Source organism: Osmia lignaria, chromosome 1 (genome assembly GCF_051020975.1).
Source record: "Osmia lignaria lignaria isolate PbOS001 chromosome 1, iyOsmLign1, whole genome shotgun sequence".
NCBI lineage: Eukaryota > Metazoa > Arthropoda > Insecta > Hymenoptera > Megachilidae > Osmia > Osmia lignaria.
Window position 1 is genome coordinate 10,000,001 of NC_135032.1, and position 1,022,034 is coordinate 11,022,034.

Sequence of the window (1,022,034 nt, forward strand, 5' to 3'; positions counted from 1 at the left end):
AAAAAAGAAGTGGTAATAAAAGACGAGGGCAAACATAATCGTACGTGTTTAATGAACATTGAGGAATATATCAAGTGTTAATTTATGCGAATCCTTGCATTAAAAAACCATCGTTATGCTAATTGAACAGCACAATTATTAAATGAGAAAATGCTACCCCCCCAGTTGACACGAATTCCAATTTAAAAAGAAAAAAACGGAACAATTACTTTTTGCCGCGAGAAACCTTTTAAATCGCCATAATAATTTCATTTCCATACTTTTAACATATCGTTAAACGTTCGCAGATATTTCATATTTGGCCTTGTGCTGTCACGATACCGGTGGAAATTGTGTTCAAAAACCTTCGTTAACAAACGTGTGCAAGTACTGCAATTCTTAATTTTATAATGTTTTATTTGTGCTTTGAGGACTGAATTTTAATTTGATAGATGGAAACTTGAAAATTGGGGAAATTAGAAGCTAGGAAATTTGGGAAATTGGAACTTGGGAATATAGAAATTGAAAACTTGGGACTTGGGAAATCAGGGAAATTCGAAACTTGGGGCAATTATGAAACCAGGGAAATAGGAACTTAGAAAAATTGAAAAATTTTAAATTTCGAAATTTGGAAACTTAGATGCTTGGAAACCTAATTGAAAAAAGAAATTTAACAAGATAAACTGATCCCACTTGAAATCGTAACTGTTGTTCGCGCGCAAATTCATCCTATCACCATTTCTCTACGATGCAGATTAGCATTTTAAATTCAATCGGTACATTGACGCCCTTGAACAATAATGGCCTCCCCCACCATTTCTTTTTTCCCGTCCGCCTCTCACTCTTTCACCGTGACAACTTGCAAATCCAGTTATATCATCTCTCGACTTTGTAATCAGCTGTGAGCAAGAAGGTGCTCTCCTCTTTCCCTATCCATAAGTACATAAACTACTCCTTTCGAGTTTCAGCTCACCGATAAATCAATCGAAAGCGAGCTTTTATCCGCGCCACTATTTTCCCTCGATCGCGGTAAATTCAATTAACACGTTGACTGACACGGAGCTCATTACTGATTGATATCATAAGAAGTTCTATATAATTAAAACGAGGTGTAAAAATGAAATCTATGAATAGTAATGCCATTGTACCCATAACGTGGAATAGAAAACTGAATAATTAAATGATCGTATCTTTAATAAGTGCGTTGACTATCAAAGGGGTAAGCAGTGATTGGTATCAAAAGAAATTTATGGAATAATTAAAATTTCAAGTTTTAAGCTTTGAATATTTGATACTTGGAATTTGGAATTTAGAATGTTTCAAATTTCAGACTTGCAGTTGCGAATATTTGAAACTTAGAATTTGCAATTTAGAACTTAAAATTCCAAATATTTGCAATATGAAATATACATAACTTAGCATCTGAAATTTCGAAATACGCATTTGTAAAACTCTTCGTAAATTCTACCAAGGAAGGTGGAAATGAAAGAAGAAAGATTCGATGAAAGCGAGATAAAGCAGCAAAAGTATTCATTCGACTAGTTGCAATATTTGACGGCCTTCGGTATTATGGAAATGCGCACGCTATCTGACACGCGTGCAGATCCTGTATGGGCGAGTTTCGAAGCCGTAGACGATCTAAGAAATTAAATGTCAGTAAGGTCACGGTCGCGAAGGAGCGAGGAATCTTTGCCGACCTATCGGAGATAATTACTGGAAACTGTCGCGATAATGCGTTCGAATCTCTAAAGATTTCTTCCTTTTGCTAATTCCTTGTTCACCATGGAATTGGATTTTCTCGGCGAACACTTAATCCCATCAATTTCGAAGCGGGAGATTTTGAAAGTAGCGTGGGTGGATAATCCCGAAAGTGATTAAATTAAATTACGTTCGTTGTGAATATCTTGAAAGGCAACGATAGAAATCTAAATCCCAAAGAAAAAATGTTAACGATAAGAAACTATTGAAAATAGAAACAAAAAAAAAAGAAAAGATAGCAATGTACGAAAAGGTATGCCGATGTTACGTTGTCCAACCTTGCAACTAATTATCACACCCAGCGGGACTGCACCTTGAGAAGATTGGCACGTTTGCATAGCGAATGCAAAGATAAGATTATTATTGTATAATGGTTATCAGCCGCGGAGGAAGTTTACAAATGAAAGTAAACATTTAAGCTTCATGATCTCGCGAATCTCTTTTTCTCTCACTCTGTATATTCAATTTTCGACGATGAAATTTGTTTCGAAAATTATTTGCATAATTCTCCTTCGCTTCTTATTCAATTACTTTCGAACTAAAGTACAGTGGCGAATGATAAAGAATTTTAAATAAGCACTTATGCCTGATGCACTCTTGCAATTGTTTTTTTAATAATAATAAATATGAGGCGTTTGAAAATCGAATAAAATAAAATTCCAATAATTTAATTAGAAAATCATATTTCAGTTGAACAAAATTTTAATTAAACGCCAAATGTTTGTGCAGCGTTTATTTTTAACCAATTATGTATATTGATTATTGCATCCCAACGCAAACATATAATTGTTGTCGCAACGATAACGTAGCTACATAGGTAACAAGGAATCGTTGGTAACTATTTATCGACATACGAATCGGGAATTGACAAGGAAGACATGTTTTCAAAATCAATTCATATTCATATTCAGCCGCGAACTATAGAATCGATAGATCGTATCGTAAACCCTGGGACCAATGTTCACTTCGAGATTTACCATCGTCGATAAACAACGTCGGTAATATTTTTTTTATCATTACGAGGAAGGAAATGAATTTCCAAAAAAGTTCAATCGAATACTATTACGTTCCCACGCGAATAGTTTATTTTTCCACCGCATTTCTAGTAAACATTAAGTCGTTCATAATAAACATACTCCACGTTTAAACCACCGTAATATGAGGTTTTATGATTACGGTTATTTGTGATCCTACTTAACTCCACTTTACATGCCAATATAAACATTATACTTTCGTTCGTATACACATACGCAGAATTAACCTTACACGTTGCATTGTACTCGAAAGTTTACAAGGATAAAATGCATGTAAAGAACACGAGTGTTTAGTTTTAAATGTTCAGCATTGTGCAATCAACAACATTGGTACCGTGTGAGGATGCTATATAGTCTTTTACTAGATCCGTGACAATGTTGCCAATGTTCTGTTTCGCTATATTTAAGGTTCCCCACTTGCAACCGAATGTTCTTTGTGACATCCTCAGGTGTCATGAACCATTCGAGGAGCAATTACTATTTTACATAGCAGCAAATTGGTAAAAAGGGAAAAGATTTTTCGTGAATTTTTATTTCGACAACTTTGCTGCACCTCTTATCGCGTGAACGCGGTAACCGATGCTCGATCCTATGGCTAACTTCATATTTAAGAAAACACATTCGATACACGAACGATAGCGGGATTTTTCACGCTACGTTAAATCGAATGCGAGATAAATAGAAAAAATAAAATATAACTGTTTTGTCGATGGAGAAGAAAAAATGATAAAAATGTAACAAAAATCGAGAGACAAGTGTCGTTTTATCGGACAATGTACACATTTAGTGAAGTAACGGCGCATTTAACATATTCTTCTCTCGATTCTTGCCGTAATAATGCAACATATTCGTAATAAAGCTCCACTCGGTTGGTCGCATGACCTTGAATAACCGCGAACTCGATTTTCGAGATATTCGATTGTACAAACTATTATCGATACTTTTGACATCTGTATTAATCGATAATCTATCAAAAGTAGTTGTATTCGTGAAAGTAATTAATATAAAAATGATACAAACGACCGTATTACCAAAAATCAATAAAGAAGTGTCACAAAGTTCGTAATCTAAACTAGTATTTGTCTGAAGGTACTTGACAAGTTAATCTACGAAAGGGTTCTAATGAAATTCCTGTTATAACCTCGATACCCTTTAATACACCCTCGAACTATATTACAAGAATAGCGACTCGACCTACAAAGAGCTTTATCACGTGCAGAGAAGACGGTTGTTTTAGGTGCGTGTACGGGGGTCCTACCTTTTTAGTTGCGAACAACAACACAGCGTCCCGATACGCCCTACACCGTCCACCTCCGTCGGCTGCCGGCGCACGACTGTGGATAATTCGCGGTTGCGACCGGCCTAGATATATACGGGCTATTTTTAGCAACTGTCGTCACTGGGAACGGATGCGATTGGCTGACAGTGGCGTGGCAGTGATCCATGATTGGTCTATCTCGCGAATACGCCGCGAGTACTGGTGCAGGCCTGGCTTACGACTGGGCGCGACTCGCGGGCACGACATTTGTTGACATGAAACTGTCAGAGAATACGCGCTCCCTTAATGTGCCGGCATTTGAGTAGTGTTAGAGTACCTATGTCCATACTTTCCATCCCTTTCCCTCGTTTTCGGTATTGCTCACATGTAAAAGATACTGCCATATTGACTATTCCCTTCCGCGTTAATTTTCACCCTATTTTCAATTAAAAAATGATTTTATTTTTTACTTATAAAAGAAACAGGCAATTGAAGAATATAAATTAAGATTTCAACTTACTAATTGGAGCAAGGTTCGTTCTTATGGACACAAACGAACAATCGTTCGCGACCAGGGTGGGTGGGTGGAATTTATGGAGAATAGAAGCGATGGTAATGAACGATTATTAACGCGGTGCGCGCTATTAATTTGCTCGAAGCTTTCGAAAAACCTTGAAGGCGGGTGGCGTGCCTCTCTTCGGCTCTATGAAATCATAGATTTCCCGGCAATGTTATTATGCGAAAATTACGCTCTAAAATTAGTCACAGTCCATTACCGTGTGCGTACGGTACCGGTACAAAGAGAGAGAAAAAAACGTTTCGAACTGTGACTTTTTCGATACGTATCTAGCTATTAGCGTTTGCGATGATGATATTATGCAAATTGTAAGTGAATTGAATAATCGTAATGCACAATGCGCTGTTTACGTGTCCACTCATCGATTGCTTTTACGGCGTAAAATCGTAGATTGTACACTCTTAGTCACATGTCACATCATAGATTCATCTCTGATCAATTTACCTTTGTGTTAGTTAAGATGCGTCGTAGAAACATTTTTTTATGAAAAATTCAGGAAAAGTTCGAGGCCGACAATTAACGACGATACCGTCTATACTTTCGATTGTCATACACGGTGAACCGGGTCAAAATGACATTCTTATTCAAACATGTGAAGCATTTAATCGTATCTTGCATAGAAATCTGCGTTAAAATCTACTTTCAAATTGCATGGATTCAACCAACGGGTATAGTAGCGACGTCTATTGATTTGCGCGCGCATTATTATCAATAATGGCGTCGTCCATGATTCGAAAATGATGTTCAGAAATAGTTTTAAATATTACAAAAGTCGAAAGCCATTTCCCGACTTGAAAGATGTAATCGATTTAAACAATCCAAAATGTAGCAGAGTATGTAATCAATTGCAGAATTTATACGTATTTCATAAATGAAACGTTTCGATGCTTTTCAGGTTATCGGTTTTAGAGGAAAATTGTTGAACACAGAATCTGAACATGAAGTAGGATTAAAACCAGTTAGAGATTGGAAAGTTTTTGAATTTGTAGATATTCCGGGACTTATCATTATAAAAAATCCATTTAACAATAGCGCACAACGGTATTGGATTATTCAGGCTTTAAAATATTACTCAAGAAAACCATCCAAATTAAATTTGGATGCGCATGATCTTTTAAAAGAGGATGAACTTTGGTGGGATGTATGTTTTGGGTAAGATATGGATGTATCCATATAAATCATAGTATTGGTGATCTATAAATTTATCATATTATTGCAGACAATCTAAAAGAGCTAAACAATTAATACCAAAATTAAGATGGGCAACATTGGGATATCATCACAATTGGGAAACAAAATTATATTCTGAAACAAATAAAACAGAAATGCCTGCTGATTTGTCATTATTGGCTTCAGTTTTGGCACAAAGTTTAGGATATATGAATTTTAAAGCTGAAGCAGCAATAGTTAATTATTATAGAATGAACTCTACCTTAGGTGGTCATGTTGATCAGTCTGAAATTGATACTGATGCACCTTTGATCTCTATAAGTTTTGGTCAGACTGCAGTATTTTTAATTGGGGGACTTACACAAGATGAAGAAGCTGATGCTATGTATTTGCAAAGTGGAGATGTACTAATAATGTCTGGAAGCTCGCGTTTAAGGTACCATGGAGTGCCAAAAATTTTACCAGTTAACAATGCACCATGGGATGATGAAGAAGCAAATGATAATAATCAATATTGTAAATGGGATCAAGAGGACTGGAACAAAGCAAAAACTTATATTTCAGAAGCTAGAGTGAATATGACTGTGAGACAAGTATTAAAACCTGGACAGTTAACTGTATCATAAAATATTGTACAAAGTTTCCTTGTATAGTTTTATTAAAAATACTTATATCAATTACATTGGTATAATATACTCGTATTTTTCTTAAATTAGCTGTCAATTCACATTGGCCATAGAAGCTGCAGTATAAGATATATAAAATATTTTTATCTTATTGAATGGTTTCTGTTTAATACCAAGTAACCCATTCACTAATACTAGTTAATAAGAAACTTAAATTTCATTATCCAGCATGTCTTCTTCTATAATTTGGCTTGCAAGATTATTTTGAAACACGGTTAAAATATTTAAAAAGTCCCATGCAATTGCTGCCATTTTTAGTATGAAATCTTGTGATTGTGACATGTATTTTTCTTTAATTTGATTGATTACTTCACATTTATTGTCATAGCTATTTGGAGTTGTACAAGATTCTGGTACTATTAGGGGTTTGTATGGTCTAAGTAGAATATTTGTGGCATCATGAATTGCCTTATTTAAAATAAAATTTTTGGAGATGTCTGTTGTGTTAATCATGTTTTTAATAAATTAATGGCAACGTATTAAAAGAGAAAGATATGAATCTGTAACAATTTTTATTTATTTAGTATTAATATTATATATAATTTAAATATACACAAACCTATTTTTAAAAACAGCTAATATTCATTCTCTTCACGACGTCTTCATAAGCTTTTCTTATTATTCCAGGCTGCCAGCAACTTCCACAAGGACTATGCGGATTGACAGCGGACACTTCTATTCTGAACGTGTTCTTTGACTCGTTATCAGTAATGCAAAAACAACGGCCTTCTTTTATTAATCGTTGTGTAAAACAAGTTTTCATTTCTTCAAAGGAGGAGGATGCTTTATTCTTTTCTGCCATGGAGTATTACTAAAATTTTATGTTTAATTTCTGTTACTTCATTTTACTAGTGTGTTGAATTTATAATCATAATTTTTTGAATTTAATAATCGGGTGTTGCGTATGGAATAAGTAGTGTTAATATTGGTACATTTGGTTCAATTGTTCTATATACCTGGCGTATTTTTAAAATCCCGCGCTCTGTTACGTACTGCGCCAGTTATCTTAAAACTTCCGGTCCCGCAAGTCAGCTGATCAATCTCATTCCTGTCTGCTTGATAGATCATAGCTATGTCTGGGAAGGATAAACTTGCAATTTTCCCCTCTCGGGGGTGAGTATTTCATCTATAAATTGTTCAGACCCGTTTCACTTGTTATTAGACTTTGTTCTTCATTTATTTTATAAAAATTATAAGTTTCACCAGGTTATTCGGAGTTTTCATCAAATGGGTGTAACCCCTTAATTTGTTTTTCACCATTTAAACTATGATACTCTTTATCCGTTTTATTAAATTAATTCTTTGTGATAATCGTGTACAATTAAGTACTTAAGTGGTTTCAAAATAATGTGAAATTCTAACATATATATATCTTTTTCCAGAGCACAAATGTTAATGAAGTCTCGTTTACAAGGAGCACAAAAAGGTCATGGTTTGTTGAAAAAGAAAGCAGATGCATTGCAAATGCGGTTTAGGATGATTTTGGGTAAAATCATTGAGGTATAAATATTGATTGTATATTTATAAACCGTATACCTTGTTATATACCTTGCTGCTATAATGTTTCTATATATTTCCTTCATGATTAGACGAAAACCTTGATGGGAGAAGTAATGAAAGAGGCAGCATTTTCATTAGCCGAAGCAAAATTTGCAACTGGAGACTTTAATCAAGTAGTTCTGCAGGATGTGACAAAGGCACAGATTAAAATTCGTTCCAAGAAAGATAATGTAGCTGGTGTTAATCTTCCAGTATTCGAATCATATCAGGATGGCACAGATACTTATGAATTAGCAGGTTTGGCAAGAGGTGGTCAACAATTGTCAAAATTGAAGAAGAATTATCAGAAAGCAGTCAAGCTTTTAGTAGAATTAGCATCTCTACAGACAAGTTTTGTAACTTTGGATGAAGTTATTAAAATCACGAATCGTCGTGTGAATGCTATTGAACATGTTATCATTCCAAGAATTGAAAGAACTCTTGCTTATATAATATCAGAACTGGATGAATTGGAAAGAGAAGAATTCTATCGGTTAAAGAAGATTCAAGATAAAAAGAAAATAGCTAAAGCTAAGGTAGAATTTGAAATTTAACAGGTGGTATATTTATTGTATAATCCAAATTTTTAACAATGTTTTACTTACTTTTCAGCTTGAGGTAATTAGAGCTGAAATGAAAGCTGCAGACCGTGAGTCGGATTATGCCAATATGCTTGACGAAGGTGACGATGACCTTTTATTCTAAACACTGTAAATAATTTGTTTCCACACTCTGAAGTATTAAAAAAGTATGTTTTGATTCTGAACGAATGTGTAAAGCGCGAATCTAATGAAGTATGATAAAACCGTTCAATCCTTTCATGAAATTCGTCAGACAATATATATTATGTTACCAACACATGGTTGTTATGACGTTGCTAATATTTTTTAATTATATTACTTATGCAACACGTCATATAAAAATTAGTGCTATATAGTGATCGAAAGATGTTAATAATACATTCTGTTAGACACACATCAGTGCAGTGATTTGAAATTTGCTGAAACTGTATTGTGTATAAATGCACTCAAAAGTACTTGTATTATTACTCTGTGAATAAGGGTACCCTTCAACGCGAATAATTTGCGGTAAATGTAACGTCGTGGGAGATTATAGAATCAAATATTTAGCAAAAATTTACGAATAATAAACATGTACATACATATATTTAATCTAATGCTTATATTCTTCTGGAACCAACAACATTACATTCCTTTATTTTCATTATAAAACATCTATTTATTACATGATGTTCATACATCATTACTCTCCATCAAAGCATAAATTTATGCTCATTTTTTACCGATGCATTTCATCTTCGATACACCCACACGTTCATGAGTTTTCATGTCTCTGGTGATAGCTACAGATACCATTAGGGCATGTATCGCGTATCCTGCGATGGGAATAATTAAGAAGAACACATAATTGTAGCTAGTAAATTTCTTGAACTGGGTCAATCAATATGTGGAACTTTTCCCATATGAGCCAACTCACCCTACTAAGGGTGGTGCGCGCGTGGAAAATCCTTTCAGTGCGCGGAAAATTCGTGCCGTGACCATCCCAAAGATGTCGTCTGATCATTTAACAGTTGTGAAAGTTCCAGAAAATCGCTTCGAGGATGCGATACATCATTTGAAATGGAATTTCTTTTCTGATGAACCATTGAATCACGCGGTAGGACTATGTGAGAAAGGGGAGAGCCAGTTCGAGCTGGAAAGACACTGCCAGCTGACTTTGAAACAGGGATACTCGAGGATGCTGGTGGATCAAAATGGGACGGTAGGTTGAATCGAAGAAAATCAAAATTATTTTATTTTTTCTCTTCAAGAAATTTATCTTGTATACTGTTAACTCTTTATCGACGAGCGAATATTTTTTTATGATTTATGGACCTTGAAGATTAAGTTCATTGTCGATCATAAGAACTGTCCCACCAGATAGCTGGTATGGCTTTGAATGGTATCCTGAAGAAAGGAGAACGGGAAGAGGCTGAACGTCGACTCGCCGAATTGAACGACGAAAAATTCAAAACAATTTTCGGTCTTCTTTACAAAGTTAACGAGAAAATTAATCTCTTTTCCAAATACAATGTCGAAGAGCTGTTCGAGTGTCGAATCCTCAGCGTGGACGAGAACTTCCGTGGGAGGGGTTTGGCGAACGTTCTAATGGCAGATAGTATAGAAATAGCAAGAAATGCCGGCTTTAAGGTAATCTGATCGTAATCATGAAATTTTAAAAAAATATTTAACGATTCATTCTATATTATAAATGTTGAAGCATGCATAAGATATTTCTATCGTTTATCATCTCCTAGCTACGCCCTAGGGCGTACATGGAAGCTTCTTTTAATTGTGCAGCACATTTTGAAATTTCAATTATAATTTGCAAACATATATGTGTATTCAAAATAATATTTTACATATAAGATTACAAAATAAATTATTTCTTTGACAGCATACGATTCTATGTGTAGCACGATATGTTGGAATAAATGTGACCACTCGAAGTTCACATTTTGTTTTTGTTTCAGCATGTTCTTCGATTAATATGCATGGGATGATTTTCGTTTATCAAGATGTAATTTCAATGCACTCGTTACTTTCTCGAGAGGTATTTTTGCACGCAGTGTACTTCGTACGAATTGTATGTAAACGTTTGAGTGTAAAACCAATTATCCTTAAACGATTTATTTAAATGATTAATGTATTTACAGGTGTTCAAGGCCGACGCAACGGGAATGTATTCGCAGAAAGTTTGCTTGAAACATGGTTTTCAGGTGGAGGCTGAAATTTTGTACTCAGATCTTGATGAATCGATCAGACCGGCTCCACCCCATCAAGCTCTAAAGCTGATGGTAAAAATATTAAATTAAATTACAGAACAAAACGAAATTTAATGTTATAAATCTTCGGTAAACAAAAGAATTTTACGAATGAAGAGTAGTGTATACTATGTGTATCGTTGTGTGACAATAACAGGTCTCTAATGTGTATGTTTCTCTTAAAGATGCATTTACAAAGTACTTGTATCTATAGAGGGTGGGCCGCGTGTTTCTCTTAAAAAGTATTACAAATTCGAAACATCGGTCACCGCCCATTATCTGTGTTCCAAATAACGTATCTTTATTAAAACATTCGAGTCGACAAATGCAAGAACGAAGATCTATTTAACGTTTCGTTCATTGGACATTTGTTCTGCAATTTGTTGATTCAAAATGAATTATCGAAGTCAGTTGCTCTGGTTAACGTGATAAAAAAAAAAAAAAATTATGTCTTCGTGTATGTCATAAGGGAATAACAGCGTATATCGTTCGACAATAGAAATGTGATGGAAAATAAAAATCATGTGTCAAATGTTGTACATTGACATTTGTTAATTCTTATATAGATTCTACAGTTTGCTGGTGGTAAATTGAAAGTATATCGTATACACGCATGGTACACAATTTTTTACGTTTTCGATTGTGTACAATGTTTTTTTATAGCCGTCAGAAAAGCGCAGAAACACGGATCGTTTCTTACCCCGTGTATAACGATTTATCGAAAACGATGAATTAGCTTATGGCTACAGGAATTACTCGGTGATGGGTCCATATGAGTATAACGTAAAAGTTACAAGAAATATTATTTTTGTTGGTGTCACATATTATGAAAATATATTACAACTTATTTTGTAAAACTATCCATCAAATAAATATTACAATTTATAATGACTAAAGCCTCATAACATATGTCCTTCTAACAGATTTCATATTTAAATCATATTAAACGTGGATTCTTAAATAAGTACAATTTTATTTGAACAATAAATGTATAAATATGCGATACAATAAGCATATCTAACAATTAATTTCTCATAAAGATTTAAGAAGGAATGCAGTCTTGCAACAATATTAATACACATAATAATATCTAGAAATTAACTTGAGGTCTAAAGTGTTTCTGTAATTTATTTGCCTTGAACTGCAATTGCGTAGAGTACTTGGCCTGTATCCTTTGCATATATCTGATATCTCTGACTTTCTTTATAACAACTTCTCTCTGTGTTTCTGTCCATCCAAGGGCTTTATATTGTGATAATACTTTGTGTAATTTTTTACTCTTTGAGATTGCAAGTGCTCTGTTTGGATTCAAGTTCTGCTTATAATATCTTAGCAAAGATCTATGACCAATAACATTTCCTGATGGTAACACAAGTTGGAAATCATTATCATCTAATTCTGGTATTTCAACTTCTGCATTTGGATCAGCAGTTTCTGCATCAGGATAGCTTGAAGAATAATCATAAAATTCTGCATATTCTAAGAGTGCATCTCCTTCATGTAACATCTTACAATGACCTTTGTCAATCATGTGTGCTCTAGCAGCTACAGCACTTTGAAAGTTTCTTCCTGTTAATTCATGAAATACATGTGATTTATTTGCTAATTGTCATATAAGCATAAAATAATAAATGTGCTTACCTGTATCATTACACCAAATGCACATGTATCCTGCAAAAATCTTTTCTCCAAGATATATAAGTAATCCTTTAATATTAGTGCAATACTCAGGATCTGGCACAAAAAATGAATGTGCAATGGTCATATGTCTCAGATTCCGGATCAAAGATCTACTATGATGATTGCAAAACAAGCAATTATTATTTGTTACTGGATTCTCAGTGTCTTCAACCCATTCATCAGAATCTACAGACTCAATATCAGAATCTACTTCCATATCTTTAATTGATTGTTTACTGGTGCTGCTAGAACTTTCTTCATTTGTATCTTTGTTAATCACAGAATTAGGTGGAAGACTAGCATCAGCATCTGTATCTACTATTTCATTCGCATTTTCAGAAGACATATTCTGCTTTGCATATTTTTCCTTGTGCTTCTTTGAGAGTAAATGATTTTCATATTGGTTTTTTGTATTGAACATTTTTTTTCTGCATATCTTACAGCTTGTTGTTCCTTCTTCTTTTTGTTGATCATCTTTAGCCCTCTGTGCGATCACTCTTTTTTGAAATTCTTCTACAGTAACAGGAGGTATGTCAGCTACTTTTCTTTTCAGATTATATCTGTGCCAGTCTGATTTATAATGCTGCCTTTGTATTTCTAAATCTTTAAACGCGACACGGCATGTGATACAAGTGAATGGAGAAGTCATTTTTAAATTATACTTCTATCATGAATATTGCTATTTATATTTAATATAAGAAATATATACATATGACGGGAACTGTAGCACGACCTCACGTGTGGAACAGTGTGGAACTACTTTTGAACACTAAGGTTATGTTCGGATCATTGCATTGCACTGACTGGAAGGTTAGGTTACCAGTTACACAATTGTCGCAATACTAGTGTTAATCATTACTGTTAATATTGCGCCAGAATGTGTAAAAGGAAAAATGTATATATATCTTCGAGTTAATTCATTTTTATGTTGCACAGTATTTTACCTTGGCAACGTTTTATTTAATCATAAACTATAAATCTATGATTAGATAAGACAACTATGCTACGTTTTTTTTTTAGACAAACTGAAAGTAACGAACACAAATTTTTCTCAATTGCCTTTTTATTCTGTATAAATTTGTACACGTTTACAGTTGTAAGATAATATTTCAGTGATAAGTATTAATAAAATTCTTATCGTTGTAACGAATCGCAAAAATTACATTGCATCATCGTCAGTGATATCGTTGAGTCACGTGACGATTTAGCAAAAAAAGACCACTCTAAAAAGTTAGGGGCGTCGCTATCATCGCAGGGAGTCGCAAGTCATGTTTACGACCCTGGTTTCTTCGAGCATATGCAGTTGTATTCAGGCAGTAGCCGTCTCAGAAGCCGGAACGTTTCGTGTGCACGTCGCAAGCTGAAAACGTTACGTACAGCACGTAAAGCGAGAGAATTTGGAAGAAAATAGTAATTCGACGACAGGGATACTTGTCATCGAGCTGAAGAATCAGCAAGGAAGCTGAAGCATCGGCACGGTGTCACGTCGACGCGATCAACCGATTTCTCGACCGACGTTTGTAGGACGACATCGTAGAAAGACGTAAAACGAGACACTGGGGTGCACCCGACAGGGCGATCCATCTGTCTCGATACACCCACGAACACCCGTTCAATTTTCACGCTAGAAGGCGGCCGTCCAGCAGGGCGATACCATTTTATATGACTTTTCTTCGACGCCAAGGTGAGTGGAACCAGGGCATGGTAGCGACGGCGACGTCCTATCTGGTATCATTTGGTTGCTTCCGACGCTAATTTTAGCGACCAGCCATTTTGGACACGAGAACATACACGATCCACGAGCGGCTCATTTCTATGGAAATGAACATTTTCTTCATCTTTTCACGCATTTACGTTCCTTCATTGGTATGTTACGTTTCCCTTTCTCTTTTCCATGTTACTTCGTTCGTTGCTTCTATTTCCGCTACGTAACGATGGATCGATATTGCTTTTCGAATTATTGAACGAATCGAGAACGGCTGCTTTGTCGGCCGAGTGAACCGCGAGATTGCGATAACGTTCATGTAATGTGATGTTTCGATGAATCATGCTTTTTTTCCCGGCGATTATGGAAAATAAGTGAAATGAAGCCACATATAATGTAGAAACGATCGAATCGAGGTAACGATATTAACATTTTATTCAATGGTAGTGAGAGTTTATTAAAATGTTTCATAAGTAGGAATTAAAAAAATCGGGTTTGACGGTAATTTCCGAATTTCGTGTAAAATGCAACGTCATTTATCGATTAGTAATTACAATAAATCGATTGTTTCGTCGAGAAAAAGTCGTTTCTTTAAATTGATCGACTGGCATCCATTTAAATTATCGATAAAATGAATAGATCCACATCCGTCGACTATCGAATTTCGATTATACGCAATATTGTTATTATATCGACTTGCCTGGTGATGTGTTATTTGTATGCGAATCATCAGCTTTGTACATTTATCTTATTTTTCAAAAGGAAGTTGTTACATCAAATGCTTACGGACCGAATCAATTGGAGCGTGGATTGAGTGTTTCTTAAAATAGAATAGAAATGTAAATTGTTTTGTTGAATTAGCATATTTGTGTCAGCAGAATTGAATGATGAAAATTTTTTTCGTTTTTAAATGTGTTTCACAGATTGCGTTAAATATTGATTAATTAAACATTTATGTTATCTTATTTCGAAATTACATTCCACCCATCTTTTTTTATTTATATTATTTATTCCTGTCATTTAATGCTTCAATAATTAATAACAACCTTGAATAGTTATATATGTTAAGCAGATCGCACCTGCTCGTGTTATCTAGCAAACTTAACCTGTAATCGAACTAGTAGCCATGATCAACGAAACTTTCTATTTTCATTTTTCCCGGGTAACCGGAAGTGGTACTTACGCTCACGGAAAACAAAAACTATTTAAGAAAACAATTTATTCATAATGATTTTTAATGTATATATAATTTGTTGTTAAGAAAATTTTAAAAACAAAATAATTTAAAATTCAAATAATTAATTCTTAGATAACCAATTTGCGTCGTTTCTCTCGATTATCGAATTAGTTACAACGATTCAATTTATTCATTTATTTACGTTGTTACAAACAATCGTTATCGCGACTTGTTTCGAAATCGAATTGAAACGCAACGAAATTGATTTGGCGTAAGACGCAAAAGGTTAACTCGTAATTCGAATCGTGTAGCTTTCTCGCAGTGCATACGACATATTTACGTTTCGATCCATTGACCCGGCTCCAGTAGGAACTAGTATTTAATTAGCGATTCAACCTTACTTTCTCGCAAATATTTTACCATTCGAAAGTACATCAATCCTCGAATTCAAAATAAAAATTTTCTCTCTATAAGCTTTTAACAAAACTTGTAAATTAAAATCTCTGCGCCGGAACACGTGTTCTATCTTGTTAGAATCTTCCATCATCGTGAAGATGAAACTGTTCGATTTCGAAACAGAGATTCTTCGAAGAGTCTCGTGTAATCCGACCTTTCGCTCCCTTCGCGTACTCTCTTATTTTTTCCATTTATCGTGTGGCTTAAGATGGCCCGCTCTCTGACCCTTAAGCATGCATAGCAGCAGCTCGATAGCGATGCAAAATAATACATCTTAATCGTCTGCTTATACTCGCCGTTTCACAAACGGTCCGCGATTAGATGATCAATTTTAGGTTACGTCTTTTATTAAATCAGAGATTTAATCACTCTCTTCTTTGGTTTTATTAATAATTTAATTGAGAAGTTCCTAGTTCCAGAAAAGGAAACAGAAAGTGTAACCTTGCAATCAGATTGTAGTAAACGGTGCAAAAATAGTTCACATATAAGTACCGCGCACCGGAAGTTCCGTGTGAACGGTGAAGTTAGCCTAGAGTTGCGATTCATTGCGTCATTTTCGGGGATACTCGAAATTGTTGAGTCGCATGGATCGATTAATACGCATTTATTTTATTTTAGATATTTTTCTTTTAAAAAAACAAAAGGAAAGAATTACTGATCAATGTTTATATAAAGTTGGGTATAAAAGAAGTAGAAATTTTTCCCTTCTATATTTTCTATGATATCAAGAATATTTTTTCGATACTGTTAAATATTGTATCATCAATGCGTAACACGTGTAACGTTTCGGGTAACGTATCACACTTGAGCACGAAAGGAGTGCAGCAGCATTTGCATAAACAGTCGCATGCAGTGTTATCGGGTTAAATCTGTCTCACTCGCAATATGTCTTTTTCACGATGCATCGCGTACGATCTAGCCTTGCCCGAAAGGTATCAGCACGCCATAAAAGATCGATCCTGGCTAGAGAATGCATAATGCATACGATTCGTGCCTGGCTCTCCAGATAATAACCCCCCTAAAATGCATAAACGTGATCTGTTGCGCGCGAACCGACGATATTTTCATCGTGCCACTGACATTAAACTTGACTCGGTAATAACAATGCTTCTTTAAAGATAACGCGAACCCCGTTTACCCTGTGAGATAACGCGAACTGCCCCCCTTTTTCGGGGGCACCGAAATGGTTTACTTGGAAAATTGAAAAATTGGTATCTGGGAAAATTGGCATTTGAGAAATGGGGAAATTGGAATATTTGAAATTGGCATTTGGGAGATTAAAAAATTGAAAGCTTAAATATTGCCACCTGAAAAATTGGCAAATAGGAAATTGAAAATCAGAAAAATTCCTTTAGTAATTAACACATTCACCACCACTTCATTTATTTGATGTTACGTTCTTTAAGCAGAGGGTGTTGAATTAAATAACTTTCTATGAAAAGTGTATACATTTTTCCATGATAAATGCGATTCAAATCGCAACAAAGAGCAAGAATAAACGGGCTGTTTATTCAACAGAGTACAATGCATTTCCGTATTGCGAATGTTGACAAGGACGCGATCGGTCGGTTGACAGAGCACATTAGTCCTGATCAGACTGTTCCTTCGATCAATACGAGGAACAACTATTATTTCGTTCTACGCAAGAGGGTGTTTCTATCGCTAGGATCACTGAAATACAATCCTCCATACATTCTCATAATGAAATCTTAATAGCTACTTAACGAGTTCATTCTGTGATCAAGACAGTGTGGAAATTTTTTATTCTATAAATTTATTTAATCTGACTCACTTGATCAAATATCCAGATTATTGTTCCAGTTTGTGAAACACTCGTAACATATATTTTTCTACAAAACCTGACACGTTTTCGCACAAAATTTCACCTGACCAACGTTATTTTTCATTTTAACAAAAATATACAATTATCATCTTTCATGATCTACCCACTCGAGATTGCAATCAGTAGATTGCAGATAATTAAGAAATCCTGAGCTGCATGGAATAAATCAGTATAGCACAGAAAATCTGAGAAACGTGGCGAATAAAACGAGCAAGTTTGCATAAACTTCCGCATACAATGTGTCAGGCAATTTTGTGTCTAACAACATGTCGGTAATTAACATTTCCTTCTACGAGGAAGAAGATCCATCGTGTACGCGGTAATTAGGCTTACCTAGAGAATCGTTGCTGCACACCAGCACAATACAAATTCCACGTGTAGTAGTACATTATACTCGAATCAAGTCGTTCCATTTATCATTCCACTTTACTCGAGAACAAGATCGCACTATACAGCTGTCCTTGTGGCAGAATCTAATCTAACATCTCATCCATTAGAAAAAACGTGGTATCGTTCGAACGATCTAATCGATTCTTTCTTAATGAAATGCTGAAACCTCCGTGCATCGTTTAAAAATCACTTCGTAGTGCTGTTTTCCTCAAGTACGATACAGAAAGGAACATAGTCTCTAAACGTGTTATCGATCATCGAGAGTTTCAAAGGAAACGACGGGTGAATTGATCCTCAGAACTCGGACCCTCGGAAGACTGCTGCAACCTGATCTAAATCTCGGTCCACCGTTCTGATAAAATGATTCTATCATCGTTCGTTCCGGCCTACTCAATCTTCTGCTTAATGAGAGGAGCATACCGACGCATAAGACGGTTCCAGTTAGTTCTACGAAATTAAAGCGGTACACACAGGTCCTCGAAACGAAAGATTATCAAAATCAGACTTCACTCGATCAATTTTCATTTGATACTCCAGTTAGTTCTAAAGAAGAGAAGACTATCACCACCCTCTATCTAAGTTCTCCAGAATGAAAAATTACAAAACCTCTACACCCACGGAATCCCACGACCTGGGCAATCTTCATCACCTAGAGACACCCTCCAGGAGCACACGGGCACCCATAATGGTTTCTATATACTAATCACTAGTAACCTCTGCAATGATTTCCAGGATACTTCAACGAAACTTGGATCTACCTTAATCCCGACCTAACCCACACCTGGTGCACCTTTCGGTGGACGTGCGAGCGGATAGTAGGATCCTGGCGCAGCGTGCGCCAGTGCTCGTGCCGCGAGACCGGTCAAGTCTGACCTTGCCCGAAGTCCGTGCGCTAACCGTAACCAGAAATTCCACGTCGACGTTCTTTACGTCCGGATCGGGCCAAGTGCCGATCAATATACGGCGTATCCTCGCGCTGAGGACGCTTGCGCGAGCGGCGAGCCGCGGGGTAGGCTGATCCGGGACCCGAGGGCCACGCACGACCAAGAGGAGACCTCCAGTTACGGCAGCCGGCAGAGAGTCGCTCGTCCACAGCCGTACCGTACGCAATCCGTCGTGTCCGTAACGTGCCGAGTTTTAAAAAGTCCGTAGGCCGCGATCAGCGACTCGTTCGAATAATAATAATTTGAAAATATAAATAAAGACCCAGAGGAACCGGCCGGATTCTCTTCCTCGATCCAAACTCTGCCGGCCTAGGCGTGAGTCTCGAGGAAGACGTGTAGGGACACAAAGAGCATCAGCAGCTGCAGCCACGGTCGCAAATCACGACTTATGCGTCTGTACCGAGCAGGTAAAGATCCGACTAGCGTGCTACGCCTCTGCATCGCTCGATAAGGACACTCCTGGGGTATACGTTCCTCTGGAAGAATCTCTGGAGACCTAGTTCGTTCCGAGACTCGGTGGTCAAAGTGATCGAGAGATTCTTCGAGGTGTCCTATGATGGTCACCGCAAGGTGCAGTTGTGCCGGATTCTTCCTGGTCGATGATGGTATCCGTGATAATTAGCTATCGCTACTGGTAGCCACTGGTGCGATGGGATTTTTCTTCCGATCTTTGCTCTTCTTTTATTCGTAAATTGACTTCGTTGCACATCATTTCTTTCGTCATTTTTATTTGATTTTCCTCAGGGTGGATTTCGTTCGGTACCCGCTTTCTTCTACCTCGCTGTCTCTTCCTCTTGAGAGCGTAACGATCATTGACGTGGCCTCTTTGCGCATCGTGACACAGTGCAGTGTGACCGTGTGCACCGGCACCCTGGTTCTTCAATCGAACCACGCTGTCACAGTTAGCCAAGGGTGGGCGATGAGTGACCGGTCGTCGGTAATCTCTTATCGTATCTTCAACTTTATCTGGGAGTGGTTTCGCTGTGGAACTTTTGATAAGGCGATACAAATCGCTTGAAATTCTTTCGCTTTTGCGAGAAAATCGAATCCCTAGTTCTAGAACTATTCCACGCGTCTGGAAAGTTCCATGGGTTATGGGGTTACAGGTAGCCCAGAAATCGAAGGATCGATTTCTAAGTCGCGGAACGAGAACGAGTGAATATTTTTATCAACCTCTTTCGATATCGAATGATCTTCGTTCAACTGATAAGCCTGGGGATAAATAATCGCCATCGGGAAGGGTGCCGATCGAAGAAACTGGGTGAACTCCCTTAAACCGTTTCTCGTGACGTATTGAAATATTTTCCCTTCTCTTTGATTCCACGAAGTTTCACATAGTTGCATAGATCGTTTAACACCGATAAACGCTTATTGTTGCACCGTTCTGATCGATCCCTCCTCGAATAAATAACAATTTCACGGTACGTAGCCTCCGTTGCTTTACTCTGCATTGTTTCGCGTTGCGTGTACCATCCATGACCCACGCTTGCTAATTAGAGTATACGATTTTAAAGCAGCATTTCTATGCTTCGGTAGGTGTTTCATATTTTCAAGTGGAACGTTTTAAAATAGTCCGCCGATGTGTGACAAAGTTTCGGCTTTAAAATAACTCTGGGTCAACGTCGATCCGCTAGAAAATTCCTGCTTTACTATCATCGAATATTTTATTCGTTGGTTCATAAGTTCCTCCGTGGGTCACTCAGGTGACCCACGCTCCTTCAAAATACATATCCCTTAAAAATCCTTCTTTCCAATTTTAATAAAATTAATTTTCTCCAAAGAAAAAGCTCGATGGCGAATTGGAGAAAAAATTCAATTACGTCGTGGCGTTCGAGAACACCTTGTTAATTACACTTTATTCTAAGTCCCTGTTAGCATATCGACGAAGGCACGCTATCACGGAACGTCGTACGGAATTCCAGCGATTTAGATTCACCGTGTACACGTGAAAGTTCTCTTTCCAACGGGAATGGATCGGATCGATGCACCGCTCTAGCGCTCGAACTTCTGCTGCATTGATAAACCATTAATCGTTACGGAATATCGGGGCTAGAATTCTATGCCGTCATTTTACACCGCGTGCCAGACGTTGGAACGGTTTCGTGCACGTGAGAACGCGAACACCTTGATACTTTAGATAGGTGCTGCATCGAACGTTAATTAGCATCGGGTGACGCAGATTTTTCTTCAGATTATCAAAATAAATATTTAATAAATTCGCACAAAGTTTCCAACTTTCTCCTCGATGACCAGTAACTTTCATTGTAAATAAATTATACAAACACTTTGACCTTTGTATAAATTCTAACGTACTTCTTTGTTAGTAAAGTTTCTTTTAAAAAATTCAAATCCACTGTTTTCCAGCCCCCTTTCAACCGAGTTCATCGACCAGATCAATTCTTTTTCTCTCTTAGCGTATACAGCGGTACGATAGACGATCTAGAAATAAACTCGTGCCTACTTTTGTTGTTAATCGTGTACGGTGTTTAATCAGAACAATTTACGCGATTCGGTTACGTTTACCGATCGCAGCACGAAACGGCATTGCGCGAGCGTATTACACCGGAAGCGGATTATGCTGTGTTTTTACATAATAGGATTTCGTCGTCCTATCGGGACCGATGCAACCCCGCCCAGGTCGATAAAATCCTAGAAAAATATGCTTCGATATTTCATTCCTCGCCGACGTTATCTAGAAAGGATAACGATGAAACTATGATAGATGCTTTTTTCCTTTTTATTTAAAAAATAAAGCGATCTCTTTTCACGGTGTCTTTTTTCAATTCTATAAAACGTTCGAGGTATCAATTCGCGGTAGCGCGGATATCGCCTCTGTCTGCTTGCATTCGATATATACGCCGACCGGAAGTGTGCGTTCATAGCATAGCGAACCCTGTCTGGCTTCGCGTTGGGAATTAACGTGATGATATTACGGCTAATACACGGTATCAATTGTTGACGCATCAGTTTCTTGTTTTCCGATCAATGGGTACCCGTGTCAACACGGATTCGAGGGATCCGCGAGAGGAGGAAATTAATTCCATTTAACACCGCTATTCTGTTAGATTATTTAAAAATAAAAAAATTAATTAAAATTCATGGATGATCCGATCGACTTCCTCTCTATCTCTCATCATTTGTCTCTGGGGTTCGTTTGTTTTATTCCCGTGGCTCGGTAAATGAATTCGCGTCGCATCGTTTCCGGTAGTGATACCCAGTTTTCCCCGGCAGCCAAGTCCTCGTGTGACTTTCGCTATCATGATTTTCGAATGGTCAGTCTCCTCCAAACACCGGCTGGATGATCGTTAGTAATCGAGATAAATGAAACCGCGCATCAGGCTAAATTTTCATGAACACGAGAACAGACAATCCACAGCCGACAACGAACCTAGAAATAAAATGAGCCAGCTGCATGATCGAGCAGGAGAACCCTGAACAAACTTATCATTCCCTGATGGTCCCAGTCTGCGAACGTTTTTAGCAGGTCCTCCTTAAAGAAAGCTCTTAGAATCATCCAGCTGTGAATGGACACAACAGGCAGTTACAAAAGAAAATCATTAGATCTCAAGACTAGTATGTCTGGGTTCCTCTGTTTGAGATGATTTCGCTGGTTGAATATAGGTTTGTGGAGTTCAACTTTAAATGAACTTGATTCAATTTTTTGGCTATCAGTGAACAGTGGGATTTTATAACAATTAAATTTTGTTAGGATTCAGGTTTTTCTGCCAAGTATGACTTCATTTGGTAAGGAAGAAATGTATTAGAATGTGATTAACGGTTGTTTGTCTGATTCCAGGAACATCCAGGATATCATCCAGAGGGAAAGGATCGGTGTACAGCAAAGGCGGCGGTAGTAGGACACTGTCCAAGCGACATTTAAACGGCAACATCATCTCCTTAGGTCGGAGTAACCGTTCGTTACGAGCAACCTGTGAGTTAACCACACCAACCTGGTACCCAGGCTTTCTTAGTGGCACAAGCAACGGACAGGCAGCGTGTATGATCATTGAAGACTATCCCCCTCTGCCCACCAAACCGAGGCAATATTTGCATCAAGATACCACCCAACGATTTCTAAATCATCTGGTCCTGCCTAAACACAGGACCTCAAAATTTTCCAGGTTTGCATCATCCCGATTCATCGCGAACGACAGTATTCCATTTAACCTTGTATCGCTTGATAACAGATACACGGGCTAATCAGAATATTTTCTGATTGTTTTAGTAATAGGCATCGGAAGCTACAGCCGTTCAGAGAAACGTGACTGGCGTCAGTGGATAGTGCGGCACACCTTACCGCAGACAACGAAAATCACCCTGACTCGACACGTAACGAGCTACCATCGGGTAGCCATTGCCTGGCAACGTCGCTGCACAGCAATCAAACTGCCGCTGGGAAACGTGAAAATTAGATCGAGAAGAACGAGGACGAAGACGTTACCTACTTGAACCATCAGGATAACAGTAGCGGCTGAGAAGAATCTAAGAGCAACCACGAGCAAACCAAGAAGAAGCTTCGAACAAATTCCACCCACGATTTTCTGTAACGCGTTCACAACGTCTCGTCATAAGTTGTTGTCGCTTGGAACGAGCCTTAAGTTATCTAGAAGCAAGAGACGGAAACATCAGTCACCATGGCTAGCGTCAACGTTAACCGTAACGTCAGCGATGCGTTTTATCGTTACAAGATGCCGCGTATCCAAGCCAAAGTCGAGGGCAAGGGTAACGGCATCAAGACCGTAATCGTGAACATGGTCGACGTAGCTAAAGCGATCGGAAGACCCGCCACATATCCGACCAAGTATTTTGGCTGCGAGCTCGGTGCTCAAACCCAGTTCGATTTCAAAAACGAAAGATTCATCGTGAACGGTTCCCACGACGCTACAAAATTACAAGATCTCCTCGATGGATTCATTCGAAAATACGTTCTATGCCCGGCATGCGATAATCCGGAAACAGAGCTGATGGTAAGCGCTAAGAAAGGGACCATCTCGCAGGGATGTAAAGCTTGCGGTTACCACGGGCTACTCGAAAGTAATCATAAATTGAATACCTACATCCTGAAGAATCCACCGAGCCTGAATCCCGCCGTTCAAGGCAGCTCGTTGACCGAAGGTAAACGCGGTAAACGTTCGAAACGCGCTAACGGTGACACGACAACCACCACTACCACCGCAACTGCGAACGGTGATCGATCTGGTTCACCTGAGAACGATACAAGCACCACTGACATCGTGGTCGAGGCTCCTGAGAAGATGGCTTCAGAGGACTGTGACGACGACAATTGGGCGGTCGACGTGTCAGAAGAAGCGGTTAGAGCTCGTCTGCAAGACTTGACGGACGGGGCTAAGGGGATGACCATCAGCGACGATCTCGATAAGACTGAAAAGGAGAGGATGGACATGTTTTATAAATTAGTTAAATGTCGTCGCGACGCTGGGCAACTGGACAACCATAAAGAGCTGATAACGGAGGCTGAACGCCTGGAGATCAAGACGAAGGCTCCATTGATATTGGCTGAATTACTTTTCGATCAAAACATTGCTGCTCAAGCGAAGAAATATCGGGTACTTCTGCTACGTTTCACCCACGATGACATCAGGGCACAGAAGTATTTAATCAGAGGAATCGAACAAGTGATAGCCCTCCATAAAGATGCTTTGATGCCAAAAGTACCCGGCATTTTAAAGGTAAAATTAATCATCTTCGTAATGATTTATGTACTATCGTGGTATATATTTATATCGGTAAATTGTTTTAATTGCAGCTCTTCTATGATGTTGATATTTTGGAAGAAAAAGCTTTGTTCGAATGGTCGAATAAAGTGACCAAAAAATATGTATCAAAAGATTTATCTCAAGAAATTCACGATAAAGCTGCACCGTTCCTAACTTGGCTTAAAGAAGCAGAGGAAGAAGATTCTGAATCAGAAGAAGAAGACGATGATCTGGAGGTAAATCTCAACTCTGAACGTTTTCAGTAGTTAATCTGATATATAATGTTTAAATTTAACTAATTTATTAATTTTCTTTTGCAGATTGAATATGATGACAGAGCCAAACAATCACTAAAACCACAACAGCCACCGCCTGTGCAGAAGAAGCCTGCTGTAGTTAATGAAGACTCGGATGATGAGGATGATTTTGATATCGATGCCATTTAAAAAAGATCAAAGATGCTCAGTAGTCGGACCTTAAAAGAAATATGTGTCCGATAAACGATGATTAACGATCATTTTTCACAGGATACAAAGAGTCGCAATGCAATCTCTTATTATATATTATATAGCATTTTCTTATTTTAGGCCAAGAGGTTAATTAATAATGCCATTACATGTATGAGAAATTTTAACTGTTTCCGAGTTAGCAATATTTATCTGTACGGTAATATTTTAATTGTTTTTAATAAGGCGATTATGAATTACCTATATCATTATTCCTAATTATTATTGAGATTTTTAAAACGATCGAAGCTTCTATATTTCGATACCCTATCTCTTTTTAGAAAAAAAAAAGAAATATATTGATAGTTCTCTAATGTTATCGAGAAGTTGGCCTGCTAAAAGCGTTCTCTATTGTATCTATTTACTATTCAAATAATAATTATTCAAATAAATATGGTTTATCGCAAGATGCAGTATTTTTATTTAGTGACCACAGATACGTAAATTCCCAGAGCATTCCCTTCATTCCTGCATTCTTTACATTTCTGCACCACTTACATCTCCACATCCCTTATATCCCTGAAATCTTCATATCTCTGCATCCCTTACATCCGTGAAATCTTTATATCTCTGTATCCCTTACATCTCTGCATCTCTCACATCTCTGGATCTCTTACATCCTTGAATTCTTTGTACCCCTGCATGCTTTACATCTCTACAACCCTTACATCCCTGCATCTCTTACATCCCCGTATCTCTTATATTCTTGCATACTTTACATCTCTGCATCCGTTTCACCCCTACATCTCTTACATCCATGTATTCCCTATATCTCCACAACCAAAATATCCCTGCATTCCCCTCCTCGGAGGCAATTTTTGCGAAAATTTTGGCCCTCTGGCGGCACAAATGCGAACTAAATTCTCGATGTTTGATCAGCGCCCCCTGGTGTCAGAAAAAGGAACTAAAGCATGCTGAAATTTTGGCCCTCTGGCGGCAAAAATGCAAACTAAATTATCGATGTTTGATCAGCGCCATCTGGTGGCAGAAAAAGGAACTAAATCATGCTAAAATTTTGGCCCTCTGGTGGCAAAAATGCGAACTAAATTTTCGACCTCGGATCAGCGCCATCTGGTGTCAAAAAAGGAACTAAAGCATGCTGAAATTTTGGCCCTCTGGCGGCAAAAATGCGAACTAGATTCTCGAGGTTTGATCAGCGCCCCCTGGTGTCAGAAAAAGGAACTAAAGCGTGCTGAAATTTTGGCCCTCTGGCGGCAAAAATGCAAACTAAATTATCGATGTTTGATCAGCGCCATCTGGTGGCAGAAAAAGGAACTAAATCATGCTAAAATTTTGGCCCTCTGGTGGCAAAAATGCGAACTAAATTTTCGACCTCGGATCAGCGCCATCTGGTGTCAAAAAAGGAACTAAATCATGCTAAAATTTTGGCCCTCTAGCGGCAAAAATGTGAACTAAATTTTCGACGTTGAAGCAGCGCCCTTTGGCGGCAAAAATAGGAACTAAATTTGTACAAAATTGCTGGGACAATTACTTACCTTTACTTACCTTTACTTACCTTTATTTATCTTTACTCGAACCAGTTATATTTATTATAAGGGTTGCAATGATATGAAGGATGCAGGGATATAAGGGTTGTAGGGATATAAGGGTTGCAGGGATGAAGGCGATGCAGTGATGTAAGGAATGCTGGGATGTAAAGGGTGCAGAGATGTAAATGAATCAGGGATGTAAAGGAGTAATAAAATCAACACGTTCTTCCTGCTAATGAGTTTATTCAATAAGTTAAGAAGATAAATACAACAAATTAAACGAACGCAGAAAACAAAATAAGGGTACATACATGTATGTTTAGCAGGTAGATCTGCATACCTCGACGGTCGCTATAAGACTGGATGGTGTTTCGCTCTCGGTCGAACGTTAATAATACAACTCAAACTTACATTCAGATTAATGTTTTTAATGTTAAGCTTAGAATATCTTAAAGGGAATGAATAATCTTAAATCTAATTGACTAAGACTAAAGGATAAAAATCGTTTCATAAAAACGTGCCTTATAGAAAATTCCGGTGACTGGCGCTGCAATCGGGATAGAGTCGCTACAGTCGCGTTTTTACGATCGGCTGACGGTCGTTTTAACATTCTGAAGACTTTGTTACCATTTACTCGTCCCGAGTAACACATTTTTAATCTTTACTCGATTTAACGAAAGTCTACGGTACCGTGATAGTGAGAACTACGCTTAGTGTTCACTTGCTCGATGTTGAAATCGTGAAATATGTGGTTATTGCACTTTTATTAATTTTCACGGTTATCGCCATCTTAGTCTGTCATCGAACCTTTCGACTAAAGTTTAGTGTTTCTTACCTAAAATTCATCTGTGCTATTTGATACAATTTCTCCACCAAAAAATTACAAGTTTTCCCTCTTATCGTGAAGATTATTCCACAGTGAATTCACAACCGTGATCGGTGAGTGAAATTCACTTTTTTCAATGTTATCGCTACCGATACTACTGTACGAACATTGTTGCCGAATGGTTTATGAAATATTCTGTAACCAAAACTCGTAAAATATACTTGTCTATTATAAAAAAGATTCTCTTAAAGGTTCGTCTTCGACGTGTGTATCGAAGCATCCTTCGCTTCTTTAAGGAAGTGGGATGGTACACTGAAGAGTGGAAGATTCCTGCATGGACCGTTCTCAAGAGTAAGTTAAATCGCTATACATATATTTCCAAATGATACTTTTCGTTTTGACGCCTACAAACTTCAGAAGCATTTGTTCGAGTTCGAATTGCCACGCCTTTGGCAAGTACTTATTAGCCGGAAGCAAATTATCTTAATTCGTTTCCATAAGATTCTGCGGAACCATGACAGAAAACCAGTGACCATGACGATGATTGTGATGATAATTATCCTTATTCTAGCGCATTTAGAAAGGAACGCGTTTCATCGAATTTTCACTAATTTAACAGTGGAATAGTTTCGCAAACATAAAAAAAAGGAATGATTTCACTGTGTCACTGGTATTATGTATTTTATACGTATCGTTACATAAATGTACACAGATAAGCGAAGGTTAACCACAAATTGTCAGATAAGCGAACCACAGTTCATTCAAAGCCAACATATTGGTTTAAAAAAAAATTAATTTTCCTGACTACACCTATTAATATCTATAGGTATTAGTTTCAATTTCTCATTTACTCTATGCATGTTTATTTAAGGAAAAAATAAGAGCGTAAATAACTGTTTAATATATCGTTTTATTGCGAACTTAAAATTCCTAACCTCAATCGGAACATACAGTCACAAAAGAGCGATAACAAAGTGCAGTTGTTTATTAAGTTATTTAAAGAACCTGCACAATAAAGTACCTAACCAAGCAGCGGGACAGTGATCTATAAACTGTTACCACAATTTACTATATATAATTGAAACATGAAACGAATATGCGATTGTTATATGATATGAATCTTAATCAGCGTATCAGCGTGCAAGCACAAATATGGATCTTCAATTGTTTCACATCGCTATGCCATTTGTGACAAAAAGATATCATTGCACTTGCACGCGCTGTTACCGACCCCATTCTGCATCTGAAAATTAAATTCTAAAGCGGCTACTTACGTTCTAAGTAGAAAATATTAAATAAATTAGCAGCGATCTTTTTTCAGTATTTCTAAAAAGAGAAATGCATCATGATGGTCGTATTAAACCTGTAACGTATGTTTTACTGTTCTTTTGGAATTCTATTTTATTTTACATTAGACGGGCATGTATTAGATTTGAGAAAGCAATTTTTGTGCCGTCTTGCACACGCAGCTGTACATACATGTATAGTACACCTCTCTACGAATGAGCGCACATGGTACAGCACTTCCAATGTTCTGTCGTCATGCCGTGAGTCATCGGCTACCAGTCTCTATTCCCCCTTAAAAGATTGCGAAAACGGTCTATGCACGCTTTTCGCCGCGCAGAGATTCCTAAAACGTTCCACAAAGTCTCGAGATCCGGTCGAATTAATTAGTTCGAAACTAATTATCTAACCTCGCAACAATGATTATATTCCCTTGTCAGGTTTTGAAGAGAGCAATTATAAAAGCGGATACGAACGTTGATAAGCTATCAATATCTTGTGTTTCAAACTTAACGTAACCTAACCTACCCTGTAATAAAATGATAAGTTAGGTTAAGATTGAAGTTCAAAGAAGAATAGATAAATTTGAACTAACACCTTTAATAAAGTCCCTCGGCCATGAAGTGTCATGCACGCGTCACCCTTTTCTTAAGAGCTTCATTCATCGCACCCTTACGCACCCTCTGGTTAATTCCCACTGACCGACTGACGCTTATTTGCGTATGCGGCCGGAGTAACGCGTAGCACGAAAGTTTCTTATGCAGAAACGCATCATTCATTCCGTTGTACCTGCTATGGACTACCGGTATCCGCACACGTATTTTGTGCAGTATGGGGAACCCCAAATAAAATCGTTAGCGCATGCGCAATCCTTTGCTCCCTACCAACCCTCTACCGTGTCGGTCTTTCGTGGATAGGGTGCGAAGCCAAACGTTAGTCTTCAGTAAAGAATTAAACGTGATCCCGCGAGGTGCCTCTCTTTGTTAATCACATTGCGGGGACACATTGTAGTGTACATATGTATAGATTCTATTTTTCTACCATCTAAACTGGATAAATGTCTTTTTTACGAAAGATTCGATCGACTGAAAGTGACAATACGACTGTCCGCGAAGAAACGATAACCAGATCGATATAGTAGAGAGTTCAATTTTTTTTGTAAGGATTAGGTAGGTCCAACAGAGTCCAACATTACCGATGGGTAGAACAGATATGTCAAAAACGCTGAACGCTTATAGAATGTGAGTAGCTTCCCCTACTTACGAGTCCTCATATAATTAATTTTGATCGTTATCTCATTTTTTTTTTCCTTTTAATATGAACCGAGTCCGACCGAACATTCCTCCATTGCTGTTTTTACGTAAACATACCAAGCTCTAATTGCCGTGCACTTTCATTAGAAACTTCACCCACAGTTCCTTTTTCTATATTCTTTTACAGCGAAACGATTGAATACGTGCAGTCGCACTAACCGCATGCTCAAATGGAAATCTTTTGTTAGGGATATGTACCTTGAACTCAGGTACCGCAATGCGTGGGTGCGAAAAAAGAACAACAGCATGAAAAATATTTCGTGTGTCTATCAGCTGTGAAACACTTTCACTGCTGATATTCTATAATGCAGGTTCTATGTGAAATCGATGCGTTGGTTCCAGACTAGTACTTTTCTCGCCACGCTCCTTCGTTACTTACGTATGCCGGGAAGTCGTTTCGCAGGCGCTATTGTGCCCACGATTTTCCATGGGGCTTTGCTTTGCCCTCTATATAAAAATTCCCTAAGATCAACTCTCAATGTTGAAAGCATAAAATACTCCATTTGTCAAACGACGGAGGTCAAGGCTCCTTCCGAAGGACGATTGCACGAGGTCAAGGTTTACAGGTGCAGAACCCTGAAATCCTGACCTCGCCCGAGAACGTCACTAGCTTCTCCGTATGCTGCATGGACGCGTATTTCCCGTCGTGCTTTATCGATTACATGCAGCGTCGCATATTTTCTTTTTTTTTTTCTATTCTAGAAATTTCACCATCTTCTGTATACCTATATATACATTCTGTCACATAAAAGAGCACGCCATGGTGCTTACGCTTGCGCGGAACTATCGAGCCATTGATTTCGCTGTGTCCAGCGGCGGTTCTGACATGGGGTGAATTTCTCGTCGGAACGAATTCGTTTGAGACTGATTTCTCAACTTCTTTCTACCATCAATCGACCTACCGTCGTGCGTGAATGTTTCTCTAATTAAATTTAATCACTGACCAGTTGGATTATAACCCTGTTTCTCTTTGTGAAAATTCACCTAAACTCTGTCGCATCAGAGAAGTAACTCGGCAGTTGCGCCTGCGCGTATATGTTGAACCATTGATTTCTGAGGATTTAACGCGGCCCTGACATGGGGTAAGTTTCTATTCGAATTAATTTCACGATAATTTATTTTAATCGTTGTGAAAATATCGTCTGGTCGAACTCGAATGATTAAATCAAAGGAAATCGTATGTTTATGTAAAAACAGAATTATCCACGTCGGTTTATACCTGAAAATGTTCTCTCTACGTACCAATGCCGGATACGTTCTGCTTGCCCCGACTGAAATACTTCGCGATGTCTATTTTTGATTGCGGTTAATTATTGGCGCGTAAAGCAAGTCGCTCCAAATACCGCTTACCTCTGTTTTTCCTTTTTTTTCTATACTTTCTGCCTTGGTTGCGATCGTAGTTGGCTATGTTATACGCGTAGCCATCGTTGGGTATCATAGTGATTTATAAAAATAAATGAAAGATGGATGATTACGTTTAAATTGAATATTATACTTTAGCTTTTCTATTTGCAGCAAGAAAATAGAAACCATTGGTAGAATGACGGCCATGACACAGGAAGAAATTGTGGCTGGTGCCAGGACTGTTGCCCAGGGACTGGAGGCCCTTCGTGTAGAACATGGAGGGCTTTTGCAGGGGCTCCAGTCACAAGATGCACCAGCTGCAAGGGACAAAGCTAGTTTGCTATCAAAGAACATTGAGATGATTGAACTGGGCCTTGGCGAGGCTCATGTTATGATGGCTCTTGCTAGCCATTTGCAAATGGTAGAGGCTGAGAAACAAAAGCTTAGAACGCAAGTCAGAAGGCTATGTCAAGAGAACGCCTGGCTGAGGGATGAGCTAGCTGGAACGCAGCAAAAGTTACAAGCTAGCGAGCAAGCAGTATGTAACTGAATTTTATGTAAAATTATATTAAGTAAGAGAAGTGGATAGGAAACTAAAATATTGATTAATTCTTCAGGTAGTTCAATTAGAAGAAGATAAGAAACATTTGGAATTTATGGCTAGCATGAGGCAATACGATCCAGATCCATCAGCTGATGATGAGAATGCTAAAGACAGACCAAAAGATGATCCTGTAGTTGATTTGTTCCCCGACGACGACGCTGACGACCGAAACAGTAAGTGTATGTTCAATTTTCCTTTCTACCACCGAGCATTTCTCTTAGGTGCTTGAATTTCCCTTAAGTCTGTGTGAATAATCGATAGAAATTTTACTGATATCATTGTTAAATAGCCTTAGCGGAGATGTAGAATTTACCATAACTCAGCTGGAAATTGATGATGCTAAAGAATTGCGGTAGTAAGATTTCTTATTCGCACAGGCCTAAGCTAATCGATAAGAGCCGCTGTTTTCAATGTTAATCATACTCGTTGCAGCGATATCGCCGACACCACCGTCGCAATTTGCGCAACAGGTAAACGCCGGGTACGAAATACCTGCGCGTTTGCGTACGTTGCACAATTTGGTTATACAATACGCGAGTCAAGGTCGTTACGAAGTAGCCGTACCTCTTTGCAAGCAAGCGTTAGAGGATCTGGAGAAGACATCCGGTCACGATCATCCGGACGTTGCAACTATGTTGAACATTCTCGCTTTAGTATACAGAGATCAAAATAAATACAAAGAGGCGGCAAATCTATTGAACGATGCGTTGACTATCCGTGAAAAGACCCTCGGCGAGAATCATCCTGCAGTCGCAGCTACGCTGAACAATCTAGCTGTTTTATATGGAAAGCGGGGCAAGTACAAAGAAGCCGAGCCATTGTGTAAACGTGCTCTGGATATCAGAGAGAAGGTACTCGGACGTGATCATCCAGACGTAGCAAAGCAGCTGAACAATCTCGCGTTACTCTGTCAAAATCAGGGTAAATACGAGGAGGTAGAGCGTTATTATCAGAGAGCGCTTGAGATTTACGAGGCAAAACTTGGCCCCGACGATCCTAACGTTGCGAAAACAAAGAACAATCTAGCGTCTTGTTATTTGAAACAAGGAAAATATAAGGACGCCGAGGTTTTGTACAAACAAGTACTAACAAGAGCGCACGAGAAAGAGTTTGGTGCTATTTGTAGCGATAACAAACCAATCTGGCAGGTGAAGATTAGCTTTTGTTTCTGAGAAAAACCCTGCGATTATGATCGATTTCAGAGTTAGTTGTATATGTTGGGAAATTCTGGATTTCAGGTTGCGGAAGAAAGGGAAGAGAATAAGCATAGAAATAAAGAGAATACTCCTTATGGAGAGTATGGAGGTTGGCATAAAGCCGCTAAGGTGGATTCACCTACAGTTACGACAACGTTAAAAAATCTTGGTGCGTTATACCGAAGGCAAGGGAAGTATGAGGCTGCAGAAACCTTGGAGGATTGTGCTCTGAGATCACGAAGAGAGGTAAGTTCAACTATCTCAAATTCTTCGGTACCTATATCGTTCGTCTACCTCTGCTTTTACTGTAGAAATAACCGGGTTTACAAATTAATTAAAAACAAATTAAATTAGTCGAATATTTTGTCCTTAATAAAATCTTAAAATCTATTACAACTTGATCGAAAAGGCTATAAGCATTTGTTACTTAAGTTGTTTCGTTTCTTTTGAAGCAGACATTGGAGTTCGTGAAGCAGGGAAAGGTCGCGCAGATTTTAGGGGATGAAAAGGGATCGACGCGACGCGGTTCGCGATCTAGTTTAGCAAACAGCGAACACGAGCAACACGACGAGGTAAGTTGTGTCGAGAAATAAAAAGAAAGATATTAGTCGCACTGCATGCTGTAGCACACGATTAGTCGTCTACTATCCTTTTCTTCTTTCTTTTTGTTCTTTTTTCGTTATCCGGCCCGTTCTGATGAATATTGGCGATACAACACACAATCACAGGGCTCGCTGCCGCTGGTACAAAGGGCGCTACACGAAGGACAGTCTGGCCACCACGACGCTAGTCCTAACAAACCCGGTTTTAAAAACAAGATCTTTCAAGCTTTCGGGATTCACCCTTCCACGTAGGATATTCGTCTGTAGCGTTACCTGTCGTTCAATTATGCCTTGATCACACAAATGATCAACGACTTTCGGTGGGTCGCTGAAAGTTTTTTTCTAACGTTAGGACGAGAGAGAGAATATATTTAAAAAAGAATTACGCATGTCTGAGAGAACATTACGTTTTAGGTGTTTGTTTGAAATTTTCATAATGGAGTAACCCAAACGCTGAGGAACACGTTAAAATCGTGCGAAACATGTCCTTAATGATTCCTCTTAAGCATTTATACATAATAGGGACGTGTAGTTGGATTGTAGGAGAGATGGGGCCTTTGGCAATACTTTTGGGCATTTGATAGTTTCCCAGCAGCCGGTGTTTCCGACGATACGACGAAAGCACATAACTGCACATTCTTTTATTACATTTACAAGTATTTCGATAAACCGTTTGTTGCTACTTCCAATTAGCCTTTTGTACAAGTATTGCGTAGAAAAAAGTACAGCCTTTTACGAATCACTTCCACTTGTAAGCTGTGATAATAACGCTCCTTTAATTAATATTTCGTTTTCTTTTTCCGCTACCTTCTTTATTTTAACGACCGAGGATGATTTTTTTGTATTTCGTAATTTTTTAAAACGTTTATCCGAATTCGATGGAGGTGCTTTATACGAAGCATTTTGTTTTATTTATCACTTTGCATTATTTATCTTGTAATTACTATTTAAACTATTGAAACTTTTTACGCTTGTATCATACACGATCATATTAAAAAAGCAGTTAGAATAAAGAATGCTTCCAGAGATAGTTATTTTCTTAATGAAACTATATAGTTAACTCGTTTCACGTGTTATTATTGGCTGAATGAAAGATACCCGCGATGGGGATTAATTAATTGAACGGACAGTAACCAATTGTTCGAGTAAAAAGCGTCGTTTTAATGCTTTAAGATATTTTTCGTAAGCCAAAATACGGTGAAACAACGCACACGAAATTTATAAGTAGTCAATTTCTAGCAACAGCTTTGCTTAACTATATAGTTCAGTATAGATTTGCAAAGATGACGGATTTTCAAGATAATTTCATGTGCAGAGAAAATTAATAACGCTCTAAATAACATGTGACGAAAATTACATTAATGTTCTCTGTGTAAGAGGTTGTTTTTTTATCATATAACATCCTTGTATAGTCTGTTCTGATTTTTAACAAATGTGCAGTCTTCTTTCTAGCTTCAGATGACAAATTTGTCGTCGGATTTACATTCGTTATCTCGTCGATGTAAAACAATGTGTTTAATTTACATTATTTTTCAAACGAGAGCTTTTCTCACTTAGGGTTACACTGATTGTGTCCTAATTTTTAATTACGCTCTGAGGTGTCTCGAAGCTCATGTTATATTCAAATTGTCCCCTTCAAAGTATTATGTATTTTATAAGAAATGGATGCAACTCGTGCAATTCACTATGTTATATATTTATATATTTAGATTCTTAAACGGTTCTCATTTGTTCTACAAATGAATGAAAAGCTGTGTTGCGGATCTATTTTAACAGATCTCAAGAGTGTAAAGAAGGGTAATTGTCTTATCGTTCGGGGCACCTTGTATCCCTTTCTTCTTTTCTAATCTTTTATACATTATAAAATAATAACGATTCAAGATCCTATTTAGATAAATTTATAAAATTGTTATGCTACATTTAATTGTACGTTATAATGTTTGAAAATTGCAATCGGTAACTGTGAACTGGATTATTTAATAATAAGTAGTGCCTTGAGACTTTAACAAGCGAACAAATAAATTATTTTCTAACTGTATAAGAATCTACTTGTTATTCGACCGATGCTCAGTGATGTGTGCAGGACCCTTACATTCTGGAATTTATATTTATTGTCTGTCTGTTCTGTTTCTTTTGTTATCATCGATCAGGGGCAGGTTTCTAACACGCGTCATTTCTCATTTTATACGAAACAAAGAATGTGTGTAACACAGGTTTTGCATCATTAATTTTCCTCGCACGCATTTGTGTTCTTTAACCACTATTGTTACCAGTCGTTTTTTTTTTTCGATATCTGCGTTGTCGTTTTGTTTCGCTTTGATTTGAGTACTCTGCGGGCCGGGACTTAGAATAAAGGATGTCACCGGAGTACGATCTCGTCTGGACAACAAACGGGACAGAAATGACCGATTTCTGGAACAGGTGCGTATTCGTAGATTTGTAGAATAATTTACCTTTTTATTTTTCAATGTTTTATGTTAATGCACAGAGGAATCTGTTTTTTTTTTTTTTGTTCCTATCATTAATCATCCATTACCCATTATCTTTTTGTTTTTAGATATTGTAAGAGCGCAGACCTTTTTTTGTAGTATAACAAGTATCAATATGATTATCATTCCAATTAATTACTGCTCTCTTGTACCTAACATGTCTAACGTGTACCAATTTGTACATATACTTGGAATGAACCCTTGCGAGCAGTAATTATTCTCACTAAATGTTGCATTGATATTCAGTTAAGTTTTTGCCTGGCACGATAAGAAGAAAATTAACATCCCATCTTTTTTTTTCAGCTTTTGTAACATTTATCAGAAGTTTGCACTGATCTTGTGTCTTTAATTAACATTGAATCTCTACTTTTCTGTTGATTAATCAAAGAAGAGAAAATTACATTGAAGACGCAAGATGATTTAGCCTTTGCCACCAGTTTTGGAAAGATCTCTCTAGAAAGTATTTTCCTTTTGTTTCAGGACAGGAAGTATTTCGTTCGTTCGCAATAAAGGATACTATGTAAGAGATATTATACGCGGAAAACGATATGTTGGGATGATTAAGGGCTCTGCATTGTTTAATTAAAACATTGTCTGACGTCCATTCTGTTTGGATCGTTTAACCGTGTACAGCACATTCCAGCTGCTTTTTCTTCTCAATCAGACGTACCGTTAACGAAGTGGTCACGTTGCTCGTTACAACGCGGGACCCACCCTGATCACAACTTCGTGCTAGCGACTGAGAATTTGGAACAGGAAAGAAGGTTGCAAGGGAAATTGCTCTACCGCCTTTGGGAACCGTGTGCGTAAACGAATCAAAATCCAACCGAGTCCATTGTGTTTCAAACGACAGAAGAGAGAATATATATCATGCTGCAAGTTATATTGACCTAAAGAAATCAGGATGTATTCAATCACCGTTCTCCGTATCGTACAGAGAGCAATGAACAAACAAAAGTTTCTTCGTACAGGCGTCCATTTTACATACACGCATACATATCTTGTTTTTTTCTTTTTTTTTCTTCTTTTTTTCGTTGAGCATACCACAGTTCAAACGATGCGACTACGTGTAATCATTCCATGAGCTCTAGCAGCTTTCTCGATTCAGAATTAATGAAAATGATTTACATATAACATAGGGAATGTTTGTATGTCGCTTAGCATTAAATGTACTCTTACACACCATGCATGTTAGGATTATGCGAAATTATCATCGTCATACCACTCCCCCAAGATTAATCACAAATTGTAACTCGTTAGGAACGAACCGCGTTTTCCCTTTTTTATTTTTGTCCCATCTGGAATTCGGAATGTAGCGAAAAGAGCCAATCTGCCGGAGACATTGATTTCTTTGTCCTATTTATAATCGTACATTTAAAAAAATACTTATGGTATACTTATGTATTCGCAATATTTAATTTATTCCCTGCGTTCGCTGTTAAGATATTAGCGCGAGCACGACGGATACTTGTATTATAGTTATCGCGATATTTAAATTATTATTTCGTCTCTGAATTTTATTCTATTCATTTTTTTTCCTTTTTGTTATCCTTGTTGTGTTCAATCTCGTCGGGACGCGAAACAAGGATTCCTTTTACATCCATGTTTTATGTACACTTAAAACGTATGCTTTAAAGCCAAGGGTCATTGTAACTGGCTGTGAATGCGAACTATTTAAACCAGTCAGAAAATTGTTTTTGATTTTTGAGAGTAGCTACGACGATATATAATGATGATCGTTTGAATTAGTCGAGTCCTGGTTGCATAGATCCGAGCTCTGTCATTTTCAAGGAACAACGAGTTGAACTTTTTCATTGTAAAATTGTGTCATTGTAATGATTCATCATGAATGAGTGTTTCTATAAGGAATCATTATAGTGGGAACATAGTTTGTTACATAATTAATGAATAGAATTTTACGAACAAGGAAATTATTAATGTAATTCGCTAGAAGTTTCAAATGATAATTACTCCTATTGTACAGGATGTATGTTGCTTCCATGATACATGTATTGTTAATGAAAAGCAACTATAACTGTACTTAGAAAGTAGCAAAGAAACTCGATATTTTACATCAATATTTAACTAACAAGGAAAATGAAAATTAAATAGTCTAATAATTACTCTATTATCGTTAACTGCTACAAAATAATTATTCGCTTCTCAAATGAATAAATGAAGAAAGAGTTAAAAATCAGAGAGACTTGTGAAAGAAATTACATTGGACTGGCCTAGTTCAAAAGATTTCAGATATTACATTCGGCTCGCCGGTGTATAATTATCATTTTATAGTCGTAGCCGCGATACGCTAGTTCGTTTTCATTTTCTCATGTAATTATTTAAGCAATTTCATTTCTCATCGACGCTTCATCTTTTGCTCCTGCGTTCATTAATTTAGGAATCATCTCTTCATCTTTTTTTTTTAAGCTATCATTTCTTTTCTCACGTGTGCTCTCATTACCTTGGAAAAGTGAAACATGCATTTATTGATAAATACGCATATTCTGCGCCTGAGAGCTTAAAGGCCTAGAGAATACCAGCTTTTCTTTCGCTTTTATGTAATATTATAGTTTGTTAACAGTTTGCTATATTTTAAGATCACTTGTATTAAGTGGAATCGTTGCAAAGGAATTTTATTTTTAACATAAAAATCGCACCACACGTTCACTTTTATCTTATTTTATGTTTCTTCTATTAGATAAACTAGATAAGAATATTTATTGAGAGGTATACGATGAGTATATGTATTTTAATAATTGTCTTTTAACTTACACTTCGAGAATCTCTCTATCGCTGGTTAAGCTGCGACAAAAGACCTGTGTAATTTTTAATATTTTTATTCTAATTGTTTTTTCTTTAATATTTATATTAGATGTTTTTATTAGCTTGTTTTCTTAGCAGGGATAGTGTAGCTTCTTTTCTTTGTTCCTTAAGAAGTTTTTCTTTTTTTTATTATTGCGTTGAAAGGAGGTTTTAATAAATGATCGTCGATGATCTACTAATTTTATACTTGATAAATAGATGTGATACAGTATTAGGATAAGGTTTTTAGTGTCCGTTCACCGTCGAAAGTAGTTGTTGCTTTATTCAATGGAACAACAAAACTTTTGAGGTATTGCAGCTCTCAGGTGCAAGTACTGTTATTTAAATAATATGTAAGTTTTGATTTATAATAAATATTTCCACTTGGTAAGACTTGTTCGTCTGCTCCTTCGCGTATTAAGGTTTCCAAACGACAAATTGTACTTAGGTTTTCGAATTTTAATTAAAACATTGTTGCTGAAATACCTCCATTGAATATCCTTAGCTATTTTTTTTTTATATTTATGTAAGTATGTCATAGAATTCCAATTTCTTTTTCTTTGCTGTACTGCTTTATAATTTTTCAATTTAGACAAATTTAAAGAAAAAAAATCAAAAGTATATCACTTTATCAGTATCTATCAGAGTTCATCTACCTTAGATTGTGACAACACCATAAGCTGATAAGATTGGCCCCGTTGTACACATTATTAGAAAAAAAAAGCGTCGCTATAATTATCAGCAGTCTGTGTACCAATGACGTATCGTGACTGCCAGACGGCACAAATGCGCGCTTTTATAACATTTAAAAAAAAAGAAGAAAAATTCAAATACAGGGTGTTTGACAATAGGTGGGCAAAATTTTATGGGGTGATTCTAGGGATCAAAATAAGACGAAAATCAAGAATAACAAAATAGCGTTTGCTGCTTTGTTTTCCAGTAATTAACGTTTAAAAATTCGAGTAAAAAGCGCCTGAAAGCTGCAACCCGCCCAGCACCGATGGCTGTACCTTCCCCTGCTGACCTGACGATCAGTCGTCGGTGCTGGGCGGGTTGCAGGTTTCAGGCGCTTTTTACTCGAATTTTTAAACGTTAATTACTGGAAAACAAAGCAGCAAACGCTATTTTGTTATTCTTGATTTTCGTCTTATTTTGATCCCTAGAATCACCCCTTAAAATTTTGCCCACCTGTTATCGAACACCTTGTATAACACTGCATTATTAAACATATATTTCTCTGATAGAAATCTGTATCGTATTATAATCTAACCATAAAGACGACGAAGAAAAGAAAATTGCAGTGTATGAAATTTTTTTTTTTATTCCAATATAATTAATATTGTTTATTGTATCATAATACTATTAGCATTGTGTTATTGTTCCATTCACTTCGAATCATAGAAAAGTTTTTATTGAGCATAGTGTTACACGTTACAATAGTAATAATAATAATTAATAAAGGTGAGAGATTAATGATAATCAATGATATTTACCTTTCTTCTTTAACAAATAAAAACTATCACGAAGTTACGCTTACGAAGAGAGATTGAAAAAACAAGAAATGAACGTCTCTTTAACAAACTCCTCTCGAGGCTTTGACTAGCATAATTAGAAGCATATTAACGTGTTCACGATTAATTGTAATCAATGAAGGTAGGGAGGGTTCGAAAGCACGTTTAAATGCGACAAAGGGGTTGTAATTACAGTTATTAAAATAAAAAAAAAAGAAAGAAGAAGATAAAATGCTTCGTAAAATAAATTAGGTACGATATCAAGGAGAAATGTACATTTATAAATCGCTATAATAATAATATTATTATTATTGTTACACGTATTCGAAGGGGCTACACACGCGTCGTGTTTTCATACCAATATATATATATATAAAACGATGCAAGGCTGATTTGTACGAGTTTCTTTTTTTTAATCAGTAATAAAATATTCGCTCCACGTCTCCACGACATTTTTCTCCGCGTCTGCTTTCAGAAACGAGAAATGAAAAAATATAAAAGAAAAGAAATGAAAGAGAGAATCGATAGTTAAAATTCGTTTCTGAGAGACAGTTCCACAGCCTTCGTAAATCGGTGAGCAAATCAGCCTGGCAGATTTTCTTGGGGGGAAGAAATTAAAAGAAATAAAATAAAAAGAAATTAAGGGAAGAAGCGACACGCGTCTAAAAGGAATCCGGATGAAATTCGACAGATAGTAAAATATTGTGTACAACTTCCCAATAAATATGCGACGTTCGTCTAAAAGTACAGAAGATTGCTTATCCATTAATCCGCCAACGCGACTCGTTGAGAAAGTACTTAAAATAGAGTCTAAACTAGCCTTTCGTGCTCCTAAGTCTAACTTTTATTTGTATCAAGGAGTCCCCTACGGTTTTTCTGTTTTTTGCTTTTTTTATTTTAATTGGTTACACAATTTAGGCTTGAGCTACCTGCACAGCAAGCGTTTCAATGTCTCTGTTCTCTTTTTGGGGATGAACATTCATTTCTGAATGAAATTAGTTTGAAGAAAAAGAAAGATAGTATCTTCTTTTCTAAAGGACTGTAAAGCAGGATAATTTTTATGAAATTTGTAAGATTCAGGCAATTGAGAAATGGGAATTAATAAAGTTTAATAATAGAAATATTAATTAATGTTATTTGACAATACTTTCTCATTTGAAACTTGAATTTCATTCATAACAAGAATGTTCGTCACAGAGACACTTAAACTCCTCCTTATAGGGGCTTCATCCCGTAAAAAACGTACAATGATCTCTCGTAATTTAGGATTCGAGCTCAAAGAAGGTCTACGATCCTTTCTAATGAAATTTGGAAAGACTTCTTGTAAAACGAAATACCACCATTCGCAGAGAGACTTCGATTCGAACTCTAACGCTCCTTCAAGAAAACTTAATTAGTAGCTTCGTTTGTTACACAGAGCTTTACGAAATATCGAATACTGAGTAATACATGATCCGTTCTTTTCCTTTACAACATCGATCACGAAATACAAGCGGTCGTTCAACGCTGAAAAATCGAGCTCTATTTTTAAAATTCGAATAGAACGAGCTGTATCTAGCACCTGCTCGCGAGAGCAAATTAAACCTGATTAAATGTTAATTGCCTGATTGTATACCGCTGTTTCTTAGCTCGACCATCTTTAGCTGCGTTTAAAAATAAACGATTTAGAGAACGCTTCCTATTCTTCATCATCATTGCACTGTCGCATTGCACTATATAATATTGTTCTCAAGCAAATACGCTTTCGCGCTTTTAAGAATTTCTTAGAACGAAATTAATAAGATCTATCCGGATAGATCGCAGCTAGAGAAGTCGTTTTACCTTTTCCGACTGCCACGAATTTTTATATTCGTTGATTAATTATTAAATGATTTTGTCAAATACTAATACCATAAAATTATCTGATCAGACTTATTAAAAATAAAATTATTTCCTGGTGGGATATTCATTCCAATTGAACATGACAGTCAATATTAATCCTTTCATTTAAAAAGGGTTAATTGATTAAAAGAACGGGCAAGAATTCACTTAGAAGAGCGACCAAAATAAAAAGACGATGATCGACGATGATCTTAGATGCCAGATATGTGATGATGCTTCGTTTCGAATGAAAAAATGAACCCATAATGCTTAGATTAAGCTTTGGTCGCTTTTAAATGCTCGGACTCTTTCTTCTTCTTCTTTCTCAATACGTTCAGAAGAGCTGTCCCATCCAGCTGGCAGTGTTTCTACGAGCTAATTGTCGAAAATTTGTGCTCGAGATTGGTAATTTGAATTTCATTTCGATAGCTATGGGTGAAGGTGAAAAGAAACCAGGGTATAGGAACGAGACTAACTATCAGAATGAGATTAGAGACGAGGTTTCGTGATCGTTAGTATCGTTACTTCTAGAGGATAATTCATTATCCTAACTGGTCCTCCATATTAGACCTACTTTTAAGAACTGGTTTTCGGCCAGGCTATCTTCGCGTCGATTCGCTTGTAAGCGAAAAGGCAGTGAGAGAGCTCTTGCGGACACTCGTGGTCGCCCAGTAAGGTTTCTGAAACAAGAAAAAATCCAATTTCTACAGTACAGTGTTTTTAAGTCACCGATCTTCTGCTTCTTCAATCAATGTTCTATAATTTGATGAATTATTTACCTTCTCCTTGGACTAACTTGAACAAACCATAGTCCTGAGGATTGGTACACCTTATCTTATGCGCGAGAATGCGACATATCTCTCTGGTGTTCATATTCGGTCGCACAGGCAGCGTTCTGGTGTTCAGGGATCCATGAAGTTCATCTGGTACTAAAATCCGTAGTACGGACGAACAGTCTGGTGTTCCACAACCCTGAAACAAAAGCAAACTCATGGTGGTTAGTCTAACGATGTCCCTTAATATATTCTATCAACCTATTAGCAATCAATAGCCAAAGCAATTACACAAAATATTAAAAATTCTTAGGGTACTTTAATAAAATTGAAAGCAACAAGTTTTGGGCACCTTCGATGGAATAGCAAGGTACTGTAATATGAATTAAATTAATTTTGTAAAATATCCTCAGCCATAGTAACCCTGTTGCAAAACACAATTAAGAAAAGGTAAATTAATTTTATAGATTTTATGATTATAAAGGGATAAAGGATTAATACAATGTCTTTATGATGCTTCAGGTCTCAAAATCATCAAAAGCTCTTACGTTTAACGTGGACATCGTTCCCTGGCTGGACTTGAACGTCTTCAAAACATGAACAGCGCTGGACAACGTTGTCAAATAGTATCCCCCTTCGCCTGTGAGAAGAGAGGGATGAAGCAACCCCCACATATACTCGGCCTCCACTTCAGCGTCCACCACCTTTCCACGAACTAACACCCAAACTAGAAGAGGTAGAAGGTCATCCGCACCCAGGGTCACGTGTCGACCGGAATTCGCATGCTTTACCTGAAGAAAGAATTAAAATTATTTATTTTCTGAACGAAGAAAAGATTGTGCCTGATGTCGTCGATGGAACATACAGAATTGAAGATCGCTGAAATGGCTGCCAGAAGGTTTTCTAACTTGTCCAGAGGGGAATCAGCTTTCTGAAGTCGGTCAATGTACTTCAGGATCCTCTCTAAACTCGGCTCTGACGGTGGGATGATCTTTGGCTGCAAACAGTACTCCTGATATATTAGCTTTTGAGTATTCTTATCTGTGATTTGATTAGAAAAGCTAGGCTTAGCGATTTCAATAAACTTGATGTAATCAATTATTATTAGTTTCTTGAAAATTAAGACAAGTTTTAGGCATTTCCATAGCTTTTAAGCATTTACACGAAGACTAGCTTTGTAAAGATAGCTTATTTTTGAATAAATCAAGTTATTACATATCTTCAATCTCTACAATGTTACTTGAAATAATTACTAACTCTAACACCAAGATCCTGAACGTGTTTCCCCTGGGCATGTTGTATGCTCTCCGCAAGGGTCTGCAGTGACCCAGTTGTGGCATAATGTTCCACGAACAGTCTGTAAACGTGTTCCCTGAGTGGCCTGACAACCAGACCCATCATAACACCCTCCAGGATGGCATCCAAATTTAGAAACTCGTTTGGTTTCAGTTTCAGTCTCTCCTTCTCCACTTCCTTTTCAAATTCCCTTTCACCATGCTTTACCAGGTAATTCTTCATCCCTGACATGAACTGACGCATGTTCCTCATGACTACATGAGGGCTTGCCTCTTTGCCCTCTTTTGTGCACTGGATGAAATTATCAATGTTCTGGGAGAAGGTGGTTGTCTTGTCTGCTGCTAATTGCAGGGCATACGACCTGATCGTCGCCCCTGTGCCACAGGTGTCTCGGTTCCTCAGTGCTTGCAGCCTTGGAGGAGCTGAAACAGAAGAAAATAATAAATTAGAATGATTTATCTCCAAATCTGAAGGGAGAGTCACTCGCTATATGCCTGATGGAACATCTTGGCCTACGTTGAAAGTTTTTAGAATCATAATTAAAATAGTAATAAGTTTTAAATTAATGGGCAAGGTAAAGATTGAAGATTATAGATTGGTAGTTAAGAAATTTAATTTATTTGTATTATCTCTATAAACAGCTATTCTATCATCCTATTATCTTATCAATAGTGAACTATACTGATTGTCTAAAATAAGAAGCGCGTGTTATAAACAATTGCAAATAGAAATTATCTGTACACGTGCTTGAGAAGAGTACTTGATCCTGTTTCGTTATCAAAAAAAACACATTCGTTCGATAACTTCTTCCGTGGAAACCGATTTTTCACTTAGCAAATAGAAAAACATTTCTTTCGAGCCTTCAATGAAGTATCCTCTGTTATCAACGATCAACGAGATTAAACGAAGGACAATCGTGGCTACTGAGATTTCATAATTTCTCAATGACAATTATAGTTTTATCGATTAAGGAAACAATTGCTTACTCTTCAAGATTTCAATACTGTTTTGTAGCTTCCTGCAAAAGCACCGGAACCACCTTCCTATCTTCCGGAAGATCCCTCTGGTTTTCAACGAGAAACTTTGCTTCTCGACGGGGCTTTCCATCGAACAATTAATCATTTTGCTCGAAATTTTACAACTTTCCATTAATAATACTGTTTAAAACTCTAAAATTCCCGGTTAATTTACCCCGAAATTTATTTCTTCTCCTATTAAAAAATTATCAACGGCGATCTTCTTTTAATATTTAAATTTCGGTAACTTTTTATCCTTGAATTTTCCTCGAAGCATCTTACGATTACCAAGAAAATATTCAAATCCTCCAACTTCGGTAATACTTTTTCAAACAAGTACCGTTCGTTGACTTCTCTACGATCGCATCCACCGGAAGCATGGGTCCCCGCGTGTTTTCCTTCCAACAAATCCAGAGCATTCTTTAATCGAGGCTAAAGATCGTTCATTCTTATCTGAGCGACCGTTCAGGAATCCTTATCGTCCGACAGAATTCCGCATACAATTTATCGGCGATGCTGACCCACGAGAGAATCTCAGACTTCTTCAAGATTCGTCAGTTATCTCGACGACCGTGGAATGTTACCGATATACATACCCTTCTCGAAAGAAAAGCTTCTTTTCCACGGGAGGAAAATCTTTTGCGTTTCAATGCGACAGAAAGCCTCGATCCTCTGTTGATCTATTATTAGAATTAAACCGTGAATCATTGAGATTGTTTAATCGCAGTTTGTTGCAAGTTACTTTATCGATTTGATAAAGTGTACGATTAAAGTTCTTTCAGAGTTGCACTCGCGGTTATTCGAGGACGAAGTTGGATAAATGAGATTCAACTAGAACTTCTATATCTAATTAACTAACGCTTTCCTTCTGTCATTTTCACGTTCGTTTAATTTTGTAACAGAACCGTGCGAGAGATTATCGTCTGTCAAACGGAGAGAGTTTCTTCGCATGATTTCATGAATAATTTATGAAAACGTCTGTCCGAGTTTTTTGAAGAGGAAAATTTTGTAGAATATTTGAATACTCGAATTTGAAAATCTTCGAGAAATTGGAAATCAATAATCCATCTTTAGAGATCTTTTTAATAATCTAGCTAAATAATTCACTGCTCCGCTCGATTAATTAAAATGATTAATTATGCGAAAGTGTCGATTGTCACAGCAGAGATGTTCGTATTTTCACTGACAGAACGTCGCATTTTCGAAACGAGCAAGACACTCGCGCGATTCATCGGTAGAAGAAAACTGAACACGAGGCTTCGCCGACGACCGATTGTCTGACACTAAACAATCGGACAACGCGTTATCGTGAAAGGTAGAGCTATCGTCCATGCACTTCGTAGAGGGGCGAATGTCCGCGATTCTCAGCCATTCTGCAATTGGTGGTAGAAGCTCGGGGGTATTTCTTAGCCCCCTCCCTTCTTAAGGGGTCGAAGCACCCTTCCAAGAAGATTAAGGAACTTATGGCTACCGCAGGGAAAATATGCAGGGTTCTTATGGATCATTTTTTAATATTTTCAATCGCAATACCAGATTAATATTATAAACAAATATACGAAATTTTATTTTTATGTACTTTGTTATACATCATTGGAAGCGTATTTTTATTCTCTACAAAAAAGTATTATGGTACTTGTAAGAAAAATTCATCGGTTCGAAAGATATCTTAGGGAGAGACCGGGAGAGACCAGCGGTCTCTCCCTGGGATATCTTTTGAACTAATTAATTTTCAACCTAAGTACCCTAGTAATTTTTCATAGAGAATTAAAATACGCAGCAAATGGCGCCAAGGGAGGTGAAAAATTCGAAAAAAAAATTTTCAAATTCGAAGAACTCGAGTCTCTCCCCAAGATATCTTCTGATCAAATCGATTTTCGATCCAGGTACCTTAAGAATTTTTTGTAAAGAATAATAATACGCAGCAAATAACATCAAGGGATATACAAAATTTTCAAGTTCAATGAGCCTGTCCTTCCTTTCGAAATAATCAATTTTAGATTGAAGTACCTTAACTATTTTTAAAACGATACAATATCCAAGCGTTCATTTTATTTTCTTGTCAGTTCATTTGCGCTTCTGTTTTCAGTCTCTCACCGTGATCTCATCGGAATGAAAACTCGACGATAGGAACAAAGGAATTGTGTATCGGTTCGATGTCGTTGTGGCTGCAGACCTTGCAAACTTCGCAGACGGTCCAGATGGTATTACGTATTCGCGAGAGCATTCCGGAAGAGGGAGGAAGTTCCTTCAACTTGTTTGCGACTTGTATTAAGTTAAGTGCTCCTTGTTCCCTTAGATAGCTAGTTGCAACGAACGTTTCCACGTTATTAAAAAGAGCAATTTTTATTTCACTTCGAAGGGGAAATTTTTTTAGCAGGATTTTCCTTTCGAGGATATTGTTCTTTCAAAGAGAATACACCGCTTCTTAGAAATGTATCCTGGCACCTTTCCCGAGAAATTCTTGAAGTTGGAATCCTCTTTGTGGATAGGGTAGAAATTTAATAATAAAAAGTCTGTGCGAAAACGTTAGAGGAAATTGGGAAAATCAGATCAAGAATTCTTTATTATTATTTTTCTACAAGTTCCTCCATTTAATTTGCAAATTTATGCTATTAAAAATGAATTATTTTTCAGATTCCAAGACAAGAGATGAAATAAATATAAATAAAAAGAAAGCGAGTTTCATTTGTGCACCGTGAAAAATTTTAAGAGGTGCAAGGTTTGGAAATTTTCCAGTAGACAGCCGAAGCTAACGGCGCGAAGAATTCTCGCTAATTTTCCACCCTTTTTCTATTATTTAACGTAGTTGCCTTTTTCCACTGTCGCCAGTCGGCCAGCGACACAATAAGAAAGGCAACCCTCGAGAACAATTAACGGGAAAGCCCAAGCGTGGCGCGAAAAGCTACCTGGGACATAAATTTCCCGGAAAGGTATCATAGGACGGGTCAAAATTTTACCTAATGTTCTTCAAATTTATTGCACGCCCATTAAATCCAATAGAAAATTTTACCCAACCGAGACATCGATTCAGGGATCTCGGGAATTAAGTGCCATTGGAAAATTTTTAGAAATTCACTATTACCTTTCACCAGAAGAAAGAAGATAGAAATAGGAACCCTGGAACGGAGTACAGAAAAAGAAATAGACAAATTTTGTTAATAAAATTAAAAGTGACACCCTGTATAAGAATTAATTAGTATTAATATATACATACCTCTTATGTCTTTAATATAATTAAAAACAACAAGTGTAAACATTGCAGATCTTACAACACCTGTTTAAAACAATGGGAATATTGAATAAAATAAAAACATGAGAACGTTGGTAAGAAGACTGTGTAATAGAAAATTAAGCCTCTTTAATCCCTGTGTGGATAATCAGGTATTGGGTATCTATTGAAGATTTAATATTTAAAATTCTTATTTTATGTACAAGGTCTAAGAAATGGGATGACTTTTAAATATTTTTACATAAATATATAAGTAGATACACTGGTGCTGAGATATCCTATCAAAGTTCAATTTAATTAATTTTATATAAAATTGTGAAAAAGAAAATAAAATACCATCATAATCATTTTCTACAATCGTTAGTTAATTAAAGCGATAAATCAGCTGGAAACTCGGGATGATACGAAACTTCATCCTCTTATCAGTTGATGCAGACGAGAAACGAGAGTAACAATTAGCATAATGCCAAACAGATGATGGCGAGCGAGAGAATCGGTGGAAATCGGAGCACGGAAACCGTGACCGTGTTTGTTCGAACGACTCTGGTTCATTCTCTCTAACGAGGTCGTGTCGCGTCACGATAATCTACATAATTTTTTTCTCTAATCTAGTCTTTTTCTCTGCGATAGTTCGATGGATTTTGTTTAGCTATCCTCGATGATTCTCGATCGTATTTCAACGCAATTCGATCGGCCACACGTGTGACCTTCTTAATACATTTCCACTTTGTTTAAATTTCAAGTTCATCCTCAATTTTTTAAAATAAAACTGAGGCGTATATGATATGCTACTTAAAATAATAATAAAAATGATAAATATTATGCCGGAGATCAAAGAACTCGGAAACAAAAGAAACAAAGAGAAACTGATAATAGAAAAATAATGTTTACTCTTTACATGGTCATTGATAATATTCATTCCAGAGGATAAGTTAAATGTTACTCACATTTGCGAATAGAAAATTTAATTATTTAACAATAGGAATCTTTGAAGTTAAAAAGAAAAGCCTATGAAATACCTTCAATCCTAATTCTTCACCCTATGCAAGGTGTTCCACCACAATTTTCAATTTTCTTTTAAAATGAATTTCACCTCAACAAAGAACCATCCATCCGAGACTTAAGAAGGTCCTCAGGTAAGAAACTTCTAAGTAATAAAAAGAGGCAGGAAATGGTGCAACTTACAAAGAAGGGGATCAAGGCGCTCCTTGAAGCTCTTGTTCCTCTTTATCTTCTCCACGTCGCTTTCATCAGTCTCCAAGGGCGTCTCCCATTCGGAAGAATCGTAAGTTTGGTCCTTTCTGGTGTCTCCTGTGTCTTCCCTCTCGTTCCTCTTCTCCACGTTGTCGTACGAGGAGTTCCTGTCGCTGTAAAGCGACTCCGACGTGTCCGGTGGTTTCAACAGCTCTGGGTACCTATTCAATAACAAACAAAATAAAAACAAATCTTTCAAATAATTACCAACACCAATTTCTTGACAAATAATTTATCTGCAATATTCTGTGCAAGTTCTTCATTAATTTAAATTTTAAATTATCACGCGCCTTGAAGAGCAGTAGTGTTGCCATCTACTAACAAACTGCTGAACTATGATGGCATTTTTTATCGACATAGTTCGCTATTTTTTAATACAGTTCAGCACTTTCTTACTAGATGGCGGTGGCGGTAAATTTCTAAGATAATATGGAGTATGGAGGATCAAGCTGGAAATTTACCGTTGGCGGATGATACTCTGAACGGTCAAAGTGTTCCCAACAACGTCCCTGTCACACTCCTCGTCCGGAAACTTTCTAGCCACGTTATCACCCTCGTAATCCGCATCACAGTCGTAATCCGGCTCGCAGTCGTCTGCTTCGTTGCCTGAATAAACAAAGAGAATCCTCTAAATAAGAGAAGAAATAAATTTCAAAGAGCCTCTTCATCGAAGAACAATACTGGAACATTTCCAAATCTCTCTGAAGCTGAAATTACAGAAAGATAAACATACCAATGAACTCCCAGCTTGAGTCCACAGCCCATGAGGTATCATTGAACACCTTCGTCCTGATCTTTGGTGGTTGCACCGGTTTGGCGCGTGGGATTTTCTTCACCTCTTTGGTGCTGAGTCTTTTGGCCAGGTTGTCAACAGAGGAGGAGATCAGAGGGGTCTTATCCTCTGTCTCCTCCGTCTCCTCCCAGTCGATGGGATGAAGTTGATTAGGATTACCGGTAATCGGTGTCTGCAGCCAACCTGGCTCGCTATGTCGATATTTATTCGTTGCTGGGTTGTTCCTGGGTCGTCTTCTGGGTATAATTGCCGCACTCTGAGCGATCGCGTCCGCTGGTTCCGCGTAGAAAGGGCTACCCTGCTTGGACTCCGGTGTCAATGGGCTATTGCTCTCTGATTTCGCCAGCATCAGGCCTAGTTTGTTCCTGGGAGGTGTCACTGTGCTTGGACTGTTCAAGGAATTCGCACTGCCTGCTTGGATGGGATACGATTCAATTTAGAACAGGATCAGGGATAAATGAAATATTCTAGCATCCAATACTCACAAACTCGTGACAATAAATCAGGTCTCCTTCCCATTCCCGTCTCTTCCGGCGAACCGTTGCTCTGTTCAGTGGGCTTCGTCTCCTGGACAGGCTTGAAGCTACTGAACTCAGGGCTGGTTATCTCTTTGTAACTTAACTTCTCGTTGCCGATCGACTTGTCGTTCCTCACGATCATCCTGTCGTTTCTAACGATCAGCTGCTCGTTCGTAGGTAATCGCTCGTTGAAGTTCCTTTCGGCCGGATTTGCAATTCTCTCCTGAACCATTAGTCGGTCGTTCGAGTTCCTCAGTCTATCATGAGGATTCGCCGAGACGTCGTTCCTCGCCAGTTTGTCGTTCGGCGACCAGGTCGACTGGTTCGATTGGTCAGTCGTGTTCCATATGTCCTCGTAGTCGGAAATCTTGTCGCCGGGGGAACTTCGGTAGTAGGATTCAAGGATGTCCGATTCCTGATAATGCTGAGAGTTCTTCCGAGCTTCCCGATCGCGTCTTCGCTTCGATTTACTCGTACTCGATGGCGTGGTCGGGGAAAGGACGTTGGGGGTTTTCGATCCGGGGTTTGGGACTAGCTTCGACATCGGGGAGAGAACTGGGGTCGTTGGAGACAGGGGAGACTTCATGGAGAAATTGGAGGTAAGGGATTTGTTCGAGGTAGCGCTTTGGGGACTCAGCAGAGACGTGTTTGGATCTGATGGGGTATTCTGCTGGGAAAAATTAAATCAACACGTTACTTACTGCCCACAAATAGAATCACTGTCATCCTAAAATTTTAACAGCAACTGAAGACTGAAAGGGGTAACTTTTACTTTCGTTTTCTTTTTCTTATCAATCAGTACAATTGAAATTTAGACCCAATTCAAAGGAATTCAAATAGAAATCCATATATCTTGCTAGTAATCAAATATATCTAAAGGTATAAGGTCATCTTAAAAAGGGTTAAGACTTATTTTCAACAATCTAACAGCATACAAATTCCTAGCAACAATGTCTGCAATGTCCCTCCAATCTCCAATCACCATCAGGACACCTGTCCAAGCAACCTTCTATCGCCCACTCTCACCTGCGAGCTGCTGACGTCAGTCGTCTGATTCACATTGAACGTCACCGTGGTGGTCACCATGAAATTATTCTGACTCTGACCAAATCCCGGCTTGGCCCACCTAGGAGGCGGGGGCGGTGGAGTTTTAACAATCTGTCCAACCGAATGGTTCTCAGCTATGATGTTCCTGATCTCCGGCAACACAGGCGACGTGGTGCATGGCAGATTATTAAAAGTCGACACGTTCTGATGGAATCTGCTCCTGGACGATTCGATGATCGTTGACTTGGAAGTCTCGGCTGAATTCTTCGCATCGAAACTGATAATCCTTGTGTCCTGGACTGGGCTCAACACGTTGCTCTCCACGTTATGAACCACCGGCGATGGGCAACGAACGCTTTGCACCAGATTCGGGGAAATCAATTTCTGAGAGAGCTTGTCACCGGGCGAGATCTTCTCTTTCTTCACGTCCAATGGCTCGTTGAACGTCGTCAGGTTCAGAGTGTTGGGGGGCGTCGGTCGCGGCTGACGGGGCAGCGACGACGCGAACGTCGTGACGACGGTTGTCGGCGACGAGCTTCCTGCGAACGAAAATATGAACGGCTGCTGATGAATTATTTTCGGACTCTGGGAGTCGGAAAGAAATTCTGGCTACCGATGAGTGCTCGTTTTATTTTGAAGATGACGGATGGGGCTATTAAAAAAAACATTCAGATCTGGAGTTTCTTTGGTACTTGGTACGATTTTAACCCTTTGAGGAGGAACATTTTATTTTACAATCATTTAACAAGACTTACGTGTGTCGTGCGACGAGATCGGCGCAAGATTCAGTACGATGCTCTCCGTCGTTGGTGTATGAACATTGTTATTATTATTGTTCAGATTATTATTACCTATAACAAATAAAAAAATTCCGATTTCATCGAATCCTTAAACAAGAAATTAAATAAAATTCAGATTTTAATACGTTTCATTTGAAAAATTGAAAATTTCTTTTGGTATCTCTTGGAAATCTTTGAATTAACGAGGTGTTAATGACTCGTCATAGTTTCCTCAACTTACCACCGCGAAAACTGCTCAAGCTGGAGGTGTTGCTGCTGCTGCTCTCCGGCGGTTTCGGGTTCGCCATCGGGTATCTCCAGAATTCCTGACCCAGAAGAGCCAGGGAGGAGAGTTGCTGCCTATTCTTGGCATCGCGCATCGCCCTTGGCAGTGTCAATTGAACTGGCAATTCGTCGCTGTTCGTTCAAGAAAAACAAACGAAACGATGAAAAAAAGAAATGTAAATGATATATGTTTGACGATGCGCCTTTCGTTAAACGTTCATTAATCGAGTTCATGAAACAACATCGGCTGGATTATCGCGAAAAGAGGGTTTAATAGCGTATTCGCGCTTTCCAGCGTCGCCTAAATTATCTCCCGCCAGGATACGCTCGACTTTCACCTCGCTCAGCTCGGCTTTATATCGTACACGTCACTTCCGTGACGGCGAAGTTTGATAAATTAAGCTGCACCGGTACCGTTCAGCTTCATCTTCGTGACACTTGCTCTGCAGCACAGTAGCCGTCTGCTTAATTATCACCGCATCATTCTTAATAATTCTTCAAATAACGTTATCTATCATTCGCGAGTCGAGATGCTTAAATTAAAAAAAAGGAAAAGCAAAATTTAATGTTTTGTGATTTTCTAATAGGAGAAATATTAAATCCAGTAATTAGATCTGATTATCAGTAATAATTAGTGTCATTATTATTAATTGGTAAATGAATCAAAACTAATAGAAGTAAATTTCGAAGTTAATAAAATTCTTTAAATATATTTTTTGTAAATTCTAAGGAAATTAACGATACCGTATTTTCCAGTTGCAATGAAATAAAACGAAAGAATGTACAACTTCCTTCGGAGCGCATGAATGTTCAATTTCCTATGCACAGATTTGAATAATGATTTATGATTCTTGTATCATTAAACCAATAAAATCTAATTACGTTACGCATATGTGTGAGTTAATAGAAAACCACTTACCAGCACTGAGAATAGTGGGCGATTAACGAGGGGATGTTGTCGAACCTGTTCTCGCTAGTTTCCAAGCTCAACTTCCCCTTGTTGGCTTGGATCAGGTAGTGTTCGATGTACGGCCCTTTTCCTGCTGGCAGTCTTACAGACAGGGCCATCGTGTCGCTCTGACTCGATTGTCGAACCACGAAATTCTATAAAACATTATCGAATAATCTTAGAAAAAATTAAAAGATTAAAATACCAGAATTAAACACCGGGAATATAAAATATTTGAAATTTGAAATTGCAAATTTTATACAAATTTTCATTATTTCAACACCGATTGAATTTCAAAGCGTTCTCGATTTTTGATTTCGTTGAGAAAGCAACTCTCTAAAATGAAAACCATATTTTTCGTGAAACGTACAGAAGAAAAATCGTTCGAATTACTCGAGGAGCGTGTCAAGTCGGAATGAAGACAGCTCGAAAACGAGATCGATAGTGTAAGAGAGTCTCGTGCCGAGTAACCGGCAAGAAACAGGGTCAAGATCCTCTTAGAATTGTATCAAGATGGAATCAGGTCTTCCTTCAAAGGAGATAAACCCGGTACACGGTAGCAGGGTCAAGAATCCTCGAGGCTTTATCGAAATCGAACGAGGAACTCTTGAAAACGAGATCAAGATCGTGATAAAGGCTTATGAAAAATTAAAGACCGATCTCGAGATGAAGTAACGACGACGGCTGAAGATCAAAATCGCGACCAGGAAAAGAGTGAATCGAGATCGGGTCAAGTACCTCTCTTAACGAGGGACAGATTGATCAAGATCCACTTGAGCAGGCTCTGAATTTAATCGATGTAAAAAATAATCACTCTAAACATCCATCAGGTCAGATTAAAAGAAAAAAAAAAATACAGAATTAACTTCTTATCCCTGCAACGATTACCGCGAAAAATGCAAAGCAGTCTAAAGACACTCTCGAGTTTTTGTTCCAGGACAGTGCATTTTTCCCAGACGAGGATAGCAGGGGGTTGAAAGGGGGTTGCAAGGCGCGGAGCAGTGTAATCAGTAGGAGAACGGCTGCGAACGAGCCGTCCCATTGTGGTGGCATTGTTTTCCCGCCGCTTCATTGTTTTCCAGCTTTGTTAATCGTCCCGCACTACCCCCTTCAACCCTCCCGGCAAATTGCACCGGCCGAAAAACAATGTCGCTCGCAATTACTTCTCCATAGACGAGACACCCATCCCCTCGCCTGAAACGTGGCTGGTGATTGCACGAAACTGTGTGCTCTGTTCGTTTGAAGAGGGGGTGGTATCGGAAAACAGTCCATATATGAGGCGCGAGGGGGGATGGAATTCTATCGATTGGGTGAATATTTTAAATCAGTGATTTTCTTTCGGAATAGAAGTCGATATAAATAAATCAAAGATTTACCATTTATAGTCAACCTGATATTTTATGTTTGTTTCTTGATTTGTAGCATTTTTATTTATAAGGGGCTATATTAAAATGAAATGGATTGACAGAACGAACTCTTTTCTGCAACCCTTCTGTTTTCTCGTTGAAAGGGCAATTTCCCAGCGTCTTTCGAAACTGCGGGACATTTAAGGCACATAGGGACAATTAACCATCGAGTTGCGCCATCACGACGACGCTATCGTTCGCGGATGGTCGCCAGATCGAGCGTGGCCAAGGTATCTGCGAACTCATCGACCATTTGGCAAGCAGCTAGACCGGCTTAATATGCGGTAAATGCAAACGGCCGACGGTGTCCCGACGAAATACGACTGTCTAAGCTTCTGGCGGCATTCCAAACCGCGATCTAGTTGGAAATACGCATAACAAGTGGCATTGTTAGCGTGGCTTGGCGGGGTAAAAAGGCCGCCTCCCTAAGTCGCTTACAGGCATTTACTTCGTTGCAAATGTTTCGTCGTACGTGGGACGTGCGTTTCTCGCGTGAATTACAACTAAGCGGTTAATATATCCCTTTTAATCTTTTTTATAAAGGAACAGCTGTGAATAATTAGGATTTTGTTAATTTAACCCAATGTTAATTTTCAAGGAAATAAGTGTGGACAATTTTTCATTCCTTTTCAATCTTATAAAACGCGACTAAGGGTGTTAATCTAAAGTTAAATATATAATTTTTAAATAAAAGGATTTATTGGAAAAATAAAGGAGCCGTGTAAAATTATAATATATTAAAATTGAGGCTCTCTCTATGGTTAAATAATTAGAGTATTTAGAAACAGATCAAGAGCCTAAAAATGTCCAAATTACCTATTTATTATTGATTGTTTTATTGTACGCAAAGAAGTGCAATGACCCGATGATGAATCTGACACGGTTTAAAGTAAACTTGCCGTGGCAATCGATCAGTAAAATTCTTTCGCATCAGAAAGTGCAAAGCGGAAAGTACTCGAGAATTTTCCAGGAGAATACGCTTCGAAACCTGCCGTGTTACCAGGAAGAAAACTTACTGGTCGCCGGTTAGAGAGAGCCGGCTTTACTCATGCTCGCAATTTTCTTACGCCTAATCGATTCGTTCGAGTGCACTCACCCCTTCCTCTTTGCCTTGCAACAAGTGGAAAGCACCGGCTCTTTGGATGCCAGGAAGGAACCAGATCGGATGAGAGCGTATTAGCCTCTCGATCAGAGTAATGTCACAGGCGACCTCGCTGCCAGAATCTTCTGTGGTGCTCGAAGATCCAGCCGAGGTGGCCGAACCCTCCGAGGAGAGCGACTCCTCGCTCTGAAACCACAAAATTAACTAATTATTTACAAATTTTATATTTACCATTACACTGGAAATCGTACGCCCTCTTCAAAATCACAGATAATATTAATATTACAGTAGACTCTCGTTATATTGCCGGGGTGAAGGTACAAATTTTCCAAGTTTCCAAACTCTAATTAATTAATTATTTACCATTACACTGGAAGTCGTACGCTCTCTCCAAAATCACAGCTAAAATTAATATTACAGTAGTCTCTCGTTATATTGCCGCGGTGAGGGTAAACATTTTTCAAGTTTCCAAACTCTAATTAATTAATTATTTACCATTACACTGGAAGTCGTACGCCCTCTTCAAAATCACAGCTAAAATTAATATTACAGTAGACTCTCGTTATATTGCCGGGGTGAAGGTAAAAATTTTTCAAGTTTCCAAACTCTAATTAATTAATTATATACCATTACACTGGAAGTCGTACGCCCTCTTCAAAATCACAGATAATATTAATATTACAGTAGACTCTCGTTATATTGCCGCGGTGAGGGTAAAAATTTTTCAAGTTTCCAAACTCTAATTAATTAATTATTTACCATTACACTGGAAGTCGTACGCCCTCTTCAAAATCACAGCTAAAATTAATATTACAGTAGACTCTCGTTATATTGCCGGGGTGAAGGTAAAAATTTTTCAAGTTTCCAAACTCTAATTAATTAATTATTTACCATTACACTGGAAGTCGTATGCTCTCTCCAAAATCACAGATAATATTAATATTACAGTAGACTCTCGTTATATTGCCGCGGTGAGGGTAAAAATTTTTCAAGTTTCCAAACTCTAATTAATTAATTATTTACCATTACACTGGAAATCGTACGCCCTCTCCAAAATCACAGATAATATTAATATTACAGTAGACTCTCGTTATATTGCCGGGGTGAAGGTACAAATTTTTCAAGTTTCCAAACTCTAATTAATTAATTATTTACCATTACACTGGAAGTCGTACGCTCTCTCCAAAATCACAGATAATATTAATATTACAGTAGACTCTCGTTATATTGCCGCGGTGAGGGTAAACATTTTTCAAGCTTCCAAACTCTAATTAAAGGGAGGAGACCAACTATGATTGCTATTAGTATGCTTTAAAATCCACCTGAGGGTAAAATATCTCGCATGGCAATATAACGAGAGTCTACTGCAATATTAATCTAATACGAATCCGCGGTAATAACTTGCGAGTTTCAGTTTATTTAAAATAATACGAACTATGTATCTGCCCACCAGGTATACCCTGCGTCCCGAAAAGGGAAACGTTTCGTATAATTTAGCCAGAACGTAGCCAGCCAGTTAGTCGCGTTAATTCCAATCCATTGCTTAATCTCGGACCCCAGGTTCCTTTTTGTCGCCGTTAAGCCGTTCGCCGGCCAATTCTGGCCACCGTTCGAGAACGAGTAGACAAAGTCTACCGCGATTTACAATCGGCCAACGAATATGGAAATTCTGGCCCTCTAAGCCGTAATTCCACGGGGGTGTAAATCCTACCCGATCGTCATACAATATACTCTAATGCGGCATTATAACTGGACACCGGGAATGGGTTTACGCTGGTTATCTCAATTTGCAGCCAATTCCCAAGCATCGTTTATTCGCTCGTTTAATCGCGTATCCCAATCCTTTTTTCTCATCCCATCTTCCTAACTGCACTTAATTGCAATTATTTTCTGGGCGCGTTTAAATCTGACAATTAAACAGTCGCTGATTATAGGAAAGTCACCCTAATTCTTCTTCCCGTCTCGTTTCTCATCCAGCTGACGCGGCTATGCAAACTCCAGCCGGAGATAATCGTCAAACGATTAGCCGCAAAACAGCGAATCGTCGGAGGAAACGCGTTCCTGTCTGACAAAGCATTCTCTGTTGATCGATGCTGATCGATTGGATTTTTTTCCATCCCAACCCCTGCTCTCCTTTTTTCCACGATTCGTCCGAGTCGCATCGGTGAAAACGATAGAGACCAACGGCGTGCGTTTCCCGCGACCCTTTTCACACTTTTTACCAACGGTATTTAGGGGGATCCTGGGATTATTTGAAACTGGTTGAAAGGTGGGTGAGCCTTAATCGATGCCAGATTTGATTTATTCCTTTAACACCGGTTCGTCGTTTATCGTTTATTGATTATTCGCGGACGACTACAGGGTGGTTCTCAAAACTAAATTTCATTTTTACTTCTTTTATTTTATTTTTTATTTTTGGAGGGTTTAAGATATTAGCTCATTTTGAAAATTTAAATTACTGATAAATACTAATTGTGATACATTTATAGATTACAGTATTTTTCTGCGAGGGTTGAAAAGAGGCACGATCGGGGGGGTTGAAGAGGATTTGCAAAGGGGTTCGCCGCGTGCCGGAGTTTCGAGTGTAATTTAATTTGAAATGCAGACTGACACACAACGGCATTTCGGGTTAAACGGATTAAACGAGGACGTGCAACGCGTGCTGAACACCCTTGCAGCTAATTGCGAATCCCTTAATTGCTCGCCGCAGAAAGTATTCCGTTAGGGTTTCGATTTTCCAATCATTCGATGCTTTGAATATTTTAAAGATAAAAATCTCTCCATGGTCCGTTGTCCGAGGGTTCAAATACTGATCCATATTAATGTATGTCAGACAAATTATAAATAATACTACTACACTAGTCGTACTAATTATACAAATTACTACTGTGTTCAATGATTTATTAATCAAATAATCAGAAAAAAAATTGAAAATTAAAGAATTTTCTCAGTAATCCTAACATCCAAAAGAATAGTGTAACACTCAAAAAGGGTCGAAAATGAAATTTAATTAGTCTATTCGAGGAGGGATAATTAGAAAAAAATAATGATTCATCTCACCTGTACATGATGTAGCTGCGTAAGCTGATGATGCTGAAGCGGGTTTGGCGGAGGCGTGCTAGGCGAGCTGACAACCTGGACGGTTCCATGCTGTTGCAGATACGGTTCCAGGAAGACGTCGCTCCTGTAACAGAGAAAACAGAGCATTCTGTTAGTCACGTCTCGTTAATTAGCTGTCCGTTTGAATTTCAATAGACGAATTAAGTAACATGATTTTCAGATACTTTCACGTGTTTAGCAAGTCAATTAATACGTTTAACATCGTTCTTGGTAGAAAGTAACATAACGTATTCAATTATGAAACTATAGAAATATTGCAAATTAAACTGCATTCGCTTCCTCGAGGAAATTTAATCTTTCCAAAGAACGAAAATTGCCTCCTGCATCGAAAGTATAATGATCAATGCGTTAAACGAGACTCCTTTCAGCGAGTGCTTTCCAGCAAACCCGAATGCAGGATTCTTCCGTTTCATTTACTCTGAAAGCGGAACAGCCATGAAAATCCGTTTCGTATCGACGGAAGAAGGTCGCGAAGGAAGAGGAGGTTCGTATCTGGAAGCATGGAATTCGGTGTATAGAGAACCGCTGGCTCTCGTTACCTACGCTTCGTTTCAGAGCACTCTTGTACAGGTAATCGCTTAGAAACTCGCAGATAAATTTTCCCTACCGTACTGAAGCAGCTACTCTACCGAAGAGGGCAATGTAAGCTTTGTAAACAGAGATCTCCGGGTTGACTAATGTAATTTCTGTCGAGTAGACTTAGAAACCGTGAGCTTTGTGATTGAAATAGTAGAGGGTCTTAGAAATATCGTTAGAAGTCTATTCGAGAAGTTAGAATTGAAATTAGACTGAGAACTTTGATTATTTAAATTTTATAAACCTATGAAAATTTACAATCGTTAAATTTTATTTCGAAAAAGAATCATGCGATGTCGTGACAAATTCTTTGCTTTCAGAATCAGCAACTCTTTATCTCAATAATTATCACACTGCGAGTGGAGTCTTTGTTCGAGGAAGCTGACCTCATCGCGAACCAGGTGATAAACAAATTGGAGGGACCCTTGGAGGAATAAAAAAAGAGTTTGGATTCGAGGCGTGCTCGTAAAAAGAGGTCATTAGGGAGACTTTTGGGACCCTAATGAGAGCATTAATTAAGAACAACGTCGTTTCGATGGGCCTCGAATCGCTTTACACGAGTAAGGATTATCGGTATAATTAGCAGATACTCGAGGGATCGTTAACTCAACGTTCATTTTCGCGATTCCAAGACATTTTCGTTCCTCCGGATGCTAAACAACTGCTTCAAGTCTCCATGAACATTCTGACGACAATTTCATGGCGTCTGGACATTTATTATTGCCTCAGATAAGGACCAAATCATTTGCAATTGAATGTATCATAAAATATGTAGAAAAGGATTTATTTTGAAAAATAAAAATTAATTTAGAAATAAGTGTTTTAATTAATTTTGATTAATTTCCTTTTTCCTTCTCTTTAATTTTATTTTACTCTAAAATGTATGATAAAATATATTTAAAATATATGGAAAATTAATTAATTTTGATTAATTTCATTTTCTCCACAGAAAAATTCCATTTTTTTTCCTACAAAAATTCCCAATTCCAAGACACAATTAATGTAACTCGTTTTGAACAAAAATATACAGTTACACGTGTCAATGTAGACGTATCAGAGTCGAAGGAATAATTGCCACGATATTGCGTCCCGTTTTAGCCTGAAACCATCAAATGGTATTATTTCGAGCAAACTTTGTCGCTATCCCTCGTTGAATATCGGAACAGAGGGGCGTTGACGTATGCAAAGTTGTTGGCTACCACCCCCGACCACCCCTATGTGTTCTGCACTTTATTGTCCTCTGCGTTTGACAGTTGAACGGTCTGTCTCGGACCTTGTCTCGGCTCTCAGGACCGTACACGACCCATGGTCCATCGATTAAAGGAACTTTAAAATTCAGGAAACACATTTTCTCCTTGGGATATTTTCGTTGAAAAATCATAAGACAAAAATTCCATTACACCTTACCATAAAATTAAGATAAGATTCTTTTTAGTCTGATTTTATTTGAAAAGCAAAGAACGATTTGTTACGTCGCGACGTATCGATCGGAACCGGACGTCATTGACTAATTTCGCGCCGCGGATTAATTGACTGCTCGAAGAGTTTTCGCCCGGTCGCACTCGGTGGTTGGTTTCCGCTCCTGCCACCGGTGTATCGATTTAATTAGACGGGAAACATGCGCCGAAAACAGTGAACCGAATATGAACCCTTGAAAATTGAGAGGTATTCGAGAGTTCCGTGACCTTCGAGTCAGTCAACAGCAACGATGCGGAACAATGATTAAACGATTTTCAATGAACTCTGATTATTTATTGTAACCCTTTCACTAAAACCATTACAATAACCTATTGAGTACATGTATATTTAAGGGCTGTTGACGTCACGTTATATTTTTTTCACAAGTCAACCCTTAGACCACTTCCTCAGAAACAATTTCCATCCCTTAGAAAAATTCACCCTTGACCTTTTAAATCCCTTTGTACATTTTTACCCTTGATAGAATCTAAATAATATCCTGCAACCCTTTCAAACTTCCTCCCTCAGGAATGATAATAAAAAGAAAACCCGACAAACGATTCCTGGAAAGCAAGAAACAACCCCGAGAAGATTTCACAGCGACGATTACCAAAGAAATGACGGTGCAACCCTTTGGTACCACGACACAAGACGAAGACGAGGCAAGTGTCTTTGGTGAAAAATTGCCAGAGTCAACCACCGGTCGAAAATAACAAAGGGCCAGCAAAGCGGAAGTTACGTTACTGATTCGACCGGAACACGGTGATGCGTTCGTCGTCTGCGAGGATCGGACGGGGGTTGCCATGACGACTGAAGGTTCTCAACACGTGGTCCAGCTACGGCCTGGCGAAGGGTGAAAAAAGGGATTTTTACGTATTAACGAGCGGTCGTGCATCGAGCTTGCAACGAGACCAGACACGCGAACAGAGGAGGCCTTCCTTCTCGAGAAGGAACGACCGTCTCAAAGGAGCCGTATCGTCGAGTGGCAGGGTTGTCTCAAAGGAAAGCTACGACCGTATAGGAAACAGTACTTCGCTCCTTTTAAGTCCTTCGTCTGACTCGCCCCTTTTTTTTACGAGTCTCAACGTCTCGAGATGTTAATTCGCTGCTGCTTCGCGTGTCTGGCTAATTGTAGCGAGTAGTTAAGGGTGCCAGGCGGGGGTGGTTCGAGTCGTTCGCATCTTTGAGGGATGTTACGTCCTCGATTTTATTCAATTTTTAAATAATAACTAGAAATTTTGAAGAATTTATTTGAAATTCAATCGTTTAAGGTTCACTAACATCGAATGGTTTTATGATTCTATTAGTCTTGATATTGAATCGCAGCCAACGAGGGCTCGTATTCTTGCAAAACCTTGAATTGCAGCCAACGAGGGCGATCTCAGGCATCTGAATACTCAGTAGACATCTCTTCTTTCCCTTTCAATATTCCGAGGAAAAGAAAACTGCTCTCTAACGTCTACGTGTAGAGGAAGAAAATTCATTTCTTCTCTAGAGAGGAATTATTTTGTTAATTAGAAGGGGGTAAGTTTCGAGACTACGAACGACACTTCTCTAAAGTCTCTGAAAGAATTTTCCAACACAATTTTCTCGCGATTCTTGAATTTCAGAATCATAGAAATTTTTCTTAGAAATTCATTTTCTTGAAGTGCGGTTTTTATTGGAAAATGAGGGAGGATGGAAGAGAAGGAAGAAGAGGAGCCTCAACCGCCTTTTTACGCTCGAGAAAATAGATCTGATAGATAAAAGAGACAGCGTGTTGCATATTTTTCCGGTCAACGATCATCGTAATCGACATTTCTAATTCCCTTTTCCTCTCACACCGAGCATGAAACCGTTTCTCGTGACTCAACGCTATTAGACGATGCTTTCTCCCTACTTCTTCGCCTGTCAATGGAAAGTTTGTGCTCAATTATTTCAGGTTAATTAAGTAATTGCTATCTTAGTGGCGTGAAGGAAACAAAATTAATCGAACGTTTCAATTTCACGTCAAATTTAATTTTAGACCTTTGCATTTTTTGGGAGGATATATTTGGGAGAATATTTTAAATATTTTTAAAATAGTAAATTGATGCTTAACGATTTTACAGAATTAATAATTTTCAGCATTTCCCTTGTAGCGAGTTTCAATAAATTATTTTTCCTCTAATTTAATGTATTTCTGTAATTAATAAAAATTTATTCTTTTGACCTACATATTTCTCTTTCTGCACGTGCAATTTCAATTCTAGAAATCGTCTGTATTCTCGTTTGCAATCACTATACTTTCTCTTCTATTTAATATGTATCCAGAATATTACATGTTACTGGGTACAATAAAATCGTTTAATTAATCTCCAATTCAAAGCATCATATAATTTTAGATCTGGCACAGTTGGAAACATATTTATTCCTTTTTTCTGTTCACTTTCTCTCTCGCGTTTCCACAGCAGCGGCGTTTTGCATGAAAATTACCGTGTGTCGTTTCTTTCAGACCTCGTTGCAACATGCTTTCCACGTACCGTGCCTGATATTCAGATAACATTCATAGGCTGATTGCAACAACGCCGGTATACGAGAGAGAAGTAAGCAAGGTTAATTATACATTTTTTATACAGGAATCGCGAACCAATGAATATTCATTACGCTGCAATTAAATTTGCAATCTTCGGTGGGGTAAAAAATGGCCAAATTTTAAAATAGTTCTATAGAAAAAGGAAGAAGCAGTTTGCAAAATATAATTCCCCTTTCCGTCACAAACAGTTCCATAAATTCAATTCTCTGTCACAAAGAAAAAAAAAGGGGACCAAAATGGCCATGATTCGAAGAAGAAACTCGAACGACAAGGTCGGTCGCGTTTGCGAGAAAAAGTTTCTATTAGTTGAACTTCCTAACCGAGTTATCAGCACTCTGGGAGTCGCGTGTCTCATCGGTGGAGATTAAATCGACCGGAAGTGGTGTCCTCCTTCGAGGTCCCGGCTATTGGCGGAAGCCGTTCCCCTAGCTCGCGAAGACGATTAATTTCCCTCCGGAACGAGCAAAACGCGATCCAATTTCGAAAAAAAGGGACGTGGGTACGTATGAACGACCTACGTACATAGATTCGACTGTTTTCCTCGCCATTGAGATTGCACATGAGATTTTCCAGTAAATTGCCAACGTTTCCATTGTCTTCCCATGGACAATGGCTACGAAGCAGTTCCACGAGAATTGCCAGACCCCATTCAGAGCTGAGTAAATTTTATTTAAAATTAAAATAAGGAACAGCAATTCCATTAATACTTTATTTCAAATTTGATAAGGAAATATCAAATAATTTTCTAAAATTAACTTTTAACGTCAGCAATTTTTATGGACAGGAATAGTCTCTTTTTTTACGGCAACGAACCGGAAAGCGGAAGGTATTTGTTTCGTGAAAAGAGCAGAGGAACTATCCTATTAGTCTTAATGCAACAAAGTGCTTTCCTTGGAGGGCTTTGTTTCTTCTAACACGGTTTCTAACAGCTATGCGACAAATTTCCTTTGTTACAAGCGTGGGCAGAGAATTCTCACCCAGAAAATAATTTTCAAATACCAGAAAATCAGTTTTTTAATTTAAAGGAAAGATAAAGGCATCAATGTTGAGGTACTGTGTTAGAATATAAGAAAGCCAGTTTCCAATGTCGCATTCCCGCCGCGGATGAATGTCTAACGCCAGATTCGAGTGGCCAGGTAAACGTCAACACGGCGAAACGGAAGAAGAGGAGCAGGAAACAAGGGGACGGTGAGGAAAGAAAAAGGTAAGGCAAAGCGCGACTAGCGTGCATCAGCCTATCCAATTTCTCGTGGAAACCGAAGCCAAAGAGCGACTCTTGGGTTACATGCTGGGAGCAGCAAAGTGGTCTTAAGTTACTTCGTGTAACACGCGACACTTTGCTCGCTAAGTACCTCCACGCTCTGTTTCGGTTCTTCTACTTACCTCACCCGACGTCACCCGTTACATTGTCCTCCTATGGACACGAGAGAATCGTGCTTAGGGTGGTCCATCGGGTTTAATACGCCCTTCAGGATGTTAGGCAAACTTTGGGAGCTTAAGAAGAGATTTGGGGTACATTTTCGTGTGTCACTTTTAACCCTTTAGTTCTAATGTGACAAAACTGAATCGTACCTGTATCGTAATTGAATTTGAAGTAGAATTTCAATTAGAATTTGCACAGCCGGGAATCTTCAAATATCAATTTCCTTGATTTGCCTCAAAATTACAGCGGTGAGAGAAAACAGTACTGCAAAGGGTTAAATGTTAGGAACAATAGACGAAGAGAATAAAATATTAATAATTAAAATGGAAAAATTGAGATTCCTCAATTTTTTAATATTTATTTTTAAAAAATCATGGTAACTAAAATTATTGAAGCAATTATTATTGTTATCAAAATATTCAAATTTAAAGCAGTAATTAAGAAAGGGTAATATTAAAGGCACCAAATTAATTTGTATATCTAATAATGATTGTGGAGTAGAAATTATTTTGTAAAGGTAATTTCAATAAAAATTGATGAAAATTTTAACACCTTGTTTTCTTTTATTTATTTATCTAAAAGTTTCATTGAAAATCACTCAGTAAAATTGAAATTTCCGAGAAAAAAGTGTAGGGATCCAGTGTTTGGCAAACAAGCCGGTTGCTTCACCAGGGACAACATTCGAGGAAAGGATATATTCCATTTCTGCAAATTGCTCGGTTCAGACGCGCCCTGCCAAATACGGTAATTAAAGGGTACATAATTGCGGAACCCTGGAATGGTCGGTGATCAAAGGTGAATCGTTTGCCCTTTTCTGTCCATCCGACGTCAACGCGCATATTGGGCTTCCGTGTAAAGCATTCCACGGTGAATCCTCACCAGGGCTCACGGAAATTGGCATTATGCTACCGGTTTCCTGTCTGCCGTCAAAAATTCGACCAAATTCTCGACTTCTCTCTATCCACTGAGAAACGAATGAAAAAAGATTCGAAGTAGACAGCAAGGAAGGTTGTATTTTTTATGGGATTCGAAAGTGATACATGTGCTTCTCAAGAGGAACCCCCTAAGCTTCACCGACGTTTGTAATTATTAATTATTCAGGTGGTAGGCCATAAATCTGACTGGCGAAGCAAAGGAGGGCAAAAGAAGGGATGCTCTCCCTTTTCCCAAGTTTTCATTTACGAAAGGCCAGGGTATTGATCGAATAGAAATTCCTCTTTTATTTTAACCGTAGATTCTAATTTCTTTTCATAAAAAAAAGGAATAAAAATGAAATGATCCACGAATTAAGAGGAATGTATCGAGGCTGTAAGCTTCGGTCTCGCGCGAGTAAATCGAGGAAACCACGCGAAATAAGATACGCCACTTTCGGTTTAATATTACGGGACAAGAAAGCGAGAGGATCGTTTAATCTAACGATGACGATCGCGTGGGCTTTCCCTTTTGTTTTCCCTATCTCCTTGATCGTTCGGAAATTGTGACAATTTGAGAGAAACAGGATACTATCATCGATAATCTAGTATTAAATGACCAACCCTTCGAACACATATTATTTCATGACTTTAAAAGTATCAAAAAATAACAGTCTTTCCAGGTGTGAAAATCGAAAAGCCTTCAGGGATTAAAGGCGATGAATATCCGAGTGCTTTGAATCCTTCGGAGCTAACCACCGAGTCCTACCCTCCAAGACGAGTATTTTGGCTCGCTTTGATAACGGGTCAAGTACAAAGCGCCGTTTGTAACCACGAACAACCACCTGAATCGCTTAATTTCGATCGTTACATCGCGATCCTGTTCTTCCGAGGGAACAAAGGCGACTCGGATGACCAGGGGCTCGATTAAGGGGGATTGTTTGCATCCTAACTGTTGCAAACGTGGATTTCAGGGAAACAGTGGATGGTTCTTGTTGTGTAGGCAAATGTAATTGTGATTAAGTCTGCTTGCTGATAAGAAAATATTTTCCTGGAGTACAATACTCTTGAATAATATTTTTAACAAAATGACACCCGTATAAAAAAGAATTTTAATGGCAAACTATTTTTGATTAAAAAAGATACAATGAACTTATTTTTGTAGACAGTTAATTTAAATATATTAAAAGAAAATGTAGATCAATAATAAAAATTATTCAAAGCACCATTGCTAAATCTTCCATTTTAATTTTTCCAATTTGCCATATTATTATTGATCTTTAACACCCTTCTTATAACTAATTTTTCTCAGAAATATTTCATAAAAGGCAGCATCCATTTCCCACATCATCATGATTTTTTGTTAGGTCTTTCAAACAGAATATTTCCCATACCAAAGTGCAGACACGTGCATGTGCATTCGTGATTCGACCCCTGTGGATTCGATGAGGGTTGTAAGTGGCGTTAATCCAAGCCCCCTACGATTTGCTGACTATTGTTTATTGTTAGGTGATTTTGTTGGGAACACGATAAATCGTCGGTCCCCAGTGTGTATTAAAATCGTTCGGTTGTCTGCTTTGGTATTCTAATCGGCTGCAAGCGTGCATCGAGGATGTTAATGTCATTTTTTGAGCGTGGGTGAGAAGATAAGTGGCACGAGCTCGTTTGCGATAAAACCGAATGATTTGTGTGCTAATTATTCACCGGCTTTGCCTCTCATATTTTCTAAATGGAACGAGCTCGTTTACGATTAGATATATACGTAATTATTCATAGGTCTATTTCTACCTTAATTTTCCTTTTTCAATTCTACACATTTTTATATTTTATTTGAAATTCTTAGAAGACCAAGAAAATAAATCTCATTAAATTTTAATCGTTGCTTTTTATATTCCGGTTGAAAGCAAACCTTTCTTATGAAGTCTCAGAGGAGGCAATTTAAAGGGAAGCGAATTGTGAAAAAGTGTACGAAGGGTGGCTCGATTAATTCATTCGCTTCACAATCAAAGCAATCGCTCATTTTCCAAGGAGAAAAGTCGCGTGAAAAACAGCCGCGCTTTCGTGTGTCAAAGACACCTCGGATTCCTCGAAAGATCTCGTTCCACTTACGACCCTTTCCCGTGTCAAGTGAACTTGGTACTTTGATGGTAAACGCGTTTACACTTTGATGCCAACGTTAATAGCGTTAAAAATAAAAAATCTACGATCTAACATTTTTAAAAGAAATTCTACCTGGAATTTTATTTCTACGAACAAACCTGGATAATATAATTGGGATCGACGAGGGTAGCCACCGCGAAAAGAAGAGTAAAATAAAAAGGAAAAAGAAAGATATAAATGAATCTCGTCCGGGGTCTATTCGCGGGCACCCCCAAGCGGATTACCACTAAGAGGCTTACATAAGAATAAACCGAAGGGCTTCGCGTGGTCGGCCACTTTGCTATCATATTTCATATTAACCACTGATTAAAATCGATTTTCCCGCGGTGACAAGCAATGATTCACGATCGATCGATTGATCTTCCGAGAGAGGATTTCCGTTTAAGCTTTCGCTCCAGAGAAATGGAAATTTTTCAATAACCTCTGCTATGATTAACTGATGTTTATATTGTGAATTTATTACAATGAAAATCTTTATTTTTCCAATAAAAGATTGTTAATGTTTAGAAAAATATTTTTCATGAATCATACTTTATAAATCCTTGGGACTAAATATAACATAAAAAAAGCAAACACGAGATAATTGAACGAGTTTGATTAAAACGTCCCCAGTATTTCGCTCGATACCATATCGTCAAACGTTTCGATTTCTCAGAAAATTAATTGACAGCTGTCGTTGAAAGCGTAGGAAAGCCGGAAGCGGAGGACTTTTACACGTGAAAGGGTAGGTGGGGCGCGGTATCGAGGCAACAAAGGGTTGCCAAAACCAATGGAACAGTTCAATGAACTTCAATCAAATTAATCTTCAACAAACTCCTCGGAAATTGATCGTTAAAAATTTCTCAAGAAATTCTAGAAAATGTAGGAATCGATGATTGATCTGAAATAAAATGAAACATGTTTTTAATCGCGATGAAACATCACGAAAATCCCCATTTACCACGATTCACCATTAGCCTATGGTGGTGCCCGCGGCGGGATCAATAAACGCAGGTGCAGGGAATGGCAACTGCAACGAATGCGATCCGAGTGCAACGGCCATCGATTAATAATTAAACACGCGGTTTCGTGGCTGCAATCGCAACACGCTTCGAACAACATTTCTCGTGAAGGTATGACGAACGAAAATCACCGGAGAATAGGTCGTAATAACTAACAAGAATACTCCTCTTTTAATTCTGACGTGTTAATTCGTTCGAAAATTACAACCTCCGGGAACGAAGTTATGACTTCGATAAGTATCTCATTCTTTGGGTGGCCTTACAATTATACAATTATCTTACGATACCATTAGCAAAATAATTAAAAAGAAGAGATAATATAATTCAACGCTAAAATACAAGCGCAATCAAAAATGTAAAAAGCAATCAATCTACCATATTTCAAATTGAAAAAAAAAAAGAAAAAAACTTTCTATAAATCATGCACAAATGCTAGATATTTTTCTTGACGTTCAACATCGTATGATTGTTATTTAAAACAATCGATATTAATAGATTTTTTCGCGGATGAAATTTTGCCTTCAACCCTTTCGCTGCATAAATAATTTTATTTGCAACGAGAAATCTTCTTGATTACCGCTTGCTGTTCGAATACTTTGAAGGATTATTGCAGCGAAATGGTTAACAAAAAGTTTCATGCGAAAAAATTTACCTTTTCACGCCGATTTCCGCGTAACGGCCTCGGGCCGCGCGAGTGGCCACGCTTCTGCCGCTTCCAGGATTCGTGTACAGCGTCAGTATATCGCTGTTAATGTTGTTTAGAATCGGCGGCAGCATTATTGCGATCCTGTTTCCGGTCGATCCTTGCGGTTCGTCCACGCACAGCAAAGCATCGCACAAAACGCACACGTTTATCCTCCTTCGATATTCAACTCGTGCCCGATCGAGTTCTGACAGGAATAAAACGATCGTCGTTGTGAACGCGACTTTAGCTTCACTTCCGGAAGAGGAAACTCGGCATCGAGAACTCTTCCGACGGGGTTTCGAGCGATTTCTTTATTTCTCGACGGAAAGTTCTTGGTCGTTGAAAACTTTAAATTCTATCTACTTTTTATTTTTCTTAAAATACGTAGGTAGATACCTATTCGGAATTCAATTATCGTTCATTTTTTAATTAGAGTAATTAAGCTTCTATTCTAATCTACTGCACATTCTAATCTAATTCTAAGGTATCTGTGTAACTTCTACGTCTACTGGTACTAAGAATAAGAATTTCAGTGTTCTACACGTGGTTTGATTAATATATAAGATAATCGTGATAACTAGGTGATTAGAAATAAGTGGTACTAATTAGTGGATAAAGTTTACCGTGTTATGACTTCAGTCGATTCCTTCGTTTCTTTAGTTTCTTCAGAGACACTGGTATCTACATTTTCTTCTTTACTAATAAAATAAAATTACATAAAAAAATTGTATCATTTTTCTTTGGAAATTTAATAAAATGGTCTCTGAAGAGTTCAAGAACACTTTTTGCATAAAAACACATTAAACATCGAAGAAATTAATATTATAATTTTATACCATTATATCCTCAAACATTGTCGACGCGTTTTAACTTCCTCAAAGAAATTCAATAAAGAGAAACATTTACAACAATGATGAGAATCGATATTTTTATTGACGTACAAAATAGTGTATCGAATGAAGTGTAACATTCGATGATTTTCGGGTTGCAATGAAAGCGTAAAATCGTTCCACGAACGTGACCGTGGTGTACTAATACGAGTCGAGCCAACGAATTATCGCCGTGTCGTAAATGACTTAACGGCGTGATAATTTATTACTGGCATTTCACACCTCGCTGGAGAAAAAGGAGAGAGAGGTGTGCAACAGAAATTACCGTGAAACGCTACAACCGATCCGAGCAAAAAATTGATTGGAACGAAAGAAAACAATTCTTCTAAATAGTGCGTAGAAGAAAGCCGAACACGAATAGAATTCAACAGATTCCCATGGAAACCCCAATCAGACGGTGGTGTTTAAATTCGAAAGCGTCCTTGAGGGTCCATCAGACCCTATCAAATGGACCTTTCTTGGTAGAAAAAAAAAAAAACTCCCTAGTTTGGTTTTCGTGGTCCTCAAATATAACGGGCAGCTTCTATGATCAAAGTTCTGGGAACGGATGGGCATAAAGGAAACCGGACCAATAGTCCAGACACGCTTGTTATTATGATACTATAGTGGTAAAAAAGAAACAGGAAACGCCTTCCATATTGAATTAAAAAAAAAATTTGGTTGCTAGAAGGAGAGACGAAAGAAATTTTAAACTACTATTTTATAGTAGGAATTATTACTATTTACTATTATTAGTATTATTGCTATTAGTGGTGCCAATAGTGTAATTAATATATTAATAATTATTACTATTATTACCAGTATTAATACTATAATAATAGAAGTAGCAGTAATAAAAATAAAAATAGTAATAGTATCAATACTAATCAATCCCCGTCCTATTTGCTACGATTTATCAAACTTTCCCCGAATCCGAACCTCGCCGAACTTTCTCCCTTATTAGGGCGAGCACTCGAGGAAAATTCACCGAGGAATTATGTTTCGTAATAAATGGATGGACAGCGAGAAGAGGAGGCGTCGAGCCGTTCCCGAGTATTCTTTGAAACGAAGGGAGAGATTGAAGAAAAAAAAAAATATTGAAACGAGAGGATGAGGGTTCGAGCTCGTAATGGTGTGCAGTTTGAAGGTTGGCGCCATCTCCTGAATACACTGGTCGGAATAAACGAACGTCCTCGTCTCTAGGGACTGAATTGAATTATCAAAGAATAAAGAAGAGCATTGTTGCGACCTGTCCGAGTGAACGAGCGAAAGACTTCGCGGAAAGACCAAACAACTTCCGTCATTTTTGTTCGAGGACAAGAGCTACTTCAAGGTGTATATAAAAGAGACAACGGATGGAGATCGTGAAAATTTAACGATCACTGGTTTATATTTCACTGGAATATTCTTCTTTCATTCAAGTATCATCAAACCTAACAGTAATTTTCTGCTGTTTGTTCAGAGTCACAATTGGGGCTCAAATTTCCCATGAATCATTCTATTACATCGCCGATAAATTACGTTATGATTGATAGAAAATTAGCCTCAAAATTAGCCATTTCAACAACTCTGACCGAAACATCCTGTTTACTGTTTGCGATCAGGTACGCGATATCAGTAACCCTCCCACGATTTCCATGCCGGGATCGTTTTCCTCTCGATCGCGTGATATCTGTCGCATTCAATATTAAATACCAGGATAGGGTGCGAGTTTGTAGCCAGTCGAGTGATTGGATGATCGATCGCAATTAAGCCGCGAACGTGACATGTTGTTTCGCGACCGATCCGGCATAAACCGCAGCTGTTAAAAGGTTGAAACGTTCCCCCCCTTCGTCCACCTTTATTTATCGCCCGATCCTGACACCTGATTTTCAATCGACTTCTACCTGACTTCTTCAGAAATTTATCAGGAACGTTATTAAATTTTTATTCCTTCAAAAATAAGGATGTTTTGTATTGGGGTAATTAGGATCTTTTTAGGGGTGGGTCAAGATTTTTAATAATATTTTTATTAAAGCAAAATCATTTCTTGAAAACGTAAATGAAATTTTTCAGCTGAGAAAGATAATATATTTTTAAGGAACCCCTTTTCTGATTTATCTAGGGTTAAAGGTGTCTAATAATTATCAAATATTTAAGGGAGGGAAATTGTCATCAATTCAGATTTTCCAAGGAAAGAAAAATCATCCCCATCCGTAATGTAATTTTCTTTCTCTGTTTCCCCTTCGACCGATAGAATAATAGAATTTCTCGTCACGTTCGCGATCAGTCTCGATCGCAGCACGATATTCGTGGCCAAGTAATTTGCAAACGTTTCAACCAATTTTTCCCGGAGTTCCATTATCTGTTGCGTTTCTAATAAAGCATGACGTGAAAATATTCAGGTGATTACGTGGAAAGAGGTGACAATAATTTCAAAGAAAGTTTCATTCCATCCGTTATATTGATATTCTTTCTTATATCTTATTTGATCTTTTTATCGTGAAAATATAAGAAAGTTTTACAAGCCGCGGAAAAAAACTACCCTTCCTTCGAAGACGACACGTTTTTGTTTAGTCTGGATCGATGCAATTTCAACCGACGGTTTCTACCGACTCACCGAAGAATCTTCCATCCAGAATTTCTCTTTTTCTTTATCGAAAAGAACGCGGTTGCAAGTTAAGTAAGTGACTACGCTGTTTTCGCTAGAACTGATTCATTCGTTCGGTCGATTCGACGAAAAATCAAAGCTCGTGCAAAACGCCCACGGTCGTTCTATTCCTTTCTTCTTTTTTTAAAAATTTTTTTCGTTCCGTATTTTGTCAACGCGAAATGAAAAATACCGACAATGAATAAAAAAAAGAATTAGAAACCAGGTTGCCCGTTTCACTCGACGCGAAAATGTGAAAATACGCGATGACGAAAGTAGAGGAAAAAATAAACGTTCCTCGTCATTTCTTTTCCGCTCTGAAAATAAATAACCTGCTTCGAGGAACATTAACTGTGGGAAACAATGAATGTTCTTAGAAATAATTTTATTGCTCTAGAAAATTTCTCTTTCGTGCTGTACTTGCGATTAAGAGATTGATTTTTTAAAAATAATATAGGAAAAAATAAACGTCGCTCGATATCGTCGCATCTGAAAATAAATAATTAACCTTGGAAGAATATGGAATTCCAGAGGATGATGAAATGAAAAATAATCGCGAATACGTGACACTGGCCGTCAAAATGTTCATGGTAAATAATTGATAAACGGAAGGGAATCTTTTTAAAACGTGTTTATCGGGTTATAAAAATTCGATTCATTGAACTCGTGCGATTAATTGCCTCTAAGAAATTGGACATCAGTTATCTGGAGTTATCAGAGTAGTTAAAAGATTCAAACGAACAAGGTTTCACAGATGGGTATGTAATTTTCTAAGAATTCAGTTTCGATGATTTAACGAAACGAATCGATAATGAGTGAATAATTGCATTGGGTACAGATGTGAAAACTCACCTTCTTATTTTGTTCAGTAATTTCCTAACATAATTCATCACAATCGTTTACTAGTATCAATTCCACAGAAATCAACGTCTGATGATGGACTTTAATTAACATCTTAACGGTCGTCAATAAACTGGAAGATTATTCTGTAAAATATATTCATACTGAATGTACACTGCCCTTTTTATCACTAACCATCACTATCGTTGTTTAAATCTTGCACAAGGTTGAAGAAATTCTTCTGGGATATTAGATAACAATTATCAACACTGGATGCACATTTTAATTCTTCATTAACACTTCGATCAATAAATTCTGTAGAAAGAATTTTGATTTCTCTTTCAATATTTAGCACACAAATTATTAAATGTTGTTTCGAAATTTAATCAATGCTAATTTTTTTACACTAACAAAAAATCTATATAAAATTTTCCAAAGAAATTCAATTCATTACCTTTCAGTCCACTGTACACATTTCAAAATAAAAAATTTTTTAAATTTATTAATCTATCACATTAATCAACATTTCAAAACTTTCTAAATAGAAATCACCTGTTACACTTAAACAGAATTCGCTCTTCGAACACAACTCAAATTAAACAGAAAATTCATTAGAAAAATCTCATCAACATGTCCAGCGACGAAGTACACGCGACTGAATGATGAATAAACGGCAAACAAACTAATATCACGGGAACAACGAATAATCATCGCGTTGATTGAGTACCAAGCGACCAATCAACTCTAAACGAGACGATGTTCACGAGCATTGATCCCGAAGAACTCTGTTGCACCACCCACGACGACGTCGAACCACGGACTCTTATCGTTATCAACCGGGTTGATAAGTGACGCGAGCTACGTCACCGATAAAAATCCACCAACCGGACGAAACCGCGAGGCCTTTGAATCTTTTGTGAAAAATTGCATACAGGATGTAGAAGAATCTTTTATATCTGCCTTTGTGTACTTGGACATTAAATTCTTGCCGTCGGTCATTAGTAATAATTACGGTTCTAACGCGTCTTACCACGTATTTTTACTGCGGCAGGGAATTAACAGGTCAAGTGCCACGGTAGAAACAGCCATATCTAACAAGACAGACTACGATACAAATTATCAAAGATATTGAAAATTATTTATTTAATATTTATATTATTAGAGCTATTCTACTATGATTATTTTTTAATTATTTGACTGGATCTAATTTGGAGCATCATTTAATTTTGAAGGTTTACACTGTTAGATAAAGTGATTATTCAGAGACACACTATGATACGAATTATCAAAGATATTGAAAATTATTTATTTAATATTTATATTATTAGAGCTATTCTACTATGATTATTTTTTAATTATTTGACTGGATCTAATTTGGAGCATCATTTAATTTTGAAGGTTTACACTGTTAGATAAAGTGATTATTCAGAGACACACTATGATACGAATTATCAAAGATATTGAAAATTATTTATTTAATATTTATATTAATAGAGCTACCCTACTATGATTATTTTTTAATTATTTGACTGGATCTAATTTGGAGCATCATTTAATTTCAGAAGTTTACACCGTTAGACAAAGTGCGCATTATTCAGAGATACTTTCATCTAATTTATTTAATGAAAGAAATACCTGAGAGGAAATCTATTCTGCTTGGAAGAAATCATTTAAAGCGGAGGTAATTTTGTCGTCAGCTGAGAATGTCCCTCTTAATTAAAGAAATACCTGAGAGAGGATATTCTCTGTTTCAAAGGAACTGTTTAAACTACTCTCCATTCTAAAATAGAAATCATGAAATAAACAAGTACATTAGAGAACTTGAATATTTCAAAATTTCAAAGTTTTTAATTGTTTCCATTTTTCGTCACCCAAATAAACGTTCAATCCTTCGATTTTCGTAATCATTTTCGACAGTAACGATCGAATATTACATTTGTAATATTAGATTAAAGAACGATCTCCTTTCAGTAGGAGGTAAAGCAACGAGCCGTTCGATAACCACGCGGGTTAACAAGCATTCCCTTATCAATGCAAGCTGGCAGTGTCACTGTTAGAAAGCTTATCAGTCGGCATATATAGCCAATCAAGAAAATCAGATAAAATCGAACGACACGGTTATCAATTCACCTAGGTATTACCACGTATCAACGACCCAAGAAAATTCTTTCCTATCGGGCAGCCTAAATCCTCGAACCCCATTCCCCGACTCACCGATTTCGATTGATCTTGATATATATGACAGAGATCAATGTCCTGGGTACTTTCGTGTGCGCACAAAAGTATTTTTAAACTGGAATTCAGATCCGTGGATTAATAATAAAGGAAATCATAAAATTGAGGATTTCAGAGGATTTCAAAAATATTATAGAAAATAAAATGAATCTTGGAATGCAATAAAAAAAAATTATTACCACTGAAATTAAAGGTGCGTATCTTATATTTATTCAAAGATACTCAGGACATTAATACTTTTGTAATATACATAAAAGATCATTAAAATCGGTAAAGTGTATTCTAATGCTTTCGATCGTTTTTTATTTATTCTTACCAAGAACTGTGCCTTAGTACTCGATCATTCTTATCAATTTCGCGACGCTGTCGCGACACCATCCTCCAAGGTCCCGATCCTCTAAAAACGATGACGTCACTGGTCTTCCTCTATTTCTCTAAACCCTTTACCTGCACCGGAACCGGCTTTCGATCGATAACAACAACGCTCGAGAACTTTCACTTCCGGTGCTCTGAGACACGCTCTTTCGATCACTGGCTAACGATAATTCACATGTAAGATGAGACACTGTACGTTTATTTATTTGCCTGGCCGAGGAACACACGCGAGACACAACACTACCGGCGATAGGCGCCGTGACGCCAGTCGGCGTCGCACTGGCAGCCGGCGTCGCCAGAACACGCACAATCGCGTACAGGGACGCAACTGCCTGTTTGTAGACACGAGCCGACCTCTCACCGGCTCACCGTAGGTAGGGGAAACCGAGGGGAAACTAGGCGCATGCGTTCTAAACCTACCCAGGGATGGAATCTGATTCTATTGATACTATCAATATTATGAATTTAGATTACTTTTTATTATTAATCGATGATTTTTCAGTACCTAACAGGAAATATTTTTAAAAATATGGAAATTTGGAGCACCGAAATTTGTCTATTTATATATCTGTAATTACTATGTATCGATGTCTACTTGATTCATCTAGGATTGGTATAGTGAGAGTCATCAGTATCACTAATTAAAAGTGGACGTAATTAAAAACGAGAAAAATAATGAAGGAATCACAGCAGGAGGTAAATTTAATTACTAGAATATAAGATTCCATACGCTCATTAAAATTAATAATATTATTAATTTTATAAATTTTCTGATCAAATGATATATTATTCAGAATTAAAAAATATGTTCCTATTTTGATAAGATATAACCGTTCGATTGCAACAACACTTTCCCGTCGAAGTGGTATCATTAAACCTGATTAATCATCATTCCCATCCAACTTGATGCGTCGCTAGATCAATCTCATTAGTCGAGGGCCAAACAAACAAGAGCATTGATGGGACGCTCGAGTCTCATCAACGTCTAGCGTCGAAACATCCTCGCGAGCAAACACGCAATAAACTTTTTTACCCTCCTAGAAACGAGCCAAGTTTCTCCGTTTCGTTCTTGCCGGACACGGATGCTCGTACCTCTTCCTCAGAGTTCAAGTCACTCTTGCTCTTTACCGGGGTCGCGAACGCTTTTTCCAAACGGTTCGCATCGTGAGAGGAAAAGCTATACTTCTTCGTCGCGGTAAAATCCTCGAAACCCGCCACAAATCTTTTTCCAACGTTTTTCCTCGCCTTCGCAGACGCATTGTCCCTTTACAGCCCTCGTTTAATCCACTACACTCCCTATTTCTTTTTTACTCGGGTTTCTGTAGATTCGCGTTGAAAAGATATCCGGAAACTTTGACTACAGATTTTCTGAGAATTCGAATTAATTTTATTTAAGTAATTTTAACCCTTTCTAAATCCTCAATTACACGTAGAATTTTAAAAGAAAAATAAGTTTAAATTTTAAAAAATCACCCTTATTATTAAGAGAAGAATCATCCAACAAGGGTTGATTTCTAATTACACGTGGAATTTAATAATAATTTAAAAGAAAAATAAGTTTAAATTTTAAAAAATCACCCTTAATATTAAGAGAAGAATCATCCAACAAGGGTTGATCTCCAAAGGTTCCGAATGGGATCATAAAACTGACAAAACAATTTCACTCAAAAGCTGCCCGCCCGTCCTCCACCCAAAGCATTCCACCTGAAACGTCGTAAAACACAATTCTTCCTTGTAGTACGCGGCACGTTTCGAGTATCGTTCAACCCTTCGAGGCAATCCGGTGCAACCCTTACGAGGCAAGAAAACGTAGCAATAAAGTGCCCGTCAAACACACGGTTCAGCTTTGTATCACGAGAAACAATACCCGTACGATCAACACGTTTTTGTGTGGCGAACAAACACCATGATCGAGATTATAATCGTAAAAATCGCGTGGAATGGATCGGCGGGTAAATAGCGTATCGTGCGCCCTTGGTTACGACGGAAGGGTGCAACTTCGTCCGGGGGAAAAAATTGCGGCCAGAGCTCAGGTGCTCAGACTTCAGAATTTTTCTTGCAACTTTCGCCGGAATTTACCGACGGTTCCGGTTAGTTTTGGCCCTCGGTTCATCGTTCGCGTATATTCCCTGGATTATGGCGAGTAAGTTTGTCCGAGTCATATATTCTTTGCTGGTGGAGATAAAAATTCGGAGATCTTCTGTTTTATCAGAGAAAACTTTGTTGAAAAGGACACTTGATTCCCTGCTGGACTTTATATTCCGACGGGGAATGTTTGTTTGGAAGAAGAAAATTGGATGCCGGGTTTCTGATGTATTAATTTATTTTGAAGTTTAAAATTTAGGAAGTTTGAATGATTAATGATTTGAAGGAGGAAGGGTTAGACGAAGTAGTTGGCAAAAAAAGAAGGAAAAAATCTGGGAAGGTTTATATTCAATCTATTTTAATTTTGAAGTTCTTAAAATATAAATAAATAATTTTAAAATTCATTATTCTGTACTGTAATCTTTCTAATTCCAAATAATTTCACTAAAAACCATTGAAAACCCAGAAAAGTTTGAAGACTACTCGATTAATTTTAATTTTAAACTTCTTGAAATAAAAATAAATAATTTCTCGATTCATTATTCTACACTGCAACCTTTCTAATTTCAAAGAATTCCACCGCAAACCATACAAAACCTCGAAAAGTTGGAGGGCTAAGTACACTCGGTTTTCCAGAGCGTAGGTTTTTTCCAGTCGCGAGGAACCCGGCTTTTTCCGCTCCACGGCACGCGATTGTCCCCGAGGGGACATTGCAAAGGGTTCACCGGAGAATTATAATAACGTGGCGTGAGCTGTTGAGTAATCACCCTCAGGTAACCGTTCTACTCAGACGGTCGAATATGCAAAATGGGACGTAGTTTTCTAAACAATTCAGAAAATGCAACCTGGATGGGATACAATTGGAGGCAGACATTCTGCTAATGAATTATACGTCGTTTCGAGGGTGAGAATTAGGGGACACCAGAATGGCGTGCACGTGAATTGGGATTAATTCACGGGAAAGGATGAATGAATGTCCGTTTGGAGGATTGCTACAGGTTGATGCTAATTGTTGTTTCCCCCAATTGCTTTATTTCTACTGCTTGATCTCGTTTACTTTATTTTTAATTCTTCTACTCTTTTATTTATTTCAAATTTCCTTAATGCTTCGGTGCAGTTTAATAATGAAAATATTATCTTATCATAATCTTTCTTGATAATATTAAATCTCTGAATGCTCGTTCATATTCAGAGGTGAATGTCCTTAAATGCTGGAAACGTTTTACGATACGTTTACAAATTGCTTCTCTCCGTTCATTGAATTCCACGCTGAATCAAAATAAGTAAAATGTGCCATTGTATAAATGCATGCCGCATGAAATGAATATTTTTGCATCCACAATATCAAGCATTGTTCCCAGCTATTCATAGAAATTCTCTAAGGATATTAAACTACAAAACGAAGCTTACATAAACGAAATTGACGTTTCAAATCAATTATAAAATTTTCATTTTTCATGGTAGGAAAAATGGTAGGAATATTCCATTTCAAATATAGATTTCTGGCGAGAAGAAACTGGCTCGACCGCAGTCGAAAAAATGAAATAAAAGAAATACGAAACAATTTGCACCTTGTAATCGTGCTAACGGTGCAAGTAATTAGCGTGCCTTCTTACGCACAAGAGGAAACGTTCCATTGCAATATGAAACGGACATTTACAGCCGACCGGCTGCAATTCAACAATTACGAATTTCCTTCGATTCAATTTTTTTGTTCCGAGTACCGTAATGCCGTGACACGAAATATGGCGTTCGAACAAGTTTGCCACGAGGAAATTGTTTTTGCCAAGTTGCGTGTAACGTTGCGGTAAATTAATTTCCTTTAATTATTCTAAATAAACGAAAATAAGCTCTCGAGTAATTTCGAGGACCGCGTTCCAATTTTCTTCGACAAATTCAACTCGTAGGAAATCTTCAACATCTACGAGACTGTTCGTGTAAGCGGAAGCCAATCACCGAGCCTCATCGAGACAAGCTTTTCCTGATAAATCGGTCTCGTGTTCGCGACAATTGCCCTGGCCAGACGACTTCGTCTAACGGCTTTCTATCGTCTCGTATCCGGCGAACAATTTGTTCTCTGCCAGCCATGCCATTTTCCATCCTTCCACCCCCTTATTCGTCATATCTGAAGCTTCGTCTCTGTCAAATTCCGTGGGTGGATAGCAGACACTCCTACGATAAGGAACGGAGAGAAAAAGGACGAAGGAACTTGTATTCCAGGAAATCGCGTCACGTACGAAGTCTACCCTTTTTTTTCCAGACTTATTTTTTAAATAAAAAATCTTCCGCTCGATATTGAATGAGAAATTTTTTTGAACAAAATTAATAATATCTTTAGCTCGAGGATGGGGTGTCGATTGGAAAACTTTACTCTACTCGACACAATTTCCCTCCCCCTATGGAAAATTCCTGTCCGAGCACATTAGCGATACGGTATTCTCGAATGGTACGTGTGAGCGTGGATTTTGTAAGCAGCAGCGTGCTGCGTTTCCGGAATAATTTAATTAGTAGCGTGTACTGAGTGAAGTGCCAGGTCTTATCCCGTGAGCCTAATAGCAACCTCTTCTCCCCGAGTCGGAGTTCGGTTCCCGAGGGACGTATCTTTTCCCCGGGAAGCTCGTCTCAGTTGGAAATACGCGCGGGAATCCGGGGCGAACACCGCGGAAAACGGGGGACGCGTCTTGGATGCTGTTTAATGAATTAATTAAGCATTATTTTACTTAACTGCCGGTCCTCGTCGCGACAACTTGCTATGCATTTAAAATCCTCGAAACTTTTGGGAAGTTTCTCTTTTTTTATTTTGCAAGTGGAAATAATTCATGGGTGACACTGGCAAGGAGGATCCTTGTTTTCTATACAATTGTCCTGTCTCGGTTTCGCGACAACGCAAGCCGGTAACGACCGTCGCAATTTGTCCCTCCGCCAGTCTTGTCCGATCGGGTGGGAACGTTTTAAAGGCGAAACTTTTAATTAAAAAGTAACCATTGACGACGTTGAAGCAACGGGAGAAACTGGCCCCGAGCAATTTGCGGGCGATATAAAAGTTCCTGTCGGTCGTTTCGGAATCGGCGGAAACGAGGGTGTACAACCTTCTCCCATTCGTCCCTCTCCGTTGAAGAAGCAGAGAGGTCGACATTAGGAAAGAATTCGTACGGGAAGGGCGGAGGGCAAAGCGGAGATCCGGTAGACAGGTGATTTTTGTTTGACGACGCGAGACGTGCAATTTGCTTTGAGCAAGCTTTCTTTTTAAGTATTTCTCTGCTTTCATGTTTCGCTCGCTTTTGAATATCAATTTCCTGGATTTCCTTCTGATCCGTTTCAGACAGTTTTTAATATCTCTCTGCGAATATGTGCTATTCTCATTCACGTGTATCGTGAAAGTTAAAAATTAATACATATTTCTCATCCTATTCGAAAACGACACTGTTACACCTTTGTTTCGAAATTTGCATACCTAATGTATCAGAGGAAAGACAAAGGATTAATATCACCCAGACACTAGGTAGAAGCAAACGAACCGGATTCTCATTTTTTCGATCAGAATCGAATCAAGCCAAGTACCTCTAGCCAGCAGCTCTCCGTTAACGATCTCTTTGTCTGGCAAACTAATCGCTGTCGCGTGTATACGGGCATCCCAGCACCAGCATCGAGATTCCTTCGGGACAAAGACCGTCCCGTTCGATTGTTCATCAACGGCGATGCAGTCCGGGCTGCTTTTCAACGACACGCTCATCTGGCATGCAGTTAAATCAACGAAACGCAGATGAAACAAGTCCACTAGATTCTTTCTAACTTTTTTAAACATGAATTTCTTTCACCATAACATATGGCGATGAAGATTGTAAATTTTAATTTTGTAAGACACTATTGTAAATTTTAATTTGGGAAGATACTATTGCAAATTTTAATTTTGTAAGACGCTACTGTAAATTTCATAAAAATTAAAAAATTGACGAGATCTGAAGAAGCCCGAAATTATTGGCAAAGGGAGAAGAAAGAGGGGGGTAGATAAAAAAGAGCAAGCTGGACGAGAGTATCAAGAGGATCCTCTCGAACCGGCAAGAAAGGTCTCCTCTTCCTTTTACGACGATAGCAGGCTGAACGACACGGTGCCATTAGCATATTCCTCATTTTCGCCATCCCCATCCCCGTTTCTTGCGATCTTATTTCAAGTCCTGCACCTTCCATTCCCAGCGATCGCCATTTTTGGCCGAAATACCATTCGCGCGTCGAATCCTTGAAATTTTATCTCCCTGTATAAAGTCCATCGGTTATAATGTCCCCAAGTAAGTACCGTCGGAGAACCCGGATCGAAACTGATCAATCCGGAGTTAATATAATAGTGTCTACGTTTATTTTAACAACGTCGGAGCATCGCAATCTGCGTTTCATCGTGTCCGAGGCGAACGAAACCAGACAGCCGATGGGTACCATTAGCGTAAACTGGCCAGTGTCGAGGGCAAAGCGCCTCATCGAGGCGATAGGAGAACAGGCCGGTCCCACTAATTGCGTTCACGAAACCGCGAACGGGCAAGAACAGCCGCGAGAACGATCGTTTGTCAGCGGCAAATAGAACAGTTGATCTCGTCGTGGCTCTAACGAGGCCTCGTTATTGCACCCACAGTACCAACTCGCTTGGCGAACACGCACGGCTCGATCTTTCGTACGCCCCGTACCCGATATCCGGATCGGCTAATTAAAACAGACCACTGCCTGGTCGACCCTGGCCTTCTAAGGGGAAACCAATAAAAGCCAGAGGATTTCGCAGCCTCTTCTATTCCTCCATTCTTTCTTTCTCTTCTCCTTCTTCATTTTTGCCCTTGTTCTTTAGCTTCCACGCGAGACGCCATCCCTGGAACGCGATCGATCTTAAACGCCGCCGGATGTCCGACATCCGGGGACAATTTATACCGTCGATAAATTCCTACTCTCTTTCATTAGTGGCTCGCGCCATCGAACTAGGGTGTACAGCTCATAAGAGACATTTTTATTGATTATGTGGATAATAGAATTTATTTTCACGGTGTCGTTTCACGCGCTTCAAGGCAGTCATTATTTTTATTATTAATTTAATGCTTGGATAATTGAAGTGAATTGTGATTCGGTGATTTGGAAAATAGGAGCGGAAGAAAAGTGTTGCAGTAATTTTAAATTAAGGGCGGTTGTTCAGCAGTCGATGTGAGATTCTATCAGCTCGAAACTTCACTCCATTTTCGGTTCATCATTCGATTTATCAACGAATGAAATTTCGATCTGCCTCCATAACCGTGAACTTCGTCTCGGCTCTATTCAATTGAAATTCAAACCGTTCAATTTCGTATCGATGTACGCGTACGAATACATTATCGGTATCAGGAAGCAACATCTGTGAACGGTGACAGCCGGTTGGAACGAGTCAGCTCTGAGATCGGGAATGAATCTTCTTAGGAGAAAGTTATAAAAAGAGAGAGAAGAAAGTGGGTTACGATGCTTCGTATCATCGGGTAATACCTGGTCCGTCTCAAAAATAACTTTTCTTTTTAAATTAATTTTGGTACGAAGAGAATTCTCCTTCTTGGAATAATTAATTAGGAAGATGAGGAATATTATTAATAATATTCAGAATGATAAATTTATATTATACTCTATCTACGGTGCAAATTGATCCGAATTCATCTCAACCCTTTCCTTTTCTCACCCCTCGGAAAGGTTCCTTAGAAAACCGACACGGCGTCAATTGACAATTACGGTTCATAATTAATACGAACTTCTCTGGACGGTGCCATCACGGTAATTGGGGGAATGGTGTGGGGTGAATTTAATTTTCACCGATTAATTTCGGGGATAGTCAAGCTTCCCGTAAGGGCGTGGGTGTGCTTGAATCCTCTCGATTCTTCTCTCGACTTTCTTCGAGTTCGCGGAAAATTCGGCATTCAGAAATCGCTCGTTGCATATTTAAGCTTTGAATCGAAGTCACTGGCCCTTGTTCGAGGGGCGTGCATTATTAAATTCGTCGTGAAATAACTTAAAGGGTGAGAATTCTGGAGAACGTTTCAACCGAAGGTTTGTATAATATATAAAGGTGCAAAGAACACCTGATATTCTTTTAAAATTAGAATATATTAAGTTATTGCATTTTAGAAACATAATAGTCCAGTGTGATTTCATGACATAAAAATATTACAAAATAACACTTATGATATATCAATTTAAAGGTTAAAGTTTAATAAAAATGGTAGTATAAATGCCTCATTAATATTCTTAATATAAAATGGCTGTCCTTTCATTCAAACAAACAATGGACCAACAAATTTCCAGCTTAACATTATTCAGTTTCATATATATAATTTTCAATTAATCTAAAGAATATTAATAAACATTTACATAATAATGTTTACTGAATCTTAAGCTTTAATTTGATATATCACAAGGGCTATTTTGCAAAATTTTGATGTCATCGAACCATATCAAACCTATACCTCCTTTACAACAGTATCAAACTAATCATCAACTCACCTAAAAATATGCTGATTGGTGGATTGCAGCAGAATGGTGGTATACTTGGTGATCAGCATGATTCTTCACACGATGAAACTCGCGTCAACGAAATCGAGTCAAAGTTGTTGGAAGTAACGCGAAACTGCGTCGAGAGAAGTTTCGCAGTCGTTTCTCATAAATCGCGGTTAAGAAAATCGAGCAAAAGCACGAACGAAGAGGGGAAGTTTGTGGATGCCACGAAAATTCTTCCGGCTATATATAGCGGTCATATTTCCTGCGAGCACAAAGCGATTCGGATGCATCGTTTCTTATTTCCGATACTCCGATTGATCTTGACTCTGGTCGAATCATTAAATTCTCAAAGTTTATTATCAGCGAACGAGTATGGACAGCGATGATTTTATCGTGATCTTGATCCCTAACTAGGTAGACTTGTCTCTGAAAAATGACTGCTGTCAATCTTGCAACAGGCTCGATTTTATCATTCTTGCTCAGCGATTGTGATGTTAGCAACTTTGGTTATTGATCCTGATTATGATTGATCGATACGAACGTTAATATTTATAAAAAGATTGCTTCCCATTACTTTGCCAAAGATTTTAATTAATTTCACATAACAACTGGCAATTTCATCCGACAATTCGTTTGTGAATGACTCATGGCCAATAATAACTGATAAACTCAATGATTCATCAGACTAAAGGTTTAAATTCACAAACTCGCAAGCTTTGCTAATTAATCAGTCCAAGCTATCCAACGTCATTATTCCAAACTTCTCATTCAATAATTCATTTCTGAATGATTCGCGATCCACGGTAGCGGTGATTCTACCAGATCAAGAAACATCATCGTCCCAATGATTCACCTGCTATCCATTGAACCAAAGTCCTCCATCAACGTCGCGACGCATTCAACGACACCGTTTCGCCTCTCGACGAGTCTCGAGGCATACGTGTCAGGTGTGCTCTCTTCAAGGTTTCGGCTCGCGTATACCCTGAAGAGACAGACCGATAGCGACAGGTGCGACGACTCGGTTCCTTCGATCGTCGGTCACTATGGCGCCGATTCTATTATTATGCGAAACACTCTTCAGCCTCGCCCGTTCGCCGTGTTTATTTTGCCAAAATTTCGCTTGACGTTGGTCAGGGAACCCGGTGGGCGGGTTTGTTTTCGTTTATCCTCGATAAACCACGGTTAATCTTATGATTTTCACAGATGAACGACCTGAAAACCTTGTTGCCCGCTCCGTTTGATTATTTCTTATCGAGATTCGTTTAAGTGGCGTATTTCCGTGGAAGTGGCTGAGGTAGTAAAATATTTTTAGAGACCGATATTTTTCTCCAGGATGAGACTCGATCCAGTTTCCACACGATTATTTAAACGAGACCTGTTGAACCGAGTAATTGAACGATTCGATGCGTGGGAAATACTAAGATTTACAGATTTTACAGCTGGATTGTAGAACAAGGCTACGATCAATGAACACAGTGAATTAAACTCGATGCTATCGTCCGAGCAACGATACTTCCGGTTGTACGAATGAATCACTAGAGAAGAAATGTCTTCTACGTGGTTCGAGATCACGAATGGCCAAGACGAGGACGATTTCATCAACTCGTTGAACGAATCAAGGCAATATTCTCAATTTAAGATTCTGAATTGTTCAAAAATTCTTATTTCTCACTGAGGGAAATTTCACAAAGTACACCAGCACAAAAGTACCGAAAGATCCACGATTGATTCTCCGCTAAAAATCACGAGTTCTTCGTTTCACAAAACGCGCACCATCGCGGGGGCAGCGAAATTTAAGGGGAGAAAATCAAGAATAACGACGAAAGCAGAGCACTCGCGTGTCAGTGTTGCTGGCAGGTGGCAGCTAGGCATCTGGAATCAGCGTCGAGGAGAATCGTAGTCGCGGCGAGTACGCGTCAACTCGCTCGGAAGTGATCCGTTCAATAAGCATTCCTCCGTTGCTCGCTTAATCGGTGTCAACTGAAGGACAGCGACGACCGATAAACAGTCTTTAAACAGAGTCTCGTTCGTTCATTCGCCAGGCCCGTTTTCTACGAGCTGCACACGATCGACCTCGATCGACAACTGTCGCCCGTGGACAAAATGTATTTATTACGACCTACGATGGCTCCTCGTAACGACCCCCGTCGTTTCGTATCTTTCTTTTCTATCTGGATGACTTCGAGGAGGAGCCGATCACGAAGCAATTCCGTTATCGATCGGTCGAGATCGAACGACCGGTTAGCGCTCACCGTTCCTCGATTTTACACAAACCTCGAGCTTTTCCTTCGGTTCGTGATTTTCGCGAGAACTCAAGTCCAGGTAAGCGTTCGGCTCACCCTCCGCCTCTCTGCGCCACGAATTCATTTCATGCTCGATCGCGTTCGAGTCTGGGTCATCTACGGTAACTTTCGAACTCGCTCGAACCACGAGTACGCGGCGGATCGTCGATACGAGCATTCTAGGTACCTTTTGATCCCTTAATTGATCATTTTTGGGATGATCATTCGTGGATACGAGTTAAAGGAGCATTCATCAGGTAAAATGAAATCTTGCGAGTCTCAAAGATGTGTTTTCATAGCCTTCGCACTTTCAAGTTTCATAATTGGCAAGCTTCTATATTCAGCGGCTGACTGACACAGTCGTCTCACGTCATCAGAGACAATTACATTTCCTCTTTCAGATAGCCGAAAGAACATCGGGCAGAATATTCACAGCTTGTCGGACACGTACTTGGAATATTCATACCTCGCCCACCGTGATCGAAGAATTTCAATTATCAATCTCGAAATATTTCACGGTCAAATTTATATTAATAATTGATCTTCGAAGAACGAACGATCCCAACTTCCGACATCCACGTGTACCACGCACTCCGGCAAAAGTAATTTCGAAAGAACGAAGAAGCTCCTCGCGTCACCGTTACGCAGAGTCAATTACCTTCTTCTACCTTCGAAAGGACACTGCCCTACAACATCCGCGGACCTTTTCAGTCTTCCACTGTACGCGTAGCAAAATCATCGATCCCACTAAATCCAACCAATTATCCTTCATCGATCATCACCGAGACGAAGCTGGGGAACAAGGTAGACGCGTTTCGGAGTTGGTCAGTCGGTTAACCTTGACCCAGGTCGAGGTACCATGGGCGTCTTGTCAAGTAGCCAAAGGTGTTTCACGTGGAAGAGAAAAAAAAGAAGAAATCCGACGATCGATTATTCCAGCGAGAGGTCGCGATTTATTTATAGACCAGCCAGACAAAGAGATTCGAGTGTGTTGCCTGGCTGCCGGTCGCGAATGGACTGGCTCGGCCACGTTCCTTTAAACACTATAGTCGCGGCTGCAACGAGCGGACTTTAGGCCGCCTATAGTCCGCCAGTATGGTGGCGTGCTTGGTTCCTCGCTCGAGGAGAGTTTCGAGAGCGACTCCTCGATTCTACCAGCGAGGGCCACGTGTGCGTCGTGTCGGTTCCCTCGTTGCACCGGCAACCTATCTCGGCTCTCTGCAGAACGGCAACACGAATGCACTCGCGAGTGCGCACACCGGCCTCGAACCGGCTGGCACGTAGGCACCGGGAAACAACGTGGGACGCTCTTCTTCTCTTCATTCTTTTATTTTTTTCTTTACCAAGGGATGATTATTTCGTGGGCCGCGCCTCGATTCACCGCTCCGAAAGGTGCAACCCGGTCTGCTGACTGAACAATATTTCGATACACTGTCACCTCCACGTGTTTTTATCCCTTTTGAAGAGATTCGATGAAATTCCAGGGCCATTGGGAGAATTTGGGATATCGCATGTTTTGTGAACTCCAGAATAAAAGGGTTCATCCCGTATGATTCAGATAAATAAATAAATTCGTTAATACGTCGAGTTTTCCTCTTTTTAATATTCTTCAATTTTCTATTAATTGTTTGAATTTTTTTTTTAGTAATTGTAGTGCATATTTTGTGAACTCCAGAATAATAGAAATAAAAAGGTTCATTCTGTACGATTCAGATAAATAAATAAATTCATCAACCAATACCTCAAGTTTTCCTTTTTTTAATATTCTTCAATCTTCCATTAATTGATTTAATTTTTCTTGCCAGTGATTGTATTAATTAATTACGCTTTAGAAATAAAATTTTTTCTTTGAAACTGATGGCATTTTTGCACATTTTTCCACAACTTCCTCCATTCTCCTTTCTAATGAAGTCAACAGAAGAAAGGAACGTTTGTTCCGAACAATCTGCTGTACATCTGTCTACGAGTTCCTGGGATGTTTCTTGTCTTACTATTGTTCGACTCCAAGCCTCCGTTGAGACGTAGATTTATGGCTTTCCCGGCGATCGTAAATACTTCCGGAAAACTGTGACTGATCTCCAACAACAGATGCGACGAAACTTTCCTCGGGTTTTCTTTTAAAAAGGTTCGTTCGAAAAATGGAGGAACAAAGGGACGGCGAATGAGAGAAATGCATTGTCAATCCCGTGCATGGATGCTTCAGAAAAGAGACCATTCACGGTTATTTAATGGACGATGGAAAAAAAGAAAAGGGGTATCAAGCGACTGCTAAATCTGCTAGCGTTAATACGCCTATCTGCTCGTTGCAAGCATCCATGGTGGATGAATTATTTCAGAGATGAATTTTCGTCTGAATAATTCCCCATGAACGTTTCACGCCTCTGGATTTTCCACTGATAACCCTTTAATATATCAATCCTTTGAAAATTGATAAATTTTCTACATTGACAAACGAGTAATTATAAATTTTTAAAAAGAACTTCGTCTTTTGACTCTGGCAACACCCTCAAAGAATGACCAGCCTTGCTATAGAATCGAACCACGAAATTCTGTCCGGTCGTTCCGCTTCATCGATAAGCAAATTCCCCTCGCCCGAGGGGAAATCCAATTAGGAGGAGAAGCTTCGTCTTGAATAAACGTTCTGAGCTTCGTTTATGAACCACATTGATGCCTGTAAGCCTCGATAAGACGTCTGGCTTTCAGCACGAAATCATTGTCCTCGATGCCCGATAATGAATCCATAACGCCATTTTCCGACCCTCAGCAATTTCTATTCCGCACCCTTAGGGCACTTGTGATCGAAATTCTTTCTAGACTCTATTTTGAGTATATGAACACCGGTTAAAGGTGATAAGGATAGTGGAAGATGAAATTAACCGATAAGGAAGATAAGAAAAATGAATCTAGGAATTAAACATAGTGGTACGAGAATTCTCATCGACGTTGCCGATCACGAGGACAGCGAGCAACCTTCTCCGAGTCCAGCGAAACGGAAAGTCGCCGGGTCGATTGTTTTCAGCTGGACGACCGTATATAGATGGAACAGGATCCGGTAGAAAAATCAGTGGAAGAGGACGAGCAAACGCGAGGACGAGATGGAAGGAAGGCGCAACCTTCGCGAGAAACCGGCATCCGTTCTTCAAGAAACGAAGGTCGAGAGCGTAACTGCACGGCCAGTTGGCCAGTTTCCACAAATAGCCGTCCCACTGTGCCTTCTTTGTCCGCTAATCGGCAGGGGAAAGCAATTAGAAGCTGTGCGCGACCGTGTCTTCCTCTTTCTTTTCCACCAGTAATTTCGAAACGGTAATCTTACGGTATCTTCCTATTTTCAACATCCTAAAGGCACTTTTTCGTATCTCCTACCTTTCTTTGAATTTCGTTGAATTTTCAGGGCGATTCATGGAAAGAGGAAGGAAGACGCGGACGGATTCGCTAATAAGAGGTCGCGGCCGATTAATCTCTCTCGTTTTTTCGCGGATCGAAAGCCCTGTGATTACGCGCCCCACGATATTACAACGGTCCATCTACCCTCCATAAATTCGATGGGATACCGTCTACGCGATCCCACACCGTGCCATTATGAGCCGGGGACCTTTTCTCCCTCGTGGCAACGTGCACGACAAGGGAGCAACGGGAAGAAGCAAAAAAGAAAGAGGTTTATTGCGAGATCCGGCCCTCGAACAGCATTAAACCACTCGCTGCGAAATTCTCGTATAAACAATGGAAAAAGCGTGTACCATCGAGCTGCGGCAAGCGTGTAAATAGCCATGGAAAATATAGGAAAAATCTGCACCCTGCAACTCGTACAAAAAAAGGGTTGAACGAGTTGTGTCTGGTGCGTAACATCGATGGATGAGAAACGAAATTCTGATGGAAAAATTCCAAGTGTTGTAAGCGATAATTTCTCGCGAAAGGATATTAGAATTCCAATTATTACTCGGAGTAACATAATTTTTTCAAAAGACGTGCAAGAGCTCGTTGTTCCAAGCGGCTCGAGAGATTCAAACGCGAGAGGAACTCTTCGGGCTCATTAGCCTCTAATTAGTTACAATGACTGAGCTCTTTGAGACACGTACAGATTAGGAGATTCGAATCACAGCATCCTCTGCTTGGAAAATTCAATTAACGTTTACGATGATGAATTTTTAAAATTATAATGAAAATTTTCTTTAAAATAGGTTAAGATTAATATCGATTTCAAAAATATGGACTCGTATTGTCGTAAAATTTGCCCGTTCCAGGGTGTACATTCCTCGGACCGGAAGTTAACAGAAGATGGCCCCTCTGTGATTCCACCATTCTCTGGTGATAGATTGAAAGGGTGCACGGTCGTTTCTCCACGGACGATAAAAGACGATAAATATCCTGGCCAATGACGTTCTCTTTGCGGGGACTCGATTCCTTCCATTTGCTCTGCTCGTAAAATTAATTGTCCATCCTCTTACCATCGCAAAGCTTTCATTAGCCGACCGTTTAAACCGGGCGAAGAAAGCCCCGACTGCGATTCCGCGGATCAGATAGGAGCTAATAAGCGCTTCAATTCAGATCGCTCGTCATTCAACTATGTTGGTGTAAATTGCAATAAAAAAGAAGAAAATGAAAAGTATTCCAGAATGAAATCAACGACGTTCGAAAGAACCTGAAGATTAGCCTCGAAAGAATTCCGTCAAGAAAATTGGAATCGCTCGAAGAAAATTATATTTCGACTGTTCCTCCTGAAACGGAGGAAATACCTCTCGAAACGTCTCCTGAATGTTGCACAAGGTGGAGTGGGTGAAAAGGTAGCGCTTACGGGTCGATTTATGGAGATTGTACATCATGCCTCGCGGTATGGATAATCCTCTGTGTTTTTCCAGGCGGAACGCAATTTTTCCCAGGAGGATTCTGATGAGAAAGAGACACACAAGATCCTCGCGACGCTCGTGGTTTCTGCTTGTAAATAATTCAGCCTGCATTAAGGTGCTCCCAGGGTAAGGGAAAAAATCGGTACCCGGGGGTGGAAGAGTTATGTTCATCGCGTTAATTCTTGGCGTGAATGCTCGTAAAGTGCTCTTCGGTACAGAGTTTTGATGCTCGGCTGGCTTTAGGGTCGGTTCTATCGTGAGTTTCCAAAAGATAAAAATACGAGGGTTGCATTGGTAGATTTTTCGGGGTGCAAAAGTTGTATCTATCAATTAATTATCATCTGATCATTCGTTATAAAATAATATTTCTTTCCGTTATTATTTCCACCCTCGTTTGCAAGAATGCACCCCAGAGTCCACAACTATGAAAAAAAGCTCGGCGAAGTGCATCAAACGAAAAAGAATGCAGGCGGACAGGTAAAAAATGAACAAGCAAGAAAGTTATTCAAACGTTCATCCCGGGGAGAGATTTTAATCATACCGGGAAACAGAGCAACGTCTAGCACTCGAAAAGGGGTAGATCTCCGTGCTTCTTTCCCTCGTTCTTCTTTTTACTTCTTTTCAAGGTAAAGGGAGCATCAGCGACCTGCCTTCCCGACGACAATGCTCGGGGCTGGCGTCATTGTCCTGACGTTATGAGGTGAAAAATGAAAGATAACGATTTCGCGGTGTCTTCCTGGCGATAGCGTTTTTCTCGACCGCGTACCCTTCGCATTTTCACCCTTCATCCCCCACCCTGCGAGAATCCGTCGCAGCTGGGGCTGCAAGGTTCTCGTAAATTCAAGGGGCGACATTTTTTTCTATATTAAGGCCGTCTGCAGGGCGAAAAATTGCAGTCAAAAAAAGGAAACCGTGAAAAGATCGCAGAGTTGGAAAAAAAACAGAAGTTGCTGTTTAGGAAAATATTAATTTTAACCTGTTGGATTAATTTCAACTTCAACTCAATTAAGTCCCTGAAAAATGACATCTCTTAATTGTAATTAAAGCACCGTTCCACCCTGCTCGGCCATTAAAATAATAAATCGAATTTCCTTTCGAACAAAACTACTAGCCGGCAAGAAGATCTTGAAGGTGACAGTGAAAAGCGTTAATGCACTTTCTCGGAGCGTCGCCGCAGGCCCGTTTCGTCCGTCTTTCCCGCTCAATTTACACCATTTACAAAAGCTGCGCTCGGTCTCGAGGCAGGAAAATCGATGTCGAGCGTCACAATGCGAGAGGGTTGCTGCCGTGCGACAAGAGGGCTCTTCCTCCTCTTCCTCTTCTTTTTTTTTTCATCCTCTTCTCCTCTTCGCTGCTGTGTTCGCCGCGTGAAGTGCGTGTCTTTGTCACCGTTCACAATAGCTCCATCGGGGGGCGAGTGTACCAGCCGCTGTTGCACCCCCTGCCAACCTCCGGCTAACCCCAAGTCACCGGACCGACGCTGATATTGTATCGAAAGGATCGATAATAACACGAGCCGATAGTCTGATCGAGGTAGTTTTCGATAACGGGACACGCTGCCATCGCCAGATAACGCTCGCAAATAGGGGGACACTGATGATGGGGTTCTGTTGCTGCCACCTTGTATAGAGCTTTCGGCTGATTGTTTGTTTACTTTTTAATAGGGTGCTTGGGATGCTGAAGAAGTTCTGGGACACGATGTTACAAAATAGAATTGTATCTTTCAATTTTTATGAAATTTGCCAATAAAAATATGATGGAACTCTGTAATTTTCATTCCCAAGGGTTCAGAAGGTAAAATCCTGTTCTTCGCGATAAATCCGTCGAATGTTACGCGTTATTTCAATTCCACGATTTCTTCGCGACGAAAAGTTATTATTCGAATCCCGCGAGAGACGATACAATATCAGATTTCCCGTAAATCCCGTTAATGATCGTCCCGCGAATACCACGGTTATCCAGGTTTGTTCATAAATTAATTTTTACAGTCGTTCCCGACCGCGCGGTGATTATAAAATTGTGCGTTTTAAGGATGGTTTATGCATCGTTGAACGAGCGAGTGTCGCGACCGGTAACGGGACCGATCGAGCGATTTTAACGAGCACGCATACACCGCGCTCCTAAGTATCGTTTCTGAAACCTTGATCGCCATAATAGCTCGTCGACCAGAACGACACGCCTTCCTTACTTGTATTTTATACTGTCTCGATTATATGGGAAAATAAGACTTCGAGGGAGAAGTAATTTCACCCTATCCCCGAGCTTCCTGGGATTTGGAAGCGGAAGTTACGATCTCGACGATCAACTTCTTCTTCGATGAAATTTGGTAATTTAAAATTCTACAATTCTAAATTTAAGGAATAAAAATTCTACAATTCTAAATTTAAAAAATTAAATTTCTACAATTTTAAACTTAAGAAATAAAAATTCTACAATCCTAAATTTAAAAAATTAAATTTCTACAATTTTAAACTTAAGAAATTAAAACACTACAATTCTAAATTTAAAAAATAAAAATTCTATAATTTTAAATTTAAGAAATAAAAATTGTAGAATACCACGACAGAGGGAAAAATTTAGAGTGCCATGATTGCTGGAGAGAAATTAATTCCTTGGACTCAACATTGTTGAAATTTTACAATATTGTATTTAGTGCTATGAAAATAGTTTTATTAAATTCCTAGAGTAGCTGAAATTGTCAGCTAGCAATTTTCCTACATAACTTCGTTCATAATTTTAAATAATCCTAAGAATTTTAAGCCACTCTTGAGAAATTAGTGTAAGTATTTCCATCCACAATAAAGAATTTCAAATTCAAATACCAAATTACATCCTAATATTCTAATTCCAAATTGTTCAAAGCATTCCATTCAAAAAGGAAACAAAAATTTCACATTTTCATAATCACACCAACAAACAATTTAATCACCTCTTCTTCTTGTAATCAAACAATCCAAGCACCACATCGCAGAGGAGCAACATGACGGATTTAAATCTTCCTCGTGGATCTACAGATGGATCGCGTTAACCGGATAATAGATCGCGTGGAAATCCAGGCTGTTCCAGCAACAAGAATTCCAGAAACGAGTCATACTCGTGGAAAGACGAACGAACGACACGCGACTCGACAATGCAACTGCGAGTACACTGCACTCGGCCATTCGTGTTCTAACATTAGAACAAAAACAGAAATAAACGATAATTTGCAAATCGGGAGGAGGAGAGACTGTGGCAGCTGGATGTGGGCCAAAACTGAGAATCATTGGATGAGAACGAAGCGAAGTTGATGATTTTGGGAAACGATGCTTTGATAAATTTGATAAAAGTCAACATTTTAATTACACTTGGAGGTGAAAAGTAAAATTCCGAGAAATTCAGTGTTTTCTAAATTAGAAATAATTAAATATTCAACGAGAGGGACTGAATTTTTCGGATTAATTACAGGGTTCGTTTTCCGTCTTAAACAAATCAAGAAGTCCAGTACGAGATTAAAGGAATTCTTGAAGAGTCGTCGGATTAAAACAAGCTCTCTGCCGGCAGAAACTTCGTCTCCGGGAACAATAAATGGCGAGGTAAGAAAAAGGGAACGTCAGATAAGAAGTCGAGACTCGTATCCGAATGGAATATTAAGTTAAATGGGAAACTCAGTGGTCTGCGAGATCGCGTCGTCTCGCGCATTTCAAGGATCCTTACGTACCCTTTTCTTCAACCATACCAGTCAATTGTATCATTTGAAATTTCAAACTATCTCTTAGAACAATTATTTCAACCGAAGTATCATCAATCCTAAGTACTTGATAGTTTTATATAAATCAATCGGTATTAATCACCGCCGATAAATCACTGTCAATTCTAATCAGTTCTCAATTTCACGAATCATCAGTTCAAGTAACTGAGTCGACCCATAAATTCTAATTCGACGTTTCAAAATGTTTTTAAATAATTACACTGGGAATTTTTCATCAATACAGAATATAATTAAAAAATTTTTCAAAGAAGAAAAGGATCAATAGAAACTTCATCGGTAAATTCAAAGAATTTCATAAAACTGTTATCAAGCTTCGGGGAAATTTTAAAAAGCAGCGAAAAAATATGTAACTTAATATTAAAAAAATTTAATTTCTTTGCTATGCAGACCTAATATTCGCGGCGGTATATATCTCTTCCGCGCTCCTCAAAATCGCCAGCGGGGAACCGAAAATGAGCGTTCCAACGACAGGACACGTCGCAGGCTCCCGTTATCCTGTCCACCAGTGCGAATTAGTATTCGTTTGCATAGTGTGTCGCGTGAACGCACGAATGAACGCGATCGTGCACCAACGAGCGAGCTCTGACGATCGTGTTTCGAATGAATGGTCGTCGAACTGAAGTTTCCCTCCAAAACGGGCCAAAAACACCCCTCTGTTCGAACATTGAAACGAGCCAGAGAGACCATACAGAGTTGAAACTTCTCGCAATACCAGAGAGAGAGAGAGAAAGTTCGACCCTTTCTACCCGAACCTGCCTCCTCTTTTTCCTTTTTTAATTCGTAATCGAACACGAGTTTTCTTCCTGAGAACGAAAGAGTCTTTTGAAAATTTCATAAAAAATCATCGAACAAACAGCTAACGAGTTGCTAATTAGTTCGAGAGAGCTGGTTATAATTAAACCGAGGTGAATGAGTCAAGAGATGCTCGAGAGAACGGCTTTTGTCTTTGCCACGTGGAGAGTGTAACGTGGCCGAGTTACCGAGCGTAATTGCGCGTGTAATTCAAGAGCAGAAGGGATTTTTTAATAGTGCTGAATCAATGGGTCTGATAAACAGGTTTCAGATTCTATTGAAGATATTTTTGTTCGTTTGCTGATAAAAAAAAAAATTGTATCTAATAGCGGACAATTGTCGAGATCAAATCACGTTTCCAATTCCCCGTTCTAAAACGATACACATGGACGAGGATGGAACGGAGCGCTGACAAATTCGACCAATTTGTTTCCAACGGTTCGAAATCGCAAAATTTCACGCCACTCTCTCCCGGCGCTTTCGAAAGGGACAATTTTTTCCGGCTGACACAAAGGGACGGTGAAATTTCGAGGATGGCATCAGGTGTTTCGACCCGAGCACAGGTGATTTCGGTGCAAATTACGAATTTACAAATTAGGATCGACATCTGCGAGATAACAGGGCGATTTGCTGAAACGACCTCGAATATATTATGTCACAGGTGAAATCTCGAGGAGAGAACGATTTCCTGATCGACCATTCACTTGAAGAGCTATTGAAAGCGTCAAGAGTTCCTTTCAATTTCGTTTAAATACCTCTTAAGGATAATTTAAAGTGTTAGTGAACATTGAAAGATTTTTTAGAAGAGAATTAAATACGTATACTATGTGAAAAATTAATAAAATCAGGAAAATTGGAAAAGTCCGAAAGGAAGTCACTTTGGGAAATTTAGAAAAATGGAGAAATGGAAATTGAGAAAACTAGGAAAATTGGAAAAACCAGAAAGGAAAGCAATTGGCAAAATTAAGAAAATCAGGAAAATTAACAAGTGGGAAGTTGGAAAATTGGAAAAATTTGAAAGAGGCAATGTAGAAAATTAAGAAAATCAAGGAATTAGAAAAACATTAGAAAAACGATAGAATGGGAAAACTTGGAAAATTGGAAGAATTAGAAAATTTCTCAATAATTTACAACAGATACAGGATTACAGTTACGTTTACCAACTATGTGTTAAAAAAAGAAACTAAATATAAAATACACCGATGAAAATCAATGCCAGGCCTGTTAGCCATTCAAATTAGAATCTCCATTGAAACGTTCCTGTAGCAAAAGTAGGGAGTCTTTAGTAAGAGCCCTTCTTCTTCTTGGCGGACCAGGAGCAACGTGATTTTTTGGTTCGTTAGACCCTTTGGTAGCAGGGTGCGAGTAAACTCGATTTACTTTCGGTGAATTTCATTTCTCGCCTGCTAGCCTCTCCAATCTATCCTTGCACACGCTCACCATTTTCTTTAACCCTTTTATCTTATCCGATTCTACGTGACCCTATCACAATCTCCCTTCATTAAATAGGAAGGTAAGAATTATTTTCTTTATTTTCTATTTTCTTGCAAAGATTCTGAATAGTGTGCGAGCATCTTAAAGGAAAGGAAAACGGTTCGTTTCCTGTTGGCCAAGTCTGCGTGCATAATTCAAGGGTGGACCGGTATCGATTGAGTTTCCTCGGTTCATGGGGAGGAAAAGTAGGAAAAGCGAAGAAAAAAGATAGAGAACGTTTGAAAGATTCACCGGTGTCCTCCGAACGAACTCCAGTTGGAAGTTTCTCTTGGGAAAGAGACGAGGGGGTGGGAAATTAGCGAAACATCGAGGTAAACAGCGGACGATGTTCTTTGGGACGAACTTACGAGCAGTTCATCAATATTCAATCGACATCGTGTTCATTTTATTCATGCCCTTTTACATTGAAAAATATAATTTTATTTATTTAAGGAAAATTCTGCTTTTCGTGTGAATTTCATAGTAATTTGAAAAATGTTTATTAACAAGTGACAAATTTGAAATTTTGTCGAATTGTAAAAACCAATGGTTTTATTTCAATAAATTTTAATTTATTTAATCCTATCCTGCTCTATTTTATCTTACCCATATCCCATATTTTCCACATCATAATCGAAAGTTCAACCCAGAAAAAGATCCAACCATAGAATCGACCTGATTACACACGAATTCCGCTCCTTCCCCCGAGTGAACCGAAGCGTAAAGATAACGCCGATAATAATTCATCTTTTTACGCCATTGAATCGCTCCACCTCGTTCCCTTCAACCGTTCTCCACGATTTTATTTTTCCATGCTGTTGGAAGAGAAGAAAGCCACGAGCAGGGACGTGGAATTTCCTTTTCTTTTTTTTCGAGCACACGCGAACGATTTTACGCCGCGACGCGTGTCTTCGCGCTATAAACGGACGAAAGGGAAGAAGAAAATTGCCGAAGGTGGAAAAGTAAAAGGTCCACCGGATGAGATCGACCCTTTGGATTAGCTGGACCAGGCATTCCGCTAATCGCGTTCGAACTTCCACCGCAACCCCCTCGACAAAAGCGTAATCATTCTAATAACGTTTTCCGTCGGACGGTGAACGGTCTACACCAGGGTTTCTCAACCATCTTCCATCCGATCCATGAAACCCTTATACATTTATTTTCAGTAAATTATATGCTTTAAATTGGTATATAATAAGCGTCACTTTGCGATAATTTTATGTCATCAATTTGCATCAGAATATACATATTTCAAAATCAGTAGTTGTTTCGTTCCAATTAACAATCAGTCATTTTGTATGAAGAATATCGATGAAACGTTTATACCATCGTTTTCAGCATACTTTAAGCTGATACAGAACATGTGTTTTTCAGTTGAAGTAAATTGGCGTGGTCATCGATCATCCTCCCGGTTGGAGTCAATGTAGCAACAACGTTCGAATGATTCTTTATAAAGTATACTTCGCTGTCTCTTTTTGATTTTAACCGAGCTAACGAAGCGTAAAGATTAATGGAGCGTTGTTGGACAGATAAATGACGAAAGAGAGTGTCGCGAGGAATATTAGCGAGATCCTGAGAGGCGAGACCGCAAATTATCGCCCTCATATCGGGCTGCAATTCCAACGAGATTCACTTTCGTGAACCGGGGGGTTGCATTAATGGCCATGGAATGGTTGGTACACCGCCATAAATTCCTTCTCCCCTAGTCGCTTACCAGCCTACCTGATCCTACGTTCGCGAATTCGAAGCCTGGATTTCCGACCAGATTCCACTATGGGATCCCATTGGAATCAAATAAATTTGAATGTCCCGTCAAGAAATTCTCCTGGCGATCCTACTGAATCAGAGACGATCATTTTTCGGACAGCTACCTGAACCTGACTGATCAATATTTTATCTCTCCCTTTGGGTTCGTGGAAGAATTGATTTTTCGATACTAATCAATTTATTAAATTAAATTCAAATTGTGTATACGCATTTAAATTTCCGATTTATCGAGTTCATTCGGTCAATGGTTATTTCTGACTCTATTATACGGTATTCCATAGGTAACTCGCTGTTACCCGCGGCGTATTCGCAACATCTGACATCTTTGTGCGATTCGTGCGTGAAATGATACAACACCTGGCGTTGACATGCGCCGGAAATTAACCAATTGTCAAATTTCTGGCGATACCGGGACCAGACGTCTCGTGTCTCCTGCCGTGTATTCGCGAACAATATATTATCGTTCTATCCCGATATAATATGAAAATTAATTAATTCTTTGTCCCTAATTACAATTACATTTAATATTCAATGTAAACGATTGAGTACCTCAAGTTCCATTCTGTCTTTTTTAATTTATAAAAATAATTCTCATAGAGTATTTTTATTCTATTTGACGGAAAGTTGGAAAATAAAGAAAATTCAGTGTCTAAGCTAGGAAAAGAAGGAAAATCTCGCGAGGGACAGGGTGAAATCTATTATCGGCAGAATTAGCGGCGCCTGGGAGCACGTATTTCGACGACACACCCTTTGTCTATGGCTAACGATACGGGGGTGGTCGGATAAGGGTTGCGTAGCCGTGTACCATAGCTCCCCTAGCAAACATCAGACTCGCGTTAGTCGTCAGAAATCAGGGGGATATCCGGTGGCAGCCAGAGAAACCAACCCAAGGGAATCCCCATGGTATTTCTATCTTTCTCTCTCTATCTATCTTTACTCTCTTGTATCGAGTTTCCTCGATAATTCGATCGGTGCACGTTCCGTGTCTGACTCGGCTCCCATGCTCTTCGATCGCTCGATTCTCTTCCTTCCCGCGGGAGGTGAACATTCTCCCTGGATCGACGAATTGACAGTTTCTATGAAGTTACTTCGACGTCTGTGCTTGAAAATGGGGTTAGGAGTATTGAAAAATTCATTTCCTATTTAAGAGTATTTGATGGTTTTTTGAAGAGACGTGTAATCGTTAGGGTTCTTATTACGAATTTGAGAATTTAGAAATTTGGGAATCTGAAAATTTGAGAACTCGCAAATTTGGGAATTTAGGAATTTGGACACTTGCAAATTTGGGAATCTAAGAATTTGAAAATTAAAAAATTTTAAAACCTTAGAATTCTAAAATGATAACGGAATCAACCTCTATTATACTTATTCCACTCCACCAGAAATTAACCCAAATATTTTCTCCTCTACCCAAAACGATGTTTAAAAAAAGGAAAAGAAGAAATACAGCAATTCTCTTGAAAAGAATCCAATTATTCCACGTGCCGCGATACTTTCGCCAATCGTACAGTAGTCACGGTTCCAATAAATCAACCCGTTACGTACACACGGTTTCGCGAGCTTGTACATGCCGCGTTACCCTCGACGGCCACCTGACACCTCACCTGCAGCACCGGCCACGATGATTAACGACAGGCTGAGCAATTATCAAGATCGAACGCGATCGTTATCGATCGTGAACGGGAAACGAAGGACACCCGAGCGAAAGGGAGAAGAGACAGGGAGAATCTGAGCAGAACACGTATGGTAGTGGGCCTGGGGGATACACGGTGTGTATCCAATTTATGCTCTACATCGATTACGATACCCTCCATCCAGGCGACCGACACGGATGATTATCTTAATGATTATGTAGACAACTCGCGTATCAGCGTTTGCGTTAACGAGATACAGCGGGGAAAAAAGGGGTGGATGATAATAAATTGGAGCAGAACTGCATCCAGGTTACTCGTGAAAATGGTACTAAAATTTTCCAACCCCTTTATTTCTAATGACTGGACAAAAAATTTGTAAATTATAAATTGATAGAATCTAAAATCAGACTGATAAAAATTAAATTTATCAACCCTTGTACAAAAATTATGGTTATTTATATTTTTAATATTTCTGATGACTGAAAGAAAAATTTGTAGATTATAAATTGATAAAATCTAAAATCAAGCTGATAAAAATTAAATCCTCTCGAGCTTCCTCTACCCCAATTACGAAATCTCTTTCCAAGCACCCCCTTTCTGTTACGAGCGTACATACGTGATCCACGAATATTCCCCGAGCTTTTGCCCATTAAATTCGGATCTCGAGAGCGAAGTAAATCCTCTTTTAATGCGACCGGTCGACGAATCAACGTTCGCCTAGCAGGGAAAAAAGAATCACTAGTTTCTTGCTGAGAATCCTCGACCGTATTAGATTCGCGTTTAGACGAGACGAAATCGTTAAGAGGCATTCCTGAAAAGGTTGATGCACGCTGGATGTTGTAAAAACCGTGTTTACGAGCACCGATCCATCTCGATCGCTCGTAAACAGAGACATGCCGGACAGAACGCGTTTTAACACTGGATCAATCGAAGTTTAATCGAATCAACCCCTGAACGAAGCCTTTTCTTTGCTTGCAATCGAGGGCTGACGGTGGGTAACGAGAAACGAGAATTACAGCTGGTCAGAGGGTTAAAAAGAAATTTCTCTTCTACAGAATAAAATTATTCACCTTTAATTTTCTATCGAGACGACTGAAATTAATTAAAAGCGTTGAAAATTATGATATGTTATCCTGGCAAAATTTATCGACCGAAAATCAATTAAATTTCTGATTACTCAATCAGAATATTAAAATGCAAATGTGTTCCGATGAAAAAAAGAAATTTAATTCAGCATGCATTCATTCATAAGCGTAAAATCACATTTCACGCGAATTAATTTGAAAGATACCTCGAACCGGTCAAACTTTCTCGCCTCGACATAAAAAAATAGCAGGTGATCGGTAACAGTATTGTGCATAGAACCGGAGATAAACGATCGTAATTTGGATAATCAATTATCCACGATGACTTACGCGATTCGATTAACCGTGTGACCAAGGAAATTGGTGCACGCCGCAACGATTACTCGAAGACGGCGAAAGTGAAAACAGGAAATCGTCGAGGTCGTTTCAGGAACGAAAAGAATGGCGATATTTCAACAAGGGTGAAGTTTTTAGCGAGATTACCGACCGATAATAATTCAACCACAGCCCTGCGGACTGGGGATGGAATTTCATTTCAATTCCGACTCGCCAGGGATGGTTTTAGGGATCGAAGCAAAAATTCTCTAATAATTTAATGCAATTTTCCAATTTTAAATCTTTGAATTTAGATTATTTTCATTCTCATTTTTTCCAAATTCTAAAAATGAAAATCTTTTCCGTGGAAAACATGAAAATTGTACGAGATGAAACAAAAAAGGGAGGAGAGTGGTGGAAGTGCAGACAGGGAGAACATTTCCTGGGTTGCTTGCAAGCTCTCGTTCGACAGGGTGAAGTCAGACTCGATATTCGTGGATGGGAAATGTGAAAAAATGGAAATTTCTCGTCAACAGCGAGTGATACGCTGGCTACCATCGCTAAAAGCGTAACACGATTCGTGCTAGTCGTTATCCCTTTCCACGAGGTTTATTCCACGTAGAGTTTTAACGTCGTTTTTCACACAAGGGAATCAAAATTTTCCCTTCTGTAAAAAAGGGAATTTATTAAACCTTCAAAGGTAAAAATTATATATTTTTCCAATCGCGAATTTAATTATCGATCTCTGTTATTTCGGAAAAATACTTTGTCATTCGTATGGATTATCATCGGCTGACTCGACTGATTTGAAAATTAGGAACAAAATGAACGAATATCACGGGCAAGGATTTATCACAGGAGGAGCAATATCCGAAGAAGTTGCGGAACTTTCAGCCAAACGACCAGATGGGTATCTTGATAGATTATACAAGTTCCTTATGAATGGCCAGAGACTTTTGAAGTTGCCACGGAATCGAGAACAAAGAGGGAGACAACCCTCTAGATTACTCGAGGATAATGCCAGGAATCTTCCACTGTATTTTCTGTGATTAATGAGTGCGTATGTGTGTGCACAAGAAAGCGAAGCAGAAGATGACAAAGCGAGGTTCGATATCATGAAAGAGTCTTTTTTACCAGAATTTCGGTGTCTATTATTTCTGTGATAAATTCCATTTGATTTTCTAGAGCGAATATAAATTCACGCCTAAATTAATAAACGGTCTTCGACATCAAAGTTTCGCGTTCCAGAGATGTCCTCTTTACTCTAATTCGAATAGTTTCGTAGCTCGGGACATCAATCTTCATCTCGACCTCGTTTCCACAGCTTCGTGGAAACGAAGCAGTGAGAAATAAAGAGACAAAGGGGACAGAGGGGAATTAAGTTTCTGCATCGTAATTTATAAATACTCAACAATCATTGAATGAAAATTTTTGTGAAAAGTAGTAATTAAATTGAATACACGAGGGCGACGTGCTGGGAAAGCAATAAATACGTGTGAAATTAACGTATCCAATAACAAATGACCCAATTTGCGACATGTGTCTGGGATCAGCGACATAATATTATGCGCAATTGCTTTCAGCTGACTGTCGTTTCTTGCCACTATAACCATCCCTGCAATCTGGAAGCTTCTCTAATATCCTAAGGGCACCCATGGTGTTCCCTTTATTTTTCATTGCATTTTAATTCGTTAAGATTTTCAATCCGACACTTAAAATCATTCCATATAAATCGTATCCATGCAATAACGTCAAAAGTTGGCGAACGTTTAATCGAAAATAGAGGTCGTTACGCGACTTGTCCCATATAACAGGGTGGATATTGTAGGCGAAGTCTGCCATAGATCACCAAGAAGCCCTTACGATATGGAAATTATTCCTGGTGCACGTGGCCGGGAGGTGTTGGCAAGATTTCCATCATAAATTACGGGAATTCGTGATTTAACCATGGTCACGCGAAGGGGGTTGCTCGACAATGTCACCCCGTTCGAGGATCTACGATCTCGAGGCTATGATTGCAAACATTTAAACATTTACAAATGAATCGCAAAAGAAATCTAATATTTAAAAAACAAAAATTATCTATCTAAATAAATATTTCTATTTGATTTCTTGGATTCGTCCAAGCGAATCCTCGAATATTTCGTCCATTGATGGACGCGTCCTCCCTCGAACGATGACATTTTCGAATCTCGTAACGAGAATAGCCCCGAGGCGTGTGCCGGCCTCTCTATCGAATCGATCGACTCCAATAACCCTGCTCTTGACCCCGAGAAGAGCAAGAAGAAGAGAAGGAAAAAAAGTACTCACCGTTCGTAGGAATTCGGGGTCGTGCAGAGCTCGCTCAGCATGCAGTCCAAATCGGTCGCCAGGGAATTAAGCAGCTGAGAAGAGAAGCAAAAAGGGGTTAGAACTGGTCGTGGCACACCTCGTTTCGCAGCGGCACATCAATCGCCTTTTACTCTTTAATGAATACGCACAGCCGGCTGTTCCGAGTCTTCGACACCCGCCTGGCTAGGTGTATTTTTAATGAAAACCCGAGTGCCAGTTTTTCAAATCCGTTCACGCGAATTCGAGGGAGGTTGGGACGCGTTTGAAGCGAATCTTTGGGGGGTTCGAGCCAGTTTCAGAGGAGTATGCGCGAGTTAAAGGACAGTGGAACGGTGTTCAGCGAGTATGCTCGAATTGCAGCGGGTTTGGATGGGTTGACACGAATTGGAGCGAGTTGAAGTGAGTTTCAGAAGGTTTGAATGAGTTACAGCTGCAATAACATGAATTTCAAATGAATTAGCATAAACTGGGAAGAATTAGAACGAGTTGGATTAAGTTTGAAGGTGTTGAAATAAATACTGAATTGAAAGAAATTAAATCTATTTCTCTAATTAAGATGAGTAGACGAAAACTAGGGCAAGTTTGAGAAAAGTTGAAATGACTCAAAGTGACTTAAAAATAGCTACTAATTACAAAATTTTTATCTATCATTCTAACAGCATAATATCCCACGCAGCGACAATGTAAACGCGATCGCAAAACCAATAATTATTGCGCAACAAAACAGAGAGTACTGGAAACAGGAAATCATTGCTGTTTGATTATAGTGTTCTCGTGGATCCTGGATGAATTACGTTATCACGTGGCATACAATGAATGTTTTTTTTTTTTGCCATGTAATGTTATGACGCGTTCGATTATAAATTATCATAAATTTTCTTTGGATAGTTTTTTTAGAAAGGGACTAAGTATTCGTGAACATACCAGTCACCACGAAACGTTTGTACCCGTACAAGGAACGTATTTGCATTGCATCATGGAATCGGAGCCCGGAAAATTAGAAGGTTTCCATCCGGAGGCACTTTCGTAAAGTCAATATTGAACGTGGAGAAGACATTCGATAAAGTTTCGCCGCGCAACACGGGGTACACATAGGGTGAAAGCACGGGGTGCAATTTCTTGCTTGCAATATACAACCGGAATAAAAAATCGCTTTTTTTATTTTTATTCATTTTTCATTTCCTCTGATTTTTTTCAAAATTTCATTTCACCCTATGGTATTCATGGATTTTTTGGGATTAAAATATTTGCAATAATTATTCTAATGATTAAACGAAATAAAAATATACAAAATTGAAAGTAGATCATCAAAGAATGCGAGTAAAAAGCATCAAAGTTGAAATACCGAAAAGCGTACAGGATTAATTAAAGGAAAACCAGCCCCATTGAAGTTCCATCCTACTAGCTCGCCCTCCGGTCCAATCTCACCCCCATAATCACGACAATTTACGAGCATCACAATTTTCGTTTATGAAAAAAGTGCAGCACACTTGAAGGGGTTATTATATTCGCCGGTGAACCCATTCGAGAGGGGTTTTTTCTAATAAACTAACTTCTCCTCGTTTCCTGTAAGTTCGTCAAGTGCTTTCATACAGGACTATGATATAACTGTAGATGGCGTGACGTGATTCAGCTTAATTCATTCGGACACGAAGGTACGGTTGATGAATTCCAACTCTCAACTTCTCAAAACTTTTTAAATAAATAATTTGTAATACTATTGATTAGATTCTTTGATTTTTATAAAATTTAGCTGACCTACAATTCATTAAAATAAATGTTAAATTAGAATTTCTAATTAACCCAAATTACTTTTTGAAATTTTGTTGCAATTAAATTATTTATAAAACGATAATTTGACTCTTTGATTTTTATAACATTTAGGTGACCTACAATTCATTAAAATAAATATCAAATTAAAACTTCCAATTAACCGAAATTGCTTTTTGAAATTTTCATTCACAATTAAATGACAAAATGATATCTGAATAAAAATTTCTCTATATGCTATTGTTTCACGAAAATAACGGGATAAATACAGAATTTCCTAACGAACAGTCTCGAGTGCAATTTAAATATCATCAGAACCCTCGCGATGTGGTGAACTCGTGCACGACCTTAAAGGGTCATCGTGAGAATGTAATTGCAATTCACCCCCTCTGTTCACCACGCAATCTGTCGATACGAGTATCGAACCCCCTTGTGACACGGGTAACACGTAACCCGCTCGACAAAATCTCAGACTATTTCTGAAATTTTCATACCCATCCGTCCCTCGGGACAGCTCGATTGGCGGATAACAGGATGCGTCGTTGTCTGAACGAACCTTGCGGCTTTCTCTGCTGTTCCTGTCTGCTTCCATCAGTTTATTGTATGTTCTTCAGACACGATAAGATCGAACGGAGAATATAAACTGTATTCATAAAATTTGAATTGTTATTAATTTTAATACACGAATTTCACTTCGATCAGTTGCACGATACAATTGATGATCATTCATTCTGTGTTAGAAATATTAAAGAACCCTTTGTATAATTATTTTTATTATACTTTAAGCTTTAAATTGATGTAGCATAAGTGCAATTTCATGATACTTTTATGTCATGAAATTGTATAGGAACCTAAGGAATTTTCTTTCAAAATTTCTCCCTTAAAATTTTCAAAGTGCCACGCGTTGTTTATTGGAGATGGTAATCAGGAAAATTACCATAGAATATTCAAGTTTCCACCCAGGGAACATAAATACAGGTAAAGCAACGCGTGCTCTTGATTCGTGAATATTTCGCCCGGGTGTATTGGACGTGAGTCATGCGAGCAACGAAGCATGGAACCCCATAGAACGTCGGATAGATATTCCGGCTGTCGAAGCTTTGCTCGCAAAGCCGATGGAAATCGATGGATTCGCTAAAGCAACGGAAAGCAGCGCGACCAGGAAACCCTTCGACGATCTTTTTCTTTGAAAAGCCGATCGAACCCGTAGAAACTATCTACGTAACTCGTTCAACTTTATCAATAATAAATAAATCAACCCCATAGAAATGTAATCTTATTAATTCTAATTTCGCTCCGTCCATAAAGTATTTGAAAAAAATATGCTAGAGAGGAAGGTCCTTCGTGAAATTTAAATAAAATACAGGAGCCAGGGAAACGTCGAAAGATCAGGAAAAAAGCGAAGATGAATGCATAAGTAACAACGACACCCTTCCATCCCCGGTGTACATTGTCATTCAGAAGGGTGTACGCATCCGAGATATCTCAAACGAGAATCAGGTGATTCAAAATGCAAGAAGAAGAAGAAAAAAAGCTGGACCTGAGATTCGAATTGCAATGTTGGTCAGGGACATAGGGTCCTGAAAATCGTCCCTGCATTTTTCATGGGAACTGTTCAGATGAAAAAAAATAGCTAACTCGGCCATGGTCGCCCTCTGGGCAAAATAGAACTCGGACTTATCCTTGAGGATAGGTGAAAATAGACTGACACCGTTTCTCTGCTTTTTGCTTGTCAATATTGCACTGGTCTTTGCAGCTTGAGATTGAGTTTGTTAGAAATTCAGGTGTGTCAGGGTCGTGGTTGCTTTTGGAGATTTTCTTTAGCTCATGGATGATCTTTGCATTTTGATAGTGGATTAAGAGGTGTAGATCTACGTCACTTTAACGCTAGAACCACCGACGTTTGATGCATACTTATTTTAAGGTGAAAATAATGTAGAAAATTATATAGATAAAGGATGAAACATAATTTAATATTAATAATTTAATATCTCATCTCAGTCAGAATATTTTAAATTATCAATTTTATCGAGGTATTTTTGTTGAAATGTATATTGACTATAGAGAATGGATGTATATTAATATTTAATAAGGAACTTGAAATCAGTTATTTTTATTGATTTGTTAATTCTAGTGTTAATAAACACTGAGATGAGAATAGTGACGCTATAAATAATTAAATTTTTTAATTTATCCTTCTGTACGATTGTTAATTACCAGTTTATTTAATAAATTATTGCAACGAAAGCTAACGAAATTGGAAGATGTAACTAAATTTCAGTCTACCATGAGAATCGCAGGTAACGGGTTGAACAACGAACAGGCAACCCCCCGTGAAAGTTCAAGAAGAAGAGCAAACGCGACACGCTCGAATTAAAATGGTCGGTTGAAACTCATTCCCCGAATTAAACGGATTAGATCCAATCAGCAGCACGCGGTCGTTCTCGTAGCTGGTGTGCAACACGTTGTCGCACTGTTTAATTCAATTCCATGCCTTTGTTTAATTAAATCTATCGGTCAGAGAGGAAATAACCGTGGATGAAACTCTTGACGATTGAGTTTCAAGTTTTCATCAATAAATCAACAATAATCAATGATACTTTTAATTGAAAATTCTGAAAGAAATTGATTTTTGTGAAAGGCGAGAAAATATTTAAATTTTAATCGAATGTCAAATGGTTCGTTTAATGAAATTGAAACGATCCCTAGCCATACGTGTAGAAACAAGGAAGCAGAACAAAGTCGTTCGAGATCATCGTTGGAGATAGTCGACAATGTATGCTTCACGTCTCGTTCAATGGTCTGTTAGCTTGCATAACACATCCATATACATGGATCAGCTCGCATTTTATACTGCCATACGTTGCCTGCTATGACGGACACATGGGACAAAGAATTCGGCAACCCCCATACGATGGTTGTCCCAAAGGATCCTCGTTACTTTGTCGAGGGTACGTCAAGAGTATATATTATACATGAACTCTGTATAACAATATGATGTCAAAGAGTCAATCAATCTATTATCAATCAATAGAAGCAACAACCATAAGCTCTGTAGATTTTATGGAAATTTGAAATTGCTGTAGATTTCAACGTTTTAAATATCTAATACGAGTGTTTCTAATTAGGTAATTAGCAAAGGGTGATTTATTTCTATGGAAATTCGAAAGTCACCCTCATATTTGTTAAATTATTATTTATATAATACAAAAAGAACTCGAGCGAACAGAGTTTCACTTGAAAAAACAGGTTTCAATAAAAAGGAGCACACGTCAGTTGGACAAAAGAAGTATAATTTTGAATCCAACACCTGCGGCAGAAAACTATCGGTACACAGGGTGTGCAACGACAGCTGCACTCGATCGAGAATGTTACGTGTTCCCCGTGGCGGGCATTTATTTACCAGGCCACTGTGTACCCATGAACAGACGACACCGGGGATGATAAGACAACGAGGAGGAGAGTGTTCGTGCACGCATACGTATTTTTGTGCACCAGTCAGCACAGAGAGGAGGCAGATGTGGGAAAAGAAAGAATCAGATCTGTACACGGGGATCCAATGATGGTGAATTTATGGACTATCCGGTTAAATACACATTTGAAAAATTTAATTTCCCTAATATAATCCTCGGGGTTGATCGATAGAAAAATCTATTCTTTTCTTTTACTATTCAAAATTATTAAGAACGAATAATTGAAAACAGAGGCAAAGATTTCTATAAATAATAATTTAAAAAATTTAGAAAATTTAATTTCCCTGATATAATCCGCGGGGTTGATCGATAGAAAAATCTATTCTTTTCTTTTACTATTCAAAATTATTAAGAAGGAATAATTTAAAACAGAGGCAAAGATTTCTATAAATAATAATTTAAAAAATTTGGAAAATTTAATTTCCCTGATATAATCCTCGGGGTTGATCGATAGAAAAATCTATTCTTTTCTTTTACTATTCAAAATTATTAAGAACGAATAATTTAAAACAGAGGCAAAGATTTCTATAAATAATAATTTAAAAAATTTGAAAAATTTAATTTCCCTGATATAATCCTCGGGGTTGATCGATAGAAAAATCTATTCTTTTCTTTTACTATTCAAAATTATTAAGAACGAATAATTGAAAACAGAGGCAAAGATTTCTATAAATAATAATTTAAAAAATTTGGAAAATTTCATTTCCCTGATATAATCCTCGGGGTTGATCGATAGAAAAATCTATTCTTTTCTTTTACTATTCAAATTTATTAAGAACGAATAATTTAAAACAGAGGCAAAGATTTCTACAAATAATAATTTAAAAAATTTGAAAAATTTAATTTCCCTGATATAATCCTCGGGGTTGATCGATAGAAAAATCTATTCTTTTCTTTCACTATTCAAAATTATTAAGGGTGATTTCAAGGAATATTTAAAACAGAGGCAAACATCTAATTCAAGAAGGAAAGGGTTAATATTTTTTAAGTTATAATAGATATACCGATATATTGAAGAAATGTGAATATACGAATCCTGTATCTTGTCACCAAGAATACTTTGCTCGACACAAGATTTCGTCACGTGGAACAATGGAACGGTATCGTAACACACCTTCGTACGATCAACGCAGGTGACTGAACTGAACTTTAACACGAATGTGCAGCCACGTTACACATTCTGTGTACTTGCCGCCTAGGAATCGATACGAACGTGCCACCGACCCATCGCTGAATTTCCATAGCAACATCTGATCCAAACAAAAATCATTTCCTGGTATTTTTGTTACCCGAATAGCCAGTATATATACATCACAACTGCTGTTACGCTCGGAAAATTCGTAAAATAAATTTTAAATAAATCTGTGACGAGTTTTTGCACATTGAACTTAGAGAAAGGAAGAAAATTGTCATCGTTGAAAGAATGAAAATGAAAAGAAACTCAATTGCCGGTAAGAATGGAATTTCTCCGGGTCTTTTCAGAGAAAATTTCGCGATATCCGGGTCGCTCAAGGTCTGACCACCCTCGGAATCTCCTTAAAGGGGTTTTCACCCTCGGAAAAGAAGAAAATATAATCCCGTTGAACGTACGTTCTCGTGTGTTCGACATTTAGCACCGTTGCCGGAGTTCCAAATAATTTAGCATCGTTTTAACTTGATTGAACGAAGGATTTATCGTGCTGGTTCCTCTTCTCAACCCCCTGTTCTCTATTTTTTATTTCCACGCCGATGAACCGAAGCGATGCGATAAGCGTTCACTCGTCTGAGAAACTTTCACGCTCAACTTCTTTTTTCTTTTTTTCTTTCTCGCTTTTCCTGGTTCAGGAAACTTACCTCACCGGTGAGTTCGAATCGATCTGTACAGGAATTAACCTGGTTCGTTGACACATCGAACGATCGAGACAGAAAATAAATTAAAATAATCTAAAGAATGAAAAAAAGGGTCTAAAAATTATTTAGATCATTTTCTTTAGAAAATAACAATTTTGGGAAATTTCGAAGACATTATCGATTCGAAGTTTCAACCGAGCGACTCTTCGAGGCTGACTTCGAGCAAAGCCCGCGAAGATTCGAGCTAATTGCACCTGAAGATCAACCACGACAAAGTAAACCCATGGGGATCGAAAGTGTATCGACAGTTGGCTGACAGGAAACTTTCTAGACACTGGAACCGGTGTCCGTGAAGATGGCCTTCGATTGGTGGCTCGTTTGATGTCCACCGGGTGTTCGGAAAGCATTGTTCGGAGCTTTGTATTCCAAGCTCTTTAATCACGAAATGGTCTGATCTTCGTTTCAATCGTACAATCGGTAGAAAATGAAAAAAAAGTTCTTTTATTCTCAAGAAAATACTTGAAACTCGAATAGAAATATTTTTATACGTCCATTCACCATGATTCCCACATGGGTAATAAGGTACCATGTTTATTTTTACCCCTACCATGACCCATGAATAATAGAATAGGAAAGCTATGCCCCATGGCGAACCAACCATGGATCATCGATCCACGAAGGTATCGATAATCCATCAGGACTGCACATTTCACTTCTCGTTAACCGCATTCCCATAAGCCGTGTTTCTTATCATCCATGGCGTTAATTGCAACAAATTGCTTCGGGACACTGTGTAGGGACACGCGTAATGGAAAAGTATGGTGTCTCTCAAGGACGAAGCTGGCGGCTTCCGCTCGGAGGATCGACCAGTATGCAAATGAACCTTAAGCTCCTGTCCGCTGCTTCTCTGGAAGCGTGGAAGCGGATCGATTGCCGGTGCAGTTGTTATTAATTGAATTAATCATCGGATTAAGCGTCCCTTTGACGACGGGAATTCATTTTTGGCCACTCGCGTCAAACGTCCAATTTCGCCACCGAGGAAATTGAATTATCCGAACAGGATCGATCCTGTTCCCGAGATCGAAACTTCGTCCTTGATAGAATCTTAAACCGTGGACAGGTTTTGACACTTTTATGAGACAACCTGGACGTTTCTGATAAATAATCATCGAACGAAGATATTCCGGTTAAAAGACAGCTCGTATCGAGGTTTAATTTTAAAAGGAACTTAAGTAAGGCATACCCAGTGAAAAATAGTCGCTTGCGTGACCGCCTCTGAATATTCCATCGAGCATTAACTCGCATGGCTTATGCGTTTCCGTGGGGACAAGAGAACCATCTGTTCTTATCCTCGTTCACGGCTTTTAAGCGTTTTTAAGCCGTGCCGGGGGTCGTAATAGTACCTATAAGGGTGGAAAGACGCGGGAATGGACTTCGTGCTCTCGCATAATCGTCCGGATAGCATGGTCCATTCAAATTTCAGTTAATTGCCCTGCCTTTCGACGCGATTGTCAACGCCTATGGCCGTTATTTCTCTGGACGGGTTATTACCGGATGCTGAGGACACTCGGCTGATGGAGTGACCGAAGTTTTGTAATTTAAGCAATTAGAAGCTTGATTGTTTATAATTATACCGAAATTTATCGTACGAAACATACGCAACTATGTTGAATCGAAGTTAAATGCATAAAGTTAAAATCGGGGCTCTCTCCATGGTCCGCCGTTCGTGTTACAGGAAGAATAACAAGGAAAAGGAGTTCATTGAACGTTTCGCGTAAACGAAGGGGATATAGCGTCGCGAAGAGGGATGAAATTTAAGCTATCCATCACATTTCGAAAATCGTGGCGGTCGACAGGGCCGGAAATGAAAAGGAAACATCGCGAACATTAATTCCGCGACGGCGAGATATCGTTCCGGTGCATGACAAAATTTGCATTAAACGGGATCTCTGCCGACTTTGCGCGTTTCTCCTCGACCCTTCAACGATACTTCACTTTTTCCTCCCTTTGCATACCTTTCCAGCCACCGTACGGATATATTTCCTCGTCGTTTATAAAATTCCGGCCACGTTGCTCGTTCAATATCGAAGAGAAAACCGGCGCGAAGAAACCGAGATGCATTTTCGCCGGAAAAATGCTCGGGCTGGTTAACGAGTAACCAGAAAAAAAATAATTGTTTGTGCGCGTTTCCAGTGGTTGAGTGTTTTTTTCATTTTTTCTTTCATTTTTAGAAACAGAGAAATTGGGGACAGGTGGAAATGAGGTGATTTAAATTCGCGCTGAAATTTCTGGATATTCTGCTTTGAAATTAGTGACGCGAGAGAGAATAATTAGAGGATACTCTTTTCCAGGAGAAATTTTTTTCAAGTAGAATTAACATGCGAGAATTGAAATATCTAAAAGAAGCCCATAAATCAAAGCTTGCACCCCTCGTGAAATCCACCGTTCGATCAGATAGAAGAATATATTCATAAAAAGCATGACAGGGAAATTTGAAATTCCGCGTTCGCACGTGTCGGAAGGGACATAAGGAAACACGTGACACACGCGTGGATAATCAAAGAGAAGGCGATAATAAACACGAATAAGAGGATCGTGCGAATTGGATGAAATCCAAGCATGATTCCACGAAACTTCCTCCAACTTTCTCCCTTTCCCTTGACAAACGATATTCTCGCACCCTTCGCGCCGCTACCACTTCTCTGGGCCAAAAACGTCGACGTCTTTGAATACACATCGGCGCCAGTTGCCTCGATCGTCGACCAAAAACCAAGCCAATTGTTATAACCGCGACAGCACGACGTCCCTTAACGGTTACGCGCCACCCCCGCGACCTGCTTGATAAGGGTTACGCGTTGTATCAGAAGTTATTTGGACAACGATAACAACCGAGGCGCGTGAAAGCGACGGAGAAAATTTTTCCAGGAGATTACCACGTGTCTTGGACATAGAAGACGGAATCGGCGACAGGGATATGTTTTACGGGGATTGGAATTGATAGGGTGGATGCTTTCGGGGGTTGTTTCCGAACAAAACGTTATTTATGACGGTAGGTTACTTTGCCCGGGTTTTTTCTTTTTATTTCAGGTTGGTAATTGAGTTCGAGAAAAGGGTGAAGACGCAGCGATGTATCAACCCTCCTCAAAAAATTGCTGGGTCGTTTTGAACCGAGGATAGAAATAAAATTTGTCCAGTTCGTGGATATGTATAATTAAAAAATAATGGAATATCGATTTCACTTACCAGCAAGTAGCTGGACGCATTGCTGCTGGTGGACTCCCTCTTTTTCGGAGGTCCACAATCCCTCTGTATCAGCGAGGTCATCTTCTTGTCATATTAGTCATGGAAAGCTCGAAGCATCGCGATCGCGCACGAAAACGTGGTAATTAATTGAAACCATCCGGTGAACTTCAATTAATTAACACAAGCGTACACTTAATCACTGAGCACATCGGTGGGTACACACGAAACCATCGCGCACCATGGTACTTGTATCTGCAACAAAATAAAATAAAAATTGTTATTCTTTAAGAAAAAAGAAAATACACGATCTAGCAGTTTCGTGTCGGCCACCATAATTCCACCCTTATCTGGTCACAGATAGAAAGTGCCAAACTAGGAGGTGATAAATTTTCATTATCTTAACGACCCTTCGGGGAATTATTTCAGAAATCAATGTTGTATTTTATGTACTACCTGGGGGGTGGGAATTAACAATTTAACAACGGAATTGAAAATTTGATAAAATATAGAAAATAAAATGTATAAAATTTCCTGCTGTCTCAGCAATTCACTTTCCAAGGGTTAAATGAAAGAGAAACACTTTATTTTAATGGTACACTTTCGGCCCTAAATTTCCGAGAAATTGAATTTTCCACGCTCATGTAAACCACCCTTAGAGCAAGATTTATCGTGTTTACCTTTATCCGTAGCCACTCGATGCTCCTTGACTGAGCTTTTCGGTCTCTAAATTCAATTCACCGGTCTACGATGGATCGGATACGAGGGGTCTGACAACGCCAGGCAAATTCTTGCGTGAAAATCATGCCAACAATGCGGCAAATTATGCCCCCGTGGTACACGCCACGTGTAGAGGGTTCCGTGTACGAGCTACCATTAAGGAAATATTAAATTCATTCTGCCCACTTTGATCTTCCATAGTTAATAATCTTAATAATGTACAGTATTTCAATTATTAGGGTCGTATCGAAGAATTCTTCTCTTGGCAGTGAGATTTAATAAAGTGGAATATTATTAAAAATATTATTTTATAAATGATTTTTTAGTTTATTTAAGACTTCACTGCTGATAAATTGAAGTAAGACGCGTTCCCATGAAACAGTTCACTGTTACCCCGTTCATTGGTCGACGCAGTCATTGCTCTGATTGGTCTCGATTAAAATCGACTTGCGAAATCGTCTGAACGATCCATGCTGATGACATCAGACAGTTATAAGAAAGCCTACGACGAACATGTTCAGAGTAACACACCAACGTGTTTTGCGAAACAAGCTGCGAATGAATAATTCACGAAGCACCGCAGAAGAAGAAAACTTCGATCTATCAATGGCTTCTATTAATCGAGTCTTTGAAAAGTGCTGGTACTATTCAAAGCAAATAGGTAAAAGGAATATTTTATACTTTGGTACACTTAGAATCATAGAATTTTTAAATTTTTAAATTTGGAGTGTTGGAGCTTAGAAGTTTTGAAGTCTTAGAATTTTAGAGCTTTGAAATTTTAGAATTTTACATCTTTGAAGCTTTGGAGTTTTGAAGCTCTAGAATTTTAAAGCATTGAATTTTTTGAATTTTTTGAACTTTAAGATATTAGAATTTCTTGCACTCTAAATAAAAAAAATCTCGTCTAAACGTCACTTATAGGCACAATGATTCGCGTTTTCTTCAGAAAACACCCCTTCACCCCTTCTGGATCGCATCGAATTCTCATTGAACCCCTCCCGAATGGCAGGAACTTCTAACGAGGCAAAAATGTCGAGATTACGTCTACGAAGGAGGATTGATCGACAGTTCTATCGTCTGCAGCTTTGTTCAACGAATGAAACCGAACGCGAGAGAACAGGGGGGTGACAACGTTGGGGTTTCCAGAGAAACCTCCACGGCTTACTACTTTTGACGTTTTTGCGTTTTGCCGGTGACACCTGTTCCCAGACTTTATTAAATCCCTCGACGTGGGATGTCGTTTTGCATCGCATTCGAACGAAAATAAAGGATGCTTCGAAACGAGACGATTTCCTTTTTCTTTTCTTTCTTTCATTTCCTTCGTAAGGGATGCTGAGATTAACTGGTGAACGTCTGGATAATGCGAAGAATGATTGATAAATGAGGGGTTGGTGTGAGTTAATTAAAATACAGTCATTTGATTTCTCATTAAGTTCCTTTTTTTTAAATATATTTGCATTTTAAAATTCAATCAAAACTACACCCCTTCAAAGAAATAAATGTTTTAAAACACACCCTCAAATCTCATAAAATCATCCCCTATATATTCTACAAAATATTTAGAATTTTATATCCCAACAATTAAGTTCCTACAGACAAATATTCTTTCATAAATAAAAAGTACACCATATATTTCGAAAATCATATTTCACGATTCCATAGAACCGTACCCTCCGGGTCTGAAAAAATCACGGTGGCAGAAGAAGAAAAAAAAGAGCCACCCTTGATATGGGATGCATAGCTTAATACGTTCATGGCTCGAAAATACGAGGCAGAACGTAGGGGGTTGAATCGAGTCGACTCCGGCAAATGGAAACGCCAAGTTCCACCCACCCTTCTCGAAGAAAGGAAGCTCGACGAGATCGAACGTCGCCGAACGACGTCAACTTGCAATTTTCCTGTCAACTCGTTAGATCGTGACGCGCAACTTTGTTCCCAATAACGAAAAATATGAATCGCCTTGAGTCGGTAAAGTTTCACGTTAAGCCCGCGATCTTAATGGCGTAAGGCAGCGTTGTGCGTTGAAAGGGCCGAAATTGAATCCTAGCTTGTGCTCGTCACGACGAGGGTTCCACCCGACAGCCGAGTTTCCAAGTTATTAGAATCGCTCGATTTTCACCCTACAACCCTCGAGTTTCGCGAATTTTCCCTGGGGATTCATCTGCATACGAAGGTTAGAACGACGAGATTCTATTATTACTTTTCACTCACGATCTTGGCTTTTCTCGAGACCTTTTGTGGCTTTCGCTAAACTTTCCGCGGAGAATTATAAATCAAATAGAAAAATTTCTGAAACCTTGTGAAATTTTTATATCAATTCTGAGAAGTCTTTTTAAGTTTCGCAGGCTGAAAGTTAATATCCGTTATATTAATTTTGGTGCAGAAGGTACTTGTTTCCGTATATAATTAGTTTAAATTGGCTCGAACAATTCGACCCGCATACACCCGCATGCCGATGGAAACGAGCCTTGACACGCGTCTCCTCTTCTTATCCCGTGAGGAAGTTTAAGAAAAGGAGCCTTAAGAACGTTAAACGATCGCGTTTTCCATCGAGATCGCAGCGGGTTCAATTGAAAATTTCTCAACTTTACGAAGCCCCGAAGAAGACTCAAGAGCTTAAGGAAGCAAGAAAGTTTCTCTGAAACTCTGGTAGAAGGCTGTCTCTTGGTAGAAAAAATTGAGTTAAAAAGTATTCTCCTTACAGCAAAACATTTATTACTTAATAAAAATTTTCAGTATCTATCTTTCTTACGAGAATATTGGATTTATTATGAAATCCATGGAAGAAATATTCGAATGGTTACAACACCAATCCTCCCGATAAGAAGAAACGTTACCAAAGGGATCCCATAGCGTTCGGATCACGGTAAGTGTTGATGTAAATTACTACTAATGAAATGGGACGTAACGGTGCAGCATCTAAATTGAGGCAATCCAGCTTCTTCTTTATCGTACAAGGAGAGAGAGAAGGGAAGCCGGAAAAGGACAGATGAAACTAAGTAGCCAGACAGAGTGTTGGTGTGTAAAACGATAAGTTAGCGAGCAACAAGCTCGAATACACTTTAAAAAGACACGGCCCCTTGACGCTTCGCGCATGTACCGGGTGATTTGAAAGAAATTACCCTTTGATTTTATTTTTATTCCAAGCTAATTTCATTTATTTCGTAATTCAATTAAATTCCCAACAACCACGAGCATTAAAACCCTAGGGTTTCCTTGATGCGAAATTATCCCTAGATCCTAAATCATCACCGTTCCCCGGAATGTTCATCATGAACCGGAACATTCATCAAACGATCGCTATCGCGGCACCAAAATATGTTAACCAAAAGATCTCAGACGCATTCTGCGTTCGTTTATCAACGGATCGATCTGTATTCCGCGTCCGGGCTCGCAGGGCGATTCGTCATTCGCGGCGAGCAATCAACGTAATTGGCGGTGGGAAACGCGAAACGGGAAGGACGGGTAACAGTACATCTCTGGCCGCGATAAATAACTCGTCAGGGATCACGTATTCACGAATTCGTGCAAGTATTTTCGAAAGGACCTTACACCTTTAGCCTCTCGTAAGGAATGAGAAAGCATTCCTTGAACGCATCCAGCGTACTTCCTGCGCGGTTGAATGAATCGTTCCCTCGGTTTGTCCGTGACAAAAGCAGACAAAAAAGTGGGCGTACGATATCTTATAAATTACAGAAGACGGAGACTAAAGAATCGACGGTATCGAAGAACGAACAAAATCGAGGTTCCTTAATAATATTCAGTGAAATTTCGCTGGTACTTTTAGTATAGTTGAATTTTTAATTTAATTCTAATTATAATTTCCACAGTCAAGGATCGTTGAATAACATATTTTCAATCGAACGCTTGATATTTCAATTACTATACATTTGCACAGTCAAGGATCGTTGAATAACATATTTTTCTTGTTCGTTAGACTATGATTGACTCAACTATAAATAAGATCACAAGGGAAGGGGTTAAATTTTCATACGCGACCGCATATTTCAAAACACTCGCTGGCAAAACGAGAGGCGTTCCTGACCGAATAAACAGAAGGAATAATTAATGTACATACCTAACACGTGTCGCGCTTAAGCTTCGTCGGTCCCGATGAATTATAGAAATGTCGAAAGCCCGCGTGTCGGCACACAGAGCACAGAAAGGGTGGAGAAGGCGAAACGGTTTGTTCACGTGTACGTATTACTCTAAAACGAACGTGCGTATGTATACGGGACGGAACACTCGTCAAGGGACGCACTTCACTCGACCACGGACACCGAGACACTGAACCGTAGTCCTTGCCCTCGAAAACTCAGGTACCAGCTAAGGCCCGTCTACAACGTAAACAAAGAGGCTTGTTTGCCATCGACATTATTCCTCGCTTGTATACACACACACCTCGGCCGTTCCTCTTTCGACGATTGTTACGGTAGCAGGTAATCTTCTCGACTGTACGCGTACAAGAAACACTGGTTCAATGAATGATGTCTAAATTTCATTTAATACGTACTTAAAGACCGTTGATGTACAGTGGAGGACGCAAAAGGTGCGTCTTATGCAGTTTATTCGGTGCAACTGCAGGACGCACCTTATGCGTCATATGAAGTGCATTGGATGCAACTGCACGACGCACCTTATGCGTCATATGAAGTGCATTGGATATGTCATATGACGCACCTGGTGTGTCCTGTGCTACGTTTTGGTAATTTGATTTTGCACTTGAAAATATCATTGCAGAGTATCACAACTAATAAAATAAATGAAAAATAATTTATGTTAAATGAATTATTAGATGATTTTTTATTATTCGAGCCATCAAAGTGCACTGATCTTTGATTGATTTATAATTGAAAGAAGAAGCGGGAGGATTGAAACGACCACGAGAACATTGATCCGGACAAATTTAGCAGGACGCCACGGAAGAGGACGACGACCAGAGAAAGACTCCAGCACCACTGGTTGCAGCATTAACATCATCATCGTCATCGACCTCTTCGTCGCCACCACCACTACTCGCCGGCAGGGCTACCACCGTTAAATCGGCCCTTCGAAAGGTTTCTCGTAAAAAATGTATCGAAAAGTATAATAAATAAAGAGATTTCAAATTTTGTATACGAAATATCTCGCGAACTGTTGATTTTTTTCAACGTTATTAAAAAAAATGGAGAAAGAGATTCTCCATCGACGAGGCGAGTTTTGTCGCGTCACCTGAACCGGAGATTCAATACAGATAGCCTGGCATGAAAAATACAAGGAAAGACAGGGATAAAAGAAGAGAAAAGAGCAGACGTCGCTGAATCATGCAACTAAAATATACCGAGTGTACGTTTCGTACGCAAGTATCCTCATTGAAAAAACGAACGAGCCAAGCAGCCAGCTGTTTATTAATAAACGAGCCAGTTTGGAGGAACGTTTGCACGGAAGAAGAGTTCGTTCAACGATGAATAAAATCGGGGAAATTCTCGTCACGAGTGTCTGTTTTTTCTCCTTCGACGAATCAGAGGAAATATGGGGGTGATTGATTTTCAGACTGTGTTGAGATTAAAATTAAAAATATCATGGCTCATCACATACAATCTATACAGAGGATGTTTAAAAAAACGTGAAAATTCCTTTATCATTTTTCAATTTAGTAATTCAATTTAATAATTAATATAAAATATCCTTGTTATCATTAGTGAAAAGGAAAGAGTAACAAATTCTTACTAATTAGAAAAACAAAGGACTACTGTAAGAGAAGGAATATCCTACCATTGACCACTGGATAACTACATATTAGTTTAAATGCTTATTACCTGAAGATCTTATTATGGTTGCATAATCCTTGATGAAATTACGTCTCGAACTTAAGTTACTACGTATTTGCATAATGCAACGTAATGATAAAAAACATGAAATGTACTTATTGTTAGAAAGTAAACACAATAATTCATGTGCTATTCAATTATATATGATTTGGTAATTAGAAGATGATTAAAAATGAAAATCAATTAGACTATTTTTAGTTTTAAGTACTTGTCATTTACACCTCGTCCCAAATTATCATCGACTCCCTCATGAAAGATAAAAGGTCCTCGATGCACGGATAATAAGGTTACAGCTCGACATTCGACCAGCAATTAAATCAAAAAACGATCCGCCTCGGCTAATTACCAAGCGTCAGGCTTCATTAAGAGCCACCTTTGTTCTATCCCCTTTGTTTGAATTAAGCGTCATCGATTGCTCGCAATATCGCAAGGATTTCAGTGATATCGCAGGATAATGCAATCCGACTTCTTCCCTCTTGGTAAATTAATTGAGGCAATTGTTAATTGAGGACGTAGAAAGAATGATGAAAAATTCAAATTATTAAAAGAAACAATTTAATTTTTCATCAGAGGAAATACTAGAATTATGAAGATAAAAAATGTATGAAATAAACATTTCAGTTTACACACTTATCTACAATCATTTGAATAATTATATTCTCTATAACAATGCGTTTGAAAACCAGTTTTCTCTTGGTCACAAAAGCCTGGAATAACTAAGTTAACCGAAACAATTTGCAATGCAAATTTCCGACAACCTCTACGCACACACCTAAACTCACATTCCTCCACATTTCCAGCAGACTTTATGCATCGGTTACATAATTCTGACAAAAAGCACGGTTCGAGCGTCGAATTTTCGTTAGACGGAAAAGAGGCCAGGCTGCTGTCGGTTGAACGAGAAAATATACAAAGTTTGATTGTTGGTTGTCGTGAAAAATCAGAGCGATAGACGAAGGTGGAAGGGTAGAAAAAGAAGGAGGCGGAAGCAAGTCGAAGATTATTTTCAGCAGCGTTACGATTTCAGTTTGTTTATCGTCAAATGGACATGGCTCGTTGGAAACTCGCAGGAAACGGATACGATTAGGCCTACGCGTGCGCACGTCCAACGAGACGTAGAAACAGACACTGATTACACTCGAAAACATTGTATTTTTTTTTACCAGTTTCCTGTTACAATCGGTGGAAAACTCGACCACGACAAATTCCAAATTACGAATGTAGAATAAAAATAATTTGAAATGGAAAAAGAAATTTTCAGTTAACCCATACGGGGGTGTGAATTGAATTTCCATATAAATTTTCTAATTTATCTAATTAGGAATACTCGTGTTAGATACTTGAAAATATAGATGATAGACACCCTCTCTTCTCAAATCACAAAGCAATTATAATTCACTTGAAACGTATCTCTAATTAAAAACGCAATTTTAATTAAACAAATAAATAAACTTGATTCTATTTTTTTATATCAAACTTCACCCCCCAGTCTCGTAACAAGCAAGGTATTATTATAATTCCAGTCGAAACAACGGCTTATCGACAAGACGTTCGTTACGCCACAAGATGAGAGAGCTGGGTTATTAAGGCTAATTAAAGCTGTTTAATTAGGGCGCTGTCGCAAGGGTCACGTTATTCTCATGCTTCCTTATTCTGCTCTATACTGTTTGCATTTCATGTTTTTTTTTTAACCCTTATTAAACTCAGGCTTGTTGAAATAAAATAAAAATGGTAAATTTGCTATTTTTGAATTCTATTTGGTTAAAGAAATTGTAATGTCATAATGACGTTCCATGTTTTGTATGGACTAAAAATATTCAGAAGTTTAATGAGAAAATTTCGTCAGAAGATGACATCGAGTCGAATCGAAGGAATCCGATCGCGTAATACCGGCCTTCCTTCACCCACATCTGGACACCGTTGTGCTCGTTTCCAAACAACGATATCATAACATGAACTTTCTCCGTAATTGGTCGTGTGTATCCAGATGTTTACAGATATTTCTGATCCCAGATAAAAAAAGGAAGAAACTTAACAGAGAACTAATTGCAAATTGAATGCACACCGAATGGATCTTACAATTAGAATTCATAGAAAATTGATTGCAGAGGTAATTTAATCAATAAATTTAAAAAAAAAAGAAGGAAAGTTAAAAAATGTTAACTTCTAACGAATCTATAAATCAGAAAGACAATTTGTAAAACACCCTGTGAAACAATGTACAAGAGTTCTCAATTTGTTTCTCGGTCAAAAGGTGACGTATCGCAGAAAATCCCCAGCGTCCATAACGCAGGCCACTGATAAATTATTCCATTACAGTTTGCATTTCCCAGGACCGTACGATTGCGCGATTCCGGTGGACAAGGGGGAGTGTCTGTAGGAAACACCCTGTAGGTCGGTGGTTAGCACAGTTCAACTCTATACTGCAAGTTCGTGCTGGTTGTTCGCTTGTATTCCAACCCTCCTGGACCCTTTCGCGCCAGAAGACTCGCGTTAATGTCGAACCCTTGTATCTCGAGAGACACCCTTAAAACAGGACCATCTGGCCAGAAACCATCCCCCCCAAACGTACCGCGGCCATTAGTCCGAGGGCCACTCTCCGTCGGTTCGATAATTACATTTTTTTTTTTCTTTCTTCCCTCCCCCTTTGCCTCGATCTCGTCTCTACGATTAATTTCCACCTGATCGTACGGTGCTCGAAACAACCCCAACGACCTCCACTCGACGTCTTCTCGGCGCCATCCCTCTCTTTTTTTGACAGAATTGCTTTTGTCATAGACATATGTATTTGATGTACTTTTGCTTTTAAAATGGAGGTATTTAACAATTGGGAATTTTTACATTAAAATTTTGGAAAATTAGATCTTAGAAGAGCTGAAGGATTAGAAATATGTGAAGTACCTCCAGAGTTGAAAATTATCAAAAAATTAATTTAAAATTTTAAGAAGCAGGAAAAGCCTGAATGTAGGAAATTCTAATTACAAGGTGGAAAATTTTAGATGCTTGGGACAAGTAATTTTCTCATTAGTAAACCTAAGACAATCATTTACTTATATTGTAGTTTCCCAACGAGCAGAAGCCAATCCAAATTAATCATATGAAATGTAATCACAAATGAAACATCCGCGTAATTAAATATCGTCGAATTATCTGGCTGAAAGCCGGTCGTACGATGAAATTATCGTGTTACATAAAGTTAGTGAACTTGTCATCGAATTTAAAACCACTGTGTTCCGTCGTGAATATCAAATTATCAGCTTCGAAAATGATCGTGTACGACGTTCGAAGATGCCGAACATTCGGATGGAAGGATTTATAAGGGAAAACTCAGCTGAATGTGCCTCCAGTAGATCGATCTTCGATCTGAAGATATTCAATTAACTTTTGTTTTTTCTTTCGGTACAAAGAAAGATTTAAATATGAACACGAAACAACTACTTCTGACAACGATGTTGATGTTTGTGGCGCTTAAACCGGTGAAAAGTGTAGGTTTTTTTAATAAAAAATTGTCATTTTTAAATAAAGAAAGTTACAACGGACCCGTACGAGTTAATAATTCACAATGAAAGTAAAATCAATCTAAAATTAATATTTAATTAAGTGTTTTCATTAATAAATCGCAGTTGACTGTTGAACAAATGGAGAAGATGGCGAAGGGAATGCGGAACGTATGCTTGCAGAAAATCGACACTACCGAAGGTAAGAATGCCTGATTAAATTAAACATTGATTCATAAAATTAATTTGTTTTTTTTTTCATAATTATTTAGCTATGGTTGACGGGCTCAGACGAGGTGAATTCCCGGAGGACGAGAATCTTAAATGTTATACACATTGCATTATGAAGACCATGCGAAGTGTAAGAGAAAAATCTCTACAATTTGAGCAATTAATTGATGAATCTAATACACGCGTGTTTGTACAGTTTAAGAACGGAGCCATTGACTTCAATATGACCATGAAGCAAATAGATATGTCGATGCCAGCTGATATGGCAACTCGAATGAAGGAGACCGTAAGAAAATGTTCTGAATTAGGTGAGTAGAATATTCCAAGTATTAATTAATTTCAATCACAACTGCACACCGTAATTACATTAAAATAAAAATAAAATATCAGAAAATATTCATTCAGAAATGATTTTTATGAAAGCCTTATTTTTCTATAAAAGAATAACGAATATTTATGCAATTTTAATGTATCAAAATATAAACAATTGTTTATTTATTGGACATTGTGCGCAGAAATTACGGGCGATCCGTGTCACATAACGTTCGAATACCTGAAATGCATCTATCGAACGGATCCAGAGACGTTCTTCTTCCCTTGAAGAATGAAAATTACTGCATCGGAAGGGACATTTTTTAAGAGAATTACTCGAGTTGTATACAATACAGATTAATTATTACAATTCGTGTTTAAAATTAAACACATTGCTTTTTACTTTTTTACTATTACTAATATTAATATTAATATTACTTCCTAGTAACACTACCATTCTAATTATCTTATATCTGTCATTAATTATTAACCCTTGAACAGCGGAGCCCGGGTCAATCGTGACCCAAACTTGCAAATGATATCCAAGGATATTAACCTACAGTTTTAGGTTAATAGTGTAAAATTGAAAAAATAAAAATAATATGAAATACAAAGTGAAATTAAAATTGTGGCTCTCTCCATGGTCCGCCGTCTGAGGGTTAATTAATGTACTACTACTAATAGCACCACTCCTAGTATCTGATACAACAATTTAAAAAGAAAAATTGACGAAACCATGGAAATAGTTCACTAGACGAAACATATGGATAAAAAGTACCCACCATGGTCCGATCATTGAGTACTCGTTACATAGGCCACGTAACTGATTACGTGGCGGTATCACTCCTCCCTTTCCGGTGCAATTGTTAATCTTACGACGTTTGTTCACGAAAGTGGAGGTTACGGACACGGATTAATTATTAGGCGTGTCACCAAAGACAGAAAAATTGTTCCTTCTCCTACTGCTTAGCAAGTTATAAAACTGCGGTGCCTGATCCATCGAGGGCGATAGATTTCGAGTGGCACGGTCAAACTCCGTCCTTCTTTCGAAGAAAGAACAATATCGTGACGGAGTTCCGAAGAAATTTTTAGCAATAAAAAGTGTGGAAAGGATGAAAGGGTACGGTGCTATACTGCTGATCGCGTTGATGATCGTCCTAACGACGATCAAGCACACGGAAAGCGTGAGTTGATCGTTTCATTTCTTATATTTTACTCGTTCTTTGTCAATTGCAAATTCATTGACTAAATTTTTAATTGGAGTCAAATAAAAATGTGAATTTTAATCAGCTAATGGAGTGTATTTTTGTGCATACAGAAAAAGATGACTATCGACGAAGCGAGAAAGACGGTTAAAAACCTGAGGAAAGTGTGCAGTAAGAAGACTGATGCACCGAAAGGTAAAGCGAAGTTTGCAACGACAAATTTATGTTTATTTAAATAATTTTATAAATTGTTTACGCGTTAGAACTTTTGGACGGTCAGCACAAGGGTGAGTTTCCAAAGGACGAGCGATTAATGTGTTATCTGAAATGCATCATGACTTCGACAAAATCGGTGAGTAGCTATATTTTTAGAATTCTATCGGTAAATTGATTATGGAAAAATTGCAAAATGTTTGCCAGTCTCTATTACGTTGTAATAGTAAGTGGGTTTTCAGATGAAAAACGACATGATAAATTGGGAATTCTTCGCTAAAAATTCTCGTCTCCTATTACTGGAGGAGTACGTCCCGCGAGTGGACCACATAGTTGAAGTGTGCCAACCCCAAGGTTTGTAATTATTACAAATCACGGTTAAATCTGCAATCTACGATACAATTCATAATTATAATTTGGTTGCAGTGACGGCCACGGATGGATGCGAAGTCGCGTGGCAATTTGCCAAATGCATGTTCGAAACGGACCCGGAGGTGATTTTTAAATACCATTACACGACAAATGACACTTTCGGTGCAGTAATTTCGTAACACGGTTCCTAAACCTTTTCGACCTTCCAAATTTAATATTTTTTTCACAGATCATTAATTTTCTGATATTTAAAAATTTATTTTATCAGAAGATTAAAAATTTTCGTTCGACTCATCAAGGAAGAGTTTCTGATTTTTAGAAAAATTAATTAATGTGAATCTGTTGCAGATGTACATGGCGCCCTGAACAATGATTCAGAAAGTAATTCACGGTATCATCAGAGAAGGAAAAGAAATGTTCGATCATCGACGCGTTATCATCTTCGTCATCGTCGTCCTGATCGCCGAAACGCGGTTTGCAGGAACTCTAGAAATAAACCGCAATGTAGAAGGGTTTAACGAGAAATAAGAACCGCGAGAAATAAGAACCGTCAATAGCAAATTAAGGGGTTAATTAATTGAGAATGAGCACTTCGATGACGTATATTTAAATTAGAAGATCATCTTTTAAGATTGAATAATGAAAAAATTCAATTAGAATAATAAATGTGTAAACTTTCATCGATGAAAGTGATTTTTAAACATTTTAATCATTCATGAAAATATTAACTGTACAGTGTAATATTAATATTAGTATTAGTTGAAGTAGCTAATGGTGATCGATTGTTCGTAAGCAAAATGGATTTGTATTAAAATTATTAAATAGATGTAAGTTGTTTAAAAATTTCCTTCTTGTAATTTAAGTACCACAATAATTGTTGACCCTGCATGAATATAACTGATGTATTTTATAAAATTCATAAGAGAATAATAAATTATTTTTGCTCAATTTATTAATTGTACCAATTTATTTAATATCCTAATAAGTGCAAAATTATTTTTTTTTGTTGAATATTTACAAGATATTATGCACTTAAAATAAAAAATGCAAGCAATATTATATCAGTGTTATAATTAACAAAATCCATTTTTGTTCAAGTAATATAAAAATAAAAATATTCAAACAACTCGCAAACATTGCATTCTAACTTATAAACAGAAATGACTAACTGAATGAGATTTGAGCAATTAACACGATAATTGGACTTCGATCCTTCTATTTTTCGATCCAAAGAAAAATCTTCCCACGATGGATTCTTTGTATGCAAACATCAAGAACGAATCGAGTTACTTCAATAATGGCTATCAATTCAAAAAAAATGCAATTCTAGATATTTCCACGAAGAACATTATTAATTTTTCTTCTTCGTAGCGATTGGATAATTAAAAATAATCATTTTTTACGGGATGCAATGCCTGAAATTGGTCGTTCTCTTCCCGATTAAAATCAAAGGCTCGTTATATAAACCAGTGTGAATCGGGCAATTATTTCTCTTCCTGCTATTTCGTAATGAAATTCAACACCTTACGCGTTGATTCTACGCGTATTCACACTAGTCCTCTATAAATATGTTTTCCAGGCGTCGACAGGCGTCAGTCAGTTCGAGGTTTTACATTGTTTCGAAAGGATAATCAATATGAAGTACTTGTTGGTGATCAGTTGCCTCCTTCTCGTTACGGTGAGATAGAGAAATCATTCTTTTCCATTTTTAATTATTCCATTGTACTACATTTAGGGCGTCGCGACGCCACAGTCATCGGTAACATTACACAGAGTGCCAAAATACCCTCTTTCAATTTTATGTATTTATAGACTTGAGAATTAATTTATAATATTGGAACATTCCTTGTATCTCAGGAAATATAACATAGACCATCGATACATATTATTAGAAAACAAATGTGAATTCTAGGATGTGATTCGTGCCGATGAAGAAGTATTGGAAGTTCTAAAGGAATTCGCTGTACCTTGTGCCCAAGAAAACAACATTTTGCCAGGTGAATTAAATTACAACGGGTCGCATACTTTTCTTAAGTAAGTTTTTCAACTAATCGCTTTTCGTTTCAGAGGAAATGCCAAAGTTTCACGACACCGAATTGGTAGGCGAAGATAGAAATAGATTTGGTTGCATGAAGGCTTGCATAATGAAACAAACAGGAATTGTGAGTGAAAATTAAATGAAAATTTCCAATTTTCTGGTGTCTGAAAAACTGTCTACACTCCTATTATTAGGATTTGGCAATTTCAAATAATGTTGATACTTTTTTTAGTTGGTCGGCAGTGAGTTTCAAGAAGACAAATACCGAGAAGTCGGGGTGAAGATAGTTGGCGATGAACCGGACAAAATAAACACATACACAGAGCAAGCAAAAACGTGTTTCGAAGAAGGTAAAAATCAATCAAATTAAAGAAATAGCAAATTAAATGCAAGTCCTATTGTTTTTGCTAATAAATTCACAACTGTTTCAGCGAAAAGTAATACTGACGAATGCGAGCTTGCGTTCGTTTTTGTAAGCTGTGTAATGTCCCAAACCCCTGCATGATCGAGGAATCTATTGTTCAAATTACACGGAAGAATTCTTTTTAAAAAATATTAACTATTGTACAATTGTAAAGATTAATAAAAGTAGCGATTAAATGAAAATTTGACGTTCAAATCACGAATACATTATTTTAACCCTTCAACAACGAGTCCTGGATCAATCGTGATGCAAACTTATAAAAAAAAGGATATCAACCTAAAGTTTTATACAAAATCCACGTGAATATTAAGTAATACAAAAGTTCAGCTGGATAACAAAAAACAACTTTTTTTTACTGCATAGCAATTACTGTGACTTATAAAAAAATCCATAAAAGAAGAACATAATTACAGCAGAGATTTGAATAAAAATAATGACCGGAAAACTGTGGTTATTCAATCCTCCCGTCTACTTTTATCTTCGTTTTTGATAAAGATAAACTTGAACCATAATTAACCGGAGTTTAAACTAATTAATTTGTTAATAAACTTAAGAAGATATATGTTAAAAATGTACACTTAAATTAATTCGATCATTCTTAAGTAACAATGAAGCCGAAGTTCATTCAATCATTTCTGAAATGACACTCTAATAACTACTGATTACCTACTTAACTCAAACGATATTAGCAATCCATTATTAGGTTTTTTATGAATTGTATTTTTCCTCTAATTTAAGTATACGATTCAAAGTCAAGGTTAACTGGTTGGATGCTGGATAGAAAAAAAAGGGAAGATTACATGCAATAATTAAGTGCGTTGTGTTGCAATAAAATCTAATATAAGCTACCTTTGTGTTACACGTGATACATTTTTTGTTCGGCTATGCAATTATTGTATAAATATTGGAAGCCATCGAGAATAAGATTTAGTCGTCGATAAACTAGCTCATTTTGCAGTAGTGTTGTTCGTTAATTGTTAAAGAACGTCAAGATGAAGACTTGGCTAATTATTGTTGGTGGTTTGCTGATGGCAGTAAGTATAAAGTTTATTTATCAAATAATTGGAGGAAAAATGGTATAAGAAGAAGATGAGTATTTATATTAATTTGTAGGGCCATATGCACTTTGCAAATGCAACGATGCGAGTGCGTCTAACGCTTGCATTATTTAGCTTTTTATTTTATCTAGATTAATTTTTGTAATATTCTATCTAAGAAAGTATTAGAATACAGTAGTGAAAAAATGAAACATTATTAGGGTACAATATTAAAATATTGCAATTTTGTAATAATACAGTTACCTAGTAGGATCCTAATAATTTTTCTATTACTAAAGTGAAAAATATGTAAACTGTCTATCATAGACAAAAAAAGAAGAAAGAGAACTTAGCAAATTATTATTATTATATTTAAAATTTTCATTAAATTTCAGGCTGCAATTAATGCTGATCCTGAAGATGTTTATTTAGATCTAATGAAGGACCAACTTATACACTGTGCTAAAAAAAATGGATTAACTGAAAGTAAGTAATCATAATCCATTCCTAGATAAAACTCTGAAAAGTTGGGAATTCTATATTGAAATATTTTCTTCAGAAACTCCTAAAGAAATATTCTACAACGAAATGGAAAGGGGTGAGGAAAAGGCCTCATGCCTTGTTGAATGCACCATGAAATTAAGAAGCTTTGTACGTAAATCTAATCTACTATATAGAAAAACTATAACTTCCATAATTACATTATTTCTTAATTATTTTATTCTAGATAAAAGATTCGAAGATAAACTTAGACAATGTGCAGGAGTTTCTGAAAATCGTGCACGCTGATGAGCCAGATTTATTAAAACAAAAGCAAAAAGCTGCAGTTGATTGCTTCGACAAAGGTAAGTTATATTACACAATTAAAAAAGAACAATTGATAAAAATGTTTACTATTATTTTCGTTTTAGTTAAAGACATTGACGGGTGCAAAATGGCGTTCAGCTACGTTAAATGTTTCATGGAAAACTAAGAAAATTCAGATGTATTTTAAAGAGTATAAATAAATAAAAGATGAATATTTTTAAAATTAAATGTTTACGTGATTTTAAATATACCTAATCAAATATATTTTGTAAACAATGATAGCAAGTATCATAAGCTTTCGCTAATTAAAAAAGAAAAATGATTATCTAATTTCATTCACCAATTCCAAGAATTCAGGGTTGTCATTTTATCTAACGATCCGCAGACGAAGTTAAACAAATCGTTTCTGTAATTACACTGTTCTCGGTGTGTGATTAGAGTGGCTCGCTCCATTCAGATCATAATTTTCTTCGAATCCGTGAAAACAATGATTTTTCGTGATAAAAGTGACACGCGATAATGAAGACGTTGGTCGTACTTGAACAGAACTGGCCTTACGTAAATCGGTTAAATCAGGGAATTATCTCGTTTCCTGCGTGTCAAACCTTAAACACCTACCCGTGGCGACGTATAAATGTCCTTTCGAGGGATTCGAGAGAACACAACCGGTGAAAAAATTCGTTGAAGACGAATTTCATTTACAAAAGGAGCTCTTTGATCAGATTTGGATACGTACGTTGAGGAAGAATGAAGTTTATTGTCGCTGTTACTTGCCTATTGGCCGCTACCGTGGGTGTTAAACTATTCATAATCACTGCTGAAATTACAATTTCACTATTTCACGGGATAAATTCGATTTTCAGACGGCCGTTCGCGGTCTCGATCAAGATGCCGTGATAGCTAAGTACATGGAATACTTGATGCCGAACGTGCAACCATGCGCTGATGAGTTTCATATGACAGAAGGTAAGCAAATATCATTTCAATTAATTCTTTCAATGGCTTAAAATTCTCTATACAGTACCTCAAATATAATATTATAACGAGGAACAGAGTAAAATTCAGAAAACGAAGACAATACGAGGTACGAAACTAAATTAAAATTGGGTCTCTCTCCATGGTCCGTCGTCGAAAAGTTAATAATTCAAGTTTCACTGTATCCTACCTTCACAGTCGAGCTAATAAATGATAAATACTATCAAAATTTTCTTAAATAATTTCCAGATCAAGCTAAAAACATTCAGCAAGCCGCAGATGGAATGGACTTGAAACAATTGGGCTGCTTGAAAGGCTGTGTGATGAAGCGAATGGGAATGGTATGTACAATTTATAATAAAGATTCTTCAACAGCATCGACTGTTTTTGACCACGAATAATTTACATTTTATTTTTCAACTATTCAAGCTGACAGGCAACAATGAGTTCCATCTGGAACCCGTCTACACGATGATAGAATCAGTGCATGCTGGTAACGATGCTGAGATCCAAGACGTGAAGAAAATTGCGGAAGAATGCATTACAAGCAGTAAGTAACAACCGTAACTATTATTACCGATCAAATAGATAATTAAAGTTCTTGAAAAAAAAAAAAAAAAAAAAAAAATTGCGCTCTTGTTATAGTTCAAGGAGAACCTGACGAGTGCAACATCGGCACCATCTACAGTGATTGCTATATCCAGAAGCTTTTCAACTAGGCAAGTTAAAGATCGCTCGTTGAAGGCTGTAAACTTATAATTGTTCGAAACTTATAATTAATGTACCACGTTCAATAAAATGATATGAGAATATAAATAACGCGTTCAATTCTTCTTGAATTAATTCGTCATTGGCGAACTTGAAACGAAAGGTAAAAGAATTGCAAAATCATCCACCTTCTTTATCGCTCTCGTTAGCTATTCAAGCTCCGAGGATATTTCTCCATCGACGAGCTTTAAAGCTGGAGGAACGATTTAAAGGAAAACCGTGCGATCAGTTTGGCGAGAGGATCGTTTAGAATTCCGCGAGTGGCCAGAGCGATTTCTTCGGGAATGCAACTACCGGCTGTAATCGGTCGCAAAGCCGACCATTTGCAAAAGTGTCTCAACGTGCGGGTCTGTTCGTTGCATACGGGCCGACCATAACTTTATTCCATGGTGTATGGGAGGCAACTTCGACCATTACCGGCTACATTATACCGCCTCGCAACGTGAGCCGCTTACGTTAACGCGACACCCGCCTCGTCCTCTTCGCTTTGCCGCGAGCGGAACGCTCTGAAAATCTGCTGCAACCCGTACAGAGACAATTTTCTGCTTCGAGGGACGACAAGTGTTGCATACCAGACTGATGAACTTTGCCATTTTGCGAATGTATTTTCACGCGTGCTTCCTTTGAATTAATTCAGTGCCTTTTAATTATTCTTTACTGCAAATAGCAACCGTCCAATTTATATTAAGAACGTTAATGAAGTATTTCTGAGGTCATTTTTATAAAATTCTGAACTTCAAATTAATATACCGTGGGTGCCATTTAATGGTACTTTTGGAAATAAATGAAATAAAATAAATTTCCTTCTCACCCATACCGTTCAATGGAACTTTTTGATTGATTGATGTTCTTGCTGAGTAGTCCCTTCAGTTTCATTAATAAGAATGAGATTAAGCAAGTAGATGATTCCGTGGCTTCGCCACTCACGCAGACACCACGTCGGTCGGCTTATGAATAAACAAAGGGACGTTAACGCGTTATGAATAATTAAGCTGCACTCGAGACGCGAACGCCGCACGCATTTCAACGGAGAACCCGTAGCTTAACGACCACCCAGTATATGCTACAAAGGCTAGAAATTGTTAGCTCGAAATCTTGTAAATAAAGTTCAAAGGTTCATTAAAATGGTTACATAAATCCTTCATTATTATTCTTACTCCTAAGAGGATTTTTCCAGTCTTAATTAATTCGTAATATTTAATTAATTTATTCTTCCGTCTTTGGATGAAACTCGAAGCTTTGCGTTGTTATTTATACAATGCCCGTGCCATTTCGCTGACTAATTTGCTTTCAACGCTGTGCCCGTGCTCCAAGCAAGAATAATTTTGTTTAAATCTGAAATGTTTGTCAACCGACATCCAGGTTATAATATAAGCTCCGTTGCATCGGTGCAGTTCGGTGCAGTTTGCAAAATATTCCTTCGTGGAAGCACGTCGATTTATTCGTTTTATAATTAAACTTAGCTGCGATGAAGAGGTTCGTGATTCTTGTTTGCGTTCTTATCAGCGTGAGTGTACATTGAAAACATTATTATTTGATCGATTTATTGATTTCTGATTACAGAATTGAAATTCTATCGATTATTCAATATTTTTAACCGACCAGATTGTAACATTAAATAAATAATTGTATTAGAGCTGTTGCACGGTATCGAAGGATAATTATTAATTGGAAGGTAATTAATTAATTGTCGATTGCAGGCAACGACACGAGCACTCGAGGTAGAAATAATCTCAAGAGTAATGAACGTGCCAGTGAAGGATTTAGCAGAATGCCTGCAGAAGAATAGATTAACCACTGGTAAATAATAATTAATTAATAATCATTTGACTCGACAAAATCAAATGAATTAATTAATGAAACGCTCCTACTTGAGAGTGTTGAAGAAAATTAAAATTTACTATTTTTACCTTATTTTTTATTATTATAGAGGACATAGAAGATTTGGAAAACATATTCGATGATCAAAATGTATCTTTATCAGAATACTCCTCTAACTTTGGTTGCTTTGTTACCTGTGTTTTTGAGAAATCGCACATAGTAAGTGCTTCTTTTATTCAACAGTTAAGAATATCTAATAATTTTCCAATTATTTCAGATTGAAAATAACCAGATTCAATTGAATTCGTTAATTGAATTAGCCAAACGTAATAAGTTCCCTTTGAGCGAGGCGATGAAGCAGAATTTGAGGGAGTGCATCGACGAAGGTAATTAATTCAAATATTTTTTACAAACTACAGTGAAAAATCCTTGACACTTTCTAATATTATACAAGTGTATGAAGTTTGTAAAGACAATGAGAAAAAACAAGTATGTTGTTGTTTTTAATTAAGCTTATGTAATTACTTTGGAATTATTCGGGATGAAAACAATTTAGTGGAATTTTCAGATTTCATAGAATTTACTTAATTAGCTGGAATCTACATGTTTAACTGTTATTAATAATAAACATGTTTATTTGTTGACCATAACACGAACAGAAATAGAACAGAAGAATGTAGTAAAAAATGAATTGAAATTATTATCACGAACATTGTTCTTTCAATTGTTTCAGCGGAACAAGAAGATGACGAGTGCAAAATTGGTCTCACTTTTTCCTCCTGTTTAATACACAAACTTCGACAATAAAATTATTGTGACACTATAAACAAACAGCATTCTTTTCTTTATAAATATAAGAATATTCTGATTGTAAAAACGCAGTAACTGTGTTTGACTGAACTTGGAACAAAATATCCTGACACTAATTTATTTTGATTTGTAATTTGAAATTAGTAAGTTTCAATTAATATTATGGTTTTCAGGATTCTCAAATATTTTATTTTTATAATTTTTACAAAATATTATAAAAGAACCGACCTATCATAATTATGTCTCGAATAGAAGAGAGAAAAAAAAATAAAGAGTTATACATCAAATTCATTTTTCCAATTATTATTTACTAATTATCAGGAATGTTGCATCTACACATGTGACACTATCTTGCATCTTTAACCTCTAGCCGCGATTCTGTGTGATATAAATAAAGCAGACCAGACACTCGATGTTAGTTAATGAAACTTCATCTAACGAACAAGTCGTGTTCATCGAAAGATTTCCGAATTTTCATTTAAAAATCTGTGAAATCCTCGCAACCATGAAGAGTGCATTGTTATTGGTGTTCACTTTCCTCGTTTTCGTAAGTACATGTTCCTCGAAATCTTTTGGAAGAATGTAAATAAATACTGCATTAAGATTTGCGTCATATGATGCACTTTTGAAGAGAGAGTTTATCGAAGTAATTGTATCAGTTCGAATGACTTATTGATCCTTGATATAACCATAATGAATAATCTCAAATGATACACTGTTACGTAAATTGATGAACTGATAATTTAGTTTGAAATTTGAGAATTGAGAAAATTTGAAAATTGATAGCACTTGAAATATTCTAATTACTGTCTATAGTTTAGCTCAAAAATTTGAAAAATTTGTTTAGGAAAAATTTGAAAGCTTGCCAATACTCTGGATATTTTAATTTGAAATTTGAGAATTTATAGCATTTGCAATTAAAAAATTTGGAAATTTATAAAATTTGAAATATCCCAATTTACTTTCAAATCTGTAAACTTACAAAGCTAAACATCTCAGAATTAGCCTAAAATAACTACTATTTTATTCTAGACAAGTGTCCATGCGGATAGACCACCCCATCAACTGGTTAGTGGCTTGGCAAACATGTTTTCCATCGATACGAGGGAAGTCGAAAAGTGTATAGATAAAATGAGAACGACACCAAGTAAAATCATTACCTCCTTTCACGTACAAATAAAAATCTGTTCATAAAAATGTGACGAATACTTCCTTGCTTTTCAGATGATTTTACACTATTGGATGACGCGATGACCGAAGATTCTGCGGAGATTAATAAAGACAGTTTGAGACGAGCCAGTTGCACCGCGGTTTGTTGTGCTCAGAAGCAAGGAACGGTGAGTTAATTAATTCAAATAAATATTTAGCAATTTCGAATCATTTGTTTCGTCGCTTTCAGATGACAGGTGCTAAGATGGAGATACCAACTATTCATAAACTGATTCAAGAATCCGGAATGCCACCGAAAATGAAACGTGCAATCCATATGACTGTAGATCAGTGCCACGATATAGGTGATTCACTAATTAATATGCCATTACTTTATTTTTCAATTCACTTTGTTGCGCAATCCCGCAATTATTTCATGAACCAGAATAATTCAAATGACTAGCAAAATAAGCTACAAATAAACAATATGAACCAGCAGTTCTTTTTTTCAAAACACTTGAACAATTAAAATTCAGATGATCAATAAATAACGATTATTTTTCCTTTTTTTTTCAGTGAAAGATATTACTGATGAATGCGAATTGGGATACCGTTTCGTTAAGTGCACAATAATAAAAATGTAGGCAGATCAATTTAAATAAATAAAAGGATACTATATAGAAAACTGTAGGAAAATTCTAATAAACCATATTAAAATTATAATTATTATATTAAATTATTTCAACAGAATATCTTAATACTTTTGTACGAAATCCACTGCTGTCATTTATTTTTAATAAACTGAAAGTATTTTAATTTCACATTTGAAGTGAAAAATGTGCCGCTAATCCTCAATTTCCCTACGTAAAATTACTCCACCGTGATCGATATTTTTTACCAATATTTATTGACCGTGACCAACGATGACAGATACAAATAATCGTGCTGTAACTTTTACTTTTTACCAGGCAGCTTTTAACATGCCAATTTCAAGGTTCCTTTCACTTCTCTCGAATAAAATATACCTATCATGATTTTTCGAGTGCCTTGCACCGTGGCACACTTTTCTGTTTCAACACAAAGATCCGCGTCGATAAGTGTTTCAACATAACGAAGACAGAAATAAAAATATGCAAAGCGTTTAATAATCGCGTTATCATCGAATCTGAGAAAATTTGATCAAAAAATTTTTCCATTTCATTCATTCTATTACACCGAAAGGAGCAACAATTTCAATCGGAAGTTTGTTAATCAGAGAATCCTGGGAGGATGCGAAACGCGGTGTTGGCCACAAATGTTTGCGAGCGTCGGACATAGCCCGGAATACGCGATTCGACATAAATGAAATTACAAAGTCAAATGCAGACGGATCGGGGGTGGCGCGCGGCTCGGACGAGGCCACTTAATGCAAACGACCGTCGTCAAAACGGCTAAAGCTTTTGTTTAACACGGCTCGAATTAAGAACCTTAAGGTTAATCTTAACGATTCACGATACGGATCGTAAATTCTTTCAAATTTTTTATTTTGGATGCTGAGGCTCGAATCCCCTTAATCAGTAGCTGACATCAAATTTCAAAGCAACATATAAATCTTGCTATGCAAGGGTAAATGGTTCGTCAAGTTAGCGAAAGGAAACTTCTCCATTTCCATCGATCTTACTTCAGACGCGTTTCATTTCCCTCAAATACGCTGGAAATCAGTTTAGATCCCGTTGAGACTTAGTGTTTAGCCCTTAGCCCTTCTCGCACACCAAGTGACGGATAACTCTGTTACTATAATTCAATCGAGTTGTCTGGCTCTATAAAGGCTTCCACGACACATTGTGCGATACATGTGTGTATCTACCAAGCGAAGAATAAGTCTGCGAACGATAGGATGCTTTTATAATCGAGTTTACACCCGGCCATGATATCGCATGGTTATGTTGTCAACGACGTATGCCATTGCGCTCCTCCAATCGTGTTTCGTTCGCGTTTCTTTCCTTAATTGCTCTTAATTGAACGATGCTCGAAACAAACGAAGACACTTGGCTCCGACGAGTGAACTTACATCGAGGAGTTTGCGGTGCGGGAGGATTCAGTTGTGTAAACGCGAATTACTTCGATTCTTTTTTCTTCTCAATTTAATTTTAAATCCAACGTTGGACTAATTTCGAATCACCATCGGTAATATTGTCTCGTGGGTCGCTATTACCGAAATTGTTCCCATTCCACGGTGGCTAATCGAACGTTTCCGGAAACGTGGTTAATATAACTCCGTGCCGCGTATCCGCAGGTCAGAATAGCCTGCGGAATTCCGGTATTCTACGATGAAATTAGCATCGCTGGAATTCCATCGTGAACCCGACGGACCTACGTGACCGAAGAACGAGTGCTCTTCCATTAAGCTGGTTGCAGCGTTGATCAACGTGCACGATAGGCGCCAACAGAGAATTATTCTCGAATTATCAGCTTGTTCTTTGTGTATCTCTATTATCAAGGTACTAGGCCTTTCATCGACTATCGTCGTTCATGACTTACATATTCAGAGTTGGTGAAATAATAAAAAGAAAATTCACGAATATTATTAGTTCCCTTCGTTTTTCATTTTTCTTTATTTTATAGCGAAGAAGAGTTTCGATAAATTATTCGAGGGTCGAGTATCTCTAAAACCACCCACGGTGTTCCACCCTATATTTCCTTCTTCTTTCGAATTCTTTTCAACGGTCACACGTGTCGTCGCACCCCTCGGTCCGATGCACCGGGTGCAAACGGTAGAATGCAGTCGCGAGTGCAGCAGCTTAGCGTGATATATAGAAAGCAATGGAACGGTGGTATTGAGCACACCAGCCCTACATACATTATGCATACATTACGCTCGACCCTCGTGCATATATATACACGTGTGTACACGAAGCTGGCGTGCGTACGTGAACGCACGATGTACACGATGTACCAGGTGTCGCGGTGCATTATTTACTATGGTAGTGAACTACGATAGACCCGCTCGCCTGCTAATGAACCGGAATATATAAGAACGAACAGCGATCGTGCACGGTGCCTTTCACTCGTTTGATCATCCTGAGATATGATTTTCATTTTCATATGAAAACGAACGATTGCGAGAAATAAATCATGGATTTACGAGGAAGCAACGATAAACGGAGAGAAACGTGCGAAAACGTCAACTAATAAACCTAACAGCCATAAAGACGTGATAGCCAGAAGGGGAGGAGGCCATTATAGAAACTCGCGGGCGACTCTGACCCGGCAAGCGAAATTTCACACCATAATAATTTGCCCGTGCTACGATTACGAGCGGTCATAAAATTTCGAGGGACCGTTGGAAAGCGCTCGAAATTTCCGCGAACCGACCACCATCCCTCTAATGGTCGCGGTGCCGGCACTCGACAGTTTTTTGGAACGACATCTCCCTCGACGTGGACAATTTTCCAGGTTCGAGGGTGAAGGAAGCCGGGTGTAGTTCGCTGGCAATCCCGGTCGGATGCGATGCACCCTCGAACGAACGGCCAGAATACTGGGGGAATTAATTTCTGCGACGGTTGCACGGGCCAACCTAGGGAAATTTGTCTTCTGCTTCTGATGGCGAAGGAGACGGTAAAAACGGTGGATAATGTCTGTGATATTCTCTTGGCATTTAGAACGGTGAATGGGATCATTATGGTATTATGTAGATGAAGTTTGAATTGGAATAAAAAGCATGGATTTCCATACAAGGAATTGCAAATGAAATTATTTTGAAAATGATATTTTCATTCTGTTATCATATGACTGGATTTTCAGTAGAACCTGGTAGAAAATTTAGAAGATCCTTGATTTTTCGTTCATCGAAAAAGTTACGACGAATCAACCCTATGCAGGGAGGTCTATGCCCTGTCTGTGTCTCTCTGAATCGATTTTAGGCGCGTGGACCACCATAGGCGTACGCCCCATGCATCCGGAGACTGGAGTCCGACCTATCGTCTACTCTTCTACGAACAATGGAAATTCTTCCGATACACCAAACGCGAAACTACGAATAACCGAACGATTCGACTGCACTTTGGTAATGGGACGTCGGGTGCAATGAAAAATTGTACGATCTCTCTAGTAAGAGAGGAGTGTGCAACAGTCTATTTCCCATAGAGATTTCAAAAGAGAAATTGTTAGACTACGTTTGAATGAAAGAGGTTTTCGTTCCTCGATTTGAAGGAAAATGGGAAAATATATTTTTCCTAGTATGGAGGCAGTTAACCCTTCCACTTTCAGTAATTATCCTTCCACTGGTCATTTTGTAAATTTTCGTATTTTTGGAAATGAAATGCAGTACCTAGCCCCACCCAAAGAGAAATTCTAACTAGGCTAATGCATCGAGGAAAGGAAAATAAAAAAGTGAACTCTGGGTGACAATAGTGCAATTGTAGCCGCGAATACGTTATCACCCTTTACACACGTTAACCGAGTGATAAGAGATAGTTCCTGGTGGATGTCAACGAACCAGGTAGGTGGGATAACATTTATCTTATCCAGATGTATGCCTACTGGTGTTGATTTCTGTTTGGTGAATTATCTCGTCACCGTTTTAGGACTTTACGTTTGAACATTTCTCAGGGAACATTGAAATCGTCCTTTTGATCGTACCGTGTATGTACCCTACCCACGTTTTCTTGGATATAAAAGAAAAGAAGTAAGGGAAGTTCGTTCGATCATTGAAACGCGCCAAATGCGTGAAACTCGCGTAGGTTCCTGATATTTTTGCGCCACCCACGCGTAGAAAACGGGTTTCTTCTATGGCCGTACAGCAGGCCGTTCACTTTTGCGTCGAAAGATCACCGACATTGTTAATTGAGATTCATCGATACTCCTTTATACCAATTGTATAAAAAAAAAAAAGAATTTTCTATTTTCAATAATTTCTTACGAGAGAGACACCCTTCTGAGGGCGCTAAGTCATTGGACCAATAATTTAGGGTTGTTTACCCGTGTACATGATTAAAATAAAATTATCATCTGCTGCACGTACAACAGATGGACAGAATTAATAAGCGTTTTTGATATTAAATTTCTTAACACGTTTTATGCCTGGTGAATCACCTGGTAATTCACCGTGTTTATTAAGAATATAAAAATTAATTGTAGAAAATAAGAATTATCAAAATTAAAATTGTTATACGAAAAATATTTTACTACTATAAATCACTATTGATTAATACGAGATTGTATTAGGAAATACGTTCTTAGAACTTGCAATTAACCTGACTCATTTGTCATTGACTCTACAATGCAACAAGAACGTTCGATGTTTTAATCGACTTGCTTTAATGATTCAACACTTTCATCTTCCTTACACGCATAGATGGGCATTTAAATTTCCCACTAAACGGCGTTTTAAATGTAACCCAAGACTTCCGCTAGGGATTGATGATGTCACGGTCACGTGACCACCTTTCAATGGCATTTTTTAATATTACTTAAAATTGTTAAGAATCTTTTACTATCAGTCGCAAAAGTTGTATATATTTCTTACAAAAGATACGATATAAGACATATATACGTGATAATTATAAGAAATATATATATCATGTACATTCTATCAAACTGTCAATCGCGATATCTTATATGGATTACTGATGACTGTTACCGCCATCATTTGATGGAAAATATTTAATGTCTTTGTTTCAGATGCAATTAGCACGTAACTTATTATAGTAACGTGATATTTCAATCGTGTGCATGGTATGAAGACACGCGTTTCTCACGGTACACAACATTGTACGACAATCGTTCTCAAGAAACACCGAAATAACAGGCATTTATTTTCAGTCAAAACAAAACAAGGATAACCTATATACTTAACGTTCTTGTAGCATTGATCAATAATGTAATACAGAATTTTACAAATATCAATGTATCATGATTATTATTGTAATATAAGTAATAAATGGCACCAACCTTTTGTTTACTCCGTTTTACCAAAACCGATGCGTATCAGGCTCCAAAAGTCATTTCTTGAACACACATTTCACACGAACCTATAAAATACGAAACGATTGATCGTACCAATTTCACAAAACATTGTTAACTAATATGTACATAAACATACACGCGTGCATAATACTATAACGATAAAAACTCACGCGAAAACTCGACAGACCATAACACCTGTTGCAGTGACAAGCACGAACTGGAATGTATGGCACAAATTATAAACGCGTTCAACAGCAACGCATACGCCATCTGAGAGTACATTATTGTACTATTCTTAAATCATGTTATGGACACACGTTATGAAACATACCTATTTTATCGGTAATGTTCTGATGCTATGGATATGTAGATTAAGGCGCTGCAAGCGTCGAGGCCGAACTCAGACTGCACAGACGAGGTTTTAGACTACGCCGGTATTTCAGATCTTGTAATATGAACTCCTATAAGACGACTGGTCTATTCTATATCTCGTCTGTGCTATTACTAGGATTCATGCTGTAACGTTAGTTACCTAGTTTAAGCTCGTGCGTATCGAAACGTCAGTATTTCAACATACTCGTAACAGTAAGATATCTCGTAAGATCCTCATGTCACGTATACTGCGAGTGTTGATTTGTGATTAACCTCGGACACTGTGCGAATCGTCCGTAAAAATGGATAAAAGGTGAGACACGACGTTTCACGCAATTTTTCAATTCATAGTTACTCGTTTATTCATTAAAGATGAATTGTCTTCAGATTGGACCCATCAAAGTCGGGGTATCGCGACGATGTCAGTAGCCACTCCAAGAAGAGCAAGAAACGATCCAGCAAGAGGAATAGTATGTTCAACTCTTGGATGAATAGCGTTCAAAACAATCAAAACAATGATGTAGTACCTGGCATGGAACATCAGCATGTATTGTGGCAGTCTAACGTACAGCAGAACTTTCCAAGTAATGGACAGCGTCTCTTTACAACAGCATCCGATCCTAGCATGTGTGGTTACGCACAGATGCCAATGACCTATGCCATGGAACCCGTTTCACTGCCAGCCATGTACAGATTATATCAGCCAGTGCCATTTTCTGGCATCAGAACTATACCCAACAGACCTAGGAGAAACCTCAATCAAACTCACCCGATGGATATAAGCATGAATTCTATGGCAAATGGTTTTACAAGCCTGCAAGAGAATGGCATGGTATCTCCTATACCTGTTAACTATCAAAATGGGGATTATGCAAGTCTGCCACCAACTGCTAACAGAAACAATGGAATCAATGGGGATGAATTGAATTCAGAGCATCGGAGGTACTCTGATCCTGGCCTTGGATCAGCAGAAGCTCCTGCTCAGAGCGAAGATCCTGATAGTGTTGATAGTGGAAGTTCTGTTACAACCATTGGACGCAGTAATAAGCTGGTTTTGTCTCTCATTGAACAAGTGTGTATTCAATAGTATAGAATTATGTATACATTTTCCTTATAATAATAATTATATGGACTTTTCAGATGACAGAATTGAAAAAGAGCAATAGCCAATTGTTCAAGGAATTAAATGAAACAAAGTCTGAGTTAGGTGGTATGAAGGCAAAGCTGGCACAGTGTAAATACAGTGGCTCATCAGATTACCAACCAGGAATGTTATCAGGTACATATTTATGGCACCTTTTTTGTCATTTTATTTCCAGGAACTTGGAATTTTAATTTACGTCAATTCATCTTAGATGCAAACGGGTTTAAACATTTTAATTGTTACAGATTTTATCCGAGAAATTAGGCAAGCTAACAAAACATGCGAGGAAGGATTAGTTTCGAAAGTGAAAGCTATAGTGGAGGAGAAACTGAACCAAAGATCACTGGAGGTGGCCAATTTAAACGTACGTATAATTTCCTTCGAAAAAATCACGAGAATATCAATTCTGTTTAGAAACGGTCAATTAAAAACGTCCAATAACTATCCCCGCTATTGGTGATTAGATAAGTCACGACTAATGATTCATACTTTCTCTTCAAAACATTGACTCACAATCGGTATGTGTATTTTATCTGCTACCAATGTTCATAAAAGTGTTTTCCACATGCAAACAACGCAGAGCTCAACACAGTGAGATTGTATCAGAGAGAAATTTGCAATAGGATTAGTTTTCATGGATCCATAATGAACTTGAAGCGTTGATAGGCGTTGGTTCCGTTAAAAAGAAGCAGGAAGCATCGAGGAAGAATAGAAGTTTGGGTCGGAAGATAGAGAACGTGGGAATGGAAAACAAAGCGGGTAGAGAGCTAGGAATCCTCTCTCTCTCTCTCTCTTTCTCTCAACTTTGCAGTTAGGCTACAATAATGTGCCGCTTCGACCGACGCTTTCGGCATTTCTACGACATGGTCATGGACATATTGTTTGCGTAGCATTCGTACGTTCTGTTTGATTAGGACGGCCAGGTGATCTTCGTTTCCCCTCTCTCACCTTTTCTCTTCTTTTTTCCACAATTTCCCTCCCTCTCGATTATCGTCTGCACGCGAATTTTCATCGATCAAGTTCGCCGCAGACGTTTCCATTCTATTTATATTCACATCTTATAAACAGTTATTTCGTGGGAGGCCTTTATATTCGAACAATCTTAAGAATAATTAATTCTTTTTTCAGTTTCTGCAATCCATTCCAATCTCAACTTCCTGATCCCAGCTCCATTTCGTCCAAGAAGAATCATCAGAAAGGGTTAAACCTTCGCTATCCAAGCACGTTCAATATCCATTGGCTCCAAAAACGGCTTCATCCCCTAATTGGTCAGACTCCCGTGGAGGAGGGTTCGAAGGCAGGACTCTATTCTTGATAAAACCGGCTGATACCGGAGAACCTAATGTAGACGTAATACGAAATATCCGTGACGCGGTAAAAATGATTAGGTTTCACATGAGGGTGTTATCTAGGAGGGGTAGAGAGAGGAGACTGTTCGAACAGGGAGGCAGAGGGACGTGGTAGGGTGAAGGATGAGGCACTTAGCGGCTGTCACGGCCTCTCCCTTGGCCTCTTTCCTTTCCCTCTTTCTCCCGTCTTCTCGGGTTTCAACCATCCATTAGCCTCATCAGCCGAAGCGATGGCCGTCCGTTCTATGCCCTGCCTCTCTCTGTCGCGTTGCCAATCTCGTAATTGAACCTTCGGGACCTTCCACTTTTGTGCATGTAAATTTCTGGCCGCTCGTCGCCGACACCCGACCGACGAGCCCGAACCCACTCGATGCGTTTCCACCAGGCCAAGTGGCCGTCGCGACGAGGAATTCGTGTCGTTCCCCTGTTTCGCGATTTAGAGACGACAGCTAAACCGACGAGGAATATTCATATTTTAAATCGGACAAGGGTTAGATTGTTAGAAAAAATTCTCTATTAATAAGGAATTTTTAGGCATTTCACTAGGGTAGGGGGTGAAATTTGTAGGTTTCAATTGGTATTGAAAAATAAAATTCTTTTTGTATATTCTGGATAAGGGTAGGGGATGAATATATACTAATTAATATGAAAAGATATTACATATTAATTCATTTTTAACGAAAATGAGATTTCTTTTTTAAGTGAAGAAATACTTAGTTGATTAATGGGTATGAAAGATTCTTTCTTCGATGAAGAAATAACGAATTTTCAAAGTAAAGAATTACTGATAAATGAAACCTTGGCTAACTTTGGAGTCTCATAAACGGCGTGGAATCGTGTAACCAAAGAGCGGTACGTTGTAAAACGTTATCTCGTGAAAAATTGCAGGTTACTATGTAAATTGTTTGATTTCTTTCGAAACGAGCCGTGGCATCTTATCTACGCTGGTATATTATTGTCTCCCTTATCTGTTATCTTTATCCTCGTTTTCTTCCGACGGGAGAGAACTTGCTCGTCTTGGAGCAGAATTTTATTTTTTATATCGTTCTATTCCTTCCATGTTAAATACATTGTAATTTTAAATGTTAGAGGAAAATATGTAATAAATTCTTGAAGAAAAATAATTTTTACAGACAAAAATATTTTCCTTCATTTTAAAAAGGATTTTAAACGTTTTGAAAGCAATGGTATTTATCATCAATTGATTTCATGTTTTCAGAATCAAATTGTAAAATTAATGGAAGAGAAAGAAGAGAGTGAAAAACGTATCACAAAATTGGAAGAAGAAGTGGCCACTTTGAGACTGAATGCAAAGTGAGTACTCCTTTATGATATATCTTTTATTGTTCAACATTTGTAGGAGGGATTTAAAAATTTCAATATTTTTTTTTCTTTTTGTAAAATACACGTTTGGTTGATTGTTTCACTCGTGATTTCAAGTAGCACACAATTTGCACAGTAGAGTTCACGTAAACTGGTGAAATTATTGTTAAATTGTATTGTTATACACGTGTGATTCGTCTCGTCTTATTAATATATATATTTTTTCAATACAATTCCGATAAAAGTTTTGTTCTAAAAATACGTATTTTTACAAGGAAATTAAGATTCCTATATTTTTTAATCGAAGGAAAGATTGTATAAGTATGTTGATATTATTAATTAGTAATTTGGTAGTATTTTCTTATCATTATTCTTCTACTTTCTTTCCCTCTGTTTCTCCCACTTTGTTCTCCCTCTGTGTAATTTCTATCAACACGGACCGAAATCGTATAAAACTCGATACATTTTGTATAAATTATTTGATAAACCTGTCTTCTACTTTTTGCCATTTTAAGATAAAATTTTACGACGTTTCTTATTTAGCGTATTATTATTTAATCCATTACTTAACCATATCCAATGAACTCAGACATGGAGCCTTGCATCGAACCTTCTCTTCAGCTAGAATTTATCGAAGCCTTGCAATTCTTCTTTCTAATCATAACCAAGCGCCAAGCCTTGCAAAAATTTCATCTTCAACCTCTATTTCTCTTTTAACCCTTGAACAGCGAAGCCTGGGTCAATCACGACCCAAATTTTCAAAATATATAATTCGTATATTGGAAGAATAATTTTTAAAGGAACAGTGTAAGAATTAAAAAACGAAAATAATAAATAATGAAAGAAAATTGGATTAAAATCGAGGGTTCTCTCCATGGTCCGCCGTCCGAGGGTTAATAACCGCATCAAAGCCTGGCAAAAATTTCTCACCAAATTAGCAAGAACCTTATCTTTAGCCGTAACACACTTCTCCTAAAAATTTGACAAAAACCTTCTGTCCTTCAGTCACGATCCACCTTTGACCCGCTGCCTCCAAGCTTGCCTCACTCTGTAGGAACACCCCCGGGTGCCCCTGTGTTCCTCGAATATCAGACCCGATTGTCCGCATGCCGGGATCACGTTCCATTCGCGAGACGCGGAAGACGACACGCGAGAATGTACATATATAAACTGGTGGACTTGTATTGGCACTTAGCAACGAAGGCCGCGAGATCGCAGCGTTCGAGGAAGAGACGCTGGCCCTGCGACGGGAGCTGCAGGAGGCGCGGGCGTCCAAGAGCCTGGCCGAGAATCACGTGGCAAAGTGCGTAAACGCAAGATCGGTCACCCCTGTCGCTACTTTCGACTCGCCATACGTAACCAGCACCCCCGTGCGTACCGCTATCTCCGACACCTGTAACCTTCTCCCTTCGACGTCCACCTCCTCCGGATCATCCTCGGTCCATCAACACTTCGGCATGCTGCGTTCGCGTACCGCCGAGTTGGCACACCATCATTTCGTCTCCGAGAAGCCGAGCGTTTATCGTTCCGCTGATTGTAGTCCGGCGACGTCAGCTACCTGGACGGTGGACGAGGATAATCGAGCTACCCAGTCACCCCCCGACGATGCCACCTTCGAAGAGTCATCTAGTCTGACCAATTCGGACCTCCCCATTGACAGTAAGAAGGAGGATGAAACAGAAGCGGTGGAAGAAAATGTTGAGGAGAAGGTGGCTGTGGAGGAAACCAAAGTTAATAGCGAAGAAGGTGTGGAGTCTAATATAGAGTCTAGCTCTGGAACGTCCAAGAGGAGCACCAGGGGATCGAGGAAGGACGACGAGACGAGACAGAGAGGGGGTTCGAAGAAGTCAAGGAAGAAGAAGAACGCGGGGGCGAAGAGGGCGTTCAGTGAGATGGAGAAGCCAGCTTGCTCGGAGACGTTGAACGAGAACGCGGCCAGAGACGGGCGTAGAACGGTGAGCGAGGACGATGATCGTCTCGATGACGAGGACACGTGCCGAGCCATCACCGAGATCCCGGAAGTGACCGTTGTCGGTGGTGGCTCCTCCTTCGTGCCGAAAGATCTCTGCTCGACGGGTATCCTGACCTCCAGAGTCCTGACAGCACCCTCACGCGCTACCTACACCACCGCCTACATTTAGGCTACGTACGCGCGGGGCCCCGCAACCATACGCGTACCACTGGCGTGTGTCGCAAACGGGGGCTTCAAGGGCTTGCTAGAGGCTACTACTATGTACAATGTCGAATAGCACGTAGGTCTATCGTTCACTCTATCCTCGAGTAGCCTTGTTCATTTTTTATTTTTTATTTTTTCTAATTGTGAAAGTGCTTGGAAAGATTTAAGTTCTTCTTTGCCTTGGTTCCTGCTGACCGGCTGCTACGTTGTGCTGTAGCTTTACCTTGGCTAGGAGAGTGATCATAGTTGTTATAGTAATGATATAGTACCATTGTGCAAAGATGACAAGATAGGATGTCTATAATTCCATTGGGAACACTCACATTTAAACAAAGTGGGTCTTTAGATCTTTATTTTGTTCAGGTGCCATTTTGTCATCTCTGAACAGTAGTTATTATAAATGCAGTGGACTCTCGTTATATTGCCACGCGAGCAATTTGAACAATAGTCTATGAAAATGAGTCTATTTTTCTTTTTCCTTCCAATTGGAAGTTTTGAAATTTGACAAATTTTCCACCCCTACCGCGGCAATATAACGAGAGTCTATTATAATACAATATAGAAGTGTCCTTAACACCTTGCCTCATGGTTCGGCACGTGCCATTAGTTAACACCTTACCTACTGCTCGAGGATAAAATGGATAAATGATATCGCTTAATTGCAGAAAATTTATTAATCGTTTGTTAACCCTTCCAGTGCTGAATATTTTTAACAAATAGACCCTGCGTGTATGTATATTAATTTGCACTTAATTAATTTTTATTCCATTTAGATCTAATTTAGTAATTGCATCATGTCTGCAGTGCTTGAGCTTAATTTAATTCTTGCAGCACTTAAAGGGTTAACAGGTTGGTAAGGTGTTAAAAAGAATTGCTTGTATATAGGAACGTTTTGTACGAAGCTTCTTTGGCTGAGATTACGTGAGTTTTGAACAATTAACATAGATAGGTAATTAACAAGAATTTAATTGTGTTCTTGGTTTATAAAAGAGATATCTGTTTGTTGTATCAAAAACAGTAATTTTTATACTCAATGACTTAATAAATGAAGAAGAAATTGACAACAGTAAAAATTGAATCTCTTTAAAAAAAAAACAAAAACAAATTCGTACCTTAATAATTTTAAGATTGTGTTCTTCAATTTTTACAACTGTAACATTTAACGATTGGTGATTTGTATATAAAAATACTCATATATTTTTTTATATAGAATTGTATAAATATAATTAAACATTTCAAGTTACGAGTCTGTCAGCGTGAACCAAGTCTCGAATGTTATTTTCTTTGTCCCTTAGTCGCTGTCTCGTCATTATCTTACATTTTGTATATTTTAAGAGTAACAAGTTCAGAGAAAAAAGAATAAAAGTCTTACGATAAAATGATTGTTGATTTTTTGAAACAATCGTAGAGCACTTCTCATCGTTCGCAGATTCTTCCATTCTGCAATTGTAAATTTATTTTTTACATTTGGATAGTGTAAATTACGTTGGCATGGCTTTGCAGCTTGTACAATAGCATGATCTTAGTTTACCCCATTTTTGTATTGTCTCGTGTACAGTGTGCATTGTTCCTTGTTTTATGTAATCCAAGATAATTTTATAAAATCAAAGTCTTTGAGTTGCTTTAAAATTTTTCTAAATCAATTGAATTAAAATTTCAAAAGAAAAAATACAGGGTGGTCTACGAAACTCCAAAGAACAATCCTATGGCAACTTTTTATTTTAACACTTTGAAAAAAATAAATTTTCAATTAGCTCGTTTCTTGGACTATCTTGTATTTAAAATTTAAGCATTCTTTTTTAATCCCAATCGCACTGGAATGAATAGAACCGCGAGCACCCTTCCGTTCGCGTAGAAAAGCTCAGCTTCCGCTTCGCTGTTCACCAACCGCACGACATCCGTTTCTTTTAGCTGGCAGCATGGCTTTCAGCTGACATTGTTGCTTTTGCCGCTTCTAAAGAGAGTATTGCAGAGATTCGTTTGGGCCGATTAGCACGGCGCGGCGGGGAACGATACTCACGTAACCTGACAAACGAAAACTCATCATTTGTCAGACTGGAGAAGCTGCTGGACATACTTCGTAGTAAGATGATCGGTACCACGGACCAGGAAACCGGCGACGCTGTTGGCACGAAGGTGAAACGGCTACAAAATGCTTCTACCTCCTCTTCCGAGCAGGATCTGGACGAGGAGGAAGAGGAGGACGAGGGGAGACAGCGAGATGACGAAGAGGACGATGGTAACGTGGATGATGATGATGGCAAAGGGACACCGTACAGGGAGAAGGTAGCCGATCGAATGCCAGTGATCGAGAACGGTATTAAATTGTCTGGACCTGTAACTGATCTTTAGATCTTAGATTTTCTTCAGCTTTTCGAATAGAAGTTTCAGCATGAAGAAGTTCTGGAACCCATTATTCTTCTTCAAATTGAATCATGGGGCAGTGTATGATGCTGAGAAAAAATTTAAGATTTGATAGAGTTTCAACACTGTCATTTAAGTGTTTGAATGATCCTGAGGGAGGATTTGAAGTTCTAGGATACATCATTCATTCTTAAATTAAATGATGGAATAGTCAGAGACTGAGAGAACGATTATGTATTCCTAGAACCATGATTGATTCTTTAATTAGACGCTCCAGCGTTCAAAGTAGAGTATCAAATTTTGAGATCTTTAAAGGGTAGATTTTGAATAGTTGATGAATTTTTTAGAGCTTTTGCTACTGATTTCTAGGCTAAGCGTTTGAGCGTTCAAAGTAGGGTACAAGTGTTTGAAGATGGGTTGTGTCGTTTCTTTTCTCAACCCTGTTTTGAGTGTTTAGGGTAAGGAGTTTATTAATCTTCAAACATTCGAATGTATAAAGTATTTTATACGCGATGGAAAGGAGAGATTTGGATTGTTCGGTGATGATAGGTAATGATTGCCAATTTTCTGAGTTTGCATTACTCTTCAGGTTTGAAGTAGCTTATAAGTGTTTGAGCAATTCACACGAAGACTTGCACTGTTTGTTTGATTTTTAAATTATAAATTTGAAATACTTCTGAGGCTAGATACAGGGATTGGATTGATCATATAGATTTGAGAAAAAATCTGTTTTTTTTTTTTAGGTCCATGACATTAGATTAGATCAACAAGAAGTCTTTGGATTTATTATTAATAGACAAATATTTTGTCTAAACGAATTTTCAATAAAATTAAGAAAATATTCTAATGTTTTTCAAAACAGGGTTGAATGCTGGTACTTAAGGGTAATCAAGTTTGTGTTTAAGCATTAGATAAGTGTATCTGCAACCCTTGCATAATTGCAATTGTTTCTTTTCTTGTTTTCATTACACTGTTATAAATTTCAATGGAGGAAAATTAACGCAATTATTTAAGGGTTGCAACGCGTTCCGAATATCGATTCGCAATTTTACCTGTGATCGTTCATTCGTCCCAATTTTTTGGAAATACGGTTCCTCAAGATTTTCATTATGCTGTCGTACGTGCCTGTTCAATTTTTCTGATTTATTGAACTAACTTTTTCTATTGTTGTTGCGCTTATAGTGCACGTTTTATTCCTTTGTGATTTGAAATTAGAAAAAAAAAATTATGTGTTAATAGTAAAAGCTTCAAGACTTCAAAATATACTTTATTAATTTTAAATGGTTTATTTTTTATTCAGAATCACAAAGGATTAATTACGTGCAAAAATTGTTGAACTATATTTTTTGGTCGATTAGCAATATTTTCTTGTTGCTGATTAAATATTAGTGCCTGGCTGATAAACTAATTTTACGTAATTAACACACGTTGACTTTTTGTTTTGTTCCAATTAACAGTCTAAAGTATGGAACTATTTTTATGATTTGGCGAAAGAAAGAGGCTTTATAATTAAACATTTCATTATTAATACTCGCTAAATGATGTTAAACATTATTTTAACTAACAGAGTTTTTAAGAAAAGATTGCTGAAAATTTCTGTTTGACCAGTTCAATCCTGCTAAAAATAGAGGATCTTAATGGAATTAAACAATTTGCTTCTAATTAAAATTTCTGTTAATTCACTCAAATTTTCTCTTATGAAATGTTAAGAAAATCGTGCAATTTTCCACTAAGATTAAAAAGATTCCAATAGATTATAATATTTCATTAGATTTTGCATAGATTCTTTATAATACCATAACTGACCCACTGGAAAAATTGGAGTAGTTTTTAATAGTATAAAAATATATTTTTTTATGAAATAATGTAGACACGATTCATAACAGTGAAAAATCCCCAAAATTCATCTGCTTTATTAATCATGAAATGAATTTTCCATGAATTAACATTTTTGCAGTATTTTTAAGATTTTTCATAATTATGCGACGTCGAATGTACATAGATAAAATCATTCTCCAGTAATGATTTGCCTATTATACAATCATTATTACCTAATTCCTTTATTTTTAATCTCTTATATTGTTTTCAATAAAAAACAAATCATGTATCATGTTATCGTAGAGAAAGGATTAACTAATTATCATACTTGCAATTGAATTTCTATTAACTTCGAAAATATTGATTAAACAACTAATTAGCGTATCTCGTGTAAACAACAACTAAAGTTGTAGATTAGATACTTAGCATGTACTATCTTGTACACAGATTCTACTTCCCGTTATCAAATAATATATATCATTATAGAAACATAATATCACAGTGACTCACGTATTTGTTCACGTGAGATTGACATTAGTTTGTTTAGAATACTTATATCTTATTGATTTAATAATATTATTAGATTATATACAAAGATAATAAAAACAAACAAATTATGTAATCAGCATCTTTGACCATTTAAAATATCACACATATTATACAAATAAATATGTGAGTCATTGAATGTGGTGTATAAGATGAATCATCTAATTTGATTATCTTAATTATCCCTATAATTTGTAGAGATAGAAACAAAATTTATAGGAGTAATAATTTTCTTTTTTAGGTGAAAGATTTTAGAAAATTTTCTGTTTTAAATAATAAAAATATTAACGTATAGTGTTAGAAAAAATTATTTTGTACTCGTAAACCTTTTTTATATTTTTCAGAATAATAGAGATAATTAAGGAAATTAAATTTCATAACTTACCCTGTGTATTACTATGCACCTAATAGTTTAAGATTTAGAATTTTTCTTACAATTAGAAGCACCATGTAAAGACAGTATTTTCATAAATAAACTAATATTACTTTTCATGCTCTAATACAAATTTACTGTCTATTTTTCGACGTCCTATACAGAAAAGGTAGAATCTGTCGTTTGCGAACAGCCAAATGCAACAATGCAAAATTCTGAATAATTAAAGAATCACTCTATCAATTATTCAATTAAATGATAACAATCTGATGAAGTTCCAAATTAAAAATCAATGAATTTCGACCTGAATACAATCCGATTTTCGATGAAATTTTAGTAGAATTGCTAAAACGAGTAATTATTTAATTATTTCGAGTAACTTCATCAAAATCTACACAACAAAATATTGTAAATATATATAAACTGAAAAATGTGGTAATGAAGATACAGGGTGTTCAAAAATTTAAGGATACTTCACTGAATAAAATTTTTCTTTAAGCAATTATCCTTAAATTTTGAAGAATTCCTGTATAATTCTATCACTTGATTTGCAATAATAATAGCCTATTATATTTTCGTAAAAGAATTTTCTGAAAGACTCGAATTTATTTAAAAAAAAAAAAAGTATGAAACGATAATTTGTTGTAATTTTAACTCTCGAACGTTGCAGCTAGTAAATCTACTATATGCTACTAAAATTGAGTACTAAAGATTTTGTATTAATGAAAATAATGTCTAAGAAAATAGTCAAAAATTTGGAGAATGAAATAATGAAAATCAACTGTCGTTCCAGGGTTAAGCATCTTTCTCTTGTAAATTAATCACTATTAATTCTAATTAGCGACTGTAACACTTATATAGAGGTACTTACGTAAGTCGTTCACCATATATTTTAACGCACCGTGAATGTATTTAATCAACGAATGTGGAAGTGCCATCAAGATCGCAAGGTTTCCAATTGTATTTTTTTATCGAATCAAACCGGATGCAGCAATCTATAACAATTTCGAAGTGTCCTTTTTACATGTAACTGTATGATTAAGTGTGCATTGCAAATTTTACGATTTCTAATTAAAATATATTTTCAAGTTTAGCCGAACTAATACACAAATGAAATATAACACTGACACTTATATTTTTTTTTAGAAGAAGATTTGTTTTAATTAATAAGTTGAATTATGTATTCTCCAAGTTTTAATAAAACAATGTATACGCAAAGATATATTATCATTCGAGTAATATAAATTTTTACCTACGTGAAACCACTTCATTAACCAGCAAAGGGCTACGTCATTTTTCCAAGAGACTTCAACGAGCGACGACGATGTTTTTCTATCGTCGCCTTCTCGTCTGTGTACAGGGTGCTCCAAGTGTTGTGATTAGCGAAAGATGTTATTCTTGTGTATGGATGTTTGTTCTAGCTGTGCAGCCTCCCACGAAGATCGTCTGAAACAGTAAAAGCCTCTATGTTAGCGATAGTCACGATGATAGCAAAACATTGTTTCGATCCTGACTTGAGACGAGAACCGAGAAATGTACTATCTGTTGCTATCCCATCTCTGAACATCGCAATTTTCTATTATTTTGGTAGGCGAAGGTTTAGAAAAGCTTAGCGCGAGAAGGGAATTGATTATCCGTCGCCGGACGGATGGAAAATTCCTAAATTCCAACAAGAATCGAGTATCGAATCACCAAAAACCCAGAAAAATAGATTTATCGTATCCTCGAAAGAAATAATCCTCCAGAAACGATTACAAAAGACAATACCATTATCAAACAGCAAGAATGTAAATGAGATAAGTAGGTACGATAGGTTCGCTTCTGTTCATTGTACAAGCAGCCAAGTAATCGAAGATTTTCGATATTTTTCAAAGTGGAAAAGACTATCCTACCCGCGTACGAAAGCAGCATGCGAGGAATCGATTGTGCAAACAAGACCAGCGTGCAACCCTCGGCCCGTGGATGTCGATCTTTCGTTAAATTTTCGTTATAGTTTCCCTACAGATGTTTCGCGGAAAGCAGAAATTTTAAGCAGACTGTTAGATCTTCAATTTATTTTCATTTGCTATAATTCCAATTTCATGGCTTTCAAATATAAATTCTATAAAATCCACTGATTCTGCAAATACAAAAATTATGAGAATTGTGAAATTCAGAAATTAGTAATTATAAAAATGAAGATATTTTGTTATATTAAAAAACGCGTCGAATAACAATTATCGACGAATCTCATCGGGGTAACGTAATTCCTCCTATTCTAGCCAGGCCACTTCCGGTTACGCGGTCGACAGGGTAGCTCGGTTCGAGGGATCGATATTTCGCGGGGAGTTGCGGACCGTGAGACTTCTGCTCGCGGATAATTGAAAGCCGTCGGAAAATCGTGCGAGTCATCGCGAGCGAACGCGGACCAAGAAGGGTGATATTATTAAAATTGACTCGTGGTAGGAGGGCAGCGGTCGAGAAATCGCTGCCAATTCGAGCCGTTTGATCAACCTGGCTCATCCACCACCTGCCATCTTTTTATTTCCACGTGTTCATCGATCGCTATTTCCTTCCCGTTAAAAAACGAACCGCATGAACATTGAAAATGTTTCTCCCCTGCTTTACGTGACACCCTATTATTCTATCTGTCAATTCCAAATCATACGAATCCTTTTACATTCGTTAGAGAGTAAATTATTCAATGAACAAAGATTTCTTTCAATTATTAAAATGACGTCAAGACGCATAAGGTGCGTCATCATTTTAAAGCTTATATTTCCTAATACCAATGATTTCTGTGGTGATTTCTCCTCATAGAAAGACTAGAAGAGGACAATGAAATTATATAAAATACGTGCCAAGAAAAAAAAATTAAAAATTTCCCAAAATGCTTCTTTCTTGTTAACCCTTTTGATCAAGCTGCTCGTCAGCACGTACACCACGCTCATTATCGATCAAAGGCCTAAGGGTTATTTACCCTGGTCGAACGGGGCGGTGACCACAAGAATTACCGATAATACCATGGGGCGTAATACGAAATTACGCTTGCGATCGCGTACGCGGCAGTCCGCGTGCTCGCCACGACGGCTGACAGATAATCGCGGCATTACGATAGTCTAGACGCGGGCAGAGCGGAGAAAGAACGATAGGTTTCACGAGCGTGCCATAAACGGCCGGTAAGTACCTGCGTCAGGTAAAAAGGTGGCCGTTTTTGCAGGGAGGAAAGAACGCGATGAAAGAAGGGACACCGAGATGTGGACGTGCGAACAGGAACCGAAAATCCAGCAGTAAAACGATAATCGATTTACGACGGCGGCGCTTTGCGCCGTTCGGACCCCCGGGAAAAAAGGGAAAAAGGGAAACGGAGAGCGGCCTTCTTGGTTCCGGCAATAAAGAGACGATGTGACGCAATCACGTCCAAGAATAATAAAAAAGGGACTCGATGATGTTTTATGGTCGTGTGGATTGAGGGGTGTTTTTCGGGTTTTGATGAAGTCTCGGAATAATATCAGGAAATATGCAAAAGAATTGAGGAGATGTTTGTTACTCAGGTATAGAGTGTTTTAGTGGTCTTTTCTTGGATAATGGAGAATTTCTCTGTTTTTTTATCGAATCATATGGCCTCCCAGTTTTAAAATTTAATTCATAATTTAAACTGCTTGAAATTTTTTTTCTGATAAAGTTATCTGTGATAAAAAGTGATAGAAATCCTGAAAATATCGAAATTTCTAACAACAATTTTGGAACACAAGTGGATACAATACTGGGTTGTAAATTGTTTGAGTCACTAAAGAAACCTTCGTGTGCCATTTTCAAATTGTGTCATGGACATCAGAATCCTTCTGAGAGCACGTGTTTTCGATTGTCACCCTATGAATCATCAATAACAAAGAGAAAAACGAAAAACAAGTACCCTGAGACGAATCGTTGCAAGTCTCTCGAACGTTTAGGAACAAAGCAATCTCGTAAATTGTAAGTGACTCAAAGGGTCAAAGGTAATGACCATCACATTCGACAGTTTTCTTTATGATCTTGTTTACTAGACCGGATGACCGATTAGTCAGCGAGAACAAGGCCCAAAATGCTCCTCATCTGCGTGCAAGCATTACTATCTTGTTTGGTGTCGAAGTACCATGGCACGAAAAACAAATTAGTCATAGATGAAAAATTCTACCGTGGACTTCGACATAGATTTTCCAAAGTAAAAAAAGAATATTTCATTCTTCTTTTTTGAAAGAAATTATGACACACTATTGAGCATTCGTAGAGAAACTTAGGTTTTTCTCAATTCAATTTTTCCTTTTTCAGAAATTTCAAAAATTACAAAGGAAATAGATTTATAAATTTATATTAGTAACGCTCCTATAAATAATTAAATTTAGATAATGAAGATCGTATGAAATACAAAGTTAAATTAAAATTGAGGCTCTCTCCATGGTCCGCCAGGGTAAAAAAGGAAACCAGAAACCGGACCGGACGATTTTATTTATCAAACGTATCCGCAAAGAGAAGAAGACAAATTGCAATAATATCGAAGCGTGTATGCATCGTCGAACACACCGTTTACCGTTTAAAAAGTTTGCGCAAACGATTCGAGGGATCGTCGTGACGAAACGATTCGATGTCTGCGAGACGTCGCGTCGCTCACAATTGTGTTCTATTGATCCTGCAAGCGGCTCGGTTATTACTTGCAAATATTTACCGATTTGCCACGATGACAAACAAACGACGCGAGCCGATTCAAGACCCCGCGATCGAACAGCTTTCCTCGCGCTCTCAGCTATTTATATTTCCGGAAACTGATCGCCGCTTTCCTCTTTCACTTTCTTTCCGTTCGACTTCCTTTTTCTGGCGAACTTCGGGGAAACAAACACTCCGGTAATCGTACAATTTTTCGATGGTACTATGATCATATAAATTTTGGGAAAATGGATCAAAAATTGATGGAGGGTGTGAAAATTGTGTACTCGCGTATTGGACAAATCCGTGTCTCAGAATATGGTTGGGAACAATGAGAAAGGGATGTTAAGTTCGTGTAAATCTTAGCCTTTGACTTTGTAAATCACTGTCACAACATTTGCGTGAGAGAAGAACGCGCGAACCGCATTAGGCACCGGTATAATCAGGGCAAAACTAATTTTCCTAGCTCTGGAAAAACCCAGGGTTCTAGGTGAACATTTGACAGTGTCTTCTTAGGCTTTGATGAATTTTTAGTAAAAAGGACACTAAAACAATTTAATTGAAATTCAAGTAGATGCAAAATTAATTTTAAAAAAAAGAAACCAAAAAGTGGATGATCGACGATAATTCCTGATGATAATTAAAATTTCATTCAATTTCATATGACAGAAAAAGAGTATTATGAATATTATAAGAAAAAATTAGGTAATCTACGAGTATAGACGTATGTATAGAGAGGCAAGAGGGGTGATAAGTGGATGCAAGCCGACGTCGAAATTGAGTCACTTAAAAAACGATACCTACACCCGCGTGTGCTTTATCGTGCTCGACGAGGTGCAGACCGAACCCTAGAACCAGTCACGTGCTGTGCGTGCCTCGTCGAGCTTTTCCCAGATTTGCAGCCCTCGAATCGTCCAACGGCCTATCTTCCACCAGGAGGACCTAAACCACCCCCTTGGATTCGAAGCAAAAATAATAGACTCGTCGCACGTTCTCGAGGATCAACGATCCTCTTTCAACTATCCGCTACGATTAAATTAAACAAAAAGGATCTATATATTAAATAATAATCATCAACATATCGCTTCATTTTGTAATGTTCCATGAAATTCTTTTCAAGGAAACAACCATCGTCTCACTTTCTATAGGTAATTTATGCCACGTCACGAGACAGCCTTTCATTTTACCAATATTCCTGTTCATGTCTTTTTTTTTTCTTTTTCGAGTTGTATACATAAGTAGGCGGTCCAGTGTTTTTCGGACGTGACTTAACCGCGGATGCACCTGATTTTCCGTGATTTGGGTCGACTCCCGCGAAACATTGACTTCTTGATCCCCAGGTCTATGGTTTGTTGTTCGTAAAGTCTTGAAACAACAAACCCCTTGGCGGTTCCCTTGGTAATCGCGTGACAGGTATTCCAGTTCGACGTGTGTCCTCCTCGAACCGGTGAAATATTTTTCTAGGTCGGATACTCGGCGAGGATTTCGTCTGACCAGATTTCGGGGATGAAAATTCGGATTTCTGTGATTTTTCATGGGGAACTGATCTTTAGGGGAAACGTGGCTATCGATTTTCGGAGCGCGGACCATGGAGAGAGCCACAATTCTAATACAATTTTCTATTTCTCATTATTTCACGATTATCCAAGGCTCCGCTCTGTTCAAGGGTTGAAATAGGAAACTAAATAAGATTGTTTTAACAGAAGACTAACGCGATATCGCGTGATGAGAGATTTGGAAAGAGACCAACGGAAGAGAACCAGGAGGAAGATTGTAAAACAAGAGAAGAAGGAAAAAAAGTGGTAAACTATCGCGACGGTGTGATGGGCCGACGAATCGAAGGCATACAACTCGATGATTCAAGCGTTTAGAGTCGGCTAATACTTTACTCGAGAGATTCGTAAACACACACATGTACAGGAGGCCATTCACGAACAGGCGGCGTGTTACAACGTTAGATCCGAGCACCCACCTGTACACCGGGTCTTTATCGAGCCACCAATTGTTTGCGGAATGAAAATATTGTCCCTGTAAACAAGTGGGCTAGCTACATTGTGCCAAGCGCGGCGGTTCTTCGTTACAACAAATCACTCCCTCCCCACGAGCCCCGTGCCGAGCACAAGTGCGCAATCGAGTGCTGTTTGTTTCGATTAGTAGCGATCCTTAATCTACGATTAAATAACGATTTGCTATTTGACCTAGATTAACCGTATCACCATCGCGATCGATTCTCTACAACGATGAATTGGTTCTGTTCTTCTCGTCGAGAAGACTTTCTTCTTTTCATCCGTTGCATAATTTTAATAATAAAAATCTCCATCTTCTTCAAATGATTGCTGTAACTTTTACAAGATCCTCGTCGAATTTCACCCCCCGTTTCCGAACACCAAAGTGCTATCCTTTTTCCAAAGTTCGCCGACCAAAGTGTGTTTGGCTTCGAAACAGCCGAGTCAAGAGCCTCGGGAGTCGATAAAAGTGTTTTGTCATTTTTATAAGGAGACGAGAGGGATGACGCGAGGGTGAGACGAGGATGAAAACTACAGGTTCTGAAGGATCTACCTGGTTCCACGTGGGTGGTCCATTCCCTGTTTCTTTTATTATCGACACCATAATAATTCACAAGAACATGGGAAATTGATGAGGTAATAGAAAATTTATAAATTGCAAATGATTCTTCCATTTTCCACCCCTGTTAGTACAGAGGCGTACGGCATCCTGGTGGAGGAAAATCAGGGCAATAAAAAGAAGCCTAAGGGAAACCAGATTTCGTCCGTTCTGTGCTTAAGTTCCGGCAACGAGGAAAGAAACAATGACGACGTGTCCCGTGGAGATAATCCTATGGTGTTTACGATCGAGCAACCGCAAGAACGAAAACAAACGACGGTCTCGTAGGGGTTGGAGTCCACTCTTATGGTCGTTGCGGATAATAAACGGTACTAAACGTGACTGTAAACGGAGATTTGCTGGTCGACGGATCCAGTTGCTATTCGAGAATCCCAAAAATTTAAAAAATTTTCTTTTCCTGAAAACCATGAAGGTTTAATTTAGTTCAGAATTTTTTTTTAGACACCGTTGAAAATTTTAAGAGAGTTTTAAGCGTCCCATTCGAATCGATGCACACGCTGTTATCAAGAATTATCGCTTATCAGTTGCATTAGAGCCGAATTACGAGGGCCTGGCTGATATTCGTCCCAGGATACCACGCTGCTTTCCTCAATTTTATTTCAAATTGAAATAAAATTTGCTTGTTAATTTATACCAGAGAAAATGTGTTTAATTCAACATGGAACACCCTTCTTTTTCGCCTACCGTCGCAAGGTTTTCTTTGCCACGTTAGACTCGCACTTCGCATTTCATTGAACAAATTATTTTGTCACAATTCACAAATAGGTACAATTTTGATGGTACACAATCGAATTGAAAGTTTGTTAATATTTTAAAATCAAGGAAAAGATTGTTAAGTATAGATTGAACACGGTTTTGGTGAAAGAGAAAAGCAAGCGACGGGATCGAGTTAAGCTAACCGAATTATCTGCCGAAAATCCGATCTCTTTTTATTACGCGCGTTTAATATTCATGGGCCATGGACAGTTAATTATTCGAGACGCGATAAACGATTAATCGACGCGACGGGGCGCGAGTTTAAGCGAGAAATTCAATTGCGAAACGGGGGAAAAGTTTCTTGGAACTTGGATACAGATATTAAAACGTTAGAAAATATTCTACTAATACTAAAATCATTTGAAAAATTTAATCTAAGAAAAACTTGAAATTTTATTAATTTTTTCCAAGTATTCCTTCAATGGAATACTTATATGTTTTTTTCTTCTTCATATAATCAAGTATGAAAGAGATCTTCTCTATAGTAAGATTTAACAAGTAAATAGTAGCTTGTGTTTATTGAAACAGACAGATTGCTTTTAATTATTCAAGTGTGAATGCAACTTTTTGATTTACACTGGTATCAATGAAACGATACGCAAGCTTTAATTCAATCGTAAATATTAGTGAATTTACGTGGATGTTTAGAGTTATCGATGTTAGAGGTATAGATAAATATTGTTCGTGTACGTTTGTAGTTACAATTAAGCGTTATCGGATTTGCCTGGTTTATCTAGCTTTAACACAGGTAACAAAAACACGATTTGATCCGGGTATATTGGTTATAGAATTCAGTAAACTTCAATATATGTATATGCCATCAAATTTGTTTAAATTATCTGTACACGAGAACAGTGCGAACTAGCACAGCTGATCTTCATCTGGTTTACTATATTCAAATATTTTAATATTTGTCGATGTAAACATATCAAATATTTATCGAATCACATCGAAATCGTGCGTATTTGAACGTATTGAGACGATTTCTTCGAGTTAATTGAACCGATTAAAATTCAGCGAATTTATCGAACCGGTAACCACCTACGACAATGTTCCATTTTTATCCTAATCGATTGCAAAACAATCGAAAGAGAAGTGGGCGTTTCATTAACCTGCACGTCAATTTGTTTTTCATTCAAATATTCCACGTACACGCTCGGCTGATTCGAGCCGCAGTAAATAAAATAAAAAGAAACAATTATCAACCGACGAATTATGCAATCGCGAAGTGGCGTTCAATTTATCCGCGATATTCGTAACGTTCGATTATGCCGATGGATTAAAGATTCTTACTTAACTCCCTCGTATCACTGACTAATAAATCAAAATCGATAACGAGCAACAAATCGTTAATTAATCCGATCGCATCTGTTCAAACAGGCTGATTCTTTTAAATATATCTGAATCATCAGAGAAAACGATCCAGATCGCGATGCGAAACACTTCAGCTTTCTAAGCGTCCGATAGAAAATAAATCACCACGAATCCACCCCTGATATCGACGATACGTAAAAATGACGAAGGTAATTAGAAATATAAATTAACGAAAGAGGTTCACGAAGAAGATTCACAAGAGACACGAACCTGGGTTCGTTCGGCGTCGATCGTCGGCTCCTGGAACAAACCTCTTTTCCTTAATCCCTCTTCGATCTTTAGTCGTCCATCGTGGTGCTGGAAGTGGATCGCGAGAGCGTCGCGATGCCCGCGGACCGGCCAAACACGAACTCGAACTGGAGCCACGAAAAAGCCGGAAGCGACGAGACGAGGCTTGCAGAAAACTCGCGCCCGCGCGAGGCAGAGAGAAAGAAAAAAAAGGGCAGAGAAAAGAGAGCGAATCGTAGGGAGAGGAGAACGATAGAAGACGCGAATAACGGAGTCGAAAACGATCGAGAAAGGAGATTGAAAAAAAAAAAAGAAAAAAAAAGAAGAAGAATGGGTGAAGAGAACGAGGAAGAAAGAGGAAAAACAGCGTTGGCGCGACGCGTGACGCGCGCCGATAGGTGTCAAATGCGTGGCAGACAGACAGTTGACATGACATGAGAGAGCGAAGGCGACGCGGCCGTCGGGACGTGGTTGTCGGGCGTCGTTGCCTGGCGTCCTGCGGGATATTGCGCAAGCGGCGCTTCCCGCAGCTGCGCTCTCGTCCCGTTTTCCCAAAGCGACCAGCCTGCCGGATCGTCCGCTCGCATTATCGCGCCACCGATTCACGCGATACGAGGGGGACACATTTGTGACCGCACGGCCGTCTGCCGTTGGTCGACGCGGCGGAACGGTGGAGGTAACCGAGACGGGATTGGCGGAGCCGGGCGAGAGAGGCGTGGCAGAGGTTGCCGGGAGTGGGACGTGTTTGAACAAGATCGGGAGACTCAAGAGTAGCGGAGTACACTCGCTAACCGGCCTCCATCCACACGGCACACAGAGAGACAGAGAGACCTGACTGGTGAATGAGGGAGAGTGGAGGTGAGGTGGCTCAAACAGGCCCCGCTCAAACAACCACGATCGTTGCTCTTGTGTGTTCAGCCTGTGCTGGCCGCGCGACCAGCCAGCCGCGCGTCCTCGATTCCGTTCGCGTCCTAGTCGCGTCGTGTTGTTGAAACAAACGAACCGTCGCGGATCCAGCTTTAGTGATCGTTGTTACCCGAGTACCGGCGCCTAACGCAGTGATCGAGAATTCAGCTTTGTTCGGTGCACCCACGCGATTCCCTTCTTCGAGCGGATCGCGTCGTTGGATTGTGAGACAGCAGGGATTCAGTGCGCGTCTGTGTATCCAGGAACGAGTTACGAACGACTCTAGTTTTGCTTGATAAAAGGAAAAGTGAAGTTTGAACGGTGTGAATTCTTCCACGAGATACTCTGTCTGTGAAGGACAAGTGTGAAGAAGGTGATAGGATTCCCGTCTACTGGGATAAGATTAAGGGAGCATCGCATTACCAGCAGCCCTGGTACCGCGGCTTTCATGATTCCCGTTTGACGAGCAGACAGCAGCCCGCCACCCCGGCACCGGTGAGCTCTATGACCATGCTTCAGTCGCAGAAGCTGTACGGCGACGCTGGTAGCCTAGGCGGCGCGATGACCAGCGCTACGATGTCAACGATGGGCAGCATGGCGCCGACGTACAGCTCGATCAACACGATGGGCTGCGTGTCGATGGGCATGTCGATGGGCGTTGGAGTCGGGCCGAGTTGCAGTCCCCAAAGCGCCGGGGGTTTCAACATGAGCACCATGAGCTCAGCTATGGGGATGGCATCGATGGGCGGCGGTGGCATGGGTGGTTACGGGAGCGCCTCGATGGGCGGCAGCGGTGCCTGCATGAGCGCCGTCGGCTATGGTCCTCTGACGCCAGCCGGCGGCGCCGGTGTAACACGGGATCCTTTATCGTTAACCGAGCCCGATTCGCCTAATTCCGCGCTCCAACGAGCCAGAACTGACAAACCTTACCGTAGAAGTTACACCCACGCGAAACCGCCCTATTCCTACATAAGCCTGATCACTATGGCCATTCAGAACGCGCCTACCAAGATGCTGACGCTGTCCGAGATCTACCAGTTCATCATGGACCTATTTCCCTTTTACCGACAGAATCAGCAACGCTGGCAAAATTCCATCAGGCACTCGCTCAGTTTTAACGACTGCTTCGTCAAAGTTCCACGGACACCGGACAAGCCTGGAAAAGGCTCCTTCTGGACGCTCCACCCGGAGAGCGGCAACATGTTCGAGAACGGCTGCTATCTGCGACGGCAAAAGAGGTTCAAAGACGAGAAAAAGGAGCTGACCAGGCAAAGCAACAAGCACCAGCAGCATCAGCAGCATCACGGCGGAGCTGCTGCAGCCGCGGCAGCGGCCGCAGCCGCCGCCGCTGGACACAACAGTCCCAACTCGCACGACCTGGCTCATACAGGTAAGAAAACTCCGTCGTCGTTGCACCACGGACCGCAGCAACAGGACGACAAGGATCTCCATTCTCTGGTGTCCTCGCACCATCATCATCACGCGGCCAGTTTGCACCAGCATCACGCCGGTCTGAAAAGCGACACCACGGATATAGGCGGGTTACTGGGTCCCGACTTGGGCGCAGCCCACGACGAACTCACCGCCATGGTCAGTCGAAGTCTTCATCCTCATCTAATCTCCGACCCGGCCGCTCTGCATCACGGAATGACCGGAAGTCTGAAGCAAGAGCCTCCTTATACCGCTGCCAGCCATCCGTTCAGCATCACCAGGCTACTGCCAGGCGCCACGGCGGGCACTTCGCCCGGCGCGCAAGACACGAAACCCCCCGAGATGAAGATGTACGAACAATTGCATCAGAGTTACGCGAACTTTGGCTCACCCCATCATCCCCACGCGCATTCTGCGCCACCCAGCCATCACCATCACAACGGCATGCACGCGGGCTCGAACGCAGCCGGGCCTATGCACAACATGACCAACCATCATCACCAGGAGTATTACCAGAGCCCGCTGTACCATCACGCGACCAGCGTGGCCAGCAGCAGTGCACCACCTCCGCCCTCCGTCGCGACGGCTGCACCAGGATTGTGACACCACGCCACGCACCCCTACGCCCTGGCCTGAGTCGCTGCTGTCGCGGCCTATGCCGCCACTGCAGCGGTCACCAACCACGAGACCACGGCCAACATCGTTCTTCCTTCGCATCATCATCAACATCAACATCATCATCCGCCGACCACATCGGCCAATTCCTCCTCTTCCTCTTCGTCGTCCGCGTCGTCGGCGATGCCGGCTCAGCCCGCCCCCGTCTCCCTGACCCCGTTGCGGCCATCCTCGAGCCACCAACGACGCAGACGACGGCTCTGCGAGGACAACGAGGCCGACGCCTGCTGGCCGGTCGACCACGAAGAGGACTACGACGACGAGGAAGAGGAGGACGACGAGGAGGATGTCGTGTGAGCTGCCGTAGGAAGATCGGCGCCGAGGTACGAACACGCGGTTGGACAGTTGCCAGTGTCGAATCGTTTCTTGATTGGGGGAGATTTTTTGTGATGAGGGTGCGGGTGTATCGGGGTGTCTCGACGGAGATTCGACGTCCTCGAGCGACGGACGAGCCGGTAGCTGCGAATTTTTTAGAACTTTTTATTTGTTGCTTCGTAGCAGTATTTGTACAGTTTGATCCTTCCTATTGTTGTTGAGTAAGTGGACACGAGGTTTTCTTTTTCGAAATCCCTTTGGACGATGCGTTTCGAGGATTCCGTCGACGCGGATTATTGCGTCGTTTCATATTCTCTACGATGTCGATCGCGGGTTTCAGATTATTTCTGAAACGTTTCCTGGCTTTCTAGCAAAACGGGGGAAACTACAGCTTTCTACAATTAACACTAAACGTGTTAATGCTGCTTCTCACATTCATAAATGCCACTTTTAAATCAATTTAGAGTCTCGATATATTTTAGCAGATGGCGATGAATAAAATTCACGTGAAAATATTTCAATTATCTCGCTTTTCTTTAAATTTCAAGTTCGTTGAGTTTGGAAAGATTTTTTTTTTTCATTTTTTAAGTCCAGTGACTTAAGCGTTACTTCGAAGGGCGCGATCGACATCGCTCTGTCGCCGATCCGTTTGCGATCGTTTTGATCTACCTATACGTGCCCGAAGAAGAAAAAAAAATATCAATTGAGACATCGATCAAGCGCCACTCGAACAGCGTGACTCATTATTAGGAGTCAATATATACGTACACGATCCATAGATTGCGATCTTCGGAGAAACGAAAGGAAGAAAGTCACGGTTTACGTCGCGACTCGTCCGACGCTTCACGCGCGATTATTTCCGCTTTCGCGATCCCTCGAGACGTCCTCGATTACGCATAAGGTTTTCTGTGATACGCGACAACGACGCACCAGGCGATTCTCCGTTGCGTGGCACACCTCGCAGGCCAGTCCTTCCGGTTCCTTTTTCTTTTATTTTTTAAGAAATATCGAGCATTGTTCGTCGGCAAAATAATTTCAAACTGAAGAAGCTCTTTGAACCTTGGGACTGGGATCAGAATATTAATTGTTCTTTATTTTTTTATATATATTTTTAGGGGTGGTTTCATTAGGGTGTATAAATATTCACGAGGGCAAAGGAAAATCTATGAACTTTTTGAATAAATGATTTTAAAATAATTTCTCTTATGCAAAAACATATTTTGAACGCAGTCAAATTATTTTTTTATTCTCTTTCTTTAAAGACGTTCGTTTGAAAAGGAATCTTCTTTTTATTATACTCGAAATTTTCGAATCTCTGTTGACGCGATATTTTTCAAGATTTATCAAAATCTCATCTTATGTATCTTATTTTTCTCCTCAATCATCAACTCTTCATTTTCTTAACTCTGAGACTGAACTCGTAGCTTCCTTTTCTTAAGTATTCGCCTCGATTTCGTCTTATTTTTTTGTTCTTCCTTTAATTTATTATGCTGCTCGTCAAGATAAGCAAAAGACTGATCGCTATCGTTCACGTTTCAATGATGCAATCATTCGGAGCAAGATGTTTGAAAAGCGATCAAATTTTACGACTATAAAATACACACGGCGTGATTGTAAATATTTCACAAAAAGGAAAATATTTTTCATCTCGAATTGATTACCAGAACATTCGTACCGAACTTTATGAACATTTCACTAATTTCTGGCAATTCTTATATTTTTTTATAGATTACAGTTAGTGGAAATAAAGGATAGGATCAATGATCGCTAAATGATCGATTATCAAATCATAGATTGATATTAAATTATCTGTTCCTAATAATGACTCAGTGAAACGTGTGCGTAATTAGGTGAAACATATTTTTTTGACTGTGAATTCAAAATTAAGTGAAAAAAAAAATTGCAAACAGGATGAAAAATCATTTTTATCATTGTCACTGTAATTAATTTGTAGCCGCGTCTAATTAGGCTTTGATTAATTACACAGACCTGCTTGCAATTTTCTATCTTCCTTTGCCTCTAATAAACCTTTCCAAATTTTATCGTTTCTGAAATCGAAAAATTCTCTGATTCTTTCCGCCCAAAGTTAATCGAGCGAAAATGACGAAAACGAAGGAAGGAGAGGCCTGTTCGCGATGGCTGGCTCGAACCCGCGAGAGCGTCGGCGTAGAGCGAAAAATGTGATAACCCGTGAGAATAAGTCTAAATTAATGAACGTAGGCTTGCAAAGACGCCTGTATCCTCGCGTGGAGGTGCGCGTTCGTACGTACGTTATTATTCGAGCCCACATAAACACATACACTCACACATATACACAAAGGATACGAAAAAAAATGAAGAAGAAGAAGAAGAATTAAATCGTTAAGGATTTTATCGAATGCGTCGAAAAAGCAGGACACGTCCAGTGTTTTTTTTTTTTGTATGATACGTGTAGATAGCCGCACAACGTGTATGATGTACAATATTATATATGTTACAGAGAGCTATATATATATAAATATAAATATATAAATATATAAATAAATGGAGTCTAACGAATACACTATGTTAGGTATATACATATTATATATATATATCTGCGAAAAATGAACGAATGGAGAAATGAATGACGAATGTGTGCGAGAGAGAATTGTACAGCGTGTTTCAAAAGCATCCCCCTGATTGCCGGACACCCTCGACGACGACCCAGTCGCCGTAATATCCTCGACTTTTATCCCCCCCTGGTCGACTGTCAGAGGGTTGCTTTTGATACACGCCCCACCGCGAAACGCCCTGTAAATAGAGACGAAAGCAGGGAGCAGCGAGGAACATCATCGGTTCTATGCTTTCTAGGCTTTCGTTCCACGTTAAACAACGCTCCCGTTCGACGACGATATGTGAAATTAAAAATTCGCCCTTCGTTACGAAACTGAATTAAGAATACTCTGTACCTCTCTAAGTGACACGAACTAAATGGTTGATTTCATGACATAAAAATATCAAGAAACACCACTTATGATACGTGAATTTAAAGCTTGAAATTTGAAGAAAATAACGGTATAAAGGTTTCATCGATATTCGTAACAGAAAATGACTTGTCGATAGTTGTAGCGAAGAGTAACTGATTTTCAAACATTTAAAGTGTAACATGATTTCATGACATAAAAGTATCACGAAGTAGCACTTATGATACATCAATTTAAAGCTTGGGGTCTGATAAAAATGATAGTAAAAGCAATCGATAGTGTTTCTATTTCTGGGGTCTGTAATACCTTTCTAAGTGGCAGCAATTTGGAACTATCCTGTCATTTTAATTCTTGTGCACTAAATGGTTCGTTTATTTAAAATTCATTATTTTTAATTAAAGATACTCAAAGAATATGTTTATAGAGTAAAATATTTTGTCATCTATGCGAGGTGAATGTGAGAAAAAAATTTGAACCATGCACAAGGGTTGAAAGAGGCACTCGTTAGCTGTTAATTATTTTCGAGTACTTCCTAAATTAGAATTCGAAAAAGAAAATTCAGAGATATATATCATCATTCTAAAGATGCAACCTGTATAATTTGCCAGTTGGAAGGGTAATATTGTACCCACGTAGACGAGGGGCGACAAAAGAAAGAAAGAAAAATATCTCGAAGTCACGAAGTCTCGTCGTCGTTGTTTACGCTTTCCATTGTTCCTGTGCGTTTCTCCGCTTTTCTGTCCACCAGAAAGATCCTCCGACTTTCCACGGGGACTACGACAACGTGCTGACCCCGAATCATCCCTCCCGTCTGTTCCCTTTTTCAACCGTTTCGCTACTTTTATCTGTTCGAATGGTCGCTTCGAATTTTCCAGTCCGCCCTTGCTTCGAAGCGACTGGTCAATCTGTGGCTGGATGTACATACACGCGACACAGACACAATACACACAAACACAAATAGAGTTGTAAGCGTGAGAGCGAAAAAGAATTAAAAAAAAAAAAGGATGTCTCCGTCCGTTTGCGATTATTTGGCCGGAGACGAGGGAGGGGTAACGACGCGAGCAAACGAGGATGTAAATGTTTCAATAAATCCACGTATTTCTACGAAAAATTTTTCTTATTACATTTTCCTTTTCTTTCCTGGCAATTTTGATAGAGCGCTGGCAATAGGAAGAAAATCGGGGCTCTCTCCATGGTCCGTCATCCGAGAATTAAGGGTGCAATCATAAAACAACGCGTTCGATTGACTCGAAGAGTCGGATAGAGTGTTTGTTAAGAAAAGAAACGCAAAAAAAGGGGAATATTAGTTGAGAAATTTTATCTCATAATTCTGTTTGCGACGAGCAAACGGGAAATGCAAAGTTTACGAATGAAAGTCACTCGTTGCTTTTTTCCTGTTTCCTCCTGTCTTCTGGTCATCTATGGATTTCCGAGCCACATTTTCTTTACGATTTTATATATATATATTCACTGACCACATTTTCCAATCAGATTTAATATTCAACTTTACCCCAGGGAACAATTAACAGAGGTGCAACGAAATTTCAATGTTTAATCAATCTTCTAATGAACTCGAATCAATTACCTCTCAGGGAATATTATAGTTGAAATTGGGCTATTTTGACGACACAAAGAAATCGCTGACCAACTTTTATATTGTAATCGTGTGGTTTCAGATACGATAAAATCCTCCGGACAAGTGGACGGATCGAAAATAAGATAAAAAATTTCGGTAGCACGTGTATGTATGTACGTTGTTCGTACTCGCTAATTTCCTCACATTTGTTCAACATTTTAATCCAAGTGTTTTATCGTATCTTGAAGAGCAACAATATTCACTATGGGTTTTTTCTCAATTCTAATTTTAGAAACATCGATTCTTTGTTCAAAGGTATTTCAGAAACTAGTTGATAGTCCAAGAGGTCTCGACCTTGTCAATTCTTGCCACATTACTGAGAAATTGTAAGAATCAACGTTACAGGGCTTGCATCATCGCTCAAGCAAGATCCATCGTTTGCTTTTTTCTCCACACTTGGAAAATAAAATGTTGAGTATCTTCTTCTGGTGCAACTTTTTTCTTATTTTTGCCGAGAGGATTTTAACTGCAAACATTTCAGTAATCTGTCAACGCAGTTCTGTCATTAATCAGACTCGAAGAAACTCATATTCTGATCTTTATTTTCTTGTTTCGTAATTTTAAAGTTTGCTAATCATTATTTTACACGAAGTCTTCGCTTTCAATTATTTGCTATACTAATTAAAAAAATTCTGATTTAAAATGTGAATGAGACTATGCGAATGATCTTTTTTCTTTAGAAAAAGAATGCAATTCTTTCTTGGCTAAGGGTATTAACAAATTCGTTTGATAATATTTGACTTTCATTCGGCTACGTTTGCACGAGTACTAGCTGTTCTCATTCAGTCGATCACTTTTTTATTGAACCTCCTAATCTGTGTATGCAATCGATACTCGCTCATTAATTACGGATTTGCTTGACGATTCGGAGTGTAAAAATTTGGCCGATTAAAACTGCTGGACGACCCCACATTCCTCTCCCGAAGATACGGATCTCGCGATGCGATCGATCCTGCCGACGCGTAATGAGGGGTTTAACACGACCAATCGTCGATCATCGAGATCATCTGGGATACTGACTGATTGGTAAGTTTTGGCACATATAAATCATCGAAAAAATTTGATATTTATTCGATGAATTAATTTCGATTTCTTCCAGATTGTCAGAAATTACATAATTATAGCCAAATTAATCACGGTTGATTTGTGAAATGATTTTGACTGAGAAGACGATTTGTTTCAACGTGAAATCGAGAGTGTTAATTAAGAGTTGATTTACAATTAAACGAAAGAAAATCGAACGAAAAATTCCTTGTTGCTTATATTTTCGACCCAGAGACGATTGATAGACCCGGATTGGCCGAATGGAACCACTTTCCTAGCATATTGATTTTCCTCTGACAGATACTGTTGTTCGAATTTACGGCCCTGGTGTTTTTATTATCTTATCTGCCCCTTTTACGTCACGCATTATAAGTTCCCATTACACCTACCTGCTTTTTATTGCTCTTAAATCGACCCCTAAACCATACGTCACCTTGTTGCTCCAACAACAATCACAGAAACAAAGTGGGCTACTATACCAATAGAAAATCAGAAGAACAATAGTAATCTCTTGTCAACCACCCTCCAATTTGAAATTACAAAAATAAAAATTTTTACAAAATACCTATGCAGCTATCAAAGTGTTAAATTTGTGATATCAATTACCATTAATTAATTATATTAATTATACTTAAGTTAAAAAAAATTTTTTAAAAAGTGAAATAATGTTGTATTATACTATGCACGGCCATTTTCACCGTAACAATGAACGTATTAAACACGATATCGTGGTCTAACACTATAGCAGATAATGCTTACACTATATCCTCGAGTATCGAGCGATTAACAAATATAGAAATACCTAGAGGGATCCCAGTGGAAACGGCGTTACCGAGTTTCCGGATACCGTAACGAGTCTTAGTTAACGGGTGGACAATCGAGGTGCAATCTTCCGCGGATTATTCGGCATGATACACAGACAGATATACATTGAGAGGTACTACAAACCTGTGTATCTCGCCAATATTTGACTAAATCATGAACAATGTTTGATTGTACACATGCGCCCGCGCGCGTTCATCTCGCGCGCACACGCGCCCGTCCATCCTGTACACAAGGTGTCTCGTGCAACTGCAACTAATTGCACTTCTGTTCTATTGAAAAAGGAGCTGCAATTGCACTTTACAAATGCATCAAAGTGCATACATACCTGTTCAAAGAGATAATGTCGATACCATCCTGGCTGAATTTGTACCCCAGTCATTGTTTTTTTAATTTTTAATTATCATTATTAAGAATGGTATCATTAGAGGCAATGGGTCATTAACAAAATTACAATGGAACTAGATTCATTCCGTTCATAATGAAAGTGTTTAGAGATAATTTTTTTTTAAAACTACCCCCTCCATTTTCAATTATTACAAAGACTTGGTAAAATTATGGCTCGATTAGTTTCCATGGGACACCCTGTAGAGCACTCGTTCGATATACGCTCTTCGTTTTGTTGTATCCGAATGAAACAGTACAAAACAGAAGGAGAAAGAACGAGTAGAAACAGAAGATCTCCCACCCTCTGTGTTGAACAGAGAAGCAGCGAAAGTATAGTAGAAGTTGATGGGCACGTAGGAGGAAAAGCGAACGTGAGACGATGGAGGAGTGGGGCGAAGAAGTAAGAAACGATGAAAAAGAGGTGGAAAAATGAGCACAAGAAGGTAAGACAAAAAAGGAACGATGCGAGGAGGAGCAACGAGGACAACTGTATCGCTGGGAGAGAGTCGAAGTGAGAAAGATCGAGGTTGAACACCGGATGAAAGGTGGAGTAAAGGAGAAAAGAGAGGCGGGTAGGAGGGAAAAAGAAGGGATGGATGCGAGAAGGTGGGAAGATCGAGCGAGTAGTTGCACGTTAGAGGAACAGAGATGAGTATACCTCGATGGTGGGGATTTCTGCGTGACTGTAGGTTAAAGTGGGGGGTTGTGAGCGAGATTGTAGGTAAAGTGGGGGTTGGAGGGCCGTCACGAACAGTTAAAGAGGGGAGGGGAACGCCGATATCGACGGAGAGGAGAAAACCCGAACGGATCTGTGTGCGTGAACTGTACGAACGCTCTTCCCCGCTTGTAACCTCTCCACGGCGTGGAAACTCCGCGCGAGGGTTTCCAAGGAGGATACCAAGTCCCCTCGCATGGAATTTAACGCTTCATCGACGGGTTTTATCAGCGGCGAGCTCGGGACACGACGATAAGCGGACTCGTTAATTCGAGGATATTAAACGGAAGGCTGCGATGGATAAAGGACACCGCTGCTGTGCTTGCTGGAGGGTATAGTTGCTCAAGATGATTCTGGTACGTCGGTATTTGGAAGGATTATATGTTTATGGCATGGTTGATTAAGGAGCCGGTATAGTACTGTACAAATATTGGTATTCAACACGGTATAGTAGGTGTATTAACAATTATATCAACTCCTAAGGTTATCTATTGTTCAATATTTATATGATGGGTGGTATAGTAGCATGATATTTAATAGTACTCAACAGTATAGTAAATTAACTATTATATCAACACCCAAAATTATCCACTATATAACAGTGTAATAATTCTTCAAATTATAATTGACTGAAAATAATAGTCCTCACGTTAATATAATATAGTTTTGATTAAAAAATATTTTTCATCCCCGATGGTATAATAGTTTTAAATTTACAATAATTCTACAAGAATCGTATGGTTTAGTGGCTCGATCACGGGGACAGATATAGTAGTTTGATCCTTTTGATATCGATACCTCATTTCACGGGTCGCGTGGAGCTTACGGCTGCACTGCGCCGTCTGTATGCAGATATTTGCACGGGCGTACATGTGCACGCGGTGTTAGTCAGGCTAATTTGCAGCTTCGTTAATTTATGGTTGCGCAAGCGTGAATTTCACGTCGCCAGCAAAGGCGAGGAGTCAAGGTTCGCGGAGAATCAGTGACAAGATGTGTGACCGAGGAAGCTGCGATGCGACTTAAATCGTCATAAGAATATTCTTCTCTCTCAACATTCACGTGGAATTCTTCTTTAATTTTTAATTTAGAGAATCTTACAGTTTCTTGCTATCTTTGTGATCGATAAGGATAGTAATTACTGTAAAATCGCATTATATATCATGAAATCATAATTTACTGAATCATTGCGCTGGGTACGATTACAATTCACGCGATTGGAACTAATGCAATCGCATTTTGTTGCGTCAAGTAATTACTGCGCGTAATGCACGTGGTTGGGAATTGCACACTTACAACTCACGTGATTAGAGTGCTATATCTTCTCGGGCGGTTGCAATTTGTGTGATGGTATTAATATTTTGAAGCTTATAATTCAATGTTTTTTAAAATTGTGAAGGATTCATAAGAATTTAAGAGTTAAAATGACAAGGTTAATAATTATCAGAAATAATTAAGAAAAATGATTTTTAAAGATAAATATTTCACCAGGACGAAACAAGCGTGGAGCAATGACAGTGTGAATAATTTTATCGAATTTGTTGCAGTTTCCCTTTTAATTAACGTCGTCATAATTAACCGACATCGTCACGGTCGAGTCAAATATTTGAGGTAAGGTAGTAGCTGTGTACGTATCTCTGGTTACAATTAGAACAGCTTTGCTACAAATTCCCTCTGTATTCGTTGCAAATAGTTTTTCAACGACTCGTTAATAAAACACAAACAGAGGAAAAAAGTATTAACGTTAAGCTTGATTTTCGTATTGACCGCAAATATTTGACGAACGATCGACCGAAACTTCTTATCTTCCCTTTATATTTTAGCGTATATTAGTCGCGTGACAAAGCCCTTCCGTGTTACCATTTTGTTAACACACGATTTATTCCAAGATATTGTACAAAATGTAAATGAAACACGTACACTAAACATTTACACGTTGTGCAAATAATTAAAAGAATGGAACGAGGAAAATGTTGTGTGTTCATTATTTTAAGCTGTTTAAACTTCATACGAGTTCATTTCAACGGATAATTATTTAATTGCTTTTGTTTCATTGTGGATAATTTTTAGTGTAAAATATATTTCCTTGTTTAAAAACTATAATATTGTATCAGATAGTGTGGATAGCACGATGTTTAACAGACGATTGAATAATATCTGATAAGAGATATCGACTTAACGCCGCCTCTTAAGTGCAACATGCCGATCACGATTTTTATTGTAGCTTTAACTCTCGCATAAATGAAAGCTGCGCAAATGTCCGGCGTTTTTCTAAGTAATTTTATTATCGACGTAGTTTCCGTGACGTGTCTTCACGATGACTTCTATCGGAACGATTTTACATGATTGTCGCGATAAACCTTTGAAGAAAACTTCTACACGAGTTAAGATGAAATGTTATATTAATTCAAATTTAATTTTGTTAATTAACCAGATAGTGGATTTTTTGAAAAAATTATTACCATTATCAGCAAGTTCGTTAAATAAAATATTTATATAATCTTGCAATGAATCATTGAAAATTACTGAATTATTAAACCACGTAGCAGACGCGTTAATCATAATTAGCAGGCAATAAAATCGATACAATTCCCCAGAGACGTTGATTAAAGATTTTAATTAATTAACGAATGAGTTCGAAATGTAAATGGTAATTTTTCATAGATCATCCATGGGGAGAATATATTAAAAATCAAATGAAAATTATATTATTTCAACAAAATCATGAAACGATAAACTCGTAATAACAAAAAGTTTCCGGGTACGCGCGATCGATTAGCGTCGCGTTGCGAATTTCATTTTAATGGAGTGTAATGGCTTTATGGAAATACGATATAATTCGTAGCACGGCAAACATGATAAAAACTGCAAACAAATTTTGATATATTTCACGGCATCGCGCACAGCACACGGCCGCGTATAATTTTCAATTTAATTTTATAACTGGATCGCGGAGCTCGCGAGTTCGTTCATCCCTCATTGTCTCATGCAAAGATAATTAAAAAGAACAATATATGCACGAGTATTTTCGGTTTATTTGTTAATACTAAAAAGATCAATTGAAATTTTTCTTTTTATTTAAACATCGTTTGAAAACAATTTAACTGATTCGAATTGAAAATAAAGATATTTTTGTTGTTCCATTAAGCAATAACTTTTGTCATTTTTAAAAGAAATTGCTGGAATTGCTGTTATAAATTTGATATCAAATTTTTGGTATCCTTTTTTCTTTTTCTATTTAAACCGACGATTTAACAACGCGTTAATCAGGGCAGAATTAATGGAATTGAAGCGGTTGAAAAAGAGGTAAAATGGTAAATTTACGGCGGGAAGACAAAAGGAATTTCCACGAACAATGACAATGAATCGATGAAAAAGAAAGAAAAGTGGGGGAGGAGTTTAGTGTATTTTTCCGTGCGAGGATTTAAGCAGGCAAATGTTATTCCATTCTGTTTCACGCGTGACATAATACCAGCAGCGCCCCTTTTAATTAACGTTACTACAATTAACCAACACTCTAGCGGATGGGACAAATATTTGAGCCGAGGTTACTTATCTCTATCTGCCGGCCTCTTCGCTGAAAATTTTCGCGTATTCGTTTGAAATATGTTTCTCGTTTAGTTTTTCCCCTCGCTTTTTTTTTCTCTGCACGCGTTAATAAAGTGCTCAGAGTTTTGTAACGTCACGTTTGCATTTTTAATTAACAATTTCGTTGTCAAAGATTATGATTCATATTCTTGAAACTCGATCATTGTTCAATAAGTATATGTCATTTATAATTTATGATACATGTTTCTGCACTTATATCAGCATTTTTTTATCTTTATCACTGTTGTGATTCATAAAACAACCTTAATAACTTATTGACTCTTTTAGAAATGAGGGAAAATATCATAAATCAGATTGTGATAGAAATAATAATTAATGGAAGATGCAACCCCAAAAGTTTTTATTTGATGAATTCCAAGTTCTATTATGAAATTAATTAATTTCAGAAAAAGGGGTAAAATTATCGCAACATTCATTTGTCTACCCTTACCCCTATCTATCATCAAGGAACAATGAATTCTTGGTAAAAGAAGAATCCCTATTTTGTCACAAAGGATGTTTGCCACCCTGAATTTCTTTTCCATCAGGTTTTTCTCTAGTTCCTGTGTAATTTCTTGTCCATGGCAAGGATTACCAGCGAAATGTCGATAACTGGTTGGCGACGAAAGGCAAAGTCTGTCGGCGGTTTACACTTTGTACACGTGTCCGTCGAATTCGCGGCGGCTTCGAGCAGCGTAGCTCTCGGCTCCGGTTTACTTAGGTGCGGCCGAGAAATTGAAATTTTCGTAAACGGATTAGGGGCCGCGGCCGCAGGACAAACTCCTTGTTAATTAGAATGTAATCCTGCTCTTAATGGGACGTCCGTTAATAAAATCAGCAGGACGTTACCGGTACGGCTACGCTGTTCACCGCCGCGACACGGATCCCCGCGGGTCTGAGATACTGGCCAATTTCGTCGAGGATCGACTGGAAATTGAAATTTCTCGTCTGGAGGATATCTCGCGTGTCTAATTGCATCGCCATACACAATCCACGTTGGTGAATTATTCGAGACTTAAGTGGAAGATTCGATGATTGTATGATTTTAATCGATTGCAGGAAAGATAGAAAATATTTGAAAATAAAATGGATGATGTATTGAGAAATTAATTGAATAATCATCACATTTTGGAGTATTTAAAAAAATAATCTTAGTTGACTATCGATTGACATGTTATTTGCTTAATTTTCACTAATTAAAATAGAACCATTAGACTTCCACTTCCAAAAGATTTTAATTAATTTGTCAATCTCCTTCGTTACTGGAAAATTTTAAACGTTAATTTCTATCCATTTATTCAAAACTTGTCTCTATTTTTTGGAGAGAAAATAGGATTCGATTTCGTCTCTGTTTGGTTATCGTTACCCAACGCTTATAATCTAGCGTTTTAAGACCCATAATTTCCCCATACGCCACCATGAAGGTACCTCGTACGAGTGTGCTCGAGAGCCTTCGTCGCAAGTCCCTCTCGAGAATCGAAATAACGCGTTACTTTCCTGGAAAACGTTGCGTCAAGTGAAATGAGGTAAAAGAAGGGTAGAATGAAAGTGGCTTCGTGAAAGAATCTTCACCAAACAGATTGAGAAACAACGCGAAAGTGCCTGAAATTCACTTCGAGAAGAAGAAAAACCTGATGCAAGAAGAAATAAACTTAGAACCGCTGAATGTGAAAGAAGATACCAAAATTTATATAAAATGGTCCAATTTCAAAAAAATATTTTTCTAACAAAAAAGAAGATCTCCATACTTCATAAATATCAAAAGAAAGATGGAGAACTATCTTCCTAAAGATCACAGAACCATCCGGGAGGAAATGAAAATCTGGCCAATTATAAATACCCAGTCGAAAACAACCCCTGTAAAGAGGTACCAAAGAGATGGAGCAAGGAAGGATCTCTTGAAGAAACAGTGGGGGAAAAAAAAAAAGAAGGAAACTCGGGTTCACGAGCTGAAGGAACAAGTAGGCAAGGAACACACATACAGCCAGAGAGAGGAGCGTGGCAGAAGAGGAGGGAAAAACGCGACTGCTGACGCGTGTGGGAGCGGCTATCAGCGAATATGAGCACGTTTATCAGCGTGGGGGGTACGAAGCGTCGGCCATGTTGAACGAGCCTGCGTTCTAGCTCCCCGCTGTCTCTCCCACTCCGTAACTCTCTCTCTCTTCACCCTTTCACTCCTTCTCCCTGCCCCGCGAGACGTATCTCTCTCTTCTTCGCGTCTCGTCAGATGGATTCTTCTCTTTCCGACCAACCGAATCGCCAATCGACGCGATCCTGTTCCTTCCTCGAAACGCGTCTCTCCCTCGTCGTCTGGCTCTCCCGTTGTCTCTCCCTCGTCGTCTGGCTCTCCCTCTGGCTCTCTCTCTCCCTCTGCATACGCCGGTCTCAGTTGGACGAAGGCGCGTCAATACCTCGGCCAAGCGCGTTTTGCACCCCGCGAAGTCTCATGGGCCATGAGCGCGGGCGCGGGCCAACCAGAAGGCAAAGCTGATACCCAGGCGTAGCGATGGCAACGCTTTCCTCGCTCGGCCACCACCGCCGCCGGGCAGCCGGCTCTTTCCTCTCCTCACCTCGTTGCTTCGCGTCCTTTCCTTTCGTTTCGCTCTTTTCAACGAGACCAACCCTCCCCTGTTGTCTCCTCGTCGCTCGTGGAAAATCATGGGAAAATGGAAGAGGATGGTCGACCATCCCTCGAGGAAAGACTGGAACGTTCACTGGGCTAGCGGGCAAGCTGCCGATCGAAATCGAGACGGATTCACTGGGTCGCGATTCGATGGAACGTCTTTTTTCCTTGCAAGGGTATGTTGTCTGCGTCCATTTCGTCGGAGGTTCGGTTGCTTGCATAGGGGAGAGATTAAGCTGGGATTTCTGGAGGGTCGATGGTTGATTAAGGGTACGATAGATAATTTCTTTCGGATCCTCGATTAGCGTTTTTCAGAACGGAGAAGAAGGGTTTTCTTTTATATTTCTGAAAAATTGTTGCAAACCGAGGCAGCGAAGACGTCGTTTCGGCGAACGACGAGGGGCACCAGCCTATGAAATATTAAAACACCCCCTGAGACAGGGGTTACGCGTTCCTCGAGCCTCTCGTCGAAATGAATTCCAGGCGGAAGCCTTCGTCTCCGAGAATTGCGCTCGATCGTTCTCAGTTGACGAAGATCCTTTCCGTTTCTCTTTTATACAATTTATCTCTCTCCTTTGCCGAGTGGTGTAACAATTTTCAAACTCGCGAAAGAATTTCGGGATTAATCATAATTATATGTCAACAGTAGATAGTCGTTTCATTGAATGTCTTCGTATTGACAGTGGATTGGCTTGACACGTTCACGGCAATTATTCGCGGGTCACAGTGCGTGACGTTTAGCTTTATTCAACTATAATGAAGTGCAAAGGGTAAACTCGACGGTAACCGTATCGTTGGGGTGTAACTATGGGGTGGTTTTAGCTTAGGAAGTCTACGGGGGTTCACGCGTATTAGAACCTTATTGGACTCGTTTAACGTCTGTCGTAGGGTGGTGTGCAACGAAACGCTTATGCTTTAACATTTAATTATAACACTATTCTGGATCATTTGCCCCGATTTAAAAAAAAAAAATTAAATGACATTTGTGACTTCAATTCTCCCTTTCCATAGTTGAAACAAAAGAATTAAGCATCCAAAGTACCATTTAACGAGAAAGAAGAAAAAAGAAGCACCGAATGACCATAATAGCGCATCTCCATCCCATCTGATGGGAATTCGGACGCACAAAGTGTGATCGAAGCACACAAAGTGCCCAACGAAATCGTCGCGCCGAAAAAGTCGAACACCTCGCTTACATTCCCAGGCCAATATTTGCCGAAGCTCGAGAACGTAACAAGCGCAAGCTTTGCGAATCAGCTGTGCGCGAATAAGCTTCGCTCGGCGATTTGCAATACCGGCCGCAACGGATTCCGCGTTATCAGCGAGCGGTAGCCGTCCAAAGGGGATGGCTTCTATCGCGATCATTTGTTTAGATTTACCGATAACAAACAAAATCGAATCGCGAAACAAAGTCGCGTCACGAATTACAACGACATACTCTCTGCCGCACCTTGAACAAACACGTGGACAGTTCGGTCGATCATCCTTTGATCCCCGTTTCCAACCCCTCTGTAGCATGTAACGAAAAAGGATCGTTTAAAACAATTCGCTAGTCGTTTAATCGTATTACCGGATAACAGTGCATAATTAAGGGTAGCCGGGGGTGAGAATCAGCCGCGAGAACGAACATGTGCGGTCGCCTTTGATCCGTCACACCTGATTTCACCCCTCGGACGGATTTTTACTACGCGTATGGTGAACCTGCACCCCTCCACCAAAAAGTGGATTACATCGATATCCGATGAAGAGAATTATACACTGGCTGGATCAGAGAAGAATCTTTTTCATGGATATTTTCGTAGGGGGTGGTTTTGTTATCATGGACCGAAGACAAATAAATGATCCAATTTTTGAAAAATAATTATGGAATATGGATTAAATTGGCATTAATTACTGATATTGTACGATAGAATAAAATGTTTGATATTAATATTGAAATGTTACGAAGCTATTGTGTTCTGAATTCTTCCCTTGACCATCGAATCGATTGCGTTTACCACGAGCTCATTGTGATCCGTTGTAGCGACCATCGACGTAATGATTGCTGACCATGGTCATCCCATGGTTATCCTCGCATAAATCCGTGCTTTACACCGACGGGCACGTTTCACCACAGCATCGCCATTTCTAGACGACTAACATTCTATGTATCATTTTCAATTTCGTACAAGATCAATTCATCTATTCAACATTCATAAATTAAAAATTTTCATCCCTCTAATGAATTTGACAAATTTAATTATAGACGTCAGGTTAGAAATTTTTTGCAATGGTATAATAATTTTAATAATTTAAGCTTTTTGTGAAAATGTACGAGATTCTGGGGATCTTTTGTTTGCGAAGTTCCTTGCACGGTTAAAGGACGATCGATCGCAATTTGCCAGTTTAACCTGATTGCCTCGAGTAACCATTTCCGTAATTGCAGTGGACCACGGTCATCTCTTGATCATTGTCTCGTAAATCCACACTACGCGTTGTACGGCACGTTGCTCGCGTGCGTGTCGAACGGACCCAGCCATGAGATCGGTTGTTTCCATGATTTCGTTACTATTTTCGGATCAAATTAAAAGTTAAACGATTTCCAAGAGGATGCATTTGAAATCTCGACGAATCACAGTGCAATCTATCGATATAATTGCATAATTGAAATGGTACGATGGCAATTATAACAAAAATTAATTTTTGGGGAAAATAATTTCAAGGCGTTCCACGAAATATCAGTTTATCTGAAATTTTCACGAGCCACGATACAATTTTAAATTTCAAATATTCGAACGCAAAATTCAAACACGGTTCAACGATCAAACATTGGAGCTGCGGTAAGTAGGAAGGGAATAGCGAAAAATCCACCGTCGGTCTCCATTATCGAAATTAACGAGGATTCTCGATCGATCCTCCCTTCATCGGTGAACGATACCGCCTCGTGTTATCCACTTTAGAAAATTAATACGTCAATTCGAATGGTTCGCGGTTCTCCTTGGTCAGAAATCGAGACAACATGGAAAGAGAGAGAGATCAGTCTGCTATGTTTACCATCGGGAAAAGCCGACGTACCACCGGTTACAGGGAGGGTTGGACATTATATAATTAATCACCGCTCATCCATCAAGACTTTCTGACACGACGGTCACTTCCACGATAATAGATTTCACCCTGTTCTGGAACGCGAGTGGACCCGGCTCTAACACGATAACGCGTCCTCTAGAATTATGATCGTTCAAAGGTGAATCCATTCGGTCATTCCATAAATTATTATCATTTTTCATCCGTCACTTTTAATACATCATCGTATCCTGTTAATTAATAAAGTAGATGTGACCAAATTTCAAGTGAAAAAAATTAGATAATTCTGTTAGAATAATTATGCAAGGGAAGTTTTTTCAAATTGGCCCATTTTTCTTTCTACTTTTCAATCAATCATACAAAGAAAAATCGATCATCTTTTTTTCAAAGAGAGATAAAAGAGCGTGACCCGATTAACAGGTTGAATCATCTTTCGCGTGTCCCATTGGAATAAAATGAAAAAGCGTTTCGAACGTCATCACGTTCGATCGGGTAGAGGAGCGAGGAATTAAAACGAATCGAGCGTTGGATTGATTAGGAATAATTACCGTTAACGAGGCCGATTAAAATCCCGGGAACAGACGGCCGGTCGTTATTAAATGTAAACAAGGATGTTTTTAACGATCGTCCTCGTTCACAGTTCGATTGGCGAATCCTGGCCCGGACCCGGGCCTCTAAATAATCACCGGCAACGGAATTATTTTAACCGGTCGAAACGCGGGGATTGTGTGTTTGCTTTGGGCGCATAAATTATCGAACGAAGCAAAATCGGGTGATTTCGTGGCGGCTGGAAACTCGTTCGACGGACAGCCTTCCGGTATAATGTCGTGGACGATAATTATTAAACGCGAGTTTGATTAATTCGTCGTTTAGCGAAACTTGCGGTGAAACGAAGCTTCGATGATGACATAAAAGTATCGCGAAATAACACTTGTCGCGCATCAATTTGAAGTTTAAGACTTGAAGAACATTAATATATAAAGGTTTCATAAAAATAAGACATTCGTTAATGGATAATATTAATTAGTGAAGGAGTTGATTTATCCATTTTGTAGTCAGAATATTTATAATACCTTTATGTAGTAATTTTCAGTGTACTTTAAGCTTTAAATTGATGTACCATAAGTGCCATTTTGTAATATTTCATCTATGTGATGAAATTATTTCAGACTATCCATGTTTTGAAATCATTCGACTTAATAAATCTTCTTCGGTTCATGAAAATCAACGCGTGGAAGAAACGCAAAGGGAGACTCACCCCTTACGACTGGAAACAAATAACGAGATCATTGCTCGCGTGGAAAAATGTCCCGTATGTATATGCGCGTTCAACAAACAAGGGCGGTCACATTCGATTCGATGGATTCTCTGCGTCCGCTCTACTAAATGCTGCTATATTCCTGCTAATTCCCTGGCCAATCCTCTGGGATCCCCTTTTACACGTACCTTGCACCCCTTCTTTCCTCGACTCATCCGCGATCAACATCGAAACGCACCCGGTCCGACAACTGTGTCTTGGTTTCGAACTTTCAATCAAGTCTTTGTTGCAACTGTTAATACTGCCTTTACGAGCGGGGTGGTTATTCCGTTCCGGGGTTACGGGAAATAGAAAATTGCAAAATTCGAAGGAGGAAGAATTTTCGAAACTAAGATAAAAATAATTTAAATATTATTTTCTGGTGTATAACACTCTTTAGTTTAAAAATCGGTAGATCCAACTTTAGAAGAAATACTATTGGGGATGTTTTACAAGTCTAGGTCACTAAGGGTTAATCAATTGAAATTAAAAAAAAAAAATAGAAACACCAATTCATCATCTTCATCCACCCAAAATTTAAATTTATAAACAATTGGTCCAAATAATTGTTTAAGGGTGGCTGGACCAGGTTGAAATCGATCGCGAAATACTTGTGTATCGATCAGCTCCAACCAGAGACAGACAGAGCCCCTAGAAAAAGGGGGTGTAAGTGCACGGTACGAAGGGTGCAGGCCGCAACGCGTATAGTTAGCATTTCATGGGGTGTTTTATTGACGGGTGTCGCGCCGCAGGGGTTGGTCCTGGCGCTTCGCGTTAAACGCCGCGATCCTTAAGCCGGATCCTCATTGAACACCCTCGCTATACAGTTGGCCCGAATTTCTCGTAAGCCACCCCTACCCCCGCATTTCAAACGTGGATTCTCATGACGCGCAAACAGGTCTATTAACGGAGTCCTATCGTTGGTAATCCTTGCTCTTTTCACGCTCCTGTTTGGTGGCGCATTTCCGGTAAGATGCGTTTCTATTGTACACACGATGTCTTTAACCCTTTCAAAATGGAATGCTGTTTTGATTCGAATCGTATATTTTATCAAAGAGCAAATCTTGTCAAGAGCAGATAAACTTTGAAAGATTTCATTTCTTCGAAATTTTTGTCCCGTTCCGAATGCAAAATTTTCCAAGTAATCTGAGAAGCGATATCAACGTGATTGATGATAAGAAATTGTAAATTGCGTCTTGGAAGAAGAAAAGAAAGTAAAAGTTTCTGAGTAGACGGGACGGTTTTTGATGATTTTTTTCAAAAATAACCCAATGATCTATCACATATTATATATCAATCGATTCGTCTCATTAAATGCTATAAGTATTCATCAACAGATTTTCAATTTTCTCAATATTATTAATAATATTGTCTACGGTTTGCGATAGAAACTTACGATCTCCGAGGCCAATGATCGAGAAAGAACGAATTGATCCAAGTATTCCTAGCGGAATAGTCTTAGGTCGATGATACGAAACAGAGTTTCGCGCGATGATAGCGGTTGTTTGCATAACGATAAATCGACTTACCTGGCGCCCGTCTCCTTAGCCATCCCGTCATCTCGATCCCCATTCGCGCCAGAAAAATCGTTGTAATCTGAAAAAAAAACCGATTGAAAGTTAGCTAAGGAATCAGTAAAGGGTTAATTTTAATTTAATATCGCAGATAATTAGGTAGCGTTAATTCAAGCGCAAAGCTGAAACTTCAAAGGAGAAAAATAAAACATCAGAAAGCAGAATAATCTTGCAACGATTCGTCAGACTACGACGAAAAGATAACCGCGTCTCTTCGGCTTTCCAGTGAAAGCCGCGGTTTTTTCTTTTTTTTTTTTTTTTCAGGTAAACGGTAAACGTTCGTGGCTCAGGTACGGTGCTGGGATCGTGTGTTTGAACCTGGTCGCTCGACAAACAGCGGCACGCTCAGGATTTCGTCGAAAGGGCCCCGATAGAAGCTCTCACCGACTGGCCCCGACTTCCGCCACCGCTTTCCTCTTCATCCTTTTTCCCCGAACCGAGGTAAAAGCGCGTCGAGTGCCGCCGTTTTTTGGCCCCGCCGTGTTTTCTCTCTCCTCCATCCTTTTCGGTTCTTCCCTTTGCGGCACGGATCGGATTTCGTGAAAGAAGGGCTCGTCCTTTGGCCCGTAAGAATTGAAAATGGTGACTTCGAGTATTCGAAAAGGGTTTCGACGGGGGTTTTTCGAAGGAGTCGAGTTTTTAAATTTAATTACTCGAAAAGTAGATCATTTTTAGACGAGTCTGAACGATTTGAAATGATCGGAACGACTCTCGCGAGGTATCGGCACGTTCGATTTCTCATTGGAAAGTTTCGCCGAGCGAAGGGCGAAGATCGATTGGCCGATTTGTCGAGAGACACGGAGTTCCGGCACGCTTCCTTTGTTTTACGTAATTTCCGCGCCAATATTAGCACGCTGCGTTCCGTCGGCGTGTTCCGTTCTCTCTCTCCCTCTCTCTCCAGTCGAGTCGACTTCTCGTGTATTGGTTTGTGTGTTCTTCGCAAACAAACCAATCAATGCCGATGCCTTAACTTGCCTCTTCGCTCGTCGAGCTTTTTCCTATTTCCTTTTCAAAACATCTTTCGAACAATGCAGTATGTTTCGTTTTTTTAATTTTCCATTTCGATTTGACGTATTTAAAATTTGCAAAATTTCCGAAAAAATTAGAAAGAGATCAAGGCAGATGTAGGAACCCGTTGAACGTTAAAAGCCGACGTAGTGGGCGTCTATTTGCGTAGATCCAAGAGATCGGACAAGTGGCCGAGCCTTTGTCGGACTCTGCTCTGTGGGTGGTTCCTTTTCACCCTTCTCGTCTCTCTTTCACTCTTTGTTCGTATTCTTCTCCCACCCTTGAGTTACCGCTAGCCTCGCAACCACCACCCCCCTATCGTTTTCCTGGACATCGTTATCGTCCCTTTTACCCCCCACACACGTCCTCCTCCAGGACTCGTTCGTCCATTTGGCTGGCTGTAATCAAGCGAACGTCACGACGCCATGTTTCCACGGATAGGGGTGGAAAGGGTGGAAGAGTAATTATTGATAAGACAACGATCGCGTCTGTGGACGAAGAACTGGAAATTATTCAACGCTTTGAACTTGAGAAATGGAACCACCCCTTTTTCAATTTTGAAATGAATCATAGAGCAAGAAAAATGGGATATTTTCTTAGAGAGAAGAAACGAGGGAATGAAATCGATTGGAGGCTTTTTATTTATTTGTTGGTGGTTGATTCTGTAAGTAAGGGTTGCTCGATTCCGGTCTCCTGATTCCAAAGTATATTTAGACAGGCCTTGGTTTTATTTGTTGCCTTTAAAAACATCCCCCTTCCGGGGTGGAGGATATTATTTCATCTTGAAGTCGAGTGATGATTTTTTGAATAGTTTGATGGAATTTTATATCCGTAATTAGCCAAAGAGCAGGGTGAAATGGGAAATTACAGGAAACGTAAAGAATATCCAGGATTCGTACGACAGGAACAGAGGAGAAATAAAGAGGCGCAACGAGTAGCTTTCGTTCGCGTCGATCAGACGCGAAAACGAGCACGATTCTGTGGAAGGGGTGCGTGCAAATTCAACCCCGACGGACAAAGGGAGACGCGACGGTATGTACAAACCAACGGAAGCGTGTTGAACCCGGCAAGCGAGGCAAGAATTTCCGGGGAAACATTCGGAAATCGTCGAACGCGTCTACCCACCGTTCCGGAAACGTGATTTCACCCCCTCCAGCCACCCAACACCGAGAGCACACTCGACACGACTGGAAGGCGACGAAATTCTTGCAACCACCCACGGCCCCGAACCCCCTCGAAACGTTGAATTTCCACCCGCGAGTCAATTTTCTATTCCTCGGCAAATACTCGATGCCTGTTTATAAGCGGTGAACGTGCAGGGATGAAGGATGCGTCTGGAAGATTGATTTCTTTACCAGGCACACGATGGTCGTTGAATTTTGGCAGTCTGATGCTTGTGAATTTTTATTATAAAATAATACTGCATTCGTTTGTTATTCTACGATCAACCCTTCTGTGATTGAATTAAATATTTTCAACCCTTATTCACATACATAGATGGTTTGTTGTGAAATTTGCTTTGTGACTTTTACAAAAAATGATATCAATTAAAGACTTAATTTAAATATTTGTGAGACCATTTCATCCCCCGTAATTTGAAGAAGGGTTAATTTCAATGATCAATTTTACAACTTGATATACGAGAACAGAGACGTACTAATATAAGAGAAGAAGAGGAACAGGTTCAAAGAACAGCATCGTTTGAAAAGAAAACCCCTACCTGGCAACCCCCGTTGGTCAAATATTATCGTTCTCGTTGAGCCACGTTCTGAAAACGATTGCGATCCGGTGCAGTCACGTAAGAGCGTTATTATCACAGTGTAATGTAGGTCGGTGGCAAACAGACCGGTTTTTTTCATCGATTAATTATCGGTGAAAACTATTCCCGCGGTATCTCGACGATTAGCAGTGGATGTCGCGATCCACGATCGTTTGTAAGATGATGTGAGCTTGTGCTTTTTTTCTTTTTATCTGAAAGGGGTCGAGGACCCATTATCGGCCATCGGTGGAATTGCGAGTAAATACGAAGGTATGTTAACAGTATCGACGTTGGTTAATTCCCGAGAATCTAACTGCGAGTAATCTGTGAAAAATGGTTTCGATCAAAATTATCTAAGGATTTTTCCTTTTTTTAATATTAAAAAGACACTTTAGCAATTTGGTAAAATTCTGTGCCAAAAAATGGGAGGATTGAATTTGGTTTTGTTTCCAAATAAAATGGAATCGTTCGACGACGATTTCGACTCGTTTTCATTCGAAATAAAATAAAAATAAACCAACAGCAATGGTGACGGCTATCTTCGCAGGTGTTATTTTGTTCTGTGAATAAAAAAAAAGAAGAGGAGGAAAAGAGGTAGATATACGGACAGATAGGTGGATTACCCAACTACACGGCGAGAATCGAACACGCACGGTTTGTTTGCTTGTCGTTAGCATGAACATACTTTTCGGTGTAACGCGAGTTCCCTGTCGAAACGCGGATCGATAAGTGTTTCGTTAAATTGGGACGGATTACCAGGAAGCAGGAACGTTTGTTGAGTAAGTGGAAGCAGTTGAAAGGGTTATATCTACCATGCAATTTTGTAGTCTCTGTTCGTCGTTTTTTATATTGGAAAAAGGAAAATTGAAGGAAGAATTATTCCTAGGGGAAAACAGAGGGCGAGGATTCTTGATATCTAGAGGAAACTATAGTATGAGGATCCTTGCTATCTAGGGAGAACTATAATGCTAGAATCCTTAATCCCTAGGGGAAAGTATAGTGCAAGGATCATTGGTACCTAGGGGAAAGTATAATACGAGGATTCTTGGTCTCTAGGAGAACTATAGCAAAATGGCTTCCTATAGAAAAATTTCTAAGTCCATGTTTCACCCAAATCCAAAACCTACCCAACTTTCCATTTGCCACAAATATCACCAAAGTTACCCCATAAACTCCTACTGAAACATTCCTAAAAAAAACAATTCCCCTCGTGATGACAGATTGCTCGATAAAAGATCCACCGAATAATGAAAGTTAAATACCGAGGCACGTGTAGATGGTTGATTTTTAGGGTTAATAAGCGAGCAATAGACGGATGAGAGAGAGTTTGGGGCGGTAGGTCGCTAATTAGTCGTGCAGGCAACGGGTCGGGGCAAAATTTGCGAGAGAAATCTGAATGAACGTGCCTTGAATCGTGCTACGCGGTTAATACAAATGTGTATTACCGAGCAAATAAATAAATATTTGGTCATGAGCGGAGCAACTCAAATATGTTCAAGCAATGTCAGCAGCATCTCTGTCCTCGCTCTTTCTCCCTCTCCTTTTCCCGTTCTCTTGCTCCGACGCCTGTGCACCGACATACACCTACACCACCGTATAAATATACACGGATACACATGGTTTTGCGTGTAGGAAACACGTAGGTGTACACATAAAACCATATACGAACGCGAGAAAGAAAACGCATAGTCGACCATCGATGAACGCTATTCATCGCGAACAACTTTTGATTCTTCATTTCTTTTTTTTTTTTTCAATACCTTTCTGTGCCTTTTCTTCTCTTCTGCATCATTTTCTTCTTTTTTATTTATTTCTTCAATGGTGTTTTAATTCTTGCATGAATATGTTTTAAATTTTTTCTGAAATTCAATAAATTTTTGAAACTCTAATTTTAACCCTTTCGCTTGATTTTAGCACCCTCAATTATTTGTTTCTCTCCATTTCTTCTCTTTCTTCTTCACTCGTTATTCCTCTTGCTCTGTTTGAGTGTGTGTGTGCCTACCATTATAGCGTCGTTAGGCGCGCGCGAGGATTCAGCACACAGAAGCGTGCAACGCGTATCCGTATCCACGTAGGATGGCAGGCGATAGCGTTCGGGTACAATATGTACTCAGTCTACCCCACGGTTGACTCTTGGTATTTGATTCTTGAATCATTTTGTGTACGAGAGGAGCGGTTAATCGTAGGTTAAATATTTTGGCCGATCAGAGAGCCCGACGCTTCCACGACGACGACGCCGGCCGTCCGATTTCGACCGACACCATTTTTCATTCAGATTTTCCGAATCATTGAACTTTTTTTCATTGTCAAAGTTTTTAAAAAAATCTGAACACGTAAGGTTGATGCCACTTTTATTTGTAAAATTAATAAGGGATGATTAATATTTAGAAAATTTAAGCACCCCTTTTCCTCTTTGAAAATTTAAAACTTAAGGCAGATGATAGCCTTGTGTTTTCTTTCTTTCAACTTCTAATAATATTGTTTCAGAAGCTACAAATTTTTAGGATTATCTTAACAATGTTTTTTTTCAATGTTGATATCAATACACCTTCCTTATTGACACTTTAAACTTGGTCTCAAATGTTCAATATTTAATCACACACCAAATAGATGTTGTAGTATTTCTTGAACAATTAATTGTACTTCTTTTTTGCTTCATTTGCAGAACCTTCTGTCACGTTTCCCTCTTTCTTAAATATTTATCTTGGAAATTAAGTTCACATACAGCTGATATAATTAAATCAAGTCTTGTAAATGTTTGAAAACAGCAGCTGTTGATAACAGGATTATTAATACATTTTGATATTTCGTGTATTTATAACATTTATTTTCATTATTTAAAATCTCTACGAATAATTGAAATATTATTTTCTTTTACTTGTAGCAAAAAAATTATGTCCTCGAACTTTTCAAGATTTCATTGTGCCATTTTATTCTGAGATATGTAAAATATACAAATGTGCGAAAGACATTATCTCTATAGGTAAAGAATGATTATGCAGAAGCTTCTATCTAATCGTATTACTGTTTGTTGGAAACGGAGGTCATCCTTTAAATAAAGATACTTATTTTTTGTCTCACCTTGGCTGTACTTAATACTCGATGATATTCTGTATTTTCTGAATTTTCTATATCTATAGTTTCTATATTTAATAATATTTATACCATATTCATTCTATTTTCCTTATTTTTCGACATTTTCAATTTTTCCATACTCTTCATATTTCCATGATTCTCCACTGTTCTCAGTTTTCAAATTTTCCCATACTTTTCGAATTCCCTATATTTTTTTATCACGTTTCATATTTCCCTTGTTGCCCCAATATACCCTATATCTTCAATATTTATTCATATCTTCAATAGTTTTTCAATATTCCTAGTAATCATCGATATTTTCTAGATTTTCCCTGCCTATGTTTATCCATGGATAGTTTCAATCTAAAAACGTCTCTTCGACCGAATAATAATGTACGTGGGACGAGTCGTTGGAAGATTGAAAGGCACCGGTGCTCGTCGAAGTGACGAAACAAAATTTATTAGCATCCGAATCGAACGGTAGGACGGGGGCCAATTAACGAGACACCGAACACTTGTGCAAACTCGACCAAGTCGTTCGTTGGTAACGCGCGATTCACCAACATTGATGGATTCGATCTCGAAGCCAGCGATTGTTTGAATAGATCGATCCGTCGTTTTCGTGTCCCCCTGCGTTTCGTTCCACTTTTTCATTAGCTCGTGTCGCCGGCGGAGAATGAGAAACGAGGAAAATATGGGAATCCAGTGAAGGAGGTCAATGAATTCGAGGGACCGTTCGAAATGGGGGGAAATGTGGAAGTTTCTAAGGTAGATTTGAAATGTCAGAGTGTATTATAATTTTTATTTTCAGTTTCTCATTTTCTAATTTTCCTATTCTAAATAATCTTATTTTCCATTTCCCAATTTTCCTATTCCCGTTTTCCAATTTCCCATTCTTCAACTATCCCATTTACCAATCGTTTCATCCCCTATTCCTCTATTTTTCCCAATTCCCAATTTTCCTCTTCCCCATTTCCCATTTTCCTATATTTCCAATTTCCAACTTCTCATATTCCAAAAATAAAATAAAAAATAAAAGCGAGTCTGCCCGACAATCTGTTCGCGTAGAAACGATCTAATCGGCCGTGACGGTAACACGTCGCGGTTGAACCGTAATAAAATTCTACTTGTCCCTGGATTCCACGTATAAACAGCCAACACACATGTATGCGTGTACTCTTTCCTCTAAATGTACCAGCCTTACTGACGATATCTATCCAATCTCCAGGTTCATATCCCACCCCATAAATACATTGGCTGATAACGACGGACTACGTTCCGTCCACGATAAGATACACGACGAGGAGGAACGTTCGTGCGAGGCTTTGCAACGAAAAAAAAATAAAGGAAAAAACCTACTATATATTCTGTGAATTTTGTACCATATTAATTAAAATAAAAATTATCTTACACATTAAAATTAATGAGTGTATTATATTCTCATTACCCATAAATTATTTCTAAAATTGCATATTAATTTTGCGAATTAATTAATTAAATTAAATTAAATATTTTCTCATTTCTTATTTTCTAAAGATTTATGTATCTTAGAAAATGATTTTCACGATTTTTCTACGCGCCAACGTTAACGAAAGTGAAGAAATAACGACGCGACAGCGCGTGACTGTAATTAAGTTCCTCGTGATTAATAGCACCGGGCACCAAGCTCGTTCGCTCGGTTGTTGCATTAATTTACAACTCTGTTTAAGGCCCGACCGACCGAGAACCGTGCTCCCGTCCGCCATAATTTTCTCTCGAGGAAGACTCTGTTTACATACCCGATAAAGTGTATACACATACGTTTTTTTTTTTTTTTTTTTTTTGCCCGGTGTATCGGCACGGTGTTCAGACAGAATATAATCGTCGTGGCGGAGCTTCTCCAACGATTTCGAGACACGATCGATCATCCAAGGATCATCGATGGGAAGAAGCGTGAACGATTTTGATACGAGCATTTCCTGTGCTGATAACGAGAATAATATTTTTAATATTTAGAGAGGGCTTATGTTCGATATAAAAATTTTTATCACTTGAACTTTGATTTTTCTATTTTCGCCGGGTGTTTAATAAATTATTTAAATAAAGGTTTACAAATTTTTTTCTTATCCAACACGGTCTGTTTCACGATATAATGGTGAATTAAGGAGGCAAATCAGCAGAGGAGAAATTCAATTTTCGCGAAATAATCGAGAGAAAGAGTAGAGCGTAAAGGGGTGGCTTATAGAAAGAACGTTGAACGAACGGAGGCGAAGAGGTGGAGGGGTGGTTTCTTCTTCGTTAATTTAAGAATTTGCCTCGTTAGCCAAATCATGTCCACCTCGTTGCTTCTGGTAGCAGTTGATGCAATTAATTAAGCAATCCGTCGGTGTTGGCAGCTTCGTGAAATCCGATTAGAAGCGACAGGGAAAGAGGTTGCCAGCTCGTAGACGTCGTTTTTTCCGGATATCGATGCACGTTAACGACGCGATTAGTTGATTTCCGACCAGAATACTTTTAAATCAATTAAATTTTATCTGTTTATCGAATGACACGAAGTAGAACCATCTTATCAGCTTTTGATGATTTATTTCTTCAATAAATTCATCTTCTTTGATTCTTTCAAAATCTATTTAATTTTCAGATGTTTTAGAATTCTTCCATCACCGTATCGTTACATTTACTCCTAGCAATTTCTGTACCGTGTAATTTTTCCAAGAAAACCTCTTATCTCTGTGTTAGCCGTTCCCCTTATCTTCGCGTGCGAATTCTTCAGATCCTTGCGACGATTTCTTCGTTTCTCGTTCGATGGATTGTTAAAATCGGAACGAAAACGCTTTGATCTGATTCAATAGTCTATTCGATACCTTTTGTCGGCATCGAAAGTGTATTGCTGCCATTATTCTGGTGCGGGACAAATTCATTTTGCAGTATGTTCCACGATTTGCAACAGACGATTCGTTCGCTCGCCAGGAGAATTAAATCGAGCCTTGATTTGTCGAAAAAAGGAGCCATTGAAATCGCTTCACTTGCTCGGTTATTTTATCTTCCATTTCAGAATTGTGTATTCGTTTTCCAATTTGTTTAATTCATTGGAAAGTAATAGTGAAAGATTTTTGAAATTATTTTAAAGATGAGAATTTCGTTTCAAATGGATCGACCGATCGCATTCTCGTTTTCCATGACGAGTACAGTTCGTGAGATCGAAAGGCCAAGCAATTACACGGCTTCACGATCGATCCTCTGGCCGGGTAATCAATTTTTTTACGACCCACAACCAGAGGAAATGAGGACCGTGTCGGATCAGGCAAAGCATCAGGCCGAATTGAAACACTTACACTTTGAAATGATTATACCTTTTCCTGGCGAAAGAATGTGTGATGCCATCCATTCGTCAGTTTAATATTTATAATTTATTAAGTTGATCAAGAAATTGAAGAAAATAATTTGACTTCTTTGCCTATTTCCCTATTTCCCTGCATTTTACTTATTTTCCTATCTTAGTTCTTCTTATTTTCTTATGTTTCGTATTTTCCAATTTTCCAATACTAGTACATCTAATTAAATAAATAAAACAATTTCTGATGGACTATAAAAATTCAAGTGTCATCTACACTTGTGTGACAAGTTTCCAAAATGAAAGTAAGTTAAGTTCAGTTTGCTCAAGTTTCTCGGTCAAGGTGCAGAAAATCTGTTTAATCTCCGAGAAAACTGTGTACGCTTGTGCAATAGGGGTGAGTTCCTTCGAAACTGCGTATTCAACGGGGGTTGTCCTTGTTTGGCATCGCAATGTCCTGCGGAGGTGGTCGAGTGGTGTGCAAGTGTAAAGGGTAGACCGTTTGCGCGACGCTGACTTTTTCAGTCCCAGTGTCAACCCTCCCGGTTGTTTCACCCTGACACTTGCCTAATTCCTTGCACACATACGTGTTCTTTTACAAAATTTTTTTCAAGATTTTCAAGCAAATAGGAGACCTTATTTAAAAATCTTGTCTCATAGGTCCAGCGCGATAAATTATAATTACCAAAGGAAACAGTAATTTTGTTTAAATTATTTCTTTCTTTTTGCAACGAAAGCGTATTTAGACTCACACCTGTCCGGCCACGAATCATCAGGTCGCGAATCGTGAATCGTGAAGCCATATGGCACATAAACGTGTATCATGGGTGTAGCAGTGTAGCGTGTCAAGCGTTTTTACGAGCTGACGAGCAGCACGAAAGCTCGTCACGTCGACGTGTGTATCCGACTAGTCATGGGCCTAGGATTATTTAACCCCGAAGAGAGAGCATATGTTGCCATCCCCTCGTCACCTCGGCTCCTAACCGCGTTACCGGTTATCGCAATTAACTCGCGTCGAAATCAAGCCAGCGATAACGATCGCGTATAAAAAGCCGTTTTATTCGACTAACCTGTCAAGTTGCACGCTATTAAACGCTGGAGATTGTGGTTCACTTCGCGTTTCCGGTTCTACTGGCGCCCGCTTTAGTTTCGTTTTGATAATTCAAAGATTACGAGGGATTAAAGGGGGCTGAAAATGAATTATCGAAAAGGCAAGAATCAAATGTTTGAAATTCTATTAAAATAATTTAAGAAATCGTTTCTTTTTTCTCGGGATATCGAATCATTTATTTTCTCAGATTTTTAAGAATATTATAATATACTCGTTTGGTTTTAAGTCGATCGGCTAGTCATCGATAATAACGCGTGTTCCCGTTCAAACGAACGCGTTGCTTCGGTAAACGTTCGAGGGTCAGAAAATCCCGTGGCCCGGCCTTGCTGCACGCAAGTTTCACTGCTTTCGAGCAGTTACGGAGGGCGCATGCCTGCATATTTCATGAGCAAACAGACTTCAACCCCCGTGGCATGCGCTGCAACCAACCCCTTCACTCCTGCTTCTCTTCGTCAACGCGAGCTTCAGCTTCGACGAGTCTGGGCCCGCTTCAAAAAGACTTCGCTGCGAGGAAAGCGGAGCCAGGGCCAAATTATTAACGAACTTCCGCCTGGTCAACGTTAAGTTCACCCTTCTTCTCTTACCGACCCCTATCACCTCGTCTGATGCAAAGTATCGTCTGATCGAGCTATTAATTAACCCTCGCATCGCGTGTCTCGTTGATTAAACGTATTCTGTGATGTTTTTTTTCCATAAAAGGAAATTGAAATGAGAAAAATATTGAAAGTACAGCCCATTCTCTCGCTTTTCTATTTTCCTATTTCCCCATCTCCCAACCCCCATTCCCTAATTTCCTATTCCTTAATTTTTCTTTCCCCATCACAAATTTTCCATTTTCTATTTTCCTATCACTCCTAATTTTCCATTTTTAGTAAAAGAATTTTTTAAAAGCTTCAATTAAAACATTGAAATCGAACCGTAGATATGAGTTGTAATTTCTAAATGTCAAAGAACTTTCCTCGTAGCTTTCCAAGAGAAACGGTAGACGTAAAAATCAACTGTTTGCATTACAATGTTTTTCATCGACAGCGTAACATTATCGTCTCTCAATCGGACCATCGGTGGATGTCCGATAATGGTACGGCGTATATTTGCCGTGTCTCGTTTTAGTACGTGCCGTTTTTCCAACGATCTGTCTGCGTGCGCTGTTTGCTCTTTCCGCGGGAAAAATAAGATGTTTTTGCGTTAGGCGATGATTCGCGAGTAGGAAAAGCAAACATCATGGACGGAACGTTCTAACAATCTGAATATGAAAGAAATATCTGAAATATGAACACGAGTTATGTAATTTTTTTCATTTTCAACGGAACCTCTCTATTTATATTAACAATATTTTTCTTGAATCTAAACATTAACAAAAACGATCACTGATACAAAAGTGATAATATTCTAAACGCGAGGCATCAAATAGAAAGTTTAAATTGGAAAAATTAAACAATCGTGTCTTTAGTAAACGAAATCGTAACACAATATTTACAAAGATAAATACATTAGTAACGTTTGATAAAAATTTCAGTTACCTGCAGTGATTCTGTCAATAATACCCGCGTCAAAGAAACAGTTATTTGTTGATAATACCTGTGTAAATTTTTTATTCGGTTTAGTTTAAAGAAATAAGAAATATCGAAAGCAAAAATGAAAAATTTTCAGTGTGTGATAAAGAGTCTCAGCATCCAAGACACCCAAGCTTCCTTCCACCCTTCACTAGGGTTGAAGGGAATTAATTTCAATTAGATTATCGCGAGGCGGAGAAACAAAATCACGGCGTAGTGTCTCACCCTGCTAACAATACCGTATCACTGCTCTCTCAGCTCTCTCTCGAGCCGCAACAATGCGAACAATAGTTGGTCGCGTGGCGGAGCTGCTGGTTAATATCGCCACGATAAAGGAGCCGGCGATGTTTTACAAACAGCACCCCGCCACGTGCGCCCACCCCCTGTCAAAACATTCGGCCGCGGCGTACAGCTAAAACGGTGCCTCGTTTTTTCGTGGGGCTAACCTGTCCCACCCTTCTTTTCCGCTCGATCGTTCGTGGTATCGCTCGAACGATTGCCCGCTCGCCAGCACGTGATTTTGCACGGTCCATGCGAACATCGTGAATCTCGAGCACACTTGGAACATGATTTGAGTTCGGTGGATAAATTAATTCGTCGTTTGACACTTTGGGAATCGCTGGATCTCAGGATCAAGATGGGTTTGCGGTGGTTTCGGTTAAGGGTTGGAGAGTGTAAATTGGAAGGTCGTAGTTTGGGCTGGTGAACTGTAGAGAAATTGGAAGTTAAAAAGCTGAGAAATTGAAGAATAGGAAAATAAATGGAAAATAGAAAAATAAGAAGTAGGGAAATTGGAAAGTTGGGAAATTAGAAGTGGAAAATTGGGAAATGGGAAGGTGGGAAAATTGGAAAATTGATACAATTCTTTTTGCTTATTCAGTATGAGGGTAAATTCGAACTCTAAGTACTCGAAAACCTTGAATTAGCATTTAATCTCACGAAAAAATTCAAAGGAGAGGTGCTCGAGTAGAGTATGAATCACGATCGATCATTTCTAGAAAGATAAGTAAGAGAGAATTGGTACCCTTCGAAAGACAAGCAGGAACAGAACGCATGGGAAATTATGGGGAATACGTGATCGTAGGGGATGCGTCCATCGCTTCGGGGAATTGATTCAACGTCGATGGACTTAGAAGTATCATCGAAAGGTAGTTTACATCGGTTAGTACCTCGTCGCGATTAACTTCTCCGACGATCAAAGGCGATTGCTTTTTAAATAGATGCTTACTTGCTCGTGGGAAACCTTTTCTCTTGAAAAATCTAACTAGCACGTGGTAGACGTCAAGTTTTAACGCTTGATAGTTTCATTATATTCCAATTCTCATCTTTCAATTTTCAGCTTTTCGAATTTTAAGGTCCAGCTTCCAATTTTCCATTTCTACACTTACAACCCCTTTCAAATATCCTATTTTTCGCCCTCCTAATTTTTAATTTTCCACCTTCCCTCTTCCTACTCATCTCGTCGCAAGACACACGTACGAAATCCGTATCCAGGCGTGTTGCTGATTCGGACTCGGAGGAAAATAAACCCTCGAAACGCGGGCGTTTTACTTGATCCTCGAGACTCGATTATGACGCCGGTACGAGAGCAAGCGACTCCTAGTTGACAGAACAAACAGGTGACGGTTCCAGCGATCGTAAGACTGGTAAACATATACGCGCTGGCCCGCCGCAGCGCGTTACCAAGCAAACAGACAGCATCAAAACGCATTAGCCGATTCTGATAATTCCGATTTACGATGCGCTTATGGCCGCTAATTGTCTGATTTATCGACGATGTCGCGCTAATGCGATTAACACGTGTCACGCACCGGCATTCGTTGTCGTCCCGGAAAGCTTCGTTTCAAATTTGCCTACCATCCCGATCGATCATCGATCGATGAAAAAGCAATTGAAATTTTTCATATCTTCGAATCTCAATTGCGATTCGAAAAGAAATAATGGAAACAGATTGATTGATCGTATTATCGATCTGATTAAGGATCAGAACTTACGTTTTCGTGAATCAATAGAGAATATACTTTACGAAGATGTTGGATATGGCAACAATAATGTTTACACGTTTCCTGTCGCGGTGACACTTTAAGCGGCGTCCGTGTTGAACACAGACAGACATTTATCGTTGTATACATTGTATATATTTGCTCGTGCTTCCAGCCAGCTTTCGCGTAGCCGTTCCCTGTTGATTCAAAATATCCTGGCCATTTATTCAGCAATCATCGAAGCACGATTAGACATAATAAAGATCACGTCGCATTATTCTCCTTCCCTCTTTCCTAGTTGTTGATCATTTGCCCGGGCAAATATTCTTTTAATATTTAAAGATCCTCCCTGTATAACCATTTCGTGCAAATACTACGGTCGAGTGTAAATATGTACAAAATATACATCGAAGAAATGTATAAATAGCTGAGGATTATACACTTTCAAGAATACAATATCCGGTGGCTGATTTCTTTTTATTTAATTTCGAAGAATAACATCTGAAAGGAGGGGAATTAATTAATAATTATTCCTTTGAATGAAAGAATGTAAAATTCTCGATAGGTCATTTTTCAAATTTGTAATTTTTCTAAGAATAAATCTAAGATAAAAGATCCTCCATGGGTCACCACAGACCCAAACCCACCACCACCTTCCTTTACCCTAATAATCTTCCCATTCCGAAGAATATCAAAACCTAACAGTAACCGCAAGACACGAATCGCATTAATACCTATCCAACCCCTAATCCACCCCCTGAGAACCTGAACCGCAGCATCCTAAAGAGCGAAAAATTAATTAGAAATTATTTACCCGACCCGTATCAATGAACCGATCGAACCGCATCGAAATCTCAAAACCGCCGAGTACAAACAAGCCTCGGAAGGGGGTTTAACACGGGAATCTACCCCTTGAGCTGTCGAGCCGCAAAACGGGGCGCGTGTCCTTTTTCGAAAGGAGCATGAAGTACAGCAGCCGGGTTTTATTGGGGTCTAAGCATCTACACGGCGTCCAGCTGTGGCCCCATGGTGTCTGGTGTTGCGCACCGAGTTTACCACGGGGGTGGTTTGACGTGTGCTTCGCCCCCATGCTGCGCGCTTACCACCTGTTCCATCGGGACGCGTCTCCTGGAAAGGGGATTTACTGCATCGTTCGATTAACCATGCACGAGATAAAACAATAGCCGAGTGGTTCTATTCGTTCAAGGGGGTTGAAGAGCAGGAACGGTCGAAAGAAAGTTAAGTGGAAGATTGAGAAAGGGGTGGAACGATTTTTGGTGAACATTTGTTTCTGGAAAAAAAGGGTGAGTTATGAATATTTTCAACCTTCTGTTTAGGCTGCTAAAGTAATTACCAATTATTTTTATTTATTTACAGAAGCTCCCCCTTTAATTTAACTAAATGTTAGGAGAAACAAAATGAAATCCCATAAGCATTGTCAATTCAATTCCTTCATCGATGTTTGACATTCCCTGGCAATATATCGAATTACGCACCATTATGGAATATTACGTCTCGATCAATTATCTGTTTATCGATACTTCCAGGCTTCCAGAAGATCGATCGATTGCTCGACCCACCTTTGTGTGAATTTGATATCCGTTAAGAGCTCTGACATAATTAACCGGCCTTTTTTTTTACTCAAAGCTTCAAAATAATTTTCATTTAGAAATAATTATTCTTATAACGAAAGGGATGAATTTTTGACAATTCAATTAACCTCCCTTTATATAGAAATTGTGTAACCAGCAGATTGGCTCAACATAATCCAACGCAAATCAATAGAATATCGAAACAACTTTGTATCGATATGCAAGGCATATCGAATTAATCGTTTGTACATACGTTGTAAATTGACGATGCTGTTTTCGAGCATATTCAAGGGGATGCCTATTGAAAACTCGATAAAATACCGCCGTATATCGCGAGTAGGCCAAACAATTCGATCACCGTATTTTGTTTGGCGATTATATTGACAGATTTGTCGCAATGCTCGGATCTGTTCGAAACAATAAATCGTGGCCACGCGGGGTAACACACAGTTACTTCGATTTTTGTTGGCATAATAAACGAAAGTATAGATTACAAAAGGCATTGAATATTAATTTTCTTTTAATTATCCTGAATTTAGAACGATTTCTATAAATGCTAAAAGAGACCGAGGGCGAGGAGTTCGGCAACCCTTGTCGAGGGGTGAACGAGATGCTTCAACCTCCGGTTCCGCGCCATCTTTCGCGACGTCGGGGACATTGTATTTCCGTTCGGTGGAATTTTTCGTCACGGCGACACCTCGATCAATATTTGCGCAGCCGGGAGTGGAGACCACGTCACGCTCGACCTTCCGCGGCCATATGCGAATACGCACGCGGCTGCATACCCGCGGCAAAGAATCGCGCGTGTTCCAAAGCGTTAACTTACTCGATGCAGCTACTCGTTAGACCGCATTTTCCGTGAAACGATCATTATTATCTGGGAAATTCGTGTCCGCTTGTTAATGTGACGATAAATACCCCATGGACCACGAATGACCCACGTTGAACTTGTTCCTCGAGATGAAACATACGGTTACTTAATTATCAAAATAAAGTTTTATTTTTATAAGGTATACCGAATGTTAAAATTATGCAAAAATATATATAATAAATGAAATGATCAAATGTTCATCGAATGAAGAGATTTAAATACATATAATTGTTATCAGATTTCAATTATTGTTCGATAAAGCACACAATAAAATAATTGCACAAGCGATTTATAACTGCGTCGGTAAATAAATTCTCGTTTGATTTAAGTCAACGAAAATCCAGCGGATTTTTAATCCACCCCCTCCACCCTCCCCCTTTCACCACGTGTTTCCGCGAGACTGAAATATCCTCGCAAATATTAGCCCAAGTCATAATAATTATTAGCGATAACTTAATAAAATCGCGTTCCCCGGGTATTTACGGATACCCGGGATTCACTGATAAAAATCGTCGATACAAGCGCTAATGATTGTTAATTAAGATAATTATTTCCGCATCCCTAATTGCGTACGAAGAAAGGAGCTACGCATAGATTGGAAATGTTAATTTGTTGGCGTGTACCATGAATTTTCGATGAAAATAATTATAGCTAGTGGTCTCTAATTACTCGTCTTCGCGTATTTGGACAAAAGGATACTGTTCCATTCGAGCACATTAGCAACTTTTTTTAATCGTGCACCTCTAATTACAATCCTTACGTATGTAAATTACAAATATGAAGATGGTCTCAACAATTTTTTCTATTACAAGAATTACTTTTCTGGTAATGTTTTTCTTTGCAGACTTATTGGAGTACAATGAAGAATATTGGTTCTAAGAACCGTTCCTCGAGGAGCAATGGCGATTTCTTAGCATCACTTGCTAAAAGATGAAATAGATCGTCGTCTAACCAGAACGTAGGTTCGCGTATTTGCGGTGCCAGTTATGTCCACGTTAGCAGCGTCGAATAGGGCGACGACGACGACTTTTACGTCTCGGTCCTCGTTCACGCTAAACGCTCGTAATGAGTGATTATCTTGGTTAGCCTGGTTAACACACGGTACCAAGGTGGCTGCCAGTGTGCACCGTTCATTTGTTCACCGCGACACGTGCCCGATACACTGGGTACCTCGCACTTACGCAATTACGTGTACGATGGAGTCTAACGGTTTCAATTTCGACAACACTTGGGAAATGAAAAATAAGAAAATTGAAAGCTTGGAAAACGTTGGGAAATTAACGATCGAAGGGGTGAAAACTTAGAAAACTGGAAAATTGGGCAATTGAGAGCTGAAAGTTTGGAAAATTGGGGAAATGGGAATGGAAAGCTTGGAAAATTGAAATATTGAAAAATTGAAAGATGAAAAGCTGAGAGCTTGAGAAAATGGAAAATTGAAAATTAAAAGCTGGAACCTTGATCCCAAAATAAAATATAACACCTTCAGCCTTTCTTAAGCAATCGAGTAAACTAAAAGAAATAAATCTTAAGCTTGATCGTGACAAGGAGATAAACGGAATCGTACCGGAATGGAGCAACAGCTGGACGTTGAGGCAGGTCCATGATTCGGGAACATGGCACTTAATTCAGCGCGCGTCGATGAAGAGATTCGCGGCGGAATCGCATCGCGGAACGCGTAACGTGGGGGACCTCCAGGACCTAGCCGTTGTTTGAACGACAAATATTTTGTCATCAAACTTCTGTCGCGCGGAATGAGCGTGTCTATATGTGCAGGGCTAATACAAAGCGTTTCACGAGCGTTTGCTAAAATCGGGTTGCTCGCGACCACTACCCTCTAAACACTTCTTCCTAATAAACAATGTTTCGATCGTGTAAGACAGACAACGATTTCAAAAAAAAACAATAATTATCAGTAACCTATCTTCATGACACTTACATTTACCTAATTAACCAATACTATCAATGAATGAACAGTTTAATTTAATAGAAATTAATTATGAATATTATGAAAAGGCTACGTCGTATTACCGACAATTTTAGGTTGAATATTTTTATTAAAGAGCAAAAGAAAAATAATTGAGAATTTCATCTCCATTCGGTATAATTGAAATTAATATTCTGGAACTTGATAATGATCAAACATTGAAATTTAAATGAAGCGGAGGTTGAATTTTCCACCAGACGTGTTTAATGATTAATTAAATCACACGGGAGTGAAACTGAACAAACAGAAAAGAATCGAGAAATTCATCGTTAAACAGGAATCAAATTATCCAAAAGTCAAAGAATTAAAATTTTTCATTGTTTCGTATTTGAATAAAATAAATACTCTAAGTTGCGACTAAGAGGTAGACAATAGGAAATAATTTTTTAACTCAATCTCGTTCAATTTGCGAATGATTTACAGCGATGGAAATACGTCCGTTGATCTTTGATCATTGGGTCATCGTGTTTTCGCGTGCACGGTTACGAAAGGAGGTGGCGACATTAATATTTCATTAATATTCCAGCGAGGATTCCTGGAAAAGCGAGGCTGAAGGTGGGCTTCGTAAATGCCCGACGTGTGTACGCCGTTCCTACGAACGCGTCCTTCTTTCCGTTAAGAAGAACAGAGAAGGAGAATATTCCATGTTGGTCGATGGATCGAAGAAAGAAGGAATTTCTCGTCCGGTCGTCGTCGACTGGTCGAGCCGGTGGTAGTTAATTAAGTGCTAACAAGTAGAGAACTACCTCGCGTAGCCACCTCGACGGGCTAAAATCGTACGACGTGTCTGGTGTGGAAACAAAAACGAGAAAGAATAAAAAAGAATTGAAAAAAAGAACGAACACGAAGGCGATGCTTTTACGTGGCTACAACTTTATTATTTTATTCTGGCCGACGGTATTCTTTTTTTCTAACGTCGTATTCCCAAAGAATAATAATAGAAAATCCTCGAAAATGAAAGACACGTGATGGTATATTTTAATTGTTAATTGTACTGCATGTTGCTTAATGTTTGAATTGCACGACCTTCGGGACTGTCTTCGTTAATGCATCGATATAAGTTACATAAGTAGACAACGCAAGATTTCGCTCGTGGGCTGAGAACATTGAGCAACACGACTGATCGATGCCGAAGAAAGAAAGAAAATGGAAGGACGAGTACTCGCTTTCTTGGATTTCGAATCTCGAGAGTGACTGGAGTGTATAATACCATCTTCATATCTATTTCTATCCTTCTGTGATCTACGAGCACCCACTTGACGTCAATTTAAAGTCATCTAAATGGTGTACTACATTTACAAAGAAATGTTACACAATGTATAATGATCCATTATTGCCAACTGTTACAAAAATATATCAGTTTCCTGATAATTCTTTTTTTTTTACGACGCTATGATAAAAATAAAATTGGTAAATTTTCGGTGTTAAAAAGCTGAAAATACCTTTCTTTTTTTCTCCTTGTACAGGAGCCGAAAAGGAGACAGAAGAAAGGCACGAAGGGGATGGAAAGAGGCGAGAAGAGGTGAATTAAAATTCATGAACGCTTCGAGCTGGATCGAATTAAAATTCATGGCGGAATTATCGCTGGCTCCTCGAAAACAAAGGAACGGGACGAGTTAGGAGACCACTCACGAAGTCGCGCCCCGGAAATCATCCCCGACACGAGAGTTCCGCGCGGAACGACGCTAATGCCGTCGGCTTTTTGATGCGGATCCTCGACACCCTTTAACCACCCTCAACTCTTTCCTTCGTGAACGAACAACCTGGTGGCTTGATGGTTTTTAATTCGTTACAATTCTATACAATCCAAGGTGTGGAGAAGAAATAAATTTGCAGATTGATGTAAAATGAATAAATTTTATCATTAAAATCAAAAAAATGAAAGTTGACGAAAATATAAAAAATTCATCATCGATAAATCAATTGAGCTATTCCACGCCTTATAATTCGCTCATCTGATCGAACCACCCTCGCAATCTCCCTAAAACGCGGTTAACCCCCTGGCCACCCCTTGTTTCATCGATGCCAGTCGAAACAACGAACAGAACCGTTTGCGAGATAAAAAAAAAAGCGGCCGAACGAAAGCAATCGGCCAGATTGTTTCGCGAACGAGACGGTAGGGGTTGGCAGGGGTGGTCGCGCTTGATCTTTGCGAGCGTGGCCCTGTCCAAGTGGCCCCAGGGGGTGGTTTACCAGGTCCCGGACGCAGAACCGAGAGAGACTAGCCGCGATATATTCGACGAGCAAATCAGAGACGGTAATCCTGAGCGACAGGGAGGCTTAGCACCCCTCCTGGAAATGGTAGCGGCGAGGGTGGCCAAGAAGAGTAAGAGAGAAAGGGCTGGTTCCCGTTAAACGCTCACCCCAACACGGAGGATCTTGCATTGTCCGCGCTGCTACGAACGATTATAGACGAACACTGGCCCGTTACAACCCCCCGGCGGCGATACTTGGCATTGGTAACCCCGTTGCGATCAAGGGTCGCGAATAATACCGGTTAAACGCTACATATTGCTCGGCTCGGCCGGAATTTACCCCGGGATTTGAATAACGATTTGTCGCCCGGCTCCTTCCACTACTACCCCCTTTTCGTCGCTCTGTTTTTCCTGAATAAGGGGGCGGAACGAGGGAAACACCGATCGCTAAGTCGTTTATTGTGTTCATGAAACGCTTGTTTTCCGTGGAAGCTTTGGTTACGATTGATTTGCGAATCGTTATGATCATCAACCCTTATAAGGACAGTCTGAGTTTATTAAAAAATATATAGAAAATTAAATTAAATTCTTTCCTCTAAAGAATCGTCAAAATTCATAGAAAAACTTGCACAATATTTTTCCCAAATCCCATGAAACTTACAAAGAAAAAAAAATATTCATACCAAAATGCCGAAAAAGAAAGAAAAACATGAGGCTGACGTTCATCCCTCTCTAAACTAAACGCAATGTCGCGCTATTGAAACGAAGGCAAAACAGCGTTTTCCTACACAGGGGGTGAGAAATTGTATCAATAGAGGACACTCGAAGTTTTGATGTAAAACCACAGCTTGCGGTGACACCGAATTACTCGGAGGACCATTCGAGGCATCAAAACGCGTGTTGCGCTCGTTCGAAAACGCGTGAAGCACGAAAGGAAAGCAGGATCCCCACGTGGCCGGTCGAGGGTCCTCGATGTCATCGCTACAGAGACGTTACTTTCGTTTCTCCATCGTTCTCCACGTTTTCGATGCATCCTGTCGAGAGTTGCTTTCATACGTACACCCTCCTGTGGGACGCGTTTACAAAAATCTTCGGGCGATTTAATTAACCCCTCCGATACCACTTAATTATTTTGTTTTTTTTTTCATTCGGTAAAGGAAAATTTAGAAAATTAACCGATAAGTTGTGAAGAAGTTAAAAAAACGTACAAGGTGTTCCTCGTCCTTATATTGGAGGGTGGTAGCGGAAGCAGGATCGCCGGAAGCGGGAGGGAAGCGACATTAAAGAAAATTAAACGTAAAAGCCGTCGACCGACCCAGAAATTGAGTTCCTTCGCCTTTGGCGGGCCGAGTCCACGGGGATCTAATTATCAGTTTCGGAACTTTCGAAATTAATAAAACTCCATCCCTTTCCCCCTTACTTCCTCTATCCCCGACGCCCTTGCTTGGTCCCTCTTGTTATATTGCTCTTCGAAGTCTCGAAGAACCGACCTCTTTGAGCCTGAATGGGGTGGAAAAGGAAAGATCACAGTGGGGTGGAGCCGTCGTTTCGAAGTCTTCTGAGACTAGAGGGGGTGGATTCGGAATTTACCAGTCTAATGCGACTGAAAGTCTACCCTCGAGACTCGGTGGAAAAGTTTCCAGGCTATGCTCGCATCGACCTCTCCTCCACAGTCTTGTACCACCGTTTACCAACCCCCTATTTCTTTTTTCATCTTTATTCCACCCTATGTTTCTTTGTATCTGTCGTTCGAATCGTCGCTAAAATATTTCCAATAATTTTGCGACAGAAAAACTAGACTCTCGTCTGTTTCATCCCTCTTCAACCCCTTTAAAGATAAATATTCTTAAATGAAAAATTATCTGCTCAATTTTATTTTCATTTCGAAAGGTGTCGAGCTTTATGCACGAACGTCCTACCGCGTGCACATTCAACCCCCTTTTTTGCTCTCTTTTTCCATCCTCACCCCCGTATTCCGTCTCTGTGATCCTTGTCCAGCGGCGAACACAATCAGACGAAGCGTATCTGTATTCGGTATCGCGAATGTTGACTCGAGGTATATTTGTCCAGCAATGGAGGAGCGTCGCTGGTGGTGGCCGACAAGGGGGTTGGTGGCTCGGTTCAAATATTCCTGCCGCTTCGTTCGGCGCCGCGACGATCATACACGCATTATTCCGCCGCCGTGAAACACGACGCGAGAAAAGTGAACGGTGGAATGGCTTTCACGAAATCAAAAATCGAGATCAATGCAAGAGATAAAAGATCGATCGAACACCCTTAAAAAAAAAAGGCAATCAATTTAACTGCTTTTTCGCATTGCACTTCAGATAGAAATATTATCAAACTTTTGTATTATTATTACTAATAATCCGAATTATTGAAAAATGAATTCGATCAAAAATTTGTTTGATACGTAAACAGCGGATCATTAGCCATCGAATGACGATAGCCTACCGGAACGTAATTACACACCCGTTAGAGAAGCTTCGAAGCGGAGCCGAGAAGCAGATATCACTTGGCGAATCAATAAAACGTGTTTGATTCAGCCAAACTGCTTGTCATCGCGTATCCATTTCAAACGTCAAACAAGTACACTAGTACCATTTATCCCGATAATTATACGACCACTGATTACCGGTTCATTTTCTAGTAAATATTTAGTTGCCACGATACGGGGTAGTATGCGTACCGAGTAACAGGGTAAACCTTGCGTATCAAACGTTTCTGTGTCATCTATGAAAAATATTTAAGCAAACGAAATATTTCGAGGGAATAAGAATCTTTGATGAAAGTTTTGATTTTAATCAACGCCTCTTTCGATTCGAGGCCGAAAGGCAAACACACAGCGGCGCTTCCGGTGTGTTCAAAGTTAGGAATGGCGCAAGATACACGGGACGCCGGCTAGGGAAATAAGCTCCTCAGATAAACGTACCAACTTCGATTCTCGCCCAAGTAATCCTCACCTTTGGATTACGTTACAGCTACACAAACTCGTGCGAAGATTCGTACTGATTTTTATTAGAAAATAATCACACCTATGTAGAGGTAATTAGTTGAAGAGCCCTGCGAACCTACATTATGGTAGACAGCAATTTCCCGAAAAGGTAGCTCGTATAATGCACGAGTGGTTGCGTGATGGATTAACGGTAGCTGCAGGACTTTTACGAGCTGCAGCCCGACACGGTTTTAGTCCTGCGAGACGAGCTAAAATGGAAATCCTAGCCGCTGGTTGGCTACGCTTGGCTCCGCCTTTCATCCTTGCTAGCCCGCCGCTATGTGTGTTACATTCTGACGTTTAAGTAGATACGTGTGTGCTTATGGTAAATCGTGCTACTTTGTAATGAGAATTATCGGGAGTACAGATTGGTGTAATAATGATTTCTATGGAGAATTCTAATTAACGCCTAATTATAATGTCAATGTAACGAGAGTGGAAGTGCGATTGGGTATTATATAGAAGTGTGTGAAAATTCGACTCAAGGCTCGGGTAATGATCGAGTAACCGAGCTGGGAAAACTTTCAGGATTTCGCCCGAAATTGAAAAAATTCCCGACCCGAATGAAATAAAGAATAAAATTTATTTTCCGTAAAAAAATTTTTAGATTAAATTACTTCACGTTCCAAATCGTCCGTCGAATATTTTCGCCCGTGCCCTACGTGATGGAGAATAATTCATCGACGAACGCTGCACGAATTTTTCGGCCGATCTTGAAAAGATTGTTCCCCGTGTTTGCTCGGGTATCAAGGGTTGTAAATGAGCTGGATTTCCGGTTCCAGATGTAAAAACTTTGATGGACCTGACACTTTCGAGAACAGCAAACATCATCGATCGACCGTTTTCGAAGCTCTCGGATAACAATAAATCGACTGTTAAAAATTGGCTACTGTTGTTATTTACCAATCGGATGAATTGATTAAAAAGAATGAAAAATATGAAGCGATACATTGGTGAACTGCAACAAGATTTACTAAAATTTCATACGGTAATAAGGATTACGTGATCGAATCGTGGCTCGTTTAATTAATGTTATGCACATAAATGCATTAACGTAGACACTGTTGCAAATATGTAAATAAACGTTGCGTTATATTGCTTGAAAATGACGTACTCTGGTGGAAATGATTTAATATAGTAAAATTCAAACAACGAGGTATAAGAAGAAAATTTTCATTCGATGGAAAACATTTTCTTGCTTCATTTTTGTTTCGAAAATTTAATAAGTACTTTGAAGCTCGTTAAATTGTTAATTAGATGGTTGAATTTGCAATTTCTTCGACAGAGCAATTTACGGGTGAAAAGATTAATAGACGAATCAGAGGGTCTGAATTTCAATGAAATCCTTTCATACAGGCGATCCATAAATGATCGAGTCGAAGAACAATGGAGGCACGAGCTCAAACAAATCCACGTGAGATCCCTTTTCCGGCTGGTTCGCGTGGAAGATGGAAGAAGTCCCGTGGGACGCGAGTACACGCGTTACCGTCGCAAGAAGAAGCAACGAAAACGAGGGATGAAAATCGTGTAGACGCTTCGTCGAGCGTGAATCCGCGATATTGCCTTCGGTTGCTACATAATTGTGAAAACGGGAAAATCCATGTCTTTGAGACGGTATTTATCTTTTCTCGATAACCTATGATTTACAGCAGAGCGAAGGAAATATTTAAAAATATTAAATATTAAAATCCAACCCGATAAATAAACAAATTTAAGCATAGCTGATTTCTGACAAAAATAAAGAAGAAAAGAAGCAAGAACTATTATATAAAATCTTATGATGTCGCTCGGCCACAAAGTTTGCCATCTTATGACATCAGCCGGTTAAAAAATATTCAGAAAACTGGCAGAACTGTTTCGAAGAGCAACCGCTTTCGATTTCAGGCGCGAATCGACTGCGTCAGCGCGCAGGCAAGAGGGTTAGAAAGAACGCGGGTAAAAACAGGCCGACAGCTGAGTGTACATAGGAGCCTGTCGGCTTTCTTTCTTTCCACTCGTCTCTCGTCTACGTTTGAAAATTCTACCCCATCGTGAGCTCGCGCACGCTCGTACCTCTTCGCATCCCCGACAACACGCTCGCACGCTCGCTCACTCGCTGCACCTCCGGGACCTATGCAAACACGACGCTATTCATTGGGCAACGTGCTCTGGTATATTGGTGCCAGAGACGAGCCGAGGCGAGGCGAACTGAACCGAGCGGAATGAAGCGTATCTATGATTTAATGAATAACGCTTGCAATACGCTTCGACGATGATTACAAAATTCGAGGCAAAGAATTTAGAAATTTGTTTAGAAATGTTCTTGATAAAAAAGAAAATACGTAATCGAAGAAGACAGGGATGAAAGAAGAAGAAGAAAAGGGGCTGCGCAAGGAGACGAGGCGAAGCTTCCGGACAAAATGGAGAGAAAAAAAACGACTCGAGGGAGCTTTCTGTCGAAAGCTGAACGATAATACTTCGCGGTGCTCCCTCGAACGCTTGGAGCGGGATAAAGGCTCGCTTTTGGGACGAGTGAGAAACGAATCGAGGGGGTGGCAGAGGGGTGGAAGAGGCGCCGCTTTCGAACTGTGAAGAGGGATGGCTATAGCTTGTAAGTGAATTTTATTGCGCGATTATATTGAATCCCTCCGAGCCACCAGCTACTGTCAAACCCCACCCTCGTTGTTCCACCCCCGTCGAGAGGGTTTCATGCTCGACGGTGCTCAAACCTCCGCTAAGAGTAATTCGAAATTTGTCCGTGAAATATCTTTTTCTTATCACTTTACTTGTATCATTTTAGATCAAATAATTACCTTTGACAAACTACAATAATGCAACCCTCTTTTGATCCAATTCTTTTCTCTTAGTATAATAATAAATGATAATTTACGAAAATAATAGATTTTGAAATATAACTTTGAATAAGATGATGTTTCTTATGGATAATGGATGATGATAGAAATTTTGTTCAAGTTTATCTCTAAACCGCTTCGTTTTAGTTGAAGATTATTCGAATAATGTTCAATTCTGTACCTATAGTGAGCACCACTTTTGAATCTCGAGGGTTGCACGGTAGTTACTGCCGGCGGATACCAAATCGAAGCTCTTGCCCACAGGGATGTTTGCACGTTGGATCACGGACTCCATGGCAAAATTTACCATAGCAAAACCTTGCTATTCCCAACGGCGCGAGACTCGCCTCGAACATTCGGTCCTCCTGCCACTTCCTGTCTCGCTATTTCACAACCGTCCTTGTTTTTCATTCCGAGGTAGAAAATATGATAATTCACTCGAGACACCCTTCGTCTACCATTACAATAGCAATGGTAATATTTTTGTCTATTATTAAAAATATAGCTTTCCTTCTTAATTAAAGAAGGTATAGACGTCGAGGAAAATTAGTCGTCCAAGATTTGTGTCTCACGACGAGGCAGTCTGTTCGCGAAAAAGATCTCATAGTTTAGTTCGACTGAGTGCTCGTCTTATCCCCGAGGACAGGGAGACCGAGGTTCCCAGGACGATCTTATTGGCCCTCCTTCAAAGAGGCAGCAAGTTGCTCTCTCGAGATGGCACACAAGGTGGAAAAAGATGGTCGAGTTGAATTAATTCCTCAACTATCCTTTCTCCGGTCCTTCGTTACCTCGATTACGACCCACCTCGAAATGTAATCGCTACTTTTCTACTTCTTTTCCGAACTGTTCCTCGCATCGAGTGCTTGGATCCTTGTACCGTTTATTTGGTATCACGAATATTATTTACCCCAGTGTACTTTGAATCTTTCGACGATTTTCAATATCTTGGGGATAGAATGGTATTGGATCGATTTTAATATAGTCGATAAAATTTAGAAAATGAAAATTTTTCTGTAGCAATATAAAGAAAAATAATTTTTGTCAACCACCCACATTGAATAATTAAGTTTCTGTAGGAAATTAAAGTTTGGTATAAAAATCACCTTTCGATTGATGAAAAGAGTCAATAAACACTTTCAGAATGATTCAGGGAGCGGTTGAATAAAGTCGAATAAGCATAGGTTGGTGACTGGGATGGATGGATACGATTTCGTATGATTTTTTAATAAACACCGATCAGACAGCCAGATGTACCGTTCGGTGCTTGACTCAGGATCCGGAAGAGCACTCGTTCGGCTTAGCCGTGGCCACTCGATGCACAAAACTGACGGACGGACAGGCCCTACTGCATCGAACATATTAACGTTCGTAGCGAACGGAACAAAGCTACGCCATTGTTTCGTGCCGTCAATAATCCACTTGCCCTGACTTCGAGGACCAGCCAGGAACGCGTTTAGGGCCGGCACAATTGGAAAAAAGCATCGAGGAAACCGGGAAACCGATGCCCCACGGGGTCCATCCGACCAAGAAAATGGAAGACGATTCTCTCGGATTTCGCATCGATCTCGTTTTCGAGGATGCCGAGCACGAAGGAAATTTCTTTTCCTTCTTTTCACATCGCAGAATTCGATATTCAGGCAACGATACAGAGTTCCTCGTTCTTTCATTTTTAAGCCTCGAATCAAATTCAAATGATCTTTTGATCGTTTCATTAATTTAAATGTTTCTTCTATAAATAAAGATTTTTCAACTGGTACGAATTAATCAAGTTTACCCTAATCTCTAGCATTTTCTAAAATCAAACTCCTGTCAAACCTAAAATTCTCCACGAGTTTGCAAATTTTCCATATCCATGATTAATAGTTGCTCTAAATCAAAGAATCTCACCTGACTTGTCCGTCCACTATTTCCTGTCTTCGGTTCTACTGCAGGATTCCGTGGTACTACTCGAAAGCAGCCTGGATGTTTGCCAAGAGGGACGCGGTTGCTGGAGGGTTTAGAAGGAGCTGGTGACTGGGTGGCTTTGAGGATACTTGCCAATGAAGGGGCGGCGGGGAGGGTGCTTAGAAAGAGGGAACACGGCTGGATGGCCAGCAACTCTGATTTCCGTCGGGAATTTCGTCGTATCCGGCGTAACCAGCCGAAGCTGCCTTTAATCATTCGATTGCCAACGCTTAGAGTCCTCGCTTACCCGGGCCTGATATCTAACCGCGTACGATATTTACCCAGCATCCGACGGACCGCACCTGACCGAACGTCCACGATAAATTAATTTGTCCTTTTTCTTTTCGCAAGGACCAGATGTGGTCTTTGGAAATCTTGAGACAAATGGACGAGTCGAAGGAAACTGGTTTAAATAGATTTAATTGGTAACATTGAGATTGAGTTGAAATACAGATAGATTTTAATTATCTTCTGGCTATTTTTATAGCATATGATTCTCCTTTTTATGAATGAAAATTATTTTTAAAAATGAAATTTTCTATAATTCATCAAGGAAACCGAACTTTGATTTTTTCTCCTGTTTTCTCCTAATTCGCAACGAATTAAGGACACAACAGCTGGCAAGATAATAAAACGCGAATCTACCAGAAATTGTATTTTGAAATCACGTTTACTTTTTACAAACCTGGATACCATGTTTGCTTGCACTAGTATTTGCGTTCGGCCGCGTTTATTGCATCCTCCGACGCGTCGAAAGGGCTAACCAACGTGTCCAAAACGCGTAAATTAAACCTTTTCTAGTATCTCTATACTTTCCAGTTGATTCTGCTATTTTCATTGTGTAATTTCTACTCTCCTCTCCTTCGCTTACCAATACGTTAGAATCAAACACTGTCAGTGTAAAATCGAATTAAAGTTAGAATTTTTGCCTAGTAATTCTACTACCTCGATAGAGAAACCAATAGAAAATTAACTAAGAAACAAAAAATTGCAAACCATGCGAATATAGATGCAAGTATTTTAAAAGAATCACAGCTAATTTCCGATTAGTATTTACTAGGACTTTTAATACACAATTCTCATGCCTAATTCTGCGGCTGATCGACTCATTAAGGGACCCAGGAAGATTAATCAAGATGGTACGCAAGTCGTTCCTCGTGTACGAGTTGCTGAGGACCGAACAGCCGCAGGATGGTTTCTCGGAGAAGGAAATTGTCGAGCAAATCAGCAATAAGCACGACATCATGGCTGGAAAAGGACTTCGGAGACAGGTGGCCGTGGCTCTTCGCCGAGGACTCGATTTCGGCATCCTCGCGAAAAAGAACAATAAATTCAGGTGACAATCTTAAATTTCATTCCTAGGAAACGGTTATACGTCATAATTGGCCATAGAAAATTATTGAATTCTATGGTTAATTAGTCTTTCTCGTGCAGGTTTGATCCTGATAATGCAAAAACTACCATCATGAAGAGAAGAACCACGTTGAGGAAATCTCGAAGCAAGAAGAAGAAGAAGAATAACAAAAGGGCTGCGAAAACCAAGCGATCGAACACTAAATCGGGAAAGAAAAGTGGTACCAAGCAGAATCAGAATCGAAGTGTACCTCCACCAAGACTTCCGAAAACCTGGGTACCAAATAGAAGGAACTTAGCTGACGAGCCTCTGTCTAAAGTCAAAAAGATCTAAATACAAGATTTATGCTATTTTTCTCGTGACACCTGTATATTTTTGATTGTTTACCAGTGATTATTATTTATGTTTCATGGATGTATTTTTAAAATGTGTTTTAATAAAGTATATTTTCCACTTTTTCAATATTTAAAATAAAATATCAATAGGTATTGAATTGATTTAAGGCCAACATGACCTAGTGTACTTTGCACCATTCTGTTTCAGCCTTATTATTAAAAATATAGAAAATTCCGAATGCTAAAGTTAAAAATAGATAATTTTCAAATGTCATTCAATTGTTTCTGAAATTCTTAAAAAATTCATCGTTTCTTTTTCTCCATTTTTTATGTAACGAAACACCTGCAAAAGCCAGCCCGGTACGCGAAATCTGAACCTTTTCCCATGAAATCCGCCTTCCGCTCCAGGATCTTGGGATCCTGTTAGGCGAAACTGCTTCAAACGTAGCGACCGATTTCTGGATCCTTAATCTTCGAGGCCGAACGATCCAAATAACTGCATCACCCTTGGGAACCGTCCCACTATTCGCTGACCGTTCGTCGATTAGACACGGACACTGTATTCCTACGTTTTCTCAAAGGTTCAACCTCGAAGGCTGACCGACGATTTTCCGGCGAGTTTTCATCGCGATGATGTTCTTTGATCGCGCAAGACTCGGCCGGATATACGCGGTGAAAATCGCTTAGAATCGGTTCGACAAATCGAGGTACAGACACCTGTTATTGAGACGAGATATTCCCACGAGTTTTATAATAATAAAAAATTAGAAAACAGCGCACTGCGGAGCAAGAACATAGAAAATTCTAATTACTAAAAATAAAAATAGATAATTTATTTTTCATTCAATTCGTCAATTTGCTAATTAATGTTCCAACCTCCCCTCGGTCATTAAATAACACCCTATTATCACCTAACAAGTATAGCCACCAGATCTTTTGTCCAAAAATCGTGCATTACCTAACAACGGAACTGGATTTTAGGGTCGACGTCCCAATAGGGCAACAAAGTACCTGAAAGAGTACGGATGACCACCATATGTCCAGTTCTGAGCAATTTGTCACCAATTAGGGATATTGACGCCTAAGTGACGAGCTCTTCGTGGAAGCACGAACGTGGAGGACATTTTATAGCTTTTCTCGAAACTGGACAAATAATACAACTGTCGCCTGAAATTGGAAATAAAAAAAGAAGCAAAATCTCCTTGAAATAATTTTCTCAAGAATTATTCGTCGTTCTAAGATATTCATCATATTCGTCATAAAATATTCACGATTCACCACGAAGACACAACAGACACATTCCTGAATAACGGAGACGAATTTGAATAACGTCTGCCGTCATTGTTCCCCGGAAAGTATTCGAATTAGCGAAGAAGTTCGACTTCTTTTCACCCATGAATTTTATTGTCCGGCAATCAGCCACTATTTAGAGAAGCTTTCCCTGCTGCTTCACGGGGGACATCTTTAACCATGGAATCTTCGTGACGACGATACCTGTTTAACACGAGCCTCCCGTCGGTCGGACGCGTGTCGCAGGTGTTTCACCTTTTGATTCTGACGAGATACAAACGATTTTTAGGTGGAACAGACGCCCACTGTGCCTCTCGACACGTGTCGCCTCGCGAGACCCGGAGGAATCGTTTCCGGTTCTCACGAATCGACGATTATAGTCAGTGACACGTTTCCTGTGTATACTTTTTGAAGAGTAATATTCCAGTGTGCAGATACAATCTACGGTGTTTTGATATTTTCACAAATAATCTATTCTTTCTCTAATAACGAAAATTCTTAACGAACATAATTCCCTGTAATTTGCACCGAGGTATAATTAAGAAAGCACGTCTGCCAGGTCAACTTTCCACAGTTTTATCGCGGCAAATAGCTGAAGAAACCAAACAAGAGGGGTCATATAAGGAGGTGGTCGATCGTGAACGTCGATAATCGTCTGGCTGAAACGATTCTATACGTGTCACAGGGGTTGAGCCAGGGCTAAGTGTTGCATCGAGGGTTGTTCAACAATGACCGACCTCGCGTCGTCTCGTGTCCAACTAATTAGGCGGTTTATTGTTACGTGAGGACGGTATTTCTATTGGCGTCAGGCGTGATATATTGCCAGGACGAAAGGTCCTCTCGTGTCCTCTTATTATTAAACTTATTTCCACTTTTAATTCAGAATTTTCAGACGTACCGTGAAAATTGCTCGGATTCATCGAGCTCGGGATAATTTCACGAGGACTTGGAAATATTTCCGAAAACCAACAGCTGTAGATTGTACGATGATTCTATGTAACAAGAGATTACTGTTTTCAAATTGTGTTTCTTCGGGAACAGGTACCAGAGGATCCATCAGACTGTGTATCCTCGGTGTGGAACGTGAACGCGGTAACAACGCGTTTCTTGTGGCGAGCAACGTCTGACATCCGAGCAGAGGTGTTATCTACGTGTTATCATTTCTCAGATTAGCCTTAGCAGTCGCACGTTTGCTTTGCACCGTGCTGCTTTCTCTGTGTACCCTGGCTGTATCGCTGTCCTGGAACACCGAACCACTTTCCTTGCTTCCAGCCACGCGAAGAATTAAACAAAAATAGAAGATCAGCAATTTCCTATTTAATTTTCTTCCCTCCTATTTGGTATCGTGGTTTTCTTTCGAATAATTCAAGAATTTTATTTAATTGACGCTTTAAATTGGAATATTTTGTAGAAGTTCCAGACGACGACGGTTTCCTTTCTTCTTTCACGTCGTTAAAACGATGCACTTATCAACGTGTGAAGAAGGACGCGACGGTATTCAAGAAGACTATCTGGGTAGATTTTCCGGTATAAGAATGCGATAGCGTTCCTGGCTGTGCAAACAGCACCGCTAAAGAGCCACGGTTGCGTTCAGGCAATTCAGAACCTCGTGAGAATTCTTTTTAAATATCTTTAATAACGTCTGAGTGATAAGCCGGGTATTCGAAATGAAGAAATATGAAACTTTTTTTTATCGTTTAACGGTTGAAGAATGGTCGACAGAGATTTATTTTGATGAGATATTATAAATCATTTCGTCGATTTAACGCGAAGGTTACACCCGTCGGATCGACTGAACGATATTTTTCCGACCGATCGTGAAACAATCGGCTCGCCGTTTCCGGTCCCGTCGTTGGATTTTCACGCGAAAAAAACACGACTTCCATGCAGCAAGACAAACGTGCTCTAATATTTACTCCGTGAAACTGTAAAACTGGCCAGTCGAAACGCGTTACGTTACGTACATGTTAAAAATTTGTCTGCTACGCCGAACCGATGCTCCGACTGCAAATACGCAGTCCTGTAGCTATCGGTGTTCAAATAAACTAATAAAATAGGATAGGAAAAAGAATGAATTCGCGGTACGAAGTGCGAATAATAACGATTTAAATTGAATAGAATTAAGCTAATTACCGAGAAACGTAATTTTATCAATTAACCAGCGGCGATTCGAAAGAATCGCTGAAAAACAAACCGGTTCAACTCGGAGGGTGGCGAAGCCTGGACAACGCGACTCACCCTCTGGAAGAGGGGACGATAGCCGACGGTCGTGTGAAGGAAGAGACACCGAGAGAAAGAGGAAAGTGAGAGAATACCGGTCGAGAAGGGTGAGCGAGATGACAAGGAGGCACGGAGAAAGAGAAAGAGAGACACGGATCAAGGATAGTCTTTGCCAAATACCAATATTTGCGACCGCCCTGTTGGTACCTCTGCTCGACTCGACTCGACCTGACCCGACTTAACTCAACCGATCTAGCCGCAACTCGACTCCTCCGCTACCCCTTCTTCTCGCTCACTACCCTCCCGCGTTCTGTATCGCGACAAAAAAAGAAAATCTACTTGGCTCGTTATCATCGAATGATTTCAACAAGTGGACTCGAGTTGGTGGATGTTTGAGAATAATATTTTTGGAAAGATAAAGTGATAGACTAAAGGGGTTGTAATGAGCGTCATGTTTCAAACTTCTATTATAAATATTTGATAATTTGAAGGTGCTTGTTGCTATAGGGGTGCAAAGGTATTCGATACTAAAACGAAAGAATTTTACTGAAATTCTAAAAAATAGTAATTTATATATCGTACCAGCACCTGATTACCACAAAATATGATTTCCACCCCCTCAGGCTGGTTTCAATCGTGGATGAAAAACCGTATGGCAAAGCATAATCAATCGATGATTTATCAGCGGTGGAAGCATGGTGGAATCCACTGCGACAAGCCAGATTGATTTCAGTCTCGTATGCGGATGGTAACGTAGCCCCATTGGCTTCTCGCCCGAGGCCAGGAGCGACAGTAGAATAGCGACGGTTATATTACGCGACCGTGTGTCGCGACAGTCGGTGGTGTCGGCACAGGCCGGGTCGCGTTCGATGCAATAAATAATAATTAGGCGCTAATTAGCGGCGGCCATGTTGGCCGCTGCCAGTTGTCGGCGCCTGGGTGGGAGGATGGAAAACGATGCCAGCAAGGGAAGGGAGTGGTGGAGGGCGGTTTAATCACGTCACACACGAATCTACCACATAGTTGCGAGTGGCTGTCTCGATTCACTCAAACTAACCCGTCGTCATCGTCATCTATAGGCGTGTACAGACGAGGGGTGCGTAGATGTGTTAGGGTGAATCGTACACGCGAGCACAGCTGCTTGTCCCGGACATGTTGACGATGTAGGGGCTAGCCTGTGCGGTCGTACGATAATACAACGAGCACGAGGGTGGACGGCGGAAACGACGGAGGGGGGTGGGAACGGATCGTGGACGTTGGATGCTGGATGCTGGATGGTGGATGCAGCCCGTGGGATGGCGGTGCACGAGGTGGTCGATTTCACGCGGTCGATCGCTGAACCCGCAGCTCCACCCCCGTATGCTCGCGCTTTTGCCCATTCAAAGAACCGACCGGTCTGTGTTTCGCGTTTGCCGAAACGGAGATGCTTTTTTCGATAGCCGGGATCGATCGATGTTTCAGAAATTTTTGCTTTCGTGAAATATTGGAAAATCAGTTGGATTCTCACGGCGGACCATGGAGAGAGCCCTAATTTCAATTCAATACCAGGTCTTATATTATTTTCATTTTCTAAATTTTATATTAAAAATATCAATAAAAGAAAATGAAAATCTATGTTTGTTATGTTAATAAATAAAAAAGAAGTTTAAGTGAAATATACATACTCTTCAATATTCACGTGTACAGGTTGTTATCACGTAAAGTTAACCTGTTATTCCGAGGAGAGCTTGTTTTGGATGTCAACAGAGTCCTTTTTGAGAGTGCCTTAAAGGGCTCGTTAAATCACCACGGACATTTTCGCCTTTTACCTGCAAATTTTGCGGAACTCCTGTCAGCCGAGTTTCCTCAAATATTGAAATTGGCTGCGGTTCTCGATGCGAGTCGCATTCTTCGAAGGCAAGCCCCGTGGATTCACGTGGAAAGATGAAGAGGCGGCATTCGTTCAACCTCGTTTGTTCGCCTTTTCCCGATTCCGTGCCACCTGTGTAGGGAACTTCATTTACCCTGCCCGAATGGAAAATAGAATGCGCTTCGTAGCTACGGTATCGTTTTAAGAGGGGTTGCTTGTCAAAGAAAAATATTGAACGCTACCAAACGTGTATCCTATAAAATATTCGTTACGCTTTAATTTGAAGAAATATATTTTAATTTTAAATCATTAAAACCTCCGTTACAATATTTCCTTCCTTCAATCCTTTAATTTCAAATCAATTACAACAACCAGGCGCGAATATCCTACAAACCTAATTCACCCCTTTAATCACCAGAAAGAAACTCACACAGAGGAAAGTTTCACTGATAAAGCTCTACATTTTCCCGGAGCCATGAAAACGATTCGGATGAAAACGGTCGGCGCGATAAACGTTTTAAAATGGCGAGATTCGTCGGTGTTGTTAGTTGGGAATTCATTAAAAGCGCGCTGGTAATGGGGCAACGATGACGTTGTCTGCATGTTCCAACGGAACGCGAACGGGTTGAGTTTAAAAGGGGGATGACGGTTGGTGGGAGTCGGTAAAAAGCGAGAGAGGGACGAGAACGGTCGCTGTCGTAATTCTGTCGCATTACCATTTAGATTAGTTAGATTTGCAGGTAAACAGCACGCGGCCGATCGCAAAACACAAACATACGCCCGCGGAGCGTTCTCGCGAGCGCGAGCACGCTCGTCAACCCTCGTTGCAGTCAGGTTGACATTTTAATTTCATCGCGATAATTACTTTCAAACGGATGGCTTTTTAAGTAGATTAAAATATTCCTGGGCCGCGAACACGTCCGCATTCGTATAATTAATGCATTTTCAGCGAATGCCAGAGAGAAACGCGCCACCGTTTCGGTTTTAACGCACCCCCGAACCACCCACCCGCCGCCCTCCCCCTCGTTCCCTGACCAATTTTAACTCGATTTCATCGCTCGTATCCGTCCACGCTGGATTTTATTTTCTGGCAACGATTGTTGGATTAGATTCGGTTTGACTACGGCTAATTAGACTGCGTCAATAAACCGAGCCTGTTTCCGAGCTTTCCATGCGATATCTGATTTCCTTTGTTTTTTTTCATTTTCTTGCAATCGCACACTGATTTTCACGCAATTTTGACATTACAAAATATTCAAGACCTGATTTATTTTCATCGATAGATACACAGGTATCGAAGGGGTGAAATTAATTCTCAAAGTAAATGTTTCAAAAGCTACTTTATACAAATAAAGGAGAAAGAATTTTCTTCATAATGTTTTTTAACTTTTTGCCAGTGGAAACAACGAATAAGCTGGGTGTCGAAACGCGACAAAGGCCTCGAAATCAGAGAAACGATTGCTCGTGTGTGTTTAATTACATCCAACAAATCGGAGTGCAGAAACCTGTCGCGATTCTTTCGCTGGATCGACGTTCGGCCTCGGAACGATCGAAACAACGCGGCCCGGCAAAAAAGGACACCGAAGAAAGGGGTTCGCGTGGATGAACGACGAGGGTTGGTCAAGTGGAAGCAACCTAGCGATTGAATAAACAGACCCGTTTACAGGGAAACGTAATACTTGACTTATATATTCCGACTCGACTTTCAAGGGAAACTCGGGAATATTCAGAAAATGAAAATAATAAAAATATCTTGCAATTTTGGGCGAACGGTTTTTGAAATAACTTTTTCGACAGCTCGATGCGAGAAACAATGGTTGATTTAGAGAACGAAATTCGAGTACAATAAATGATGGTGGTATATAAAGGAGGGTGGTTAAGGGGTGGTTTAAAGGCAGTTTCTCCCAAGGGTATCGAGGACGATGGAAGAGAGTATCGCGACAGACGGGCTGCAGGCTCGTGTAAACAATACCTCCTCCACTTCCTTCGACTAGGTTAGGCGTAGGTGGACCAAGGGTATAGGGGGGCACGCGTGTGTACGCGAGGTGCTTATTGGGTCCGCTGGGGGCTGCTGCGGAGCGGAGAAACAACCCTCTGACCAAACACGGCAACATCAATCAGCACCAGTCACTCGAGCGTTCACCATTGGCGCCAACATCGCGATATTGCCTGCATTTACATCCGACCAGGAAAAACGTAATGCTCGCTCGATGGCTCCGAGTGACGGACGTTTGATCAGCCCTTTTCGGAACCTTCCATCTATCCATCCTATTCTCTATTAAACACTCTCACTTGAATTCATTTATTAGCCCACTTTGCCCGGACGAAATTATTAAAAATAAAATTGGAAAAAAATCTCTGAATCCGTCAACTATTAAAATTGAAAATTTTATAATAAAATTCTGCAGTATACAGTATGTTTAAACAATTTCGAAAGCTTCCAAGTAATAACAATAATTTCGAAAGCTGTCGATTGATAAAATAAAATAAACAAGAGTCAACAATCGGATAATATCAAATTAAATGTTTGTTTAAAAGGAAAATTCATACAACAAATATATTAAACACACCGGCGGATATCAACGGAGACACAAAAATTACGGGATGGAAAACAACGAACCGGTGACTTGATTTCGATATTATTTTTCATCCCCCTCTCACGTCGATTATTAATCGCTGTAATTGTATCTGTCCCATAGGGAAAAATACAAACACGACACGCGTCTATCGATACATTTATATTCGATTTTGTAACATCGAACGATTAACAGGTTACACGACGGAGGCGCAGTTTTATCATTAACGGGTCGCGTAAATATTCGATAAAAGGGGTTTGGTAGTTACGATATTAAGTTAATTCGAGATACCAGGGACAGACAGGGGTGTTGCACGAATTCTCCGACACGGAACCCTGAATTACGAGCCTCGGCTTACAATAATATAGGCGCTAATGCCATGCAAAGCCCCCTTTTCCACCTCCCCGCCCACGCAAACACTCGACATTGTTTTCCCTTCGATCTCGAAGAATGCGTCTTAATTTTTGCTCTTACGCGTCGTTTCGAGCGCCTCGGCAAAGATAACAAAGAAACTTTTTCCAAGGAAAAGAATTTTTCTTGGGGGATGAAATGACGATTTAAGATCGTGAAGGATTTCACCAAATGGGAATCTTATTTTTCATGAATCTAACGCGTTATTATCATTGGGATGCTCTCGCAAAATGATAGAAAGAGGGTGAACCGTGGGAGTGGGTTGCATCTTCGAGGTAATAATAAACAAGCCTTCATCCCCCGAGTAATACGAGGCAATCAGCTGAGCCTTCGACCCCGTTCGCCCATGATGACGTAGATGAGAATGGTAGTGGTGATCCGGTGTTGTCACAGTGACTCAGTATTTGGACAAGAACCCCGAGCTACGGCCAATGAACGATTCGACTTTCGACAAGAAACGATCTCTGTTTTCCTGCTTTCGTCGGGAAATTATTAAAATCACCCCCTGTTGAATTTTATTTTCGTTCCGCGATATAAAAGTTCACGGTATCGTTTCGAGTTTTAGCTGCATAAAAATTTCCACCGTTTAACCGAAAGTTGAAACGACGCGGGGTTGTATAAACGACACGATGGAAAGAGAGAAAGAGAGGGTGGTACGATCGAAAAAAAAAAAAAAGGAAAAACGAATGGAACAGCAACGGAGCGGTGAACATTTTTCAAAATCGACGCTGCGTAATCATTGATAAGATCAAAAGCAAAAAGCGTGTATAAATTTGCCTTTCAAACTTTACTTTTCGCTCGGTGTTTTACGCGTTTATGCGTTCCGCTGCTCTTTTATTCCTGCTGTTATTACCGGCGGGAAAAAGTGGCGTTGGCAACGATATTCTGCAACGAAATTCCTGTGGAGAGAATAATCTGGCCCCGAGCCGATCGTTTAGATCGTTTTGTACACGGATCTCTGGAAAAATTATTTATTTCATAAATCATCGTATCCAGGACTGTTCTATTCTAAATATCGTTAGCTGGAGTCAAGCGTGGATGTAGTTTCAAGATAATTATTTTAATAATAATCGACGCTATTAGAAACTTCTGAAAGTTAAATGTGTGTTCTGTGATAATATTTGCAAGTGGGTTACACGACGCGGTGACATTAGTGTCTTATCGCTGTCACTCATTGAAAGTAAATCGATCGATTGAAACTTGCAATGGTTAAATATTAGCGAGTGTAATAATTCTAATCGTGTGATTGTCTCAAATCTCGTTATATTAACAATTATAGTTAGTTACTCAGACATACAACTCGCAATCTAGAGATCCACGGTTCAAATCCTTGGTTCCCAACATTTTTTTTTTTTAATGATAATTTGTCTCTTTTCGAATAACTATCACATAAAAATTATCATAAAAAAAAAAAAAAAAAAAATTGTTGAGAACCAAGGATTTGAACCGAGGATCTTTAGATTGCGAGTCATGGATCCGCTCTATAGTTAAACACATGACTCGCAATCCAAAGTTCCTCGGTTCAAATCCTTGGTTTCCATTTTTTCTTTTTTTTTTTTTTTTTAAATGATAATTTTTATGTAATAGTTATTCAAAAAGAGACAAATTATAATTTAAAAAAAATCTTGCGAACCATGGACCTTTAGATTGCGAGTCAAGCGTTAACCGTTTGTATGTGTAAGTCTGTCATACTTCTCAATGTAAGTAGTAACTAACTTTAATTATCAATATCTTTTAAACAATTAGCCGTCTGCCGACAAAACGGGGTATAGGCGTGTTCAGCTCGTCGAGCTCTACAAGCTGACAAAGTTTCATTAATAAGTGAGTGTAACACTTGGGTAGTTCTCCGTATAAAATATCATGACACCTAGATCAATAATTACTAATTACATCCCCGATATACTCCAAGAAGAGTATAGCTATAATATAGGAAAGACATGCTCGTGAGAGGACACGGTGCTAGAGTCATCCCGGTGCCATCTTACACGTTGTCACGTCGGCAGGTATGGGTATCCATCCCATTTGCAACTAGTCGCATTATTGTTAGCCCTAGGTATGTACCATACCGCGTGGGTACACACGGTGCTTGTGTACACACGTATCTCTGGCCCAGGTAGGTACTACGTACGAAGCCCGCCTCATCCTCCCGAGATCCATCGAGTTCGCTCGCGCTCGCGCGCTTCGATCCTTGCTAACCACGTATAAGCCTGGCAATATAAGGACACCGACGGCTGGTGTATGTGTGGGTGAACGGGCGCGCCAGCTAGAGGGTGGTGTAATATAGAGAGCGGCTAAAGGCGGACGTAATTTCCTGCCCGCCTGACAACGCTACAGACATGTTTGCGAACTCTGCACACACACACAACCTACTTAGAGCCTACATGTGTCCCTACGACAATGCGCCGACACAAGCTTAATCTATTCCCCGCAGGTATGTACGCGATCGTTGAGGGTGCGCGGGCGCGTGATGCACACCAGTCTGCCGCGTGTGTCGGAGAATTCTCGATCAGACTCGCAGCGTCTACTCCGTCGCCCTGAGGGCTTTGATCGGAATACAGAGAGGATGACCCAATCGCAGGGTGCCTCGATATAAGTCGCTGTTCACGAATCACTATCCTCCGCGAACCTAATGACCTAACAATGCGCTATGGAACGGGGAAACCTAGTTATTTGCTGGCAGGGGTAGTTTGCTGATGGCTAGATTCTGGGAACAGTTAATTGGAAGCTAGTAATTTAAGTTAGATGCTAGTGAAAAATTTTGGCCTGATCTGATCCTTCAGTTCTGAACGCTTTAAAATGATTTTGATCATTTGAGGGTATTCCATCACGGATTGCCGGTACGTTTTTATCGAAAGCTCTGCTCCCGATAGTCGTCGAATCGTCGAGTACTCGCGCGAACGTGCGCTGCCTCGTCCAAACATTTCGGACAGCCTAAGGAAACACATTTGCCTGCGGGCAAACAGAGCGAACTGTGGTGAGGTGAAAATCGTGGCACGACGAGACGAGGCGAGGAGGAGCGTCTTCGAGCTGGCCCGAGGCAAAGTGGAACGCAGAATGTGTCTGGTACTGTTTGCACTGCAGGACAATATTCCGAGTCTTTTGAAGGACGAGCCGAGAAGAGCCGTGTTATTTCGTTCTCTCTTGCCTCGGCTGTCTCCTCCTCGCTCGTTTCTTTTATGCCTTCTTTCCGACGCCGCTCTACCCTCTTTCGATTATTCCATCGATATCCGTCGCTTTCGAGGCACGCAATGATTTTCTGGTCAACCAAAATTCGAATCTTCGCGTCAACGATTGACAGATGAAAATTTCAATTTCAGTCCTGTCCACGAGTACGAATAACAAGTTTCGCGAAAGGGAGCGTGTACACGCGGCAGCATCATAAGTCTCTCGGTTAAAGGCGTGATCCGAAAGACAAACAGATGCACCGAAAACCTCGTCCCACCCTTGCTCGCCCTTTTTCCATTGAAAATTCATCGCACAAGCAAAAGTACGACCGGTACTTAGACCCTTTGGGGTTGGTGTCGCCCCATCGTGAATCAAACCACCAGCGAATCCTGCCCTCCTTTCTTCCCGCAGGCCCTTCTATCGTCCCTCTACTCTTTTTTCCAATAGACAGTTCCGCTCGGGCTGTGCCTACTCGCCCCGGGGTTATGAGATTTTATGAGACAGCCAAAGCGGTTTACGCGCGTACGATTTCCTTCGATCTGCTTCCGAACAGTTAGAAAAATCGAAAACGAACCCTGCTCCACCGGACATTTTGTTCGCCGCTGCAAGAGAAGATGGCGACTACGTTCTGTCACCTGAAGATTTCCTTCTTTTTAAGTCATTCTTGTATTTAAATAGTAAAATGGTAGTGAAAGAAAATCTTTGCCAAGAGAAGATTCTAACGATCCTAAAGAAAATTCTCAGCAGATGTAACGTTCAGACATCAAACGACGTCTTTGACGATGGAGAACCCACTTTGATCGTGTGGTAGCGAGAGAATCGCTCCTCTAATTTGTCGAGCAGGAAAACTATTTCCGCTTTCTTTCGAACTTTCCCGGTGAAAGCTGGCGAACACTTTGAGAAGCAACCTCGAATAAGAGTTTTCGAGTTATTACCTCGTGTTCCATGCGCAAACAGAGGCGAGCCGTAGGTGAAATACGAAATGCAACCGACTGCTCGTAACCAAGTGTTAAATCTCCGTATTCGGCTCATTTTCTGGGAAGTCTGATGATTTTTAGGAACGTATCCTACTTTGTTTGCATATTTCAATTTACAGCCAAATTGGGTAGATAAAAAAAAGAAGAATTGTTGAAAATGGAAGACATTGCCTAAATTTAATTTTCTATGTTTTTGAAGAATAAAATCCCCCTTTTTTGTCTTTCTGAATCTTGCTCTATTAGATCATCCACATATGACAATATTCAGTATGTTTCAGAGAAATTCAAACAAAATCGTGAAAAATGGATACCGTTTGCCTGATATACATTAGAGCAACTGTTGGCAATTCGAAGGAAGACGAATTGCTTCGGAAAATCGAGACAAGATGGAAATAAAGGAAAAGATTCCTTTTTTTCCTCTCGTTACCTTTTCTCTTCCTGCTCCTTCGTTACCGCGATACGACGAACGGACTCTCTCGTGAATGTTATGTGGGTCGTTCTCTATCTCATCTATCTTTCTCTCTCTTATTTCTCTCTTTCTCGGTTACTTTCAGCTTCGCAGCCCCCGCCGTCGACGCCATTCTCGTCTCTTCCGTTCCGTTTCGTTCCAGGCTGGCTTGCGAGCCCAACTTGCGTCAATATTTGACTCAAACACGTTAAAACAATACCCAGGCCCCGGAGTAGAGAGTCGTTTCAACGTGCTTCCCAGAATTTTATCTCGCGTCAGAAAACGCCTAACGACTTCCCGCCGCGGTGAATTTCGGCCTGTAGAGGGAGTTTGCGAAGGCACCGGACAGAAAAAAAGAGGGGGGTGAACGAAAGATCCCGTGGACCTTCTTTCTTCGACCCTCCGTCTTACTCTCCCTTGTGTCCTACCTTTTAATTTCATATTTATCTTCCCGTTTCAGCGGTCGCGACGACCAAATGGCACGCGATCCGAGATACTCATTAAAATATTCGCGACGGATCAAAGAAAATTCAATTTATTTGAAAATTTAAGAAATATTCTCGCAAATATTCCAGTCCTCCTAGATTCATGGTTCCAGGAATTATTAATCGACAAATAATTACCCGATGACGATTTTATGGATTTTCAAAATCAATAATACTAAGAAAAATTCTATGGAACGGGATCGATTAACATCTTCAACCCCCTCTTTTTAAAAATATTCAGAAATATCGAATAACGAGGTTCGTGTCTTGTACATGATCGAGAATCGAAGAATTTATGGGTAGAGAGGAGGCTACAATCGATGCGACGTTTCATTGTGACATCGGAGAAAAGATAGGTCCTGCCACCGGTCACCGGTCATTCATCCGGGCCATTTCTTGGCCATCGTACGGCATTTAAGCAGAGTTTACCAGGGTATCGTTATACTGAATGGCCGTGTAACGTATTGCAAACATTTTACCGTTGCCTGTGCGCGGCAAACAAGGATAGAATGGTTACAGAGGGAGAAGGGGGGTTAGGATTCCAAACTGGTAGGACATTGTGCCTAATGTTTGGACATGTGTTCCGCTACGGTCACGCCTTTTGTTATCATATTCTATGCATGTTTGCCCGCTTAAAATGTTGTTTCAAGCGCTTGCGCCACGACAACAACCGGACCTTTTTTCGCCACGACTTGACACGCGCTTCCATGTCAATGAAAATCGCCATCTTATTCCTTCGAGATAATACTTGTTGTCATCTTCTTTAAGCTGTCTGTCACGTCAATCATATTTCAGGAAATTTTCGTGATACATGGTGGACTTTGAAAATTTCACGATTTTAAGGGATGATATTTAAATACTCGTGACCGATCGATCGCGCAAAATTACCTAGCAATTTTTTGATTAAGGTTTACAGTATGTAGGCAAACAAGTATCTACTCGACGAGTGTAATACCATCGAACAGGGGAAAAAAAAGGAAAAAGTTTGGCGAAAAAAAAAAAAAACATGAAAAATCTGGAACACGAAAGCTCGCGTTTCAACAAGCTATAATCTTGCTCGTCGTCGAAATCCTTTGTTGTTTTTCCTGTTTGCTGTCATTTGATGTTGAAACACGAGCTATTAATAAAAATCAGAGACATTTTTTCCGTTCACGTTCGAAACGAGCAAAAAATCGCTCGAACGTCCCGGGGATTTGTCTCTTTTTTCCATCATATTTTTTCCTTTTTCACCCGTTCTCGATTTTTTAATCTTAGAAATTCTGAATTTTCACAAATGAAACAATTATCCGTCTATGTTCTTCTGTTTTATTAAACACGAGCACCAATGATTAGTCAATTTTAACAGCGTCAGGGTACAAAAAGTTGCTGGTAATTTGAAAACAGAGTGTTTGTCTAGGCGAGCGTGCATTAACGTTCTTCCTGCAGCCTTGACGTTGTAGCATTATTGAAAAAAAGCTTGAAAAACAGTATTACCATAGCGTGGAATATTTTTTGATTGCAATAAAAATATCGATGTTTCGAAATAAAATTGAACGTTACGCGATCGATGAAGAATTTTGACGAAACGAATAGCTTTGTCTTATTTTCTGTTTAAATTCTCCAATTTATTTTAATCAATTTAATAGATTCAATGTTATGAAAGAGGATCAATGAATCGACAGTAAATTGAAATCACCGTAAACAGACACATTTCTGGGTCGAAGGTGCCATACATCATTCGACGGTACACATCCCTTCGTGTTCCACGCCCCAGCAATAAACGGGACACATTATGTACGTAATCAAAGGTCTGCAGGGACGTTAGCTTGTCTGAATGCCGTTTCCTGGGGGCGTGAAGGGCGGTGTCGCAGTATTCATCGATGCCTGAGAAATAGACAACCCCCTGACAAATTGGCTGGGAAAGACTCTTATTTTATTCCTATACGATTGATGTCACAATATCTATTCCTTCCAAAATTCTCATTTTATTTCAACCCTAATTATCATTTTAATTCTTGAAAAATAAATACTGAGAAACATGAATAAAATGATAAGAGTCCCTTTGGCTACTTTTTAATTTTCCCTGGGGAAGGGTGGAAACCTAGGACAATATCATTTTTTCTAAGTCAAAATGACCCTACCAGTGGTTCTACTAAAATTAGAAGACACGAATAAAGCCTTCGAATGATCGTTAAAAGATCTAATTACGACGGAATCATGCATAATCGGCGACAAATGAATACATAATGGGCGTATTCTTCGGGGAACGAACAAAAGGGGAGGCTAACAGTCCATCTTCGACCGGAATTTGTGAGAGACGGTGAATAGACGGAAAAAGGGCTCGGTGAATCCAGAGCAGCAAACGTCCGGTGGAATTCAAGAGGCAAAGGCGACGGCAAAGGAAACCTTGATGGTTAAAGAGCGGACAAAAGTCAAAATGTCCGGATCCGGGGTCGCATTGTACCTCGTAGAATCGCCGTGAAATTCATGTTGTGCCTTTTTCCTCAATTCCTTTCACGTGCAGTTCAATGGGTCTTGCACTGGCTCCTTGCTGACCCAACCTGGCTCTCCTTTTTTTTTCTCTTCTTATTCGCGAGCCTAAACGAGAATCGAATGAAAAGCTACGTTTCACGATGAAGGGCGGAGTGTTACGTCTTCTGTGACGAGGAATCGATGATCGATTGTGAGAAACCACTGTCGATGAAAGATTTTGAAGAATATCGAGTTTCGGAGAAGCTTGGATTAACGGCGAAAAATTTAATATAATTTTTGGAAATTATAGAAGACACAAGATTGCTATAAAATGGGCAAAAATTTAATCGAAATTAAAAAATGATGCAACGAAGGGTTAATGAAAAATTTCCAAAGCTCCCATGGTTAAAAACCATAGAATTGATGGATAGAATGGTCACATGTGCGTCGAGGAAGCTCGCTTTCTAATCCTATCGCAAAAGATATCTCACAATCAGCCTTAAGATCTGTCGGTACGTTTACGTGTATCGGCCCATTCGAAGCTTTCACCCCTAAAGTTTTCGACCCTGCCGAAAGGGAAGTAAAAGGGACCGCCTGCCTCGAAGCACGGATTGGATTGGATCGGCTTAACGCTGATTTAAGCCAATCAGCAAACAGCCAGTCACCAGTTCTGAACCTCAACATTGATCTCGTTAGCTCTTTACAAGTTCAATGTTGCGTTCCACGCGCCCTCCGGCACCACGTCCTACAATTCGCACACTTTCCACCGTTTTTCTTTATCCTACGCTCCTTTAAACCGCGGTTCCTGCTACCGAATCTATGGGAAATCCTCGACATGCCCGGAGAATTTATCTTGGAATCGTTATTAACATTGGAGATCAAATTTCCATGTTTCTACAAAAATAAAAGGTAGAGAAATTAAAAATTAATGAATGCCTCTCGCACTTAAACTGAAAAAAATTTCAAAAGACTATGAATGGCTCAATTACCAATCTGTAATTTAATCACCACGTTTTGTAGAAGAATTTTCAGGTTGGCGAACAAAGGGATAAAAAATGTATGGAAAAGCGACAGGTTTTCGACTAGCCTGAAGCTACTCGCACGATCCGGGCAAATTTCCCGCGTAACGATATGGCTAAACACACTTTCCATAAAGTCGCTCGCGGAGTTCATAGAGCGGCGTGGAACGAGCTGAATGTTAGTATTTTAAGCCTATTTAAGTGTGTTTGTCGTATAATATTGACATCGTGCACACAGGCGAAGATAGCGCTCGTACACGCATGCCCTATCGTTTGCCTCTCTCTCGATCTCTCTAACTCTATGCCACCTTTCCGCGCGCCCTGTCCTTCTTTCTCCCTTCTTTTTCACCCCTTTCTCTTTCCCTCCGTCAGCCTATTTTCAAGGGGTTCGCGCGAGATGTATATAAGTGTACACGTAAGAAGACACACGCACGAGCGAGAAAAGAAGAGAGTGAATCGAATCGCGGTGTGTGCTTGGCAAACGACGCGACGCGCCGCGTCCCGACGCCTTCGACCCTTCTGCGAGAACCGTATGCAAAAATTCCGTGATCCTCCGCGAAAATCTAGCATCGAGATTAACGCTCCATCGATCATTCTTTCGAATATCTTGATTTTCTCTGATTTTCATTAGAAATTTCGTTCCTCAAAAATCGTGATAGACTTCCGGTGAACGAGCAAGTTTCACACCGGAACCGTTCGATGAGTGATGATGGTCTTTTTAATCGAAGACGAAGAAGGATCAACAGGATGCTTGCCGGGGGAGGAGCAGCCGGGCTGCTGCGAAACGGTAGCCAAAAGGCTGTCAGCGACACCAGGTAATCTCCTGGTAATCGTGACAAATTACGGGCAAAGTTATGGTGAGCGCTTTTGCCCACGGTCTTACGGGCCATTGAATGAACGGAGGGGTAGCAAGCGCCAGGTGGGGCGTGCCTACCCCATGCTGCGAGGCAAACAATTATGTAACACCATAGAACATACCACCGTCGCGACGGGGTTCCTATCCTTGGCACGAGAACCGATCGGTTATCAATTTTAAACAAACTAAATATTTTAAAGAATCAAAACTTCCATATAAAAGAAAACATTTTCTCGAAAATAATCCATTCTACGTTTAAAAATATATAATTTAAAAATGAAGGGTTGTTTTAAAGAAGATTTGTTTTTCAAAGGGGGTGTCGCTGTTATCTGTAGGTTCGACGTTTCAGAAAGCAGTTATACGCGTAGATGAGAGTGATGGTTAGAAACTACCGTGTCACTCCGATGTTTAGGTAAGATATTTGGCCTCGCAAATATTTGGAGATTGTCTACAGCCTCTAACCACCGCGCACCACTCCATCGACTCTTCCATTTAATTAATGACGTACACCCAACGTTCGAGGTGTTGATGCACCTTAACGGAATCGTCGCTCTAAGATTATCCCGAGCATTCTTGGAAACACGATCACCGCTTTTGTTATTAATATCGAGAGATTATTTAAATAGGGGGTGTAAATGACCGATTGCTCGAGGGATTTGCATGGAAATCGTCGGGGAGCAAATTGTCTCTCCAGATACTTAAATATTAATTTAAAAAATGTGTCTTTTGGGGCTAATTTTAATTCCTCGCTAATCGATTATTTTTCTAATAAATATGGTGGCCGATTTAGGAAGAAGGATAAACGGTTTTTCTTGGAAAGAATAATGCTTTGTTTGGATAACATGAAAACTTTCCATCGTGAACAATGTACACGAGACACGCATCGTAAAGGCTCTTTATGGTGTTTCGTGTGAACCAAGCATGGCCATAAACCACAATCCCTTCCTAATATGCTACAGGGTGGTCGTCGTCCTTAGAAGAAACCGCAAGTCCTTTTCAATAATGTGGTCAACCATTAACCGGTTGTTAGGATTGTTTACTTTGCCCTTGTTCATAACCATCCTATGGTCACACATGGGAAACCATGAACCTACCAATTGATTGATAATGTATTTAACCACCGTGCTACATTAATTCGAATATCAACATCTGGGGCTTTTAATGATATCTGATTATAGAAAAATTACGATTATCAAATTTAGAATTTGTAATTCAAGGTACAATAGTTCTAAGAAACGATCATTTTTTCCAGGCGAAATAAAATAACAGGAATAATGTTAATAGAGTTTACAAAGTTTAAAATAAACGGCTCGTTTTACACGGGATTACATTAATCTGGGTTTCAATTGAAAAGGAAAAACGTTGTTGAAGTTCAGAGAAAATTACGGATTAACGTGAATTCGAAATGGAGGTAGAACTGTCGAATGCAAATATTTCAAGGAACGTAAGCAGCACAATCCGAAAATTAAATTCCATATTACCGGAATAATTAAAACGCTCGTTTATATTACACTTTGCCACGTCAAAAATTCCAAAACGCAGCCGCGATGAAATTTATTTAAATAAAAATATGTATATAGCACGTGGCACGTATCGTGTTGAATCGGACCGATTCGTATCGATACAAATTTAACAGAATATTAAATCAGTTCCGATGTTTTCATTGACAACATTGTCCAGTTTTTAAGCTCGTTGAACTGGAAATTATTTTTGTTTTACGAGAACTCATAATTGATAACTTCGTGATTTAATAATCATTCCGATCGTTTGTTTGAAAGTTAATGTTTTCGTAACGAAGATATCAAATACGATACGAAATTGTTTTAAATATATTACTGAAGCATCGAAAAATTATTAACTGAATCAATTTAAGGATTAAAAGCTTATTAATGGTACACGGTAAATCCATTTTCCCTTTTATTTTTTAATACTACAAGCAATATAAATTTAATTCTACCAAATAAATCCAAAGAAAATCTTATTCTTCCCAAATAAAAATTCCTACATTATTTTATATTTTCTTCCAGAAACATAATCGAACGATAGGAAACGAACCGATAGAAATAATCTAAAGAGCAAACGACGACGCTTCGGTGAAGTCGACTGGAAGCGGAAGTGACGTGTGCACGGTTGGGTCACGCGTTTCCGCGGCTCACCCGGTATCTGGTTGGTTATAATGTATGGCCTAGTCAGGTTCGGCATGGTCCAGTAGGGGGTTCGGTTGACAAATCATTAACTATGCATCGAGCCGGCCTGCAAATACTCGTTACTAGTGCTTCTCCGTACTATCCCATCCCTCCGTGCCCACCCCCTCAACACCCACGACCCTATCTCTCTGTCTGCCACCCCCCCGACCATCCCTCTTCTCCGCCGCTCCTTGCTACCCTCCTCGCGGAACCGACAAACGCGGCACCATCAACCTACCTTCTGTCAATAGCCCGACCTAACCATACCTAAATACATCGGTGATCATTATGCAGCGTTATAACATCCGTTTGGTTGCGCTCCCCTCATCCCCTGCCACCCTTAACCGTGGCTCTTTTCAGTGTACTCGAAATCCGCCATTCTACAGAAATTCCTTCTTTTACAGTGAAATCAGAGGGGTTGTTAGAGAATTACCCGAATGTAGGGTAAGTTGAAGAGAATGGTTCAAGTAGAATTTTACTAAAAGCAAATCAGGACTTTTCCACCCTTGTCTTAAACCTTTCTTAACCCTAAGTGTATTTTCTTTTCCTTTACGCTATGCATGAAAATTTGTTGTCCGTTTCGTGACGCAAATGGATCATCCAAGAAGAGTCAGCCCCAGGAGCGAAGGGGTTGAAGAGAAGAGGAGAGACGAAAGAGCAGTTAAAGGAAGGAAGGGCGAAAGGGATGAACAGAGGGGATAGGAGGACGAGTAGGACGGAGGTTAGGGTCGGTACCAGCATGACGGGCAAGAGGGTCGAAGAGACGAGGGAGAAGGTGGCTCGGAGGGTGAGCGAATTCGCAGCATTAAACATGGTGGACTCGCGCATTGGTTGCGCAGTAGCTGGGCGTTACGGGCCGCACCATCGACCAGCGGACTATACGCGTTACTGTATACCAACCATCCTGCGGCATGTTCTCTCTCTCCGTCTCTCTCTCTCTCTTCACATCTGTCTATGTGCTTCTTCTCTTTGTCGTTGTAGCTAGCCTCTGTCTGGTTTGCTCCTGTTGTTTCTTACGAAACTCGCCGACCATCCTTCCCTAACCGTCGGACCATCGAGCCGAATCCTACGGGTCATTTTATATCTCGGTGCAAAGAATTTTAGAGAATTCTAAGATTCTAAGCAATCGACTATGAAAGATATATCAGAAAATATCTAACGTATTAAAAAGGGGGAGAATAAAGAATTCTAAGGGTATACGATGGAAAACAGCTATCAAGGACTTTGCACAACGATTGAACGCCGTAATCACGCGTTAAACAAACGAACCTGTTGTCGAAGATATCAAGGCAAACAACGACAAATCGAATCACCGACGATCTTCCTGTCGGTCCATAGTCGAGGGAGGATGGGTTCGATGGTAGATGCCGTGGAAAAGCTGAAATTTGCAGTAAGATTTTCCAGAAGAGGGAAACTGAGCTTCGACGAAGGGAAAGAAGCTTGATACTCTTCCAGATGTGGAACGAGAGGGTGAAGCGCGGTTTGTTGGACAGAGGAGGGATGCGCGAGTATAATAAAGGGTAAACATCCCTTCTCTTTCCTCGTCGTTGCTGGCCCACCGCCACGAGAGAAAGGTCCTTTGCGATTTCGTGAGATTTTCAGTTAATTTTCTGGTTCCTCTTATGGACCACTCCAACGAAGCATCCCTCCCCTACTTTCGTGCTTTTTCCTCGGCTATCTCCAGGTCCACCATTTCGGATCCTACCGGCCTGGTTAAGCGAGCCATTCCCTTTTCGTAAGAGTTTTCAACCCTTCCAACGAGGCAGCCTGGTATAATATTCAATTACATAGCTGCAAGTAAAGTCAAACAAACCCACGGGCCTGCAAATCTCTTCCTCTCGCTCCGTCTTCAACGTCCTCTGTCTTACTCTATCCAACACTCCTAGCCTCTTCCGGGGTTGGTCGAGACTCTCCGGCCCTGCCAGGGTGTATACACCCACCCCGTGTATATACGTTGCGTTACTCCACGTTACTTTACCCGTACCGTTCGCGCAGTTTGCAGAGACGCCTGGCCATGGTAACGAAGAGAGTGCAAATTCTTGTTTGGAAAAGACGAGACTATAACCCCCGACGTTATTCACCCTTTCGTGTTGGTCCGAAAAAAAAAAGAAAAAAGAAACGCGATGATCTACCGCATGTACACGTTTTATGAATTTAACCCCACCTTGGACTGTCCTGAAATTATACCCCTGAATACTAACCCCTGCTCAATTAACATTATTAATATTAATAATAATAACAGTAGTGTCTTTTGCGCATTGACTAAGTTTCATAATTCTTTTTAAATGTAGCGTTGGTGATATTAAATTGTAAGTTAATTTTGAAATTTGAATTCTAGTGAATTTTCTATACTGTATTGATCATGCTATCATCCGGCGTCTATGAAGCGACTTCACTGGCGCCATCTGTAGAAATTTTCCGGAAGAAGGGAAATTGTTAGAATCGCCTAACATTCTCGAAACAACATACTTGATCATTCCACCCCTTCGTCAGAAAAATTGTAAATCGAATCACTTGATTTACCCGGTAAATTCAATATTTTCAGAACTGCTCGTACAAGCTAAACACTTAATGTCACTCCGAAAAAGGTGAACCTGTTATCCCTTGGCAAATTTGAACAGAGTAAATCCCCTGTTACAATGGCGCCCGTTTTTATTAAGTTGTTCCATATTGAATGATGATTTTCGAAGTCTGCCACGATATGCGACAACCTAATAGCAACAGAGTCATCGAGTAAGTGAAAATTACAGCGATAAAGTTTGACGTTCGTTGGATGTGTCGAGTTCATTAAAATGTCGACGTAGAACGACCGAGGGTTCGACGGACAGTTTACGAGAATTATCGACGATGATGAGCGGACAATGAGGAGGCCAAGTCGACCGGAAACGCGGCATAATGGGCCACGTTTGCCCGCTGGCTGAACAACCCCTACGATTCACGCTCGCAACCACCCCTTGACGAGTCGGCCGAATTAAATATGAATAAGCAGAACGTCGTGCGACCAACCGATTCTCATGCTTCGCCTATTTTGTCGGACAAATTACGGTGCACTTGCGAGGTCAACGGTTACGTTGATCCATAATCGAACTCTTAATTAGAATTAATTTATCAGCAAATGATAAATTAGAAACTTGCTGCAATAACGAAAGCTCTATCCGCACGGTAAAACACGATTAACACCCCCAACTATAATAACGGCTGGTCGCGGAAAGGAAAAAAAAGGAGGGTAGGGGGTAAATGAGAAGCGAAAGGATTATTAACTGCAGCGTGTATCAGCGACGCGGTGAAATTACTTTTTGACGAATTTCATTTCGAGCTTAATTAATCGTGACGAATGTGGACGGTGGTGCACGTACGGGCCCGAAAACGCTTCAATTAACTTGAAATTTCCCGGTTGGCCTCGTCATTTCTCCGGTGTGTGCGGCTCGATACCAACTCCCCGTCGCTGTTCCACCCTCTCCGTTTCTCCGCGGGATGAACGGGAAAAACACAAGCTTCAGGTAAACCCGGGCAAATTCCGCGATACTACCGCTTCGTTCGAGGGAAAAAGCACGACGCGAAGAGACGAGGAAAAAGAGGGAACGACGGAAGATCCGGTCTTTGAACTTGGTCTAGCGGAAGGCGGATGATTGTACGCTGTCTTTGAAGCCGGTTAAACTCGCTCTCGAAAGGGTAAAGTTAAGAGGGACGAAGAGAAAACTCGACGTCGAAAGAGGAACAGAGAGGTGGATGAGAAGAGAGGAGGGGTGGGTGGAAAGGGCCGCGAGTGAACGAACAGTAAAGCCACCCTTTGAGACGAACTGGTTAGGAGATGAATTCGAACGTTGGCTCGAAGAGGGGTTGGGTTAGGTTGGACGACGAACGGGGGAGGCTACAAACACGGAGATGGTAAAAGTTTATTAATTAGCTGGAATTAAGCGTGGCCAGCCCGTGTTCCCGTGGAACCGGAGAGTTCCTCTTTGGTTGCTGGAGAAACTTGAAACGAAGGGAAGAAAGCAACCTCGAGGAGAGACACAACTTTTATCCCGGTCTACCCTTCCTTTCCCTCACCGATCTGACCCCGCGCCACTGCTAATCGACTATTCAGATGTAATTTTCGGCTATTTTTCCGCTGTAATTGAATATTTGAATAAACTGGCAAAACGGTGGCTGATTCGTTGATTCTCTGTTAATTTGATCTCGTTTGTGATTGATAGGGTGCAACGGTGTCTCCTTTACATTTTACATTTTTGTAATCTTGCTAAGTACCCTAAGTCCTCGATACAGGTGGACTCGATAAAAAGGCTAAATCTCTCTTTATATTACCACAATATTGAAAAAAATTCCTTCTCTATGAGACTTCAATAGCGCACCTAGTTTCGAGTACGAGATATTGTCAAATTGAATAGGGACCAGTCGTAAAGGCGCGGACCGCGTTATTTGTAGCGAGCGTACGCTAGTGTGTAAATCACGTCTCCGAAAGTCGAGTTTATTAGCGACGAGGCGACTGGCGATGTTTGCTCGACGAGGAAAGAAGGGACAGGGGGTTCGTGGATAACGGAGACACCGGCTTCGAGATCTTTGCCGGAAATACTCGCGCGTTCACCGCCCTCTAATAACCGTTGCCTTTGTGTGCTCGCCGAAATTATGTGCCAATAAAGGTTTTACGGGGCTAGATAATACACGATGCTGACTCGTGTCTCGTTAATCACGCTAGCAAAACCTCTGATCTATTAATGGTACTAATTTGGAAAACAATTACGAAGCTTGCACCACGTTCCATGATAATAACATCGCGCTTCGTTGAATTTCGAGCGCGTCAGCGCGCATCTTATTTGTTTTTAACGCGTTTCATTAATTATTCGTCGGTTGCACGTGGTTCGGAGGTTCGTGGCGACACTTCCGGTCACGTGGCGAAAAGGAGAGGGTCAAACGAGAGGGCCGTGGCTCGTTTATCGGAAGGTGGCCGCGTGCCGACGAGTAATTACGCGCCACCTTACCTCCTACGTACGTTATTTGCATCGAATTTCCTCCGAACGCGCAAACACGTTCCCGTCCATTAATTAGAGCCTTCGCGACGAGTATTTATTCGGAGTGCCATGGAATCTTTCAACTTTCCCACGAAATCGAGGATACGCCTCGTTTCTTCAACTCAAACATCGACGGAGGAACGAGCGAATTTTTGTTTCTTTCGAATTTGCTAATAATTTGTCCTCTTCGAATTTTCGATCGAAATAAATATGTTGTTGATTCTGTATCGCGATCGATCCAGCTTCGAGGATTATACAGAAACACGAAGGATGTTGGAAAGCAAAGAAAACGTGCGAACGAAAAAAAATGGAGAGAGGTACTCGGTTGCTCGCCGGTGTCGCTTTAAATCGACACACAGATAGGTACCTGAACATATATCTAAACGAACAACTTGGTATATTTGCCAGACATAAACGGAATGGCTCTGTGCACCATGGGGTTGCGGCCGGATATCTATGCTGCGCGACTACCCTGTAATAATAGGCACTCGCTCAAATATTTCCCTCGCTTAAATATTTGATCTCGTTTTTATACCATTTATTAAAAGCCACAAGTGAAACGCACGCGCATGCGCCTTTGTACGCGGATATACACAGTGGCCGAATATCGTTCGCGGAATTAGATTGCCGGATATCGAACGAAAAAAAAAAATTCTCCCATGATTTCGTCGCCTCGAAGTATCGCAAAATGACGCGATAATTAAAAATTTTTCAGTTTCATCTGAAGCGTCCATCTAATTTTTATCCCCTCAACCATATTCACCATATTCGAGACACTAAAAATACCACCGGATCTCTAAAAACCTTGACAGATCAATGCCCTCGATGTAACCAATTTTTATCACAAGAAAAAAAAGAAGCAGCCAGGTGAAAAAACAGCTTTGAAAGCACGCGAAATCGAGCCTCGGATAGGTGGAGACGAGAGGGTGCAGGAAACCGCGAGCGACCAGAAAGCAACCCCCGAAGCGAATCTGTCTGCTCCTTTTTTTCTCTCTTTTTTTTTTTTTTTTTTCAAAGCGTTTGAGTGATTCCTCGATAAGTGACCTCGCCGTATTACCTAGATTACCATCGACGTCGAACCACCCCCGCAACCGAGCATCCGTATCTCGAACGGTCAGAGAGTCGGTCAATATATTCGCGGTATGGGGGTTCGGGACGGGTTCGAGGGGTGGCTCGCAAGGGGTTGCACGATGTACAGGAGGATCGCGGAGAAACGAGAGGGTGAACAGGAAGCGGCGTAGGAGGCGAACGAGGAAGAGGAACAGCGAGGAGAGCGAAAGAGAGGGTTTGTACGATCGAGGGGGAGTGGCGCAAACATTTGCCTGCCGCCCGGTAAATTAAAAGCACACAGAGAGGAGAGAATAGAAACGGGAGTAGAGTGAGTAAGTGAATGAACGAACGAGGGATGGGATCGTAGGTGGCCATCGTTTTCTCCTCCTCGCTCCTCTCCTCTCTTCCTCCTCGTCGTCCTCTTTCACCATCGTGCACACCGCCAACCCTCTCCTGGGCTGGCTCGCGTCACTTTCCAGCACCGGATCTACGATCGCTTTGCCCGACACTCTTGTGTACCTACGTCCGCAACAAACTCTAAATTCGATGGAAAAATTGTTCGATTAAGCGTCGGTTTGGTCACGTGGCGACAACGACGTGTTCTTATCATTCCTGCTCACGGTAATCAATGAACCTCGGGGAACACACTTGGGTGCATTTATAAATAACAGTTTTAATTATCTTAGCATCCATCAGCTGCTTATACAAATAAATAAATAACGATGACATTGGAAAAATAATTTTGAGAACAACGAGGTGAACTTAGAAATTGATTTTTAAATATGTAAAATTCGCAAACTCCTCCTACCAAGTTTACAATCTTAATTAAAATTTTTACTTCTAACGTGAAACGCGAGCCAAAGTTTTCGAAGGAAGTTTTTAAGTAATCAATTAGTCCTCGCAGTGCGAATCTTTTTCTTCGTTACCCCTTTTTTTTTCGAAAGTGTTAATGGATTCGAAACGGGTGGCTTAGCGAGAAAATCAAGTTCTCAATTCTTATCGCGTGTCATTACCTCCCTCGTTCCACTTTGTCTCTCAATCGGCCCCTTTTATGATTCGTTTGGCTCCCTTCGCGACGTCCCACCCTCCCGTCACCCACGGCTACCATCTCTTTCGCTCTCGTCCGGCCATCAAACGTTCGCTTGGATATGCATGTCGTTTGCGGCGAAGGGATGGAACGAGACGGTAGCGCGAGCCTCTCTCTGTTGACAGGTAAATATTTGTCGCGGCATACACCACCACCGTCAACCACCGTCGACCACCGTCAACCACCACCATCCACCGTCTCCGCGTTCTCCAACACCGAGAGCACCGTGTGCCTACCCCATTTTCGGCCTCTTTTCCTTTTTCCTCGTTTTCGCACCCCCTTCGTCAAAGACGCGCTCGAACCGTCCACGCGTCCGCTGACGATGGGAACCCGTGACTCTATGGGGTTTCGTTAAGAAAATCGCGATTCGGGATGAAGAATAATCGGACGTGAAAAATGACAAAATAGAAACTAGGAATATAAAGTAGAACGAACAAGGTTGTTCGATGTTTAAGCGACGTCGAATGGTCTGTCAACAGAAGAGCCACACGGTGGTTGGTTGTTTCGTATTCCAGGAAGCAATAGTTTAAGGAAAATATTTGTCAACAGTTCGTTGATTGTTAGGGCAAACATTAAATATTCGATGGTGTTTATGATTGGCCAAGTATAGTTCAGAGTTTCAAGTTGAAGATACCTTTCACCACTGTTAGCAACATGTTAAATGACTCGTTTGTATGCTAATAGTCGACACACAGAGGTTGCCCCATTTTTCTTCTCTCTTTCCTAAAGTTAAACAGGCGAGATTGCCTTGGGAACTATTGTGCTTCTTAGTTCTGAAGAATTTTTTGAACTTCTGACGATGGAGAAGGATTCGTTGGTTTTAGATAAATCTAATCTTTGGAGGATCATTGATCTACGATAGAAATGATCCTTAGAGGTTTTTTGAACCCTTGATAGGTTCTATCGTGAAATCCTTGAAAAATTCTTAAACTCAGATAACTGTAATCTTCAGAGGATTATTAGATCTTAGATAGATGGTATATTCAATGTATATAATCAGAATAATCTAAGATAGGAAGAATTTCTATTGTAAAAATTATTCCATACGTCGTGTATGTAAATTTGAAGACAAGTATCGCCCCTGTGTAGGCATAGAACGAAGGTGGAAATAAAAGGTCGACGAGTTAATTAAGAAGGACATCGGTTTGTCCCGCAAAGATCGGTCAACAGCCATCATACTTGGAGCAATGGGCTCGAACAAGCAGCAGTTCGGTTCCGAAGCGGATAAAAAGGAATCAGAGCGAGTGAAACGGAACGCAATCGAGTCTTTGTTGTGCTTTTACCTGGAAGCCGACTGACTAGGCCCGCCACTGTCTGGCCGTGTTTGTCCCGCGCAAACTTTGTTTTTACAAATAGAACCACATGTTCCTACGTTCACCCTCTAACCAGCTACCCATTCTCTGTTCACCCTCCTACATACGTACACACCTTTTTCTCCTATGTCTGTCTTTCTCTCTTCATCGATCTATCTCACTCTCTTTGTTCATCTTCGCGCCTTCTCTGTTACTTCTACTTCCTAGACCCACAGCCCTGCGCACACACGCGACAGGTGGTAAAGTATAACAAAAAGGCGAGTTCATTGAAACGGTTTGCGTTGGATTCGCTTTGCACCTCGGAATTTCTTTGGGAAAGGCACGCGAGTCACCGAACGACCGTCAAATATTAGCCCGCGATCTGACTTTTGTCACATTCCTGGATATCTGCTCGTTGATAAAGGGAGACCGAATGTGTACCATTCCTCTTCTTTTTTTTTTTTTACCACCATCTCGCGTTTTATTGTCGATCCGATGGTGATTTAGATAATTTAAACGGTTTGATGATTCTCTTTGTCTTTGGAAAATAGGAAGAATGCTGTAAATCTATCGGGGTGGTTTTCTGATACTTTGGATATTTTTTGAATCGTTGGTTAATTAACACGATCGAGGGTTAAGATAAAAATCTTTGAAAATTTCTATATCTTTCACTTAGAAGAAAAAGTAATTACGATTTGTATGAAAGATACTTTGAATTCCGGCAATATTGAAACTAGAATTGATTCGTAAATCTCTGGCGAAAGGGGGTTGTTAAGCACTCGAAGTCTTTTGTATATTTGATTTAAGACTTCTTGGTTACAGTTTCTGTTATTTCTAGAATATTGGTTGTTTCAGCTTGCTCTCTATTACTGTAAGAATTATCAACGTTCCTGCTAATATTATCACAGTCAACAAGATTCAAACAAGAGACACGTGTTCTTAACTGTTAGCTCTATTGGAACTTGTACCCTCGACTGAAGTGAATTTATTTGGTCAATAAAATAACTGAAACCACACTCGGAAACAAAACAACAAATTTTTTTACATTTCAAATAAACTGTTATTATACTCTCATTCAAGAGTCGAGTTTACCTTTCGTCCAAGTAAAGTATACGATAATCGTAAAAATTCTTTCACAATTTTTTGACACGTTTCACCGAAATAGAAGTAGAAATAAGAGGAAACGAAATTTTTGCCGTCGGTGAAATCTCGAAAGGTGAAGGATTAAATTGTTCAAGTATGCGTACGATCGCGCGAGGATTGGCTAGGAGGATGTTAATTAATATTTATGAGCAACGTACGCGCATTTTCTGCGTACAACTTGTTCAATGAGTGCCAATTGTCAGCGGCGTTCACTTAAATTGCTCATCGAATATTCATGCGAAACCGGCACCGGGAATGCAGTTTCTGACCGATACCTAAATACGAACGATGAACGCGAAGGAATATTGAAATCGACGAATTAACATCCATCTATTAATGCCTTTCAATTACGAAGTTGTTCGCTTAGAAAAAAAGAAAAATACTTTCAATCCTGCAACGTGTTTGCTCTTCGAATATTATATTCTAATCGTTGCTGTTCGAAACAAATTTTCAAATCAATTCAACCGTTAGGTGGTCAACGCGATTCCAAGAACGACAACTTCTTTCTTTTTCTCTTTGACCCATTCGAGACAGAAGGGGGATTGTGAATTTGGACGGGCCAAGAGAGTACCACGTGGAGAAAAGGTAGAGGATGTATACTAATTGAAGGGCCGGTTAGAAGCAAGACAGTAGCGAGTCTCCTGATTAACACCTTCTTCGGACCACACACAGGCGAAGTTTGAAGAATTTCCAGTCCTATTTTTATTTATGAACAGAAGCGAATCCCGTATGCACGCGTGTAATAATCACACCGTGCCTTTCTCAACGGGATCATTGTTCTTTATTATTCTTAACGTCGAGGGAAATCTAACTGGGCGCCATGAATGAAAATATTGATAGAAATAATTCTTTTCAAAATAAACGCGAGAGGTCAGTAACCGAATGATTGATATTCTCGAATTTTTCATAAAACAGAAAGCTGTGATTGAATCTCGTTTGAAATTAGTACAGCTTGCTGCAATATTTTCACTTGGACAAATATTAGATCTTAGGGGAGAACGTTTGAGTAGGTAATCCCTTAAGTAGATTTAGAAAGAACAGTGTTAGACACTGAATTACTAATTTACATAAGCGTTATTAAAATAAAACAAGTCTGCGGCTGAATATTATGAATTATAAATAATATTTTATAAGCGATAAGCAAGAATTCCTGCTTAGAAATGATTTTGTATGGGAAAGAGTCAAAATGTGTACTGACAGGGGGTAAGATAGGTAAAAGTGTAGAAAACGACTCGCGAAAACATCAACAGCAAAAAAAAAGATAGAAGAGAAAAAAAAGCGACTACTTTCGGAAGTTCATGAAAGTTCGTTTACACAACTCTTTCCCGTACTGTGATGCATTATGCTCTCGAGACGGACTGACCTGAAATCTTCGGCCTCTGCTGCTCTTCACGAAGGAACAGCATCACGACTCGTCATTCCGGTGAGCTTTCTACGGATTTGTCTGCTATACTATGTGTCCCGGAAGTACAGGATAAACCCTGAAACAAATTATACAATTTTCAAAAAATATTTCTTATTCAACCGTTTATATTACAAAATTTTCAAGCAATTTACTTTTATACTCGAAGAAAAAATTTCTTGAAAACAAAGAATGTTTCCAAAATAATATAACAAAGGCATTTGGAGTAAAAAAAAATAAAGTTGTATTATATTATTCAAATAATCAATGTCTTCTGAAAATTAAAGGCTCGAAAGGTCCTATTTTAAATCATCCAAAATTACACGACCCACCCTATACATGAATTTTCTTGGTTTCTTTTTCAAACTGATTAGTAGAAACTACGCGTGTACGAGCGATAGAAAAAGTTGCCTCCTTTCTACCTGGTGTCATATTCAACCCGGTATGCTGTCCGAGCGACCGCTTCGCCCGATGGAGTACTTGGTCCGCGCGCGACTCCTAAGGGTACTCGAGGCCGCGTCGAGAGAAAGACCTCTCTACATGGGTGGTCCATTCTCCTTACGCATGCATTATATAAGTTCAGTAAAGTTCACGCTAAAGGATACACGAGACCGATGGTGTCCAGCAGCAGCGAGGAATCCGATAATTATATCCTAAACCGTTCTCTCACGCACTCCTCGCGACTGCACCCACCCTTCAACAGGGACACTTGGGTGCCACTTCAGATTGATTTCCACGAGATTAAAAAAATGGAATTGGAATACTTAAGAAATTGTATGTTGGAAATAAATTGATATCTTTCTATGTAGCATAAGTCAGAGTTTTCTGTTACTTATGACAAAAGGAAATGGTGATACGATATTCCATTAATAACTAACAATGTATACTGAAGAAAACGATATCAGCAGCAACCTGACGCGATTCAAATTCCGAACGCGCAAATAGTCGTAAGGGATGTAAGGAATCTGTTTGAGGGGCAGCGGAAAGGCAACGAGGACGATTCATCATCGCGTGGTGTCCTAAGCGGCTCGTGAACCCACGATATAACCTACGAGATGTAGAACACCAAGGCAGAGAAACGTGGCCTGTATTCTGTAGATAAGAACGGACCCTATATCCCCTGGAACCTTGCTACCAGTCCTTCCCTACGATCAGACTACTTCCGGTCCCAATTACGTTCCAGATGCTTGCGTGGTCACGTGAGGATTACCCATTCCTCCTCAACTGACAGTCTCCAGAAAAGATGGAGTACACATAAATGGGGTATCGTGGAGAGATCTTGAACTAATTTTTAATGGAACATCTTATGGGAAAGATGTATAACCTTATCAGAGACAAGTCGGTGAATTTTGGATGAAATATTTTTTTTTTCATTATTGTACTAAAATTAACCGAAGACGTGTAATAAAATATATCAGATTTCAGTTTTAATAAAATCTTTTGTTCCTTTAAGCCTCTGTATAGCCCAGTGGTTCCCAAACCATGCGCCACGAAATAATTAAAATTATATCAAAAATGAGTAAAATATGAAATACTATTCTAAGTATAAATCATTAAAATAAAAACAATATATGCATATATATAATAGGCACGCTGAAATTTCTTCATTTGTTGTAAAGTGCGCCCCGAGTAAAAAAGGTTTGAGAACCACTGATATAGTCTTATTGAATATCCTAAATTGTTAGGCAAGTATAATTTATGAATAATATTTTGACTGTATTTCTTAAAATTACATTGTATTTGTTCATTCGAAACATTATCTCTTATATAAATAACGGTAAAAGTACGAATGTTAGAATTCGTTTTCCAAATGTACGCCATATGTACTTGGTATGCTGTCTAGCGGAACAAAATGGCAGCTATACTCTACAAGACTTGCTGCCGGTAATACTCTTGAGAATATAAATCAATTTTCTGTATATCAGTTACAACACAATTAGTAATTCTATTGTTCCTCTTTGATTAGAAGCCACACACAAAGTACATAAGACAGAAACATCATATTTCTTGTGAAATTCGTATACGTTCAAATGACGCGTGTACGGTGCGAGCGGGGAACCAAAATTGAATTGCATTTAAACAGTACATTTAAGAAGGAAATCATGCATAACAGTAAAAATAATGTAAAGCATGCATATAATAATAGGTGACTCACATTTTTGGATATTGTCTGCACGATTTTCAGTTGATTTCTTCTCATTTTGCAGGAGCAACTTACACTTTGCACTACTCACTAAACGAACATTCGTACCCGAAGGAATCGGATTCGATATATCGCAAGCAAGTATCGCAGCAAAATGCGATTGTACTACGTCATACTAAGCGTCCACTGTGAAGTTTGGTAAAGATATTTTAAAACACTGGAAAATAGTATAGAATGTCATTAGCATCAAAAGTTACATTCGCGTTATGTTGTGCAACATCAATTGGTATAGCAGGTTATGTGCATTATAAACAGGAATATGATAGGTAATTTAAAATGTATATACCTGATTGGAAATTAGGTTATGTCCGAGTAACGAGTTTCAAGCATGCTATCGTGTAACATGGATTAAACGTGTTGAACGTATAAGACGCATATCAAAATATTTAAGAATTCAAACAGAATTACTTAAACGAACCAATTATATTATTTAATACAAAATCTTTTAAAGATTTTAATATAAAATCTTTTTAACAATAAATTTTTCAAATCGTTTGAAATTTAAAAGTCTTCGCGTTATTTAAAAATCCGCGTTACATTCCAATCTGTTTCGCGGGACATTGTTCTTGAAGAATTTTGAACATTTTCATAATTATTGCAGAAAACAGCTTCATTTAGGTGTTGAACGTGATATTGAACGACAAGAACGTCGAAAAGTACAAAATTTGTATATGCTTGAACAGCAGAGACATTTAACTAAACAATTACGACAAGTTCAAGAGCGGGAACAACTTCAAACTTCGTAAGCTGTAAGGATAATATTACAAAGTTCTAACGTGTTTTGTTTATATTTTATTGAGTCATTTTTATTATTGCTATTTAATTTTCTTATTTCTTGTTCATTATAAATTTTTTTCCTAAACTTCGATTTAAGGTTAGAAAGTATCCTATCCAATGAACGTAATGACTACTGAAGAACCAGTAGACCAACCAGGTAAATATATAATTCGTTTTAATTAAAATAATATTAAATCTTTGTTGCTTTACATTTCCTGTTTATAGACTTAATTTGTGTGGAAGAAAGTTTAATGAGTTTAGAAAAATTAGATAGAGCATCACCGGATTTATGGCCTGAACAAAGTAAGTGCATGCTGCGTAATTTTTTATTTTGGTTCAACTAAAAGTAATAATATATGATATATGTTATTGAAGTTCCAGGTGTAAATGAGTTTGTTGCTCAACATTCGCCACAAACTGAGCCATCATCCTGGGCTTCCGGTCTCACACCAGATGATATAAACCAGTTGCATCGTAAGTTTCTATTTGCGAATATATTTTATAAAACGATATTTTCTGTTGTGTTTGAAATAAAATGACTTTATTACAGAATTAGGAAACTTATCAATGAATGGTTTAATATCTGAAGTAAAAAAATTACACGACATGGCCTATCAATTAGGATTGGAAGAAGCAAAAGAGATGACACGTGGGAAGTACTTAAATATTTTCAAGCATAAACAATAAAACTTCGTAATTAAAAAATTGTACATAGAAGTTGATATTACAGTTGCAATTGGATGTAAAATAAATTACTTAATTGTATGTACAGGGTGTTCGTTTATGGGTGAACAACCTTCGAGAACCGAGCTCGACCGTGGTCGCGAGCAAACTATTTGGCTACCACCCCGTCAAAGATTGTCCTCCTCATCACAACACCCTGTATATAATTATTCTTGTTTTGTAAAAATGTAATGTTTACTGTAAATTGTGTGAACGTTTAAACAATATAGTAAAATTTACCTAGAAATTCCTCTAACTAATAATTAACTATCATAGACAACACAGATGTCGGTTCTCATTAGATTTGATAGCAACCTCAACGATATCACTGCCCCTTACAAAATCCACTGCTACAATATTGGCACTGTACTGCCAAATGGTACTGTACCAATTCGTAACATTCAAATTAACCTTGTACGCCATATCGCGAAGGCTACCGAATGGATTAAACAGAATAGCGTTGATATTTGCCGTCAACTCTGCCATCGCTGACCTTGGTCTCAGTTTATTCGCTCTACGAAAACCAAAACATTGCTCCTTTTAATCATATATTCCTAACAGTATATCAATACAAACTTTCCCTGAAAATTACCTGTTGCTTTCAATTGTATTTAAATATTTATACAAATCCTCGACGGTCCTGACATTACCCCATTGATGTATCACACAAGGCCACACAGTACCATGATCGTGGATCATCCACGAGTTTTCATAACCGATTATCAATCTCCTTCCTGTGGACCAGATGTCGTTCAAGCTGGTACTCCATCCCTGGTCATGATTCAGGTAATAATCCCGAAATTGATTTTCCAAATACGACACCAGTTCACTATGTTCCCATATATTATCGAATCCTATCAGCCATAAGATTCGGTGAAAATAAGAGATCATAGTACATATGTACAAAAGAATAAATTACCAATAGGAAATTCATGAATGTCGAATATCACAATTTCTTCGGTGTTGTCGAGAAACGTTTTAACTTGGTCAATCACAGTCTTTAAAGGAACTGAACGATAGAATGGTCCATGGTTAGTCCACCAAATTTCGTCTGTATGTGGATAACGTCCTATTCTGATGTCGAGGTATCGTACACCGTATATCAGTTGACCAAGGACATCTGTATCCTAAGAATTTGTTAATTCTTAAGACGAATAAATATTCTTAGTTATAGTTATCAATACGTATACCTGTGTTATGGCAAAATTCGAAATTATATTCATTCTCTTCGCTTCTTCGTCGTAGGACGCGGAATCGTGGGTACCCGGAAGGAATACTTGGCTCATTGTTAAATTACCCAGCATATGCTTTCTGTCTTTCATCCAGGTCGGCTGTGTTTTCAAACAGTTTTTCATTTTAATACCTTTCTCAGTTAACCACGTCACCTCGTATTCTGTAGACGACATGTTTACTATTGTACTTATGAAGCATTCGAAACAAGGTTAAACGTTCGGTGGCTACCTACTTATACATTCCTGTACGAAAGACAGGTTCGAGCTAGGTATATATTCTGCGTATATTCCAGTCCTTTGGCGTCCATTCGGACTTTCTGGAATTACTTGGTAAACTACAATCGAAGAGCCGAGGGGATGTACCTCGTAAAGCGAAATTTTATCGCCAGGTTGGATGTTTAGGTTGTTCCAATAAATCTCAATCTCGCGGGTTTTTGATTGCGAGATTAGTGGCGAAAGAAGTATACCGATACGGGATTGCCCTAAATTCCAATATCGTGTCAAGGAAAAATAACAAGAATCTTCTCTTTAAAAGGGGCTAAACTTACAGTTCTCAGGAGATGAGTTGCGAATATCAGAAGTTAAAATCCCGCTAATTATCGCTATCAAAAGAAGCAATAATACATATACTGTACATCGAATCATCTTTTTTTTTATTTCAATTATACGTCCTTTATTTTATCTGAAATAATAATTGAAAACGAATATATACAAACACTTGAGAAGGTATAACAATAATTAATGTTTTGTTTCGCGTGGTACATACCTGTTTGAATTTAATTAATCTTCTCGTTAAATAATAATTAGTAATCGTACCTTATAAAAAGGATTGTCTGTTATCTTACAATGAATGTATTGAACAATCGTACGCATAAAATGTCATTAGAAATGACAAAAAGCGAATGGTGAATGGTCGTACTAATAATCTTTCTCTTATTACAGGAACAATTTGACCCGTAATTCTTAAGTAATTAAACTTCAGATTAACTGTTTTCGCATTAATCACACTCGGAACAAGCAATAACGAGAGAACAAGATGAAAAAGAGGAAAAAAGAGAAAAGAAGATAAACAGAAACGCGTGGTGGAACAATTTGACCCTACTACACGATGCAAGACGTCGTTATAAAACATGATTTCGCAACGAGTCCTTCATTATTGTGCAACGAAAGCATTAATTATTTGCTGATAGACTCAACGTTCTTCCAATATTTCAATGATTCATGACAAAATCATGCTCGAATTAACAGCTATTGATCCGCAAATTCAAATTAGTATTCACTTGTGGTAGATGAAAATTGATATCACGTTTAAAACGATAAGCAATGCTTATTTCATGATTCGTGTGAAATCACGTAATTACGTTATTTTCAAAATAAAATAATCTCTTACTTGATGAATGGAACACCAGAAAAGAAGAAATATGACTAAAATGCCATTGCTGTTTAGCAGCGTTGCGTAATTGTTTAAAAACGTTATAATCTTGACTTCTATAGTAGTATTTCCCTCGTGTCGTGTTCTATCTGGTATTTACGTCAGAGTTAATTACAAACGAAATGGCCTCCTGTACACGACACAATGTTAAGACATTATTTAAAATTCATGTTGGAACGCCTTTTATTTTAAACGCCACGGTAGATAATTGTTTTTAGAAATATTATACACCGTACCATGTTCCAATTAAAGCATTTACAGTGATAAAAATATTTGCTGCTAATTCACTTGTTTTTAAGGACTTTATTTATTTACACGTTAAATTATCATAAATTATCGCTATTTTACAAATAAAGTGTTTCTTCGATTACATAACATTCGTATTTCAATTTCATGTTTCTATATCAAAATACTTTAAGTACATAATTTGTACACAAGAAATTAAAAAAATCATATTATTGCAAGTTTATTAATTTATAAAGCTGAAAGCATTATATAAATTTCATTCTCTAAAACGTTTTAAAAACAGTACAGTCAGCGTCATCTAACAGTAGAGGTATAAGTGAATTATCTGAATTCAAATTTTCCCGCGTTCAGCAGCGCCCCTCAATATAGTAGGACGCTATCTCGTAGACAGACGGTACACACAACGGAAGTCAATAATATTTATTACATTTCTTATGTTATTTCGTAATATTTAACTTTATAAATTACGAAAATAATTTTATAATATAAAATCAAATTTTAAAGTGAATATATTTGAAATATTTGAAGGTGTGCAGTACGGGATTGATTTCACCGGTAGCGAGTCAAAGCGGTCACAGACTTCCGCCATTACACGACGCGTTCGGTCGCTCCTTTATCAGCTCCCGTAAATTATTTGAATTTGTGTAAAATATTTGGATTTTCTTGTAAATTTCATTCACATTTTGTTTATTAGAGTATTAGACATCGCGTGTGAGTATTTTTTGGCATCGACATTAATAATAAATCGGTATTTTGTGATTTTGTGATTTCGTGCTTCGAACGTGACAAAGGAAAGATCAACGCCGTGCAGATACTGAAGGTAAGGAACATGATAAATACTTTTCTTGTGTTTCTAAACTATTCATGAATACAAAAATGGATTATATTTCTGTGATTCAGGTTCAAGATCAACACGTCTGTCAAGACTTTCTATTCTACGTACGTAGCATTCGTTCGCAACGACAACAGACGCCTTGCATGCTAGAAGTCAGCAAATGGTGAGTGAGATTTTTCGAAATTATTAATATAAAAACGATTGCAAAGTATATAAACAATATCACGAGGTGTATACAGCACCGTGATTTACATAATAATGAATATCTAGTGAAAATTAATCGAGTAAAATCCATCAAAGCTTTGCATACGTTTTAGTAGTAGATTTTAGTAGGTGCTCATTTTATCATGGGCGGGAAATTTGAAATACACCTATTCACATAGATGCTTACATTCTTACTTTTTTATTGCGTTCAATACTTAATATATAACAGATTTAAATAATACAATTGGAACCTTTAGAACGATTAAACATTTTATTATTATTACAACAATAATTATTACTAAATAAATAAATATTAGTTCAAATATTATAAAAGTATTAATTTTTGAAATGGAGTCATTCTTCTAACAATGGTAACAGGAAATAGGGACTTATAAGGGTATAAAATAATTAATTTTAAGAATTTTTACTCATCCTCCTTTATTACAAAACTGAGAAAAAAGAAAACTTTGCGAGAGTAACAAACTTTTGGCTTATGTGACTAGTTATAATACTCAGCGGCAATACTAAAATTAGTGCAATGTAAGTATGTACATTTGTGTGATTAGGTGTGACGTGTATCGTGAACGCCGTGAAATACAAAATCGAAGAAGTTGAGTTTCGAACGTAAAACAAACAGATACAAAAATATACATTTTTTTTCTCGTACCTATTTCTCATGGAAAACTGAAAATTTCATCGTTTGACGAAATATTACACTCGATTTCTTCTTTCAAACAAGATTCTATATAAACAATATTTCGTTCGATTTGGCATTCAAACAACTTTTTCACAACAAAGAAAGGAAACCATTTAGATTTAAAAAAAATTGCATTGTTAATTAAAAAATTCGTACAACACTAACTTTTACGGTACATTTTACGGTAAATTAAAGTATATTGAAAAATTGTTCGAAAAACATCTTCGATATTTCCGGCCTTCTTTCACGAACAGAGAAATTCTTACAGACGCTAAAAATCGTATCTTATCAGAATGTAAAAATGTATTTTTCCATTTTTTATCGTTGAACGACGACGATCTTCCTTATTCCTTATTCACCGAAAAAAGTACTCGCGCTTATTTTTTTCAACTACACACAATCAGATACATCAATCACGCTCTTTCATACATTCGTAACTTTCTCTTAGGAGGGTAAACGACATAACTTATTAACTTATACGGGTTACAGAGATGCAGTCGTTTTACTCAATCCGTTTTACGTTGCTCGCCCTTTCACATTATTATTTTTTTTTTTTTTTATTTTAACCCTTTGGGAACTAAGCTTAGCATGTGTATTTTTTATTAAATATTTCTCTTCGAAGCATACATCTTAAATTTATAATTTTTATTTATACGAATTTTTTTGAACGTATATGTGGGTTTATCATCCTCAAAGGGTTATTAACGCGCAAGTAATACAATTTCGCAGATCCATTATCGAGACTGGCTATTAAAATTTGATTATCGAAAATTTTTAACAGAGATACACGAATGATACAATTTCACCATTTCGGAATGTGATTATCCTCCTTCATCCCTTCTAGTTTATAGAGTAATATAAGGGTGTATTCGCAGTATAGAGTATAATATCTAGGGCTAGTTTGCAACGAACAACGGCTTACGTACACGACCGTGTATAAATATTAAAAAACTAATTCGCTACTCGTTAGTCTCTGTCTTGGAAGACACGGTATGGCAGGAATTTTTGATTTAGGAATTACGTTTCTCAGGGAAAGCTGTTGAATTTTGTTTGAATTAAAAAAGACGGACAATGGAATTCGAAAATAAAATTTAAGGGAAATATAATAGTTCACTCATTCGTTCCGGAATAAATAATAAATAAACATTTAACCCCTTGCCTTATCAACATTGAACGTGACAAAATAAATAGTATAGATAATTTCAGTCTAAAATAGTCTAAAGAAAATATTTCACTCTGTAAAATGTAAATTTTTTAAATTCTTAATCGACAAAATAAAATAAAAAATTGTAAAGCCAGGGGTTCGAGTGCTCGAGTGAAGCATTGTCAATGAAATTTTCAGTTTTAAAACAATTTTTTTTGTTTTTTTCTTCTTTTGTTTCTTAAACGAATCAAAGAACTTATGCTCTAAATAAACGAGTCTCGATCGATATCGATGAAGGAAGCTTAAACTCTAACTATTCAACAGTCCTAAATGTAATTTATGTGTATAAATAAACACGCGTTGATTAATTTAAGAAGAAAACCGCGAATACCCGTACTCTTTTCACACTGCTGTGTTTTTTTTTCATTTAAATGAATTAGAAATACGCGAACGCGAGTACACGAGTACCTTAATCGATCGATTGATTAATTATCATACGCTTAATGGGTAACAAGGTATGTAGAAAATATAGGACTATGCGTGTCTGTTTCTCGAGTTATTCACCCATTTTGCTACACACTGCTAATTTTGGTAAAACTTTTTATAGAATGCATTGGAAAATAAGGTAGGTGATAATGTATAAATTTTTTAATTTTACTTTTAATCTTTCATTAGTGGAGACCAATTCGATTCTGACTAAGACATATGAAATGTGTAATTAAAGATGTAGAGCAACAGATTAAATCAAAGATTTTTTTGTCAATTTGGGCTAAAATGTGTGGGGTGAATTGAAAGATCTTAATTCAGGATAAAAATACACGCTCTCCCGACTGGAAATTAACGTTAACACTTTCCTTTATCGACCATTTTGCGAGTGATTTCGTAGTTTTTATTTCATTTTAGGGTCGGGGGTTAATTTAATTAGCTTACCAGGTGCGTGATCCAGGAAGCAAGATTTCGTGTATTATACTCTTCCTGTTAAACAGTTTAGACTAATCTAAATAAATGAATTTAGTACTAAAGGTCCCAATATACTCGATTTAACGTAAACTTAATAACTATACCCTGAACTTAATCGAACTTAAATCTTCTATTAAACAAACAGTTCGAAACGAATTTTTGTTCGATATTTTTAATTTTAATCTAATTTATAAATTCGACTTAAATCAATAAAAAAAAAAAGAATTAAATACTCAAACTTAAGTAAATCTACCGATCGAATCAAACTTGAATTCCTACTGAAAGTTCGTCCCGATTTAATGAAATTAAATTATTGTAATATAATATTTTTAAATTCATAGACAAAACTTATATAAAAATTTACTCTAAAACGCTTCACGAACTTCCTGTTGAAACGCACACGATTCCTGTATCACGCACATCGCGAACAGGCGCCACGATACGTTTATTTATTTACATTATAAAAGACGCGATACATCTAATTTAAAACTAAGTCTTCAGTTGTCAGTCCATTGAAAATTCTGCTGCACGAAACGTGCGTTCATTTCTTTTTTTTTGTGCGTTAAACACGCACCTTGGACACGTTTCAGTACCGTAATTAGAACAATTATTATTAACAAGTAACGACCAAGCACCACGTATAAACAACTACTGTTCTCACAAATCAAGGATAATGTAAAAAGAATTATAAAAAAAAATACTGTATTAATCCTTTGTGATTTGTGAAATCTTTTTAAGAATGTTTAGTAAAATAGCTAATTGGACCCTTTATTAATTTATTAATTACCTTAAGGGTCATTGGTGAATTATCATTTTAATTCTTTGACTGGAAAATTTTTCTAAAAATGTGTAACAGTAGAACAATTGAACTCGTGTGAAAATTATGAATTTTTCATTTTTTATTTCAAATTGTTGAGATAAAAAATTAAATAAGAAACAAGTCAGACGATTCAAAACGATTTCACGAGCAAAAGAAACACTTTCTAGTTACGGCACTGATCAGCTGGTACCAACGAAAAACTCTCCCCCTTTTATCTATGGAAACACATGCTTCCGGGTTTTCCCGCGTAACCGGAAACGTGCGTGAAACGATTTCCTGCCTTCAGGCACTAGGCGGCAACAATAAATACTATATCGCCCGGATAGAACAGTAATTAAGTGATCAAACACCTCTGCTGACCCGAAATATCATTTAATCTTCTTTTCGTAATCAATTCCTTTAAAACGTAGTATCTAATAATTTTTCACGCGAATTTTATTCATTTTCCTTTCTGCGCCATATTATACTTGTAAACTTTGAAATGTTTCTTTTATTTACACGATTTAGACGCTATTTATTGCAACGAGTAAAAAATATTATTCTATCATTGACGACGAAGCTCGCGACAGATAAAATGTTTCTTTCTTTTTTTTTTAATGCCCATTAGGAGTACATTCGTTTGATTTCGAGGATATTTCTACTTTCCAGTCTCTCGTTCTCTTTTTTTTTTATTCTTTGCACCAGCGTCGTTTTGCGAAAGTTCAATTTTCATTTATCATTGGTTCCCTTTTTATTTGAAATATCTTGACATCTGGTCGATATATTTTCTTTTTCCTTCCCTTTTTAGAACACAACGATAGAACAGGAACGAAAGATTTGCTCTTACGAACTTTCTCGGAAATACGAAGTAGGTTAACGTTAACAATTCACACAGTTTCGAATACGGAACTAGGTGTCCCAAAATCTGTCTTACTGATCGATAGAACGAATATGGAAAGCGGCGAATGATTTTCGTTTAACCATTCGTATCTGAAGCGATCGATTCACGATAATAAATCAAATTTCAATTGAATAACGCTAATTAAAATTAGGTCGTTCGTGTCACTCGAAAAAAAGAAAGTAGTATTTTGAAGTATACATTTAAAAAATCGCGAAATTAATATTTGACATCGCGAATTAACTTTTATTTCTTCAGTCTTTTATTGTCATTTTGTAATTAAAAAACAAAAATTGAAAATCTCTTGAATCTCAAAGTTGAAATTGAAAACTTGATAAAAAGTTTTTATTTGCAATCAAATTAATTTTATAGGTTTCAATCCCTTCTTCTTCTTTTTTTCATATTTTTTTAAAATTCTTTTTCACCCGACTGCAAATTTTTAAAACACCTTATATATACACGCATCGTTGCTAATCGAACGTTTACATTTCTTATCGATCTATATACCACATCCGTATAATTATGAAAGTTGTCAAAATATCGGGTCAACATTGTTCAGGTACGGTTCTATACGGGCATGTATCGTTATTTTAACGTTATTATCACTAATTGTTACACAAACACATATGTACAAACGTGTGCGATGGTGAACATCTCAGGACTTGGTTTCGACGATTCTCTAGCAATCGACGTTATTTACTGAACATTTGCAAAACCTCTGAAACTTTATACTTTTTAGAAATTTATAAATAAACAATAGAATGTGTTTCTAATTAAAAAGATAGCGAGTTCTCAAGTCGGAAATTCTATAAGCGTATTAAAATTCTTCTTTATAATGCCTTGCAATCGCAATCCACGTTTCAAAAAAAATTCAACAATGAAATTTTGCATAGTTCTGCAAAAATTCGGTAAACCCCATCGCACTATAGAATCACAGTATAGTAGGACAAGAAGATAAAGACGGAATAGTTGAGAAAACGGCATCAACGTCAGGGGGTGAACTCACCCTCTTTGTTAGCCTTCGAGGATACAAAAGAAAAAAAATCTCCCTTTAAACGAACTAAACAAAAAAAAAATATTCACGCGAAAAAGAACTTCCAGTAGTGTCTGAAATTATCTCGTATCTTTCTTTTCTCGCGACGAACTGAGCGTCACGCGTCCAATTTCTTATATTCTTATAATACCTCCGTATCTGTGACCATTTTTAATGAATTATTTCTAAATTACTGTACACCTTTTCCTCCGCGATATATTAACACCTTGCTGGTCACTCGATATCGCGTGCTCAATTATTAACGTTTGAATGTGCAAAGGGTTGAATAAACTCGGTATAAAAAAAGAAAAAGATATATAGAGTGTGTACAGTACGGAGCATAGTAGCTTTCCCTCGTAACACCATTTTCTTTAGGGAAGTCTACTTTGATCGATACTGTACAATAGCAGAGGTCAGACTTTCAATCACGCGAATCATTTTATCCCTGCTTTTCGTGTATTTTTTTTTTTCAATTATTTCTATCGTTAATTTAACTATAGATAGTTGTTATCGATATTAAAGTAAATGAATCGACGTATTGCTAAATTAAAAGGAACTTCTAGGTGTAATAGTAAAATAATTAGTATCTGGTAAAGTGACGCGGTTACGAATTAAATACCATATGAGAAATGTAATAATTTAAATATATAAACGTAGAAACTATCCTTTTATAATAAAATATATATATATGTGTACGTGTACGTGTATGTACATGTATTTACATGAAAACTTTTCCTTTTGTTTTAAATCGTTTCATAACTAATTCGTTTAGATAAATGAAAGATTCAGTTTATGGTTCAGAATATACAGAGTGTATCGTTAGAACCTATTAAGTATTTAAATGAAATTATTTCATTAATAATTTCTAAAAAATAGTGTAACACATAAACGAGTGTATGGTTTCAAGTTACATTATTTTATAAATTTCGATACTGAATGTGTTATTTTCAGTCACACAGTTATTAAAAAATTTTTAATTCCATTATCCAACAAAAATAAATTAAAACGAAACACCTTGTACACTCTAGTATTTGCTTCGAAGTTTTTATGTCCACGACTAATTCAATTCACCCGTTTCATAGAAGAATGAAAAATCAAAAAGTAGACTATTATCAGTCTGTAAAATAAGAATCCCAGTCAGTGGACTCTTTCGAACTCTCGATAAAAGTTTCCCTTGAACTTCAATGTGGGTCTGTATATGTACACATATACAAGGTGACGAGAAGATAGATGAATCAATCGTTAGCATATTTTACACTTCCTAAAAATCGAAATTTTGATCGATTTTGCATTAAGCTGTGCATTGCTTTGATTTTCTGATAATTAATTTACCAATGATAGAAGCCAGTGATTTTATTATTATCGACTCAACATAAATCACAAATTTTGGTCGCTATGAAAATTTCATCTATAGGAAGAATAGAACACACTATCAAAATTTGACCATCTATTTTACTCGCACCTCGTATGTTTGAATATGTACATGTGTAGTCTACCGTGTATAGTGTACTGCTCAACTCTCCCTGTATCCGATCGATCGAAGAATAAATACGGTCGCCGTAAAAATACTTATCCGAATGTATGTATACATAGCATGTATATATATATATATATATATCATTAGAATAAAATAGAGATATAACTCTGTCGTCTCTTAGAATTCTCTCTGCTTAATTATGCTTCTAACAGCTTCGTGCCTACCTTTTAATATACATATACGTGTACTTATTGCAAAGATTGTTGGCATGCTTATTGCAAGTTTAACCTACAAGATACCTTAACACGAGGTGCGAGATTTTATTCTACCTAAAAAAAAAAAAAAAAGAAGGGAGTTAGTCTTCGGTTCGAGAGATTAATATACCGTGTACAGGGTGTCACACCTCGTGTGAATGGTATGCATGTAACAAGGAACTCTGCTATGTGTGTATGTATGGGGGGTCGAAGAAGATCGCCTAAGTTATTTCTATTCGAATTCTTGTCGACTCCTGCTGCCCAATGAACACTCTGATCGATCCGCCATCCTGCGGTAACTAGGGTGGGTCATGGTACACCTGAATCTAAGGGGTGGTTCTCCTTCGTGAAATTTGTCGAAATTGTAAAACAGGGTTTGCTAGGACCGAAGGGCCAAGGCGATGGCCAGGAATAATTAAGAAAAATAATTTTAAGTAATATTAATAAAATGCCAAGTGGAAAGAGCTTAATTAATTTTATAAAAATTGAAAAGTGGAACGATTGAAATTTTAATTATTAACACTTTTAAGTTCATCAATTTATTCCAAAAAATTAGTTTTACAATTTCGACTGATTCTTCGAAGTAGAATTACACCCCATAGTCACCTAATCGCGAGAAAAATTTGTTTGAATCCCTGAAGTTCACGAAATGGTTGGTATAAAAAATAAACGAATGCACGAGGCTCTAAACTCGTGATCCTAGAAGTATTGCAAAGTACAGGACAGAAGTTTGTCTGGTATTGCTACGGTTTCTCCAAGCGAAATTCCAGTTGCAGAGAGAAAGAATATCGGTAGATATGTATACATATGTATATAGAACTTCTGATCCGTCGAGTTTTGACCTGGCAATGGAGCGCGACAATAAAGTTCGACGAACAGAAACATTCGATCGACCGTTCTCCGTGAAACACCTCCGGACAAACGATCGTCGAAGGAAGTACTTACGACCTGTAAATTTCCTCTCGTTCTCCAGCGAGAATCGTATCTTTTTATACATTGAATTCATTGTTACTCGGTCCACGTTCGGTTGTTTAGCAATGTCTTCCAAGACGCATCTTGCAATTGATAATAATAAAAAAAAAAATAAGTTCATTAACATACCGATTATGAATTTAATTAACGCATTCACTAAGGGCCATAGGCGTTGGTGAATGAATGAAAAAGAATATTCATAGCCGAGGTGGATCCACAGTGAAAGTGTTAAATTAAAATTCATCAAGCATTAATATTAACGCGTCGACTACCGCGAGGGTTATTAATGATTGACACCAAAAATTTAATATAATTAATTAACAGAAATAAGATTCTATTAATGTTATATTAATTTTGTATGGTATCAAAGGATCATAGACGACGCGTTATAAAATTAATTACTCAATCAGCGTTAATCAGTGTTAATATCAATTAGTAGATTCGACCGCGTTGCGAACAGCACCAGAAGAACACGTGAATCTAATACAAAAACGAAAAAAGACTCGTGTCCACGAACGCGAGCACGAACGTTCTATGAAATAACAAAGAATTCAATTGTAGTCCTGTGTACATAATATCCGCACGAATAACGCAATACCAAGTACATATGTATATTATTATATAATTAATCAGTTCTTTCGCGTAATACGAGGCTACGGTTAAACGGAAACGCGTGGCTCTAAAATAGTCAAGGATACCGCTACTCTAGGAAACAGAAAATCCTCACGAAAGGACAAAACAAGGGAAAACGACAAAAAAAAAAGAAAGAAAAAAAAAACAGTAGATAACCCTTCCAAGGAATGAACAGTTCGTAGACTCGCATGGCCGAGAAGTTAGAGCTTTTGGTTACGCTTCATAGGAAAAAAAAAAAACAGACAAAACTCTGAACACCTGACGCTTTTGGTTAGGCTCGCATACTTAGTCTCTTTAAACGAGTATGCTCGAACACGAAGAACGGTGAAAATCTCTTTTTTAGTCGCTCGTCATCATCCTACTTGTCAACGAGTACCGAGAGAGAGAGAGAGAGCCAAGGTCCTTGCATCGTTAATTAACAATGCCTGTCGTATAAAGAATAAAGAAAAAGAAAAATGTTAAGGAAAAAAAAAAAAAGAAATGGGCGGACCATCTTCTTGTCTGTCTCGTGCTCGTTGGACCCTCGTTCGCGATTCATTGCCCTGAGTATCGTTTTGTACATAGAGTACGTCAACGAGTTTTGTGACTTGCGAGGGTCCCGATCAAGCGTACGTCACAACAATTGACTACTGTGCAGAGATAGAAAGAATATTAGCGGAAGGAATGCGGGTACGATTGGTCGTAGTCGGTAAATCACACCTCAGGCACACGCATTCTAGATCGTCGCATTACAAAGAAGTTAAATTCCGATGAACTTTAAATGCAAGGATCAAATGCGGGGATAGGGCCGTCCCCGTAATGTTCTTTCCATCTCTGCACAGTACAAATAGAGAGAAACTGTGTACGAATTAATCTCATCGATCGAGAGGTACATCCTCCATGTTGGCTACGTTACCAAAATGCTGGAAACCGTTCTTGAAGATACGGGCACGGCTAGTGCCAGCCTTTGTCTGGTCGAGCAACGTCACGTTGTCCTCGAACTCCTTCACCCACCTGGCCGTCTCGTTACCCCAGTGGAACCTGATAGGCGCAGCGTGGTGGTACGGCTTCTTCATGCCGGAGTTACGGCTCTCCACGCCCTCCACCGAGTGGTAGAAGGATTTCTCGTAAAAATCTTGCCCTAAGAACGGCTCCAGTTCCGACACGATCTCCATAAAGGTCGGCCGATCACTGGGTCGCCATTTGAAACACTTCTCCATGATCTTCTGGATGTTCTCAGGACAGATGCGTGGGACGTTGAGGGTACCCTTGTGCAACACGTGGCTAAGAACCTCCTCGTTAGAGAAGCCTTGATAAGGTATCTCAGCCAGGGTCAGGATCTCGTATAGTACAACCCCGAAGGACCAAACGTCAGAGTCCGAAGTGAATACACCGTCTGATAGATTCTCGGGTGCCATCCATCTGATCGGAAGCAGCCCTTTCCTGCCGATTTTGTAGTAGTCCGTTTCGTAAACGTCCCTCGCCATACCGAAGTCACCTATCTTGCACACCAGGTCCTTGGAGACCATACAGTTCCTCGCGGCCAGGTCGCGATGAACATATTTCTTTGATTCCAAGTACGCCATTCCGTCGGCGATCTCAGCCGCCATTCTCATTATCTTGCACGCGTCTGGCACCAGATTGGTATCGCGAATTCGACGTAGATACGTCTTCAGGTCCCCGTTCTCCATCAGTTCCATGATAACGAACGGAGGGTTCTCTATCGACACCACGCCAATGAGCTTGATGATGTGGTAAGTGGAGAAATTCTTCATCACCGAAGCTTCGTTCAGGAACTCGTTCTTCTCCCTCTGGCTAGCTGTTTTCGAGATGGTCTTTATCGCCACTGAAGTGGTCTTGTCGAATATCCCACGATATACCATGCCGAAGTTACCCAGACCAAGCTCTTCGAGGATTTCCACGCTCTCCCTAGGTACTTCCCATTCGTCTATCACGTACTTGGTCTCTATGTAGTCAGGATTCACGCTGGCTATCAGTCTTTCTTGTTGCTTTCTCTTCTGATGGTTCCTCAGTGACAAGAACAGCACGAACAGTCCCACCGAGAGGAAACCGAGGGTTAACAATGCGATCAGGGTGACCGGGGCACTGTCGGTCAGGCCTATGGAGAAATAAGTCACGTCGGAGAAAGCACCATCTCCGGCCAACGAGGTGGAACGCACTCGAAGACTGTACTTGCCAGGACTCAGGTTCTTGATGAAGTAACTGTTGAACGTGTCCCTTCGATTTCTATGCGGTATGCACTCGGTACTCTTCTTCGCATCTTTCACGTCCAAATTCGTGTACTCGATGGTGTAGGAGACTGTGACGGAGTTGGGATCGTTCACCGTGTCCCAAGACACCTCGACGATGGTGTTGTTGGTAACTAAGACTCTTACGTTCCGCACGTCGTCCGCGTGTCGCCGCTTCTTTGTCCTAGCGTTGCTATATTGAACAGAGGAACACATGTTCGTCTCGTTAACTTTCACGCCACACGCGGCTATGCTGATGACATAACGCGTGTAATGGCGTAGATTCTTGATCACATAGGAATTGTTTTGACCACTGACGTTGTACAGAAAAGCAGCATCGTCCACGCGACCCTCGAGGATGTTCGACTGGGTGTCGATCTTGGTCGTCTCGTCCGGTCGAGGGGTGGACAGATTATTCGTTAGCTCGTAGAACTGATGGTCCACCATAGAATTGTAATTATTGTAGACGCAATAGTCTTTCCAGCCGGGTGATATATAGCTGATAGTCGTGTTCTGATGACAGAATATCTCGAACTTCTTCGAGGCGACGTTGTTTCTATTAGCGGGGTTCTTTGAACAACACGAGGCTAGACTGATCACCGGAGTCTTGACGGTCACTTCCTGCACCGTCTGCTCCTCGCTTTCCACCTCGTTCTCCAGTGTGTTGTTACAATAATCTCTAGAAGCAATTAGACCAGTGTCTTCGTGTATCATAGCGCGAGAGATCATGTAGTAACCAATCGGTCCGTTCGTGTATATCGGTGGTTCCCATCGAACTAAGACCTCGGTGTCGCTCAAAGCTGTCGTCATCACGTTGATCGGAGGCGAGGGTATGGTGCTCCTCGTCCTGAAGAAGATGATCTCCGACAGACCTACTGGGTTCACGAAGTAGTTAGAGTTCTTCGCGATGAACGTCTTCACGAATACCCCGTACATGGTGTACGGTTTCAAGTTGACTATGTGCTTGGACACGGTAGAGTTCCATTGCGGAATGTCCACGTCGACGATCTGCCAGGTATTGTTCCCTCCACAGGCGTTCGCCTCGTAGGATATGTTTCTGTTCTCCGTCTCTATATAGTTCAATAGGTAACTGAGCAACTGTTGCCCTTCGGGAGGCTTGTAACTGTCCCAGACTAAGTCCGCGTAATCAGGACCCAATTCCTTAACGGTGATGTTGATATTGACGACGTTGCAAGCTACTTTCTCCCCATTCGACTCCGGTTGCACCTCCAAATCCGTGAAGTTCGAGATGTTAACCATCTTGCTGAATTGCACGATCTTCGATAGGCACAGTTTTGGATTGTAATGAAAGAACAGCCGACCACGCTCGATCTTGATCTTCTGTTCCGGTGGGAACAGGTTCGACAGATTCGGATTGTCGAGCACCGCGAGGCTCGCGTTGTTTATATCCAGTTTTTCTCCCTTGATCACCTTGAGCTTCTTGAAGAAAGCCAACGACGTGATGGGGAATGAATGAGTGATCTTCACGTACTCGGTGATCTCCTCTATTAGGCCAAACGCGTCGCTCAACTCGTTCATTATGTTCGGGTTGCCGTTTCGAACCTGAAACTCCAGGGCACCTTTCACCACGGTTATGCCCCGGAAACTCTGTGCGTCCGATATGTGACGTATCAGAGCACCATGGCCGACCTTCCTACAGCTCTTCTCGCAGGCACGACAAGTGGTCATCTGTAATTGCAAGGTAATTGCACGTTACCGCGTCAAGTTATCGTAGAACATAGGAACTCTTATCCGTCATCGAACAATGACATAAAAAATGAGACATCAAAGCGAGGAATAGAATTTTTAACGTTGCCTTTGCGACACGACCAGGTCGTAAAAATCGTTCGCATGCTAAAGTCTGCAATTTCGACTTATCGCTGGAAATTTTTATCGAACAAATAATCATACGGAATTTGCGATGAAAGATTTACAATTTACCGGATATCTGCTATCTACCGGCTACCGTATAATTACCACTTATCACCACTTTCAAACTTTGAAAGTAGAACGTTATGAAAACCTTGTCGTTCCTTAATTGGTGATTTAGCGTTTTAACACTCGACCGTTTTGCGATAATGAACGTTCTCTCTATCTCTGGCCTTGGAAATTAAATACAAAGATGATGTTCGACTCGAATATGCGTTTCAGAGAACTTCCTCCGTGTAATTACAACTTCCCGAACCGGGTTAATTAATCGAATGAAGAAATTAACTTACGTTGTATTCGTCGAGCGCGTCCTCGTATCCGTCAGGACAGTGAGTCACGCAGGATCCATTGAACGGTCTCCAGGCTTGCCCATCCTCCAGGAAATAGTAAACCCTTCTCAGACTGTTCATCCGCACGCATTCGTCCTTCGTGACGCATCTTCTGGAGAGATAGGAGTATCTGTGAACAATCATTGTTTCGTGTAAATTAATATTTTCGTCTAGGGCAGGGATCTGAATGGAGGCTACAGCCCTGGGATTTATTTAGAATAAATTTGTATATTATATCTTTTAATCAGAGAGGAAAAATCATACTCGTTACTTACAAATGCGAAGGGCAAGTTTCCACGCATTTTCCCTCGTGTCTATAGTGCTTGCAAACATAACAGTCGCTGTCAGAAGGTCCTCGGCATTCACTAAGGCATTGTTCATGACAATCTGGTTTCATTATTCTCTGACAGTATTGGGAAGTCCAGCAATAGCCCTCAGGACAATGGGAGCACACTATAAAAGGGGAATTATTGATTATCATTAAGATCATTCGGTAATTTCACTCGTACTTAACCCTTTTTCATGTTAAGGCCACAGCAGCCTCTCAAGATTTATTTTAAATATTGTCGCACTTACCAATCTGGTAGCTAAACGAAATAATGATCCTAGAAAATTATCTAGTTAAAATTGTAAACGCGAAAAAGGGTTAAATAAATTTGTACGTCTTAACATGCGAATGACAATGTTGCGGGAACCGAGCACCTGCACGGCGAAAATGTATTTTTTTGTGTTTTGTTAAAATGATTTTCACCATGAGGTAAAGTGTTTTCAGTGCTGCGAGTTTCATACGCTCTATATTACTTGACGTGCCTAATACGTTACATGTAGATTGAGATTTAATATTAACCTGCAGGGCTGTCTGTAACAGAGATGAAACAAAAAAAACAACAGATAATTAGTGCGAAGCGATGGAATCCTATGTGGCATCGTGGGGATGGGATGCGAATTAATCGTTTTTAGTCACAGAATTCTATAATAAACATATTAGAAATTTTCTTGTAAATATTTTACAAATATTTGGGAAACGTGGACAAAATTGTACAAACGATTAATGGGACGATGACTGCCTCCAAAAAGCAAAAGCGTATCAAGCAAAGGGGTAGGCAAGACAAAAAAGCAGATCATTCGTTTTATTGTTAGCGTGCCTATAAATAAAAAAAATAGAACAATTAAATGATAATAATACCGGGACAAGAGGCCTCCTCCCCATTATCCTTGATGACGTTCTCCCCCACGGAAACAATCAGATCCCAATTCAACGTGTTAGTATAACAAAGAGACGGATTCTTCTCGATCCGAACGCTGCCCCTAGAGATTTCCGTGAGTTTCTTCAGGCCGATCTGAAAAAAAAAAAGAAAAAATAAAGAAAGAAAGAATTAAATAAAAATTAGATCCAAGTGGGCGACGATTCAGCCCCCGATACACCGATTTACTAACTGAACTGGACAGAGGTCGAACGGCTGGTTAATTCGATTGACTAATTAACGTCACTTGACCCGACGGGTCAACTGGCTGAGTCCTGAGCGAATTGGAACGAAGCATCGAAGCCAGGACAGACTGTATCGTCCTCTACAAACGTGGGAAATGATTCAGAGAAGAATTAACTCGAAAACACAGCAAAGTGTTGCTCTCCAATTTCAATTAAATTTCGTAGATTTATCGAACCGGTAGAAATCAGCGCAAAATGAAAGGGTGGTATCGTATTTTTTTTTTCAATATTTAGACAAGTTGAAATAATTAAAAATTTCAATTAAAAAGGGGTGAAAAATTTATCGCGAGCTAATCTTTGCCCGAATCGCGGTTAATAAACATGAAAAAAACCGATACCAGACAAATATTTGCCGACTAAGCGAATATTGATCCGCGTTTATTTTCAAGAATAACACCCAATCGTTCACGCTTTCACCCCTTGACATACATTGTTTCATTTTTTTTTCTTTCTTTCTTTTTTTATTCAAAGGGTTACCAGCACGGCTATCTTTCGAAAATATTTGCTCTGCAAACAACGCGATTTTATTCGATCATATCGTGTTTACCTTTTCACTGTACCCTGAAACAGTGACTCCTTTCACCAATTCGCTGTCTATCATGGGATATCGCTCTTTAATACCATACCTGACGATTCGGTTTTCATAATTTAACCCATTAGCGTCTATTAATTTTCGAATTTACCAATCGACCACGCAACGTCGCGTGACAGGCTTACCTCTTGCAAATTTTGCATCTCGTACAGCATGAAAGCGTAATCGGTGAGCAGGATATTGCCCCGGATCACTTCGAGATTCGGGAACAGGTTGGTAAGACTCTTTAGGCCGTTGACACGGTACAGCAAGAGGTAGCCAGTGATCTCTCGGAGATTCGGGAAAGTGATGTTTTGAAAATCCTTCTCGGAGTTGTTCTCGATCAGTACGATCTGCAGGAAACCCTCGATGACGTGGCAATCCTTCATGATACCGAAGGCCCACACGCTGTTCCTTATGTCGATGCTCTGGCAGATACCGTCACCGATCGTCACATTTTTATATCGACGAGTCTTTTCGCGGGTAACACTCGATTTCGTGCCCGGTTTTGGCAGGTTCGACAGCTGGCCCGGTTGCTGGCTCAATTTCGTGTTTGCTTCCGTCGATCTGTCGAATATTTCAAATAAAATAACAATATTTAATAACGATAAGTACTGCCTTAGTAAACTCACGGATGACGGACCATGGAGAGAGGCTCGATTTAATATCGTAAAAAATGATCGTAGCTAACCCATCGAATGGTATTTATAATTATTCGAATAGACAATTAATCGTGAATCGTGTACCTGGAAGCATCGATCGCCCTGTTGCTCCTGTAGGAAACTATTCGATCGTAAAACGGATCGTCAAAACCAGCTCCGTCGACCCAGTCCCTCAAGTGTTTGTCTTCGACGAGTAACCCAGTGTCCTCGAGCTTCCTGTTCGCATAATCGGCCTCGTATTTGGCCTGAATGCCGTCGTCGTTGCGGTAATTCGTCCTCGACCAACCGTCGTCCTGGCAGTAGGCCAGCCGCGTCGCGACGCAGAGAAATACGATCAGCAGCAACCGGCTCATCCTCGTCATCTTCTTGTTTCATCGACACTGTCCTATTGACCAGGCCTCTCTATCGTGAAACCTTCCGAAATTACACCCCACCCTACGGCGGTGTCAACCGCCTCCACACGAACACACAGCACACCGAGTCTCTCTCCCGATTAATCGGTCCGATCGATCCTCGTTTAGAGGTTGGCTTCACTCGAACAGGACTCTATTAGACTCCACCAGGCTCGATTGTCACGTGAAATACGCTCGAACCGATACCTTCGCTTCCTTATCTAACCTTCTGTTCTTCTAACAGAGCTCTGTAATCGGCGAACTTGATGAGGTTTTAAGAAATGTTCACGAATCCTCATACTCCACCCTTATCGTCAAAGAAATCGCCAATTGCGATCTTTAAAAGTTTCCAGATTTTTGTTGTTTCGTTTTCTTCTTCTTAATCAATTATGGAGAGTTGTACCCCTTTGATTCAGAAGAGTTTCTTGTTGAAGATGAAAAACTTCCTCGCCCTCATAGCGCCAGCAACGTGGCCTGCTCTCCCCTGGAACAGAGCAGTGCTACGTTTTAGATAACCGCTGCTTTGATTCTGGGAATCTGGTGCGATTGTTCCAGACACGTTTTAGATTGCGATCGAAGACTTTAACCGATCACTTGACCCTTTAAGAAGCTACGTCGACAAACCGTTTGCCAGACGTATACCGCATCGTTTTCTCTTCGTCGTACGATTCTGAACTTAGGACCCTTCTTATCTCTTAGGGATTTTTAGTTCAGGGATTTTCTTAATTGACTTGGGATTTTGAACATTGCGAGGGAATTAAGAATGATCAAATTTGATACATCTTATTTTAACAATATAATTTTTTTCCGAATTAATTAACAATATTATGGCACGTGCCCGTCTATTTTAAAAGCAATTATTCGTTGTCCGATCGAGGAACAAAGCATCGGGCAAAAGTGACGTGTTTCGTAGTAAAAAGAATGGGCTCGCCTCGGGCTGAAATGATACGCTTGTAAACCGAAAAATTATGGAGTCGCCGCGGTTGTCGAAGCGGAAAACCCGTATCGGGAGAGAAGAAGAGGATCGGGAACACGCGGTAGTAGAAAGGAAAAATATTGCCTCGTGGATGGGTTTGTTATCGAATGTTGCCGTCGTTAAGTGCCACTTCATTTTCTCCATTACCGACCAATAATCTATCAGTGAATTTCAATGGGAACCGTCCATCAAACCACGCGGAGGATGGTTAATCGAAGAAACGAACGAGACCCTCTTGTCCATCTTCGTTTCGAAACAAATTGCGTTAATTACGAACGTTATCCACGATGATTTATAATCGATCTCTCTTTCTCTGAAATTCTCATTCATTTCCACTTAATAGAATTTTTATTATTTCGCTTAAAAGCTATTTTGAAGATAAGAGAAGATCAACCCTCGGAGGGCGGACCATGGGGAGAGCCCTAATTTTCATTTTCCTGCATACGTTTCGCAAATTCCCGTCTCGATCGACCCAGTCCGTTCACGGGGTTAACGTAACAACGTGTTAACGAATGTTTATTTTTCTTTCATTCGTCAGAAGCAAAATTACAAGAGGCGATAAAGCGATAATTGCACAATGAGCAAACAGGAAAGTCGCTCGCGGTAGCACGTGCACGAAGAGTACATTGAATGGCCAGGAATAACAGCACACCAATGGTATTTACTGTTACTCCGAGCAGACTATTTACTCTCGTCGTCTTATGCAATACTGTACTTCGTTTCGTGATTTGGAAGATTTCAGAGAATACGGGCCGGGTTGAATAATCAATGATCTTCGACGAGAGGGACCACAAAGTAATTAACACAGACAGTAATGGAAACTTTTTCTATTAACAGAGATTGGAAATTGAAGGATTCTCTATTTACGAAAGTTACTTATTCCACTGTTTGCGAAGGCCTTACGCCATCGCGAGTCCGCGCGTACGAAAAGATGTGAAATCGGACGGTCAAGCTGGCACGAGATTCCGCCCATTCATAACTTGACGCGATGCTGATAACAGGCTGATAAGCAGCAGATTGGCTCGTGCCTGGGTCCCCCTTCGCTTCTTATCGCCCACTATGCCGTGGAATTCGAGACGTACGATTCAACGCTACGTGGGTTGCGTTGCTCGTATCAATGAAAAAGCAGCCACGATTTCCTTTCCAATCGGAGAACGAGGTGGAAAAAATGAGCTGAACGATTTTAAAATAATAAAAAAAAAAAAAAAAATAACTTACACAGAGAAATCTTGGTTACCAGGCAGAGCAATATGACGAATCAAAGGAGAGAATTTATGAGGTTGATAAATAGTTTACACAGGCCTGTATGCTTTCCAGAAATATTGCTTACCTCATACTCGAGTTGATTGCCAGAATTATTTTCAGCAATGCAACATTCTAAATAGAACGCTTCGAGAGAAAGTTGCACGACCTGTTAAGACAAGTAAACAGACAGGTGTTTTGCCTTATGATGGATCGTTTATGAGCTTGAACTAATAAGCAAACCAGGAACTAGTACAATTTCTTTTCTTCAATTTATTGAGACATCAAATTATTTCGGAAAACATTTAATGATACTAATCAGAAATGAATTGGATCAGATGTTTACTGTTATTAAAACGGTTATAAAAATGTCAAGATATGCAAATTTAATGGCTCAAATATTACACGTTGAAAGAGTAATACTCCCTGGGGATAATGGCTACATAAGGGAAACAGGAATTCTCAAAATTCCAATTTTGATTATATTAATTTTGAATTTTATAAGTGAGAAATATGAATTAAAATTTTCCCGCGCAAAATTTTCCCATGGCCACCCATTAGGTAGGGCGAAAATCCAAGACACCATTTTTTTTTTCAAAGCCCGATTTGATCGAGAATGTACACTACGTAATTCTAACAAAATTCCAAATCATATTTATCAGTGAATTTGATCAAGCAATCCTCCAGTTAAATTGAGAAACATGTAATTTCAACTTCGTTCCACGAGAGATAAGAAGTTCGAAACGTAGGCACAATGAACCCAATTCGGTCGCACCTACGTACGTGCTGAAAATAAGTAACACAGTTAAATGACATCTACCAGGTGAAGTCGAAAAATTAATTAACGTATAGAGCTGGCCTGGCACGTCTCAGTTTCGTGTGTTTGTTCTTATCAGAGAAAAAGTATGCCACCACTGGTCGAGGCCAGTGAACGCTTCTAGCTGTATTTTCAGTGGAAGACACACCATTTATTAGTAGCTTTATTCCGTCTAACGGGTTTGCAACTTTCTAACACCTCTGTACCCTCCTCCAGTGCGTACGCGATTTCAAACGCTTATCTGTTCAACTTGACTCATCGTAAACACCGAGAAATGTCAATCGATGAAAAACGAAAACGCACAGCCAGACTGGGATGGAGAAATTTTTTTATTTTTATTTCAACTTCAGCCAGTAACTGGTTTACTTTTTATCTCCATCCACCTCGAAGAGGATTCATAAATATGTCCAGGACGATTACTCCGCTCTGTCGGGGAAGTGTTTTTCTTCTTTTCACGCTTCGAAGTCCCTTTACTTTGCAAGACTTCTGGCATAATCACCCAGATCTCATCTGGTTATTCCAAGCCTCCGCTTCGATCCAAGATCGCCGGTAATAAATATTCGTTCGAGTGGTTTGTTTTTGAATCCTTGCCACCTTGTTGATATATGTAGAAACCTTAACCAATCCCGTGCCTTCTTGCGATTGTACAATCGAAGTTGAATCACCGGAATACTTAACACCCAGACTGGTGTCCTTAATTCTGAGTTTCGTTTAATTTTTATTTTTTACGAAACCTTACACGGAATTTCTGCTGCAAAGTGAATGGAATTACTGAATCATCTCAGACTCGTCCTGTACATTTTATCTTCAGAAGATTCTCACAAAGGCACCAGGTATATCGAACGATGTTGATCGGATCTTGCATTGCAGCAAAGTAGAATGTGGCTCGAAGGTGAGCGAATTGACGGTAACTTCGAAGTTACGTGAGATTTGTTAGGGATTATAGAGTTATAGAGTGAATTGATTAATTCCAAGGTAACGGGTGTTGCGGTGCATTTTGAAGGGTATGGAAATCCGGATATTTTAATTACTATGTTGATATTCTAAATAGAATATTCGAGGTATTTGAACTATTTCAGTTGAGTAACTTTGAAGTAGAAGTTGTAATAAAAACTGGAAATAAGTTGTGATCATTCGATTAATTGCGACATCGTTTTTTTTTCCAAAGGAGGCATAATAAGGAATAGATTTTCTGAAAATTTTTTAACGAAAAGCACATCGAAATGATAGAAAAAATCAAACGGAAAATATGGTGGACGTGGAACGGAACGTTTCCAATGGATTCGCGAGCCGGAAAGTTTCGGCACGAGGTTACAACGTCATGTCCATCTAATTATGGTCCGCTTAACGTAACGCTTTGCTCGTGAGTCAGCTGTTGACGTTCTTTCAAACGTTTTGCTAACCTCGATGGCTCCTCTCTTTTCGTAGTTGCTCATCGTACAACAATCGCGCGACCCGTTGAATGGCAAAAATCTTATAAAAATATTATTATTTATGTTGCCTCGATACGAGGAAGAGCGAGTCGAATGAATGGAAAAGGAGTAGCTCGGTTATCTCTTTGCAATAATAAACTGAATGTTTTGTTCTCCTTTTCAACGAGTAAACGGTATACAGGAAAAATTGAAGAGCACTCTTAACACTTGATAATTATTTCTAAAAAATACAGGGAACACGATAATATCTGATTTGAATCGTGTGTACTTACCGGAGTTGTAATATTTTTTAATGTAACGTAATACGAAACGTGAAATTAAATTGTAATCCTGGCTCTCTCCATGGTCCGTCGTTCGAGGGTTAAATGAAACGTTAATTAGTACAAAGTTACCGCGACGCGTTGATAATCACAGCGAAAGATAATAATTATTGTGTGATTAAATAACAGTGTTTCAACTTAGTTAGCGATGAAATATTCACCGGGGATAATTAACCGGATACTCGGCAACGAAGTTTCGCATTGATCGAGCAATTAATTTAACCGGTATTATTCGAACGAGCATCGCGTTACAATGTAATTAGAGTGAACGATGGAGAATCGGGAACAATGGTGTTCGACGGGTATTTGGTAGAACGATATCTGGCGCCCACGAGCAATAATTATTTTTCGTACGACGAAAAACGAGTCACGCACCGTGGAACGCACCGCGAATACCTCTGGTGACCACGAGGAGGAGGCACAGATACGATTGCCTCGTAACGATATAATTAGTTTAGTCGTAATTACAGCTTGCCACGGTCGTTCGTTGATACCACACGGTATTTTGCCATCGTACCAAACGAAACGAAACAGTCTGAACGGATGCTCGTTAACGTCTTCGAGCACAATCCAGCGTACACCCCTGCCTCTGATTGCTTTTTTTTAATGTACAATTATCAGCCAAGTATCACTCCATTTATGATGTTATTAAATACTTGGTATTCGCACAGTAATACTGCAACTGTTATTAATGATAATTAGACTGAAAGATACGGACAGTGATACCAGAATTGAATTAGAGTGCTCGGAATAGGTAGAGTGATGCTACTGATACTGACGTCTGACATACCATTGACTAATATCACTTAATTTATGCCACCTCGATATTTCGAAATTTACGTACTAATTATGCTAATATTAAGATCGAATCTATTAAGGATGCAATAATAATTATCAAATCGGTGATGCCAATGATATTATTAACACCGATAAGAAAAACTGATACTAGTAACACTAGTGCCATGATTGATCCTAATAATGTTAGGTAATATTAACAGTCTTCGATTTAATTTTTAATCGATACCCAAATTGATCAATCGAACCCATAAGGTGATATAAAAGTATCAGAACAGAAGAAAAGTTGTTGAAAGAAAAATTTGTTCTCTGTGATCTATTTTTAAACGAGGTCCGGTTTGCAGACAGCAACAATGAGACGGATGCAAGTAGCAGATAATAAAGGATTATTTCTAGAGAAGCATAAATTACATTCAAGCGTGCACAAACAACGTAATGTTGCGACGAGGGACAAACAAGTAGATAGAAGTCTCATTTAGAGGCAGCGAAGGAGGGAGACAAATGACAGGCCAAAAATTGCATCATTGCGTCACCCAGTCACCACCATGGGTGTCAATCGGTTGCGTCACCTACCTTATTTGTCATTCTTTCCTTGAAGGGAGGGAGAAGGAAAGTTAACGAGAAACGACGCGTCTACGAAACACAGGAACTCGAATTTCTCCTCGCACCCTCCGTTTCGTTTCGTTTGCATGGCAGAGAAAAAAATTCGTAGAAATCAGTCACGATAACAGGGGAGAAGGATGTGTTGTTTCGAGCACATTCACAAACCATGACACCCCAAAAAACAACCTATCGGATCGATGTTTTCATCGAAGTTAGTAGATCGTTAAATTACTAACCGTACGAGGAACATCTACCCTGAAGAACTTTCACCGTTTCAATTATACGTACGAGCAAACGGTATCAAATTGCTTCCCTTCGATAAGGAAGAAGAAAGATTGCATCGTTGCAATTACGAATTTTCCCGCGATCGAACAACCACAAGGTCCTCCGCTTTGACGCGTGAGACCCAGTGAAAAAAAAACTTGAAAAATAAGAGCCCACGGTGCATCTACATAACCGGAATACTGATTTGAATGATCATCCGTGATCGCACAATAGGAGGACCCAGTTAAATACTCGCATCGGGGGTTAATGACTTTGGAAATTGTTTGGACGCCTGGCGATTCTCTCGCAAATGAATCATGACATTGAATATTATACAGATTAGCAATCTACAATAGTCGTTCGATAATTGCCTGTTTTCAGAAATCGAGAAGTGCGCTTTGATAAGAAATAGACTGTTATTTAGCGGCTACTGTAGAGGACGGCAAATTATCGAGCGGCTGCTGTAATTTTAAATTATCGAGCTACAGGGAAGTACAATGAAAACCGTGAGAAAACATTTCGAGGAAGCTTCCAGCCACGTCCCACGCGTTCCAAATTGTCCGTGTCAAGAGATCACGGCTGCTCTCTTGGCACACGACGATTTCCAATCCGAATAGAGGCAAACGGTGCCGTTTCGAGGACAACGCGTTTATTTATGAAACGACAGATTCTTCTGTCTTCTTTTCGGCGCGAATTTATTTAAGGGCTAAAGAGACCAGCTGATTCACGCGGTTCTGTTAACCAATCGAGGTGCGCGAACCTCCCTGAATGCTTTCAATAAAGGAAAGATTGATTTTGAAGAATTATTTTCCTCGAATGCTCGTTTCGCGTCGGACGAATGGAACTGACGAATCTCCCGCGGTGACTCCGAATCAGTTACCACGATAATTGACCGTGATGAGTCCGAGTCGTACTTGAACGCGACGATTTGTTTTTTCCATGAAAACGACGGAGGTCGGGTTAACGCAAGTACACCGTGGAAACTTCCACTTTTCCACGCGACCAACGCGGAACACCAACGGCGAATGGATATTTCCACTGCGCCACTTTCGTTTTCGAGCCGATTAGTTTATTACCAGTAGAGAGACCTGATAAGGCAGCCACGCATGCCATCGAGAGAGAGAGAGAGAGAGCAATGTCGTTTAGCAAGAATCCGACTAATTACCCCTTTTCGAAATTCCAATTATACTTTTCTTCCCCTCCCTGCAAATTGAGACGTTTCACTGCACGCTGATTTTCACGCCTCACTTTGGCATATATACCGAGTGGTACCGTTGAAAAAATCGGACGCGTTTTCACACCCTGCTTCGTTCGAAGTTCAGTGCTTTGATAAAGGGATACGTTTAATTGGATCGATTAATCTCGTGTACTTCAGAATCGACAGAAGTTCGCTGTTTCAGTTGATCTCGAATAGAATTATTCACCGCTCTCTAAGCGGAAGTTTAGTTTACGTATAATCAAACATAAAAGTTGAACCAACCAAAAAATAAACCTTCTGCCCCGAATAGATTCGTAGTTAAAGTTCGCGCGATATTTGGTAATTTTTATTCGAATCTCGATCGAAAATGAATTCAATTAAAAAAAGCTGCATTATTACGCGATGGCTGTGATAACCGTTATCAGCACGAACAAGGTATCTCTCACCTACTGTGTGACAATCATTGCGTCGTTGTTTTCTCGCTCATCTCTCGTTACATAAACGCATTATGACCCGGTATTTCTCACGAGAAATTAACCTCCGAGCTTATTGTCTTATAGAGTCTTGTTACATTTTCCCGTCCGAATAGCGCCCTACTAACGAGATTACCTCCATTTTTGTCAAACGAGAACGGTGCAAGTGTGACGGGGAGACCCTTAATAATTTTGTTTTTCTCTCTTGCAATCAACACACTGGCGCCTCTTTTATATTTAAACTCGTAAATACGTGACGCGTTAGATCTTGGCTGTGCCAGCAATGCGGCAAAACGTTTGCCAAACAGACACGAGTTATCACCTTCATCTTGGATTGCATCATTTTTTGTTACACATTGAGCGAACACCGATGTCGATCGAAGTTTCGCGCGTTTTTTTTTATAATCTCCCTGTATCCAGTTCCGGTACCGATCGAACGTCGGCCATTTTTTGCTAAAACACTCGAAGAGGCAAGGAAACGCTAGATAGAACGGTTATTGGCGATAAGAATTTCTATTTACGAGATAGGTTCTATGTTGACAGCTAGAATTCGAAGATAATCGTAACGGTGTTCAATTACGTCATGGTATTTTTTCTCAAGAGGTTACACGATTCATTGTGCTATTTAATACCGTCACGTGACTCTGGAGTATCAATTTGATCGAAACGATATCGAATTAGTTTGTTAACGCGTAGTTCATTAGGTGATCGGCTATGAATTTAAAAGTAGAAAAAAAAAGTTATTAAAATTTTTTTCATTATAAATGAATTAATGTCTATTCCACGTGCTAATTAACTCGATTAAAAAATCGGATCAGCTGTTCGTTACTCGATGAAATATTAATTGAACGTTATCATTCTTTTTTTGGAGAGGGGGGGGGGCTCGTCTCGAGTTAATTGCTCGATATCTGGCGTTTCAAATGTTTTAAATTACGACATTATCAATATGCACAATTCCTGCGTAATATTAATGAACTGAAATTTATTGATCGACCTTTCACTACCGTTCGATGTCTCCCAAACGACGTTCGGCTAATTATTAACACTACGTAAATCGAGTTACGAGCGGACAATTAATATTTTAATGAATTCTATTTATAAACGATCTATCGACGTAGCCATTCGCGTCTCTTAATAAATCGCGTGTGCTTATTTGCGTTCAATCGCTTCCTTTACTAATCGAATGTCACGGTGAACACAATGTGCTGCCTCTATGACACACGTGGTGCAGATAACGTGCGCTCTCGACAACCGTTCCTACGCACATAATAAACATAAATACGAGTTATAAAAATATAAATGGATTATGATTAACAAGCCCGAGTGGGGGGTAACGCTAGAACTACCAAATCGGATCTTAAATTATTAAGTTGCTATTAGAAAAAAAATTAAAATGGCACGCGTGCCCTAAGTTCGCCTCCACGGCCCTACATACACATATATATATATCAATGAAACCAAAATCTGTATTTAAAACACCGTGAATGTAAAACAAGCCTAAAAAAACAGTCATCACGGTTCACTGAAAAGGAAATAACGTTTACTCGACGACGTATCGTGGAACAAGTGTCTCAGAGTTAAAGTAGAATACTTCCTTCCCGAACACGTGACGGACACATTATCTGACGGGAACGGTGTAAACAAAGCGAGTCAGTAGGACCTGATACACCGGGAAAGAAAGTAACATACCTCGTAAGCGTTAATGGAGAACGTGCTCGAATATACTTTTACGGGTCTCATAGATTCTTAGTTATACCACTGGATGATAAGACGTCGATAACAATCACTATCGGAGCACCACTGCCCTGTGTCCCACATTACTCCTAAATCAGTACGATTAATGAAACAAACGAAAGAAGAGAGGAAAACGTGGTTAGAGGGACGCAAAACAAGCAGGTCGGAGAAGTTAGCTGGTGCCCAGCGTTGGATCGATGCTGGTGGTCGTAACGCGACCGATTACAAAACACGCAACACGCTAATTCTCTGTGTATTTTTCTCTCCTTTCTCGCTTAGCCGGAACTTTTTCAAGGCTTCGCGCCAGGGATTTCATAAGGCACCAGTAACCTACACTGAAAATCATCCAACACCTTTATCTTTTCCCTTTTCTTTTCAATTTCAATCAAAAATTGCATCAGATATTTTAACGAAAATGAAGTTTTTGCATCAGTGATTCTCGATTTACCACCGTAGGTGAAAGGAAATTTCATTATTTTCCTTCAACTCGCTCCAGGGATTATTTAGGACAAAGAGTGCGTGCGTGTCTGCGGGTACACGTGCGCGCGAACACGTTCGTCAGACGCGATGATTCGTGGCTCGTTTCTAATGCGTAGTTAGTATCGCGAGCATAACACACAACAAGGAGGAGAAAAATCGAAGAAACCGTTCCCCGAAGGTTGTACCGCCGACGTACACCGCCTATGTCGCGGACCACGCGCCGCTTGTTTACCTTATCCCACCTTCAAACAGGTTGTTGATACGCACTTCACGATGGAATCTCGGTTGTTGAAAATTTTCGCCTCCCGCCTCGGCCGGTGTCACTGTCAGAACGCGTTCACGATCACACTTCATCGATCGCGCCCTACCTTTGGGGATTTATTTGGTCGTAACTAGACAACGTCTTGGGCGACCATGTTATGGTTTCCGCGGTTCGAATTGGTTCTTATTTTTTGAAGATATCGTAGAGTACGTAGAGAGACATGCACGCTAGCACGTACGCACTGGGCGCGTTGAACCAAGACGGAATTCCCTACGATTGGTCCTGAAGTAAAGTTTATACACTGGAAGAAAAGGGGTGGGTGGTGTCACTAGCGCGAAATTTCGTACGGACGCACACTAGTCAATCGGTGAATCGTTCTGTACAAAGAGAGGAGTGTCGTGGCGCGCCGCCGGTAGGAAACGGATGAAAACGGAACGAAGGAAAGAAACAAGGGACACGTGCCAGGGACGAAAGGCACACGTCGCAGAACGTAATTACAACGCTGCGGAGAAAAGTGATTTTCATCGCGGCGCCATTATCGTGGAATAAGGAAAAACAAGGGAGGTCTCGGGATCGTAGGGTGGGAGTAACGGGTGAAAAGGAACAAATGGTCGGGGAAGTGTGGGGAGAGAAAAAAAAAAAGAGAAAGGAAGTGGAGAGTATAAGAGAAAGAGAGAGCTGGCCGCGTCCCGTATTGCGTAGTAAGCGCTTGAATGGATTACGTCACGGCGGCAGAGGTAGCCAGACAAGAGGGTAAAAGCGTCGCGTCAGACCCACGCGCGTATCTCTCTTTAGGGCGTTTGTTGGTTGCATCGGTCGTAGTCAGTCGGTTTCCGAGCAAAACGTTTTGCATCGTCGAGGACTTCGGCCCCGACCTCGGCCGTTTTGTTTTCCGGTCACCAACAGAGGGGTCTCCGACAGCCACACGCACTACCGCCACCATATGAAACTCTACACGCTCGTATGCGCAGCATCGTTTACCGTTTGCGCATATTCGTGTGACAGGATGCCGTTTTCCAGCGCGTTTCTCGTGCACCTTCGCCATCGTGCCGAGGAACGATCGATCGTCAAGATAGGAGATTCTCCTTCGAATCCTAGCGTTATCCTTCGACTCAGGGAAACGCGGTATAAAATGTGCATACGTAACGTCAACAGAAACGAAGGGAACTCCCGCGTCGCTCCCCACGTGTTTTCGCGATCAAACAACAGTCAACTCGGCGTGTCTTGGCGTGTCTTTATTCGCTCTCTCTTTCTCTTCCTCTCTATCCTGTTTTATCCCTTCCTGTCTCGTTTTCGTTCTCTCTCTTTCTATCTTTCCCTACCCTCCTCTTTCTTTCTCTCTTTCACCATTCTGTCTCCACTTGGTCGTCGGCTCAAGTGTCTCTCGTCTCGTCTCGTCTCGTCTCGTCTCTTCTCGTCCCGTCTCGTCCGGTCGTTTCTTCCTCCCTGTCTAGTCGATTTCGGTGCTTACTTTTTCGTTGGACGAGTCACGCTGAAAACTGGCACTGTTCTCTTCCACGTGGGTAAACGTGTCCTTTCAAAACACCACGACCCTCACCACCACGGCACATTCCAGCGTGCATAGCAGCGCATTTACCTCTCGCCCGGTTCGCTACGCACGACCAAAAACTCGGGGCCCCGCGTATTCGTAACACCCGGCACACCGTCGCGATCAATGGCGAGAAATGTACGTTTGAATTTTTACTAGACGGTTTGCCAACTCAGATACGGTACAACGAAACAAACACCGACATCCTGACGAACGAGTCAGCTGGTACTGATCGGATCATGATCAAGCGCTGACTTCGGCCATGGGTCACGGACGTAGACGCGTCGTGGAAATACTAGCACAGTCTCGAGCATCGACGGGAATCCGACTTATGCGCCGCCGTTCGTGCGAAGCCTTTAACTAACCTCAGGACCGTATCCCATTGCGTTTAAACCCCTTTCATTTCTCCAATTTCTATCCCTCCTCTCCCTCGGTCGCCGCCAAAAAAAATCTCTTTGTATTCGCAGTCCTTTCAGCTTGCAAGGCGATTAACCCTTCTTTCGAGCTAGTCTCGTAGACGGTTGCCTGGGGTCGTTATTTCCTTCAACTACCATGTCAATTGGAAAGTGCAACTTAAAAACTTGATAAATAAATTTTCAAATATTCGTATTATAACATATTGAAGCATGCTCAATTTGAAATCTTAGGGAGGTGTAGTATGGCTCCCATAATTCAAAGGACCAAAGGCACCAAATGTTCAAACTCGAAGAAGCCTTTCAATTAAACTTGAAATAGTGTCCTCGAGCAGGAGAAATGTTCCTGTTGTTAAGGTTATTAGAAGTATGATTAGAAATAGTCATTTGGTTAAGTTTTGATAAGATGCTTTCAAAGTGCCATAAACCAAATGGACCCTCCTTCCATTTTGGTGGGAGAAACGAAAATTTGTTGAACCATGGGTACATACATCTATGTACTGCTAGATGTGTTCTTTTTTAATGGTTCTAAATCTTCAAGGTTCCCTTTTTTCTCTGTTTGTCGCAATAGAAAAGATCGTACGATTAAATTTTATGACCATTTTTGTTTATGTTCAGTTGTTATGTCCATTTAAATGGGAATTAATGCTGATATGTAAAAAGTTTTTAGATTTATGATTTTTGAAAAAGCTTATACATTTTTAAAATGTTTTTATCAATCGCATTATCATGTTTATTCAGATAAAGTTCCGGTTATGATAAACGAGTATCTTTGAATTATGCAGCTTCAAGAGGTTGTTTTCACGCGTTTTATGTGTCCAGCAAAGATCATAAACTTTGTCAATATTTACGGACGGGACGTGAACATTATGCATAATGTTGAATGATCTGTGATCTATAGTATGAATAATAAGTAATATAGAATTCTACTTTATCCAGGGAGACACTTTACCAAGCGTAGATATTATAGTTTCCTTAATTTGGCTCGAAATTTAAAACAAATCATAAAATAACACGCTACTTTCTATTTTACCTGTTGACAATTTATTTATTTAAATTTGTGAACACAACATTTTTTTCTCTAGACACAATATCTTTGGTTTTTAATTTAGGAAAACGTTTTTATTATAACTTCATAATCTCTACATTTTTCAACTCGCGTACATACATAAAATTATTAACATTGCACAGGCCGTGGAAACGCATGTAACATAATAAATATTCATCAAGTGAAATCACCACTGTTCAGTCTAGTCAAACTTCTTCTTAGCGACAACTTGTTTAAACAACGTCCTCCAACACAATTTTTTCAATCCGTACACCAGTAGTATCAACGTTATCACGTAAAATATTATTACATCAACGGAGTAATAATGAACGACACTCATGTACCTGGAACAGTTGAAGATTTTTCCACTAATTCTATAATTGCTTAAGAGCATTAGAAATTTGAGTACGTACCTCGCAGAGCTTTTCAAATGTTCAGCTCCTTTGTGCTTGGCGACGTGTTCCACCCACCAGGTAGCTAATTTCCTGGGACTAATAGGCAGTTCTCTTAATAAAGAACTTCTTTTCCTCGCTGCTATTCGGTACGAATTATTGTGTACCGCAGCTACTTTAAGGATACCTTCGCGAAGATTTCCAATCGATATTCTGGCTAAATCCATCACCAAGGCGTAGCCTAATTTCTCTGCAATGCGAAAGAGTTGGGGGGTGGTTTATTTATAACATTCTTTCTGTACAAAATTCCCTGGGGTGTTAATATACCCTGGAAGGGTGGGCCACCCAAATTATCGTACGCTCACCAGCTTGAGCCGCGTTTCCATCATGGTCGCAAAACACCGGCAAGACGAGGGTTGGAGCGCCATGATAAGCCGCCTCGTGGAGGGACAAAAGTCCACCGTGAGAGACGAAGGCTCGCAGCTTCGGATGTCCAAGTAGCTCTTGTTGCGGCCACCACGCCGCTGTTCTAATATTTGATGGGAGATCTTTGATGTTCAAACCTTCCCATTTCCACACCACGTTGTAAGGAAGGGTGGCGAAGGCTGCGACGAAAATCTGTCGCAGCGCCTCTGGCATCCCCGAAGCGCGAACCGACGAACCCATGGACACGAAGATGAAACCTGCGATCGCATCTCAAGTGTCAGACAAATTAAATAGAAGAAATTTTCTTAATTTTGTTTACTCACCGCGTTGCAAAAAGGTCTCCAAGTCAGGACTGAGTTGAGTAGCAGGCTTGCAATGGAGGCAGGCAACGTTCACCACGTTCGCCAAGTAGGGAACGGAATCAGCGACGCTGTAATGACTGTTCTGCAAGGTCAGGGGAATCTCTTTGGTCAGGTCTCGTACGTCGGGTAATTGGTCTCCTATAAAAGGAGGTGGATTGTAAGAAACACCGACAGAGTCAATCAACCTGGGTGGCATTATTGAGACGTAAACGAAAATACGTGAAAAATCAACTTACCCAAGTATTTTCTCAAAACCGGTTGAAGGTACCCACTGATCATGATCCAATGCATGATTCTTAACGTAACTAGACAGGCGACGTTCAGGATCCTCTGAAGAAAGTTCATGTCCTGGGTGAGAGATTTACCGAAATACGGGGTGACGGACCAGGGAGAAGGATTACCCTGACGACCAATGGAACCGCTGTACAGAGCTACCTGCAGGAAAATATCGATTTCGTCGATCGTCTAATCAATCTTGAGGGAATAATTGCGTTCGTTAAGCGTCTAACGATGAATTTAATTGTAATGCGATGCTGATGATATAGCGAACGAAGTAATCACCGTGTTCAGCATAATGGTGGGCACATTTTCCCCGTAAAGTATGCCGAGAAGACACTCCGGATAGGCTCCGTCCACGACCGCGATGTCCCAGCTAGCCCGAGGATCGCCTTCAGGCTTTCTTAGAGAGGAGACAGATACTTGGTCGCGAAGAAGCGACTCGCAAGCCTCCCAGGCATATCGCATTGCATCCCACGGTGAGATAGGCATTTCATCTCGAAATCTAGCACCCACCAGATCCCATTCCGACGTGTAATTCCCGACGTAGGCCTGTTGACAACACGAAGCACGTTCTAAATTCTATCGCTAAGGGTTAACACCATCACTAAAATAGGCTCATAATCACCTCGAAAATGGGCGGAACGAATTCCCGTAGTCCATTATTAGCCGCTGGTCCAGTGAACGCGCTCAAAAGTGTCACATTGTGTCCCCTCGACTTCAAACTATTACCCAAAGCGATAAACGGCACCGTGTGCGATTTAGTACCACCCATGGTGGCCAACAACACGTTGTATCCCACGGTGGAATCGCAGAGCCAGCCGACGATCAGTGGAACGAGTAATCGACCGATCAGACCGATCATCTTTTCGTTTTCTCGATCGTCCTCCACCGGATTTCTAGACGGTTTTCGCAACTCCTATCTGACACCAGTGAATCGTGTGCCGATCTTCGAGCAACACTGGTAGCAGTTATCGGACGAGCTATCGGATGTCGAAGGCGGTAACATCGTCGTACCAACTCGCGTTCTCCCTCTTCCTCGATTTCTTCCCGGTATCCGCGATGTCTTTTATCCCTCCAGACAGAGTATGTTCCTTTTTCTTGTTAATTTACCCGACGAGCGTCAGAAGGGACACCCACGATTTCACGAGTACCAATGTATGTGTTCGCGTTCAGGTATTCGTTAAACAGCGTCGGCTTGGAAAATAGGCTGATCCATTATCATTGTAATGATCGGTCGAAAGATGAGCATCGAGTGGGGATTCTAAAGGCCCTTTTGTCTTCTCTTTGTAACCGGCTCCTCGTCCATGGAATTCTAAACTTGCTGTTTTCTCAAACGCCACGTTGTTTTTTTATTTTTGTAACTTTTTATCACTGTCTGAAAGAGTAGAAGGGAAATGATTTGTTTAGTCTTAAATTCTTGAAATTTTTTAAGGCGATTAGCGAACGAGAAAGGGTTCGTTCGAACAAGTGTAATTACATTCCTCGAAACTCTCGTCGTTCAAGAGAATCGCTCTGCTTGATCTTGAGCCTCGAATAAAGAATCTTTCCCTGTCCATTTATGTTCGACAATAGACTTGTGAAACAATCTCCTTAAATCGCCGCGTTTACCGCAACCGAATGGAACGGTGACTGAAAAAAGAACGTCCAAGTGAAATCGACCGATCGAGGTCCATTTTTCGACGAGAGAGAAACAGTCAGAGAAAGGGATAAGGCCAAAGAATTGGGATCAACGGAGGCCGATCTCGAGAGATCGCATTGTCGGGTCGAGTGCGAGCTGCGCACTTGAAACTCGCGTTATTAGTGAAAGTCTCGACTTGAATACCGTCGTAGGTTCGATTCGCCTATTCGTGTCGTGAAATGTGAAGGGATAAAGGTCGTGGTTGATTGTAACATTGATTTGTAACGTTCTAATCGAGTATCTACGCAATTCGAAAACCATCCTTTCTTAAGTTTGTCGAGGAAACTTTCTAATGTTTTTATAGTAGTCGTAATTGAAATCGGGTGGAATTGAATAGGCAGGCTTCGGGTGAATCAGTACCGGTGTAAGGATGGGAATCATTGGAAATCGAACGTCTAATTACACATACGTCCAGCTAATGAGATGGCTCGAGTTAAAAGGACCGAGCTAACAAGATGGATAAGTTCCCTCGAAATTGCTGGGAATATTGAAACTGAATACTAATCGCTGAAAGCGGAAGGTTTGCCGGCGACCAATCGACAGACGCGTTCTGAATAAACGACAGACAAGAATGCTCTTCGGTCAAAAAAAAAAAAAAAGAAAAAAATACCTACGCTAAATACTTTGGAAAGAAAATGCAGATTGCTGAGGAAACTGAAAATAAAAAGCTTCTTTATTGTCAATGAATAACTCGACCAGTTTGTTTCATCAAGATGCTAATTCGTATGTCTTATAAAAAGCGAAGGAGAAACGAGCGCTCGGTCGAAATTTCGTGGTACATCCTTAAAAGGTGGCACACCATCCGGAACACTTTTTCTTTACCTCGACTTTCTTCCTCTTCTGCTTGTTTGTCCGATTCCTTTCTCGTTCACTTCGGCATTTCTGCGAAAGAAGTTTCCCTTTTTATTCCAATGATGTCCTGCTGAACGATCTTTCACTTGAACGATCCTCTTCCTTGAATTCGTCGCACGAGGCTCAAAATTTGTACACTTAATTAATCGTTGCACTGCTCGGAGAACGATTTTTCTCGCGGTTCGATCGAGGAACCGGGATCAAAATATTGATTGATCGATTTTGTACGGACCTTGATGTACGAGGTGTTTCAACGCTCGAAGCTCGGATATCACCGAGCGTGAAAGTTTGACTGGCCAGCGGTAGCTTTAATGATCAGCTGTGCTCAAAAGAGAGAGAGAGAGTTTTGCCTCCCACCAGTTTGATTTCTTACTCGTCCACGGTCTCCTTCGCGAGGATGTTCCGTAACGGGTAACAATGAGACACTTGGTGGTCCCTCCCGAGAAACAGTTAGTTAAAGATACCAAACTTCGTACCGAACTGCTGCTCCTTCGTCGTTAGTTTCTATGATGGATCCAGGGAAAAATTGACATTAGATTCTAATATGATACTAGAGGAAATTTGCTTTGAAATAATGTCTGATACGTGCAACAGGTCATAAATGACCCTCGCTGACGTATACCACCTTTTCATAATATGCACATGATCCATTGTTTTCTTCTTATTATTATACATATAGGAAGCGAAGCGATACAAATTTTTTTTCCTATTCTTCAAATTGAAAAGGTGATCGATGTCTAACTCGTTGAAGGCATTCAAGTGGAAATCAGTGTCAAAGAATATTCTTTTATACTTGAAACATCAATCGTGAAACTCTATTTGTTTCGTAAAATATTTTTCTCTCGATAATCTTCATCCTTGGCGTTGATCTTTAATCCTTGTTATCATCCATGATGATTTACGAATAATTACCGGCTTATCCGCCTGTGCAATTCATTGTATTGTTAATATTCGATGATTGCAGTTAATTTACCGTTCATCGTGCATCCCTCCACATATGTTAATGAGTGCCTCTCATTAATATCAGTTCTGGTTTCCCATTATCATTATGAGTAAAACTGATTGCTTTCCAACAAGAGCATTGTAAATATTTAATATTATTTATCGTTTTAACAATGATTGACCGCGAATCGAGTTTCTTTTGGACGGAATTGAATCAGCAGGCACTTGACGAATCATTGTGAAAGTTGAAAATTTAATTCGTTAATCACGAGACGAAATTGTGTAACTCGTTGAAGAATTTTCATGGATGCTTCCAAACGAATTGAATTTAGTTTCTTTCATGATCAACACCTTTTTATATTGTCAGTGAGATTTCTAATTTGAAACAATCATTAATATCACCTCGATTCTGGTTGGAATAAAAATTCATTAGAAGAATAATTAGGTGTACATTTATCTAACTTTTAAAAGATTATATTAGAAGATTTTAAAGCAAGATTTATATACAAGGTGTACGAAACGTATTGAATTAACGGTCGAACGACATTCGATTTGCATCGATTTGATCTGAATCTATGTATTGAGTAATTGTTGTGCATACGAGAAATCTGGTATATGAGTAATCGAATGTTAATTCATGCATTTATGCCGAACGAATTCGTTGATACGGGATAAATCGACACACCCAAACTACCATACACACTCCACTGTATTCGAGTTTCTCTTTCTCCATTTTAATTCTTTTTTTATGTACTATGAATTGAATCATTTTGCTATGGCGAGTTTAATTCACTATAAAACCGAGGGCATTCGTTGATAATCATAGGAATAAATTAGAACTGGAAAATTTAATAACCTGAAATGAATATTCATCAGAGTACTTTAATTGCAAATAAAATATTAGATTGCCATCTAAGTTTGCAATTCCATTTTATTTCGTAATGCAAATTGTCTATTCAAATTCAAAAATAATTATTTTTAAACAAAGCTAGAATTAATTCTTTTTTTCAATTACCAGTTGAGTCATTTTATAATCTCTCGAAGCGCCCACGTGTGAACGAGAGGTGGTCTTTTGCGAATCTCAATGAAATAAAGAATTAGGACAAATTTCACTGGTTTCAGTACCGTTATTTCTTCGCGAACGATTTGCTATCGGAACAGTTCGTTGCACCTTTCGTCCGATATCGAAACGACCGGGTTATATTTCGATTTCTTTAGACCGTCCCGGTGTTGCAATCTGAAAAATCCTCGTCCACAGAAAAATACCTTTCCCTCTTCTGTTCACACGTACAACGAGGTCCATTAACGGTCACCATAAACTTCAAGAATTCGGACAAGGAAAAATTCTTTACAGGCCTGTTCCCATGTAAATATACCTTTCCCTTATGCTATAATTATTCATTTTCTACCAAGTTTTTTTAACGGTGGATATTTTTGAACCGAATGTATTTTAGTGTGACAGAATATTTAAAAATTTTTAAATTCTATCGCGTATACAAAGTTCCAGAAAACTTTTAACGCTGTAGATATTACAATGATCGTTCAAACTTGTCGCTTAGAATTTACCAAGTCTCATAATTCACTGTCAGCCGGATATCCTTTTATTATACATCGTTGCACTCCTTTCAGCATCTGCTACAATCTACTAAAAAAGAAGTATATGGGTCCATTCAAGATAGTGCTCGGTTTTCTTGAAAAGTGGATTCATCCATCATCATCTTTATTCCTTTAACCGAAAAGTTTTTATAGATTGAAAATCGGTAGAAATTTGCAGACTTTTCATTTCTTTTTTCGTACGTTATAGCATATGACGCACAAGGTGCGTCGTCTTTACAGTGAAATAGATTAACATAGGACGCACTAGGTGCGTCAATATCATAGCATCGGGCCTCAACATACGACGTCGATTTTAAATTGATCAAATTGTATCACGTTCACTACCATTCGCCACATGTAATTCCTGCGTTACACATATGTACCGAATTACATCGATCCCTAATATACATACCTACTTTCACAGGCCGTTAACTCGATAAATCACACCCACTCTGAAATCGCCTGTTATCCGGCGCATTTGTCAAGATACAGAAACGAATACGGTGCGTATTATCGAAATGAAAGTGCAATGAAATATCGTGGCCGGTGCATAAACACCGTAAACGCATACCCGACGTTTCAAAGCCGCGAACTTTTCTCCGGACTTCGTTTGCATTCGAATCCCGTTTGATCGGAACATGCAATCCAGGTGCAATGTTGTCGGACGAGCCCGCAATTCCAGCGAGGATTTCGTAAAATATCGTTCCTCTAGAAGCTGCCCTGTCTCCGCGGAGAATAGTTAATTTTCGCGTTCCAGAAACGTGTTCTAATGTAATTCTAACGCACCATATGCACCTGGAAAGATTCTGTTCATAGCGGGAACTGAGGCTTTAGAAAGAAAGTTAGAAATATTATTAGAAGCATATTCTGGAAACAGGTAAAACAAACAAGGTTTCGCTCATTAATTCTGTAATTACTATTTTCCTGTTTCTGTTTTTCCTAATAATTGCATCAGCATTTATATATCATTCATGGAGAATTACGACCACGAGCTTTGGGTGGAAGAAAAAAGAACAAAGATTCGCTGACCCATTTCACCATCCCCTTTTGCTTTTATTCAAAACCTGTATCGCATGCAATCATCTTGACCGATTTTTCGCATAACAGACACGAATGGTCAATCATGATTACGCAAGACGTGGAATCATTCGCCAAGAAGCGTGTACTGAAAAATTACAAGACGGTTTAATTCGTCGTGCGTCTTTTTTTTATCTCCTCGCTGTTCTTTCGAAATTCGATGATTAAATCTTTTTCTCGTTGAGAGAGTAACGCAGCGGGTTAGAAATTTTGGAATAAAAAAATCAAGATTACCGAGGCAGTTGAAACGTTTCTTCAGCATAGATACGATTTGATTGGTGCGAATTGCGAGGCTGAATTTTCTTCGCGATTTCACTTTCGCTACCGTGGCATAATCGCGCGTGTTACGAATCGTAAAAAATCCTGGGGTCATCCGTGGACTTTAATGACGTCGCGGATAGAGTTGTAAGAACTGTGAAATAGAGGTAACGTTATAGGAATCATTTCTATTCCATCAACGTATGGGATAGAGAAATTTTAATGGGTTATTGGCCGGTTTGTTTTAATTAGTATCCACTTGGTACTCGTTATTTAGTACTTGGTATTTGGTATTTGTCATCAAATATCCAGTGTTCGATCTTTGTGTTAATTAATTCCCGGTATTAAATTTGGAACCCAGCATTCGGTACCAAAAATTGTACTCAATTTTGAAAGTCACTTTATTCCTTTATTCTTTTAGAAGAATTTCAATTACCTACATTCACTTACGTCCGTACGGAATGTTAGCGAGTTCGTCACGGGACGGCGGTATCCGTGAAGAAACAGGCTTGAGAGTTAATTAACACGCAACGAAATCTCTTCAACTCGGCGAGCGTAAAAAACGAAAGAAAACACCGGAAAGGGAGTGGAAAGAAAAGACTCGGCTACGTTATGTTTTCCTTCATCATTTAAATATTCGAAAGTCACGAACAATAGAGGCGCTAAAATCTTTTCATCGAACGTTTAGCACGTCTCGTTCGGTTCGCTGGAATTCGACACCGCTTTTATGTTCTCTTCAACAAATCGTTCGATCATGAAAACGATCGTCTAACAACGAACAGGCGTGAAGAATTAAGGGTTCGAGGAAGAAATCCATTTTGGAAATGCTGTCCGACAGATGTATTAAATTTATTTTAACAAAAGTATTCGCAATTCTCTTCGATGCTCTCCAAATTGAGGATTTTTGTTCCCGATTAATGATGGCTTCCATTTGAAATCTCCTCAGGAATTTTTCATAGTCGCCCCTCAGTTTCTTTGATCTTGTCTGTTCAAATTCGTCAACGCCGTGTTTTGGCTACCCGGTACCGAACTCCTCGCCGGTCGTACGTCGAATATCTTCTTCAACGAGCGAGGGAATTGACTGTTCAGACCGGCGTAGATGATGGGGTTGTAACAGATGGATGATTTGGCTAATAATGCTGGAAGCACTGCTACAGATGCTGATGGTTTTGCCTGCGAAAAGTGAAATTTAATTTTTTAATTTTCTTTCAATTTAACACCTTGATCACTTATCGATGACCCAAGTTACCAATTTAATATTCAAAACATATAGAACGCGTTAATAAGCACGCATGATAATTTCGTGACGTTGGAAAAGAAAATGGAAAACTTAGCCATTTTTCTTTGCTAGTATTAGTTACAGGATGAAGTTTAACCATGATCGTCATGGCGTTGCTTGCGATAATGATACCCTCTGCTAACGGGAAATTAGAAGAATACTTTCACTGCGCATGCATAAGATTAAACTGTTTATAATGCAGAAAGCATTCATGAAAGGGGTTCGCGTACGTTTTGCGTGCAACAATGTTTATACAGGGTGTCCTAGATGAAACTTTATTCCTGAATACTCTAAGTACTCTAAGATATTTAATTAACAGAGTAAATGAATTGTCATTTCAATCATACCAAATTTTCAAAACGTTCAGAGAGTTATACTTTCTTTCTCATTGTTCAATGTAACAAACTGAATTGTTTGGAATCATTTTCACTGATCGAAAGATGAAAGTATTTTCCTTTTTAATAATTTAAATACCATGTTATTGCTGTCATCTCTCATTTGAACGTCACATTTTGCCTCATAACGCGTCAGCGTGATTACGAGGTGGTTGCACGCGACGCGTCGAACCGAAGCGTAACCCGTTCGAACGCGATGTCCTGTGTTCTCGGTTCGTTTCGCCGGGAAATCGCGTTAAAATATGAAACGTAAATCCGTGTACTTACGTCGAAATATTGTGCGGCGAGTGCCAAAGCCGCGTACGGCGACCAAGCGACTAGGAAAGCCGTTATCATTAATGCAACCATTTTCGTAATCTTCGCCTCCCTTCTTCCGCTAGCGCCTGAAATTTTAAAATGAAACGTGCCGTGGAAATTCATGGATTTAGAAAGGAAAAAGAAAATAGAATTTTGATCATTGATTGCAAATCATTTTGACGCCTTTCTTGGAATTTTGAAATAATTGGTAAATAGACTTTGTTAAAAATAAACAAGAAAAATCTATGATATCTAGAGGGATATGAAAATTTTCAAGAAAGAGAAATTATTTTTTCCATTACATTAAAAAAATATATATAAAAATGAACACGTTACCTGATCTTTTCCTCACTTTTCTCAAAGTTAACACAATAGACGCATAGCTGGTCGTGATCACAATTACAGGAATCACAAGGCCGAATATGAAAATGAAACCTATGTAACTATCGCTTTTCGTATCTGGATCATGAATTTCCCAGGAGACGCTGCAGGATACGTTTCCGGCTTCGGGACCGTAGCTTCCCCAGCCGAAAAGGGGTGGTACAGAGAGGCATAGCGCGTAGACCCAAACGAAGAAACCTAATATCATAGCGTGCCTGTTAAAAACAGAGAATTAGGAAGAGAGAGGAAAAATAAAATAGAAAATTGCTCTAAGAAGGATCAATAATATTTACTTTCCTTCGGTCAGAAATGGGTCGCTAAACATTTTAATTGTGAAAAAATTACAGCCACCTGCAGTTGTACTTTATGAAACATTATCATTTGCGGTTAACAGGCAAACTTTACGCGGCTCAGAGCAATTTTATTTGCGGCTGTGGGTAGAATTATCGTGATTTGCGGTTTGAGATTTATTTCTCTGCTTTGTTACAAGGTGGACGCAATATTTATCCTGATATTAAAAAAAAAAAAAGAAACACAAACAGTCGACCAAATTTTCATAGGATTCATAAATAATCTTTTATAATTTTATGGTATGAAAAGGGCGGAAATGGTAAACTTTTGACATTTTGCATCGGGAATTATTATAGGGGATGAAGGATCAAGTGTTACGATTCATTTCTTTCATAATTTTTTCACGCACGTGTGGCTGCTAGCGAAATTTTTTGGAGCGGAACACCTGTTCGTTCCACGATTCAGGTGACCGATCGGTGATCCTCATCTTTTACTTTTTCTTTCTCGAGGGGACAGTTCACATAAAAAGTAAGTTGAACGTTTCTTACCTTATAGACAAGGCATTCACAGGTTTGGCGACCAGCAACCACCTTTCCACAGCCATTACGGTTAAATTTCCGATACTCGCGAATCCCAGGGTGGACATAAACCAGGCGTACCTTTGAATTAATAAAAATATGAAAACTTAGTTTCCTTTCACGAGGCGTGCAGTAAAATTGCGCCATGTATTTTTATAGTTTCTAATTTAAACTTTTCATTTCCTACCTTACGAAATTAACGTAACATTAATTCAAATATTAATTACCGCGTTGAAGCAATCGAAAGTCTGGTGAAATGGTTTTTCATTGATTTAATAACCACGGAAACGAAAAATGGAAAAATACACAGTGGTGATACCCAGTGGAAAGTCTCGCGGGAAATCATGTTGTTCCCGTTTCAAAGCGATACGCCGGAGATTAATTGAAAATTAAAGTTCAATAAGTTGCTATCAAGATATTGGAAACGCTGTTCTTTGATATTTAGTTTAACTTTGAATCTTCACTTCTTCGTCTAGTAAAGTGTGTTTTCTTGTTACTCGGTACTTGAAATTCAGCATATTAATTATTAGTAATTGACCAAACAAAAAAAAAAGAAAAGGAATAAAAAAAGCAGAACAGTGGTGAAAATGGGTTGGTGCAGTGCAAGATAAATTAATTGAACGGGAGAAAATGGCGTGCGATTGAATTTGATTGGAAAAAATAATGAAAAGGGGGACAAAGAGAGGTTCGATAAAAGAGAAAAAATTGAGGGAGATAGAAAGACACTGATTGATAATGAAAAATACAAACAGATTGGTCAGTCTAATTAAAAAGAAATTGGTGAAGCAGAAGGATGACAAATTGGTACAGAGAAAGGTACACTAACTGATCGGCACTAAAAACAGTGTTTGTAAAAAGATCGAGATAAATTAATTCTTGGAAGTAAAGAAAGATCGTGGAATAGTAGAAATTTTATATCAAAAGTAATACTTGTACAGAGTACTTGAAAAAGAAATAATAATCAATGGAATAAATTCTTTGAAGCAACACAGGAAAGTGAACTGTTTTGTATAATATTAGTTTAATAAATAATAAGTTATACCAGAGACACACTTTGTAGCCCCAGTACCACCCTCCAGTGATCGCTGATACCATGGCGACTGGATTTCCAAGAGATGCTACCAAAAAATCTCCTACCTAAAAAGAATTATTATTAAATCATTCTGTTTCCACATTCTAAAAAACTCGGTGGAAAATTCTAATGTAAAAGAAAATATTATTTTTTTACTAAACTTAGAAAGGCTTTAATGAACGATTTTGCAAATTACTCTGGTTCGATATCGCATAGCAAACAGTAATTAAACGCAACGAAAGTGCTTAGTTTGTAATTGCTCTCTCGTTTGTAATTTAACTGAAAGTTAGCGTCCTTTCTTCCGGTACGTTGCTAAGTTTTTTTCGATGCTTTAAGCGATAAATAAATATATGTACCATATTTGTAGGTGTTCCGAGTACAATGCGCGAAATCTGGTGAGCAAATTGCAACGTGGAGAGGACTTGAATTATTAAAATTAAACCAAGATTTGGGTCGGCTCCTTGTTTAACAGGGAACTTAACTTGACCCATTTGAAACGTTGCAATTAAACCTAAATCTAATTATTTCAAGCATCATTTCGTTAAACGAAAATTTAACCCAAAGATCGAGACAAATTACAATTTGTACATAGGACGCATCGGGTGCGTCAGCATTTAATAGCGTAAGACACACAAAGTGTGTCATCATTAAATCTTAAGCGCAATAAAGAATTACATATATTTACATGTAAATAGCACACGGAATGCAACGTAATGGTTTATCACGTGTGAATTATCCAATTACATGCATGAACCTTAACATTTTCTATGGTTATTACAAAATCGAAATTCCACGTATCGCATGTGATTCCCATTCCACGAAGACGATAGATAAAATTAAATTGCAATAGGTTTATTAGACGCTTTCACAATACCTTAGGAAATTCCATGAAACTTCAGCTATAGCTCAGCTACATTATTTTAAATTAATTTCATTTAAAAAATACAACACTTACAATAAGATTAACGAGGATAACGTTCACGGGTGTCCAGAGGACCTGTGCATCCTTGACGATCACCAGTCCCACCAGAAGGTTCATGGTAAAGCCGAAGAAGCCGATGAAACCAAGACCAACCGCGGCACCCACGTACACCACAGGACTGATCTGTTCCTCGATGCTATCTTTCAATACCACGGTACTACGATTTAAAGACATTGTTTTTTTTTTTTTATAAATAGCGCCCTAACAATGTTCAAAATCAAGAAACCACCACGTGGCGAAGCGACACTTTTCTCTCCACGTGGCAAAGATACGAAAAGTTGACCGCGTGCATCAATCAAAACCAGTGGCGAAGTTTCAAAGTCTACCTACCCTTATATAACCCGGCTGACACTACCCTCTCTCTTCTGGCTGTACCTAGTCTCTAGCGTGGCAGGGTACACCAACCCTCTTGGCAAGCGGAAAAACAGCATGCGCGAGATCCTCCTGAACCGTTTAACTCCATGGTAGATGTACGTCATCCTCCCTGATGATCACGAGATGATCTAGTTAGGGACCTGTTCCCTTTTATGATCCTATTTTTTAATGTCGATGAATTAAATTTCTGGGTGATGACCTTTTCTGTGGGGGAAAATTAGGGTAGTGGAACGGGGTAAAATTAGATTGCAATAGAAGAAATGTGGGATTTTTATAATAGATCATATGGTCCATGATTTCTTCTAATAAATTGAATTTCTTTTTACTTTTCTATTCACCATACCTTATCGATTCGATCCGGTCGTTAGTTAGGGAAAAAGAAGAAGTTTTCTAAATCCTATTAATGGTTCAAAGGATCATACTCATTACTCGTGGATTAAAGGATAACTGTGCAACAAAGCAAACACAATTGGTTCTTTTTTTGTAGATCAAAATGTTACGTTACTCAGTGATTGGGATACAAAATTTGCGACATACGTAACGATTTTCTTCGATGGGGGTTCATGAGGGTTCGAAAATAAATAAATGCAATTTTTTAATTTTGTAAACAACAGTCATCTTTTATTCAGCATATTCGTTAATAGAGAAGAGTTTTGTATTAGCAATTTTTATGTACTTAAATTATAATTTACAATATAAAATATCTTTAGAACTATCTCGTATGGATTTACATATCTTCTGTGTCACTGTCTGAATCTTCTGCCATTGCCTGCTTGGCTTTTGCTTCGGCATCGGCCTTTATATCCGCTGGTACACACTCGTGCCTTCCATTTGTATGCTTGCCTACCCAGCTCATTTCAAGTTTAAATTGTTTATCTTTTAATTCGTCGTGAACGAGGTAGATGATACGTGCCGCTTCTTTGACTAAATCATTGCAGGTCATGTCTGATAGCTTCAACTTTTCGATTTCTGTCTTGGCTGATTGTTTTGCTTTGCCTGTAGATCAATATGTTAAAAGATTTATTTAAACATGTTAAAAGTGCTATAAAATTCAATTGTAGAGTCCATACTTACCAACAGCACAACCATAGTATCCATATGATACTGCAGAAGGATCTATCATGTACATGGTAGGCCCATCATGCTCATAAGCACCAATAATCACAGAACAGCCATAAGGCCTTACTGCTGAATATAAAGTGTACGCGTGCATGTACATGGAGACCCTTTCATTCAAATACTTCAAGGGAATACCAACTCCATACTGAGACTTATAACTGGATGCTTCAGTTCTTGCAATCTCTACAATCTGTCTTGCATCAGAAATCAAACCAGAAACAGCCATGCCAACATGCTGATCTATGTTGAATATTCTTTTATTGGTGCCAGGCTCATAGAGCTTTGATGTAACTATCTTTTCAACTGCAAATACAATGCCATCCTTTCCGCGTAATCCTATGACTGTTCTGTAAGTGAAATTGGAGTATGAACAGGAATAAAACTATTAGCAAATAGTTTAAGTAAATCTTAGACATTTGTGAGAGGTTAAATAACAACACTTGAACAATATTTTAAAGGAAAACCTTAAGTAAAATCAATTCAATATTCACCCTCCGTTTTCGACAGCTTTCTGAGCGTATTCAACTTGAAACACCCGTCCGTCCGGTGAAAATTGAGAGGCAGACAAGTCATACTGAAATTCAAAGGAGGTTAGATTCTTACTATTGCTCACAGTTACTTCTGTAACATGTATTTCTCGATAATACTGTAGGTACTTACCCCTGTACCTATGGAACTCATAATTCACTCGTTAAAATATAAATACTGACGTATTTGTTGTAAGAAAAATTGTTTATATGCGTCAACGGCGTGAATAGGCGAAAATCAAAACTTGATCGTCAGCGCCGCTTGTATTCTCAGTTTAGGTTTGGTATTTAACATCGATCTGACCTCTGACGGCGATTCGAGAAGGTTTAGTTAGTTTTTAAACAAGTTTCGACGTGAGTGCGTAGTTTCTTTTTGACGTAATATAACAAGATAATGTTCAAAATAACAGGTATAATATTCAATATCTAAAAACGTTCTATTACAGCTGATAAACTGATTAGTTCTAAAACTAATTTACAATTATATTTTTACAGTAACCTAAGTTTTTCGATGACGCCAACATGGACTTAAATCTTCATCGGATGCTGTTTTTCGACAAAGGAATGGAAGGAGATAAGGTAAGTGGTTTTATGATATAAGAATTTCATTGCATGTTACTTAAATATTATATATATAAACGAATAATAGTACATATTGCGTGGTGTACGTGTAGTATGTATGTACAAAGTGTGTGTTTAAACTGAATGCATCTGAAGTACACAAGTAACAATAATTCGTGATTTATAATATATTTCTTACGATGATGTTCGTTCTTCTCTTAAAAAGTTCTTGATATTTTCCTTTTTGCAAGTGTACTCGGGTGGGCAGATATTTTTATTGCCATACTCGATGGCCTTCCGGAAGTCCGCCATTGTCTGTTCGTACTTCCCTTCGATGGGCGGTCCTCTGTTGAAACATTACATTTAATAATTAGAAAATTATCACCTTTATTATTTTTGTATTAATATCGATATTTACTGAGGCAACAATTTCATCGTTTCGAGAATCATTTCTGCAGCTTCCAAATATTCTTTAGCAACGCGTGGTTCTTCGCAAGCTGCTCGGTACAAACACTTGTCCCCAATAAAATATCCTAAAGCTAGAGCGACCTCTCCTTCAGATACCACGTTTTCTGCAAAATTTTTTCATTACTATCTAATCCCACTCATCAGAGTAAAAATTTAGTCTGCAAGGATAATTAGTAGAAAACCTTGTTCTAATTCTCGTCCTTTGTAACCATGGTGTCCCAAGTATCCTGCACTAAACACCACTGCTTTTAGTACTAATAAGAGCAATAAATTCGACAAGTTGAGATTCAACACCTGTAAAATAAAAAAATATACAGGCTGTCTTTAATTTTCTTCTATAATATTAATAATTATAATTTACTTACCTGACTACTGGTCGATGATCTTTGAACCAGTTCTTTTGCAATCTCCATCAACATAGAACCACCATGTTTCTTGTTCGTTTCTTTATTAAACTCACGATTGTCATTCGCGTTTCTTGCCTGAACCCCGTAACTCACTAATACCACGACGATCAACAATTTCATCCTCAACATTTTTTCCCAATTATATTAAAAACGTTCTTACTCGAAGAATAGTTTAAACAAATAAACGAGCGGAGAAGTAGTGTGTTTTCTCAATGAAAGAAGGTAGAGTAAGGCCGTAGCCGATGAGAGACGGTGATTTTTATAAGGCTACGTTTTACCTTGCCAGCAAACCGTAAAGCCTGCTACTTTTTACCCGTGTGCATCAAACCGAGGATGGTCAGTGTCTCCTTTCTTTTCTCGTATTGTAACGTCGCACGATTGTTAATAACATTTATTAACCGGTCCCCGATGCTTCGTCGCACTTTCTTTCCTCGTTGACGGAAATAAGCGGTGAAAGCACGTGAACTTTTACTTGATCCGAGAATCAGAAATGTTAAAAACCTTAATGATAATAAATTTTGGTTAAAAATATCTGGTAATTAGATTTTAATTAGAGTTTCAATTCGACATTTTGTAGTAATTGATGCTTGCAATCTTAATAGCAAATTTTGATAATGTTTTAGTTCCTTTTTTAAAATACTACTTTAATCTATCATTTTTGTACAATTTACAAAATTAATTCAGCTATTAGTTTTTCATCGCACATAGAACGGAAATGTAACCCATGGAGGTTTTTAAAATCTGCAAATTCATTTATATATCATCGAAATGATAATGAAATTGATTAATGATCGTTTACCTGAAAATAGAGTTCCAAAGTGAAGGAGCAAAATCTTCCTGCAGTGATTTGCAACGGCGTTTTTGCTCTACATATGATTAATATAAGTAGTTTTGTATTTTTCGCTGATAAATTGTACCATTCGGAATCGTACACCGCGTTGGCTATCTCGAGACCCTTTGAAAAATATCCAATTATTTGTATATTGTTAATGATTTTTTAAATAACGCGAAAATAATACAAAATCGAACCTCGGCTGTTAGTCTTTCACCCACGTAACAATATAAATACAGATGCAACATCACGTAAATTACATAGATTATCAGGAAACTAATTTGAAGGATCAAGTATTTCTCTTCTTCAACGCCAAATGACTATAAATACAATTACATCGATCTTTCAATTTTCTTGAAAAAATATATTAATGAATTGTCTTTTCTTCTTACCATGATAGCTTGGAAACATTGGAAACACAATTGAACGGTGCAACCGAGCATCTGAACTAGAAGCATCATGTTGAAACAATTTTCTACTTGCATCGCGAATCTTCGAGAAAATTTATATTGAATTTATAATAACTTTTTTCCTAAATAATTAATAAGAAAATACGAACCTGTTCAAGTACTGGTGTTTGCGAACAATTTTCCCTAAGTTGGCCTGAAAATCTTCTTCACTCTGCACCGAGAGTTTTTTAATCTCTTCTTTCAAATTCGACAATTGTCCACAAATATGCAAAATCAGCATAGCGACGAAAGTATCCACACAGGTGTAAGTGATCGCTGCATACATAGTAGCCAGGAATTGAGCGAACATAGTCAGTTGATAATTTGGGGTGGAATCGACGTCGTAAGGGAAATAGGCACGGAAGAACAATTTGTTTTCGGTATGTTTCATGGAGTACATTCGTAGAACGCCATAGGCTGTGACTACGGTATTACACATTATGGTGCTCCTCATGATGATCGTTCTGGTGATTTTCCCGATTTTCTTCATTGATTCATACTCGTTTTTTAACACAGGTGTGCTCCAGTCTTTGGCCATGCATTCTAGCAGAGACTTCAATGCTTGCAAACGAAATTATCGTTAAAATTTTTGTATAAAAATGATTATTGTCAGGATATATAATATTTACATTTGCCATTGGTCCAAAAGGCGATCGTTTTCAAAAGGGATATCGTGATAGTGATGTTTCCCATCGATAAATTTTCCACCACCAAATCCATATCGCCCCAAATTAGCATGAGATTAATTGTTTGCGGGATGGTAATGAAGCACAGCATCATTAAAACTGCTATTAATACCAGATAACTCGATGGTCGGTTCCATTTTCTCTCCTCTGGCCAGATACCAACAAATTTCATCGTGTACTGATTCCAACTGTACACATATTTTAAATCTAATATGCAAAATAGTGAAATTTAGTTAAAATTAATTTTTATTAATTCTTATTTATTAACACGGAAATCTATGATAGCTTCTCTTTTATATTTAATAGAGATTATTTATAAAGTTGTATTTGAACACTTTATTTTACGAAGTTACCTATTAATTTTCAAGGTGTAATTATTATATAAAAATTACCTGACTGAACATCCATTGAGGCCATCACAATGGTCTCCTTCCGTAAATCGAATAGTCTATTATCTTCTTCAAAAATATTCTAATATTCTTTTCTTCCGAACGCATGCTCCGTTCAAAATGTGCATTCGAGATCAATTATTCATCGATTCCATGTTCGATAAGTTCGAACGTGTTATTATAGCGAGGTCTATCATCGATATAGTCGTATGTAATTATTTATAGGCTGATCGAGAATACGAGGTAGAAGAGAAACTTCTTTTTTTCGTCTACTTTCCTCAGACAAAGTGTGTTGCAATGAATATTTATTTGAAAACAAGGGTACATTTTGCAGCTGATAGTTATCGAGTTAGGGTGTTCCTCCAATTGTTGTGCAATATTTTGTTAAGTAAGGGAAAATTTGCGGAAAACGTTTAATGATTCCTGAGCTATGGAAATGGAAATTCGGTGAACTTTCAACAATAACATTACGGTGTGATACAACTACGGTAAATGTTTCTAAATTAATTTTTCACTGATTCACTGAAAATATATTAGTTGTTATCTATCATTTTTTTTATCCTATCGAAGTGGTTCAATCGCTGCTCGCCACTGTCAGCAGAACCGATAGATAGCCCATTGACGTTTTTAAAATCTAAAACGAAAAAATAGCTTGCAATCGAAATTACATTTGCCAGGAAAGTTAAGTAAATCGAGGTATTATTTACGGTACTAAATAATTCAATGGAAAAAGTGCTAAATTTCCCTGCTGTCAGGCGAAGGGGTCGATGAGATCTTTGCATGATAAATAAAAGACACTTAGATTCCGATGGAGAAACATTGAACCAGTTCGATTCGTATGCAGAAACGCTCATTTCTCTGTTCTGCAAATTGAATTTAATGAATGTTAATTTCATTTTCAATTTCAACGAAAGAATACATGAATGTACTTGCTTGAACGAGAAGCTTCTCGCCGATGTAACAATAAATGTATATGTGCACAAGGATAAAGAGGACAAACAGTATAAAGTACAGTATTTGTCCACTTAACAATCCGATGTCATTCTTTAACACTATCTGTTCACATTAATCTGATATTAATTGTTTAAATTTTATCTCTCTATAGGAAATCTGGTTAAGTGGCTTACACTAAAGAATATAAAACCTTGAAAACAGAGTTGAGTTGTGCCGAGTAACATTTGCATGAGTAATAATATGTTAAAACATTCCTCGATTTTGGCAGCTGATCTTGAATTAAAATTTTCTATGATTATAGATTATATTCTATAGAAATATGAAATTAAATTTTCCAACGATGTAAATTATTTAAAATTCAGTAATAATAGCAGAAATTGCAGGATTTCTGAAATTTTAATTTAATATCAATTAAAAAAGTTACTTACTGGTTCAAATCTTCGTGTCTCTTCACAATCCAGACCAACTCTTTTTGAATCTGTTCTGCATCTCTTCCACAATCTTCATCTCCCATTAATCTTTCCAATTTCGTTTTCAAAATCTCAAATTGCCCACATATGTGAATCACCAATATACCAATAAAAGTATCGATACTAGTGTATGCAATCGTGGTTATATATGCAGCAATCGCTTGACCCACGTTAGTGAAAATACATAATGATGTTTTTCGAATATCGTAAGGAAAATATCCAGGATAAATGGCCAAATGGTCTGCTCTCGTTTCGTTTTTATCACAAGTGATGATTATAAAAGATCGAAGGATGATGTTCATCGTCATCATTGTTCCTGTTAATATCGAACCTAAAATTGATATAAATCTTCCGACCTTAGCATTATTTATCATGGTCTCCCTTTCTTCCTCCGTTTTTGGAGCATTCCAGTCGTCGTAGGAGCTTTTTATTATGGACTCGAAGGCTTTGAAAATGAACAAGCGTAAAATTTTGGGTAAATATTCTTCTAATGAAAGTAATTATAATTACACGTACTGTCTCTATGATACCAAGAGAACAGCATCTTCAACAACACATTTATACCGGGGATATTAGCTGAGCACAAATTTTCAGTCATCAGTTCAACGTCTCCCCATATGAAAAATAAATTGGCGGTTTGAGGACCCGTTCCAAAAAGTATTAGAAGCAATAGAACTATTATAGCCTTGCAAGTTTCCCAATGGCTTTTTTTAGTGTACGGTTCGGGCCAAAGACCGATAATGCTCATGTTCCATTTATTCCATCCAAAAGCGAATTTCAAATCTAACGAAATGATAAAAGAATTAACTAATTTCAAAAAAAGCAGTTAAATTAAAAGATGGTACCTGGATTATTTTCCATTTGTTCTTCACTCGCGCAAAACTGACGATCAAATGATTGGTGGAAGTTGTTTTTCTTCGAAAGTTTCAAGGGAGGATTTAAAAAATTTAGAAACTACCCCTCCTCTGTGTGAAATTGTTTGAAAGTTAAGAAGGGATGTATGTAAGAGGTAGAACAATTGTTTCCTTTTTTTTTTCCTTTATCGATTTGAAATAAGTGTCTTCATTGAATAATTGATTGTGGTTAGCGAATTGCACGGGTCGTTTGGTAGTTCGTTTGCGTTCACGAGGGTGGATAAACTTTCCAACTTGTCTCGTTCGTAGATGTCACTTTGTATCTACTTTGTTTTCAGCATTGAAGTATTTGAAGAATAACAAGGGAATAGAAAACCACCCTGGTTCTGTATTTTACGGTCAGTATATCTCAATAATATTTCTTATTTTATTTGAAAGGGTTGTATGTAATGAACATTTCTAATTGACGTATAAATTAGTTTATTCAGTAACATCAAATTGTGTACAAAACATGACAAAATTCTACTCTCGCTTACTACACCGTCTCAATAATATATTTACAATTCATAAAACGATATGATTAAATGGTTCTGTTAAAAATACTGTAGAAAAAGGACAATCGTACCATTTATTAGCAATGTTGATTTTCGTATACTACATGTCTTCTTAACTAAAGTTAAAACTAAATAAATATTTCCCTTAAATAATAGTACAAATTCGCAACAGGTTTTTTCGAATCTCTAGATGGATTTTAAATTCATCAGACTCGGTGGTTAAATTTAAAGAAAGAAAAAGTTGAAGAGTAACTCAAATTCTTCATTTTGGGTCATGACAAATTAACACTTTAGTAATCACATAGTTATAAAATGAACATAACCAGAACTTTTTCTTTCCTTTCTCATTTTTTTTTGATTTTCATGTCTTTTTCAACCCTTCAGGGTAGGTACACCCTGATTTAATCATTTTTCATCTCAACATCTACTTAACCCTAGTTTCTTAAATTACGAATGAATAGCGCATTAAATATGCTGGCAAATATGTACAAAGTTTTGGCGAATATCGGTTCCCTTTCCTCGCAGGAAGCACACGTTTAGGATCAGTGCTCTGAATCTAGAAGAAGACGTTCCCTGGCCTGGCCTGGGGACACAGGAAGTTGGAACAATCGTGTCTTCGTACCGCATCCATCACTTGTTGGAAATGGCTGGATACCTGGGCAGCTGCTCCAGGCTGAATCCTGAAAAGACACCCAACAGTCAAATTTCACGAGCATACTCGATTTCAAACGTCAATGATTGACGGCAATTCATTAGAAAGGCTCGAAAGGTGAGGCTATCGATAATAATTGATGACTAATGGAATGATCGGGTAATTGGATGAAACTCGAAACCGAATGAACATTCGAAAGTCGATGTTGAATCATCAACCTCCAAACTGTATTCTAATTATGGATATCTAATTAGTAGTCGGTCGTACCATAGGAAATTTAATAGGAACAATGATCTACCAGAATATTCAATTCTCAACTTAAAAAAGAAAAATACAAATTCAATTTTCAAAATACAAAAATCCGTGTAGTAAAATCATGTTAATGTGAGATGGTTTTTGAAGTGTTAACTAGACAAAGGTATCGGTGCTGGTTAAGTGGATGCTACAAGAAAATCAAAGAACATTACGACCAGTCTGGACGGAACCATACCGAGAAACAGATAACTTTCTTCCAGCTTTCGCCGGCGACGTCCTACTGACTGATTCGACTTTTACCTCTTAGCACAGTTTCACTCTGTGCATACACACGTACACAGAACCATGTACACTGTGCTTCGTCACGAGCCACAATGGGTGCTGAGAAAAGTTCCATGGGATAGCAGGTCGATAGAAAATCAATGGAAAATGATTTGTTCAAACTTGACATTGCAATTTGAAGGTGTTAATTTGAAAGTTTAATTTAAAAATGAAACGAAGTTATCTAATTATTTTCAGTGTGCTAATTAGCATATTAATATCGTCCACTTTTGATTCACTAATATGGAATTTTTCTATTTCGTCAGAAGAATCACTATTTATCCAACTCTAACGAAATCGTTGGTAATCAACTCTCCTTTGTTTCCAACACCAAATCGGTCTCGCACGAGTTTTCCTCGTTCATTTCCTCATCCGCGAAAACGAAAGCCCATTATCCAAACATAGCCAGCTACATAACCATATGCTAACTAGAGCAACGTGTCGTTATATCATTAGCGAACGCAACAACAGTCTTCCTGTTATTTTGCAACTCATCCCCCATTTGGCGAGTGGATTTTCCCTCCGACAAAAACAATTCTCAGGACGTGAAATGGGAACGATACTCACAGACCCAGAAGAGCAGCCATTTTCTTCTCCATCAACGTAACCGCGTCCGATCCCCTTTGAATCATGGCGTCGCAGAATAATCTTTTCGCGCATGGTGTATTCGTCCAATCGCCATCGGTGTGAGCCACTTGAGCAACTTCAGAATTTTCTAAATTCTGAAGAGCATCTTCGAGTTCCTGATCGCTTTCCAGACTCCTCTTTCTTCTTTCGTTCTTCCCATCCACGGAATTCTTCGTTTCATCCTCCGTTGACCTGGATGCAACGTCTAATTTATTTTTATCACCATCAGTAGCCAACTTCTTTAACGATTCAAAAGGCTTAGAGTCATCTTCTACGATCATAATATCAACATTCTTCTTATCCTCTTCGTGTCCTTCTTTCTGAGCGGTTATCTTCGGAATAAGGAACTCTGTGATGTCAATGTGTCCTTCTGTACGAGCTGGAAGATCAATTTCTACGATCTCACTGATCGAATCCGGCCCCTTTCGCTGTAAACGTTTGTTTCTCACTAAATTCTTCAGGTTACCCTCTGCCTGGAAGATGTCCAAGTAGTCCAGACTACGTTTTCTTCTTCCGTTATTCGTTACTTGATCCTTGGACCCAGTTTCTAGCTCATCTGTCATCTTCTGATCATCTTGGACGATCATCAACACTCCATCTTCATTATTTATTGATTTCACGTTATCTTTTTGCTCCGAAATAGTTGGATCCTCCATCTTCTCCAGAAGATACACCGTTCCTGATTCCTGATCGATTAATCCCTTCAGAAATGGCTGATCAGCGTTTAGGGATCTCTGGTAGTTCACTTCGGTTGCTAATCCTTCGCCCGATCGTTTCAGGACATCGACGTCCAGGTACCTTCCAACTGCTACGGCTCCGATTCCAAGAGCAGCACCGGAAGCCACGAGTCCCAGAGCCGGGATCAGGATGCTGCCTCCGGATGCAACGGTGTCCAGCTTGTCCTGAGCTTCCTTGCCTTTGGACAGGCCCAGATTCTGGGAGATCTTGTGGGTGGCTTCCACCAGTGGGTCGATCACTGGCCTGGTGAACTGGGAGACCCTTTCGACACCGCTGGAAAATTGGTTCTTCAGGTTCTCTGAGATCTTCACCCAAAATGGGGCGTCGTTTGGTCTCTTCAGACCGTAGAAATGTTGATTGGGGTAGTAGTTCTTTGTAGTGTATGTGTCGATTATGTTTTTGTCATTCAGGACGTACTTCTTCTTCTGCCTCTGTTCCGTGAAGGAGTACTGGTTCTCTGGGAAGTTATCTGGTCGTCTTTTCTCGTTCTTCAGGATCTTCGCTGGTTGGACACCCAGTTCTGGATGGGCGTACTGGAGAACAGGTGCTCTGGCACCTGGTTTCAAAGCAACCGGGGCGATCTTTTGACTTTCTGGGGTGTAGAGTTGGGACACAGGGTACACGGTCACTCCGTCGGGATGAAGCATCCTTTTGTGGGTGCTGGAACGGAAGTTGTCGTTTCTTGGTTCGTACACTTCGGCCTTCAGGGCCTCGTTCTTGTAGATCTTTGGGTCCCACTCGAAGAATACATTTTTCCCTTCTTCCTCGTTGTCCTTGCCATACCTGTGTCGAATGAAGTTTGTTTAAAAATAATTTTCGGATAGTACTGGTAATTACCAATTACCAAAACTAGTAATTAGTAATTAAAAATTGGTAATTGTTAGTAGCAAGAACTTCTACAATAAAATTTCTCCAGCAATAATCTGTCAAATAAATCATTCTCTTCTGCAACCTACCTTCTATTAACGTTCTTGAAGAACCTCTCGAACCTCTGTCTATCCGCGTTCTCCGTGGGATAAAAGTTGCTGGACACTTCGAAATGTTCACCACTCGATCGATCAGGGATCAATTTATTATTGATCACCCTCGCGTTGCGCCAAGTTTGAATCTTATCCATAGGTTCATCAGGTACCCTCGTCCCATGGATCACAGGTGTCCCATCCCTGTCGAGGGTCATCGGTGATCTCTTCTGACTGGATTTCACATTTATCTCGGATCGAACGATCACTTCCGCTGGTACGTTTTTCGCGTTCCTATTCTTCGATAAATTCGCACCGATATTCGTCCTTGTCGATTGAACCTGATGAGGTAGAAACGCGTAACGCTTCTCCTCGCTTTCTTCGCTCAGCTGTAACTTCCTTTGCGATCTGTCTTGAAAATGTCGCGGTAATAACAGTCCACCAGCTGGAAAAGTGGAATCGAACCTTGCATAATTCATTCGCTCTTCAGTGCTCGTCTTCAGGTCAGTCTGAAGCGGTTTCCAGCTTTGATACTCCTCGGTGGTTGATTCTTCCAATTGCACAGCTCTTCCATCAATGCCTAGAGGCGTCCAGTTACCATAATCAATATTCTTTTCATTTGTAGATTGATCATTTTTGGTCATATTAATTTTCTCATTAACAGACACGTTCTCAGGCTTCGAGAAGCCTTTTGGATTATCAGAGTCTGATAATTTCGCTCTGAGCTGCTCGATTTGAGCGTCTTCGAGTTTTCTGATCTCTTCTTTAGTCTTTGACTCGTTCCTCGTCGGTCTGGACGAGTCTAACGTGATGTTCTTATTTGTTTCTTCAAGGTTGGTTCTTTGAGGATCTTCGGAATGATCACTGCTTTTCTCTCGTCTTTTGACGATTAAAGTAGCCACGTTTCCTTCGCTTGTTCGCACTTTTAACTCTTCTGTCTCACCTGGAAGACTTCTTGAGACTTTTAGCATCGCTCTGGTGTAACTTGGCTTTGGAAGGTCCGCGCTGCTGGAGCTGGAGAGCACCAGACTCAGCAGGGTCAGGAACATTGTTATCTGGAGCAAATGGAAATTTCTTCAACACACTTAAAAATTATAAACAAAATATTGTGAATTAATTTAGAAAAGAAGAAATTTAGAGAAGACCCTGAAGAAGTCTATGGGTGCTCTATGTTTTTTTTCAAATAAATTCCTACCCAGTTTTATAGTAATTATATGCTGTCCACGAGCTTAGTCCGAATTTTTATTTAAATTTATCTCTGTTTTTCAAGTTCCTATGCTGTCATGGTTTCATTCTACTTTTCTAGAGCGAATGTTTTACAATTTTGATGCTGAAATTCCTCGATCGAATTTCACGTTGGTAATTTATTCTTTGTTCGGTGCTGCGGTGCCGTACGAAAAGTGAAAGTGACCCTAAAAATCTTTTTCAAGTGCTGTCACTAAGGAAGAAGATTCATCGTGTGATTAATTTATGTTGTTTCTAAATTATTTTAATTAATACAGTGAAAGCGAGTTAAATTGTAATCAATTCTTTTTTAAATTATAACTAAACTAGAATTGAAAATGTCTCATGTAACTCCTAAGATAGTGTAATTAATTATCATTAACATTTGCATGGGACACGACATGTTAATTAACAAGTTTTTCCCTATTTTAAACTCACACTAGTCAAACTGTAGACTTGATTCAACTTGTAGAACTAGTTTTCAATCTACTTACACATGATCTCAAATCGATTGAAAATTAATTATAATTAACTAGAGTTGGAAAAAAGACCGAAGATAAATTTGTTTTACATCGACCTGTCTATAATTCAGTTCCATAGCTGATCTTATATTAATTATATACCTATTACATGGTCGACTTCAGTGAACGTAGACTTGGCTATGCCTAAATTGAGTCTGATTCATACCTAATTAGTACCTAATCCATCACCAGACCAGGCTTAACCCACTTTGAAAGACAAATTAATAACAGTAACAATCTATCTATAAAGTAGATGATACGAGAAACTTGTCAAACAGTTCTTTGTGTATCTTTTTTCTTTTTAATCCCCAAGTGTTTTGGTTGCACTACAGAAAACGATAGAAGGAATCGAGAGATTCCGTGGCGAGAGAAATTTAATAGCTGGAAGAAATTGCCAGCATTCTTTACCGGGATTAGAAAATAGCGATGCAGTAACCGTGTGACTAGATACTTTCTATTATTAAGATAGCTATTATTCATTGAGATCGAAGGAAGTCTCTTCAGGTACTTTAATACCATTCACGATTCCTGTAATCAATCTTTGCATCTATTATTCGTAGGAATAGAAACTAAAATACGAGTAATTCAATTTTATGCAGATATGATTTTCGGGAATTGAAATTTTCCTGGGAAATTTATTTGGTGGCAAATTGAAAATTCGAAAGAAAATAGAGGAGTGATAAGGCGATCGTCTGGACCAAGGATTGAACATCATGGATAAGTGAAATGGAACGACATGCTTTCCCCAAGTACGTTTACATTGGTACACCGGACGATCCACTTTTTCCATTCTAATGACTTTCGATCAACCAGTGATGCTCGACGATAAAATATAGACCGGTTCGATTGTTCGCGGAAATTCTTACCCTTTAGAAGATGAATGGGATTTCTTCGGGTTGATCATTATCGGTGAGGTATGTGAAAGAAAGTGAAGAGAGGATCCTTCGTAGGTATTCTTTGATCGTTAACGCTTGACCCTGTTAGGTTTTTTTTTTTTTTTAAACAATGGAAGGTTTTGCTAAATTATTATTGCAAATGCAATACCAGATCCTCCACCCAAAATTTAGAATAATAATTTTAAATCATTTCATTAAAAAAAAATAGCTAGCATAAATAAAGCGATAGAAAAAAATTCCAAGATAAAAACCATTCTTGAAGAATTAAAAGCAAACAAATCCTGATAAACTTTCGAAACTCATCAACGATTCCCAGCTCATTCTCCTCAGTCCATTTCGCGAACCAGTCTCATTTCCATTTCAATTTGAAGGCTCAGCGCAGAGGAAGGAAAAAGAAATTCCATCCGTTGAATCGGATGTTGAGGCTGGTACGAGCTCGTAAACGGTTAGTTGAAGCGTGAAATCAGATGTGATTCTTGAATTACCGAGCTTATGGGAACATGAAAATCGTAGGATAGGCCGAACTAATGAACGATCAGCGATTAATGTGCGTTTTATCGAAGGAAGTACATGATCCACGCGGACTACGATGGCCCCGATCCGTGTCCCATTGCATTTCCGCTCCAGAAAGCCCGCGGACACACATTCATTCTATTGTAATTAACGTCGTTACTGTCCATCTTCTTTATCCTCGCGTTTATCTATTAAGGAGGCAATCGTTTGCAAATTTTTTATTATTTTTTTCGTTGCAATATTCCTTGCAATTTCTATGCAGTTTCTAATGCACTTTTGCTTGCAGTTTCTATGCAATTTTGAATGCACTTTTCCTTGCAATTTTTTTGCATTTTTCATTGAAATTCATTTAGAATTTCTTTTGAGATTTTCCTTGCTCAGAAGTCAGAAATAAAGCAACATAGAAAAATGTTACGTATCAGTGAATGGTAATGAGTCAGGTGTTTTACAAACGCGTTAAAATGTTATTCAACAAAAATCGTACAGTTTCTCAAGAAAGTAAACTGGTGGAATGTGTTGAGTAACCCAAGGAAAACGGTGTTCTAATAACTAAAGAATCCAATCAGAGGAGATCTCAGGAAGAAAAACATTTTGTAGTTGCATAAAAAAGATGTGAAGATAAAAACGAGAATAGAGAAGAAATATATTGAGCCTCCTAATAAAGAATCACCGATAAATCAATTTGACATCCACATTACAAAATCAAGCTTATTATACCTCAAAATATTCAGGAAACGATTGTAATTTTCCTCCACCAAAACCAAAGATGACGTTTAATAATATTTAAAAAATTAAAATACTAGACATAAGAAGAAAAGAAGAGATTAAAGTATCCTGAATGAAAATTGAACTTTTAACGTTCAGATAACTGCAAACTATTTAATTACACACTGCAATAATATTCTACATTGTAAGAAAAAAACAATATAAACTGCAATATAAAAGAGAATTTCTCCAACCACAGAACAATACACCTATTGTTCCAATTTCTCAAAGAAACTACTTCCAACTGTAACATAACTGGACATTGTCATCCTTAAATAATTAACATGACGCAAGAAAAGAAAAAGAAGAAATATATTTATAAATACCTGTATTTTGTCCATTTCTCAAGTGTCTTTTGTTCGATCGTCGATTTCCAATGAAGATGAAAAAAAAAAAAGAAAAATCCCTTAAATTTGTTCTTCAGATCTTCATGGTACACGAACGAAAAATTCTAACGAAGAGTATAAAGAAGAAGAAAAAGATTTTGGCGAGTAGAGAGGAGGCCCACTCTTACGTACCTGTTGACTCCCGGAATATCTTCGCGAGACTGACGAAGGCGCTCAGTCAGCGGCTCCTCGTGTCTCCGACCAAGGACCGACACTTCTTTCTCTACGACCTACTTCCCGTGCTCGCCTTCGCCTTCGCCTTCTTCCGTCGCGACGTCCTCCTCGCCGATTAATCGGAACATTTTCCGAACCGATGAGCCCCGCTCGAGGGGAACTAATCGCTCTTCCAGCTGGAATTCGGCCACTTAGTCTGTTCTCGTTCTTCATCGCTAATTCGGCTAATCTGCGATGAATCTAGCGGAAAAGAAATAGCACTTGAAATTGAATAAGAAAATAAATAAATTTCAGGGTGATTGTTAGACCGGTATATTTTTGAGGAAAAATGATAACGAAGCGGTGGAGGAAGAAAATGAATTTTTACAAGCAGACATACCACTTTCTCGAACCAGCTGTGCTTTCCAAGAGGGTGACGCACCTGAAACGAGAGTTCGCGAAACTTTGAGACAGCGAGTGGTCCGGTTTTCAAGTTCACGAACGACGACCCGGTGGGGCTGAACCGGAAGAGACGGTTAAGGTGCCAGTACACCGGGTTCAAGGACCTGCCAGTGAAAGTCCATCGGCTCTCGACGACAACGACGATGCACAACCGGCGTAATTTCTTCCTCTGCCGGCAGCTAATCTTCAGTTACACTTATTAATACCGCGGCAGTATCGATACCAGTGCCATGTAATGATCATGGCGATACCCATGGCTGAAGCAGTACTCGTGAAAATACCTCTAAATACCATGTAACAATAGTATCCCCATAAAAGAAAGCGATCTGATTCTCCTCTTCAAGAAACCTTCTTCGCGTTTTCCCTAAAGTAAAAGCAGCCACAATGTTTTTTCTCCCCCTGCAAAACCAGAATCAGACCGAAAAAGAAGAAAGCAAACAAGATTCCCCTGTTCGATCTGAATTACCACCTAATTTGTACACGCATGGTATCCAGAAACAAAAAAATCGTCGAAAGTGAAGGAATTATCCTCGCCTGATGGCATACATTTAAAACGACATTTCCAAGAAAAAGAAAGTGCTGGATCCTGAATAATCCACCGTGTCGCGGCCTTTTTGACCTGACCTTTGTATCCCCGGGAAATGATTTCGCGCAATGCCGACCCCATGGGATAGTTTGAACCGTGTAGCGGAGAAAATTCCTCGACTTTCGCTGCTCAAGGGCGATGAACAGGTTGGGTAAACAGGAAGGAAAGGTTTACGCAAACGTAGGGTATTTCTATTCCTGGTTAATTATTCAAGTATTTTGTAAATATAGTTATGTACTCGCAAGTGGCTAACATTGTAAATTTGCAAGGATAAGTAATAATTTCAAACAGCAAGTTACATTTTGTCAAAAAATTAATTTTTAATATCTTCAGGGTGTCCGACTATATACAAGTATTTCTACTGTGACAGTCACTGGGATATTAGGCTACTCAATTATTTTCTCCATTTTATTATTAATTATTCAGAAATGTCAATGACCACTATGGCAGCCAATATCTTAATTATGAACTGGTTAATTACAATACTAATTATATTAGTATCTATTCCAAAAGCTCAGCATTAAAATATTTAACAAATTATAATAAATTAGAATTTCATTTATTATCGTCTTATAGGCAATATTTAAATTTTGTTCTAAATAGTAATTTAGTATCATGTGGGTAGATCGACGTCCTTCGATAGAATTCGACGTCCTCGTGTGACTGGTGTAATTAAAAATTATGAACACGTACGCGTCCCATTGTGTTCACATACGATCCACGAAGGTCTGAACGTTTTCCAATATCGGTCGACGTCTGTTGCACACTCGTTTTCCTTGACATACCTGAAGACGAGCCTACGACATAACGAACGACCCACGTATAGGGTATGTACCATCGCCTTTGTTAGCTATCGCCTCGATCGACAGAAGCTATAGCCTCGATAATTATTTTCACGACGGGTCAACTATGGGTCGTGATAATTAGACGCTTCATTAGCGGAGAAAGTTGACGTTAGATGAAGAGTGAAAGTGTCAATGTTAGGACTTGGAATCTAGGTCTAATCATTTTGGAAATTTTTCTCTCTTTCTTTTTTAAATTATTTTTTTAAATATTTGTGTATCTTCGGTGACTAGTATTTCAAAATTTGCAAAATTCTGCAAAAGATCCAGGTCCCTGTCCTGGATACTTTGATCAGGGCCATCGAGCATTGTGTTTTTCCATTCTTTTGTCGCTGAAACGACAGTCGAAACCATCTCGTTGGCACAGTTTTCATAGAGGACAGGAAAAAATAGGTAAAACTGCGTGCAGCATCTGTCGCGGTGACCGGAAATCTCGAGCTATTCTTCCGTTTTACGAGCGATCCATCGTTCATGACGTTTAACTGGCAAAAGTAGAACCACGAAAAACAAAAAGTGGCTCACTTTCGTTGCCGTTCGATCTCGTACAGTAAACGCGAAGTTAGCCACGTTTTCGCGAAAGTGTGTTTATTAGGAAAGAGATCGAGCTAATTGGAGATAAAGTAGGCGTAATTGCTTGGACTTTCTTTCCAAGTGTGTTCCCTCTGTGAATTAAAACTCATTTCAACTGGCTGCCCTCATTTGAGAACGTTCAACGTAAAATTTGTTGCACAAAATAGATAAAATAAATTCCTATTTATAAATTCATGGATAATACGAATTTGTAATTTAATTTTTATTTATTTTGTAATTCTGCTGATCGTTATCGTAGATGGGATACACTCGAATAATTAGATGGAAAAACATTTTTCAATTTAATTTATAACGCTATATACCGCTTGACTACATTTCATGGCGAGCGAATATGTTAATTAACAGTCGGAAATGAGAGCAGCCAATTACAAAATTTTTGACTGGTAACGTGTACTAATTAGTTCGCTAGTGTTTCTGAATGAAGCGAACAGGCGTTAATTACAAGAAACGGAAAGAAATTTGGTGTTGCACCGGATGAATTAAGTAGCCAGGTGATTAATCAATCGCACAGTGACCGACAGAAGTGATCAATGTGGGTCCTTCTTGCATTCCTGAAGTGAAAATGAAGAGACTCGGTCGACCCGAAATTCGAGACCCCATCTGGTATTTTTCTCTGACAAAGTTTCTGATTTCAAGAAGAGAGGTCAAAGGGGGAATAAATTATTAAAATGATGAATAAATTTAGCTACGAATGGTAGAAACTTTATATTTGGTGAGAATTTCGTTACATCATTGTGGAATGTTGTTAAATGTTAATAAAATTAGAGTTACTAGCGGGCGACACGTTTCACTTTCTCAATTTTTCTCTTTTTTTAATTCATACATTATGTATCCAAGTGTTCTGTCGATGATATTATTTCGAACTTCTGACACCATCATTGGGAACTCTCTATCCAATAAATATTTAAATCGCGTGTCATTCTGCGATCGTTCTTTGGATCTTAAAATCATTTTGCACTGTGCTGAATTATTGAAGGAATAATAGACAAATAGAAGAATAGGAAAATAGGAATATAGGAAAAGAGAAATCGGACTCGGGAAAAATTGGAAAATAGAGTGCAAGAAAGTTGAGAAATGGAAAATGGAAAATAGCTCACAGTGAAATGAAAAATACAGAGATAGGAAAATTGGAACTTTGGAAAATATAAAACTGAAAGTATGGAAAATGAAAAAACAGAAATTCAGAAAATAGAAGAATAGACAATGGTGGCATAGAAAGGCTAGCAAATGAGATGCAACGGTTCATAGGGGTATAGATATCTCGGCCAGTTTCGAGATGCAACGGGTGGTCAGGATGCGCGTGAAAGCTCGTTGCAGTCACCGATAACCCGTATCTCCTCGCAGGGACATGAATTCCTGGATCGAATTGGCATAGAATACCGTCGACCCACTTATACACTGTGACTACTTTCACTTGCTGCAACTGGCCACGCGACTGGCTACCAAGAATTCCCGAATAATCCTCCGGTGTCTGGCCCACGTTCGATCAACTTTCGGTCACTTTCATCGAGCCTCCGACGACCAACCAATACAGTATGAGCCATGTGATCGATTATACTAATTTAAACAATTTTTCTCACGTAATTAGTACATTGCTATATATAATGTAATGTGCAATATGCACAGAGTGCATCAAAAAGTAATTTTTAATATGTTTAAAAGATATGAAATCTTTTTCAAAGGTTTTATTTTTCTGGGTTCAATATTTAAAACAAAAAAAATTATTGTGAATTGTATAAATTAATTTATTAAATTTTACTACATTTACGTGCAAAATGTTTGAGTATCGTAATTTTAACAGGAAAATGTTTGATTACTTATTCGATGGGAGTAACGCGGATATGGTTGAAGTTTATAGGTGCAACTACTTTCTGTCGAGTTTCTATGAGACTGTTTTTCTACCTTACTTTTATCACACGATCGTTCGGAGAAAGTTGAACATTGGTTGGTTTCAGTTTTCCACCGTGGGAATTTCTGTGAGTTTGTACGATTGAAAAACAAATTAACAAATAATGGTTGTGCAATCCTTTTTCTTCACTGCCTCGAAAATTTCTTGAAGACCGCATTCCTCTGCAATTTTGGTCGATGTTCTAACAATGGAAAAAAAATCTGATTAACTATAAAAATAGATATTTCAGATCCTTATACGTATAAAAATTGTTAATTTCTTCAGGATAGGATAAAGAGTTTAAATAGTTTTTAATGATTTTAATAGCATTCACACTTTCGAATGACTCTCTCCAACTCGTTTTGGGTAGTTGAAGAGAAATACCTAGGAGCATGGAATAATAATTGCTTTTTCACGGGAAATTGATGGGTAATTGTAATAATTCTACGAACATTAACAGCTGACTGATGTGAGATTGAATATAGTTAATTGATACTTAATGGCAAATAGCATTTTTAATACTTAACGAAATTATTTTTGATCAGAAATTATATTTTTTATTACCATTCATTAACTGTTTTTGTATGAAAGAATAGAAAGTTGTTAGTAGGATTAAGTTTGAGAAATTGAAAAAATTTTGAATTAAAATGATTGTAATTACCTTGTTGCCAAGTTCCAAAGAATATTCTGCAAAGCGTTTGATCCAGCTTCTCCACCAGTTAGGATCACCTCGCATATTGATCTCTTTTCACAAATGATCGATGACTCACTGATTCGAGCCTGTTTATGTTCTGCAGGCAAGTCAGCTACTCTCCATTTGGATAAAACGATATTAGGATCCCTGCAGTGATTCGTTTACAGTTAGAATTGGAACAAAATGCAGTTGCATTTTGCAACTGCAGCGATGCAGAAATCTGCATAAAAGTGTCCTTTGTACTTACGTCGTGTTATTCACTTTTACAATGTTTGGAGTCAATGCAGCAACCAATAAGCCAATAGGTAGAAACGCGCCGATTAGGTGGAGGATCTTTTTCCATGGTGAAACTCTGGAAATGAATGCAGCAGGATAATTAGCCAAACAGTTCCGGTAATTGAGTTTCATTGTTTGAATCTCTTTTATTGCTGAATGTGGCCATTTGAGAAAAGAAAACTTTTTAAATTCTTATGAATGAAAGGAAATAGTAAACAATAAAATTTTGCAAATAAATTATTAAAAAGAAAGCTGGGAATAAGAGAAAACACTGGGAAAAAAAAAATTTGAAAATGACCTCCACTTTCAGAATGAAATATTCAGAGGAAGATGGAGAGAGATAATAAAAATCTACAAAAATTGGGAAAAGGAAAGTTAAATCCTAATAAAATCCCATCTAAGAAAAAAGTGCAAACCGTGAAAGCAGGAAAAGAGAAACATACAAATCTTTACCTCTCTCTAACAGGATAACTCGTGCGATGATCATTAACCATCTCGACCTGATGATATCCAACAGGTGGCTGGTGAAAAGGATAAGGAAAGTTCTTCGTCCTGGTGAAAGATGACTCTTGAAAATAAACAGCTCCATCATGTGGCCTCTTGAATGCATCTAAATCATGAACATTTTGTTGATAAGCTTGTTGATCATAATATCCAGGATAATATTGATTCCTCGAAGGATCACTATTAGAAAATCCTTCGAGCTCTTGTTTCTGTGGGCCACTCTGAAACTTGGATGGTTTCCCCAAATAATTCTTCACATTTTGCTCATTAACTGGCTTCTCCAGGTTCTGAAAGGCTTGTGGATCTATTAAATCATACTGTGCTCCTACATTCCCAGTCGATTGATGATGATGACCCTGATTCTTCAACAACTCTCCATAATAAATCTTAGGCACATCCACTGACTGATCCTGGAACTTCACATAGACATTTTGCTGCAACCCTTCTCTTCTATCCTCATCCAAAGATCCAACATTTTCTGGATAACCTTGAAGAGCTTCCTGGTGATCAGCCTGAAGTGCAGGTTGATAAACCACCCCAAGATTGTTCAATTGATGATAGGAAACTGGATCAACCTCGTTCTCAAACCTGATATGATGTACATTGTTGAAAGGACTGCTGATCCTGGACTCCTTGATCTCTCCAAGATGAATACTCGGTTTGAATTCTCTGGAATCGTTGTTGTCGTCAGCGATGGCGAAGGTTAGCTTACTGTAAGTTTCTATGGTGGTCGTGGACTCTGTAGTCGTAGTAGACACCAAGGAAAATTGATCTTCGTTTGATTCCTCGAAGAACTTCACCGCTGATTTCTCTTCATCATTGGGAGGATTTTGAATTTCTTCAAGGTTCTTTGCTTGCAGAATGAAATTTGTTGGCGATAGAAGGATGAAGATTAGGAGATTCAATGCGAAGCACATTTTGATGGGGTTTTTAATATTGTCTCGAAGGAGAGATGATGGTGGAGGAGGTCGTTCCCATCGCGACGTGTTTGTTGGACTAAACAGACGCTTTGGCGGATAGACGCCTTTAACTTGCGACAGAGTCGCTTTTCTAAAAAGCGTGAAGATTTCGTCTGTTAATCGCCAGGCCTCACTCTAATTGTCGTTGACAAAAGTGCTCGTTTAGTTCCGCCATGTGTTTCAGGATTTTCTTAAGACTTACTTTTGCTTTGAATCAATTGTCTCGAATGGGTCATTGTTAACGATTACTGGGTCATTTCTAATTTATCTGTTAAAACTGTGGGCTAACATTGCAATCATTCAAAATATGATTATTTTTTTCTGATCTTCTAATTTTTTCTAATTTTTTTCTAAATTTTCTAATTTAAACTTTCCACTTGCTACCTTGTATAATTAATAATTATCTCAGTCACCAATAAGTTCAATGGCAACCACCAGGTTAATATTTCTAATACACAATCTATATTATCATCTGCTGTGTTAGACATGAGAATTTCCACTTTGTTAAGATCGTCAGGATGTTAGGATCACGATGGCGTGGTCGGAACGAAAGTGGCCGGAAAAATAAGGAAGAAAGGACAACCGCGAAAGGGGATAGCCTAGATGTCAGGACGATATTCACACATCGACAACCAGTTTCCAAGGAAAGTATACTTCGGAATAATGAAATGTTTTTACTGTCAGGAACGTGTCGGAGCGACTCGTTGAACGCTCACGAAGATGTATCAACGACTGACACGCGTTTTCAACGAGATTTCTCGTCTAATTCTGGGACACTTTTCACGCTGATATACCCTCACGAAAAAAACGAACGCCCAGAGTTTTCCAATGCGTATCGTGCTTTTTACATTCGCACTTTTCTCCGAGGTTCATTCATAAAACTTTCAACCGCAATTAATTTTCCTAGACATCTTGTATTGCAGATATTAATGAGTGGCATATATGATTATTTTCGTCAGACTTTAAGCTTTGATTTCATATAGTATAAGTGTTATTTTGCAACACTTTTATGTCACGAAATTTTCTTGGACTTCGAGTGCTTTCGAAATCAGTCATTGTTCTCTATAATTAATGACCAGCCATTTTGTGTGAGGAATATTCACGAGTCCTTTATGTAATTATTTTCGTTAGACTTCAAGCTTTAATTTCATATATCATAAGTGTTATTCTGAGAAACTTTTATGTCATCAATTTATTTCAAGCTAAACTGATTTCCAAATCATCAACATTAACCTAGCAGATGATCTAAATGATCGTATCATTTGAATAATCATTGTTACAGTGTTCCATACTACATATCGCCATTTTCACTGTGCCAATAAACATGCTAATTGTACGCTCGCCTAAAGAGAGAAGTTGTAGAAATGATTTATCTCGCATCTAACATGCTAGCCTTCGTCCAGTTCCCTCCACTTGACCTCCGTCAGAAAATAGGGTCAGACTCTCGCCGCACGCTGATAAAACACGTCTTAGAAAGTTTTTTTCACCCCTTTTTCTGCTCTTTGCTCACATTCCGTGAAACGATGCAATAAAACGTTTTTCCTCTGTTCTTACTACCTGGCCCAGAGAAAACCGATGGGCATTGTTGTTCATCGACTTCCTGTTTCTGCTGGACTTCAATCTCTTCGTTTCTCTTCGAATTGTAATTGAAAAATTTACAATTTTCCAGCTATCTTGTAATTTCCAATTTGAAAAGTGAAATGATCGTATTTGGAATAATTCAGGGTTAACCCTTTAATTACTAAGGGTGATTACAGTTATCCATCGGTAATTGATTACATACGCAAAGAGTTTGTTTGGAATAATTCAGGGTTAACCCTTTAATTACTAAGGGTGATTACAGTTATCCATCGGTAATTGATTACATACGCAAAGAGTTTGTTTGAACAGTATTTATCGTTACTTTAACCCTGAATGAATTACAGTTAGTTAACCTTTTTAGTTTCATTGTCCGGAAGCCTGTAGCTGTAATTCACAGAGAGACCTATTTGCAGCATCATCTTCTTTTCTTTTTATTCTTGAAAACTTCATCATCCGCACAGTTTCTCCGACAAAGCAATACTCCGAAGAGGAACAACGTGCAAATCACCGCATGTTCAGAGGACTACATGCTCGTGTTCCCCTTCCGTTTAAGTCAGCCGACAACGAAAGTAGACGTTCCCTGTATACACACACGACAGGCGTCGGTTCTTTCTTCATTTTCTGTTTTTTCCTTTTTACAAACCTATCCTGATGCTCCTTTTCGCGGTTATCTACGCCTCGAACGACCCAATTCTGGTTTCGAGTAGGCCAACCGACCGCCATACCGGAATCGGAAGAGAAAAATCATGTTGCAACAGTAAAGCGGAAATTATTTCATTCAATTGGGATCCTTTTATTTCGAGGGTCAATGATAACCGCAATAATTTAATTTATATAATTTATGCGATCAATAACTATTTTAATTTATAATTTATGCCATGAAATTACATTTGAACGTTCGTATATCAAATTACATTTGACGGACCATGGAGAGAGTCCTAATTTTCATTTAATTCCGTTCAATAACAATGAAACGAGAAACTCGTCTCGAAGGAGGATCACAATGGGTTTGTGGGTCGAGGATGCAAAAATGATGGTCCATGGATCGGAAGTTGCTCGTAAAACGGAAACGTTAGACCAGCATTTCACAAGAGGAATTTCACAGCAAAGAGGGAAAAAAGAACCGCAGGTTTCTGGGCCGAGAAAGCGAAAAAATCACGAAACGATCGACTGTTCGGTCGATAGATCATTGACCACGATCGACTAATGCTGGATAAAGTTCTGTTTTTTTCTCCCCCATTGTCCTTAATCGACGAAAGAGTTATGGAATAAATTTTCTGTGGAACAATGGGAGGTCCTTGTTACTATTTAAAGATAATCGCCATGATTGTGTTCCCCGGCAATTTGCGATTAGAAACGCGATGAACTCGACGAGATTTTGCAGAGTACTCTCGTTTAAATTTCTTAGGCACACTTACGTGTCATTAAAATGTTTAACAAAAATTTCATTCGTAAATATTGAGTAACAGAAAGTTGTAATTTCTAAAATTGAAAGTTGCTGAAGATCGATCATATTATAGACGAATAAATCAAAGTTAAATGAGACAAATTAGAAATGAGGCTAATTGTTTATTGAACACAGGAAAATGTAATTTATTGCAATCAACGATGAAGAACTTGAAAGTAAGTGTCAACTTCGAGAAACCGGTTTCATAGATCAATCACCTATTAAACGAGGTTTTAGATCATCGTAATTCATAGGATACCTGCAAAAATTCATAGCTATTGTTTATTGAAGTATCAGAAAAATGCTGGACGAGTACTTGACGTTATACCTAAACAGAAAAAGCATCGTGTAAAGTAGTTGTTGATTGTCCACGCTGGAGCAATTAGTGCATGACGGATCCTGACTTTTTCATGATAATCCGCCTTGAAGATCGTCCACGAATCAAGATTTTTTTCTTTTTTCCTTGGTCCTTGAAATTCCTGAATCAAACCACTTTGGTTCACGACAGAAAATCAAACTGGAAGAACCGAGGACTTAAAATTAATCAGAGAAAATTTTGGAAACTTCTGCTGACGAATTAAGAAATTTGAATAATCAAGCACTAAATTAAAAATTTCAAAAAATTTACAATTTTGAAATCTCTGAATTCTGAAATCTCTTTCAAAGCATCAGCACTCTATAAAGCTATCGGTCAAGATCGAATTATGTTAAAAATTTAAATGTCTATTAAAAATCTATGCCAATTCTGGCCGAATCGTCGATCCCAGGACGACAATTATCATGGAAGAGGAAACGATGCGAGAGATGCCGAGATAGGAATAGAAGAACGTAGACCGCGTCCGTTCTCCAGGTGACCAAGGTGTGCAAAGCGTGAACAACGTGTGCAACACGAGGCTAGGAGAAGGACGGAAAATGGACCAAGTCACCAGGAAGTGGGGACCTGGATTAAAAGCAAACGAGGGCAACGTCTCGGCGACAGAGCCATCTCGGACCTTGAAGAGTCGAGGTCGAGAGCAAGTCGACGCGTTCTTTGCTTCATTGCTCGCTCGGTGCTTTTCTAACGGATTTCCGTTACGTTACGAACTGGATCAAAGAGAATTCTCGGTGTTGGCGTAATCGAAAGTCGGCGCCAGGCCAAATTTGGACGGAGGATCTACTAAACGGTCAGTGCCGCGATACGCGACTTCCTATTTCTATATCTTTAGTGTTCCATTGATAGTTTCATATCGTTTTACCTGTTGGTTTATATTTTTTTAAATTTTCTTTGCCAAGCCACTCTTTTTAGGGTGATTTGTTTCATCAAAAATAATTTATTAGGACCTTCCAATTAATTTGATTGGAATTTGAGCCTGATTTTATAAAAATATTTTATTTGTCAAATTTAAGATACATTCGCAATAGAAATATTAACTTACAATTTAAAATAGATACAGTGTCGATCAACAATGATTTCTATATTATTTTTAATACACTCTGTATAACGGTGAACCAAGAGGACAAACAGGTAGAGCGTTCACCTGGCCGAAGGAAGACGAGGAACGTGTAGAGGTTACGAAAGTGCAAGTCCACACTTTCCTCGTTTATTTCAGATGGCGCCGAAAAGAGCGATCTACCTGCTCCTGGTGACCTTGGCCCTGAGGGGAAGCCAGTGTAGCACGAGATACTACGTAAAGATGAGGACGAACGCGTCCGAGTTGTTCAAGACCAGAGGGGACAACTCGAGGGTGCTCGAACAGCCAATCGCTGCCACGAGCAGTCCATTGTACGACGAAACCAGAGATCACTTTCAAGATGATGATCAAAGAATGATAAAAGATTTCCCAAGAACCGATGACGAGTCGAGGAACAGTTTTGAAACGTCCACGTTTAATCCGGACGTCTTGAATAAGTTCCTTGAAGAGTATGCTAGCAAGATAAAGAGCAGCACCGAGAAGTATCAGAAGCATCCATTCAGGGTCGTGAAACCTTCCGAGGCTCTTGCACTAGAGGTGGATGTCCCAACTGCACAGCCAACAAGCAGCAGCTCTGCTCAGGTCACCAAACCTGAAGAAGATGGGGCGAATGCTACTCTGGCTGAAGCAGGGGTAAGATTTGGATGCAAGATTTCTTGTTGAAGAGTTGGATAGAAGGTTGATTTTGAATTGAGGGACTTTGATGAAATTTAAGGATTATAGTCAGATTGGGATACCAAATTTTTTAATTGATAATTAAACAGATAGTTAAGATTTGGGTAGACTGTACCTTGAACTTGAAGATAGACAATTACTTGCAATGAAATGCAAGGTACTTTGATTGTAGATTTGATAATTAGATTCAATTGGCTAAGAATAGGCAAAAATTTAAAATAAGACATTTTCAACAAAAGTTTCTGAAGCTACGTATTTAGCACGTCTCCCCGTTTGCCTCAGTTAAGCGACAGTCTAAACGACACCCTAAAGAGGAACAAATACTATGGGGCAAACTCGTACGAAGATAGAAACGGCTGGGTGACTTTAGAAGCAATCCCCTGGTCGAAGAGTAAGATTTCAAAGTGGCAAGCGACACCCAGCACCCAACAGCCTTGGCCGGAAGTGAAACCATGGGAGAAACCAGGCATGGGTAAACCCTGGGCTTCGGATTACTCTGTCAGACCAATCTACGAAAACAATAAACCATGGTGAGAAATCACCGGTGATTTCTCTCTTCAGAAGATCACGATTAAACAATTTCTCTAATTGTCAATTTAATTACTAGGTACGAGAAGCCAAAACCAAATTGGCCAGAGAACAACGAGAAACCATGGCAGAAACCCACGACACGACCATCTTATTACCCAGACAAGGTCGATGAAGGTCAGGCTCAAAAATGGCCTCCAGAAAGACCATCCTGGAATAAGTATACCGATCGTCCCAACAGTGATATCATCACTGACAATCGTCCAGCTAATTTCCCGAGTTCTTGGAACAACAGGCCTCAAACAGCGAAACCTGGTTATCAGTATCTGGATAGATTCTCTGATAAGAATCAGGCAGAAGAGAATAACAATGATTGGCATGATTTTCCCTCGAGATTTGATGATCGTCTACGACCTTCCACTGATAGACCAGCCTTCTCTCAATATCAATATGTCAACAATCATCCTCAGAGTTATCCTGGTAATGGGGATGGTCAATGGGTACTCTTGTCCACCAACAGAGGTTACTCGAAAGCTAGACAGAGATCGATGAAGATCGATACCACGAATCCGTTACAGAATGGAAGCAAGAGTATTCGGGTGAAGGGAGAGGAGGCCGATCCTGCGATCCCTGTGATGACTTCGAAGAGACAGGTTAGGCTAGATGATCAAAGAAGTTCTTATCGATTTTTATAATGAATTTGAAAAAATTTATTTCAAATGTTGTGCAATAATTCTTGTATAATGAACGATAGTTAGCGTTTGTTGAAAATTGAACGAGCTGTGCTTGCATAAGGGGATGATTGCAGGAGTCGTTTGTAGGCGTTTATTTAATTAAATCTCGTTAACTACTCTCAGAAAAAAAGATAGGAATTTATGGCGATCAAAAATGAAATTTTATAATGTTCTTTTATAAATTTCAATCAGGACAACCCTCGATAATATTTTGAAAAATTAAAGCTGATGATTGTATTTTGATTGACTATGCTTGCAAAATGGCAGGCACTTGATGAAATATCGTTTACCTAGGTCAGGTTGACGGTGTTACCGTCGATCAACGGCACGAACACGACCACCTCGCACGGAGGTCTCCTGGAGGTGGAGAAGACCTTCAAGAGCGTGGATCAGAGTCAAAAGGAATACGAGATGAAGAGACAAACCCTGCCGGTGATCCTGAAGAAAAGACCGATCAGAAATACTCTCGGGAATCAAGCGTCTAATTCGGCTGTCTTGGCTGCCGTTAGTGCAGGTTAATTAATTCACTCTAATTAGAGATTTAGAGAAATTTAATAGACCATGAATCAGAACTGACCCAGCGATTTTAAGAGAGAGACGCTAATTATATTGAAAGAGATTTATATTTATTATTATAGGAATATTACCGGCAACTATGGCGATGATGATACCAATGATTCTCGGCCGTCGAAAGAGGGACATAAAAGCTCCTCAATCAAGATTACTCAATTATGATAATTCAGTAATGAATATTCATGATCCCACGAATCAACGTGTAGCCCGCGAAACAAGGCTTAGGTAGAGGAATTAATGTTGAAAGAGAAAGTCTTTGATAATTCGTGAGAATAAGGTGGATGATCGAAGAGAATTTAGAGGAACACTGAAAATCTTATTTAGTGCTGGGTGTAATTGTATAAAAAATAAGTATCAATTTTAATTACTTTTTCCATTCGTAGAAGTTAGTTGAATTATTTTATTGAAACTTCGAGTAATGAACTTGAAATTGAAGCAGCAAAAATTATATATTAAAAATGAATTTATAATGTAAGTTCATAGATAACATTTATTATTATTTTCTATTATAGTGTGTCTGGGAAACACATTTCTATTGCAAAATAACAAACAAAAGAAATTATCACTGAAGACAATGCAATTATTGCCACACTCGTGATTATTATCAGTGATTCATTAATTAATCAATAACAAATTAAAATACACATGTTCATTGCTCTTTGTTTATAAATTAATACTTGCAATTTTATCATAAGAAAAAGAACCTGCTATCTCGTATATTGTATAATTAGCAATAATTTTTAATTTATCCAACAAACGTCTTCCTATAGGGATTAAAACATCAGATATTAATTTTCATTGAATTTTTATCACGCATATATTTACATATATGTCAGGGTATTATGATAATAATCTACTATTTATTTATTTATTTATTTATACGTTTATTTATAATATACTTTACATTTCGTTCGTTCGCTTAAATACTTAAATAAAAGCATAAGTATCAACGAAGGATATTCGAGAATTCAAAGGAGTTACGTTGAAAATAAATAAGAAAATAGAATTTTTCGTCGGAAGTTCTCCAAAACCTTTCTTCCCTCTTTGAAAAATCCTATTTTTCTAACGTTTACATTAAAATTTCCAATCATTTTGTCTTGAATAATTTGTAATACAATTTTACATAGAAAATTATAGTTAAATTGCAAATGTTGCAAATTAGAAAATTGCAAGTCTGAAAAATGTGAAGAGTATTCTTGTTAATTCGAGTATTATAATATTAAGAGAGTCGTCTGAGTCTAAAAGCTAAAATATCTTCGTTATTTTTGGAAAGAAGAAATCTTTACAATTCTTCATATTTTAAAAATTTGCCAAGAAATCATCGACCATATTTCTTTGAACAATTTCAAAAGAATAATAAAAGGTATCCTAAAAAGAAGAGATATCCTTCAGCAATATCAAAAACAAGGAAGGTATTTCAGGTATTCAAGACCAGACCGCCATCTCTCTAAAACAGTCTTCCAATGAGAAAAATTATTCCTTTGAAAATTCTTGAAAGACGCGAAGACACGATATTCAGCTTCAATAGAAGCGTCGCGACGACCTATTGTAACGATCGAAGCAGCCGTCGCTTCAGTCCATTGTTAGGTTCCTTACAGGAACCTCTTCACTCTTCCCCGTTGATCCTCTTCTGCACGTGGCCGAGATATCTAGCGAAACTCTCGCTGGCGTGTTTAAGTAACGTCAAACCAAGTCTGAACTTGATCTCAGCGACCTTCTTCACGAAGTTGAAGAGAGTGAAACCGTTCTGCTCGGGTGGCTTCGTCGTGGTCAGATCGATTGTGTCAACATTGCTCTGTTCAGTCGTCTTAGAACTCGTCACGTTATCTTCAGAATTAACCTCTGTGCTCGTCGTCGACGAAGTGGAAGATTCGACATCTTCTTTAATTGTTGAAGAAACCGTAGAAGTGTCTGCATTCATGGTACTGGTCTCCAGAGTCTGACTCTTCGTGGTAGACTCTCTCTCTTCATTTTTCTCATTTCTTCTTTGAGTATCAAAGTCCTCCAACTGCTCGCTGTCTTTCTTCTTCTTCTTACCCGTTTGATCATCCTTCTCTTCAGGTAAAGCAGAATCGATGATGTTGAAGATCTCGTTACTCAGATCCTCTTCCTTCTCTTCCTCTTCCAGTTCCCTTTTCGAAGGAATCACTTGAATCACGGTGTCCCTCTTCCTCCTGAAACGACCCATCGAGAGTATATCCATCGGAGAACGTTTGATCTTCAAGGATCTGGGTCCATGTTCGACAGCCACAGCAGTGGGGGTGATCTCCACCTCTTCGTACGTATCTTCAGGCTTGGCTGTCTGAATCTGGCCGTAATTCTGAACGGGGTTCATTGGGAAATTAAAATTCTGTACTGAATCGTGATCGAACACCAGCTGGCTACTCTCAGTGGGCTCGTAGCTGTTGGCTAAGGGCCCTGAAGTGGATTGGGCTGGGTGTTTCTCGTTGTAAGGTGGATACTCCTTAGGGACATTTCCAACAACGAACTGGCGATTGGCTGGGTCAGAAACGTACTCTGCTGGCTTAGGTCTTTCATAATAAACTGGAGTACTTTGTAGCTCTGAGTATCTGTAATCGGTGTTTCTGTACTTCAAGATGGAAGCTGAATTCTCTGGTCTATAAACTGGAGATGAAGATGGGTGTCTCTGGTCGTTCTTCTTAGTCGTCTGAGGATCATAACCAGTGTCGTACTGTTGGTACCGATAGTAATTATTGTCGTAGTCCTTGGAGCCAGGATACTTATTGTCTTCGGGTGTCATGCCTTGAAGAACCTTAGCCAGAACCTCCTCTTCACTTTGCCCATAGTTTCCCCCATACTCGTCAAAATTGTATTTATATTTTGGCTCGACTTCGTAGTTTCTTCTGGCAATGGTCCCTCCGAAGGGATAGAGGAAGTAGGAGGCTAAACCTAGGCCAAGTCCCACCAGAGACATCACACCGAAGCTGGGCATCACTTCGCGACTCAAGAAATTGTATATCTGCATGCCAAAGGCTGGAGAAGGTGGTTTCTTCTTCGTCTTTGTGGAGTTAGTAGATACCTTGGTCTCTGGGGCGATCTTGGACTCCTGGATTCCATTTTCAGCAACTGAGTCTTCGAGTATTAAGTCATTCTCCGTTGATACTAAAGTTGTTGAAGAGACTGTGGTCGTGGAAGTAGCAGGAGTGGATGGCTTACGTCGTCTAACCTTGTTCTTCTTCCTCTTCGAATTATTCCTAGGTCTCTTGGTGGTCGAAGTGGTCGTCGAAGTTGTCGTGGTCGTAGACGACGAAGAGGTGCTTTCAATGTCCGTGTTGATCTTCGTCAACTCAGGATTGAAATCAAACTTCATCAAGTCTATCCTGGTATTATCCAGACTATCATTCTTAATCTCTTCCTTCGTGTCCTGTTTATCTACCTTCTCGATCTTCAACACAGGTGTATTGACCTTGACAGGTTGCACCTCGAACTTCGTCGTCTCCTCCACAGGAGGTTTCTTCAGCTGCACCTTTAACACATTGTTCACCTTGGTACCACCTGGTTTAGGCTTCACTGTTACCTCGACGAGCTCCACACTGGGCGCGGCGGTCTTCGAGGTAGCAGTTACATCCAAACTAGTCGTGGAAGACATCGAAGACGCAGTGGTGGTCTTCTGGGTGTCCATCAGCACCGAGGCTTTGATCTTGGTGACGAACATTGGCTTCTCAGTGCTCTCCACTTTGGTCTTCGGGATAGTGATCATTTGGATGGGCCTGAAGGTAACCTTCTCGATCTTCCCAGTAGTCGAGTTATCAGTCTTCGTGATCTCTGGCTTCACAGTGGTGGTCCTCCTGTTCGGAGGCTTTGGTCTGGCCTGCTGGTTAGGCCTAGACGTCTTTGGACCCGAAGGCTTCGACAGCACAGTGGTCTTCATGGTAGCAATCTTGGGTTTGGGCGTTGTCCTTACATGCTGAATCTTCTTAGTCGTAGTAGTGACAACTTCCTTCCCCTCCAAATTACTCATTGTAGTCTGAGGAACCTTGGAGGTGGTGTTCTGAAGAGATTCTTCCTTCTGTTGACTGTGAATCTTCTCTGGCTTCGTCTCTAGAGTCTTCTTCGTGGTTACAGAGATAGACTTCTTTGTGGTGGAAGGTTCATCCATGACCAAAGTGGTGATGACAGGTAACGTTGACTTGTCTGTCACCCTTTCTGTGGTCTCCACTCTCTCCATCACGGTTGTTGGCTTCTCAACAACTCGTACTTCATTCTCGAACGGCTGCTTCGTCTTCTTGTCCACCTCTGTGGGTTTCACTGTGGTGGACGGAGGATTCAGCAGGATCCACGTTGATATTCCACCCGTGGTCGTTGGGTAGTTCTTATGGGCAACCATCAGACGTGTTGAACTCATCTCTCGTTCTAATTCCTCTTCGGTCATGGCCATCGCCTGACCAGGGTGACTGGATTCGAAATAGCCAAACTTTGAGTTGATGGGTCTACCGAATCCAATGTTCGTTGACTGGACGTTAGTGGATGGAATCACTTCTTTTGCAGCTCCATCAGTTGGTTTCTGATTGATGGGTTTCTTGATGGTGTTGTCGAGAACCTTGGCTGGCTCTTCAGAGTTGGTCACGTTCAGCAACTGAGTAGCCATTGTTCTTAATGATTGGTCGATGTTCTGCAGGTCTTTGAGATGGCGATGCGTGCCGTTCACTTGCGAACTGAAAGAAAATTCACCATTTTAATCGTCATTATTTGAAAAATCTTGCAAGTTTAGTTGAAATTAGAATTTAAACTATGGGTGAATTTTGACAATTAGTCCTTACCTTTGTACGTATGTCAAAATTTGAACATACTCGGATATTGATTATTTTTTTTAATTATATAGGACACTTTTGGGATGGTTGGGAAGAGGGGAACGAATCTATTCTAATATGATAATAAACTAATATAACAATAAAAGAAAATACAAATTTGTTCGTTTGAATGGTTTATTTCAATTACAATTTATTGGCACAAACGCTATTAATGCCCTAAGATTATCTTAAGATTCACGGCATGAAATAGTTTAATTATCTTATAAATATTAATGTTACAACGTGGATTCGTAATACTGTTCTTCTGTCTCTGCTAAATTAATCAGTTTATACTTACTAGTATTATTATTAAAGCTACTGCTGGCGAGGTTAAGATTATTTATCATCTAGAAACTATATTCTCTACTATATACCCCCTTACCTTTCAAATAATAAATAAAATAAATAGAATCTTAAAATTTTAAGTTCTAATCTAATAAAAAATATATGTATATATACAGAGAGCTTCAGTAATGGTGTTCAAAAATTGTCTTAGAATTTAAAGGAAGTTCTTCATGAACCATTCAACTTCTAAGGGGTTGAAATTCATGAAGAATAAAAATGTCACCAAAATTGAATCACCCCGTAGATTCCACCCGTATCATTTCCCTCAACCACTTGTACTTTTCTCAGAATTCCAACAACCACCATCCACCCAAGAGGAAGAGGAAGATAAAGAACATCATAATCTTCATCTCTTTCTCTTCTTCCTCTTGCTCTTCCACTCGTTCAACCCCCCATATTTATGCATCGACTGTTTGACCACCTCTTCAAGATTCGTCCAAAGACTATCCACCACGTCGTTATTAGACCTAAAACCAAAGGAGCTGGGGAATAACCAAGGGTAAATAAAGGTAGCTATACCCAGGACACCAGCTGCCATAGCAGTGAAAGGTGCAGCGGCTATGCTGAAGAAACCGTAATGCAAGGGATTAACGAACGTGAAGTAGGTGAAAACAGAAGCTATAGACTCCATGATACCGCTAGGCGTAAGATCATAATCATCTTCCTCGTCATCATTGGACAAAGAGGTCGAAGGTGAAGAGCCTACAGCTAATCCAGCCGGAGGAGATGGGGATGGATTAGAAGAAGCTGAACCAGCAACATTCGGAGCTGTTGCTGGTCTAACCAAGGAATTACCACCTGAAGAATCTCCTGTCTGACCGACTTCTGAACCTCCAGCTGCTGGAGAACCTACGCTAGCTTCGTTTTCTGCAAGGGAAGCCTCGACTGGAAGTGATACATCATTCCCAGCAGCTGGATTTGTGATGCTGATCTGAGTGTCTTGGATAATCTCCACTTCCTGAGGAATCTGATCCTGTGGACCCTTCGGAGGATTATAATAATCATTCTGAGAAGAAGCAGGTCGGTACACAGGTACTGGACGATAATTAGGATCACTCTGATAATTATTACTCGACGAATCAGTGAGAGGCGATGAAGTGGTTTTGTACGTATTCGTATTGAACACTTGGGAGTTGATGATGATGTTCAAATCCGTGCAACCTTCTTTACTTTGGATCGTATTATTGATTCTAGTGTAAGAGTTGATGAGGATGGTGGGACACCTGTGGTCGTAAGTGACCATGGGTGTCTGGGGTCTCTGTTGATCAGGGATCTTGTTTTCTTCATAGGAAGTGAACCCTATGTGGACATTGGGACCTGGCTTCGAGGTAGACGAAGAAGGAAGATAGGAATTAGATGCTGAAGAATAAACTGGTCTGCTAGGACCTCCAGGTACCTTTGTCCTGTTTGGCTTCCTGGAGTCCGTGTTTATCAAATGGACCACAGTGTTCTGAGACACCTGGGTCTGAAGATTCTGAACGGTCTTGTTCTTCAGCATCGTCTTCTCCGTCGTGTAAGCAGGCTGGAAGTAAACAGGGTAAACGAAACTAGGCTTCAGGGTGTGAACCTCACCAGGTTTAGAAGGTCTATTCGGTTCTAGATTCTGATAGACTGGATCAAATGCAACGCTAATCGGTCCATTTTGATCACTTTCAACGATATGGCTACCATTGGACATGAAGGCAGGGATCTTCAACCAGTGAACGATTTCCTGAAGATGAGGACTCGGTACTGGTCTCTCTATGCTCTCTTCAGGTTTCAAATCATCATCCAGAGATGTGTAAGTGTCGTAATTATGAAAATCTTCTGCGTTTTGAATGGCTCCATTGGGCCAGTTCTTCAGGTGCGCATTGGAAGTTGAAGAATTATTTCTATCTCTAATTATTTTATTTTGATTCTTTTTGTTCGATGGTCGTCGATGTTTTGTTATATTTGAATTCTTCGAGTTCCAATGACGATTCGAAGCGTTTCCAAGGGTGGTGATCAAACGATTGTTATTATTCTGAGGGTTTTCACGAGTCAGTGTACCGGTGATCTTTTTAATGGCCGCGACGTGATCGAACAAAGTAGTCGACTCGACCTTGGAATTTCTGTCGAAATTCGGCGAAAATTCTTGCCTTTGATCTGAGAATTCGGTTCTCGAATTGTGGCCCAAGGTTGACCCTGAATTATTCACAACCTCGCTCGACCTTGTCGGAATTTTGTCATTCGAATTGCGGAAATCGTTGAAGGAAGTGGTCATGGACGATGGTTCCTTGATTCTCGAATTCAACAGAGGATTTTTCCCTTGATTTTGATTGGAATTCCTGAATCTTGGAATTTTATAAAACAATCTATTTTTATTATTATTTTCATCAATTTGTTCGTTTGAAGTGGTTGAGACACGTTGATGAGGAATTTCAGGCTCTTTTAATTTTGTTATGTTATTTGTTAATATTTGAACAAAGTTATGAGAATTTTTGGAAATTCTAATTAATGGATCTTTATTTCTGATAGATTTTTGTGAATTCCGGAAATTGCTCGATTTCCTCTGTTCGTTTACATTTACCCTGATATTAAGATCGGTAAGGGGATTGATAGTAGAGTGATAGTAATTAGTGTATGGAAATCTACTACTTCCGGAATTCCACGTATACCTGCTATCTTCTTGAATGCTTTTCGAGATGCTGGATCGGGGTCTCCATTCTTCGAGGTTTGATTTCGTTCTCCCTGCTGGAACGAATTCTTCTGAAACAAATTAAGATCTTAAGTAATTTCTTTGAACATTTTAAAACTAGAAAGAAATTCAAAAGAAATCAAAAGAAATTCTAAAACTAAAATCATTATAAAATTCATCGTATCATAACATGGTCGTTTATCAAAAGCGAATAATTTAAATAATCGCAGAACGCTTCGCTTAATTAGAAACAGGTTTTCCTACTCATCGAAACTTTCACGGAAATCGACAAAGCTCTCATTAACTGATTTGCAACAGTATAAATACAGTTGCTACGATTATTCGACGATCGAAGCATCTAATTTGCAAGAGAAGAACCGCCCTTTTCCTTTCCACTTTTTTGTGCGTGACAACATTTCAACGATTTCCTCAATAAATGCTTCCTTTTGACCGTTTATCTAACATTCATATTTGCAAAAAATTGCAAATCTTACCGGTTCTCTGTGGCCTGGCATCTCCTGATCCTGACAGGAGCAGGACCACCACTACTTTCAATATCTTCATCCGCATTTTTCCACTGAAACAAAAAATAAAAGAGCAATTTATACTTTGTGCAATTAAATTGGTAAAGTTTTCATATAGATTTATAAGGTGGATTAACATTTGGAAATTTCGAAGCCTAAGTATTCGGAAATTGGGAAGGGGGATGCTTGATAATTTCAAAATTTCAAAATTTGGAAAAATGGAAACTTAGGAATTTGGAAACTTAAGAACTTAGGAATTTGGAAACTTAGAACCTCGATAGCATCAAAATTTGAATGTTTACAATGTCATAAATCACCAAGCAATCCACGTGGTAAAGAACAAACCACGAACCATGAAAAAAGATCGAGAATCACGTTTCTCCTCGACCCAGTGATCCGAACCTGATCTCGATCGACGACTTAGATCAAGAATGGAATGACAGAGCAGTGAACCAGCAAACTGGTCAGCCTTTTCGCAAAAAACAGAACGATCTCGACCTTCGAATGAATCAAGTTCGTAAGAGATGGTTGCAGGTACGTTTAAATACAATTCTTGCATACAAAGGACAATGTTCATTTGCATACTCATTGAGACTTTCTTTTCAAATAAAAATATATTCGCTACTGACATATTAATAGATGATCAGCATGAAGTAATGCAAAATTAACATATAACAGAAAATAAATCATAAAAGAATGACGTAAGGTGGCTAGATCGTTTTCAAGTGCAACACGCGACGAATGTTTTATCGCCGATTTGCGTATCCAAGGTCTCGATCGAGGCGATCGTTCGTATTCGATCCTCATGGATCGATTGTTCGGTGTACGATGCCGGTCGAATAGAAATTAGATATTTTGCGATCATTTTATGGCGCGAAACTCTACACACGATCTAAAATGGTGTGATTATATCAAATTTATTATTATTAATTATTTAATGTGAAATTTTATTTTCCTCTTCTCTAATTGAAGATAAAATACAATTAAAGTTTCTAAGTTTTAATTGGATTCATGCATTATTAAAATACTTCATTCATTTCAAGCACCAAAAATAGCAAACTCAAATACCTAACTGTGGAATGCGTATCGACATTGTAAAAGATCACATTCAATTGAAAGATAATCTTAATTTAAATACTACATTCAAAGAGTTTGAAACATTCTAACCACCGAGAAGTCGATATTCAAGTTATCAGCAAGATGCGCCGAGCGATGCAGAGATAAAATGTTTCCCGCGTAAAACGAACGTCGAAACTCACTGACATTCCAATTTAATTGCAATCTGTTTTTACAGAGCATCATAAAATCATGATTTTTTTTTACCGTTGCATTTTTCTGTTTCGTTTATATTGATGTCCAGTAACGGTATCATTGGTAATCGGTCTTTCCTTAGCCACTCGTTTGCATGTGAATGCACACCGGCTGCACCGTGATACTCGTATTTCTGACTATCGTAGTTAACGCACCGTTAGAGCGTACTTTAATTTGTCGCGAAATTGATAAGTGGCTGATAGTATTAAATTGAAGTTTGTAAATTGAAAAATTGCAAATGGAAATTGAAAATTGGGGGCTGGAATTTGGAAATTGCAAAACTGTGAGTTGAAAGCTGGAAGGTGGAAGTTGGAAATTGGAAATTGGAAGATGAAAACGTTTGTAATTTGATGTTGCAGTCTGAATGATATCTAATTGCTAGATAATTACTTGGCAATTAACAATAGCCATATAAATCCTAGAGATTTCCATATGGAAATTGACCCATGGTACGAAGATAACAACTGTGTCAGAAGACATCTTGAAATTATGCCTCCGAGTTCTACTCCCATGTATATCTGCCTATTACAGTTAACGTACCGTTAGAGCATATTTAATATGTGTCCCGAATAACAAGAAACACCGGCCGTTCGAACAATCGCTCGTCACAATCATGTTTCGCCTGTCACGCTAGCTTCTTCTGATGGACCGTTTTCAGCGTATCAAAGTAGCGTTGACAGTGGTGGTTTTTGGACTATTGCATTTCCAGGTCACCTGTCTTTCAGCTTCCTGAATCTTCTAGTTCGATTTAGCCAAATCTTTGTACTCGTTTGAACGAGAAAACAATCGAAGAAAGAAAATGAAGATTGAAGAAATGAAGAAATAAATGAAAATTGACAGAGGAATTAACCCTTTATCGCAAAAAATCTACCAATTATAACAACACATAGCAGAAAATCACATTAACAGAATCACCGAGAAACATTATTTCTTCGGTTCCTAAACTAATTTCTCGAACAACCCAAAAGAAGTGTTCAACTTTCTCGATCTCCTAAGAATTTAATCCAGATAAAGAACGGCTCTTACCTGAGCTTTTAAACACCTTCTGGAAGCCGCATTTAATCACCAGTCACACGCGATCAAATAGAAAACAACACAAAAAAAAATAGAAATAAAAATAAAATATAATCACGTATCACGGTGTAAGGAACACGAAAATCTCTACGACGAAGAGGAAGACGAAAAGAGAAGCTAGATGTGTCGTCGTAGTGGACGATCTTTCGACAATGGTGCACGGCTGACTGAATCCTCGAGGAGAAGGTTGAAGAAGGCTAGCCGCGTGCACGCAGCCGGCCACCAGGTAAAATCCACCAAGGTGGAGAGGCGCCTCCATCCACGAGTCATCGGGAACCCGTTACTCCGTTGCTTACGAACGAGATTCTGCTCGGGTTGAATAACCTTGGCCGTGGCGGTATGCTAAAGCGTGTTCGTGACTACCTTGGCCGATCACCTCGGGAACTGGGTGAATCTGAACGTCCTGGGACACCAGGATGGGATTGATGGAATACCTCGGTGACGTAATCGGGTGAAATAAAAATTATGACCGAGATTCGTTGACGGAAATACACGGTTCCACGAAAAAGCAGTCGCAGAGGGGCTGGATATTGGTATTGGTGTTGGGTACTTGGGATTTTGGGTATTGGGTATTGAATATTGAATATTGGAATGGTATTACTACCATATCAATACTAATATATTAATTTATTAAAAATTCATATTAATGCAACTATTAGCATAATAATTTTCTATATAAGAGAAGAGAAATACCTTCCTAGAAAAGTTTCCTAATAAAAATTAGAACTAATGAGACTGTCTAAAGATACTAAATATGTACCCTCTTCCAAGTAATATTTTTAACATTTCACGTCTAAGATATGTGACCCACTTCTTAAAAAAACATCTGAAAAATGGCAAGAAGATCGTATCTAACTTATGGAACATCAAATACCGTACTCTTCTTTAAACCAAAGCCACAGTAACAGCTTAAATTATATACACAACGAAACATGAAATGAGTAAATCGTTCTTTAGGCACGCATAACAGTACCTCGAGGTATTTTAATTCAATACATCAGGAAATTAATTTTCTCCTCTGAATTTCATAATTCGTGACAAAGAAAACTCCAAAGCCTTGTATACTTGTAAACATTCTTACACTTGAATAATTCTTCGTCTAGCTTTCAAGAAATAGAATACAACAACAACCGAGACGTTTTAGAAACGCAAAATAATTATCTACATGAAATGTACCATTTTTGTTAATATCAGTGCAATTTCACTTGGCGAGTTGACTGAGAATTGAGGAGAAACTTGTTCTGCATGGGAATCGTTGAATCGAGACGAGGTTGTCGCAGTAAACGCCCGCGGAGAGCCATTTCCGGTACCAATGAATACGCAAATTGTCGTCGAAGGAAAAACTCGTGGTTAAAACGTAATGTGCCTTTACGTAGTAGCTGCACTTTTTTAAAGCAAATTAATTAATAAAATTGAAGAGAAGAAATGGAAGTAAGTAGCTGGATGAATACCAATTCAGAGTATAATTAGATGAATTAACGATGTAAGGAAAGAGTTCAAAGTATAGAATGGCGAGAATGTTAGTGGGATAAGAGGTAAGAAGAGAAGGACGTTAGACATACATGGCTGACAGTGTATGCAAGGGTGAAAAAAGTCAATTCTCAGGGACCTCCTCCCGGAAGGTGTACGATATATGTATAATAGGAGAACGTGCTTACCGTCCCAGAATCGTGGCCAGCCATAGTTCTATGTAGGACATAGCGGCACTTCTTACGGCCATAGATACCTTTCCCATCTGCTGCCAAACGACGCGACGCCTGTCGACGTTAATGTCGTCGAAACAGTTTCGACGTGTGTACCACGCAACTGAAAAAAGGAAAAAGGGTTACACCGTTGATTAATGCTTCATCTATTCTTCTCAATCTGTTGAAGAAAATTTCTTCTTGATGTTCTTGCGGAAGATAAACGACTTTTGGAAATCAAACACGTTTTCCATACTGTACTTATTCAATTATTAATACGTTATTATTGAAATTAATCAAATTTTCAATTGAGAAGTGTAGAAGAAGGGAATTTTATTTTCTTCCAAAATGATCAACACTTCTCTGAGAAGAAGAGAATTTAATTTTCTATTCCTTCAGAAACGAAAACAACGATTGCTGACTTTGTTCACTGACCAATTTGCAATCTCCCAAGTTGCATCATCGTGGCATAATGAATATGTAATTACTAAGCAACATCCGTTTATCGTTCAACGGGAGTTGCTTCCGTGACGAGCACCGTTATCGATTGAAACATTCGTCGATTTATAAATTGGTAATCGCCTTGCATGTTGAACATTAGACTCGTTTAAACATCGCAAGGAAACCAGATCAGCTGGAAGCGTGATACGCGGTTAATTAAAAACCTCAACATCAGCTGGAGGCTGAAAAAATTGCTGAAGAAAATCGAATAAAGAGCACACATCCGGGCTTTAACATGTTTGATCGGTTGTTTTGATATCCAGTCAAGATTGCTTGCAATTAAAGCGCAACGAATTGATGAAGAAAACGTGGAACGTGAAATTAATGAAGAGAGGTTCTTGGAAAATGGTACCACATAGGGTTTCACTTCAGTAATTGATCTAGAAGAAAACTATAGGTGACCTTATCGCCAGTTTTATTATTTATAATAATATTACAAAATAAATAGAAAATAATATTTTTTAAAGTTGATGAAGTGGAAGAGATTTCAAGGTCATCTTCACTTTTTTAAAAGAAATTGCATATTTGATTTTTCATTTAAAAATTTAAACGGAAATTAGCTATTTCGATTGCAAACAGAGAGTTTCACAAGAATATGGCAAAGTAAACGAAGAACCAATGAACCTGAGGGTCATCGATCGGGAAGAGAACGAAAGTTCTCAAGGAAGCGAGCAGCGTCAACACCGAAGAAGGAAAAAGTGGCATTGACTTGGTGGAATGATACTAATTAACTTCATAGTGATAATTAACTACACGAAAAAAAGTGTGAATACTACACGTGCACACTTGTTTGTGTTACTCAATCTCTTCTTTGCGGGTTCATTCAACACTTAATTTTCTTAATAAAATTAATTTGCACAGCATTGAAATTTGCTAAAATTTCAATTTTTAATTGAAAAATTCTTGTGTGTCTTGTTAAATTATCATTTAAAATTCGTTCAACGAAGAGATGATGTTCAACGATAGGATGAATACTGGTTGGTAAATGACCGGGCAGCCAGTGTTAACGAACGAGTAAATCATTATATCAGCACACGAAAGTGCGTGTTAATTACATCGTCATTAATTATATCATGTGTAGGAGAAAAAAAAAGTGTTTGTAAACATCTTCTATACACTAGAAGGATTTCTTCCGTGAAATTTTGATTTGATTTGCCATGATTCCTTTGAAGAGCACGTATCTAATTTCATGCGTAATAAAAGCAATCATTAAACTGATGCATCCACAGTGATTAAATACGTGGAATCAATTATGAAGATGATTGAGTTTCACCTGTCAATTGTGATATCTGTGTCAACATATTTTTTTCTTTTTTTGGATGTATGATTTATATTAATTCTACTTTTTTTATGTTTCTTCTTTAATCAGAAAGCTAACTCGTTAATGGTGACAAAAGAAGAATAAAAAAAAAAAAAATTCATGTGAAAGTTGATGGTGAGTGCAGAACTCTTTAGAATTCTTTTTTTCTTTAAGACAAATGAAGGTTCGGCTATTCTTCTTTGAATTTTTTCGGTGAAAAGGAATTTCAAATTTAAACAACGAATCTTTATAAGGAAATTTTAGATTTATAATTACAATTATGGGTGGATTGAATTGCTGAACGTTTCTTCAATTGATTTTGGTTTGCAATTTTACGAAGACTTGTTCCTTTCTTCTGAAGACGATAAATAAGTGAAATTTAGAATTTCTTATTCCATAGCCTTTCTATTCGACATTTTATACATTTGTGTCGAATAAAACTAGGTGCCTCTACCCACGTTCTGCACTATCGATGCAGGTTTTCATATTTTTACAGCTTTGGTAATATCTGTTTCAATAAATGCTGATCGTTCACTTTATTTTATGAAGCACTATACTCAAAGTGCTCTGGTACATTTGATTTCGATCCTGTTCCTTCGCTTGAAAGGAAAGAAGAAATGTTTATTATAATTTGATGCAACTAGGCCGAGTTTCTAGAAATAGAAACTTTTAAATTTTCTTTTCTCTAAATGTCAATCGTTTTTGAATTAGTTTTAATAAAAATTAGATAATTTAGTTTTCTTATTATTCTTAAAAATTTCTCTTACCTTTAAAAGTTTTCGCTTCTTCTGTACAGAAGTTTCTTCAGTATATTCTTCTTTTCTTTTTTCCCTTCAAAAGACAGGATATTCTTCATACAAATATCTCAACAGTCTTTCTATAATATTTCTTCCTCACAAAACAAATGTTTCTTCATTATGCTTTAATAAACGTTTCAAGAATCAACTTTTTCAAAAAAGAAAAACAACTTATCTTCAGTTAATAATCAAACATGTATTTTTCTCTTTTCCATAAAAACCAATCTCTTCTCCAACTTTTCTTCCTCAAATCATTCCCAGAATCTCTTCTTATTCTTCCTAAGTTTCCAACTGAAAAGTTCTCTTCTAACATTCGTAGAATTCGTTTCACGGCTCGTAAATCACTTTGAAACGATCGATTCTTCCTTTCTTCTTTTTGCTTTCACCGTTTTAAACTTCTTCTTCGCTTTTACTCTTCCCTCAACGTCTACAACTTCCGGAACCGATCTCTTTAAGCTTTTTACCAAACAGAAAATTCATCAACAACAGAATAGACATCCTGTCGAACGAAATCATTTCTCCAAATGACGATTTAATCGATTGTACTTGTGACCCTGTTTCCTATTCTCGTGTTCGCGTGTGGAACTTCCGGTTCGATTCGTATGCGTTTCTGAGACGGTGATACTAATTGACAAGGTAATAAGAACGCGTTTTGTGTCATTGCGTGTTATCAGAGAAACTGTGCATGTTCGTTCGTGCTCCAGTAATATCACCGGAAATGTTCAATTCGAGGAAGTTTGTTATTTTAGAAGAATTTCCTGATGGTTCTTTTCTTCGTCTACTCGTTCAATGTTAACCATTCCAGAATTTCTGGTTCCTTCTGTGCCTTCCTTTTATAAATTTGATAGAAATTGATCTGTCAGTTCTTACTTTCAATTCTTCAATGTACAAATTAATCTTCTAATCCGCCTTCCGGTTGCAGATCTCATTGATCTTTGAGAATTTAATTGCTACTCGTTCTCCGATTATGAAAACTGGTTCTTTTAATGTTCGTATTTAATACACTTTCATATCATATGAGAGTTTAAAGCAGTCTGTTCGTCAGTTACTTTTCCTTTTTAAGGAAAATAAGCCTCCTTTTCCTCGGTGTTTTACGAGAGTCAAGTTTTCCTGATAAGGACTTCACTGACACTTTCAGTGATATAATCTCTTCTTCGATTGATCCTGATGAAGAAATCTGAAATTTCTTCAGGCAGCTGTTTTATTTGTAAAATTATTATTTATTCATCCTTGGTATCTTAATTAACCCTCGTAAAACCTTGCAATTAATTAACAACAAAGAAATAATATTTTTCTATAATGAACTCTTCAACTTTAGAATATCTTTCAATATAAAACTTCTATTTTATCCTCTAATCTTTTGATTCTTCTGCTCCTTCTTTAGACTTCTTCCTTTTTCCTCAACATTCCTCAATGACCCATCAAACATCTTTCAACAATCACAATTATTCAATTATCCAACCCTTCTTGTCATCCCTCAATTCTTATGTCAATCTCTTCCTTCCATTTCAAAGTCTTTAATTATTCCTCGACTCACTCTGATATTCTTTAATTACCTCACAGGTCTCAGCCTCCTAAACAGCAAACGAAACTTCTTGTCTCTTCAGGGTCCTTCGATGGTCCCTTTGATTCTTCATCACTTCGAAGCACTGTAACTTTCCTAGGGAATGTCAAGAAGGTCCTGTTTCTTGAGGACCTAGGATAATAGTAATCAATTCTTGATAACTAGACGAGTGTCGAAATTGCACTGAGGCTGGATAGTGTTCCACCGCCCCCGATGAAGCTTCTCCTTTCCGCGTCGAAGTCGAGCCATTTAATAGTGGGGACTCGGATATCCCTTCTTTCGCTTGGGAAGCTACTCTCTTCGTGTCCTTGCTGTTCGTAGTCGTGATATCCTCGTCGTTGCACCAGAGATCCTCTACCTACCGGTTCTATTCTTCCTCTTCTTCTTCCTCTTCTTCTTTTATTTAACTATGCGTTTCATCCTCCTTACTCATCTCGTTCTCACGATTCTCACGTTTAACTGGTAACACCATTCTCGTGAATAATGGTACCGCTCCTCGAAAGTGGAGATTCGTGTCGATATTCAAAGTCGACCGGTGTTGGCTAGCGTTTTGGACGGAAGGGACGTTTCGTTTCTTCTGTTCAACAATTGGCCGGGTGAAATGGTACACGGCTTCGATGGAAACAAAAGGAAAAGAGTCCGGTTCGTTTTCGTTTAACACTTGGGCGTTAATGGACTTTCAACGTTTACCATTTTGACAGATTCAGAGGGTAAATAAATAATAAAAAATATATTAGATTATTTGTACATTAGCTTTTGTGTATAGTGCCAAAAATGGCACCCCAGGGAAAATGGTACCTAACGAACAAATTTTTATTTAATATTTATGTATCTTGTTATTAATATTCAATTTTAATTGGATATTGAATTATTTGTATATTGTTTTTTATACAGTGCAAAGATGGTATCCTAGGGAAAATGGCACTTAGAAAAGAATATTTTATTTAATATCTATAACCCGTCCAACGGTGACGAGTCAGGATATGTTTACAAATTCGCGCGCTCGACGCAAGGTCGGAGCTCAGTTGTTTTCAGTTCTTCAAACGTTTCGGTCGAGGTTCGTGTACTGTGAGTTGGACCTGCTTCGAGCACGTGAATTCTCGTTGGATTATAGGTATATTGCAATAACTTTCAAATGTATAATAACTAATATTAACTTTCGAACGTATAGAATTAGAAATTGGCAAGTGAAACTTGAATCTTAATTGAATCACATATTTCAAACATATTAAGTCATCAAATTTATCTTCTAATAGAATTTCATCTCACGCTTATTGATCTTTCTGCACTATTTAACACGGCGCGATTGTCGTCATGATCTTGATAAGATGATCGCGCGGATAGTCACGCTTGAACACGAACAAATTAATAGCAAAAAGTAAACGATTTCCGCGATGAAATGTTTCCGTGATTCGTGTTAAACGTATGACGTAGAGTTTATTGAACACGTCGGTGCTAAATTGAAAGAAAATTACACAGCAATCCATAAATATACTAAAACGGGGCTAACAATTTCGAAGAAAGGAAACAGTCATGCGTTGAAATCATCGATTCATGATTCTCTTTATTTGCAGGTAAAATAGTTATTTGAAAAACTGAAGAAATTCTTATTTGGGACAAAATATTTTCTCAGATTATTCTGCAAAATTAATTACTGAATGTAATCAAATTACAAAATGTCCCTAAAACGATTTGAAGATTTGTAATTATTATACACTTTCACGTGCAATTTCCGTTGAAAAATTCGCTTAATGACTTACAAGCATCCTCGAACAATAGCGAATCATTATTCTCGCGTGGACGTCGCTAGAACGTTCAAAGGAACCGCTCTCGCTTCTTGTAAAAAGCGCGATGAGCGAGCTGTTCGTATAAGCACCAGTAATTAAGGAAACAATTATTATTACGGTACATTTACACGTGCGTAGCCCAGATTTGTTAAATTGTTACAGACAGACGTCTGTTAGCGTAACGACGCATCGAACGCGATCTTAAAGAGTTTTCATGCTAATCTTCCCTTACCGCAAACTTGGAAGAAGAAAGTCGTTTGATGGTGGAAACAAACGATTCCACAATCAGATAAATGAGCTCCGTTTGCTCTGTAATGTTAATTAACATTTTGCAGGCGTTGGAGGGTCATTAGGGTCATTATTGGAGGTGGGCCATTTCTTCTGGCTTTATTAAAACTGTCAATTATCTAATATTACTTAATTTTAACCTAATTCTTTTTATCCGTAATTTCACATACTTAGAAAATGATTTGAATTGGAATTAGAATTTATTTTCAGTTCCATTGCATGTTGCATTTTAACCCAAATAAGAAATCGGTCGATTTTTTTTGTTTTGTTTCCTGCGATTAGAGAACGGTAATTTGGCAACTGGATGGCTCTTCCGGCGGAAGTGCTCTTTGTCGAGTTACTAAAAAGTAGAACGATGAAACAGACGTTTGACCGATTCCACAATGGGCCCGCTTCTTGGAAGACTAAGCACTTCCGTTGAGGATAATTCGAGGTTTTCGACACCGTTATTTCATTACTTCAAAATAAAGATATAGTTTCTTCTGAAAACTTCTTTCGGATTAAATCAATCCAATATGGGATAGGGTACTCCTTTCATCAAAATAAATTCATGGTACTCTGTGCCTTAAATCCATTTATTTACACGCAAATATATTATATGTATACGCATAGATATTTATATATTATGTATATATCACTGTTATATTGCTATAACCCTTGAGATTTACACGTACAAGCTATACTTCATCGATATAGTCGATCTCACAAAAAACAAACTGCATCGAAAATTTCTTTTTCGAATCCATCGTTCTTGTTCTCTCTTTCATTGCGTTGACAATCAAACCGAATTACTTGGAATAATCTCAAGCTATAATCTCGAAACACTCGTAACTTCTAACTTATAAATAATTACTCAAAATAAATCAGAAACGTTAAAAAATTCATTTAGTTAATATTCGTTGAAAGGGTAGAAACTGAATTTTAAAATAAAACTCATCAGGTATTAATTACATTTGAGGGAACAGTGTTAATGAAACTAAACCGATCTTAAAAATCTTCAAACATTTTGAAACAGACACCCTGATAATACTGCTCGACGCTTCCTGTTTCCTGTTCCAAAGAATCTTAGTCCTGTTGAATGATAAAAATTGTTCGTTACTCTCTTTGCAATAAAGTTTGAACGGAATAGAAAATATTTCTGCAAAAATTTCATGTTTCTACCTAGCTATACTTTCCGCTCGAGGGTCGTATAAAAAACGGTGACGGCGTTCGCGGTTTCACAGAGGAATGATTCTTTTCTTCTAGATCAATGTTACATCCAAATTACACATTTCTGAATCCCTTATTTACACCGTAACGTACAGGATAATCCCGCGAAAAAACATTTAAAAAGTAGAATACACGCGAGCGACAATATACGAACGCTTAAAAATATAAAATTTCGATCAAGTTATACGGGACGATGGTTTCCGATTTGGCTCGTTTCGACTTCCGGCTCAAAATTAAACGCTAAAATATCAAAATCCTTCATCATCGCCACGGGTGATGACTCGCTTTACAAATTGCATGCGCCACACGAATAAGATATTATTTGGTGTTTTCACTTATAAAAGGATTTATTACAAATATAAAATAAAATAGGTACGGAGGCAGAGCGTGAATAAATGCAGGCTCGTGGTAAAAAATTTTGTCAAAAGATAAAACACGATGAAAATCTCTGCACTCGAATAAAAAAAAACAGTGACGATAAAAGAACAAGCGAAGAAGACAGTCTTTTCGTTATTATGCATATAGTACAAATTTGTGTCAACTTCATGTATGGCATCTCTTGGAAAAAGCTTGAAAAGTTCTGCTCTTCGTACAAAATATTTACTATATGTACAGATTCCTCTTTATCTTCTCTTCCTTTCTCACTCTCTCTCTTGCACACTCTTCATCTGATTTTTACATAAACGTATCTTAACAAAACAACAATTTCCACCTTTTAATAGCTCGCCAATGTGACGTAGACTTAATCGTCCGTATACTTAATCAATCTATCATATACACCTGAGTGTAATGTAGGCTTCCTTTGGCTAAGAATAAATGTAGATGGGGAGGAGCCTAATTTAGACTTGTTCCCGTACACTTCCAGTCAGTAAGATAAAATTACACGTATAAAGTTTTAAACAAAAGTGCTTCAGGCGTTGTAAAAGAATATTTTAAAAAATAGTGTAAAATTTAATTAATAAAAATAACATTGAGGTCTCTCCTAGTTCTCTGAAGAACAAAGAAGACAAGTGTTGAGAGGTGTCGAAAGAAGCTTACGTTACTCTCAAATGTACACGTACATAATTAGTACTCTACGATGTAGGGGTGATATAAATTTCACGTTTCATCTCGTAAAGCTTTCATGTAAGTGCTCTGAGCAGCCCATTTTAATCGATCTGTACTAACTAGGATTAGTGTTTGGTTATATTTCTCTGTGTGTATGTGTGTATGTACGTATGTCAGTCTTGAGCCACTTTCACAAAAGCTTTCCACCTTTATGATCAGGTCGTCTTACCTAAATATATACTCGAACTTTATCGTATTAATAGTGTCTTGGCACATTTTTCCTAACATGTAAATAGGTGTATTATGTGTACGTGTATGGTTCAGTGTGGACGTTTGTCATGTGTTAATTTTGAGCCTATGCTATCACCAACGGTTCGTCGTCGGAGAACCCTCGGATCACGGGACTGTCTTCTTCTTCTGTAAAAAAAAGAAGAAAAATATCTGGTTATAGTCTCTTAAAGGCGATGGCATCCGCTCTGACACTTGCTGTCAACAATAAATTGAATTAAATATCGAAGAAACTCACCTAAACCATCTGTAGTTCCTGGGAAAGTCGCCTGTCCACGTCTGGTATCATAGTGGCTGTTAGCAAATTGAGTGAAACTATTACTCAACCTTCTGTGTCTCACAATAAAGTATGCCAATGCAGATCCCAATGCCACGATCAATAGACAGATTGGTATAGCAAACGAGAGGATGTTCGACGTGTTCATGGTCACTGGTAACGAGGAAACCTCTGAAATAAATCATTCAAAATCACATTAACCATCGAGAATAGCACCCTAGAAACAAATAGCGCAATCTTTGCGACAAAATGATTACCTCCAAGATTTCTGGTGCTGTAGGTCTCGCTCAAAGGACTCATGTACCCCTCCTCGGTGACCAAACGAACGGCAAACGAATAAATTACATCAGGCTTCACATCCTTGAAGGTATAAGGCGGTTGTTCGACCTTGAATACCTTAGCAAGCGACTCGTTCATCGTGTGTCCTTCCACCATCAAAATTTCATAGTGATACTTGTCAGTCTTTATGCTTTCCGGTAAATCGTGTTCTTGCCAGAAGACGAGGAGTCCCTCGTTCTCGTGTAGAACTTTCACCTGATGAGGTGGCAAGATTATAGGAGCTGTGTAGATGACTGGTTGTCTAGGTATAGCATTCTCAACATCCGTAGCCACGGTGATTCGATATTTGCCGCTGTGTTTGATACAGTTGAAGGTGTGCTTCATAAGTGTCTCCTTGGTGGGTGCAAGGGTCACCACGAAGCTCTTGTTCAGGGTCAATTCTGTCATACTGATCTGAAACGAACAACGATACAATTTTTAAGCGGATTAATAAAGAAAGAACTAGATCTTCGATCTAGACTGTTCTTACCGTGTATCTAATGGGTTCGTCGATGGTGGGGCAACTAGCGCTCCAAGAAACGATTATACTATTCGGTTTGTCCGTCGCGCTGACCCTCAATTTCTTCGGCGGAGCCCGCTGATTGTAATGCGTCAGCACTGTGACAGGTTGACTCAGAGGACCAGCACCATAATCTCCGTTAACACCCACCGAGAACACGTAAGACTCGCAAGCCTCCAGGTCCTTAATAGTCACCGACAGGTTTGTCGTCAGAAGTTTATACTCTGCGAACAATCATGTCTCCGTTAACATTGAGCAAAGAAGATAAGTCTATAATTCTCTACAAATAATTACCTTTAAAGAACTCCGACATATTAATAGCATAATGAATCGCATATTGCCATTTGATCTTCCTGGTGCTCTTCGGTGGATCCCAAGTGAGCTTCACGGTGGTTCCATGGGGTTTAACCAGATGAGCTTGCAGCTTTGTGATCGTTGGCAAAGAAACGCCTTGCGTGGTAGCGATTATCGCCGTCACCTTTCCAACGTACTTCTTCTTCATGGCTCCAACCTCGAATGTGTACTTGGTACCAGGAGCTAATTTCGTAACCTCCAAGTGATTCTCCAGAGTAGAGATCGTCTGCAGTGCAGGATAATGGGACGGAGCTCTTGGAGTGACGTGATAGCTGTCGACGTCCTTGATCGCCTTCCAGGATAATGTGACCGAGTGATTGGTCGTCGCAACGACCTCGAGGTTCTCGATGTTGTCGATGTTGGCTGAACCGTCGAAGGTAAACGTAGCCACGTTCGAGGAGGCTGACTCGTGATCCCTGTTCTTAGCTATCACGTAGAAGTAGTACTTCTTACCTGCCTCGAACGCTATGTCTATAACTGCCGAAGTCTTTTGCCAGAAGAACCGCATCGGGGGTATAGGCGGTGTTACAAAAATTTCGTATCTGGTAATGAGTCCATTGGGATGACGAGGTGGCTGCCAAGTGACCTCCACCTTGGTTCCATTTTTCTGGGTCACGGTTACGTTCCATGGTTCGGAGGGGACGCCCTCACCGGTCGTCACTGCTAGATACTTAGTAGGCGGGAATACTACGTTCTGACCCTTTAGCCTAACATGGACCGTAAGATTGTAACGAGTGTACGGTTTAAGATTATTGAACTGATACTCCATGTCCTCGATCCATTCGCTGGCGTTGGTCCAGTTAGCGCCTGGTTCCGCTAAGGCTATAGAGGGCAGGAACTCGAAGGTGACGTTAACAGGCACTGGCATCCACCAGAAGAGGAAAACGCTGCTGGCGTTCACCGAACGCTCGTCCAATCCCATCACGAGAAGCTGATAAACCAATGAACTGTTCTTTTCGCAGTTGCTTTCATCGAATCCGTCCATGCAATCCTGGTTGCCGTCGCAGTACGCGGCCAGGGGGAAGCATCGCGTCTCGTCGCAAGGGAACAAGCCGGCATAGCAGGATGGCGTGGCTGCTGGGCTAGAATGCTGCTCTCGGGAACAGCCTAACTCGTCACTGCCGTCAGGGCATTCTTCCACACCGTTGCAAACACCGGTCGCGAGTATGCAGGTACCGTCCATTCTACACATGAACTGATTCTCTCTGCAGGAGGCCGGAACTCCGTCGCAATGGGACTCGTCTTCTCCTGAAGCGCAATCCTTCGTACCATCGCAGACCCACGCGTCGTGTATACATTTGCCGTTCAAGCACTGGAACTCGTGTTCCTGACAGACTTTAGCTTGTTCGGTGGGTATGTACAGTGCCGTCCACTCGTCGACCTCGTCGTTGCCGCAGCCAATTTCATCGGAATCGTCGCCGCAATCGTCCACGGTGTCGCATTTCCACCAATAGGGCACGCATTTCTTGTTGTTGCACATGAACATCCAGTTATTGCAGGGACTGCTGGGCAGAATCGGGGCCAGGGTGGCTGACTGTACGGTAGTGGTGCAATTCGCCTCGTCTGAACCATCCGAACAGTCTTCATCCCCGTCGCAGACCCACGAGTTGTAAATGCATCGATGCTTGGCCTGTGATAGATTACAGGTGAACTGCCAACTTTCGCAGACCATCTTATTGCATTCATTTTCGTCCATGCCGTCCTCGCAGTCTGGCTCGCCGTCGCATTTCCATCCAGTCGGTATACACGCGTGCTCGTGTTTGCAAAGGATCTCGTCGGATCTACAGGTGCTCGGTGGTACGTTTTTCGTGCAGTTGTTTTCATCTGAATAATCACCGCAATCATCTTCACCGTCGCAACGCCATCTGTGATTAATGCATCTACCGTTGCCGCAGGTAAACTGGGATTCCGTGCAATCCGAGTATTTGCAATTTAACTCATCGGTGCCATCCTTGCAATCCTGATCGATATCGCAGACCCAGTACCGTGGGATGCACTTGGTGACGTCGCACTTGAAATTGTTCGGATCGCAGGTGACCCTAGTGCAATTGATCTCGTCTGATTTATCCCCGCAATCGTTGTCCTTGTCGCATCGCCAGGATGCCGGGATGCACACATTGTTCTGACAAGCGAATTGATTCGGTGCGCAGGTGGAGGCTACCTGAGGACACGTGGAATTCGCGTACGGTATGGTACCACCTGGACACATACATTTACCCCCAACCATCTCCATTCCATCAGGACAAAGACACACGTGTCCATCGTGAGGCGCTCCCACGCATATGTGCGAACAGGTGCTATTGGCGCAAGCATTGGTACCCATCTGAATACTGTGGGCAAACACTTTCAGATCCATCAAACCAGGTAACTGACCGATGATCGTTGATATACCCAAACCGTGATCCTTGTCCGCGACGAATATCATTGATTGTTTCCAATCGTCCCAATACATGTTGTCTTTGAAGACCGCAACGGCGAAAGGATGCGATACTCGATCGTTCTTTGAGATAATCTTTTTAAATTTCTTCCCGTCGAAATCGCTCGATCCTATGTAATCCTGTCTAGCATCCACCCAATAGATCCGCTCCGATATGTGATCAATTGTTATTCCATTTGGCCAATCAACGGTGGGTTCCACGAACAGCCGTTTCACTTCTGTCCCATCCAGATTCGCTCTCGAAACTGAAGCGTTACCCGGTGCCCAATCGGTCCAGAACATGTAACCATTCATAGGGTGAACCGCGATGCCTCTAGGTTTCTGGAGGTTATTGGGTCCTAGAATGGTTCTTCGCATTCGTCCAGCAATCGATATATCCGTTCTGATCACTTGAATCCTCATCTTCACGCCATCCACGAAATACAAAAGATTGGATACCCAATCCAATGCCATTCCCTCGATGGAACTCAAGTCGACTTCCACCAAAATCTCAGGATAACTAGTACCATTCTTGAAACACTGCCTGCCAATCGTGTCGTTCACGATATCTGCCCAGTACAGACAATTGTTCTTCATGTCGAATTCTATGGCTATCACGTTTTTCAAATCGTGAACCGGCAATGTTTCTAACTTTTCTTCCACCAGATCTATACGAGATATATGTTCCCGTTGGGCCACTAGCAGGAACTCTGACTTCTCTCCTATGGGACACGGAATTTCGTCAGGTTCAAAGTTTCTAGCCAAACCACCGACGCACTCGTCATCGGCTATCTTTATGTATCCCTTCGTTCGATTATAGAACGTCCCGGGTTCGCAGTTTACCGGTACAGCATAGGGATTGTAGAAAAGTACAGACCTATCGCGAATGCATTGATAGGGATTTCCAACTCGGACAAACCCGAAGTCGCATTGATAGTCGTTGTAATCGCAGGGACATATTTCTGTTTTTACTGGACGATCGTAATCCACGTCGATGTAACAATTGACTCGTGCAGCTCTTCGTTGATAGGTCACTTTACGACCCAACACGCACGTCATCCACGGTTGATCCGGACTCGACGGAGACCAGAACTTGAAGTCCTCCTCTTCGCAATCTCTCTCGAACACGTTTCTCAGGTCAACTTTGATGATCAACCATTGATGTTGACCGCTCGCGGAACCAAACATCGTGAACACTGTTGTATTCTCTCCGGGCTCGGTCATCAAACCGTATACTCGCAACATTTTCTCGTTGAACTCGTACGATTGCCAGGTTTCACCCTCGTCGGTGGAATAGGAAATATCTCTGGTTTCACCTCGGGATTTGAAATACTTAACAGCCACCAATAAACCACCATGATTGCCCATGTTGAAGAAATAGTAATCCTTGAGGACTTGTGTCCACGTGAGACCGGCATCTCTGGATACGTACAGAGCGGGATGTCCTTTGAGATTTGGCCCTATAACTCCGGTAGCCATTATGATACCAGGAGCGGATTTTGAGCTCATAATAGAGACGGATCTCGTTACAGGGTACAATTGGCTGAAACGTTGGCTTAAATGCAACGAACAGTTTTTCGGACACTGAATATAAAATCCTTCGTAATTCGAGGTCGGTGGTCTTATGGGATTCCATGTTGCGCCGTGGTCGAAAGTTATCAACGATACCAAATGCTCCGGTCCGATTGACCCTGATTTCGGTGTACCTCTCACTTGCGACGCTATATAAATTCCACGAAGACCTTCAACTTTGTATAAATCTGTAAATGCCTCGTCGACCACTTCACTGAAAACGGTATAAAATTAGGTTTTAATTATTTATCGAGAAATAACTGCACGATATTATGTCAAACATCCGGTACTCACTTCAACCAACTGTCTTTCCAAGTATTATTAGGGAAAAACGTTAAGATTCCCTCGAGAGATAACGTGAATGTTGCTCTTTTTTTATCTATCATTTCCGATATATAGAGATTCACTTGGGTTTCACTGTGAGAAGCTGTGACAAAGACTCTATTATGCGACACGTCAACGATGTGATAAGCTTTAATTGGTAAATCTGTGCTGAATTCAGCCTTGACGAAATAGCTGTACTTGTAGGAGACATAGAGATCTAGATTTTCTGTTCCATTCTGTTTAGAAAAGAATTTCTTTGTTCGTACATTGATTTCAATTAAATTTTACGTACGATTTAATATAATAAAGTGTTTATTACACACCTTCTTCATTGTCGCGAATCTATAATCGCCTCGAATTTGAAAGTCTTCGACGTTTGTGATAACGACCGTGAATTCCTCATTGAATTTTGTTGACATCCAGTATTCCAAATCTAATTGCCAAACACTGTTCAGCCCAGATGGTTCGATACGTTCCACGATTAATGCTGGCAAAGGAGACCAGAAGAATGCTTTTACGTATTGATATATTGGTATCCAGGTAAATCCAGCATCCCTTGATAACCACAACTATATAGAAACACGATAACGATAATATAATACGAATAAAATAATGAGGAGAGAGAAATACTTATTTTAATAAAATGTATAGAAATTTACTTTTCGCATTGGATCAACTTTGTCAAGAGCAATAATAACTCTATAATGCATATCATAAAATGAGATCTCACTTGGATGAAATGGTACTTGCACCCTTTCAATAGTTTCACCATCGTTAAGTGTGATGAACAGTAAGCTATGCGAACTGTCCACAAAGATACACTGGAAAATAATAAATGATGAACATAGTTAATTAATTTAGTTAATTTTTATTATGTTCATTAAATATAGACTCACGTATCTATAAAACTTTGGATGATTAGTGAACTTGTCCAAAGTGGCATACGGTGCATCGGGTTCGGAAGAAATCCGAAATTTGTCTGTCTTGTTCACAAATGTATTACCATAATCGTAACTTATATACACAGCGCTAGGTGTAGGGGGGCTGGGTGTTGCAAATTTGTCTAGCATACGTTTCACTGGTGTACTGTCTCTTGCTAGACATATTATCACATTAGATCCTTCTCCAACCCAATGTACCATCAATTGCTGATGTGAATCATTTAAAGCATTAATCTGTAACACACCATACGCGTTGAGATCTTTATTACTCTGTGAATTATATAATTTTGTCAGCATTGCTTTTGAAAAAAGAAAGATATTTCTAAACATTATTTTTAAAGACAAATCGTTCATAATACAGATAAGGATATACTGATAAAAATACATTATCAATAGGGATAGGAAAAAAAAAGAAGGCAAAGGTTGCATTTAATATTTATTATTACTTCAGAAAATCGTAAAAGTAAAGTAAATGAACATAGAACATGAGTCATAGATGGTTTACAATTCTTGGAAAAATGAATCCCCATTGCATGTATAAATGAGTAAACAGATGATGTAATGGTATAATTACTTTCCTTATTATTAAAATTAAAAGTGACGGATAAGATATTATGTTTTAAAAATAATTTTAAACAATTCTTTTATTTGCTATTTCATGGGTTTATATAACTTCAAGGTTCTAGCTCCTGGGGTACAAGTATTTATTAAATTTAAAAAAAGAAAAAGAAAACATTCATCTGAATAGAAAATTGACTGATAAGTATTCCAAGATAAATAATATCATATTCAAATACTAACTATAAATTACTTTATCAACTTAAGCTGCTGACACATTATGCTTCTTTGTTATCACCCATACAAGTATTTCTATACATGTTCAAAGGCATGGCATGCACTGGTGACTAATTGTCACGTACTATAGTATCATCAGAATATTATATACAAGTGTAATTTATTGACACAATGCATGCAGCTAAAGACAAAGTGTTCTATACTTTTATTTATTTTAGTACAATAATGAACAATTACGTAACAAATTATGCAAATACTTGTATGTTATTCATACTCTCTTGAGAGATTTATAATAAAAAATAAGTGAATATTATTAAAAGAAAAGATATAATACATAATTTATCAAACTACAAAATTATTTTTGCAATTATTAAGTAGGAAAAGATAGATAAAATTCTCAATGAACATTACAATCCATAAATACGATCATTTCAAGCATTATTTATTTGTTTACAATTTATTTACAAGTTACAAAGAAACATAAATCATAATATCGAATTGGAGTAAACAGGTCGTTCGATTTGTCCAGCTGATACGACTCCAAAGCAATAAATAATCCCGCGGTCGATAACAATCAATGACTGCTTTATTTGAAAGACAGATCGGTCATTTATTAAAAAAAAAAATACAAAAGGGAAAGAAAGGCTGATTAGAAAAATAAAGAAAGCATACAGAGCGGTTACTGACCTCTGTATGTCAATAACAGAACGACTATGATGCTACTCCGTTTCGTCAAGATTGATTAAATTTAGTCCGGAAGGGACATAATACCGCAATTACGCTCTCCACTGGTCGCTGCACAAAGGCAGCGCTATACGCCGGCCTTATTAACTGTCGCGTAAAATTCTAAAATCGCTGCTACAGGCGGAATAACAAGTCCATAAAGATAAGAAAACAAAAACAACGCAAATTGTGTGGCTAATGGATGAATGGCATCGCTACTGGCGAAACAGGATCAAAAAAACTGGAACGCTTGTAATATAAAAAACGACAATTACGTACCTTTGTTGTAATGTTTGGATTATTATTTGGGAACGCTTGAGGAACATCTCGGCGCATTCGACTAGATGACGTTTCGCTGGTATCATGTAAATGCTCATCACGATTGATGATAATCGGTTGTTTGTAATCGAACGAATCATCATCCACGATGTGCAATGTTTTCGCATTGTCTCCAAACCTCAGTCCATTATTCGAACTAGTTAACAATATCAAATGAAATAAAAGCGCGTAATAATAAAAGGCCGAAGTCACCCGGCCAGCCATCTTGCTCAGACTGACTTTCTTTACTCATGTACAAATATATATAAGTCAACATATATGTGTATGTTCATGGTCTATATTGAACGTTCATAAAATCATTAACTTGCATCCTTAAGCCGCTCGATGCACATGTGCATGTCGCTCCATATGTAACGTGTCTTAAACACCTTGGACGGTATGAAATCTTAAAAGGAATTATTGCAGAAGCAAAATTGCTTTCGTTGGTATCTCAATTTTATTAACTTTATGCTATAAACTATAAATAATCTCTAAAGGAAAGTTCTTGAATTCATCTCTAGTGGAGCTGCATGCTTGGTGTGAAAATGCATCTTGAGGTCACTATTAAGCGCGTTTAGGAACACTTGAAAAGAATCATTCTCGAATTTGAATTACGGGGAATCACCCCCTAAGAACTATTCGAAATGTTGCGATTGGTTACCCCAATAAAATAAAAGTTTTAATTAATGTGTACATATGATTAACTTGAACCATATATAAATGTAAAAAATGAAAATAATGATTGTTTGTTACAATATTTTAAGAATCTCAAAAAGTAAGATTAAAATACTATAATATGTAATTACTTTATATAAATAATTATCCATACAGTAGCCGATACAAAAGAATGTTCAAGATAAAATTGAAAATCATGCTTGGGGGAGTAAGTACTTTTAATGGCGACTCTTAGTTGCAATAATAAAACTATATTAGATAATGGCTTTCATTTCCTGGCAACAGCATCACTGTCTCCCCTACACTGCTTATATGTATTCAAGTAGAACACACACGATAAAAAAGTGGTACTTCACAGTATCTAATATTTCTTTTTTATTAGGATCACGCAATAAAACGTTAAATAAATTTATTTATTTTTACGACTATATTCTCAATCTATAAACTATATTGAAGTAAAAATACATAGAATCTTAACAACGTAAATGAAACACTGAAAACAAATGAATTAAATAAAAGATATAATTCCAACTTGTACAGATTGATCTAAATTTAATAATAAGGATTATTTTCAAGATAAAAAATAATCCTGCAGATTTTATAGTATCTATAAGCTGCCTGTAATTAATTTAAACAAATTCGTAGGACGCATGAATATGGATGGAAACATTCTTGGGATAATTCTATGCAAGAAGTACCATCAATTACTTTTACAATAATCATATATTATCTATTATAATAATTTTCGTTTCTTATAATTTACTGTTCATCATTATTTCGTATTTATATTTATATAAAACACATAGCTATGAAATATCAAGTTGTTTATAGTGTAGCAATGCGACTCCAAATGTTTAAAAAATATCCACTAAATGCACATGCATTAAATAAGAAAAAGAAAGCGAACATGTCATCGATTTTTAATTATTTTGATTAAGACCATTCATTAATCGCCTGACGTACTTTTCTAGGCATATACTGCGTTTACTCGTGATGGTATTTACAAATCAGTGAAAGCGCACAGTATAATATAGTAAAAAATATGAGACATATTTCAGAAAGTATTCTGAACAACATGTGCTAGTCGAAGGGTCCATTGAGGGAAATCTTAAAAAGGATGCATTCCAGAAACATGGAACAAGTCGTTATCAGTTGAATCGAGTCGCATTGAAATTAGCCAATATAAAATATGTAGAAACAAGCTTAGAAAAAAAAGAGAAAAAGAACTTTGATTATTTGTAACGTTCACTGAAAAAATGTAGTCAAAAAGCACGGTCCTCAAAAGTGTTCACATTTAAATCCTTACATCTCTACGAAACAAAACGAGCATGATAAATATTTAAAAAAGTAAATAGATAAGAAAGTTAACAATCGCGCGAATCGCAACGCGAATGGCCAGTTAAAATCAAGCGAGACATTATCAAGATAGAATCGATATCAATTATTTTGATTTTCTTAAATGATAGACGCTCGCTTGATAAGAACTGCGTCATCGTACACGCAGACACGTCTAAAGAACAATTAAATATCTTCATTTTCCTCCTTCTTGGGTTTCTTTCTCCTTTTTTTTTTAATTCCGTAGAATCATGATATTTGGGATCGTATAAGAGGAATCTCTGAATTATTACACAATGTTCCATTTCTTCCTTTTTATAATCCTTCAATGCGTATTCCCTTAGGGCGCAGCATATATTTAACAATTTGTTAAAAGCTAATTTATATTTATATTTATATATATATATAATATTTATATATTTATTTATATATTTATATATATATTATGTCCCAAGTTAGTGTGCTTCTTAAAAATATATGGCAGTCATCGAAACGCAAACGAACCGTTTGCGGAGAAACGCGAAATTAAAAGATTACAAACGTGCAAGAGCGAGAAACCAAACCGTATAGAAATGAAACGTGGATCAATCGAACATATATCTTTTTTTCTTTTTAATTGAAAATTGCGAATTACAGAGCAACGTTCTGATTAGACTAACAACGAGGTATCAAGTTGCTAGACGAGTTCTGTTAAAAATACAATATAGAAATATCATTCTTAAATAGCTAGAAATTTTCTTTATACAATATACAAAGCATTAGTAAGTAACATTATATAATTTCTCAAGTATTTTTACACTTAAAATAATGAAACGTATAATACTTCATAATACCAAAGATTTATCTAAAGACAAAGTATGCAACTTGTAGAATCTTTTGTAAATTGTAAATATACCATGGAAACTTTATATTTTTAATCAATTTACATACAGAACCCCAGCAACACGATACCGATTAAAGAACAATCGTTTTGTACAAAATATTTGATAAACAAATTACAGAGAATCGCGAACACGACATACTTGTGAAAAAACAATATCAAACACAAAGGATACCATATGCGCATACATATACATATTATTAATTACAAATCTAATATTTTTTTCATCGCGAATAGTATTTTGTCGATTAATACGTATGGATATCGCGGACGATCAATTTTTTTTTTTGATGATCAATGCATCCATGTGCGAATGAATCTTGATCACGCTAACGTGGGACATATCGAATGTGTGTGTATGTGTGTGTCACCTTTTCAACGATATAGCGATATATTGCAAAGTGTCCAAAAATTTCTTCGAAGAGAACGAACAGAAAAGAAAAAAATACGTAATTAGAGACTTCGAATGGCCTATACGCGAGTGAAATGTTTTAACACATACAGACAGCTGTTTAAATACTCTCTATGATTTCCATGGCGAATAGTAGTCGTAGATGTAGGCGTTTCGTTAAAACGACAAGATTTATCAAGGGTCGTCCTTTGATTTCGTTTCGTAAATACCATTATTTCATGTATTCTCATCTCGTGTATTCGTGTTTGTGTCTCCTAATTGTTCATAATTAGCGTTGCATTATTAACCACGCAGAGCGACGAAACATTTCTCTTAAACTGTGTGTGTTGTGCTGAGCGGCTTATACCGTACTTCACTGCTCCGGTTTAGCTGAAAATTGGCAAAACAAAGGAAACCATTAAATTAAAAGATATTAACGCATCTATACGAAGAGGCAAAGGATAATGTATCTCTCCAACACTGCTGGAGATGAGTCTGTTCAGACTGAGGCATAGAGTAGAACTATTTAAAAACAATATTACTTATATAATCAAATAAATAGCTCTTCTGCTTCTAATAATATTTAGAAATTTAGAAAGATACAAACTAACAAGGAAATTATTAAAACTACCTTAAAGTGTTCAATTATCGGATAACTTATAGATTATTCAAAGAGTATACAAAGTAAAATAAATAAGGAGCTCTAGCCTCTTTCAAATTTATCTCATTTCAGTTAAATATAGTGTAGGATTTCCACAAGGAAATATTTACAGTACAGTTCATTATTATATTGACCAATTTGTCTCTAAAACTATTTTATACTATATTTAAAAATCTGACAAATAATTTTAGAGACATTTAAATGGACATATTGAAATGAACCAGCCTGTACATGTGAAGATAACATTACTACGTCTCAAAATATCTTTTGATACTGCTAAATGAATGCTATATACTATCGCTCAAGGTCTGACGGGCAAATACGGATGCTACACATAAATCTGGACAATTAAAGTAAATATGCACGGGTCAGCTCTGTTTTATAAGAGCTGGACACGATTGGGTAATCGTGTTTGTACAAAACTGATTACCTCCAACAGTAGAAGGTAACAGAAATTTTACTTCTTACTAAAACGAGGATCTCTGAAAGTTTTATCCGACCAGCAAAGAAGCGTGAACAAATGATATATGATGATAATGGATAAGCAATGATAAAAGGATAGCCACAATATAATCCAGCAATGATATACAATAATTGTATGTGTCTACGCATATATATATAAAAATACATCATACTAGAGCGAACGAAAGAAACGTGTCTCATGAAAAAAAGCAATGAAAAATGCGGATAAAAAGCGCTTGTGAATTGAGAGCTTGATTGGTGAAACGATTAAAACGATTGTGTTTCATATAATACATTGATCTTCTCGTAATCGAGGTTGAATCAACTGTGTTCAGTTTGAATTTAATGTCTGGAAATGTTTTGTCGCTAAAGTACAGTTGTTCTTTAGAAGGTACAATCACCAGTCATTTTCCTTGCCATTTTTGCTGATACCGAGATTTGTAAGAAAGTAAAAATCATCTCTGCGATCAATGATACTTTTTGGACTTTGCCTGTTCAGTCTCTCTCAGTCTTATAATGTTTCAATTCATACACACTTCTTCGAGTGACACATCTTAGCGATGTAACTAACATTGTACGTTCTAAAAGTTTTACACTTTACTTCAGGATACTGGAACACCGTAACTTTAACATTCAATTATATAATAGATTTCATTAGTTACTTTTCCTTTAGGATAGCGTTCTTTTAGAACAAAAGAATTCGCGTTGAGAGTAAAGTAAAAAATTGATAGCAATGAATTTCTTTACTTTACTTCAACCGAAAACTTTCAACTCTATGAATTATCACAATCAACGATTACTGTATTTAGTTTTTAATCGATTACTTTGAAAGAATGATACCTACACGGATAACGACTGTAATTAGCGACTCCATGGTTTCACAGAAATTAAAGGAACCTCTAGATTATTAGCGCGCATATGAAACACAGTAAGCACTGCACATACAAGTTCTCGTGTTTGGAGAAACTCGATAATATATCATTCCGCATTCACAATTGGAAGAACATTCCTCTTGTATTTTGTCGAGATGCTAATCAAAAAGAAAAGGTACAAAAAAAAGGAGAAATAAAAGGATAGAAAGAAACAACTGGATACGATGATCAATTAATCGTGCAGCAGTACGACGGTAAACGTTCTAATGATTGTTGTGTGCGAGACTCACCGCAATCTCTGTAAATGTTGTTCCAATTGTGTACTGTTTTCTTACAGTTCATTGGTTTCACTTTCTACTTTTTGGCTTTTCTAAAATAATGATAAATGCAATGTGATCGAATGAAATGGATGTCTGCCAGCGGTAAATGTACGTGACACCGAATGACTGGGAAAACCTCGAATATTTAAGGAATTATAATTTAAACATGATCATTTATCTAACGCGCGCATGCTCCGAGGTGATCGCCCGCCACTCGTCTAACGATGATCAATGACATTCGAAAAAAAGAAGCGAAGTAGTAGTGGTCTAGTATCATAAATACCTACACACCATCGAAAGAAAATGAACTTCGTTTACTTAGCTTTCAGAGATACATACGTGGATAGGCTATCAAAGATTAGATCACCGGAAGAATTAATGCAAGAAAGGAGAAAGTGTTAGAACTTAGACGATAGGCGCGTTACCCTGTAAATATATACCTTTCAAACGAGCAAATCACTAATGCTCATAAGGCGTTAACAATTTCTTCGCATAACAATCTTGTAAATAAGTGAAATAATTTTAGAGATTAACAGGAACAATGACGACACGAAGTTTTAAATAAAAATTCATCAGACGAAGAGGGAGAGAAATTGAAGAGAAAAAAACATTGATGGTCGATGATGCTCCATCTCCTTTCGAATCCAATGAATCTCATTCGTTATAATTTCCATGATATGTCGGGCTTTTATCTTAAGGATCACTTTAAAACCTTTCGGATACTTCGATCGAGACTCACTTTTTCTTGAGAGTGAAGAAACTACGCCGCTTGGTCTCGGCTTGTGTAGGCGCGGGCAGAGTGTGCGCCCTGGACGTGCTCGCACCGGATGTACCTTGTGCAGCTTGATTCAACACGGAAACCCATTCGTTCATTTCAGCGTCGTCTTTAGCTTGGAATAGGAAGTCGGATCCGCTTTGCGACCTAAAACCATCATACATTAACGAAAACATATAAAAGCTTTGAAATCTTACTTACTTTACACGGAAGACATGTTTCTTCTTGGTGTAATCACTGGCTACAGTAATAGTCGCGCCTTTGAGATCCAGAGGAGCTTCCCCTTTGTAAGGTTGATCCGGAGCAGCCTTGTAAGACTTCTGATCGGTATATACATACAAACTTTGTCCACGAACGACCATGTACACCTTGTGCCAGGAACGATTCGACGCCTTCTTCGTTGTACTCTCCCATTCGTGTTTTCGTTGCAGCACACCCTCGAACTCGTCGTCGCTAGGACTTCGTTGTTCTGGAAAACGAAGGAGAACTCGAAGCAACTTTAACGACCTCGATAAAATACGCTAACTCAATCCATAATTCTATGTTAATCGAGCGAAGTAGAAGTTAATCTACGTTACAATCGGTCATCGAACTCTCTCCGAATACGTCGTACGTTCACTGTAAAGAATCCATTCGGAACAGGAAGACCTAAACAGTTAATCGGATGCGTTAGACGATGCTCCATATGCAAATCAAGCACCCAAACGTACACGCATTCACGACGCAACACCATTTGCATACTCGAATCGTGATTAGTCGGATGCAAATGTTTTTGTTAATAGAACACATTCATTTGGTACGGCTGGAAATAAAGAAAAAATGAAAAAAAAAGGGGGGGGAATGATTATCTTCCGGTGGTATCAGGAGAGAGACTTTCTCTATTCTGGAGTACCTGTTGCGCATACACAGGTGATTGGAAAGTTTGATTAATTAGACGGCGAACGTCGGTCCGATGGTCGATGTGAGAATGATTCACTTACCGGAAATGCTGCGTTCATCATCACTCACGCCACTGCGATCTAAACTCGGCGACTTGGCGGATTTTCTCCAACGGAAACTTCGGAACGGTGACTTGCTGCGACTACGTTCCTTACGTCTTAAAGTACCAGACTCGGAACCGCTTCCACCTTTTGGAGCTTTCAACACGACACACGCAACACAACGGGACATTATTAGCTACTTACAGGTCACATCGACAGCCTAATTTATTTTGGGACTGATCGATCAATTTCGGGGTACATGGGTTAACTTTGTAATCAGCGTTCATGCAACATGCTCATGCGAGCTACGCTAAACCATCTTCATAAAGGAGGACACAAAGTTTAGTAAGTTTTTTTTTTTTTTTTTATATTAAAAATATTATATATTTTAAATGAAATTATAATCGAAAAGGTTTCGATTCCTTCAAACCGATTTGAATTATGAAACAAAATAAAAATTCATCTTTTGTCTTGAGCAGAAAAAATCATATTTAACAATGTTCAAGCTATTTAGAAACAATTTATATTTCTAACGAAGGAATTATTATGTCGACTTTTGATCACCTTTTTGGAAGAAAAATGTTGGAACATGAGAACTTGTGCTGCGGCGAGCAGCCGCAGAAGTCTCAAGAACCGCAAGAGAAACCGGAAGTGCACGTGGTACCAGCGTTATCGAACACAGCACCAGCCTGGTCAGGTGCCGCGATAATTAATTTTAAAATTCAAAATATATCCTCGAGAGATTTCTTAGGGAAATATTTGATAATGTTATTCTACCCTTACGACTTTACATTTTTCTGCCCCACGGAAATGATTCAATTCAGCGATCGCGTCGACGAATTCTTAGAGGCAGGTACGTTGTTTCGCTAATCAATCAATTTAAACGACTCATTTCTGTTTTATCGCGCAAGGCTGTGACTTAGTGGCGATTTCCACGGATTCCCAATATTCCCATTTGTCGTGGATCATTACGCCCCGGAAACAGGGTGGTTTGGGTGAGATGAAGATGGCCGTATTATCGGATAAAAATCATAAAATATCCAGAGAATATGGGGTGCTCGACGAGAAAGAGGGAATAGCTCTGAAAGGATTATTTATCATTGATAAGAAACAAATAATTAGGTACATTTCGCTTAGCGAAATAACTCTGTCGCGTTCTGTGGACGAAACGCTGAGAATATTACAGGCTTGTCAATTTGTGGACAAATTTGGTGGTACCTGTCCTGCTGGACCAAGAGAGCCATTGCTTTGTGCAGAGAAGGATCCAAATTACTTTACTGCTACGTGATCATTTATTTTTTTTATGAAAATATATTTTTATAAATAGATGAGTTATTTGAAAAGTTTTATTAAATAAAATGAATAACGATCCTTTGATTGAACTTACTTGTTGGGCTAGATGGACCCAGAGGAGGTTTCGTGGACAAGGGGGTAGCAGGTGATGGTCCTTCTCCTCGTACGGATAGTCGTGCAGGTTTCCGAACATGCACTACACCATCACACCAATTTAAAACATGCTATACTTTGGAATTAAATACTAACAATATTACGTAAATAATTCTAATACAACACTACATTTATATTATTAGATTGATTAGTAAAAAGCACAGAAAAATGTTATCCAGTTATAACATATGAAATGTTTGATTAAAATTTCATTACATAAAAGTATGAAAAAGTTACACTTTTGGTACAAATACAAATGACTGCATAATCGTTTCATTGACATTCTTGATAGAGAATGATTGATCTTTTGTTGAAACAAACAATGGATCAATCAATTTTCAATTGCTTGTGTTCAAAAATAATACATTAATATTAAAAAATTATGAACATAATTTATACATTTCATATATTATTAACACTTAATAAATTTATAAAGCTTGATAGGCCAAGGAGGAAATGAAATGAAACTTGTAAGTAGCTAATGGTAAGAAGATAGTTGCTCTAAAAGCATTTGCAAAAGGGTTTGCAGATGTACAAAGCAAGCATAATTTGTAGTCTACTTTGTACTTTCAAGTTCAATACTCTTTATCGTCACCGTGTGTGCTTACCTTTCGTGATAAAATCAATTTTTCACTCGTTGGATGTGAAAATGATTGATCAAAAATTAAGTTAACTTTACACGTATCTGTATCTTCGACAAGTTTTGAACAGTAAACATCGAATGCATGCAAAGTTCCAATAATTTTAATTAATATTTGCGTATATTTCAGCGACTCCATCAACTGTTAAAAATAGTTAATGAAAGCGCGTAAACAATTACAGCTGCAATTGTAGCGATAGGCATAGTTGCCCTACAAATATGCTGAAAGAGAAAGATTGTTGTGAAATTTATAATCCTTCAACCCGCATTGCATAAATTTTCAATTAAACAGAAGTATAATAGTTAATAGATAATTTTTCACAATACGGGTCAATTTCAAAGGCGAGAAGAAAGGAAACGATATGCCGTAGAACACGCTGCCGTGAACAGATGATTTAATTCTTATGCTCCATCACCAGCTTAAAGGATCGATAGCAGGATCTATATATAAAATTCAATTCAACCATCAAATACCAGAGTCTCGTTTATAGTACAAAAATAGAGAGCAACAGCCTGAACAGTCAATAAATACATTATTACACGGGAACAAATTATTTCACACGATAAAAGACACTGGTATTTAATAGAATAGTGACATTAATAATAAGATTAGTACATGATACATTATTTCTTTGTATACCAAAGAAGATTTATTTAACCCTTTGCACTCATTGTGAAAAATAAAATATTATCGGGGAAGAAGAAGAATTTTAAAAATGGATAAATTTCAAATGAAATAAAAAGAGAAATGTAGAAATATTTTTGAAAAAATTATTCAGTAGTTAAAATATAAATTTCGAGCGCAGAAAGGGCGATACTTCTTTTATGGGGACACTCACCTTCCTTGGGCTTGTCTTGAGGCTGTGGTGTACGTGTAGAAGCCTTGCGATGTGCCACTGTGGTTTTGTGCATTCCGTGCCGCATTTTAGGGTGCATTCAGGAGAATTTCCGGATCCGGATACATGGATTTTCGTAAGGACGGAGTCAAGTTTCACATAAGGTTGGGGAAGAGGCAAAAATAAACGTGCTGTTAGCAATATCATGCTTATCCAAACAAACCAGTTTGTAAAACCAGATGTCTATGAGTTAAATGTGTGTACAAGACACGTGAAAAGCGAAACCGATATTGTATTAGTAGATAAAAAAAAAATCATTTTCATGAGAAAATCAAATTGTCTTCAGAAAAGAATTATATCAATGAAAAGCTGTTCCCTTAGATATTTCATCGTTTGGAACAGAGAATACAACGTATACGATCACTCTTATTAAAATTTTTCAAATTATTATGCAATATACTTGTCGTTATCTTACCATGTGACTCGTCTTCGCCGGTGGGGCGTTCTCCGCTAGGTACTCCTTCAGCTTCAGCTCTATGAAACAAAATTATATTTTTAATTTCACTTTACACACATTACATAAAATTTTATGTTTTATTATTTTTATTCTATCATTACTATTCATTACTATTTTATTCTAACACCAGTGCACGGTAATTTCATTACTGGTTAAGTAATTCTTGTTCTGTCAATTGTTTGTTAACAGTACCTTTCACTGGGTGGTTCATCTGGACTAGTTACTGGCGTTGCTTTAGCTAATCGAGCTGCCTCAGCTGCTGCGGCCTCCTCTTTCTTACGTCTCTCCTCTTCCTCTCGCTCTTGTTCCCTCCTCTTCATTTCTTTCAACTCAAACTGTAACACATTCCCATTTAACATTATTGCTATTCACTTCTTCCAAACAGGTTCGAATGAACCACTGACCGTAGTGAGTCGATGCAAGGCACTAAACCTTTCCTCTTGCGCAGCTGCCGACTTTTCGAACGCCTCGTGCTTCTTGATTAGGTTTTCAACTTCGTCAATCGTGTGCTGTAACAATCAGATTAACAGGATTAATGTTACATATTTCTTTGCTTCCTGAGATATAATTCAGAAGTACTCACGCCAAGTTCTTGGCTCATCAGATATGGTTCCTGTGCGATCAACCATGCCTCAGCGACCGCAGCGTCTCTAGCAAACTGATACACCTCCAAAACTGAAATAAACATATGTAGAAACATTAGTAAAATTCGTCAAAATTATTAAAATACAAAATGATTGACTTATCCTTACTGAGCTGCAAGTTCTCCCAACGCTCCTCCCATCTATGCAGCAACGCATTTCTATGATCCGTGAGCGCCGCCAGTTTCTCCTTGATCTGAGAGTTGGCATAATGATTCCTAGCTAACAAATCCTTCCCGAGATTGATACAAGCCATCAGGTTGTCCTCCCTGGCGTCGATCTCAGCCTTCAGGCTCTGATGATTGTTCATCAACAACTCAACTCCAGCAACGTCGCGAGGCTTCTCAGAAGTGTTCATCTGGCGCACTACATCGTCCATCCAGATCATCAGGGTTCTGACCATGTTGAAGAATCGGTAGAGATCCCCGGTGTCCTCCAGTTTCGTTCTTCTTCCTTCGCAGAGGGACTGCAAGTTGTTCCAAGCGGCAACAACCTCTCCTTCGCGGTTCGTTATCTCTCTAGCCTTGTCACCAGCATAGCAAGCCTGCAATTTAGCCGACTCCTCTTGAATCTGCGACACCTGACTCTGCAAGGTGGACAGATCTTGCATGAAGTTGCCGTGTTTTCGTTGGAGAGCGGAAACCGAGCCAGCATCGCGACCGAGCTCGTCTGACATGGCATTTTGTTTTTCCAGGATTCTTCCAAGAACGTCCTTGCAGTCGTGGAAGAATTTGTGCAGCTCCCGGCTGGCTTGCAGCATCTGCGTGCGAGTGTCGATCAGCTCCAGCAGGTCCTGCCACACCTCGTTCAATCCGTCCTTCCATTCGGCAATGGTAGCAGCATCCGAGTGACCGGTTGCTATTAAAGAATCCGCGATACCGTTCACTGCTGCTACCCTTTCTGAACCTATCGCCTCGGTGTCCCTAGCGAACTCCTTGAACCTCTCCCATAGCAACGTCACGTGGTCGTAGTCCTGGCCCAGTTCATGACTTCCAGCGACCAATTCTCTCTCCGCGATCCACTGCTCCAAGTCGTCCACCTCTCTGTTCAACATGAACAGCTGAAGAGCCTCGTCCAGTTTGGCTCGACGTTCACCAGCCAGGTCCTTCAATCCGGCGTACAATTTGTCCACTTGAGATTGTTTTACAGCAATCTGATCAGCGAGAGGATGTTGATCGTTGATCAGCTGTCTAGCCGTTTCTCCTAGCTGGCGGATCGTCTCGGCGTAGTCCTCTACAGCGTGCTCCAAGGACTCGTGTTTCTTCATCAGATTCTGTGCAGAAATCTCATCCTTGCCACGATCCTCCACCATCATGTACAACTCTTGCTCGCTCATCCAGGATTCCGCCTCGGTCGCGTCGAAGAAGTACTGCTGTGCCTTCTCGTTCTGAAGCAGATGCTTGTTCCTGTCGTCTACCGCATCCTTCAGCTCCTTCCATTTCTCCGTCAACTCGGGTATCAGTTTCTGGAATTCAGGACTGTCCTCGTGTCCTTCGTCGATCAACTTCTGTCCGTTGTTGCACACCAGATTAATCCTGGGCTCGTGGTTCTCGATTTCGGTGCGGAGAGACTGGTTCTTCTTCTTCAGCATGTGCACGTTAAATAGGGAGTTACCGTATTCGGTGCTGGTGGCTTGGGGCATCTTCTCGGCGATCCAGAGCTTCTCGTCCTCCACGTCGCGTCTGAATTGGAAGGCCTCTTTCTTCTTCTCCAGTTGACGCTGTCGGTCGATCAGAGGAGCCTTCAATTGGGCGAATCTCTGGGCGACCTTCTCCTTCTTGCACTTGATCTCCTCCATCTTGTCATCTGGCACTGTGCGCTGCAAGTGCTCCGCTTGTTTATCCAGTTCAGTGACTTGTCTAGCCTTAACCGCCATCTGCGTTTCGATCATCTGTTGCTTCTGCATCAGGATGTTAACGGAAGCCAAATCGGATCCGGTATCCGTGCTCTCGATTTGCTTCTCCAGCTCGTTCATCCAGGAGTCAATGTCGTCGCAGGTCTGGTGGATAAGTACCTCGCGATTGGCATCGAACAGACGTTCACCCTTGTCGTGGGTGGTGGTCTCGAGTTCCTCGAACTGATCAGCCAATTCGGCCACTTTCGGTTTGATGATGTCGGCCAGGTCTGGTTTCTGTTGGATCAGTTCCTCTGCAGCTTGTTGTAACTGCTGCAGACGATCCTTGTTGCTCGCTATTTCTGCCTCGAAGGCCTGATGCCTGGTCCATTTGCTGTGGACAGTCTTTGCACTTCTATAAGTTTCGTCCTGGGCAGTGATGTGCTTCTCTTGCACCCATTCGCCCAACTCCTCGCAGTCCTGCAGGAACATTTGCAGCTGCAACTGATCCTTCAGCTTCTCCATGCATTGGTTAGCCTTCTCGCGGTTCACTCGACGTCGTTCGTTGATGCTCTCCGCCTTCTTCTTGACTTTGTCAGCCGCGAAGTGTCCCTCGTCGACAAGTCGTCCAGCGAACTGCACCACGTTGTTGATCTTCTCGTCGTTCGCGTCCATGGTAGTCATGAAGGCCTCGTGACGCTTGATCATGTGCTCGGCCTGCTCGAAGTTTGCCGGTGTTTCATCTTTAGCGAGAATGTGCTCTTGCTGGGACAAAAGCACCTCTGCCTGGCGAGCATCACGGTCGAATACCTGCAAGTTCAAGGAATTCGACAACAACAGCTTCCTGTTCACCCACATCTGGTGCAATTCCTCCCAGCCCATCTTCAGGGCGTTCAATCTCTCCCTCAAGAACATGTACTGCGTGTCCCCGTCTCCAGCCTCGCTTGTTAACCTTTCTCCGTACTCCATCATCTTCTGGTAGTCGTCGGTGTAGTTGTCGATCTCTTCCTTGATGTTCTGATGCTGCGTGAGCAGTTTTTCGGCATCGGCCAACGTGGTCGGCGTGTCCTCGCTGGCGACGTCGGTTTGGGTCTTGGTTAACCACGCCTGGAAGTGATCAAGGTCTCGGAGGAATCTGTGCAGATCACCGGCTTCTTCCAGTTTCGCGTCGCGTTCCTTCAGCATCTGAGTCAGCTGTTCCCAGATTGTGTGAATCTGAGTGATCCTTTCTCGAATCACCTCGGGATCTTCCAGGTTCTGTTGCTGGATATTCTGAGCCTCCATTTCCAGAGCGTCCAACTTGGCCTGTATGGCTGCCAGGTCGCGTTCCATGCCACTCAGTCGACGCTGGAGTGTCATTACTCCGGTCAGATCCATCTCCAGGCTGTCGGTCTGCTGAAGGATACGCTTCTTGTCCTCGATCCAGGACACCGTCTCGCGACACTCGATGTGGAAGGTCTGCACACCGTGGGCGGAGTTCAGCTCGTCGCGTTTGTTCTCCGCCTTCTCGCGTAGTTCTGCCCATTTCTGGTTCAACTCGTTCTGACGAGCGACTATCTGTTCAGAGTTAGGATGTTCGACGTGCAACAGCTGTCTGGCCAGTTGATTCACGACGGCAACTCGAGAAGCATTCGCGTACATTTCTTTTTCGAAGCCATTGTATCGGTGCTTCATGATCTCCACGTCTTCGATGTCCTTGGCCGGTACCATCGTCTCTAGCATCCTGTTCTTTTCACCGATCCATTGTTCCACTCCGTCGGATTCGCTGAACAACTTGTACAACGACAAGGCGTCTAGCAGTCTCTGCTTACGCAGCTTGGCTAGTTCCATCAGCTCCTTGTACCTCGAGTCTATGGAAGCCAGTCTTTCCAGGACTTCCGATGATTTCGCGTCCTGTTCACCGAGACCTGCTGCCTGCTGATGAAGCTGATCGATCGTGGCAGCGTAGTTCTTTAACTCGTCTGTAACATCTTTGTGTTTCTTCAACAGGGACTGGACGTTTGCCTCGTCTCTGCCGACGTCTTCCGAAGAGACGAGTTTCAAGGTATCCAGCATCCAAATGTCTATGTCATCGGCATCTGCGAACAATTGATGGTAGTCGACAGCTTCTTCCAAACGTTTCCTTCTGAAAGCAGCCAGATCCAGAAGATGGTTCCACATTCCTAGAATTTCTTGAAGCCTCTCCTGGATTCGATCAGAACCAAAGTGTTGCTGACGAACCAGTTCATCCCCAACAGCGACCACGGACATCAGCTGTGGTTCGTGAGACTGGATCTCGTTCTCCAGAGCCTTGTGCTTCGACAACAGTAAGTTGATAGTGGTAAGATCATGACCAATATCTCCAGTGGATACAATTTGTTCCTTCTCCTTGATCCAGTTCTCCTCGTCAGCCATGTCCCAATAGAATTGCCACAGTTTGCGAGATTCTTCGAGTCTGGCTCTACGTTCAACAGCCAAACGTACTAATTCCGCGTACGCGTCTTCCAATTGCTGCACGCGCTCAACGATGATCGTTGGGTCGCAAGGACGATAGCCTTCTCCGTGCTCCAAGAACTTCTGACTTTGTTGCACAACAGCTTTCACCCTCTCGCCGAGGACATTGATGTCTGCTTCTACCAGAGAATGTTTCTGCAGAAGGTCTTCGACACCCATCAAGTGCTTTCCGTAGTCGTCGGTCAGCAAACGCATCTTGATCTCTTCCATACTGTCCAGGATGTACAGCATCTCCTGGAAGTTCTGTTGCAACTGCAGAGACAACTCCAGTCTCATTCTTCTAGCACGAAGCAGCTCCAGTAAGTAATTCCAAAGTCTGAGAACGTTGTCTTTGCGGGCATTAATGCGTTCGATGTCATGGTAGTTCTCGGTCTCTAGTTCTTGCGAAACAGCCATAACAGCCTGGACCCGTTCCTCGTAGGCGAAGATGTCGGTCTCGATGGCTTCGTGTTTTTTGGCAGCAGCCTCGACGGCGGCTAGATCAAAGCCGAAGTTATCCTGAGAAACCAATCGTTGATTCTCAGACAACCAGGTCTCTCTCATACTGGCCTTTCGGTTGAATCTCGCTGCTAATTGCTCTAATTTTTCCTGACGAATCAGCTCTTCGCGGAGAGCCAATTCTCGCTCGTGTTCCGCTTTCTCTAGCCTCTCCCACGCTTTGTTGATATCCGAAATCATCTTACCCTCCTTCGGCGTGTATGGTTTTTGATTGTTCGCTCGCATCTTCGACTGCAACGTGAACAACAGTACCTCCAGATTACCCTTCTCCACGAACTTCGGCGGTTTCTCTACGGTACGGTAATTGGAGAACTGGGAAAGTTGAGACTGAACTCCGACCAAAGAGTTAGCGAATCTACGGTCTCCTAGAGCCTCTATCGTGCCCTCGATCCAACGCAACAGATCACTGGTCAGACTTTCGTACTCGTGGATCATACGGTCGTTCTCCATCGCTATTCCGACCACTTTGCCGATCCTTTTACCTTGCACAGTCTCTTGCTTCATCTTCGAGAAGTAATGATAGTACGTGACCACGTAAGTGATGATTGATTTCTCGTCAGGATGATCAACGAATATATCTTCAGCGTCCAACAATTTAGTAAGACCAAGCTTGTCCTCGGCCACGTTGAACGCGTTGTTCAGATTGTAAATGGCGTTCGATTTCGATAGTTTGTCGAATTGAATCAAGTCTGGACGGTGTTTGTGAATGATGGCGTTGAAGGCTAATCCATCGCGCCACGAGGTGGTGAAATTTCGCACGTTTACATTGTGATAACCAGCAGTTTTCATCTGGCACCAGAGGAGCAACGCGTCTTTCGCTGATTTCGTTTCTTGATTGTCGGTCTCCTCGATCGTGATGTCCTGAATCTGGAATCGCAGAATGATGGTCCAAATGAGACCCAAGCTCAAACGCGGATTCCCGTCCACTATGTCGTGGGATCCCATGTTCTCCAGGTGCACTCTTTGCTCTCGCAAGAACTGCAACGCCTTGTCGACGTTCTCCAAACAGTGGATTCGCATTTTTCCTTTCGTAGGTCGTGGCAAGCGTTCCCCGGAGAGGATCTCCAGGAGTTTGATCAACATCTTGCCGTCTCGTAGGTCGACGTACAGGTCGCCGATTCGGCAGGAACACCGAACCAAGTGGGAGTTCACCCATTTTTGGAAGGTCTTCTTTTGTACTAATTCACGTTCACCTGGTTCGAACAGACGAATGAACAATATTATTTTATATTATCTCTGAATCGGGTCTGATAATTTTACCTCGCAAATTGAAAACTACTTTATCGTAATCCATTGGATTAATAGAGCCAATGAAGTATTTGATTAATTACACTAATTACAAATTTTTTTTTATATTTTTATGACATAAACGTTACGTTATTTCAGAACCACTCGACAAATACTACTAAGAATCTTCAAAGAACATAGAGTTTCAAGTGTACACTTATCAAAAGCATATCCATATCAAAGGATGTGGCAATAGTTGCTTTCCTCAGCAGAAACTCGCTTCGCTATTTCTTTAAAAGTCGTACAGCGATCAATTTTAATTTCTCAAGAGATGAAAACTCTTCTGGAGACTTCGGAATCATATTTTCTTATTTTTGTTTAATGAAATTCATATTTACCGGCTAGGGCTTTGATCCGTGAACGTTCGAAAAGCCTCGAACTCGAGTTTCCCCCGTCGTATTCGTACTCATCGACAATCTCTTGTTGTAACGTGGGGTCCCAACCCGCGCGCACCACCGAGATGTCGGTCGTCATTTTGTCAAACGAACCAACAACTCACTTCTGTCTTACCCTTCGAAAGGGCGCTCCTGAAACAGAAAATGAAAAAATTTTTTTTTTATTAACTCTTTCGCTATTATTTTCCTTGCCCTTTGTAGCAAGGAGGCAATTATCTGTATTAAGGATAAGGAAAAATGAAATCTAATCGATTTCGATGCTTTCCGTTTAGATCACCCGGTATGTTGTACCGTTCACCTGCAACCAAGAGTTCCAAGAGCGGCGAGAATCGACGATTACGCGATCGCGGATCACGATATCGGGAAGGAACGATCAACAGATATCGAGAACAAGGCTTTAACGATCGTTGCTCGTTCGTTCGCTCACAGTACCTAACGCCATTGGTGCATATTTCGCACGTGTGACATCATTCGCGTGATGTAATCGCAAATCGAGCTACTCCCACATGCTTTTGTGAATGTAATGTAACGTGTTATTCGACGGATGTCCTGAAAATACAAGTTGTGCACTTGACCGATACTTTCTTCACGCGCATTCACTGTAAAATGTAAACCCGTGAAATTATATTAATTTTAATTAAACGTTATTTGAAATTATAGAACTTCGAGAACGTATCGAAGAAATTGAAATTAAGAAATCTTGATTATGCAATTTTAATTACGGATGGACTGTAAATGTCTGTTTGTACGACTGACTTGATGAAATTATTGCATGATTATGTTTTATTCATTCTTACGTTCGCCGTTGCACCGTAAAAGGCTTCCAAGCTTTATGAATCTACCAAGAATTTCTATTTATCTATCTTTATATTTGATTTAGATCTTCTAATAATAGCTTTCACTGTTTAATTTGCATTTATTAAATCTCATTCATGATCTAGCTTTATAGGCTCATTTATTTCTGGGGCACGTTATACGTTTCACCAGATTCAGATCTAGGAATCTCTTAATTAAGCTTTCATTTAGTAATTGAATTTCAATTCACACCTCGCCTATCGGTTACGATCACGCGAAAACGTGGCGTTGATTACAGCTGAGTTAAAACGTTATCTATCAATCGATCAGTGACACTATTATTTCCTATGACAAAATCATACGACGTTAATTATATCAAAAATAATTCCAAATTTTATGTTTGTTGAATCAAACAAGTGCACTTTCTTTTGATATTAATCTCGGTAGTTTTAATTGTAGAACGCCCTTTCTTATCACTGGTTGCTATCTAAAGAGATACAGAGAACACATAAAAAAGAACTGATAAGATTGCTTTGCAATTCTTATCATCGAGTAGATCGTGCAAAACTATGTAAGAAATATGCATGGTTATTTCATTTTCAATGGACTTTAGACGCTACTTTTGTCCCGGACCTTGGACAGTATTTATTGAATGCAAGATTTTTTAATTTAGAGCAGCTAATTTTAGCCAAGAAGTTGTAATAATTATTCAGAATACGATCTTTGGAAGAAGATTATGTAAAGGAGTTAGATTCTCCTTAGGATTTACTTAGGTTTCCCTAGGCCCACCTTTGGTTCTCCCTAGGATCTACTTAAGGCCCCTTTAGGCTCTACTTAGATTTTCCCTAGGCCCTCTTAAGTTCTCCCTAGGTTCTCCAAAAATCCCAAATAAATGATTTTACCCTAAAGGGTTCAATTTGCAATGCTCCTATCCGATTCGCCGTGTTAACCATATTATTAACAATTTCAATTGTTTCTAGGTGGCCGTTCGCCACGAAGCGTTAAGACGACCTCGTCGCTGGTACGACCAAGTGCAAGCGGCTAATATATCACGTCCTCCGTGTACTCGCGCGGGTAGCCGTGCAAAAACTCAAGGAAAACCACAGTGTAAGTGGATACGGGCGTCGTTCTTTGACGGTGACATTTCGCTGCGAGCGTAGAAACGGAGTTTCAACGATGAGAGAACACCTTAGGACGAGACATCGATACTCTGGGACGAGGAAAAATCATCCTGCTGCAAACTAGTCCGGCACACGTCCGTGCGATTCGATGCGAAAAACTACCTTTGCCAAAAACGGTTATTTAATCTTTCAGGAGAGAACCTCAACGGGGTCATGGATGTTGCAACGTGTACTTTCGAATTTCACATGATTCCCTCTTGGCAATTTAAAATTTAACACCTCAGTATTTTTCTACCCAATTTTTCAGTACCCTTAGGTAGCCAGGGGTGCTGAACACTTCTTCATGTTCATATTTTAGAAATCAGTGGGAGGATTTAAAAAGAATAGGTCGAATATGGAAGGAATGAATCATCCAAATTCTGCTATTTGAATAGCACTTACGTAATGCTGCGAACTGGTTACAATGCAACTTAAACATATCACGTTTCTTCAGAAATACTCAATGAACGCGTTTCAACTTCCATAGTGGAAAGATGGAAAAAAAAGGATTCATTTATCATTCGTTTCTACAAAGGTACATGTACCCCTGTTTAAATTTCTAAATATTCCTATGGGGTTCTAGTCTCCATTATACTTTCCATGGGTTAAGATCCTCTTTTGACCCAATTTACAGTGATCGAAGGCCAACGTCCAGCGAGCTAAAGAAAGCAAGCCAAGAATGAATGACATTCTAACGTGTCTGACAAACACTTACGGTAAATTAAGAGCAATTACCCGGCCACCGGCATACTTTAATGAGCATTGCCAGAAAGGGGTGGGGAGTGGAAACCGACAGGGGAAGAGAGTATAAAGATTAGCGGCTTTGAAACGAGTAGGCGGAGTGAAATGAATCACAAAAGTGAATGACACGACGATCATCGAGGAAGGTTAATTCAACTCCAGTCTCACCTCGAGGTAAACCCATGAAAATCCGTCGACTGATAAATTTTCCCAGCACCCCTAATTAACGTGACACCTAGCGTAGAAAGTTTTCAGTGAAATTAAAACTAGCGATGATCACTTCACCTTCACCTTGACTTGGAAAAAAAAAACAACTCGACCTTCCGTCGTCGTAATTATTGAAAAAGAAGAAGTCCGCCTAATGAGGAAAGCAATTAATGATAGAGAAAGAAGTCTCTTTATGAAGTAACTAATAAACGACCGGTTCTTTCATACGATCTACCGAGTTTAGGGTTAATCTGCCGTTTAATCGGTTCTCTCTTCATATTAAGCCAGCACTTGAAGCGGCTGTGTGTGTACCTGCTCAGACCCGTACAAAAGAACACGCTACATACCCGACGCCGCAACGCTGAAGGTAAGATGAACTCGCCACGAACACAGCGTCAAGCTATTGATTTTCCACCAGAGTCACCGTGGCGCCAATGTTCGTGATACATATTATACATGGGGTGGTTCTCTAAAAAAAAAATAGTTCCCTCAAACTCCTTCAATTTCGCAGGAAAGAAATAATTAATTCCACCTTTACAATTTTTTTAAATTTTAATTCCAAAGAATATTTTATCAATTCCTCTGTTTTAGACTTTATTTAGGGTCATATATAAAAAAGGATTAATAGTATTTGAATGAGTTTTTACAAGATGATTTCTGGTGTCTTTGTATGATTATGTAATTCATGATAACTTAGTATCTCTAGTGTAGTAGTACATGAATACAATTTGTGATAATTTATCACTTCTGATACGGTATTATTATACATGATTCATAGCTAGTTGATAATTGAAAAGCAAAGGGAGAGTATAGTTTAGATCATGTATATTTCTTTTTTTCTATTTTGAGATTCTAATTGGTTTATCACACGCGATGGTTTTAAGCGTATATTCGTGCAGAACTTAATGTAAGAGGTTCAAAGATAAAGACCCTTCATTTGATAATCGATGATACTTAATGTTTAGTTAGAAAGGTATCGCTAGAAATTAGTTAAATTTTCTATCGAATCACCCGGTATATCTTCTTTGTACCTATGCACGACAATCCCGGTGAGGCAGTGACGAGCACTCTTACAATATTCTCGAGTGAATGTAAAGGACTTCGTCGAAAAAGAGAAAGCTCTGGGATGATTTTGAAGCGTGTTAAGTTGACTGGTTGCAATATTCGTCGACTTTTTATTCTATGAACAAAAGACAATGAATGTAGGACGACCGGAACGCTGAAAATGAAAATTTAATCAATCTCGACGATTTTCTTTGACGCTCTTTTAATAAAATGTCTTATCACCTTCTCTCCAATTATAATCATCAATCAAATGCTATTGTTTGCCAATATACTCCAGTCTCCTGCTGAGCAAACAAGATAATCAAGAGGTAACGAATTTTGAGACAAGTGGAATGTAGAAAACCCGAGGTGCACGGGGGGTGACCTGATTACAGCGTCCCTGCCAAAAGGATGCCATCGACAATACGACTTCATTTGACTCGGAAGAGGGGTCCATTGGTTAATGAGGTTAAGAGCGAGACTAGACGATGCATCGACTCGGATATTGAGTAAACGAACTAACGACGTGTTAAAATAGCCAGACTTACTGCTAATTTCGATTCATTACTAGTCACAACCAATTATTCGGTGAACTTACAAAAAAAAATTTATTGGAACTTTGCACTTCTCTCGACGTCAATCGAAGCGTATTTTAATTCTCTACAAGAAAGTATGAAGGTTCTTGAGTCGAAAATTGATTAGTTTGAAAAATATCTTAGGGAGAGACTTAGGTTCCTTTAATTTGAAAAAATTTTTTTTGAATTTTTTATTTCTTTCAACGGCATTTGCTGCATATTTTTATTCTTTGCAAAAAATGATTAGGTACTTGGGTCGAAAATTGATTAGTTTAGAAGATATCGTAGGGAGAGACAGGGAGAGATTGGCGGTCTCTCCCTGGGATATCTTTTGAACTAATCAATTTTTCACTTAAGCACCCTAATACTTTATTGTAGAGAATTAAAATACGCAGCAAATGGCACCAATGGGAGTTCAAAATTCAAAAAATAATTTTCCAAATTTAGAGGGCCCAAGTCTCTCCCTAAGATATCTTCTAAACTAATTAATTTTCGAACTAGGTGGGTTAATGTTTTTTTATAGAAGATAATAATACGCAGCAAATGGCACTAAGGGGAGTTCAAAATTCAAAAAATAATTTTCCAAATTTTGAGGACCCAAGTCTCTCCCTAGGATATCTTCTGAACTAATTAATTTTCGACCAATTATCTTAATAATTTTTTATAGAGAATAATAATACGCAGCAAATGGCACCAATAAAAGCGCAAAATTCGAATTTTACGATTTTATACCATTTTATAGCTATAACTTGGCCCTGTTCCATGGGACACTTTTTATAATATTAATAGTAATGAGTAACCATTATTCTATTTATTACTATTTACTGCAATAACCTACTTAATTTAATACTGTTCTCTTTCAATTCAACGTTACGCTTGAATAAATTCATTATCGACTGAACTCGTAGCATGTCGCGGTTCGAATCAGCTTTCCCGAAACCATGCAAGTTCCAGGTTTTTGACCTTTCATCGTCGCAAACGTCGAGTCATCCTCAATAAATAGAAAAGCACAGTGTGCCAAGGAATTTCAGGCTGGTAAATAGTAATAATGACATCCACCGGAAAAACATCGTGGACAAACCTTGAAACCAGCACACGTGATGAAACGCTTCAAGACACTTTGATCAAAGATCTTAACCCATTAACCAAGTAAGTCGTTCCTTGACGAAATAAAAAAATAGAGGTAGGACATTGAAAAAAGAAAGAAGGATAGTCGATTAAAGCTATGGAAGAGCGACTGGTTCGTGCATAGAGAACGACTAGCTTGCCGGGTGTACACGAAACTACGTCACGTCCGCATTTACGTTAATCTGCTGTCGGCCAACTTGGTCACCTCCGTGTCATTTACTTGAAACGACCAGTTCCCTTAACGCATCGTTTGCCATTCAAATCTTTCACCGGTCTATCGTTGGATCTGCATATCCGATCGGATTATCACGGATAGAAGTGTAATGGTTTACAACTTGCTAAAGCAGAAACTCATTGAACATCGAATGATAAATTACTATACAGGGTGATTCTAATAAAATGACCAATAGAAATTTCTCCATAATTAAAAAATGACATTATAAAATCGATTGGGTATTGATAGGAAAATGGTACTGTAAGTGCAGAAGCTAAGGATATTTCTGGGTTCACCCCCCTTTATTTGTAGGATAGTACAAATAAAATTAAGAGGAGTTTAAGTCATCATTTTGTTAATTTAAAATTTGTTTAAATAATATAGGCTTTCCACAGCTTTTTTTAAATGGCACCATGTAATTTTTCTACGCGGCGTTGTAAAGTACTCTTGTTCAACTTTCCTATTTTAAAAGGGTTAAATGGAATAGGGTGTGAAATTCGACCAGTTTCATCGCGTTTAATTTCGTCCCCGTAAAATGAAAGGTTTCCCGCGTTATAAATATGCCGTTGCTGATTCAGCGTCCCTGTAACGCCACTAAACAAGAAAATAAATAAAAAAGAATCACATACGATGATCTTACAATGACTGAAAGCTTTGTCATTGACGATTAAAATTAGATATTCAAATATCTACTTCGTATTCTTAGATCTCTCCCTTTTTTTTACATCTTGGTAGAATTATGTCAGCTGCAATAGTTTTTATTTTTATTTTTCTGACAAGGTGGAAACACTTGTTCTTTGATTTTTAGTTTAACTTCGTCTTAATTAGAATACCCCCTTGAGGAATCGAACGTCGATCAATTAGCTGATCTCGTGATAACCATAAAATTCAAAACGAGTTTATAATTCATCGATGCAACCCGGGAAACCAGTTTCTCCGGAAAAAGGAGAATCAGAGATTCAAATAGTATCGAACGATTACGCGAATGATTAAATTAATTTCGTAATAGTTACAGGGGATAGTATTTTCATGATCAAAGAGGAAAATAAAACTGCTGACACTTTTTAATATAGTGAAAGTATATTTCTGATTAATTTTTTATGGACATTTTTATTTTGACATTGAAATAATATTCGAAATTTCATAGAAATCATAGATTCTGTACCAATTAAGAATTCTACGAACCTATATCTTATATAAAACAAAGAAACATAATTATAAGTTAATTATTTTGAATTTCGTGCCAATTACGATTATTACGAGTTTCTTTAGATTTAGAAAAAGGATTTTCTGAGATTAACAGAGTACAAAATTTAAAACACATTTTTCCATATAATTTTTACAAATTTTCTTATATGTCTTCATAGTAGGTTCTTGCAATATTTAAGAGTTGAAAAAAGAAAAAAATTGATGAGTTCAGTTCAACGTCCCCCGCCTGTTCTCGCACTTATTAAACATTATGTCGTAACACGTCTCCCTATGCTGCATAATAAAAGTGTGGATATGCTAATCAGGGTAGAAAGGTTAAAAATGTCGTATGGATATTTTTAGAAAATCACATTGCAATCTATCCCTAAGGAATTAAACAGTGATTGAAATCATAGCGAATTGTATTACAAAAACAAGATTAACAATGTTTCATTGTTGTTCAAGCATGCACAACTTTCCCTGCATCCGGGGCTTTAACATGAATAACCATATTCATTGTATAAATCGAATGGTGACATCAGTCTGGTAACTAATTTACACACGATTTCTCTAACGACTATCGATAGTCGTTAAAAGCATCGACTGTCGATCGCATTTAACGATTACCGCTTTATATATTTATTTTTCGTAATGTAATTTAAGAATGCAGTAAAGGAGCATCAACTTCATATATTACGATTTCTCTAACGACTATCGATAGTCGTTAAAAGCGTTGACTGTCGATCAGGTTATTGATTACCGTTACCGCCATAAACGTTTTGAAGTGTGTTCCTATATTTCTAACCTTATAATGGTAAGTTTTACGGTTATTTATTTGTCATAATACAATTTAACAATAGAAACTTCAACTTATAAAAATAAATCTCCACGAATAGAGTATAATCCGTTAGATAAATATCACGATTTAACCTTTTCGGCTATTTTTCCCCGCATAACCTAAATCCCCCAGAGCACTGAACGCATTACAAACATGGCTGAGTAAGCATCGACAGACACAATGGTTTCCTATTTTATGGTGTTCAGTCAAACGTAAGAATCGTGTTTCTTATTTACGCGTCAAAGAATGACAGAATACTGTATAAATTCTTTGCATCAATACCTTGCTTTAATCGCAAAGTAAAAAAGACTTATCGCTTCTAAGGAACCCTAGGGACAAACATTGTCTGTATTGTTAGGAGCAATTATAGGATTAAGTTTCTGAGTCACCATGAAAACTAAATACTTATTTGAGAAGTGGGTCGGTCGTTGTGTGCCTCAACATTTAACCACGCGATATCGCGTGCTCTGACATGTAACTTTTGACACAAAAGTGATATCCATTTTGTATTTTAATGCAGAAACATTGTATAATCGACAGGACAGATGTCGCCAAAAACACAATCCGGAAGTAGCGATCGGCACGACACTAATTTATTAATTTATGCCGAAGACGCGCACACGCCCAAACCCGGTAACGATGACGTAACTGTAAACACAACGCCGAGAAAGTCGAAGGAAATTGCTTGATCGAAGAAAGGTTCATTAAATAATTGCCCTGATATACATTTTCCGGTCGCGATAATGTTACGCGTTATGATCTGAATTTTCCTTACCGGAAGTTCCGAGTAGTTCGATGTTCCTTTCGACTCTGCCATCGCGAATGTAATAAACGTAAAACTAAAAATAGATTATAACCTTAATATTTTACGTATAACAGTCTTTTTCTCTTATTTAGTATCAACGAAAGATTTCTTTTTTTAATATTGATTATATTTTGCAAAAGTTTACTACAGGTTACCGCTAGCCTGAAGGTTTTTGATAATGACTCAGCATCGAATTCACTGTCATGACGAAATCATCTACACTGAACGGAGTTGGCAATTTATAACATAGCCGTCAATTTAAAGAACCACGTCCAGTGATTAGGTCATTATTATTAATGCATAACGAATAAATATAAACAATTATTCACTATCATTCTATATAATAAAATTATTTTCGGGTGTACATTCATTTTTCTTTGAATTAGAAAAATCATGCATTCATAAGTTCTTTCAAGGCTAATAAAAGAACAAGACATAATTAAATAACCATTTGATAGAAGTATCAAGATGAACGATAGCAATGTGTGTACTTACTACCTTTCAGCGATTAGATTATCTTTCACATAACGTTTCCAAGAAACGTGAAAGCACAATAAAATTCTGGCAACTAAAAAACAACACTACACGAGTTTCTCTACAGTATTTATTTAAATAATATACTCTCAAAAAAATTTTTTTCACGACTGATGCTCCGTATTTATGAAACAATGTAAAAGTCTTTTTGGGTCACCAGTAAAACGTTCAATTTTATACAATGTACCGACATCCCGGCAAACTACATTACTACAATGCTTGGCAGATTTTTAGCAGAGGAGAAAATTAGGTCACCAACATATAGGGCGTCTTGACAGGTGAACAAAACCATTCAGGGGACACCATGCAGCGGAAATTAAGGCGCTATAAATGAACGTTGGGCCAAATGCTTATCCATGAGCTTATTTCAAAAGGTAATCTAGAACTATAGAAGAAATGCAAATTGGTGTAATCGCACCACGGGTTAAGAACAATAATATTAACAATATGAAACAAACAAAAAAACCTTCTTAATCGCACAGTGATTACGTCCGTCGACTAGAATCGATGCCGCACTCGTTGAAAGACATTGTAGGGAATAGATTAAAAAATGATAAGTGACAAACGATCTCGTGTATCGTTTAAAACGTAAATGAATATTGACAGAAATGTGGATAACAAAATGCCGTACAGCGATTCAAAAGTAGGAAGAAATCGGAAAGCTAAGGCGGCACACGCCATTTTTATCTGTAAAGTCTCAGCCGTCACGAGACGACCGATTATAAAACTCGATCGTTTTCCTGTTTTCGAAATGAAACGAAAGAAAACTGTAGGCTCACCTTGTCGTAAGTATACCCTGCGACACCGTTTTATCCCAGTACTCGCATAAAAACCAATCGAAGTACACCAAAAACCACCGATAACGATCCACACAAACCCATCCACACAGCCGACCGGCGCGCAACTGACTGAGCGCATACGGCGTCAACCTACGCCAGCGTAGCTAGTCCCAATTCTGATGCACCAATAAAAAACGCGCGTGCATATTATGAATATCTGCAACTAATGTTACCGTAATGTTTAAAACTACTTTACATGAATAAATAATCATTATTTTGTTTGTTTTCTTGATAATATCAGAATAAACCATAAAAAGAATACTGCACATTACTTGTGAAAATATATAAAACATTATTATTAAAATTAAATCACTACTCAAGTTAAATAATCAGATAATTATTTCTTTATGAATTTTCATTATCTCATTCGTTTAGATGATATGCTCTTAATATTAGAACTACTAATAAAGGAATTAAAAAATGATTATACATTATTGTTAATTAACATTAATATTATTACTATCATAAGAAACATAAATATCTTCATTAGATGTGCTTACAACAGTGAATAATTATTTTATTATATTTTCCTTTACATTTTATAAATAATGATTTCGTGATCATTAGTATTGATAGAATTGTATTAATTAATTTAAATGAATTAACTATAAAAACAACTAAATCTTTTAATTATATATATTTGAATGGAAAAATGTAAATGCATTTAAGACTGCACTTGTATCAGTATCGTATCTGACTTATAACAGACGGCGTAGGAATACATGATAACTTGTGACATCACTAGTCCCGTTTACCCATATTCTGGACCGGGCACGCCCCATCCTCTCTATTACATATTATTACGAAAATTGAAGAAAATATTACTAAATTAAAAAGAAAAAGTGTTTGGAATGTACGGAAGAGGAAGAATAAAGAAAAATGCTCAAAATAAATTATGGGAAAGCTCATTTATTATGTGATTATTTACATTCATTTTTTCATGGCATTCTGTTGTTAAATACTGTCTATTATTAAAATTTTGTATTTTAAGTTCCTTCTGAATGATAAAAACTACGAAATTAAAGAATAAGATATTTTTAATTATACGTTGTTGTTAAATATATAGATTATATTGCACGCTATCAATAAATAAATAAATATTATACTTCTATATGTATACGAGACATATATATATATATACATATATAATACATGCGTATAAAATAAAGTAACTAAGTAGAGGTTTCTTAGTTTCATATTTAAGAGAATAAAATATAAAATTAAATATTAACGATTGTACTGCGAAAATAATAATAAACTTAAGAATAGATCACAGCAAATTTCAGTAGGAAGGCAATTGGAAAATGTGTACATTTATATACGTAGCATGAGCAGAGGTACATCACAGGGTACATTTTACATTACTTAATAATTAATATAATAAACATATTTAAACTATACGTAGCTTATACTTTACGATCTTGACACGAATAATGTACAATATCACCATTCGGATATCTCGCGAACGCACTGAAAAATAATTTATATTATAATTTAATCATGTAGTCATTAATCAATGTTATTCATACACTATATAAATACGAACCTCTGATTACTAAATCGTTTTTTACATACTGGACATATATTAAATTCCGTCATAAGAACACTCTGCGACTCATAATGCATTCGTTGTTCTTGTACTTGTAAATGTTCAGCATATAATAATCCTTTTAATACTTGTATCCTTCTCCTAGCATTCAACTTTTCCTGCAAACTGACTTCTAAAAACTGTTTGATTCTACCTATAGGAACCGTATCTGGCAGAACCTCTATTGCTTTCAATGGATTTATTTTTGATGCATGTTTTTCGAGTATCTGAAGGGCCATTTCCAAGTCGGGCTGTGGTGTTCTTTGAATTTCCGGGCTACGTCCTAAAATAATAGTTCTATATATATATCACTTGTTATCATTTCAAAGTATCGAATTACTGTTTATATTAAAATTTTACCTGTCATTGGAAGTCCTTCGTTATCAGGTTTCAATAGCTGTTGAATAAGCAATATGTAAACCTCGTCTGCTCCATCAGACTGTTTCTGCTTATCCGTACCTTCTTGCTCTTAAAATAACAAGAGTACAATTGCATATATTTTTAAATAAATATTTTTGATGTTCAAGTTGATACGTACTTTGATACTTGGCGTACACATTGTTGCAATATTCAATGGCTTTTGATATATCATTAAGGAGACTAACATATATAGATATAGTCTGTTGATGGCGTCCGAGTCGTCCAAGAATAATTGCCCGTTCCTCGTACAAATTGTCGAAAGGAAAATGTACTAATATTGTTTCTGGGGTATAGTGAACAGATTTTTCTAAAAATTGTTGTAATTTCTGTCGAATGTGTTGCGCCGTTTGTTTCTCAGCAGGTGTTGCAGTATCGCTCATAGACGCTAAACATTTCTCTTTATACTGATGTATTAAAACATTATGATACAATGGGTTAGTATCTTCCCAAACATGTACAACATGTTCTAAGTATGTTATAACTAAATCTTTATGACAACGAAGAAGGTAGTCCAACACTTTTGGTCTTGGTAATTGTTCGACTTCCTACAATTACAAGCATGCTATACATGTAAGTTGCATAAAAATCGTACCAATTGTATAAAATATTACGTGTCACATATTACTTGTATATCCTCCATAAAAATTCTAAGTCCTTGTTCTGGATCTTCATTTAAGACCCAACCAGCGAATTTCAAAATTAAATCCATGTGATCTTTTCCAAGGTGTTGCAAGTATTGTATTGTTCTTTCAGTACCCTTTAAACTAGAGTCATTTTCCTTCGCATGTTTTTCTAGGAGTTCCAATGCTTTTTTATGTTGCCCTTTAGTTTGGTACAGTATAATAAGTTCAGGATATTTTTGATGCATTAATAGAGTCTTTTCAGCTTCCGCTAAGTGACAATGATTCAGTCGAAGTAACGGCGCTACCAACGCATCGGTAGTCTGGAAGAAAAATGATAAATTTTAATATCCTCTAACTAATAATTATTTATCATTAGCCGCAAATTTTTACCTGTAAATAACATTTTAACAAAGTTGTATCTATAATTTTTAGGAGTTGTTCTGTAGCTACTGCTGTCATATTTTTCTCTCCTTCTATCAAACCTTTTTCCTTATTGTTATCCTTATCCTTTGATTTGGGATCACCGAGTAATTTGTGTCTAACTTCGGTAAGAAAAACTATTAATGCGCGCAAGCCCTTTTCCAAGTCATGATCTTGTAATTTGGGCAAAGATGGATCACTGACTTCAGAATTATTAGTCGATGGTGTAACCAAATGAGGAAACAACGTGATCACTTCGTATGGATCTGTTCCTAACTTTAAAAATAAATCCATTGCATCTTGAAATCTTTTGTTATGAAAGAGATGATGAGCGTATAATGTCTGAATTTTGTATGTTTGTTTAATCTTCTCCTCTTCGGATATATCTGACAAACTCTAAAATCATATAATATATATTTGTAATTATCTACAACTATCACAATTAATGGCGACAAAAAAAAATCGAAAATATTATTTCCGTACAGTTAGTTTCAGTGCCAGCTGAAACTGATCTTGTTCAAGTAATGTTCTAATTTGGTGTGTTACATCAACTCCATTTACACACCAAATATGACTAATTGATGCCACAAAAACCTTCCCCTGTTTGCATCTATATATTAGCCTGGCTTTGTTCAAGTCTTTTATTGTTTGAATATGCATACAACCCTCTATAGTGTATATTTCCAATCTGTCATGTACAATTCCAAGTAGATAAGGATCATCCCAAGCTGAAATAATTCAATCTATATGACACTAAAATAATTAAATAACTACATAATAGTCTAATTATAATTTATGAATTATATACCTATTGCACTTGGTGTATCAGACCATTTTAATGGATTGTGTTGAATCAATTCACCCTTTGCATCCATGATAAAGGACTGAGAATCTTTTCCTAATACAAAAGAATTATCAGATAGTTTCGTAACACTTGGTTCAGGAGATTTTCCAGTTGGAAATAACTCTTTAGTTTTTCCATTTAAATCCAAAATTGTGTACGATAGTCCACGGAATCCAATGATTAATGATTCACCACACCTTTATTTTAATTAAGAAAAATTTTATCATAAAAATAAATAACCCATTTTACATCATATGCATTACCAAGATAGTTCACGTGGTATATCTGATACATAAAGTTCAAACTCTCCATATTCTTCAAATTTCTTTCCCTTCCAAGAATATAACTGTAGCTTACGTTTAACAGCAACACATAAACGTACAACTGTATTTTTTTCACCAGTAGAACTTGTTTGTACATCTAAAGTGAACAGGGTAGCACCACGGGTCTTTTGTAATTGAGAAATTTGTTGAAAATTTGGTGAGTTTAAATCATGAACACATACTATATTATCTGTAAAAGAATGGTATCATCAAAACACTAGCTTCAGTAAAAATTAAACACAAAGATAACTATACCTGTTAAAATTATTAACAAATTATGTTCTGGTACAACATCTATTTGATTGATACGTTTTTTGTTAAAATTTCTGCTATGGCGCAGTAATTCTAATTTGTGATTATCATCATATACAGATGGTACATTATACATAAAGAGGTGACCGTCTCTAGTACCAATTAACAAATTGTCATCTGAAATGTTTCATTATTATTTATAAAACTTATAGTTATGATTACTCTTCCAATACAAAGGTTATATATCACAAACCATATGCAGCCATAGACTCTATTTGCACAGCAATATTTAATATCAACGTTTCTTCGTAAGCATCGTGCATTTTGATTCTTAAAATAAAACTGCTGCAGTTATACTTTTAACAACCGAACAATATAAAAATAGTCCCTTTGTTATTAACTTTGGCCTAAAGCACCGACTATACAAGATTAGACATATCTTTGTTTTCAAGCAGTTTGTGCCTTGAGAATGAACGCCATCTGCTTTATCCTAGTACAAAAAAGGAAGCCCCTCCAAAGCGTCATTCTGGCGAGGGGGATCTATCAGAAAGGGTTGATTTCATTCAATAACATTTATGATTAGATCCCTCTTCTGGGTCTCAGCCGAGGACCCCATTTATTTTACTTTTTCCAGTTATTTATATAATTTTATCCCTCATTATAGGCCAAGGCCATCTCAGTATCCCTTACATCTCTGCATTTCTTCCATTCCTGCATTCCTTCCATCCCAGCATTCCTTACATTCCTGCAACCCTTAAATACCCCCTTTTTTTTTTTTTTTTTTTTTTTAACGTGGTGGAAATCTTCAGAAAGACACCTTCAGCCCCCCTGGGGAGGGGCCGGAGGTAGTGTGGGATTTTTACCCACTAAAACCACCACGGTGACCGGCAGTAGGGCGATAGGAAGGGTCCTTTAACCCCCCGCTATGTGCCAAACTCCGCCGACATCGGGGGCCACACCCGATGCCGGCACTCCTCGGGCCGCGTGCAGTGGAGACCGGGGCCCCAGCCCCGGACTCCTGTGGAATTCCTTTACATCCCTCGTTCCGTTACATCTCTTTATCCCTAACATCCCTACATTCTTTTCATCCCTACATTCTTTTCATCCCTACATTCTTTTCATCCCTACATTCCTTACATCTCTTCATCCCTTAAATCCCTACATTCTTTTCATCCCTACATTCCTTACATCTCTTCATCCCTTAAATCCCTACATTCTTATCATCCCTCGTTCCGTTACATCTCTTCATCCCTAACATCCCTACATTCCTTACATTTCTTCATCCCTTAAATCCCTACATTCTTTTCATCCCTACATTCCTTACATCTCTGCATCCCTTACATCTCTACATCCCTTATAATAAATATATAATAAAGACAGCTTCGAATAAAGGTAAGTAAAGGTAAGTAAAGGTAAGTTAGTTCCTTTTTTCGCGAAAATTTCGGAAAAACAGCGCCCCCTAGCGGCAAAAATGCGAACTAAAGTTTCGATGTCGAATCAGCGCCATCTGGATTCGAAAAAAGGAACTATATCATGCTCAATTTCTGGCCCTCTGGCGGCAAAAATGCGAACTATAATTTCGATGTCGGATCAGCGCCATCTGGTTTCGAAAAAAGGAACTATATCAGGTTCAATTTCTGGCCCTCTGGCGGCAAAAATGTGAACTAAAATTTCGATGTCGAATCAGCGCCCTCTGGTGGCAAAAAGGGGAACTAAACCAGGGTCTATTTTTGGCCCTCTTGCGGCTAAAATGCGAACTAAAATCTCGACATCGAATCAGCGCCCTCTGGTGGCAACAAAGGAACTAAATTTGTATAAAATCGCAGGCCTTATAGCCGTAAAAATTTCAACTCAATTTCAGGGAGGGTACTGGAATGTATGGAATGAAGGAATATAAGTGACACAAGGATGTAAAGGATAGAGGCATGTAAGGGATACAGGGATGTAAGGGAAGCAGAGATGTAAAGGATGCAGAGGTGTAAGGGATGAAGAAATGTAAGGAATGTAGGGATGAGAAGAATGCTGGGATGTAAGGGATGAAGCGATGTAAGGAATGTCGGGATGTAAGGGATGGAGAGATGTAAGGAATGTCGTGATGTAAGGGATACAGGGGTGTAAGAGTAATGGAAGGGATAAAGGGATGGTAAGAGATAGAGGGGTATAAAACATAGATGCATTAAAGGGATGCAGAAATGTAAGGATTGCAGAGATGTGATGGATGCCGATATGTAAGAAATGCAAGGATATAAGGAATATAGGATTGAGTCTCGCGACGCCCTCAAATGGGGGTAAAATAATAAATAAAAGAATAAAATGATAGGCGAGGCATACAGGAGTAATAAAATCAACACGTTCATTTTTTTAATGAGGTTTTTCAACAAGCTAAGACTGCAAATTAAATGAACAATGTTATGTTAAATATAACAAGTACATTATAATACAGATACATTAAAATATTGTGTATAAAATTTGATATAAAAATATAGTATCATTAGGAAGTATTAAGTAATTTAAAACTACTTAAAGTAACCCGAATATTCATTGCATAGTGAAAGTAGAAAGTTCAATCCAACAAGTTTTAGGGCATATTATAAATAGAAATGATTGAACTGGTGTAAAAACAATGTTATGGGAGAAAAATAATAAGAATATTATAGAATATTTTCAAGTAATTATGTATTAATTAATAAAATAGGAGTAACATATTGATGTATTAAAATATATTTCACTGGGGGTATCGAGAAAGCTACTTTCCGGGAACAATAATAGCGCGTGGCAAATTGGTTCCTACGCATGCGCGACCACGTATATATTCAGTCGACAACACAAGTGCCAACAAACATTTCAGTGCCTTTTTTAAAGTATTGTTAAGAGTGCATTTGTTTACTGCATTTAATACACTATGTCGTCCGGTGGATGGGAATTAGTTGGAAGAAATAAAAAAGATAAGAGTAATGGAAAGGTTAATAAGCTCTCCAAGGCGGAGAAAAAGAAATTTATCGAAAATGCGCCAAAAGTAGAAGATTTTCGTAAGCACTTTCTTTTAACCTCTGATTATTTTTAAATTTTTTAAATTACATTCTATTTGAAAATTATTATTATTCATAAGCATTATTGTTTACCTTAATTGGTATACAAAACTTGTATGAAAAGGTGTTTTAAAATGTCCAATATTAAGTTACACTATACAAGTGAAAAATATGTTTGTTAAAAAATCGATTTATTTCAGTACCTTTGAGTCAGGTAAAAACTTTATACGATAATTTAGAACACAATAAAGAAAATAAAAAGCCATCAAAGGAAAAAGAAAGCAAAACTAAAGAAAATGAAGAGAAAAAGAAGCAACAAAAATTGCAACAGGCTGAGAAAAAGAAGCAAGAACTTCCTAAAGAAAAACCACCAAAATCTATAAAAGATGCATTAAATATGGTATAAATATATGTATTCTAAATATACTGCATCTAATTTATATATAACTTTATGTCTTAATAATCCATTTCCAACAGATTAATGCAGATGAAATTCGCAGTGTTTTAACTACTGGCCAAACCAGATTCCCAGATGCTCCACTGATTTGGTTGAAAGATCTTGCTGCTTTTCTGAATGTAAAAATACCAGTTGATAAAGAAGATGCAATCTTTTCTGGAAAACCTAAAGACTATCCATTGAGTATAGTACCTAAATCAATTTCTTCTACTTTGGAGAGAGCCATTGAAATGGCAGGAAAACAAACAGCACAACTTTTTTATGAAAATACTCTTACTACAATGGCCACTGATATGGTTAAAGGATCACCTGCTGTAGGTCACAAAATATTTGTACAACTTTTAGCACGTACCAACCCTGAAATGACTGTTGCTAACATTCCTAAATTGATCACTGTGAGAAACTCTTATCAGAATAGAAAAACTATTGGTTTGTCTTTGCTATGGGCTTTATCTCAAGCTGGTAGAAAAAATTTGGCTGTGGGTTTGAAAGTATGGCATGAAGTAATGTCTCCTATGTTGGAAACAAAAAGTTACTCTAGTTATATAGCACAAATTCTTAATGATCTTGTGTTCGAACATGAAAACTTCCATGACCTTAAACCAGAACTGTATCTTGACATTGTCGAAGATACATATTCGGGAAAATATAATATTCCTGCCACTGTGAGCAGAGAAATTAATAATAGTATGGAAAAATTAAGAGTAGGTATCTGACTTTTATAAATCCAAAAAATCACTTCAAAATGATGCACTAAAATTCGTTTAATAATTTCCAGTTAATATTAATTAAGAATAAAAATATAAGTTATGTGAAGTTGTTTGAAATGCTGATGGGAAAAATTACACAGAAAGTACACGCAAATTATAGAGATGAATTAATCAAAGCTCTTGTAGCTTGTTTGACTACAGATTCTTTGTGTTTCTCTGTTTGGAAGTCTCTTCATGTTAAAAATTTATATCAATCTCATCTTCTTTTAACATATATCGGTAACATTTATCATTAAATATTATGAACTGATTAATGAAAGTACGATTTTACATCTATTTAATTTTTTTAGAGGCTAATTGGAGTACCTTACGTACACAACTGGAAGCAAAATGCTTGAAAGAAACATGTATAGCATTCCAGGCAACAAATGAGAGGTGGAAAAAAGGCAGAGATGAAAATCTTGCTAACAGTTGTAGCAAAATATGTAAGGTAAGTTTTAGATTTGAAATTTTACGTATAAAACATATTTAAATATATAATTATTACAATACAATTACTATGTATAATATGAATGAATTAACATGTGTAGTGTAAAGACACAAAAGTCTAATGATATTTATCTCCGGACGATACAAGCTATTATACCGCAGTTCACCAGAGTCCATAACTGCGACGCGCAGGTTGGAAGATGGTGGGGGAACGCAGCGAGCTCTCTGCTAATCGCTTTCCACTTCGTTTGGAAGTATCGCCAATCAGGGCGAAGATGCGCACTGGAGAAGCGCGAAGAACGAAAACTGGTCTTTTCGCAGTTATGGACTCTGGTGAACTGCGGTATAGTTGCAAAATCTTTTGAAATATGCCGCGTAGTACATACTTGTAGCTTTTACGTGTGCGCAAAGACACTTAACGTTGTTTCCGCGGTATATGACGTATTAAGTTATGTTTTGGCGAGGTGCCGAAGTTCACACGTGAACAAGCTCATTTAAATATCAATACCGTTAGCGGCACTTATCTTCGCAACTTCTACTCAAAATTAATCATATCATTAAAAATTACGTGGGCAACCGTTGGACGTTTTCGGTAAATTTGAATATCACCTATAGCTTAGGTTAGGTAAGCTTATTTTTTCGAGAAGAGATTATCGATCGCATATTGTCCTTTCGACGGTAACGCTGCTACGACCACGGCATTTAACATCATTCCTCGTATTACCTATATCTTTTTTCAGTAAAAAAATTACGTTTTCAAAACAGTACTTTAATATAAATAGTTTAGAAAATATCTTTTTTTCTATTTTTTACTAATTCAAAAGGTAAGAAATGTATATAATCGAATAAGAAATATATAATCGTCTTACGCAAATCGACAACATGTTTGTTTTTATGGTATTTTAAGTTGACCTTTAATTAATTAAACTGTTTAACGAAGGTGATAATAAGTATTTTAAGTAAGGAATACATTTTCTTGAAGATTAATTTCCCCCTGTACTATTGTATTGCAGATATTATTAGTGAAAATGACAGCTTCTAATGATAAAAAGTTTCCTTGGAAAAAGGGAATTGTTTTGTTATTACTTCTAACTGCTGTCGTTTTTGGTTATGATACCTATAAACATGGCTGTTTTAAAGGTAATGAAAAAATATTTGTTTCATATATTTGATTCTAATTGTAAGTTATTAATATTGTAATTCCATAGCACCCAATACAAGTAAATGCTTGAGAAGAACTGTATCATATGCGTATGGGCAACAATCATGGACTCTGGTGCAAGAATATTCCTCTAAATCTCTTGAATTTATAGAATCTACTTCTCCAGAGCATTATAAAGCAACTGTTGAAACATTTAAACCTTACATCAAATTAGCTGGAGATGTCTGTCTTGTGATAAGAAATATTTCTTTCAAAATTTATGAAAATATTGGTGAATATGGTGCAAAGAATGGACCTGTGGTCTTACAAACAGTGAGTATTGAATATAATAAAGTATTTGCACAGCACATCAATATTTTATGTACTTTTTAGATTGAACATTATGTTCCTGGAATGTTAGATAAAATTAATTTGTGGAGCAACCAAAGTTTAGAATTTGTGAAGGTTTACTCAAACTTATGTGCAGAGAAAGTTAGTGAGCATTCAACTGCAACACTTCAATGGCTAGAACATAATGTTTTTGTGTAAGTATACAAGTATCTTTGAAGTATGAATCTTATACTTTTTAACATCTTTTATTTTTTTTCTTTAGTGGAAAATTGAGTCCAGAAAATTTACAAAATTATGCTTCGAAAGCTATTGATACTACACAGTCATTGGCAAGTCGAACTTATGACTGGGTGTATGAAAAGGTGCAAACACTTTCTAAAGTTCCATGAATGAAATTCATTAGATGTTAAAAACCGATTTTCTCAATGAAAATCTCCTCCCACACCTCAGCATTTAGTTCTATAATTCCGAAGTCGAAATGTTACATATTTCCAAATACATTGTGGCGGCCATTATACCTGTGATACTTGAAAGATGTATAATATTCCAATGAATTATGATATTTTAAAAACCTAAAAATTTTATGAGAATATCAGTCTTTTTTAAAGTTAATATCTATGTCAAAATAATGATTAAAGTAATATATAGACTATTTTATTTAGTACTAAACTTAAACCCGTTATTTTATGTATTCACATGTGTATCTTCATTTAATGTTTCTGATATGGTGATTGAATAAGAATATAACAAGTTAATGTGTGAATTGAAGGATGTATTAAATAAAGATATTTTTTTGCTCTCTTTTTTTATAAAAATAAAGGAGGAGTAGAGAGTATGGTTGATTTTATAATATATATATATACATATAAATATAAAATATTAGCTTAATATGTGTTGATGGTAATAAGAATAATAATAGTGATGCTCATAGGAGTTGTAGAATAATGTTGATAAATATAGGTGTGGTAATAATTATTATTATAAATATAATTGTAATAGCGCTAGTAATGCAACTAATGGCGATGATTATAGTGATAATGATAATTTTAACAAGAAAATATTTTATATGAAAAGAGATCGTTGGAGTATGACGCTCGCCACATCCATTAAGCTCTGTAAAAATGAGTCTTTCATTTTCTTCCATCTGAGAAATGAATTTGGTAGAAATTATTTTTCTTTTTCGCATTATATATAGTCTCACAGCTTTCTTCCCTGATTATATGTACGAGTGTGTACTGCTAGACACACGCTGATTACAAGTATTTCATTCTTGATTAATATGTTAAAGTTCATGAGGAAAAAAAACTTTCATTGTGTTTTTGTATATTTGATTGCATAAATATTCCTCTTCTTCATCTCTGATCCGTGCGAGTACTTCTAAAATTTGGCTGTAAAGATAAAATCAATCGATAATATAATTTAATAATTTTAAATTATACTTTTAACAAGTTAATATTTACACTATAGTGCATGGTTCATTTCTTCCTTTAACCATCCGATCGGGTTGCCACTTTTCTTTTTTAATGGATGGAAAGTGGGTAATAACATCTTTTACAGAAGCATGAGTTGGCCTTATTTCACACCATGGACAATCAGTTTCTATCATCAACCTATCTGATGGAATTGTTGTAACAGCAAACAGATTTTCCTCTGTCTTAAGAGAGCTGTAAATAAGATCAAATCAATGTTATGAAAAGCTACACGAAATAGATTATTTGACATACCATCCATTAATACCAATATACAATCCCATTTGTAAAATAGAATTAGCCTCTTCTGGATTGCCATCAAAAGAGTGTACAACACCAGCTGTTAATGTCTCCTTATGTTTTCTTAAAATTCTTACAAAATCATCACTAGCGTTGCGGCAGTGTAAAAACATTGGTAACTTTAATGTGGAACACAATGATAATTGCATTTCAAAATACTTTTTTTGAACATCTTTGGAACAAAATTGTAATCTATCATAATCTAATCCCATTTCACCAATAGCAACAATCTTGTCTTTATTGTCTGTAGCTAAATCTGACAATGATTTGAGATAGCCTTCTGGGTCACCGCTTTCTTCAAATTCATTACAACGCGTTGGGTGACAACCAACTGTAGAAAATAGACGTTCTGGAATATAAATAATAGTCAATATACGATTATGTTTAATAAAAAAGAAAAATTATGATATAGTATGTACCTAGATATATCCATTGACATGCATTTTGTTGTTGCAGTTAGAGAATAGAATCACAGCAACCATTGCATCTCTCTTTCAGCGGTTTCTTCATATGCAATGATTGCATTGCGATCTACTAATAACAAAGAAACAGTAATTATATAATAATAAATTTTTACCCTCGCAATTGAAAGCCTGCAAGGTGTATAAAATAAATGTACTTGTTTACAATATATCAATAGCTCTATGTAAAGTTTGAAAATCATAAACTGTGGCTACCCGTGATAGAGAGACGCGACAGTGACGATGCTTCATCTTTTTAAGTTAAGTTACACGCATTCTAACAAATAATTTTTCAAGTATTTAGGAAAAAAAAACACTTTACCATCCGTTCGTGCTATTTCAAGGGCCTTTTTGCTCTCTTCTATATTACCGGCAGTAATAATAATTTTTGAAAGATTGTTGCTCCAACTTCGTTCTAAAACTTTATCCAAATCTGGCTGATGTTTCTGAGATCCATGATAAATTCCTTGATACATAGGATCTGTCAAATTGGCTCCGATATCTGTATTAAAATTGACAACGGCAGACTGTATCACTCGTCAACATATAACCTTTTAATAAATACTTCAAAACGACAAAAAAATATGTTACAAATCACATACACAACTGTTAAGCTTCAAACTAATAACACGATCGTTAATTAAAAATGTTGATTACCTATAAATTTTCGTAAATTACTCATTCTAACTGCAAGCATTCAACCTATCGATGAAATGACAGTTTTCTTATATAGACACGATACTGTATAAAAGGTTAGCAGGTGTCTTATTTAACCGGCGTTGTACAATGGCATTTAAGTTCATGGGATATTTGACGTTTCATGAAAACCGAAGTTATACCTTCGTATTATTTACCACATTTTATTGACTGTAATGAATTATATCTTTCTTATTTTTTATATTCTGTACATAAATTGTTATTATAAAATAAAAAATTTGAGGTAAACAATTTACACGTCTTTATTTATTACAAATCAGTTTTTTTATTACAAATCTTAACTTATCATGTAGGAAGGGTGTTCTAATTTAACATCTAATATTTAAACATATTTATATTATTGTTTAAACTATTTTTTATTAAGTCATTTACTTTCAAACATTTCTTGTAAGAAAGTATAAGCATGAATTTCATTATTGTAAAGATTTTACAATAGAGTTTATTTTTTCAACACATTCTTCCTTCTTTTTAGTAATGACCGCTTCTGCTTCGACAAATTGCTGACGCCCGATTTTACCTGGTACTAATTTATCCACATACAATGCTTGTTGCTGATTGTAAAGCTCTTTTAATGTTCTATCATATTTTTGTAATTCTTGAACACGATCATATATGTCTCCAGATTCTCCTTTCAAGCGCTGTGAAATTTCGTTAATAGCACTGGTTGCACTTTTATATTCTTGATTAATACCTTTTACAACAGATAAGAATGCATTAGCATCCTTATTTGCTTTCAAATATGCCAGTTGATCATCCAATTCGTTGTAAGACGTTACTCGACGATCTTGTGCGGCTAAGATTTTTTCACATTGCCCAGCAATTCTTAACTTACTTTCTGAAATCTCATCTTTATCAATAGAAAAATCAAGTCTTACATAAGTAATTACTAACAAAAACAATAAGTATAATGCTGCTGCTACAAGCAACGGTTCTTGTAGCATCAATATACGTGGAAATTTATATTTCAGTTTGAAATTTTGAATATGATTTTCAACCAAGTTTTTCTTTGTAACAGAAATCACTGGGCGACCAGTGGTGTCTAAATATGTATAATGAAGAGAATCCGGCAAACGTGTTGCAGAATATGGAAGGGACAATTCAATGTTGGTTGAACCTTCTGGTAAAATAATTTTTACAATTAATTCATCTACTATCATATCATCGAATACATGGTCTAACAATCTCATTTCTAGAGTATACTGATCACCAGCATGAAATAGATATTCGTAACTAGGAACATTATATCCTACAATATATTTAGTCTTCCAACCACCAAAAAGTGGAAATCTCGGACGAAGATTTAATTCCACCGAGTCTTTTTTTATACGTGTATGCGATGTTGAAATGTTTCCAATTTCATCTCTATAATAAATGTCAGATGCAGCAGCAGGTAAAATAGTATCAAAACTTTGAATACTAGCCTGGCCTGATTTTGATTCTCTGGCAAATTCATAACGCGAAAATGAACCTTTCAATAATGCACCAGTGTGTAACAAATCAATATGTTCTTCTACAGCTATGTTACCCCAATGCGATATTTCAATACTCCTTTCAAGTCTGGTAACAGTCAAGAATTTATTATTGTTTTCAAAATGTATGTTTAATTCTTCATAAGAAAATGATGGAAGCTTTTCATATGGGCCATATGTAATTACAGAATCACTTTGTGAAACAGGTTTAAATTTAGTATAATTTTCCATATTACGTGATGGTAAAGACACAGTGGTTGTCTGTTTTGTTATACTGTACGGTGAATAAAGATAAATATTTCCTATATATTTTACTAATTGCTTTTCCTTTTGCGTAATCTCCTTAGGATGAGGTATAAGTTCATGTGTTAATATCCATTCAATTTCCACAGACATAGTTCTCCCAGGAGAAAGTGGGTCCTTCAATTCAATTTGATAAAAAGTTTTATCTGGATGTGCATTTACCTTTATTTCAGTCAACTTTAATTCAACTCGCACAGGTTCTCTGTAAGCTGCTATGTAACTGAGACTCTCTTTTTGCTTAGGTTCCAATGCAAAAAGGAAATTTCGTATATGACGATCTTTGCTTCCATTTTCTAATACAAGTCTGGCAGTAATTTTTGTTAATTGTGATTGTAAATCGATATGTTTTTCCACGTTTTTAAAACTCAGATCAGGATCGATAGTATCACCCGAGCCAGAAACTAGAATAATTAATCCAAACAACAATCCGATATTCCATATTAATGTGTTTATACTCCGGTCAATCATTCTTTGTTCTATAAATTACTTGAGCCTTATAGTTATTTAACACTTTTGTCAAACCGGCAAATGAGTTACAAGCAGCACGTTATAGACGTGGCGTTCATTTAATCACATGTGATATAGAAAGGGACCTCGAAGTGCCGGTGACTCTCTCTGCATACCGATATATCATCTCGGGGTGTTAGAGACCCCGAAATACGGGCAACACTCTTTGCATACCGACATTATGGCATTGGGGTGTCAGGGACCCCGATGCATCAGTGGCGCTCTCTGTATACCGACCTGATTTGATTTGACTGAGTTTCCCTTTATTGAGGGTGGCGTACTTTTAATTCCAGTCATACTGGTCCATACTTTTAAATCTCGCACTCTTTCTATACTTGAGTCTGTATGTGTGTCCCCTTTTAGTCGCCTCTTACGACAGGCAGGAGATACCGTGGCCGTATTCTAAGCCCCCCGAGCCACAGGGGGATATACCGACCTGATGTCATATTGGGGTGTCAGGGACCTCGAAACACCAATGACTCTCTCTGCATATCGATATCACGGCTTTCGGGGTGTCAGGAACCCCAATGCATCGACGACGCTCTCTGTATACCAACTCAATATCATCTGGGGTGTCAGGGACCCCGAAATACCAATGATATAATTTACATACCGACATTGCCGCATCCGGGGTGTCAGGGACCCCAATGCATCAGTGGCGCTTTCTGCATACCGACCTGATATCATATGGGGTGTCAGGGACCCCAAAGTAACGGTGATACAATTTACATACCGATATTGCGGCATCCGGGGTGTCAGGGACCCCGAAGCACGGATGACTGCATATCGACAATATGGCCTCCGGGGTGTCAGGGACCCCAATTTTTTTCCATGTCGGTAATCATAATGCACGTTTGCATGTTAGAAATTGAGTAAAATAAATATATAAAAACGTAATGTTGATGTAAAAAAAGACCGAAAATAAATATTGTATGTATATACATATATGTGTATATTTAATTATTCATTTTCACTAAAGTGTATAATATAAATATTATAGGTTTACTTTTTAATAATTAATCTTTCATGTTTTAACCCTTGTGTTGCAGGATATGTAATATTTTTTGGATATATAGGTCACCAAAGAATTCTAGTTTATGAAGCAGTTATTATTGAATTTAGAAAAATGTTTTTATCTCAAATAACATCTAGCTCGAGAATGACAATTAATAGTTTGTAAGTAATACACGTATTTCCAAAAGATGTATTATAAGATTATTAAGTAGTCTAAGTTTTAGAATAGGTAATTAAAAGTAACATATTTTTATATTAACAGCTTGGTATCATTAAGTATGAAACAAATATGTAGATCACATATTAAAGAGTTTCATAAACATCAGAAAGCAATGTATTCTGTCTTTAATGGACAATCAAAAGCAGATGTAGATCCAGATAAATTTGGTGAAGTAAGATGATATAAATATGGATATATTCTACATTTTTGAAATTTTTTAAACATACTGTAATTATTTTCATTTTTGCAGATAAATAAGTGTGACAATAAAAAAGTAAATCAGTATGAACAGGTAAATGTTTATCATAATAAAAACATTATACAATTAGAAAGTTAAATGCTACTTCAGAGATATTATTAATGTTGCAGAAATATGAAGATTCTGATTCGAATATATTACATTTTGAGAGTTCAAGAAAATCACTAAGTAGTAACTATAGTAAGATGATAAAAAATTAATATATTTTACTGAATGATAAATAAAATATGCAATGCAATCATTCATTAAATATTCTTTTGTTATAAGTTTCAGACATTAAAAAATTACATCCACATCCATTATCCAGTCTCATGAATATTTATACCATTGTGGATAATGAATTTCAGAAGAACTGTATAACAGTCTCATACAAAGATAATGGTAACACGAATATGTGTCATATTACTATTACATGGCCTCGTAACATGATTTTTGCGTCTGACGCATCCAAGAAGAAACAAGCTGGACATAATGCAGCACTGAAATGTTTACAGTGGTTGTATGAAAATAATTACATAAAAGAACAAAGGCCAGTACTATATAGTACCAAACAATTGAAGGAACTTCTTTTGGAATCTACAAATCCTATTCCAATAAATATTGAGTCAGAACTAAAAAATGAAATAAAAGTTTTAATTAAAACATTTGAAGATGTAGGGTTTATAAATAGTACAAATGTATATTTAATGCTTATAATTATGTCTATTACATATAACAATTATTTGTAGGATATAAAATCAGTAATAACCAAATCACCTGGTATTGATATTGAAAATCCGGACCTAGAGGAAGTATCAACAATTAAAGTATCGTCAAGTGTTTCTGCAGAATTTAATGCTACATTAACAAAAATGCTGAAAGAAAGGAAAGATAAAATCACCAAATTACCTATTCACGATTATAGGTATGTATACGTAAATACGAAACAAAAAAAAAAATGATTAAAGTACTGATTACATGTATGTATACTTTACTAAAATGTTTCATAGTTATTTTTAATTTACCAAAATAGAGTAATTTTTTTCTTTAGAGAAGAAATACTTAATTCTTTACAACATAATCAGGTAGTATTAATTAAGGGAGACACTGGTTGTGGAAAAAGTACTCAAATCCCACAGTTCATTATGGATGCATATACAGAACAAAATAAAGCAAATGAATGTAATATAATTGTGTCTCAACCTCGTAAAGTTGCAGCAATTTCTTTAGCTGATCGGGTTGCATCGGAAAGATATGAACGTGTTGGTGATATAGTTGGCTATCACGTACGATTTGATAATAAACTGCCACAACTGCCTGGTTCAATTGTGTTTTATACAACCGGCGTATTATTACGAGTATTAGAAACGAATCCTACTTTAAAAGGAATATCACATGTAATTATGGATGAAGTTCATGAGAGAAGCCTACAATCTGACGTGTTACTAAAATTACTTAAAGATATATTGAAGAATAATCCATCTATAAAACTTATACTTATGTCTGCAACTATAGATGTGAATTTATTCAAACAATACTTTTCCTGTGAAGTCATTGATATTCCTGGAAGAACATATCCAGTAAAAACGTACTTTAAGGAAGATATCGAGATTTTTAAAAACAACGACGAACGACAGAGAACTGAAGTTCCTTTTGACAAAATAGTGGAACTAGTGCAATGGATTACTAGAAATAAACCGCCTGGAAATATTTTATGTTTTCTTCCAGGTTGGCAAGAAATTAAACATGTACACAAGTTACTTAAAGAAAGAAACATAAATTTATTAATATTGCCGCTTCATTCGAAAGTGCCATTTGAGATTCAACAAAAGGCTTTTGAACCAGTTAGTGGAAAAATTATTTTAGCTACAGATGTTGCGGAAAGTAGCATTACTATTAAAGACATTAGTTATGTTATAGATTCTGCTATTAAGAAAGAAAAGAAATGGTATAAAGGTGATTCTGTACCCGTATTGCAAGCCAATTTGATATCAAAATCAAATCTTCATCAAAGGTAACTTTTACATAAAAGCATCGTGTTTTTATATCGAAAAAGAAAGGAAATATAAAGGGTGTTTTCATAAATATTTAGGAAAGGAAGAGCCGGACGCGTTGGACCCGGTGAAAGTTATCATTTAATTACAAAAGAAGAGTACGATTCATTAGACTTACATCCAGAACCAGAAATACTTAGAACACCATTGGAGGAAGCAATTATTATTAGTAGAAAACTTAGTAATGAAAATATATTTGATTTTTTTGATAGTATGCTTAATGTACCTGATTTTGAAACGCTATTTCATGCTCGAGATAATCTAAAAAAGCTTGGTATTCTTGATGACAATGAAAACCTTACAAGCTTAGGAAAGCGTGTATCGCATTTTTCATTGGATCCTAGACTAAGTAAAGCAATAATCTTGTCCTGTGTTTTCCAGTAAGTAATACATATTCATTTCTATCAAGTTATAGGTATTATTCTAAACAATTATTTTTCACTGTTTAGGTGTTTAAGACCGATATTGTTATTAACTTCTTTACCATTGGGCGAAAGTAGTGTCCTTTCATTGAGCGAAGGGTCAAATGAAAAATCAGCTGTTAAAACCAACAAATTAGAATTTCATAAAACGAGCGATCACATCGCTATGATAAAATATTTTGATTATTGGAAATCGTGTAACGAAGAACCTGGCGATATTTATATTCCTTCCTTCTTTCATATGGTAAAGAGTAAGTTTGTAAACTATTTTTGAACATAACAGTATTTGCTTTGATATTTGAATCAACTGTAAGTTTATTTGTAGAGCTCTATGCATTGCATATGACTGAACTTAAATCCAGCGGGATGCTTCAGTCATCTAATACCGAATTCGCAAATACGTGTTGCGATAATAATGAACTAATTCGAGCAACATTATTTGCCGCTACAAATTACGTACTAAAGAGATCAGCCTATGGATTTAGAAGACGGTTTTTCGTCAAAAAAGAATCATTCACATCTGAGTCTGTATATATTTACAAGAATTATTAATAAACAGAAAACGATATTGGTTTATATACCTACTTCATTCTTTTGTAGGGATGGTCGATCGGTTGTACTTACAAGTACAAGTGTAAACTATAAGAAGCAAAACTGGCCCAGTAATATTTTGACCTATGTTAGAAAGATGAAATTTGCTAGGGGACATACAGTTTTTGAAACAAGCATGCTGACACCCCTATCGGTTTTGTTATTTAGCCATAATGACGTTCGATGCTGGGAGGTACGCTCTTCGTGCTCAAGTCAATATATGTTTAACCTCTTTCCCTAAAAATTAAAAGTATTTTTCTTACACCGAACAAATGAGCTGTATAGCATGTCGGTTCTATGAACGCGATAAATAATAAGTGACATGCTACGTGTGTTTTTTCAGCAAAAAAATATGTTAAATATTATTCGTTTGCAGAGAAAAGCAAGCCTTCCTTTTACTCGGACGAACGAAGTCGTTATTCGCATAAATAATATAGAGAATGTAAAGTTCTGTAGTGACAAAGAGTTCGTATTTTTATATTTACTTTCTGCATGTTGCGTTTCTAAAGCTTATTTCACGTATCATTGTCTTTTTTCAGAACGGCGGAATTATTACTGAGTTTACGAGATATATTATGGAAGGTAGTAAACTACATAATTGATAATGAAGGAGGAGATCTTAATCAGGATAATTTAATAATGGTTAAATCTTATAAAAAGGAACTGATTGATTTCATTGCAAATATGCTGCAGGAAGCAGCGACTGATATCGATTGTACTAATTAATTATAGTATGTATTAACAGTAATTGTAAATTGTTATTAGACAATACTTTCTGTAACTTAAAATTGATATAAATGATGTATATTTATAAATGTAAAAGGCACTTTTAAATATAAGAAATTTGTTTATATGCAGTAAGATTATTTCATTTTTCCCACAGTTTTCCTTTCGGTTATCTAATAGTTTCTGATTTCTCAAAATTTTAATGGAAAAGACAATTTTTTATTTCATACATTTTACTGTTTACCGATAGATAGAAATTCCAGTATCATTTTTAAAACGTGTATTGATTAAAAAAAATCATACAAAAATGGAACACATTAAAAAAGTGAGACGATGGAATTATTTACGGACACCTTTTATTACATATTTTTTTAAAATCAGACTTTGAGTCTTTGTCGAGAGGTGGCCCCATACTTTTGTCTGGAAATGCATACATTAATTTTAAACAAATCTTTCTTTATAATACTTACTCGTAACGATAGAATAATATTCCCTTTTTTAACGATTTATAAAGTATACCTACTACTATCGCTATTTCGTTCAATATATTAAAATCTATTTTGTATATACATTTGGCAGGTACATTGAAGCGTGCGCTTCTGATATAAATATAAAGAAATATGAAAAACATTGAATCTAAAATATAAGAACTGTTAGAGGACGGTTTCTGTTTCTTTAACAATTGCTTTTCATTTTCACGTATATTCATATATTAAATTAACGCGATAACAATAGAATATATTAGGATATATTTAAAGTTAATATAAAATATATATAAATAAAATCTGTATCATTGATAATGAATACAATTAACTATATCTTATATTGCAACAAGAAAAATAACAAAATTATACTAATCTATATATATGTATATACAGTGAAATGTTAATGAGTAGCTTTAAAGGAAAATATCGTTTTCTTCTTAATGTTTAGGAAAAGTTATAACAATAACACATGTATTGTAGTAAAAAAATAGTTGTAAATTATTAATACCGTTTTGGCAAGATATCATTCATGTTTGTGATAAATTGAGTAACAGTATTTTAAGAATATGTAATAATATAATAATTGAATAAATCTGTGAAGGGTAATCTTCCAGAATAAAATTTGGAAGAATTTCAATTTTTCTAAAGGATTTCCTGCATTTAAAAATAATTTGCTAAAATCTAAAACAATAGTGTTTAATAACTTCTTCTTTCCCATCGACTAGCAATAACGTTCTGTTATTATTTATTGATCATATATTCATAATCTTCCCATTAAAAAATAATATTGCACACCTCCGGCCACTATCATTAAATTAAATCTTACAATGGCAGTTTATAAACATTGCAGACCATAATCTTTATATGATTTCTATTAATTATTTAAATTATTCTTGTTGATTTAAAAAAATACAATATTTAACGATTATATAGTATCATAAATATATTAGAATTCTGATACCTAACTCAAGTAAACTAATAATATATAAACTTTTTTTTTAATAGCATTTCTATACTCTCCTCAAGTTAACTTTAATTTATTTTACCCGTTTGACGAACCCCTAAACGCATCGCGTTTGATATTTCATTAAATTATCAACAGTAAGAATGAATAAAATCCTTTGCTTACGATTTCTAAAAAGGAAGAAGCAGTATACTGGCCGTGGACTTAAACAATACTAAATACGTGTATAGAAAGGAAATACTTGTTGCCATTTTCTAAAGTCTCTACCCTGATGGCAACTAGATTTTGATTTTAAACGTATTTAATACTGTTAAATAGTGAACTTCGTCTCCCTGTTTCAGAAAAAAGAAGAAAATTTAACTTTCAAATAAATACTTACTAATCCATTAACGTTATGATATTTCTTCAATAAATTTACAAACTCTCCATGGCAAAAGAAGAATTCTCCATTCTTCTTTTCTTAATTTAATTTAATCCTCATTAAATTATCAAATCGCATCCCCAGCTCTGCAGGGTGGGAGAACAGTGATGAAGCTCTCAGTCTCGCTATCACTAGTGCTAAAGTTGGTCCTCTCTGAACCCCCAACATCATTTCTGATGGCAAACGATTGAAGATACATATTCTTCTCATTAACATCAATACTCGGATCAATAATATTGGAAAAATTAGAATTGTCAGCGAGTCTACGAAAATTTCCAAAGAATACACTGTCGGTACCAACGCTCTCAGCTCCACTCTCGCTAGCTCCATCACAGACAGACTCTGTTTCGTCAGTTTCAGAGACACTGCTCACTTCGTGTCTGAGTAATTGCTTATGGGATCCATTGCTATCCGTGCTGCTCAGATACCCACTGTCCTCCACTTTGATTCTGGATGGTTGACAACCAAAAGTATGATTAGTAGAGTTAATAGATTCGTAGCTTCTCGAGTGCCTTTTGCAAGTATGAGCCTCTTTCTGATAGTCCTGCCTAGATTTCTCCCCCTTCGTACCCAGTACATGATGACACTGATCCAGGAGCTTCTTCATCTCCTTCTGACAGCACCGAGCGTTGCCCCAGGAGGAGAAGTTCGTCTTCGATTTTTCTTTCACGGAATTGTTCCTGGAATGCGTACCTACCTGGTGTCTACACCTGGCTATTGACTCCTCGGACATTCGAGGCTTGCAACAGCAAGGAGGACCAGTGGTCCCTACGTCTAGATTGTCGCTACGGACAGGAGCACCGTTGCTGGTCGTAGGGTCACCCGCTTCGGCAGGACTCCTGTCCCAACCGTTTTTTGACACAGGGCAGGGGGCGTCTTTCACGCGACGCGGGGGCTTTGGGTGCTGATAGATATCCTCTGTCGGGGGTAATGGCACCACGTCCGGTTGATTACTCGGTTGTCTCTGTCGCTTCAGCTGTCTGCTATCAGGGGTCAGGTACTTGCACCTTTTCCACGATACATCATCCACGTGTCCATTCAACGACCTGGTACTATTCGACAGGTTGCAATCCCTGATGTTTGATCTCAGTCTGGCTTCGTAGATCTCTCGGAGGCTACCGTACCCACGTTGCAGGGGTGTGTTGCTTCTGTTCGAGTCCTGATCACGAAAGCTACCCTTGCTCTTGAGCAGTATCTGGGCTGGCCTCTCCAAAGAGTCCACGTAGATCTCTTCAGGAACGTCCTTCTCGTAGTTAACGTCGTCGTTGATCTTTAGCTTCATTGGTTTCCTATCCAAAGTGTCGGGCTCGTATTCGGATTCGTCTTGCTTCACGTAGTTCTCAGGTGAATCCTGTACCTTGATGGTCAGGTGGCCTGGGTTTTCAGGCTCGTAACGAATCTCCGGGCCTGAATCGTCGCTGCAGGCTGGACTGTCGTAGCCGTCGTTCACGTACACCTCGCTGACCAACGAGTAACTCTCGGATCTCTGCGAAGAGATCAGTTCAGGCAGACTGTTGTAATAGTTCTTCTCCACGATGTCTTTGTTCAGTTTATTAGACATCATTTCCCTGGTTCTGGTGTTGATCACCGCGTTCTGCATCGTTAATTCCTCGTCCATCGGCAGAGCTGTAGACAAGGAAGGGCTGGACTGATCGGTAGACTCGGGTGAGACCGATGATTTTCTGCTGGACTTTGATCGCTCCAGACTATCCACCTCGTAATCGGTAATGGTACCTGATCTGGAATGATGTTCCAGTACCTTAGCGTCAACCATCTCGCGGATCACCGCGTCCATAATGCGTTTCGCCGTGTTTTTCGCATTAGGCAGCTCGTTGATCATGTCTGGCAGTTCCTTCGCCGATGGTGAACTCGCGTTTACTTTCTTTCCTCGTTTTACCGAGGAGCTGTCGTTCGAATCCATCTTCTCGGTTTCTTTATTTCTACTCTCGGAGATTGCTTCCTCCTTTGTGTCCTCCTGTTTCTCGATACCCTGGCTCTCTAGAATAGAATTCTCCTCCATTTGTTTGATGAACGAGTTCTCTATTGCCTTCCTCACTTTAGCATTCATAGTGTTGTTTCCATTTGAATCCACCGAAGGATCCCCGTTTCTTTGAGAATAATAATTGAACTCTTCGAACATTGACTTGGTGGAGCGTTTCGAAACACTGTATCTATCGTCCGTCTCTAAAATTTCACTTCTGGCTACGTTTTGGAAGCTTCTGGCCATGGTTGGATTATCTTTCCACGAAGAAAACTTTCTTGTCAAACTCCTCGTATCTGAATCAAGGTCCTGTTTAGCCAGTTCCTTTAGATATTCAAGGTTCTTACTGAAGTTCTTACTGTTCTCTTGAACGATCCTTTGACACTCATCCGAGTTCTTCCAACGACGCTGAGGAGTTAATCGCACGTCTTCTAGCCAGGCTCGGACTTTGCTCTCACCAGGATTGGCTTGATCGACTTCCGGAAACGCGGGCGTGCCACGCAGGTAGTCCGTGCAACCGGGGCACCCTGTGCATCGTTGAGACTTCCGTGATCTCGCGATCGACTCTTGCGCCGAGTTCGAAGCGGATTGATGATGCTGGCCCTTGGTATCGCATTGCTCCTGGCTGCCTTCCTCTTCCGGAATACTGACAAGGGTAGGAACGAACCTCTTGGCGGCCATCTTGTGCTTCGCGATAGAGATGACCTCCCGGATTTTGAGAAGGAACTCGATGGCTGCTGGAGGGGGAGCCTAGAAAAATTCCCGGCTGTCTTTAAATTACCTCGAAATTATCAGCAGACGAAGATCAAACATGGCGGTACTTAAATGAATAGTAAAATTGAATTGCCAGTTGATCTACCTTAAAACCTACCGATAAAACCTTCACTTACGAGTAGCAATTGCCTGTCAAAATAGGCGGGGTTGAAATACAATTTTCTTCTTTGAGCACCGGGTAGCACAGGAGCATCTTGCTGATGGGGATTGTCTGCGGTCTCCACGACTCGTACATCCTCTTCCGGAATCCTCTCACCTAAGATCGTTCCGGATCCGAAGCAGGCCTCCGATTGGTCCAGATAGACACAATGAGGATGAACGATAGCCGATGTTACCTGTTCACAATCCACATCCTTGTTTTTCTACGTTCTTAAAATAAAGTTGAAAATTTTAACCGCAAGTTGTTCGATTCTACGCACATTTGTACGGACGTTTTCGAAGCCATGTTCACCGTCGCTTGGCGGAAGTTCGTCGCCCACATCGCTTTCCGTGAGACCGCTGTTTGTATCGCTTTCAAAGTGTCTGGAAGCAGCGAGCAATGGGTTGTTCTTCACTAATCCGCTTACTTCCCTACCGTGCGACAAGCTGATCTCCGGTTCCTCCACGATCTTTCTCTTCGCCTTTTTACTGTGAAGGTACAAAGACACGCTGGCGACATAGATCAACGCCAAAATCACCGAGGACAGACCTATGGCTGTGTATTCGGTGGCGGAGAGTCCCTGGGAGAGCTGGGTCGTCGAGGAGAACGTCACTTCTCGAACGTCTAAATGAAATGACATTTTTAAGGAAGGAATTTAAAAAAGTATCAGAAGGGAACGGACGATGCCTACTGTTTTTCGACGGTGATCCAGCCACTCTGAAAGCCACGCATGGTGTGAAAACACCAGGAAGCTTTGATTTCGGCGATGCATCTCTGCAGACGAGTTTCGCTGTCACCACCCGACCCTCCGCCGCCTCTCTTAATCCCGTTTCGCCGATCCACTGAAACAGAATTTCATAAATAATTAATTTTAGGAATTCATTTCGAACGTGGAATCGATGGCTATTGAAACGAAATTTTGTTACAGTACCAGGTTTCCCTTATTTCTTTTAAGGAGCATGAAATTTTAAAATAACGTCGCATTCACGAGCAGGATCCTTCTTATTATAGCCTTGCATCAAGCTTTTTATAAGTAATTATCGAACGGGGATGCAATATTTCGTTCATTTACCTCGGATAAACTGTTTCTCGTGAAATTACGGTTGTACTCTTCCAGTTTGCATTTCATTTAAAAATCCAAGTCTTTGATTAGTCATAAAGGAAAGGAGTAATGTTACAAGTGTGCCACTTTTGATACAGTTCATTAAATTTAGCTATGTTAATTTTTCTTCGTTTCTGAAGCACCTGACAGTGATGGAGTCCGACATACTAAATTATTCGTATTCAACTAATTATTTGATAGAAACATAATAAACTGTACAAGTTAAAAATATTCTACCAAAGAAAATTAAATAAACATTTGTTTACAAATTTCATTGTTCCTTAAAAACCACCTTACCAGTTAATTAATTAATTACCAATCAACGTATACATAGTTCTAGTAAAATTATCAACCTTTTACAGAGACCACTGTCAACACTGTAAGTCCTGTTTTCTTCTTTTAAAGCTTCCGCAGAAGAAAACGATCATTCCAAAAGAATTTTTCTGAAACAATTATCTCCATAACGGTGACTCAACATAACGGTGATCAGAAAGTGGCTCGCGAACCGGAATCATCCTCAGCATCAGTTTCCAACCCTTCGTTCCATTCAAAATTTCTAATAATTCGACAGCTCCGATTGCGACATTAATTTCTAACAGCATAATAAATAATTTTGTATCAATTAACGTGACGAACCTGTAGAAACGTCCTGCCCTCGTCGCGGAACAGTCTGAAGGGTGGCTCGGTGTCCGAAAGGTTCCTCAGCTCCGACCATCCTGCTCTTCCTAATTGCTGGGCACCGGTTATTCCGCAGACCGGTGTCGTTACACCTTCGTTCAAATACAATTTCTCTTATGATATATCAATTAAAAATTTAACACAAATTCATGATAACTCGAGGGCGATCTTAACGACAGCAGTAATTAAAGTGTTAATTTTCAAATTCCAAATTCTGCTATTATTGCGATAGAAATTACCTTCGAATCGAATTTCCGCGTGAGGGTAGATTATCTGTCCCCGTTGGGGTAGAAACACGTACGGCACCTTTTCAATTTGACCGACGCCGCTGATGAACCCAGCCACATTGCACTCTGCGAAAAATTAAACCTAAAAATTAATTCTGATGATTTCATGTGTATGCAGGAGGCAGCTTGCAATTTTCGCTCGGATATCATCTACGGTGATCTGAACGCGGTGCGATTTACAAAGTTCTGTATTAAAACTCCGGATGCACCGCACGAAAGTTTAATGGACCATGAACGTATACCCCGAGAAAGAGATTGAAACGTGTCGGTATTTCTTCGAAAAATTGTCCTCGAAGTGGAAGCTAATATTTTTCTAATGTCACCTATGAGTGTTGAAAGAATTGAATTTTTTTAACTGAATTTTTCGAGATCAAAAATGAATACAGTTTACGTTGTTGACGTGCAGTTATTTCGTCGAAAGAACAACGACGTGGAGCATTCTAAGACCGGTTTGATTAGGCATCAAATTATTCGCGGTAAATTTCGCGGACGATCCGAACGAATTCGACCGGGGCTATTAACATTTTAACGAGCGACTTTCCTCCTCTTCCTTGGTAGCAGATGTTAAAAATTAAACGGTATGTTTTACCTCGCTTCGGACACGCTCGATGTCCAGAAACTGTCGAACGTGGAATTTACTCGAAGAAAATTAATTGTAATTAAAGAAACCCCCTAAAGGATTATGAAAACTAAGAAGAAATGCAATAATTCAATAACATCGTGTCAAACTCGCTAAACAGCTTTAAGATTATTTACATGCATCGTACTTATTAGGTAAAGATTAAGTTTCTGACAAGATATCCATTAGAATCACGCGAAGAGTAAATTAGATACACCAGCCGCAATTTCTAGGAGTCGAGTGTTGAAAGGGGAAAAAACTACTGGTTAACCACAATCTCCTCGTTACCTACAGACGAATGTACCTTCGTGAAAATTCCTTGTAACCACTAGGAATTTCTGTAGCAAAGCGAGGATTAACCTTGATGCATTTCTTTCTTGCATTTTTACTAGAGACGAGAAGAGGAACACAGGAGTTAGTGGCAACGTTACAAGTTTCTTCTCTCTTTAGGGAACGTGTCTTAGACTGCGGTCGAGTTAGAATGGAATCAAGATGAAACGCCAAATAAGTAAAGGTTGTTTGAAAAAAAATATTGAAGAAAGTTCTATAGGGTATACCAAGCTTTAACTGATATTAATGGATCAATAATAATAGAATTTTTGGACAAATAAAAATGAAAAGGTTTGAAGGCAAATAGGAAATTAGAAAAAGAATGAAATATTTTGGAAATGGTAAATTATTTTTCATTTTTTTGTTTTGAGATTAGTGTAAATAGTATAAAATGATCGAGGAATTAGAAGAGAAGGATTCAGACGAATCTGGACGATCAGTGTCACGACCTTAGATCGGTAAATATGCGCACGGAGTTCGTGCCATTTTCTCTTTGGGAACACGTGTACCGTCTTCAACAAACGTGCGTACTTGTCGAGGAAAGTCTAAAGATCTACGAGACTCTCCCTTGAGCTTTCTCCTTAAGGAACAATGATGCCCTACTAAGAGCAACCAGGCCGGTTGAAAAGTTCGTAAAGGATCTGCTTGTCGAGTGTCTTTGCTTCGTGTTCGTTGCTTAAATCATTGGATAAAATGAATATCATTCACTATTCTCCTTCATTATTTTAAAAGTTCTATTCTAAGGTTTGGAAATTCGAATATTTAAAAAATTTGGTATTAGAAAATTCTAGGACTTTAAGGGGCTAAGATTCTAATTTTCTAAAATTCTTAGATTCTAAGATTCTGAGATTCTGAGATTCTAAGATTCTAAGATTCTAATTTTCTAATATCCTAATTTTCTAACATTCTAATACCTTAATTTTCTAATATTCTAATCTTTCAATACCCTAATTTTTTAATATTTGAATAATCTAACATTCTAATATTTTAATACTCTAATTTTCTAATATTTCATTATCTTAATATTCTAATATTCTAAAATTCTAACTCTGCCCACCCCCTCTAAAAATCCCATTTCCGCTAATGAGTATCAGTAGCGTACCATTTCCAATCGATCGAGCAATTCCAACGTGTCGCATAATTTTGATATTAGATAATTCTAATACCAGCTATCGCGCAACCAACCGGGAAGCAGTCCGTTAAAATGACGATTTCTATGCCGTGAAATAAACAGTCCTCGAAATAAATCTGTTCTGCGAAACACTTTCAACAATTTATCGACCCATTAAACGGACAAAATGAACAAACCATATGTAGCTAGACTCGATATTATCCTATAAATTTTTCTCATCGTCCAATAACGTCCATATCTTCTCCACGTGGAAAAACTAGAAACGTTTCTTCATCACAAATTCGCCTTAAATTATGTTCGACGCTGTCACAGAGAAATGTACATTGTTTCTGTATTGTTTATAAACCAGTTGGCTGACGCGTTATAGGTGACAGATAATTTAAACATCCTCTTAAATGTTTAATAGAGAACGGCATTTTCCGGAATAACCCGTTCTACTCATTGCGAGGCATTCCAACCGAGTGTACAGTAGGTACGTTAAACACTTAAATCTTGATAAACGGGGAAGCATTATCCTATTGCGCTCGCTCGTTAAGGAACCGGTACCATCGACGCGATTTGCGATCGTGTTTAGTCGCGCGATGCGATTTATATTTTATACACTTCCCTCTTGAAATTACCATAATTCCTGCATTATACAATAAAGCCAAAAAATTTTAAACGAATCATCAAAGGGTTAAAATGTCCATATCGATTCTATTAGACTGTAAGGATAGGAAGATCACGAAAGATTGGATTGTGTTCTCACTTTCATGAAGAGGCCACATCGAAGCGGTTCTTTCATTCAACTCCATTCGAACGTCGGTGTTTCCTCATTAAGGCGGCCGCGATTTACGATAATCGACGGCGGAGAGCAATTAACGCCGGCAGCTCTCTTCTCAGTGTCCCCGTTTACTCATAGGATCGCGTTGCTCCGGCTACCTGCGTCTTCGATCCAACATCGGATAACGACTGGTTGATTAACGATCGGCAAGCTCGACCCGAAGAAACGAGTCAACGGGGACGATCCACGCCGATGAACCCTGACCTTCGACGAACCACCATGAATCCACGAAACCGAACCGTGTCCCCTAACCGCGCTGATAGATAGTGTCACTCGGAAATAGGAATCGTGGAATTATGGGACCGCTGGTGATAAACCGGGGCAGAGGTTACTTCGAGTCGGCTGTATGTCTTTTATCGCACTTATGGAAAGCGTTTCACTGTAGGCAATTAAATTTTGTAAAAATTGTATTTGGAGAGAGAAATTTTAGAATTTTAGAATATCAAAATTTTAGAATTAAAAAATTGTAAATTTAATAGCATCGAAGCGAAGATAATGAATAGCATAGACAGAATAATTACAGGTAATCATAAAGGCTGGCTATTAATTGTAAATTATCCATTACAGCAAACACCTGTAAGTAATATATTTCGATGCATATTTTTTTCAAATCCAAATATGAATTAAGTCTGACTAATTACTGCTTACACCACTGATATTACATGTCCTATGGGATTCAGCAATTAACAATCTTTTTTCGACGACGTAATGAAAGGGTTGTAAGAACGTGCAAACTACATCATCTTACTGGTCGTAGGATGAAGATCCGCTGGACACGGTTGGCAAGAAAGAGATATTGTTTCTTGCGGTACTTTCGATCAGTGGTACCGTGTGTTCTGCTGGTCTCCGTTCATCGAATGCAGCCGTATTCTCGCGAATCGGTTATTTATCGGTCGCATAGAAGATGCGAGCGGCCTTGGGGACCGCAGGAGACACACGACCGTTTGACCCTGAAGAACCACGGCTAGCACCGGTTCGACTTCGCGATTTTTCCCATTGCTTACCACCGGCTTACAAACCAGACGCTGTTTAAAAGGGATGCATACATGACTATTTAATGCGTCTATTTAAAACCATTCACGAGTTCACTGGGCAGAATTATTCGCGCGAAACCGTGCACGGTTATCTAACTGTAAATTCCCTTTTGCGACAAGCGCTACTGTTTTATTCATGGATAATAAATCGACAAATTTGGAATACGGTAGAAATTCGAGGTTCGAGGATTCCGATGGAAACCTCGTTCCCAGGCGACGAAGAAAATTCGCTAAGGGAGGGAATGAAATATCATCGTCACACGGATTCCTCACGGATTCGCCTGTTTCGTGGAACAGGTAAGACTGGTACCGTTTCTTGTTTGCTGAGGAAAACTGGCGGCAATTGATGAGAGGAAAACCTGTGAAATTTATGGGGATGCCCTGTCGCGGTGACGCGACACGGGGCTGCAAAAAACAGCTGTTCCCGGTGGCGATATAATTGATGTTCTTGCACGGTTCGCTGCATACCATCGGGATAATTTAATGGGATAATCATCGCGGTAGGTTGTTGTTATCTTGATTTTCATCAACGCGAAAACCATTCAAGGAAAATCTATCAACTACGTGTAAATATGAATAATGGTTTCGCTAATATTTCGTGGGCGTGATGAAGGCAATTACCAAGGAAATGGAATGATGGATATCTGTATCTATAAATGAATCTTTTTTTGATGGTTGAACAGTCGGATGACCAGAGGGAATCGCATTAGTCGTTGAATATTAAGCATCTCGTAGATGGAGGCGCGATTAAGGTTTCGAGTGTGCAATTGAAAAAAATTCAAGTATACAGCACGAATGCTTGAGATATCATCGATTGGCTCTCGCAAGAATCGTCCGATAATCCTACTTGGAAACTTGTAACAGTAATTTTATACCAATGTCCACTTCCGGTCGAATCAGTCTTCCATCATTTTTCCAGGGGATATTAGATTTTTCCTGGATAATTGATATTAGAATTGCGTGCGTCGAGGTATATCGGTTTGGAGGTCTTCGAAAGATTAAGGTCACAGTTGTAACACGGAGAACAATGGAATACCATTAAGATTTTTATCAAGTTCGATTGGAATTCTTATTAAATGCAAATGGTTTCTGATGCTCTCTGCTACGAATAAATCAAACGTATGCAAATGATATGAAGACACAGGAATGTTATTGCAAGATTCTGAATTATTGGAGGAAGACGTCCAGGTGTCCTTTGGGTGCTCGACAACGAACGGAAATTAAGTTTCACGTGTACAACACGGGAAGGTACGGCGGTTTGTTGCAGCTCCGGGGCTCAAACTTACGAGATGAGATCTCCGAGTGACCTTCTTGGATGAACTCGAAGAATCACGTAGATGTACTACTCTACCGATGCATTATGCACTTTCAAGTACTTGATGAGTTCTTTGATTGTTATCGTCAAAGTTTGCTTTGGGAAATTGGGTATTCAGGGTAATCGAAAAATAATTTTAAGATCGTGTCTCTGGTTAAATGGTTAAAAAAATAAATAGTGTTAATGTTTGCTAATAAAATTAAACATTCACCAACAGCTTTAAAATAGTGGAATGGAATCGGTGAATAGGCTAAGGTCGTGTCGGGTCGTGGACAAAGTTCATGCATTAGAAAAGTGCATTCCAAGGAATCTCTACGATTCTAAGCAAACCGATAAACTATCATGGGAATTACCTGAACGATTTAATTAAATAACGTCACTGAGATTTGATTTTGGAATGATGATTATAACATGGATATCATACGCCTGAATAGAGGAATGAAATTATAGTGTACAGTGAAATATTAATCCTTTCTCCCCGACGTACATCAAATCTGAAGCGATACACGAAGAGTTTCATAGATGAGAAAGATATTACGGCAGGTAATAAGCTTTCGGTGGATGCATTTTTCTAATATTACACGAATCCTCCTCTTGCACGATGAATAAATTACAATCGCGATTGAAAACATGCCTACAGGTTTCTACTATTGTTAATTAATAATTCATAGTAGTTTTACAACGTGGATTGTAGTTTGATGACGTTGACACTTTCTACAAGACCACCTTCAAAAATCTTCTTCAAACATCATTTATATTCTATGGATGTCGTTCCATAGAAAATCATAATTCTTTGTGAACCATGTTAGGGAGGTCTTGAAAGACACTATTGTACATTTATGCTCAGTCAGAATTTCCGTTTGAGGATGATGCTCTACAGTGTTTCATCGAATTAAAATTTTCAATTTAATTAGTCTAATAATAAAGCGATCAATCATTCGAGGACAAGTGCTCTCAATGTAAGACCACCAATGGTGAACCATACTCGATCAGGGTAGTTTTTAATAAGGTAAATAAGGGATTGTAGGATGACGGACAGTGGTCATTGATTTCGGATCGTGATCCACACGCATGACGTGCACTAATCAGTGTAGATGATGTATCATCCAATCTGCCTGGTATTATGGAACGAACTTTAATAGGTGCCGCGAAACGTGCACGGATCCCATAAGGGTCAGAAATCGTGAAGGTATTCCATTATTATTCATAGCTTGCGATCAATCGACGAGCTATTCAACGAATCACGATTTTCTGTGATTATCAAGAATCTTTCGTCTGACTGATAAATATTCAAACGTCTTCTTAATTAAGTACCTTCTATGGTAATAGAGATATAAACTCAACCGTGTATCGAAAACCTTGTCTATCTTTCCCTACGTACAATTTTTAATGAATTAAAAAAATTTTTAGACTAATTTTTTTGTTAATACTCAACTAGGCGCGAATCGAAAGCATTAGTTGTAACAAAAGTCCATTGTCTCTATTTTTCTATGTAAATTTTTGCTAAAATTGCATAAAATGATTATACAGGATTTCCTCATTAATTTTATCACGACGAATTCCGCAAGGTTTTTTTCACACCTCCCCATATCTCATTCGTGCATCAAAGTTCCCAAGGTGTCGTCTATGCTTTCGAGTCGTGGTTTTCGCGATCCTAGAAATTCGAGATCGTTTCTACGAGTTGCCAGAGGTCGTGGAGATTTCACGAACTGGCAAAGTGAATATATTTCACCATACAAAGTCGCAAATCCGCGTGAGATCTCTAATCGCTAATTTACAACTATGCAGGTAAGTACCTTCTAGCGCGAATACCTTCATTGCGATAATTTCAGCAAGAATTTCTCTTGAACACCTTAAATTTTGAATTTATTTCTTAAGTGCAGCTCGATTTATTTTTTATGTCCAGAGGGTTAATTTTTACCTCAGATACCATCTATAATTGCTCAGAAGGAAAATTGACATTGATGTAATAATTGATACACAAAATTAAAGGAAGGCAGTTTGCGGAATGATTACTACTTAAAGTGACTTATAATGAATATTTAAATCGTGTCTGTTACACGGTCATTTAAGAATTGAACGAATCAAAAATGGAAAATACAAGGTTTGTAGATTGGCTTCAAGGGAATCTTTCTTACCTACTAATTTGCTACTGAAAGCACAGTCTCCACGTTTCAAATTGCAAATTAATCCAATTAGTCCATTAAGTTTCACCCTCTGATTATGTTGATTTAACTGCATGTCTTGCTTGCTGATCATGCAGATCGATTAATTTATGGACGATAATGAAGGGTACCTTTCAGCTTCAATTCATTAGGCGGATCGAACTTTAATTTTTCGTTTGTAATTGTCGTGAAAGAAGGGCTGCAGCACAGGTGGGCCGGGTTCCTTAGTTTCGTTAACAAGTATTAGAATTCTAGAATTTTTGAACTTGGCAATTTTAGAAATTATAGGAATTTAAAATCATAAAATAATGAGGGAGTTAATTTAATTTTTTTAGGGGCAGCAGACCCACCCTAGCTCCCACATAATTACTCCAATTAACTTATTTAGAGCCATCGAATCTTCTTCGCTCCAATTCGCACCCCAACCCACCCAGTACAGTTACCCAGAAATTATAGAAAATTAATTATATCCAATTACCCTGATCTAACTGTAACGCCCAGAATAAAGGGACAACAAAACGCGGAGCGTTTATGATTTTGCCGCGGTCAAGTTGGAAGCGCGTTGTACGAGAACGATTTGCTCGAAACAGCTGGAGCAATCATTTCTGATGACACGGTTCAATTGAAAACAGTACGTGCAGGTAACTGCTCGATCACGGTTGAAGGAAATTTCAGCTGAGAGCACGAACGATGAAGTACGAAATAGAATTCATATATTTCTGCAACTTCTCTATCATTACTTATACATTGTATCCTGTGAAATGTCCCTCGTGGAAGCTACAATCACCAGGATTTCTACTTACGAAGGACTAGTTACTTGTAGGGTGAAAGGTTAAGCTAATGACACTTGAGATAGTACCGCGCTCAAAGGAAAACACTTGACTCGGCTAAATTACTGTTTGGCGAACAGCATTCTCGTACAGCTAATTTAAAGCTTAATATCTAATCGTTTACGATTCATTTATTTCGCATATTGTCAACGGATGCAAATTAACCCTCGGACGGCGGACCATGGAGAGAGCCTCTTAAAGCGGCGCCTAGGAGTGCAAAGGAGTTTTTTAAAGAACCAAAAAAAAATCACAGGACTTCTGAATCGCGATTCAGGTGATTGCGGACGAAATGAGCCATTACGAAACGTACCACGAGTGTTGTACCGTTGGGTGCACTCGATTCTTTCTGACCGTATAGACGATATCGAATTAAATAAAAAAGAAGATACGGCGAAGGTTTCGTTCGTTTAAGATAGAAAGAAAAAATTTGCATTCGTTCTCCTTGATTATTTCTAACGAGAAATAACCGTACGAGTGGAGGATTAAAACGGCTTACCATGAATATCATTCACGCAGATGTGAAGATCCTCCCGGAAGGTAGGGAGACCGTAGTTGCATTGGCAGGTGCAGGTGTTGTTCGGAGGAACGAGTCCTGCCGTTGAAGGACTACGCGTGTAGGGGCTCGCTGTGCCGCTGCTAAGCACCGTGCATGCCTCCGTGCAGGATCCTGAACAGGTATAATTTTCGATTATTTCGAATAATTTAACCTCCTAGAGTAATGAAAAAAATTTAACAATTTTGCAAAGTATTTGACCCTTGAATGAAGGAGATGGGTCAGTCATAAGTCGGACTTAAGGAGTGTTTAATGAAATAACACAAAATTTGAGAAATTATAAATTAAATTTTAAATTTAAAATAAATACTGAGTCTGCAAAGACATGATTTTTAAATTTTTTCTTAGGTTTATAACAAACAGCGATCGCGAAAGAAATGCTTATTCGAAGAAATGTGCGTGAAAGTCCTTTCGTTTTGCAATCGTAGAAACTTCAGTCGTTTCACTCGTGCGAGTAACTGTACCAGCGCGCGTAATTCGAAGATGAATTTCTAAGATGAAGAAATCCGCATGGCGGTGCGGGCGCGACGTATAGTCCAGGTGAAATACAGCTGTCAAACCGTTACATCGTGATTTCACGATAAATATGTTGCAAACTTCTTTTTCTCCCTCTCGAACAGTATTTCTGCCCGGGCAAAATCTCGATGAAACTTACTCGTTTCAACTCTCGTTCAATTTTTCTATTTTTTTCTCTCAAAATATTCCGTACCGTTTCTCGACACTGCAAATCATGATTACGCAATTTACAGTTTCGTTCCGTCGCGATGAGAAATAGTGACGAAGGTTACTCCACTCGAGAAGAGGTGTATAATTGCAGCCGGAAGCCGGCTTACCTTCCAACGTGAAAATGTCTCCATCGGAGTGCCTGATGACCGAAAGCTCTTGACAACGCGCAGTCTCGAGAACGTTCAAGAAGCCCGCGAGGAGGAGAACTAGAAGACGCATCTTCCACACAGCATTCTGAAACAAAGTGGAGCAAATTACCGTAAATTTTCATGCTAAACGTGAGCGACGAAGAGGATGTAGTTTGTCTTTCGCGGTGACGGAAAATGAAAGAAATTATAATGTCCCAAAGTCAAATGGAGATATCTTGATTTTTATCACAATTAGCTATGAATCATACCTCTAAATTGCCTGTAATTATTTACCTAGTAATTGCTTGACGTATTAAGGGTTGTACGACTTCAGCAGACGCGGTGATGAAATTACAGTAAGTACAAGGTTAAAATAGACGCGCGGCCCCTGGGTCGACTGGAATTAATGAGAGAAATTAATCAGCATTAAAAGCCTCTCAGCTGTTGCTGCTGGACGTGTCGCATGAAATCTCTTTCTTGCCTCCCGCCATCGAACTGTTCCTGGCACTTAGGGAATAAATCTTGCCGATGGAAAAAAAAGTCGCGTGCGCGGACTTCCTCGCGTTTCTAAATCATCCCTGTCAGCGAATTTCATGAAATAAAAAATTCCTTGCCGTTATTCGTAATCGATTCGATGAATTGAAAAATGGAAACGTAACAAAGTATGATTGAAAAATCAAGTTTCTCCTGTAACGGTATATTTATACTGTTAATAAATTGAAGAGATAGTTGGTCGAAAGAAGAGACAAATTACAGACAATAATTGATAAATTGACGAGGAAAGTCGTCGAATGTGAAACGGTGAAGTTTCTTAAACACGTGCGGTAGAATTACCGCAAGTAGTAGATTGTTACACGGGTCATGTTACTTCCGTGGCCAAAAAAGTCTGCGAAGAATCTTCTTACAAGGTGGAATGGTATCCGAAGCGAGTACACGGTCGCGGTAGTTGCATAAATTGCACGTTCGATGCGTGTCGCGAGCGGTGCATCAACGCGACGTGTGTCCGCGTTATGCACAATCGAGCGGATGGCACGCGTAAGATAAGCCCCTTATGGAAAACGCGCGGGAATTCCTTTTCCAAGGTTCAGCGAATTTTTGCGCTTTTTCTTTGATGACTTATTGGGTTCTGAATATCCTTTCTTGTTTTGGAAGATTTGGAATGATAACGATGGGAATTGAATGAAAATCTGGAGGAAAATTAGAAAATTGTTAGAAAATCTAATGGCAAAAATTAGAAAATTATTAGAAAATCAAATGGCATAAATTAGCAAATTATTGGAGAACCTAATGGCAACTTCAATCAAATGTAATTATTGCAAAAAGAACTGGTACATGTTAGTCCTGCCAATGGTACCAATTAACAGCCTCATTACCTTCTAATTACCGACAGACTGAATAGCTCCACTCGTGAGCGATACCGTTCAATTCCCTCTCTCATGTCAATTGAAATTTACAGCACAGTATCTCTCCCTTTACGACTCTATTGATCTCTTCCTAATAGAATAAAATTATTTGCTAACTAAAAGAAATGACCAATTTGTCATAATGCACAATATAAATCACTGTAATACGACTAAAAAAAGAAATATTAATTCAATAAAACACTTAAACCTTTGTTAAGTCCCCAGGATTTATTAATGACACTATTGACGATTTTACTGGCGTTAGTTTCAAAATTTCAGAACTTTGAAAGAACATTGACACGAAAGCAAGTGGTGACGTTATGCTGATTTGTCACGATCCTAAAATTTTTATTGAAGATTTTTAAATTTTATGTACAGAGGCTTTAGTTGATCAATCCCCTATCGTTAAAAGAGTTGTCATAATGAATTACGATTAGGACTTAAGCTCTAACAGGTGTTGAGGTATCAGGGTGCACTATTTCACGTAACAGAAAGAAAATTTACGATCGACAGATCGCGTTTTACGAAACGATTACGGTAAGGCTCTCCGATCGTTAAAGTGGAAGAAAAGGACCGAAATTAGCATATCTCAATAAAAATTTGATATATTTGATTTTAATTCCTCGTGGCTGGAATTGGCTGTGCATTTAAATTCCAATTAATAAGACCATGTGTGGTCTTTTCTTATTTTTCTTATTTCTTATCAAACCTAATATTTAATTTTTAAATTAAATGTTAATTACAGCCTGAGACTATGAAAGAATTAATCATATTCAGTTTAAAACTCCTTACAATTGAATTGCTTGAGAAGAGGGTATCAAATGCTCGTCACGAAACACGCATGTATCCCCATTTTCCCTTGAATGTTCAGCATAATCCTCTGCTAATGCAGCCTGAATGCAGCTGATAAATGCACTGCAATTTTGCTGATAGCGCATCGTTCGCAAGGACTTAATTATGAATGGCCTGGATGAGAATGTCGTTAACTTGAACCGCAATAACATTTGTAATACCATATAAATCTGTTTCTCGGATCTCGAATATCACCGACGCAGAAAATTCCATTATTTAATATTCATCATCCGGACGATTATTTTTTATACAATCAGGTAGTCGGATCGCGAGTTAACCCTGCCTTTTCACGGACACGCGTCGTTCGATGATAATCAGCCACGGTCCGCGGGTGCGTGATACGTTTCCGGTTTATAATCCGAGATTATGCAAAGCGAAGAGGTCGTGGACGAGCAAGGATGAAGAGCAGATTGTAGATGGCACGTGACCGATTGCACTGCGAAATGGCGCGTTCTGTGTCAAGGTAGATTCCTCCAGAGATTGCATCTACGTCACGTGCTGTATGGCAATACGGAATTCGTCTTCCTTTTCGAATTTCTCCATTGTCTGTTTCGCGCAAGACCGCTTTATATTGATTTATTTTTAACCGACTTCGAAAAAGGATTAGTATATTTTTTTTCGTGGACCAATTGGAACGAAACCTTTCGCATTTTGTTCATTTATATTTTTTTTGGCGTTCATTTAATTTTATTTCTACAACCATCACCCGTTTCATAATAAATTTAAAGGAAACGAGGACGTCACTGAAAAATTCCACCGATCACGTACAATAGAGTCAATGATCCCTCGATCACAGATTTCACGGACGATCCATGTGCATCCTTTCGATGGTCAATGGCGAACGGACTCCCGTCTTCCTGTTATTTGCTGGTCGGTCCCTTTAATAAAAGGCAAGGCATCGCGAATTTGCCCAAGTGGTTCTTCGAAACCAACTTATCCATTACACATGGGTGACATACGAGCAAATCGAATGATTCGCAAACGAGAGACACCATTTTCCTTCAGATACCACGCGCGTGTTCGATGACACTGGCCGAAGTGCTCCTTTTACAAGATGTTTCATAAAATGTTGGAATAATTTTGAAGATAAATATGGTTAAGCTAAAAGCCTTTTAAAATCGAGCTCCTTAAGATAATCTTCGAGTTTTACTTCGATTTATCGCGTCCTCTTTTTTTAATTCAATCATACAGGAGGGGGATTATTGGTGAAATTTGAAATTGCCAAGATTCTAAGGGAATTATGGTTGAGATGCTAACACGTCGATGGTTCGATCGAAGCATCGGGTAAGAAGATAACTTCCTCGTTTTTCCATCCAGGGAAACGCGTTCCCTATCCCATAAAACATCCTCCTAAACATTTTTCTCCCATTATGTTGTTAATCTCTCTATTGAAACCGGTGCGTCGGCGCGTATTACATTATTAAAATACCGTTTCGCGGGAGTTTCTTAATCCTTGGACCGTTAGTTTTGGCGAAGAACAAGCTGTCGCGATTACATCCCCGGTAAAATATTAAATAATAGTGTTAAATTACGTGCTTTGCCCTTACCCACGCTCGTAGCTGCTTTTACTCGCTTCCATCACTTTGCTTTTTAATCATCCTTCCCCCCATTTCATTTAACCCGGAGAATCTTCAACTACGAATTACATTTCAGATTGCAAATTTTGAAATAATTTATTTCTAAGAAATAGAAAACATTTAGGAGATAAATCTGTAAATAATTTTCCTTTAGGATTATACAAAACTGATTGGGGATTAGCAGAGTTAAATGTCGGTGTACTTTCGTAAGGAATTGTAAATTCCTAGGAAGGACAATATCGAGCCAGGTAATGCTATCGGTTTACAACTTGTATACGAGTAACACGTGTGTAAAGCACGTGTTTAGAGAGCACCGAGTCCCACGATGCAATAGGAAGATGGTTCTGTTCTAATACGGAAATGCTTCGGCAATGATTGTGACAAGGGACAAGAAAAATACTGTTATAGGATCCCTGACAAGGTGTTTTCATTACCCCGAACACGGTTCTCAAAGATTCAGGCTGAACTATTTTTTCCCTCAACACGAAACGAAATGTATCAGATCTGGTTTCAGCATGTCCACGCGTAGAAAGCGGTGGTTAATTCTATTTATTTCCTTCCATTCTGGGTTAGTTAACACTTGTTGGATCGGTTAGGAACCGACTCTTAAGCAGTTTCATTTTTCTCGAAATCAAAGCTTTCCCTTTTTCCAGATGAAACATTCGAAAAATTCCTGCTCATCGAGCGGTGAGTTACTTTTTATTAACCGATAAAATTCGGTAATTATGTAAATGATCTGGAACGTAATGTTAGAGAAGGTTCGATCGAAATCACTGATGATGATCTTTGGTGCAGAAGGACGTGGGTCGATGAAGATTTTTAGACAGAGAAAGTTTATTCAAAATTTCATTTATACCTTTTTCAAAAATAACAGTTTTTTAAATGAAAAATTAACAACTCCCTGGTTTTTTCATCTTCCACCTCGACTTCTAATCTCAAATAATTTATTTTCAAAGTTTACCCTTAAAAATGCCACTGTCGAATGTTTTCACACGTCAGCATCGCGAACCCAGAGCAAACTATCATGGCAACTAAGAAATCTCTTCAGAATCGAAAGAGAAAAGCCTTCTCCCTGTTTGCTAATCCACACAGCCTGTTGACTGAGCTGCGGTTCCCATCATCTGCTTCCTCCTTCTAATATTTGTCAATTTAAACTTCCAATCCTGGAAGCTGCTAGTTTGTTCACTTGTTCAAACTGGCAGTCCGTCGAAGAGAAACTCGAGAGAATTCCATTTCGATCGAAGCGAAAGTCAATTATTCGCCTGTGAACGAACTTAAGTCCACCATCCTCCGAATCGAGGAAGAAGAACGACACTTTCCGCTTCTTCGGGAATTCAAGTCTGCTCGATCGTTTGTCGATGATTTTAAGAACCGTTTGTTGACACGTTAGACCATGGCATATGGTCGATAGGTGATTCCGTTGATAAACCATGAAACGTTTTACCATTCGAGGGTTGCAACTTCATCGTCGTTCTTGCATTGTAGAATTTTATTATAATTAATTGCCTTCTTCTTCGAATCTCGTAGATGTTTAATGAGTAACGTCGGTCCTCGTCTTAATTTTCGCTACTTATGTTCGCACAAGCAGTTGATATATTGCTTAGAACGGGCTGGCTACATAATTTATAGGATGACTTAGCGGTAAACGGGAAACGGAACACGTGAAATCGTAGATTGCGCAATGGAACCAATTTTATCCCATAGGAATTGTAGGAGGAACGAATGAAGCCCGCATCGCGAACACTTGTGTCCGAATCAAGCATCCGTGATAGGTACATTCAGCAGGATATCTTCTTCTTTAGGAAATCTCGAGCTTTGAATTGATACGCCACAAGTACCATTTTATGCTACTTTTTATCATGTTAGCAATGAATAATCGATGTTAGCAAGCTTCTCTTGTAAACTGTTCAATTTTCAACCGGAAGCAACTTCTTTTTCCACGATGGTCATGTCGCTTCATCCATACAAAATTAGAGATTTTTTTTCCTGATTGACAAGTTGCTCAAGAAACACGCTTTTTATAATCAAATTCACTAACCGCATCGACCGGTAAGGTGAATCTACAATGTTTGATCGACGAGGAGATAACTTCGCGAAGAACTAGCGACTTCCGTTCGGGTTGAAGAACACCTGTGAGCACCGATACCCTTTTTCGTTGACATTGCAGTTCACCAAAGATGTAATCCAGTAATTTTATGATCTACATGTAATAATTTTTGAGTAAAATTTAGGTCCGGACATATATAATCTACGTTAATTTAGATTATTACTTTTCCGTTCAAAATGTACTTTGTTTCTTGCAAAACAGAGAAATTACCGTAGGTATTTAAACATTGGAATTTATTAGTTTTACAATATGTTAACTTAGGATTGCGTTGCCAATGAAACCATCGGTGGTTGATGGCTGAGGAAGCCGGAACACCACCCTTTCCTCTAACGTTGACAAAAACATTAAATTTGTTTCCTGAGAATTATTTTCCAAGTTGCAAAATAATGTAAAGCAATTTTATTTAAAATTTTGGCATTTTTAAGATAGGTTTATTTTTTAGGAGCTGCATCGCCAGGAAAGGCAATTGATAATACATTATTTCTGCAGGAACTTAGTGTTGAAAGCAAGCATTGCCGAAGGCTGCACATGTATCGTGAATCAGTCTTCCAACGACTAATAATAATTAATTTCAAGACGTCCGCAGTCGAAGTTCCTCACAGAAATTCAATCATATTTCACCCGAAAGGCGTCAATCTTCGCCGATAGATTTCAGATTTAAAAGACGAAATTATTCGCCAGCCGGTTATTTTATACGAAATTCCGGTATACGGTTACAAGAAGGATAATTTCGACGGAGAATTCGGGTAACAGGTAGGACGTGCAAACATCCTCGAGCGTGGCCATCGGCGACACCAAGTATCGTGAATCACGTCTCGACGAGGAACGAGCAGACAAATTGCTCCTTCAAACCGAGTCGTATTTTTCAGGACGCGAAACGATAATGATCGTCGACCATCTTCATTTAGAGTTTCGAGGAGAAGCGCACTTGGCACGCTTCCTACTGACTTACGGTTCGTAATTGGTAGTCGGAAGCTACGGCAGTCATTCTGTACGTTCGTCCTCTTTCTGGCACGGGGCTAAAACACGTCGATCCCCCTGTTCATGGGTGTTCGCGAATTTACTGCAACATCGATGCGTAATTTACGATCGTCGCCAACCGGAGGAAATGAGACTAAATTTTTCCAGTGAAACGTAAGAACGACGTTAATGCCGGCTTTCGGTGACGCAAAACCGATTCGAGTTGAAATATCGGCCGACTCGCGTCACTCCCCTCGGACGGACGATTGTAAATTAAACCGGGTTTCTTTTCGAAGGTGAATGCTTCCATGTTGGAAATTCTATTGCTTCATCGATGCTTTTTTTTTTTTTTTTTTTTTTTCGTTATTTCATGAGTGTAGGTAAGCCGAACCTGGGGGCAAGATCGCGGGCCCCCTTACCGGCGGTGCATGAGGAATCCTGTATGGTATTACCTATCGGAAGTTGAGGAAAAATTTATATGGGGTAGAAGAGGGGAAAAATTTTCAAAAAAACCCCCAAGACATGAGGAGCATTGCCGAGGCAATAGGGGAGTTCAGGAGGACGAGAGAAGAGTCACCGCAGCACAGTGCTCCCACCCCTCGAAGGGGTGGAAGTGTAGAAGTCATGAAAGACCTAAAGGAAAAGAGAGAATCAAGAAGTTTAACAGGTAGAGGGAGGTAGATTTTGGGTATGGCGACTAAGCATAGCAGCGTTAAGAGAACGCGTCCAGAGAGGAAAGGATTTTTTAATCCGGTAAGGAATACAGTTGTGGTCATAGAGACTGGTTTGAGAAATGAGAGGATTTTGGTGGGAGGAGGCGAGCGCTGAATAGCGGGATATGGGCTTCATCGATGCACGATAAGAAATTGAAGCGGTGCTGAAATGGCGGACCATGGAGAGAGCTCTAACTTGAATCTAATTTTCTATTGCATTTAAAAATTATTATCACGTCGAATGAAAATCCTAATTGTTGCTGAATCAGCATAATAGTATCACTTCTAATGGTCGAGCATCATCCTCCTCGAAAAGGCTAATGGAAACTGATAGTCGTAGCGAAAGAAAAATCTCCGAACGCGTGGAATTGCTTGCTACGTGATTTTAATCCGGGAAAAATGATCGATAACTGATGGTGAACGTACGGGAACACGAAGGGTAATGTGGGAACAGGCGATAGCTAATCGCGATCGTATTCACGGACAGCCATAAACATTTCGAAAAGCACGAGTTCACGAACATAGGTCATATTAAGCTTGCTTTGCATCCGAGCGATCATCAATCCAGCGTAAGCATCGTCCCTAGGTTCGCAGGGAACGTTTCATACTCCACGCGGGTTTCCTCTTCAAAAAGGAGATGGAAACTCGAAACGCTGTTACTAACGGGCAACGTCGATGCTCCACTCGAGAATCGTAAATAAGATGAGAGTCCGCAACTTGTCTTGCCACGGCGATGCCATCGATGCTTCTCCTTTGACGGTAACCTGGTCCCCTTCGCTAACGTTGCTTTCCTATTTTGAAATTATAATATCTTCTCGACTTTGTTGCCATAATTTCGAGGCGGACAAACTTCCATGAATCGATATCGATCGATCATTCAGTCTGATGATTTGCTGAATTAACCCTTGCTTCATGATTCCTTTTTTCAAAATTCATGAAGATTACTGATTAACCTTTTGTTCTTAGATTTTTCTTCAATTCGGAATTAATTTCTGAGTACTTTTTAGACACTTGGGATTCCAAGTTATATAATTCTCAGATAAAAATCTTTGGATAACCAATAATTTGTTGGGAAGAAAAATGTGTCCCTCAAAGGGTTAACGGGTCCTTGCTGTTGAAAATGATTTTCTAGGTAAACGTTTCAGTCAAGGAAAATCTCTGTCGAGGATCATTAAACACCTGTCCGAAGGTTTTCCCCGTTAAGAATGAACCCATCCGCGAAGCTGAAAATGGATACTCGCTGCGCTAAGGAAGTTGCTACACGAAACGGTTAAATTGTCCGGGTGAAACGATGTTTTCGCGTAGTAATAACGGTGGCGAGGAAGGACGAACCGAAGAGGAGTAATTTAAGCGTGAAACGAGACGCTGTTGTCCGGCTAAAAATCGCGGCCGCGTTAAGAGGAACGCGGGAGCGCAGTAAAGAGCGGCGAGAAACGACCTTCGATATCTCTGGTGCATCGGGAATTTTAACGGATAAAGGCACTTCCAGTAAGCGATCCACGAACGAAAAAATAAAAAAAGAAAAACTGGACGACGGGGTTTTTATGCAAATCTCAGATTAAGAGTTCCCGCGATGCGTGGAACGCGATCGACCGACCACCGGTCCACGGCAATAACGTTTTACCGAACGCGAACAGGGCCGAAATAACTGGGAGCTTGTAATTATGAAGATCAGCTTTCGGCACCGTGAACTCTTCTTACTTGAGCTTTGCCCGTCGCGATCACTCGAAAGGTCACAGTTGCTTGTGTGTCAAATTTTCCTGGAGGATCCAGAATTAACCCCTCATCGATTTCATTAGCACAATGTTTTTCAATTATTTTCACCCTGGAGCTTAATTTTTGATTATGGTATCGGTGCCTTTTAATCGACACAGGAATTATGACAGACTTAATTCAGACATCGCAAGAATGAATAATAATTGAATCGATTTTGTGATCATTACGCGCTATAATTAAAGGGTTAATATTGACCGGGAGATTGGATAAGAAAAGAGTAACGACAAATGAGATCGATCAGTTGCTCGAAATGGAATTATTCCGGGTGGTGTAGGCCGAAACGATCGAACAGGGAGGAAAGGTATAATTATCGAGATTAAAGAAGTCCTGAAACAAGCCGTCGAGTACTCGTCAAACATCCGTGACGAGTAATTGAATCGCGAACAAGCGTCTCGTGTGATTATCGGTTATTAATTTTAATCGAGTTCCCTTTGATATTCGTCCAGCTTTTACGACGCTTTGATGCCCGTTCGATGAATTGATTCGTACATGGGAACTGGCACGAAACGAATACCGAGCCGTGTAATTAGAACGAGCTGTAATTAAAGTAAATAACGCGACAAATAACGAACGGAGGAAAAACGAGATCGCTGGTGGATTTTTGGTGGTGATAAATAAAATTAAGTGGTGATTTTAAAAAAATCGAAACGCAAGGAGACAAGTATCTTCAAAATAGAGAAGTTAAGAGTAAAATTTTGTATTTAAAGAAAAAATTTTGCGGATTATTCGAACGGAGAATTGTTAATGACGCTAATCTTAATGAACGACTGCTCAACGCTCGGTGGTATTAATAATGAGCGAAGTCTCACTGTAAACACGGAACAGTTACACGTGTTTCACGGCTGATCGAGAGCCAGCTGGAATTTATATGATAATTATTACTCTGTCCGTGAAATTATGCCGATAACAGAGAACACTTCCCTCGTAAAGATCGGTTTTGCGCGATTCGTTTCGGCTTCAAGGAATTCGTTGCCGCTTTGAATGCAGGGGCATCGTTTGAATTGCTGGTTTTAGGCAGCTCGTCCTGTGGCCAACAGGCACGTTCCGAGAAAATTGAAATGTAAAAGGACTAAATTTCAAGAATCCACGGTTCTTTGAATTCAGAGTGAAAAATTTGGACAGAAAATTGAATTCCAGCAACCGATGGCTAAACAGGAAGATAATAGTCTAAGATTGTTTCATTCCACGTGCAAGGAAACAATACCTTTGATAGAAATCATAAATTAATCTTTTGGCATTTGGTTACACCTACACCATTAGACCCCGTGCACCTTCGCACCCTTGGAAATTATAAGCGCACCTAGGAGATTTACAATTCCTAGAGATAACTTCCGAGTTCTTTGTCTAGAAAGACCGCCTCTGTTAAAGTGTGCATCAGCACGATTCGAACGGACTAAGCAGCACCGTAGTGGCAAGCTATGCAGTCTCGAAGCGTATCTTATGGTGAACCGTGGAAAAAAGGGGAGGCATGGATTTACAACCTTTGGCTAGGATGCTCGCCTACGTCATGACCTGCCTCCCGCTATCTTCTTATGCTTCCATCACCTTTTCAAGGCTCTACTACTAGAATCTGTGAGGGAATCGAATATTATCAAATCGAGTGCTTGAAAATCGAATACTTGGGAATTGCATGCTTCGAAATTGAATACTTGGGAACTGAGTGTTTGGAAATCAAATACTTGGGAATTGAGTGCTTGGAAATCGAATACTTGGGAATTCAGTGTTTGGAAATTGGATACTAGCGAATTGAGTGCTTGGAAATCGAATACTTGCAAATTGAGTGCTTACGAATCGAATGCTTGCGAATCGAGTGCTCGAAAATAGAATACTTGGGAATTGCATGCTTCGAAATTGAATACTTGGGAACTGAGTGTTTGAAAATCAAATACTTGGGAATTAAGTGCTTGGAAATCGAATACTTGGGAATTCAGTGTTTGGAAATTGGATACTAGCGAATTGAGTGCTTGGAAATCGAATACTTGCAAATTGAGTGCTTACGAATCGAATGCTTGCGAATCGAGTGCTCGAAAATAGAATACTTGGGAATTGCATGCTTCGAAATTGAATACTTGGGAACTGAGTGTTTGGAAATCAAATACTTGGGAATTGAGTGCTTGGAAATCGAATACTTGGGAATTCAGTGTTTGGAAATTGGATACTAGCGAATTGAGTGCTTGGAAATCGAGTACTTGCAAATTGAGTGCTTACGAATCGAATGCTTGCGAATCGAGTGCTTGAAAATCGAATACTTGGGAATTGCATGCTTCGAAATTGAATACTTGGGAACTGAGTGTTTGAAAATCAAATACTTGGGAATTGAGTGTTTGAAAATTGAATACTTGAGAATTGAGTGTTTGGAAATTGGATACTAGCGAATTGAGTGCTTGGAAATCGAATACTTGCGAATCGAATACTTGCAAATTGAGTGCTTACGAATCGAATGCTTACGAATCGAGTGCTTGAAAATCGAATACTTGGGAATTGCATGCTTCGAAATTGAATACTTGGGAACTGAGTGTTTGAAAATCAAATACTTGGGAATTGAGTGCTTGAAAATCGAATACTTGGGAATTGAGTGTTTGGAAATTGGATACTAGCGAATTGAGTGCTCGGAAATCGAATACTTGCAAATTGGGTGCTTACGAATCGAATGCTTGCGAATCGAGTAGCCGGAACGTTTCAGAACGTCCCATCTCTTCTAGGAAGTTCGACGGAGTCTAGTCACAGTAACAATCGAAGGAACGATCGGGAATGTTTGCCTAAACGAACAAGCAATAGAAAAGAAGGTAAGAATATGGGCTCCTCGCGCCAAGCAAGATAGTTTCGTGCATCTGTTTGCACGCTGACAAGCACGTAGACGTCCAAACGTGTTTCCCTGCGTCGACGATAAAGTCTGTCCAGTTGGTCCATTCGTTTCTCTATCCTCTTTGTTTGTCTTTCCTTCCCTTCTCTTACCTCCTTCTATTTCTATCCTTGCTGTTCCTCTCTTAGAATGTATCGACTTTGACTAAGCAGCTTTTGTGTACAGCACAAACCGAAGGAATTGCAAATAACGGCAGGAAGAAGTCACTGGATTCGACGTCCTTACGGTTTCAGCTATCTGTACTCATCAAAAGGGTGGTGAACGATGGAGCGGAAGACAGATGACGTGAATTGAGAGGTAGAAAAGAATCAACAGCTACTTGGAGGCAACCAGAAGTGACAATTCACATTGCAGAGATAAATGACAGTAATTCATCTGTTCCTGAAGGTCATAGAGAATATGACACGTTTCCTTTGAGGATCTAATTCTTCCAAAAACTGTTGACTGGATCCCTTGTCATTTTAGGATTCTAAAATTCTAAGGTTCTAAGGCGATCTAAAATTCCAAATTTCAAGATCTTAAGAGCTGTAAAATTGTAAAATTCTCAGGTTCTCAAATTCTAAAATTGTAAAATTCTCAAGCTTTTAAACGCTAAGATTTTTAAGTACTCAAATTTTAAAATTGTAAAATTCTAAAATTAAAAAATTCTAAAATCCTAATTTTCAATATAGCTAAACCTAACCCACCCACCCCAAAAATCCAAGTTTCCCACTTCAAATCCAATCCAATCCCATTTTCATACCCTCCAGGTCGACGTACTCTGTTTCCACTCGCTATTCATCGATGCTAATCAATTCACTCACTTTTGATCACTTTCTTCCATCTTCCCACGTTATCTAACATGTATTACATTCTTACATTTTAATAAAGTACTCTCCTTCAGGTCATTGCCTTCCATTCAATTTTTCAACCATACCCTTCTCTCCCAGGATGGTGATCACAACGACGCTGACCGATATGTCCGTTTATTTCGCGTTAAATCGACGCCGATAAAGTAAGCTCGCCAATTACACGCGCAGGTAAATTACTTTCGTTTGTAACGGGTCCCGCAAGCGTACGCAGCTCGAAGCGTTTCACGATTGTATTTAATCATAGATCGTGCGAGTCACGCTGGCTTCCTGTGTATTTAATAAATTCGTCGCCATTATCGTCTATGTTTCCTACCGTTTCACAGCGTGAATCCGAGAATGTTGCGGTTTCGTACAGCAAAGCAGACAATTTTACTTCATTCTCCAGACCTAACCGCTTGCTACCTGTTTTCAATTAAAATAACATTACTTCTCGATTACTATTGTTACCATCACGTTAATCGTGTAATTAAATTACTAATTCAAAAATAATTTTCCAACTTGTTAACACGTGCCTGTCCTTACTTAAAGAGACATCCTGCACAGTTGATCAGAGAGTCAATAAAATTACTCAATGTTTCTACCTCGGATAACTTTACGAAGGATTAGCGGCAATAAACGAAGGTTGTATTCACTCTTCTGGTAATTGCTACGTTCATAAACTTCCCTGATTGCCTTTGAATCGGCGCAAAACACCGGCTCGTGGAAAACCAGTTTCCACTTGTTTGCGTATTTCGCGCAATTAACCAGCGATCTGTGCGGCAGGGAAAACGACACTTTCCTTCGATCACGTTCCATCCCCCCACGTTGATCCATTAATCTCAAAGACATTCGATAATTTCAAAAGCCCAACCCTAAATTAAGATAAGCGCAGTGATTAATTGTTCCGTAGAGCATTCTTGGAAAAAGAAGCCGAACACCAGTGTTATCCACGTCGACATACATAACTCGTGTGGCCGAACCACTGAAATATCGCCTTAATTACCTTATCTAGCGAACCGCTTGTTCCTCATTCTCGAAATCTGGACAGATCCACTCTGTCTCTCACAAATTACCGTAAAAAGTGGAGGTCCTAGCTGTGGAACTACTGCAGCCGAGGAAATTTATTATATCATAGTGTCAGCACCGTTTTATCGTCCCACGGATCTACACACGGTCCATATTTCCATTCGACCACGAAAAATCACCTAATCCACGGAGGAAAATTGTTATCCGCGACAGCGGAGTATGCACGAAATTCACGCGAGATTAGATCTGGAATAGCGATGTCGAGATACCGGAAATTCGATGGGTTCTTCTACAGACAGGAATCTTTCGTTTTTCATCGAAAGAATGCCGAACGTTTCTGGAATTTGATCGGAATCGCACGATCCGTATTATGTATAATTAAACGTTTCAATGATCATTCTAAAAAAGTGCCATTAGATCAATGGTTCTTAACTGGTGCTCTGTGAAGAAAGTATTTCAACAAAATACCCCATTAAAAAAATTCCGACAATTTTTTGACCTTTTTTACCTATTGACTGATATGTAATTTTTATTTATTATGGAATATAAAAAATATGTATACTGTTTTATTTTACGACTGTATTCCGCAAAAATCTTGTAAAATTTTGAAAAGGTTAAGAACCATTTTACTATGATGAAGAACAGCAGAGTTCCATTTCCTTATCTAATCACTCGCTGGGAAGATAATGGTCCGATCGTAACGGATTCAAATAAATCAGTCTTAGAGGTACATTAGAGGGCGAAAGAGTAATTAGACGTTTTAGAAACTTTCTCTGGGAGAGTTTTGAGAAAGCACGGTAAATCAAAGTTACGTCAAACAGATATCGTAGATAACGCGATTTAATTAATCCCCGTAATTAATCCAAGGAACGCGGGATACTCGCTGTTAATATCGCGGAAGAAGCTCTATCGGGATATTACCAAGGAACTTACAAGAGAAACATAGATTCTTAATGAGTCGGTTGTAGCGAATACCTCTTAAGGGGACATCCTGTATCGCAGGCTCAGGTGAAAGAAAGTAGCGTAACCGAGAAAAACAATGGGCGACTAGTGTCGTTGGTTTGAATCTGGTTCCTTAGTTAGGTTAATTGAATCGAGTTGGATTGTAAGGATCGCGAGGAATGGTGGTTTTTGTATAAAAGAAAGAAGAAGAATGATGTATGAGTGGACTCGAGATTAAATCAAGCTTCACCAGGAGAAATGGCGATGTCCCAGGTTCCCGCCTTTCCCCTTGGGCATCCCGGAGGAGAATGACGATGTACAGGAGAAGATCTTGTATATATAGGCCTGTGGCGGACCACCCTTTGCGCAGTGTTTTTGCGGGAAAATTTGAATTGATATTTATTTATCATTCATACTTCTCAGTCGTATATTAAATTTTCTGATATTTAATATATTATTTTGTTTTTAATCTACTTTTAAAATGTTATATTATTATTGAAATGTGAAAAATTCACATTTATTCCAAATAAAATTAAATAAACAGTGAAATGAATTTCGTTCAATATTTTCTGATATACCGAGACCTCCTACAAAGTGGGCCTGGGGCTTAAACCTCCCCTTTATACAAATAACAATAAATTCCCTTGAAAATAAGGCTACACTTTCGTTGAATTGCCCTTCAATGGCGAACCCGAGACGTGTCGTTTCGTGTATGAAAAGTGGCGAATGTCGAAATAAAGATTGCAGCTGGCGAGAACGTGACGATAACGAGCGGAAATGAGTTCCATCAATATTCACCTCGGTCCTTTTGTTTTTCTTTTTCTTTTTTTTTTTCTCGAATTAATACCTTCCCCGAATCGTAACAGTGAAATTTTGTAAGCTGGCCAATTTCCAACCTTTCCATCGTTCACAACCGTTATGTCTTCTGATCGAAGCAGGAAAAAGAAGGAAACGAGGGACTCGTGTTTCGTGTCTGCTCGATAACCCTCTCGTATAATTTTTATTGCGAGATTCGTCGCCACGATACTGGTGGAACGTTTTTAATACAGCATAAACATCTTAATAACTATGCAAAGGGTTCTCTATACAGACAGTATTTTTCTGCTTGCCTAACGACTGTGTTTTATATCAATTTCTAAATATCCAGTTAGCCAATCGACAACTTTATCTATCCACCGATCATCTGACAAACACTTTTGTATGTTTATTAAAAAAAAACTGGAAACCGTTGTTCAATCTATCATGTTCCGAATCTGTTAAAACACGGATTCTTATTTGCTTCTCGTTTCTTGTTTTCCGTTTCTCAATGATAAACACGTTTAAATCAGCCCGCGAACAGAATTTCTTGCATTCGTTTCACTCGTTCGATTTCACTTTTTCGTGGAATTCCAACGAGGCGACGATCGAATGATCGTCATCGATTGAGACGTATCGTAGCGACGACTTTTACGAGGCACCGGATTTATGGACCGCCACCAGTGTTTCTTATTTTAACGGTTCTATTTACCCGCCGCGAAAACCTGGAGATTCTCCGATCATTCCTTCGCTATTAAAAGTTTCCTTGACAACCGTGAAGGGAACGACCTTCCTTTCGTTACATCCAATTTTCCGTTAATCGTTTAGAAACATTGTAACGTCGAATCGAAAGAAGAAAATCGCGCGATCCGTAACGAGAATATAAATGCTTCTTCGAAAGAGAAAGAAAAAAAAAAGATTGATGTTTCCGTGAATCTGGAAAATTTCACTCTCGTTAAGAACTCATCAAAGGAACTGCCAGCGCGACACAGAATGATGAACTACAAACACGATCGAATCGCTTTCTACTTTGCGGCTGGCTATTATCGAGTTATACTACTAACTGGAAACGATAACTCGCGAAAGTCACGGTCGCGGGTAAACTGATGAAAGTAGGCATAAAGGGGACCGATAAATATTGCACATTTTCACTCATCAATTTTCGACTAGACCAACTTTACGAATAAAATGTAATTGATTATCTGATAGAAGCATAATTCTTCCCTTTTTTTAAATTAAGGATACTCAAATTTATTCGCTGGATAAATTTTCCAAGTTTCAAGAATTGGAAGTCCAAGTCCAAGTCCAAAATTAAGAAAATTAAAAAACAAAGTAATTCTATTACGTGGAATTCCTATTAGCATGTTACGTGCAGGCGCCTCCGCGCGAGAAGAAAACGAAGACGTGAATGTTTGACGGGTCAATTATCCCGTTCGCGTAATTACTCTTAATCGTCGGAGGTAACGGATCGCCTGTCGAAGCTGAAGAATAAGAAGCACGAAAGATCAGATTCGCATAAGCGCCAACGGAGGAACGTTTCCAGTAGCACATCTGTTCACTTACGAGTTTCACACAGGGATCTTACGATTGATTTATTTCAAATGTCCCAGCACACGTACCGTTCGCTCGTCTTTTTCGATAACCAGGGATCAGGAATTCCCTGATCGATCAACGACAACCTACAAAGGCCAGGGTTAACGTGTACTCGTGGTTACGCGATGTCATTACGTAAACTGCATCTGCCTCGACCAGCTCGAATGCACCTTACTGTAGTTTGCAACAGATGTTGCTACATTGGCAATATTGTCTCAGGAAGAGGTCGAAGGCTTCACTATAACGGAGGATCGAGCTTCATACACGTAGCAAATTTATGATAATAATCGACAATTTTCGAACAGATTGAACTTTTTGAAAAAATGCAATTTTCTATTCGAAGATATTTTTGAACAATGTTAAGTACAACTTTGAGAAAATTTCTTTTCACCACAAGACAATTTTCGAACAGATTGAATTTTTTGTAAAAATGCATTTTCTATTTAAACAAATTTTTGAAGAATGTTAAAATTTCTTTTCACGACAATTTTCAAATAAAGATTGAATTTTTTGTAAAAATGCATTTTCTATTTGAACAAATTTTTGAAGAATGTTAAAATTTCTTTTCACGACAATTTTCAAATAAAGATTGAATTTTTTGAAAAAATGCAATTTTCTATTCAAAGATATTTTTGAAGAATGTTAAGTTACAACTTTGAGAAAATTTCTTTTCACGACAAGACTTAGAATTTATTTCTACTTATAATTGGCTGACGAAGTTTGATTTATTAATTGACACTTGACACAGAATTTTTCATCTCCAGTCGTGGGGTCAGGAAGAATATCAGAGGATTTTTGTCGCGGTGTATTCGATACCGTAAGTAATCGCGCAAAAGTGGCGCAAGGAAATCGCGTATCGTGCCTATAATTCTTACCGTTTACCTTTTTCGTGCGGGTTCCCTGGCGTATCCAAACAGAAACGCAGGTTTCTCTCGCGTGAGTCAAACCCAGAGCAAGGATGACTTTCTCCGTGCAATTTATGCGACATTGGAACACGATTCGGTATTAATAGTATGATTTCCTTCGTATTCCCTTGTCTCTCAAATTATCATACTCAACTGACGCGACTTTAATGAAATAATTACCAAGAATTGTGATATGTTTTCCAAAAGATTTATCAGTATCCGCGATCGAAGGGCCATTCGATCCCTTTGTCGGCTATAAAAGAAGCCCGTGGCTGTAAAATGGAGCCGTTAAAAAAGGAACTTCCACGGTATCGTTCCCCTTAACTTTATTGCGAGTAATTCCGCCAGGCTAGTGTTAATGCATTAATTTTTCAAGCAAAGACCGGATCGCGTTATCGCCACGAAAACACGTCCCTCATCTCCTTCCTGTAGCCAACTTTAACGACTAAATTCGGACGATCTGGATACTCGTTTTTTTAACGCTGACAGCTCGCGTTCGTAGCCCGCTGTTCCTGTGGCACTTTTTAATTGGCGGAGACGGCTTTTTAACGAGCTTCAACTACCCTTTTCGAGCCTCCTGGAACCGGACGTATTCTACCGGTTATTCAAGGACATATTCTTGTACCTCGAAAAGAAAAACGAAATAATACATTCGCAAATATAATTATTTCATTTCGATGCAATTGATTCGATAAGAGCAGAGACACGAGTGTTCCGCGACAAATTTGATAATTATTCCAGGTAATTGGACGGCTAATTATACACGTTGTACATTTACGTTCGCGATATCTCAAGCTCGAGAGTTTCAACATTCCCGGCAATGTTATGACGCGATTTAACGTCTGTTATTAGACGCGTATGAATTATTCAGTGGGCAGGAAATTCGTCGGAAGAGGCAGCGGTGAATTGAAACTCGCGGTGGAACCTGTTCTCTCGGTTACAATTAATTAGGCACGAGCGAGAAGTATGGTTATCCACTCGGGACTCTTGTTAGCGAAAAGGTACAACCAATGATCTTTGCACGTTCCCGATTCGTTCGTCGAGACGTGATCGAGTAAAATTAGGGGAATTATTCTTCCTGCCGGATATAATTCATCGGATAAATTCACGATCTTCCGCCATTTGATCTTACCCCAATAGCAATTAACCTGATCCTTAATGAAACAGTTTAACATCTTTCGGTAGCTTAAATACCGAAATCGGGATACTTTATGGACTCGGAGATAGATAATTATTTATGCAAATCGAGTTTCAGGTAAACGATAATTGTACGGGGTTGTTACACGCGATGCTGATCTTCGAAAATTTTGATGGGAACAGGCCGAATGCAAGAAAAAATGAGAACAAAAATTCTGAAGAAAATTCTTCTATCCAAGAAGAAATTTGAAGAGATAATAAAAGTTAACGAATTTCCTAAATACAATAAGCCATCAAGGGAACGTAAGTCGTAAAGCAACTTTTTTTTATTACCCGACACCATTAGAATTCCCTGGAGGTAGATGCTACATGCACCAACGAGGTGCATCGCCATACTTTGTGCAACAGTCGTGTGCATCGCATTCCAGTAAGCAAAAACCAGGCTCATTCGATCTATGCACGGGAAAAAGCACCTTCCGGTCGGCTTCTAGTTTCTTTCTACTTCGACTTAAGGAAAGCTTTATTGTACGAGTTGCAAAATTTAAATTTACTATAAATAATGTACTTGGAATCAAAGCAGGGTTTCTTAGGGAAAAAAGGGTACCGGGTTTCCGTCCTTCCCCAATGGCTTCCCCGAGGAGAATGACGATGTAGGGGAGAGAGTCCCATATTATATAGGTCTGTAGTCCCCCCTCCTTCCCCTCGCAACTTGCGGAAAAATTTGAATAGATATTTATTTATTATTCATACTTCTCAGTTCTGCATGAAATTTTGTAATATTTAATAATTAAAAATGACGTTATTTAATTTCTAAATCACTTTTAATATTAATATCGTCAAAATTAGAATTTTGAAAAATTCTGCTTCCTCCATATCGGCATTTTTTCTAAGAAAGTACCTTGCAAAAAGGGCTGAACCATTTATAAAATAGAATAAAAATTTATGTAATCGTTCATCGAATTGCGAATTCAAGGTAATATAAACAGAGAACTTGCTTTCCATATACGAAGTAATTAGTAGTTTAATACGTGTAGTACAGGTACACGGTACGATATGGAGGAAATACGCTTCCTGTATATGGTGCTTTTAATATTTCATGACTTTACGTGATACTGTTTTCGCGAAGGAAAGCCAGACAAGAGAAGAATCTCATTTTTCAACGGGATAATTGAATATACTCCGAAACAATCGAGAGGTTCGAGAGTTGTACGCTCCTACGAGGAACTACGTTAATTATCAATCGTATTTCTACGTGTACGTGACCGAGCATATGCATTTCCTTACGAAGGAAATCTCTTTCCACGATTGGTCTTCCGTGAAGGAAGAATTCTAACACTAGTTACTCGTTGCTTTTCGTTTTCAATTATGTTCCTTTGATTTATTTGACGATCCTATTGTTGCTGTTGCTATTAGAACATTGTTCGCAACATGTACGAATACACGGGAATGTGTATAGAAGACAAAATGAATTTGAAATTCAACTTTGCTCACAAATCATCAGAAACTACATACACTTTCAGAAGAAAAGAAAAAATGAGGTAACAAATGAATTTCAGCAAAAGTTTTACTTATGGAAGTTACCAAAGCGTGGCACAAAACTCTTAATTACAGCTTATTAATTAATATTTATATCTCAGTCGGTTCTCTCACTTTCCAAAGACGAGTGTAGGCGTGCTTTTTGAATGAACTTTTAATTCTTTGTTTATTATACGTTCAGAATGACCGCGGCTAATTAACAGAGGCACTGCTCGATAAATAACCGCGAACGGTGTATACCAAAGGGGTAATTACATAGGTTGCTTCGTAGAAGAGCGATTCTTGATGCGTACACGCGAAACAAGCGGATAGAAGCGTTCGTATTGATCATCGCGGCGTAACGAGCGCTCGGGAGTCCTTTTTTTCAGGATCATCCGAACGGAAGGAATGTTTTCAGCAGGAAATGCAGGCGAACCGGCTAACGGATGCCGCGAATCCCTGCGTACATTCTTTTAGAGTCCAGGAAAGGTCCGGCAGCGATTGGGATAGAAAAGAACGCGTATGAGAGAAATTTCGTTGGAAAAATAATAAGAAAATTTAATTTTTTTCAGAGAAACTCTAACGTTCATTAGAAAACGAAAGATTTTTGAATGAATGGCTACTGAAAAATTCTTCCACAAGCAACTGGAAACAACGTGCAACAGAAAAAGGCGCGTTGGCGAGCGTGTAACGAGAAAACAACGGGCGAACCGTATCGCGCGGAAGAAGATCGTTCGCGCGTACCTCGTTGAATATATTATACACCCTTCGAGCAGACAGCTGGATATCGAAGCCTTTTCATTCTTCTTGAATATTCGCTTTAAAATATAACAGATACTTGATATAATTAAAATTCTTGTAGGAAACATTTTTATTTCCGGTAATCTTAATTTAAGATCCCGACCTTCGAAATACCTGAAAAGACCCCTAAAATGCCAAAAAATTTTTTATGAAAATTCACGCGTCGCGTAACAAGGTATTAATTAAAACCAGACGAAAAATATCCTCCAGTTGTTTGGAATAAAATTAACAATGGCCAGGGCACGTTCAACCGGAATATCCCCAGCGACACGTTCGAAGAGATAACGGTATCAATTAAGATATTACATTAACATGCAACAGGTAAACGGAGATTAAACAGTCAGATAAGCCTGTACGTCACGAGTTTGCAAGTTGAATCTATATTGAGTTGAAACTTTTTGCCCTGCAGGTTAAGGGTGTCACGCGAAAGGTTTACACCTGCAACCTGTTATTCCAGTTGGAATAACCTTGCTATAATGGTTCAAGAAACTTGTTGTACGTGTTACGATTGCATATTGAATGGAATCAGCGACAAATAGAACCAGTTCTTTCATTCTTCAGTTTCTATCGTAATTTATACAATTTTTTTTTTTCATTTTTATATATGCAATTTCCTTGATACGTCAATCACGATTGGGTCATCCGCGATACGCAAATGAGTGACATACAGCCTTCAAACAACGAGCCACGTCTATTTTTAGCGATTCGAGGTTCATTCATAATACGAGCTGCTGATAGGCAGGCTAATAAAATGCCTCATGCATTATTGACGACTTTTCATTAGCCGGACACCTGCTATCTATCGGTATTTGCATATGGCACTCTGGGCCAAGAATGTCTGCTGAAAATTTCAGCAAATTCAAATGGAGACTTTGTTCTATGAAAGATATAGTCTACCAACGAATCGTCAAGGTTCGCAAGCACGGTAATCGGTCCACTGAACCTTCCTAGCGGAATCCTTTTTCTCACCGTTGATAAAAGATTAGAGAAAATTGTGGGACATCTTCGCTGCTAGCGGTATCTCTTCAGCGGCCTGTCACAATGGAATTGGTGAATTTAATGAGACACCTGTTTCTATTCATTCTCGATCGAATGAAAATGTGTAACGTGTGATCGAATAATAAGGAAAAGAGAATTCTAAGAGATTTTAATCTTCGTCTATGAAGACATAACTGGAGATCCAATATTAATATCTCTTTTTTTTACGAATAAAAATTAATAGACCAGAGAGAGTTCGATTCAGTTCGTAAGTGAAAGAGATGAGGATGGACTTGGAACAAGCTATTTAACGAGCTTTTACTTTCGAAAGATGTTAAACTGGGGTAAGAAGCCATCGAACGCGTTTGTAATTAGAACGTACTAGTAATTATGCTATCCTCTTAACGAGCATATTATAACACTCTCCAGTTGAGTGAAAGTATATTCGCTATCGTCGTCATCGTTCGGATCTCGATGTAAAACATAACTTCATTGATTGCTAAATTTTCTCTTAAAGCGTTTCCTTGTTCGCTTTGATGCGCGATTTTACTTTTCCCGTGGAATTTGATCTGGAACTAACGAACACCTGTTCCGATCGGAGCGAACAAGCTGTTCTGATTTAACTGGTGAAAAGAAAATTTACTGGCTTATATAACGTAGTGTTTGATTTACATAACAACAGAGTTACGCGTTGTACGTCAAGCTTCTTCCTCTATTAAGTGTAAGTACGGTAATCTGTCTGTATTTTCCTTTTCCTTTCCGCACAGAAACTTCAATTACGTTAACTACTACCTGATCTAGTAATCACTCGGATTTGATTATAGATATTTTAATCCTTGTCAGGGCAATGAACGTATTTACGCGTTTAACCTTTCAAATTTTTCAACTTGTTAGGTTTATAATTTTTCAAGCTTTTAATTTCCCTATTTTTCAATTTTTCAACATGTCAACATTTTCAACCCTTTTCAGCTTTTAATTTTCAACAGAAAATGAATGAAAATCGAAAATACCAAGTGCAAGTAGCGCATCCAGAAGCTCCCACTTAAATCTTACAAAAGAAATAGAAGTTACCCGAGGTATTTCCTGTGCTCCGAGCGATTAAGTACAGTATCATCACAATGGGGCGTAATTAAGCAGATATTATCGCGTCTCGTTGGCGCGTAACAAGGTGTAACTAAATGAATTACGCACGAGCTGTCGGACGGAGAGGCATGACGAAAGCTGTGTTCGTAGATCGCGACTGGTCTGCCAGATTTTTCTCTGTTCATCGTAAATCACGCACCGCGTCGAATATCCGCGTGACTAATAATTCAAGAAGCCCGAGTAAGCGTAAAGATACACAACGATCGACGAATAAATAATCCAGCAACGAAAGAAACGTTCTCCCTTCTTGTTAAAATGTAAAAAAATATGATCAAACCAGAAACAAACAGAGAAACGAGACGTTTTACCGTTAAATGTGACAACTCATTTAGCAGGAATCTATTTAATAAACGAACCGTGGCGAGGCGATCGAAGGAAATTTGGTAAGGAGAATTAAGATATCGATTGAAACGACACTTTCGTCGCTGTAATACACGGTCATATCGTAAATCGACGTACGAAACAGGCGGATATCTTGGAAACGAAGACAGCAGCCAGACGAAGTATATTTACGAACCCGAGGGATAAAAATCTATTCGAAACATTTCTAAACGCGACAGTAGAAGTGGTTACGATTAATGATACGGCTATTCCAGGATAAATTATAATAGAATTTAATTATAGAATCCTTTGAAAGGAGAGAACCAGTAGCCAAGGGTCAACGGGATCTCTTACAATCCGGATCTATTCCAAGACGGTAAATCATAAATTAGCATTGATTTTAAATCTTAAAACCAGGTTGCAATACTGTACTAGGTTGATATGGTATCAACCTCTATCGCAACTTTATACGCTTCGACGAATAACTTATCTCCAAGATAGCCTTAAGAATCAGGGACTACATTTTCGTAATAAAAATCAAAAACCAGAAATGGAACATTCAATTCCCTTATCGGCAGATCAGAAGCGTCAGTTTCTTGAGGATCCCAACGCTTCCGCGTGATACTCAATCACGATCCCGGGATGTTCAGACAACATAAGTGCGATAGAAGTGATCGAACGCTGTCACGTGAAAATAGATGAAAAGTAATAAAAGCGTTTTGTGTAGCAAAGCTAACGAGCTTTCAAAGCGTCTGTTGTACCATCGGACGCGTTTTATACAACTCGACCATCTGTTCACGGGGGATAATTAAAATTACCCTGTTGGAGCGACGTAAATGATGTTTGATTGGGGCTCGACTGTTCGTTAATCGATTGATTAATTGACGGTGATCGACGTGCATCGTAATCGACTTTCGTAACCTGCTCGTTAAACACTCGAGGTTCTTTCAGTGTTGAGTACTTCTGATAATTCATTGATTTCAAATAATTTGCGAGTGCTAGATTTATTCCACGCTGAAAGTATCGAGAAATGACAGATTTTCAATTATTCTTCTAAATAATATTCTAATTTCATTAATTGGAATCGAATTGAAATATTTTGGCTCAGGAGGATTTTGTTTGAATTTCCCAGACGGGATGAAAGGAGAACTGGTAAGAAAGTGTAAGAAGCTGGAAAGTGGAGCAGAGAGGCGTGGCAGCTTGAATGAACGTAACAGAAAACCCGTCTAGCAGACGAAGGGGAAGCATGTTTCCCTAGGTGAGATCCGCCGCCGGCTTCTAGCACGTTCACCACGTCTGCTCTTATTTTACGAGTATAAAGTGGGTGTGTGTGTCGAGGCGGCTTCTTCGTGGCCTTGCAAGGTCGTTTCTGTACACGGCCAAGGCGATCCTATCTCCTCTGCTCCTTTCCTCCGATTCTCGGGCAAACGCGACCCTTATCGGTTCGAGGACGCACGGATAATTAACCCTCCGGGCAAACGTATCGAATTTCTACGAGATTCTACAAGGTTGAACGAGAAATCATTTCAGTAATCATCTCTGGCAATTTCTAATTAATTCGACACCCGGAATTATTTATTGAATTGATCAGGGATTAGAAAAGTTCCACGACGCTGCTGGACAGTTCTATTAGTCTTGAGTACGAGTTATGCGACAGGTAGGTCGTGTAATTAAATGGCGAGTCGATGGAACAAACGTAACAGAGATACCGAATGATTTGTGTAATTGAAGGTGGGTCGACTAGCGATAATAATAATTATTTGGAATTATAAATGAGGGTGTCAGAAGGATTGGAGGAGGTGAATAATTTCTTCTTTTACAAGGTGTTGATTATATCAATGTTTGAATAAATGACCTAATCTAAACTTAACGAGCTGGTGATCACAAGCTAATCATCAAGAAGCCTATAGTTACACGAAAATGATGTATCGCTCCATGCAAACCTAAATAACTGTGTTACAATGGATATATAACTGTTTGATAATTTTGTAAAGAGAAACCTCGCAAATTTCAAAGATTACAAATGAACTGATGATATCTCTTAAAAAAAAAAAAAGAAAGTGGCAATGTTTAGTAGCAACGAACCAGTTGTTAAAGTTCTATCAATCACTACTACCTCTTTTTTCTCTCAGCAATTTCGACAAACGGCAATGATTGGTCCAGTCAAAATTAACAGTCTCATCCTTCTTTCAGGTGTTGAAGAAAAGAATGTCCGAACCGACGGATTTTTGACCGATGATTAATAGCTATATGTTAATTAAACAGGGATTCAACTTTTGATAGCATCGATGCTATTATACAGGGACACTGATATGTTGTTAAAATTTTAATGAAGTCGGTTCACTCGCTGCTACTTGACAATTTAATAGACTTCATTCAATTAAACGTAGGGGAAAATGATAGCAGGTGGTTGATTAGAGATGTCATCGAGACGATTGATTAATTTGATATTTTAAACTACCGGTTAGTCAAAATTTTCTCTTTTCTATTAATTATAAAACTTGAGGTGTCAGTCGTCAATGACCCTTCTGTTAAATTCGAAAATAGGCTAAATCGCAATTATTCTAAATCGATTAATTACAAATTAGAAGACCGACTCACCTGCTAAATTTCGACTGGATCCGACGAGCCATGCGATGAATATTGATCCCTGAATGATCGATCACTCCCTCGGCACGTGGATGTCCAAATCAGTTTCACACCATCCAAGGAAGCTTCATTTCACAATCCCCAGTCTTCATAATCACAATTTTCACTTTTCCTCAAACTGTCTTTGTCCTTCCCACAAGAACCATCAAGATCTACCAATGAACCACAGAGACGATCCCTCAATGTCTCAGTTTCATTGAATCCTTGCAAAGGTTCCTCTTCACAGAGGAATTTTATCAAAATTCCACGAATCGGGAACAAGCCGAATCACTTGCTGCCTTGATCTCTTCAAGGAGGCTCCTTCTTCGCTAGTCATCAGCGTTAGACTCTGCTGATCGACGTTCATGATCGCCTATGAAGCTAAGAGAGATCGTAGGAGATTAAGCAACAATAACAACGAGTGTTATCTTCGATAGGCTCGTCGAGGATAATGTTTACTAACGGTGTTGCATGCCAAGTGTCGTTTTTCGTCGGGCCAGATCGACTGGCAAGGAGGAAGGGTTGCTTCTAGGGCGAACTTCCACCAGGGCAGAGAAGAAGGTAAGAAGCAAGGTAGGGTTTCGGATCCGTGCTGGTTGGTGGTCGAGTAGTTTGTGCCTGAGAGCGCAAGCGGAGCTACGACCATCTCCGGCTCGGTCTTTCCCTGCTGATTCCTCGTCCCTCTTCGGATCCTGCGTCCCGATCCCTCCGAGAACTTCTTTCTCTTTCGGTCGCTCGTCTTTGCTAGATGGCGCCAACCAGTGATGGCCTCGACAATCTTTCAAACGGGAAACATTATTGTTCGAATAGAAACAATGTATATGGGGCATTCCATGAGAAATCGGGCACGTTTCGCAACGCCATGTCGGATTTAGCTTAAATTTATATGTATCTCGAAGGATTTCTAAAAAATTTTCTAATTGCTTTGGTCAAGTGTAAGAATTTCAAAATTTCAGAACCTTAGAATCTAAAATTTTGGAAATTTTTAAATTTTAAACCTTGGAATTTTAGAATCACAGGGATCTACATTTTTTGGGGTCCCATGCCAGTGTAAGTGCTACCCTTGTTCTATAATTGAAATCGCGAATGCGATTTGAAGACGTACCATCTGTTTATCATACCAGTAGCGAATGGTCTCTCTTCCTCTCACTTTCTTCCCCTTTGAGTTTCCCCATCAGCCTGTATCGGAATAACTCCATAGCCATGTTCTTTTCTTTATCGTCCTCACCGGCCTATTCATCGTCCGCTTCCTCTTCGGTCCTCCGTCCGTTTCCAAAGCGATAGCCGTGTTGGTACGTTGCAGTATTGTCTTCTAACGATTACGACCGATCGACATCGTCCTTTCTCGGTGGTGAATTTTTCTCTAGCTTCTTTCTCGAAAAGGCGCTCACGGGATTTTACGATTCGTCCCGTCGATCGGCAACCCCGTCGCCTCGCGATTTGTCCGTGTTTCGAAAGAAGCGTGCCATTTCTAACTGTATCTCGATTCTAACCCTTGGTGGTCGTCAGGCTTCGAATCGTCAACCGTCGGCGTCGGATCAACGATGCTTTCGATCCGCACCGTGCAATCACGTTCTGCTTCGATTACTCAAGAAGAGACGCGGTGCGTTTACCGATCCGTATTACCAATAAAAAGAAAGAAAAATGCTGAAAAATCGTAACGATTTTCTCGATCAACAACGTCGTTCACGGACGAACACGTAGCTACTCGAGCAGACAGCTAGGCCCAGTTTCTAGTTCGCAGACTATCAAAGGCTATCATAATCGGAATCGTAACCGTGAACAAACTACGCGGAACGTCGCTTTACATTCCGATCGTTCCACGAACTCGTTGCCGATCGACGGTTAACGTTTCGCGCGCTGGATATGCGATTCCTTATATCTAAGCGGTGCTGCTGGATTAACCCTATAAGCAAAGTAAGCACGTGCTTAGGGCACCAAAGGAAGGGGGCAGAAAAAGTAGGAGAAAATTATTAGGCCATAAATAAAATACGGAAATAAATATTATTCTCCTTCTAAGTTTTGTTTAATTTCGAATTTTCGATAAATAAAAGTTTGTTTTATCGTTTATTATTGTTTTAATATTTTGAATTAAGAATGTAGGAGGGCACCAAAATTAGTTAGTGTTTAAGGGAATTTACGCTGTTTTTTAATAAAGGAAACGACATGTAGAAGGAGAAGTACAATTTTCATTACATTTTCTGACAAATCATTCTAATAACAAGAAATCTAGGTGCTCCAGAATATTTGACACGAGTCTCTCTTCTACCTCCAGAAGAGAAAATTGTCTACTAATTAAGTACGATCGATTTTAAAAGTCGGATCGACGCGTAAAAGCAACAAATTACCGATCGTCACGCGTTGCGTTCGATATCGTAGCGAAAAAAAGAAGAACGATGGAATAAGCGAGACGTACACGAGGAGTTACGGTAGATAAGATAAAGGTACCTTGTTAATTGGTATTTTATGCGGCGATTTGGACGAAACGTTTCAACAAGTAGCTGTCCGCGCGATCCCCGAAGGCCGCATTCGAAAAAGAAGAAGAAGAAGAAGAAGACGAAAGAAAAAAAGAAAAGAAGAAGAAACACTTGATGTGCGTGCGTAACTACTATAATTTCACCTGGCCAATGAAGAATCCAATAAAGCATCGGGTCGATGATAAATTTTTAATGGCTGGTTACATAGCCGTCGGCTGGTTACCAATGGCTGATCGCCGCCAAGAATGTTCCAGCTATCAAAATTTACAACGTTCCACGATATTTAAGCGAAGATTATTTATACGACGGATAAGATAGAGTGCGTTTAAGTGTCGCCGGTGAATATCGTTTCCAGGAGAAGTGAGAAACGGTCGGAACATAACCCGGAATGTGTTCTTTCATCATTTCGAGCAGACGGTCCGTGGTCCGCTGGACCGAATCCGGCCACGATTGATTAATTTATTCACGGATTCGGATCGTTATAAAAATTTGTAAAACGTGCTCGGCTCAAGGAAAACCGATAACATCATCTTTTTCGGCTAATGTAACGATCCCCAGCAAACTCTCCGATTTAACGATCTTTATACTGTAATTTCATTACCGATCGGTGAAATAAGCTTTCCATTTAATTACGTCCGGTTCACGGTTTAATTTAGAGGAAACGCTCGGTGTCAAAGGTAAGAGAATGTAATTTTACTGGAGAAATTCATTGGGGAAAGCGCGAATTTTTCATTTTTCCCAATATTATAAATATCACTGATCAAAGTCTCGGCGAGAACAATTTTAATTCCACGCTTCTTTTCTCGCGTACCATCGCGATTATCCAGAGCTTTTTACACGAGCGGCTCAACTTTCGGGGCCATAGTGTCGTGGTTGAACCGATCGATCGGCAGATTACACGGACAAATCGGGAGACCATCATCAGCCTCAGAATCAAAGATCCTGTTTTTATTCGTTTAATCGAACACGCGGATACCCGAGCGAATATCAGCCTGACCACCCGGAAGGTAATTAAAGGGTAATCGCTGGTATATTTTCTCTTTTCATCGAACACTAGCGACGATAATCGCGACCCTGCTTGATGAGAGTAGCCCTAAAATATTCATTACGATCCGTCGAACAGAAACACAAGTAACAACGCGTTCCTTGCGTAACTTCGGAATTTTAATCGACGCGATTTCGATCGAATTTCTATGTATTTTAGGGCGAGGCTGTTTAATCGAAATATTCATAAATAATGGTATTTTTATTTTGAACCAGTTCACCGACACATTTTCTACCTGCGATTCAATGTCGCCCATGGCCCGGTGCGCCCTGTTTTCACGATTTATCAACCAGTAATTCATACCTCTGCGATCGTTGTTCAATTAATCGGTATCGTGACACATTTCGTTCACCGTCCCCGCGGAACACCCACTGTGCCGGGCTTATTAATTTTCGCGATTAAACTTCGAAGATGAGACCGCGCGGCGGTCGGTGCTCTAAAAAATTCATTACACCCGGTCCAATTAATCCCCCTTTGCTCGCTTGTCTATCTCGCGGCCCAATTAAATTTTTACCCTGTCATGGAAGACTGTCCCCCTTTCCTCTCTGTTACGCTCTAACGTGCTCGAGAAGAAATCATACAATTTCAATAAAAATGATAATCCTGGAAAGTGTTAGTGTAATTCCGTAATTGAACAATAATTTTCGAACACCTGTTCCACGCGAGACGTATAATTCAGCGCCAAGAGGTACTTTGATAAACGAGGAAGAAAATTCGTACAGTGGAGGATTTCTGATAACGAATCTACTCCAGTTTCTGAAGACGTTTGGCTTCCTGCAAGCTCTACCTTGCGTCTCCGAGGAAACGAAGAAGGATGCGTTTAACCCATGGGTCAGACAAGATTGAGAAAGAACCCGGCACTGTACGAAATTTTCAACCGGCGAATTTATGCCTCCAACGAAAGAAGCGATAAGTGGAAAGAGATCTTGCCAGGAGGACCACACGCAGGACCGTTGATCCTGACAGGATCTCTGAGATTCCTCGCTCGTGTTTTAGCGTATCGTTCGCGCGGGTAACCGAAGTATTTCGAGAATCATTTCTTTTCCCCGACGTATTTGTCCTCGACACGGGGATGGAATTTATTCGACAATAAAGAGGAACTTGTTACGCGCGTTCCACGAGACGTTCCTTATCATCAGATGCTAGCGATTTCAACGAGCTAGTCGAGTAGAATGCGTAATAAAAGAAAATGAATTTCCACAATAACCCGTACGAAATACGATAAACCTGCGTGGATATTCCTTCGATCATCGTCGTAACGCGAAAGATTTAAATGCCGATTGACCCATTTCGTACCATAAATTTCATTAGAAAATAATATAACCATTCTATGTTCTCGATTATTAATCGGTAATAAGCTTCTTGAAAATAACTGTTTTTATATTTTGTAAGAATTTTCTGTAATATTTTCACCACAGCAATATAATAAGAATCTACTGTAATATTAATATTATCTGTGATTTTGGAAAGAGAATGGTCAGAATTGATACCTAATCTTCACATCCCGATCAGCCGTTTAATAGCGGAGCTTTGCTCCAATGAAAATTCGATCCTTAACGAGGTAAAGGGGAAACGGGATGAAGCTTCATGCTCCAAGTAGGCCCGGAATCATGATAAATAATGAAGAATATGAAACTGTAATCAGTATTATCGTATCAAGACTTATACGCCATTTTGGTAGCTTTAGACCGTTCTACTCGTGACACCGTTTTCAGAAAACGCAAGAAGCAAGGTTGCAAAAAGCGTTCTAGCGAGTAGCTCGCACGCGGATGATTAGCACGTTTCCTCCTCGTGGAAAAGGAAGCGGCAAGAAATTTCAAGCGCAACAAAGGCAAAGTCAGCGCAGAGACGATACCACTGACAGAAATGGTACTTAAAGAAGGCCTACAGTTAGGTAACATGTGGTAAAGCGACCATCTGTCTAGGAAGCAAGTACCGTCGCTGAGGCGACCAGAACAACGACCATGCTCCTTCCTTTTCCCTGCTTCGGCGAGTTACCAACAAGCCAGACAATTATGCCTCGCTGATTCGAGTTAGTGCCATCGTTTGCTTAATTATTCCTCGATAAATGGCGTTTCATCGCCGGCAATCACTTTAACGCTGATTCGAGGAACGATTTACGGAACACAATAAAACGTATACACGGTACATTATTATGAAGGACCTAATTTTAACTGGAACCTATGTATATATAATTTTTCTCTTTTGTAAGACCAATACTTGTACATCTCAGAATAAATTGATAATAAACGAGAGGATAACCTTTGGTCATTTTAATTTTCAAGTTCATTAATTTATTGATAAAATATTACTTTTATTATATCCATTAATTTGAAAAAATTTGAATAGCATTATCATCTTCTTGATTATTAATTAGTTTAACATTTTCTTCGTCAAAATTGCTTTTAATTTGTAACTTAAAAGCACCCAGCATCTTTATCTTAACGATGAGATCATAAGATACTTAGATGTTTATTAACACTTTGCCTAAATTCACTGAGAACTTTCCCCGATGGTAATCTAAAATTTCTAAGGGATTTATCAAGATTTATAAATTTGATGCTATCAATGTCCTTGTATTAGCTACTGGAAAGAAGGATGTTTCTATTAGCGAACAAATCTTAGGGAAACAATTTGGATGTTGAGGAACACCTTGCAAGAAACAGGTGGAAGATCATAAATCAAAGTGATAATAATCGGTCAGATGAAAGGTCAGATTAAAGGTAGCACGTTCCAGGGTAACCCAGACAACTAGCGTTCTCGTATTTCAGGGAATACAGAATGACAGCCTTCGGGCGGTAAAAGGCCCGTTTTTGCTTTTTAATTGCCTTCCCTTGGATTTCGTTTCATTCTCGAATTAATGACGAAGCGCCGTTGTAATCTTCACGGTACTTAATCGACGCCCGGCTGCATTTACATCTAATCGTAAATTAGCAACGCGACGATCGGCTAATTTGCACGCAACCGAACGAAATTTCAGTTAATTAGCCGAAATCGGAGGAGGAACGAACCTTGACCGAAATGCAGAGGGAATAGTAACTTCCCCTGCCGAATGTTTGAACATTCCTTATCCGATTTTTATCAATGAAAATCCATCGGTACGAGGCGAACGGTTACGTTTCCCGTTCCTCGCGCTGTCCGTTTAACAAAGTGAAAATTGCAGCTGTTCTCGATTATTATTGGACGCGTATTAGCGGGCACAAACAGAACGAATCGGTAAATCTCTGGCGCGCGAGGCGAGAGAGTTGCGTCGACCATAATTTGCAAGGTTGCTGGCCCGAAGCTACCAACTGAGGTGGGAATCATCGCGAGCGTGACGAAGGAACAGGTTGCTATAGACGTCTTAACGATTATGAGCTTTCCAAAAATAGGATTTCTATTCTTGCCGGAGACCTCTGCCGAGATTATCCCCGAAATATTAGGCCGATATTCATTCGAGGAATTTAAGCAGTAGAGGCAGTCATGACTAGTATAACACTAAGAAAGACTAATTTCTTGAATCTGTTTGCAATAAAAATGAATCATCAGCCACGTCTTATTAATCATGGGTTAATCTACTGTGGTAGTCCTTAGAGGAGTCGTTAAATTCCCGAGTTATAAAATAACCATGAACATTTTCATTAAGATAAATAATTTTTATATTTAAACTATACCTTATCTCCGAAGATCACAGGATATTTTCATTTTACGTAAACATCTTCAACAGCAATAGAATCCCAATCAAAGATCCGTCGACTGCATGTTGTTCAGTAAAGTGTATACCGAATAAGATCTCCTTACAATCTGTACAGAAATCTGTATAAGAAACGTGAAGAATGAAAAAAATGATCGGAAGAATGTTGTCAGCGAATCGTTGACAGGTGCATACCGCGATGAACGTTTCCAGAGATAACACGTAAAATACGCCAGCTTTTAAAGTAATCGACTGTCTGGTGAACATCGTGGACAATGTGAACATTCGTACGACGTCGGGCAAATGTTCGTGATGCCAATCCGAGAGCCACTGACCCCTGTCCAGCACCGAGCTCTGAACAATGATTTATGTTGCAGGATTTCGTAGTTTACAGAAAAATCTTTCATTAATTCATTACCACGCGATGAAATACAATCAATCAACACCTCTAATTAACTCTCACCGAATAGCTCAGCTCGTTTCCGATCCAACAGATATACAAAAGCTGAGATACAGCCGCACTTAGGTATACACCGAACTTCAAAATGTCCGAGCTCTGACCTCCGACCTGTTACGAACGATTCGAATCAATCACGGGTACGATCGACACACTGAATCGTTTCTCTTACCACGACAGCCTGGAAACCAGTCAGGCAAATGATTGAAGTACTCGAGAGCATCTGAACGAACATGCTCGAGCTGTATATGTTATTGTACTCCTTGCTGAGGAACACCAGTCTTTGATGAAATCGAAGACAAACTTTGTATCGGTATAAGAAAATATTGTTTGTTCTCCTTGCGTGGGGTTGGACCTTGCAGCTGAGCTCCGTACGAATTTCGTCTTCCTGCAAAAGAAAAATCTGTTAGATTTATTAGAAAATTTGATGTGGCAGTTGATGATCTTCCCTTTACATCGTTCGAGGCTCGATTGCTGCAATTCTCAAAATTTAAATTCAGAATGTCAAGCAGCATAGTGATGATGCTTGATGTCAGTACTGTAATACTATCCATAGCGATGATTGCGACCAGACCACCGCAAACGGCGCAGGTTTCGATGAAAAGACCAATCCTGTGCCAAAACGGTTTGGTTGTATCGAAAGGGTACTTTGCTCGGATCGGCAGACCGTTCTCCATCGGGGAGCAAAATAACAGAGCGACCCCCAAAACGCATCCCAGCACGGTGAACCCGTAGAACATTACCTTGTTGCGTACTTGGTATTTTTCGACGATGGGTTTCGCATTCTTAGCATCTGGAAAATAACGTCGTGCCACGTCAGATCGTGTCGCGATACCAGATTATCATACACCATGGTACGGGATATCGTGACATGCAATGTTGCATGACGGATTGCATCGAACGGAAGGAAAAATAAATACGTGTTTCTATTTACTGGAGAACTTGGAGAGATCATCAACGCACTTCAACGTCTCGCTGACGAATCGTGCTATCTTGTTCCGTCGAATTTGATAATTCATCGCTTTGAAAATCACCACGAGCATCCCGGCGAAGATGCATCCATCGTCGGTGGTAATTGATAAATTATCTACGTTGTCGTAAATATCCGCGAACAGAGTAATCGCGAAGATGTACATCGCGCTCAGCATCCATCCTTTGTACAGAAGGTATGCACTTTGTAGAAATGACGAGCGTTTTGGGTCTATTATCCAGATACCACTGTATCTGGAGAAGGGAAGAGAAAATTATACGAGGAATGTAACAGGGATCGCACTGTTCTCACTTTAAATAATTCTTCTGAACGTTCAACAATTCTCGAAAGGGTACGACCCATTCGTGTAACGGCGGTTCAGCCATGTCCCTTCGCACGAACGGATAGGTAAAACTTTCTCAGGTGAAGTCACGAAGTTGCTAGTGTCGTACGAAGTTCGTTGCATACCGTGTACTTTAACCCTGTCACGTTATCGTCGGTTATTTTCGTTCAATTCGACACGGTTCTCGTTGAGAAAATTACGGATAAACGGATACAATTGCACGGTTGTTTCCCGAAATTATAGATTCAGTCAGGCACACGTGCTGGGTAGACGAAGTCACTTCCGCGAATGTCGATACAAGTGGCAGTAATTGCATGCCGATAGACAAGCAAAAGCATGTTTCACCTCGCATTTACGCGGACAATAGGGACAGTGTAAAGAAAACGTGTTTGCCAGACAATTGTATCGAGTGATGCAACTGAAACACAACTGTGACGGTAGCAGTAGAAAATGAATGCTCGTTTCTAACGTTATTAACTATCATTTTGTGTATCTTGACGGGATGTAGTAATCGTATTCGTGAAACTACAACACTTGGTGGGATTTGAATGATTCTTTTATGCATTTTTTGGCAAGATTTATTCAAATCAAGTTGCACGATTGGACGAATTGCTACTTTTGTTTAAAATTGATTGTAAAGTGGAAAAAAGTAAATTTCCGGTACCAGGAATCGAACCCGAGCCTCCTGGGTGAGAGCCAGGTATCCTAGCCACTAGACCATACCGGAATTTTGACTAACTTATTTTATTATACTCGTTACATCCGGTATCACACAGTTTATTTATTATTAAAATATATTGTTTATAATATTAAAAACGTCGTTGTACGTTAATTTATTTAATCTACGACATAAAATATATAACAGTGTTGCATTACAAAGCAATATAAAATAAATTATACAATGTTCATAATATTTCAATAAATATATATATAAAATTCAATTTTATTTATTAATAATTCTTAATAATACTCCTTTAGATAATTAATTGATTATTTTCTTAATTTTAAGAAATAAAAATCAATTGACTCTAGCACGGGATTCGAACACGGAACACTTACTTTACCTAGTATTTGAATTATATATCTTTTAAAATAACGTTTTGGTTGTTTAATTAATAAACAAAATTTGTTAAAAATTGCAAAAGAATTTGTCAGAAGTGGGATTCGAACCCACGCCCTCAGAGAGGACCAGAACGCCCATTACTCAGCTTTCAGTGAGAAGGTAAGAACCTTGAGTCTGGCGCCTTAGACCGCTCGGCCATCCTGACAGTTGGTGACCACTTTTCATAAAATTTGTCACACCGTTCTCACTGGATTACTATAAGATATAATATACTAACACGCTAACTAATTGAATACTTAATACAAGAAAAAAAAGAAATAGAGACAATGACATCAAAAAATAAATTGAAAACTTAAAATTTGTAAACTTTGCAATTAAAGATCCAATGTCCATTTTCACTATGGCAAATGATATGTTCAAATGTTTTCATCAAAATATCCATATTTCATATAAAGAAAAATAAACATGTTTTATTATAGTTATTTGAATTATAGGAAATTAAAATGAATGATTTTGAAAATTAAATGGACTGAAATGTGACTTAAAGAGAATAGTTTGAAACGTTGTAACGATAAAAATTAAAAAAATGTATGGATTTATGTGCTAATAATTGTTTAATTAAAAAAGCAAAAAACAAACAAATGTTTCCGCCCGGGATCGAACCGGGGACCTTGTGCGTGTGAAGCACACGTGATAACCACTACACTACGGAAACCACGTCCACTAGTTTTTTAATTAAATATTTCAATAAACAAATTGGGGTTACACCACAGAATTAACTATTTCTATAAAATTTTGCTCCTTTTCTATATCTATCAAAAAATGATATTGAATAGAATATCTGTATAAGATACAGAATTTACACCAAGGTAGCTCACAGAATCAAGGCTCTTCACTGTCCGAAAGTCAACTCAAGTCTACCTAATTCCGAAAAAGCACCCTCCTTTGTGCGTTTCCTTACTCCACCCTGCACTCTCGCCTAGGTCTAAGGCCTTGCCCGGAAGAAACCCTCGACGACCCTTGGGTCTGGTTTTCGTCACTGCCTTTCTCTTTTATGGCCCTCTTTCTACCTTTAGAAATATCAACTACCCTAAGTCCTAAACTACGATACTACATCTATACAAAATATATTTCAATCGTCAAATTTGCTTTTATTTTTTACGTTTTGGATATCAATTTTCAAAAAATGCAAAAAGATACCCTACTTTAAATATTATAAATTCCCTTGTACCACTTTCTTCAGGGATTCTGTGTTCGCCACTGCATAAAACAATAAACCAGGACCGCAAAATACTCGAGTTCCCGAATCATGAATGTGAAATAACATTGTATTCGATTTCTTTTATTATACATAACTTTGCTCGGCCGATTTCGTGGAATGTTACAGTCAACTAGACCGACACGCTATGAATTCGATGGTACTTTCTCAGGACCTTAAACATTTCATATTTCACGCCTTTGATGTATGTTTTCAGGTATTTCCGGTTACACCAGATATCGCTTAGAATTCAATTAACCGTTGGAGAAGAAAACACGGTACGATTATTATAGTGGCATTGCTTAAATGAGTTGTCACTGTGGACTGTAAACAACTTAACAATTTACCGAGTAGCCGAATCTGCGACAGGAAGAATGCGAACCCGAATGAAAGTAATCAAAGTATATGAAATTAAATATCCTTAACACTTGAACGCAATTAGTACCTGGCTCCTTTTAGTTACAAAAATTAAAAAATGTCCATACAATAAATAAAGTGTAAACACTTTTAATATTCAGGATCAAGATGAAATAGTGGATCTATACAAATTTGATGTATCGCCCAATATACTACATTTAATTAGCTAATTATGAAGCAGTAACTGATAAAATGATTCACTGGTTTAATAGACGTGTCAAAGGCCACCTTAATAGAGACATCCAAGAATTTATAGTCTCATGAATATAAAACATCGTGAAACGTGTCGAAGATCATCAAATAATTATACTCTCCTACGAGGGTCCAAAGGGTCAGCCATTAACGCCATGTTTAACATATTATCGATTTATTTACAAAATTGCAATAAATTATTTGCTGGAAGTCAATGAATGGGATGTTATACAAATTATTCGACATCGTGCTCGTTTTTCACCTACCAAATGTGAGATACATCTTAAAATGGTACTACTAAAATGTCATGAACTTGTGATGTTTCATTTAAATACTTAGAGTTACGTTTTATTGATTGTTAACACTTGCAATACTTATTTGAAGAACTATTTAAATAACATTTTCGAGGTCCAGGGAAACATGCAAATGCTATTTTGATTGAGATTCAATATCCTTAAGTTTCATTAGTATACTACGAATCGTACATCGAGCTTCTTCTAAGATTATCAAACGAATACTGATCAGTAATCTGTACGAGAATGAATCTTAATTAGACTAAATCGTTACTACGAGGTTCCATTTTTGAAAAACATAAAAATGCTTATTTCCTGCATAAGAAAATTTCATGATAGTACACAGTAGCTGTGTATTTTGTTAAATTACTATCAGTAAAATAATATTTAAATACTGTACAAAAATAAAAATACATACGTTACCGGCAATGCATAAATTATGTATACGCTACCCGGGTTAAAATTAATCTAGAAAGAGTATGAATTAATAATTTAAAATCATTATGATTTTTCACACTTTACCAGTAACATATGTACAGAAAAATAAATGCTAATTAAAGAGAAACGTAGAAAGAAGTAAATTCATTTCTTCTTTTTATCGCAGTCAGTGGTTTTCTGTATTATGAGTTTATTCCGCTGTCTGGTTACTTTGGTTGTCGGACGACTGCTCGGAGGAACTTGTTTTCCTTGCTGAGATATTTTTGCCGGACTAGCTGTGCGCGGTGGTGTTGGACCCTTCAGTAGAGCCTCAACATCTGCCAATCGTTTCTTTAACGTTTTGTTTTCACGTTTATATTTGGCGAGCTCCGAATCCTTGTCTAATCTCTCGTGACCAGAGCTACTTGTCTCCTCCGCAAAGTGTCTGAACATGAGGTGCAACTTCTCCTCGTGTTCCCTCTGCATCAAAACTATTCTTCTCTCAGCTTCAAGTTTGGTTTGTTTCAAAGCGTTCGTCAACGTTTGTATCTGCCATTCCTGAGTTTCTATATGATTCTCCAATTCTGCCGTTTGAACCTCCAAATTCTTCGAGCTCTCTTTCAAATCGATCACTTTCAAGAAATACTTGTAGAACAATGTTCTCATTTCACCGTCCGAAAGTTTCGCCAGTCTTTCCATCAGCATTCTTTCCCCTTTTTCTCGTTGTGACTGATTCTCGTCGAAACCCTTTCTCCCGCAGATCATTTCGTTTTTGTGCTCGATCATGGCATCGATAGCTTCGATAGTCTCTCCGCATTCTAATAATTTCCGCTCCTCTACCGTTGACAAAGTTTTCTCCTTTTGAAATTTCTCATCCAGATCGCATTTCTCATCTACTAAACAATCCCTGGTGCGTCTTAAATTTCGAATCTCATGTCGCAACGCCTCTTTTTCATCTATGTCCGCTGTCCTCTCGAGATCCATCGACTTCTCTTTCAAAACGTGATCAAGATGCGATATTCTAGCGCTAACATCCAGTAGATTCTTCTTTTTATCAGAGTAATCTGTCCTTGATTTATTGTTCTTTTCATCTTCACTCTCGGACTGCATTTCTTTCAATTTAGAAGCAGTTAAATTATACTTCTCTTCCAGTTCACGAATTTTCTTTTGATCCCCTGCAAGTTCCTCCTCCAATTGCTTCTTACGTTCTTCCTCTTTCTTCAATTGTTTCTTCAGCTTCTCCATTTGTTTCTTAGAAGTGTTCAAGGAACCTTCGAGTTCTAAGACCTTCTTAGCCGAATCACCAGCGATCTGCTTTATCATTTCAATGTCCATTAATCTCTTTTCATAATGAATTGCCATATTTTTGTACAGTTCAATTTCTTTCTTATGGGCAGATTTCTCCTCGGAGTCCTTGTAAATAGACGCATTTTCCGCTTGAGCTAATTGAGTCCTTGTATTGTAATATTCCTCTTCTAATTTGCTCCATTTACGTTGAAATTTCTGTTTCGCGCTGGCACGCGCATCGGAATTCTTTATCATATCCGCGATGAATCGTTCTTTGATTTTAATCGTCGTTTGAAGCTCTTCTATACGCTTATGGGCACCGTCAAGATCAGACTGAATTTTCTTCACCTGCGTTTGTTTTACTTCATTGTTTAATGCTAAGGTTTTCAATTCCTTTATCGGTTCCGGTACTTCAGTTGTTTTAAGAGCATCGATTAATAAATCCGGCGAATTATCATTATGAATTGGAACGTTATCATTGATTATTGTTTCAGGTTCACGATTATCTAAGATTTTCGTATTAATCAGCTCTAATGTTTTATTATTCAATATTTGATTGTGATTAGGTTTAAGACTGTCATTAAAAGCTAATACTTCGTTACACATTTCCGAGCCAGGAAGCATTGAATTCCTTCTTGAATTCGGATTTCTAAGGGGAACAGGTTTGATTGCAGATACATAATTATTATTAGTATTCATAGATCTTGTTATAGATGAAAGGAGTTCAATATCTGTTCTTCTAAATTCATCCTTTTTAGAATCAACTATTCTATCTGTTTCTATTTTAAGTTTATTCATACATTCGTCTAATTTTTCTAGGAAGTCTGGATTTTCTGAGCTCACATCGCTGTGATCTTCATCTTCATCTTCTTCTTCATCATCATCCTCATCATCAACATCAACATCATCATCGTCATTAGTTTCAGACAGTTCACCTTCAGAACTGGATAAACAATTGATATCAATCTTTCTTTCCATTTTATGTACAGATTCATCTGTCTTTTCATCTGTTTCTGTGACTTCCTCAATTCTTTCTAACGATCTCCTTGCATTTTCATTGTATCCATGTAAACTACCTGCATCATCATTAGCAATGCATTCTTCGTATTCTTGTTTCATGCAAAGCCACTGTTCAATTTGATCTTGTTCCGTGTGAGGTAGAATGTTACTTGTCATGAGCTTATTAAAAAGACCCTCAGCATTAGAGACTAGTTTTGACCATTGTGCTGCAGCAAATTCTAATCTAAATATATCAGCATTCGAGCTGCCTTTTCCCGATGTAGCACTGGTCATTGTATCATGAGTTTCATCTGCAGTTTGTTCATTTTCATCTTCCATGACATGCTGCTGCTCATGATTGTTTTGTGGATACGATGGCACGGTAGATACATAAGGTACATAGCATTGATGATTGTCCAACATCATTTGATGATGGATCCAAGGTGAATAATGCATCATTTTGAGAATTTTATATATTACAGTTTAACATAATAAATAGAAATTAGTTCAGGTACATGAGCTGTCCTGAAAGGTAAATAATAATTTTCTACCACCGTTTCTCCTATTTCAAAACATTACGTTTCAAAGCTTCACACTTACATTTACTGTTTCTAACCTATTTGGAACTCATCGCGTTCCAAAGTTTTATTTAAACCATTACAGTCCTTGATGTTAATTCTACATTTTGATTTATTCTAATTGATTTGTAAATTTTATCTTCATACGTTTACGCACATTTGATAGACTGTTTTATAAAGTTCTGTGTTCAATAACCAACAGAAATATCTACCAGAAATTGTTGCCAACTTAATAAGTGGTCGGCAAAGACGAATTTTAAAATGATTTATCAATATTTAGACTTGCAACATCATTAAATAACGAATTATCCATATGTTAACAATTATAAGAGTAACTAATGCTATACAAATGAACGAAATATTATTTGATCGCATATGATGACCACAAGTGATACGATACATCAAGGTTAAATAGATTTTACACCACATAGCAGAATATGTGAGGAAACATGTTATAAATATTCAATAAATAATTATTTTATATAAATATTCGTATCTACAACGCTTTAAAGTAGTCTAAATCTATTCCATTTTTCGAATAATCTGTCATTGGTAGCCCTGACTATGAAAGTGAACCATTCTTTGATTCAAAAAGTAATATATCAAACAAATTTCAACTTTTACTCACCAAATAATGGATGTCCCATGTAACTGCAACTTCTATTTCTCGTACAAGCAGGTAGATTACACTAATTAAACACAATTACACGTTTATTTGCACTCGGAAAATCCGATACTCTTGTCACCTTCACGCGGGATACAAGTTCGCGGCGCATTACACTCGGTCAATGTGAGACTGTGTTTCGTTCGTTCTGCGCATGTTTACCTGGTTGACTCATGCACGCTTCGCCTGCTCCAGCGCGTGGTGACACCGAGTTGTATATATTCAGTGGTCTTGTATTTAATACATTCTTCGATTTTCGACGTTATCGCTCGTTTTTTCTATTAATATATTTTTATTTGCCGCGTATATGACTACGATATAAAAAGGAAGAATAAAGGGCTTCCTTGAGTTGCACGAAAGAGGTATGTTCTTTCGTGGAACGAATAATATTGTTCAAGTAAAATCAATTGAACTTTTAATTTTTTTTGTTTTATACGAATAGATATTTAAAAAGTCCATAAAACGTGTTATGTTATTTGTTAATAATAATAACGACATAATATAATCCAAATTATATTGAAACCCGTACTGCTAGCGTGATCTAACGGTGTACAACCGGAACTGACAAAACTGTGGTTCATATTTCGCGCCGTTTTTTTTTCAGTTTTTCTGTTGAAGTATCTCAAGTTCTGTGATTGGTTGCCAGCAGAAACTGTAACAGTCTCTTGTCAATCGTTTCAAGAGTGGTAATGTGACGGTTTTCTTTGAAGTATTGTGTGCTTTTTTCTTCTTTTTCGGTGTAAATACATGCAAAAGATTCAATATGATGTTGAAAGATAATTAAACATTGTACAGTGAGATATGTGTCATAGTATTTTCGCTGCGCACGTAATCTATTGCTGCTCCGCGGTGCTAAACTATAACCTCTCTTCTGTCGGAGGCGTCTAAGTGACTCATAATCGTTCAGCTTTTAATTTTGGTAAGTATCTTGATATATTATGTCTTGTTTAACGATCTATTTAACTAAATATTCGTTAATTACATATTAGTATATGTACGATATGTTGCAATTATGATTAAAGTAACCTTGTCACAGTTGTGAAAGGAGCGTTACATTGATGCGTCAAATTTTTACGTCATGTGGATACTCAGCACATTTAAATCAAAAAGAAAAAGCAATATTCGAATCATGTTTACGCTTTTTGTTTTGCATAATTAAGTACTTATGCAATTCAAACCATACATGGTTTACTTGGCAAAAGGCTAAGTGGCAAAAATATAAACGCATCATAAATGATTCTTATGCAAAATATTTTACAAAAATGCTGATTATACACTTCCACGAAACTTCGAGTAAAGATGAATCAAAGAACATTTTTGTTGCCATTACTCATTTGAATTCTTAGCAGAAACGATGTCTGTGTTTGTTCATGATTTCGCAACAAGTTATGCGTCATTTATTTTTTTTTTTAATTAAGAGAAGATAGCGTCCGATAACGTATTTGATATACTAATTTTTACATGGTTATTGAATGTCACATTCGAGTAAATTAACGAGATTGATAAATATTTAGATATTTTGTTGAATTCCATGAAATGATTTACATAAGAATTGTGGGCACTCGCTGATTACAATTCGTGCAAGTTCACTTGCTCAGATTAAATTAGGTTTAGAGTCGATTGTACGTTTCAACAATATAACCCGGTCTTAAAGCAAGGCCACGGTACTTGTGGCCGAACAAAGGACACAAGTGGATACTCGGGGCACTAATTTTTCTAGACACGGTTCTGCGAACGAGCACACATCGCGGTTGTCTTCTTACTTAACATCCGTTCAACTTTCTATTCGCACACTTTCGCGCTCGTTTTTCGTTCAAATGCTATTGCATTCTCATTTCATGCAATTCCAATTAGAAACTCTGATCTAATTAAAGAATGCGGCATACTTGAGTATGGTAGGGTAGCAATCTAATTTTAAAAATAGAATTCATTCTATTATAAGATGTTAAGCAAATAGATTGAAAAATTATTTTATAAATATTATCCTCTTGTTGTTTCAGGCGTGATGGAGAAAAACGTGGTGTTTGCGCCTTCGGCGCCTCCTCCGCCCTCGGCACCTCCTTCGTACGAGGAGGCTGTTGGAAATGCATCTCGCATGCCCGTTCCACCGATTACACCGTATCCAGTAGGACCATCTTCCATGCCAACACCTGGACCACCTCGTAATTATCCCTTTAACTGTATAAATCATCAAACTTTAGATGGTTTCATTACATCCATTGAATTGTTCAGTTACCAGCGAACCTACGTCGCAGCCGCTGCCGCACTATAATGCAAACCCAAACCCGGCGCCAGCCCCAGCGCCGGATGTACGGATGACCTATTCGGTGATCTATGAACTGAGCCCGAATCCAGTAAAAATGACCTGCCCGACGTGCCATGCCAGCATCAAGACCACCACGATACAAGATCACAAGCCGAGTGCTCACCTCTGTTGCATCGTACTTTGTCTACTTGGGTAACGTACCTATTTACATATTTTATATCTGTTTGCTTATCCTCTACTCTGCTTATCTGCTCCTTTCACCATAAATGCGATCTCTATCCTGAGAACACGAATTCATGAAAAATCATGAGTACATTTAATTGCGAGTTGCGTGTGATTAACATTACTGCTAGAATAAGTTGTATAAATGTATTTTCCTGAAGAAGTACCTCGGTTAACAATCCTTTCATAAGGTTCCTCGTGGGTGTTTCCTCTCTCCACAGTTTTATTAGCCAATCCGTACCGAAGATTGAAAATCTTGAGAAGGGGGTTATAGCATTTAAACTTTCTTATCGAAAAAATTCTTGCACCATTTCTCAACGAATGGCCGAATTTTTTCTTTTTTTGGCCACTTCCGATCTGACCGGAAATGGCCGAAAAAGGGTTGGCTCTAGAGCGAATCTCGCTCCAGTTCACTTCAGCTTGTTCTTCACTTTTCATTTTCCTGTAATTCAAGACTGTGGTATTCAGGTTTCAATTTATGTTTGCTCTCCATTCCATTAGTCCTTCGTACGTCGACAATCTCCACTTCTAGGCTCCAGGCTCTCCTCGTTTCCTAAAGCAATCCTGCTTCGCTCCGGATGTGTGTTGGTTTCGATAATCGAATTCTTCTTACCGATAGCGTTTCAATTTCAGATGTTGCCTTTGCTCGTGTCTGCCGTACTGCATCAGCAGCTTCATGAACGTTCATCATTTTTGCCCGAAGTGCAAAAACTATATCGGCACGTGCAAGGGTTGAATGGGTATTCCAAATACTGCGTACTTTAATACATTGTTACGGTCTCTTTTATGTAACCAGACAGTGTTATCCAGGCGGGATGGGAGTTTTAGAAGATATTTCCCTGCTTGTTCGCGTATTAAGTTAAGAAAAACACGAACGATTCGATTGAGATTATCGTAGGATCGTATCGAATACACTATGTATGACGCTTATTCCTTGACGAATGTCACTTGTAACGCGTGATAGTCGGGATTATTATAAATTTCGTGGGATGTAGAATGGGTGGTTGAGTATGCGTGTACCAGGTTTGCAGACAGCGAGTGAGATCGGAATCTCTTGTTAAAGTATTTTCCAGCATTCAACTCGGGAACAGCGTTGTTCCCGTTTGCATTTCCAATATTTCCTAGCCTTAGATATTTTTTTCTCCGGGAGAAACAAGTAGAAAAATGTTTGCTCGAAACCGCGAAAGAAAGAACGTTTCCTTCCTTTTTTTCGCCTTTTCGACTCGATCACGTGTAACTTCTGAATCTTATTCTCTTGTTTCTTTCGACGTGCATTCCATTGATAAAAGAGCGAGCAGAATGTGTGTGAGCAGAATGAACAATCGTTCGCCTCCTGTCTACAACATTTCCATTCGTATTTATTTTTGTATTTTATTGGTGCTTCCGGGACTTTCAGTGAAACATATTCCTGCATAATTATAAATGTGTATAGACGGTATTCCTATGAAGGAGGTATTTTTAAGTGAACCATAGAAAGGATTTACGAGTATGAGAACAGGATCCGAATTATATTGGAGATAAAGATGGTTCACCTTGTGTTTCGTGCTCGAATGATATATAGTACTCTGTTCAAGTTATTTACATTGAATATATTGATTCAACGTTTCAAATGACGTCTCTTATGTAAAGGAAAACTCGAAATAAAAATAATTTTGTGGATATCCTTCTGGTTCCTTCAATATTCTAGGCGCATCTCATCTGTTTTGTCCAATCGTTTCCTGTTTCTTTTAGCTGATCACGTTAGGAGTCAGTTGATATCGCTATCAAAAATCAAGCAATATTATATACATTTTACTCGTTTATTTCATTTTGATAAGCATAGAAGGTATCGAACAATTTCGAGTACATGTCTCGACTGTAATGAAAAAGATTGATTATGTTTAAATAGTTGAAAAATTACGTATACTACAGTAACGATGTTCTCGGTCGTTCCTCGAGAAGATACTAATCTCGGTCATAAAACGTATCATCGTGATTCACGATTAAATGTTGACGAGCATATTCGTAAACGTTCTACGTAAACAACGTTAGAAAATCTCTACCAATTAATATTGCGATGTTATGTTCTTGTCAGCTGCACGATAACACGTTTATTGTTATTCAAGAGCACTTGTTCGTCGCGTGCATATACGATGACGAGTACAGATGAAATATACATTCTTAGATACGAAACGCTCCTGATAAAATCTCCTGATAAAATGGGAAGAAGAATCCGGAAGTGTTGATTTATTCGAACCGATACAGAAGATTCTAACTTGCAGTTAGCACGACGAAATAATAGCAACGTTTGATAAAACAGAAAATCAACACCCCAGTTTCTCTACACTTTCTGAACGATCCTACACAAGAGTATCTAACAAGTCATCGTGAGGAAGAAATTGTTGTTGAGCCACGGAAGAATACTCCATGTCGATGGGTTTCGTGTCGTCGTAAAGTGCCGGAGCTTCGCAGAGGATCGTGAATGTACCCACCATGGAGGCTATCGTGAAGATCCAGAGGAAAAGACGATCCAGGACCATCGCAACGAAACCCCAGTCTTGATCCTCCTATTATAGAACGAGGATGAAATAAAACCAAATTTCGAACCGAATTTCTCACAAGTCCTTACCGCGTTGAATTCATCCTGACGTTGTATATGATGCTGAATAAACATCACGTTGTGTAAAGCTTTCTCAAGTTCGAAAGGATACTTCTTCTTCGGTGTTACGTCGCTCAAGGATTCGTCCAGACCGGACATCACCGTAGGAAGTCCATTGTATCCACCGATCCCACCCAGGAATCTGTTGTGCGCGCTGGTCGTGTGCAGTCCATTGCAAGCTGAAGAGAAATTTATATTCCAAACTTCAGGTTAAAAGCATAGTTTCAAGAAACGTACCACCGACTCGCTGATGTCGAACGGAATCCGGAGAGGACACAATGGAAGAAGACTGCACCGCAGCAGCAACAGCAGCGTTGAATTTGCTCTTCTTGCTGGACCTCCCTCTTCCATGGATCTTATGAGCAGCGAGATCGTTCAATAAATCATCGGGCACCCTCATCAACAGTAATTTTGGTAGTCTTCTTATAAAAATCTTCCTGACCCACGGGGCCATCTTATGGGTACTCGGTTTCCGATAATGGACATTCAATATGATGATGGTTATCACTACGGACAGACCGACTAGAATCATCGTGAAGAGCAGGTACTTGCCCAGCAATGGTAGCGCTAATGACGTCGATGGTATAATCTCAGATATCAAGAGGAAAAACATCGTCTGAGATAGAAGAATGTTGATACAGAGAGCGATTTTCTCGCCCGAATCAGCTGGCAGGTAGAATGCCAGTACTGATAAATAGGAAATGCTCACGCATGGTACTATCAAGTTCACCGTGTAGAATAACGTCTTTCTACGTAACGTGATGTTGAAGAAGATGTCCGGGTAGGGCTCGACGCAGCAGGGATAGTATTTCTTGTGACGTTCCGCTGGGACACCCAGGATGTCCCATTCGACACTGGGGTAGTACTCGCGTAGATCGATGCCAACTTCCACTTTGTCTCCCATGTTCTGGTTAATGTGCTTCAAGTCGATCTAAACACACCAATTAGCGAGGATGGAAGTTTGCAATTAGGAGCCTGGCACTAGATGCATTTACCTGGAAACCGTCGTAGGTCCACGAACCGAACTTCATAAAGCAAGTCTGTTGATCGAATGGAAAGTAGCGGACGTCTATTTCGCAGGAAGACTTGAAGATCGCCGGGGGTGTCCAAAGGACCTTGCCGGTATAGTGCAAGATAGCCTTCGTCATCGTGGTCACCCCGTACTCTCCGTCGGCACTGAAAATTATAATACAATGAGAGGAGTTTGACGATTGGATGAAGATTCCTCTCGCGTACTTGTTGTAGAGGACAATGTCCGGAAGCCATATGTGCTCGCTGGGTACGTAGAGTTCAGTGACTCCGCCGTATTCAGCTGGATCCCACTGAAACTTGTGGTCCTGCCATTCCTAAACAGAGTTAAGAAATGTTACACCTTAAGAAAAATTGGGTAGATTATTCTGGGACTTACGTGCTCGAGCCAAACGTTCGTTGTGAGGATTTGATCCTTCAAATTCTGAAATATTCAATATATTAATTACAATATCTGGGAATATTCCAATTAAGAGTATCACTTACAAGATCTATTAACTGAGAAAGACGAAGTCCTAGTTTAACGACCACCGTGTCAGTGTTATTAGAGACTGGTCGGATCAGCCGGTTGTAATTCGACAACAAATCATCGTACAGCCTCTTTGCATCGGGGTTGCTGTAGCATATTTGTGCCGTGAGGATTAAAATGATAGCTTGAAGTATCATATTGAGCAAACAGCTTGCGGATAGTTATTCCAGTCCAATTAACATCCTGTACAATAAAATTGTTATATGTACCTTGCACGTGGATGTTTGTTGTTAATTTAATTTTTATTCGTCGTTATTTAAAATTTAGTGCCGATAGCTTTGTCGTCGTTATGAACCTGTTGCGTTAACTATAATTCTGTTTATATTAAATTTATTTGGAAATCAGATTGTTCGGTTTAAACATCTTTATCTACAACTAAGATTTTTCCATTTATTTTTTGAAAGGCGAAAGAAAATCCATAGAGCTGATCAATCGATTTGCACCGGGTCATGTCTTCTTCCATACAGTCGGTCAAAAAAGTTTCGGTACACCTTAGATTTCCTATTCTAAAAAATTTTCAATTACTTTCTATTGTTTTAACCGTGGAGATCGCGCGTTGACCTCGATGTCTGCAAAAATTACTTGCAATTAGTTCTTTTTTAATTTCCTATTTCGAATAATTAGTATTTTTTCCCGTATTTTTTAACCCTTTGCAGTTGAAGCAAAGCATTTATCTAATCACTCTTATTACATTTCTATCAAAATCGCTACATGGCAAGTTCTATCAGACTTTTTTATTAAAATGCAATTAGTGTTAATTTAAAAAACTACCTTCTCCGGGTAGTCATCGTCTGAACAAAAATCGTACATAGATTCATAGATTTGAAAGAAGGATTACGTACTTGCGATCAGTTCTCTTCAGGCTCCCTTATGTACAGTTCCTAACACATTCGATCTCGCGCGGATATCATAATCTTTGAACGCGGCTGTTTCGAATCAGCGCGACGCTGCGCCAACCGACGTACATCCGACGCGACTCGCATCACTGACGCGTCTTTTCTCGTTCAAATGATGCCCGAGGAGCGTTAGAACAGGAATGACATTGTGTACAGCCAATGGACCACTGGATGATGTTACGTGCATCTCAGATTCCCCAGGATCAATACACCATTGCGCATGCACCGAGGTGACTGAGGGTGGTTGCGCGTTGCCAGACACCACCCAGGGCGCAGGTTCTGTTCGTTGCACTCGAGGGTAGAAAAACAGGCGCACACTAATGTACACCGGGCTTTCTGCGCGAATCTCTCCCCATTTTCACCAACGCCCTTTCGAGTCGTGTCCCCTGCTATGCTTTTTATCCTCAATTTTTTCCACCCCCTTTTCTACTTATCCTTCTCATTTAGCAGTCGTTAAGTCGAAGAAGCTTGGGATATTTTAGTCGTTGAAAGCTATAGAGAAAATATACTGTATTATATTAAGGTTGCAAGAATGGGGGAAATTTAATTTTTCATTTTGCAACCCTCCTCGCTAGCGTTAGCATATTATACAAAATTTCTTTCATTATTCTTTTTCAAAATATTCGACGATGTTAAATTCCTGGTGACGGTCACGGATGATCCTCCTGGGTCAATGTATTAAAGTATTCGATTTCTTGGAAGACTCGACTGAACGGTACAAGGGAATCACCCCTTGGAGCAACCCGAGAGAAATCCTTCTCAGTTTTCTAATTTACCTAACGATGGAGGGGGTGGATGTAAGTTCGAGCTTCATTTTCGCCTAGACGGAATGGTATTCAAAAGGTTTCGCAACTGAAGTGCTTCATCATTTTTTACTTGATGCTAGTTAAAACAGCACGGGTAATTGATGAAACAATGATTTTAAACGATCCTTTGTGTTATATCTTGATTTTTATTGAGCTCGTTCTACATTTATTAATTAACTCGTATTCGACCGATGAAATATTAGATAATCCATCTAGGCGTACTTTATCCTCACGAAGCTAATGACGTTGGCTCATTAGAAATGGAGAGTGTAACTTAATTGTCCGTGGAATTTTGAAAGTGGATTTGAAACAGTGAGGAGGAAGGAAGGCTTCTTCTTAATTAGTTTCGAAGTAATTTATCTTCCCGGTAGTTTGCTGTTTGTGTACTCTTTTTATCCAACGTGCATAACGATAAATGGGATTATTTTTCCGGGTTTCGTCGTCGCGAAGCACTACCGAGTGTACCGGGGAACCACTTTCGAGTGGCACAGACACCGAGTAACTAGCCTCTTCTCTTCGTACGGGCGCACGCGTGTAACGCATTTCATACTTTGTCTTCAACTATCTTTTCTTTTTTTTCTTTCAAATATTAATTAGACCCGCAGGTTGGCTGGAAGCTGTTAAGATCAAATATTTACCGCTCTGACGACGAATATTTCTCTGCTTTATTTTTAAATGCCTCTGTCCGACCGAGAGAACAAAGGGTAACTTTCCGACAATCCATTTCATTTGAAATATACTACTGTTTTTTAAATTATTCTCCTCAAACATTCTTCTCTCCACGGCTCTATAAGAAAGTACTTGTATAAACTTACGAATAGCATTTGTACAGGTAAACACTATTCAACGGGTAACATCGAAAACCTTTCTATTTCCCCGGAGGGCAAAAATGTTACGTTTACATTTCGTCGTTCGATTCGAGAACAGTCGGGTGTGTTTACGAGAATTCGTTAACGCGCGGAGCACTTCTCGCGACCGGTGCCATTTTTCTCGGCGACAGAAACGAGCCATTACATTACGTTACATGTCCGTGCATTAGAGCACTTTATCCTTACACACGAGCCGTCTTCTTGCGTTTATGTCTCTCTCGCTACGTTCATCCCCGATGCGCTACCACGATGATAAACGTGACTGTTTTTCCGGCTTCCTATTCCGCGAAATAACCGAAAGCTGTACCTCTATTTTCCACTCTCGGTATTCTTTTCAAAGTGTACAATTTTTTCTTTCTTTCTAACAATTTTTAGAGGATTATAAAAATTTCTTATCAAGATGAAAATGAATAATTGATCCATAAACTTGACCTTAAATTTCAATGTCAACTTTAATAAACCTTCGTGGGTGACAGAAAATTGTACACACGTGCAGCGAGTACGTATAAGCTGAGCGAAACACCCGCGGCGCGTTACACGTATGGGGGATGCATCTGTCGAGGAATATGTTCTTCAACGAGGTGCATTGAAATGCGTTGCAGTACCCTGGGAGTGTCTCTCTCCCTCCACCGTTCAGCTGGAAGTGTTAATGCCAAGATGGTGAACCGATAAACTAGCTAAAATTTACGACGCGATATTTTTCTTCATAAGGGAAAATATACGCCGGACGTATTTGGAATTTATGGTAAAAGTATTGAAATTTAGTCAACGACTCGAGATTGATCTTGTATCGGTTCGAAAACAAAGAAGTCGATGTAACAAGTATTCGTTGCTTGATAAAAGTTCAACCTCGTCGCTGCCAGTGTTCCGTCCTGAAATATGCATTATGCATCCGGTTAAAAGCTTGCTCTTCTTTGGTATGTGTGCACGCGTACCGTGTGGAGGGTCTTCTCCGAAGGCGCAGCAAAGTATTTTACACTTTATGCCTGGTACCCTCTCGGTACATCTGTTTTAAGCACCGCCAAGAATGCTTTGCAACGTCGTTTATTAAGGCGAAACGTTTTCTCCTTCCAGGGTTGAAATATTAACAGGTATCTGTTCGGTCATTTTCAAGAAGAAAATACTATTCTCCACGCTTCTTTTCTTGGTAATTGCACGAATGTTGCAACGGAAATTCTCCTACCTGTCTGAGTTATTAATCGGAAACAAGCTCGTGGGATCTCGTTTCCGTCGGCCTTTCTTATCCGCGCTGAAAGTGGCAAGCGCGGAGGCGTGTCTGAAATTTTCAACAGGAACGCGAAACGGGTTGCACAGCCAGCCGGAACGGGAGAGAATCAAAGGAGCCTCGGTAGACGCGTGGGTGGGAAGAAAGGAAAGGTAGAATAAGGGAAGAAAAGGGAAATGTATCGGATGTAACGATAAGGGAAGGATCGAAATGGTAGATAGGGTTGGGATTGCAACTCTCGAAATTGGTTGGTTCTTGGTACGTAGCGGTAATTAATGTGGTGTCACGCATCAAGTAACCCTTTCTATCTCTTACCATGTTACTTGTTCTCCCTCTGTCGCGCGGCGAAGGAAAACTCACAGGACCACGAGATAAGCCGAAATCCCATTACACTTCGTCGTTAGATTCTCCTGTCGCATTGTGAACCAGTTGGTCGTCCTTGTACCTCTTCTATTCTCCTCCTCTTCCCGCCGATTCTCTTTCGTCTTTCCATCCCCCTTTCGCCACCTAAACCCGCCTTCTAAACTCCGGGATAATGGTCAAGGCGTGTTGGAGTTTAAATGAGTGTTTGTTAGAGCTCTGTAAATTATGCCGACCCCTTTCGGGACACCCGGTATATATGCACACGTACGCGAAAAGGTGTACCGTCGCGTCGTCACGCCTCATGCTCGGCTGATCATTCCACAGCCCCGGTTTGACGTTGCGATAACAATTTTCATTCTTCGCCCACCCCGTTGCAAACTTACATTCGAAACAGGATTTTTTATAAATAGACCGTGTCCAGTTGATAATTTTATAAAAATTCCGAGAGAGTTTTGGGTTTAAATCCGGGTTCAACGATTCCATCGATCGGATATCTTTCTTTTTACACACGTAACCGTTTGCAGTAGGCGAGCGTCTTCAAGAAGCGTTTCTCCTCCTTCCAATTTCGATGCTTTCCGTTCCATTCACCGACTCATGCAGAACGAGAAAAATGACTTTGTGGCGAATCGCTTCGTCCTGCACCCTTTTTTCCTCCCCCTTCCCGAACCTCTTTTCCACCGGGTAGTCGAGTTTTTCCTCTTTCGTTCGTTCACCGTCCCGCGAGAGTTGTCTCGGCCCTTCTGTCACCGACATCATTCGCTCGAGTTCTGATCTTTCAGTAACGTTAAGGCAAGATGTTCGGTCTCGCGAGGCCGACAAGACGGTGAAAGACAAAGGGAAGATGGAGAAAAAAGCGACACAGAGGAAAACGTAGACGAGCCGAGGATAATGTCGGGGAACTTACGGTGAAGGTAGAACGAAATCTTCGCCAAAGGTGTTTTCATAAGTAGATTTGTGGAATCTTTCTTTCTTTTTTTTTTCTTTTTAGTTTGTAGGCGATCATTTGTTCGCGTTATACGGCACGTAGTTTTGGATAGCGCCATCGAACGCGTTGAACAAATCCGAGGATGTCGATATTCCAAGGTAGCTTATCCATCTTCTAGATTGAAAACACCTATGGGAAATACGTCCAGTGGCTGGGCACGTGCCGAGCTACGGGCCGTTTCCATTTTCCCGAGACATTGCGATACTGCAACGCTCCTTGATGTTCCTTACTTTTCTACATTTGAAAATGTAAGCTTCTAAAATTTCAAATTTCGATCGATAAAAATATTTCCCGTGGCTCGATAGAAGGGAATGTTCCCTTTTACATCTCGTACACAGGGGTGGCTTATAATAAACGAAAGGGTTGACCCTCGGATGGCGGACCAGGGAGAGAGGCAGATTTACATTTTCAAAATTGAACACTGTTCCTTTAAAAATTATTTTAAATATATATTTCGTTATTATAATATCAAAAGGGTTAATCGTTGGACGGCGGACCATGGAGAGAGACACATTTTCATTTTCAAAATTGAACACTTTTTCTTTAAAAATGATATATTTCTTGTTTGGGTCACGATTGACCCAGACTGCGGCGTTCAAAGGTTCATTCGGTCGGATCGTTCGATTCTAGACGGACGTAGAACTGGACGATCTAACTAGAGGAGATCGTTCGAATTATCGTCCGACACCTTCGAGCATAACGAATCAATTTATGGGCCGCAAACGCAAATGCCGGTCGGTCACCGATCGGCCTACCATCGCATGAATTATTGATATATCAGGGCAGGTTGAATCGGTAATGGTCCAGCTGGTATAGTACAGGCGGATGCCTATCGGGCAGACCGGGTACAGTTTCGTGGAGGGCGTGTTCGCGTTGTCGAAAAGCAAGCAATGCAGAACACGGCAACCCTCGAGGAATTCCAGCGTCTGCGCCCCCGTAAACAAGAACTTCACGCATACCCGTTTATTTTGGAGAATCCCTGTAGATCGGCCGCCCTCCCGGAAATACCGTACACATACCCCATCAGGAGCAGAGGGTTGCAACGGACTACCGCATATCTGAGGTTGTCCCGCGTACCTACCTGCATTTACGTGTACGCGCTTGTCACATATTTTCCCTCGGTTCGAGCCGTTTCGCTCTGCTAAACCGTAACCCCCCTGCGGTTCGCGATTACCAGACTATTTCGTTGGCAAGTTTGACGGGTTATCGGGTACCGATCGCCGCGCTCTGCGCTTGCCCGAATCTCCTCGAATATTTCAACCCCCTCTCGTCGTTCCCTAAAATTTTCAACGTTCGCGCTTCGCATCCGGCGTGTACGTTGATATTCACGGTGGATACGCGTTCTAAGTAGAGCAACCCCCGGAAAATCGTTGTTTTATCCTTCGAGCTTGGGGAAACTCGCGACAACCGTCTCGAGAAACCACGCTCAAACAAATCTCCAGTCGATATCCTCTCGACGGTCGTTCAACAAGTAACAAACCCGCGTCTCCGGTTTCCGGTACCGTTTCCCCATTCTCGATCGTCCTCCAGCGAGATTATTAATGCAGCTTCTTCGTTGTTCTTCCTAATTCAATGAAATGAAATTCTTTCTTCTCCCTTGCTTTTGATAGCAGTTAATCCTCGCAAATTGCCGCGGAGTATCGTTTTATTATCCTTCCCGTTTGAATAACGCGGAAACGTGGATTTCGTGTTATTCGAAACTCGTGGGCTTTTCTCAAAGGAACTTTAATCGAAAAAAGAATCGTGTCCCGCGAACAGAGCTTTGTAGCGATCTTTTAATTTAGTAGGATACACCTGTCAGATTCGTGGAACCAGTAAACGCTTCGCGATTTCATTTGTCGATAACGGTATCCATTCGGTGTACGATCGACCCATTAACGTCTTCGTCCTTTAGGCTTCGGAAAATCCCTCGGTCGTTTCATTAAATCAACGATTTCGAGCTCGTCAGCGTCGAACTATTCGAGCGGAGCGACGAGAAGGGATGAAAAATACGAGGAGGGAAAGAAAGGAAGAGAGAAGCTATGGCAGCTATGTCCGATATGTCCGCATTGGATAAGGCTTCGTTTCTATTGTACAATTTTCAACGAAAAAGAGAAACGAAGAGAAGGACAGGTGCGAAAACGGGGGAGAGAGAGGGAATCGAGTAACGTAAGGCAACCACCTCCCGGTGTCTCTCTTCGTTTCTCTTTTTTTCTTTTTCCTAACCACCCCTTCCGCCCCTTTGCCGCTTCTGCACTTCGTTCAGCTCCCTCTGACGAGTCGACCTCGCACCGCCAGTGTCAGTATCGACTGGGATACCTCGTGGAGAGAACGGCAACGAGGAAGGACAGAGGGTAGGCGAGATGCTGAACACGTACAAGTGGAACGGAAAGCGCAGGGTAGATCAGGCTGGGGAGACAGAGAGGGAGAGACAGACAGAGCGACTCGTCGATTCTCGAGCGTCGTGCACAGTGCCGTCCGAGGGTGCACCCTCGGCGCTGTCAGAATTCTTCGGAAAAAAAATCCTCCCCCACCTTAGAACTGCGTACAAGAAACATTGTCCATGGACCTTGCAAGAATTCCTCCCCTGATCGATCGGTAAATTGAAAAAAAAAAGAAAAAAAAAAAATTCTTCAAACCTGCCGAATGTTACGAATCGACGACGAAAGATTTCTACTATTCGAGATTCGAAAAGAATAAGAAAATAAAGCTGTAGAGGTTCGTCGGCGCGTCGCCGCCTCGAGGTTTCCACATGGTCTCGTCGTTCATCTCGGGTTAGATTCGTGTAAACTCGCCGGTTGTCGGTCGGTTTCGTTAGCCGGTCCTGTCGGTGCTGCCACATGGCCGTGCGTCGTGTTTTGCGGGCTTCGCAAGCTTTCAGGGGCGGCACCTGGCTGGTGGGGGTAGAACGTTTGGTCGGTAGTACACGGGGGTGGTGGTCGCGCGCGCACGGGTGGCGTCGCTTCGGCTACGTTCGGTCGAGTTCGCAAGCGATCGCGAGCGTCTCGCGTCGGGGCTTCCACATGGGTTGGTATTGGCTCCCGGGGCGCAGGGTGGCTTGGTGCGGCGGGGCTCTAACCTGAGAGAGACTCTTTCGGCGTAGAGAGTACAGCGAACGCGACGAGGGTGGCGTGTAAGGGTGAAGAAGCGAGAAGGAAGTATCCGGTAGAAGGGTAGGAGGGAGATGAAAGAAGGGAGAAGGCGAATGCGCGAACTAGAGTGAGCAAGAGGCTGAGATACGGCTCGCCACAACACCCCGTTCCTCCACCTCCGCCATCCGCCTCGCGTCCACCTCCTCCGCCTGCCGCGGAACGGGCAGAGCGTCAGTGCTAAGGTGGGTTGCTCGGTCGGAACATTGCCAGAGAGAGAGAGACGCGTCCTGGGAGTGCCTGCTGCACCGACACCGACTCCCTGGTGCAGCACCCGCAGCGGTGCAAGGATCGAGTGAACGCGCGCACCTTTCAGCTCAGTGAGTGACTGACTGGACTTGACTGATCGTCACGCGCCTAAACCGCGTACACGCGCGTCAACAGGCACGCGAGTAAGATCGGGCTGGCAAGAAATAATAGAAACGGGAACGGGAACGAGAACGGAAGCCAGCTGCCAGCAGCGTTCGCCGTTTTGTTCGTTGGGAAACGGTGTAGGAAGCTCGGTGACCGAGAGGAATAGCAGGCACAGTGCGTCGAGTGCGAGAAAACCCCTCGGGATATTTGCGTCGCGAACGTGCAACGAGTGCACAACGCTCGTAATCATGAGAGAATCGAAGCGTTGCAGGAGGCTGGTCGAAACCCTCGTCACCGGTGAGACGACCGCGACGACGACGACGACGGTAACGGCGACTACCACGACGAAGACGACCACCGCGAGATTTCGTTTGGTCGGTTAGACGCGTTACACGTATGTACGTGCGCATCGGCGAGAAGCGGACAGAAAAGCTGGACGAGAGGGTGAGGGTGGAAACGAAAGGTGTGTCGAGGAGACGAAAGTCGAAGTCGGTAGGAGGTCAGCGTGGCTTCAGGGTGGCGGTGGCCGATAGTGATGGTAGTGGTGGTGGTGGTAGTAGTGGTGTAGTGGTGGGTGCTGCGAGCGGTGAATGATCGTCGTCAGCCTCGTGGAAGAGGCGGCCGCCGCTTATGCGGTCTGTCGCGCGTGCCGCATCATCGTCGCCAGCGAATGATCGCGAGTCCGCGTTGGATAGAATCGTCGGAGAGGAGGAAACGAAAGAGGAAAAGATTGGATCAGGGTGAACGGAATCGGTAATCGTCGTCGAGTTTCGTCGCCGTGGTCCTGTGAAAAATTTCGAAGAAATATCGAAGGGATAAGACGAGAGTCGGAGAATTAGAAAGGTGGCTGAAAGTAGTCCGCGGTCGTCGAGCTGGCGGCTGGCAGGAGCCGCTGGGTTATGGCAAGCTGGATCGCGTTCGGGGATATTTTTAAAGGAATCATGACGAACGCGTCGTCGAGGAGAACGTACGTGTCCAGCAACACGAGGATCTCGAGGACGCGCAGGTCGAGGACAACGGGTACGAGGACGAGTACGATCGCATGCAGAGTATCATCGATGATGAATGTTGTTGGATCGAGGACGACGAGGAGGTTAGCGAGCGAAGCGTTTTTCAAGATCGTTCCTGCGAGCAGCCTGTCGACGATTCTGTGTACGCTGGCGCTGCAAGTAACTGTAATCGGTGGCGGTGCCGTAGTCCCTGGCTCGTACGTTCTCGGGCCATCGAATGGCTGGTAGCGCGGACGAGGCAATCCTAGTATATACGGTGTCTCTCGTTAATCACACGTTATAGAAGCAGTGCGGTTGTTGTGCCGTCCCGGATCTGTTCCGCGAAGCTGTCCGGCCCTTTTGTTTTGTTGTCGTCGGTCTGGGTATACATTCGTATACATATATATATATATATCGGTGGTGCCGCGTCCTTCTGGTGGGTGTTGGTGTTGTTGGTGCGCCGTCTAGCGATACCCTCGTGTTCACGTTTCAGTTGACGGTACCGGTGCCGGCCGGCCGGTCGTGTCCTGCCCGCAGTGCGGTCGAGCCTCGGCTAAAACCAAACCAGGCCCAGCCGACCCCGTTTATCCGCGCGTCTCACGCTGACCTCTCGGTGACGTCTCTCGGTCCACGGTGACTGTCCGCGACCACACGGGGTTGACGCGCGCGGCCACCCTTACGACGACTAGCTACGACGCGACCACGGTCACGGCGACGCCGGGAACCGCGTCAGAGACGACGGCGACCACAGCCACTACGACCACGACGACGAGTACGTGGGGGATATGTGCGGGTGCGCCACGTCCACGCGACGAGGACTGGGGACTGCTGCGGGTAAATCGGCACGGCGCACCAAGTCCTCGTGCTCGTTACACAGCACGCCCGGGATACGGTAGCTCGTCCTTCACCCTAACTCCTCATCGACGCCCGCGGGCAATGTGCCCACCCGCCGGCAGAGCAACGTGAGTACGCTCAATCTCGACAGCTACCCGAATTTCTTATCCTATCTATGTGTAACACCGCGATGCGTTCATCTTCCGTGCTATTTTTCTTTTTTTTTTTTTTCTATTCTCCTTTCTATATGCATTTCAAAACTATCGACTTCGAGTCGAACGTACGACCTTTCTTTTCAACAAACTGCACTTCGAAACGTTCCAGTTTGCCTAGCCTTTGTTGTCGATACGAACGTTTCCGTCCAGCAGCTTAAGGGAATACTCGATATACTCTGTTTACGTTTTCATCGGACGTTCTATGGATGATCAAACGGTACATTTGTTTCCCTTTCTTCTGTTTTCGTGTTCCCGTTCACCATCTCGGCTTCAATTATACCCGAATGCATTTTACACGGTGTCAACGAAAGCACCGCTCTTGATGAAATAATAAAACGTTAAGGGTGTGTTTCATTTGCATAAAGGAATGAAAGAGGATCGGGAGCCTCGTACGAGGAAGAAAACCCCGTGTGTCGGGATTTTAATTTAATTAGCCCGTCGATGTGAATAATTTGAACGGCGTTGGTCATTGTTACGCGTTCCCGTCGCGAGAAAAACAAAAGCGTTTAATTAAATTCTCCGCTCTTGACTTTCGACTGTTTTCGTTTGACGGACGAAATGATCGCGCGCCTTCACCCCTTTCTCGATTTTTACAGTTCTCCACGATCCTAGCCTGCTCTCTCGCAATCGCTTTTCTACCACTAATCTGAAAACTGTTCTGAATTTCCTGCCGTTTCGCCGTCGGTAGCGAGTAAAAAGGAATAGAAAAGAGAAGAAAGTAAAATTAACACTGCGCGTTTGCTCAAACCCCAGAACCTTCTTTCCCTCTATTCTCAAATTAAAGATCAACGTTGAAACAGCCGGCAAATATTTGCTTTTCTATCTGCAAAAAAAAGGAGAAGGAAAAAAAAGGGAAAGAAGTAGCGCAGCGAAATATCGATCGATTACGTTGCAGCAGAAAAGCTGTATCTTTCCAGGCACAGGAATTTCTGTTTCATTTTCATTCGCGTTCAAAGGAAATCAATTCGAGAAACGAACGAACTGGTTGATCGACGCGAAATCTCGGTTAAATACAGAGACGCGTTCCTTTCTCCCTTTTTTTTTTTTCCCCCGCCAGCAACGCGTCTTCGTTCAGGACGAGGAATAAATTGCTTCTTTTCCCTGAACTTTTACCAAGGAAAGCCATCGAAAAGCTCCAACGGAATCGCGCGAAAACGTCGGAGTGCTTTCAAGGGGTGCCGTGGTCCTGGGCGTAGTCCTCTACTTTCTCTCTCCCTATCTCCACCCTCCACGGAGTTCAACCCCCTCTCTCTCTCTCTCATTCCTTTTTTCCCTTCGATATTTTTCTCCTCTCCAATGTTTATACCTTTGCATTGTCCGAACAGTGATCGCGATAAATTTCAATGAAAATTTATTATTTGTCACTTTTTTTCAACCCCCTCCGTTTACGACGTCTCTGTTAATTCCAGCTGCGCGATATCGTTCGCAGATTGAACGCGATACACGGTCGTTTTTTCGAATCGGGCGTCGAATCGATCACGATTAAAATTTTCCCCTCGCATTGTTGACAGTGTACGCGTGACACGTATCGACACCGCGATCTGTCGAACATTATTTTTCATCGGCGCATCGACAGAAATCGATTAACGTTTCCTTGGAATTTTCATCCGACTCGGAATAGATGAAAATTGTTTCGATATTTATGGATGCGTTTCGAAACCCTTCGGCGGAACAATAACGACGGGAATGATCGTTATATTTTTTTACAAAGCACAGAATCGCAACGCAAACAAACGTTACTTGATTTCGTTTACAACGATCGTCACGTTCCATCATCGTTTGTCTGGTAATCAAGTGTTCCATGGGCTTTATCCGTGAAAACGTCGATCAAATTCACCGCAATCATTTCCCTGAATGCATGCGTGGTCGATAAATACAAATCGCCGGTTAGTTTCGAGCAATTCCAAGCCCGTGAAACGAATCTGCCTTTCAATGGTACGAAATGATCGTGGAATCGTGGAGTAAATCGGTACGACGGTTTCGACGGTGTACTTTTTTCAATTTTCGTTCAGGCTTAAGGTGGAGGGGAACGAAAGGTTTTCAATCGAGGATTTGGAAGGTCGTTTCGTCGGGAACGCGCGACGCTTCCGGATAAAGCCTGACACTTCCGGCGCGTCAGGCGAACTCAGGTCTCCATGGAAATGCGGCAGAAACGAATGGTCAAAACCTGCTGACGCGGTGGCAGTTCCGGTGCCAGCAGCGATTCTCTGTCATTTTATCGGCAAATCCTTGATTAAAACACTCTATCCTAGCGCGTTACGATTCAATTTTTCGATGAAATATCGGCTTTTCAGAAGCCGCTATTATCGTATATCCTCGACGAAAGGGTAGATATCCCCCTAGCGTTTATCGTTTTGTTTCAATTTTTTCGCTTTTCGTTCAATGATCCTTTCGGTTTGCAATTTTTCAATCATTAGGGACACGCAGCTTTTTATCCATTGAAATTCCGAGGTTTTTTCGGCCGACAGAAAATCATATAAAATGTAAAACGGTGATGCAAGAAACACCATTAAGGGCGAGAGGACTGTCATCGTCAGTCAATCGTCTCGCCTAGGCATGACGCGAACGTGATTTAGTAGCCGGGATATATTGATATTATTCAAATTTATGATCCACTCATGGTTATATGCAGGGACAAAATTTACATTCGAATTAACGTCTGCCTCTGCTTCGTGTTCAGATTTCCCCATTCCTCGTTCGTCGCGATTCTTCGCGTGCTTTGAAACTTTTTTTCTTCTTCATTTTGATCAGTTGCCAGGTTATTTCGACGGAACGACCGAAACTCAGGGATGAATTCTTCAAACCATCCTGCGGTTTATCCCTAGTATCTTAATTCCGCGGTATGAAATCAGAAATTGACCGATTAACGATAAAATATCGTAGGGGAAATCAGCGAAGCTTGTTAGTTAACTTTGTTCCAACTTTGACGAGGATTTCGTACAATTCGCCTTCTGTTTATTCCGAATGACGAAGAATCTTCGTTGGTAAACGTCGCCTTTTATCGTTTCACCGCCATTCGATTTCCCGTTTCATCAGATTAGCCCACGTATTATCGTATAATCCGAGGAACGAGCGTGACATCCGCTTTTTCCTCTTTTAATCGTTGTCGGGCGTCGTTGAACCGCGCCCGAATTCCCGTTTTATCGACTGCTTAATCCGCTCGATTACGATCCTACCGGGCCCGGCATTGAATTCCTCACCTGGACCGATCGTGAAATTAGTATTCATAGCGGTGAATAACGCGCGACCGTGTTTTCGAACACACTTTCCCAGGGACATTTTCACTTTTCCTCGCATCCTCCGTCGTACAGAAGAATCGCGTGCAACGCGATTACTTAGAGCAGATCCCTCCGGGATTGCTTAAACGCTTCGGGTAATTGCTTCTCGTGATGTATGTTATGTATCGAACCACGATCTCGTGTAAAATACATTACATTTCTTACGTGTAAGTTGTCGGGGGAAACAAAGCGGAGCAATTCTTTCGCGGTTAAGACCACTCCGTACGTTTGTCTTCTAGGAATTCATGAAAAATAGCGAACGGAGCACTTGAAATTTAATTAAAGCGTTTCGCGTTGCAATTAGCTACCTATTATTAATTCTGGATTTCAAATAAACCTACCAGATTTTCATATACTTGATGCAAAGTTGGATCACGGTAAAGTATCGTTGTATGAACGTTGACAAAGTTCGGGTTGAATGACAGTAACGTACGAGACTGTCCCCGTGGCGACCATGCAGGTGTAAAATTAGCGTCACGTATCCGTGGGGACAAAGGCACGATTAAATGCGAGTCTAAACGCGCAATTGAAATTAATGGAGTCGCGTTCGGTCGAGTTACACTGCACAATGATCGCGAACCAAAACGATTTGTTCTTCCCCTCGGCCCTTCCCGACGCCTGTTCGAGGTACAATACCATTCGGCAAATATTATCAGACCATTACGTCAATATTTTCCTTTCCGATAATGTAACGCGATAATTTCGCAATTATAATCACCGGATCGCGTAATGCTACTACGATCTGATGTCATTAGGTCATTCTATAAAAGTAATTTACACTCGGTCAGTCTGTGAATCAATAGCTATTGATACTCGTTAGTAGCTCATTAGTTCTTCAATTTAACCTTTCAATTGGGTATGACGAGTTAACTCGTCATGGAAATACGAAGGCGACCCGCGTAAACTCGAACCTCGGCTGACGGATGGCGGACCATGGAGAGTGCCCTAGTTCTAATTTAATTTCCTACGTTATATTATTTATAATTTATAATATATGAAACTCTTTCAATTAAAAATGATACATTTAACTTCAGGTTAATGTTCTCGAACACATTTTATAAATTTGGGTCTATCTGACCCAACTCCCTACTTAAAATGTTAACATTGCTACTTTCGCGTCCATTAACGTATTCTGTATCAAATTATTCGCCACAAGCGTCACTTATCGTCCAACCTTCCTTCTGAAACTTCAAAATGGATAATGCTTCATCCAGCAGAAGTGACATAACTTACAAGATAACTTGTTGCGACAAGATCGTTGAAAACTCGCATGATAGATCGAGCAAGGTTCACGGAGATTAGGAAAACGATCCACGGGAACGTTCGATCACCTCGACGACACAAAGTGTAACCCTGCTAATAATTAATAGTCCAGGTGTACACTTTTATCGGTTTTCTCTCTCGCTTTTTTTTTTCTACCCGGACGGAGTAGATAGGTGTACAAGTTAAAGCGACCGAGTTGGTCGGTCACTGTGAAGTGGCGTGGCGTTACACCACGTAACCAAGTGAACCGCGCCCACCGCAATGCTCCATTTTCTTACTCGATCGTAAATGAGTGACGGAACAGGACGTTGGAGTACCGCATAGATATTTCGGATGGATTCCATCAGCGAGCGGTTCATCTTTCCGTGGAAATCGGTTAACTACAGTTCTCCGTTTTATTCGTTCCGCGCCAGGATCGATTTCGATCCGTCGAGTACTTTTCAGAAAAGCTTGCGAGAAATTTATCGAGGAAATCTATCGACGATTTTATTTACTTCTGTTCGACCAGCGCACGATTGTTTGCCGTTACTTTTTTTTTTATTATTTCACAGAAATTATGAGATTCAAATGCGTTTCGTGTCGTACACCGTCCGTTTTAACGCGACGCCCATGAAAATCAACAGCCGCCGCTTCAAGCTGGGGCGTGGCTGTAGATATCGACAAAATTTCGTTTACCATTTGCCATTTTCGATCTGACCCGCTTTTCATTCGTTCGAAAATCTGTGCAGGCACAATTTTATTTACGCGTTTCCCAGCCGCGTGTCGCTAATCTTTCGGATTCGCTGCGATCGTAAATTGCACGGCTTAGCGATGAAACTGGGCGGATGATAATTGCTCGTTAATACACTGACCGATTATTATGAGTTATTGCTTGGTATTCGTTTCTCTAATCAATAGAAAAAGAAAATTTTATCTTTCGCGTCTTAAATCAATCCCCCGGATAAATGATAATTAATTCCATTTAACATTAATTCTCGTGTAACGATCACTCGAGTTGTAGAAGCGTTTAACGCGATCTCGATTAAATCCAGGGAAAATATTTCCAGCCTCGTATTTCGCAGCTGTTCGAGCCGGGTCGAGGCTAATTTTTTACCCTTAAAAATATCTCGATGAAAAATCGAATGCTACGACGTCGCTCGTTGATTTTATCGTTCGCGTTTCGAGACTGCTCCGCCGCGGAAACCGTTTTACCCCGGTGCAGGATAAAAAAAAAACACACACACAAACGGCGAAAGTAGAAGAGAGAAAAAGAATGAAAGAATGAAGTCGCGAAAACACGAGGGAAATCGCGAGCTCCTCGAGCTCCACCGCGAAATCATCAAATTGCTTGTTAAACGAGTCGAGTGTGTGTGCATAGCGCTTCGTTTCCTTGCCTTCTTTTATCGATCGCACTCGAACCGATGCACTCGAGTGTCGATATCTGAATGCGCGCATTCAAATTCGCATTGGCCGAGCGAGAGCCCCCGATAAACGTGTACCTTTCCTCGGATAATCAGCTGCAAGGCAACGTTTGATTAAAAAAGAAAAATTTTTTTGAAGATAGAAATCAATCTGAACTAAAATCATGTAAAATTTTATAATTTATCTTAATTTCATCTTTCCTAAAAATATTACACTGTTATCCCTTCGGTAATCTTTCGTTACAGCTAATATTTCAGCGGTGATTTCAGTTCGTTTTAGAAGCCGCTCGTTCGATATGCAACAACCTAATAGAAAGACGTCGGTTTGATCGTTGTGTATCGAGGACGTTGATTCTCATACGAGCGAGGAAAGTATGCACAGACTGCATTTTTCATTTCGAGGCTATTGCCGGGCGCAGTCGCGAATATGCAGGTTAAAGCGACCGAGTTCGCCCCTCGCTATGAAGTGGCAGTGTTGCACACCGAGGCCAAGAGAACCGCGTATCCACGCCGTTGCTCTATTTTTCTTCCCTTTCGTCGTTGCTCTCCTGTTCCTAGCTGCCCACCGATCCGGCCACTTTGTAATGCAAATGTTTCGCAATAATAATTTCATCCCCTGCCCTTGCGAACCGCTTGCAACCGCTTCTCTTCGTCGAGAATATTAAACGTGGACGGGCCTCTGTGTGTGTGTCACAGGGCACGAAAACACGGCCGGTGTTGACCGAATCCAGGGAAAAGCTAGGGAAACGAGAAAATAAGAATTTCAGAACAGCCTGTGGCGGGTAACCTCTCCGCTCTCCTGCGAACCACTCAGTCACGCGGCTGACTGGTGCATAATAGTGAATGATGCACCAGGGACAAAGAGGGAAAAGTAACGTGTTACGCTCGTCCACTGGAAATTCTATGATTGTTAGTTTTTTAATGAGCTCGTTTTAAAATCCGTGACGAACGTTTCGCGATCGTCGTCGCGATTCTTTTTTCGATAGAGTTAATTAATTTATTCAATTTTAAAATAAATAAGGACAAATGAAATAGGCGGCAACGGTAGACAAAGGGTTAATGGTATTCTGATTCATTTATATTTTCGAATTTTTCAGTTATTAATAATGTTGTTTCAAGAATGAATAACGTCATCGTATTTGCTCGCGCGATTTGTTATTTAAATAGAACATTTCACATGGTCGTTGCAGTCTCGGATACTAGGTTATCTCTGACGGTGCTTTTTCTCCGGATCAACGCACATAAAGTATTCGCCGGCTGAATTTATACTCGCTGTTCCCCGTTTTACACGCGATGAAACTGTTCCGCGTAAAATCACGCCTTACCCTTTTCCTTCCCGACGAGGAACTATCAAATTACAATTGGAGATTGTTTAAAAACATTCTTGTTTCGGAAAATATTTTGAACAACATTTCTGTTGATTTTCCCCGGGAAAACAACACGGGTGAAAAAATATTTTTCCTGGTGTGCCACCTGTTACGGGACACCCTGTAGATCGCGAGAGAGAGAGAGAAAAAACAAACGGGATATCGTTTACCATCCAACGATTACGCTCCAATAAAACGCGCAGCCGATATTATCGAGCGTAGAAAGTTGTTGCTTTATTAAAATGCTCAGATGTGTGGGTGTATCTGGTATTAATTAACTCACGAATATTGACAACGTTATGTATAAAGAACGTAAGGTATGCTCGGTGCCCCGTGGGTCACCGATGGCTCACGTCGAAGGAACAATTTTAATTAAGCGAGGAAGAATACTGTTCGCAGAGGAAACGGGAGAAAAACGAGGGGAAAGCGATAAAATTGAAACGGAAGGTTTTTAATAAATTAACTTTATTAACGTGTCGAATTGCTCGAACGACAAATTAACTCGCTATCGTTTCTTCGAACTTTCAATTTTACGTTCTACAAAATCAACGAAGTTAGTTTAATTTGTAATCTATCTAAATAATTTTTCGTATAATACTTTAACGTTCTATCGTTTGAGAAAGCTTGCTGCGAGAGTCAGGTTGGGGTTCGTTTGTCGCTTCTCAGTGATTTGATCCTCTGCCGTGTTTCCGCATAGCTGATCCCGTGGTTAAGCAGTAAACCGTGGCCGTGTGTTTAAGCGCTTTAAAGGATCCGTTTGCTTCTGAAATTGTTGGAGAACGGTGAGAATACGGTTTCGGTATTAACGTTGCGATGCTATTCCAGCCGTTCTACCTCCCTCTCTATCATATTTCATCTACTTGATTCTGATTCCACTTGAAAATTGTTAGCTCATGGATTTTCGCGATGAAAATTGTTTTCCCTGCATCGATTTTCATTAGGGACGACGAAACATCAGAGGCGATTTTAGCATAACGAAGGGGACGATAAGGGAGGAAAGGGTTCGACTGCGAGGTCCCCTAATTACTTGTCCGCCACCGAGTCTGAAAAGTTTTGCACGTTGAATTCAGTTGCCGCCTGGCTTTAATGGCGGCTCACGACGAACGATAACCGTTTACGGTTTCCCTCCTGCCGATGGCGAATTGGTCCGAATCGTTTAACGATTCCGACTTTATATCCGTCTAGTTTGTTATTCGACGAAGGGTTCGTTGAACGCTCGGAAGCCAGCGCTTTCCAGCTGAGCGATGACTGAGAGGGGTTCGGAAGAGGAGACGGTAAAGAGGGCGGCAAAAAATTGTCCTCGTTAAGTACGACGACCTCCATTTGTCTCGGTGTAAAAAGATTTCTACGCCGATCGAGTAGAAACCGAGGTTTAAATTATTTCCTCGATAAACGAAATCGATTCGACGCTCGATAAACTGTCGCCGATTAAATGCAACAGGATCGTCTATTAGGAATCGTGGAAAAATTTTATTACCAGCATAAAATAAGGGTACAGGTGTACCTACCCTTAATTAATATTAATTCGATGTCCGACCTGAATTTTCGGATACTTTTCACTTCCAACTTTAATTTATCTTGAAAGACGCGGGTAAACGAAGAATGTCACTTTCGTAATCCCCCTTCGGCAATCACGGTTCACGCGAAAATCCCATGAACTGTACGGCGAACAAAACGCGAAAGATCGCCGCACGGTTTTTTTCCTTCATTGTTCGACGGACCGGTTGAAACAGGGGAGAGAATAAGACTGCAGGCGCCATCGTATCCAGATAAACGAGGAGTAGAGGAGAAAAAAAAGAAAGGATTACGTTTTCATGGGTTGAAAGCGGTGGGTTAGGTAGAGGAGGGATGGGAATGGAAGGTGGTCGAAAGATACGGAAAAAGGGAATTAAGCAACGGGCCACAAATCCGGCCCTCGACGTCCACGCCAGAGGGAAAAGGTACTTTAAACGTGGCAAAAAGTAAACTCGACCGTACAGCAGGTTAAGCGAACAGACTCGAAAAACATGTACCATCCCAGAGACAAGCTATCCCGAACAATTCTTTGCTAAAATCGTATCGACAAGCGTCGAGATTTTGAAACTCGAGTTAACGCGTTGAATACCCTTCGGGCCTTGATTGCTACCCCCATGGAAAAGTAAAAAAAAAGAAATTAAAAGAAAATTTTAAGTCACGTTAACGTTGATTTAAGGGAAAAATTTAAATTGAAAAATGGAAGAATCATATTTTTAGAATAATTGCAAATATAACGTCAACGTGTTAAATTATGTGTGCTTTTTGAGCTGAAAGTACTTTTAATGGCCTGAAAGATGGTACAAGATCGATAGATGACGTTTTACATGTTTGCAAAGACGTAAAATGGTTCTCGAAGGTTGGTCATCGAAAGAAGTTTCCATTGAGGGCTTTTTGCATGAACCTGTTAAAGTTTCGAGGGTCCGGTGTGCAAGGAAACTGCTCTTACCCCATTTACCAACTGAATCTCGCCCGGAGTTACCATTCGAATGGTTTTTCTCTTGTTTCTTCGAAAACTTTCACGACTTACGTTCATTTTTCATCCCAGCACAGCCGCGCTCTCGGCTCTTGTTGTCCAGATAGAAATCTCGTGTGTTCTTCTCTCGGAACCGTGTGTATACAGATGTTGCGAAGAAAAACATCGTAGATTTACTGGATAGTTAGCGTTTGGTAGATGGAGGAGAAAGTGCTTAATTAATTAAACTGATGATTAATGCGTTAATTGTTGGAGTAGGAAAATTCGTATATCTCTAACAATATTTAAGATAAAAGTACCATTAGTTGATCAATTTTTTGTGTAAATAACAGTCATAATTAGTCTCGTTCTTAGATGAAAATTTACGATTTTTGGAAATTTTAATTACTTATAACGCTTAATTGCGTTGACCGATCGTTGGCCAAATGTCATATTTTAAATTTTCATTATAGGCTCACATAAAAAGGTTGAAAAATTACTCTTCACTATATTTGTTCACGATTTCAACAAATTGTAATTTTTTTAAATGACAAAAGCACATTAGTAAATTAATTTTTATAGCTTCTCGAGAAATCACAAGTAATTTGGTCCAATTTTAAACGAGGTATTCTATAATTCGTCGAACGAGACGAGTCAGGATATGTTTACAAATTCTCACGCTCGACGCAGGGCCGGAGCTCAGTTGTTTCCAGTTCTTCAAACGTTTCAGTCGAGGTTTGTGTACTGTGACCCGGGCCTGTTTCGAGCAGGTGAATTTCCACGCATTTATTGTCTCCTCTCGTTGGATGGAGTATATTTTAAACGGTATGCGAATATTTTTGCGACCCACTGTATATATCATACTGTTATTAAAAGATTATTACTTTTAAAAATCTTATTTTTCGCGTTTTCTTGAAAAATGGTCAACTACCGATACCAGATCAATTACTGGTGCCTTTACGTTTGCCATCGTTTTAGTCCCTTTTTAAAGGGATGATATCTTACGAGGATCGTTCATTCAACTAATGACACACATCGGAGCAATCGATCTTGCGATTGACGGAACAAACCAGAGTGAAATTTCGAAATACGCATAGCGCTTTCTAAAAGTAATTCAACGCGATCGTTGTTCCGTAAAGTCGTCGATGCGGGATCAATCCGGGTCATCGGACGATCAGAATCCCGCGATGTCGCGCGTTCGTCATTAACGGTGGAAAATTAGCAGCAGCCCCGAAGGAACCGTTCCAATTTTCGAGCAGCAATTTTCCCAGCGAAATCGTTCGAGCCTCGACCGCGTATTTCCTGTCTGTCGCCATTTCGCAACGCGATACCAGATTTCGCGATCTTTTAACGTCGTCGGATTCGCTTCGAACCATCCAGGATACTCTGCCAGATTAAAAAATATGGCAAACGTCCAGGCACTGGCTAAACTTTGAATTTCTTTTTCTTTTCATCGGACAGAAATTTCATTGAAATTTCTTCTAGCAGATGTATTTTCACACCTTCTTGGATATTGATTATTTTTTAAAAAAGTATTTGAATTATTTAAATATTTTCATTTAGCAATTAATCTCTTTTCTGCAATGAAACTTGAATAAAATTGTATTTTTCGTTTAGAAAGGTGCGAAATGATTAGAGGAGAAAGATGGATTTTGGAAAACTTAGAAATACCCGCCGACTTTTTCATCCTGGTTCCTTGTAGCCTTGAATGCTCTTCCTTTTTACTTTTTCCCTACATTTTTCCATTCAGACTGAATGGTCGGGGCTTCTTTGCGAGCTAATCACCGCGGCACCGCGTCCTTTTCGAAGCGTACGATGGAACAAAGACGAAACGAAGGTCTCAACGTCAAGGCTTCGGTCGCTGAGAATGAACTGAAATCATTCGAGGGGATAGGAAAGCTATAAGGTTCTGACGAGCTATTTTTCTATGTCGTTTCACGACATAGCCTGATCCTCCTTCCTTCGCGATTACTCTACACCGATCAGGAAACGAGATATCTCGTTAAAATGCGATAATTATTTTTCGTTTACCCACGATTGACGCGTTAGTTCGCCACTTCCCTTTCCGGTAGCGTTCCGTGTTTCACGGGAGGTCGCATTAATTTTCGGAAAATCGTTGTACGCCATGTTGAACGGAACGGCTGCTTTGCATACCGCGAACGAGCATGCGAGAAAACAGCTCGCAACAGGGAAATCGGATTTGGGAAATCAGCATATCGCATAGTGCTACGGAAAATGGAACGCACGAACGGGGGAAATAACGCGAACGAATTATTCGACCGGCTTCTCGGATCGTTTTATCCTCGAAATCTGGATAAATGGTTCGTCCGGAGAAAAGAAACACGTTACATTCTTTTTATTTTGTAAGTCCATAAAGAATCCTGTCAAGATCTTGCAGAGGAAAATGTTTTTCCTCTAAATTTATATTTAATATTTCCCTCTAGTGCCTCGAAAAGCGCAACGCTTTGTTATGCAAAATTCTCTGATCACCATTTTCATCCATGCCGGAAGAAACTTTTGAGCACTCGACTATTTACTATTCCCTGCCATTTGATTTGCAATCTCTCTAAGTGTGCCAAACTCGTAGCGCAAACTTTCGAATAACCGATTCATAGGCGATTTGCAATTCTTTTATATGTCCCCACGGTTTCATTTGCAATCTTTTTCAGCTGCAAATAAAGCAACGTACATACATACGGGAAACTTTACACCTAGTTTGGACAGTTTGGGTAATCTAGTTGAACGACGAGCGATCCATCGAGGATCCAACGAAATTGTTCGCCAACCCTTTCGTGGATCAAAGTGTTTCTTTTTCGGTGAACGACACAATGGCAGGAGAGGCTGGGTAAAAAGCGTTCTGTCCCGAGGAAAATTTATCAATGAAAGTAAGTCGTGGCATCGGGGTGTCGTAAATATCACGGCATTCCTGTCATTCCCACGAAACTCCCTGTAGGTATGTTGCCCGCATCGTTCCCTTCATAATTCACATCCGATTTGCGCAAAGTTTTCAAACTAACGCGATTCCCTTAATACACCCCGTCCCCTCCTTTCCTCTCCTTTTTCATCCCTCCGCCCCCACCCTTTAGTTCAACCAGCCTGTACATCTGCGTGCACGCGATTAATTTAATAACATCGGAAAACTTTAATTGCATCGTTCGTTTCGACGCTCTCCGCCACGTTGTCGACTGGAAACTGTTTCAGTTTTCACGATGCCAGTCGCGCAGATCGATGCTCGAAACGCGGTTAAAGAGAGGGTGCGCAACCCTCTGTACTGGTTGTACAAACCTGGCCTTGTTGGCTATAGAAAATAATATTTGCCGAATATTAATCGCACGAGGTTTCGTCCATCGATTCGAAGTTTGATCGAGAAAACTGAATAAACATTTTATCGATATTAATTTCAGCTTCTAGGAAATTTTAGTTCTATCGCGAATTCAGTTAGCTTTACGTTGAACAGAGAGAAATTTTCGCGGCTACGAAGCTCGAATAAGTGTAGTTTGTTCTCGTAGACAGGCGAAATGTTGTTATTTATGTTAACGCGACTCGGCTTCTGCAACGGTACACTGCAATGCGGTAACTTGTAATTCAGAATTAATTGGGAATGAAATCATTTGTTTCGACGGCGCTGGGCTCCTTATTAACATCCTGGGAATTTACAGAACCATAGAAATCTACGTGAAACTCTTCCCACTGAAACGACAGTTCTTCGAGAAATTCTCGCTAATTTATCAACATCAAAACGACCGATTAATCGTTACCTGCAGTCTGACCGACGTCCAATTAATAGAACACTCGGGATTACGAGTTTCCGACTTTGATTAATCGTACTCGGTGTATATTAAACGTTCAACCCTTTCGTTGCGATAATACGTTTATTTCCGGGATTGAAACGATTCATCTTTCATCTTTTTCTCTCGAACGCATCGATCGCTCGTTGAAAATTCACCGAGCTACGTTTTAACGAGCACACTTTCCCCTCCCCCGCCTTTTAATTAAATTCCTCGTATCGACGCGGGGACGCATTCTTCGGCCAGTTTCGCGTTACATTCTGCTTTTTCCTTCAACCTGCGTTTCCAAAGGATCCGAGCGTGGCAAATCGAACATGGCCGAAACCGAAATTCTCCGTTCGTGGAACAATACAAATCCCGGCGGATAATTAATTATCAGAATCGTGTATCCGGTGTAGTTTCGCTCCTCTTCCGTTCCTTGTTCAACCCCGATACTTTTACTTACTTAAACCCCGAGCCCCGCCCTATTGTCGGATAATTTTCATTCACGGCTACGGCTGCAACCCTTGCGAGGAATATTAACGGCTCGCTGACAAGGGGTAGAATTATTTGTAAAACTATGCATAGCCCAGGGGTGCTTGATGGGGACATGCCAGCGTGCGGCTGGAAATATGACGAGCTTCCAGGGAGAATACCCCGGGCAGCAACAGCCGAGGTGAACTGAAAGGCGCTTTAAACTGCACACAGACACACATGGAGTATGTAACGCGAAATGTCGAAGGGAAGAATTCTCGAGGCACAGGATATATTCTTCCAGTCGTTTCGAACGATTAAAGTTCTCGGGTTAATTAACACGGAGGTGTTCGGTGCAATTTAAAGGGGCGAGCTGGAAACGCGCGGGTAGTTCGGAGAATCACAGAAAAAAAGGAGAAAGTTAATTCCACTCGTGAAACAATTATCCTGGAATTGTTCAACGATTATTCTCCGAGAGATAGCAAGTAGTTGCAGATCTTTCTCACGGTTGCAAAATAGTTTTCGGTCGCCGGAAGTATTCCTTCCAGCAGGGTGCGCATAGTTTCGCGAGTCGTGGAAACTAGCGGGGATGGGGGGGAGTAAGGAAAGAATAGGAGAGGAAGTTTCGCGGAGGGTGGCAGACGGTTTCTCGAATGCGCGAAGACTCGCGAGATTTTCTCGGGTAAGAGCCACTGGCCATCGGGAGTGGCATCCATAATTGAACACCGATCGAAAGTTTGTCGGTGCCGTTGGAATACGCAGCGGTGTTCCTCTTTAACCCCCTTGACACGTTTTCGCAGTCGATTCGAGGCAACGGCCACTCACCGCTCGCTAGAGTAGTCGGCCTCGCCAGCTTTTTTACCTCGGGACAAATTCTGCGGTTCTCCCGGATAGATTCTATACTTACAAAAGCTACGCTCCTTTTGACAAACTTCCAATCCAATCGACAAACGAATCGATCGAACCGAACAGCTTCCAACGGGGATATTCAATGGACCCCCCCACGATTCCAACTTCCTTTTCCTCCTCTTCGAACAGCATTCAATCTCACGATACTTTAACAAAGTAAACGTGGATGCTGGAAATTACGTGTAATTTCAAATCTAATTAGGGTAAACTTACCTGAATCGTACTTAGGCTTCATTTTTTATTTATAATACGTATGGCAGTCTCTATCGGCAAATAGTAGAACTTTTTGAATAAAAATCATGGGAAGAAAATTGGTACTGCAAGCTGTGCAGCGAAGATGAATAAGTATCAATGATTTAATGCATAAAATGCATGGTATGGGTGCATGAAAAATAGAGCGTAAATAGAGAAATGTATTCCTACATCTGTGATAATTTTTTTAACTTCTTCATAAATTTTTTATTTTGTTATAATAAAATAGGATTTCTATTCAAATGCAATCAGAGGGTGCATCGTCATTTATTGAATCTCATGAAAAAAGAAAAATATTTCTACTTCGAATGATCGCATAGCAGAGAATGTTTCGAATCCAGAGATGGTTTCACTGCCTTGGTAAAATTTGACCCGGTTGTTCACTTGGTCGCACGAGTCGTTCGTCGGTGAATTTACGACGCGAATCACGCGACGCCCCGGATGTGGCGTTTGCACATGCACGCGCGATTTATTTTCCAACGAGGACGAGCCTCTTTCCGCCCTTCGTCGCGTTGAATCGACCATCCTCCTACTCCTCCTCGCTTTTGAACGCGGCTTCGTCTTGATTTCTTGCTCGAGCTAAGCCACCGGGGTCGTCTCGAAGCCTCGCTTTGATGCTGGTCACGCGAAAGTGCAAATCTTCCTGGAACATTTTGTGGCTGGCGGTGCACGTCGCGCGATTTTGTTTGTCTTTCCGATATGCTAGCCGTGGTGTTTCAGGGCAGACGGATGTTGCTGGTCTGCCTCGTTAAGCGGGCAAATAGAAAGAGTCGATCCTTGGATCAGGTCGAACGAACAACCTTGCAAATGAGTTAACAATTTTTACAAAATCCTAACTGAATCAAATTCAAAGGGTTAAATATTTGACCGAACATTCTAACACCGTTTCTAGCGACAGTTAACGCGTTAACGCAATTTCGATGGTAGACTCCATTCCGTTAGTTTGAAAATCAATGCCATGAATATTCATGCTCAGAATCGATGCGTTCCATTCACTCTGATTTCCGCGATTGTTACGCGCTGAAACAAAATTTCAAATCATCATCAGTGCTCGATTCTTTTCGATCGTACTCCTCGAGCCTGCTGATTCGTCTAATTAGCGGGGATGGCCGGGGTTAACGACGCGGGTGATGGTTAAAAGGGAAGAAAATACGGGAGAAGGGGGGGATGAGGGAGAAAGAAGTCGTAGACGCGAGAACGCATCTAAAATCCAGATGCTTTGTGCGACGTCTACCCCTCTGTGAAAAAAAGAAAAGAGCGACGGAGAAAGAGGCGAGGATAGAACGAATAGAAGGATCGAGGGAGAGAGCTGCGAAGAGGGTGAAAAAAAAAAAAGAAAAATAGGGGAAGGGAAACTCCGACACGACGTGGACGCACGAGACAAAGGAACGATGGAAAAGAAGAAGCAGAAGCATCCAGCGTGTATTATTTTCCAGGATGATGAGGGCGGCTGCTGGTCGAGCTTGGTTGCTTTTTAGAAGGCCGCTGCAGGCTGGTTGAGACAGGATGAGAGGACGAGACGTACAATTAGTGCCGTTTCTCTCTCTCTCCCTCACTCGTCCCGTCCCGCCCGCCCTTTCGTCGTTCCTCGACGACTGTCAACTCGTTGCTCCCAATGCGAGCTCCTCGCATCGACCTATCGACCGATCTTCCAGCCTGTCGATGCTAAAGGGTTAAGGGCTACGAACCACCGAGGCCCGATATCGCTTCCTGCAGACTAACTGCTTTCCATTCGATGGAAACCCGGGAATTAGTTCGACTCGATCTCTCCTCTTTAGGCGGTGAAACGCTGGCGAACCGGTCGCGTTTGATGAAAGGCTCGAAAATTACTAGACCATTCTTGGCCGGTTTCGACTAGCCGGAATCATTGATTAAAATAGATACGGGTAGAAATTCGGAAATATAGAGTCGGCTATCCGAAATTTCATCCCTTAAATTTATTTTCTTGCAGTTTCTTCCTTTTTGTAAAAAGAATTTCAAGGGAATGTACAATTTAAGGTGGTTAAATCTACGAGTAGATGGGGGTAACTAGGAAAGGTTGAAATCGGATTCGGAAGGGGCAAGAAGGTAATTCTTTCAACATTTATTCCAAGGCTGTACTTTCCTCATGGTTGGCCGAATTTGCAAGCAAAAGGAAGGGTAAAGAGGAAGGAAGAACAGCTTTGTGGACCCTGTCTACCCTTATCGCGGATTCCAGGCCATTGTCCAGGCCCTGACTCGGCCGTGCATAAACTTCCATCCACCCCCCCACACTTCGTTGCGTTTTCTCTCGAATAAATAGCGAGCATTACTGAGCACGTTGCTTGAATCGGTATAAATTAGCATGTAAAATAAGGTCCAATTAACAGATTAAATTTACCGTTGCGTTTCGCGCGCGTCTGATAACTGTGAGATTGTAAGTTAACCCTTTCTCGGATAATTTACGCGATACTTTATCATCTCGTCAAATTTATAATACCCAACTTAACGATCCCTGGATGTCAACTGTGGAATTAAATTTAAAGAGGGGGTTAATTATCGGGGGCCGGAATGATAAATAGAAGATAATCGTTGCGTAGCACGTAATATTCGGCGGCTTTAAAACCGCTCGAAACTGATGCAGCGACGAAAAGGAACGCAAGCGTTGCCATTATCGTCGACTGACCCAGTGACACGCATCAGATTCGTTTCGCTCCGCTTGAAAACTCGGCAGAAAAATTGCGGCGCGAAGACGCCGTTGACGCATCGTGAAAGTTTTATCGACCGTCGTTGCCTCGCGTCGAAGCGGAATATTTCGTTGCTCCCGCGAATCCGTCGTCTCGTTAACAATTCTACAACGATTCGATTAATTTTTTCATTCGAAAATGATGCGCTTTAGAAAGCGAAAAATATTCGCGTTCGTAGAAGAAAAAAGGAAATCGATGAACCATTCTAATTTCAGAGTGATTCGAGCAAGGCATCACGGGTGCGAGGACAGGGTGCGACATTTCATCCGGCGAGGACTTGACTTTTCGTCCTAATTTCGCATTAATCGATTTCGGCTCCGCGTGTACGTTGCATGCACGCGTCGCTGCAGTTAGAACGCGTACCTTGGGCGTCAGCTTCTCCGTATTCCACCTGTTCTCCACCTTTTTTCCACAACCGTTCTCTCCTTTTCCTTTTTTCTCCTCTTCCTTCGCTAGTTCTCGCTGGAAATCGAGGTCGGTCACAGCTGTGGCTGCTCGCGATCTGCGCTCTCGCCTTTTTCCTAGTCGATAATGAAACTCGATTTTCACCCTACGCGGTTTCACCGAATAACACCTGGAATTTATCTTTTCCCGATTGGAAAAGGCCAATGGTTGTTTCATTCGGTTTGAATTGCAATTGATTCCTTCTCTTGACTCGCAAGAAACGATACTTGCGGCTAGGTCCGGCGATCATCGAATCCGTTGAATTTATTGAATTTAATGTTCTCGAAAAGCATGTTTCGAGGGGGATGATCGAGAGCGCAAACGTTTACGTTGGCAGAGGGTGGTATTGCTATCGTTTTATGACGTCGATTTAACGTGCACGATCATGTTGGGTTGCTTTCCCGGTCCACTGGCCAGGCAAGCATCGTAGTTTCAAAAGTACTTTTCAACTTTGCACAAGATTCCTGTTCGATCGACGCAGAAATGCTTTCGTACTCATTCGTAATGGGCAAAGTTAATCTTCGACTGGCTTCTCTCCCTCTTTTTTTTCCTTAATAGCCAAAGTGGCGAGCAAACAACACTTGGGAAACGAGATGCTTGTAAACGCAACAACTTTCTCGATGTTGTTGAATTTTTTACTTTTTTACATATCAATTAAAATCTGTTTCAATTATGGAATTTCCAAGGGAATTGTAGCACGTAGTTAATTTCAGACTGTAAATCGAAACGAGGGTTCGCGGAAGGGTTGACGCGAAAGGGAATAGGATGGAAGGGTCAGTGAGATTCAGGGTATTCCACTAATCTCGAACATCAATATTAGCACTAAGCCTTAGACATAGAGCTTGATTAGCGAGGCAACCGGTATTCTACGTGTACATCCTCCCTACATCAGACTTCCTGATGGAACATATCGTTGTGTCACTTGGGGGAGGATGTCGCACCCTTAGACGACGCGTTCTGATGAATACTGTAACACTATTGATAAAATGAACATCTCTTTCCATTTTAATCTTTGGACAATTTTTTCAGCTTTTAACCCTTTCGGACTCTCTGTGGAACAGTGTTATATTTATTTGACTATACGGGTTTTTTAAAAAAGTAAGAAATGTAATGCGTTTCTTAACCCTCGGATGGCGGACCATGGAGAGAGCCACAACTCTAATTTAATTCTAAATTTTGCGCTGTACTTTTAAAAATTAGGTTCCAGTTTCTTTTAGCGGAAGTCGCAAAACCAGAAATAAATATGATTATCATTTTTGCCGGAAATGAACGGTTCTCGAGATATCGATTTTTTTTTACTTTCATCGATTTTTAACTACATAAAACTCTTTTGTTTAGAAATGATATATTTAACTTTAGGTTAATAACCTATGTTTGGCTCGAAAATGTCGGGCAAACGTAGCTTAACACTTTCGTTTTACCTACCTTCGTACGGAATCTGTGCCGCGCAACTCTCTGGTGTCTCGTTGTTAACAGCGAAACAATTCATCTCGCGAAATCGCTTCTATGATATCCGTCGAACGCGATCCGATGTTATCTAGTGCGATGGTGTGGATGGGAACGCATCGTCGCGTGAATCCGCCATTGTTTTGCGTTTCGTCGAATGTACGGCACTCGGCAGGAAGATAGGGAAAGCGGAAGTCATCCGACGCGATGGAAACTCGCGTTAAAAAGTTTCCACGATCGTCGAGGAGCGGTGAAAATCGTGACTGCTTTCAACGCGACGTTGAAAAACGTAATCGATGTTTTTTCCTCTCCGTTCTGTGCCTCGGATAATGTTTACCACCGGGGGCGGAAAAATGTTGCTGCTAACGTAATTCCTTCATTATCGATTTTTAATTCATCTTTGTTTAATCAAACCCAGACTAAATTCACCGCTCCCGAACACGATTTATCTAAATAAAATTTCTGAAGGGTGAAAGATCGATGGGTGGAAAAATTTCCGTTTCTGTTCGTCAGTGGATTCCGTGATCGTTCGAAGAAACGGCGGGTATTAAACGTGGTAATATCCCTAGGACGGCGATTCTAGGGATATTCTGTCATCGATGGATTCGCCATTACGAATCGCGCGAGGTTTATCGTGAAAAGAGGATAAGTGGATGAAAAGCCGCGGATAGGATTTTATTTTATTAAGCTCGTTCGGACGTATCCGTCGCTCGATATCGCCCCGTTACGATTTCGTTAATTTCATTTTTTCCTCGCGTCCATTGGAGAGTTGGACCGAGAGAGATTTGATAAACCTTGTGATTTATCCATGCAATAATCTTCGCGGTGGAACTTTCGTAGAATTCGTTCTTAGGAAGGGGCGTTAATGTTTGAAACGACACGGCGTGCCTTCAGTGTCGTTGAAGGCGGCTTGAAAGTTTCAAAAGTTCCCAGCTGGTCGGAGATTTCGCTGAATTATTCAGTCGTCAGAAAAGTCAGAAAGACGACAGGCAGCGGCGAGCGTGATCGTTAGCATCGCCGAGTAAGCTGCACTGGCGCAAAAGCAAATTAATAAAAGGGGCCACTTAGCGACGATGATGCTTGACCTTCGATGTCTGATGAAAATAGACCGCTGCAACCCTTCCCCTCTCGACGATCTTAATGAGCCGTCGACGATAAACGCTCGTCTAGACGCGGACGGGGCCGAAGACCAGTGTGACACTTCGATTTCATCGGGTTGGTATCGAATTTTTGAAGAGGTACCCCGCGGCCCCGATCATTCGATATAAAGTTTGCCCCGGTGAAAAATTCACGAGGATCTTCGGGGAGATGGTAGCCCCGTCTCTTAATAACGAACTCGAGCTCGATATCTTGGTGTTTGTAAAGTGGTGCTTAAAAATTGATGTATCCGTATCCTTTTTCAGCTAGAAAATTGAACAGCTACTTTACAGCCGGAGCGTTTGCTTATGGAGATGCACTTTCAGCGTCGCGGTGAAAGTGGCTTTTACGATGTAACGATTAAAAATGAACTTCACCTTGTATTAAGTTGAATTTTATATTATTCAGCGAATAAGCAGCTTTTCGTTTCATCGAGATTAGCAAAAAATTTCGTTTTTTTTTACACTTTCTGGTATTTTTATCAAGGAGTCAGCGATATCGTTGAGTTGTACTACTTGGATGTCTGATACTACTGATAATCTTATTCCACTTATTATTTTTCATTCGCCCTTATTTTTGGCGTAATATATCATAAACTTTTGCAAATTGGTATTTTTTCTGATACGCTGGCAATATCGTTGACTTGTACTACTTAGACGTCTGACCTGCTTTACCACTGGAACTACTTAAAATCTTATTCCACTTATTATTTTTCATTCCCCCTTATTCTTGCCATGTTATAAACTTACTAATATCATAAATTTTTGTAAATAACAGTATCCGTTAACCGGGAAAGTAGCTGAAACACATTAGGGTGAAAGAAAGTGGCTGCCACACCCTCGACAAATCTAAATTCACGAGCCTCACTTTTACAACGGCCTGTAGAGCTTTCCTTTTCTCCGTTTCTCGTTTGGGTTTTCTTCTTTTTCACCTGTTTCCAAGGCAGCCGCCCATCCTCGCGTACGCCACCGCCCCATTCTCTCTTGTCCTGCACAGCTCCGCTTTGCATAATTTCTATCGCTGCAAGTGGAACACAGAGGCGAGCGTAACTGCCACACAAGCTCGTGCATTTTACCCTGTTACGTGTACATACGTCTGCGTATGTGTATATATATATATATATTATACACCCTGGTTCGTTCGCAACGAGGGTAAATTGACGCGAGAACAGGGAAAACAGCGTAACACGGGTGCAACTTGGTGCGCGTCCGTCCGTGAACAGCCGGATACTTATTAGCGAGTAAATAAGGGCCACCGTCCAGACACGGCTTGTTTATTCGTTCCCTTGGCGCCTTTCAAAGGGACTGGCTGAGAGGGTTTTCGGTTCATTCCCTTTTACACGCGACAATTTCATTCCGTTCGTGAAGCTGGCTTTCTTATCGGATAACGTATTGCTCTGTAATCGATTTCTCCGAGTACTCGATCAAAACTGATCGCATAAATCTAACCAGCTCGCAACGAAACTTGGGGACAAAGAGACAGAGGAGTTTCACTCGAGTTCCCAATCAATTCCAATTAATCATTCTTCCGAGTATCTACATCTGTCTCTGTTTACTTGTAACCAGAACACCCTGGATTAGATTGTTGTTTCGTCGTGAAATTTCAACTATATCGTTGTCGCTGTTTGAAAAACTTCACGGTACAGCAGTTATCGCGGTGAAAATTCGTTCTATCATCTATCATTTCCATTCATCGAATGGAAACTTTGGTCCACGGTGTAACGGCCGGTGCGCGATTTGTAGTTATTTAATTTATCGGAAATTAATTAGATTCGCTTAACTTCCCCGTCGTTGTTCGCCCGTATCCACCTCCGATCCGCGATTTAAACTGTATTTCAAGCGATTAAACTTGAATCCTCGATCCGGTTGTAAACGCGTTCATGTACGCGAATAGCGAATCGATTCGAAGCAGAAATCATTCCTGACAGGTTGCAAGTGTCGCGACTGACGAGCAATAAAATTATTGTTTTCTGTCCAAATATTTTTCTCCGATCTCCCTTTTCGAATCTCATCCGTCAGATTATTTTCTTTACGCCCCGTCGGTGAGGCACGGGGGAACGAGTTATCGTCGAGTATCAATTAGAATCCAGTTGGTTGTTATTTCACGCGATGCTGGAAACATCGCAAAATGTTCGCGCGAAGGATTTCCCCGGGAAGCCATTAATTTGCATCCTAATCGAGGAAATCGTTACTTTCATCGAGCTATGGCCCATTTACAAAGTAAACAGATTATACTCTTCCCTCCCCCTATGAATATTTAGTTTTAACGTTAATCCTTTAATTAATATTAATGCCGCGTTAATAAACATTAGGAATGGTTTCAACTTTTCGATCGAATTACCGCACGGCCGAGTAAACCCGCGGTCGAATCAGCTTTCCCTAATAGAAAAATGGCGATTTAAGAACCGTAAATTCGTTTAATCAGCTCCTCGTTGTTGAACATCGATGACGTTATCGTACGCGGAATCGCTCATTAATTACATCGAGATTATCAAATTTATCCGTCGTAATACGATTCGGCATTAAATTTTTCATCGACGATTAATAACCGGACGAGAAAAACGCTCACCCTCCCGGCGTGCAAATAACGACCAGCTAATTAAAGCTGCTGTTTCCATTCGTTTGATAAGCTCGGATAATGTAACTGACGAGTTTGTTTGCTCTCGTTACCGGCTCGGGATTGTATGCAACAAAAATTATTCAGTAACGACGAAGCAAACGATGTGTGTCCTTTAATTGCAATTGGCTATTGAGGGATTTTTTTTATTTTTTTTTATTTTTATTTTTCTCCTGAAAGGATACAGTCGATGTACCGGTGAATTTTAGCGAAACGCGTTCGCAGATAACCGGTGCATCTGTTTTCAGGGTGCAATTGCTGGATGCTCGAGGTTCGTTAGAGAGCCGCAATTCACCCAGTTAGTTTTCTCGAGCATTTCGCGGCGTATTGTCGGCAAATTGGAATAAAGGAGAGTTGATCCTCGACGCATAAAAATCCAAGCAGCGAGGTAATTTACCGGCAGTGAAACGTGGAGCCGCGAGCACGTAGCTTCTGTTCCGCGCCGACGAGTATTTTTTTATTTCCCCTCCGTCCGTATACCTCGTTTCCCGTATCGCGGGAAATTCGAAAAAAAAGACACTCGTCGGATAACAGGGAAGCTTGGTACCTGGCGTCGTTTAATTTTTCAAAAACCTTGTTGCCTTTTGACGCGTGCAAAAGGTGAACCTTCTTTTTTTATTTTATTTTTTTATTTTTTTAAAGGAAAATGGGAATTATCGGATGAAATCTAAAATAAGTATCGAGGATTCGAGTGGATTTAGGTAGAGAAACTTTCGAAATGAACCCCGTCAAGAGGGGATTTATCGTGGCACTACGTTTCCCGAAAATTACCGGGCCAGAAACGCTCGATGGAAAGAGAAACGAGCTAAGGGATTTTCCACGAGGGTCGGACGGTAAGAGCGTTTTCTGGTGATTAGAGTTCGACCAACCGAAGCAACCAGCTGAACTTCGATAAAAAAAAAAAAACCGAGAAGAGACAGGCCGAATTGTCGGTTAGATACATGGACGTACGTACGGGGTGTTTCCTGGAACATCATATTTTTTTATTTTTACAATTAACACAATTTTTCTGTACAAAACATCCCCCTTAAGAGTATCATAAAATTTTATTCGGAAACTTCAAGTTAATTAAATGCTTACGTCCTAATTTTCCCCAGACTGTAAGCTTCGAATTAATGTACGACAAGCGCCGTTTCGTTTCACTTTTACGTCACGAGAACGTTCAAACTCCCCTGTCTCCTAAATCACCCCCAGATAACTACAAACTATACCTGTCCAAAAAGCCTTAGTTATCTGGCCCATAAAATATTGCCTGTCAAAAGCTAGAAAATACTCTCTTTTTATCAAACGTCCCGACAAATTTTTTTTCTAATTTAAAAATTAATTTTGTCAAATACAATCCACGATCCTACTATTTTTCTTTAATTAAATTCACCGTAATTTCATCGGCGAACCCTGTCGTTTCTCTGTTTGTTCTAAAAGTAAAAAAAAGTAGATATTTCAATAGCAGAGACACCCAGTAGATCCAGGTAACTGTCGTGGATTTATCGATAGGTTGAGCCAGCATTAAGACTCGTCCGCCAGAGTTGGAAGTGGAAAGAGAGGATAAAAAACGGCAGCCGTTGTGTATCGATCGACTTGGTATCCGACGGGCAATCAAGCGTGTGCCGTAGAAACGGCACAGTTGTTAATTGTTGCTGCGGCCTGTCTGCGGAACGGGCATCGGGGAAACGGTTCTAAGATTTATTCTCGTCCCGGCCGCGTATCGAGCCCCCGTTCCCTCTCGTAATCTTTTAATCCGCAGCCCGAAACCCGTGGGCTCGCTCGTTTCGACGAATACACTGCGATTTCCGTCAAAGATCCCGGCGCGGATTAAACGGCGCCCGTTCGAGGCAAGGGTGGATTTCCATCAAGTGCGTTCCACCGTGAAATATTTGTCGGACCATTCGCTTTCCCTGCTAATACCGCGCTGTTTAACTTTCCACTCGGACCAACGGATTCGTCGACGAATATTTCAATCCTTCGCTACCGAATTATATTTGTTAATTTTAATTCCGAAATTATGCTACCGTTAGTCTGGTAATTCAGTTTGGGTTAAGAACCTTGACGCAACACGGGGGGATGATTTTAATTGAAAAGAAGCAGACGTTTATTTTATTTTCGCGACAGTTTGCGGTTGAATGAAAGCCTTCAATCTTTTGAAAGCGTCCAACTTTCGTTTCTACTTTGAGTAAATTCAAAAATTAAGCATCCAGGCTGAATGCGACTTTGCAGCCACAGCGTTATCCAATGGACGGTGATATAATCGTTTTCAGAGTTAAGAAAAACGTTTGAAAATTTTAGCAAACATTCAGAGTCTCCGCTTTCATTCTTGCAGCACACTTTTTCCTCGATACACCTTTCGACACACGCCACGTCTGATCCCGTGAAAGCGATTGAAACGATCTGTATTTACACTGGTCGTTGAAAAAAACCTTTGCCTCGATGGTTGGAATAATTTTCCACGGTTAATTCCTTTCAATTAAAAACCCGTCGCGATTCCCTTTCGCTCTTTCAATACGATCGTAAGACGGTCGCTGGCTTTTCTTCTTGTCCAGCTTTTCAATTTCTCCAAGGATGAAGATCGTCTCGAGGAAGTCCGAGTAAAATTCGAATCCATGGTGTCTCGGTGCCCTGTTAACGACACGAATTTCCCTCGCGGCGCGTGAAAAGCTTACGAGAACAGAGGCTTTTGAATCGAGCTACCTCTTGTACGATCACAGCCGCTTGTTTAACGGACTCTTTCAAGCTCGTTCGCTTCGCTAATTTGCCGTATTAAAAAGAGAGAGAGAGAGGGAGAGAGACGGAAGGAAGGAAGGAAGGAAGGAAAAAAAAAAGCGAAGAGAGAAAGAAGGGAAAAAGAACTCGCGTGTCATTAAGCCTCGCTGCTTAATTGGGTTAATGAGGCGATGGACCCGCCGCACGAAATGACAGGCCTGCCGTTATTCGAAGGACCCGTTGCTCCGGAAAATTCATTAGGAAAAGTCTTCGGATAGAGTCGTAAACGCGGCTTGTTTCGCGTCTTCTTCAATTTCATTCGCACGGATCGTTCGATACTGATCAATTTATCGAAGAATTAGAGCAACCATCGAATTAAGATCACTACAAATTTTCAGCATTTTTCACGTTTTCCGTAAAATTAAAAGGCCTGTTAAGATCTTTTGAGTAATAATTTTATTTTCATCACAATAGTAAGAAATCTATTGCTATGTATACCTGGTTAATCACTGTATTTAGTAATAATTTGAATGACCAAAGACAATAAAAATGAAATTTTCATATGTGCTCCTAATTCGATGGCCAGGGGCTGTATTTTCATTTTTCCTTTTTTTCAGAAGAGCTTTTCCTTTCCTTACCGAGTCTCATATTCGATAGAACATTTCCGACGTACATTTGACGCGGTTTGAAAATCCTCTTGCAAGCGTGTTCGGTGGAAATACGTGTAGCCGTGTAGACGTCGAGAGCCGTTGAAATATCTTTGCCGGATATGGTACGCGTCAGTTGCAAAGCCGATATTTCAGTGGCGTCGCGTATAAACACGAGTAAAAGGACCGTTTCACGCTCGCCCGGTTCTCGTTGCACCCCCAGCAGGGATCCACCGAATTTTGATACCTATCGCCTGAAGTCACTCGCAGAGGCCTTTAAATCTTACCGTGGGACAATTTTTCACTATTCCTCCAGCGAATCGTTCCAATATCATTTCAGCTCGATCCGCATCGTTCCGGATAAACTGGAAGGTAAAGAAAAATAATTATAGAATCGAAACTGTAGAGGTGGTTGGTTTCCGTGGAATCGGAGGAAGATATCGACGAAAGGTCGAGCCACGTTACCCCATTGAATCCGACATCCCCCAGAAGCCTTACCGGCATTGTGATGCCGATGTACGCGTATAAAGCAGCGTCTGCCCGTCTTGAATTAGTTTATCCATATGGATTGAGATCGTGGTTGGCGTCGGGTCTCGTAGATCACCCGGATTGCTTTCCATTGTGTTCTTCGTTCGACCCACGGCCATTCTCTCCAGTTTGCATCTGAATACCTCCATCCTCCTTCCCTCTTACACTCTATCCTGCCTCTTGGCCATTCTGTCAGACCCATCCAGGGTACGTCTGCTATTATTGAATTACCCTACACTCGACACTCGAATGCCATTTTCAACGATTCACCTGCATCCTCATCGTTCATCAGCTTTTTTTTTTCTCATTCGGCCAACTGGCAAAATCTCTTTTCATCGACGATCTTATCGTTAGCGAAATAAATAAATTACGATAACCTTTGAAATGATTTCGAAAGACACCCTCCGAGTGAAAATATTTCATTTTACCAATAGGATATAATCACTGCTCGTTTAATGATAAACAATCCCGTAACCGGTGGTACAGCTCGGCCATGTTGTTTAGATAAATACGACCGCAAAGGGCTAATACGAAAGCTGTGCTTTCACCGGTACGCTATTTAGAGTCGAACATCGATCGAGATAACGTGCGGTCGCGTTTCGTGTACAAGCACACGAGTCGCTGAAAATGGCCGCGTATAATAAAGTGTTATGCTTACGCACGATAAAACATTGACCGTGTTCATTGTCGCGATACCGGCGGTTACTCGGATAGTTAGTCTGTCGTCGTTCGGGCTAAACAGTGCAACCGACGCGAAAGCGAACCCCGTTGAATACCGAGCCAAATGTATCCTACGCGTTTCGGTTTTTCGGGAAAATGTTCTTGTCCGGTAACAGCCGGCCCATTTGAATAATAGTAACCCATAAACGGTTCTATGTCATTCCCTACGGCGGGACGATTATTATTCCGATTCTGCTGCAAAGAAATGTTCAATTCGACGCGTTGACTACCATTTTGATAAATATTCTAATTTTATGGTATACGGTGAACGAGAGACTAAGGATTTTCTAAAAAAACAGCGGTGGAATTGAATTTTTTTAATTTTAAGTAGTATAAGCCAGACTCGGTCAGACGTGCCAGTAGTAAAGGTCAACGATATCCTCCGCTTCTGCTTGAAAACAGAGAAACGGTATTGGAACGGTTATAATCCATAAAGGAGAAGGTGGAGACGTTTATCATTCCTTTGTTGGATCGGTTATTGTCCCCCGGGCGGCAGGAAATCAAAATCTCCGCCGCTTTTTACCCTCCCAGACTGAGAATTAATTCGCGTTCGGCGAGAGTACGACCGAGCGTTTTCTTTTTTCTGCGAGCTGACTGTAAAAAGTGTCGGTCATTAGGAGCAGCGAAAACGCGAACTTCCGGAAATTGTGCCAGCTTTTGCCGTTTCCGTAGCTGTCGACCGGCACGAAAGAAACTCTTCCTGGATTTTATGAAAAGTCTGACAAAAATTGTTCGCCCGTTGACTGAAAGTCCATCGACCTTAATGGTTCGTACGTAAAAAAAAAGAATGTATATATAATGCTCGTATAAATGTTTTTTTTATTTTTTTCACGTGTACACACGGTTCGCTTCTTGCGATCCTCGATCCTGCTTCGTTGTCGGCCGTTAAGCGGTACACGATCCATAACGGCGAAACTCGAGGGAGAGCCACCCCCGTAAATCCAGCCACCGCTCTAAATTAAGCCCCGCCTCGACGGCTAAAAACGGTAGCAGGCCTTATAAAAAAAGAAGACAAAAAAAAAGAAGGAACGGTGAAAAACCGACGGCAGACGTTAATTTTATTGTCGCCTCGTTTATATCCTGTTTCCTTTTTCAACCACTCGCTCTCTGTGTCGTTTTAATTAACTCCGGCTACTTTGCCGACGCGCGGTCAACGAAAGGTTTATTCGCCTTCGTCGTTCGCAGTCTTTTCAATCGAAACTTTCAAATTCCAGATAAACTTCCTTTTTTCATGTTCACGTTCCTTTTACTTAAACAGATTGGTCGTTCACCGTTATCGGAGCTTACAAGTTGAATACAGTTTCAAAGATTAAGACTGTAAAATTCAAGGAAATAGACTTCTTTTTATAGGGGATGATAATTTGTTTACATCCCCTTTGTTCTTGCTCCGGTTGCGGCTTTAAAGCACTTTCAGAAAATTCCTTTCTTTAACAATTACAAAGAAGATCATTTATTTTACACTCCATTTCTTTTCTTCTATGAACTGGTTTCGTTACAATGACTCGGAAGTTTACACTTTCGAATCAGTTTCATCCCCTATTTTACAATTACCAGGTGAAAAGAAAAAGAAGAAGGATTTATTTTTAGCCCCTGTTTTTCCTTCTCGTTAAGAGCGCAGCAGGTTTATTTTCTTTCCACCGTTTTGCCGAACAGATACGCGTAGCGAAACGAAATAGAGAGCCGGCCCAATTAATGTGCAGCCTGAACGTGTGTATAAAAGCTTAGTTAGTGGGTGTACGTGGCACGAGATTCGATTAGCCCAGTTGCAACGCTCGAGCTGCGTCGGAACACTGAACGATGACGACGTGCATTCATAGCTCGCGTTCTGTCCACGTCTCCTTTCAATAAATCCACGCAAACTTTCCATAAATTTAATACACCACCGCACGCTCCCCTTGCGAATGCTATTTATTTTAGAAATAGTCTATAGTTAAGTTAAGATTACTTTAGAAATCTCGGGGAGTGCATTAATTTTACTTCAATAATTGTTTCATTATTGCAACATCAATTTCTTGGGTTTACGTTGCACTTCTCTCAAATTTTCACGATTTGCATTGTTGCGACCTAAATAAACAGTACGAACTCTGAATTCTCGTATTTTTATTCAATTCTCTTGTGTACAAAAAGGTGCTTCACTCAGTTTATAATTAAAAAAATTAATTAATTAAAAAATGTGACACTTTATATCAGAAAATCGTGATTTCGTAATACACTGACCGATCGATGGCTCGAAATATCCACGTCGTTACATTCCATTGCTCATGGTCCGCGATTAAAACGAAAATGCACCGACGTTGTCCGATAATCGATAAAGTAATTCGCGTTCTGCTATTCGGATGTCAAAGAAAGGGGATTTTTCGCGTGTACGTAGAGGGATCGGAGTTCCATCGCGAATTCCACCGTTCCCCGAGCGAATTACATTGAAAATTGCTTTGGTAGACAATTAACCGGTGTCGTTCGTGATAAAAAGTTTCGCGAGAAACTTGCCGAACTGTGACGAATTAACCCGGTTCGCATTTATCCTACGTCCATCCACTCTGGTAAATTCCCGTAAGTAAAATATATATCTATCGAGTTTTGCTCCGGTATCAAACTGCGTCCGATCTCCCCAGAGATCGGCGCAGTTCGATAAAGCCCGACAAAGTACGGTTCGAAATGGCTCGATGTAAGGAAGTCACGGTAGAGAAGAATGTGCAACGAAAGGGATTTGTGAAAAGAGGAGGAAGAAAAAAGAGAGGTTGGGATGAACGGAATTCCGGTGTAATTAACTCGACCAGAGGGTTGAACCGTTAGGGGACGAAGGGGATTGATAATGACCAAGGGGGTCGCTTTATCTACGTCTGCTCGACCCTAAGCAGTCTCGATAAGGTGTCCCGCGAGGTCTCGATTCTGCTTCGACTATCTTGGCCCCGAGCCATTTCTCATTTTTCAATATGGTAACCTGCCCGATCAAACGGTGCACCGATAAAACTTTTTTGAAGGGGAAACTTATCGACTGTCAGGGTAGTTGGCATAAAAAATTCAGTGATAAAGATGCCGCTCTCCAATCTTCATTATTTTATCTTCTCCAATCTGTATTTATATTTGTCGCGTTGCAACAAGGCTTTTTTCTATTTAAATTTAAAGTACAAATTTTATTTTTAAAATTTATTTTTTCAAATAATTAAAATAATTAAATTGGAACGGTTAGTTTTTTGTGGACAATATTATTCTTTTATTATTACGCGACAGTTCGGGTAAATTTCGAACTTCCCTTGGAATCGATCCAAATTTTCGGATAACCCCGTCATTTACATTTTTATATTCCATACCACGTGTTTCATTGTAATTAGTGTCCACCGTGGACGCGGAAAATGCAAATGACTGGGAAAATCGATGAATTCAAGGCATTAACAAAACAGACCGAAACGTCAATGTGTACGCCATAGCGACACGCGCGTTTGGCACGCACTGTTAAAACAGAAGCGTGCGATTATGGTTGACGTTCAAACGTTGACGGAAATTTTGTAAATTCGAGTAAACGCCGCGTACGCGTTTCGATTACCAGTTGGATAGATTTTCAAAGAAAAACCCAGTCACGTTTGATGAAACTCGAATGAATACCTCGTGTAATATTTGAATAATTTCAATTGAAATAAAAGAACAAAAGCAATCGTAACGTTTAATACAATCGTCTGTTAACGATATAATATACTTTTTTATTAATTCCATGGTTGAAATGAAAAGCATTCTGGATGGAAAAAAGTAAAGCATTTCGCGTTATTCCTGTTCGCGAGTCACCGAGTTAATCGACGAATTGTATAAAAAGATGTATTCATTACCGGGATGCAAATGAAATTTATACACGGTCCACGTCAGGCCGGGAAATAAATATCGCAGGAACACGAACGGTCTCGCCGATGCCGGCCGTAAAATTACAATCGATACCGTTGAAATTGCGCGTCCGCAAGAACGCGTTTTCCCTCCTATTTACAATTTTACGGGCCACCGTATCGATCCTTTAACTGCGAATTCGTGTCATTATGCTTTCGATAACGCGCGAAATTATACCCGGCATCGGTGTCGCGTTTTATTTCCTGATCGACGTCAGAACCAGCTTGTCGCCCGTTGAATAACTTCACAATAACGCGTTCTGTAAATGCAATTTCGTTGATTGACAAACCGAACAACAAATTATATCATAATATTTATATTATATTTGCACCGTGTGTCAATAGTCTGACACCGCCTCATTACGTCGCTGTTTACTCGGACACTGTTGGGTGATTAATTGATCGATCGATTGATTGGAAAATTATTTACAGAAAAATTGATAATTTTCAGAAAATTTTAGCTCTTGGGTTGAAGCAAGAGTGGACGAACCTTCGGGGTCCTATTCGACTCGATTCCAGGCGTAGATGTTCACCCACCCCTAAGCAAGGGTTCGAGCGTTAAGGGTTGCAAAAATGATTAGGCTCATTTATATACTCGGACACTGTTGGGTGATTAATTGATCGATCGATTGATTGGAAAATTATTTACAGAAAAATTGAAAATTTTCAGAAAATTTTAGCTCTTGGGTTGAAGCAAGAGTGGACGAACCTTCGGGGTCCTATTCGACTCGATTCCAGGCGTAGGTGTTCACCCATCCCTAAGCAAGGGTTCGAGCGTTAAGGGTTGCAAAAATGATTAGGCTCATTTATATTCGGAACGAAGTAAGACGTGTAAATCCCCGGATAATACGGTGAAAAGTAGCTTTTCCAGGCGTATAGGTACACTGATAATGGCCGCAGGTAGGTCAGCAACGAAGCGATAAAAGTTCCTCGAGAGGTTCTCTCTCTTCCCTTACCTTTCAGCGACACAACAATGCCGTTCAAGCCCTCCTTTATGGACGGTTACGCTCTTCTATACGACTAGTAAATGACTTCGTCTGGCAACCAACTTACGCCTTACTATGTACCGTGATTCGCTTGAAAAGTCTCCGTGTCAAAGCGTTATGAGATACCGACAAGCACGTGTATCTTCCGTGCCACGTACCAGGTGTCTGGTAGAAACGAAAACCTCGATTGATGGTGTTTCACGCGTGGTAAACCTTGATTCTTCCGTGAAAATGAGTTTAGTTGATTAAGACTGCTCTACTTATTTAAAATTGGACCAAATTACTTGAGCTTGAGAAGCTATACAGATTAATTTACTGATATGTGCTTTTGTTGTTTTAAAAAATTGCAGTTTATCGAAATGGTGAAAAAAAAATAGTAAAAGGCAATTTTTCAGCTTTTCTATGTGAGCCTATAATGAAAATTTAAATTTGATTTGATTTTATTCTGTTTTAAACGATGTACGAATGATTTTCCGACCCACTGTATGTCGTTTATTTGTAAATTCAAATAATTCTAATTGTATTTTTATTTCTGATTTCAGGGGTGGACAAGGCGTACGATGCTTAGGGATGCTTGCTCGAACGACGGTGGGAAAGGCTGGTGGCGATGGTGGTCTAGGTTGGGCGGATTGCTGGCGATGGCGACGGCCATTTCCTGTCTTGTTGCCCCGTTTCCGGGTGCCTCGGCCAATCCGGAAGCGAAGCGTCTCTACGATGACCTGCTGTCGAACTACAACCGCCTCATCCGCCCTGTTGGCAACAACAGCGATCGCCTCACTGTCAAAATGGGACTACGCCTCTCCCAGCTCATCGACGTTGTGAGTACATTCTCAAACAATTATTCTAATAACGAACTATACGTCTACCTTTGACCTCGAGGAATCCACGATTTTATCCTTAACCGTAAACTTAGAGAAAGTGTTCCGCCAAAAAATTCCATGAAAAAAAATTGTGCTAAATGTACCGTGATTTTGAAAAAGTTAGGAACCACTGCCCCAGATCCTGCAGAAATTTTAATATCACGGTTAATTCGAATGATTAATCCACTTCCTTCTGCGTCAATCTCGATGGAGGGGGATCTGAAATCCATCGATGGTAGTTGTGAAATCGACAGACGAACACCCTGAATAGCGCAGTTGATCTCGATACAATACGCGTTACGTTGGTCCACGTACTTGCGGTGATAAGTTGAATTCCCGGAGTTTCTGGCCTGGAACCGGAACTAATTTACAAGCGAGTTGATCCATAGCACTTCGGCCATTAATTGCCATAATCTGATCGCAAGCAATCAATCGTGTCTCGGCGAGGTTTGCCAGGCCCCTGTACCTCTACCTATACACTCGAGGTCATCTCCTCCGACGGATCAATGTGCTACAATTACGCGATTGTCTATACCACCCCCTCCCACCCTCTATCACCCGTCCTATCGTATGCTCCTCTTTGCCGGTACCCGCATTGTCTCCTTGGTTATTACATTCGTGTTACATGCTTATAGAGAGCTCGCACGAATTTCGGCTGTAATTACCTCGATCACGGATGTCTATAGACTAAATACGCGTCCTCTCCACCTTCCACCCCGTGCGAACTATAAATTAATTTGTTATCGGCTGGCCGCTCCACCGATTCACCGTTCACAGGGTATTATCAACGAAATATCAACACCGTAATTCCTATTGGAACGGTGAATGCTGATTCGTTACGCCCCCCGGTTCGAAATTCCGCGAAATTTTCATCCCTTTCGCGATCGAATTCTTTTTCAATTGCATTTTATGTAAAAATTGATGAAACATTTAGGATTTTTAGAATTCTTCAAAGCTATTTCGAGGCAATAGTATTTCTTCTTTTTTTCTAATTTCAATTGAGTCGTTTAAGAGTCGTATTAATAGGAACTGGATTCGAAGAGTATATTACTCAGCACGGTTCTTTGTGTCGCGAAATAAATCCGCCTGTGGTCCGGCGAGGCGGAAATTTGTTTGGCGCTCGAACACTTTGGTCCGCCCCGAGGGTGATTTAGGCTGGGTTGTCGGGCCCGCGTTTACTTCTAAGTAGAAGCAGCCAGCGAAACTCAGACTGTTCGCTTAGAGTCATTGAAATCCGGCTGTTTCCGCTGTCGCTGGGAAACTCGAAGAGTCTGCGAGATTGTTTCGCGCTGGTCCACGGACGCGCGCGCCATTCCAAGCGGTAATTACACAGTCACACGGAGGAACTCGCGGCGAACTTTCCGCTCGACGCGTGTCGAATCGTAAATCGCGAACGTCATCGCCAGCTTGCGAGTGTTTACCAAGCTGGCGAATAATTTCTAGCCGAGAGCGAAAAGTTCGGTAATTGGGAACATCGCGAACGTAAGAATCCACCGAATCATCGAAACCGATCAGGACGCGCCATTCCTCGCCGGTGATTCACCGGAAGGAGGAAAAAGGTGTTGCATTCTTCGTCTAACGACCGATAAATTTCCAGCGTACAAGGAAAACCCATTTGGACCAGGTTGAAACGATTAAAATAACTGGAACACCGCTCGTGACTGGTCAACGTTCGTCTTCCGAATCGGTGAGCATCCTCGAATCGTGATTCGAGGCTTTCGATCCCCGGGATCGATTCTTAAAGATCGATGCACTCGAGCAAAAGTTTCTCCTCTTGTCACGCAACAGCCAACGCCCACTTTTCAGCAGCTTCGAAAGCCTGCTTGGCAATCCGATCAATAATCACCGGCTAACCAACGGCCGATTGTTCGTTCGTTCGTAAGTGGATGCACGAGGGTACCGGAAGTGTGAAACCACCGGCGGGGCTTTCCTTTCCTTCTCGAGTACACCTCGAAACAATGAAGGTGTTGGCTGTTTCGCTGGCTGACTGGCTATTCTTCGGCTAAACAGACACTCGGAGGAAAGCCCTTTGCAGTTGATTTTCCCTCTGTCTTACCTGACGATGAATAGAATCGTTCCTGTTCGATAATTTCCTATACGGGACTCGGGAAATGAATTTTGTTTTTTTAAGAACGAATGAATTATTCCAACAGGGAATTAGCGAGCGTGAAATTTTTGGACGTCGTTTCAGCGATTCTTTGTGTAGCAATCGTGGGAGGTGAAAAGTTGAAGTGGTTGTTCGCCGGGGTTGGTCAGGGTGATCGATAAACACCTGTAGAAAGCTTTGGTCGTCGACCGAGCGCGTAACAGGATCCTCGTAAAATGGATGCAGCTGTACGGGAAACGTCTCGTGATACTTGTTCCATGTTTCAAAGAAGCAATGTTTATTTCAAGCAAAGCCGAGGGCTACGTTTGTTCTAGCTTTACGACACGATCGTTTGAAATTCCTTTTTTTTAAGAGCGAGGATAAAAGACTTTAACGATCCTGCGGTTCATTCGTAAATCTACAAAATGGGAGCCATTCTATTGTTTTGCAACTGTTAAAAATTTTTTAAACACTCCTGGTTCGAAGAATTTTGACCGCTGATATTAATGATAGAATCGACGAAAATATTGGAGAAAATGAAATAAAAGATAAAAGATAAATGTGATGGTAGATCTGGTCACGAAGGGATGATGTTCCAGAAGACTCGTATAAGAGGAGCGATCTCTGCCGTTACAGTTCCGCCATTATTTACACGGCCTCCTTTTCAATGGAAACACCATCTTGAAATCGCGGTTGTTCTCGACGGGACAGCAGCCTTCGACTTTATAAGGATTTACGAGCCGCGGCGAGATTGACTTTCAGCCGGACAAGTGCTGGCTGTGGCACGAAATCAAGCTCCTCTATGGTTTGTATTGCCAGAGGATTGCTTCTGTTTCGAAAACATCCAGCACACGGATGAAAGAAGTGGCCTCGAGTCGTGGCAAATATTGTTCCGTACAGTTCCACGCGGAGGATGAAGAAAAATTTTCTATTATTTCTAGGAAATAGACGATCAATTGTTAAATATTTGATCGGGTGGGAAGGACACATCCGTGTTCAGAATCTCTGCAGGCAAACAGCTAATCGATCGATCGGTCTCGATTGATCTCGAACGAGTGCCAATTAAATCGAGCGTTTCCAGATAGGTGTACTTGAACAGCTGCAGAAAACAGGCTAACGCTCGCCTTGTTAGGGAAAACGATTCGAAGGGCACGACCCTTCGTTTCTCCTAATTAAGCAGAGGGTCGATGATGGTTCCCCGGAAATTAAGGGAACACTTTGTATTTTCTAGGATCTGCAGGTACCTGAACCTAGGGTAGCCTAGGGTAAAAAGTTTCTAACCCTAACCTAATACCTGTTTCCTAATACAAGCGTTATAGTATCAGTTTTACTAATTGCATTATTGAATTCCTCGCGCGTTCCAATAACTAGTTAACTCGTCCTCCGGTATTAACAGCTTAATTAGATGGTCGAGTTAATGAATTGCGTCAGGTTCGAAGAATTTGCTGAGCGTAAATTTGCAACGATACCTACTACCTAAAAACGAGCAGAGACAATTAGCCGATGGAAGACAAAGTTTAATTAGATACTCCGTAATTGGAAGCGTTTCGCTCTATCTCTTTCCTTTCGATAATTTTCTCTAGATTCCTTTTTCGTATATCTACGATAGTAAAAATGGAAGTTCGTTTCGTCGATTCTGACGATTCTGGAAATGAATTTTCCTGCTGATTAGATTACTCGGATAGGGACTATGCTCGCTGCCGGATAAACAATTAAATCGAAACTACCCCTCGATCGTGGTGCATTAACGATGCAGCTGTGGAAGTTCGGTATTTTGTTCGGTTAAATCGAACGGTAAAATTACGTTCCGCGATGTGGAGTTAAATTGAACGGGTCAAATGAAACGCGTCGTTTTCTATTACACCTACTCGCGGTTGCAGAGGGGGTGTTGCGAGGTAAATAAACAAGTTCGATGCTGTTTTATTTTTCTTCATTTCTTTTGGAGGTGTTAATTAAAAAAATACACTGCCAATTCAAATTTTCTAATACCAACTCTAATTTAAATTTAATTTTAATCATTGGCAAAAGTAGGTAGGGGTCAGGGGATATTCGGCCTCCGAAAAATGTGGACTGTTCTTTTCTAAAATTCTAATATTTTAAGATTATCTCGTAAAATTTTGCGAAATACACTTGACACTTATAAAGCTGAGGGACATGGCCCAATCTAGGACGTAAAAAATCCCAGTTACCCGTACGGTTTGATAATAAAAATGGGCTCGAAAGTTCCCCGTGCGGTTTACAATTTATCGACAGATACTTTGTAACTTTGCTGTGTTGTTCCGAGGCAACCTCGTAACCGATCGAAGTAACGAGGCACTGATTTGTCAGGGAGCGCAAAGTTTGAAAGTTATCGCACCAAGCGATCGCCGGCGAACACGAAAAACCATTCAACTTTGGTTATTCGAAGGATAAAGTTCCCTGGCCAACTTTCCCCCCGGATAAAGTGCGAACGTATTAGCGCGGCACTTGGCGTATCAGGGTTCCCTTTGTTATCGAAAATTCCCGGGAAAACTGCGCCGCGGAACTTAATTACTCGAACAGCATAATCCCCTGTTGAATCTTATCGTACCGATCGGCTCGTAAAAACTCAGCGAAACTTAATTAGCTACCCAACAGATCGGATCAGGCTCGCGATTTTAATCGCCCTCGATCGAGGCGTTACCGTTGATGAATTAAGAAAAGTATTCAATCGAGAGGAATTTCAAAGATGAAAAGCACTTTATCAATTTTAGATAGGGAGATAAAAAATATTAAAAAATCCGGTGACGATGACCGAATGCTAAACCTGCGCAACGCCTAATTACATGGTTAATTAGATGTTGGTCAGTTTTACAATTCTCGGTTTTTCATGAGAAAAAGATTTTTCCTCGCAAGGAATGCCAGTCCTGCCTGGCCTGATCCAAACTCTTTGACTATTCTTACACAAAAACTTAGGGCTTTTTGCAAAGTGTCGCAGTCGTGTTTAGTGTACTGTCAACATTGATAATCGCGCCTCTTCGTGGCTCCGCGTGGAATTGCCGCGTTACGTCCGCTTGGATTGAGCTTACCGATAGTTAAAGCTTAACTATCGTAATCGTCGCGAGCCAACAGCTCCCGGGAGCGAAGGGGGACATAACTAATCGTGGAGGCAAACAGAGTTGGAGCAGAAAGTAATCATTTGCCGCGTTAAACGCGACAATCGATTCGAACGTGCTGCTATTAATTCCGAAAACGTGGTCGCAACCGTTTCACCAGCGGTCCTTGTCCTCCTAGATTATCATCCGATCGCTGGATATTTTACGATATATATTTTTTTCATTTATAATTACGAAGTAGGACAGGAACGACAGGTTCTTATACCGTTTTATGCAAATTCACTGCTGTAGAATATCTAACGCAGCGTTCAACTTGAAATTGACTTGGAAACTAAGCACCGGAGAATGACAAGGTTGCTAGCAATATTTTGGAAACTTCCGTGAACTTTGATCGAATGTTCTTGGGCACGTTTTAAGCGATACCAAGATAAGGGAATTTCCAAGTTTTATTGGCCTCCGGGTACTCGATGCGTTACAATTTCCACCCCGAATAAGATCGAACAATTATCGCACGAAATTGCAAAATTTCGTTAACTTTATCTTGATGCGTGGAAAATTATTTGAAGAAAAATATCAGTACCAACTTTAGGAAGATTAAAGATTAAAGACTTGGCATTCGAAACACCCTTTCAATCGTTAACGAACTTTCTCCACTCGATCCTAATGAGCGAAAGAACGCGTTCGTTATCGCCTACCGACTGATAACGACGAAGTAACACGATCCTTGTAACGCTACCTTAAGATGGAACACCCCGCGCCTATCCCTTCCGCACGCCAAGATCTATCTTGCTGTCTTGATCGTCGAGCAGCCCTCTAATTGCGCGATGCAACTCGAGTTAATTGACAGTGATGAAAGAACGAGTTAAACGCGGAAAGCTAACACTTTTTTTACCATGATAAATTGCTCACTTTGTACGGCAGATAATTGTAAAAATAAAAAGTACGTAACTGGATGAGAAGCGAAGTCGAAGCATTAGCTCATTGATCATCTTGATTGATTACATTCATTTTTTTCTTTTTTTTTCAAAGAACATTACAAGTTTGCTTCGATATTCTCAAAATTACTCTCCCCAGTAATTTTCTCTTCTTCGGACAAATCGAAATGATTTTTCAAGTAGCTTTGAAAACGAAGAGGCTTTCAGGTGTGGCAAAGTTTCGCGCGTAGTCGATAGATTAGAAGAGTTATCGGCGAGCGTTCTCGTGGCATCAGTAATTTCCTGCGAGGCGAGTCGATGAAACGAATCGTCGGAGACGCGTCGAAAGAGACGACAGGGCTGAAACAAAACGAGCAGGTCGTCGCGGCGACAATGGCCGGGATCGATATCTGTTTTCGGCTCCACGGTACAGGGCGATGCGAAAACGATTCCGTGCCACAGTCCACGGCGCGGAAGTTGGGCGCGCGAGACTGGCCGAGGGTTTACATTTAGCCGAGGGTGTCGCAAATTGATGACAATACCGACAGATCGACGGGAATCAACGCGGCGAGTAATCGCTTTCTCCCTTGTTACCGGCCACTTCGGGTAATTAAGTTTCCTGTAGTTTTCACAGGCCAGCAGCCACCCTCGCTCGCAATCCAATTGCCGTAACTACCGGCCGCAACTCTTGTATCCACCGTTCGAGTATCCAGTGATTTCAGTTGCGAGGAAATTAGCTCCTACCTCGCTTCCGGTGTCGTTCATTTTTTCAGCTGGAAATAGAAATTGAAAGGAAACCCATTTGATTATCCGCGCGTCCTGGACGGCGGACCATGGAGAGAGCCCCCGTTAACATTATTATTCGTTATGCAACGCGTCAAAGCGAACTATTGTTATTGTATTCCGAATAATTGCAATTAATTATAGAGTGTATTATACAGGATTTTTTGAACAGGTAAACTTACAATAGCTGTGGCGCATTATAAAAATGTTACCCGTAGCTCGGCGAGCACATTGACCCCGTCGATAAAGTCCTTTGTTCAGGGATTATTTGCGGAGCAAAGGAAAACGCTCGATACAATGGTCGGTTAACTGACAGCAGGATTTTTTCAGTGTTTGCGCAACCGCCGGCAAAGCTGAGGGCCGCCTTCAGCAGCCCGTAATAATCTCCACGGATTTACGAGCGTCGGTTTAGACGCGTCGCGTCCCGTATGCCGCAGTAAGGCCGCGGGATTATGCTTTCGGAAAACCGCGATGAAACGCCGCGGAAAGCCTTCACTTTTGTGCTGGCCCCGGATCCCGCCGCGTACTGAAAGCGGAATGGCATCGTAATTATCGGTATAACCTTGGTGTTAGCTGGATGAAGGAAACGCTGAATGGGCCATGCCACGCGAAATTAAGACTGTAAATAAAATCCTTCTCGCTTACGCTCCTTTTTTCCCTCCCACCCTTGTTTGCGCGTTAAATAACCGAGTTTCTTTAGGAAAATCAGCTCTTTCTTTAGGGTGGTTCTGAATTTCGCTTGGATAGATAATTATCTTTCCTTATTATTAGACTCCCTTTGGTGCATAATTTTTGAATATCGCAAATTTGCAACTTTGTCTTTAATAATGAAAAGGGTTCTAGTGTAAGGGTTGACGAGGTTTGATAAATCAATTAATTTCTCAGATTAATTAGATTAACATTTTCTTGATTTCTCTCAAATTTTTACGCTACAGCAAATGAAAATTTATTCCGTTACACGGAAATGTAGACGCGTGACAACCGATTCGTTTAAAAAGCCGAGGTAAGCCGACGTTCGCGCCCCCGCCCCTAGTCCCAGGACATTTTGCCGGCGAGCTTATCCAAGCCGCGTGATTTAAAGCGCAAACAGGCGAAACGCCCGCGGTAGTTTTATCCTCGCGAGCAAAGGGGGCAGAAAGATAGGGTGGGTGAAAAACAAGGAGGAGAAGCGCATTAAAGATAAGAGGAACGGGAGCCGTGGTATCTCAGCAATGAGCGTGCATCAGTCCCTGGTACATCTGCGTATCGTACTTACTCTTCAGCTAGCCAGGATATCGATTTTCGCATAAAAGAGCTGCCGTGTGTTCGGTATCTTGGCGTGCACAGCGCGACACGCGAGTCTTCTGCCGATTCGTTAGACGCTCGTTTGTCACGTAAACTCGAGCTGCTTTTTCGTCTTATCGTCGACGCGACCGGGTAAAAAGCGACGACGCGTCCACGGGCGTGAAATGACGCGAATCAGCGGGTGGAGATCGCTCGTTGAAAACGAGGGTGAAAATGCCCGAGCATCGTCCGCAACTTCCACCCTGTATGTATGTACTCTACTGATCACTGTTTTTATATCCGGCTACAATCTTTTATACATTTTTATCCTGGCGAAAAAGTTTAGAATTCAGCTTGTTCTATTAGCTCCACTTTCAGATACTTAACGAAGTCATTTATAGTTGGACGAGCAATAACCATCCCCTATGAAAGGGATGGTAAATTTGGCACATTTAACTGGAAATATAAAAAGTACAGGAATTGATATAAGTTTGAAAAGTGGAGCTAATTATTTCGGGGCTGTAAATAGGTCAATTTTCACGACAGGGTAGTTAAAATTTTGAAGGAATAATAATCTAGAGTAGAGTATATTTGCTTCTGAATCTGAACATCGCAAACAGGGTGCAAACACGAAACGCAATTTTCTAGAAAGTTACTTTACCGAAGTGTCTCGCAACCAGGGCGATATATCTTGCTCGCGTTTCTGTTTTTATTTCTCCCTCTGTCACCACCCTGACTTCCACCGACTGTTTTTTATTCTTCTGTTTATTCGTTCGAACGTGTATCGTGTTGATTCGTCAAGAAAATATATCTTTCTTCTGTATCATTGTCCGGGATTGATTATTCGACGTCTTCGTGGATAACCTTGACACCACCTCGATCCATATGCAGATTGTTGTTTGACGCGATAGCTTAGAATTTGAAATACATATGTAGATTACGTTCTGCAGCTTGAAGGATGAAGCAGAGTCATTTAATATACTGTACGCCCCAGTACCATAGTGGAATATTAAAAGGGATCTCCATGAATTCTCGTAAGAGGAACCAACCGGTTTCATCGTGCATACATTCACCGCCTTGTGACAGGCAGATTTTTAAAAAATTCTCTGTCGGATCACACGTTTCCGACTAATCTTGTTTCGAATGCGTAACGTGTCCTATGTGTCAACGGACACATGCACGGAAAAAGCATGTTTTCAAAGATTTATGATCGCACGCTGCAACGCGTGCTTTAATTAATCAATGCCGTTACACGACTATCGATTAGGTAACTTTAGTAACTGCAATCAAGTACCTGACTGATATACAAGATGAACAGGGGAGGATAAAAAATGACGGTAAAGGTATTTATTATAAACAAAATGATATCAATTCTTTTATTCATTTTTTAACGTTTCAATTTGTTGTTTCAAATCACTCGAGTAAATTGAATTCCCATCCTCGGTCGCCACTTTAATTTCGTAAAATTCCATTCGTATTGTATAGACAAAATGAAATTCTGTCCAACCCTCGAAATTCAGGGCGTCGACGCAGTAATATTCCATATTGTCGAATAACAGCCGGTGTTGGCGTGCGGTGAAAAATAAAAGGCTCGTCCGCGGTTTTCCATCGGTACGGGTTCATCGGATAATCAGTGGAAACGTTTAGGCGTGGAATACAAACGAGGGGCGCTTCTAATTTAAACGGAAGTCACCGGAACAGGGTGACGATAGGAGAGGAGCAAAGCGATTCCTTATCAAATATAGGCTACCTTTGTAACAATACCTGAAGCTGAACCGAAACGCGAACTTGGATCGTGCCAACCGGGCCTCTATTATCGGTCGAAAGTTAGCGATTCACTCAAAGGGGCAGTTAACCCCTTTCCGTAAGGGCAGGCGAAGTTACATACCGTGGACGTGCTCCTCGGAGAGAGGGAAACTTCTCGGTGAATTCAATTTAAATTTTCAATAACCCAAGCGAGAAACCAGCACGCTTTGTATTCCAATACCAGCGTTTCTCTGGTAAAAGTTGAAAATGTTTTAAAGGTTTTCCTATCGATACGATTGCCACGATGCTATCTCGATACGCGTGTACCGGGTAATTCAGGTTTGTTTGACAACGATACCGTCGATTTTAAGAAGTCGTTCAATTTATTTTCCAACAAATCGATTCGGAAACGTAATCTCTATGGTAGACGTCGGTTATTTCCAAGGGAGGGCGGACCGTGCCGGAGCGTATTTCCCTCAGCTTTTCACCCGGAGAGGGTGGCGGCGGGTTAATTTGCTAATGAATTTTAAAAAGTACCGAGCACACCGGCCGGCAATGCTCGAACGGTCTTTCATCATAATAATTTGATTTCACCGAGCCAACTGATGCGGCGATGGTTTTGTTTACTCTCGGATATTAACCGGCTTTCCAAGAGAAAAGGGGAGAAATGAAGGAAAAGAGGGGTTGTACTTGGTACGCGAGACTGAATAGTTCAGACCCTGTTTGTCATTCGGATCGTTCAGTCAATTGAAATCGTTTACTGGTGCTTCGTTTAAGTTACTCTAACAATAAAAGTAGATACTCTCTAGAGAACTGGTCCTTTAAAATTATTTGATTACTTTACACTTTAGCTTATAATTAACTATGCAACAGGCTGTTACAGCTAAGTATGAAACTAATAAAATATAACATAGAATAATAAGGTGAACTTAATAATATAATCATTTATTAGACACTAGAACTACCAACGTTTGATGCAAATTTATTTTTCAGTTAAAAATAATGTAGAAAACTAAATAAATAATCCATTTTTTATTTCGACAATAGCCAACATAAATTTTAACAAAAATATCTCGATTTTTTAATTTAAAATAAGAAACTTAAAACCAGTGATTTTGACTGGTTTGGTAGTTCCAGTGTTAAATCAATAGATTAAAAAGCAGCCGATGCTGAAAGTGAGTTTTAAAGCCATGTTTAATTTTGACTCGAAATAGTATATTGATTCATTCTAGTGAAATCTTCGATCGATCAGTAGATACCACAGTCGTGTACCAATCAACATTTACAATCCGGTCCACATTCCTAGATACCCGGTAGCGAACAATCTAGGATTATTTCGTATCCGGTGATAGTGTTAAGTTAACCGTTCATGGATTATACCGGTTCGTTGATACGAGCTAGACATCCCCCTTCCGTACATCCCGCTTGTCGATGCAAATGGGTTAATTGCTCCATCGAACCTTCAGTTCGAGGAGAAACACTCTCCATGAAATTTGATAGGAAAACAACTTTTCCCTCTGCTTGATTTTATTTATCCAGAAATTCAATTTTCTAATTAAAATCTATTCTTTAAAATTTTATAACATCAGCAAATTAATATTGGGTTAATTTATTATATATGCAATTTAAACTAGTCGCATGGTTTATGGACGAGAGTGTACACGCGTCTCTCTATAGTTTCTCCGTTGTTGTCGTGCCTAACGCGCTTCGAGCGTACTGGAAAATTTTCCAGATAGAAATAAAGAGAGGTGGATAGAATAGGGGATGAGCGAAAGAGAGGCAGACGTTTCGACGTTACTTTTGTCGGGGCGAATATGGAGGCGTATCGATGCGCGAGAGCGTCGCCGCTGCAATCCAACCGAGGGTCATCGAACTGTGGCTGCCGCTGCTACTGCCACTGCACTCCCAGCTGCAACGACTCCACGAACGGCCAAACGGCACCAGCTATTGCAACTGCACGTCGCTTTTACAATTGCACCCCTCCCCGTCGGTGAAATAATAACGGGCGTGGCACCACGATCGCCCAGTTACGTGTCGCTCTTCCACGTGATCCAACCTCTCTAATAAATACCTTCCAGATACACCATTATCCCTTTTCAACCATGCACACTAGAGTCTGGATGAAAAATAATTGAAAGGTACCCAAAGATACACAATGGTATTTCTATTAAAGTTGGATATGCAAATTGTTTAAAAAGAAAGAAAAGGGTTTTATATATTGGAAAAAGAGAACATTCTTTTATAGGTGCAGTGAGGATTTTTCTAAAAATAAGGAAGATTTACTACGCGACATCGAAATGAGAGGATTAACGGGAATGGAGAAGGAATCTCGAGGGATCGGAGGTCAGCTTTGAAGAGCGAAACGTCATCTTGAAAAGTCTCCTGTCTCTGGCGGAGACATTCAGGAACAGATAGCTGGCTGGAAAAGCCGTATCAATAACCGAGGATGATGGCTGATGGAAAATACGACGGGTATCGATCATCGATCCTTCGAACGGATTACTGTCGGATAACGAGGTTAACAATAACCGATTCCCCTCGATTCCTGTCTCCAATTTTCACTCCTGACAATCCTACATAGATATGCAAATGAAGGTTCTTTCTTTTTTTGATAAATTTCCATAAGAATTTGTCATCTGTTTGTTAAATATTTAAGAGAAAAAAATTATTGACAGCTTTAACGACGAAAGGATTAATTATCCGAGGCTGCTTCAAATTATCCGCAAGGGTAAAGTTCGAAGGCATTGAAGTCCTTCCAACCACGACACTCTTCTTCTCTTGGACCATTTGAACGTTCAGCCATCGCGACTACTCTTCTGAAGGGTGCATCCTTCTTCTTCTTTATTTTTCCCTTCGAGCAACTGCACGTTCTTTTGTGCGTCCCGCTGGCACGGGAGAGGTTAATGCCGCGACCGGCATCATTCCAGCCGATTTCATGCGGCGAATATCCGTGGTCGAGATGCTAAGCGCCGGCAGTAATTAAAGACCGAGTTAATTAGTGGCTGCCGCGCTCGTTCGAGCGTATCGCGGTCTATATAACTCGCTCATGCGCGCGCGCCTACGCCATCAAACTTTACCGGCACTTCGTGTATTTTTTTTTTTTTCTCTCCTCCCTATCGACGTTGGAGATTCACGAGCTGTTACGTTTTAGAGCGCGATACGGCGTGACGTCCCTGTAATTTACTGATGATCGATCATCGACTCCTAGGTGTTCGATTCATCCTGACATTACTTTTGAAAAATTCTAAAATACAAGTTTTAATTTTAGGTATCTATTTGCTCGAAAATATTTTGAGGTTAGTTCGACGCCATTTTGATTTACATCTGTAATCTGATTGGTCCGCGGAGAGGAGCGTCAAAATGGCGTCAGAAACCTAACCTAACATCAGGGTAATTATGAATTTTTTAAATCAAACCTTGTATTCTTAAATTTTTCTCGACGAATTCGATCATTTTCTCTGGCTCAAAATAAAATTCAGTCGTAACAATGACTCGGGTTCATTTTGCTGCCTGAAAAATGAGAAGAAATTAATAGATAAGTATAGGAAGAATGCGTCGTTTGAAATGGAATATTCCGGTGAATCGAAATGTTCCTCTTGTACCCGTATCGTCCGCAGTCGCGATGAGAGAAACTCGCGAACAAACAACGAGGATTGCTCTAATTGTGCAGCAGAAGGCGTTGTATCGCGATACCCTCGCAGGATGCAAAGCGTTGTTTACTGCAGCCGAAACCACCAGACACATTACGGGACTGAGAAACGGTACACGGAAGGAGAGAAGTAAGTAACGTGTCAAATGTACATAAAATCCTCGTAAATGCGATAACGTTTGTAGAAGCCATTTGCTCTCTAGTATCACATCGCGGTTGTTGATGCAGCGTTAATTGATAGTGGCTGTAATTACGAGTACACCTTCGTTTAACCCTTTCCCCTCAGTAATGTTTCTGTATCTTGTTACAAATTAACGATGAATCATAGCGAAACGGCGTAGCAAATATAATTTGTACAAAATTCCCCGACGAAACGGGGGAAACGGCGCCGACGTCGCGACGCGACGTGCGTATCGTTCTAGGAATTTAATTAAAAACCTACGCCGAATTTCGGTTTTCGATAAATTTCCAACGACGCACCGGGCGAAACGAAAATCCATAAGCTGAGTGAATAGCACTACCAGGCTTCTGCCTTCGAGTGGCGTTTATCGAATCGATACCGCGATCAGCGAGATTGAATTTCGTCGCGCGTGTGCGAATAATTGCGGTCGAATGAGCTTGCCGAAAATATTCATTTCGAAACGACCCCTCAAATATTTTGGCAAAGTTTCCTCGTGAAATATCTTGTGCTCAGGGCCGAATTAAGGCTGCAAACTTTCGAGGGTCCTTTTGTTAATTTCGGTTCGAAAATTGAAATTTATTCAAAATAAAATTAATAGCTTTTGACATAGTAAAGAAAGATCCTTAGAACGGGGCTTCCCCTTAAATTTCTTCTCGATCCGGTGCTGTCTATAAAAATTTTCATCGATTTATTACCTCGCGATTCAGAAATATTCAATTTGACCGTAAAATCGACGCTGAAAAGAAATCGGAACGGTAACAAATAGCGTTATTAACGAATTAACAATTCGTATTCGAGCTGGATCGACGGGATCAATCGTCTGGTCGATCGTCGAAAGAAAGTCTATTTTAAATATTGTTTTTCGGGCAAGCGAGCGAGCGATTCCCCGAAGTAATTCGTCGTTATTCGAAGCAGCCTCACCGACGGATGGAAACGATATATCGGGAATTGGGAATGAAAGTATTGAATACCGTTGGGATTGAATACCGTTCATCGACGGAAGTGCTTTTCCGATATTTAAATACCGAGCTGTATCGCGAACCCTGCACGACGATTGTTTCGTCCGCGCGTTTTAATCGCGCCAGATTTGTTACGTTTCTTGACGGCCGTTTCGTGCGCCGGCAACGAGAGCGATAAACAGCCGGAAATCGAGTACGTATTATTGAATCTCCTCGTACTCTGTCTACACTGATCCGTTCTCCCGTCGTACGTTGACTTTTATTGTGCTCGTTTATGAACCCTCTCCTCCCTCATCATTTTTACGGCTTTTACACTGAAATTCCAGATGGACGTACGGTTCGCTTTTCTCTTGTAAATTGTTATTTCACTCAAGATCCATGAAACATTTTATAGAGAAAAGTTTGAAAGACCTTCTTAAATATTCTACGTCTTTGATGTTCATCGGCTATGACAGTATGAAACTCGATAATGCAACAAGGTCAATGAAAACGAGAGAAAAAGAAGTTTATTCTTTGTGAACAAAGTAAACGATCACGGTTGAAAGGAGAACGCGATTAGAATTCCGTTTGCCACTTAAGGCTGCCGGTGACGATCGGCTGGTAATAAATCTAAAGGCCGTACCTAACGCGATCGAACGAAGTCGTGTAACCGATGATCAGCTTAACGAAATCGCGAGTTTCGTGAACGCTCGCGTAACTTGTGCACGTTAAATGGGATCCTCTTTAAGAGAGGTGGAAGAGGGCTTGAAAGGAGGCTCAGCCGTGCCGAAGCAAACTAATATATCCTCTTAGAAGCGACTGTGTTCCGGGGCTAATTGGATTTGTGTCCGTTGCTATAAATTTCGCGATAATCTCCCGCGTTACTCGTGGAAATTGTGACTCTGATATCCCGCCTTAGCTTGTAAGGCTCGATTGAATCTTACGTCCTGAGATACGGCTGCGGTGTTAAGGGCCTCGATTAAGTCTCTCCTTGCCTACGATTGACATTCGCTCGAAATCTGACGGGGATTATGGGGATAAATGGTTAATTAATTAACCCCTTGATTTCTGATTTCGTAGCACCAATAGAATTACATTTAGAGACTTAATTATCAGTTTAATTATTATTTGAACCGAGTGATTAATTTACAAAAGAATTGATAAAATTTAATAAGTGGAATTGTAATAATCACTTTACCCCATGTTTAAGCGAAGAATTAAAAAAAGTTGTATTTAGGGAAAAAGTTTGATTTTTAGGAGATCCTAGGGGATAGATGGTTATTTAATTAACCCCTTGATTTCTGATTTCGTAGCACCAATAGAATTACATTTAGAAACTTAATTATCAGTTTAATTATTATTTGAACCGAGTGATTAATTTACAAAAGAATTGATAAAATTTAATAAGTGGAATTGTAATAATCACTTTACCCCATGTTTCAGCGAAGAATTAAAAAAAGTTGTATTTAGGGAAAAAGTTTGATTTTTAGGAGATCCTAGGGGATAGATGGTTAATTAATTAACCCCTTGATTTCTGATTTCGTAGCACCAATAGAATTACATTTAGAGACTTAATTATCAGTTTAATTATTATTTGAACCGAGTGATTAATTTAAAAATTTAATAAGTGGAATTATAATAATCACTTTGCCCCATGTTTAATTGAAGAATTAAAAAAAGTTGTATTTAGGGAAAAAGTTAGATTTTTAGGAGATCCTAGGGGATAGATGGTTAATTAATTAACCCCTTGATTTCTGATTTCGTAGCATCAATAGAATTACATTTAGAGACTTAATTATCAGTTTAATTATTATTTGAACCGAATGATTAATTAAAAAATTTAATAAGTGGAATTATAATAATCACTTTGCCCTATGTTTAAGCGAAGAATTAAAAAAAGTTGTATTTAGGGAAAAAGTTTGATTTTTAGGAGATCCTAGGATTTGTCTATGGTGACACAAAAATTGTTCGATTTAGGTATTGCGAATGAGGAGGCACGGTATCGGAGGTATCGACGGTGACAACTTGCAAATTGCTTTTTCCCTGTGACGCGATAGTTCTTTTTCGTCGCGTCGTGTCGCGTCGCGTCGCGGCGCTTTGACGCCGTTGAATTTTCAACCACGACGTCGCGACATCGTTCCAGCCAGTGGCGGGTTGATGGTCGAAACGAGAGAATCGATTGGAAGTTCGCCGCGGTCGTTACCATGCTATTCTCGAATAGAAATCGACGAAACTAACGGCGACTATGACGCGTTTTCAATTGCTTGTACCAATTGCTTGTTCGCTGAAAAATTGACCCAACAGTAGGAACATTTATTGAATTTTTTAAATGATAATTTAGTGCTGCTCGTTAACGAGTGAATGAATCACGAATAAAAGTGGATAAATCTTACGTCTCGAGAGACGGTTACTTTCTTCTTCTTTCGAGAAGTTTTCTGCATAAGATTCAGCGATACTTCTTGATCGAGCCTCCCCTTTTAATGATAGCAATTTTCATAGTACCCTCTCGAAGTAGTTAAAGTTCATTTCCTTTTCTTACGCCCGCTTCTTTGTCCTGTCTGGCGAGCTTTAATTGGATTTTCTATCCTCCAGAAGCGAGCCACTTCTGGCGTGGCCAATGAAATTTTACTTTTCGCACAAAGAGAGGATGCACTTTCGCTTGATTGGATGATTCGATTGCTTCGTTCATCAGTGGAAAATGACTGACTTTTCTCTGGGTCTTTAAGAAGCTTTTATTTTCTTTACAGAAAGATCATTCGACGATAAATCAAGATCTCAAAGTCTTATCTTTGCCATTTCAAAAGGAAATTATCGAAATCTCCTTGTAAAGTACAGTTTTCAAATTATAATTACCGGTGGCACGCACTAATATTTGTTAAATCTTTTTCTACACTTTCTACAGTATTGTTCCATATCTATGCCGCGAAAACACTGAAGTAAAGAGTCGATGTATCGAACAGGTAGCGAGGGGCGACTCGAATCGGTATTTCTCGAAGCAGATCCATTTAACGAGCTCGCCCCTCAAAGAGTCGTTATCGTGGCACAACGAAGCCAAGATTTCACGGGGCCAGGAGTAAAAATAATCCACCATTACCATTCGTCGTTACCTTCTTCCGCTGTCTCGCGGTTCACGGTCTGGCGAGAGCTCGATTTCTCGGGATCCCCGTTGAAAGTTCCATGGCAGCTGGCCATCGCGAATCGATTCCTCCTTTTTTTTTTTTCCCATTCCCTAGCTCAATCTTCCCAACCACCAGAAAATAGTGGCGTTCGATCGCGACTAAATCGGACCTGGCCGTTCGCAGAACCACCAGAAAGCCGGGAACAAAAACGAGGGAAAAAGAAGACGGTCGAACGGCAAAAAGGATCGAGCTGATTCGGTGGCCGAATACAATTAAAACTTTTCTACTTGCGCCGGTTAATTTGTCTTTGTTGCCACGGTCCGGCCGGAAAACCCTACCTCTGTCTCGCTTTTGTTACCACGCTCCCGTTCACACGATCTTCCGGCCACCCTTGCTCTTCTCCACGCCTTTTCGAACGACGCCCTTTCTACTCGTCGCCTGCTAATTGTTCAGTTTTCGTTCTAAAGCTGATCGACCAAAGGAATCAGCGTTCTTTAAATTTCTTTCCTTTCTTTTTTCTGTTCTGTTTGCTTTGAAATTTATGGTTTAAATCGACAAAGTATTAACAATTAGTATTTAATAGTACTGTTTCTCCATTCAGATTCATTCGATAGAGCAGGATAGATCGTATCTGCTCTATAAACTCTAGAACGCAGCGTCGAAACGCGCAGAATCAGTAGTACGAACCATCAATAGTCAGGCAACTAGAACGCTTATATTGCGGGTATCTTTAGCAACTGTTGAATTGATTTTATTGCGTAAAAATGTACAAATAATAAATATAAAATCGTATAAATAAGCAACGATGAGGATGTATTTAAGTAACTCGTTGAACGTCGCAAAATCAGTAGTACGAACCGTCATAAGTCAGACAAGTAGAACGTGGGATAATAAAGCGCACCCTCTGTAGCTCCGTCGTTTAGCAAACAAAAGGGGAGTTTAATTTGATCATTAACAAATTAATATAGATTACTTTCGTCCAAACAAACGTTATTTATTCCTCGTTAATTAAATTAATAATAAATTTAAATAACAGCATCAATAGTCGGGACAAGTAGAACACGATGTAATGCTCTCTGCAACGTGAACCCGGTTGAATAAACAAAGGAGGTGCATGAATATAAAAAAAAAGAAAGCCATAAATCAACGCTGACCTCGAAACGGGTTAAGAATGAACCGTGGTACGAAATGAAAAGCGTCGAACTTCTGAGCACGTCACGGTTGCCGCGAATTTAATAAAGTAAAAGACAAACCGAGGGAAAAGAAAAGGGTCGGGTTATCGCGGCAAGGTTTTCGGGGGTTAATTGGGGATGAGCAATTAAGTGTCAGAAGGGCTTCTGCTCCCGGATGACGTATTTCCGTAATATTTACGCGAAGAAAAACTGTAGTACGTGGGGGGCGTTCAGCGAGCTCGATAGAAGCATCCTCGCAGCGAGATAAGTTCGCTGACGCGTTATACTTTTTTTTTTTTTTATATTTTCTGCTCCCCGGGACCGTACGTCGAGTAGCTGAAACGGGAACACCGGATACGCCGGTGCCTCTGCAGGAAGTACTACGTTAAGAAATTCTCTTTCCGGCTTTGCCGCTCCACGAGCACCGAATCACGCGTATGCGCATATAAATTGCAACCTGGACGTATCTATCGGTGCAGTATACCGGCTCGATTTTTACCGATCGTAAGTGCATTCTAACAGGAAAATTGCAAGGGCTGCTGTTCCGTAAACCGTACGCCATTTCGCGGTCGTTGCATCGTGAAATTGAATTGTTTAACTGCTTGACTGACGCGGTAGAAACAGCTCTTGTACTATTATATCTTTCTAAACCACTTTCGATATTAATAATTTTATAAAATCGAAAGAATTTGGTGAAATCAGTTCGGTAGTCAGAGCGATCGAAGATTTATGTGGGCGGAGGTGGAAAAATGGGCGAAACGTGTATCGTCCTTTTCTTCGCATCATTCAAGTTCCAACGCGTTTTTACGCAGAACGAGCATGGGAAACGTTTCTTCGAACGAATAAAGATTTTTTGCCCGGAATAAATTGACGGCCTGGTGGAAACAGCCTTCGTCGAGTCCTGAATATGCGAACGAGATGGCGGTCGTCGCGGCGCCGTGGTGCCGTAGCAAAGGCTGAAAGGAAGGCCGAACAAAAACCTCCTTCGCACCAGCTGGCCAACCTTCTCTCCTATTTTTTCTTTTTTTTTTTTTTTATCAACAGTCTGGGTCTTCGTTCTTGCTCGACGAGATGTTCAAAAATCGCTTAGCCTTGGTAGATAGACGCTCGATAAGGGAAACCACCGACTGATATACGACGTAACTTCCTTCCTTTGTCGTGTCGCAACCACCTACAAGCCCGCCGTATCCTCCTTCTATCGATGTCCTTTGGAAATACAGTTTTCTTATGGTTTAGCTGGAACGGGGGATGATGGGAAAATTCGAGGTAGGGGTTGTTCTTTTAACACGGTGATCCGCAGTAGAAATATCGATATCTGGTCAGGAACACGACATGGGATAACGAGAATTTTTTATGGGTCGGCTGTATCCCATAGAAATGTTGACATTCTGGAATTTTGGAACTTATGATAAGTTTTGGTCTTTTGGAATTTTGGAATCTATGAAATTTTAAGTTTTGGTCCTCTAGAATTTTGGAATTTATGAAACTTTGGTCCTCTGGAGTTTTGGGAACTTGGAAATTAGAACTTTTAAAATTTTAAATTGTGATCTTCTGAAGTTGCGACAACTTGAAAATCAGGCCTTCTGAAATTTGTGAAATTTGAAATTTTTTTCCCTTTCAAGTTTCGGGAACTTGAAAATTAGGACTTCTTGAATCCTAAAATTCTGAAATTTTATAATCTTAAAATCTTTAAATGCTGAGCCGTTAATAATTGTTAAATAAATGCAATAAATAAATAATGCTTCAATTTGCTAGCTTAATATCATATTAAGATTAACTTTTCCCAGTATTTCCTCACTAAAGCTCGTAGGAATGTTTTATCGTCGAGCGAAGGGACGAGCTGACGTATGCGGAGCTTTTTATTTTTATTCATCTTCTCCTAATTTTCAGACAACAGCCGGGGAACGCCCTTCGCGGTCTATCCCTCGAGATAGCATTTTTATTCTGCTGTAATAACGCGGGAAACTCGTTTACGTCCGGTCCAGGGCGTTCCTCCGCCCACCGTTCAGAAAATATTCGCCCCATTACACGGATACTTTGAGAATCCTGACGCGATCCGCCTAATTTCAAACTTCCTTCCGTACGTTTCTCTTGAAAAATTAATCGTAAATCAACGAAGATATTTCACAAAATTATTCAATAAAAAAAAAAGGAAGAAGACGAATTAACGAAAGAATGTTCAATTTGCAATGATATAAAACGAGTTTAAGAATCGATTCGACGTGTTTCGCGTTCCATTTTAAGCGGGAAAGAAGTGTCGATAAAATTCCGAAGCAACAAATTGCCAGGAGAGCTGTAAGTTCTCTTGTCGCTCAAGCATCGAGAATGCGTTGCCTTTCCTTTGTCTAGGACTCGTTCATCTCTGTTCTTTCTTTTCCGCGATTCGTATCACGATTTCGTTTTCAAGACACACGATGTGCCCCGGCAACGTTACAAGGAATTCTCATAGCATTCTACCCGTTGATCCTGGAAGGCGACGGACTTACGTTCCACCTTACGAACGATAGGGCTCGATTTGTCAAAGGGACAGGGACACCCTTCGCATGTAAATAAATCCATGTCCAATTTCCCGTTCGCTGTTTCATCATTCTCGCGTTCCATCGAACGTCTGTCACGGGTTAAACTTTATCACAGGACTAAAGAGAAAATACCACCGGAAGCAGTATCAATTTCAAACCTTTGAAACATTCGAATATCAATGAATCTCTACGATGTTCAACAATGCGTTAAATGATATTGAAAATATATTTCTTTTATATCCGTCTATCTTATTCTTCGGTATTATTGATCCACCATTATCCGCGATACAGATCGTTTCTTCCCTTCGACTCCATACGTTTCGACGATTCCTTCGAATCCCATTCGAACCTTCCTTTTTATCCACGAATAACAGGCCGGTAAGCCGGTAGCCACGCCCCTTTTGAATATTTCCTCCCGCTGACCAGAAGTGCCATGCACTATCCGCGAAGCGAGGAATCTGCATTATGCACGTCCCGGTGCATAATTCCTCGCAACGGCGGACGAAGAAACCCCTAAGATCCTGTCGTTGGAAAATTTCTCACCCTCTCCGGGGATACGGTACTCGAGATGTGTATCCGGTTTCAGACGTTTTTCCAGCTTCGTTGTTTCTTTCGCATCTTCAGAAAAAATTTCTCCGAGGTGTCGTTAAACGTACCCCACCCCCTCGAATTCCCTGCACGCGTACCACCACGATAAACCGGTGAATAGACACATGGTTGGAAACGACATCCGGTAAAAGTGAGGGAAAAGAAACGCGACGGAATGGTTAGTAAAGGGAGGGAAGGCGATAGAAGGAGATGGAAAGGGAAAGCGAAGCTGAAATTACGTGGGACAGACCGAGGTGGAGATAGGGTGTGTAACTGGGGAGGAAAGTGGATCTCGGTATGGGGATGGAAACACGTTCAGCTATTCTTTCCATTCCGTTCGTCTCCGGAGGCAGGGCGATACAGAAGCTTCTCTGTTTTCTTTCGACATCCAATTTCCATAACATTAGACTGCTTACACGTAAACAGACGGCGACGCGTTTCACCCGGACGCCTCTGTTTAGGATCGTCACCCAATGAACAGTGGGGGTTCCGGTTATACCCCGTTTACACGACCGAATGTTATCTTTCTTCTTTTCTTTAGATAACCCGGCCGTTTCGAGGCCGTCTTACGTCCCTTAACGACGATACCTTCCGTTTCTAAGGGATGGAATCGGGGAAACTCACGATTATGGTTCTTCTCTCAGACTTTTGAGACCTCTCGAAAGGAGAAATTAATGTTAGAATTGTAAATTTATCACTTTTAAAAATATTTCTCTCGGGGCTGAAAATTCGAGTTGAGGGTTGAGAATTTTTCGAAACTGGACTTCACACGATTTTTTAATTCAGGCTAATTATGAAATCTTAACAAATTAATTCGGGAGTACATCTGCAAAAATCTCGAACAATTCTCGTGCACGCGAGTTTTACTAGCGTACAATGAGCCAGGAGGACAAAAGCGTCTGAATCAGCGCGCATAATTGCGATGTTGGCAACAGTCTCTCCTAATCCAAGCGGCAGTATCCTCGTTGGGACCATAATTCTCGCCTTTTTGTGAAAACACTCGTAGATTTTGTCCCGCGACGGGTTATCTTCGTTCTCCGTCTGATTTCTTTCCCTATATCACCGCTCATCTTTTTTTTCCCCTCTCCTTTTTTATGAAGGAAAGGAAAAACAGAAACATCTAAATCGCGCTGGAAGATCGTAAACGATTGCGTGTCTTCGTTAAATCCTCGCTGACCCTAGAGAAGGGAAGGTTCGTTGAAAATGGGACTCTAATTGCTGGATCAAAGGATTTGTTCGCTGCGTTCTTAATGACGGCCGGCTTTCTTGGAAGGAAAGATCGAAATTAAAGATCTACGCGGATCCTTGCCATTGTTTCAAACCAAGACTTTAAGACTCGCCTCATTTCACTGATATCTGCGCTTTTGTCAATGATTAACGTTCGTTTAATTATCATTTCATTTAAATTTATTACATTCCCCTGCTTGTCACTTTCGTTTACAAGTAATTAAAGCTTGGATGTTCATCTTCCAAGGCATTTAGAAATATAATAAGTCCTATAATAAGATTTCTTGGGTTTCTCGATGTCCAATGGATTTTTCTCCGTTCTCAATACTTAAAACAGAATCCTTCTGAACAATCCTCAAGACGATTTTTCTTTCTTTTTCAGAACCTGAAGAACCAGATCATGACGACGAACGTTTGGGTGGAACAAGTAAGTACCACGATACTTTTCTTTATAATCCAGCTTTCTTAACCCTTTCTTTCACAGTGTAAAATATTTTTCTATAACGAATCATTTTGAAATTTGCAAAGGAAGGAAGAGAAATGAAACGGCGTGTAGTTTAACAATTTCGCGCGTTCAAATTAAATATGTGATCGCGTTTCTATTTTCCCTGTTATCGCGTCTGATGTTGGAGGTTAACGAACCGTGACGTTCTTGGTTCGTAAAACGATTCTCCGGGGAGAGAAAGGGAGGTTGACAGGAAGAGAAGACAGGGGAGAAAGCTTATGCCTCCTGGCGAACGAGAAACGTTTGAGAAAGAGTCGCTCGACGAGGGAAACGCGATTTCCTTTCTCGGATAACGATAGCTGGACAAAGCAACGATTGAAGGGAAAGGGGGTAGGAAAAGGGAGAAATTCAGCTGGTAGCAGCGTCGCTTTAACCGACGGGATCTCCACTTTCTGCGAGATCGCGGGCGGTTTGGAATTTCAAAGCAGACAAATTTCATCCCCTGCCTGTTGACAACGAAATCCGAATCGCGAAATGCTAGCAGATCCTTATTGACACACACCGATCCCTCGAAACTTTCTTTCCCGAACTTCAATCCTTCTTCAGAATTTTTCATTTTCAAAGTTTTTCATTTTCTTCCATCTTTCGCTATTTCAGTCCGCACAATTTCATTGCAATTTTTATTTTATAACATAATTGTTTAAATTAATATTTCTCTAATTGAAGGGTTGGGAGTAAAAATCAGTCTTCTCTATTTTTATTAATTTTATTGGAATTAAAAAATCTCAATTTCTATTATACATAGAGCTGCCTAGCTTTCAATTATTATACACACTGGATTATTTAAATATTTCCATTATTTATAGTTTTATAACAAATTTAAAAAGATGGAAATTTTAATTACTTATAACTTTTAATTGCGTTGACCGATCTCGATTAAATTTTCAGCATACACGTGATTTAATTAAATCTACGAAAGACATATTTTAAATTTTCATTATAGATTCGCATAAAAAAGTTACCCTTCACTATTTTTTTCACAAAACGACACAAGCACATACTTTAGTAAATTAATTTTTATAGTCATTTGGTCCAATTTTAATTGAGATATTCTGTTTTAAACAGGGTCCACTTATTTTCCTCCCCGACTGTATATACAGCATCAGCATTTGTGAAAATCAAACGGTAATACATTGAAATTGATTGAATTTACAAGCTCTCAGTGCGCGCCACATTCGTTATACTAACAACAAAAATCTGAAACGATAACGGGGCTGCGAGGATAGGTTGATATCGATTTCAATCTTGTGTATCGACAAGCATAGTTGACGTATCGAAGTGGATTTTTTGATCCATCATCCAGCAATCAGATTTCCGATTTCCAAACTGCCCTCCTCCTTGTCCGCCGTTCTGTAAACCCGTTTCAATTTCAATTTCAATTCCGACCAGAACAAGAAACCAATCCCCGATCCGGGGGTCTCCATCAACCTTCGTAATTGAACTTTGCTTTCGCGGTAGGCCGGTGGATCGCTTCGAATGTTAATCAAAATTTCCTGAAACCCGTAAAAATTCGAAATTAATTTACTAATTGCCCTACGAGAAAAACGAACGACAACCGTGATCGCCGGTGCCAAGAATTGACTTTAATTTCTCTCAATTTTCTCCACCGACAGCTGACCGTCAGCCTGTTGGTTTTTCCTCTTGTTCTCGTTTCCTTGGCTCGCTCGCGATCGTTTGTCCGTGTCAATAGATCTCGCGCCTCTTTTTCCGCGCGATCCTCAGACCCCGAAAGCGGAAACAGGATGTAACACAGAGCGGGAGAAAAAAAGGAGCGAAGTGAGGGGAATCGTGTCTTTGGCCAGGATCGTCTGCCAAGCGAAGTGGCTGTCTTTTATCAGCCTCCGCGAATTGTTTGGCATTGTTGGGACGGCGGAGGATGCCGAGGCTCCTACTTTCTTTCGGAAGTTCCAGCCGATGCTGGAGGAGTAGGTAAACAATCGCGCGTACGCCGCTCGAATGACACCGGGAAACGTTTTAGTCCTGTTGACTCTGGCAGACGTGATGGATAACGAAGTTCTCGGCTTCTCCGTTGATGTTCCTTTCGACGAATCGCCGTCATTTTGGCAAAGGTGTCTCCTACCTTCACTGCTGACTAATCTTTCTCGTTTAATTCCTCGCTTCATTATTTCTATGTCGATTCCTTGCTCCCGCAGTTAAAACTCTTAAATTATCAAATCTGATGAGGAAAATGGATTCAGACGTCAAGCGGAATGTTTTGAGAAACCCTCGCGTACGATAATTATTGCATCTGTTAAAAGTATCACAAGTAGAAGGGAATGATAAACTGTGCTCGATAATTCAAAGTTGCTCCGCTATTAATTGTCCACGTGTTTTCGTTAGGATTCTCAAAACTTGCAGAGTTTCCTGAAGTTCGTACATCGACTGTGAAAGGGTAAATAAAGAATTCCTTTCGACTGTGTATAGACGCTTTACAATTTTCTGTTACACGCGAGCAGAGAAATTTTTTAATTCGACACGAAAACCGTTCTTTGTTACCGCGCTTCCGGTTTATTCTCCCTTTAACCTTTTTATCCTGAGCTCGCGGAAACGGCTGCGAATTTAATATAAAGAATTGTTCCCGAACGAGAAGCAGCGCGGTTTTCTGTTGCTTTCGGCACGCGAAACGGTTGTTTAATAATTGTAAACGCAGAAGGAACGGCTTTTACTGAAATTACGTCGGACCGGATGTTTTATCCTGTTGCCGACCCTTTGATACTACTACACAGACGATAGAAACGTTTCAATACCCTTTACCTTCTTCTTTCTTCCCTCCGTTTGACTTTCGAAATTGCCATTTAACGGACGTCCAATGAAAAGCGCCCGTTTTTCAGTCCTTCGACGATACGAAAACGTCTTCGATGAATTATCCTCTCCTGCTAACTGTGTACGACAGTTGGCGCAGATTCGTAAATCAAATTGTGAAGTAAAACTTCTCTTGATTTTCGATTTCTATAGCCGAACTTGTAGGTTCGTTCGTTTTCAAGATAATCGATGATTCTTTAACTTTTGAGACCGGGGACCTTGGAAATCTACATACTAGACTGTCGCTCAATATTTCCACGAACGATACGTTTCCATCCCCGATGATCGATCCTTCATCGAGACCGAGGGATTAAGGAGGAGTCTACGCGATCGTTTGTTCCTCGCTCCTGTCAAACGCGAATGAGCCACTTGGTGACTCGTAAAACTTCGCCACCCCTCGACGATAAATTACGCTCGCATTCAGATTTGCCGGCAACAAGCGGCTCGATACAACCGACCTCGTAAAACTACCGTCTGCGGCCACCTCGAAGACGAAACGACACCAATTTACCAACTCTCCTCGTCCCCTCTGAAAATAACCATCAGGGTGGATTCTTTTATTCACAATAAATTTCTATGTCACGAGTATTAAAATTAAAGAACTGCCCTAAAGATTCGAGTGAAATTAAGAAGGGCGTAATTACTTTTCCTCCTTGTTTTTAATCGGTTCAAACTCGCGAGTCGTTTCCGCGACTGGTCGCGAGTCTACGCTCTCTTTTATTTTTTTCTATCTGGATCCTGCCGGTTGCTGAACTCCCAACAGCCAATTATCCGGTCTGCGTGGATTCCTCGAACGATGGGGGGCGGAGGGGTTGAACGCTCGGCGATGCATGGGGTGGAAACGATGACACGAATGGCGAACGCGGTGGAAAAAGGGACGGGGTGGATAGTAGGCATTCGTTTAACGGCGTGTGGAAGTTTGCGAAAGTTTGCTGCCAGCATCGGTTTATCAGCGCAGTTTATTTTTACGAGCAGACAGGTGACTGTGCTCTTCAACGTTTCACGCGACCTCCCCTCATCAGCTTTCGTGATTCTTTCGTCAGCTGTTCCCGGGACATCGCGCGAAACGGTAATGGTGTTGTTTTAGCGGAAAAATTATGGGGGAGGATTAACATCAGAACTGGTTTCAAGTTTCTTACTTTAAATTATAAATTTTATCGAGATATTTTCGTTGAAATGTACGTTGGCTATTGTCGAGATAAAATTATGTTCCATTCTTTATATAAGGGTAAACCCTAGAGGTAACCCTCTATCGGAGGGTTTAGATAATTAAAAATTGTGCAATAAATTTTTCTTCCAATACAGAAACGGTGACTTTGTTTCAACTATTACGGACACTAAATCGAGTCGAGTTTACGCCTCTTACGTCGTACCGCATCGCTATTTTCTCGAGTACCAAGTTTCTTGCGCTCAAAAGGAATTATCAGTTTGCGGGACGTAGAAGCTAACGTAATCGGGATTTGTCCGGAGTTTGGCTTCCTCTGCTAGATAACTATTGACGAGTTTCGACCTCATCTTCGAGATCGATTGACGTTCGTTTGCAGGGTCCACCTTAATAGTATTTAGGTCCAGCGGTGGAACTCGAAAGGAGCATCTAAAGTTCTGTAACGTAGATCCCTCTTCCGTGTATCGTTTCAGCTAAACGATTTATAAAATAATAATAGACTTAAAGAGATGACACGGAAGTTCCTCTATCTTATTCTAAAACTGTGCATCGTTTTTTCTGATTTTTATTTTATTTTCCCTGTTGCATCCCCTTTACCGAGGTACGAAAATAAACGCGACTTATTTTTGTGCCGTTTCTGCTTGCAGGAGTGGAACGATTACAAGCTGAAGTGGAACCCGGATGATTATGGCGGTGTCGACACCCTCCACGTGCCGTCGGAACATATATGGTTGCCGGACATTGTTCTTTACAACAAGTAAGTAAATTTAATCAAGTTTCTTAAACAGGCACCGTAAGTTCGTCTCTTAGCGATTTAAATTTTAATCCAAGATATGGTAGATACCGCATTTTAATTTCACCCTCGGGGTGTTTCTTAATTAAGTTTTATCGCCGCAATAAAAGTAGAGTCTTGCCGGAGTAAATTCGAAAATTTATATTGCTCGGAATCGGTCGAACTTTTCGAGAAACAAGAAAATTGGTGAACTTAAGGTGTCGTTGGCTGTTTCAACGGCGCAAGGCGTCGCTTCGCTGATAAAAAGTGATAAAATATACGACCGTGACCGAGAAGCAATTTGCCCTGCGACGTCTTGCACGAACGGCTGCGAGCCGGCCTGCGGAAGCAATTTGTCCGTTCGAGAGATTTTTATTTTTACAACCGGAAAGGGCCACCTTAAACAGCTGTTCGATAAGTCTCCTCCCACGTTGGATATTGCGAAAGCTCGACGTTCGGTCTCGTTTTAAGCTTTCGTAATTTATATCGCGGATACATAACGGGCTGGCAATAAACGTGACCGTAAACGCGGGTTAAACATCTATTCCATCAGCGTAAAATTTCAACTCGTTGGAAAGTCATCCGTTAGACTTTCCAATCGAATCGTTAGAACTCACACATACAACTCGCAATCTAGAGATCCACGGTTCAAATCCTTGGTTCCCAACATTTTTTATTTTTTATAATGATAATTTGTCTCCTTTTGAATAACTATTACATAAAAATTATCATAAAAAAAAAAAAAAAAAATTGTTGGGAACCAAGGATTCGAACCGACGACCTTTAGATTGCGAGTCATGTGTTTAACCACGGAGCGGATCCATGACTCGCAATCTAAAGGTCCTCGGTTCAAATCCTTAGTTCCCAAAAATTTTTTTTTTTTTTTACGATAATTTTTATGTAATAGTTATTCAAAAAGAGACAAATTATCATTATAAAAAATAAAAAATGTTGGGAACCAAGGATACTATCTTTTAGTACGTATTCTGATCGACTGCGTGCTCTTATACCACCTTTCTCTAGAGAAGGCAATCTTCGGACTAGAATACTCTTGACAATCCCCAGTGCCAAGTAAATCCTAGGAATCATTATTCAAGACAAGGCGACCGTCATCCGTGCCATCGTCGAGCGTTCCAAATGTAGCCATAATATTTCACCGAGCGTTAATCTGGCCCGGAGTTGATCCCCCTTTGGCCCATTCTTTTCTCCGCGGTCGGGCAGCGTGTATCGGGCACGGGTCACGCTGGCCCGGCTCGTCCGTCACCTTGGTCCGTCTCATACTTCATAGGATTTTAGCGGGAAGTGCAGAGCACGGTATCTCGTAAACTAGCCGCGGAATATTCCACCAGGCTACGTGACGTTTTCACCGGCATCGGTTGGGGCGATTTTGAAAATCCAGCCAGAAGGAGAAGGAGTGGTTCGGGCGCCGCATACGTCGCACGTAACCCAGCCTCGGCTAACTCTGAGAAATAGAATCTACTTTACCGTACGGTCGAGACTTTTACGAGGAACCCGGATGGCTCGTGTTTCTCCGACGTCGACTTCGTCAGAGATTCTTCCTTCCGCTTCACGGGATACGAAACGAAATCGATGCTCCCTGTGTTTCTTAACCTAGCATTTTTCCCGGTTTCCATTAGCGGAGACAATTATTGGGCCTGGCCAGGGCCACGGCTAAACGGTCGACTAAATTGTTTCGGTTAACGAGTCAAGTTCGCGGGGGAGTTTAACACGTTCAACTTCCGTAGGATCGAGTGAATTTTCACAGTTATCCGTTGGAATGATGCTCCGCACGGTAGTTTGCTTTGATTATTCTTTCCTTAACGATGTAATTACCTATGCCAGCGTTCCGCTGGGTTCTATGCAGGTAATCGGTAGCTCGGCGCTCAACGGCGCGAAGAAATTGAATTCAACTCGAGACACACATGCCCCCCTTTGCTGTTTCTGTTTATCCATGTTGCTTTGCTTCGTGTAATTGGATTGCCGGCTTCAATGGAGTATCTCTGATCTTCCGATGCCACTTTGAAGTGGTACGTTTGATACCCAAAGGGTTGTCTCGATCGAAGTTTATCGGTAATGCGTTTAGCTACGCAGCCTTTCGGCGGGTCTTTATTTCTTCGGATGATCCCGTATTAACGCGCTTCGACAGGTAGCGGAATTCCATTATCACGGTTCACCACCGCGCGGTACTCAACTTTATTTAACCAGTTCACTGCAGAATTTAATTTCAAAAAGTACATAGAAGTTTTATTGGTAATATGACATTTTTATTACTTCTTATTGAAATTTGGAGTTTTTACAGTAAATGGTAATTTTTTATTTTGCACAAGTATATACATCAACCATACCGAAATAAAATTAAATGGTTAACACACAAATTTTGTACAAATAATTACAATAATTTTTTTTTTTCAATAGATTAAAACATGTGTCCTGCCAGGTTAACAATAATCCCTGTCAATGTAAACGTTCGATAACGCGCAAGGTGTACGATTAATAATGCGTTAACACGAACATTTTCCCGTTTACCCTGACAAGTGCGTCTCATTGTGCTCTCGAGCGTTGTCCCGTAAAACCTGACAGCCAGAGACGCGTCTGGATCTCGACGAGTTTATTTCAATTACGCATTGAAGTGCTTTCGACGCGGCACGCGTTCAATGGAAAATCATAAAGAACCTTCTCGAAGTCGAAACTCTCGACATACATTACGTCGTTTCAATTACTCCGAACCGATGGGGTAAGGAAGGGCGAAGAGGAGCGAGAGGGGTTAGGAGGAATCGATTGTCCCGTCGGCGTTTCGAAAGGCTCAAAGTATCGGGGGCTTTGTGTAGCCCCGACAGCATGCAAATGTGGCCTCTCTTCGATTTCGCCATCCAGAAGGGCGAGGCTGACGGATAGAAAAGTAATTTGTATGGTATATTCGAATCTGATTAATAATTCACCGCGGTTGCCCCCGGAGGACTTTGAAAAGGAAGTGGCCCGTTTGTGAAACTGGAATCATCTATGTAGTCGTCGTCGCGGCTGCGATCCAAAGGATTTCATTCGTGATTTCAGGATATCGAGGGAAGCGTTATAATACGGCATCGTTTATATCAGTTGAATTTTGATAACGTCGTTCGTTTGACGTCCCCGAGACCCGGTGACCGTATTCCTTTCAACAACGCTACCTTTGACCACTTTATCGAATTTCAAGCCTCTCTGTCGAAGGCAATTTGCTGTTTAATAACTTGGTCACGGCTTTGCCGCGCTGTTACAGACGAAAGTTTGTCGATTGCTTTTCTGACGTTCCCCGGGGACCCGAAGATGAACTGAATTATTGAGAGTTATCTGGATTCTGGTATTTAACGAGATCGTCTTAATATTTCTAAGATTTCAGCAACTAAACGTTTCAGAAATATTTACTTTTCATTAAGTGCGGAATTGCGGTATGTTAAGTGGCCCTGAAAAGACTGATAGTGTGTGGGTGGAGGTCCCATGTATATAGGTCTCTGACCTTCCATAACTTGACGCGAAAAATTGAATTTTATATTTCATAATTAAAAATATTATTTTCCTTCTAAATCATAATTAACGCTTAGCTGGTTTATAATGTCCACAGTACCAGCTAAGGGTTAATATTAATATAATCAAAATTTAAATTTTGACAGTTCTTTCTTTGTAATTCCATTTTCCTAAAGGAAGACTACTCTAATCAAATAATATAATCAAAATTTACATTTTGAAAGATCTTTCTTTGTAATACCATTTTCCCTAAGGAAGACTACTATAATCAAATAATACAATAAAAATTTAAATTTTGAGAGTTCCTCTTCCTTTGTAACTCCATTCTCCTTAAGGAAGACTCCTTTGCTTAACACTGTACATATGCATTAAATGGCTATTTTGACTGTCAAAAGTTATGACAATTTATATATAACCAAGTTTCGGATTGGAGAGGTTTGATGATAGTCTAGCAAGGAGAGACTGCTCCGTTTGATTAACCGTTCTCGTTTACAACTTCGGGGTCAACGCCCATTCTCAGCCAGCTAGAATTTCCCAGACCGCTCTGCGACAGTTCTTCATCGACCCTTCGACTGGTGGCGAGGTTCCCTTAGCTTTCGAGGGTGTATCAATTAAATCGAAGTCAAGTTGACCCGGTAAACTTGACTTCTGAGCTCCCTAGTTTCCCACTTTACAGCGACGTCTTGATCTCGCCATTTCTGCGTACCCAATCAATATCATTACGATACGTATTTCCAATCAATTTAGAACAATTCAATCAACGCGTTCGTCAAATGTATTCGATTCGCCGGAATTCTCTCTGTCGTTCTGTTTCGTTTCTTCGACTGGTTTCTTGAGAAAACCACTCGGAGAAGAAGTTTCTTTCAAGGGAAACAAAATATTTCGGTTCGTTTTTACGAGAGTGATTTGTATGTATACATGTAAATTAAGCGACCAGTCGATGGTAGCACTTATTAGAAGAAAGTGGTCTCGGTGAAAAGAAAGTTTCTCCTCTGTAACCGAAGTTTATCCGAAAAAAGGCTCTTTCGCGGGGACGAAAAGTTCTCCGGGGGAAGTTTTTCCACCGGTGATCGATAAAGGGTGTCGAGGCTGAGGGTTTCTTTCGCGAGCCTGAAGGAACGTCGACAGATCATTCGGTGAAATTTAATTAAGAAACGACCGACTCGAAAGCGAAACAAACGATCGATAACCTGGTTCGCGACGTTATAACACTTTGATAAATCTGAATTCGATATTCCCTGCTCGGTAATTATCTGGCGTCGGGTAATGAAATTTGGAGGAATTTTTATGATGCATCGAAAATATTTCATTTGCTTTCAGAGAGAAAATTCGGTTTCTTTGAATTTCAATTTCCAATATTCGAATAATAAACCTTTGAGCTCCCCGGGAAATGAATGCAACGATTCATTGTTAATAACAGAAATGGTGCGTGTTATCGATAAATATTATAACATAATAACATTGTAATTCGTTGTTTAATAGAGCGGTTAAAAGCGTATAAGGAAGGGAATTATTGAAACTTCAATATTTGCCGTGGTTAAGTGAAAAGCAGAGCAACAAGAAATTCGGTTTCATTGATCAAATTTAATTCCTCGCCCTGTTAAATACAATTTTCCTCGGTAGAGAGATAAAGGCAATAGACAAGAACGAGCCCTCTGTTCGCCGAAACAAGACAATAACCGTAACAATATTCCTGGTTAATCGAGAATCGCTGGATTTAATCGAATCGTGGAAACACAGTATTAAAGGCCAACGAGGGCAAATCGTCTGGTCGATGAAAAATGAAAACGGATATTTCCTCGAGCACGTTCCGATCCGGCTCGATTGTTACTTAAAAAGAAGTCTGCGGTCTGGAAAGCTTGATAGTTTGCCCTTTCGAAACGAACGTTTCTTTTCTCGCTGCAACTCCGCTTCTATTATGTAAAAAGTTGTACATGTTTCCAGGTGAAAATCAATTGTTCCGATCTTTATTTAATCGCCATTTTTCAAGGGAAAACAATCGCCTATTGAATAAAGGAATATATTGGAACACGTGTTATAAATATTTTACATAACACGTTGTTTATACTCTGTTGTTGATACGCGTCAATATTTAACGCAACAATGTAGCAAAACAAAGAGAACAATCGGGTCGTATACACTTCATGGTGTAAGGGTTAAATCAACCCTTCCACGTGCTACAATAGGCGACGAAAACGCGTTGGCTCGGTTCCAGCTACCGATACGCAATTAATGACCATCATACACTATATAATTACCATTGATTCTCGTTGAAATGAATCGAATATTCTGCGGTGAATCGCGTACGGTGCGCGAGGGGGTGTAAAAAAGGAAGGGTAGAAATAGTTTCACAGGGCGCGGCACCGGGTAAAAGTTGAAATTACATGGAAACTATTTCCCCGAGGGCTGTATCACGGCCCTGGCTGTATCGAGGAAAAACGATTTTCGTTGAAAGTGATCCAATAGCGGGCGAAAAAGCGGTCGTGTGTTAGTTCGATGCAGATAGGACAGGATCCAATAAAACTGGCGAAGCGTCGAGGTGCAATCAACGATGCAAATGCTTGGCCGCGTAAAGAAAGCCGCATGAAAGACGGGAGATGCGTTTTTCATACGTCGAACTCGTAGAGATCCATGAAATCTTCGTATTTGATAAATTTCAATTTTGAAATGAATTTAGAAATTCTAGAAATTCTTCCATTTAACTCGAGGCATGCACCCCAATAGATACAAAAAATCCGTCCAGAAGGTCGGCGACGCACGGTGTTTAGGTTCTAATCCCTCTGTCTGTAGTGGAATCTAGATTCCTGGCCTTCAGTATCATTAGATAAATAGAACTGGGGCTTAGAAACTCTCTCCTAGATTTTTAGAATCCTCCCCTATGTACATATCTACCAAGAATTCATCCGAAAGGTCGGCGACGCACGGTTCTTATTGTTAGAATAGAAGCAGGTGTGCAGAAAGGCATAGAATGTTTTCAATATCGGCTGTCTATTTGTCAGTGCAATCAAAGAGATAAATAGATGTCGGTTCGTTATAGGAGGAACGGGTAAAACGGGTTCGGGTACAATGACCCGGCCACTGTTACGTGGACAGTGTGAAATGCAAAGTTAAAATATGCAAGGAACGTACGTGTGCCGGAATCTCGTTACTCCATTATCGCCGGATTACCGCGCCTGCAACTCGTCCCAGACAGGCTGGTAATCCGGTCGCGGCGTGTGCCACACGCCCCCGCACGCGGCAACGCGCGTGTTAACGAAGTAACACGACCTCAAAGTAACCGGAGAGCTGCTCGCGAGATGGAGCTTCGACCCCTGGAGAAATTGCTCGTTCCATGGGGCACCCGCTTAACGTTTAAAACCTCGTTCGCGGGCCCGGGTATCCTGGCTGAGAGCTCGTTACTCTCGACCATGGGAACTTCAATTAAGCTAGACGCACTTTTACGAACCGCTGATACGCTTTTACAACGATCGTTCTCCCGCGAGAACGAGACTTCGATATTACTAGATATCCTGTTCGATTCAGACAAGGTTTTTTGTCCTCCAGTTTTCAAACGTGGAAGAGCGAGTGCTTTTTACAGAATTATCTGCCGTTCCATCTGACCTTTTCGAGTTCCATCAGATGGGACTAATGATTCTGTGGAAAAGAAAATTAATTTTTCATCATTTTATATAAATTTTTATTCAAATATGTTAAATGTTTGTCGAGTTGTAGTCGGTACTACATGATTTATCATCGCGCCGCATTTATCGTTGACTCGTACTACTTAAAAATGAATTTTTCCATGGTACTATTAATTATCGCAAACTGTCATTTCGATCCTTTTATATAAATATTATATATTTGCGGAGTTACAGTCGGCAATCCCTGATTTATCATCGCGTCGCGTTTATCGTTGACTCGTACTACTTAAAAATGAATTTTTCCATCATACCATTAATTACCACAAACTGCCATTGCAATTTTTGAAATGTCCCTCAGTAATTCGTTATAAATGAACAAAATGATCCATTAAAAATTCAATTACTTTAAAAAAAACATTAGAAGCAAAGAAAACTTTGTTTCATCGTTTAACGAAACGAGTGGACGCGTGGGTGATAACAGTATCAATAACCGTGTCTGGAAATTGTTTCTCGCGGTTTCTCGCGAAATTGTATACCAGTACTTTGCTGTTTAAAATTTATCACGCAGCAACGGTGGTCGTTTCTGTCCAGGAGGCAGCTACGTGTTGAGTTTATGATTAGTGGCACGCGACAATTCTGTTCGAAACACAGCCAGTTTATATCGCGTCAGGGTAATACATTTAACGCGCGAAGCATAACGCGAGCTTTAACCGGTGTTTCAAGTCTGGCCGCCGGTAAATTAAAAGGAAATTGAACTGTTCGCGGAGGTATCAAATTTGTGAGTTAATGCTCGTAAGTCACGCGTTCGTTCTCGAACGGGGTGTTCCGGATCTGTGTTCGTGCAAATTAACGACGCTTTAACTCAATTACAGCCGGATTCGATATTTCTGTTACCCTTTCGTATCGATCGATCCTCCACGTTTATAGGCGTGAAATTTTCTCGTTTTTCACCCGGATCAATTGCTTTTTTGATAATTGAAGACGGTGGTCCGAAATGGGAACGGATTTCAATATGAAAATCGAGCCAATTTGTTTCGACGCGAGGCGAATATAAAAACATCGCGGAAGGTGACGGGAAAGAAAGTCTTTCCGGGAAACTTCGTTTCTCAATTCTAACGCAAACTTTTATAATTTCAATCCTTCGTTCTCCGGCGTATATCTTTTTTCATCCCCTCGAACTTGCCTCCAACTTATCCCCCCGAACGCTTCGAACTTCCACGCTTCATCGAAAGTTTGTAAAATAATGCGCTAAAGAGCGTGCTCGGAGGGGGGTGGCAACCCTCGAAGGAGGTCGCGTTCTAACCGAAAACCGAATTATCCCCGCGCGTCGAGTGGCAAAACTCTGTGTCTGTTCGACTATCATCATAGCTGTCGCGCGCATCACCGAGTATTCTCCTTCGTTTCTGTCTTCATCAGCCCCTCTTCTCACCCCGTGTCTCACCCCCCCTGTTCTCGCGTCGAGTCGAGTACTCGGCGACATCCAGGCGCATTATAACGGCCTAGGTGCCGGCTGACCTAAAATATGCCAAGTACATGTGGCCCTGTTAGAATCTCAGCTTCTCTATCCGCGCTATACCAACCCCCCTCTTCAACCCTCGGATACCGGCCCTGATGCCGGCTAAATGCGACGCGACGCTGCACGTTCTGTCGCATAAACACGCGCGAATTCGACGCCAGCTGCGATACGCCTTGATTGCTAATTCCTGTGTCTCGGTTTCTGAACACGGCGCAACGTTATCGAATGACGGGGGTGAGTTTTGCAAATAGCGCTGGATGAAACTGTAATAAAATAAATATTTTTAAACGGTTTCAATTAACCTTTTCAAACGCTCAGCGAGCCAGGTTAGTTATCAAAATTTTATTTCATTTCTGGGCTGAGAAATTCAGTGAATACTTTTTCTGTCAAAATGTATTTAATTATAATTGCTGATAATGAAACCATTATTTAGAGATAGAGTTATCCGTTCTTGGTTAGTTTCCTTCGAGACTGAAGATCGTTTAGCTAACTCATTCAAGATAATCAAGCTTGGAACGAAGTTTCTAAGTCCATCTTATCTCTGTGTATCTATCCATCTGCCTGGAATTATAGCGATTCGAATTACTAAGATCCATTATACAAACTTCGCGATACTAGTATCTCATTAAATGTTCCATCAGTGAATCAGTATTATCAAAAGGAACTTGAGTTATCTTTTTTCCTCTCCTGGCTTGCTGTGTACCTATAAACGAAGGGCTGAAAAATCGCGTCGAAGACATTGCGAGGGAAATAGAATTTCCTGGAGGAAAGGAGCTTTCTCGCGACGGAATTTAAATCCACGGAGAGAAGGAAGCGCATTTTCTGATAGCACGCCCCGATATTTCCTCGAGCTACTGAAGGAAAATGGACTGGCAGTAGCGAGGAAACAAACCGCCATTGTCACAGATCGCTGACCGTTCGCGCAAAATCCACGATAATCTTTTTCAAGCGGATCGTTCGTGAATCAAGCATGCTCGGCTGATCCTTTTCACCCCGCTCGTTTGTCTTGTTTCGAACTGACCATCGAGTATCGATGTTCGAAGCAATTTAAAAATTTCAGACTTAATTGATTTACGACTTCGAGAATCGCGAAGCTTAGATATTGGCGGAAAATCATTATTTTTTTTCGTGGTAATTGTTAAAAACAAAACGAGAAGCATTTCAGCCCGATAACGCGAAACGTTCGACAGATGCGGCTCCACGTTTTTTCAATTCCGCGGATCGCCGTGCGAAATTATGCGAATTGAACGGTATTTGCATAAAACCGCTGCCGGAATAGAAATTTCTGTCGGTCTCCTGTTGAATATTTAAAAATCCCGAACGACCCGCCGTTGTTATCAATCGATGAAATTTTCATTTTATAAAATTCCCTGCCAACTAATGGCACGGAATCTTTCTCGAACTTAATTCCGACGGTGTCCCGGAGAAATTACGATTCTTTTCACTGTCCAAAAGCCATTCATCCATCTCGGTATCTGCTAATCCGAATGCCACTAGGAAAAGATTTATTTTTCTCGATAACTCCTGCTTTTACGTCATAAACGTAGCTTCTACGTGCTTCCCGGCATCGTTTATTGAGATTTACACCGACATTGTTTTCAACAGGATGTACCAAGCTGAACGGAAGATACGTGTTACGATCAGCGGGGTTTTAACCCATTTGTAAAATTGCAAAAGGTGATAGATTTGAAATTTAAAGCAAAGGCATCGTTTATCGTCTTCCAAATGAATTTCTTCATGAAAATTTATTCGACATTCATAAACCTATTTGTTAGATCAAAGAAGAATCATTTTCGATCGTTAACGAAGTGTCTTTCCTTTGATGATCTCTAAAGAGACTTGGTAAACTTAACGAAGTGTAAAAAGTGATCAAAAATTGACGATTCTATAAAATTTCCGATAATTGAATTTCTTTATGGTTTCGATCCTTTCTTTTTACAAATAGAAGAGAGGAATGGAACCATAGAGATATCCTTTACAACCAGAGATAAACTTTCTCCATGAATTTCATTCTGCGATCAGGAGGAAACCAGCGGGCACCGATGGAACGTTAAGTTTAATTGTAAAGAACCATGATCCGTACTAATCTCGTTCCACGTATTTTACGTTGACGCGATCGCGAATTTATCGCCGGTGCGATTTTAATTGGCTGAAACGGGTCCCCGGCCTAGGATCCTCGGTGAAAAAAGGAGAAAAACGGTCTGCAGAATTTCCCGTTCTACCACGAAACTTATATCGATCCGTCGACCATGCCCATCTCGCGGTACGTTCAGTAACGTAGCAACCGAATGCGCGGACCATTTCCTTCGAATTCAATTTCTTTGAAAAATTATTTCCACTTCGAGAACACCCATAGACATTTCAAGTTACTTCAATTTATTTATTTAGACAGTAATTGTTCCCCGGACGATTCTCATAAAATTTTTCTAACAGGATAAAAAATGGCGAGTTTAAATCAAATTTAATCAAATTTTAATATCAAACTGGGTATTGTGAAAATTTATTGAAGAAGAAATTCATTAAATAGAGACGAAGGCTGTTCTATGCATAGTAGTAATTTTCATTGGAACACGTACCAGCGAGAATTTCTATAAATCCAACGAGATACTGCAATGTTAGCCGAGCAAAGAACAGTTTCCACGCCACTGGAAACGTTCCACCCTTCGGCTCCTCCCCAAGAGTCACGCTGAATGGCAAACTAAATCTCAAGGTTTAAGAAGAGATACATGCGTCCTTCATCCCCCTTTACCCCTTAACTTTCCCAACTTCGATACGCGTTCCTCCTTTATTCCAAGCGCAAGGGTGCATCGACCCTGGAACGGAGAGGGTGCCCACCCCGAATCCAACATTTCGACAGTTTTATTTTTAATCCCGACGGAATATCGCGCTCGGGGGAACGCGGAATAATTCGTTGGATTGCTTTAGCGGCGCCGTAAAGAATGCGAGTTTCGACCATTTTCCTTCAGTGTCTTCCTTTAAATAATTCGAAAGCTTTCTTTGCTCGACTCGGATGGAATTCGACGAATTATTCCGCAAATTTTGTTCTCATTAAATTAAATTCTGTGAATTGTTTTATTAAAATTGAAATTTGAAGAATTCCTAATTACCCTATATTTATTGCCATTTTTCTTAGGGAAGTCTGATTCATAAAAATACTTAAAAAAAATTTCGAAACCGTGACGAAACGAATGGTTAGATACATTGACAATTTCAGCGATATGAATCGGTGATTTAAACCGGCGCTGAAATAACAAATGGAAAACGTCGAGACGAGATACAGTACGGAGGCGAGAAATTCAATGTCCCTGGTCGGGATCTGCGAAGAGGACAATGTACATTTTTTTTTTTCTCTTTATGGTGTTCGACGTCGGTCGAGTAGACAAGCGCTTAAAAGGGACGTCAACTTTCAAGATTTACGCGGCGTCTGGTCGCAAGAACCGACACAAGACCGGTGGAAAAAAGCATGATTAATCGAGAGATCCGAAAGTTCTTTGGCGCGACTTTCGCGTTTCGCAGCCGTTCCTCTTTCATCCGGCTACGAGATTTCTTGCGTTTGACGGTTATGGGGTTTGCTACGATATTACCCCGCCACTATTCCCCTTTACTTCCCAAAGTTTTTACGATATCAAGTATATTGAATTACTTCTTCCACTATTAGGGAGTTTGTTGAGTCTGCGTGGCCGAAATAAATGGTAAAACTGAACTTCTGTTGAGAAATTTTCCTTTTTTTCAAGATCCAGTGGTTATAAATTAAACGCGGTCGTTTAGATTGTTTTATTTTATCAAAATTTTATAAATATACTTGATTTTATCACACTTTGATCGTCGCATAGTTCATAAAATAAATTCTTAGACGACGGACCATGGAGAGAGTCGCAGTTTTAATTCAAGGTTTTCCCAATTTTACATAGAGTTTCATTTAGGGTCAACTTAAAATCACGAATATTAATTAATTAATTAAATGATGTTCATTAGTAGGAATAAAATATAAAAAATTTCAGTTGTAAATTGAATTCGCGTCTGGAAAATTTGCCCAACGTAGGATATTAAGTTTAAAAACCATTAGGAACGCATTAGAAAGTCCGCGGAAGACTTGCGGTGGTCAGAATTATTCCTCCGCAAGCAAACTTCTTGTCAGCAAGCCAACGCGGACATATTCAGTAGTCCATCCGACTTGAATCAGCCAGTGGAAGTTGCAAAGAAGCAGCATTAACATAAAATGAATCTTTCAGTCCCGAAAGCGTCTAGTGAAAAGTTCTTTCAGCAACAGGACCGGTGTCTCTCGTCACGGTTCCCGACCGTCTCCTTCTATGGTGTTCGTAATTACGTGACGTCCACTTAAAACCAGCGACGTTTCTCCAAGAACAAAGCTCGAGATATTCACGGAGACGTTGAAAACGTCAGGCCTTGTGCATTCGCCACGAAATTATTTCCCTGTCCACGCATTGTTCTCGTTGTCCCGTACGAATCCTGAACACGGTGACTCTCGGGAACGACCACTTCCGGGTTCTGCCTCGGGCCAATTTTCGTACCGTTGCGACAAACGGCACGCGTTTTCGTCGTTTGCAAAAAATTCCAAAGGTAGACGAGATTTTTCGTTCAATTTTATTTCATTTCGTATTCAACAGTTATCATCTGAAAAGGCGATAAGTTTTGTCAGCTTGCGGGGAACGATTCGTTTACACCTGTTTTCCCGCCTCGTATATTTCGTCGGGCTGGATAAAAAACTGGGGTCGTTTCGGTTTATTTCGTGTTACACGCGAGCAACCTCAATTCCCAGCAAACGTTCATTCATCCACGAAGCGATCCGCTGCGAAGCACGCGCACCTGTCGCTGACTCGAGCGTAGTCGCAGCATATTAAGATTCAAAACGTGCTTTTCCCACTGATTTTCCATATTCTGACCGGCTGTCGGGAACAGCGTTTTCCCAACAGAGAATTTATTGAAAGCCCGTTCTCTTTCTGCTCGCGGAAGCAATTCGGTTCGATATTGGGCCGCGATTTTACGCCCGGTCACTCGCGCCATTGTTTGCCTTCATTAAAATAAGATTTTTACACCTGTCGTTAAGATTCTCTTTCGTTGCTGGATTCGTTTCTTTTTCCCAGTGTTCAGAAAATTTTTCGATCTTTTAGCGATAGATAAAGTTGAAAGTGTGCAACGATAAAATTATTTAAGACAATTCAGGATGAAGCGAGAAGGAGGAAATTCATGGTAGAAAGGAAACCGAGTAAGCGACTTATAATAAAAGAGGTCCTGCGAATATAGCGCAACAAGTGCAGTTGCAGCAACGACAGCTGCAGCTGCAGTCGCGCGTATTATATTAGAAATCCAACCGCATTACCTCGTCGAGTTTATTCCTCGGGAACACTGTTTCCCCAGCATCCAATGTAGCCTTTAGAACGTGCACTTTTCCTGCTCACTTTCATTGTTTATTCCGTGGATTTTCTTATCTCTTATCTTGGTCGTCGTCTCGCACTTCGACGCGCCACTGAAATTTTTCTAACACAGGTATTGAAATTTTATCCTTTGAAACATCACGTGAGAAAAGTAATTTTTGTTAAATTAAGAAATTTCAATATTTTTAACAAATAAAAATTCCAGATTTCCAAGTGAAAAAATTTCAGCAGTTATTTGAAATCCTATCAGTTAGAGGTAGCTTTCAGATAGTTTTGCAGCTTAATAATCAAGAGATTAATTAACGACACGCAAAAGGCAATATCGTTGATCTCACATTGAAGTCGCCTTCTAACGAGGGTGAAGGGTGGACGAAGAAAAAAAAATATCTTGGCAACATAAATCAGGGTGGACATTAATTTTGTTTTCAGCGCCGATGGCAACTACGAGGTGACCATTATGACCAAGGCGATTTTGCACCATACGGGAAAGGTCGTGTGGAAACCGCCGGCTATCTATAAATCATTCTGCGAGATCAACGTGGAGTACTTTCCCTTTGACGAGCAGACTTGCTTCATGAAGTTTGGTTCGTGGACTTACGACGGGTACACGGTGAGTAATAAGATTCGACCGACAATTCAGCCACCTTTACGGGGCGATTAATCATCGTCAAGAAATTTTAGCCATCTTTGATAACGAAGACACGACCAGGGTGTCGTGTTTTAACTTAAGAAACTCAATTATTCGACAATTTCAACTTCTCCAGTGTTGGATTAATGGAAGGTTTGAAGGGGGCTACAGTCTTGGGGTTTTTGAAAAAAATTCTGAAAATATTTCTTTTACCAGCGCCCTTTTATTTAGAATAAATTTCAGCTTTTAAACTAAAGTAGCTTTATAATCCCAAGCTTCAGAAATTTTAATTCCTTCCTGAATTCCCCAGGAGAAGTTGAATTGAATGAAAGAAAAATAAAAAGAAAAATTTCTTCACAAACGACGGGGCTGTGGAAAACACTATTTAGAAAAAAGCTATTCCCAAAACGGTCGTCCATCTTCGACGTTCGCTCTTCCTCTTGTATCCCGATAAGAGGAGCCTTTTTTAAAGGCACCGACTTATCATCGAACGTATAAGTCACTTTACAAAAATGTAACGCTTCTGACGATAAGCGAAAATCACCGGAACATCGACGTTCCATTTATATCTGCATCCCTCTCGTGGCGATGGTTTCGTTACGTTTTTCCCTCCTGTTGTTTCTTTCTTTTTTTTACCCTTTGTTCCGTACAGGATTTTATTTTTGTAGACGAGTACGTTACGACACGTAGTTCGCTATTCGTAAAAATTCAACGAGCCATCGAAATTCTGCACCGTACTGTATCGTTTCCCGCTTTGAATCGAATTCGCCATTTAGTTTTATCAGCGGATATCTTTTACCTTTCGAATTTGCATATTGCGACCAGTTTGATAGAATAACACGCCGTTTAAAATTATCCTTTCAGAATTTTCTGTTGCTATTTTTCTATGAAAAATGGATGGCGTGTAAAGGGGTTGTTTTTATGGCTACTGGATAAATCGTAAATAATGATAAGGATTATTTTTTTTTTTATCCTCTTTGAATTTCACTCGAAAACAACGTTTTATCTAGCGACATCGAGTCGAGGACAAAGTATGATTGGATGTAGGGTGACTGGTCGAAGAATTTTTTATCCGAAAGAAACGATGGCGAAGGTGAACGTGACCGGTTTTTATAACTCGATCGATCTCTTAAGGAATACTTTATTAGACCGTAAGTGGACCTGGATAGAAATATGACCGCGCTGGTAATGCAATCAGAGCCCCAAGGAATACCTAAATCGCGACTGAACCTCTGGCAAAATGTCATTGGTTCCGTGACGTCATCGGTTGCAAATGTTCGGAATTGCAAATGGAAATATCCTCCAAAAGAAGACAAGTTTCCAAGAAGGTAACATACTTTCCAGTATCGTATAAAGTGTTGCATCCGCAGTCCTGAAAGATCAATCGATAATAATTTATCGAACCGACTAATTAATTTCTATATCGACGTAGCGAGTGTCCTTTAGAAGACTAATGAATAAATTTCCGTGAATTAAAAAATTCCCATTAAACCGAGTCTCTTAGATTCTCTATTAAATCACACGCTCGCGTCAACGCGGAAAAATGTTACCTGAACTTTCCACGTCGCGTCTGAACTATTAATTACGTTAGCAGTTACGTTGACAGTTCTATTCCCCGGTGTTTTTCTTTCATTTTGCCTTGCCCCGACTCGCCGACGAATCCCCGGAGATTCTTGGATTCTAAAGCGTTCGAACATTGTCTGCTTCCCAGCGAGGAAATAATTTATACAGCTGCAGAACGGTAAATCTTCGATGAATCACTTAGTTGGTCCGTGTTTTTTTCTTCTAAATTATCAATATCATTCTTATATTATATATTCTTATTTTGGAAGGAAAAATAAGTTACTCTGAAAGCTTTGAGAATTTGTTGTTTCATAATTGGTTCTCTTATTACACTTTCAACCCCTTTGAAGGGCAAAATTTAAGTGCCTTCTTTCATTAATTTCATCTCATTTTTCGGTGACGTACAGTATCGAGCAAGGCATCGAAGGAGGAGATCTCAAAATCATAATTTTGATTATATTAATATTTAAAAGTGATTTAGAAACGAAATAGTATAACTTTTAGTTATAAAATTTAGTGTATATTTGAGGAATATTAATAATGAAATAAATATCAATTCAAATTTTCGCGCGTAAACGTTTGAACGCAAGTGGTGGTCCGCCACAGGTCTATATATTAGGGCCTCCACCCACTCAGTCTCAGTCTGCGCGCAGCCGCCTAGGGGGGCGGATGCGAGTCCAGGATTTTCCATACTCGGAACTGTACATCAACTTCACTCGTTATCCTTATCATCGTCATTTGAAATCTTCGTAAACTTGTCTAGAACGATGGAAAAGCATCTAAAGTTAGAAGCTTGCAAGTTTCAAGAAGCTTTAGAACAATAGATCGTCAAATGTCACGATTGAAATAGAATCCATTTTGTGCGAGCACTCGATGAGTAGAAGAAAGTTCACGTAGAGAAAGCGGAGCTCGCTTTATGACTAGCGTTTATCTGTTTCGTGCGATCAACCGTTTTCTGTCTCGCGGATGAAGCGCGTTACCATTGAATCCGAGAGAAACCGACCCTTTCATCGATTCTATTAACACACTTGTTTTGTTCAAAGGGAGTATCGAGAAGTTGCTGAAAAATCGTGTAGAATTATGTTCCGCTATGTTGAAAGGACTGTTCTCGTTTCGACGAAAGGGTAAAACGATTTTCAATGAAACGTTACGATTTATCGATTACCATTGGCAGCTATCAGACTTCTTTCCCGTTGCTGTTCCATCGAGGAATATCCTTGGAATTTCGTGGATCCCTCGATACAGGAGCAACGTGCTAACAGACGTCAATAAAATGCCACGAATCGTCGATTCCATTTGTTGATGCCTGCTCGAAGAACTCTTTCTTTAGGAATTTTCTCAACTTTGATAAGCTCAGCTGAAATCCTCGACAGACAGACACATCGAGCCAATCTTCTTTGCTCTTTCTTCAGGAACTCTGTCAATTAAATGTTGCTGTACTTTCACATAGAGTAAACGTTCTTTCCTTAATCTTTGAACAACGGAACTTGGGTCAATTGCGACTCCAACTTACAAAAAACAAGGCTGTTAATTTAAAATAAAATTTAGAAAGTGATTATAATATAAAATACGGTATGGGATTTTAATCGGGCCTCTCTCCATGGTCCGCCCTCGGAGGATTAACATTTGCAAGCTTATAGTCTCTGATAATTAGATAATTTACAGGGGATTTGTAACTGAGGATTAATAATTACGATTGAATTAGTATTTAATAGGCTGAAATGTCACAAAGGGAATAATTCCATAACAATAGGGGATGATGGTAGTTCAGAGCTTGTCGAAATCCTTTTCGTCGCCTGTTACCCATGACCAACCCACCTTCCTCTGCGGACGGCTAGATTTGTCCCTCACCGACAAATCCACCTGTCCGTGGATTTCACCAGTGAACACACCGTTGCGGGAATAAATCCCGCGTGTGAAACGATAAACCATTCCTGTGGCTGTGAACGACCATCACCAGCTGTTCACTGACCATCCTTTCAAACGGGAATTTTACACCTTTCGATTTTACTAGCTTTATCGGTATCGCAAAATTTTCTTTATTTCTCGACCAACAACAGATTGTTATTTGTTGTACAATTTATTTCGGAATGAAAAGGGGAAAGAACAGAGGGGCGTGGTTAACAGGCAGCTATCGAAAGATCTTAAAAGTGGTCCAAAGGGGATTAAGGGGCATTCTGATAGGAAGTTCGATGGTAGAAAGATTTGGCTCCACTCTCGAGACTTTATTCTCTTTCCCATATTCGACGTCTTCCAGAGGATCCGCCACCTATCTTAGCACCCATTAGAGCTATCCAATTTCTTTCCTTCTTTTCTTCCCTTGATCCCTGCTTCCTCCTTTCTTTAAACAATTGGATCCGTTGTGGCAAAAAGGAAAATAGAAAGAGCAGGATATTCTGCATCCTGTTTGACAGGAATCTTATTATGCCTTCAGAGTTGCATTTAGGTGTCATGGAAAAAGAAATATATACCTTTATTCTATTTAAATATACCACGGTGGATAGGATTATTCTAATGGAAAATGTGGTAGATCGTTAGAGGTCCCTGAAGCACAGTTGCAAGTTACTCGTTGTTTAAAAAAAAAGAGAAAAAGAAAATGGTGATTATTCTCGTCAGGAGTTGTCCTTCGTAGCCATTTTATTTTTGGCTGAAGAATCCCTCATTTCCCAGTTACACGACGTCTTATGAAATACCCCTTATTATTCATCGCCCCTCTACCTTTGTGTCTGTTTAACTCTCAGGCACGTACACGCGCACGGATATACGTAACCTCTGTCAAATGGCTGCTTTCGAGTAATGCTCCTTATCTCGGACCTCAATTACACGGTACACAGGGCTGTGGTAATCTTTAAACGAACCGACTATCGTTGCTGTTTGTGCACGAATTTACTGCAGTGCTCTCGTTACCGTTCAGCGTTATTGCCAATGGTCCTGGTCAAAAGTGTCGATTTTCTATTATCCGTAATAAAACTACAAAGACCGAGGGGAAGAGTCGAAACCACCAGTTAGGAAATATTAATTATCCCTGTGCTTCGAAACTAGTAATCCTTCGAGGTGGAATGACTATACCAATATAATGGGTAAATTTAAGTTTAACACTCTTGAGGACAGAGAAATTATTGCAGAGTTGAATTACTGGAGCTAACAAAATTTCATGTACCATCTCGCACACCTTCTATTGTTTTATTGTTATTCAATTCTCTTGTATACAAAGAAGTCTTATTCCCATAAAAGAAAGGGATTTTATCGGGGCTGTATTCTAATATCGTTCCGGATGTTTGTTCGCAGGTGGACTTAAGACACCTGGCCCAGACGGAGGACTCGAACCGGATCGAGGTCGGGATCGACCTGACCGACTACTACATTTCCGTCGAGTGGGACATCATAAAAGTGCCTGCCGTGAGGAACGAGGCGTTCTACATATGCTGCGAGGAGCCCTATCCAGATATCGTGTTCAATATCACCCTGCGCCGCAAGACCCTCTTCTACACGGTCAATCTGATCATACCGTGCGTGGGCATATCTTTCCTCTCGGTGCTGGTGTTCTACCTTCCTAGCGACAGCGGTGAGAAAGTCTCGCTGTCGATCTCGATACTGTTGTCGTTGACGGTGTTTTTCCTACTGTTGGCCGAGATCATACCGCCCACGTCGTTAACGGTGCCGTTGCTCGGCAAGTATCTATTGTTCACGATGGTGCTTGTCACCCTGTCCGTGGTGGTGACGATAGCCGTGTTGAACGTGAACTTTCGTTCGCCCGTCACCCATCGTATGGCCAAATGGGTGAGGGTTGTTTTCATACAAGTGTTGCCGCGATTCCTTCTGATCGAGAGGCCGAACAAGGACGACGACGAGGAGGAGGATGATGATGAGGGGGTAAGGAACGGAGTCGGTGTCGCCGGTATGAACGTCGACGGTGAACAGGTTGACGACGACGACGACGACGACGACGTGGAAGCGAGCAACGGGAAACCGGCCGAGGGCATGCTCACCGATGTGTTCCATGTACCAGAGACTGATAAGTACGACACGTATTACGGTAAAAGGTTCAGCGAGGAATACGAGATACCAACGCACGGGTTGCCACCGACCGCCACCAGGTACGATCTAGGTGCGGGCGGCACCGTGGGCACCGTAGCACCATGCTTCGAGGAGCCGCTACCCTCGCTCCCACTGCCGGGGGCTGACGACGACCTTTTCGGCCCGGCCAGCCCCGCTTATGTTCACGAGGACGTCAGCCCCACCTTCGAGAAGCCGTTGGTTCGCGAGATCGAGAAGACCATCGACGACGCTAGGTTCATCGCTCAGCACGCTAAGAACAAGGACAAGTTCGAAAGTGTGAGTAATTGTTTCATTAATTCTAGTTCGTTCATTTTTCTTAAGTATCCAGGCAAAATGGCACTGCCCTTTAATTCTCGAACAGCGGACCCCGGGTCAATCGTGATCCAAATTTACAAATCTTAGGGTGAAAAGTGGAGAAGCTAAGTTCAATTATATTTTCACCCGCGTACAGTGGAAGAATGTTGGGCCTCTCTCTAAGGTCCGCCATTCGAGGGTTGATACATTGACTGCCACAGTAGAAAAGGTAATACATAGTCAGACACATTGAAAGTATAATTATTAAGGATACGATTAATTAATTTTTCAATTTCTTATTAATTATTTGATAATGAAAAATGTGAACCTGATGACCATCATGGCAGTCAATGTTTAAGCAACTATCGTGAATATTTTCTCAAGTACTTTTCGAGATTTTTGTTCGAACAAATCGGTAAATTTCCGAAGTCAGCTTCCGGCACTAATCTCCGAATCTCGTGACAAGAAAGCGTATAAATCGTGCGACGTTCGACGAACGGAACCGAAGCTATTAACGGCAATCGGATCCTGAGGTGTTTCCGGCTGATTAATACGATCCGATACTACTGCTATCCTATCAGGTCTCGTATCATCGCTCCTACGGTTTATAATTCGACCTGGCTGACCGGATCTCACCTCACGATTCCCTTTGATTTCCACGCTCCATTACCGATTCCCTCACGTGACTCACTCGCAAAGATTAAAAAAAAAAATAAAAAAGGAGTATCCTTGGAACGCGTTGATCAGTTTCCACGTTCTCGATGCTTTTCCGTAACAGCGCAAACGCGCTTTTATCATTTCCCGCTCGTTTCATTCCACTTTCCAAATGGGATATCGATTTTTCCAGAGATTTCCGCTACGAACAAGAAATCAGAACGCATCGAACCGCGTTCTCTGTGTACAGGATTAGCTACGGCAGCAGAACATAGCAGGGTATATCGCGTTAATTCGAAAGCTGGCATCCGTGTCCTGGACAGGGATCGCGTCAAGTAGCCGTTCGACAAATTACAGGATTCGAATCTCGTGTTTCGAGAATCAATCGCGTTTCAGAGAAGCTGCATAACGGATCGAGCAGTCACCTTCCTTTCGATGGCTCTCGATTCGGCGAGCATCGAATTCCAATGGACCCATGGTACAACACAGCTTTCCATCTCAAGATTCCTTTACTCGACGAGCGAGGTTTTAATTAAAATCTTGATGCCCGGTCGAATTAGCCGAAGAACCGTCTGGCCGCGATACAAAAGAACGACGAGTTCTTTGAAGCCCTGGCTGCCGGTCTGGTTAGCGTATTATTATTACAGCAAACTCCTTTACCGTCGTCGACTACCTTCTAGTGTCCTGGCGTGAATAGGCCAACTAACCGGCTACATTCTACGCTTTCACTTCGAGCGAACATCCAACACGTTGTAGCTGAATTTCGCGAGAGAAGCAGCCTCGATAAGCCGGCTGAAAGTCGTTCGCGATCGTTTCCCATCAATCTTCCAACACGCGACACCTTCTACACCATAATACGTGCACCATCTTGACAGCCAGCCGACTCAGGGAACAAGAAGGGAATCTCGGTCTGACTTATCGTCGAGTTTTCTACTGCAGGGAAATAAAGTAATGCTGTTTCTGTATAATGATTTATTTATTAATTTTATGTACTGGAATATAAATACACGTGTATTAATTATTGACATTTATTTATACAAAATTTGTAACTGTCTGACTTATCATTGACCTGTTTCACTTAAAATAAGGAAAAGTATCTCTAAGTCAGTTATACTGTTCGTTAAGTGAAATCTGTGATATATTAGCATAATTATATTAAAAGAAGAATAATATATCACGTCGGGATCTCTCTTTACATTAACGAGTTGTCGAGTTTCAATTAATGAAGGATAAGTTTGTGGAAGTTTAGTCGAAAATTTTAAGCAAATCGTAGGCGTTTGCAGTCGTGCTCTCTCTCTCAATTTTGCGTTTCAAAGTTTCGCGACTTGGCGAGCGATGTAAAACTCCGGGAATTGGTTCAGACGTTGACAAGTCCGCCTCTCGGGGAACACGTTCCGAAGTTGAGACATTTGTCCGGGCCACTCGTAAATTCGAACGAATTTATGCTCCCTATTTCATAGTTGCGCGAAACGAGCGACGTGACAGAGTTTCGCGGATCCATCGTGTATCGAGTTTGTTCGAAAAGTGACTTGCTCCTCGAAAATCACCGTACATTCTTCGGAATTTTCTTTTCCCTACAGCCCTTTGCCTCCTGGGATCCTCTCTATTTTACATAGGTTTTCTTCTAACGTAATTCCGTGACAGGAAAGCACATCCAAATATCCTTGAACAGCGGAGCATGGGTCAATTGTGACCAAATTAATTTAAAGTTAAATGTATAATTTATGAACACCGTTACATTTATAAAATGAAAATAATATTAAATACGATATTGAATTAAACTTGGGTCTCTCTCCATGGTCCGTCGTTCGATCATATTTTATGTCCAACAACATTAATAGACCTGCAATTATTCAACCGCTAAAGTAATTAAAATTCGAGAAAGTCAATGTTGCTCCACCAGTGAATTAACGAACCTCATTAGGAACTTGAAATTTCTGTTTTGACAAGGTTAGGACAGAGGACGACACTTTAGGAAGTTTAGTCTAGTTTTCAGCTTAATAATTGCTCGGTCCGGTCGAAAGTTTCTGCCGAAAGTTCGACAGCCGAAAATATGATAATTCCTGTACGAGGCCTGCTTGCTGTCTCTAGAAAGTGTCGAGGAATATCGTTTTTGTTTTAACGAGACCCTTGGAGCTGACGGCGCTATTATTACACTCACGCTCCACTTTTCCGATATTACGGACGTGTTTTATGAAACTCGAGCGTAAAAAAGGCTGCTATCAATGCTGGCGCTCTGAAAACGCGAGAAACTACCCTCGCCTCTTCTCCTCTATACATATTCCTCTCTCGCGTTACTTTACACGGGGAAAAATTTCATCGATCGTTCCCAGGGTAAGACACCGATCTTGAGAAGAATTTTTATAAACCCCTGACCGGTGGATCCAATCTTGACGGGGGGTGTTTAACGAACGGTACGAATTACGTCTTCGACTCGATTCGCAATGCGCTTACTTCGAGGTACCACGTATCTCCTGTCGAATTTGCATGCGAGCGAGAGGCCAGGCTCGAAATTCAATCTATCCGGCATCGAATTCTCGAGTCACGATCCCGGAGATGCCTTGATTTCCGTGCGCTGACCGCATCAACCGGGGACTTCCGGTTGCTTCGCAGATGGCAAACTCGATCGGAATCGATCCTATTCGGTATACGATTCGTCGAATAGCTTTAACGATTTATCACGGTGAATTATTTACAGAAAATCGCAATGCGACATTTTTGAAGCTTCGAATTTTCAAAGCTTTTGTCGCATTGATTTTTATTCATTTATTTTTAGTATAATGGTACTTGATAATGTCCTTAACTATCTATCACAGAGACAGGCAAACTTCCTTCAGCTTATTCAAAATTCATACGAAAATATCTAGCGGAAGCACAGTGTGCATAGACCAAGTGTTTCGAACGAATTTCATGGATCGATGGTCGCTGGACAAACTGGTAACTTTCGCGAAACAGATGCGTCGACAAAGTTCCCTTCGTGCTTCGCTCGGCAGCGTTTAAGTACAGATCGCTTCACAATAGATTTACATCGTGAAAATTAGGAATTCTCCGTGTTGAAAGAAATATTCCAATGGTAAATTACACGATCGATTTGCGGATGGAGCAACCCTAGTCGCTGGTTAGAGTCGAGGCTGGAAACGGGCGTGATCGTATGCGTTTTACCCGCGCAAAGTACACTGGTACTCGATGTTCACTCGTGGACGCGTGCATACAGCGTGCAATTAACTGAACCTGTTTGCGGTTTGAATTTCTGTGCATGGCGAATTATGTAGTTCCACGGTTTGCCAGTGGAACGTGGCCAGGAGAACCGGACAGCCAGCTGCTGTTTATATGTATTTTCTGAAAGTGTTTAACGATAGTGCTGGCTTTCCATCATAATGCGACATCTGTTGGGCCATGTTTAATAGATAAGGCATTTATTTCTTATATTAGCACCATTCGCATTCGGATCGAGTAACCAGGGTAGAGAAAATTATCCGGGTAATCAGCACGTCTTACATCCCAGCAACCCTTATACGCTGCATCTCTTACATCTCTGCATACATTACATCTCTGCATCACTTACGTCCCTACATCATTTATATTCCTGCACTCCTTATAATCCGGCAATTCTCAGACCTATGCATCCCTTACATCCTTGAGTTCTTCGTATCTTTGCATTCTTTACATCCCTGTATCTCTTACATCTCTGCATCCCTACATTCCTTACATCTCTTCATACCTTAAATCCCTACATTATTATCATCCCCACATTCTTTTCATTCCTAAATTCTTTTCATCCCTACATACCTTACATCCCTTCATCCCTTAAATCCCTACACTCTATTCATCCCTTCACTCTTTTCATCCCTACATTCTCTTCATCCCTACATTCCTTACATATCTTCATCCCTTAAATCCCTACACTCTTTTCATCCCTTCACTCTTTTCATCCCTACATTCCTTTCATCCCTACATTCCTTACATCGCTTGATCCCTTACATCCCTACATTCTTCTCATCCCTACATTTTTTTCATCCCTACATTCTTTTCATCCCTTCATTCTTTTCATCCCTACATTCCTTTCATCCCTACATTCCTTACATCTCTGCATCCCTTATAATAAATATAATATAAAGACTGCTTCGAGTAAAGGTAAGTAAAGGTAAGTTTCGCGAAAATTTCGAAAAAACAGCGCCCCCTAGCGGCAAAAATGTGAACTAAAATTTCGATGTCGAATCAGCGCCATCTGGTTTCGAAAAAAGGAACTAAATCATGCTAAAATTTTGGCCCTCTGGCGGCAAAAATGTGAACTAAAATTTCGATGTCGAATCAGCGCCATCTGGTTTCGAAAAAAGGAACTATATCATGCTCAATTTTTGGCCCTCTGGCGGCAAAAATGTGAACTAAAATTTCGATGTCGAATCAGCGCCATCTGGTTTCGAAAAAAGGAACTATATCATGCTACAATTTTGGCCCTCTAGCGGCAAAAATGTGAACTAAAATTTCGATGTCGAATCAGCGCCACCTGGTTTCGAAAAAAGGAACTAAATCATGCTAAAATTTTGGCCCTCTGGCGGCAAAAATGTGAACTAAAATTTCGATGTCGAATCAGCGCCCTCTGGTGGCGAAAAAAGGAACTAAATTTGCAAGATTTTTCCCTTCCTGTTGCGCGGATATGGGGATTGTGAGGCTTGCAAGCATGTAAGGGATGCAAGGGCACGCAAGGAATATAAAGGGCACGCAAGGGATGTAAAGAATACGCAAGGGATGGAAGAGTTACAAGGGGTATGCGAGGGGTGCAAGGGCACGCAAAGGGTGTAAGGGACACGCAAGGGCATGCAAGGGATGTAAAGGCATGTAAAGGATACGTAAGAAATACGTAAAGGATACGCAAGTGATGGAAGAGTTGCAAGGGGTATGCGAGGGGTGCAAGGGCACGCAAAGAATGTAAGGGACACGCAAGGGGTGCAAGGACATGCAAGGGATGTGCAGGCATGTCAAGTGTACGTAAGGAATACGTAAAGGATACGCAAATGATGCAGGGGATGAAACGGTATAAGAATGGGCACCATGGGGCCCAATAAAAGGGGTAAAATAATAAATAACTCTGAAGGATAAGGTAATGTTTGTAAAAAGGGATAAAATAATAAATTAAAGGGATGCTGAGCTAATCTCCTCAAGAAGGATATAATCTTAAATTTCACCCTCCTTATAAGCTTATCTAATAAGCTAAGAAACTAAATAATATAAATTAGATAAACTCAGGGAATAAATTAAAGGTATATGGATGTTTGAGAGATAGATCTTCACCCCTCGGTGGTCGCTACAAGAGTGACTAGGTTTCACCTCGCTGTAGGTCGAATGGTTGACAACGATGCTCAAACAACCGTGACGTTCCTCTTCACCAATAGAAAATGTCACCAATAGAAAGTCAAAGGTCTAACTTAAGTAATAAGTGGAATTTGATCGTTCAAGGAAAAAATGTTTGTAAAGGAAGGAATTTCAAGGAAGAATTAAACATAATAATTAGTTTGTTATTTTTCCATAAGTAATATTTATTCATAAATAAAGGTATTACATTTTTAATCATCCCTTAATGAGTACATTTACACTGCTTGCTTATTTCATAGTGTCGATTCGGTGAAATTGTACAATACAAGTGGAAAGTATGATTAGATCTCGTCGTTCGCGTTTCATAACGGTCTACCATCTACGAAAGGGTGCTTGTCTCGGTGACACCCTACCTGACGACCCCTAAACGTTTCTGAATGTAAATAGCTGGAAAGGAACGAGGGTGAGAATAAGAAAAAGGTAGAGATAGCATCGAGATAGAGATCTCTCGATCCAAGAAAGGGGAAGAATTGGCCCTTGGCACCGAGTAACTTTTCACGAAACACTTCTCTACAGAACAATCTCACAAATACACCAACGCATCTCGTTACGCTAAAAATGATAAAAAATTAAACTTCATACTCTGACTTTTATCATTCTTAGTTAGTCGAGAAATGAAAAGTAGCGTACACTTTAGAATTATCGCAAAACTGTCGTCGTCGTTTTTCATAAAGACAAATGGTCTCTAAAAAAGCGAACTGTTTTATGACCGAACTATAGTCAGTTTGCAGTACAATATAACCAGCAGCGGGATTTTCTTCGCTTCTAGCATATTGGCGGGCTGCCAAAGATAGATGTCACGAAGGTGTTGGCAAGAAGAATTTACCGAAACGATCCGGGATTAAGTAACACCTTATCTTTATTTGCCTATCGACGAGATCGCTTTATCTTTATTTTTTAAATAAGAAAATTAAACAATTCATAAAACAAGAAATTCACAGCGATAAACTCATCGATATAGAAAATGAAGCGAATACTAAGCGGAAAATAGAACGCTCGTATTTCGCTTTGATTACGCTTGCGATAATAAACATTTTACTATTGATTTACTTGATCGCAATATGTAAAAAAGTTCGCAAAGACGTGTATAGAAAAGGGTGGGCGCGAAGAGGTTGTGGGAAATTGAAAGGGAAGGATATCCCTCCCAGCATTCTCGTGAAAGTATCATAAAAGTATCGGATGTCTGTTTTATCGTCCACTTCCTGCCTTGTCGCAGAGGGAATCGAAAGTAGTCGATACAACGTCGAGATGAGGGATCAGTTTGCTGCCCCTCGCGCCACTTTCCAAGACGAACTAGGCTAACGCACTGCTATACCTCGTAAGGGTGCTCGATTGAAACTTCGGAGATACGGCTCGGCTTTTAGTTACATACACGATCACGTGCGATGGATCCTCTGTTCTCTGAATGATACATTTCCCTCAACGTGAAAGGGGTAAACTTTGATAGAACGTTGGAGGTTTAGACAACCTTAGCTGAACGCTTGTCAATGTCGATGGAAATGTTATATTTTCGACGATACAGAAAGATACAAGTATTTTACTTTAGGTAAGTACAGCGAAACTGTCGAGTCGAAGGGAGGGATCAACGTTAATTCAACTGGATCAAGTTTCTCGTTGAATCGAGGAGACGAGGAAATCAAGAATTCTCTTTGATACGGGTGGGATGTAGACTTCCGGTTCTCTGTTTTCCGTGTAACGTAGATTCACGAATCACTGCCTCCTCGGAGCGACAAGATTTCGGAGTTGAGGAGTTGGAAATTTTCCCTCTGTGCTTCCCTGGAAACTCGTGCTATTCTTTGTCTGCACCTCTTCCTAAACACCTAGAACAAAAGCGTCGAGTATTTTAATTCGACTTGATAAGCATTTGTTTGAAAGAATGGAAATTTATTTGTGCTTACAGGTGGAAGAAGACTGGAAGTACGTGGCGATGGTGCTCGACCGGATCTTCCTCTGGATATTCACAGTGGCCTGCGTGGTGGGCACGGTGTTGATTATCCTACAGGCGCCGAGCCTGTACGACACCACGAAGCCGATCGACATCAAATACAGCAAGATCGCGAAGAAGAAGATGATGCTGATGAACATGGGCCCGGAGGAGGATTAGTCGACGATCCCGCGCGGCTTCGCGCCGCGTCGATCGCATCGGCGACGTCGTCGTCGTCGTCGTCGTCGACGTCGGCGTCCGCGTCGTTCAGCGGGACCGCGTCATCGAAACTGCCGAATTTCGCGTCGATTCCACGATTCCCGTGGAGGAACCTCTCTCGATCGTTGTTGCCGGAGCTGATTCCGGGCTGGTGAACGGAGGAGCAGATCCAGCAACGAGGAGGCAAAAATGCGAGCGAAAGAAAGAAAGAAAGAAAGTTTGAGAAAAGAAAGGCACGGAGCTTTCGTTGAAGAGTGACGAAACCGTGTATCCGTGGCGTTGATCTTTCCCTCTGCGAACTTTTACCGATCGATCCTTCGATCCTGAACTCTCACCGATGGAGGGAACGGGGTGAAATAGCGCGCGTTCGAACGAGTGGATAGCACGAGTGGATCGTGAATGAACACGAACGAGCAAAAGGGAAGCGTGTATGCGTGTGTGAGTGTGTTCGAGCGACGAAAGAAGAGACGGAAAGCTGATGAAGAAATCGGCGACGAAGGTATCGGACGAGGGATAGAAACCGGTGACGGTGCTGGAGGAATAGAAAACGAAGAAAGAGAAAATAATTGAGAGGGGAGAAAAAGTGCCAAATACGCGAAGACACGCGCGCAACGTATTTTTGTAAATCTGGTTTCATACGTAAGGCTAGAGTCGTGCGGCGAGACGTCGAACTGCCCGAACTGCCGATTTTATATAAGAAGACGTTTACACGCAGCAGCTACGAAGACGCGTACATCTCTACACACCCGCATACGTACATACACAAACATACAGACACATTAACGAATCACTCATTACAGAGAAGCGTGACAGGAAATTCACGTGGTAACGAAGCGCGTAAACAAAAAATTTATACGTAAATGTAAACGAGTTAAACGAGAGGGAGAGAATAGGAGGAAGAAGATCGAGGAAGAGATGAGGAGGACGCGCGCTGTTTCTCGCGTGCGTTCCTTAACGCATCCCCTTTTGCTGTGCACACGTGTACATAGGTATATAGAAATTATACATCTATTACATTGCGTAGATAATATAATCGACGATCTCAGCGTATGAGCACAACGCGAAATATTCATCCGCATTCTCGACACATCGTATCAAATATTCATGACGTTGCGTTCGCACAACCGAGGCGCATCGTCGTTGAAGATGAAGAATAGGAGAAAACATAGGGAGCAAGCGTAGCCCACACGACGAAGGAGGATTCTTCGGCCGGAGAATTGCTTCCGGTGATAAAGAACGAGTCGTCGAGGCGGAGATTATTATGCCAGGAAGCGTGCGGCAACCGGGGTTGAAAAGAAACGAAAATAAAAAAGAGAAGGAAAAAGGAAGAGAACTGAAAATTTTCCTCGTTTTTCCTCTTTCCTATCCGATCGTCGAACGCGGCAACGGCGCTGCCGGACGGATTTCACGGTCTCATCGACAGTTTTTTAATTTATCTTCGCAATTGTTCCGGACCAGAGCGCGGCTCGATATTATCAAGACGAATCATTCCATCGAACGCGCCGTTGCGAGCGGGATAACTCGAAATCGATTCGATTCCTGGCGACTCCTTCGTCGTGCGTGTTCCCGTGCAAGCGAGAGGATCGCGAGCGGAAGACACTCGCAAACAACTGCCAACCGGACGAACCTCTGACTAACTCGAACGTTATCGATGGATCGAGTACGAGAAAACAGGACAACGAATGTGGAAGGATTCGGTGCCAGGATGCAGAAAACTAGGAAGGCAATTGTTTCGATGTTACAGTGCCAATCGAGATTTCGGCTGTTTCCTTTTTACCTATCGACATTTTTGGCGAGCTTCTTCCTTGAAACGGCTACTCGAACATCCAGATAGAACTTGAAGAATCTCCAATCGTGTCTCCCAAGGAATAATCCTTGATTTTTTCCTACGGCTTTTTATTGAAACGACCGTCTTTCAGGAACCTTCTGCCCTCGACAATTCTGTGATACGTCTTCCTGCCGTGAACCCAACGAAACGTCGACCTTTCAGCTCGATCGAGGAAAGAAAAAAGAAAGGAGAAAGGGATCAGAGTTTACGAAGGACCAACGACTGCCATTCTACGGTGCGTTTCGTTTCGCGGAAACCAGACGTACGCCGAGTTTTCTCTTCTTCTTGGCCGGATCTCGTGGCTGGCTGGTGCAGCGGATCGATACCACCCCCGTATAGCGAAGGAAACGGGCAAAGGACGACAAAGGAAGACGCTTATAGTTCGAAGAACTCGAAACCTGTATTCTGATTATCGAATGATTTGAAAGAAGGAGCACTGATACGCCAGAATTTACAAAGATAATCCGAAAGAAATAGTTCAGTTTCTATTCATTATATGTAAACGCGAAATTGTGTTTGTTCTTTAAATGGAAATAAGGATGTATAAAAATTTATGAAAAGAACGAGGGATCGTATTGTAAACAGCTTCGTTTTTACCCTCCGAATGTAATCACGAAACCATGGAAATTTATAAGGGAGAATAATTTTCAGTGTGGAAGAAGCGAGCTTGAAAAGCAGGAAGAATAATATCGTCGCAAGGATATAGAGGACGGTGCAGCGAGTTTCCTTTTTGTTCTTTAAATGCAAATTTGGAACTATGAAAATTTATGAAAAGAATCAAGAATCGTGGTATCGTGAACGGTTTCGATTTTCCCCTCTACGAAAGTACAGAATTTTATAAGGAAAATAATTTTCGATAGAGGAAGGGGTGAAGGATACCGCGTTGCAAGAGTGTGCAGTGATAGATCTGAAACAGTGCAATTAATTTCTTTTTTCTTTTTACAAGGTAACTCGATGTATCATTGATATCGTACGTCGTCAGACCGTCGAAGAAGAGTTCTACCGTTCCCGAGACCTCTCGTCAGTCTTTCAATGCACCCGAAACTCCCAGAAGCCTTACGTTATCACTCGACCTCGCCGTATACCACGTTCAGTCTTTCAAGAATCATTTTTCACGTTCAGACGACGCTCAAATCGGCTTGAACATTTTTCATTGCTCGATGGAATCCTTCCTCGAACGCCCATCAAACTGGCCACATGGAGCGAGTGACCGACCGCGTATAAACTCGTGCCACAACAGACATTTTTACTCCGACAATGCGGAGTCGCGATGAAGGGGTACACAGCAGGCAGCTACGTCCCCTTCGAAGCGGTATAATAATCAATTTATTTGCTCACGTAAAGGTAACGGTATAATATATATTTAATATGTGCATATAGGTATAAACGGGAGAGAATTAATTACACGAGAGAACTAATTAATCGCATAGCCGAGGAACGAAACACTCGTCGAGACGGTGGCGGTGGTGGTTAATGGTGGTGGTGATGGTGGTTGCTAATGGTGTGGTGCGTGGGACGTATTGTTACGCTGATCCAGGAACACGTGGCTGTGCGAAGTTTGGGTGTCGGGAAATCTGATGATCCGGGATGATGCTACGGGATATACGTGTTTTCGAAAATTCATGGGGGTGGAAGAGGAGATAGAACCAACATAAAGTGGCTTTCAAACTTGTTCTTATCGATGGCGTATCGCTGCAAAGATTAACTTCTTCACGAAAATATTGGACTTTGAGGAATGTTTATTTAGAACGATGCTGTCGGAAATTGGACAGGTTAGTTAATAATTGAATTCGTTATGTACATTACCGAGCATGGTAGGTTTCACTGAGGAACATAATCCCCCCCCTTGGTTCCTGGGTTGATGGCCCTCACCATAGGCCACCCCTTTCAGGGGTTCCCCAGGTCCCAGTCCCCCCGGGGACTTGCCCCTTCTCGAGCTCCCGTCCGTCCTCGGTGACGGTCCCGAGAAGAGTGACCGCTCACAGGTGTAGGCGTCTTATATATAGGCCTGCGGTGCCCCCCACCACTTGACCATGCACGCCTACGCGCGAAGATTTGAATTGATATTTACCTTATATTCGTGTTTTTCAATTATATTCGAAATTTTATCGATACTTAATGATTAAAAGTTATGTTATTTATTTTTCTAAACCTTTTTTAATAATAATATCATTAAAATTAAGGTTCTGCTTCCCTTTTAACATTATTTTTTCTAAGAAAATCTATCGTGCTCGATATTGTACATGGTACAATTCGAAGAATACAGTTTGATAATCATTAAACAATATATTTTAATAATATATTATCTTTGATATATCGATTTGATAATGATATAATTATTTCACAATTATCAATTACTTTGGTTAATTGTTTAATTAAATTTTGTCTTGAATTTGAATAATGGACTTAAATGTTTGCGTTTGTTCGAAACATTCCTCGTTGCAACAAATAACTCGGTAAAGTTTCATTGGTGGAAATCGCGAATGTCGAAACAGTGTTCACGAAGTAGAATTTTCGGTGTATACCCAAGGAAATTGTTGCTGCCGCGTTCTACCGCGTCGCATTGTTTACTGACCGTGTCTCTAACTTCCTGTTCCCGGTTATTAATTTACGACACTGCTTAAATCAGACTTCAAACGCGAATCGGCCACGCTTTCTGAAGTTATTACGCGAACGTCACGCGGCAACGTAATGTACGATGTTGCGTCGACGGTAGAAACTGGGTCACCGGTTTGAAATCACGCTCGCCTCGAAACAATTTTTCCCAACAAATCATAGAACCGAAGGAAAACAATGTTCCCTCGTATCTACGTATTGTTGAACGAATTTCAATCGAAATAAGACGAGAAAACATCGCGGTTGTTTGCTTAAAGAGAAGAAAATTTTAGAAATACAATTACCGTTTATTCGAGTCGTTAAATTAAATGAACCGCGCTTGAAATACGAGTTAATCGTAACGATATAAATAATATGTCCTTACAGGAGGGTATAATTTCTCTGTCTGAAGAGAGGTATCATAAATCAACCTTTAAATGGCCGGCACTGACGAATATTCTCGGGAAAAGAGAAACGCGAAAAGGTTAACCGTAACGACACATTAAATTAACTCAGACCGTGCGAAATCCCGTCGTTACAGTTAAAGAATTAGCTTACATTAATTATCGCGAAACCGCTTAATTTTCCTCGACGAGCTCGCTGCAGAATTTCCAAATTTTGTTACGGAATCGTAGAGTTTTCCTCTTGGGAATTTTCTCACAGGTGTTAATGTTTTATTAAAAGTGACAAAGTTAATCGATGCAGCGTTTGGAAGATGATGGAAACTACCCCTTTCTCTACCACTCCCATTGTTTGGAGAATATAAGAACGATTGTTGATACGATTAATATCAAGGCCAGTGTAAACGAGGGATTTTCATCTTTGCAATTTTTCAATAATGATATTTTTATTTTAAATTCGTATTTTGGAATATTTTAAAATTTTCTCTATTGACAACCCATATGTTTATGTATTAAATTATTTAACTCAAGACCCAAGTGTAATTAAATCATTTCCATTTCGTGTTAACAATTTTGAAATTTTATTAATTGGTAATGGGAGACTAAATAATTATAATTAAATCACTTGTCTACACTGAGCCTCAAAAATCATGCAAAGGAAAAAAGAAATGAAGAAGAAAGTTGTTGAATACGATAACGACGTGGAATGAAGGATTTCTGGGTTCTAGAGATATTGTCGTACGTTAAGTTGGTACTCGTTGATAATAAACGTTGATAATCGATTGTGACAATGAAAAACAGGGGGAGTGCGATTTCTCGTGGATTGAATTTCATTCAGAGTCTCATTGATCGTATCGATCGACAGGCTTTACGAATTGCCGCGAACGATTAGGGTTAATTAATAGACGAATCTGTTTGAATCTGCTTCGATCCACCGAGATCTTCAACGATACTCGTTTCGCTGATAGTTTTTAACTAATCTTTCGTTACTTTGTTCCTTTTTAAACACAGTCAGAATCGAAAGTGAATATACACCTTTGTCATATTCTTACTATATACAGGAAGATATACAAAATAATGTAGTTAATGTAAAGAGTACAAAAATAAGTGATAAGGGTAGATGAATATTACACACGTTGACTGACATACTGTAATAAAAATGATTAAATTCCTTAATTAAATTTTTTTTAATTATCGCTGTTCTATTTCAGTGACTCGATATTAAGGCAGAAAAATTTGAAATTAATAAGGGTAATATTTGATGGAGGATATTCTATTAGAAAAATTTAGAAAATGATTAAATGCTCTGATTTTCTATGAAAATTTCTGGCTAATTTCGAAGCAAAGGGTGAAATTGAGTTTGCAAAGTGGATGATCATCATGGCAGTCAACGTGTTAATAATGGTCGAAACGAAGGTCGTTGCAGGTTGATCAATCGAAGCAGACCCGTTGTGTTTAATGACAGGTAATCGCGGATCGTTGCAATCCATGGGGGTTGATCGAGGGGTAGGTGTCGCACGCGTGTGTGCCAACACATTCGGATACGCCGTCGTGCCTGTTCGTCCCATACGCGGCGAACTTTCACCCTAAAAATCGTCGAACGATTCCGATCACGCGTTCTCTTCGCCGACGAGCAAATGAAATATAAATGGTCTTCGTTAAGGAATAAATACGATCTATTTTAAGGAAGAAAATCGATGAATAGCGACCCAATTTTCTAGATTTTTCAACTTACGTCTTCCTCCTTCAGAAAATTTGCCAGATGAATAATTATTAAAAGCAGAGCTTTTCTAAAACATTGTAAGGGGACACTGTAAACGCTACCTAATCCCAGCAACCGTATTTAACCCCGAATAAATAAAACCCGTGTGAATGTAATTCAACAGGCATTCATCGAGCTATCTTTGCCAAAAATGCTCCGCCTTCTCGGTTGCGACACGTGAAAATTAATTAAAATCCACAAGAAGAGCCCTGGTGATCGCGACGGAGATCCTAGATTTTTTTCTCTCCTCCCTCTTTTGAATAGAGCCGTATAATCATCTGAAGGAGTTAGTCAGTCGCCGTTTGAATAGGAAGGATTCTATACATGAAATAATTCTGTTTTCTCGTCTGGTTGCATCCTCGCGCGGCAAGATCCGCTCGGTTTCTTTTTCTTTTTCTCGCCCCGAACGGAGAGGAGTCGGCCGAGCCTTGAAAGGATAGCTGGTGGCGTCGCGTGGTAATTGAATTTTTCACTCGCCCCGGGCCTTGGTAGACGCGCGATTCATTAGCAGTGTAAACCCAGGGGCTGGAAATTAGGGCGTGCATGTAAGGTAAACGAGCGAGAGCGAACGAAACGACGAGCAAATGGATTAAGCGAGCGCTGATTCCGTGAACGTGGACGAGTTCTCACGGCAGAGGGATAGCTCGCAGTTTCGATTATCACGGGGAAACGTGTCCACCTTTCCGAAACGACGGGTCTGATTAAAATTTTCATCCCTTATCTTATCACCCTTTTTCTTTGTCGAGGGTGTTGTTCGACGGTTCGAAAGTTTGAGATCAGATGGATTCAAAAATTGCCGGAGTACGAGATCTTGTTAATAAATAACAATTTTATCAAATAATTTTTATCCCCGCTGTATTTATAACATATAGATAGTATTGAGAAATAAATGAAAAATATGCAACCACACCCTTTGTAATTCATTTAATTTCATAAGAACATGATGTCAAATTTTCGATCGGATATTCCTTTTGAAAAATTTTCTATTCTACCTGAAATTAACTCGATATTGAATATTGATTGAAAATAATTGCGGTTCTGAAGGGGTTCACGAGTACGCGTGATCGGACACCGTGTTGCAAAAATCCGTCTTCCTGTCTACGTGTTTCTTCCGGTTTCTCGCTGTTCTCGCGTGTCCATCGTACGTGGGCGCACCCATGGTTAAACGTTGTTCGAGAATTATACATTACGTACATACGTGTGACTGTGTGTAGATTAAATTTCGAGTAAGTGTTTACAAGTATAAACTCGCGCGCGCGATAGCCTTGATAAGCGAAACTCGACAATTGCGTAAGTGATAATCTCGTAAGCGTGTTAATTACTATAGGTAGACCCTTCCGATTGTGACCCTCGTGCCCAGGATTTGCCAATCCTTATTTTTCACCCTTAACACTATCGACTTAAGTTTGTAAATATTTTCAAAAGACACTTGATTTAGCAAGTCTTAAAAATGAAAAAATTAATTTCATCAAAAATATTTAACACTAGAACGATTAAATTACATAAATGACTAATGAGCTAAGTTTCTCCATCACCTGTTCATTTATTTCGAATTCTAAGCTAATTGTTCTAGTGTTAAATAAATTCGAGATTTTTTTTTTTCAATTTTTATGTTGGTTCATCAGCCGTCCGGACGTCCAAATGGTTTCTATGAAAAAAAAAGGGACGTTTCGTACACGGCCACGGTCTGGGTCACAGTCTTGAAACGCTCAAATAAAACCAAGTTAACTGTATCGTCAGAAGCTTAAAGTCTTCCGTGGGGCATTCCTGACAATGACGATTTTTCTCGGGGTGATCCGCAAAACGGCCAAATAAATGATCGAAAGAAAAGGAACTAACAATATAAAAAGAAAACGAAACAAAGAGAGAAAGAAACAAGGGAGAACGATGATGTTTAACGCGACGGTAAATTCGTCGTCCTGTAAACACACCGTCGATTTACGTGGGAACGTGAAAGAGAAATGTTAAACCGTCCATAAAGAGAATTTACGTAACATGTACGACGAACGACAGGGATTTCGTTTCCGTATCGCAAACGGGAATTTTCTACTTTACCGAATGCACGGTTCACTGCGTAGTCCACTCGAGTAACCTGATTATTAATTTCCTTTTTTTTTTTCAAAGGTTCATTGAACATTCAGATTTTCTGTTTAATTGCTTTTTTAACACCAGGAGACAGTTGCGTGATGCGAAAGTAACGAAACCGATTTATGATTCGTTTTCTTTTTTTAACCCTTGAACAGCGAAGCCTGGGTCACTCCTGACCCAAACAAGGATATTAACTTAAAGTTAAACATATAATTTTTAAACGAAAGAATAATTTTTAACGAAACGGTGTAAAATTTATGGGGCTCTCTCCATGGTCCGCCGTCCGAGGGTTAATTAGCAATGCCACAATTCTGAATTTCTATTCGAATATAAAACAATTAAATTTCAAACAATCAGTCAATAATGGTACGATAATTAAATTAATTAAAGTGAGTTGTCTTAATTGGACTAATTATCGTTACTTTCGCGACAGAAGCAAGTATCGGTTTCTTAATTACGTTAGTAGTGGTCTAAAGTGATCGTGAATTCTTCCGACAATCGTGCATCAATCGTTTCTTCCATAGTCGTACGAATCTCAGCATAATTGAATCACACCATCAAAGGGGCACGTCTCTTTGCTACGGGACAATTTTTCACGTTTTCATCGAGGGATCTTAGATTTATAACAAACACGACGACGAACGATCCAGAGTGATCGGTGATACGTCATCGAGAAAAAAAAATAAAAAAATTAAGAAACGGAGAACGGTCGCGGACGGCGTTTGAAAAGCGGATTCGAAAATCGCTTCAGATACTTTTCGAAAATCGAAGAATCTTCTCTGTTGGCGCACACGCACGGTTCCCTCCTGTTTGCTCGTTTAACAGATACTATTTGTAACCATCGCCAGACGTGGTAGAATTTTGACAGTGCAACGTGACGCACCGCGTTTTGGAAAATCGTTTTCTCATTCAATATCCTTGCCCACGTTTTGATCACTGAATTTAATCGGTGTTGATGAATTACAAGTGTTAATTGGGTAGACTAATTATAAGTCTGGCACAATTTCATGACATAAAAGTATTACAAAATACCACTTGTGGCATATCAAATTGAAGCTTAAAATATAATTAAAATAACTACATTAACCCTTCATTGATATTCTTAATACAAAATGGCTGGTTGCCAGTCAAAGCAAATAGTGGTTGATTTTGAAACCTGAAAAGTCTGATTAAAATTCATGACATAAAAGTATTCTGAAATAGTCCTTATGATACATGAAATTAAAGCTTAAAATATAAAGAAATTTAACAACATTTCAATCCTATCAGATTTTTTAATTGTTACTTGTAATTCAACAGCACTTTGAACTTCGCCCTGTCTTTCTACAGAGAGTCAAATAAACGCTCTTTACATTTTTTTACGATATCGTAGAATTAACAAAAGGTGGATAGAAATTAAGTATATTGATATAAAACGATTATCCAAAACGGTGAGCGGTTTTTATACAACGGAGCGCTAGATTTCATTGATAGCGCTTTTGAAAGGGATTCGAGCGACGAAGGCCACGATAGACACTGGAAAAAGCGTCTTGTTTTCCAAAGAAAAAAAAGAAACAAATGAATAAGAAAAATAAGCGAGAATGTACGATCGTCTTTCGAAGCAGAGGGAGGATCGATAGGCACGCGGGTAAACCCTTTGAACTCTTTTTCTCCTCGGGAAAAATTTCACCGTGTTTCCGATTCGCAGATTTTCCATATCTCGCTATAAACTTTTCCATAGTATTTCGAAAATTTCCATCACCCACATTCGCCCCATTTTCCATTCCCTTCGATTATCGAACCAATTAGGATTTATATGAAAAGGGTGCAACCCCATAGAAACTCACCAGAATCATCAAAAGGCACGGAATTGTGTTCGCCACGTGTTCGAAAACAGGTGAAAACCATAAAACAACACGCATGTGGTTCCGTAATATCGAACGGAGAATTTTTTTAAATCCCGGGGATGGAAGGGTTGAAGAAGGGGTTGCGAGATGGCTATAGGGATCTCTTCGTGTGTTCGAACGGATTAAATCGAAATCTTTGCTCAACGTTGCATACGTGTTATATAAATATATATATATATATATATAAATATAAATATAAATATAAATATATATAAATAAGATGATGTTATCTTATAGTGTTGCAAAATAGTGTTAACTCACGGCCGAGCAAGAAGAAAATTCCGTGTTTCCGGCCACGTCGTGATCCGTTGTGTTCAAAGAACGAAGAAGGATCTTGGTTTTTTTTCGGACGGAAATGACTAAATCGAAGGGGATGATATGGAAGAGGAGTGAACACCATCGATGCACGGTGGCCGCGAACGATGTCGAAACGAAATGAAACGAAACGAAACGGTGGAATAAAATAAAAAAGGAGACAGTGTGTAGATTATTAAAACCAACGTAAAAAAAAAAAAATGGTAACAATAGTAATAACGATACTAATAACGATGCTAAAAAAAAAACGCTGTTAAGGAATAATGAAGCATAGTGAATAAACGAGTAACGGATAATAGCACGTAACACGCAGTAATAAACTACCACTTAAACAATAAACGAGTTACGAGTAACGTTTAACCCTAAGGTTAAGTAAAACGAGAAAAAAAAAAAAATAATCACGCTGAATAACAAATTTATCGAGTATTAATTAATTAAAGAAAATGATAAAATAAAATAAATAAATAAAAATGGTACCCTTCGCAAGTATATCGAGGCGTTGAACTCTTACTATGCGACGATCACGAAACGTTATTACCGTTGTATGTGTGTACGGATGTGTGTTTACGTGCGTATGTGGGCGTATATATTGTTACCAAAAAAAAAAAAAAATAAATAAATAAATAAAAATAAAGAAAGGGGAAGAGGAATGAGAAGAAGAAGAGACGAAAGTGACTAGTCGAAGAAAAGAAATTGTAAACCGTGTAAAACTGATAGTATTGTTAAGACAATCAGACACTTATTGCTCCCGGCCATCTTGTGGGCCATCCGTGAATATTTCGTCGATAATCGATTAGAGAAAAAAAAAACTGGATCAGATCGAGACGAACGAGCAGTGGGTAATAGCGATTCGTCAACTCGCCTCTGTCGTGTCTCGGAATGATTTCTACTGGAAAATCGATGGAAGATCCTTTGACATTGATCCCTTGCTATCTGGGAAGGGAGATTCGAGCAGGGTGAAGAGGACGATTCTCTTTTCTTTTTCTACCCCCCTCAGATTTTCTACGGTTTCAAAAAAACATACCAACAAACGAAAGAGAGTGAAGGCGGTGAAGCGACTGTGTTTGTATGAATTGATCGAGCTGAATGTTTTATTAGGAATCGACATTGAGAGCGACAGCAGCTGTCAACCCCCCTTTTTCCTGGGGTGGTTCCAAGGGAAAGGGGTGCACTATTACAGCGAACATGTTTATACAGGATGTCGGTGGAAATTGGGGTGAAATTTAATATATCACGTTTGTGTAATTCTCCTTCATCGAAGCGTTGATTAACAGAAATATTTATTGCGTTAATGAATTTTCACGTAATTTTTCAATGTAATTTCAACGATTGAAATTTTCTTTAAATCATCCACCCTTATTCCCGAATTTCTAAAAATACCCTGTATGAACGAGGCGCGTATGTTTCACTCGTGGAACGAGAGACATACGAGTCCGTTTTCCTCCGTTTCGAAGAAATCACTGGTTCTTCGACTCGCATCGCTCTCGTTCCGAATTGCAAGTCACAGTAAACGTTCAACATACGAGTTCGGATCGAACTTAGGGCTACATAGTACGCACAAAAAGAAATACCTAGATGATAAAGGAACACGTGTAAATAAAGCTTAATGGAGGCGGTTTCTATTTAATTTGCGAAATAATTACGTTTATTTGTCACGTTAAACGCTGTTAACTGTACGGAGGAATCATCGTCCATCGTGGACAAAACTTTTTTTTGTATCGAAACGAAGAATTTCATGTAACAAATGAATAAAAATGTATTGAAACAAGATGCACCTTTGGAAAGCGAAATTTGCACCCTTTATTAACCCTGAAATCTTTCGTCGGAGACGTACCGATTGGAAATGGAAGAAACTAGCCATCCTCGAGGTTGCGAATACCGTCTTTCGGAGAATCTCTCCTTTCTTTTCGTTTCCATCGTCGTCTCCCTGCTTTCGCTCCCTTTTTTTCTGCTGTTTGAGAAACGGGAAGGGTACGAACGTATATATACATATATGCGATTGGCTGTTACACGCATGCACACGCTTGACACACTCGTACACTGCATACACAGACGCGAACGAAGATAAGAAGAATTGTTAAAACGAGTGGAGATATACGAAGAAACTTACGACGACGATGATACATTGATAAACGAGTGAAAGAAAAGAAAAGGTGGACATTGGAACATTTTGTTATATCCGTACGTAGAATGGTGAAAGGTGTGTTGGAAGGAAGTTAAGAAAAAAAAAATGAAAAAAAAAAAAAACGTATCGAATCTACAGTTAAATGTTTACGATAAAATTACGGGTAATTAAGAAGATTCTAGATTTTTTCTAACTAACCGATTCGTACGGCGGACTCGTGCCAATCCTCTAGATTTACGACCTAAAACGAGATATACAAATGAGACAAGAAGCTGTTATCCTGTATTAAGTCGGCTTGGAATATAAATATTTGATTATATACGTATTTATTGTGAGATCGTGTCTGTCTGATCGCGTGTGTCCGTATAATTAAAAAACGAAAAAAAAAGGTGGATCGTGTGATGATTGTACGCATGAATGTGAAGCGAGTGTGAATACCACGTAGCGGCGAGATACGCAGATAATGAATTTGTTAAACGTAAGTTATTAACCATTGCGCGTGAGACGATGAATGGTAATTTTGAGTCGAACGAGGGGGCGAAGAGAGAAGGAGGCAATGAATGAGTGACAACGCAAAGAGCAACGAGCAAACGTACACAGATGCAGGAAAAAAATATTCGAGCGATATATTCACGGAGTAAATAAATTTCATTTTATAATTATCCGTTTTATTTTTCATTAGACGGGATAATTAATCCTATTTTTATTATTTCATTTCAAATTTATGACAGACATTTATTATAGTTACGCAGTGGAAATGGTACACTCGAGATCAAATCAGACTTACCCGGGAAAAACGGTCCCCTAATTTCTCACCCTTCCCCGTCGGCGTCTCGAGGAAGACTGACGGCGTGGGGGAAGGGGTCCCGTATACATAGGCTTGTGGCGGACCATCATAATTAATATTTATTTATTATTCATACTTCTCAGTTATACACTACATTTTATAATATTTAATAAATAAAAATTAGGTTATTTCGTTTCTAAATTATTTTTAATATTAATATTATCAAAATTAAAATCCTAAGAATTTTCTAAATTCCTATTTTCCCTGGGGAAATCTGGTTTGATCACGAGTACACACTTTAATATAATTTTTTATTTAAATATCCTATTCTGAATTATCGAAATAATTTCAATTCAAAAATATTTAACAATAATTCTAATAATTATTCTTTTTATCTGTGAATATATTATTACTCGAATAAACGTACTCATGTATCAGTATAAACATTGTCGAACCTCTTTCTGTTACTCGATCGCGTCTCGGTTTAATTCCCGCGAAGCGTCCCGGAAACTCTCGACCCGGAGACGCGCGTTCCGGAAGCGGAAGCGACGGACGTCGAACAGTCTCTTCCTCTCGAGAGTTTTCGCTCGCATTCGTTCGCGATTATAAATAATCTGTATATGTAAATGTATGTACATGTGTATGTACGTATCCGATTGACGGTGTCGAGTGGAATAAGCGATCGAAGGAACGAAATCGAGCGTCGAACTGCTCTCAGCTGGACGTTGTTTGATCGAGAGCCGGCACACGTCTGATCGAACGAAATTTTATCGACTCGTTCGATTATCATACGTTTCTTTCGGGGAAACGAAAATTCAGCCTTTTGTTTTTCACACCTGATCAACTTGCTAATTGGAGAACCACGCTTCGTCGCGGACAGATTTTCCTTCTGGATCATTTGATATTCGCGATCAGCCGATTTTTAGCACGTTCCTCGATTTAATGGGTCGCCAATGGACGCCTTTCGATATGAAAATTATGAATTCAATCGCGGAGAGAAAAAAAAAGAAATGTTCGAGGATATCGTCGAACCGGAACTACGTAATCGTTCGAGTTTTTGCCAACCGAAGGTTGCTGAATTGAATTTGAATAACCCGGTTGCGGGAAACCTAGCGGAATTATCGATTTTCAATTGGAAGTTTTTACGAATCGTTTGAATCTGCGAAAATTTTCTCTCCTAACACTTGTACGAATATCTTGATCCTGTCAAAACTTCAGGAAAAAAATCCGATTCTTAAATTTAAAAATTCACCCCTTAGAAAATTAGGATGAAAATTGGTGAATTGTTTAAGAAATTGCAAATATTTCTATTTTTCGAATGGAATTTTTGCGAAGCCTGGTTCACTGAGAAAAAAAGAAAACACTAAAAATTATCGACAGTGAAAAGTCAGCAAATATTTTCCCAATTTCGTTCTTTTCTGTCGAAAGCTGTAACTTTGGGAGCTAAGAAATATCGAGTATCGTTATTTGTCACGATCGTTCCAATCGGTTGTTGTTGCGTAACGATTGTACCAAAGAGACTCGAAATGAATATTAATATACATATGTACATAAAGAAGGGATGAAGGAGAAGGGTGAAAAGGTGGTGGAATATTGTGTGCTACGCCGAGGGCAAAGCTTGTTCGCTTGCACGCCAACGGGTGTGTGTTCGTTACGATTAACTAATATTGTACGTTCACGAAGATCCTTCGTCGTAATTGATATATTATCATTACTACTATACTTGCCATTATTGTTACCGCGACTGTTACAATTATTTATTATCGCTACTAACGCTATTATTATGATTATCGTTACGATCGCTCGGACGAACGAAAGGGGATGATAGAAATCGAGTGAAAAATCTTCGAAGATGAATTAACGGAGAATGAAAGAAATTTTGTTTTAAATAAACAACAACGAATCACTGAGAATCTTTGTTAACATATGCCGATCTCTCTGTCTATATATGTTTGTCTGTCTATCCGTTTGTCCGCCTGTCTGTCTGTCTGTCCGTTGCCTGTTGCTCGTGCGTCTGTGTCCAAAAAAGAAAAAAAAAAGAAAATGGGTGCTGTTCTCGTTACTGTGTTCGTGCGTTTCTTTCTCCAATTTTTCAGCGACAGCCCCTGCTACGGTTGACCACTTAACACCGTTTCGTTTGAAATCGTTGCAAATAACTTGTGCATCGCTGCGTATCAACGTTTTTTATACAAACATACGCAACGAATTTGATGGGTCATTTCATCGCATTAAAAAATGGGGAGTATCATTGGATGATACGCGGCGATGGTACACGTGGATATTTGCAATTAATGGATACCCATCGTTAAGGTTTCCAGGTGTAATTAGACGAAGAGTAGAAGGATACATTGATACTGATATTCAGTATCATATTTTTCAGTTATCGACTCCTATATAATAATTGACTCTTTTCCTGAAAAAATAAACAATATAATAAATAGCGTTTCTTACATGATGATTTATAACTCTATTCGAAACAAAAAGTATTCGGGCTATGAAAGATAATTAGATTTTGTTATTTAACCCTTGAACAGCGGAGTCTGGGTCGATCGTGACCTAAACAAGGATATTAACCTAATTTTTAAATAAAAGAGTTTCATTTATTAGAAGAATATAAAGAAAATAAAATTAGGGCCTTCTCCATGGTCCGCCGTCCGAGGGTTAAGAAACGCGTTATATTTCTTAATTTTTTAGGAAAAGGATCGATCATTGCAGAGGGATCAATAACTGTATACGATAGCCTATATTTTATTTTACAAAATCAATTAGTTCTTAGATGAAAACGATAGAAAACTACACGCACATAAGGTACGGCAAAGGGTGTACACGTACCACAACGAACGTGTTAAGTGTGAGAAACGATGTGATGACAAAGCCCGAAGACTAGCAATCACTTCGAAGCCGATAATCGCGATCAATAGACAAACAATAGGAGGTTCTTTCAAGCAGGGGCTGCCGATCGAGCAACGTTTCAGTCAGCGAGCGATCAGGTCAATCATTTACCACCCTCGAACGAGCCTCACGAGCCCCCCATAGCCATTAACGCGCACGATACACTGTATACAGTTATCTTTTACGAAACCCTTTGTACATCAGATTCGAGGAGAACATCGTGTCTCGTCGGGGATATCCAATCGACTCGCTGGACGGTTCGTCTGATTAATACCGACAGGATTTAACGAGAATTATTGTTAATCCTTTTAAAAAGCATCGGAATTGTACGCTCGTTGTAATTATTGTCAGAAAGGTGCGCGTCATTAACAAGACAATTATTTATTTTAATTATTTGATAAATTAAATTTGAAATTATTTGATAAAATTATTATTTAGAATATCTTTTTTAATTTGGAATTAAATTTAAACAAGATATTTCTATGGAACTCTTTTTAAGAAAAATATTTCTTCTGACCCTTTAAGAGGGTTAATAACATTTTTAATTTGGAAATTGAAATCGTCGAACCGTCTAGCAATAATTTGGAAGCCCTTTTGAAGGCTCGCGAGGACTCGCCCATTCAATTCTGTGTACATAAAAACTCACTTCCGTCACTTTCTCGAACTTCCTCTCGTCGATCCACGTACACACGCTCGATCTCGTTCCAGTCGCCTCTGTTAACAAGAGGCAAAAAAAAAAAAAATGAAAAAAAAAGTCACTTAAATCCGTCTTACAATTCCTCAAGCGATTCCGCTGCTGGCGAATAGAGTAGTTCGAGGTGAAAGGGTTAAAACGAAGGGTTTGAAAGGTGTAAAGGGGACAGGGAGGTTTGCCTGGGATAGAAACAGAGACATTATGTGTAATATATTAATTACCTAATTAAAAGGGACGGAGGCAAATACTCTGATGAGACACACGCGAGGGTGCATACGTACATACACACATGCATATTATACATACATTACCTACACGAATTACATGAAACACACCTACACTGATACGCGAAACACTCACGTTATGTATGGATAAAAAATGAAAGAGGAAAACAGAAGAAACTAAACTAACCTATTTGTAAGCTAACGTCTACACTCTACACACAACTATCCACGTATGTAAAACGATTGAAATAAACGAGCGGTTAAAATTATTGTTTAAAAAATAATAAACGTATTGAAAAAAAAATGTATATACATTGGTATACGTTTTCGTTCGAGGGCAAGTTTCATTTTTTTTTTAATTTTTCAATTTTAATCCTTGAAAAAAAGTTACAAGGCAAAGGGTTGATTTGAAGACAATCAGAGGGTAAAAGGTGATAAGATTTAATTGCAATTTCTATGCATTAATTATTATTATTAATCGATGGAAGAGCAATTTCCAGCAGCTCGTCGAGTCGTTCATTTTTCAAAATCATCCCTTAACCTTCCCGCGGGCACAAAAGCCCTCGACGTTAAAACCATTAGGCGATATGACACGCTACATCCCCCTTCTTTTTATTTTTTATTTAATAAGAATCCATTATTGACGGCTTTTACTACTAATATCCGTGGAAAAATGGATGCAGCAGGAACGACGGAAACATTTTACGGCACGCTAATGTCCCTTCCACCCTCTTCTTTCTCCTTTTTCATCCCCCTTTCGCTCCCCTTCTATATATTCCAGCGTAACCATGGAACGTGTTGTTTCCACAGCAAACAGCTGAGAAGAGCGAATTTCGCGATCAACCAACAGGAGGGTGAACAGAAGAAATAAAAAGAAATTAGACGGCTGAAGAAATCGAATGGGGGTAGGTATCGAGAAGTTGAATGGGTCAGCGAAATGTTGTGGACTTTTGTCGTCTTTGGCGAAAGATCTTTGTTTGCTTTAGTTCCGCAACTTGGAACATCCTCGATTGAGGGAGGAATTGAACCGTTGTGGAAGGAACTCCTTTAGATGTGTTTTGGTGGTTGAAACTGGACCGATGTTTCATCCTCTAAATCAGATCACCGGTTTTTATTGCTTTTGGGGTGTGATCTATATTAAGTTCAATTAATATTTTAGATTCTAATATTTTTCCACCCTTTATAAAGATTTGAAATGTTACCACTAAATGGCACAAGAATAATTAAAAAATTGAATTAATGATTTCTAAAATATGGGAAATGGTAATTTGGTGCCTTATTAATTAATATTTTAGATCCTAATATTTTCCTACCCCTTATAGAGATTTGAAATGTTACCACTAAATGGCGCAAGAATAATTAAAAAATTGAATTAATGATTTCTAAAATATGGGAAATGGTAATTTGGTGCCTTATTAATTAATGTTTTAGATCCTAATATTTTCCTACCCCTTATAGAGATTTGAAATGTTACCACTAAATGGCGCAAGAATAATTAAAAAATTGAATTAATAATTTCTAAAATATGGAAAATGGTAATTTTCTGACGTACGCAATAAAACCTCTCCAAAATTCTTTTTCGAGGAGTCGAAATCATTTAACTTTCTTTTCGCCCCTCATTCGTTGCCCCGGCTAAGATGTATCGAGTTATATTTGTAGTCAACGCGAATGGAAACCGGAAATTACGAGGTACGTTGAAGAATACGTCCCGACGGAAGAATTAGGACAAAGTTTCCAGGCAGTGGCGGGCAGAAAACCACGGCAACGAGAGTATATAAAGAACAATTAAGGTGCTTCTTTTTTTCCTTCTAAGTGAAACACAACTCGGGGTCTCTCTTGCTCTTTGTCGTTCCTCGCATCTGCGCTACTACCCGTCGCCTTTCTCTGTCTCGCTTGGACAATAAATTTAAGTTAATTAAAGCCGATTCCTCGTGGAGGTTGCCTCATTACGTAGGCAGAAGGTCTATGCGCCGGATGAAATCGCAACACAAAAACAATTTCATTTTAATTAAACGATGTTGGACGAAAGAGAAAGAAGGTGTATATAGGGGGATGGTTGTAGTTTTTTAGAATAAACGAAACGGAAGGGGACGTTTATTTTCTGATGTTTCAGGGTTCCTTTGTTCTTTGTGCTAAGACTCGATCATTTCTGAGTTTAATGAAACGAAATTGGACATTTAAGATGGAATTGAATCTTCCACTTGGTAGTTTTCGTGTTCACCATCCGTATCGACATTAATATTCTCTGATGGGCTTCTTACAAACCGGAAACGCTTGATTCATACACATTTTTCACCGACGATTTTCCACCGATATTCACCCCTTCGAGAGAGCACATTTAATAAATCAGATGCACCCTTTTGCTATAAAATACACACTGATAAGGAGCCCCTATGGCATTTAGATTAATTTCTTACATTTTCTTTCTTAAACCGAGCTTTTGATATTTTGATTTTCATTACAAATTCTATGGAAAAAGTTTCGAATTATGGAGAAAGACTATTTTAATTTCACGCGGACCATGGAGAAAGGCCTAATTTTATTTTATTAAGTAAACTCTTTCGTTTAAAAATGATACATTTAGCAGATTCTCTGTACCAAGTGATCACCGAATACCTAATTATTTGCAGAGAAATATTTACAAGTAGCCATTACGGCAGTCTCGTTCGTAAATATTTCCTAGGGGTTTGCGGGTTGCCTTAGACCGGCGAATACACTCGTTGGCCCGGGAATCGGTAAAAAGAGCAAATGGAAGTTTGCGGAAACAGTTTACGATGATATTCATTTGGCGCATAGTTACCGGCAACTTCCTGCGGCCAGAATCTTCCCCGTTTGCGAACAATTTGTGTTCGACTGGCAAAACTTGGCAAGATTCTTCTACCTTCTCCCTGGGGAATGCTCGATATTTAAATCTGATAAGGGTAAATACTAACTTCTTCCAGTGTCTAAACGATAAACCAACGTTATTGACTTTTCCCGTTTCTCAAAATTATTCTTCGAAGCTATCTTTACAAAATGGAACGATTCGATTTGCCAGTGAAATTTATAGGTTGACTCGTTAAGCAACTTCGAAGTATTAAAACAACCGATACGATTTCATTGAATAATCATCGTCGACGAAGATTCAATGTCTCGTCCAAAGGGTGTACAAATTATCAATCCAGTTTTTATTTACCAACCAATGTATTTCAATATGTCCCGGGAAATACGTTTCCATGAATGAATAAATTTTATGGAAATCCTCGGACCAGGAAACGCATAAATATGCAAATAACACGTTCATCATTGACTTGCTTTCATCGAGTGAAATCGCTATTCAACGAGCGGGGGCGGATCGATTGATCAAACAACGTTTCATTCATCGGTCAATTTCTATCCAATCTTTCCTCTTTACCGCCTATCAACGAGTTCTTCATCGAAATAGAAATCTGAGGAAAATTGAAACTTCCGCAAACAATTATCGTAACGAGGTTAAGTACGAGGAACAGAGGGGAGTGGAGGAGAGCGGAGTCTCAGTTTGCTAAAATAACTCGATTCCGTTTCCGCAAGCAACGACAAAAGGACAAAAGTTGACTTCTCCTCTTGAAGAGGAGAAGATGGCCTCTCTTGGACGTCGGAGAGAACTTCAACAACGTTATCTCCGCTGCTTAGCGTGTTTCACCGGGTTTTTATCGTCGCGAAGTCGTCTAAGCAGTTTATCCCTCGCTTTCGGCCTGGCTGGATAGTTCGTGAAGTTTCATCGAAAATCAGTGGACGGCAGGCCACCGAAAACGAGCAAACGTAATTAAAAGTTTCGCGATAAACCAGTTACCCGCGACGACTGTTTGTTAACGCTTCGCGAATCATCGCGTTTTTATCGTTCGCCAAGAGTGTTCAAACGTCAGACTTTAGATTGCGAGCGATCTTGATGACACTGTCTTTTTTTAGATCGTTTTGAAAATTTATTATTTATGTCGAAGAATTTGAAACAGGTCAAAATTGTAATTAGATAAAAAGCCTGTTTAATGGATTATGAATCAGCTTTAATTATTTGGAATAATTAGAGGATCTAATTATGAAACGATGGACGTCAATTTGGAATCGTTTGTAAATGATAGAGGGGAAGAATATTACGGGAGACCACTAGAAACGGTAGCCAGGGTGAAACTGTTTTGACGGACGTTTTCCCCCTTTTCTGCTCGTTCTCAAGTGCTTTCCCAACATACTTGTGTTGAAGATCCTTTGTCGTTCGCTTAAAGGACCCTGGCTAGCTGGATTTCCAGACTTCTTCCCCTACTTTCAACCCCGAACCGCACGTTTCCCAAAGCCCCGAAGCCAGCAGCAATGCTTAATATCGTTCCACGTGGCATTCCTCGGGACTATCTTGCAAGCCCCAGAAATATTGGATTCCACGACCAATTTGAATTTCCCCTGCCGAATCGTTGGATATCGTTCCGCGAACCCCTCTGTTTTTTTCCCTTTCATCCCTTATATTCCGAGTATGATGCTCGCGGTTGGTCCCCGACTTTCTCCATTTTCGAAGAAATTATTACTTCAAATCTCCCATTTCTCGCGATATTATAGTTTTAATCATGGAAAAGTCTTACAAAGCCGGATGGGGTTCCTGACGTTCGTAACGAGTCGATAAAAAAAGTAACAAGTTATACTTTCGGAAGTTTGTTAAATGTCCCGGTGAGAAGTCGAGAAATAAAGCGATCGCAGGGGGAATCGAGACACTTGGTTAACAATGAAAGTTCCTCGAATTGATCGATACACTTTTCTGTGTGGTTTAAGTATCACTAGTTCTTGTCCCCAGGGAGTTCTTTATTGTTCTTCGAACGTGGAGAGTAAATTGGGAAGAATCTTATCCTGGGATTGCAATCTTCCAATTAGGAGAAAGTCAAATATAGACATTTCATTTCTACTTTACAAACTCTCGAACAAATTTTTCAATCTTGAAGTTAGTGAGAATCCCTCGTTCAGTGGGAAAGGGATAGGAATCCTGAAAACCCGGGAACCCGGGAACCCGAAGAATCCTATGAAGAGGGAGACATTGCAATTTTCATTGGAGAAGCCTAAAACAAGGGCCAGGAACCCTGGAACCCTAGGAAGCCTATTGGGAAGGGAGACATTGCAATTTTCCCTGGGGAACCCTACAACAATTTTCCCACTATTTTCTCTGGGAAAGCGCAGAGTCGAAACGTTTGGCAAACAATAACGTTCGAAGACAATTCGGAACTTCTTACGAACGTGATACGCGTCCGCACGAAATTAAGTTAATCGAGAGAAGAAGCAATTTGTCGGGCAAGTACTGCGGCAACGGTGCCGGCCGAATCAATAGCCACGGCTCGTCGCAACGAGCGTTTCGCAGGCCGGTCCAAGGCGAGTTAAAAGCGGATTCGAGCTTTGCCGTGGCTCGAAGTGTGAATGAATAATCAAACGGGGCCGGATGATAACGCGGCCAACCCTTTTGTCCTCGTCGAGACGGATTATTAAACCCTTAAGCGGCTACAACGGATACAGGCCGTGTGTTTGGGGACCGCTGTTTTCTATGGTGTGCTGCTTTTGTTTGCGGAAAAACAATGAGAAAAACCGACGCGGATAGGGTAAATTGTTTGATTAGACGTCCTTTTCCCGTGTTCGTTCGTTGGAGAATTTATTGTCTCACGTTAAATCGTTGCTATGATACTTTTGGGAATTTTAAATAATTCTCATGTCAAAAATTAAAATTTTAAACAATTAAATGAATTTACCAATTTAAATTTACCTCTGATTATAATTGTAATTTTTAATTTTGAAATTAACATAATTTCTGCGTTTAAAAAATAAACTGCAATTGCAGTTGCATAGATGCACAAAAGTTGCACCAAAGTTTCCTCCTTCTCAAGTGTGTTCAACTCTAAATAGAAATTGGGAGAAAATCCTGGTGTAACCGACTTAAGAAATAGTTTTAAACCGGAAGCAAGTCGATTATCATTTTAATCGTACTGCAACATTAACGCTTTGCAAGATAGAAATGAAATTCCTGTGGATGCCGTCATTGTCTCAGTCCTTCTTTTTCTGCTGACCGCTCCTTAATTATCACTTTTAATACGTGTAACGCTCTTTACCACGCTTTTAATTCCTGGCACGTTAGCAACCCCCACCCCCCGGGGCAATTCCTTTCCTTTTAATTTGGACCTTAAGCGGCAGAAAATAGTCAAGTATGGGCATAGCAGTTTAATCCTTTATGAAGCAGAAAGTGGCAAGAAATGTAGATACGTGTTTCGTGTTTTAATCGTGACATTTTATCCTCGAAAAATTCGTGTAATTTTCGGCAAATGCAACATTTTTCACCCTTTATGACATTTGTGGAAATTTAATTTATCTCGGAATTTATTAATATTTTAAAATACTTTTCTATGAACAGAATATAAAAATGTCGACTATACAAGCTTGCTTAAAAATTAAATTTCGTCCGCGATTCAACTTAATCCCGGACGAATATGCTTGTATTATATCAAATATTTGAATATCAAGTTCACCACGGTAGGATGTCTGATTGAAAGAAAATTCAATTCTCTCGGTTTTCACCAGGCAAACACGCTGGAACTGCAAAGATTCCTATCGAAAATTTAATATTTCATTCTTGACCAATTATACAAGCGGTCTCTTTTAAAGCGCACCGTTTCGATAGTAAATATTGTTGAAACGTAACCGGCCTGTTTGCGTTCAGCCGCTTAACACAGCTCGTACGGTTTAAACGTTCAAACGATCGCATCCGCTCTGAGTATGATAGTCACGTTGTCCATTGTTCGTAATGCGAATAATCGAATATTAGCGAACGAGATCCGCGCCGTATGCACCCGGTGCATCGCGTTCTTGCTGCAGATGCACCCAATGTGAGATACTAGATTAAATTGGAATCTCTCCATGGTCCGTCGTCCTAAAGTTAAGATTTCATATTTTTCATATTTTAATATACTATTCGTGAGAAAATTTATGGTGAAATTCTAAAATTTCTTATCTAATTTCGATAACATTAACCACTGGTTTAGAGTATAAAACCTTGATTGAATAATTACAATTTTTAACACCCTTTGACCACGAACGGTGCAAACGAAGCTGAGTTACAAATGAGCTGTGTAAATTGAATTTTCGCCAAAAGAAAAATATAAATATAAAACATGAGTAGAGAGTGTACTCGAGAGATGAGGGATTCGATTGGTGTGTGTAAAGACAGTAAGGGTCATCCGTGACGAGAAGTCTTGATGTCGATTCGACCACAATGTGATTCAACCTCGATACTGTAGCCACTTTTATGTGGCTGAACTTTTCATCTGGAAGTTTCATCGACGAAGCCAGTTATGTCCGTAACTTTTTTTAACGGTGCTGGTTTGAACCAGGCATTCGATGAAAATCCGTCGGAAAGTTTCACCATCAGTGGTCAGGAAATGCGAACGGAAATATTCTTTATATTAAAACAGCCAGTCGAGCGATCTTTCTAATTTCAACCGTAGATAATGCGTTTCCTTATCGCAATCTTCTTTTATTAATAAAACGAAAAGATTGCCCTGAATTGAGATTGTTAAGTTACAAATTGCAATTGGTAGTCATTGAACTGTATAAAAATAAAATAAACTAAGAACTGTTTAAAATTCTGATGAACCACTAATAACTTCCTTCAAAAGAAAACACATAAAGAAGCTTGTTCGACGAAGGGAAAGGAGCTTAAAAGGGGAACGTATCAACAAGCGAATTAAATGTACCGAAGCTAGGCAGCTGATACGTTTCAATTATAGAAGCATTGTGTCTGAATGCTTTTCAGCTAGCTGTGAGTAATCTGGTAATTTGGAAAATACGCTTTTCAAAGGAGCGTCTTATGCATTAAAACCGACGTCTCGGGATACAACGGGACCCGTCGTTGAAAACCGTGACGAGAGGGAGGAGAGAGAAAAGAAAAAAATGAGCGACGAGTAGCTCTTGCTTTTTTCTTTTTCACCGAAGGGAATTGTGGTTAACCGTACGGAATCGGTAGTGTCGTGGAAAAAGAGGGTTGTTATAAGCGGTCTACACCACGCCCTGCTTGGCCCGCGAACTGGGGCGGTGTCACTGTCATCGAATCGATATCTCCTCACTCTTACTGAATTTTATTCGTCCAATTGATGATAACCGGCTAACGAGATTATTTTATCGATATTCCACCTGATATTTATTTTAATCCTCCTAGTTCCATGATTAAGAGTCGATTTGCAAAGATTTACCGAATTTCGGTCTCTCTCCATGGTCCGCCGTTCGATAGCGAACATTAACAACGAGAGTTGTCATATTTTTCTTATATTAACATCTTCAAAACTCTATCATATGATCTTGAGGACTCGAAATATTATTTACAAATGGTATTCGTGGACAGAAAACTGCTCTAACAATAAATATATCTGATTCTACTTACGCGTAGATTCACCAACGTCGACCGTGTCCTACTCGCGCGGCTATTTACAAGCGCGCTATTACGTAAAGTACACACAACTCGGAGTGTATACAGAGTCATTCTATTTCGCTTATTACATATGGACTCTGGTGTAACTTGTCAGACTGCGGAGGAGTCTCGTTCCGCCTCGTTTCCCGTCTATAGACATCGGATGCTTACTTTGCGAACTTCGAACGCAATATGTCTGACCAAATTCAAGGCTATTCTACTGACTTTAGATACTCGCGAGTTCTATTCTAATATCGCAAATTTTCTTTACCTTATTTTATAACTAATTTCACTAAATGGTACGTAGGATTTTTGCACACCAACACCGGGTCGAATGGTGATGCATAATACAGCAGAAGGTCGGCGATCATGCAAATGGAGAAACCACGCGACGCGAGTAAAGCCGACTTATTCACACGAACGTCTGCAGCCGAGTGTTCGAAACAGTTTTCCCGATTTCGGATAATGTTCGCTCCGACGCGCGACCTAATCCTATTACGTCGAATATACTGGCGTCTGGTGCAACAATATTACAAAGAATCGTTATTATCGCCGAGCCGGTGAACTGGCGGATGCCACGGCGGATCCCCTTATCCGCCCTTCACCTCCCGACACACGCTTATTTCATGTTCAACCCCTCCCATCCGCTTCGATGGGTAAGCACATCCAATTACCGAAAATGTAGCACTGCACGCTGCTATCTTATGGATTATCGTCGTTTTTATGAGTGCCTCGAGTAACTCGCATCAGCTCCCCACGTTTTTTAAAGCGTACCACCTTTCTTCTACCCCTTTTCACTTCTTCTCTTTTCCCCTGAATTGAATGTCACTTGAAAATGATCATTATTAAAACGTAACTGATATTAGCATAATTAGATATTATGATGCTATGACCCAGTTCTACAGTGTTTCTGTTCATCTTTGTTTTTGATGCCTTGAGGGATGACTCCCCATTCACTCCACCTTTCTCCTCTCTATTATAGTCTTTGGATGTCCTGTTCAGAATGACTTCTCAAATTGATAGACCTAGAGGTGAAACACTCCAGTCCCCCCATTGTACTGTATTACCTTTCTCCTCTCATACCTCTTTCTTCCTTCATTTTTATTGCAATTATAGTCTCTGTCCTACTCGATGCATCATCCTGAATGATTCTCCAACTATCCCAGCTTTAATTATTCATCATCATTGTCATCATAGTCTTTGGATGTCCATTGGTTCTCTTCATCAGACTCCTCCTAAATCTTGCTGCTCTTCAAGAAACTGTGCTTTCTGTAATTTCTGTAACTAAAACTACCGATAGCAGGAAGTCTTTCATCGATAAATCGAACCGACTGTCGGACAGGATTCCTCCGAAATACGTGTCCCTAGTTCTTCCATCCGGATGTCGACGTCTTATTTCATGTTGTACCTGATCCTTTCGTTGGAAAACCGAGTTGCATCTGCGTAGTCGGCCGGAAGCGAAGGTGGTGGTGACCTAGACGCGTCGTATTTCCCGAGTGCCATGTCTATCAGGGAGAAACTGCAGCTGGAGAAGGTGCTGGCACAGTCGTGACCTTCGTGGCCCGCCTTGTGCGCCCTGCTGTACGCGTGATGCTCCTCGGGCTCGCCGGAGAACAGCTTCTTCAGAGGAAACCTGAAACAATCGAGGAATCAGAAACTTTTGGTTCCTTTTAGACGTCGGGGAAGAGGAGCAGTTGGTCGCGTCGAAGGGGTTGAAAAAAGGAATTGATCGATTCTTGCCAATTACAGCCGCACCTGGGACACGGAAGATTCTATCGGCAAAGGACGATAGAGAATGCATTCGGCAATTTTATTTTTGAAAAAATCATTGGAGACAGTAGTGTACCTAGAGGTATCAGAAGAACCGCTGCACCCCTTATTAACACTAGAACTACCGACGTGAAAATAATGTAGAAAATTAAATGAATAAAGATCTCTCAATAAAATTTATAATTTGAAATAAGTCATTTTCACTGGTTTGGTAATTCCAGTGTTAAGAAATTAAAGTTTGTTTTTAAAAATGAAGAAAATTAGGCTCGATATAAAATATGAAAGACAATTTTTATGTCACCGAAGAAAAGAAGGCATATTGTCTCTCGAAAGAAGTTGATTGAAAACTGAAATACGTGTGAAATATTGCTGCACACCGTAGGCAACTTCATCATCACGAAAACCCATAAAGTTTACGATGTAACGAGAGTTAAAAAGCTCTTAGAATCCATCAAACTCGATAGAATTTCGCGGAGGAACAGCGAGGAGACGAAGTAATGGCGTAGCTTACGCGGTGTACGCGAAGGTCGTCCTCTTAACTTTATTTGCTTAATAAAATTCTCTTTCGCGATCGGGCCTATCCCCTTCGACGAAATAAGATTATTCCGAAATCCCATCGATTCCCGGGGCAAAGCTTGTCCTCGAAAGGACCCCCTTCGTCGCGGTTCCAACTTTTATCCACTCCTAGTGTGAATCTTACAAAAACGATATCCTCATCATCTCCTCGATGAGAGTGTTCCCCTTCGGCATCAACCGCTGGGAGGCCTCGCAGAGTGCTCGAAGTATGCAAGTTCTGCCGTCGAAATTCATCCTGAAATAAAATACATATCAGCGGGATACAATAAATTCGAATCAAGGGTGAAATTATTGCTGCTCGATCCCATGGAAAAGATACTGAAACGTATACGGGGTTGGAATAGAATTTAATCACGTGCCTAGAGATCGTTTCATGTAATATGAAAGGAGAGAAAGAAAGAAAAAATATTTAGTATCGTGTATTAATGTATCCTTTCGACGCTGAACAAGCATCTCGTTGCACGTAAAGAACGATGAAAGAGGGTGGTAGTAATGTTTTCTCATCTGACCGACCCTCTTTCGTGGAAGATTAAAGTCTCCTTTGAAGCAGCGTTTGAAAAATTCGTTTCCCACCCCAATAATTTCACCCTTGATTTGAGTGGCTCTGGACAAGCCTCGAGATCGATCTCGAAAATTGTTATCGTTTAGCAAAAATAATTGACGTGAAAAATAAAATATAAAAACAATTTTTTTTACTCAGGTAAAATTCTGAAGTAGATACTATAGGCATTGGAAAAAAGTATTTGACATATATTTTCCTTTTATCAGACATCATCCACTCTGACGGGGTGTAAATGGCCTTTGGAGTTGGGGTTGGATGCCATATTTCATCGAATATCTTTCTAACTTAAAAAAGTTAAGACTCGGAAAGTTTTCGATTGCCAAATTCACTGTGATATTTATTTGTTTAAAAAGTTAAGCACGTCAACCCTTGTTAGTCTTCTAAATATTAATTCTATCCCTGAAATATCATTCCACGGTAGCTTAGAGCTTTATTGAAAAACATAATATTTACTTGGAGAGAGAATAACAGGGAGGGGAACGCACGAGGCCATGAAATAAGGACGCATCTTATGATCACCAATCGGGGTAAATGCCGGCCATTAATTCAGAGAAATAACTGAGGAAAGGGGAGGAAATAGATTGGATCCAAAGAAGCTGGATAATATTAATGCTACAATCGCAAATTCGCGTAAACAATCTTCTTACTACTATTTGATTCTTCGACTTCTTCTATCTCGAGTATTATCATATAATTAATTTACTAATTCCAATTTAAAATTATAACGTTAAACCCACTTTCCTACCCTTATAGAAGGTTAATTTTTTTTTAAATTATCAACCTGTCATTATTCTTCTCTAAGTAATCACTAAGGGTTAACTCGGCCCAGCAAAATATTTTCAGTTATTACAATTTCAACCCATAAATAAACGCACGACAGGGAGAATCATGCAGCCACAAATAATAACAGGATTTTCCAACAGGCAAAAATTGATTCCAGAATGGTAGGATGAGAATCGTGTAGAGGAGGCTTGCAAGGAAACAGTTGGTGGTGTTGGAGCTGCTTAAGGGTGGCATGAATCAGAGGGTGGCGCCTGAACCAGCATGGAACGTTGGCTGAATGGTGGGGTAGTAGTCGGTAGCTGGGTTGGGGTTGTTTCTGAACGAGCCCGGCAGACCATTTATCTGTTTCTGGGGCCAACAGCCATGAGGGAAATAGTTTACCCTCTCTCTCTCTTTTGTGTGCTTTGTCCATAACCAGATTTATATCCCACCGCCGAAGGGCTTGATTATTTTCCCCGGTTGCTCGCCGATCATCAGAAATAATATCGTACGCATGCAAATAGGGAAACATTAGTTCTACTGCATTAGTTTCTCACGTTGAATGTCCACCGTTATTGTCTCTAATGTTTTCTTATCTTTCTGTAATGCAAATTTACCTCTGAAAAGCTATCGAAAACAGATCCAGTCGCTGTATATTTTCATTCTTCTTTTATACAGCAATTTAGATAAAGGTAAGATTGTCTTGGAAATAAAGAAAATCACGAAGAAATTCTCAGTGTTATCTTATCCTTTCCCTTTCTAATACAGCGGGAACAAGATGGTCGTAATTGGTATTCTACATCGTCTATTCTTGATCTTGACGCGCTCAGGCGGTCCATCGGGTTTCTATGAAACGCGACCGAAATACATCAGCGTAGATGACATGGAAAAAACTGAGACGGTTCGACGGGTCTCCATAAACGCGAACGACGATCGTTCGATCACGTCCAGACTACTAAAGCTCCCGTTACATTTTATTATCCGGCGTGCCACTCGGCCTGACGCGCTTTGCGAAAATTTATTCGCCCGTACGATTTTCAGACGGCGAAGAATCGACGCTTTCTTCCCAGGTAACGTGACATTCTCCTTACGTCAAAATCAATGTCTCGTGATCTTCTTACAAACAACGTTCTTTAAAAGTTTATTCAAATTTAATCTGACCCAATTCTTTAGATTCTTATATTTTTAATTACGGTAATTATGTGGTAATTAGAAATGCAGGCAGAGATTCTGCAAATAGAAAGAACACGAATTGTATGATCATATTGAAGATCGTTTTACTTGTTGTCGACAGATAGTTTTATTTTGCTCAGTCAGATGTTCAATCGTTTACTCGACTAAAAATCGATGTCGGACTAGTTCTGTTCTACTTGTCTGACCAGCGTCGAATCTATTCTACTGCACTGTCAACAGGCAACCTTTGTCTGTTTTTTCCATTTCAATTCTACATGGTTCTGGGTCGTGTTCTTCCTTCTTTTTTTAGAGAAAAATTACAAACTCACTTCTAATGTTAAATTGATATTTAATAACAACCCTTAATCCTGCTACTTTTTGAAAATTTATAATTACAAATTTTTCTTTGAATAAATAGCTATTAAATGACGCAATGAAGGATTAATAAAATCGTTTCGGATTAATCATTGAATATGAAATAAGAAATTACAGTAAAATTGGGACTTTCTCCATGGTCCGCCATTTAAGAGTTGAAAGAACGACTAACACTACAAACTATTATTAACAATTAATAACTTACGCGTTCATGATGACTTCCAGCTTGCTATACAGATCCCTCCGGTGTCTTCTCTGCAGATAATAGTAATCCTGCTTGTAGTACTTCCTTTTCCCGGGTTTCACGTAATATTTCTCGTTGCTGTTCCATTGCGGATACTTTACGACGTTTTTGTTTAGCGGACCGTTCGCGTAGCCGTATTTGTTGGCCGGTTTAATTTTGTCTTGTCTGAGCTGTAAAAACGGCTCGAGGGCTGGCTTACTTTCGTTCGGTAAATCGTACGCGATACCCCAGTTAACACCCTCGGAGAAGATGTCATCGGACGATAGGGTGTTAAACGTCACGCAAAGGGCGATCTAAAAATTACAACAAACTATGCCAGTAGATATACTCCATCCAACGAGACGAGACAATAAACGCGTATAAATTCACGTGCTCGAAGCAGGCTCGGCTCACAGAATACAAACCTCGACCGAAACGTTCGAATAACTAGAATATACTGACTCGTCTCGTTTGACAGATTATAGTTGAATAAAAATAAAAGAAGCTTCGCTTACCGAGAAGGTGGAACCTTCGGGAAAAACCACGTATCGTTTCCTTCTTGATAAACGAGTGTTTTGGTCAGAACTGACCCCATAATCGCTCGCCAAAATACACAGTATTAAAAGGAGAATGTAACCTCCGGTTAGATTCATATCGGTACTCTGAAGGGAAGAAAAAAATTCATTATCAAAAAATAGTCTATCAAAGAAAGGTCTCTGATTACTGAAACTCTGACATTTTATAATGCTATCCCTTCACATTCGACTCGTTTACTCGCGGAGGTACCGAGAACAAAGGGATAATTTTCACAGGGTGTATCCTCGTTCTCTATCCTCATCTTCCATTCCAATTACGAGGAAGCGAACCACGAGATCGTAATAAAGCAATCTCTTTTTTTCCGCGCATCAGTCGTTGAACGAAAATTAAATAACTCGCTCCGTTTTCAAGCGAAGTGCATTTCATTCTTCGTAGAATCCGAGACAACCGGCGTGCACAAAGACGGAGGGAGATAGAGGGTGGTAACCCGGCTTTTCTTCGAAGGACATCTCATTAATCCGAGCTTGAAACGACGAACGAGCAATTTTCCCCGGTAGCGAACAGGACACGACGTTTCTTTATTTTTCGAAAACGAGCAGGAAGAATTATTTTATTTGTACGGGGTGTACGGGGCGGTCGGTCAACGGAGAAGTTCCCGTCGCGGCGAGTTGTAAAGGAATTACCTAACTTTCTGCCGCGCGAGAATCTCGGTATAATCCGTTGAGAAATTGTTCGACGACTCGGTCGAAATAAAAGAGGCGTCGAGTAGGTTGATAATGCCGGCTGCGAGCGAGCGCGACCACCGAGAACGTGGTAAGCTCTGACACGCGGTCGCTGAATTCCCGACGAGTGGAGGAGTTAAATCGAGATTGGTGAGACAGGATCTCGAAATAATCTTGAACGATGAGGGAAGATTAACTCGTTCGGATCGAATCGGCGAACCGATGCCCGCCACTCGATTACCTAGCCATAGCTGCAACCAGCTTCCTGTTTAATTCCAATGGCGGACCATGGAGAGAGGCCTAATTTCAATTTAACGTATGAAACTTTTTCATTGAAAAATTGTATATCGTAATAAAAATAATTTATGATAATTTCTACTATCTTTTGCATAGTTTTTCTTTGCACTTTTTCCCGCTTTCCTTTCCGATTATCCAGCGTCCTTACCCCGGCTCCTCTCGAAGGAATTTCTCCTTTGTCGCCGAGGAAAAGGATATTGTCGAATACCTTGAGGGTGTTCGTGCCACCGATTTTCGTACCGTCAGACGAACGTCAATTTTCCGGCGTCACTTGCCGCGATTATTTCACGTGGAAAAATTGTTTGCCATGCGTGGAAGCTCGTGCGCAAAGTGTCGAGACGAGTGCATGAGAGGACGCCTTGAGAAAATCGTTCGCTTTCTATGATTTTCACCCCCCTTTACCTATCTACCTTTCAGCGATACCTAACAACTTCGTTGAAACGGGAAAAATGATTTATTTTTGTTCAAAATTTATTTAATTCAAAATTGAAATGAAATCGAGTCAACTTTAACTCTAAATGGATTTATATCACGAATTATTGAAAAAATGATAGACGGTTAACGGGTTAAACAAGGGAATCCAATCAGCCGTTTGCCACGATTTAAATTCGGACGAGGCTGATGAACGTGTCGCAATCGAAATGAAATTCCCGAGTCCTGTGATCGAATCAGAACAGTGCTCCCGTTTGCCAGCCACCTCGGGAATCTATTAGACGAGTCAACAGAAACGATTGAAATTTCTCAACTACTTTTCACCCTCGTTCGTTTCTGTCTGATGTAGCCTCGCGTATCCGGAACACGGCAGACGTGATTCCACGCTCTGGAAAAATGTTTCTCGACTCGAGGCAAGTAAGGGTTGGCAAATATTGACGATTTCGAATGGGCTGTAAATCCTGCACAGCTTGTTCCTCCGACTACCGCCAGATAATATTCCGATCTTCTAACGACGCTACAGAGCATAACCGTCTCTTAGATTTCTATAGGAAAACTTCAGGGTGCGATATTGATTTTAACGAAAGATAATTTATATTCAATTCGTACTGAAAAATTTGTCGACAGTACTCAGGATATAACACAATATAAATCTGCGTATATATACGTTATGTTATGTCTAGGAAAAATGGGCGTATATATACGCTCTATCGATTCTAAAGAAATTGCACGTATAAATACGCCTTATCGCTTTTAAAAAAGCTGCACGTGTATATACGCTCTGTGCCCTCCAGGAAAATTGGACGTATATATACGTCAATGATGCAAATAGATTATGTCAGAATCTCTGAAAAGAAGTTCACATACGAAGAATAAAGGGAACAAAGATAGAGTACCAGATTTTTATAAAGAAAATTCGTAACCAGGTGACTAGAGACATGTGAAAATCTGGTCGAAAGGTGACAGGATGTTGTATCGATCGTACGGAACAGCCGTCAGGTTGAATAAAGCTGGTTCACGATCGGATAAGATTTATCATAATCAACGACGAGCTCGTCCCGATACGGTTGGATGGCGTGTACGCTTAGGAAAGCCTGGACGACAGAAACGTCTCGGCTGTTCACCGTCTTGCGGAGTGAACGTCAACTTCCTGCTTTGATGCCAGCTTATTGGAGACGTGACTCCTGCTGGTTGTACACAGACGGGCACCCTCTCTATATATCGATCCGGCGATCCGTTTCAACGGGAAACCGAAACGATATTTCAAAGGCCGAAACAATTTCGGAAATCGTCCCGGCGATCTGTCAAAAATTGCGGGGAAGAAAAACGGGCCGGTCGAAATGCGGCTGAACGAAGCAATAAACGCGTCACTATGGACGTCGGCGTGAATTTGAAAGAGAAATAATTTTTCGGATCAATCTCTGAAATTAATCTTCGTGTTCTCGAAATTTCTGAAGATTCAGAAATCAATCATGGAAAGGATAACGGAAGCTTTCCCGCCGTCAGGAAGTATAAAGAAAGAGAAAAGGCAAAAGTCGAAAAGCATCGTACTCGATGGATGAAAAAAGAGGAAAGATCGATCCTTCCCCAGTGGAAGTATCTTGTAACTCAGTTCGGTAAACTCTTTAGGAAACAGGAAGTTGTTAGTCGGCCGTGGGGGCAACGAGCGGAGGAAATGATCGATAGGTGACGGCGATACTGAAGAAAACACGGGATCCATGCTTCGAACGGGGCTTTCGCCGATGAACGATGGCAACGACGTGATCTCACTTATCGGGAAAGCATATTACCCGGTGCCGACCAGGACTACTCGGCCTTCTTTCATTCCTCCTTGCTCGTCCTCGATCGTTAAGCCTCGAAGAAATATGATATTGCGACAATTCCGTGGCTCATTCGTCGAATTCAATTTACGAGGCCTACTTGGGAAACGAGTAGATCGATAACGATACCCCTATCGTTGATTACACCGCCTGATTTTATTTATTTTTCCTTTTCTTCTTTGAAATTTTATCTCGAACGCTTAAGAATACCCAAAAATAAGATTAAATTAATTTTAGAGAGCTTAAGAATTTTTATAATTAAAAATTTTTAATTACATATTGGATTAGTAAAAACTGGACTCCTCCACTGGGGAATTAAAATGAAGAGTGTAATTGGCAAAGTGAAATTTTGTAACCTGGTTCGAATCAATTATCTCTAGGCATATTTCTGGTAATTTTACTTTCTCACAAGTTTAGTTACCAACCTAACACCTCCGTTCATTAATTAAAAATTCAAGTGTTAATAAGCCACGGTTGTACGATTCTGTTTTATTAATGAATGCAATAAAATTTCTTGGTGAAATTCCATTACAAATGACGAAGAGAAACCTGATTTTTAATATCACGTACAAACTTAGTGTTCGAAGATTCACCGTTTACGACTGGCCGAGGCGGCCAGTTAATGAAGCCTCGAAGCCGAACACACATCGTAAAATTCCCATTTCTTGTCTGTTTCACGAGGCAACGTGTGCGGTGCGAGGAGTCGAAATAAGAAATGCAAAAATCGGCATAGTTTTCGGCGGATTTTATGGAAATTAGTTTACTCACCGGTACCCACTTGCTTCTCGGTGATGTCTTCGCGACGAATGACACCCGGACCAGTGTCAAACGACCGTTATTATTGCATTTCGAGAGCAGACCGGCCATTGTCAAGTTCATTAACGCTCCCCGTGTTCCTTCGCGCCTTGTTTGACAAACAATTAACAGGCTGACGGTCGAACGACCGTAAGGAGCCACCGTGCTAATTACTGCCACCGCTAGCGCTCGCGTTGACATCTCAGAAACGTGTTACGACTCTTCAGTTTTTGCTTTTAGACAACTCCAAGGACAGCTCCCTCTTTCCTCTATACCGCCATAATGATCGTTTCTAAATTTCCGTGGCACAATTTTTAACACCTGGTGACATTGTTGACTAATTCTGCAAAATTAATAAAATTATATAATTTTCTTAAGACTGCAAGTGGAAAATGTTGAATAAATATAATTATAACAAATTAACCCTTGGATAATGGAGCCTAGGTTAATCATGACCCAAATTTACAAATGAAATAGAAAATTAAATTAAAATTGTGCCTCTCTCCATGGTCCGCCATCCGAGGTTTAAAGTACAGAGAAATGTGTCACAAGACAAAATTTCATTTCTGAATTTCTAGAGCACCTGAAACCTATTTATCTATATTAGAACGTTTAATTTTCAGTTCAGAAGCCCTAGGGTCCTCGTCCAATGTTTATTAAACTTCTTGTTCAATTTAATGAGCATATAACAACTAAGTTACGAGCGCCCTGTATAAGTACCAGTTAACACTTTATGAGCATCAGTTTGCACATCTGACTAATTTATGTCGCATTCACTTTGTGTGTGTGTTACATATTACAAGTAAGCCTGCTGTCTCGTCGTCTATTATCATAAAGAAAGAAAGAAAAAAATACAGTTACCGTACGAATAGGTGTGAAAATTAGATCAGCTCGTTTTGCTCGACTTTACACGAGCCTCCGAACGACGACGTCAAACACAACGGTGTATGTCGTTAAATTTTGATTAGGTATTCAGCTTTCGAGATCGTCGATCTGTCGGGGAGAGGCGAGAAAAGGTAAACGTAGCAGATGGCTTGATTCTTCGAACTGTCGATACCGAAGAGTCTGGAAGTCGCAAGGCACGGAAAATTGGGTCGTGTCCCCGGGAAAAAGGCCGTCGGGACTCGTTACGAAGTTTCCCTGAAAGACAATGGAAGGACTTTAAGGAGGAGCTTGAGAAAAATTAGAAAGATACGTTGGGAGAAATTAGCTGCTTCGTGTTGGACAAATTTCTCGTGAGATCGATAAACTGTTAAGGGATAAACTTCCTGATATTGCTTGTTCAACTTCGTTAGATGAAGTGCAACTATGTTGATGACTGTTTCGCAGATTATTAAACTTTGGGAAGTTCCGATGTAGTTGGGAGTTTTAGGAAATACCAATTTTCTTTTTTCTTTACGGTAATTGCCTTGGCATCGAATTACTCTTAATTAAGCTTCCGCAGGTTTCTGTAACAAAAGTGAATGAAAAATTGAAGGAAATTTAAAAGCAATCGAAGGCCTTTGTTTCCAACCTGGAGGATCCGTGAAAGCGAGTTCCCGGGGCCAATAATCGCAGTCACGCGTGTCAATTGCATCGTCACGCAGAACGTCAGTAGGTAACAGCTCGTCAGAGACAGCTGGAGCGCGACACGTGCGTCGCGACGTGGCGACGTCGCAACCGTTTAACCAGTTCATGTTGCTCGGATATGCAGCACGTTTCGAATATGTATTAACCGTTTATCCACTTGAACCGTCTCTTCGCGTATGATGTTTGCGCCTGCAGGGCTTCGAACTTATTCGATGACGAGATGGAAATTTATGAGGAACGGGATAACCCGACCTAATGGCTCGTTCATCGCGTCTATCAGCTACCGGATATCTTCTCGGAGACGTGTTTTTACATCCTCTAGGAGATGGCTTCCTTGGGTTAGGTTGGGTTGGGTTGGGTTAGTCTATGATTAATTGGAGGTGCGTTTTATCGCTGCTCGACGTTTCTTCCATTTAGTTTCATTTTTCTGATGAAATGGATATCTGTTTACCATGTTCAATGAGGTGTAATTGAAGAGGTGGATTTATAAGTTTTTTTATTTTAATTTAGAAAAATAAGTCAATTAATACCTTCGATATCGAATACTGTAGAATACAATTACTGTGAAAATGTTCAAACTTCTCTATTATTCTAAAAGTCTGTAGTTAGCCAAGTTAACCAAAAGTTCCTCTGTAGAGAAATAAACATCAGGGCCTGAAAGTGAAAAATAAATCTCCGCGAACAGGAACGTTTATTGTCAGCTTAAACTATCCGAGTACAAGTGAAATAACAATAATTTTAGAAGAGAAAATGGACAAGTATAGGCCATGTCGCATGGTACCTTAGTCCTATATGCGATGTCGTACGAGTCTATATCTCCAACGTCTTCAATGTTACTGAAACAAAATTATACGCGCAATAAATTAACAAACAAAAGATATTCTTCTTATTTGACGTACCTTAAAATCAGTCGAATTGCGTCTTCGATGAAGGATTCACCTGGAGGGCTCAAGAATACCTTTGCTTCACAAATTGTCCTCAGAATACATTGTCGTCCTGGTAAATTCTGGCTGAAACAAATTGTGTGTGTTTTTTTTTACTCTTTGTAAAGGTACAAAGTATTCTGCAAGGAACAGGTTGAATTTTAAAAAGATTTTAATTAAGAGGACATGTGTACCTATCCAAAGCAGTCTCAAAATTAGCGTACAGCTCACGACGATGACGTCGTTTCAGTATCCATGGTCTTTTTACGAAATACTTTCTCTTGATTGGTACTTTCTCCGTGGTAGACGGTATTGGCCAGATCATATCGAACTCAAAATCCAGATTCCAAACTGCGGGCAACTTCACCGGAATCGGTTGCAAAATGGATATTGTCATCTATAAAAAAAAGAAATTGCACTGTTACACCAATGATAAGCACCCTTGATCAACAGCTATTAATTTAGAATTTTTGTGAAATTTGTAAACTGAAAAGGCAATATTCGGACGGTGAATCACTGAGACAACGATTATTTAGACATTATTTTCCAGAATATGAAATTCTTTTGTGTAAAAATAGAGGTACTCTATTCAAACATTCTCTAACCCTTTGAGGGGCATATTTTTCTTCCAAACAAATTATTAAAATCAAAGGTTATCTAAAGGTTTCTGGGGTCACTGATTACGATTCCTGTGACACTGCCCCTCAAAGGGTTAATGGGAGTGGAATACTTAATTCTACTTTCAGCCTCAACAGCATTGAAAAATTAGAGTGTCTAATTTTAACCTATGCACCGTTATACACCTTTCATAGGTCCAGGTCTCGATTGACCCATTTCCCACCGTCCGAAGATGAACTACCCTCTGCAATCACAAATATCACTAAATCACTGCTTTAATCTTCCATTCTGCCACGAATACCTGTCTGGCACACTGATCCCAAGGTATCTCGATTGGTATTCCGTCGAAAAACGCTTTCGTTTCCACAATTCCAAAAATGTCCACACTTACCACGAACGCGCTGCCCTTTGGAAAAGCGAGACGCCTACGTCTGGATAGAGTCACCATGGACCTTTGACTGGGAACGATGAAGTCGGTGTGATTACGGTGACACACGGTGTCCCCGAGGGCCGGCATCGAGTCCAGGATCTCGGCGAGAATCAGGACGAGCCACGGGGCTCTCATCTCGTGGAATTACCGGCTGAAATCAGCCGTTTCGCGGTTTCTCGAAGAGCTCAGACGTCTCCTGGGAGAATCAGCTGGCTTGAAAACTTCCTCCACGACGTAGCGATGAACATCTTTCGCGGTTACTAAGCTGACCGAAGCGGCGGTCTATCTGTTTACGCGTTCCTCGCGGACTGGCATCGTTCCGCTTCGAACCCGCCTCGAACGACCACGCGTGTTTGACCTTCCAGTTATCGAACCTGGCGTACTGTTTTTCATCATCGCACGAGTCGCTCGATTGTATTTGTCCAGGTTCTGCTTCTAAATCGGAGATGGACAGCGTTGTTTCACTTTGGAGATGATTATTTCTGGAAAGAGTGTTTATTAATATAATTAGATGGATGTAATTAAGAAGATTGAAGCACCTCTTGTTATATTGCCAATTCAAAAATTTTTTTCAATACCGTCTGCTTAATTTTTATCCCAAGTTACTCGAACCCTGAAGAATAAAATTCTCCTTTCGAATCTCTCCAGAAACTTTTTATTCATTCCTGAACGTATGCTGTTAAACGGCCTGTATATTGTAAACGACCCCTGTGTCTTTCCTCAGCCGGTTCTCGTGACGGAATTTCAAATTCGCGTAGCTGCTGGTTCTGAAGAATTCTGGAACGAAGAAGAAGAACCCGTCTCGATCCTGAAGCCGTGCTCGCTATGTAGGATCAGGGTGTTCTTAAATTTCGCAAATCTCCGGGAATATATTCAACGACGACGTCCCTGCGTTATCCAATCTCAAGGAATCCTGACCATTTTCGTGGCTCTCATCTACGGGGTAATTTTACTTGCTACCCCTATTCCATCTACGATGATGTTGCTACTTTTTCATTCCCTTTACAGCGTGGAACACGGTTGGAGAGTCGGTTGAGGAAGCAACGAGTGATTTATTCGATGTCCAAGACGAGGGCTGGTTTTCCTCGATGCCGACCGATCGGTCTTAATTAAACGGGTCGCTGCATTTTAAACGGGAACAGGGACTTCGCGAAATTGCGTCGGCCCAATACTTTTCGAATAAATGAATGAAGAGACGAGGGGCAACGCGAAAGGTTCGCTTTGAAGTCCACGAAAGTGAATTTTAAACACCCCCATCGTTAAACCTCTGTGCATTTCTGTTCTAAAGTATCGTAACAAATTCCTATTTAATATTATTAAAATCGTTCCAAAGGTTAAGGAAAAATTTTAAACAGTATTAATTCTTGTAGGTCTGGGTGACGATTGTTACGATTGCTTTCTGTTATATCATTTTCTACCCTGAATTTATAATCTTCTTCCCTGCATACTGTTGCAATTTTCGCGTACTGTGGAGTAATGCAAATTTCAAGCCCCAACTGACGTTCTCAAAGGGAGAATCGCGTTATAGGCGCATATATTCGCACACGCATAAACAGAGTATTCTGGTGAGAGGTAGACGCGTGCATGCAAGCAAAATAGAGAAACCATTGCACTAGATCCGAATCCCCGGAAGGTTGCGTGCTCCGGGATGCACACTGGCATTATTCTAGACAGTACCCAAGATTATTGTAGGACTAATGGATTCACTGATAACGTCTGCTCGATAGATAACGAGGCATCTTAGAAAATGTACGATCTCTGTAACAGTTACTCTCTGATTAATGAACCTTAAGGTTTCTTATTCTTCGAAAGAATCTGATTCGTTTTGTCCCTCAGACAGTTCGATGTAAAATATTAACTTTTCATCATTTGTTTTAGCACAATTGTCTGAAATGTGTAATTAATTTGGTGAAGGGTATTAACGTTGATTGGAAATTTCTTTATTTCAAGATTCACTTTAACCCTTGGCTCAATTGAGACTCGAATTTAAAAACAAAAATATTTAATAATTGGATAAAGGATTAAATTAAAATTCGGGCTCTCTCCATGGTCCGCTGTCCAAGAACAGTTTGTTCAGTCTGAAAAACTGTATGAAAATCACCTGAAATTCATCACACTGACCATCAAGATGTTAATGTAAAGCAGTAAGTAAATGAAGCACATTAATTAGAGACGATTTCCCTGCCACCTCGATGGCAGACGTAACTCGAGTGCTTTCGAGGAGCCTCCTAAACGGTCGAGGATCGGGTGGTCACTTAGAAAATGAAGAAGAAGGATTCTCTGTCTGTTCAGAACACGTTTGGACACTTGTCCAGCACTTCCTGGCACTTCTCCCTCCAAAGGTAGGCTCTGTCGTAGTCGGTCATTGATTCTGTATCGCTGAATCCATCTGGTACCCTGAAATTAAAACGATGATATGAAGAAAATAATTGACAAATCGCGATTAATTGTTAAACAACAATCCGGAGATTGCTGTACAGGGAAGAATAGAGGCAGCTTCGTTTCGATCAGCGAGAAGCTGACGATTCTTGACGCGTTGGAAACTTTCGAACGATTATTAAAACGGGACGGCGGGAAAAGTTGTCGAAGGAAATTCAGCGAGTTCAGCCTCGACGGGTTTCTCAAGTTTCCCCCGGTTGTGCCGGTCGAAGACTACGTCAAGCGTCACACCGGATGCCATGAATAAATTCAACGTGTTATCGAAAAAGTGTAACCCAGGCGAGCCCGTCTTGCTGGCAGCTTTGAACGGACTTCGAAAAACCTGCACCCGACGACAGTTTGATGACAGATACATCCGTCACCCATACTCTATTTTCTCTTCTGTCTTTTTATTTTAATCTTTTTTCGCACCGTTCCATTGAAACATCCAACAAAGTTTACCTACCGACCTTTCACTGTTATATTCGATGAATATTGATTCCCAAGCGAATGAGAAATTTAAATGTCAATGAAGGTTTGGGAAGATATGAAGTTTACCGAGGGATCGCGATATTAAATTTCAAGGGGTGGCGTTTGCATATTAGCCTGTCCCTTTTAAACGATCAACCTTCGATTAATCAACGCCTCTGTCTGATCAATATTACATCTTCCTTAATCAATCTTTTCGCTAATCATCGTTTAACCATTCGCTTCGATCGCCACCTTCTTAGCTTCTCCCTTTCCCTTGATGAACATTCTATTAATCAACGCTTTCCATTTCGATCTCCTCTCCTGTTCGATTGTCTTTTAATCAATCTTACAATCGATTGAAAGATTGAATTGAAAAAAATTAGAAAGATAAAGACACTTACGTGAATACTGCGTGCAGAATCTCCTGAAGGAAGGATCCCTTGCCAATCTCCTGTCGACTTCTTGCGGAGGCATCGCAGATCGCCTTAAGGACGCAGGACCTTCCGTCGTTGCCCTGACTTCGCAACAGGATACAGGGTTTAAGTGGTAGGTAACAGCAAAGGTCTCTCGGATCGTTTGTCATTATCGTCCTCGTTATCGTCGTCTTGCTGTCCGTTAGTCGGCGGTCTATTCATTAAGTTCGCGATAATACCGAGCCAGGGCTACCAAGTGGTACGGTGTAAACTGGTGAACCTTTACAAGCACCCACTCCGCCCTTTTCAGCTAAACCCGCCCAAAACCGTAGCCGGTTACCCCGAAAGCAAATACTGGGCAATTACAGAGCACGATGCTGCGCTATTAGGATTCGAATAATGCGTCCTTCCTGTCTATTCGCGACACCGCTGGGAATCTTGGGATCGTGTTTAACCCTTTGCCTACCAAGCACGTATATATACGATCGTCAAACTGATTTTACAGTCCAAATCCTAGAATGCTTCCTTTTTTTTTTGAAAAATAATATATTTGAAATAATATTGCAGTTTCCTCTTTCAATTTATAGATCATCGATTTCCACCCCTTCTTGAAGAGGAAACGAATTTCGTTGAAATTAAACAGATAATTGAAACGACTTTTTATCATTCCTCTACTAGGATGAAAGTAACGAGTCGAACGAACAGGGAAATCGATTTCGTGGGAAGTAAATGAAACGGGCATAAATATAAGAATTAATCTTGAATGCCATTTGTCGGGGTCGCGCGAATTCCGATGCAGCAATTTGACAAATGGCTACCAATATCGGCCAATCGAAGATATTTATGCAAACGGCTACGCGACACGTGACGGGGTTGGGGGGTGTTTTAATCGATCGATAATGCTTCCTTTCGAGTAATGCACCCCTTTCGCCCATCGAGATAAATCCCTCTCGTTTGTCAATACTCGAACAGTCTTGGCTGGCCTTCTTGTGCGGTTTAACCCCTTCTATGTGAGGCCGTATATATACGTAGGTGAAAAACGACCAGTCATCCGCTAACGGTGTACACGAGTTGTCGACAAAGGGGGTATTTCACGTAAGAAAATTAATGAAAAACTAATTGAACCCCCTGTAATGCTCCTTCGATGGAAGCTATTTGATTTATTTCAATAAATTCTCTCGAGCCTCGGTTCATAATCACTCGGCTGAAGGATCATTATTTAAAATGAAACAAAGCAGAGGCACATTTTCGAGGAGGGCCCTATTCGTTCGTCAACATCTCGAGGCTCGCTTTATCGTTAACGCGATTCAGGGCGCACAATCGTGCCGAATCCACGAAAAGCTCAACCCTTTCACCGGCATCGACAGAAACGAGGGACGAAAGCTTTGCTTGGACGGCCGAGCTTTGTTTCTTTCACCAGCTTCTTCTGTATACGTCATTCATAAGGGGGTAGGAGAGAGAAGCAGAGCTTTGAGATTGAAAAAGCAGTTCTATCAGTGGCGTTTCGCGATCGCCTTCCATTTTCACAACGGAGGTCAACGTTTGTTCACGTTCGTGACGTGGATCGAAGGGATAAGGGGTGTTGAGAGCCGGCCACTTAACCCTCCTCTTGCTTCTCATTGTCGTTTTCGACGATTATCCGGCGAGAAACGGACAAGTGGCCAGACAGAAAGCCGTTTTATCGACGGTAAAAAAAATTCCTTGTTTTGCATACACAAGGAAATGCCTCTCCAATCGGCCGAAAACGAAGAAACCCTTCGCGGAGTGGGAACAATGCGGCGAACCCTCGGAACTGTGAAAAGATCATATTGGGAAAAGTAAACCCAATTCAATCGTGAATTCATGACATAAAAGTACCATAAAATGGCACTTATGATACGTCAATTTAAAGCTTGAAGTTTCACGAAAATAACTACTTAAAGGACTCGTTAATATTCTTCATACAAAATGTCTGGTTGCTACTTGAAGCAAACTATGATAAATTTTGAAATGTATGAAGTCTAATTGAATTTGAAGATATAAAGATATTGTAAAATGGCACTTATGATATTTCAATTTAAAGCTTGAAGTTTGACGACAATGTTCCATCAATATTCTTAATAGAAATTGGCTGGTCCTTCGTTGAAATGCATAGAAAGCTTCAAGAATATTCTTCCCTGTGAACCAAGAGCAATTTAATCGTGTTTTCGAGGTCTTTCATAGTCGGATGTTGTTAAAGATTTAATTTCACCGGAAATGGTACATTTCGGAGGAGAACGCGATATCTGAATTGCCATCTAAGTGACCGCGTCTCGCGTAAAGGCGCATCGAAACTGTGCCAGCTAACTTGGTTAAAAGATCCCTCCCCCTTCGTTCCCTTTTGCAGTCTCTTTAGAATTTCTATTGCGTTAAAAATGAAACGAAGAAGAATATGAAAAACAAGGAAATAAAACATTCTTCAAACCTCCATTTCCTTTGGAATCTTTCTCTATTCACCGACCTGGAAGTGTTGAAACATCGTATTTTTCACCTTCAGAAAATTATTGCAAAATTATTTCTTTCAGAAATAATTACAAATTAAAATTGCATTATTTTGCTTGCCTTCAACACTTTATAGTTTACTTATCTGTAGTGGTACAGGCTGAAAACTCCAGCCAACGTCTCTAAAACTTTCTGAACACGTAATTCTCAGCTTTTCAACCGAGAATCCCCTCGGTTTTCCTTTAATCCCCCCAATTCCTCCACGAAAGAACCCCCTTCAGAATCTCGCTATTTTAATCGCTAACACGTTTCCACGATTCGACCAAGAAAACTGGCCATAGATTTCGAGTACAAAGATCTAAAAACGGTTTTATCGACAATCACCGTGATCCCTTTGATCCCTTCCTGGCAAAAATCGCGCGATGATTCGGATTTTCGTACGAGAGAATGCGATGAACGGTTTCCAGGGATTTTTCTATCGTACAAGAAATGAGGGAGGAGCTTTTTTTCGACAGGGTAAATGCTCAAAGAAGTTTCCTTCTGCAAGACTCTTTTCAAACTCACCTTCCCAACAGAAGCTCCACTTTGCGATACAACTCTCTTCTGCTTCGACGATGATAATCCCTGAACTTGTTTGACAGCAGGCTCTTCGAAGGCAACTGCCATGCCTGACCCGCTGTCACTCCCAAACTGAGCGAACCACTAGGCTTCACGTAGGTGCCTATGGTCATACAGTACACCAGCTGGAAAGATCAGTTAACGTTTCAGAGAATAATTGGGAAAATTGGGGCTAGGCTAGGAAATATAAAATATAAAATTGAAAATGAAAAATAAAAAATTGTACGATGGGAAATTGAAGAATTGGGAATAGGAAATGGGAAATTCGTGGGTAAGGAATTGGGGATGGGAAATAGTATAATGGGAAATTATGGGATTGGGGAATAGAAAAATTATTAAATAACACTAACAACCAGCAAGTGGCAGAAAGATTAAACTCACTTGAATATTGCTCCCTTCAGGGAATACCAAGTATTTGGTCTCGAATTCCCTTTTGGTCCGTTTGATACTATGATTCGTGGAAACTGAGAGGTCAAGGAGACACAGAAATCCGATCAACGGTATGACAAACGACATATTCATAGTCGATGTTCCGTTATAGTTCGCAAATTACGTTGTATAACGTAAGTGAATTGGTCGAGCTGGTTCCCTCGGACAGAGACGATAAGTGACTGAAACTGGTGAATGATATAATGACAAGTAATGGTGGTTAGAACGTTCTCCTGGACCATTTAGCGAGCAGTTTAAGGCGGGGTCGTTAAGTCTCCTTAAATTAGTCGTTAAAATCTACCATGGCAATTGTATCTGGCTCTTTAAGTGTCCATTTTTCGCGCTTTAGGTATAAATGATTACATTATTCCATTTTATAATGATACTGGAACAAGATTACTTCTGAATCCCTTTGAAATGAAATAATTTATCTAATCTCTAAAAAATTCCACTTTTATAATTATTATTTTTTTTGTAATATAATAGCTACTAGAATTATACAAAATTTTTAATTTCCATTAAGTGAATATCCCTCGCAATCTAATTATCAGACTATTGCATATTAAATGGACATAAAAGTGCAAAATACCACTTATCTACCGATAGTGCATAGAAACACGCCCCTTAAAAAAAAATGTATTATCGTTGGTGAAAATCCGCAGTTCCGTTTCACCAGCGACGAACATTCGCAATTATATTTTCGACCGACAAGTCCGGTGGATAAAATTTCACGAACACCGTTGAATGGAGACCGTTCCCCATCGTTCTAATTACTCGCCGAGCACGGAACGATGATCCGCGATCTTTCCACCATTTTCTATTAATTCTCGTCGCGGATCGTATCGCAGTAATTCGCGTAATTCAACTCCGGTTCGTTGACACCCCGTGGCCCAGGACACTCTTCGTTCCGCCGACTACTTTGCTATTTATGCGACCAGCCCCGACGAAATCCATTTGCGTCATTTATTCAACCTGTCTGCTTTTATACCCGGCCGTCGCTTTGTCATTTTCGACGTTGCTGAATACAAATGAATATTATTTGTAAGGAGGATTAATTTTATGAGGTCCCTCCGAAAAATCATTCGTTTCTTGTCTTCGATATTAATCCTCCCAGAGAGAATTCAACTTAATAAAAATATTTTCTCTTTCAGTATTCCAAGTGTCCTTGAGTTTTTCATATTTCTTTGGAATAAATTATTTCAAAATTTCAATTGTTTCGCATAAAAAGCCTATAATATTATTGAAATAATAGACATTCAGAAAAATGCTACAGTTCAAGATCACGCGGTAAAAAATTACCTCTCTGACAAGTGTGCAATTAAAACTGACCATTGTTGGTAATACTTGAACAAGCTCAAGTTTTCAGTCTGGTCTGAAAACGCAACGCACGAGTGCGTTTCTCGTGGAATCGAAATAAAGAGCCATCCACCCCGGGAAGGGGTGCGTGTTTCATTCAAAACCAACCAGAGATTTTTATTTCTCGTTCAAAACCGCGTCGCGAATGCATTAATAAAACGTGGAGAACGTATTTAGCGTAATACTTGCTTGTTTAATATTGGACATTTTTCTTTTTACCGTTTACAAAAAGCTCGACACTATTCTCGTTTAACAAACCATGAATCCATCGATAGAAATCGTATGAAATTTGATTAGACAATTTTTCGGATAAAAGCAGAACGATAACCGACAGCTATACATAGATAGATTTGTTTCAGAGAAAACGAAACGAACAAATTTGTAGAGGTGGCACTCTTCCAATTAATTCTACGTACACTCGCGCTCTTTCGTCTTTTATTTCCCTCTCATGAAATTCTTTTTAATCGATACAATGAATTAAACAGATTACCCAATCGAATCGGTCCTGACGTCGATTCCAGACCAATCTCCATTTCTCTTACCACCATACAGTAAATTAACCTACAGCCTCTTTCGAGCTTTCGTTCGAAATCAATCAGCTCTTTCAGGAACTTTCTTTCAACTTCCTCTTTTCTATTTCGAAATAAAGTTACCCGTTTTATTAAATATTTCTCTGTAAATTGATTCGACTAATTTATGTATACTAGCCTGATTACAAGCTGGAAGTTAGAAATGACTAATTATTCGAAGCGAAATTAAATAGGAGTTATATGGAGATACAGTTTTAATTGAAACGCTGATTGCTCGGGGATCCTCGGGAATTATTAGGAACATGCGAGAATAAATTGTGTATTAAAGGGTTAATTGACCCTGTGCTTCATATAATATTGATAAAAGCACGGATTTGGAGAGTTTTCTTAAAAAAAAAAAGAAAAAAAATGAATTCAGATCCGCACAACTTGGCAGCAATCGGGCAACCGTGTTCGCGGTGGATGAAGATTATGCAGTGATGCGGCAATGTTCGGGTTGAAAAATCGTCCAGTACCGGGATGGTAGCCAGGAAAACTTCGGAAGCGTTTCTTCCTCGGGGCACGTCCGAAAGAAACGCGGTCAACGGTGAACACGCATACGAATGCGTCCAATTGCACCCTTCCTTCAATTCTTCAGGGACAAATTTATTAACCACTTCCCCTGCAATAACGTGTCATCGTTAAAATGGAAATAATTTATTTGTGATTATAGTACAACGAATAAAAATTTATTACAATATTAAAATGTCTCTCTATTTTTATTCTGCAATATTGTAAATGTTTATTTACACCGATCTTCATCGTAATCTCGATAAGGATGTTTGACTAAAAGTGGAAGAAAATTGAACGTACACATGAGTATCCCTGAAGAGGAGCTCAGAAGTCTAGGTCGTAAATGGAGTGCCGGCAAGTCGGATAAAGTTGGCCGCAATTTTCACTGCTCCGGTATGCGTGCTCGTAAGCTTGATCCCGCGATCGCTCGAACCTTCCTCCGTCCCTGGGCAACCTGCAACAAGGAAAATGGGATTTAAGGTAGCCAAATGGAACTGACGAATCAGAGAATTCCTTCGAACGATAGGATCTACCGGAATCTGATTTTCGACCCGATTCCATCAGGAAACACGTGAATTTTCCTCGAATAAATTCAATTAACCGAAAGTTTATAATCTTTGAAATTTCGCTCTTGGTTAAATTTTAATCCCGTCCAAGTTTGGTTAACTTTAATGGCTACTGTTTCCTAGCAAAATAGCTAATCGATTCTCGGCGAAGTAAAAGTTGGAAAGTTTCAAACTCCAGGGAAAATTGATTCGTATAGGATAAAAGATTAAGGAATTCGATACACTGAACGCTGGTTTCACTGAATTAAGAAACAATTGAACCGAAATGATTTATCCATGCTAAATTGACCGGCTAAGTGTTGGTTAATCGGTTACATGGGTCCACTCGTAACTCAATCGTTTCGGTTGATTAGTTCCTTTAATTGATTACATGCCGGTCAGCCCGACGTTTTGGCTTGATAATCGCTCTAATTGACTAACTGTTCGTATTAGATACGCTCCTGTTTTGTCGCTGAATGTTTCATTATGTGCCCATCAACGAGTACGTGCGATATCAATCTTCCTCCTTCGATCCGTTACATGCACCCGTACGATGAGAATGCATTTGTAAAAATGCAACAAAATTTCTGAAAATCTTTAAAAAATATCAATAACTATATTCAAAGGAGATTCGATCTATTGGACTTGTCGGCAAGACGAATTACAGTCAGTCCAAAGGACGTGTATAGGAATGGATATTGAATAATGGATATAATCAATTGAAGGATGGTTGAGGGAGGATTTGCGAGAAAGTTATTGCAGATGTCTCTCCGGTGACCCCAATATGAATGCAAATATATCACTTAATATTAATGGCATTATCATTGTGCTGTTAATATTTTACACCATATTCATACCCAGCATCCGGTATTAATACAGTCATGAATATAAACGATATCTTCTGTGTAAATGTAATAACTTTATAAACATTAAAATCTCTGTTAGTAAATTTTTGTAACGCGCTAAAGAATGTACTTACGTAAATATTACGTGTAGAAGTTCCTGGACCAGGGTTCCTTTGCCTACGTCAGCAGGATCCCGTTGAGCCGCTTCGCAAAGTGCCTTCATCACGCAAGCCTTCCCATCAAGTCCCGTCCTGTCAATGACGTTTAATTTAAAATATTTCCCCGTCTGAAAGTCGGAACAAGCGCTCGAGCTCGGAGAACGCGCTACGCTATACCGGCCGATACCACCGCCGGAAACTTCCGCGACACGAACTTCCGGGATAACTAGGCGTCGCACGAAATCGCTGTTTCGAGTCATTAGAGCGTTCTTGAATCGACGGAACGGTGTTGATTAAATTAGCAGATTTAAATTCGTTTCGTTCCTTCTGCTTTGTTAAAAAATAGAAAAGTAGGAAAAGTTGATGAGGAGATAATTTTAGAATTATTTTCCATGATTTATTCTGAATAATTCGTTCTGTAATATGTTCATCGAGTAGGGGGAAGGCGTTGTATAAATGGGACAGAATCGAATCGAGCGACTTCCTGTTTCGTTATTCTCACACGTTTCTCATGAAAATTCCTGAGCCTGCCATGCATTTGCATGTGCCAGCCAGGAAAAAAAGGGCTCCATTTGCATGTTATATCACACTTCAGGAGCGAATAGGAAGCGAGTTTTCGTCAGACAAAAACAACAAGCGAACAAGGCACAGAGGGATCACAAAAAAAAAGATATTAAAATTCCCACCATTCTCCTCCCTTTACGATCTAACACCCTGTTTCCTACTTAATTTGTGACACTAGTGAAACTCATTAAACGAAAAGTAAAAAAATCACGATGATTATAGAGAAAAAGGTAGATTTTAAGTAGTATAAGTCAATAATACTGCGACCATGGGTAAATAATTTATAAAATTAATTATGAGAGGAAAAGGGAAATATCAGAAGCTTAGAATTACTTGAAATTGTCACGCGAAGTAAAGAAAATGTCTTAGGTTACTAATTTCTAAACGTGGCTGAAGGAAATTAGAGCGAACGCTGTTATCAAGTAGTACAAGTCAATAATAGTTGCGTCACTCCCGTTAACAAGAGGATTAAATGAAAGAATACCTTTCGAAGTACAGTAATTTACTTACGACTGCAAAAACGCCTCTATTTTGGGAAACATGACGCTTCTGGTTCGACGATGAAGCAGCTTTGTTACTTTTGGGTCAACTTTGGTCGGTAGCTCCCAAGCCATAGCAGCTGTTATTCCCACCACAACGTCTGTTTCTGTAATGTACGTTCCAAAGGTCAGACAGTATACCATCTATCAAACAGAAAAGCAAAAATACATTTTTAATTAATGTAATTAACTCTGAGTGTGATTACTTTCTGACAAAAATTTTGTTAATTTTTTACCTGCATATTGCTGCCCTCCGGGAAGATCAAGTATCTTTTCGGCCTGGATAAAATCTTCGTGTCATTTTGATTCTCAGTAGCATGGATCGTTAAAAAATCAAGACACAGGAGAAAAATAGCAAGACGTCGAATGCCTGGCATCCCTTCGACGAGATCACACCACTATTTCTCCTTCTCATGCGTTTTGATTTATCGAAAGAGAAAGCAAATTTCCCTACGAAAATCGAGTGAACACTGATAGAGTGCGTTCTATACTGAGACATTTTACTCGAACTGGAAGATCAGTAACAGGCGTGAGTTAACGGGAACCGACTCGCTCCTTTTCACAGGTTTGATCAGAAGTAAGACGACAATTATTTGCACAAACAAAACGGCTCTCCATTCTGTAACTAGGTTAAGATCTATGTAAAAGTGTCTGGAAATTGCTAAAAGTGCCATAATTGCAAACAAAATTTAATATTTAATAAAAAAAAGGGAATATTAATAGTTGAGTTAATATCCTAAAATTCATTTGAATAAATGTCATTATTTCTTTTTTTTATAAAATCTAACAATAAATGCAAAGGTTCCACTCGTTTATTGTACTTTCAACAGCTTCCTTATATTAATTCATCCTATCTTCACTGGCAGGATGTAAGCCTAGTAAAAAAATAAAGGAAGTTCATCCAAGAGGAATAGGGAGAGATGTTTTTCACCAGGCCAAGGTACTTATTTCCTCATTTCGTAGACCATAGCTGCGCAACGAGCGTCTGTTAATTGCATATGGGAGTTGCGCGCTCTCGCGACCACCACCCACACCATATTCGTCGTCTCGGGCAAGAAAACCGCACAGCATTCTAAATTAATGCTTTTCGTTAACGCGTGGTCCGACGTGGATGCAATTATAACCGTTCTGTCGTGGAATGTTGGCGAGAGCTGTCGCGGAAGGGTGGAAAATTCACCGGGATGATGAACGACCGACACTTCCGGTTCAACTTCTACAAATAAGACCCTACGAGGAGATATCGATTCGTTGGAAAAATAAGAATCATCAATTCGCGATCGACGATTTGATTAGTTCTTTTATAATAAAATTTAATTTATAAATAATTATCCAGCAAAAATTAAAATTGTTCTATCAACTTTGAATAAAACGACCTTCATCACGTATTTAAATGGAAGATATCAATCAGGATCAAGCATATTGTAACTCAATCTTCATTTTATTGCTCTATAAAACTATCGATTCCTATTAACTCGAGGGGGCAATTCTTGACGTGAATGTCGCAGTAAACAGCATCCTCCGGCAAACTTCCATTATTCCCGTACGATCTGAAATTAACCACGATTAATTAACTAGGAATTTTCGTACGAAGAAATGGACACTAATTTTGCTTACCCCATCAGTAATTTTAATATTTTCGCTATTACCCCATCTCTGTGCCTCACGTACTCCATCGCTTGGCAAATGTTCTTCATCAGACAGGATCTACCATCGAAACCGTGGCTGAAATGTTCGTGGAATATAAATTAAGATTTCAAACCATTTCGACCAACAAAATGCTTATTTAGCGTTCGAAAATTTTCAAAATGAAGAAAAATTCTTTTCAATGATACTTTCGAAAATTTTTAACTCCGAATAACATTTTAGAATTCCATTGGTGTGCCAGTTCTAAATTTCGACAAGTTCCACCTTTGTTTAAGAAAAATAAAGAAGCCAGACTGAAAGGAGGTGCACGAACGGGTCAGAGGATAAAATTCTGAGAAAAATCGAGGAAATCCATCGGATGCTTAGCTGGAAGGGATGAAACGAAGGATAGAGAAGCCCGAAGGAAATAAGAAAACGGAAGTGAAGGTAGGGCGGTGACTAACTGCGGATGCAGTCGGCGGGTACAGCATTGGCCGATCCAGTGGTCGAGGCCGGAAAGCCTCGGCCCCGATGGCCAGAAATCCATCCGGCACCCTTTTCCAGCAACCCTTCTCGCCAATTTCACAAGGCTTCTCTACGTCTCGCTACCGCCCGTTGCATTATTCACGGACTATTAAACTATTTATTACCTTTCGTACACCAGTTCCGCGGCCTCGTGAACGTCGGAGATGGACCTCTTGATCCGAACCGGCCCGCTAGGAAGTTCCCACACCAACTTAAAGCCGGCTGCATGGGCGAAGATCGTGGTGTACGAAAAGGTAGTCAGCTTGTAATTCACCCTGTACTGAAAAAGAAAAATGATGGTTAACAATGGCAAGGTTACAATGGAAAATTGTAAGAAATATTACGAGAGTTCTGTAGCGAAGATTTAATCCTTGGACGGCGGACCATGGAGAGAGACCCAATTTCATATCATTTTCATTTTCTGAATTTTACACCGTTTCTTTTTGTTTCAAAATTATATTTTTAACTTGAGATTAATATCCTTGAGAGTTAATTAATAAAGATAAGATTTATCTCCGGAAACTCCTGAAAGAATGTCGGCTCTCAAGGATTTCCAATTCATGAAAATATTGCGAGTGTGCATTCCATCGTGTTGCATAATCCAGCTGGGGAGGGTATGAATGTATTCAGGACTGTCGAAAGGGAACGATGATAAATTGCGAGGACGTATCCACGCGATACATTCTCTAAAGTCACCGGCAACCTCTTTTTAACCGTCCACCCTGTCCGTCTCAAACATCATCCTACCTGTAATTAATTGGAACAAGAACATCTTTCAAGTAGCATCGGCTGAGAAATTGAATAAAGTTTCCCGTTATCATAACACTTTCACGAGCTCTTCATCTGTGAAGGAGCTATCGCCTTAGTTATCGAATAAAGTGGCACGCGATTGGGGGGAGGGGGTAGTTTTGCACTTTATTATTGCTCGCTGCATATTGGCCCACGGTCGAGCGGAGTGTATCGATTTATGGATGCTGATCTGAAATTCAGCCGGTGTCTCGTACATTAGGAGGAGTAGCGCACGTGCAGTGTCGTCGATACCAGCGCGTTGCACTCGCTCGTAAGTGCACCGGATCATCGCGAGCTGCATAATTCTTCTGGTGGAATGGCGGCTGGAAATGCAGCCTACTCGAGGCTCGCACCTGCTGCACCCCTAAAATCCTAAATTCTCCGTCACTGGGTCGAACAAATTCCGTTGGAAACGTTCGCTGGAAATTTTACGACCGAACGTAAACTTATTACAATCAATACGGGATGTTTCGTTAATTTTACTAATTAAATATCGTTGTTCTCGTATGGAAAGGGTTAAATATACCGTTTCGATAATTTCGTTGGTCGATAGGCTGTCGGAACGCGTGTTCTTCCCGTGATATAACGTAAACTGATCGTAACGACATATTTTCAGCTTGAAAGGGTAGCAGATGAGCACTCGGTGATGCACCGCATTAATGCACTCACTATGAAACCATCGCGCCGTAATTCGTGGATCCTGAAATGTATTATGACTACGAGTCGAACGCATTATCCTAGTCACGGTTAGGTCGTGGAAAATTTACTTCAGCTATCGAACCGTGTAGGGTCAGGTCGATCCCCTTTTTTAAAATTATTTAATACTCAAAATATTGAAATATTAATAGGCTTAAAAAAAAAATATGATTAACGATTTATTTGTATAATTGCGATTTAAGAACTTTCTGATCGAAAGATTTTATTAGCGAAAGTAGGGAGGCAGTTGGCAGATACTTACGAAGTAGGAGCTGCCCTTCCGGAACGTCAAGGACCTGGTGGGTCTGTCTGCGGCGACGAGTTTGGCCGCGGTAATGAAGGTAACACAGAGGATGCTCCAGAACAACAGTCGCATAATCAGCATGGATGTCGGGAGCTGGGCCAAGATGTCCTCGCAAACTTGCCGCACGAGACTCGTACAAACTTGCTATGGAAATACTCCCGTCTGTCCTGGAATCCTTGCTCCGTTGGAATTGAATCTGTTGGACGGACAGCGGTGCCTTGGAATATTGATAACGGTGCTTTGGTCCCCACCAATCCGAGAATCCTTAATTTTTTGAGAAATTTAAATTACTCCTGGCTCCTCCTCTTTCTAGGTACATATTTATTTTGTACGATGCCAGAGCTTGTAATTTTTTACCAACGAAGGAAGGTATACGGTTGAAAATTCACCTTAATATCAAATGTCAGAAGAATAAAATTGTTACCTAAAAATATATATAGTACAGTGGCAATCAAATCAGGCTCCTCCCCGGGGAAAGTGGTTTCTATCTTTCCCTCCAAGCTTTTCCAGGAAATAATTTGAATTATTTACCTTGTTAAATCTTGTAACAGATGATAGAAAATTATATTATTTTTTCCAAATTACTTCTAACATTTTTATCATCAACAGAGGAGAAAATTTTCAATCGCAAAAGGACAGGAAATATAAGTTTCATTTTTCATATTTAGCACAGTATTGTTTTACATATATTTCACATGCATGAAAAGCACAAACGCATTGTTCAAGTTTTCCAAACCGATTTCTTTATAGACTTGTTCGACGACAAAACTTCTCGATCAAGTAACAGTAGAAACAGCTATTCCCTGATACACCGTGAGCGTGCGATTGTATAAGTGTACTTATCAAACAAGGCAGTTCATTAAACTTGGCAAATGCATTTAACTGTACTTCTCGAAGCGAGACGGAACGTCCGGGTGGAAAATCGACGAAATAATTCCCATGAGTCGCAGAAATAGAGACTTTGTCAGCCGGCAATTGCTGTTTTAAATGTGAACCCTGCCTTTCGATTAAAGCGACTTCAATTAAACGTCCGGTTCGCGCTTTAAAACGATCCCGTGAAACTGGCACTTAATAATAAATTATCTCGCACCTATACACAACCGATGATATTCCTCACAAACACCTGTTTGCAGTATACTTAATCTAGAAAGCTGTATAAAATACCGACGGCAAGCATCCTCGTTTCTTTTTTCTCTCTCTCTCTCTCTCTCTCTCTTTTTCTTCAATTTTTTTATTTTCTCTTCTCTCTGATTAATCGTGCCTCGAATGCGAGGAAATTCGAGGAGCAAGTAGCACGGAGAAAATGAACGTGGTGGAAGGGAGAGGCGGAGGGGAAAAAAAGCGTATCGTGGTGGATCAAAGAATCTCCGTTTCATAAGCCACGCTGAAAATTATTTCGACGCTAGCCGGCCTTTAATTAACGAGAATTTCGCGTGGAAAAGTTACGAAAGCTGTTGGCTTGCGCTGGCTGGCTTGCTTGCTCGTTTATCGCGTCGTAACGAGCGTAACAGCGTGTGTAACGCAAGACAGAAAGAGATTTATTCCGCTGTGAAGGAAAAGTTGACGTAACGCGAGCTTGATGGATGCAACTGGGTCGAGGAAGAAAACTAAAGCCGCGAGAAGTGGCGAACGTACGTGAAAAATCTGATAAACCGGATGGATGCTGAGTTAATAAACGATGGATATTTTGTCTAAAATTCCGGCACCGAAAGGACAGGACGGATAAAGGGACGAACAATTTTCTAGTCTTCTTCCGGCAGTGGCAGCCTCTAAATACTCTCTGTCCATCGTCGACGCGTCTCCTTGATCGGGTCTGTAATGAAAGATCAAACGGATAAACGATGTTTTTTTTTCTAATTAAATTTGGAAGAGATCGAACGATCGATAGCGAGTGAATCGAAGCGTCTTACGTTAGGAGCAGATGCAATATTTCACCGACCAGACCTTCGTCTTTCAAAGGTGTCGCAGCAGCCTCGCAGATGTTCTTTTTCAAGCAACTTCTTCCGTCGATGTTCCTCCTAAAAAGAGTGTTTAATAATTAGAAATTTTTATAAGCAGACATTTTAAATTTTAAACCGAAATATTTGTATCGTGTACCTAATATTGTAGAGATTATATCATAACGCGTCACAGCAATTAAACTCTGAAATTACATATTAACGTAATGTACACTTTCTAATTGCTTTGCACATTGCATAAATAATTTATTAAATTTGTATCCCATGTATTCCATATTCGAATGGCACAAGTTGCGGGACATTTTACACAAAATCGCGCGATCTGCCGCGAATAGCGACCAATGGAATTAATATACAAATTGTAATATCAATATATTATTTACAAGAATTTCGATAGGTTAATTGCCCTTAGCGACACAGCGTTAAATATCAAACATCCCGAGTTTATTCATCAAAATTGCAACTATTAATTCGTCAAAGCTGTTAATTCATAAATTGACGAGGCAAAGTTTCAGCAGTCCCCGGGAGGGACTAATTGCACGCGATTACGAAGCTAGAAAGAGTTAACGCGTAAACTCGGGGATGCTTACCTGTCGAGTTCTTGTTGGAGAACGTCGTAAACAGGAGCCCTCTCGTTCCAACTTACGCTTCTGCGATGTCGTCGTGACGAGCCCTCGAAGAAGTTGGTGAAGAAGGTTGCATTGTCTGGCATCATGTATTGGAACTGAAAGTTTTGGCCGTAAACCAAAATCTTGCCGGAAAGCTGCACCGGCACTGCTATGCCCACGACTAGCTTGACAGAAAGGCAATAAATATACAGATGTAAGCGTTAGATGCGTCGAATTCGATTTCAAAGATATTCCCTCCTGAAAGCTTGCCATCAAATCGTACTAAAATATCAACGTTTCCAAATTTCATGAAAATGTAACTAAACATAAATAACATTGATATTTTAACACTGGTAAAATGTCAAGAAGACTAACTAATTACAATGGGTGATCAAATTATTAAAAACTCTGTTTAATTAGATTTGCAATGAAGAATTTTTTAAGTAAAATCGTCAATTTATACAAGTGGCTCTGATAATTTGATCACCCACTAGATCACTTTAAGTAGTACGAGTCAATAATAAACGATCGTCTCCCCAGAAAACGTGCACAAAGGGATTGAACGTTCCTCAAATTGGAATTCGTTAAAAATACATATTTAAGGAACAATCTGTTCCTGAATAAGGGAGAAAAAATTCCATCGCTGAGAGTAAGTAAGCGTGTGAAACATTCAAGATAATAAAAGCTTCTTCCCCTTAACTCTGGCTTTCTTTGGATCACCGAAGACGGATCGTTAAAGAGCTTTCGACGAGGGTGGCTACGAAGAAGAAGACGTTTCTGTGTTTTCCCTTTGGAGAAAAACGGGCAGCCCGTCAAAAGTGTATCCGAGCGACGAGGAGCGAGTTACAGAGCGAACGCGACAACAATCGTCGCGCTCTTTGTCGATGGTGAAAAACGTTGCGAGGTACGAAGCAAATGACTCGAAGACCGTCATTAAAAAGAAGTCCTGAGAAGAAAGATGGTTGGAACGGATGTGCGAGGGAGAACGAGAGAGAAGCGGCTTGTCTCACGGGGTAAGAGTAAGAAAAATTCGTCAACTTGTGTCGTAATGTAAACGAGCATCTAGAAAAGATCTGTGGCAAAGCGATTTTCATGTTTCATGATATTTCGCTTGGTTTGCTTGCCGACGCCTCGAGACCAAGTGTAAGGCTTGCAAAAACAATGCAACTCAGTGTAGAACTCGGTCGTTGAACGCTTGACAGAGAGAGAGAGAGCAATTAGAGAGCAGAAAAATCCTGTCTTCAAAGCGTACGCTGGATAAAAAGGCTCCGAAAGATTTCATTAAAGTTGCCGCGTACCAGCGACGCTGCGAGAGAGAAGATTGACGTTGAAGTTTAACGAACGGGAATTCCATTCGTTTTCACGTTCGAAACTATGTGAAAACGAGCCGAGAGATCGTTACTTCGATGGATCGTTGATAATCTTTGAAGGATAATTAACTGTCCGACTGAGACAGCAAAAATTTGTAATCAAAGATTAATTTTAATCGAAGGATTTTTGTCTACTTTGCTCGATACTATACACATTTTCTTCGTCTGGGGTCACGATTAACCCGGCGTCTGCCGTTCAACGGTTAAGAGATTACAGCTGAAGACAGTTTCCATTCTGAGAGTAATTGTCAGAAAAAAAAAAGGGAACATCGTAAAGGGGTTCTCTTTCAATTCCGAGATAGAATCTTCTCGGAATTGTTGGAAGGAACTTTTGCAAGTGTAAAGAATTTAACAGACAGGGGAAGGGGTAGAAGTCGAAAAGGAAGTCTGGATAAAGTAGTTTTCCCTTTTCCTCGGATTCGCCTTGCCTTTGAAATCGTTGCTCAAGCGAGATAAATGTGCCGGATGTAATGAAATGAAAAGCCCAAGGAAACGAAATCAAACGGACAGCAAAATTGGCCCTGTTGCCGTATCAGATGATAAAAAGACTATAACGAAAGGAAATATTCAGAGATGCTCGGCATTCATTCGTTTATTTCTAGAGAATAATCGTGTTGATTAAAATTCAAAGAATTTTCGGAACGACGTTCGGGAAATAAATATGTAAAGGGTAGCCGAGGATAGGGGATGAAAATAAAATCGTGCGAAAAGAGGTAGCAAGAAGGGTGTAAAAATACAGCAGTACTCGGATGTTTTTTTTTGTCCTTTCTGGAGAAATTTCGCTTCCGCGAACCTTGGTCCTCGTATTTCAACTTTTGGAATACTGCTTAACCCCTATTCGTTTCCAAGATATTAAGCCGTCGCTGAACTTTCTTTCTCACCCTCCACCTCCGTCCTGCACTTCGTTACTTTCCCCGTTTCTTTAACCAAGTTGACATCGTTGAAAAGATATCCTGTAACTTCAATTATACAAACGATGTATTACCAGTAAAGTTTATGAATGGAATAATAGATTGAAATGTTAGTTTCCGAAGGTCTTTTAAGAAGTCAGCACGCGATGGAAGTATTTATACGATCTTCTTGATAAGATGGGGATGCGAAGACACGGAAGTAATTCAAAGTCGCTCTTCTTTTCCAACTCTGCTTCCTCGCTGTTTTTCTTCTCGCTTTGAAGCTGCGCTTTTGACGCAGTGCAGCTTCGCCTGTTTAGATACATACTGACCCAGAAACGGTGAATTTTATTTCGCGTCAGTTTCCCGCCTCCATAAGGCAAATTCCCAAATATTTGCCGGGATTCGCGCAGCCGCCTGAAAATCCGCCAATCAGACAGTTGATCCGTGAAGGAACGCTTCTGCATTCGACATTCAAGAACGAGAAAAAGATTTAAATTTAATAGAAAAATTTCGAATCGTTAATCATTTTCAAATTATTGCAAGTTTAAAAGTTTTCCCGTTTAATTAGAAAATTGCACGGAAAATAGAAGATAAAAACTGCAGTTAATTATAGGAAAATTCCGGGGGGTGAAACACGCTCGAGTCCTGAACTCGAGGAATCCGGTTTAGTTTGTGTTCCGTTTCCGGTACCGATGTCGAGGACTTCGAGAAGAGATCGAGACGGGGAAGACTTAACCAGACGACTAATTAATTCGTACCTGACGGACCGACATCCGAGACGTTAATTGCGGAAAGGAAAACAGTGCGGCTGTCCACGATAGAGACTTCCGATTTCGCTGTTTCCCCTACTTCGCTACGAAGATACGCTTTGCATCGTCAACTTTTTTAGTCTCGGATCCATTCGGAGCAGGTATTAATTAATGGCGCTGAAAGAAAAACATCAGCTTCCAAGGAGGAACGTTATTTTGCCTGTGATTCGGGCTTTTTGTAATTTGCAATGTGTCTGGTATGCTCAAAATACTGTCTTTCTTTTATTTTCAAAGGATCGTTGAATTCTGGATACCCGGGTACCCGAAATTAAGGGGTCGGTTCAAAATGTTTGCAGGGTGACTTCGTTGCTCGAAATTCTCATCGAATTAGTTCAGAAATGACCTGCCATCCAAGGATTTTCTTTTTTAATAATATAGGACACCTTTTTCTCCTTAGAAATGTGTCGGAGATTTTTTGTCGCGTTTCTTCTGGACAAGTTTATTCGTTATATCAATTAGAAGCGTAACGAGTTTCGTGTCGGTCGACGATGATACACGAATTCGCTTACGGGTCGCGCAACACGCGCGTGAATCCGTTCAAAACCGGGAAAATTTGAATACGCAAGATGTACGAGCGTCCGAGGATATTTATGTGGCAAGAAGGACGCGAAATAAAAGGGGAATACGAAGCCCGGACACGTTCACCGTGCACTCGAGCGTATTTTTCATTCGCGTTTCCTGTTAAATGGGCCTGTTTATCTTCTATATGGTTTCCAGATACCAGCGAAAAGCGTGAATTATTGCACGGCCATTATCCAAGTGTACAGAAACCGGACTCGTTGAAATTTCATTATTAATAGTTCTCGATTAATGATTAATCAGACAGTTTACAGAAAACGTGTTCCTTTACTCTGACACCGTGTCTGAAACTTCGTTTCATTCTTAAATTTTATAAATTTTCAATTTTTTACTTCCGATATTTTATCGATAATTTTCTCTCAGGTTATAAAATGGAAGGTGAAATTGTAAAAGTTAATTGCAACGTCAAGGTGTTTAATAAAAAAGACGACTTTTCTTTTTCTTCAACTTAAGAAAGTAAGATAATTTTCAAGTTGAAGTAGAAAATATTCGCGTCAAAGGATGAAAGTAGTTAATTTTATGGTACCGATATTAAAGTTTAAAGCATCCCGGTCGAAGTATAAAATAAATACCTTGAAAATGCCGGTCAAAGGGTAAACAAGAGGCGGGGGATACAATGCTTGCCTCTTCTCTCGAAGTTGCTCGCTTTCTCCACTCAGGCTGGTCGCGAAAAGGAATAACAGAGGCAGCTTCCAATCCACTTTCATCTAAATAAACATCGTCATCTGTTATTTATTGTTTAGTTCGCGCCTTCGTTTATGCTCGATAAAAGGCAAAAAGAATTACCTTGAAAGATATTCACTGAAATTAATTAGGTTTATTTATATCCTTTTTTAATATTTTGAAAGAATGGTAATTCTACAGGGGTGTAATATTGATTTGATATGCTATCGTTTATAAAAGCTTATCTCGTTTTTCCCTTGTTTCGTTGTCAACCGGAAAAGCAGTGAAATCCTCTGGCAAATCCTCTGAACAACGTCCCGAAAAGCAGGTTGGCAAACTTTCCGAGTATATTTTACTCACCTCGTGGATGAAAGAAGGTTCTATCCTGATCTCAAAGTGAATTTTGTCCCCTTGGTAGCGGGCACAAAGGCACGCAACTAGCACGAAACTCGCCGGGACTCTGTCGACCGGTCTGAATGCCCGAAACTTCCAGTTCCTCCGCGAAATTAACGCGTCATCTGTCAACTGAGAACATAGTTACACTAGGAAGCTTCTGTGCTCGACTGTACCACGAGTTGAACGAGCTAATTTTCTACAGTGAACGATCCAACCTGCTACTCGTCAACCTGCCATAATTCTCTTCTCTCTCTTCGTCGATTCGTCGAGTTCTTCTTGTTTCGGTCATTGGTACCCGCTTCGATAATGAGAAAAGAAAACAGTTTTATCTTTCGGTGCTTCGTGACTCTGCTTCTATTTTGAAGATTCATTAGAGACATCCTCGTAATCGTTAGGTATACAGGAAGTCGTTGAGCTGATCCTTGGAACGACTAGCTTTAATCTTTCTATGTTCGTCTGATTATGTATTTGGAAAAGTGGGAAATTGGTAATTTAAAAGGTGAGAAAATTTGGAAATTGCAAACTACAAAATTGAGAAAATTTTTCAATTTCTCTTTTTTATCTTGCTTAATTCCTAAAAAAAGATCATTGACAACCCTGTCCCTAAAAGTACAGAATAAAGGGGTACGAGTCGGGCATAAATCACGCGATTACAGGACGTAGAAGGTTGACGTTTAATAAAACTTTTAGAATCACAAAAGGAGGCTAAAACACGGTGGCACATTTTTCAAAGCGTCGACTCGATACTTTCGAAGTACAAAATCTTCCCTGAGCGTAAAAATATAACAAATCGATTATTTATCACTTGTAGCAAGGGGAAAATTAAAATAAAATTCCACGTCGATGTAGGATATTTCAGAGAAAGCTCCGACAGGAAAATTTACTTAAGACTTTTCCTTATTTTTCGCCCTGGCTTCGCGAACGATCGCCTTCGATCGGTAGCTGTAATCGAAGCGACTTATGGTTGCCAGCTCGAAAACTTATCGCGAAAACAGAGTGGCCTTATCGATCAATGGAATTGCTTGCCAAACGGAACGTTATCCTCCATTTGTGCCAAGTGAATCGACCCTGTCGATCTTGATTGCCGTCTCGATCACTGTTATCACTTAACGCAATGCAGACTACTCGTTCCTTATTCCTACCGATGTTCAATTATACAATAAAACATAATACTTTTGTTAAGTGATAGTCGATGTATGAATTGTAGGAGACTTTTTCCTGAGGAATAATTCAAAGGGAAAGGGGTAGTAGGTGAACATGGGGGTTTCTAGGACAACGTGGGAGCTGCTACAGCGAAATTTACTTAGCACCTTACTTCCTTGCTGTCCTCGTCGCTGTCAAACCTCCTCCATAATAAATTCTTTTATGACCAAGCTGCTGCATCGTGCATTTCCTTAACCCTCGCGAATCAACTCCGATATGCCTGACATGGAAGTTTGATAAAACAGTCTATTACTAAATTTCATTAGAACTTCCCTAGAAATATTCTTCAACAATGTTAGAAATAATTTTTCAAGTAATTTAATAGTCTGTTACGAGGCGTTACAAAAAACGAAGTGATGAAAGTTGAGTGAACGTTTAAACGTAGCATCTCCTAAGGGAAGGCGATTTCCGTAAACGTTTCCAAAGGTGACTCGATGCAATCGGGATAGGCCAGGATGCAGTCACCGCCAGATCTTCCCAATCGCTCCGCTTCCTGATACAATTGGTCGACGCTCTGGTGAGTGGAATTAGCCGTTCGTGGCAAGTCCTCCGTCGGCCTGATCGAGAAATTCCACGTTTCCAAAATGAGCGCGCAGGGAACGTGTTAAGGTAGAAGAAATTGCGATTGCTTTCTACTGTCAACGCGTTTAACCCCAACCGGGGGCAATCGAATGGAAATGCGTTTTCTAATTTTTCTCGATCACTCTATCATTGGTATCTTTATCAAGTCTTTATTTAATACCTGTCTGCAAAGTTGTAAAGGATAGGAAAATGAAATTGACTAGAAATTTCCTAGTGACACGTGTACACAAAGAAGACGATACAACGGGGAAAGCAAAGCGAAACACCTTTCATTAAAAGCTTAATGCAAGCGCCTAAGTTGGTCGCAATTAGAGGACCGCTACCGGATCGCCAGCAATTTCCTTCGAGTACACGGCGCCGCTTTTGGAATAGCAAATTCGTGACTAGTTTTCTAGCCACCCGATCGTTCTACGGATACTTCTAACCCTTTCTACCGATCGATCGTTAATTAAATCTCTGTTCGTTATTCTAGTCGCTGGCTATCCTCGTTCGTTGCTCCATCCCTTTTAGATTACCATTATTGCACTCGCCTTTGTGCCATCTTCTCAGTACACGCGCGATCATCGATCAAAGTGAAGAAATTATAATACTGTTTCGTATTAAAGCATTAAATCTACGAAGCTTTTTGAGATTCACAAAATATCAGGTTGATTTATCGCGTTATCTTGGCGTATACGTGCCTCGTTACACCGCACTGTCGCCCTATTTTATCGCGAGCTAGCAGGACCAGCCATTAGGGACTTCCAACGGAATTCATTAACCGGAAGCTCCTCAAGAAATGAATTTCGTTTCGGGTACCGGGCGCGGCACGGCATAGTGTGTTAGATGGCTGAAAGCGCGCGATTCGTCGCAACGAACTTACGTTAAAATTAAGTGAATCACCTCCTCGAGGACGTCCCGTCGTGTCCTGCCAAATGGTGTCTCGGCGAGCTCGCAAATGGTCCTTAAAAGACACCTCCTCCCGTCCTGCCAGCCATACCTATAAACACCGAACGTTCAATTTTAATTTTCAAACCACCCTAAAGCTTATGGATCCTTCTACGTCCTCTTCGTTGCTCGCTTCTTAGCATTTCGAACGGTTCCCACGGAGGTAATTTCATCAGGAAGCAGGAGAGATCCTTGAGTCGTGCAACCGCGAGATGATATTGGTCCTCTAAACTGGTGAAAGAGAATTTTTAAACGCGTCCTCTATTCCTTCGTTCGCTTCTAGAACCGAGAAATTCATTATTCTTCGTTTCCGACGCTCTCGTTCCTCGGTTACCTTCAATGAAATTATCTACTGCTCGAGGAAACATGGAAATTAGATTGAACGCTTGCGCCCCGATATACCGGCTCGTTCGAATTAGAACAGCTTCGTATAAGGCGTCCTGGATCAAGCATTTCTAGATGAATATTTCCTTTGAGAATACCAGATTGCTTGATGCTATTTAACGTTATCGTTCCTGAATGATAATATTTTGCTAATCACCGGAATCGTATAATAATTGGATTATAATTCGATCCGCTAATTAGCGGATTGCTTTAATTCAAAAAGTTTTATTATTAATAATATAAGCGGGGAACAGGGTGGGTTTGGGTTAAAATTGAAGAATACAAAAATTATAAAATTCAAAGTTCCTAAATTCTCAAATTCCTGAAATCCTAAAGTTATAATAGCTTTATGGAACATGGAAATCCTATGACACCAATATTCTTAAATTTTTCTAAAATTAGCAACGGTATTAGGAAAAATTGACACAGCCGCGTTACCATCGTGAATTACCGGATAAATTGGTAAACATGACTAGGAGAGAACGAATAAATTCGTAATTAACTGGACACCGGAATTGGCTGTGATCGTTCCCGGGGACGTTTAATGAAATTCCATTTTCTAGTAGAGGATCATCCGCCACGTCCGTGTTTACCGCCGATAGAGCGCACAATGGGCCGCTGATTACTCGAAACAAACGGAAAACCAGGCCTCGAAACGCGTTTTATGAACCGACAGACAAACGTTTCGTCGGTTTTCAAGGCAATTTTAAGCTTTTTACGCACGACAGGGCAAAAGGTAGAACGAAAAAAAAAAAAAGGTTTCGAGCTTTCCATCGATAACGAATGTCGATTTTGTCCACTTAGCCAGTTTACGCTTTGATTGGCACAGTAAAAACTACAGTGTGCGCTGCAGCGTGTGACAATAATTACTAAGTGCAGCATCCGTTGAATTTTTCATTATTAAATATTTGGTATAATTTGAAATCCAAACATCAAATATTCCATGTAATCCAAAATTTAAACACTTTGAATATTCAAATTATTAACATAGTTCGATCGTTCCAAATTTGACACCTGCACCCATGGATCCATTACCATAATTATTATAGTAGATATATCGAATTATTAATTTATTAATATATCATAAAATTTGTAATTCCTGTGAAACATGGAAATGAAAGCCTTCAATGAAATTTTTCCTATAAAATCTGAAACGCTATGAAGTTCAAATGATACCGTCATAATTTCCCGCTACTTATCGTCATTCCATGGCGATCTTAGTTTCCAAGACAATTGCTCTCTCGGTTAACAAAGGACATTCTTGCTGAGAGACTAAGCGAGTGTAACGGCCTCAAGATCAAAGGGCTCGGGGATGAGGTAAGGTAAAGACGGGAACCTGAACGTAAATTAATTGCGACATAAGGCAATTACTTTAGCAGCTCGAGGTACAGACCGAGAGATGGAGTAAAGCGTACGTAACAAGGGAACAAGTCCGCTTCCGAAAGGTTGCCAGGAAGTTAAGAAAGTGTCGGGGTTGATTCGTGGCTGACGTGGGGAGACACGGTGTCCCATTAAATGGATCGTTAGCTGATTCAATGGGCTGGAACCCGTGGATATTCTTCGTTCAGATTTCGGTCAACTCTGGTCCAATTGGGAACAATTGCTAGTATAATTTCCAAATTTTATATTTTCCATTACTGATTTCTTCAAAATTTCAGAACTTATCTTTTAAAAATATTGGAACTGTAAAATTTCCATATTTCAACATCCCATCATTTTAAATAAAAAAAAATTGAATAGCACCCCTAAGAAAAATTACATTGCACGATTCCACTGAATAGCAATAATATATTTTTTTACAAATTGTGAGAAAAAAAGAATACTCACCGTTCGAATAAATTTTCGATGGACTCATAAGTGTCCTGTAGACTGAGATCCCTCGTCTGCCTGGCTGGCATTATCGTAGGCTCGAGCTCCGACAAGTTCGACGGAAGTTTATAATTGAATTGGAATGCGGCCGAGAAAACCACGCTGCCTCTTTTGTTCATGGAAACCGGAACCGATATGCCGGTCGTGAACTGGAAAATGGAACAAACGGACGCCGTATGAGAGACGGGGAACGATCGTTTCTCCAACGAAACAAACTTTCCGAGTCGTGAGAGGAGACGAGAGAGAGAGAGAGAGAGAGAGAGAGAAAAAAAAAGGAGAGAATTTATCCGGGGACGAAGGTGAACGGTTCTGGATTCTGGTTCGAAGTCGTTGGAAAAGTTTGACGCGTATTTAGGAAGGGGTCGTTGCGTTCCCGAGACTTTCTAACTTTTTTATGCTCTGATATTCGCTAATATTTAGAATTTCATTTTTTATGACGAATAAAACAGAGAGTGTCCAACAAATAATTTCATGTGCAAGCCTTTATCTACCAAGTTGTTCCAAAAACATAATTTCTACTTTAAAAATGAAAATTCGACCAAAGAAAAATTCTACTCCTAAGGTTTGAGGAGGAAAATTGTAGATTCTAGCGAAAGAACGTCAAAGAAAAAAGTCGATCGATCAACTTCCGATGAAGTAAATGATGTGAGCGTGACTCGTAATAAACTATCCCATAAGTAGATAAATTTTTCCCCAATTTCCCGTTACACAAGATGCTATTCTCCAAGGAAACAGTGCATCTTTAAGGGAAAATGTCTGGAAAGCAGAACTATGCAAAGGAGACGGAAACGAGTGTAAAAGTAGAAGAGAATCTTGACTTGAAACGTCTGAAAGGAATTTCCTGAGAATGGTTCGCTCTTTCTGGGAATTCTACAGTCATGGAATTGAAAAAGATTTCTGGGTAACCTCGTAATAAAACGCGCAAGAAATTCTTAATGCATACCGCCTTACAATTTACCGTAACATATTCAAAAATTAAACAAAAATATTCTGTATAATTAAATATAATTAAAATAAAATATTTCAAGGTAATGGTGTAATTTTATAGCTCATATAGATTGGTTTATTTAAAAGCAATCTTTTTCAATTTTCAGAAAGCTGCGAATACCGTGTCGTGGATAAGAAAAAAGATTTCAAAAATGATTTCAGACGATATAGTTACCTGGAATACTGATTTCGCAGGGTACAGAAGAGTACAATCACCGGCCCAGAGGGAGGAGGATAAAATCGCAATTATCAACATGTCGCCAATGAAGATTTGGAAAAATTTCAGCGAATTATTTCGCCGGTATAATTTGGAGGCTGATTTTGAATCGTTGGTCAACGAACTAGCTGCGAGTGGTCCCTTCCTCGTGAACGAACACGACCAGTTTGTGACGACACGATAATGAGCAGCGGAGTTTGTGGCGGGAGACAGAACGATGTTTGCGTTCGACGAGCGTTTGCAATGCAAAATTGCCCGATGAAAACATTTTACAACCGTCCCTGGAGACGAATCGTCGGCCAATTTCGGCGGTATTATCCGAATCACGCCTACGTAGGGTGTAATTATTGATAAATAAAAATTGAAATTAAATTCTGCTGAATAAATGATAATCAATGCTCGAGATAATGAGGCAACGATTAAACGGAATAATGAAATTTTTATAAAAATGAAAATAATCTAGTTTGTCAATGAACGCGTGAGAATTTGAATTATGTTTCTTCGAAAAAAAATGTCCACCCTTCGAACAAAGGGTCAACACCGATACGAACGCGTTTTATCAAGGCATTCAACGGTTGCTTGGAAAACCGAGGCTCGATTCATCGGCGTATCAGCTTAACTCTTGCCACTGATAGCGTTGTAAATCCAATAATTGCCCGGCCTTGCCCGTTAAGCAGCTTTAATTAATTCCGTTTCCAACGCGCCGCCCGATTAACGAGCGAAGTTGAATTAAAATCTCGTTCGAGGATACGCGGATCTGAAAGGACTTCTCTCTTAGAACATTCGATGTTGAAAAATGTTAAACGAATTAATAAAAAAATAAAAAACCTAACGAATAGATCTAACGAAAATGTTGGACTGTTCTAAATAAAATTTGATGACATAAAAGTATTGTAAAATAGCACTTATGATACATCAAATTAAAGCTTAAAGTCTAATAAAAATAATTGTATAAATTATTCATGAATATGTTTATACATTTTGAAATAGCAATGTTTGGAAGTTAAAGGTACATTAAATTGAAGATCAATGGATTCATTATTAAATTATTCTATTTCTGTTAAGAATATTGATCATTACCCTTTAAGCTTTGATTTAATATATCACAAGTGTTATTTTGAAATACTTTTGTGTCATCAAATCACACTAGAATTTCAATGTTCCATAATAACCTAATATTCTTCGATATTCAATTTTCTCCAATACTGAACGTCAATTTCAATCCCCGTTCCCTTTAAATAGATCCGAAGTGAATCGAATCACTGTGAAAATGTCCAATTCCACTTGCAGAGATTAGAAGCCGAACAAAACAATTGGATATCGAAACAACGAAGGAAGCGTCGAACAAAACAACCGTCCGAAACGAGATGAACAAGCAACGGTTCGTTTAACTCGTAGCAACGATCTCGGATCGTGCTTTCGTTCCTCGACGAGATTAAAATTCAGCGAGCTGCGAGTCAGATTTAATTCGTCCTCCGAATTCCGACAGTCGTGGATCGAGTGTGAACGTTTCAACGTAGCGAAGGAAAGAGGTGAAAAACGAGCGGGGACGAGGTGGTGAAGAAAAAGGAGGCCGAGAGACGGAAACGAACAATAGGCAGAGGGAAGAATTTCAAAAGGGCCGCGGGATTTTTAGGCGAGGTCCATTTCCGGAAAGGATCGATACGTGGTGGCCTCTCGCAGTCGACGCGTTTCCTGAAAAGCACGCATTTTGCCAGCTTTTTTTTTTCTCCATCGGGACAACGCGACGAGTTTGCGTTTTTTACGTTCACCTGACTCGTAAAGGATCATAATGACGGGCGCGATAAAAGCGATACTTACGCCGGAAGTAATACGTCGATGTCAGAGGAAAAATGGCAACCGTATGCCGTTTATCCTTCTTCCCTCCACTTTAGAATTACGAAAATGGCCACTTTCGTACGTTTTTTATTTTCTTCCCCGCGAATAGATGGTGATAGTTTTTCATTCGCTGAAAAATTTCCTCCAAGTGTTCGTAGGAATAATTTTTCATTGTTTCAGTAGAATCAAAGTTAAAACGTTCGCAGTGGTTCAAAGTGGTACCTTCGGAAGAGAAAGATTTTCGGAAGCGCGCGAGATGCAAAGAGGTTTCGATGGAAGAAACTGAAAATCTCCCCGGACGGTAATTGGAGGAGGACAAGAAAGAGACATTTTGAAGGTCCTGAATTTTAGAGACGCGCCACGACGTGATCCGATTACGCTGCACCCGGCAGAAGACGTTCCTTCAGGGTCTGCTCGTAAATTACGATGGCTTGCTGCCTAGAGGGTCGTTCCGATAGACCCTTGTTCGATCGAAGGACATCGCTTTCTCGATACCGTCACCCTTCGTCTCCCTCTTCCATTGCATTTCCATCGCGGTCGTTGAATATTTTGGACGAAGAACGATGTTCACGAAATTCTTTGATTCTTCCTTTCATCTCCTTACCTATGAAAATTCTACCAAAATAAACTATCCTAAAATTTCATTTTCAAATATTATTTAAAAAAATGATGGCTGAAAAATGGCACGAATAAACGAGGGTGAAGTTTCAAGCGTTTCAGAACTAATTTATGAGGGTGCTTGTTTATGGTGAAGCTATATATCCTAATTTATGGTGTGAAAGGGTCCTTACCGTGAAACATCATTTGTCGTATGATGTTCAAGTTTATTTTATTCACGGGTATCAATATCAAAGGTTAAACGTCGTAATTAATAAATTTGAAATAAAATTACAACGATACTTCACTTTGCTTACGCGAATCCTTTCCCGCATCTTATTCTTATTTAAGAGATCATCGACAACAATGTTTCCCGCGTTTTTATAAACAGGACGGAGGACGATAGCCCGTAGGGTCTGAAAAAATATTACCGTTTTACCGTCCATAAAGATCCGGTTCACAAAGGATGCGAAAGAACGCCGGCGAAAGCAGATTTTCCCTGAGTCGAACGAAACGAAAATTTATAATAGTCGGGTCGAAAAAATGACGCGGGAAACGCGGCCAAACGTATCTTCTTTGGGAAGCCCGTTCATTCTCATTTCGTGTGATCCACGAACTAGATTTGACTGAAATAAAAAAAAAAAAAAAAGAAAGAAAAGAAGGAACCAAAAGAGAGAGAGATGAAAAAGGGGTGAACGTATCTTTTCACGAAGCAGAGAGATATCTCGTAGTCTGGCGGAGAATCCAAAGCGTCCTTCGCGAAGGGTTGGCCATTTTCTCCTCTTTCAAACCACCCTTTTTTCACCCTTCATTCCTGCGTCGTTACTTTCTGCCGTTGCTTCTGAAGAGCTCGAATGAAAATACAGTAGAAGGAACACGTCTCGCGGAATCGTTCGCGCTATCGTGGCTTCGTAGCAGACCGGAATAGCAATGAACAGAGGCTACAACCATCGTGGTTTAGACTTATTTTCAGTTTTACCGTGCCCTTTATCATCCTCGACACCGTTATATCGGTTCCTCTTTATCAAACGTACGAGGTACATCGAATCTTCATTAACCCTTTCACTGTTAGAAAGAGCTGTAATAAAGACTCGCAGTGGAGCTATTAAATTGGGGAATTAATTTTAATTGGAAATTGTTATTTGACAATTTTTAACCCCTTATCGTGAACGACGCGGAAAATAATTTCATTAATTTTATTTTCAGCGATAATTATTAAGAATTTGATGCCGTGTAATTCTCGTTAACGAAGGTAAACGTTTTGTCTCCGCTCAGGATGTAATCCCTTTTCTTTTGTTTTCCTCTTTCCTTCCGGTATTATATGCATGCTATGTAAATGATTTCACTCTCTTTCTCTCTCCGACACATTTCCCTTCGAGCTTTTAAGCGTTACACGTACTTGGCTCACCCCACGCGATAATGGACCACGCTTTTTAAAGTGCTGTTACACCGGCTATTATCGTTTTGCAACCTGTTCGCCGTCCAGCCACGATGGAATTTCCTCGGGCGTGCCTTTTAGCCGTCGAGAATCGATGGGAATCAATAAGGATCAACGAACGAAATTTCAAGCACGTTTAGATTTTTCATTTAGGTCTAACTTCCCTTTTAGGCAGCCAGGTAAAGGGTTTCGATTCCAGGTGTTGAAGGAGCTTTTCTTTGAAATTTACATACAAGTAGACGGTTTCGATCGCTTTTGCTTTTCGATCTTTCACCATTTGCACTTCCGTGGACGAACGAATTCTTTGACTCGTCGAGCATTTGCGAATTCTACGAATGGTAAGCGGTGAATAACGAATTTCCGGTCAACTTGCGTAGGCTAATTTTTAGGGGTATTATTCGAGCCACCCCCAACTGATTTTAGGATCAAACGATCCGGTTTGCTTCGAATTATCAAAGGATTCACTTTTCTTCTCGGTTAATTGAATTTCTAACCGGTTAGTCAATCAGTGAGAAAGTTAAATAAGAATTCTCATGATAACGTGGAGTAAAATTCTCTGCTAAAGGTTCACTTGAATAACGAAATTTCTTATTTAAAACGAGACAACTTGATCTTTCAGCAGCTCCGAGAATTGTAATCGAGGCTACTGGCATGATAGCCGGGGGTTCGTTTGAAACGAAGCAACTACCGGCGAACGTTGAAGATTCTTTAATTTCAGATTCCAACCCAACTGCCGGGGCGAAACTCGACGATTGCTGCGGGTACTTTTAGGAAAATGAAACTCCGCCACCGTGCAACGGAATGCTTCGCCGTAGAAGCTGCCGTTTAAGAAATGCTTTCACGGCCGTCTGACACCTTGAGAAACGACGCTCGGTTCGAAGGGATGAATTTTCGGCATCGTTTGAAGATAATCAAGCGTTCAAACTGGCCCGCCAGGGGATTCAACTTGTCGGAAGAATCGTTCCTCTACAATACACTGACTGCTAGAAATCCTTCAGATACGTTCTTCCATTGTTATGTTTCGAATACTTGATCGTACCTATTCTCTTCTGACTTTGATTGATATCCGCATTGAAAATTTATAGATCTGAAACTCGATACAATAACGATGCAATCGCTTAATTTTATTTATTTATACAACATCTTAACACATAAATATAGTAAAATTATTTCTAAACAGATAAATATACTTGCCTGTACACGAATTATCCAAGAACCCAAGACAATTAAACCTACTTGATCGTAATTGAAATTAACGAAAATTTCTTTTCCACCCTTGAAAAGTCTGATAAGCAATAATCACTCGCGGCGAAGTATTTCAACCAGAAACTCCACCAGAAGCTCGATAAATATCTATCAATGTACATCTCTCTGTTTCATCCGTTTACACGCTCCACAGAATGTAACCAAAGTTTCAATCAATCGAACAAACCTCATCCCACTCTAATCTAACCAGAGACTGAAATCTCAGCCAGTATCCCATCGTCGTCGTCGTCGTCGTCGTGCTGGTGTTTTGGTATTCATACGGTGACCATGGAGAACACATCGAGGATACTTCGTCGGCATTCCGGATAAAGGGCGTGGCAGTTTTCCGCCGACATTTGCTCGCCCAAACGTTCGGCCGCCCGATATTCCTGGTCTTCGTACTCCTCGTATTGCTCGTCGGTGCTGGAAGGCCTGGAATTCCAACGAATTCGCGTTCGAATTCTCGCTGAAAGATTGCGATCCTCGCGACGAGATATCGGGAGCGAGAGGATGTTCTTTTTTTCTCTGGAGAAGGAAAAAAGCGGAGGCGAGAAGAGGAGGGATCGATAATTCTCGAGTTATCCTGCTAGTCGGCAGCCTCGTTAATTAGTCTCGAATTATGCGGACACTGGTTAATCCTTCGACATTAACGCCCACCCGACTAATCGACCGGTTGTACAGTTACGTGATCGTAACTTGGCTTTTAACGCTGTTGCTGAAAAGTTTCACCCTCGCAACCCCCTTTCTGTTCGGAGAATAATTTTCAAACTCCACGGATACCGACGGAATTTATGTGCTTGATGCTTAGCGCGATGGCTAGGGTTTCTGAAGTTGAGGGTGAAAAAAACGACGATAAATTGACGAAATTTTACCCCTATGCCGGGGGGGGGGGGGGGGGGGGGGGGGAGAAAGAAAGAAGACTGTCCCTTGAAATTCGTAGTACTTTGAAGAAAACTCCAGTGGAAAGTTCCAACAATTTCGAAGCTGTTAATTATTATAAAATGAAACACCCTGTTCCTAACTTTATTTTATTTTATATACGATGTAGTTTTATGGAAAGTTCAGAGGCCAAAGATGTAGCCAAGGTAATATCGATAAATATGAAGATAAAATAAAAATTATAGCCGATATTGCGGTTTCCTCTATTTTAAAGACTTTTTAGAGTGTCACGTAGCACGGTACTTTATATTCTCTAGGATTTGGGGCGTGGATCGGGTGGGGTTTAGGTGTGGTTACACGTGAGCCAGGTCGAAAGTTTCGCGTTAGCGTTGCAGAGGGAGCTACCCGATAAAACTTGCAGCTTTCCATTGAACCTCGTCGCGATCGTGTTCAACGGAAAGATTACTTACTTGAAGAATACCTGCAACAATTGTCCCAGTAAACTGTGGGTGCTGTCAAAGGGAACCGACGCTGCCTCGCAGATGGCCTTCAACAGACACGCTTTCCCACCGAATCCATACATCCCCGCTGCTTTCTCCAGCATCTTGTAGACGTTCCATCTGCTCTTCTGGCTTCGGGAGTAATAGACACCGGGCATGGTGAAATCCGTCGCATTGGTCGGCAAATTGTACACGTATTTAGCGAATATACCGACGATCACGTTCTCGTAATTCAACTGCAACGGTGTCCCCAGGCCGAAGATCAGCTGCGAAAGAAAAGAAAATTAGTTTTCTTGCTGCACGAAGCCTTCCACGGAATCGGTCGTTACGAAGTGACCAGGCCAGGACGCGATTCGATCAGAAAAGTCGTTGTTATGGCGGTTATTCATGGAGGGAAGGGGATGAAACGAGCCCGAGGAGGAAATTGGATGAACTCAGACGAGATCGAGTTAAAATCCACTGGTGTATCTCGTCCATCGGAGTGTGTTCCCTAGCTGGAAACGAATCGAGTAACCGCTGTTCCATGTATCTCCACGATGTTACCGTGGACATAATCGAAAGAGAAACTTTAGCTTCGCTCGTAAAACTGTAAACTCTAGCGCGAAACGCATCGAAAAACGTCGAAAGAATTCCTCGAGCTCAAGAATTTCCCGACAGCGTTAACACTCGTGCGCGAATGACGCTTGAATTTTTATAACTACTTGAAACAGAAAAATATTGCTCAAATAATAAATGAAATTTGTTGCAAGTAAAAACATCGTCCAAAATTTTTAAAATCAACATCTGAGGAATTTCGAAACAGCAGGAAACGTTCTGTAAATCAGGCACACACTTTCACCCCCCGGGGGTGGGGTGCAATTAGCGCGAGTAGCCAGGATCAGAGCAGCGTATCGTTGCTCTTTGAAGTGTATCGATCTCGATTGGCAACCAGCCGGGTTTCGATGCAAAAACGCTTTAACCCGAACCCTCCGCGGATCTCGTTAAACTGTCCTCCCCAGACGCGTGCGGCTCGAAACGATTCTCCGTGGAAATTCGCGGTTTTATCGAAAATTCATACACTCGCCCATGCCGCGATGCCGTTCGCCTACGTGTGCATGAATATGTATATACGATGGTTTCCACGCAGCCAAGCAACGTACACAGAGACAGAGGATATGTAGGTATCCACCTGGCACAGAAATTGGATGAGCCCTGAAAGGTCAGGTGGAATGTGTACCGCGATATCAGACCGGAAGATGGGAATCGAAATACGTTATACATTTTTAGCGCAGCCTTGCTCGGTTATTAATCGCGTACCACCATGTAACATTCTTTTTCTTTTTAATGATAATTTGTCTCTTTTTGAATAACTATTACATAAAAATTATCATAAAAAAAAAAAAAAAAATTTTTGGAAACCAAGGATTTGAACCGAGGACCTTGAGATTGCGAGTCATGGATCCGTTCCGTGGTTAAACACATGACTCGCAATCTAAAGGTCCTCGGTTCAAATCCTTGGTTCCCATTTTTTTTTTTTTTTTTTTTTTTTAAATGATAATTTGTCTCTTTTTGAATAACTAAAATTTTATATAATACTTTTTTTAATAGTTAATTATTATCATATAAGGTGCTTTATAACGAAATATAAAAAATATAAAAAAATATTTTCTGTTGGCACCTAGGGGTATTTATACGAAAATCAGCTTGGCACTCAATGTGTAAAGAAAAGACAAGATCACACCAGTTCTCTAGTACCGATTTTAAATTCCCCTCGAGGCAGAAGAAACGGAAACTGATAGCTGTTACTTGAACGACTATACATTGGCCATAGAAACGGGTCATTAGCTCGATCGAGCAGAATCTGCGGTTTTACGTACCAGAAGCTGGACGGGATCAGGGAAAACGAGTGTTCTGGCTCGTCTAGAGTGACTTTTCACCAGCTCGGTCCCATTGTTCCCTACGGAATCGTCGCTGCCGCGGTCCTCGAGGCTCTGCGCCGGATGTCGCGACGGGCAAACGAGCAACACCACCAGCAAGACGATCGTCCCAGTCATCGGAGCGAGTTTTCAAGCCTGAAGCGACGGGCAAGCCGCAGAAACGCCAACTGCGATTCCCGATGAGCCGACAAGGAAACGGAAGTTGCCCGAAGCAAACGATTGCCACGTGTGGGGTTGGTACGACGAACCGACGGAGGCTTGCGTAACCACGATTCCATCCTACTGTTGACCGTGTGCGAATAATCTGTCCCGTTGTGTTTTCACGAAACTCGCCGCGTCGATGTTTAAACGATTGATTCGAAAGACTAATTCGCACCTACGAGCGTGCTAACTCGAACGCAGACCGGAGGCTAACAGGACACTTGATTCGCGTCGTGCCGAGAGGTGGTCTCCTTTGATTAGCCTTTGTTTGGACGTCGAATTTGGAACCGCCTCGTTTCTCGAGCACTTTGATTTCTAAATAAATAGAGTACTTTGGACTGTTCGATACAGTTCCAGGGAACGTTATGAAATTTTCAATTCTCAATCGCTCGAATTCGTGGCAGACTTTTCTGTATTTAGATAAAGGCGAAGAGACGTGAACACAAATTTCTCCAGCTAGAATCTTCTTCGCTGATCTCGCGCCGTTTGAACGGAACTGAAAGCCGAGAACGCTTAAATCAACGAGCGACGTTACTACGCAATAAAAATCCTCGCGAGAGTTCCAAGGGAACCCCTGCCGGGATTTCTTTGGTAAAGAGGAGGGCGGGCTGAACAAGCGGGTGGAGTGATGCCGCTTTCAGAAAGAATCTCTCACCGTATCCTGCTTCGTGACCCGTAATTCGCAGCCGGAATCTTCCGTGAACCGGTCGGACGGTGAGTCTGCGATCCCGGCATTAAATTGAATTACAACCCCCTGAACAGCCTCGTAAACCTCGTCCTCGTTATGTACACGAATCTTTCTACGGTGAAACGTAACCGCGAACGCGACCGCACGCATAACCTTTCTTTTATCTATTCGGGTTAAACGATGTCCGTTTGTCGTTTCTTATCCGTCCATCCGAGACGTCCGAGACCGGAAATCGAAATCTTAACCATGTCCGCGGTTCGAAGATGAGGTAAAAGGGATTGAAAATCAATGGTTCGATCGCTAGGATATTGAATTAAAATTTAAATCTTAGAAAAATCAAATTAATTTAGTAATTAGTAATTAGCCTTGGCTAATTCTTTTCATTTATCAAAACAAGGCTCCTAATCAACCCCTTCGTTTCGTCCGTTTGAAACGAGCCATCAATAGCAAAATGGGAGCACAATCGAGCGAATGATCAGGGAAAATTCAAAAGAAAATCCGGCAACACGCATCCGAGGGAACAATGCGTTCGTTAATCTGTTGAACGCGGCCGGATTCGCCGATCGCACGCATCGCGAATTATCAACAATTAACCGGTGGGACTGGTAGAGGTAAACGAATCGGCAAAAGGGTAGAGAGGAGAGGGTGGAACACGGTGGCTCAAAGGTTTCGACCTCGCTGACGTTGTAACGACGCGGAAGTAAAATCGTATATCGTCGGTCCGGTTGTGTTAATTACCACGAATCGTTTCGCCCTAGAAAACCATCCTCTGTCTTTCTCTTCCTGTTTCCGTTCATTGTTCCCGGTCACCAGAGTCACGGGTCATTTTTTTTCCTTTCTCTCTCCGCTCAGCTCACCCTACGCCCTCTATAAATTTCAACCGGAGTATTTTCTCTTTACGTGTACCTGTTATTGAACGAGAGAGAACTGCCAATAACGCCGGATAACTGCGTCACGTTTCGCCACCAGACCCCTGGTTTCATCCCCCTCCCCGCACTCTGCTTCCCCTTTTTACTTCCACCCTCCAACGTAGCCGCCACCCCTCTTCCCTTGATATTTCTAATATCCCACGACATCGGGACACATAAATTACTTCTTTGCCTTTTCGATACAACCCACCCCCTACGCCCCCCCGTTTCGACCGCAGCTAACCCGATCGATTCTTCGTTTTGCTTCCTAACGCGCTCGGATCTCTCCTTCGGACTTCAGGCTTGATTAACTGCTTTAACGTGAGCTTCGAGGTTCTTCGGGTTCGAGGTTGATTAAGGGCGCTGTGAAAGTGTCTTATCTGTATTAATTGCCGGAGGAAATTCAACGTTAGTGGTTTGCAGGAAGGGATGTTTACAAGATTTGTATAATTAAAAAAGAAATATATATATATGGATACTTTTACAGGACCTTGTCGAGTCAACTGGTAGGAAGGATCAATTAATTAAACTAATCCATGGCTGGGATAACAACAGCAAAAGAATAATCCAGTCTTTCGTCGGAGCAACTGTTAATCAGATGATTATTCATGGAGCTCGGTGAAGTAGTCCAACGGGCTCTGAGAGCATTCCGGAAATAAATTGTCGCAAGAGCTAACTGCCTGTCGGCCCATAATTTCAGCCGCGTGATACACTCGATCAAAGTCATTCCTGAAAGGCTCGGACGTGCTGGACGGTCTGAAACGCGAACAAAGTTAAATCAGACAAGAAGTGACGTTTCAATGGTACGAAATATAAATTCACATCGAAGGTTGGATGAGAAATCAAACTACTCCGGGGATTAAACAAATGTTTTGTTAAGGTCGAATCGTAAAATTCTGTAGTGAAAAGGCACTATTCCTCTTTTTCGTACGGTTCCAACTTTCGAATCGATACTCACGTGAGGAGAAGATGAATGAGCTGAGAGGTGAGACCGTGAACACGGTTAAAAGGCACGGCGGAGGCCTCGCAAATCGCTCTCAAAAGGCAGGCCTTGCCGGATCGAGAATCGCCGAGAACCGACTCGAGAATTTCGTAAATTTCCCATCTGTTAATGATCACTTCCTTCTCTGCAGACAGAAACTCTCCGTCAGGCTGGCTTGGAAGGGAGAGAAAGGGTCGATCAACCCTTTGAACAGCCATCAGAAGGAAATTGTGTCTTAATTTCAGAGTGACACAATTTTAATTGTATAATATTGTACGTTAGAGGGTGAATTCTTAAGAGGTTTGGTTTAATAAAGAAAAATTGAGAGCAATCGTTTAGAAACGTTCGCCGGTGTTCTTTGAATGAAACGTTATGGTTATTGAAATCGCTAAAGTATCCCCTTTTTAAGTAGACTTCCGGGAATTTTATGTATTGCGATAAAGGAGGATCAGTCTAGTGGCGGATCCAACGTAACAGTCCAATTCCTCTAAATCCGGACGAGCACCCCTTCGCCTTGAAAGTCAGACGAAGGAAGCTCAGTAGCTAGATAAGAAGAAGATCCTCTTTCTTTACATATTAATGAGGCTACCTTTGTTGCGTGTCATGTAACGTCGTCCACGAGAACGATGCTCTTTATTCCCATTCAATTTCATTAATCCCTTTCTTATCGATCTGAACGCGATATAATTAACCCTCTGGTAAAATGCCAATAAATCCAAATTGCAAAAATTAAAAAATTAGGATCCCAATTGTAAAAATTAAAAAATTAGAGTCTGAATTGCAAAAATTAAAATATTGGGGTTTAAATTGCAAAAATTATATTTCGAGTTGCATTAATTAGAGAATCAGGATCGAAATTGCAAAAAATGGGAATGAAAGGGTAAAACGACAGGAAACGTATGTTTAACGGATAACGAATAATTTGGCGAGTGGATAGACAGGAAAAGAGAGAAATCACGTACCTTGATGATCCGGCGAGAGTTCGTCATTCTCGTCGACCTGGACACCGGATCTGATCGATCTGTCATAGCGTACATATGAATCCGTCAAGTAGGAAGCGTTAGAGGGCAGGGCGTAATTAAATTTCACCACATATCCCATAATCAGGCTGACGTCGACTTCCATAGGTAAACCGAGGCCGAGGATTACCTGGAACGGTTTTCAAATACACGAAGGTGTCATCGATCGTTTATAATAACCGCCAATCGAATGGCAGGCTGGCTAGCGACTGACATTCGATCGGACCGAATTAGACCCCAGAAATAGAGGATACGAGGAAAATTCGAAGCTGCGTGTATTCTGACAATTTCGGCTCATCTATCCGAGATATCGAAAATTCTACTATTGATCCTGATAAAATATTATTTCAAATTAATTAAAATAAAAAAAAGGAAAATTTATTATTTCACTTTTCTATTAGAAAAATTTGTTAATTTCTTTTTCTAAAATTTATATCTGATATAAAAAGTTTGTAGTTTACGGTGTTAGAATTTTCATAGGAATATTTAAAACCACGAGTAGTATTGGATTCTAATTGCAATAGTGACACGGGTATCAAGTTATCACAACGATATCATTATCACGTCGTGTCTTTTGTAACGTCATGTTTCTGTCCCTAGACAGTTACCACTCACGCTTCCTATCACCTTTGTTTAACACGTGCAGCAGGTTAAACAATTAGTGATCGATACCTAATTAGAACGAGCAGATAGAACGAACCGATCATTTATCTGCTGACATTTCAACACTAGCCAGAAAAGGAAAATTTTTATATAAAATCCAATGAGAAATTCAATGAAATATCTTCTTATGTTAATCAAGTAACACTTTGTCACACTGAAAACCGTCCCTCTCCTGATAATTATCAAACTTTTGTCACTGATTATCGATTTTTCCTCTACCTGTAGTTTAGTCGATGATATATTTCCAGGTTTCGGAAAGACCAGGTACCCGAAACACTCCAAAGGACATCGTTCAACGTGTCCCACGAACAGAAGTGAAAGGAGAAAAATGCTCCGCATGATGAACGTCCGAACAATGACAGGCGAATGTTTCTCGCACTGTTTCGTGGCTGAGAGATCAAGCAGCGAGGTGCGAGGACTCGTTAATAGGGGCAATTAGTTCGTTATCGCGAGTTAAGCGAATAATGAAGCAGCTTCGATCGCGGTTCCTGTTAACAACCAAGGCGTGTAAGCGTCAGTTAGACCGGTTGCATCGAAATTATACTCAAATTGCAAATCGCTCGAATTAATGAGGTTTCTACTCACGGTTTATCATTCTTGTGATCCAATTTTTACAGCGTTATTCACCCCCGGTCAACGATCCTGAAAATAAATAAATATTACTTAAATTTTCTGAATTTTAATTGAGAAGAATTTGATACCAAAATTTCCATTAAGCTTCTGACCAAGGTCCATTTAACTTCCATGTAAGATCCTAACTCCAAATACCAGATTCTCCACGAGCAGACACAAAACCCACCCCCGAACTATCCGTAGACCGTAGATCGCAACTCGTGTACGATTCCGTGGGTCCTCTTAGCACATGAATGTCGTTGTTCCCTTGGCTTCTCTGAAATTGTATCGTCGTATTCGCTCGCAGCATTTGCATTATTTTCGTATTACGCCGGGTCTCGTTTATGCCAAAGCATCCGGCCACGGTCATAAATCCCCTTAACAACGAGCCACGTAGACGCCGGAGAGGAATATATCCTTCTTGAGTCAGCCGAGTACCCCGAGGGATTGATTCGAACTGGGACCGATATCCGCGAGAATTATCACGGATAAACGAAGAGGGATAATGAGAGGGAGAGAGAGAGAGAAAAAAAACCGCGCAGGTTATGAAAGGTGATTATCGAAGAACTGGAGGCGATCAAAGCGTTGGCTGTCTTCGAGGCTCGCCTTTTTTTCTCCCCCTCTCTGAATAGGTCCGGAAAGGAAGGAAAAAGGGGTGCTTGATTCTGAGCAGCTTACTCAGATATTGGTTGGCAGCCTCTCAAGGCTGAGGCTAGAAAAAGCGTACGTACGAAGAAAGAATCGGATTTGCGGATAAGAAACGTCGTACGGATCGAACCGTGCTTGTTATTGTGACCCTCCGTGAAACGGTGAGGGTAAAAAGGAAAATTACCTTGAAAAAAATTCTTCGAAAATCGAATGGAATTTCCAGGGAAAAGGATTCTCCAATTTATCGAAATAAAATTCTTTTGAATTATTAATACAATTACGTCCCTAAATTGCGAAGTGCTCGGAATGGATCGTAGCTAGTTTTTCTTAGCGATTCGAAAGAATTTCAATTTCTCGCACGGAATACAAACATCCTTGGATCCTTTTCGCAGGCACACATTTCGTCTGTCGGTAACTGCAGTTCATTCATCTTTCCTCGGGCCGATGAGCGCATTCAGGGGCGCAGCCACGAGGCCGGTCTATTTCAACGACAATTTATCTCCATCTGGACAGGAAGCTCGAAAAATAGTGCCTCACTTTCACCACGGAAATAGTTATTCTTCCCTTGAAACGCTGTAACGCGCGGTAAAGGCGAAAATTGTGTGTTCCACTGATCCGTGAACCGGGCCTTAAACTGGTTGAATTGCAACGATAAATTCCTCCGGACGCTCGTCCCCCTTTTTTTTTCAAGAAAATCGCGATCGAATTCTGTATTTAACGCGATGCATTTAATTTCCCATTCGACGGACAGAAGGGTGAAAGTTTACGAGCAATTCATTAACGTTCGGTCACGGGGGTCGGTGTTGAAAAGAGCAGAGGCAAGCAGTTCATTGTGCATCGCGCGTTATTTCTGTTTAGAGGCGTGTACGGATCGTAATTTCGAGGCGGCGCCTTTGAACAGATTTTCCCGCGGTCTCTGAGGATGGACCGAGGGAACGTTACATCTCTATCATTAAAATTAGAATGGTCGACGCTCAGAGGAAATTACAGACCGCTGGGAACTTCCAACGTACCATTGAAACTCGACGAAAATCTAACAACTTGGCCGCACGCGAAACGCGAACATGAAAATTCGGAAAAATTTCTGATGGTCACAATTTTATTTTATTCCCAACTTCTTCCCTTCTCTTTCTCTCTCTCTGTTTTTTATTTGAGTTAGAAAATAAATATAACTTTCGTTTTCTCATTTTTGATGCAAGTATTATTTAATGAAAAATTAAATTCCTAATCAGGATAAGGTTGATTTTGATACGTTCCTTATTACAAATGATTATCAATGTTTCTATGTTCGAAACGGATAAGCTTCTTTGGAAAAAAAAGCTTCGTGAATACTTGAAGAGCTAATAAATCCTCGTTGATATTCATCGACACGTAAGGAGCATCGAGCTCAATTATTCTCAAGGAAGAAGAAGGAGCAGATATTAATTCATGGGAGTTTTTTTTACGTGGATTATGTAGATCGAGGTTTCTCGCCGGCTCGGATATCGAGCATCCTTAAAATGTGCCAAATACCGCAAAGAATGTAACAAGCTGATTTAAAATTCTTGAAAAAAAACTCCGATAATTTACTTCCCCATTTACACGATGTCGAAAAGATAATCAAAGTTCAAGTTAATAATTTATAAAAAGTGGAGGGGTATGTTTTTTCCAGTGAAATTTCAACTGAATTTTATTTCTACGTCGAATGAACGATATTAATAAAAAATAAGAGAAAATCAAAGAGCGTAATATCGTCATCGTTACAGTTAACAACTCACAGCTCGATAAATATTAGAGTGAAATTAAGAACATCTTCCATACGGGGGAGGTCTCCGACAAAGCACGAAAAAACGAGGAGTGATTTTTTTCCACGCGAATTCTTTCAACTCGTCGACGCATCGATGCAAATCTAGCTCTGAAATTACAATTTACAATCGGGTGTATAAATCGAGAAATGAATAATTTTTATTTCTGGAACATTATTCGTGCGCTAGCAAAGGGATTCATGGAACGATTTCGAAATCAAAAAAGGGAAAAGATACATCTACGTCTAACGTCTAACATTTTAAGATATCATACCAAATTTGAAAATTAAAATATTGATTCTGAATAAAATCAATTTGTAAAAATCACTGGTACAATTTTATAATCTTCTCGTGGATTTATCTGGCCGATATAATTTATTAACTTCCTGGGTAGTCTATAGAGGAAGTCTTTACGATACCAGCAATGGTTTCAACGAACTACACGCTACTGAAATGGTGAAACTTGCTCGAAGGAGAGAAGAAACGCGGCATATTCTATCCCCGTAAAGAAGAAGTAACAGACGCATCTGCGGTGAATAGGCACTTCGTCCTAGCGAGGAGAAATGCTCTCCGACCTGTTTGTGAAAACGAGAAAGTGTCGCTATACGTCATACACGAACGGTCGATGCACGTAATAAACGTTCTTGGAAAGAAACAGCGAAAAAAAGACAGCAAGGAAATAAAGAAATCTGAAAAATGCGAAGATTCGAAGGATTTTACGTTGACAAATATGGGATCTTCTCGCAATCAGAGAATTCATAGGAATTCCTGGAGGAACGTCTTCCAAAGGGGGGTTTGCTATGAAAGTTTGACACTTTTCACCCGGAATCGTAGCAGATGGAATTTCATTCTGGTCGATTAATCGAGGGAAACGCTTTCAAACGATCCGGTTAGCGTGAAGGTTTCGAAGAGTCAGTCGGGAAAACTTCTCGACGCGTAACCGGCCGCCGTTTTGAAATGCAATTACGATCCTCCACGTCAGATATCCACCGAGGCTCCGGGTGGCGGTGATTAAAAAACTTCCTTGAAACGGGTGAAAAAGCTAGCGAGCCACAGGCTTGAAAACGGCCTAGCTTTGGCCCGTAGGTTAAACCGTGCGTACGCAAATGAACCCACTTAGCTCGGTAATTATTCTTCGTTTTTAAATTCCTTTTCTTCTTTTTCATTTTTTCTAGCGCGTTTTACATCGATGCACACGAGTTCGAAAAGAGTAATGAAACACGCGATGCAACGAGTTAAGGAACAGAGAAATAGTCGTTCGACGATGGTCGTGTGATTTGAGAAAAAGTGGCAATTAACTTCCGTCCTCGTTGCGATTCGATAGAGCGCATTAAGTTTGTTTGCCGGATTACGGGGCGGGGGGACGTTAACGACAGAGGAAAATCGCTTTTCTTTTCTTGCACGTTTTTAATACCACCGTGGAACAAAGGAAACGCGGTTACATGTGAAAAATCAGACCCTTTCTGTACTTTGCATGCAGATGAGGTTTTTCTAACGCGACCCCCTTGGATGGCGAGCTAAAACAGCGACGATGTAATTTCTAAATTTTATATTATTTTGAAAATAAATTAGATCTAACATCCAGTGTCGCGTAGAAATTTTTTGTAATAAATTTTTTCCTATCACCCTGATATATGAAATTCTTCCTTTTAATAAAATTTAAATTGCTCGATTTCCAAGTTGCACGACTGAGTCACGACTATGTTATTAACATATTTGAATAGGTTTCGAGTCAATTTAAAAGCGACACTGGTGGGTTGAACACGCACCGTAGATGCCATCATGGACAGAAGGGGTGTAAAACCGAGAGATAAATGGATTTCGCCCCTTTGGGCCTCGAACCTTGGCATTTTTCGTGGCAAACTAGATCCCCAGCCACTATACCAATTACGTCACCTCGAAACACCTTTACACCATTCATATTTCAGCCACGTAACATCCTTCTTCTCATACGAGATTATTCGCATAATACGTGCCACTCCAATTCTATATTCCTTCAAACCTATAATTTTCTAACTGATTCTCCTCCCACCTGCTGTATTTATTAATTAACACCTTCGAAGAACCGGTTCGCCGAACGAAGGTGAACCAGAGGTGTCAGAGCTTCATTCGTATTTTCTCTTCGAGGCAACATGAGAAGTTATCGGGAAGAAGTTCTGTACGTTCTGTTCATTAGAATTTTTCAATTTTTATTCGTTACACATCTAACGTTCTCTGTGTGTGCGATACCTTTTCTATTGAAATTTTCCGATATGATGGAAGGTGAACCTTTTGCAGACTTTTAATGGTCAGCCTGGCAGTGACTGTCCAACAAGTCGCCTCGAAAATTGTGAATTCCGAATTCGCTGAAGTCCTACATCGACCCCTCAGAGATATTATGGCGTTTCCAGATGAAAGTACTTTTGCGGTAAGTACTGGTAATTTCTAGAAATATATCTGTTATAATTTTTGAATGGAAATTTTTCCTCGGGCCAAGTTATTATAACTGTTACCCAGCTTCGAACCTTTAATGGCAAAAATGTGAAATTTTTGATTTCCTAGTTATTCTTCGCATTGGCGGTACCATTGGAGGATCCCTACAAATCGGTATCGATAGCAGACTTCTTCGAAGCCACTTACAATCTTCCAGTGAACGTAAGTGACCCATGGTTCGATGCTGAAGCAGGAAGACGAAAGAGGCGTAGCCTGAACAGAGAGACGCTTTATCAACTCGTTGAGAACAAATTTATCAAGTGAGTTTGATGTTGATTATCCCTGATGGCGCTTTTATCTTCCATTCCCCGGTACTCGCGAACCCTTTGACCTTAATGGTCGCATTTAGTGCTATTGTACCGAACGAGACGTTACACTTTCGTAACAGTCATTTGTGTATAGAGACTGTAGAAAACGGGAAAAGCTTGGTGTAGGTGAGCACGTAGGGTGACCCAGAAGTCATAGTAGGTCAGAAAGAGGACGGTCTTATTTTATTTTCCTTTTTTTTTCTTTTTTTTTTTTCACTTTGCTTCCTGACTTGCCGCACAGCTACGGATATCAGGGTCACGAATGTCTGCTGAGGGCCATTTGCGAAACTTCGGAGCATTCCTTGAGACATAACGGCCTCATCGGTGATATTCTGCACGTGATCTTCACGTAAGTTTCTTCATTAACTTTTACATTATCCTAATCCTTATCCGATAATAACCTCGCTAACTTGCTCTCCAACTCCATTCCCTGAAATTCATTTAACTTCCCCATTCGAGCAGACCTTTTTTTCATTCGCGCAGATAAACAGCTCTTTTAATTTTATAAGCTGATTCATTGAATTTCGACTCTTTGAAAATTTTCATTTCACCATATAATCGGATGTATACCGGGACGCGTCAAACAGGAGGTCATTGTTCTCCAGGAACGCAAGCGGCGGCGCTAAAGGATTCAGCTGAAAATTTCGTCGGCGCGACCTCCTTTCGCGGGGCGAAAAAAAAAGAGAAGGGAGACGGGCATATTTTTTTCGACCGGTCCAAGGCGGCGCAAATTGGAGTAGATACACAGACCGTGTAGAAAAGCAAATTTGGTTTAGCTTTCTCGCTTCTCGCCCGCGTGTCAGCTCATCTTCCCCCGCGTCCCTGTGCCAGTAGATGGATAAACTCTCGAGCCAGGGACGTATGAATAAAAAAGAGGGCCCGCAGGCGGCCGGTGACGCCACATTGTCGTTGTCCTCGCCGTCAACTACCTCTTCCTCGTCGAGAAAATTTCCCCGTAGCTACGATGTTGAAAATGAACGGATGGAAGCATTATTCCGCTAGCTTTTAGCCTCTCCTAGTTCGAACTGATTTCGCGATCCTCTTTTTATACCAATTCGTCAAATAATTCGAGTATTTTTATTCGAACGTTCTAACGTTCGTTTGGTAAGTCGTTCGATTTCCGAAATATTTGGCCGGCGTTAAATTGGCCGGAAAGGAAGAATCGCGTGACGGCGATTTAATGGCCGTTCTTTAACGAGTCTCTCGACGTTACGCGATGCTCGTTACCGCACCGTGACACGGCAAGAAAAAGCTCCTTATTATCGTCCGGATGTATGTACGATGCACCTTGTTTTCAGACCGACAACCTCCCGACACGAGCCACTGCCGCAGGACATTCTTCAAGCTGAAATGGTCGGACGTAATGGAAGCTGCTCGAACTACCAACCGCAATGTCCCGTGGGACTCTTCGACTTGATTGGAGTCTTTGGTTGAACTGTGAAAAACCATCGCTACCTTTCGATTCTAGGTGAACCGTTCGATTTTATGCCTCTACTTCCGGTCAGCTTACACCGGCTGTACCGACCTATGTACATCAAGTGAGCTCTGTTGATTGATCCTGCTAGCTGGCTGATAGCCATGAAGAGAGAGAATTTTATTTTAGAGAAGTTTTTCGAATGACCAAATTGTGATGTAAATTTTTTAATTAATTGTAGGAATAAAATTGCAAATTAGATAATTATCTAATTTTTAAATTAGAAGACTGCATTACATGGATATGTAAAAAAATTATTTCATGATAAATTCTTACACCCTCTGCTCTTACACATTGGTAACAGTAATTGCAGTGGGTAGGAAAATACAAGACGGTTAACGTGTTAATTACAGGAAAAGAAAGAAACATCTGTCGTAGAGACACAAGCTGCTGGTGCGACAATATGAGCGAATAAAAGTCGTTCGAGTAACAGTATCGCAGCTCCATGGTCGCAGTTTATGGTTCCCAAAGGGAAGAAGAAAGGCGAAGGAGCCGAGGGGAATGGAGGAGACTCAATGTTATCGAATTATCTACTAGGTTGCTGTTTATATACCTGCACGTAATTGCACGACCATCGTAAGTTCCAGGTGTTCCAGGAAAGGGTTGAATCGTCTTTCCTTCGTAAATTTAAAAAGTGTTCAAATTGAATCCTTCAGAATCTAACAAAGACAATTTCTATTTTCTGCATCGAACAAGAAAAAATAAATTTGAACAAACACACCGAATTTCTTTCTCTATTTTCTGCATCGAACCAGTAAATAACAATTGACGCCTCGAGTACTCATTTACACCCCCGCTAGGTAGAAGGAAAATGTAAAGGAACGAAAGGCATCCAGGAGGAAAAAAGGTTCTGGCCTCGATACGAAATTCAGCAGGTTTTATGCAGAAACTTCGTAAAACCAGCTGAATTTTACACAAGCTATAGATGTAAAGTCCGCGTGAATTTCGACGATCATGGAAGTAAAGTCGGATATTTTACACGTTGCAACTACCGGGAACTTGTAACAAGTTTCATTAGAGATTCAAAGGTGAGAGTGCTTAAGTGCACCTACACGAGAGTTCTCGCTCTTCTCCTTCGATCTTTCAACTATATATATCTACATTGTAGATAATTTCGTCGTCAAATTGCTTCGACACTTTGACACAACAATGCACTCGTTAGCTTAAAGTGAAAAAAAGCTTTGTGCTTTTTAGTAAAGTGGTTGTAGACGAAAATATGAAAAATTAAGAAAGAAATATCGTAGGACCTTCTGATTGCGAAACGTCCATGAAAGTGTGAATGATAGGTCCTGCAGGACGTTGAGTAATCTTTTAAAAAGTCATCTGTTCGGGAGGCCACGCTATAAATCAAGTGTTTCAGATTGTCGAGAGGTTACGAGTGGAAAACTTTACCTGAGAAAATCGGCTGACAAATCCCAGCCGCGCCGAATCTTAAAATGAATAAACCAACACCTGAAAAACGACACTCTCCTATTTCGTCCGCATTCTGAACCCTCCTGCGTATCCTGCGCAATCTACCCTTCTTATTTTTCAATTTTAAATTTTAACATTTGCAAATTCCCTTTAACAAAGAAATAATCCATAAGGGGCGTTGAAAATTTGTGGCCCAAGGTAAATGGTGAAAGTATGAATTGAAAGAGTACCATTGTTTTTCCGTAGTCTAGAAGGGAAGAATGTCTCGAGGAACGATCGCACATTCTCCATTGTTTGGTCGGTTCCTATTTTCTTGCAATTCCACGGAAAATTTCCACATGGTTGACGACTTTCAATTGCCATGGCGGTGGAGCCAGGGTGATTTTAATCTGTGTGCAGGTGTGTCATCGGCGGGTGGAAAGTTCACCAGTCGAGTCCCGATTAATCAGCTCGTTGGCATGCAGCAACTCCACAGCGATTCAAGCTTGATCGGCTAATGAATTTCGAAATTGGCCTGTTAATCGATTTCCTTTACACGCCCTCCTCTATGGTGTACATTATACATAGTGATCAAGCCGGGCAAGATTCGTTGGGGTGCTTCCAATTTACCACCCTCTATCATATTTTTCACTTATTTCTTTTTTAAATTGTTTCGAACGAGCCGCATTTAAACTTGGAATTTTAAGGAAATTCCAGGATTTACAGATGCTTAATGTAAAGCGTTCAGACGATTCGATAAGTTTTCAGCTTTCCCGAATGGCGTCACGCTGCTGCCTGAATCGGCTCGCAACTTTTGCTCGGTGTACGAGTCGATTAAAGCTCGCGAAACCGAATTCGAAACGGGAAACTTGGTACATTTTCTTCTTGAACATGAACGCTCGCTAATATTATTCCGACATCGCGATTTGAAGCGTGCGAAAACGCGTACCGTTGAATATGTATTAATCTCTGTATCTCTGACAGATTTAACCTCCGCTTAATCAATTTTCGTTCCGTACACCGTGTCTCCTTTGAGATACTTAGTAATTTTTAAGGGTGCAAATAATTTCTGTGACGCTCTGTATAACCGGGGAATAAATAAAATTTGTCGTTCGAGCAACCGCGATCAATCTATCCAGAGGAAGATGATCCATCATCGAATCTGTTCCTGGTAAACGATGACGAGACAAATCGATGGCTCGCGAAACACGTTGAACCAGAATTCTACCACGTGGCCGGCCTGTTTTGTCCCCTGGATACACGCGTTTCCGCGCTTCGAACAGTAGGGGAGGAAAACAGTGACGAATGACGAAGAAAATGAATCATCGACATTGACCTACTCGATTAAGTACTGCATTATTAAATCGATTATCGAAGTCGTCATCAAAATAAAAACTTATCAATTTTAATGCACCCCCTGTTAAATTAAAATTTCCTTAATTTGCCGATTGTCCCAGACAAATGTCTTCCTCGAAGGACAGTCACAAACACACGTGTGCACATCTATAGATCCTATCCCAGCAGGTATTACGGTCTCTAATTAATCGTCCTATCCAGGCCTGTTCCCTCGGTGCAATTCATCTTATCAACCGCGAAGATTGATTAACGTTACACTTCACGATTTCGTTTCATCAGCCTTGTTCCCCTAACAAGCCAGCCCTTCGACAAGATCGAGTCCCCGGCGTCTTGACAGCGGTGGTGACGTTTCAGGAAAAAAGGGGAAAGAGACTCTTTTCCAACGGGAAAATCGTGGAAATGAATTTTCCATTAAATACTCGCCGGAGCAAGATATTTTAACAAAGTGTGGCTAGTCAAGACTTTCTTTGATGTATCCGTAAACCTGACTCGGCAAAGAAGCAGCTCGAGTAGCTCGAGAAACTTTCCTCGGCGAATCTTTTTATTTCGATCGACCTTTGACTTCCAGCTAACACAGTCAACGTAGATTTCCCTTTGAAGCGTACGTTACTTCCGTATCCTGTTCCCCCTCGCTGAGTCGCGACCTTCTATTATCGTACTTTTGCGGTGCTGAACTTCCCCCGACATCTCGATCACTTTTTCGGTGGAAATTTTCTTCCCCGTAAGGAAAGCTATTCTCTTAGGGAATTTTTAATCGAGGATTACCGTTTTTTATTTTTTATTTTTAATATCTTAGAAAGCGACTGAGAAGGTTTCTCGCTGTAATAAAATATTCTCGATAAAACTACCCCTCAAGGTATTAGTATGTTTTTCGTAAATGGAATTATGTAAAAGCTTGGAAGGTGGAAAATTGAAAACGTATAATTTTCTGAAGTATTAATTTGTAAAGCTAACGAACCCCTAGAGGGGATGATTGAATTCCCGATGTAATAAAAATCCACCCTGCCAATTGAAACAGAGAGTCTGCGAGCGGTAAGCGAGAAAGAATGCTGAAAACCTCTCAACGGATTCCCCCAACAGCAGCTCCTTTGTTTGTAATATATCCTTCCACTGGTAAGCGTTTATTAGAAGAGGAATTTACTTGTTCGTTGGTGGTTGCGTTCCTTCCCAAAGAACTTCCTTGCTCGTAGATATTAATAAAAGTATGAGAAACAAAAGAAGAAGAAGAAAAAAGGAAGAAGGAGGAATCATGTAGAACGATAAATCTCAAAGTTCACCCGGGTATCTTTCTCGAACGAAAAGAAAAGGAAGGAAAAATGTTCGATGAATTGTTCCGTATCTAAAGGAAACTTTGATGTCTGTACAAACTTCTCCAACGAATTTTCAGAAAACAAATTTCCTTCTTCCGTTAGGAATCACTTTGTTCTGTAGCTAGTTCGACGAAAACTTGATCCGTGACAACGCGGTTGGAAAAATGAGATAGATAGATAGTTAGAGTGAGAGAAAGAGGGGATGGTCTGGTCGATCGATCGAGGAAAGTTCGTTAACCAACGATTAAAATATTTATATGGACGAATCGAATTCGCGTCAGCCAGCATTAATTACTTTCCGCGAATTTCACCGAATAATCTGTCTGCGCGGTAATAGCCTTCCATTGATTCGGCTCTCGACGACCCCGCGGCAACCTGAAATTTGCATATCGACTGGAGAAATTTCGCATACAACCGGTGCCGAGAGTCTACGAACTCGCGAGCTAAGGATTCTTTGGTCCTCCGGGCTGAATTTATCGGGGAAATCACGGCCTTCTAAGACCGTGCCAAGAAGTCTGCAGCGAACACGGGTAAACGAGCAGGTATTGCGATTTTATGCAGTCTAAGACGCGTTAAAGGGCATCGAATTCAATTTCCACTTCGCGCTTTTAAAACCTCATTTTAATTTCATCAATTTCATCCCTACGTATAATTTAAGAGAGAAAAAAGAAAAATAAATAAATAAAATTACGTTAGTAATTTTAAAATCAATTTAACACCCATCGTCTATCGTCTAAAGGGGTTGAAAGATGAAATGAGAATTAATCGGGGAATGTAATCAAGCTGAAACCAAGAACAAACCAATCGGATTCGGTTGTAGGCGTTTCAACTTCAAAGAGTTACAGGACATCGGAGTCACGGGTGTAACCGCTAAGCTGACGACCGGTGTATTCCGCAACGATGAGGCAATCTGATAGGATTCAAGTTCGGGTCAGGCTGAAAATAAAGCCGCCGCGGTCACGATTAAACCCTCTTGGTACGTTGATTACCAAACCGGACAGTTCCGGGAGGGTAGCGGTTGGCCGGAGTTTCTGGCCAACGAGAAACGAAAATCGATGCCAGACTCTGTTAGTTCATCTCACTCTTGATGCCTTTATTTTTCCACTCGATCAAACATCACGGTTACACCGTTGATCCTTTATTTGTTATACAATTTATAACAAAATATCGATCAAAGAGTAATGGTGTAAACACTTTTGCACCCCCTCTAGAGTCTTGATTCTCAATTTTTATTTTGAAACAGGGTGCTTCTGTTTGGAATATAATTTATAAAGTCCAAGTCCATCAAAGTACCAAAAGTACACCCCTGGTACAATGGAAAATGTAGAAAGAAGCATAGCTGGAAACGATATTTCAATCTTCATCCCCCAATCATGGGGCTCTTTTTTTTACAGTTTGCAAGGTAATCCGCATATCGTGGTGAACAGCGAATAGATTTCGTTTAGGGACGAGTTGTAAGTGAGGGTTGGCACGGCGATGAAAAGGGAAGGTAGAGGGACAAAGAGCCTCCGGGATGGTTGGGGTTGATTGTAGCCGGTCGAGCAGACCAGAGAGAAATTGCATTTCCCACCGCGTATATCTACGAGCCTTGCGTCATTTCGTTTAAACAAACCGCGTCCATCCACCGCTGCCAACGGCCATCCTTTCCACCCCGTTTCGTCTTTTTGCTAAACCACCCCCGTCGCTCCATCGTTCTACGAAACCACGAAACTTTCATTTGCCGGAACTCTGCTCTTCTGCCACGGACACTTTGATTACGATCCCGCAAACGATTTCTGACTGGCGAAAGCATCCTTTCTGTCTAGGGACATTTAGGGTGTGGCAATGAGCTTCTCGAAAGGATTACTCGTTCTAGGGGAAAGAAAGGATCTACTCTATTCCATCGCAAACGTTTGAACGCTCGGACGTAACAGAGATTGCAATCTCGTTTAATTTTATTTCATTGTTTAATTATAAATTTACCGGTGACCATCTGTAGGAGGCAAGCTCGTTAAATGGACCAGCGATTACCTAAGAAGAAAGAAATAACGTGGAGCAATTTCAATTTTAATTTCGAACAGGAGACAAAGGAGAACGGAAAGTATTCGACGAAAGGTAATGTCCGTCTCATTTCGAGGCGAGTTCCGTGCCAATGATTGGAGTAAAAGTTTTCCAACACAAAGACAGAGGAAGCGGATCGCGAACCGGGAAAGTTAATCTACGACAAAATTACAATCCGGGAAGTTCACGGACGACAAAAGCCTCGCAATGGTCGTCGATGATTGCACGTTAGTTAGCATCCGTATATCGGAATGCAATTACCTTTTCGAATACCATAAGGGCACTTTTACTTTGAAAACCATTCATCAATTAATTTCTCATCGATCAGTTGATCGTTACGCGTATAAGAAAACTGTTACATGCAACAAAGTGGAACGTTAAACGAGAGGAGATCTTTGAGGAAGAATTATTGGCAATAAAGGGGAGCTTTAACTCGCTAACTGGAACCAACATCCATGAAAACGAGGATAATTGTCGTGAGCAATCGATCACAAGAAGGGGTATCGATTCCAAAGGGTCATTAACGACTGCAACCGGTCGAAAGTAATCGGTCCGTGGAATTTTTTTCTCCTTTTCGAACAACTCTTTCTCGGGACCGTCGTCTTTATGCTATGTAACATCGATTATTTCGAGAAACGAGCTACTCCAATAGCGTTCCACGCTTTCGACGACAGATTGAAGTTGATTCGCGAGAAGAACGATCGACTTCTCGAGTTCCTCGCTTCGACGGGCAATATCGTTTCACCGGCAATTGCATATTTCAGTGGTTGCCTCGAATTTCCTCCTCTTACACCGCCAGTACAAAACTAATTTCACTGTGAATTTGTAATACCAGCCATCTATCGTGTCGCCTAATTATTTCATTAGAACCACGTGTAGACGAAATGAGCTAATACGAGCAATCATGGAATTCAGGAGTTTCGAGAAATTTTCATTTCGATTAAAATGCAGTCATTCGTTGGAAATTCTGGTACAAAAGAGCCTTTTAATATCAAAGGGATTAATTTACTATATGCGATTCGATTGGAAAGAATGTCTATCTATTCGATAAAGAAGCAATTTGATAGCTGACAGGTTTACGTCCACTATTGGTAGCTTTTATTACTCTTCTAAGACATATTAACATCCGCCATTCGAGGCACGTATCCCGCAGTATTACCCTCGTCAGCTCTTAATCCGATATATCTCTCTAGAGATTTTTCTGGTACAATTAGAAGCCGGAAATGACCGCTAAATCCTTCGTCTTAAAATCGACGAGCCCCGTTATTGGATCTCCTTACCCTTCTAAATAAATTACAAATTTAAAAAAAAAAAAATAAATCGGTCTAAAGATTTTCAATTCACGAAACAACCCTTTCGCGTTTAAGTCGCGTCAAAGATTTTTCAAGCGTCTGAAGCAAACAACCGGTGGATTGCATATTTCAGGATTCCCTCTCCATTTCCGGCGACGGGTTCAATCCCATATTTTCCAGAATAACTCTATTCGAGCGGTGCCCGCACCATAAGCCCTGCGGGTGGCCACCCTCTTCTTTCCACGTCCGTTACCAGTTTAACACGTCCAGTCCCAGACGCACACTTTACAAAATTAGCTTTGTCAGCCCTTTAACCAAGTATGTACAGACGTGATGGTGGCTGCAGATGGCGAGGATACAAGTGGAACCCCGTTTTCAACCCCCTTCAACCGGCCAACGAGAATCGAGGTCGAGTAAACGTGTTTCCTCGCCGTTCGACCCGAAATCCTCCCCCCCATTTCTTTTTAGTAAATTTTCCTCTTCGAGTTCTTTCAGCCGAAAATTCATTATTTCTTCGTTGTTAATGACTCTTTAGAAATTACCCGGCTGACGCGAAATTGATTCGTATTTGAATAACCGTACGTTTGTCAAGACTTAACAAACTACTTGTTGAGTACAATAAATTAACAAACTACTTGTTGAGTGCAATGCACCGGTACAGAGAATTACCATAAAGGATTAAGCGCCTATTATTCGCAAGTATGTAATCGAATTCGTAATTAAAGCGTTAACCGAATTATCGAGTGGAATAACAAAAACACGAATATCAGGTGAATTTCGACGAATCGTTAAGTGTTTCCAATTAAAATATCGACAAGCAACGGATTGGGAATGAAATTTAAAAAAAAAGAAAAATTTCAGTGACGCAAAAGGCGTGCGTTATCGCGGAGGTCTCTTTTGGACCACGAATCCGCTGAGAAAGAACCTTTTCAGGATACCATTTCAAAATAAAGACAAAGAAAAAATAATGAAGTGTAAGCAGAAAGAACGAGAGAGAAGCTATGAAAAGTCTGGAAAAGAGGAGACTCTCTTTCTTCTTTTTTTCTTTTTCTCTCGGCGCAAGGCTAATTTACTGGGCGTATTAACTTACCCAAAAATGTGTACACGCACCTGACGGGAACGTGAGCGTGATTCTTCCGGCTGAAAGTAATTTCTCTTGATAATAACCACGTTGGACTGACGACTGGTGGCTCGCGTGAATTACGGCTCGGTGGCCGGCTCGAGCGGAATAAACGCTTACCGTACACTTTTTCCTGGGTGATCCGCGCCGCGGAAAGAGGCGAAATTTTCTTTCGCTTCTCGCTGCTGTGTCGACAACCAACGTGACACCGTTGGATCCTGGAAAATACCGTTAACACCTTTAATATTCCCTGTCCAATTATTATGACTCGCATGGGGGACGTTTGAAAATTCTACCGAATCGTTTGAAACAAGAATAACGAAACATTTTGACCTCGTGTGCTCGAAAATTATACAGGATGTTTCAAACAAAGTGCAGTTAAAAAATTTTATTTTTTGAAACATCCTATATATATTTCAGAATGATCCGTGAATCCTCTAATTTTGAAAATAATACAATCATCGACAGTTCTGATTTATCGCACGACAGAAATGAAATTTATTTTACGAATACTGATTTGATTGCAGCAAACGGTGTTTACCAATCGAGTGTTTATTTTTTTTTAATTACGAAAATGCAGGACGATCAATTTCTCAAATGAAATTCCCTATTGTAATTGAATGTTTAGATTGATATATGCAATTTCGAAATGAATTGATTTACGATGCTAGAGGGGTTGAGAGGCCTCTATTGAATAATAATTTGTAAATTTAATTAAACAGTGTATGCAGGTGTTCGGAGGGTTAAGCCAATTCTGGGACTGTCCGAGGAAGCTCATAATCGTTTCGATTCGTGAGTCTTCAAAGCAACCCTCCAAGTTTCGGGGTAGAAAGGGGAAGTTGTTCGACGCAGCCTAAGGCAGTCCCACACCGCGGATTCTGGTTAGGTACTTAATGTTGTTCTATTCGCTACTGCGGTGAGTCTTGGGACGTGCTTGAAATCTGTGTAACTTGGAATTAATCGTACTGGAGAATCTTGAGACACAGGTCAATCGGTTGATCGATCGAAATCCAATGGCATTCTCTTGAAAATCTCTGTGTTTTTATAATTAAATATTCTGAGAATCTGATAAAAGGTTGACTGTTTTATTATTTCTCTCCCTCTTCCTGATGAATGTATGATCTTCCGAGGCTACAGCAGTTATTAAGTTTTCGTAAGTGAGGCGAGTTAATTTAATTCTTAAGTCACATTAACCACATCCGTTTTACAGCTGTTCCCTGTCGCCTCCGCCTTCCGTTAGCGAAATCTCCACGGCAAACAAAAGGATCATATCCATTTCCGCAGATCCTAGCTCATGACACCCCCGTAGGGATGTATTCTCTGTTCTCACCAGGCACACACCTTACAAGCACTGCGTAATCCCGTTGTTTGCCAGTCAACCGAAACTCGTCACTTTATTTAATTAGCAACGCCAGAAATGCTTTTACCGTCGGCGAATATGATAAGTCACGTTCGTACGATCCTAGCTAATGAACCACTCGGTCATTATCATTTTAAACGCTTTCATAACGTCGTACTGACCGAATCTTGAGGGAAAAGAACAAAATAAAACCCTCGGCTTCGTTTCGTGTTCGTTGTTTTATTAACAATCGAAACAGGGTTTGCTATCTTCCTCGTTGATTATTCATTCCCGTTATAAATTATGCATGAAAAGAAACAGAAAAACAGGAAAATATTTTCTGCGCTTGTCTCCTCCAAGCTGAGCATGAAATTTTTATTCTTCTGCCTGTTTTTTTACGAGGATGATAAATCCAGCGATTGCTTTCCAGTCACAATTCTAGCATCAATTATTAATTCTTCTCTATTCTTATAATAGAATAATTGGGCACTGCATCCCTTCGTAAATCTTCAAATTTTTATTAAGAATATTCTTCGTTTATATTTAAAACAAGTGAAGAGAAAATCAATCTTTCATCTTTTTTTTAATTTTATAATAATGAAATTTTTAGTCTGTCAGTCTTTGGAGGTATTAATTGTCAGCTAATTAATTCATTTTTCTTGAGGTACATTTTCGAATTTTAATCAAAGCTCATTAATGAGAGGATGGTTAATCTTCGAAAATTTTGACCTTGCCAAGGAACAAAGCCAAAAAGGTTCTCGTTCAAATTAGATGGGCGGGGCTGGAGTTCCTGGATACCAACCACCGTCCGCCATCTGCAAACCGACGGTCGAACAATCTTGGAAACTGCAGCTCGTGCAGCAGGGGTTGCAATTGTTCCACGTTCCAACCCCAACAGCGGGATTCTGTGGATTCTCCTTTCCCTTTCGAGATCCTCTGTTCTTGATCGATGGATCATTTAATCCTTTACATTTTTAACAATTTCTGAAGTATAATTCAATTTTTCCATTTGCTACTGATATTTATTTTATTATCAATACCAACTGTGTTAACAAATTTTTTTTATTATTCCATTTTTTTTTATATTCGATTTACTCTTTGCATTGTGTGATTTTTTAACTTCACATCTCGAGCGATGAACCCAAATTAAATTGCTCTAATTATTCATTATCGTCGTTCAAACTTCCAATCGTTAAATAGATGGTGTGATAATTATTGATACCGTAAAAACAGTTTTCGCTCGTGTTAGCAGCCCAATATTCCAATATACATGGAAATGATTATTCTTTCGTACACTGCTTCTGTACAACTGGCGCATAAAATTGATTTGTTATACAGAGACAGAGAAAAAGAAATTTCAAACGGTAAGTACAGAGAATAGAGGGAATACAAATTGACAATGAATAAATGAAAATCATTTGGCAAATTAGTACAGAGAAATTCAGTAGCGGTAAATTCGCAGGGTTGCTAATCAATGATGTATCTCACCGGTTATATCTGTGTAAATGGGGTGCGTGCGTTTCCAGCAGCACAAGTTCGCCCCAGATATTCCAACCCCCGCGGCAAACACAGGGGTAGTAGCTTTAGAACGTTATTCCAACGGAGGTTGGCGGATGCGACGGGGCCAAAGTCCTCGAGTATAATTACAAGTTCGCCATTGAATCTGGAATGCGCTAAACAACGCAGAAACAGCCGCATTACGATTCAATGATTAATTCAATCTCGAGCTAATGCATACTGATCCGGCTGCGACTGTACGCGGCTGTATCGTTTTAAGCGACCCACCGATGATAAACGCATCCCCTTGTGATCCTGCTAGGGGAGGATTTAGGAAAATAGATAGCAAGACGTTCCAGGCATAAATTAATCCTTTAACATTCTATGTACGTGGAATATTTTTCCTTTGAATTAAAATAATATTTATTTTTATTTTTAATATTCGCGAGCTGGTACAAGCGTGTTACCTATTTTTAAATCTATTTCAACCCAAACAATACTACTTTTAATTAATAATTACTGCAAAATTTTTCTTTGAAAATATGTTAATAATAAGATAAATTGAATTTTTACGATGTATCTTTATCGCCTTCCTTCCCATTTAAAAAGTTACAACGGCATCCTGAGTTTACACGTGGACGCGAATAGCCCCGGTTACGGCTCATTAACGCAGGTAATTATTAGACCACTGCGAACTTTTACGATCTCTTTTTTAACGCTGATGGGAAGTTTATAAATCGTTGGAACGTTCCGGCTCCGCTTGTTCGCGATGTTGTTTCAAAAAAAACTAATGGAGCTAACGATCCTGAATACACTCGTCGATTTTAATTGATTAATATTGCGGTCTCGATTGGGTAAATCTGAAAGTGGAAATTAGAAATCTCGATCTTTCTGTACGAACAAATTGATTTGTGATTTTACGAGGTCGTAAAATCACAAACATTGGCTGACAAACCGTAAAATTTTTAAAGGATTTGAAAGGAGTGAAATGTATAAAATGTTGATAAAATAAATTGCAAAAAGAGATAGAAGTTAAAAATTAAAAAGAAATTTTGTTGCTTCGTTTAAATTTTGTTTAATCAGTGAAAAATGATTTGCACCTTGATAGTAATGACTGATGTGTCCTGTGGCTTTCAGATATTCAACAATAATGTACATTCTCTTAGTGTGCTGTCTGATGTTGCTGTCGAGGGTTTCTGGGGTGAAAAACATCACACATGGGGTAGCTAGACACCTCAGATCAGTAACATTCCCCGACGGAAGTGGTATGGGGGTAAAGTACCAAAAAACAAAATAATAAAATTAACATTTTCATCATCTAGATTTACCGAATAATATAAAATTAATTTTGCATTTACAGATATTCTTTGCTATCGGACTGCCCATCAACATCCCCAACAAATCCATCCAGACGTCCTTCTTCTTTGAAGCAAATTATGGCCTACCAGGGCTGGCGAATTCCACCGATTACCTGGACGATTTACCTTTGAGAAAACGCAGCTTGGATCGACGAATAGCATATGAAATTATTATAAACAAATTAGAAAGGTAAGGAAACTGATTAACAGACTGTATAAAAGAATGATGAAAATAATAATATTTTACCAGTTTTGGGTTTTCTGGAGAGAATTGTTTGTTAAAAATGATCTGTGAAGTTGCACACCAACCTTTCACTGATAACGGAGTGATGGGTGACATACTGCGAATTTTGTTCACGTGAGTATCTGCCCTAATAATGAAAGTGTGTCAGAATCAAGAAAATAAATTAAAGTCTTGATGCTGCGAAATAAACTTACTTGGAAAAACAAAATTGGGGATAAAAAGGGTTATCGTTGCATTTATTTTGTCGTAGACCATCCTCTTCGCAAGATGAACACCTTCCAAGCAGCATCGTCGAGGCTGAGTACGCGGAAGACTGCAATGACCAGTACAAAAAATGTCCTCAAAGTCCATTAGCTCTGATAAGCCACCACGATCTCAGTATCATTAGTTAAGCATGCCATAATATTAATGCAATCTTCATTAATCTCTTGAAAAAACTATATTTACAAGAGCAATAATGTTATAATCTTTATTCCATCAAAAACACGTGCCATTATTTCTTCTCTCGAAGAGCTTCGTTATTATTATTAATTGCTGAAAGAAAAATTATGCATAATTTATAAACTTTAATGTAAGTAATTAAAATTTGTTTTTTTTTTATAACTCGTGTTAAAATTTATTAACCCTATCTGTCTTGAATGATCCAATTTCAGGAATGAATGATTATGAGGTGTTGATCCAGGATAGGATAAAGATTTCCCTGGAAAGTATGAAAATAAATAAACGCATTACTTTTCACGTAAATCATCTTTTTTATAAGCGAGAGGCTTAAGTAATTCTTATCCCACAAAGAAATGAAATGAAGATACTTACGTACTACGTAACGAGCATCTAATTACCCTTCATATTTTTCAGAAGATTGAAACTTCTCATACAGTCACTGCAAATGATTTTTGAATAAACATCGAAACTGTACATCGCATTTACATGAAATAAATAAAGAGCATTAAGTCACGTATCCTATTAAGCATTGATGATGGATACAACATTAAAATGATTCTGCATGACAATTAACACCAAAGGTTTACTGATGCTTTCGCCTCGGTATAAATAAATCATAAATCCAGAATTTAATAATAAATACGCATGATTCAGGAACTAAAGTGTTCCGGATTTATGAATATTTGAACAAGTGTTTACAAGTATCATTCACGTCATACAATCGTTAATTAGAATAATAAAAAGTTGGCATGAAAATTCATTTCAAAGGAATTAAAACTGAAACTGCATCCAATTTTGTTTCACACCGATGGATACGATTTTTTTTTCAATTATCCTATGTATCGTTGTTCGAACCAATTGAAAATAAATACAATTTAAAATAATCCAATTGGTACGAATTAAGTGAAACTTAACAACCGTACAATGTTTCCAACGCTTGTTGCAATTCCACTTTGTAAAATTCGCAATTTTATGTACGTAGTGTGCATTTAAATCATATCCGGTCGAACAATTCGTAGGGGTATAGTGTAAAATCGATAACGTTCGAAAAAACTTGAGATAAATGAAATTCTGATCAATGGTAACAATTCGGTTGCTGTATTTACAATTGCTTTCAATAATAACGATGCAATATGTGGTTTGATCGTACATGATAACCATATGGATACAAGTACGACGTTTGTGAAAGAAAATCTCGTCTAAATCTTGCAGATGCAACTCGTTAAATGATTGGAATTAATTAAATGCATGCTGTTCCGTTCTTCTGCAATTTAACCAAAATTTTCGTCGAGCATAATCATGACAATTATTCAAACTTTGCCAATTAATTAAAAACACCATGAAAACTGCGAGTTCTTTTTCGAGTTCAAACTGGAGTTTCCTTTTCGAGATACGATTCGACTTCCGGGGTGCTCCGCTTAAATTGAGGCGGCGAAACTTTAAATAAATAAATTATTTCGAGTCAAAATGCAATACAGTTAATTTTCAAATTTTTATTAAAACTCTAATTTAACTGGAACACTCGACTTCCGGGGTGCTCCATTTAAATTAAAGCGGCAAAATTGAATAATTGAACCATTCTGTTTCGATCAATTGGCAGTGTTGACTTGAATCAAATAATTATTTAATTCTCGATCTCCTTCACTATAAAAGGCAGCGATGTTCTGTCTTCATCCCTCCAGCGACGAAGGAACCGAGAAACATTTTCGTACACCACAAACGTGATCACCGTCGCCGGGACCACCCTGGCCAGGTTCGCGCTCAAACCTTTGTAAAATCCACGCCACCCCTCAAACCTGCAATTAACCACCAGCAATACCATTTTATTTTATTTCGTTTCTATACCGCGATTGATATAAAAATACTTGAAAATTACTAATTAATTGGTCACGATGTTAATTTTCATTCGCACCAAAATATTGAACCGGCGTACGATTCTTGTCGTTTCCTTTTATTTATTAAAATTATTCGTTGAAACAAAACAAAAATAATAATCGTACGTCATTAAATATTAAAATGAAAAGAAATTATTAGTAAAGATACAAAATAATTTGGATGAGTTTAACATTGTTAATTGAACGATACATGAAATAAATGAATAAAGGACTTTCTGAAAATCCAGACAGTTCCAATACCACAGTTTGTTTCTCATTCAAATTCCTTTCTTTTTTTTTTTTTAACACGTCCAAAAATCGTACTGCTGGTGGTTTAACAAAATGACCCGCCCAATCGTAATTACATCCACGCAAAATACGCCCACGCAAACACAATATCGTTCACTTCCATACCGTGGTGCGTTATAATCCTCTGTGGCCCCGCTACAGCGCTTCAATTTATCCATAAAAATATTGAAAAAGGAAGGAAGAAAGGACTGCCACGTTAGCTGCGCTTCAACATGACCGCTCGATTCGAAGAAAAATACTTGAACAACTAATTGGAGAAATCCGATCCAGATTATAAATATTCTTCTTCGAGCGGTTTCTACAATCATTAGGCACAACCATACAAAATTTTCCAATTACCATTACAGATTCCAAGAGGGAAATGTCGAAATACAAAAGCAAAGAATCTCTGTTAATAAGCAAAGGATTTTCTATTATATAACAGCTAATAATTTCATGGTAAAATAATTAAGTGTTATTGCCAGTTTATATTAAATCGGTTATAAGTATCCAGTTAAGACTATAATTTGCATAAATAATTATGTATTTGTTGAAAATCGCAATGACATTGAGAATTTAATTGCTACACTTTAGCTGCTTCGAGTACCAGACTCTACAAAACTTTTAAACATTTCTCTTTTTTTTTCCAGTATGAGGTACTTAGATTCCATTGCAATAGAAGAAATGTAATGGTGACATAAATAACGATAAAATTGTAAATAATTATTACACCCCTATGCACATTTTACCACTAACATTTTCAACTGAGATTAGAATCAACACTGCGATTAGTAGATCACAGGGAAGATCCATAGTTGCACTATACTGTATTTTCCTTTTAATGTGAAGTACAAATTTCAAGTTAGAATTGCTCTTAATCAAAATATAGATAATATTAATTTATAATAACTAAGATTATTAAATATGATTTCACCTTAAAAATTAATACATGTATTTGAGTGCCAGCCCGAATAAACACATTGTTTGTACGAAGAGCAGTTTAATTTTCTTTAATAAAAGAACAAATAAAAGTATTCTGCGTACAACTGTCAAATAAATAAAAATCTTTGCTTAAATTATTACCATTTTTAAGTAAGTATTATAATTGATATCGGTTGTCATTTTAAAATTCATATTAATTACCGAAGTATTAAGGGATTCATTTCTTTCTAATAGAAAACTAGTGCATTTTGTTCTCAAGAATAACCGTAAATAAAATATCGAAGTATTTATCGTTCAAACCCTTGCATCAAGTACTGTTACTAAGAACAACAAAACTATTTTCAATAATATCATTTGCTTGAATGAGTAGCTTTTTCCTAAGAGATATATTGTCTAAATTTGAGTAGCTGTCATTAACAACCACAAAATAACATTATCTCCCCCATAAATTACACTACTATAATACACTTATATCGTTAAAGAGATATTCAATGTCAACTAACAACATTATTTTCCCGATTGACTTTTACTAATTTGAAGTAAACAGGGACACGGCAGAAGCGTACGCCAAAATGCTACTAAAACACGTATTGCTTTTACTGTCTGTACGAAATTACAACGTCAAAGAAAGTAACAGATTTTTTCCCCTAGTAATACTTTTTAAATGTACCTTCATCTAACAAAAAAAAAAAGAAAAAAATTACAAACTTGTACAGACTGTGTTAAATAAGATTATATAGAAACCTGATTGCTCCTAAAAAATTATAACAAACTATGTAAGGGCTGGGAAAATTGAATATCAAAATATAATTGTGTCTCAGTAAATTATACATTTAAAATGAGACTAATACGTTCTTTTATCTCCGAAGTTTTTAAAAATTTTAGATTAATATAATCTAAGACAGCCGATCAGAAAATCCTTCATAAATTAGGAAAATTAAACAAATATTTGGTGTGACGTGCGCAAGGTATGGTGATAAGCCTTTATAAAAACCCCTTGTTCCTTCTGACCTCCATATCTTTTGAACACAGTCAACGGTGCCTTTGTAATCATGGTGATGATCTTGAAGACGTGCTCTGACAACTTGATATGGATAAGTTAGACCTGCTGCGATCGATTTTGAAACAGCCGCGAACATGATATAATACTGTTGAGCCTATAAAGAAACAAATAACTTCTGCATGCTGTATAAGAACAATATATAAACAATCCGATAAAATATCCACTGAACTTACCAGTTTTGTGTCAATTGCAACATTCAAATGCCTATTGTAACGGTTTTTCAATTCTTCATACACCATAAACTGAATGGCACCATGTGAAACACCTAACATTCCAGGAAAAAAGCCCTGTAATATTTCGAAACAAAAATAAATGTAGTTAGAAACAAGATCAAGTAAAATCAACGTTTCTATTCCTCCAACAAATTAACTTACCTTGTAGAAGCCCCTGATTCCATCTGTTCTATAAATCTTTCTAATTGCATCTATTGTACCGTTGTACCTTTTCGATTCCGGAAGATTCACATCCTCATTGTATTGCAAACACAAACGTGTCTTTACTACCCAAAGTGGATTTGTTATAATTAAAGTAAGAATTCCAGCTTCTGCTGCAGCACACATGTGCATCGCGGGTCCTAAAGCTTTCTCCACGTCTCCCCCTTGGATCTTTGATTTAATGGTATTGTAGCTAAAGAGAAATAAATTCTATTAGTAGTTTGATCATTGATCAGCAAAAAGTAGAATAATTTATAATGCTTACAAAAGGAAGTAGCAGCCCCATGCACTTCCAGATCCGATAACATTTGGTACTATACCTTTGTAAAGTCCTCTTACTCCTTCAGTCTTCAAAATTTGTTTGAATGCGCTTAGCAAGCTTTTGTACTGTTTAGACTTTTCTGAATGGCCATCGCTCACTAGAAAAAGAAAGAAACAGAAAAGTAGAAAGGTAAATAATTTGCATATAAATTCTGAGTAAGAAAATTCATTGTGTCCAAGACTTTTATCCGTTGTTTCTTCTTCAATGATAACGAGTAGGAGCCGGGTGATAAACGAATCTAATGATTTTTTCTCTGATCACGTGTCGTGGTTTATCTGAAGTCTCGTTTGCCTCGTGACTAACGCGCTAGTATTTCATTTTTTAAATGATGTTTCATTAGTAGTATTTTGAACTGCCTTTGTAAATAGCGATGGAAAGCGAATAATATTGTTGGTATGCGGAGATACTTTTGTTGCAGCTTATCGTTCCTAATACAAATATTTCCTAATACTTTAATCAGACAAATCGCAACGTTGCAAGATTTTATTAACAAAATTAAAATGATTTTACATTTGTAAAAATTAGTACTTGTAAAATCAAAGGATAGGAGGGGATAAATTTCTTTGATTTTAATGAAATACAATATTGTCGTTACGAAAAGAAAATATAACAATAGATTTCTAAAATAAAATCTTTTTAATAGCAGAAAGACGTCAGAAGCAATAAATTTCTTAACTTTCTCGGGCAGCATAATTTTAATCACGAGAAAACGCGCTAAACTTCGCTCTCACGTGTTTCTGACGCAATCCGCTGAATTTCTTGCTGTTTGGTGTGTAGCCAATGAATTTTACGACGAAAATACATTGGTATACGAGCATCCTTCGTTACATTTTCATCGGCCTTTCGATGATAACGAAATCGAAAGCTAAGATGAAGAAACTCAAACTTGAGTATCAAAGCTTTTTGATAGGGAATTGAATAACTATTCCACACCAGATAAATCAATTTCTTCTTATTTGATGATACAACGTTTCATATATCAATTTAGACATTCAATGGCATTATTGTTAACTGGACCATACTTTCTCTGCACTGTCTGTGCCAAAGTCAAATAAATCAACTGGTAACATGTTACTGCAAATACAATTTAAAATAAGTTGAAACATTTTTATTCGCTACTCGGGGAAATTAAAATAAATAACAAAAATTTGAATTATAAAATAAGAGGAAATATTTGAAACAGATAATGCGAAATAGAGAATAAGAAATCCAACAGTAAATTTCGCGAAAGACACAAACAGGGAACACGCTTTTTATCCCACTGAAACCACAGCAATTTCTACTTTCCATTCCTCACGGTAATCGAAAGTGGACCATTACTTTCCATTTCATTTTGTGTCCCAATCACGAGACTCTAATGATCTTTTGTACACGTATCAAGGTCGTCCCCGGATGTTTGCGTCCACAGATATTTTGGAAGCGGTTTTAATTATGTTAATTAAAAATTCAGGCGGTAGCGACGATAATAGCATATCTAGGAAAATAAATTTTATTATTGAATAATTTCATTCGAAAACTTCCATTATCAATTCTGAGAACGTCGAGACATAACAGGAACCAATTAAAAATTTTTCCAATTTGGAGTTAATTATGTCTGAAACATATTTCTTTTTCTAAACTGAGAGATAAGATTACTATTCTTTTTGCTTTGATAGCATTTTTCTTTTTGCTTGAATTTAAAAAAATTTTTCTAGACATAAATAAACTCAAAGATCAACAGAAGTTGTAATAATTAATATTGCTTCATCGTATTTAATTTAATTCTATCTTGTAATTAACATTGTAGATGATAACAGATAAACCGGTTGATGCAATCTTTGAAGAAATGTACATGTAATAAATTTAAATTTAAATGTACGATTAAAGCTGTAATAATATTATGTACATCAATTGTCATCCGAAAGAACAGCTAATAAAGCCAAGATTGGAAAATATCACTTCCTTGCACGTGTATTACGTTTGTATTTTTAAAAGACCATGACACGAGAGCGCTAAACCAATCGATAATCGCGTACTCTGAGAGCAGTCGAAAATACATACTTCTCGATTCTTCTCGATGCCACGTGCTTTTGCTCGGCTGACCTTGTTATCGAATATCGGGTAAGATCAACGACCCGAAATGTTACCGAATTCCGCTCACATTTTACGTATAATTGTCGTTTACGAACTTTTACAAAATCTCTATCATTTCTAATTCTAATATTCAAGGTATACCAATAGCGGAACCATTTATAGTTCAGGTATATTCAAACAATGACTAATGAAAATACCACATGACTATTTCCTCATCACGTTTACATGACGAAACGTTCGAATTAATATTCTAGAAATTGTCATTGCAAATGGCGTATATATGTCCTCAATGGTTTATTTCTTCTTATCGATTAGATACGCCATTTGTCGCAATGTTTTGCCGACTGGTCGATTCAACTTTACAGTTACCGTGAACGTTCTAGTTTGATGTGCGGTCGACCATCGTTAACCGAATGATCCAGGGTCAAAGAAATGAGTCATAAAATAGACCCAAAGATTTCTTAGTATCTTTGCATAATGTGCAATTCTCGTAAACCACGTGTATCGTCGAGTAAATCGAACACACACCCGCCATTTGTATGCAGGAAACGTAATGTTGTCAGCCATGACATGAATTAGTTTACCTGCGAATCTGGTCTTGAGTAAATCCAGCGGATGCAGCGTCAACGTTGCCACTACACCGCCAGATATGCCGGCAATGAAATGCTCATATTTGAGGTAGCTCAGCACGGGTAAAACGTGAACGATCTCCGGAGAAGCAGGAGTAGACTGCACCGTCGACATGTTTACCGTATCAAGATTGTTGTTCGTTATCGAATTATTAATGGAAGATCCGGTTGAATCTTTCTTGGTACTAGCAATATTTGTTTCCACCCTTCGGCATATCACCTGGTCAGGGTCAGACAGTGTGGCGAGATTAACGGTAGCGTGAGACACGATTGTATTTGCCAGCGCGATTTATCCTATCAGTTTTCTCCTCTCCCTCACGCTTGCTGCTTGAAACGATTATGCAACGAGACAAAACGTCATACACACCATGCACCAACCACACTATGCACTCAACTGACCGCGGTAGATGCTCCGCACATCGCTCATGTACTTCGAATGTACCGCCCTCTATCGGAATATGCGCACGCACCTACGCGGCAAATACAATTTGAATTTTTATGGTGCGTTATTCTCTGAGAGCTGTTTGAAAATATATCCCAAATTTAATTGTTCTAAACTCTTTCAATTACTTCAAAGAAAAGCAGTATGAAGTAAAATGAATTCTTCGATGAAAATAATGTGATCTAACTGGGTATAAGTTTTTATCAAATAATATATGTAAATAATAAAGCTAATACATAAATATGAATCAACAAGAACTTACGTTGTTCTCGAAGAATTTAATTGTTAAGTGAAATTTGCAGTTATATAAGTATATTATTTCACAATAAGTTGCCTTTTGCCCTATGTTACACGTATATTAACTAATTTTGTAAGGGAGCTGACTGATAAAACTAGTTCGATAACACCAGAAATTGCTTATCTTTCGGATTTCTGATAGGGTTGAATGTGTATTGGTGATCGTTGATGAACGGATAACAAATTTTTTATCCGTTGTCACGATAAAATATCGCAGTTAGCATTCTCGCTTGATCCTACATCAGTCTGTGAATCGATCGATTCACGTCGGTCTGCGGTTTGCTAAGTATAATTCATCATTTTATAAATTGTGAATAATTTCTTTGTTAACATGCGTCGAGTGCATTTCAATCGGACCAAAATCTTCTTCTTAATTAAACACCATTAATAAATCAATATAATTTACACGATTATAAGCTCTCTTATTAGGTTCCCTTAAATAAATAAATTAAGGTAAAAGTAAAAAAGAGCGAATAGTGATCAATTTTTATATGGTGGATGAATTCAACGGTAGTAAGTGGGGAATAATGAATCACGTGTCTCTCATTCAGCAAATGAAATAATAAAGAAAACAAACTAGAAGAGAAAAAGAAATTTCTTCAACAAGGAGACAGCAGTTTTCAAATCTTTAATTGAAATGGTAAGAAAACATTATTTAAACAAAGTTCAGAGGGTGAAATGAAAAATAGAAAGTGGTATGTCTAAGTTCCATAGTAACTTATTTTCCGGGGGATTCTAAAGATGAAAGATTCATAATTCGGTGCAAGTCGGATTTAAAATAGATTTTTTATCAAGCTCATATTCGGAAATTTCTATCAATATTTTATTAGATATAATCCTATTTGAAAACATTATCTGAAACTTGTTGCTAGTTTACGTTACGATTGTGCGAATTTTCTGATCAACAAGACTATTCAATATTAAAAATATAACCAATTGTTTCCCTCAAAACCAGAATATCCGTATGTCTGTTAAAAGCCATAGGATTGCATAAGTTTATTGCACATCTGTTTAATGTATTCAAGACGTTCAAGGAATCCATTTTAATGTTCACTGGCAATGGAATATTAATGACACCTTGATAAAATAAAAAAAAAAGACAGTAAGCTAGTGTACACTTTTACATAAGACCGTTGATACGAAAAACAGTTCAATGCTAATAATAAACGAATAAATGTATCGGTTTTTTTTGGTATAAATATATAGAATTTGTAGACAGACTTTCGTAAAAAATTTCGTAAAACAATTATTACAATTAAATTGTAAAAAATTTCCTTCTTCTTCGATAAATATACCAAACAAGAGCAAACACAAATCGCGATAAAGAATCGCTGCATGCATATATGCATAGATGAAGCTATTAGCACAATCTGCCTAGAGACTTCTCAAGTTCAGTTATATTTTACACGTCACGTCAGGTGTGTCTACTAGCTGCAATAGCTTGACAATTAAAAAACAAGCAATCAAAAAATTGAAGAAATTCGATGTGGAATTGGTTCGACAGAAATTGGACCCACCCAAACGAAACTTACGCTAAATACCTATGCCTTTTGGTGAGTAAAGCGTTCAATACTCGGTAGAAATGAAAGTCAATAATGAATTCATTGTATTCATCACTGATTATTTGCTCATTTATTAGCACAACTTATCTCGATACCTCGCCCATTTCCGGGTTTACGTGTACGAGGTTCGAAGTTGAATAACTTTTTCAAGTCAATCCAGTTTCAAAGCGGCTGCAATCATGTCGTCGTACTCCTTTTTGTGAATAACTTTACTGCCAGTCGCAGGAGCTGCCGATGGTGGCCGACCACCGTAAGCAATATCCTCCAGACGGATCCCTAGGGCTAAGGCTATCCTGTCCCTTACGTAGGAATAGGGGCCTTGGTTCTTATGTTCTTCTTGCAACCACATTATCTAAACAATAGGGCATTTTATATTATAATGTTTGAATAGGGGGAGTGCCAGGTCAATCCTGACCCTAAGCTCTAGGACCCAGAAATCTGCCTAGGTTACCATTAGGCCCTTTCTAAACTCTCCCTAGGCTCTCCCCCTAAGGTTTCCGTTAGGACCCATTTAGGGCTCTCCCAAAATTCATAACAGGTAATGGATCATTTGCACCCCAAAATTTACCCTTAACATTTTAACTATCTCGCAGCAATCACTCCAACTAGATAACTCAAATCTATGGGTTCCTATAAAAACTTAAGTATCCCTCGCCCATATGAATGACGTGGTGGTAAACATGTTAACCAACACAAGTCTATTTAGCACTTACATTTTCTCGGAAATGGTTCGAAAAATTGAAACACTACTTAGAATCAATGAAATTTACCGATAAGATCTACACGAGACTATCTAGAAATTCTTTAATGAACGATAAGTTGATTTACTTTAGCGTTCGGGTATTTCGCCATTTCCTGGGCAAGCAGGTGGTACGGAAACGGGCAAAGTTGTTCGATACGAATGATCGCTATTTTGTCCTCCAACTGTTTCCCCTGACGTTCCGCCAGTAAATCATAGAATACCTTTCCACTGCAGAGTAACACCTTTTTTATGTTTCCCGGTTTAACGGAGGGATCAGGGAGGAGGGGCGCGAAGGAAGTTCCGGTTTCCATATCTTGAAAAGATGACAGAGCCATAGGATGTCGTAGTAAAGATTTAGGTGTCATGATAACCTGGATTAATACATCAGAAGTATTAGATTCTTGTCTGATCTAAAATTGACTGTTCGATATGCATCGATCTAGTAATCAATAACAAATGATACCCAATGACGAGCAGAAATTAAAATATACACTAACCAATGGTTTTCTGAAAGGCATCAGAATTTGACGACGAAGTGCATGGAAAAGATTGGCAGGGTTAGTCAAATTGCAAACGATCCAGTTTATTTCGAACAATTGCCTAGTCATGATCTGCTCCACAGTTTCATCGGGAGGTGCTTCTGGTTCCTTTCCAGGCAGATAGACAACATCATCATCGCAGAGTTTAAGGAAACGTTCAACCCTTCCGGACGAATGTTCAGGTCCTTGACCTTCCATTCCATGAGGTAACAAAAGGACCAGTCCTACTTGTCTACCCCATTTCGCTTGTCCAGCGCATAAAAGTGTATCCGGGACAACCTACACGTATCATATCTTTTGCTCTTCTCTTAACACTCATGCTCGATTAAAGCATGTTCTCAAAATAATTCTATGTATCATTCATGATAAAGCTGACAAACAAACAAATCATGCTCATCTTAGATCTGTACACCATGATAGATGACAATCAATGTTTCGTTTTAATTAAAAATATATAATAAACAATTCTTCGAACAGAAATTGCACAATTACCTGGCAAGTATTTACAAAGTCACCAAACTGACCTTCCCAAAGTACCAAAGAATTATGATTGTACGCTGAATATCCTAACTCGAATCCTAAAAATAACAATATTTTCATTCATATTCTGATTACCATTCACACGATACTTACCACAAACACCGTACTCTGATAACGATGAGTTGGTCACGGTATAGAGTGCTTGTCCAGGAAATACATCGTGCAAAATATTTTTGTACGTTTTGTCTCTGCTCTGATCATGAATAACGTGTATACGATGCGAGAACGTGCCTCGTTCGACATCCTCCCCGGATAATCTCACATGATGACCTTCTTTTAATAAACTGAGAAACGCCAGGCACTCTCCCATCCCCCAGTCCGCCTTACGGGACTCCATTAACTGTGCCCTTTTGTCCATTACCCTCATCACCTGCAATTAAAAAAAAAAAAAAATCAATTCAACACGTTTGGGCCGAGGTAACAGGTGCAGCTCTGTGTACTGTGCTCTGTCATGGATAGATTAAAAATGATTAATACTTGATTATGAGCCTCGATATCTGTAGGAGGAGTAGATATAGCCTTGCAGATCGTTAGAATGGTTTCCCTATCAATACCGGTCGGTGGTATTTTATTTTGAGGACTCTGATTGGCAAAGAAATCGTTCCATGGTATATCGTGCCAGTCGCTCAATTGCATGGAATCCACCGCTTTTGCCTTTTTGAACTCCGTTTCGCAATAGTGCAGATACTTTTCTGTCTCCTGGAAAAAAATTATGATGTAAGAACGCGTGCTAATCTCAAATAGATTGTAGACTCTTTCAGCACTTCTTTGACATATGCTTCGGTGATCACTCCTTCCTTTAATAATTTATCAGTGTAAATAGTCAGCACGTTCGGATGTTGTTTGATCTGTTTGTACATCAACGGTTGGGTCAACATTGGTTCATCCAATTCATTGTGACCAAATCTTCTGTATCCAACGACATCCAACACGACATCATTGTGGAACTGCGCCCTGTGATTTATGGACAACGATCGCGTTAATTCGTTCAGAGAACTGATAATAATCTTATCGTCCAATTAAAATTTGATACTAAAGCGAAAAGCAAATTGTTATCGGTAGTCGTTTTACTGTTTAAAATAAAGTGATAAATTGAAACAAAAGGAATAATTTTTGATAATATCTTGCTAATCATTAAATTGACTGATAAAAATGGGATCACCGGAAATTAGATCGAATATTTACTCAGATTAAAAGAAAGTTTCTTTATACCTGTAATCGCAGGCTACTTTGCTACAATATGTCACCAAATCAGGATCATCACCGTGTATGTGAAATATGGGCGCATTTACAACGCGAGCCACGTCTGTGCAATGTGCACTCGATCGAGAGTACCGTGGATCGGTGGTAAATCCGATCTAAAATTCATCGAGACGATTAGCTAGTTGGACAGAGGGAAATTGAAAAATAATTACTTGATTATTAATGACAAGGTGGATGACACCACCGGTGGTGTACTGTGGTAGATTAGTTAAATGCATCGTTTCATAAACGATACCCTGACCCGCAAAGGCAGCGTCACCGTGCACCAAAATGGCTATCGATTTCTTACCGTCTGAAGAGAAGAAATATTCAATTTTAAATTGCATAATTCTATATTATTTATACACGTACGTGTGGCATCTTTTTTTTCAACTTGTTCTGCACGAACACGACCAACTATCACAGGATCGATGGCCTCCAAATGAGAAGGATTAGCCATCATGGCGACATGAACCTTCTTTTTAGTCCTACGTAAACAATACCTCGGCTCGTCGAAATTCTTCGTTAATTATTACAGTAATTTTGGGAGTAATCAGTTCACCTGTCTAACACTCGTTCCGAATGCGTTCCCAAATGGTACTTCACATCCCCCGAGCCGAAACCTTCCAAAGAGACCGGATTGAACTGAGTCACTAATTGATGCAACGGTTTGTGGCAAACATTGATCAAAGTATTCAATCGTCCCCGATGAGCCATTCCAATCACAGCAGTCTCCACCCCTGCAAAATTATTCAGTCAGAATAATCGTTTGAAATCGAAGCGAAATGTTCTACCGTGTTCAGCTGACGTTTCCAAACATTCTATCATCGACGATATGAAAGCTTCGCAACCCTCCAGACCAAACCTCTTCTCAGTGGGATATTTTTTAGCCAAGAAGCTTTCGAATGTAACTGCTCTCATAATATTCATCCAAACACCCTTTCTCTGCTCGACAGGCATATCCCAAGCGCCTGGTACCTCGATTCTATCTCTCAGCCAATCTAACTGAAAACAATGGCACGAAAAAATGTCACAATAATTCGAAATTATCTGCGAAAGCTTTTAATAAGCGTACCATAAAAAGATCGTGGATGTAGGTGTACTCGAGACCCAAATGACCGCAGTAGACATGGTTCAACCTGGTCAATATCTCTCTCAAAGAAAGGCTTCGTTTAGGTCCACCGATGACAGTGAACGGAGCGAGAGGAAACTCTCTGTTCATATCAGCTTCCGTCATGCCCTTCAGATGCTGTCGAACTACAATTGCAGGGGGTAAATTCGCGGTCCCTTGAAGCTTATACGAGTCTGGATTTTGAAGTTTCAACGGATCAGTGTCAGCTATCAGGTGGCCCCTAGCCTTAAGTAAAAATCAAACAAATCACTTCTTCCGACATGTTCAAACAGGTACATTGATCTATCTTTTGTACTACCTGATAAGCTCGAATTACTGCGTTGATATCAAGAGTTCCACTTATAAAACTTTCACCCTGCATCTCACTGTCTGATTTCTGTCTCGTGCTTTGAGATGGGTATCCTGGTGCTGATGATTATATCGATGGATTGAAGTATAATTTATGAAATTTCTCAGATAAATTTACCTGGGAGTGTTGTACCCGTTATATTTGCTGGTGCCAATGAAGGGGGTGATTCGATTCTCGTAGGTGTTTCCTTAGGTGCCATCGTTTTTGGTGGTCTGACTTCTTCGTGAATTAGTCTGAAGAAGGAGTCCCACGAGGAGCTTACACTTTTTGGATCTTTTAACCATGAATGGTACATATGATCCAAGTACTGACTGTTGGTCGTGTTCAGCACCGTGTCGAAATTACTTTTGTTACCATTCCCTTGGTCCTTGTGCTTGAAACGAGCAACGTGTTTCTGAGAATCGAACACCCTGTTAAATACTCTGACACGACCTTTGAATCCATAGCACAGACTGAAAACGACCGAGCGATAGAATCGTGGATTCGTGTACATGTCCCCATTTGTTTCTACCCGCGATCAATGGGTCGCCGAATAGGGGATGTTTTAATTTTCATCGAATTTTTTAGAATTTGTTAGTCGAATTTATCGAGCCACATCTCACCCCGGAGTCATTTGACACTTGACTGTTTGAAAGATTGCGTGCTGTAACCATCTTCGGACCGTAACCAGCTGATCTGAAAGGGAGAAGTTGTGCAACGCTTCACCCTTCGATGAATTTCTGATTTTAATCAGAAGAATGTCTCTGCATTCGAACTTGTAGAATCTTGAACCGTTAAATGCATTAAGGTATTTTTTTAAATTGATATTAATTTAACATTTCCATGAAAAAGAAGGTATTTTCCAGGTGGAACAAAAAAGAAACAATTTAATCGATAAATACAGAGGCAACTTCTGTGACCTGTACAATTTTCGAATATCGTTCAATTTCTTATTTTCTTTTTTATAGAAATGTTTGAGACAGACGTCGGTAATTCGATAATAAAAGATAAGGTACCTTAAGGTACGGTTGGGTACAGAAGAAGATATGATGCAACACGTTACTCAACCCATAGATGATTTAGTTAACCTCCCCTATCTTGAATTACAATTGGACGTGCAATCTTTTGGTATAAGAGTGTTGCAGTTCATTCGAAGGAAATGGTTCAAATCACAGAGGCCGCTCAGAGTTCCGGTTCTCTTAAGAACGGAACACACACTTTCCCACGCGATACTCTTTATCCAAGCAAGTTTACAAAATTCTTAATGAATTCTTAATTAAAACGTTAGAAACTTATTAACGTTTCACGTGACTGGTTATCAATCTTACCACTTCGACTGCCATATCATTTTCACAATTTTAATCGGAAAAATGACATAACAGGTTTAGTGGAAACAAAATTGCTAATTGGAAAAATTATCTATGGGAAGAAAATAATTTTCATTTCTTCTGTTTGCAGGGTACTGTGACATCAGTATACGAAGATCATAGAGTTATAACAATTAGCCCGAGCAACGACCCATCGAACACAGTTTTCCCCAATAATCGTATCGTCTCGAAAAAGGTAATTTCGACAAATCTATTAATTAACAAATATTATTCTAGAACCATTTAACAGTGAATTCGTTTCCAGTACACATTATGGAATTTCATACCAAAAAATCTGTTCGAGCAGTTCAGAAGGATTGCCAATTTCTATTTCCTCGTAACAGCAGTCGTATCAATGATGATAGCATCACCGATTTCACCTTTAACCAGCATATTACCTTTAAGCTTCGTCATACTAGTAACAGCCTGCAAACAGGGATACGAGGATTACCATCGTCACAAATTGGATCAACGAATAAATCGCAAATTCGTCACTGCGATTCGTAATAAATGCACACAGGTAGGTAAATCAGAGTTACCTGTAAAATAAATTAAAATTTCATAATATTCTTTATCGAAGTCTACTCGAGGTTTAAACTTGAAAGTCATTGGATCCTATTTTTGTATATCAAAGTGATAAGCTATCAGTGACAATAGAATGTACGGCGTTTCGTTATTTCCGGTTATTTTCTGGTTTTCATATTTACATTTTCTTTGACTCGCAGAACGTTCATTGCGAAGAAATAGTAGTGGGTGACCTGGTGAAGGTGTGTCGTGACGATGATGTTCCTTGCGATCTTCTGCTTCTGTTTAGTACAGAAGATTCTGACCGGTGTTATGTCACCACGTCAAATCTTGATGGCGAAACTAATTTGAAGGTAATTAAGTTGTATATCAAGTTTAAAGAATGGAGTTTAATTAGTAAAATTATTGCCTATTTAGACGCTGCTCGTTCCAAAAATTGTATCCAAAATGGGGATCTCGGAAATAGCATCCATGGAGGCGACTGTCACTTGCCAGCATCCTTCCTCCGATCTCTATCGCTTCCATGGTAAACTAGAAGTGAATAGATCCGACGATGAAGTGACCACTACTTATCTAACGATCGAAAATTTATTACTTCGTGGATCAAGACTGAAAGACACGGATCATATAATCGGCTGTGCGGTTTACACCGGACAGGACACGAAATTGTCTCTGAATTCAAAGATCAGAAGCAATAAATTCTCCACAGCTGAAAAGTAAGAACCTCTTTCAACAAATTTAACGAATAAACAATAATCAACTGCGAATCTCGTTTACAGATCTATTAATAAGCATATTATTATATTCATGGTGTTATTATTGGTTGAAATAATACTGTCTTGCATCATGAAGCATGTAATCGAAGAAACTGCGAATTGGACGTTATACGTCGGGAAAGATGGCACCGTCACTCTCTACTCCCTGGTCACTGATTTTTTAACATTCACAGTGCTTTATAATTACATCGTGCCTATATCGTTATACGTCACCATAGGTAAGAATCATCTTTATAATTGTCATTAGAAATTTCTATCTTCGAATTGAGATCCTCATACTTGATAGATTTCATAATTCTAAAGCTATAGTAATTAGGAAATGTAACATTAAAAAATAAAACATTAACATTCGTCATCTCTTCCTGATTCAACATCGTCGTTCACCTTCGACCAGAATTATCCGGGTATCTTTTATTTCTTTCTTTTTTTTTTTCAAATTCAAATTCAATCAATTGTTCTCGTTACAGAATTACAAAAATTCTTCAGTTCGTTTTTCTTCAGCTGGGACATCGACATGTACGACGAAAACAGCGATCAGTCAGCGTTGACCAACACGTCAGACTTGAACGAGGAGCTCGGGCAAATCGAGTACCTGTTCGCGGACAAAACTGGTACCCTAACCGAGAATCTGATGGTGTTCAAACGTTGCTCGGTCAATGGGAATATATACATGGAGAAAGATTGCGACGGTTGTCTCTATCTGTTATCTCCCGATGGGGATGAGACGAAAGCAATGAAGCTAACAGCGTGGGAGGTAAACCGCATTTGTCTCTTTTCTTCAACGAAAAAATATTATAATACGACTATTCCGATTGCAGCAACACATTTGGCACTTTATGATAAGCATCTCTTTGTGTCATTCCGTTCAAATTACACCGCCGAGTCAAAGGAAGAACATAATCGCGAGGCGGACAGAGTACAGGAAAAGTTATAGATTGAGGAAAATTTTGCAATTGAACAGTTCCCTGTTGATGCATCCGGATTTACCAGAGTATCAGGTAGAAATTATTCTCGAATTCTCTTACGAAAATAAAGTCTAACATTAGCCGCAATATTAACGAACGGTTATTTTTAACTCCGATAAATAATCGTCAACAACAGCTGCGATAAATTTTCACGTCGAGTGGCGTTAACGAGAGTCGTAAACGACCTAAATGAGAATATCAACACATTTCTAATTCGCGTATCGCTGCGAATGTAGCTGTTAAAAATTTTTCAAATATGCGTTAGGCAGCATCTGCAGACGAGAAGGCTTTGGTAGAGGCTAGCGCCAGGTGTGGGGTTGTTTTCCAAAAAAGCACCAGCGACAAGATAGAACTGAGGATCAATAGAAATATATTGACCTTTGAGAAGCTCGAAGTCTTAGAATTCACATCCGGTTGGTATTCGAACAAAGCTTTTTTCTTGATCCTATAAATCCCTTGATGAAAGGTATATCTGATAAGCCAGAAAAGCTATCGTTTCAACGCTTGTAATCTGCTTCCAATCAGTCCACTTCCTCTGATTAATAAACCATGATTAATGAACATTTCTTGACAGAACGCAAGAGGATGTCGGTAATAGTGAAAGACGCGGCACTTGATTACTGGCTGTATTGCAAAGGGGCGGATTCGGCTATCCTTCCGCTGATAGTCTCGGGAGACGTTAATCAGGCTATCGCTCATGTCGCTGACTTCGCCAGGGTTCGTTCATTGCCTTATTGCAAATGAAAAGTTTCAACCCGATTTAACGAGGATTCGTCTTTCAGAGAGGTCTTCGAACGCTGATAATTGCGTACAAAAAAATGAATCAGGTGGAATACGAGAATTTGGTTCAGAACGTAGAACAAGCCAGACAGATAATTGGCATTGAAAGAGCAGCGTACATGGAGAGAGCTTATAACATGATGGAAGGTGGTCTCACTTTGTTAGGAGTAACCGGTGTCGAGGATCGTCTTCAAGAAGGTGTGCAGGAAACTCTCGAATGCTTACAAGTTGCTGGTATTAAAGTTAGTAACTTGAATAATTAATAACAATCCCTTGTGAGATTTGTTAAATGAACGTCCACTTAATCTGGGTCGTTGATATCACAACTTTTTGATAAGTGTCTTAGAATCTGAACAGATTTTTTTTAATAAACGACCCAGTTTGCTTAGATAGTCTGTGAAGGGTTAATTGAAATTGGTATTTGGAACTTGTAATTAGATATGGGTGCTGACCGGGGACAAAGCGGAAACCGCGGAAAATATAGCGTTTCTCTGCGGACAATTCAAAGACGGTACCGAGATATTGAGGATGCTCGATGTAACCGAAAATCGGACTTGTATCCGTCGTCTTACGGATTTCGAGTAGGTATAATTTATTACTCCTTGTAAGATTAAGGCGAGAACCTAACTGACAGCTATTTTGAAACATCCTGTGATACTCTTTTATATAATTCCAGTCGAAGAATAAAACTAGAACCGTACAGACAATATGGAATGCTAGTCGATGGCTGTAGCATAGCAATTGCATTGAAAAATTATCCTGAACAATTCAGGGCTGTCGGAATGGCTTGCAATGCGGTAGTCTGTTGCAGATTGACTCCTTTACAGAAAAGCGAAGTAAGATAATAAAATTTTTGATATCGTTAACACGTTCCATGCTTTGAATATTTAATTTATATTTTAATACCGGCACAGAACGTGTTGAAACAATAACTTTATGCAATTACGATTTATCGTCGTACGTGTTAATGGAATACGATCTGATACGTAATTCTGTTCGACCATTTTTATGCAGATTGTAATGTTGATAAAAACAGCAAGGAGCAAGCCGCACACTGCCGCGATCGGCGACGGAGGAAATGACGTATCGATGATACAGGAAGCTCACGTTGGAATCGGGATAATGGGCAAGGAGGGCCGTCAAGCGACCATGTGCTCCGATTTTGCCATAGCTAAATTTAGATTTTTAAAAAAAGCCCTGCTGGTTCATGGCCACTGGTACTATTTACGAATCAGCATCTTGACACAATATTTTTTTTACAAAAACTTTATATTCATAATGCCGCAATTGTTCTACGGTCTACAGAGTGGTTTCTCTGCTCAGGTATTCATTTTATTAACACTTGTGATCGGCACAATGATAATACCGGTATGACACGTAACAATTATTCCAGGCATTTTACGATGGTATGTTTTTAATGATGTTCAACGTATTATTCACATCCCTACCAATATTAGCGTACGGATTGTTAGAACAAGATTACAGTGCCGACAAACTCCTACGTTTCCCGTATTTATATAAATTAAATCGGCGCAATTATTTATTGTCAGGAACACAGTTCCTCATATGGACACTTTTAGGTGAATACCATTTTCCTATTCGTTCATCACTCTTAATTAAAAACACGATTTTTGATTGAAATTTTGTTTCTTCCAGGTTGTTGGCATACATGTATCATATATTTTATGTCGTATATTTATACATACATCAATCCCATTATTTTGTATAATAATACACCGATGGATCAGTGGTCATATAGTACATGTGTTTTTCATTTAGTCACATTAATAGCCAATTTAGAGGTACGTCGATGTCTCATGTATATCAAGATATATCATACAAGATGTATTATAATCTTCTTTCATTTTTAGGTATTATTACGTAGTTCATATTGGACATTTCCGTTCGTAACAATAGTGCTACTATCACAGCTGTCTTTCTTTGGACTAGCGCTTACTTATTCGCTCATAGACGTGTACGTAACGCTCGTATTTTATAATAAATCAATTCTACTAGTAAAATCTGCTAGTTCTCTAATCTGTTATTGAGATGTGCTGGATTCGATATGCATTTTCTCATATATTTTAGCAAATCTTATCGATTTATCGTGAACACGTCTTTTTATACTGCTTATCTTATCACAACTTTTTTTTTGATTGTTTCAGAAGGTACGATGGGGATATGCTGAGGGTATTTGAAATGTTAGTATCATCCATATCTTTCTGGTTGCTAACCCTCATAGTCGTCGTCGCCTGCGTGATACCAGACTATTTGATTCGTGTGTACAACTGTTATAGACCAACGTTTATAACAAGAAGAAACGAGGAACAACCGCAGTACATCATCATCAATAGCAACGATAATACAGAGAGCGTGCCATTAGAGACCAGAGTAAGAATTATACACCTGTTACACATGCAGATAAGCTATGACTATTACGTATTAGCACGATATTCACCCAGTGTACGTATGGTTCTTCGCAGAATCAAGGACTCTACCACTTTGTTCCATGGAAAAACACCTTTGTACCGCAGAAAGTCAATTGAATTAAGTATCGTTTTACCATGTGTCATAAAGGCCGTAAGTCGTTTATTAATTTATCGTCCATACGATGATCAACGCTTGTAAATATATTTATTATATTAATTTCTATGAAGCTGTATACGAAAACAAAAGCGTTTTGTTCGAAACGCGCCGTTTTATACGACTCGAAATAATTCAAGAATCGTCAGTAACATTTCTGAACATTTTACTCGAAATGAAGCTTTTCATTCATCCGTAGTTGTAAATATTAAAGAAAGTGATGAATTATAAGTTAGCCGAAAACTATAGCATAGAAACAAAAAGAGAAGTACGTGTCTTTGTACTTTGCGACTGAAGTATACGCATTTGTTGTTTTTTTTTTTTGTTTTTTTTTTTACTTTTTAAGTGATCGAATTTTGTAATAAAAGATAGAGAAAATCTAAACATGAATTTTGCAATGTAACTACATGCGAACGACCTTTGGTTCAAGTAACTCATTCGATGAGTGTTTGAGACCGATAGTAAGATCATATGCGCATTTGCATTGGTCAAATTTACATGCCTTATCAATTGCAGCGCGATAAAAAAGCTGCAATGTATCATAAATTTTTTGTAAATAACACGCCCTCCATTGTATCAGCAACCTGATATCAGAGCCAAGTATACAGGGTGTTCCATGCAATTGGGTCAGGCTGTAATTCTGAAATAGTATAAAATAACAAAAATTGTTATGAAACAAAATTAAAGAGCACCTAATGGAGTATTACGAAATGTATGTGTCGGCTCCGGAAGTGGGAACGTTTCGAAGATTTTAAGGTCAACTTGATTTTTTAAAGTAGAATTATAAATTTTTATAACGTCAATTGGTAGGTCTTGTTATTCCTTACAAAAATGTATCAAGGTATTTGGATCGAAAGTTGATTAATTTAAAAGATATCTTAGGGAGAGACCGGGAGAGCCTAATGGTCTCTCCCTAAGATATCTTTTGAACTAAACAATTTTCCACCCAAGTACCTTAATACATTTTTGTAGAGAATAAAAATACGCTTCAATTGACATCAAGAGAAGTAAAAAATTCTAATAAATTTTCGTTAGCGACTGAAAGTTTTTCTGATTACATCAGCAAGGCCTTTGAAATGCTTTCACTTCCAAAATCGTTACATGCCCCATTTATGTCTGGAGTTTGTCTGGAGTGGAACAACCAACTCTCATGCCTTTATTAAAAAAGTGTTGCTTAATTTCAACGTGATTTTCATTCATAATTCCGCATTTTGATCAATTCCACCCTGGCCTCTGGCTAGTTACGCCAATGTTCTACGATAGGAAGATATATACCCTATAAAATATATTCGATAACGTATTCGCACTGCGGCAAAAAAAAATGGTTTAATATCTCTGAAAGTCTTTCAGTGAAAGCAAACAACTGGAACATAATCAACGGTCATGGATGTATATGAGGGATTCGCAGGTATAAGCATCAGTTTGCCAGAGTGTCTGCGATTCGGTAGAGGCACCACTTGCTACGTTTAACAAAAATAGACTTATTTACGCTGACCTAAAAGTTCTCTTTTATACTAGTTTTTCTACTTTCATCATTTAATTAGTGAATATTAAACGTCGCGGCACTGTGATACATTCCATGACCCATATAAACCAATATAACATAGCAACAGTATAAATTAATAAATTGAATTATTCATTGAATTGAATTTTTCTTTGTGTTGTGCTAACGATAAGCGTTGAATTAAATATCCGTACAGTTAATCAACGTTTGTTCAACGTCAAAATATTCTAAAGATGAAAGAGAACAAATGTACGGTAAAAATATATTTTATTTTTATAGGTATTGTGAAAAGCTACCCTTAAGATCCAGCTGAGGCTGACGCTCGATCTTACAGTCGTTAAATCAACGACTGTGAATATTGATTAAAGAGTCTGCCTGTGACATCTGTAAGAACGGAGGTTAAAACATTGTATTTTTGAGGAATTTAATTCGGATTTTGTATGAATATAAATAAATTAGTATCTTGTATCGTGATTATATGTATTACAGCGATACTTAGGTGGAGTAGCAGTATGATAAACTGAGTAAACATGAGGATTATGTCATGTTACTTTCGGCGTCTCATAATAACAGCGTTATTCGTCACGCTCCTGTTCTGTGTCATTCAAGTTCTACGATCAGAATTGGGCTTCGCTGACAATGATCTGTCAAATTTGGATAAATTGTGGGCAACTTCTCCTTTAATAACATGATACATTACAGTATAATGTTTCATGTTTAACTGTGATTAATTTATGTCATTTCAGAATACACATATCTCAATTAATTAAAGAATCTGACCAGCCTTCTGTTAGGTATACCTATAAATAAAAAAAAAAAAAATGATGTTTCATTTACAAGTATTTGATGATATTTATGTATCTACAGAGAAGGGGACGTGGCTTGCAAGTTGCCACACTTGGATGTTTCTAATCCAGAAATCACAAAATTCTTACACGATGTTCCTCCATTGTCTTGCACGCCTGAGGATTGGGTTATACTTCGTGGTTCAAGACTTGTAATTAGCAACAGAGCAAAGAAAAAATATGGATCCATATCTTGTTCTTTCAGTGGTAAGTTATACAATAATATATCCATTCATCAAGATTATAATGTGTACTTGTTTATATTGTATTTATAGAAATTCTCAGAGATGATGATTATAATGTATCATTTATGCCTTCTGTTGAATCCGATGACTCCTATGTTCTGAAACATAGTGATTTTGTTAATGTCAAATGTGAATCAAAAAATGGAGATGAGTAAGTTCAAATTAATAAGAATATACAATTAATGAAGTAAATGAAATTTCTTATCTGATTTATCCATTTGTTTTTTTAGATGGCACTCTGTTATGGCTGGAGTAAAGGATGATCCTCAGGTGAAAGAAAAGAACCGATGGGAAAATGTTGGAAGCAAGGCCCTTAAATTAAATGTACTCATGTTTGGTTTTGATTCCCTGTCTAGAAATACATTCATACGTAAATTGCCGAAGACATATCGTTATTTAAAAGAATACTTAAATGCTTTGGTCCTAGAAGGATACAATATAGTAGGTGATGGAACACCACAAGCACTCATTCCTATTCTTACTGGAAAAATTGAACTTGAACTACCAGATACCAGAAAACGAATGGGTCTGAAAGCGAATTATGTTAATGTATATCCAATGATATGGAATCAGTACAAACAACATGGATACATAACTGGATTTATGGAAGATGTACATCATATTGGAACATTTACGTATCGCCTAAAAGGCTTTAAAGAACAACCGACTGACCATTATATGAGAACGTTCTATCTAGCTGCTAGCCCATACTTTAGATATTATAACAAATATTGTGTCGGAGGCATTCCGCGACATATGGTATTTTTCAGTTTTTAACAATAGTAATTATACCGCGCCTATGAAATTATTATATTGTTATGGTTACAGGTGATGCTGAATTATATTAAAGAAATTTTCAATGTTCATAAAAATCAACCAAAATTTTTGTTTGGATTTCACGGTGAACTTTCACATGATTCCTACAACGATATAGGAGTAGTTGACGATGATTTACACAATTGGTTAAAAGACTTACACGAATTTGGTCATTTGAATAACACAGTACTTATATTAATGAGTGACCATGGACACAGGTTTGTGCTTACTCATTATGCAAAATTAATACAAAATTGAGAACAGTGAATTGATACAGTAAATTTTATCTGAAGATTTGCAGAAATTCGCAATACTGTACAGGGTAAACAGGAAGAAAGATTGCCATTCTTTTCATTTGTCTTTCCTCCTTGGTTCAAAAAAGTATACCCGGAAGCATATGCAAACTTTCTACATAACACGCATTATTTAACAACGCCATTTGACGTACATAAAACATTAGAAACCATATTGAATCTTGAAACACCGAAAATCGGAAACCGTCACGAAAGAGCTATTAGTTTATTTGATAAGGTAAGTGTAATTTTGTAGCCTTTATTACTAGTCACCCATATCATTCATTTAATAATAATAACCATCGTATTTTATAACAGGTACCATTAGATAGAACGTGTGCAGATGCTTTTATAGAACCACATTGGTGTGCTTGCCTTAGTTGGCAAGAAATCTCAGTTGATGAGAATAATGTAATTGCTGCAGCTAAATATTTTATTGAATTCCTTAATCAATACACAGAAGATCATCGCGATATATGTGAACCGTTAAAATTGAAAGAAATATTATGGGCTGCTAAACTTATACCTAACAAAGGTTTATTAAAATTTCAAAAATCTGGAGACCAAGATGGTTTCATAGGAGATTTTAGTGCAAAAACAAAATTAACAAGTGAAATTTATCAATTGAAAGTAAAAACTAAACCAGGAGATGGATTATTTGAAGTCAGTATTACTTACGATATAAAAAAGAATGCGTTTTCTACCAAGGTAAGATATTTCGAAGTGAGATAATTATCGAGCTGCTAGTGCATTCATAAATTAAACCTTGAATAAAAATGTACAAAATCTAAATTTCAGATTTCAGATGTTAGTAGAATTAACATGTATGGATCTCAAGCAAGATGTGTGGAAAACTCTTTATACCATTTACGAAAATATTGTTACTGTAAGGATTAACAAATTAATTTTTAACGATTAAAAATAATACGCAGATAACATATGACCGTTAGATTTAACGAATTAACTTTCACAACAAAGGGTGCTGTGATTAACACTATGTTTTGTTCTTTATATTTACATTTTATTTTTATTTCTAGTCTTTAAAAATATACCGTAGAATTCTATTCAGTTAACAAATAGGACGAAGGAATATAGTATTTATTTTATAATTTTGTTTTACGTATAATAGTTCTAATCTTGATAAAAGATGCCATTTTTTCATTCTAACTCTAAGTATCTACAGTAATGGCCATACGTTTAATGCGGTAGGAAGATACTACACACGACAATAGACCTAAATCATTTATGTATACTATACTGTACCAAATAATCATTACGGAATGCCAAACTACTATTAGTTATTTGATAGATAAGACGTATATGAAATATTATAGACTAATGCAAACACCTTTAACCATTTAAAATCAAACATCCTCAGTTATTATTATATTTTTTGAAAGTTGGTGAATGTAAAGTATATAACAAATGTATGGTGTAAATAATGCACAATATTATGTAATAAATCCATCATTGTGGTAAAACAATGTTTATATAATAAATATTATTTTATTGGAATATATATATTTTATTATACAGCATTCACTCGGAAATACAATATTCTCCAAATTGATGTAAGAATGTTGTAATTTCGCGAGTAACACTATCTACTAGTAAGAATCCAACATTTTGTGTATGAAATGGATCATACGGAAAATATGCTTGTCCTCTATTATCTTTGGCTATTATTTCCAAAACTAAGGTACTAATTGACAAATCTGAGTCTTTGTCTTTTTGTACCCTAGAATAATTACAAATATTTATTTATTGAATTCCAAAAAAAAGAAAACATTTATGAAAATATTGTACAACCTGATTAAATCTTTATAAATAGATTTTGTAACTTCTAGGTATGGATCTAAAACATCTTCATATTGACACAATACCCCTCCAAGAATAAGCAATTGAAAAATACGAAATATAAATTCTTCTTTCTCATCTTTGAAATATAAATTATATTGTGGACAATCTTCATCCAATAACATCTACAAATATTAAATTAAACATAAATTTATATTATTAATATAATTTGCAATAAGAATTCATACTCCTCTAAGATTATCCGAAATTAGAAAACCATCTATTTCCATATCATATCTTTTGCAAATGGTCCCAGACTTGTGTATAACTCCGTTTTCGAAATCTTTTAGTTTATTGAAAAATGACATATTTAAAACAGAACACGGCACAGGTTTTATTTCTACTGTTGTCGCTATTATACCTGCAAATTATATTTTAAAAAATTGGCGAAATCTAATATTCTGTAAGAAAATGTCCATTACCTTGCTTTACCCAACCATTCCCTTGTTTTGTTAATAATACCTTTGAAACTGTAGCATCTTTAAAGAAAGCCTAAGATAATTAAAAAATAATGAATTAACATTACAATTTTTAATTATATTTAAATTTATTAAAATTAATTTCATTAACTTCGGCTAAATGATATTTGTGATACTGTTGAAAAGGTTCATTGAATGAAAAATTTTGTATAACAAAATTGCCCTTTATTCCCCTGCAAAAGTGAAAGATAACTTTATTGCATAAAATGACAACTATAAAATAGTAATAACATTTAAATTGTAAACATGCGCGATATAAGCATATGAATTACCATTTAGCAAGATGTTGTTGTATAGCTTTATCGTTAATTCCCAAATAATTCTTTTGTACAAGAGGCACAAACGTGTAGTTCGGTTCGATTTCCATTTTTAAACAATTGTATCGTTACCATAGAGATACAAGGCATGGCAAAGATACAATATTGATTTAACTTGACAATTATGCTATGTTCCCGTCGGTATTGAAATTTAAAACCATAATAACATAAAAGTGAGAGGAAATGGCATTAAAGGTAAAGCAAAAATTAGAGAAAAAATAAACTTAAAAAAAAAATCCCGCAGCCAATTCGCTCATATTATTTGCTGCATAATTAATAAATGTACCATAAAACTAATGATACAGTAATTAATTAGTCATCAAATAATAACGATTGCCCAGGTCTCACCACGAGGAGGTTGCTGCGGTTTGGAGACCCGCCCTACCTCACCCATCCGCCCTCCATTTATGCAAATTTTTATTATTTTCATTCAATAACAGCATCCCCTTGGTGCACATTTGCAAAACGTCTTTGTTGTGCAAAAGTAACAACAAAAGGAGCATTGATTCTATTTACTACCTACCTATCTACTTATCTACTTATATTTTTATTTTCCAATCCTACTTTAACACTTTTTTTATTTTAGTTACAGATCTGTAATTAATAATAATATGCAATTGCATATTTGTCCTACCTATTTATAAATACTAAGGATACCTATTTATACGAGCGCTCGTAATATTATTAAAAATTTACTTAAATCTAAAATTTCCTAATTAAACACTGCAGCGTTTGATGATTATATCTTGATGACTTTATGGTCATTAAGATATAATCATAAAAATTTAAGGAGATATAAACGAATACATATATGAAATTATTGATTTGATTATTCTTACCAGAATAGTACCTGAAATAGACTAAAAAGAATTAGACATAATTTTCAATAGTAACAATTCCCTTTCCAATCATTTTCACCTCATCTTACTTAATTAGATACGTTGAATTCCATCCTCTGACTCTAGATTTTATACTAGATTTCCTTCGGTCCTTTGTTTATACTTTCTATAATTCATACTTTCTATAAAAATATTTCTCTGTAACAGAAACTCATTAATTGAATTCACAAAAAGACAAAAAAAATTAAAAGCTGAAAAGAAGATGCATTAGTACACATAAAATTTTATAAAAATCAGTGTGATTGTTAATAACTTGTTTCAAAATGAAAAGAGGAAACAGCAATTGAATATAAATACCAATTGAAAACAAACAGTACCAAAATAAAGAAAAAAAAGGGGTAGAAAAATATATTGTTATTTAGTATTTAGTATTTAAGTTAAAAATACTATTTCATTTTATTGTATTCGATATTCGTTCATTTATTGGTGAATATTATATAATTTTTTAATTGAAATAATTGTTTTTCACTGCAATATATTCACACCCATGATTCTACTTAACTTTATTAGATTGTATTATATACCTTTATGGTACAAATTTGTTGGAATCTGTAAAATTAAAAAAAAATCGCGAATGGACTTTAACTTATATAAAAAGAATTTGGAAATTTATAAAGGTGCATTACTTTAATTAGCTTCTCCATAAGCTTAAAAATAAACAACACGATCAAGAATTAAAACTGAACAACTTCAACAACAATCATCCACTACTTTTGTTTAAATAAAGTACAATTAAAAAGTAATGAGTAATTTTAAATGAATAAATATTCCTTGAAATATTTTGTCTCCAATTATCATAAAATAAAATGAAGTTTTATTCGAAATAAAAGTTTTAATAAAGTTCCGCTTAAAACTTTATCATATTTAATAATATTTTGAAAACATTCCGTCCGTTAAATTCATATAAATTTTAACAGTATTTCCAATAACCAATGCTCAAAATTTTCAAAATTAAAAAATGGGAAGAAAAAAGAATGGGGTCGTGGCAGAGGGAGGGAAGGTACAGGGGAACCTGAAAAGAAAAGTTTGACTGCCCATAAGAGCAATGCCTAAGCAAACCCTATAAAACAAACCGAAATCACACGCAACACTAATTTCAAAATTGCAAACATTCTGAACTATGACAAAACATCGGCTGGCAACGAAGGGTTTCACGCCCCCTAGACTTACGCCAGACGCTACATACCACCCACCCCGCCTGGACGTCGTAACGCCAGGACAGAGTGCACCCCTTCGCTAAGAGCGCTACCCGCCCGTCCAACACGTTGCATCCAACGGTGTCAGATTGACGGACGCCCATAGTATAGACAAAAGGACTGCAGTTTAGAATATGGTAACATATTTTCATATGTTCCGTATTCTAAAACTGCGCCTGCAAAGGCCTAGTAATGCATGGGTATATCTCCCAGAGATGGTGTTCACGGTCTTAGGCCGCGGAATCCAATGGATTCCCACCGAATGTGAGTCATAGTTACTTCCACTAATTTAATAACAATCGCGAATTCATTCGCAACACTAATTTCATTAAATTATATATAATATGTACAAAAGCGTACGCGTGAAAGCTGCTCCATTATACGCAACACTAAGCTGAAAAAAAGAAAAAAAGAGAAAACGCGAACTGTAACGCAACACTACTCAAATCTACCGAATTTTGTAAGACGCCACACTAATCTAAAAAAGGGGTACAGCCAATCCAAGGCTGTACCACGGCAGCTGGTCCATAGCTACCTTATGGATCATGGCAACTCCACTGGATCGTTTTTGGGCATTTCTAATGCAAACCGCGAATATTCATTACCGCAACACTAATTAGCAGGGAACTCTATAAACTAATGCAAAGCAATCGCGTATTTATAAGTCGCAACACTGGGAAACAATCGCGCTAATGTCATTCGCAACGCTATCTTTAACAGACATGCAATTAAAATGCAGAAAAATGGGATTCTCAAACCGTGTATTTTTTACTCGCAACACTAATTTCATTAATTATATAATATGTACAAAAGCGTTCGCGTGAAGGCTGCTCCATTATACGCAACACTAAGCTGAAAAAAAGAAAAAAAGCAAAAACGCGAACTGTAACGCAACACTACTCAAATCTACCGAATTTTGTAATACGCAACACTAATCTAAAAAAGGGGTACAGCCAATCCAAGGCTGTATCACGGCAGCTGGTCCATAGTTGCCTTATGGACCATGGCAACTCCACTGGATCGTTTTTGGGCATTTCATCGTATATCGCAACTCTAATGCAAAACGCGAATATTCATTATCGCAACACTAATTAACAGGGAACTCTATAAACTAATGCAAAGCAATCGCGTATTTATAAATCGCAGCACTGGGAAACAATCGCGCTAATGTCATTCGCAACGCTATCTTTAAGAGGCATGCAATTAAAATGCAAAAAAGGGGGATTCTCAAACCGTGAATTTTTTATTCGCAACACTAAAGCAATCAACATTAAAAAGCAAAACTCTATCTTAAAGCAATGTAAAAAGGAAACGCGATGTTTAAAATTCGCAACACTAATATATGTATAAATGAAAATCGCGATAATCATGCACACGCAACACTAAATTGAACCGTAATAAATATTCATTCGCAACACTAAATTGAACCGTGGTCAATATTCGCAACACCATATTGAAAACGCGATTTGCCCAAAATCATGGGGGTCACGGGCCCCCTCTTGTCCTGAAATTACAAAACTACAACTACAGGCGAGCACAGTGACAAAGTAGTAACGATAATGATTTCCCATCCTTTTTTGCAAAAGGATGCAAAATCATTAGTAGTTCCCCTCTTGAAAGACAGTTTGTCGGGGCGCTTCGGCATATAGCCTTTTCTTTCTTCGGGCGGTCCACCCACCTGAAACTTATATCTAAAGCTCGAGACTTGCAAATTCGCAAAACAAAAAAAAAAACAATCAACAAAAAAGAAGAATCGCGAAACTCTAATTGACACGTGGACGAAAAAGGACTTTATATAAGTCGTTGTTCGTGCACACGTGCCGTGCTCGAGCAGAACTTGTGCGTTCGGTGCCATCGCGATCGCGTATGACGACTTATGAAGTCGCCAAAAATTTGAAAAATTGTACAGACAGAATCGAAAGCGAACGGCATACTCCGTTCGTCGATTGTATCGTCAATTCTTCAAATATATTCCAGGTACAGGTTGATCACGCGAAATCGCGCCTACCCGATCAAGAGACTGTGACAACCTGCCCCGGCCCTACCTACTTACGATCTATCACACACACCAGAAGGTATACTACCTACCTACCTAACGCTATATTTAAAAAAGGCAAAATCACATTCTCACAAAAATTCATTCCACGACCCCCATACACTCCACCCGGGCGCAAGAGCCTAAACTAGGGAGAACGTCCCGGGACGCCTCCGTCACCCGAGTTTCATCTCACATCACACTCTACGGTACGTACCATTTTTCACTGAAATCGTCTGGCAAGGCTAGCAATCATTGCGTATAATGATAATTACAAAATTTAATTAACTACTTTGATATAGAATATTTCATAATAATGGTAATAATCATGGTAATAATAATGGCAATATAGTAATAGTAATGGTAATAATACTATTTGGTTTGTATGTTCATCGTACATTTTGTTGAATAAAATATTATTTCAAATTAAAAGTTAAATGAAAAAGTTATTAAACCGACGCAATCCCACAGCCTAAAAACACACACACCATATGTGGAAATTACGTCGTGCACGATATACTAACACAGTGCCAGCCGCTAATAATTTTTATTCTTATGAACTAGGTCATCGTGCCCATTGTCTCTACCCATCCAAGTAGCGCCTGGGCACGTGAATGGGCTTTGACAATAAACACGGAAGGGGTTAAATCTGAAAATCCTGATCTAGAAACATGATTAGTACACAAACATCTAACGGGCTAATATTTCACTATTTTAATAAAAATGACTCGACTTTGTAAATATAAAGCTTTAATAACAAATACAGAAAAGTATAATAGAGCAACTATGACGCTAACATGGTGCACTGCTAATATCAGCTGGCAACGAGGGGTCTCACGCCCCCTAGACTTACGCCAGACGCTACATACCACCCACCCCGCCTGGACGTCGTAACGCCAGGACAGAGTGCACCCCTTCGCTAAGAGCGCTACCCGCCCGTCCAACACGTTGCATCCAACGGTGTCAGATTGACGGACGCCCATAGTATAGACAAAAGGACTACAGTTTAGAATATGGTAACATATTTTCATATGTTCCGTATTCTAAAACTGCGCCTGCAAAGGCCTAGTAATGCATGGGTATATCTCCCAGAGATGGTGTTCACGGTCTTATGCCGCGGAATCCTTGTAACTAATTTGATTAATTAAATAATAAAAAGGATTGAGTTTAAAAACCAAAAGGATTCCCACCGAATACTAGTCAGTGCATCGTCATATTTACTCTCGCGCTGGAAATTTTTCGCAACACTAATTTAAGAAATGCAAAATTTTAATAAAAAAGAATTTAATGTCTTTAATTAAGAATTCTTTGCAATGAAACTAGAATTTGTTGTGAAAATTAATAAAACATCCTCGGGCGACTCCCTCCTCAGAGTAAATTTTCAAGTATACGCAAAATGTGTTGAAATAGATCACTCTGGCTTGGAAATCTACCCGTCACGAATTGTCTTCTTGCACATAAATTGTTCAATTTTTCATGAACGTGTAAATAAGTTAAACTTCGCTATAGAAGGAATTGAACTTTACTACTCGGAAAAAGTTCTCAAATTATATTTGAATTTACAATATACAAAATGTAATTAAATCAATGTAAAAGCATAATTAATATGTATATCTAGTATACATATTATAAAACCAATATTATATCGATTTGAATCTTTATGATAACTAAATCAGATGGTATCTGACTTCTCCATTAAAGAAAAATTAAATAAAATTGTTTCTGTATTTACTTAATTTGAAAATATTTCATATTCCACGTTTTATTATAAAATTGTATCATGAATATTTAAAAGCATTCAAATATTTCATAAATATCTATTGGAATGTGTGGAACAGAAATAATATTTAAACGCGTAGTGCAAGAAGACCTAGCCTGAATTAAATGAAATAAAACACAATAAAAATGTTACTACACATGAGTATAATCATACTCATGTTCACTATGCTCGCCAAGCACGTATACAACTGGTAACCCGTGTCGATTCGGACCATTCGTCCTACGACATGATTGGGTACCAGAGGAACCATAAAACATGCGACTCACCGTTCGCAGATATACTCTTCTTCCGACAGTCAAACACCAGGTAGGAGGCTGCCTTGTAGGAGAAGACGGACGTCGTGAAGAAAGCCATCAAGGATGTCCACCTGTAACAAAAAAAGAAGAATTACGGTTAATTTTGAAAATAATCAATTCTTATTGTAATGAAATTATATATAAAGTTGGATTTTAGAAAATATTAGCAATTAAAAAGAAATCTCAATTATCAAGTATTGAAATTGTAAATTATTCTATTTTAATAAAAAGCAATTAAGTGACGTACCAAGACGGAAGTCGTGAAGAAAGCCATCACCAGGATATCCAGGAACTCGGCAAAAACAAAAAATTCATCTGTAACAAAACAAAAAAGAATTACGGTTAATTTTGCAAATTATCAATTTTTATTCTAATAAAATTATATATGAATTTGGATTTTACAGCAATTAAAAAGGACTCTCAATTATTAAACGTTGAAATTGTAAATTATTCTATTTTAATTAAAATTAATTAAAGTAATAAGATACTTACACTCTTTCCTTATGGAGCAACGCCCAAGACTCCTCTTCAGTGATGTATTGACTCTACTTCCGCGATGGAAAAAGAACAGAGCCGCGATGCTCTAGAAAATATTTTATAATTCGCAGCAAACACTGACTCTACTTTCGCGTGATTCCTAATTCTACAAACGCAACTCTATTCAGGGCCAGTTCACCCTTGAAAAAATCAAAACATTAGAATTGTTCGTATAAACACTGACTCTACCGACCGCCTTGCGCGCGGCCACAACAGTTCCTGGAAGAAAAGATTAGTGGGTTGGGGATGGGTGGAGATATGTATACAAAAACAACATTCTTCTTATTGTGCCTTCGTTATGGAAATACTGTTATTAATGACCTGTAAATGAACATATCTATGTTTGTGAAATACTGATAAAGTTAAATGTTGATTCTAGATTATATCGTAATATTGAAATGTTTTAAATAATTGTAGATAATTATTTCAATGAATATTACAGGAATAAAGATCAATTGCTACTAAATATAATAGACTATTTTATTAAAGTAGAAGATTCTCGTTGTTAAAATTGTAAGTATACTACAAATTGTTGGAAACTCTATTATGTTGTGATTTATAAATTATCTAAATTCTTGTCAATAAACAAAGTCCAATAATTAATCAGCATGTGATTTAATAACGCGTTTCCTATTTTAATTAAAACTTGCACCAAAAGTTATACATTATAATATAATTACTACGATTTAACAAAAACAAATTGTTTAAAATAATGAAAATATAATCAAATAATTGCAGAAGAGAAGCAATCATTTGCAGTGGAATACAAATTGTTTCAATTTTATTATAATTTAAAACACGTATCAAATTACTGGTTGAAGTTATTTAATAAAATGAAAAATTAGTTGTTCTTTTTCCGTTAATTAATAAAAGAAAAATAATTGACGTTGGTACCAGTTAATTATCAAAAATTCTTACCATTAACAACGATTCCATAAAAAAAAAGTAATAATAAATGTTAATAATTGATTACAATAAATTAAAATGTTACCAATTCCTTACGAAATATTAAACCAATGTTAAGTGTCATGGCATCGTGTGGCATAGCGTTCTTTCAATAGCAACAAAATATCTGTAACAAATAGGAAATACAAATTTGTATAAATAAAATTTAACCAATGGCAATTAAAGTTGATTAACAAACGATCGAGCTCTATAATGTATGTAAAATATTAAAATAGGTAAAGTACGCATACCTAAGTAAGTATGTAATATGTATACGGAAGGACGCTCTGAAATACGTCTTATCACCTCGGCGATCGCGAAAGGAATGACGCCACCGTCCCCCAATGGCGGACGTTCGAGAGAGCTCGGCTTGGACCCGAGTACATAACCGAAGAGATCTCGTAACAATACGACTGTCCACGAAGTACGTTGTTGAATTCTTGCCTGAAAATCAAAACATTAACGATGTTCAAGAAATTATCGATATAAAAGGGAAATAATTCAGATAATACTGTTCCAATCTGAGGTTCAATTCACGACAAGGGTACAAAATTTCATCTTACGCATTTCTGAAGACAATGTGGAATTGACGGTAGACATCATGCATCTCGATTTCTCTCCAAGTTAACCTTCTGTTTTTCGTATTTTTTATACCACGAAAACAATTTAATATAATGTTTTAATGAAATTTATTCTCAATTTCCACAAACGCGTGCACTGCGGACGAAGTTACGAACGGGAAGTGACGTAACGAGGCAGACCTGCGCACATGACTAATACTGACGACTCTGATTGGTCGAATGCTGGTATGTAACTGCCATTGGAAATTCAAAACTTTTAAATTAATTCAATACTCAAATAAACGTTTAAATAATAAATACAAAAGAGAAAAGTAACTAATGAATAAAAAAAAGAATATTAATTTAATATGTAAAATTACTTTCAGATACGGCAAGATGCAACATAAAAGTGGGAAGGAACGACTACGTGATCCAGTAAATGATCACTTACTAAAACGTTACCAATTCTTTACGAAATTATTTTTCAAACCAATAAAGTGTTATGGCGACGAATTACGTAGCAATTTTCAGTGTCAACAAAATATCTGTAACAAATAAGAAATATAAATTTATGTAAATAAAATTTAAACAATAAAATTATGATTAACAAACGATCGTACTCTATAATTTATGCAAAATATTTTATATAGTGCTCTTCGTGTCATTCATCCTTTTCCTTTGGCATTTTTTCGTAAATGCATTAATAATGCATTTCCCGGTTGGGAACTGTATTATATTTATCGTTTCAATAGCGCTGCTGTCTTATTCCATGACAATGGGAGCGAAGTTTTGCATTACATGATGAATCTATTTTATATTTTGTCTGTGGTATGGATTGTTTGTATTTTCGTCTGGCATAGAAACTAGAGACAAGTGCCGTGTTCAAACTTCGAATAATAAACAAAAACGAATAAATTACAAAAATGAGTAATTCAACTATTTCTGATCAGTCACTCATGGACAAATCCATGCGGAGTGTTTTCGGTAAGAAAATTGATTTTAAATTATTTTTTATTACTAATTATGCTGCATAACCTTTAAACACATGTAATGTTTCATAATAGTCGGGAATATCCCGTACGAAGCTACAGAAGAGAATTTAAAGGATATTTTTAGCGAAGTTGGACCGGTACTTTCATTCAAGTAAGTTTATTGTATATTTAAGTTAATGCATTCAATTTTAGTTAACCTCTATAAACATGAATTATAACCTTACTTGATACAGTACTTTTAAAAGCAAGTTTTGAATTATTTTAAACAGATTAGTATTTGACCGGGAAACAGGCAAACCAAAAGGATATGGCTTCTGTGAATACAAAGATCAAGAAACAGCTCTTAGTGCTATGAGAAATTTGAATGGTTATGAGATTGGTGGAAGAACATTAAGGGTTGATAATGCTTGTACAGAGAAGAGCCGGATGGAAATGCAAAGTCTTTTGCAAGGACAAAATACAGAGAATCCATATGGGGAAGCAGTGCAGGCAGATAAAGCTCCTGAAGCTATAAGTAAAGCTGTAGCTTCTTTGCCACCAGAGCAAATGTTTGAACTCATGAAACAAATGAAGCTTTGTGTACAAAATAATCCTAATGAGGCACGGCAAATGCTACTTCAGAATCCTCAATTGGCATATGCTCTGCTACAAGCTCAGGTAGTGATGAGAATAGTGGATCCTCACACAGCAGTTAATATGTTACATAAAGCAAATCCAATCCCAGGTGTATTAACACCTTCTGATAAACCAATTGTTCATCCAATTGTGCCAAGGATTGAAGAACCATGGGCTCCTTCACGTCCAGCTCCAGTTACAAATACTCCAGCACCAATATTTGCTGGTAGGAGTATCAAAGATATTAAAAGATATGGTAAAAGCTGTGTAATTCGGATAAATATTAATATCAATTTGTCATCAATAAATGTTTTTAACTATATCATTCCTTAAGTGTCTTTGAGTATATTAACCCAAGTTTTAAACCTGTTCTTTTTTTTGTAAAAGTATTTAACACATTTGCTGTTGAGCACGCGATATCGCAGGCTCGATTATCATTGATTCTAGAGTGAACGTGTTAATGTTTCTTTAACCAAATGGTGTAATTTTATAACAGGGCAGGATGTTGATCTCCGTACATTGGATAGACAAATGGATCCACGTTTAGCTAGAATGGATCAAGATTTAAGAGGCCCTCAGCAAGTAACACCAACACCTGTTAGCGTACCATCAGCCGTGGTCGCAAGTACTGATCCTAGAGGACTCAGTACATTTAATGTTACAGACAAGTTAGTATTCTGTTTCATAAAAATTTGGAACTAAAAATAATTAAAAGATTTACTCTTTTTTACAGTGCACTTCCTGTTGAAGGAGTTGAGAGGTTCCATAAATACTATAGATAATATAAAACAGTAACTTTCAGATATTTCTAAAAAATACTTAATTTTTTTCAGCTTTTGTCGTGACCCAAGAACAGATAGATTTGGACGAGATCCAAGGGATCCCAGGGATCCAAGAATGCCCATTGATCCTAGAATTACCAAAGCTACTCGTAAGTTTTTTTTTTCAAAATGAAATTCATTTTCTTTCTTATGACAAAATGTAAAGTTAAATACTTTTAGCACCAGTGCCAGTTGCACCACCAGTGGTACCAAGACCTGTTGCTGCACCAACTGCTCCGCCATCAAGTGTCGTTACACCTAGCGTACCAGCTCCCGCTACTGCATTATCAACATCGGCAACATCCGCTACCTCAAGACTCATGGCAGGCATGTCCCCTGCCGGAAATATACCTAGTGGAGCATCTGATCAAGAGAAGGTAAAAATTATATTTAGATTATTATTAATTATATTTAATTATCAGTCAAGTTTTTATAAAAATATATCAAATAGTATACGAGTACATTTAATAATACAAGTATAAAAGTAACTAATAATTTGTTCTATTACAGGCGGCTTTGATAATGCAAGTGTTGCAATTATCAGATGAACAAATCGCTATGTTGCCACCCGAACAAAGGCAGAGTATTTTAGTGCTTAAGGAACAGATTGCTAAAAGTACACAACGTTAATATGTAATATCTTTTCGTCTTTTTTTATATAAAAGTTTAACGAACTGTGAAACTATATTATACTGATATGGTAAATAAAATTCATCAAATAATAATTTCTTGTATCAGTAATGATAACTTAAAAACCTTTTAGCATTATAAATACAAAAAAAAAATACTTGAAAAATAAAAACTGTAATCTACCTTTTAAAATGAAAGGTTAACTTATCTTACGTAAAAATAAATATATGCTAAGGTTTGACTAAAATAAAATTGGTTAGTTTTCTTCATTTTCTTGTGACGTGAGCTGAAATAAACCATTTTCAATGAGTGTATTATATAAAAGTTCCTCTTGTTCTTGGTTGTCATATAATTCAATATGCATGAATTCTTCACCAATTTTCTGAAATAATCATTTTAGTATTCAAAATCTATTAAGGAATGTGTACGTTATGAAAAATCGTGGTTAGGTTCATAATTACTTTAACTGCGGCTATAACATTTCTGTTGTACATTTTCTCAAATTGAGCTAGAAAATCGTCGATATCCACTGCAGGATCAACTTCTATGTTCCACAATTTACATTTGACGGCCATTATTGGTACATCTATCCATTCTTTCTTCAAAGTAAATAATTCGCGCCTTTTATACGAAGAAAAAAATTATTTATTAATTGTAATAATTTTAAGTTTCCACTTAGAATTAAAAAAGAAGATGCAACATGACGTACTGTTCAGAGTTTACTGTCGTATATTCGCAGTTGCCATAGTCAATATAAATTAGTTTAATATCAGTTTCTGTATCTGAATCTTTATTAGGTTCAGATTCTACTATAAGGCTTCTGTACCACATATCATCATTATATTTCGCAACACATGGAGTATCTGTAAAAAGGAGTTTAACCGTATACACCACTGTAAAACTAAAGTTTTCAAAATTTCTGTCAATTATAAACGATAGTACTTACTAGGTGCAAAACTTGTAATCGGTTGTTGCTTGCACGCGTTCTCTTGCAAATCTTTCATTAAAAGTTCATATTGTTTATAATAGTTATTTAAAACCTGAAATAAAAGCAACACCCATAAGGAATATTTTATATAAAATTAAATAAAAATATTGCATTTGGTATTATTTTTATTACATACCTCCGAGTGAGCATTTTCTTGTAAATGCGCGTAAAACTCAGTAGTGCTAATACTGAAAGACAATTCTATTTCTATGAAATCTATATCTTCTGGTATATCAATTGGCTTGTAATTCATTGAAAGATTCTCTTCAGAAGCAACTTGTGGCGTCGAGCTGATTGTTTCTTTCTTTAGTTTACTCCAAGATAAATTTTCAATGTCAGTTGTACTAGGACTGTCATTTTTATCTACCATAATCGTGTTTGGCAACATGGAATTTCCGCTAATAATTGTTTCTTTGAATAAATCGCTATCCAAAGAAAATGAATTTGAATTCTCAATGATAATAGCATCTGGAGAGTCTGATCGGCCGAGACTTTGGTCACACGTACTAATCTCCAAATTTGGTTTCAGATCCATCTCCCATTCGTTTATAAGAAAAGTTAGTAAATCGGTTTCTTTTTTCATCCGTTTGTTTGGTAATACAATTAAAGAAATCTAGAAAAATATCTATGTATATAATACGGTATATTTTAAATATAAGACATATTTCTGTATGACCATAATTCGAAAAAAAATTATTTTATCTACTTTTATAAATAATTAATAAGTTCTCGATTAGTATAAGATTACTTACAACAAGATGTGTTTTAGTTCTATCGAGCACAGTTACTTTACATTCGGTGTCAATTATAACACTATGTATTCTATCTAACTCATCTGTCAACCATTTTCCACTTGGTCGTGCCTATTAAAAAAGAATGGGTTTAAACATATTTAAATGTTTATTGAACAATGCATTAAACTTGTTACAAAGTATTTACCGGATTCAGACCATAGATTGCACATTTCGTACACTGGATTGGAATATCTTCTAAAATAACTCTTTTCTTCACTGTTCCAATTTCACATTCTTCCACGTTTCCGTAATCAACAAACATTACCTGTAATGAATATGTATTTCATGTTAAATAGTATTGTATAAAAATAGGTCTTTATAATAAAAAAGTAAATAAATTTTTACCTGTACTATATCATTATCAAGAACTTTTACTACTTTTCCTCGATACCATTTTTTATTTGAATGGTATTGAGCAATGCATAAGTCTCCTACAACCCATACTGTATCACGTGGTTCAAATAGACAATTAGCATATAGTTTCTCCAGTTTCCTTTCAATACGCTGCAACATTTCTGCATCTAAAAAGTATATTGCATTTAATAATATTCATTATAATGTGCTACATCATTTATGTACTTCGAAATTATAGAGTACATACTTTTCCCTTTAGAATGTAAATACAAAAAGCCTTCACTATCTAAGTATGTTGGCAAGGCAATAAATGAATCTTCGAATATTGGTTCTGCTGGCAACCAGTCTGTCAATTTTGAAAGCGATGGAATTTTATCATATAGTTCTATGTTAGAATCACTACTGTCTGAATCAGTGTCTGAATTATTTAATATTTTTGACATAATTCTATTCATGTTTATTCCTACAGAGTCGTCGAAATTGTTACCAATTTCAAACCATTTCACGTTTGGTTCGCATTTTGCCAGTCTTTCTAATTTTTTCTTCAACATCCGCTTCAATTCGATAGCCAAAATTTTGTCTCTTTTCTTTGCATACCTAATAAATAAAAGTAAATTTCAAAATAAATAAGAACAATTGATTTCAAATGAACAAATGATTTGAAGAAAATTTTATAATGTTACATACTCTTTTATTGGCAAGGCTACTCCGTTTTCAACTAGCATTCTATTAATGGAATTAATTTCATATCTTGTCGGTGCTAATGGTCCATCCATTTTTACTTGTTTAATCCAAAGTTCAACTGGTATCGCAGAATCTTCAACATCTTCGTCCTCCTATGCAATAATAAAAAATGTTTTAAATAGAAATAGTTTACAAATAGTAGTATCATTTTTGATGATATTGTACGTGATATGCTTACCACTTTTGATATATAGCATTTGCAATTGTGATTGTTATTTACAATCTCTTGCAACTTTTCACTAGATAATGATGGCCAGAATGACGAGCCTCCACACGGTAATATGCCACTTAGTTTTACCTTGAAAACGTGTGTTGGTGTTTCGAAGAATATTGGATATAATGATTGCAAATCGCCTGTCGATACAGTTTCTTCGGTTCCTATATCGTACAAGAATACGACTACTTTATCCGCAGATTTAACGTCGATGACTCTACCACGATAATACGTTTCATTTTTCGACAAGTAAACTGCACAAACTGCATTTTTGGTCCAAACTTCGCGTTTTGCGGACCGATATTTTCTATAAAATTCTTGCATTGTCGACATCATTTTTTCTACGTCAACTTGATCCTGGGTGGTATTCGATACGTAGATACAATCAGGAGATTGCACTTGGTGTATCTGGACGCTTACTTTAAAAGGATCCTCAATTTCTTCAGTCCCTTTGTTCTTAGTAATTGTATTTGGTGTATTATTAGGTTTTTCTAGTATTTCTGCGGGAGCTTCTATGGATTTTTCCATGAGTCTCTCTGGTCTCTCTAGGGTCCTATTACCATCTTTTTTAAGTTTGTTTCTCTTCTTTTTATTATTGTTAAATTTGTTATATGGGCTATGTTATATAATAAGAAAGAAATACTTATTGCAAATATAATGGTGATTATATTAATTTAAATGTTCTAAAAAAGTTGTACCTGTAAATATGTAGCGCCAGATTTTTACCAGCTAATACATTACAAACATTACTTTTGTCATGTGTGTACATAACTACATTGTATGTATCTTCAGATTTGTCAAGGGCTACAATTTTAAAATTTGTTATGTCCATTAAGTATCTCTTTAGAAAATTATTAGTATCTTCCCTCCATTCGTTTTTATCATCAGGCCGTGGTTTTGCGTGCTTCAATGAAATTTTTATTGCCTGGTGAATAGATAAAACATAATGATAAGTATTGAAATTTAATGGCAGGAAAAAATAGTGTTTCGCTTTGATATAAACTTACTTGAGTCTTACAACTCATATATTTCTTAGAAAGTGCTCTTACAGCATCGTAACTCAATATTGACGTGTATCCTAAGTCTACATAGAACACTTGTATAGTATTTTCAGTAACTTCTTTTATAATGCCTCTATGCCACATAGAATCTTCACCGCGTGCAGCGCATGGCAAATCTGTGTAAAAAGTTAAATGATTAATTTATTTGATTAATAATGTGGTAAGAATAAAGATTTGACGAAATTAATATGTCTCGTGAGATTATTATTGGAGATAGTATTAAATTCATGAAAAACATATTACCTTTATAAAGCGTAGGTATAAAATCATTGCAGGACAAAGTTTGCCCATAATTTTCGGTCATCTCACTGATCAATTTGCGGAAGTATGATCTATTTCCGTGCGCCTGTGCAATATAAATATAAATTTTTATAAATAGAATATAATAGCAGCTACCATATGATTTTTAATATTTTTGAACTTCAAGATGCAATAGACCTTTTTTATATAATTAATACATGTTACTTATATGAAGTATCATTAAAAAGAATATCAACTCACTTTTCTTACATATATACAGTGAGGAGATTCAACATACAGAACTTCGATCTCCGTAAATATTTCCATATCCAGTTGTTCTTTATAGTAAGTCCTCGTAGACTCAGGATTCGTTCTCTGTAAATGGAAAACAAATGGTCAAATTTTGGTACTCTCAAAATCGCAAGATAAATGGTCTACGATTACCATTAACTTGTCAGATGAAACACAAGTAGCGTATTTCATGTACGTTAACGAATCGTTTACGGATGTTAAATGCCAGTCTTTTGAAGAAATAACAGTCAGTTCAACATGATAGGTATCCCCAGTAATGGCACCGACGGACATTGAAACCATGGCATTTCTGAAATAAATAAAGATTCATTTTTATTTTAATGAAATGTAATTACAAGAGAAATCACAAATCACTGATGCTACTTACGAGTAAACCAATTTCTTGAAAGCTTCAATGGCGTCAGGGTGCCATTTACCATTATTGGGCACAATATTGTGTAAAGAACATCTGATTGCCATCATAGGTAGCATTGCAAATTGTGCTACAATATTTCGTATCTTTGATAATGGTACATTGTCTTCCTTCATTCCATAATCAATGAAGAAGACGCTATACTTTTCATCGTCGTTGGAGTCTTTCTTGTCTATGATACGTGCTCGGTGCCACGTTTTGTCCTCTGAACATTGCACGATGTACAATGCATCTGGGAAATAAATATAAAAAAAATATACATAACTATTATAAATAAAATAATAATTTAATACATACTTATAGTGATTTCTGTTGGTATAACTCCTGTAGTGTTAACTAACACTGACAGTTCTTTGTCCAAGTCTGCTATTCTATTCTGATTTTGTATCATTTGAATATAAAAACAAGAAGGATTCACGACATGCGTGACGCGAATCATCTCCGAAGAACCTTAAAATAGAAAGGAATAATCGATAAATCATATGATCATTGAAAACAAACTTTATTCTATATAGACTCAAATAATCTTGTTAACAGTGAATCAACGATCTACTCTTAGCATATAGCCGAGCCTTTTGTTCCATTTTTAAATTTCATTTTAATAGAAAAATCAGATTTTAAATACGTACCAACAGCAGGAAGTTTATCACATTTTTTAGGAGCCATTGGTATTGTTAGAGGAGCTGTTTTTTTTACCATAGATGATGGACGTTTAAGTACTGCAAAAAACCAAGATTTTTATTGTTAAAAACAAATTCTTACTCTTATGTAATAGAAAAACTAATATTACTTGAAATATTAAGGTCTTCAGTCAATGGTTCTAGTTCGTAGTCGTCAGGCAATGAATTTCTTCTTCGTAAAGCAAACGTCGATGTGGCTGGTATATCTAAGGTGTAGTGTTTCTCAATGGCATCAACAATACTCTTATCGAAATTAAACCTAAAAAGGATACATTCGTTTCAAGAAAACTTATTGTAAATTATAGAAATTGATTACTGCAAAAGACACAGTCATATCTGGTCAGACACATATGAACTTGAATTATTAAAAAATAATTTTTTAATTTAATATAAGACTTTGTAGTTTGGTATTTTGAATATCATGGCAATGGTATCTTTGATCTACTGCTCTAAAGCACCTTAATTTTGAAATACGAGTGGAAAACAAAAATTCAACATTCTCTTTCGTGGTTTAAAAAAGGGACATTTCGAAGCCGGTTTATAACACAACCGTAGGTGCACTCTACTTTAATTAATTACTCCTACACCTCGTTCTCTCTTTTTCGTTCTCTTCTCGTTTAGACATCCGTAAGCTGCTTACGAATATAAACGACAGGGGATTTGCTCAATTCTCTACCATCCACGGTAGCCAGGAAAATAAATCGTTCAATATGTACCGGAGATTTTGATTTATCAAAAGCTACACAGATTTCACTGTGTCGAAAAACACTGGACACCGATCCCTATGGATTCAAGTCAAACCCTTATCCGAATAGTCTATTTATGTAACGCAGACTTCATATTTTAATAAAGAATACCGTAATTTATTTTTAGGATAAATTTTTTAAAATATTGATCGTCAACACTTTTTTTGGAAACTTAAAATAAAGATTCTAATTATTTTCTAATTATGAGTGCTTGAAATAAATTCTGTTTATGATAAATATATATTTCTTTGATTGCATATATTAAAGAGGATAAAATTATGATAAGATTACTTACGTGATGTCTTGGTCATCTGGAATGGAATTTAACATCAAGTGACATGGTATAGAGACTAATTTTTCTAACTGTTGTATCACATCATGGATATCTATTTTATCAATATTTTCTGTTACTGAACCAGTTATCTGTAAGAGAAAAAATTGTACTTGAATTATTAAAAAAAAAAAAAAATCAAATGTTGTGAACTCTTGTAATCTATCGTTGATCCACAATTATTGTATTATGGTTTATGCAATACTTTATTAGATAATAATTGCACAATTAAATTTCTTTATCTTTCTTCTTTTACGATACGATAGGGAAAAATTATTCGAGAAAATGAATTGTCAAAACAATGACAATACCTCCTCGTCGGTGTGTCAGGTTCATTTCACTCGTTTTCGGTTCGTTTATAATGATTTCATTATGAAAATTTGTATCTCCACTGTCATATACACACGCTGTAGCACGCTAGGGAAAGAGATTTTAAATTCGGACCGTTTTATGACACGCCGCGAATTAGCACTGTCATCTAATTTTACTTAAATTACTTTCGGCAGTAGCGTTTTCGAACAGTTTCACGAGAAATCTCTCTGCACGTCAACCATTATATTTCAACGATTTATTTCAGGCAGATAAATTTTAAGGAAATTCGTGTTGTTAATCGATCCTCGTTCACTCCACTTGCAAATGCATTTTAAAAGAAAAGAAAAATTTTGCAACAAATGCAAATTTTAATCTTAAATACTTTCATTTATAAAATTAGCGTTCTTTGAATAATTACCTTCTAATCAATTTAAAATTAATTATGCAATTGAATATTCGCAATTATTACACTATTGAAAATTCTCTGAAAATAGATTTTCATATTGATTTTTAATCTTCATGAAATATTTTCTAATTTATCTAATGATTTATTGATGCATCATTAAAATACCTATGATTTGATTTCCACTTTGAACGAAACATAGAAAACATTAATCACATTTCATTTATAAAATTTCATTATTGAAGGTATTATCCGTTTCGAAATCATAGCGTTTTCTAATTCAAATTGCATAGAGATCAGAGTACAAAATCTCGTAACGATTTTAAGCATTCTCGTTTATTACGTGCAGCTCAAACACCGCATGAATAAAAGCGACAGAAGATCCCCACAGACCTAATAATTATAGCAATCAAGCTGACACTGTGGGGCTAATGAATCATGCTCTGTTTAAAACACACGGACGTAATTGAACGAACGAATGGAACGAGCAATTTAAACTTCACCTATGAGAAACATTGCAGTAATTCAATTGGGAGAATGATCTTTTTCGTAACAAATTGTCATTATTTTACTAATGAACTGGATAATGTATTAACTATCAGTGTATTACCATATTCAGTATTCGAGGTACTATTTACATTAAATACAATATGTTTCATTTCCAATACAAATAGTAAATATTGGAAATTAAAAATAATTAAAAATTAGTAATACTGAAATAAGTATTATTAGAAATTAGAATAGTCTACAACATACTAAGAATTTTTAATTTTTCAAAAAATATAATTGCAAAGCATCAATACTATTTTTTTTCTATAAATATTAATTAGAAATCAATAATAATACTGTGTTTCAGAAACTGATATCATTAAACTCTTATCACTAATTATTTTATCAGTTAATTATTCTTACCAGTAGAGCATACTGTAACTGATTCTCATAATCTTTCAGCTGTTCAGATATTTCCTCCAGATTATTACTCCTAGCATTTCGATGATCGTTTAAGTTATCAATGATCTTTTTCTCGACATTCTGGAGAATACCATGTAAATGAGCGAAATGTTGGGTAACAGCAGTCTCCACACTGTCGATATTGTGTGCCTCCTTTGGATAAATGGCGATTTTTCCTAGTTTCTGAAAATATAAAAATAAAAAATCGATTAGTATAATCAAAAGTGCTCATCAGATTCCTGGCAATAAATCAACGAATCATTATATAGTAATTTATTTAAATTTGTAGTCATTCATGGTCATGGCAGTCAATTTATTAATGGTATTAGTATTATTGAATGATACAAAAAATTCAATAAAGCGTTTTATATTTATGAAGTCCATCTTCATGTCAAAAAAGATGAAGAACCAGTGCCAAGGAGGTTCGAATGAAAATAGAGAAATCGCTCTACAACCTGTCCTGTGTGAGTTACATGCAACGTGTACTGCCTGTTGATGCAATATTCTGATTGATATTCGACCGGTCGTTCCTCGGTCGTGTTAAGAAATCGAGGCATCTTTAGTAATGCCAGTGAAACTGGCAGTTCCTTCTGAGGAACACTTGTATCATAGTTGTATTTGAACTGAGAATGCTGTGCTTTGGGTGCTTCTCACAGCATGATTGTAATTTATGTAATTGGTGACCCTTTGAAAGTTTAGATTGCTTTACTTTGATTAGAATTGCAAGACTAAAGCTTGAGAATTCCAAAAAATTTCAACAATTTGTTCAATAATATTTCGTTTCGATTTTCCATATTTTTCTTTCAACTTTCAACGAAGTACCTCTGACAATTGTTGACTTTTCTCCACCTTTCCATCTAACGAGCTGTTGATTTAAACCGATGTCAAGTTTAATAATTTTCAGAACAATTTTGTAGAAGATAACAAGGAATTCACACAGGTGAAAATACCTCATCTGTTCCATTTGAAATTAATTAGTTCTTTAGCAGTGAAAAATTAATACCAATATCAATTTTTAATTTGTTGATGCACCATACATACCCTGAAGTTATGGTTGATTTATGTACGACCAAGTATATTGACATTTTTCATTATCTTAACTTCAAGAATACTAGAAGACAAAGGTTAGATCAATAGATTAAGAGGCTTGAATCGAGTATTTGCCATTCATAGTGAAAAAGTTAAAAGTCAAGATGACAATGACTTTATAATTTTTTATAAATAAGATTATACATAGGAAAATCACAAATCAATATTGTAAATATCTTGGAAACTAATAATTTATAATAATAAAATTTCTATTACAATATTCTTTTAAAATTAATTATTATATTATATTTACAGCAGGCTCTCTAGAGCCAACCATATGAAATACAAAATTAAATTAAAACTGGGGCTCTCTCCATGGTCCGCCGTCCGAGGGGTAACGAAGCTAGATCTGGCCCACCCGAAAATACTAATTGCCCCTTATCAAAACTTATCTTAACAGAAATAAATATTTCAGATAAAATGCAATGTGAAATATAAATAAATGCAAAAATCCACTAACATTCTTATTACAAAAATTATGAACAAATATAATACCCTTGACACGTTAACTAAACTGATCGACCTAGACCATCCTAGAAATCCTACTTACATCACTGACCACCGTGGATCCAGAATATCAACAAAGCTACCGAAATCATCGTGTCATCGTTTCACCATGAACTAGAAGGTCGATGTCGGATCAACTTTCCACGAAGATGAAGGGAAGAGGACCTATCTATTTGTCGTGAAGGGAGAGCGGCAGAGATTGGAATGGCAGGGAGCTAAAGGCACAGAGGTGGGCAGAAGTTAACATCGAACCACCTAACAAACGTTCCTTTCCCCAGTCTTTCGCGTCCCGAGGACCGGTTACCATCGTCGTTCACGTGTTTCCACGTTTCTTGTCATCATTTTGTGCCAGGACCTGGGTTAGTGTCGAGGATGACGCTACCTGTCCAACCATTTGGAATCCTAGCTTGAGTCATCCAGGGTCAGCAAGAGCAGGACCATGTGGCTACTTCATCATCAATGTGTCCTGCGATACGTTCTGTTCTTATTCTTGCTCGTCGGTGAGTTATTTTGATGGTTTCTGAGTGTGTCTGTCAACGAGTCATCGTCTCTTCTAATATCAGTGATTCGGATAGCAAAATTTTCGTCTAATTGGGATGAGTTTTGGACATTTGATACACTTTTGTGGAGAAAGTTCATTTCTTCTTAACACAGGTGAGTTTGTTTGGGAGATGAAGAGATTGATGATTAATAAAAATCATTATATTTTGTATAGTTTCTGATGGATGTAGTTCTGTTGATGCGAACGATTACGTGATACATGCATTTTATTATGTAATCAAGAATCTCGGTCATTGATGACCAATATGGCGGAATATGCGTGTAGAAGATTCTACTTCCTCTTCAACACAGATTGCTTTTCTACTTGAATAACAAATAACAATTTTTGAATTAATATTTTAGAATCAAAATGAAATTGTATTAACTATTATTGAATTTTTATAATCTTTTTTTGTGGAGAACTTTATTGATCGATTGTGTTCTAATTAGATTTACTTGAAATTTAACATCGATATTTAAACGTTGTTTCAATATTAATTGCAAAATCTGCTTGTATAATCCATGCTGATTAATTTACATCTGTCAACGTCAATAATTAATGAATCTCAGCAAAGTAATATCGAGTTGTGCAAATAGCTGAAATAATTAATATACAAATCAAGATTCTTACAAATGAGATAAAATAAAAATCAATATAATGTTAATTCTGAACATTTAAAAATTACTGAGTTGAATTTAAAACATATCTATTTTGCATAAAAATTCTTCCATTTCAAAAAGGTCACGAGCCCTCAATTTTAGATAATGGTAAATAACTTTCTCCTGTTGTCTATGAAATAATATCACAATTAATCGTCAGTTTACCGGTAGCCATGCACTTCGATGGAGAAAGTACAGTGTTAGGTGTCCATATTAGGACTTGTATACGTCCACTGTTTAATACCCGTGAGAATCTGTTACATACTGCTCGGGTCCTGGAAAATAGGCCTCTCTGTACTCTTGACTCGCTAAGGAAAAAGTAATCAGAATGCCCGGGCACAAAGACAATAGACTTGCATCACTAATATTTCGCGTTACTTTCCTTTCCTAAAGCGCAACTCTGGCATGCGTAATTTTAGCCTTTACAATCAATCATCCCGGATGAATACTCGCTCATTTGGTTTTCAAAACGTTTCCAGAATTCAAATTAGAAGTTTCAGAAGAAACTCTGGTAAAAATTCCAAATTAACTAAAAGGCAGAAAAAATTCTTTTTGTTAAAATATTATCTTTAAAATGTACAATTTTTACACATTCGATACCAGAGAAACAGTCGCATGGATTATTGTCCATATAGAATGGATAATACTACACACTTGGGAAAAGTGTTAATTACATAAATTACTTCAATATGTCTCATAAAAATTACCAAGAAATAAAAGGAGGTATAGCATGAAAAATTGAAAGGACGAGTATAATTGATCGATAAGTTTCGTTCGAGTGCACATTTCCGTCCATCTGAAACATCTTTAACCGGACGAAAGAGGGGAAACGTGGAGATAGGAGAGAGTGCTAGCTGCGATCTCGTTTACTCTGCTAAATCAGCCGCAGAGAATCCACTTTAACGTTTTCGCGGCAAAGCAGCGTTAATTATACTGCGTAAACAGTCAAAGGGAGTCCTCGAAGGAGGTGAAACGAGTGGAAGTCGCGGGTAGAGACCTTGTCAGAGCTAGAAAATTAAGTTCATCCTCGCCGGGAGTTGGAGCTCTCTCGAGGCCGACCTGGAAACGAGTCTTACGAGGGCCAACGATCGATATATATCCACCTTGATAAACCTCTTTGCCGATCGTTCTCTGTCGACATTTAATTAGTGAGATCGATCGAACGATCCATGAACAAACACGGATTAATCGGTGAGTTCGGAATTTATTCCCGCCACTTAACGCGCGCAACCCTCTCCTCGATCCTCAACCCCTCATCGATCATCGACCGACTGGCGTTGTTCCGTCTGCCTTGATTTACCCGTATCAGAAAATGCTGTCTCGTTAATTCCACCTATGTAAATGAGAATTCCCTTCCTCTTGCTAATATCGTTTCACGAACGTAACGCTGTTATTAGCGACCAGTTCCGTACGAGATCTATCAGCAATTCCATTGGGTACACGGTTGACGATGATGTAACGGAAGTGTTTCTCAATGATTTACGAAGTGCAACGTCCTTATAGGGAAGATGCATCTGGTTGGACCTTGAATGAAATGCGATTAGGAAATTTCATGTGTCGCGATTCTTGGCCCATCAGTGTTAAACCCTGCATTGAACACGCGGGGTTGTGACGAAAAATGGTAACAACGAAGCATCGTCTGAATCTTCGTCGTAAAGAGAGCGAGGCTGAGAGAGTGATCCTTGAATGAAAATTATTTCTCGATCTAGACCGAGCAAATGGTTCGAAGTGGAACGCCTTTCGAATCGTCGATCGGCTTGGAACAGAGACGGTTAAAGGGGGGAGAAAAATGTCTCTCGTTTGTTCTTGGCCGTTTTGTGCGCGTGACTCTGAAAAACTCGATAAAGCGTAAGACGCGCGTCACGACGCTTTCGCAGAGCCGCCACTCAAGCGACTCTGCCCAATTTGCATTTCGAACGCGGCCCCAGAAACGGAAGATAAATACTTAGTGGTATCCGTTAAGTTTGCTTGCCCAGGGAGACCCCTTTTATGACACGTAACTGGCGTGCCATTAGATTTCCAACAACCTCTTCTCTTTTACCGACCATGAAAAATGGTTCGAATGGATCCCATTCTTTTCAGATTTTCCTTCGAGCCTGGAAAATCCAGGATTTTATTCAATTTTTTTGAAACAAGTATGGAGACCAATAATATTAATAAAAGAATTAATAGATAATTAGTCAAATTGTAAAATTCATCCTTGATTAGCATCGTGCTATATGGAAAAAGAATCGTGTAAATCGTCGATTTACGTTATATTAGCAATATATTTTTTTACGTCGGCCGATCTAAAGTCCAGGCAAATATATTTACCTGGGAGAGCGACGCGTGACTCGTCGTCGTTCGAAGCCTGCCACGATAAATTCCATTTCGACGTGGCGCGGGCGAACCAGCGGTGACAATAATGCATAGGTGCATAATCCGCGAGTTGTACGCGCGTCGCGTGAATGCACCGATCCACCGATACTCTTGTACTCTCGTGCGAACGAACCATTGCAACGTGAACATACACGCAATGTACCCGGTGTTCTTTTCGTGGTGAAACATTTTTCTGCGTAATCAACAGTGATTGTAATCGAAGTTAGGGAATAAAATTGAAATAGGTTGAAAAAAAACAGGAAAAATTAAAATCCAATTGATTATGTCAAAATTCGAATTTATCAGATCATTTATAGGAATTAAATAAATTTAATCTTCAATGTAATTTTCTAAAATAATATTGCAAATAAATTGGGATGCAATTTTTAATGCAATTCCTGATGCACTTTTTGATGCAATTTTTAATACAATTCCTGATGCACTTTTTGATGCAATTTTTAATGCAATTCCTGATGCACTTTTTGATGCAATTTTTAATGCAATTCCTGATGCACTTTTTGATGCAATTTTTGATGCACTTTTTTGAGAATGTATGGATCAATATTTGAGTACCAAAGTAGCAAATTTCAATTTACAAAAATGTTATTTTACATACAAATTGCAAGTGCAATGAATAAAAAAGAACTGAATTATAAATTAAGAATAGACTGACCAGCAACAGATTACTTCAATCTATGATTAAGGTGTTCTCTTATAGGAACATTCAAAGAATTCCTCTTTACAAACAATAACAATAAATTATCATTCCTCACATTCTACATGTCACTCTTATTACACACCTTTTTCCGTCCCAGAAAATCATTCGTTAAACACATCAGATTCACATCGTTCTAGAGAAAAACGTATCAGAGCAGAAAAAACTAACGACTTCCTTCAAAAGATACAATTACACGCGTTCCCATTCTCCGTCACAGAATCATCGAAATAATTTATTATTATTCGATGAGGTGAACGCTGAACTAATCGTTTCTTGCCGCCTTTCACAGAGGAAGTTGCCCAATTTACACTTGTTCCTTTTGATAAATCTGTAGTGTAATGCTGACACATGTGCCTTTTTTTTTAATTAGGCATTATTCGTTTTGAAAGGGTGAAAATTAGTGTGAAAAATTATCTGATTTTTCCTTGTAACTTAAATGAAGTGAAAGATAGAGAAGATAAAAATACATAGATGTTAGGTATGTGCAAAAATTCATGACATAAAAGTGTTGCAAAATAATACTTGTGATATATCAAATTAAAGCTTGAAATTTAATAAAAATGCCTGTGTAGACGTCACATCGATATTTTAAATTAAAAATAACTGATTTACAAAGAAATAGGAAGATTTGATTCAATTTCATGACATAAAATTATTTCAAAATAGCACTTATGACACATGAATTTAAAGTTTAAAGTTCAATGAAAATAACTATATAAACGTTTCATCAATATTCTTAACACAAACCGACCACTTGATAACATACAAACGCATAGCATTACCGAAATATTCCTTTGGATCCGCCTGATCGACAATGAATGCATTTATAAATTAAAAAATGGTAATTATGAATTCCGAATGAATTATTGGCGGCAATAATTAAAAGGAGCATTGCCTATTATAATTAAAGATTAATTATTGGTAATAATTGTCATGAATATTCTCTGTACTCGATCGATTTATATTCGCTTCGATACGAACGATTCGGTTGATACATGTTTATTGCAACAACGACTTCTCCATATAAATAATCATCCACTTGTGAAAAATAATACATTAATTTATCTAAACATTTCAGATACACCTTTTTCAAATACCTTTAATATACATGAATCTTCTCGAATCGTTAAATTTTCCTGATGAATGAGATCGTTCAATGTTTAAACTATCCCTATATTCACCCACCAAATATCCACGAATTGAATTTATAATTTTACTTTGAAACAGCAACGTGCAGTCCGTTACAGTTGGTTAATTAATACGTTTGTTCAGAGGCCACTCGGAATCGAATTATTTTCACAAGAAATAAATTATTAACGGGCAACATATTGATAGGTTAATATATTTACGCTTACGGAATAAAAGAAACGAATCGAAACGCGCATCGCGTGCATAATTATTAACGCGAATTAAATTGACGCGATACCTGGAAATGCATTTCGAGAAACTGAAAGGTTATTTTATATTGTGTATTTTTATCTTAATACAGTAAAATAGGTCTTATTTATTTTTTAAAATAAAATGTGTTATTTTTATTTGAAAATTAGGCTTCTTGAGATGATTAAATAAAAGGAAAGTGTAGCAGATGAGAAATTTATATAAATAGCAATAATTATTTCATTTCAGATAATTTAAATAAAAAGGAAAATGTTTCGTAATAAATTTAGAATGAAATATAACAAATTATAATAAATAAAATTCTCAACAGGAGAAACAGATATGATCTGGTAAAATTAGGAAATAGAGAAGAGCATGACTACTGGTTTCCAAATAATTTCTATTGTAATTCCTTCAGAACTGTCCCACGATCTAATAAAAATGAGGAATCCATACAAGGTGTTTTATAATATGTAGGATTCATTTTAGGACACAAAATGTGTGTTTAATTTGATTTTACTGTTGAGTTATAGTCATTAATTGGGTAATTAGTTATTTCCTGTTAAGATAATTAATGAAAGGTTTATGGAGTCATTTTTATTAAATTTTAAGTTTCAATTTTTGGTGATACTTTTCTGTCATGAAATTGTATCAGCCTTTCCATGTTGCAAAATTTTTAATGTATTATAAGCATCATTCTGCGATACTTTTATGTCATCAAATCATAACGGACTTTCTACCTTTGGAAGTGGGTCATCTGATCCGATACAACTTAGTACTATCATAAATATCTGCATATCTGACAGCGAACATGATAAATCACAAAAAACAACATCTGATTTAATCCTCAAGATACGCTTTAACATTTAACAAGTGATTACTAGAAAAAAGTCGTAAGAAGTATACGGTGAAAGTAAAAACGATAAAAATACGTGTTGCTCTATTCCTCTCGTTAGAGCAACGTTTTTGCCCCGATGGATGATGGCAAGAGCAATAGCAGGATTTCTCGAATCGATGGAAAGTGTCTGTACGCGAATGGACGCTCGAAACGTTCGGAAATTACCTTTGAAAACGGCATTAATCGGCCGCGATAAAAGGCAAATTCGCACGCGAGGGTATTAATTCTTCTCTGTGCCGCACCCTCACCCTCCGTCCATAGCGATGCATAAATTATTTTAATAAATCGCTCGCTATAACGCGCAACGTAGGATCCACGTCGAATCCAATTAATCGTATCACATATCCAGCCGCGTTTCAATTAAAATTTTTGCAAAAAAAGAAAAAATTCTGTACTTTGCGACGTTAATGCTCGTGCGAACAACGCGTGACTCATCGCTTATGCAACAATTGCATAGAGAATATGCACCTCTCCCTTTTTGTTCTTCTCGTACCTTTTTTTCTCTTTATTCTTCGAACACTTTGCATGTTGATCCTTCTAACTGGGACGAGATACTGCTAGCAAATGTGAGACAGGATATCGGGAATATTGAATATCCAGGAAGATGTACAGCCAGGAAATAATCAAGTCGATTTCCTATTTGAGTGAAAAATTATTCATAATTTGGAGTTGACTTTGATAAAATTGAAGTAATCTAGACAAGTGATTCACTTTATAAATAATTTTGTTTAAATGAAAGATACTTTTTAAACAATAAACACTGTTATTTTAATTATTTAATTTTTGTGATTTCATATACTGGAAGAATAATTTTCATTATAATAAAATAATATGAAATATGAAATTAAATAAAAATTGGATCTCTCTCCGAGGGTTAATCATCTAAAATATTGTTGAAAAGAAGAAAGGACGAAGAAGATCAATACAGCCGTCGAATGTACGGTTAGACTTTACAGAATCATTCTATATTGTCTCATGCATCTTTTCTTTCTCTTTGCACAAGAGGAAAGATGGTCTCGTAAATCAATATTTGTGGTGTTGTCGAGGGTGGTCTTAGGTGAGTGAAGCACCCAGCTATATTCAAATACTGCAGACGCTCTTATCTACCCCGTACAAAAGGCAATGAACCTTGGAAAATAAAAGGAAACATCTTATCCTTGTAAAGATAACAAGAATATTATTCATATTTCTCTTGAAAATGAATACAATCTTTCTTATAATATGATACAATATCAAAAAATAAAAGTTATTATTTCTATTCTTAGAAGTAATTGACTCATTCAAAACCAGGATATGCATTTTATCACCAGTTGGAATTTTACTTATGCATAATTTATTTTTTATTTTAACTTGAAACTAGAGCAAATTTTTATTTTTACACAATTTTCTATATTATTTCACTTAAGTATAATGCTATTTCATTGCCAGTTTTTCAATACTAATTGATAGCACAAATTTTATGCCAAGACACACGTGGTGAGTCATGAACTACTTTGCCTAGACATTGAATGACACACCCGGTGCGTCATGAGCTATTTTCCCTAGGCATTTAATGACACATCTGTTGTGTCATAAGCTATTTTGCATAGGTATTACATGACACATCTGGTGCGTCATCAGTCAAATCACTTTATCATCATTCTACACCTGAAAACCTTGCACTACATCAGAGTAAATACTAAGTGAAACTGGAATTTCCTACAATTAATGTTCTGAACAACATTGAAATAAATTCCAGCTATCCTAGATGATAAATCACAATTCCTAGATAACTAAGAATGTTCATCGAAACCGAGATATCCAGGCACAGCCTTCAGCGTGTTTCCAGGTCTCAACCTACTCGCCACGGATGAACGGGCTTCGACGTGGCCAGAATTGACCAGTGCCGTTCAGAATGGACATTTACACGCACGGTGAAAGGAAAAACGCGTCGCGTGACGCAGCTTTGCGACTCGAACGGAGAAAGATGTACCCGAGTAGTTACGTGATCCGATAAATTACTAGGATACCTACTCCAACGATCCTGGATCGGATGAAACTGGATAGATATACTTTACCAGAGATACAGAGTGACTGGCAGCAAAATGAAATCATGACTATTAATACAGAATGTTCCATTTATCCGATAAATTATTTATTCTTCAAGAAAATATGTGAAACAGAGATTTGCTCTGATTTTAAACTATGTTCTTCATTGATGGGATGGAGTATCGTTTGGAGACCTTCGGGACTCTGCCAGCAAGGTCGGAAGATCAAACTTTGCGCATGAAATGGAGGGCCAGGAAATAAAGCAAGTCGAAAGTTCCCAGTCGCGTCCAGTTTCTGAAACTGGAAATCCTTGTCTGCCAATGCGGGCTTATGATTGTATAACCTTGACTCGTGGAAACAGTTTCGCCAGTGGCCTTGATGAACCAGCATCTTGGAAATTTTCATTGAAAAATATTTATCCGATCAATAATAAAAAATGATTGATTAGTCTTCGATCCACAGAGCTGGATCATCTTAATTCCGTGTCGTCAATCTGAAATTTTCTTAAGGAATCATTTGAATTCTTATGGTAAATTCATTCTTGTTACATGAAAATAGTTGATAGATGTACAGAGAGGCTCATTGTCCCGCAGAAGGGTGGAGGAAAAATTCATCCGACGGTTCGCGATGAACTTTCAAAGGAATCCTGACATTCAGACAGCGGCACGAACCTCTTCCCGTTCGTGCAAACAATAATTTCACTGGAAATAATCATATTATGCGTACTGCGTGTATTATGTCAAAAGTTTCGCGAGTTTTCGTCACGGCTAGGAAACTTGGCGACGATGTACCCGTTGAATCGAGATATATTCATCCCGAACAACGTAACGAAGTTTCTAAGACGGCAAACGAGCCGTGTGTGCCTGCCGTTCGTGGGACACGTCCGCGAGATCGACTTTAAATTACGTTCATTAAAGGTCCTGAGGGACGTTGTTTCATCCTGCGACTGGCAGACGGGAAATGATGGAAAAACAGACGACAAGAAAGGACCCGAGACAACCAATTTTATTCTTTAGCGTAGATGGATGTTTATCGAGTAAAATCTTTAAAGTCTAATTGAGGAGATTTCATTTTTTTAAATAACAACTTACAATGTATTTATTGTTAACCCTTTGATAATGACAGAATTAAATTCAATATGCGAAATAACACCCTCATTTCAAAAACATGGAAGTTGTAACTCAGGTAACTATCTTCGAACGTTTTGCAAGCTTCTTTACGGGTCATACACGATATCGCTCTATCAAACGTTCCCTATTGCATTTAATAAATATTTATCAGAGAATTCTCGGGTCAAAGAGTCTCAGAAACGCATGTTTGTCGGCCCTTTGCCATCAATAACACAATCTAAAATCTAACCCTTTGATAACCCTTTACTCCTTAGTTTGTTATTTAATGATCATTATTATCATTGAAGTAGAAAAATTATAGATTCAATTTCGAGAGGGTCAAGTTTGACCCTGGTATTGTGGGTCTAAAATCCTATTTTCAAGATGCGGAGAATATGGATGTTCTATAAATGAAGTTTCAGAGACACCCTATAGAATCAGGTTGCGGCTAGGCGTTTTCTCTCATTGAAAGTTTATCTCAGACCTAGTGGTTTAACCGGCGAAAAGCAGATTGCGAATTACCAGGTCCTGAACTAAATGAATCTACGAGATTGTATTTCGATCCTAGTTCTCGTTGCTGTTCGACTAACTGAGTTTCTTTGAGACGATTACTCTTCTTAATTTATCCTTTGCTTAGAGGGAGAGAGAGACTAAGAAAGAATCAATCATTCGATTTTTAGATAATCTTTGATTTCTCACTTTAGCACTCTATGTTTTTGTATGACTCTGCAAATATTGAAAATTTGGGTTGTAGATTTCGCAAACATATAAAACTTGAATTGTGGTATTCGCAAACATATCAAATTTGAATTGCAGCATTTGCAAACACGGAAAATTTCGGTTATATATCTGGTAAAAGTGGAAAACTTGGATGATGGATCTTGCAAACCTAGAAAACTTGAATTCTAGAATTTGCAGAAACAGAAAATTTTTGTTACAGAATTTGGAAACCTAGAAAATTTGGCTCACAGACTTAGCAAATATAGAAAATCTGAACAAAATTCTTAGCGTCGAAGATTATTAACTATCATAGTAGCGAACGTACTAATCATCGTACGTGATGACATAATAATCACGTCTAAAACGTCCGGATGGAAGATTGTCATTAAATGAACGAGAAGAACGCGTTTCTTAGCAGCTGACAAGGTAACGTGAAAAAGCTGAAGGGGAAGTTGCGTAGATTATCGCAACGTGTACGTACATCGTCGAACAATGAACAATGACTACTGAGAGCGAGTCATTAGTTGACTCGGCTGGAAAATGAATGTAACAGCTGCTTTTTCGCGCGTGTATTTCCGCTTGGAGAAAACGTCATGAACGAGATCCCTAAGATATTTTTTTATTCACTAATAATAAACAACAATTTTGCCACCTTATTTAATAATTTAACTATAATAATTTGAAATACGATGCAGCTCAATCAAAGTTCGAAAGCCTTTAAATTTTCATTTTTTTTTTTATTTTCATCCTTCAGTACCTTATTAGGTTATTTAAATTGTGCCTGAATCTAAAAATAAAGCTGTTTCGCAAAAATGATTTTAAATATTCAGAAATAAATTGGGAACGTAGAAAGTAGCGCACGCCTTGTTCATGCCACATTGATGAATTAATGAAAAAGAATAACCTTTCATTTCAGACGTGGACAAAGGTTTAAACGGTCCTATTGTTCTTATAATATTATTGATAAATGCTTTGAATAGAAGTTAAAAGAGTAATCGATGTACTTCTGAAAGAGAAACTGTGTATTCCTTAACAGGATCTTGTGACGATAATTAGTATCGAAAGATAATTATTTTCTCATTATTGATGAGCATCATCTATAGTGATAGCTATGGTACAATAAATTTAATGTCATTTGTTATTTGAGTAAGGGGAGCTTTCGAAGTGAATCAGGATCATATTGTAGGGTCAAAGGTGATATTAAATCATGAAGATTAAACCTTATTTCATGAATTATTAAGATTATAATCGAAAATTCATAAATTTCAGCCAGAAAGAATTTACAAGATTAGAAGAACAAAAATAAAAATTATTCGTGATAAAAATAAAAAAAGGATATATATAAATAAATGAGCTTTGAATTAATTATAGCATAAGAGTACAAAAAATGTAAAATAATGTATCGTCATAAAAAAAGTCATTAACACACTTTTTTAATCGTGCTCATCAAGTACAGATAGGAGAATATTCTGAAGAAAAATTAAGAGACTGAAAGGTAAATTGAACGCAATTATTATTATTACTCTGGGAGAACACGTTCATTTACACGTTAATTGCTGGCAGTTATACGAACTTCTTTTAGACGAGTCCATTTCGACAGGTGTTATTTAATAGATCAATTAGAGCTGACTAATTAAAACGTTTTATGTTAATCGATAATTGTTTCCATTGATTGAACTTTCGTTTCGAAACTTTTGATTTATTTTTCTTAATTCATGTGAGAGAAATCGAACGACTTTTTTTTTTTAAATTTGCCAAATTACAATACTTGAAATTGAAAAATTAAAAAATTTTCATGTTGGATAATTTATAGCTTGCTGTATAATATTTTTATTTAAATAAAAAAAAATGATAACTTTTATATTTCAAGTTTGACACTTTTATAGATTTTTAATAATTGAAAGAAAAATATCAAAACACTCTGTTTGATAACAAAGCAATACAATTATGTATATTTTTCCTATTTTTTGAAATATTATCGAAATTTATGTGAATTTGCATGACGATATGAAATCTGTATAGAAGACGTTAATGTTATTTGATAACTTTTGTCGAGCAGCCGGGTAGTATTATCGTAAACTACGTTTACCGACGTTTGAAAATTATTTTCATATGGATTTCGTAGTAAATTGCAGTAAATGAAATGTGCTCGCGTTGTGAAAGCTGCTTTCAGTGAATCCTCCGTAAACTGTTTAACTCGTTTTGCGGAAAATTGGTAGTTAATGACGTTTGACAGCGACTGCGACACATTCGTCACGTAAATATTTGCAAACGAACACATTTATTTTCCTAAAAAGGAACAAAAAAGATCTTGAATAATCTTCACTGATTCAAGTTTGAAATCAGGTTCCATCGTTTAGAAATTCTAAAATAAACACTTGAATCTCCATAAAAATCCATATTATTACAAATTCAACTTAATTAGAAATATAAAAATATTCTAAAAATAATAAAAATACTCTCACAAAATTTTCTACAGTCCCTTGAAAAACGATCCTCTTAAGAGAAAACTCTCTTAAATTCCATCTCATAAAGATAATCTCAAAGCTGAAATCGTTCCTGGAGAAAAAAAAAATAGGGAAAAGCGTGTATTTGAAGGTAAAGCAAAAGGTGTTTGCACGATTCTGTCGCGAGAGAAACGTCGAATTTAAAAGGCTCCCGTATCGCACGTGACTGGTCAGACAGTGTTGGGGTTAACGTTATTTCGCGCAGGGGTCCGTTCTTGCTTGCCCCAGCTGCTGGTTTTTATCGCACCGAAGCATCGTCCTTTATATTGTGCCTAGCACACGAACCTGGCATACCTTGCTTAACACCAAAGTCACGTGCCAACGATACAGACAACCGCGTATTGGCCGGAAACAACCAGAACTGATGATCGAGGAGTGGACGGACGTTCCTATCCACCTTGGATCTCTAACTTCGTTTTCGAATATATTGCACACCACCCCTTTCGGTTTTCGCCGTTTTCTAACCCAATCATTCTGACAAGAATCGTCGAACAATTCGACATCTTAATGTCCGATGGCTGATAAAAATTGCTTTTATTGACTCTTCTAGCTTATTTTGAACAGCAGAAAACAGATACACCAAATTTAATATTAATTTTTTTTTTTTCAATTTTTATACAGATTTCTTTGTTTACTCAGGTGTAATGTTATCCCATTAGCAATAAATCCTAATATTAATATTAAACAACATACAATGTCTATAAATCTCCTGAATGCTAATAACATTTTTTTATGTACCACAAATTATAATTACCACTCCTACGATCAAGATGACCATAACATTAATGTCAAGAAAATATACGGTTCTTTGAATTTCACGATGCATTCTTCAACATTACATCAGAGTCCTTGATCCTTCATTGTCTTCATTCATCGTTAAATTCCGTTCGTTTTAATCTCGTTCGCCGCACTACGCCGAAAGGCCGATGACTCAATCCGTTAATTGCTTATCAACCGGTAATATCTGCCCGAGGAAAAAGATGGTCGAGCATCATTACACAATATCCAGGTTCCCTCAAAAGTCTCGATTCGATCCACCTGCAGCAGTCAAGGCTGTTTTCGCAACAACCAATTTCGTTCCAACCGAAGTAAAGGGTTGAATCTCATGTTGGTTTGGATTAATTCAAGAGAGATGATTCTCTGAGAACTGACCCGTGTTGCAATGATTATGTACGTCCATTGAAATGGACACAGAATGATGATGCTTTTACTTTTTATCACTTTTGTTTTTCGGAGGTGAAATTTGGCCTCGTTTGCTTCTTCTTTGCATGGGTGCATCCAGTCTGACACCATTTCATGACATAAAAGTATCATTAAATCGTACTTACGGTACACCGATTTAAAGCTTAAAATCTCATGAAAATTATTATCAAAAGCCTTCATTGATATTCTTAATACAAAATGGTTGAGAGCCAATTACATTAAATAATGATTAATTTCGAAATGTACAAATTCTGATAAAATTTCATGACATAAAAGTATCACAAAATAGTACTTATGATACATCAAATTAAAGCTTATAGTATAATAAAAATGACTATATAAATGATTCATCGATATCCTGAACACAAAATGATTGAATCCTGATTGGGACAAACCTCTCTGTCATGAGAAATTATACCTTTCGAAAAAGTAAATCAAATTAATTTATTTAATTATCGATGTATTTACTGTTTCGTTTATCCGCTTTGCCGGTGATCGAGGAACTAGTAACTTTTCATCATCTGTCTGCAGTATCTTCGCCGTTGGCCGGCTCAGTAAGCAAACTATAACTGGGAATTGAATTAACGTTCGTTATCAGAATTTGTACGTACAACCGCGTAAAGACAGAAACTAATACATCGCGTTGTTAGTAGCCAATTATCGAGTTCGAGTGTCGCACGATAATACCCTCCGTATCGTGAACTTCCGAGGCAGAGGGTGGCTGCCAGTTGTGTCTCGCGCACCTATAAACGTGCTCGCTAACTTAAGTAGCCGAGAGCATGGTCCCTCCAACTTCCAAGCTACAGAATTACAATTCCCTTAGTAACTACAAGCTGAACCGAGCATCATCATCTAATTTCCTTATGTTTCGTTTCGTGTTTCAGAAAGCGACGAGTGTTTCATTTTCTGGCAAATTATCATACCCGAACAGTCAATGGTTTTTACACGAGTTTTTTGTTGAAAATAATATATATTTTCTTCTTTTATTTACTCAATATTAAATGGAAAATTAATATTTTAGAAAATGAAGGGTTGAACTATTAATTACAGGTATAATTAATTTCTAATGAGTTTCATAAAAAATATATAAAACTGGTATTGAAACGATTAACACTTTGGCAATATTCGAAGAAGATTGAAAGGATATCCCATAGGCGAGCAGTTATGTTCGATTTACGAGTAACAGGGGTAAAAGCTGGCACGAGGGGTGTGTGTCGTGCAAGTTTTAATCTAAAGTTCAAACCCGCTACGTTTATTTCACTTCTGTCGTAAAAGTTGATTTATCGCGGCCAGTCGTCAGTAATATTAATTTGCCAGAGTTTGTCGTGCTCTCGTGCTCTCGTTACACGTACTTCACTTTTATAGGATTAATAAGAACATCATTAACTAGCTGCGAAAACTTAATTGGATCAACGGCAAACAGAATCAACGTTCAGCAAAGAGAAACGCTTCCGCTTCTGAGAAACAAACAAGGCAAATGATTTTTCATATTAATTTACAAATAAAGAGCAACAGTTCTCATTATTATTATTTTTTATAATTAATTTATTAATGAATAAAAGAATTCTAGACTTGTTTTATATATCAGTAATTTGCAAATTATTATGATTGTCTAATGATGGATTAAGACAGACTTCATTTCATTTAATTACAGAAAAGTAATTAAAGCATAAAATTTGAAGAAAATTACCATATAAACGTTTCATCAATATTCTGAACACAAAACCATAGAATCTTTGTTGGAGGCCATTAGCAAAGTGAAAGTTGTAAATTGGTTGATACATTGTTTGTTGCAATCCAGAACTACTTAATCTGTATTAAAAATATTAAGAAAACATTTATGTAGTCATTTTCAGGACACTTTAAGCTTGATTTTAATATACCAAAAGTGCCATTTTGTGAAACTTTTATGTCATGAAATTCAACCTAATAAAAACCACCTTAAGGGCTTGTTACCGTGTATTAAGTTAATTTCTTATATTTTATTTAAAATAAATATTATTTAAGAAAGGGCAAAGAGTCCTGTGACACTGTCCTTAGAATCGATAGAAAATGATCGCAAGGAAAATGGAAAATCTGGTTCGAACGATGCTAGGTGATCGTTTTCCGTCTCGCTGAAAGATCGTCGAACATTCACAATATCGTGGAGCTCGACGAACAGAATAGCAGACCTATATAACCCCAGAATATTTTCCGCGGAGCGTAGTTCATTCTCGGTTTTCAGCCGACACGCCGCAAAGTTCGTTTCGTAGCCGGTGAAACGCGTTGAAAATTTGTTTGTGCACACGCGTTTCCAGCCAATTGGACCCCTAGACACGCAAACTCGATCCGTTGTTACGTAACACGCACGAATATCACGTACAACTGGGAGAAAGAAGCGGGGTTTTCATGACAGAACGTGCTACCATCCGACGAAAAATTGCATTTGTTGCTTTGAGGGACGCGATCGACGAGCCTCTATGCCCCATGTCAATTCTTTTTTATTGCCCATGTGTAGATTCTACTAATCGAGTAACTTTGCTATATCTCTACCTCTTTTCTATCAACAATAAACTTGAATTATTTTGATTTTTTATTTATATTCAATACACCGAGGCTTCTGATATAGCGGATCTTGAAATAGGAGTAATTAATTTTTATTTTTGAATGAGGAAGCTGAGTCAATTTTAACTCTGACCTTAATGAAACAGTAATTTGATTGATTAGTCATTAGAAATTTTAAATAAAAGACTCTACACACGAGACATTCTAAGTAAATGAGATATAGTACATCAGCAGAAAAAGAATAATAAAACAATGTATGTACAGAATCCTTTAATTTCAGCCAACGATTCGCAAGAAAACGATGAATCGCGGATTGCAATTTACGTGATCCTTTCACAAATCGTGATAATACGAGGAACAGCGTTGAAAAACATCGGGAAGCGTAGAATTTTAAACACAATCGCTCCTCGATGCATTATTAGAGGCGTTCGTTAGTGTATTTCACTGAATGTCACGCATTCTAGCGTGGAAAAATCGTGTTCCAATGAATGAAAAACCGTCCCATTTCGACAAGTAAACGCGAAAATGTCATTGTACGGCTCCGTCGATATAGGATCGAACGGTAAAAAGAACAATAACAAACGTGTTAGAGGGTTGTTGGATTTATTTTCCAACGATTCAGTCGCGCCCGGTTTTCACTTGTCGTTTGATAAAAATATCGAACCGATCGAAAGCTTATCGACACCGTTCCTTCGTTTTCGTTAAAGACTATACAAGATTTAGAAAGGATTCGTAAGAGTTATCTGCCAAATTAATATTCTAAATAACAAATGAGTAATTGTCAATTATAGCAATTTATGGCACAATGTGAAATCCATTGAGTTTAATTAGAATATTTCCTAACAAAGGTAATTGATAATTTTATTTATTTTCTAATTTACATAAAAATATGAATACTTAATATTGCTATTTAAAAAGAGTTATTGGCAATAGAAAGAATTTCATATGAAAAAGACAAATAGTCCATGTTTTATGCCTTTAGATGTTGAGCTTTTATGAAGAATTAATAATCGTTTCGTGCTGTTCAAAATTGCACGAAGAAAATATAAGACGGTGATATTTTATTCGAATAAAGGTACACGTGCAGCTCAATACCTCTGTTTGCAGGTGAATCGCGATGCACTCGGAGAATACAACGAATGGATACAAAGTCGCATTCATTCTTATGTCTTTCCTCCTCTATTTCCTCTTTTTCTCTTCATTCCTTTCCCTTATACGTCTTCACCTTCTTTCCTTTTCGATTTCTTTCCCTTTCTACTTGGCGTAGGTTGTACAGAAAAGCATCGAGTTATAGAGAGACATTCTTCGGAATTGCATTATTATATAAAATAAAGTAACTTATATTTAAATTATAAAATATTAATTAAATTTATTTTAAATATTTGCATATTCTATGAATTTTAAAAGTTAGAAAAATTCTTCGCACTTCTATTCTTCTCTATCTTAGCTAAATGTGTTGCATTGTTTAGCAACAGGCTTCTATATTGGCAAAATGACTTCATAGAATAGCAAACGAATGAATTTAGATTCTTCAGTTTGTTGTTCAATACCTTCCTTATTTGCTAATATCAATTTGCAACTGGTCTATTTCGATTGCAATCGATTTGCGTAAACCAGAATCAACGAACCGTTTTTCTCGACAGATATTGAACAGTTACTATTTCGTTAACGATCACTATCGTAGAAAAGAGATTATCTTTCGATCTGAGTTTATTCGAATTTTTTCATTTTAAATGAAAACTTGATCCTCTCCCACCTATCATTAATACTTGAAAGTAATTATTTTAAAAAAATTATTGCAAATTAAAGTGGAGTTATATAATTACAGTGAAGTTAAAATCTCGAATCTTAATTCTTCGCAATAATTAAAATTTCAGTGTCCTATTATCTATGTGTTCATCTTCAATGTATCATAGCAGTCTATGTGTTAATAGAAGGTATCAGTTAATCTTCTAATAATTATTTTCATCGATTTCTGAATTAAGCATACTTAATTGTTTTCTAAAACGCTCTTTCTATAAACGGATTTCAATTTCCGTGTTTCCAGCAGCCTCAGCTCCGAACGAAAGGCTATAAAACAAAGCTTTCCATCGACAAATTCGGACGAGTCCAGGGACGTGCAGCTTGCGCAAGCACGGCCAGGTTGTCGTACGTGTACCAAAGGTTTTATAGTATTAACTGAAATTGCAAGAGTCCCCATAAACTATACAGCTTCGGTAGCTATAGTCTCAATGGCAGGAAACTGTCCTTTCCTCTGAACTTTTTCAAGAAGATCGACTCACTTTATGACTTGATCTTGTCGCCCTCCGGTCTTTAATCATGGTAGACGTTTATTTTTAACTTTCTTTTATTCTTTCAGAAAATTAACCCTTTAAAGCACAGAGTTAAAACAACTATTTAATATTTCTCAATATTTCTTACATTTTGTTAAATATTTGTATAATATGAAAGCAAAATTATTACGAACGTATTCCTACAATAACAATGAATGTAATTTTCCTTTGAAAAACGAGAAAAAATAAAATAGATCCTTTCAATCCAGACTGAAGAACAGAGTTGAAGAAGTAGAAGCTCCAGGGTGAAACGAAAGCTAAGATTCATCTTTTGGTCAAAGACAATGAGATGAAACGATTGAACGATAAATTTCCAAAGGAAACTCTGATTCGTTGAAGGAATAAAATTTACGGATAGTAAAAATCGCGGCTGAATGGAAACGCGTTCCCGAACGTAATGGAATTTATTCGAAGATAATGAAGCTTGATTGTGGAAAAAGGAAGATTCATCTTCGTGGCACATCAATATTGATTTTTAAACCATCAGATACAACGATGTTCAATTCGATTTAAGTAGCTTCAATACATTTGTCGTCGTTTAAACCGCGATGAAAAATGAAGGATTATTATTTTAAAGGGGTAGTTTTAATAGAAATATGAAGAATATAAGGGAAAGGAAATTTTCTTTTTGCATAATAAATAATGTTAACCACAAAAATCCTCTGAAATTCACAGTCCCATGACCTAAATAGATACCAAAGTGAACCGTAAGTAAGAAAAACAACGGAGTTTAGGATTTGAATAAAATTGATGAAGTCTTGATTCGTTGGCGAGCAAACATTTCTCAATCGAAATGAACAGGCCAGTTCCGCGAATGACCCTGTACATTTAGTTGTATCTGGCCGAGCGATTGAATGCGAATGGGCCAGCCAGAACGTGAGTATCCCTGACGTCGGTGAACAGCCAGGCTTTTTCCAGTGACGAGAGGGATCAGAGGGTGGGACGACAGTAAAATCGAAATTGTCAGAGCTGCCGCTTTAGTTTTAGAGCCCTGGGTTACTGCCGTCGGCTCGTCCCGTCCCCGTTCACCCTGAAACCCCCATAGGAGTTGCCTTCGTCAACCCGTTTCCACCCCCCAGTCGTAGCTGCTGCACCCCTTCCCGTTCGCCCATCCGTCGCCCTTTTCTTTCTGCTTCGCGAGTAATAAGTAACCATCCTACGCGAACTTATGGAATTCAATCAGGGAATTTCGATGAAAACGGGGAGAGACGGATCGATCGATTCGTTTCGACGGTTCATTTAATTTTTTACAACTTTCAACGACAAACCCTACTTCTTTATCGCCATTCTCCTGTGAAAGCTCGAAAAACTTTGATCGTTTGTAAGAGTTTTAACGAAACTTTAAGGAACACTGAGAACGTTACAACGATATCAATGAAATATTCATAAAAGATCCCCGAGAGGAATCATTGTAATATTATTTAATTTTGAAGATTCTGAGTTCTAAAATTCAAAGAGAATTATTAAATTCAATTATTAATGATATAAAATATAAAATTGAAATTATTAATTCCTACTCATTCCAGCTTCAAGTGCAATGAGTGTAATATATTTTTTTTCTATCTTTTTAAACACTTTAAAATCCATTTATACCCACGTTACAATACGAGCCTTTGTTCCAGCTCTAATCAAACACGTAAGATCACCGAGCTGTTAAATAAAACAGCAGTCGATGGACAAAGGGACAGGAACGTGGCGGTTTGAAAAAGCGTGAAAAGCTCGAATTTATCGAGCTCCATCGGCTCGATTCCCGGTCACTGGCTCGGCTTCGAGTTTACCAGTTGCCTCGATTATACGACAACCAGATTGCATAATGATCCATGCCTTCGAGGCTGAAAGAACAAGAAAACATGGCTACGACATTGACCCCGTTGCCGAATACACTTCGTATTCGTGATCGATGCTCTATCGTAACCCATCGACATGTTCGTTCCATTTCTGTACGAGGAATCACTCGAACAATAGATTTGGGTCAATATGATCAAGGCTTCCTTTGCGTCGGCTATCGATGACCTATGATCATCTTGAAAGATAAAGGCTTTTGTTAACGCGATCAGTGTTACGATTGAATACAGAATGACATGTATTAACCCTTTCACTGATTAAGAGACTGCTGTGTAATAACTGATTGCTGGAGTTCGATAAGTGGTTTGCATATTCAGCAACCATTTTCCTATATTAATTGCTAGTCATGTTGATTTGTAGTAGGAGAAAAATGTTTAAATTTAAAATAGGTGATACGAGAGGTAAATTAATTTCTTCAATTGACATTTGTTATGGAATTCTTGAAAATTGAACGAGGTAAAGTTTGCAATTGAAAAATGAAGTTGTAACTTCGACACTTACGAGAAAGTAGTTTCCTCGAAGAAAAACAGTATGATGTTCCGTGAGTGCACATGTTACGTGACTTACCAGAGTTGTATGGATCATTTGCGTCATTTCTACCACTCGAATTAACTTTCTCCTGTTTTCTTTCATATCCTAGCTAAAAACTTGATTTTTGTTAGCATAGAACCGAATTAGGTATTATTAGAGAAAAGAAATAACAATATTAATTACAAATGATTGCAAATTGAATCTAATTAATTTTAAATTAAATATTAATTTAATTTTTCATAGATCTTCCAATGAATTGATTATTATCAGTTCAGAAATGAAATCGTTTTTAATATTTCAAAATATTACATTTTCATGGTGAAAGCAATTACAATAGAAATTCCCCGGTGAAATTTCAAATTCCCTGGCCCTGTTGCTCTCGTAACGTAAACATTGCTCATTACCAGATCAGCAGAACGAATAAAACGCAACCACACACAGGGACGATCAATTAAACAGATATCTAGGAGTGGGTGTATCAACGCAGAAAACACCCGAGTCCTATATTATGGGCTCGTTCGACGCTCACCTCGATGTTATGGGAATGATAGAATCTATATCGTACATCAGCCACGAACTTTCACTTTCGCATGTGCAACTGACAACGAAACGCGACACACACACAAGTGTGACCCATTCACCAACACCTACGTACACCTCTCTAATCACGGATTTCCTTTTGCTATCAAACTAAACGGTTGTCAAAAATAATTTATATATTTTCTATATTGCTATAGTGTTATACCTCTAATTAAACAAACGAAAGAATCCCTATTAATATTCTTAATAACGAATTCAAATGGAAATTCAAGCATCACCCAAACAGGTGAAAAAAGAAATGAAGACCCTCTAGAATCCGTGATTCCCGAATTGAAACGTTTGAATTAGCAATGCAGTTACACGTGAACCGTGTCAAAAGGGGATGGCAAAGAGGCTTAACCCAGACAAATTCAAGAATGGAGCAACAGGTTACAGAGTCGCTTCTCCGTAGAGAAATGCCCGTTCCTACACGTATTTCCAACCCTTGTGTACCGGTGTTGGTGGTCGTTTTCCTCGTCGACGACGACATCGTCGTCTCCCCATATTTGTTTTGTATACCACGCCATGGCTCGACCTTTGTTCCTGCCGGGCCGACGTAATGGAGACAGAGAGAGAACCCTCGGGATAGAGAAAGGGACCGACGGGTTGCTTTCTCATTCATGCTTTCCAGAAGACGTATGAACGATTCAGAGACCACGTCATTCAGTAAATTCGTGTAAATTCATGGTTCGTTTACCTTCGGTTTTCATTGATCTCGACACCTTTGTTGTCTCTTCCTTCGGATTTCACAATTGTTTTATTAGAATAGAAATTTAAGATGATGAATTGATATTTTAGGAAATTTTAAAGTGATGCAAATTAGAGGTAATTTGGAGGAGAATTTCATGACAGAAAAGTATCTCAAAATACCACTTATTTAAAGCTTAAAATTAATTAAAAATCAATATTTTTAGTGTATCTAAAAATTTCCAAAGTTTTATCGAAACAGAAACGACAATTAATTTTAAATGAACAGTATTACCAAAATTCTCATCAGATAAATAACAAAGTTAATTTTATATTGTTTTTCACCAACGAATTCGTTGAACCTGTGTTTCGCAAACGACTTCGAAACCTTTCAATCCATAATCCCGTATTATTTCATAAACGTTCAAATGTTTACAGACACTTGCAGCTGCTTCGTTTACGTAAAAGGGTATTTAGTGTTGTTTATGAAAATGCGAATAATCGTTCGATCACGAATGAATTCGCGAACACGCGCAAAATTTATGCAATTCAATGTACATTCGTCCGACCGCATTGCTCTCGATACAGAGAGAGGCTATCCCTCGCTCGGCCTCTCAACATTTGTTCTACGTATTATTTCTGACAATTATTTCATTAAAACTCGTTCAAATAATTACTCTACGCGAGAGCAAATTCCAGTCATTTCCGATGGATTCGTTGGATGCGCATGGAAATGAACGAAATAACAATAACGTTGAAAAATTTTCTTTCGCATCAAACATAAACGTATCTGTGAAATGAATTTCACAGTAGGCATCTTATTCTTCGTGTCAAGATTACCTTCATTTATCTTCGGTAAAAAATTTGCACCATTAAGGTGAATCCTATTTATATGTTAAATTGGATTCTGTGGGAATGCTTTTCATTTCTCTGGTTGCATTTATTAATTTGATTTCATATTTTATTTTCATACAAATTTTTGTATTATATTTTGGAGATCATTTTAATCCTTTCAGTGGTATACTTGCAATCAAATTAGGGATCCTCAGGAAAAATGAGAGTTCGAGTCTTCGTTTTTCCATGGGTTCCTGTCCCACCGTCGGCCCCCAAGAAAATTTGTTGTTCGTATTTCTTAATTATATACACAAGCTATATTATTTTGTTTCTAAATTACTTTTAATATTAATATCGTCATAATTAAAATTCTGAGAATTCCTGTTTTCCTGCTAAAATCAGGAAGAAATTTTGAAGAATGTATAAATTTTCTTTGGAATATTTTATTATACAATAACTAATTTAAATATAATATTGTGTAATTTGTTCTTTATTACTTTGAATGATAGCTGTTCAAGTTTCGATAAAATTACAGAAACTTATTTGGATCCAATCATTTGTATGAAGTGAATGGTGAAAATAGCCGGTAAGCGATATGATAAGATTGAAGAGTGATGGCGTGAAATTGTTTGAAACGCCAGCAATTTTCCACGAAGCGTTCTCGTCCGCGATTAATCATCAGGAATTAAGCCGCGGGATTGCTGGAATCGCAGGAAACGGTAGAAAGTAAAATAGCCTAATGTTCGTTGTAAAATTACCCGGCCGTCGAAAGCGTTCTCCCTCATTGTTTCGAAATTCGACTTGAACCGCTAACGCAGCCAATTTGCGGCCTGTTAGTATGCAACATCGACCGCTAAACTTTAATAACTCTCCAGCTCGATTCCTAGCTACGAGAACAGCCACGTTTCTTCCACGTCTTTCTGTTACATTTCACCATATTTTCTTTTTTAGACAACCTCCGCACAAAACATTGCGAAATAATTGCATATTTCTACAGAAATTTCATTAATCTGTTATCCATCGTACTTTTTATTTAAAAAAAAGAAGAAAAAATAGATTGCTGATAAGTGTCAGATAAAATTTAAATTAATTAATTTAATTTCAAACCATTAATTAACTGTGAAAATAAAATACTTTAATAATTTGTATTATAATCTATTGCAAAAATAATTTGCAACAATTTTAACAAAAAATCTATCAATCCATGGATTACATGAAAATTCTTGGACATAATAAATCAATCCAGGCAAAATAGAATAACAGGTGCAAAAATATAATACCATTTTCTAGAGAAGCAAGTAACAAAATTCGCGAAGAGATATGCTGACACCTTGAACCAGAAACGAGCAGGCCAACGGTTACCAGGAACGACACACGATGAGGAAACGTTGAAAATCTTCGATGTATCCGAAGAGACAACGAGAAAGACACAACGGAGGAGAAGCGTTATGAAATGTATAGAAAACACGAGACAGGGAAGAATTTTCATTTGAGAGAACAAGCTGGATAGGTACTCAGGGCACCATAATAACTCACGTCGAGGAAAGTCGATAAAGACAAATAAGCTCTTCTCCTATCGACAATAAAATTCCATCTTGTCTATGTCTGATATTCTTTAATGAACTGAAGAAGTTATAATGCGACTTAGAGTTGACGAAATAATTGACTGGATCTTTTCAAGGAAACGATTTTTACATTAAATTTCTCTGAGCCTCGGAATTGCACAGATATTTCTGCTGGGAATCATTAAGTAAATGATAAGATTTTATGGCTAAATTCTTTTTGTTATTAATTTGTAAAATTTGCAAAAATAAAAATCTACACACACTCGTAGGCTTGCGAAGGGAAAAGAAAAGGGTAAGATCTATTTAAATTAATAAATAGATGACGGGTGTCCTAAAAGTACACGAGACAGGGTACAGGGGAATTGGAGAACGTTTCAGTTCCGGCACTTCAATCGCAAGATAGACACTCAGGATAAGAGAGGAATTTAATTGAGAGCCATTGTTTCCGCGTTCGCTCTTCCTCGTTTTGCTGGAAGGCTTCGTATTAACAATCAGTCGCAATTAAGTGTTATTACGACATCATCAAGGTTCGAGGACCGAATGGGGAAATGTATTATCCCATATAATAATGTACTCCAGTATTTGAAATATTTTTCTTCGATCTACGATCATTCTTAATTTGATGGTTAATTAAGTCTCGAACGATTGTTTCGAGAGTATTTAATTAGCAATAAATTGGAACACTCATTTCGTCTGCAATAATTGCAATATTTATACATTTTTCGGTTCTGAAAAATGTTGCAAAATTTTTGACAAATTAAAATTCATATAATTTTAATAAATTTTAAACCTTTTAGTACCAGCGAATTATTTATCAAAATTTTGATAAATATTGAAAATTTGCAACGAAGTAGAGTTACCAGATGCGACACGTATATGTATTTTGTCCAGCATCGACTGGTTTTTCGCGTCGAAGCCATATTTATACTTTCCCAAGAGGGAAAGATTCCTCTTGGGAAACAACACCGAGCTGGAACACACGAGACAAGTAAACTCGGTTTCTCTGAAACCTCGAGATGTCTTTCGTAGGATGCTTTACGATCGCCACTCCTTGTTTTTCCATCGTTTGTCGACAATTAAACCTAACTACCGCGATTAACCCTTCGTCTGGTCGGCTATAATTGTGCTTTTCTTTCCTCCGCGGTGTTTAATACTTCCGTTTATGGTCATCGAGAATCGGAGCGAAATTGACTGACATAATTGAGCCAACCTGGATAACTACATTAAAAATACTAATTGAAATACAGAAAATATTTTTTTACCAAAAAGTCTATTATAAAAATTAGAAAATTATTTCTTGATGAGGTTTCAACTATTATTTACTGTAACTAGCAATTTGGTATTAAGAATATCAATGGAAGGTTTTCAGTGAAGTTTAAGAATGAAGTGGATATTATAGAAAATTTGATGAGAATAGATGATGAAATGTTAACAAGATGAAGGATCTTCCGAAACAGAGAGATACAAGTTCGTTACAAATTCCCGTTCTCTATTCAGCTGGAATCTTTGCCGCACCACGCGCCAATGAATAAATCATTAAACGTTAAACGCGTACACGGTTCGGTTCAGAAAACGTTCAGCTACCCCCCAAAGTAATCCGAAACGCGATAAAACATGTATCGAAGCTAGCAGCCCGTAAAGCACGTCGTCGTAGCTGCAGCAAAACCCCTCTGTATGCCAACGAATCGCAAGGAAGCGCTAACAAATCCTGGGTAAACAAGTCTGCACGATGCGTTTCCAAGTAATATGCTCGTTATTAAACGTCTACGTGGACCAACGTGGACCGGATGAACGACAACGGGTCAACCTGGTCTCCTCAAGGGAAAATGTACACCGATAAATTCACTATCTACGAATATTTCTGTCGTTTCATGATTTGAAGGTAGAAAATATATTTTTTATTAAAAATTTGGAATTCATGTAGGTTAATTAATTAAATATTGATATTTATAGGCAACTCAACTTAAGAATTAACTTTGCACCAATATTCTCTAATATAAAAATTTGTCAATACTCAGTTTAATTAGCTTGGCATGATAATTATTCGATATTGGAAAACTTTTTACTCCTATGAAACAAAATTCTAATAATTTCACTATAAATAAAATATTTGCAATTAGAAAATTTGTAATTGAGTCGACTTCTATGATTATCAATCTAAAAAAATTATTTTCTATGAAGAAAATGTTTTGTATTAACAGTCTATAATTGTCTAATTGGAAGCTCAATTAACTGGGCATTGAACCTTGTTATTCTTCAAGTGTGATCATACTTTACTATTAATCCAGAGTTTACCCTATAAGGCGGATTTTTTAATCTCAAATAGTTATAGCGTTCGAGCAATCTCTAAGCAAGAAGAGGTTTGCCTGCTGCTATAACTTATCGTTCTTGGTGGCTCGCATTTGCAAAATATTACAGTAATTATCTTAATATCGTTCTGCAGCGAGACTTTAACGATGAAGAATCGCCTGTAAAATTACGATAAGTAATGAAGCCAGGAGAGGAGAGACTGAATTTATGCAGAAATAAAGATCTATATTAGAGAAAGGGAAATTAATTCGAACGAGTATGTATCTCAATTCCCTACTCGTTCATCTATTTTAACACGCATAGCTTGAAAATCAAATGTGTCTTCATTCTAACAAACAATTTACATTTGTTAGCTACTGTGAAAATAAATTGTTCCAATTAGCCAAACTATTTTTTCATTATTTGCTTATTCGTTTCAATGAAACTTATTTGTCAAATTTTAATAAGCAATTCTATAGCAAAAAGCTTTGATGGACACGAAATTAACCCTTTGGGTACCAGTTTAATTTAAAGAAATTTTTTAGATGGACCTCGTTTATCTTCATAAAATGATCGCGGTGAAATGTCACCATTTTATAAATTAGACTCATAGGGTAATGACTCATTAAATATACCCAAGGGAATAATTATCGACCTATTAATTATAATATTAGAATCATTTTTTATTATTTTAATTAGAATAATTTCACGATCTAGAAGTAGTGTAATGTTTATAGCATTAAAAACTTTCTTTTTTTTCTTTTTTCAATTATCACCTGACTCAAATATCTAGCAGCAGTTAACGTGTTAATCAACAGCCGGCCGAAACTTTAGTGAAGCGAACGCGTTAGGCGAGTAATTATGCGTCGAGCCTTAATTTAGCCGGCGGATTGTTACGGTAGATGATCTTTTTGTTCTCCACGACATTTTAATTGACTCGATATATCGATCATCGAGGCGAGCCTGTAAGAGCGTATCTATCTGCACAGAGACGCGTCGTTGAATCGCTGTCGAATGACTGACACGCGCAAATTGCTAAATGGAAAAGTTTTGTTGACTCGAGTGCCGGACGCGTTCGATTCGCAAACCTTCAAAAAGGGATCAAATTAGCCGACGGTGGGCATTTGTTTCATGACTGACACTGGTAATATCCAGCCGATACGTAACGAATTGAGCCTTTTTTGACAATGATATGTACCCTTGATTACCAGCACTTTTAACCCGACCCTGATCCTCCGTTGATGAGAAAAAAATGAAAATGACAGTTTTGGGTACCATTTTGAAGATTGCACATTTTCAGAAATCCATGAAAAATTACTAATTTTTAAAATGTACTTCTATCTTATCATTGGATAATATGTATATTATTACTGGAAATTATTTGATAAAATTTCATACACTTACCACCCACCATACCATAAGAGGGATGCAGAAATTGTATGATCATTTACTTCAACGAGTACATACCTGCAACATACAAAAAAATACAAAGATTAGTAAAATATAGTTTCAAAAATTTTATGATTCATCTTCCTAAGCTTAGTAGGAAGTACCATACATGGACTTCACCAAGATGCAACCCCAGGGTCCTTGTTATTGGTTAATGGTACTCTGGATCATACTGACTAGCAGTCTTCCCTAATGGAAGTAGTTATCAATTCTAATTGACTACAAAGTAGCTCTCGTTCTTCCTATAAAAGGACTTTGCAACTTAGAGCTGGACCTCACGCTTAATATACGAGTTCATACGCAATGTAACATTCCTCAAGTTGACATTATTGGCAACCCTCTTGAGGAACGCTATAAAAAGAAACACTTTTTACATTATTGTGACATTAAACCTAACAAATATGCATATCAATTTTGCCATAAAAAACAACACGTTCCCTTAAAAAAAATTTGATCTGCTCTTAAAATTATTTCATTTTATTTAAATTTTAATTTAATCTAACATTCCCCAACTTACCACCTTTCCATTTAAATGCTAAGTACTTGACACTTCTACCTCGAACACCCTCAAACCTCCCCCATATAAATACGTCCGAAAGACCAGAATCATGATTGACCCGTTTTCTCTTCGAACGTTAAGAATCCCCAAGTAACGAACTAATTTACTCTTCGATAATCAACAGCCGTAGTTAATCCAAAGCAAAAAAAAAAGAAAAAAGAGCATGAAATCTTTTTACACCGATCCCTCTATTATCCCCGGGGCCGGAAGCGAAACGTTCGCCAGAAAATTGAACCGGTCGAGCTGGCTAAAGCGGCGCGTATCCTTTGTCCGGTAACTCGTTCTCGTTCGTTGTTATACGTGGACCCGGCTCGTTCTGTATCCCGTTGTATCGTGCGTTCACACACGTAGCAGATGGAAGAAAATTCGCCGGTTTCGATTTCGCGGTAACGGCGAGCTCGATTACTCTCGAGAGCTGCGAGTACCTGGATAGAAGTACGGGGAACAAGACTCGGAGGGTGGGAAAGGGTGGGCGGGCGAGGCGTGTTGCAGGCAAGGAGACCGAACTCGTGTACCGAAGGAGCTGCATAATTCGGTAGACGATATTAGATCTCATTGTTAGCGGATTCGATAGACACGTATATAGAGAGAGGTTCGACATTCGCTTGCTGTTGCACAAAATCGAGTCAAAGGAGAATCGAATATACACTCGGTGTCTTAAATAAACCTAACGATATTTAAATTTTCTTCTAAAAATTTATAGAAATATTTTCATTATTCTTTTATTTGTGAAATAACCAAGTTCTTTTATTATGGTTAAATGAAAATAATAATGAAGATAATAATTGAAACGATATAAAAGAGATAAATATTAATTGTATTATTTTATGTAAATAGCAGTTCAATAATAAATTTGTAAAGATAAAGGATTTTTGATATTTTACACCTTCTGAATCAATAATGTTTAATAATCACATATCCAATCAGTCCCAAAAACTCTATCTTTTACTCTCTTCAAATCCAGTTGAAACAACCCCATAAAACAACCAACTATCAAAGCGTTAAGGCACCATTGAACATCCAAAATCCTCATCTAATCGAGTTGCTGAAACACCGAGTATGTATGTAGACCACGTGGCTACGGAATATCCGCTATTCGAGAGGTGTGTGAGCGGAAGGAGAAGGTGAGAAAAGGAAGAGGGTTGTTGGAGAGGTCGAAATGACATTTGTATGCATTGCGGGCCACATTACACTACAGCCAACTCGATCCACCATCTTCTCTCGAGTTCTCTTCGCTTTCTGTGAGTTACTCCGTGATTACTGTTTTCCTATGCCATGGCGTGTTGCTTCGCTCGCTCCCAAAGGGAGCCATCACGTTCACGACGTCGTCGTCATTCTCGAAAGACACCTGGAATACGAGAAGACTGACCTAACGTGCGATTCACGATCTACCCTTTCGACCACCCCTTCGATTTCCAAAAAACTTCTTCATTTCCTCCATCCGATTTATTTGCTTACACACCTGGATTCCTTTAGAATTTTAAATATAATAGACCTTCTTGTGCAACAGAATTTCTAAATGAATAGTGCAAAATATAGAAAATGAAAATAATATGAATAATATGGTCCGTGTTCGAGAGTTAAAGTAGGTGCAATTATAAAAAAATATGTCTTTGATCAAATCTGATATTCGTATTTCACCCCTTTTGTCATCGATACGGTGTTCAATACAATTCGATGCACGTTCTCAAGGGAAAGAGTGGAGAAGTGGTTGGAAACATCATCGGCATGCTTGGTAGCCGAGTGTCTGACGCGTTACAAAGCGACCGGGAGATCTCTGGCCGCCTGTATGATCCTCTATCTCTCCATCCTGGGCAAGGATTACGTAACACAGACGTTTACGTAAGCCAGAGCCACGGCACGATTCTGTCAATAAACTGGCTCATCCGTCTTTCACGCGTGTACCGTCAACCTGTAAATCGATCCGCAGAACAACCAGTCAACGCAATCACCGCCACAGTAATCCTTTACCCAAGGGTTTTGGGAGAAATTGCCATCATAGTTAACGATCCGAAGAGAACAAATGAAAATTGCTTGCAAGTCGCTTGGAACGAACGCGTTCGTCAGACACAAAGTATATTCAAGGATTTCAAATAAAATCTTGAAAAATGAAGGAATGTTTTATTTTCAAGTTTTTTATGATTTTTGGGTAATTAATTATTATGCGTTATTCGTGAAGTTTGAAAGATTGAAAATATTTTAAAAGTTAGACACACTGTTTTAAAAGAATTTAATTTTCTAGCTAAAGATTGTTAACTTTTCAATCGATACTCGAAAATACTACCGTTCGTTATTCACAGCGTCGAAAAATCCTTCTAAACAAATTATTGAACTGATAAGCCGGATACATGGGACGGTCGCAGTCACGTTCCAAAATAAAATAAAACGAAAAACAAAAAAAATCCCCTGCCTGTCCACTTGTACTTTGTTTACACATTTTATTTTTATCGACGGATCGCCCCGATTTTCTATACGATCCTCGCCAAGCGTCGACATTGTTTAATACTATTGTTTGCCCCGATATGTCGTATTTCGTGCCACGCCCGTAAAAAACGAACGCAGCCCCCGTAATTCGCAAAAAAACATTACAAAACAGCCCGTGCAAATATCGGCTCTGCAAAGCTCTTTTATGCGTGGCTCCCTGTCGACGTGAGAAAAATATGATTAGTGGAAACGAACGGCCGCGACAACCCCGGCGAGAACACAATAATAATTCCGTGGATTGAATAAAGTCCGGCTGAAACTGGCGAACATCTATCTTGCATAACTTTGGATTTGTTTTTTGTTTCTTTTTTCCTTCTGCACCTTTTTCATTTTTTTTATTACTTGATTAACCTTGCAAAAGTAATTGAAATAGTACATAATCAATGCATTAAAATAAATTAGTTATCAAAATTTTTTAAATTATAAAATTAAAAAAAAGCTGCTCGCTCCACACTAGATAGGTTCCTCTACAGATTTTGGATAATAAAGTATTCGGGTATAATGTTGAAAAAACGAATAGTTTTCGAGATATTTCAAATTAAGGGTACCGATGCACTTGCACGATGCACATGCACTTTTAAAAAAAATGGATTTTCATTCTTTTTTTTATGTAGATCGTTTCTTTCAGATATTCTGAATAAAAAATTATTAGAGTACAATCTTAAGAACTGAATAGTTCTTGGGATATTTCAAATTAAGGGTAGCGATGCACTTGTACGATGCACATGCACTTTAAAAAAAATGGATTTTCATTCTTTTTTTTATGTAGATCGTTTCTTTCGGATATTCTGAATAAAAAATTATTAGAGTACAATGTTAAGAACTGAATAGTTCTTGGGATATTTCAAATTAAGGGTACCGATGCACTTGTACGATGCACATGCACTTTAAAAAAAAATGGATTTTCATTCTTTCTTTTATGTAGATCGTTTCTTTCGGATATTCTGAATAAAAAATTATTAGAGTACAATGTTAAGAACTGAATAGTTCTTGGGATATTTCAAATTAAGGGTACCGATGCACTTGCACGATGCACATGCACTTTAAAAAAAAATGGATTTTCATTCTTTTTTTTATGTAGATCATTTCTTTCAGATAATCTGAATAAAAAATTATTAGAGTACAATCTTAAGAACTGAATAGTTCTTGGGATATTTCAAATTAAGGGTACCGATGCACTTGCACGATGCACATGCACTTTAAAAAAAAATGGATTTTCATTCTTTTTTTTATGTAGATCATTTCTTTCAGATATTCTGAATAAAAAATTATTAGAGTACAATCTTAGAAACTGAATAGTTTTTGAGATATTACAAATGAAATGCAGTGATGCACTTGGCGTGATGTAAATGCACTGTATCTTAATTGGATTTTTATACTGTTCTCTGTCTAAAATTTCCTCATTTTAATATATTGCATATTAATATATTAATCAAATTATTTTTCGCAGTTAAATATTAATCCTGTGTAAATGAGTACATCATTTTTGCCCGAATGTATTGTACATCCATAAACACAATAAATGATAAAATCCGCAATATAAGTAGTAAAAAATTTACAAAAACATCCAACGGTCTACACCTGGTGCCATTTCAATTTTCTGTTTGTCCCGTCAACATAGGAACAAGCTTTTCATTTAACGTTCAATCGCTTTATGCAACGATTAAACAACACGCGTGACTTTTATTAAACAAAACTTTTTCACTGTCCAACACCCAGCTAGAACATACACATTCTCACTTTGTAACCTTTCAACGCCGAAGTATTTGTCAATTTTTTCTCCTTTGTTATTGGTTGCCATTTGACAAGCAATTTTGCGGTTACTAATTGTTTCTATGGATTTAAAACCTGGGTATTGTTTAAAAAAAATAATTAGTAATTTTTGAGAAATTCAAACTTGAAGCTTAAGTTTTTGGAAATTACAAGTTATAAATTTATAATGTTAATGTTAATTAATTAAATAATAAAGTATAATATTTCTTTTTATCTTGTATCTTGAATAATTTAATCCAGTTCTGAGCTTTTGTTAAACAATTTTTCCTGGCCTGAATATATTATAATAATAAATTTGCAACTGGAACTTCCTCTCTGGCGTCAAATTATACGAATCGTATAAAGCAGAATATCGAATGGTCTCCGTTCTTTGTTCATCCAGTTACCGCGTTCGCCTTTCATCCTCAACTTTTACGCGCTTTTGTTCGAACAAGACCCATTAATTTCTCGACCAGCTGACGCGATACAACGATAATTTGCGTGTACTTACGTATTTCCTACGATACGGAAACGAATTCGTTCGGTTAATGCCTTTGTTCCGTTCCCCGTTTCCCTCATTCGACTCGAGAGATCCACCGTTTTTCGTTTGATTCGCGAAATAACATTCAAACGTAGCCTCATTGGGGAGAACGTCGGTTCGAGTATCTTCGACAGCCGTGGAAATGAATATTCAGTTTAAAAAGGAAAAATAGAAAAAATCTGGTATATACTCTACTTGAAATTTTTCTTCATGCTCGCAGAACGTCGATTGAAATTCTGCATGATTCATATTGTTGAATACAATTGAATATTATACTTTATTATTTACATGAAAAGTTGATTTTTTAAAAGAACAAAAATAATAAATTTTTTAATATCCACATAAATCTAAATTTCTTGAATTTCTATAGAAATAAAATTATAAAATATTCAATAAAATTTTGAAAGAAATCCCACCATTAATAACACTCTAAAATTACCATGTATTGCAAATACAAATACACTAAATAAAAAAGTTAATTAACTTAGAAAAAAATTAGTATAATTTTCAAATTATTACTAAGAAAATATTAAACAAGCCTGCTCAATGTTCCCCAGTTTCGAGGAATTAACAGCCATGAATAATCAACCCCGAAAATTTCTCATTTGCATCTGAAGACAAATAAAGGAGCGCAATGGGTCTTAAATGACTGCTCTTAGAGAGGAGCAGATCGAGGAGGTAAACGGTCCGGGACAGGATTTTACGCAACAGGTAAACGTTGGATTATTGATTCGTTGATTCGACGTGGACTAGCCAGGATCAGGATATGTACGAATGTGTGAGGCCGCAAAATGCACGCACGTGTACCAACCCCCTACCCCATAGTCAGTTTCCAACCACCCACATATAGAGCGTGAGGAGGGAGGTTGAACGTGTGTACACAGCGCGTGGAACCGAATGTAGTAGCCGCAATGGTTGCGATGTGTATTCTCATTTCCAAGCGTGTTCCCGCATTCTGCTTGCACAGGAGTGCATTAATGCATGCAAAGGATTCCATTCAGCCTGGCTGCAGTCTAATTTCGCGGCGCCCTTTATCCTGGACGTACTTGTTGGCCGCTTTATTATCGGAATAGAGATGTCCTGCGGAATTTATGGAACCCGCTGCGATAACCGACCGCAAAATTTATTATTACTCTATGATCTTTCTTTATTTTTATTTTATACTGATTTCTCAAAGGGTCGCGAATTGTTTTTGGGGTGGGTTGAGAATTAATTTTGAGTAGGGTGGAGGTTGATTTAAGGGGTTTGTAAATTATTTTTGGATGAGATGCGAGTTGGCTTTCAGTGGGTTGCAAGCGAATTTTAGGTGGGTTTCAAATTAATCTTGGGGTTGTGAATTAACTTTGGGTGATTTGCAAAGCTAATTTTGAGTGGGTCCTAAGCAGATTTTGGATGAGTTGCGAGTTGGCTATGAGTGGGTTGCGAAATAATTTTGACAATAATTCTTGACAACAATGGTATAGGAGATTTGAGAATAAATCATTTAATTTGTAGTCCTATTTTAATTGCAGAATACCTATGTGAAAAATGTCAAGAATGAATGAAAAAAAAAATTTCAGAATTCGAGAAACGTACGCAATTTAATCGTACAATTTTAGCTAAAATGAAATGAAAAAGAAAATCAATATACGTGGCTCGATTGTAGCAATAACTTCTATCGGTACAGCTCGTACAACATGAATTCCATAAATTCGAAATCGCGTATCATTTTGAACTTCCCGTTAAATATTTGCTGGCAGAAAACCGTTCACCGTTAATCCATATGTTCGAAAAACAGAGACACGTTTTAACGTAATAAAGAACATAGTAATTTCAATGTTAATTTTAAACCTTTGCCAACAAGAGCAAAATGTTCTTCTTTAATCATTACATAATATTTTTTTGCTTTTGAATAAATCAAATTAAATAAAATACCTTCAAATAAATATATTGCATTACCCAAAAATTATTTGCAATTATTTAAGAAAGGAATGTAATTTTCATACTGCACGATAAGGGTTTCAGTTTTTATTAAAACACGTATTGCTATGGTTTTCTACGAGTAGAAGGGAAGTTTTGAACACAAGAAGATCTATGGTGTGGGAGAGTGATTTAAGTGTGCCCTGAAACCATGGCCGAGTTGGTCGATGGTTAATCGAGTTAGTTACAGAGTTTCTTGTCAGCGAGCTGGTTACAAAGCTCCACGACAGTTTTAGTTGACGTTGTCGCTGTGGAACAAGAACTAGGAAGTTCAAAATATTATTTCATGCATCAATCATTGACACAAAGGGCAACAACTTTGAGAAATTTCCAGAATTTAATATCACCTTTTGGCAACTTTGATCTATTTAAAAAATTCTTGTAACAGAAAAATTTTAAATCATTCGTCTGCAGTTTTCATAGAATTCATTACATTTGAAGAAAAGAGAAGAAAGATTAAAAAAGGGATTTAAGTAAAAGACTTTTCTCGTAAAACTTCATTGCTGATTCTCGGCAAGAAAGCACGTCAATCGCATCTCACGAAAAGACGCGTTTTGTAAAAATCTCCTAAGAAATAGCGTTCACGTTTCTTCATACCTGACACTGCTTCACCTATTATTGCTAGTCTTCTGACGCGAATATTGCATGATGTGTCTGTCAAGAATTTAAATCTCGGCTTTAATATGTACAACTGATATTCAGGTTGTCATGTAACTGATGGTACAAGCGGAAATGAAACAATTTCTCCTGGAAAATTCAATTGAAAATATTAAAATAAAATCTTTTTATAAACTTTGAAAATTTGTCAAATACATGTGCTATTAAATTTCCTCCAACATAGCAAAATTTTAATTTTAATTTTCAATTTAACTTTACATAAGAAATCACCCAACTGTCATCTGTATTATTAGTTACACAACACTCTGTATAATCATCGAGTTTTATCAATCATTGATAAAAAACAAAAAAGAAAAGAGATTGTCAGATTTACGACTTTTCACTTCTGCACGAGATAAAATGGAAATAGAAAATTACTACTTTCACTATTACTATTTAGGTGATGATGTTAGTAATTGCAGACTATTAGGAGTGAAAGGATTAAATGATGATGTGCCCTGATAATTTTTTCTAATTATAATTACTTAGTGCTGATAGTATGATAAGTCATTGTGTTACATGTAAATAGTAGAAGGATAAAGATCTGCTATTTATAAGGACTAACAAGACTGATGTGTATATATTTTTTTAATAAATTAAGCAGCATTTGACTTGGCAATGAAAGTGTTAAAAATATATGTATTATATTCTTAAGCCCTTTATATTCAGCCTTGTACAGACTCAGCTGGATCGATAGTCATTGAATCGAGTTACAAGAATGATTAGGGTCTTGGCACACCCAGTGTGCATTCTGAAGTCGTCCTACGCTCGTACACCTACTGATGGTATTAAATATCTTATCTCTTTCGAAATGACATAACAATTCAATTACCATAAAATCTCAATTCATTTTGAATTCTAATCAAGGTCAATAATTTTTGGAATCCTGGGGAATTTTGAAAAATTTAATTTCAAGGCATTCAAAAGGCTTGTAAATTATTTTTACAATGAGGCTCAAAATTAATATTTTTAATGCAGATATGCATTTGAAGTGCACTGAAGTGGTTATTAACCCATCAGTAGTGCATCACCTTTCTAAAGTGTGTCTGGCGCACCATGATGCGACGAGTTATAGTGAAAGTGAAAAACTTGAAGCAACTCGACGAAAATTATAATGTGAGTACCATGATTAACACGTCGTTGTCACGTACGATGGAAAGCGTGAAGTAACTATAGTAATGCGCTTTCACAATGACTCTTTTGAATCAATATTGAATGCATATTTTTTTCTTTTCTAAAATAAAAATGCATTGGCAAAAATAAATTTGACTGTACAATCATTCTTTGTTTTAATAAAAATAACTTTTATCTTTGAAAATTTTAAATAAGAAATCTGGAATTTGACAAATTCATATTTTCATTAATTTTTTAAATCACACCAAGAATATCCATATTTTATTAAGAATAAAAAATCCTCTGTTAACAAAAATATCTGAAAGCAGGTATTCAATGATAAGTTTAAAACGTCGGACGTATTAATGTTGGTCGTTTATAGTGTACTTTCATCGTCATGAGAATATAATAGTTACACAGGGTGTAATCACGTAATGGACGCTGGCTTTAATCAACATTACTTAACTTGTCACGAAATTAGCACAAGTTAGTTCTTGGCTCTGAATCAAGTTGACGTTGTAGGAGCAAAGATTCCTAGCGAAACAAGGTAATTTTTGCAACGGTATTTAATGAAAATGTTTTTCACAACACATCTTGTGCAACTTATTTCCCTCACCATAAACAGTGGCAATTTAATGGGTCGTTTTTAAACAAGTTATCACTATGCCAAAGCAAACCAGGTTAATGGAAATATAATAAATGCAAGTTAATTAACAAAGTTTTAAAACGATACATTAATTTTCCTATTAAAATACTAATTATTAGGTATACGATCACTTAGTTATCAATTTTATAGAGTTATGCTATCCTGGAGGTTTCAAAATCATAGGTGACTTTAAAAATTATTTTCTCAGAAAGTATTAGAGATACGAAAGATATTTTTATACAAATTTATTAGGTGAAGTTTTTTTCTAAACCTTTATAAATAATAATATTCTACTCAAACCAATCACTATAAAAAATAAAGAAAGAAACTTACATGAATTGATTGGTTGATAAACCCATCAGTATCAAAATGTCCCCCCAAAAGGCACCCACACAAATCATCACGAAAGAAAATAATAAAAAAGATCAAATCCACAAAGAGTTACAGAAAATTCGAAAGTAATCCACGAAAAAGAGCAGGAAACACTACAACCACACTAGTACATTCATCAACAAGGACTGAAACTCATTTCTCTTCAGCAAAAGGACTCCTCCACCTTGTAAAAGGACATCTGAATTGTCTCCCTCCCCACCATCATTAGATATCGCGTTCAAACAGCGCAGGTAGGCTGAAAGTTATCAGAGTTAACACGCTAAGGGGAGGAAGAAGGCTTTGTTGTATTCTCGTCACTGTCGATGTAAATCAGCCTGTCACCATGGATCCCTTTTCGTTTCATTTTCACGTTGAATTCTACCCTTTTTCTCCCTTCATTTCATTTGATATTATTTTTTATTTTATCCAAACATCCTACCTTATCGATTTCTATGTCAAATGGCTTATTCGAGGTCCCTTTTTCGTGGCTGTTATATGGGTTCTCTTTTTCAAGTGTACACACTGGCCATTTCCATGGAAACCCGTAAATGAAATGTGAGCTGGTATAACCGTGTACGAATATTCTCATTTTCGTCAGAATTTGCTACGATTGCATGTCTTTTGGACCACCAGCAATCCTCTCCATCGTTTCGAATTACTATTTGCACGCGCGAAACCTCGCGAGAATAAATTGACACTGCTCGTTATACGATGGATAGTTTAAATTATTCCGATGGAAAGCGATTTATTACCAAAAGTTAACATATTAAATTCTGTGGAGGCCATTGGTAATAAGACTAAGTAGCATTAAATTTAATCAATTTAATAAAACTTTTCATTCTTTAAAATTTTTATAAATATTTCCCATATATTTATATTTAAATAAAATTTTAAAATAACTGCAACCATAAGTTTCTGTAACTAGTTTCCATGATAGAGTCTCTCTATTGTCGTGAAAAAATTGCCTCCAAGTTACGAGTAACTCTATTCGCACTGAATTCCCCGGCACACCAACAAAAATTCTTCGACACGCGACTTTTTTCATGGAGAATGTTCCTCGTGACAGCTGTGACACGGTTGGTCAACACGAAATTCCAGGTAGACGCACAGTTAGATTCAAAAGTCGCGATTGGATTGCAGTAGCAGAAATAAACTCACGAAAAAGGTGGTTCCATTGCCGAAAGAAATTTAACTTCCAACAACAAGCTCGAGGGGGATCAATGGGTTCCTTGGGACTTTTAGAAAGTGAGAAGAAATGTGCGTGAAGCGTCAATTTGACAAAATTAAATAGTTTTTGGAAAATTTTTTAAATTCTTTATTAGAATTTTATGGTAAAAAATTAAAATTGTGAAACATTTCTTGTCAAAAATGAAATTTAGAAAATTAAAAACTGCTCAAAATCCTTAATTTAAATATCTCATATTTGTGGAATATTAAATTCCAAGATAGCCAAGGGGTAAATATTCTAAAATTGTTTGACGAACAGTTATCTGGATGTTAATGAAAACGTTGCTCATCGACTTTTTAACACCTGTCCACCGGAAAAGTTCTGAGGATGATGCGGAAAAAGTGTATCAAAATAGTAGAAGATGAGGAAAAAGAACATCCTGTCCGACGCAGAACCCCATGAAAGTTCCGTTAATTATTGTTTGACGTCGGAAAGATTGACGTTTTCCAACGATGAATTTTTCTTTTTCCCTTTAGATACGGACATGAAGAAACACAGATTACTAAATTAGCAATTAATGAGACTTTGCTAATTAACCATGACACAAAATTAAAAAAATAAAGAAAAGAAATTATTATTTTGTTTTATAATTTATCGAACGTTAAAATTTCATAAAAATTATTCCATTTCTTCCCCAATTCTTCACATTCATTCCCTCCAGAAAAATGTTGCTCACCCTCTGTACGAGTCCTATTGTTTATCCTCGACAGTTCGTCATCCAACGTGTGATATCTGAATTTTAGATTGCTCAAAACGATGCAATCGATGTTTCGTTCCCTGTAGAGTGTAGAGTAACAACTTTTCCCGAGACCCACCCTCTGGATGCATCTTCCGATCGGGTGCAGGAATGTGCATAATCAACTTCACGCTTGGATAAATACGAATTTATGTACTGAGATCTTCGAGAGTCCCTTCAAGAAAGTTGTACGCGTTATAACAATTTGAAAACTCTGTGATTCTTTAATTTTATTGCTGAGTGTATAATCTATCAAAGTTTATATTAAAATTAAAAAACCTAAACTTTTCTAAGTTTAAATATATCTTATTAGAAGAATGAAAAATAAAAATTCAATTCTTTTTAATTTCAAGAGCTAGATTTCCCTGAATTTTCCACGAAGACACAAGAATACTGTTCCTTTTCCCATGTAACTAGCTTTCTCTCTCATTCTTCCCATCCAGCGAATTTTCATACGGTACCACGATATTAAAGCGTCGTTTCCTTGGGATATTTGCGCGTCGCGAAACGCAGGAAATAGCTAGGCGACTCTTTTTCTTTGGCGCGATTTTTTTGCGCGAATCGAGCTGACAAAAACTACCCCGCCGCAATGGAGGCAAGAAAGACAGGAACCGGGGAGGGTCATAGAGGACGGCAAGCTGTCGCTTTATGATGCTTTATAAAATATACGGGAATCCAGCATAACCGATTAGCGTTGTTCGAAATTGCGGCTTAATTTAGCGGGAATAATGGGGAGTGTAAATAGGGGTGCGTGGTAAAGAAGCTATTATTTCGCGAGCCAGTTGAACGACTGGAATGTGAAAAATTTCCTATTATATTCTGCAAAATTTTCAACCCTTTGAATATTAAAAAAAAAAAAAAATACATATTTAAAATTCAGAGAAAACTTCAAATATTTTAAAGAATAATACAAGTAAGTAATAAAACCTTCGAATTTCATCCTATGACATATGATTACAATTCCTCTCACGATGGACGATTTCTATAATAATTAAAGCATGCCGTAGGGAAAGAGTTAATTAACTCACCAACAGTTTTAAATGAGCTCGTTTTAACGTTCGCGCGTAAAAAAGGGAAATTGAACAGGGGTGTACAAACCAGTATCGTGTAAAACTCACCCCGAAATTCGTTTCTTTCTCTATGGGGTGTGTTCTCGAAGTGGTTGGAAACGTGTCCTTTAAATAGCATGGTTAATTCCAGGTACCGCGAAGAATGAAAATATTGTAATAACTGGCCGCACATAATGAACGAAAACCGCGGAACGTGACTACCCCGTTGTTCTACCAATACACTCGTTCAACGGCAAAGGGTTAATGCGGTCCGATTCGTGTGTATCCCTGTCAGAATTAATAGGCCGAAATTTGGAATTCATTAACATGAAATTCCTGAATTGTCGTTTCGTCGAACGATAAATCAAGTAGCGCAACCATGATCTGAAATGGTTAGAATTCATGGGGCCTCGATGGTTTTGCGACACAAATAGATATTGGATATTGGAAATTATAAGAATAAATCTAACAAAATATTAATTTTTTGTAATTTAAATATTGGAGTAAAATTAGAAACTCTTCAATCTAGTTAAGAAATGGCAAGTTAGAAAAGAAAATATGTAATTGAGTTCCAACTCTCGGACGGCGGACCATGGAGAGAGTCCCAATTTGTAATATCACGTTTCGTAAGTGTGAATTACTAGTGACCGAAGCTCCGCTGTTCAAGGGTTAATTAATCACATCCCTCTGAAGAAATTTCAGATTTTTTTATACCCGATTCAATTATAACAACATAGTTCGTACACGACGTGTGAATTCTAGAATCCCATGAGAGCAATTTGTCGTTAACGCTCATCTTGACACGTGGTTCTTTGAGTCTGGAAAAATGTAAAAATCCAGAATAGAAGTTTTTGAAGTAATTAAGAACAAACGTGGAAAATAATTGTCTATATATAAAAGACAAAACTCAGCAGCCCAAAGATTAAAAATTAGAAATACATATGCATAGATAATTTTCTAAAGAAAAAATTTAGAAGCAAATTTGCAAAACTAATTTTGCAATTTATTAATCTTTACGCAAACGAATGTTCAAAAAATCTGATTCCCCTCTGAATCTGATCATCCGAGCCATTTCCAAGGAACACGTCGATCGACTTGTTCATCTCATCCCGTGGGATAGAGTCGTCACCGTTTTCTCTCACGTTCGTACCATTTCACCTTTGAAGCCTGGAGAAACGATTCAACCCCTCTCGTTCCTGGTTCGACGTGGATGCTCGAGAAAACGCAACGTTTGTGCTGTGCGGCGTAGAATAGGAAGAAATCCTCGACAGTCGAGCGGTACGCGGATCGATTAATTATTTAACGAAGCTCTCGGCACTCCGGTACGCCCATTGCACCCCTTTTCCTCACCCCCGCTGGTTGATCATTCTCTCACTGGCGTACTGTTTAGCCCCGAAGCAACGTCCGTTCGTTCTGTCTGTATTTCCATCCGTTGCACATCCTTCCACCACTCTAACGCGGCCTCCTCCGTTAACCGGTCACCCTCTTTCGTCTCTCTCATCCCTTCGCGCAACAGACCGCCGCGTCGGGTCTGAAATTTCATCGTGAACCGGAGAATCGTAACTGCGATTCCAGAGAGGGATAGCCGCGTAATTAGTTTGCCTTTGATGAGAAAACTCGCGATCTACCTGCACCACGTACGCACTTTACGCAGGGGTTGCATCGATGCCGGAACAGGGGTGCCGTGGTAAAGCTTTACGCTGCCAGCTCTGGGCCGAGAGTCGGACGCGTGAACGATCGAACCCGACGGTGAAATTGAAGGGTGCTTCGAAAGTCGGATCGCGAAAGATTTGAGGGCTGGTTGAAAACGATTTCACCCAGCTAGTTCAACGGTATCGTGTCAAGGAACTTTAAGGGAGCACTTTGCGGTTTATGCTGGAGGAGGGTTTTGCTAAATCTACTTATAGGGATTGAAGTCTTTTTATAATTTAAAAAATTATCGAGCTTCCAAGGTTCGATTATTTCAGCCTTTAGATTTTTACAAAAATTGCACCCTTATTTCATTATTTTTATCTCACATAATTTGGGGATGTTTGAAGGTTTATTCTTGGAGCTTCGATACTTTAACAAAATTTTTTTATTTAAAATTAGACGAGTTAATTTATTTTTACCAATTAATTAATAAAAATGAAGGGTATAAATATTTGCATCTATCAAAGAATAAATTAAATTTGTATTAAACCTAGAAATCCGTAGAATTACGAGCAACGTGTCGAGTATATCGCTAGTGAACCGAGACATAAAGAGGGATGCGCTGTTAAATAGCTCTTTCTGTAAGAAATCGACCAAGCGAGGAACACAAAGGAATCAGGATCGTTCTTTGCACCGTTAAAGGGCTCCACTACCTCCTGACTAACCTGGCGAAAAGATTTTCTCGTCACTACCCTTCTCATCCTCCTCTGCTGCTGTTTCTTTGGTTAATCTCCCACTTTTCAAAGTCTTGCGCGAAACGATTGAAGTTACTTCGCGTGCGATAATTGCGGCTCCAGGAAAGTACTGATTTTAGTTAATGGCTTACGAATAAGAGAAATTAATCCTGTTTCTCTGTTTTCCTTTGTTACCAACAGAAAAATTGATATACTTTATACAAATATTATTTCTCTTTTTTTCTAACTCTCAGATGGCGGACCATGGAGAGAGCCCCAATTTTAATTTTAATACATAAAACTGTTTCGTTGCTTGACGCGTGATTCAGAGCTGTTTTTTTAGAAAATTTAGTTCTTCTTTTTGAAACTTTCCACCGGATTATCGTAGCCCGTCCATTCCCCTTCATTTCACCGATCGTCATTATTTCCCTCGATTTTCCACCTTTCTCCATCCTTCATTTTTATCCTCGTCCAGACAAAACGAACTCGCTTCGTACGCCGAAGGAATTTCTACGCGAAACGTTCCTCTTCTCCCGAGCTTTTCGAGTCTCCGTTTCCGAGGAAACGTCTTTCAGCGGAGTCAGCTTCGAATTTTACCTTCGACGAAGCTTCACGATGCCCGTACACGCGCGCGTACGGTTTCCACTCGTCGATCTTTCGTTATACGATAAGAGTTTTAACCCGAGCACAAGAGAACTCGACAACGAGTTCGTTGTTTGGAGAAATCGAACCAACCGGACGAACGATCGTGTCTCCTGTCACACGGATACTTCCTACAAACTTTACAATGATTTATTTTTTATACAAAAAAAATCTTGACACTCGTTCACAGGAGATGAAGAAAATTAAATACAAAAATGAAGAGTAAAAATACCCATGCTTAAAATTTCATTGCAAATAAATGTGCAACTTTACAATAAATTATTTTATTTTCCAAAGAAAAGGATTATCAAAGGATCCCATTTTTCTTCCCAGTTAAATTATCATTGTTGAACTTTAAAAATAAATTGTTTTCCTTAAGAAGTCTACTAGTTCAATTTCCAATATTATTCTCTGAAGATACACACGTTCGTTTCAATATATTTACCTGAGAAATCCATATTCTCGAAAATGAACATCACGACAAATACGAAAACGCGAAGCGTTCTATACGCTTTGACCTTTTTTTTTCCTCTCTAGCGAGAGAGAAACGTTTTTCGGGGCTGATTCATATCCAGCGGGCGTTCTCTCTATCAGAGCAGGGCAATATCGTCGCGCTTCGCCAGCCAAATTTCATAAAATACGCGCGAGTAAGTAGGGACGCGAAATCAAATAATACTTGCTGTATTAAATGCCACGAACAAACAGGTGTAATTATTCGGCAGCCAAGCGAATAGCAAATAATTATCGATGATTCGCTGCATTTCCACGACGAAAGTATCGCACTAGCCAGCCCGGCCGGAACTAAATTAACGCGGTTGCGTGTAATAACAAACGAATTCCACGGAATCGATGGTGCATTGCCCCGGGACTATACCGTGAATTTCGAGGGGGAAAAAAAAAAGAGAGAGAGAGAAAAAGAGTAGCCCGTTTTCGAGGAACGATGCTGGGAGTTTGCTCGAGGCCAGCACACGGAACCGACCTTTAGATTCAGTCTGTTCAATTAACAATCGACGATTTATTGAATCGTATCGTTTTGGATGGATCAATAAGCACTTTGAATCATAAATGTTTGAATTTTAAAGTTATTTGGAAATTTTTGAAAAATAATATTCTGAGGACCACTTGTTATGTTACATTGTATTTATCAATGAATTCTGTAATTTGTTGTTAAGCAATCAAGATGTAAATTATTGGAAAATTAAAAGATTTTTAATAGAAATACCAGAAAATTAAAAAATTTGTAATTGAGAAACTATGTTTCTTGTTATTAGTGAATTGTCCATTTATGATCCATAGAAATAAATAATTTTCTATTTCCTTCAGACCTTGAAAACTTTTTCATTTTCAAGAACTAATAAACCAATTAAGACTTTCGTAATTTTTAATAGTTTCAAGAACTGTTGACGTCGCAATCAATCGCAGATTCCGCGACAGGTTAATTGAATTGCTTGAAAAATTGTAGCAAAAGAGAATATTGAACAAATATCCATTGCTGGTTACGGTAATTTTCATCACGGTCTAATTATTATGATATTCAGAGGGAGAAACGAAGGGGTACGAAAAATTGGGCAAATTTACGAGTCATCGTTCCAGCCGGCGGCAACCCAATTCCGGCCAGGGTAATTAAACGGTCGTTAATTAACAAAGAAACGCGTGCAACCGTTTGCAGCTTACTTTGGGAACAACGCTGGCCCGGAAATGAAACGGGAGACGTGAGATGAAATGTTTTCGCTATCAATTGTCAACCGTTGGACCGCGAACAACCCTGGAAAAGGTATAATTGAATGGCGAGAAGGTGGGAAAACCATTTCATGGAAAATCACGTTCACTTGAAGGATCGATGAGTTTAATCTTGACTTTACTTCAAGAAAATTCAATGAATCAGTTGGTTCATTTCAATCTTGGAAGGTCTAGCATGGTTCCAATACAAAATATTTGTATTTTCTTGAAAAATATAAATGATGAATAATTAAAAATTTTCAATTAATTCTCTCCTAAAATAAAATTGAGAAAATCACGACCCAAAATTATATTTAAAAAAAAAAAAAAATTATTGCGTTTGATAAATTTATAAAGATTAACAATTTAAAAATTTGAGAATTCCTTATATCGCCATTTTTTCCTAGAGAAACCTGATTTGATTCTAAGTGCATTCAAATACAGATATGCAGAAATTATAATTAAATCTTCCAATACCATTTGTAAATGTGGAAGACGGGATCTCATTGTCCATACTCGAATTAATCCGTTGCATTTAGACGCATAAAGTTCGGCTGGTCGATGAGCCGTTAATTAGCTTCCACGTCACGGACGCACCGGTATCAAACGGGATGAACGGTGGGATCGTATCCACCTTTCCTCGTGAAGTAACACGTACACGCTAGTGTACGCAAACAATACACTATATAGCGAAAATTTCGCGCGAACCGACGCATAGAAACCGACCCACCTGCCGGCGGAATCTAAAGTATTTTCGAAACTGTTCACCCCCGTGTTCTCGACGTGTTTCGAAACAATATATTCATCTGTATAAAAATAAATATCGAACAACCACTAAATCAATTTCAATTCCATTAATAATAAATATTAACAAGAACCGAACGTGTTCAACATTTGTTGGATTGATTCTGATTTTACAACTCCGTTCGATTGTAAAATAATTCTACCCTCTGGTATTCAATTTTCCCGTGAAACAACTCAATTTTCCAACACCGTGGACACGATCAATCGCTCAGCCAGCTGTGTACCACGATTATAGCCTGCCAATGTACACGGTAACCCTAACGATTTCGGAAATTTTGAATATTTCAGCGGGAGAGAGCCGAGGGAGAACGCAATCACCGCCTGTCCGACAGAGGAAATGTTTCACGACAATGGTATACAAAGCTGAAATTAATTAGCTGCAGACTTCCGAACCCGTTCGGTTCGATAAAGTGTTGGGTCAGCTTGAATGTATATACGAATCTATCGTGAATAACGTAACAGCTACCGCCCAGTGGTTCCTGTACTCCCAACGACATGGCCGCAAAACTTCACCCTTCTGTATCTTTCTCTTTCTCGCGTTGGTTAGCCTTGTCCAAACCCTAGTGTCCCGTGAAACTTTGCTTCAACGTGCCGCGAACCCGGCTACAACTTCCCCTCTCGACCGAGACTGGGTCAAGTCTGCAGGCCTTGCGGCTTTCCCAACGGAAATCCGCTTCGTGACGTCGGAAACATTAGATTTCTGGCTTTCGGTGGTGTTTTTTAAATGAGAAGATGAGTGATGGGTTTGATCGATGAATAGATTCATTGACTTTCATCACTTGCAGTCGTTTTGACCTAATAATTTTTAGGTCATTATATGAGAATTTGAAAACTTTCCAACTATCATGCAAGGATCAGTCTTGAAAGATCAAAGTGGATATTCAATTAAAAACTATTAAAACTATATTAAACACCTAAAAACTTCAACCCCTAAAAAGAAGCCAAAATTATCAGAAGAATCGAAAGATACTACTAGAAGAAGACGACTCGATTCGCGTTTATAATAGGATCGTTCGTGTTTCAGAGGGTGTGCGAGACACAATTGGTGGTGGAGGGTTGCACGAGGGTGGCAAGGTGTCGAAGAGGTCGAAACCTGTGGACCCGGACGAGGAGAGCCACGACAACGAGGACTACTACTACGAGGACGTGGATGAAAGAAACAATCCGACGAACGAGGCACCGGTTGTGCCGCCCGGATTCCTCAGTCCCTCTGTAAGGGAGTATCTCGATCTCGGTAAATCGATACCTGGTACGTAAACAAGATCATCTAGCGAGAAGTTGCCCCTTTTGCGACCCGTTCCTCTTCTTCGTATTCCTTTTTCTTTTACCCTCTGTGCACACGTTCAGGAATTTCCTCTTTTTCAGACTTCTCTCTTTTATCCACCCTACCTTCCCTGTTTCGCGAGCTTCCTTTTTCCAGACGAAACACGCTTTTGAAATCGCGAGCGTGAAAACGAGTCGACAAATAAAAATCACTGGCAATCTCTTGGGGACGATGTTACACCTGGGATTATAGGAAATTTTTTTCTAAGCGATTAACCCTTTATGTCGTCGAGGGTGTAGAGGAAGATTTGGGAAAATTTCTTTTTGCAAATATTTTTCTTACGAGATGCAAAAATTAAAAATTATTCTACAATATCAATTTGAACAATGATTATAATATTCAATATTATATAATTTTAATTACTTTATCTCACAATTCTCCCAGTATCAACGCTTGATACTGTAAAAGTTCAACAAAGATACAGAGACACTGTACATCAGCATCATAGAGATCCCCGTGGAGGAAGAGGAGAGAGAAGAGCGGAGGGGTCGTGGAAATTGGTCGTTCGCGAGGAAACGGTGCATTTAAATTCGTTTCTTCGTGTCCCTTCTTTATACGACGGAATACTATCTTTCGACAAGTTCCCTCGGTTTAAGCGAGCGCTTTATGCGATTGCGGAGACGCGGAACGAAAGACGAGAAATAAATACATAGACGGTTATTGCTCGCCGAGGTATGCCGCGTATTGTCTCGTTCCTCTTCACCTGGAACCGTTTTTATTCCGACCTCTGGCGTCTGGAAGATTGCCTCCAAGGGCATTTATTAGACTCTATCTAGGTCTACCCTCCAATTTCCTCAACTGTTTTTTTCAAATTCTCTCAAGGAATCTCTTTTTTTATTTAAACAAAGCAGATGAATTCAAAGCTACCCCCGAAAAGGCTTAAAAATACAGTTTTTCTATTTTGAAAATTCTTCGTACGGAGAAGAGGAGTGTTGTGGAAAGGGGTCTTTGCGAATGGATTTATGAGGACACGCGTGTAATGGCCGATTATAAAACAGACGCGGTAAATTAAATGTTACTTGCTGGAAGAGACACGCCTTTCTTCTGGGGCGAAGCTGATACCAGCTGCCTGGTAAAGTATGACCATGAAGATAGGGTGAAAGCCGTTTAGGTTACATTTTGCATGCTCCTTTGAACGAGGGTTTAGTCGATAGAATCGCTGTTTGAAAGATGATTCTTTAACCCGTTACCTCAAGATTTCTGTTTCCGATTATGTGGAACCATGGTAAATTAGCATGCGGAAATGAACATGTGATAAAATGTTTCTTCAAATATTTGAAAAAATAATTTGAAAGATTCATTTCAGTAACTTAAAGGGTTAACTGTTTAGAAAAAATATTTCAGTACAGTTAAAAATTTCCAAAAACATTTTCCTATATGAAAAATATGATATTTATAGAAGCAATAAAAAATGTATAAAATAAGAATTTAAAATTAAATTTGAAATCTAAGGGTTAAGAAAAGTATTAAACATCAAGGAGCATCAAATAACCACTTCAAATTCTTTCATTCTCCCTCTGAATATCCCGTTCACCCTTTTCTCGAGTAGCAAACCGATAGCACGATATCCGATTATATCGTGGCGAGGATGAAATCCGTTCAATCCGTCGTAATTATTTTTCTCAATGTCGATCCGATTAACGTGGTCCCAAGACGGACTTAAGCGTTTCGAGGATTCCGATGGACCGGTCGACGGAACGGAGTCTCGCGTTACGTCGATTATCGATCACAAATTCTGGGACAATGGGGTGTTTCGTTGTGCAGCCAGTCCACCGCAACTCGTCACGCCACCCCTCGAACACGTAACACCTATTGTGACAGAGGGGATGTTATTGTGGACGGCATTTTCCGCAATCCCCATACCCAAAGATCCTGATTCTAACGATAAATGCCATAGATTTTTCTAACTTTAGATTCTGCAAGTTGCGAGTTCGTCCATTAAGATTAAAATTTTTATTTAATTAATTAAACTATCAGAAGATTTGTAAAAAATATAAGTATATTATTTTCGAGGAAATTTATTAGAAATTTTCTTTTCCTAATTCTTTGATATTAAAAGAAACACTACAGATCAGAAGATAAAAATTAGCTAAGAAATCCAAAACAGATAAAGAGGAAGAATAAAAAAAAAAAAAGAGATGGAGGGAGAGCAAGTCGGGTTGCGTTAAATCGATATAGCACAGCGTAAACTTATCTCATTGTCTTAACGTTCCTCTCTCAATCTCTCGAAGGGTTGCGACGGAACCGACCTACCCCCACGTTTCGACCCCTCCACCATCGCACCACTCTCGGATAGGATAATGAAATACCCAAGAGCCCGGGACGCGACCTCTGCACCAGAGCAAAGGCGCCAGATCCTGCGGGAGCATTCCAGGGGCTGCAGGACCAACGTGGCAAGGGGACGAGGCCAGAGAACAGAGGCTTGCACCCTCCTTTTCCTACCACCCTCCTGCTCACCGGCGAACCCGGTTCAACCTAACCGTAGGTCTCATTTCGTGCGTTTCACGACGCGTACGAGCGAGCACGCGCGGACAGAGAGACGAAGCGGAAAAGGAGAGAGGGGAAAAAGAGATAGGGATGGAGGGAGAGAAGGATGAGACAGCAAACCTCGTCCCGTTCGCCTGACTGACTTTATGACGATGGCTGCCACGAGGAGACATAAAAGAGAGAAAGAGGGAGACCGGGTTGAGGAGACAGTCCTGGTTGATGCATTTTCCCGGGCGTTCGTCCTTCATTTGCCAAACAGCAGGATAGCTTTCCATCCTTCGAAACGAAACGATCGGCTGGCGAACCACCCTTACCACCCTTCGGCTATTTTCCAACCTTACCGTGAATTTCTTGCACCGACCATCCAGTACCTTCCTTACAATTTCTTCCCCGGCATGGTGCTACTTCGAGCTATGATTTTTTTAAGAAAAATTAAATCATGATGCATAAGTTATTTTTGAAAAAATTAGGATAGAATTAAAGATGGTACTCTGGTGAATTTTATAGTTTAGAAAATCTACTAATTTTTATAATACGATTCCTCGAAACACTCACCCCTTAAAACGCACTGGCAAATTGCAATCCCCAAAGTACAGATACACCAAACTCGAAAACGAGCTGCTAACCATAATCTCTCATGATATCATTCCACAACCCTCAACCGTCGCAACATAATCGTACCTCCAATTTGTATTTACATCAACCCCTATAAAATACCATCCTAATCACATCCCCTAGACGCGCATTAACATTCCAGCACCATGGTTAAGCGTTAACAAAAGGGTAGCTGGAGGAAGTGTAGTTATATCTACCGGCGAAGGAACGAAATAATTAGAACGATCGTCGACGCGTTACGGAAGGGATGAAAAGCCGAGAATATGCGGTGTTTCGCGTCGCCGAGGCGAGAGTCCTGGGAAGTTATAATTACCTGGACAACGGCGTACTCGCGACGGCGACGCGAGGCGACGCGACGCCTCTGAACAAAGGCGTTAGAGGAGTCGATTGAAAAGGGAGGTGAGGCTGCAAGGCGAGAGAAAGAGGGACGCGTACGGGACGTTTATTCCGTGCGGGTACACGGAATCTCTTCCGGTGACAAAACAGGTCGGACAAGCGGCGGAAGGTGCGAATTTCGTATGGATGTCACCGCGATACGGACGAGTTTGCGACCATGCTGGAAAGTGCACTCGCCGTCTCTCTCTAGCTGTCATCTAGCCAGGATGCGCACCGTTCTGCTCGCAGCAATAACAAGCGTATTCCTCGCCCGGCGAGATCCGTGCGCGATGTGCAACCTGAAACTATGCTGCTCGTCGAATGAGATTCGAATAGCTATGGGGCAGGAGGAACATCGAGCGACAGGGTGAATGGAGAAAAGGGAGAGACAGAGAGGGTGTACCAAGTGATGCAAAGTTGTTTAGACGGACAACGGAGAGGGGAAAAGCTTCGCACGGTTGGTTATAATTCGTTAAGAAGCTTTGCCAGCGGACCGAGTTCGCGCGTTCCAGCACTCTCTCTCTCTCTTTCTCCCTTTCCGGTAATCCTTTCTACGACTGTTGATCGTGTTCCTTTGGCTTTCTTCATTTTTTCTAGACATCAGATGATGCGAACCCCATTTTTATTAAAATTATTGTATTTCTGGGAATTAATTTATAAGAGGTAATTTATCATCTGAACACAAATTGATGGCGGACCATGGAGAAAGACCCAATTTTAAATTTCATCGTTTCTTAACCAAATGCAAGTAATTTCTCACGGAAACTAATAATTCCTGCTGAATAAACCTTCTTGAATTTTAACAATCAATCGAACGAATGAAATCTGGCGAAACGAGGAGAATACAAGAGGGGATAAATACGCGAGGGACGGGACGCAAGGGGTTGCCGTTGTATCTGATCTCGAAACGATTGATGTCTCATTACGAGCGACTCGAATCGATGAAATCCCATGGTATTATTCGTTAATGGATGCCGCCGCTAAAGAGAAACATTATTGGCAACCGCATTACAGACGAATCGGAGCACAAAGTATAATCTTGGGAAAGGGAGGCACGTTAAGAAGCTTCCCTTCGAAAAGAAGAATTCAAGAATGTTTCCATACGAGTTGATAACGATAACAACGAGGCGAACCGATGGCGATAGCAAAGAGACAAACGTGTTTATCACCAGGCTCGTTAGAACGATGCTACGTAAGAGAATGAGTAAGACGATGGAAGAGAGGAGGGGAAAGGAATCGGTAGGAAAACGTTCTTTGATTCGCTCGTACACGACGAGTTTTGCTTATTTATTCCGGCCCAGCAATTCGAGACTGAAGGCTCTTAGAGCAATTTCCTTCTTTACGCGAGCCACTCGTTGTGTTTTCTCGGATATTTGTTGATGCTCGACCAGCTTGCTTTTACCTTCGTTTTAACGGCGTTCCAGTCGCTCCGCTGGATGTCTTTACAAATTCAACGGGAATTCTTTGGATTTCAATTAGAATCGCTGGAATTGTGCGTGGAACAGGATAGATTCCAGATACGAACAAAGGAGTAACGTTCTTGTACATTTGATTAAGATAATTAATTGCCAGGTGAAGATGGGGGTGGCAATATAATTTTTGGATAAATTGGATTAATTTTCAATATCAGATTTTATCTTTTTTAAATCTTAATAATTTCTCAATTTAAGATTTTAAGGTTTCAAGGTTCTAAAATTCTAAAATTCCAAAACTCCAATTTTTCTAAGGTTCTAAGGTTCCAATATTCTAAAAATCTAATTAATAAAGCTAAGGGAGCTAACCTACTCCAGAAACAAATCTTAATCACGTCAATGTAATTGTTGCAATTATTTATCGACGAATGTGTTAATTAATTCAAGCATATACGAATATCGTGAATAATCGATGGATTAAACGTTCGCGACTGGTTATCGTTGGTTGTAAACGATTTGAGAGACGTTGGATGTACAATTGGCAGTCAGTCGACGAACGTCGATAGCTGGCGGGGTGCCTGTGCTTTGTGCAGGTAATACAGGTGTCAGGTGAGCCGAACACGTACGGTGCATCTCGGCTCGTTGCATTTCCAGCGATTAATCGAGGATACAACTAACCCGACCAGTCTGCGGACGAAGCTTTGCTTCAGCCTCCACGGTATATCCGTTCATGGAAATCATGCAGCCGGAAGCGAATCGGTTTTGAGGAAGGGACTACGATCACGGTGTTACTCATCTCTCTCTCTCTCTCTCCTTGTCTTCGTCAGCCGTCAACGAAATCGTCCTGTATCCTGTTGTGTCGGTTAATGAGATTTCCGGATGAAATCCCGGCTTCGAGCTTCCTCTCTCTTTACCTGAATAATCGTAGCCAGAAACTGAAGATCCGATTGGAAAAGGAGCTTCCGATAGCTTTCTTGGAGGGTGGTTTGTCTGCGGTTTACTGTGGTGTGTCGTTTCGGATTAAACTATCTCTGTTGATCGTTCCTTCATTCCAATATCAATGGTTTATTTAATTTTATTATTAAAATATGTGATGGATCTTTTATCATTTCAAATTGAAATTTCAATTATTAACGTGGAAATTTTTTCTTATTTCTATTATCTCTCATTTCGAACACCTAATGTAAATATTTCTAATTAGATAATTTCCAGAGATTCTAATTACACGAATTCTAGTTTTAGAAAAGTTAGAATTTAAAATTCTAGCAATTATTTATTTATATTTTCAGGTCGGGCAGGAACGGACTACCCGGTGTTAGGCAAGGTACCCTACACGAATTTCTACTGCGACGATCAACCGTACCCAGGTTTTTTCGCGGACGTGGAAACGAGATGCCAAGCGTGGCATTACTGTGACATCGACGGTCGACAAGCGACATTTTTGTGTCCGAATGGCACGCAATTCAGCCAAGCAGTATTCGTCTGCGACTGGTGGTTCAACGTCAGGTGCGAACTCAGCCCCAAATTATACGTTATCAACAGCCGACTATACGGCAGGCCCACGGAGAGCCCGACGAGACCGCATCGCCTCATCACCAAGGAATTGCTCGAGAATATTTTTGTCAGGCGAAAATGAACGAGATTCTAGCGTTTTTCCTTTGATGAATAAACCACTCAGGTTTTGAGATGGTGTTGTCTGATGGACAACAAAATTTTGGGAGGAGATGAGAAGATTAACTGAATTACAGAGGATGGATCAGTAATTATTAATATTTTAATTATTGGAATTTTTAGGAGAATTTTAATTTTGTGAAAAATTAATAGAGATAAAGGTGATCTTCTAAATAAAATTTTTCCATCTTTCAGTTTGAACTTTTGCAAAATTATTATAATATTAATATTACTTAGAATTTTCTTTAATTTTGTATTCTCTCAATTATTAGTTATATTGAATTTTTGACGTAGATCACTAGTGAACACCCAGGATATTAATTACTGGTCCACCCTATAACAAATACTTGTTTTTCAATGAATTCCAGAAATTTATCCAAATTTTGTCTATAATTCAGCAACAGCCAGTGGAAAATGGATACATTAAAAGATAAAGACATCTACATACTTGATTAGTAAGATATAGTACTTAAGGGATGATGGTTGTTTTGAATAACTATGTGAAATGAATGATTGATACTGTATGACTGATTTAATGATAAATACTAAATAAGTATACTGCAATAGTTAATGTGTGTTTGAAACGAGACAATGAATGTGAATAGTTGCTTTTTTCGATTAAGATTCTGTTCGAAGTGCCACTGAAATCATTTAGTACACTGATTATTACTCTAGAAAGATGTATATGTGCCTTGGAAGAATATTATACAATATAATTTTGCGAATGGTGAGACAATGTATTTGTTTGAAATGTAAAATGCGATTTGTTCATTCTAGATTAAAATATAAATTTTCTCGATTAAAGATTAACCACCCCCTTCCCAAAAAAAAACAAATCATTTCAAAATAGAAAATATTAACATCCAGGTAGAAATTAATCACGTTCGTTCAAGCACCGATGAATACTCGAACGAAAGAAATAAATTTTCCCTGGAAAGAAAGAAGAATACGAGAGAAGAAGGGAAGGAAAGGTTTCACGAGCACGGTCATGGTAATAAAAGAAAAAGATCTAAAGAGGACTGAAGAGGACATCCGTCTACGATCTTCCCTTCGAGTTGGTTTGACGCGCTGCTGCACTCTCGGTGTGGTTCTTAATCGTTGATGAGAACGAACCAGAGGATCTCTCTTCCTCTTTCACCCCCTTCGCAACCCACCCTTATTCGCGTCGTGAAAATAAAGAGCTTTGCCAGTCGATCTTTACTGCTGCAAGTATTCCAGCCAGGTAATACGCGATGGAAGGTGCACCTGTGCGAAAATCAACCAGCCATGCTCTGATCGATCCATGAATCGAGACGCTTCGTATTGTAAACAAGCCTGAATGTCATTATAAACCTAGCTGTTGTAAGGAAATTTTGTTTGGATAAATTGTTCTAGAGGATTGAACGAAATCCTTGAAGATGAGATGCAATTTTACATTTTCCTGTCTAGGCAATTATTATTTTAATTTGGGCGATATATTTCATTTTTTTTTTAAATTATGTCACTCATTTTCAGTTGAAGAAGAATGTATTCTTCTAATACCCGGATCAATCAATTGATCAATAGATGTAAATACGAAACAGTTGATCCTGTTTATTCGCGTTGCTCATGTTTTCGCGATGAAGCGTAGGTGTGTGGTGTTGTGTGGCACAACAATTTCCCGGTTCCATTATTGCTCGTATAATCGCGATCTCGTTTCACATGTAATCGCAATTGTTGCACGTATGACTGATCGTCAATTGGTTCGTTGCTAACCGAAGCGTCAAGCCTTCGGGCGGACGCGAAGCAATTACGCGACTGTAAGACATAAGCTGATCGAATGTATACACACTGCAAATGGTACTCTGCTTTCAATTGCCTGTACTCGTTGCAATTGCAATGAATAATCAGTCGAAACATGATTGGTGCTCCTCAAAATCAATTTTCCAATCTTTCTTCCTTCATTCATATCAAACAACTACAATTTTTAATTTATAAAAAAATAAATAAATAAATGAAAATTATATCGACATGAAAGTAATTTAAATTTTTCTCAATAATATAATAACGATTCAAAATATAATATCTGGAAATTTAATTATGAGGCATTTGGAATGTGGATATAAGAGCATTCGTTGATTCTACCCCTAGCGTCCCAAATGCAGGGAATTATCGAGTGCTTATTCTACTAATTGTACGATAACTGATGCTAGAATCATTATTTTCCTCGGTGTTTTTATATTGAACAAAGGTATTATAAACAGATACTCATAGAAATCGCTAGAAATGATTTGACGTTGAATGTCGCAGACGGAGAGTCGACGAAATGAGAAATTGGTCGGGCGAGGATCGTTTTCAGGCGACAGACCGTGCACGCAATATGTCGCGATCGAACGACACACGTCATTACTAATTGCCGGCAAACCTATCGTTGTCGTATTTCGTTCGGTTCGTCGTGCGTGCACAATTCTATTAGCGGATATCGATTCTGAAAGCGTTGACTTTTGATCGAACGTTGCTCCGCTTTTGTTCTCTTTGTTTTCTATCTCGTTCACCCTTTCAGATGGTCCCTGTAATTCAGGTGCATCGATACTCGGACCAATTGAAAAACCGCCGAGCAAGAATTCTATATGAAAACATTTTAATTTATTATTTTCCTATTTCATAATAAATTCACTTTTTTTTAATTTATGCATAGGGGAAGCTGCGTTGTTTAAATTTAATATCATCTATTCAAAAATTTAATTTTAGAAAATTAAAAGAAAAAATTTGATTTAATTTATTTATATAAAATAAGTGGAAAAATATTGAAGAATATAATATTCATTTATTCATCTCATTTTTAATTAAAAAATTTAACTCAACAGTAAATTTATGTTATTACTGGAATTATTTAAAGTTACAGAAACTATCAAGTTTATCTTAACTGAAATATATCTGTTAATGTAAAAAACACGTAAGAGATTCGTGGAAGATACGACTTGAATGCAACGGAACGACGAACCTTACGCGAAATTAAAGTAAATTAGTTTCAAAAGTTTCCGATGCGATGTATCTTTAACGAGACAGCCCGCCCTTTAGTAGCCATTCGCTAATGAGGAACGGTTGACGAAGAAAATTGCTGAATAATTAAAAGTTGCTTTTTGTTGAAAATTACGCGATTCCTCGGCACCCTGACATTTCGAAAATTATTGCATCTATTAAACTCGTTGAAGCTGTCTTCTTTATTACAATAGTTAACCGAAAAACCTATATTACATTTTTTGAGCCTGGAATTAGAATTTTTTAAATAAAAATTTTTAATTTATTTTTCAATTACCCTATGATCTATATATCCAACTAACCAATCCGTAAATTATTCTAACAACATCTGAAGAAAACAGATTGAAATCATGAAATTTACCAGGACCCAAAGCGATCATCTCAACTCCCGGGTAACAGCAGCATACACTACCGTTCCCGGGAAGAATCTTCAAAGAACTCGTCCGATATAAGCCATAGAATTCACAGGTAGCCTCAGGTGCGTGCACCAAAGTCTGATCGCTTCTTCGAGCGGGGAGGGGTTGTACCTTATCCGGAGGGTGGTCGTATTTCGCACACGAATACAGGAAATCGTTTATCCAAAACGGTCATAAAGCCGTGGCCCGAGTGAGAAGAGCATGGAAAGAACGATTGTCGCAGCCGATGGACGAGGATTGGCGGAAGTGTCGAGCGAAGAAGAGGGCAGAGGGTTGTGCTCTAAGAATCCATCAACGAAACTGGTAATCAGCCGGGTCGAACCACTTCCATGGATCCAATCTCGTCTAGCATTTTTAGTCCCGCTCCTTATGCCCCCTCTTATTCTCTTCCTTTCCGTTCTACTTTAGCCGGGCTTCCGCTTTCTGTTCGCGCGCATGCAACCCCGTTCTACCCCGCGATCGCGATACCGCCGTGCCAGCCAGATTCTCAAAGATACCGAAGATAGGCGAGACTTTGTCGGCAAGTTTAACTGGCTCGTTAAAAGTTCTCGATATCGCGTTAGATTCCGATGGATATAGCCGATGGAGACATAATCCCTGGATTGTAATCGTAAAGTTGAAGGTACGTCGCGCACGAAGAACGTATGGTTAAAGGAAATCATTATTTAACATTTTCCAGGTGAACGACGCGAGTCTTTTCATACAAAGAAATCGTTTTCTTTTATTTTAGAAAGCGAAGGACCAACTTGGTCCTGGAGAACATTCGTCGAAGAAAGGGTAGTTTTTTTTCTTCCTGCAGGACGTAAAGTCTGAAATTGAGGAAAAGTGGGACCGTGTAGAAAAAAACAGGGCTGGTGTCGGGGGAGGGTAGGATGCAGTGGCCGCCTTTAATTGCAGGACTCGCGGCACTTTTAAAGCCGGATGCAAATGGCCCATAAAACTCGCCGGATCCGGAGGCTGGGCTCATTTACGAGCGCGGAAAGTTTTTAGGTTCGGCCAGGCGGTGCTGCGCGAACGAGAGGGCCTGTTTTATCGGTCTACGAGTTCGAAAGTAATTCTCTTAGTTGGCGGTGAGACCGACAGACTGCGATGCCGGCTTAACTTTCTCGAGGAGAGTCCAACAGGGCCAGCTTTCTTACCGATCCTTCCCGTAAATCCCTCGATCCCGGTCAGGATCGGCGAAATTCCGCGCCTCGGATCAAAACCGTTCCATTTCGAATGATTTCTACTCTTCTCCAACTGTGATCTTTGACCAAGGAGGATAAATAGATTCTTCAGGATTTTATGATCCTTTTTAGCTTATCGGGTCTCTGACGATTTTATCGTAATATTTTTGAAAAATGTCCAAGCTAGGATGAAGGTATCGGGTGTAAAAATAAAATGTTAAAAAGATTTTTCAAAATTTGAACATTTCAGCTTTGAACCACTTTTAGAAGAATGGCAATAACTTTTACAATTCTGAATATTTTTGTATACAAAAATTATATTAATTTTTGCCAAGAAATATACTTTCAAATATGATACCACGAGTTAGAAAAGGATCATTAGTTCCTACCCAAAAAATTCCCAAAGGCACACCTTATTTCAACCCCCAAAGTAGGCATCAAAGACGTCACCCTTTGCTCTAAAACGTCCCAAATTATTTACAAATTTATCTATCTTAAAATGTAAAAGAAATATCTCTGCACAATCAGATCTATCGAAATACCAATATATTTCCTCGTTGACCGTAGCAGAACGAGACAAGACATCCATCGCGATGGCAGCGAGCGAGCTAGATATATCCACGTTCACCAGCGAATTATTTTCGTTCGCATAAACAAAGTCACGACTTGAAAGGGGAGTTTAAATTGTTCGCTAGTTTTACGTGCCCGCGGCTCTCTCTTCCCACACCCCTCGCACCGGTTACCCTCCTCTTTCTCTCTCGTCCCGTTTCAACGCTAGCCACCCCCCTAACCGAGAGGGCATATCTCGCTTGCGCCAGGCGAACCATCGTTCGATCTTCCTCTGTCCCGTAGCAACCAGCATCCCGGCGTTGTTACTGGTGCTGTTGCCGCTGTCCATCAGGAAAGATCCCGGGATGCGAGCCTGCGCTTGAAGCCCATTGATTAACCGTTGTCTGCTGCATGTTGCGAGTGGCCGGAGAGTGAGTGACGAAGAGGAGGAGACAGTTCGGTGGGGTTGATCGAGGGAGAGAGAAAGAGATTCAGTGGCCACGAGCAACGTTTATGAAAACTTTCTGCATCGACTGCACCGTGGCCACGAATAAAATAACGCCCCGCGGATTATTCCAAAACCCACCCCCATACAGCCGTTTCCTTCTGCCGAGCTACGCGACCAAGTTACCCACGAATTAGGGTTGATACTTCATTTCTGCTCGCTAAGGATTTTTTCACTTACTCAGCATCTTTGATTTTAATCATCTTTTTTTAGATATTTTAGAGATTAAAACTGATTTTTAATTTCTTTCTTTATTACCAGTAGAATTTGCATACTAATTGTTTTATTGCAAAATTATAAATTATGAAATAAATTAAATAAGGGATGATACTCTTCTAATATTTTCCAGTGGTATTTGGTTATGATAGAAAGTATTCGGGTTCAAATTGAGTAAGATAGCGGATGTCTGCGAAGAGGGTAGATCCACGAATGGATTGTTCTGACTAAAATACAACGTCCAAACACAGAGTGACGCAAGGGAAAGAGAATAATGGCGAAACAATGTGTCTGGTATGAGTCCTTACCGACTAAATAATGAAAAGTTACTCGTCCAGGGTTGCTACATTACGTATGGGTGAAAGTTTAAATGCAGAGCATGAGAAAAGCCATGTTCCACGATTTCGTAACGTGTAAATGCTCGGTTTAACGTGAGCTTGTATGGTAATTCATCAGTAGGCAACCGTTAAAACGGTGAATCTTCATTTACAGAGAAAAAAAATGTTGGATACTCAGATATTAACTACGTACATGTTCATTTAATTAATTAGTATGTAAATTATGCAGAATATTTAGCATAAAATTAAAATTGTAAAATAAAAAGATTTCATTAAAACTTTTCATAGTGAACCGTCTAAAAATTTATAATCACTGATATATAAATTATTATTGTAAATAATTATAAGTTTCTTTAAAGAGTAGCTCTGAAGATTCATTTTTTACTACTAATATAAAGTTCATCTATTTTAAACTCACCCCAGGAGGAACACCATTCTACCAAGAGGAATTTCCCATCTTACCTGTAACAAAAAGAAAAGCACTCTATTAGTATCTAATTTTGTTATCCAAACCTTATTTTATTTATTTCATGAAATAGTGTTATGAAAACTTATAATAATCGTGCCAAGAAACAATCATAATTGTTGCCCAACTTCCTAAAATACCCAAACACTAATGCAGCTGAAATCCTAAACATAAGATTTTTCCAGCATGAAATCCCACCCCCGTAACCAGTTGTTGCAGACACGGAGGGTGAACAACCCCCGAAAGGCGCAGATGATCGACGCGGTTTCGCGAAGAAAGAGGGCGCACACGGAACAGGGATAAACATCCATGGAGGGTGAGCGAGAAAAACACGAGACGAACAACGTTTTCCAGAGGGTGGTTGGGGATAGGAGAGACCGCCCCGAGCATCTACGATATTTATTTTTCCCCGTATTTTTTTTTTATTTTTTTTTTTTTTTTCGAACTCTCTCTGCGCGCTCCTTTTATTTTTGCGCCCATTTCGTTCGGTTTTTTAATTCGTCCGATATTTCCTGGTCGTTCGCATGTTAATTTTCGGCGACCAATGACGCGGCAGGCCCGCGGGCCACAGACGTCGATGATATTTCCCAGCCAGCAACGCAGCTAGTTGCCCGGTAAAATTCTCGATCGGCTGTGTACGCGTTTCCACCATTTCCACCCCCGCTGCTCTACCTTCCTACTTGCATCCCCTTGCGCACCCCCTGTACCGATACCCACTTGCTCGGATACGTTATAACTAGAATGCGGATGCTCAGGGAAATTGATAGATTTAATTGCCAGGTAAGATCCGTGAAATTTATAGTTGGATGAATTACAATTCATAATTCAAGAAATTTCAGAAGTAATTATATATTTCATTATGATAATGGAAAAATTAGATATGATTTAAGTGATCCAGTTAATGGAATATTTAAATTAGCCATTGGTTAATATTTTCAGTAGCTCTATTAATTGCTTTGAATTCAATTTTTATGTTAAAGTAAAACTATTGATTCGAACTGGGTATCTAATAAATTAGAAACTTAATATAGAGCAATATACACTGTTTAGACAACATTTAATTTTAGACAGTCTGAGACTGCATTCGGGTTTAATTTTATACTGAGTTTCTTCTCACACAGTCTACGAATAAATAATTAGCAAAAATTCAGGATCACTTTGCCTCATAAATATATAACAAAAATATTGCACGGCTATTTATAATCCAAACAGAATTAAAAATCAATATCGTGCTTGTACTCTGATGTAATGAACAGCTGCCTGGACAGCTGATGTATTGGAAGAAAAAGAGAGAATAAAGATTGAATGCAATAAAGTTGGTAATTAATTTTTCTATTTTTAAATCAAATTTAAATAACATAATTATAAATCTTTATTTAAGAATCCCTGGCAAGGTACTTGAAGAACGATTTTATTTAATTACAAATAACAATTTAAATCGATAACTCATTACTGATTGAAATTTCTAATAATTTTCTTTAAAACATACTATTAAACAAACATATAATTAATTTCCTTTAATTTCCACATTTTCTACAATTACTCCCCTCCTGAAACATCCATTTATAAACACTAATGATTATTAATTGTCTTCAACTCATCATTAACACTTTCTTCACTCGTATCTTAATGACACGTGAGTTTCTACAGTAGCCTGGCATCTATTTTATAGAAAATCACACTGTTTATCTAACTATCAATTATATTAACTACTTGAAAGTGCAATCTACAGAAGCAACTAACGTTTAATGCAAACGATATGCTAGATTTGTTAAAGAAATAAAATTCTTTCCCGATGAAACTTCCTGCTACTTTGTCTCAAGAGCCGAAGTATTAAAAGGATTCAAACAAGTTCGTAAATCACATTTGCATAAATTAAAAAGCGATCTTCCCGTGTTATCAAACTTTTACGTGCTTTCACCATGGAAACGTGGATTACTTTTGATCAGACTTCGAATTCGTGTCATCGAACACAAACTCGCCTTCTATGTCGGCCAATGTCAAGCTCAGACAACGCTGGCTTTCTCTTCTAGCTGCTAGAAGATTTAAAGATACGATTCTTCATTTCCAGCAAGGTCGCTTCCTCGTCTTTTCACTCATGAATCTTGCGTCTTCAGTGCTGACAGACCACGATCTACTCGAAAGTAATCGAGGATTGTTTAGACTTAGATTTCTTAGACTCTGCTTTAAGTAGGATTTTGAAATTTTGAAATTAGATCCAGTTAAAATGAAATATAATAAAATATAGTAAATTGAGTAAATAATATGGTAAATTAGAAATTTTCATCTGATATTAACTAATGAATTTCCTTGAAAATTTTTATCAAAGGAGCCTGTTGCTTTCGCCGCAAACGTTTTAATACCACAATTAATCTAGTCTGATGAGTCTGTAAATCTCTGACAGGAATAGAAGGGACTCCAATGCCTGGTAACAGCCATTCACTTCCGGCATGCGTTCGGGCGTCGAAATCTCCGTATTCGGAACATTCAATTCAATTTCTTTTTTAATAACTATTTTCTAAAAATTTTGATTCATTCATAATTCACTGTTTTAAGGAGGAATATACCTTTCATTGATAAGAAATGTAAATCAAATGGTTCTCCTAAAATTTTAATTAACTTTTAATGAAACACCGTATATCGTTCTAAATAATGTTTGTAAGAAATAAAATAATCATAATAACAAAATTACATCTTGTTACCATGAAAATCAACTTAAACCTCAATTACCCTTTTCAAAAGATCACAAAAACCTCTTAAGTAACTAGTACAGCAATGCACTCGATAAATCAAGTTACACAACTACTGATAGTAAAAAGCGTAACATCTTCACTTTCCATCGTGTGTTCTACGCTCTCTGAGCTCATTACCATCGTTTATAATTGTATTAAAAATCTTGACAGCCTTATCGAATCGTGTTGATTTATCATCCATCAGTATAACCAACCAACTGTAGTGGTAATTAAAGCAAAAACAAGATCAACTGATCCTTGTTCTTAGCAAAAGATGATCATTCTCTGGATTCGCCTTTTGCGATTCACGTGAAAGTTGCAACGGGATAAGAGAAAACAAAAATGACCCCCATTCGAGAGTCCAGTTTACGTGTCTTCTCGAGCATTCGAGACTTCGTCAGTGAGAGAAACTAGGTAGATTCGAATCACTTGTACCTGTCTTCTGATCGAAGGGGGACTCGTTAGCCCACTAAATGTTACACAGAAATGAATGGTACTTTTTTTGGTTTACAAAGATCATATTTCTTTTTCTTATCTTTTATACTACTAGTCGTATACGAATGACGACCTTAATAAAAATTCAAAATAAATTTTGAATTTTAGATTTTTCAGATTCGTAGAAAATGATTTTCATCAAAACCGACGAGCAATAGGATAGTTGCGGTGCCGGGAATATGATTAACGCGTTTGAAAACGTTCTATTCCTACAAAAATTGCCGGCACTGTGGCTTTGACAGCCGCGTATAACGCCCTTTTCCACCCCGTGTTACCCGAATACTCTGGTAATTCCTGCGTTTTTCTCTAACCGAGCAAACCACCACAAATATTGTGCGCGAACGAGAGGAAGCGTTTTTGTTTCCGTTGCTCGTTTCAGCTCCACCTTTTTTTTTTTTTTTTTGAGTTTTGTTCCTTTTTTTCCTCGCCATGAGCACACGGACAATCGAAATACACGGAGAATTAATATTTCCTATGGCGATACAGATTGCACCTGGTTCGTTTACAGGCTTGCCCAGTGGCGTGGAAATTCGCCACGAAACGATCTTTTTTTTCGGCGTATATCGCATGTAACGAAATAATAGGTACATCTGATTGTCGCTTCATAGGTGTTTCGAAGATAATCGGAAAATCACGTTTACGAAATTGAAGTTTTCAAGGGAAAATCGATGAAAATACATAGGAAGTTTTTCATTGTTTTCTTCTAATTGATAATATACTATAGCGAAATGATTAACATCCCCTATAATGAAAAATAAAAGAAAAAGAAAGGCATCGAAACTACCTTCAAAAGGGGTGAAGAAATAATGGTCGATTGGTGGTTGCGTTGGTGCTGCCCCATTGACTAAATCGCGTTTAAACGGCTGTGAATGCGTCGACCTATTCCCCGGAAACACGTGTTCCTCATCGAATTTCGTTTCCATCCCCCCGGTTCGACTTGCTCCGTGTTTCCACGCACACAGAAGGGAAGCGTTTAGCGATCGGTCGACGCGCGTGCACGGTTCATGGAAACAGATCGAACGCAGGCCTGCTCGCTCGCTCGGTGTTCCTGTTTGTATCCTGTTCGAAGGCAGACAGAGGAAAGCTGTTCTGGATCGCTGGATACTTGCTGCTCGCCCGGTTGCCAAAGGATACTCAATCGCATTGCGCTGTCTCTTCGTCCAACCAAACCCCCTCAAAACGTTTTCTCTACCCCTCCTCTGGCTCTGTTTGTACCCTTTCTTCGCAAGTTGCACGCATCGATGAAGATAACGATTGTTACTTCTCTACCAGAATTTCTGTTTCCCTCAGGGGGTGTTTTTTCAAATTTATTTTTTGTAAAATTGTATAAGTTATAATGCTGATTTAATTATTCCACTGAATTTTGTAACTAATTTTGCCAAGAAACGATTTTCATTGCAGCATGCACTTTCCTGTCCAAGAAATAAAAAATTAAGAATCACCCTCCATTAAACCATGCCCTTATCAGCTGAAACGTACCAGAAACTATTACACGTCACAATGGTCACGTGATTGCGCAAGTTACACACCATAAAATAGCCGGTATCGTGTGCCAGAATCGTCCAGGTACACGGTAAACACGGTTCTCGCAGAGGGTTGTGAAAGGGAAGAGAAAAGTTTCGACGCGTTGCCTTTTGTCGTGAAACACGCGAGCTGGCTTTCGTATTATCAGCTCGCACCGCGTGTGAAACGCTAGAAAACAAATACCATTGTAATTCCAGTGACTTTTTCTACGCTTCATATGACACCCGATACAAGGCAGACTGTCCACCGGCTCGTGTCGATGAAAAGCAAATCCATTTTCAGCCAAATTACACGCGCCTCTATACACCGGGGATTTTTCGTTCTTTTTGTCATTAACTCCTCGCATTTTTCGATTTTAATCACGCCAACGTGGATAAACGTGTCGATGCCTTTTAACGAAATAGAGAAAAACATAAGGATATTATTATATTTAAAAATTTTATTTTGCATTCTGGATGCACTTTGTGTGCATCTTAATTGCATTTTTCTGAATATTGGAAGCCTAATATTAAATTTAAAAATAATAATTGTCGCCTTCTATTTTATACTGACTTTTGAAAATTTATTAATACATATTTTCTGATTCTAAAAAAAATTCTCTATTAATAGCTCCGCAATTAAACACATCTATAATCGTTGATCTTTACCCCCAATTGAAAATGAACATTTTTAAAAAAATACTTTACTGTACCAGACGCACAATCGTATAAAATAAACTGACAGATTTTTTTGCAAGAGGTGGAAAAAAAAACGAATTGAAAGCACGTACATCGCGAAAGATGTCAACCGCGCAGCGACATTTATCCGGGTTATTTCCATATCGTAAACAATCGATAAAAATCGCGATTAATAACGTCACCGTATGTTATCCCGATGTTTGTTTAAAGAGACGACAAACGCAAGGGATGAAATGTCAAGCGATATGCGAACGTATTGCAGATCCCGTGACATAAAGCTGGAGTTGGAAATAATTCCCATTCAGAGATAATGGAAATCATTACAGATTCAAAAAAATAAAATATTATGTAACTGCAATTCCTTTTTTTTTTTTAATTAAATAGATACTAAATAGGGATGCTATTAATTCTAATCTTTAAATAGTGGTGCTGGGTCAATCGTGGTCCAAATCTAAAATAGATATATAGATAATGGCAAATTGACTAAAATGACACTCGAATTTTTATATAAAAGTTAATATTCAAAGGTATATTTAAAAGTTTAGGAAACAAAAATAATGTCAAATATAAAATTAAATTGAAATTGTGGCTCTCTCCATGGTCCGCCGTCCAGGGGTTAATGTATAGTTAATGTCCTTTAATTATTGCATTAAATTAAATTTGTGACCCCCATGACGTTCAGCATATTAAATGAAACACCATCACAAGATCTCAGCAAACACTAGAAGACACTAACAGACGAGACGTTTTATGAAACGCTACAACAATATTTACTAGTCGACAAACGTGGTTCGTGCATACGAGAACAGCCACGATTGCACGGTTTGACGTAGCATACTGTTTCCGCCATATTTTCTTTTTAATTTTTTTTCACGTCGGTGTCGTTTCGCCCGCACGCGATTGGAGCAATTGAAAACTGGCGTAGTATAGCCTCTTCTATCAGTTGCAACGCGAGGGAAATGAAGTTAACTTTAGATGGCAAAAAAATTTCTCAACGCTTCTTCTGTCCTATAGGTATAATAATTTTTAATTACACATTTCCTTGAAATCTATATCTTCAAATTATCTTTAATAATTTAATGGGAATTAAGGGCTAAGGCGTATACTGCAATTCTAATGATAAAAAATATCTAATTAATTTTCCAATTTAAATTTTCCACGCCTTACTTTACAAAATTAATATAAAATAAAATTTCTTATTTATTTCTAAGGAAAGAAATAATGTTAAAAGGTCTAAGAAAATTTAAAAGAAAATGGAAAGGAAGTTTGATTCGAAGCGATCGAAAATCTGTAAGGAGATGAAAATTATTTAGAGGACGTTTAATTCTGTTTGTCGTAGAGGTTCGCGTACACCGTGTTCTCGCAATCTAGCTGGAGAGAATTTACGAAGCTACCTGGGGAAGGTGTAAGCCGATGGGCGGCGAACAGCAGCACGTACCGCGAGAAAGATCCCTGTCGCAATACACGGTGATCTTTCGTGTCGGATCGTCTACACGTTTCTGCAGTGTACACGATTGTACGTGCTGAACCCGACAGCTCAATGAAATCCTGTTATCATGAAAGAGACGCGACCCTCCTTTTGCCACTAACGATTAAAACGGCATTAAAACAACTATCAAAGTAATATCTAATGCAAGAGAGTTACCATTCCATCATTTCATATCAATTACTAGTTTTATTTCAATGTTCTTTTTCACTAGCATGGCTGACAAACTGGGTCATTTATTTTGGAATCTGATTTTATATTATTCTAGGCTTTAGAAAAATTTGAAAAAATTCTAAAATATTTATTAAAGCTTTAAATTTAACATACAAGTGATATTTAAGTGAAATTTTTAAACTCTCTTGTAATAAAAATAAAAACTAGAAGACCAGTTCTGAAAAATGAAAATTTCTTGGCCCTGGGACAATTTTATCAAATTGTCATTTTTTAAGAATTGTAATTTTTTATTGAAGATTCTATTAGTGTTTTAGTGTCGTATAAATGTAAGCTTCCCTCGCAGTTTCATTTTATTTTCATTCCTAAATTGCGTGAAAATTGACGAGCAAAGGGGGATGGTTTTGTGTGAAATTTTCAGTTTAATCGGTTTGTCCAGCGTTAACGAAAAATATGACACCTTTTGGACGGAGGCTAGATCGATACGTAATACGAGCGAGCGTAAGCCATAAAAAACAACATAAAAACCGCTGGGTCGCGATAAGCCAGCGGTGTTTAAAGTTTATTATACGCGCGGGCAACATTGACAAATAATAACCGAGGCAAGGATTGTACGTTGTTGAATCGAACAACACGGATTCCTATAAAAATGCTTGTGCACGATTTCCACCATTGGTCCCGCCACTGTTTTACAAGCCGTTTATAAAATGGATTTTAATGCTACGATCGGCAAATTATTACTTAGGTGCTCTTATTTCTTTTGAGGAAATCAAAAAATTTCAGTAATCTTTTCTATATAATTATTTATAAAAATATAACAAATCATTTTTCGATCAAGCAGCCTTCGATTTAAAATTAATTTCACTCCTTATAAAATTCTATACATCCCATAAAAAATAATTCAACCCACAATCAATGGAAGGGTTGAAGGGTGACATTTAAGTCTGATAAGGGAAATTTTTATCACAACAACCCCCATCAACGCACGTTCATCCTCCTCGACATTTTCACCCCTATTAATAACGTGTCCCAGCTTCAGAGGGGTAATTACATTAATGATTCGAGGCAGAAGTTCGTAGACCTGTTATTCTTTCATGCACACACGATCGCGTCATCTTGCAGCCTCCTTTGACGCAAATTGTCGAGCCAAGTTACGTAGGTGAGCAAGCCGATACGAGCGTGTGGGTTTAAGCCGTACCGGAAGTTTAAGCCTTTCCGATAAAATATCCAGACGGAATTATCCGGCGCAAAGCTTTCAGCTTATAGATGTTGCTACTTTGGTCAAAACATCTTAACAATTTATTCGATTTCGAAAACACGTGTCTATTTTAAGACATCAATTTTTAATAAGTTTTTGAAAAAGCGTATAAATTTTAAAATGCAATATAACAATTAGAAATAAAAATATCGAAGCTAAAAAATCTTTTACTGCAAATAAAATTATTTTAATTTTTAGACAAAGTCTACCGAAGCATAATACAAAATTTTCTCACTTATAACAGAATGAAATGATTGATTATCTTTTTTTTCAAAAAGACGGTATTTTCTGATTCCCAGAATTCACAAAGAGTCTGTGAAACATGAACGAAGGCCATTGACGCTAACAAGGATATTTTATTCGCCACAATATGTAACGTTTCACTTCCTTCTTGTCGAATTTCCGGCTAGATTGCTCGACTTATATCAATTAACTTCTTTTTACGAATAAAACGAACGTGAGAAACCCAGCTCACCGCAGTCTCAGAAACGCTTGCCAGACAAAAATGAAAAAATAAAGATTGAAACTGATGCAAGTACCCATAAAAGACTTGAAAGTAACTGGTTTTGCTTTCACTAATCTATCCAAAAAGAAGAAATTTTGAGACCGATAGTATTAAGCTCATAAATCATCTGATTTTTTAAAATTAGTTTCATTTATTAAAAAATTTTAACAAAGTTTACTATTTTGAGCTTTGAATATTAAAATGTTGAAAATGAAAACTTATCACAAAATATAATGCAAACATGCTGTTATTACAGCACAAAGTAAAGGATTTACAAGTTTATCATTGGCAAGATTGCATGAACAAGGGTTAAAGGAGTTGGACAGCTGCCTAAGTTTGTAAGACACTGCGTTACTTGCAAAGGGTGACAGGCGGTTAATTAGAGACACTTTCGCATCGTCGGTAGCGAAATTCGAAACATCAACATGATAATTCCTTTGTAATCTTTGCGTTATACAAACCTCCTCTTAATCCATCGTCCAATTAATTTTTAAGAAAGAAAAATTATTTTTTTCTTGAAACTTACTATCATTTTGGGAAGCAATTAATTTTAACCCTTTCAAGACGATATGCATTCATAATATTTTTCTATTCCTAATTATCACAGTAATTAAGCCAATGAACAAATATTGTAAAATAATCAGCTGTCTATTAAAATAGTTTAATTAAAAACAGATAATTCTTTAATAATAAAAAGATGTCTCGTTTTAGTGTTATGTCAATGTTATACAATTTATGGTGAACTTACGCCAGAATTCTCTCGAGTTCAATTGAATCGTTTAACAGTTTTAACAGCGTGGCAAGTACTGGAGAGACCTTTCGTTAAAATGTTTGCTGAAACACAGTTTTGTCTAATTTCGGCACGTCGGAGACACGGCTGAAACAAGGTTTCCAGCGAGTTGAATTAATCTGGATCCTGGCTTCATGGATACCGGCTTTTTCGCTTTAGCAGACACGACCAACGGTAAGAACGTTAATGGAACACCGTTACACGTGTTGATTACGACACGGATGTTTTGCTTAATTTTGATGCTCATTTCATCGATGATATTTCGTATTAATCAGAACAGATATAACACACCCTTTACAATTCTTATTTTAATCAAATAATATAAAGTACAGAAGGTAAATTATTGTATCATAAAAATTAAGCAAAATATTTAATAAAGTAGAGCAAAGATAAATATGATACGATAGAAAATTTTAAGTTATTAGTTTCCTACATATTATATGGCTAATTTTAAAATCGAATAATATTTATTCTATATTAAAAAATTTCAAAGGTTGGCAAAGGCTGTCAATCGATAAAGGTTCAAAGCTGCAATCTTCGAGTTCGGATCCTAAGTTCAGACGTCCCTTCATCAGGAGACCGAAATGATGGACAGTTAATTAGATACTTTAGCATCCATCAGGGATGGAAATTCTAGCAAGCTGATCCATCATCGAGAGCAATCTATTCACCCAGCAAACGAGCCAGTAAAAGATGTTTTAAAAATTTGAAAAAAAAAATGGGAAATGCCTTTATTATTTATAGGCAATTTAATAATATTATAGGCAATAAATATGATTTTTTCAGATACGTTCAAATATGCATAAACGAAGTGACAAGTGTAGAAGTTCAGGTGAGAAGGGGTTCGTTTGCGAAGCAATCGGCTAAGAGAGCATCCGTGTCGAAATCTGCATAACTAGGGTCCGTTGAGAATACAAGCACCGTGTCCAGAGTCCGCAATCTCCGTGGATTAAAGGCGAGTTCTTATCACGGTCCATCAGCCGGATACTCGAGGCTGGCGAAGGGAATTGGAAAACTACTCAAGTGTCGAGGAAGTTGGAGCCTGGTTGATGGGCTTTTGGGGAAGAAGAGCGCAACAAGTCGACTGCTCGTGACAATTTCTTGCCACCAAGATTTATCTTTTGCCCTATTCGCTCACTTCCAAAATTGCAAACATCTACTCACCTAGTAGTAAACTTGCACCTCGAGTATAATTATTTTAGTGTAAGAAATGAAAAATTATTTCGAGTTCCAAAAGTTCTAAAAATTCTAATTAGGAAACAAATTTAATTAGAGTGATTAAAATTATAGTAATTTAATCTTCCAACCCTATTATTTAATTTATCACTTTATAATATTTATAAAATAGAAAAAGAATTTTAATACAGAGCCTATGGGTCTTCAATTTAATTTCTTGTCATCAAATTTTTTGGAAATATTTATAAAATCACAGTATACCAATTATAATTCAATGAATTAAATTGAAAATTTAATTTTCAATGTGTTAAGATTAATAGAACCACAAAAAAGACCGATATTTAATCCCCCTGGAATCAAGGTTTTTATCTTATTTTGTGGATGCTTCGCACATTTACAGAATTTTCCAGGATAATCCCTGGATATATACGATGTGTGTAATCGTGCGAGTCCAGCTGGCACAGAATCGCGTTTACAAACGATTCTCCTTCTTTTTTTCGGCACCCTCCTTCTTACACCCGTCCTTTATATCCCGACGAAATGATACGCGAACCATTTTCGGTGGAACATGTTTTTCGAAGCAGACTCGACAAATGCTCGTTTTCGCGTAGAGCTCGTATAAAATAAAACGCTGACAGTAACACGAGAAAAGCGGACGTATGGATGAAAAAAACCTTGGAGAAATAGCGATGAAATAGAGCATCCAGGCGAGAAACAACGAGAATGTTGTCGCGTGTCGTAAAATTCTTGTTTTCCCGCAGAACATCGTTCGTAAGACGTGCTTTCTAGTGTTCAGTTTCGCGGAAATGTTGCTAGAAGTATTTTTTAAATGATATTTCCGTCTTTTTCTAATACATATTTGCTTCTGTGATAGCTGCACTTTCAAATATGTATTATATAAAAGTATACACCTTGTAATTGGATGTCGGCTAACTACACCTTCAAGTTCTAATGAATAATGGAATTGTTCGTAATTGGATAAGAAATGTATTTTTGAAATAAATTTAAAATGATATTCAGTTATATGTATCAGTGACAGATAGATGATTCTTTACTGCTAAAAATTTAATAATAATTTGTATAATAAATTACTTAAAAATATCATTTGGTAGGTAATAAAATTTCTGCGTTTAACAACTAAAACGACTGTTAGCATTCGTTCTATTCATCGTTTCCAATAAGAAAATTCAATTTTCACGGAAAAGAGAAACCACGGAGCGGGAACATTCCCATCGAAACACGAAAAAATTTGCTTTGCCATCGTTTTTCCTCGTTTTTTTTTTTTTCAGTCCGCTTTTCCATTAAATGATACAGGTATCGAAACGAAACAGCAGGTTTTCGAAAACAGTATCGAGCTACGATGAGTTTCGTCACCACAAAAATGCAAAACATTGAAAAAGAGAGAGAAAGAAAGAGAGCAAAATGCCCAGAGGGCAAACGAGGTAAACGGTTTGATGGATTTACTAATTAAACATGGAAATTAAAAGATTGCACGTTGAATACGATCGGGAGAAAATCTAGATGATTCGCAATTTATCATTTTTTCCTTGAGTTATATAAAGTTTTGAATAACAAAAATTGTGTTAGCTTTGTTAACAGTGTCAAGTGTTTAGTATCTTAGGTTCTTTTAATATTAGACTTTGGGGATTTAGTAATTTGGAGAATCTGTGAGAACTTAGGAATTTGGGAATTTTTAAATTTAACAACTTAAGAATTTGAGAATTCTGGAATTTAAAAATTTTAGAACCGTAGAATTAAAAAATTTGAGAATTTTGGAATCTCAGAACCTCACAATAATGGGGGTGTCACTCCACATTTTTGGGGCGCCCACCCCGAGTCCCACCTAGTTACGCCAATAATTGTAACACCTGTATATCTAACATACCATCGACAACAAACAATCGACACATCGATAACAAGCTCGTTACTATATCCACGATAAATCCAATTACCCGGTATCAATAATTTTTCCACAGGTATTAGGCCTGCCAGCTTAATTGCCATCCGCGTGAAACGCAAGGCTCACTTTATTTTCGTAACAGAAAACACTCGTATCGACGGCTCGTGGTCATGGAAAAGCCGCCATTATTGGTCGTGCTGGTGTAGATCCATTGTTTATCGCGCATTTAGCGGATAAACAGCGAATTGAGGCAAATACCAGAGGTTCGACGGGGTTGGTTCTATGGGGAAAGGGATGGAACACGCAGAGCGAGAGAGAGGGAGGTGGCAACCACGTTTATTGTCACGTCACAGAATCGTGAGGTATAGTAAATGCCATGCATGTTTAATCAGTTAGAATTATGGCTCGTCATGTAGCAGTTTTAACGGATCATTCGTTGCCTAGCGATCGCTCTCCACGCGATGGCGTTTCCTTTTTACTTTTTATTTTAAAGCTGACGTGAAATGAAAAAATGGCAAGTTACGAGGGTCAGGTGTTTTATATGCTGAGTAAAAAAATGTAACTGTGCTTGGAAGTATTCCAAGCAAAAAATATTATTATGAGGGAATATTAACGTGGTGATTGATGATGCATTTTATACGATAGATCAAATCTTAGATGGAAGTGAAAATTATGTATTGATTGATAAATTTGGAGTTATTATTAGTAGAAGATTAATAGGATTTATGATAGAGGTTCTTTAGAAAAAGACTGATCAATATTTCAGAATAATTAAATATTTTTTTATATTTGATAATCTAAAATTGTCTTTCATATTTGTATCAAACCAATTGATAATATGAATTTTTTCAAAAGAATCAAAATATAAAATGTTCAGTACTACAGGATTTACACAAGCACTTCAATATATCATTTGTTTCACCTTTCCACGTATGAACTCCAGTACTAATGAAACGAATTTTTCACGAAAAGCATCGAACGAGAGTAAAAATAAATCGCGATCGAAATAATGTGCGAACCTGTTAAATTACTTTCTTCAGAACATGGAAACAGCGCGTTTGTTTTTCGAGTCTTTAATTAGCGGACGGATTAATAATAAATGGGGCGAAGATTAAAAGCCCAAGCTCGGCAAACTGCGGCCGAATTCGCGAATTAATAAGTCCGAGAGAAAACACAGGCCGCAGGAATATCGACGTTAAAACTATGCTCTGACTGGTGAAACAGTTCAAAATTTTCTCTCTCCCTGCTTTTTTTTTTTATACATATCATAGGAAGGAAAAGTTATACGCAACTCTAATCAAGATCCCAGGAACGATAATAGGGAAGGTGGTAAACTGTTTCTGAATTTCGTAAAGGATCAACGCGTTTCTTGAAACTCGACGGAGACATTTCTCTCGTGTTTCTACTCGAGCAAACTTTGCACTTTAAGTTTCTGCACAAGGATACTCGGATTAATTAGCGGTTACGTGTTCGCCATCTTCTTGCTTCATTCTCGATTTAAACTAGATTTTTAACCCTGCTGCTTTCCATGGATCTATATTACCCGAAATGAATACCATGGTTTTAAAGGTACCTACTATATAAAAAATATAAAATTTTAAGTACAATAGCTGAAAATAAAAATTCACCAGAATAACGAAAATTGCCAGAAATATTTGATCAATCATAATAAAATATGCACAGTGGTTGAGAATCAGAATTACTCAAACAGGAAACGGATGCATTCCATTTTTTTGCCAGACTCGGCCGATAGGATCACACCTAATGGAGAACATTAATAATTGCGTCGAGTTTCTAAAGCGGATTTGTTTGGTCAATAATAACCACGAAGCCATGGACAATTGAACGTTCGAAATTCGCCGATCATCCTTTTGCAGAAATACCTACGTAAAAATTCACAAATATGTTCGAAATTCGCGAGCTCCTACCAGCTTTTAAATAATTCATTAGCTTCTCTGATTCCATTTACCAATACTTTTGAAAATCCTGAAAAAGCATCGTGAAAATATAATCAAAAATAGTATTAAATTCTGAGATTTATCAGCTTTTCAAAAAAAAAAGAAATGAAATAACAATATTCTGCAAAATATTTTTCAATGCTTTTTTTTTTATATACAAATGGCATTTTTCTAAATTCAAAACGATGTGGAACCTCGATAAACGGTATAACACGTTGCAGAATTTCCACTTAACGTGCTTGAAGCAATTATTACGATACTCCAGACCCTCCGAACATTCGAATGTAAAAACTGGAATTTTTCGTTTACGGAGAGTTCGATATATATTTTTTAACGAGCAAAAACATCGACGAGTGGTAAATGATCGTTGAGAATAACGATTATCGACGCATTCCATTTTTCAAACGTACATATCTGTATTGAAGTTTTGACACTTCAATAATTTTCTTTAAACCTCGAGAAACTACGAAATCTAAAAATTTTAAATCCTAAAATCCAAATATTCCTTAACACTTAATACAAAAATAAATAAAAAATAAAAAACAGAGTTGTACTCGAAACTGTAGCATAAAGTTTCAAAGGGTTAATGAATACCACGTTATCCAAGAACACGTTCGTGTTTGAGAAGCAGAGTTCGTTGTATCTATGAGCACAAAGAATACGAACTCGTCGAAGAAAGTTGGAAAATATTGAAAGCAAAGAGTAGAATCGCAATCTTCTTTGGGGGACATTTAAGCGTCCAGGCGTTTCGCGGAGAAAACAGTTCGACAAAGAAACGATAAAAGCGGAGGAAAAAGGGCTGAAAGTTCTTGGACGAATTTTACAAGCGAATTCGTTAATCTGGCTTGAAAGTTCGCGGAAGACTGATCGAAAGAAATATCCGTTCGACTGTAAAAAAACTGAGGAAATCTTTGTTGAGAATTTTTAAGAGAAACGTTTAAAGAATGATTAATTCGATTAAGCGAATTAAAAGGTACTCGAAATTGAAATTAAGTTTCATGCTATGATAACAAAGTTAAAAGAAATTAAATTACTCCGAGACAAAGTTAATTCCTTAGCTTAATATTCTAGTCAATTAGCTGCTTTAATTAATATAATTAAAATAGGTTTCATAAGAAGTTTATAAAGAAGAAAAAAGTTGTTTTAATAATCTTGTTCATTGTTTCCGTTAATTAGAAGTTATTTTAAGAAAATGCAGCTTCTGAACAGTAGATTAAGTCAATTTTTATACTGACAGTCTTTCAAATCAAATATTAAAAATTTTTAATAATTTTTATTTCAGATGAAAAATATTTTTCTTTGCAAAAAATTTGAAAAAATAAGTTAGTTATACTGTTAAATTTACCTTTTCTTAAATTTTCAATTTGAATTTAATATATTCTAGGTAGCTTTTCATTTCAAAGAAAATTTCCTCAGATTACTATCTAATCTTTGAATGCACCCTTCCTGGTTGTCGCTGTAAGTCCCATAAATTATACCTTGATTTACCGTCATCCTTAGAGGATGTGCCTCTTAATCAGCGATAGTGCATGTGGTTTATGCACGACGCCGTTCTACCTCATTTTCTTCACACTTCCGGCCTGCAGCCGAATAACAGTTTCCATGAAAATTGTATAGGGCCGAAGGACTTGGTAGACAAGCTCAACGAGAAACGTATCCATCACCATTCTATCATTTACAAGGTTTATAAAAGCAGAAATTCATTTTGAAAGTTAAAATTTCCCAAAAATTTCAACAAAAAAATATGAAAAAAAAAAAGAAACTTGCCATACTCTATTAATACTTAATTGACACTGGAAAAATTGTATATTTTAATACCAAATTGGAATTAATTGCTATACTATTGCTATGGAACTTGTGAAATAGGTACCAAATTTTTCAAATTGAAATTAATTGCTTTACAAATTGGGTTTTTGGGGAGATTCAGCGGTGGACCAGTCATTGTAACGGCGGCAATGATTTTGTTCATTTAATAAGCAGATTTTCAAGTAGAATCGTAACTATTTGAAGGAAACTTCTTAACTCATCGACACGTTCGAACGACGCCAGACAAATGGCGGATAGCTGTCTGAAACTTGTGATGGAATTCTGAGACACGGTACTTCGACGAACTTAAACTGATTATATTCTCCTGTGTACCTTTGAAGACGAGTTCGCGCCTTCACGGACCGTCGACTATCAATAACTGTAGCAACTTCAGCGAAACGAATAATGTGATACAATCATTTCTATAGGGATTATTTTATTGTAACGTTCGCGTGCTCCAACGGAATTGATGTACGCTCATTGAGTTTCCAAAGTGAACGTTCCCTCGAGAATTGCGTAAATTATTTATGGATTCGTTCGCATTTTTATTTATTTCTCGGCTAATAATAAATTTAAGATCATTTTGGTGTAATTGAATTTAGTGAGTACCATGGTATGCTCTAAAATTATTTCCAATGGATTAAATTTAATTTCTGTAATTTAGAAATCAGCTAAAATTAACAGAAATTGAAAAAAATTGAGAAATTCAATGAAAACATTTAACCAGCAAACGTAGAACACTTAAAATTAATGATTCTATCTAATCTGATTTCTAATCTAATCATGTACATAAATGAGTTTCTTTAAAACTTTTAATACAATAGATGATCTGATAAATGATGTTTAAAGTGTATTTGTTAATACAAGTTACAGAACTTTGTATTATAAGTGAAAGGAGAGTTTAGAAAACTCAATGATAAACTTGTTTAAAAATGAAACTAAACGAAATTTATTTGACCTCGTCATGAAAATTGCAACACGATCTTCGAAATTCACGTTATTTCTTGGCAAGTGAAACTAAACGAGAACAGAAGTTTCTAAAAGGAATATTCTTTCAAGCATGCAAATTATTTAACTACACTTCGTTCACTTACCACTCTGCATACTATTAGGTCAACGCAAGAGTTTTCCATATTATCCTTTGCTCATTTAAGAGGGTACATACCTGAAAAATAAAATAAAACACAGTGTTATTTGAAAATTTCTTATTAATCTCAATTAAATAATTTTATACAATCTATCATATGTAAAGAAATTTAACAAATGTATTTATTGGAAACTAGCCATTGTATGTTAAGATTTCTAATGAAGGATTTATACAGTCATTTCCAGGGAATTGTAAGCTTTGATTTGGTGTAACATAAGTGCCATTTTATGACACTTTTCTGTCATGAAATCTTGTCTGACTATCAATCATTAAATATGCAACACCTTATCAACAAATTCATCTCCTATTAATAAAAGTGTATCTTTCCTATATAAAATACATAAATCCATTCAACAAAAGAAGCCTGAGAAATGTATTTAACAAGCGTTGAAAAAGGCGTTCTTGGTAGCTGGTTTCGCTCGTTATCTACGCATCGTCTGTCTTCTCGTAGTTTGTCGACCAATTAAAAGTTCCACGTTTGTGGAGTCGATCGAAAGATGTTCTACGTTCAGCCGAGGCCGATCGCAAGTTAAAATGATCCGATGACAAGACGGAAGTTTTTCCTTGTCACCGGAGAGGAGAATTCGCAGCTCGAAAACGCGTCGGTACGACTTCGTTCGACGACGCTGCTAACTTACGCGAGTTTAAGGCTTGTTAGAGAAATTAGCGTGTCGAAAGTTTGACAATTATACGTGATTCTACACGACGATCATAAATATTGTACGCTTTCTAACGACACCTCGATAAATTAGAATAATTACATCCTCCCTTACATAGTGACAAACATGTTTTCCTGATTATAATAATTAAATAAGAATTAATAGTCAATATAATATTATCCATAAATTTTTCCTAATCATCCAATAATTTTCCGGGTTTTCCTGAATTTTCCTGGGTCCCCCTACAATTTTCTTCGCCTTCCCCAGAGTTCCCCTATAATTTTCCCGAGTTTTCCGACAATTTTCCAGGAAATTTTCTTAAATTTCCTACAAAATATTTCTTCAAAAATTTCCACCGTACAAAAAATATAAATGAACTGCTCATTACATCTACCAATTACCTCGAATTCAACTCGAATTCAAAACGATAAAGAGGGAGAGAACATAAACACAGAAGCATAATGAACGAGATTCAGCTAGAATCACTGTTATAAAACAGAATGTTGGGGGAGGCTGGCAAGGGGTAGAAATTCGTGTAAACTAATTTCCCGGAGGGCGGGTAAGTTGGACGGACGTTTATCGAGGTGCCTGGGAACAGGTAAATCTGAAACGGTTTGCATCGAGTCGAACAGTGTGCTTGAAATCGGGCTTGTTCGAGAGGTGGTTTCTCGCGTTGCCGAGAGGATGCAAAGAACGCCACGCGGTGTTACTGACAGCCCGCCGGCAATTTAGTCGATCAAACTGTTCACCGCAGGGCCGTCGAAGGTGGAAAAGGTACGGTTTGCTTCAGTCAGCTTCCAACTGACTTTTACCTGCCTACCTGAACAACGCGCACAGTTCCTTTCCCGTAAGCTGCACGCGAACCAACCCCCCCTTCGTGCAGGACGGATTAATTAATTCTCGTGGTGAAACGCAAGTCGTACTCTACGTTTTCGATTCTCAACGCTCAAGGATGAATCTGTTGCTTTCAACCTGAAGATTGATTGTTGTTTCTAATTTTTATGAATGTCTCGGTCTTATGATGAATTTAGGGGATGGGAGATGGATTGGTGCTACTGGAAACTTATTATAGTGGACTCTCTTATATTGCTCCACAAAAAGCTATAAGAACGGATTTTTTTTAGAAAAATAATTTTGGGGAAATCTGGGCAAATCATGAAAAATTCTCGGAAAATGCGAGAAAATTCTAGGAAGCGTGGGAAAATTTTTCAAGATTCCACACCCCCGTTTGAAGAAGGCAGAAGACGAGGGCAGATGAAAGTGGAAAAGTGTTACTAATATGCTGGAAAATTCGTGTATGAATCAAACCATCGGTTGTTGATGAAAAACCAATAAATCTTTTTTATCCAAAATTTCTGAAGAAAATGAATAGAATTTTAAGCCAAAAAAAATCGAATGAAAGGAATCCTATTTCCCATTCCTTTTCGAATGACGGTTTTCAAGAAACATCGTCGCGACGTTAATACGATTGTGAAAGCAGTAGCTCGTTAGAAGTTGAAACGAAGCATCTCTATAAACCGATCGACGTCTGCGATCATTTGCTTTACCTTGTTTCTTCCGATCGTATTATCTTTACGTAGATCGTTGCCAGATAGCAAAGGATACCAATACATTGTACCGTTGCAAATTTACTTATAAAGCTAGACGATACGAGATACCCGCGTCTAATCAACGGTACTTCATCCCTGTGGTGAACGAAGTTTATCCGGTGGAGCAAGATGCCAGACAACAGTCTTAAAGGAACACGCTATACTCGAGCCGGGACCTAATTTAATCGGCACGAATGCGGACTGGCCGATCTCAGAGAACTACATACGTACCCGCAGCAGCTGTTTCGACGTGTAACCGAAGGAAACTGTATCGTTCTTGTTACTCGTTTTACTCGAACACGATTATACCCGATACCCTCAACGGTTGGGTAGATAAACTTGGTCATCTTGCCAATAACGTTATATAGAAACATGATTTTTCAAATGAAGATTGGGGCAAAATGTATAATTATAGTCATTGTCTCTTGGGGGTTTCTAATGCATTGGGTTAAACTTTAATTACTTAACATTATTTTTAAAAAAGAGAAAATTTTCTACAATTCAATTTTGATACCTAATTAACTAAAAATTTAATTGTCCACTAAATTCAATTTTTTCGATACCTAATTTAACTTCAATTAATGCTTAAAGTGTTAATGTATCCAAAATTGAATAAATCATAATAATGTTTTTATTGCTATTACAATCTCCACCGTCGACACGAGTTCGCACTCTTAGTCGATTTAAACAATCACCGTTCGAAAATCGACGTGACTCGGCATGAAAAACGTGACATAACGCGTTCGATCCAGTTCGATCGATCAGAATCCCACGTGGCAGGTGAGATTACGTGGCTTCTCCCGTTCACCAAGCGTTCACTTAAGCGGCAAGATGCAAAAGTGGCTGGTGGAAAGAGAGGTGGGTCGTAGCCGGCGCACGAGCGAGAACGATTAAGCTAGTTCGCGGCACAAATGGAGGAACGAAAGGCGGGTAGAAAGGATCGTGGTGAGTTGGAAAAGGGACCGTAGTATCTTGGTCAAGAGTAACGAAATAACCGATCCTTTTGTTCCCGGGATAAAAGGAACGATTGTGTGAGAAGCTGATGGCGAGGCACCACTCGTAAAGGGACTTGTTCTACCAGCCAGCTTTAAAAAATGTGACAACCTCAAGGGAGAATCGTTGATGGAATATTTTTTAAACTTCTTTAGAGATTCATAAATACGACGAATATTCAATAATTTTGAAGATTGTAATATTGGAAAAATATATATAGAAAAACAATTAATAAAAATGTAGCTGCCTGGTTCTTGCATCCAACCTTTAATTATTAAAATATTTATTTAGATTGTCAGGAATGATACTATGAGGGTTAACAACTGGAAATGATATTGACGGTAGCCTTTAAGGGTTAATTCATAAATCATCGATGATACAGTAACAATTTGCATAAGAATAAATGATAGAAAGAAACGAGAGCTGGTCAAGTTAGCCCAGTACTCCGCCGCACATTTATCGGCGGCAATTACGAGCGCGAATTTAATAAGTGAATTCATCTGCCACGCTCGTACAACATTAACGTAATTACACGGATAATGAGGAGCGAATTGCCGAGGTACGGTTAAAAATTCCAGTGAAACTTGCAGAACGAACCTTTGTGAGTGAATGAAATTGAAGGCGGTATTGTTAACAAATTGCCATTCAATTATTTCTAGAAACTGACTAACTCAATATCAGTTATGTATTCTTTAAATGAGAAAATAAATTGAAAAATGTATGACTTTTAAAAACTAATATATTTTAATTATCACCTCTATTAAATCCCAATCATTTTTCCAATGCATTGAATAATTTCAAGGATCGTTGATCTGAAATACCAATCGAAGGGATATGAAATCCTACGATGATCGAATTGCTTGAAAATTTGCAACAGAGAATATTGAATGTCCCTGATCGAGAGGGGAGCGTCGCGACGCATCGCGTCACGGTCCAAAGCAACATCAAATAGAAGGTTGCTCTATTAAAAATCGACCGAAACGGGGCGAGGGGTTATGATCGGGTGTTTTAATCGATGCGCATTTCAAACCTCAAATTCAGCGTATGCCTCTGTAAACTTATATCGTCGCGTTCACAGTGAAATAACAGTACTTTTTCCGCGGCTGGATGCCGACCCGGCCTGAAATACAGTTGCACGGAAAATCGCGGATAAACTTTTGCTAGGGGATCCTCCCGCGATTTCACAGGGGTGAACGTAAAAGCTGTTACGCTCCCTCTCTCCTGTTTTCTTCTATTTTTTTTTCCTTTTTTTATTTTTGTTTTCACAGTGAAACTAAACGGAGATTCTTTCTCGCTGAGATGGTTTAACGTTGTTACGTGAAAATTGGAGGATCTAAAGTGATACCGAGATTATTACAATGTTTCTGAATTTTTTCATTATTTCTCCAGTGATACATTTTTAATTTTGGAAAAATAAATTATAATATAGAAAGAGAATATCAGATTTCTAACATTCAATTTTTGTCATCTTATATGCAACAACCTGATACAATAATTATCCCAATATCATAATAAACATTTTTAAATCATTCGATATGTTTATAAATGATCATAAACTTCCGTATTTAGCTGATCTTAAAATAGTACTGGTCAGAATGAAATAGAATATCAAAGTAACTCGATACAAGTCTCTATATGTAAAAGGTTAATTCACAATGGCAGTAGACGTTTGATTAATTGTAAGATCGAAGGAAAAGTAAAAGAGTATGTAGTTTCACGAAATCTTTGATAGTTTCAGGATTCTGTGATGATCTTACGATGCTTCCATGGCGGTGCTTACTTACGTCGATTTATCATTTATGGAACTTCTAACTCAGTGGATCTTTTACCAACTACTCTCCTCGAATTCTTTACACTTTCTACCCAATCTCTTAAAAGCTTCTGATCGTTGTGTCCTAAGTTTTGTGTGTGGACGATGACCTAATCAATGAATGAATGGTCGCAGAGTTTCCTAGGGAAAGTTTTTCAAAAGGAAACCTTTGCCGATCTTGTAATCAATCTGTATGAGAGTAAGATCAGGTTCGATGTTGCGTCGGTCACTGATGGTATATTATTCTATTTTTTAATTATTTATTTTTAAATTCTCCAATTTGGTTATACTCTGCATGAAATTTTACCACCTTTGCAATTTTATATTCCTTCTTTTACCTAACAGAAAATTATACACTGATAATAAGCTTTCAAGTTTCCCAAATACGTTCCAAAACGACTGTTTAATTACGCTCGCGTCTAGAAAGAATAACTGTACCTCAAAGGGTTAATTATTATTTCGCTAGCCAGGCAAGGGAGGTTTATATTCAACGATTCGGCTGTACAGTTTCAACTATGCCAACATGAATATTTGGCGAGGTGTCGCCTGTAAATGGGCTGCATAATTATGGATCACGAGATTGCCGGGAAACATCGCGTCCAACACGAGGGCTTTACATATTTTACAGCCGTTTATATTTCTCTAAAAGCGGCGCAAAAGGGTTGATTAAAAAGCGACGAACACGCTGCAATTCGCCTACAAAGCTCGTTTAGGTTGGAAAAGGATTCCCTTTGTGGGTTATTGTCGGCTGGATCGAAATTCGTCGGTTTTAAAAAGCTTCATGTTTTTGGGAGGAGGTTGTCGATTAAACCATCCTTTGCTTGATACTGGGTCAATTTGGCACGTTTGCTTTGATGATTCACTATCGTCGAATCATCGCGTATACCTCTATTGCAATAATGATTTTTTATAAAACTATTCTACATATATTCCATTTTTTTAATTATTATAAATTAAAATTTATAAATTTCCTTTTGGTTTATGAAATTCTTTCATCATCAAATTATTGTAAATTAAAATGTTTTAATTATCTTTTCCTTATGAAATCTTTCCATCATTTCTATATTATATAAATCCATTCTTTTTTAAAATTTTATTTTATCACTGTGCAAACACAATTTCTTTGATAAATGAATAAAAAATAATTTTTCAAATCAACCAGCGCAATATTTATACTTTTGTTTACATATCGTTTAATATTTTGCTGGAAAAATGTACATGCATAATAAAACTTTTATCGCGGATAAAAAATGTCCACGTCGCTCGTTGAGGATTAAAAAATTGTGGAACGAGCACGTCGGACGATTCATTGTGTTTTCGAATCGTTTAAAGTTCGACGCTTGTTGGATGCAACCGATCGATGTACAACGTTTCGTTGAACATCGTGTGCGTGGCTGTTAGACACTAGGTGGGATGTAATTTCGCGCGATTATTGCGGTTAACTTCACGAGATAGCTTGGTGTTCTGCTCGTATTACACTATCCAATATCCTGCACGTGTGAATACTTGCTTCTATGCCCGTACAACGGTGCTCTTAATCGCTAATCGCTCGCTTGATGCTCGCGTGCACCAGCTTTTAACGCTAACGTCGTGTGTCGCGTTATTTTTCGCACCATTAGCTGCGTGCATTTCAGCGATGTAGCGTTGGGTTTAGTGTCAGACTTGGGATTCACAAGAGCTCAACACTGACTTCAGATTTAGATAAATATAAGTAGGAGATGAGAAAGTTAATAGTAGGTGGATGTTAAGTTTCTAATACTAATTTACTGGAAATTTATTGCTGCTAAGGAAAATCAATTAAAACGAGAAAAGTGAACAATAAATAGAAAAATACAACTGTAACTGTAAAGAAAGATACGTTTACGTAAATTTGATATTTAGGATAATTTATTAGAGGAGACAGAGACAATCTTATAGTATTTGAACGGTTGAAAAGCATCGAATTCTGGGTCTAAGAGAAACTTTAATAAATTAACCATAATTCATTTTCCTCCGCAAGATTCTCGAGGAAACTCCAGCTGGAGATCATAAATTCTATTGAAATATCGTCATGACCACAGAGAACACACAATTCATTTAAAACTCTTCAAGTAATACGAGTTTTCTATTAAAATAGAAATATATACTGGATAGTTTTTAAGTATCCGCATCAAAATTTTAATTTGAACCTATATACTGGAGGTCATCAAACGAAATTGCATTAAAAAGAAATATAAAAATCAAAGGATTAAACTGGAATTTATATTTCGACTCAAAACAGCTGTAATTCTGAATTCTTCTTCCAGACAATGAAGAGTGAAATCGAAATAAAGAAAAATGACGAATCACTAGGGAAATAGTGAGAACGAACGCTTACGGATAACAAAGCCATAAATCCCTTTAGCGATGTGCACGGTTTCAACAGGAAATGCTAGTAATGCGCGCACTGGGGCCGAATACTTTGAGAGGGAAAGACAAACTCGAAAACGACCATTAGTCGACTAGTCGGATAGGCAAATAAACGCGTTTGCCTGCTGGCTAAGTCGCATAATAGAGTACGATGTTTACAAGTGGATGTGGCTTCGAAAAAAAATTTAAAAAAAATAAAAATGAACGATAACAATTTAGTTTGAAAAGGAAAATTTCGGCCGACTTAAAAAGAGACATCAAAACTTTGGATTTTACTTTGGTGTAAAATCTAAAACAAATAGGTTTACTAAAAATTTTGTGATAAGTAATAAATATTTTCCTGGCAACTTGGCCGTAGATAAAATTTAATCAATTCTTTTCTTTTTAAAAAAGTCCAATTACAGAAAGTTGAGGCTAGAGCGAAACGAATCTATTTTGTAAGCCGGTAGACATCTGCGTCCTATGATTTCAGTTTGCAGAGAAGGAAACTATTGGATCAGTGGAATTTCATCCTGCATGTTGTCCACCGATTGGAATCTTTTGATCGCTTCCATCTCGTCGAATTGAACACTCTCGATCGAATTTAATTTACACATCTACCTGTAACTCTGTCGGACGTCTCGTTTGTTCATTTCTTTTTTCACTCTGTCCTCTTTCACGCATTTCTACCGACCGAATTGATTCTTCAATTTAAGCATTGCCTTCTCTGATCGATTAAGATCAATCGAATATAAAATACTTATTTAATTTATCAATTATCAGTCATCTATTTTCATTCAATTATTGATTCTATTTTTATTTCAATATAAGAATATTTTTCAAAATTATTAATTATTAATATTATTGAATATTTTTATAGTGAACTAGCTGCGAAATAATCCATCATTTATTACTTAAAAATAATCGGATTAGAAACTTTCAAATCTAATCACTTAAAATCCCCTGCGAACAACAAAATTCCTATCTAAGATTCACGAGTTACTCTCCTTTCTTAGAGAGATTATGTCATTTAATAAATCACCATTGTCACCAGTGTTCGCAGACTAGGGAAAAATCTGCAACAGAGGATTATCGAATATCTCTGGGCATCTGGTAATATTTTTAACCAGTGGAGCAGACGATGGCTTATTATTGATCGAGTTGATCGAAGTAACGTCCTTAACTCGACGTGCACGACAGGTTACGCATATCGAATGGTAATGTCGTTGACAGACGTGTCTCGTGGAGAAAAAATATCGCGACTAATGAAGAAACCGATGATTAAGGGATCCTTTGCCAACTTATTAACCGACTTTCGCTCCACAGACTATTTGTAACGATCCAATTCTGTCCCAGTCATTTTCTATTAAAAATATTGATGAAACGTTTATATAATAATTTTTTCTAATCCTTTGAATCGATATTCTATAAGTATCATTTTGTCATGAAATCATGCCAGTATAATCTAAAACAATTTTATATGCAAAGTATTCTAGGGAAGTGTTAACATGAAGCCAATCACTCAATTACTTTATAGAATGTTTTTCAAATTTATGCAGGTTGGATGCAATCAAATGATGAAATTAATCTGGGTTGTAAAACGTTAATAAGAGCACACACCGATTCTTGCGCAAGGTAGAAACGTTTCACGATCGCTCCCTTCGTTTCTGCAACGTTCTCCAATGTTATTTATTGCGGTGGTATCGCGTGATACCGAAAGTACCACGGGCGATCGTGATGTAAATGCTGCTTTGATTTCGTAGCTATTGCGTGAACGAAATACGTTCAAACAGACCGTGATTTATTTCTTTTCAAACTGTGAATTAATAACGAGAGCACCGTTCCGGAATCTTCTCGTTACTGTCAAGAGATTGCTCAAAATGTTGCGTAGCTTTCAGACCAATCAAATGAATGTTAGACAGAATTAGATGGATGAGAGTAACGCAATGGTCGATTACTTTATGCAATTTGTGGTATTGATAATTTCCATGAAAATTCATATTAGAGGAGTGCTTGTAAAAATTTATATTTAGTCATTTAGACAGTAGACTCTTGTTATATTGCCACTTGAGCAATTTGACCCTCACAAGTCTACCACTCTTTCACAATTATATTCCAGGAAAATGATATAATTTTAACATCTTCCTCCTCTAAATGAGAGCTTGGAAGATCCAAAAATTGTCCATTTCTATAGCCCCCTCTGTGGCAATATAACGAGAGTCTACTGTAATACTATCTATCAATGTCCATATCAATTTTCCTCCACCACTAATTTTTACAATATTTTCCCAGAAACCTGCTACTATAAATTTACCTCAATGAATATGATTATTTATTCCATTTTCAGTTGCACGCGTTATCCATAACTGTAGCCAAGAAACGAATCTTAAAAAGGAAAAATTTTACTACGGATTTATTACCACGAATACGAGCTCCCTGTTACGACACGAAACGAAGACAGTAGAATAGAATAGGAGAACGTAGAGCATTCTAAACGTGCAAAATAATGCTGTTCCTGACAGCGGGTACGCAGCGAGTAACCGTGCGGCAAGTTTTAACGCAGTCATCCCTTTTTCTTGACGCGGCCGACAGTAAAGCTGGCTCCGGCTAGGATCCAGTTAAATTACACCGATCTTTTATTGCGACACGTTTATACGTCGCTGCGGCGAAGGTGTATCGTTACCGGAAACTCGATGGTCGGTACCACCGAGCCATATTCCGCCTCGTTCGAACTACAGATTCGTCGCGGATTGTAAACAAAAATACGATCCTGCCACCTGTACGCGAGGCTCGTATAAGGGGTGCTTTTTTAATGCTTTATGCTGAGTTTCATCAATAATTGTTCCATCTCGCATTACTGCCTTTTTATATCCACAGAATTACGACACAGGCTAAAAATTTTGAGAATTCCCAGCTGAAAGCTTCGGTTAGAGATGCAACCATAACTATGCAAAAATAATTAATTTCTGTTAATTTTTTTCCTCCCACACTGACTTGGATTGCAATTAAAATTAGGGGAAACATAGCATTTTTCTTGCAGCTGCGACAAAGTATTGACACGTTATTTCTCAAAATTTCCAGAGTAACCGTAGCAGTAAAAAGCAAGCCCCGTATACGTCAGCTCGTGAATCGGCGCTCGGGTGGTCGTGTGTCAGGGATGGCGCAAACGTAGAACCGTGCACCGAGGGGGGGAGAGATGCGCTTTAGACGGAATTGCAGGGAGCGCCTCAGCCATTAACTTTGATGCGCTTATAAAACGCAGTAGGTTTGAGCGAGTAACGTCGACACGGTGCGGATGCCACGTATCGCGGGACGGGAAACGTGTATGCATGCAACGGGGAGTATAGAGTTTCCAAATTTAATAGCCTTGTGTGTCGAGCAGGACGCAGGAATGAGGAATGGGTACACACCGAGGGTAGTGGGGTGGCTCTCGACCATAAATACGCTAGCTGGTTGATTATATGGAGCCCCATGCCAAATCGACCGCCCGTCCCACACATTTCCACCACCTTTCGACCATCTACTCTCACGCGGCCAACCCCCGCGTCTATCCTGCCACCCTTGCCGCGTGGCCACGTTTTATCCTCCTTTCTATCTCGTCCACGTTGCGACTCGTGCCAGATCTCCGCTTCTCTTCGATTCTATTCTCGCCTTTCGTTGTGTAGATACGTCTCATCGACGCGTATCTTCGTGCATCAGTCCGGGCTACACGTTGGCCCGATTAGTTTCAATTTCTACCCCTGTGCTTGAAACTTACGAGCCTAATTACCTCGTGCAATCTAGCTCTGGATGATTCCGCAGACTACGGGATCAGAGATTCAAATTTTTGCTGAGAAATTTCTTGGAATAATATTTCTTAAAATTAAATTTTTCGATGGAATCTTCTTATTTTTATCAACCCTTTGCAGAAGATCGACGAATTTGTAATAATCGAAAGGAATTGGTGAAAAAGTCTATCGATAGACTTCCGGTAGATGAAGTGTTAAGGATGCTCCGTCTCGAAAGGGTTAAAATATAAATAGTTTGGTAGACATCAGGCTGGAACTCGATCGTTTCAATAGAGCCACCGTGAACGATGATTAACCTCAGATATAAAGGACTATTTCGTCGAGTCTCACACACGAGAATCCACGTTAAGATCCGCGGGGTTAACCGTTTCTATTGCAGTTAACTCGAGCGATGACGAGCGTGCATTTCACAGCATAGCCCGGGGCATTCATAATCGAGTCGACGCGGCTGGTTTTTGGAGCGCGTTTGTACGTTCGAGCGCATCGTTAATCGACTATGCGCAATTATTTACAATATCCTGGAGATTCAATATTAATCAAAGGGCTAACGACTGTCATTTCGTATTCCCGTTAATCGTAAATTCACCGACACCCCCCCCTCTGGCCCTCCGTTATTATCCACAATGAGTTTCGCGATTCTGTCAGCCGGAGGATTTACTTTGACACATCAGACAGAGGATGGTGTAACGTATGAGCGAATAAAAATGACAAATTGATACGGGGGAGGCTTTTTTACTTCCAATTGACAATTTTTGTCGAGTGGAATAGTGTGCGTTATTTTCCAACAACTAATTCGATAGTTAACCTTTCGATGGCGGACCATGGAGAGAGCCCGAATTTTAATTTACATCGTATCGAAAAACAATTGCTACAATAAATGTTAATAATACAAATATTTCAAGTCTGGTAAAAAAATAGATTACGTTTAAAATACCTACAGAGGTTTGAATAAATAACAAGAGGTATAACTAACAATTCAAAAAAAATATACACACCCAAACACGCGTCCACTGTATCATATTTTATTTACGATTCTAGTACGTGACGAGCATATGGAAAAGCGAAAACTTTAAATCTCTCATGAAATTTTGAACAGTGTCCTCCCTATGTACATTCAATGCATTATTAAACACCATGTTTCCCAACTATGTGCAAAATTAGAGTCGAATTAACGTCCTGTCCTCCACCCTCATAATTCAATTAAATTAATATTATACCCCGTGTAATAATCTCTGAGAATTGCACCCGTATATCAACAGTCTGATGTTTTAAAAATTCTCTGACGATGGTCGCGTAAATTCAAAAAAATATCGCGTTTCGAAGTACTGAAAAATTTCCAGAGAAAAATAATAGGTACTGTTATGGAAATAGTGATCGCACGGTGTGAAGTATCGAGTGGACGAAACAACGAGGAACGGGGTGATACAGAAGTTACAACAACTGGAGGGCGGAAGTGACAGGGTACATGACTGGTAAACGATGTTGCTCGCAGCCACTTGTGGCGCACGTAACATGCACGTGAGCGGGTGCAGGGGTCGCGTGTTGCATTCTATAGCGAGAAACGGGGTGAAGAGCACGATTACACGAATCGTGGTTGTATAGAGGCCGAAAGCGTGCTGGCTTGCCAAGCAACAGTGTGCTCTTTCCCTTTCTGTGGTGCTGTCTACACGGCCGACAGTTTATTTTCATTCAGGAATCTCTTCGGTGGTGTTATTTTTTTTTTTTCTACAGTGAAACGCCACTTGTGAAGTTTATATTTTTATCCCTAACAATTTTCAAAATTGTAAGCTTTGAGAGTTCTCTTTATATAGAGATGTCAGATAGAAATATTCACATCATCATTTTCCCTGGGGAAGCTTACCATGTTCGATATTGTGCACATGCAATTTCATCTATGATAATAATAATAGTAATAGAGGATTAATGTTTCATTTTCTGTGCAGTAATATTGCATAATAATATTATGTTATTATGAAATGATGTTAAAATGAAATATTAAATCATCCAAAAATACGAATTAAACCATTACTGCACTTATACCCTGATATGCAACTGCACAATTGCATCTCACTTTTCATACAGTCCACCTATTTTTAAATAATCAATATTGTATCCTATCTATAAATAAAAATAACAGCAATATAACAATTCAATTTGAAAATCAATCACAAATCAATCGAAATGGTATAAAACGAACGATGGCAATTTGGAACAAAGTTAACCGTAGCGGTGATTAACAGAAGGTAATTACACGATTGACGTAGCAAGCGCTAAATGCAACCAGTACTCTGTTAAGTTCGTTAGTGTAATTAGCGTTCGCCTGAGCCGAGGCCATGGCTCACCGTTCCCTAGGTAGACACGTAACCTTCTTAGGTGATTAGGATTCGATATAATCCCACGTAAGTCTCTTTTGTGATGGCGCCGTGAGAAAGGCGGGGTTAGACTGTTGGATGCTAGTAGAGAAGGTCGTCGAACGAGTTAATATGTCATGGCTATAAATCAAAGGAAAACCTGCCGACAACACGGTACGAGACTTTCTGTACTAGCAACGTCAGACAGATTTATCTGATACCGTGACAACAACACTGGAATCTGGGTATTTAGAAAGTGGAAGCAAACGATTTCAGTGAAAATCCATGGAATTATTTCGATGAAAGTTTCTGGATAACGATCCTACCAAAATGGATCATCGTACCAGAAGAATTAATGACACGTTAAATTGCTCGTTTGATTTTATTTTTATTTTGCATGAGAATTTTTATTTTAATTTCATTGTTTATTCATGACAGACACACTGGTGTAAATTGGAATTTTCAATTTTTAAATATTTAAATAAAATCTATGTTTTTTTATATCAAATTTCCTCGACATTTTTAAACATTCCAAATTTTCTAATATTTTCTAAAATTTTTTAATTTCTTAAATCCGGATTTACTTGGGATAATTTTTACAAATAGATAAAAAGCAAAAAATTTAGCGGAATGGAAAAAACGAGGTAGAAAATATTGGCAGGCGAGAACTGCATCGCGCTATTAGCGGAATATTTCTCGCCGGTTTGGACACCGATGGAAACCGGGCATAATATCGCGAAAAAGAACGGCACAATCAAATATATAAAATCACTCGAATAATTGATTCCAGTTTAATGCGTCGCATTAACGGAATTGTAAATTTCAGCTTTGTGAGTGGAGAGAGAGACAACGGGCAAAGGGTTAAATCGTAATTAGCGGATGGCAAAACCGGACAGATATACGCGTAGAATTCTAACGACGTGCAATCCCATAAAAGCGTTACCCTCCCTTTTCGACCCCGGTGCACCCTCCGACACCCATCGCGAACGCGATTTTGCCCGCTGTAAAAGAGTTTCTCGTGGTTTTTATTCAAATTATTGCCTCGAGTGAAAGGCGCCGCAGAGTTTTTCCCCTCGTCTTTATCACGCGAAATAACGCCGGATAATCGAACGATCGTTGCTCGAAAATCCGGAATAAAGTACTAGATAATACGGAGAATCTGTGCAAAGGGAGAAAAAAAGATTCTTTAAACTGAACGTAAAGAAATGAACTATTAATGTACTTATTTGATTTCAAGAAGAAATAGTTAATTCATATCCAATTTAATATACAAACGTACAGAAGCATCTTTTAATAAAGATGAAAGAATATTGAAAGGGTTGAAAAAAAATATGAAGATTGCAAATTTATCAGCCGACTCAATAATCTCTCCAGTTCATTTCACCGAATGATCCGTAGTGCATTAATTAAACCATAAAGTATCATTTGTTGATCGTCCCGATGGAAACAGATGAGAGTCATCGAGTATCCACGAGTGATCGAAGGTTTAAATCTCCAAATGAGTACGAGTAACATAAAAAGGCAACGGGAGAGGCCCGTCGACAAGAGGGAGACGACCAATCGATCCGTCACTTGTAATCAATTAAAAGCCAATAAACCAGACGCTGATTGGGCTGCGTGCACGAGAGCGAAAACCAGGACAATAATAGCGAGTCATTAACAGCTGCACAAGCTGTGTTTCTATGGGAACTCGTCGTTCGACGACTACGCTCGATTTCGAGTTCAGCTTTGCAAAAGCTCGACGTCAGCCAGCGCGGTGTCCCCGCTCCGCGAGCAGACTTGTAATGACGCTTGGTACGCGCGCGCCAATTCCTCGAGGAGGAAACACCTCGTTGACCCCGTCTCGACTTCTCCGCGAGCTCGCGATGGATGGGATTGATCGAAAATATCGAAAAACACGCACCGTCGCGCGTGAATCGAGAAAAAAAAAGGGTTGCCGGGAGAGAAGAAAAACAGAAGACGTGAGGGAGGTGACTGTGCAAAGCGAGAGGGTGTGTTTGGATTTCAATTACCGTAGGTTACGGAAAACTGGCGCGACTCTCGTTAAAAGCGACGACAAGCTCCCTCGATGGATGGATTTCTTTCATTTTCCCTTCGTCGATTCGAGATTCATCATCGGGCTGCGTGAGAAAAAGAAAAGGAAAAAAAAAAAAATTAAATAAAAATTCACGCGTGCTCGCGCCGCTAATTGCGGCCAAATAACGCGCGCGATCGAGCATCCTCTTTCCTCGTTTAACGCCCGCCACTTCAAAGACGCGATTAATTCCCGCGAACGAACACCCTGAAAAACTCGCTGTTCCAATGTGTATCGTTTCATTTTTTATTCTTTTCCGCTTTATTTTAATCGTTTCTTTCTTCCTACCAGTAGCTGCAACGGGATTGGATATACGTATGAAAGAAAAAAGGAAAAAAAAAAAATTAAAATGCAACGCGGTATCGTAAAACTGCTTTGAGAGTATTTCGGACCTTTTAACTCTGGAATATCGTCGCATCGCGTGCGGTGAATCCGAAACGCGATTGAAACCCGGATACAAACGATTGTTTGTGCAAAGGTAAGCTGAAAGGGACGAGATGATCTTCCTTTTTTCGATCGTACGCGATTTCATCTGTGTAACGGTGGTTTTGGTGTAAACTAGTGGCTTTTAACAATCCGCAAAAGTAATAGATTTTTACTTTTTTTCACAGTTCTGTCCGGGGATGAAAAATCATGCTTTTCAAAATATTTTTATTTCCTTTGAGAGCACTTTGTAATTCAGATTTACTTTTTAAAAATTACCCGTTCCTAGGTGTTAGAGAGCGAAAATAATATGAAATACAAAATTAAATTAAAATTGAGTCTCTCCCCATTAAAGAAAATTTTTCCTAAAGACCTGATTTCCTCAATTAAAAATTTACTGCAGTATTTCTCATCAGCCTTAGATTCTGTAAAATCATTTTACAGAAAAAAAAACCTATTTAATTTACCTCAAATCTAGCCCAAACCCATTAAAGAAAATACCTCCCTCGCGACCCCTCAATCTGCGCCCTGCACCCTCAACCCCGTTTCAAAAAATTACCTACCCCAACTCATTAAAGAGACACTCCACTCTGCACCCTTCGATTCTCCAAAAACATATCACACTTCCCAAAAAAAAAAAAAAAAAAATTCATCTAAAAATTCAACTTAAACCCCAATCATCCGTACCGCAACGCATAGGTGTCACTTGCGATCGATTTGAAAATTTCAATAACGCTCACTTCCGTCTGATTCTCGGTCCCGATCCCCTTTCTGGTCCTTTGTGTTCCAGTGTTTGCGCAGAGAGGAGATCTATCTCTGCCGCGGGTGAGTACGAACGTCCGCCATTTCGCGGTGCAGTAGGAAGCGTGTGCGTGTCGAGTGCGACGAAGAGAGTTGGGGAGGGTGCGATAAAGCGAGAGGGTTTTGAAACGGTCGAGAGGTGTAAAGGGTGGGCGGGGTGTAGCGGGGATTTAAACGGCAAATTCAGAACACCACCGCCACCCTTCTCCGTACCATCCGCTCCTCTTTATCGCCACCTTTATCCGTTCCCCTTCTATCCCTCTCCGTCGGTTGCTATTCAACCACCCCCACGGCCACCCTTTCCTTCTTTCGCCCGTCCCCCCGGTGTCTTCGTCGCTCGAGTTTTACGTCAGCCGATATATGCACGCGAGTTTATGCCGAGAGAGCCGGTAATTCCGGCAGTTTCGCGCGAGCCAAGCAACACAGAGACCCCGTGAAAGAGGAAGAAGGAATCGTCGAGGGTGACAGATGTACCGGAAGATGGGGTACGAAAGAGAAGGATAAGAGGATCCGTAGAGAGAGAGATATATGTATCTGCCCGAGGAATTTCAGAAGCGTCACTCGCGGAGAGAACGTAACTCCGTGGCCGTTTCGAAGGAAATTTAAGTTTTCATGGGATCGAGGCAGCGACTACCTAGGGTACCGCCTCCTATGTAAACGGTCGTTCGTATGCGCGTGAAACGAGCAGATGGATGTGCACAAACAGGGTTCAACATAGTGTACGCGATGCCTTGAGAAGAATGAGAGACTGCTGGGCGGGCTGCAGCGGTTATTAAAAATTAGTATCGTCTGGCCGAGGCGTACCGCAAAAATTCTCTGTTTGTTCCTATTTGAATAATGTCCCTGGCTCGAGCGATGTCTGTCTGGATGCTGCTGCTTCAAGGAAATAACTGAACGCGCCGCCCGGTCAGCTACGAAAACGAGCGGGAAAAAATGGATGCTTCTCCTTTTGGGAGAATCATACCGCGTTTTTAGGCAGCTGAAATTTAAGGAGATGGAGATGAGGAAGTTGATCCTGGGGGGATAATTATCTTAGGTGTTAATTTGATTCTTTGTAATTATTAAAATAAAAATAACTACATTTTCAATTTCAAATATATAAATTGTAAAGTATCTTAAGGAATGTATTTTTAAATGGGCCGGTAATAAAAGTTTCAACTGATAATTTCGATGTCTTGTTACCCTCCAAGGGTAGCTTGTTAGTCGTACACGAGGATGAAAGAAACGTGCAAAGAAAGAGAAACATACGAGAAGAACCCGTTGAAAGGTCTGTCGCCTACAATTGCTCGTAACGAAACTTTTAATTACATTTATCCTTTGGAGATGACGTGTACTCCTGTTTTTACCCTTCGAATATTTCTTTCTTTCTTCGCTCGAAATCCTTGATTCTCAATTACACGAGAACGCGCGTGTTGTTTGGTTTCTTTCACAATTAGACGGGGTGCAAGGCGAAAGCCAGATGCCTCTATGTCGATGAAATCATTTCTTAATTTAACCTTTCAATCCTTTTAGTTCTCAAAACATTATTTAAAATTCGTTTTCTAATTAAAAGAATTTCTAAATATTAGCCGAATATAAAAATAATTTAATTAGGATACAATTAAATAAGTTTCAATAAAATCCTTTTAATTTCTTATAAAAATAATATTATGTAACTTGTAGAAGAATAAAAAATATTTTATAAAATGCCTTTGCAAGTGGAGTTTGAACCCAGTAGGTACTTTAATCACTCCTACAATAGATTACTGTAAATGTCTCCCCTGGGGAACAACAGCAACGTATTTATTCTGTTGTTTCGTTTTTTAAACTTCATAATTTTTTACTCGTTACGCTGTATTACGTAGCCGGTGGTTTTATCGGTTGATGTTTATTATTCAATAAGAAAGTTCAGAAACAGTTGTGCACTTTATTCCTCTGTGAAACTGCCTGTCAATATTTTACCCCTTAAGCGACCCTATGATACTCCATTTCCACCCTCAATAACTTAGAACTGTAACAGATGGTATAAGTCTGAAACCATATTTTGAAGAAGACAATTTTTTTATAAAATGACGCAGCTCGATTTTGATCGACTCTCAAACACCTTCGAGGGCATTAATTATGCATCTCATCGCGGACTAATTCGAGGCGACTGAAAGATCCTCTGCAAGCTAGCGTTTTTCCGCGAAAGGTCGTACGAAGATTACAACGACAGAGAGCGAGAGAATAATGACAGGTCGGATGCAAAATAGCCAGACCATCCACCGGTATGCACCTGTAATTTAGAGTTTACGATCGCCATAACCGAGACTACTAGTGCTTTTGGCAATGTGTCCCGACACTGAGAAAACCTTCCATCCCCTTCACCCTATTCCATCTTAACGTTGTTTTAGTTATCGCTGTTGGTGTACTACCGTTTCTATCTACCTGATTCTATTGATCCATGAGAAATGAGGTTGATGAAGCAGAACAGACGTCGCAATTTCAAATTTTCCTACCAGTAAAAGAAGGCATTGATGCAATTTTATTTTATAAACAGAGAAACTCAAGGAATTTGAAAAATTTGATAATTTTAGTGCTAATATAATTGAAAATAATTTCTTAAATATTTCTTTAAGCATCCCCAAACATTTTTATCTATATGCACTGAATCCAACAAATTTGAAAGCCGGAACAAACGGAAGATGAAAGAAAAATCGGTCCATCCAAAACGTTCTCGCCGAATCCACGTACAGACTATGTTGATCTAATAACGTCGGTGGTCGAGGATACGTGCTGTGCGAAGAGGAAATTTGAAATTAATGTACGCCGGCTACGTGGGCCCCGGTGAAATTAGTAAATAAACGCTGGCGAAAAGACGAAAGGCCACTGAAATTTTCATCGAACCGAGCGGCAACCGTGTGCCGAGTAGCCGCCGCTGCCCCAAGAGGATTTCGTTAATCCTAAGATGCGTTATAAACCGATTTGCATCGCGCCAAGCGGAATCGGAAAACGAAGTTTCCTTCGGCATCGAACGGCCTCTGGGAGGAGCTTTGCTCGGACAACCTCGACTGTAAAACGTTCGCCAAGCTATGGGAATACGGATAGTGTTTCTTTTGGTAACAGGTGGTAGAGGGAAAAAAGCCATTTTGCGTAAAAAATTATGAATGAAGTCTGTTTACGATGAAGGCTAAAGGCTTTCTCTAAAATAAAAATATGAAAATGTCTCTACACGTAGATAGCCACTCAGATGGTGTTTAAAAAAATCCTTTTTACCATCATTTCAAACACCTGATAAGAATATTTTTAATTAAATAAGTAGAAGAATTTCTAAATCGGTTCCTTTGGAAATTCAAATTTCCCAAATATGGATTATTTAACAAAACAAAAGGAAACAACATAGGGAGTGAAGAAGTCTGGTTGTAGCGAATGAAATCGAGGAAATTCGAAGCGTAGCCGATTATTATAGCGGCTCGATCCGCTTTCAGTGAAATTCATGTAAATTTCAGCAAGATTTTCAAGCGAACATTTCGCGCGGCACACATGACGCGATACTATTGCTGCGAGAAAATCCGCTCGTCGCTGGTAGATAATTCGCTGATGGCTAATGGCCGTCCAACCGAAGCGGTGTACGTGCAACGCGAATTTAATTCGGTGTACCTGAATATTGGCGCACTCGACGAGAAAGCGACAATATCGAGCCTCGCTTCTCGAGGCTACCCCCAAAGTGTTAGCCGACTTGATAAATAAATCAATAATTCTCTCTTAAACATTTATACAAATCTATTAGAAGAACCATTATATTAAGAAATATAGTGATCCCCTAAATATTTTGAAACATGTACTTAGATTTATGATACTATTATCAAAAAATAATTTTTAATTAAAAGTTGCTCTAAGAAAAAATTAGATTCATTTTACTAATTTTTAAATAATTTATTACATTTCAATTTTGTATAGTTTAGACCGATTTTACTACCCTCAAAAATTTGTCACCCTTTACAAATGCACCTATTGATCCATCGATCATTTAACTCATTCCAATCAAGAATTAAAGAAACTTCTGCTATTTTTGCACCAAATTTTGCGTTATAACTTAAAAGCTAAAGTGAACCTATCCCTTCCGAGTATCCATGTCCTATTCAGAGCAGACATTAATATCAGAAACAAAAGAAACTTTCCCAAGTCCGGGACACAATCTGCGATATTATACATTAGAATAATTTGGCTTACGAGCAGTGGCTCGACTATAACTTAAAAGCTGAATAGTAGGAGCCCGTTGTAAGTTTCGCCGCAGCGATCGTTAGCAGCATGAACAAAAGTAACTTTTAGCGAATGCCGAGCGCAACCGGCCGATATTATTCCCGTAATCCCCAATAACACCGAAGGCTGCTTCCATTCCGTCGGTTTAAACGAATTAAATTACTGGCGTCGTTTCGTCGATCGCGTAGGAAAAACGCGCAAACGGGGGCGAAGGGTGTACACGGACGAAACGAAAATTCCGTTCGCGAGAAACGCCGCGGTGTTCTTAACGAGCGAAACACGCGATCGATCATGCACACGAATAATCAGATTATACGGACATCAATGTGTAATAATACGAACGAACGAACGCGCAGGATTAATGAGCGTTAAACGAGAACCGAAGGGAGAATGATATGCGAACAGCTGGAAAACGAATTCACGATCAACTTCGGCCGTTCCATTAAACGGTATCTATCCACGTTATTAACCATCAATATTTGCGAAATAGTTGACGCGAAATTTCGACGACCACCGCCTCGTGCGCCGATACGAGATTGATTTTCTTCGATGCTCGTTAATTTCAATATTCGAACAGATTGGATGAGAGTTTTCCAAAAAAATATTCCGTTCCATCGATGGACCATGTTTCATGGGGATTTTAATCCTAAGGTGTTAAAGAGTTTCATTTATATAATTTTGTTGACGATTTTATGGATAAGTGAAAACAGTTCTTCTGGTGAACAGCCAAGCTTTTTTCTCATACCTTTGGAATTTTATTCCGTGCCGATGTTTCAATGTTTTGCTTTCACGAGCAGATACATCGAATCCAGTCTCGGCATCCTTTCACTTTCTTAAAGGAAGTAATAGCCGATCGAATACAGTACTCCGTATCCGCGTACCCAACGAATACCGATTATATCTACCATAAGTAGATCGATTGCAGTCATTATTGCCTTATTAATAGCAATAAAGGTTCATTTAGATCCTATTTCGAATACTTTAATGAAACTCAAGGATTCTTAAATTTCACAACTCACATATGTAATTAACAGTATTCCCTCGAACCACAAAGGGTTAATTTTCTATTTTAGATTTGAATTTGAAATAAATTAAACTTGAATAAACTTTACCAAAGAAAATTATTTCTGAATCTAGAATTTACCTTAGATATTTTCTTAACACTTACATTACTCTTTAAATTTTGCAACAAATAAAAAAAAAATTAACACAATTTACATCTACACATTAGAATCACGTCTACCTTTCCAACAGCAAGGATCAGCGAACCTGAAGTCATCATGAACGAAGTTAAGTCACGTTTGAAACGCATCAGGTGGATAATAAAATCATCATTCTTCGATACGTAGCGGTAAATCGCTTTACAAGAAGATCCAGGGAATCACATGGGGCGTGATAACATTACTTTCCAACGAATCAGGACAATGAAGCTAATTTATTCGTACGTATACACGGAGGATAGTGAGGCAACGTTGCACGTGCAGTTGCAGCTAAATAGCCCCTGTTTCTGTCGCGAATAAGAGGCACCACCATCCTCCTATATAAAGCATATATTCAAACGTGGAAGACATAATTCGAACAGTCGCACCGCGGGTGTCGAACGAGATACACAAACGAGACATTTCGCGTAACGAACCCTTCTCTCGACATTTCTCTTTTCAATCTTTTCAATTCAATTGCTACGCAACTGAATGAGTTACACGGGGAGGTACAGGAGTTGACCCTACCTTAATGCGCTATTAATGTTTCTATGGTGAATAGAAGATCTTTTTATAAATTTACTGAGGTAAAGTATTAACACTTGGAATATTGGATAGTTAGCATAATTAATATAGTTAATACTTGGAAATGTCCCATGTTAGGGTCATTAGAAAAATATTAGTTTGAATAGTATTACTATTATGGTGATAATATAATATAGCAAATTGAAAATTTGCAAATTATTAAGCTTTGCGTAATGTAAGCCAGGAAATAAAACATTTATATTCCCAATAATCAGAGCTCCATGTTGCCCATTTTCACCGCGTTAATCCACGAGTTGTAATTCAACAAGTAAACGATTTTAGCAAAGAAGCGAAGAAGTAAATTCGTGTACTGAAAAGCAGTTGCTCGAAAATGTAATCAGACGACGGGCAAACACGTGAAAGTATGAAATTCGCTCGGTTTCTTGGACCGTGTATCAAAGGAACGTCGTGATGAATAGGAAATACCGGTGGTTCCGGCTTCTTGGTGGAGGAATCGTTTCGATACGATTTCTCGGTTAACGGTACACGTTAGTGGTATTCTATCACCGACAAGGTTTCCCGCGAAGAAATAAACCTCGATAGACTCTGCGTGTACCGTTGAAATTGGCAAAATAGCTGCTCTTTCGTGAACGTCCTCGTTCGCAGGGCTTCGACACACACGATATTTCCACAAGAAATTCCTACATGCAAACCATTTTTCATTTGGCAAATTTTATTTCGAATTTTCGATAGTCATTTACAGTCTTAAGAAATTGACTAGTGCAAAATTTTGCAATTCTATAAAATTTAGAAGAATTAAAAATGCAAATTTGTGTACTGCACTGCACTTGCACTTGCACTTGCACTTGCACTGTACTGCAGGAAATTCTTATTGGAATAATTTTTCAATTATTACACAACAAATTTTTATAAAATCCTACAAAATTACTAAGCTTTCCTTGACAATCTTTAACCTTCTAAATAGCAATTAATTTCTGCCCACATCAAATCCCACCCACAATTAGATCACAGATTAAAATCTGCCAAAATAAATAGGATTTCTTTTATTATAAAATAAAACAGATTATCTGTCATTCAGAATTGTAAATGTAAAATAAAAATCAACACGTCATCTGTTATTCAGAAATTTATGGTCTCCTTAGTGGGCAACTTGTACACTGGAAACCAATGTATGGTGAACTGGTACCAAAACTGGGTTACTTTCACCGTTCTTCAAATTTTAATTATGTGCTTTTCAAGGCCGCGATGGATGCTCCATTGAACGACTCAACGATCGAATTCCATGGCTTTCTATCCACCGTAACAAGCCCGAGTATATGCGATTCAACCGGAACAACACTCTCGACATCCGGCTACTCCCTGCCTCTCTATATGCACCTTCAGGACGTTCTCGTCGAACAACGAACAATGGTGGCCACTTTCGAATAGAAAACATCTTCCCATGCTCGATTCAATAGGGATCATAAGTGCAACAATGAAATTGGTCGGAAGGTATGAAACTTGTTACGTTCACGGTGACCCATATCGGGGACCTTATTAAATTTCTTACGTAAAATTTGCTGCCACGTCGTTGAGAAAATTTTTATCGAGAGTTTCAGAATATTTTAAAAGCGTAAGATGAATTTTGAAAGAAAATATTCAGAAAAGGGTTAAAATTCTGCCTTTAACAGATCCTGTGGGTTATCAGTGACCCGTGAAAAATTCAAGGCGTTAAATAATTTTTAGAATTTTTAGAAATTATTATTCACTAGTAAATTGAAAGGAAGTTAAATAATCGTTTCTTTGATGATCGAAAATGACTTGCATTCACAAATGCACGCGATGCAACGAGAATTGCAATGCAAAAAAATGCACTTCACATCGTAAGTGGTTACACATTGTGATTCAATCATTATGCAACACGTACGATCGAATTGGTGAAATTTTATTTCTTTTTTCCTTCGTCAATGTACATATTCATATTATCATACATGGATTTCTGTTAAGCCGCATGTTTATTGAATCTTGTTTAAGCAACTCAATAATTGCAGTCGTATTTGCATTTTGCATATTGCTTTTTGTTCGGAACGAAACGATGATCGTGCTCGACGTTGTTGCAAATTTTATTTCTTCCTTGTTCCAATTAATTCACAAGCCAAATTTCACGTGGCCGGCCAATGCAATAAACGAGAAATGCATAAATTATTAGTCTGTTTATCTACACGAATGAATAATTATACGTGCATCGATAAATTTGTATCCCGATTATAGAGAAAAAATGAACGAACAATTAACTGAACTTGCAAATATTTCTCATTTTTAGGTATCATTAATTATTATTATTTTACTAAATTTCTAAGGATATTTGCAAAAAAGCCCATTTCTTGAACTAAAGAAGATTAGTAACAGCGAAATGAGCACCAATTACCAGGGAAAGGGTTGAAAAGAAGTGTTATTAGATTTCTTGTCCCCTTTGTTATTTTTTGTAAAATGTGACATGGTATGTATGTTTTCTATGGGATATACAAGCAGTGACATTTGTATAATTCACAATATCGACGACAAATAAATAATCCCTGCGGCGTATCATAAATAGTTGCTAGCCAGCAATGCTTTTTTCCACCTCCCCCACCAGCTTTCATTACGAATGGAAATTTTTCGCGCTCTCGCGTTTCATCCAGGATATCCCTGCCGAAAAAATAGCAACGATAACGAACATATCAGCGGTCGTGAGCAGTAATTGTCGCCCCGCGAAACTGTTGCGCGAAAGCTTTTTTCGCGTTCATTCTCGGCCATTTCGCCGACTAATATTCCGTTTTCCCTACCAAGTCCCTCGTCATTATGACGTGTTTCTACTGTGCGCTACATTTCCCGGAAGTTGGTGCCGTGGAATTCGATGAAACAATTTGCCGGCGAATCTTCCAACGCCGATTTGTCCTTTGTAATGCGAAAAAAATAAAAAATACTGCGTTTTCCTTGATATTTGTTTCATTGCAATATTGCGTATCACTGATAAATGAATAATAAATTATTAGAAGTGTGCGAAAATGAGCTTTAGGGAGAGCGAAGAGGTGTTGATCCACCTACGAGAAACAAGTTGAGGGAGTACCTCTGTCTAAGAACTCTTTCCGCTAGAGTTTCAGTACATTTCCGAAATCAAAGTCTCTAGAATTGCAGACGGCGAGGATATATTATTAAGTATTCACCGAATGGAGACGAATTACTGAAAGCTGTCGCGTGGAATTCGAAACTTTTCTCATGAAACAAGTTTGAGACGTCGAACGGGGGAAAATGAGGGATTTCGACGTTGAATTTCTTAGATCTTTGATGTACCCAAGGATCTTAATTATCACCTTTTTCAGTTACCCTTCATCAAATATTCGGTCAATTAAGAGTGATAATTACATTGATCTTTTTTTATCAATAACAAAGATATTAATATTTATATAAATTTGCAATCAGACTTCACAAACCTCCATAAATCTTATAAATTCGTAATTCTGCTTCCTCCGAATAAATCTATGAACCCAAATCGTTAATGGATTTTTTACGAGAATTACAGAGGATATTTTCAATCAATTACCGAAGACGATTTGTTGATTTACCAAGGATCAAAGAATTGGCAGCATTCGCCGAAAGCTCGACTCGTGCGATAATTTACTTTACACCGATTCTTTGAACGCGTATGAAAATTCATTATGCTATTAGTCGGTAATCGGCTTTTCAGAATTCCCGGTTTTGATCCGATTACGTAGCGATTATACTGCTCTTTTTTTTTTCATACGACGGTCCATCGAGAGGAAAAGATAAAAATTCATTCGGACGAGAGAAAAACCTAGCCATTTTCTTCGCGTTATCAATATTATAACAGTGTTTTCCCGTGTTACCCCTCGATTGCACGAATATTCCACACTCGATGGAAATGGTCGTTATAATACTCGTTCTAGTGGATACTCCATAAAAGATGATTCCACATGAATTAAAAAAAAGGAGGAAGTAAATAAATAAACGTAAAACGTAGATTGAGTCTCGTTTTCAAACGATGTAGGTTCAAAGTATTGGATCGTTAATTTCAAATGAAATTTTATTGAATAACTAATCAAAGGTGTCCAGCAATAATTTCAAAATTATAATTCTAATTTATAATACAATAATAGTAATAATAATATTACTATTTATTATTTTTTAAATAACTAATGTCCTTTTAAAAAATATTGCAAATTTAATAACAACGACCAGTGCCATCGAAATACCTTGTTTGTCGAATGATTATTACATCGACCACTCATCGATTATTACATTTAATCGTGTCAATTATTGAACAGTATTTGCTTTCGTCGATAGAATGGTAATGAAGGGACTGAAAAGCTGAGCGTTTAATGAATCGGTTGAATTGCAAGCTCCATGCAAATTTGCATGCGATGTAAACAAATGATGCAGTTATTTTCGTCGTACAACGTGTCGTGACTTGCATCGCAAAAAAGGGAGCTTGTGTGCCTATTGGAGGAAAATTATCGATGCAAATATTGCACGTAACCCATTTCGAAATGTCAAACTAGCACACTTGAACTGCAATTTTGCATCTTCAAATACAGAAAACGTTACAGAATCTTTCATGCAATTCTACGAAAACCTACCGGAACTGCTGCCAAACCAAATTCAATTTCGCTTGGAAACGATGTCTCTTTCAAAAAATGAAAATAAAAAAGAGGAAAAGGAAAAGTTAAGAGATGCGCGTTCGTTTGAAACGTTGCTAGAGTGTTCGTTTCGCGGCTCTTTGAACCGCGCTAATGCACGGATAAGTAAATAAACGAACAAGCAAAAAAGAAAAAAAGAAGAGGGAGAGAAAAAAAAGGAGGAAGAAACGGTTGAAGGGTACAACCGGTTTAATTAAAACCGTGTAATTAATCGTAATTATGCTAGTAGTTCTCTTTTCGAGTCAAGCTGACACGTTTTGCAAGACGCGGCTCAATGGATAAACGAATCAACGCTCAACACCGGGAATAAAGATGATGAGCCGACGCTGGAAACGGGGACTGTACAAGACACTCGACGTTCTGTTTGTTTCCAAGTGCTGAATGTTAACTTAATATTACGTGTTAAATTAACGAAGTCAAACGCTTCTATTCGAGATTTTTTCGTCGACGTTTCCGCGAAGCGTTCGCAGTCATTCGTACGTAAAACTGTTGCAGAATTACAGACTTTTATTTGATAATTAAAAAAGAATTTTGATAAGGACGATTAAAAGCAGTAAAGTTAATTAGAAAGACTAAATTATTTTTTAATTTCAGATACCCGGAAATTTATTCGGATATTAGGATAATTTTCCAATGGTAATCTAAATTCTAAAAAGGAATATTTTGAAATTTAGAAGATAGTTCATAAGTTACTTCTATAATTATATGCAGCACAGTGACGCACGCGGAATTCCTAATTTCTAATTAGTTTCTTGGAACGTGTGAATTACTTCTAAGCTTAGAAGCAGTTCTTCATAAATGACTGAAAGTGGTTGGATCACTTTCGAATCCAGTGACTTTCAAAAGAACAAACATAATTTAAGTCTTATACCGCTTTTAATTGTCTATTAGACGGTCCAGTAATAAACTACTTTTCTCATAACAAAAAAAAATACACATTTGCATATAGACAGAGGTTGTTAAGGAAGGGATGCAAGATCTAAGATGCTACAAGGTAGGAGGAAAATTAATTGTTTGAAAAGTGAATGCTAAGAAGGTTTCCAATTACTCACGCGTTAACTGCAACGATTACGCTCTGTTTATTACTTGATATGGTACGTACCTGAAACATAAAAGGTTTGGTTTGTTGTTAATTTTAATTTAAAAAAAAATCATAGACAAGAAAATGAATTGAGCAATTATATTGTAAAATAAATTGCAAGCATAAAAATATTAAATGTGAAGGAAGAAATAATAAAATTAAATTAAATGTAAATTTAAATTCTTTGCATTAAGAACTTTAACAATTGAAAAAAATTCTAAGAAAATTAAATTAGTTTAAATATGTAAATTGGAAAGTCATATGGACAATAGTAGAAAGTAAATCATACATGTAACATTGAACATAACTAAAGGTAATTTGAATCGGTATTATTACAGTACGAAACGGAACCTGTGTTTCAATATGCGAATGGAAATTCGATAGCGGTATACTTATGCAACGTTTGAAAGTTATCGTTGGTAGAAAAATAACGTCACATAAAAGAAGCAACAAAGACATTGCATTGGAAGGGCTTCTACGAAGAAAGGATATCTGGTGGTAACATTCGCCTTGGACTGTTCCAGCTTTTCAAGTTGAAATTCCTTTGTACTCTATTGAAACTCTAAACCGATTGAAAATTGTTTATTCTTCTTACAAATATTCACAGAAAACAATAATAACTCAAAGGGTAATTCATGAGATAGTAGAGATCAAAGTGAAGAAGTAAAAACCACTTGAAATATCTAGTATGCACCAAAGTGCATCAAATGCATTAAGTGCATCCAAAATTTTAACCTGCAGTATGTACCTTTTAATCCAACTCTAATCATCCATAAATCCTCAGAAACCACCCTTTCTCCCCATTTATTCATCCTCCATACCTAATTTCAAATTCTGATCCCATAATTATAAAAAAAATGATTTTATCTCTTAATAAATGAGAATATTGACCCAACCATTCATTCATTCATTCATAAAACCAAGAACTATTTCCTGTTGGTTCCTCATTACATCATTCTTTTTTCTAAAAGACCCATAAATCCGTCCACGTGTTTAGCATCCTTCTTCGGAATTCATGAGAATGCAGACACCTGATCACCTCGAAGGTGTTCACAGGTCTGAGCTAAGGATGTAAGCGCGCCTCCACCTTTTCCTTCTTCCCACCACTGTCCTTTGGTAAGGAGACCGGTAGCAGCGTAGACTGAAAACCAGCTACATCAGCGTGGCATAAGCAAAAGTCGACGAACGTACGATTCGTTCTGCTCCAAGTGTCGGGAATACTAGCGGCGTTGTGCCAACGAAAACCGACAGTTTCCGCGTGGACTTGGTAGTAACGGGGTCTTTCGCGTCTCGACGCGGCTAGCAGGTACGCGTTGCGAGTGTTCTATTCTGTGTCACGAGGAAAATGCGGTCACCCAGTGTCCCCGTGTGCTTTGTTTACGTTCTACTGAGTGCTCTGGGTGAGTAGACGTGCGAATGAAAATCGTTTTTTACCTGTGCTTTAAATAGCACTGGGTGTACAAGTGAGCTAAACTGGTGTTCTGGATTAGAGTGTGATGATTATGATGTTCTTGGGAATAGGAATCTAAGTAATTGGAAGCTGGAATTGAAATGTTAAGTGGCACTTATTCATGTCATGATTACATACTTCATAGGATTTATGGATCTTGCAATTTCAGATTTCTTTTTAGATTGATGGGAAAATTATTATTCTATATTAGATAATTAGGCTCTTCCAGGGTTTTCCCAAATTAAAGGGTTAATGATGTATGCTCCCAACTCCTACACTTACTTCTAACCAAGTGAAACCCACATTGCACCAAAGTGTGCACCCTAGCTTTCCTTTGGCTAAGGTTAAGGGTAAAAGTAGGTGAAGAAGCCTCCAACCACTAGGTCTTGAACTCAAGACCTACCTTCCTGCATCCCTTGATCCAGAAATACCTAAAGTGCACCCAAGGGTATCGACACCTTATTAAATATTCCTTAACCTGACCGTGATCCTGAGTTTAAAATCTTTATCTCCCCATGTATCTCTCAAACAGGTGTTACAACGACCAGGTTTCATGTATTTCAACGCCTGAGTGATTTTACAACCTCTCTAGACTAGACACGAATTGAATTTTCACGTTTAAAGAAGTACAGCAGTTTCTCGTTAATTTTAAAACACTCTCATTGAATCGAGGATAGCACAGATGTAAGATAAATTGTTCGGAGGGATTCGTTGGGAAACGGAAGGAAAAGAGGATCGTGACACAGGTGTAAAGCAGGAAACGCGTTTGGAATACAGACGGCAAAACAGTGTGAAACGAGTCCTAGAACGATGTAAACACGTATTCCCAGACACGTGCTTCTCGGGTCATCTGGGAATCGATGCGAGCTGGTTAGGCATCGTCAACGTTTCTACGTGCGATACAAAGTCTGACAAATTCTCACTCCCAATTTCCAAAATTTAAAAATTATAGATTTATAACGCGAGGCTACATGTAAAACGTCGTTTGCCTAGCCAAGTAGCTCTTTGTTCGAAATCCCATAGAAAAGGAACATGTTTGTGATTTATTTTCGCGCGCGAACGCCTCCACCCATCGAGCGGATAATTCGAAAGCCAGGTGAACGCGGTTGTGTTTCCAGTCAGCGTCTGGCGTGGTCCAACGACGACGACGACGACGCCGTCACCGTCGTCGAACACCAAGGGAAATCAAGCGTTCTCCGCTTTTATTTGCATAAAATGATGGGACTGGCCATGTCACGTTCGAAACGTCGGCCTCTCGACTCGGTTCGCGCGGCCCGTTCGCGCTGATTTTCCTCTTGAATTTCATTACGCGCCGGCCCCCATGGTACCCGCCGACTCCGCGGGAACAACGCGTGTCTCCGATCATTAAGTCCGCAAGTAGATGCAAATTAAAGAACCGCTAGAAATTTTCCCGCGAAATTGTCCGGCCCGTCTGTCTGACGCTGAATTTCGAAAGCCTTTCCATTCGGCGCTGATTCGTGACTGCTTCACCTTTAACTAGGATGTTCAAATCCTGGATATTTTCATGGAAAATATGGAATATATTGCATCTGAGAAAATATTCAAAAGAAAATGGAGCAGAGGGTAGAGGGTATTCAAAAATTGTAAAATTCTAAAATTCTAGGATCCCAAAATTCCCAATTTTTTAAATTATAAAATTCTCAGATACCCAAATTCCCAAATTCTAAAATTTGTAAAGGAGTTGACCCATCCCCTGAAAAATCCTATTTACTCCGATGCCAATGAAGGAAAGCTCCACTCGAAGGACGTGCAACAATGCATAGAAAGGAGAAGAGTATTCCAGACGAATTAACGTGGATAAATGTCTAGAGGTAGAGAGGACGAGGTGGAAGAGTTTCATGGAACACGTGCATAGCCATTAAACCGCGCGGTACATCGCGGGAGGAGGGCAAAATTCTTACGGTCGTCTGAGTACTAAACGCTGACAAAGGTATTCGAAAAAGCTCTATTTGCCTCTTGTCGCCCCGACCATCTTCGGCATCCACGACTTCCAACAGAAACGATCTTCTCCCTCCACTGTGATCGTGAAACTCCTCGCGACGCCGTTTTCTCGCGTTACGTGCTGTCCCCGCTCGTTTTTCTCCTTACAACGAATCAGTTTCTGCCGACGAGGCGGCCATAAAACGTAACGACGTTAATTCTCCGTGTCTCGTACACCGTACGGCAACACTTCTTCCGTGTACCGAATTGTTCCGATCCGGAAGTAGTAACCAGATGACGCATGACTGGAGAACGAGTGTACCAGATACCAGTCAAGTTTTCGAAATTTTAAGAACCCGTCGAAAAAGAAAACGTGAGAAGAAATATTCTTTTTCATGGAAACGAAATTTTTTGAATTTTTTTCCTATTTTTTTTTTTTGAAGCGATATAAAATAAAGATCATTCAAAAAATCTATACACCCGAGGCGAAGCTTAGGATATTGCTTTGAAAAATAAAAATACCCAGGTATTTTCAATTATTCCAGCAATGAAATTTTCCCCGGAATCAATGGCGATCGCAGACATATCCAATCCATAACGCGACAGTGTGTCAACCGCGTCAGAGAAAATCGAGTTTGCCCGCCGGCAGCGTTACAAATAGCGAAGAGCATCGAGTCAAAGCATCGTGGAAAACAAGCCGGGATCAATGGATTTCCACGCGAACGGATACGTGAAACACGAGAGGAACGAGTGCGTCGAAACGGATAAATATTTCCGAACGAATCGCGAATCACGTTCGCATTACTTGAATATCGTTACTATTGACACGTGATCATTGTCGCCGTTGAAAACGAATCATCTTCATTGTCCGGACAGTGACGCCGGGACACGACAAAACAGAAGCTGACACGTAACAGGGAAGGCAACAGAAAGGATATGATGGAACCGTATTGATTCCCGTGAATTATATTCGTCGTGATAACAATCCCGCCACTCGGTCATTCAATCTAAAATAAATGTTTTCTATCCATGTTTCCATTCAACTCAGGCTAAAACGTTTGCCTGTTTGCTGACAAATTTTTAGTCAAATAATTGGTGAAAATATACTCGGAATTGTAAATAGAAACAGAAAGAAGCATTTCGAGAAAAATTTTTGATATAATTTTTCATGTAAAATAGATGGGAAATTGATGGGCCTTCATTTCAAATTAAATTTAGAATGAATGACCTCCCCTCCTTGATTTTTCTAGGCTCAGAGGTGAATTAATATTTCTGGGGCTTACACTGGGGTGCAAATCGTCAAGGGTCCCCTTGGTGCAGAAATTCAAATTCATTTTGAATAAAATTTAAAAAAATTGTAATATTACCTAAATAATTTTCTATATTTTATTTAAAAACCCTGAAGACAATATGATTCAAAATAATTCTTTTACAAAAATGATATAATTCATTTTAAAAATAATTCCCAAAGGTTCCAATAAATATATCAAGCGACTTTTAATTAACCGCTTCCTATTTCCCTCATCCACTCTATACCAAACCCTACAACTCAGCAGTTAAGTGATAAGATTTCCAGTTCACTAGTTAAGGGTTAAGGGAGAATAATAGAGACCGTAGGAAGGATTGTTTGTACGATCGAAGGGAGGAATAGCAGTGATCGAGCAGCAACCCCAGCTTTTCGAATCAGCCTCGAGGGGTGCAGCGGGCAGCATCCCCCGTAATCGTGGCTGCGCTCACAATTCACGTCGCATACGGTGCGGGGTACCGTGGACGTCGGCTATGGGTATATCAACCGGTGTACTACCTGATCACCATAAAAATTTATACGCCATCGTTCGCGACCGTAAATTGTATTATCGAATGCATACCGTCGGCTCTTCGTTCCTACGTTCCTCTCTCGTCACCTGCCAACCACCCCCTTCTGTTTTTCCGTCCCTCCCTCGCGCGCAGTCCATCCCTTCTACGGAAGAGCATCCGCTCTTGAATTTTCCCGGGCTTATGGGAGACTCTCATAAAAGGTCTCGCCATGGGGATGATGCAAGAAAGAGGGAAACCGTGGCAATAAAGCGTCCTTTTTCGCGTTCTCCGCGGACCGTCGTTAAATTACTCGCGTTGTAAATTACTCGAATTGTAGCCCTAGCCACCCGGGAGAACCCGTCTCCTCGTTACGCCCCCTGTGTAATGAAGTTTGCTTTATGTACCGAGTATTCTTCTTATTACGACCCCCTGTTTCACCGGTGCAACCGGGTCGTTTCGGTTCGTCAGGTGAATTCTTTTCGGTGATAGTTAAACCTCTTATTGTTTAAAATTCAATTTTATTGCCGAAGTTCCAAATTCTCATTTGGGGGTAGAAGAGCAAATTGCTATACCTGAGAATCCCTGCCAAAATTAAATTGCTCATTTGGCAATATAACGAGAGTCTACTATATCACAAAAAATCCCTAACGATTCATTTATTCTAAATTATAGATTTGACTTAAATTTGTATTTTTGCATTAATTATAGTCAAAATATAACAACACCTAATTAGCTTCAACAATAATTAACATGGTAATATTAATTAGATAAATTTTTTTTTATTATCAAATATGATGACAGAATTTTTTGACCCAAAGCAGGTTCGTTTCACGGAACGCGTTAAGAAAGATACAAATGAAGAAGTTATTTTACGTAGGCGTGTTTAATCTTTTAACCAAGCACAATTCGGGATATTTTGCACGTGCTCGACGTGTACTTCGTCAGGCTTTTGTTGTGAACGCGCATTGTCCGCCAAAAGTACTGGCGTAAATTTTACGAGAGGTACGCCCGCTGTTTATGCCGACACTTTGACTTAAATCCTGCACACGGTCCGTGTATTTCTGTCGGGTGATGGTGTACCGGATACACCGTATCAAATTTTATGGAAAAATATCAAAAGTGTAACTAATATAAGGCGACCAACTGTTCGAAGATGAAATTTATATAAGATCCATCAATTTAACACTTTATCTACAAAAATTCGTTAATTCTAATATTATTTAATAAAAAGATAAGAATTCTTGAGAGCATTGATGCAATCAAGAACTAGACTTTCTATGACATTCTAATTCAAAGGAATTGATTTAATTAGCATACAAAACCGATAGTTGGTGCAAGGAAAGTGAGACCAGAAGGGAGAGATTATCGTAACACGGAGGAACTCACTTTCCCGAGTTGGACGATCTCGATAACGCGAACAAGACGTTCGTTATTTAAGATTGACCAGGTGCACGTCGGTGCAAGTGAAAGCTAAACGAAAGAAAGGCGTATCTCGTGTAATTTGCATCGGACGCGTACGCGTGACAAGACCGCTTAAAATTCATACGTACACGATAAGCATGTGTGAAAACAGACTGCGAGGACGGTCGATGCACCAAGAATCTTAATTTCTGTTTACGTTTCATTTTTAAAAAAATATTCATTTGTATTTAATATTCTATAACTACACTCTAGATATTTATGCAAATGTGTATTTTTTAAAAATATTTTCCCCTACGTTGCATAATTTTTCTTTTAATTTTGAAAAGAAATATAATTCCAAACAATAACAAATATTTCTCAACTTTCATAGTCAAAGGGTTAATAAGCAGTATAATATAAGTACTTCTTTTTATACACTGCATTATAATGTAGATATAATGCACACCTCGGTTACCTTTAGCAACTCTCATATGAATATCGTATGGTACCAGCTGAGGTTTTTTACGGAACGCCATAGCCAAAGGATTAAATAATGAATATTCATATGGTCGAACTTACAGGATGTGTTTGAATTCATCTACTGCAATGGTCAGCCCTTCAGGATTCACTTGAAGTTCAACACACGCGTTTCACTTTAATTAGACACTCGATCACACATTAAATCGATCAAATAATTTAATATACAAACATCCCAAGGCTGCTTAGTCCAATTTTTTCAGATATAACGCAGAATCCAAAATAAAAAAAGTGAATTATTTTATCTGCAAATATACTGTCGCTGAAATATTTTTCAACAGGTATGATTAGAAAATTTCAGCTATGAATAGAACGGACAACTAGATGAGTTCGACGTAATTTTTGTCGACGGCCAAATAACATTTATAACGTGATATACCGATGAAAAAAGGCGCTTTTAAAACGTCGAAATAAATTAAAAGCCGAAATTTATGGTATTATTTGCATTTATATTTCCCCCCCCCCCCCCCCCCCCCCCCCCCCCCGCACAGCCGAGCCCTGGTTGTGGATATTTAAACGCGAAATCAACATGCGTCGCAGCGCATCGTCGCTTTTTTACGCGCTCGAATAAAAAGTGACAGGTGACAGTAAAACACGGGAACAAATTTTCGTTTCGTTTATTTTTCTTTTTCACCCCCCCGCTTTTGCTATTCAGCCTTTTTTGACCTGACCAGCACCGCCGTCCGGTAATTGTAACAAATGTTATGAGCAGCAGAGTTCGTGATAAAAAAGAAAGAATCATTCCGGTGAATTTAGATCGATACTTGAACGAAATGAAAAATCAACTGTCAGATGATATTTATTGTATTTCAACCAATTTTCAAAGAGAATGAACTCTGCACAAGTAATAAATCATTGAAACAAATGACACTAAAGCATTGTGCAGAAAACTAGGTACATCTTTTGTGTGATAACACTATAAGATTTTTTATACAAATGTGGAATGTCAGAACAATGAAATGTTAATAGAATGTTGAAATAGAAGGGTTAAAATAATACCTAGTATTTGAATAGAACAACGCCCAAAGAATAAAATATTAAAATATTAAAAAATTCGAATAACAGGTGTTGAAATAATAGAAATTCTACTGCATCCATCTTGTAGGTAACCCAGTGTGAAGGTTCGATTAGAAACGAACCACTCTCGAACGATTCCGTGGAAAATAGCGAGAGAACGCGCGAACGATAGATCTCTGAGTGTGATTCGAGCTTGCAGGATTACACACAGTCGACCGATAATTAATCGGCGTACGGATGAACGACAGAGCGATTAGTAGGACGTACGCGGTGCTAGCGATATTCGAATCTGGCTGTCGTATGCGCAACAATGCTTTGGAATTCCGACTATATTTGCTGGGATTAAGTACTGCCCGATTGGGATAGCAGCCAGATGATAGTGCCGCCTCGATTTCGAGCCATCCCGGGGCCCGATAATATTTCTATGGACGTACCATGTGTGTTTGCCGTCGCATTTTCGACTCTTTCCTTTTCCATATCCATCAAAATGATTTTTACTCGCTAACCCTCCCCCATATAACCTGTCTATTCCTTTTTCTCTATCTCCCTGCCATTTCCACCACGTCCAAAAACGTTCGTTCGTGCCTTTGGATAAGTGAAAACTTCCAGCGAGCTATGCAAATCGTATTTGATTCGGAAAAATCTTTCGTTAAATGGTCGAGATACTGCTAAAATTCCGGGGATTAGATTTTCGAACGGTGGAAATCTTGGAAAATATTTTTAGTTAGTTATTAGTTATTATAATTATCTCTAAATTTTCACCTCTAATTCTAAATATAAATATAAAAAGCAGTAAAGATAATAATCACCTTATCTTTTCACAATGTCCAATCGATGGTTTCGAAAATAATCTGTTAAATCATTATAAAAACACTGACACGGTCGATTGAACTTCCTGTACCGTACAGTATCTACAGGAAAAGATTATATTAGAGAAACTACGATCTTTGAAATTACCACAGTGATTGAATTACTACGTTTATGTAACAGATTCTTTGCTTATAAATTAAATTTAAAATATTGCTAATCAGTGAGTTCAATTAAGAGCAGACCAGACAGGGTGATCCATTAACTCCTTGTCTTAGAACAAGTAGACTGTAATTAGCGACAGATAATTAGGACCAAAATACTCTATAAATCCTAATTAGAATCTAAATTAATTCTAAATTATTGAAATCAATCTTGTCTAATTACTAATTCTTCTATTCCAATTAATTAGAATATTCTCGCATGAGTGATCACTATAAGACGAAAATTTAAAAAATCACTGAATTCTTCATTTTTTTTCCATCGATAAAAAAATCAGAATTAATATCAGAGAGGCACTTTTAAAATTGCTGACAATTTTTGTCATGGAACAGTCAGAAATGATAAAACTGTATTCACAGCAAGCGAATAAAAATTCTCTTTAATCGTGCAGATTGCAGGGAACGGTTATTTGGCAAGCAGAGAGCGTAAAAACGACAGGATGCCGTATAGCTCAGGGTCGACAGTGGTTTCTTTCTTCCCTTCAACATTGCGACACAGAGACGGACGACTTACTTTAGCCCGAAGGTCGGTCACGATCGATGTGATCGATCGATCGTCGATCAAAACGGCTCGGGTGAAACGGCTTCAAAGTGGCGTGTCGTTTGTATCGTCGTTAATTTCGTCGAGACTGAACGGGATATCGATAGCAAAAAGGAAACAGCTCGCGGCTACGTTTGGCGATAAAATACTAAGCGATCAGACAAGGAGAGACAGAGATGGAATATACACGCGAGGGGGGTAAAAATAGAGGCGAAAGGTGGACACGGGGGTTGTAGCGAAAAAGCGAACCGTGTATAGCGCAAATATCCGCGCAAAAATACCCCCAATCTATCCGTTTCCCGGTGAATTTTTACCTTTCAGCGATACTCGTTCGCTATTAGGATGACGTTCGGTTCAAAAGCGTGCCGGACCAAAGTGATTTCCAGAAATAACTTTTATCGAATCGTTGAGCTCCTTTCCTTTGGACGTACAGTATATCTACCTCCTTGTTGGAACAGTCTGTTCGTGAAAAGCTATGCTAAACCACCCCTTTCTGCTTAACTTATCATAGGAAAAATTCAATCAAGGTTCATGGTATTCAGTGAGTGGATACCAGAGTTGAGCAATATTACAAATAATCTTCTGTTACATATTTTAAATTAGAAATAATTTTTTTGTAAATAAAACCAATTTTCAATTTAAAGACACTTTTATTTCGAATAAAAATTCATTTTTCCTGTTATTTTCAAATACTATAGAATTTTTATCGACAGGATCCCTTCACAAGAATTGAACGAAGACCTAAATAGGCCCGTTATTGCCATCCAGTTTTTGCTTCAACAATATTAACCCGTTTACGTGACGAATACATTCAGGTGAAAGCAAACAAGAACGAACATAATCCGGTTACATGAGATCATCCGACTGGAACAAGACTTTTCGAATTCCATGTAATCCAAGGAAACTGGTACTTTCACGAATTATACAGGAAATGAGGCTACAAATTTCAATGTCGCTTCAAAGCTATTAATTTTGAAATAAAAGTGTTTTATACAATGGCAAATAATATGTATTGAAAAATAAAAGTAATGTAGAGTCTAAAATTAAATTTAAATTCTGATTATTAGAAAAATTAAAGAAAGGGAAATTTACCCATTTAGAAGATTTCCAAATAATTATTTATTTTAAATACCTACTGTAAAATATTTTGTCCTATAACCCTTGCCCAATACGAAAAATTGATAAATTGCAAGAAAAACGGGGGTTTCTTTGAATACCCTAATTTTTCTTTCCACAGAATAGGGTAATGATTTACAGGCCACTTGTCTAACAGGCTACTCGTCTCGGTGCGAAAGTGTCGATGACCATTTTTCATTTTCATCGGTTATCAGTAAAATCATAGCGTGTAGAGGAGAAACGTTTTACCGACGGCAAGCATATTCGGTGGACTCGTAAAAGGCGGGCACCATGTGCCCCGTTCGACCGACAAATGGCCGTAAAAGTCCATCACGCTGGTGGAAATTATAGTAGTTCACTGATATACGAGGAGTTCCTGTAACGATCTCTAAACGGGGAACCGCAACCGTTTATATTGAATGCGGCAAAGACAACGATATTGTGTTTTGTTAGCCTCCATACCACGTAATTGATTTATCGATTACTCATGTTGGAAACTCGCCATATTACAAAGTACAGCTGGTATAACCACAAATTTTCTTACCTCAAAGGATTCAAAAATATATCATCGACTTTGCCGTACATATAGGTATAATATTCAGACTCTGCCACAGAAGAGTTAATACATCCAGGAACTGCTAAATATTTCTGCAGGAAATGTGAGTTACTTATTTAACAAAGAAACATAGGAAAATTGTGGCTCTCTCCATGGTCCGCCATCCGAGGGTTAAGCATCCATGTCGATTACCAATACAATATTAATACCATTTAAAAATTCCTTCTCTTGACACATTATAATTACAATTACTCATCATATAATCACTTTATTTTTCAAATTAAAGCTCCCTCTTTTAAATAGTATAATTTTCTTTAAATTTCAGTAACTCCTCCAGATTTAAAACCACGGTATACCAAAGGATTAAACCATAATTTGTCACCCATGGAAACAAGCATCCCATACGAAAACCCAACGCATTATCAGCGTCTGTTCGAGGCGCGAAACGACGTGGATCGTCATCGGTTTCGTGACCCATCGTTCGTCTTTTCCATAAACGTTCGCGGATACGGTTGCATCGAGAACGAGGACGGCGTATTTGCTGGTCGTCGATTGGCCAGACCGTATAAGCGTGGCTGTTTTACGATCCGCGGTAAAATTTTCTACGCTACAAAGTTATGAATTCGTTCCACGCTCGAATCTCCGTTACCGTTCCTGCGAGCCACGTCTCTTCATCTTCCGTCCTCTTATACCGGGGCCCCGCCGCTGCTTTCTTCCGTTTTCACGCCTGCGACCAACCCCTTTTGTTTCTCGTTCGTTTTCACGAGCAGCCGGCCCGACGTTTGACGACTACACCACGCTTTATGACACGCGATATCCTTCATCCGAAATATTATGCCTTGCTGCACCTCGTTGGCCCTCGTCGCACCGTTCTCTCAGACAGACACAGGACACACAAGGCTGGCCTCATCTGAATCCTCGCGAGGCAAACGAAATATACGTGGCGCCGTATGTAGCTACAGACCGGAGATTATATTGAAACCGTAGTAAACTTTAATTTTGTCCAATCCCGGCCTCGGGAGGAATCTAAGAAGCGGAAACGGTTCGCCGAGTACAAAGAGTGTGCATGTCAAAGGACACGGCAGGGTGAATGTCGCAGCAAGCTGATGAACAACCTTAGCTCCACGTTTCGTCTAACAAACGAGACAGTTTATTAGGTGTTCCACTGTGAAAGTGTATTTGGTGCAGGCTCTTTGTGCACATTCCTGTTTAACCCTTTGAAGATGGGGAGTTTAAGGGGGCAGGTTCGTGATTGCAAAAATTATTTTCATAGGGATTAAGAACGATATGGAAAATAATATATTGTTAAAAATTGAATTTTTATCTAAATTCATGAAAAATTTATAAAGCGAACGAAGGGTTAGAATAAAAAGTCCCTGCTCTATTTATATTTTCATTCAGACTTTAAACAATTCCACCATACACACCCCGTAGCCGGTGCACCGAGCAGAGAAGCTTTCAACAAAAATTAACAATTCACCCCTGGCAGCTACACAACCCCTAACTCGTCCATGCCGGAAAGAGAAAACGAAGGCGATCAGAAACCGATGAAAATCACTTTACCTAGCCCGTAACGCACACGCAGCACGTCACATTATCATCTCAATGGGGTGAGATCCAAAGGGGTTAGGAATCCATCAGTGGCGTAACTAGGATTTCTATAAAAGATTTAAATAATGAATAATATAACTTTCCTGAGTAAACGTTTGAACAGAAAAATAATAGGACCTCCTTTCCCCGTGTCACAATTTTCCTAAGGGAAGTTACATTTGGTATTTCCTTGCATTTATATTATTTATTTCAATTAAGATTTTATGAACTGACTATAATTTTTAATGAAGGTCTAGCCTGACCTCCACCTAGTTACGCCAATGGTCTTGTTCCAAGTTCAATTGGAATATCGAGCGAAATGACAGGGTAAAGGATGCGAGCCGATGGCAGGAAGGTATGTGCAACGTGTGCGAACGCGGCAGTGCGTAAGTGGACGCGGATAAACGGAAACCAAACGTTGAGTTCGGTTAATGTCCTGCGGACAGCCGGGCAGATGAGGTTGCCCTGACGTTGATAGGTTCCCGGGTGGGAGTGGAATAGAGGATAGCCAGACGAGGGGTGAATAAAGAAGGGAGATTGAACAAGATAGAGGGACAAAGACAGTGACACAGGTGACGCACACAGAATGCAGCAAGGATGGCTTTACAGGGGTGGGACTGTAAAGTGGTAACCACAGAGCACGGTGCGGGAGCCATCGGGAACAGATTGCGATTCCCTTCTCTCCTCTTGCTTCTATCCAAAACCTTTCCCCTCTCTCTCGATTGTTTCTCTTTCTTCGACGTGCTAACTACAACTCCCCTCTCTCGCTTCGATACAAGACTCGACCAATCCGTGTACGTGCCCTGACACCACCGCCTGTCGCACCCTCGTTCAACGTACACGTCCCTGCTTACCTCGCGGGCACAAAATACCTGACAGCCCTATTGCCAGTCCCATTAACAGGTGTTAGAGCGCGCAATTAACTCGAAATCCCGAACCTCCACTCGCGCCAGACTGATCGCTGTCGTTAGCTACTTGAAAAATTACCCCGACGATCAGCACAAAGGGTTACTTTCAGGATTTAGAAATATTTTAGTTAGTGATACAGGGTGGAAGATGGTGTCTACATTTTTCATTTCAATATTAAATATTTCATCTAGTTTCGGGTGCTGATCACTGATGACCCACCATAGAAACACAGAAATAGCATCGTAGATTCAGAGAATAATTTACTACCCCTCCTAATAAACAAAACACAATTCGCCACGTCGACGTGCGCGAGAAAATTCGTTATGCATAGTTGCAGATTATTACCAGAAATTCTCCACTTCATAATATAATCGTGAACAAGGGGTCGGTGGCGAGGCTGATATAAAACACGCAAGAAAGTTCAGCGCCGCGGTATTCCACGGATTCTGAAAGTAGTTTCTTTTCCACGTCGGATGGTAACCGCAGGGGCCGAGAAAAGCCACGGGGAGTGTTTTCGGTTCAGAGGAGAAGGAAGGATCGCGAAAAGCACGATTAATCAGGATACTACGACTACGTGTTCAACGTGCACACATCGAACGCGGGCATACACGTCGGTTACGTTTAATCAAACTCACCGATTTCAAGCTGAAACAACGACAAGGAGAAATGGGCGGGGGTGGAATCATTGGGACTGTTGATGGTACTTTGAAATGGCTACGTTTACCTCGTAGAATCTCACTGTTTTCCTGCGAAACCAGACAGGAAAGAAAGGAACCGGACTCGGAGGAAACAGAGAGATATCCTATTTTAAACTCACCAATGGGGTGTTTAATCCTTTAGCTATGGGCCATTAAGAATTATAATACTCATTATAAAAGATGAAAATTTATTTTTGACTGAATTTCAAAAATTATTTTAAAACAAATGCAACCAATTAACACACAATTTTCTATATTATTCTTGCAGCTAAAATTTGTTATGCAATTAATTATCTAGACTTGAAAGTTATATAAATTTCCTGTACCAAAAAGGTAAACCAGTTTATATTTGATAAGTAAATAAATTTCTTCTTATACCATAAGATTATGTAAAATGGTAGGTTTTCTGTGAATTTTCGAAAAAATAAAAGAATTTATGGAAAAAAGTAAACAAGGACTTGCACTGAAGGTTCAGGAAAGACATGAAGGTATATGACGAATGTACGCGTTCCCAGGATGTATAAGGGTGTACATAGGGGGTAACAGTATATACAAGGAGCAATACATGGACGTACGTATGTATGGATTGCAAGGGCAATTAAGTTTTACGAGGCTGCATCGCAGGGAGAGGCGCCTGTTTCGAACGTTGAGTGCCGCTCGTAAAACCAGCTAGGGATAACTGCAGCGCACCCTGTTTATCCCTTCACCCTTTTCCCAGGTAGACGACGAAACGCGTTCAGTATCAAGCATCAACGTCCCGGGGAATTGATGATAGGAAATCGATCGAAGCCACCAAGAACTGACGCTTTCAATCCTGAACCGTTTGTTATATTTTTGCATAGAATCACGATCCTGCGATTGATGTTTGCTCATAGAAAGTTGGAAACTTTGTTACTTTGAGAAATTTTTGAGAAAGGTACAGGAAATTGAAATTAGAAAAATATTTAAAAGCTAATTTTTTAAAACCCAAAAATGACAAATTAATTAATTCATAAGGACAATTAATTTTTTCTTAATTTTGTAATTGAAAGAAAGAAGATCGTTCTTCATTATCGACAATTCTCGTAAATATAAATCTGCTAGATTTGAGCAACCAGAAATAGTCGAAACTAAAATGAAAAGAAGAAATAAAAGCTTTCAATCTCAATCTATCGAATGAAAAGTTTCAGAAACTTTTGCACTGTCAATTTTCATTCATCACTGAGTAAATGAAAAGTAATGGATGACTTCTGTAAACAGAAATAGTATTCCCAACTCCACAATCTATTAAAGTAAACCTTTATTCTAATTTTCATTATACATCCACGTTTCAACAGCTGAAGCAATTAAGTTTCTGCAACATCAACTTTATTAGCCAATTACTCTCTGAAACAAGTATTGTGCAGTAAGAGTCTTGAGTAACAAGTTCACAAGCATCTAATTACAACAACATACTATTATAGCAATTTTCCAGCTTCACTTGTTAATTAAGAATTCATTGTTCCCTGGTAACAAGAATTTTCCTATGCTTTTGTAACAATATTTTTCAATGAATGTTGGTCAAAAATTCAATTTTGAAAGAATTCACAAAAACTGCAATAACTGATTTGAAAAGGATTACAAAAGACGGAATAATAAAAATCGTATTCAATAGCTATTGAACACAGACGCCTGTTGATTGAAAATCGCAAAATTGAAATAAATCCATATTTCCACCGGATATTTAACATTTCACGAGAGATGAAAAACTGCGTACCGAAGTTCAATTATTAAATATTAGAAACGAATGTAAATACCGTTCTATTATACGTATAGAACTTTCAGAAATTCTGTTTCAAACGTATCGACTACTATAGGGGATACCATTGATCCATATTATAAATTGTATAGAAGTAATCAAACGATTTAGAAAAAAAAGATTAAAAAACTGTTGCAGCAGTGCATCAGTTTCCTTCTGGAAACTGGTAATTCTATCGTTAATACTTCGCTGAAACGTTGGTACAGCGGATATTTAACAGAAGTATACGTCATTTCACATGAACGCTGGTATCGTGACACAGAGGGTGGATCGACGTACGCATTATTATATTTCAAACGCACTAGAATCCATCAGCGGCATTTGATTGACGCGAGGACATATTGAAGTGGCCGTTGTACCATCGAAATTCCTCTCGACGGCTTCGAAAAGCAAGGCAATAATAGTTGGTATAACGAGTCGGGGAGGGGGTGGTGAAAGGAAATCCTGTTTAGAATAATTCCTGGTCAATTAAACTTTTCCAGAAGAAAACGCTAACTTCCGATAATTCGTTTAAAATTCCTACCGGATGCAACAAAAACATTCTCTCCCTTCGAACAATACAAAATTAAGAAAGTTTTAATACGTTTCCCGGTCTTCCCGACTCTTTTGACATGTAATTTCGCTCTAGTTCTTCAGGAGATTACACTGTAAAAGAACGTCTGTTGGTTTGAGCCGGAGATTTCACTGATCATATCTGAACGAGAAAAATAAACTTGACTACCTCACTTATTAATTTAGGTTTCAATATTCTTTCACCTCCTTCGAAGAATTTCTAATGCTACTAATAGGTGATACAAGAATATGAATAAAAATAATTATTTTGAAACCACTATGATTTTTTAGAAATTAAGTCACTGCTACTAAAATAAGGAAAATAGCTCATTTTCAACCCCTAATACATTAGGAATCTGGGTCAATCGAGACCCAAACTTGCAAAATATATTAAATGTATAATTTTTAAAGAAAAGAGTTTCATATGTTAAGGAAGTGTAAAATTTAAAAATGAAAATAATATGAATTATAGCTCCCTCGTACCCGTCAAAGTTTTACGAATAAATCATCCCTTTCTCCAAAGACCAAATAGAAAGAAGAAGGAGAAGAAAGAGGAAACAAAGTATGAGGGAACGCGTGTTCGATTGCCATGAGAGAGTCTTCCACTCCTCCTCGTTCCCTCTCGAGCAATTATGCATAATAGGGGTAGCAGCTGGCCCGTAGCCACGTCTACCTGTTGCACGAGAGCCGAATCGCTCGCTCACTCGCTTGCTTACTCGCTCGTCGGCGCGAAACTACGGCGCCGTTCAAGAGGCCGTTTCCCGAGGGTGGAGGTAGGTCACTGTGAAAGAAAGAGACCACGCGCCGGTTTAGGGTTGAATTTTCGGCGTCCCACTCGAGGAAACCGTGTCAGAAGGTCAGCCTCTATCGTGCTTTTCTACGGCCGTATCCAACGGTATTGGATATCGATACCACTGCAGGGACTTCGCGATGGCTTATTGAACAGCTAGTTATTTCCTTTTTTTCATGTATTAAACGAATGCTGATGATTTTGAAGCATGGAATTGTAAGTGAAAAAAATTTTTACAATTGTTTAATGGGTTTGATAATTATATTGAATATGATTTTTTTAGTAAGGGGTAAAATGTTTTCTAAGTATGTCGTAAATTTAATTTCCTTAATCTATTAGATTGCTAATGATTTGGAGGTACAAAATAGAAAGTTCAAAAATTTTTAGAATTTAATTCCTCCTTAATTGGTTCGATAATTACTGATAACACGTGAAGCACAATGTATAAAGAAATGTACATATATATATTAAAATTTTGTATAATGATTATTGAATGATTTTATATTGAATATCAATCAATATTTTGACAAGAATAATTCAGTAGACGATTTTAAAACAAACCTGATAAACAAACCGACAGTTAGATCGTGACGTCAGTTAATTGTCGAGCGAGAATGTAGCCCGCAGACCGGGCAAACTTTCGCAATTAGCAGTACCATTGGGTTGCCTTGTATAATTATATTAAAACGGTACACGGTAACAATTAATTATACCGTCGGCTTTATATTAGGAATTTCCTGCACACTAACTCAACCAGACAACGCTAACTCTCGTCCGTACAATAGGCTGTACCCAACTGTTACCGCGTTCAAAATTTCTATTTTCTCCAGTTATGTGATGACTGAGATGCACGACAATACGAAATAGTTAGCAATTCAATTTCTAACCGCAATAACGACGAAACAAATCATTTGCGGGTTAAACTTTAACAAGCTACGTGGAGGAACTTGAACGTGAATTAGACAAACATGATTGAATTGCTGGTAACGCTGACAAAGCTGTCGAAACTTGTTAGAAAATTTCTATATCTCAGAATTTCTATTTTTAATGATAAAAAATTATGGAACATCATAGATTCTTTTTCTATAATGATTTAATATCAATATTGAGGATTGTAACAATCATCTTTCATATGTAGGTTAACAAAAACTATAGTGATTTGTAAACAAAATTTCTAATAATTTTCTAATAAATTTCTAACAAATTTCTAATCAATTTTTCCTTCAACAACTCGATATTTAACATTTCTATTTGCCACCAATAATTTCAGTCAAATTTTCACCAAGCAACGTCTTATGAAACAATATTTCTTTTCAACTGATTAACTTATTTGCAATTATCTTCTACTAAAATGGTAAAACGAATTTTACGATCACCCTGTAAAATCAGTATCTATGAGAAACCATAGGAAAACGCTTTCGCCTGGGGTTTGTTCATTCCAAACAGAGAAATTTCTGTGCGATAAAAACCTTGGTAGAATGACAATAGTATTTACGAAGAGAAATTACACGTTTGCTGAAAGGAGTTAGCAAAGTTTCAGTGTGAAATGCAGAGCCAGCGAAGCTATAAACGTGTCTAATCCTTTCAGTCGTAAAAGTATTATGCTAACAAACGTTTGTTTCACTATGTACGGTTGTATTTTCATGCAGGTAAATGAAAGTGTTTCTTGATGAAGAGGTAATTGAAAACACTTTTTGTTTATGTTATTGAGTAATCAAAATAACAACTAAATTTAAGCAAAATCCAAGAATGAATTAATTTTACATTCTTTAATTATTATTTATATTGATTGAAAATGAATTAAGCCGATAAAAATAGAAACCATTTATCAAGAATTTCATATATAGATAAAATTTCAACAAATTTCGACCAAAAAAACAGGCAACAACAATCAAATCAATTAATGAATATATCCCTCCAATATTCGCTATAGTAATCGATTCATTGGTTCCATATAAATTGGACTAATAAAGACAGAAGCCATTTATCTAGAATTTCAATCACCTAAAATGTCAAACAAAACTCTTCGCCCTTTGCAATTATCTCTATTTCTAGCATCCACCAGATTCGATCATTAAACGAGTAATATCAATGAAATCAATCAACTCGTTAATTGAAAATAAATTACGCTGATAAATTATGCTAAAGAAAATTTGATTTTTCATAACATTCGACCACCAAACGAGCAACAATCGGACCAGTTAATTATCAATCGTTCGATTCACATGATCGTTCAACGATAGGTATGAAAATTAACGAAACATCTAAATAGCTGATGAAACGAGCGGAAATGTATTTCAGCCGAGAATATAGCTGCTCGGAACAAACAGACAGATATGAAAGGAGCAAGCCAAGATAAAAGAAGTAAAGCAATGGTAACGGGAAGAAAGATGAAGCGAGGGAAGAAGAAATGAGTACGATGAGGAAAGAAAAAAATGAGCAAATAGTCGGCTAGGGGGTGAGGTAAAGGAAGAGAAAGGGAGGGACGAAGTCAAAGATCAGACGATGCGAATAATTGAAATTTTCCAGAACGAGAACTTAACTTCTCGTTCGAAAGGGCGTGCTACGAGGCATGGCAGAATGTGGACCGTATCTCCATCGACCTGGCTCTCGGGTCTATGCAAACATCCGTCGCACCTCGTCCTCGTCGTCGAGCGACGAGCCTTTCAATATGCTAGTCGCTCGACAGAGAAAATCTGAAGGAGCACGAACCGTCGCGTCGGGGTCGATGCTGGCACATACCAGGGAAACGAGGGAAAAGCTGTTTAGAACGGGTGGAGAACCGTGAAAAACTTGCGGTTTCCACCTTGGATCGTAACCGGGAAATCGGCTGGATCGATGTGGCCTCGAAACTCAAGCACGAGGAAAGTAAAAATATTCGATGGAGATGTAATTTACTTAAATATCGAGAAAAATCTTATTTTTTTTAGTTCATTAGATTTTAGAAAATTAGGAAAACTCGAGCACTTTTCCAGAAAAGTAAAAATTTTCCTCAGCACTGTATCGTCATTTTCACTAGGGAAGTCTATTTCAAGTAATAGCCTGTCAAATAAAGTGAACAAAGTCGTATCCTTTGAAATTAAGATTCACCTGAGCACAAACTCACAACTGTATTGGGAAACATCGTTTCAGTATGAGTACGTGACACTGGTGTGCTTTCAAAATTCATTCCTCGATTCATTCTGAACAGCGAATAGACATCCACCTACGGAACGATTTGTTCTTGTTTTATAACAACTTTTCGTTATTCCGCGCGAGTTAACGGAAATAATATGAAACGAAGTGCAGATTTTTTACTAGCTACCGAGCGTTTCTCAGCTACGTTGAAATTACTTCGCAAGAAACGAACAGACAAGAGCGTGCAACGATCCTTAAGATTTGCCGTTGCTGGCCAAGTAAAAGCACCGGAACAGAGTCGTTCTTTTCATTAAACGAACGTTTTCCTATGAAAAGCGTCGACAAAGATCGAAAGCTCGTTGAAATTCAAACGTTATTTACCGGTGCATTAATAGTTCCACGTCACCTTACAATTTTTCTCAACGATCAAATATTCTGCGATCAAAATACTGCATGCAATTCATTTTTAAAAATCTCCATTCTGTAAAATTACATTTACAGTTTTAACATTGAGTTAAATAATTTAATATAAAAGCATTTGAGTATAATTTATGAAGGGTTAAAATAAAAAAAATAATGAACATTCTCCCCTTATTGGAAATACATTTGAGTCTCTCTCCATGGTCCGCGCTTACCATTTTTCAAAGCAATCAGATACATCATCCCCGATCACCTTACATTCAACAGGCTATAAATCTAGCTCTCTCTCAATCATACCAGTCAGACAATAATTATCCTCATTCCATCCAATCGTTTGTTAACTGTCTGGAGCATAAAAATGTCTATCAAGACTGCTCGCCAAAGGAGTCGGACTTCTCTTGACTAACGTAATTACGGAGAGCGTGAGCCATCGAAATGGAAATTTCGCGATGAATTGCCACCAGGCTGGACCAGAAACGTACAAACGACAAAGAGTACCGGTGTCCCGTGATTCCTATTCTCCGCGAGGCGTCGCAAAAATAATGACGATGCTACACTATCCGCCGGGAGGAGACAATAAGGGAGGACGAGCGTGAGAGGGAGGAAAGATTTAACGAAAGATGTTAATTAGCAGCTTCTCCCAGGAATGTGGATACCATTAATTGGTAAGCCGAAGGTGGACGACAACAGGAAAATTTTTAATGAAGACATTTGGGGCAAATTTGACTTGTTAACCCTTTTGTAAATTAACAATTCGACGGGATTATTAATTATTTATTTTCAATATTTTTAATTTCGTATTCCTATATTAAACGTCACATGAAATAATTAATTTAAAAATTACAATGGAACATCGATGATAAATTCTAATTTAATTCAAAGTATCTTTCCCTCTTATTCGAATCCACTGTAGAGATTAATTAAAAACTAACCCAAACCTACTCTCACTCCTCTCTACAGGTGTGCAATGAAAACACCCGTTAGCGAAAACTTCTCCAAGTTCAACGACAATGCAAACCACAATTTCTCTCTTGCGTTTGTTACACTCGGTATCTCTTTCTCTTTCGAGCCAGCCTCCGGCTACGGGCACGATTTCAAACCATCGTGTCTTTGACCAGCTGCTGACGAGTACTCTGCGGCTTTCATGGAGCACTCTTTTCGAGACACCATAGTTATAGAGTAGTCAGACCGGAGGTTGTAAGTGAAATTAGTACCGTCCGTGGTCAGACTGGCTGGAGCAGCTCGCAATTTCGGCAACTCTGCCCGGTAACCGCGTTCATTATCGACGTTGTTGCCTCGGATACGTTTAGAAATGTTTAGTTTTGTATTTAAGAGGAGATTTGGTTTCACAGTGAAGTTTGCTGTTGTTTCGGATAGAGGTGGACAAGTTATTATAATTAGGAAAAATAAACTAACATTAACACACTGACTATGATAGCTACTGTCGACATAGATCTTACATAACAACTCGAAGAAAATAAATTAATGTATAGTTGAATTAGCATTAATATTACACCCAGTTACGCAAAGTAGCAGGTAGACTGTAATTGAAATTACAGTCTACCGTTTTCACTGGAGCAATCAACAAGTCTATCTCGGTTAGAATTTTTCTTCTCTTCAAAACTTTCACCAATTATTTCCCGTGTAAACAATTTAAAAGAATTTTATTTCTCCCCATACATGGCAAGATTTATACTGAATCGAAACCCCGAAGGGTATGCAACAGAATTTGTTAATATTTCATCGAGGTAACATGCAATTTTCGTTCTTTATCAGAAAAGAGTAAACTTAGGATCGATTTTTTTTTCCAGGATTAATAGCACTGGATAATCGCGTGTTCGCAGACCATTTAACGTTTAAATTATCACACAAGTATATTATATATATCCGGATATATTGGAACACATTCATTTTTTCCAGACTAACGACACGCCTAACGATAAAAAATGCACGTGGAAATCTTAATTTCGAAGAAAAGATCATTCGCGTGAAAGTTCGTGCATCGACGTAATCTAATCAGATATACTTTTATTTACATCGAGATTTATTCCTTTCGAATAATCACCTATTTTCTGGTTACTACGTACAACAAGGAGAGACGGTACATACATTATTCAAACGTTTAAAGAATTCTTATTTTCACTGTTGAGTCACATAACAGTGACCGGAATAAATACAATGGTGGAACAATTGCTTGGCAATTATTCGAGGAAAGTTCACTCTTTTCTTAATTCTTCGAATTCTTCCGAGCGTTTAGTATTGTGTAATTTTTAATTCTGTTTCTAACACTTTTTGTGTAACGTTTAATTGAACATGTCAAATGGGTTTCTCTTAAAAATATATACTTTTGTAATATGAATCATTAACACTGATGACCTACATCGCTAATTAAATGTACTTGGATAATTAAAAGAAAACAATAGAAAAATATTATTTTCAATACTATTACTATTATGCAAATAATATAAAATAGCAGATAGAAAGCTTGAAATTTGAAAATTATCTATTCCTATTTCTAATAATTAGAACCTCAATAGATCCACAAATGCTCATTTTCATTGTGGCAATCAACGTGTTAATAGTAATTCAGAAAAAGCATGTAACAAGTAAAACAGAAAGAAATAGGGTGAAACTTCATAATCCCGACGAAAGCGATAAAAGCAACAACGATTTAAGATAACGCGATTCGTTAGAATCGATCCGGGTCGTAAATAGATTCTTTCACGATGAAAGGTACTTTTCTTCGCGATTCGAGTTACCAGCAACACAATCGAATTGCATGGAAAAGGGAGAAAAGAAAAACGTCCCGGAAATTACATAACCCGGAATTCTCGGAACGTTTAAGGCGTAAAGTATCGATATGCTGAACAGCTCGAAAATCTAACCAGCTCGAAAGTATAATACAACAACCTGCCGTGGACACCGTAAGATCAACGGACCAAGACTGGACTAACTAACCATCAGCTTTCTCCAGTGATCGTCTCGTGTCTACACAATCGTTCTTAAACATAGTATATACACATTTGTATGTTTCAACATCATTTTTTATACGAAATAATAAATTACCAATAAAATTACCAACTGTCGAATTATAATTAGTGGAAAGTTAATCAGTGAAGCATTAACAAATAACTCTATAGAAAAATAAATTTGAGGATGAAAAAATAAATTTAGTAGTCAAGCTACTTTTACAATTCAGTCTTTACCGTCGACCATTAACATTAACCAGATCTTCCTATTGTAAATGGACCACGTTTACGTAAACAATTAAAGGAGACGAAAAACTGGTATTAACGGGGAATAAAGAGCCGAAAGCAACGTACACAATGGGGTACTTCTTGAAGAACGAGAAGAGGGGTTGAACTTTGAAACGTTCGAGGATCATGGAAAGGAACATTTGTCTTTCGAGGAAGAAGCAGAAGAAAAGACGACCACGAGGAAGACATTGTCGTCCGAATAGGGGGATGGGGGGTCCAGCGCGTTTTCTAATTGCATTATAAACTGTCAAAGGCCGAGCATCATAATTGGCTTTCCGTTCGTGCAATTTGCATGCCATCCGCGTGCTTTCTGCTAATGATCGCCTCGCTCGTGTGCACTCTTAGAAATCGAAAACCTACTCTTTCTCCTCTCGCTGTTATATTTCCGCCGCTTGTTTCCGCGACGCTGAATTGACTGGCGCAAAAGGGTGCAACGACTGGCTGGGTAGATCAGGGAAATGGAAAGAGGAAAATGCCTAATGGGAGGCCATGGTGCAGCCAGTCGTGCCACCTCTCCCCTGTTAATTAATGATCGCCAGGAACGATTTGCTTTACTTCGAACGCTTCGAACGTTTTTATTCCTCCGTTGTCAATCGGTACGTCCTATCGAGGGGAAATTCATTTCTATTTTGAAGAAAATTTTATCATAAATTTCAAAATACCTAAAACTTCAACCCTTTCGACTCTGAAGGGACACGTACTTACGTCTCTCATGAAAAAAACAAAGAATAAAATGCAATATATGCAACAAGCTAATAATTGCATCGGTTGCAACCGAAAGTGCAGTCAAGGATGCGTTTAATCACGGCAGTGGGTATCTTCAATAAGTAACGAGGGTTGGGTTGATGCGGTGGTTCGCGAAGAATCGTTGTGTTTTCGCGAAATTACCACCACCCTCCCCTCGTCCCCGTTTAATTCGGCTTTTCACCGTGAACAGCCCGTGCACCGAGGCGGCCTTTATCTCTGCCGCACGTCAACCATAACCGGTACGTACGAGCATCGGAGGAACGAAGTTCGCGTAATCACACCAGAGAGAGGCGACGACTAATGTGCTTAGCGTTAATACCCGGTCAGGGATTTCGGATGCGGAAAGGGGAGAGAGAGAACGTTTTCGGGTGCAAACTATCGAAAGAGAGAGATAATATATATCGAGCTGTACAGAGCGATGGAGAGAAACGAGCTGGCCGGTCTATACCTGGCAACTTCGAATTAATAATCGATGCATCGGGAGGGTTGTACACCTGTACAGGGGGTGTGTACGCGCGGCCCAACACCGACGGGGCAAGAACAGCCCAAAACGGAACCGTGTATATACGTGCATCGAGTATCTACTCTTATCCTACGAACTAAGTTAGTCGATTCCCTATGGTCACTCGACTGTCGAGTTTCGAACGAAGCTCCTCGGCTTCCTCCTCGGCTTTTGTTATCCCGTATTGCGGACAAACCACCGGGCTTCGACTTGTTTCGCAAACATTGCTGCCTCAACGTAACAAACCGCGGATATGTGACTTTCTTTGTGGAATTTCGTCTGCGGTTGAAGAAGATGTATTCTCTTTGGATAAATTCATTTTTATCCATTTAGCTTCATCAGGTTCTTGTTAAAATATAATATTTTATATGAACTTAAGCCTTTTCGTATTAATAATTCCTACTCTATTGAGGTTATCTGAACTTTTGAACGGCGGACCATGGAGAGTGCCTCAATCTTAACTTATTTTTTATCTTCTATAAATTCTTCTCGACCCACTTTAATTTTGTAAAATAATTTATGCGTACTTTTTTCGAGAAAACACCCTCGGATACCGAAATTCTAATTTCAACCCCCTACGAAAATAATAAAAAATACAACCCTTAATAACACATTGCTCAGCATTCCCAGAGACACTAGTTCCTCTTTCGTACGTACTCTCGAGGGTTAAATAAAGGGTGTCGTTCGACGCATTCGTAGTTAGCCACTTCAACACGTTACCATGTAAAAGTTCGCCGAGTATGAAACTCGTGCAACTAAGGCGCGGGAGTAAGGGGGTGGGTTAGGTGGAGGAATACTTTCGTTATTTGTAACTCGAGACACGGGTGTATCCCGCGGATGTTCCCCTCCGCGAACTTCAACTCCCGACGTGTCTGGCTGGCAGGAACTGGTCGCGAAGATCGTAACGAGAGAGGACAAGCCGTCGTCGCGTTTGTAATTTCAACGCCCGAAGACAGTATTCATCCTCGGTGCCGAGAGCGGCAACCTGCTCGTTCGAGTGTAAGAAGTTTCACGTGAAATGTCGCCGGCTACCTATACACACACATATATATATGTATGTATGTATAGTGTATCTCGACGACACTCCTGACTCACAGACGACTCCTTTTCTTTTCGAGCGGAAATCTCGCAACCGTAACGTTTTCGACGTCGACGGAACGGAACTCGATTATCCAACGCATCGAGCTCCAGCGATTCATGCAAATTAAGTGCACCGTGCACTCGTTAGTTTCACGATCAACCACGTGATGCTTGATCCTCGTAATATGTAGTTCTTTCACTTCAGCTGATCTTTAGGGGTTTCAACCCTTCCAGCTGATATCGGGGTTAAACTTTACTTTAGGGGACACACAAATTTTCGACATTTTTCTTTTTTAATCTATAGTTTTTGATGCGTAGAATTTGAAAATTCTAATGAATTTAATATCTAATGAACACACAAATTTTCGACATTTTTCTTTTTTAATCTATAGTTTTTGATGCGTAGAATCTGAAAATTCTAATGAATTTAATATCTAATGAACACACAAATTTTCGACATTTTTCTTTTTTAATCTATAGTTTTTGATGCGTAGAATCTGAAAATTCTAATGAATTTAATATCTAATGAATTTTCCATTGGGGGATGAAGCGTCGAATTTAAGGGGTTGAACTGTACAAAGGTGAAAAATTGAATAGACGTAATTTTGAAGGCACCATAGGGTATTTGCACAAATGCTTTTGCATTTAATTACAATTTGCAATCATGAAAGTACACTCTCTTTTGAAATAAATTAAAGAAGAGAACTATGTTAATCAGTTTTTGTAATAATACTAGAAAGAGAGAAGATTATTTATCCGTAGAATTTTTATTAAACGCGTGCGTTCTTTCAACGTGCAAACACGAAAAGAATCATCAGAACCTGGCTGGAACGAAGTAAAATATTTAAAATCAAGAAAAAAGAAAAAGGAAAAACGTAAACGTAGGTGCCATGCTTGGTGCGCACAATTTTCTGAATATAAAATCTTGAGAAGAACTCCGCTCAGAAATTCTGGCTCGTAATTAACTGAAACTCGTCGGTGATGTTGAACGTTCTAAAAGAAAAAATGTAAACACGTTCTTAGAAACACCCTGGAACTCTTAACGTCTGCGCAATTATGAATGTAGTATTGATCAGCGTAAAATAATTAAACTGCTAAAAGAACCGGCTCCTGGTGCATTCAAACTTTCATCTAATATTATACACCGTGTTGCATCCTTCGGATACTAACGGTGAAACTTTGTTTTCACTGATAAAACGATATTATTATTCATGGCAACTTTTTGCTTATTAGTTTTATATTAGCTAACTTATTACTTGAATTTTTCTATTTAAAAAGACAATAGAACTGATGTGGATATGTGAAACAAAATAAATTTTAACTTAAAATTTTTTTACCTTTTTTCAAACGTTGGTATTAGTATTCTATTTTAAAGTTACTTGTTTAATTTACTAAGGGGTGAAACTACCCTGGAAATTTCAAATGAAAAAATATTGATAAGATGAAGGAAACCTGTGTCCAACCATAAAATTTAGAATAAAAGTACGAATTAAAGAAAAACTATATCAGTAATCATAAAATCTCGACGTACTCTCCCAGAAAATTTAATGTAGATCCTAAAAATTCGAACAGTTTTTGTTTTAAATGACAATTACAGTTTTTATAGACTGCGTCGTAAAAAACTGCATCAAATGCAGGACTCGACTATTCCACCTCCTGTGCCGCCATTTTGGCTCTGATTTTACATCTCAATATTCCAAATTGCAGAAAAAAACTCGTTTTATAAATACCTGTAAAAATGTCTTTCATATCTTTTATACTTTTAAAGAAAAAAAATATTTAGTAAGTTAGTTCCTTGGTCCTAAGATTAAGGGTAGTTTTACTCCCTATGAATTAATTCATCGATTCAATATCTAATGCTTATTATATTTATATTATTTATACTTGTGAGAGGCAAGACGTGAACGCAAAATAATGAAAAGTGCCGATTACTTATAATGAGTAATATCTATTCAATTAACATGATCAGTCGATACAGATTCATAAGGACCAAATTAAATTTGCGATCGAGCTCGTATAAATCGTATTAAACCTTCGAGTATCATTTTCCATTCCGTCGAATATTTCCAATTTGCACCCCTCCTGTCCCTCGGACCTTCATTGAAGTCTATACCCATCGTGATAGCTACAACCATTCGTCTGTCCTTTGACCGTGATACTCTACGCTCGAAGGCAGAATGCTTTGAAAGTCATCTGCATATCGCATTCGACGAAGAACTGAGGCAACGGCCGGTGTCAGAACAGTTTGATCACTTTTCAGAGGGTTAAGAACCGTGATGGTCATAATTGGACAGTGCTACACTGAAGAATTGCAGGGAAATTTAAATATTGAGAAAATAAAACCGAAAAACCGAAAGTGTAATATGAAATTTTATCTTTGATCAGAATTTAATCATCAAACGTTACAGAAATCAATTGTCGTAATTGAAATTAAATGTAAATATGGAAAATATAGAATTTATATTGGAATTTAATCTCTGTAAGAGGACGTAATTAAATGGAATGTAATTTCGATGGAAAATAAATCAAAATTTTGTCGCATGAAATTTTTTATAAATTAGAAACGAATATTAAAATTTGGAAATTTTGTATTTTCTGTAAGTATCGGGATATTTCAAAGTTTTCTTTCTAGAAGAATTATTCTATGAGAGAAAATTTAAATATTTCTTCGCCATTAGATACAACTTTTATCGAACACCCTTATGTATCATTCCAGAATGGAACATCCTGTTTATCGTATACTGGTTAGTACATGCCACTGGAACTACCTGAATATCTCTGTGAATACTAGCGTTAGGGAAAATTGGATCGAACGAATATTGCCTGGCTTAAAAGAGTTCATACTCTGCTACTACTCAAACTTTCCTCATCGTTTGCAATTTCCAAGATTTCGAGGCATCCACCGTCAATTTCTTCGCACATTTTTCCTTTATTAAATAACTAATGCTCTGTTGTAATGAAAGATATTCTTCCTTATTTATTAAAATAATCAATTTTTCTTTAAAAAAAAGATATTTTATCAACGTTAGATAAGAAACTTCCTAAACCTTAATAAAAATTAAGGCGGACCATGGAGAGAGGCTCAATTTTAATCGAATTTTGAATTTTATATTAATTTCAAGGATTAAGCATATTTTATAAATAATAAATATAATATTTTAACGAAATTAGTTATTGAAAATCTGTCAAATAAATCTACCATTTCATCTGCAACAAGCTACACAATAAAATGAATATAATAATTATGAACCATTGAAAATCTATTTCATAGAATTGTACATCAAACAGTGCTGTCACTATGACAAATTCACGGCTGCATAAATATTTGCAAGAGTAAAAGGACCGCGTATCGACAATGGGGCGGCACAAAGTGCGGTTATCGCAAGATTTTAATATCCAATTATCAACGCGTTTCATCGCTAATTTTATATTACGTGTGTTCGACGGCCGGGCCAATAAGATTCGGCGCATAGAATCGATTTAAATTTGCGGAATACCTGGACCGAATAGTTGAAATTATTCAACCAAATGAACGAGTCGGTTGAAAATTCGAATAATAGCAGCGCGTACGCGCCGCAATTATATGTTGTTTCAATAAATTCGAACTGGTTCCTACAAGAGAGCAGCCCCAACTTCCCGCCGTCCCGCTGTTAACTTTTCTAAACGGACAAAGGCCCGACGGCGAACGGAATAATTAATTTTAAATTAAAGGCCCGCGATGTAATTAAATATGAAACACAATGAATCTCCATCTCGATTGTCCGATTGAAAGAAACAATTTTTTAACGGAGGAAGTTATATAATCGATGTGTCTCGAATGGTCAACTTTCGAGACTAATAATTTTATAATATAATATATGGTCAGTCATGAAAGTCTTCGCAGATTCCATAAAAAGGCCATTTTAATTGACCCTCGTGAGATTATTATAAAAAAGAAATGAATTTGATTTATTGTTTTATAAAATAGAAAGAATTTTTTTAGTGTGGTATAAGAAATACAAATAAATACTTGAAAGATAAAATTATTTTGTTAAATTACATTATCAACTGGATTGCATAAACATAATCAGGCGTTTTCCGTTAACGGATCATCGCGAACCTCAAACATATCGATCGATTACGATCAACCGAAATCCAAACTGATCGATTATTTATTGATATTCGAACGTTTGCACATTTTCCGCTGGACTATTCGAACGCGACCGTTTGCTGACCACGATCTCGATTGAAAGCCTCTATTTAATCGGTATCCACGTGATCTGATTTGGCCCAACTAATTGAGCGGCCTGGTGACGCATGAAAACGAGAAGAGCAAGCATCGGAGGCTTGAAACTTCGATTGTTTCTGTCGATGACAGTAGAGACACTTGGAAGTTTTTGATGACACGTGAATTTCTACAGAAACACTTATTATCTACTTGGTGAAAATGATTTTATATGGATAACAGGGACAAAACTAAATAGTATTGAAATACAGAAGAAGGATTTGATAAATTAGGTCAATTTGATCTTATTGATTAAGAAGTGGTGTATCTTGCTATATTTCAATCCCTCCAAGCACCCAGAATTTCAACTCTTATTTTAACCCTTATTTCATAGCATTCAAATCATTTCGAAGTGCAAGGATTAACACGAGAAAAGGTACACGACAAGAGGATGCGTATAATACCAGCAACACGTCGAAGGATAAGGGAGGGAGCAAATACACCCTCTATCATACACACGCGTCCGGCTATGTTGTATTAATTTTCGTTTGCCGGCCTTTCGTTGCTTAATCGAGACCACATTGTCCGCGGGCACAATCGAGTGGAATCAATCGATCGAGCGAAATTCCGTATTCCCCACGAGGATCGAACCCGTTCAAAGAATGGACCGCGTGGTTACAAGCGAAATTCGTACGAATCCATAGTATTAACGAACCTCCTTTCCTACCCACTTCTACCGTATTCTATCATTTTTGTTCAACGAATAGTTAGAGACAGTATCTTGCAAATATTTGAAGAAATTGGTCACTGAATTCTTTGATAAACTTTTAAGATTTTCAAGATTCCTGTATCTTCGAAAATTTATCATTTTCAAAGGTAAATAAAATTTCCATTGGCTATAATTTTTAAAAATATTCAAATAAAATAATGGGTAATTATTTACCCAAAACTTTCAGATACCTAATGAAATATTAACATTCTCCAAATTTTCAACCCTTTTTTTTTTAATTTCCAATCCTCAAATGACACCCCATCTACCCCCCGATTCATCCCTCTTCAACATCCGAAGAAAACACAAGAGAATGCAGCTTGTTCGAGTCGCCAAGGAAATTAACCCATCCGTGATGTTATATCCAATGACCGTTAGTGAATTCGACTAAATCCAGTGAACATCTCTCGGCAGTAGGTACGATAGGAAGCGTTAATGCAGAGAAGTTCCCGAGGAACTTACACGGGAACCGTTTCCTTGTTCCGTCTAATTTCACAGCTTTGTATCCCCTTAAGGTCCAGGTTTCGGTTACAAGCAAGCGAGGTATCTGTTGCTGGATTCTCCATTCGGATCACCCAACTCCCACGCACACGACCGTCGAGACCTCGAATAGAAACGATATGCCTCGAAAACTCGCCCCTCGTGGAAACGAGTGTCGTTACGTGGCTCGTTTTCCGGGTTTAATTAAATGACGTGCAAAACGGGTAGCACGGATTCGCTTTTCAGCGGAAGCTGCCGCTGAGACGGGTCAACCGTAAACCAGAAACGCGAGCTTCCAGTCGCTCGTCTGTATTAACGTACTACAATGTTGTTTCTACCGACGAGTCCCTTGCCTTTACCCGAAAATCATATGAATCGAGGGGATGGTTCATGCTAGCGATTTTAACGTGATTTATTTTCCATTTTGTTTATCGTATTCAAAGTTGCTTTTAGAAATTTTTAAAAATGAAAGTTTGAAGAAACTCGGCTGATTTTTTGTACACTCGCGATCAACAAAACAGTGATAATGAATTCCTGAGTAGAAATTAGTTACGCCAGCTCAGTTTGCTATGTTTCAACCAGGAAGGAGTTACCTTCCTCGAAGGTATAATTAAAAATTAATCAAGAATAATTAATTTACATTATACGTGACATATGTTAATAGGACAAAGTTATTACAAAGAATCTTATTTTTGAGCAAATAGAAAAGCACCTTCCACAAATGGAAAAACTTGAAAACTAAACTTGCACATTAGTGTTGAAGTAATTAAAACTCTCCTATCCATAAATTAATTAAAATTAATGTAAAGTTGGAAGAATTTTCTCGTCGTCATCTAAGACCAAACCCCTCTCGACAATTAAGATAATAACAGAATTTCTGCAATAGCAAAGTTACAAAAACGAATTTACGTAACACCTTCTATATCATTCGAAGCATTTCCTGTAGAAAGGAGCTGTTAATGGTAGTTGTGAAACGAAATAAAATTCCAGCGAACATTTTTATAATTACCCGGCAAAAGTCTTCATTATTTAAACATAACGTATATTAATTAGAATTGCATTACAAAATGAAACTTATGTAAAACAGGTGTGTATTCATTTCAATCGTGGAAACCTCTTTATATTTCCTTTATTTTCATCATTTTCCCAACGCGTACGTTTCACTTTGATACATTACAGTTACATAAAGCGTGAATTAATTTTCTTTTACTTTTTAACAACAAAATATCCAGTTTCATTTTAACGCCCTCACCCTCGCTATCAAAACTCGTCCGAGGATAAGAGAAGCCGCACAATAATACTTCATAAACTTTTAATTACAGCAGCTTATTTCATGTTGGCGACCACAGAAAGTGGAATACCACCGGAACGAATCTAATTTATATTTACCGTCCAATGGATGGAAACGAATCTATCCTCGATTAACGACACCGGCCAAGGGTACTTGCTTAAGAACCGATACATCGTCGGATCGATATCGATCGCGGTGAGACCGCTACACTCTTTATTACCCCATATCCCGATACAAATTAATCTTCCACTGATTGACCTTTCGCTCGCGAACAAGCTGAATTCGCGTTGACTTTATGCAAATTGAAACAATATACACCGCGGTAATACCGTCTACCTCTCGTCGAACGCACATCCAGTTCCGTGTTAATTGCGAGTTTCTCTGCGATCCGTGGCAATTAACGACCACGATGTAAACGGCCCGCGATAATAGCCTTGAAAAGGATAGCTTCTATCGACGGAAAAATCAGTTTAACCCTTTATTGCCGGGATGAACACCAGAGAGACTTCGCTAATTCTCTTCTTTTTAATTGTAGTGTCGAGGAAAATAGGCTTTCTTAGGAAAAATAACTAACTTATTTTTTCTTAAGTAGAATTACACGGTAAAAATAAATTTCCATATTTATACACAAATAAATGAAAAATCCTAAATATGGTACCTCGATACTAGGGAATTAAAAAAAGGGTACGAAGGATAAAAAAAACCGCAACAACCATTAATTATCGATGACATTAGACGCGAACGTTACTGAAACGAGCATCATTAAAACCTCATTTGCGCGGGCTGATCGCATTATCGCGGCTGCCTTTTTCGATACCGAATTCGAAATTTTAAATGGAAGCTTTTATAACGCGTAATTATAACGCGTATTCCCTCACTCATCTTGATGCCGGCGGGTAGCAACGGGAACGAAGGAAAAGCGAAAATACACCGTCGGTTTCATTCAGAGTCATACACGGACGTGTGTGTGCGGGCACGGGCGTAACGAAGGTAATTACATGCACGCGATACGAAAGCGAAAGGGTCCATTACACGTCCACTCGAGGCGGGAAAATACGGTTCACAATATCGCTATACGACTACCCCTTCCATTTCGATTTTTATGAAACTTAATACACTCGTGAATCCAACACGGAATTGTAACTCTTTGAAACGCTTTTTCAGGTGTCTGAGCGTTGCTTCGAGTGGCGCTCTCGTTTCGATGGGTCTTCAAAACACGATTTTCACGAGCTTTTAAACGGTAACGCGATTTTAATTCCTATTCGGTCTTTGGAGATCTTTGTGGAAGTTATACACTTTATTCTAGCAAATGATACCAATATATAAAAGAATATCTAAATTTAATCTAGGATGGTAATAAAATACTTTAATAAGAAAATATTAGCTTGGCAATATTATAGAATTAATTAAAAAATTCTAGGAGCTGATATTTTCATTAACATGAAAGCTATCTGGGTTCAAACGATCTCTCATCTTTTTCTTTTTCAACTGAAATCAATTTCTTCTGTTTTCCCTGTTTCCCAATATTTTTGCTATCTACCATAAGTAGGTACTTCTTACACTCTCAAGTTGTAACGTAACGTCTGGTAAGTCTCAAAGGTCTGCAGCAGCCTTTGCAAGATTTATTTCCAAAAACCCTTCGTGACTGGAAACACAAGTCTGGAAACGTATTTTCACAAGAAGTTAAAACCGTTCTTTTTTCGGTGTAAGCCGACCGCGACGTGCTGCTACAGAAAATGGTCGGAGGAAGAATCTTTATATGGAGAGAGAATTACTTTTGAACAGAATTGGTAAAAAGTAGAGCAAGATGAAACTAGCAGAGTCCTTTTAACAAATCTTCTTGAATTTTTGTATACAGTATTCTCTCGTTATATTGCCAGGTGAGAGACTTAATTTTCACTCTTGATAAATGTAACATTGGAAAAAATTTTCCACCCCTTCTAACCCTTTGGCAATATAATGAAAATCTATTATAATACGTTTAAAATATATTTTTAAGGTACCCTTGTTCATCACATTACAGTGTCCCACAATTACTTCCATAGATTGTCCAGAAATTCATCTCTGGACGAGAAGGATAAATGGTACAGCAATGGTACAAAATATCAACCGATCGTTCCTATCGATGAAAGTAACAATTACAATCTTTTTAGCAGTGTCTGCCATCCTCTCCCGATTGATTACCATCTGCTTCTCTTTCCCTTCAATACGCAACGTGACGGATAACATAGGTACGAACTGGTAGGCAAATTGCGGCTGGATTTCTACGTTTGCGCGACATATTGTAGCGGTGCGACAGGAAAACTCGACGTGTCCGGCAGAATGTCGTGCCGATTCATCGGTATCTCGATACGGAATATTAATTGGAGGCTATTGGTTTCCCGGATTACCGTTATTTCGAACGCACGTGACTTGGAAGCTTGACGGACCCGGAGTTTCGTCGCGAGACGACTGCCAGATAGATGCAAACGGAATTCGGAAGTTGCCTTGGGTGTCCACTGTCTCTCCCTCCCAAGATAGGGGGGAGATGTATCGGAAAATGAGAAAATTTATCGATAATAAGATTCCCGACCCAATTGCTTTGCGATTTCCTCAGAAAATTATTATACAGTCCCTTATTTTATTTTTTGAAATAAAATCTCACAGCTATGAAAGAGTTATTCTTCTTCTTTTTTTACAAAAGCAACGAAAAATTCTGGGAAAAAAGGAAGAATTATTTTCTGGATATAAAAAAGTAGAGAAGTCAAATCCATCGTGAAACATGCTACGATTTATCATAGAACGTACAGTTTGAAAAAAAAAAAAAAAGGAATTCATTCGATAGCGTCACATTCGTTTCAGAACAAAATCCTCCCGTTTCCTCGTTGCCTATTCTGTCTTGTTGGCGTATTCGACAGGGTGAAAAAATATATACACGGCCACGTAATAGAAGGCAATCGTTACAATCGTAATTCAGAACGGTGGACAGAAAGAGCGAAACCGGTGGACAATTGATATCGCCTATGGAAACTGATAAAGTCGATACAGCCAATTGGCAACGGGGCGAAAAATTACGGCGACCGCAGGTTTTATTTATTGTACCGGGCGACGAGACGAAGGGCCGTGTCAAACAACCAGATCCAATACACAATCGGCGAAAATCAACTCGTCTACAGGTGTATATATATCCATAGACGAAAACGAAAGTTCTTTAACGAGTGAAAAACTACCCGCTAGCCTTTTTCCGCGAAATATTACGTGGTTCGGGTACGAAATGGAATGCGAGAGGACAAAAGCGTGCCGACGAAACAAAAGAAAATTGAGGACAGGGTAATCGAATAATGAAGAATTGTGTACACGGATAGAAGGAAGTTCGTTACTCGTACAAACTGTAAATATGGATATGGATATGAAGCTTTGACTGTGACCAGTGGCAATTTAACCATTTTCGGGGAAAATTTATAACCGAAGAGGATAGAAGACTTAGGAAATCCTGGAAGCTTAAGTTTCGAAAACGTGGAAAATTTAGAAATTTTGGCAGGCTTAGAAAAGTAAGAAATTGAAAATTTAGTAACTTAAGAAAATTTGAAGAGCTAAATGGAAGCTTGGAAAGCTTAGAAGTTGAAGATTCAGAATAATTGAAAATTAATGCTCAGAAAAGTAGAAAATTTAAGATTTGAAAAGCTAAAAAATCTAAAATTTGGAAAATTAAAATTTAGAAAGTTTAAAAGGAAAAACCTTGAAAATTTATAAAATTCCAAAAATTGTGAAAGCTAAAATTTCAAAAAAAACCCAGAGCTGCAATATATCCCTCCACTAATGTAACCCACCTCATCTGATCAATATTTCCCAACACAGACCTCAAAATGAGAAAAAAATTCAAAAATAAAAGACAGAATCTTCCAAAAAAGAAAATCCTAAGAGACGATATATCAACCCCTTGAAATGCTTGATGTGGTCAACAGGTTTAAACACCGCCTTAACTCGCGGTTCAAAATCAGATTTCTGTAAAAGGGGTAAAGTAAAGAGAGACAGATGTCCAGTTGGCCAGAAGGATGATGGCCTTGCATCTTTATGCAGATACAGACATCGCTGGTGGAGCTTTGTAAATTTTCAGGACGAGCACCTCTTTAGGGGTCGTGGCACACGCGCTTTGCGGATTTTTCAATCACGTTCCGTACTGACAGGATTAATAAAGCGGCCCGCGCTACGCGGAGAGTTTCCAGACTCATTTCATGCAGAATCGAATTGGATTTCCAGGTCGGGGTCGGTGTATATCTCCTCTCTATACCTGTGTGTATGTATAGATATGTATGTGTGTAACAGAGATACGACCAGCGCGCGTTCATCCCTTTGATGTGCCATGCTCGAATACCATCGAGCTTTCTCTCAGCGATACCGCTTTGCACTTTGTTACATCGCCACTAAATAATCGGTTTATAAAAATTCATAGCGAGTCTAGCGGAACGATGAGTTTATATCCTGCCACACGTTTGCGACCTGCGTCTGAACAATGGAAGGATCCTTCTTCTTGAATATGATAAATGTCCCTTCAGCTTCATCCTTTATTACTATACATTTAGTTAATGTGCAAAAAGGTGTTTTAACTCCACGTTTTATAGGGTTGGGCTATATATTAAATTCTAATGTTAGGAAAGCTAAGGGTGTATGGTCATTTGAGAGAATAATATATGTGAGAAGTTATGAAGAGTATTTCTTGCAAGTGGATATTATCCTGAGAATTGCATAAATTCTAGTCCTTTTAATCATTTTTCTTTTTATTGAGAAAGTAACAATGATTTCAATATTCTACTTTAAAAAATAAGTTGGATATTGTATAGTTTCTTTCAAAAGGTATGGATTTGTTACTATTTTGCAGACGTTTAAAATTTAAACGAGAACGTGGGGAAAGAGAAATTGAAAAATCCCAGCTGGGGTGTTCTTATCTGACCCCGTGGTATCAGTATTCACCGGACGTTATTCTAGCGGATTTATTCCATTCTCTGCAGAAGTATTTATGTTAAGGCTAAAAAATTAAACGGTCAAAGAATTCTACGATTCGAAACCTATATTTTTATTTAAAAAAGCTAGAATAATAACTGATGGAAAGTGATGAAAAATATAATTATTGCAAAACCGCTATCAAATTTTTAATTTCAAAAATAAATAGTATAAAAAATGATCTATTCAAGTGAAATAAGACAATAAAATTTCTTAAAAAATTTTTATACTTTCAAATAGCTATCTCCACAAATTACTAATTAAAATTTCTACCCCTTAGTTTTATCTACGAGAAGTTCAGCAGCCTCTTCATCGGACTCCAACTCCACGAAAGTGGTAGTAGAAGAAGAAGATGAGGACTCGTTGCCGGAGATAACACTAGACGAATTCAAAGAAAGATACAGGCGACTGATACCATACATGACCTTCTACGTAGCCAACAATTACATTAATGGACAAACTGTAATGCAATCGCGAGAATCCTCGTCGAAAGACTTCCAAACGAATCAATTAGTTCGAAACAATCAACCATACGTCCGAATAAATAATCTACCAAAGGAAGGTACCAACTATCGCGTGAACCAAGAAAAGAAATTCATCCCTTCCGTGCAGTTTGATCCTCGCGACGTGGGTGGCGACAACGACTACTTCACCCCCGTGAAATACACGTCTAAATACGCTTACGAGGATTATTCTGTACCCTATCATCTGTATCAAGATCAAAAAGCATCCTACCCAGAAATAACAACGGCATCCAGCCAGATCGCACGAAAGGAGAACAGGTACTACGCAAACGTGAGACCATTACGACCTTACACGACAAATGGCAGAGATCACTTGCCGAGGAAACAACCGGCTAAACCGATACACGCTAACGTTCAAGACGAGTACGTGCTAGATTATAATGTCAGGCCAACCGGTAATCCCGCCATTAATTACCCGGTTAAAGACATCCAAGGACATCGACACGTCCCACCCACCTACCCCGATGTACAAACACTGGAACCATTACCAGAGGAGAAACAACCCCCGGTGTTATCTCAACCGCGAAATCCGAACGTGAATCTACAGCAGATTGTAGAAAGCTTTCTGCTGAGCGAAAGATTACCAGAGATGTTGAATAAGGACAACCTGGATAACAGTCTGAGGACTTTAGTCGAGATACTAAATATTCTTCATAATACAAAGAAAGAGGAGCTGCCTCAGATTCAGGCACCTCCTATGATACCTCCTCCAAGATTGCCACAGAAGGTACATAATTATAAGCCACGACCTCAAACGAGGCCTAAAGTGATAACTGAGAGTAGGTTCCAGGCGACGCCGAATCCTCTCTACCTAACTGATGATCCTGATCGTTATAAAGCCACCAAGTTATCGTACGAAGAGGAAGAGAAGCCTAAACATTCTCAACAGAATTATAATACCAATGGTTTGATTAATAATAAAGTGGTGGAATATTATATTCCAGTGGTTCAGGAGATTCCGAGTAAAGAGAAAGAAATGTTTGTATCAACAATTAGGCCTCAGACTGATGGAGGTCCTATTGATCATTCTTATGCTATCACAGAGGATCTCAGTGATGATGTTATGCAGGAGGAGAGATTCACTTTGCCATCAGTTGTTACTGATAGTCCAAGTTATGGTTACACACAGCCTAATGAAATTCCCAGCTCGCAGAAAACTAGCCCGCAGATAAAATATGGAGCTACCAGAGGGAAGGCTAATGTCGATTATCCGGCATATTCTAATATACCGGTTACGAGTTTCAGTTGCAAACAGCAGAGGTATAAGGGATTCTTTGGTGATCCAGAAACTGGATGCCAGGTAAGCTACCAGCTTGATTTGCTCAAATAGGAAAATTTAATGAAATTTTTATGATTTTGATTGCAGGTATGGCACTACTGCGACCTCAACGGTGGTAAATCATCATTTTTATGCCCGAATGGCACCATATTCAGTCAGGTAGCATTAACCTGCGACTGGTGGTTCAATGTGAAATGCGAAACAACGACTCAATTATACGTACTGAACGAACGACTGTATAAATATATTCTACCGGTAATGCCAAAGTTCCCGGAAGACTTCACCGGGCCGGAAGTCGATCGTTACTTGGAGCTCAAGTTCAAAGAGATGGAAGCAAAATTGAAGGAGAAGAAATTAAAGAAGCAGCAAGAAGAGAAGGAAAAGCAAAAAGATAAATCGCAAACCTCGAAAGAGAATGAATAATTGATTTATCTAGGGTGTAGTTAAATTATTGTACAATTGTTGCCATTATTTGTTATATAAATAGCAACAAACTTATTGTAGGGTGTGCTTGCTGCATCAGTGTATGTAGAGTAACTTTTAGAAAACTCAAAAATGTGCAATATTTTTATATTATAGGTTTGAGTGTGATTTTTTTTGTATTTAATACGCTATAAGGATAATTTGACGAAATTTGTTTATAAGTTAAAAGAAAAAATCAAATTGTATCACCGAGATATTATGCAAGTGTGACACTGAATTTAATTATTTCGCATAGAACAGTTAGAAATGCCAGAATCAAGCAAGTATAAAATAACTGATAATTATCAGTAAGTATTTTGTTTACCTCTAGTCATATTTGTACTGTTTACTTATTTATATCCAAATGTTGTATACATGCATATATTGTAAAGGACACTAATGGTCGTCTTTATGCATATCACATATACAATATAATATCATTCATAAAGTCAAACTTGAAAATAAATTAACTGAAAATTTTCTGATCGAAAACAAAATGATTTATAATCGTTTGAACTATGTGTTGCGATAATTAATCTTTTAATTTTTAACTTGTGCTGTTACATATGTTAATCAAATTTATTTATTTTTAATTTTACAGTATACTTGTTATTGTATATGCAATATGGCAATCATGCTTTTCCATAATAAAGATACAAATTTCAGTAAAGACTTACCTTTTGCGCCTGACGAATCCTCTGCAGATTCTCGGTCACACACTTGGACACGTCGAAGAATTTTGGCAGCAGCACTTTGTTCTAAGAAACATAAAAATAAAAACATATTATTTCTCTTAAATGATACGTTAATAGAGCTTCGATTCTCAATTGTTTAAAATACAAACCTTCTCTAATAATGTCTTGTAATTATGTTTCTTGTGTAAGTGTAGCAGACAGTGTGAACACCCAGCCACTTCGCAATCTTCACAATAGTATCCTAATGGTTCTGTACATTCCTCTGAACAAGTATTTTGTACAGAGAAACAATTATCGTTGCTGCTGTCTGTCAGTATAATTTTTGTATGGCTTTGTAATGCCTTTCCATGAATCTGGCAAAACATATATTTTGCATTCAATATATTTTTATTATAATAATTTGTAGGAATTTTATATTTATTTTTATTTCATACATATTACAATCATAATTAAAACATAGTTGACATTGTATTTTCAGTGAAAAAAAGCTAAGCATACATGAAAATATGTAACAGTTATAGCAGAAACATACCTTTGAATAGCAAAGAATGCAAAATAATGCATTGCATTGTGGACATTTTATTGATGCTTGAATACCACATTCATGACAGAGATCTGAAAATGAACAACAATTGTTTTATTTTAACTGAAAAAATTACTCCAACTATGTAGTTCCTTATCTGCTACAAACCTCGTATGGATTGTTTTGCTTTTGACTTGGAACTGATTGACTTGGAAAAAGATATATCACAATCATCTGTTTGAACCGATCGATTATGAGATATGACCATTAATCCAAGGACATACATGTTCAGAGGTAAAGATACCTTCTGATCATCGTCAAGTTGTGAAACGGTATTGCATAAAGGACAAGGTTCGCGAATGGATAATTTTGCACATTTATTACACATGACATGCCCACATTCCAATAGCAAAGGAACTAATCCACGCATAGGTACAAATTCTGAAACAGATGAAAGAAATAACATTTCTAAATATTCCTTTTTGAATGTTATTTATTTCATGAATAAATACATGTAACCCTGTATCATATAAGCAACATTGATTTATAAACACACATTATTCTAACCTCTATAAATTCATATTCATGTACTTTACATTTAATAATAAAATCAACGTGCAATCTAATAATTTCTCGCACACGTGTTCAAATACTCTGAATGTTAATTCACGTGTATAAAATTATATGAAAAAAAAAGAAATTTACAGAGAATAATATTTTAAACGATTCTATTAAATCTTATAAGTTAGTATTTCTGTGATCAACGATTAAGAATAAATAACGAAATCTTAAGAAGCCGGTACGCAGTTCAAAAAATTCGATTACCTTGTAAAAAAAACTGGTGTTTGCAATATGTACATGGAACGTTTCGAAGTTTTGTCGTAGGAGAACTGTAATAACGCGAACACTTGCTATCGTCTCGTAAGGCAATCATTTTGTTCATCAAAAACTGATCATTCGTACAATTACGTCTTTAAACGCGCACTATTCGTGACTTAATAATGTTTGAAGTTTACACGCCAAGACACGACCACGCGGAAACGCAAGCATCCAATAGCAGACATTTGAATGGGATGCTTAGTGCCGGTAGGGGTCACAGATGCTACATATTCGCATATAAATTCTTGAGTGGTAAATTTAAATACTTATTACACAGTAAATAGACTAAATTTATAAAAATTTTTATATAATAGAAGACATAAATGAGATATGTATTTTATTTTATTAAATATACGTACCTTAACAACACGTGATTGTATAGTACTGCAGTAGTCAATTTCCAATATCTGAAAATTCAAATTTATAAAGCATTTTATGAGAACCTGTAACATATTAAAATCTAATTCCTTAAAAATGAATTTAATTATAAATTAATCTGTTCACACGCGTTCTTTATAAGTTAAGGTAAGATGTACTACAATAATTTAAACGTTGTGTACATTAAAGTATTTATAACTTATGAAATGACTCCATTTTATTTTAAACCTTATAAATTAAAAAGAATATTAATAATATGTAATTTACCGAATGGAATAGGTTGAGTTTGGAGATATTTCAGAACCAAGTAGAATGATTCTACGCATCAAAAATGGCGTCAACGAGTCTACTTTCAAACTGCTTTCCCGCTAGAAGGTCTATAAGCTTCCACAGATCACGTGATCGGTATCTGTAAAACCGGCGCAATTACAGTCACGTGACTATGAGCAATTCGCGATCTTCAGGATAGATGCCGCAACAATCTTAAACGTCGTAGAATTTGGCAAAAACATAAAAAGCTGTATGGATAAACGGTGAAGTTATATTGGGTCCATTGGATTCTAGGCGCGGTCATAAGTAAAGATCCGTTATGATCCCACCCAACTCGATCGTTCTAGTGAGCAAGAGTATCCTGAACCTCGATCGCCATGTTCTAGTACTGTAATATAGAAAAACAATCCTGGAATGTTTCGTGTTCGTCGAATAAAAATTACGCAGAAAAACAAATAAGTGATACATGGAAAGGACACTTTTACCTTATGACGCATTGTGTGTCATCATAAGTATAAGTATTTGCAAATTGTATACAGATAAGGATATAACAAAAATGGATTATTTCTGACCATTCCCTTAAGAGCTCGTCATTGTTTAGAGAGTATAGATAGAAAATTCGATCTACAGTCCAGAGTCTATTTTCAGTGTTTATATAGCAGATATAATCCGTTTTACGCACCCAAAGTCTGTTACTCGGATTTCCAACATGGAGATACTGACCAATAACCAAGTTCATGGATCATTTTCTTTATGAATTATAAGGCTCTGTTATTTCGAGACTAGTTTCTACTAGCTTCACCAGCAAAAATTCCATCAAGCAACATTTAATTACAAATTCCATTAGATTAGATTCTCACGATAAAACATGTCCGTCATCGTTGAAAACAATCGTTCTTTTTATTTCGCGTGCCTTAATTTCCCCGATGCAGCATTACCGTCGACTGTATCAGAAATAATTGCAAAGACCGTTCGAAGAGTGGCTCGGAACGAAATTACCCGCGATCACAGTCGGTGATAATTTCAGTTTTCATCTTTACGTAATCGGTAGGATCGCAACTGGGGAATACGATTCCGGATCCCCAATCCTGGTTCTGTTTTTGCTTCTAGAACTTTTGGGAATCTCTGGCATTGAACGTGTTGATTATTGACATTTTCTTTTATACAGTTTCGAGGCTAATCCGAGTAGTTGAAAAAGTCTTCGAATTCTGAGATTGTAAATAATGTCCAGGAGCGTACCTCCTAGGCCGCGACCCACAGGTTGCATAGGCGAAGGCAAGACGAAAGAGGAAGCGAGATATCGGATTTAGGCCGTCTCTCGAAACAACAGTATGTATAGTAACATAGAACGGTGCGGTCTCTGGACTAGGCAAGCTGAGCGAAAGAGCTGTGGCAAGGTCTAGGCTGGCTGGTATTCAAGGTCGCGTGCACAGCGCAAAAGCCCCCGGATCTATCCCCGCCCCAGATTTCTAGCGCCCTTTACCTCTTTCCCTCCTGTCGCTCTGTCTTTCGTCCGTGCACATTTCACCGACACCTCTCTCTTTCTCATACTCTCGTCGTCTCGCTTCTTCCCAGCGAAATCGTAGCTTTTTCTCTCTTCTTCCTGGGTGAGCTCACTTCCCGTAGCTCTCCCAAGCTCCCGTCTCGTTTCCTCCTCGACGCTACGTCTTTTTACGGCTCTCTTTCTCTTTCTATCTCGTCCTTTTCCGCGTGCAACATCGATTTACCATAAAAATTCCCCGAGCTCAACTCTATCGCTCGTCCATTACTTCCTGACTGGTGTTCCGGTGGCTGTCGCTACCGAATTCGCCGGTGTAATACGCAACAAAAGTATGATCGATCCGCGGAATAATTCAACGGTAAGCGTGGCTCGGTTGGCGTTGCTTGCGCTCGCTTATTTACATGCCTCGTGCATCCAGGTACAACGGCCACGTATACTATTGCCGTGGCGCGCGCTAGACGAAGAGGAAGAAGGATGTTATGCGCGTACGTATGTAGTTAGACGGGGAGTCAAGAAACGGAATTTCTTGTTCCGCGGGAACGAATTGTTCGAGTGCACCAGCTACCTTGCAGCTCGAGCATCCTCCGATGAGATAATTACAAGAGACAGAATAGGCGGATGTTTGTGGCGGAAAAAGGATAGTAATACTTTCCTAGATAGTGACGAGTATACATATGTTTTATTTATGCGAAGTTCGAGCTAGTTTAAGGTGAATTATCAAGCTGTACGTATGCAAACACCGTATCCAGTGAGAGGAGATCAAGTTCAATGGGAATTCATGAATGTTAATCGATTCGATACTCGAGCTAGCTGGTGCCGAATAGTAATCGTAAAGATAAACACTGTTCTCGGTCTATGTGTTTGCGAAACACTTGTTAATATCGTGAACTTACTGATCGATACAGAATTCAGAAATACGGCTAATCGAGCCTTTTGGGAGTAATAATATTCGAATCTTATCGCGTGCGCCCGATGATTTCTAATCCCCCAAAGCAAGCGGTAATCAGCTCACGCGATAGCGAAGAACAGTTGCTTCGACAATTATCGTGCAACTTTTCTAACATGATTCCATCGGAAGATAACAAATCTGAAAAATTGCCAAAGACCCGCAGTACAAATTGCTTTATGCTCGACGCTTTGACTGGGGGACTATATTTCCTATGCAAGGCAACTAGTCGGAGACGAACTGATTAGATTTCTAGAATTTCAGGTAATTGTGTTAAATCAAAATTCACGCTGCATATTGCTCGAGAAATCGATAAACCTTTGATTATCAAACAAATTGGATTTTTAATCAATGATTAAAGAGGTTAACGTAATGGCCGCCATTATAGTCATCCATGACTGGAGCTATGAACTTAATTTAGTCAAATAATTAAGAAATTAAAGAAATTAACACTAGGACTATTAAATCAGTCAAAATAACTGGTTTCTGGAAAACAAGCGTACATCAAACGTCGGTAATTCTAATTTTAATATCATACTAGTTACACGAAGTAGCCAGTGGAATACAATTGCATCCTGAATAACAGCGATTAGAATGCTCTGTGCCACAACTGGTCGTTTCCACTGTGCCAGTCAACGTGTTAATAATTCATAATACAGTGTGCCGTAGAAGATACAGCTATTTCTGCTGTATTCTTCCTGTTAACAGCGCCGCCATTAAATATAAGCGCCATTTTGTTGATGTTCGCCATCACGATAATCATTTCTTTGACTCCTAGAGGGCCAATGACCCTAACCCTGAAATTCTTTCAACAAAAGAATGTTAAACTTCGGATTTTTTCGAGTGATCTTGGATTTTATCACGTAACTTTCCATAATATCCGAAACCGTTTCAGACGTTGCTCGTCTTTTTTCTCCTGCACCGTTCGGCGTCCGCTCGTATGCTCGCGAGCCAGCCAGACGTCTGCTTGTCCCGTTCGTTATTTCGTGAATAAATAATTGAACGAACATGCGCGAGCGTGCGAAAGCACGATGAAAATTTCAAATCGACGGCTTTTCGCCCGTTCACTGCTTCAAAATTATTCATCGATCTCTTTCTCGACGCCTGGACTATTCCGCTGGTTCACGGCTCTTTCCTTTTCCTCTCTGTCGTTCTCAGGTACCTCCTCGTCGTCGGGAAGCGTCAACGAGTCCTGCGACAAGGAATTCCGTGCTCGCGCAGCTACGATATTAGCCCGGTCGGAAACCTCGTTTCAGCTCGCACCTTTTGCCTCTCTGAAGCCTGCTCTCGCCGTGTTACAGGACTCGTTTCGCGGCTGTAAAACGCGTCTATGTATGGGTTTCTTTCAGTATAACGGCGAGCAGGGAAACAGCCAGTGAATCTCCATCGCGTAGAATCTAATCTGGGTCAATGGAATTGAGTTCAGAAGCGAGTCTGCTTATCGTGGACACTGCGGACAGGGAGTATGCTTTAGGGAACTGATGGTTTCGTTTTAATTTATTCTACCATCATCACTGTAAATATGAAATAAAATTTCCAAGATTGAAGCCTGACACATGGCTGGGTGTAACTAATTTCATATCGCCATTTCGCGGGTCGAATTCAAACGAGCTCCCCGTCCCGTTGCGTTACCATTAGCTGTCTGTATAAACCGTGGTGACGTTTCCCAGTGAATTTCAGCCGACATTCAGCCGGTTGTGTTTTAATATCGCGGCATTCGCGTTCGCGCGTCCACCTGTGTGCACGCTTGAAATTCATTTCACGAAACGCAGCGTCGAGTTCGAAAAAAGGAAATAAAAATAGGGGAAAAAAGGACGACGCGGCGTATCGTTGGCGACATTTTCAACGGCAGGTCGCGTTACACAAGCGCGTGGAATTACAATATCGGATTTCATTTTCCGTCATAGGACGAGATCTCACGGAGAAAGAGACGAGCTCCGAGTGAAATTCGTCGGACGGCGAACGGTTTCGCGCGTTCACCGCTTCGCTTGTCCTCCTTTGGAACCGCTGCGCGACGTTTATCCTGCAGCTGGGAAGAAGGAAAGAATTATGTCAGGATGCTTTCTTTCTGTATACTGGAAATTCAACCACCAATCTATCGCGATAAAACAGAAGAGGGGTGGTTTTTCAAGGTAGAGGGTGACTTGCAGTGGTACTATCTTGAGTAGGGTGATTCTGTATGCAAGAAAGTAGATATTTTTATATGAGGTTCCATTTTAGAAAAAATTAAGTACACTTGATGAAGTTTTAGATAAGTAAAAATTTCTCCCAGTATCTAAAATGCTAAAGTTGAAAATGGGGTGATTTGATTTGTAAAAAGAATGAAAGATTTCATATAAAATTTTTCTGCATGGAACATCATTTAAAAAAAAAATTAAAATACCTTAACGAGCTGCTTCTACTAAATTTCCTACCTAATTGTACATTTCAGGCACAGGGACTTTGGGTACAGAATGATTTGAAATATTGATCTATGGTCGTTACAGATGTTGTCATCGGAATCATATTCCACTCGTTATTTTGCTCACGCGTTATTTCAATATTTTCTGCAGAATCACGATCTCTACCTCAATCGTACAAACATGTTTTCGAAACTACCATTTCTTCCAACCAGTTCACGGTAACAACCCTTCGCGAACCGTATTTACACTTTCTATATCCCAAAACTTCAATTTCCTTAACGCATTGAAATTCACTGATACATCTTTGTTAAATCCTTCACGCCTCTTCTCGATTAATCAATTATTCATAGCGTCGGTTGTATTGAATGGAAGAATTCCATCATCGACGACGATCGTTTAATTTTAAATTGCCTCTTGTTCGTCGTCCTTCTCCAGGACTGTAATGACCTTCATATCTTAGCACGGAGTTCTGTTATTTGGGTCAACGGCGATGCACGTACAAGCGTGTAAATTCCTCGTTCACAGGACGAAGAGCGACAATAAAAGCAGGTGGGCAACTTCTGGCTGAGTCGGCTGGCTGAATTCCACCGGAATTTCCGTGCCTTCCCCAACGGGTAATAACGAGGATTCGGCCTCGTTTATCACCACTTGTAGCTTTACCCCATCGTAGTCCTGACCAACCGAATCTTTTCCTCTCGCTCTTCTGCACGAAAGAAGAAGGTGACTGTCTCATTTCCCACTCAGCCGCTTTATCCGGCCTCCGACTCCGCACGTGACCTCTTACAACCCCTTATTTAGCAGACCGTTCTCGCTGTTATCGTTTTTACCATGTTCCTTCCGTCCTCCCTGCCTAGACCTTCAGACACTGACAAACGTGAGCACATCAAATAAAGCTTACTCTCTAACCACGTGTTACTTCAGGTTTTTCAGAACATTGAGTAATATAGTCGTCTGGCATGCGATTCCAGGTGCCATTTTTTGAAGATCCATTAACATTTGTGGAATGTTTAAATTTTTCATATATTCATATGATTTGGTAGGTTTTAGCAAGTTCATTGCTGAAGTGAAAGTGGACATATTGAATTTCTAATAGAATTTCAATAGAATTTTCAAATTTAGGCTTTTAATTTATTGTTTCTTATTAGTAATGTTATTTACAATTTTTTAGCAATGAATGTGTTGAAGTTATACCCAGCAATGTTTTCTTCAGATATGGGGGTAGTTACCCTTCTGCAAACTCCTAAGTAAAATGGCAGGAAAATCTTAAAACTTTTGTAACTACCTAACTAAAAATTTGTTATATTCATTTTAAGCCATCCTGTATATACGAATGCATTCTTAGGCAAGGACTTTCTAGAAAGTAGGTAGGTATCTCCACAATGTAAAGTGAAATTTCAACAGTGTTCCACTAACGTCTCTTTAACAGCTGCGTTATAATTGGTACCGAGCATACAACTGCAGAAGTAGAACAACAGTGCTCGTAGAACTGTATTCTTCTCTAAACGTTTAATTAATTTACATACTAATTGTTTTTTAATCCTGTTGTTTCAACGAACAGTTTCTAAACGATCATGAAATTAGATTAAGTCAACGTCACGAAACGTAACTTTCACCTAAAATCTTTCCATCGATCTTTGACACAGCGAGATACACTTGGCGATAAGAGTGACGTTTATGGAGGCAGTAGCCATACTGATTAACTGGTTGAGTATTAATCTTCTGATCGGAACAGAGAACGAACGTGGTCGTTGACAGGCTGCACGTGGCATGGAAGATTTAACAATAAATACCACCTGTCTATTAAAAGAATAATTAGTAGATTACTGTGTTATTAACACGTGGAGACAGCTATCTGCTAGACTACGTTTCCTTACAAATTGGGTGCCATATGAAATATTATAGATTTATTTTTATCTTGATTAGTTGAATCTTGATTAATCAGATATTGCTGAAAAAGTGGTCATCACAAGAGCTGATTAATATCAATTGGACATTTGCATAAAAATTATGGTAACTTCCTTGACTTTTAGGGCACATCCTCATCACTTTTCAAATGTTAACATTGCACCACTATTGTAAAAGAATTCAGGCTGATTGTAAGCTGAAATTAGTGGGTATTCATGAAGAAATGTCTCAGGACCACTCAGGATTGATTGTGGTACTTCTTCCTCAAAATGATTAGGATACATAGATTAAAAATCGAAGAGGAACGAGGAGACGAACAACTTCACTTTCCATCACGATTTCTCGCCACCTGAAGATTCAGGTTGACCCGTTGATTGCACGAAATCTGTTCGAAAGAGCAAAATACGAGGGTTGCACACGCCGAGAAAGAGGGCCAAGTGGTCGATAGAGTTCCACCACGCTCTTTCCACTATTCCTCTTCTCATCCCCCTTTCGGTTGGTCCTCCTTTCCACTCGTTCCGGCGAACTCACCCCAGTTTTCATGCGAACGACGGATCGTGCTTCGCTTTCTTCACAGTTTAACGCAGCATCCGTACGAGTTCGTAGCGAAACCTGCTCTCCCATGCAACCGTACCAGCCACATTGTCGACGACAACAATGACGGCGACTTGTTTTTCTTCCTCTCCGTCTGTCTACCTTCTCCCTTTCAGCCTTTCTTCCTGCTCGCTCCCGACGCCGGGAAAATGTAGGTTTCACCCTTCGAGGGAAGGTGCGCTGGGCAGGAAAATTTTCTACTTTATAAACGACCAGCTAACGTGGCACAGAAACGAGAATGTAGGGCTTGCAAGGTTTTAAAGCATTAATTGTTACATGGTAGTATTCAATTCTGAGACTTTGATTCTTCATGGTTTTAGGGGTAGCTCACTGTTTGTCCTCTGAATTTCAAAAGCAAAATGAAAATCATCAAGTTAGATTAGAGCAATCTCTGCCTATGAAGATACCAGTCAAGAAATCATCAAATATCTTTAAATTCTTCTCAAATTACCAAATGAAACGTTTCAAATATTGTCAGTTCAGTCAAGAAGTCGAGTAAAACCCTGAAGAACTATCCTCCTCATCTTCAACTGAGAATCTTCCAAAGGCTCAAAGAAGGCAAGAGTAAATTCCAAGCACCTGGACCATGATACTCTTTAATGTACCATCCTGATTCAAATGTAAACCTAACAGAATAAAAAGCATCGTTCCAATCTCCGTCCGCGTGTCCCAATGAATTCATAATTTTCGAGATGGAAAATTGCGATGGCCGTGTATCAGAACCGCGTCGATTCATCGTGGCTGCCGCAATTTGGTGTTGTACGTGCTGTTAGCAAACCGACGGCTACATATTGATGCCCTCTGGGCCCAGTGTCGGTAAATTAATAGAGGCAGCGTTAGGTTCAATCGATGATACGCAATAAACTGATGAAATCGTTATTGCACAGGCTGGTATTATTTAATCAGCGATGCATACTTCATTCAAGCACAATTTTCTGAATAACCGTGTATAACTAGATGTTCGAATAACACGGCGTCGCTGCCCGTGCTGCTCCATTGTTCATCGACGTCGATGGTACACTGTAGGACGCATCGTTAATGACACCGACAAGCACCGGTGCACCGCGACGTCCGGAGAGACTGACACACGTCTGCGTCTCGATTTTCTCTTTTTTTTTCTTTTTTCATCAGACACATCGGCGTGGACGAAGTTTCCTGGTCGAAAGTGGAACTTTGCAACACCGTTTGAACGTCGGCGAACAGTGGTCCCAGACTCGCAGGACGGAAGGGACACATCAGAGGGAGACGAACGTCTCCTTTCGCCTCTCTCGTACTCCTCCTTCGATAATCTTCCGTTGTTTCTTCGCCCTTTGTCACGGGAAGCAACATAGCGTTACACGTGTTCACTCCCCTCGCTAAACTGCTAAGCGTGCACCTGACAGCTAATAGGCAACGGTGATTCGCGCGCGACGCGGAAATAGCGGGTGAGTTTATTAAAGTCCGACTTCCGTTGGTACGAAACGAAAAATTTCATTCGAACACCCCTCTTGCCGCCTAAGACGCTTCTTTCACCCTGTTTATTCTCGGCCCGCGGTCGCTTTTGTCTGCGCTTTTTTATTTCCTCCGAGCCGCTGGAAACGTTGTAATACAACCAGTTAACGAGTCCCCGTCGAAGGTACTTTGAATAAGACGTCCAACGTCGCTGTGGTTTTATTGAAGGATTTAGGAGAGGCACAATCTCCTCATCCAAGACGGTGTATACAGTTTATTTCAATCTTTAGACCGGCTGTGTCGCGAGTTTCGAAAAGGTGCTCCACAATGCGAGTCATTCAATCGGACGAAGCACAGTTCCCTTCGAAATATACGCGAATATCTCGACCTGAATGCCCGATCTTTGTTTCATCCGTTCCGTGTGTGCTTGTAATCGAGCTTGACAAAGAAGCTGATGTAATTCTGAAATTAATACGCGTTATTATAACGAACCGTATACAAACGGGACGGAATTCAAGATACGGCCGAGCGGTCTTGAATACAAATTGAAACGGGAAGGTTCTCCAAAATGAACGGGGATAATACGAAAATTCATTTTTCCGCTCACGCAGACCTCGACCGGCTAACATCCCCTGTTAAATCTCCTCGTCTTTGTTACACATTCCCCTGGACACGGATTATATTCCCGTGACGTCCGATCCGGAACTCGTGACACGGTGTTACTTCTAATGTCCCCGCGGGGTTAAGTTCTTATCCAAATTTGCAGAGAAGATCATCCATGGTGTGCTCCAAGTCGTGGATAGATTAGAAATCGATATCCCATAGTGGACTTGATCGGTTTACAATAGAGATACCACGAAGGCTAACGAGGCATCGGCACCCTCGATCGCCCTTCGTTGATATTAGAAATAACTACCAGAGGAAGTTTACCCTTCGCCAGTTGCCTTCGAAGACCTCCGGTACACCCACACTCGCACCGAGCAGCACCGTTCAACCACCGTCGTCAAACTGCCAGACTGGATCGCGTTCTTTTCCAGGTGTAAGATACGTCGAAGACGAAGGAAAGTTCATCTAGAAATACATGGATCGTTGGTTGTAACATCTAAGGAAGGGGCGGTCGGAAGAACGGGCGACGATGTCGCGTCGGCTGGCGCTTCGTTGCTGGCCACGAGCGTGCCAGGAACTCGAGGTGGAAAACCGCAGCCGAAGCTCGGCGACGTTCTCAGTGGTCAACTTGGAATAGAGATAGGGCAGTGGTGCAGAGAGTGCGAGCGGGAACCTGCGGACGAAGATGAACGGAATACGCGCAGCCGGAATGGGGGTAAATAGAGTAGCAGAGGGCGAGAGGAGAGGCAGGAGATACAGAGAGAGAGAGATAACGATAGAGAGGGAGAAAGGTGGCAGGTGCAGGAGAGGATTCGCGTACGGGCGGGTGAGTTGTGCGTACCAATCGCGGGTGCAGGGTACGTCCGCAGGCACGCAGGAGGAGGCGAAAACCGGGTACAGCCCCAGGAACCGTGGGTTCCGGCAAACGGGACAAAACCGCCCACGCTGCTTGCCGAGAGCGGCGCGCGTCTGCTCGCGTTGCGGCGAGTGCAACACACCGAGTACCGCGCGCGAAAACGGGCTTGAACGCGACTCGGTTGGGTGGTGGCCCGCCGTTCGTCTAGTTGGAGGGAAAAGGTTGGATAGAAGTAGCGTGGAGAAGCAGAGGATGGTTTAGGTGGAAAAGAGATGGAGAGGGCGGAAGAGGGATGCGTGAAGTAGGAAGGGTGAAAATGGAAAAGGAAGAGAGGAGGATAGAGGAGAAGGAAGAAGGGTGGCGATTCGAGGTTGGAGGGGTGGAGGGTGGCGGAGGTTGGGCGACGGGGGTGGCGGCCGATTCTCGGTTGGTGGTAGTGGTGGCAAAGGCTGAAGGTGAGCGAGAGGCGGCGGAGGTGGTGGCGGCGGCGGCGGCGAACATAAAATCCCTCGCACATGCCTGGTGCATTCATTAGGGGGGATGTGCCCGTGCAGCGTACACGTCGACCTGCATCCACGCCACCCTCTCTCTCTCTCGGCGCCACCCCTGGCCTCAGTCGCGCTCCGCGGCCAACTTGGTACACACGCCACTTTGTTGTCTCTCCCTCTCGGAGTTTCGTCCGCGTTTCAACGCCATCGACGTCGCGTCGCGAGATAATCATGCCGCGATATTTCCATTCGATCCGTCATTGATCCGTCGATTGCACGTGAACTAACGAAATAACAAAAAAAAAAAAAAAGAACACTGTTCTATTCTGTGCTCTCCTAATTATCTCGAGGCTCGTCGCGTTCGATCATGACCGAGACCAGTTGAAGATACTCTCGGTGGAACATTTGCGAGTGCGTTACCGTTTTACCATCGTGTGCGCGAATGTACTGTCCATGAAGAAGACAGAGATCGCATTTACTGCGTGAACGGAAGAGGAACGAGCGTTCGAAGAGGTGCAGCAGCAGCTCGTCCGGGTTGAACCGTCGCCGGAAGACCGTCGCTGGAAGATCACTCCGTGGGAGGATCAACGGGAGGCTCCTTGTTTGATCGGCGTCGAGCGGCTACGGCAGGCCGACAGGATTTCATGTTCACGAATTTCAGTAAACCAGGTAACGATGCGCCAAAGCCGCCAGCACGGAATCGGCGCGTCGATTTTCAGATTTTCCTAACGACCGACGCGACGTGCTTCGCGTTTCCGCTTCGGACAGGCTATCATTCGATTTGCGCGCTCGACCTTCCTGGTTACACGCGGCGTCTCCCCGAGAGGGGAGAGCGGATACGCGCCTATTCTGTGTCCCACAAACAGCCTACTCCAGAACCGGGGCTCATCGATCGCGAGATCTAGAGGCATGCGTCGCGTGTTCCTCCCTCTCGCTCGGACGATTCCGCTTAGAAAGAACAAGACACGCGTCGATGACGGATATACGTTTAATCAGAGTTCAATTCGCACGCGGATCTTCTTCCGTTACCACCGACGACCGTTTTATATTAGTTGGAAACCTTATCGACGCGAACCTGCGCTTGATTGCACTCCTTTTCTTTCTACTCTTTCACGTAAACCGATAATTGAATAGAAAAATCAAGGGGAAAAACGTTGGACCGAGGAAATAAGGGGAAACGTTGCTACGATCAGAATTTCACTGTTAAATTCCGTAACTGATCACCGGGCTGGATAGTTTAACGGATTTCAATAATGTGCTCGGCAAACTAGACTGCGCTTATTGGTTCGGCGTTCAATTGAAATATAAACTGGCCCGGTGGGGGGTAAAAACACGCGCTAACGTGATTGTCAATTTTCGAGAACGTTGTGCAGTTGATCGTATTTATGCGGAGTATATATATTTTTCTACGACCTACGGTATGTTTCGCAATTATCGATAAAAATGATCGAAAAACGCGAAAGGTTCGGTAACGAGTTATTTGTGGATCGAAAAATGTAGGGACTGACTTTTGCTCAATTAAACGTGTAAGCAAGTTTCGCGACTATAAACGGATTTTCGATAATACGTTCAAAGTGAAATTATATTTCATATCGTATAGTAATGCATTACGGATAAAACTAGGGAAACATCGTTCGCGACGAGTTCGGTCGAAACGTAATTATACCAAACGCATCGTGAACGAGTGCGCAGCCGAGTGCAATTCATTATACATACTTTCTATGTAAAAATGCAATTTAACGCGCGTAACGCGTGCTAAAGCTGTCATTTGCTAGAAAAAGTTTGTTTGCACCGAACGTGGTTACAAAAATCGAAAGGGTATTGTTTTGGAAATGAAATACACTTTGGGGGATAAAAATGGTAAAGTAACGGGTCGCAGGTAAAATGAGTTCGTGGGAGCTTTACAATGCAAATAGACGGGAAAAATGAAATTCGTGGTAATAAAGCTAGGCGAGAATTTCGGAGACAAAAGTTCGCTGACGGTGGAAGTGTTAGCTTTATTAGAATTTTCACGGGAATTATTTGCGCGATACTTTACCGGCAACGTTTCTTCCCTTATGCAAATAACGCGAAACGTACGTAGCACCTTAGACGTTGCATCCGCGGTGGACAAATATTGCAATAACGGTATATCAAGATTAATTTGTAATCTGCCGTGCGATGGTCGCACGGAAACGATCCATAATTTATACCCTACACCGGAGCCATTCGGCCGCACCGGATTAAGCTAAAAAGATGATGCAACAACGAACAAAAATTTCGGAATTTACACGCCGGTTGAACTATTATCGTTTATTTTCCGTCGCTTTTGAACGCCAGACGGTCGCTTGCTCTGTGTAACGAGTTGGCCGAAGGTTTCCAACATAAATCGACGCAAACAACGTGTTTACGCTCGATCGTTTCCGAAAAAGAAGACAAGAGGGAACAGAGAGGGAATCCTGTCGCTGCATTTTCCCCTATTCGTCGAGATGACGCGTCGATCAAAAGAAACAACCAGAGGGGGAGGAAAATTCTTTGCAATTCAGTGATCGCGGTTTTCTTTACTTCCAACGGAAAAGTCCGTTTCTTTGAGAAACTTTCCATTCGTAGATCAAACGTTCAAAACATGTTCCTTCTCTTTCCAAGGCCGGTTGTAGCCAAGAAAATAGTCGAGCGTCGCATCCTACCCTTTTACAGAGATAGTATACATTACGCGGTATCTCTTATCTTTAACAGGAAACTTTACGCGATTGCGCGTCGAATCTGTTGCTTTAGCTTCGAGCGTGAATTATATATACCTTGGTTTTTTCATACGAGCTTAAGTCCAAGAAGAATATGCTAAAATCACAAATATATCGATATCAATTTCGTACAACGCGAATGAGTACATTTTTCGTATTTAAAAAAGCGAGGTTACTTTGCTCGGAAAGATTGAATCGTTCGTGGCGCTTCGCATCGATGCGCGCGCAGCAGCGTGCGCGCATGCGCACTCAGTCGGTCCGCGCGAATCGTAGACACGTCCGCTGCACTTCCGGCGTGCAACGCGCGAAGATCGTCCCTGAAGATCTGCCAACCGCACGGAAGACAGAGAAACGATATTTCTTAGCTCTACGTCAATCAGCTCTCGTCGCGCGACTTACGTTCGCGCTAGGGCGAGATGCGGCGACGTATCGAGCCACGATACGTCGCAACGACGACGCCTGTTCCGACTTGTTTTCCTCGTGGAACAGTCAAGGCCACCGCGAGATAATTATGCAGATAACGGTGATGCTCGCCGGTATCCCACCTGCATGGAGGATCTACAGGTCCGTTCCTTTGGCTAACATTTATCTTTTACTTCTTTCTCTGTGTGTCTGTCATTTACATCGATCTTTGGTCTTCCGCTGGACCGTACGTTTTTTTGACTTTCGTCCCCCATTCGATAGACGGACGATCGTGTTAGGTAACACTTCTGCTATTCGAGAAATTTCGTTTTTTCGAATAGTACAGGCAAGTCGTTCGTGGAACCGGTTCGCGCAATTGATTGCGTAACCGCTCATTTGGTCCAGGATGATGGTACCGATACGTCTGGAAATGATATTTTGAACGATGAAGTTTATCTAGGGAGGCAATAAAATCGGGCCAGCCACGATTAAAAGGACTCGCGTAAACGTGCCGGGAGCTAACTACCGTACGCTTTCAGTAATTATTCCTCGGCGAAACGAGTAAATCCGACCTGATACCAGCAGATACGATTACTCGTTCTCTCTTCCGTTTTATTCCTATCTCTCTCCGACGCTCTCGTACGCGTGGCTCGCTAATTCTGCCGCGGACGTCCGGCTAGAAAATGAAGAATAAAAAAAAAAGAAAATACCGCGAGAAATTTTCTGGAAATAGAGTTACACGTAGCTAGCGAGCGAATACCGAGCGGATCATTTAAATTTCACTCGCGCGGAGATTTGTGAGACCTCCTTGTAATTCCTCGCATGAATTCTCGATTCGCGTAAATCGCGTCTTTGTTAAGTGAGACGTTTTCGTCAGGGATAAATATCAGATATGATTTACGAGACAGCCGGTTAAGTAGCGGAACAAAGTATCTCTTAACGAAGTTGTCATTCTGTTACCAACTGATTTGGAATTGAAAATATTGCAGGACGCCCTAACCTTATTCCCGGATCGGTTAACTTTTTCAATCCTTTAGAGACGCGTTCCGGATAAATTCAATTATACTCATTGCGTTATCCGTTTAATACACGGAATTCCTATTTAGCAGGACGTATCTTGGTCGTGGACAAGCAGGCGAATAGTAATTTCGCACGGTGCCAATCAAAGCACGGATTAAATCTGTTAATGGTCGGGCAATGCTTGTAAATCCGCACTCGAAAACCGATTAAGGAGATTTTCCCGCTACCTATTGATTTCGTACGGTTAACACGATTATCGTCCGGCCCGTATATCGGCGAAATTAATATCAGAAAGCTCGCGATTTGCGTGAATTACCGTTTATTGAAGTCAAATGAAGCCGAACAACCCCTTTGCACCGCATGATTTTCCGCGAAATGTAATTCCCTCTCATGTAAACGCGGCGCAAACTCACGTTTCTGGAAAGAAACGAAAGAAAAAAGAAGAGAGAGAGAGAAACAAGGCAGGGAGAACCTCGTGAATTGCTTAAGCTGCTGAGATAAAAGTATCCTTCGGTTAAACAGCTTTATGTGTTCTTTTTTTCCTTTCTTTCATTTTTTTTTTTTTATTTCGTTCTTTTGGGATGTCTAAGGAAGAAACAGGTTCTGAAAGTTCCTTTTGCAACGTCTTCTTTAAAGATCTATGAATCTCATATGCATTGCACGCGTTGCGATAAGTTTATAAGAAGTTGAACTTTTGCGTAATACCTTTATACGTTTATAACACTTTCATATGCGTTCCGTGAAATGCTTTATGATATAAGACGCTTCTTGCTCGGTTTTTTTTTTTTGATTAATTAAACACGCCATTATCTGTACGCGAGAAAATCGTTTTGTTTATTACGATAGTCGCGAGAAAATATTATAACTCGTCGATTGAACTTTAGCGCTAAATGCAACCGCTTTAATTATTTATACTTCCGATAATATACAGTAGGAATGCTGTCGGTGAGAGAAAAGTACTCGCATTCGTTCGACAGAATATAATTTCTGTTAAATTATCGTGCCTCGGACGGTCAATAAGATAAACGCGTTTATCTTGTCGTTAGTACAAAAGGTAATTGAATCGAATATTTATTTATTTATTTTAACGTTCGTCATTTGCGTGATCTAATCATTTCTACGTTCTAAACGGATAGTCTCGATAGGTTATGTGTCACGTGGTCTCTATTATTATATTTTGTAGTCAAATGATTCCTTCGTATTATTGAACAATTCAATTGTTAATATACCTAAAATTTTCAGACAAATAAAAACTGATAATTATTCGGTGTAAGTAATGCTCTTTTTATATTTCGAAGAAACGCGTAAACATCGATTACAGATATAACGAAAGTTTTTTCGGTTCATCGTTGCATTTCATTATAATAAACATATTAATAAACACATTGATAAGAAAAGATGAATTTAATAAAGGGAAAATGATTTAGTTCAATCAAAACTGTTGCATGAAGTTCTATTGCGTGACTAGTAACGTTTGAATTCGAGCGCCCTTCGCGCCATTCCCCCCGGCAGATGCACGAAGGTCAAAAGTATTTTAAAAATAAGGCCGTAGGCATTGGCAGATTGGTATGGTAGTGGACGTTAAGGGTCGGGTGGCGTTGTAATGGCAAAAAGTTTGCGAAAGGTGAGTAATCATCGGGACGATAAACAAAGTCGGGTTGGTAGTGTATACGGTGCGTTAGTTAACTGGCGCTGAGTTTAGGTAAATAAAGCCGCGTGTGAAGCGTGTTTGAATGGTTAGAAATCGAGCATCAACAAATCTAGTTTTCGCGAGAATGCTCGTGGCTAGACGAGTACGGCCGACAATGGCGCCCAAGCCTCGCGAATATTGACATTGCCGAAAACATTATCTTCGAATATTGGATATTATCATATCCGTGGGTGAGACATACTGCGTCGCAATTAATATTCTAACCTTTTTTTCATTTGCGTTACATTTGTCCAAGTGAAATCGCGATCGAAGTAGTTTGTTGGTTTGCTTAGGTTATGCGAAAAAATGTTTTCGGCACGTATAGTAGCGACGCGTGAACCCTGAAGGGTTTTACAGTTATACTGCAATGTGGCACATTTGCAGAAGCACGGAGGAAGTTGTGTGGGTCTAGAGTTGCGATATAATCTCCGAGAAGATATCGTTAAGCCGATATAGGAGAGTGTGCGTGCAGAAGGCGTGTGAGTTAACGTTTTAAGGGTTAGGGAGTCATTCTGTACTCAGGGTGATCAAAGTCTTTAGTGTGGACAGTTCAGGGCAGCTAGTTTGGTTGTAGGGTCGGGATTGGAGATAGACAAGATGGACCAACAGTATTGCCTACGGTGGAACAATCATCCAGCCAACCTCACAGACGTTCTCAGCTCCTTACTTGCCAGAGAGGCACTCTGCGACGTAACCCTGGCGTGTGTTGGAGAGACATTCAAGGCACACCAGACGATACTCTCTGCATGCAGTCCATATTTTGAGAGCATTTTCCTCCAGAATACCCATCCCCATCCAATTATATTCCTGAAGGATGTCAATGACACGGAAATGAAGGCATTGCTGCACTTTATGTATAAGGGAGAAGTTAACGTTAGTCAGCATCTACTACCGATGTTCCTTAAAACAGCTGAGGCATTACAGATTAGAGGCCTCACTGATAATAGCACTGTAAATAACAAGGCAGAAGAGAAAAGTCCATCGCCAGAACCAGAAACACAAACTGGCATTAGGCATACCGAATCGCCTAGCCTTCAACCTCTTCCTGAAAAGAGGAAACGGAAGGCTTCTGGCAGCTATGATGTTTCTCTTAGTGGTCCTCCCAGTGAACGGTTCATGTCAGATTCTCAGGTATGTCATTTTGAATATTACATATTAATATTCTTATTTTGTGCATGTAAATATTTATGTATGTATATATTTTTGTTGCTGAATAATTTAATTTTTCTATGTATCTTTGCTTCATTTTAATTTCTTATTACCTAAATATTTATGAGTAATAAAGAGAGCATAGAAAGGTTTCTGCAAAACAGTTGGATTCATGTAACATATATGATATTTTTTTTAATTTGAAATCTGTTTCTAATCTGTTTATGATTTCCATGTATTAATATTTGTAAACAGTAATTGCTCCATTTTATCATGTTCATTACATTGTATACATGTGTAATATTAGTAGAGTAATTCATGATTAAAGTGATGAAAAAACCTTACCATTCCTTACAATACATGCAGAAGTTATGAAATGCTTTTTATATTTTCCATTATAAAGCAAAAAATAAATCAGTTATCATTTATTGAGTTTATTGGTATTAATTAGTTGTGTAAGTTAAGGTCTCCGCTATTGCATGTATAATTACGTTATAATATCAAGTGAAAACTAGTTTATCAGTTCTCGAAAATTATTTTCAAAACATATGCTCCCGCGTGCTTGCGCGCGTGCGTTCGTGCATGCGTGCGTCGTAGGTACACGTACGTAGTCACATGGATACGTGCAAAACTTTTTATGTAGGTAGCGCTTAAAATTCAAAGATAATGATCGAATTTTATTATCATTAAACTATATGTGTAGCTGATTGCACAGCTTTTCAAATATCTGTATTTGTAACCTTGAAGTAAAACGCAAATAATCTTTCAATATCACTTCTGTCATATACTGATCCTTAAAATATAATTACATTCTAACCAATTCTTATCTATTCATATTAGGATTTCATAAAAATTTTTATAAATATCATGCAGATAATTTATTTTTAGATAATCAGAAATATATTTTTGATATCTGTTTTGATAACAGATATTCTAACAGATATATTTAAACATACAGTTTTAGCACTTTTAAAATTTATAACCATTTCATTTTATTGTTTTCAGGCATCCTCACAATGTAGTTACAAATCAAGCCCTCCCGTGATTCCAAAGTTAAATAATGCCATGGGAGGTGAGATGGAAGATGGTGGTCGACCTATGTCTCCTGCATCACAGCCGCAACCTTCTATCAAGCAAGAATTAGATCATCACTTACCAGACTTCCATGACAACATTTCCCTCCCAGTAAGTAACTCTCTCTTCAATATTTGTAATGGAAGTAATATTATAGTGTGCATGTTGAAAATGTAGCTTGTAGCATGTAGTCAATTTGTAGTAATTCCTAGGTTTACTTGTATCATGAATATGCTTGTTCAGTATTAAATCTATGCACTATACATTTTTGATTTTAAAAAGAAATGATTTATGTTCAATAAATTATTAAAGGAAATAAATTAAAGGTTTTTTCAATGCAATATTTATAATTTTACAAATTTTTTTTTATTTAAGTGTCTGATAGATCAGGTATTATTTAAGAATTTTTTTTAGCATTTGGTACATATAGATAGTATTCATTTCAAAGTAGTTCTGAGTTGGTGTAAAATTTTTAATATTATTTTTTTATTTAGTTCTCTGTGCTGTGTACTGTTTCTATTTCAGCATGTCATTTTATACATATTCTCTTGCTACTATACTTTGTAATCTGTCCACCAAAATAACTATTTCCTCATGCATAGCTTCTAAGCTATTCATGAAATTACATATTTCATCAAATATAACATGTTCAAGATACAAAGTTTCGTTACTCTTCCCATAATTAATGATATCCCACTGTTATCCTCTACAATTATTCAATCCAAAGAAACATGGGAAGGAAGGGATGTTTAAATAGAGATAAAAAATTGGCTTCTTATATGCTAAAAGACAAAATCAAAGATGTGTTGATTAAACACATATCCTTTCCTTCTCTGTTGACAGACTAGTGTGGAGTGGGAGGTTCAAAGAGATGGGAAGAGTGACGAAACTATGGATGTACAGAACATGACCCAAAATCAACCAGATCCCGCTGTGATACAAGTATCTTGTGAAAGTACTATCATGGCTGGAGGTTCCCTGTCTATCACTATGTCAGAAACCACGTCTGATTGTTATAAGAACTCTTACAGATTTTTGCAAAAACACCCTGTGCCTCAGAAATTCAATTCACATAGTAGCAACAGTACTGAATCAAGTTCATTGTGTAATTTGTTGCTGGAAAACAATGTAAATGTTAAAAAATCGTATAATAATAAGAGTATCAATAGACCAATAATAGTAAATCAACAGCAAGGCATGTCAATGATTCAATCATCTCTTTGTAACATTTCACAACGTACAAATCCTCAGGGTAGAAAGACTGGTAGATTCAAAGTTGGGTGGTTAGATATGTATTCTTGGCTTCGGTACGATGAAAGATCGAATCTTATGTATTGCAAGTACTGTAGGAAATGGAGCGATTCGATTCCCGAAATTCGCACCTCATTTGCAGCTGGAAACGGAAATTTTAGACTTGAAATTGTAAATCATCATGATAAATGTAAAGCTCATAATTTGTGTGTTGCTAAAGAGAGTGCAACTAGAGAAAGTTACACTTATATCATGGAAACCTGTTGATTTTATATCACAGTTGCATCTTTGTAGTCTTAGTTAATTTGTGATTAAGTTCATATATTTAAAAGTCCATATACATTTTTTATTTTCAGTTATTATAGAACCGTGTCTAGATGCATGTTTATAATTATTTATCAGTCATATATTCCCATTAAAAATGAATGTTTATTATTTCTATTTTGTTGAAAGCATGTTCGTGTCACGATACTTTAAAAGCCTTTTGATGTTCTTTCTTCCTTATGGTATATGTTAGAGATGCATAAAGGTTGTATCCAATTTGGGGTATATTAAAAAACGTGCCTTCTACTAGCCATATTTTAAAAGCTGCCATCGTTACAAATAGAATTAGTGGATCAATATATTTTTTAACAAACTTTTCGATACCTTCGTGAAAATCTCGTGCAATTAGCTCTGTTAACTTTTCCAATTGCAGTGAAGAAAATTATTCAGTTGAAAGTAAAATCTTCAATGGATATATATTAAAATATTTTAGTGAATGTTATTGCGTTAGAAAGATGTTTAAAGCGCGAAAGTTATTTAATTAACAAAGTTGTTACAGAAATATTAATCTATATTTAATAGCTTTTAATGTACAGAAATACGTGTATCTTTCTAAGTCTAGATTTTCTCGAACAGTTGCAAGGTTGTTGTAAACGATCGATGGAATAAGAATTACCAAAGCACGTGCATTTTGGAAATGATGCGTTTCTGTGATGAATTCTTGTGTAGAATAAAAACTGAATGTATTTCATAATACTGATTCTATTCTGTAACAAATTTTGATGCGAATTTGATATCCGCATTGTAACTTGTCTTTCGTCAAATCGACGAGTTCATTCTCTTTGTTATAATTACTTTTTACGATGTAAATAGTAAATAAAGAACGACAGTTATAAATTTTAATTCATTATTTTATATATTAAACTTAATTATAAATTTACATAGATTGCTATTTCCTAAGCCTCTTGTTCCAATGATTTTTTAAAAATTACTTCTATTATTATTAGTTCATTTTTAATATCGCAATAGGCTCATGCTTTGCTCAGTAGGTTGATACAATTATTGCAATTCTTTTTCCTTATTTTTATTAATAATTCTGATGATTTTGTGTGCAGGGTCATCCGGTTGGACTGCTAGGAGAAGAAGGAGGGGCTACAACAGGCACGCTAAGCGATGGTGTCCCAGGAATCGAATCGTCTGAACACCATAATCCCCCAGAAATGCTCGACGGACTCGACGGTAAGACATTACAAGCATCATATCATTTACAATCAAAATTACATTTAGATTTCACGTATTTCCTCGTTGCTCGTTCGATGCCCTCTTAAACCGTATGCACCCGGGAGAATCATCCCCGTTATAAGTGCATAAAACTCTCGTATCAATAATTCGATAGTTACGCGATCGTTAACGACGGGACGAGCACCGGAAATACAGGATATCTAAGAAATCGAGGGAGATGTGCATGCACGTTTGCAAGAATTTTTGCGCGTCGAGTCGTACATAGGCGTACGAAGCGAGCATCCCTCTATTTCCAAGTCTGGCAAGCGTAGTGAGTGGTAACCTTCTTTTTAGAAAACACAATAAACAAACTTTCTTTTTCTTTTTTTTTTTTTTTTTTTTTTTGTTGCTGAATGTGTATCCTGTATATATACATATGCATACATGGACCGACGTGTGTGCGTGTATATAATATGTATCTTATGTATATATGGGAGTATACATCCTTAACATAACGACACAATATCCTTGGTGTTGTGGTGATGGTATCGTGCATTTGCTATGTCACTATTGTGGTAGTTAAAAAATGAAAGTACAACCAAATATCCGTAAGTGTGTTTTAATGCAATCTCAGGAAGTATCTCTAACAAAACACGTGTTGTGTTGGTCTTGGGAAGTGGTATACGAACAAAGTGGACATTTCTTCTGTTGGTATCAGCAAATGGACCGTACTTTTTGTCTGTCTGAATTTTCGAGACGGTGTGTGCCCGATTGCGTACGTGGTCCCGTATGTGTTTTTTTTTTTTTTTTTTTTTCTATCTTACACACGCACATATACACACGACACACATTGAGAGCACCACAGGTGTACATACGAGCCTTTGTGTGGGTGGTAAATTAATGGAATTCAATTTGAGGGTGTACGCGTGCGAATGAGCTGAGTACATGTATATACGTGTGTTACATATAGTTTTACAATTTATTTATAATACAACATTCCTGTATATATACACATGTATGTATATATACATATAGAGGAGATGTATATGTACGTGTGTATGTGTGTAAATATATTATAATCATTATCGCGGGATTCTCTGTGCATGTTTATTTATTTTTTTATTTATTTATTTATTTTTTTTTTTTTTACACAACTGTTTTCTCTGTCCTCTTACATTACATTATACCTTTTGCCACGTCTTACGTCACCGTAACTAGCGATCATAATCTTACATTCTCACGTGTCTCTCTGTTGCGCTGTTTGTTTTTAACCCGTGCGGCACGAGTAAACGGGGAACATTAGCAACAAAATACGGCACGCGTCCAGTTACGTGACCGATCGATCAATCGACACGAACGTCACCGGTTCAATAACAAAGAGAAATTACGTAAATACAGCATCATTTCCGTTCGGCAATACGGAAAGAGAAAGAAAAAAGAAATGAATTTTGTTGCTAACACGAATGGTCCGTTTACCATATGTTTTTCTTGAAGCTAGTTGACGATCTTGCAGAAAATCGTTGCTCTCTTTCATCGTCGTCATCGTCGTCGTCGTCGTCGTTGTGTTCGTTGCTTGTGGCAAAGGATAGATCAACTTTTGACTTCTAGCAACGCTGGTATGAATCTCTCCTTGTTTTACTGTGTCAACATATATGAAACATGAAAAGAAAAAAAAAAAAAGAAGCAGTAGATGAACATTCTGATAAGCTCGAACCACTTTTCTCTCCGAATACGAGCACTCGTCGAGAAAGTATTTTACATTATCAGCTGCTCTCTTCAACAGAATATGTACTTCCGCTTGCGTTGATCTCTTAAACGGACTCTTTTATTTTCTCTCTCGTCTACTCTCTTTTGTTTCACCTTTCTTTCTTTTATTTTCTTTTCTTCCTCCTCCTCTTCTTCTTCTCTTGTTGTCGTTGTTGGTTTTCCGTTCTCTTCGGTTGTATTGTGCCAGCTTCAGTTGTACTTATGACAATGATAAGACAGTAGGTGTGCGCTTTCCTTTCCTATTTTATTTTCTCTTCTATTGATAAATACGATGATTTTCTTCTTTCTCTGTTACGAGTAGGCATCTCTAGACATATTATTGTTACTATACGAGTGTGGTGTTTCGTAATTGATTGGAGAACGTAATTAATTGAGAGAATCCCCTCTTTTCTGCAACCTCTTTGACTTGATCGTAGAGTGTGATTTTGATTGATATTATTGAACCGATATTTTCTCTCTATATATACAGTGAAAGGTAAAAGTAAGTAGACACTGTTCAAAAAGAAATACCTCGGTTAAAATTGGACTAAATAACTTGAGGTTTCTTGAGAAGCCATAAAAATTAATTTACTATTTTAAAAAATTACCATCCACTATTTTGTTTTCACGATTTTAACAAATTGTAATTTTTTAAAACGATGAAAATACATATTTTAGTGAATTAATTTTTATAGCTTCTGAAAAAATCTCAAGTTATTTAGTCGAATTTTAACCGAGGTATTCTATTTTGAACAATGTCTACTTACTTCTGCTTCTCACCTTATATATTATGATGAAACTAGTAGAGATTGACGGTAAAGATGAAGAAAATTTAATTGAAACGGGATCTTGTATTCCAGGAACAGCAGGAACTTGCAAAAAAGAGAAGGATATAAATAAAGACGGTCAGGCTAAGTTAGATCACCCTAACCTAGGTACGGAGTGTTGTAAGCTTTGCGGCAAGAGCGTAGCGAACATAAAAAAGCACATGAAATCGCATTTCCCCGATAAATATCAGTGCCAAATATGCATGATATCGTTAACGAGATCGGACAATTTGAAAAGGCATATTAAATTAAAGCACGGGATACAAGAGGGATCGTTGATCTCGCCGTTCATGCGTTTAGAGCACAAACACTTTCTAGCGAAATCGGATTCAGCTTACCTCACCTAGAATATCCCCGAACGCGCGTAAATTACGAATTCGCGTTAAATCGGTTATATTTTATACGAGGAGACGATCACGTAGCAGGCAGAAATCGTCGACCGAGGAATCTGAAAAAATGATTCTTCTCCTCTCATTTATTCGTCGATCGGTATTCGATCAACGATCTCTATCAATTATTTAATTTTTCCTTTCTAATCGCTTAAATTATTCTCCTAAGAGATCCAACTATTTATTATTTAATCGTCGTATTTGTCTAGTTTCGTAGGATAGTTGAGCTCTCGTTGCCGATCGGCTACGATTGCGTTTTAAGTAAATGTTCAATTAACGAAAGGTTTCAATTAATTTCACCAGTGTTCGTAGAATCGCGATAGGCCTAGATCTCACTCGAGTACAAAGTAAAGAAATCAATTTTGAAATCGTGTTCGTACAGACTACCTCCGTGAGCGCATTGCGCGATATATTTAATCATTCCGAATTTTTATCGAACTTGTTTCCCTTCTCCGAACACGCGGCGCATGGAACTGAGAATTTATCAGATTTCTCGATACCCGGTGAGAAAGTTCGATAGATACATAGGAGGTTTCCGTTCGATTTTCACCCGCGTATGGCACTCCGTTTTTCGCAGGAGAACGGCCCACCAGCCGAGTGCCAATTGCCTGGGAAATTGTTCGATATTGGTAACGAGACACCTGTGCTTGGAAGCGTTAGGTTGTAAGGTACGCGTACAGTTCCATGCCCGGTGTAACGAATCGCGTGTAACTTTGTATCTCGTAACGTGCCAGCCTTTTGTCCCGCAGATGGAGGAGATCAGTATTAAGTAATTTATTTATACGTCTATTTATATTTATATATACATATATCGTAGGTTGTGAAAGACGTCGAAGACTGAGTATGAGAAAATGAAACGAAATAATGAATTCTCGTGGGCCGAGTGTGGCTCGATAAAATAGTCATGATGAAACTAGTCTCTGAGGCCCGAAGGCTGTTGCAAGAACAGACTTTTACTATAGAGAGGTGTTCTTTTTTCTTATATCTTTTTTTTTTTTTTTTCGTTTTTATGTTTATGTTTTAATGGTGCCTTTCCCTTTAAAGTACAATACTTGACTATAATCAATAATCGATAGAACGGATATATATATATATAATATAATAAACAGCTATACGATACGAACGTGTGTAATATGGTGTGTAACATATGTGACCGACCGGTCTCTCCTTCCGTCGACAGTGCATGACCGTCTCTGATAATCGAGCGTTATCGATCTTCTTTACCTCGCGCACACACATTCTTCTACACACATACGTTGTAAAGCCTGTTCTTCTCTGGACACCGTGTCCGATGACAAAGTGAAAAAGAAAAAAAAAGAAAAGAGAGGGCCCGTTTGAAACGAAGTGGCCGCCAATCGAGTCAACGTCGATGGCCGTTTTTCACACACAACTTTTCTCTTGTTTGCAGATACGACAATTTTAAACCGTCCGGGCACCGAGTGTCCGTCGTACATTGAGAAAGTTAATCTTTCGGACTATTTCGAAAAGATGCCGTACACTTACACTAGCAAGTGCAAGCTGTGCGGTCGGGTCGTGTCGAATTTAAGGAATCATTATCTCGCTCATAATCCAGGGAATTACACCTGCCCGTTGTGCGGTTGCCGTAGGAACCGGCTGGATAACCTGAAGGGTCATATGAAACAGAAACACCCTGAGATACAGATATCGTTGATGTCCATTGACACAACGATCAATTGAACGTGGCCTTTTTTTTTACTTTTCTACGTTTTTCGAACGGTTGCCGAGTGTTCAGGAATATGAAAATGATAGTAGCTCATTAGGATGATAGTTCAGTGTGATTCGCTTGCTTTTGGTTTATTTTTCTTTGGGAATTTTTATTAGCTCTTCGCATTGTCATTTTGTGCAGCAGTATTGTGAGTTCCTTATACGAGAACTTTGACACTTTTTTATACAGAATTTTAGCGGACTTAGACCTATTTATTTATCAGTGGACAGCAATATTAATTATAGAATTATAGGGTTAATATAAGTACGGTATTAACATCTTATCTATCACCATCAGATGACATAGATATGGATTTAAAAAATTATTGAAAGAGACTATAACAATGGTTGCTTTCATAATTGCAAACTTTCATTATCAGAATGGTAGCCAAAGTGTTGATTGACTTTTTTTCTGATCGATAAGGTGTTAAAAGGAACAAAAGCAAGCGCGTTATCGTTAAACTCTTCGATCCTCTCGTGTCTCGACATTCCGTTTTCTAAACACCATCTAACGAAGGGCGTTTCTTTCACTTTTCTTCGTGTGTCTCGTCAGTCAACGACCGTTTCATTGGTCCCTTCCTTCGTTCGACAAACTTTTCAACCCGACACTATTCTTGTCCGCGACGAGAGTATACTCTGGTGAAGTGTTCGAGAACGAAGTTTTTCGCTCGAACGGTGATGCTAGTCACGCAAGATGGTCAAAGCACGAGGCTTTACGATGAAAACGAACGAGGAATAGCGGGGGTTCCACTGTTGGCAGCTTGTAACTCCGTAGCTAGCTCGGGAAAAAAAAAAAAACGTGATGGATAAGCGGATTTCGCGATTGACGAACAGGCAGCAGTCGAAATCCTTCGAAAAAACTAGATACTGACTGAAAGTCAGCTACCCCCGGTGATCGATAACAGATCGGCCGAGGAAAAATCGTTCACTTTTAGCGAATAAAAATACGAATAAGTCGAGTTACTGTTTCTCTTGTTTCGTTTTAATTATCAAACGTTCGCCAGACATCTTGATTAATTCCGCAAATTTCTCGACGTAGAGAGGACGAGAGAATTTCAGTTGGCTCTTGGTGTCATCATACGGGACATGTTGTCACATCTCGAGGCAATAGCAGCCGTCTCGTGTCACAACTCGTGCCCGGCTATCTTTAACGGTGCAGGGAATCACTGGATTTCATGTATTCATACAGGATGCTTCAAAAGAGAAGCATAGGTTTCTTATTACAGGCGCACAGATTTTTTAGGAAAATGGTTTAGAAAATTTTCTGGGTACCGAGTATAGCAAGAGATTCTATTATTCTTTATAATAATACTCCAGAGTTACCGATAAATTTGTTGGTATAGTATTCTTCCTTCAGGAAAATGGCAATATATCAAGAGCCCCATCGTTTGCTATAATAATATTCGCGAGATACCTACTCTGGTAATAACTATTTTAATACTCATATTTTTACAAATTTAATATCGCAAAAATAATAAAATTATTCCAAGTTCAACTTTCTCTCGCTATATCGCCGTTTTCCGTACGAAAACTTATACGCGGTATTGCAACACCTATTTTGAACCATCCTGTATAGAAATGAAATGGAAATTAGTATTATGCGAGTTTCCTAGCTATCGCCAGTCAAAGGGCGTTTCACGGTTAGCGATAAAAAGCGTTTCGTCGTTTTGCGTCAGCGGGCGAGGACACGGTTCATCGGTCCGCCGGTCGTTGCATTTAATTGCATCGCTCTCCCTTCATTAGCGTAATTATTCTTTTTGCCCGTTTTCCGTCCTCCGTTTGATCGAACTCCTTCGGCAACTTCGACCCGTTCCTTTTCGTTTTTCTAACGTTGCGTCGGTTGCCTGATTGGCTGGCTACTCGAGCCACCTGTAAATTAGCAGTTTAAGTAAACCCTTTGTTTCCTGCGTTGCAAAAAAATGTCCCCACTTGTAACTTTTATTAAATCGTCTCGATTTCTTCTCGAATTAATCTCGTCGAAGATGCACGTCAGGATTCGATGACTCGACCTTGCGATAATCTTGAACTTGAATATTCATGTGGGATGATAAGAATGATCTCAGACACGGTCTCTGATAAGGAGAACGTGACCCGTTCATTATCGATGATCACATTATATTATTGATTATGGGTACAAGATTTATTCAAACACTATTTTCTTTGAACAGAAATATTCAATTTATTATGAATAACTATTAGTACGGAGAAATATTTTTGTTTGCTAATTTAACAAAAGGCGTACCGCGAGATGTTGGAGTAAAAGTATTGCAAGCCTTTCGCAGCAAGGTTTGCGAAAGTGTTATTCAAACAAGCCGTCCCGAACGTTTTCCGTGACATGCAACTTTAAAAGGGTCTGCCTGGAAACGGAAACATTCGTACACTTATATTTACATGACACATTTCCTACTTTCCATTTAGTAAAACACGATCCCACCAGAGTTTGTCCAGATATTGTTGGACACTTCCAGTGTCTCTCTCATGAACGAAGAAGTTATGCAAAGTAGTTCCAACTTATGGTAACGCATCTGCTATCTGAAATTTCATGCTCGGCCCGAGTACTCGTCAAAATGTTATAATTTCAAAATTCCATCTCCAGACTGTTAACATGATATTCAGTGATAATTGACTTTACTCCAACTTTAGATTCTCCGTTTGAAATGGAAAAAGTTGCTCTTAACGACGTTCCGACGATTTTACATCTGTTTCATTTATGTCACGCGTTAATGGAATGACTGGTGGTTGATGAAATTTTCTTAAATTAAAACTTTTTATCGAGAGTTAACTCCATTGAGAAAATCCACTCTAACTTTCGCTTTGGTCATAACATTCGAACCGAAGCAATTAAAGTGACCAGTTTGTAATTTTCTATAAATGTTATTATTTCCTTGAAATTTTCATTCAAAATTAATTATTCAAGAAAATTATTTATATTTTGTGAGGAAACAAAGGAAAAAAATGTATTCATATTTTAATATTAATTCTCGGACGACGGACCATGGAGAGAGACCCAATTTTAATTTAATTCCATATTGACGCAGACTTTGTAGTTCAATGGTTAAAAATACAGCCTGGTGCAGTGTACAATCGTATGGAGGTTAATATTCTGAGGGTTGGTAGTTGAAGGGGTTAAACATGGCGAAGTCTGAAGAGGTAAAAGGGATGATGTGGTAGACGAAGAAATTCTCGTGCTAGATGACGGAAGGTCCTTTCCACGATAAGCTCCTTAAAGGCATATCTTCTCGCCTTTATTACAAGGTTGTACCTCGTGGATGAACGGTTGCAGTTGGGTCTCGACAGGGTGCTCGATAAGAGGATCACCCGGGTGCAGCTACTGCAAAGAGTTTCGTTTTCTCTAGCACGCAACAAGAGGCTTTCGCCTTTTCCTTCTTCTCCTTTAAACTCCTCCCTGGTTTAGCCAATGGGGGAGAACAGCTTTGCCCCGTTTCTTCAACTGTCTCCTACCTGAAATCCAGGTGAAACTCGTCAGAAACTCGATGAAACTTTCTTCTCGACTATCGAATTTCATGTGATCTATCAAAAATTCGAGAGACTAGGTCGAAGGATTTTTGATCGTAGAATTTTCTCTGTATTTCTTGTTTTGGATATTTGGATATTTCATATACTGGAGAATCTTTGTCGTTGTAGTTCTTTTTTAGAAAATTATTATGCGTTTGCAATAATGAGTGTTCCATAACAGAGGTTCTACTGTATTCTTCCTTGTAAATTTTCGAACAATTCAATCGATGTAGAATTTCACATCGCTCCAGTATTTATTCTTGAAAAGTTTTCATTTTCATTGTTCATGGGAAGGGATTCATCCGATATATTCTTTCTTGCAATTTTCCAACAATTTAGTTTAACAACTTTTCAGCAAATTCAGCATAGAATTTGTAATTGAAATAAAATACTTTGAAAATTTTTGAATTTTTAGAAATTTAGTAGCCTTAATTAAACAGAATAGTTTGATATTTTTGGAAGTCTTGAAAAATAAATTATTCCTTTCTATAAATTTATTTAAATAATAAAAATGTAAGGGATTTGTACTTACAAGGTTTGAGAAATAGTTCAATCGCTATACACGGCACGCGACAGGGTCGTTAGAATTTTTATTTTTTCAGAACATTAACAGAACTTGTGTACACAAGTTCTTTAAATCCCCTCGCGCAAAATTGTTCCGCTAAGTTACCGAGGATTTTTCTTCGATTTGGAAACTTTCCCAGACTTTCTTCTTCTACGCTCGTTTTCGAGGCACGTGCGTAAAATGCAACTTTGTTGAAAAATACCTCAGGATATAACTTTAAACGATGATCATTTTGCATAAATCTTCTTTTTACTTAATAACATTAGAAACTTCTAATCACAGATTTAGGTAATTTATTTAAAATAATTAAATTACCATTATCCTTAATTTTGCAATCATTTTATCTTATTTTGAGATCCTTTTTGGATTTCTAATTTTCAAATCAAATTGTCTTGAAATCAAGCGAGTTATTTTACTTTCAATTTTAATCTACACCTTTGTTCTTGATAATCATTTAACTAGGCTTAATACTATGATTTAATCTCTTTAGAATATCGTATCAGTTGAATTTGGAATTATTGAGATAACTAGTATCATTGCTGTTTGACGATCGTACGTTTGTTGGATATGTTTGCAGGCTGAACGTTCGGATAATATGAAATTTAGATTTCATCGTGTGATCCAAATCCTCCGACAAACGCTTGTCTTCTTTAACTCTACTATATTATACCCATATGCTGTTACGTTCAGCATGGAATTATAGTGTACAGAGTAAAGGGGGAAGCAGTTTATTGGGGCAGAAATTCTATTGCTACATGAAATCTGATTTTGTATATTAATAGAACTACAAATGAAAAAATAATTTTTTTACAAAAATTTCAACTTATAATTTTAATACAAACGACAAAATTTTATATAAAACTTAAAATAAAATAGATTAAATTTGGAACTCTTTTATCTGGCTATAAGTTCTTTTTTTCATTTTATGAATGTTAAAAATTAATATATTTAAAAACAAAGTTTCATATAAAATTTTATTCAACTTCATATTTTTAATAGAAATAATTATTACTATGAAATGACTGCTAAATTTAAATTCTTTCTTCATACGATCAATCAGTTATTGGTTCCAACGCTCTCTATGTATATTCCTCTGATCTAGACAAAGCTATTTGTTAGCAGTGTCCAAAAGCGTCATGGAAATTTATAGATTCCGTGCAGCGTAGAGAGTAACATTATTTTTAACCTAGCACCGTCCGTTTCGAGGATGTCGGCGTGATATTTCAAGGACATTAAAAATGAACGGTTTGCCAAGAAAGCACTTAGGTGAACAAACGTATCGTCCTATTTCCTCTACCGATCGTTTCTCCATGATCGTAATCTTTAATTTCATTCATTCACCCAAGATAATTCTGAATATTTTATCATCGACGATGGTTCTTTTAGCTTTAAATTTTCACGAAATTCGTAACCCCCCAAGTGCAACCCTTCGTCGGTTACCATGTATTCACCCGGAGCTAATGATCGTCTGGCCGTTGTATTGAAACTTTTGGCGCGGTCCGTGTCACCTGGTTGAAAACGAGCAGGAAAACGGCCGAGGGTCGTTTATGTGCGTTTGTATGGATGTTGGGTGAAAGGGAAGGAGAGAACTAGCAGTGTCCCAAAACAGTTTCCATAACAGTTGAGAGTTTCTCTGATGATTTATCACACATATGTACATTGCGGTTCAAAAGTATCTGCCCATTGTTAATTATTGAGATATGATTAACACGATTAAAATTTGGAATTTTTCTTTAATTTAACCCTTTACTTTATGATTTCCTTTTTTTTGTAAGTAGGATAGAATTAACTATTTATTGTTTGGATCCTGAGATGAGGAAAATTGGAATATTTTTTTCAGTATTAATTTTATTATACTAATTTTCATTTATACAGTTTTAAATAAAATTCAGTAAATATGGTTTCAAGATATTCTAAGTATTTTTGAATATTTATGTTAAAAATAGTTTTCTTTTATTATTATCAAAGTTAGTAAAATGTAATGAGGCAAATATTTTTGAATGGTAGTATACAGTGAATAGGAAAACTGAACCAATGAAACTATTATTCCAGAAGATTATTATTTATTTATATCTTAATACACTTTTGCAATACAAGTATTGATTTTCTTTAACATTACACCTCAATGCACTTTGTTCCAAAAATAGTGCAGTTGCATTTCTCAAGAAAAATACCCATTCTTCCAGAATTAAATTTTTTTTCTATCTCAAAAGCAGCCTAGTTATAAACTATTTCAATTTGTATATAAATTGAATTAATATATACACGAATACTAATCTCCAAGGGAGAACAGTATTAACGGTTCAGTTTTGCTGGTATACTCGGTTAGCCTGCCTTGCATCCACGGTTCCCAAAACTCGAATGCACCGGAGGGATCCGAGATGCAGGGAGGGAGACGTAGCTGCACACCTCGTGACCTTCTTTATCCCAGTTTCCCTGTCCCTCCACTTTTCATCCTCCTCCCTCCTAATTCCACAGCAGGGATGTAACGCGATGATCGATGTCGTTGTGTGTACGTGTGTCTGCCTGTCTGTATGCAAATGGTTTGGTCCCGTCGTAGAAAAGATCATCATCCATTTTCGAGGGATCCATTAAAAGGGATCTACCTTTCGTCCTTTTCATTTGATCCGTCGCACGTTAATCGACTTCCACCCTATTTTCCTCTCTCTCTCTCTCGCTCTCTCTCTGTTACAGTGTTGGCCACTGGTGTCTCACTGAAGAGAGAGAGGGGTTGGCCCGCAAGGTCATGCAGCGAGTTCCAGCTGCCCTGCTGGATGCCTCCGCCCTAGCAACCCTCTGAGCCGCGGAATGCTCGTGCAGGGGTTACGGGCGGTGGTGCCGGTGTGGTGGTGGTGGTGGCGGTGACACTGGTGTGTGACCATCGGTACCATACGTTATAACTGGGCACCGCTTGTCCTTACCAACTGTACAGCTGCCCTCCATTGTGGCAAGTTGGTCAGTAACCGATGGAATTGTACCTGGAATTATCTCTGATCCGTTCTCGCAACTGGGTGTTGACGGGTTTAAAGACGAGAACCCGAGCTGTCTGCCCATACTCCACGTAAGGAAAGTGCTCTCCAAATTCAATCGATCTTGTCATTGTTCCTCGAGAGACGCGATCGAAGGTTGATCGATGGGTTGAAATATTCTGGATTCGTGTTAGGTACTTGTCGTTATAAATCAACAAACTCTATTGGTCGCGACTGTATCCGCAGTCGGATAGGTGTTTTCGTTCTTTCAATTTTCGCATTTTCAAAGTAATCCAAGTGAGATCGATCCGGACCAGGCTGTACCTCTTCCACCGATCGAGTCTCGCAGCGTTGCGGGAAAAGTTTCCGCGGTATAAAGGGACGGGAGAAAGCCACGGAGTTTCAATGACTTCATCTCCCTGCACGGCGATCTAGAGGAGAACCGCGTTACGTACGCGCGTCGTTCAATCGAAACGAAGCGTTGGTGGTAACACAGCTTCTCCGGGTTTGATTAGCTAATGCAGCGAGAGAAAGTCGCGATAGCCACTTTTGGGAGGGATGGAAAGGGTTGGATGTATCGCGGCTGACCCAGACTCTGGTCAACCCCTATGGGGCGTGCCACTTTTCCGGCTTTCAGCCCGTTTAAACCGCCCCAGCTTTCTTTTCCGAAAGGTGTTCCATCGATCCGCGTGCCTCCCCGCAAGGGATGCACACGTGTGTTTCCATCGATAAGTTCAGGGTGAAAGGGAGCCCGACTCTCAGAGGGTATTTTTGCCCGAGATCCTCCATGCGATTAAACCCCTCGTATCGCGGTTTCGATCTCGTCTGCCTTCGTGAATCGTGTGCAGTCTTAGTCTGCGGTCTTTCTATGAAACGGGTTATCGACGCTTAGCTTTCTCTACCCACCGGTCATTTTCTCGTTCAATTTACTTTCGTCCATGTGCAACGTTGTTCCGTCGACTTGGCCCTACGAGGAAACACGATTAACAACGGACTCGCGAATTAAACGAGACATTGATTTATGTTGCTCGTCCTCGTGGTGACACGTTCGCTGTTTTTCCTCGGATAAGTTGTCCATTGGGCTAGATCGGTCGCCTCGAACGCTGACAAAAACGCGCAACCGACCCTGTTTCAAACCGTGTTCCCAGTGACGCGACGCCGTGAACGACTTTTCCTTCGACGACATTCAATCAGCTTCAAATTTTTTTCTCTCAACATATTCGCTACTGGGTCATATTTTATTTGAAGGCAAATTTTAGAAAATCATTACCAATAAATTAATTTTTAATTAAATTCTGGTAGCGAATGTGTTTCTATTTCGAACAGAAATCAAAATATATAATTTTAAAGAAATTTATTACAGATCATCAGGTGGGAAACATATGGGCATTTTTACCTTGAATATTTGAATATCGTTTGAAATGTGTTTTAAAAAAAAACCTAACACGGGATTTGTGGTAAAAAGAGAATCGCTTATATCAACCATCAGAAATATCATTTTGTTATTCGAACTGCTGTTTGTTCCTCATTGTTGGATGAAAGGATTACCGAACGTGACAATATGTCTTACACCAGCGTAGCTCTGGTATACCCATACCTTGCTTACGAGAAGTCTAACACACACACTTAATGTACCTAGCAATTAGAATTCCTACCTAGCGTTTACTAAGTATTTAAGCGACGAGGAATCGAAGAGGAATATATATATATTTATATATTTACAAAAATATATATATACATGCTGTAATATTTTTGTACTGAGCAGATTTGTGAAATAAATAACGATGATTCAAGACAACTCACAAACCGTGGACCACGGATGTTGTATGTTTATCGTACGCGCGGATTATCGCTCGATACCGTTGCTCTTTTCTATTTTTCTTTTTTTTTTTCTACGTTTCTTTTTTCTCTTTTTTCGGGGAGGGGATGAGGGTTGAAGGAAAGAAGGAGACAAAGAAGATAAAAAAAAAAAAAAAAGAAACAAGGGGGATGTGTGCTTCGTGGTCGGTGCGCTTCGACGCGCAGCTGATACACGCGAGAATTGTTCTGCCGGTGGACCGTGATGTTTTACGGAAAAGCCAAGCTTTTTCTTTGGGGGAAAAAGGAGAAAATAAAAAAAAAAGAGAAAGAGGAGATTCTCGTTTCAGTCTCGTCTCGGGCCACGTATCGTCTCTTCTCGAATTCGAACGACTGCTTTTCCCTTTCGTGTTTTCAGTGTCTATTAATCTCACATCTCTCTCGCTCATCACCGCATATATATGTATATATACATATATATATATCTCTACGTGCTCTATCTCTCTCTTTCTTTCTTCCTTCCCACTCTGTGTACACGGGAACAGTTATTGTATATGCCTTTGTCATTCACCTGAGAGAGGAAACCACGCAGTATGTAACCGTGTAACCAGCAACTCACGCTAATGCATATTACCAGCAGAGAGTCTAACAAAGTCTAACAAAGAGGATCCTACACTAACAAAAGGTATTATTTTATTCGTAATCGGGTGTGCGTACGCAGAACAGAGGCCTTGTAACAGTTGGTGCGATGACTAGAATTTCTTATTTCTATGGAATTCTTTAACAGATGTAGGAATGTGAAATTTAAAATTTCAGGAAATTTTTATTATTCACAAAATTTTTCAACAGATTTATGAAATATGAGGGCAGGAAATTTGCAATTTTACATGGTTTTATTATTGACATTTCAAGGGTTAAAAGATATTAGTATAATCTTAGAATCTATTTTACCAGGTGATAAATTAAGCGAAGCTGTTGCATGTTGATAGATCATTTTATTACAAATCTTTTTATATTTAGTTTTGGAATTAAGAGATCAATAGTTTCAAAGTTGCCATAAGATTTATTTATTATGATAACTCTATTGTAACAGCTAGTAGATTGCAGAAAAAAGTGTAATTTTAAATTTCTTCCCCAAGGTTTGAATCTAGCTGCAAAAATAACTCTTTGTGAAAACTTAGCAGCTGTTACAGTAGAATTTATTTAAATAATTATTCCCTTATTTTTATCCACTACAAATTGATTTCATCCCTACATGAACAGCATTTGCGATTGATAATCAATAATCAGAGTTTATCACTTGGAAAAAGGGTTAAGTAGATTATACGAACTATTTCTTTGCTAAAGTGAGTCTTGTTAATAATAAAGCAGTCTTTCTCTACTAGAACCCAGTGACTAAATTTAATTTAATTCAAGAATTAAAAGAAACTTCAAATTTCAATTCCATTAAACATTCAAAATCACTTTGTACATTTGCATATGATATTTGAAATCTAGAAGGTAGTTCGATCCGTTTTATTTTTTCACAAAGAATGATTTGTTCACCGTGTGCACCACCTGTTACAGAACATCCCGGTCTATCTGTATGTATATAAATGTGAAAAAGGAAGAAGGTTGTACAAAAGTTCTCTTGCAGCGACGTCGTCGATGGATCGACGCTTAAACTGTATTCCTCTGCAGGCTGCGCTCCTCCCCGCTACCTTTGAGGATCTCGCGAAATGAAAACGCGCACGATGCCGGCCAGAAATCAGATTTTATTGAAAATCGAACCGGCTGTGGAACGTCAAAAGTTTTAACGTCTTTGAACAGTCGCGGCAGTCGTTTTCCTCTTCCCCCTTTTTTTTTTTTCATCCCTCTGTGCGTTCCCCTCCGTCGTTTTTTCCCCCTTCGACGGCTGATCGATCGGAATTCAACGAAACAACCTTTCACATTTCCTCGTGAAACGTCTGCTGTCTAGCCTATCACGCGAATATTATTTAAATTGTACGTTAATCGGGAACAGAAGGTAGCGTGGATGCAGCTGTAGATCGATACATCGACTCGTCGTCAGAACCTTTTAAGGTAGATTCATATTGTCCCTTGAGACACGGAACAATTCCCTTTAGAACGGTGATTTTTATACAGAAGACTCGTTAATGTGCAATTTCACCAATTTTTGAAATTTTTAGATGACATAGTAGCAGATATTTATAAAACAAGCTTATGGTTTAAGCACTCATCGTTAATTCATAACGTCGAAATTTGCATATTAATGGGTGTGACATAAGAATACATGCGAGGTTGGGTGCAATATAGGCTTCCCTTGGCTGAGGGCAAGTGTAGGGGGTGGAAGTACCCATCATTTGCATTCAGTTGTGGGGGAACTCTGGTGCAACCTAGGGAGAACCTATGGAAAATCTAGGGAGAAGCTAGGGGCGAACCAGGGAAAATCTAGGAAGAACCTAGGGAAAGCCTAATCCTACCCTAAGCCTTAGGTCCTAAGGGAAGCCTGAATTGCACACGAGCATACATTTCCCTTTTTAATGAAATTTTCTATTCTTCCTTAAAAAAGAAAAATGATTGAAAGCATATAGATACATTCTGTGATATTGAAAGAACCTTCCATTCACTAGTTCTCTAACCCTTTGAACGAAACCGTTCCGTGTCTGAACGGATAATATAAACCCACCTTTATGTATCAAAAGGGCCAGAGAGATACTAGCCTACCACACGCACACATATACACGTACACACGTATGTTCCATAGCAGGCATTGTACACGAAAGAGGGTCGAGTCTCGCGCGAATCTATCGACATATTCGTGCTTTGGGTATAACTATTAAAATGGAGCTCGTACACGCTCATTCAGCCCCCTGGAGTGGCGAGAATAAAAAGATCACCGTACCCGTTATCGACACCGGTACACGCACCTTGAACCACGTGCATCCACGTAGCACGGAACCGTTTAAGTCTTTGAAGAAACATTGATCGGGTCTCTCTGATCAGATTTATCCTTCTCTCTCTCTCGTTCTCTCTTGCTCGATCTCTCCCCGTGAGATTCCATTTTTACAGATCATAGAACACCTCGGACTAAAGGCTTCCTAGCGATGGGAACGAGCTCAGTATTTATTTAAGAGTCTCCATGAAATTAACCCTTTGATATTGTATTTCTTAATAGATATTTTACAATACTTTTGTTTTAAATTTGAAGTAGATAATTAGTCCTATTATCACAGATCTATAATTAAAATATGAACTAAAATTTAAGTATAATTTCATCTCAAAATTTAATTTTTTAGAAAAGTAAAGTTTATCTGAATTATATTTTTATTTGAAAACATACCACAGTAGATTTTTATTTATTTTAGGTTGTTTTTAATATCCTTGTTCATGCTCGCGATACGCTTACTCCCATCGCTGTTTCCCTCGACGCGAATCCAATCGACGAATAATAATTCCTTTTCCGTCGACCTGTACCCAATAAGTAGCTGCAGCTTTATGCCACCCAGTTTCCAAGCAGAACGTTTCACTGAATGATTCCACCGTTATATTTCACTGTATCTCAGAGAAATATGCTAAATAGAAGCAAGAGATTTTAGAGGTGTTCTATGTGTTTCCATATTCAGAAGTTTGTTAACTGTATCAACCAGTTGATTTAGACATTTAGAGACTACTCCATTACGCGTCGAATGAATTTTTATTCTTTCCAAGATTTTGAAATTCTTAGGTGTATATATATTTTTTAATAATTTACAAATCAACACCTTTTTATCCTTGTTTATCCTTTTTGATAAAAAACAATACTTCCTTGGAATTAACAATTTGGTATAATGTTTATTCTCCTTGAATGGAGTGTATCTTTTTATTTTAAACCAAAAGTAACGAATTAATCTTTGGATAGCTCGCTTTGCCTACGCACTTGTAGCAAACTTGTACACGTCACTCGTCATGCATTTTCTTTGTTAATTGCACTGATTTGAAATTTGAACAACCTTTCTTACACGACTTACGCAAAAGTAAATGTGTGTTGCACTTGATCCCACTGTACAGAGTGCCCTTTTATTTTTCATTTGTGTTGTAAGTAAGGGAGATCGCGACACTAAATTTTCATTGGAACATTAACAAATTTATTGCTTAACATAATGGAGTGTTCTCTAAGATGTGCAATAAAAGTGATAGAATTAAATAAAGTTGCAAAATGTTTAGTTGATTCAGTTGATCAAGAAGAGGCTACTTTTTAATTTGAATGGTAATTAATGATGGAATCAAGGTTTTTCTAATTAACAAAATCTATTGAAATTTTTTTTTTTTTAATTTTCCCTACGTTTTATAGTACTGAAACTTTCATTTGATGCTATAACGTGTAATATCAATTAATACATAGTTCATAATTCTGTTACAAATTTTTTCTTTACTCCTCCACTGTATTATAATTATAAACTTCGATACGAGTTTAATGATATTAAGTTAACACGAATAGAACCTTGATTTAACGAGCATTCTGGGATGCCACAAAATCACGACTGATTAAGTGCTTAATATTCAGTACCACGTGTTAAACTTGATTCCATCAATAATCGTGTTTTACTGGTGATCACCTCAAATTTAATATAATCGAACAACAAATGAGAAAAAGAAGCTTGAAAAAAGAAATGATTATCAATATATCAAGCTAAAAGTTAAAAAATTTTACTACATCATTAGGTATATCTACTAAAAATTAAGTTAATTCGTGTTGCCTCATTAACAGGGTAAGAATTATTATTTCTTCCATTTTTTAATATTATTTTTTGAGTATATTAAATTTCTGAGTTTGTTGTTGAATGCAGCACCAAAACAGCCCTTCAGTTTCAACCCTCTTCTTGATCAACTCTCAAAGATCTGCATCCTGTCATCACACGTGGAGGTTCATTCCATTTCTCTTTTTCTTTCTTCGTACCCCATTCCTTCCTCACATATCCATATCCACTAGCACATTATCCCTAGTCCAATTACGATCGATCCGCTAGTCAACTCGAGCCTCTCTCTCGTGCACGACACGTCGAGGAGTAGCACGCGAACGACCTCTCTGTTGGGGTGGAGAAAAGGGATTAGAAGGTGAGAGGCAGCTAAGGAAAGTTGTAGTATAGAGAGGAAGGGAGATGAACGACACGTACGTAGATCCTTACGTGTTGTATAGTCGCACGATGTATATCACGTCCCCTTGATTCATAAATATCGGGGGTGGGTGGGGGTTGGGGTAAATTAAACGGGGGAGTTAAAGAAGAGAGGCTGAAATAGGAGAGCCATGAGAAAAGGAAATGACTAGAGAGGCAAAAGCAAAGAGAGAAACTGCGACTGAGAGAACGAGAGAGAGAGAGTGGACATGTGGAAAGAAAAAGAGAGAGAAAGAAAGAAAGAAAGAAAGAAAGAAAGAAAGAAGCGATCGAGCCGCCGCTCGACACAGAGTGGGCCGCGGGCGGCTCGTCGTCGTAGGTCGCGTTGGGAGGCCAACAGTTGAAAGTGACTTGTCTTGTGTTGATGTTGCAGGTTCAAAAGCCTGGCACATGCGGCTGACCTTTGACCGGGTGCCAGGCGGCTGCAACCTTCACAGGTGCAAGCTGTGCGGCAAGGTCGTGACGCACATCAGGAACCACTACCACGTCCACTTCCCCGGCAGGTTTGAGTGTCCTCTCTGTCGTGCCACGTACACACGTAGCGACAACCTGCGCACGCACTTTAAATTCAAACATCCCGAGGCAAGAAAAATCGATTTAAACGATTTCATGACCGGCACCTTGGCGCTCTCCGCGATGACTAACGATACTATGAATACGCTGTCCTAAAACGTGGATGGATTGCACGCGTCTGTATATATATATATGTATTATATATTATATATTTACACTTACATAACGCGTTCCGTGAAGCAGATAAACCGGATATAAAAGAAAAAAAAGGTAATAATGAATAATATATATTATACATATACATATATAAATATATATATATATATACACACATGCATAAGGAAAAACAGAGAGCGTGAGTGGCTGCGCCCACATGGGTACTGTCGCACTTATAGAACATTACGATACGGCCCTGATATCCACGGCCAACGCAAAGGCCGATACCTCTCGGCTTTTTTCTTTTTCGAAACACCAAATCTTTTATAGGTTCTACGCTTAAGAAATCGACAAGATTCTCCTATCGCGGGAAGGGGTAGGGTTTGTTACACTGGGTGTGTACAATGATTAACGTGCGACGTTCTTGGGTGGGCTTGTCGTTAGTTACAAAACGTTTTTAGGGAGAGAAAGAGCGAGTTAGCCGAGTGTCACACGCGCGAACGCGCGAATCTGATGGAGTTGGGGGAAGATCGAGAGGGGAGTTTTTATTAACGAGTGCGCAGGCGCGGCTGCGATCGGCAACGATGGGGGTAATATAGCGGACGCGCATGCGCGTGGCCGTCGACCGCGGTAACACGTTCACTTATCGAGCCGATTTCTCGAATGAAACGTTCACGATTTTCTCCACGGACTCGAATCGGTTTTCTGCGATCGATGCGACGACAAAGTTCCTTCTCGATTGCTGGCGTTTGTTGTTTGTTGTTTTTTCATTGACGATCGGCGAGAGCGCGAACGAGAGCCCGAGACGAATCGAAGTTGGCGCGGGTCGCTTTTTCGTTCTCCGGCTCTGTCGGCTCGTGGTATCTCGTGCGTCCTCGGTACCGATCGGCGACGCGTATGCGCACGCGCAAACCTCCCCCATAGATTCGCGCGGGAAACTTCGAACGTGTGCCATTCATCTTGGCTAGCTCACGTGCGAAACGTTGTTTCGAACATGTCCAAAGACCGGGCAGCTTTATTTTTTTTGTGGTGAACGAGCGCTGCGCCGATCGATGATACTAAAGAGAGAAAGAAAGCGAGAGAGAAAGAGAGAGAGAGATTGAGAGAGAGAAAGTTAGTTTGGGAGAGTTTCACGATTCACGCATTATATGCTATATACATATTTACGTATGTATATATAAAGTGGGAGCAAACGTGGTGCCAATTTCTCCCGTAGTTGATGTTGCCAAACGGCCGAGACACGCCGTTCGACAACCGGAAAGAATTATAATTATTCGATTAATTAATTATTAATTAAAGCGGATATCTACTGGAGGTAATTCATTCGATACGCAGGGTGAGTCGTAATAGTTGTTGAAGAATTTATAGTTGGACTTCATATTAGATTGTAATCGTGTGTTTCATCGGCGTTCGGGAATCGTTGGCAATTATTACGCCCACGCACGTGCAAGTCCACTTGGCGGGCTTTCAGCTTGGGGGGAGATTAGGTGTTTATATCCGAACACATAGATACACTAACGCAACACGTACACGTACACACATATACACACAGACATCGATCGACAGACAACACGGAAACACGCAACACACACGACACCCACGCGTACTTCCGGCACAGACCGGACGTACCGGATCACACGTAAATATTAATCGACTAACAACGAAAATCTTTTAGTCCTATGCATCGTTTCCAATGGTCTTTTTCTAATAGAGTAAAAAAGAAAAAAAGAAGAAAACAAGCGAAGCGACGCTTTGCAGTTCTAATATGAGCTCTGAACTATAAAACGCGTTATTTGTTACTCTTGAAACATCTGAAAAGATATATTAAAAAAAAAAAAAGGAAAAAAAAAATAACAGATATCTATTTAAACAATAACACCGCGGATGCAATATCGCAGCAAATGATTGTGGAAATCACGCGAGACATTCCACAGATTCGGGACTTAAGAGTGCATAGGTGATCGATCACACACACACGATTCAAAGGATCTATCTGTATCGGATTGATTTCTAGTACTATAAACAATAATTATATCACGTTATTTGTAATCTGCCGGAGAACTAGTGTTATTACGGTCAATTTTTATTCAAGAGGGCTGGTTACACGATATTCACATGCATCGTTACACGTTGATATTTAAATCGGTTGGGGTGCAATTTGTTTGTTCTACTTTCTTCTTTGTTTGTTTTTTACGTGAAACAAAAACAAATTTTATCTATATATATATATATATATATCTATCTTTACTTCCTTACGTATAACATTTAACGATTAAAGGTTTAAACAGAGTGGATAGAGACCAGCTGATACGTCAGCTGGTGACACGACGGACAGACATAAACTGACGGACGGACAGACAAACGAAACGTAAATGTACGTGTGTTTCAAAGCTGGAAAAGCATTTCGATCGACAGATTCGAGTGCTCGCGTGGTACCCGCGTGTGCTCCGATATTCGAGCACACCCCGGGACACAGTGTTACGTCGAGTCCGCTAGCTATTCAAAGAGCCAAACCGCTAATATATTGTGATGAAATGATATTACCGTCGATCTTCTCTCTTTTGCAAGGAAGGGGCACTTTGCATAGTTAAGGCTACTACCGAACACGCATATACCTATATAATTTAACGATATAATAATATATTACATACATAAACTATATAATAACCAGAAAATATTAATATATTACGCAGATGATTAAGTATATTAATTAATATATTGGATAATTTATTTTATTTGATTTTTTTTTTGTTTTTATCGTTTTAATGATTTTATATACGTGTTATTCACTGTTTATATATTACCACGAAGATACACACAGACAGATATACACATTATAATATTATATTTGCAGTAACACGGTATACGCAGAATTTATTATTTATTATTCATGGGACAGGGGAGAATTTAGGTGTACACGTTAGGCCTACCTTCAACCTCTTTTTTTTCTTGTTGTCTCCTCGTGTATGCTTTTTCTTCATTTCTTTAATTAATATTGTCTACTTTTTCCCCCCCATCCCTCTTCTTTCTTAAACGTAATTTGCACCAAATAATAAGCTAGCCGAGTGTTCCGAGTGCTGGTCGAGTAGAGGAGAAAAATCTGGAAGACGATGTAGAATAGGATCGCGTTAGAAAGGAAGAATCAAAAGAGATAACGAAATTTTTCGATCCTTCCGTCCTCCATTTTTCGACGCGGAACCATAAAGGTGTCACCGTTTCACCGTTCAAACACGATTTCCCGGGTGCTCTCGATGCGTCAGACTTGATTATCTTTCCGTGCAAGCCGCGTTACCCTTCGTCGACCGTTCAAAACTGCGGGAAATTTTACAACTTCTCTTAATAGATGGAACGATAAAATGAAATTTTAAGAAGGTGAACTCCGCGCCCCGAACTTTCGCCGCGGCGAGTTTTGTCATTTCGAATTTTATGACTTCCTTAATAGATGAGACGACGAGATATCATTTTAGGAGCCCGAAGGTAGTCGCGCTTCCACGGAAAATTTTCGAACCACCAAACGTCCTCGTTTTAAATCTCGTAATTCGAACTGGTCCGGATGAAATTTTAGAAGTTTTAAGGTCGGAAGTTGGACATTTATTTAAAGTGCTTCAGACTTTCAGGAAAAAGTCGTCTTGAGTCAATTAAATTGGATCTAACTTTATTTTTCTTCAGTGGACTCTGTCCGCAGTTTATCAAAGAGAATTTAATTTAAAAAAAGATTTTATTTTTGATATTTTAACAGTGAAAAGGTGATAATACAAAAATTAATATTAGGAGAAGCAATTCAGTAATTGCATTTAAATACATAATTTTTTTTTTAATTAATCTAAGGTATTATATTATTCAAATGCAAAATTATAATTATTAAATTATAGAGTTAACTTGTGTAAAAGGAAAGTAGAATCAAAGTGGGTTTATACTTGTGTCACTGTGAATGGCAAGGAACACCTTTGCCACTGAAAATATCAATAATTAGTCAGACACATCATAATCAGCCGTATTAATGATGTAAATACAATGATTCATTTTCTTTATCTGATCGAGTATATTCAATATTTTATTTCTAAATTAAATTTGTAGTTTCCCTTATCATTAAATTACGTCTGACAACAGAACTGACATGTAGGCTTTGCATGTCTGACCATTTACTGTTATTTTCACTAGCGCTCACGAAATCCCTGCGCGTACACCTTCTTCGCTCTATTATACATCGATTTTCACGTCAAGCCGATAGTAGATTCTCGTAATTATGGTCCTGGTTACACGTAATGGCTGCTTAATTTTAATTTTGATTAACCGTTGCGAGGTTACAAGGCTTTTACAACGTGGAATCGAGCGAATTTGCTCCTGATTTTATCGCTCCTATTAAATTAGCTTTGATTGCAGATAACGATCACGTAACAAATTTGTTAGAGATTAGCTAATATTTCTTTGCAAATTTTTCAACAATTTTATGAATTCAAAATTGGAAATTTTTGAAATTCAACCCTTTGCACTTGGAATTCTTTCCTAAATAATTTCTCGTTAGAAATTATAAACAGTAATATAAATTGATATAAAATTGCAATATAAAATTATTAATTTTCATATAATAAAAATGACCAAGTGCATAAGGTTTGCAAATTAAAATTATATTTCCAATCAATTATTATTATTAGATATAATCTTTTTATTTCTCAAACTGCATATTTCAGCCTTTTATTGTAAAAAAGAAGATTTCAAAAGAATTTAACATCTGTTTCTCCATTTCATTTAAAATCCAAAGAAAGATGATCGAGCCATTATTATCACAATCTCTTCATATTCCATCTGAAATAGAGATGATTAAGACAAAACGCAATACCGAGTTGGCTTTGACAGAAGACCCAGAGGGATTAGGATTACTCGATGAAAAGGTTACACTGGTAATCATACTCGTTCAGTGTCCCGTGTAAACTCCTATTCCAAGATTTTCCCGGATTTATTAAGATGCTTCGAGATTTCTAAAGGGAACACGTTATTTTTTATTCGTAATGCAATTCGGTCGCGATTACGCGTGCACACGATCGCACTTAGGATTAATACCGTTTTTACAACGAAATTCGATCTCTATCTTTCGATTTCCAGCAATATAAAATTCGATTAACACGAGACTGGACGAGCTGACTTCACGCGACGCCAAGTATTAATGGAACACGAAACAAAGTTTCCGTGTTTCTGCGGAGCTCTTTGATTTTTATCTCTTACGCCAGTGTCGCGTGGTTCGTTTCATTTTGTCATTCGAATCGTCGACACATACATATACGAAACGCGCAACCGCAGAACTGACGATTTTCCGTGGAAAAAATTGATCGAAATTGTGGGATACGATGCTCTTTTTCACTTTTCGTCTTTCATCAATTGAATCCCAAATATTTTCTATTTTCATATTCCAAAAGGTTCCAAAAAATTTTATTAATTCAAATTGAAATCATTTGAGTGTTTTAAATTTTCTTCTTAATCGCAAGTAAAGTTATACATTTTCCGACTTTCAGTTTGTGTTACTGTATTTCTAAGCTTTGTAAGTGCACACGACGACAACGTTTCAGAGAAATTAATCGTGTCGCGGATTATCCGCGAGCGACACGTCGCGGCTGGACGTGCTTTTATTATAAGAACCGCATCGACACGATATATAATTAGCCTCTCGACCAAGCGTATCGATCGTTTGTTCTCGATGTCGTTGTCGTCCTCTCTTTGAGCCTTACTAATACCTAACCCACTGCTGGATATGTTGGTCGGTTTCGAGCACTGCCAATTTCCGGAATTGTCTGCTCGTACGAGTCGTCAAACGGCCGATCGTTAATCGTGGATTGTCTGCTCGCGATTGGTCTTATCGATTCTCCTTGCTGACGTTCGGTATCGATTAATTTTGGAAAAATTTTCGATGCTCAGGACAGTCACTGAAACTTGAAAAATTATTTTGAAAATAGCAATTTTACTGATAATATAAAATGTAAAGTATAAAATTACAAATTAAGTTATTGGATGCTTAATAATTAGAATTTTAACCCTTTGACTTTTGTAACATCAGTACGTGAATTTTTGAATTATTATTCTTTCCTATGTTTTAAAAAGTGTCACATAATTTCACATAAAATTTGCATTTCGGTTTAAGTAGAAACAGGAATATAAAATTATTCAAGTAGTAAACCCTATGATATGTCAGACCTACAAAGTGTACCCCTTAGAAAATGAATATTCTGAATCACAGTCATTTTGACCCATAATTAAAACGTTATTATATACAGATTTAAAGCCTGAAATGTGTAGAAAATTTAGAAAATACTTTCATGAATTTTTAAAATAAATTTTCTGTATTTTATATATTTTATTATGATTGAGTACAGATGTCTTATTCACTGTGGCAGTTAACGCGTTAATAGTCGATTTTCGAGGAGGTATATTTACGGGGGTGAGTAATGAAAGAGTTAAACGGTACTTTGGCCGACTCTCGAGGCAGCCAAGCTTGTGAAACACAGGATCGTTAGCAGCCACGTAGACGAGCATCGTTGAGCCAGGGCCTTTTCGGTTTACGCGGGCGTGCCTGTTGTTTAGCAGCACCACTTATTTCCGCTTTGAGCCACGGAAAAAGGTGTACGCGATTGACTCACAAGCCTGTGTAGTCTGACTTTGATTTACAGAGGAAAAATTAAATTTTTTTAATATAGATGGAAAAAAGTCCAACTGTGAGGTTTAACTTTCGTCCGGAAAGTTCGTGCCATTTTATTATCTTTTTAAAATTTTAATTTCAAACATCGCGAGTGTTGTGAAATGTCATTTTTATTTAAAATTGTATTTTCGTGGATAATTTTACTTTTCAGAGGATTGAAAGGACCAAATAGTAAAGAATTATATTTAACCCTTGCAATATGATTTTTAAATAATTGCGTCAGAAATAATTATTCAAAATTGATTAAAAATTTATTTTGTATTCAACGAGTCTTAGCAGTGTAAATAATGATTAGAATTGATTGCTTCAATTTTAACAAACTAGGTCTCTCTCCATGGTCCGCCATTCGTCACGTGAAAGGGGTTAATAATTTCTAGCTTGCTAATTAACATATCCATCGTGGAATGATGAAAGAAAAATTGCAACTTGTTTTGAAAACATCCCTCGTGCGTACGGTGTCTGGTACTGTACACACACAGCGACGCAAATATTTTCGAAGGCATTCGCGCGAATCGACGGATAGAACGGGCTCGTTACGCCTTCAGTATTTGATCGCTATGCGAATCACTCGTGGCACGCCGCGTATTTCAAGCTGACGAGACGAAAAACGAGGAGGGGATGGGGGATGACGCGAGTAGCACCCCCTGAGCGTGTAAGAGGATCTCGACGATGATGTACACGAGATCGAGTATCGAATCTTTCACGAGATTAACGACAACTATTCCGTTCAGCAAATTTTCTCTCTTATCTTTTATCCTGCAAACAGTTTTTTATAATCGTTCGAGGGTTTTTATTTCATTTTAAAGTGGTACTTTACAACTTTTTGACATTGAAGTCATTGGAAAATTTAACACTTTCATTACAACTTTAATAAAATAATAATTTTTTTTTTCCTAAATTTGATTCATTATTTTTGGAAAATAATATTATCGAAAATTTAACAATTTAATTACCAGCCTAAATTCACTGCAAATCTCATTAAATACTGCTTCTAGATTTTTCAAAATTTTATATATTTTTGCAATATTTCAATATTCCGAAGTACCTAACACGTTGAGTGCTGAGATGAAAAAAAATTAAATTAAATTCTAACGCTTAATTAGACTATATTTATTACACTCGTTTCGCTTAATTGAAGATGTGCCTTTGTATCATAGGACACCCTGGGCTACCGATAGCCCTGCAGCACTCAACGCGTTAATACTATTTCCAATGAAATAGATAAAAGAATTCTTTATAACCCGAACGATAGGATTCTCTAAAATATCAGAATTTCTTAAATTTAATCAATTTTTTTAATCAAACGAAACGGGGATTGAAATCGGAGGACGGAGGTTACGTATCAGAGTGCCGGTTACTAAAAATCACGGTTTCTTTCAATTCTAGGATTCAGTCAGCTTTTTTGATGCGATTCTCGGGATTAGCCACTCGTCGGTGAAAAAGGAGGAAGATATATCGGAGCCGCACAGTGACACACACGAAATACATATCGGTAGAAATCGTGTGGGTAAATCACACAGATACATGACGTAACATGTAATCGCGACTAGTCGAAAGAGAGAAGGATAATGACGATGACGAAAAAAAAACAAAAAACAAAAGATAGAAATACTCGGCAACACATACACAAATAGAAAAGAAAACGAGAAAAGATATCGAAATGACCGGCACACGCGATCTGTTTCGAGCATCGTCGTGCAGGGTCGTTTGGCTGTTATTATCGAAAACCTTTTATTAATTAAACGGAAATCTCTACTATGTACCATTATTACTATGACTACACTACTACTATTACTGCTATTACTACTACTACTATTACTACCACTACTACTATTACTACTATTGCTATTACTATTACTACTACTATTACATATAGGTATTTATATATTTACAATTGCGTGGTGTGGAGTGGAACATTGTGATATAATAGATTGGTGCTAACACCTTATTGAAATTGAAGATGAATTTAAAGAAATGAAAATAAAAAAAAAAAAAAATCGTGCAATATTGCGATAGTAAAATGCGGACCGCGTCGCTGTCACTCGCCGAAGAACGCGTTCAGTTTTCCGTGGTAAAAAAAAAAAAAGAAAAAGAAAATAGAAAAAAAAAACGAAGAAAAAAAGTGGCGGGAGAATGGAGCGAGGCACAAAACGAATGAAAATCACGTTTCCGTTCACTTTTCCAAGTCGTCGCGTCGCAACACATCGGCCAACTGATAGTCACACGAAATAGTCCGGCGGATGACGATCGTGTTCTGTCCATCTGTGAAATCGAGGTCTCTTTGTCTCTGCAGCTTTTCCCATCCGTTTTCTTTCTTTTCCTTCGTTGTTTGTCGCGGCTGTCCATCTCTCTCCCGCGATCAATGCGCGATTCTTTCAGGCGGGAACATCTCTCATCGATCGACGTCAATCCCTTTGCAATTTTATTTTGATAATTATAGAATATGTTCTGGGGATTGAAATTAGGAATTGAATTTTTGAAAAAGAGGCACAGAATTTGAAATTTTAAAAAAAATCTAATCTGACTGACATGTCAATCGACATTTCTTTAATTTCCCACAAATTCATTAATTTCTTTCAAAGGAATTTTATTCAATTCCGATCCCAAATTTCTCATCCCTTAACGGAAAAAAAAATTCAGTGTTCCTAATGCTAAAACTAAGCAATACTAGAGAATAATCCACGCAAATTGAATGAAACCAGGGGCCAATCGTAAAATTTTCCTTTCGTCCTTCTTTTCCCATTTGTAAATTCGAAACGACTCGGACCAAAATCTCCTCGGATCCCTCGACAAGCAACGAAGTATCAGAAACAGATAGAAAAAGTCCATTGAATGAAAGGAGATTGGAACCGCGTAGGAGACGACGATATGAAAAGAAACTATGGCTGTGCAAGTGAACATTATGAGTGTAGTTACATAGGTGTAGGTGTTACCTAGGGTCTAGGCTTAGCTGATCGTAGGATAAGGAGCACGTTTAGATGCGTTTTGTTTTCACCTCGTCGAGTGACAGCGATCCGTGCCTCGCTCTTGTACATTACCGAACTAATTAAACAAAAGGAAAAAAAAAGTACTATTATTAATATCTCTTTATATATTAATATATATATATATATACAAAGTAAAGATTAATCATGGATATATATGTATATACACACACACGGTTATATGTATATATATCTATCTTCGTATGAACATATAAATATGAATATAAATATAAATATACATTTTGTTATTTTTCTCGGGGGATAATATATATATTAGCGAATACAAGGAAAAAAAAAAAATTAAATAAAAAATACTAATGTAATAATTGTAAATCGTAGGCGCGCGTGGGATATCGGTGTTCTCCGCGTCGCTTTGACTAATCGTGCGTGTTCTACTTATCGTTTGACGAGGAAACGAACGAAACCAAGATTAAAAACGAGCGCGAAAGAAGCAGAGAATTCAAAAGAAAAAGAAGAAAAATAAAAAATGGTAACAGAAATCGGCGTGACTGTCAGACTGAAAGTTGTGATTTCGCGCGCGGCACGTGTGTATGTGTATATATTAGGAAGAGAGAAAATTGATACAAGGGGTCTCGTATAGAATCAACGGTTTAGGTGAGACGAGAGGTAGTAAAAAGAAAAAAGAAAAAAAAAACAGAGGTCGTTAAACGTTGCATTTTTTTCAGTTGATGTGCAAGCACAGTGAGAGAGCGTGCGTGCGTGTGTAACATAGAAGAAGGAACCAAAATCGATAAGGAATTTTCCTGATATCCTAAGAGAACCTTTACCCTGTCACCTTCTCAAAATGGCAATTCATCCATTTTCGTTCTTCTATCGATTTCGTTTGATTTTCGGCTACGTGAAACTCCAGCATCGTCTGAAGCTTCTTTCTCTTCCTTTTCCTTCCGTTCCTTCCTTCGTTTCATTTCGTTCAGTTTGCGAAACTCTGCGCTCGCTAACAGGTGCAGCTCGAGCTGTCTCTCGGATTTTAATCAGCTTTCGCGCGACGGTAGATCAGGTTATTTTAATCTTGTTGTGTGCAGGTTTCGGTGCAATTAATATTTCGTTTGAAGAAATTTCGTGTCCTTTATTTGGGATATTTTGGTAGCTGAAGGTATTTGGATTATTAGGATTTATATTTCGGTTATTAGTTGCATTAGAAATTTGGTATATTATATGGCAAGAGATCTACAGTACTTAGAATTTCTTTCAAATTATATTAAATTTATGGTGTCGCACATACGGCGGAACTGGATTAAATTGATTAAATTATAATTTTCCATAATTTCGGGGCGAGTCCGATCGACTCAGGTCGGGACCCGACCCGATATTTTCGGGTACCCATGCATCCCTAAACAAAATTGGCTCTCCAATAACCCAGTATCCGCCGTCTGATTAAAATCCGAGAATATAACTGAGCTGTTCTCGGAAGTGACAGAGCAGAGTTCAAGCACTACGCGTAAGTAGAGAAAGAAAGAAAGGGTGTGGTATCTGATCAGACACGATTGCTTAAGCACGGCGAGCCTTCCGTCGTCGACCGGACGGCCACGTCGACGAGGATGCGTCGATCACGTGATCGAGTGATCTAGTTGTCCTTCCTGTTCCGTGGACGCGTATCCTCCCCGTGACAGTAATGGTGGTCGTTGACGATGATGGTTCTCTACGTGCACGCGAATTTCCATCGTTCTATCGTACGAATCATTGCGTATCATTTTGAAAAAAAAAAATAAGAAAGAAAAGAAACGTACAATAGGCGCACTATCTCGAAGAGATAAACGGAATAAGGAAAACTCCCCCATAAAAAAAAAAAGAAACGTTTTGAGGAAACGAAAAATCGCTGACCGTGCCGATAGAAAAAAAAATATATAATGGACTAACACGATCATAGGGCGTAAAATGATTTTATTACAAGGAAATGATAAAAAATGATTATTCTTACTACTTCTTATTGTTACTACGATTATATTCTTATTCTTATGGTTATTCTAACATTGCAAGTGTTATGTTACGATTGCAATTATTATATACACTTTTAATTACTGCATAGTGTAGATACTATATGGATGATGAGGATAAACGAAAGAAACATTACAAAGCAAAACATATATATATAAAACAAAAAAACAAAAAAAATAATGGAGAATTAATCACATGTGCATTTAATGTATTTCATACTAATTTTTTGATTAAACATAATTGTGTGTTAACCGAGCCGTCTATCTTTCTTTTTTTCTTCCAGATCATTCTGTGATCCTTGCCATTGACTTTTGTACGAAGCTCGACCTCCGCTTCTCCATTTCCGACGTTTTATGGGATCGAGCATCGTACGGAAGTTAATGGGTTGCCGAGGACGGTTTAGCGTGCCTAATAAGACACGTTAATGAACACTAAATCAACGTGATTTCAGCATTGTTTAGGATACTATTGTACGATTGACAGCGACTTCCAATCCGTCCAAGTGTTCCATTTCGTGGATCGATCCGATCGGTGAATTTCAGGGCCGGTTGTCTGCCGATACTTCCGGTTTTATGTCTCGACGTTCGGACGTTTCCTTGTCGGAAAAACTGGTATCGAAACGTCCGACAATTCGTCCGTCTGCGAGTCATGCTCTTCCGTTTCTGACGTGCAATTCAATTATCCTTGCCACCGCAATCCATCTTTTTGTTTTTATCGGGGACGTACAAAGCGATTCGAAAATTGAAAATAATTATATGGTGTTTCTTATTTTTGTGAGGATTTATTTATAGGCGGACTCCATTAGCCAATTGATTCAATCTATTTGGAATTAATTTAATGAGTATCGTTGAAAGTAGTTCAGTGTAAATCCGAAAAATCTGGGATCTATTTTAGACGTGTTCGTTTTTAAAGTTCACAGGTATTTTAAGGATAAGATTTAATTAATTAATTATAAATTTAGACGAGATATAGGTGCATCGGTAAAGGTCAACATTTCGACTTTTCAAATCATGATTATTTTATTTACTGGGTTGTTACGTTCTAATTGCAACTGATAAATTAAGAATTTAAGGTGGTGCATTTAATGAATCGGTCTCTAATTTATGAGATACCCGGATAGACAGGTATCTCACGAAATATGAGAGATTAACATTTTTTAATATTCATTGAAATTCAATTTTTTCAAAAATGAAATTTCAAATGAAAAATTGTATTCTATATTTTTTGCATTGTTTTTGCAAGTACAATTTCTCTCTGACTGATTGTACCACACTTCTACGCTCTATAAAGGAAAGAGCATAAAGTTACAAGAGCTCTTAAAGTATTAATCTTTTTTATTTGATCCAATTCACTTTAGAGTAACAAGTGACTATACCAAACCCTTCAGGAAGTTGAATACAATATCTGGGAAGGGAATTTTTTCTTCTGTTAAAACTTTCAAGTTTATAACAGCACTCGTACCTAAAAGTCACATTTAAACTATGAAGGGTTAATTCACATCCTTCTATCAAGCTTTACAATGCTTTTAATTCAATTTTTGATATTTTCATTTTCATTTATCCAACATATAAAAGTCTTTAGAAATTTATCTTTGGGTCATTCATCCCACTCCACCATTTGAGGATTAAGGGATCTTTCGCTAAAGTACACACTGGCTAGAAATTTCGAGTAGCCACGAAGGTAGAGTCCTAAGAGGACTGACCGTAACTACAGTTTGCCATGTACTAAACTATATATTAGGCAACTAGGTGATTATGTGCTGAACTAAAACTAGGCGCACCAGGTGTTCTAAGTAAATCAGTTTATCAAAACTTCTATGGAAGATTCCTTCCTTTCTATTCCTTTCAGCTATCTCCGAGGAAATCTAATGCACATGATAATATACAAAAGTTCCCTAGGCTCTTCTTATATATTCCCCAAGCTTTCCTTAAGTTTTCTCCCAAAACCCAAAATGCTTACACCTCCACCTGTAACATTTTTCTCGACGACCCCCAGCGCAACAAGTTTCCACTAGTCTAATCCCATAACCACCCAATTGGTCACACTCGGTTCTCTCGAACGAGGGTATCGAAGATCTGCCGACCACGATGACCCATTCGCTCCATCGATCGTAAATACGTGTACGTGTAAAAGGAGAATCTAATCGCCGGTACGTGTACACTGAATGTAGGAAATGAATCCAGCATCCAGTAGCCAGTACTCGTTCGATTAAACAAAGAATCCTTAATGAACTCATTAGACTCTTCGTGTCTAAAAGTGATCAAAACCAATCGTGATCAGGTGAAAATAAATATTGTAATATGTTGGGATAATAATATCAGTATCGCTTCGAAAAAAGAAGCGAAACGATTTCTCGAACAGGGGGAGATAAACCAGAAAAGTACCGGAAATAGAGAGATGACGCGGGTGCGCTTCTTTCGGACGCTTGCTGACCCTGTGGTTTCTGTTGTTGCAGAGCTGAAAAATTGGCGGATTTCGCGAATATTTGAGAGACAGAGTAACAACGACGAGAGGAGGCGGTGCTCGTTGTGCGGTAAGGTCGTGACGAACGTACGCAATCACTATTACGTCCATTTCCCGGGAAAATACGCTTGTCCCCTATGTCCTGCGGTTTACACCCGCAGCGACACTTTGCTCACTCACACGCGTACGAAACACGCGCACGCGCAATAGCGTATACACGCGTCCTGTCAGCTTCGGATCTAGCGCGCGGATCCTGGAAGGATCGATCCGGAAAAGGGAACAGTACGTGTATACCTTCGACCCAAATTTACCACGCGACGCGACACAACCGGGTACGCCCTATTTCGACGACCATCCTCGTGGAAATCTTGACGACTGGAAAACTTTCCCAGGGAAGTTGTACGCTTTTCGACTTTCCTATCTGTTGGGAGGAAGCTGATTTTTCAGCATTATTGGGAACCTTTGTTTAACTTAAGGAAACATTTGCTGGTTCGGAAAAGTCCTCTCTGGAAAAACTCGAGGAAGTTTTTTCAGGATCATTAGTGGTGAATTTGTTTCTCGGGGACATTTCTGAATTGCTATTTAAATTTTTCAAAGTCCTGTTCTTGGAGTTAAATTTCAGGAAATTTTAGATTTTTCTAAATGTTAATTCATTTCTGTGGAAGTGTCTAAAATTGTTATTTATATTTTTAAGGATATTTTAGGGAGGGTCATCAGGATTTGAGTTTCTTATAATAGATATCAATGAATAAATAAAGGTTCCTAGGAGGACCCATTTTCAAACTTTGCCATCTGTTGAAAGGAAGTTAATTTTTCACCATTAACACAAAGAATTGTTTCAGTTGAAATTTTCCTTGATGTGTGATCGAAGTTTTTAATGTCTGAAACTTTCCAATTCTTCCCTATCTCTGGCATTTGCCTTCTGCTGAAAGGAAACCCGAACTTTCTCACAATTGTTATTTATATTTCTCAGGATGTCCTCTCGTATTTTTAGAGAATTTTGGAAAATGGCCAGGATCATCTGATGTATTTTGGTTAAATCAAGTTCGTATGTCAGCAGAATCTTGACTTGGAATTTTTGAATATCGTCAGTCGTCTTCTGAGAAGTTCCATCATTGGACCTTGCCATTTATCAACCTATTTTGAAATTCTGATTTTTTCAGACTCCCCGAAGGATTATTTAAATTTCAAAATTTTTGAATTTTTCTCTATGCTTCATTTAAAAAATTACTGTTTCCATTTTGAAAGGATTTTGTACCTCCTTGTATTGTTAGAGAATTTTGGAAAGTAGCCAGGCTTTCCTGATGTACTTGGGTTAAATCAGGTTTGCATGTCAGCACAATTTTGGTGAGGAATTTTAGAGGAGATCGTCGGGACGGATACTGATGGATAGTTGAATCGTAAAAGTCTTATTCGAGGTTTCTGGTGAAAACAGAAATTTCGAAAATTCAGTCCTCTGGCTGTTTCAAAGTTACCCCACCACCTTGTACGTTCTATTGATTTTTCATCTCGAAAAACCGAAATGTTCTCCCTCTAGCTCGTGCCAAAATTTACGATCTACTTTACATTTTGGTTCGAATCCAAATTATTTTCCTTTGAAATTTTGGTATTCGACTTTCCTGGGTTTACATAATCGAAAGTTGCAAACAATTTCCTCGGTAGATTCTCAATTTCTTTGCAAGGAGAAATATTTAATTAATTTATAGATACCAAAGTAACAGATTAATATATTAAATATATATGTTTCTAATATAATTCATACTTAAGTTATACATTGCAAATCATTTGTACATTGTGTGTATAAAATTGATGCATTGTAAATAAAATTATCATAATAATTAGTATAATTAAAAGTTTAGAGGACCAGAGTAGATATTTGAAATATTGTATAGAAAATAATAATTGAATTTTTTAAATTCAACATATCTCTCCATATGATTGGATTAGAAAAATATAAATTATTTTTTATTGTTTTGAAAGGAAATCTATGAATTTTTCCTGGTTGTAGAAAAAGGAAACATTTGTATACATTGTATTCATAATGTAAAAAGAAATATATTGTTTAAATAATGATTATTTAAATATTGAAAATTTTAAAATAAATTCCTTAAAAATGCAATGTAGTATAATTAATTATAGAATGTTAAAAAATTAAAAGCTTCTTGCATATTTTGAATTTCAAGTGAAAATGATAAATCTTTATTCAGTTTGCCTTAATTAAATTTCAAGGGAGATCCCTTAAAAATTCTTTCCTCCTCTGAAATGAAAAATGCATACATTTGAAATGTGCTGAAATATTTTCACGAGCTGCAAGATCGGCTGCATCCGGTCTGCCGCAGTCTTACCAGGGTTATTAATCCACGTGATTCGATTCGGTTCGACTTTTCGCCATCGTGACGCGGTTCTAACACCGTAAACGTGGCAGCGGAAAATTTGATGGCTACTGTTAAACGTTTTACGACGTCTCTAAAGTCTGCGAATTCCGTTGGCACCGGTGTGCACGGATTTCCTGTCCCGACATCACGTGCCTTCCGAGCTTCCGATGGCTTCGCGACATTCTTCCTCTTAAATATTATTACCAGCCTGCAGACGAGTCTCATCCACTGACGGATTTTGTCTCGGTATTGTCTGGATACGAAAATAGACATTTCGTTTTTAACGATTGCATTTTTTTTTTCAATTGCATGAATCAACACTCACAGAAAATTGCATCGTATGAAAAGAAAATAACAATGGAAATTCAACGGTTACAGGGAATTAAAGAAAGAGAAATAACAGAATATACAGTGGTTGAACAGATCATAAAAGAATATTTCTAATACCAGAAAATCAGAATTTCCCACTGTATTTGCACTCGCATTCCATTTCACCTAATCCATGCAATTGAGAAAATTACTTTACACAGGCAAGGCGATGAGCTTATGAGAATCAGGCGTTTATTAGTCTCGTTACCTTCTATTTAAACACGTTCTTACCTCGTTATGCGAATCAAGATGAATAGAAAAGTGCCGAGAGATTGTAGAATTGTTTTTCTCAGATTTTTATATTTCGAAATATGGATCAATTATGTAAAATTTTTCATAAAAATCTATGAAATGGTACATAACTCTATTACAATTAAGTACCATCTAAAATTTAAACAATGAAAACAGAAAGGAGTCTTTACTTTAAATAAAAAATATAGTTCATTCCTATCAAATTAGTGATACATTTTAAATTCGACGTGGAACGAAAGCTCGAATAATTTGAACAAGAAATTCAAGGGGACTGTGAATTTGACCAGCGAAGATCCATTATCCCAGAGAAATGTTTAAAACTGTGTAAAATAAATAGAGGAAATGTAACAGACAATTATCAGAACAATTCACGATTCCTGGTACGTAGAATATTTGGTTAAAGCTACCAGGTAATGCAGTACAAGAATAAAAGTATAATAACCATAGGCTAACACAGCAGATAACTTGTTAGAGTCTTGAAATAAAACAAAAAAAATTAAAAATTCTAAAAATATGAAGCGTACATTTTAATATCTAGAATATTTAATCAAAGCCCCATGGAAAATAAAAAAAGTTTATAAATTGCAAGAAAATAATAGAAGAAAAGCATCTTTAAAATGAATAAAATACTGTAACGACTCCTAATATTTTATTAAAATTATTGAAAAATGCAAGCAGAAGTTTGCAAATGGGAGGATGAAATTCTATGTATAAATTAAATACGTTCTCATAGCTTTTCTGAAACTCGTCGGAAGGGAGAAGAAATTCTTTCCGCTTGTTATTAAAATTTTCAGGAAGTAAATGGGGGATGTTAAATTGCACGCAGGAGATTAGTCGCAATTCTGACGGAAGTTACAAGCTCCATGGTTGAAAGTAGTCGAACATCAACTGTGCCGAACTTAACTAAACTTTCTAGTGCTCGTAACTTCGAGACCTTTCGAAGTTTGTGCAGCGAAAAATTAGAAGACCTCCGTTTTGTACTACACTTCCCATTCGAGACGTTTTATAGCTGTAATTAAGTTTAATCGAGTTTCTAAGATGTTATCCATGTGTACATTGGGTATTTCATAGATTTTTCATGTCATCCTTAATACAATACCTAAGTATGGAAAATAAGTGCACATAGTGACAAAAGTGATTTGAGAAAATTTGATATAAATTAGAAAAAAAAATTGAATTGATTAGTATTAAAATAGGTGCACAATTAGATAAATATGTTTTAAAAAATAACCAAATGAAAACTAAATTTGTGCAATATTTTATTTATAATGGAAACTTATTGAGTGTACAAATTTATAAATTAATTTAATTTATTATTCAAAATTATTTATGTGATTTTTTTCATATGTATATAATTAATTCTATTAACGAAGGAGACAAATTATGTGATATGATTCAACATAAAAATATTGCACAATGATTAATGTATTAAATTTTCGTAAAAAATGCTTATAGTCTTAATATAGAGTGATTTATATGACTTTTTCACCCATATTTAGATTAATGTAACATTTAATCTTGCTTACAGAGGAATACAAAGATTCGTGGCATGACATATATTCGTGGTAAACATATTGCATAATGCATAAAAACAAAAAACAAAATCTTATCAATAATACAAATTACAATTGACGACGCTTGCATAAAAATATAGGAACATATGGGTGAACATTGAACGTCACCCATCTCACCTAAGAGAATGAGAAACATCTTTCAAAATTAAATTATAGAAAATTACTACATTTTTTTTTTAAATTCAGATTTCTAATAACAAGGGTGGTGAATTTCCCTGGAAAGTATCACATGTCACACATGACGTGTGTCACCCATATATAGATCGCGTGGGAGTAAACGCATTATCCAAGAAATCCACTCGTCGATACGCATTTCTTCGACGTGGCAAGTAACAAAAATGTAGGATAAACTATTTTCCATTGGGGCGGAGTGTGGAAAACGAGTAGACCGGGTTCGAGAAAGCAATTTTAACCGGGCGTATCGGTAAGCGTAAGCAAGCCTGTACGCTCGGGCTCTCGGCAATCAGGCTCAAATAGGATTACTCGCGGTGCGTTGCTCGGTAGATCGTGTGCAAACTTCTCCGTACACGATGTCGATAACCAGACGGCATAACCGTGACGGTATAGTTGTGTTTCCCGTGGAACGTGGATTATCAGAAGCAGCGTGCGAGCGTTCGGCTTTCAAATAACATCGAGCTCCAGTGAAATATTCAACGAGCTCGAATACCATACAGGTACACCGCAGCGGGGAAGCCTCGTTAACGCGTGTTCATGCTTTACTTCCGAGGGAAAACATTTTTACCCCGCGACCAGCCTGTTGTTTGTTCGAGATTAGCTGCAGCTGGAGACCGGCGTACGAGGAATAAGGGGATAACTGGATCTTGGAGAGGAGAGAATAGAGTAGATTTAAGTATAGGTAGACTCGGGTTCGTCAACGGGTTAATCTATGTAATTCATCTCGTTATACGATGGATTAAGGTTGACACATTTTTCTGTATTACTTGTGACTTAATTTTATTGGAACATCAAATCATGCTCTATTGTCGTAAACTTTACATTCATTTTGGAAAATGTAATTTTAAATTGAAATATTTGAACAACGTATAAGTGGAAGAAGATATTAATAGAATAATTAATACAGTGATCAGAGAGCTTCCTCCTGAAATTCCAAATGGTTACCTTCAAATTGAGTTAGCCAAGTCATTAAAGGACCCCTTACTTCATTTAATAGAGCTGTCCATACGATCAACAGGTTCCTACTCCCGAAATTTAATAAATTCCTTCATCAATCCGATAGATAATTATAATTCAATTTACATAAATTTCTAACTCCATATTATTCAAAAACTTAATTACAAAAAAAGACAAATAGGGTACTTTTTATCTTTATTACATGAATTTTGTAATATTTTGAGATATTTAGAATTCTATAAATATTATATTTTTCTGAAATATTTCAAAATGTTAATTAGAGTAATTAACTGGTAATTGAATTGAAACAAAAGGACAGAGAACAAGAGATAATATCAGTGCTCGTATTTTCCAAGATTCCAAATTGACAACGATTTTGAACCAGTATATTTATGATCAGGCAATCGATACGTAAGCTACTTTCAGTATCGATCTCCGTCTAACGCAATCATAACTTCGCCACGTCCTTGTCAGAAGGATTAGAGGCAGCGAGGCGAGGTTCATTCTCAGGTAATCCCTCGATAATATCGGCAAACGTTCGAGTATTTTTCTTGCCGGCTGCGTCCACGGACTCCGTCGTCTCGAAACGTGAGTATTCTAGCACATTTTCTGAACGGATGCCTTATTATTTGTCGTGAGATGTGAGAGAGGGATGATGCTCGTGCGCGTGAATGAAGTCTGAAAGCTTCTTTATTTGTTGTTTCCTATGTACACCTGCTCACCATCACACATACACGTGAACATGAATCTATCATAACTTTACACCATTTTCTAGTTGGTAAACTTCATAGAACGAACAGTTAAATTGAGTGTCATGTTTGGAAATTTTTTAAGAAAATTAAACAAAAATAAATTGGAAGAATCCGTGTTTAATTAAACGTTCGAGGTATATTATACTTACCTAATACATATGTTCGTCTTAAGGGGATATTCTTATCAAATTTTTGGGTAATATTTTTATTTTCATTTCTATTATCTATGACTTCAAATAGTTAATTACGAATGTTTCTAATTGGGGTTCTATAACTCTCGGACGGCCGACCATGAAGAAAGTCTTTAATTATAAATTACTTCTAATTACACCCATACTCATTCTACAAGTGAAGTAGATGCGAAGATGTTGAGACTAATTTTCGTGCCATTATTAACACCTTGAATCACCCTATGAATTCACGAATACTTGAACGAAAACACACGAAACATAAATGCGACACGAAGGGAGAATGAACGAAAGACAGATCGCCAGATAAACGAGCGTGGGGGAGAGACGATGTCGCATGAAGGCGTGTTGGGTTTTCAGGTACGATGCCCAGCGTGCCGGTCGGTCTCTCCTATCACGAGATGTTCGCCGTGTCCCTCGGTTCACCAGCCCTGTGGAGATGCCGAGCCTGCGGCAAACAGGTGACCAATCGTTGGCACCACTTCCACATACACACGGCCCAACGGTCCCTCTGCCCTTATTGCCCGGCTACCTACAGCAGGATCGACACCCTTCGCTCGCACATACGCACCAAGCACCGGGAGATAGTGTTCGCTAAAGGTTCCTTGTAGAAGACGCTGATTGCCCCGCGGAGGAAACGGCCACCGCCACTTCCGCCACCCCGTCTGTTCGACGGCAGGCCTATCGCGCCTTTCTTCGGCTTCGGGCTGCCCTGACCGAGCCTAGATGCTCGTCAACGAGCCTATGCCTACGAGGAGAACGCCTAAACCAGACCCACCCATCGTTTCCCTAACAAATTCCTCATATTCCCTACCGGTGAATTTACATCGTACCACGCTGGCAATCTCGAGGCTCTTGAAGCAACCAATCCCAACGGGATGATCCCGTGTAACGGGATACACACGGCTTGGTCGGTGCCAGGTCGGAAAGTTACGGAGACCGCGTTTTGACTTCACGCTTCAAGTACTTCGAGACACACGGTTCACTGATTCGGAACCCGTCTCCTAGGGACCTCCAGTTCCGAGCCACCATTCCAGCCAGCTTTTTATTTAACGCTATACTAAAATGACTTGGTCCGGTCAAAGATATAAAGGTCAGAAAGATTCACCAAGTTTTTATTGCAATTCAAATATATATCACGGGTCTGGTACATAGCGATCGACAGGATCGTTCCCTCGTGACACTTTGGCTCGTGGTGGGACAATTGCCTGCTGATCTGAAAAGGACGCGATTCGCGGGGCGAATTCATGCAACGAATGGCCTGAAATAAGTGTCAGCGTGAATCGGTTTCACCAGGAACAGGATGGAAGATCAGGTGCGAAGAGGATCGCGTGAGGACAATCGACGGTGCAGTGTTAGCCCATATTCCTTGGACGGTATGTTGGACTTGTACCTCTTCTTCGCGTGTAAACGATCGTACAAATCGGTGGACACCGAAACTCGCTAGGATTCGTGTAAATAGTAACGGGGGTATCGTAGACTGGCTCGTTTGGACCTTACTCGCGAACGTGTTGACTCTTCGTCCTTATCTTCTCTTGGTCGTGTGAAATTGAAGGAGGAGGAGGATGGGTCCGGCGAGCTTTTAACTAACGGTCTAATTCTTTACGCAATGGAAGGCTGAAACGCGCGCTGTGATTATTGAACACCGAAAACTCAAAGGGTACTACGAATTATAATCGCTGTTCACGTTTACGTGTATCTTAATGTTGCTCGTTTTACAATCAGCAAACGAACCCGAAGAGAGAGACGACACGAGGTCCACGGGTGTTAAGTGTCGACAGTATTGCGTGCATGTGCGATGTCCATAGCAACAGAGTTGTACATAACTGCAAGAGGGTCCTGGAGATCTCGAGCTAAAGGCACGCGTCTTCGAGGAAGGTCCTTGAAGCTCGAGGATCTTGGACCTTCGCGTTCGTGTAATTACATTTCTCTTTGGACCAATACTCTTCGTCTATTAAAGTAATCGTTGTCGAGGCTCGTTCAAGTACCTAAGAAATCTTCGAGCGTGTGGTTCCTAGCTAGGTCAAGTCAGCCGCGGAACTTATGTGATACCGATAATTAGGCTTTTAATTGCAAAGAATTATGGCGCAGGAAGGGGATCTTTGAAGCTGAGACTATGGCTCTTCGATTTCGAGCTTTTGGGAAATAGAGTTCTCTTTGTAGGGTGATCGATATGGTTCTTCAGCTTCAAAGTATGCCGTTCTTGGGTCATTTGAAGAGTTCTCTGTTCGATGACGCGGTAGGGTCATGGCTGATCCAGATCGTCCCATTCTGGCTGAGAATGGACATCGCTGTAAATAAGTAGCGCGATGGAAGAGTGGAGGATGCGGTATTGCCTCTCTAAATGGTGGGAATTAGGGGTGCACCTTGTCGATTAGAAAGGTTTATATTTCTCCTCTTTTTATTTTTTTATTGATTGTTGAAGAACTGTACAATTTTTAACCCATCCATTCCAGATTTGGGACAAAATATAATTTGATATTTTATCATAAAATCTCTGTATTTCAGTTGTCAAAAATTGTACTATCATTAACAAATTTTTATTATAATTATATTTTATTAGCTTCCATTTGATTTTGCCATAAATGGGTTAAGAATTTCTCGGTTCACCTTTATGATTTCGAAAATTTTAAGAATTTTTTATTATTAAATTTTGAAGCTCATATACCCAAGAGGCTGCCCATTCGACTAGAGTACAATGGTCTCCTATCACTTTGTTGGTGAACCATAGCCTCTGTACCCTTATTGAAATTTTTATGATACTTTTAATAGAATCATCAAATTGCAAATTTGTCCACTTTGGAGAGGCATTACTGTTAAAGAAACATCCAAGCGTGGAGTGACGACTGATCGTCGGACTCTTGCACACGACCAAAATGGAACCAGAATACACACATCCATATGATAAACACGCATTACCTATACGCATAAATCTAAATATGGATCTATATAGATAGATAGATAGGTAGATATATATACGTGTACACAAAACCGCACGTCGGTGGCCTGACGCGATAGAAATCGCAGCTTCGTGTAAGACTGTTTGACTTCCTGGCTGTATCGACGCTACCTAAATCGATACTACCGAGCTGAGGTATCGATAGGTAAATATACGACCATCAGAGACAGAGTAAATGGAAAATCGACAAAAGGTACTTTTACTTTTCCAAGCGAACTGTCTTATTGTAAGTAATTTTATGATCATTTATGATTTTATGTAGTGTTCTGTGCTGTGTAGATCATTGGTGATCCGAAGTATTTAATCCTTTAATTGAGGATGACGAGTTAACTCGTTATAGGAAAATGCTCATAGAAAAATTTTTATTTTATAATAATGATCTTTTTAAAAGAATGAAAAAATTCTTTATTTTAGTTGATAATAATGTGGACATTGGAGATTTTCCATGGCACGGAACGTACTAAAAGTTAAAGCATATTTATAGATATTTTGAAAGTTGGTGATCGATGAAACTAATGAGAATATCTTCGTGAAACATTTTTACTCACTTTTTCATTTTTCGACGGAAATTGATGGATCGCTTCTAGTTTAACTCGAAGTTTAGTCTTCAGTAGTGATATAACAGTTTTACAGTATTTTTTTATGCTTTACTTTTTAATTAAGAATGATTGATGCTACTTATGTCACGCTATCAGCAGTAATTTAATCTTTAACCATAAGGTATTTATATCCTTCTGAAATTATAAAAGATTGGTCAGTGCTTGTCTTCATGAAAATTATAATAATTAATTTTTTATTTTAACAAATCAGTATTTTTGATACTAATTACAATTGAAAAATTAATAATTTTATTGCATACGTTATAAGAAAAGTTTCCAAAAATAATTTTCCTACGATATAAAAAGGAATCTAAAATGACAAAACTCGTTGATTAAAATCAGCAACCATCAAAGTATTAAACGAAAATTCTTATAATTTTCTTTCTAGAAAATTCAAGCCACTTATTTACAATGTAGATTAGAATTTTATCAAGCAGCTCATTTCTGAAATTTCGTTGAGTCGTTCAATTTTGAAACGCATTGAAGTATGTTTTAACTAACGCGGAAGGAATTTCAGTCTTACTGGTTGAAAATAGAGAAGGAATTTCACTTCATTACGAGTAGCTCGTCAGAGGCAGATGCATAAAGCGAGGTAATTTACTTCCATTTCTCTCAACGAGAGATTACTCTGTCTCCTTAAACAAGTAGAAGATCACTCTTTTTTTGCCACGATTTTTCTTCGTGTTTGTTGTTCACTGAATCACAAGATGTTTCGTGGCCAAAGAGAATTTCTCTTCTCTTTCATCTCTTTATTCCATCTTACGAATTCATCAATCTTCATCCTCTACCAAATCCTTTTGTTCTTCATTATTTCTGTGGCCATATTTTTAGAATAGGATCTCTTATCTAATACTTTGCAGTGATCTATTTTTTATTCTGATTGTTTTAGGGTGAATTTTTATTTGGAAAATTCTAACTTTATTTTTATATTTTCCAAATTTAATTAAAAATTTTTTATACTATTTCCTTACATGTTAATTTTTTTCAATGTACGAAAATTTGAGTATTAATGAATTAATAATTTTGAGTTATTATTTTCAAAATAACAGAATTTTTCCAAGGAAGCACACAGTAGTCACGTATTTGCATCCATTCTGTTGGAATAAATAGAATGAAAAAAGAAAAGAGTTTGAACTATTTTCCTGAGGGAAGAGACGAAAGTCTTTCGACTACGTCGATCAAGTTTCAGATAAAAATTTCCTCCTTTTCATCGTCGTTGGAGAAGTTCTGAAACGATTCTCTCCGATCATCGAACACAGTAATTTCGAACGAATTATTTCTCGTCGTTCGCTTTCGTGCAATTTCTTCCAGGGTATCGGGTTTTCTTTTAAATTTTCCACCGGTTCTGTATCGCAAAGTTCGAGGCGCGATGGTCTCTTTTTAATGAGAATCAAAGGGCCCTTGCTGGAATGAAATATGGAATTTTGCTGGAGATTAATCGCACCACTCTGCTCTCTGACGCACTCTTCTATTTAAATTATGCCATAGTCTGATATAATTAAGTTATTCTCTACGGTGTGCTGCATTTTTGAGGTGCAATAGTAAATAAAATGCTGGAGAATAATTTCTTTGCCGATGACTTAATGTCACTATTAAGAAAATCAATTTTATTATAATTTTTTTTTTTTAATTGTCAAAAATGAAATTTATTTGTATTATTGCAAGTGTGAAAGTATTTTTGCAAAATTTTTAATTTTCAATTTATTCAAATTTATTTATCTTCAAAAGATCAGTAGAAACATTCAAAAAATCTTATTTCACTTTCTTAAACTCCAAATTATTTTAAAGAAAGAATATTAAAATTTAATATTATAAAATTTGCAGTTTATTTTGAATTATAGTAATTAGGTCTCGGATTGCAGGAAAGGTATTAAATTATCCAAAGCTGAAACAATGAATGTCTCGGTTAAACAGTTATCTGTACGACTAGGAGATAAATTCGTTTCTTCTAAAATGTTAAGTAGACTTCATTGTACAGCGAGTCTATATTTCTTCGAAACGAAAGATTCAGATAACAGATCGAGCAAAGTTTTCAGCTGCTCTTAAATCTATCAAAATTTAAGTTAAGTGGCTCGAAGTTTCGCATTACAACGCGATTCTCTTATGATGCATTACCGTTATTGTTCTTAGAAATTTATTCACTTGCAATTTAATTACTTTCTTGGTGCTTTATATCAAATTAAATGAAGTCTTAAACTTCACTGTGATTTTTCACAGTGCTATAGAAAATTGTAAGTTCTTCAAGAGGTTGAAGATAATTCTATGATTTGTAATGGTTCTGGAATTAGTTAAATGAAACTTTATAATTAATTATGTTTTTTTTTGGAATGAAATTAGTTATGGTTGATAAAATTAAAGCTAAATGACAAAATTGGAAATTATAATTGTTGCATAGGAGAATTTTATATTCTAAAACAAAATCAACAAATTTTGCAAAATTTTTTATCTAATTGCAAAATTAAAAGTTTTATCAGTATTATAATAACAGAAATAGGTATTAGCCATCAATCCCAAAGATAACGTAACAGTTGTATTTCTTTGCCAGTGTCATAGTACTTTATGTTTTATTTTATAATTAATAATTGTAGAATTAGGTACATGATATGGAAATTCAAAATAATGATTTATATTGGAACCTGTTAGCAGACGAAGCGATCCCTTGATAAATTACAACTCTTGAAATGTAACGAGAAAACCAGTGATATGAAAATGAAAAATTGTAGCGGATTCAGTTTGACGTCAAAAGTATATTTTTACGGGTTTAACAAGTAGATATCAATAAACATCCTTCAAACGATCCGATAATTTTTTTTATCGGTTTACTGTAAGTCAATATTTTATATTAAAATAGAAATATTATAAAGGAACGCACAAATTTAATACCAAAGATTACAGAAAAGAAATTTCATGATCAAATTATTATTTTAGGGGAGAATAGAACTAAAATTGCATGGTTCTATTTTAGAAAATAAATTTTTAATTATATGCATAAGTTGGACCATTTTTAAAACCATTTAGTAAACTATTTTAATCACTTCTACATTGAAAATGAAACTTTCTCTATTCATTTTGAAATTTCAATTTTTCTAACCAATTAACTGCTGTGATTTTTTATTTCAAATTAATTTCCTGCCAACGCACACACATTTCGCACGTTACCTCTTGTTAACATTTAAAAAGTACAGTTTTCACGCACATAGGAAATCATTTCACCCGCTTTTTATCGCAAAAAACAAATACTGATAACGATAATTTAAAAAGTAATTTGCACAATAATTCTATAATCATAAAATATTTAATTTTAGATATAAAAATTTGATTTAATCTTTTATCGTTATAAGAAAAATATTTTTTATTTTATTGAAAATGAATATAAAATCGTCTCGATAGGATACAAATCATTTCCATTTTCTTTTTTTTTTCGAAAAAACAATATTTTATGGATTATTCTTCCAATACATCTCGATATTTCATAGTTTTCCCGAAGTTTTACATGTTTCTGACAAATTTATAGCTTCTCCATTCTAACCGCTATCGTAAATCCATCGAACCTTTTATTGCAGTTGAACACATTAAATTTTTAAATATTCCTGAGAGAAAGGACGTTCAGTGAATGCAAATGATCAGACTATATATACATCTCCGCGTTCTGGCCATTCCTTATCGAAAGCTCCATTTAAATATTGCCTGGCATTAAGTGCGAATGATCATAAATATTCGTGGAAGTGTAATACGCTGCTAGAAGTAATTTAGATGATTCTTCTCTCCATTAACCAGTGATTGTTTTACGCTTTTCAAAGAATATCATTCAACCATTATTTATAAAGCTGTGTCTTCCAGAAGATACCTATTGATTTTCAATTTTTAAAGAATTAATTTCCTTGAATTGCAAAGATTAATAAAAATAGTGTTAATAGAAGTTCTTTTAATATTTTAAGGTTCATAATAAATTGACTCCAAAATGAAAATGCAATATTCCACGTAATAGTATATAAGAGATATCAAAACAGAAATTTTGATTTCGTCTTCGATCAGCCAGAAAGTAACGGGGAAACAACGAGGTCGAATCGGTTTCCGGTGCAAGCAGGAAACGTTCCTAGACGATCACTCGTGGCGGGAAGTTCGATTTCTCGCGGCAGACCATCGCGACCGCCGACCGAATTATTGTCCTCGATACCAAATGTTCCTTAAGTTGTTTCGCGAAATCGTCTCTGTACATAGTAACCGTGAATAGCAAACGCTATACGATTTTCCTTGAAGCACATTGTGACGCTGAATGAGAGCGAGAGAGTGATTGGGAGAGTGAAAATGAGTGAGATTTGAGTATAAAAAAAAAAAAAAAATTGTGATAACGTGCTCGACGAGGATGAGTCGGTTACGTCTTTTCTTATAGATAAGATTTTGTGGCTGGTCGTTTTCTTGTGTGATAATAAAAAAGATATTTATTTAGACAGGGGTCAATATGTCCTGATATTTGATTTTAATTAACAGATACACTAACTGATAGTGTTAACGATAATGAGAAATTTATTTTTTTAAACTCATTAAATTAAATCAGGTCAATCTGTGATTTGTTAATCCAATCTCATTATTAATTTATTTTAAAAAATGACACAATTCTTTATTTTAACAATATCTTAATTTCAATTATTAACAATTTTAAATAATTTCAATTCATCAAGTTTTCATTACAAAGTAATTAATATCAGTCAAGTACCATGGATTTAATAATAAATGTTATTCTTTATATAAATTACAAAACCGACACGTTCTCGTCGCGACAGCTAAAGGCCGAATTCATTGCACACAGTCTATGTAATTGTATAAAATTATCATCGGTATGAAAAGTGTCAATATCTCGTGTTTTCTCGATGGTACTTAAAGTAAATCCGCAGCCCACTTGGGCGCTCGTTTGTTGATAATTCTTCCGTAAGATCCAGGGGTTGAAAACTGAAACAGCGACGATCATGTTTCTGTAGTCTTTATCAGATTTTCCAATAGTTAGAGTAATATAATTAATTAAGGTAACCGCAATGGTTACTTTACATTCGGTCTCATCGAAACGTTAAGAGTATTAATTAATTAATTAATATTTGATATAGTATTAAAGTGAACATGTGGTGTACATTTTACACATACAAAATTTTATTTTTTAAATTATTAATATTATCAATCTTTCAAGCTTCAAATATTTACATACAAATTATAATTTTTATGCTGTGGGATTTGTTGAATTAAAATTTCTAAAATTATTTTTTTTGTTTCCTAATTTTTCAATCACTAAATCGTTGCAAAAATCATCCTCGATCAATTGCATCTTCTCATATAAATTTCTATTATTTAGAAAAACAAAGGTATGAAAATACTCGGAACCGAATTTCTCGAAAATAAAGTCTCGAACGAGAAAACTCTGTTCCACCTTTTCAATCGATCCTATCACGAAATATCGATCTGTATCAATCGCATCGACGATTCGATTCTTCGAAACAATCGCGAGGAGAGAAATCTTCTCGGAGCTGATTCGAAACCGCTGTGAGTGGGTAACAGTTTCGATCCCTGGACGAGATCGTACTTTCTCGTGGCATGTTCCTTCCTTTTTTGGCCCGACCTGCGACTCGAGCCAAATTCTTTTTTGTACATAAAGGCTGCACCTTCCAGCCATGATTCAGATCAAAAAGAAAAGAGATAGAGATACTCGTTAGCGGTCGCAAGTCCTGGGCCGACCTTGCGTATAAACCGATTGCTCGTTTATATGCGATGTATTTTTGTGAACAGTATTGAAAGTGCTGCTAAGCTGTACAGTCGTCATATGGTGAATGTATTATGATGTACCTATAATGTACATAGATATATTTAATTAAAGTGAATATGAATTTGTGTACATTACTTCGTTCTCTCTTATCCCTGAATCACCTTATTGAAAATTTTCAGAAATATGGTGTGGAATGAGAGAAAGTTTTATTGCCTCTAATTAGGAAATTAATCTTTGATTGGTACTCTAGGTCCATCAGACCCTGTAATATTTTTCTAGTTCAAATTACTCGTAGTAAACGTTATCTTTTGTTTCGTGGTTCATTTTTATATTGCACCACTAAAATGTATTATTTCAGTATAGGTCAGCTTGAGTTATAAATATCAACCAAGAGTTAACATTGAGAAGAAATTTAAAAAATTCAAGAGTTAGAGAAGTGTCGACTTCTGAATTATAGATTGTTAATTAATTATTTTAATGGAAGGTCGTTAATCAATTTGAAATGAAGAAAATCAGATTCGAATCAGATTTATCAATCGAAAGAATTATAAACAATTTTAGGGAAAATTGATTTTACTTTTTCGTTTGGAAACAGCAATTCCGATTTATTACACGAATTATTTGCACAGCACGCTTTGTTTATTCTGACAATAATAACAATAATGCTGTCTACGTTTTGCATTTTCATAACTACGCTCGAGGTAAAATCCATTCGGTTTCGGTGGATTGCGTTTTTGTTATGCGAAAATTTCAGCGAAATTAGTCACGCGGCGATGCGACGATTTTCATTATCTTATCAACAGCTCCGTGTTGGTCCAAAGATCAGAAACCTCGTGTTTCGAGCGTGTGTATGACTGCTTCAAGAGATCGTCGAGATCTGTTTTAACGAGTGCATCGGGAAACTCATGAACAACAATTGTTTTAACAAGTGCTTTTAATTACAAATGGCAAATTTCAAGACTTACAAATTCTGTCACGGTTTCATGACATAAAATATTCACAAAATAATGGGTATTATACATCAAATTAAAGCTTAAAGTTTAACAAATATTATTGTATAAATGGTTCATTAGTATTTTTAATACAAAATAGCTGATTACCAATTATGGCAAATCATGACCTAATTAGAATGACAGAAAATTATTAAAAAATCACACTCATGCCATATTAATTTAAAGTTCAAAATCTGTTGCAAATAACCATCCAAAAGTTTCATAAATATTCTTAATATAAAATGGTTCCTTCCTTATTGGAAATTGAATTGCTGAAATTACTAAAATCCAGTATTATTAATTATTAGTAATTTTCTATCAGCTTTTGATTATTGTATCTAAAATATGTAATTTTCTTATTTATCAAAAAATGTATCAACATTCATAACAAAGTTATAACAGATAAAACTATCAGAGAGATATCGCAATGTAGTCATTAAAAATCTGTCACGTCATCCACAACGACTTAATTAGATCCACCAGTTATTTGCATTGTTTTAAATAGGCTCACTGACAAGATGCTTAATTATCACCAGTGATAATATCGGCTTTATTACTCGAGGTTATCTGGAACAGAGAAACGAGTAGCTGAGAAGTCATTTAACATTGCAAAAATGAACGGAAAGTGTTCGATTGATGTAGGTCGTGGATTTTGTATTCGGGTAATGTAAACAGGGCAATTCTTTACTCGTTAAATATTATGCTAAGAAAAGATAGATTATTGTTAGTTACGTCAAGTCTGCTTATCTTTTGCGCTTATGTTTTCGTATAATTGTTGATCATTTTCTTGAAATATTTTATTATCGTATCAAGCAAGAATGTCTATAAATATATCGCCTTCGATGACCTTTTATTTAATGTCTCAAGAAAGAAAATATATTATTGATATAAGTTATTCTACATTTTTTTAGTATTATATGGAATATTAAGTTTTTTATTTTTTGAAATTTGGGAAATTCCAGGAATGGAAGCGATCGTACATTTTTTGGCTAGGTAGAATATTACATTTTTTTATTTTTACCAAATACAATATTAGTCTCTCCATTTTCAAAAATTTAGAAACTTAATAAATACACTAAGAATGAAAATTTTAGATTTCTATAAATATTATAAGCTTTTAAGTTTCTCAGCTCTGTTAAATCACCCTCTATAAGATAAATCTCGAGCTTATCCTCGGTTCAGTTAAAAATAAAGCAAGTATTTTGATACAGATATCCAGAGTAGTAAAAATAAAGTGTGTTGCTATAATGGTACAGATTGAACGCTTCTATTCATCCAAAGCTGTTTTAATTAATTGGCATACGATTATTATAACTAAATCCTTCAAGAGATGTACCAAATGTATTTTCAAATTACAAGTTAAAGGAAATTTGATACTGTCAATGAATGATGTCAATTACTAGGTGATTTATAGCTTGTATCGTTCATTGTTTCTTTACATAGTGAATCAAATCAATCATTCAATAGTCACACTATATTCAGTTTGAATTTTTGGTGGAACTTAGCACGAAAGCAACATTGATTAATGGAAAAGGTACGATCCTTCATACTGATAACTCTGGAATATTTGACTTGGATTTCGTACTGCGAAAATTGAATAATTTAAAATTATTATCACCTGAATTAAAATATCTAAATTTATCTTTCCTTTGGAGCTATTGAATTTTATTTAGGTATAGAGAATTTATTAATATTTGAAAAACCATGATAAATTCTAATCAAAGTGGAGCTTATAAATATTTTAGCAAATTCATTATCTAAATATTAATTAGAAACTGAGAATGCATTCTTCTTATCATTTTCACTTGTTATGAAGATAACAAGATAAACATCGATATTTCTCGAGAAACGTTTCACGAGAACAATTATCAGTATTACTGTGATTTGTTACATTGAGATTCACTTCCTTGCAATGTACATACATAATTAATCGTGATTAAACGGTAAATATGATTATTGTACCTCCTGATTCTTATCTTATTTACAAAGAATATGGAAAATTTGCAGTCTCAAATAAAAGATTATACCTTTCGATTCTGAAGAATGAATGGAGGTTTCTGGAATGATGATTTGACCAATTTTATTCTGCAGTTTCAGCTTGATTTAACATAACTATCGTCTCTATTCCGTTTTGAGTATATCATGTGTTTTAGAATCAGTTTACGTTTGTGTTGCAGTGTGATGTGAGTTATCGAGTTCTGTTGAAAATATTCGTGAGAAAAATAAAAGAAGTCCATTTAATAATTTATGGTACTTATAATTATGATATAATATTTAATTATAAAAAACTTTTTGTTCTTTTTTTCTAATTTTCTCTGTTCTAATTAATATCAGAACAATCGAACTCATAAAAATGACAATTTTCACTTCTTTTACTTTTTAATAGGGCAAAAATTATGTTAATTTTACATTTGGTAGAAATTTATTCTCGAAACAAAAGAAATTTAACAAATTTTATTTTTAAAACGTAAATTCCTCCATCACACTAGTAATTAGAAAATATTTGATACCTTCTATATCCTACGCAATCATCCTTATTCAAAAACTAAGTAATATTAATGAAAATTGCCCTGACACAGAATTAGATGAAAATGAATTGAGTTTATATGATTTTGAAAATGAAACTGACCCACACTGATAGGTAGTTTTAGTGCTAAATTGTAATTGTGCTTTTAGCAGAATTTCGTGAGCCATTTGACATAATTAAAAAATGAGTTCAGTCATATGTACCATGGTATTCTCCACCATTCATTTGTCATTAAACAAAAATTGAACGAAAAATCTGTATATATTATTCATACATATCTTTAAAAATTTTAATTTATACTTAAAAATACATTCTCAAAATTGTAGTAGGTATTTTTTGAACTGGTTAGGGTGGATCAACCCTTTCATTTTTTTAAACCCTTTTAGACTGTTTGGGCTAAATTGGCCTTAAATAAAAATTAAATAATGATCTAATAATTTTCTAACACGTGGAGTCATTGAAGTTATTATTGAGAATAAGAATAATTAATTTTCAAATTCAAGCTTTCAATTTTCCACCTCCTTTCGAATAGTAATAATATTCAATTTTTTTCTTTCAATATTAAAACATAGAAATTAATATTAGAAGTCTACTCAGTATTAGAATTTTACTGACTTTCATTAAAAGTACCCTCAGAATATATTTCACCGAATAAAATATTATTTGCCTCTACATTTCATAATATATGCACACGAACCAAATGATCCAGATGTGATAAAAATTCGAAGTGTTAAATTTGCACAAGAGTTAAAAGAATATTAAGTACATACACGGGCAGTATTAAGCACAAAAGTGTTTCACTCGTAAAGGATTAAAATGATCCGAATGATCGTCACAGCAATTACTTGAAATTTCCCCGTTTCTCGTCAAATTTCTCCGGTCGGTATGCTTGATCTCATCATCTCATGGAAAACGATTGAAATTCAACGGCTCGAAATTACGCTTTCAATGTGGTAGCGTGTTTCTCGCGCGAACAGCCGAAGCAACGCGGTCTATTTTGAAATGCAAAGGTTTTTTTTTCCTTCCTAAAACGCGGCAAGTAAATGGGATAGTTTGCACTCGAAATATGCTGGTAGAACATTCGGTCGCGAGCGAACTAAACCTGGATGGAAACATGTCGGGGATCAAAGGGACGAATTGCATTGGAAATGCGAGCGATTTCTTTGTGCGATTTCAACTTTAGGGCATTATGCGCGCTTTTCAGCCGAGTAACTTCAACTGAAAAGCGTTTCTTCGACTTTTCGGCTATCGTTATCGCTCGCTTTGCACGCTTTATCGCTGCCTGAATGTTTGTTAACAGTTATCTTCCCTCGATTCTTCATCCGGCTACTTTGTTTCGTATTTCTGAATTGCTATCGAGGCAGAAAATTGTAAACTTGCTATAAATGCCGGCTTTGATGATAAATAAGTCTGTGGTTCAATTCGTAGTAAAACTTTTGCAATATGAAATGAAATAATAAGAAGAGTCCTAAATTATCCAAATGAAAATTGAGACAATATTCTGAGAGTAAATGAATAAATAAATGAATAATATATTGATTTATGTTTTTGGTAATTTACTCGGTCCATTTGTTACAATTAACGATATTTGATCATTTAAATTGATATGAGCAATAATGAAAAACACCATCCTTGTTTACAACGTGGGTCTGTGCGATATTACTGGTATATTATGTTTATTAAAGATTTTAAAAATATTTGTAATTACCAGTTATGAAAGTTTCATTCATGAAATGACATTTCAATTTGTTTGAATTTTGGTGTGATGGATTTATGATTTATTCAACGTCCTTTTGAAACAGCTTCAACTATTTGAAAAATTATTATTTGAATTATAGAATTGAATGTAAATATGTTTTGGTATTTTCGGTGCAAATGTTCCATTTTCGCTGCTTTTTATTTTTCATACCAGATTCTTGTTCGAAATGGTCATTTATACCTGCATCAGGTATTTATACCTGAAGCAAAGTGAATATTCCCAAAATGACACTGATGATTCATAAAGCTTTGAATGATGCATGGAAATTCTGAGTACAAGACACTAATTAGGGTCCCATTTGTAATAACATCATGAATCATCTGTACTTAAGAAAGCATTTAAAGAGACACAAAATAATTAAAGAATATTTAGTCAACGATTTAAGAAAGAAATTTGAAATAAATATTTTATAAATTTTAATCGGAAATTTACAGATACTGAAGACACCGCTTAAATAATTAATTAAATTTTCATTTTGAATGATCCTAATCTTTGAAGACGATAGTGTCTATAAAGACGATAATTCTTGATCATTGTATGATTGGAATTTTTGTTAATCTATCATGTGACTGAGCGATTAATATAATGACTCAACATGATTGAATGATTCGAAGTATTTAGCCTATTTTCCAAATTATTTGAAACACTAATGAAATAACTCTTGAAAGTATCATACCTCCAATCTTTAATTTTAATAAATGCATATGTAAAGAAGTAATTAATTTTATCTCAAATTCCGCATCAGATCTCTTAATTAAAAAATTCTTCATATTAACTAAAATATCCATAAAAAAATTAATTATACAGGAGTTAAAACAAGCGTCATAGAACCCTTTATAAATTGCATTCTCAGCCTCTAAAGCTATCTAAAGAAACACCCAAAGAGTGTAGTATATTTATTTCAGAATTTTCTTTAACATAATTAAATATTCTCAATATTTCTTCAATTATCCATAAATCGTTGCAAATTGTTCGCAAATATGATCAGAAATGCGAAATAATTTGAACGATTCCTGCAACAGGACTTCCGCCAAAGAGGAAGTCTGCTTCCGCAAATGGTGGACAGATGGCGCTAAGGGAGGCTAATTCATACATAGATGCAGTCTACATTCGTATACACGTGATAGTTTCACGATACGTCGTTACGATAGGCTTCGAGTCACGGTCGTTCGAAGTGCACGTGAGCTTCAAATGAACGGGATCTCGTTTCATTCAGAAACTACGAAGCCGCGGTTCTGCTAGCCGCGACTCGAATCTGCACATATTTCACCAGCTACAGTGCTTCAATCGACACGTGTTCGGCATTGACGTACCAAAATGACGCTGCAAGCGATTAAATGGGAAAACGGCAGGCTGGAGATCCTCGATCAGATACTGTTGCCGGCAATGTCCCGATACATTCCTGTCAAAGGTGTGGAGGACGGCTGGAAAGTGATCAATAATATGCAGGTACGTCTCTGAACGGTGAATAAGAATTAAATCTCTCTCAGTTCATTCTAATCACCTCAAACTATGTGAATTGTTCAACAATAAGTCAAACGTTAAATCACTTGAATGGTAATGAAAGAACTCCATGACACTTTGGAGCAACTCACTTGAATAGAATTAATTTATTTGAATTGCTTGTTGACTACAGAAGAATTGTTCATTTGCATGAAGCAAGTTTTATTGGTAATTTGAAATTAATACAGGTTCGAGGAGCACCGGCTATAGCCATTGTAGGTTGTTTAAGTTTGGCAGCAGAAATCAAGAATGAAGACTACACAGACAAAAAGAGTCTCCGTAGAGACATAGAGGGTAAATTGAATTATTTAGTGTCTGCTCGGCCAACAGCGGTTAATATGAAAATTGCAGCTGAGGAATTAATTCAGTTGGCTAATAAACTTAGCAAGGATGAGACTATTAATGTCACAGAAATGAAACAGAGGTATGTGAACCTGATGCCGCAAATCAATTTACAGCATTGATGCTATTAATGATATTATTTACAGGTTTCTGAAGGCCATTGAAAGTATGCTTGATAAGGATATTGCTGATAATAAAGCAATTGGAGATTATGGGGCCCAAGAAATTTTGAAGAATGTGTCTGGAGATAATTTTGTCAGGATTCTAACGCATTGTAACACCGGCAGTCTTGCAACAGCTGGTTATGGCACGGCTTTAGGTGTCATTAGATCCCTCCACAAAAAGAATAGTCTTGGTAACGTTTGCATGATCATTATCATTAAAAATTTCATATAATTTCATAAAGTTATACAGTACTATTTACCGTTACAGAACACGCATATTGCTCAGAAACAAGGCCATACAATCAAGGAGCAAGACTGACTGCTTATGAATTAGTTTATGAAAAAATTCCTGCCACTCTTATTTGCGACGACATGGTGGCAGCACTAATGAAAACGAGGAACATTTCCGCCGTGGTAGTTGGAGCAGATAGAGTTGCAGCGAACGGTGACACGGCGAATAAAATTGGAACTTATCAAGTAAGATACGCAATTATTACGATCTCTGAAGTGTTATTTATGATGCTAATACTTTTATTATCTTTAGATTGCTATTGTCGCTAAATATCATAATGTACCCTTCTATGTGGCGGCTCCACGAACCTCAATAGACTTTAGTATCCCTAGTGGTGACCATATTGTAATCGAAGAAAGGCCAGAAAGGGAACTAACCCATATAAATGACCAACGAGTTGCCGCGCCTGGAATACAGTGCTGGAATCCAGCTTTCGACGTAACCCCAGCTAGTCTAATTAAAGGCATCATTACGGAAGTTGGAGTGTTCAGACCCAAAGATTTAATACAGTTAAAGAACTGTGAGGACTCATAAGAATGATCGATTGATACAAGCAAAGAGATAAGCTTACCGATGCATTTATACAAACGGATTAATTGGTGATTCCAATGTTACGAAAAATTGTTGGCAGGTCTTGTTTATTTAACAATTTTCGCGTTACAATAAAATTGTTGGCAGGTTACGCTTATTTGGAACGTTAAGCCTGACGAACGCAGCAGAATTCTACCATGGATATACGTGTTTGCGTTTAAAATTGCCTTATTAACCTCGCTGTGATTTTTACAAATATATTTATAGTGACGAATACCTTAATTAGATAGTTGTATTGATATTACACGAAAAAGATCGCTGATCGTGATTACAAAATACAAGATTTTTTTAATCATGCATTTATACGATTATAGTTAACCCGCCTACCATCAGATGGCGTGCGGATTCAGAAATTTGAAAGTTGCCGCGCGCGATCAAATTATGAATTTAATTTCATCCCAATATAAAATATATATCGTGAATATATTTAAAGAAACACACGAAGTGCGATAATAAAACGTGTACGAAGAACTGATCGATTCGACTGAAAGGGAAATTTTGTAAATTAGCGCGTCGCATTATACTCAACTTACTTGTAATTACAATTTATTTAATAATATTTAGTAACAAATTTATGCAATTTTCAAATACAAACGTATTTCTGGCAAATATAATAACGTGTACGCTATTAAATTAACCGATAAATATCACCGAAGCCATGATGTATATCCCTGTAATCAATAACACAAGTCAGTTGTGCGACTTCCGGCCGTGTTTACACACGATCAGTCGCGAACGTGATCTCGAGGGGAAACGTTCGCGGAGCGTAGTCGTAGTTGTCGAACGGTTTCGAATGTTTATATTGTGACGGGGACGGACGGATTCGACAGTGGGCTAATCGCGACGCGAGCAGTTCCTTCGGGATAACTTGTGATCTATTTTGGCCGTTGAAAGGCGTGCGGGAACACGTTCGAGGCGGGTTTCTCGAACCGCGGTGCTTTAGTCCGGCTAGTCTCTCCGCTTCGTGCAGAACTTCGCCGATCCCGGAATAGTTTTCGACGGTTGCTCGGTTGAAGTTTTTCGCGTGGCCGTCGTACAGGCCAATCCGCAGTCGTGTTCACCGTCCCTCGACGTACATAACCAAAAAACCGTCGCGTGTGAACCGGACGTCCGTGTTGATCGATTTCCATCGAACGATTCGCGCGATCGTTCACCCTGGAGGCTGATACGGAGAACACGAGGATGGATGCCACGGACGTCCTCGCTCCTGACGCTACGTCAGGAAACGACGACGGGGCTGTCTTTAGCCACAACAACAACAACAACGAGGATGAGGATGCAGCCACCGTGGAGGAGACGTACGAAGTCACCACCACGAAGCGTAAGACCATCCGGACCAGCTACAAAATCCAAGAAGTAAGTGACGACATATATAAGTGACACGTGCGAATTACGGTAACTAGGGTTCGTCGCTGGCGCCCTGGCGTCGTCGGCGTCATCGTCGTCGAGTTGCTTTAAATCTCGAAACCGGCTAGTCGAGGAATTAGTTTACGCTCGGTGAACGTAGGCGAGTTTTCGAACGCGCGTCAAAAAATGATGATGAGTCGAGATTTAAAGCGTTGTTCGAGGAGTACCGCCGATATATCGGCGATTCGTGCAACGCCAAAAATAAACCCACAGTCTGTTCTGTTCTGACGGTGGCTCGAAAATCTCGGTTCATTCTGATATTCGTCAAGGATAAACGGACTTATTTCGATCCACCGGTTTCGGAGGGATTTACCAACTTTATTTGGCGCGTAACCGTACTCGGTCTCGATGAAAATCGGGCGTGATGCCCGCGCCACCACCAACAATGAATAAATTCGCGCAAACAGGATTCCAAACTTTCCTTGGCGTCTGATCACTGTCCTTTCCTTTTGGCTACTTTTAATTAGGATTTTATATAGATGCCATTTCTAGTCCTTATATTTTATTATTTTTTCATATATTGGACTGATAAAGAGTACACTCTCCGGTACTACTATGTAAATATAAACAAAGACACTTATAGTGTAAGGTTCATTGTTCAAGTCTCTTTTAAGCAGTGATTTTCACATTATCTGAGATGCTTTGAACTTTATATTAAATGGAAATATTTTGAAATTTATAATGTAAAAATAGCTTATAATTAACATTATTTTATTTAGAAGAATGTCTGCTAGTGTTATTTAATTTGCAAGTTCTTCCTTTCATTTAAATTATTTGAATTTTTAAGATTCATATGGTTGATTAAATAGCTTTCATGACAGTTTACAGCAAGCCATTACAGGGTGGAATTTAAAACAGAATTAATTAGAGTCTGACACCTGATTCAGCCTGACCCAGTTTTAATTTGAATTTAAAATTTAATTTCACCTACTTTAGGAGGAACTTAAACCTTTCATTCAGGTCTGATTTAAATTAAACTGGGTAGAGGTGAATTTTTTGTCCTTTCTGATTTCAATTTCAAAATTTTTTCAATTAGAAGAAGTATTAAGTAAGGGGGCATAAAGGAAGGATAAATTTCCCATTTTTTTGTATAAATAAAAATTAGTGTCTAATATTGTGCATAAATTTCAAGCTGCAGCAAAAGCTTTTAAATTCACTTTCTCACAGCTAAATATGTTTTGTAATATATCAATTAAATTTATGCAGTGAGAGGGGGGTTATAGCATGTGTTATTCACCTTCAAATTTAATTAATTAGAATTAATAAACTAAGGAAGTGAATGCAGGATCTGTTGACATTTCCCTGCCCCTTCTTTTTCTGAGGACTCTTCTTGGTCCAGTTCACATCTTAGGGGGTGAGGTAGCCTTGTAAGGGTTAAATCGACGCGACACGGTGCAACATGGAATAAGAAAGATCAGTCGGGCGGCGTTAATGCAAAATGAGGGACAACAGGCGCGATTTACTCAGATTCTACGTCATTGTCGGTTAGACGCTTTTAGATCTGGCAACGAACTCGCTTCGAACAGAGAAACGAAGGGGAACGTGAATACGATGGCCGATGAATGCTCGACAAACGTCGATTATACGAAAAATAAAAAAAAGATGAATATTTCTTAACTCTCAGAGATCCTTTACATCAAAATTCAACTATCTTCTATTTCTGAGTATTGTGTGACTTTTGATTTTTTATTCTGTCTATTATAAGTGACAAATTATGACAAAATAAGCGGTTCATCAGCATGTTGACGGTAACGTAAACATGATGAATAAAGGTATAACGTGGGTGGTATTTGAATGAAATTTTACTTAGATACTATATACGTGAATGTATTAGAAGTAGGAAGAACGCTGATTTTCGTTTACTCACGTGGTTGGTTAAATTCAGTGATGATTATGACATTTTATATTGTAAGAATTTTTAATTAAATTTTTATATATAGGCTTTTATTTCGAGTAATTTTTCATAAATTATTTTCTATCAGGATATGAATTTTATTCATTCAATAAAATTCCAATCAAAAGAAATGTTAATTTTTGAAGATATTGCATATTGGAGTGCATATTGGATGCACATTCAGAATTGCATCATAAGACATTTCATCAATAGGTTATTAATAATCATTTCGTGGTATGAAATAATTACTATGAAAATAGTAGAATTCTATGCACTTTCTAAAATTAGTGGTATTCTAAATGGAACATCTATTAAAGGACCAAACGATCTATTTGTGATCTCTTTGATTGTAATTAATTAAATATCTACAGCTTGAACCCCACACTGCTTTGATTCAAAGTATTCTATCTATTAAATCAGACTCAATATCATTTCAAGGGTTGTACTTACAAAATTACATCCCCTAAGTATAATTCCACCCCCAAATTGTATACTTCCATCATTTTATCATCCCCCTCCTCAAAAGAAAATTTATAAGACATCATTGTCACTAATGAAATCTCTTGGCCAACCCCACTAAATAAATAAATAGTGGTCAGTACAAATTAGTCCAAATAGAATAAAATGCACCAATATTAATTTACCTATTTTTCTCAATGTCAATCATCAATTTCTCTTCAGATCATGTTATTGCCGGAAATGATTTTCCTAGTCAGATCAGAAATAACGCATGGATCCACGATTGTTTGGTGCAGTTTACCAGGAACCTTTGCCGGTTAGATAAATATTTATTTAATTAAGGTCGGTCGGTGGACGGCACCGGGGCCTACCGGAATCGCTCGACGATTTCAATAATAACTCGCGTTGGTAGATCGGTTGGTTGGCAAGAGGATAATTTCAGCCGCTTGTCGAGCGGACGTTCCATATAGACGTGTCGAAGATAGACATAGTTTTGGCCGTCCCGAGGCATTAATTCTGAAACACGTGCGCCATGGTTAGTAGACGGGTTACGAAGCCACGGATAATTCAACTAAATCATTCGTATCGTTATTATCATTGTCGTGTTGCGAGGGTAGGCAGACGTTGAATTATCACAGACATAAATTTCGAACCAATTGTAAATTGTTTTCTATGAATCTAGTAATTAACTGAGAAAGTATTCAGACCCTTTAAAGATAAGTTCATTAATTTTATTCTCACACTGGGGATCAGACATTTTGTTATCAATCATATACAGTAGACAATTATTTAATTAAGGTATTGATTTAAATTGAATTTTGATTAGAAATTGAAGAGATGTGGATTTGAGGTTTTTGTACTCTGCTGGTATTCTTTGTGTAATGGGTATTTTTAGGTGTTTTACGAGGAGGTTTAAACGTCAAGCAAAGAATATTTACAGCTATCGTAGAATATACATAGTAATCATTGAAACCTCAGAATATAACAAGGAATAGATTCACTTGTTGTAGAAAAAATAGTAACATTCTTGTTCAGGGGTGTAGAATATTTTGTCGTTGGAGAGAATTTTAGGTCCCCAGTAATTTTTAATTAATATCTTTTTTAATTTGGTGTAATTTATCAGTGGGTCATTAATTAATAGAGTGGCCCATTGGGATGGGTCAATATACCCTTAATTTTCCAAATTCTAATTCTAATTTAGACAATTTTAGAAATTTCAAATTGCATTAACTTAAATATTTAGAATTCTAAAAATTTTACCAAATACTAAATGATTCTTCATCAAATTAATGCAATTATTTGCAAATCGTACCGCTGGAATTCTAAATCGCCTCGAATAATGACGATTCAGACAGCAACCAAAGGAGACAATTATAAAGAACAAACGTGAGACGTGAGGGGCACAATTTCCCGCTTCAATAGGTGTCTGAGAGCAAATGAGGACGGATAATCATCCTTTTATCACACTGATGAAATTGCTTAAATCGAGCAAACGCGAGAGAACGACGATTGCTTGGCGTGAGAGCAACAGGATACCTGACGTTTCTATTCTTCATTCGCGATTTAGAGACGACAAGTCGATCTCATTTCTTTGATAAAATCACCACTCGTGTCGTTCCATCTAGCTCCATGGGTTCGAACGCCTGTACTGATGTACTTTTAAAATAGCATCGAGGTCGAAACGAAGCTTCGACCAGCCTGCGTTTCATGAATTTCTATCGACGATCGTGCGATCATCGAAAGATAAATTTATTGGAAATTGATTGCAATTTTGTAATAGATTTTCTTATGGTTATGTGTTAGAATTTGGAGCATAATGATAGAGAAGGTTTAGATTTTTGTTTCTTCATAGTGTGTTGCTTCTTAATACAAATTATTAATGAAACTTCTATGTGGTCATTTTTATTATTTCTCAAGCTTTAATTTCATGTGTCACAAGGGGTATTTTACACTACTTTTTTATCATCAAATTATCCTAGAATTTTACCTTAATAAAAAAAATCCTAATGTACTCTTAATCAACCAATAATTCTACCAAATATTTCAATATATACCTTAAATATTAATTTCGAACATTCATATTAGCGTAGATATTGATTTTCTTTGAACATCCCATGCTGACTAAAGAACAGCTTGTCCCATGACACGGGTTGTCGGGGTGCAAAATACTCTACGATTCAGTTGATACGTTTTAGCTTCGCGTTTAGATGCAAATACTACGCGAGGTTGGTTATTAATTTCGTCTAAGGTAAAACACGGTGAATTTATGAGGTGACGCTAAGAGTTCCATGATATGTACCTAGACGACCGCAGACCGTATAATTTTTCCTCTGTCCTGTTCATTCGTCTTCTAAATCAACAGTATAGAAATATCACTGGACATCGTGTTCGTGTTGCATACAAAAATACATCACAATGCTCGTTTCCTTGCTTCATTTCCGACGAGACCCACCGTGATGGGATATACAAATGGGTACATGGAAATTAAGATTGCTGACAGTGTTAATTCCACTTGAATCACGTTTAAGACAGTAATGTACACGTGTTCAGGTGACACTATCATTTATTTGTGAGATAATTATTTTGTATTCGTTGAAAGATATACAAGCTATTGTTGAATTAAATATAGTTATTATAAATTGAAGATCTCTGGGGACACCTACTGTGGTTGACACTGTTTAAGCATTCATGGTTTAATAATTTTATTCAGTGTTATAATTTTATTGCTTAATGGACAGGACATGTAGATTTATGTTTTTGCACATATTTTAATTACGATGCCTTGAAAAATACCAGGAAATGGTAGAAGATTGAGAAAAGCTATTCATTAAGCGTTTTGATAAGGATAAATGATCCTGTATCATTTGAGAAGAAAGTTTGAAATACAAATAGAATCTGAACATGTTTGAAGGATTGTCGTTAAAATGATGTTTAAGCTTCAGCCAAAGGTTTTGCAATATTTAGCAACTATGTTTTGATATCCTAGATTCATCTCACAAAAATAAACGTTAATGAACATTTGTAGATTATGAGATCCTTGTTCTCAAATTTTTTACTAATTACTAAAAATTAATCAGTGTAGATTCCTTCTTAAATTTTCTAATTGGATTTTAAAAATTAAGTAACTTCAGAGATCTAAATACAATAATTAAATATTCTATGGTCTTATATGAAGAACATAAGTAATGTTTTAAAAATTAGTATATAATATTATTTGTGATATAAATTGATAAATTACCTAAAATAAATTTGCAGGATTATTTATAAAATTACGTAAATGTTAACTGTAGATTTTGTAATGGAATCTCTTTACTACTTTATGACTAGAAATATACAAGACAGTGAAAAATGAATACTTTATGACATTTCCATTTCGAAAATAGCATGTTTATATATTACACTGTAAAATTAGTCTGTTCAAAGTTCTTCCAATAATACATCTATACATTTTGTTTACACTTTGTATTCTTCAGTAATATTTCAATTACAATTTTCTAAACTTGTTCTATCATAGAATTCGCAAATCTTTCTCTGAAGTCGTTTTTAAAATCTATTTATTTGTCAAAATAAATTAGAAAAACAGTTGCTAGAATTATCTTCGCTTTGTAACAATAACGGAAGGAAAAGATGTTTAGATGGTTCAGTGTCGAGCTGGAAAATAATTCAACGTTTGCCAGACGGTCAAGTAAGTGAAAATTGCGATGATTAATTGGACGTCAGAAGCACTGCAAGTAATTTCCCCGGCAAATTTCGCAAACTGCGAAAGAGCCATCGAGTTTACGCGTGGATGTTTTCGTTTCGTATCGTTTGCTCGTCGTTCTTCGATTAATTGCATGGAAACTTTCGTTTCCTGTTTCTTTACCTGCTCAACGTGAATTTTAACTCCTTTTTTTCCAATCTTAAGTGGATTAGATAAAATCAATACTCTTGGGATTAGGAAATAGCTTCATCAAGTTTTTACTTCCTGTTAAAGGAAATTTAAAATTGTGTATTTTATAGATACTGTTTTCATGGGACATTTGAGGTTCTGTTGCAAGTGAAACAATCTTCATATGACTAATTATCTTATGAAGTGACTCTTGTAACATGGGTGACAGTGAGTTAACTGATTTATGGTGTCTGGTCTCTATGAAACGTCTAATCTGTCTTGGAAGATGTAACTTTTAGTAGATTTATTTTTAATCTTTTCTACCGATTAATTTACCAATTAAAGACTATTATTGGTGATCAATAATCCGTAACTGGAGTGAAACTCTTAAACAAGTGATAAATACAGAACAAGTTTCACTTGTAGGATTTCAAGTTTTTTACTAAGCTGGTACGAATGAAACCTGTGAAAAAAATGTAGCTTACACATTGAAACCTCAAATAGTATTAACTGCGAGCAAGTGAAAGCCTTGAAAGTTCAAGTTACAGCTTCTTAGATCTGATTTCTTTCGATATCTTATTGAAAAGAAAACTTCGAACTCCTTCAAGAGAATTATAACTTGTGAAATTGCAAATAAATTGATCAAAACTGTATTTAATTTGACGCAGGATTTTAAAAACAAATAATTCACGAATACAAAATTATATGTATAGTAGGATTTAAAAAGAAATGTTTTTAAAAAATAAGTAAAAAAATAATAAAATAGATAGGATATATTCAAAGGTTAAAATGCACCTAGAAATGAAATAGGATTGAATAGGATTGGAATAAAATAGATTAGGTTAAAAGTTTATATAAAATCTTTTTATTTGTTGAGTAAAAATACCATAATTAACTAGTCTACAAATTGATAAAAAGGAAACTTTGTCAGGTTCCATAGGAAATGAAAATTAAGCGAAATAGTCAGGATATAAGGTATGTCTGACTATGCGCGTACCCTATCTACTTACAGGTTTCTTTCTATTGCACTCTTATGGCCCAATCTCGTTACATCTTCCGTCATTCATTGACGTGTTTATTATACGTGTTATACTCTTTCTTATCACTATTTATCACCATCAAATATTCTATATAATCCAGAATTAACTTCGATATTGCTTCATTAACAGAACGTTCGATCTGTTAATTATCAAATATTTATAAGTAGAATTTTTTTTTAATTTTAATATTCATTTTGATATTTTATTCAGCTGTTAAATTTTTCGATGTTTTATATAATATATTATTTTATTATATAATTGCTTAAACAGAAAAATTAGCATTTTTAACACTTTTCTTTATATCAACACAAAGTACTATCGTATAAACCAGCACCCTAAAGTTCCAAGGGTTAAGGGCCAAATCAAAGCAAGCACTTGAAACACTCGCAAACATTGGTTTGCAGAAAGAAGAGCGTGTAATTAGAATACGCATTCCGTGGTTCGTGACATTCTTGGCACGAGCAACGAAGTCTTGACAAAAATCTCGGCCCGCCTTTAGGTCTTCCGACCTTGTGCCTCGAAGATCGTAAGGTGACGACATCGTGGCTTCTGTAATTCACACCTTAGATAAAATTCTAAGCATTTGTAACGCCTTTTGGCAACCATCAAAACACGTTCATCAAAGCGTTGTTGAACAGTCGTCAAACCTGATCAAACTAATCTTCTTCTTAATTAACACTGACTGTCATTATTTTAGAATTAAAAGAATAAAAATTAGGTATACTTCAATTAACCCTTAACTGATATGGTGAAATAAAATATTTGAATAATTCTGAGAAAATTTAATTAGCTCTGAGGCTTCTTTCTAATTATGAGAAAAGACTAATTTTTGTCAATATCTAATTTGAATATTAAAATCCTCCCCCCTCCAGTGTAATAATTAAGGATTAAGAGGAAATTGAAAATAAGGGTTACACCTTTCAGTCTTCAATTATTATTACCATTATTATGGATTAGTGCTAATTCATTTTACTTGTAACCAGTAGGTAATATGTGAATAGAAAATGAATATCATACAGGAAGTAGTGTTGAGATGTTTAGAGCCAATTGCACGCGGATTAGACTTCCTGAAATTATTCACGACATCATTGACGATGACCTTGTGGTTCTATCTACGATGATGTCACTGTACACGATTAATGTTTCCGCCAAAATCGTCGACCCAGACGCCATCGTGTACGGGGACCGACCATCGATCTAGTAATTGTCCCGATTTACAGCGAACTGCTTTCAGGACGTTTCTAAATTACAAACCGCGGTAGCTCGAACGTTCGTTGTCGACATTTATCAACGATGAATGACGATGAGTTTCTCCTTTTAACTTTTCGAAAGGACGCGATAGTAGTTTAAATAAAATACACGTGCACGAATCGTGTATTACATAAATTGATTCTTGGTCGGAGGACGAACGAATTTATCGTGCAAATTATTTTTACAAGACTCAGTTTTTTTATTTTCGGAATGTTAGGGTTGTAGGAAAGATAAAAATATTTACATTTGTTAATCTCATTAATTAAATCCTTTCTGGATGTAAAAACTAGAAACTAGGGTAAAAAATTTATTGATTTAGAAAATATCTTAGGGAGAGACTTGGGTTTTCTTAATTTGAAAAATTGTTTCTGGGAATTTTTTATTTTCCTTGATGCCATTTGCTGCATATTATAATTACTAAGGTAGTTGGGTCGAAAATTGATCAGTTCAAAAATATTTTCAAAAACATATCACAAAGACATTTAATCAAATCGTGCCACATTGTTAAAATACCACCCAGTGCGTCATTTATCGAACTTTGTCACTGTTCCCTCGTCTGACGTCGAGGCGGTGCGTTTTTCCGACGTCATTTACCAGCCTGAATTATTTATAATCGTCGGGGACGTTTTACGCTCTCGGCAGCTACTATTTAGACCTGTTGCAGCCGGAATTGCAATTCCCGTTGCAGATCGCCATCGTTCTCTCTTCCTTGGCAACGTCTTTCCCCTTGTGAATTACAACGACGAACGGTGACGCTTTCCGAATCGTTTAGACAAGTCTCAAAAATATTCTCGACGGGTTACACGGGTCGGACAAAGACACAGGGAACGTTTAATGCGAATTTGCGGTTAGAGAGGTTCGTTTTGTTCGGATAAACGTTTGCCAGATCGGTTTGAAAGTTACGTTATTGATCACGGTGACGAAAACGCGTAGGTCAGTGATGTTGTTTTTGCACGTGAGATACCGCACGAGAATTATGCTCGTTCGGGATCGTTTCTTTTTAGCTTTCGCTTGAAATAGGCGGCTGAGACGTGCTGAGATATAGCTTTCCGAGGGGATATGGGGGATGCTCTTGATTCGTGATTGGTATTAATGATTTTGTTTCTATTGCTCTGTAAAATGTATCTATAGAATCCCTTTATTAAATTTGAAATTTCCAAGAGATATCTACTTTCATTTAAAAATATTTTGGAAGCTTAAAATTGTCATAGTTTGAATTAAAATATAGAATTAGTCAGAGATTGATTTCTTAAATTTAAATTTGAAGACTAAATATTTATATTATTAAAAATTAGTGTCTTAATATATTTTGCAGCTCTAATAGTAATTTTTAGTATAGCAGTCGAGATGCCCCTTCTATGGGATTCACAGTGACCCCTCAAATTTTTTAAGTAATCATCTTTCTATAGGGCCCACAGTGATCCCCAAATTATTAAATTAATCATCCTTTAAATTTCTCCATTTCGTCTGTGCATAAATCAAAACTAAAGTAGATTTCCAACAAAACGGTATTACAAAGTCATTTGGCAGAGTTTAAGTGTCTGTGTGTGGAGAACGATGATGAAATTCAAGGTGGTTCTACGTGATTACAGGAGCAAATTGCAACTATTGCGAATAATGGGACAGGGACGGAGAAGGATCGAGCAAATAGGTCTTTATTCAGGGAACGAACAATCTTGAATGAAATGCACCACTTGGCAAGCCAAGTTGCATTGCTACACGGTTACTAGACGTACGAAGAAGTAGCAAGATCAAACACACTTGCTCGACAATGTAGAAGAGAATGCTAGTACAGGAAATTACAGCGTGAAAATACGTCGGTTCTGCTTTGTTCTGTCATCGTAATTTCTGAATACCTCGTGTCTCTTTCAATTTTCTCGTTAACATAAATTAACGTCTTATCGTAGATACTTGTATTAAAAATATCTTGTAAATTCTCAAAAATTAGTAATTTTTCATGATAATTGAACTATTATTAAATAATCAATGATTTATCAATAATACCTGTATTTAATTACTTTCGAAATTATAAGTGGTTTTAGTCTGATAGGATTTCATGACATAAAAGCAAACCTAATGCAAATAACCAAATACCAGATTTGTTTCCCATAAATTTCTGATGGTAACCAGAGTGTTAAATCAAAGAAATTCGATGGAAAGAGGAGGCGTAGGCGCGTCGAGGGAAGACAAATTCGACTATTCGCTTCGTTGATCGAGAAGCAAGATCGCGTGGAATCGCTTTTGCCAACGGGATCTAGGGGCAATTTCGTCGCGAGTTGACGAGGGTAGAGCGGCTGTGCGGCTTCCGTTTTCGTTTCTGGTCGATGTCTCTGGCGTCTCAATTAGCGAACGTTGGGTGCTCGGTCACGCTTGACGCACCGGGGCCGATTCGCGACCGATTCTCGAAATAGATTCGCTTCGTTGTCTGTCCTCGCCTTAACGTTGATCCTTTCTTCGATCTCGACTCCCCGTGAGATCAGGATTCTTGTTCCCTCCTCTTCTCGGGTTTATATGACCTGCAATAAAGTTAGGGTAGTTTCCATATGTGCGGTTGATCAGGGTTGAAAGTAGTAATTTAACTTTTGAATTTTAGCTTTGTGATAAATAGGAGCAAGATTATAAATAAAAAATAAGAAGAAGAAAAGTAACATAATTTTAGTTTAAAATAAAATTTTAATATTTATTTAAATCAATTATCATAGTACAAACGCGAAATAAAGAATAGCACTTATAGGGTGGAGCTTAGCGATGCTCTGTGCTCAAAGGGTTAAATAATTTTTTTAAAGAAATTAATGTTTTCAAACGTTGCTTCTAATTATTGGGAAGAAATGTTTTTTTTTTTTTCAGTAAGATGTAAATAAAAATTCGTAAGGTTTGAAGTCGGCGTGTGTGTACCTTGAGGAGGTCAAAACCCTTGTTCGTATGTTAGTAAGTTCTCTTAAAAGTGAACAATGCGTAATGAGCGAGAGTGTTTAGGGAAAGTTTTAGAAGTGCGTTTAGAAAGGGAGGCTGTAGTGAGAATTTTACAGAGAGGGTCGAGTGCACTGCGACATGGAATTTGCAGGAAGAATTTAACGAGATGCTAGAAAGGAAATGTAGATCAAAAGTTGAGTATGGCTCACTTAGGGTCACTTGCATTGGCTAATTGTTATTCCGTTAACACTAGATCCACTGGTGAATTTATTCCTCTGGTTAAATTAAAAATAAATTAGGAAAATATGAAAAATAAATTAAAATACTTTAATAATTTCTGTGAATTATAATTATTTAATTTTTGAAGAAATAAAATAGGAAGTAGCATTTGTATTGGTTGAATGTATGTATTTTTAAGAATAATATATTAGAATCTGAAAATTATCTGAACAAATCCTTCACGGTACATAAATCCGTGTTTAGTTCTTTCTCTTGACGGATATAGACGTTTAGAACATTAGCAGGACGTTTTAGAAGCGACGTTTCTCTGTGGAAAGTATTATTTATGATGGTAATATTTTTAAAAGACTTTCATCGCAGAGAGAAACTAATTTGAGCACGGATGCTTCTGCTTCGTGGAACTATAGATTATAAGATAAGTGACTCGTCTGCTCAATGTTATTTTGTTTCACTTGGAACTTTCCCACTGACTTTTCCACTTTGTTTTCCTCTTCGTCTCTTATGCGCTGTCTAATTGTTTTATTTTCCCATTAAAACTATTGATAGCTCCCCTTTATAATTCTAGAAACCGTCTATAAATGTTGCATGAAATTAAATTTAAATTACAAAGCGAAATTAATTAATTCATTAACCAATTAGGTATCTGTTATTTTTATGCAAGTATTTTTCGGGGTTGAAATTTTAATTATTTATATAAATATTCTAATATGCAAGTTTTCATACATCCATCTTAAAATAAAATAAATTTTCTAATGTTAGATTTATATTTTATATTTTTCATAGAAATTTGTACTCTCAATTTTTTATTTTATATTTTTCCATAATAATTAATAAAAAAAATTTTTTTAGAATATTATTTTGTTTATTCATAAAATTTTCTGATGTCATGGAAGAGAATTGGAATTAGTATAGGGTCTCTAGTGGTCGTTTCACTCGATCCGTCGATGAACGCGGTAAACTGATCGTGTACTCCTAAACTTAGACCGAGCTTCTACGATACGTGCTTCAAATCGGGACGGAAATACGACAGTAAGTGGTACCAACGATCGCGTACTCGTGGCAGGGAATCCTTGGTCAATTTTAATGGGGTTTCAGTCGCCAGTATATCGTGTAACGAATCACCGTCAGCTGGTTAATAAAGCGGGACCACTGACATCTCCTCGTATCATTGTCCTGTTTCCAGTCTTTGAATTGAATATAGCAAGCTCTTCCATAGCAAACGACAAATTTCAAAATGTGTAAAGGTGTGACATGATTTGATGATACCAAAGTACCATAAAATATAAGATAATTTCAAAACATTGAAATTCTGACAAAAATCAGAAATAATCCCATATTGACCTAAGGCCTAAAGCAAGGAATTTATTTAATAAAAAATTTGTTTAGAATTGACTGTATGACTTGGATATGTATTTACCATGTTTCACAGGTTTCTAAAACTTTTCATCCTTTCGTGAATTGAAGATTACCTTTCTCATCGTATTGTCTTCAAACAAAGACTGTTCTTTGCCGAGGTTACTCGAGCGTACTCATAAGACGTCCAAGCGAGTTTAGTAGATACTTACATCTCGCGGATAAGATTTACGCTCCCCTTTGAAGGTTTTCTTCTCTTCGTGACGAAAACCCGGTGACATTTCCGCCTTGATTTGCGCTCCAAGAATTTCCTCCTACTCATGCTCCTTTGCCCCGTCGAAATGGCTAACGAGATTCTGATATTAAAACGCGAGATTGTTCAAGTAAATTGGGTAGAGTGAAAGCAGGATAAAGGGAGCTTCATTCGGTTTATTAACTAGAAATAGTTAATTAATAAAATTATTCAATTTTAAAACAACTTTCACAATTATTTACTGAAGAAGCAATAGACTGTGGATTTTTATACAAAGCGATATTTTAATTTCCAAATTAATTTGGAAAATGTTTTACAAATTTGTTAGAATTAATAATTTTTGCAAAATTTGGTACATCATCGGTGTATAAATTTCTGCAATCTAGTGATAAGATTATCTATGGGTGCACTTGCGGATTATCAGTAGGTTAATAATATTTTTGGGGGTCCATGATAATGAAAAAGTTAATGAAGTAGTATATTGCACGTGTCAGTAAACATTCAGAGTCACTGCTCTCAGAGATGACCTCCTGCGGGTAATCTGTCTACTCGCGAATAAAAATAAAGCCACCTATCGGTTCGCGTGAACGTATTTTTAATCAAACGTTACGGGGATGGATCCGGTACATTTTCGCGTTCACCACGAAGTTTCCTCGATTCTGTCGAAAGTGTTCTCGCAAAATAGCCTCGTGACGAAAATAACGTGTTCTCGATAAAAAGGATCTTACGTTATGTAATAACGAACTCGTGTCTCTTGCCCCCGACAGATGAATCAATTTTATTTATTTATTTATTTGCTTTTTTTTTTTTTTAATCGGTGAATTGTCATGTGCGTGGCTCTGTCATTCATTTGCATTTCTTCCTGTTTTTAACACTGGAAATTTTAGAGTAGGCAGTATGATTGTATAAAAAGAAAATGGGAAGGTTTCTTTAGGGAAGGTTTTCTTAGAAATTATTAATTAAATGAATGATTGTAACCCCTATTTTAAAGTATTTTTATTTATAACAGTCTTCTTAGTTGTGATTGGAAATTCAAATCATCAGTTTATTATATTTTCAATATAAATTTAAAAAATTTATATTCATGCTGAATATTAAACTGGTTCATCTAGAATCATTAATTTATTGCAACATTTTGGCGAGAACCACTCAAGATCGAAGGTCAATGGAGAAGGTTCGTGGCTCAAAATAAAAAATTTTTTTTTAATATAACACGGGAAAAACAATCGTATTGACCGTGATATCTCTGACGTAAGGGCTACCAACATCGACACAGTCTGTGGAAGGGGACTTAAAAATATCATCCTACTCGAAGCGATGGAAAGTTTCTGGTTAGCCAACTTGCGAGACTTTCTATTAAATAATTTTTCAATTTTCTTTTTTCTCTTTTTAGAAACTACAAAATTTTTCAAACTTATCGCATTACTATAATAACTGGTATTACTTTAATCAGTGGAGTCAGTTTAGTTAATCTACCAAATCGTAATTAAAGTATTTTCAAATAAATATTACCGATACAATAAGAACGACAAAGGAAGATTAAATAATTTTATTAGCACCTACGAAAGGATAAATTATAGAAAGATCAATTGCGGTGTCAGGGAACAGCAAAAGCGTTTCAACCTAACAATCACGAAACGAGAAGTTCCCTGGACCATTTCGAACCCGGAGAACTCGGGAATAATCCGGAGAATGCGAGGCTAATTAGTGAGTGGAATTAATTACTCACGGAATGGACGACGAGCCGAAATTGCGATCGCGAACATACACGGGTTTTCTTTGTTTAACTAATCGTGGTTTCCGTACGCCAGCCACGATTTCGTTTTGCTAAAATATTCGCGATACACTTTTGTCGGCTTTCGACAATTACCGTTCTTTATTTCACCCGAGTTAATTCGATAAGGATTTTATTTAACGACGTATCGTTCCGGCGCCCGTTATTTTGTTGGACATCGTGTTTGTCAGACACGTCGCGAATATTTTCATATTTTCCTGCCGATGCCAAAATCTGTCTCGTTGCAGTTTGGCAAACCTTTTGTGATGCAGTTCAAAGACTTGCTTGATGAACGAGATTCTTTTTATTTTTTTCCAGTAATTACTGTCATTAAATTGAAGAGTCGTATTCAATCGTTATTATTCTTCTTTGACGACTACAAATGTGAAATTCAATATATTTTTAATTTTATAGAATGCAATTTTAGCCTACTCTCAATTTTCAATTTAATATCTTGATTACCTCAGTGATTACCTCAGTACATAGTCAGACACATTAATAATTGCAGTTATTTCATTTTTGAAATTAAACTTCCTCCTTGCAGTTTGAATTATTACTATAATTTTGCCAAGTTAAGACATCCACTTTGTCAAATAAATTTTCACAATGGTAGCCAAGTATTATTAAAATATATATTTCTATAATAAATTATCTGCACTTGAAAAGTGGCATGACTTTCCTAGATTAGATATGACCTATCTAATGCTACTTTATGGATGTGCATATCATGGGTCCTATGAAATTGTTAAACAATTTAAAGCTAGAGCCCGAAACACCATAAAATAATAAAAATACTAAGCTACTTATATTTAGTAATAAAAATGTCCATATATTTAGAAGAAAAAAAAATGTCTCCTATATTGGGGTGGATGCAGCTCCCAATTTAATAAACCTGCAGCCACTCCATGCAGTCCTTTCAAGGGTTTAGGTAGAGTTTAATAAAAAAGCTGAGCATTAAGCCCTGTGAAAGCCCTCCAGTATTAAAACAGCCAAACTTTCTGAATTTTCCAAACATCGTCCCCCTAAAAATATCAATAGAGTCTCTGATTCACTGTCGAAGCTTGCGACTAATCTTACACAGCAGAATTACGTTCATTCTCTGAATCATTCTTAAAAAAAAAAAAAAATATAAAGCTTCTTTACAATGAATTTTTACGTTAGAATGGAGGAACAATGTTTTTCTTTTCGCTCTTTTATTATTCCCGACGTAAGCTCGTCTCCATCTGGCGGTTCTTCCGGAAAAGCTTTCGACTCGAGAAGCTTTCGAAAGCTTTCGGTTGGTGTTGCCATCTGGCCAGATCCCGAGGAAACGGAATTACGTTTATAAATAATCCATTTTGCTGATGGTTACAGCCGTCACTGTCGTTCATAGAGGATCCATTGGCTCTTTGTACACCCCCGCTTAAGAGTAGTTCTTTGAGGTGGATGTAGGGTCAATTGGATCCAAGTTTACTAAAGCAAATAATATATTGGATAAATAGTATTAAAAAATATTAAGACTAGAATAAATATTTTCTAAAGTTTAAAATTAAAAAAATATTGAAACCCTGTATGTGTACAACAATTTCAAATGTGTTTAAGGGTTGAAAAATATTAAAATCAAGAAATTGAATTTTGCCTAAGAATAAGAAATGCATTTTTCCAATTCACCGCGTATAGTATTTCTTTGCTTATTCCTTTACCAACGTTGTTTTTATTTGTATCAAAGGAAACGCGAGTGTTCTATGAAAAAACGAAGTAGAGGTCTGGAATAAAATACAGATAAGAATCCTTGCCGTTAGCCCGGAAGAAAGGGTAACTCGATTAACGTGGAAAGAAAGCTGGAAAAGAAGTAAGAAAATGGAAGGAAATTCAACGAAGCGAGAGAGGGTCGAAGGCATCGAGTCAGAAAATAAATGAAAGACGAAACGAAATTTTCCAGCGAATAGCTCGATGGAAAAAAGGAAATCGGGGTACAGATTCTTAGCCTTCGCCAGGAAATAAGCAATCGTAAATCGAAAGAAAATTTCCAACATTGCTATCGTACATTTCTTCCTTCAATATTTACTTTTGTAGCTTTCAATCTTCTAATTTAATCGAAGAAAATTATTGTATTTTCTTTTTTTATCAATTGCAAAATTTTCTTTGAAGAATTTCTTCTTTCAATATTTGCTGTTGTATTTTCTTATTCATTTTCCTTGGGGTTTATGGTAGGAAATAAGGTTCAGGGACGTTTCAAATTGGTAACCTGATCATAATCTGTTTTAGAGACAGTTTATCGTCAGTCTTGGATTTCAAATAATTCTCTCAATAGGGTGACACGAGAGCAACGAATAAATTATCTCCCAAGATAGTGCCAAATTGAATTCCCGTGGAAGAGGGACGCTTGTGCCGAGAGTTAAACGAGTTTGGCTCCTGGTGTCGCGATGACATCGATGCATTAATACCTTATTAATCGCGGCTTTGTTAAACCTGAACAATCGTCTTCGTGTCCTGTTTCATTATAAATATAAAAGATATTTTATTTTGCTCCTAAAAATCCCATGAGTTTGCATGGTATTATACAAAGTTTCTCATTTTCTAATTTTCTTCATTTCTTCCTTAAAATTCTCTATAATAATTATATTATCTTTTTTTTTTTTTAAATTGTGTTATTCTCCTTCTGTCAAAGAAATGAATTTCCAGAACACAAAATATTTTATTATTCAATATTTTGTTGAATAATATATCAGTAAAGAAATTCTCTATTGGTTATTTCAAGTCAGAAAGAAAATGGCAGAAATCAAAGATCCTTTTTGCCCATTCACAATGCTGACCCAACAAAAGACTTCTTTTCCATCATGAACGTACAATATAATCGCCATAAATTCAGCGAGGAGGAAAACTCATAAACGCGTCTGTGTCTTACGAGTTCATTCACGCTGTCGGAGCTGTCAACGAGCCAGTTCCCCAGGAATTCGATTTACGGACACGTAACGTCGATATTTGATTTATTTGTTGGCTACGTGGTCGAAAGTGAGATCGCGTCGACCATTATTCTTCTCAATGGATGCCCGTCACGCTTTCCTCGGCGTCGCTTGTTTCGTTTTTCCGTGGATTTTTGTTCGCGAACCGACTGGCAATCAAGCTCCTTTGTTTTCCTAAGTTCGTACCATCGATGAGTACCATCGATGTTTCCAATAGTACGTATCAATAGAAATTTATTTTGATAGCAGAAATTGAAAGAGTATCTGTTACAAGTTTTTTGAATGTTGATTGTGGTCATAGGAAAAATATAGATGGGGTAATGAATGAGATTTTTTAAAAAATTGACTTTTAATATTTTGCATTTATTGAAGAAAATAAAGAAAACAAATTTCCTTAAAATATAACAGTAGATATGAATTTAATTTCTGTTGGTTTACCCTCATAAAATTGTTAAATCAAAAATGCCCTAATGGCACACAAACTTATTATAATCAGTGCTGGGCATCTGGAACAACACCTTCCAGAATCTTTTTCAACTAAATTAAATTCATAGCATCAACTATTAACAATCTTAATGATGACGGTATAAGTTAAGTCCATAATTAAGTCCCTAACATCGATGACCGTTGAAAAACCTGGTCAAATTATTCAAGGTGTTAATAATCCCTTGACATTGCCGCGTTCCATAGATCCATCCTCGGCGAGGTATACGCATCGTTCTCGGCAGAGGGTCGCGGTTCTTTTCGCCGCGTAACGTCGTCGCGACGCAGTGGCCGTCGTCTTGGTCGTCCTAATTATACGTGTTTCTCCGTATTTCTGGAATTAGACTGCGGATGGGGCGCGGTGCGGTTCACTCGCGATCAAGCCGAGACATGCTTCCGAAGCTCAGTCGCGCGTGGTCCACCTCGAATCGCGGATACCATCCTCCACCAACCTTTAAATCGTTTTCGTGAATCGGGCTCGTCCGATGGGGCGAGCACGTAGGTATCGATCATCGATCCTGCTAATCGAGGAACCTCCTGGATATATCCTCGAATTCATAATACTCTTCGTTTCTAGTGTTTCTACGCTGAGTGGAATTTTTCGTAGGACCAACTGGATTTATTTGTGATGATAAGTGTTTGAAGTGATCTGGTAGGTTTCTCGATTAGTGGACGATAGTTCGATTGATATTGGAAGATTAAGAGATTGTCGTTTAAGGCGCAACGTTCGGGTGCATATCGTGAGTCAGTGAAGGGATTAGGATTATTCGAAGGCCACTTTTGGTGAAGTTTCATTTGTGAAGCCGAAGGATCGTCAGCAAGTCGTCATGGCGACTACGCAGGTCTTCCAGGACTGGGACTCGCCCCACGATACCATCAGCTCCATGACCAGGACGAGCACCCGTAAAACTACTACCACTACCACCAGCAGGCGAGAGGTAAGGGTGATGGGTGAGGATGATGAATTAGAGAGTCCAATGGTTAGGGTTCATTTCCTATCCCTTTTCTAACTTTGGTAGATCGAAGGTTTACTTATAGGTATCTAGGAAAATCGGTATGGTTAATTGGTATTAATTATTATTAGAAACTTATCACATCATTAATTATGCAAATTTTATATTTTGATCGAAATATCCAAGCTAGGAAGTATAGTTCTTTTCTTCAAATAGCTCCCAAAGCTCTTGTCACCAATTTATCATTTTCTTGTAAATAATCCATCATTCGTTGCCTCAACCTCCGCACATTTTCTTTTTGTAGAATTTTCAACCGTATTACGTGGTCCTCCTAACATATCGCAATCCTGAAAACATTTGTTGCATAACTGAAAATGTTAATACCGAGTAGCAATGAAATAGGATGACTGCCTAAAACGTAGCTTGAAAATAGCGCACGTTTCTGTCAGCATCTCGTGACACGCGAGTAAACACGCGTCTTCCGGTTGGAAGGACTTCTTCGAGAGATGTCTCTTGATATGCAAATGAAGATCGAACGACGTCTGAAACAGAATTAAAGTAGAAAATCGGTGAAATGATTCACGTGATAATATGCTTTTGGAAGCGATGCTCTTTCGCTGCTGATGTTCCTGCGTTTATAGGAGCTTTGCCAGGACTCAAGGTCGGTTTCCAACCGAAGTAACCGTGATGAACACCCGTGAAAATCGTAAAAGCTCGCGATGAATAGAACCAGCTGTTGGCTGGTCCTATCGCATTTAGGTACAAGAACTTTGGAATATTGAAAAAAATACATATAGGTAGACTATGGTGCTTGGTTGAAAATTCAATTTTTTTGTTATCATTTACGTAGACTTGCTTTCAAATTTTCCCGCGTAAACGTTTTTACGCAAGTGGTGGGGGGTCTATATATTTGGGCCCCTTTCCCATGCGGTGTCAGTCTCTCCGGGGCCACCTATGGGGAGAGGTGGGAGTCCGGGGCAGAGGAGGGTCCTCAAAAGCCCCGAAAATCCTAGGAACCCGGAGATGGCGCCAGAGAGGGAGGGAATTTTAATCTTGGAAGAACCTAGAGAGAAAGAAATAAAGCGAATGGTAGTACACATATAAATAAATAAAATTCTATCCATATGCAAAAATAATCTGAATAAAATTGTGCGATCAGGGATTAATATTGAACATTGCTGGGATATGTTCAAATCATACGTCAATGTTCTACAGAATAACAAGGATATTTACGAATAGAATTCTCATATATCACTTTGCACGTGCCTTGAATAGCACATTTTTGTAGAGTTCTTTTATCCTCTCCTTAGATTGAATATTTATTTATCCACTTGCTTCAATGTTCCACCATCATTAATCCAGGATCTCTGTATCTCATCATTCATTGACACATTTGTATTTGTTCAATTTTGTAATCAATTTAAAAAATTATATTTTCCTCAAATTTCAACTGAAAGTTTATTTCCAGTATTCTCTTATTAGTTTGTAAACTAAATATTTTCCTCCGAAATATCCAAAATTCTACTTCAAAGAATTTGAAAAATGACCAAAAATATGACAAAGGAATCATGATTGGAATGTTCAATCGTCCTAAATAATTCTTCATGACTTTAAATGTGAAGGTCTTGATCTCAGTTGCCAACCTGATATTCTATTTACCGACGTTTATTTAAATTTCTATTTGTTGTAAAATTGTAGAACCAGGAATGCAGCAGGAAAAATTAAACGCACATGACGATGAATAGTTGAATCCAAAGTTTGATCTGGCTAACTTGCGCAAAAGTGAAACGAATTAAAGTTCCACATCGTGTTCACGGCAAAGTGCCATTCGTGCGTTATCCTTAATCTTGTGATGCAACCTGTGTCATTATTTATAACGTACGTAGAACATTGTTTAATCCATATTTCCTAAACATCGTCGAAGCTTGTCACGCAGTTCCATCGCGCTTGCCAATTTCTAGGACTTTTTTGAACACAATGATCGTTGTCTCTTGTTCCATTAATCATTCTTCAAATTCTTCTGGTTGATGCTAATCGAATTTAATTTTTAATTTCTTGGCTCCTTTGCCAATAGATTCGTTGCGAAGTCTGATGATATTCTATTTGAATTTCTCAGTAATTAATTTTAGAAAATATCTGCGAAATAATGTCAAAACATTCAAATGAATTATATGCAATGAGATGTATCTTGAATCTCAAGCATGACTTGTTTCGAAATATTTTTTGATAAGTAAGAATAATAGGATAAATTTAAAAAATATAGAAAATAAGTTTTGGTTCTTGATGGATCTCATTTTTGGCAATTAGGAATTCTTAAGGTAATTGGAAAATAAGCAAAATTATTATTTAGGTAATGATGAAATTTACAATAGAGATGTATACAGTGCCAAGTGTTCTTATATTTTTGAAAAATTTCTATTTGAAAAGGTCAGAATAATTTAATTCAAAATCTATCAGTAGTGATTTGTGAATCATGGATATATTTTACCTAGTAGAACATGTACAATTTGTGTATTTTTATAGAGAGATTAAATCATCGATATATCGTATTTATTGTTAGTATTACCGGAATAATCTGTGAATCGTCAAACAAAGTGAGGTCATCGATCTTAGGTTCTATAAAGAATGACTCATGGAATTGAAATAATTTATAACACGTGTTTCATAACAGAAAAAGTTAAAGATATATCAATACCTATTCTTCAATTAATTGTAATAAAATTCTTTTTTAATTAAAAATAATCATACAAGTTCCTGCAAATTAATTAACTGGAATATCTAAGATGCATCACAGATGTGCAATTACACTTTTTGTATAATCATTAGAATTGCATTAGATTCTAACGTAGTTACCAAATAACTTTTTATAGCGTTACTTCTATTGTTTGTTTGCTGAGAAATTCTATAATGAATAACTATTCGTTTTTATCATCTTCTCATTCTAAAATGATTTAAAATTTCACCCAAAGATATTCACTAATTGACATAAAATTGTACACTTGTTATTTGACCACTTTTCCAACTCTTCAACCCCATATATTTCCATAAAATAAAATCATTTTTTCCCCTCCCCTCTATTGTAAAGGGTAATACAAAGTGGTACAAACAGAACCCTCCTGCCAATGGTGAAATTCGTTAAACGATTCATTTCAAAGCAGTACGCACGGTTTATTATGAGGGTAAAGACGCGAGACATGAACGCATCGCGACGATAAAAGACGCACGATGCCTCTGGAAATAGAAGAGTGACACAAGAGTGAAGGCCTGCAGCATGAGCCCACTGATGCACCGTAAAGTTGCTTATTTTAAATAGAAGCATCGTCTACTGCTCGAAGGCTCCGTCGATGGAAATAGCGGAGGCCACCTACGAATTATATTGATTTTATTCTCTGGTTTTGATCGTCCGTTCAATTCTTGTATTCGATCCTCAATGTACCAGTGGTAGACTTAAGCCTTCAGGTTGCAATAAAATACAACCTCCTCCTTTTCGAAGTCGGATAAAAAATACGATTTTACCCCGTCCGTAAGGGCGCGTACCCAAAGATTCACAGTTGCAGGGATAATTAAGCCGCCTTATGATGCATCGTTCCCGCTCAACGATGCATCATCCTCGCGGATGATAAACGAACATCAGGCGAATCTTTGCGTGGCTGTCCTCCATGGGTCTTCCGTGGGTTTCGAGCAATGCCGACCTCGTGATAAAACGAAACCACGCGTTCCAAGAAATCTGGAAATAGAAAGAGTGGCTTCCCGTAGCAAGGATTTATGGTCCGCGGGTCGGATCAAGGACGGAATTCGATGGAACTTTCGTGGGCTTCTGGTTTCGCGTGGTTGCTTTTCAATTTACGCGTCTCGACGCTGGATGACTGTGTGAAAAATGAATGTGTGGCGCGATAGAAACTTGACGTAATGGACAGTTGACGTGGATAAAGGTATGGACTTTCAACAACACCCTCGAGTGCGGTGGTCTCTGTAGCTGCTGTGCAAAAGTGGGCTTTTAGAATTTTAGAAATATTTATTTAGATTGTTTTAATGAAAAGAATGATATCAAAGGGGTCAAGGTGTTAAGGGTTGTAGTGTTTAGTATCGAGGACGAAAGAATAATTTTTAATTATTAAATGTTGTAAAACTTAGAATTTTTCATTGTATTTTATTGTGTAAAATTCATTATTTTAATATCATTTTGGTAAAATTTTCAGTGATGATTTTTGCATTTATTTTTTAACATTCTTCTGATTGGATAGATTGCAGAAAATGTGTATTGAGAGTGTTTGCAAAACCTCAACAATAGGAATGCGTGAACTAATGAGATAAATGGTGTACTCTACCATTCATCTTCTCTATTGCAATGGAATTTCATGATATACCGAATCCATGCATATTAGTTGTGGCTTTCGGCGTTCCGAGGTTATTACGTGCTCGGTGAATAGTTGGGGCTATTTAATTGGGCTTTTAATGATGAAAGGCTTTGAGTTCGGGTCATCACGATTCTGTGAGATTGAATGATTTCGATGTATGTTACTATTCTATGAGATTTTATTGGATTATTACGTATCAAATGGTGGATTTAGAGATACATCAAATCTAACACGATTTCATGACATAAAAGCATTGTAAAACAACACTTGTCGTATATCAATTTAAAGCTTAAAACTTGATAAAAGTAGCCACATTAAAGTTTCTTCAATATTTCTCCAATTTCATCAGACATTGCAATTTTTAATATTCTAATGACTAAATCACTTCAGTGTCAGTTGTTTCATTTTTATTTTATGAAATATTCTATATTTTTCATTTTTTGCATTATTTTCGGTCCTGTATACGAGTCTTAGTTATTTCAGAAATTCTATTATTCTTCCTATATGTTTGTCTCCTATTTTTAATGAAAGTGATCATAGTAAACGTCAAGAGCGACGCAAGCGTCTTAACGAATTTCTCTACATTGACAACAACAGTTGTTTCTCGTCATTTGTCTTTCAACGCGATATCGTCGTGAAATATTTTAGCAACGTGACCTATAAACTTTCAACGGGATGTACACGGCCATATCTTAAATGTTCATTGCGGATCGGCCTTGCAAGCTCGAACTGCGTCAGAACAAACGACGCATCGTGGGATATTTTGAGAGGAACCTCTTTTGGAATGATAGGAATCGGTCATTTATAAACACGAGCAAAATATAATTAAAAGCATGATTAATTCTTGGTCTTAAACATTTGCTCAATTTAACAGTTTGACCATTGCAGAGTTCGTGGAGTCTGTGTTAGCAACCAAAGTCATAAATTCATTTGCACTCTTTCTTGTAAAAATATTGAAAAATTTACGGCTTGAAAAATGATTTTACGATTATAGTTTATTTATTTGTCTTCTATCATTTGCGGTTTAAATTATTCTTCAGCAGATTTCTGGAAAAATATACATGTACAAATCAAACACTAGAATCGTATCTTTTCAAACATCCCATTAAGTATTGTTAAGATTTAAGGCTTCTATTATTAATTTTTCTATTTGTATTTAGAGCTAGAATAAAAATTTGAGGAATAATGAAGAGTATTTTTCAAACATTATTGATAAATGATGAACTTAGGATAACAATTAAATATTTAAATTCTTAACAGTGTTGGATATAAATCAGAATAGATTTATTTATAATTTAGGTGTTGCAAAATTTCAAATTTTTATTCCTATTAAAATTGTTGCTGTAATTAGTTTAGCAAAATTGCTATACGAGCATTTTAGAATATTTTAAATATTACTGATAAAGTAAAACTAATTTAAATTGAAGAAACATGTATTGATTTTATTTATAAATAATCTTATTTCTACGGTTTAAAATACATTCAACAATTTTAACTTCTGAATTTGTCTAACCAGAACCATTCTTGAACGTCTTCTTCCTCAAACTATCGCATTTACTTTATGACACATCGTCCAAGCCATGAGTCTCGTAGTTTCGATTTTAAAATTCAAAATAGAGCTGAAGGAGGAGAGAAATAGCTTCTCTTTGTGCTCGTGCACGAACGATTCCGCCTTTTGATCCTCTTTGAAAAATGCGAGTTAGCACGTGTTCGTTTTCCTCCGATGTTTTTCGTCAAACCACGCGACATCTGGCACGAAAATAACATCGAAGAAATGAACGGAAGAAGATTGTGTTATGTAATAAGCTTTGCAAGATTTCTGTGGATTTTTGGTTAAACAAAGAAACTTCATAACTACTTATTTTCAATTCTGAATTAGTGTTAAGTCAATATCATTGCATGAATATTTAAAAAAAAATAAAATAAAATCGAGGAAGACAGGTATCAATAAACAATTAAATTATCATGCAAATTTAGTATCATAAATAATTAATGTTGTTTGATAAGGAAATAGAAAAATAGATGCCACAATGCTGATTAAAATCGTGAGCTTTGTGTAAATTTCAATAATTTTTATAATTTTTAGATTCAAGAAATTATTCTTATAAATAATAAATGCATCTGCACTTCATTTTGACTCCCAATTCATATGCCATTTTTTTTTTTAATTCCGGGGGAATAGAATGCTTAATTGAAATTTGGCCATCTATTTTTCTGACACCTTGTATACACGCTTGCTAATCCGTATAAAATGTGATCGGCTCTTCTTACTTACCATGACAAATCGTCGCAAGTAACTCATTAATTCGACACGAGAGCAAAGTTTAGGTGTTCGAATGCTCGTCGACACCTGGCACGACTATTTGGCACTGCTCGCCAAGCATTTTGCTTTCCTTCTGTCGATTACATGGATAATTAAAACCCTATTAGTTGATTCATTGCCACCGTGAAAGCGAGCATATATCTAATATGATATACGTATACAGGAATTATTAAAAATTTTTTAATTTCATGATTTTAATTATTAAGTAATAATTGTAAATTAGCCAGTTTTGTTAATTAGAATATTTTATTTTCGTTTTTGTATAAATAAATATGAGAGTCATTTATTAAATTTTTATGGAAACGCATGCTTTATATCGACTCTGCTTTTCATTTTGATAAAAGGCATGGTTTACAAAATGTAAACAGCTTGTAATATTAAAGATCTGGATATTCTCTTCGGTGAGAGTTTGTTTTGAATTTCCTCCACGAGTTATTTTTCACACTGCTGCATTTTCCTGGCACAGTGCACTTATTTTGTTGACCTTCCAGGAGGTTGGAGTTTATCAAAATTTATTTTCGAAATTGGGGTTACACATGATTTTGTACAAGAAATATAACTTTTATTTAATAATTGTGTATATTTTGTAATATTTAAGTTCTCATAAATTTTTAATCACTGCTTTTTTCTTGATTAAAAACTCGAAAAGAGAAAGAAAGAATCGAGTGTCCAAACAACTCAATATCCAATCACCACCCTTAAGTATGTATCTCCCTCCTTCGGCAATGAGGGTATCGAAAGGAAAGTACTCCTAAATCCGTGTACTCGAAAAGAGGAACAACATCGAGCAAGCGTGCTTTCTCATTTTCGAGACGAAGGGGTTGTAGAAGGAGGCAGTAGCAGATAAAAGAATTATAACCGGTGAAATCGCCTTTCGAATTTGCGAAGGGGTTGCTCTGTAATCCTCTCAAACCGGCGTTCATCGCGAAAGAGAATAAAAGAATTTAAGAGGCGGCAGTGTTTTTCCAGCGAGAAATCTCAGGGAAACAGCATTTTAACGCTGCGAGTAAAATGAAAAAGATTGTTCTCTCGCTCGAGTGGCGGATAATGACTCGTATTTTTAACGCGAACACACTGGCTTCGTACGTTGAACGTTCAACTAGCAGCTGGATCGCTTTATTTTTTCATCGCCACCATCGTCAATATTATTATTGGCACAGAGAAAACGCGCTGATCCGCGAGCGAATTTCGCGAACTCCGAAACTGGGTCGAAATAATCTTCACACCGGTCAATGAGTTTAACTCGTGGTGCTTTCTTGCACTTAGGAGAGGGAGCTTTTGAAATGTAGAGAATAACAAGTATTTTTCAAATATTAGAACGTTAATTTTCAGAATATTTCTTTGCTAGACTAAATATTGCAAAATTTTTTTTTTTTAACAATTTGCAGAGGGCATTTCGAGTTAATTCATCGTGCTTTTACCTCGGCGTTGAACGAGGCTCAAGCTAATTGGTATTAGTATTCCGCGTGAAACGCAGACGCGACAGCTGTAAAGACGAGGTGGAAAGAAATTTTCAGAGAAGGGTCTTTGATCTTTGCTCTGTGAAAAGAGAGGACGGTTGTAAGAGCATTTTCTTCGAGCATCCGACGAGTCGTTTATAAAAATACATCCACGAGTGGAGACGCTATTTCGACCCATCCGATCAATTCGCCGGGTGTATTTTCAGATTCTCCACGACCTTGCGCGATGAGAATACTCTGAACTTCCCTACTCGTACGAATGTCACTCGTCTCGGGATCAGAAGAATTTTTAGCCTGTCTGATTGGAGAAATTTTCTTTATTCGCTTAGGATTTCTCTGGGGTTGGTTATAGCAGTTGTTTCGTGTCATAACAATTTTGCTTCATAAATCTCGAAAGAATAGAACTCGTGAAGGCACGTAACGTGTGAGAGTGTAATTAAAACAGATGAGGTCAATAACACAATTCAATCTAATTTAAATTTAGCAAGAATAAATCTGAGATAAGGCATCAAGGAAACCGATCACGGAACATCTTGAACAAATCTCGACAATCTGGCAGTCATTTAAAAATATTTTTCACAACCGGTAAGAGCTACAGAGAGGCGTGAAATATAAACAAAAGTGGCAAACGAAATTAGCCATTCCACTTGCGATTCTCGTTTGGCGAACGAGTATCCTCGATGAGACTAAACAGAATTGTTTTCTCTGCTCGTTCATCAATCAATTTGATATCGATCTTTATGTATTACTTTGTTGGAAGTGTTGCTAGCTCTTTAAGAGAGCGATCGATTGTTTGGAAGTTTGATTTTTGTTAAAATTTATAGCTTTGTTACTTGGTATGTTGTATGGTACATAATTAGTACATGGTGTTTCAATTTTTCAACTTTTCTTCTAATTTATTTTCCACTCTTCATTTATTTATTTTTCCACTTTAGTGATAAAATAAAAAATTCAGAGTTTAAAATTAAGATCTATCCTTCACTTATTTATTTTTGTTCTTCATTTGTTACGGAAATGTCTAATTTCTAATGCTTTACCCCTTTTTCAAATTTCTACAATTACCAGTCAGAATTCATGCTTTATCCTCATATAACGTATACTGAAACCACACGATAGACTGATTCATCATTCCGTGCATTTTGTCCAGGTAAAAGGAATAAAACCTCCCTATTGATCGTTTCGTTGTCGCTGGTTAACAATGGCTCGTTCTTTCTTCGATCGCTTATTCATGACCGGAAGTTTGCCTCTATTACCGTGAACCACGACGAAGTGCTTGCTGGTATCATTGTACGTTACCATGAATTCGGTCGACAAAAGGTGGAAAAAGAAATAAAAAAAAGTTCCACGTACGTCGTTTGTGAGCAGCCAAGTGAGAACACGGTTTCGTGTGACTCTTTGACGGATTTCAGGGTTTCAGGGCTTGCAAAGTTATACGCTTCTTACCTTGTAAGTTGGATTCATTTTCAAACTTGATAATAGGTGGTGGCATTGAGTTAGATTTAATGAAAATTTTTAGTTCAAGGATGTTCCTTCTTTTTTGAAAATTTAGATGAAATTCAATTATATAAAATATAATAAAATTAGTTAAATAGTTTAATGAAAATTGATTTAGAATAATGGATAGAGTGTAATAAGTAACTTTAGGATAATTTATTATAATTCAAATACCATAGAATTCAAAAATTTGATTTTTGAAGTTAGTATTTTCAAAGTTCATTTAATCAAATATGGTACTCGTTGTTTATCAAGTTTGAAAAGCCTTGCTCCGGATTCTGATCTATCTCTGATCACGTTTCATATGCGGATCTCTCCTTGCGGACAAAATTAATAGACCCTGAGAACATGTTGTTCTAATAACGTCGACAAATCGAATGACAGATAGTGACGCGATCATTCAATCGTCAGTCACGCATCGGTACCAGTTGCTGTCTAGAAATCATTGTGCTTCCTACATCGATTGTTTGTTGCAAAAGCGAAATAGAAATAACATTTCGTTTATCAGTTAGGTAAGTCGAATAATGTGCATTCATTTCAGGGTAATTAGTTTCAATCAGGATTTATCCTTGAAGGGATACGATAATTATTAGTGAATAGCAAATTTGTTACAATAATCAACCTGTTACAAAATGATTTATTATAAAAAGCAAAAGATCTATATCTGCTGTGTTTCTAAGAATTAGTCAGGCTTGGGTGAAATTTCCCGGAAAAGAATCATTGTTTTTCTCATTTTGCATCCATTTTGCATATAGAGCACCGAAAAAGAACAACTCAGAATATTTGTTTCACGTCTGTAAACAAATGGTTACGAGTTTGGGATCCGAGTGATATCATCTCACAGACTCGAGAAATGACCTCATCGCACCTACATACTCGCAGTTAGGTAGAAATACCGTGGAAATCTGAAGATCTTTTGCAAACGCATCTCTTCACTGATGGCACATTTTCTGTTCACGTTGAACCGCAACATTCTTTCGAATGATTATCTTGCAAACTTGTTTCTTATTGCATTTTTCATAGATATAATCGAATGATTAGTATGGAATTTACTGGTCAGATTAAATAAATATTGAATTAGTAACATTACTATTTTTACAGCAATTACCATTAATATTTTAAAAGATACATAATCTAACAAAATAAAATATAATATATAAATAATGTATACTGTCTGAAGTAGTATTATTTTATTTAAAAAAGAAAGAAGAAACACAGAAGAGTTCTATGGTGGTAAAATGTTTAAATTGTACACTGGAAGGCACAGAAGTTAATAATTCATGGATTTATTTTTATCGAATAGTTGAATAGGTATTCCGTTAATAGGCGAGTAAATGAATGATTGCTTGGAGCATGAGAATTTCGTAATCGTAGAATCAGCGTTGTTTTTGTTTAAAGTGAAAGCTCGTTAGGTAGCATTAATAGTAGCTGGTTCACGTCAGAGATCCATCAAGATGTTTTAGCCTTTTTATTCTGTTGAATTTCCTGTCGTAAACAATGCTTCTCACATGTTGACGTTTGTCGTAAATTACAATATTGTTATCTTTACATAGATGGTAGAACATATTAGAATAATTTTGGCAGTTGTTCTAATTCCGAGTTAAATTTACTTATAATATCAAAAACAGAACTTCCTGTTTGTTCTGACTCATCTGACCTTTTTGTTCTTATTCTAAATTAAATATACATATACAACATCGAGTTTATGACAATTTTATTATATAATCAATTGCAATCTTCATTGAGATTGTTTTTCGTATTTAACCCTTTGACGGTAGACCCTGGAGAAAGACTCAATTTTAATTAAATTTTAATTTAATTTATATTAATTAAACTATTTTGATATTATATTTTATACAAAGAAAGATTCCTATGTTAATACAAATATTTAAGAATTATTTTCAGCACTGTCAATGCTCTGTTATTTAAAGTTACTAACAGAACAAAAACATGAAATGGTAGCTTCCAATTACAGTTCGTCGTTAATAAGAATTAATGCAGAACGAATTAAACTCCTTTATTAGCGGATGCTTTTAACCCATTTTTCATCATTAGCTCCATTTTGGAAAGTTTAACTTTTCAGAAGAATAGTAGTCAAAGAATTAGAAAAAAAGCTTTTTTATTTTTTATGTAAAATACAATTACAACTTGATAAAACCAATTACGTATTATTCTTTTATTTCCATTTGCATCAAAATTGCTCGTAACAAGCACATAGAATTGTAGCTTCCTAGCAATTGTAGTTTTTTATTGATGCCAATTAACGTGAGACGAGTTAAATTGATCTCTCAACCCATTTTTCACTGTAAACTTTATTTGTGAACCTGTGAAATTAGATAGGTAATAGAATATCTTGATTGATAGATTTCCATGGAAATGCAAAAGGTCAGCATGGTAACTCATTAAAGACCAAATTGCATTAATGCAATATTTCATTTATAAGTTTCTTTTTTTTCATTCAATTTCCATTACTGAATTCTGTTTATTAACACTGTTGCTTTAAAATTTTATTTATTATAAAATAGCAATATGATGAACTATCCTCCTCCTTTTTTTAGTAACATTTTGTTACAATGAAATAATTCATCAATTATTTATAATAAATTTTCTATTCTTTTCTATGTAACTTTGAATATAACAAAAAGTGACATTCTTTCAAATCCTTAATCGGTTAAATACACTCCTTAACGGGGTAATTGCCGCAAATGCAGGATCGATTACAATTTTTCCGAGTGAAAACGACAAAAACCAGTCGTTCTGTTTATGGAATCACTGTATACGTTCAGTGAAAGTTGTTTGAACAAAATCGTCGATGGTTCGTAGACATTGCTAGCCAGTCTGTCGCACAATACCACTCTACTTACTCTTTCTGCCGTCCTCTCATCGTGCTTCCAGCATAAAAGTCAGTTGTTTAGTAGCGCTCCAGCTCCAGAGGCCTCGTCTCGTTCGTGTGCCACTCCTTCGGTCTCCTCTTCGATTCTTTGATCTTCAATTTCGTTTATTTGATCGATAGATATCGATCAAAATTCGTACTGAAAGATTCTTCATTTCGAAGTTCAACACCTCGTGAGTACTTTATATTCCCAAGTATTTATGATTATTTGTATTCAGGTTTAATAGAGTTTATGTAATATAGTGATTCATATGTTTTGTTAAAAATAGAAAGTGATTTTTATACTTGAGATGAATGGATGCAGTAATAGTCTTTTTGATTTCTATATTGTTAGGTATAAGTGAATAACAATTGCGAATTTTAGTTAAAATTTATTTTATAATATAATACATTTATATGGATACATGGAGAATATTTTTATTTTATAATAAGGCGAGGAGTTGGCCTTTTTATGTATGTATGTTAAATTATTAATTGATTTCCAATTGCCAAAATGTCAAAATTCATCTTCTATCCATTCATTCATTTCTCAGCCCATAAGTGTTAACAATGTCATTCCATAAAACGCGATACCTCTTCCCTCCGGATATTTCATTAATTTTCTCAATTCTCCGTATCAGTTCATCGTTCACACGCATTTCATTGATACATCCACTTTTTGATCGAACCATTCTTGCTCGTTACGGGAGGAATAATGCAACGTCGTTCAATCGGTCGCGATAATTGGTCGACGCGTTTGCATTTAGCGGGCGCGCGGTCGTTAAAGAAAAGTGCAGTTAATTAACGACGGCCCAATATTTGGTCGACACACTGTAGCTCGTTTTCGTGTGCTCGCATTATTGCAGCGATCGGGCAGGTCGTAATACAGCCAGGCCAAACGGCCGCATCAATTAATTGTACAAATGCTTCGATCAATCAAACATACCGTCTCTGTTTCTCTTTATCTTTCATCGAAATTTTCGTTGATTTAATTTCCCTGTTATCGCGGCAGTCGTTTAATAGGTTGCGGCAATTTTTACCTTCCACTTTCTTGGGTATACCAAAGGTGATGGGAAAGTTCAGTTCTGAAAATAGTTAAAGTTCAACCAATTTAAAAATAAAATACAATACTTGGTCTGGGTTTTAAAATCTATTAGGTAAATAGATAAATAGATAAATTTAATAGAAATCTGTAATTGGGTCTCAGTTTCTTAGAAATTATTTCTAATTACTATTAGAAAGTTTCTTGGAATTATTTTTTAAAATTCAAATTAAGATTTGAAGCATGATCTAAAGCATGGTCTGAAGCATAAATCTAAAGAAGAATAAGATCTCTTCCTAGATCATCTAAGAAAGTTTAGCACTATGCTTCCTGTCTCTTCTTCCTTATTTTGACTTTCAATTATCAGTGAAAGGTATTCGTGAATGATGAAGAGCTCTTTTCTCTTTAGAAAATCATTTAATTAGCTGATGAAAATTCTGATTATTTTAATAAATTACCAAAGAAAATATATGTGATTTATAAGTACATTGTACTAAAAACCTTGAAGTTAAATCATAGCAAGTGAGGAGTAAGTATTATCACGTCGTATCTAGTGACCACTTCGTCATATGTAACAGTTGAAATAAAATGAAGACCATGTGTGACATGTCTTCCATTTGTCAGTCTAGTAGGAAGTGTGTTGAACATGTGTTTCCAAAAAGAATTAAAAATTTAAAAAATTTTGTCTGGACGAAGAGTAAAAAGGAAAATTTTCGTTTCTAATGTGTTAGGTTGTTCTAATAAATTTCAAATTCTAATGCAACAAATTTAAATTCTACTTTCGATTACTCTATTGTAATAATAAAAAGGGTAAATTAGAAAATTTTAGTCTGGTTTAGGTATACATGGGGGAAGTATCATTTCTAATGGTTAATGTGTTAGATTCATCTAATAAATTCCCTTCTAGCGAAATTAACGATTCACCAAGGCTATTTCTCGCCACAACAGGCTCCTCTGTTCGCGACCACGTCGCTTGTCGTAGGTCAGCGATCCTCGATACGATCTTCCGGTGTTCATACGTGACTTATAAATATAGCCGGCGCGTTTTATCGGCGATCGAGCCGTACGGATCATTCCATGCGTATCGAGGCGCACCGTAGAACGCGGAAAACGCGTTCCTCGCCACTTCGTTAATACCTGGCCTCTTCGGAAACTTCTGACAATCATTTTTCATAGATCTTTATTCATCTTACAATGTTAATCCCATAATTACATCGTTGCCTTCTTTTGAAAGAAAAAAAAATAAAGAAAATCAATTTGTTTAACGAGTACATTACCACTGAAATTTAATTTTACATCTACTTCTCCAATATTTTACATTTCTTAGGAATAAATTGTTTTAAAATTTGAAAAAGTATATGTTTCAAATGTCGTGAAATGAAAGCGAGAAGTACAACAGGGTTAAGCGAAGAAAATTATGTATGTAGGCTCATTTTCTACTTCTTTAGTTGTCTTCTGTTTGAAATGGCAACACAATGACCCAGATCACGGAACAGAGAATCGATACACTTTCACGATTACGGGACCTTTGCGTATATTCAAGAGGCCAAATAGGTTCAATTGTCGAGCAGTTGGCGGGTCGCCAATCAGGATACGTTTAAACCTTCCAGTATTGTTTGGTGCGCCAAGAGTGATTCTCGTAAAATTGTAGAAGTTAAACAAAGTTGTTGCGATGCTCGATACACGTTGCGCAATGCTTTCGACGAAAATAGTTGCCGATGTGGCGTTCGATAAATCTCCCTTGTTGATTTATGCAACTAAATTTGTAACTATTTGTTGACCAGATAGAATCAAGATAAATTAGACAACTTTGGTTGCTATTGTTCCAACATATTGTACAATTATTAGATACTCAATTGATTATTAACCCTTTCTAATTCAAATTTCTTATATTTGTGATAAGAAGTATTTTAAATATTTCTTTTTTAATTTTATATTAATAGAAACTGTAACCTTCTTACATCTATACAATTTTTTACATAAATCAATAATAGAAATTGTCAAATAATTCCCATTACAATTTTAAATGTTAGTCACGTCGATTAAGAAAGTCATAGATAAAGGGTTAAAAATATTTCTACTACTTCCTGGTATTCAAAATTCCACGATAAGCTATGCATTAGTAAATAAGTAAAAGTGTATAACGTAAAACTGAAAACTGAACTTTATCTCTGGCAAAACCAGCTTTACTAGTTCCTCACGTTTTCCAACGTAACGGAAACACTGTATCTTATCCGCATGTAAATTTCTTGTCAACTTCATTTTAATGCGAACGAAACTCTAGAAAAAAAAGTGGACCAAGCACGAAAAACTCTGCTTTCATATTTGACGTCTCATTTGACTTTGAATCCCTATAAAATTATGTTATAATTAATCAAGCCTGTTAGAAGAGTGCACCGTGTATAACAAGATCATTAACTTCTTAGTTTAATTAGAAAAATCATAGACACGTTTAATCGTCTCGAAAATATGCGATGATAGAGTCAAGAGGCATCTTGTATCATTAGTTTTCAGTGCTTAATGAAACCTTGAATATATGCAAGGATCTTTGAGTTTCGTTTACAAACGTAACGGTCATTAATGTCCATGCACCGTGACGAGTGCAACAACGGTTCTTCTGTTGCTCGAACGAAGAATTTCTTAGCTGGAAATAGTTTAACCTAGTGATTTCCAAATTAAGGATTGCAATCATCTGAGACGAACTGATTGAGTTATAAAATGATTTTTAATTAAAAACAATATTACAGAATGGTTATCGATAATTTTAATTATAGCTTTCTTCCATCATGCCTCTTCTTTTTTTAAATTGATAATTTATTTTTAACTTCAATTACTGAAATAATTTTGCACACCTAATGAATAATATAATAAATTTTTAAACGTGGATAAATTATTGAATTTGATAGACGAACCATCTTTTTGTCACAGACTGTAGTTGTTACGGTGTTAAATAAGAAACAACTTGTTTGAAAAGCAATAACAAGTTCGTACACGAAGAGCACTTTCATCGTACAAACTCGTAGCACGTGTCCACTAACATAACACTCAATTAACAAAATTTACCGACGAGTTTCGATGAAGAGAAGCAACACTGAGGTAAAGGTCTTCTATGGTCAGACAAGAAGTTACGAAACTTGTTCTCTCGAGGATTCCACCGCTAATCGAGAAGGTGCAGCAATCGTTGCGCTTTCAGATAAACGTAACCAAGATTGGAATCGATTTCTACATTCTATCCTATGGAGACCTTCTAAATATTATTATTATGCGTTATTGAGGAGCAATGATATCCTTGGGAAACGATCATCGACGATTATATGCCACCCACGCGCAAACCTATCTACAAGTTAATCTGCTATGTTGTGACAGAAAAACTCGTTTATTTAATTGGAAAAAAAATCTTATATCGAGAGATTGATTATTGCAAATATCAGGCACTTTGTAAAATTGTCCGTGTAATGATTGCATAAAATTATGATATTAACTGTTTGAATGTCATGGGGGTATCGCTAATTAGATATGCTTGAATAATCAAAAAGAAAATAGAAAAATATTATAGACAGAAAGCTTGAAATTAAAAATTTGGAAATCAGGAATTTTAGAGATGAAAATTTGAACTTTGGAAATTAGAAATTTGAGAATTGAAAATTGGAAAGTTAGAAAGTTGGAAAATCGAAAATGGGATGCTAGAAAATTGGAAACGTGAAAATTGGATATTGCAAAATCGGATGCTGGGAAATTGGAGTGTTTCTCTTTTAGGAACATTTCTACGCTATTCCTAGGAACATAATTACACTTTCATGGTTAATGTTAATTCGTTATTTCGTACAGAATCACTTGCAATATACGGTTGTTACAGTTTCTCCGCGTGTTACGTGGCTGGTGATCGACTCGAATTTCCGTTCGTAGAAATCGGACACTCGACTCTTTCCCTGTTCCTTTCCCATAACGGAGTAACTGTCCGTGTTTGAAAATAATTACGAGATCAAGAACTAGTTCGTCACTTTTATCACGTTACTGTGACAATTTACATACCGGTTGTTGCATTCGAAACCATAAAGTGATTAATTCATGGTTTGTATTAATGACAAATCAACGAAACGTTATACAGTCACTTTCTACAACTTTTAAGCTTTAAATTAATGTATCATAAGTGGTATTTTGTGATACTTTTATGTCATGAAATTATATCAGAATTTCTATATCACTGCCCTCTCTTTTATACCACCATTTATCTGCCCTTTAACACAATTATCAGTTGATGATTTCGTAGAATCATATTAACATCTGCTAAAAAAATAATGCTGTTAAAAAATATTGTTGGTCATTATACCAGTCATCATTATACTCGAACTAAACGAAGAATAAATATGTTACGAATGATATGGTTTCACTTTAACTTACCGTTTTCACTTGAAAAGAAACACACTTTGTACGTGAGCGACAGTCGGTGAAAACGGTGCCGTCAATTAACGCAGCAGGTCATTTGCGTCTCTTCTCTGCCGGAGCTTCGTTAATTAATCAGTCGAAAATGTATCAAAAGCGTTCCCTGGAAACCGAGTGCAGCTTCTTTTCGAATTCCTTTATGCACGATACACCGCGAATCCCGGTTCGTCTGGCTGAAACGCCGGCTTTGTGGCGATGTTAGGCGCTTTTGAGGAAACACGAGGCCCTAATTGCGTGCACAGCCCATTAGCGCTTCGCCGGCTCCCAGAAGCAGGGTTCTTCTTCGAAAATTTAATTATTGACGGTTAATTCGGCCCAATTTCGAAACACCAGCCTCGTACAGGAAAAGTAGTTCGTCGATGGAGAATAGAAGTGTCGAAATTGATAATGAGGGTGGAACGAGTTCGTCCGCGTAGGCTTATTAGTGATTGGGAAAGGGGGTTAATGAGGGTGAGAATTTTCCTTAATTGTCAATTTTCGAAAGAACGTTTTAATGTCCTAAGTTTTGACAAAAATTTGAAAATTTTAATATCTTCATCATGGTATTTGTTACGGATTCATTCTGTTAATTACTAATTTATTAATACTAATTACCTCTTTTTTATTTTAATATTGTGTTGCACTTTGAAAATATGATTCAATTATTTTTTATTATTTATTTCTTCCTGTATTTTATTTATATAACTCTGTAAATAGTGATAACTATGGTCACGTCTCGACATTGGCCATCCGAATTTAGCTATTTGATAAATCGTTGGAGCGTTCAATTTTTCTATTGTACAGTTTTCTGGACTCGCGTCAAGAGACTCGCTTTGTTTCTGTTATTATTAGAAACACTAACGGTAGCATCCAAATCCTGTGTGAAAGAGGTCGATTTTTCTCTTGGTATTCGCGAAAGAACCATTCTACACCGTTTTTCTTTGTATCTTTTGTTGTGTTTTTTCCGAGAGCTTTCACGGAGTTTCAACGAGACCGTTACATAGCGTGGAATTATTGCAGCTATGATATGTCTAGACGGAAAACGATTCGCCTTTTTTTTTCGTGGCCGTGAAAGTAAGCCGAGAGGTTTTCATTCGGTCACGCAGAAATAAACCTGCCAAGAAGACGTACAAATTAATTAGCAGCCAGATTTCTCACGAGCAGCGAGAGCGTACGACTGCTATTTGGAACACTGAAAGTTTCATTCCAAGTGCGATGGGACCACGATATCTTAGCTGATAAAGACTTTAACACCTTCACCGGCATGGGAACTAATTGTACGAAGAATTTAACTTAGATAAATAATGTAAAAATTAAAAAGAAATAATTACATCAGGAATATGATAAGGTAAACTGAGGTGTTAGATTAAATACATTTGATAATTAGTGCTGTAGTAATTAATGTGCTAATTGGTGTTCTTCATTGAATCGTGTTTAGGTAACAGGTAATATTTGCATTGAAAGAGTCGAGAACGTTTAATGGAATGTTTATTTTCTATTGCATCATGTTAAGGGAAGAATGTGGTCTATACATCATCTTTAAAGTTGCATAATTCTGAAGTTATTATGTACAGAAAGTGATTAGAAAATTTTTTCCCTTCGGTATGAGTGTATCTTCTATTCCAGGAAATTAATTTTCTGATTGTAGTCATTATTTAACTTCTAAGAGAACTTCTAATTCTTTTACAATAATATTACATCCACAGTATAATGAAATTTAATATAAAATAATCAATTAATTTGTCCAGCGCGCCAATACTTTTAATTTGAATGTATCGAAAATTCTCGCGATGAGTCGATTGGTCACGCGCGCTAAGATTCAAAAACGACTACTGCCCTCTCCCATCTATCCATCAAAGCCTATTGAATTTTTTCCTCGTAAATTCATTCCGAAGCCATACGATGGAATAAAACACCCGCATCGAAAGTAGAAGTAGCAGCATTGAGAGATTAAGTTCCCGTATTCTTGAGCAGGGAGATATAATCGTTATTAATGCGGGCCTAGGTCACGGGCGACGGATCGTCTTTGGAGGCGGCTAGTTAGTTCGCGAGAAGGCCAGTGGCCGCGCTCGCGCTCACTATAAATAATCATGGCGCGGGGATGTCCAAGTATAGACCGTTGGGAGTGTGCCAGCCTGCGAGGAGGCTTCAGCTATTTTTGAGGCTTTCGCCGCTACAAGCGCTACAAACGCGCGATAGACGCTCTCTAATCAAAACTGCACGACCGAGGAACGACAGAGATGTCCGCTCTGTCTTTTCTGACCGCGAACATCAGACCTGCGCAATGCTCTACCCTAACTCCCACCTGACGCACAAATTTCTCCCTCTTCTTCCGTTTATGCCGATTGCCGGTCCTTCCGCGACCTTGGACAGAATTGATTTATCGAGCTAATTATCTTGAGCTGGCTAAAGGTCCGAATACAATTTGTTTGTTTCCTGGTTTTGTTTTTCATTATTTAGAACATGTTTTAGCCAAGAATTGTGGCCAGCCGCGTTTCAATTATAAAACTGCCGTCAAAGCTTTAATGATCAACATTGGACCATTTTTATATGGTATAGCGTACCGATTGTGGTATAAAGTATGAAAGGGTTTTATGTTGTTTGGTAACTTTGAAAGCGTCAGTAGAGTTGATGTAAACCCAGAGAAGAGGCTGATATTTAACTTTTCGCAACTTGCCAATCTTCTACGTATATGGAAGTGTTTTGAACAGCCGCCATTGGTGCTACATCAACGTCAATACCTGCGCGACGCTAGATGCGCAGAAACTTTCTCCATGGGTTAGGTCCGTGTATACCTCATTCAACCTAACTCCGCGCAAGGTTGATGTCAAACTGTCCCAATGATATCTGAATGAAAACTTTCCCGCCCTTATAAATCATTATGAATATTGAATAAATAAATGAACACCTCGAATCCTGTCCCATATTCAATAGGCGTTATGAAACTTATTTAAAAATTTAGAAAAGTTTTGGTTAACTCAACCTCCAATTTGATCCATTCTTTGTTCGAATAAGGTATAAGCGTCAAAGGGCGCTGCCGCAATCAGCCGCAATCGGTGGACTGGTCAGTAAAGTGTGCGTCTGTCGTGAGAAGTGGGTGAGGTATTTGATTGCGAGCGGTTCACCTAAATTTCTCATTGAAGAATCATTATCAGTTTGTCCCACTGACGTGGACAGTTTGTCAGGAGTAAGTTTTGAGTGATACGCTCATATATTAGAGTTACTCGCGAATTCCTGTTTAGCGTGGGTTGCCGATTTGGCAGATGAGTTGTCAATGAAAATCGATCCCGAATTATGTGGGCCAAAGGGCATCAGCCGCATTGGACAGTTGCCGAATTTAAATACAACTTGTCGATTTGCTGATCATTCGATTAGGAACACTGTCCGCATATACTCTAAGCCTTAGTGATGAACGTGAAGCGTGACGAAATGCCACACCATTGATTTGATCTCGAAAAAATAGAATTCATTGTGCTTGGTTTAGTTTCCGATAGTCATTTCATATCACTGTCTTCACCTTTATTTGTTTCAATTATCCGATCGAATTTCACGTGTATTCGTTTACCTTCGTTCAAGGAGAGTGTACTAGTCCTTTATAAAATATCAGAAAGAATTAATATTGTAGCATATACCGTGTTCTTTTGTTATGCAAATTTGTTAGAGAATTAACATAGTCTAATCTTGTTAGAGAAAGATTATCTAGTATCATATTTAGAGTATCAGTTAATTGATCTAACAGTTTGACTAACAAAATGTCACGGAGATACTCAGTAGTTGACCAAGAACCGTGGGAACCTTTCCAGACTTCTGCATCAACCAAAACAACCACCATGACTACTGCAGCTAAGTTGTATGGCAAGGATTTGAGTGAATACGATGATGTTGATGTGGATGAATTATTGGCACAACTTACTCCAGAGGAGATTAATATGTTAGCCAAGGAAGTGGATCCTGATGTAAGGAACTCATTATGAGTATGATTTATCAGAATAAATAAACAGGGCTTAGTACATGTGGATTTTGTAATGTGCTTGTAGGACAGCTTTATGCCACCATCACAACGTTGTAGTTACGAATGTGACAAGAGTCCAACAGGACCACTAAACCGTAAGAAACTAATTGAACACATCAATAAACAGGCTTTAGAGACACCAGACATACCAGAATTAAAGCCTTATGTACCTGGTGTTATTAGAGGCAAGAAGGTATGTTTTAATAATATAAATTTCATTTATGATACATATAAAATGTACAGCATTTATATACATTATTGCTATTTTAGTGGGTTCCACCTCCTCAAGAAACAGTCAAAGAAAAAGAAGCAGAAGAGCAAATTGCTATTGATCTTGGAGAAGAATATGAGCAAGCTCTGTCAAATGCTACTCAAGAAGAAATCATTGATCTTGCTGGTAATTATTATCCATTGAAAAATCACATAACTATAGTCCTCCATATGATGAACATAATATTAATACTGTATTTTTTTGCCACAGCTATTCTTGGGTTCCATTCTATGATGAATCAAGACCAGTATCATGCCTCTCTATTAAATTCTGGCCAGCCAGTTGGTCTGGGTTGGGATGGAATTACGAAAGCTAGTCAACCAAAACCTTACCCAATGGAACCACCTAATGATACCGACATCGATGCCACTATCAAACAAGTTCGAGAAGATGATGCCTCGTTGACTGAATTAAATTGGAATAACATTAAAGTAGGTATATGAAACACTTATCAACAGCTTGAACTGCACATAGATATAATATTAATAAATATTCAATGTTACTGTATTATGTTTTAAGAATATATCCGACGAAAAATTCGTTCAGTTATTCGAAGGACTAGAGATGAATACACATCTCGAATCTTTAAGTTTAACGAACGTGGGACTCACCGATAAGACTGCACAAAGGTTGGCAGAAGCCTTAGAGAAGAATTCTACTCTCAGAGTACTCAAGTCAGTATAATAATCCGTAGCTATTTTATCGTAATCATTCATAGAAATAATTATATACTGAAATTTCAATGTTTAGTGTGGAAACAAACTTTATAAGCCCATCTGTGATAGTGAGGCTCATCAGGGCGTTACTTAAAACGAAATCAATAGAAGAATTTCGATGTTCGAATCAGGTAAAGTATAATTAAAATTCGCCTATTTAGGAGTCAGATTTTTCTGGTTACTAATGGTGTGTGATTATATGTAGAGGTCACAGGTGTTGGGAAATAAAATTGAAATGGAAATTACGCAATTGGTAGAAGAAAACCCAACGTTGCTACGACTTGGTCTACATTTGGAGTTCAACGATGCTAGACATCGTGTGGCTGCACATCTGCAACGCAACATTGATAGGAGTAAGTAGGAATATTACACTAACAACACGTTTCTAGACGCGTTTAAATATACGTCTAGTTTATATTTTCGAAGAAGGTTAATGGAAAATTTATCACTTTCATGGAAACACACATATACAAACTAGTACTTAAGATAAATCAATCACTTATCATTTAATTGGCATCTATCAATCACCTCTTATCTCAGATATATTTGTATTCTTACTATCGTATAGTTACATAAGAGGTATCTGTACTTTTTAGGTTAGCCAATTAATCTTTCTTTCCAGGTACATTTTCATTTTCAGATCCTGAAATTCTTACAGATTATTCGTAACATTTATCCAGAGATATGTGTCACATATGAATCACAGTATATTCTATACAGATACATTATTTTTTTAATGTACATTGTAGATATTTAAACTATTCATTTCTCGTTTAGATGGGAGCAATTGTATGGGGGACCATGGCGATTATATGACGAAATGCTTCTAACTCTTCCGAATCTGCTTCGTAGTCTTACATAGCGCTTTGTTAGCACAATCATCATTCATCCATTCATCCTGCTAAATTCATTTATTATTTTTCTAGCTAGTGGCATAGAGGTAATTATGAAACCCTAGAGTGCACCCCATTTGCAATCACCACTTTCCTCATATTATTCTAACAGTTGCAACCACACTCATCTCTGCTACAATTTAAGTTTCGTGCAATTAAAGATGTTGTACCTAGAAAATCTACCGACTAGTGTAAATGACAGATCTGTTTTCAATTTTCAGCCAAGTACAGAACCACTGGTTTAAGTACATAAGTATTTCATTCGGTACGACTTTGTTTAAATCAATTATTGCTTATGGCTTATTTAACATTGATAATCAGCAAACAAGCAGATACAATTAATGATTCATGCTTATATGTATAGAAGGCACTCGAAATTGCTTTTTACTAAAGTACCTTACGATACGATACTTATTTTAAATTCACGATTATTCAGCAATAAATTCTAGGTCAAAATCTTTCTTCACCCTTCAGCATGTTCACGCTTAACTTTTCATACGCTCCAATGCAAGCCTTTTATCTTTTTATTTGATCATCTTCATACGTGAAACGCCTGCATTGGACTAAAAATTTAATCCTTAGAGTGGTTAGTATATTATTTAGTAGGTATTAACTTATTATTTGTTTTACTAGTCTGTCGTGTGGCACGCGCTAAGATAGAGAGTGGTACACCCGCAAAAAATTTCGCTATCCCCATAGGTGGCTTAAGAGATACAGCGTAGCGCATAGTAGCGCAGTGAGTAGATTTATGGATAAAATACTCCCTGTCGGTCTTGAAAATTTGTCTGATTTATTTAGTCCATGCATAATTCTCTTAATGATTCCCAGTGTCAATGAATGTTGAGATAAAATGATACCTATAGAATGTAGATTAATTTGTTTCTTTTGCGATTGTTTCCCTTTTATTTGCATTTTCTATCGGTAGATCTCTGTTTAGAAATTGTCTTGATAGTATAGTAATTATAATACAAGTATCATTCATTAATAGAGTTAATACTAATTAGAGTACCCGAAATAAATAAATATTAATTAAAATTAACTTGGTAGGATTTATAGCAATTAAAGATACTAAAAATTAATCAAATTAATTATTAATTATTAACTGGAAGAAGTTGCCATAGACCAGATTATTATGATCTATTAATATCATACTAGTATCATAATCATGTATCTCCATTATCACTAACATTGTGCATCTTCCACACAATTTTATTTTAAGTTGCTGTCATGCTGCTCTTTCATATTTTCTAATGCTAAGCCGGACAGTATTAGACACAATTACAGTCACGGAATAAAAGACAATTAATACGAACACATACAAGTTCTAATATATCGGAGCTAATTAATGTTGTATAATTTTGGCAGAGAAAATAATGAATAATTAGAGTTCTATGTACTGTGTTAGGCTCTCCCTAGTCTCTCCCAAGTCTCTCCCCTGGGTCCTCCCAAATCGAAAAGTCTACGTTGCACCAGGGTGTACATTTCTTTCATTTGTTGAAAAATCGTGTAAATATTACTCATTAATTATTTTTCATGTAGAAATTATACAACATTAAATTGTAACGAGATGTACGAAAACTTTTTTGATACACTGTAAGTACACATATCTCGGGTTGTACATATTTCCAGGAGTCCCAGTGTCAACCAATACTTTTCCTTGTAAAATAGTACAATTTGCTTATTGTTACGTAAATGCTCGTCGCATATACTCGTTAATTATGGTGATAATAGCATTCAACTTCTACCTTAAATGGTCAAAGAGACTTCGAAACGATGGTTTCATAATCATTTACCTTAATAGCAATATGAAGTCGATTTTCTTCACAATTTTATCAGCCACCGAACAGATACTCTACGAGTCAAAGCTGCGACGTATACTTACGACACCTCTATTCTTTCCCAACAGTACGGAAAGACCTAACGCTGCGGCTACAGTTCCGATTCTTTAACATGAACCACAGGAAACGTGCCTTGATTCAATGAAAGGTAGCTACCCATCGAATGGTAGTAGATCAGCAGAGTGATAATTATTGTGGATTTTCTTGCAGCTTAGCTTACTTCTGCAGCTTCATTAACCTTGCTTATTGATAAAATTGCAGACTGTTTTTGCGTGTCTTCATTTAGACTTTTGAATTACAATATGATCTCATGTTGTTTTAAAATTCTTTATTCGTGAAAAATGAAAGGATAAACGATGGAAATTTCAAAAACAATAATCTCTGTAAAAGTAGCTTAAATATTAAATTATCATAAGAAAAATTCATTACCATTTTAAGTCATAGATTATTAAAAATTTGTTACTGAACAATAGTAAGCTATAAATTGATTGATTTATTGTTTCTAACGAAGAATCAGTTATCTTTTGTTAAAAATATTAATGAAACATTTATATAATAATTTTCCCCAAATTCTAAGTTTCATAAGTGCCATTTTCAGATACTTTTATGTCATCAAATCCTGTTATTCCAAAATTGCAATTTGATATGTAAGAACCTAATTCAGTATTGATAATTTAAAAAAAAGAGATTCCTTATTTTATAAAGAGGAATCCAATAAAAATGCAGAATTTTTCCACCGTTTTACCTTTCGGCGTTCCATTTAAAATAGATCATACAGTCTGTAATCAAAGTTGAAGACAGAGTTTCGCGCTTGATCTGACACGTCGTTAACCGTGAATGGTGTTTGTAGACGAGCTTTAACTCTGGCCGACGGCCGTCGGTGCAGGCTTTAGGTACATCCTATCAAACCCGATGAAGTCGTGACGCGTTAATTTCCACGCAAGCCTCCAGAAGCTCGGCTCTCTTTGCGTGACGTCCTCTCGACGTTAAACGTCGAGCAGCGAGCGGTTTAACGCGTGCAGACGTGAACCAGCAATGGGATCCAGTATACAGGGTGTCTCTAAAGCAATCTTCCTCAATGTTATTCAACATCCAATCCCTTTGACATTACAAAACTAATAAGAGAATGTTTGGACATTTTTCATGACCCAGTTTACTTTGGTTCGTACTTGCATTAAGCTTCTCGGTAGAAACTGTTTCTTTAGTGGACGTGGTTTTCACTGGAGAGACTTAAATGGGATTTTAAGAGACTTAAATTTATTTTTATAAGAAAGATGCTGAAGATGTAATACTTTCTTTTGGGTTGATTATTCACAATTTTTTATCTTAAGTTAATCTTGATAGAATTTTATAAAATCTATAGAGGTATTTGTATCTTAAAAAGGTAATTAGAAATAGGTGCTAAAGATTTTAGAAATTTTTTTTGTTTTTAATAAAACACCCTGTGTATGGTTCTCTAAAGCTGCAGATAATACTGGTCCGATAAATATAGGATCTGGCTGTAATTATAATGTAATCTTGGAGGGGATAATTCTGAATTAAAAAATTAAATAGTACATTGGGTGTGAAATTTTAAAAATATATTTTCATATTATAAATGTTGAATTTTTAATTCATGAAATGTTTCAGAATTAATAAAAATAAAATTTTTTAGAAAGAATTGTCTCTTTCGCTATTACACCATAATGATAGCCAGATCTTGTACATAAAATCCACCCAATAAAACTGGATTATTCTTATCCGATTAATAGTCAAAATTTCCGTAAAACGATACTTAATGCTATAACTAGAAGACACCTGTTCTCGTACTTATATCCAATAGCATAGTTCAATCTGACGTGAACGCGTTGAAACTGCTTGGTTGAATCAACCGCGAACTGTTCCCAATAAAGTTTTTCCCTCGCATGAAGGTACAACTCAATTAGCTGGTCGTTTGGCGGAAAGTTCGCAGCCAGATCGCCGCTTTACAGTTCAGATTAGCCGTTTACGTAGGAATATGCTGGTAATTTCTTCTCGTCACGCGAATAATTTTCTAAGTTTGCGTTGGACATTGTTTTCGTCTAACAACCTGCCACGAGTTTAATTTCTTCTTTTTTCAATTTCCGTTGATTAATATCGTCAAAATTAAGATTTTGACCTAATAATTTGAATGAAGGTAAATTTATATTTTAAATTATTGAAGTTTCGAAAGTAAAGATGAAAAATGAACAAAATGGAGTAATCGATGTGATTTCCAATAGATTTATCATGCCATTTAGAGTGTCAACAAGTAGTGACATTAAGTGATGTAAATGGTAGCCAGATTTGTCTGCAATTTGTTTGAAAATTGACATATATCGGGATAAGATTAAACGGGATGGAATAAAAATTGTCGTTGGATCGGTCCTATTACCACCGAACGGCTCGAATTTAACGCTTTAAACGTCGAACGCAGCGATTTCGAGGGCGTTCAATATTCACATCGAGGAAATTTGCAGCCAAGTGCCTGTGGCGTTTCATAACGTGTTATTACCAGGTTGAAAGATTGCTGTGACGAGTGTGTTTTAACGTAATTCGACTCTTCCTTTCCCTTGTTTTCATTCTGACGTGCATCCACGTGTTTCTACTAATTCATTTCACTAATTACGATACGTTGAGTGCAGTGAAAATAACAGAATGATATCGAGTTTCTAATTAATGTGTTTATGATAATATTGTCTTGGAATTTGATATATTTTCAGCTACTAATGGAATGAAGAAATTAAATTTAAAAAATTATTGATGGAGCTTCTTTTCCACTTTCCAGTTATCTGAGAGTTGAACTGTGGATAATTTTATATAAAATTATTAATAATGATTTTGATTTCCAAGCCTATAAAGGGTTAAAAAATTTTTTATTTTACAATTTTGACTTTTTTTTTGAAGATATAAGGAAGTAGAAATTGGCAATTCTTTTATAATTTATAACTCTGTTTTGAGAATAATATTTTAGGAAAAAGAAGATGTATTTCTACACGCAAACGATTCATTATCTATACAATTACAGCCCCTTCGGTCACGAACAGAAAGAATCATAAGGGATGGGGTTAAATTAGTTCTCCCTTAATCAATCATTAATACGTCGACTCCCACAAGAGAAATAGCCTTGTCTATAATAATATACTATATTTTTCAATGTAATGCTTCGATTTCCCCTTTTAAAGATTCTTAATTAATTATTTAAATTAAGTTCTTCAGTTCAACTCAACGATACCTTGTTCCAGAGAAAACACGTTGCACAGAGAAAAATCGTGGAGATTGTTTTCCATAAAAATTGGAACGGATGTTTTGTTTAAAACTCGTTTAATTCGAGAACGTGATGGATGTATCAGGGTGAAAGGGTGGCGATAGCAAGACAATTCGATATCGATCGAACAGAAAGACAATTAAAAAGCAACAAGCCCTTGGCACTGTCTGGTTATATTTTACGTTGTAGTTTAACCATTTCTGTTGTCCACCATGGAAATTGTAATTTTCTCAGCAGAATTGCACTTCGACTGAAACTGTGACTATTGTTATTTTGGGGGATTTTTGAATAAGTTTAATTTTCAACTTAATATATTATTAGAAGATTTTTAGAATATTATATTTTAATCACTTCATTAATTGGGTCATGCATCGTTTAGATAAAAGTAATAATTCTAGCTCGACGCTGGGAAAAGTATTTTCGAGGTTTATAAAAGAAATGAACCACGAGTGTTTTAATTCTGCGGTATGAAAAGGGGTAGCTGAAATGCGAGCTCGATTTACGAGTGGATTAATGTTCGACTGGGTGAATGTTGAAAATCGTTGAAGTACATCCCAGTGAAGAGCTCTATTCAATGAATCTGAAAACTAGTGGTAGAAATATAGGTATTGTACATAGTATGAACTATTGAATGTATGAAATAGTTATTCCAATTGATATTCGTTTTATAAAATTGAAAAAATATATTCTATTTCATATAATACTTTTCATTTTTATTTAGCAACAAGAAGAAGAATATTAAAATAAATTATTAGAAAAAATTGTAGTGGAAGCAGTATTAAAAATAATACAAGTATATTAAATGATGGGTGCAGTCATTTTTTTAATTTTACGATGAAGGTAATTAGGTAGTACATTAACGTTCTCGGAATAAATTGTCTCATTTTCATTTGGACAATGAAATTTTCTCTGTGCAACGTATCTAATGGAATAAAAACGTGTAGAAAACAGGGGTTGAAACAATTTAAATATTTCTATATTTACGGTGTGAAAAAAAAATTTTTTCTATGAAACCTCTGTAATATGAATCATCCATTTTTTCATTTGGAAATTAAATTTCTTCAATTACCAGATACAAATAATTTGCGTGTCGTGTGTCAATTTATCATTGCATACTCTTTATCGGCATGCAAAACGATCGATAAAGATGATCATTGATTTTTGCTGAACACATATGATGACAATGTTTCGGGTGTCTGTTGCAGTACGGCAGTCCCGGCTCGGGGTGGCGACATCTTAACGCGAAGTGGCGTTCGCCTAGGTATTATTTGTACATATATTATATATTTATTTACCATATGTTATATACATACGTACATATACATATACATATATATATATACATATAAGATTATTAAAGAAGCACCACTGAATTTTTCTTCACGCATCGCTCGCGACGTTCTCGTTTTATGATGAATTAATATTTCACTTAACCGAGTCCCAGGATCGACAAAAAACGGACGTTCTCGAGGGAAAAATAAAGCTTTTTGCTTCTCGTCCATTTTATTGTATAATTATAAAATGACACTGTGAAAGAATAAATCATTGTCCTTCTCCGGCGTTTATGTTTCAATTGAAAAACGTGTGACACGTTACAGGAAGAAGTTCCTTTTCTTTTTTTTACGAATTCCAACCAGCACCGCCATGCTGTATATATTGTTCGTATTGCATGATTTATCTGTACTTTAGCGCAAATTAATAAATATTCTGCCCGTATATTGTCCTTTTGTTTCGTTTATCTTAAACAGTAGGTATCCTTAGAAATATTTCAGTAGAGCGATTAGAAATTTCACCCTCGACCATTAGAGTACTGGCATGGGTCGTTAGAATGAGAGATGTAAGATAGCAGGCTTGTTGCTAGTACGCTTAATTTCTCTTGTAAAAATTTAATAAATTGACTTGTTATCGAAGTTGGAGAAATTCACCTGTTGGACTCTAATCTATTTCTAAGCAGCCGTCATTAATAGTAGAATAATAAAAGGTGGTAAATAGTAAAATAGAACAATAGTAAAATAATAAAATAGTAAAATGATAGAATTTGTACAACTTTTCGAAAGCAATTAGGTTGTCACAAATCACATAGTAATATAAGGACGTTAGATCGTAAGTTAAGGATAGGAAACACTGCCATTTGGGTACTTATCCTCGAATAATATTTTCATTTATCATTTTAAAAGATTTCTACAGCCTATAATTGGCACGGTGATTATGAACTTTCGGTTGGCAGTGTAGAATGCTTTTTATCAGCGTGCGTGCTACCAAGTTAACCGGTCGATGTCGAGATTACAACGAGGAAGTTAAACGCATGCAAGTTGTATCGCGACGGGGGCCACGTGTTACACCATATAATAGTGCGTTTAAACCTATCCACCGTGACTTTTTTAAAGCTTTCCGCTGTTACAAGTTTCACACGCGCGACGCTTGCTAATGAGCTGTTCACTCCGTTGCAAACTAGCCTTCCTGTAATTTACTTTAATCTAACGACCCGAATTTTGATGTCTGAATTTCATTTAGAGATATCTTGGGACGTTTCAGAAATTTTATGGTGATTTGAAGTAGACACGATAAAACTATATTTCCATAACGATTACACAATTCTCCAGCAATTTTCATCTTTTATTCTAAGATTTTTACATTTCATTGCTTTGAAAAATTATTAAAATCATATTATTTAAGACTTTCGTCCTTGCAGAATAATTATAGGGTCGTTTTGACCCACAAGGAAAGTCTCTACCAAATTCGGATTTTTAGAAAATTTTGTAGAATTGCTGTTCACTCTGAGAGAATAGAATCACCCCTCAAGTTTTGTGGAATTCATTTCTATTTTTGAATTTGCAAACATTCGTGTTCCTCGACCAGAAACAAGGGAGCACGATTGTTTTAAAACTATTGTTTTTTGTCACTCACAAAACTAGGATTTGTAGTTCGTCGAAATCTGGTGAAAATTGTATTGCATGACACTTCTTTCTTTCTTTTTTCCAACAAATGTTTCGCACACCTGGTACCGAAATGTGTTTCGAATGTATTTTTTTCTTTTTCAACGTTGCAGTTTGTAGAAATTGATTTTTTATAATTTATTATATTTGTATTTATTTTTAGATATTTTCCTATTATCTTAATCCAACTGGAAAATCAAGAATAATTATACTTAAATTATGGCAAACTGGTTTTGTCTTTTGTATAATAAAAAAAATGAATTTCTTATATAAATTAACAAGATTAATATCAATTTGGTTGAAGATAATAAGGAGAAGGTATTTCTATTGCACCTTGAAGGTTTTATGCACCAGCATTGTGAATGCATATTAATGTAGATATTAATTTAATTATTTAATAGTAATTATAATTTTGTAGTAGAATATTTATGAAATGGTAAAAGTGTTTAACAATTATGATAAGTGGTAATTAAGTTGAATGTGTATTTTTGATATAATCAACATTCTAATCTATGGTAATTATCACCTTCCCTGCTGTGGTTTATAGAATAAATTAAAATTTTTGACGAAAGTTTAAAAACAAATTAAATCGAAATTCTTCATTCTGTTTTTTTTATTTCTTTAGTTTAAAATATAAATCAAATATATTTGTTTATTTTAGTCCATTTATGAACCACACGACACGGAATGTGTTAAAACAAATAAAAAATTGCATAAACGCTAAACGAACGATCGGATGACAATGGTATTAAATTAAAGCACCGGTGATATCTTTTATCTCAAACGAAAGAATCAACTATAAATTAATTAAATTTTTCTCAAGTTGTGTATTATCCAAGCCAGGTAAATTGTGTGATTTTTCAATGATTTTCCGTTCCATCAGGTAATTAAATTTCAAAGAACATAGAATCTCTCAAAATTGTCAAAAGTTTCAGAAATTTTTGACTTCCAATATCTATTAAAAATGATTAGAGAATTAATAATGATCGAATCATTCGATCAGATTAAATCAAAATTAAAATCATGGAACAGAACAGTAATAGACTAATCCAATGTGTTTGTCCACTAAATTCCCTCTGTTCTTTCCTTTGCAAATGAAGCCATTTGTATTCAGTCGTACAACTAATTTGTCCCTCCTCGATATCTCTGCTCAACTTCTCATTAAATTTTAGAATGCGGAACGGATCTCGCGAGAGAATTATTTTCAATATGAGAGCGTATGCGATATCATACGTGTTTTGCATAGAGAAAATAATTGGAAAGCGAATTCGAGCTCTTCTTGTTGATCACATAAGTTTGTAATTTGGTTTCAGGTAGCTTAAGTTATTAGATTGTTTAAATATTTTTATTTTATTTTCAGCATTATATTATGTGTTCTATTTAAACATTAAAAAAATTATTCATATATTTTAATACCCGTTTCTTAAGTCTTTCGAAAATAATAATTGGTACATTGCCAAAATTAGTGTACCTTACCCTACATATTAACTATACTAAATTATTCGGTCAGATATGAATCATATCCGGTTCCATTCTCATGCAAACCGGAAATACACGTAAAAGGGGGATGAAAATTCGTGATTGATGCACAGTGTGCTACTTTGTTCTGTAAAATTGCCAGGATAAACGTGAACTCGGTGGAAATAGGGGCGAGAGGGTAAACGATAGAAATTCGAACCAATTTATTCGGCAATTGAAGGTCCAATTACTTTTCCTAGCAAACGGCTCAATTTTTTCTTCATCAAGCTTCTCTTTTTACCTTTCCATTCCCCTTGTTTTTGTCCTCAGCCAGGCAAACGTCCACCATTTCATCTCATCTATTTTGGATTTTATGTTATCATCGATACGATCGCCTTCCTTCTCCCTCCTCCACCACTTTTTTACCCCCCTCTGGATATTAAAGTCGATTTCTCTCTATCAGACCGATCCATTCATCGTTGGAAATTTCGACTTTTCTCTTCGTTTCTCTGTTCGTTCGCAATTATTTGCGCGGATTGTTTGCGCGATCGAATGCAGTTTCCCGGTAAATAATTATTATTGATTATTTAAAACGTTACCGTTTCTGTATACTATTGATAGAGAGTTTGGAAAATTGTAGAGATTTTTAGATAAAACGATTCTAGATTTGTTAAATTTGATTTTTGATTCTTTCTTTTGGAACTGCAGTATGGAACTTTAGTAAATTTTCAAAAATACTTTATTATTTAAATACAAAGAGCAATGGTAATTATTGAAAAATTTTAAAATTGATAAATTCGATTTAGTGGTTGATTGTTGTTCATTTTATTTGAATGATGGATTAAGAGTAGCTGTGTCATTTATAAGAAAGATAAACGCATTTAGCACGTGGCCATTGTTAGACATCCCTGTCGGTCTTTTCTTCCTCCAACTTTGAAACTTGTCTGGCTTGTTGAAACTTCCCACACCGAGTTGAAACGATGTCTTTCAGTCTCGTGTTCGGTGTCAGGCACATTTAGAACACAGATGGAATTAGATATACATATCCGAATAACAGTATGACTGATATCAATATCTTCGTTTCCAGAAACTCTGTGCACTTGACACTAGAATCTTTCCAGATTTCATAATTTACTAATTAATAATTATGGGTCCTAATTAAAATTTATAATAAATTATTATAAAAATTATTAAGAATGTTTACTTATTTTTATTTTTCTGCAATTTTGGTCTAATTAAACTGCAAATATTAGTTATGCAAATTTTGCAAATTAGAATAATTTTAATATAGATCGTGTTATAGAAGAATATAAATTTCGTTGTCTTTGAAATGATGGCTAGTCAAAAGACGATTTCCTTGAAAGGAAATGGACGGTGGAAACAGCGGAAGCAGTGTTGGATCGTCATAGAAGAAACGAGCGATCCGAAAATCTCTGCAATGACGTTTCCCCGTGATATAATGGAAACGAGAAGAGGAAAGAAACTTCGAAAGCACCAAGTCGAACGTTTCACACTCGATTGACACGTCGCCAGGATTTACCCTCTTCAGTGGGATGCTTCAGTTTGCCCGTCCATTTTCTCTTCGTCCGTTTCCAAGGTTCGTTTTCCCGACACAACAACCTTTTAAGAATATTCCATCTTTCTTTCTCCACAAGTAGCCAACCCGTCGGAATTTAATGTCCCGTGAAACGAGCCTTTCCTCTTCTCTCTCTCGTTTTTAAAACATACTCACGATTTCTCATCCCTTTTTATTATTATCCTCGACAGTTCTGCTCGGGTGAAATGACAGTAGTGGGTGACAAATGTCAGATAATAGAATCATAGACGAGGTATGAAATGGGCTAATCAAGTAGGTGTCATTGTTTGAAAAAATGTATATCTCAAAGAAAATTTATTTATTACAAAGAAAGTTATTCTCCTTTATCTTATTTTAATATTTCAACTAATTTTATTACTATCCTTTCTTCTTGAATTGATTTTAATTTAATTGAAAAATAATACATTTTAAATAAAAGCATAGTTTTCTGTCTATTTATAATTTTAAGATATTCTCCTTTATTTTAATGGAATTGAAACAATGATGATTAAAATGCAATTTCATGATTTAAATATCATTCGATATACTCGATCGATAGCCGAAATATTTTTTGACAAAATTCAACGTGCCGTTCCAATCGCGGAACTTTTCGTGGCTGCGTTTCATTTATCTCTTGCTGGCAGACACAGCCGCGGCTATTCTGCAAAAAAATTACGGCGAGCCAATAAATCTGATTTCCAACGAAAGTTTTCCATACGGTGCTCGTTCACGATCTTTCATGATTTGTAGAGAACAAAAAAATTACTCCTCATCGACGTACCGACGATAGGTACCTATAGCTTCATCGAAATTTTTTGAAAAGTAAGAGAAACTATTTTGTATATATCTATTCAGAAATAATAATTTTAATAAATAGGTAAATTTATAACATATTTACTTTATCTAATGTATTAAATATTGTAAAATTTAGGATTTAACTAAAAAGAACGAATAACAAATTAAATGTTAATTCAAAATTTCCCGCGTAAACGGGGTCCGTGATAGAGCTATAAATATAGGTTCTTCTCCCTTCCATTGTCAGTCTCCTCGGGACCGCCGCCGGGGATGGATCGGAGACCGGGAGGGGGATGTTATATCATTTTCCCTGGAGAAGCCTATCATGCTCGGTACTGTACAAAACTACCCCATTTGAAGGGTAGATATTAAAAAACATAATTTTGTTTATTAACATATTAATCTTTTATTTTAATCCATTGATACAAAATAGAGTATTTTAAAAGCATTTAAAGAGAATTTCTAAAATTTATATAAAGGGTCCTAATCATCCCTTATAATTTGCCATTTAAACATGTATCAATATTTTTCCATCCCCCTTCACCCCTACATTTTTAGACAAATTTATTTTCCTCGCGAAGTTAAAGCACTTAACCTCGCTCTCTTTCTTAAACCATCCAACCCGAAGCGACGTTGAAAGCAACCCCATTTCGCCCCTCGACGCCTGCGTTAATTACTCGAACTTTACGAGTCGCGTCGGTTCAGAATGAAAGAGAATACTACACACGGTGTATTATCCTTTCGAAAGATACTCCCGACGTGAAATGTCGGCCGACATTTTCCTCTACTCACGCTTTTCTTTCTTTTTTATTTTTTAACGTACCATGCTTTGACTGTGTGCCACCCCTTTGATCTTTCATCCTCTCTTCAGGATCCATTTATATCCCAGTGATCCACGATCGAGGGTGAACGGCGTCGAGACGACTATGTCCCGAATGTAAATCATTCATTACACGCTCGTGTTCGCTGATGTTTGCCAGTTGAATCTCACGATTTAGCGAATACCCTAATGATCTCCGTGTATGGTTAATTTTAGATCAGACGGGAATCTGTTTCTGTATAGGTACTTGGTGCTCTATTGAGAATTTGAAATGCCGTTTTCTTTTGAACCATCACAGTTTTCATTTATGATTTATTAAATTTTTGATTTATTATTAAATGCAGGTAGTTACAGTTTTTATTTATAATTTAGGGTATTTTGAAATAATTAGTAGAAGGATTTATTATTATTAATGACAAATGCAATATATGTACTACACCTTATTATGTATAATTTATTATTATTGATTTGTAATGAGATTAATTAGTAATTAAGGGAGGAGATTGAAGCAAAAATCAGCTGCTAATTTCTTCCCATTAAAAGTTTGAGAAATTTGCATTTTTATTTAATTTTGAAGATTAACACCAGTGTTATCGTCAGTCATCCGATCGATCGATTAGCGTATTGATCCAGTGATTGCCTAATTGCGATCTATGCATGTGTTCTCACATGAGGCCGTCGATGGGCGACTTTTTTCCACAGGTCGTCTACAACGCATGGGAAGAGCACCTCGCAACTATACCATCGGCTGGGCCATGAAACGATGATCGCCTCTGTCCACAACCTCGAAAATGATGACGACCATGACCTCGACAACGACCATGATGCCCGAATGACCTGTAGTCATTTTAATTTAATCATCGAGAGTAAGATAGAAAAAGGGTGCAAAGAACAATTCGTCGTTTGAAAATCGACATTTTGATTTATTATAATTTGACTTAATTAAAATATTTATTCTGGGTCATATTGATCCAAGAGGGATAGTAAGGTCGAAGTATTTATTGAAATTATTGAAAATTAAAAAAAGGTTCATATTTCTTTCACAGTGATCGAACATTATCGATTACTTTCCCGCGTTTTCGCGACAGGGGTTCCGCGGTTTTGGTTTCAAAAGCAGCCTCGCCGTTCCGCTGTCGCTTCCGGTTTCCCTTCCCAGCGCATTCAGACGTCCCGGAAGTGTCTCGTTTTCCCAACCGGATGCCACGGAACCCGCTGAATCGCACCTGACCACTTCCGGCCGTGCGACCAGAGCCGGGGTACCCCTTCGCAGGTCAGTGCTCTTGAAACGTCGTTCCCGGACTTCGATCGTCTCGTTTTTCAATTTTTATTCCCCGTAGACGGGGGTTTCGTCAAAATTTCTTCGTCAATTCCGGCATTCGATAAATCGTGCTGGAAAATCGCTCGCTTTTTCCTATTTTATTGGAAACGAACGTTTGACACGAAAAGTTATTGCACCCTTTTTCCAATTTTTTTTTTTTTTTTCACCTTCGATTGGAATCAATTCCATTCTTTTTAACCATTTGACGCTTGTACGAAGCAAAAATGAAGGGCTGGTGCCTTGACATTTTAACGCTAGAACAACCAAGTTAGCAATTATTTATTTTAACACTGTAACTACCATGTCATAGGAATTAATAACAATTATTCCAGATAATATTTTTATTCTTAATACATTTTCACGGTCCATATTTTCCTACATATTACGAATATTTCCAATTGGGATTCTACGATTTTCGGTTGGCGGACCATGGAGAGAGCCCCAATTTTAATTTCATTTCATATCTCATGTTATCTTCACTTTCTAAATTTTACACTGTTTCTTTAAAAATTAAATTTATCTAATATTTGTTGAGATTAAAAATCCTTATTTATGCAAATGTGGTTGTTCTAGTATTAATATAAAATTAAAGTTAAGATTTAGTACTAAATCATCAAAAATTTGATGTCATCCAAATGTATATCTACTTAAGCATAACCAAATGATTTTTAACGTCCAACCCTTTAACCCTTTCATTGCAATAGACTTCAACTACTTCTCTCAACAATAATCATTCTTTAGCGAATAATGATAAGAATTATTCTCTATCAAGAATAAAAATAGAAGTAACTCGTAACATCAGCACAATTGGACGTTTATAGACGTCTATATCACACCAGAGAATTTCTGGAGCACTTTTAGACACCGATAGCAATGTAAGGGTTAAACGAATCTTTCGACGATGATAGTTGGCCCAGAAGTCGTCAGATCTTTTCCCGGCACATTATTTTATCCGAGAATAGCTGTGGGCGGTCATTCGAGGAACGGTTCACCAAGATTTTTCTCTCCAATGGTCGTATAGAATATTTTCTGCAGTCGAGAGAACGTTTCGAGAATGAGTGGAAGAGAATGCGATATACGGGTCATTTCTGTCGCTTTTCGTACGTGTAGACGTCTTTGGGATAGCCAAAGAGGTTCGCGGAAACGCGTTATCTACAAAATTTGCCGGTAATATTAATATATTGCGACATTTGTTTTAATGGTAGATCGTACATGCTCGAAGAGAAGATTTTATTGAATTGGAAAAATCAGGTCTCCGGTTAGATGCGATTTTCTAGGAAATGTGGATTATTTTGTGACGTTTTTAATAATTATTATTTAAGTCAATTTTATTTATGGTGTTCGTCAAAATTTTAATATTGGAAGAATTAAATTTATCAAAACGATTGATTTGTAATTACAGAATTAGTTAGAGTGTATAAAAATTTTATACAATTTCAAAGTAATATCACCTAGTAAACAATTTGATGAAATTTTCTCTTCCAAATGCGAGTGGAATGATCAGAGATGATTTTTCTATTTTTAAAAAAATATCTTCACATAAACTTTAATTAAATTTATAATTTTACAACCATAACTTTTAGTTTTTTTATGTCAGAGGTAATCAATCAAACATAAAATATATATGTATAAGAAAATGAAATAAATTGTTAAAAATGTGTGGATTAAAATAATAATTTCAATCGCCTTTTTCATACTAATTAAATTAATTTAATTTTGATTTAATTAAAATTTATAATTTTGTATCAATATCATTTTCAGAAGTATATACTTACATGATCCTGTTCTTGTCTCACATCGAGTTCACACAATTTGAGTCTAATTTACAGTTTAACACTAATTGAACACTTGGAAGATCATGTTCCCTTACGTTTTCATCTCCGCTCGTTCCACCGCGATATTCGCTAAGGTACTAACGAGACGTTGTTCTAATTAATAATTAGCAACGAAACCAGTCTGTACATATTGTCTTCGCTGTCGTTTGCGATAGTCCGTCGTGAATTGTACATGTAGTAGAGAACGAATGATCGTGTGATTGTAAACCTTGCCAATGCAATTCTGCAAGATTGATGAATGAATGAGAGCGAATGCTAATCGTATATGATAATTAAAAAGAAAAAAAAAGAAGTCAGGAATTATAACGAGCGGCTCCTCGAGTTTTTTGTTCTACTGATAACAATAGATGGAATAAAGTGCGGAGAAAAAAAAAAATCGCTGGCTAATTAGAGAAATGGCAATGTAATCATTTTCTCTCGCCCCTTTTCTTTCGATGCATTATGTATCATTCTTGCAATCATGTATGTAACTCTGACACCCACGACACGTATCTTGTATCAACGTATGATGCATACTGAAATGCACACGCACGATCAAAGTCTTGCTGCTAGCCTTATCTTGTAACACAAAGTATCAATAAACTGATAAAAAGATTATCCCGTGTTATTTTACTGTTAAAATAACAATATTATAAAATATGTAAATGTTAAAATCTATACTTAAAGTATGGGAAATTAAAATCATTGAAGAATTAAGAAACCTCTATGTTTTAATTTTATTAAATTAATTTTATTAAATTTACAAAATACAGTACTATATCAAAAAATTAACTTTCTTCATTTCTCATTGACAGTCAGTGTCTCGAGCTCAGCCTTGTCATATTAC

The 1,022,034-nt window shown here is 38.4% G+C and overlaps 66 protein-coding genes, 4 long non-coding RNA genes and 3 other non-coding genes across 176 annotated transcripts in view; 31 read left to right on the forward strand and 42 right to left on the reverse strand.

Moving 5' to 3' along the window:
* Atf3 (Activating transcription factor 3) overlaps positions 1-4,134 on the reverse strand; it is an 18,858-nt gene extending 14,724 nt beyond the window's left edge. For both annotated transcript variants that reach the window (XM_034328622.2, XM_034328621.2), the window contains exon 1: positions 4,030-4,134. The gene's annotated coding sequence lies outside the window, so the exon portion shown is untranslated. The remainder of the gene's footprint in view (positions 1-4,029) is intronic.
* A 665-nt stretch (positions 4,135-4,799) lies between these two features.
* On the forward strand, positions 4,800-6,436 carry AlkB (alpha-ketoglutarate-dependent dioxygenase AlkB). 2 transcript variants are annotated; one of them, XM_034328620.2, is made up of 3 exons: positions 4,800-4,914; positions 5,502-5,758; positions 5,826-6,436. In XM_034328620.2, exons 1-3 carry the CDS (start codon positions 4,906-4,908, stop codon positions 6,400-6,402), a joined length of 843 nt encoding a protein of 280 aa, XP_034184511.1. In that variant the 5' UTR covers positions 4,800-4,905; the 3' UTR covers positions 6,403-6,436. The 2 variants fall into 2 exon arrangements, with proteins under 2 accessions (XP_034184511.1, XP_034184510.1); XM_034328619.2 differs by lacking the exon at positions 4,800-4,914 and adding an exon at positions 5,282-5,439.
* Positions 6,437-6,824: 388 nt separating this feature from the next.
* Positions 6,825-7,561, reverse strand: LOC143305315 (uncharacterized). The gene is made up of 3 exons (XR_013062200.1): positions 7,419-7,561; positions 7,022-7,273; positions 6,825-6,962 (listed from the first exon to the last, which is right to left on the reverse strand). It is a non-coding gene; the product is annotated as an uncharacterized LOC143305315 (long non-coding RNA).
* Vha36-1 (V-type proton ATPase subunit Vha36-1) lies at positions 7,438-8,859 on the forward strand. The gene is made up of 4 exons (XM_034328624.2): positions 7,438-7,575; positions 7,845-7,962; positions 8,052-8,537; positions 8,614-8,859. The coding sequence occupies exons 1-4, from the start codon at positions 7,535-7,537 to the stop codon at positions 8,704-8,706; spliced, it is 738 nt and encodes a 245-aa protein (XP_034184515.1). The 5' UTR covers positions 7,438-7,534; the 3' UTR covers positions 8,707-8,859.
* Positions 8,860-9,014: 155 nt separating this feature from the next.
* Positions 9,015-11,680, forward strand: LOC117606307 (arylalkylamine N-acetyltransferase 1). Its single transcript, XM_034328625.2, has 3 exons — positions 9,015-9,783; positions 9,942-10,211; positions 10,718-11,680. The coding sequence occupies exons 1-3, from the start codon at positions 9,571-9,573 to the stop codon at positions 10,874-10,876; spliced, it is 642 nt and encodes a 213-aa protein (XP_034184516.1). The 5' UTR covers positions 9,015-9,570; the 3' UTR covers positions 10,877-11,680.
* A 44-nt stretch (positions 11,681-11,724) lies between these two features.
* LOC117606303 (cytoplasmic 60S subunit biogenesis factor ZNF622) lies at positions 11,725-15,442 on the reverse strand. The gene is made up of 2 exons (XM_034328618.2): positions 12,467-15,442; positions 11,725-12,394 (listed from the first exon to the last, which is right to left on the reverse strand). The coding sequence occupies exons 1-2, from the start codon at positions 13,152-13,154 to the stop codon at positions 11,916-11,918; spliced, it is 1,167 nt and encodes a 388-aa protein (XP_034184509.1). The 5' UTR covers positions 13,155-15,442; the 3' UTR covers positions 11,725-11,915.
* A 7,558-nt stretch (positions 15,443-23,000) lies between these two features.
* eIF5 (eukaryotic translation initiation factor 5) lies at positions 23,001-25,643 on the forward strand. The gene is made up of 4 exons (XM_034328617.2): positions 23,001-23,141; positions 23,225-24,710; positions 24,788-24,973; positions 25,058-25,643. The coding sequence occupies exons 2-4, from the start codon at positions 23,655-23,657 to the stop codon at positions 25,181-25,183; spliced, it is 1,368 nt and encodes a 455-aa protein (XP_034184508.1). The 5' UTR covers positions 23,001-23,141; positions 23,225-23,654; the 3' UTR covers positions 25,184-25,643.
* Positions 25,644-27,291: 1,648 nt separating this feature from the next.
* Klc (kinesin light chain) lies at positions 27,292-39,586 on the forward strand. Of its 8 annotated transcripts, XM_034328351.2 has the most exons (9): positions 27,292-27,672; positions 27,811-27,910; positions 31,672-32,038; positions 32,118-32,283; positions 32,537-33,252; positions 33,343-33,546; positions 33,753-33,872; positions 34,029-36,323; positions 36,872-39,586. In XM_034328351.2, exons 2-8 carry the CDS (start codon positions 27,894-27,896, stop codon positions 34,152-34,154), a joined length of 1,716 nt encoding a protein of 571 aa, XP_034184242.1. In that variant the 5' UTR covers positions 27,292-27,672; positions 27,811-27,893; the 3' UTR covers positions 34,155-36,323; positions 36,872-39,586. The 8 variants fall into 8 exon arrangements, with proteins under 8 accessions (XP_034184242.1, XP_076544166.1, XP_034184240.1 ...); XM_076688051.1 differs by lacking the exons at positions 27,292-27,672; positions 27,811-27,910 and adding an exon at positions 29,760-30,084 and having other exon boundaries at positions 32,118-32,277; positions 33,756-33,872; XM_034328349.2 differs by lacking the exons at positions 27,292-27,672; positions 27,811-27,910 and adding an exon at positions 29,761-30,084 and having other exon boundaries at positions 33,756-33,872.
* A 996-nt stretch (positions 39,587-40,582) lies between these two features.
* spri (Src homology 2 domain-containing protein sprint) lies at positions 40,583-145,395 on the reverse strand. Of its 21 annotated transcripts, none has more exons than XM_034328327.2 (19): positions 145,311-145,395; positions 145,126-145,205; positions 117,009-117,260; positions 106,672-106,745; positions 60,072-60,195; positions 57,006-57,197; positions 54,474-54,658; positions 53,511-53,686; positions 53,246-53,341; positions 52,470-53,029; positions 51,411-52,113; positions 50,866-51,336; positions 50,594-50,738; positions 50,064-50,293; positions 44,595-45,055; positions 44,203-44,349; positions 43,886-44,128; positions 43,344-43,536; positions 40,583-43,268 (listed from the first exon to the last, which is right to left on the reverse strand). In XM_034328327.2, the coding sequence occupies exons 3-19, from the start codon at positions 117,087-117,089 to the stop codon at positions 43,141-43,143; spliced, it is 4,209 nt and encodes a 1,402-aa protein (XP_034184218.2). In that variant the 5' UTR covers positions 117,090-117,260; positions 145,126-145,205; positions 145,311-145,395; the 3' UTR covers positions 40,583-43,140. The 21 variants fall into 21 exon arrangements, with proteins under 21 accessions (XP_034184218.2, XP_034184221.2, XP_034184214.2 ...); XM_034328330.2 differs by having other exon boundaries at positions 40,583-43,244; positions 50,866-51,339; XM_034328323.2 differs by having other exon boundaries at positions 50,866-51,339.
* LOC117606353 (uncharacterized) lies at positions 126,866-129,731 on the forward strand. Its single transcript, XM_076688503.1, has 11 exons — positions 126,866-127,020; positions 127,159-127,234; positions 127,305-127,393; positions 127,460-127,571; positions 127,779-127,806; positions 128,570-128,759; positions 128,894-128,975; positions 129,044-129,132; positions 129,236-129,347; positions 129,420-129,487; positions 129,714-129,731. The coding sequence occupies exons 1-11, from the start codon at positions 126,955-126,957 to the stop codon at positions 129,729-129,731; spliced, it is 930 nt and encodes a 309-aa protein (XP_076544618.1). The 5' UTR covers positions 126,866-126,954.
* On the forward strand, positions 130,887-140,015 carry LOC117606200 (uncharacterized). The gene is made up of 10 exons (XM_034328363.2): positions 130,887-131,043; positions 131,278-131,362; positions 131,433-131,527; positions 131,636-131,753; positions 131,835-131,905; positions 138,446-138,592; positions 139,078-139,192; positions 139,270-139,382; positions 139,445-139,559; positions 139,771-140,015. Exons 1-10 carry the CDS (start codon positions 131,002-131,004, stop codon positions 139,836-139,838), a joined length of 969 nt encoding a protein of 322 aa, XP_034184254.2. The 5' UTR covers positions 130,887-131,001; the 3' UTR covers positions 139,839-140,015.
* Positions 132,727-133,918, forward strand: LOC117606205 (uncharacterized). The gene is made up of 5 exons (XM_034328370.2): positions 132,727-132,861; positions 133,260-133,350; positions 133,424-133,515; positions 133,592-133,709; positions 133,776-133,918. The coding sequence occupies exons 1-5, from the start codon at positions 132,820-132,822 to the stop codon at positions 133,835-133,837; spliced, it is 405 nt and encodes a 134-aa protein (XP_034184261.1). The 5' UTR covers positions 132,727-132,819; the 3' UTR covers positions 133,838-133,918.
* Positions 134,307-135,472, forward strand: Obp2 (odorant binding protein 2). The gene is made up of 5 exons (XM_034328366.2): positions 134,307-134,460; positions 134,535-134,637; positions 134,896-134,987; positions 135,076-135,196; positions 135,292-135,472. Exons 1-5 carry the CDS (start codon positions 134,419-134,421, stop codon positions 135,363-135,365), a joined length of 432 nt encoding a protein of 143 aa, XP_034184257.1. The 5' UTR covers positions 134,307-134,418; the 3' UTR covers positions 135,366-135,472.
* On the forward strand, positions 136,754-138,159 carry LOC117606203 (general odorant-binding protein 57c-like). Its single transcript, XM_034328367.2, has 5 exons — positions 136,754-136,921; positions 137,115-137,214; positions 137,345-137,454; positions 137,513-137,621; positions 137,969-138,159. Exons 1-5 carry the CDS (start codon positions 136,883-136,885, stop codon positions 138,040-138,042), a joined length of 432 nt encoding a protein of 143 aa, XP_034184258.2. The 5' UTR covers positions 136,754-136,882; the 3' UTR covers positions 138,043-138,159.
* A 166-nt stretch (positions 145,396-145,561) lies between the features above and the next one.
* Positions 145,562-153,698, forward strand: LOC117606194 (uncharacterized). 5 transcript variants are annotated; one of them, XR_004581926.2, is made up of 7 exons: positions 145,562-145,825; positions 145,900-146,584; positions 146,653-146,791; positions 146,902-147,020; positions 149,225-149,319; positions 150,524-151,580; positions 153,559-153,698. XR_004581926.2 is itself a non-coding variant. In XM_034328345.2 (7 exons), exons 1-7 carry the CDS (start codon positions 145,815-145,817, stop codon positions 153,586-153,588), a joined length of 1,839 nt encoding a protein of 612 aa, XP_034184236.2. In that variant the 5' UTR covers positions 145,562-145,814; the 3' UTR covers positions 153,589-153,698. The 5 variants fall into 5 exon arrangements, 4 of the variants coding, with proteins under 4 accessions (XP_034184236.2, XP_034184237.2, XP_034184235.2 ...); XM_034328345.2 differs by having other exon boundaries at positions 150,524-151,283; XM_034328346.2 differs by lacking the exon at positions 153,559-153,698 and having other exon boundaries at positions 150,524-150,631; positions 150,869-152,556.
* LOC117606206 (uncharacterized) lies at positions 151,585-252,373 on the reverse strand. 3 transcript variants are annotated; one of them, XR_004581927.2, is made up of 6 exons: positions 252,242-252,373; positions 250,048-250,165; positions 189,224-189,290; positions 157,862-158,051; positions 153,525-157,600; positions 151,585-153,458 (listed from the first exon to the last, which is right to left on the reverse strand). It is a non-coding gene; the product is annotated as an uncharacterized LOC117606206 (long non-coding RNA). The 3 variants fall into 3 exon arrangements; XR_013062123.1 differs by having other exon boundaries at positions 151,585-157,600; XR_013062126.1 differs by having other exon boundaries at positions 151,585-157,600; positions 157,858-158,051.
* LOC117606197 (silk gland factor 1) lies at positions 166,781-172,000 on the forward strand. The gene has a single exon (XM_034328356.2). The coding sequence runs from the start codon at positions 167,661-167,663 to the stop codon at positions 169,188-169,190; it is 1,530 nt and encodes a 509-aa protein (XP_034184247.1). The 5' UTR covers positions 166,781-167,660; the 3' UTR covers positions 169,191-172,000.
* LOC117606201 (uncharacterized) lies at positions 218,486-219,273 on the forward strand. Its single transcript, XM_034328365.2, has 2 exons — positions 218,486-218,817; positions 218,916-219,273. The coding sequence occupies exons 1-2, from the start codon at positions 218,618-218,620 to the stop codon at positions 219,166-219,168; spliced, it is 453 nt and encodes a 150-aa protein (XP_034184256.1). The 5' UTR covers positions 218,486-218,617; the 3' UTR covers positions 219,169-219,273.
* Positions 252,374-252,413: 40 nt separating the features above from the next.
* On the forward strand, positions 252,414-253,035 carry Pet117 (cytochrome c oxidase assembly factor-like). The gene is made up of 2 exons (XM_076688066.1): positions 252,414-252,555; positions 252,891-253,035. Exons 1-2 carry the CDS (start codon positions 252,464-252,466, stop codon positions 253,033-253,035), a joined length of 237 nt encoding a protein of 78 aa, XP_076544181.1. The 5' UTR covers positions 252,414-252,463.
* On the forward strand, positions 252,959-253,956 carry lin-52 (DREAM core complex component lin-52). Its single transcript, XM_034328362.2, has 5 exons — positions 252,959-253,038; positions 253,164-253,223; positions 253,292-253,369; positions 253,442-253,540; positions 253,617-253,956. The coding sequence occupies exons 2-5, from the start codon at positions 253,184-253,186 to the stop codon at positions 253,751-253,753; spliced, it is 354 nt and encodes a 117-aa protein (XP_034184253.1). The 5' UTR covers positions 252,959-253,038; positions 253,164-253,183; the 3' UTR covers positions 253,754-253,956.
* An 8-nt stretch (positions 253,957-253,964) lies between these two features.
* Positions 253,965-256,616, reverse strand: LOC117606198 (PI-PLC X domain-containing protein 1). The gene is made up of 7 exons (XM_034328358.2): positions 256,412-256,616; positions 255,570-255,703; positions 255,255-255,503; positions 254,980-255,182; positions 254,709-254,916; positions 254,382-254,643; positions 253,965-254,303 (listed from the first exon to the last, which is right to left on the reverse strand). Exons 2-7 carry the CDS (start codon positions 255,664-255,666, stop codon positions 254,060-254,062), a joined length of 1,263 nt encoding a protein of 420 aa, XP_034184249.2. The 5' UTR covers positions 255,667-255,703; positions 256,412-256,616; the 3' UTR covers positions 253,965-254,059.
* Positions 256,617-258,835: 2,219 nt separating this feature from the next.
* On the reverse strand, positions 258,836-286,636 carry LOC117606071 (insulin receptor). Of its 5 annotated transcripts, none has more exons than XM_034328071.2 (7): positions 286,274-286,636; positions 273,898-274,689; positions 273,298-273,718; positions 272,278-272,431; positions 271,367-271,544; positions 271,053-271,221; positions 258,836-270,522 (listed from the first exon to the last, which is right to left on the reverse strand). In XM_034328071.2, exons 2-7 carry the CDS (start codon positions 274,173-274,175, stop codon positions 267,460-267,462), a joined length of 4,263 nt encoding a protein of 1,420 aa, XP_034183962.1. In that variant the 5' UTR covers positions 274,176-274,689; positions 286,274-286,636; the 3' UTR covers positions 258,836-267,459. The 5 variants fall into 5 exon arrangements, with proteins under 5 accessions (XP_034183962.1, XP_034183965.1, XP_034183963.1 ...); XM_034328074.2 differs by lacking the exon at positions 286,274-286,636 and adding an exon at positions 284,808-286,266; XM_034328072.2 differs by lacking the exon at positions 286,274-286,636 and adding an exon at positions 284,773-286,266.
* Positions 286,637-287,896: 1,260 nt separating this feature from the next.
* On the reverse strand, positions 287,897-292,241 carry Ugt50B3 (UDP-glycosyltransferase family 50 member B3). The gene is made up of 8 exons (XM_034328089.2): positions 291,772-292,241; positions 289,897-290,646; positions 289,554-289,820; positions 289,229-289,427; positions 288,954-289,130; positions 288,570-288,887; positions 288,226-288,454; positions 287,897-288,156 (listed from the first exon to the last, which is right to left on the reverse strand). Exons 2-8 carry the CDS (start codon positions 290,131-290,133, stop codon positions 288,015-288,017), a joined length of 1,569 nt encoding a protein of 522 aa, XP_034183980.1. The 5' UTR covers positions 290,134-290,646; positions 291,772-292,241; the 3' UTR covers positions 287,897-288,014.
* A 4,350-nt stretch (positions 292,242-296,591) lies between these two features.
* On the reverse strand, positions 296,592-301,123 carry LOC117606076 (green-sensitive opsin). Its single transcript, XM_034328090.2, has 6 exons — positions 300,923-301,123; positions 299,938-300,032; positions 298,866-298,976; positions 297,982-298,241; positions 297,616-297,731; positions 296,592-296,847 (listed from the first exon to the last, which is right to left on the reverse strand). Exons 1-6 carry the CDS (start codon positions 301,121-301,123, stop codon positions 296,641-296,643), a joined length of 990 nt encoding a protein of 329 aa, XP_034183981.1. The 3' UTR covers positions 296,592-296,640.
* An 801-nt stretch (positions 301,124-301,924) lies between these two features.
* Prosalpha7 (proteasome alpha7 subunit) lies at positions 301,925-303,250 on the reverse strand. Its single transcript, XM_034328091.2, has 4 exons — positions 303,104-303,250; positions 302,935-303,017; positions 302,399-302,790; positions 301,925-302,320 (listed from the first exon to the last, which is right to left on the reverse strand). The coding sequence occupies exons 1-4, from the start codon at positions 303,122-303,124 to the stop codon at positions 302,052-302,054; spliced, it is 765 nt and encodes a 254-aa protein (XP_034183982.1). The 5' UTR covers positions 303,125-303,250; the 3' UTR covers positions 301,925-302,051.
* Positions 303,251-303,537: 287 nt separating this feature from the next.
* LOC117606079 (uncharacterized) lies at positions 303,538-304,816 on the reverse strand. The gene is made up of 4 exons (XM_034328093.2): positions 304,365-304,816; positions 304,182-304,293; positions 303,950-304,103; positions 303,538-303,877 (listed from the first exon to the last, which is right to left on the reverse strand). The coding sequence occupies exons 1-4, from the start codon at positions 304,533-304,535 to the stop codon at positions 303,727-303,729; spliced, it is 588 nt and encodes a 195-aa protein (XP_034183984.2). The 5' UTR covers positions 304,536-304,816; the 3' UTR covers positions 303,538-303,726.
* Positions 304,817-305,093: 277 nt separating this feature from the next.
* Or115 (odorant receptor 115) lies at positions 305,094-306,578 on the reverse strand. The gene is made up of 6 exons (XM_034328718.2): positions 306,317-306,578; positions 305,798-306,248; positions 305,631-305,730; positions 305,436-305,558; positions 305,206-305,361; positions 305,094-305,147 (listed from the first exon to the last, which is right to left on the reverse strand). Exons 1-6 carry the CDS (start codon positions 306,543-306,545, stop codon positions 305,094-305,096), a joined length of 1,113 nt encoding a protein of 370 aa, XP_034184609.2. The 5' UTR covers positions 306,546-306,578.
* A 745-nt stretch (positions 306,579-307,323) lies between these two features.
* Positions 307,324-308,941, reverse strand: LOC117606351 (odorant receptor 13a-like). The gene is made up of 6 exons (XM_076688510.1): positions 308,703-308,941; positions 308,145-308,631; positions 307,890-307,989; positions 307,696-307,818; positions 307,431-307,625; positions 307,324-307,353 (listed from the first exon to the last, which is right to left on the reverse strand). Exons 1-6 carry the CDS (start codon positions 308,932-308,934, stop codon positions 307,324-307,326), a joined length of 1,167 nt encoding a protein of 388 aa, XP_076544625.1. The 5' UTR covers positions 308,935-308,941.
* Positions 308,942-310,132: 1,191 nt separating this feature from the next.
* Positions 310,133-317,523, reverse strand: LOC117606073 (uncharacterized). Its single transcript, XM_034328082.2, has 4 exons — positions 317,392-317,523; positions 313,144-314,201; positions 311,390-312,970; positions 310,133-310,274 (listed from the first exon to the last, which is right to left on the reverse strand). Exons 1-4 carry the CDS (start codon positions 317,404-317,406, stop codon positions 310,151-310,153), a joined length of 2,778 nt encoding a protein of 925 aa, XP_034183973.2. The 5' UTR covers positions 317,407-317,523; the 3' UTR covers positions 310,133-310,150.
* LOC117606074 (uncharacterized) lies at positions 310,249-332,296 on the forward strand. Of its 2 annotated transcripts, XM_034328083.2 has the most exons (7): positions 310,249-310,363; positions 324,916-328,597; positions 329,024-329,518; positions 329,843-330,090; positions 330,168-330,741; positions 331,117-331,336; positions 331,461-332,296. In XM_034328083.2, exons 3-7 carry the CDS (start codon positions 329,024-329,026, stop codon positions 331,622-331,624), a joined length of 1,701 nt encoding a protein of 566 aa, XP_034183974.2. In that variant the 5' UTR covers positions 310,249-310,363; positions 324,916-328,597; the 3' UTR covers positions 331,625-332,296. The 2 variants fall into 2 exon arrangements, with proteins under 2 accessions (XP_034183974.2, XP_034183979.2); XM_034328088.2 differs by lacking the exon at positions 310,249-310,363 and having other exon boundaries at positions 324,299-328,597; positions 331,122-331,336; positions 331,461-331,595.
* Positions 322,052-324,642, reverse strand: LOC117606350 (uncharacterized). Its single transcript, XM_034328716.2, has 5 exons — positions 324,609-324,642; positions 323,397-324,519; positions 322,915-323,019; positions 322,635-322,814; positions 322,052-322,175 (listed from the first exon to the last, which is right to left on the reverse strand). The coding sequence occupies exons 1-5, from the start codon at positions 324,640-324,642 to the stop codon at positions 322,088-322,090; spliced, it is 1,530 nt and encodes a 509-aa protein (XP_034184607.2). The 3' UTR covers positions 322,052-322,087.
* LOC117606072 (uncharacterized) lies at positions 332,266-347,696 on the reverse strand. 4 transcript variants are annotated; one of them, XM_034328079.2, is made up of 5 exons: positions 346,367-347,696; positions 343,775-343,922; positions 339,702-339,784; positions 339,188-339,275; positions 332,266-336,071 (listed from the first exon to the last, which is right to left on the reverse strand). In XM_034328079.2, exons 2-5 carry the CDS (start codon positions 343,849-343,851, stop codon positions 333,002-333,004), a joined length of 3,318 nt encoding a protein of 1,105 aa, XP_034183970.2. In that variant the 5' UTR covers positions 343,852-343,922; positions 346,367-347,696; the 3' UTR covers positions 332,266-333,001. The 4 variants fall into 4 exon arrangements, with proteins under 4 accessions (XP_034183970.2, XP_034183969.2, XP_034183972.2 ...); XM_034328078.2 differs by having other exon boundaries at positions 339,188-339,278; XM_034328081.2 differs by lacking the exons at positions 343,775-343,922; positions 346,367-347,696 and adding an exon at positions 342,069-342,315.
* Positions 347,697-350,589: 2,893 nt separating this feature from the next.
* Positions 350,590-361,386, reverse strand: LOC117606070 (sortilin-related receptor). The gene is made up of 10 exons (XM_034328070.2): positions 361,099-361,386; positions 359,257-359,535; positions 359,020-359,181; positions 358,684-358,929; positions 358,331-358,596; positions 353,989-358,250; positions 353,665-353,918; positions 353,114-353,588; positions 352,818-353,027; positions 350,590-352,708 (listed from the first exon to the last, which is right to left on the reverse strand). Exons 1-10 carry the CDS (start codon positions 361,360-361,362, stop codon positions 352,647-352,649), a joined length of 6,480 nt encoding a protein of 2,159 aa, XP_034183961.1. The 5' UTR covers positions 361,363-361,386; the 3' UTR covers positions 350,590-352,646.
* Positions 361,387-363,019: 1,633 nt separating this feature from the next.
* On the reverse strand, positions 363,020-389,209 carry beta-Spec (spectrin beta chain). 7 transcript variants are annotated; one of them, XM_034328062.2, is made up of 13 exons: positions 389,084-389,209; positions 379,019-379,207; positions 372,680-378,586; positions 372,511-372,602; positions 372,332-372,436; positions 372,120-372,262; positions 371,886-371,944; positions 371,414-371,470; positions 369,876-369,977; positions 368,489-368,644; positions 367,710-367,977; positions 367,473-367,655; positions 363,020-364,808 (listed from the first exon to the last, which is right to left on the reverse strand). In XM_034328062.2, the coding sequence occupies exons 2-13, from the start codon at positions 379,152-379,154 to the stop codon at positions 364,805-364,807; spliced, it is 7,212 nt and encodes a 2,403-aa protein (XP_034183953.1). In that variant the 5' UTR covers positions 379,155-379,207; positions 389,084-389,209; the 3' UTR covers positions 363,020-364,804. The 7 variants fall into 7 exon arrangements, with proteins under 7 accessions (XP_034183953.1, XP_034183954.1, XP_034183955.1 ...); XM_034328063.2 differs by lacking the exon at positions 389,084-389,209 and adding an exon at positions 382,326-382,447; XM_034328064.2 differs by lacking the exon at positions 369,876-369,977.
* Positions 368,984-369,873, forward strand: LOC117606078 (peroxiredoxin-like). The gene is made up of 2 exons (XM_034328092.2): positions 368,984-369,341; positions 369,400-369,873. Exons 1-2 carry the CDS (start codon positions 369,035-369,037, stop codon positions 369,774-369,776), a joined length of 684 nt encoding a protein of 227 aa, XP_034183983.1. The 5' UTR covers positions 368,984-369,034; the 3' UTR covers positions 369,777-369,873.
* A 1,015-nt stretch (positions 389,210-390,224) lies between the features above and the next one.
* On the reverse strand, positions 390,225-394,078 carry Vps39 (vacuolar protein sorting 39). Its single transcript, XM_034328247.2, has 11 exons — positions 393,867-394,078; positions 393,617-393,790; positions 393,302-393,551; positions 393,003-393,235; positions 392,678-392,922; positions 392,165-392,590; positions 391,777-392,094; positions 391,270-391,696; positions 391,092-391,199; positions 390,690-391,014; positions 390,225-390,613 (listed from the first exon to the last, which is right to left on the reverse strand). Exons 1-11 carry the CDS (start codon positions 393,934-393,936, stop codon positions 390,550-390,552), a joined length of 2,640 nt encoding a protein of 879 aa, XP_034184138.1. The 5' UTR covers positions 393,937-394,078; the 3' UTR covers positions 390,225-390,549.
* Positions 394,079-396,411: 2,333 nt separating this feature from the next.
* On the forward strand, positions 396,412-400,439 carry Tmem214 (Transmembrane protein 214). Its single transcript, XM_034328043.2, has 9 exons — positions 396,412-396,642; positions 396,843-397,042; positions 397,120-397,803; positions 397,878-398,088; positions 398,160-398,299; positions 399,312-399,438; positions 399,507-399,772; positions 399,833-399,984; positions 400,053-400,439. Exons 1-9 carry the CDS (start codon positions 396,516-396,518, stop codon positions 400,177-400,179), a joined length of 2,034 nt encoding a protein of 677 aa, XP_034183934.1. The 5' UTR covers positions 396,412-396,515; the 3' UTR covers positions 400,180-400,439.
* On the reverse strand, positions 399,614-402,850 carry LOC117606061 (deoxyribonuclease TATDN1). Of its 2 annotated transcripts, none has more exons than XM_034328045.2 (5): positions 402,678-402,850; positions 402,343-402,522; positions 401,515-401,908; positions 401,251-401,454; positions 399,614-401,178 (listed from the first exon to the last, which is right to left on the reverse strand). In XM_034328045.2, the coding sequence occupies exons 1-5, from the start codon at positions 402,715-402,717 to the stop codon at positions 401,073-401,075; spliced, it is 924 nt and encodes a 307-aa protein (XP_034183936.1). In that variant the 5' UTR covers positions 402,718-402,850; the 3' UTR covers positions 399,614-401,072. The 2 variants fall into 2 exon arrangements, with proteins under 2 accessions (XP_034183936.1, XP_034183938.1); XM_034328047.2 differs by having other exon boundaries at positions 402,623-402,757.
* A 156-nt stretch (positions 402,851-403,006) lies between these two features.
* LOC117606060 (ribophorin I) lies at positions 403,007-405,129 on the reverse strand. Its single transcript, XM_034328044.2, has one exon. The coding sequence runs from the start codon at positions 404,975-404,977 to the stop codon at positions 403,151-403,153; it is 1,827 nt and encodes a 608-aa protein (XP_034183935.1). The 5' UTR covers positions 404,978-405,129; the 3' UTR covers positions 403,007-403,150.
* A 686-nt stretch (positions 405,130-405,815) lies between these two features.
* Positions 405,816-410,402, forward strand: LOC117606136 (ATP-dependent RNA helicase DHX30). Of its 2 annotated transcripts, XM_034328192.2 has the most exons (14): positions 405,816-405,946; positions 406,066-406,192; positions 406,293-406,422; positions 406,501-406,542; positions 406,620-406,689; positions 406,777-407,162; positions 407,238-407,413; positions 407,540-408,502; positions 408,581-408,922; positions 408,992-409,215; positions 409,290-409,488; positions 409,565-409,748; positions 409,932-410,020; positions 410,095-410,402. In XM_034328192.2, the coding sequence occupies exons 2-14, from the start codon at positions 406,143-406,145 to the stop codon at positions 410,279-410,281; spliced, it is 3,042 nt and encodes a 1,013-aa protein (XP_034184083.2). In that variant the 5' UTR covers positions 405,816-405,946; positions 406,066-406,142; the 3' UTR covers positions 410,282-410,402. The 2 variants fall into 2 exon arrangements, with proteins under 2 accessions (XP_034184083.2, XP_076544394.1); XM_076688279.1 differs by lacking the exons at positions 409,565-409,748; positions 409,932-410,020; positions 410,095-410,402 and having other exon boundaries at positions 408,992-409,208; positions 409,290-409,455.
* A 796-nt stretch (positions 410,403-411,198) lies between these two features.
* On the reverse strand, positions 411,199-459,453 carry sha (shavenoid). The gene is made up of 11 exons (XM_034328642.2): positions 454,738-459,453; positions 454,096-454,410; positions 453,606-454,013; positions 426,747-426,873; positions 425,857-426,027; positions 417,065-417,178; positions 416,784-416,917; positions 415,737-415,887; positions 415,326-415,669; positions 415,023-415,241; positions 411,199-414,882 (listed from the first exon to the last, which is right to left on the reverse strand). Exons 4-11 carry the CDS (start codon positions 426,856-426,858, stop codon positions 412,219-412,221), a joined length of 3,909 nt encoding a protein of 1,302 aa, XP_034184533.2. The 5' UTR covers positions 426,859-426,873; positions 453,606-454,013; positions 454,096-454,410; positions 454,738-459,453; the 3' UTR covers positions 411,199-412,218.
* LOC143305309 (odorant receptor Or1-like) lies at positions 459,446-470,377 on the reverse strand. 2 transcript variants are annotated; one of them, XM_076688301.1, is made up of 5 exons: positions 469,730-470,377; positions 461,457-461,672; positions 461,291-461,395; positions 461,023-461,181; positions 459,446-460,937 (listed from the first exon to the last, which is right to left on the reverse strand). In XM_076688301.1, the coding sequence occupies exons 2-5, from the start codon at positions 461,517-461,519 to the stop codon at positions 460,875-460,877; spliced, it is 390 nt and encodes a 129-aa protein (XP_076544416.1). In that variant the 5' UTR covers positions 461,520-461,672; positions 469,730-470,377; the 3' UTR covers positions 459,446-460,874. The 2 variants fall into 2 exon arrangements, 1 of the variants encoding a protein (XP_076544416.1); XR_013062192.1 differs by lacking the exons at positions 459,446-460,937; positions 461,023-461,181; positions 469,730-470,377 and adding an exon at positions 462,219-462,829 and having other exon boundaries at positions 461,457-462,077.
* Positions 463,253-463,324, reverse strand: TRNAE-CUC (transfer RNA glutamic acid (anticodon CUC)). The gene has a single exon. It is a non-coding gene; the product is annotated as a tRNA-Glu (tRNA).
* Positions 463,747-463,865, reverse strand: TRNAL-CAA (transfer RNA leucine (anticodon CAA)). The gene is made up of 2 exons: positions 463,828-463,865; positions 463,747-463,791 (listed from the first exon to the last, which is right to left on the reverse strand). It is a non-coding gene; the product is annotated as a tRNA-Leu (tRNA).
* Positions 464,303-464,375, reverse strand: TRNAV-CAC (transfer RNA valine (anticodon CAC)). Its single transcript has one exon. It is a non-coding gene; the product is annotated as a tRNA-Val (tRNA).
* cos (kinesin-like protein costa) lies at positions 465,464-469,336 on the reverse strand. Its single transcript, XM_034328645.2, has 2 exons — positions 469,124-469,336; positions 465,464-469,048 (listed from the first exon to the last, which is right to left on the reverse strand). Exon 2 carries the CDS (start codon positions 468,980-468,982, stop codon positions 466,403-466,405), a length of 2,580 nt encoding a protein of 859 aa, XP_034184536.2. The 5' UTR covers positions 468,983-469,048; positions 469,124-469,336; the 3' UTR covers positions 465,464-466,402.
* Positions 470,378-470,440: 63 nt separating the features above from the next.
* Positions 470,441-473,902, forward strand: LOC117606321 (lipopolysaccharide-induced tumor necrosis factor-alpha factor homolog). Its single transcript, XM_034328652.2, has 4 exons — positions 470,441-470,684; positions 471,766-471,927; positions 471,998-472,223; positions 472,887-473,902. Exons 2-4 carry the CDS (start codon positions 471,771-471,773, stop codon positions 472,987-472,989), a joined length of 486 nt encoding a protein of 161 aa, XP_034184543.1. The 5' UTR covers positions 470,441-470,684; positions 471,766-471,770; the 3' UTR covers positions 472,990-473,902.
* A 244-nt stretch (positions 473,903-474,146) lies between these two features.
* Positions 474,147-477,496, reverse strand: nAChRalpha2 (nicotinic acetylcholine receptor alpha2). Of its 3 annotated transcripts, XM_034328651.2 has the most exons (8): positions 477,292-477,494; positions 476,407-476,632; positions 476,300-476,344; positions 476,128-476,237; positions 475,887-476,067; positions 475,129-475,822; positions 474,862-475,070; positions 474,147-474,799 (listed from the first exon to the last, which is right to left on the reverse strand). In XM_034328651.2, the coding sequence occupies exons 2-8, from the start codon at positions 476,584-476,586 to the stop codon at positions 474,593-474,595; spliced, it is 1,626 nt and encodes a 541-aa protein (XP_034184542.1). In that variant the 5' UTR covers positions 476,587-476,632; positions 477,292-477,494; the 3' UTR covers positions 474,147-474,592. The 3 variants fall into 3 exon arrangements, with proteins under 3 accessions (XP_034184542.1, XP_034184540.1, XP_034184541.1); XM_034328649.2 differs by having other exon boundaries at positions 475,887-476,237; positions 477,292-477,496; XM_034328650.2 differs by lacking the exon at positions 477,292-477,494 and having other exon boundaries at positions 475,887-476,237; positions 476,407-476,730.
* Positions 477,497-477,546: 50 nt separating this feature from the next.
* nAChRalpha1 (nicotinic acetylcholine receptor alpha1) lies at positions 477,547-590,054 on the forward strand. 2 transcript variants are annotated; one of them, XM_034328647.2, is made up of 8 exons: positions 477,547-487,026; positions 520,631-520,906; positions 544,590-544,634; positions 549,327-549,436; positions 563,911-564,091; positions 568,961-569,691; positions 569,770-570,007; positions 577,953-590,054. In XM_034328647.2, the coding sequence occupies exons 2-8, from the start codon at positions 520,649-520,651 to the stop codon at positions 578,154-578,156; spliced, it is 1,767 nt and encodes a 588-aa protein (XP_034184538.1). In that variant the 5' UTR covers positions 477,547-487,026; positions 520,631-520,648; the 3' UTR covers positions 578,157-590,054. The 2 variants fall into 2 exon arrangements, with proteins under 2 accessions (XP_034184538.1, XP_034184537.1); XM_034328646.2 differs by having other exon boundaries at positions 568,961-570,007.
* Positions 590,055-603,424: 13,370 nt separating this feature from the next.
* LOC117606190 (uncharacterized) lies at positions 603,425-610,326 on the reverse strand. The gene is made up of 4 exons (XM_034328322.2): positions 610,186-610,326; positions 609,653-609,984; positions 606,700-606,810; positions 603,425-605,862 (listed from the first exon to the last, which is right to left on the reverse strand). Exons 1-4 carry the CDS (start codon positions 610,321-610,323, stop codon positions 605,622-605,624), a joined length of 822 nt encoding a protein of 273 aa, XP_034184213.2. The 5' UTR covers positions 610,324-610,326; the 3' UTR covers positions 603,425-605,621.
* Positions 610,327-616,456: 6,130 nt separating this feature from the next.
* Positions 616,457-619,042, reverse strand: LOC117606187 (uncharacterized). Its single transcript, XM_076688162.1, has 4 exons — positions 617,775-619,042; positions 616,960-617,162; positions 616,742-616,852; positions 616,457-616,678 (listed from the first exon to the last, which is right to left on the reverse strand). The coding sequence occupies exons 1-4, from the start codon at positions 617,946-617,948 to the stop codon at positions 616,540-616,542; spliced, it is 627 nt and encodes a 208-aa protein (XP_076544277.1). The 5' UTR covers positions 617,949-619,042; the 3' UTR covers positions 616,457-616,539.
* A 713-nt stretch (positions 619,043-619,755) lies between these two features.
* Positions 619,756-625,148, reverse strand: LOC117606189 (uncharacterized). Its single transcript, XM_034328321.2, has 4 exons — positions 624,575-625,148; positions 624,140-624,318; positions 621,104-621,220; positions 619,756-620,210 (listed from the first exon to the last, which is right to left on the reverse strand). Exons 1-4 carry the CDS (start codon positions 624,713-624,715, stop codon positions 620,102-620,104), a joined length of 546 nt encoding a protein of 181 aa, XP_034184212.2. The 5' UTR covers positions 624,716-625,148; the 3' UTR covers positions 619,756-620,101.
* Positions 625,149-627,262: 2,114 nt separating this feature from the next.
* LOC117606188 (uncharacterized) lies at positions 627,263-630,241 on the reverse strand. The gene is made up of 4 exons (XM_034328320.2): positions 629,948-630,241; positions 629,683-629,855; positions 628,585-628,701; positions 627,263-627,514 (listed from the first exon to the last, which is right to left on the reverse strand). Exons 1-4 carry the CDS (start codon positions 630,086-630,088, stop codon positions 627,385-627,387), a joined length of 561 nt encoding a protein of 186 aa, XP_034184211.1. The 5' UTR covers positions 630,089-630,241; the 3' UTR covers positions 627,263-627,384.
* Positions 630,242-630,703: 462 nt separating this feature from the next.
* Positions 630,704-634,713, reverse strand: LOC117606174 (uncharacterized). The gene is made up of 4 exons (XM_034328288.2): positions 633,607-634,713; positions 631,985-632,139; positions 631,326-631,433; positions 630,704-631,258 (listed from the first exon to the last, which is right to left on the reverse strand). Exons 1-4 carry the CDS (start codon positions 633,727-633,729, stop codon positions 631,150-631,152), a joined length of 495 nt encoding a protein of 164 aa, XP_034184179.1. The 5' UTR covers positions 633,730-634,713; the 3' UTR covers positions 630,704-631,149.
* A 134-nt stretch (positions 634,714-634,847) lies between these two features.
* LOC117606173 (uncharacterized) lies at positions 634,848-641,015 on the reverse strand. Of its 2 annotated transcripts, XM_034328286.2 has the most exons (5): positions 640,889-641,015; positions 640,438-640,572; positions 636,197-636,399; positions 635,559-635,666; positions 634,848-635,461 (listed from the first exon to the last, which is right to left on the reverse strand). In XM_034328286.2, the coding sequence occupies exons 2-5, from the start codon at positions 640,570-640,572 to the stop codon at positions 635,317-635,319; spliced, it is 591 nt and encodes a 196-aa protein (XP_034184177.1). In that variant the 5' UTR covers positions 640,889-641,015; the 3' UTR covers positions 634,848-635,316. The 2 variants fall into 2 exon arrangements, with proteins under 2 accessions (XP_034184177.1, XP_076549466.1); XM_076693351.1 differs by lacking the exon at positions 640,889-641,015.
* Positions 641,016-642,501: 1,486 nt separating this feature from the next.
* On the reverse strand, positions 642,502-657,386 carry LOC117606171 (uncharacterized). 3 transcript variants are annotated; one of them, XM_034328284.2, is made up of 4 exons: positions 652,400-652,638; positions 645,848-646,038; positions 643,572-643,688; positions 642,502-642,684 (listed from the first exon to the last, which is right to left on the reverse strand). In XM_034328284.2, the coding sequence occupies exons 1-4, from the start codon at positions 652,511-652,513 to the stop codon at positions 642,519-642,521; spliced, it is 588 nt and encodes a 195-aa protein (XP_034184175.1). In that variant the 5' UTR covers positions 652,514-652,638; the 3' UTR covers positions 642,502-642,518. The 3 variants fall into 3 exon arrangements, 2 of the variants coding, with proteins under 2 accessions (XP_034184175.1, XP_034184176.1); XM_034328285.2 differs by lacking the exon at positions 652,400-652,638 and adding an exon at positions 647,052-647,779; XR_004581912.2 differs by lacking the exons at positions 642,502-642,684; positions 643,572-643,688 and adding exons at positions 653,562-653,857; positions 655,448-657,386 and having other exon boundaries at positions 645,912-646,038; positions 652,400-652,644.
* Positions 657,387-657,544: 158 nt separating this feature from the next.
* On the reverse strand, positions 657,545-665,293 carry LOC117606330 (uncharacterized). 2 transcript variants are annotated; one of them, XM_034328678.2, is made up of 6 exons: positions 660,694-665,293; positions 660,554-660,610; positions 660,188-660,456; positions 659,249-659,435; positions 658,263-658,431; positions 657,545-658,060 (listed from the first exon to the last, which is right to left on the reverse strand). In XM_034328678.2, the coding sequence occupies exons 3-6, from the start codon at positions 660,305-660,307 to the stop codon at positions 657,907-657,909; spliced, it is 630 nt and encodes a 209-aa protein (XP_034184569.2). In that variant the 5' UTR covers positions 660,308-660,456; positions 660,554-660,610; positions 660,694-665,293; the 3' UTR covers positions 657,545-657,906. The 2 variants fall into 2 exon arrangements, with proteins under 2 accessions (XP_034184569.2, XP_076544651.1); XM_076688536.1 differs by lacking the exon at positions 660,188-660,456.
* Positions 665,139-667,226, forward strand: LOC117606332 (uncharacterized). Of its 2 annotated transcripts, XM_034328682.2 has the most exons (5): positions 665,139-665,170; positions 665,290-665,419; positions 665,554-665,744; positions 666,034-666,141; positions 667,091-667,226. In XM_034328682.2, the coding sequence occupies exons 1-5, from the start codon at positions 665,145-665,147 to the stop codon at positions 667,224-667,226; spliced, it is 591 nt and encodes a 196-aa protein (XP_034184573.1). In that variant the 5' UTR covers positions 665,139-665,144. The 2 variants fall into 2 exon arrangements, with proteins under 2 accessions (XP_034184573.1, XP_034184574.1); XM_034328683.2 differs by lacking the exon at positions 666,034-666,141.
* A 12,180-nt stretch (positions 667,227-679,406) lies between these two features.
* Positions 679,407-680,606, forward strand: LOC117606331 (uncharacterized). 2 transcript variants are annotated; one of them, XM_034328681.1, is made up of 5 exons: positions 679,407-679,466; positions 679,750-679,885; positions 679,973-680,160; positions 680,221-680,328; positions 680,465-680,606. In XM_034328681.1, the coding sequence occupies exons 2-5, from the start codon at positions 679,763-679,765 to the stop codon at positions 680,604-680,606; spliced, it is 561 nt and encodes a 186-aa protein (XP_034184572.1). In that variant the 5' UTR covers positions 679,407-679,466; positions 679,750-679,762. The 2 variants fall into 2 exon arrangements, with proteins under 2 accessions (XP_034184572.1, XP_034184571.1); XM_034328680.2 differs by lacking the exon at positions 679,407-679,466 and having other exon boundaries at positions 679,730-679,885.
* Positions 680,607-681,658: 1,052 nt separating this feature from the next.
* On the reverse strand, positions 681,659-688,690 carry LOC117606328 (solute carrier family 25 member 32). 2 transcript variants are annotated; one of them, XM_034328675.2, is made up of 6 exons: positions 688,236-688,690; positions 685,522-685,675; positions 685,197-685,449; positions 684,996-685,109; positions 684,771-684,916; positions 681,659-682,451 (listed from the first exon to the last, which is right to left on the reverse strand). In XM_034328675.2, the coding sequence occupies exons 1-6, from the start codon at positions 688,393-688,395 to the stop codon at positions 682,280-682,282; spliced, it is 999 nt and encodes a 332-aa protein (XP_034184566.1). In that variant the 5' UTR covers positions 688,396-688,690; the 3' UTR covers positions 681,659-682,279. The 2 variants fall into 2 exon arrangements, with proteins under 2 accessions (XP_034184566.1, XP_034184567.1); XM_034328676.2 differs by lacking the exon at positions 688,236-688,690 and adding an exon at positions 687,619-688,201.
* Positions 688,691-689,518: 828 nt separating this feature from the next.
* Positions 689,519-704,116, forward strand: LOC117606326 (phospholipid-transporting ATPase IF). 2 transcript variants are annotated; one of them, XM_034328670.2, is made up of 21 exons: positions 689,519-689,659; positions 696,563-696,667; positions 696,737-696,991; positions 697,197-697,349; positions 697,414-697,712; positions 697,776-697,990; positions 698,240-698,526; positions 698,591-698,770; positions 699,003-699,150; positions 699,312-699,454; positions 699,520-699,759; positions 699,956-700,098; positions 700,194-700,353; positions 700,532-700,840; positions 700,911-701,097; positions 701,174-701,319; positions 701,389-701,492; positions 701,683-701,908; positions 702,001-702,097; positions 703,884-704,002; positions 704,094-704,116. In XM_034328670.2, the coding sequence occupies exons 1-19, from the start codon at positions 689,657-689,659 to the stop codon at positions 702,061-702,063; spliced, it is 3,366 nt and encodes a 1,121-aa protein (XP_034184561.1). In that variant the 5' UTR covers positions 689,519-689,656; the 3' UTR covers positions 702,064-702,097; positions 703,884-704,002; positions 704,094-704,116. The 2 variants fall into 2 exon arrangements, with proteins under 2 accessions (XP_034184561.1, XP_034184560.1); XM_034328669.2 differs by lacking the exon at positions 689,519-689,659 and adding an exon at positions 690,435-690,572.
* Positions 690,636-695,870, reverse strand: LOC117606327 (2-oxoglutarate dehydrogenase, mitochondrial). Of its 3 annotated transcripts, XM_034328673.2 has the most exons (16): positions 695,728-695,869; positions 695,243-695,577; positions 695,075-695,184; positions 694,720-695,001; positions 694,439-694,649; positions 694,207-694,384; positions 694,017-694,132; positions 693,818-693,957; positions 693,615-693,760; positions 693,167-693,356; positions 692,880-693,101; positions 692,496-692,772; positions 692,355-692,440; positions 691,821-692,141; positions 691,410-691,694; positions 690,636-690,933 (listed from the first exon to the last, which is right to left on the reverse strand). In XM_034328673.2, exons 1-16 carry the CDS (start codon positions 695,736-695,738, stop codon positions 690,733-690,735), a joined length of 3,111 nt encoding a protein of 1,036 aa, XP_034184564.1. In that variant the 5' UTR covers positions 695,739-695,869; the 3' UTR covers positions 690,636-690,732. The 3 variants fall into 3 exon arrangements, with proteins under 3 accessions (XP_034184564.1, XP_034184563.1, XP_034184565.1); XM_034328672.2 differs by having other exon boundaries at positions 695,243-695,869; XM_034328674.2 differs by lacking the exons at positions 691,410-691,694; positions 691,821-692,141 and having other exon boundaries at positions 695,243-695,870.
* Positions 704,117-704,134: 18 nt separating the features above from the next.
* On the forward strand, positions 704,135-706,753 carry LOC117606349 (uncharacterized). Its single transcript, XM_076688520.1, has 10 exons — positions 704,135-704,268; positions 704,351-704,398; positions 704,472-704,656; positions 704,725-704,845; positions 704,925-705,453; positions 705,523-705,728; positions 705,804-706,041; positions 706,122-706,511; positions 706,609-706,689; positions 706,736-706,753. The coding sequence occupies exons 1-10, from the start codon at positions 704,135-704,137 to the stop codon at positions 706,751-706,753; spliced, it is 1,950 nt and encodes a 649-aa protein (XP_076544635.1).
* A 142-nt stretch (positions 706,754-706,895) lies between these two features.
* LOC117606329 (cilia- and flagella-associated protein 300) lies at positions 706,896-708,592 on the reverse strand. Its single transcript, XM_034328677.2, has 6 exons — positions 708,412-708,592; positions 708,231-708,312; positions 708,083-708,152; positions 707,849-708,021; positions 707,613-707,785; positions 706,896-707,541 (listed from the first exon to the last, which is right to left on the reverse strand). The coding sequence occupies exons 1-6, from the start codon at positions 708,504-708,506 to the stop codon at positions 707,343-707,345; spliced, it is 792 nt and encodes a 263-aa protein (XP_034184568.2). The 5' UTR covers positions 708,507-708,592; the 3' UTR covers positions 706,896-707,342.
* Positions 708,593-714,438: 5,846 nt separating this feature from the next.
* On the reverse strand, positions 714,439-715,573 carry LOC143305330 (uncharacterized). The gene is made up of 3 exons (XR_013062211.1): positions 715,155-715,573; positions 714,910-714,977; positions 714,439-714,733 (listed from the first exon to the last, which is right to left on the reverse strand). It is a non-coding gene; the product is annotated as an uncharacterized LOC143305330 (long non-coding RNA).
* Positions 715,574-717,394: 1,821 nt separating this feature from the next.
* On the forward strand, positions 717,395-719,783 carry CstF64 (cleavage stimulation factor subunit 2 CstF64). 4 transcript variants are annotated; one of them, XM_034328034.2, is made up of 8 exons: positions 717,395-717,688; positions 717,769-717,847; positions 717,966-718,567; positions 718,808-718,979; positions 719,045-719,071; positions 719,145-719,242; positions 719,313-719,509; positions 719,643-719,783. In XM_034328034.2, exons 1-8 carry the CDS (start codon positions 717,628-717,630, stop codon positions 719,760-719,762), a joined length of 1,356 nt encoding a protein of 451 aa, XP_034183925.1. In that variant the 5' UTR covers positions 717,395-717,627; the 3' UTR covers positions 719,763-719,783. The 4 variants fall into 4 exon arrangements, with proteins under 4 accessions (XP_034183925.1, XP_034183926.1, XP_034183927.1 ...); XM_034328036.2 differs by having other exon boundaries at positions 717,403-717,688; positions 717,966-718,537; XM_034328035.2 differs by lacking the exon at positions 719,045-719,071 and having other exon boundaries at positions 717,401-717,688.
* Positions 719,784-720,002: 219 nt separating this feature from the next.
* qin (tudor domain-containing protein qin) lies at positions 720,003-881,145 on the reverse strand. Of its 2 annotated transcripts, XM_034328031.2 has the most exons (27): positions 880,900-881,145; positions 880,243-880,515; positions 880,084-880,166; positions 879,701-879,904; positions 879,534-879,614; positions 728,266-728,487; positions 726,603-726,730; positions 725,672-725,820; positions 725,511-725,600; positions 725,179-725,331; positions 724,837-725,113; positions 724,602-724,758; positions 724,419-724,532; positions 724,161-724,263; positions 723,864-724,033; positions 723,555-723,781; positions 722,821-723,472; positions 722,586-722,734; positions 722,146-722,495; positions 721,890-722,065; positions 721,690-721,809; positions 721,503-721,613; positions 720,887-721,363; positions 720,709-720,802; positions 720,472-720,625; positions 720,224-720,383; positions 720,003-720,144 (listed from the first exon to the last, which is right to left on the reverse strand). In XM_034328031.2, exons 1-27 carry the CDS (start codon positions 881,015-881,017, stop codon positions 720,019-720,021), a joined length of 5,118 nt encoding a protein of 1,705 aa, XP_034183922.2. In that variant the 5' UTR covers positions 881,018-881,145; the 3' UTR covers positions 720,003-720,018. The 2 variants fall into 2 exon arrangements, with proteins under 2 accessions (XP_034183922.2, XP_034183923.2); XM_034328032.2 differs by lacking the exon at positions 880,243-880,515.
* LOC117606056 (uncharacterized) lies at positions 730,145-786,653 on the forward strand. The gene is made up of 3 exons (XM_034328037.2): positions 730,145-730,400; positions 778,326-778,550; positions 784,804-786,653. Exons 1-3 carry the CDS (start codon positions 730,340-730,342, stop codon positions 785,148-785,150), a joined length of 633 nt encoding a protein of 210 aa, XP_034183928.1. The 5' UTR covers positions 730,145-730,339; the 3' UTR covers positions 785,151-786,653.
* On the forward strand, positions 839,266-879,349 carry LOC117606054 (uncharacterized). Its single transcript, XM_034328033.2, has 3 exons — positions 839,266-839,444; positions 876,872-878,415; positions 878,482-879,349. The coding sequence occupies exons 1-3, from the start codon at positions 839,390-839,392 to the stop codon at positions 878,815-878,817; spliced, it is 1,935 nt and encodes a 644-aa protein (XP_034183924.2). The 5' UTR covers positions 839,266-839,389; the 3' UTR covers positions 878,818-879,349.
* An 11,567-nt stretch (positions 881,146-892,712) lies between the features above and the next one.
* On the forward strand, positions 892,713-958,974 carry LOC117606164 (zinc finger and BTB domain-containing protein 8A-like). Of its 11 annotated transcripts, none has more exons than XM_034328257.2 (5): positions 892,791-892,999; positions 898,737-899,293; positions 900,317-900,496; positions 903,016-903,139; positions 905,728-907,479. In XM_034328257.2, exons 1-5 carry the CDS (start codon positions 892,975-892,977, stop codon positions 906,039-906,041), a joined length of 1,200 nt encoding a protein of 399 aa, XP_034184148.1. In that variant the 5' UTR covers positions 892,791-892,974; the 3' UTR covers positions 906,042-907,479. The 11 variants fall into 11 exon arrangements, with proteins under 11 accessions (XP_076549133.1, XP_034184148.1, XP_034184150.1 ...); XM_034328259.2 differs by lacking the exon at positions 905,728-907,479 and adding an exon at positions 907,492-910,681 and having other exon boundaries at positions 892,796-892,999; XM_034328260.2 differs by lacking the exon at positions 905,728-907,479 and adding an exon at positions 943,552-953,717 and having other exon boundaries at positions 892,810-892,999.
* Positions 953,943-957,218, reverse strand: LOC143308236 (uncharacterized). Its single transcript, XR_013065208.1, has 2 exons — positions 955,521-957,218; positions 953,943-954,060 (listed from the first exon to the last, which is right to left on the reverse strand). It is a non-coding gene; the product is annotated as an uncharacterized LOC143308236 (long non-coding RNA).
* Positions 958,975-959,093: 119 nt separating the features above from the next.
* On the forward strand, positions 959,094-961,270 carry LOC117606168 (methylthioribose-1-phosphate isomerase). Of its 2 annotated transcripts, none has more exons than XM_034328280.2 (5): positions 959,094-959,228; positions 959,471-959,706; positions 959,771-959,979; positions 960,057-960,265; positions 960,333-961,270. In XM_034328280.2, the coding sequence occupies exons 1-5, from the start codon at positions 959,097-959,099 to the stop codon at positions 960,612-960,614; spliced, it is 1,068 nt and encodes a 355-aa protein (XP_034184171.2). In that variant the 5' UTR covers positions 959,094-959,096; the 3' UTR covers positions 960,615-961,270. The 2 variants fall into 2 exon arrangements, with proteins under 2 accessions (XP_034184171.2, XP_034184172.2); XM_034328281.2 differs by having other exon boundaries at positions 960,075-960,265.
* Positions 961,271-961,431: 161 nt separating this feature from the next.
* On the forward strand, positions 961,432-1,019,537 carry tmod (tropomodulin). 24 transcript variants are annotated; one of them, XR_004581905.2, is made up of 12 exons: positions 961,432-962,027; positions 1,003,279-1,003,431; positions 1,003,513-1,003,680; positions 1,003,758-1,003,884; positions 1,003,969-1,004,189; positions 1,004,278-1,004,432; positions 1,004,509-1,004,605; positions 1,004,680-1,004,827; positions 1,007,274-1,007,353; positions 1,011,676-1,011,731; positions 1,012,648-1,012,821; positions 1,018,758-1,019,537. XR_004581905.2 is itself a non-coding variant. In XM_034328274.2 (12 exons), the coding sequence occupies exons 3-11, from the start codon at positions 981,379-981,381 to the stop codon at positions 1,006,087-1,006,089; spliced, it is 1,269 nt and encodes a 422-aa protein (XP_034184165.1). In that variant the 5' UTR covers positions 980,924-981,053; positions 981,129-981,203; positions 981,270-981,378; the 3' UTR covers positions 1,006,090-1,006,103; positions 1,011,676-1,012,186. The 24 variants fall into 24 exon arrangements, 17 of the variants coding, with proteins under 17 accessions (XP_034184161.2, XP_034184154.1, XP_034184157.1 ...); XR_004581904.2 differs by having other exon boundaries at positions 1,012,698-1,012,821; XM_034328274.2 differs by lacking the exons at positions 961,432-962,027; positions 1,007,274-1,007,353; positions 1,012,648-1,012,821; positions 1,018,758-1,019,537 and adding exons at positions 980,924-981,053; positions 981,129-981,203; positions 981,270-981,489; positions 1,006,001-1,006,103 and having other exon boundaries at positions 1,011,676-1,012,186.
* Positions 1,019,538-1,022,034: the final 2,497 nt, after the last annotated feature.

Excerpts from the sequence above, each read along its gene's own strand:
- eIF5 (XM_034328617.2), top strand. The coding sequence starts at position 23,655 with ATGGCTAGCGTCAACGTTAACCGTAACGTCAGCGATGCGTTTTATCGT. Across the intron at positions 24,711-24,787 it reads AAGTACCCGGCATTTTAAAG|CTCTTCTATGATGTTGATAT; the intron begins GTAAAATTAATC and ends TTTTAATTGCAG. Across the intron at positions 24,974-25,057 it reads AAGAAGACGATGATCTGGAG|ATTGAATATGATGACAGAGC; the intron begins GTAAATCTCAAC and ends TTTCTTTTGCAG.
- LOC117606171 (XM_034328284.2), bottom strand. The coding sequence starts at position 652,513 with ATGTGTTCTCCATGGTCACCGTATGAATACCAAAACACCAGCACGACG. Across the intron at positions 646,039-652,399 it reads TTAGATTAGAGTGGGATGAG|TTCACGACCGGCATATCGGT; the intron begins GTTTGTTCGATT and ends TCCATTTTCCAG. Across the intron at positions 643,689-645,847 it reads ATCGAAAATTTATTCGAACG|GTATGGCTGGCAGGACGGGA; the intron begins GTGAGTATTCTT and ends CGGTGTTTATAG.
- Obp2 (XM_034328366.2), top strand. The coding sequence starts at position 134,419 with ATGAAGTTTATTGTCGCTGTTACTTGCCTATTGGCCGCTACC. Across the intron at positions 134,988-135,075 it reads TGATGAAGCGAATGGGAATG|CTGACAGGCAACAATGAGTT; the intron begins GTATGTACAATT and ends CAACTATTCAAG. Across the intron at positions 135,197-135,291 it reads GGAAGAATGCATTACAAGCA|TTCAAGGAGAACCTGACGAG; the intron begins GTAAGTAACAAC and ends CTCTTGTTATAG.
- LOC117606188 (XM_034328320.2), bottom strand. The coding sequence starts at position 630,088 with ATGCCAGGCATTCGACGTCTTGCTATTTTTCTCCTGTGTCTTGATTTT. Across the intron at positions 628,702-629,682 it reads ATAGAGGCGTTTTTGCAGTC|GACGGGACTTGATGGGAAGG; the intron begins GTAAGTAAATTA and ends CGTCATTGACAG. Across the intron at positions 627,515-628,584 it reads CTTCTACACGTAATATTTAC|GTTGCCCAGGGACGGAGGAA; the intron begins GTAAGTACATTC and ends TCCTTGTTGCAG.
- tmod (XM_034328263.2), top strand. The coding sequence starts at position 961,854 with ATGGATGCCACGGACGTCCTCGCTCCTGACGCTACGTCAGGAAACGAC. Across the intron at positions 1,003,885-1,003,968 it reads AGAAATCATTGATCTTGCTG|CTATTCTTGGGTTCCATTCT; the intron begins GTAATTATTATC and ends TTTTTGCCACAG. Across the intron at positions 1,004,433-1,004,508 it reads TCTACTCTCAGAGTACTCAA|TGTGGAAACAAACTTTATAA; the intron begins GTCAGTATAATA and ends TTCAATGTTTAG.
- LOC117606071 (XM_034328071.2), bottom strand. The coding sequence starts at position 274,175 with ATGACGAGGATGAGCCGGTTGCTGCTGATCGTATTTCTCTGCGTCGCG. Across the intron at positions 271,545-272,277 it reads GGAGGAGGCCTCTTGTCCCG|TGTGCTCCCATTGTCCTGAG; the intron begins GTATTATTATCA and ends CCCCTTTTATAG. Across the intron at positions 271,222-271,366 it reads GAAACTTGCCCTTCGCATTT|ATACTCCTATCTCTCCAGAA; the intron begins GTAAGTAACGAG and ends GATTGTTCACAG.
- AlkB (XM_034328619.2), top strand. The coding sequence starts at position 5,344 with ATGATGTTCAGAAATAGTTTTAAATATTACAAAAGTCGAAAGCCATTT. Across the intron at positions 5,440-5,501 it reads ACAATCCAAAATGTAGCAGA|GTTATCGGTTTTAGAGGAAA; the intron begins GTATGTAATCAA and ends GATGCTTTTCAG. Across the intron at positions 5,759-5,825 it reads TGGTGGGATGTATGTTTTGG|ACAATCTAAAAGAGCTAAAC; the intron begins GTAAGATATGGA and ends ATATTATTGCAG.
- LOC117606187 (XM_076688162.1), bottom strand. The coding sequence starts at position 617,948 with ATGAGAGCCCCGTGGCTCGTCCTGATTCTCGCCGAGATCCTGGACTCG. Across the intron at positions 617,163-617,774 it reads CAAAGGGCAGCGCGTTCGTG|ATGACAATATCCATTTTGCA; the intron begins GTAAGTGTGGAC and ends TTTTTTTTATAG. Across the intron at positions 616,679-616,741 it reads GCAATTCGACTGATTTTAAG|TAACATTGAAGACGTTGGAG; the intron begins GTACGTCAAATA and ends ATTTTGTTTCAG.
- LOC117606060 (XM_034328044.2), bottom strand. The coding sequence starts at position 404,977 with ATGATTGACCGGAGTATAAACACATTAATATGGAATATCGGATTGTTG.
- LOC117606332 (XM_034328682.2), top strand. The coding sequence starts at position 665,145 with ATGAGAAGTTATCGGGAAGAAGTTCT. Across the intron at positions 665,171-665,289 it reads AGTTATCGGGAAGAAGTTCT|ACTTTTAATGGTCAGCCTGG; the intron begins GTACGTTCTGTT and ends AACCTTTTGCAG. Across the intron at positions 666,142-667,090 it reads ATTCTGCACGTGATCTTCAC|ACCGACAACCTCCCGACACG; the intron begins GTAAGTTTCTTC and ends CCTTGTTTTCAG.
- Klc (XM_034328348.2), top strand. The coding sequence starts at position 30,041 with ATGGGTAGAACAGATATGTCAAAAACGCTGAACGCTTATAGAAT. Across the intron at positions 33,547-33,752 it reads CTCTGAGATCACGAAGAGAG|CAGACATTGGAGTTCGTGAA; the intron begins GTAAGTTCAACT and ends TTTCTTTTGAAG. Across the intron at positions 33,873-34,028 it reads AACACGAGCAACACGACGAG|GGCTCGCTGCCGCTGGTACA; the intron begins GTAAGTTGTGTC and ends ACACAATCACAG.
- LOC117606201 (XM_034328365.2), top strand. The coding sequence starts at position 218,618 with ATGGTACGCAAGTCGTTCCTCGTGTACGAGTTGCTGAGGACCGAACAG. Across the intron at positions 218,818-218,915 it reads AAAAAGAACAATAAATTCAG|GTTTGATCCTGATAATGCAA; the intron begins GTGACAATCTTA and ends TTTCTCGTGCAG.
- LOC117606353 (XM_076688503.1), top strand. The coding sequence starts at position 126,955 with ATGAACACGAAACAACTACTTCTGACAACGATGTTGATGTTTGTGGCG. Across the intron at positions 127,021-127,158 it reads CGCTTAAACCGGTGAAAAGT|TTGACTGTTGAACAAATGGA; the intron begins GTAGGTTTTTTT and ends AATAAATCGCAG. Across the intron at positions 127,235-127,304 it reads GAAAATCGACACTACCGAAG|CTATGGTTGACGGGCTCAGA; the intron begins GTAAGAATGCCT and ends ATAATTATTTAG.
- LOC117606329 (XM_034328677.2), bottom strand. The coding sequence starts at position 708,506 with ATGGAAATCGAACCGAACTACACGTTTGTGCCTCTTGTACAAAAGAAT. Across the intron at positions 708,313-708,411 it reads CAACAACATCTTGCTAAATG|GGGAATAAAGGGCAATTTTG; the intron begins GTAATTCATATG and ends TCACTTTTGCAG. Across the intron at positions 707,786-707,848 it reads TTTCGGATAATCTTAGAGGA|ATGTTATTGGATGAAGATTG; the intron begins GTATGAATTCTT and ends TAATATTTGTAG.
- LOC117606074 (XM_034328083.2), top strand. The coding sequence starts at position 329,024 with ATGGCGCCGAAAAGAGCGATCTACCTGCTCCTGGTGACCTTGGCCCTG. Across the intron at positions 329,519-329,842 it reads CTACTCTGGCTGAAGCAGGG|TTAAGCGACAGTCTAAACGA; the intron begins GTAAGATTTGGA and ends CGTTTGCCTCAG. Across the intron at positions 330,742-331,116 it reads TGATGACTTCGAAGAGACAG|GTCAGGTTGACGGTGTTACC; the intron begins GTTAGGCTAGAT and ends TCGTTTACCTAG.
- nAChRalpha2 (XM_034328649.2), bottom strand. The coding sequence starts at position 476,586 with ATGATACTTCAAGCTATCATTTTAATCCTCACGGCACAAATATGCTAC. Across the intron at positions 476,238-476,299 it reads CGAACGTTTGGCTCGAGCAC|GAATGGCAGGACCACAAGTT; the intron begins GTAAGTCCCAGA and ends AACTCTGTTTAG. Across the intron at positions 475,823-475,886 it reads GGACCTACGACGGTTTCCAG|ATCGACTTGAAGCACATTAA; the intron begins GTAAATGCATCT and ends TGGTGTGTTTAG.
- Or115 (XM_034328718.2), bottom strand. The coding sequence starts at position 306,545 with ATGAAATTTGTTGGTATCTGGCCAGAGGAGAGAAAATGGAACCGACCA. Across the intron at positions 306,249-306,316 it reads CTTTTGGACCAATGGCAAAT|CATTGAAGTCTCTGCTAGAA; the intron begins GTAAATATTATA and ends TTCGTTTGCAAG. Across the intron at positions 305,148-305,205 it reads CTTTGGAACTCTATTTTCAG|ATTTTAAAAACCTCCATGGG; the intron begins GTAAACGATCAT and ends ATGAATTTGCAG.
- LOC117606331 (XM_034328680.2), top strand. The coding sequence starts at position 679,730 with ATGTGTCCTGTGGCTTTCAGATATTCAACAATAATGTACATTCTCTTA. Across the intron at positions 679,886-679,972 it reads CCGACGGAAGTGGTATGGGG|ATATTCTTTGCTATCGGACT; the intron begins GTAAAGTACCAA and ends TTGCATTTACAG. Across the intron at positions 680,329-680,464 it reads ATACTGCGAATTTTGTTCAC|ACCATCCTCTTCGCAAGATG; the intron begins GTGAGTATCTGC and ends ATTTTGTCGTAG.
- spri (XM_034328323.2), bottom strand. The coding sequence starts at position 117,089 with ATGACCTCGCTGATACAGAGGGATTGTGGACCTCCGAAAAAGAGGGAG. Across the intron at positions 57,198-60,071 it reads CGCAGCTACATCATGTACAG|AGCGAGGAGTCGCTCTCCTC; the intron begins GTGAGATGAATC and ends TTGTGGTTTCAG. Across the intron at positions 43,269-43,343 it reads CAAGTTAGTCCAAGGAGAAG|AAATTGGATTTTTTCTTGTT; the intron begins GTAAATAATTCA and ends ACTGTACTGTAG.
- LOC117606330 (XM_034328678.2), bottom strand. The coding sequence starts at position 660,307 with ATGCGGAGCATTTTTCTCCTTTCACTTCTGTTCGTGGGACACGTTGAA. Across the intron at positions 659,436-660,187 it reads TATCATCGACTAAACTACAG|GTAATCCTCGGCCTCGGTTT; the intron begins GTAGAGGAAAAA and ends AAACCGTTCCAG. Across the intron at positions 658,432-659,248 it reads ACTCTCGCCGGATCATCAAG|AGAAGGAAGTGATCATTAAC; the intron begins GTACGTGATTTC and ends TTCTGTCTGCAG.
- Pet117 (XM_076688066.1), top strand. The coding sequence starts at position 252,464 with ATGTCATTAGCATCAAAAGTTACATTCGCGTTATGTTGTGCAACATCA. Across the intron at positions 252,556-252,890 it reads TATAAACAGGAATATGATAG|AAAACAGCTTCATTTAGGTG; the intron begins GTAATTTAAAAT and ends TAATTATTGCAG.
- LOC117606173 (XM_034328286.2), bottom strand. The coding sequence starts at position 640,572 with ATGAAAGTGGATTGGAAGCTGCCTCTGTTATTCCTTTTCGCGACCAGC. Across the intron at positions 636,400-640,437 it reads CTTTGACCGGCATTTTCAAG|CTAGTCGTGGGCATAGCAGT; the intron begins GTATTTATTTTA and ends CTTTCTGTCAAG. Across the intron at positions 635,667-636,196 it reads CTCCAACAAGAACTCGACAG|GAGGAACATCGACGGAAGAA; the intron begins GTAAGCATCCCC and ends CACTCTTTTTAG.
- LOC117606307 (XM_034328625.2), top strand. The coding sequence starts at position 9,571 with ATGTCGTCTGATCATTTAACAGTTGTGAAAGTTCCAGAAAATCGCTTC. Across the intron at positions 9,784-9,941 it reads TGGTGGATCAAAATGGGACG|ATAGCTGGTATGGCTTTGAA; the intron begins GTAGGTTGAATC and ends CTGTCCCACCAG. Across the intron at positions 10,212-10,717 it reads CAAGAAATGCCGGCTTTAAG|GTGTTCAAGGCCGACGCAAC; the intron begins GTAATCTGATCG and ends ATGTATTTACAG.
- LOC117606198 (XM_034328358.2), bottom strand. The coding sequence starts at position 255,666 with ATGATTCGATGTACAGTATATGTATTATTGCTTCTTTTGATAGCGATA. Across the intron at positions 255,183-255,254 it reads TTTCGTACAGGAATGTATAA|AATACGAGGTGACGTGGTTA; the intron begins GTAGGTAGCCAC and ends TGTCGTCTACAG. Across the intron at positions 254,917-254,979 it reads CGAATTTTGCCATAACACAG|GATACAGATGTCCTTGGTCA; the intron begins GTATACGTATTG and ends ACAAATTCTTAG.
- LOC117606205 (XM_034328370.2), top strand. The coding sequence starts at position 132,820 with ATGAAGACTTGGCTAATTATTGTTGGTGGTTTGCTGATGGCA. Across the intron at positions 133,351-133,423 it reads AAAAAATGGATTAACTGAAA|AAACTCCTAAAGAAATATTC; the intron begins GTAAGTAATCAT and ends TATTTTCTTCAG. Across the intron at positions 133,516-133,591 it reads CCATGAAATTAAGAAGCTTT|ATAAAAGATTCGAAGATAAA; the intron begins GTACGTAAATCT and ends ATTTTATTCTAG.
- LOC117606072 (XM_034328078.2), bottom strand. The coding sequence starts at position 343,851 with ATGGGAAAGGTATCTATGGCCGTAAGAAGTGCCGCTATGTCCTACATA. Across the intron at positions 339,279-339,701 it reads TGCCAGGCCACAGAGAACCG|AAGAATTCGTTCCAGCAGGG; the intron begins GTAAGATTTGCA and ends AATTTGTTTCAG. Across the intron at positions 336,072-339,187 it reads AGCATTCAAGAAGATAGCAG|TTCGCAAGTGAACGGCACGC; the intron begins GTATACGTGGAA and ends ATTTTCTTTCAG.
- LOC117606189 (XM_034328321.2), bottom strand. The coding sequence starts at position 624,715 with ATGAATATGTCGTTTGTCATACCGTTGATCGGATTTCTGTGTCTCCTT. Across the intron at positions 624,319-624,574 it reads CTGAAGGGAGCAATATTCAA|CTGGTGTACTGTATGACCAT; the intron begins GTGAGTTTAATC and ends TGATCTTTCCAG. Across the intron at positions 620,211-621,103 it reads ATTCTGCACGCAGTATTCAC|GGTACCAGATGGATTCAGCG; the intron begins GTAAGTGTCTTT and ends TTTTAATTTCAG.
- Prosalpha7 (XM_034328091.2), bottom strand. The coding sequence starts at position 303,124 with ATGAGTTCCATAGGTACAGGG. Across the intron at positions 303,018-303,103 it reads TGAGTTCCATAGGTACAGGG|TATGACTTGTCTGCCTCTCA; the intron begins GTAAGTACCTAC and ends TTTGAATTTCAG. Across the intron at positions 302,791-302,934 it reads AAAGCTGTCGAAAACGGAGG|AACAGTCATAGGATTACGCG; the intron begins GTGAATATTGAA and ends TTTCACTTACAG.
- LOC117606136 (XM_034328192.2), top strand. The coding sequence starts at position 406,143 with ATGTTTTTATCTCAAATAACATCTAGCTCGAGAATGACAATTAATAGT. Across the intron at positions 406,193-406,292 it reads AGAATGACAATTAATAGTTT|CTTGGTATCATTAAGTATGA; the intron begins GTAAGTAATACA and ends TTATATTAACAG. Across the intron at positions 406,543-406,619 it reads AAGTAAATCAGTATGAACAG|AAATATGAAGATTCTGATTC; the intron begins GTAAATGTTTAT and ends TTAATGTTGCAG.
- LOC117606200 (XM_034328363.2), top strand. The coding sequence starts at position 131,002 with ATGAAGTACTTGTTGGTGATCAGTTGCCTCCTTCTCGTTACG. Across the intron at positions 131,044-131,277 it reads GTTGCCTCCTTCTCGTTACG|GATGTGATTCGTGCCGATGA; the intron begins GTGAGATAGAGA and ends TGTGAATTCTAG. Across the intron at positions 139,383-139,444 it reads GTGCTCAGAAGCAAGGAACG|ATGACAGGTGCTAAGATGGA; the intron begins GTGAGTTAATTA and ends CGTCGCTTTCAG.
- qin (XM_034328031.2), bottom strand. The coding sequence starts at position 881,017 with ATGAACAAAATGATTGCCTTACGAGACGATAGCAAGTGTTCGCGTTAT. Across the intron at positions 720,803-720,886 it reads AAGAAAATGCTCACTCGGAG|GTTTTAAATAACTATTATAA; the intron begins GTATGTAATAAA and ends CTTTTATTTCAG. Across the intron at positions 720,145-720,223 it reads ATGTTATAGCCGCAGTTAAA|AAAATTGGTGAAGAATTCAT; the intron begins GTAATTATGAAC and ends TGATTATTTCAG.
- LOC117606328 (XM_034328675.2), bottom strand. The coding sequence starts at position 688,395 with ATGTCGACGGTGCAGTCTACTCCTGCTTCTCCGGAGATCGTTCACGTT. Across the intron at positions 685,676-688,235 it reads ACTCAAGACCAGATTCGCAG|TGAGCGATGGCCATTCAGAA; the intron begins GTAAACTAATTC and ends TTCTTTTTCTAG. Across the intron at positions 684,917-684,995 it reads TTGCAATTGACACAAAACTG|GCTCAACAGTATTATATCAT; the intron begins GTAAGTTCAGTG and ends GTTTCTTTATAG.
- cos (XM_034328645.2), bottom strand. The coding sequence starts at position 468,982 with ATGATGCATTATTCACCTTGGATCCATCATCAAATGATGTTGGACAAT.
- Ugt50B3 (XM_034328089.2), bottom strand. The coding sequence starts at position 290,133 with ATGATCGGTCTGATCGGTCGATTACTCGTTCCACTGATCGTCGGCTGG. Across the intron at positions 289,821-289,896 it reads TCGTTCCGCCCATTTTCGAG|GCCTACGTCGGGAATTACAC; the intron begins GTGATTATGAGC and ends TGTTGTCAACAG. Across the intron at positions 288,455-288,569 it reads TGGAAACGCGGCTCAAGCTG|AGAAATTAGGCTACGCCTTG; the intron begins GTGAGCGTACGA and ends TTCGCATTGCAG.
- lin-52 (XM_034328362.2), top strand. The coding sequence starts at position 253,184 with ATGAACGTAATGACTACTGAAGAACCAGTAGACCAACCAG. Across the intron at positions 253,224-253,291 it reads AGAACCAGTAGACCAACCAG|ACTTAATTTGTGTGGAAGAA; the intron begins GTAAATATATAA and ends TCCTGTTTATAG. Across the intron at positions 253,541-253,616 it reads TGATATAAACCAGTTGCATC|AATTAGGAAACTTATCAATG; the intron begins GTAAGTTTCTAT and ends ACTTTATTACAG.
- LOC117606203 (XM_034328367.2), top strand. The coding sequence starts at position 136,883 with ATGAAGAGGTTCGTGATTCTTGTTTGCGTTCTTATCAGC. Across the intron at positions 136,922-137,114 it reads TTGTTTGCGTTCTTATCAGC|GCAACGACACGAGCACTCGA; the intron begins GTGAGTGTACAT and ends TGTCGATTGCAG. Across the intron at positions 137,455-137,512 it reads TTTTTGAGAAATCGCACATA|ATTGAAAATAACCAGATTCA; the intron begins GTAAGTGCTTCT and ends CAATTATTTCAG.
- LOC117606079 (XM_034328093.2), bottom strand. The coding sequence starts at position 304,535 with ATGTTGAGGATGAAATTGTTGATCGTCGTGGTATTAGTGAGTTACGGG. Across the intron at positions 304,294-304,364 it reads GATCATCGACCAGTAGTCAG|GTGTTGAATCTCAACTTGTC; the intron begins GTAAGTAAATTA and ends TTTATTTTACAG. Across the intron at positions 303,878-303,949 it reads ACGATGAAATTGTTGCCTCA|AGGACCGCCCATCGAAGGGA; the intron begins GTAAATATCGAT and ends ATGTTTCAACAG.
- LOC117606327 (XM_034328672.2), bottom strand. The coding sequence starts at position 695,618 with ATGTACACGAATCCACGATTCTATCGCTCGGTCGTTTTCAGTCTGTGC. Across the intron at positions 694,650-694,719 it reads ACATCCACGATCTTTTTATG|TTAGATTGGCTGAGAGATAG; the intron begins GTACGCTTATTA and ends CATTGTTTTCAG. Across the intron at positions 693,761-693,817 it reads ACCTTGTCATTAATAATCAA|ATCGGATTTACCACCGATCC; the intron begins GTAATTATTTTT and ends GATGAATTTTAG.
- LOC143305309 (XM_076688301.1), bottom strand. The coding sequence starts at position 461,519 with ATGTTCGTTCAGATGCTCTCGAGTACTTCAATCATTTGCCTGACTGGT. Across the intron at positions 461,396-461,456 it reads CTGGTTTCCAGGCTGTCGTG|GTCGGAGGTCAGAGCTCGGA; the intron begins GTAAGAGAAACG and ends CGTTCGTAACAG. Across the intron at positions 460,938-461,022 it reads CTCTGGAAACGTTCATCGCG|ATTGTAAGGAGATCTTATTC; the intron begins GTATGCACCTGT and ends ATTTCTGTACAG.
- Tmem214 (XM_034328043.2), top strand. The coding sequence starts at position 396,516 with ATGTCGTCCGGTGGATGGGAATTAGTTGGAAGAAATAAAAAAGATAAG. Across the intron at positions 397,804-397,877 it reads ATAGTATGGAAAAATTAAGA|TTAATATTAATTAAGAATAA; the intron begins GTAGGTATCTGA and ends AATAATTTCCAG. Across the intron at positions 399,439-399,506 it reads TAAACATGGCTGTTTTAAAG|CACCCAATACAAGTAAATGC; the intron begins GTAATGAAAAAA and ends GTAATTCCATAG.
- LOC117606054 (XM_034328033.2), top strand. The coding sequence starts at position 839,390 with ATGCGGTCACCCAGTGTCCCCGTGTGCTTTGTTTACGTTCTACTGAGT. Across the intron at positions 839,445-876,871 it reads CGTTCTACTGAGTGCTCTGG|TTTTATCTACGAGAAGTTCA; the intron begins GTGAGTAGACGT and ends TCTACCCCTTAG. Across the intron at positions 878,416-878,481 it reads ATCCAGAAACTGGATGCCAG|GTATGGCACTACTGCGACCT; the intron begins GTAAGCTACCAG and ends TTTTGATTGCAG.
- LOC117606321 (XM_034328652.2), top strand. The coding sequence starts at position 471,771 with ATGGAGAAAAACGTGGTGTTTGCGCCTTCGGCGCCTCCTCCGCCCTCG. Across the intron at positions 471,928-471,997 it reads GCCAACACCTGGACCACCTC|TTACCAGCGAACCTACGTCG; the intron begins GTAATTATCCCT and ends TGAATTGTTCAG. Across the intron at positions 472,224-472,886 it reads ATCGTACTTTGTCTACTTGG|ATGTTGCCTTTGCTCGTGTC; the intron begins GTAACGTACCTA and ends TTTCAATTTCAG.
- LOC117606197 (XM_034328356.2), top strand. The coding sequence starts at position 167,661 with ATGACCATGCTTCAGTCGCAGAAGCTGTACGGCGACGCTGGTAGCCTA.
- LOC117606326 (XM_034328669.2), top strand. The coding sequence starts at position 690,504 with ATGTGGAATTGGTTCGACAGAAATTGGACCCACCCAAACGAAACTTAC. Across the intron at positions 697,991-698,239 it reads ATCGTTATACGTCACCATAG|AATTACAAAAATTCTTCAGT; the intron begins GTAAGAATCATC and ends TTCTCGTTACAG. Across the intron at positions 701,320-701,388 it reads CATTAATAGCCAATTTAGAG|GTATTATTACGTAGTTCATA; the intron begins GTACGTCGATGT and ends TTTCATTTTTAG.
- Vps39 (XM_034328247.2), bottom strand. The coding sequence starts at position 393,936 with ATGCACGATGCTTACGAAGAAACGTTGATATTAAATATTGCTGTGCAA. Across the intron at positions 392,923-393,002 it reads TGATACACCAAGTGCAATAG|CTTGGGATGATCCTTATCTA; the intron begins GTATATAATTCA and ends GAATTATTTCAG. Across the intron at positions 391,015-391,091 it reads CGAAGGACTTCCAATGACAG|GACGTAGCCCGGAAATTCAA; the intron begins GTAAAATTTTAA and ends CTATTATTTTAG.
- nAChRalpha1 (XM_034328646.2), top strand. The coding sequence starts at position 520,649 with ATGCTTAGGGATGCTTGCTCGAACGACGGTGGGAAAGGCTGGTGGCGA. Across the intron at positions 520,907-544,589 it reads TCTCCCAGCTCATCGACGTT|AACCTGAAGAACCAGATCAT; the intron begins GTGAGTACATTC and ends TTTCTTTTTCAG. Across the intron at positions 549,437-563,910 it reads GACATTGTTCTTTACAACAA|CGCCGATGGCAACTACGAGG; the intron begins GTAAGTAAATTT and ends TTTTGTTTTCAG.
- LOC117606351 (XM_076688510.1), bottom strand. The coding sequence starts at position 308,934 with ATGAGCATTATCGGTCTTTGGCCCGAACCGTACACTAAAAAAAGCCAT. Across the intron at positions 307,819-307,889 it reads AAGGTTTTATATTCTTTAGT|ATAGTGTTAAAGAATGACAT; the intron begins GTAAGCCACTTA and ends TAATGTGAACAG. Across the intron at positions 307,626-307,695 it reads GCGAGAAGCTTCTCGTTCAA|AACAGAGAAATGAGCGTTTC; the intron begins GCAAGTACATTC and ends TTCAATTTGCAG.
- LOC117606174 (XM_034328288.2), bottom strand. The coding sequence starts at position 633,729 with ATGCTGATTATGCGACTGTTGTTCTGGAGCATCCTCTGTGTTACCTTC. Across the intron at positions 632,140-633,606 it reads GGAAGGGCAGCTCCTACTTC|TACAGGGTGAATTACAAGCT; the intron begins GTAAGTATCTGC and ends TTTCTTTTTCAG. Across the intron at positions 631,434-631,984 it reads GCGGAACTGGTGTACGAAAG|CCACGGTTTCGATGGTAGAT; the intron begins GTAATAAATAGT and ends CGAACATTTCAG.
- LOC117606073 (XM_034328082.2), bottom strand. Across the intron at positions 312,971-313,143 it reads TTCAAGAACGTTAATAGAAG|GTATGGCAAGGACAACGAGG; the intron begins GTAGGTTGCAGA and ends CATTCGACACAG. Across the intron at positions 310,275-311,389 it reads ATGGCTGCTCTTCTGGGTCT|GATTCAGCCTGGAGCAGCTG; the intron begins GTGAGTATCGTT and ends GTGTCTTTTCAG.
- LOC117606164 (XM_076693018.1), top strand. The coding sequence starts at position 892,975 with ATGTTCACGAATTTCAGTAAACCAG. Across the intron at positions 893,000-898,736 it reads CACGAATTTCAGTAAACCAG|GGTCGGGATTGGAGATAGAC; the intron begins GTAACGATGCGC and ends GTTTGGTTGTAG. Across the intron at positions 900,497-901,228 it reads ATGACAACATTTCCCTCCCA|ACTAGTGTGGAGTGGGAGGT; the intron begins GTAAGTAACTCT and ends CTCTGTTGACAG.
- beta-Spec (XM_034328062.2), bottom strand. The coding sequence starts at position 379,154 with ATGACGACCGACATCTCGGTGGTGCGCGCGGGTTGGGACCCCACGTTA. Across the intron at positions 372,603-372,679 it reads TTGGGAGAACTTGCAGCTCA|TTTTGGAGGTGTATCAGTTT; the intron begins GTAAGGATAAGT and ends TGTTTATTTCAG. Across the intron at positions 367,656-367,709 it reads AAACATGTCTTCCGTGTAAA|GTCGCAAAGCGGATCCGACT; the intron begins GTAAGTAAGATT and ends TGATGGTTTTAG.
- LOC117606168 (XM_034328280.2), top strand. The coding sequence starts at position 959,097 with ATGACGCTGCAAGCGATTAAATGGGAAAACGGCAGGCTGGAGATCCTC. Across the intron at positions 959,980-960,056 it reads CCACAAAAAGAATAGTCTTG|AACACGCATATTGCTCAGAA; the intron begins GTAACGTTTGCA and ends TTACCGTTACAG. Across the intron at positions 960,266-960,332 it reads ATAAAATTGGAACTTATCAA|ATTGCTATTGTCGCTAAATA; the intron begins GTAAGATACGCA and ends TATTATCTTTAG.
- LOC117606349 (XM_076688520.1), top strand. The coding sequence starts at position 704,135 with ATGAGGATTATGTCATGTTACTTTCGGCGTCTCATAATAACAGCGTTA. Across the intron at positions 704,399-704,471 it reads TCTGACCAGCCTTCTGTTAG|AGAAGGGGACGTGGCTTGCA; the intron begins GTATACCTATAA and ends ATGTATCTACAG. Across the intron at positions 705,729-705,803 it reads ATGAGTGACCATGGACACAG|ATTTGCAGAAATTCGCAATA; the intron begins GTTTGTGCTTAC and ends TTTTATCTGAAG.
- LOC117606056 (XM_034328037.2), top strand. The coding sequence starts at position 730,340 with ATGTGGCTACTTCATCATCAATGTGTCCTGCGATACGTTCTGTTCTTA. Across the intron at positions 730,401-778,325 it reads GTTCTTATTCTTGCTCGTCG|AGGGTGTGCGAGACACAATT; the intron begins GTGAGTTATTTT and ends TTCGTGTTTCAG. Across the intron at positions 778,551-784,803 it reads TCTCGGTAAATCGATACCTG|GTCGGGCAGGAACGGACTAC; the intron begins GTACGTAAACAA and ends TTATATTTTCAG.
- LOC117606194 (XM_034328344.2), top strand. Across the intron at positions 146,792-146,901 it reads CCAACCAGGAATGTTATCAG|ATTTTATCCGAGAAATTAGG; the intron begins GTACATATTTAT and ends TAATTGTTACAG. Across the intron at positions 149,320-150,523 it reads ACTTTGAGACTGAATGCAAA|CAACGAAGGCCGCGAGATCG; the intron begins GTGAGTACTCCT and ends ATTGGCACTTAG.
- LOC117606190 (XM_034328322.2), bottom strand. The coding sequence starts at position 610,323 with ATGAATCTAACCGGAGGTTACATTCTCCTTTTAATACTGTGTATTTTG. Across the intron at positions 606,811-609,652 it reads CTGGAAGTCATCATGAACGC|GATGAATTTCGACGGCAGAA; the intron begins GTAAGTTATTAA and ends ATTTTATTTCAG. Across the intron at positions 605,863-606,699 it reads ATGATGAGGATATCGTTTTT|GTTTCCTCTGAAGAAGCTGT; the intron begins GTAAGATTCACA and ends CGATTGTTTCAG.
- CstF64 (XM_034328034.2), top strand. The coding sequence starts at position 717,628 with ATGAGTAATTCAACTATTTCTGATCAGTCACTCATGGACAAATCCATG. Across the intron at positions 717,848-717,965 it reads GGACCGGTACTTTCATTCAA|ATTAGTATTTGACCGGGAAA; the intron begins GTAAGTTTATTG and ends TATTTTAAACAG. Across the intron at positions 718,980-719,044 it reads ACATTTAATGTTACAGACAA|TGCACTTCCTGTTGAAGGAG; the intron begins GTTAGTATTCTG and ends TCTTTTTTACAG.
- LOC117606070 (XM_034328070.2), bottom strand. The coding sequence starts at position 361,362 with ATGGCTGGCCGGGTGACTTCGGCCTTTTATTATTACGCGCTTTTATTT. Across the intron at positions 359,182-359,256 it reads ATCCAAAGTTTTATAGATAC|TGTATCTTTGTGGACAGTTC; the intron begins GTGAGTCTATAT and ends ATTATTTTCCAG. Across the intron at positions 353,028-353,113 it reads CAGCACCAGAAATCTTGGAG|AGGTTTCCTCGTTACCAGTG; the intron begins GTAATCATTTTG and ends GATTTATTTCAG.
- LOC117606076 (XM_034328090.2), bottom strand. The coding sequence starts at position 301,123 with ATGTCTTTAAATCGTAGTACCGTGGTATTGAAAGATAGCATCGAGGAA. Across the intron at positions 298,977-299,937 it reads GGCTACAAAGTGTGTCTCTG|GTACGCCTGGTTTATGTCCA; the intron begins GTATAACTTATT and ends ATTAATTCAAAG. Across the intron at positions 296,848-297,615 it reads TCGCCGCACAATATTTCGAC|GCAAAACCATCAGCATCTGT; the intron begins GTAAGTACACGG and ends CACTTTTCGCAG.
- Vha36-1 (XM_034328624.2), top strand. The coding sequence starts at position 7,535 with ATGTCTGGGAAGGATAAACTTGCAATTTTCCCCTCTCGGGG. Across the intron at positions 7,963-8,051 it reads TTTTGGGTAAAATCATTGAG|ACGAAAACCTTGATGGGAGA; the intron begins GTATAAATATTG and ends CTTCATGATTAG. Across the intron at positions 8,538-8,613 it reads AGAAAATAGCTAAAGCTAAG|CTTGAGGTAATTAGAGCTGA; the intron begins GTAGAATTTGAA and ends CTTACTTTTCAG.
- sha (XM_034328642.2), bottom strand. The coding sequence starts at position 426,858 with ATGCGTCTTCTAGTTCTCCTCCTCGCGGGCTTCTTGAACGTTCTCGAG. Across the intron at positions 416,918-417,064 it reads CGCGGAAATTCGATTCGAAG|GTGTAACGACACCGGTCTGC; the intron begins GTAATTTCTATC and ends ATTTGAACGAAG. Across the intron at positions 415,888-416,783 it reads AGGGCAGGACGTTTCTACAG|TGGATCGGCGAAACGGGATT; the intron begins GTTCGTCACGTT and ends ATTCTGTTTCAG.
- LOC117606350 (XM_034328716.2), bottom strand. The coding sequence starts at position 324,642 with ATGACCCATTCGAGACAATTGATTCAAAGCAAAA. Across the intron at positions 324,520-324,608 it reads ACAATTGATTCAAAGCAAAA|ACGAAATCTTCACGCTTTTT; the intron begins GTAAGTCTTAAG and ends GGCGATTAACAG. Across the intron at positions 322,176-322,634 it reads CTTTGGAACTTGGCAACAAG|AACATCGACCAAAATTGCAG; the intron begins GTAATTACAATC and ends TTCCATTGTTAG.
- LOC117606303 (XM_034328618.2), bottom strand. The coding sequence starts at position 13,154 with ATGACTTCTCCATTCACTTGTATCACATGCCGTGTCGCGTTTAAAGAT. Across the intron at positions 12,395-12,466 it reads CATTTGGTGTAATGATACAG|GAAGAAACTTTCAAAGTGCT; the intron begins GTAAGCACATTT and ends ATGAATTAACAG.
- LOC117606061 (XM_034328045.2), bottom strand. The coding sequence starts at position 402,717 with ATGCTTGCAGTTAGAATGAGTAATTTACGAAAATTTATAG. Across the intron at positions 401,909-402,342 it reads TGAAATAGCACGAACGGATG|AACGTCTATTTTCTACAGTT; the intron begins GTAAAGTGTTTT and ends TTTATATTCCAG. Across the intron at positions 401,455-401,514 it reads TATATTGGTATTAATGGATG|CTCTCTTAAGACAGAGGAAA; the intron begins GTATGTCAAATA and ends TCTTATTTACAG.
- LOC117606078 (XM_034328092.2), top strand. The coding sequence starts at position 369,035 with ATGTCGACTTTTGATCACCTTTTTGGAAGAAAAATGTTGGAACATGAG. Across the intron at positions 369,342-369,399 it reads CGACGAATTCTTAGAGGCAG|GCTGTGACTTAGTGGCGATT; the intron begins GTACGTTGTTTC and ends TTATCGCGCAAG.